Source organism: Ambystoma mexicanum, chromosome 8, assembly GCF_040938575.1.
Source record: "Ambystoma mexicanum isolate Mex_15411 chromosome 8, UKY_AmexF1_1, whole genome shotgun sequence".
Taxonomy (NCBI): Eukaryota; Metazoa; Chordata; class Amphibia; order Caudata; family Ambystomatidae; genus Ambystoma; species Ambystoma mexicanum.
In genome coordinates, this window is record NC_090929.1 from 74,768,397 (window position 1) to 75,921,829 (window position 1,153,433).

General features: G+C 47.2%; 3 protein-coding genes across 5 annotated transcripts; 2 read left to right on the plus strand and 1 right to left on the minus strand.

Moving 5' to 3' along the window:
- Positions 1–199,282: 199,282 nt before the first annotated feature.
- On the plus strand, positions 199,283–259,102 carry BARHL1 (BarH like homeobox 1). The gene is made up of 3 exons (XM_069612139.1): positions 199,283–200,087; positions 232,222–232,444; positions 258,073–259,102. The coding sequence occupies exons 1-3, from the start codon at positions 199,622–199,624 to the stop codon at positions 258,365–258,367; spliced, it is 984 nt and encodes a 327-aa protein (XP_069468240.1). The 5' UTR covers positions 199,283–199,621; the 3' UTR covers positions 258,368–259,102.
- Positions 259,103–433,172: 174,070 nt separating this feature from the next.
- DDX31 (DEAD-box helicase 31) lies at positions 433,173–901,474 on the minus strand. Its single transcript, XM_069609310.1, has 21 exons — positions 901,342–901,474; positions 901,014–901,219; positions 837,668–837,909; positions 802,681–802,756; positions 787,716–787,759; positions 765,693–765,763; positions 765,502–765,566; positions 739,770–739,814; positions 739,243–739,284; positions 738,474–738,538; positions 735,626–735,745; positions 719,149–719,255; positions 717,601–717,824; positions 716,700–716,876; positions 692,142–692,201; positions 596,551–596,601; positions 572,014–572,153; positions 529,167–529,248; positions 470,794–470,905; positions 463,694–463,874; positions 433,173–433,786 (listed from the first exon to the last, which is right to left on the minus strand). Exons 1-21 carry the CDS (start codon positions 901,457–901,459, stop codon positions 433,675–433,677), a joined length of 2,340 nt encoding a protein of 779 aa, XP_069465411.1. The 5' UTR covers positions 901,460–901,474; the 3' UTR covers positions 433,173–433,674.
- Positions 901,475–1,031,184: 129,710 nt separating this feature from the next.
- On the plus strand, positions 1,031,185–1,080,323 carry GTF3C4 (general transcription factor IIIC subunit 4). 3 transcript variants are annotated; one of them, XM_069609311.1, is made up of 5 exons: positions 1,031,185–1,031,521; positions 1,037,913–1,039,718; positions 1,072,443–1,072,573; positions 1,072,867–1,072,955; positions 1,077,437–1,080,323. In XM_069609311.1, the coding sequence occupies exons 1-5, from the start codon at positions 1,031,234–1,031,236 to the stop codon at positions 1,077,499–1,077,501; spliced, it is 2,379 nt and encodes a 792-aa protein (XP_069465412.1). In that variant the 5' UTR covers positions 1,031,185–1,031,233; the 3' UTR covers positions 1,077,502–1,080,323. The 3 variants fall into 3 exon arrangements, with proteins under 3 accessions (XP_069465412.1, XP_069465413.1, XP_069465414.1); XM_069609312.1 differs by lacking the exon at positions 1,031,185–1,031,521 and adding an exon at positions 1,031,910–1,032,420; XM_069609313.1 differs by lacking the exon at positions 1,031,185–1,031,521 and adding an exon at positions 1,036,121–1,036,258.
- Positions 1,080,324–1,153,433: the final 73,110 nt, after the last annotated feature.

The following is a 1,153,433-nucleotide window of genomic DNA, read 5'->3' on the forward strand; positions in this document are numbered from 1 at the left end:
CTCAAGAGCAGTCCTTTCGTTTACTAGTTTGAAACCCATGGAGCATTCGTTCTGCTGTTTTGTTTTAAGTTGACGTCCTTAACTTGTGTTGCTCAAAAGGAAATCCTGTTCAACTTCATGTTCTGGAGTATATGTTGCTTATCTCCCCATTTTGCTTCATAACAATTGGTGTCAGAAGTTGAATCAATGGGAAATAACCTAGAAGGTCCACTATGTCCCATGTTAAAGATCATGAGGGTCACCAAGTAGGCCAGGTTTGTCATGTTTCATTGTCTTCGCCCCTTTTGCACTGCCTGGAAAGCCCAGCGTCGCTTTGCGGCATCCATCTTTACTCACAACATGTCCACCACTATTTCGAGGCTTGGTGGTAGCGGTCTAGGCTTCTGGGATATTTGCAAGGCATCATCATATAAGCGCCGATCAACCATGTGTCGGCAAGTCTCAATGCTCGGTTGCTAGCCTTCAGCCATGCTGAGCGCTTCCTGTTCTCTCCATTCCCCTCTCCGTTCCATCCTGGCTGCACTGCTTCCTTGTGATGCCGCCTTCCTTCCCTTCGCTTCCTGGCTCCGGTGCTCTCCTGGCTGCGTTGCCGCTTGCCTTCCTGTGCTTCCTTGCTCCGCCGCCCTCCTTGCCGTGTTGCTATTACTTTCTTTGTTTCCTGTTACCGCGGATTGCTTCAGTCTGCATATTCCGTTCTGCTCCTTCCTGGCCATCATCGGACGAATTCATTCCTGGACTTCTTCCTCCCTGGACTGGACCGCAACAAGAAAGAACATTAAAGAATACCTCAGGTTTTTCCCTTGCAGGTTTTTCCCTGACTCTGGGCGGTGTCCCCTGGTGCTAGCCTGTCTGGCCTTCTGATCCAGCAGGGTGGCGTCAGGGGAGACTCGTCCCTTTGTACATGAAACCCGGACTTCAAAGAAAAAGGAGAAACCATCCATCAAGAAGAAAACTGCAAAGACAAAACAGGTAAGCCAAGACTTACAACCCTCTTAACCTGTCAAAGTTCCCCTCCAAGTCTTCCCCAAGTCAGCTGGCTTTGACCTTTATGGTGTAGACCGAGGAGAGATCCCGCGGGTTTGTGGAGCTCTCATTTCTTGCGGGGTAGGGTCTAGCTACCCAGCGGGACTCATCTGAGACTAGTGGCTAAGTCAGGCGTAGCCGCTAAGTATGGCCTAGATGTAGAGGCTGGCGTAATCGATGAAGATTTTGGGGCGTTGTCAAGGCTCTACTCTGTAAACATGGCAAAGAAGTATGTGCTGTCAAGGAGGGAGAACCCGTAATCCAGATGCTCTGTGAAATCTATTTCCATCCAGCGCTGTAGGATATAAGAGGTGTCAGGACTAGATGAGAGTGAAAGGGAAAGAAGGGGATCAGATGATCTCTCCAGAGGACAGGAATTAGAGCGAGAGTAAAGTCTTCAGATCCTCTTCCCCAGGAGTTCTAACCCCTCCCCTTCATTCTGCCTTTCATCAGACAATCTCAGCGGAGGGGGGCAGGGGTTGCGCATGCCCACAGAGCGTGGAATAGAAGGGCCTCCTATATACAGTGGGAAACCCTATGAAGGTAGTGGGGCAGACCCCTCAGCAACTCCTGGCCCCTCTCTTTTTATGGAAGTGGCATAACAGCTGCTACTCTCTCCTTTTGAGACTCCTGGTGTGACCAAAACTCGGGATGATATGCTGTGTCAATTCTTTTAGGGTGGCCCCTGCCTATCATAGATTTCCTGCACCCCGAAAGACATGAAGGGGGCCATTCAGTCCTTCTAAAACCGGACACCGCGACATCCTTGTGATGGTCAACCATGCCACGCACTACCCCGGAGCCTTTCCATTATGTAACAATACTACACAATAGATCATGAAACGTTGTGTGCCCTATTTCTCCTGAGAGACCTTTCCTCGGGAGACCTTTACTTTGGGGTTTCTTGAAGGGGGCTGGGCTGCTGAGACTTGTGAACCCCAGGAACTGTCTTTTGGTTTACTCGTTTGACACCCAAGCGGAAGCCATGCTGCTTTTTACTTCAAAGTTGACTCCCTTAATTTGTGCTACTCGAAATTAAACCCAGTTCGCACGTATGCACTGAGTGGCACAGGGCGCTAAGCGAGCTCTGAAACAGCGCAGCGCTGTGCAATAGGTCACAACAGTAAAGTTGCACTGGGAAAGACACACTCTTAAGGGAACACTTTGAAGGGCAGGGAGAGGGGGCCGCACGGGGTCACGGGCGGGCAGGTGGTACAGGTTAGGAAGGGAAAGACGGAGCTGTTCTTGATTAATTTGTTGGAGCAGCCGCAGCTGTGCAGCTGTTGGAGCTGCGTTCCTGCGAGTTGCAGACACTCTGACCCTCCTAACGCTCTCTTAAGTCCCTGGGTCTGCATCAGCGATTTCTTCCCTTGCTTTCTTCTGCTGTGAGAGAGGAAGAAAAGTGCGGTGCCCTTTAACCGCTTCTCCCCAGTGGACCCCAAAGACAGGAGGCCATTAACAAACTCCTCCCACAGCTCCTCCACCTTTTCCCAGGCCAATGTTTACCGGCTCCAGGAAGCTACTTGGAATCTGTTTTTCCTTTCTCTTTCTCTCCAGGATTACACACTTCTGACCATGGTCGTTTATTTCGGGGTTCAGTACATTTCAGGATATAATCAGGAGAAAATATCCACCAAGCAAATCCAGACTTAAGAAGTCTTGGGGTGTCCAGTGCATATATAAATAGCTGGTCAGTTGTTATGTTGAAATGATAACAGCATGGCTTGGAGTGTGGGCTTCAAACCAATGCAAGAAGAAAGGAACAGGTGTGAGAAAGGGGAGCAGCATCGGTATGAAGATTTCAGGGGGGCCATGGAGTAGGGCCGCTAGAGTTCCCCACTGGTACAGGAACAGGGACAGGCCCCGAAAACATCAGAACAGGCTTCAAAGTGGTGTTCCTGTGCACCAAATACAGCTGAAAACTGAGAAGAGAGGGGTGGGTTCAACACTCCACCCAGGCTACGACAGGAAAACAGACCCCCCACCAGAGCAGGACAGGCCGTACACCAGGTGAACGGAGCCCCCACCCCAGATCAGGACAGGCTACAACAGGAGAACAGAACCCCCACCCCAAATCAGGACAGGCCTCACAACAGGAGAACAGACCCCCACCAGAGAAAAGCCCTCCACCCCAGATCAGTGCAGACCTCACAGCAGGAGAACAGACTCCCACCCCAGAACAGCCCCCCATCCCAGATCAGGACAAGTCTCACAACAAGAGAACAGACCTCCCACCCCAGATCAGGAGAGGCCACAATAGGAGAACAGACCTCCACCCCAGATCAGGACAGGCCTCAAAACAGGTGAACAGACCCCTCACCCCAGAACAGGACAGGCCTCAAAACAGGTGACCAGACCCCCACCCCGTATCAGGACAGGCCTCACAACAGGAGAAAAGACTCCCCACCACAGAACACACTCCAACCCCATATTAGGATAGGCCTCACAACAGGAGAACAGACTTCCACCCCAGAACAGCCCCCCCCCCACCCCAGATCAGGACAAGTCTCACAACAGGAGAACAGACCTCCCACCCCAGATCAGGACAGGCCACAATAGGAGAACAGACCCCCACCCCAGATCAGGACAGGCCTCAAAACAGGTGAACAGACCCCCCACCCCAGAACAGGACAGGCCTCAAAACAGGTGAACAGACCCCCACCCCAGATCAGGACAGGCCTCATAACAGGAGAATAGACCCCCACCCCAGATCAGGTCTCACAACAGGAGAATAAACTCCAACCCGAGATCAGGACAGGCCACAACAGGAGAACAGAACCCCCACCCCGTATCAGGACAGGCCTCACAACAGGAGAAAAGACTCCCCACCACAGAACAGACTCCAGCCCCATATTAGGATAGGCCTCACAACAGGAGAACAGACTTCCACCCCAGATCAGGACAGGCCACAACAGGAGAATAGAACCCCACCTCAACTTGGCTCAGGCCTCACAACAGGAAACAGACCCCCACCCCAGACCAGGACAGGCCTCAAAACAGGTGAACAGAGCCCCATACAAGATCAGGACGGGCCACAACTGGAGAACTGCCCCCATCCCCAGAACAGACACCCACTACAGATCAGAACAGGCCATGACCGAAGAACAGACCCAACCCCAGAGCAGGACAGGCCTCACAACAGGAGAATTGAGCCCCTACCCCAGAACAGATCCGCACCGCAGATCAGGACAAGCATCACAACAGAAGAACAGACCCCCACCCCAGAGCAGGACAGGACTCACAAAAGTATAACAGCCCCCCAACCCAGAACAGACCCCCAGCCCAGATCAGGACAGGCCACAACAGAAGAACAGACCCCCAACCCAGATCCGGACAGGCCTCACAACAGGAGAACAGACCCCACCCCAGAGCAAGAAAGACCTCACAAAAGGAAACAGACCCGCACCCCAGACCAGGACAGGTCTCACAACAGGACACCAGACCCCCGCTCAAGATCAGAACAAGCCACAACAGGAGAACAGACCCCCACCCAAGAGCAGGACGGGCGTCACAACAGGAGAACAGACCCCCCACCCCGGAGCAGGACAGGACTCACAAAAGGAGAACAGAGGCCCTACACCAGAACGGACACCCACCCCAGATCAGGACAGGATTCACAACAGGAGAAAAGACCCCCACCCCATATCAGGACAGACCACAACAGGAGAACAAACCCCCACCCCAGAAAAGACTGCCACCACAGATCAGGACATGCCACAACAGAAGAACAGATCCACACCCCAGAGCAGGACAGGACTCACAAAAGGAGAACCAAGCCCCCACCCCAGAACAGACCCCAACCCCAGATCAGGACAGGATTCACAACAGGAGAAAAGACCCCCACCCCAGATCAGGACAGGCCACAACAGGGGAACATAACCCTCACCCCAAATTCGGACAGGGCTCATAACAGGAAACTGACCACACCCCAGAGCAGGACAGGCCTCAAAACAGGATAACATACTCCACCCCAGATCAGGACAGGCCTCACAACAGGAGAACATACTCCCACCCCAGATCAGGACAGGCCACAACAGGAGAACATAACCCTCATCCCAAATTCGGGCACGGCTTATAACAGGAAACAGAGCCCACCCAAGAGCAGGACAGGCCTCACAACAGGAAACAGAACTCCGCCCCAGATCAGGACAGGCCTCAAAACAGGAGAAAAGACCCCCACCCCAGATCTGGACAGACCACAACAGGAGAACAAACCCCACCCCAGAAAAGGCCCCCACCACAGATCAGGACATGCCACAAAAGAAGAACAGACCCCCACCCCAGAGCAGGTCAGGCGACACAACAGGAGAACAGACCCCCACCCCAGAGCAGGACAGGACTCACAAAAGGAGAACCAAGCCCCCACCCAAGAACAGACCCCAACCCCAGACCAGGACAGGCTTCACAACAGGAGAAAAGACCCCTACCCCAGATAAGGACAGGCCCCAACAGAAGAACAGACCCCCACCCCATACCAGGACAGGCCTCACAACAGGAGAACAGACTCCCAGCCCAGATCAGGGCAGGCCACAACAGGAGAACACCACCCCCACCCCAAATTCGGACAGGGCTCATAACAGGAAACAGACCCCACCCCAGAGCAGGACAGGTCTCACAATAGGAAACAGACCCCCCAACCCAGATCAGGACAGGCCTCACAACAGGAGAACAGACCCGCACCCCAGAACAGACTCCACTACAGATCAGGACAGGCCATGACAGGAGAACAGACCCTGATTTGGGTGGGGGTTCTGTTCAACAGGAAACAAACCCCACCCCAGAGCAGGACAGGCCTCACAACAGGAGAAAAGACCCCCACCCCAGATCAGGACAGGCCACAACAAGAGATCAGAGCCGACCCCAGATCAGGACAGGCATCACAACAGGAGAATAGCCCCACACCCCAGATCAGGACAGACCACAACAGAAGAACAAACCCCCACCCCAGAACAGGCTCCCACCCCAGATCAGGATAGGCCACAACAGGAGAACAGACCATGCACCCCAGACCAGGACAGGACTCAAAAGAACCAAGCCCATACCCCAGAACAGACCCCCACCCCAGATCAGGATAGGCTTCACAATTGCAGAAAGGACCCCCACCCCGGATCAGGACAGGCCACAACAGGAGAACAGACCCCTACCGCAGAACAGATTCCCACCACAGATCAGGACATGCCACAACAGGAGAACAGACCATGCACCCCAGACCAGGACAGGACTCACAAAAGGAGAACCAAGCTCCCACCCCAGAACAGACCCCTACCCCAGATCAGGACAGGCTTCACAACAGGAGAAAAGACCCCCACCCCAGATCAGGACAGGCCAAAACAGAATAACAGAACCCCCCCCCCCCCAAATCAGGTCAGGCCACATAACAGGAAACAGACCCGAGACCAGGACAGGCCTCAAAACAGGAGAACATACTCCCTCCCTAGATCAGGACAGGCCTCACAACAGGAGAATAGCCCCCACCCCAGAACAGGTCTCACAACAGGAGAAAAGACCCCCACCCCAGATCAGGACAGACCACAACAGGAGGACAAATTCCCACCCCAGAAAAGACCCCCACCACAGATCAGGACATACCACAACAGAAGAACAGACCCCCATCCCAGAGCAGGACAGGCGACACAACAGGAGAACAGACACCCACCCCAGAGCAGGACAGGACTCACAAACGGGGAACCAAGCCCCCACCCCAGAACAGACCCCCACCCCAGATCAGGACAGACCACAACAGGAGAACAAACCCCCACCCCAGAAAAGACCCTCACCACAGATTAGGACAGGCCTCACAACAGGAGAACAGACTCCCACCTCAGATCAGGGCAGGCCACAACAGGAGAACATAACCCCCGCCCCAAATTCGAACAGGCATCACAACAGGAAACATACCCCACCCCAGAGCAGGACAGGCCTCACAACAGGAAACAGACCCCAAACCAAGATCAGCAGAGGCCTCACAACAGGAGAACAGACCCCGCAACCCAGAACAGACTTCCACTACAGATCTGGACAGGCCACGACAGGAGAACAGACCCTGATTTGGGTGGGGGTTCTGTTCAACAGGAAACAGACCCTACCCCAGAGCAGGACAGGCCTCACAACAGGAAACAGACCCCCAACCCAGAACAGACTCCCACTACAGATCAGGCCACGACAGGAGAACAGACCCAACCCAGAGCAGGACAGGACACACAAAAGGAGAACCAAGCCCCCACTGCAGAACGGACCCCCACCCCAGATCAGGACAGGCTTCACAACAGGAGAAAATACCCTCACCCCAGATCAGCACAGGCCACAACAGGAGGACAGAACACCCACCCAAATCAGGTCAGGCCTCATAACAGGAAACAGACCCCGAACCCAGATCAGGACAGGCCTCACAACAGGAGAACAGACCCCCCCAACCCAGAACCGACTCCCACTACAGATCAGAACAGGTCACGACAGGAGAACAGACCCAACCCCAGAGCAGGACAGGACTCACAAAAGGAGAACAGAGCCCCTACCCCAGAACAGATCCCCATCCCAGATCAGGACAAGCCTCACAACAGGAGAAAAGACCCCCACCCCAATCAGGACAGGGCACAACAGGAGAGCAGACCCCCACCCCAGAACACACCCCACCACAGATCAGGACATGCCACAAAAGGAGAACAGACCCCCACCCCAGAACAGACTCTCATCACAGCTCAGGACAGGCCACAACAGGAGAATAGACCCACTCCCCAGATCAGGGCAGGCTACAACAGGAGAATAGACCCCCACCCCAGAGCAGGACAGGCCTCACAACAGGAGAAAAGACCCCCACCCCAGATTAGGACATGCCAGAACAGGAGAACAGACCCCCACCCCAGATCAAGAGATGCCACAACACGAGAACAGACCCCTCCACTCGCTATCAGGGCAGGCCTCACAACAAGAGAACAGACTGCCACCCCAGATTAGGACAGGCCACAACAGGAGAACAGAACCCCCCACCCCAAATCAGGTCATGGCTCATAATGGGAAACAGACCCCCCCACCCCAGAGCAGGACAGGTCTCACAACAGGAAACAGACCCCCACCCCAGACCAGGACAGGCCAGGCCTAAAAACAGGAGAACAGACCCCCTACCCCAGATCAGGACGAACTCACAACAGGGGAATAGACCCCCACCACAGCTCAGGTATCACAACAGGAGAACAGACCCCCACCCCAGATCAGGACATGCCACAACAGGAGAACAGCCCCCCGCACCCTCGAAAAGACTCCCAGCCCAGCTCAGACAGGCCACAAAAGGAGAACAGACCCCCAACCCCAGAGCAGAACAGGTGTCACAACAGGAGAACAGACTCCCACCCCAGATCAGGACAGGCCTCACAACAGGAGAAAAGACCCCCACCCCAGAACAGGACAGGCCTCACAACAGGAGAACAGACCCCCATCCCAGATCAGGACAGGCCTCACAACAGGAGAAAAGACCCCCACCCCAGAACAGGACAGGCCTCACAACAGGAGAACAGACCCCCACTGTCACGACCCTCAGCCCTGATCCCCACTGGCAAGCCCATTGGCCAGGTGGAATCAGGGCTCGGATCACTAATAAGGCCTGGCATCCACTTCTCAGACCCTCTTGGGGGTCATCAGTATGGAAAGACATCTGCTTGAGGAACTACTTTATTTAGGCTTTCAGCCAACATGGAGGCATCCACATAGCTTGATTCCTAGAACCAAGCTATGCGTTCTAGTGTTTTGGGTGTGGTGGCCTAGGAACTACTTTACCTGGACTGCTTTACAGTGGCTATTTAAACCACACCCGAACAAGACAACACGCTTCGCGTTACTTTGCTTCTAGCAACGTGACACTCACCGTGTCCAGCTTTCTCACGAGCCTGGTGAATTCCGGACCTGCGGAAAAACCAAGAACATCGTTAGCAGCAAATCTTATCAGCATTCATCATCCTTCACTGCTCGGAGCTCCTTAGCAGCTCTGTTGGTGGAGTTTCCGCCCGGATTGAAGGACCTGAGAAAAGGAGGAAGACATCATTAAAGGAGGTAGTGGAGACATTACAACCACAAAGCGCTTAAAGACTTACCTGGTTGGTTGCTTTTAGGCCGGCATAGCTCCGGAACTCCATCTGCGCTGGGAACTCACCGTGACCTTCGAAAGGAGAAAAGCACAGGTCAGTGAGGACAAGACATCGCTGCGCTACGCAAATCGCCTCCTTACCGCATCATAGCGCTATAGCGCGCCATCATCTCCCGGTGAGAACCAGCATATGCAGTTCTCGAAGCGGACACTCCGTGCTCCTAGGGAGATAAAAAAAGAGACATTTAGAACATAGAAAAGGCATGCAAGAATTACGACGCCATCAATCGCAATAAGACCTACCTGAAAGACACTAACAGTGGAGCAGTCAGTGAAGTAACTGGACCGCCCGCTCCCACAAAAGACAACGCGCCCCTGCCCAGAGAGCAGGACGGAGAGCTCACCGATTCCGACAACCAGATGAGAAGAGAACCTGGAGGGGCTGGAAACACAAGGGAGGTGGGGGAAAACTTACCTTGGTCGCCAAGTCCTAATATAATCTTCGTTTCCAGGCGGAATCCCATTGACACCGAAACCACACCAGGGAATCATTGGGAAGGGCACCAACGACCAACTGGCTGGGTGGCGTCCCGTGGATACCAGGTGAGCGTAACACCCACCCCAGAGCAGGACAGCACTCACAAAAGGAGAACAGAGCCCCCACCCCAGAACAGACCCCCACCCCAGATCAGGACGGGCCTAACAACAGAAAAGACCCCCACCCCAGATCAGGACAGGCCACAACAGGAGAACAGACCTCAACCCCAGATCAGGACAGGCCACAACAGGAGAACAGACCCTCGACCCCAGATCAGGACAGGCCACAACAGGAGAACAGACACCCCATACCAGATAAGGCCAGTCCACAACAGGATAACAGACCCCACCCCAGATCAGGACAGGCCTCACAACAGGAGAACAGACCCGCACCCCAGAACAGGACAGGCCTCACAACAGGAGAACAGACCCTTACCCCAGATCAGGACAGGGCACAACAGGAGAATAGACCGCCCCCACCCCAGATCAGGACAGGCCACAACAGGAGAACATACTCCCACCCCAGAGCAGGACAGGACTCACAAAAGTAGACGCCACCCTCCCACCTCCCAACCCCACAACAGGCCCCCACCCCAGATCAGGACATGCCTCTCAACAGGAGAAAAGACCCCCATCCCAGATCAGGACGGGTGACAACAGGAGAACAAACCCCCCAACCCAGATCAGGACAGGCCACAACAGGTGTACAGCAGCCTCACCCCAAATCAGGACAGGCCTGTCCTGATCAGGACAGGCCATGACAGGAGAACAGACCCTGATTTGGGTGGGGGTTCTGTTCAACAGGAAACAAACCCCACCCCAGAGCAGGACAGGCCTCACAACAGGAGAAAAGACCCCCACCCCAGATCAGGACAGGCCACAACAAGAGATCAGAGCCGACCCCAGATCAGGACAGGCATCACAACAGGAGAATAGCCCCACACCCCAGATCAGGACAGACCACAACAGAAGAACAAACCCCCACCCCAGAACAGGCTCCCACCCCAGATCAGGATAGGCCACAACAGGAGAACAGACCATGCACCCCAGACCAGGACAGGACTCACAAAAGGAGAACCAAGCACCTACCCCAGAACAGACCCCCACCCCACATCAGGATAGGCTTCACAACTGCAGAAAGGACCCCCACCCCGGATCAGGACAGGCCACAACAAGAGAACAGACCCCTACCACAGAACAGATTCCCACCACAGATCAGGACATGCCACAACAGGAGAACAGACCATGCACCCCAGACCAGGACAGGACTCACAAAAGGAGAACCAAGCTCCCACCCCAGAACAGACCCCCTACCCCAGATCAGGACAGGCTTCACAACAGGAGAAAAGACCCCCACCCCAGATCAGGACAGGCTAAAACAGAAGAACAGAACCCCCCCCTAATCAGGTCAGGCCGCATAACAGGAAACAGACCCGAGACCAGGACAGGCCTCAAAACAGGAGAACATACTCCCTCCCTAGATCAGGACAGGCCTCACAACAGGAGAATAGCCTCCACCCCAGAACAGGTCTCACAACAGGAGAAAAGACCCCCACCCCAGATCAGGACAGACCACAACAGGAGGACAAAATCCCACCCCAGAAAAGACCCCCACCACAGATCAGGACATACCACAACAGAAGAACAGACCCCCATCCCAGAGCAGGACAGGCGACACAACAGGAGAACAGACCCCCACCCCAGAGCAGGACAGGACTCACAAACAGGGAACCAAGCCCCCACCCCAGAACAGACCCCCACCCCAGATCAGGACAGACCACAACAGGAGAATAAACCCCCACCCCAGAAAAGACCCTCACCACAGATTAGGACAGGCCTCACAACAGGAGAACAGACTCCCACCCCAGATCAGGGCAGGCCACAACAGGAGAACATAACCCCCACCCCAAATTCGAACAGGCATCACAACAGGAAACATACCCCACCCCAGAGCAGGACAGGCCTCACAACAGGAAACAGACCCCAAACCCAGATCAGCAGAGGCCTCACAACAGGAGAACAGACCCCACAACCCAGAACAGACTCCCACTACAGATCTGGACAGGCCACGACAGGAGAACAGACCCTGATTTGGGTGGGGGTTCTGTTCAACAGGAAACAGACCCTACCCCAGAGCAGGACAGGCCTCACAACAGGAAACAGACCCCCAACCCAGAACAGACTCCCACTACAGATCAGGCCACGTCAGGAGAACAGACCCAACCCAGAGCAGGACAGGACACACAAAAGGAGAACCAAGCTCCCACTGCAGAACGGACCCCCACCCCATATCAGGACAGGCTTCACAACAGGAGAAAATGCCCTCACCCCAGATCAGCACAGGCCACAACAGGAGGACAGAACACCCACCCAAATCAGGTCAGGCCTCATAACAGGAAACAGACCCCGAACCCAGATCAGGACAGGCCTCACAACAGGAGAACAGACCCCCCCAACCCAGAACCGACTCCCACTACAGATCAGAACAGGTCACGACAGGAGAACAGACCCAACCCCAGAGCAGGACAGGACTCACAAAAGGAGAACAGAGCCCCTACCCCAGAACAGATCCCCATCCCAGATCAGGACAAGCCTCACAACAGGAGAAAAGACCCCCACCCCAGATCAGGACAGGGCACAACAGGAGAGCAGACCCCCACCCCAGAACACACCCCACCACAGACCAGGACATGCCACAACAGGAGAACAGACCCCCACCCGAGAACAGACTCTCATCACAGATCAGGACAGGCCACAACAGGAGAATAGACCCACTCCCCAGATCAGGACAGACTACAACAGGAGAATAGACCCCCACCCCAGAGCAGGACAGGCCTCATAACAGGAGAAAAGACCCCCACCCCAGATTAGGTCATGCCAGAACAGGAGAACAGACCCCCACCCCAGATCAAGAGATGCCACAACACGAGAACAGACCACTCCACTCGCTATCAGGGCAGGCCTCACAACAAGAGAACAGACTGCCACCCCAGATTAGGACAGGCCACAACAGGAGAACAGAACCCCCCACCCCAAATCAGGTCATGCCTCATAATGGGAAACAGACTCCCCCCACCCCAGAGCAGGACAGGTCTCACAACAGGAAACAGACCCCCACCCCAGACCAGGACAGGCCAGGCCTAAAAACAGGAGAACAGACCCCCCACCCCAGATCAGGACGAACTCACAACAGGGGAATAGACCCCCACCACAGCTCAGGTATCACAACAGGAGAACAGACCCCCACCCCAGATCAGGACATGCCACAACAGGAGAACAGCCCCCCGCACCCTCGAAAAGACTCCCAGCCCAGCTCAGACAGGCCACAACAGGAGAACAGACCCCCATCCCAGATCAGGACAGGCCTCACAACAGGAGAAAAGACCCCCACCCCAGAGCAGGACAGGCCTCACAACAGGAGAACAGACCCCCACTGTCACGACCCTCAGCCCTGATCCCCACTGGCAAGCCCATTGGCCAGGTGGAATCAGGGCTCGGATCACTAATAAGGCCTGGCATCCACTTCTCAGACCCTCTTGGGGGTCATCAGTATGGAAAGACATCTGCTTGAGGAACTACTTTATTTAGGCTTTCAGCCAACATGGAGGCATCCACATAGCTTGATTCCTAGAACCAAGCTATGCGTTCTAGTGTTTTGGGTGTGGTGGCCTAGGGACTACTTTACCTGGACTGCTTTACAGTGGCTATTTAAACCACACCCGAACAACACAACACGCTTCGCGTTACTTTGCTTCTAGCAACGTGACACTTACCGTGTCCAGCTTTCTCACGAGCCTGGTGAATTCCGGACCTGCGGAAAAACCAAGAACATCGTTAGCAGCAAATCTTATCAGCATTCATCATCCTTCACTGCTCGGAGCTCCTTAGCAGCTCTGTTGGTGGAGTTTCCGCCCGGATTGAAGGACCTGAGAAAAGGAGGAAGACATCATTAAAGGAGGTAGTGGAGACATTACAACCACAAAGCGCTTAAAGACTTACCTGGTTGGTTGCTTTTAGGCCGGCATAGCTCCGGAACTCCATCTGCGCTGGGAACTCACCGTGACCTTCGAAAGGAGAAAAGCACAGGTCAGTGAGGACAAGACATCGCTGCGCGACGCAAATCGCCTCCTTACCGCATCATAGCGCTATAGCGCGCCATCATCTCCCGGTGAGAACCAGCATATGCAGTTCTCGAAGCGGACACTCCGTGCTCCTAGGGAGATAAAAAAAGAGACATTTAGAACATAGAAAAGGCATGCAAGAATTACAACGCCATCAATCGCAATAAGACCTACCTGAAAGACACTAACAGTGGAGTAGTCAGTGAAGTAACTGGACCGCCCGCTCCCACAAAAGACAACGCGCCCCTGCCCAGAGAGCAGGACGGAGAGCCCACCGATTCCGACAACCAGATGAGAAGAGAACCTGGAGGGGCTGGAAACACAAGGGAGGTGGGGGAAAACTTACCTTGGTCGCCAAGTCCTAATATAATCTTCGTTTCCAGGCGGAATCCCATTGACACCGAAACCACACCAGGGAATCATTGGGAAGGGCACCAACGACCAACTGGCTGGGTGGCGTCCCGTGGATACCAGGTGAGCGTAACACCCACCCCAGAGCAGGACAGCACTCACAAAAGGAGAACAGAGCCCCCACCCCAGAACAGACCCCCACCCCAGATCAGGACGGGCCTAACAACAGGAGAAAAGACCCCCACCCCAGATCAGGACAGGCCACAACAGGAGAACAGACCTCAACCCCAGATCAGGACAGGCCACAACAGGAGAACAGACCCTCGACCCCAGATCAGGACAGGCCACAACAGGAGAACAGACACCCCATACCAGATAAGGCCAGTCCACAACAGGATAACAGACCCCACCCCAGATCAGGACAGGCCTCACAACAGGAGAACAGACTCCCACCCCAGATCAGGACAGGCCACAACAGGAGGACAGAACCCCCACCCCAGAACATGCTCCGACCCCAGATCAGGACAGGCCACAACAGGAGAACAGATCCCCCACCCCAGAACAGGCTCCGACCCCAGATCAGGACAGGCCTCACAACAGGAGAAAAGACCCCCACCCCAGATCAGGACAGGCCACAACAGGAGAACAGACCTCAACCCCAGATCAGGACAGGCCACAACAGGAGAACAGACCCCCGACCCCAGATCAGGACAGGCCACAACAGGAGAACAGACACCCCATACCAGATAAGGCCAGTCCACAACAGGATAACAGACCCCACCCCAGATCAGGACAGGCCTCACAACAGGAGAACAGACTCCCACCCCAGATCAGGACAGGCCACAACAGGAGGACAGAACCCCCACCCCAGAACAGGCTCCGACCCCAGATCAGGACAGGCCACAACAGGAGAACAGATTCCCCACCCCAGAACAGGCTCCGACCCCAGATCAGGACAGGCCTCACAACAGGAAAACAGACCCCCACCCCAGATCAGGACAGGCCACAGAAGGAGAACAGACCCCCACCCAGATCAGGACAGACCACAACAGGAGATCAGACACCCCATCCCAGAACAGACCACTGCCCCAGATCAGGACAGTCCTCACAACTGGAGAACAGACCCTCACCCCAGATCAGGACAGGCCTCACAAGAGGAGAACAGACCCTTACCCCAGATCAGGACAGGGCACAACAGGAGAATAGACCGCCCCCACCCCAGATCAGGACAGGCCACAACAGGAGAACATACTCCCACCCCAGAGCAGGACAGGACTCACAAAAGTAGACGCCACCCTCCCACCTCCCAACCCCACAACAGGCCCCCACCCCAGATCAGGACATGCCTCTCAACAGGAGAAAAGACCCCCATCCCAGATCAGGACGGGTGACAACAGGAGAACAAACCCCCCAACCCAGATCAGGACAGGCCACAACAGGTGTACAGCAGCCTCACCCCAAATCAGGACAGGCCTAATAAAAGGAAACAGACCCCACCCCAGAGCAGGACAGGGCACAGCAGGAGAACAAACCCCCACCCCAGAAAAGACCCACGCCCCAGATCAGGACAGGCTTCACAACAGGAGAAAAGACCCCCACCCCGGATCAGGACAGGCCACAACAGGAGAACAGAACCCCCACCCAAATCAGGTTAGGCCTCAAAACAGGAACCAGTCCCCACCCCAGAGCAGGACAGGCCTCACAACGGGAAAAAGACCCCCACCCCAGATCAGGACAGGACTCACAAAAGGAGAACGGAGCTCCGACCCCAGAACAGACCCCCACCCCAGATCAGGACAGGCCACTACAGGCGAACAGACCTCATCCCCAGATCAGGGCAGGCCACAACAGGAGAACAGACCCCCTGCCCCAGATCAGGAGAGGCCAAAACAGGAGAACAGAACCCCTACTCCAGATCAGGAGAGTCCAAAACAGGCGAACAGACCCCCAACCCCAGATCAGGAGAAGCCAAAACAGGAGAACAGTCCCCCCGACACCAGATCAGGACAGGCCACAACAGGATACAGACACCCCACCCCAGATCAGGCAGGCCACAACAGGAGAACAGACCCCCACCCCAGATCAGGACAGGCCACAACAGGAGAATAGACCCCCACCCCAGATCAAGAGATGCCACAACACGAGAACAGACCCCTCCACCCGATATCAGGGCAGGCCTCACAGCAAGAGAACACACTGCCACCCCAGATTAGGACATGCCACAACAGGAGAACAGACTCCCACCACAGATCAGGACAGGCCACAACAGAAGGACAGAACCCCCACCCCAGACAAGGACAGGCCTCATAACAGGAGAAGAGACCCCCACCCCAGAGCAGGGCAGGCCTCACAACAGGAGAACAGACCCCCACCCCAGTTCAGGACAGGCCACAACAGGAGAATAGACCCCCACCCAAGAGCTGGACAGGCCTCACAACAGGAGAAAAGACCCCCACCCCAGATCAGGACAGGCCACAACAGGAGAACAGGCCCCCACCCCAGATCAGGACAGGCCAGAACAGGAGAACAGACCCCCACCCCAGATCAAGAGATGCCACAACACGAGAACAGACCCCTCCACGAGATATCAGGGCAGGCCTCACAGCAAGAGAACAGACTGCCACCCCAGATTAGGACAGGCCACAACAGGAGAACAGAACCCCCCACCCCAAATCAGGTCAGGCCTCATAACGGGAAACAGATCCCCCCCACCCTCAGAGCAGGACAGGTCTCACAACAGGAAACAGACCCCCAGACCAGGACAGACCTCAAAACAGGAGAACAGACCCTCCCACCCCAGATCAGGACAGACCTCACAACAGGGGAATAGACCCCCCACCTCAGCTCAGGTATCACAACAGGAGAACAGACCCCAACCCATGTCAGGACATGCCACAACAGGAGAACAGCCCCCCGCACTCTAGAACAGATTCCCAGCCCAGATCAGGACAGGCCAAAACAGGAGAACAGACCCCCACCCCAGAGCAGGACAGGACTCACAAGATTAGAACAGATCCCCACCCCAGATCAGGACAGACCTCACAACAGGAGAAAAGACCCCCATCCCAGAACAGGACAGGCCACAACAGGAGAACAGACCCCCCCACCCCAGAGCAGGACAGGGCTCACAAGACTAGAACAGATCCCCACCCCAGATCAGGACATGCGTCACAACAGGAGAACAGACCCCCACCCCAGAGCAGGATAGGACTCACAAAAGGAGAACGGAGCCCCCACCCCAGAACAGACCCCAACCCCAGATCAGGACAGGCCTCACAATAGGAGAAAGGACCCCCACCCCAGATCAAGACAGACCTCACAAGAGGAGAAAAGACTTCCACCCCAGAACAGGACAGGCCACAACAGGAGAACAGACCTCAACGGCAGAGCAGGACAGGACTCACAAAAGGAGAACAGAGCCCCCACCCCAGAACAGACCCCCAACCCAGATCAGGACAGAACTCACAACAGGAGAAAAGACCCCCACCCCAGATCAGGACAGGCCACAAAAGGAGAACAGACCTCAACCCAGATCAGGACAGGCCACAACAGGAGAACAGACCCTGTACCCCAGATCAGGAGAGGCCAAAACAGGAGAACAGACCCCCCGACCCCAGATCAGGACAGGCCACAACAGGACAACAGACACCCCACCCCAGATAAGGACAGTCCACAACAGGATAACAGACCCCACCCCAGATCAGGACAGGCCTCACAACAGGAGAACAGGCTCCCACCCCAGATCAGGACAGGCCACAACAGGAGAACAGAACCCCCACCCCAGACAAGGACAGGCCTCATAACAGGAGAACAGACCCCCACCCCAGAGCAGGGCAGGCCTCACAACAGGAGAACAGACCCCCACCCCAGATCACGACAGGCCTCACAACAGGAGAACAGACCTCCACCCCAGAACAGGAGAGGCCACAACAGTAGAAAGACCTCCCTGACCCCAGATCAGGACATGCCCCAACAGGAGAACATCCCCCCAACCCAATATCAGCACAGGCCACATCACGAGAATGAACTCCCCACCCCAGATAAGGACAGTCCACAAAAGGATAACAGACCACCACCCAAGATCAGGACATGCGACAGAACCCCGAACCCAGATCAGGACAGGCCTCACAATAGGAGACAAGACCACAACCCAGAGCAGGACCGGTGTCACAACAGGAGAACACAACCGCACCAGAAAAACAATAAAATACATTCCGACAGACCAAACAAGGGGAAAGCTAGAATAGTAACACAAAAGGATTTACAATGTCCACGGACAGAACAGAGGGAGATAGGAGGCATGCCAGGATGCTGGGAGAGATCTCAGCTGTAAGTGTATCGACAGATAGTCACAGGATAAGGATGGAAAGCGAGAATGGTAGGGAGTAAAGCACATGCACTCCTGACTTTTCCAGTTGAAGTGGTACAGAAGGAAAATGATGACTGTCTCAAGGAATGGGCAGCAAGCGCAAAACTGCTCACCTGGGTCGAGAATGAAGCAGGCCCTACGCCAATCATCCCACTCAAGAATGCTTCCTTATGCTTCCAGAATGATAGTCCAGTGAAGGTTGGAGAAAACAAAGCATGCAAGCGCATAACAAAGATACCAGGCATGAAGGTTCGAACTGCAGTACCGATAGAGCACTATTGGGCCTGTGGATCTAAAGCATACATGAAATTAACACCCAACTGGGGAGGGATACGCTCTTTAGTACAATTGAATACACCAACATTGGTAGGTACTCAGAAAGACATACACAATAGATGGATTCCCCGAAATGAATCCACATCAGAGAAAGAAGAGGTCTGCAGTGGAAACAAAAACAGGGAACTACATATCATCAAAAATGAAAGACGCACTGGACACGATACCACAGGAGCAGAGACTGTTCAGCAGAACCAAAATGTTCTTTGCGTCAGTAGTTCCAGGAGCCTAGGCCAATGTCAGTGCCAAATGGCTCCAAATAAACGGGTGGGAAATGTTGCAGACCATAAACTCAACCGTCAAGGGGTTTAACGCCATCAAAGAAGAACTGAGCGCTGTCAGATTGATGACCTTACAGAACAGATATGTTCTGGATCTACTCACAGTTATGTAATGTCGGGCCTTCCTGTTGCATGTACATGCCTTCTCCCGATGGAGAGAAGGGTACACTTACCGAGGGGATCACGCAATTGTTAGACCTACACGTGAAGATGGAAGCAGTGACAAACCCAATAGAAGAAGATGAAGACTGGCTATCATACATCTTTTCCCAGATACCATCTTTGATGGACAGTGGACTGATAGCAACTTTAGTACTAGTTTTATTCATCAGTAGCAAAATCACAATGCAAAATGACCACTAAAGAGACAATATGGATGAAAATCTTATTGACGTAGAGACAAAGACGGACGGAGAAACACAGACTCTTGGCAGATTGCAATCACACTTGAAGCAGTGTCCTCTGTTCCCGTCAGGTACAAGGTTCTCCTTTTCCCCAATTCATGCAACTATTGGGGAAAGTGGGTGTGGTGTAAACCCAATGGAGATTGCAGTTAAATGACCTGGAGCATAGACGAACAAGTAAGGCGTGCTCAACTCTTCAGAGGAGTAGTGAAGGTATGGATTCCAAAGCCATACATTATCAGCGGGCACAATGTGGGGAGTGTGGTCCACCAGACACCAAAGGGGAGATTGAAGAGAAGAACCTAAACATAGCATCTTGTTACACCCATCCCTCTCTCAGCCGGTCGACAGAGAAACGAGAGATGTACTTTGATTTTAGCCCCGTCCTCTCCTTCATCGTTGATGTGTCGTAGGTGTGAGAGACATTATTTACGCAGACAGCCATTCAGACGATACCCAGATGATGTTACTGATGAGGCTAGCCTGCAATCAATAGAGCATGTCAACTGACCGCCACTACAAGCAGCAGATGATGTCACGACTGTAAATACTGGAGGGGGGTGTCGGTACTTCTGCTCTCTATATGGTAGAGGAGAGGCACAGAGGACCCCAGCCAAGATTCTCTATTATTGGTATTGTGGTTGAGCAATCAAGACCTAGCTTCTCAGGAGGTGATGCAGGCTGGTTCTTAAGTACAGTGTAGTCCCCAAGCACCCACAAAGGAATGTCCACACACTGTATTGGTTAAAACACAGTCTTTATATAATTAATATTCAAGGTTATGTACACTATCGCAATAACTCACTTTGCGCTCAGAAAATCAACAATGGTTAAATATATACAGTTCTACAGTGGAACCACAAATATTGTCAGATCTCATTAAAGTGCATCAACTATACTGTCAAAATGTCACACAGATCAACAAAGAGGAAACCAGCAGTAGAGAGAGGAAGGAAAGCAAGATGGTTGAACAATTGGCAGAATACTGGCCCCTACCAACTAGGCACAGTTCTGTGTGGAGATGCTCCCACCTGGGCAACCTGTAAAGCAAAGATGTATCACAAGCCCAGTCCATATATTGTTCTATGAGTCTTATTTCCCTCTACAATAGTTCTACAGCCCCAATGTACCTGGAATTGTAGCGTTCGTTGATGGTAAATTGACGGCCCTTCTTCAGTGCCCTCCCTTTAAGGCAGGAGTCACGGGTCATCGAACGTCCAACGGAGAACAGGGTGAACTATGGCGGTGAAGTGGCAGCTTCTTTCCTAGCGGTGCTCATCGACGACAGAGCGTTGGTGTCCTGCAAGGAAGAGGCGTGCAGGCACCTCGGTGATGATAGTTCTGGACCACAAAGAGATGATGAAGAACTGTGGCCCAGCAAGGGTGTCGAGTCTTAGGCGTCTCTGTGGTCTTTAGGTGGCAGGAAACCCACCGGTGGATGCTCCTCAGAGCATTGACGGTCAGGCCTTCTCCAGTGGGATAAAGCGCGCGGCGATGCAGGCAAGAGCATCCTTGGATCAAATGAAGTTCTTAGGCAAACAGGAACATGGCGGCTCCAGTCGGCGGCGGCAGCCGTCGACAGTGGCGGACAACAGTCCGGGCGCTTCTCTTTGGGATTCCGCGGCAGTCCCCGTCTCCGGTCGGCAGCCTGTCGTAGGTCTGTCTACCAGGGAGCTTTGGCAAAGATCAGGTGGTGCACAATGCTCCCTCATAGCTCGGGAAGAGGGCGCCTTACCAGGTCCTCTCTGGGTCAGTCCTTGGAGGCACAGCCTCTTTCAGATCAACGAAATAGAGCAGCAGCAAGACTTCTCTTCCAGCAGGGCTTCAAGGTTAAGCTTCAGTTTCAACTCCAGTTTGTCTTCAGCTTCTGAACACGAATTCTAGCAGTGAGAGGCCCCCAGATATACTAGTTGATCTCCCATTCATTCTGCTGGGTCAACCTCAGGCAACCAATCGGTCAGAAGGGCATTCATGCAGGCAGGCAGCCAATCAGGCACACAGTGCATTCAGGCCATTCACTTCTCTCCAGACACTCACAACAAGTTATGTGTATTGGGACAAGTACCCAGCCATTCAACACTCCACACTGCATTCATACCGGTTTCAGGCAGGGCTGTCTCAGTCATTGTGTCAAACACCAGATACTAGACACCCACAACACAGAATGCGTATTCATCACACACTCCATTCACCCAGGTCCCACCCACAGGCGTACCCACAACATACGGTCGTTGGGAAGGCTCCAGCCAGTCTGGCCAGCACTTCCCCACACTACCATATATGGAACTTCCACCCAACAGCCAGTCAGGGGGAAGGGACAGAGTCATTGCTTCCCAGGACTTCGGGAAGATCAAGGTAACAGGCGATGGAAGGCAAGAGGCCACGGGGGCCATCTTGTCTCCATCAGGAATCTACTGATTCCAATGACAGGGCCTGGGCATCCCAAAATGGAGGACGCCCAGGGTACCAGTCAATTCAGCACAGAGCTGCCACCAGCCGGTACCCTGCTCTGTGGGTCATACACAGGTGCCCAAAATCAAACACTAGGGGCACAGGGTTGTACCCCTGTCCATGGGTGCCTAAGGGTATCCCATGGGTCCGTTCACCAAAACCAAAGGAGAGAGCTGCACCGCCAGGAGTCCCACATGAACGCCTGCGTGGAAAACACAACAGACCACACAATAAAAAGCAGTGAAGGACAAGGATACGGAGGCCCTGTCCCGCCAATGCATTTCCAGCATCACAATGACTGACCTCATGACATAGATACATTAGACATAATACATTTGACATGAAGTACATATGCATCCATGCACCAAGTTAAGCAGACATTTTAGTTCATTGCAGATAGACCTGAAAGACATGCTTATGACTCACATGGGTAGAGGACTGACACACACATATACTCTTTTGCTGAGCATGAAACTGCAAGAATACATATGAACAGCTTGATGACGCTTAACACAGTTAACATGGACAGCCATGCAAATTACGATGAAAGCCACAGGTGCATTTGAATGAATGGGAGAAGTTTGTGAGTTTGAGATGCAGAGAAAGCCGACAGGCTGATCCATTTGAGGCTGGCAGGACAGGCTTTTAGTGCAATCACTGTGCACGGATAGCCAAGGACACAGAGGAGAGGAACATTTCCAGATACGCAGAGGGACAGATCACCTGCAAGAAACCCAAGCTAAAACCCTCATAATTACAGGCAGCGAGGCTCCATTTTTTGGTGGTCCCAGCACACGGAACATGCACCTGCCAGACAGTGCCTATTCATTTGGGTTAGATAGGGATGTCTATTCCCAGATAGGTGAAAGGCAGTGGGATACAAATGTAGCACAGGTTCAAAAGCAAACATTCTGTCTCCCGGCCTAGGAGATCACAGAAGGTAATTTATTGGGAACACGCAGCACTTTCTGAGTGATTCCCACTACCAAGAGTTGTTGCACTCGACCTGGTGTCTGTCCAAGGCTGAGAAGACCCTTTTTTCCAATCCCTGTTCACCATTCATGCTAGGCCTGCACTATGCTGCATTGGCCAACCACATTCCACTAACCTGTAACTCTACTTTTGATACTTTCAGAGGTGTTCTCCGGAGTTGCCACCAGATATGGTTTATCCAATAAATATACAAATCCATTATAGAACCTATATATATTTCACCTCATTAAACAACCGCTTCCCCTGTTAGGTTTTTAGGATAGTGAACTGGATTTCCTAGCCCTTTAAGATGAGTAGCAATACCCTGGAGATGGGTGGGGATGCAGATTTTATGCATACATCAAAATCAAGACAACTCAAGTAGTTTGGCAAAAGGGAAGTCCAATTTATTAACAAGTATATAAAACAGGGAGTACAACGAACATCAGCATTCGTTTGATCCTCTTACTCAACTCATTTTAGTAGGAACAGAGGTTATATTGCATAAAATCGTCATCAGTGACGTATTGACCTGCGTCACTACCTACGTGGCAAACTACAAAACCTATTGGAGGGAGTGATTGGCTCTGCCTGCCCTTGTGCGTAGGTGTGACCACCTTGATCATCCAATTTCTTCCTTCCACGTGACAGGACACCATAAAATCGAGCCTTTTTGTGTATTTAATATTATTTTTTAATAGTCCTCTGACGTCTTTTGTTTTGCTCAAACCTTCTGAACAGGAGCCTCTCGTTCCTTCACATAATTTGTATCCAATGTCAGCCAATTGCTGTTTGATAAAACTTGGGCTTCTTGGCTCATTCAGCACTACTTTATAATGTGTAGTGGAAATGTCCATCTTTTATTTGTCCATATGCATCTATATATATATTGGCGCTTGCCGTGATCTATTTACTATAAAGCTTGAAGCTAGCTTTCAAGATTACTTTGCTGCTTGAGTTTCTGTGCCATCTGTACATGTATAAACTAGCTTAATGTCTTCATCTGTGTCTGTGGCATACGTTTCTTCACCTTGATCCCAAAATGTCACTTATCCTTGTTACTTTCTTGATGCCTTATAGAATATCTGCATTCTCTGATCTCTGCATCTATTCTGTGTGCGTCATCTCTTTCTGTGTGACGTCACCATTCATCTTTACCTTTTATCTGCTCTGCTTCTTCAGAATCTCATTCAAATGGCTATCATATTGTCTTGCATGTAGGTACGGTTTTGTCAATGGGTACCTTGCCTCCCAGAATCTCTTAGGTACTGGTACTCTTATGGGTACTGTACAGAGTCCACGCTCTGCTCTTTGCTTTTACAACTGTTCTGCATACGTCACATACTTTGGTTCCCACTCTATAGGTAGTAAGGGCAGGGCAGTTGGAGGGGGGCACTTAGCTCCTCCTCTACACTTCCCCTCTGGGCGATTCATCAACCACTTTCTCACCCTCCTTCACCCCTAGGCATCCTGGTCTGAAGAAATGTTTCTTGGGGATCCATATCTTTATGACTCCTTTCCAACAACCTGCTGATTTCACGTGCTCATCCTTGTCCCATGTCATGAGCATGCACTGTCCACTCGGAATGCAATAGATCCATCTTCCCACATATTTCTTATGGTTCTTCGGCTACAGGAACGTTGTTCCCTCAGGTGCATAGATACTGGCCTTCACAAAGTCTCTGATCTCTTCATCTGTCAGGTCTTTGGGCTTCCATCCTGGTTGAACATCAATCATAATCTTCATCCCTGTGGCTTTCTTTGCTGTCTTCTTGCACTGCGAGATTATTATATTGATCACACAAAATCCAAGCAATATCAACACAATCAAGACTCCAAGAAACTTGAACATATCTGCCATCCATTGTGGAACCCAAGAGAAGAGCGATCCAAACCAGCTGTCATCAGCAATGTCTTCTACTTTGTCTATCATCTGGCCATGGAGTTTCGTCAGCATGTCTATGTCCTCTGTCAAAGGTCCATTCTCATCATCATGAGAAGGTATAAATGTGCAACATGATTCTCCAATTTTTGCACAAACACCTCCATCCAGAGCTGTGATCATGTCCAAAGCGTATCTATTCGGGAGAGTCATCAGTCTTATGACTCCCACCTCCTCTCTGAGTGCATTGAATCATTTTATTGTAGTGTTAATTGTTTGCAGCAGTTCCCATCTGGTTATCTGAAGCCACTTGGTATTTGCTCCAACTTGGATTCTTGGCATAAATATCAAAGTGAACACTGAAGAAGTCTGGCTGAACAGTATGTGTTCATGTGGGATGGAGCCAAAGGCTTCTATTGATTTGGCTGAAAAGTAGTTCTCTCTCTTCATCCTCTTTAACAGCTCCACAGATCTCTTATTACTCAGGTGAGCATCGGCTTTTGGAAAACTGTCAAGATTCAGATCACTCTTTGGAATCACTTATGCTGGAACATGGACATTCACCAATGTGCATATTCCTCCCCAGTCTTAGGTAGCCTTCTGTATGCTTTAGATCCACAGCCCAATAATGATCCATGGTTACTGCTGTTCCATGCACCATCCCTGATGTAACAAAGATCGTTCACACTTCAGATTTTATCCAACTTCTCTTGTACCATTCCCTCTGAAGCACAGCTTTGAGCTCTCCAATGGCTCTAGTTGCAGGGGTCCTCCTCTGTCTTCAACCCATGTCAGTAGTTTAGAAAGTCTTGGCCACAATGGTTTGCGCACTTCTTGTACATTCAAAATAGTGGATTCAGGATGATTAGTTACCATCCAGGCTATTCAGATCACCACTCCTTTTTCCCATCCATCTGGTAATAACACCGATCCCCAGATCTTCATCTGACCTCTGTTCTTCCAAATTCGAATATCGCCTGCAGATTTTCTGCGGTCTACAGTTTTAGTCACTTTCCTTCTGATTTCAGCTCCTTTTACTCCAGGCTTTTCATATGTGATCACAATACTCATTTTATTTGCATTGTTTCTTGTCTTTATATCTTGAATATCATCGTCTTCATCTGGATCTGTCCCTTCAGTTGCACACTTGAGAGAAGCACCACTTCCCATGAACTGGCCTCTGGTCTTGCAAAATACTATGTATGAAAGACAATGTGCTGTTTGAAGGTCTATTTCAACAGCTATGAAGATCTTCGACTTCCCCATGCTGTATGGCAGGAGTGCACATACAAAGCATTCCTCCTTTGAAGTTCTTCTCCCAACTTCCTTTATGTGTTGGTACCATATGTTATTTCCCAAGTGTGCCGTGCTGTCCAGATAATCATTTAATTCATAATTATCTTCCTGTGTGCTTCTTTTAGGTCTCATTCTTTTCATATGAGCTTCCATAATCATATCATGAAGTGTACCAACATAGCTTCTTCTGACTGAATTAATCACAGGAACATCCGTCCGGGTTCCCTGTGTAGGAGAAAGTTCAGCAAGCCGTATTCTCTCAACAAGTTCTTTAGGAATGACAATGTCTCGCATAATCTCCATTTGGGATCTTCTTTTCGAAACTGTTTTTCGGTCTTTTGTCACTGGACGAAGTGTATTTGCATGTATTACTTGTGTAAGATCACCTTTTATCAACCCTTTACCTTGCCTGTTTGGCCAAGCCTGTCTCTGGCGTCCAGAAACAGTCTCTAAGACACGTTTTACATGTGTATTATTTCTAATAACACCCATCTTAAGCTCCAGCAATTTGCCATCCTTTTTTGGAACAGGAATGACTACATAGGGTCTAGGCTGCCTAGTAGTTGCCACGCATACATTTTGCCCCTGCTCAGAAACATGCACAGAAGTGTTAGCTCCATTTGCACCAATATAGAATGCCGTTCTCACAGTCAAGGAATGCAGTGCGATTATGAAAACAATGCAAGTGCAGATAACACAGTGATATGTTAGCCTACAACATTTACATCTTGGACAACGTGGCCGTCGGTCTTCATGCAGTAGTATAATATTACTGCTTAAATTTCCCATCTTGACTACCTAAGGAAGGAAAATCTTAAAACTTGAATACATCAGCATTGTGAACTTCTTCTTGAAGCTGCTATCTTGACTCAGCAACTCATCCTTGATCAGTTGTCTGCTTGTTGGACGACAGAAACAACGTTCTATGTGTTTCTGGATTCAGTCTTTCATCAGTCAAACTGTAGACGCCTCTGTAGTATGAAGAAAAACGACCTCAGTAAGTCTAAACAAGCTGAATGACATAGATTATCTCCCAATCTATGCCTCGAATCTGCCTCAGCCCAGACGACACGTCGAATTACTTTCAGCAGGAAACAAAAAGTATTTCTTTATCAGCAACCTTTCGATCTGTCCTCCGAATGAAAGTTTCTACACCGACCTGCGATTTCGCTCAGAATAGATCATCTCTTGGATGGTAATACCTTCCAGGATCACATTCAGATTTGCAGTGTTTCTTGGATCCCTTAGAAAGGTGTGCACATCTGTGTGCCTCCCAACCAGGTGCAGATACTCTTCAATCAGACGAATGAACACCACACTGACTAGTCTATGAGCTGCTTCATTTGATGGAGGCATTTCTACTCTTCTCACTGTACTCAGGTAGCTGCAAGAATTGTTCAGTGATGACTATGGGCCTCATCATGAGTTGGGCTGTATTTCTGGCTGTAATACCGCCAACTGTAATAGCCCTAGCACCGACCGGCCCAGTGGTATTACCACCGGATCACGGGTTGGACCTTAATGGTAAATCCCCATTCCTGATTGGGTCCATTGGATCCAATGGGGAATTTTCGGTGCTAATACTGCGGGCTAATACTGCCGGCTGTAATACTGCTGAAAACAGGGATTTTCACCTCCAGAAAAAAGCTGGAGGTAAAACAGCCGATTTAATGCCCAACTCGTGATAGGGCCAGCCCTTAAATGCGGCGGTAATACCGTTACCACCGCATTTAAGGGCTACAGCCCAACTGGTGATGAGGCCCAATGAGTAATATTCTTATAACTTCTCCATTCTTAAGATTTTGTAAAAAAAGCTGGAACGCTAGTGGTCCACCAGCGAAGGGTAAGTGCGCAGCACCAACTCAAAATAAGTAAGAATGTGCCTGGAAAGCTCATTACTGGGTGACACCATGGGTAAATCCAAACAGGAACTCAGTGTTGAACAAATCTTGGCATTGCACCCTTTTCCAATTGCTGTGTCCATGATCAAAATCTGGCATAACCCACTTCTTATCAAGGCTTAAGCATGCCTCAGTCCAAAGTCAATAAGCTACTGTGGCTTTAAGAACAAAAAGATCTTCTTTCACTCTGAAATGGCAGCACAGAGTGTTCGAATTAGTTTTCCTTGACCCTTTTATAAATGACTTAAAATGAATGTCCCGAATCAAGCCACAGTCCAATGAATTATTTGTCTTTATATTTGTCAGCTTCTGCATCCTTCTTCCTCGTCATAGATCTCATCTGCACGTGCTGTGGTTCTTCTCGATGCTTGTGCTTGCCTCGTCGTGTAGGGGTGCAGGCAGAGGAGTGTCTCCAGCAAAGATTTGAACGCCCCCAAAAAGATCTAAGTACGCCTGCCCTGCACTTTGACAGCAGATGGCGTGATGTCTTCCACAATGAACGAACCACAGAAACGGGGTTTGTCCCACTTTTTCCTTACGTGGTTGCGGATTAGAACCGCATCTCATGGGAATAGTTGGGGAAAACAAAGTCTCTGAGATTGGTCTGTCGAAGCATCTCCTTCTGTGTTCTGTAGTGCTCTACACCCTCGTCTCTGCAGCTGTCCTGAAATGACAGAAATACTGGAAGTCATACAGTTCAAATAATCACGTAATTCCAATTCTAACAGTTCTGCTGTTGGCTGAGCATCATTTCTAACTCTGGATGGAGGCATTAGGGAGGTTCTCATTCATCTCCCTGTCCCTATTTCGTGGGGTGTGAGATGGCGGTCAGAAACTGGTTGTTTCCTTAAAGCATATAATGTCAGTGGTAGGCAATGCAACCACCCTTTCTTCAAGGTAACCTTCAACTTGGCTATTCTTTCTTTAAGCAAGCTATTGAGCCTCTCACAGATCCCATTTCCTTGTGGATGATAAGCCGAAGAAAACATGTCCTTTATACCAACCAGCAAGCTGATCTGTTCAAATATCTGGTCCACAAAGAGAGGACCATTATCTGACCTCATAACTTCGCATACTCCCCATCTAGGAAATACTTCATGCACTAAAAATGTTGCTGCACAGGTAGAGTCTGGATGTGTACATGGACCTGCTTCTATCCATCTTGAGAAAGGACACACCACAATTAGATATCTATATCCATTACATACTTGTATCATGTCAACATAGTCGATATGCAAGTGCTGAAATGGGCCATTAGGTCTCGGAATGACTCCCCTAACCAGCCGTGAATTGTTGACACACAATACAGTTCACTATAAAAAATGCAACATGCTCCATTAAATTTGGCACAAACCATTCCTCAGCAATAGTTACAACGAGATTCTCCATAGTTGTATGCGCGGGGAAGTGTAGCTGTTCCAGCGCCATCCTTAATAAGGCTACAGGCATCACCGGTTTACCAGTGCTGTCCTGTCACCATAATGCTTCTGAGGGGTTTAAAAAACACCCTCTTTGCGTCCACAAATTCTTTTCCTCTTGAGGTGCTTCCCGCTGGACCTCCACTAACTTGCGTTTTTGACAAGTGGTTGTACCCTTCAAATATAGTCATCATAATAATCGTTTTTTCATTCACATTAAAATTCTCAACATTCATCATCTCTTTATCTGTAATCGCTATGCACTTGACCTCAGCATCTGCTGCTTGATTTCCACGTGAGATAAAATCTGCCCCTTTAGTATGGGCTGCCCATTTAACGAGGCAGCGTGTTGCATTGGTGTTCCGTCCGTTAGGAGTTAGCCCCTCCTTTTCCAACGTGCTAGCCCTGCGTGCACCGTGGACATGACATAGGCTGAGACACTGTACAGTTACTTCTTGGTCTGCGTGACTCTCGATCGCGAGTATCAACGCCAATAATTCCGAAGCTTGTGCTGACTAATGAGACGGCAATCGAGTACTAATAAGCACCCAAAATTCCCCATTAGCTGTGTGCTTTACCACCGCGGCACATGTATATCTCTGTCCATCATTTTGATCGATTCTTGAGGAACCGTCAATAAAAAAAATCTCTCCTCCTAATGCATTCTCTTTTATTCAGGGGAGCTCATCATAGAACTCTTCATAGTTCGCACAATCGTGTACAGGCTCTCCCTCTGTCATTGGCTCAGCTATAAACATGGTAGGATTCACTATTTTACATCAAACTATTTCAATCCCTGGATTTAATGTGACTACCTCATAGGCAAAAGCCCTTTGAGAAGTCAATGTGCGTTTTTGGTTTCTCTAAAATGGCACATAGTACGTGTTCAACAAATAACGTCATGGAACATCCCATTACTATGCTTGCAGCCTTCTCTATGGCGAACGCAGCAGCTGCTAAACTTTGTTCGCACAGATGAAGGACCTCTCATCACTGGGTCTAAGATTCCACTGTAATATACAAGGGGCGTGTACCCCAACATAGTTCTCTGCATAAGGAATGCTGTCATAACAGTACCATCTGTATGTAAAAACAAGATTAATTCCTTAGCATAATTGGGAATCCCTAAAACTGGAGCTGTGCAATAGCTTTTTTCAATTCGTCAAACCTTTCTTCCATCTCCTCAGTCCATACGATTTTATCTTGCATTACCTGTGCTTTCTTTAGGGCCTGTAATAGGGGCCTTATATATGAACTGTAGTCAAAGACCCATGCTCTAACGTAGTTACATAATCCCAAAAACTCTGCATGTGTTTTATCGTGTGTGGCTTGGCTATTTTTAAAATAGCCTCAGCTCTTTCAGGAGTAACCTTTTTCCTTCATGCGAAATCAATTGGCCTATCTACAACACTTCTTGTTGACAATATTGTAACTTTTCCTTGTCAACCTTATATGCTTTGTCAGCGCGTATAATCATCAGCTGGACAGAATCATGTCTGCACTCTTCTTCTGAGGTGCTGCAATCTAAAATGTTGTCTAGGTATTGCAGCACAACACTTTCCAAAGCAATATTGCTTAAGTCCATTTTAGGGACTCTATTGAAAATTGATGGGGACTCACAGTACCCCTGGGGAAAGCGAGTGCTTTTCAAGCGAGTTTGTCTGAATGTAAATGACGTCTGATCCTGCGAGTCTTTATGCAATGGGGTTGAGAAAAATGCATTTTTTAAATCAATCTCGTGAAATATTGTCCGTCAACAGGTAAATTACATAGAATTGTAGACGGGTTAGGAACTAGAGGGAACTCGGCTTCTACAATTTGGTTTATCTGCCTTAATTCTTGAATTAGTCTCCAAGACCCCCCCCTTAGATTTTTTGATAGGATACATAGCAGTATTACACAGTGACTCTTAGGTAACTAGGATACCCTGATCCATCATGGTGGAAATCGTTTTAAAACTTCCTTCATCTGCCTCTCGAGACATGGGATATTGTCGAGCTCTTGGTAAAATTGCTCCTGGTTTCAATTTAATCTTCACTTCTCCAACCTCCTTTAGTAAGCCTATGTCATAGGGACCAGTGGTCCATAATAAAACTGGCACTTTTGCCATATCTTCATCAAAAAACCCACGACGTGTTTGTGCTATCATTTTCTGAGGAACTTCTCTTTTAATTACTCTTACCCAAAACATAATGCACATTTCTAATGTTACTTCATCATCAGATCGATGATCTTCAAACAGCTCTTTATCAGTGATGTCAGTCAATCTGTAACCCTCCCCGATGGCGATTACTATGCGCCATTGTTTTCCTTCATCATCATGTCCATCAAGCAAAGCCATTTCCCCTCGTACTATGGCTGCTTGTATCTCTAAGGGAAAAACCCGTCCCTTTTCTTCAAGCATAGGTATTCTTGGTCTAAACAAAAATTCATCTGGAGTTCTCATTGGTCTACCTGCTAGGCCTGGTAACAATGACAACAGAATGCGTACTCCATACTGAAAAACCTCTGGTTCTAATGGAATTGCTTTCATAGCTAGTTGCCCTGCGTATGCCATAATAATTTCGCACACGTTTACATAATGCATTCCTGGTGTTGAAAACACTATACCTTCATCAGTAAAACGAACTCTGCTTGTAGCTCCTGTGAACACCTGAGTATTCACTGAGTATTTATTACATTGCCAGACATTGAAAGTTTCCCTCTCGTATACATGAGCGTGTTGCACCCATGTCTATTAAAAACGAAAAACCTTTGCCTCCTATTCTGGCGCCCACCCCTGGTTCCTCATGAGGGTTCGGCGTCATGGATAGTATTGAACACATCAGGTCTTCCAGTGAGCTGTCCTATTGCGGGTTCAGCCTCATCCCATTACTTCATTACTTGTAAAAGGATTCCTTCCATTGGCAGTGACATCCCCCATTCAAGGAGTCACTAACTGACCTGTGTTCGCGGTTTGCTGAAGCATAGGCGATTGCTGTGACTGTCCTTGTGGCAGACTAACTTCTACCTGCTGTGGTTGCAAGCCTTGCTGTACTCTCGGCACTTGCATCTGCACTGTTTGATTCTGCGCAAATCCATCTCCATTCTGCTGCGAATATGAAGGGGGATTTGACATCCCATTCTTAAAAACTGGCCATTTTGCACCATTCCTTGACTTCTACATGTGCAAAAAAAGGTGCACTGTCATTCCACACATCCAACATACAGGCGGTGGTCTCCCAACCTGCCCATTTGGCATACTCTGATTACCATTCTGCATATTTTGAAACACACCTTGGTTATTCTGAAAGCTTCCCTGATTATTCTGCCAATTCCCTTGATAACCTTGCCAACCTTGTCCTCGAAATCCCCTTCCTCGTGGAGTATATCCACTATTGTTTTGATCGAACTGCCTTTGATTATTCACTTGCGGCATGTTCATTGTCTGCTGTGAGTTTGATCCGTCTACTCTGGTCAACATTGCCCCTTCAATGGCATATTTGGATAGTTTATTCTGCACTAACTTTGCCTCCTAGCCTTTGCGAGCATCGTCTTTTTTGCGATTCTTTTCCTGCAAGAGTATGAAGTAATGTGCAATAGTCAGCTGAATTTCGGACCATGGTTTAGCCTCTATCCCCACTAACTTCTTGAGCTGCTTCTGTACTGGCTATGGCAGCCCTTGTCATAATATATGATAGAACACTGGTATAGAATTTCCCCAAGCTTCGCGTGTGTCCACACGTCATTAGCTCTCTCACCAAGTATGGTGATTAAAAGACCTTTAATGTCCCCTATGGCCAACGTATTTCCCCGACATTTTCTCTAATTCACATATCCATTTCCCAGCGCCAGAAGTCAAAATTGGGAGTTTACACCTTAAATTATCTTTGTCCAACTGGGGCAACAGTACACACTGTGGTCTGGCCCCTCCTTTTTCTAACAAGGGAAACTGAGATGCCCCAAACTCATTCTCATCTCTCATCATTTGTCTGTCCACTGCAGGGACAATATTGCCACATCGCCGTCTACCTGGCAATGATCTTAACCTACTTACATAAGACAGCGACTCCCCCCTCTGACCGTGGAGTTGCCCCTAGGTCGGTCTGACTGTGTCAATGGCTCTGACGCCGTAGATACAGGCATGTTTAAATCCGACCATCTTATTTCCTTCTCTCTAGAAAGACATCCCTCAGAACCACATGCGTTATCTCTCTCTTCCCCATGGAAGGCTTCCCTTTCTTCGTCTGACATTTCTTGTGCCAACTTGTGCAACTTCTCTCCTCCTCACCTCTATTCATAGTCAAACTGTCTAAAGTCATACAACTGAGTGCTCTCGAGACAGTCATTTTTCCCCTTCTCCCTTGGCTCTTTCTGAGCTCTCATTTCATGGTATACTTTATCAATCGCTTACCCAATGCTCCTCGAGTCAAACTCGTCCTCTAGATTTGCTCTGGACGGGCCTGGTAATGACTCGTATTCTGGGAAGAATTCCTCCATATCTTCCCATGCTACTTTTGGATCAGGATTTCTTACTTCCTTTTCTATGTAATCGAGATCGCGTGCTCTCTGTCTTATTTTACGTTCCATATCATCGTCAAATTCTCTTCGCTTTCTAGCGTCCTCTCTCACTCTGTCTTCCTCTTTCTTTTTAACATCCCTTCTTTCATTTGCCCTTCGTATCTCCTCATCCCTTTGTCTTTTCATTCTTTTTTCCCTTTTCTTCTGCTCTTCCTCTTCCATTCTTTTTCTTTCTAGCCCCTCTTGCTCATCAGCTGTTCTTTGTCTATTGTCGCGTTATCTTTGCTCTTCTGCTCTCTCTTGTGTTTTAGCCTGCTCGTCATGATAGAACTGCTCTCGTCTCTGTCTATCTTTTCTTTTTGCTCCTTCGTCTTTCAATCGTTCTTCCCTTTCTTTGTCTTTTTATCTTGCTCATCTTGATCTCCCCTTTGTCTTACGTCCTCAATGCCTTTACCATTGAGTTTATGCAAAATCTGACCTCTGTCCATTTATTCTGTAAGAGTGCTATCTCATCAGTTTGATCTCTTTCTCCCTTCATAGGGCCTCATTACACGGTAGGCGGAGAACCATGGCGCTATTAGCGCTATGGTTCATGCCGATAAAATACCGGCACCGCCTTGGTGGAAAGGGGAATTACCGCCCCATTCCGATTTATGGTCATAAGACCGAAAAAAAAATCTTGGAAAAAGAAATCTCGAAAAAAAAGGCCGAAAAAAAAGTCACATTTTTTTTAATGACGTTTTTTATTCGAAATGGGGGGGTTCCCCTCCAACCCCCCTTTTTTTAAATGTGTTTTTATTTTTTTTTTTACCTTTTTTTTTTTAATCCCGGACCCCAAAATAAATATATAATTAAAAAAAGAGAAATTCGACTTTTTTTTCGGTCTTTTTTTTTCGACCTTATTGTTAGTCGAGATTTTTTTTTCGAGATTTTGACCGACCACCCCCCATTCCAAGGTTGGCGGGGCGGTAATTCCCCCTTCCACCATTGCCCTTCTCCATTCCCATTTTTGCCCCATAGGGCATAATGGGAATGGGGAAGGCGCTAATTACGGTACTGCAAATTGCAGTACCGTAATTAGCTCCCTGGGTCCCTTTGCGGGTTGGTTTTTAACGCCTGCAAAAAGCAAAGGGACCCCGTAGTAAGGCGGTAAGGATTTACCGGTACCGGTAAAATACTGGTACCGGTAAACCCTTACCGCCTACCGTGTAATGAGGCCCATACTCTTTATCTCTCTTCCTATATCTAGAGATGTACTTGGTCGATCACTTCTTTCCTCATCGCGTCTCTCCTTGTCTCTCGGGACTGTAGAGATAACATCTTTTTCGATATTCTTCTCTGGGCCTTCGTCACTACTTTGCGTAGGTGACTCATAAACCAGGTTGCTATACCCTGCTGCTGCTTTAAGTTCCCTTAATGGGTATAACCCATCCTCTTTCTTACTCTCGTCTTCTATTTCAGACAGGGCGGGTGAAGCAGAGGGCTCTTCACCCCCCCTCCTTGCATACAATAAGTATCCAATTTAAAGGAGACTCCTCATCTTTCTCTTGTTCATACATTTTCCAAAGCTCTAAGCTCACTAGGCACTTGTCTAGATTCTCCCCAGTATATGCTGCATGCAAATATGTCATCATATGCTGCAAGACTGCCTTGTGATCGATAGTGATACGCCTTGTGGCCACGGCATAAACATTTTGTCTGCGGTTCCTTTAACCCATTCTGCACTGTACTGACTAAGTTTAGGTGCATGTTTTGCCAATTGCTTGCAGAGATGCACTAATGGAGTAACATCCTCCATTCTCAATTTGTCTATTCTTAACTTATTTAACGCTCGTTTGCTTTTGATCACAGGTTTAATCATGTTTCAAGAGAACAATACCATATGAGCGAGCACCAATCGTCACAAGCTCCAATCCCATTTAATCACAGTTTTACTTTAATCTTGCTAAAAAACAACCATCAAATACAATGAAAACAATCACTTTCTTTTACTCACCTTCACACTTCTCTTATTTATCATACATTTTTTCTTTAGCTATGACGTCGTCATACTTTCAAAACCACATAAAAGAAACAGACAAACTTGACTGGTCACATGAAATTTCCTACGATCTTTTTCTCTAAGACTCGTCTTAGCCTCTAAAAATGCTCCTCATGGAACTTAAATCTATCTCTTTAGGTCCGTCTTAAATCGGACCTGTTTTCTACGTCATCAACAAATGGGATTTTAGATTAAGATTTCTTCTAACGTTCTTTAAAACGTAGGTATACGGCGTATCCTCGTCATCGTGGCTTCTAACACGATATTACTTATTATATTGCTCAGCCACACTGAAGTCAATATCACATTCCTCATGTAAATATATATTTTTACACTCTTACTCTTACATTATGTTTATCCCGCCTCCCTCCGTTACTCTCCTTTATTTTACTACGCATGCAACAATTTGCCATACTCCTCAGTTTCTACTCACTATTCGCATATTTTCTTCTTCGGACCCTCAGGATTGCTGCCTCCGTTACCGCCTCTTCAAACTGTTTTCCGTTCCGCTCTTTGTAGAAGTGGGAGGGGATTTTAATCCAAACTAAGGGGACCCGTCACACCTTCCTTGCAAGGAATTTTTTGTCATTTATGCTAACCACTATCTGCAGGGAGCTTCACGTCCCGTCAGCCGAATGGCAAAGTTTGTGCGATATTACCAAGACTCTATAGTTTACTTATGTCGACTGTCGATGGACTTTTTAAAGAACCATTCTCTCTCTGCTACCAAGTGAACTGGGTTTGCCAGCCCTTTAAGATGAGTAGCAATACCCTGGAGATGGATGGGCATGCAGATTGTATTCATACAATCAATAATCAAAATGACTCGGGTAGTGGAGTCCGTTTTATTACAAGTATATAAAACACGGAGTACAACGAACATCAGCATTAGTTAGATCCTCTTACTCGACTCATTTTAGTAGAAAATGAGTTTATATTGCATAAAATCGTCATCAGTGACTTAATGACCTGTGTCACTACCTACCTGGCAAACTACAAAACCTATTGGAGGGAGTGATTGGCTCTAAGTGAATATCTAGTATAAGTTCCATATCAGTATAGAACCGTGAAGGAGAGTGATAGAGTACTTAACATCAGGTGGGGCAACTAAGCCCTCCCCTCAAAATGGCCACTATGATCGTCACTAAATACAGGACGTTCCATTGCCTACACAAACTATAGGATCCTAGATTACATGGTCCTCTACAATTGGTCGGCTTCTAACCCCACATCAGTACTTTTCCACCTACATCTAGCAGCATGCAGACTGAACGTCCAGGTGCTGGTGGGCTCGTTATAACACTAGCTTCCAACCAATTAATGTATCAATCCATCATCACCTAAATGGTCCAGTGTTAATTAGTGCTTTGAAGGTTGGCCTTGAGTTTGTACTGTGCTCTGAGAATTTTTAAGGAGTGAAGCCACAGCCTGCCCTCGTGCGTAGGTGTGAGCACATCGATCGTCCAATTTCTTCCTTCCACGTAACTGGACACCATAAAATCGAGCCTTTTCGTGCATTTAATATTATTTTTTAATATTCCTCTGATGTCTTTTGTTTTGCTCAAGCTTTCTGAACAGGAGCCTCTTGTTCCTTCACATAATTTGTATCCAATGTCAGCCAATTCCTGTTTGATAAGACTTTGGCTTCTTGGCTCATCCAACTCCTTCTGCTGAGATTTATTTGTAATTAAATTTGCTTTTAACTGCAACACGCTGAAGTGAGGCCTTCTTGTTCATGTTCAGCACTGCTTTATAATGCGTAGTGAAAACGTCCATCTTTTATTTGTCCATATGCATCTATATATATATTGGTGCTTGCCACGATCTGTTTACTATAAAGCTTGAAGCTAGCTTTCAAGATTACTTTGCTGCTTGAGTTTCTGTGGCATCTGTACATGTATAAACGAGCTTAATGTCTTCATCTGTGTCTGTGGCATACGTTTCTTCACCTTGATCCCAAGATGTGACTTATCCTCAGTACTTTCTTGTGTGCGTCATCTCTTTCTGTGTGACATCACCATTCATCCTTGCCTTTCATCTGCTCTGCTTCTTCAGGAACCTCATTGAAATGGCCATCATATTGGGGGTCATTACGATGCCGGCGTTAAGGGGTTAACGGCGCCGTAAAAGGCTGCGGCGCCGTTAACCCCTTAACGCCTTACCAGCCGTTAAAGTAGGGACCCGCAAAGGGACCTTAATGGCAATTACGGTACCGCAATTTGCGGTACCGTAATTGCCGCCTTCCCCATTCCCATTGAGCCCTATGGAGCAAAAATGGGAATGGGGAAGGGCCATGGAGAAAGGGGGAATTACCGCCCTGCCAACCTTGGAATGGGGTGGTAATTCCCCCTTTCTTCATGGCGGACTCCGGCATGAACAATGGTGCTAATAGCACCATGGTTTAGCGCCAGAGTCCTAATGAGGGCCTTTGTCTTGCATGTAGGTACAGTTTTCTCAATGGGTACCTTGCCTCCCAGATTCTCTTAGGTACTGGTACTTTTATATGGGCAGGGTCGGACTGGGACAAGAAATAGGCCCGGACACCCAAAAAAAGTGGCCCACCCCTTGTCTCAAAAAAGTGGCCCACCCCTCGCCTCACGACCCTTAACCTCTGATGACATAAACGGAAGTGATGTCATTTGACCCCACCCCAAAGTGACATCCCAGGAAGCAATGAAACATGACCTTTGACCCCTTGACAAAACAGGAAGTGGTGTCAAATGGCATTGTTCCTAAGTACACTACGAAAGATATGGTTATGATTTCACTAATGTGATATACATTTCATACAAGAATGGATCACCATATGTATCATTAATATCTGTGTGTATAGATCCATATTGTCAAATTACTGTGAATGCAAGCAGACGTCCAAGGCCAAATATTATTATTATTGTATAGCACTTACACCTACGCTGTTTTTTATAGAACAAATTTGCATACAATATCACCCAGCCTGTGTTGGTACTCATTTATCGAGCTAAGAAGGATGAAAGGCTGAGATGGCCTTGCCGGGATTCGAACCTGCAGATCACACACAAATCGCAGCAGTGAGTGCTCAACCCACTGAGCTATCATATATGCCATGGGTGCACAACATACGGCCCGCGGGCCAGTTGCGGCCCGCCATGCCGTCTTGTCCGGTCCGCGAGGCACAAAGCCTTTCCTAATGGAGGGCGGCCCGCAAGCAGCATCGGCCGCCCTCCATTAGGAAAGTCTTTGTTGTCTTACGGGCCGGACAAAACACTGGCCCTCATTGGTTCAGTGCACACGAACCACGCCGCTCATATGAGCCACGTAGTGCGTGTGTGCTGCACCAATGGAGTGCCAGCACTACGGCTGGCGTGGCCAGTAAGGCTTGATGCCGGAAGGCATTTCAGCCTTGCTTGCCACACCAGCCGTAGTAACAGAGACCTCGCCAGCGTTCCAGCACGTCTGGGTAAGTACATGGTGGGGGGGGGCTGTATGTTTGTGTGTGTGTGTCTCGGGTCCGTCCTGACTGTGTTTTTTGTTTTTGTATGTATGTTGAGATGCGGAGGTGGGGGGGTGTCGGGTGTGTATAGGTGTGTTTGTATTTGTATGTCTGCAGTGTATGTTGAGATGCAGGCGTGGGGGGTGTGTCGGGTCTGCTTGAATGTGTTTGTGTGCAAGTGCAGTGTGTGTTGAGATGCGGAGGGGGTGTGTGTGTCGGGTCTGCCTGAATGTGTTTGTGTGCAAGTTCAGTGTATGTTGAGATGCGGGGGTGGGGTGTGTGTCGGGTCTGCTTGAATGTGTTTGTGTGCAAGTGCAGTGTGTGTTGAGATGCGGAGTGGGTGTGTGTGTGGGGTCTGCCTGAATGTGTTTGTGTGCAAGTTCAGTGTATGTTGAGATGCGGGGGTGGGGTGTGTGTCAGGTCTGCTTGAATGTGTTTGTGTGCAAGTTCAGTGTATGTTGAGATGCGGGGGTGGGGTGTGTGTCGGGTCTGCTTGAATGTGTTTGTGTGCAAGTGCAGTGTATGTTGAGATGCGGAGGGGGTGTGTGTGTCGGGTCTGCTTGAATGTGTTTGTGTGCAAGTTCAGTGTATGTTGAGATGTGGGGGTGGGGTGTGTGTCGGGTCTGCTTGAATGTGTTTGTGTGCAAGTGCAGTGTATGTTGAGATGCGGAGGGGTGTGGGGGTCGGGTCTGCCTGAATGTGTTTGTGTGCAAGTTCAGTGTATGTTGAGATTCGGGGGTGGGGTGTGTGTCGGGTCTGCTTGAATGTGTTTGTGTGCAAGTGCAGTGTGTGTTGAGATGCGGAGGGGGTGTGTGTGTCGGGTCTGCCTGAATGTGTTTGTGTGCAAGTTCAGTGTATGTTGAGATGCGGGGGTGGGGTGTGTGTCGGGTCGCTTGAATGTGTTTGTGTGCAAGTGCAGTGTGTGTTGAGATGCGGGGGTGGGGTGTGTGTCGGGTCTGCTTGAATGTGTTGGTGTGCAAGTGCAGTGTGTGTTGAGATGCGGGGGTGGGGTGTGTCGGGTCTGCCTGAATGTGTTTGTGTGCAAGTGAAGTGTATGTTGAGATGCTGGGGGGGGGGAGGAGTTTGGAGGGGTCGGTCTGCCTGAATGTTTGTTGTTGTTGTGTGCACGTTCAGTGTATGTTGAGATGTGGGGGTGGAGGGTCCGGGTCTGTATCCGTGCATGCTTGTGAGTTTGTTTGGTGAGTTGGGGGTGGGGGGGTTCGAGTCTGTATGGGTGCATGGTGTATGCTTGTGGGTTTGTGTGCTGAGTTGGGGGTGGGGGGTTCGGGTCTGTATGGGTGCATGGTGTATGCTTGTGGGTTTGTGTACTGAGTTGGGGGTGGGGGGTTCGGGTCTGTATGGGTGCATGGTGTATGCTTGTTAGTTTGTATGCAGGGGGGGTTGGGGTCTGTATGAGTATGTATGCATGGTGCATTCTTGGTGGCATGGGGCATAGTGTTTGCTTGAGGGGTGGGTGTCTTGGGGCATAGTGTTTGCATGAGGGGAGGGTGTCTTCGGGCATAGTGTTTGCATGAGGGGTGGGTGTCATGGGGCATAGTGTTTGCATGAGGTGTGGGTGTCTTGGGGCATAGTGTTTGCATGAGGGGTGGGTGTCATGGGGCATAGTGTTTGCATGAGGGGTGGGTGTCATGGGGCATAGTGTTTGCATGAGGGGTGGGTGTCATGGGGCATAGTGTTTGGTCGGGGAGTGGGTGTCATGGGGCATAGTGTTTGCATGAGGGGTGGGTGTCTTGGGGCATAGTGTTTGCATGAGGGGTTGGTGTCATGGGGCATAGTATTTGGTCGGGGAGTGGGTGTCTTGGGGCATAGTGTTTGCATGAGGGGTGGGTGTCTTGGGGCATAGTGTTTGCATGAGGGGTGGGTGTCTTTGGGCATAGTGTTTGCATGAGGGGTGGGTGTCTTGGGGCATAGTGTTTGCATGAGGGGTGGGTGTCATGGGGCACAGTGTTTGGTCGGGGAGTGGGGGCTGTGGGGCATAGTGTTTGCATGAGGGGTGGGTGTCATGGGGCATAGTGTTTGGTCGGGGAGTGGGGTCTATGGGGCATAGTGTTTGCTTGAGGGGTGGGTGTCTTGGGGCATAGTGTTTGCATGAGGGGTGGGTGTCTTGGGGCATAGTGTTTGCATGAGGGGTGGGTGCCTTGGGGCATAGTGTTTGCATTAGGGGTGGGTGTCATGGGGCATAGTGTTTGGTCGGGGAGTGGGAGCTATGGGGCATAGTGTTTGCATGAGGGGTGGGTGTCATGGGGCATAGTGTTTGGTCGGGGAGTGGAGGCTATGGGGCATAGTGTTTGCTTGAGGGGTGGGTGTCTTGGGGCATAGTGTTTGCATGAGGGGTGGGGGCCATGGGGCATAGTGTTTAATAAAAATTAGGGGTTGAAAAATTCTGCCGCCACGCCACGCCTACCGCCCCACCCACATTTACTTTTCGGCCCACTATAGCCATCATGTAGGGTACTTTCGGCCCTCTGTCAAAATCAGTTGTGCACCCCTGATATAGGCTATAGTAAAATTAGCAATTATTCTGTAATGGATACCATTAAACTGGTAACTGAGATTTAACAGCAGACCAGTTAAATTAATCTGCAGGTTTGGTGCAAAGTTGGCCGCATGTCAAACCTGCATGCATCTACTTTCAGGCATCAGAGGTTGGCAAAATAGGGAAAGCAGCACACTCAGAGGACATCCCATTCTCTAAGAACTCGTTACCTCATACATGCAAACAAACACCCTGAACAGCATGCCTGGGAGATGGGAAAGATAGACACATTACAACAAAGCATTCATTGTGGCACAATGAAGTCAATGGCCATTTTATGTGCTACGGTCAAATATTTGTACACTGTACAGATGCCTTTAGGCACAAGGATTTTGTCAAGTGACCAAGGACACAGAGATGGAATGACTTGCGATGATCGTAACAGAAACAACTGTAGAAACAAACCCATGCTATTACTGCAACTTGCGAAAGGCAAAATACATAGTCCGAAATTGATGCTTATTGTACTCTAAAATTGGTAGTTTATCACTAATATCACTAATACATATTTATCAGTAATACAACAGCAGAGCAACTCCAGGGGGCACATTGCCCGCTGGAGTGGCAGTGCAGTGACAGCAGCCAGCCCGGCGGGGCCCTGGCGCCTCAACTTTGCATGCTGCAGCAGCATGTGAATGATGCATGCTGCAGCAGCATGTGAATGATGCATGCATCATAATTTATGATGCACACATCATGCATGCAAATAAATCATCAAAGCAAGGTAACACATGTGTCACGACCCTCAGCCCTGATCCCCACTGGCAAGCTCATTGGCCAGGTGAAATCAGGACTCAGATCTCAAATAAGGCCTGGCATCCACGCCTCAGGCCCTCTTGGGGCCAGTCCTGGCGCCTTTGGCACCAGGCTCATGCACAGTGAAAGACGTCTGCTCAGGGAACTACTTTATTTAGGCTTTTATCCAACATGGAGGCATCCACATAGCTTGATTCATGAGAACCAAGCTATGCGGTCTAGTGTTTTGGGTGTGGTGGCCTAGGGACTACTTTACCTGGACTACTTTGCAGAGGCTATTTAAACCACACCTGAACAAGACAACACGCTTCATGTTACTTTGTAGCTAGCAACGTGACGCTCACTGTGTCCAGCTTACTCACGAGCCTGGGAAATCAGAACCTGCAGAAAGACAAAAGAACATTGTTAGCAGCAGCATATTACCTGCGATCACCATCCTTCTCTGCTCGCAGCTCCTGGGTAGCTCTGTTGGATCTGCGCTTCGCCCGGACTAAAGGACCTGAAAAAGGAAGAAAAGACATCATTAGAGGAGGTATCAGAGACATTTCAACCAAAAATTGCTTAAAAGACTTACCTGGCTGATCGCCTTTCGGCCGGCATCGCTCTGGAAACCCACACGCACTGGGAGCACACCGCAACCTATGAAAAAAGGAGAAACACAGGTCAGCGAAGACAAGACATTGCTGCACTGCGCAAAGCGCTTCCTTACCGCATCATAGCGCTTTTGTGCACCATCATTGGCCGGCGAGGCCCAGCTAGCCAGTTCGCCACGCGAACGCCCCGCACACCTAAAGGAGATAAAAGAGACATTATCAAACAGAGAAAGGCATGCAAGAATAACAACTCATAAACAGCAATAAGACCTACCTGAAAGACATTACTTGGTCCGTTGTCAGTGAAGTAACTGGACCGCACACGCCCACGAAAGTCAATGCGCCCCTGCCCAGAATGCAGGACGGAGAGCACGCCAACTTCTACAACAAGGTGAGAAGAGACCCCATAGGTGCTGAAGTCACACGGGAAGTGGGGGAAAACTTACCTTGGTCGCCCAGCCCTAAACACAGTCCTCCTGTATTTCCAGGCAGAACTTCCACGAGAATCATCCCAGGGAATCATTGAGAGGATACCAGAGACCAACTAGCAGGGTGGTGTCCCCGTGGATACCAGGTGAGCGTAACAGAACGCGAAGCCTACCATAACTAATCCACCTGGGCGCCATGGAGAGATCGGAAATTGACCAATTGGCCCAATTGTTGGGGGTCCTTCGTGCCGAGGTTCATTATGCCCGACAAGAGACTAATGCACTCTGAAGAGACCTAATAGTAACCAAAGATTGCACCGTTGCACCGAGGAGATCGGTAGACAGTTCTTGCAATCACAGGAAGGACAGACTCCTCTGCCTGGGGGAAATCCATCGATGCAAAATCCCACCTCCTCATCTTTTACCCTGACTCCAGTACAGATCACGTTACCTGGAACAGTTCCCCTGGCACCACCAGAAACGTTTTCAGGCAACCCACGGAAGTGTGCGGCGTTCATAAATCAGTGTCGCCTTAATTTCCTTTGTCGCCCTGGAGCATTTCCAAACGACCAAGCTCGGGTAGCTTTTGTCTTATCGTACTTGAGTGGAAGCGCATCGGATTGGTTGGTGCCGTTGGTAACCCATGACGATCCACTGTTACAGGACTATGAGGGGTTCCAGAGAGAAATGGAAAAACATTTTGCTCGCCATACCCAGGAACAAGCAGTTGACAACAAACTCTTATCTCTCCGGCAGGGGAATCAGGACTTGTTGACGTACATTGCTACTTTTAATAGACTGGTTGCCGAAGCCAGGTGGCCAGAAAACAAAAGAACCACGTTATTCCATCGAGGCTTGCGAGGCGAATTTAAGGACGTCTTAGCTCAGGTAGTTCACCCCCCCCCCCCCCGAGACTGCACAGAATTCATAAATCTGGTAGTGCAGCTAGACAACCGGTTGCAGGACCGAAAAGCAGAGCGGTCCAAAACAGACTCTCCTGTGGTTTATGTTCGATCAAGGGACAACGCACCACGGGTGCCAGAAAATGCTGTAGAACCCATGCAGATCGGAGGGATACGACCTCCATTAACGAAACAAGAGCGGGATAAAAGAAGACAGCAACAACTTTGTTTGTATTGTGGAAAACCAGGACATTTCCTGAAGGACTGCCCAGTAAAACCCCCAAGGAGGACAGTCGGGCCACAGAAAAGGAGGCAGTTAAGGAATCGGAAAACTACCAAGCTCGGCAACCGTAGAGGTCAGTTTGTCGAGTGAGGAGAAAGAGCCACCGACCTCGCACTTTGCAACACCAGTGATCTTAATAAACCACCAACAGTCGTCAAAGATGCATGCCATAGAAGCGTACATCGATAGCGGAGCAGTTGGCAATTATATTGATCAAGAGTTGGCAGCAGAGATGAGACTTCCTTTATGTTCCAAGTCAACCAGGGACAAGGTAACTACCGTGGGTGTGACAGAAATCGCCTCCGGACCAGTTACCCAGTGCACAGCTGGAGTAACCCTGCTGTGCCAGGATGGACATCGGGAGTGTATTTCGTTCGATCTCATTAAGGCACCTCAGTTCCGGTTAATACTAGGGATGCCATGGTTAGTTGCTCATAACCCTTTGATAGACTGGCAGGCATGAAAATTAACCTTCCCCGGCGATTGCTCTCCGGCATGCTATTATCCAAACCCGGAACCCGATTTCTGTATCTCCAAGACTTCCAAAACAGCAGTATCTGCCCTAGGAGTAACTAATACCTTGCCATATGAATACCACGATTTTCAGGACATATTCCAAAAGGACCAGGCTAACACATTGCTGCCGCACAGGCCATATGACTGTCAGATTGACTTTGTTCCTGGTGCACAAATCCCTTGCGGCAGGATCTACGCTCTCACTGAATCAGAAAACCTTCATTTAAAATCCTATTTAGACCAGTACCTTGCAAACGGATTTATCCGCCCATCAAAATCCCCGGCAGCCAGTCCTTTGTTCTTCGTACCGACAAAAGAAGGGGACTTGAGAACCTGTATTGATTACCGCGCAATAAACTAGATCACAGTGAAGAACCGCTACCCTTTGCCACTTATCCCTGAAATGCTGGACCAAGTCAAAGATGCCCAGATTTATACCAAATTCGATCTTTGAGGTGCGTACCACTTGGTCCGAGTCAGAAGCGGAGATGAGTGGAAAACCTCTTTCCGTACCAAATATGGCTTGTACGAATATCAAGTCATGCCTTTCGGGTTGTGCAACGCTCCTGCAGCGTTTCAATATTTCATGAATGACGTCTTGAGAGAATTGATTGATGTTTGCGCCTTAGTGTACATAGATGACATCTTAGTGTACTCAGTCTCGAAATGCTTTTTTCACGTCACCGAAGTAGAGTTTCTTGGTTTCATCCTTACGCCAGGAGGCATCAGAATGGACGTAGACAAAGTAGACGCCATTCTAAAATGGCCATCACCAACGTCTCTGAAAGGGATACAGAACATGCTGGGCTTTGCAAACTTCTACCGCCGGTTTATCCCAGACTTCTCTCAGGTTGTGCACCCGATCACTGTACTGCTACGAAAAAACAATAAAATGTTTGCTTGGACCGAAGAAGCGGAAAAAGCCTTCCAGGAACTGAAACGAAGATTTACCTCTGCCCCGATCCTGCAACAGCCTCGTCCAGACCTCCCTTATGTCGTGGAAACTGATGCTTCCAGCAGTGGGAGCTGTCCTCTCACAGAGGGACCCAAAAACTGGCCAACTGCATCATGTGGCCTTTTGGTCAAAAAAGTTCTCACCTACGGAGATGAATTACACCATCACGGACAAAGAACTCCTGGCCATCAAATCTGCTTTCAAAGCATGGTGACACTATCTTCTGGGGGCTAGACACACCATTACAGTCATCACAGACCACCGAAACCTGCAATATCTCAAAACAGCTAAGGCCCAGTCCTCGCGCCAATTGCGGTGGGCCCTTTTCTTCGACAAATATGACTATGTAATCACGTTTCGACCAGGGGTCAAGAATGGAAAGGCTGATGCCTTATCTCGTATGGGCATCAATGAAATGGTATATACAACCCCAGACCCGGTACCCATCATACCTGAAGACAAACTCTTGGGTATCACGATAGCCCTAACACAAGCAGAATTACGAAATTAAATTCGACAAGCGATGGATTCTGATGCCTTCCTCGCATGGCAAACTCAAGGAGAACAATATTGCATCAAGGATCAATTGCCCTTCTTTAGAGACCGGCTATATGTACCCAAGAAGGAATTACAACAGCATATTTTTTCAAATTACCATGAATCTCTGATCGAAGGACACCCTGGGATTGCCAAAACCTTAGCTAAAGTCAAACAGAACTTTTGGTGGCCTACCTGGCAAAAGGACATCGTCCAGTACATTCAGTCTTGCGGTGTCTGCACACAAAATAAATCACAAAAACAAAAACCACTGGGTCTCCTACAACGATTGGACATTCCTCCCGCTCCATGGCACACTCTTTCCCTTGACTTCATCACTGATCTGCCTCCCAGTCAAGGGTTTAACACCATTCTTGTAGTCGTGGACTTATTTTCTAAGATGGCACACTTTATTCCTCTCAAAGGCCTCCCAGACGCATCCACCTTAGCAAAAGTGTTTCTGGAGGACATTGTTAAGCTACATGGCTTCCCATCCGTTCTGGTCTCTGATCGAGGCAGCCAGTTTGTATCTAACTTTTGGAGAAAATGTTGTGCAATGGCGCAGATTGATGTCCGGTTATCTACCAGTCACCATCCCCAAACAGACGGCCAAACCGAGAGGACCAATCAGACCCTCGACAGTATTTACGGCGCATGCTGCACCATGAATTAAGAGATTGGAAAGACCTACTTTGGATAGCCGAGTATATGTACAACAATTCCGTGCATTCTAGCACAGGACAAACACCTTTTTACACCCTGTATGGCAGGCATCCACGTACCTCGAACTCGACCTTCCAGCCAGCTTGGAAATGCCTGCAGTAATGACTCTCCACACAACCATCACTCAGGCTTTTAGAAAGGCGAAGGAACATCTCATTCATGCTAAGGAAAAGCAAAAGCATTTTGCCGACCAAAATCGGAAAAAGGCCCCAGACTATCAAGTGGGAGACAAGGTTTGGTTAGCCACCAAATTTGTACCCATCAAAGGGACCCGGACCTTCCATCCACGATACTTAGGACCCTATAAAATCAAGGCAATTATAAACCTGGCAGCCGTCAAATTGGATTTACCACCTAATCTACAAATCCATCTGGTATTTCATGTAAAACCAATGCAACCTGGTACACAAATTGAGACACCACCAAAACCGATACTTATCGATGGAGAACCTGAATTTGAAGTCAAAGGCATCCTGGACTCTAAATACTCTAGAGCCAAGTTATATTATCTCATCGACTGGAAGGGATTTGGACCCCATTGGCCAGGTGAAATCAGGACTCGGATCTCAAATAAGGCCTGGCATCCACGCCTCAGGCTCTCTTGGGGCCAGGCTCATGCACAGTGAAAGAGGTCTGCTCAGGGAACTACTTTATTTAGGCATTTATCCAACATGGAGGCATCTACATAGCTTGATTCCTGAGAACCAAGCTATGCGGTATAGTGTTTTGGGTGTGGTGGCCTAGGGACTACTTTACCTGGACTACTTTGCAGAGGCTATTTAAACCACACCTGAACAAGACAACACGCTTCGTGTTACTTTGCAGCTAGCAACGTGACGCTCACTGTGTCCAGCTTACTCACGAGCCTGGAAAATCAGAACCTGCAGAAAGACAAAAGAACATTGTTAGCAGCAGCATATTACCTGCGATCACCATCCTTCACTGCTCGCAGCTCCTGGGTAGCTCCGTTGGATCTGCGCTTCGCCCGGACCAAAGGACCTGAAAAAGGAAGAAAAGACATCATTAGAGGAGGTATCAGAGACATTTCAACCACAAATTGCTTAAAAGACTTACCTGGCTGATCGCCTTTCGGCCGGCATCGCTCTGGAAACCCACACGCACTGGGAGTCACCGCAACCTATGAAAAAAGGAGAAACACAGGTCAGCGAAGACAAGACATTGCTGCACTGCGCAAAGCGCTTCCTTACCGCATCATAGCGCTTTTGTGCGCTATCGTTGGCGGCGAGGCCCAGCTAGCCTGTTCACCACGTGGATGCTCTGCACACCTAAAGGAGATAAAAGAGACATTATCAAACAGAGAAAGGCATGCAAGAATAACAACTCATAAACAGCAATAAGACCTACCTGAAAGACATTACTTGGGCCGCTGTCAGTGAAGTAACTGGACCACACACGCCCACGAAAGTCAACGCGCCCCTGCCCAGAAAGCAGTACGGAGAGCACGCCAACTTCTACAACAAGGTGAGAAGAGGGCCCGGAGGGGCTGAAGTCACACGGGAAGTGGGGGGAAAACTTACCTTGGTCGGCCAGTCCTAACCACAGTCCTCCTGTATTTCCAGGCAGAACTTCCACGAGAATCATCCCAGGGAATCATTGAGAGGATACCAGTGACCAACTGGCAAGGTGGCATCCCCGTGGATACCAGGTGAGCGTAACAATGTGTTAACTTGCTTTGATGAATTATGCCGTTGCAGGTGTTTTTTCTTCAAAAAGACATTTATTTTTTAAAATATTATTTTTTTCACATTTTTTTCTTCAAAACTGGCCCAGGTGTGGGCTGAAACCGGCCCCCACTCTCCGGGGACGATCCAACCCTGCTTATGGGTACTTCACAGAGTCCACGCTCTGCTCTTTGCTGGTTCAACTGTTCTGCATCGGTCACATACTTTGGTTTCCACTCTATAGGTAATAAGGGCGGGGCAGTTCGAGGGGGGTACTTAGCTCCTCCTCTACAATGTGACTGCATTATGTGACATAATTTGTGAACAAAATCAGCTGACAACTGCATAGGCACTTAGAGCCTGTGGATAATGTTACGTTGTTCATGCTGCAATTGAATACACAATAAAGACAATTGAACTTGATCTTATATCTGAGTCTTCCGTTCTTGGCGCAGGGGATTTCCAGGGCCCCGTTCCTCTTGCATGTAAATTGGAAGGCTGTTAATAGTCCCCTGACTGCCATTATACTGTCATTCCTCCAAGATGATTTAAAACAGGTACCGAGTGCACCGTTAAAAAACTCCAGACCCTGGAACAGGAGATGATGGCGCGGGTCCCTCGTTATCAGCCCTTGCTTCACTCGGGCCGTTAATTTGGGCTGCCCGGCTGTTATCCCCCATTCAAGCCCCTGGGACAGGGATGAGTGCCACTTTATGTTTTGGTACAATAAGTGCAAGATGGAGCCAAAGTGGCGGGTCGATCATCATTATATCACTCATCCCGTTTGGGCCCCATGTACTTGAATTAGAGGCTGCCCTATGACGAGATTTGATGTCCTCAACAGGAAAAGAAAGAGACCCTATAGAATTTGAAGTAGATATAGAAATGCGAGCGTCAGGGGGCCTATACAAGTGAGCAACATGAATTGCCCAGTCTCTTTCACTCACTGCATTACTTTCTAGATCCTCCTGGGGATTCCCATTTTAATTCACTATTGGTCAAACATTTCTTACATTTTTTGACACTACAGCCTGCAACATTTTTTCGCCCTCTTTTCCTTCCTATCAAATTCTGGGAATGAAGCTACTGGCAATGTATGAGGATGCTGGCAAGGTATGAGGGCGCAGACAATTTACGAGGATGTAGGCAATGTATGTGGATGCTGGCAAGATATTAGGATGCAGGCAATGTACGAGGATGCTGGCAATGAATGTGGATGCTGGCAGGGTATGAGGGTACAGGCAATGTATGAGGATGCTGGCAATGTATTTGGATACTGGCAATGTATGAGGATGCTGGCAATGTATGTGGATGCTGGCAGGGTATGAGGGTACAGGCAATGTATGAGGATGCTGGCAATGTATGTGGATGCTGGCGATGTATATGGACGCTGACAATGTATGAGGATGCTGGCAATGTATGTGGATGCTGGCAATTTATGAAGATGCAGGCAACGTACATTTAATCTAAAACACCAGAATTATTCTTATTACTATATCTGTGTCTGTATAGGGACGAGAGTCAATGTACAGGCTTGGGGGTGTTGCTAGGTCTGGAAAAGATCCAGGGCTACACTAATGTCGGGACTGTCTGAACGCAGGGCTAGCTAGCCTTTTGGCTGAGCTTCGATTTGGGGTTACAACCAAAAGACGCAGGGTTATAGCTCCCTCACCCCCCCCTTTGGCATCTCCTGTGTATGTATAACCTGGCATGTATGTATAAAATGCAACCTGGCAGAATAGGATATTCGTGCTCTAGTCATGGTGAGAGCTCTCGGCTTATGCATCACCTGCCACATAGTTCTATTGATACATTGGACGGGCCGCAGCTGACCCATAAATAAACATTCTTGTGTCAACTGGATCAGTAAAGTTATTAACCAATGTGGGATGATGTCATCAAGGAAGATATACCAGGTGACATCTGGTGTACAATGGGAGAAATGACCAAATTCACTGCTGTCTCTATTGGTGCATAAAGGATGTAATCAGTGATGTAGCGCCCAGAAGCCATGTAACTTGCAAACACTGAGCTTTGCAAATATTGCTTAAATGACTAATTCAATCAGAAAAGTTACTGTCCCAATCGACCGGGCATGTATTTTAGAGCATACATCGATCGTTGTTAAAAAAAAATCCAATCAATGCAACTTACCTGAGTTTTTCTCACTTTAACACATGCGAAAATGGGTCGGGTACTGCCACCTTGTGCTAATTTTATCCTTTGATCCATCGTCCGAAATTCAAATTCCCTCATGTCACTAATTCAGATCACCCGCCCCTAACGCTGATATCACTAGACGCTCATGGCCCATTTCACAACCCCAATGCACGTCTCATGTCAACGTCCTCCGAGCGCAATCTATTGACGTGTCTCCATGGAAATGCCAAGCTGCCTCGCTCCTTGACAAGTGTAAACAAACCCTTTCTGATCACACAACTCTGGAATTTCTTTTTCCTGCGTGTCAGTGTATTTCATTTCGAGCTTCCCTGATTTGTTTCTGCTCTGTTCAGCTCTCTGCCAAGTATGACACACTGAGACCCGGTACTTACACTGACTTAAATGCATTAAATCAGTAGTTGTCTTTACCAAACCATATTTAAACATATGTCCTTGCAAAGTTTTAAAGTTTGAGCCTATAAATCTTGCTTTTCATGATGTGTTTTTGTAACATGGCTGTTTCTTCGCTTGTCTTTCTTTAATATTCTCTGTTAATTGTAAACCTCTTTTCTTTACTGTATACGAACAAAAACGTTTTTATTTACCTCACTGTTGATTCTGTGCTTCTTCACTATTCACAAACAATGGCACGAATTCAGCCCCACCTGTACGAGCCCAAATATTCAGAGGAAATCCTTGAAAGAGAAAAAAGTGGATACGATGTGGAATCGGATGAAAGTCATGAGGATCAATCGCCGGAGTCTGAGCCTGAACCCAGTCGCATGGAACACGCTTCCACCTGGTGTACCTGCCATCATTGTGAGTTTATGCCTACTCTGGTGGAGAACTGCTGCTGCAGAGAAAACTCTGGCTGCTTAGCCTACATTGCCGAAGAAGACACACCACCGCTATACATTACCGAGCTGCATGACTTCAGGGACGCCTGCCTTACAAGAACCGTGCTGCGAATGATGATGGTCCTTATGCACGAACTTTGAGCTACAGTTTGCCCTCGTAATCCAAGTAACGAGTAAGTTCACTCTATATATGGTGTCTGTTTGACCACCGAGACGGCTAACATAACATGTTGTTCCCCTACATCAATATAACTTTGATGGATCGCTGACAAAATAATTTGTCTGTAAATTTAATTAATTACTCATTCTGATCTGAAACCAAAGTGTTCATCTTTAGATTCATTTTCCGAACAATTACTTTTCTTTCTCTTGGAAGTATCTCCTAAACTGTTTTTGCTGAAATGTGTGTTCACATTTCAAATCGATCCCTACTTGAAATTACAAGTACTGTCTGTACTTCGCATGGAAAGGTACTTTTTAAAGCATTACATTTTACAAGGTAGTGCAAACAAACAAAACATTCAATTATTGGGTTCATTCAAGCAAACTATTTCTGTATCTCATGTAAAGGTGGTACAGACTTGTGGCATATCGTGCCTTTACATGGTGGATTCATCGAAGACTGGGTTTTCGCGTTCGACGAGTAATACCTGCTTTTGTGATTCGAGCCATTCGTGATGAATTCCTCAGTGACCATGGACAATACTGTGGATTTATTCAGACATTACCTCAACCGCAGCAGCATAATTTGTAGTGGCATTTCCATCCACTTTACCAAACTTTGGTGTGCTTTAACAAGTTTGCTTGCCTATCACACTCCCCTCATCCACATCCATCCCCCATCCGCTGTCAATGGCTGTTCGCACTTGTGGGCTGCGCTCGCAAGGGGCTGGGAGGATTGGAACACTCAAGGTGCTGAATACCATGTACACCACAAAGGGTTATTTCACATGGGGACCCTTATCCACATGTCAGCCAATACCGCAACCCCCCTCCCCACCTGTTTTAACCCCTTACCCCACCCCATATATATTTTGTAAATCAATGTTTTTCAAATGTATTGTTTCGGTAAAAAATAATTCTCTTTAAAGATGGGAACGCTCAAGGTTCAGAATACCATGTACAACACAAAGGGTTCTTTCGCATGGGGACCCTTATCCACATGGCCACCCCAGACCCGACGTCTCCAGACTCCCCTTTGAAGACCCTGTCACTACACTCAACATATGTCTGTGTTCTATGACTGTGCTTCAGGCCTATAGCGCTCGCCTCATCCACATCCATCCCCCTCCGCTATCAATGACATTTCGTACCTGTGGGCCTGCACTCGCAAGGGGGATGCACAGGCAGGATTGAGGAGGCCAAACATTGTCGTAGTGGCCTGGCGGGTGTGAGCGAACATGTACCAAAAGAAAGTTCCCAACATATAGCTGCAACTTGCAGCAAAAATGTTTCAAAATCAAGCCAAAAAATAGAAAAAGTTGAGGTGGACAATTTTACCCATCCGCAACCTTCAAAAAAGAACAGGACAGACTATGGACCAGTGTTTAAATTGGGTCACATAACAAAATTTTCATAGACATATCAATTGTCTGGACCATTAAGTGGCTGTTACGAAATAATAGTGAGTAAATAATCAGTCCTTACTATTGCAATTTTTTCAAAAACAACAATATTCGTATTTAATCCAAATACATTTTGCATACATGCAACTGTTATCAGTAGTAAATCATTATACATACATTAATACATGGAATCAGTTTTGAATACTGAGAACCAGAATGTACAGAAAAAAGGGAAAAAGAAAAGTTAAAATAAACTTAACATGCGTGTTCAAAAGATAAATCAAACAAACAGAGAAACACAGTCATGTGGACACATAAGCATTAAATGGTTGTGAAATATCATAAGGTCATCATATAAAATGCATGATTGAAGAACCCTATGTATAAAAAGTTGAAGCTGTGCCAAAGCGTGGGACAAAGGACCACTATTTGTCAGCCCAACGTACATGTAAATCTAACTGCCGGTCTTTTTGTATCTTCTGACCTATACGGAGTGCTGTAGTAATGTTATGTACCATCAAATCTCTACTACACTTGGTGGCTATCTGACTAAATCCCTTGCGATATTCCATATCGTCTAAGAAAAGGGCTGGTTCATTTTTAACTAATAGACCTGTTGGTATAATGTTTGCTTTCAAATATTTTCGCCACAAATGTGCATGGACCTCAGTGCGGAGACTTTTTTTTTCCTCATTTTAAGTAATTCCTCCCCACTAGACTTAAAAGTAAGTGGTTCATCTGTCCCTATAGGATTGAATAGGGACGGGCCCTGCATAATTTCAGAATTTTGAGCTTCAGTAAAGCTCAATGTATTAGCTTCTGCCATATTATTTCCGTGGTGTATATGATCAAACTTTTAGCTTAAAAAAACCTATGGTTCTAAAGAAATAAATGGAAATAAGAAACAAAAAAATGGGAAATAAAAAATTAGAAAGAAAATAAAAAAAGAATATGTGTTTATTCAATGAGTAAATGTGTTCCAAACCTCCGTACACTTTGTCCAAAAACTGAACAAGGGTACCCGGTTGCCCTTATTTTCACAGGTTCATGCCTCTCCTGTAATGAATAGGCTGAATCAATGTCAAAAAAATGATTACATCGCACACTTGTATACAAATCTTCTGTGTGTGTTATTTCAGTGTATACCTCCCTAACGTAGCAAAAACTACTATTTCAGACACACTAAGTACGGAAGGGATGCTCCTAATGTTGGGAACGAGGGAGCCAAAATCAAACATGTACCAAAAGAAAGTTCCCAACATATAGCTGCAACTTGCAGCAAAAATGTTTCAAAATCAAGCCAAAAAATAGTAGAAGTTGAGGTGGACAATTTTACCTATCTGCCACCTTCAAAAAAGAACAGGACAGACTATGGACCAGTGTTTAAATTGGGTCACATACCAAAAATGTTCATAGACATATCAATTGTCTGGACCATTAAGTGGCTGACACGAAATAATAGTGAGTAAATAATCAGTCCTTACTATTGCAAATTTTTCAAAAACAACAATATTCGTATTTAATCCGAATATGTTTTGCATACATGCAACTGTTATCAGTAGTAAATCATTATATATACATGAATACATGGAATCAGTTTTGAATACTGAGAACCAGAATCTACACAAAAAAGGGAAAAAGAAAAGTTAAAATAAACTTAACATGCGTGTTCAAACGATAAATCAAACAAACAGAGAAACACAGTCATGTGGACACATAAGCATTAAATGGTTTTGAAATATCATAATTTCATCATATAAAATGCATGATTGAAGAACCCTATGTATAAAAAGTTGAAGCTGTGCCAAAGAGTGGGACAAAGGACCACTATTTGTCAGCCCAACGTACATGTAAATCTAACTGCAGGTCTTTTTGTATCTTCTGACCTATACAGAGTGCTGTAGTAATGGTATGTACCATCAAATCTCTACTACACTTGGTGGCTATCTGACTAAATCCCTTGCGATATTCCATATTGTCTAAGAAAAGGGCCGGTTCATTTTTAACTAATAGACCTGTTAGTATAATGTTTGCTTTCAAATATTTTTGCAAAAAATGTGCATGGACCTCAGTACAGAGACTTTTTTCTTCATTTTAAGTAATTCCTCCCCAGTAGACTGAAAAGTAAGTGGTTGATCTGTCCCTGTAGGATTGAATAGGGACGGGCCCTGCATAATTTCAGAAATTTGAGCTTCAGTGAAGCTCAATGCATTAGCTTCTGCCATATTATTTCCGTGGTGTATATGATCAAACGTTTAGCTCAAAAAAACCTATGGTTCTAAAGAAATAAATGGAAATAAGAAACAAAAAAATGGGAAATAAAAAATTTGAACAAAGATTAAAAAAGAATATGTGTTTATTGAACGAATAAATGTGTTACAAACCTCTGTACACTTTGTCCAAAAACTGAACAAGGGTACCCGGTTGCCCTTATTTTCACAGGTTCCACGCCTCTCCTGTAATGAATAGGCTGAATCAATGTAAAAAAATTATTACATCGCACACTTGTGTACAAATCTGGTGTGAGCGAACACGGCAGACATTCACATACACACCCACTTCTGTAATCCTTTATAAACACTGTGGGAGTTAATAAGAAAACATCTGTGAGATCGACAACAGATTTAGCCAACTCTCCACTTTTTACCTTGCTCGCTGAGCCGGCTCATCTGTTCCTCTAAGTAACGGTTAGTCAACTTTTACTATTGTTTTCTGTAGTGTCAACGTTCTCTGCTAGGCCACTTTCTATTGCTTTCTACTCAATGTACACCCTATTCTCATTTTATTTTATTCAAAAAGTCTACACCATTATCAAGCGTTCTATGCTTTTTTAACTCTGTAATTAGCACATAACATTACAGGGTATTGTTTCCAGATGTAATCTTTCGTAGTGGCTTTTTTCACTGCATGTTTGCTTTAGGTACCATTATTTATAAAGTCCAATTTTTTTTTTATTATCAAAGGAATATGATGTTTGATGTACTCACTGTGATACTTTTTTAATAGTAATATTTATTTATATTTCTTCAACGGATCATAGAGACAATCCAACAATGCCTTCTTGTATTGTTTTAGGTTGCACTAATAACAGTCATTCCAAAAGTCAGAGTATAGTCCTGCATGTATTTACAAATGGATTCAAACTTAATAAGAAAATGGCTCTTAAACTGTGGTTTTCCAGTGTCCGAAATTGAAAGCAGAGCCAAGGATGTCTTGGATGACGTAAGGCGCAATCGATTCCACGTCTGCAGCATTCTCAGAAGATATGTACAAACAATCGCAGTACACTCAAAGCGTCGCCCCAGACTCCTTCGCAAATTACTTTCCAGTGCGGTTTCAACTGAATTTCAGTACACGCTGACCCAGGTGGGTAGTGGACACTGAATTTCTAAATGCATTTTACCATTTTCTAAATGTGCCTATATAATATGTATTACAAATGACAACTCAATATATTGAAATAGTCTGTGAACAGGTAACATAATGAACAGTTTTCGGTTTTTGGGGAATATTTCCATTGATATTGTATTACACAAGTTTCCTTCATGACACGATGTACTGTGGTTTGAACATTTTGAGCTTTAGATTACTTTGTGTAACCCTAATTTAGAGATACTCGAATAGTTCAGTGCACTGAAAGCCTTTCCAAACATACACTCGCATCATGTCTTTTAAAAATAGGTTACTTTTTTAAAATGACCATGTCTGTCTTTACGTAGACCGCATTGATTGAATTACAGACTGTTATCATAGAGGAAACCACAGACACGTCCATCATCCTAATAGTGAGGCCAAGCAACTTGCACACACACTTTTTTAAATAGTTTTTGATGTAGTCTAAATTATGACACTAATGTTCATTTTCTATTGAACAATGGTATGAATATATACATCGATTAAAGGACTGTGATGGTACGTTGACCACTATTCCAAAGTCAACTTGCAACCTCACCCACTTTCCAAGCAACTTTTTAGAATATTCCTCCAGATGCGACTATATAAAATATGTATTTGTTCATGTTCAAATTATTGATTATTGTTATGTATAATATTAGCTTTTGATACAAATTGACTTGTAGGCTTCTTTGTCAACATCGACCATCTTGTACATGTAATTGTTTTTAATGTTACATCCTTATTATTATAATTACTGTTATATAAGCAGAGCCTGAAACCTCACCAACGTACTATTCTTCTACTGCAACCGGTCTCGAGGATGAGGTATGGGAAGTGATCATTTATTGATTTATACTAATAGTATTGATTAAAAATATCTTTTTTTAAATTTAAGAAATCCTATTTTTTTGATAATTGTCAGCAAATTGCAAAGCATTCTATCAGCAACCTTGATGTGTTTATCGCAAAAACAAATTGGAAAAATTGTACTTTGTCACTGAATAACATAGACCCTTTCACTATACGAATGGTGTTTGTTTTTGTTTCTAAACATTACTGGTTAGAGAAAAATTGAATCAACGAAACAAAATAACATTAAAACACATTAAAAGGGCCACCATTTAATCAATATGTTTTACAGGATGAACTCACACCAACTCCCTCTGACATCTCTGAAGGTTATCAGGTACAGTTTTCAAATATGTCATTTTAAAAGGTTACATGTACACAGCGTTCGACTTTATGCCAATACTTATTTAGAAATGTTAATCAGATGATTAACCATTTCTTTTTACATAGTTTACCTTATATCGTAAGGTCGACAATGATTAAATCAGCTTTCTCAAGGTGTACTTTGTGAGATCAAAAATGTTAATATTAAATTGTTTAACAATGTAATCAATGTTCTTCAAATTTGTTTTGTACAAGGAATGTACTACTCAAGCGGTCGAAATTGAAGAGACAGATGGACAAGAGGTATACATACGATATGGGAAAATATCAGTTATCATCCATTTTAACTGTGATGTAATGTTTAATATGTTGTAAAGGTTTCTACAGTGACTTTTGGTTATATATGTATACATGTATGTATGATTCTTTAAGTGGAAGAGCACATTTCAAGGTGTATACAATTTCAAAATGCTGTTTTTCAGCTTGGTCTGGTGGTCGGCAAATCCAATTTGACTGTTTCAGGAAAAATTCAGAAAAAAGGGTCCATGGCAGAATGTTTTTTTTTTAAATAAGTTGTTTATCAGTTATTTCATTGATGTTACATTTTCATGTTGAAATTCACGTGTTCTGTATGTGTGGTATACATTAACATTTTCTTTTCTCTTTGATTAGAGGCCTAGGAAGAAGAGGAGCATAAAGACTCAGACAACTACACAACCTAATGATATCGCTTGCCAAACCGTTGTCACTTAGGAGCAGCTAGATTTTGAGGCTCAGCCTGGTCCTCGCAAGGTTCAGTGTCGTGATGCAGATGTCCAGTGGTAAGAATTTGAATTGAATGTCAGCAGTGACCCATGGAAAGTAACCCTGGATAATCGTTACAGCACACAACATCACCCAGAAGAAACAGACAATACAGAAGATGTTTCAGAATTGCTTGCAGAAACGCTCACACAATGCACACACTCTAAAACAATGCTATCTAAGAAACAGACAATGTTCCCTGTTTTCCCAATACATGTGGACAAATCAGAAATATCACACACAGAAATAACGTAAGCATCTTCACTACTGATTGACGATTGTGCTGGTGATGTGGACTTCACTCTTCCTAGTGTTAAGGACTTATCCACCACCATAGAATCACAAACCAGTATACTTCAGGATGATTGCCTATTAAATGAACCAAAATAAATTGTATTAGACTGCTGCCTGATTGAGATTATGAAAACGATTTTTGCTTAGGAGGATTTGTGGGAAGCCATTGGGGAAGTTTACTTTTGTAGTGAAAGGCACCAACATGAAGACCAAGGGCAGCTGTGCACACCACCATAACTCATTTTCATGGTCTGCTCAACCTATACTTGGAAAGTGCCTGCTGGAAATGTACTTTGTTCATCTGCTTTGTTGTTTAGCGGATCAATGTACAGTACAATTGCAGGTTTTTCTAACGTTGTGTGCCTCCAGTTCCTTTCAAAAACCCAGTACTACAAATATCAGAAGGAGTTCTTGTTCCCCGATATTAGCCAGGCATGGACACTCAAACAGATGTCAATGGACAATGCTCTCGCTGGCAAAAGGCTCTGGCTTGCTGGTGATAGACAGTGTGACAGTCCAGGTGTTTATGCTAAATGCTGAACTTACCACTTCCAAGACATGGAAACCAAAGAAATAGTGAGTTCAGTCATTGTGCAAGTATCTGAATGGACATCTTCAGTTGCCACGGAAAAATATGGTTTCATTAAATCCATTCAACTTCTGAAATCCAGACAAATACAAATAGGCCTGATATGCACTGACATGCACGTTTCGATAGCCAAGGCCATGTGAGAGCAGCTCCCAGGCATAAAGCCTCATTATGATGTATGGCACGTTGCTAAATCAATTTTGAAAATGATTATAGCTGCTGGAAAAAAGGCTACAGAAAAAACATTTTAAATTGGTCCCAGTCTATTAGCAGCCATCTTTGGTGGAGCTCAAAAACTTGTGATGGGTATGTAGATATTCTGCTTGAGAAATGGCATTCATTGATGCACCATTGCTCCAACATACACTGTTGGGGAAAAAAATAATTTCCACGAATGTGCACATGGACCATTGAGCAAGCAGCAGAAGCATACGAAAAGGTGGTTGGTTCCAGGCTCCCCTCCTCACAAAGCACTGGAGAAGTTTGTGTAAGACAAAACACTTTCAAGAGACATAAGGGGACCCTCCGAGTTCTGCAACACTAGAGATTTTGAGGTGTTCCATAACATGTGTCAAGTACAGGCCTAAAAGGTTGCATTTTAGCATAGACGATATGGAGTCCAGAACAAGACTGTCTGTACTTGCATATGAGAACGTTGGAAGGGAACAAGCAAAAACTGCAAGAATTTTCAGGATGCCTTGTTACAACAAGTAGTTTACCAAAAGGAGCAAACGGTGGGTGGCAAAGCCAACCTTTCAGATGGATTGTGAATTTGTGAATGAAATTACATTGAATGTGCTGGTCATGCAAACGCATGGAATTGATACAGATTTTGTTTTCAGGGCCCAGTCTATGCAGTGGTCGAAGTGTACGAAAAGAAGTAGTGGAACTATGTTCCCTACTGGCGTGCATCGCTCCCTACAAACCCCATTGCCACACACTCTCCCACGCACAATACAAACCCTAAAACACATGCTCCTGCTGTTTAGGGGAACAAACCCATTCCGGAATGGTTTCTTTTTAAAATAAAAGTATAGGAACTATAACACTTCATTAAAAGAAGTAGAGGAGCACCGCTCCGGCCTGCTTCGACCACTGAGTCCATGCCACTGAACATTGCAAAAGAGGCTTGCCCTCCCAAACTTGAACTTGTTGAAAGGTTGACTTAAAGATTCAAATGATGTGTGGCTCTCTTCACAATGTTTAACAAAGCCAGTTTCAAGGTTCTGCGCAGTGTTTGGAAACGGTTTTCATTGTACAATAAATGGAATAGTATGTCACTGGAGATGTAAATGTTAAATAATGTATTTTTTATTAATTACTGTTTGTGAAGTAATGCCACGAGATAGGCCTTAGAATATTTATTTTTCTTTGACTTGTTTTTTTAATTACCATCAATATAATTGATATATATTAGAACAATAAATGTCAGTCTGATTATTTCAAGTATGTGACTCAAATCAAATCAAATGTAGAAGAGAATGGTGAGCTTAAAACAAACACTTACCAGGAGCTACTTTTGGCTTCCCCTGGCCAACTAATATATCGCTACAAGCGAGCTCCTTGTCTCACCGTGGTAGCTCCTGGTGACCGGTTACTGCTGGGTACCCAGGCACTGCTTGTAATTCCTGCTTATCCAATCATAATTTCGAACCCTATTTGTAATGAACTCACAATAGTTGAAGAATCTAAGCAGAAAATTGGGGCAGCAGACATAGAGAAACTCAATATCTCCAGAGGTCTGGTCCTCTCCAGGCTGAACTACTGCAACAGCTTCTTCCTCAGTCTGCCTAAATTCTCCCTTCGCCCCCCTTCAACTAATCTGGAATAGGACTGCAAGACTTTTCCTTGGCTTCGCGCCCAGGGACTGCATCTCCCAAGCCCAAACATATCTCCACTGGCTCCCGGTGGCTGCGAGGATCAAGTTCAAGACCCTCTGCATCATCCACAAGGCTTTCTGGGGCCATGGCCCTCACTACATCTGACTCTTTCCCTAAAAACCTCCCTCTTAGAGACCTTCAGTCATCTAGCTGCAATTCTCTGCAGATCAAACACTATTCCAAGCAGAGTTTGTGGGGTAGATCTCTTTCCTCGACAGGAGAATCTCTCTGTAATGGTCTTCTTGCCCCTGTCAGGCTTCTGTCTGATCTCCTTAAGTTTTGGAAGATTCTCAAGACCCAACTTTTCTCTTCTTCATCCCCCCTCACTGTTAATGCCCTTCTCTGTGGCATTGACTGGCTGCCTGGTCCATTCTGAGCTCCACAGAGCACCAGACCCTCCTTGCCCGGTATACCCCAGCACCCTGTCTTCCTGTCTCCCCCAAAACCTGCACTTGCCCTTCTGGACATCTTTACCCTGACAAGCCTGGAGGAGTGTGTATCCCTACCAAGCCTGGTTCAGCTCCATCCCCGCGCTTCACATGTGGTCCTCACTCCCTGCTTCCCCTAGCACTTGCCCACTTGACCTCCCCTTATCACTGCCTAGCCCCATTGGCCCTCTTCTTCCCCTCCTCTTCCTCTCCCCCCCTAGCACTTGCATACCTCCTCTTGCCCTGCATCTTGCTCCCACCCTAACATTTTCCCTTATAGGCCGACCTACACCTTCCCCTCTCCCCACTCCTTCCCCCTGGCACTTCTTGTTACTGCTCTTGAATGATATGAATTGCACAAGGTATAGTACGACCGTTATTGTTTTTTTCTTGCCTGGACCCCCCCCTTTTTTTGTCTTGTGGCACTTTGAAACACCATTTTTTATATAGGTGCTTTATAAATAACCAATAAATAAATAAAATAACTGAAGTCTAACCTTGCTGGAAAGTAGGAATCATGTTAAGTGGCTGCAGGTAGTAATAGACCAAAGGTTTATGTGCCACAGTTTTAGACAACATTGATAGAAGGACTATGTCTTGCCAATGTGCACTTTGAACATGCGTCTTCCTGTGGAGGCCCACATGTGGAGGACAACCAGGCGCGCATGCCTCAATGTAGAAATCAATACGATTGCTGGAATAGATATACACAGAAGCCATTAAGCCTTTAAAAACTGCACTCATTCAAGGCATGCTGGAACTGTAGTGATGTAAACTTGTTTTTCTTTTTTATTGTTGCTCATTCAACGTATTGCCCTGGCTGCAACAGTCCACACAGCCCTCCCCCCTCCCTTCCCGGTCAGTGTGTGTTGTCTCTGTATATTAACCCACTGCTTTTGTATTCAAATTCTGTTTATTTCAGAAAAGAATTGGCCCACTTTGGCCTAAAACATGCCCCACACTATTATTTTTTTCGGGCATTGCCCTAATGAAGTATAGGGATATCCGAGCCTGTCTGAACCTTGCCTCGGGTCATCTTTGAAAGAATACGCACATGTTGTGGGACCAGGCGCAGTGCTACAGTTGTATTGGAAGTAAATATTTTCATATGTGGGATGCTTGAAATATTTGGTTGTTTTTCACTGCACAGCGTGCCATTAATATTGTTTAATTTTTTGGCATGTGTTCCCAAAACAAAACTCCCTCTGACATGCTGTGAACAATGGATGAAAGGTTCATTGTCATGTGTCCTTGAATCCACTGCACTACCAACGCTGAAGGCCAAAATATGTCCAATATCCACAAAGAAGTGATAAGATCATATCGGGGTTTAAAGACTGAAGATTATTTCTCTGAAATAATCTTCGGTCTTTTCTCCCATAACATTTCCGACTTGGCCTTCTCCCCCACTCCCACCGCCCCCTACTTACCTTGCAGCGGCCGCTGACTCGCTGTGTCCCTGCGACGCCTGTTCCCTTTCACTTCCGTGATCAGGAACAGGCACTGCAGGGTCCTTTCCTTATTTTTGGTGGCTTTTTGGAATTGGCTGCGGGGGAGACCTCCACAACCTCTGCTCCCAATATAGTGAGCAAGAGTGCAGGGGACACCCCTGCAGCCACCAAAACTAAATCTGTGATTTGGTCAAACTTTTAGGCCGTTCGGAATGTTCAAACTGTCAAAATTCAGCCAAATCACTCATTCAGGCTTTTATTCTCGGTCATTTTGGACGTTTCCATAAGATTCACTATATTTAAAGCTGATGTAGGAATGTTAAGTTTCTATTACTGAGATGTGTCTTTTTAAGCAGTTGGTCATCACTTAGGGAGAATGGAAACACAAGACACAATGTAAGCAAATTTTAAAATAATATTTATGCAAGTGAGGGTGGCAAGTGTGCTGTGTGCTACATGATTTTCGTTGTAACGCATGAATTTTCAATTTGACACAAATAATAGACATTATACATGTTAATTGTAACTTAAATTGATAGCTAACAAAAATATGTACTGTGTATATACAATTATAAATTGGGTACTGAAATATATTTTTGCATTCTCAATTTTCCATAGTTATATTTTACCGATGTGTGCCTCTCATGGGTACAGTTTACTGGTCAATGGTTTCTTTAACCGCACTTGGACAATAATCATCAACAACGCATCTGTGATAACCATTATCTGGAACGATCGCCCGACACCAATCTGTCCTTTTGCAGTTGCAGTAATAAGGAGCAACACGGTAGCCTATAAGTCCTGAAAACATGCAGATTTGAAAGTGTTGCATTTGAAATTTAAACTACTCATTTCTTCTCTGTAATGGAACGCCATGTTCCTCAATCAGAATTTGGTGATGGAAGATAATAACTTTCTGTGAAGAATGCAAAGACTGGGATGAATCAATCGATGAACGCAATCAGCATTATAAGATCACCGTTCACAGTTAAACATAAAATGAGAACCATGCAATGTTCGCTAGATATAACCTCTATTAGAAAACGTTACCCATATGTTTCTGGACTTAATTATCTCTTTACAGCGTTACGTCAAAATTAAAAGTACTTGGCACGCTCCAGACTTTAGCTGTTTTCTTGAAAATAAACTATTTTTTATCGTTTTGCATCTGTTGTGGATGTGTGTTGTAGAGGAGCAGTTGGATACATTTCCCCTAACTTCTGCCCCCTCACCGCCGTCATACTGCAACAGCAGGAGAGGGGCCCAATGTGAGACTCCATGTGTTGTTCCTATACCGCATTGAGTGTACGAGAGACAATATGCACACAGAAAACCGTATCAAATGTACCCCTGCACTGAAAGTGTGGAAGGATGCCATATGGAAGGATGTCAGCATGCACCATTGGACATCATGGAGCGCTGAGTGAAATCTGGCGTGGACAGAGTGATGTCATAAAGAAGCTATACAAGGACATACTGAAATTATATGAAAGTACTGAAAACTGACGATGTGACTGAAGCGATAAGAGAAACATGTACAAAATGATAAAGTAATCATGAATGCAAAAGAAGACAAAGTAACTTGCTGACCAATAAGTGTAAATATGCAGTAACGCAAGGTAGAAAAGATACATAGAAGCTTGCTATAAAGGAATATATAACATAGCAAGGACGGCCATAGTTGGAAAATGTACTCTGGCTCGTCTAAATATTCAATTCAACTACCTCAGAAACAGATCAGGGTTGCAGAGTCAGAAGACGCTGGAAGAATAGCTTTGTGTACAAAACAAAGAGGAGTCCATGTTGGCTTGCGATCAAGGGTGCTATTTTAAGGAATAGCTGCAAAGCACGAAGGGATGCAGATGGATAAGACTTGGATGAGACATATTTCTCTTAGATTAAAGAAGAATGAAACATCTGGAAGAGACAACTATTGGACAATTAAAAGTGTATAAGGTCCATACAAGGTAGAGTAGGCAAGTCTCCAGAGGCTACGAGGAGCAATGACACCCAGTATAATTAAATCAAATGGCAGTAAATAGGAGGCTGAAATCGACAAATTTGTGGTCTCTTCACATGTTACTCAGAAGTCAAAAATAAGGGCTATTCATTAAGCCTCAGATGAAGATAGTGATGTGCTTACACTCCCTTGAATGTCCTAAAACAGCAGGCTACAAGGTTAACTATGGACGGGAAACTTTGGCTCATGGCCGGACTGATGAGAGATGATGGGCTAATTGGGAAAGTAGGGAGTAATCTGATGTGATTCAAGCACCTGGGTTTTGGTTTCCTTACTTGCTGCTAGCAGAGCCGAAAGTCCAAGGTTGAGTGAGAATGCCAACCAATCAGTGGGTCTATGGGCCAACCTGCTATACAATGTTGCATAGAGCAATCCACTGCCATTTTGTTTGCTATAATCAGTATTATACGTATTTAGAGGTAGTTTGAGGTTTCTCTTACAGATAAGTGATAGCCAATGATGTACTAGCCCATATACATTATATAAGTAGACATGTTTCCCTAACCAACCCCTCCCACTAATACGTTTTATGGTTTTCCACATAGGATGAAGTCATAGATGACACATATTGAGGTTTAAGACCTCTGTGTAATCAAGTGTGTTAGTGAGTGTGTAAGCATCCATCTAATATTTGCCAGTTGACCCTGTTTTATTAAACTGAGAATGTCCGGTTATTTGGTCTGAGATCTTTATTGGTAATCACATCTAGCACAAGAGACGCTTCAAGATGCTAGAGCACATGTTGGTAGCGGTGCAGATGGTTCCGGTCTAGTCGACCTAGGCCCAGATTCAGATCTTCGGACTTCTGGCTGCACCCGCCATTACCCAGAGGACCGCAGAGCTTCCTGTGGAGAACGGCGCACAACAATACACATGTAAATGATATGGTTGGCAGGTCCACCTTTGGCGAAATTCCTGTCCGTCCCCATAGTTGCCCTGTGGATGGAAAGTGAACTGGTTGGTTGAGGGATTGTCGATGCCGAGGGACTTGAGCTGAGCCACGGATGTAAGTAGAACATTGAAAGTGGCAAAAATAGGGTGACGGACTGTGTTTCAAATAATATATATATATGTATAAAAATAACTGGATTTTGGGGGGGCTTAGAAAGAAGAGAAGTAGATACCTCGAGTCCCGGTTCCAAGGAAGGGTAAGCACTAAGAAGACTCCAAATAGAGGTGTTAAGGATTTCTAAGGCAAGCCAACAAGAAGAGTGTGTCTCAAGCTCCAAAATGGTGCAAGAATTAGATGAGATACATTTACTAAAGATAGTAAAGGAAAGCGTACGCATGTGTGGACTTATGCATATGTCAGGGTAAAGCTTTTGCTGTGTTTAAACTAATAGATATAAAATTATAGTAAAAAATTAAGGTGATTTTGGAATTTGACGTCAATCAGAAAGATAAAAATCCGACGAAACTAATAAATAAATAAAGAAGAGACTTTAAAAACATCACTGATAGAACAACGAGATATTAAAAATTGATATAAAGTGTAAACGAAGGAAAAAAAAGAACATTGTGGTGTAGAGTTTTAAAACGCGGATAAAATATTTAGATTTTCAGATAATTAAGCTGCAATTGAAGGTCCCTGCTCAAATTGATCCGTGTGGTATATTTGATAACATAAAGAGAAGAATAACAAATCAAATTGTCCTCTTGGGAAACACTCATCTTATGGACTTATGCAGAACATTGCCAAGATACACAGCTAAAATGAGGAAATATCATTTGCAGTTGGTCTGAGGCATGACTAATAAGACACTCATGCAATCGCCTCGGGAGGGTTTGTTGTCAAAAACAGTAGTGTGACATATCACAACATATTTGCATGCTATATACAAGGGAAAGAAGTTACAGAAAAGGTTGGCTGTTTTAGAGCTATGGAAGATGTACCAGAGTGAGAAAAAAGATCCATCGGAGAAGGAAACGAAGAAGAGAGGGCATATAAAGAAGAGAAAGAGAATGCAAGCGAAGGGAAAAACAAAGAAGGATTTATGGAAAGGAAAGAAATGAGAGATTAGAAGAGAAGAGACGAGAGGCGGAAAGAAGCATAGTGCTGATTGAAGCACAAGAACAATCTGAGGAAGAAAGAGGGTCACAACAGCTCCGCAGGGAGCTGCAAGGGGAACCAGGAATAGCGTCATGGACTGATCTGCAAAATACAGAAGGCATAGAGAAATAACTTGGGGATTTATATAGGCAAATGAGGAATAAAGAAGGGTGTAAAACCCAAGAGAACGCAGAAGGATCTCTTTCTAGAGAAACAGGTGGTAGGTCAGAGGATGTCATAACAGACGAGCACAGAGCACTGACTTTAAGTAGACTAGATCTTGATGATGCTGAAAAGGATAATAGCCATACATGCTGGGACATAAAAATGTCAGATGAAGAAAGGGAAGAAAACGAGAGCACGCGAAGGGAGAGCGCATGCCGATTTGCTAAAGAATTGAGTGTAGAAAAAAGGGTCAAATGGACAGATTTAGAGGACCCCAAAGAAAGAACACCAGAATCAACACCACATACTGAGCAACCACAAGCATAATCGCAAAGAGGCAAACGGGTGAGACTAGCCCCGACTGGAAGTTGAGGAGTGTAGGCAGGTATGATTATGGACCAAGATTTTCACGATTCCCATTATTAGAGAAAGGGGGAGGACAACCACAATGCATACTTTGGCCTCAAATGGATAAAGACAATTTAAGATGCAAATTACTGAGTTTAACGTCCGGTGCGGGAGAATGGATTTATGAGTTCGAGAGAATGACATCAGGAATGAGGCTAGCTATAGGTGACACAAAAGGCTTGCTAACAGCTATTATAGGGGAGAGAGCTGATGACATTTGGAAACTAGCAGGACATGCAGGTGTGACTGCACAAAATAGGACACATGATGGAGCGCCATTTAATAATTGCAGAGCAAATATATGACAAGCTCTCAGAGTACAATACCCTGATACATCAGATATAGGTGCAATTATGAGTAGGAAAACGGGGGAGGATGAAAAACCTGTTTTTTTATATTCAAGATATTCAAGAATGCTGGCGCCTTGAGATGCGTGAACCATGCGATAAAACAGTAGCAACATTTTACCACATTCAGTGTCAGGAACTGCCTGAGCTAGTGCAATGGCAACTGAAGAAATGGGTGGGAATGGGTGCGAGGCCATGGCTAGACATATAATTGATGATCGTGCATCACTGCCAATTAATGTAGGAGAAGAATAAGAAGAAAGCCGAGAGTAGAAAACATGAGGAAACGAAGTTAGACCAGAAGAGGTTGCCAAAAATAACCATAGAGGAAGCGGTATTGACCAAAAATGAAGGTGGGTGACACAGGCGATGCAATCAATACAGCAAAATAATGTAGTGTATCCCACAGACCACAGCGGGTATCATGTTTGGCCAAGAGAAAGAGGAAATGGGCCTAGAGGAGGACAAGGTAGATTTAAACCCCTCGGGGAAGAGGAGGAGTTGATTATGGACAGCATCACCAATGCTGGAATTACGGAAGAATAGGACACATAGCTAGAATATGTAGAAGCAGAGGAGACATGCAGCAAAATTGGCAAGCTCCAAGAGTGGGGATGGGCTATGCTCCACAATATAATACAGAACAACAGGAAAATGATGCCCAAGATCAAACGCAGGTTCAGGCATATGCGCTGCAACCACACAAATGCAGCAAGCGCCATTACAAATGCAGTTGCCACAAGGGCAATCACAGCAAGTACCCATGAAAGCACAAAAGGTACAACCCCATCAAGCACAGACACAGCAGGCCATGGTACCACAATGGAATATGACTACAGGAGTCCAGCAAGCACCTGCAGCCAAATTAGGGAGTGTGACTGTGGTAGGAGGAAATCCATTCACAGGTACAGGGATGAATTTATATCCACAATAGGTCAGCCCACAGAGGGACCTCATGTGTTCACTACTGTCAGTGACACCAGACCCCCAGAATGAACCACCGGTCAAGGTGATGAAAGGAGACAAGACATTTTAATTTTTTGTGGACACTGGAGAAACTCGTTCCTGTGTCCGTGACGGAAAATACCCAATGTCGGGTATTGTAATGAATGCGCAGGGATTCTCTGGGGTGATGAGTTTAGTTCCTTTTACAGACAAATGACCAATCTCTATGGGAGAACACGACATGTCTATGCCATTATTTTATTCTAGGCAAACGCCAGTTAACCTATTAGGGCAGGACTTAATGCTGAAACTTAACATGACGATATATTTTACTGATGAAGGAATAGTGTGTTCCACTCCAGAAATACATTATATAAATGTAAGGTTACCCACCTAAACTGACAGCAAAAGCTATGAAAAGAGCGAATAACAACAATCGGGAAGCCCTATTAGAGCATAAAAACAAAGAAAAAGATGGCAATGAAGATTATATAGTATTTGGAAATACATGTAGTAATTTGTCAAACCAAATCAAAAAGTTCATCAACAAAAATAGGAAAATAATGGAGAAAGGGAAACATCCCCTGAAGAGACCATTAATTGCTTATAAAAGAAGTAAAAACATTAAAGACCGAGTTATGCGTAATGACATCAAAGCACAACCAACAGCAAAACAACAAACTCTTACAGAAAGCTGGGGATTAGAACGCTCGAAAAGACATTACCCTTGTGGAAACTGTGCATGCTGTAATCAGACAAACAAAAGTAAGGAAGTAGACCTGGGTCTGAAAAACCCGTGGACACAAGAAGTATTGACAAACTGTAATTCAAAAATGGTCATTTATGCGATATGGTGTCCGTGCAACAAACAAAAAAAAGAAATAGGGAAAATGGAAAGAAAAATTAAAACACAAATTACTGAACACAAAAGCTGTATAAAAATCAGAATTCATACAGCCCTGTTGGTAAGCCACTACGTGAAATTTATACATAGAGTGGAAGAACTTAAATGGACAGTGATTTATCAAATTAAACAAAGTAATGACATCAATACAGACAGAAGAAGACTAACACAGAAAGAAAAATAATTGATCTTCATCACCAAAAGTTTGGAAATTGGATTAAACGAGTGGGCGGACTAAAAAGATCAGATAACACAAGCAAATGAGATGTGTTTTAGTAAGGGTAGATGAATGTAACAACAAGGATAGTTATCAGTACTCGAAAGATAACAGCAAGAACGGACTGTATGTATAGAATACAAAGAACACCTTTATAATACCCACATATATATGGGGTATTATCATCAAAGCACAAATAAAAGAAAGAGGTAATCTAGATATTTCCAAAATTAGGCTCATATTTGGAAACATCTATAAGTGGCAAAAGGTGAGAAGAAGATCTCTAGATGGATCGATAATAGCTATACTTTAAATACTTCAAGATTGATGGTCAATCGAGATCGTTAGAGCAAAGAGCCAATAGAATGACCACCACGTATAGGCAGGTGGGAGTCGATCATTATTAAGATCATCATAGTGATGTATAGATACAAATTGCAGAGAAGAGGACCTCAAATAATGACGCATATTAAACGTGCTAATCAGAATGAGGACTCATACGTAACGTCATCACAAGCTCCAAGTGTGTCACTGTAGTCGTGTGCCCACGGGAAAAGTAGAGGAAAGTACCTAAAAAATGTACTATAGATGTGGTCACCATGGATACGTTCACGGGAAGAGAGATAGTTCACAACATGCTGCTAAACGCTAGAGCGGATGAACGCTGGGCTATTTTGGGCAAAGTATCATGAGAGCTGTACAGAACGGGATTCATAGAGATATAGCAACACCCGTAAAGGAACCCGAGAAGAACGAAAACGCATACGGACGAGGAGCATGTGTTTCAACAGATGGGTAAGTGAATGGCCACATGTAGTCAATAGCATGATAAAAGCGGACAGGATTTAATGATTTATTATCCCTTCCTGAATGAAAAAACGAGAGTCAACAACAGGGACGTTCTGCCTTTTGTCTTTATCTTAGTTGACAACCACGGAATGAATGCCAGGGAAAGTAGATAAAGAATTGTCTTTAATTAAAAACCAGGAAAGTACATAACCTAGAAATGTTGACTCCCGGGCGCATTTAAAAGACGGTGAGCAACTGTATTAACTAACGAAGTATGTGGATATAACATATGAAATCTACTGAAAGTACAAATGCAGTGATGGAGGCACTTCGTTTTTCTATCTGTCTCTGTACCCCTACTAACAGAAACAGCTAAGTCTAGAGCAGCAACTGAAAATCTCATTGCTGAGAAACTAACAAAGAAAATGTCATGAAAACTTAGAATGAAAAACAAAAAAAAAAACTATAGGTCAACAGTGACCAGAAGGGTTGTAATGTTACAATATGACATTCATGAGATGAAAATATCATAAATTTCTGTTAGAAACCATTATTTTTCCAGGAAGATTTAGAGAAAGTTCCAAAGCTTTTATGGACCACAAGTCCATATGATGTGGGTCTATTAAAAGGAGTAGGAGCAGTTAAAATCAAGTTTAAACCAGAAGCACTTTTGCTGTGTGCAAAGCAATACCCCATGTCTAGAGAGGTGGATGAAGGTATATTCGAGACCATTTCCACTTTGATGACACAAGGAATATTGGTACCTTCTGATTCTCCATATAACACGGCTGTGTACCCAGTGGGAAATCGACGGGGGTTGTGGAGATTTTTTCTGGACCTTTGCCCTCTAAACAATATTGTTGATGCTGAGTTTCCTTTCATTCCAAATCCCACAACAATATTGTGCATGCTCCCATCAAATATTGTACAGTCATAGATTTAAAGAATGCATTCTTTTCAATTCCCCTCCATGAACACTCACAGGATTTGACTTCCTTTTCATATAGAATGATCCACCTGAAACATACTCGATTACCCCAGTGGTACTGTGAGTCCCCTTTAATCTTTAATAGAGTACTCCAGGTGGACTTAGGCAATGTTCAGCTCGAAAGTGCAATAGTTCAATATGTGGATGACATTTTGGTGTGCAGTGAGACATAGGCAAGATGTAGAGAACATTCAATTAGGCTCATGGCTATCCTCTTAGAGAAAGTATACACATTGGACAAAGAGAAGTTACAATATTGTCAAGAAGAGGTCTTGTATATACGACAGTTGATTTCTCATGAGAGGAGAAAAGTGACACCTGAAAAAAGCAGAAGTAATTATGAAGACCGCAAAACCTGAAACAGTGAGGGAAATGCAACAATTTTTAGGCCTATGTAATTATTGCAGGGCCTGAATTGTTACAGTACCTATATTTGACCACTTTTAAAAGGGCTTAAAGAAGCACAGTTGGGCAAGAGTAAAATCATATGGACAGATGCAGCGACTGAAGGATTTGAAGAATTAAAAAAAGTGATCAGTACAGCCCCTGTGTAGGGAATTCCAGATTATCATGAAGAATGTTATTTATTTTTCCATTTGAATAGGGAAGTCATGACAGCAGTCCTTACACAAAAAACGACATAAGGAGATGGACACAAACCATTAGCCTATTATAGTGGGATTTTAGATCCAGTTATGAAAAGGCATTACCCGTGTGAGCAATCTTTAGCTTCTGCTGCATTTGCAATTGAAATAGCTTCAAGTGTAACAATGGGGTGTTCAGTAACATTATTTATTGAGCATGCATTATTTGCAATTTAGGATACAAGGTAAGTATATCAAATCCGGCGATTAAAATTGTCAGATGTAAGACAGTGAACCCAGCAACATTCATAGCTGAACCAGGAGAAGAGGATAATTATGTACATGATTGCACAGCGTATACTGAGAACTATAATGAAATTCCCCAAGCTAGAGAAAATGCCCTTGGGAAGGGGGCTGTTATTTTTATTGGTGGTCCTTCAAAAATGTATCAAATGACTGGCGAAAGGCATGCTGATTCAGCGGTAGTAAAGCTTAACCGAGAGGGTGAATTTGTAGTAGTGACAAATTTGAGATTGCCTTCACATTGTTCAGCACAGGCTGCAGAATTAGTGGTGGATATCGTTGTGCTTCAGAAATTCAAAGATGAAGAAGTGACATGTACTCTGACTTCATCTATATGACGTCAACCGTACCTGCAGGTCTGTCACACTGGAAAAGGAGTGGCATCCTCCATGCAGACGGCACTCCAGTGCAACATGCTGTCCTATTGGATAAACATATTGAAGTACTGGCACTCCCATTGATTCTACCAATCGTAAAATGCGCAGCGCATTCTAAAAGGACAGATTTAATTTCTCACGGAAAAGAAGCTGCAGATTTAGAAGCCAAATTTCTTAACCATTTCTAATTTTGAAATAGAAAGTGTTAAACAAATGACAGGACGATGCATGTTGGTAAAGGAGGGCTTTAACATGCTCTCTATTGTCCTTTTAATTGGGATAGAAGGATGAGCACCACAAGAAGAGAAGGATTTATGGAAGAAGCGGGGGGGTTCTTTATCCCCCAGTGAGGCAATTTGGAGACAGGATAGCACTGGAAAGCCAATTATGCCTCTAGCATTATTAAGAGTAGTGCTGGAGCAGCTCCACTACCCCGTACATGTGACTCGAGAGAGTCTAGCTGCAACAATAGCATAAGAGTGGTTTTCACCAAATCTGTTAGAGCATGTGGCACAGTTTATTGTAAATTGCATTGCGTGCCAGAAATGTACTGCAGGGCACACTTTGCGAACAGTGGGAGGAGCAATTCCTAGACTCAATGGCCCATTTCGGCACCTACTTACAGACTAAGTAGATATGCTGCAGACATGCAATGGTTACAGATATATGCTGTTCTTGGAATGTCCTTTTTCTAGATGGATCAAGGCAGGTCCATTCACACATCCTGATGCCACATGTGCTGCCAAGTTCCTTGTGCGTGAAGTGTTCCCAATATGGGGTGTGTGTGTGTGAGGTTGTGAGGTTGTGCGGTCTGAGAAAGGACTGAATTTTGTAAATGAATTGTTCGAACATATAGTTCTTCTATTAGGCATTAAGAAGAGGCTTTCCTCTGCTTAACACCCACAGGCTAATGGCATCTGTGAGAGATTGCATGAATTATAGAAGGAAAGGATTGCAAAGATCAAGATGACCCTAATGAAGGGATAGCTACATCGCCTACCCCTTGCCTTATATGCCCTAAGAAACCAGTCTGGCTCGGATTACCATCTAACTCTTCATGAGTTGGTGACTGATGGCCATAGTGCAGCGAAGACACTAGGTGATGCGATGCATGATTACCGAACAACAATGACTACACGTGTTTCATTCATGTCTCAACAGATCAAGAATCGATGGGAGGGGTCAAAGACAATCAATCCACTGAAGCAGAGGATTTGTTAAATCAACCAATTTTATACCCAGGATGCCATGTGCTGGAACAAAGGTTTGTACACACTTGGAATACTCCCTGCTTTGAAGGTCCATATGAGGTGGAAGAAGTCATACCCATAGCAGCCAAGTTAAAACGACAAAGAGCTTGGCTTCATTTCCATGAGATGAAACCATATAAAGTAGAAACCATGAACCCTCCTGTAACTACCTACAGTGAAACATTAGAAGAAGTTCTGCGTATGCCAACTCTTCCGATGGTCAAGAGTAAAGACAAAGAAAAGTGAAGAACACAGCAGCACCTTAGACTAAAGGCCGATATCTTTTAACATTTGACAAGGGGTAAACAGAATTGCAGTTATCCTGGAACTTTTTTTAGATAGGCTCAAGAGACAATGCATTCATGTACCGGAGCTGAAAGAAGAAAAGCACACTTCATCTTTATGTTACCTATTGCAGTAACATTACACACACTCTTATATACTGTTTTTACCTAAATATTCCAGTCTTATCCAGCTCTAATAAGAAGATATGTCAAAGTCATAGGGCCTCATTACGAACCAGGCGGTAAGGGGTTTACGGCAGCGTTAACAGCGCCGACCCTTACCGCCTGAGTACGAGGTCCCTTAGCGCCATGGCGCTTTTAACACCTGCTTTTAGCAGGTGTTAAAATCCATGGCGCTAAGGGACCATGGAGTTAATTACGCCACCGTAATTTACGGTGGCGTAATTAACGCCTTCCCCACTCCCATTATGCCCTATGGGGCAAAAATGGGAATGGGGAAGGGTAAATGGGGATTGGGGACTTACCGCCCCGCCAAGGTCGGAATGGGGCGGTAAGTCCGCCAACCACCATGGCGTAAATGTAGTTTACGCCATGGTGGTAAAGTCACGGCCCAGGCGGTAACTTACCGCCTGGGTCGTAATGAGGCCCATAATGTTTCTTGGAAATCCTAAAAACAGTCATATTATTTTTAGGATAAATATTGCAATCATTTTACAGTTTTTTACATAAAAATGTGATTCATAAAGATTTACAGAGTTACATATTAAAGGTCTGAGCAAAAATTAGGTGGTTTCAGAATATAAGAGGCTCATTGCCATCAAGGAAATTGATGAGTTTCCATGGAATAATAATGGTTTTATCATTTTGAATTATGTTCTGTGTTTTCATCCTAATTATTATGACATTTAGACAAGTTATAAGAAACAATACAGATATGGTGGGTGACAATGAAACATTTATTATTGCTCCTGATGAAATCACAATCTTACTAGGCATTTATTTTGATTTAAAAGGGATGCTAGGGAAGATCATGAAGATATAAATACTTAACTTGATAATTCGACTCATTTAAAGAATAACCTATATTATCAGCACATAAAAAGGGTGGGAAGGAGAACGTCAGATGAAAGCTGCTATGTGTGTTCCCTTATATGTTATTCTTTGGGGACATCTAAAATATTCATAGCAACAGAACTATTAGTGAAAAAAGCATGTTGCCTGACAACCCTTGCATGTTGCCTGACAAGAGGACAGTTCCAAGGCAGAACATGATCCATAGTGTGGATGAATAAAGCGGCATCTCAAAGAGAAGACACTTATGTACAAAACATAAAGTCAATAGAAAAACCAAAAACAATGCATCAAATAATAAAATACAAACAGCCTGGAATAAATGCAGCAGGAATCAAGATTGAAGAAAACAAGATGATACAATGCAAGGATAAGAATGGGAAAGAAATACAAGAATACTGGGAAAGAGGTAAACTACAAATTAAGGGAACAGTGCGTACTCCTGAAGGATGGGCTGAAGAATTGGTTGTGTGCAAAGCAACAGCATTAACCGGACAATGGGAAGTAGTTGTGGCAAATGCAGAAAAGGAATGCAAAAACCAATGGCCTAAGATTGCAAGATTGTTGAAATGGATCGATGATGAGGGGGGGCATTGCAGATAATACCCCTGAAGAAAGCATCTTTATGCTTCAGAAATAGCACAAGTGAATGGCACAGTGAAAGTTGGAGAGAACCACAATTGTGGCCGAGTTTTTGATGTGCCCGGCATGAAGGAAAGAACAGCAGTCCTGATGGACCATTACTGGGCCTGTAGATCAAGAGCATATATAGAGTTGCCACCAAAATGGGGAGGAGTTTGTTCATTGGTGTTAGGACACTCACCCGGGAACAGGAACGTCCGTATCCTCGTGGGCGGGGAGATGCCTGGCGGCTGTACCCGCGGTATCGTCTTGGCCGAAGGTGTATTCTCCGAGGTCATCGCTCATTTGGGGTGCGTGCCCGCTCCGGGCGAGTCGGGGTGCATGCGTTCATACGCGGAAGCGGCAGGGAACGGGCTTGTGGTTCAAGCCTCGTTTCCATGAATACCTTGATTCCGCGCATGCGCCGACTCGGATTGCGGGTCAAGCCTCGCTTCCATGCCGAGTCTCTATAAAAGAGCTTCCTGGTCTTGTACTCGCCGCGTCTCAACGCGGTTTGGTCCTGACCTCCCGCTCGCTACTGGATTACCTTGTCCATACTCGGTTATTCCGCTTGCCTTCCTTGTTCCCTTCCTGTTTGCCCTGCCTTCCCCTGTCCTGTTGGTCTGGTTCCTTGGTTGGGGGTCTGGCCTCCCTGGGTTGGGCTTAGTCTGGTCCTGGTCTGGAGCCTCTTGTCCCTTCCTTTTCCCTTCTTGCCGCCTTTCCCCTCTCCTGCCTGCCCACCTTCCCTTGCCTGAATACTCCTCCGCTTTGTGCTTGGGTACCAGTGCCTCTATGGTGCCTTTACTCTGCCTTTTCTGCTGCCTGCAGTTGCTGCCATACTACAGTCTCGGCTGCCTTATTCCACCATCTTCGAGAGGGTCTCCGCAGAATCACAAGCAACGCACTCAAGCTTGCTGTTAACATCTACCGACCTTCCATGTTCAGTGCTCGCACTGTTCTGACGCCACGTAAATCCAGGGAAGTGTCCATCCGTGGCGTCAGGAATCGTACCCATTTTCAATCCTGCAAATCAGGACGGGACCTGGGCCGGTTCTTGGCGTTACCCTGTCGTCTTTCATTCTACAATCAACGTCCTGGCGACCCCGGCACGCAAGCCTTCAGGAAACACAGGTACACAGCGTCCTCGGGACGCACATCTTGACAGATTGAGACACCTAACCTCCGATTCGGACCCAGAGATGGAGGAATCCTCTGATCTTAGAGACGAAATCAGATCTTTAAGGGCTGAAATGACAGCGCTTCGTCTAGAAAATGAGACACTACGTCAGATGGTGGTGCATAGGACTAGCACCACAGCTCAGGTTGATTCTGCCATGGCACAGACGGCACCCATGAAGTTTGATTTGGATTCTAGAAGAGTGGCCGAATTTTGTAATCATTGCAGGATTCATTTTTTGTTCCGGGCTTCCAGTTTCACCGACGAGAAGGCGAAGATTGGGTATATTCTAGGGAATCTAACCGGAAATGCGCTTGCATGGGCAGCTCCTTTGGTGTCCTCAAACAGTCTAATTCTGAGTGATTTCGCCGCCTTTGAGAAAGCGTTCCTGGAAGTGTTCCAGTCACCTAACTTGGCCACCACTGCACAAAATCAATTGATGGATTTAAAGCAGGGTTCAAGTGATCTGATCACATACATCGGTCGGTTCCGTCAATTGGCGGCGGATTCTCAATGGCCAGAAGTTACACAAAAGACGCTTTTTCGGCGAGGCCTGAGAGAGGAGTACAGGGATGAACTTCTTCATATACCAGAACCGGATACTTTACAGGTACTTCAGGAACAGATTCTTCGAATCAATCACCGTTTGGCTGAACGAAAGGGAGAAAGACGTCGGTTGGAGAGGACGTACTCCAGGTCTTTTCCATTACCTGCTGGTGCTTCAAGTACATCAGAAACGGGTCCGGAACCCATGCAATTGGGGGCACTTAGAGGACCTTTGTCCGCGATGGAGAGGAAACGAAGAAGGGACTTGAACTTATGCCTGTATTGTGGTGCAGCCGGGCACTATTTGGGTACTTGTCAGTTACGACCACTCAGGAAGTCGGAAAACTAATAGGCCTGTCATGTATAAGGAAGGCAATGACAGGCCCACCGTTTAAACCAGTCCTTCCGGATACCGATGGTTTCTTACGGCCCATGTCACCCGCTGCCCTTTTGGTACTCCGAATTAAAGTACTCTGGCAGGACAAGTCAACTGTAATCATGGGTCTTCTAGATTGTGGAGCATCTGGCAATTATATCGATGTTGAGTTCGTCAAGAAGAACCAGATACCTCTACTTAAGAAGAATCAAGCTACACCGATTGAGGTCATTGATGGTACACCTTTGTCTTTTGGTCCCATTGAACATCACACCGGAGTTCTGCAGTTGTGGATCAATGAACATCAGGAAAAGATATCTTTGGATGTGATTAAGTCACCATCTTATCCGATCGTGTTGGGTTTACCCTGGTTGTTGTATCACAACCCTAAAATTAATTGGGTAACCCGTACATTGACATTTAATTCAGATCGTTGTTTACTGGATTGTTCCTCCTCAGGGTTATCTGTTGGGATATCCACAACTGCCACACAGACAGAGGTGAATGGAATATCTTATGTATGCCAGATATATACCGTACCATCTGAATATGCAGACTACTCTTCTGTGTTTTCGGACCCAGGGCACATTCCTCTGCCTCCTCATAGAAGTTTTGATTGTGCCATAGATCTATTGCCAGATTCTGTGATTCCACATGGACGAGTGTACTCCTTATCCCCACAAGAAAGACCAGCCTTACAAGAATATCTAAACGACTGTCTTCAGAAAGAGTATATCACCCCTTCCAAGTCTCCTGCAGGATTTCCGCTGTTTTTCGTCAAGAAAAAGGAGGGCACTTTACGTCCCTGTGTGGATTATCGGCAGTTAAATGATCTTACTCGGAAGGACAGATATCCGTTGCCTCTAATACGTGATATCCTGGAATCCTTGCACTCTGCCTGTATATTTTCTAAGTTGGATTTAAGAGGGGCATATCATGTGGTACGAATTAAGTCTGGTGATGAGTGGAAAACTGCTTTTAAGACACCCTTGGGGCATTACGAATATCGTGTAATGCCTTTCGGACTATGCAATGCCCCAGCCGTTTTCCAGCGTTTGATGGATGACGTATTTTCGGATTTATTCGGAATATCTGTGTGGGTATATCTAGATGATATACTGATTTTTTCAAGAGATAAGAAGGAACACATTTTACATGTCAAAGAAGTTCTCAGCCGTTTACGTCAGAACCATTTATACGCCAAGGCTGAGAAATGTCTCTTCAATCAAGACAAGATTGAGTTTCTTTGGTACGTGATTTGCCGTTCTGGCATACAGATGGACCCAACTAAGTTACGGGCAATTCAAGAATGGCAACAACCTAATGATGTGAAGGCCCTTCAGCGATTCCTTGGATTCGCCAATTTCTATAGGCGCTTTATACCAGGTTTCTCGAATCTCACAGCACCTTTAACCAGTTTAACCAGCAGTAAGACGTCGTTTGTGTGGAATGAGGAAGCTACTAATGCGTTTGAACGTCTCAAGGAAGCCTTCAGCACCTCTCCCATCCTACATCATCCCGACGAGAGTAGACCATTCATTGTGGAAGCAGATGCGTCGAATTTCGCCGTTGGATCTGTTCTGCTAGAGAAGGACCCGCAGTCAGATGTTGAATTCCCAGTGGCTTATTTTTCCCGAAAATTAACGTCAAGCGAACGGAATTATGCCGTGATCGAGAAAGAACTTTTAGCTATCAAATTAGCTTTTGAAGAATGGCACCATCGCCTTTTGGGAGGTCAGTTTCCTGTTGAGGTCCGTACCGACCATAGAAATTTACAGTACCTACGATCTCTTCAATGTCGCACTTCCCACCAGGCCCGTTGGGCGTTTTTCTTTTCACATTACGATTTCACAATCACTTACATACCCAATGCTCGGAATCTGAAAGCAGACGCATTGTCTCGCTCCTTGGAAGACATCAAGCAAGACAGCCAGAATCAGCTATTGCTAGCCCCAGAACATTTTTTGTTTTCCGTGTCTCATTGTCTGGATACGTTCTTACAAGAAACGTTGGCAGATCCCTACAGAAGGGAACTATTGAAATTACCCCAAGTTAGTGAGAACGAGGGGTTGCTCTTCTTCAGTGGGAGATTATATGCACCTACCGACTCTCTTCGAATGGCCATTTTGCAAGCATTTCACGATTCTAAGATTGGGGGCCATCGGGGCATACGTGCAATACAAGAACTTGTCGCCAGACAGTTTTGGTGGCCAGGATTGGCTAAACAGATTAAACAATACGTGGAATGTTGTCCAGTATGTGCCCAAGTAAAGATACCCAGAAGGAAGCCACTCGGTCTACTCCAACCAATCGAGACACCGCCATATCCATGGCATACTATAGCTACTGATTTCATAGTGGAACTACCACCTTCCGAGGGCTTCACATGCATAATCGTAGTAGTGGACTGTTTTTCCAAGATGGCTCATTTTATCCCCTTGGTTAAAGTTCCCTCTGCTAGTTCCATGGCCCGAGCATTTCTGCACAACATTTACCGGTTACATGGACTACCCGATAATATCATCTCGGACCGTGGTTCCCAGTTCATATCATCTTTTTGGAAACAGCTGTGTCGTCACCTGGGCATACATCGGGCGCTTAGTTCCGGCTATCATCCACAATCCAACGGACAGACTGAGAGGACCAATCAGACGTTGGAACAGTATCTGCGCTGTTTTTCCAACGCCTCTCAGACCAACTGGGCATTGCATTTGGACTTAGCTGAGGTCGCTTATAATAACTCGATCCATTCTGCTACAGGATTAAGCCCCTTTCTTTGTTCCTATGGACTCAATCCTAGACTTTTTCCGTTTGCTCCTGTACGACCAAGCACGGTTCCCTCTGCTGATCAGCTGATCAGCTGATTCAAGAGATACGAAGACTGCATGCTCAGGCGACTGGTACCCTGGTTAAGGCACGTGAGGACATGAAGGCCCAGGCAGATAGGAGGCGTACCCCTGAACCCACATTTAGGGTTGGAGGGAGGGTGTGGCTTTCTTCCAAGAACTTACCTGTTCGCAACTTGCCTACGAAACTTGCTCCCCGTTTCCTAGGGCCCTTTCGAATTACTAGACGGATTTCCCCAGTGGCATTCAAACTAGATTTGCCCCCATCCTGGCGGGTGCATCCCGTTTTTCATGTCTCCCTTTTAAGCCTTACCTGGATGACCCCTATGGGCGCTCGGGCTCCCATCCTGCGGCCATTGAGGTACAGGGTGTTCCTGAATATGAGGTCCGGGAAATCTGTGATTCTCGTTTCCATCGGGGTCAATTGCAGTTTTTGGTGGACTGGGAGGGGTATTCAGCTTGTGACCGCACTTGGGAACCTATTGGGAATGTCCATGCTCCTCGTTTGGTGCGTGAGTTCTATTTACGCCATCCTTGTAAACCGGGGGCCCCGGGTCTTTCTGGGAGGGGGCATGGTGTTAGGACACTCACCCGGGAACAGGAACGTCCGTATCCTCGTGGGCGGGGAGATGCCTGGCGGCTGTACCCGCGGTATCGTCTTGGCCGAAGGTGTATTCTCCGAGGTCATCGCTCATTTGGGGTGCGTGCCCGCTCCGGGCGAGTCGGGGTGCATGCGTTCATACGCGGAAGCGGCAGGGAACGGGCTTGTGGTTCAAGCCTCGTTTCCATGAATACCTTGATTCCGCACATGCGCCGACTCGGATTGTGGGTCAAGCCTCGCTTCCATGCCGAGTCTCTATAAAAGAGCTTCCTGGTCTTGTACTCGCCGCGTCTCAACGCGGTTTGGTCCTGACCTCCTGCTCGCTACTGGATTACCTTGTCCATACTTGGTTACTCCGCTTGCCTTCCTTGTTCCCTTCCTGTTTGCCCTGCCTTCCCCTGTCCTGTTGGTCTGGTTCCTTGGTTGGGGGTCTGGCCTCCCTGGGTTGGGCTTAGTCTGGTCCTGGTCTGGAGCCTCTTGTCCCTTCCTTTTCCCTTCTTGCCGCCTTTCCCCTCTCCTGCCTGCCCACCTTCCCTTGCCTGAATACTCCTCCGCTTTGTGCTTGGGTACCAGTGCCTCTACGGTGCCTTTACTCTGCCTTTTCTGCTGCCTGCAGTTGCTGCCATACTACAGTCTCGGCTGCCTTATTCCACCATCTTCGAGAGGGTCTCCGCAGAATCACAAGCAACGCACTCAAGCTTGCTGTTAACATCTACCGACCTTCCCTGTTCAGTGCTCGCACTGTTCTGGCGCCACGTAAATCCAGGGAAGTGTCCATCCGTGGCGTCAGGAATCAGACCCATTTTCAATCCTGCAAATCAGGACGGGACCTGGGCCGGTTCTTGGCGTTACCCTGTCGTCTTTCGTTCTACAATCAACGTCCTGGCGACTCCGGGACGCAAGCCTTCAGGAAACACAGGTACACAGCGTCCTCGGGACGCACATCTTGACAATTGGTGCTGATAAGGATACCAGTTTTAGTAGTGCCACAAAGTGACCTGCAGATTACAGATTTCCCAAAATGGACACACACCTAAGGAAGAAAAGATAGTTTCATCAGAGTAGACAGAGGAGAGATAATTACTTCTCAGCAAAATCAATAGAAGCCTACTATGACATGCTAGGTGAGCATAAGTTGTTCAGCAGAACAGCAGTGATATTTACATCTATATTCCTGACAGGAATTCAGACTGCAGTGAACGCCAAGTGGCTGCAAATCACCAGATGGGAGCTTCTGCAAATGATCAATACAACAATAAAAGGATTTAATGTTAACAGAGAAGAGTTGAGATCAATCAGGTTTATGGCCTTCCAGAACAGGTATGTCCTGGACTTAATTACAGCAATGGAAGGGGGTGTGCACCAAGATTGGGCCTTCTTGCTGTACATTTACAACTGCCCATAATAAAGACATTGGGACTTTGACAGAAGCAATAATGATGTTGTCAACCTTGCACACAAAAATAGTGGAAGAAGTAGCCAAAACCGAGGAGGATGGCTGGTTTTCCTTTCTAGTTTCATGGATTCCAACTTGGTTGGCAAATGCCTTCAAATTACTTGGAACCGTACTAGTGTTCGAATTGCTGGTATTTTGTCTCATAAGGATCATCTTGGGACATTGTCAGAAGACAGCCAAGAAAGCTATTGTGATGAAGATCATGATTGATATAGATGCTGGAACCGGAGAGCAGATGCAAAAAGAGGAAAGTACCCAGGAGAATATAAAGAAAAGTACCCTTGAACCTCCAGGAATGAAGTTCTACAATAAGGAGAATAAAAAATATGTAGTATGATGGAAATTCTGACAACTATCAGGTGATTGCTGCCACATGACCTGGAGTGTGGACGAACATATAAAGAATGCAGGTCACCTGAGAGGCGTGGCAAAGATATGAGTTCCAAAGAAACAACAGTATGAAGAGATGATAAAGGATAATGAAGAGAGGAATGTAGTTGAGGACTCAACCAGAGGGGGAAATGTAGAGGAGCAGCTGGATGCATTTTCCCTAACTCTGCCCCCTCACCGTAGTTATCCTGGAACAGCAGGAGAAGTGTTGTATATGAGACTCCATGTGTTTTTCTTATACCGCATTGAGTGTATGAGAGACGATATGCACTCAGACAACCTTATCAAATGTACCCCTGCACTGAAGCTGTGGAAAGGTGCTGTATGGAAGGATGTCAGCATGTACCTTTGGACATCATGGAACGTTGAGCGAAATCTGACATAGATAGAGTGATGTCAAAAAGAAGCTATACGAGGACATACTGAAATGATATAAAAATACTGAAGATTTGACGATGTGACTGAAGCGATAAGAGAAACATGTACGAAACGATAAAGTAATCATGAATGTAAAAGAAAACAAAGTAACTTGCTGACCAATAAGTGTAAATATGCAGTAACGCAAGGTAGAAAAGATACATAGAAGCTTGCTATAGAGGAATATATAACGTGGCAAGAGCGGCCATAGTTGGAAAATGGGCACGGCTCATGTAAATATTCAATTCTACTACCTCAGAAACAGATCAGGGGTGCATAGTCAGGAGATGCTGGAAGAATAGCTTCATGTATGAAATAAAGAGGAGTCTATGTTGGCTTGGGATCAAAGATGCTATTTTTAAGAAATAGCTGCAAAGCACGTATGGAGGCAGACGGATAAGACGTGGATGAGACATATTTCTCTTAGATTAAAGAAGAAGAAAACATCTGCAAGAGCCAAGTATTGGACAATTAAAAGTGTATAAAGTCTATACAAGGTACAGTGAGCAATTCTCTAGAGGCCAAGAGGAGCAATTACACCTAGTATAATTAAATCAAATAGCAACAAATAAGAGCCTAAAATTGACAAATTCGTGGTCTCTTCCCATGTGACTCAGAAGTTGAAAACAAGGGCTATTCATTAAGCCTCGGATGAAGATCGTGATGTGCTTTCACTCCCTTGAATGTCCTAGAAAAGAGAGCAGGGTACAAGGTCAACTACAGACAGGAAACTTTGGCTCATGGCCGGACTGATGAGAGGTGATGGACTAATTGGTCGAAAGTACATGGTTGCGTGACAATGCCAACCAATCAGTGGGTCTATGGGGCAACCTGCTATACAATGTTGCATAGAGCAATCCACTGCCATTTTGCTTGCTATAATCACTATTATACATATTTAGAGGTGGTTCGAGGTTTGTCTTACAGATAAGAGACAGCCAATGAAGTACTAACCCATATGTATTCTATAAGTAGACATGTTCCCCTAGCCAATCCCCCAGCTAATACGTTTTACAGTTTGCCACGTGGGATGATGTCATAGACGACTCATGTTGGGGTATAAGACCCCTGTGTAATCACGTTTGTGAGTGTGCAAGCATCCATCTAACGCTGCCCACTAACATCATTAAAATGGGTGGAGCTCATTGTGAGTGTCTAGTGATGTCAGCGTTAGAGCGGATGACCTGAATTAGTGCAGCGAGGGCAGTGGAACTTAGGGTGATGGATCAACGGATAAGATGAGCACAAGATGGCCACGCCCGACTCCTTGTTTTCGCATGTGTTAAAGTGAGAAATACACAGGTATATTGCATTGGAATTTTTTTAAGCGAGATCGATGTATGCTTTCAAATACCGATTGATTGGGACAATAACATTTCTTACCGAACTACCCCTTTAACAAATCAGAGCTAACACATGACAGGTCTGATTTGGGATTTGCTGTCATTATGCATGTTACGCAGGATATCACTCTAGCTAGAGATATCACACTCCTGAGTTGCAACACATTACTCGGGGAGTGAGTGGTAAGGTTCCATTGGCACCCAAACATCCACGTTTCATGTACCTTGTGTTTTTATGTGTGTGATAATCAAGGTCTTCCTATTGACACAAATACTATTGACAATAATAGTGATCGTAACCTAACTCTCATGAAGAGAGGGGTGCGAGGGGAGAGGAGTCCATTGTGAGAGAGATGGGGGGAGAGAGAGAGAGAGCGAAAGAGATAGAACGAGAGAGAAAGAGAGCGGGACAGAGAGAGAGAGAGAAAAAAAAGAGAACGAATGGGGGCGAAAGAGACAGAGAGCCACAGCGACACAGAGAGAGACAGAGAAAGAGAAAGAAAGAGCGAGAGGGGGAGAGACAGAGACAGAGAGAGAGACAGACACAGCAACAGAGAGAGAGAGAGAGAGAAAGAAAGAGCGAGAAGGGCGAGAAAGACAGAGAGAGAGACACACACACAGCAACACAGAGACAGAGAGAGAGAAAGAAAGAGCGAGAAGGGGTGAGAAAGAGACAGAGGGAGAGACACGCACAGGGACGTAGAGAGGCAGAGAGAGAGGGAGAGAAAGAAAGAGAGCGAGAGGCGGAGAGAAAGAGACAGAGAGAGAGAGAGAGGGGGGTAAAGAAAGGGAGAGAGATAGAGAGAGAGAGAGAAAGAGAGTACGCTCTCTTTTTGATTTGAGAGTTAATCGACACCAGTAGCCAAATCATTGATTTCTTGGTTCAGATGTGAGGGCACGCCACCTCTCTACTTTAATTGCCTTTTCTAGGAAGCAAAACGTTCGCGCCGTAAATATCCCATTAAAGAGAGATGACAGCAGACGTTGCCTGTGAGCCCTAGGCTGCAGTGTTCTAGCTCCTCCACAGGTAGTCCGGATACAAAGGGGTTAAATGATGTCCACTTTAGAAGTTGCGTGTCAGCCCAGCCCAATTGAGGTCTCTATTATTGTAGGGAGCATCCCCAAGAGGCACTTTAACCCATTAGGCCGAGCAGCACAAAGGTAGCGGCGCGGTTGCCTGTGTTTAGGCGCTAATTGTGATGTAAATGAGCTCCATTGTGTGACACAGGATACTGGGAGCGCTCAATGCTTCTGCACGCTGTGAAGAATGGGGAGCGGCGGGGAGGTGACCCCACCAGTGATGGAGCGCCTGGGACTCTGGCAGCCCCCACCCACCCCTGCCTGCAACTCTTAGAGGTGCTGCCTGGGACCCCGCCCTGGGTGACAGCTTGCATCCGGACCAGGTCCCTCTGGGGTCGGCTTAAGGGCTCAGGCAACGGCCGCTGGCCGCTTCCAATCTGCTGGAGGACAGCAGCAGCGTGGCAGGAGGCTGGAGGGCGACGAGGAAGTGCGACGGGGGGGGGGGGGTGAGGTGCAGGGGGGGTAGATACACGATGGGGAGGAAGAGAGGGGCGAGGCAGAGTGAACGGGGGGGAGAGAGAAATACGCAAAGATGAGCACAGCGAGCGATTGCAGGGAGAGGATGAGAGAGTGACAGAGAGAGTGTGGGGGAGAGGATGAGAGAGTGACAGAGAGAGTGTGGGGGAGAGGATGAGAGAGTGACAGGGAGAGTGTGGGGGAGAGAGAAATAAAGGGCGAGAGTGGGAAGAAGGAAAGTCAGGTTTGGAGGATTGAGGGCAGCAACCTCTGTTGAAATGATCAAAGCAAGTCAGAGTGGACAGTGGGAATATGAGGGATAATAATATTCTATGATGTGACATTTATAGCGCGCCTGTACGCAAGTGTTTCTAGGCGCAAAAATGGTCTTGTGTCATAAGTGGGGGAGCACCATGGGATGATAGTGTGTAAGGCGATAATGCTGTGAGATATTGTTATTAGGTTATCGAAAAATCAATAAAGAAGTTTAAAACAAACCCCCTGCTCCCCCTGAAATGCTTCTGTTTGCTGCCTCTGACTACCCTGGCCTGCATTTCTCGGGCCCTTCCTCTCTGCAGCCCGAAGGCAAGGCACCCCACCCTATCATGCGACGGCCTGGCAATTGCCGCTGCCAACTTCATCGCAGACTCGATTACTGTAACAGTGTGCACTCGGCCCCCGAGCCCCTCCCCCACCTCCCCGCCATCATCTGCGGAAGTGCTCAAACTGGAAGTGACTCGAGCAGCCCACATGAAGCTCGACAGAAAGGCACAGGGCCACACGATGTTCCACTGGCCCCTTATCTGGTAAAAAACCGGACAGGGCAACTAACATAAAAGTAGGACTAACTCTTGAACAAGTGGCTTTCACTTCAGTAGCGTTTGGAGGAGAAGGGAATTTAAGTGTTACTGTTCAAATAAACACATATTATAATTAATTTATCTCCACATATCTTAAATTGTAAAATGCAGCATTTCTTCTGTGTGAGATTGTGCATTCCTGCTGCCAGCCATGAAGAGCTACTACCAAAAACTGTCTGGGACCACTGCAGTTTCCAATTGGAACATAATCTTGAGAAAGGGGTACAGAGCACCAAATACCAGCACAGTCCCGGAAAAACCGGGACGTCTGGTCACCCTACCCTTATCGAACCAAGAGACCATTACTTCTAAACCCTCTGTGCCACCCACAGAGCCTTCTGGGGTGCTGGGCATGAATACTTTGCGTGCCATTCTGCGCACATAACCCTGTTTGTCGATTGCGCTGGACTTTTCTGTGTCTTGCGTGGTTTTTGTGCAGATCTGGCACGACACTGCGAGCAGTTGAGCGCTTTATGCGAGACTCCTCGCAGAGTATGGGTTGGGCCTGCGCAGAGTCCAGAATAGGAGGCGGAACATGCAAAATGTGGTCCTGCCAAGGAATGACCTGCCACGAGGAGATCGTACGCCACATCTGAACAGAACAAATCACATTCACGGACCTGACCGCGCAACCGGTCGGGGAAATGACCATGCAAAGCTCCCGATGTAACTGCCACCCAAAGGAAGGGGTACAGACACCTGCGCATAAGAATCACAGCGCAGAGGTAAGATTGCATATTGGATTTAGGGATGCGTGCAGGCAGTCGGTGGTTCCGATAGAACTTAGAGGTACACGTAAGCAGTGTTGCGGGGTGCAGGCACGGTTTAGAGGGGTTCGCAAGCAGATGACCATGAAATTACTTGAGTTACGCAACATGGTGCACATGTTGTCGAGGTGTTGTTAACAGTTACAGGGGACAGTTACAGGGGCCCTACGTAGTGTTGCCGGGGTGCTGGCTTTGTTGTGGGGGACGAAAGGCAGTGTTACCAGGGTGCATTAGTTTGCGCCTGGGGAGCATGCAAAGGTAGTAGTAGGCTGGATTTGTTTTGCATGGGGGCATGTCGGGGGCTTTCCTGGCCGTTACTTGAGTACAGGCTTACTTTGTGGGAACAATTCCATGAATACGCAGAGCATGCAGACAAACATATGCACACAGGCTCGCGCAGAGTCGTTCTCGGGGCGCAGGCTTTGCGGGATCTATGCACACTTTTCCATGAATCGGGCCAACAGAGGATGGGGAAATACATGGTTAATAAGAGTGTCTGACAGAGGGTTAGAATGCGAGGCAGGAGAGTCCACCTGCACTCTACTCATGGCTTTGATTGCACCATTGTCGGCCTCCGTGGAGGATGTAGCCCTTTGGTGCTGCGTGGCATGACACGGCTCTATTCAGAAACAGCTTTCTGTGGGGTAAAAAGACCCCTGGGGTCACCATGGCTGACATGTAGAGGGCGCAGAATGATTAGGCTGTACTGTGAAATGTGCCTATAGATATTATTTCAAATTGTCAGCCCAACTCAGGCCTATTGGTGCTGGTGCGTTGTTTCAGAGGTTCTTCAGAGAGTGACTTATTCGAGCACGGTAACCAGTACTGCAGGACTGCTTCATAACGCTTAGGGCAGGGTAGGAGTTTACAGAAATTAGGTGTACCCAGCATGTCTTATGCAATGTGCCCACAGGGACATCTGAGGGAGCCTACAGGCAGTGCCTCCCACACTTCACTCACTAAAGTGTCAGCAGCACTACAGACACGATGCACACAAGCCATGATTACTCCCTAACAACAGCCAAATACACCAACAACAACAAGAATTGGCGAGTGAAAATACTCCCAAGAAAAAAATAGGGTACACTGGCCATAAAGGGGCCTGCCCCGCAATTTCCACCCACACAGATTCACAGAAACAAATAAAGGTGAGTGGTTCCAGCAGACCAGTGCTGCCGAAAGGTCCGCCAATAGCAGAACTTTAAGGGAAACATGCGCTTTTTAAAGTGCAGGAGTGACTGGGAGCAGAGCATGTATTATAAATTGATATCTGTTTTAGACTTTAGAAAATATACTTTTAGGAGCCTAGAAACCCTCGAGTTTGTGCGCTTTATAAATGTCAAATAAATAAATAAACAATACTTACACTCGGAATGGTGTTTTTACCCAACTTCGAAATATTGGAAGTAAATAACTCCCACTCCCACTTCAAACACGCGTTCGGCAGCCCAACACCGTGAACAAACATGATTCAACTACCCTGTTCTACGGAATTTCTTCAACTCAGGAGGGCCTACACCCCCCTTTTAGCTCACTGCACCCTTCACAGAGGAGAAATAGCAATTTACAGTTCAATCTGGTCCCACCCACTTGGCCAGTTCAGCACCAAAATGCTAGGCAATTCTCCTCTGAACTAAAGTACCAACAGGAACCCCAGACACATGTTTCAGTCTGGTTGGACCTCATCAGTGGGGTGGAGCTGTGCCTCTCTAAAAATAGTGAGCAAGGTGTCCACGTCTGGATTCCCCTAGTGACTTAGGGTGAGACCCAAAGTTACTGAAATTATGCAAATTTACAAGGGGGTTCCTGGGAGTCCCTCTGCCAGGCATTAGTTCTGGTTACAAAAGTCTTACCCAGAGTCTTTAGCTCACTATCTTTCACAGAGGAGAAATATCCCAAACATATCAGTCTTTGTCCTGCCCTGGGGCTGTCCAGAATTCTCCTCTGAACTAGAGTATCAACAGGAACCCCAGACACATGTTTCGGCCTAGTAGGGCCTCATCAGTTAAACGTCACGGGACCACATTATCTTGAGAGCTCCAACTCCCCAATCCCGTTCCATTGCTCGATCTGATTCTTGACGTTGACCAACGACTAGGTCCCTGTCTCTTCAAGAGCCAATAGAAACTAATTTAGTTACAGAAAGAATGCCCTTTCCCATTCTTTCTTTCTCATTAACACATGGTTCTTGACTTCAGCCACCTCATGTAATTGTTTGCCTTGTGACAAAAGAATACACCATATGTGGTGATCTTTTCATTTATTGCGCATTCAGAGAAAACATTAATGATGGTGTTTCTGCTTATTTTATTTGTCAAACCTCTGTTTAAACAATGATTGTCACCTTTTCTCCAATGTATTTGTGGGATAAGATGAATGTTTTGACCTAAATGCACATTATGAAACGTTATAGTTTCTTGTTAAACTTAAATGCATAAAATGCGATGTGCACCTATTAACATGAGCAAAATAAAAAAAGCTACAATGTGCTCTTGAAGGGCTCTAGTGCTCATCTTTTTAAAACATATATGACAGTTAGCTCAACGAAATAGCTATTGCCATATTTAGCATGCGAAATAATTTAGCCTTTACCAAAACACATAGGTGAAGAGCCTTAAAGGAAGTGGCAGGACGCCTTCCCCCTTGTTCCAATCATCAGCGAGGTGGAGCTGAGCCTCTCTAAGGCACAGTGAACAAATGCTTGTTAATTGTGATTGCACTGAGGGAACTTTTGCGCTCAAGTGCATACATAAGTGGTAACCCCTGTGCAATTTACTCTTGATTTCAGCACAGCCCCTCCTACCTCACCCAGCATGCAATTCTGGCTGTCCGCAAAAACATCTGCCAATAGTTGTTTGATTTGGGAGTTACAATGCAGGTGACCCCTCCAGTTATCATCAGAAGATGATAATGATTGTAATTATAACTTGACCTTCATATAGAGCTTTCATGTAGCAGTGCACACAACAGTTGCTACTATTGCCCAGTTTAATGGTGCCCAATGTTTCGACCTCTGAAGAATAAAGGGTTAGGGCGGCCCTCCTGGGATCTGATACTGTGACGGCAGGTGGAGTGCAGGCCACAGTGGATTCGAACCTGTGGCGGCAGGTGCAACGCAGGCCACAGTGGATTCGAACTTGTGACGGCAGGTGGAACACAGGCCACAGTGGATTCGAACCTGTGATGGCAGGTGGAGCGCAGGCCACAGCAGCGGATTCAAACCTGTGATGGCACGTGGAACGCAGGCCACAGTGGATTCGAACCTGTGATGGCAGGCGGAACGCAGGCCACAGTGGATTCGAACCTGTGACGGCAGGTGGAACGCAGGCCACAGTGGATTCGAACCTGTGACAGCAGGTGGAACGCAGGCCACAGTGGATTGGAACCTGTGACGGCAGGTGGAACGCAGGCCACAGCGGATTCGAACCTGTGATGGCAGGTGGAATGCAGGCCACAGTGGATTGGAACCTGTGACGGCAGGTGGAACGCAGGCCACAGCGGATTCGAACCTGTGATGGCAGGTGGAACGCAGGCCACAGTGGATTCGAACCTGTGACGGCAGGTTGAACGCAGGCCACAGCGGATTCGAACCTGTGACGGCAGGTGGAGCGCAGGCCACAGTGGATTCGAACCTGTGGTGGCAGGTGGAACGCAGGCCACAGTCGATTCGAACCTGTGATGGCAGGTGGAATGCAGGCCACAGTGGATTCGAACCTGTGACGGCAGGTGGAACGCAGGCCACAGCGGCGGATTCGAACCTGTGATGGCAGGTGGAACGCAGGCCACAGCAGCGGATTCGAAACTGTGATGGCAGGTGGAATGCAGGCCACAGTGGATTCGAACCTGTGACGGCAGGTGGAACGCAGGCCACAGTGGATTGGAACCTGTGACGGCAGTTGGAACGCAGGCCACAGTGGATTCGAACCTGTGACAGCAGGTGGAACGCAGGCCACAGCAGCGTACTCGAACCTGTGATGGCAGGTGGAATGCAGGCCACAGCAGCGTATTCGAACCTGCGACGGCAGGTGGAATGCAGGCCACAGCAGCGTACTCGAACCTGTGATGGCAGGTGGGACGCAGGCCACAGCAGCGGATTCGAACCTGTGATGGCAGGTGGGACGCAGGCCACAGCAGCGGATTCGAACCTGTGATGGCAGGTGGAACGCAGGCCACAGTGGATTCGAACCTGTGAAGGCAAGTAGGACGCAGGCCACAGTGGATTCGAACCTGTGATGGCAGGTGGAACGCAGGCCACAGTGGATTCGAACCTGTGATGGCAGGTGGAACGCAGGCCACAGTGGATTCGAACCTGTGACGGCAGGTGGAACGCAGGCCACAGTGGATTCGAACCTGTGACGGCAGGTGGAACGCAGGCCACAGCGGCGGATTCGAACCTGTGATGGCAGGTGGAACGCAGGCCACAGCAGCGGATTCGAACCTGTGATGGCAGGTGGAATGCAGGCCACAGTGGATTCGAACCTGTGACGGCAGGTGGAACGCAGGCCACAGTGGATTGGAACCTGTGACGGCAGTTGGAACGCAGGCCACAGTGGATTCGAACCTGTGACAGCAGGTGGAACGCAGGCCACAGCAGCGTACTCGAACCTGTGATGGCAGGTGGAATGCAGGCCACAGCAGCGTATTCGAACCTGCGACGGCAGGTGGAATGCAGGCCACAGCAGCGTACTCGAACCTGTGATGGCAGGTGGGACGCAGGCCACAGCAGCGGATTCGAACCTGTGATGGCAGGTGGGACGCAGGCCACAGCAGCGGATTCGAACCTGTGATGGCAGGTGGAACGCAGGCCACAGTGGATTCGAACCTGTGAAGGCAAGTAGGACGCAGGCCACAGTGGATTCGAACCTGTGATGGCAGGTGGAACGCAGGCCACAGTGGATTCGAACCTGTGATGGCAGGTGGAACGCAGGCCACAGTGGATTCGAACCTGTGACGGCAGGTGGAACGCAGGCCACAGCAGCGTATTCGAACCTGTGACGGCAGGTGGGACGCAGGCCACAGCAGCGGATTCGAACCTGTGACGGCAGGTGGGACGCAGGCCACAGCAGCGTATTCGAACCTGTGACGGCAGGTGGGACGCAGGCCACAGCAGCGTATTCAAACCTGTGACGGCAGGTGGGACGCAGGCCACAGCAGCGGATTCGAACCTGTGACGGCAGGTGGGACGCAGACCACAGCAGCGGATTCGAACCTGCGACGGCAGGTGGAACATGTCACAACAGTGAACAGTCAACTCAAGGAACTACCTGAGTAGACAATATGGCCCTCTGAAACACGTGTATGAGCGTAATACAAATACAATACGATATCCTATAACTTAATGATGGGGTAAGGGAGCCTGCTGTTTTGGGGGGGGGGGGCGAGGAGGATGGTTGCCTAGAGCGGAGATCTGTGGCCTCCCTGCCCCCACCTCAACAGGAAGTACTTCCGGGTTCTTCTCCAAAACCTCCAAGCTGCCATGCTGATAAGACTGGAACTGATGCATGGAATATTGTACATTGCCAGGCGGCAGCCCGCAGGCATCCAGGTGCCCACTCTAGTAGTGAAGCCTGGGTGGGCACTAGGTTCCTGTCACTCACTACTGCATCTGGAGTTTCCCTGATACTGCTCTATCACCAAACTGAAATACCCACCTGTGTGCCACCCCTTTGAAGCATGTTTGGAGAACATCTGGTACCTACGTTGGCAGAGACGCTGCCTCATAGCCTCAAAGGCGTAACTAGCAGCTGCGAGTTGAGGTGGTACCTTTGAGGCACTACGCTGGGGGCAACGTAGCTTGGAGGACCACCAGTCCCTGGTATCTGGGGTAAGGCGGAAGCAGACAGAGCGAAGATAACTGGGAAAGAGTGCCGTGTGCATTCGGCATGCAGGCAGGGGCGTGCATCGCAATGAGGCATGAGGTGCCTGCAGAATGATGTTGACAGGGCTCCTTTGTTGATGTAAATCATTCTCAGAAAACCCCAGGAAATTCCCTGCACTCAGGCAGTGAAACTGAGGAAGGGCTTTCACAATCTAATACAGCCTTCAGGCAGCCTTTGGTTTCCTATCTTAGCCCAGTGGCGCCCTCTAGCGCCTTGTTCTTCAGCCTTTAAGCGTTCCTTTGGGAAACTTACACAAGCCAGGTTTAGAAGGTGGCAGATGCGAAGAAGGTCACGGACACTCTGAGCTCATGTCCAACTTGTGTTTCTTAAAGGATAAGGCCTATCTTTCCCTATGACTATGCAGTATTGTCTAACTGTTTTACTAAGGTGCTCGTCAGTCATCAGTGAAAGCCCAAAAGGAGTAAGTCGGCTGTCCAAAACTAGCCCGGACTGACCCTGTCACTATTCTAAGCCAACTAAAGTCAGGAGAATGACTCCCATCTCCAAATGATTGATTCTTGCACTTGTCCTCTTTCTTTCTCTTGATAAGATGCCTTTTTTAATTAGTCTCTTGTTACGTTCTTTATCAATTCACGTACTGCTCTTAAGATATTGATGGCTTTTCTCTCTTATCTTTAGAGATATCCTTCTTTAACCTTTGTTGAACCTTTGGATCCGGGTTAATAGACCTTGAGTAGACTTGGAAAGCATATTTCCCTGTGTGGGTCCTGCTCTCTGGACAATTATAGTTCAGCTCTTTTCATCCTGGATTCTTTTGTACATTATTTATCTTTGACCTTTCTCTGCCGCTCAGTTCACAATGTTTTCGCTCTGGTGTACTCCACTCTTTCCTTGTTGAGTAATTGGTCAGTTTCCCGATTGAACTCCCTCTCAGGGTCTTCTATGATTCGGTTTCTCACATTAATCAAGTTCATTAGCTTTTGTTTCAAGTGTTCACCACTTATACTGGGACGAGTATCTCTGATTACATATCGAGTCACTTTTGGCATCCCAGTCTTGCGGTTCTCCCCATTGCCTTCACTGCTCCAGGGGAACATCCCCGGACCTGTATTGGCTTGGGACCTTCTTGTTTGTTTTTCTGTACGGTCGGTTTGGTTTCGCCACTGTACTCCTCTTCTTGTGGTTCTATTTCTCCTTCATCAGGTCTCGGCCCTTCATGGGTAACCGGACCGTTTGCTGTGGTTTGTGCTTGATGATGTCGGTGTAGTTGCATGGGTAGTCTACCCACCACAGACTCCTCATAGTCACGCCACCACAGAGGTTTGGGCTCCTGTTGCTTCTGTTTCTCCCTCTCGCACACGCTGGGCTTCCAGCTTCTGCAATTCACAGCCAGCTCTGTGTCTCTCTTTCGCTCCGCCTCCGTCAGGTGTTACGCACCCAGGGGGCCTCGCCTGCCTGTTATGCATTCCTCTCTCGCTTTCCTTGGGTATGCTCTCCTTCTCCAATGTTCTCATCCGTTATTTGGAGTTCCTCATTTAAAGGGACAATTTACTTTTCTACCTTATAATGGTGTAAGTTAGTTTTCTCTTTAGTCAAGTCTCGGGACTTGAAACCATTTGGCATATTAGAAATTCCCAAGTATTCCACCATGGTGAATGGCTGAGAGAGTTCCTCACAGAAACAGGAGTCCTTGTGAGGAATTCGACCATCCACACGGTGGGTGTGTGCTCACCAGGGCTTTTTGGAAATTTTATATCAAATTGGAGATTTTAATCTGCCAATTAATTCCGTCACTGCAAAATTGGTTGCCAATTTTACTGTATCAATTGCTGAATTAGACCTTGGTCAAGGGGTTCTCGCTCCTACTCATAGAGGTGGCGGTATTTTAGATCTTATCTTTACCCCCCTTTCCTATGCGGATATTGATATACAGATCCCTCTTCTATGGACAGATCACCTTCTGGTTCCCTTTTCTATCCCTTTGGAAGCCCCTCTCCCTGCTACACTGAAACTTCCAGTTCATAGACGTAGTTGGAAGGGTGTCCCTAAACCTCAACTGATTGATCTACTACAATCTTATTGCAATTCTGTGGAAAGTTTTTCTCTTACCCCACTACAAGATGCCTTTATTATGATGGCTGATGCATTGGCACCTTATACATTGTGTAAACAACACAGTCAACCTCCGGAACCCTGGTTTTCCCAAAAACTCAGGGACAGTAAACTCTGTTGTAGGCAGACTGAGAGAAAATGGAGTCTTAGTTACTCCTCCAACTCTAAAACTCTTTATCAGAGCACTCTTGCTGCCTACCATACAGAAGTGATGAATGCAAAAAAAGCCTATTTCGCTCAGACGGTGGAAGGGGCTATTAATAAACCAAAGGCTTTTTTCAACCTAGTCCAATCCCTCTCCATGCCTAAAATAGGACAAGATGCAGTTCCGCCCCCTCTCAAGAGCTTTGTGACTCCATCTCTACCTTCTTTCTCTCCAAAATCACCATCATTCGGGACAACATTGCTACTGAAGCCGCAGCAATTAAGGGCATCCCGGTGCCAGTGATCCCCCCCCTATTGGAGGGTCATGGTCTTCCTTTCCCCTTTTTTCCAACACAGAAGTTCTATCTACTATAAAAAAAACTTACATCTACGTCACCTATAGATGCCATACCCCTTGGCATACCCCTTGCTCTTTTGCAGGAGACATCTGTCGATCTGATTAATCACATAACCTCGGCAGTTAACATCTCCTTCTCGACTGGAACCATTCCGGGCTCGCTCAAGCATGCGTTAGTGATCCCCTTTCTTAAAAAGCCTTCTTTGGACCCTGAAGTGATGGCCAACTACTGCCCTATTTCACTTCTTCCCTTCCTAATGCAGGTTCTGGAAGCTCAGGTATCTCCTCTGCTGTCTACGTTCCTGGAATCTTCCCGGTTTCTTGACTCATTTCAATCTGGTTTTCAGCCTGGCAGAGGCACTGAATCCGTTCTTAACTCAGTGATGGATGACCTTCTACGCTTGGTTGATCAGGGCGGTGTCGGAGCAATCCTGCTATTAGATCTGTCGGCTGCTTTCGACACCGTCAATCACTCACTCCTTATTTCCCAGTATTTCTGGCAAAGTCCTTGAATGGTTTAGAGCTTTTCTTACCGATCGTTCACAGTCAGTCTCTCTTCCCCCTTTTTGCTCAGCACCTGCCCCCCTCTGCTGTGGAGTCCCTCAGGGCTCAGCATTGTCACCTATCTTATTCAATATCTACATAAGATATCTCCTGCTCCTTATCCAATCGCATGGGTTTTGTTTTTATTCATACGCCGATGATACCCAGATTCTGGTCCGTCTGGACCTGACAAAATCTGATACAGCCAGTAGGCTAAAAAAATGCTTAGAGGAACTTGAAACATGGATGACACTGAACTGGCTCAAGCTGAATGGTAGTAAAACTGAGGTCCTGGTTGTAGGGACCTATACTCCTCAGCTGTACTGGACACCTGACTTTTGGCCCTCATCACTGGGTCCTCTCCCCATACCTGTTCTATCAGTCAGAAACCTGGCAGTGCGATTGTCTACTACTATGACTGCGGATGGTTAGCCCGGTTTGTAAATCTGGCCACTTTAAACTTCGGGTTCTTCTGAAGGTTCTTCCATTTATTCCTGTAGCCTGCCAGGCTCTGGTGGCGGGAGCCTTAGTTATCAGTGTATTGGAGTATTGTAATTCACAAAATCTGGTGCAACCCGGCTACCTCACTAGACATCTGCAGCTGCTTCAGAATGCCGCTGCGAGATCCATCATTCGTCCGCCTTTTGGAGCCCATATGACTCCCCTGTTGAGACAACTACACAGGCTCCCTGTCGCCCAGCGGATTTTGTTCAAATACATGTGCATTGTCCACCGGGCTTTTCATGCTGTGGGAGCGGAATATCTGCAAGCTAAGTTTATCCCCTATCAACCTGCTCGCCCGCTTTGCTCCCAAACTACCCGGCGGGTGGCTGTACCTCGCAACAAGCTTGCTCGCAAGGGAGGGCACGCCTTCTCGGTGGCCGCCACTCAAGCTTGGAATATTCTGCCCTTCTCCTTGCGTGATACTAGCGACGACCTTGCTTTCCGCCATAAACTAAAAACTCAGCTTTTTTAACTACTTCATGGTAGCATGTCTTGCCTCCTCAGTGCCAAGATGCCTGTGGGCGAACGTGCGCTTACACAAATACCTGTAACATAACATAACATTACATAACATAACAAATTGAATGATGGTAGCTCAACCTCTGGAAATGTGTGGGGCTAATCTGTAATCTTCACACATTTTCCTATGCTCACTGCATGACATAGACATAGACCTGTGTACTCTGGGTGGACATCCAACATTTAGTTGGAATGTGACACCCAGGAGTACATCAAGGCATCTCATACTGATGAGTGTTAATTTAAGCAGGCCCACAAGAGGCCTGGTCGCAGGGCTAACAAAATACAGGAAAACCCCAACACCTTTGATATGCACCTGTATCAACCTGAAGCCAGCTACTGCCTCTTACTCTCAATGACAGTGACCTGTCATGTCTGGTACATGGGTTTACAGTAGGCAACCCCCGCAGAGGGACCCCAGTCAGAGGGTAGGAGTATGTGATTTGATCGAGACAGAAAGTCTGTTCTCACTACAACTTCAAGGGGAACCTGCCTTTAATCAGGAACCACAGAGAGCTGAATTAACCAGAGAGACCCTTTGATCCACAACAGACAGGAAGATGGGTGGGACTTAGTAGTACATTTGTTCACCCAATTACCTTTCCTGTTGCAAAGCACTCTGGTTATGACCTAACGCATAACAGAGGATTGTTGGTGGGGATCCAGGATTGGTTCATTAAGGTAGGCTTAGCCTACACAAATCACTGGGGCCAATTTGGCTTTCAAAGAAGGCTGAGCCTCTCTTAAGGCAGATCATCTGACGATTTCAAAAGGAGTAAGAAGTACTCATTTGGACCCTGGCTAAAGGTACAGTCTGCCTTGCAGCTTCCGCCAGTGAAAGAAGGCCAGGATTTCCAAGAGGGAAGCAAGATCCCTCCCTTAAACATCTCCCAGCGTACAGAAGGAGATACTGAATCCAGAGGACCCTCCAAGCAGCTCCAGAACTGGTTCCCAGCCAGCACACAGCGTACCCTGCTTTGCTTTGCAAGCAAGCTTCCTAGGTGGCAAGTGCCAAAGAGTCAAGCCCAGTGTAGAAGCTAGGAGGAGTACATCAACAAGCATCAACCAGTGTCTGCATTAAGGACATTTTTCGAGGCAGCCAAGCCCCTCGAGCTGCAACTGACTGCACTGCTGACTGTTGTCATGCCGCAGTCACTCACACCATCCGAGACGCCTCGACCAGTGCTTCACCCCTGCCAACTAGCACTGCGACAATGATTCCTGACCCTGAGCCGCCGCGTAGGCCAGAGTGCAGCCTTCCATCCATCCTTGCTCACCGAACTGCATGCTGCCTGATACCCGCAGCTGTACCCATCTTGAACTCTGTTGCAGAAGCTACAAAGTGCACTGAAACTGACTCAACCCTCTCGAGCACCAAGAACGTCTACAAGCACAAGGTACATTGTGGTTCTGCCCCCCCCCTGGTCCTTCTCGAAAGGGCTGTAGTGAAATTCTATGACCCATTGCTCCCCTTGTGTTGAAACCAAGTATCCTTGAGAAATTGAGATTAATTACTTTACCGACTACCCTCCTGTTGGTATCCAGAGTTCATCCCCTTTCCTTCTTGAAACTGTCTGTCCTCTGAATTCCTTCACATGGTGGGTTGTATTTTGTAGTGTGCTAGAACTGTCTGTTGTGATAATGATAAAGAAGATATTTGTATACAACCTTGACTGGACAGTCCCTTTTATCACTGGGTAATAATAGTATTTTTGCTGTGTTGCAACTAATCACGATTCAATACCTTGCAGAGATAAGCCTGCCGTTCAATCCACGTTACCAAAATTTGGCAAGGAGGTTTATAATTTGCTTTTGTTTCCAATCTGTTCGGATCCCATCTGGTGTACTAGAGCTGTGGGGCCGATTGATGGTTTAGAAACCGATATTCATCCCTGTACCACTGCTGCCCGGAAGTTGATTCGTCACATTGGTAGCAAGTGGTCGGAACAGTTGGAGCCTTGCGTATAGCTTAATCACCCAGTGATAAAAGTACTGTTGCAGGCAAAATTTGGACACTGCTAGGTATTTGTAATAATCATGGATCTTGACATGGAGACTCAAAAAAGGCATGACCAACGATGTCCTGCGCATCCTATGTCAAGAGAGGGGACTTCCCCACAGCACTAAAGTTAACAAACCTGAGTTGCTGACCGGCCTCCAAGCTTGGGTAGAAGCAAGGGCGGCTGGGGAGAAGAGCCCAGGGAGCGGGTTTTGAAGTGGAAGATGACAAGGAAGACAGCATGAGCAGTGTTTCTCGCCAACCATCCCACTGTGGGGCAATCATGGTTTCTCAACACTCTCAAGTGTCAGTGAGGTCAGGGGCTGGTGCAGCATCCTGTAGGTCCAATGCCTAAGCACAGTGTCCAAGTGGCTCAGTAATTGTTCTGGCTGTTAATGAGGCAGCAGCTAGAAAGCTCCTGCTGGAGGAGAGTAGACTAGCGCTAGAGGAACAGAAACAGCAGGACATGGTCACCATACAGCCGGACAGGACCACCCTAGAGCTGTGCAAGCTGGCGCTTGAAGACAAGAAGTAGGCCAACAGATCCACCTCTAGTGAAAGCAGCAGTAGTGGCTCAAACTCAAACGGGATAAGCCCCGACGGCACATCTACAATGACTTAGTGTAGGCTTATGAAGTGGGGAAGGATATTTTTCACTGGTTTGAAGCACTCAAACTTGCCTTTCTGCTACAGGAGGTGGATAAGTTACTGTGGGTGAAGCTCTGAGGAGTCGCTTACCGACACCAGGAACTGATGGAATTCTTCAGTTAACTCCTGAGGAAAGGCCCATTTATGAGAGCATGACGGTGGCCTGCCTAAGAAAGTTCTGTAAAACCCCAGAACAGTATCTCAAGAGCTTCAGAGAGCTCGGAAAGAGAAGTGGGCAGACATTTGAAGCATTCACACACTTGTCATTGAAATATCGGAGGGGGTGGGTGGCTGGTAAAAAAGTTGACACATTTAAAGGGATGTACAATTTGATTGCCTGTGAGCATGTATTGTGAGGATGACCTACACCAGCATCTTGTGGACAAGACTATCACAGACCCTAGGGAGCTTGCAAAGGCTGCTGATAGGTTTGTGAGTACTTGAGTCCAGTAAAAGGATCAGGCGATCACACACAAACCAGAAGAGAAATCTTCAGAAAAAAGGAAACAAGGATGGGAAGGACAAAGGTCCAACCCACTCCTCTTCAAAATCAACACCCCAAAAGTATGAAGGGAAATCTCAAAACATTAGTTCAGCTGTACACACTGAAAGGAGGAGCGCAGGCACCCCTAACATTGGGACACCTGCGTTCTCATCACCCAAATGTTTCGTGTGTAAGGAGCTGGGCCATTGGGAAGGCAATCCTGCTTGCAAGGACTTACCCAAGCAAGCCATAGTGAATGTTGAACTCGTGGAAGAGTCCATCATTAGTGTGGGCCTCTTGGAGGAGGACTTCCCACTAGGCCAAGGAGTGGCCGAATGTGGATTGGTTACACTGAGTGTAAACGGTACCGGATCGCTAGATGAGACCCCAGTTTCCAATAATACCAAACTCTATTTAGAACATGCGTATATCAATGGACACAAAACTCCTGTGGCCTGAGACACTGCAGCTAGCATCACTGCTGTCACCCAGCAATGGGTACAGCCAGGCTAATATATCGAAGGGCCTGATTGTAGCGTCAGTCAGTTTGACGGAAAGAGTATGTTGCACTTGGCGATAGTAGAGTTCAGCTGGCGAGGTGAAATGACCCAGCGCTGTGTAGCAGTGAAAGACTCCATCCCTGTCCCATGTCTGTTGGGTAATGATCTTCCTGATCCCGAGATAGTCACAATGGCTACCCGATCGAGGGCCAAAGAGATAGACAGATTGAACACTCTCTGAGCCTTACGGCCTGGAGTGCTTCCAGAGGGCTTGTTGGAATGACCGGTGTGGCCAGTAGCCCCTAGTCCAGCTCCACAGAATACTGAGTCGCCTACTCCTGCGGGAGACGGGCTAGTAGCCACTGAGGACCCTAATTTGGTAGCAGGGGACTCCGTGATTTCAGAGTTGCCTGGCGCAGTGTAGGAAGCTGAGGTGGAGGACCAGCTGAGCGCAGATCTAAAGGACCTGCCCAAGCTGGATGAGTTTTCATCAGCTGGGGGACCAGATCAGACTGACTTATTCACAGCCCAGAAAGAGTGTCCCACTCTGCTGGGTCTACGGAAGCAGGCAGAGGAGCAGGCCATGGGCGAGGCCCCTGGTTTGTTCAAAGTGTACTTGGAGGATGGACTCCTTTTTTGGTGGGTCACTTGGGAGTGACTAAAACATTGGATCGGTTGTCTGTGCACTTTTACTGCCCGCAGTTTGACATAAAGGTTAAGGAATTTGTCTGGTCCTGCCTGACTTGTCACGCTTCAGGTAAGTCAGGTTGTGCCACAAAAGCCCCCTTATTTTCCCTACCTGTGGTTGGGTAGCCTTTCGAGAGAATAGGCATGGATATTGTGGGTCCTTTGGATCCTCACACCAGCTCAGGGAACAAACACATCTTGATGGTGGTGGACCACGCTACAAGGTACCTTGAGGCTGTCCCTCTGATGAGCATGAGAGCGCCTGTGGTTGCAAAGGCTCTGATTGGGATATTCTCCCTCGTTGGATTCCCCAAAGAAGTCGTTTCTGGCAGTGGAGCAAACTTCATATCAACGTAAATGAAGACCATGTGGGAAGAGTGTGGAGTCACCTATCGGTTCTCTACATCCTACCATCCACAAACAAATGAGCTTGTTGAGCGGTTCACCAAGACCCTGAAAGGCATGATAGGTGGCTTGGAAGAGCACCTGAGGATAAAATGGGATATTCTCCTACCATGCCTTCTGTTCGCCTACAGGGAGGTGCCACAGAACAGAGTAGGGTTTTGCCCCATTGAGCTCGTGTTTGGACACCCTGTAGGAGCTCCCCTCAGCCGAGTCAAAGAGGGGTGGGAGGAAAACCCCTCACCCCCTACACGAGATGTGGTGAACTATGTATTTGGCCTTTGGTCTAGAATGATAAAATACATAGAACAGTGAACAAGAAACCTAAAGGCCAGTCAGGAGCTGATGAAGCTCTGGCACGACCAGAAGGTCACAGTGACAGTCTATTCTCCAGGCCAGTGGGTGTGGATTATGGAGCCTGTCACACCCACTACTCTTCAGGACAAGTGGACTGGGCCTTACTATGTACTGGAAAAAGTCAGTGAAGTACATTACTTCATTGGCCTGAAAGGACCTAAACAGATGTACAGGGTCTTTCACGTCAACCAGCTAAAACCCCATTATAGCCGGGATGACTTGGTCATGGCATTAGTGACTGACGGAGAGACTCAGGAGAGACCAGTCCCCTCCCAGACCTCATGCACACTGACGCCACAGATGGGTCGGCTGAAGGTGTCAACCTTGCAACACACCTGTGAGAACAGCAACTGACAGTTGCCATTTACTGGAACAGTTTCTGGTCTGTTTTCTCTGACTCCAGGTTGCACAGATTGGTGCACCCATGATGTGCACACTGGAGATAGCACGCCGGTGAAGAGTAGGATTTACCGGATGTCCGATAAGGTCAGTGACACCTTCAAGGAGGAAGTTCCCATGATGCTGTCCCTTGGAGCGATAGAGCCCTCCCACAGTCCCAGGGCTAGCCCAGAGGTACTGGTCCCTAAAAAGACCAGTGGTGGGAAGACTGAAGTTTGCTTTTGTGTGGACTGCCGGGTGCTCAATACTGTCACAAATACAGATGCCCCCCCCCCATTACTCGAACAGATGGGCTCATTGACAAGCTTGGCGCTGCCAAGTACATAAGTACCTTCAACCTCAAAGCGGGTTATTGGCAGGTCGGCTTGGCAGATGGAACGAGAGAGAGGTCAGCATTCTCAACCCCAGGAGGACATTAGCAGTTCACTGTGATGCCCTTTGGATTAAAGAATGACCCTGCCACTTTTCAGCAGATGGTTAACCAGGTCTTGTCTGGTCTGGAAAATATTAGTGTTGCCTATTTAGATGGCATTGCTGTGTTCAGCCACACCTTGGCAGATCACTTATCCCACCTGAAACAAGTGCTCCAGATGGTGCAGAATGCAGGTCTGACTATCAAGGCCACAAAGTGCCAGATAGCGCAGGGTACCGTGACTTACCTAGGCCACCTGGTCGGTGGAGGTAAGAAACAACCCCTCAAACCGAAGGTACAGGCTGTGAAGGTTTGGGACATCCCCACCACACAGGCACAGGTGAGATCCTTTTTAGGTCTCACCGGGTATTTCAAAGCTTTCATCAATGGGTATGGGAGCATTGCCATGCCCCTGAATGATGTAACGTCCAAGAAGATGGCGAAGAAGGTAACTTGGACACCGGCCTTTCAAACATCCTTTCAAGATTCAAAGGATGGATTGTGCAGGGCCCATGTTCTGAAAGTGCCAGACTATGATCAGGAGTTCATTATGCAGACAGACGCCTGTGATTTTGGGATTGGAGCATTGTTAGCACAGCTGACCTCTCTAGGGGTAGAGCAACTTGCCACCTCATTAGCAGGTGATTGACAAAAAGGGCAAGGAACTGGGCTGTACTTGAAAAAGAGGCTTTTGCGGTCCTGTGGGCTGTAAAGAAGATGAAATCCTACACCACAATTCACGATCCAGACAGACCACCGGCCTCTTCAATGGTTAATGGCCATACAAGGGGAGAACCCTAAGCATCTGCGTTGGGCCATACCCCTACATGGTTTAGATATGGACATCCAGCACAAGCCAGTCTCTCAGCATGGAAATGCAATGGCCTCAGCTGGTACTTTCTCCTTGATGACAAACCAGACCCTCAGTAGGGTGGTGGTTCACATGGTGAGGCTGGGGGGCATGTGAGGAATTTGACCATCCACACGCTGGGTGTGCTCTCACCTTGGCTTTTAGAAATTTTATATGAAATTTAATGATGCTAGATCAACCCCTGGAAAATGTATCGGGCTAATCTGCACATATTTTCCTATGCTCACCCCACAACATACACATAGACCTGTGTACTCTGGGTGGACACAGCCTACAGGCCCAGTCCTCCCTGTCACATTTAGTTGGAATGTTACATCAAGGCATCTCAAAAGGGGGAGGGTAAAACCTTCCTCGTGCCAGGCCCAACCTAATTAAATAACAAAGGATCCATGGATACATCCTACACTTTGTTGGCCCTGCTGGTGGCAGTGATGCATACTGATGAGAGTTAATTGAAGCCGGCCCATGAGAGGCCTGGTCGCATGACTAACAAATGGCCAGAAACCCTGACACCTTTGATATTCATCTGTGACAAGCTGAAGCCATCTCCCACCTCTTAGTATCAATGACAGTGAGCTGTCATGGCTGGTGATTACAGTAAGTAACTCCAGCAGGGGAACCCATTCAGAGGGTAGGTGTATGTGATTTGATGGAGACAGAAAGTCTGTTTTCGCCACAACTTCAAGGGAGACCTGCCTTTAATCAGGAACCACAGAGTGTACAATTAAAGATAGAGACCCTTTGATCCATGACAGACAGGAAGATGGGTGGGACTTAGTAGTACATGAAGCACTCTGGTTATGGCCTCATGCATAACAGAAGATTGTTGGTGGGGACCCAAGATTGGTTCATTAATGTAGGCTTATCCTACACCAATCACTGGGGCCCATTTGTCTTTAAAAGAGGGTTGAGCCCCTCCTTTTGGCAGATCATCTGAAGACCTTGCAAGGAGTAACAAGGAGAACTAATTTGGACCCTGGCTGAAGGTCCTGTCTGCCTTACAGCTTCCGCCAGTGAAGGAAAGCAAGGAATCCCATGAGGAAGCAAGATACCTCCCCTACAAATCTCCCAGCGAACAGAGGGAGATACTGAATCCAGAGGACCCTCTCAGCAGCTCCAGAAGCAGTACCCAGCTAGCATACAGCATGCCCTGCTAGGATCTGCAGCAAGCATCCTAGGTGGAACGTGCCGGAGAGTCTCTGAACCAACCCACGGACAAGGCCATTGCCTGCAACACTCTCCTCAGCTTTGGGCTGTCCGCCTTAAAGGATAGTGAAGCCTAGTGAAGAGGCTAGGAGGAGTGCATCAACAAGCATCAAGCAGAGTCCTCTTTAAGGACATTTTTGAGGCAGTCGAGCCCCTCGACCAGCAACCGACTGCTCTGCTGACTTTTGTCACACTGCAGTCGCTCACGCCGTCCGAGACGCCTCGACCAGTGCTTCAGACCCACAAACCAGCAACGAGACAACGATTCCTGACCCTGAGCCACCATGTAGGGCAGCCTGCAGCCGTCCGTCCAGCTGCGCTCACTGAACTGCCTGCTGCCTGATACCCGCATCTGTCTCCCATCTTGAATTTTGTTGCAGAAGTTGCAAAACACCCTGAAACCGACTCGACCCTGTTGAGTACCAAGAACCTCTACAAGCACAAGGTACATTGTGGTTCTGTCCCCCTTCGTCCTTCTCCGAAGGCCCCTAGTGACATTCTATGACCCATTGCTCCCTTTGTGTTGAAACCAAGTATCCTTGAACTATTGGGATTAATTACTCACCTCCTGTCAGTATCCAGAGTGAATCCCCTTTCCTTCTTGAAACTGTCTGTCCTCTGCATTCCTTTACAGTGTGGGTTGTATTTTGTAGTGTGCTAGAACTGTCTGTTGATGACTGGACAGTCCCTTTTATCATTGGGTAATAATTATACTTTCACTGTGTTGCAAGTAACCAACGATCCACGACCTTGCAGAGATAATCCTGACGTTCCGTCCATGTTAGCAAAATCGGACAAGGAGGTTTATCATTTGCTTGTGTTTCGAATCTGTTCAGATACCTTTGTGTGTACTAGAGGTGTGGGGCTGATTGATGGTTTGGAAACCGATATTCATCCATGGACCACTGGTGCCCCGGAAGTTGATTCATCCCACTCTCGTAAGGGGGAGTCTCTCCCGGTGAGGTTCCACTTGTCGCTACCCCTATGGAGGGTGTTGCACAGCGGGCTCACCTCCCTAGCCTCACAGGGGTGAGTTCCTCTTTGGGTAGAAGGGACACATTCCCTCGATTTGTCACATAGGGTACACCTCTGCCTTTCTGTCCTGTGGTTTTTAGGTGCCGTCAAATCGCTGTGCACTTACCCTAAGGCTAAATGTCCCTTGTGACAGCTGGCATCTACAATCTCTCAGGGTTGTCCATTGTCCCCAAGAGCCGATATTTGGAAACAAAATGAAACAATGGATAAAAGAACCAAGGCAAGGGATGGCAGATGAAGCCCAGTGAGGGCTACAAAGTCTGTGCAAAGGCCTTCCTCTACCCGACTCCTTATATCCATCACCTGTGTAGCCCTAATGCCTGTGCACTAACAGATACACCCCACTTCTTCCATAGGGGAGTTCTGCTTTAGAAACTACTGGTGTAACAAGGGAAGGCTCTGAGAAGGCCTTGCTGATGAGCTTGAGCTTAAAAAGAAACACGGAAGACAAGCAAGCTCCAAACACATAAAACGGTCCAGGTCCCAACACCCTAAATCTGTGAGCCCAAGTGATGGATCTACAGAGGCAGAAGTCAAAGTATTCCCCACAACCAGTTGCTTTCTGGATAGAGAGAGAAGATTGAGGCATGGGTTTGAGGAGAGACCAGTGGTGTGCACCCAAACAATAGCCCAACCGCACAGACTAACTGCTAAAGAAGAAATGAAGTCAAAGGATTTAGGAAAAAACAAGTGGTCTTTAATGCAGTGGAGGGAAAAGCTTCATCACTGTGTGCAGTGCCCAGACATAATGCACTGATTAAACCCCACCAACCATTTCCCCGTCATCTCCTTGAGACAGAACACAGGGAGTGCACCTAAGGAGGTCCAACCAGACAGAGGGCCTCATTAGGAGTTTGCCGGTCTGGAAACAAGGGTGCTGGTAAGCTCACCGGCATCCTTGTTTCCGGATCAGCAAACTCTGAGTCGGCCTGCTGTGGCCGCTGCGCCCGACAGGTCTGGCCCTGCTGGGTGCAGTGGCCACGGTAGGCAGACCCGTCATGGAAGCACCAGCACTCTCCTCTCCTTTCCGCTATCTTTCTCTTCACTCCTGATCCTTTTTCTCTTCTTCTTTCTCCTGTCTTTCTCTAACTTCCCTTTCCCTTTCTTTAAAGTCATCCATATCCTTTCTATCTAATTTGAGCATTATTTGTCCTCCTACCCATGCATTCGGCACAATGGCTGTCTCATCCTTATTGCCCTGCATTCCTCTTTCTCTCTGAAGCTCCTCCTCTGTTTCTGTCACTCTTGCCTATACCTCGCAGCACTTGTCATTTTCCACGTGTGTGGACGCTGACCTTTGATTATTAATTTCTCCTCCACTTATAATGTTTTCACTGCTGCACGCAGAGACGCATATGTGGGATTAGTATACCCCACTGCTGCTGTAAACGCCCGTAATGGATAAAATCCCTGTGCTTCCGAAGGTGGATCATTGCTCTGGGGAAGAGGAGGAGGAGCCATGGGTGTTATGCTCCCTTCGTCATGCTGATTAAGCATCCATTATTCTGTCTCCTCCCCATGCATTTTCCGCAGTTCCAGAAGAGCTAGTCGATTCTGCAACTGTTTCCCTTTATACGCGGCATGTAAATATGCACCCATCTGTTGCAGTACTGATTTTGAATGAGTGCCCTCCTGCGACCAAGGCATAAACATTTTGCCCGCATCCGAAGTGGGCTCTAAAGTGGCTGTTGGGTTGCAGAGGACTGTGGACTGCCTTGCTGTGAACCGCTGTGAACCACAATACTCGCCATCCGCGAGAGGAAGGACTCTTGCTGCCGTAACACAAACTTCATTGGACCTACAACCAAATCCTCCTGACTCCGCCTCCCGCCTGCCTCCCTGCCCGCGCTGCCCCCGCATCACTTCCTACTTCTACACTGGTACTCGCACATCGCGCGCGCGCATCCAAGGTGGGCTCTAAAGTGGCTGTTGGGCTGCAGAGGACTGTGGACTGCCTTGCTGTGAACCGCGTGGAACCGCAATACTAGCCATCCGCGAGAAGAAGGACCCTTGCTGCCGTAACACAAACTTCATTGGACCTACAACCAAGTAATTGGTTGCGAGACATTATCTTTGTTTCTGTCTTATCACAATCTTGTGAGCCGCGGCTCCACCGCAGCTCACGGTGCTGTCTAAACACGTCCCGCCCTTAGTTTACCAGAGTGTATCTTTTTTCTTTTCTCTGTAGATCCTCCTGACTCCACCTCCCACCCGCCTCCATGCCCGCCCTGCCCCCGCATCACTTCCTACTTCTACACTGGTGCTTGCGCATTGCGCGTGGGCATCCGAAGAGGGCTCTAAAGTGGCTGTTGGGCTGTTAGGGTGGGAGGGCGGGAGAGCGGTCGCAGTGGTATGACTATGCATTTAAATCCATATTGCAAGTAACCCTTTATAAAAAGACCTTATTGTTTAGTATCTTTTTTATTTATTTTTTTCTCTGCAGTGTGCTTAGCTTCAAATGGTCTCTAACCTGCGTAGTGGCCATGCGCTTTACACACCTGGGGTGAAAAGTATTCGTCCAAACAAATTGAACAAAGCTATAAGTGCCCCTCTGCATAGGATCATAGAAAGCTCTGCTATGGTATCTGCAGGCCGTGTGAGAAGCCTGCCGGCAAGGCCCAGTGAGGGGTCCTCCAATGATGTGATTTGCCACAGAGTGGCGTTCTCGCTTGCGCATGCCCAAAGCGAAGCAGCTTCAATAGCATCGACGGCTCCTGCTGTTCTTCTGCCCATTGCATCGAACGGTCATACGTCCTCTGCATGTAAAAGTTTTCTAAGCATGAGGATGGATGAACCATTCATTGTTGGGGATGGTAATAGTGACGGGCTTAGTTCCTCTCCATCTGATAATTCCATTCTTGCTCCCATTGTACTAGCAGCTTTGGGAAAAAAATGTCGTCTCTCTGTTGGCCCATCAACTCCGGTCACTATGCCTAGTGGCAGGAGGGCTGATGTACATATGCATTGCAAAGAGGATGTCATGTTAAACAATTCTAACATCTCACCTGTATTTGAGGCTTGTAAAAAACAGTTGCTAGCTTCTCCACCCTCCAATTCTTCCCCGCCCTTCCTCCCGATTATTGACAAAGCTCTTCCAGCTCAGGCGTTAGGTCCTCTCTCCTACTAAAAAGGCTCCCCTCCCCCCTTAGGATTTGACCTTCTTGATCCTGCCGAGGCTATGCACTCTCTGGAAGCCTCTTACCCTGTTTTATCAAGGATCCTCAATCTTTTAGATAGCGGTCATGATTGTACGCATTATGAAATAAGGGACTGCAAATCCTCACTTACCTAAATTCTGCTCAAAATGTTCAAGCTGGAAGGATACATTTTTGCGGATACCATCAGACGTGAGGGTGGCAGTCAATCCCCCTTGAAGGGGGCTCTCTCTGTTACTGTCTCTGCTGCCACTCAAACTGACTTAGTAGAAGTCATGGTGCAGCCACCCTCATGCCGAGAGGTTCCTCCATCATCTTACTCATTTGCACAATCTTTTGCCCAAACAGTAGCTGCTCCCCAGGATGTGACTTCGCAGCTAATTTTCACTCATGCCCAACTGTGTCAGAAGGTTACCCTCAACAATGAAAAAATAGAGCAATTGTTATTTTTTCTTCAGGCAAATCCTGGTGAGCAGGACGGGGAGCCTACTGCCCAGGTTGTGGACTTGGACGTGTGCGAAATATCCCACCCGGATAGTCCCTCTGCTCTCACAAAGCTATTTGACACAGTTGCACAAAGCGCCACGGCCTCCCCAGAGGGAATTGATGGCTCCAGTGAGGCCTACTCAGCTGGCGCAGGACAGTTTTTCGCTTCTCGGAAGGAGAAACAGCTTTTTTCCACGCTTTAAAAAGAAAATCTGACAGGCAAGCAGCGTCATTGGTTCCGCGCGAAGCTGTGTCAATTAACAAAAATGAAAAAATGAAAGAATCCCCAAAAATTGCCCAAGTCACCTCATAGGCAATATCGCTCCGACTGGGCTGGCTGGCTCTGATGGTGAATCGGGCATCAATCCAGAGGAAGTATCTGCAGAGAGCAAAAATGCTTTGCAACACCACAGCCATGTTGAGGGTATTGGTCTCCTTCCGCATGGTGATGAAGGACAAAACCACCTGCACGTTTGTGCACTCTTGTGGCAGACAAAAATCCTGTGGCATCTCCATTCCCTGCTCAACAGAATTTAGCTGCCAAAGTTCCAAGTACCTTGCAAACGCATCCATCAGCCTTTTATAAACCATTAGACAACAAAGTGGTTCAAGTAGGGAAGGGTACCAGTGAGGCACCCCAAGTAATAGGGGCAGGGCATGCTAATGCGCAAAATGTGGCTGCGCACTCTGAATCGCTCTCAAATCCAATCACAGAGGAAAGGTTGAAAACGCCCGGGTCCTTACAAAAGCCTGGACGATTTCCACTGCACCCGCCAAGCTCTTCGTCTGATGGCCTGGTAACAAGCGTTAACCCGTTAGGGAAATCCTCTACCATTATTGGATGGGAGACGGACCCCGATTTATATGAGGCTAAACGCCTTAATCGTTCTGCCCTCCTGCAAGCATTCAGTAAAATTCCTGCATTGCAAACTTTGAACTCCGCTGACATAGAATGGGTTACCCTTCCAGCAATTCATAACTATCCAATGGTGTCTTAAGTCCAATCACTTATTATTCCAATTTGGTGTGCCAGTATAAACGTGAACTACAACTGATTGGATTGTCTCCCCTACTCTTTGACTCTATTGATGATGCAATCTGTTTTAATGAAACTCCCTTACCAGCTACCAATCCGCCTTCACCAAAGAGGCCCGGCTCGGATGCTCAGGGAGAGATGAAAACTGCAGTAATTGCGCGGCTTGTTTCCATGTCAAATATTAGCATAGATTGGTCTTGGTTGTCATCACTGGCCATCACTCTAAATCCTGTCATGGACAATATACCCAAGCAGTAAAGCCTCTTCCTTGACGATTTTGTCTTGGAATTCATGTGGATTTACGAACTTACACACTGGTCAAAAAATGTTTCCTCTATAGAAAAATGTGACATACTATTATGTCAAGAAACCATGTGTGAACAAGAGCTTATGCTGCCGGATTTTATTGTGCATCAAGCAATGGACAAGCGTGCTTTGAGGGGGCGGCCGTATCGTGGACTGGCCATACGTGTGAATACCAATCTAAAAACTAGCACACAGGCCGTCTATAAATAGACGGCATTTTTAGCTTTGCTAGTCTTTACCAAGGCATTCCTCGATCCCTATCTTATCATCTCCCTGTATCATAACCCCACGCAACTGAAGATAGAAATTGCATTTAAGGAGCTGGATGAGCTGTTCGACAAAGTATTGTCCAAGCACCCGGCCTGTCGAATAGCGCTGGGTGGTGACTTCAATGCCCTGTGCTCTAAATCGAATGATCGCAGCTTAGTTGATGCGTCCTCCCCACCAGCATTACTCAGAGGCCAATTATGGCAAGAACATCTCGCGTCATGGGACATGTCATTTGTTTCTTTTGATTCTATGGGTTCTAGCTATACATGGAGGAGAGGTTCCAGTTCATTGTGCATCGATCATTATGCCATCTCAGCAAACTGACAGGATCAATGTAGTAAAATCTTGACCATTAAGCCCGGCCTTGGTGACCATCTAATAATCCAACTGTTTCTAGATGTCTCTGTTAGAAGATAAAAAAACGATCCCAACCAGTCATTTCTGGAAGGTGATCGCCCTGGTGTGTCCATCCGTTGGAGCAATAAGCTCTGTGATAAGATCAATGCCACAATTGATGTCCAGCTTGCATATTACGATGGCATTTCGAATCCTTGTTCATCTATTCAAATGGAAGCCAATTGGTACTCGAGTGTTATTGCAAGTGTGATGGCCAACCTGTGTAGTATGAACAATGATTCTATGAATTGCAATTATAACTCTGGTGGCAAGACAATTCAACTAGCTAAATGTCTCAAAAATGCTGCATTACACAAACTCAAAAGTGCTGGCCTCCCCATGGAGGAGTTTCTGAAGGGTAAAAAGGTTATTTGTAATGCTTATCGTAATAAGTGTACAAACATTAAACGATATTTACATAACTTGACCAATCAGCAGATGTTTGCAACTTTGTCACAATGATAGACGTTCAACATGGGCCTTGCTCAGGGCAGATTCCAATACTCTGAATACTGATCAGACCTCTATGATACCTTCTGATACCTGGCTGGAGTTCTTTAAGCTCAACTTTTCCTTGCCTCCAATGTTTGATAATGTCAATAATGAGAAATGGAACTTTCCTCATTTACCACTACCACAATGGTCCCTTCAGGACATAGAATCCGCTATTCACACCTGGAATTATTCAAAAACTGCTGGGCCGGATGGCATTCCCCCATGTGTACTCAAGCGAAATCCCTTACTTTGGGCCAGGATATTAAAGAGTCGATTTGATAACATCTTATTAACACTTATCCTTCCCCCCTCATGGTTATACTAAATAATTGTTCAATTGCATAAAAAGGTTCCAAGAACTGTACTATCTAACTTTCCGCCCATTGCCCTTATAGATGCAGCGGCCAAAGTATTTGCAATTTTACTTCTTTGGGACCTACAAGCCTTTTTGAAACAACATAACACTCTTTCACGTTTTCAAATCGGGTTTCGGGCACAGATGGGGACAGCATTAAATGCAACATTAATGGCTCATCTGCTTGCCAAAGCTAAGATCCCCGACTCTGGGCCTTTATATATGGCCTCCATTGACCTCACAGCTGCGTTTGACTGCGTGGTCCGGGGATGGCTTTGGAAAAAAATTACTCTAATGGGAATTCCTTCTCACATCATATTACCAATTGCAAAATTACATGAAAACACTGCATATTATGTTAGGGTCAACCAGACAGGGAGCAATAACCAATGCTATCCCTATTGGGGTTGGGGTCAAGCAGGGCTGTAATTTAGCGGCCACTTTATTTAATTTGTATCTATGTGGAATTAATGAAATCTGGGCAAAGCAGGTTAGTTATCCCGCAAGGCTAGCTCATTTGAAAATACATTGGCTCGCCTTTGCGGACGATATTGTGATCTTTGATCGTACCCCGTTCGGCTTGCACGCCAAACTGTCCCTGTTTTCCTCCTATTGCAGTGCGCATAACCTCCTTTTTAATGCAGAAAAATCCCATATTTTCATCTTCAAGAACCTAAAGAGTGTGAAAACAAGGAAATAATATGAGGCAGGGTAACCAAAAAGGAAACACACCAAACACAGGTTACAAAGGAACATACAAAGCACTTTATTTTATACTGAATCCAGTTACAAAAGAACAGAACAAAATTCAGATAGCTATCGACCCTCAGTACAACACAGCGAACTCCGGCGTGGTTCGGTGTGCTCAGTGAGTGCAAATATTCATTGAAACAGTCAGGCTTTTATACATTTCAAGCCTGCTGTTCAGCCCTCCTTTGGGTTAACCATTCCATAAATAAGTTACTGCTCTAGGGTCCCTTGCCAGGTCAAATCTAGTTCATCTTAGGTTTATAGATTAACAAGAAGAAATGGTAATAATGTATGCTCTAGGCCTAACATTACAATGCGGGACTTAATTTATACAATATAGTTAAGTAGGTGCTCTCATTCAATTATAGATCAGTTTCGGTGATACAGGTAATCCATTGCACACAGGTCAGCAGGAGGACAAGGTCTCAGCTCATGACCCTAACAAGTGGCCTGCAGGCAAGTTATACATTAGCTGTACAGAGGTCATGACAATCGAGTTCTGTTCTGAATAACATAGGCTACCATTTTAGCTCACATGGTGACTTTATAGAGCAAGAAAACCTAAAATGGCAGCTTGACCCAAAATGACAGTTTACATGGTTTCTAAGGTCAGGACCTTGCAATGCGAGTTTATTCACATGTAGTTTATAAGCAGCTTGTTAGCAGCTTGGCGTAGGCCAATATACATATATTCATAGCAATAGGAGGCACGATATAATTTCTAGTTTGACAAACCCTCCTTTTGGCCTATGCCAAGTGCTAAACTACTTCTGATCTCCCTGCAAATAACTCCATGTGTCATCGTCCATACACCCTGAATAGCTGTCAGAAATATCTATCGCCATTAGATCTTTTACTAAGAACTCTTTCAGTACATACTCCTTAGAGGTTTTATCCGGGGCATGCACTTTATGTCCTATTGTACCTATCGCCTGGATACAACAACAAAGAAATAGCAGGATTCCCAAAATAATCAGCAAGACTGAAAGCACTTTCCAACCCCAAGACCGCAAGAAGTCCCAGAACCAAGCGCTAAGATCCCAATTTCCCTCGGGAACATGCACTTCTGAACTAAGAATGTGCAGATTCTGTATTGCCTTAAAAATAGTTGGGTAGGAATCCGGTACGAAAACACAGCAAGCGGACCCCACTAGTTTACATACTCCACCACGTTCAGCCAGAATGACATCTAATGCCATCCGGTTCTGAAGCGCTACCAATCTGATCGCTTTCTGCTCTAAAGTCATATTATAGAGTATATCTGTGGTCCGGCTGATGGTTCTCTCCAGTACTCTCGCTAGTTTCCTGATATCCTCGGAATTCGCTATCTGCCCAAAGAATGGAAGGAATGATTTCGCTACATCTCCTAAAACCTGTGCTGGAGTGTCGCCATTCTCGTCCCGCCGTGGACGAGCCTTCGAAACCTCTACAGTACTTGCTATAAACACCCCAGGTAACAGGATTCCTAGATAACAAGTTCCCTGCCAATCCCTGGGCAACAATGGAAATGCTACATTACCGCAAACAAAATAGATAGGTTCGCCTACATACAAAGGTCTGTCTTCCCCAGTCAAATTTGCAACATTGGCACAACCTTTAAAATCTCCCATTGACCGGGTGCCATTCCTCTGTATGCAGAAAGAAACTGAATCGGGGCTATGTTTAACAGTATAAGAAGGAGGCACGGCATCCTTATTGCCTATCGGAGCCATTTTAAAGGAAATCAAAGATTGGAAAGGACGAGACAGTCTATCAGAAGGCCTAGTAGAAGCAATATTGAGCTTACTCCTATTTGCGAAAAGTGAGCATCCCAGGGGAGTCAGAACACGTTTCTCAAAACTATTCAAATTAGTGCCATCAAAGTTCCCCGAGATGCTATCGTTCCATCGGCCAAAGAACAGTGCTCTAAGTGAAGCATAACAAGCAGTTGTCAAAGGTAAAGGGTGAATATACCAACCTAGCCCCTTATCCCCATGTTGCGGTAAATGCGAGCAGATCCAACAATTGGTTCTGTTAAAGATTGCATGGGTAGCATTCATAATTAGAAGTAGAGTGTTATTTTGATAATTCCGTCTATGCAAAAGATCTCTAGGTGACAAGGTATGTAGTTGCACAGAAGGAGTGGGAACAACAGTTATATTTTCAACAGGTAGGAAATCATTCAAAGGGTACATTCTCTCCAAATACCAAAACCCACAACCAACAGTTACTAAAAGTCCCGTGATTATCACCAGTAGACACCAAAACGTTTTCGGGGCCCCTATACATATCTGCTCATTGTCTCTCCTAGTCACATTTTTGTCCAAAAGTTCAGTACGAACGGTAGCGGATGCGGGCATTGTCGTCTTCAATCGAGAAACACCAATTGTTCGTTTGCTGGCGACTCCGGTCGCGCGTCTTCTTAATGTCTTTTCCCACAATCTTTAGCCAGCAGAACCCTTTATGCAATTGGGCCAAAAAAAGGCAAGCCCTCAAATTCTTTCAATTGTACAGCAAGAGCCGTATTGCAAACCTATCTCCTTGGGCGGAGATTATACTTCACAGTTTCCGGTGCAAAAGAATCAGCAGACAGGATGTCGTCACTTCCCACAGGAGGTGGCGAGTGAACGGAAGTTGGATCAGAAGATGGATGATCCACAAACGATGCAGTGGGAGAGCAGGGGGGCAAGATGGCCGTTTTGTTGGGCCTTACAACTTCCGGAACGGCCTCCGATACTCTCTCTCCACCGTCTGCCGTTTCGGGTACGTTGGTTTCATTGTCGGAAAGGGGTTCTGCGTCTTCTGTATCGTATGGCACTGGGTGTGGGATCCGTTTGGTGTGGCTGCCGTGGATCCAGTGGTGACGTCCTCCTACCCGCACCGCAGTCTGAGTGACCAGGAGCACCTGGTAGGGGCCCCTCCAACGTGGTGCGAGGCAAGACGCTCTATCGAAGGATTTAAGGAGGATCCAATCCCCTGGTCGTAGACTGTGACCGGGGCCCTCGTACCTCACCGGCAATGCCTCTCGCACCTGGTGATAAATTGAAAACAGGTTTTTAGTCAATTGGTTACAATAGTCGGAGAGAAGTACATTTTCTACATCGCGCAATGCGCAGTTTTTAGGCAAACCCCAAATATTAGCAGGTCTCCCCATTACCACCTCAAAGGGAGAGAGCCCAGTCTTAGTTTGAGGGGTTGTCCGCATTGAAAGTAACATGATCGGTAAGGCGTCCGGCCATTTTAGTTTGGTGCCGGCACATGTCTTAGCGAGCTTGTTTTTTATGATACCATTGTGTCTTTCCACTAATCCGGCGCTCTGTGCATGTCTGGCCGAATGGAATCGTTTGTCAATTTGCAATGCCGTACATATCTGTAGAATTACAGCAGCGATAAAATGCGGACCATTATCCGACCAGATAACTCTCGGCAAACCGAACCGTGGGATGAATTCCTTTAACATGGTCTTTGCAGTGGTCATGGCTGTAGCGTCTTTAACAGGGAAAGCCTCGACACACTTACTAAAGGCGCAAATGACCACAAGGACATATTTTAGATTGTTACATCGCTCCATTTCAATAAAGTCAAAGTGAATCACTTCAAACGGGACAGAAGGAGGCCCAAAGCTACCTCTTGGAGTTGCTGTCCCCTTTCCCACATTGTGTTGTAGGCAAATCATGCAATTTTGGACATAATGCTGGGCAATTTTTGAAACCTTATCATTTACCCAGACTTTCTCTAACATTCTCGTGATCTGTTGAGCGCACACATGTGTGGGACCGTGTGCCATGGTAACCATCATTACTATATAGGCATTAGGAAGCAACCATTTCCCTTCAACCATGTCCACCCAACACCCATCATCATCGAGTTTCCCCAAGCCCTCAGCCCACCTCTTGGATTCTTCTAATGTGGCATCGGCTTGGATATCCCGTACAGACCCAACACCCTCATCCATTGCATAGGCATCTACAGTCTCCCTTGAAACATACATCTCCGTGAAGAGATTAGAGGCAGTTTGTCTAGCTATTTGATCAGTGAAAGCATTCCCTTTCCCTACATCATCTATAATCTTGCGATGTGCTGCGCACTTAATGATTGCTAACTGACTAGGGAGCGCAAGCGCTGAAAGCAATTGTACTATCAGGGAGCCATGTTGGATCTTGGTGCCATGCGAAGTTAAAAACCCTCTCTCTGACCAAAGTCTCCCAAAGTTGTGAGCCACCCCAAAGGCATACTGGCTATCAGTATATATGTTTACTGTTAGCCCTTCGGAAAGCTGACAAGCTAGAGTCAATGCTATAATCTCTGCGGCCTGCGCAGAGTTATGCGTAATTCTCTTGGTCTCCAAAACCGTACTCAATGTAGTGACTGTATAAGCAGCTGTGGATGTACCATCCGGTAGTTTGAAGCAGGAGCCATCACAAAACAGCTCCCCTTGTGGGTTATCCAAAGGAGTGTCCCTCAAATCAACTCTGCTTTTTGTATCTTGTTCAGTAGTATACAGGCAGTCATGTGACTCTTCGTCACCGCAAACAGTATTTTGTGGGAAAGGTAGGAGTTGAGCCGGATTAAGAACGCAGCACCTCCTAATTTGAATGTGGGGAGCAAACAAGATTAATTCATATCTTGTCAGTCGTGCGGAAGTGACGTGTTGCGTTTGGGTTTTGTTCAATAGAATATCTACAGAGTGAGGCACCATCAGGGTTAAATCATGGCCTAGGACCATTCCCTCACTCTGTTTTACAGACGCAGCAGCAGCAGCGACAGCGCGCAAACATCTTGGCAAAGCGCATGCAACAGGATCAAGGGCGGAAGAGTAATAACCGCATGGCCTATTCTTCCCTCCATGTTCCTGCGTTAATACAGCCAAAGCACATCCATCACATTCATGCACAAACAACACAAAGGCCTTCTCATAGTTCAGTGTGCCCAAAACTGGCGCCGAACATAATGCAGTCTTGAGCAACTCGAATAAATGTTGATGCTCCGTATTCCATGGCAATGGCGAAGAAATACCCTTCTTCGTCAAGGCCAACATCGGTTTTATCACTAGTGAGAAGTTTGGGATCCATAACCTACAGTAAGAAGCCATACCTATCAAGGCTCTAACTTCCTTTTGTGTATTTGGGACAGACATGCCAGAAATGTGTTTTATTCTTTCAGGTGTCAATCTTCTTCCCTCCTTTGACAGGAGATAGCCTAAATAGGCGACCTCCTGGCAACAATATTGAAACTTTTTAAGCGAAGCTTTGTGACCATGCTTAGCTAGATGGATGAGCAACAACACAGTGCCCTCTTTACAAGAGCTCTCAGAGTCAGCGGCTCAAAGCAAATCATCAACATATTGAAGCAACGTACAAGTAGGGGGCAATCCAAGGGTATCAAGCTGCTCTTTCAAAGCCCTACTATAAATACTAGGACTCTCAGTATAACCTTGAGGTGCACGAGTAAATGTGAATGAGCGTCCCCCTAAGGTGAACGCAAACAAGTATCTACTATCCTCATGTATAGGAATACTGAAGAAAGCATTCTTTAGGTTCACAACACTGAAGTGAGTAGCCGTAGCTGGAATCATGGTTAATATTGTCGTCACATCAGGCACAATTGGAAATTGCGGAGCGACGACTTTATTAATGGCACGTAAATCAATTATAAAACGAAATGGAATTGCATTATCACCTTTTTTGTACATGGGTAAAATCGGACTATTGCACAAACTTCCTGCAATCTCCTCAATCACCCCACGATGCACAAAATCGGAAACAATGCTCTTCAAAGCTCGCTCGCCTTCAACTGAGATCTTATACTGTGGAATACGGGGCAGCTTAATTCCATGTTTCAAAAATATTTTAACAGGCTCAATCTGCAAAACACCGACATCATTGTCATCAACTGCCCACAAACACTCTGATACATTACTGAATTCTGGCGGCAAAGGTCTAGTCAAGAATTGCAAAACAGAACATTGCTGTGGTGAAATCGTCAAACGCACTCCATCAGAAGAACAATGAATTACCGCATTTAATTCCTTCAACAGATTCAACCCCAGCAAATTCTCTCCACAATTCAAAGTCAAGAGAAATGGACAGTGGTCTGTAAAGGGACCCAAAGAAATAGGTACCGGTGAAGAAACCGGACAAACAACTGGTGTGCCAGAAAACCCTACAGAAACATTGGTTTGCCCTGACAGTGGAATGTTTGGAACCCGAGAATGATCAATGGAGCACTTCTGTGCTCCAGTGTCTATCAAAAATTGATGTTTCCTATTTCCGACTACCATTTCAATGTAGGGACCTTTCTGATTAACGGGAATAGGTGTAGGTCCCAAGCCCTGCTCCGGGCAATCCTAACGAAACAAAATATCATCAAAAGGAAGCTCTTCAGATAGATATGCAGCAGAAGGATGATCAAATATGTTTCTAGTATCCACACTCGAAGTCTGATTATCCTGTGAAAAAGGTTGTTGGGGATCCTGCGGAAACTGGCCTCTACCAGGGCCCCCTCCCTACACACGGGTGACCTCTGGATCGTCTACCCATATTTCCAAATGTGTTATTCGACCTCTGTCGAAGGACGGGGCATTGTGCACGCCAATGACCCTCCTGGCGACAATAGGCACACTGGTTAATATTCACAGGACCCAAGGGCACATTCCCTTGTGGAACATACTGACCTCTAATCTGTGAACTACCCCCTCTGGGGCCTCTAACAATTTGCTGCAACAATACTTTAGTCTTCAAATCACCTTTTCTCTTCTCTACTCTATCTTTTTCATTATTGACACGGTTCTCGTAGTACTGAGCCATGTGCAGTACTTCTGATTGGGATTTCGCCTGCCAAGCGCTCTCAGAAGACATAATTTGTGACTGGATGTCAGGCAGCAATCCACGTACAAATTTGTCCACAAATAATCTTTTCCCAGACTCTGTGCCTAAGTCTTGTCCACTGAAATCCGAGAATACCTGTTCGAACCGATTAAAGAACTCGGTAGCACCCTCAGATTTTCCTTGGACACAGGCCGTAAACTTGTCCCAAATAATTCTCTTTTCGGGGATTATAGTTTTCAGTTTTGCAATGATTCTGTCAGGCAAAGTTAGTATCACCTCAGGTGGTCTCTCACCAGCTGGCCTTTCCCCACCAAGCCTAACTATGTTAGCCCATGTATCTCCCAACCCTGGTACATCGTCTATAGTTCTAACTTGTTTCCACAAATCTACAGACAGGAGTACAGGGAATAGCAAATCAATGTTGCCTAGGGTAAACACTGAGGACTGCAAAACGGACTCTATCTCTTTATAGAACCCTTTCGGATTTTTCCTAATGTCAGGAATAGTTTGTCTAATAGTAAACACTTCCTGTCGTGAAAACGGGACATGAACAAACTGCGATACATAATGTGCAGGAATGTCCACAGCAGGTGTACCTGCTGCAGCATTAGCAGGAATCTCAACCTTTGGGACAAATGTCGGAGGAACCTCTCTCATAGGCAACTGAGATGTAGGCAACTCCGAACGCTTACTAAGCAACAGAGCTAAGTCGAGCGCTAAAGCAGTTGAAGAAGTGTCAAGTGAAAAAGCTCTCTTATAAATGCTCAATAACTCTGTGGGACAACTAATCTTTCTTTTTACACAATCATCCTGTAGGTACTCTATCATTACCTGTATCACTTTCCTCTGCATTTCTGGCGTATACTGACTTTATGTGTCATATACTTCAACTAGAGTTATCGACATATCCGAAATCCATCTAAGTGCGTCCTTCATACAAATTCGTGCTTCCTCAGATATCGATTTACGACAAGGAAGGAACCGTTTCTGTACATACATACTTTCCTCCTCGTCATCATCATTCTGCAACTTTTCTAACTCCTTTCTATATCCAGATAACCTCTCGACATGCTCATTTACTTTCTCTACAGTGTCTCTAGAAAACGCTAAAGTATTTAGATCCTTTAACCCTTGTGGGAGATCTGTATCATTTAATTTCCCCACATTACACATAAATGAATCCCTAAACCTTCAATGAAAACATTTTTCTCAGGGAAATTATCCATATTAGAAAGAGTGGCAAGAACATTAGCTCGATCATCTCTCTCCATACAATGCTTAGCCCATGCAAACAAATCCTGTTTCTTTTCTGTAGGAACAGTATTACGAGTAACAATCCTCGACCCCGCACCCTGAACAACTACAAGCGGTACAGAACTAGTTGGGAGTGAGGGTGCAGGCAAATTCAATGGAGGTACTATTACTGGTGCAAAGGGAAGAGGCAGAGGAGCAGGTGGAGGAACAACAACCGGAGGAATAGGAACAACAGGTTGAGCAGGAAGAGCAGGAATAACAGCAGGAAGAGGTACAGCAGGAGGAAGAGGAACATACGGAGGTGGTGCAGAGGCACCAGGCCTTCGTTCATTTAACAATTTGTCGATAAACTCATCAGAAACATGAAGATCTTTAGAAGGATAGATTTTCTGAATACCGAGTGAGAAAGCCCTGTCCATAATCCTAACCGACTCAGACTGTTTGTCCTGATCATATAAAAACGCCTTTTCAGCATTTGTTTTATGACTGCGCACATGTTTTTCCCTACTTTTAAGCTGCTGCAACGCTTCTCTTTTCCAATTTTGCAAAACATCAAATGCTGCAGGTCTGGCCTTCTTTTTTAACAAGACTGACTCTAAATATTCAATACGAGGGATCTCAAAACTACCATTGACTGGCCACTGAAGTTCGGAGGCATGTCTGGTTTGTCTGTGCCAAATTTTATTAAATACTACACTTCCAATGCCATGCTTACAGTACATAGTACATGCCGGTGACCCCTCCTGTGGTGCCGGACAGCTAAATTCCAAAGATTGTCTATCGCTGCGGAATAATGCCCTAAAGCAGCTAGACAATTTCCCAGGCATTTCTCAAATACTCGGTGTTACCTGGTCAATAATTGTGTCTGCAGATACAATGCGCCAAATTCAAATTGTCAGGGTTTAATTAAGAGTCGGGTAACGACTCACCTGACCAAACCTAAGGAGGACCGATCGGTTTACAAAGGACTTACCTAACGAATTTTACCTTGTGTATGGTGATTTCGGCAAATCTGCCCGCCTCAAAAAATGGACCCTCGTCAAGATGCTGTCTCAGACCACACGGCTATCGTCCAGGGAACGGATCGTGCAGCGCTGTTGAGGTGTCACGTCTCGTTCAGTCGGGCCTGTTATGTCACACCGTCCGATCCCGGTCCGATAGCGTGCGTCAACCTTCAATAATCCAGCATCAATCTTGAAGGTCCCTATTCCGGGCACCAACTGTGAAAACAAGGAAATATAATGAGGCAGGGTAACCAAAAAGGAAACACACCAAACACAGGTTACAAAGGAACATACAAAGCACTTTATTTTATACTGAATCCAGTTACAAAAGAACAGAACAAAATTCAGATAGCTATCGACCCTGAGTACAACACAGCGAACTCCGGCGTGGTTCGGTGTGCTCAGTGAGTGCAAATATTCATTGAAACAGTCAGGCTTTTATACATTTCAAGCCTGCTGTTCAGCCCTCCTTTGGGTTAACCATTCCATAAATAAGTTACTGCTCTAGGGTCCCTTGCCAGGTCAAATCTAGTTCATCTTAGGTTCATACATTAACAAGAAGAAATAGTAATAATGTATGCTCTAGGCCTAACATTACAATGCAGGACTTAATTTATACAATATAGTTAAGCAGGTGCTCTCATTCAATTATAGATCAGTTTCGGTGATACAGGTAATCCATTGCACACAGGTCAGCAGAAGGACAAGGGCCCTCATTAGGACCCTGGCGGTAAGGGGTTTGCGCCAGCGTTAGCTGCGCCGACCCCTTACTGCCAACTACGAGTTCCCATAGCGCCATGGTCATTTTTCCGCCCGCTTTTTGCGGGCGTAAAAATCCATGGCGCTATGGGACCTTGGTGTTAATTACGCCACCGTAATTTACGGTGGCGTAATTAACGCCTTCCCCACTCCCATTGAGCCCTATGGGGCCGAAATGGGAATGGGGAAGGGTAAATGGGTCAATGGGGACTTACCGCCCCGCCGACCTCGGAATGGGGCGGTAAGTCCGCCATCCGCCATGGCGTAAAGGGACTTTACGCCATGGCGGAAAAGTCCGCCGACGGCAGAAAAAATCCGCCAGGGTCCTAATGAGGGCCAAGGTCTCAGCTCATGACCCTAACAAGTGGCCTGCAGGCAAGTTATACATTAGCTGTACAGAGGTCATGACAATCGAGTTCTGTTCTGAATAACATAGGCTACCATTTTAGCTCACATGGTGACTTTATAGAGCAAGAAAACCTAAAGTGGCGGCTTGACCCAAAATGACAGTTTACATGGTTTCTAAGGTCAGGACCTTGCAATGCGAGTTTATTCACATGTAGTTTATAAGCAGCTTGTTAGCAGCTTGGCGTAGGCCAATATACATATATTCATAGCAATAGGAGGCACGATATAATTTCTAGTTTGACAAGAGGACTCCTTGCACGTGAAAATGGCCCATTGAAAACATTCCTATTACAAAAGCCTCCTCCATCAGGTATTTAGGGTACTCCATTTCTGACTCCATTTCAGTCACCTTGTGGAAGGAAGCACTAAATGCAAAGACAAAAGTTCTTGCTACACAAATGCGCATGGTTTACACCAAATATTGCAAATTCTCTTTACTTCCATTACTCGAATTCTATACCATCAAAGTTGAGTCAATCTCATTTTATGCCTTGGATATGTGCCTCGCAGATATCAATACATTTCTTGACCAGCTCCAAGGCGGTCTATGGAAGGGCGTTTTGTGCCTAGCTAAGTCCATTCCCAATGCTGTCTTGCGACAGGAGCTTGGTCTCACTTCACTGTCAGCACGCTATAATTAGCACCTATCGTCAAATCTTTTTTTTTTTTTATTGTAACGTTAGTTTTAATACAAAAAGAAAACCTTTAAGTTACAGTTCATCCAACCATAAAACAATATCTTCTGATTAGTTCTTTCAAGACTTTACATCTAATATGATTGTCCTTTTACTTCCCTAAAATTGAAACTTTACTGCTCCTTATTATTTAACATTAGGGCATCCAGAAAGTTTATTGTGGCACATATTAACTGAGTATTGCCTCCTCCAATCAAATAGCTCCACCATGCATCCATATTACCAGATAGAGGGGCAAATTGAGCTAAATGCAAGGAGCGCTGACTTGAGATCGTCACGCATTCGGTGATTAAATGTCTCACAGATTCTACTTCCTGTTTGCAAAACCGGCGCCATGAGTCATGTACACTCAGGTCTCGTTTCAACATTTGGATATCTTTGGTGTAATAGAGGTTAAGACGTAACCGAAGGAACATATCTCAATGATACCTAGATGGAAATTTCTTCAAATATTTCGGGAGCACATCAAGTTGGTTCAAGACACTACGCAAATCGAGCGATGTTGCGAGCTTCGTCCGCTTTTCTTCGTTTGCTATCCAGTTTCCCAACCGCAGTTTCCTTTTTGCATCTTGCGGTCTTAACAACACTGACTCTATGGCGACGTCCACTTTATCCAAAGCATACATCAGTCTTGCCTTCCACTCATTCAACAGACAAGCCGAGGGATGCGATGAAACAGTATGCAATATTTCATAAGGTTTAGCAACTGGATTCAACCGCATTTTTCTTAGGGTGGAAACAGATTTCCACTGAACAACCCTATAAAGTGATTCAATACACAGCTCATACCGTATTGCAGAAATTGACATGTTTTTTGGTAATCTTAAAACCTTGCGCCAGAATTTACCTTCTAACCTATCCCACAATTCATGGGAGATGTTCCAACATGATTCACTATCGAATGTTATTGCTGGCACCACTTTTTGAAGGTAAAATGATAACACTGGCCCAAGGGTGAATTTTCCAAACTCTATGTGCAATTTTACTCCCTGCAACGCAAACATCTGCATACGGGCCAACAGATCTTGGGTCCAATCCCATTCCCGTATCGAAGTATTGAACAGTACCCCTAGATACCGAATGTTATTTGACACCTCAAGAAGTTCCTCTGCTATTCTCCAAGAGAAATTATTAGATTTCTTTGAGCTACAATTACCCATCACAATGATCTTTGATTTTTTTGTGTTGATCTGTAAATCATTATGTATACAATATTCATGAAATGCATTAAGCAAACGCTGAAGTCCAATTGGGGTAGAGTCTATGAGCACAATGTCATCTGCGTAAATGGCCCAACTTAATTGATGCCCATTTACTAACGGTGGAAACACCCTTTGGCCATTTAAGGACAACGACAGGTCAGAGATGAATAACTTGAATAGTTGTGCCGCCAGAGGACAGCCTTGTTTCACTCCTCTTTTAGTAAAGATTTCATCAGATAAGTCACCTTGCTCATTTAGCCGTACTCTAATTGAAGTCTTTGTGTGGAGCGCAATCAGCGGAGACAACAACTCACTAGGGCATTTCCAGTCGTATAATTTCCTCCATAGTAGATTACGGTTTATGCTGTCAAACACCTGACTCAGATCTATGAAGGCGAAGAAAAAGCTTCTTTTTCGCATCAAGGAGTCAAGCTTCAGACTGTTCAAGAGGACCAAATTGAGCTCTACACCCACTCCTCTCGTGAATCCTGTTTGACGTACGTCAACCGCTCCCACATCATTGGCCCATGTCGCAAGCCGTTTCTGAAGGAAAGATGAAAATACTTTACCGATTGTGTCCAAAAGGGCAATCGGGCGATAGTTGTTAGGATCGTCCCGATTGCCCTTTTTAAAAATGGGCACCACAACCGCTTTCAGCCACGACTCAGGCAGCACTTTCTCACCGGCAATTCGTTCAAAGAGGATGGCCATGAAATTTGCCCACAAGGCACTGTGAGTTTTTAATATCAGATTAGAAACGCCATCAGGACCAACTGCTCGTGATGACTTTAGTCTTTGGTTTTCCCATTCAATATCCTCTTCAGAGTCGGCCACGTTCCACCTCGATGTATTCAAGATCAAATTTGGAACATCAATGCAATTGTGGTCGTCAAATACCCTAGAGAAGTGTTCCACCCATGTAGCTCCGTTCACACCATTTGACATTGCGTAGGAATGTTTTACGCCACCTGTATTGATAATCTCCCAGATGTGTCTACTATCTTTTTGTAAGATTAGCTTTAACATTTGTTCGGCCTGATCTTGAATTCAGATCGTTTTGAAGGATTTTAACCAATTACGGTATTGCTGACGCTGAGATTTAAGTAAGTCCAGGATGTTACTGGGGCGGGTTTGCTTCAGGTCACGTAGATCCTCTCGTAGTTCTTTCTTTGCTCTCCCTATTGATGCACTATAAGGGTGGTTCAATTTTGTCACATTACCATTGTGGATTTTAGTCATCACCTTATATTGATGCAGCAAAATGGGATAGTTTATCCTTGAGAGGGACGAATTTGACTGTAGAAAAGTCGATGTCATCTGGGCCAACTGAGGAGCATTCATCCGTAATCGATTAGTTTGATTATTTACTGTGATGTTGGCACTATACTTAATATTTTGATTTTTTGATTCCTTTGACCAAGACAACACCAGCGCATCATGATCACTATTGTCAGTTTCTAGTATTTTTAGACTTATGATCAGATCTAGAAAGTTTCTGGACGCCCAGATATAATCAAGTGTCTTCTTACTCATTCCCCGTTTCCAGGTAAACCCTGGGGGGATGTCGCCTCGTGTGCATCCATTCAACATTGAGCAACCTCTCCGGGAAATCTCGTTTATCCATCGGGTGCCTCGATCTCTTGATATAGTTCCTGATTTACAATCAGATGTTTTACTCTTTATCAATTGGTTGTTAAGCCAAGCATAATTGAAGTCTCCACATATCAAAATTGTCGGGTCACTAAAAGACAATAGACACTCGTCAACTGCGGCCATAACCGCCACAATGAAAGCAATTTGTGAAGTCATTGTCGGGTTCCAATACAAGTTAATTATCAATAGCACTTGATCATGTGTGCTTATGGACTGACTCTTTTGGATCGTTGTGACTTGTACAAACATATTCGTGTTTTTGGAGGAAAGAATCTTCCATTCCAGACTGTTTTTAACCAGTGTTATAAGACCTGAAAAAGGGCGCCCAAACAAGTTCTTGCCTGCAGGATTAAGCAAAACAGTATAGCAATCGCATGCTGGACATTCACGTAGCCAAGTGCACACTATGGAAGCGTGGTCCGGGAATTGCCATTGGTCTTGAAAAAGATGCACAAATCCGCGAGTGTTCCACGACAGTAGCTGGTGAAAGGCGTCAGTCTTATTTTCCTTTTGCTAGTTGCTGTTATAAGATGGGGCCTTCCTGCTCGGTGTACGCTTAAAGCTCATCTGGGCCCATAACTCTTTCCTTCTTGATTCATTCGCAGTTAGTTCCACTGGTGAACACTGCTCTCTTTCGTCATCTTGTTTGTCCTCACAGCAAACTTCAAAGCCAAAGAACAGAAGATCCTCGGCGGCTTCCTTTATAGCCGACAATAAGGACCGTGATTTGAGGTGAAGCCTCACCCAGTCCAGATGATCTTCGGACATGTATTCAACCACTACAATATCCTCAGATTTTGTCGCACGCAGAGTTGGAATACAATAAAGCAGATTTAAAATATTCCGCCGATTCAAATTCACGGCTTGAGAAACTAACTTTGGGTGAGGAGGAGTTGTGAGATTCCTTACAAATTTTTTAACACCACTTGTCCGTGCTCGTTTTGCCACCTGTTTCAGTATTGGGCGTCGTTGGTGGACGTTTGGACGGCCATTCTTGTGATGTAGTTGATGAGCATTCGCCTGCACCGGGGTGGTTGACTTATTAAAAATGCCAAACGATAGTTTCTTTGTTAAGGAATCTAGCTCCACAACAACCACCCTCTGCTCAGGCAGCTTATTGCTGCTTTCAATGCTCTGCGCGGATGAGGCAGGTAACGTTCCATCCTTTCTTGTTATGTCACTGTCAGGCTGCGTTGGCATATTATGAGTGGTGCCAGGAAGCTTATGCTTGAGTCCATTTTTTTTTCTCATTGAGCTGCCATCTTGCAGGCTAGAAGTTGCCTTTAAGGGAGCTGTTGATTTGCTCTTCGGGCTCACTGGACACACTCACCGATTGGTACACCATTAATCTGACAATCCATGTTAGTTGCCTTATGAGCCACTGCAGAAATCCTGTTTGAAGCATCTGTGGGTCTTACAAGAGCTTCATGAGTGTCATATTCAACTCGCTTTTTTGTAGTGGTGTTGAAACGCATCCATTTAGTGCATTCGATGACCGCTTCCATTAGGGCTGCTTGATCTCCATGCGACTGCCGAGCAAGATCACATAATCTATTTTGCCATTTTAGGGAAGTTTCAGCTTCATAATCCGGTCTTTGCGCATTTATTTCGGAAAAGGCTTCTAAGCTTGTGATCTTGTTATTGATAGAAACTAGCCTAGCAGTTTGATCGCGAACAGCATCATGTAAGGATTCATAAAGCTTCATGAAGGGCAATAAAGCAATTGAAGTTGCAGCAAGCACATTATTATGGATTTGAATGCCAGCAGCCGTAGATAAGGAGCTTTTAGAAAGTATGTCAGTTTTTGCATCCTCTGAGGACACTTTATCCTGTGTGCTGCTAGTAGAGTGCTCAGGCGTTAAGCCTGCCACGTTGTGGTCTTTCACCGTGGCTCGCTTCTCAACTTCCATGACAATTTTGGTCTCCCTATCTCCACATATTCTGGCGCGCGATGTCGTCATTGATGTATTCTGAGACAAGGGCACGAATGCCTTGTCACCTGGGGTCGCTGGAGAGCTACTCCTTCTGTGCGCCATTATTTTTGATGGTGGCTGATAGTTCTGCAAGAAACTGTCATTTAGACGTTCATACATAGCCAGAAAATCAGCTTTTAATCTGGCTGTTAGCCGTACTTCACGCGCTGACATTTCAGTAGTAACATCATCTGGCAGAGGCATTCCAGATGACATGTCCATGGGGGGAGTTTTTAAACTATGAGGCAGCGTCTGATTCAAGTCTGTCTATGGCACCACGATGATATTAGCCTTTTTGGGCACTACCATGTCGTGCACTGTGATTTTACCCAGTCCAGCGTTTTGGTGAACACTGTGTCTCCCCTCCCCATGTCTCTTTTCGGGTGATGGGACTGTATTATCTGCCATACTCGTCACATACAGCAATGGCGAACCCACCGCTGTCAACTTTCTTGGGGCAAAGGAAGGACATAATACATGAGGCTCAGACAGCACCTCCAAGCTATGTGAGTTACTCAACTTCGCAGGTAATGGCGACTGTACAAATACTTCCACCTGGCCCAAGACGCACGGGAGATTAATAGCAAGCAGATCAGAGTCCGTTAGCTCAAAAGGAGAAACCTGTGCCATATCACTAGCATCAACATACACAGATGGAGACGTCAGTACAGCCAACTCCTCCTCACTCCCAGCGCCTCTGCCGCCATGAAGGATCTTTGAGTCAAATGACGTTGAGGGTATGTGGGCATTGGCACCCAATGATGTTAAAGACAGTGAGGCTAAGGAAGGAACCACTCCCCCCACCGTCTCTGCGCCATCCTCAAGGTCAATCAAATCAGCTTGTCTTACCTCCTTTAAGGATTTCAACGGTTGCTTCCGACAGGAAAGGAGGGATTTAAATCGTGTCTGAGGACCGGTTTTTGAGCTGTCGGGCATCATGCCACCAAGTGCCAATCACTGTGAGCAGACTGTTTTTCCTCACACAAAACAAAAAAAAAGCAAAGAGTCCGTTGCTGCAGCTCCTTTCTTGATGTGCACCACCGAAGTTCCTCGGTAAGCTGAACTTGTCGCCGATCTTTCCTTGTCTCAATGCCGGGATCAAAGAGGGGATACCTCCGCAGTCTCCCGTTCACTGGTCACACCGTCAGCGCCCAACAGCCACCCAACAGCCGGCGCCCTTCACCCCAATGGGCTTAACGCTGCAAGGGTGACTCGAGCGCAATGATAAGGGCTTGTCTAGTCACGTGACCGCACACGTGAGGAGCACTAGCTCCACCTCCTCCAGGAAGCGGATCGCGGCAATACAGGAGGCGGCAAGAGCTTTATCCTTTCAATCGCAGTGCCGGGTACAGGAAGAAAGTTCATAAAAGTACTTGCCGCTTTTACTGCTGCTTAACACACCACACATTGTCAAATCTAGCAAAAATGCTATTCCCCCCAAAAACTCATTATATTAGGATTTGGGTCAAATGATAGCTGCTGCTAACCCGCCATCCATTGGAAAATATTATAACAAGGTGTTGTCATGATTAGCTGAAATTGCTCTCACTCCTTTGGACTTGGAATTTCGATTGGCACATGTAAAACACTGTCTTTTCACTCATGACTGGCGTAAAAATTTGAATAAGATTGAGGCATTGAATTCTTATAAAGAAGTTGCAAAGTTTTGCACTGGGCGATTACCGCCTAAATCTTATTTGGTGCAATTTCCATGTAATAAAGCAAGGGACACATACTTAAGGTTTAAACTAAACCAAATGTTAACATTGGAAAGAACCAAGAGCTGGTCGCTCCGCACATCGCCAAACATTGGCTATAGCTGTAGATTTTGCAATGATATTAGTCAGTGCGAATCCACAAAACATTTGGTTGTTTATTGTGTATACTTTGAAAAAGTTTGCCTTGCAGCAATTGGAATTGATAGAGCGGGCTGTACGGCATCTAAAAGGGAATGGTTTTGGCTATCATGTATGTGGGGGAATTGCACAAAAACCATATCATTACTCACCAGGCTTCTTTCGATCTTAAATCTGGAACTGGAAAATAAACTTCCAAATAGAGCTCGAAGTTGACTTGCCTCTGAGTGGCAACTCCAACACACCGACATGGTTATTCCACATTGGTCTTATTGTGCCTCACTTAGAATTAGTGTATTTTGTAGCAGGCGATCTTGCTAAGTAACACTGTGATAATGCTCCATGAATCATGTTTGAAATACATCGTAGTAGACTAGTGTGTCTTTTATTAAGCAAATTATGGCTTGGGTTTTTGTGTTATGATCCATGAAACGTGTTTGTAATAGATTGCTATAGAACAGTTTTGTCTAGGCAAAATTATGACTTTATTATGTGTAATAAACCATGACCAATGGTTTATATCAACGGAATGGTGAAAATATATGATGCTGCTCCTTTTAAGTAATTGTTAATTTCCTTTTAATCAGTGAATGATGATTGAAAATGAAATGTTGTAAAAGTTAGTTGATCAAACTAAAAACAACGGTTTGAAATAAAAACCAAATAATAAAAAGAAAAAAATGTTTTGCCTGAAATTGTCCCAAACTCACTGGGTGTGGTACTTAAGGATTGTGTCCTTGTACTGGGGTAATGATTTTCACAGGTGGATAATGGGAGTGTCTCCCATGATGATACTTCACAATTCTTCGTACCAATACTTACCAGATCAGTTATTTATTTATTTGTTTATTTTATTTTGAATGTTTTCATTTATAAAGCACGCTAAACCTGTGGGCATCAAGCCGCTGTTTATGCACATTACATCAGCATAAGAAGTCAGATAGGGAAGTCCATTAGAAAGTCTCAGTTTCATTGACATAAAAGTGCCGCAAGGGGCGAATCCTGTTCAAATAGAAGAGTATTGAGGTGCTTGCGGAAGGCCCAGTATGATTGTTCTGCTGTTAAAGCCGGCACTAAGGCATTCCAGTTTTTGGTGGCTATGACGGGGGAGCTCGGAGATAGTCTCTCATTTAGAGATGTTCAAGGTCGCCCTGAGTACATTGTTCTGTATCACCTGCAGCTTGCTGATGTCTGGAGAGGAAGTCCCTGCAAATCGGGTGTTACCCTAGTCCAGTCTAGATCCGTTTAGCGCTCAGGCAATGGTGAGATGACTGTGGAAAGAAAAGGTCTACAAGCATTGATTAGCCTGGTAGCGTACACCGTCCAAGATGCAATGGCATTAGTCTGTCTTGGTAGGGACAAGGTTGAGCCTAAGTAGACACCTAGGGTCTTAACCTCTCCTGAGACTGGGATGGTAAAGCCGTCGATGACAAAGGATTTATAAGGTTTGCGGGCCTACCGGAAGAATTTCTGTCTTATCATCATTGAGGCAAAGCATATGGGAGGCCATCCATGCCTGGATAGTTTGGTAGACTGAATTCTATTCTAACTTAATTCTAACTCACCCTCGTTTACCTCCCTTTCACACCCATCCCCAACAATATTCCTTTTGCACCTAATACTTCTGCGTCTCTTTCTGAGACCACGCCCCCTGTGTCACCCAATGTTTCAGAGCAGCACCACAAACACCTCCCACACCGAACAGCACCACCTCGCTGTTTACTCCAAATACGACCACCGCCACTCACACTGAGTAGCCCCACCTCGATGCCCCTAGACTGGGACACACTACTCGGTCCACACCACAAATTCCTGTCCTCTGCAGTATATACCAATATGCACGAAAAGTCCACTTTTCACAAACCTAAGCTCTCTTACACCATGAGGCTGGTACCAGCAACTATTACACAAATAAATACACTACGGCCGTCTTCCCAACTCCAGGTGAAGTTATCCTGTTGACAGGCAGATGAATATGTCATTCATAGCTACCGCCCCTCCTCTACCTCAATATCGCATAGATGAGAAACGCTACACACTAAAGCGACCATATGGCCTTATCCCAGACAGATACAGGAGGAAATGGACTGCCCTAACTAAAGATGGAGAGAATAAGTAAACTCACTGTTAACTGACGCACGCGCATGCAATAGACACAAAGCAAATATGCCCTTGCCGTGAAGAAACACAGACACTAGGTTAAACATGCATTTATACATGAAGAATGTTGCTTGCAGCCATACAGACATGAAGAAAATACCATAAGCAATGTAAAAGCTGAAATGCAACACAAACAATACACATATGTAACTCACTAACATAGAAACGTGACAGTAAAGGGTAGCCATCTTCTTCAAAATGGAAGCAGCAGCGCGCATTGAAATGAATGAAAGGCCTCGAGGCTTCATGGAAGCTTGAACTGCTGAATTACCTGAAAACAGATGCGTGCAGGGCACAGACAGTAGCAGCCAAGGTTACTCAGAAATTAGGGAGCGTTTGAATGGCTCTGAAGAGAACATGAGATAATAATTTCCATGGCACAAGGCATATTTCTTTAAGATTAATTAAAGAACAACCAGCCTTTCAAGGCCAGGTGCGGAATAGTTATAAGCCAAAACCCTCATAAGGAAAGGATTGACTAAGTCTCTAGTGGTCAGGAAGGTAATAACACTCGCCCTCATATTAGCTTAATTCTTAGTAAATTCGGAGTGTAATAATTCAAAACATGGTCCTCTCACATGTGAGCCATTATTCAAGAACACTTTCTATTAATTAACCCCAGACACAGATATATTGAATGTTTGTGCAAAGTCTGAATGAATTTTGTCAAGTGGGGGCTAAGTTATATGGCTATTTTATGTACGTACATTTTGACAAGGACCTGAAAGCATGGTTTTGCAAATGTGTCCGTGTTTTATTTTTTGAAAAGTGTCATAATGTAGGTATAGAAAATAGTGATATACCTTTGGTGACTGAGGTATAGCCTTTGGCCATGGGCAGTTGCCAGATTGTCTGGACCAAAGGCCGTGACCCGGACAATCTGACTACTGGCCAGGACGACATTTGGACCAGCAATAGGTTTAAAGTGGGCATGGCCACCAGGGACCGGCTATGTGCTAAAGTTTTTCAAAATTGGGATACATTTGAATAGGAATAAAAATCTGCTTATGGGTACAGGTTGAAGTTCTGGATTGGATTGCAGGAAATATGCACAAGGAGAGTCAGCAAGAACTTCAAAGCATGGTTTTGCAAACATGTCCTGTGGGTTTTTTTTCAAAGTGTAAAAATGTAAGTACACAACCCAGTGATATAACATTGGTGTCTGGGCAAAGGGCCTAGCTGTTGGCAAGGAGAAATGTGTACTGTAATTTGGTTATTGGGGTATGCGGCATGTCCGAAGTGGTAGGTTTGAATGGGAACAAATATTCTGCTTGCGGTTACAGCCTGAAGTGGTGGACTAAATTACAACAAACTTGCCCAGCGAGCATTAGCAAGGACCTGAAAGCATGTTCTTGGAAATATGTCTTGTGTTTTATTTTTGGAAAGTGTAAGAATGTAAGTAGAAAAAGTAGTGATATACCTTTGGTGCCTGGATAGTGGGCCTAGCCCTCGGCAAATGCAAATGTGGGCTCTGATTTGCTTATTGGGGAATGCAGCATGGCCGAAGCCCATGCCCCATGGATTTGGAGACGGGCCATGGCTGACAGCCATGAGCACTGGCCATTGGTTACAGGATTAGGGGATAGTGGAGACTGAACTAGGATGCAGGGGAGGTGCAGCGAATAATAGGGCTGGTTTGGTGGGGCTGGGGTCATGGTTGAGCCTTGTGCCGTAGACAATTGAACAATGATTTCCATCCCCAGCGTGCGCTGCTGATAACGACAGACATAAGTATGTGTTACAAAAAATATGTTTCTTAAAGGAGGTTTATAGTTCTTTCATATACATGAAAAGAGGAATTATTAACTTATATACAGTGATGTAACACCATGAAACATTTTCACTTATAAAAAACTATTACATTGACAGAAAAAACGTTGTTAAAGGGATGTTACTGTAAAGATGCATCCCACACTTGGGACTCCTCTGCTCCAGTAGTTACCCAGTGGCGTCCCACCTTGGCATTCCTTTGCATTTCCCTCCTGGGTTCTCATGAGAACTTGCCCATCCATACTGCACCTTCTGTTTATGCACTTCTCTCACTGCACAATGCATATGTGCATTTATAGGAGCACTGTGCACATGTTTTTTGTATAAGTAAGAGAAATGCAGATGCAAACGATTTGTAGAATATTGTTAAGTGGCAGTTGGTGTGTGGAAGCTTAATATGGTCATAGGGTTATGTGTACAGTTTTTCCAAGTGATTAGTGGATGGATGTGTGACTGAAAACAGGCATTGAGGGAGTGTTACAAATATAAAATTAAAAAGGGTAGAAGCGTGATGGTGTGCACGTGCCATCCGGGTCTTTTAATGATCCATGGCCTGGAAAGGGGACTGCAGAGACCGTGGATAGTTATAAAGGATCATCGAATATGGTCCTTATTGTATGCTAGAGAAAAGTATTTGGGACAGAAAATTGTTTCTGTCCTTTTATATTTTTCTGTACTATACAATTATACATTATTCTCATTAGCATAGCCCAAAATGCTAATGGAAATGCTGGAGAATCTTATTGAGTCTAACTACTTTACTGAGAAATGTAAAGTAGATGGAGTCTATAAGAATTTTTTTAGTTCTACTTTTTAACTGTGAAAGGTGGTTCCTAAAGGAACCTTTTTTGGGGGTGTTTTTTTATATTTTTCTTTTTTGTTTGCATGAGAGGTCAGAAGGTAAGGAGGGGAGGCACATGGGGGAAGAGGCACCAACCACAAATATGGAGGGGCAGGTGCACAGGGGAAGATTTTGCATGTGTGTTACATCTAAGGTAGGGGCAGTATTTCTCATGCTCCTTGATTACAGCTTCAAAAGCACTCCCGGTAGAGTAGTTAGTTTCAGTATATACAAAGTGCTGTTGTCTTTGAAGTCTCTTTTATCGCTTGCAATGTAGCTGGTGGGATGTTGTGTCCCACAGAAGTAGGCTGTGTGGTTACAGTATTCGTTGAGGAAGATGAGGTGGAGGAAGACAGCCTACTACTTGGTAAGAAAGGAATAACTTTCCTGAGAGCATTGCAGTGGTTGGAATTGGTGTGGTGGCGAATGGAGGTGGTCCCGTAGGAGTACTGTCCAGGTAGTCCGTGACTGAGTACACTCAGTGCATTTCACTTTGGTAGCTTTAGCCTTTGGTACATTGCCAACAGTGGTAAAGAACTGCCACACCCGTGATTTTATCTGGGTGCTAGAGGTAGGCACTTCCTCTACCTCTTCTTCGTGGCCCTCTTCATTGTCTTCTGATATACTGCGCTTTTTTTGTTGTGTGGGTCCTCCAGCTGGTGGTGGTGGCTCTTGGGGAGGAGGGATGGCAATAGCTGATGCCATTTTTAAGATAAATAGCAGTTTTGCTAATATTCTTCCAAGCATCTGCTGTGTGCTATATTGCTAATGGATAATGAGTAAGAATGGGTATAGGAGCTGTGCAAGGGTACATTTTGAGCTTCAAAGTTCCCAGATCAGCTGAAAATGCAGTTCCGAACTGTTCGCGAAGCACAGACTCGGTCACGAAGTGCGGACGCGTTCGCGGATACGTCATCATGCCGTGCGTGAGTGTGTGGTCACGTGACACTGTCCGAAAAGTCTTCGATGATGTCAGACATTCGCGAATGTCAACGAACACAAAAACAGTGGGGAAAGTTGCAAAAAGTATATAGAAGTGTTAAAAATGATGCTAGAAGGTCGGAAATGGCAGAGTTTTAAGGTGAAACTTTGCAAATTGGATTAAAATGGTGCTAAATTGAAAGTATGATATTAGTAAGTTGTAGGAAATTAACATGCACTAGTAAAAACCTATGAAATTCACTGAAAGAACGTTGTTAACGTGACATTATGGTTAACTTGCACTAATAAAAACCTATGAAATTCAATGAAAAACTTTGTTAAAGGGACATTATGGTTAGCAAAAACCTCAGAAATTCGCCAGGTATAGCAAGCTAAGCAACCATAACTCACGCCACCACCATGCACTGCTAATACTAACACCCAGGACATGAAAGATGACATGACAAATGTCATTGATGACATCACTGATGACATCACATATTAAATTAATTTTAATAAAAAGTCCCTACAAGGGGTTGAGTTTATAATGTTGGAAACAAGATGTTAGGGGTGAATGGGAGAACCATCATGAACTACTTAATGTGTTAAAGAATGTACTCATGTAAACAAATCATGATATTCTACTGTTCTCAGTAGAGGAAACTAATCATACATACATATAGGCAATGGTTGCAGCATGCACCATAGAATTACAATATTTTTAATCTGGTAATTTCGGATGGTAAAATAATAAATGCTACCTTATGAGAGTTTTGAGTAATGTTAAACATGGAATAAATAGGTAACAATTGAAAACTTACCACACACTTGAGCTAGTAATAAAATACATATAGAAAATGCACAATGCATACAATTTAGAGGCAAATACAGGGAAACTGAACTAAGGAAGAAAGAAACAACAGCACAAAAAACTGACAATAACATTAGAGTTAATCATCATGTACACAAATTAATTGTGCGTTTGAGGCATGCTTACTGCACCATGTACGTGCACTAAGAGCTCATATTAAACTTAAAGTACTTTAAGAACATATAAAAAGGTTAATGTGTAGATATGTAGCACCTTTTACATTTTGGAAATTCTCATTGTCAGTAAAATATAAAAAACGAGCCTAATTGTGTTAGTAAACAAAAACAAGTGTCCCAGATATGTGATGTCATCAGTGATGTCATCAATGACATTTGTGATGTCATCTTTCATGTCCTGGGTGTTAGTCTTAGCAGTGCACAGTAGTGGAGCGAGTTATGGTTGCTTAGCAAATTTCTGAGGTTTTTCGGTTTTATTTGTAACCGTAACGTCCCTTTAACTATGTTTTTTCAGTGAATATATATATATATATAAAACTAGTTCTGTGGTAGCGGCCGTGTAGTTATGGTTAAGTTGCATTTTGTAACTTTGGCACCGTCTGACAAATGTGTGTGCTGTAGCACCTTGAAGTGCCTCTTGTGCTAGATAGAATTACAAATGAAGATCTCAGACCAAATAACCGGGCAGACTCTGAAAATATGGCAAAATACAAATTTATTATCAGTTCAATAAAGGAGGGCGAACTGACGAACAACTGACTGATGCTCACACACTCACAAACAAACTTGATTATACAAAGGTTATATACCTCAATATGCGTAATCTATGATGGCATGCTACATGGCAAACTGTAAAACCTATTGACGGGAAGGATTGGCTAAGGGAACAAAGAGAACTGCACTAACATAGCCACAGCTATCACCGGCTCTAGGTTGGACTACTGTAACATACTCTTTCTAGGGACCTCTACCAAAAATCTAGAAAAACTGCAAGTAATCCAGAACAGTGCTCTGCGCGCAGCCCAAGGTATCTCTAAAAGGGAACACATCTCGGCCACTAGAAAATCAGCCCACTGGCTCCCAATAAAGGAGAGGGTTTTATTCCAAGCACTGACTCTTACACATAAATGCATCCACCTCTCTGCACCGGCTTACCTATCGCAAAGAATCCACCCACGCCACATCTGCAAGGCCGACCAGGACACCCTACGCAAACATTCTCACCGTGCCCAGGGTAAAAAGAGCTAGAGCAGGAGGCGCCAGCTTCCCCCACCTTGCCCCCCTATACTGGAGCGCCCTTCCTACAACTCTTCATGTCGAAGCTTCATTCAGTGCCTTCCGCAAAGCCATGAAAACCACTCTGTTCGCTTGATCAACACCACAGTGCCCATAGGACTACTCTCCTCATCTCCCGCTAACTTCCATATGTACTTGTAACCAGCCGACTGTATTGATGTGTTATCAATGTAAAATATGTAGAATGCACCTCCCTGTAACTAAGCTCCCTGCAAGTAACAGCACTACGATGCCCATGGGCTGTTGTGCGCTATACAAATGTAAACAATAAATAAATATGTACCTATGGCATTCATATGGATTAGTACTTCATTGGCTTCCACTTTTCTGTAAGAAATGCCTCGAACTACCTCTAAATACTCATAATACTGATTATAGCAGAGAAAATGGCAGCTGTTTGGTCTATGCAACATTGCCATAGCCTCCTCTTTATTTTGAACACAAAGCTGTTTCTCCAAAGGTTCCTGACTCTGCATCCCTGTTCTGTTTCCGTGGTAGCTGGATTGAATCTTGACATGGACCAACATCATTTTCCTATCATGGCTGTCCTTGCAACCTTATATTTTCCTCTATAGTAAGCTTCTATATCTCTCATCTACCTTGTTTTACTGCGTATTTACACTTATTGGTCAGCAAGTTACTTCATCTTCTTTGTATATGATTACTTTATCATTTCATACATGTTTCTCCTGTCACTTCAGTTACACCGTCACTCTTAAGTATTTTCATATTGTTTCTGCATGTCCTTGTATATCTTCTTCATGACATCACTCTGGCCTCATTAGATTTTACCCATTCGGTATGGTTGCCTAAGTGCATATTGTCTCTCATACACTCAATGCGGTATAAGAAAAAATACATGGGGTCCCACATATAGCCCTTCTACAGCTGTTCAAGTATGGTGGTGGTGAGGGGGCAGGAGCCAGGGAAAATGCATCCGCCTGCTCCTCTAAATTCCCCCCTCTGTTTGAGTCCTAGACCATATTCTCCTCTTCATTCTCCTTCATCTTCTCTTCATACTATAATTTCTTTGGTATCCATATCTTTGTCACCCCCATCAGGTGCCTGCATTCTTTATATGTTCATCCACACTCCAGATTATGTGACAGCATTCTCCTGATGGTGAACAGAATATCCAACGTCCTACATATTTTCTATGATCCATAGGATAGTAAAAGTTCATTTCTGGAGGTGTCAGGGTACTTTTCTTTATATTCTCATGGGTTCATTCCTCATTCTGCATTTGCTTGCCAGTTCCAGCATATATATCAATCGTTATCTTCATCCCAATAACTTTCTAAGCTATCTTCTGGCACTGTCCCAAGATGATACTTATAAGACAGAGTCCTGGCAATATCAACACGAGTATTGCTCCTGGTATTTTTAAAGCATTCACCAGCCAGGTTGGAATCCATGACAATAGGAATGAAAATCAGTCATCTCTTGCCATCTATTCAGCTTCATCTTTCATCTTTGTTTGCAGGGTTGTCAGCACAGTTATTGCTTCCATCAGGGTTCCATTTTTTCTATCATGAGACGGTATAAATGTACAACAAGAAGGCCTGACCTTGGTGCACAGGCCTCCTCCCATTGTTGTAATTAAGTCCATGACGTACCTATTCTGGTGAGTCATCAGCCTGATGGCTCTCAATTCTTCTCTGACTGTGTTAAATCCTTCTATTGTTGCACTGATCGCCTGCAGCAGCTCCTATCTTGTAATCTGCAGCCACTTGGCATTTACTGCAGTCTGGAGACCTGGCATGAATATAGAAGTCATTATCATTGCTGTCTTGCTGAACAGTTTATGCTCATCTGGAATATCTTCATAGGCCTTTATCGATTTTGATGACAAGTAGTTCTCTCTTTTCAGCCGGCAAAGAATAGGGCAACCTCTTCCTTCTCTGGTGTTCATTCATTTTTGGAAATCTATCAGTTTTGAGATTACTTTGAGGAATCACTAATGCTGGAACATGTATTAATACAATGGAGCGTACTCCTCCCCAATAAGGCAACTGCATGAAAGCTCTGGATCCACAGGCCCAATATCGGTCCATCATTACTGCCGTTCCTCCATTCATCCCTGGGACCTCGATTGTCTGTCCACATCCTTTCTTTTCTCCACCCAGAACTCAGCCTCCATTCTTGAAGCATGTTGTTGCATTCTTTAATGGTATTATAAATACTGGTCCTGCTTCATTGGTGACCCATGTTTGTAACTTGGCCCATGACTCTAGGCATCTGTCATTCCCTATTTGCACTCTGCTTACTGGTTCCTTCTTCAATAAGTGTGCAGGGAAAGATAATAGACTTCTTCCCATCCGGTACTGGTGGAAACACACCCATACACCAATAGATGAGGTCTCTATAAGGGAGGCATGGTATCACAAGTACGGCACTGACACAAAGGTTACAAGTTTCAAAATCTTTATTACATTCTTGGGGTTTGGAAAAACTCCTACTTTGCCCTATAGTTATGATGGGAGCAGTCTCTACCATGAAATGTTATGTTATGTTACTTGGCATTTATATAGCGCTTTATATATCATTGGTATGACCTCAAAGCGCTTGTAGGTTGAACTCCCTTGGGAACCGTAGTTCAGGTCTGTAGAGAGAGATGGTGACGTATGGTGCGTTGGTGCACCGGATATGTGTGAAGCTGGTGTAATTGTCGGATGGTAGCTGCTTCCTAGCGTTAGGTGTGGTGCAGAAGATATCAGTTGGATGTGTGTAGTCTGGTGGGTAGACACACAGACTGGGTTCTGGCTGCGTTAGGCCTGAGGAATGCCTGTGTGAGCAGCTAGGCCGGAATGTGCTCGGCTAGCTGCGTTTTATTAGGGCGATGGGTGTTCATGAGGTTGTATCCGTATGTGAACAGCTAGGCCGAATTATCAGGGGTATAGCTGTGTTCTAGTTGAATGATGGTGTATAGTATAGAGTAAGCGTAGTGGTGTGATATGGTAGTTATCAGCAAAGCGCCCGAGACCAGGCACGTGAACAGGATGGTGGGGAATAGCGACATAGAGAAATATGGGGAAACAGATGTATATGGGGATACGGAAATGTAGCATATATAGAGCGATACAGATATATAGCCACAACACGGGGAACAGGGTGCACAGCGATACAACATCAGGGGCGAATTCCAGCAGGTTCCACTCATTCCAATTGCCCCATTCATACACGTGTGAGGCAAATCCATCAAATTTTGTTCATTCCATCTGCCCCATTCGTTCCATCCACGCTGTTCATTCCTTCTACTTCATATACTCTATCTATTCTATCCATTATATCATACCATCTGTCTACCTATTCGATCCACAGTATCATTCCATCATGTATATCCATTCCATCCATTTTACCTAATCCATCCACTCTATCCATTCATCTATTCTACCTATTACGTCCACTCTATCCATTTCTCTATTTTGTCTACACTATCCAATTCATCTAATCCATCTACTCTATGCATTCCGTCCGTTCCATCTACTCTATCCATTCCGTCCATTCCATTCACTCTATCCATTCCATCCACCATATCTAATTCATCTACCCTATCTAGTTCATCTACCCTACCTAATTCATCCACCCTATCTAATTCATCCACCCTATCTAATTCATCAGCCCTATCTTATTCATCTACCCTATCTGCTTCATCCTCTCTATCCGCTTCATCGCCTCTATCCGCTTCATCCATTCTATCGGCTTCATCCATTCTATCTGCTTTATCCATTCTATCTGCTTAATCCATTCGATCCGCTTCATCCATTCTATCTGCTTCATCCGTTCTATCCGCTGCAACCATTCTATCAGCTGCAACCATTCTATCAGCTGCATCCATTCTATCCACTTCTTCCATTCTATCTGCTTCATCGATTTTATCCGCCTCATCCATTCTATCCGCTTCATCCATTCTATCTGCTGCAACCATTCTATCAGCTGCATCCATTCTATCCGTTTAATCCATTCTATCAGCTGCATCCATTCTATCCGTTTCATCCATTCTATCTGCTTCATCCATTCTAACAGCTTCATCCATTCGATCCGCTTTATCTATTCTATTCGCTTCATCCATTCTATCCGCTTCATCCATTCAATCTGCTTCATCCATTCTATCCGCTTCATCCATTCTATCCGCTTCATCCATTCTATCTATTCCACTCCATCCATACCGTCCACTCTAACCATAACATCCACTCTGTCCATTCCTATCCACTCTGTCCATTCCTATCCACTCTATCCATTCCTATCAAATCTACCCATTCATATATACTGTACCCATTCCATCCTCTCCATCCACTCCATCCAATCCATCCACTCCATCCACTCCATCCACTCCATCTACTCTATCCGAATTACATTAATTCCATGCAGATTCATTCATTCCATCTAGTTCCATCCAGGTTATCTGCCGCATCCGTTCGATCTGTCTCATTCGCTCTGACCGCTCGGTCCGCTGCAACTGATCGATCAGTTACATCCACTCCATCCTATCATGTGGGTAGGATTGGAGGTCTCTGAACACCAGGTAGATCGTCTCATTGTGTGTTTTGTCATTGGGTTGTTTGGGGATTCAGACTTATCATTGGTAGTAGTTCGTTTATGGGAGGAGCCATGTTTTTAGTAATTTGCGGAATGACAAATAGTCTTGGGTGTGTCGGATGTGAGCTGGAAGTGAGTTCCACAGGGTAGGGGCCAAGGCTGAGAAGGAGGATCCTCTGATCCTGACTGAGTTGGTGGTTGGAATCACTAAAGGGAGGGCAGAGCTTGACCTTAGGGGGTGGGAGGTAAGGTTTTAGCTTGTTTTGCAGGTATAGAGGGCCGGTCTTGTGCACTGCATGGTGAGTGATGCACAGGGTCTTGAAAGTGGCCCTTCGTCTAACCGGCAGCCAGTGGAGGGTTCTGAGAGCTGGAGATGTGTGGTCTCTTGGGTATAGTGCTAGTGGCATTTTGGTAGCACCGTTTTGCGCTCTTTGTAGTTTGGTAAGGTGGTATGTCGGGACTCCAAGGTAAAGGGAGTTAGCATAGTCCAGTCTTGACATTACAATAGACATAACAGCGGCTAGTCTGCTTGGGAAGGAGAGGTACGGAAAAATGCACCTAAGAATTTTGAAATGGTAATGACACAACTTAGGTACATTGTTGATTTGACATGAGAGGGTTAGGTCAGAGTCCATAGTGCATCCCAGGATTTTACTGTGGCGGAGAGGGTTGGCGGATGAGCCATGGATGGGGACCAAGGTAGTGGATGGGGGAGAAGCTCAGTGTTGCCGTACACCATGATTTCGGTTTTAGTGAGGTTTAGGAGAAGGTGATTTGTAGTCATCCAATGATCGATGTTAAGGAGGCAGGCTGCGAGGTCGGGCTGAGAGGTGGGGTCTGAGTTGAGGAGTTTCAGGATGATTTGTTTATCATCAGCGTAGTTATAGCACAGGATATTGTGCGGGCGGATGATTCCAGGGAGTGTGGACATGTAGAGGTTGAATAAGAGGGCTGGTAGACATGCGCCTTCTGGTACTCCAGTTTAACTAAGCGAGCGGCTGAGGCAAAGTGGAGAGGATGGTTATTTGTTTCCTGTTGTAATAACGAAAACACAGTCCTGGTTTTATTAGTATAGGCCATAATGGCCTATACTAATAAAACATAATGCCTGCCCTATCCCTTATACAATAAGTGTGTACAGCAAAATGTGTCAATGCAAAGGAAAGTCACTGTTATACATAAAGGATCAAGGTGGCTGAGTCAGCTCTCCTCCCCACGTTGGACAGCACAGAGTAAGATGGCCCCCGTAAACAGGATGACAAACTCTGGTTCAAGTTATCAAAAAAAGGCAGTTCAAAACGTGGGTCATGGCCCACTTGGCATTCCACGTTAAAGTCACTTATTTCAGCTTTCCAAAAGTTATTTCACAATTCAACAACATTTCTTTAGGTCTCCCTATGTCGGACTCAAACCTTTCAACCAAAAAGTATCCGATTCAACATAGATCTCCCTCAGCCGAGCCCAGACCTCGAAATCACAGTACTTGCAGGATTCCCTTTCCCAAGCTTTATTCACATTCTTTAGGGGTTCCCTTCCCCTAACTTATTTCATGTTTCCGGTCTCCCTCAGTAGGGCTAGGACTGTTCAATGACCATTGAACATTTCAAATGTTGATTACTTCACCGCTTTATAACAGGACATCAAACATTTTGTGGAGACTTTTGAGTGGGCTATGTCCTTTCACCGGACCACTCCACTACTCTGTATCACTAGCTTCACAGTTATCAGTAACTTAAAAGTTAATTACTGGTTTTCCTTCTTTCACGTCTCATCAGCATGCACGCAACCTTCAAATTGTGAGATACACTGTTGCGTCTTCAATCTTTCCTTGACACAAACCAGCCATTCATGTCTTTCGCTAACTCACTCACTGGTTGTGTGCATTCCTTTCTTGTCTTTGTGGTTTTCATTCACGAGTCAAGGTTGATACCACAGGCTTGGCCTCACCTCCCCAACTCTGTCGTTCACCCTGGAGGGTCACTGGAATCCTTGAAACAAAATGCAGGCTTCTTCTTGTCTGGTATTTGGCTTTCTCTGTGTCCCTGTCACGGTTTTCCAGAGGCAACAACCTCCTGCAGGGAACTTCAGGGTTTCCCTACCCTTCGCTCTGGTCCCTCCATCGGTTGTCTTGCTCCAGTGGGTTCACCTTCACCCGGAAGATCTGCTCCTTCTCATGCTTCACCTTGCTCAGAGTATGTCTCTATATAGCGCCTTTTTTCCATTTGGGGGGAACTAATGGGTATCAGATGTATGGGATTAAGGTCAAGTGCCTGACCTAATTAATGGGCCATGTCCAATGAGATATGTAGGTGTTAGCCTCTTTACTCTCAGTCACCCTCTCCCTCCGCCCAGTGTTTGTATAGAACGGGCGGGGGAGTTGGGACATTGGAGAATACTATAACATATGAGTGGGTATGGGCACTGGAAAGGGGGCTACCACATCTAACCATCCGTTAACTCACCCCCACTCCCCGAAGATCCCCCAACCAGGCCATCCTCCTGCACTGGTCCACCTCCAGGGTCTGGATCCAGAGGCGATGGCCATGCCCTGGCCATCTGAGAGAGAGATCCCCGGGGACTAGCAAGTAAGACACCCTTTGGTTTCTCACATCTCTCCCAGCATCCTGGTTCTCCTGATCTCTCAGTCATACCTGAGTAGTCCATTCTCTTCATCTAGATGATTTTTATTTGTTCTCTAATTTGGGATGGATACATACGTTTTTTGCTTGTCCACCTCATCCCACTTTCTATCCTTCACATAAGTATCTTCATATGAAAATGGTCCTCTTGATCGCCATTGTAAAGTTGCCCATTTTCCTTCAAATTGCTCTCCGGTTATACACGTTGCCAGATGACTGAGACATAATACATCATGTCCAGGCATTTCTTTGACAATAAATGTCCTTGCTGCATTCATGGCATATCGTATTAATAAATAGACATAGCAGCTTTCATCTGATGTTCTCTCTCCCACCTCCTTTATGTGCCGATACCATACATTATTTTTAAATGTGCCAAATTATCAAGAGATGTATTTATATCTTCATGATCTTCCCCAACATACCTTTTAAATTGAAATAGGTGCCTCGTAAGATTATAAAAAATTCTGTCTGTACTTTTATGCAGGACAATAGTAAATGTTTCATTGTTGCCCATCACGTCTGTATCATTTTTTGTAACATGTCGAAATGCCATAATAATCAGGAGACAAATACAAATCATAATACAGAATGATATCACAATTATTATTCAATGAAAGCTCATTGATTTTCTTGATGGCAATGAGCCTCTTATATTCTGAAACCTCTCATTCTTATTTTGACTCTGAATATATATATATATAACTTCTGTCATTCTTTAAAGGCCACGCCTTTAGATCAAGAATTGCAAGTTTATTGCTATAATTATATATTATTCTGAAAATGATGTGATTATTTTTAGGATTGCCAATAAACGTCACGATATTCATGTGTCTTCTTACTAAAGCTGGATAAGACTGTAATATATAGATATAAAAACAGCATACAAAATGTGTCTGTTGTTATTACAATGGGTAAAATAAGAGATGAAGTGTGCGTCTTTTCTTTCCACTCCGGTAGGTTAAAACATTGTCTCTTGGGCCTATCTAAAAAGTTCCAGGATAACTGTAAGTCTATGTATTCCTTATCAAATGTGGCAAGATATTGTTCTCTAAATCAAAGTGCTATTGTGCTCTTCATTCTCCTTTTATTTGCTTTTTGGCCATTGAACGAGTCTGCATCCACAGAACTTCTTCTCTTGCTTCACAGTAGGTAGTTGCAGGAGGGGTAGATGTTTCTTCTTTATATGGTGTGGTGTTGTGCAAATGCAGCCAAGCTCTTCTTCCTTTTAACTTGGCAGCTGTGTGGGAAGCTTCTTTCCATCTCATATGGTCCTTCAAAATGGGGCATTCTCCAAGTGCATACAACCCTTCGTACCAGCACCTGGTCCCCTGGATATGGACTGGGTTGCTTCATTAAATACTCTGAATCAATGGGTTGGCTGTCTTTGCCACTTCTCTTTGACCCCTCCCTTTGGTTCTTGGCCTGTTAAGACATGAAAGAAACAATTGCAGCCATTGCTGTAGGTAATCATGCATCCCATCACCTAATGTCTTCACTACACTATGGGCATCCATTTTTAACCTAGTTGGAGGAGCAAGGGGGGGGCTTCTTATGCGGCATCCAGTCACCAACTCATGAGGAGTTAAATGGTTATCTGAGCCAGGCCGATTTCTTAGAGCCTACAAGGCAAGGGGTAGGCAATGTAGCCATTCCTTCTTTAAAGTCATTTTTATTTTTGCAATTCTCTCTTTTAACTGTACATTCATTCTCTCAAATATTCCATTTGTCTGTGGATGGTAAGCCGAGGAAAATGGATGCTTAATGCCTAATAGAAGAACTATTTTCTCAAACAATTCCTTTACAAAATGCTGTCCATTATCAGACCACAAGACCTTGCACACACCTCATCTTGGGAACACCCCACAAACAAGGACCTTGCAGCACATGTGTCATCTGGGTGCATGCATGGACCTGTCTCGATCCATCTAGAAAAAGGACATAACAGGACCAGCATATATCTTTGCTTTGCTTTTCTCACGGTTTGAAAAGTGTTCCCTGCAGTACATTTCTAGCACACAATGCAGTTTACAATAAACTGTGCACATGCTCCAACATTTTCAGCAAAAAACTATCTTTTGCAATTGTAGCAGCAATACTTTCTCTAGTCACATGCTCAGGGTAATGAAGGTGCTGCAGTGCTACCCTCATTAATGCTAGAGGCATAACAGGCTTTTCAGTGCAAATTGCCTCCAAATTGCCTCTATGGGGGATAGAGAACACCTCTGTTTCTTCCATAAATCCTTCTCTTCTTGTGGAGCTCGGTCTTGTATCTCAATTAATAGCATGTTAAAGCCCTCCTTTATCAACATGCATTGTCCTGTCATCTGTTTAACACGCTCTATTTCAAAATTAGAAATGGTTGGGAAATAGGCTGCCTTTTTGGCTTCCAAATCTGCAGTTTCGTTTCCGTGGGAAATTTAGTCTGCCCTTGTAGAATGTGCTGCACATTTTATAACTCTGAGTGTCAATAGGAGTTCTAATGCTTCAATACTCTTATCCAATAGGGCCACATGCTGCACCAGAGTGCTGTCCACATGGAGTAAGCCCCTCCATTTCCAGCGTGAGAAACCTGCATGTACAGTTGATATCACATAGGCAGAGTCAGAGTACACTGTCACTTCCTCCTTTTCAAATCTCTGAAGTGCAGCAATAAGTGCCACTAATTCTGCAGCCTGTGCTGAGTAACGCAAAGGCAACCTTGAGCTTGTCACTACCGCAAATTCACCCTCTCGGTTCAGCTTTACTACCGCTGATCCAGTATGCCTTTTGTCAGTCATTTGGTCCATTTGTGCAGGACCATCAATAAGAACAATTTCCCCCTCCCAAGAGCATTCTTTCTAGTTTGGGGAATATCATCATAGTTCTCAGTATTCGTTGTGCAACCATGTACATAATCATCCTCCCCTACTGGTTCTTCGATGAACGTTGCTGGGTTCACTGTCTTGCATCTAACAATTTTGATTGCAGGATTCAAAATAATTGCCTTGTTTCCTGATGCTCTTTGTGTTGTTAATGTACTTTTGGGCTTCTCTAAAATTGCAAATAATGCATGCTCCATGAACAGTGTAACCAAACACCCCATTGTTGTACTTGAAGCCTTTTCAATCATGAATGCAGCAGCAGCTAAATATTCCTCACAGGGATAATGCTCTTTCATAACCGGATCTAAAATCCCACTATAGTAAGCCAATGGTTTATGTCTATGTCCTAATGTCATTTTCTTTGTGAGGACTGCTGTCATAACTTATCCATTTGAATGAGAAAATAAATACAATCCTTCATGATAAGCTGGAATTCCTAACACAGGGGCTGTACTGATTGCCTTTTTTGATTCTTGAAATCCTTCAGTCATCTCATCTGTCCAGGTTATTTTACTCTTGCTCACTCATGTTTTTTTAAGTCCTTTTAAAGGTGGTTGAATATATTTAGTCCAGAACAGGACTGCAAGACTTCTCCTTGGTCTCAAGCCCAGGGATCGTATCTCTCCTGACTTGAAATCTCCTCATTGGATCTCAGTGGCTGCAAGGATTAGGTTCATGCCCCTCTGCATTGTCCACAAGGCCTTCTGGGGTGTGAGGCCGCAATACCTTCAACTTTTCCTTCAGAAATACCTTCCTACTCAAGCTCTTTGCTCCTTCACCTCCAACTCCCTCAGGGTCAGTTGCTTCTCCAAGCAATGAGTTGGTGGTAGATCCCTTTCTTCGACTGGGGCCTCCCTCTGGAACAGCCCCTCTGCTTCCCTAAAATTTGAGGAGAACCATCTTTGGTTCCAGAAGCACCTCAAGGCCTTCCTCTTTGCTTCTGCCTTCTCTCGTCCTCTCCCCGCTGACCTCTGTCTGTTCTGCACTTGACACCCTCTGAATCTGGGCCCTGATCCCTGCCCACCCTGCTGCATACCTGCACTGCCTCCTGGCAACCCTTAAACTTTGGTCTGTATCTGCAACCCTACAGTCCCCTTACTTGCACTTATCAAACACCCTTTCCCTGTGCTTAATTTTTACACTTGCCACCTGCTGGCCACACTACCTGCTGTTGTTTTGATCACTTGTTCTGCACTCTCCACTCCTCCCTTGCCCCTTGCACTTTCCCCCTTCCCTCACTTTCTCAATGTCACTGGGCCTAGTAAGATCATTGTTCTTTCCTCCCTTGCCTCATCGCGCCTTGAAAGACTTGTGCATGGGCGCACTATAAATAAAATATCATATCATATGTACTATATTCACAAACCCCGGCCCTACATTTGTTACATGGGCTTAAAATTGGTTGCATTTCTCTCGTTGTTTTAGGTTCTGTGGTCTTCATAATTGCTTCTGCTCTCCCAGGTGTCACTTTCCTCCCTTCATGAGGAATCAACTGTCCTATATACAAGAACTCTTCCTGACAATATTGTAATTTTTCTTTGTGCACCTTATGCCCTTTCTCTGAGAGTATAGTCATACGCTTAACTGAATCTTCTCTCCATCTTTCTTCTGTCTCACTACGCACCAAAATGTCATCCACATATTGGATTATTGCTCTTTCGAGCTGAACATTACCCAGGTTCATCTGGAGGAGTCTGTTAAAGATTGAATGGGACTCACAGTACCCCTGGGGCAAACAAGCATGTTTCAGGAAAATATTTCTATATGAAAAGGAAGTCAAATCTAGTAAGTCTTCAAAGAGGGGAATTGAAAAGAATGCATTCTTTAAATCTATAACTGTGAAGTATTTGGCCTTAGATGGGATGTTGCACAATATTGTTGCAGGATTGGTAGCTAAAGAAAAGTCAGCTTCAACTATATTGTTTAGGGGGCGAAGGTCCTGTATGAATCTCCAAGACCCCCCTTTGATTTTTTTCACTGGGTACACAACTGTGTTACATGGAGAATCGGCAATATTCCTTGCTTCAGTAAAGTGGAAATAGTCTCAAATATACCTTCATCCTCTTCTTTAGACGCGGGATATTGCATTGCACATGGCAAAAGAGCTCCTGGTTTAAGTTTGATTTTAACTCCTCCTACTCCTTTTAATAGACTTACATCATATGGGCTTGTGGTTCATAAAATATTTGGCACTTTCTCTAAATCTTCCTGTAAAAATAACAGTTTCTTTTTTTACCAGAGACATTCTCTGCAGTATTTCTCTATTCTCTTCATTAATCCAATAAGGGAGAAATATGAAAAATACTAATTCATCATCTGAGTACTTATCCTTAAACAGCTCCTCATCTGTCAAATCTGTCAGCATGTATCCTTCACTGAGGGCTATCACTGCTCTCCATCCTCTTCCCTCTTCATCTGTCACATGACAAACCAGCCTTTCCTCTCTGACCGCTGCTGCTTCTAACTCCAAGGGGATGATCTGCCCTTAGTCATCATCCATAAGGATTTCTGGTCTGAACAAAAACTCATCAGGTATTCTTAATAGTTTACCTATCAATCTGGGCAACCACAATAATAACACAGTCACTGCACACAAAAATGCTTCTGCATCGAAAGGGACCCCTCGTAATGTCTCTGGCCTGTAAAGTCTAATATAAACTCTCTCACATTCATATAATGTATCCCTGGAGTAGAACACACCATTCCTTTATCAGTAAAAGATACTGGGCCTCATTACGACTGTTGCGCTAAGGCAACAACGGCACCGATAGTGCTACCTGCGCCGTTGTTACCACGCCACAACATTACGAGTTTGCTTGTGGGTGCCGCTCTGGACGTCTGGTCAGACCAGGCGTGCAGAGCGGCACCCGCGAGCAGTCCAGGATGGTAGCAACGGTACCGTTATGAACAGTACCGCTGCTACCATCCTCCCCATTCCCATTGAGCCCTATGGGGGCTCTAATGGGAATGGGGACATACCGGCTCCGGGTCCCGCGGAAGGTAAATTACCGGGCCCTCCAAGGTCAGAATGGCCCGGTAATTCCCCTTTCACGGAACCAAGAGCCGGACTCGAGTTTGGGGGTAGCCATGCCCTTATGAAGGGCATGGCTACCACCTCGTAATGAGGCCCACTGTCTTGTTAAGTTTCTTCATTAGGTCACACCCTAATATGTTAACTGGCGTCTGTCTAGAATAGAATAAACCATTGACATATCATGTTCTCCTATGGATATTGGCAATTTGTCTGTGAAAGGAACTACATTTATCGTCCCTTGAGAACCTCTGCGTATTCATGGCAATACCTGACATTGGGTATTTTCCCTCACAAACACAAGAACAAGTTGCTTTAGTGTCAACAAGAAATGAACATGTCTTCCCACCTATCGTCACATCTACCCTTGGTTCTTCGTGGGGGTCTGGTGTCACAGATAGCACTGAACACACCAGGTGGCTCTGTGGGCTGTCCTATTGTGGCTATACATTCATCCCTGTACTAGTGAAAGGATTTCTCCACCAAAGTCACACTCCCTAATTTGGGTGCAGGTGTTTGCTGGGCTCCTGCATTCATATTCCCTTGTGGTATCATGGCCTGCTGTGTCAGCACCTGCTGAGTTTGTACCTGTTGTGTTTGCATGGGTACTTGATGAAGTTGCCTTTGTGGTGATTGCATTTGCAATAGTGCTTGCTGTGTCTGCTGTGATGGCAGCGCACGTTCCTGAGTCTGCGTGTGGTCTAGGGCATAATACTCCTGTGGTTCTGTATTATATTCTGTATTATATTGTGGAACATAGCCTATTCCCTCTCTTGGAGCTTGCCAATTTTGCTGCATGCATGCCCCCTATACTTCTACATGTTCTGGCTATGTGTCCTATCCTTCCACAATTCCAACATTGTTGTGACTGTCCGCCATTAAATCCTCCTCCTCCCTGAGGGTTCTGAAATCCACCCCGTCCTCCTCCTCTCGACCCATTCCCTCTTCCTCTTGGCGAACAATTGTACCTACCCTGTTCCTGCATTATTTTGCTGCACTGGTCGCATATCCTGTGCCACCATACCCCCATTACTCATATATACTGCTCCCTCTATGGCCAACTGCGCCTCTTCCTTCCGCTTTCTGCTCTCGGCTTTCTTCTTACTCTTCTCCTGTGACAATCGGCACTGATGCACGACAGTCAACGGTAATTCTGGCCATGGTTTTGTATTTTGAAATAGATGGCATGTTGAATCTGCAAACTGGGCCCGTAGTCTGTGAACATCACAGTAAAAACAGATTAAAAAACACAGCATTACACTTGTAATTAAATGAGTGTGAAGCTTGCAGTCACCTTGGGAAATAAATGCAACTTTGGAAACTTAGGAAAAAACATTACATTTGTCAAAGAAATTAAACTATCTCTGGGGAGGTGTGGGGAGATGAAGATGGGATATGTCCAGAATAAGCCAAACATTGGGTGTTTGTTCTTCTCCGATGTCCATGAACATGGTTGATTTCTGGGGACATTGCTGTGGGGTTCACTGGCTTGGATACCAAGAAATTGAATATTCCTGTTATGCGCCCAGATACCTCCAGGTTTGGAACAAATAATATGGCAATAGGGCAATGCCCAAACCCAAAACACAAAATGCTGGTGTGGTCAAAGTGGGCCACTTTTTTGGCCAGTTTGATGAGTTACTTGACGATGCGGCTAGTAGTTTTCAACATTTTTTCTGAATAAATATTCTTTCAAATGCACAATTTGCATCACATTTCATCAAAAAACTCCTCCTTTGGTACCACTCAAACAGTCTGTCACAAAAGGAATGAATTGCCATTTGAAACTGTGGGCCACTTTTTAATTGGTGTACTAGACAATTGTTTGCCCCAGTCCGACCATGGATGTTCACAAATGTGAGAAATGTTTGATGACATCCATGCATTATGTGTGCATTACAGGGTCGGTGAAGAGCAGTTATTAGATGGCTTATAACTTTGGTGCTGTTCAACGAAACCGCACTAAATGCTACAATAAAAATATAGACCCAACTTTGAATGTTGTTGCAAGGTTTTGTGCCACTTTGTCCAGAGGGAACAGAATTAGACGGAGGTCGCAAACTTTTTGGACGACTTATAACTTTGGCGCTGCTTGAGGAATCCACATAAATGTTCGCAAAAAGATGATAGACGCACCATTGAATGTTTGTGCAATGTTTCAAGGGATTCTCTTAAGAGGGTGCAAAACTGTAGGAAGACTCCCAAAGTTTACAAAATCGGCATGGGCTTCAATGGGAAAAAATCTTTCTGCTTGTGGCTACAGCCGAAGTGCTGGACAGATTTGCAGCAAACTTGTGTGAGGAGCATTGGCAAGGACCCAAAAGCATGCTTTTGCAAATCTATCCTGTGTTTTATTTTTTGAAAAGTGTCAAAATGTAGGCACAAATAATCATGATATCATGTTGATGCCTGAGGCATATAGTGTGACCGAGGCCAGTAGTCAGATTTTCCAGGGCATGGCCACCAGGGACCGGCTATGTGATCAACTTTTCAAAATCATGCTAGGCTTAAATGGGAACAGAAATTCTGCCAGCGGCTACAGCCTGAAGTGCTGGACAGATTCCCAGCAACCTTGCATGAAGGACATCAGCAAGGACCTGAAAGCATGCTTTTGCATATCAGTCCTGTGTTTTAGTTTTTCCAAAGTGTCAAACTGTTGGTACAAAAATAGTGATATAACTTTGGTGCCTGGGCAGTGGGCCTAGCCCCCGGCAAGGACAAATATCTACTCCGATTTACTTATTGTGGACTGCAGATGGCTGAAGCCCATGCCCCGTGGATTGCAGACACTACCATGGCTTCAAGACATGAACACTGCACTTTCGGACACATTATGGGGGTATAGTGGACACTGGACCAGGGTGCAGGTTAGGTGCAGTGGTTAGTGACAGTGGTTTGGTTGGGATGGGGTCATGGTCTAGCCTCATGCCCTACAGCCCCAGCATGCACTGCTGAAAATGACACATGTCATGTATGTGCTGCGGAAATATGTTTGTTAAAGGAGATTTAAAGCCTTTCCATATGTGTTAAAAGAGGAATTATATATAACTTATATACAGTGCTGTAACATCATGAAACATTTTCACTTATAAAAACCATTGAAATTCAGTGAAGAAATGTTGTTAAAGGGACATTATCGTTAAGTTGACTACTACAAACCTATAAAATGTATTGAAAACATTTTGTTAAAGGGCTATCAAGGATGAAAGGTAAAATCAAATAACCAAAGAAATGTGCCAGCTATGGTAATCTCTGCAACCATAACTCGTGCTATCGCTATGCACTGCTAACACTAACTCCCAGGACATCAAAAATGGCATCACATGTAGGGTTTGTGGGAGGGTGAGCAGGCACAGGGGTCAACAAGGGAGGCGGCGGAATGTGGGATTTGTTTGGATGCCGCTGGCAAGGGTTCTGGGGAGGGGGCTAGGTTGATAGGTACTTTACAGGGGTTCAGGGTGCTATACCCACCGATGGATCATGTTGGGGGAGCGGGAGGAAGGTTTGGGGGTGGAACATCCCGATTTTTATCAAAACAAGCACCTATTTAGGCTGCAATGAATTGGGCAAAAATGCAATCTTTTTTAGGTGCGGCTTTCAGCAGACGGGTTTGTGACATAGAACTGGGATTTCTGCTTTCCCCAAAAACACTCATAGAGCAAATGCTAAGTCTCAATGCTTCTGAGTGCCCACTAGAGGGCCTCGTTTCTCCACACTGGCCGGATGGCCTGGGGGTGTAACCAGCGCCCAGAAACTTGCTTCCCAATTGGCATCTTGGTCTCAGTTCAGGCGTTGGACAAGGATATTTTAGCAACCTGCCAAGCCTGGGATCTGGTCCCCGTTGGAAATTGTGCAGGATCCATTCATAGTTTAGCTTATCTTCATCTACTATCTTTGTATGCATAAAGGTGGCAGGAAGTTGCTTTAATTGATCTCGGGTTATTTTCAACCTCGTGGTAACCATGTTTGTTTCTAGATCCAGTAGGTTAATCCGGATTGGATTCTGTCTCATAGTCAACCATGCTCAGATCAAGATGCAGTGATCACTATGCTCCATGTAAATGTTGTCGGCTCGTTGTATCAGTCTTTTTATGGACTCTGAGCAATATATGTAGTCAATTATCCACGTGCTCTGCCCGCGTGACCATGTCGACCTCGGGATCTTAGTTGTTTCATCAATGGCGTAGAGTCATGTCATGTTTCTGTAGCGCATCTCTTTAGACCATCTTTGGGCGCGCTGTTCTAGGCTGTGTTCATTGAGCTCATGACCATTTCTGGAGTAGAAATGAATGTTAAGGTCACCACATATAATGAAAGCAATATCTGGATAATTGGTTGTGGCTTCATCCATGCAGTTAAGAATGCATCGATGAAAGTATCTTCTCGGATTTTTTGAGGATTCCAGTACGTATTCAGGATTCCCAAATACTGTTTCTGGCAGCTTATTGAACGGTTGCAGTCGGCTCTACTGGGGATTGAATCTTGCAGTAATATTGCTGTTTGAATCCATGGATTGATATTCTGGCTGTCAATTACTTTTAGTTGTGCTCCCATCTTGATTAAGATAAGAGATCCTGCAGATGGCCGGGTTCATATATGTGGTGAATCCATCACACACCGGTTTTTGGTGCAGCCATGTCTCTTGTAGACATATGACATCAGCATTTGTTAGATCTGGTCTGCTAGTTTGATATAAATGTGCGTTGCTGCGGGTGTTCCATGAGCATACAGTCAAGGTACAAGTTGCTTGAGTGGTTTGCTGCTAATACTTTCCATGAAAGCTAGAATTTGATGTTGTTTGTGAGTTGCTCATCTCTCTCCAAAACGGTTGACAATCTTTCTGCAAATATGATTTGTCTTGTCGGTATTCTCGGATGGAGGAGCGCAATATATTTTTATTTAGATTGAGTGTCGTGCTTGCTGAATATGTGCTAGCAGATGTACTTATTGTTGAGTACAATGTTGTATTCCTCATGTCATCTGTATTGTTATTGGGTACTTCAGTTTCCGCATCAGTATTCAGTTCTATGACTTTGAGATTAAATCCCAGGCCGTGGAAGTCCTCTGTTTGGGCTATAATCCGATGTAATGTCTTACTTGTGCTACAGTCGATCCAAATACGATCTAGTCTGCTAGAGTCTATAAATTCAATCAATTGGATGTCTTTTGTTGTAACTGCGCTTAGCACGGGGATCGCATGTAACAGTCGTAGGGTATTTCTTCTGTTAAGGATCAAGATATCACTACATCCGCTCACTCGTTCCAGCTTTATCCTATTTTGTGCATGTGACTTTGTTGGGTCTATGAATTGTGGGAGCTTCAATGGCGCAGAAGCTGGTTGGTGGTCAATCGTGTTGTCTAAGGGCATCTCTGATATGGCAGTTCCATCCAAGTTCATTCCAATCGTAGAACTAATGCTGTCATGGTCAACTGAGTTATCGCCAGTAGGATGTATTGCAGAATGTTGCTCAGAGTAAGTTTGTTCATAGCAATCGATTGTTATTTGGGAGGACGCATTTAGCTGTGGATCCTCTTGTGCAAATGAACAGTCATTGATCTTCGAGTAGGTGGATAAGTTCATTAGCAGGTCTATTGTGGCCGCATCTATTTCGTCTAGTTGGTTCTCAGGAATGTTCTTCGTTTGTTGGCTTGTTTTAGTTTATTCTGTCCTTCTTTGAGTCTATCCATAGACTTGTTTTCCTGATTAAGTGGGGGGCGTACTAGTAGGTTTGGTCTGTTGAGCTGGCAGTATGGTTAGGTTCTAAAGGAAGGCTCTAGAGCCCTTTTATTGTATATTTATTTGCTTCTTTGTTTTCGGTGCTGCCGGCTTGAGTTGCTGATGCTGGCGGGTTCAATCGAAAATACTGCATGGGTCTTTAGTTTTGGGCACATTTTCCTGGTTGGGGGGACTTTGGGAGTTGGTGGAGACCTTTGGTCACACTCTGGTCAGAAGTTAAATCAATCAAAAAACCTTCCACAGTGTCTGGGGTCATCCTAGCTGTAGGGTTCACATTGTCGGTGTTAATCGGATGGGATTCCGGGTGGGCCGTTTGTGCTGCCATGTTGTTGGTGCGAGGTGGTAGGGTCAGCTGGTTGTATTGCTTACATTGAGGTCCTGTGGCATTAGTCATGTTTGCACGCATACGTTCAAGCAGTGCATCTGTGATATGTTCTTTTTCTGCCCTGTCCTTCCGTGCTATGCCAGCTAGTCGTTGTTGCCACACTGCACTGACTTCGGCTTCTGCTTGTATCCGGGCTTCTAGTTTGAGCATCAAGACTTCATGGATTTTCTGCTTGGAGTAGATTGAGGCCAAGATTGTTGCTTGGTCTCTGGCGGCTTCGACTTGCGCTTCTTGCAATTTCATGTAGGGTATTAGGGCTTGTGTGGAAACTGCAATTAACATGTTCTGAAGGTCCACCATTGTGGTGGCAATCGATTCCTGATGTGCAGGTCCTGAAGGTGGGCAAGGGGATTTTTGTGGTTGTCGGGGAATAGCCTTGTTCATGAGCTCAGAGGTTTGTGGGGATGAACAAGTGGGTGTTCCAGTTTGAAACGGCGTGCTTGTTGTAGGGTATACCTGTGGGATTGTTGAGTCATGAAAGGCTACTTCATGGGGCCTTTGTGGTTGGTCAAGGACATTTCTGGTTGCCCTCCTTTTGTTCTCTTGTAGCTCCATTAGCACTTCAATCTTGGTTAGATCAAGTGAGAGCCTTTAAAGGCGTTGCTTTGTGGCCAGCGGTGGCAGACCATCATGGAGTTCTGATTTGGTTCTTTGTTCATGGAGGGATTTCCATCTTAATTTGGTGAGCCTGGCTCAATCTTTTTGCGTAGCGCTTGAGTGTGGTCCATCTGTAAGTGATTGTGTATCAGATGGCCTGGGATGGATAAGTTCTGGGGTCGATTGAGAGGAGACATCTACCACTCCTTTATTCACGTAGGGGAGAGATTTTTTGATAGGGATAGTTTTCTCTTTTGTTGTTACGATTTGATCTGGAAGGAAGTCTATGTCTGGGTAAGGCACATTAGATTCCTTACTTAATGGTATCTTGCTATCTGTTTTGCATGCCTTTATATTGTGCGCCTGCTGATCAATTAGGTTGTGATTGCAATTAGCAGGTTGATCAGGGTTTGCATCAGGCCGGTTGTTGACCTTTGAAGGCTTGACTTTACTGGATGTGTGGGTTTTATCCTGGTCATCTAAGTCAGCATCCACCATTCCCTCCTGGGGCATGGTTATCGAGGTGTTCTTCGGAAGACCACCTTGCTTGTGATTGGTCTGTTGGAAGGGGAAGCTTGTTTTATGGTCGAATCGGGGTGGTCTGTTAAATTGGAGATATCAACGTTTCCTTGTGGATATGTTGAACCAGATTGAAGCCGGGCTTGGGTCCGATGTCTCATTTGTGGGCCGTTAGATATAACGTCTTGCAGGATTCCCTGCATATCAACCTCTTCGGTTCGCTCAGTCTCCTGAGGGGGGGTGGTTAAGTGGTGAGGAATTGGCCAGGCAGTGAGTGCTGTCATGCGATTTGCTGAGAGGAACAGATTTTGGAACTGATATTGGCTCTTGCCAAGAACCCACTGAAGGTTGTGCAATAGCAAGGCAACTCCACGGTGGGGGGTAGTTGTTGTTACCCAGTTGTTAGTCAATTCAAGTCAGGCAGACTTTACATTCCACAGGTTTCAAATGTAATATTTTTGAGACCGAGGAGATGACTCATATGATGTGCAACAACGGGACAGGCACGGTATGTTCCTTTCGTCCTATCATGCATTTTGAAGCCTTGATTCAGACCGACTGTGTGGGTCAAAGGAGGAGTTCCCGCAGTCCCCACATTGCCAATTTACCATGGTTGAGAGTATCAAGAGCAGGCGGGGGAGGCAGGTTTCAGACCGACCGTGCGGGTCAAAGGAAGAGTTCCTGCAGTCCCCGCACGGCCGTTCGTGTATCTTGGCAGCTCTGCAATACAGGTATGGCTCGGTGGCTGGAGGGTTTTATGTCACATGAAGAGTCTCCACACCACGTTGCAAAATGTAGCTATATAAGAGTTGGAACTTATTGAAAAGACTCAAAGCGTGTTGAGTTTTATGGTGGTGCTGCCATGTGGGTCAAAGGAGGATCCCGCAATCCCCACGCGGCGGTTTCACTTTAATGCGGTTGTGAAGTTGCATGGAGGGGGGATTTACCTGTGTGAGGCTGTGAGTGCTATGTACCCGTCTCTCCACCACTTATTGTTCGTAGGGGCTGCTTTCCGATGCTGCAGGTTCTCTCTCCCTTAAATTCCCGGGACTTCCAGGGACTTCAGAGACTCTGCAACGGCTCTGCTCCGCGGTCGAGGTGCTTAAGAGTCCTGGAACCGCCTTCCTGGCAAACTATTTATTTTTTAAATGGAAAGAAGACTTCACCAAATCCAAATCCAAGGAAAGGAGCAAACAGTGTCCGCAGACCACGCCACTCCAGAGACTCTGCACCGACTCTGCTCTGCGGGTCGAGGTGCTTAAGAGTCCTGGAACCTGGAACCGCCTTACTGGCAAAAAAAAAAGAAATGGAAAGAAGACTTCACCAAATCCAAATCCAAGGAAAGGAGCAAACACGCCACTCCAGAGACTCTGAACCGAATGTATATGTATAAGGGGAAGAAATAGTGACTCGAGGGTACTAGAGCAATAGACAAAGATACCAGGAGGTTACCTGAGAATAGAGGATACCGGGAGGGTAGCCGAGCAGAGAGAGGATACGCCCAAATACTTACACTTTAACATAGCGGTTAGAAGAAGCCTGCATTTAAAGTCCTGAACGACTTGGACGCAGTAAGAGACCAGAATCGATGAAAGAAGCGATTTGAAGGAAATGGGCTTACACTCCATGTCGGAGTAAATGATAGGGGCATGACATTTGTGTAAGCAGGCCAGAGTCTGTCTAGTCTTGTACGTCTGTCTTATGTTTTTTTCTCTTCTTTTCTTTTTTTTTCTCTCTCTGACGTCACGAGGTAAGAACGTTTTTGGGGGAAACAGCATAAAAATTGCGCGATTGTATAGCTAGGACGTTGTATGACATGGATTGATGGTTGTTGTTTGAAAAAGTAAAAAGACATTTTTGGGTGGAAAAAAAACTTGATTGGAGCTTGCAAAGATTGGTGCTCGCTCATATTATTGATTGACTAAGAAACGTAAAACGTAATAAAGTGTTGTGTAAGGAGAAGTTAGATCAATTTGAAGCATGAAGATATCACACCATTAGTATACTTGTGCAAACAGTTGCCAAAACATGCACCTAAGCTGAAGAAGTACAGTGCAGAATGGGTTAAAGGAACTGCCCACAAAATGTTTATGCCATGGCCCCAGGGTTGATCACTATCTAAAGCAGTCCTGCAACACATGACGACATATTTGCATGCCACGTACACTGGCATATAATTAGATAAACACCTAGCTAGTCTCGAGCTTGGAAGATGTGCCAAGAGGATAAGGAGGAGGAGCCGCCGTGAGATTGGGTACTTAACATATGCACAGAGGGGGGTGAAACACCCTCCATGCCACCCACCCCATCTGAAACACAGAGCGAAGCCAGTAAAGATGAGGGATTAAATCAGTTGAGGGAAATTAAAGCAGCCACGGGATATAGCATCCCGGCATATGAGTCACCTACGCAAAGTAGTGACGAAAACCCAGACAAAGACAGAGATAGAGATATCACCTCCAAAGTCCCGAGGGACAATGAGAGACGCGAGAAAGAAAAAAGGAGATCAAGCACAGGCAAGCACAACTCTAGATATGAGTAGAGAGGGAAAGAGATGGAAAGGAGATGAGGATAGAACTATGAGATGGCATTCACACAGAATGAATGGATGGGAGGTCAGATTCTATTGAAACTCGATAGTAAAGGCATTGAGGACGTGAGAGAAAAGGAAGAGGCAGACAATTCAAAAGGCAAGAAAAGGAAAAGAAACGAGGATTGAGAGACGAAAGAATTAGGAAAAAAGATAGACAGAGACAAGAGCAGTTGTATCACGAAGAGCAAGAAAGGAAAGGCGATCATAAGCCAAGAGAAGCTAATGATCAGGGCAGGCAAGAACAACAAACAATAGAGGAAGAAGAACAAAAGATATGGGAGAAGAGAATAAAGAGACGAAGGGATGAGGAAATACAAAGTGCAAATGAACGTAGAGATGCGAAGAAACAGGAAGAAGATAGGGTCAGGGAGGAAGCGCAGAGAGTTCGATGATAACATAGAACGTAAGCGAAAACAGCGAGCACAGGATCTTGAATATCTGGAAAGGGAGGTTAAGAAACCCGATCCAGTGGTAAGCTGGGAGGACATAGAAGAATTATTTCCTGAGTACGATTCAGTACCAGGCACTTCTAGGGCAAATATTGAAGATGACTTCGACACCAGAAGCATCGGGGAAACAATTGATAGAATATATGATGAAATGGGGCTAGAACAGGTACCCCAAGGGAGAGGACAGGACAAACATCTTGAGAGCAGTCAGTTGTATGACACTGAGGATGCCCCCAGAAGTGTCAGAAATAGAGAGTTGTCCCTAGACAGGTTGACACTAAATAGGAATGAGGAAGATGAGAGGAGTTACACGAGTTGGGCACAGACAATATCGGACTCAGAAAGAGAGGAGTATGAAGAAAAGGAAGACGAGAGAAGACACGAACACACGCTTCTCGAGGGAAAAGGGAATAAAATGGTCAGATTATAGCGAGCCTGTACCTAAGGCATCAGAGTCAGCCACACAATCAGACCGACATGAAGGAGTATCTTACGGTCAGAGGGGGTGTCTCCACCACCCTATGTGAGCAGACTAAGGACGTTACCAGGTAGATGACGTTGCGGGAATATTACCCCTGCAGTAGATAGAAAATTATGAGGGAAGAAAAGGAGTGCCATGTATTACAATTCCCGTGGCTCGAGAAAGGAGAACGAGGCCACAGTATATACCCTGGCCACACATGGCTCGAGAAAATCTGATCCAATGTTGACATCGGGAGCCGGAAAGTGGATACATGAGCTAGAAAAAATGACGGGAGGGAATACGTTAGCCATAGGGGATATCAAGGGTCTTTTTTTTTATCACTTTATTGAAAATTTTAACAACAAACAACAATACAGCAATCTCCAGTACACCGTATCGTGTTCAAATTGCAATGCCTATAAGAACCTTAGAATTAAACAAAATAATACAGAACACATGAACATCAATAATATTTGTAAATAACAATTACAATTTTATAAACGATCCCCGACACACAACCAATAAGACAAAACAACAAGAAACAAAAACCCACAACAAACAGTTCCCACCACTAGAAAGCATCCCCAACCCATGTAAGGGATTATCCACCAGGAGGATTGGAACCCAACCCTCAGCCATATAGGTCATTAAAAAGGTCCCCAAAGCCGGGAATAACGCCCTTCTCTACCTTGTCCAAATAGCATAATTTTATCAAAGTTCGACAAGACCTGCATATCCGATAACCACCCTTCCACACCTGGTTTCTTCCTTGACTTCCAGACCCGTAAGAGTTGTTTCATTGCCAAGACCAAACCTCTATTAATCCAGTCTGCACAGTCCCTAGCTCTGTCCCCTCTACCCCTGTTGGATAACAAAATGATTGATAGGAAAGAGCGAGGAGCTTTCTCCTCCAATGCAAGGTCTAGTCTATCCAATACCCCAGTCCAGAAATCAGAAACTCTTGAGCATGTCCATACCATATGTATCAAAGAACCCCCGCCACATCCACAACCCCAACATGAATCAGAGTCTGAAAGTACCAAACTAGCCATCTTGGACGGTGTCCAATATAGTCTAAAGAGGATCCTTTGTCTAATATATCGCAGCTGCAAATCCATCTTTGCCTGCACCCCTACATGAAGTAAATACGTCCATTCCCGAACCGAGATATCCGCACCAAGATCATCCACCTAGGTTTGACGAAGCTTGTCCCATGCCCTCACATCTACCTCTTCCGCCAGCATTAACTTCAGATAAGTGGAAACCCCATACGATGCAGAACGGAGAAGTTCACACAAAGCTGGCCTCTCATTCATGCCCCCATCTAACATCCCTGTCCTTTCGGTCAAGAGTACCTTTAAGGCCTCATAACGACTTCTTTCTCTAGCTCCAATCCCAAAGGATGTTCTCAGCTGTTCAAAGGAGATCATGTCACCATTATGCCACACATCACGGATCCTAAGTATGCCCCTACCTATCCAACTCTTCCAGCACAAGGGCCTATTCGCTAATTGCAAACATGCGTTTTACCTTAAAGATGCATCATAATGCATCCATATATTCCCACCCTCAATGTCCAGAAAGCGCAGCAACGCTTCCCTAGTCGCACCCATTGTAGGCAGCTTCTGTACTGAAGCTGGTAATTTAGACATTGAATAGAGGTCTCTCAGCGCATAAGGCGAAAACTGGTAACTCTCAATTATATGCCAAGTGGGAACATATTCATTAACATCAGAGAAATATGAGGTCGATTTCTTCAAGAGAAAACGCGTGCAATAATTCATCAATTTCGGGAATCCAACTCCTCCATCTTTCACCAGACTATTCAAAATAAATTTAGGAATTTTAGGCCGCTTACCTTCTCCCCAAAGAAAATCCCGGAAGACTTTGTCAACAGGAGCAACAACTTTTTTTGTGAACTTCAAGGGGATGAACTGTATGATGTGGAGAACCTTCGGTAAAAGTACCATTTTTATGGCATTAACCTTGGCCCAAATTCCCAACTGCAGTCGGCTCCATTTCAATATATTCCTTTTAATTACCTCCAATATCCTTGACACATTGAAAGTAGTCATCCTTTTTAAATCTCGGACCAAGTGTATACCCAGGTATTTCATTGCTCCCACCTCCCAGCGACAGTCCCAAGAGCCCAAAACATCACGCGGGATACTAACATCCAAAGGAAAGGCCACTGTCTTCCCCCAATTTATCCTATTGCCCGATAAACTTCCCACCTCATCAAACATCTGCTTAAGTAGTACACATCCCTCAGACGGGTTAGACAATATAATTGTCATGTCATCAGCGTAGCACAGAACTTTCATCTCATTATCTCCAAATCTAAGCCCCCGAAGACCCTGCTCTTGCTTTAAGTATACAATGAGAGGTTCCAAGGCCAGATTAAACAGATACGGAGACAATGGACATCCCTGTCTAGTCCCCCTAGATAACAAGAATGAGGAGGACATAACCCCATTGACCCACACCTTCGCACTAATATTGGAATTCAATGCCCTTATGGTCCTAATGAATGTGTCCCCAACCCCCACCCTCTTAAGGGTGTGATAAAGGAAAGACCAATTGACCCTGTCAAAAGCCTTTTCCGCATCCATAAATAGTAACAAGGTGTCCCGGGTCTTTGTCTTCGGTAGGCCCATCATGTCTATCAACATCCTAATATGATCATAACCGTATCGACCTCTCATGAATCCAACCTGTGATCCCCCAATCAGTTTACCTATGCATGCATTCAGTCTATTAGTCAAAATCCTACTAAAAATGTTTAGGTCCACATTCAGGAGTGAAATCGGCCTATAATTCTCACATTTCCTACCATCTTTTCCCGGCTTCGGGATAACGATGACACAAGCCTCTTTCATAGTGAGACAAAGCAAGCCATCCCGCATAAAACCATTGTATAGAGTGCACAAGAACGGTACAAGAACCCCACTCAGTGTCTGGTAATACTCTACTGGAAGACCGTCTATCCCCGGTGATTTACCCTTATTAAGCTGACCAATTGCCACTGACACTTCCTCTTCCTCAATAGGGCTATCCATCATCACAGCTTGGTCCGCACTCAAATTTGGCATGACAATCTTATCAAAAAAGGAGTCCATGTCCACCTGGCTCGGAAATTGATCCTCCCGATATAAAGCATCATAAAACATCCGAAAACCATTGCATATCTCATCCTTTTTACTAATATGAACACCATTGTCATCTACCAGTTTCTGGATAAAAGAGGCATCCGATAGACCCCGTAACCTATTCGCCAGCAGTTTCCCACTTTTGTCACCTTGCTCCCAGAACTTTTGCTTCATAAAGAACATGCCCTTTTCATATTGGGCATACATTGTTTGCTTAAGTAGATCCTTGAATCGCCCAACCAATAACTTATCCTCAACCCGCTTAGACACCGCAAAATTCTTCTGCGCTTTCTCCAGTTCCCTTTCCAATTTCTGAAGCTCCGCCAAGGTTTTTTTCCGAACCCGGGATGTAATATTCATCAGTTCCCCCCGCACAGTCGCCTTATAGCTTTCTCAGACCATGACATCAGATGCCGAACCAACATTAATATCAAAGTAATTCTTTGTGAAGCTGTCCAGAGAATCAGCAACCCGCTGCTCTTGTAAAATATAAGATTTAAGGTGCCACTTAGGAAACCCCGACCTCTCCTGCCCGATACTTAACTGCATCATGATCAGAGAGTGATCTGAAATATTCCTTTCTTTAATAGTTACCACTCGCAAATTCTCAGCCAACCGATCAGAAATAAGAAAATAACCAATCCTTGAATGAGAGTCATGTACCGGTGAGTAAAAGGAGAACTCTCTCACCTCTGGGTTAAAAAATCTCCATGCGTCAATCAAATCCTGATTATCCACAAATTCCTTGAAGGACCTACTAGCGTTCCCAGCAGTACATCTACATTGTGCCGAACGGTCCATTTTCCCGTCAATCAAACAATTGAAATCACCTCCTAAAATAACATATTCCCTGCTCATCTCTCTCAGAAGCGTAGGCAATTTCCTAAAAAAAGGACCACGACTACTACACGGACCATAGACAGAACCTATTGTGACCAGCCTATCTTGATATTTGACATCAATAAGTAGTATCCTCCCCTCATCATCCATCACAACTTTTTCTGGTGATAGAGCTGACGATGTGTGGGCACCAGCAGGCTATCCTGGCGTGACTACAGTTAATACTGCACACGATAGAGCTCCATTTAACAATTGCAGATCCGCGGTATGGAAATCATTACGATTGCTATACCCAGATACCTCTGACATGGGAGCTATAATGAGACGCAAAATGAAGCAATCAGAGGATCCTTTGCTTTACATTCAGAATTTCCAAGATGCGTGGGTACTTGAAACGCGGGAATCTTGGAGGAAATCTATACCCGTGTTTCACCAAATACTATGCCAAGGGCTGACGGATCAGGTACAGAAGCAGCTTAAGAAATTGGTAGGGGTTGAGGCCAAACCGTGGTCTGAAATACAGTTGACCGTAGCTCACTATTGCAGGCTGCAAGAAAAGGATTGCAAAAAAGAGGCTGCACGAAAAGCTGAAGAGGCAAAATTAGTGCAGAAAAAACTGTCAAAATATGCCATTCAAGGGGCAATGATAACTAGCACGGACGGATCGAACATACAGCAGGTCAATAATCAACAACAGGTTAATCAGGGCAGTAATGGGTTTTACCCCAGAGGCAGAGGCTTTCAAGGAAGAGGATGGCAGAGTAATCAGGGAGTTGTCCATGGTAATCAGGGAAGTTTTAAAAATATGCAAAATGGCAATCAGGATATGTCAAATGGGCAAATGATCAGACCATCGCCTATGTTGGATGTGTAGGATGACAGGGCATCTAGCACGTTCATGCAGAAGTCAAGGCATGGTGCAAACTGATCAAGGAACTAGAATAGGAACGGTAAACCCACCTGTATTTTTACAGCAGGGTGGAAATGGAGTTGCAAAAAATCGCACAGTGCAGCAGCAAGCGCCAGGAGTACAGCAAAGCTTGCAACCTCAGAATTTGATACATTTTCCACAAGGACAGTCTCAACAGTCACCAATGTAACTTTCACAGACAATAAGCGCAGGACATGCATTGAGTTCTGGAATAAGAGCCAACACTGGTGATGGAGGAAGTCCATTCACGCAGCATGGGACAAAGTTATATATGGATTAGGACAGCTCACTGGGAAACCTGATGTGTTCTATCCTATCAGTGAGACCAGACCCTCACGAGGAACCAAGGGGAGATGTCCTTATAAGGGATAAAGAATATTCCTTCTTAGTTGACACGGGTGCAACACGTTCGTGTATACGTGAAGGCAAGTTTTCCTTGTCTGGCAATGCCATAAATACTCAGGGCTTTACAGGAGCAACCAGTCGTGTTCATTTTACAAAAGAACTTCCAGTCTCCATAGTAGAATGTGACATGAATGTGCCACTGCTATATTCAAGGCAGACCCCAGTAAATATATTAGGACATGACCTTATGACGAAGTTAAACATGACAATCTCGTTCACAGAGAAGGGCATAGTATGTTTGACTCCAGGAATGCACTACTTGAACGTATGCAAAATGATTAGAGCATACGCAGGACAATCAGCTATGAGAGCTGTTCCATTGGAACCAGAAATATTTGCATATGGAATGTGCATACTAATGACAGGGCTACCAGGCCTTGTAGGCAAAACCATGAGAACCCCAGATGAGTTTTTGTTTAGGCCAAGAATAACTATGCATGAGGAAAAGGGACAAGTGTTTCCCAGGGCAATACATATAGCCATAGTGTGAGGAAACCTGGCTTTGGTTGATGGTTGTGATGACGAAGGCAGACAACGGTGCACAGTAATTGCCAGTAAGGAAGGGTACAGATTGACTGACGTCATTGATGCGATCTGTTTGACGAAAAACAGGTGTAGATGAAACAACAGATGAGGTCAATCTTATTTTCTGGGTGAGAATGATCACAAGAGAGGTGCCCAGAAAATGATGCTGGCACAAAAACGACCTGAATATTTTGATGACGACATGGCCCAGGTGCCTGTCTCAGTATGGACCATAGGCCCTTATGACGTAGACTTGTTGAAAGGAGTAGGAGAAGTAAGGATTAAGCTGAAACCAGGAGCAATTCTACCAAAAGCACGATAATATCCCATGTATAGGGAAGCAGATGAAGGGATTTTTAAGACAATTTCTGCTATGATGGAGCAGGGCATCTAAGTGATGTCAGAGTCGTCGTGCAACACCGCAGTTTATCCGATTAAAAAATCAAAGGGAGGGTCTTGGCGTTTAATCAAGGATTTAAGGCCAATAAACGATATTGTAGAGGCCGAGTTCCCTCTAGTCCCTAACCCTTCTACGATCCTATGTAATATACCCATTGAGGCAAAATATTTCACGGTGATTGATTTGAAAAATGTGTTTTTCTCAATCCCATTGCACAAAGATTCACATGATTTGACGTCATTCACAATCAGACAAATGCGTCTGAAAAGCACAAGGTTACCGCAAGGGTACTGTGAGTCCACTTCGATTTTCAACAGAGTCCTGCAGATGGACTTAATCAATATTGCACTAGAGAGAGTGCTGTCTTGCAATATGTAGACGACATCCTAATTTGGAGCACAACAGAACAAACGTGCAGACACGATTCTATTCAGCTATTGACTGCATTGGCTGAGAAAGGATATAAAGTTGACAAAGAGAAGTTACAATACTGTCAACGAGAAGTGCTGTAGATTGGCCAGCTGATATCACATGAGGGGAAAAGGGTTACCCCTGAAAGGGCTGAAGCCATGTTGAACACATCCAAGCCCCACAGGATAAAACAGATGCAGAGTTTTCCTAGATTATGCAATTATGTCAGGTCATGGGTCTTTGACTACAGCTCATATACCAAGCCCTTGTAACAAGCTCTAAAGAAGGCACAAGCAACGAAAGAGAAAATTGAATGGACTGACACCATGGAAGAAGGATTTATCAAACTAAAAAGGGCCATTTGAACAGCACCAGTTTTAGGAATTCCCAATTATACTGACAAATTCTACCTGTTTTCACACACGAATGGCAGTGTTATGACAGCAGTACTCACACAGAGAACCACGTTGGGGTACAAGCCCCTGGCATACCACAGTGGGAATTTGGACCCAGTGATGAGGGGTCACTTCCTGTGCAAACAAAGTTTAGTTGCTGCAGCGTTCGCCATAGAGAAAGCTACAACCATTGTGATGGGATGTTCAATGCCGTTGTTCGTCGAACACGCACTATTTGCCATTCTAGAGAAACCGAAAGGCACATTGACATTTCAGAGAGCTTCTGCATATGAAGTGATCATATCGAATCCATTGATTAAGATAATTTGATTCAAAATAATGAACCCAGCTATGTTTACAGAAGAACCAATCAGTGAAGTCGACCCAATCCATGACTGCGCAAATTATGAAGAGTTCTATGATGAGATTCCCAGAGTGAAAGAAAATGCATTGGCAGAAGGGGAAATTGTCTTTGTTGATGGTTTCTCGAGAATCGATCAAAATGATGGGCAAAGATACAAAGGCACCGCTGTGATGAACACACAGCAAATGGAGAGTTTCGAGTACTTATTAGTGCACAATTACCCTCGCATTACTCTGAAAAGGCTGAAGAATTATTGGCGTTGATACTCGTACTCGAGAATCATGCAGGCCAGGAAGTAACAGTTTACAGTGACTCCGCAAATGTGACATCAACAGTGTATGCAGGCTTAGCGCGCTGGAAAAGGAGGGCTACCTCCAAGCGGATGGCACGCCAGTGCAGCACGCAGCCCTATTGGACAGACTCATTAAGGAACTACAGCTCCCAGTGGGCATAGCGGTTGTGAAATGCGCCACCCACACCAAAGGGACAGACTTTATCTCAAGAGGGAATCAAGTAGCAGACACAGAAGCCAAGTGTGTGTCGACCAAAGATGAAACTATAATGGATGTGGAAATAACTGATGTGCATGAGAGAATAATTGTTGCACGAAGTGAACCTGACAGTTATAACAAGCTGGAGAAAACCCAACTAAAGAACTCCAAGGGAAGGCACCACAGGAGGAAAAGACTCTTTGGAAGTGGCAAGGGTGTTCTTTAAACCTCTCTGAGAGCTTGTGGCAACAAGACAGCACTGGTAAACCTGTGATGCCTATAGCCCTATTGAAGATTGCACTGGAACAATTGCATTATCCAGCACACATGACAAAAGAGAATCTAGCAGCAACGCTTGCTGGAGACTGGTTTATAACAAACTTAACAGAGTATGTTGCATTTTTGATGGTGAACTGTATAATCTGCCAACAGTTCATGGCTGGGCACACACTTTGAGTAATTAGAGGAGTCATACCAAGGCCCAATGGACCTTTTCAGCACTTGCATGTCAATTATGTCAATATGATTCAAGTATGTAATGGGTACAGGTACCTAATTGTTGTGGGGTGTCCATTCTCTAGATGGATAGAAGCAGGTCCATGTATACACCCAGACTCTACCTGTGTGGCCAGATTTTTGGTAAGAGAGGTTTTTCCCACATGGGGAGTGTGTGAGGTTCTAAGATCAGATAATGGGACTCACTTTGTTAACGCAGTCTTTGAACAGATTAGCTTGTTGCTTGGTATAAAGCACAAGTTCTCTTCAGCGTATCATCCTCAAGGGAACAGAATCTGTGAGAAGCTCAACGGCTTGTTAAAGGAAAGGATAGCCAAGTTGAAGCTTACTCTAAAGAAGGGATGGCTACACTGCCTTCCATTGGCTCTGTATGCACTCAGAAACCAGCCTGGTTCTGACCATCACCTTACGCCACACAAGATCATAACAGGCAGAAGGATGCACATGCCACTGACACCCCGAGATAGAGCTAGATGTGATGGAGAGGTTTTAGCATCTGAAATACAAAATTACTTGAATTGCATGACGTCCTGTCTTACTGTAATTTCCGGACAGCTGCAGCGACCACAAAAAGGGTGCAGGGCAGCACAGAACACAGAAGGAGATACTACGACAGACCAAGTTCAGGGTTTACGTGTTCCACCCATATTTCCTGGGGAGACGGTCCTGGTGTGAAACCACACGAGAAACAAGTGGGACGAACCAAGGTTCAACTGTCCCTTCAGAGTAGAGGACATCACTCCCTCTGCAGTCAAGTTACAAGGAAAAAGAGCTTGGATATTTCTGGGTGATATCAAGCCATACATCGGAGAAGGCCCCTTTCCCGCACCCCAACACGTAGAGACTACAGACAACAGGGAAGAACCACAGTACGTGCAAACGAGATCCATGACGAGGAAGAAGGACGCATGACCAGCAAGACAAAGACAAAGAACTTTTTGCAAATTATGGTTTAAATTGGATACATCCTCTGAGCAAAAAAGGGGATAAAGACATAAACGAAGGACACTCTGTGCATCCTAGTTGCAGGGTGAAGAAGAAAAATTGCACGTATAAGCCACAACATAGTCTGTTGACTTTGAACTTTGGACTGAGGCACACTGAAGCCTTGATAAGAAAGGAATATGCCAAATTTTGATTGAGGACCCACAAACTGGAAGCAAATACAATATCTTGATTCCTTCCACACAAGAATCTTTTTTGGACTCACTTATGGGCCCTCATTATGTGGGTGCGATTTCTCGCCATCACCATAAGCAGTACAATGAGGGACCCTGCAATAACTCAGACAGAAAAGAGCCAAGTAAACATTACTTTATTAATGCACAAGCATTCGCGAATGGGCTGCAAGTTCAAACGTCTCGCAAAGCAAGTCGTCGAAGTGCCGCCCTTTCCCCTGCACATCGTTTTACTCATCTGTTTTACATTGTCATACATTGCTGCACATAGATTATGTCCACCACAAGGCGGTTCCTCCCAGTCATGACTTTGCATCAACGGTCAACAGTTCAACATCTGCTATTGTGGTTTCCTGTTATCTGTTATTCGCTCTCTCTCGTGCCCCTCTGTGTCCTTATCTCTGTGCACGAGGCTGTGCTTACTCATTCCTTCCCCCACCCGTAATCTGCAGATAGTTTTAGCAGGCTCAGCAAGCTTCGACATACAGTGACCAAACACAATTCTTCTGTTAAAAACAAGTTCTTGCCAGGTCAGCAGGTCTTAAATGCCGCTGTATAAAGAGAAGGCCTCTTCTTTTAACAAAGGGTACATTCTTTTAACGCATATGGTGATTAGTACAAACTCCAAGTGTGAGCACAACATTACATATGCATGCGTACCTTCAATCCACCCTTTGCTCACACTTGAGCATCAATCTAAACAGTCCTAGCATAAGCAGATGGCAGGAAAGCAACATCATCACATACTGTATGTACCATAATCTTCTCCAGGCCTCCCATGTCAAAAAATTCCTGTTGTACATGGCTTTTATCCATTGGATTTAGGCACGTTATGCTGGAAGAACACATGGAAACACAGCACGACACACATACCGGGAAGCATTGGATGCAGAGACAAATTCCTACAACTATTGCCGCTAGAACCAGTATGGGCGTAAGGAGCTGCCTACTATCGAGCATACAAAAAATAAGATTTTGTTCCTTGTGGTGCAAAGTGGTGTTTTTCTCTTACCTTCTGTGTTTGGGGAGCATACATTTATCTGCTCAGGGATTAAACCAGCATATACGGGTGCAGACATAATTCAGTATGTGGCTCAATTATAGGTACGTATGCGTATCAGATGCAACCTAGCGATATAGCTGTATTCCCTTTTAAAGCACCAGTGTCCTTATTATCTAATAGTGGTAGGTCTCACTGAAAACCTTCATCCGATCTGTCCCACGTCTCGTAGTGCCTGTCCCATGAGGGGAACGCCGGAGGCCCTTCAGGCTACAAGCCCGTTGTCTTCAGTAAGGCACAATCCTGCTAAAACCAACAAGAGAGTCCAAATGTTCATCTCCCTAATGATCAAAGTTCAAAACAGTGTCCTTACACGTTGCTTGGCACATACACGTCACAGGATCGGAGACGATGGGCACACCTACTAATGGCGTCTGGCAGTACTGTTGCAACCTGGGGTTGGTTGGTTCCCTTTTCTGGAGGAATCAGTAATGGAAGCGTCTTCTTGACGTGATTCACGTGGTACCAGTGCGATTTGCCGTCAACTTTTACCGCAGTTTGTGTTGCGAGGAGCACCTGAAACGGGCCCCTCCATCTGGGTTGCAGTCCGCTGGTGCGATCGAAGGCTTTTATAACAACCCAGTCACCGGGCTGCACGTCGTGACCTTCTCCTATCAGAGGAGATGGAGCTACTGCGTTCACCTGTGCATTAATAGAAATCAGTCTATTAGTTAACCCAATACAATACTGTTGTAATGCAGGCCATGCTTGCTCAGACAATCTCTTAGGTGATATGGGGGTCCCAATACTTGGTGGACGCCCCATAACAATTTCGAAAGGAGATAAACCATGTGTACGCTTAGGCATAGTACGCATACTCAATAATGCAATAGGCAATGCATCCGGCCATTTCAGTCAAGGGCATCCAGTGTTTCAATATGCATTGTGCTGTGGAGGTGGCACTATTGTCCCGCAGGGGATATGCTTCCACCCATCCTGAGAACCCACATCTCATCACCAAACAGTAGGAATGTTTATTTACAGGCTCCAGCTGTATAAAGTCCATATACACCACCTCAAAAGGGCAGGTGGGTAACTTACTGTGGCCCGCCGGGGCTGGTAAACCTTTCCCCACATTGTATAGAACACATATTTCACATTGTTTTGCCCATTGACGACAATACATTCCCAATCTTTTGTTGTACTACACAGCACTAAAAAACTTCTTCCATAGTCCTTGCGTTAACGTGAGTTGGACCATGAGCCACACTCACTATCACAGGTAAGTATGCATCAGGTAGTACCCAAGTATTCGTATTGGTATGTGCCCATAGCCCATCTACCGTCTCCTCGTATTGATCATCCTTGTGCCAAGATAGTCTTTCTTCAATGGTTGCATCTGCTTGGATTTCCTTTACGCGCTCCTTCGTCCCTTCCATAGTCACATCCCTCCCCACTATGAGTTGCCGGGCCTCCCACCGTGTATCCCTTGTGGCAGCTAGTTTAGCCATCTGGTCGGCTAAGGAGTTTCCTTGCGTGACATAATCTAGAGTCCTTTTATGCGCTGGGCATTTCACTATGGCCACCATCTTGGGCAACGTAAGGGCTTGTAATAATTCAGCAATCAATTGGGCATGTTTAATAGTATCACCTTGGGAGGTTAAAAACCCACGCTCTCCCCAGAGTTTACCAAAACTGGAAACCACCCCATGAGCGTAGGCTGAATCAGTATAAATTGTCACTTTCATACCGCTGCTTAACACTAATGCTCTCGTTAGCGCAATCAATTCGGCTGCCTGGGCCGATTTTTCACACACTTTCCCACTCTCAATCAACCGCTCCCCTGTGGTTACAGCATACCCTGCTGTTGTCTCCCCATTTGGCAGTTTGAAACAGGAACCATCACAGAATAATATACCCTCATTATCAACCAGCGGGGTGTCTTGCAGGTCTGCTCTACCCTTAGTGTGTTCTTCCATTTGGATCACACAATCATGCCTAATGTCATCAGGTGAGGTGGGCAAAGGAAGCAGTGTCGCTGGATTCAAAGTGTTACACCGTTCAATTTTTACATTACTGGCAAACAGGATCATCTCATGCTGTGTGAGTCTAGCTGTAGTCAAATGCTGTGTATGCACTCTATTCAGAAGAACATCTACCGTATGTGGAACCTTTACTGTTACTTCACTCCCTAGGATGATACCTGCACTTTGTTTTAGGGCTGTCGCTGCTGCAGCTACTGCTCTCATGCATGGGGGTAGGCCTCGAGCTACTGAGTCCAGAGTGCTAGAAAAATATGCACATGGTCTCTGTTTACCCCCTTGTTCCTGTGTCAAGACTGACACAGCGCAACCTTCCTGTTCATCAACAAAAAGGCAAAATCTCTTGGTATAATCAGGTGTGCCTAAGGCCGGTGCGTGGCATAGAACATCTTTCATAGCTGTCAGAGCTTTTTCCATCTCAGGTGTCCATTCTAATGGTCCGTTTTCTTGTACTTCTTTTAAGGCTTTTAGCATGGGCTGGATCAATACAGAGAATTCAGGAATCCAGTGCCTACAATAGGATAAAACACCAATTATCCTTCGGAGACCTTTTGCCGTGTCGGGGCCTTTTATGGACTGTATCAAAGCAATGCGATCAGTAGACAGAGTTCGCCCCTCTTCGGACAACTCAAAGCCTAAATAATGGACCTTTTGTTTTACATACTGCATTTTGGCTAGGGCTACCGTGTGCTTATTCTCTGCTAAGTGCATTAGCACCAATCTGGTCACATAATGGCATTCCTCTTCGGTGGCTGCACATAATAGCAAATCATCAACATATTGTATCAGAGCAGTGTTAGCGGGTAGGGCTAGGTTATCCATCTGTGTTTTTAGTGCTTGGCTGAATATGGCGGGACTTTCTGTATATCCCTGCGGGGCTCTAGTAAATTGGTACTGTCTATCTCGAAGAGTGAAACTAAACAGGTACCTGCTTTCTTCGGCAATAGGAATGCTGAAGAAGGCATTTTTCAAATCAATTACCGTAAACCATTTCGCTGTTTTGGGAATTAAAGTGAGCACACTTGCAATATTAGGGACAACTGGATATCTGGGTTCTACTATTTTGTTTATCTCCCTCAAATCAATAATGAAACGATAGGGTACCGCTTCATCACCTTTCTTGTGTACTGGAAGGATCGGAGAGTTACAAGGGCTATCATTTGTTGGCTCTACCACCCCTAACCGTATCATATCCTGTACTATTTGATATAGTGCCTGCTCTCCCTCGTGTGATATGCGATATTGTTTTATCCTGGGCAACCTGGCACCGGGCTTTAGTTTGATTACTACTGGGGAAACATCCAACACTCCTACATCATTCCCATGAGTGGCCCATAGTTCATTCGGGATGTCTTGGAGTTCCGGGGGCAGGGTTTGCATTACTCCTATCATACTCATAGGTTTGCTTATGGTCATTCTCACTCCCTGGGGGGAGCAATATATTGTGGCCCCTAGCATTTTTAATGCATCAATACCTAACAAGTTTTCTGGGCAGTGATTGGTCAATAGCCACCCATTCTCCCATTTTACCCCATGAAGTTCCGCTTCTACTATTTCACTTACAGAAGTCTTTATTGGATTTCCCCCAAATCCAACTGATACCTTGCTTTTATCCGATAATGGGACAGCGGGGACGGCTCTGATATTCACAGAACTGTTTCCAGCTCCCGTGTCTACCAGACATCTCAAGTTTCGGTGGGGGCCGATCCTAATGGAGGCATAAGGCCCCCTTTGGTCTATAGGAACCTGCACCACTCCCGCTATCTCATTCCGGCATCCTCAGGACATATCGCTTGTGTTATCCTGAAAATCATCGTTATAGTATACCCCTTCTCCACATTCTTCACCCTGGCATACACCTTGTACTTGTGTCGTTTGTCGTGGCTGATACAGTAGATTGGGGGGAGGCGGGGCCGGCCAGGGAACATCCCCTCTTGCTTGTCCGTCAAAGGCATTGGGTTGAGGGGGTTTAAACATTCTATTGTCTTGATTGCCGTACCCACCAGTCCTATTTCCTGGGGCAAATGTTGTCTGTAAAGGGGGCTGTACGCCCCTTCCTCTCCCACCACTCTGGGGACACTGGGATTTCCAGTGTCCGGGTCTCTTGCAGAAGGCACATACATCTTGGGGTAGCCCATCCCTCCTCCCATATAGCGCACCTCCTTGCACTGTACCTCTACCTGTCCCTTGGCCCCCTATCATGTTGCTACTATAGCCCTGTGACGGGCCATTATTATTGTAGTTATACCTGCCTTGGGGCCCTTGATGCAACTGTTGCATCAACACTTTAGTTTTTAGATTCTTCTCTTGTCGTGCCTTTTGTTGTCCCTTTACTCTTTCTCCTCTTTCATAATACCTGGCCATTTCGAGGAGATCCCGGGGGTTTCTAGTCATCCACGTACTTTCTGCCTTCCTAATGTTCTCCTGGATTGGCCCGTGGAGCCCTTCTATAAAGTTTGTGGCAAAGTACCGTTGGCCCGTCTCAGACCCTATCTCTAGCCCACTGTGTGCTTTAAATGCTGCTTCGTAATGCAGGAAGTACTGTGCTACTTCCTCACTTGCGCCCTGTATCACAGCAGACAGTTTCTCCACATTCACATCAAATGGGGGTAATACCTTTTCTAGAGCCCTCAGGACTGCCATGCCCCCTTAGGGGTTCGGGATATTCCTCATGCAGTTTCCTATTTTTACTCGCCTCCATTACATCTTTCCATTTTATTGTATCATTGTCTTTGGCACGAAAGGGGGTCCATATCTCCTCTGGGACAATAGCTAACAATATGTTATCTACATCCTCTACAGTAAATAACCCGGGTCTAAATAGCTTTCCTACTTCTTTTTAGAATCCTGCCGGGTCTATACGGGGGTCGGGGATGGACTTGGTGATATGCATTAATTCTATTCGAGATAAGGGGACATACACATAGGTGCGCATCATGTTACCAGTAACTGCATCTATGGTGGGTTGACACTCTCTCATTGGCATTGATAGTAACTTTTCCATGTTTGTTTGTTCACTTACAAGGGCCTGCACTGGTGATGAAGCAGAGGACTGGTGACTAAGGGTTTTCTCTTTTATTTTTTTATAATCTTTTAACAGTTTCTCCACCTTAGCCATTCTCCATTCTTCCGCCCCAGAATCATCCACTCTTATATTAGATAGCAGTTTCTTATCCAATTCTGTCTTAATCCTATTCGACTGGGACACATATCTAGGCTCCTTTTCCTCTTCTATATCCTCCACCCTAATAAGAAGATATTTAATTACGTTTACTTGTATAGGCCAGCCAAGACCCTCCATCAGACTCACCAGGGTGGACATGGACTGCGAGTGTATGGATGCTATCATACGATTAGCTACGTTTTGGCCCGCCTGGTCTGCATCTTTGAGTTTAGCCTCTCTTTCCTTCACCTCTCTTTCCCATGCCCTCTTTTCCTTCTCCCATTCAACACCGCCCCTTATGACTTCCGCTATTATGTCGGACATACATCCCCATAACTGAACACTGGACGCAGTCACTGGTAGTAATGCGACAGCGTCCTGATATGCTGAGGGCAGATCCGCAGTACTCTGTCCTCTCAATTTACAGTTACCCTCATAAAAGGTATATAGTTTAGTGGCCACTGTCCTAAATTCCAAAGGTGTCAAACGCCCCAATTGGTCCCGTAGGCTGTCATTGAGGGGTGTGCCATACAGCCCGGTCATAAGGATTTGCAAGTCTCCATCTCTATCCTTTTCTACAGTAGTCGTTCTCCTATGGTCTATCAACCTATCTGGGTCTCCATACTTCATTGGGAATTCCGCCCTCTCACCCTCACCTTCTCTCGGAGGAGCCGTAACCCCTGGAAATAACAATTCAGTCGTTGTTTGTTCTGCTTCTAGTCCTATCACATCTTCATACCGAGGCGCCGGCAAGGCAGGATACATACCCCGCTATTCTTGATCATAATACGTCTATCCAACTGGTCTAGTTTCTCATCCTTCTCTTTTATCTCTAGGTCACGTAATTTTTGATTTACTGTTCTCTTCTGCCCCTTTGCCTTTTGTTTGTTCTGAGCATTGCGCCTGCGCATTGCTTCTACCCTCCATAGTCGTATAGCCTCAAACTGTGCTGGTCTGACCCGTCTTTTTACTAATTCTATTTCTACTTTGGATATGCGGTCCACATCAAAGGACCCGGTGTCTGGCCATTTATGCTCAGTCAAATCTTTTGTGTATTCGGACCATTCTTTTAAGAACAATGTTGAATTCAATCCATGTTTAATCAACATATCAAATGCAGGGGTTCCTTCAAGAGGGGCATAGTGTCTCTTGCCTATACCACTCTTGCTGGAAGCCGCTTGACCGATTTTCTTGGTATACCACAATTGCCTAAAAACACTCACCTTTCCCAAATGTGCATTAATAGGCTAACATTAACAGTACATCCTCCTGACATATATCGCCATACCAATATCAATACATCACCGTTTCATCATTATCATTCCATAGACGGACATACCACTGTCCTCTTCATAAACCCTAAATCGTTATTTCCTTATTCCATCATGCATCCATCCATACCACTTACCTTAAGGGTCCCGCCAGAGTGTTCCGGACCCGAAGGGCGACAGCCTGCTGTTCCACCGCCGACGGAGCCGGAAAAACAAGGATGACGCGTTGGTTGCAATCAAAGGTGCAGATTCAGTTGTTGGGGCCCCGTGATCAATTCCTTCTCCGGTTCCGCCGCGGCGTTCCTCACCCAGTGACGGACTGTCGCTCCTTCGCATCCCACTTCTGACACCAAAATTGTGGGTGCGATTTCTCGCCGTCACCATAACCAGTACAATGAGGGACCCTGCAATAACTCAGACAGAAAAGAGCCAAGTAAACATTACTTTATTAATGCACAAGCATTCGCGAATGGGCTGCAAGTTCAAACGTCTCGCAAAGCAAGTCGTCGAAGTGCCGCCCTTTCCCCTGCACATCGTGGTCCTTTTATACTCATCTGTTTTACATTGTCATACATTGCTGCACATAGATTATGTCCACCACAAGGCGGTTCCTCCCAGTCATGACTTTGCATCAACGGTCAACAGTTCAACATCTGCTATTGTGGTTTCCTGTTATCTGTTATTCGCTCTCTCTCGTGCCCCTCTGTGTCCTTATCTCTGTGCACGAGGCTGTGCTTACTCATTCCTTCCCCCACCCGTAATCTGCAGATAGTTTTAGCAGGATCAGCATGCTTCGACATACAGTGACCAAACACAATTCTTCTGTTAAAAACAAGTTCTTGCCAGGTCAGCAGGTCTTAAATGCCGCTGTATAATGAGAAGGCCTCTTCTTTTAACAAAGGGTACATTCTTTTAACACATATGGTGATTAGTACAAACTCCAAGTGTGAGCACAACATTACATATGCATGCGTACCTTCAATTACAACCCCGGCGCTAAACCATGGCTCTATTAGCACCATGGTTGGTGCCGATATTGTATCAAGTCCGCCATGGTGAAATGGGGAAATACCGCCTCATTCCAAGGTTGGCGGGGCGGTAATTCCCCATTTCACCATGGCCCTTCCCCATTCCCATTTTTGCCCCATAGGGCTCAATGGGACTGGGGAAGGCGCTAAGTACAGTACCGCAAATTGTGGTACCGTAATTAGCACCGAGGTCCCTTTGCGCCACCCTACTTTAACGGCTGGTAAATCCAGCCTTTAAGGTTGTGTCCCGCAAAGGGACCTCGTAATCAGGCGTTAAGGGTTTAACTGCGCCAACACCTTTTACGGTCCCGTTAAACCCTTAACGCCAGGGTCGTAATGACCCCCATGGTGTCCCACAGTAGTGACATCACTAAGGACATTTTAACATACTTCGAGTTAGTGCTGAGATCATACCCGTCATTAGTGGGAGGACTCACTAACATCACAGAATTTTTTCAAGACCCTGAAAATGAAAAGACAATAAGGAGGCTGCTCATTGTGATTACGAGCAATTCCTCCTGCTTCCGGAGTACAGTGAGGACAAACCAAATGTCCCAAGCAGAAGAAGCAGCGAATAGGCTTGTCAGTGTGTTATTCTTTTGCTTAATTGAAAACTATCAGATCTTGTTGGGAGATGCACTGACTTCTTGACATTTCTACGAGATCCTGCAAACACAGAACGTTTGAGCATAATCTTGAACGGAATCATAATTCAGGTCGTTCTTGAAGTTCATCAAAATCACAGAACCAGCCCACAGTGCAGCAACGAGAAGACCAATGTCCCTCCCACCAGAAGATAGCAGATTGGCAAGCAATGTCTTCTTTCACCTAATTGAGGACTTTCCACAACTTGTGAGAAGACCTGCCAGTGTTTACATCCTCACTTTCATCAGCGATCCAGCGAATTCTACACAGATGAGCATGCTCCTGCATGGTATTGTAATGCAAGTTGAACTTTCTAATCATCATCAGAATTTCCATAGAAGACGGTAAAACTTTTCCGCCGTGGGACAGATCAAGGAAGTGTTAACAGAGAATACACTTTTGCTGACAGAAAAGCAACATGTCTTCTGGAATGAAACATATAAGAGGCATTGATTGAGAGCTTGTTTATTTTTAACACGCACAATAAGAGACTTGCTGAACTTAGTATCTTATGTTGTTATTTTATATTTAGTAAAGAGAATTGTTTCCAGAAGCAAGAGACAATCTATTCATCAGGCACAGAAGGACACTCGTTCCAGTATCTGCAAACCTACGAGCAGAAACAGCAGAACCTAGAGATACCAATATTATCTACAATGTATTAAACTGTTAGTTTTCTTTCTTTAAAAGGATAGGGAAGGGCAACTGAAGAAGTAATGTTGTCAGCCCTCAAGAGGAGAGGCGCCCATACTGCTCCAGAACTAAATGATGTAGACTGACGTATCGAGGAGTAATGTACCTATGTATTATATTCATCATTGTTTTACTATCACTGACAATTTGAACTGCATTTTTTATTGGTGCACAAAGTGTTCTGATTCCAGTGCACCCACCTAATGATGTAAACATGAAACACACAAAAGCACCCGAACCTTACATAGTCATTCCAGTCAATAGAAAGTCTGAGAGCAGAACGAGTGAACTTGAAATGGATGTAATGAGAAATGACACACACTCACTTGTGGTAACAAACACATTGAAAAGCTGGAGACAGGGTAGGCAGAGCAAGCATGAGAAAAGAGTAATGAAAAACACATACAAACACTGACTGCACATACACCAGGTCTAGTGTCAATAACTGCAGAACCACAGGCCAAAAAGGGGGAGAAGCTTGGACTGCCTACTATGAGAAGTTCCACTATAAGTGAAGTAAAAAGACAGATAGAGAAAGCTGAACTTTTGAAGAAACAAAATGATTTGGAGAATAAACAAACAGAGACAGCATTGGCAAGCACACATGATCCAATAAAGGGGACAAGAATAAGTTCTACAATCCAGCCATATACTGGACGATGACAGAGTGGATATGGACATTTATAAACAAATGAAAAAAGATGCAAGTGGTCAAGGAAAGAATTTCCAGACTTCCCCAATCCATTGGTACAGATGAAGAGGCCTGAACCATGGATGGAAGTACCTGAGAATCCTCCTGTGAGAAGAAGTTACATGGATGCTATTAAAGATGTGATGATAGCAAACTACATGAAAACCTTGAGAATCAAGAGAAGCACACAAGAAGATGATAACAAACTAAACGACTACCTGGACAGCACAGCACACCTGAGGAATAACATCTGGTACCAACATATGAAAGAAGTTGGACAGTGAAATTCAGAGGAGGAATACTTTGTGCACTTCTAACCGTACAGCATGGGGAAGTCAAAGATCTTCGTAGCTGTGGAAATTGATGTCCAGACAGCACACTGTCTGTCACACGCCGCAATGTGCAAGACCAGAGGCTAGTTCATGGGAAGTGATGCTTCACTCAAATGGGCAACTGAAGCACAGATCCAAATGAAGATGATTATGTCCAGGACATAAAGACAAGAAACAATGGAAAAACAAAGCACATTGTGATCAGATATGAGAAGCCTGGAGTCAAAGGAGCAGAAATCAGAAGAGAAGCAAATCAGACGCTGAACGTTCAAGGAAAGACTCCAGAAGAAGCTCGAAAGTGGAGGAACAGAGGCCAAATGCAAATTTGGGGTCAGTGCTTTCACCATGCGAATGGGAGAAAGGAGTACCGATCTGCAGAGCATGGATGGTCTTTGGTCATTACGAGCCCACCATCAACATAGTGCGAAATGGATGCAAGCCATTATGGCCAAATCTTGCAAAACTATTGACAAGGGTCGAAGACAGAGGAGGACTTTTGCAGATTGTGCCATTGGAGAGCCCAAAATTCTGCTTCAGGAATGATGGCACAAGGAAAATGGGAGAAAATATGAATTGTGGCAGAGTATTTGATGCTCCAGGAATGATGCACAGTACTGCAGTGATCATGGATCATTATTGGGAATGTAGATCCAAAGCATATTTCAGGCAGATGAAGAATTGGGGAGGTAAATGCACCATACTGAATGTCCATGTTCCAGCATTGGTGATTCCAAAAAGTGATCTGAATCTTGACAGTTTCCCGAAAGCAGATGCTCACCTGATGAAGAAGAGATCTGTGGAACTGATGAGCAGAATGAAGAGAGAGAATTACTTTTCTGCCAAATCAGAAGAAGCATTTCATGCAATCTTGTATGAACACAGGATGTTCAGCCTCCCCTCATCCAGTATTCATGACAATTTGTATGCCAAAAGTTCAGGTTGGAGCAAATACTAAATGGTTGCAGATAACCAGATGGGAGTTACTGCAGACCATCAACACGACCATAAAAGGATTCAATGCAATCAGAGGGTAAATAAGGGCAATTCGACTAATGACTCTACAGAACAGATATGTCATTGACATGATCACAGCTATGGATGGAGGAGTTTGTGCAAAAATCGGAGAATCATGTTGCACATTTATACCATCTCACGACGAAGAAAATGGAACTTTAACAGAGGCCATAGGTATGCTGACGAAACTACAGAATCAGATGATCGACGAAACTGACGAAGTTGATGATGACAGCTAGTTTAGATCACTATTTTCATGGGTTCCACAATGACTGGCAGATGCATTCAAATTCCTAGGAGCCCTGCTGGTGATGATATTGCTCGGATTCTGTGTTATAAAGATATTAATTTCTCAGTGCCAGAAAACTGCAAAAAAGGCCATAGGGATGAAGATCATGATTGAAGTCGAACCAGGATGGAAGTCCAAGGACCTGGCTGATGAAGAAATAAGAGACTTTGTGAAAGCCAGCATGTATGCACCAGAAGGAACAAAGTTTTGATATCCAAGGAAACATAGAAATCATGTGGGAAAATGGATCTATTGTAGTCCAAGTGGACAATGTCAACTAATGACATGGAACAAAGATGAACACGTGAGAACAGCAGGAAGCTTGAAGGGAGTCATAAAAATATGGACCCCAATGAGACATTTCTTCAGACCTTCATGTGTGGACCCAAAGGACGAAATGAAAGTGGATCCAGAGGATGAAGAAAAAGTGGACACCAAAAAAAGAAGTGAATGTGGTTGATGAACCGCCAAGAGGGGGGGTGTAGAGGAGGTCCCAAGCACAATTCACACCCCTACCACCCACTTTGAAGTGCCAGGAATGTTCACGCCGAAATATTTGATGTATGATGAACAAATAAACCAGCAGAGAGTCACAGTGGGGCTCCGTCCAGTACCTTTTCGACTGCAGCACCTATTGAAGTACTGACACCTAAAGAAAGCTGGACAGTGAGGTACCCATTGAGAAAACCATACCGACAAATGAGACAGAATGACGATTGTCAAAATGCAATACCTGAAGAAGCAAAAAAGATACTAAAAGAAGACGAATGATGACGTCACAAGAATCCGGACTGACTCACATATATAGGATATGGCAACCTGTGAATGATGAAAAGAGACGAAACACCATGGATAAGTGACATCTCGAATTTAAAGTGAAATAAGTGATGTCAAATGTTATAAACTTATGCCATGAGCGTGATGAGGATATTCAACCAGTTTACATGTGTACATATGCACAGTAACCGCGAGAAGCTAAGAATATCCTGAGGCTTGCTTAAGCTTAGTAGTGAGATAGATTGCAGCAAGCGCCACCTACACATATCTACCTCAAAGGAGCACTTTTATATAAGTATAATTCCACTATCCATAAGAGCTGAATCAACCAAATTTTATTAAAGGTCTCAAGAGAAGAGCCTTGCAGCAAGCAAATCGAGAATTAAAGACAGAGAGAAAACTCAGACGAAGGCAAGTCATGCCAAGAAGCCACGGTCGTACCAGCTGAAATAGCCCAACAGTGGATACAATTAATGAAGAGAAGAACAGAGTATCCTATTCTGAAAGGTCAAGATAAGCCACAGAAGGCAGATGGCTGGCAAAATTAAATCAAATGCACAAATTACCTGGAGAATAAGACAGTTTGACGGTGTCGAAATCACGTGACCAAGCAAGCAGAAGGGATGAAACTTTCACACCTACGCATGAACTCGTGCCATGCCCAGACGCCTTAACTTTTCCAGATCAAGCAGCTGTCTCGAGGCCAAAATACAAAGAAATAATTGACACATGACCACTGAGGTAATGATTGATTGTAGCAATAATTGGAGGAAGGCCTGGGGTGCAGACAAGCTCCCTGCACCTGGCTGCCTATTCTGCACGCTGCAAAGCAAGTGGAAATGTATGAGTTTGGTCAATGCCGACCCATTCATAGTGGACCAAGTAATCTAGGGTCCTATAGTAGTAGAACAATTGAGACGTCATACTTTTAGTGACGTCTACAGTAGCCATGGCTTAGATGCCCCACCTGACACTGTTCATCCAATCCCCTCACTCCGTTACCAGATACAGATATAGCACCTATATTAAAGTTACCTTCCTAGACCCAATCAAGTTGCATGCTAAGTTTTGAGATATTACACATCAGTGATGATGAGTTTTTAGTATAAATGATGTGTTTTTTATGAAATTAAGTGGTGTTGAAGCGAGAAGGAAGATCGAGCGATTGCTGATGTTCATGAGCTCCTCTTTTTTCGACTTGTCATTAAACGGACTCCCTTTGCCAAACCATTGAGTTGTCATTATTGATTTGATGCTAGAGTATTAATCTGCACCCCCATCCATCTCGAAGGTGCTGCTGCTCATCTTAAAGTACTGTTGGGCAACCCCCAGCTCTATGGGCCAGCTGGGGTCCTGCTGTACACTTTCTACTGCTAAATGACTTTGCACAGTTCCCTGAATCAGGATGACCCCCTGCAAAGTCAGTGCAAGGTCATAATTGACTTTGCGCTGACTTGGCACTGCAAGAATACTCTTTTCACTGTTCCATGAATCACGGTGGGTGTTGGCAGTGCAAAGTGACTTTGCACTGTGCAAAGAGTTCCATAAACCTTGCCCATAATCAGTGCAGTGCTGATCATGGCGCAGACTCCCTCTTGCGCTGTCTCTTGGCACTGCCCACCACGCTAACTAGAGCACACTGGCTCCCAGAGCGCCAGCTTTTCACGCAGCCCTCCAGTGCCCAGTAAACCCTCTCTGGGCTGGAGAGTCACGGAGGGACTCTTGCGAAAATCACCAACGTCGGCCCCGTTCTCATTTTCCACAGGTCTATCTTCTATTGAAACTAAGCACGTGTAGTTGTTTCGTGCACGCCCGCCCCCACCTGCCCCTACAGACGCATCCTGTTGCCAACTCGCTCCGAAATCTGCAGCAGTCGGGTTTGCCGGGGGGCGGGGGGTGGCTAACCTGCCCCCAGGATCACGTTAGCCTTTCATTCCATCAGCGGTCTACTTGTATTGCAATGTTAAGCGTACCCCCTGCACCCGACTGGGGGCAAAGGGTGACAGGCACGGGCGCCCATTGATTGCAGGAGCAGTTAATGCCTGGCGATTACTGCGCATGCGGGTCTTTAAAGCGCGCGTTATTGTAGCTTTCGAGCCGTGCAAGAAACGGGACACGCGCGTTTAAATCCGGCGGCAGCAGGTGTGGCGAGTGATGATGGGGGGGGGGGGGGGGAGGGGCAAGCCCGATACCCTGGCACCTGTGCCCACGGTTACCAGCTATGAAGGTGGCATTCTGACCCCCGAAGGGCTCTGCTTACCCGCGCCCACCTTCTCGTTTCATATGAAATCGCTGTGATGTTGCAATGGAATTTAGCTCCAATTTCTCTAGCCCCCAAAACGCGTGTCACGTTAAGCAATAGAAATGCTTTAAAGTGCTGAGCGGGGGTGGGGGCGAGGGGGGCTGTCCTTGACACCCGTAGGTATCGCTGGAGCTGACACACCCGGGCCCACGTGTACCAGATAGACCGGCATGCGCAGGGTTAACTGGTGATCGCTGTCAAAGACATGTCCAGTATTTGACGGTGGGAGGCGGGGAGGAGTTGGGGGCAAGCGTCCTGAGCTCCTCGCCAGCTTTGAGCAGTGAATGGAACTTATGGAACAGGGAGTTGGAGCAATTTGCTGAGGATCACAGGGGTTATCCAAGTGGGGTTGCCGGGATTAGAACTCCTTGTTGTACAGATGGCAAAGTAACCAAGAGACTGCACGCCTTACGTAGCTACGCCAAGTGGCGGTATGTGCTGCAAAGTGTCATTGTGCAACCTATTATCAGACTTAGTGAGCAGTCTAACACCAGAGGCACTGGCAAGCCCCATGTCCAGCCCCCAACAACCTCACTCTGGATACACACAGTACACGGCCTCAATTAGATAAACTAAAAGGTGCTCTGTAAAACCGGAATATGAGCAAAATAAAAGGTGCTTAACTTTGATTCTACTAACAAACGTGTGTTCAAGAAAGAAAGCAGGCAAACGTTGGTCTATATTCCAATAAAAAGCTTCAAAAATCGAGACAATAATTAAAATAATATGTGTATTCATTTTGGTTATTAGGCAAGCGCTAGCTAAAAGTAACGGCACAGGAAGTGAAGATAAGGGGAAGACGGGATGCCAGCCTGTGGATGTTGTTTGGTTAAGTACCCACCTATTGAACACCCATGGCCAATCGTCATTCACACCCACGGACTGCTCGCACAAAATCTCTTGGGAGCTATTTGAACTAGGTCTCTGCTTTAAGGGGATGTCAGTGTTATTTCTAAGTGGTTGACTGAAAAATAATGGCTTAATTGCAGCTGTGAGCCAGCTCCCAATTAATACAAATGTCTTAACCAAGTGTGCTTCCATCCATTAATTCAATACATGCATATGACGCCATAAACTATGGGAGCATGCGCTACACAAACGCAAGAAAACATAGCATAACATTTATAAGCAATATGTGTGTCTTTGCACCTGCTCCTTACACTCAATTCCAGTTCAAAACAAGTACTGGCAAAGTCAACAAGCCTTGCTGTTGGAATATCTGGAGAGTTGGCAAAGCGGTCTGGGCAGGATCCAAAAGTGGCAGACCGGCTTTAGAACGTTCTTGGGAACTTCTCTCAATGGGTTTACATTCAAATCTATTCTAAGAATGGTATGGTCCGGCAAATAGGAGTCAGTGTTCGTGGCCACCATTGACATTTCTGCCCTGTTCGATGCTGTTCGAGGAGAAAATTGGGGAAATGGGGCATTCCCCTATGATTACTGTGTTTGCCAAGGGGATTGCATGAAGGGACGAATGCCCAGATGAGATTGAATCAGAGAGGGTCATAATGTGTCTACCTTTAGAGGCGTCAGGCAGGCATGTGTATTGGTGCCCCGCTTCTTCAACCCATACTTATTCCACATTGGAGATGCTTTAGAAGCTGCTGAATTTGCCACGCCTACAATTCATACGCTCAAACCCATATGGCTGCCATATTTTATTTTGCATTTTTAAAGCACTCACAAAGCCCGTGGGCATCGAGGCACAGTTACAGGAATTGTTTGTTTTTTAGTTGCGTTATTGTTTTTTTTCTTTTCTTAGTTGCGTATTGATAGCGCGCTTAAATACCCAGAGGTTTCTAAGCGCAGACCTGGGGATCGAACCCGGGTTGCTTTGTGTCGTCTTGCTTCCAAGGGAGCACGTTGCCCGCTGAGCTATCCTCCCGGGATATGCAGATGACTTGTCATTATGAGCATCTGGGGACCACTCCGGTGGTGACGGTGCGCGCTACAAATACCTTTAACATTAACATTAACATTTGACTGCACACAAATTGGCCTACGACACCTTTACTGATTATGGACGAGCTCACTCACTGAGCTCCCTCCCTGGTGGTGAACTCCAACAAGACTAAGGTCATGCGCTGTACCAAAAAGCAAAGATCTTCTGCCTTGAGCCGGCGAGTTGGTGTCAGCCGTCGCGAGAGAGTGGAGAGCGTTGTTGGCTTTGGCTTCCCGCTCACAGGCAGATCACGTGGGCCTCCAACAAAACAAGGGGTTCCAATGCGGCTGATCCCACTTTCTAATCCACGCTGCAGGGTGGAGTCTAGGTTTGGAAAGTTCTCCGTCATCCCCATTCTTACATTTTATGAGGGGGAAAAAAAGTTCATTTCATACTGCAAAAATGCCTGTGCACGCACTTTGCACAGACTTTTCACTGCAAAAATACACTTTGCACAGTTTCATGAATCAGGGCTTGTGTCGGCAGTGCAAAGTCACTTTGAACCGTGAAAAAAAATGCCATGAATCGGGCCCTAAGATTGGATACGGAATGGAGCCCCACGCGGCCTGGACTTTAGATGTGTTGCCTTACTTGGGGGGGAGCCTTGGGGATCCCCAGCTTGGTCCTTCAGCAGCAGCCAGGCACGAGCTTGGATTATACGCGCTAAAATGTAGGGCCCTGTGGACATTTTTATCTTTTTACCATAAACCGTTAATCCCAGTAAAGAATTCCCTTTTTAGTGTTTTTAAGGAAAAACTTGACTTGAATGGGGACACTTTTGTTTCTGAATTTTTCCGACCATTGCGCCGCCCCTGCTTGAGAAAGTGGGGGGGAGCCGGCGGTGACTTGGTAGAGAATCGCGGGCCAGTAAAACGGGGTCTCTGTGAAGTCGCCTGGACTACCACCATGGATGAAAGGCATTTTTAAAAGCTCACGTGCCGGGGTTCCTGGCGCCTTATCTGTTACGTTATCACCATACGGCGTAGCTTTTTAAGATTCAAGTGGAACCTGGTTCCTAACTAGGGAAGTGCTGGCCTTTTGTTATCTGAGCAGGCGGATTCTAGAGATAAGCGCCCTGAGGCCTACGGTTAGTGGCGCTATAGACATAACTCATGAAAGCTAGATAGATGGAGCCTGGCCATTGGCAGCCCTTGAGACACCCGTTTACCTCCTCATGCCCTGCAGATCAGGGGAAGAGAACGCTCTACCGGAAATAGAGGTGTAAACGGATGAAGTGCGGGCGAGGAAGACATGCTTTGGGGTCATTCTCTGGCAGGAAGGGCAACCTCCAGAGTAATGGCGGTAGCCAGGTTCCTGAGATCTCTCCAGGTAGATCACAGTGGCACTGGCCAAGTTGCGTGAGAGTGTCGGTGCTTGCCATGAGTCGCGTTTCTTTGACGGGGGACACGCTACGGGGGTTGTATCTATGTTATAGTTCATGAAATTATCATATGAAGGCTTTATAAGAATATTGAACTGTTATATGTGTGATGTTTTTATAGATGTGTATAGATGTTTTTTAATGGAGCACGCGCTCGATGGTGGATTTTAAGAAGGAAAGGGATGAAATGAACTGTAAGTTGGATTTCTTTTTTTCTCCTTTTTTGGGGGTTTCTTTATTCTTTCACTCACCTTTGTTAAACATTTGTATAGCTGTACAACAAGAAAGAACAAAAAGAAGTCAACAATTGCGTCTGGCAAATAGGCATTAGATAGACGTTTGTTATACACTGCCATGACATAACCATTTGCCAGCTACTAGCATCTCATGGCCAGGCAGCACCGTTATGATAGTGCCATAATATGCCACAGTATTATCGCCCTTTGCCAGCTGCAGCCATCTCATGGACAGGTATCACCATCATGCAGTGCCATAATATGCCACGGTATTATCGCCCTTTGCCAGCTGCAGCCATCTCATGGCCAGGTAGCTCCATTATGGCAGTGCCATAACATGCCACGGTATTATCACCCTTTGCCAGCTGCTACCATATCATGGCCAGGTAGCTCCATTATGGCAGTGCCATAACATGCCACGGTATTATCACCCTTTGCCAGCTGCTACCATAACATGCCACGGTATTATCACCCTTTACCAGCTGCTACCATATCATGCCACGGTATTATCACCCTTTGCCAGCTGCTACCATATCATGGCCAGGTAGCACCATTATGGAAGTGCCATAATATGCCACGGTATTATCGCCCTTTGCCAGCTGCTACCATCTCATAGCCAGGTAGCTCCATTATGGCAGTGCCATAACATGCCACGGTATTATCACCCTTTGCCAGCTGCTACCATATCATGCCACGGTATTATCACCCTTTGCCAGCAGCAACCATCTCATGGCCAGGAAGCCCCATTATGGCAGTGCCATAATATGCCACGGTATTATCACCCTTTGCCAGCTGCTACCATCTCATGGCCAGGTAGCACCATTATGGCAGTGCCATAATATGCCACGGTATTATCACCCTTTGCCAGCTGCTACCATCTCATGCCACGGTATTAGCACCCTTTGCCAGCTGCTACCATATCATGCCACGGTATTATCACCATTTGCCAGCTGCTACCATCTCATGCCACGGTATTATCACCCTTTGCTAGCTGCTACCATCTCATGCCACGGTATTATCACCCTTTGCCAGCTGCAACCGTCTCATGGCCAGGTAGCACCATTATGGTAGTGCCAACAAAATGATTGCACAAAAGCCCAAACTGTTGGCTTTGCCAATCTTTGCATCCATGCACACTGGTGGCAAGTGAGAAGGTCTAGACCCACCTGTCCTTTCCCCTTCCTGCTGCTTCCCTGGGCGCGCTGCTTAGTCTCCAGCCCCGTCTTTGCTCTCCCATTGCCCCCTGTGTCGGCCTGGGCTCGTTTGCACCGCGCCGTGTTATACAAGGGGTGCGGGCGGGTGGGCAGAGGAAATAGTAGAGCTTCCCCAGGAATGATCAGGGGTTGACGGGAAGGTGGGGGTACATGGAGGTGGGGCACGGGCGCTAGGGGGCACTAGAGCTGTGCCATGCCTGCTGAAGGGAAGTCCCGGGAAGCTCAGCGCACGCTGGAGCAGTTCTGGGGTACCGAGGGGAGTGGGCAATGCGCCTTTACTTGGGGCAGCAGTGCGGTGTTAATGCGGGTCTCCCCCACCCCACCATAATGCGCAACTGTTCTCCTTCCTCCCCTCCCTACCTGGCAGACCCCAGGCACCCCTCCTCCTCACTCCTGCCCCGTATACACACACACACACACACTCCCTCTCTCTTTACAGCCCGTTTTCTCTCTCTGCCTCCCTCCCTCTCTCCCCCTCTCTCTCTTATCTCTCTCTCTCCCTATACCTCTCTCTCTCTCCCTCCCTCTCTTTTCCTCTCTCTCTCTCCCTCTCTTTCTCTCTCGTTATCTCTCCCTCTCCATCGCTCTCTCCCCCTTTCTCACCTTCTCTCTCCCTCTCTCTCTCTCACATCCCTCTCTCTCTCCCTCCCTCCCTCTCTCCTTGCCTCTCTCTTTCTCCCTCTCTTTTTCCTCTTTTTCTCTCCCCCTCTCTCTTTCTCTCTCTCTCCCCCTCTCTCTCTACCACTCTCTCTCCCTCCCTCTCTCTTCCTCTCTCTCCCTCTCTCTCTACCTCTCTCTCTATCTCTTATCCTCCCGCACTCTCCCTCTCTCTCTCCCTCTCTCTCTCTCTCTATGTCTCTGCGCCCCCTTTTTCTCTCTCATATTTCCACGTTAATTTGATCTCTTTGTATCGTATCTATTTTCCCATCTCGCCTCCACTCCTTTCTCTTGTTGCATTCCTTCCACCACAACCTCTCCTTTCCCGCAGCCACTCCCTTTCCACTCTCCATAGTCCACTCCACTTTTCCATCTTTTCTCTCCCACTCGAGACCTCCCTTACTTGTCCCTCGCTCTCTCTTCTACTTTTCAGCCCTTCCCACTCAGCCTCTCCTCCCCTGCCTACCCTCGCCCTGTCTCTCTATCCCCCTCCTCTCCAGGTCCGCTCCCCATCCCCTGCTTTACTAATCACTGCGCTGGCTCTCCTCCTGCCCTTTGCTGCCTCCCGTGTCTACTCTCTTACCAGGTGCATTCGGTCCTCCCCCCTTAAATATATGCCCCCACACACCTGCTGCTCTTGTCTGCCTTCTCTAACCCAAAGTGTCGCTCGGTTTCTCTCTGCCCACCCCCTCTCTTTCTGAGTAACCCCCACAATGCTTCTGCTGCCCCCTCTTCCACTGTCTTCCTCTCCGATCTCTCCCCCATTTTCTCCGTTATCCCCCTCCCCCCTCACTGCTTCCTTCTGACGTGACTGGGGTTCACTACCCAGGTGTGTTAGAATAAACTATTGCACCCGAGGGAAGCGGCGAGTGCGCCTTGAAATACGGTTTCACGGCCCATTCATTTCTGGAGTCCCTTCAAATGGACCCCAAAACGCAACCCGGTGTGTCCAGAACCCCAGGAATGGCCCGACCCCCCCCCCCCCCACCGCGGGCAGTTCTTCCACATAATAGTTCACGTCCCGGAAGTCGCTTCGGGCTCTCCGCAACTTTGCGCATTTCACCGCAATCTCCCCGCCCCTGAGCCGCTTTTGCACCCTGGAACTCGGCGGATTATTCACAAAAAAAACCTCTGCGAAATCGGTTTCTTTCCTCCCAGAGTTAATCAAAAATGTCCCTGTATTTTTCTTGTATTTTTCGTGTATTTTTCTATTTTTGAAAACACTCTCCAGGCGACGTGCGCCATTGTCTGCGCGCGCCCGATTCCTCCCCAAAGCCGTGAAATGGAGCTACCGCCCAACACCGAACATGCAACTTCTCACAAGTCACGCTTTGGGTCATACATGATGGGACGCCGACATGGAAAAGGGACCACCATGAAATCCGAAAATCACAACGCAGAGGGGCCTGGTCTACAAACGCCTTTCACAGTGGCGCAGTCCCACCGGAAAACGCTGTGCGTCTCGGGTCCGCGGACTTCTCCAGCCTGAGCGCCTGGGCCTGCTGGGAAGTGCAGACCTCACCCCAAGGAGACACACGCGCCCTACCACGCTCTTCTCGGGTCTAGATGTGTTGCAGACGGCGTACGCGTGTGTGCGCACACATCCATACCCGTACACGACTATATGAAAGCGTGCATGTGTAGGAAACACGGAAGACATATATTGTGTGCGTCATTTAATACATGCGTGTATGCCTCTGGGTGAACACACAGGATCTACGCGCGCAACGCACAAATAACACACTTCGATAACGTCCAACAATTGTGCATGCGGTGTCAATCTGTGTGCGCGTGGCTTTATATACAATATATATAATCACAGTTTCCGGTGACTGTGCACCCAGTATGTACACACACACACACACATATATATATATATATATATATATAAAATAAAATATGTGCTGTCGCTGGGACCAAATGTGCCATGTCTCTTTGTTGCTGTAAGGACTTTTGATCCTCAGCTGCTCTGGGAGTGCAGCCCATCTCACGTACACAGCACGAGGAACTTTTGAAAAAAAAAAAAAAAAAAATATATATATATATATATATATATATATATATATATATATGCGTGTACACACACGACTACACGACTATATTACATATATACATATATATATATTGCGTGCACAATTACTGGAAGTGTATATGCGTTTCGTGCGGTATGCATAAGTGTGCCTAATTCAGGGAGTGTATAATGTGCTTTGTATATACTCCAGTGTAGGTCTACGAGTGTGTGCGCGCGTGTGTGTGGAGCTAGATGCACAGGCAGAGCGACGCCCCAGGGGTGTGCGTGTGTTTCGTTCCGGTGTGAACTCCGAATACAGAATATGTTCAATATGTGTCAATATTTGTACGCTACGAAGATCGTCAAATAATGCATAACAGTGGCAAATTTCACTGCCTTTTATTTTTTTTTTGTGTAAAAAAAATGCTTTTTAGTTGTGCAATGTGTGTGTACGGGCTCTGTTTTGCGCCCGGCAGAGGGAGGGGCTGGCGTGGCCCCCGCCGTGCAGAAATAGGATGAAAAGTTGCTAAAAGCAGCGCCGTACCCCCCCCCCTCCCCCTCCCCGCCGCTAATAACTCCATTAAAACTTCATGAGCGCTGTCATGAAAGCAGCGGCGGAAGGGGCCGTAAGCAGGGGGTGCGGCCCGCGCTAATGAAGTCAGTCTCTTTTAATCACTCTGAGAGGGGCTCGGCTGGCTGCCTCGCGAGTGTGACATCAGGAGAGAGGAGGGAGCCCGCAGCCAATCAGAGCGCCGCCTGGGCAGACACGTGCCAGGCACCTTAAAAAGCTAAGGGAAAAGTAGCACAAGTTCAGTGTGTATGAGAGAGGGGGCAGTGTCACTGGAAGGGGAGGGCAGCTGCAGCGCGGCAGAGAGGGGGTGGGGCACCCTGAAACTGCTGGACCAGGGGAAACGGGGTGCTGAGCGCCAGGAGGCTGCTTTCCAGGGTGCTGGAAAAGACACTGCTGTTCTAGACGGTGAGCGCCCAGGGTGCTGAAGTGGAGACTGCTGTCCAGGGTCCTGAACTACTCTGCGCTGTTCACGGTGCTCCGCTCCCCCTGGATGTTTAAGTGGGGGCCCCTGTCCAGGGAAGCTGAAGTGGGGACGGCTATCAAGGGTGCTGTTCTCTTCCTGGGTGCTCAATAGAAGGGCAAGGGTGCTGAAGTGGAGACCTCTGTCCAGGGTGCTGAAGTGGAGACCTCTGTCCAGGGTGAAGTGGTGACTGCTGTCCAGGGTGCTGAAGTGGAGACTGCTGTCCACGGTGCTGAAGTGGAGACTGCTGTCCACGGTGCTAAAGCGGAGACTGCCGTCCAGGGTGCTACGCGCTTCCTGGGTGCTAAAGTGGAGACTTCTGTCCTTCCTGGCTGCTGAAGAGGAGGCCAAAGTCGAGGGTACTTGGAGTGGCACCTGCTGCCCGGGGCCCCCTGCTCTCCCTGGGATGCGCAGCGCAGGAGGGCGCTGTTCCGGGTGCACACGTCTGCCAGCCCTTTGACCCCAGTCCTAGCTGGCTCTGATGTCGAAGTACCCCTCTGACCCCCCTGGACCCAAGTGTGACGTACCGGCAAGAGTTGCCCCGCAGCCTGGAGGCCTTCTCCTCATCCGACGCCTTGGTCGGCGCTGATACTCTGCTCTGGGACTGATCCTCTGGACCGATTCTGTTTAAGTTTGACCGTCGACTGAGAGCATTGCTCCGAAATCCAGATACTGACCCTGCAAGCAAGCTACTGACCCCTGGGCGCCGTTTCTGACCCGTTCGCCCTGGACCAGATCCTCTTGCCCGGCCCAATACTTGATGCCCCCGCCTCCTGCAAGGCCTCTCCCGCCTCTGGACCTCTTCCCCGTGAGACTTTTGGGGAAAACAGAGGTGGGGAGGGGGCAGTGGCCCTAGGCGTGTCCCTGGATTTCCTCTGGCTGTGAACACTTGGGGCCTAGTCCAGGGTGCCAGCTCCGCATCGCCCAGGTGGTTGCCACTAGCCCTCCTGTAGCCCTCTCTGGGGGGACACTTTCTCTTCCAACCCATTGCCAGCTCCTGTGACCCTGAACTATAGCGCCCAGCAGATTCCACTTGGACCTTTCGGAGTGTTGGAGGTCGGCCCACCACCCTCACTACACCCACCACCCCCTCCTCAAAACAATGACAAGACGCTCCCACTGGATTTAGGGTTCACGAGCGGGGCACATTGACGGATTTTTGAAACCCAGCAAGTCCCAAACACTGGCCCCAGGGACTCAATGACTGCCTGACAGCGCCTGCAGCCATGGAAGGGTCCAGCGCGTTCGGCATCGACTCTATCCTGTCCCACCGGGCCGTGAGCCCTGTGGGGGCCAAAGGGGACCCCCTGATGGGGGACTGCAGGACCCCGCTGGAGCTGAGCCCCTGCTCCGAGGGCAGCAGCGGCTGTTCGACCCCATCGTCCCCAGGCAGGGAGTGCCTGGAAGCGGGCGGCGCCAGGCACGGGCCCTCGCTAGGCATCGAGTGCCAGCTGCCACCGGGAGGGGGTCATATCTCGGCGCCCTCTCAGTCCAGGACAATCACGACCTCCTCCTTCCTCATCAGAGACATCCTGGCGGACTGCAAACCCCTGGCCGCCTGTGCCCCCTACTCCAGCAACGGGCAGCCCACCCAGGAGCCCGGCCGGTGCCTGGTGAGCAAAGTGGCAGAGGACTTCCGGGAAAAGATGGAGAGAGGGGGGAGCAACGCCTCGTCCGACTCCGAGTACAGAGGTAAGGGGTTGGGGGCCGTGGGACGCCCCCGGGGTCAGAGCAACACACACTGGTGCGATGGGGATATATTAAATTAATTAAAGTATGGATATAAATTATAATCGTTTAACAAAGCTATTTCTCTAGCGCCCACAACAGCGCGAATATCCTCTCGGAGCTTAAATAACAAGTTTACCTCGTAGTCAAAGGGCTTTCTAAGTGTTGTTGAGTTTTTAGAAATGAGGCGCGCACTTTAGTTTCTAAACTGCTCCCTACTCCACAACCCTGGGCCCATCCATGGGGCGATGACGCAGAGCGCCCCATAGTTCCCTAAACTGTGGATGGCGTTCCCAGGGAGCCACACCCACAAAGCGGCGAACCTTTGCAAAGGCCTCCCCAAGAAAATCAGTCATCTGCAGGGAAACTGCACCCGTCTCGAGCCAGGGGAGAAACCCCCAGATCGAACGGAAAATCCATCCATGTATTAGTCGTTTCCAATAATGATCTTAAACTCCGTCGAGTCGAGTGCCCGAAATCCAAGGCTGCCCAGGAGAGAGGGCACTCGGGGGCATGGACTCCCGAGGCCCCCGGGGGCAGGTCTATGTGCCGGTATGTCTCTGCTCATATAAAGGGATTACGGGGGGCTTCCCCGACTTTGATTAATCAATGTTCTCGCAGCAGGAGTGCGGGTGGGGGCTTGTAAACAAGCCGACTGCAGCCTCGGGGCACGAGGGCCTTTCGGATTATTACACCGGATTGTTCACCGTATTTTCCAAGCACACTTACATTTTTCCAAGGCAGCAAAAGCCCCCGGAATACGGGAGCACAGCGGGGCCTTCCGCCCCAGGTGAAATGCACCCATCTAATGCTCATTTATTTGGAAGCCCGGCTCGGTTGTTAATGCAGTCGAGTGATATATTGATGCTGAAATGCGGAGACCCCCATCCCCCATCGCCGAGCAGCGGCAGCAGGCAGCCGGCGCCGCTCGCTTATTCCCCGGGTGTGGGAAAGGTGAACTATTTATAAAAGTGAGTGAGGCGCCTCGGGACGGGTCCGTGGCGGGGGCCGGGAACGGCTATGTCTGCTCCTCTTGGGCTGCACAAGACTGCGAGCAATCGCATGTATACATGAAAAGAAACCGCGGATATTAACTCGCCCGCACACAGCTCTTCTGCGCCCAAACACCGATGACCGCATTTCATCGACGGTATTGAATTTCGAACACTTCGGTGTCGCTTCTGCGCCTTTGTGAGGGTGCAGTTTGTTCTCGCCCGCTGCGGAGCGTTCTGCCCCCACCGAACACCCCGGCTGAAAAGAAGTGGAGAAAAGAATAATTAAGGGGTCATAAATTAACCAGGCGCGGCTCTTTCCGACAAGGGCGGACAAAGTGCTGTCGAGCAAAGGGATCGCTTGCTACGGCAGAGTGCTGTCGAGCAAAGGGATCCACGTACGGCAAAGTGCTGTCGAGCAAATGGATGCTTGCTACGGCAAAGTGCTGTCCACTTGCTACGCAAAGTGCTGTCCAGCAAAGGGAGCGCTTGCTACGGCAAAGTGCTGTCCAGCAGAGCGATCGCTTGCTACGGCAAAGTGCTGTCCAGCAAAGGGATGCTTGCTACGGCAGAGTGCTGTCGAACAAAGGGATCCACGTACGGCAAAGTGCTGTCGAGCAAATGGATGCTTGCTACGGCAAAGTGCTGTCCACTTGCTACGCAAAGTGCTGTCCAGCAAAGGGAGCGCTTGCTACGGCAAAGTGCTGTCCAGCAGAGCGATCGCTTGCGACGGCAAAGTGCTGTCCAGCAAAGGGATGCTTGCTACGGCAAAGTGCTGTCGAGCAAAGGGATGCTTGCTACGGCAAAGTGCTGTCCAGCAAAGGGATCGCTTGCTATGGCAAAGTGCTGTCGAGCAAAGGGATCTCTTGCTCCAGAGGTGGTTCGGTTATTCTGGGGCGGGGGGGGGGGGGGGGCATTGCCTGCGCCATGTAATCTAGGCCCTTTCTTCGGGGGTCCGCCAGGTGGACGGGGACAGGGAAATCATGTTAGTGTCCGCGAATTGCATTTCAAAGGTGTCCCCCGAGTTCACAACTTCCCCCGCACAGCACTCTCACGTGCTGCCAAGCGTATATTAACGTCTAGAACGTGTTCATAAGAATCACTTTAAAAATAAAGAGTGTGACTGGGAAAAGCAGGCCTCCTTTTCGCATTCAGCTGTTTAAAAAGCCTTTCGTTGTGTAGTTTAGTTCCGGGGCTGACTCTTGTGCATTTTATGGGGAATTATGGCAGCTGCAATGCCAAAATAAACCCATGTACCACCCTACCCCGGGGATGAGTGGAGTAACTTTGCTGAAAATGTTGGGGGAGGGGGGAATGACATCTGAAGAAAAGGTGCCCCAGCCAAATGAATGGGGACAAAATGGTGTGCCATGAAAGTTGGGGGGACAAACACCCCTGTCCACCCCCCCCTAAAATTAGTACGCCCATGCCGGGAATTATTTATTTATTTATGAGCAAGCTGTCACCCCCATCCCCCCAAACACCCAAAATTGTGAACCTACCTAGAGGAGCGAGATGTGCCCCAAAATTGGGTCCCAGGTAACAAGAGGGTGAAGGGGCATCGTTCGTTTCGCCCACCGAAAAAAAAGTTACATGGGGAAATACATCGGCGGGTTTTTTTTCATTTTATTTAAAATAACGGCCTGATTTACAAAAATGTGTTTCAATGGGGAACGCCCATTGAAAACATTTTAGGGAATCAGACTTTGGATCCAAAAGCGACTTAAAGGGAGTGAATTCGTGTTTGAAGCGCTTTGTGCGTGCGCAGGCGGGTGGCGTGCATTAAAGTTCATTATTTGTGATGTGTGCTGTGCACCGCAAACATGCAAGGCTCTATTTTAAAGGCGTTTAACAATGGCGCGCTCGCATTGAAAAACGCTTTGTAAATCAGGCCCGAAGATTCTGCGACTTGTGCACCGCGCCTCACAGAGGCCTGCAATCCCAGGCTCGAATCCCGGCAGCGCCGACTCAGCCTTTCATATCGAACCACAATGATAACAATCGCAACCGCCCTCGTGCGCTACACACGGTGTAATACACACACACGTGAGAGTGCAAGTGAATTTCAAACAATACATCGCTCATTGCCGGGTTTTATCCTAATCCAAAACGCGACTCGTCTCATTTTCGTTGCCTTGAGTGCCACGAAGTGGTGTTTTTAGCAGGAGGCGCCAGGCCCTCGCTCCTTCACTACAATTCCCCCGAAAGGCTCGTGCCCCGTTGGCTGCTCTTGTCAATACATCTTAAAACTGCGCACAGAGTGAAATGCGCATTTCTGCGCTAAGCCTGATTTACAGAGCGTTTTTCAACGGAATTGCGCCATTGTGAATCGCCTAAGTAACCCGGTCCCTGGTGGCGTGTTTTTTTAAACGTTGCCCGCGCCTACTTCACCGACTTTCGTTTTTTTTCGGGGGGAAATTACATTTAACGCCCCACCCCATCAAACACACGGGGAACCACAAATTGCTCTTTTGTATCAGTCCCGCAGCAGAACTCCCAGCATTTTTGTCAGGCTCTAATTGCGGATAATTGCGCGTGCTGGTTACTTCCACTAAGCACCCTTCTTCTTCACTGCACACACATGACGAGGACTCGCAAATAAAGGCGCTCCAAGCGAACGCACCCAGGGCCGTGAAACACGCTCCCCGTAAGAGCAAAACCCGGGGCCCGATTCACACACATGTACTAACACTGCGAAGTCCCACTGAAAACATGTTAGTAAATGCGGCCCTTGGAAAATAAATCGCCATTTTTAAAAGCATTGTGAATAACTACTACAAAATGTAATTTGAAGTGGCTAATTTAGAAGTATTCCAAACAGTAATTTGAAAGGGGCACGGCGATGCTGTCTGGGGACAAAAGCCGCCTTGTATTTGGGGACCGTGTTATATACATGGCGTTAAAATAGTACACGAGCAAGTGGGCGCTAATTTATTACACCTTTAAAGCGCTTCAGACCGAGAAACGAATTATTTATAAAACAAGCTTTTTTTAGTAGGAAAAACGATGTCTAGGGCAATCTTTCATTTTTATAAGACCGGACAATTATATTGGAAGGAAAACAATCACGTTTAATTGTAAACATGCCCATATAAATTGCTTAACTAGAGCAGTAAACGGGGTTTATAAATAATACACTTGTCGAGGGCATGCATTAAAGGCCCCGATCTTTCAGCGAGGGGGTGCCCTGGGCAATCTGAGCGCAATCTGTTCCCACTACAGTGGGACCGTAGCCAAAAAAATGAGATTTATACGGGATAAACCGGGCCGCTGCTAAATCGAGGGCTTTGACTAGAAGAGCGCTTCGCGGCCGACCCAAGCGCTTCAAAGGAGCTTCAGCTAGGAGGTTTATTTTGGGAGGAGGGGAAGACATGGCAAGGCGGTGTTTTACAGCCTGATTTGTGTTATTATAAAGCTATCCGAACCCAATTGAAGCTTCCCCGATAAACCGCTTTAAAGCCCCGGATTTTCCACTCAGCGGGGCTCCAACTCTCTGCGATTCTCCCCGGTCTTTTAGCACCCATTGCAGCCCGTCCCTGACACGGGGATCAGGGCCATTATGAACTTTCAAACACTTTGCATAGGACCCAGCCAAGCGATTTTAAGGAGCTTGTTTTGGGGGAGAGGGGAGGGCGGGGTGCTGGTGCTCGGCTGTCCGTGAAATGCAAGCAGACGGGGGGCCGCTGGGAAGGCGCTTTTTCGGTCTCTATCTGCTCTGTTAGGTTTCGGGATTAGAGCGGTTGGGTTTGGTTCCCCTGTGACTCAATTAAACGGATTATCGGCCCCCACTGAGAAGAACCAGGCCGCATTCAGCGGCTGCCCCGCACCTCTGAGGGCTCCGCCATGCGAGCCGCCATAAACCGCTGTAAAGTCCTAACGCGGCCAATTTACATCACCTCGGCCTGTGTGTGACGGCCTCTCTTTAAAGAGGATGCGCAGCCTGGGGGCTACCCAGCCGTGGGGAGTCGATCCATCACCCACTGGTGTCCTGAGACGTGCAGGCTGTCTGTCTAGCTGGCCAGTCCATAATACAGATTAGGCGCCCCCACCGCTTGTGTTCTATACGGGGAAATATAGTCTGTGTATTAACATGAGGCAGATGGACAAGCCTATGTCTGTAAAGGCGTAAAGGCAGGCAGCGCGCTCTCTCTCTCTCTCTCTCTCTCTCTCTCTCTCTCTCTCTCTCTCTCTCTCTCTCTCTCTCTCTCTCTCTCTCTATATATATATATATGTAGCAAAGTCCATTTGAGCCAAGGCACACATTGCACAATGCAATCCACCATCCCTCTCTTGGTGTTGTATTGGAAATTGATCTTTGCATTGCCTTACTTCCTAAAGGATTTAAAAGATTTGCTGGCGGTGACCAGCCCTTGATGTCTTGACTCAAACAGAAGCAGTTAAACTAATTCCTAAAGGCTTTGGGATGTTGATTTGTTAAGTCCAGCGAATTTTGATACACCTTTTCTGCTTTCTTTCTTCTTTTTTATTTTGGGTTTTCAAAGGTTTTTTATAAACCAATACATACATATATAAAATAGACACCAAATAGACATATATAGACATATATATATATATATATATATATATAATAACTCTGTATACATAGTGGAATGAAGTGGATGGCAGTTAATAATTCCCTGTGGAACCCCAAGAAACGAAAGACTGTTGTGGGAGGACCTGAAGACGATCCGTGTGCTTTGGCCCTGAAGAAGGTGACATTAAATAGCCCGCTTGTTCACCGAAACCGGTCGACCAAGCGACCTGCTATTATCCTTTTTTAATAAGTCGCATACAGCGTTAGACCTGGTAAAGCCTCTAGGAACGCCGCGAGTGGGTGGCACTTTCCATTGGCACATTCGATTAACGAGCGTGGTACACACTCAGCAAAGGGGAGAATAAAGTGGAAGAAATATCCCAGCCTGAACACCCTTTGAGTATTTTTAGTGCTTTAAGTTTCATTCCGTTACTATTTCTCTTTTTTGTGCAGTTGAGTTTAGAGATAGGCACCCTCCCTACGGCTACCCCTATCAGACTGACAGCACATCAGCGTGACCTCGGGACAGCGGGGGGCACAAAGGGACGGGTACGCTCTTCTTGAGGGACTGATGGAGTTTAGGAATAGGAGTCTTTTTTATGTAAAGGACGCGTCCACCCGTCTTTTGTGATATTATGACTACCCTGAGGGTGGATTGTCCCCAATAACAGAGGGGGCTTGTTTTCACTTAGTGACCTGGTGTGTATTTTGGGGGGATGGAAGGGGGGTGGAGTGAGAGAGAGAGAGAGAGAGCAGAGATAGTACACAAGCAGGTTGTTTCATAAAGTAATCAATATATCGATAGATTGGGGTTAATTGATGGAGAGGCGTTCTTTAGTATTACATTATGGTGGGTTGACTTATACAGCACACCGTAACCATTGGCATGGTCTCCAGGCACTAATGGGGCTCTGCAAGAAGGTGGCTGGGGTAGGTTAGTGAGGGAAGAGGAATAGGATAGAGGTTGTGCTGTTCTGTTGGTGCTCGCAGAACCAAGAGCAACTGTCGCCTGTGTGTGTCGGCTTCTGAGTGTGTTTGGATTGTGCACACTGGGGGTTCTTGCGCTCAGAGAAGCAACGCTCAGTGTCTGGGTTGTTTGTGGCAGTTTGTTCTTTTGGCAGATGTTTGATTGTGCGTAGTAGGGCTGGCCCGTTAGGCCGTGTGGGGTGTGCTGGAGAGCGGCGAGGAGCTGGGCGGTTAGAGGTTAGTACTGTGCGGTTTGTCGGTTCCAGGATCAGTACTGTCCCTTGAGTGTCTTGGGTTTGCGGTGATAGTTGTTAGATGTGCCCATTTTTTATGCTAGTCCCGGTGAGTTGAATAGCCAGGTTTTCAGCAATTTTCTGAAGGTGAGGTGGTCTTCTGTCGTTCTTATTTCCTTCAGGAGTGAGTTCCATAGATTGGCAATTAGACGAGAGAATGTAGTACCGGCCAAATTCCTTTTTTCGTAGTGCTTCGTTTTGATTTGGAGGTCTTTGCTTGATCTTAGGTTTCTTCCTGGTTGGTAGCGGTTTGTATTGCACCTCCTGCAGTGGTTTCAAGCTCATAATTTACAGGGATGATGTAAAACCCATAATTTAAAGGCCTGACATGATTCCTGTGTTTTATGGATTTCCACCCATGTAATGCAGCGAGCATTAATGTTGACAGTTGGGCTCTTTTTCCAGAGACCCTGCGATGAGCGCTCCTTGCAAGCAGGCCCCCATGGTCTTAGCAGGTTACTGCAGAGAGAAGCCCGGGTTCCACCTAGTGCGCCCCACTTCCTGTATTCAGCACCCGGCCTTCACTTGAACTATCAACATCCTGTCATGTCCAGAGTGAGCAGAAACAGCCTGCACAGAACCACTGTGGAAAGAAGCCAGTGAACCGCCGGCAGCCGAAGCACTAAAAAGCCTTCACTCCAACCCTGCCATAAAGGCCCCCTCCCACCCCCGAGACAGGACCCAACAGCATTAAGGTACTGCCCGCACTGCCCGGCTATCCTCCTTCCACCCCAAACTAACCACGTGCTGTAAAGAGCTGAAATGTTTCTCAGCACTTGTTAGTTACAAGTGTCTCCTGATTACAAAGAAATCACACATATGTATGGGTTACGCTATAGTATTTGCAGGCATAGTTATCGTTTCAATTATAGATTAAAATCATGTAAATCCAAGAATTCTAACACGTTAAACAAACAACACATACATCGCAAGGGTCTAATGGTCGAATAAGGACAGCTCGGCCTCGAATTACAAAACCACCCTTTCACCCCGCCTTACCGAGCCCCCCCCCTCCCCCACCGAAGGCAGCAGCGCACCCCAGGCTCATGAGAACCAAAAGCACATTTTCAAATTGCACTCCTGTGAATGAGTGGCCTAGGTGTGCAGCTGGGTTAGGCCCCCATGATATGTACTATAGGATCAGCCGGCACTGCCCGGTACTGCCCGGTACTGCCCGGCGCGCCCGGGCCAGTACAGCCAGTGCAAGTATGGAAAGGGCACAGCCTTCTGGCAGCCCGGCCGGCCAGAGATGCAAATAGGTAGGCGTGTGAATAGATCATGTATGTCAAGTTCATATATACGTGTGCGTGTAGATATACACACGTGGATATATTATATCGCACACATCCCATGCGGTATGACACACGCATGGTATACACAGGTCTGCACATTTAGAAATACAAACCCAGCGCGTGCGCGCCTTTCTTGGAGTGAACCATATTCTCGCGCAGGAAAATATGCATCGGTATACGCCTTCCCATATACAAATATATCGACTCGTGCATACACCGCCAACATATCCTTCTGTGCATACGCCAGACAGCCACATACACAGGAATATACAAGTCAACGTGGGCGCGCACACTCGCACGTGTACACAAACCCTCGCGCGCTGAAAGGGCGATCGTTGCACGTGTTCAGTTAAAGCAAGTCAAGGTAGCCGATACGTATTAGTTCGAAATTAATAGACGCGGTATACAATAAAATACTCCCCCTGCAAGCAGATACAGCGCGCCGTTAATAGAGCCCACCCCTTCACCCCCCACCCGTGTCTGCCCGCATTGCCCTGCAGTGTGGCAGCCCCCGGGCCCTGCTCCAGTCGCCCTCTACGCCTCAGCATAGTGGGCAGGGTCTGTGTATAGCACACAGAAGCCCCTTGGCATTCTTACTCACCCCTTCCTGCCTCTATGGCCGCGTCCTACCCACCAGTGGGAGGGCTGTTCCCGGGGGTGTACTGGTCGGATACTTAAGCTATATCTTCTGCCCCCCACCCTCTCCAACCCCCTGGGAAGGTCTCCCCACTGGAGTCCAAGGGCCCAGGCGCCCCTCCTGTCACAACCCGAACACTCAATTTAATGACACCCCCTGCTGTGCTGTATTACGGTATCACTATAGCGCCTTTGCGCCCTTTAACGAAGGCTAAAAGGTACAGCGGGGCGCGTAGACAGGGCCCGCCGCTCTGCTGACTTCTGCCCGAGAACGTGCCAATAAAGAGGGTGGTGGCCGGGGTACAGTCCTAACGGCAAGCCCCCCCGCCCCCCCCCCCGCTCAGTACAACACGCTCCCACACGTACAGAGAAGGACCTGCGTACCGCTGAATGAGACACACATACGACCTGACGGGCGCGGCTTTAAACAAAAAAGTTGCCCCCTGTTTCTTAATGTGCGGTGCTCTACACCACACTACACCACACTACAGCAGGGTCCCTATGCGGAGGGAAAACAGCAATACTTTACAAAATGAAATACCCAGGTACCCGGGTATTGGGCACCCTACCGGCCACTGCCGAGCACTGCACCAAAAGAAGCACTCCGTACTATGCCGGGTACAGTACTGTGCAGAATGGTGCACTGAACAGTACCCTGTGCTGAGAGCAAGGCACAGTACTGTGCATAACGATGCAACGACAACAGGACCACGTGTGCACACAGAACTGCAACCTGCTCTCAGTACAGTGTACTGCGGTACACTGTACTGAGAGCAGGGTGCAACTCCCACCTGTACACTGTACTGAGAGCAGGGTGCAGTCCTGTGTGTGCATAATGACGCACCGACGTCTGTACACTGTACTGAGAGCAGGGTGCAGTCAGGTGTGTGCGTAATGACACACTGAGGTCTGTACACTGTACTGAGAGCAGGGCACAGTCCTGTGTGCGCATAATGACACACTGAGGTCTGTACACTGTACTGATAACAGGTTGCAGTCCTGTGCCTGTGAGAGCAGGGTGCAGTCCTGTGTGTGCATAATGACGCACCGACGTCTGGACACTGTACTGAGAGCAGGGTGCAGTACTGTGTGTGCATAATGACACACTGAGGTCTGTACACTGTACTGAGAGCAGGGCGCAGTCCTGAGTGTGCATAATGACACACTGGGGTCTGTACACTGTACTGAGAGCAGGGCACAATCCTGAGTATGCATAATGACGCACTGAGGGTTCGGTACACTGTACTGAGAGCAGGGCTCAGTCCTGTGTGTGCATAATGACACACTGAGGTCTGTACACTGTACTGATAACAGGTTGCAGTCCTGTGCCTGTGAGAGCAGGGTGCAGTCCTGTGTGTGCATAATGACGCACCAACGTCTGTAGACTGTACTGAGAGCAGGGTGCAGTCCTGTGTGTGCATAATGACACACTGAGGTCTGTACACTGCACTGAGAGCAGGGTGCAGTCCTGTGTGTGCATAATGACACACTGAGGTCTGTACACTGTACTGAGAGCAGGGCACAATCCTGAGTATGCATAATGATGCACTGAGGGTTCGGTACACTGTACTGAGAGCAGGGCGCAGTCCTGTGTGTGCATAATGACACACTGAGGTCTGTACACTGTACTGATAACAGGTTGCAGTCCTGTGCCTGTGAGAGCAGGGTGCAGTCCTGTGTGTGCATAATGACGCACCAACGTCTGTAGACTGTACTGAGAGCAGGGTGCAGTCCTGTGTGTGCATAATGACACACTGAGGTCTGTACACTGTACTGAGAGCAGGGCACAATCCTGAGTATGCATAATGACGCACTGAGGGTTCGGTACACTGTACTGAGAGCAGGGCGCAGTCCTGTGTGTGCATAATGACACACTGAGGTCTGTACATCGTACTGATAACAGGTTGCAGTCCTGTCCCTGTGAGAGCAGGGTGCAGTCCTGTGTGTGCATAATGACACACCAACGTCTGTAGACTGTACTGAGAGCAGGGTGCAGTCCTGTGTGTGCATAATGACACACTGAGGTCTGTACACTGTACTGAGAGCAGGGCACAATCCTGAGTATGCATAATGACGCATTGAGGGTTCGGTACACTGTACTGAGAGCAGGGCGCAGTCCTGTGTGTGCATAATGACACACTGAGGTCTGTACATTGTACTGATAACAGGTTGCAGTCCTGTTCCTGTGAGAGCAGGGTGAAGTCCTGTGTGTGCATAATGAGGCACCAACGTCTGTAGACTGTACTGAGAGCAGGGTGCAGTCCTGTGTGTGCATAATGACACACTGAGGTCTGTACACTGTACTGAGAGCAGGGCATAATCCTGAGTATGCATAATGACGCACTGAGGGTTCGGTACACTGTACTGAGAGCAGGGCGCAGTCCTGTGTGTGCATAAGGACACACTGAGGTCTGTACACTGTACTGATAACAGGTTGCAGTCCTGTGCCTGTGAGAGCAGGGTGCAGTCCTGTGTGTGCATAATGACGCACCAACGTCTGTAGACTGTACTGAGAGCAGGGCGAAGTCCTGTGTGTGCATAATGACACACTGAGGTCTGTACACTGTACTGATAACAGGCTGCAGTCCTGTGCCTGTGAGAGCAGGGTGCAGTCCTGTGTGTGCATAATGACGCACCAACGTCTGTAGACTGTACTGAGAGCAGGGTGCAGTCCTGTGTGAGCATAATGACACACTGAGGTCTGTACACTGTACTGAGAGCAGGGCACAATCCTGAGTATGCATAATGACGCACTGAGGGTTCGGTACACTGTACTGAGAGCAGGGCGCAGTCCTGTGTGTGCATAATGACACACTGAGGTCTGTACATCGTACTGATAACAGGTTGCAGTCCTGTCCCTGTGAGAGCAGGGTGCAGTCCTGTGTGTGCATAATGACACACCAACGTCTGTAGACTGTACTGAGAGCAGGGTGCAACTCCCACCTGTACACTGTACTGAGAGCAGGGTGCAGTCCTGTGTGTGCATAATGACGCACCGACGTCTGTACACTGTACTGAGAGCAGGGTGCAGTCAGGTGTGTGCGTAATGACACACTGAGGTCTGTACACTGTACTGAGAGCAGGGCACAGTCCTGTGTGCGCATAATGACACACTGAGGTCTGTACACTGTACTGATAACAGGTTGCAGTCCTGTGCCTGTGAGAGCAGGGTGCAGTCCTGTGTGTGCATAATGACGCACCGACGTCTGGACACTGTACTGAGAGCAGGGTGCAGTACTGTGTGTGCATAATGACACACTGAGGTCTGTACACTGTACTGAGAGCAGGGCGCAGTCCTGAGTGTGCATAATGACACACTGGGGTCTGTACACTGTACTGAGAGCAGGGCACAATCCTGAGTATGCATAATGACGCACTGAGGGTTCGGTACACTGTACTGAGAGCAGGGCTCAGTCCTGTGTGTGCATAATGACACACTGAGGTCTGTACACTGTACTGATAACAGGTTGCAGTCCTGTGCCTGTGAGAGCAGGGTGCAGTCCTGTGTGTGCATAATGACGCACCAACGTCTGTAGACTGTACTGAGAGCAGGGTGCAGTCCTGTGTGTGCATAATGACACACTGAGGTCTGTACACTGTACTGAGAGCAGGGTGCAGTCCTGTGTGTGCATAATGACACACTGAGGTCTGTACACTGTACTGAGAGCAGGGCACAATCCTGAGTATGCATAATGATGCACTGAGGGTTCGGTACACTGTACTGAGAGCAGGGCGCAGTCCTGTGTGTGCATAATGACACACTGAGGTCTGTACACTGTACTGATAACAGGTTGCAGTCCTGTGCCTGTGAGAGCAGGGTGCAGTCCTGTGTGTGCATAATGACGCACCAACTTCTGTAGACTGTACTGAGAGCAGGGTGCAGTCCTGTGTGTGCATAATGACACACTGAGGTCTGTACACTGTACTGAGAGCAGGGCACAATCCTGAGTATGCATAATGACGCACTGAGGGTTCGGTACACTGTACTGAGAGCAGGGCGCAGTCCTGTGTGTGCATAATGACACACTGAGGTCTGTACATCGTACTGATAACAGGTTGCAGTCCTGTCCCTGTGAGAGCAGGGTGCAGTCCTGTGTGTGCATAATGACACACCAACGTCTGTAGACTGTACTGAGAGCAGGGTGCAGTCCTGTGTGTGCATAATGACACACTGAGGTCTGTACACTGTACTGAGAGCAGGGCACAATCCTGAGTATGCATAATGACGCATTGAGGGTTCGGTACACTGTACTGAGAGCAGGGCGCAGTCCTGTGTGTGCATAATGACACACTGAGGTCTGTACATTGTACTGATAACAGGTTGCAGTCCTGTTCCTGTGAGAGCAGGGTGCAGTCCTGTGTGTGCATAATGAGGCACCAACGTCTGTAGACTGTACTGAGAGCAGGGTGCAGTCCTGTGTGTGCATAATGACACACTGAGGTCTGTACACTGTACTGAGAGCAGGGCATAATCCTGAGTATGCATAATGACGCACTGAGGGTTCGGTACACTGTACTGAGAGCAGGGCGCAGTCCTGTGTGTGCATAATGACACACTGAGGTCTGTACACTGTACTGATAACAGGTTGCAGTCCTGTGCCTGTGAGAGCAGGGTGCAGTCCTGTGTGTGCATAATGACGCACCAACGTCTGTAGACTGTACTGAGAGCAGGGCGAAGTCCTGTGTGTGCATAATGACACACTGAGGTCTGTACACTGTACTGATAACAGGCTGCAGTCCTGTGCCTGTGAGAGCAGGGTGCAGTCCTGTGTGTGCATAATGACGCACCAACGTCTGTAGACTGTACTGAGAGCAGGGTGCAGTCCTGTGTGAGCATAATGACACACTGAGGTCTGTACACTGTACTGAGAGCAGGGTGCAGTACTGAGTATGCATAATGACGCACTGAGGGGGCTGTACACTTTGCTGAGAGCAGGGTGCAGTCCTGTGTGTGCATAATAACACACTGAGGTCTGTACACTGTACTGAGAGCAGGGCACAATCCCGAGTATGCATAATGACGCACTGAGGGTTTGGTACACTGTACTGAGAGCAGGGCGAAGTCCTGTGTGTGCATAATGACACACTGAGGTCTGTACACTGTACTGATAACAGTCTGCAGTCCTGTGCCTGTGAGAGCAGGGTGCAGTCCTGTGTGTGCATAATGACGCACCAACGTCTGTAGACTGTACTGAGAGCAGGGTGCAGTCCTGCGTGAGCATAATGATGCAGTGAGGTCTGCACACTGTACTGAGAGCAGGGTGCAGTACTGTGTGAGCATAATGACACACTGAGGTCTGTACACGGTACTGAGAGCAGGGCACAGTACTGTGTGAGCATAATGATGCATTGAGGGGCCTGTACACTGTACTGAGAGCAGGGTGCGGTCCTGCGTGAGCATAATGACACACTGAGGTCTGTACACTGTACTGAGAGCAGGGTGCAGTACTGAGTGTGCATAATGACGCACCCAGGGGTCTGTACACTGTACTGAGAGCAGGGTGCGGTCCTGCGTGAGCATAATGACACACTGAGGTCTGTACACTGTACTGAGAGCAGGGTGCAGTACTGAGTGTGCATAATGACGCACCGAGGCGTCTGTACACTGTACTGAGAGCAGGTCCAGTCCTGCGTGAGCATAATGACGCACTGAGGGGTCTGTACACTGTACTGAGAGCAGGGTGCAGTACTGAGTGTGAATAATGACGCACTGAGGGGTCTGTACACTGTACTGAAAGCAGGGTGGGGTCCTGTGTGAGCACAATGACGCACCGAGGGGTCTGTACACTGTACTGAAAGCAGGGTGCGGTCCTGCTTGAGCATAATGACACACTGAGGTCTGTACACTGTACTGAGAGCAGGGTACGGTCCTACATGAGCATAATGACACACTGAGGTCTGTACACTGTACTGAGAGCAGGTGCAGTACTGAGTGTGCATAGTGACGCACTGAGGGGTCTGTACACTGTACTGAGAGCAGGTGCAGTACTGAGTGTTCATAATGACGCACGGAGGGGACTGTACACTGTACTGAGAGCAGGGTGTGGTCCTGCATGAGCATAATGACACACTGAGGTCTGTGCACTGTACTGAAAGCAGGGTGCAGTACTGGGTGTGCATAATGACGCACTGAGGGGTCTGTACACTCTACTGAGAGCAGGGTGCAGTACTGTGTGTGCCTAATGACGCAATGAGGGGTCTGTACACTGTACAGAGAGCAGGGTGCGGTCCTCCGTGAGCATAATGACACACTGAGGTCTGTACACTGTACTGAGAGCAGGGTGCAGTCCTGTGTGAGCATAATGTCGCACTGAGGGGTCTGTACACTCTACTGAGAGCAGGGTGCAGTACTGAGTGTGCCTAATGACGCACTGAGGGGTCTGTACACTGTACTGAGAGCAGGGTGCAGTCCTGTGTGAGCATAATGACGCACTGAGGGGTCTGTACACTCTACTGAGAGCAGGGTGCAGTACTGAGTGTGCCTAATGACGCACTGAGGGGTCTGTACACTGTACTGAGAGCAGGGTGCATTCCTGTTTGTGCATAATGACACACTGAGGTCTGTACACTGTACTGAGAGCAGGTGCAGTACTGAGTGTGCATAATGACACACTGAGGGGTCTGTACACTGTACTGAGAGCAGGTGCAGTACTGAGTGTTCATAATGATGCACGGAGGGGACTGTACACTGTACTGAGAGCAGGGTGTGGTCCTGCATGAGCATAATGACACACCGAGGTCTGTACACTGTACTGAAAGCAGGGTGCAGTACTGGGTGTGCATAATTACGCACAGAGGGGTCTGTACACTGTACTGAGAGCAGGGTGCAGTCCTGTGACTGTGAGAGCAGGGTGCAGTCCTGTGCCTGTGAGAGCAGGGTGCAGTCCTGTGTGCGCATAATGACACACTGAAGTCTGTACACTGTACTGAGAGCAGGGTGCAGTCCTCTGTGAGCATAAGGACACACTGAAGTCTGTACACTGTACTGAGAACAGGGTGCAGTCCTGTGCCTGTGAGAGCAGGGTGCAGTCCTGTGCCTGTGAGAGCAGGGTGCAGTCCTGTGTGCGCATAATGACACACTGAAGTCTGTACACTGTACTGAGAGCAGGGTGCAGCCCTGTGTGTGCATAATGACACACTGAGGGGTCTGTACACTGTACTGAGAGCAGGGTGTGGTCCTGCTTGAGCATAATGACACACTGAGGTCTGTACACTGTACTGAGAGCAGGGTGCAGTCCTGTGCATGTGAGAGCAGGGTGCAGTCCTGTGCCTGTGAGAGCAGGGTGCAGTCCTGTGTACGCATAATGACACACTGAAGTCTGTACACTGTACTGAGAGCAGGGTGCAGTCCTGTGTGAGCATAATGACACACTGAAGTCTGTACACTGTACTGAGAACAGGGTGCAGTCCTGTGCCGGTGAGAGCAGGGTGCAGTCCTGTGCCTGTGAGAGCAGGGTGCAGTCCTGTGTGCGCATAATGACACACTGAAGTCTGTACACTGTACTGAGAGCAGGGTGCAGTCCTGTGTGTGCATAATGACACACTGAGGGGTCTATACACTGTACTGAGAGCAGGGTGCGGTCCTGCTTGAGCATAATGACACACTGAGGTCTGTACACTGTACTGAGAGCAGGGTGCGGTCCTGCGTGAGCATAATGACACACTGAGGTCTGTACACTGTACTGAGAGCAGGGCACAGTACTGTGTGAGCATAATGACGCACTGAGGGGTCTGTACACTGTACTGAGAGCAGGGTGCATTCCTGTTTGTGCATAATGACACACTGAGGTCTGTACACTGTACTGAGAGCAGGTGCAGTACTGAGTGTTCATAATGACGCACGGAGGGGACTGTACACTGTACTGAGAGCAGGGTGTGGTCCTGCATGAGCATAATGACACACTGAGGTCTGTACACTGTACTGAAAGCAGGGTGCAGTACTGGGTGTGCATAATTACGCACTGAGGGGTCTGTACACTGTACTGAGAGCAGGGTGCAGTCCTATGTGTGCATAATGATACACTGAGGTCTGTACACTGTACTGAGAGCAGGGTGCAGTCATTTGTGTGCATAATGACGCACCGACGTCTGTACACTGTACTGAGCGCAGGGTGCACTCCTGTGTGTGCATAATGACACACTGAAGTCTGTACACTGTACTGAGCGCAGGGTGCAGGCCTGTGTGTGCATAATGACACAATGAAGTCTGTACACTGTACTGAGCGCAGGGTGAAGTCCTGTGTGAGCATAATGACACACTGAAGTCTGTACACTGTACTGAGAACAGGGTGCAGTCCTGTGCCTGTGAGAGCAGGGTGCAGTCCTGTGCCTGTGATAGCAGGGTGCAGTCCTGTGTGCGCATAATGACACACTGAAGTCTGTACACTGTACTGAGAGCAGGGTGCCGTCCTGTGTGCGCATAATGACACACTGAAGTCTGTACACTGTACTGAGAGCAGGGTGCAGTCCTGTGTGAGCATAATGACACACTGAAGTCTGTACACTGTACTGAGCGCAGGGTGAAGTCCTGTGTGAGCATAATGACGCACTGAGGGGTCTGTACACTGTACTGAGAGCAGGGTGCAGTCCTGTGTGAGCATAATGACGCACTGAGGGGTCTGTACACTCTACTGAGAGCAGGGTGCAGTACTGAGTGTGCCTAATGACGCACTGAGGGGTCTGTACACTGTACTGAGAGCAGGGTGCATTCCTGTTTGTGCATAATGACACACTGAGGTCTGTACACTGTACTGAGAGCAGGTGCAGTACTGAGTGTGCATAATGACACACTGAGGGGTCTGTACACTGTACTGAGAGCAGGTGCAGTACTGAGTGTTCATAATGATGCACGGAGGGGACTGTACACTGTACTGAGAGCAGGGTGTGGTCCTGCATGAGCATAATGACACACCGAGGTCTGTACACTGTACTGAAAGCAGGGTGCAGTACTGGGTGTGCATAATTACGCACAGAGGGGTCTGTACACTGTACTGAGAGCAGGGTGCAGTCCTGTGACTGTGAGAGCAGGGTGCAGTCCTGTGCCTGTGAGAGCAGGGTGCAGTCCTGTGTGCGCATAATGACACACTGAAGTCTGTACACTGTACTGAGAGCAGGGTGCAGTCCTCTGTGAGCATAAGGACACACTGAAGTCTGTACACTGTACTGAGAACAGGGTGCAGTCCTGTGCCTGTGAGAGCAGGGTGCAGTCCTGTGCCTGTGAGAGCAGGGTGCAGTCCTGTGTGCGCATAATGACACACTGAAGTCTGTACACTGTACTGAGAGCAGGGTGCAGCCCTGTGTGTGCATAATGACACACTGAGGGGTCTGTACACTGTACTGAGAGCAGGGTGTGGTCCTGCTTGAGCATAATGACACACTGAGGTCTGTACACTGTACTGAGAGCAGGGTGCAATCCTGTGCATGTGAGAGCAGGGTGCAGTCCTGTGCCTGTGAGAGCAGGGTGCAGTCCTGTGTACGCATAATGACACACTGAAGTCTGTACACTGTACTGAGAGCAGGGTGCAGTCCTGTGTGAGCATAATGACACACTGAAGTCTGTACACTGTACTGAGAACAGGGTGCAGTCCTGTGCCGGTGAGAGCAGGGTGCAGTCCTGTGCCTGTGAGAGCAGGGTGCAGTCCTGTGTGCGCATAATGACACACTGAAGTCTGTACACTGTACTGAGAGCAGGGTGCAGTCCTGTGTGTGCATAATGACACACTGAGGGGTCTATACACTGTACTGAGAGCAGGGTGCGGTCCTGCTTGAGCATAATGACACACTGAGGTCTGTACACTGTACTGAGAGCAGGGTGCGGTCCTGCGTGAGCATAATGACACACTGAGGTCTGTACACTGTACTGAGAGCAGGGCACAGTACTGTGTGAGCATAATGACGCACTGAGGGGTCTGTACACTGTACTGAGAGCAGGGTGCATTCCTGTTTGTGCATAATGACACACTGAGGTCTGTACACTGTACTGAGAGCAGGTGCAGTACTGAGTGTTCATAATGACGCACGGAGGGGACTGTACACTGTACTGAGAGCAGGGTGTGGTCCTGCATGAGCATAATGACACACTGAGGTCTGTACACTGTACTGAAAGCAGGGTGCAGTACTGGGTGTGCATAATTACGCACTGAGGGGTCTGTACACTGTACTGAGAGCAGGGTGCAGTCCTATGTGTGCATAATGATACACTGAGGTCTGTACACTGTACTGAGAGCAGGGTGCAGTCATTTGTGTGCATAATGACGCACCGACGTCTGTACACTGTACTGAGCGCAGGGTGCACTCCTGTGTGTGCATAATGACACACTGAAGTCTGTACACTGTACTGAGCGCAGGGTGCAGGCCTGTGTGTGCATAATGACACAATGAAGTCTGTACACTGTACTGAGCGCAGGGTGAAGTCCTGTGTGAGCATAATGACACACTGAAGTCTGTACACTGTACTGAGAACAGGGTGCAGTCCTGTGCCTGTGAGAGCAGGGTGCAGTCCTGTGCCTGTGATAGCAGGGTGCAGTCCTGTGTGCGCATAATGACACACTGAAGTCTGTACACTGTACTGAGAGCAGGGTGCCGTCCTGTGTGCGCATAATGACACACTGAAGTCTGTACACTGTACTGAGAGCAGGGTGCAGTCCTGTGTGAGCATAATGACACACTGAAGTCTGTACACTGTACTGAGCGCAGGGTGAAGTCCTGTGTGAGCATAATGACACACTGAAGTCTGTACACTGTACTGAGAACAGGGTGCAGTCCTGTGCCTGTGAGAGCAGGGTGCAGTCCTGTGCCTGTGAGAGCAGGGTGCAGTCCTGTGTGCGCATAATGACACACTGAAGTCTGTACACTGTACTGAGAGCAGGGTGCAGTCCTGTGTGCGCATAATGACGCACTGAAGTCTGTACACTGTACTCAGAGCAGGGTGCAGTCCTGTGTGTGCATAATGACACACTGTAGGGTCTGTACACTGTACTGAGAGCAGGGTGCAATCCTGTGCCTGTGAGAGCAGGGCGTAGTCCTGCGTGTGCATAATGATGCATTGAAGTCCGTACACTGTAGTGAGCGCAGGGTGCAGTCCTGTGTGAGCATAATGACACACTGAAGTCTGTACACTGTACTGAGAGCAGGGCACAGTACTGTGTGAGCATAATGACGCACTGAGGGGTCTGTACACTGTACTGAGAGCAGGGTGCATTCCTGTTTGTGCATAATGACACACTGAGGTCTGTACACTGTACTGAGAGCAGGTGCAGTACTGAGTGTTCATAATGACGCACGGAGGGGACTGTACACTGTACTGAGAGCAGGGTGTGGTCCTGCATGAGCATAATGACACACTGAGGTCTGTACACTGTACTGAAAGCAGGGTGCAGTACTGGGTGTGCATAATTACGCACTGAGGGGTCTGTACACTGTACTGAGAGCAGGGTGCAGTCCTATGTGTGCATAATGATACACTGAGGTCTGTACACTGTACTGAGAGCAGGGTGCAGTCATTTGTGTGCATAATGACACACTGAAGTCTGTACACTGTACTGAGAGCAGGGCACAGTACTGTGTGAGCATAATGACGCACTGAGGGGTCTGTACACTGTACTGAGAGCAGGGTGCATTCCTGTTTGTGCATAATGACACACTGAGGTCTGTACACTGTACTGAGAGCAGGTGCAGTACTGAGTGTTCATAATGACGCACGGAGGGGACTGTACACTGTACTGAGAGCAGGGTGTGGTCCTGCATGAGCATAATGACACACTGAGGTCTGTACACTGTACTGAGAGCAGGGCACAGTACTGTGTGAGCATAATGACGCACTGAGGGGTCTGTACACTGTACTGAGAGCAGGGTGCATTCCTGTTTGTGCATAATGACACACTGAGGTCTGTACACTGTACTGAGAGCAGGTGCAGTACTGAGTGTTCATAATGACGCACGGAGGGGACTGTACACTGTACTGAGAGCAGGGTGTGGTCCTGCATGAGCATAATGACACACTGAGGTCTGTACACTGTACTGAAAGCAGGGTGCAGTACTGGGTGTGCATAATTACGCACTGAGGGGTCTGTACACTGTACTGAGAGCAGGGTGCAGTCCTATGTGTGCATAATGATACACTGAGGTCTGTACACTGTACTGAGAGCAGGGTGCAGTCATTTGTGTGCATAATGACGCACCGACGTCTGTACACTGTACTGAGCGCAGGGTGCACTCCTGTGTGTGCATAATGACACACTGAAGTCTGTACACTGTACTGAGCGCAGGGTGCAGGCCTGTGTGTGCATAATGACACAATGAAGTCTGTACACTGTACTGAGCGCAGGGTGAAGTCCTGTGTGAGCATAATGACACACTGAAGTCTGTACACTGTACTGAGAACAGGGTGCAGTCCTGTGCCTGTGAGAGCAGGGTGCAGTCCTGTGCCTGTGATAGCAGGGTGCAGTCCTGTGTGCGCATAATGACACACTGAAGTCTGTACACTGTACTGAGAGCAGGGTGCCGTCCTGTGTGCGCATAATGACACACTGAAGTCTGTACACTGTACTGAGAGCAGGGTGCAGTCCTGTGTGAGCATAATGACACACTGAAGTCTGTACACTGTACTGAGCGCAGGGTGAAGTCCTGTGTGAGCATAATGACACACTGAAGTCTGTACACTGTACTGAGAACAGGGTGCAGTCCTGTGCCTGTGAGAGCAGGGTGCAGTCCTGTGCCTGTGAGAGCAGGGTGCAGTCCTGTGTGCGCATAATGACACACTGAAGTCTGTACACTGTACTGAGAGCAGGGTGCAGTCCTGTGTGCGCATAATGACGCACTGAAGTCTGTACACTGTACTCAGAGCAGGGTGCAGTCCTGTGTGTGCATAATGACACACTGTAGGGTCTGTACACTGTACTGAGAGCAGGGTGCAATCCTGTGCCTGTGAGAGCAGGGCGTAGTCCTGCGTGTGCATAATGATGCATTGAAGTCCGTACACTGTAGTGAGCGCAGGGTGCAGTCCTGTGTGAGCATAATGACACACTGAAGTCTGTACACTGTACTGAGAACAGGGTGCAGTCCTGTGCCTGTGAGAGCAGGGTGCAGTCCTGTGTGCGCATAATGACACACTGAAGTCTGCACACGGTACTGAGAGCAGGGCACAGTACTGTGTGAGCATAATGACGCACTGAGGGGCCTGTACACTGTACTGAGAGCAGGGTGCAGTCCTGCATGAGCATAATGACACACCGAGGTCTGTACACTGTACTGAGAGCAGGGTGCAGTCCTGCGTGAGCATAATGACACACTGAGGTCTGTACACTGTACTGAGAGCAGGGTGTGGTCCTGCGTGAGCATAATGACGCACTGAGGGGTCTGTACACTGTACTGAGAGCAGGGTGCAGTCCTGTGTGAGCATAATGACGCACTGAGGGGTCTGTACACTCTACTGAGAGCAGGGTGCAGTACTGAGTGAGCATAATGACACTCTGAAATCCTGTTTTGGCATAATGACGCACTGAGGGGTCTGTACACCGTACAGAGAGCAGGGTGCAGTACTGAGTGAGCATAATGACACTCTGAAAGCCTGTTTTGGCATAATGACACACTGAGGGGTCTGTACACTGTACTGAGAGCAGGGTGCAGTCCTGCGTGAGCATAATGACACACTGAGGTCTGTACACTGTACTGAGACCAGGATGCAGTACTGAGTGTGCCTAATGATGCACTGAGGGGTCTGTACACTGTACTGAGAGCAGGTGCAGTCCTGCGTGAGCATAATGACACACTGAGGTCTGTACACTGTACTGAGAGCAGGGTGCAGTCCTGCGTGAGCATAATGACGCACTGAGGGGTCTGTACACTGTACTGAGAGCAGGTGCAGTCCTGTATGTGCATAATGACACACTGAGGGGTCTGTACACTGTACTGAGAGCAGGGTGGTCCTTTGTGAGCATAATGACACACTGAGGTCTGTACACTGTACTGAGAGCAGGGTGCAGTACTGAGTGTGCATAATGATGCACTTAGGGGTCTGCACACTGTACTGAGAGCAGGGTGCACTCATGTGTGTGTATAATGACACATTGAAGTCCGTACACTGTAATGAGCGCAGGGTGCAGTCCTGCGTGAGCATAATGACACACTGAGGTCTGTACACTGTACTGAGAGCAGGGTGCAATCCTGTGTGTGCATAATGACGCACTGAGGTCTGTACACTGTACTGAGAGCAGGGTGCAGTCCTGTGTGTGCATAATGACACACTGAGGTCTGTACACTGTACTGAGAGCAGGTGCAGTCCTGTGTGTGCATAATGACACACTGAGGTCTGTACACTGTACTGAGAGCAGGGTGCAGTCCTGTGTGAGCATAATGATACACTGAGGGGTCTGTACACTGTCCTGAGAGCAAGGTGCGGTCCTATGTGAGCATAATGATGAGTTTTTTCTGCTTTGTTTATTTGTCTATTTCTTTCTGTTTTCCTACATTTTTTCAAAAAGACGATTTTTTCTAGATTTTCTATGATTGACAGCCTTTGTGTATTCTGATTACCTTTCAGACTACCTTTTCTTTGCTTTCTACACTCATTGTTGGTTTACTGTGTTCATGTCGGCCAGTCTTTTGTATCTTTGCTTTCTGCACTCTTTGCTGTTTTTCTGTGTTAATGTCGGCCAGTCTTTTGTATCTTTGCTTTCTGCACTGCTTGTTGTTGTTCTGTGTTACTATCAGTCAATCTGCTGTTTCTTTGCTTTCTGCACTCATTGCTGTTTTCTGAGTTAATGTCCACCAGTCTTCTGTTTCTTTGCTTTCCGCACTCATTGCTGTTTTCCTGTGTTGATGTCGGTAATATTTTTGTTTGTTTGCTTCCCACACTCATTGCAGTTTTTCTGTTTTAATGTCAGTCTGCTGTTTTTTTTTGCTTTTCACACTCATTTCTGTTTTCTGTGTTAATGTCAGTCAGTCTGCTGTTACTTTGCTTCCTGCACTCATTGCTGTTTTCTGTGTTAATGTCGGTCCGTCTGCTGTTTCTTTGCTTTCCGCACTCATTGCTGTTTTTCTGTGTTAATGTCAGTGTGTCTGCTGTTTCTTTGCTTTCCGCACTCATTGCTGTTTTTCTGTGTTAATGTCAGTCCGTCTGCTGTTTCTTTGCTTTCCGCACTCATTGCAGTTTTTCTGTGTGAAAGTCGGTCAGTCATTTGTTTCTTAGCTTTCTGCACTCATTGCTGTTTTCTGTGTTAATGTCAGTCAGTCTGCTGTTACTTTGCTTCCTGCACTCATTGCTGTTTTCTGTGTTAATGTCGGTCCGTCTGCTGTTCCTTTGCTTTCCGCACTCATTGCTGTTTTTCTGTGTTAATGTCAGTCCGTCTGCTGTTTCTTTGCTTTCCGCACTCATTGCTGTTTTTCTGTGTTAATGTCAGTCCGTCTGCTGTTTCTTTGCTTTCCGCACTCATTGCAGTTTTTCTGTGTGAAAGTCGGTCAGTTATTTGTTTCTTAGCTTTCTGCACTCGTTGTTTTTCTGTTTTAATATCGGTCAGTCTGTTGTATCTTATATTTCCACAGTCATTGCTGTTTTTCTATTTCAATCTCGGTCAGTCTGATGTTTTTTTGCTTTCCTCACTCATTGCTGTTTGTCTGCGTTAATGTCGGTCAGTCTCCTGTTTCTTTGCTTTCCGCACTCATTGCCATTTCTCTGTCTTAATGTCAGTCAGTCTTCTGTTTCTTTGCTTTCCACACTCATTGCTGTTTTTCTCTTTTAATGTCGGTCAGTCTGCTGTTTCTTTGCTTTCCGCAGTCATTGCTGTTTTTCTGTATTAATGTCGGTAAGTCTTTCGTTTCTTTGCTTTCTGCACTCATTGCTGTTTTCTGTGTTAATGTCAGTCCGTCTGCTGTTTCTTTGCTTTCCTCACTCATTGCTATTTTTCTGTTTTAATGTCAGTCAGGCTTTCCGCACTCATTACTGCTTTTCTGTGTTAATGTCAGTCCATCTGCTATTTCTTTGCTTTCCGCACTCATTGCTGTTTTCTGTGTTAATGTCAGTCAGTCTGCTGTTACTTTTCTTTCCGCACTTATTGCTATTTTCTGTGTTAATGCCAGTCCGTCTGCTGTTTCTTTGCTTTCTGCACTCATTGCTGGTTTCTGTGTTAATGTCAATCAGTCTGCTGTTACTTTTCTTTCCACACTCATTGCTGTTTTCTGTGTTAATATCAGTCCGTCTCCTGTTTCTTTGTTTTCCGCACTCACTGCTGTTTTTCTGTGTTAATGTCGGTCAGTCTGCTGTTTCTTTGCTTTCCGCACTCATTGCTGTTTTCTGTGTTCATGTCAGTCCCTCTGCTGTGTCTTTGCTTTCCACAATCATTGCTGTGTTTCTGTGTTCAAGTCGGTCAGTCTTTAGTTTCTTTGCTTTCCGCGCTCATTCTTGTTTATCTGTGTCAATGTCGGTCCATCTGATGTGTCTTTGCTTTTTGCACTCATTGTTGTTTTTCCGTGTTAATCTCGGTCAGTCTGCTGTATCTTAACTTTGCACACTCATTGCTGTTTTTCTGTTTTAATCTTGGTCAGTATGCTGTTTTTTTCTTTACACATTCATTGCTGTTTTTCAGTTCTAATGTCAGTGAGCCTTCTGTTTCTTTGCTTTCCGCAGTCATTGCTGTTTTTCTGTCTTAATGTCGGTCAGTCTGCTGTTTCTTTGCTTTCCGCACTCATTGCTGGTGTTCTGTGTTAATGTCGGTCAGTCTGCTGTTTCTTTGCTTTCCACACTAATTGCTGTCTTTCTCTGTTAATGTTGGTCAGTTTGCTGTTTCTTTTCTTTCTGCACTCATTGCTGGATTTCTGTGTCAATGTTGGTAAAGTTCCTGTTTCTTTACTTTCTGCACTCATTGCTGTTTTTCTGTCTTAATGTCGGTCAATCTCCTGTTTCTTTGCTTGCCACACTCATTGCTTTTTCTCTGTGTTAATGTCGGTCGGTCTGCTCTTTCTTTGCTTCCCACACTCATTGCTGGTTTTCTGTGTTAATGTTGGTCAATCTGCTGTTTCTCTGCTTTCAGCACTCATTGGTTTTTTCTGTGTTAATGTCAGTCGATCTCCTGTTTCTTTGCTTCCCACACTCATTGCTGGTTTTCTGTGTTAATGTTGGTCATTCTGCTCTTTCTTTGCTTTCCACACTCATTGCTTTTTCTCTGTGTTAATGTTGGTCAATCTGCTGTTTCTCTGCTTTCCGCACTCATTGCTGGTGTTCTGTGTTAATGTCGGTCAGTCTACTGTTTCTTTGCTTGCCACACTCATTGCTTTTTCTCTGTGTTAATGTCGGTCGGTCTGCTCTTTCTTTGCTTCCCACACTCATTGCTGGTTTTCTGTGTTAATGTTGGTCAATCTGCTGTTTCTCTGCTTTCAGCACTCATTGGTTTTTTCTGTGTTAATGTCAGTCGATCTCCTGTTTCTTTGCTTCCCACACTCATTGCTGGTTTTCTGTGTTAATGTTGGTCATTCTGCTCTTTCTTTGCTTTCCACACTCATTGCTTTTTCTCTGTGTTAATGTTGGTCAATCTGCTGTTTCTCTGCTTTCCGCACTCATTGCTGGTGTTCTGTGTTAATGTCGGTCAGTCTACTGTTTCTTTGCTTTCCACACTCATTGCTGTATTTCTGTGTCAATGTTGGTAAATCTCCTGTTTCTTTACTTTCCACACTCATTGCTGTTTTTCTGTGTTAATGTTGGTCAGTTTGCTGTTTCTTTTCTTTCTGCACTCATTGCTGGTTTTCTGTGTTGATGTCGGTCAGTCTACTGTTTCTTTGCTTTCCACATTCATTGCTGGATTTCTGTGTCAATGTTGGTAAAGTTCCTGTTTCTTTACTTTCTGCACTCATTGCTGTTTTTCTGTCTTAATGTCGGTCAATCTCCTGTTTCTTTGCTTGCCACACTCATTGCTTTTTCTCTGTGTTAATGTCGGTCGGTCTGCTCTTTCTTTGCTTCCCACACTCATTGCTGGTTTTCCGTGTTAATGTTGGTCAGTCTGCTATTTTTCTGCTTTCCACACTCATTGCTGTTTCACTGTGTTAATGTTGGTCAATCTGCTGTTTCTCTGCTTTCCGCACTCATTGTTTTTTTTCTGTGTTAATGTCAGTTGATCTCCTGTTTCTTTGCTTTGCACACACATTTCTGGATTTCTGTGTCAATGTTGGTAAATCTCCTGTTTCTTTACTTTCCGCACTCATTGCTGTTTTTCTGTGTTAATGTTGGTCAATCTCCTGTTTCTTTGCTTGCCACACTCATTGCTTTTTCTCAGTGTTAATGTCGGTCGGTCTGCTCTTTCTTTGCTTTCCACACTCATTGCTTTTTCTCTGTGTTAATGTTGGTCAATCTGCTGTTTCTTGCTTTCAGCACTCATTGGTTTTTTTCTGTGTTAATGTCAGTAAATCTCCTGTTTATTTGCTTCCCACACTCATTATTGGTTTTCTGTGTTAAAGTTGGTCAGTCTGCTTTTTTTTTGCCTTCCGCACTCATTGCTGTTTCACTCTGTTAATGTTCATCATTCTGCTCTTTCTTTGCTTTCCACACTCATTGCTTTTTCTCTGTGTTAATGTTGGTCAATCTGCTGTTTCTCTGCTTTCCGCACTCATTGGTTTGTTTCTGTGTTAATGTCAGTCAATCTCCTGTTTCTTTGCTTTCGACTTTCATTGCTGGATTTCTGTGTCAATGTTGGTAAATCTCCTGTTTCTTTATTTTCCACACTCATTGCGGTTTTCCTGTGTTAATGTCGGTCAATATCCTGTTTCTATGCTTGCCACACTCATGGCTGGTTTTCTGTGTTAATGTTGGTCAGTCTGCTGTTTCTTTGCTTTCTGCACTCATTGCTGTTTCTCTCTGTTAATGTTGGTCATTCTTTGCTTTCCACGCTCATTGCTTTTTTTCTGTGTTAATGTCGGTCATTCTGCTGTTTCTTTGCTTTCTGCACTCATTGCTTTTTCTCTGTGTTAATGTCGGTCGGTCTGCTCTTTCTTTGCTTTCCACACTGATTGCTTTTTTCTCTGTGTTAATGTTGGTCAATCTGCTGTTTCTCTGCTTTCAGCACTCATTGGTTTTTTCTGTGTTAATGTCAGTCGATCTCCTGTTTCTTTGCTTCCCACACTCATTGCTGGTTTTCTGTGTTAATGTTGGTCAGTCTGCTGTTTTTTTGCTTTCCGCACTCATTGCTGTTTCACTATGTTAATGTTGGTCAATCTGCTGTTTCTCTGCTTTCCGCACTCATTGTTTTTTTTTCTGTGTTAAATGTCAGTCGATCTCCTGTTTCTTTGCTTTCCACATTCATTGCTGGATTTCTGTATCAATGTTGGTAAATCTCCTGTTTCTTTGCTTTCCGCACTCATTGCTGTTTTTCTGTGTTAATGTCGGTCAATCTCCTGTTTCTTTGCTTGCCACACTCATTGCTTTTTCTCTGTGTTAATGTCGGTCGGTCTGCTCTTTCTTTGCTTTCCGCACTCATTGCTGTTTTTCTGTGTTAATGTCGGTCAATCTCCTGTTTCTTTGCTTGCCACACTCATTGCTTTTTATCTATGTTAATGTCGGCCTTTCTGCTCTTTCTTTGCTTTCCACACTCATTGCTTTTTCTCTGTGCTACTTTTGGTCAATCTGCTGTTTCTCTGTTTTCCTTGCTTCCCACACTCATTGCTGGTTTTCTGTGTTAATGTTGGCCAGTCTGCTGTTTCTTTGCTTTCTGCACTCATTGCTGGTTCTCTCTGTTAATGTTGGTCATTCTTTGCTTTCCGCGCTCATTGCTTTTTCTCTGTGTTAATGTCGGTCATCCTGCTGTTTCTTTGCTTTCTGCAATCATTGCTCTTTCTATGTTTTAATCTCAGTCAGTTTGCTGTTTCTTTGCTTTCCACACCCATTGCTGGATTTTGGTGTTAATGTTGGTCAATCTGCTGTTTCTTTGCTTTCCACACTCATTGCTGTTTTTCTGTGTTCATGTCGGTCAGTCTGCTGTTTCTTTGCTTTCCGCACTAATTGCTGTTTTTTGTGTTAATGTTGGTCATTCTGCTGTTTTGTTGCTTTCCGCACTCATTGCTGTTTTTCTGTACTAATGTCGGTCATTCTGCTGTTTCTTTGCTTGCCACACTCATTGCTGTTTCTCTGTGTTAATGTCGGCCATTCTGCTGTTTCTTTGCCTTCCACCCTCACTGCTGTTTTTCTTTGTTAATGTTGGTCAATCTCCTGTTTCCTTGCTTGCCACACTCATTTCTTTTTCTCTGTGTTGATGTTGGCCAGTCTGCTGTTTCTTTGCTTTAAACACTCATTGCTTTTTCTCTGTGTTAATGTTGGTCATTCTGCTGTTTCTTTGCTTTAAACACTCATTGCTTTTTCTCTGTGTTAATGTTGGCCATTCTGCTGTTTCTCTGCTTTCCGCACTCATTGCTGTTTTTCTGTGTTATTGTTGGTCAGTCTGCTGTTCCTTTGCTTTCCGCTCCCATTGCTGTTTCTCTGTGTTAATGTTGGTCATTCTGGTCCTTCTTTGATTTTCTTCGGTCATTGCTTTGTTTTTTGTGTTTATTTCGGTCATTCTGCCCTTTCTTTGTTTTTCTGCACCTATCGCTGTTTCTCTCTGTTAATGTTGGTAATTCTTCGCTTTCCGCGCTCATTGCTTTTTCTCTGTATTAATGTTGGTCAGTCTGTTATTTTCTTTTGCTCCTATTTCTTACCCCACTTTCTAAGCAGGCCCTATTCTTTGCTTCCTACCTGATTCTCAGTTTATGTTTCCTGGATTGATTTTTATTTGAACACGTTTCTGTATATTTTAAAAACCAGGAACTCCGTAGTTTATTCTGCACAGGCCATAAAATAGCTCAGCAAGTTAAGCGCTAGCCTCTGGCATATGTGTGCAAACTGCTAACACGGGTCTAAACGCCACCACTGGTAACTGAGCCTTTCATCTTCCAGAGGTAAAAAAATGAAATCCGTTTTTGTTGGTTAATGATAACGCTTGTCATCAGCGCCGAGAGACAATTCAGTTTGTGGTGTACGCTATATACATAAGTGGTAAATAGCAGTTTATTCGATGTACATTACCGGCATGACATGACCCTAAGAACTCAGTCGGCCAAGGCCAGGGTGCATTTCATGAGGAGGCATCCAGTGAGCCCTTGTTTCCTAGTTGATCCCCAGGAATGTATTTGGGCCTGATTGAGAGAGTGTTTTTCAATCGGATTGAAGCATTACAAAATGCTTCTGTGAAATCAGGCCCAACGTGGGATTACCTGGAGGAGTGGGGGGCAGCCCCCTGAAGACTGCAAGGCCTGGGGGACGTGCACGGGGCCAGCCTGAAATAGATCACCATAGCTCCCCAGCTCAGCGGCGGCTCCCATCCTACTGTGGCTGGTCTCCATTGTGCACTGGACACACACCTGTTCACCAAGTGTGCACATAGCCACACGCCATCTCGATTTGGCTTTCACCAAGCGCCCAGAAAACTGGCACTATGCAAAACCCACCATGAAGTACTTCTATAGCCTTTACCCCTTTGCCCGTCTTCCTCCGTGCGCTACAGCCGGGTGATCTCTCTCAGGGACACAATACGCCAATGTCTCGGACAAGGCACCAGCGCCATAAGACCTCTACGGTGGCGATTGGCACAGTATAAAAGATTTGCAAAATAACATAACATAGAGGTCAGGGAGGGGAAGTGACCTCTACTGACTATGAAGAGAGTGGCCATGTCTGGGAAAGCGCACGAGTAGGCTCTGCGGGTCTTCTGCACATGTAACAATACTGTTAGAGCAGGGGAGTCCTCTTTTTTGTTAATGGGAGGCTTGTGGATGAGGTCAGAGATTTAAGAAGAAAAACAAATTCCATGGAATTAGTTTTTGTTCCCAGGTCTTCCGCACATTACAGGGAGCAGGCAGGAGTTTCTTGTAGAAAGTGTCTGCTTTGATCAGACCCCGCCTCCAAACCTAGGATTATTTTCAAATTACTCATCCCCTGTGGTTATGGGTTGGTGTGGGGTGAGGGGTCTGTGTTGAGGGGGAATTCTCGCAAGCTTTCATAAATGACCATCCCTCCATCCATACATCACATTACATCCATCCACCCATCCTTTCACCCGTGCATGCCAGCCTCTCCCTTTCTCCTATTTTCTTCCTTCTCTTTCCTTCGTCCACATTCCACGCCCCCTCTCCTCTCACTGCTCACTCCTCCAACCCCCATCGGCATCCGTGCATTTTCATGTTTCTACTTCCCAAGTACTTTGCTGCCCTTTCAGGCTCTATTGCACTTTTCGTCTGCTTCTTTATATATGTTTCAATCTCTTTCCTTCGCTTCTTCCATTCCCCTCCCCCCTGCCGTTTTACTTTTCTTTTTCTGCACGGATTGTTTCTTCCTCATTTAACTGCATAGTATTTCTTCCTACTCTTTTTTCTTTCTCGTTCCTGTACTCTACTTTCCTTTTCTTTCTCGCTTTCTGGTCTGCTTTTTTCTTCCCTCTTTCTTTTGTTTCTTCTTGATATGTCTTTTCTATTCCTTTTCTTGCTCGTCCCGCCCTTCTTTCCTCTTTTTCTTTGTTCTTGTCTTATTACTGTTCTATTGATTTCTTTCTTTCGTTAAAGGTTTGTTCCATTGTTAGATACTGCTCTTCCCTCTTTCTCCCTCTTTCTCTGTCTTGCTTTCTCGTTTTTTTATCGCTTATCTACTTTTTCTTTCGATTGTCTTATATTCTTTCTTTTGCCACCTTCCCGTTATTTCTCTCTCCATTTCTTAGATTTTCATTTTCTCTCTTTTGTTTGTTTTCTAGAGTGATTTGATTTGAATTATTTGTATAGTGCAAACCCCACGTAGGGCACCAAGCACAATAAGTCGCGTTTGGGCGCAGATGATATTGGCAGAGAAATTGCAGAGGGGTGGATAGACATGAAGTTACATAGTTGAAATTTGCAGAAAACGTATGTTTCAAGGTTTCTCCTAAAGTAAAGGAGGATATAGATCAAAGCCGAAGTGGGAGATTGTTCCAAAGTTCAGGTTCAGCAACGCAAAAGCATCGATTCCCCCTAGTGGCGCAACGAGAGGGGGGAATAGTTGGGTTGAGCGAAGAGGGCAGGATAGTTGATATAAGTGAATTTGGTCTTTTAAATACTTTGGTGCTGAACCATGGATGCACTTATGAATGAAAAAAAGTATCTTAAAATTGATTGGATGACAGACCGGAGCCAATGCAAAGATCGACTGAGAGTAGAAGATCTTTGGATCCTTCCTCTTTGGTTTTTTGGGATGAATTTAATTACAGTGCCAATCTCCCAACTGCATTCATGCACACTGTCGCACCCTCTATCTCTGTCTGTCTGTCTCACCCTCTCACCCTCTATACAATGCCCGTGCCCCACCCCATACACATTCTGACCCGGTTCTCTTCTCTTTGGGAATGGCAGTGAAGGAGGAGGGGGACCGTGAGATCTCCAGCTCCAGGGACAGCCCACCAGTCCGGCTGAAGAAGCCCCGCAAGGCTCGCACCGCCTTCACCGACCACCAGCTCGCCCAGCTGGAGAGGAGCTTTGAGCGGCAGAAGTACCTGAGCGTGCAGGACCGCATGGAGCTGGCAGCCTCCCTGAACCTGACCGACACTCAAGTGAAGACCTGGTACCAGAACCGGAGGTGAGACCTAGAACCACAGCCTAGAACCAATGGCTGAGGGGGGTGGGGAACAATGGAGGGAACAGGGCCGCCTAGAGGTGGTGGCCAACCTGACCGACACCCAAGATGAGATGGGGTATCAACCCATTACTGTGCATTCAAAAAAAAAGAAATCCGAAAAGGCTGAAGCTTTTACTGCAAATTGTTCTGCTATTATATGTGTGGGGTTGGTTAGGGTAATAAATTATGCAAGGGGAGTGTGGGTGGGGGGTGTGGATGGGTTTACCCCTGCATATAAATGTGCAAAAAGAAATAATGATGTCAACAATTTCGGATTCGCTATTTCCGATGTGCAGTAATCGCATAGATCCAGACATGGTACCAGAACTGCAGGGGGCATAGAACCACAGTCTGGAACCGGGCGGGGGGGAGATGATGGAGGGACAATGGGGGATGGGGGTAATGGTGGGAACATGGCTGGCTAGAGCTGGTGGCCAACCTGGCGACACCCAAGATGAGACATTGTACTAGAACCGAAGGTGAGGCCTGGAGCCACAGTCTGGAACTAAGGGTGCTTGGGGACAGGGCAGCCTTCCGGAATCTGAGCTGGAACCTGAACCAAAGGACAGATTTAGAACCAGAGTCTGGAAATAAGACGGAGAAGGGAGGCAAAAGGTCTGGATAGAGGTGGCGGAATCTCAGAAGCCCAGGCCAGGACCAGCTCCGGAGCCCAAGGTGACATTCTGAGACTTGGGAGGACAGCTCTAGAGCCATGAATTAGCCTTTGCAACAGGATGCTGCTGTGCGGCAATACCACTCTGGGTAATATTGGTGACATTGATAATTATAGCGCATAGAAGCTACAGGAATCTGGCCTATAACGTTATATAAATAACCACATTATTAATACATAGAAGCAGAGTCCAAAAACAGAATGTAAAGCCCATAACTAGATAGACAACCTCTAATAACAGCCCAGAAAACGGATCTATGTTATCACTGCAACCACACATAATTGCGACGGCCGAAAATGCCAATTTTTTTCATTTCTTTTTTATTAAACCCCCTTTTACGCCACATAGATATACATTTTTTTCAAGTCAAGCATTTCGGCGGTCACAATTGTGAGGGCGACATTTTGGGCAATTTCCTGGAAAACACAACTATATTTATGACACCAGAGTGCAGACTCCGGAACCATAGCCCAGAATTTAACCACAGAATCAGAGGGGAATGGGAGAACCTCGGGGAAAAACCACAGGATGAGGTTGACAGTAGCCCTAATAAACACTCACGTGACACCCTTGAATCAGAACCATAGGTGAGTTCTAGATCCTCAAACCAGTGCCTTGGGCAGAGAAGCCAAGGGGGAGGAACAGAAATGGGAAGAAAACAGAGGGAGTTGGGGACTCTCACAACATTTTGGCCACACAGGTTAAGATCTGGCATCAGAGATGAAAGTGAGATCTAGAACCAGAGGTCAGGACAAGGGCGTAGACGCCAGAAGAGGAAGAGGGCTGCTAAGTACCAGGCAGAGAGCAGGACTAGATAGTTGTGGCAGCATCACTGACCCGGACCAACACCAAGATCAATGCCTGGTACAGAGGTCAGACGTAGAGCCAGAGCTTAGAACCAGGGCCTAGCACCAGGGGCAGAGGAAGAGAACCATGGCAGGTAGCGTTGGTTGGATTCCTGAACATAAATGGCCTAGTCGCTAAAACAAAGGTGAGCGCTAGAACCAAAATTTGGAAACAGAGGGAAGAACCACAGTTCAGGACCAGAGACAGAATCAAGGTTCAGAATCAGGAGAAAGGGTCCATAAGTAGACACTGAGAATAGAAGCATTGTCCAGAGCTAAGAACCGGAGCTCGGAAACAAATCTCAGAACCAAACCTCAGAAACAGAGGCAGAATCAAGAGCAAGAACAAAGAGAAATGGTCCAAAATCATACACAGAGCACCGGAGCATATGCTAGAGACAAGAACCAGAGCTAGTAACCGAAGCTACGAACCAGAGCTAGGAACCGAATCTAAGAACTGGAGGTAAGAAGCAGAGATCAGAACCAGACCTCAGTGTCAGAGCCAGAGAATAGAGCACGACCACAGATCCAGACCTCAGAGCCAGAAATGCGAAAGAGCTCAGAGACAGAACCAAAGACCACAATCAAGAAAAATGGCTCTGAACCAGACATAGAATACAGAAACATAGTAAAGTGCTAAGGTTTAAAGATAATGACTGAGCTAAGAACCAGAGCTCAGACCTAGGACTTAGAACCAGGGCCCAGAATCATAGCTCAGAATCATTGGTCACAACCAAGGCCCAGAATCAAAAGCCTGGATTGTGAGAAATGGCCCTGAACCCAACACAGAGCTAAGTGCCAGAGCTAAGAACTAGAGATTAGAATTGGAGCTAAGAACCACAGGTCGGACCCATATACAGAATCAAGGACTAGAATTAAGTGATGTTATCGAGAGAAGTGGCGCAGAACCAGACTCAGAGCTTAGAAGCACTGACCAGAGACAAGAACAAGAGCTAAAAACCAGAGCTCAAAGACTGAACTAAGGACCAGTATCGAGTGATATAATCAAGAGAAGGGGTTCAGAACCAGACACAGAAGCATACTCCTGGGACACGAATCAGAGCTAAAAACCAGAGCTCGGAGACAGAACTAAGGACCAGAATCAAGAGCTATAACCAAGAGAAGTGGTCATGAACCAGACACAAAGCATAGAAGCATAGTCCAGAGACAAGAACAAGAGCTAAAAATCAGAACTCAAAGACAGAACCAAGGACCAGAATCGAGTTAAGTAATCAAGAGGAGTGGTCCAGAACCAGACACAGACCATAGAAGCTTAGTCCAGAGACAAGAACAAGAACTAAAAACCAGAGCTTAAAGACAGAACCAAGGACCAGAATCAAGTGATATAATCAAGAGAAGTGGTCATAAACCAGACACAAAGCATAGAAGCATACTCCTGGGACCAGTACCAGACCTACAAACCGGAGCTCAAAGACAGAAACAAGGACCAGAATCAAGTGATATAATCAAGAAGTGGTCCAGAACCAGACACAGAGCATAGAAGCATAGTCCATAGACAAGAACAAGAGCTAAAAACCAGAACTCAAAGACAGAATCAAGGACCAGCATTAAGTAATATGATCCAGAGAAGTGGCCCAGAACCAGACACAGAGCACAGAAGCATACTCATGGGACATGAACCAGAGCTACAAGCCAGAGCTCAAAGATAGAATCAAGGACCAGAATCAAGTGATATGATCCAGAAAAGTGGTCCAGAACCAGACACAGACCATAGAAGCATAGTCCAAAGACAAGAACAGGAGCTAAAAACCAGAGTTCAAAGATAGAACCGAGGACCAGAACCAATAGATGTAATCAAGAGAAGTGGTCCAGAACCACCAAACACAGACCATAAAAGCATAGTCCAGAGACAAGAACAAGAGCTAAAAACCAGACCTCAAAGACAGAACCAAGGGCCAGAATCGAGTGTTATAACCAAGAGAAGTGGTCCAGAACCAGACTCAAAGCATAGAAGCATAGTCCAGAGACAAGAACAAGAGCTAAAAACCAGACCTCAAAGACAGAACCAAGGGCAAGAATCGAGTGATATAACCAAGAGAAGTGGTCATGAACCAGACACAAAGCATAGAAGCATAGTCCAGAGACAAGAACAAGAGCTAAAAACCAGACCTCAAAGACAGAACCAAGGGCCAGAATCGAGTGATATAACCAAGAGAAGTGGTCCAGAACCAGACACAAAGCATAGAAGCATACTCCTGGGACAAGAAACAGAGCTACAAACCAGTGCTCCAAGACAGAACCAAGGACCAGAATCAAGAGCTATAACCAAAAGAAACGGTCCAGACACAAAGCATAGAAGCATAGTACAAAGACTAGAACAAGAGCTAAACACTGGAGCTCAAAGACAGAACCAATGACCAAAATCGAGAGATATAATCAACAGATGTGGTCCAGAACCAGACACAGAGCATAGAAGCATTGTACAGAGACTAGAACAAGAGCTAAACACGGGAGCTCAAAGACAGAACCCAGGACCAGAATTAAGAGATATAACCAAGGGAAGTGGTCCAGAACCAGACACAGAGCATAGAAGCATAGTACAGAGACTAGAACAAGAGCTACAAAACAGAGGCCAATGACAGAACCAAGGACCAGAATCAAGTAATATAATCAAGAGAAGTGGTCCAGAACCAGACACACAGCATAGAAACATACTCCTGGGACAAGAATCTGAGCTAGGAACTTGATCTCAGAACCAGTCACATCCGATAATTAGGGAGGGAAAATACCAGCAGCCCTGAATGTCACTCATGCCAAGATTAACACGTGGTACCAGTACCAGAACACATGATAATGAGCCAGGGAATAAAACCAGATGAAGGGCATCGAATTAAAGATCAAAGACAAAGACTAGAGGTCAGAACCAGAAACATACAGTACCGGTAGAAGGTATCAGATTCTCTGAACCTGATTCTCACTAGAATCAAAAATGAGAGCGAAAGACGAATCCAGGACACCAGAACTATAGTCGAACCCTGGAGCCCAACCCCAGAAATGGCACAGATGGCTAGGGGAAGACCGGGGCTAGACTGAGCAGCTAGAAACCTTAAACCTGGTGGGCACTCAGGTCAGGTCCTGGTGCCATGGATGGACCACAGAACCAGAGCCCCAAGATAAAGCGAGAATGGGTGCCCAGGGGTGGATGAAGCTTCAGTGTCCCTTACCATTACAGGTAGGTCAAACCCTGGATCTAGAATGGCAAGTTGGACCTGGAACCTAGGACCAGAAACCCGAGCACGAGAGGCAAGAAAGAGAGGAGGACAGGATGGAGCTGGCAGCATTCTGGAAAATGATGGGCACTGACGGTTCAAGCTCCAGAGGTGCCAGTCCACAACCAGAAGTCAGAACCCGACTTGCGCCACAGAACTAGACACATAGTGCAGAAGAAGGGCTTGGAAATGGACACAGAGCGCAGGGCCAGATAAAGGACCCAGGAAAAGACAGAGGGTACAGAAACCATGCTCAGAGTCCAGAATACACATAAGGCTATGCATATAAAATAGAACCAGACATCAAAAACAGGATCTAAAAGTAGGGCTCGAAACCAGATACAAAGTCAAGAACCAGGACTTTAATCAAGATCTACACCACATCTCCAGACAGGGAGCCCAGAACCCTGGCTCAACGCCAGAGCTCAGAAATAGACATAGGACCCAATATACCAGACACTGAGCACAGAACCAAGGCTCAGGACCCAGGCACAGGGTTAGAAACTGGACATGGAGACCAGAACAACAGCCAGAATCTAGGTCCCAGAACCAGACACAAAGCACTGACACAGAGCTCAGACCGCGGCTCAGATTAGACACAGAGACCAGAACCAAGTCACGCAAATACAGCCCACAACCATACGTAGGACCTTCGGACAAGAAGCAAGGCTTGGAACCAGAAACTAAAAATAAACATGCCTTAAAACCTGACACAGAGTTCATAGTGAGGCTCTAACGCCAGAATCATGGCTGGGAAGTAGACACAGCGTCTAAAACCGGGCCCAGGACTCTCAACTGAGGACCAGACAGAGCCCAGGATGAATCACAGAGCCCAGAAGCAAGGTAGACAGATGCAAAGTCCACAATCAGGGCCTTAATGCAGATACAGACACCAGAAGCACAAGCAGAGGCCAGAACCAGAGCTGAAATCCAGACACTGAGCTCAGAACTAAACACTGAACATTTATAGGTCAACAGTCTAGGACCAGACAAGGCTCCCAAGCACCAGACATATAACAGGGACCGGACACAGGAAGCAGGCAGACAGCCGCGATACAGGGCTAATATGGTAACACAGCCCCCAACCAACACCCGATACAGAGCCTAAAACCAAACACAGGGCAAATCCTCAGGACCAGAACCAGACAAAGAGCTCAGAACCAGATGAAGAGCCAAGAACCAATGATCAGAAATTGAGTTTTGGCCGAATACGAGAAAAAGGGGCCAGAGCTAGGGTCTACAATCAGACACAGGCCACAAATGCACACACAAAGCCCAGGAGCAGCACTGGGAACCAGACTCCACAAATGATGGCCAGGTTCTGATGCAGAGCACAGAACCAAGACTGAAATCAGAGGAATATCCACGAACCAGACCTCGAGCCCAAGACCAGACTCAAACTACAGGACTAGTCTTGGGGAATACACACAGTGTCCAGTATCAGGCGATGAGCCCAGAAACAAGCTCCACTATCAGAAACAGAGCCAGAACCAAGCACAGAACCCCAGGTCCAGTAGCATGGCTCAAAACCAGACAGAGGACAACAACACACACACACACACACACATCCAAGAACCACAGACAGAATCAATGGCCCAGTGAAAGAGTGTAACACAGGAAACAATAAACAGTCAAAGAACCAAATATGGGGCTTGTTAACAGACACAGAGCTTAGAAGCAAGGCCAGGGACCAGACACGGAGCCACAACTCTATACAGAGCCAATCACAAAGCAGAGAAGCAGAGCCCAGCCCCAGATCGCAAACCCAGAAACAGGGCCTACAACAAGGCACATTCCACAGAAGAAGCCACAAAAGCAGACACATAGATCATCACTAGGCAGGACGCAAAATCAGGCAGAGCAAATAATAAAGGCTGCAACCACACAAAGGCCAAGAACCAGACAGAGTGTCCAAAACCAGGGGTCCAAATGGCCACATGGCCCAATACCAGGCACTGCATCACAAGGTCCAGGATCAGTCAAAAGCTTACACATAGACCGAGCACACACTGGTCGAAATACAGAACACATGGCTCAGAAGTGGAGCATGGAACCATTTGAAAGGTTCTGAACCAGGGGGCTAAAAACAGACACAAAACACAGAATCAGAGAGAGCTCCCAGAGCCAGGCCTTCAAAACAGGCACAGAGCCCAGATCCAGACAAAGAGCACACAAAGCAGGGCTCGAAATGGCACATGTCCCAACACCGGGTACTGTATCACAAGGCGTAGACCAGTCAAAAGCCTACACGTAGCAAAGGACTAGATACAGAACCTAAGACCCAAAAGCTGAGTTCCGAACTAGTTGAAAAGTTCTGAACCTAGTGGCTAAAACTAAACAGACCACACAAGCAGAGAGAGAACCCGGAACCAGGGCTTAAAACACACACCAAGTCTAGGACCAGACCAAGATCTGCAATCAGGGGGAAGAAAAAGACAAATAACCCAATAAATCAGAGTCCAGAACCAGACACAGAGCCCAGGGACCAGGCACATAACCAAGAACCAGACAAGGAATGCAGAACATGAGCCGAGAATCAGAAACATGAGACGGGGCCATAGCTTATAAATAGACCTGAGCTTAGTCCAAGAACCAGTCACAAACCTCAGCACCAGAGCTGGAGCCTAAGCCATACACAGAGCCCAGAAGCAGAGCTCAGAAACCGACCCAGAACCATGGCCTACCGCAAGAAACAGACCAAAGAAGCAGGCCCAGGTCTCTGAAGCAGATGCTGAGTCTAACACCTGATACAGAGCACAAAACCAGACACAGAGCCAATAACCAGGCCTATCACCACCCACTGTATGTTACTCTGTACCCATTGCACTCCAAATGTAATTACTGTACCTATTCACATGTTGTCACTAAGCTTTAAATATCCTTGTATCTGTTGCGCCCAGCTACCTAAGGGTTTGGTGTGCATTACCAAATAAACAACCAAAACAAACAAAGCAAAGAGCTGAAAACCAGACAAAGAACCCCACACCAGGGCTCCATAGCAGATAACGAGTTCAGAACCAAGGACCAGAACAGGTTACAAAGCCCAAGACTGGACATGTAGCCCACTGCCAGACATGAGGCCCCAAATCATACACAGAGTCCAACAGCTCACTCAGAGCCCAGAATAGGATACAGAATATATTGCCCAGAAGCAAAACCCAGAAACATGGGCCCCTGACGAGGAAAAGACCACAGAAGCAGAGAGAGAACACACAACCAGGGCTTCCAACTAGGAACTGAGCCCAGAAAAAGACACAGAGCGTAATACCAGGTACAGGGCCCAAAACCAGGCACAAAGCCCAGGACCAGACACAGAGCCCACGCCATACATGGATCCCAGAACCAAACAGTGAACCCAAAGCCGAGAAGCGGAGCTCTGAAAGACACCCAGAACCCCGGCCTATAACAAGACAAAGACCAAAGAAGCAGACCATGGGCTCTGAGGCAGATCGCAGGTACCGAGCACAAAAGCAGGCAGCAAATGAAAAGAGCCAGGACCCCAGCATAGAACCCTGCACCAGAGCTCGAAACGGCGCAGGTCTCAAGACACAGAACCAGACTTCACATATAGGCCAGTTCCCGACCAGATACCAAAACACCATACACAGAGTCCAAAAGCTTACTCGAAGTCCAGGACCAGAAACAGAGATGAGTGCAGATGGAAACTCTTGAACTCGGGCCTAAAACGAGACATAGACCAGAGAAGCAGTGAGAGAACCCAAAACCAGGGCGTACTACCAGACGCTGAGCGAAACGCCAGACTCTGGGCCAGGGGAAATACACAGAACAAAATAGCAGATACGGGGCTCAGAACCAGACACAGAGCCTAGAATCCATACATTGGGCCAAAAAAACATAGAAGGGGCCCAGAACCAGGCATGGAACCCAGGCACAGAAGCAGGGCTCAGAAACAGCTGCAACATCCCGGACCAGGACATGTAGCAAGACAGAGTACAGAAGCAGAAGGACGACCACCACAGCTGCTACAGAACGAGAGCTCAAAATCAAATACTAAGCCAAGAACCACACAGAGAGCTTCAACTGGTGCTATGAAATAGACTCAGAGCCCAACACCAGACACACACACTGCAGAACAAGACAAAGAGCCCGGAACCAGGTAGGCATCCCAGAGCCAGACAGAGAGACCAGGTCATTGAAGTACACCTTGCACCCAATACCATGCACAGAGTCCAGAACCAGACACAGATCGAAGGCACAGAATCAGAGCTCAGAAACAGATACCAAGTCCAGAACGATGGCTAGAGCAAAGACACGGGCCAAAGAAGCAGAAAGAGAACCCAGAACCAGCCCTCAAAACCAAATACAGAGCCCTGGAGCAGACAGAGAGATTCAACTGGTGCTCTGAAATAGACTCAAAGCCCAAGACTTGATACACACCACAGAACAAGATATAGAGCCCAGGTAGGCATCCCAGAACGCGACATAGAGGCTATGGCATGAAAATAGACTTTGCACCCAATACCATACACAGAGTCCAGAACTAGACACAGATCGAAGGCACAGAATCAGAGCTCAGAAACAGATACCACGGATCAAAGAAGCAGCAAGAGAACCAAGAACCAGCCCTCAAAACCAAATACTGATCCTGGACCAGACAGAGAGCTCCACCTGGTGCTCTGAAATAGACTCAGAGCCCTACACCAGACACACACGCCGCAGGACCAGACACAGAGCCCCTAACCAGGTAGGCATCCCAGAGCCAGACACAGAGACCAGGTCATTGAAGTACACCTTGCACCCAATACCATGCATAGAGTCCAGAACCAGACACAGATCGAAGGCACAGAATCAGAGCTCAGAAGCAGATACCACGGACCAAAGAAGCAGGAAAAGAACTCAGAACCAGGGCTCAAAACAAAATACTGAGCCCTGAGCCAGACAGAGAGCTTCATCTGGTGCTCTGAAATAGACTCAGAGCCCACCACCAGATACACACAGCTGAACAAGACATAGAGTACGGAACCAGGTAGGCATCCCGGAACCAGACCCAGAGGCCAGGGGATGGAAATAGTCCTAGCACCTATACCATACACAGAGCCCAGAACCAGACAGAGAATTGATGGCCCAGAATCAGAGCTCAGAAACAGATACCAAGTCCAGAACGAGGTCTAGACCAAAGACACAGACCAAAAAAGCAGCATGAAAACCCAGAACCAGACCTCAAAACCAAATACTGAGCCCTGGACCAGACAGAGAGCTTCATCTGGTGCTCTGAAATAGACTCAGAGCCCCCCACCAGATACACACAGCCAAACAAGACATAGAGTACGGAACCAGGTAGGCATCCCAGAACCAGACCCAGAGGCCAGGGCATGGAAATAGTCCTAGCGCCTGGTACCATACACAGAGCCCAGAACCAGACAGAGAATTGATGGCCCAGAATCAGAGCTCAGAAGCAGATACCAAGTCCAGAACGAGGTCTAGACCAAAGACACAGACCAAAAAAGCAGCATGAAAACCCAGAACCAGACCTCAAAACCAAATACTGAGCCCTGGACTAGACAGAGAGCTTAATCTGGTGCTCTGGAATAGACTCAGAGCCCAACACCAGACACACACACCGCAGGACCAGACACAGAGCCCTTAACCAGGTAAGCATCCCAGAACCAGACACAGAGACCATGGCATGGAAATTGACCTAGCGCCCAATACCATGCACAGAGTCCAGAACCAGACACAGATCGAAGGCACAGAATCAGAGCTCAGAAACAGATACCACGGACCAAAGAAGCAGGAAAAGAACTCAGAACTAGGGCTCAAAACCAAATACTGAGCCCTGAACCAGACAGAGAGCGTCATCTGGTGCTCTGAAATAGACTCAGCGCCCGACACCAGATACACACAGCAGAACAAGACATAGAGCCCGGAACCAGGTAGGCATCCCAGAACCAGACACAGAGGCCAGGGCATGGAAATAGACCTAGGTCCCAATACCATACACGGAGCCCAGAACCAGACACAGAATCGATGGCCCAGAATAAGAGCTCAGAAATAGATACCAAGTCCAGAACGAGAGTTAGACCAAACACGCGCGCCAAAAAAATCAGCAGGAGAACCCAGGACCAGGCCTCAAAACCATATACTAAGCAATTAACTAAACATAGAGCTCCTACAGGTGATCAGAAATAGACTCAAAGACCCACACCAGACACACAGGCCACAGAACCAGACATAGAGCCCGGAAACAGGCAGACATCCCAGAACCAGACACGGAGACCAGGGCATGGAAATAGATCTTGCACCCAACACCATGCACAGAGCCCAGAACCAGGCACAGATCAAAGGCGCAGAATCAGAGCTCAGAAACAGATACCACGGATCAAAGAAGCAGCAAAAGAACCCAGAACCAGGGCACAAATCCATATACTGAGCCATGAACCAGACAGAGAGCTTCAACGGGTGCTCAGAAATAGACTAGAGACGAATACCAGACACACACAGCAGAACAATACAGAGTACGGAACCAGGTAGGCATCCCGGAACCAGACACAGAGGCTAGGGCATGGAAATAGACCTAGTGACCAATACCATACACAGAGCCCAGAACCACACACAGAATCGAGGGCCCAGAATCAGGGTCCCTGAAACAGATACCAAGTCCATAACGACAGAACGAGGGCCTATAACAAGACACATACGCAGGATGCAGCGGAAGAACCCAGAGCCAGGGCTCAAAACCAAACACTGAGCCCTGAACCAGACAGAGAGCTCCACGAGGTGCTCTGAAATAGACTCAGAGCCCAAAACCAGACACACACAGCAGGACCAGACAGAGAGCTTCGATACTCGGAAATAAACACAGAGCCCGGTAACACATACCAACCATGGGACCAGACACAGAGCACAGAAGCAGACACGGGGCCCAGAACAAGGGGGCGGAAATCGAGCTACAGCCCAGTACGAGGTACAGTACCCAGAACCAGCCTCTACTGAACCAGGCACAGAGCCGACAACGGCACACGCAGTCCACAGCCCAACCTACAACTAGACGAAGTACATGGACAGAGCTCAGAACAGGCACTGACACCAGGGCAGGGAGGGGAGGGAGAAGGAGGGGAAGGAAGGAAGGAAGGAAGGAAGGAAGGAAGGAAGGAAGGAAGGAAGGAAGGAAGGAAGGAAGGAAGGAAGGAAGGAAGGAAGGAAGGAAGGAAGGAAGGAAGGAAGGAAGGAAGGAAGGAAGGAAGGAAGGAAGGAAGGAAGGAAGGAAGGAAGGAAGGAAGGAAGGAAGGAAGGAAGGAAGGAAGGAAGGAAGGAAGGAAGGAAGGAAGGAAGGAAGGAAGGAAGGAAGGAAGGAAGGAAGGAAGGAAGGAAGGAAGGAAGGAAGGAAGGAAGGAAGGAAGGAAGGAAGGAAGGAAGGAAGGAAGGAAGGTCGGTCGATCGGGGTACGGAAGGGGAGGTAAGGGGGGGGAGGAACGGAAGAGGGTGGCGTTTGCCAAGCTCCAGGGAAATGTTTGAGTGAGAAAGTGAGATCTGTATTGGGCTGTTATTAAATCATTCATCCAATAGGGAAACACGGAGGGCCTGATTGATATGAGATGGCATGGCATGTATAACGCGCCTATACACAAGTGTTTCAAGGCGCGAAGGTTCACAAAGCGTTTTCCAATGGGATTGCGCCCTTCAAAAACGCGTTTGTAAATCAGGCCCGTGTGGTGCGGGTCGGGAGCGGAATGCGGAGAGGCGCCCCTCGTGAACCCTCCCCTTCCTTCATGGATTAATTTTGGGACACCGTCCCCATAAACCCGTCTTTTCCCAGAAGTTGCGCCGGGAGCTCACAGCAGAGCACGGCTGTCCCAAGCGTGACCTCTGCCCCGGAGAAGGGGTGCTTTTGGATGGCGCCTCTTCTGCTGTTTTCTGCGCCCCGCTTTCTTCTGAAACACCCCCTCCCCACTCACCGCCATCCTTCCGCCGCTGCCCATCCTCGTCTTTCAGGCAGCAGACCCGAGGAAGTGCAGTCAAGGCCGAAACGCCCCTTTAAGTAAACACAGCGGCACAACACATTGACCCATTAATAAAACATGGCAATTACAGCGTCGGTATCAATAATTAACAGCAGTTACAGTAATTACACAATTATTATAATTCTGAATAATTTACAGCTGGAAGTGGGAAGTCGTGCGCGCGCGGGGCCTGGAAGCTGGGAGACGTCAGCCCGGCGCGCTAAACAGATTCATTGCAGAATCCATCGTGACATCTCCGGGGGGTGTCCTGGGGGCCTGCAAAGGACGCCATTCACGCAGCGCACCCTTCATTTCCACCTGCCGGCCTTACTTCTCAATTCCATGTGTAAGGTTTTGCATTCTCCGGTTTCTTCGTGACTTGCTCTGTGTGGGGTGAACATGATTGCTCTAGGTACACGTTTATTTATTTTACATGTGAAGGAGTGTGCTTAACCCTGGGGCGTCTAGGCGCTAGTTCCATGCGGGAGCTCGTTTTATTTTCTTTGCAATCGATATATCAATACTTTGGCATTTTCTTACAAACTTGACGTAAATATTACTCAGCTCTCAAGCGCACGGGGGTGCATTTTTCAGCAGACATGTGTCGGCCCCAAAGAAAGTGTCTGGGTGTCTCGGAGCCCCCGCACTGCATGACTTCATCAACCACACGTTTTTCATGTCTGTTGTGGTCCCCTGTTTTGGGGGCAAAACACGGGCAAGTGCACACAGGCCCCGGGTGAGAAGGCGAAGGGGCTCCTACACAACTACAGTGATGCGCTGAGCACAACAGTGGCCAGGCTGTATGAAGCACAGGAGTCTCTCCCTCTCCTTCTCCCTCTCCTTCTCTCTCTCTCCCTTTCTATCTCTTTCTTTATTTCTCTCTCTCTCTCTCCCTCTCTCCTCCTCTGTATCGCCCTCTCTCTCCCTCCCTTTATCTCTCACTTTGTCTCTCCCTTTCTCTCTCGCTCCCTTTCTCTCTCTCTCTCTTTCTCTTTCTCTTTCTCTCTTTCTTTCCCTCTCTCTTTCCCTCACTCTCTCTCCCTTTCTCCCTCGCCCTCTCTCTTTCCTTCTCTCTCTCCTTCTCTCTGTGTGTCCCTCTCTTTCTCCTCTCTATCTCTCTCTCCCCCTTTCTCTCTATCTCTCTCCTTCTCTGTATCGCCCTCTCTCTCCCTCCTTTTATTTCTCACTTTGTCTATCCCTTTCTCTCTCGCTCTTTCCCCCCCCCTCACTCCCTTTCTCTCTCCCTTTCTCTCTCTCTCTCCCCCTCTCTCCTTTCTCTCTCTCCCTCACTCCCTTTCTCTCTCTCCCTTTCTCCTTCTCTTTCCCCCTCTCTCTCCTCCCTCTCCTTCTATCTCTCCCTCTCCCATTCTCTCTCTCTCCCTTTCTATCTCTTTCTTTCTTTCTCTCTCTCCTCCTCTGTATCGCCCTCTCTCTCCTTCCCTTTATCTCTCACTTTGTCGCTCCCTTTCTCTCTCTCCCTTTCTCTCTCCCTTTCTCTCTCCCTTTCTCTATCTCCCTCTCTCTTGCCCTCTCTCTCTCCCTCTCTCTGTCTGGCCCTCTCTTTCTCCCCTCTATCTCTCTCTCCCCCTTTCTCTATGTCTATCCCTTCCTCCCTCTATCCCTCCCTTCCTCCCCCTCTCCCCCTCACTTTCTCTCCCTCTCCCTCCCTCTCTCCCCCCCCCCCCCTTTCTCTGGGGGGAGGAAAAGGCACACAGAAAAGCGGTGCACTGGTTAGTGCTGCACATAAAGCTCAGCATTTGCTACTCAATAATAACACTAGGTTATTGTATAGCGCTCCATTGTAGATTGCTCCTGCTTCAAAGCACTCCAGTGAACGCTGTCACTATTAGCCAATTTGCCAAGGTTGACAGGCGGAGTCGGTCCTGGCTGCCTGGCAGCAGGACACGGTCGTGGACTTGCAGGCTGGTCACCCTCGGGAAAGAGGATGGCGCCATTATGCCCTGCTGCCTGGGTAGATGGGCTGTTTCTGGCTGGGCATCGTATCCCACCCTGAGACCCAGCGCACTGAAGACGTGACTTCATGCCACGTCTGCGCTTAGGGTTCCCGCACCAGGTGCCACCGCAGCTGAGGACACGTCTCCGCAGCGAGGGGAGGTTGCGGGAGGGGGGGGGATCCCTCAAGTTATCTCCCTCGGAGATATGTGCAGGGCACGGCAATTAAACATGCAGAAGGAGCAGGTGTCTGCAGTCCGCCCAGGTCACAGCTGGGCTCCGGTTGGTCTAAAAACGGGCGAAATGCACGGGTCCGGGGCAGCCTCCGGACCACCGAGTGTCCTACGGGGAGGGGCTGCCCCCGAACCACTGAGTGTCCTACTGGGGGAGGGGGCTGCCCCCGAACCACTGAGTGTCCTAGGGGGGGGGGGGGGCTGCTCCGAACCACTTAGTGTCCTACGGGCGGGGAGGGGGCAGCCTCAGGACCACCGAGTGTCCTACAGGGGAGGGGGCAGCCTCCGGACCACCGAGTGTCCTACAGGGGAGGGGGCAGCTACAGTCACACGGTACTGCATATGCGCACAGAACAAAGTGCAGGACACATGAGCGTGCGCCGTGTACTTCCCACCCCGCACGTGCACCAGCAAGAACGTGCACCGTTTATTGCCGTTCATGCGTGTGCACGCAAACTGCTGAGTACCGCCAGAAGTATGCACCCGTCCTCCATGTGCACATCACCGCCAACATGCACCGTCTACTGCCCTTCCTGAACATGCAGACATTCTGCTGTGCTGCACCAGTAGCATGCGCCGTTTACTGCACATGCACGCAGACTGCTATGCTGCACCGTTTACTGCCCGTACTTCACATGTGGGCACCAGTATGAGGCATGCACCATTTGCCCTTCCTGCTGCTGCATACAGACCGCCAGGAGCATGCACCATTTACTGCTCTTCCTGCACGTGCAGCGCACAGGAGCTCGCACCAGCGCACAGGAGCATGCACCATTTGCTGCTCTTCCTGCACGTGCAGCGCACAGGAGCATGCACCATTTGCTGCTCTTCCTGCACGTGCAGCGCACAGGAGCATGCACCAGTTACTGCTCTTCCTGCAAGTGCAGCGCACAGGAGCATGCACCATTTGCTGCTCTTCCTGCACGTGCAGCGCACAGGAGCATGCACCAGTTACTGCTCTTCCTGCACGTGCAGCACACAGGAGCATGCACCATTTGCTGCTCTTCCTGCACGTGCAGCGCACAGGAGCATGCACCATTTACTGCTCTTCCTGCACGTGCAGCGCACAGGAGCATGCACCATTTGCTGCTCTTCCTGCACGTGCAGCGCACAGGAGCATGCACCATTTGCTGCTCTTCCTGCACGTGCAGGGCACAGGAGCACGCACCAGCGCACAGGAGCATGCACCATTTGCTGCTCTTCCTGCACGTGCATCGCACAGGAGAATGCACCATTTGCTGCTCTTCCTGCACGTGCAGCGCAGAGGAGAATGCACCATTTACTGCTCTTCCTGCACGTGCAGCGCACAGGAGCATGCACCATTTGCTGCTCTTCCTGCACGTGCAGTGCACAGGAGCATGCACCATTTGCTGCCCTTCCTGCACGTGCACCGCACCATTTACTGCTCACTTCCTGTGACCAGGGCCTTATTTATGAAAACGCAGTCATATATGATTTATTATTTTATTATGAATAACAAAAACATATGCTTTACAACATTATACAATTTACATTAAGGAGACATTCTTGGGGGAACTTCCCTGGATTGCGAGACGAGCAGATGTAGATTTGCGGATTGAAACGTATGTCCATATGCATAATTCCTACCAAGCATGCATGTCTCGCGCAGGGGCTCATCGTTTGCAACTGCAGTATTCCGATATTGCAAGAAAAAAACGATTTGTTTTTAGGTTTATGTTATTTTACAATAAAACACAGGTGTGGAAAAAATAGACAATTCACGCGAGACAAATATGTGTATGGAAGGCACCACTTCCGGTGATGTGTGATTTCACCCAGGGTGGGGCGGGTGATCCATGGGCCCGACAGACCCTGCCCTGTGGGCTGTTAATGCCCCACACGCCGTCGCCGTCACCGAGGGTAAAATCCGAGTGGTCAAAATACCCCCAAAAATACAGAATTGTTTTTTAAATGCCCCCTTTTTTCTAGCCTTTAAACCCCACCCCCTCCCATTTTAACCCCTTACCCCACTACCGCACATATATATATATTTAAATGTTTCGGAATATTTTGGCTATCGGTGAAACTTGCCATTCTGATTTATTTTATTTAAATCACTTGGAGGAGGCGGTGGGGGCGGGGGGGCAGGCACATTAACCTCAGAAGGAAAAGATCTGCAGAATAAAATGTCACTCAATTGACATCAGACGTGTTTGTGCCTGACAAGTGATTTAGAGGAAGTCTGACAAGTGACTTAGAGGGCGCTTGTCAAGTGATTTAGAGGAAGCCTGACAAGTGATTTAGAGGGCGCCTTTCAAGTGATTTAGAGGAAGTCTGACAAGTGATTTAGAGGGCGGGATCTTTTACGATAAATATATAATAACGTTAAGCGGCGTCTTCATTTCCAGCGGGCATGTCTGAATTCTGCAACATTCTCTGATTGAAAAGGGAAGGGGCAGCGACCACACTGTCAGATATGTTACAATTTATAAGGAACAGATTGGCCTTGCCGAAGATGGAATACTCACCAGAATATATATATATATATTTTACAATAACCCGTCATTTCCCAGAGAGCGATAACTACCCTACGCCTCCCGACTGCACCACGGGAACGTGGTTTTATTCCACAGGAGGGGGGGGGGGGTCGGCTCTAAACCGCTAGTCGGGCTTTTGGGAAGGGGCAGAAGGCATCGTCTGCGCGTGTTTGGGGAGTGTAAGAAGCATGGCGGTGCCAGGCAATGCAGCACAGGTGCGTGCTATAGGCCGCGGAGATGCTGCCTGCTGTGGGTGGGGGGGTCCGTAGGGGGAGGGTCTAGTGCCTAAACCCCACCACTCTCGGTTGCATTACTTCGCCAAAATAATCTGCACTGGACCCAGAAACCCAGGGCCCCTCGGCACATCGCTTCCTCCTTGTAAAAAAAAAAGTGCGCCCCAATAGCACATCCGGCCCCTCCCACTCAGCGCTTCGATGTAGGGTGCAGCTAACCCAGAGCTACAGTAATCGGAGTCGTGTCGTGTCTTGTCGCTTGAGCCAGCCTACCCACCGAAATGTTATAAAACGATTCAGAAATCAGTTGGGTCTGGGTTGAGCCATTGCTGTCCCAGAATACGCTGTGGACACGCGCAAATCGGAGTTTGGGGGCTTCGTGGCGCTATACATTACATGGGGCCTAATTCAGAGAAGCGTTTTGTAATGGAGCAATCCCATAGGAAACTGTTCTGTGAATCAGGCCCAGAGTGCTTCCATACTATCGCCCAACTCCATGACCCTTCTTCTTTATTTCCACGCCTTAACCCAATGAGCTACCTGTTAAGATTGAAATGTAGCCTGCACGTGAGAACAATATCTCGCCATCAGGCGCAGGAACCCGCTGAGCTGTCCTGAGAGGACTACAACTTGTGAGCTGTAGTTCACACGGAAGCATGTGAAGCTGGCGCCTGCGGGTTGCATGTTACAGGCGAGCTTCATGGGGTGTCCTATTGGGTTCGAACCCCGAGACGTACCGGCTGCACACCCCGTTCTGCAGGAGTGTGCAGAACGGCTGCCTTACCAGTTGCTGTCGGGGTTCCCGACCCCCTGGTTACACCGAAATTTATGCAGTGGGCACATGCGCCGATTGTGCCAATTAACCAGCTCAGGTAATGTTCTGTGAGAATGCCCACAAAGTGGCACGCGCCAAGCCACGCCTCCCATTTCACCCGGGCACTGTGTACATTGCTTGTATACAAAGCGCACGAAGACCGCCAGCGCATCTTCTTGGCGCTGGCCACATTCACCCGAGAGGCGGCAGGTCGTGAGCGATTGGAGTGGGTGGCAGAGATGCCCCAGCTGGCAGACCTCACCAGAACCTCGACGCTACAGAGCGCGTTTGCCATGAGGTCTCCGGCTTTACCTGTCCGTGCTCAGCGCAGGAGTCACACATGGCAGGCAGCCTGCATGTCTCCCTAAACCCAGAACCGCGGAAGCCCCTCGTCGCTTCTTCCCAGCGGAAGGGGGCTTTCTTTCCTCGGTTGGGTTTCCCATGATTTGGGGTCGTGCATTCTTTCTGCGACATGGCTCCTGTTTGTTTTGAGCTCAAGCGGTCTATAGGGGACTCAGGCACAGCCTCAATTCACCACGAGTCACTAAGATGCCAAAAGGTTTAAAGAAGTTGGGTGTGGGTTCTGTGGGAGCCAATAGGTGTTGGGGACCCAACCAAAATCTTGCGATTCTGGGGAAACGATTTTATATAATACGGGTACTTCTACAGGGCAATAACAGCCCGCGGGGCCGAGGCTGTAGGGCTCACGGGTCAGTGTGGGGGCAATAACAGCCCACAGGGCATGGCCTGTAGGGCTCATGGGTCAGTGTGGGGGCAATAACAGCCCTCAGGGCGGGGTCTGTAGGGCTCATGGGTCAGTGTGGGGGCAATAACAGCCTGCAGGGCATGGTCTGTAGGGCTCATGGGTCAGTGTCGGGGCAATAACAGCCCGCAGGATGGGGTCTGTAGGGCTCATGGGTCAGTGTGGGGGCAATAACACCCCACAGGGCATGGTCTGTAGCGCACATAGGTCCGTGTGGGGGCAATAACAGCCACAGGGTGGGGTCTGTAGGTCTCATGGGTCTGTGTGGGGACAATAACAGCCCTCAGGGCGTGGCCTGTAGGGCTCATAGCTCAGTGTGGGGTAGGATAGATGGGAAACTTACTGAATAGTGCTGCTGGCAGTCTGGACCAGCACTTTCAGCCCAATCTGCTCTCAAGCTCACTCTTTACAAAAAAATGAAATGTGAATTATAAGTGATTTTGGCTCAAAGTACAAAAGGGGAATTCTGGAAGCAGACTGTCAAACTCTAAAATGGAGTGAATTGCCAGAGACTTGGAACAGTTGGCCTCCAGCCACAATCCCAGCCGCTCACAGAAGCTGGACGCGCTTGGGTGCCCAGGGTGTGAGCGCTGCACAAACTGCAAAGTGCAAACAGAGAAATGACTGCGAACCGATTCCCAATAAGATGCGGTGGAGACTGGGACAGACTCCCGCAGTATTACGGACAGACTCCCACACTATTACGGACAGACCCCCACAGTACTACAGACAGACTCCCGCAGTATTATGGCTAGCACGCACGCAACCTATTCAGATATTCCAAACCCTACTAAATAGCTGTGGCTGCTTAAAACGTATATTTAATACTGTTCTCTTTGGGTAAAAGGGTCCTGATACCCTGCGCGCCTGTGACATATTGACACATTCCATTCAGCCTCTTAAGTTCTCGTAATGTAAGGAATTGATTCTTAGCCCACTGCACGTTAGTGGCATTCTCACTTTCTAGAACATAAATAGATCGTAGAGAAATACAGCAGCTGTCACCAATGTCCAGGAAAAAATTACAATGCCTCCCCCACTGGGTCCCCCAGTGCCAATTGCCATTTGTTTGGCTTTTTTCCAATTTATTTTTAAAGTGTGCTCTAAAATGCAGCATTTGAAACCATTATTTTAAAAAAGACAATCCTGAGCGGAGAACGCCATCCCCCCCCCACCCCTTCATTGGTTCGGGCTCCATTGCGACACTCGGTCGCTGCGGCATATCCGCCACTGGCCCTGGGACTGTGGTGGGAGCAGGATGCGGGGAGCCATAGGATAGTGGTGGGAGCAGGGTGGGGAAAGCCCATGGTCTTTGGCAGCTGGGGAGAGCCCAAGGACTATCCTGGGAGCAGGGCGCGACGACATCGCCTATTAGTTCATAGCCATTTGGACTTACTGTCCATTTGACATTTTTTGGGGGGCCCGACCTACCCACATTTTGCTCTGGGCGGAGGGAGCAGGCCAAAAAATGTTAAGACCACTGCTGTAGGGTGACTTTAAAAAACAAATGGGACCTATTCCCACCGTCCAGGAGCGGTTGCCCGGAATAAGAAAGTAAGGGAATGATAGGCGATTTACAGGAAATTGAAGGAACGTTGTACCCTTTATTTCCCACTCACTTCGAGCCCTGGGGGAGAGGCCACGAATCATGAGTTTTCCAATGCTATTTTTAGGTTAACTTGAGTTAGTTGAGTCTTTAACAATGTCTGCCATGAAAGCCGGCGCAGGACGCCCCAAGAACATTTACCCCGAAGAAAGGGTAAGCAGCCTGCAGCTCTCCAGGTGTTTTGGACTACAACTCCCATCAACCCTACCATCATAGTCAATGAAGAGGGATCATGGAAGTTGTTTGAAACATCTGGAGAACCACAGGTCCGCTCTCTCCAGAGGTTTCAACATCCTTGAAGCAAAGCAGGCAGTGGCCCGGTTTGCAGTTTTCGATATCTTGGTCCGGTAAGGACAGGGTTAAGTCTATCTTTGTTCCGGGTGCTGCAGGAACTTCCACTTCCGGTGCATCAAACTGTAAACATGTGTAGTGCAAAGAGCTCCAAACTGTTCAGGTCCCTGATGCTCCTCTTATCACACCTGGATTACCGTAATCTGGTCTTATGCGGTTCCCGCTAACGCGCCTCAGGTTCCAGAAGCTTCCACTAGAATACAATATTCTATATAAAGGCCCCCCTCCTGCTCCTTGAGGATAGGCACACGCTCTAGGACATACCCCAAAAAACAACCATGCTGCCTACCTCCCCGGAAAGAGGCAGGAGATCTTGGGTGCAAGGGGTGCTTGAATATAGTAATCTTTGGGGCTCATTCTGGGGCACATGATGCGACCCATCAGGAATACTGCAAGAGAAAATTACAGCTACCGTATGAGGTGACCCCAGGGGCCTGTTCACACACGTGCATGTGGTATTTCTAAATTGCCACATGCAAAATGTAACAGTGCATAAAATACTTTAAAACAGAAAGCTGATGGCTAGAAGGTTTTGAATGAACATAAGCTCTGGTGCTGCTCTGGGCAACCACCCAGAGCCTCGCTTTTCAGCCTGCAAAGCGGTTACAGAAACGGGAAATCACATACAAACCAGGCTTGGTCCCACCCTAAGAGGGGCATTCCAGCCCTAACTCCAAGGCCACATTCCTCTGCACGAGACCACAAGACCACAAGCAAGCCTCAACAGGTTTCTGCCTCTCTGGGCGTCAGCGATGAGATGGTGCTTGGGTCTCTAGGCAGCTCAAGCTTGGGACCCCATCTTTAGACAGACCCGTCCCACTCACGGTGGGACCAAACCAAATTTGCATATGGTCTTTCCCTTTCTGCAAACGCATGTCAGCCTGAAAAACGATGGACTGCAAGATTGCCCAGAGCAATGCCTGCGGTTATGACTAATTCAAAACCTTCCAGCCATCACCTTTAGTTTTACAAATATCACCCAGAGTGGGACTCAGATCTGAGTCCTGAGCCTCGTGGGCCTAGAGACTCAAGCTACACCTCACTGATGATGACCAATGAAGATGAAAGCTGTCTGGGGGTGCTTGTGGTCTCGTGCAGAGAGGATGTGATTTAGCAGTTCCGACTGGACTGCCCCTTTTGTGGGTGGGGCTCAGCCTGATTTGCATATGGTCTTTTCCTTTCTGTAATCCATGGCAGCCTGAAAAACGATGGTCTGGAGAATGAGGTTTTGTAAAATACTGTGAGGTATACCTATGGGATCACTGGAAATGAGGGGAGTACCCCCCAACCCCCACAATCAACAGCACCAGACAAAAAGATCTTGATATTCTAGCGAGCCTGGTCTGTGACCCATCTAGAACTAGTGAACCCCTCACCCTTTAGCAATCTTAAGCCAAGAACCAGCCTGGGGTACAGAAAGACTATGGGCCTCATTACACGTTAGGCGGTAAGGGTTTACTGGTACCGGTAAACCCTTACCGCCTTACTACGAGTTCCCGTTGCGGGACCCGACCTTAATGGCTGGTTTTACCAGCCGTTAAAGTAGGGTGCCGCAAAGGGACCTTGGAGCTAATTACGGTACCGCAATTTGCGGTACCGTAATAAGCACCTTCCCCATTCCCATTATGCCCTATGGGGGCAAAAATGAGAATGGGGAAGTGCCTTGGTGAATCGGGAATTACCGCCCCCGCTCACCTTGGAGTAGGGCGGTAATTCCGCCATCCACCAAGGCAGACACGGTAAAATACCGGCGGCAACCATGGCGCTAATAGCGCCATGGTTACCCCCTACCGTGTAATGAGGCACTATATATATATATATATATATATATATATATGTATACATATATATTTATTTATTAATGGTTGAATATTGTGGAGGGGGAATGTTGGGGGAAATTGCTGTCTTTGCCACCTTCAGTGCCAATCACAGTTATAAGGCTTGAAACAGGTCTGTTATCTCTTGAAGAGCAGGTCAATGAAAAGAGGTGCCTATTATACACTGAGCTCTTCGAAAAACCGAAAGCACAAGCCTGAGGGTGATGAGACCTCTAATTACCCACAGTGGAGCAACAAAGCAGACGAAATTCTGGCTAGAGGCCCTGTGTGTAAGAAACTACGAAATGCTTGGCTGGAGACCTGATCCAACTCTCCATTTACTGCCCTTAGTCAAAAGTGGAAAAGAAAACAGAACATGGGAATGGAACATGAACTATGAACGACTCCGAAAGTTAAAAACGTTTTCCAAAATAGTTGAGAGGATGCCTCTGTTTCCAGCACCGCCGAGACACCTGATTATTTTCCCGTCTATGAAATTGAGACGATTCATTTTGCTGCTTCGAATAAACCAATTGCCGATCCTAAGTGTGGTAGGACCAAGGGTGTGTCTAGAATCAAAAAATATAACATGTCATATATGCCAAGTTCCCAGTAAATTGGAAACTCCTAGACATGTGTTGACGCAATGTAAGAGCTCTGGTGAGTTACATGTGAGAGAGTTGAGCAAGTTTGTGTATAACTTGGAAACGATTAAGAGTGGTACTCTGTGGAAACATTCCTTGGTTACTAAAAATACCTCCATGCACCCTGCACTTTCTAGGCTATGGATTTTAGTTGCTTTATTGAAATGAAATTAATTTATTTTCTATTTTTATACGACTATTGTTGATTTTATAGAGTCTATATAATGTGTAAATGTATGTTTATTTTGGTATGTTGAATGTTTATATGGATGTATGTGAAAAGCTTCTTTGAAACTAAAAACATCAAATAAATTAAATATATTTATTACAGAATAAGAAAATTAATATTTGCACAACATCAGAAATCTCGCCACCTCTCTCCGTTGTCCAAAGGTTTTTCTTTCCTGACAATCACTTTTTGTACAAATGGAGAACACAATTTGGTTCAGAATAACTCAGATCACAAACTCTTTATCCTCACGACGTGCACAGTTAGAACACTTGCCTGAGGTTCACATGTAGCACCTTGAATCGTGACGCGATCCGAACTTGGCACTAATACTCCTCTTTATATAAAGTTTAATTTAAATAAATTGCTAAACTTTGCAAAAACAATTTCACACAGGCAGCGATCTATGTGGTTATCTCCATGCGTGCTTAGCAAGGCATTACAGGATTGTTTAACTGCATCACATGTAAAACACATTTTGACTGGCACAAAATCTCCCTTCTCTCAGGAACACTTTCCACTTTCTGCAGAAAGTGTGTTTTTCAAATCAGGGACTTTATTCTGATTACCTTTAGGAAGAGAATTGGTCTGTCGCAGCACAAAAACCCAGACATTCCGTTTTAATTCAGCGCCCCTCTGCCTAAAGACAAGTTCTGAAGAATGGTGAACTATTAGGAATTTCATTTTGGACAAGGACACCCCTTCCCTTGTGGGAGCTTTGGGGTTGGGAATTAAATTAGGAGCACCCACTCACTTTAAATGACTATTTCTTATTCACACTGGGAGTGGTTTAGTTGATTTTGAACTTTAACAAAATCACGCCGTTTTATTTAGCTATAGGGGAATTCATTTCATTATTATTTTGCAAAATGCTAAGGGTCTACTTCCATGCACCCACCCATTAATTAAGGGGGTGTTTGGTGCCCAGGAAAGATATCAGCATTTCAGGACCCTGTCCTGGGGAAACAGGGATCTGGTCAGGCACTTCAGTCATGGATAGCCACCAGCATTCATCCCTCTATTTGGCTCTCTTTACAAAAATCCCAACCTATTTAGCTTGTCCCACTTGCTGTCTACCAGGCAATGTTAAGTCTGAAGCATTTCTTCAATAGTGGCACCCAGGTGATTTTTAGGCAGCTCTCCCCTCTCTGGCTTGTGCATCCACTTTTGAACCTCAAAACCACACCTCTGAATAATTAAAATTAGTCAGTGCTAGCTTATTAGTAGCCCATTTTAATTGGACCTCTACCGTCCTCTCCACCCTAAGGCCCAGCCCTTCTCTGTGGGTAGGCTACTGGAGTTATGTGGTTGAAATGACTCGAGGGATGAGTCCACCCACTGGAGATTTTATTTTACACCTTTCAATGTTTCACCTAAAATGTCAGTACATTGTAAAAGTTAGTATGTTACAAATAACCCTAACAATATATTTATATATATATTTGAATTGTACTCATCCTGACAGTTCTTTTGAGACGTAGCCCATTTCGGCACAATGCTATGGGTTTGAATTTTTTGGGGGGGATTTATCCAAAAATGATAATACTTATGAACGTGACATTTTCTACCCAAATAACGAATTTATTAAGTTATCACACCCTCAAATCTCTGCTTTGCGACAATGGCATCTGATAATCGCACAGTCAAAGGACACCTGAATCACTTGATATTTGATTGCATTTGTTGAGCTTTGCATGGAGGTTTCACTTATTTTCTTTTTTGCTTTCTCCTAATGCAGAACAAAATGGAAAAGGCAAACGGCGGTGGGTCTGGAGCTGCTGGCCGAAGCGGGCAACTACTCTGCCCTGCAGAGAATGTTCCCGTCCCCGTACTTCTACCCGCAGAGCCTGGTGTCCAACCTCGATCCCGGAGCAGCCTTGTACCTCTACCGGGGCCCCAGCGCCCCCCCGCCCTCTCTGCAAAGACCCCTGGTTCCCAGAATCCTCATCCATGGACTGCAGGGCGGCAGCGAGCCCCCGCCAGGACTCCCCCAACTAGGAGGGGTCCTCCAAAGGGCAGCCCAGCCCCGGTGAGCCTGAGCCATGAGGACTTTCAGAAGCCAGGCTCAGCCCAAAACTGTCTTTCTGCCCTATGGGCCTACAGAGACGGGGACCATGGGGGGCCCCAATGGACGTCTGGATGGGTGGGGTGAAGGAATCTGAACTCTGCCTCTAAGCTTCCCCTAAGACCACAGAGAACACAGACACCATTTCAAAGAGGGGAAATGTGCAACTTTGCTGTAAAATGAACTTTGAGAAACTTTACAAAGATTTCAACAATGCCAAGAACACAAGCGACGTGGCGGGGTTTAATTCTAGAGCTCGCAGCCATGGGAGATCTAGAGCCAAGTACATTGCATCAACACAATAGTGCAAATCGAAATGCAAAAAAAACGTGTTTCTAGCAACTGGAAAATGAGGGGGGGGGGCACTGAGGGCACGTGAAGAGGACTTCCCGTTGACCTCACGACCAAAGAGCTCCGAATCCAAGAAACCCTCTAAAGTGGGCACTTTAGGGGCACACATCTGTTAAAGGCTCTGGTTTATGTGTGTATTTTTAGTGCAGGGGCTATTTTCAAATATCAGATTGGCTCCAAGTGATGTTATTGTCTGGTACTGTGAAGGGGCAACATGTGTATATATACAAGGTAGCGGCGCCACAAGACTCTTATGGTGGTGACTGGTGCAGTATAGATGCTTATGGGGCTTTTCATGCTTTGTTAAAACCACCACCATTGAAGGTGTATATTATACACACAAAACGCCAATAAAGTTATGGTGGGTTTTAAAAAGGTTTGGACAAAAACCTTTCACCTGAAATGTGAAAGTAGGACAGTCCATTTAAGTTACACATTCCACAACGCCACCTAGTAGCCATCGCTGGAAGTTCACCTCCAGTTCTGAGCCACAACAGCAAGGCATTGTGGGTATGCAAATTAGCTCAAATGTAAACCCTTTTCTCCAGGAAATTGTCTTTGTCTAAGAGGGCAGTGCTACTTTATACATAGCTTAATCAACCCAAGACAGACATTTGCAGGACTGCCAGGACAACCACATTTGAATTTGAGCTAATTTGCATACCCACAATGCCTTGCTGTTGTGGCTCAGAACTGGAGATGAACTTCCAGTGATGGCTGCTAGGTGGGGTTGTGGAATGTGGGAAACGGCTCAAATGGAATTTCCTACTTCCACATTTCAGATGAAAGGTTTTTTTTCAAACCTTTTTAAACCCAGCATAATTTTCTTGGTGTTGTGTATTTATATATGTATATAATATATATGTACATATTGACAAACATATATATTATACATAAGGTATTTGTGAGCCAGTGACAAGGACTCCCCAGTTTTAATTGCATAGCCAATGCCATCATAGCCAATCCCATCTTCAAAGCCATTTTTGGGAAGTTTTGAGAAAGCTTCTGAAAGAAAGTTTTATCTGCCTCTGAACTTTCTGCCAAGGGGTGGGAGAAGGAGCTTTAAGGTGGACCCTAAAATGCACCTTAATATTCAAATCCATCCGAAAGTGCCCCTGCAGAGAACATGTCATTCGGCAGAGCTTGGAGTCAATGTGGCCCGCATCCAGAACTGTCCGTGTTCAGCCTAGGGGCACCCACAGCTCCCAAGGGTAGACCCCAAAACAAGAGACCCATTTTACATTATTATATTACATACCACTTCTTTTTCACTACTTCCTACCTCTTGAAAAATCTGTAATTCATCAGACTGACAGAATTCCACTGAATTGGACATTCTCATCCCACTGCTGTGTGTGCAATAACAAGGAGAGAGACTGAGAGACAGAAAGAGCAAGAGAGACGGGGAGAGAGAGACAGGGAGAGAGAGGGAGCGAGAGAGAGAGAGAGACAGGGAGACAGAAAGAGCGAGGGAGACGGACAGAGAGAGAGAGCGAGAGAGATGGGGAGAGAGACAGGGAGACAGAGGGAGCAAGAGAGAGAGACAGGGAGACAGAAAGAGCGAGGGAGACGGACAGAGAGAGACAGGGAGACAGAAAGAGCAAGAGAGACGGGGAGAGAGAGACAGGGAGAGAGAGGGAGCGAGAGAGAGAGAGACAGGGAGACAGAAAGAGCGAGGGAGACGGGGAGAGAGAGAGAGAGAGAGAGAGAGAGAGAGAGAGACTGAGACAGAAAGAGCGAGAGAGATGGGGCGAGAGAGACAGGGAAACAGAGGGAGCGAGAGAGAGAGGGAGACAGGGAGACAGAAAGAGCGAGAGAGAGAGACAGGGAGAAAGAAAGAGCGAGGGAGACGGAGAGAGAGAGAGAGAGAGAGAGAGAGAGAAAGAGAGACAGAAAGAGCGAGGGAGACGGAGAGAGAGAGAGAGAGACAGGGAGACAGAAAGAGCGAGGGAGATGGAGAGAGAGAGAGAGAGAGAGAGACAGGGAGACAGAAAGAGCGAGAGAGACGGGGAGAGAGAGACAGGGAGACAGAGAGAGCGAGAGAGATGAGTAGAGAGAGAGACAGGGAGACAGAAAGAGCGAGGGAGACGGGGAGAGAGAGAGAGAGAGAGACAGGGACACAGAGGGAGCAAGAGAGAGAGAGACAGGGAGACAGAAAGAGCGAGGGAGACGGAGAGAGAGAGAGAGAGAGAGACTGAGAGACAGAAAGAGCGAAAGAGATGGGGAGAGAGAGACAGGGAAACAGAGGGAGCGAGAGAGAGAGGGAGACAGGGAGACAGAAAGAGCGAGGGAGATGGACAGAGAGAGAGAGAGAGAGACAGGGAGACAGAAAGAGCGAGAGAGATGGGGAGAGAGACAGGGAGACAGAGGGAGCAAGAGAGAGAGACAGGGAGACAGAAAGAGCGAGGGAGACGGACAGAGAGAGAGACAGGGAGACAGAAAGAGCGAGAGAGATGGGGAGAGAGACAGGGAAACAGAGGGAGTGAGAGAGAGAGAGACAGGGAGACAGAAAGAGCGAGGGAGACGGAGAGAGAGAGAGAGAGAGAGAGAGAGAGAGAGAGAGAGAGAGAGAGACAGGGAGACAGAAAGAGCGAGAGAGAGAGACAGGGAGACAGAAAGAGCGAGGGAGACGGACAGAGAGAGAGACAGGGAGACAGAAAGAGCGAGAGAGACGGGGAGAGAGAGACAGGGAGACAGAGGGAGCGAGAGAGAGAGAGAGACAGGGAGACAGAAAGAGCGAGGGAGACGGAGAGAGAGAGAGAGAGAGAGAGAGAGACAGGGAGACAGAAAGAGCGAGAGAGAGAGACAGGGAGACAGAAAGAGCAAGAAAGACGGGGAGAGAGAGACAGGGAGACAGAGGGAGCGAGAGAGAGAGAGAGACAGGGAGACAGAACGAGCGAGTGAGACGGAGAGAGAGAGAGAGAGACAGGGAGACAGAAAGAGCGAGAGAGATGGGGAGAGAGACAGGGAGACAGAGGGAGCAAGAGAGAGAGACAGGGAGACAGAAAGAGCGAGGGAGACAGACAGAGAGAGACAGGGAGACAGAAAGAGCGAGAGAGACGGGGAGAGTGAGAGAGGGAGACAGAAGGAGCGAGAGAGAGAGAGACAGGGAGACAGAAAGAGCGAAGGAGACGGAGAGAGAGAGAGAGAGACAGGGAGACAGAAAGAGCGAGAGAGAGAGACAGGGAGACAGAAAGAGCGAGGGAGACGGACAGAGAGAGAGACAGGGAGACAGAAAGAGCGAGAGAGACGGGGAGAGAGAGACAGGGAGACAGAGAGAGAGACTAGGAGAGAGGGAGACAGAGGGAGCGAGAGAGAGAGAGACAGGGAGACAGAAAGAGAGAGGGAGACGGAGAGAGAGAGAGAGACAGGGAGACAGAAAGAGCGAGAGAGACAGGGAGAGAGAGACAGGGAGAGAGAGACAGGGAGACAGAGAGAGCGAGAGAGATGAGGAGAGAGAGAGACAGAGAGAGTGAGAGAGATGGGTAGAGAGTGAGACAGGGAGACAGAAAGAGCGAGGGAGACGGACAGAGAGAAAGAGAGACAGGGAGACAGAAAGAGCAAGAGAGACAGGGAGAGAGAGACAGGGAGACAGAGAGAGCGAGGAAGACGGACAGAGAGAGAGAGACAGGGAGACAGAAAGAGCAAGAGAGACAGGGAGAGAGAGACAGGGAGACTTAGAGAGCGAGAGAGACGAGGAGAGAGAGAGAGAGAGACAGGGAGACAGAGAGAGCGAGAGAGATGGGTAGAGAGTGAGACAGGGAGACAGAAAGAGCGAGAGAGACGGACAGAGAGAGAGAGCGAGAGAGAGAGAGATAGGGAGAGAGAGAGACAGAGAGAGAGATAGGGAGAGAGAGAGAGTTGGAGAGAGAGACAGAAAGAGCGAGAGAGAGAGATAGGGAGAGAGAGAGAGAGACAGAGAGGGAGGGAGGGAGAAAGAGTGACAGAGATGGAGAGGGATAGAGAGGGAGATCTTTAGAGCTATGTAGGCCTGCGGCTCCCATGATCCCCCACTACAGACTATGCTACCTAGCGATTATGGAATTTGAAGTCCAAAACATCTAGAGAGCCAAAGGTTGTTGACCTCGATCACATTTCCTCTGTCACGTGTCCGCAGTCCAGGTATTCGCATGTGTTCACTCATGACATGCTAGAAACAGGGAGATTAGGGGGGGAGAGCTTGCAGAAAACGTTTTACCTGAGTGTGAGGCGGCGCCTGTCTCTTGCTGCAGGTGTGAGCATTAATATACATTTACATCCACACCTCCATGAATGTGTAGTCATGACTGGTACCTGGCACAGGTGTCATGCACTTGGCAGTAAAGCCACTTGAAGTGTAAGTAGTTCTAACAATGGTGCACAGTTCCTGTGCGACACCACAAGAGGTATTGAAGCCATGACAAAGAGCGCATGGCAACGACAAGCTTCTTTTCCTCCCACGTTGCTTATATCCAATGCTTATATTTAGAACGTAAGCATCTGTAGGGTGTGTAATAGTGCGGCATGAGACGTATACATGGATTTGATCGCGCAACGTCTTGGCTGGGTAATGGCCACTCAAGTCCTTCATACGATCCGCCACCCGAAGGCAGGCGTAAGTACATTTGCGCGTAGGATTTGCAGCACACAAGTGGGGTTGCATGTCGGATTTTGGGGTGTGGGTACTCAATCAGGGTTCTGATGTTACTTAGGGGTGTGCATAAGCAGTGTAGCAGGGTACAGGAATGTTTTTACAGGGGTTTGCACGCAGATTTCCCGAGTTATTGCCGAGTTACGATTTTGATATGCATGTTGTCAGGGTGCCGGATACGGTTACGGGGGACCAAGCGCAGGGTCACTGAGTTGCAGGCCTGCTTACACGGGACCCCACGCAAGGGTGAACGGTGAGTGTGTTTGCACCCAGAGGAGCTTGCAAAGGTACAGTTCTGGTTGTTTATGCTTTGCGTGTGGGCGTGTTGGGGGCGTTCTGGGCGCGACTTGGGATTATGGTTACTTTGCCCTGTAAATTCCATGAATACGCGGGCACGTATTTTCTTTCTGCGTGCAGGCTCGCACATTGTCCTTCTCAGCCCACGGCCCTTGCAGGGTTTCTGCGCAAATTACAATAGATAAGGCCCATGGAACTACATATGGGTTAATTCCCCAAACGGAGGTCGATATTGTCTGCCAGACCTAACACAGAGAAGGGCGATGCCATACCATCAGACCCTACAATACATGCTCCATTCACAATGCCCAGGCATTCTCTGTTGCAAAATGCACACAGAGAGTATAAGGCGCCTGCTGCAATGCCCAGGCCGCTTCCACTGAAAGGTTTTCTCAGTCTCTCATTGATCCATTCATGGTCCGACGACAGTCACATTCAGTGTGCCTCCGTCTCAAACACAGTCTCAGTCAGTGTGCCTCAGATACATTCACAGCGTGTCTCAGTCACAGTGTCTCAGTCACAGTCTCCGTCTAAATAAAAGTCTCGGTCAGTGTGCCTCAGACACAGTCACAGCATGTGTCAGTCACGGTGTGTCTCAGTCACAGTCTAAGTCTCTGTCTCAATCACAGTCTCGGTCAGTGTGCCTCAGACACAGTCACAGCATGTGTCAGTCACGGAGTGTCTCAGTCACAGTCTAAGTCTCTGTCTCAATCACAGTCTCGGTCAGTGTGCCTCAGACACAGTCACAGCATGTGTCAGTCACGGAGTGTCTCAGTCACAGTCTAAGTCTCTGTCTCAATCACAGTCTCAGTCAGTGTGCCTCAGCACAGTCACAGCATGTTTCAGTCACAGTGTGTCTCAGTCACAGTCTAAGTCTCTGTCTCAATCACAGTCTCGGTCAGTGTGCCTCAGACACAGTCACAGCATGTGTCAGTCACGGTGTGTCTCAGTCACAGTCTAAGTCTCTGTCTCAATCACAGTCTCGGTCAGTGTGCCTCAGACACAGTCACAGCATGTGTCAGTCACGGAGTGTCTCAGTCACAGTCTAAGTCTCTGTCTCAATCACAGTCTCAGTCAGTGTGCCTCAGCACAGTCACAGCATGTTTCAGTCACAGTGTGTCTCAGTCACAGTCTAAGTCTCTGTCTCAATCACAGTCTCAGTCAGTGTGCCTCAGCACAGTCACAGCGTGTCTCAGTCACAGTCTCAGTTTCCATCTCCGTCTCAATCACAGTCTCAGTCAGTGTCCCACAGACAGTCACGGCGTGTCTGAATTGCAGTTAAAGTCTCAGTCACAGCGCATCTCTGTCACAGTCAGTGTCCCAGTCTCTGTCTCAATCACAGTCTCAGTGTGCCCCAGACACAGTCACAGTGAAAGTCTCAGTCACAGTCCCTGTCACAGTCACAGCGAGTCACAGTCAGAGTGTGTCTTAGTCACAGTCTCAGTCACAATGTGCCTCAGTCCCAGTCCCAGTGTGTCAGACACAGGCTCAATCACAGTCTCAGTCTACGTGCGTCACATTCTCTCTCATGGTCACAGTCTCATGTGGTAATAAAAGAGATTAGCGCCCAAAAAGCTCCAACGCCGAGACTGTTTAAAAACACAATAATACAATAATTTCCCTCTTCAGGTGCAGAATTAAATTTCATAGCCGTATATTTCGCCCGACCCTGCCAATACTGAAATATCATTTGGTTTAGGTCAAATTATATGACAAACAACAGTCAGTGTGGACATCTTGACAAACAACACAATGTGGGGTTTCCTAAATAAAGGACGCATTGCACATTTTCCAGTGCCTCCTCACGTGTAAGGAGGCAAGAAGTCGCCTGTCGGTGTCCACGTGCAAAGATCACGTGACTTAGTGTGGCGATAGCAAGGTAGCTGAGCGAGTTAAGCACTGCAACTCCTGCTATCACAGCGCCTAGAAGCGGGAGAAATTAAGGAATGCAGGATATTACTATTTCGACTTACACAATCTACACAAGCTGTGAGCAGCGATGTACGCCCAAAATCCTCGGCGTGTAGAGGCAAAGTCACTGTACAAAACGTATTCTGCGGTGAAATTGGGTTTTACCCAATTGGAGAAGATATGCTTCGTGTGAAGGCGGCTAGTGGAAATTATGGTCCAATAATGCCCTCTCGCTGTTCTGGTGAAATGTTCAACCCTCCCATGCACCCCCCCACACACACACCCCACGAACACACACTCAATGCTTGTCGTTTAGCAATCCGTGACACCCCTGCCCCTTCGCCCAAAGCCCCCCATCCCAGAATATCAGTATCCCCTTTTTGATGACTACTACGGTAATGTCAGAACTCACGTGCGTCCGCCCCTGGGAGTCCATTCTTAGGACCTTGGACTTCTTACCATATTTCAATATTTGCCGCAGACAGGTTTTCGCCCCCTTGCCCCCTACATGAGGGGTCTTGCCCCCGCCCCCATCCCCCCACCGCCTGTAAGTAAAGCCATGTAAATAACATGTGTAAAGTGTACATACTCTGTATATGACGCTATTTATTGTGCAGCTTCGTGTCTTGTCGCCGTGATGGGCGCCCCGCCCCGTGCGGCCCTGCAGATCGCTCCCGCCTCTACGCGAGGGGGCGGGGTGCAAAGTTGTTTTTTATTTAAACAGATCAAAGGCAGCTCTATTCCTGTGTTCCTTTTTTAAATGTGAAAATAAATCTTCTTACATATGAGCGCCGGACTGAGTTCTCTTTACTTTCAGGTGTGTGGTATTTGACATGAGCGCAGGACTGAGTTCTCTTTACTTTCAGGTGTGTGGTATTTTACATGAGCGCAGGACTGAGTTCTCTTTACTTTCAGGTGTGTGGTATTTTACATGAGCGCCGGACTGAGTTCTCTTTACTTTCATGTGTGTGGTATTTCACGTGAGCGCCGGACTGAGCTCTCCTTACTTTCAGGTGTGTGGTATTTTCCATGAGCGCCGGACTGAGGGCTCTTTACTTTCAGGTGTGTGGTATTTCACATGAGCGCCGGACTGAGTTCTCTTTACTTTCAGGTGTGTGGTATTTCACATGAGCGCCGGACTGAGCTCTCTTTACTTTCAGGTGTGTGGTATTTCACATGAGCGCCGGACTGAGTTCTCCTTACTTTCAGGTGTGTGGTATTTTCCATGAGCGCCGGACTGAGTTCTCCTTACTTTCAGGTGTGTGGTATTTTCCATGAGCGCCGGACTGAGGGCTCTTTACTTTCAGGGGTGTGGTATTTCACATTTCCAGGGCCCCTGTTTTGCCGCATTTGGGAAGCTGAAGGTTTTGGGGAAGGGTCTGTGGGGTCCGGTTCAAACTTCGTCCGTTTCATATCCCGCACCCAGGTGCCTGGGAGTCAACATCCATCCTGCTCTGACGTCATGTGGGAAGGGGCAGACTAGCACCCCCCCCCCCCGCCGCCCCCTTCATCCAGCCCTTGCGGGGGGAAGCGGGGGGCTCACACCCTCATGGCAGAGAAAAGCGCCCCCTCTTGGAATGATAGCCGGTCCCAGGCTGCATTATTAATGCTGATTGTCGAGTTATAATTGCCTAAGTGCTCTAAATGCCCTCCTTAGGAAGGGGCGGGGGGGGCTCCTAGAACCCCCATGGCCCCCGCCCCGACTCGAAGGTGTCTCTGTCCTGGCTGGGGCCAGCAGCTGCTGCCTGGGAACAGCCGGGAAGCGGACCGCGAGCCAGGGAGGTGACAGATGGGGGGCGAAGAAAGCTCCCCACTCCCCCTGGGACAGCGCAAATGTACAGATCTCTATCCAAAAGAAGAAGCGCGAGGACTGCCCCCACCTCACTGCGAGAGACTATGCTAGGGGCGACCCCGTGCAGCAATGCATGTACCCCCCCCCCACTCCAGGTCCGCGGACATTGTGGTCATCGGCGGCCCGTGGTGACACGGACCTGTTATGAGCCAGTAGCTGGCCCCCCCGCCCCCGCTCCTAATATTTCTCACGTAATCACGTGGTCCTGTGAAACGACCGCCCCCGATTCTTCCGTTTTAAATGATCCCCACATGGTTCCCAGCGGCGGTAGAGCCCAGAGCAAAGTATTCACCCCAACATATCTCAAATCCACTTGAAGAGTATTTACCCCCCACCCCCTATATTTTCCTTCGTCCAGAATGCTAAAGAAAGTACACCCCAGCCCCCCCCCACACACAGACCCAGAAAACACAAATCCCACCCCAGAGCCCTGCACCCCACCGCAACGAAGGACCTTCTGCGAATCCTTCTCTTTCCAATATCCCCAATAACTCATATTGCGCCCCTAATCCCCAAATATCGGAGCTGTGGGTCCAGCATTCATTCTTTGTACCAGGGGCAGACTTGGAGGCAGGAGGGGGCGTCAGCCCCAGCTGGGGGGCAGGGGTGCAAGTGGGCGGGGCTTGAGAGAAGCAGGGTGGGACAGAGGTGCATTTCAAGGGTAAATGTTTCCGGCGGTGCGAGGAGCGCTCGGGTTCGAATCCCGGACGCGTGTCTAGAGACTGTTGGGTTTTTGCGTTGTCTTTTTTCTATTTCTTTCTCGTGTGGCTGTCTGATGCTTCGCCTTTCAATCACTCTGTTCTTCCTTACACATTTGGTGGTATTATCATCAGTGCTAGTACCGCAAAATAGAATGATTGTTACTGCCGTAGAAATCAGTGGTGCATATGACAGAGAAGCGGCTGTGCTTGCACCACTTTCCGAAGTCCATCAGGAGGTCTTTGAGGATTAGAGGAATTACCACAGCGGTAATTGCGCCGCTTTTTGTAGAGGAAATACCACCGTGCAAGTTCTGGCTGGAAACATAATTACTAATTTGGTGAATTGACAAAAAACGATGTAATTGCATAACCCCCAGTTTTTTTTCACATACCCCCGCGTTTATATTTGAGAACAAAACTCCAGCTAATAAACTTCATACGGCTTAGATTGGTGTTAAAAAACGGGGCTCAACGTGTTACTTTTCCCAGCATTTTGCAGAATTTAAATGTCAATTTTCAGCTCTAGGATTTCTACGCCCACATTTTCTGCTAAGGAGGGACAAGAAAAACAACGTATTTACTCTCTAAATGTGCGGCCTGCAATGGTGGCTTAACGTGTACGTGACAGTGAGGCGGTCACATGCACTTTATGCGTCACGCAAGTAGGTCACGTGTGAAAAGGACCAGCAGCGAAGTCGCCAACAAGGATTCATGAAAGTCACTTGCCCTGGTTTACAACTGGGGTAACTCTAGAAATTATCAAATACGGGTGCCAGTGGCACCTGTTGGGGGTCTCTCTGTGACCCAGGTTGAGATCCCCGTGAGCCCCCAGCCCCACAGACTGAGCCGCACACGTCTGTTCAGTTCAGGCTCCTGGTCGCACTATCGTGGCTGGGAATGCCCCCTTTATTTATAATGCACGCGGCGGCGTGCAAACGTCACGCCGCCACGTGCTCTTCCCTTAAGGGGGCAGCACCACACTCCTCCTTTTTCATGAGGACAAACAAATGTGCATCAACAGTTCCAAACAACAACAACAGATCAAACAGTACCCTGCATCGCAGTCTTCAGGATCTGAAAACACTCGTCCTGGGCTGCTGCCGCTTACAGGTCCTCGAGGGGCATGGCATTCGGGGTGGCCACTTCCACCACCATCCGTACGTGGTCATCCACCTCCTCAGCACAAGCGTTCGGTGCTTCATTGCTGCCATCACCGGGGTGATGGGACAGTTAGTCCGCCACATTGTTGGCGTCGGGTCTGTACACTAAGGAGACACCGTACTCCAGAAGTGCGAGCATCCACCGTTCAATTCTCACTGGTGGCTTGGACGAAGACTGCGCCAGGATGGGAAGCAGGGGCTTGTGGTCCGTCACGACCTTTACTGGCCAGCCCAGGACATACAGTCTGAAATGCCTGCACCCCCACAATACAGCGAGAGCCTCTTGCTCGATCTGGGAGTAGCGCTGCTCGGTGTCAGACAGCGCCTTGCTGGAATACGCTACTGGGCGAACGCTATCATCCAGGCCAATTTGCGTCAATATGGCCCCCAGTCCAAATGGGCTTGTGTCCACAATGATCTCCGACCGGAGTGTTGGGACGAAGAAGGCCATAGTGTCTTCGGCCGTGAGGGCGCTTTTGATATCCTCAAACGCCGCCTGCTCGAGAGGGCCCCAGTGCCATGCTGTTTCTCTTTTTTTGTGAGGGCCCTCAAGGGCTCTGACCTGGATGCTAAGTTCTGAATGAACCGACCACAGTACGTCACCATCCCAAGAAAACTTCTCACCTCTGATACATTCTCGGGTGGTCGGGCCTCTTTGATGTCTTCTACTTTTCTTGGATCTGGTGACACACCCCCTTCCTTGAACATGAATCCAAAGAATTTGATCGTCAGACGCAGAAACTTGCACTTTTCCCTGTGGAGCGTAAGTCCTAATGACTGCAGCCTCTCAAAAGTCCTGGCCAGCTTGTGTAAGTGGTTGACCTCAGTATTGGCGAACACCAGGATGTCGTCACTGATGTCTAGGACTCCATCCAGGTCAGCTAGGGCACCTCTGATGATATTTTGAAACACCTCAGCTGCAGATGACACGCTCAAACTGAGTCTCTTATACCTATACAGGCCTCTGTGTGTTGTGAAGGTCGTTATATACCTTGACTCCTGGATGCAGGATGACCTGGTGGTAACCGGCCCGGAGGTCTAGCTTTGAGAAGAAGCGAGCCCCCTGCAATTCCGCAATGATGTCGTTGATAGTTGGGTCAAATGTCTTTCTGTCTTGAATGCCTAGGCTCATGTCGACGCATATCCTTACTGAGTCAGGTTGTTTCGGTTTCCTCTCCACCACTATCGATGATACCCATGGTGTGGGACCCTCGACCTTCTCAATAATGTCTAAATTCACTAGATTGTCCAGCTCCTTGTCTACTTGTTCCCTGAGATGGAAGGGCACCCTCCGATGTTTCAAAGCTATGGGCTGCACATACTCATCTATGTTCAGCCTCACTGGATCACCGGCCATTTGACTGATTCCTGGGAACAAGGCAGAGTACTTGTCCAATAGGTCATGTATGTCCTCCAGATATACGGAGTAAGCGGCCTGCCGCAGCACAGCTCAGTAGTGTATTTGTGCTCACCGGTGTCACATAGAATCTTGCCGTGATCTTTTACCAGTCATGTTCCACCTTTGCCACGAATGCGTCATCTAATGGGATTGGTTCTGAACCTCCGAAGGAGAAGATGCAGGCTCTCAGGCTGACCATTTTCAGTGGTGTGTCCATCGCATCGTAGTGTCCACGGGCCATCACATTGACCGACGCCCCCGTGTCTACGAGCACCGGGACGGGCGACTTATTCACGGCCACCACGCACCTCGGGTGTCGTCTGTTTTTCGACTTTAGAGCCCCCACACTTGACATGAAGAAGATATTCTCCTCCTCTTCTTCTTCCTCTTCCTCCTCCGCTTGGGCACCTTCCTCTCCTTGGTTGACCTGTGCCACGTTAGTTGGGCGGGCTTGACGCAGGAACCCCGATCGAACTGGGCCCCTGGGCACCATTACAGGCAGGGACGCCTTGCACACACAAGCATAGTAGTCAGCAAGGCCACACCGCCCACAGGTTCTTCCAGCTGCTGGGCACTCGGCGGGGTGTGGCAGGTCATAGCCACACTTTTGGCAGGATTCACCAGCTCTCCCGCCCTGTCATGGATACTGGTACCTGGCCTCCTGGCACCTCTGCCAACATGCCCCACCGCACACACCTCTTCCGTCTTCACTGGGTGTGTTCCAGCCTCCATCTTGGACGCCCCCTAGCCTCTGAAACCTCATGGCAGCGTCCCAGTTCAAGGATGCGAGCAAGGGTGGTGCCCGGTTCCCTCAGTACCTGTCGCCTTAGTTTTCCCAATGAACATGCCTGTATCAGAAGTGTTCTAATCATGTCATCCGGGTCACCCCTCGCACACACCAGGGAGAGGCGTTTGAGACGACCATAAAAAGTGTCCAGCGTCTCGTCTTCCTTCTGTCGGGCCGATCTGCGTTGACGAGTGGTATGAAATGATGGCGGAGGGCCGTTATGGCGGCCCCATAAGAGGCATCAGTGGTCTGAAGTTACTCAATGATCTCCTGCACTGCAGGCCCAGCAGTGTCGTCAGCTTACTGTCATCATTCGTCTCTATGGTGGCCCTGAAATACATGTCCAAACGGTCCACCCACCGTTTCCACCTGGGCCCCATGCTGGATGAGGGGCCCGAGACATCAAATTCTGGGATTGGCTGGAGCACCGCAGGGGCCCGCACATGACTTGGGGCACTGGCTGAACAACAGGTTGAGCCTGAGGTTGGGGCAGGACTTGGGGTTGCTGTAGGTCTGCAGGCTGCCCACTGTCCTGGTCACTAGGCGCACTCATGGGTTAGAGCACACAGGCACCCCCAAAATGAACTGGGGGCCGCAACTCACCCAACCAGCACAGGCCCAAAGGGGGGGCCGTGGAGTGCACCAGTCCAGACACACAAAGAAAGTCAACTGTCCAGACCTGATGATGATGAGTAGCAGATGTTGCAGGCCACAGAAGTCGCCAGTCCAAAATGTGCCTTTACACACACCAGCTGGGCATGATGATGAAGGAGATAATGAAGATGAAGATCCTCAGCTGCAGGATGGCAAAAATTGAGCAAGGGAGGTGTAGCGATTAAGCAGGGCACAGCATCCTTCCCCCCAGCTCCTCGCCTTCACTGAACTTAGCTCGCCCAAAAATAAAAAATAAATAAAAATCTGGGCATGTGTGGGCAGATATAGCTGCCCGCTATCCTATTTTCCCAAAATTAGGCATGGATGCCCCACACGGGTCCTACCGGAGCACCGTGAGTATCACCTGCCAGGATTCCAAAATGGCCACCCGCCGCGTGGCGTCTACCCAGCATGGAACAATCACAATTATCCGCTCCACTTCAAAAATTGTATCATGCTTCACTGCCGGGCCCAGGCAACATACCGACCTCGTCGCCACTTTTGGGGGTCTCTCTGTCACCCAGGTAGCGATCCCCGTGAGCCCCCAAACCCACAGACTGAGCGCACACGTCTGTTCAGTTCGGGCTCCCCGGTCGCACTATCGCGGCTGGGAACGCCCCCTTTATTTATAAAGCATGCGGCGGCGTGCAACATCACGCCGCCACATGCGCTTCCCTTAAGGGGGCAGCACCACAGCACCAAGGGGCAGAGTGAGTAAGCATGCATGTACAATGCACGGGCTATTCAACGTAACATGTATGTTATGCCAGTTTACTGCTAGGAGAGAACCATCACCCATCCCCCCTTCCAGCCGCACCCCTCAGGATATTGTAAACAATGGGGCGCAGAGGGCATTAACCACTGTTACAAGACCTGCTGTTCCCTCCCAACATTCTGCAGCAACGCTCAGCGTCTTCCTTGGCAAACCTCGCACCCAGGTAAAGCTCACCCCAAGGTTCTGAGATTTCCCCCCAGCTGTTGTCTTTCGTTTTTAACCAGATCTCACAATGTTCCGCAAATTCTGCCCCGCAATACAACCAATACATTTTTGTAAAAAACCCAAAAACAAGTGGCATGTTGTAAAAGTGGAGCACTCTTTTTGTTTCTTTGCACCCATTGTTTGGCCCAACTCCTCCCTGGCACTGCCACTCGCCACTCGTTGTTTCCAGGAAAGGAACACGCAGAGCCATTCGCATGGGGGGCTCTTCTTAAAGGGGTGCCCTGGACCCACTCTTGGAAAGCATACGTGTGCCCTGTTTGGACAGCCGCCCAGGGCACAGACTGTGGGGGTGGCTCTGGCAGAGCCTCTGGGGGGCTTTTGCACCCAGCAGAGGGAGGTGGCAAACCATTGGCCATTAGAATAGAATAGACTGGCCTTGGTGGGGCCAAGCCTAGCAATTCAGGACCTCCTGCTGAGAGCAGAACATGAAACCCACAATGTGCAAAGCGCTGTGCAGACAGTTTCTCAAAGCGAGCCCGGTGGAAAACGCCCCCAGCTTCCATGTGCACACAGATTCTTCCTAGCGTTGCTCACCCCCGCCCACCTTTGCGAACCCCCCTTGGGAAAGACAGCAGACTGGAACCTGGACTTTCCCCTTTAAGTTGGATTCCCCCAGAGGTTCAGCCTAGAACACACTGTGTGCAAAGGGAGGAATGACAAAGTGCAAAAGAAAAGTGGCGTCAAATGAGAGCTGAGCAAACACCAGGTGGACACAGCAAAGCCTTCTAGTAACATGGCTCCAGAGAAGGTGTCTTTGGTTTGTAGTTGGGGCTCCAGAGAAGGTGTCTTTGGTTTGCAGTTGGGGCTCCAGAGAAGGTGTCTTTGGTTTGTAGTTGGGGCTCCAGAGAAGGTGTCTTTGGTTTGCAGTTCGGGCTCCAGAGAAGGTGTCTTTGGTTTGTAGTTGGGGCTCCAGAGAAGGTGTCTTTGGTTTGCAGTTGGGGCTCCAGAGAAGGTGTCTTTGGTTTGCAGTTGGGGCTCCAGAGAAGGTGTCTTTGGTTTGTAGTTGGGGCTCCAGAGAAGGTGTCTTTGGTTTGCAGTTCGGGCTCCAGAGAAGGTGTATTTGGTTTGTAGTTGGGGCTCCAGAGAAGGTGTCTTTGGTTTGCAGTTGGGGCTCCAGAGAAGGTGTCTTTGGTTTGTAGTTGGGGCTCCAGAGAAGGTGTCTTTGGTTTGCAGTTCGGGCTCCAGAGAAGGTGTCTTTGGTTTGTAGTTGGGGCTCCAGAGAAGGTGTCTTTGGTTTGCAGTTCGGGCTCCAGAGAAGGTGCATTTGGTTTGCAGTTCGGGCTCCAGAGAAGGTGTCTTTGGTTTGCAGTTCGGGCTCCAGAGAAGGTGTCTTTGGTTTGTAGTTGGGGCTCCAGAGAAGGTGTCTTTGGTTTGCAGTTGGGGCTCCAGAGAAGGTGTCTTTGGTTTGCAGTTGGGGCTCCAGAGAAGGTGTCTTTGGTTTGTAGTTGGGGCTCCAGAGAAGGTGTCTTTGGTTTGTAGTTGGGGCTCCAGAGAAGGTGTCTTTGGTTTGTAGTTGGGGCTCCAGAGAAGGTGTCTTTGTTTGTAGTTGGGATAGTGCACACATGTTGCCTTTATGCCGGGAAGAAGCAAGCACAGTTGGGCCTCCTTATGAGGGTCCCTTTCCACCCAACAGGACCTGTCTAAACACAACACCCCATAGAAGATTGAGCAAGCCGCAATAGATTGCATCCACGCTGGGCTGGTGAGGAGGGAGCCTGTCAGGTACACAGAGAATCTCAGGAGGGGCGTAAGCCTGCAAGATGGAACCAACCACGTACACGGAGAACCCTCAACAGGGGCGTAAGCCTGCAAGAAGGAACCAGTCAGGTACAGAGAATCTCAGGAGGGCCGTTAGCCCGCAAGAGGGAACCAGTCAGGTACACAGAAAATCTCGGGAGGGGCGTAAGCCCACAAGAGGCAACCAGTCAGGTGCACAGAGAATCTGAGGAGGGCCACAAGAGGCAACCAGTCAGGTGCACAGAGAATCTGAGGAGGGCCACAAGCCCACAAGAGGCAACCAGTCAGGTGCACAGAGAATCTGAGGAGGGCCACAAGAGGCAACCAGTCAGGTGCACAGAGAATCTGAGGAGGGCCACAAGCCCACAAGAGGCAACCAGTCAGGTGCAGAGAGAATCTGAGGAGGGCCACAAGAGGCAACCAGTCAGGTGCACAGAGAATCTGAGGAGGGCCACAAGCCCACAAGAGGCAACCAGTCAGGTGCACAGATAATCTGAGGAGGGCCACAAGCCCACAAGAGGCAATCAGTCAGGTGCACAGAGAATCTCAGGAAAGCTGTGAGACCACAGGAGGGAACCAGTCAGGTACACAGAGAATCTCAGGAGGGCCGTAAGCCCGCAAGAGGGAACCAGTCAGGTACACAGAGAATCTCAGGAGGGCCGTAAGCCTGCAAGATGGAACCAGCCACGTACAGAGAATCCCAGGAGGGGTATAAACACGCAAGAGGGAACCTGTCACATACACAGAGAATCTCAGGAGGGGTGTAAGCCCACAAGATGGAACCTGTCAGGTACACACAGAATCTTAGGAGGGCCGTAAGCCTGCAAGAGGGAATTAGTCACATGCACAGAGAATCTCAGGGGGCAGTAAGCCCACAAGAGGTAGCCAGTCAGGTCCCTTGAGAATCTCAGGGGGGGGGGGTGTAAGACTGCAACCAGTCTCCTGTTTAACCACACAGGTTTCCGTTAGATACATGGACGGCTCTAGAGAAACATGAACACAGGCAAAAGGACATGAATTCTTGCAACAGCCTCAGAATGGAATATTCCATATGCCGTATTCCAAGGCATCTCAAAGTATTAAAAAAGACATTGGATTTCCTGAAGGCGGATTCTCATTGGTCGAGCAGGACCACCTGCGCCATACCTGTTGCCAAGGACGAGACAGTAAGGGGTAGTCTCGTGTTCTTCGTCACAGTATAAAGTCATTGGGCTATGACTTCTGTCCCAGTGAAACCTCTACACTGAAGTCTATTTGAAAGGCCCTGAGGAATCCTCTCTAAAGAAGATATGGGGTGAAACATGACCATGTTCGGTTGTTAATCATACGCATCATTAAACGTTTCACATCCTTTAGATCGACTAAGTTCTCAGGGGCGATCGGCCCAAAGGGGCGTCTTTCTGTCTTCAAGTTAGAGCGAGTAGTTAATGACACCTCTGTCTCACTTTTGTATTTGATTTGGTGTTCGGGAGTTTTTAAACTTCAGTCTAGTTTAGAGGACCCTGCTCAAGGTGACACTTGGCCTTGTACTATATTGAATGTGCAGGATTTTAACAATTACATTATTGTGGTATGTGCAGGATTTTAATACTTACATTATTGTGGTATGTGCAGGATTTTAATACTTACATTATTGTGGTATGTGCAGGATTTTAACACTTACATTATTGTGGTATGTGCAGGATTTTAATACTTACATTATTGTGGTATGTGCAGGATTTTAATACTTACATTATTGTGGTATGTGCAGGATTTTAACACTTACATTATTGTGGTATGTGCAGGATTTTAATACTTACATTATTGTGGTATGTGCAGGAAAGTTGTATATTTGTTAGAGCCTCTGACTTTCGTATGATTCAACACACACTAATTCGCACAAATACCTTAAGTTGTTTTGTGCTGTGCACTTCGTACGTACCTTTGGTTTACTTACCCTCGGCGCACCCCTGAGGGTCCCTCCCTCAGGGGTGGACTGAGAACAAAAAGTGGACCCGGGAATCATTTTCGAAATGGCTCTATTTTAGGCATTTTCAGCCCAACCCTTTCCCTATGAGAACATTTGGAAATTAAAATAGCTCACCAAAGCACACAAAAGGGGCCCAGCGTGCTGAACTCTACCGGGAAATCTCAAAAGTTCCCTATAGGCCAGTTAAGGAGCTTTCCCTAAAGGCCAGTCCAACCCAGCCCAGCGTGCAGAGGTCTACCGAGAAATCTCCAGAGTTCCCTCTAGGCCAGTTCAGGAGATTTCTCTAAAGGCCAGTCCAGCACAGCCCAGCGCGAAGAGGCCTACTGAGAAATCTCCAAAGTTACCTATAGGCCAGTTCAGGAGATTTCCCTAAAGGCCAGTCCAGCCCAGTGTGAAGAGGCCTACCGAGAAATCTCCAAAGTTCCCTATAGGCCAGTTCAAGAGATTTCGCTAAAGGCCTGTCCAGCCCAGCCTGCAGAGGCCTACCGAGAAATCTCCAGAGTTCCCCATAGTCCAGTCCAGCCTTCAGGTTGGTAGTGAGCAATGTGTGTGGTTTTCACACATCACCTTCACGTCATGAAGTAGTAGCAACACAGGTTCGAATGCGGTCTGCACTTAGAAACCTCTTCGGTATTAAGCACGTTATAAAAAAAAACAATTATAAAGGGCTCACCCCTGCAACAGTCAATGAGGATCAGACCCCCACTCCGTGGAGGCCAGGGAAAAGACTGTTGAGATTAGACAGCTACTGTGATGAACCTACAGAAATGGCTGATAAACTGCTTCACGGCGGGCGGAGGTCTGCCTATCAACACAGTGAAGGGGCCGACAAAAGCAAACCTCTCTCGGCTCCCTTTACACCTTTGATGACCAGGTCAGGGGGCTGGAGACTGAGGCCAAACGTGGCCAGGGGGCACTAGCGGGATGTCACAGCAGGAGCCCCGCCCCTTTTTGGCCAACTTGGCCACCCCTTAAGTCTGTCACTGCTCGCCAGATGCTTATGCATATGTCCCAATCCCACATTCAGGTTCAGAAGAGGTGCTCATACCATGAGTACACACAACTGGACAAGGGGCTTGTCATGTGCACCCCTCCTCCTTTAAAGGAGGTCAGGCACGTTGCAGACAAATCTATTTTTGCTAGTCTTAAATACATATACGAGGGAGCTTTCGGCTCAGAGTCAGGGGACAGGATGGTCTAATAATAAATAATTATATTTACAGTAATTATAATTCATTGTATTTTTCCTAAAGTGCTGTCTGCGACAGAACTTCCCCTTCACAGCACTGTAAATAACAGGTGTTCCTTGTACTCAGTGGTATTCATTTTATTCCCCCCAGAAGGATGAAAAGGTGGATCAGGGGGGATGGGACTCAAACCTGTAACCCTCAGGTTGTGCAGCTCCCTCTGCAGTAGGTGCGGTGAGGAGCAAACTGGCGGGCATCCAGGAGTAAAGTGACCTGAGGCTTCAAACGCTCCAACTGAGGCGTCCAACAACCGATCCAGTCACTTGCACGCAGAGGCAGCGCACACGTGTCCTTGAAGTAACCTTAGCTCACATATTGGTAGTGCAGGCCGAGCTCAGGACTTAATCTGCCACAGAGGTACTAGGGCGAGCATCAGTCATCCAACAATTACAGTGTGACACAGTTGAGAGTTAAAACAAACGAAGTTCCAGACAAATGGATGTATAAAAATAACTGGAACGTATAAATAGTTTAGTCTATCCCAGGACACTGATAACAAAGCTAATGTTTGTGGGTGTACTGAGCTCCTGAGTAGCTAAATTCAGTCTTTCAGACCTTGCAAACAAAACTGTACTTTGGCGATAACACCGGAGGAGGGGGCCTGAGTGCATAGGTCAGAGAGAAGGGATGTTGTTTATCATGGATTGTGGCCTGTACAACCCATCACCAAAGCTGGTACGGCCATCTGGATCTCTGGCAAGCACTCCAACATATCTTGGAGAAAACTATTCTCCGCACCGTTGAATTCCTCTAAAATGAAGAAGCAAAGGAAGAGAATAAGCCCCCTTTCTTTATCCATGGAAGTAGAGGCGGGGCTCAGGAGTCATGGGGCAGCATAAAGGAAAAGGCTCCAGCAGTGCCTCCTTCTGAATCCAGAATCAGGGGCCCACACACAGAGGGGCCCGTACATGTACACTACGTAAATGCAGGGCGTGTGAAGAAACCCTGAAATAATTCATAACTGAGCGTTCTGTAATATAGTTATAAGGGAGCGTAAGGGTGCAGACGTATGAGTCGGACACAATGGTGGCATGGTGATTTGCAAAGACTTTTATGTGGTGAAAATAAAAGAGGAAAACCCGACTGTCCCTAACACTAAGAGGGGTTTCCCCTGCCTCAACTGAAAGCACTACGGAATCTGTCAGGATGTCCAAAGTAAAGAGTCCACAGTCCTCCCCTTACACAAAGGAAGCAACCCAATAACAGAGGGGGCCCCCCAGTTCCAAACTGAGACTATGTTCTGAGGGAATGCCCCCCTTCCTCAGGTTACAGTCTCGTTCTGAAGCGACACAAAGTTTCAAGTTTCTTAAAGTAGAGCTCACAAGAAAGGTCCCTTGATGGTCACAGTTGTTTTCACTATGTTATCCTTGTAATATAACTTGCTTCAGTTTTCTGGACCAAGGGGATGACTCCCTCCCCTCTGGCCCCGGTTCACAATGTTAGGGGGGTCTCCCACCCTAACCTTTCTCAGATTCTTGGTCGCTCACGTCTCTATAGGGGGAATGTCTCCCTTCCTCAGGCCTTCCTCAGTCTTCTTAAATAGCACAATGCTTGGCCTTTCTCAGTCTTCTCAAATAACACAATGCTTGGCCTTTCTCAGTTTTCTCAAATAACACAATTCTTGGCTTTTCTAAGTCTTCTCAATAACACAACACTTGGCCTTTCTCAGTCTTCTCAAATAACACAATGCTTGGCCTTTCTCAGTCTTCTCAAATAACACAATGCTTGGCCTTTCTCAGTCTTCTCAAATAGCACAACGCTTGGCCTTTCTCAGTCTTCTCAAATAACACAATGCTTGTCCTTTCAAATAACACAACGCTTGGCCTCACTCAGTCTTGTCAAATAACACAATGCTTGTCCTTTCAAATAACACACTGCTTGTCCTTTCTCAGTCTTCTCAAATAACACAATGCTTGTCCTTTCTCAGTCTTCTCAAATAACACAATGCTTGGCCTTTCTCAGTCTTCTCCAATAACACAAGTCTTCTCAAATAACACAATGCTTGTCCTTTCTCAGTCTTTTCCAATAACACAATACTTGTCCTTTCTCAGTCTTCTCAAATAACACAATGCTTGGCCTTTCTCAGTCTTCTCAAATAACACAACGCCTGGCCTTTCTCAGTCTTCTCAAATAACACAATGCTTGTCCTTTCTCAGTCTTCTCAAATAGCACGATGCTAGGCCTTTCCCAGTCTTCTCAAATAACACAATGCTTCGCCTTTCTCAGTCTTCTCAAATAACACAATGCTTGTCCTTGCTTAGGCTTCTTGGACAGTTAAAGATTGGCGGGGGAATGTCTCCCTTCCTGTGGGGCCTTTCTCAGGCATCTCAAATACCACAGTGATTGGTGGGGGAATGTCTCCCTTCCTGTGGCCTTTCTCAGGTGTCTCAAATACCACAGTGATTGGTGGGGGGGAACGTTTCCCTTCCCCTAGCTCTTCTCAGGCTTTTTGGCAGTTTGTGTTGTCGGGGGCATGGCCTCTTCCCCTGGTCTTTCTTAACTTTCGTTGGGCACAGTCAACCAGGTTCACTACCCTACCACGTTCTGTGACTGTGAAGAAGGATGCTGATCTTTCTTCTTTTTACCGGTGCTAGTCCCAGTCTCACCTTTCTTGCTTGATTTCACTTTGTGATAGACCTGGTTCACTCTCCTGCCAAGTGCTATTGTGCACCCAAAGGTATCTCAACGTCTCTTCCCCTCGGTCATGGTCCCAGTCCCAGTATTCTCGGCTTTCTCCTCTCCTTTGGGCTCTCCACCACCTTCTCGGGGCCTCAGAGCCTTCTCAGCAACCTGCGTACGTTTTCTCACGGTCCACAATCATCTTTGGTCTTCCTTGGCACCTGCAACCAGCCGTGGGGCTTCCTCGATTCTCGGGGTCTTCCTCCAGACTGCAGTGGCGGCTCCGCAGAAGCAAGCTCCCTTTGGGCAGTGCAGTTCTACCTTCTCGCGCCATCCCATGTTAAGGAATGCCTGGAGTTTCTCTCTCCAGGATTGCTGAGTGGTTCGGCCACTCTGGACCTGCCACAGACCTTCCTGCTCCCTTCTCGGTGTCCCCGTTTGCTTTCCCTGGACCGTGCTTGCTTTCGTGGCTCCTCCAGGCAGGATCGGACAGCATGCATAGTCCTTCTTCCCTTGTAATATCTTTAAAGTCTCTGCATTGAAAGAAACACGTACTTTGAATCAGCAGTGCATTTCTCATTCCTTCACAGATCTTCATTTGTCCCATTTGTGCGCCCTAAGACCTACGGGTGAGCGGCGCGTTATAAAAATTTAAATAAATAAAATATTATCTTGATTACTCTATACTGGGTTAGGTGGATTCTTCCTCGACTCAGTTTTCTCATGCACTCCATATTGCTAGGCCCTACTCTTCCTCGTCTCAGTATGTCGCTCAAGGATGGGGTCTTCTTCTCTACAAAAAAATATATAGAAGTGTTGGGGACTATAGAGTTATTATGTGATCATTTCGTTGGTACGCTGATAGATTGAGGTAAATATATTTACCATTTAGAAGATCCACGGATAATTTGAGTAGAGCTAACGATGGGATTCCCCTGGTATGGTCAATCGTCTGGCGATCTGCTTGGCTGGGATGCCTGTGGATCTTCTAAATGGTAAATATCTTGACCTCAATCTAATAGCGTACCAGCAAAACTATCACATAAAAACTACAATAGTCCCTCCTGGTGTGCCATTCAACCACATTGGTAAAACATGTGTAGCGGGAAAGTGATTACCACTTCAACAGAGGGCAAGAGATTACCACGTCAACAAAGACCCAAATGGGCACTAAATATTGATCTCACCAAGGAATTTACTTCAATAAAGACCTAATGGGACACTAACTTTCTATACATAAGGACAACTTTATCATCAAATAGAGGAAGACCAACCCTCAATTGGACACCCCCAAGCAATATCTTTGAACAATGCCAACTTAATTATGCATATGATTTACCTGATAAAACCACATTAAAGAATTATTCACAATCATTGTGAGTAGCAATTGTGTAAACAGTCACACAACCCACGTTAAGACTTATATGTGTTGGCGCAGGATTTGAGCCTCATGATCTTCAATTTCAATTATTAATAATTGGGCTGACACAATTTGAAGGCTACACCAGTGACAACAAAACCGACAATATTAACTCAATAATATCTGTAAGGTTCACCATAGACTTGTTCTATGTCTGCAAAATCAAGATAAGGACTATAGAGTTTTGACTATAGGGAGGAGGGAGGTAAGGGTGGAAGCTGAAAATACTGTGTTCTCCCATAATAGTCGTCACTGGCCCCCTAGGGGGTTTCCCTCCCCATGAGATCCTTCCACTGAGAATCACCCCCAGGGGAACTCTGGAGTAGCGGCCCCACCTCCCTGGCCTCATGTTATGTTATGTTATGTTACTTTGCATTTATATAGCGCCTTATGTATCATTGGTATGATCTCAAAGCGCTGGTAGGTTGAACGCCCTCGGGAACCGTAGTACAAGTCAGTTGAGAGAGAGAGAGTCATAAGGTGCGAGGGTGCACCGGATATGTGTGCAGCTGGTGTGGCACTGGCATGATAGCTGCTTCTTAGCGGTAGGTGTGTTGTTTGGGGGGTCAGGAATATGTGTCCATTCTGGAGGGTTGACACCCAGACTGATTGCTGGCTACGTTAGGCCTGAGGAGACACTTAGGCTCGCAGTGTGTGCTCAGCTGGCTGTGCATAATTAGCATGTTGTGTAGTAAGAGGCAGGTGTTAGTATGATAACAGCTATATCGAATGTGTCATAGTATCGCTGTGTTCTAGTTAAGTGGTGGTGTATAGGAGAGAGTAAGCGTGGTAGTGTGAATATGGTGGTTTCAGTTCCATTGACTCCGTCCGTTCCATCCGTTCCATCACGCCATCCAATCAATCCACTCCAACTGATCCATTCCATCAGATCCATCCACTCCATCCGATCCTTCATATCCATCCATTCCAACTACTCCACCCGTTCCATCCACCCCATCCGTCCAGTCCGCCCCATCTGTCCCATCCACTCCATCCGTCCTGTCCACTCCATCCGTCCCGTTCACTCCATCCGTTCCATTCATTCCATCCGTTCCATTAATTTCATCCGTTCCATCCACTCCATCCATTCCATCCACTCCATTCGTTCCATCCACTCCATTCGTTCCATCCACTTCATCCGATCCAACCACTTCGTCCGGTCCATCCAGTTCAACCATTCCATCCACTTCATCTGTTCCATTCACTTCAATCTGCTCCATTCATTCCATCTGCTCTATCCTTTCTATCCATTCCAACTTTTCGTTCGACTCTTTGGTTCCATCCACTCCTTCAGTTCCATCCACTCCTTCAGTTCCATCCACTCCATCAATTCTATCCATTCCCTCAGCTACATCCACTTAATCTGTTCCCTACACCCCATCTGTTCATCTATTCCATCAGTTCCATCCACTTCATCAGTTCTATCTATTCTACCTGTTCCATTCATTTCATCTGTTCATCTATTCACCTACTCCGCCAGAGCGATCCACGACAGCTGTTCCCTCAGCTCCATTTGTTTCATCCACTCTACCTGTACAGTCTACTGTATCAGTTTTATCCACTCCATCCGTTTAGTCTATTAGATCTGTTCCAATTGTTAAAAGCTACTCATTTTTCCATTCGTTCAATTTTCCCTGTTCCGTCCATTTGTCCTGTTCCCTCCACTTGTTCCGTTCCGTCCTGTCCACTTCATCCGATTCAGCAGTTTCATCAACTTCAACCATTCCATCCGCATCATCCGATCCATCAGCTTCATCCGTTCCATCTGCTTCATCGTTCCATCCACTTTATCAGTTCGAGCCACTTCATCGGTTCCATCCGTTCCACCCACTTAGTCTGCTCCATCCATTCCATCGACTTTATTTGTTCCATCCACTAAATGCGTTCCCTCCATTCCATGCGTTCCATCCATTCCATGCGTTCCATCCACTCCATGCGTTCCATCCGTTCCATCAATTCATCCCGTTCCATCCATTCCATCCGTTCCATCCACTTTATTTGTTACATCCACTCTATTTGTTCCGTCCATTCTATCTGTTTTGTCCACTCCATGTGTTCCGTTCATTCCCTCCGTTCCATCCACTCCCTCCGTTCTATCCACTCCGTCCATTCCAACTACTCCGTCCGTTCCATCTACTCCATCAGTTGCATCCACTCCATCTGTTCCATCCACTCCATCCGTTCCATCCACTCCATTCGTACTATCCACTCCATGCGTTCCATCCACTTCATGCGTTCCATCCACTTCATGCGTTCCATCCACTCGATGCATACCTTCCACTACATGCGTACCTTCCACTCCATTCGTTACATCTATCGACTCCATGGGTTCCATCAACTCTGTCCGTTCCATCCACTTCATGCATTCCAACCATTTCATGCGTTCCATTCAATCCATCCGTTCCATCAACTCCATCCGTTCCGTCAACTCCATCCGTTCGATCAATTCCATCCGTTCCATCCACTCCATCCGTTCCATCCACTCTTTCCGTTCCATCCACTCCTTCCATTCCATCCACTTCTTCCGTTCCATCCACTTCATCCGTTCCATCCATTCCATCCCCTCCATCCGTTCCATCCACTCGTTTTCAGTAATTTGCGGAAAGACATGAGGTCTTCGGTGAGTCGGATGTGGGGTGGCAGGGAGTTCCACAAAGTGGGGGACAGGTCTGAAAATGATGATCCACCTAACCTGACTGAGTTGGTTTTAGGTATTACTAGAAGGCACGTTGAGCTTGATCTTAGAGTGTGTGGTGGATGGTAGGGTATTAGCTTGTCCTGAAGATATTGAGGTCCGGTTTTATGCATTGCTCGCTGAGAGATGCATAAGGTTTTGAAGGTCACGCTTCGAGCAACCGGCAGCCAGTGCAGAGTTTTGAGAGCTGGGGAGGTGTGATCTATTGGGCCGAGTGCTAATAGCAGTTTGGCAGCGGCATTTTGTGCTCTTTCGAGTTTAGTCAGTTGGTACGCATGGACTCCGAGGTAGAGGGAGTTAGCATAGTCCAGCCTGGACATTACAATTGATTGGACTGCAGAGAGTCTGTTGGGAAAGGAGAGGTATGGAAAGATGTGCCTAAGAATTTTGAGGTGGTAGTGGCAGGATTTAGAGACGATTTTGACTTGGTGTGAGAGGGTTAGGTCAGAGTCGAGAGTGCATCCAAGGTATTTTTACCGTGGTTGAGGTTGACGGGGAATTGCCCATGGCAGATGGCCAGGGTAGGGGTTGCGGAAGAAGTTTTATGTTGCCACACACCATGATTTCAGTTTTGGAGGGGTTTAACAGGAGGTGGTTTGTGGTCATCCAGTGATCGATGTCAAGGAGGCAGGCAGCGAGGTTGGGTTGGCAGCTGGGTTTTGAATTAAGGAGTTTTAGGATAAGTAGGGTGTCGTCAGCGTAGTTGTAGCACAGGATATTGTGCGAGCGGATTATTCATGGGAGGGTGGACATATAGAGCTTGAACAGGAGGGCAGATAGGCACGCTCCTTGCGGAACTCTGGTATTGACTGGTCGTGCGGAGGAAGCATATGAGGAGAGTAGGGTTATTTGGTTCCTATTGTTGAGGAAGGATACTATCCATTTGAGAGCATTTCCACGGATTCCTAGGGAGTGGAGGCAGTCGAGGAGGATTGAGTGATTTTTCACTTTCCGGATTTCGGCTTTGTAGTGGCGGTGGCGTCGGCCCAAGGTTGATCTGCTCAGGGTGGTTTTGTCTTTCCGCCATTTGCGTTCGAGCGATTTATATAGTTGTTTAGCGGTCCTCAGTTCTGGTGTAAACCATGTAGGAAAGGAGCCATGGTGGGCTGATGGTTTGCAGGTGGGGGTGAGTGGGATTAATGAGGTATTGAGCCATGAGACAAAGGCGTCGAAGGTTATGTGTTCATTGGGTGGGCAGGTGGGTGGAGGAGATTGAAGGAGCGCGTCAGCTAGGTTGAGAATGATTTTTTGTTTCTTCCAGCATTTGCGTAGATATGGAGGTTCTGGTTTGGGTGCGGGGAGGGGGCTAGGTGAGTGAATGGTGAAAGAGACGATGAAGTGATCGGACCAGATGACAGAGGTGGGGGGGGGTTAGATGTATCAGGTCGTGGGAGCTGAAGATGGCATCAAGGGTGTGTCCTTTATAGTGAGTTGGCCCGTTTATGTGGGTATGGAGGTTAATAGGGTTGGTGGGGATGTCAAGCCAGATATTGAAATCTTCTAGGAGGGTGAGGGTGGGATGGTTTAATTGGAGGGTGGCTATCGAGTCGCAGAGGTTGTTTGAGAATTGTTGGTCATAGCCAGGAGGTCTGTAGATGATTAGGAAGCTGTGGGAGAACGAAGGGGGAAGGGATAGTTTTACAAAAAGCGATTTGCAGGAAGTGATGGATGGCTTGTTGTCGATGATTGAGGTGGAGAAGTGTGATTTGAAGGTGATTGCTAGTCCTCCTCCTCTAGAGGGTTGGTTTAGTGGAATGAGGGAGTAGCCTGGGGGGAAAGCTTCATTGGCGATTGGGGCAAAGCCGTCAGAGAACCAGGTTTCAGTGATGAAGACTAGGTCTGGTTTGACGGAGCCGAGGAGGTCAAAGATGCTGTGTCTGTTTGCTACAGATCGGGCATTAAAAAGGATGCATCTTACTTTGGTACAGGAAGATGTTGCGGGAGTTGCAGAGGTGGAGGGTGGGAGGCGAGGGGCAGTGAGTTGGAGGGGTGGCAGGGGTGGTGGGTGGAGGGGGGTGAGGGGAGAGAGTGGAAACTGGGGCAAGAGAGAGGGGGGTGGTCGTTGGTCAATGGGAAGAGTAGGCGGGCGGTTGAGGTGGTCGGTGTGGGGGGGAGAAGTTGGACGGGTGTGTGCGTTTGGGTGGATTTGGGTCGGGGGACTTGAAGGTGGGGTGTAGGGGGTTAGGAGTTTTAGATGTGGTTGGGGAAAATTCAAGGGAGAGGGGTTTCAGGCAGGGTGAGGCAGGGGGAGGGTGGAGATGATCATGGTTGGGAGATTGAGGTGGAGGGGTGAGACAGGAGTGGCGAGGAGTACTGAAAGATTGAGGGAGACCAGGTGGTACATTTTCTCTTCAGGGTTTTTGTCGTTGTTGGTGTGTGAGAGAGGGTAGGTGGGTCGGAGGGTGAAAGGGTTGCGGCTACTGTTCTTGCCAGGGCGAGACGTGTAATTTTTAGGGAGGGGAAAGAGGGGTCGGTGGGGGATATTGGTGGGAGTTGATGGGGGGAAGGGCTGGGGGAGGTTTCGAGGTGGGCTGTGCTTGGGAGGCACGGCGGGCCGTTATTTGGGGGGTGCGGGTATGATGATAGTGGGCAGGTGGGTGGAGGGGATGGGAGGAGCAGGGTTCTTACGGTGGTTGGCTCGCCATCGGGCTCCCCTTGCTTGGTGTTTGGATAGGGGATGGGGTGGGGGCGAGGTGGAGCGTGGGCTGGATTGGGATGTGAAAACAAAATCAAAATATCGAGGTTGAGTACCCCAAAAAGAAATACACTGAACACAGGTTACAAAGGAACATACAAAGTACTTTATTTTAGACTGAATCCAGTCACTAAGAACAGAGAAAAAATCAGATAGCTATCGGCCCTCAGTACAACATAACAAACTCCAGCGTGGTTGAATGTGTTCAGTGAGAGACGCTGTACATTAGAATGCATTGGCTTTTTATACTTTTTGTAATCACAATATCCAGCCCCACTTTGGGTTAATATTCCTCTAAAACCTCAATGATCTATGGTTCATGCCAAGTCTCGCACATCTGCATATAACTGGTTTGCTTTTAATACATATATCAACAAGCCTATAGGGCAACTGTGTATTCTGTGATTTTCCATGTAGGTCTTCTTAAACATTGATACAATGTAGTTAAACAAGTGTTCTACGTTCAGTATTTGAATACATTGTTTTAACGTATGCTTGTGGATTAGTTTCATTGCACGAGTAATCCTTAACACGCAGGTCAACGAAGGACAAGGTCTCAGTTCATGACCTCAACAAGTGGCCTGCAGGCAAGTTACATATTAGCTACGTACAGAGGTCAAGACGGCCATGTTGTATTTTTGGAATGACATCGTCCACCATTTTAACTCACAGGGTGACTTTTACAAAGCGAACCTAAAATGGCAGATTTACCTAAAATGGCGGTTTACATTGATTCTAAGGTCAGGACCTTGCAACACAGATTCCTTCGCAAGCGACTTGTGAGCAACTTGGCGTAGGCCAATATACATATATTTATTGCGATAGGAGGCACGATATAATTTCTCTTTTGAGAAACCGTCCTTTTGGCCTATGCCAAGTGCTAAAACTACTTTGGATCTCCTTGCAAATAACTCCATGCATCATTGTCCATGCACCCTGAATCGCTGTCGGAAATATCTATTGCCATTAGGTCATTAGCTAAAATTTCTTTCAACACGTATTCTTTGGAAGTTTTATCTGGGGCATACACTTTATGTCCAATCGAACAAATCGCTTGTGCACAATATCCGCCTAACATCGAACATATACCAGGTAGACACTGAATACAGCAACAAAGAAACAACAGGATTCCCAAAATAATCAGCAAGACCGAAAGGACCTTCCAACCCCAAGATCGCAAGAAGTCCCAAAACCAAGCGCTAAGATCCCAGTTTCCCTCGGGAACATGCACTTCTGAACTAAGGACGTGCAGATTCTGAATTGCCTTGAAGATGGTTGGGGAGGAATCTGGAACAAAAACACAGCAAGCGGACCCCACTAATTTACACACTCCATCACGTTCAGCCAGAATGACATCTAATGCCATCCAGTTTTGAAGTGCTACTAGTCTTATCACCTTCTGCTCTAACGTGATATTATAGAGTATGTCCGTGGTCCGGTTGATGGTTCTCTCCAGTACTCTCGCTAGTTTTCTGATATCTTCCGAATTCGCTATCCGCCCCCAAAATGGCACAACTGATTTTGCTATATCTCCCAGGATTTGTGCTGGGGTGTCACCATTCTCGTCCCGCCGAACCTTTGAAACTTCTTTTGTACTAGCTATAAACACCCCAGGTAACAGGATCCCAAAATAACAGGTTCCCTGCCAATCCCTGGGCAACCATGGGAATGCTACATTACCGCAGACAAAGTAGACAGGTTCGCCTACATACAAAGGTCTGTTTTCCCCAGTCAAATTTGCAACGTTGGCACAACCTAGAAAATCTCCCATTGACTGAGTTCCATTCCTCTGTATGCAAAAAGAAACTGAATCAGAGCTATGGTTAACAGTGTAAGAAGGAGGCATGGCATCCTTATTGCCTATCGGAGCCATTTCAAAGGAAATCAAAGATTGGAAAGGACGAGACAGTCTGTCAGAAGGCCTAATAGAAGCAACGTTAGGTTTACTCCTGTTTGCGAAAAGCAAGCATCCCAGGGGAGTCAAAACACGTTTCTCAAAACTATTTATATTGGTGCCATCAAAGTTCCCCGAGATGCTATCATTCCAACGGCCAAATAACAGTGCTCTAAGAGAAGCATAGCAAGCAGTTGTCAAAGGTAAAGGATGAATATACCAACCTAACCCCTTATCCCCGTGTTGCGGTAAATGTGAACAGACCCAACAGTTAGACTTTTTAAAAATGGCATGCGTAGCATTCATGATAAGTAGTAGAGTGTTATTGTGGTACCTTTGTCTATGCTGAGAGTCCCTAGGGGACAGAGTATGCAAATATACAAAGGGAGTAGGAACAGTAGGTATACTTTCAGTAGGTAACAAAAGTTCTAAAGAATGAGTTTCCTCAAGGTACCACAACCCTAAGGCAGCAACTATAAAAAACCCAAATATCATTATAAAAACACAGCAATACATTTTCGGGGCCCAGGCATCTTGTCCATTGTCCCGGTTGGTCACCCCCTCATTTACAAGTCCCATACAAGCCGTAGCGGTAGCAGGCATTGTAGTCTTCAGACGGATACCCCAATGTTCGTTGCTGGCGACCTCCCGGCCTCACGACTTCTTAGTCCTTCCACAACCCTAGCCAACAGAATCCCCTTTCTCAAATTTGGCAAAAACAAGCCCTCGATGATCCTTTTCTTCTTCGAATGCACAGCCGAACCGTACCGTAAGTCTATCAGATGCACAGCAAAACCGTGCCATAAGTCTATCAGATGCACAGCAAAACCATGCCGTAAGTCTAATTTCTTGGATGCAGATTGTACCTTGCTTTTCCCGGTACTAATTGATCCAGAAACAATATGTCGTCACTTCCTGCTGGAAGCAACGTGTCAGAGACAAGTGAAGATGTTGAATTTGAAACAGCAGTTTCCGGATGCAAAACCTTTGGAGAGTGTGGAGACAAAATGGCGGCTTCCCCAAGCTTCACAGGCTCAGAGAGATTCTCCGACACACTCTCGGCGCTACTTACTGCTTTGGGATCGTTGGTTGCATCACTAGCGAGGGGTTCTGTTTCTTCTGTAACGTGTGGCACTGGGGGAGGAAGTTTCTTGATGTGGGACGCGTTGATCCAGTTCTTTCTTCCAGAGACCCGCACCACTGTTTGGGTGACTAACGGGACTTGGAACGGCCCACGCCAGCGAGGCGCAAAGCAGGAAGAGCACTCGAATGCCTTGATGAGCACCCAGCTCCCAGGCCGTATATTGTGGCCCGGGCCCTCGTATCGCACAGGTAAAGCTTCTCATACCTGGTGATAAATCAAATACAGGTTTTTAGTCAACTGGCTGCAATAATCTGAAAGTAATACATTTTCAACATTTCTCAATTAATTGCATTTAGGAAGGTTCCAAATATTGGCAGGTCTCCCCATTACCACCACAAATGGAGAGAGCCCAGTCTTAGTTTGAGGGGTTGTACACATAGATAATAACACGATCGGTAAGGCGTCCGGCCATTTTAGTTTGGTGCTGGCACACGTCTTCGCGAGCTTGTTCTTGATGATACCGTTGTGTCTTTCTACTAGTCCGGCGCTCTGAGCATGTCTGCCCGAATGGAACCGTTTGTCAATTTGTAATGCCGCACATATATGCAGAATTACAGCAGCGACAAAATGTGGACCATTGTCCGACCAGATAACTCTTGGTAGCCCGATCCGCGGTAAGTATTCCCTCAACATGGTTTTTGCAGTAGTCATGGCTGTAGCATCCTTAACGGGGAAAGCCTCAACCCATTTACTAAAAGCACAGATGACCACCAGTACATATTTCTTATTATCACATCGTTCCATTTCAATAAAGTCAAAGTGGATAACTTCAAAGGAGACAGAGGGTGGCCCAAAACGTCCCCTTGGAGTTACTGTCCCCTTTCCCAAATTGTGTTGTAGGCAAATCATGCAATCCTGGGAGTAGCGCTGGGCAATTTTCGAAATTTTGTCATTTACCTAAACTTTCACTAACATTTTTGTCATCTTCTGGGCACATACATGCGTAGGACCATGGGCCATGATGACCATCATCATTATATTCACGTCAGGGAGTAGCCATTTCCCTTCCGCTATATCCACCCAACACCCATCATCATCAAGTTTCCCCAAGCCTTCAGCCCACCTCTTGGATTCTTCTAACGTGGCATCAGCTTGCCATGAGAATCAACCTCTATGTCAGAATCATTTGTTCCACTCTCTTCCTCACCTGAAGAAAGTGGAGCGGGGGTCTTCGTCTTCTTCTTATCTCTTTCTGTAGCTTTCTTTTTATACAGGTAAGGCCGAGCGTGGTACTAAGCCACGCTGGTTGCCGGAGAATATCTGTGAACCAGGGGCCCCGGATCCGCAGCCGCCAGAAGGGGAAAAAGCCATGAGGGCAAAAAACCCCAGAGAATACGGATCTGTTGGTGGAGATCTTCCAAACCCTCAGGTAAGTAATGAATCCAGGAATAGAACTGCTCCACACCGTTACGAGAGAAGGGAAAGAGAGCGAGGGGGGTAAGAAAGCCCCAGGAGAGTGGAGGGAACACGGGGAAGCCAGGAGACAGGAGCCAAAGCGGGACAGGCAGAACACCGATCCGAGGCAAGGCAGAGAGGCGCTGAGGACAAGAGAGCCCAGGGGAGACAGGGAGGAGAGAAGGAATAAAAAAGGACAAAGGCAGAGACGCCAAATAGGAGGGCGGTAAGCCAAGGAGAAAACACACGGAAGCGCTGGCAACGAAGGAGAAACAAACCAGTTGCAACGCAACCGCCGCCGGTCGGGAGTGAAGAAAAAGCCGGCGGCGGCGGCCATAACAGAAGGGAAAACTAGACCGCTGAAAGCACAGCGGCGTAACGTAGCGGAGCAATTCAATGGCGGCTGCGTCTCCATCGGTCCCATACCCTTACATAGAAGGGGAGCATGACAGTATGCCCCCCCCAGTGCGGGCGAAACCTGGTTTACCCGGATGGGCCCGGTAGAATCTCCTCACCAAAAGTGGGGCTTGGACATGAGAACTGGGTTCCCAGGAGTCTTCTGATGATGGATAACCTTTCCAGGAAATAAGGAATTCCAATCTCCCTCTGTGGTAACGTGAGTCTTTGATCCTTTCTACTTCATATTCTTCTTCAGTAGTGTCCTCCACTCCCCTGCGCCGAGGTACCGGGGTAGTGGGAATGTCTGCCGGGGCAGGACGCAACAAGGAGGAGTGAAAAACAGGATGTATTTTACTCATGTTCTTGGGTAGCCGGACGCGAAAAGCCACCGGATTGATGCGAGATACTACAGTAAAAGGACCTATGAACCGAGGAGATAACTTGGAAGGGCGTACCCATCGAGGTAGGTATTTGGTGGATAATCAAACTCTGGAGCCCGGTCCAAAAGGTGGGACCTCTGTTCTTTTTGGATCCGTCCATCTCTTGTAACTTGAGCGAGCCTCAACCAAAGCTTGTTCAGCCGTCTTGTGGGCTTCCTGGATCTGCAATAAACGAGCCTCAATGGAAGGGCACACAACTTCAGAGGATGATATTGGCAGAATGCCCTTGGGGTGTTGTCCATAGGTACAAAAGAACGGACTGAGACCAAGAGCGAAATGTGTGGAATTGTTATATGCATATTCTGCAAAGGGTAACACATCATACCAGTCATCTTGGGTCTTGTTGGCATAGCATTGAAGGTATTGTTCAAGAGTTCCATTAAGTCTTTCGGTTTGACCATTGGTCTGTGGGTGGAAGCCTGATGAGAGGGCCCGAGCGATTCCTAACCGATGAGATAAGGCTTTCCAGAATTTGGAGGTGAATTGACTACCCTTATCCGAAATTATCTTGTTGGGTAACCTGTGAAGGCGAAAAACATCTCGGATGAAAACGTCCGCCATTTCGGATTTGGAGGGTAGTCCCAGAAGTGGGGAGAAGTGGGCTAACTTAGTGAGGGAATCCACAGTAATCATTATGCAAGTGTGCTCCCGAGATGCTGGGAGATCAACGATGAAATCTGTGGAAATCTGTTCCCAGGGTCTTGAAGGTAGTGGGATTTGCTCAAGAAGACCAATGGGTTTCTGGTATCGATGCTTACCACGGGCACAAGGGAGACAGGATTGTATATGTCTTCTGACATCGGCAGAGATTTCGGGCCAAAAGAAAGATCTTTTGACTAGATCTTCTGTATTCTTTATGCCTCGATGCCCTGCTGTCTTATGGTCATGGCACCATGATAATATTTGATTGCGCAGATCCGGTAACGGAATGTACAACTTATTGTCAACGAATACCAAACCCTCCTTCTTTACAACTTTATACCTGGTGGGTACAGAGTCAGGAAGTGGTAACCCTTCATAGGCGGACCTAACTTGAGAGAGAAATGACACTGTGGTTCCAATGAATACTTGATCCGGGAAAACATTTTCTTTGATCGGAGTCGAGAGTTCTTTGGTATTCCATCGACGTGAAAGTGAGTCGGCAACCACATTCTGGGCTCCCGGAACATATGTAATCTGAAAATCATACTGAGCAAAGAAATGAGCCCAACGTACCTGTCTGGCCTTCGTGCATTCTAAGTTCCTTAAAGATTTCAGATTCTTATGGTCTGTCCTAATGGTGAATGGACCGACTCCCCCTTGAAGAAGATGCCTCCAATCCTCACACGCCAGTTTTATGGCCAGAAGCTCTCGCTCAATCACAGAGTAATTCTTCTGACTAGGGTTTAAGTCTTGGAGAGATAGGCCACCGGCTGCTCTGCTCCTTCATGCTCCTGCAAAAGGACTGCTCCCACCGCGTCCGCTGAAGCATCGGCTTCCACAATAAATCTTTTAGACTGGTCTGATTGTTTTAGAATGGGGGCTGAACAAAACTTTCCCTTTAAACTTCTGAAAGCCTCTTCCACTTCCGAAGACCATTTGAAAGGTAGTTGATCTTTCTTAAGAAGAGAAGTGATGGGAGCCATCGTAGAGGAAAAAGTTTTGATGAATTTGCGATAAAAGTTCAGGAAACCCAAGAATCTTTGAACGTCCTTTATGGAAGAAGGAGAGGGCCATTCAGTGATTGCAGACACCTTCTTGGGATCCATCTGAACTCCAGCCCCGGAAAGAATAAACCCCAAATAAGGAACTGAGGATACTTGAAAAAGGCATTTACTGTATTTGACTAATAGACGATTATCTTGAAGACGCCTGAATACTTCATGTAAGTGGTAAGTGTGTTCTTGGGCTGATTTGGAAAAGACTAGAATATTATCTAAATAGATGATAACCGAATGGAAAAGTAGGTCAGAAAAGGTTCGGTCCATAAACCGTTGAAAGACCGCAGGGGCATTGACTAAGCCAAAGGGCATAACCCTGTATTCGTAAAGCCCATACGTGGTTCTAAATGCCGTCTTCCATTCATCTCCAGCGCGGATGTGCAGGAGATGATAAGCATTTCTCAGATCCAGCTTAGTAAAAATTACTGCCCCTTTGACTGCCTCGAGTATGTCGGATATCAAGGGCATGGGATATCTGTCTCTGAAGGTGATCTTGTTGAGACCCCGATAATCAATGCAAGGCCGAAGCTCCTCAGAATCCTTCTTAGAGATAAAGAAAAGTGAGGCTCCAGCGGGCGATTTGGAGTGTTGGATTAAGCCATTTTTGAGGTTGGCATCGAGGTACTGTCGAAGAACCGATTTCTCCTTGAGGGATAAGGCAAACATCCTACTAAATGGAACCAATGCCTCAGGAATAAGCTCAATGGCACAGTCCTCCGGGCGATGTGGGGGAAGATCATGTTCCATCTTTTCAACAAACACTTGGGAATATTCAGAAAATTGCGGTGGAACTGAGTGAATGGTACGAATGGGAGACTCTGAAGTCCGTAATACCACTGTCTGATATCTTTGAGAACTCAAGCACGACTGGCTGCAGTAGGGAGAGAGAAATCTGAGGTTATTCGTGGCCCAGTCGATGGTCGAATTGTGACGGCGTAGCCAAGAAATGCCCAGAATTATGGGGAAGTCGGCAGCCCTAATGATATCAAATGACATCTCGTCCTTATGTTCCTGAATGGTCACTTGAATGGTTTCTGTGGAGTGGGTGATCGGCCCAGAACAGAGAGGAGTGCCATCCACACCTTCCACCTTGAGGTTCTCCTTATTCTGGATTAGTTGGATACCCATCTTGCTGGCCCATACCGTGTCCATAAAGCTTCCCGCGGCGCCACAGTCTATTAGAGCCAGTGTGTCCACAGACTTTTTCCCCCAGGACAAATGCAATGAAACCACCATAAGACGAGCGTCTTCGTTCAGGCGGGAAGGGGCGACTGACAAGGTTACATAGGGACCCTTGTTTATTCCTCGAACCGAGGTCCCATTTAGGTTCGAGGCACCACGTTTCCCGACCTCCTTGGAGGGACATCGGGACAATCCCTCAGCAGATTAGATGCAGAACCACAATACATGCAGCGACCCGCTTCACGGTGTCTTTTTCTTTCTTCTGGAGTGAGTGGTGCCCTCATTGAGCCAATCTGCATGGGTTCATCTTTAGAGAAATTCGGGGAAATCCTCGGAGTAACTGAGGAACTGGGAAGGCTGAAAGCCCCTCTGGCCTTCTTCTTCTCTTGCTTCCTTTCATTGATATGATGTTCAATCTGTAGAGCGACAGACAAAAGATCTGCAAACGAAGCCGGACGAGGAATCCTTGCAAGTTCGTCCTTCAATTCCTCCTTAAGAACCCTCTTGAAGATGGTGAATTGGACTTGCTCCTGCCAGTTAGCCTCTGTAGCAAGCGGTTTAAATTTAGTGATGTAGGATAGAAGATCCATTTGTCCTTGATGGACCTCCAGCAGTTCTTCACAAGCCATATATGTGACTTCTGGCCTTTCAAAGGTCTGTTTAAACCTTGCAAGGAAAGCGTCTCAATTCCTCAAAATTGGATCGTCTGCTGTGACCAAGGGACTGACCCAGGCCAAAGCGTTTCCTGATAAATTAGAAACCAAAAACCCGATCTTACTTAGATCGGTGGAAAATGTAGTAGGTCGAAAGGCAAATTGTATATTACAGGCCTCTATAAATTCCTTGAGTTTCTTAGAAGATCCGTTGAACTTTCCCGATGAAAGTGGCAACGGAGAAAGATCCGTATTGCGGGGCTCTCTAGTCACCACTAACTGTCGGAGTACAGTATTTTCGGGCTTAATATTTTGTAACTCCTGGTTTAAATTTCGCATTTTCATATTCAAGGACTGCACAGCCGTTATCAGCTCTTGGACCTGTTCAGCGGTTGCCATCACGGGATCCTTATGGCGTTGCAAGCTGTCATGAGAATCAACCTCTATGTCAGAATAGTTTGTTCCACTCTCTTCCTCACCTGAAGAAAGTGGAGGGGGGGTCTTCGTCTTCTTCTTATCTCTTTCTGTAGCTTTCTTTTTATGCAGGTAAGGCCGACCGCGGTACGAAGCCACGCTGGTTGCCGGAGAATATCTGGGAACCAGCAGCCCCGGATCCACAGCCGCCAGAAGGGGAAAAAGCCATGAGGGCAAAAAACCCCAGAGAATACGGATCTGTTGGTGGAGATCTTCCGAACCCTCAGGTAAGTAATGAATCCAGGAATAGAACTGCTCCACACCGTTACGAGGGAAGGGAAAGAGAGCGAGGGGGGTAAGAAAGCCCCAGGAGAGTGGCAGGAACACGGGGAAGCCAGGAGACAGGAGCCGAAGCGGGACAGGCAGAACGCCGATCCGAGGCAAGGCAGAGAGGCGCTGAGGACAAGAGAGCCAAGGGGAGACAGGGAGGAGAGAAGGAATAAAAAAGGAGAAAGGCAGAGACGCCAAATAGGAGGGCGGTAAGCCAAGGAGAAAACACACAGAAGCGCTGGCAACAAAGGAGAAACAAACCAGTTGCAACGCAACCACCGCAGGTCGGGAGTGAAGAAAAATCCGGCGGCGGCGGCCATGACAGAAGGAAAAACTAGACTGCTGAAAGCACAGCGGCGTAAGGAAGCTGAGCAATTCAATGGCGGCTGCGTCTCCATCGGTCCCATACCCTTACATAGAAGGGGCGCATGACACAGCTTGGATATCCCATACAGACCCAACACCCTCATCCATTGCATAAGTATTTACAGTCTCCCTTGAAACATACACCTCCGTAAAGGGGATCGGTAGCAGTTTGTCTAGCTATCTGAACAGCAAAAGCATTCCCTTTCCCTATGTCATCTGTAATCTTTCGATGTGCTGCACATTTCATAACTGCTAACTGAGTAGGGAGCGCAAGCGCTGAGAGTAGTTGTACTATTAGGGAACCGTGTTGGATTTTAGTGCCGTGTGAAGTTAAGAACCCTCTCTCTGACCAAAGTCTCCCAAAGTTGCGAACCACCCCAAAGGCATACTGACTATCAGTATATATATTTACTGCAAGCCCTTCAGAAAGTTCACAAGCTCGGGTCAATGCTATAATTTCTGCGGCCTGCACAGAATTATGCGTGATTCTCTTAGTTTCCACAACCCTGCTTAATGTAGTGATTGCATAAGCAGCTGTGGATGTACCATCTGGAAGTTTGAAGCAGGAACCATCACAGAACCGCTTTCCTTGCGGATTATCCAAAGGAGTGTCTTTCAAATCAATTCTACCCTTTGTTTCTTGTTCGGTAGTATACAGACAATCATGTGACTCTTCATCGCCGCAAGTAGTATCTTGCGGGAAAGGTAGGAGTTCAGCCGGATTAAGAACACAACACCTCTTAATTTGAATGTGAGGAGCAAACAAGATTAATTCATATCTTGTCAACCGTGCAGAAGCGAGGTGTTGCGTTTGGGTTCGGTTCAGTAGAACTACAGAGTGAGGCACCATCAGGGTTAGATCATGGCCTAGGACCATTCCCTCACTATGATTTACAGATGCAGCAGCAGCGACAGCTCGCAAACATCTTGGCAAAGCGCATGCTACAGGATCAAGGGCGGAAGAAAAGTAACCACACAGCCTATTCTTCCCTCCATGTTCCTGTGTTAATACAGCCAAAGCACATCCATCACATTCGTGCACAAATAACACAAAGGCCTTTTCATAGTTTGGTGTGCCCAAAACTGGTGCAGAGCATAATGCAGTCTTAAGCAAGTCAAACAATTGCTGGTGTTCTGCGTTCCATGGCAATGGCGAAGAAATGCCCTTCTTTGTCAAAGCCAACATTGGTTTGATCACTAGTGAAACATTTGGGATCCACAACCTACAGTAAGAAGCCATACCTATCAAGGCCCTAACTTCCTTCTGTGTATTTGGGACAGACATGCCAGAAATATGCTTTATTCTTTCAGGCATCAATCTTCTTCCCTCCTTTGACAGGAGATAGTCTAAATAGGCGACCTCCTGGCAACAATATTGACATTTTTTAAGCTTTGTGACCATGCTTAGCTAGATGGATAAGCAATAACACAGTGCCCTCCTTACAGGCGCTCTCAGAGTCAGCAGCTAAGAGCAAGTCATCAACATACTGAAGCAATGTACAAGTAGAGGGCAATTCAAGGGTATCAAGTTGTTCTTTCAAAGCCCTACTATAAATGCTAGGACTCTCTGTGTACCCTTGAGGTGCACGAGTAAATGTGAACAAGCGCCCCCCTAGGGTGAACGCGAACAAGTATCTACTATCCTTCTGTATAGGAATACTAAAGAAAGCATTCTTTAGATCCACCACACTAAAGTAAGTAGCTGTAGCTGGAATCATGGTTAGGATTGTCGTTACATCAGGCCCAATTGGAAATTGTGGAGCCACCACTTTATTAATGGCACGTAAATCAATTATGAAACAGAATGGTATTGCATTATCGCCTTTTTTGTACATGGGTAAAATCGGACTATTACACAAACTTCCTGAAATTTCTTCAATCACCCCGCCATGCACACAATCGGAAACAATGCATTTCAAAACTCGCTCGCCCTCAACTGAAATCTTATGCTGGGGAATGCGTGGCAGCTCAATTCCATGTTTCAAAACTATTTTAACAGGTTCAATCTGTAAAACACCAACATCATTGTTGTCAACAGCCCATAAGCTCTCCGGTACATTAATGAATTCTGGCGGCAAAGGTCTAGTCAAGAATTGTGAGACAGAAAATTGCTGTGGTGAAATCGTCAAGTGCACTCCATCAGAAGAACAATAAATCACTGCATTTAATTTTTTTAACAGATTCAACCCCAGCAAGTTCTCTCCACAATTCGAAGTTAACAGAAATGGACAGTGATCCGTAAAGGGACCCAAAGAAATAGGTACCGGCGAAGAAACCGGACAAACAACTGGTACGCCAGAAAACCCTACAGAAACATTGGTTTGCCCTGACAGTGGAATTTTTGGAACCCGTGAATGATCAATGGAACACTTATGTGCTCCAGTGTCTATCAACAACTGATGTTTCCTATTTCCCACCATCATTTCAACGTAGGGACCTTTCTGATTGACGGGAATAGGTGTAGGTTCCAAACCCTGCTTCGGGCAATCCTAACAAAACAAAATGTCATCAAAAGGAAACTATTCAGATAAATATGCAGCGGAAGGATGATCAAATATGTTTCTGATGTCCAGACTCGAAATCTGATTGTCCTGTGAGAAAGGTTGCTGAGGATCCTGTGTAAACTGACCTCTACCAGGGCCCCCTACACCCAGGTGACTTCTGAATCGTCTACCCATATTCCCAACTGTGTTATTTGACCTTTGTTGAAGGACGGGGCATTGTGCACGCCAATGACCCTCTTGGGGACAATAGGCGCACTGGTTAATGTTCACAGGACCCAAGGGCACATTCCCTTGCGGGACATACTGACGTCTAATCTGAGAACTACCCCCTCTGGGGCCTCTAACAATTTGCTGCAATAGCACTTTAGTTTTCAAATCACCTTTTTGTTTTTCAACTCTATCTTTTTCATTATTGATACGGTTCTCATAGTACTGAGCCATGTGCAGTACTTCTGATTGCGATTTCACCTACCAAGGGCTCTCAGAAGACTTAATTTGTGACTGGATGTCAGGCAGCAATCCATGCACACATTTGTCCACAAATAATCTTTTCCCAGACCCTGTGCCTAGGTCTTGTCCACTGAAATCCGAGAATACCTGTTTGAACCGATTAAAGAACTCGGTAGCACCCTCAGACTTTCCTTGGACACAGGCCGTAAGTTTGTCCCAAATAATTCTTTTCTCTAGAATTATGGTTTTTAATTTTACAATAATTCTATCAGGCAAAGTCAATATCACCTGAGGCGGTCTTTCACCAGCTGGCCTTTCTCCATCGAGTCTAGTTATATTCACCCATGTATCTCCCAACCCTGGCACGTCGTCTATAGTTCTAACTTGTTTCCACAAATCTTCGGGCAGGAGTACAGGGAATAACAAATCGATATTGCCTAAGGTGAACACTGAGGACTGCAAGACGGACTCTATTTCTTTATAGAATCCTGTCGGATTTTTCCTGATATCAGGAATAGATTGCCTAATAGTATTCACTTCCTGTCTTGAGAACGGGACGTGAACGAACTGCGATACATAATGTGCAGGAATGTCCATAGCGACTATATTTCGTGCAACATCGGCCGCAATCTCAACCTTCGGGACAAATGTCGGAGGAACCTCTCTCATAGGCAACTGAGAAGTAGGTGACTCCGAACGCTTACTAAGCAACAGAGCTAAATCAAGGGCTAAAGCAGTCGAAGAAGTGTCAAGTGAAAAAGCTCTCTTGTAAATACTCAATAACTCTGTGGGACAACTAATCTTTCTTTTTACACAATCATCCTGTAGGTACTCTATCATTACCTGTATCACTTTCCTCTGCATTTATGGCGTATACTGACTTTATGTGTCATATACTTCAACTAGAGTTATCGACATATCCGAAATCCTTCTAAGTGCGTCCTTCATACAAATTCGTGCTTCCTCAGATATCGATTTACGACAAGGAAGGAACCGTTTCTGTACATACATACTTTCCTCCTCGTCATCCTCATTCTGCAACTTTTCTAACTCCTTTCTATATCCAAATAACCTCTCGACATGCTCATTTACTTTCTCCACAGTGTCTCTAGAAAAAGCTAAAGTATTTAGATCCTTTAACCCTTGTGGGAGATCTGTATTATTTCATTTCCCCACATTACACATAAATTAATCCCTAAACCGTCAATAAAAACATTTTTCTCAGGAAAATTATTCATATTACAAAGTGTGGCAAAAACATTAGCTTGATCATCCTTCTCCATACAATACTTAGCCCATGCAATCAAATCACGTTTCTTCTCTGGTGGTACAGTATTGCGAGTGACAACTTTTGACCCTGCACCTCGATCGACTACAAGCGGCTCAGGACCACTTGAACGAGAGGGAGCAGGCAAGTTCAATGGAGGTGATGTTACAGGTGCAATAAGTAGAGGTAGAGGGGCCGGAGGAAGGGGAACATTAGGAGGAGTAGGAGCAACGGGAACAACAGCAGGTAGAGCAGGAATAACAGGAGGAAGAAGCAAAGCATCAGGAAGAGGAACTACAGAGGTGGCGCAGAGGCACCAGGCCTTTGTTCATTTAACAATTTGTCTATAAATTCATCAGAAGCATGGAGGTCTTTGGAAGGATAGATTTTTTGAATTCCAAGTGAGAAAGCCCTATCCATATTCCTAGTCGATTCAGAATGTTTATCTTGGTCATACAATAATGCTTTTCCGGCGTTCGTCTTATGACAGCGCGCATGTTTTTCTCTGCTTTTAAGTTGCTGCAACGCTTCTTTTTTCCAATTCTGCAAAACATCAAATGCTGCAGGTCTAGCCTTTTTCTTTAATAGAATTGACTCTAAATACTCAATACGAGGGATTTCAAAACTACCATTGATTGGCCACTGAAGTTCGGAGGCATGTCTGGTTTGTCTGTGCCAAATGTCATTAAATACTATACTTCCAATGCCATGCTTACAGTACATAGTACATGCCGGCGACCCCTCCTGTGGTGCGGGACGGCTAAATGCCAAAGATTGTCTTTCGCTGCGGAACAACACCCTGAAGCAGGTAGACAATTTCCCAGGCATATCAAATTATTGGTGTTACCTGGTCAATAATTGTTTCTGCAGATACAATGCGGCAAATTCAAATTATCAGGGTTAAATTAAGAATCGGGTCACGACTCACCTGAACAAACCTAAGGAGGTCCGATCGGATTTCAAAGAATCTTAACTAACTAATCTTACCTCGAGTATGGTGATTTCGGCAAATCTGCTCGCCTCGATAAGTGGACCCTCGTCAAGCTGCCGTCTCGGACCACAAGCTAATCGTCCAGGGATCGGGTCGTGCAGCGCTGCTGAGGTGTCGCGTCTCGTTCAGTGGGGCCCCTTTTTGTCACACCGTCCGATCCCGGTCCGATAGCCTGAGTCAACCTTCAACAATCCGGCATCAATCTTGAGGGTCCCTATTCAGGCGCCAACTGTGAAAACAAAATCAAAATATCGAGGCTGAGTACCCCCAAAAAGAAATACACCGAACACGGGTTACAAAGGAACATACAAAGTGCTTTATTTTATACTGAATCCAGTCACTAAGAACAGAGCAAAAATTAGATAGCTGTCGGCCCTCAGCACAACACAACGAACTCCAGCGTGGTTCATTGTGTTCAGTGAGAGACGCTGTACATTAGAATGCATTGGCTTTTTATACTTTTTGTAAGTACGATGTCCAGCCCCACTTTGGGTTAATATTCCATGAATACATCACCGATCTAGGGTTCATGCCAACTCTCGCACATCCGCATTTAACTAGTTTGCTTTTAATACATATATCAACAAGCCTATACGGCAACTGTGTATTCTGGGATTTTCCATGTAGGTCTTCTTAAACATTGATACAATGTAGTTAAACAAGTGTTCTACGTTCAGTATTTGAATACATTGTTTTAACGTATGCTTGTGGATTAGTTTCATTGCACGAGTAATCCTTTACACACAGGTGAACGAAGGACAAGGTCTCAGTTCACGACCTCAACAAGTGGCCTGCAGGAAAGTTACATATTAGCTACGTACAGAGGTCAAGACGGCCATGTTGTATTTTAGGAATGATATCGTCCACCATTTTAACTCACAGGGTGACTTTTACAAAGCAAACCTAAAATGGCGGATTGACCTAAAATGGCAGCTTACATTGATTCTAAGGTCAGGACCTTGCAACACAGATTCCTTCGCAAGCGACTTGTGAGCAGCTTGCCGTAGGCCAATATACATATATTTATTGCGATAAGGGGCACGATATAATTTCTCTTTTGACAGGGAGGGGATGGTTCTTCTGGCATGGGAGTTGGATATGGAGTGGGCTGAGGATGTGGTGGAAAACGGGATGGTTTGTGGAGGGGGTAGGAGGTAGGGCAAGAGGGAAGGGACACGGGTGCGAGCAGGTCTCTTTCAGCGGACCTTGGTGGGTTGAGCGGACTCATGGCATGGTTAAGTTTGAACTGTGTTGCAGTTGGCAAAGGATGATTTTGTCCACACATTGAAGTTCAACTAAACCACAGGATCTTAATTGTTCACACTTTCTACGTTTACCTGTACTAGAGATAGGGATTGTTTCTAGGTTCAACATAAACCACAGTACGATATTATTCGCTCTTTCTAGGGACAATTCAAAATTCAACATGGCACAAAGTGGTTATTAGACACACTTTCTAAATTGAACTAATCCCCAATCGGGCTGATTGGTACACTCTGTTAATTGAACTAGATCAAAGTTACGTTATTGGGGCCAATTCCAAGTTCAACTTTGGAACAATGAGGTTATTAGGCACACTTTCTAAATTGAACTAAGCTATAGTCACGCTATTATGTACACTATCTTGATTGAACTAGGTCACAGTTTGGCTAATAGGCATACTTCTAAATTCAACTTTGGCACAATGTGGTTATTAGGCACACTTTCTCAATTGAACTAGATCACCGTTATGCTATTAGGTGCACTCTTTGTATTGAACTAGACCATAGATGCGCTATTAGGTGCACTCTTTAAATTGAACTAGACCACAGTTAGGCTATTGGGCAATACTTCAAAATTCAACTTTGGCACAATGTGGTTATTAGGCACACTGTCTGAGTTGAATTAGACCATGGCTATGCACACTTTCTAAATTCAATCTTTGGTACGGTGCGGTTATTAGACATACTCTCTAAATTGAACTAGGCCACGGTTACGCTATTAGGTACTATTCTAAAATCAACTTTGGCACAGTGTGGTTGTTAGGCACATTGTCTAAATTGAACTAATCCACAGTTGTGCTATTAGACACACTCTCTGAATTGAACTAGACCACAGTTATGCTATTAGACATGCTTTCTAGATTGAACTAATCCACAGTTATGCTATTAGACACGCTCTCTAAATTGAACTAGACCACAATTATGCTATTAGGCACACTTTCTGAGTTCGTGAGGATTGTGGAGACAGTCTAGATGCAATATTCAGCTTACTTAAACATGTCAGGCGTGCTTAGTGCTATTGGAGGTACAGTCTTGGTGGAAGAAATTAAGGAATTACAACAGTAGGGCTTGTAGGTTTGAGTGAGAGGGTGGTCTGGAATGGAGTAGTTGTTTCACTCCCCTACCCATGCCACACTTACTTTTGGTGGGTGTTGGCTTCCTGCTTCTCCTGCGGATACCTGCAGATACGACCTGGAGCTGTCTCTGTAGGAGCCGTCCTTTGCCTCAGTTCCTTACCTGATGGGCTGCCGGGTAGAGGGCTGCCCTGGGAGGACCAGCAATGAATGGGAGACACTCTCATCTGGACCAATCAGAGCGGGTGTGGGCGGGATGGGAAGCGGGAGAGAGGGAGTGAAAGCCCGGTGCTAGTCAGGAAGTGGAGCTGCAACGTGGAACGCGGGGCACAGAATTCACAGGGGCACGGCGGCTCCCTACAGTAAAACCAAATCAAACTAAAAAAAAAAAACACACTAGCACAGCTGCGCCACTCACCTCACTCGGGTTGTGTGAAGGGGATCCCCCCATGGGAGTAGTGACAATACCCTGAGATTCGTCACAGGATTAAAATAATTAGGCCTATTTGTAGCACGATTATATTTTTTACCAACTAATGACTGTTGATGCAGGTTTTTAAATAGTGAACACATTTAGCTTATTTTAGCAGTGTTAGATTTATGGAAATGTATGGCGAATCTGCTTGAAAATAAGGTGACATGGCATATACAATGATCAGGATTTCGTTAGTCTATGAATTAAACACATTAATTAAGAATGTAAATGATTTGCCTACTTCTTTTTTTACACACAGTTCTGCATTAGGGTGGTATTAATTGTGTACTCAAGCAGATACACTAATAATTATAAGTATGTATTATTGTAATATGTGCAAGGATTGTTTTAAACCAGGCCACATGTACTGGTCCCCGGTAGGCTGTTATTAAATGTCTGAGTCAGTATCAGGGGCCCCTCCTGCGTTACACGGGTTCCAGTAGCAACTATGGCACCTGTGTCCAAAACTCACAGGCAAGCAAAGGGAACTGGGGAGAACCTCATTTGAGGAAAAAGGAGGAGGCAGAAAAATACTCCAGAATGCAGCAGTCCTTTGGAGCACCACTGCAGGACCACCCCAACAGCTTGCCAGCAAAACGCCACCATAGCAGCAAAATGGGGGAATCCAGTTTCCTTTAATACCTCCTGGCATCCATCGGAAAGGAAGAAAGTCAGCCACAGCCATGATAGCTTGGGAAACCTCCTAGCTACCGCAATGCAGGAAATCGATCAGTACTAACAACAGCAGCCATCTTGGAATGTTCAAATAGCTGCAGTGTCTGGGTGCACGTTCAAGAGACCATCTCAAGTGTCATTCCAGGGGGACCCCAGGTCCAAGAACCGACACACTGCAATAAGCAAATTCATGGAACCAAGAAGTCCACACATAAGTGATGCCGGCAGAGCCACTGAAAACTGTTGCCAGACCGTCCCTGCTGCTAACAACTTCCTTGCTGACCCCAGCACATTAGTAGTATGATTACACAGTATCACCCATGCTTTCACTTGTACACAGTTTCTGGGGGTCCTCGTTAATCTCATTACGCAGAAATTACTGAAGAGGCATTTTAAGACCCCACTTTTGTTGCATACATGCTTTAAAAGAAAATCTTCCATGTGCTGCAAAGGGCTCCTAAATATCAGATACCCAGTGGGTGTGCTGCAGCAAGAGATAAATCATGCAAATGAAAATATGAGGGGTTGGCAACAAACATATAACCAAAGCCACGCGCCAACGACAAATTGGGGTGCTGTCAAACGCAGAAATCAGGGGATGAGCAGCATGGAGATGAACTTTCTACAGGTCCATTAACCTACTGAACAGGTCACTTGTCATATTTGTCAGCTTGTATGTACATTCACCACTGCGAACATCTGGGGGCAGGCCACACCTGGTATTGATTTTTTCTGCATCATGACCCAGCCCTCTCCGGTCAATTTGTTGAACTCATACCCTTGAGATGTCCTCTTCTCAGCTCTATTTATTGGGATCCAGACCCTACAGACTGCCCTCAGGCTGCCTCTCTTTTCCACATATTCCTCTTGGCCATACGGCAAGAAACAGCATTCTCCATCTCCTTCACAATCCCCCAATGCTCTGTATAATTTTGAGGATCTAGTGAGGGTTCAAATCTTGTACCAGGGGCCCAAATGGCCTTTATATGACATGCAGACAGGGTTGTTCATCTGTCTGGGTATGAACATGTGTTGCATTATGGTCACCCAGCATTATTGTCAACATGTGCTTCTCCACTATTTTCTTCTCTGCTATTCTGCATTGTTTCACTGTTATTTGCAGGACACAGAGGCCAGTCAGTACAACCACTAATACTCCTATTAGTATTTTAAACACATTACCCAAAAAGGTAGGTACCCATGGGAACAAGTAAACAAACAACTCCTCATCTTCTGTTGAATCAGTCGCCTGCACCATTTGTTCATGCAGGTCTTGCAGGGACGTTATTGCTTCTGTCAAGGTTCCATTCTGCTCATTGTGTGCTAGTGTGAATGTGCAGAAACTTGAGCCGATCTTTGCATACACTCCCAACTTCATGGCACTGAGGTGGTCAAACACATACCTTTTCTGGAGAGTCATCAATCTGATAGATCTCAATTGCTTCCATTATTATGGGCAATTGTGGTCTATTCCAACAAAAGGGTATTTCTTTCCCTTTTGAATCTATACACTTTAACAATGGATGTTTAATCATTGCTACCTCACCTCTGCGTGTCCCTGATAGCATGTATTTCATGATCATTTCTTTCATTCCTCTCACTCTCGTTCGTTGAATTTAATTGTCTTCAAAAGGCGAGCCTGCTTTTGTAACCCATTTCATATAAGCTTGTTTATCCTAAAATTGTCCTCTGGTTTTGCACATGGATAGATGCATTAGGCAGTGTGCTCTTTTTTCTGGTATCTATTTGTCCATGAACACTTTGGAAGTGCTCAAAGCATGTGGAATGAGGGAGCATACAAAACAGTTCTCATCTGATTTCTCTCTCCCCACCTTGGTCATGTGGTGGTACCACAAGTTATTTAGTCTTCCACTATAGCTTTCAAAGTGGTGTTTTAAAAAGTTTTCTTCACTGTACACACCTCTCCTAACTCTCTTCGCCTCTCCACTTATGTTAGCAGTTTTGTAAATGCTGTCATTGCTAAAAAAATAAAATAACCTAATTGCCATTGTATAAATGAACCAGAGGCAACAAAGGGAAAAGAAAGAAGCAACAATCATAATACTGATTGTGTCCATCTTCTCCAAAAGTCTCTTTCTGGACACACACTGGGGCACTAGGGGATCAATGTATGTTTTCTTGGAAAGTTCCATTGTTCAGGTATGTAACATCACAGGCCGCGTTGCTGGTCAACTCTCAATCTCGTACTCGCCTGTAGTCTAGTCACCTCGTCGTCTTCTTTCGGTCTCTCTTCGTCCAACAGAGGGGTGTTCTTTTACAAATCTTTGCATCACTTATATGCAACCAAGCCTTTTTCCATTGCAAGTTTGCTGAGGAGGGGCTTGTATACTGGACAGAATATGGGCCATCAAATCATTGTGTATGCCACTTGCAAATAAAATTCCCTATGTATACAAGGTCTCCAGAAAACAGCTGGGGAGGTGGGATCACAGCATTTATATCTAAACTCTCTTCTTTGTTGTCATTGCTTGTTTCTTGGCCCCCTCCACACCTTGATCTGTCAAGAAACACATTTCAGAAGCAGTTCAAAAATACATTTAATTTCCTAGAACAGTTGCCAAGCTTTCTGCATCCAATCAAGCCTGAGTGGAAGGAGAAATGGGGAAGTGCATTCTTCTGTCTATCATGATCGCATGGGGTGTGAGGTGGTGATCTGAGCCTGGCTGATTGAGTAAGGCAAAGAGAGCCAGGGGAAGGCAGTGCAGCAAACATTTATTAAAAGTGTCTCATAATTTTACAATGTGTTCCTTCAAAAGGCCTTTGAGATGTTCTACAACAATGTTGGCCTGGAGGCGATAAGCAGAACAATGCTTGTGCTTAATGCAAGCAGGGATGTTATTTCAGAAAATAGTTCATTTGCGAATTGTGGTCCGCCATCTGATCTTAGCACTTCACACACTCCCCACCGGGGGAAACAGCTCATGCACAAAGAACTTAGCAGCTAACTTTGCATTTGCATGAGTACATGATACCGCTTCTATCCAGTGTGAAAAAGGGTATGCGACCACGATCATATACCAACACACATGACAACTTTGGAGCATATCGACTTTGTCTATATGCAAATCCCAAAATCGGCCTTTAGCGTGGGGTATTGTACCTCTCACCGTTCTCAAGGTATGTCCAGCTGTACATTTGTTACATGCTGAGCAATTGATAATAAAATTGACAACATTTTCATGCAGGTTAGGAATGAGCCATTCTTCAGAAATGGTTGCACAAGACATTCCCTTGTGGTGTGTGCTGGCTGGTGTAACTGATCTAATGCTACTGCAAGTAATTCGAGAGGCATCACAGGTTTTCCTGTACTGTCTTGCCGCCACATCAGAAAATTGGTAAACAACAAACACCCTCTCTTTAGCAACACATTTTGCCCATGTGGTGGGGCATGCCACCTGTAGCTCAATCAGCTGGCTCAATGATAATGCGTTATAGCTCTCTTTCACCATCCTGTTACGTTTCTTTGTATGTGTTGTGTATGTTATTTCTTGAATTTGTGCAAAATATGCTGCCCTTTTTGCTTCTGCATCTGCTGCTTCATTGCCATAAGAAACTAAATCTATACCATTAATCTGTGCTGCATATTTCACCACTGCAGCCGCTGTTGGGTATGGCAGCACTTCAATCAATCTTTCTAATAATGTGGCATGTTGTACTTGTCTGCCACCTGCGTGCTGAAAACCCCTTCTTTTCCAACGTGGGAGTCCTGAATGTACTGTGGATGTCACATAAGCTGAATCCGAATATATATTGCTACTGCTTGGTCCACATGTTTTTCAAATGCAATTGCCATTGCCACTAATTCTGCTGCCTGTGCTGAAAATATTCCTGGTAGCATCACACTTTGAACTACCTAGAAATTTTCACATTTCTTACTTACCACTGATGTGCCTGAATGCCTCTGTCCTGTGTTCTGATCCATCATCAATGACCATCAGCAAAGATCACCTCTCCCCCTCTAATGCAATCTCTTTAGCCTGGGGATGTCATCATATAGGTCAACATATATGGTACAATCATGGACCCAATCTCCCGCCTCCACTGGATCAGCTAAAAATGTTTCAGGGTTCACTGTGCGGCACCTAACAATTTTAATCGATAGGTTGGATGATATCACATTTATATACAAAGGCTCGCTGTGTGGTGAGTGTGGATTTTGGTTTCTCAATTATGGTGAAAAGGGCATGTTCCACATACAATGTGACGGGACAACCCATTGTTATTATGGATTTCTTTTCTATTGCAAACGCTGCTGCTGCTAACGCTTGCTCACATGGATAGTGTCCCTTCATCACTGGATCTAAAATCCCACTATAATAGGCTAATGGTTTGTGTCCAGTTGAAGCCTTTTACATGAGGACAGCCGTCATCATGTACCCATTTGAATGGGAAAACAGATGCAATTATTCTTTATAATCTGGTATCCCCTAAAACCAGAGCTCTACATATAGCTTTTTTTAGTCCCAAATGAATCTGTCCTCTCCTCTGTCCACACTAGTGTACTGTTTTCATTCTGCTCTTCCTTGAGTCCTTTTACCAGGAGTCGAACAAACATGCTTTAGTCAAAAACCCGAACGCGACAGTAATTACATAGCCCCATAAACTGCTGCAATCGTATTGCGTCTGCTCTTTCGGGTATCACCTTTCTCCCTTCTTTTGATATTAGCTGGCCCAAATAAACTATTTCTTCCTGACAATACTGCAATTTCTGCTTGTCCACTTTGTATCCTTTCTCAACCAACAAGGTCAACAATGCCACTGAGTCTTTCCCATACTCTTCTTTTGTGGAGCTACAGTCTAACAAGTCATCTACATATTGGATAATGGTATGGAAGTCTAGTCTGTAAGTTGACCAAGTCCATTTTCAGCACCCTGTTGGACACACTAGGGGATTCACAGTACACCTGTGGCAGTCTAGTGTGTTGTAGTCTGGTCTATCTATAGGTGAACGCTGTGAAATACTGTGATTCTTCATGCAAGGAGATGGAAAAGAAAGCATTTTTCAAATTAATCACTGTAAAATGTGTGGCTGTAGGTGTATGTCTGATATACCACCTACTAGAGGGTAAATCCCCTCTTTTTTGTTGCCAGGGGTGGGGGCCTTGCTCTTGAGGGGGCAAAGTAACACAAAAAAGAAACAGAAGCCCAGGCAGCCCCACCATTACATGCGTAGGTAGGTGAAATAAAAACTTTGGTCAAACACTGAAGGACATTACTCAACAGTAAAAGTTGTCAAAACATCTTAAAACATTTTATTCAAAACTCAGATACATCATTGCAGCGTCACAAAAAAACCACACATAACCTTCATAGGCTAGAAGGACTGTCGTACACAAAAAGCTGCCATAGCAAATGGCAAAATTAAGATGCTTACACAGTAACAAATAGGGCATAATACATACATGAATCTGATGTTAGCAGTGAATGGCGATTCACTGTAAGTGTCAACACAAACACTTTTGGTGTTTCTGGCTAGGCAGGGGGACCTGTATCTTGCATCAGTTCATTAGGTAGTATGACCCTCCAAGACATTATCAGGACACACTAGCTCAAGGTGGTATGTTGGAATATATGGTTTGCCCATTGTGGAGATCATCTCCGGACAAGTGCTACAAACAGACATAAATAATGATGGTTAAAAAACTGACCACAGACAGGTCGTGTATACATTGACTTAATATTCCATAGCTATTCACCCACCTATCCTCTCTTCTGCATGTATTGGGCTAGCCGTCGATCAACACATAGGGGAACCTCTGTGTGTTGTATGGATAATTGCTGGAAAACATAAAAAGGGCAACAATTTGTCCTCATTTTACGTTCCCACATGGCTCAATCTGTACACCATATCTGCTTATTGGTAATTACCTTTTTAGTGGGGGATCTCTCTTTCAGTTTTCGATTTTTATTGGTTTTAGTGTTTTTTTGGTTCCTAGTGATTTCACCGACAGTCAAAGCATTGACAAACCATACCATTGACACCAAAGCATCTAAAAAAATAACACTGAATGCATTTTTTTTATGGGGGGTCCCCTACCCCCAGCCTTCTTTTTAATGGTTTAAAACACATTTTTACTAAACTAAACCCTTTACCATTGAAAAAAATGCATTCAATGTTTTTTTCCGATGCTTTTTATTCAATGGTATGGTTTGTCGATGCTTTGTTGTAGATGCAATGACCGGAGACCGTTTTTTTCGTAAACCATCTTCAAACAAAAAGGAACCTTATTCTAATGGTGTAGCTTGTGAGCAACCTGTTAAGAGATGCACAGAGAGTTTTTACCACAGTGTTGTTTGTTTATGCAAAACATGTACACTTGGTCCTGAAAATGTCTGGAATGAAAACTGCGGCATTTATGTGCTACTAGTCTGTTGTTATACAGTAACCCCACTGCAACTCGTGCGAGTACAGACACAGCATGGCTCATCGCCCGTATCAGTTAACCCGAGCTACAATTCACGTAGGCTATACAAACTTGCCAGATCTCAAAACACCCATAATAGGTGTATTGCTTCCGAGATGTTGCATCTGCTTGCATATTATCAGCAGGGTCTATGTGACTGTAAACCTACCTGCTTGGGCATCGTCCGGACTCCTTAGTATTCTGTAGGACCGCAAATGAACACAGAACAACCCAGCAGCCCAGTGTAAATTTCTACGTGTGCGTCAATAGTGCCCCAGCGCCATCCTGGATCAGGATTTGTGTTGAAAGCACCACTATCCCCAAACGTTGACCTTAATATTATACAGCCCAGAACATCGGCTCAGTTGTGAAGATGGGTGAAGAAAATCCCGACATAAACCTGTCGCTCAACCGTGTGAACAATAAACATGGTGCACAAGATACTAGTCTAATAATTGTCAGTAATGCCCCTGTAATTTGTACATTGTACTGGGTACACACAAGGATATTTGACTAAAAGAACTTAGGAAGTACATATTTACAAGCAATTTTTGGAAGAAATGTATCAGAAAAATTTTTTGGGAATAAATCCTTTTGGAAAAATCCTCTCTTGCTGAAACAACAGTGCAGGTCGGTTATGCCTTAGCTCATAAAATGAAGTATATCAAGAGACTACACATGGCCACTCCTTAATGTAGGAACAAATTCCATTCAATGAAAGTATTGAGGCCCTTATTAACTGAATCTAATCTAAAGATCAATTTCTGCTCCATTTGCCTGAACAACAAGTCCCTGTCGCCACCGTGTGTCGGGACTGTCTGGATAATAAACCACACAATGTCAGTATGTTTATGTAATTTTGACTGAAAATGGGCCACCATTGGTTGGTCGGCTACCTGTTTTTTTTTTATACAGGAGTGATGTTCACAGATCCATTGTCAGATCTCTCTTTTTGTCTTGCCAATATAGATCAAGGGACATTTGATGCCATAAATAGCTCATTTGGTAAGGCAGTTGGTGAAGCAACTTAATTTCCACGTTAGGCCGTATGGTTTACTTCCTTCATGTCTTTGGTAAGTTGGCAAACTGAGCATTTGCCACACTTAAAGTGGCCAATTACTGGGGTTAATGACTACAAGGCCGATTGGGGCGAGAGTTTAGTCCAAGGTTCCACGTAGGTATGAACGACAAGAGAAACAAAAGGTGGACAACATCACATGTGTGATGTCTTTTCCTCCTATTAGTCATTACCTAAAAAGGACCATTCTCCAAAACTGGAACACCCTAGGCACTGAAGATTTCAATCTTGAAAAACCCCAGTTTTCTTTTAAACTGACCAAAAACTTGAAAGATAGACTTGTTCATACCTACGAGGAACCTCAGACAACATGCTCAGCCCAATCTACCTTGTGGTCATTACCCCCAGTAATTCACCACCTTAGGTGTGGCAAATGCTCAGTTTGCCAACTTACCAAAGACATGAAGGAAGTAAACCATATGGCCTAACATGGAAATTAAGTTCCTTCACCAACTGCCTTACTAAACGGGCTAATGATTTATGTATTTGTTCATTTGTAAAGCTCACCTAACCCTAGGTTACCTGGGAGCGCACCTAACCCTAGAGTATCTTTATGGCATCAAACGCCCCTGTGGCTTGATCGATATCAGCAACACAAAAAGAGAGATCTGACAACGGGTCTGTGAACATCGCTCCTGTATAAAAAAACAAAAAACCTTCCCTTACAATCTCCCATATTATGTCTCTGATAATGCCAATGCTCCCTCAAATGTTCTTTTTCCCTTTCCTCGGTCACTCTCCAGCTAATACTAGCATTACCCTCCCTCCTGCATTCGTCGCTTCTTTTCTCCTGCCCGTCCATTCTTTCTAAAACCGTCACATTGTCATTCTCTGTCTTAGCCCCAGCCATTTTAAATACTATTTGGCCTCCCGTCCCTTTGTCTGGGGTAATTGCTTGTTCTTTTCCCTTTTCTCATGCCTTGCACTCTTTTTTAATTCTTCTTTTTCTTCTGCCAATTGCGCTTCTACACTGCACAGTGCATCACTTCTGATTGCTATGCTAACACGCTTCTTGTGTCGCCCTTCGTTCCTTGCACACTAATATCACCTTGATCCTCTGGGGGTTAACATTTAGCATTTGAATAGCCTAGTGCTCCTTGCAATGGGAATCACCCTGGAACAGTCAAAAACAAAACTCTTTGTGGATTAAAGGGAGGTGCTGTTGGTTGTAAATGCCCTTCTTCGTGTGCATTATCAATATTCTCTTTTTTAACCTGCTCCTCAAACATTTTCCATAGCTCAAGTATGTTTAATCTGTTTTGCAATTTCTTCCATTTCCATGTGACATGTATGTATGTATGTATGTATGCATGATGCATGTGTTGCAGCATCGAATGTGTCCCTTCTTGAGGCCACTGCTGAAACATTTTGCAGGCCGTTTCTTTGCCCCATTGCACGTGGTACTTAACAATGTTCTCCTTATATGGGGGAGCGATTTACAAAAATGAGCAATGGATGTGTCTGGCATTATGACAGTTCAAACAATTCAGCTTACCATAAAAATCAGCAATTGCCACTCCAATGCACTCTCGCCCCCTTCCCTTGTTCTCACCCCTCCCCTTTTAGTTCATTACATTGTTAACACAGCAACGTGTCCCTTCTGAACCACATCACAACACAATAAAATCCTCACGCACCACGCCAACAATACACACTCTCAATCTACACCATAATTACTGTCAAACAAAACTAACTGCTAAGCTATCATCACTCAAAAAACACCTATACTGCCCTATTCATATACAACAACAAGGCCGGCATAAAACAAAATGTCTATTAACAGAGCTGTCTTCCCTTTATATGGGGTAACTTTTCTTTACCTCTTTTTCACTGCCCCCAAAGGAGGCTGGGCTTTACACCCTACTGTGTGATCTTCCCCAACTACTGTCAGGAGTATTGTTTCCCCCTTTATCTCCAATACTCTTTATTCAATTTAAAACAACACGAACCCTCCCCTTCCCACAGGTATCTTTGTGAACAAGTATACTCACAATCTCAGGATACCTGAAGTCTGCCAGTGTGGAATTCCCTCTATCCGCCTGCTGTGCCCAGCGTGCCCCCTGAGAGACCGGGCAGGACTTTGACAGGAAAACAGGCTTCTGTCAACCTCCTAAGTGCGCACGCGAACCGCTCCCCACAGGTGGACTCTGCTGTGCAGGGGAGGCGCCGCGAGTAGACCTCGACCCTCCAACAGACACTGCGTCTCTCAGCAGTGCCTCCAAGTGTTAAGGTGGTCCCAACCAATAATCAATAATCAAATAAAGAAACAAACTCAAGAAAATTGAGAAAATACAAGTGCACCAGAACACCAAGCTTTATTCAAACATGAATAGGCCAGGAAAAAACAAAAAAGCATTCTCAAAGTTGCAAAGTAAAACACAAGCTTTTAAGCCCCAAATATGTCACACTTGACTTCATAGTTATTGTTAAGACAACATCTTTTATCATTGGTTAAGGGAATATAGTACCTGTGCGTCCTATACATGACGACTGCTACTATTGGATATTCTTTAACTGATGGCTCCTCCTAAGGTCATCCTACTAAAAGTGTTTACGCTATTTTCTGCTACCTTATTGGTTGGCACCGTGCTCCGGCGGCCAACCTGACAGACAGACACAATCCTAATTGGCCAGCGGCTTGCTCATCTGGCCCTGGGCACTTTAATGCGTTGCCAGGATGCGTGGTGGGGAAGGAGAGATGGGCGGAATGCTGTGATTCGGTTTGAATAAGTCAACTCCCTTCCAATTCTCAGGCCTGAGACCTTCCTCTGGCAATTTGCTCGTGGTCTTGACTGTGTCTGGCTGCACCACGGAAACAACAGATACACTGTCTAGTCAAGCCAGGAATAAATGGTAATTGTTCTGATCATATGGTAGGGGACCACTACTTCGGACCCTATTTTCTACTATTTATTGAGTTTTTTACTATTCTAACCTGTATTTTATTCTCTGTGTGTTTATTTATCAGGAGGCTCTTTAGCACAGTATCCTCTTGCACCTGGATATCAAAAGCTATCTGTATGTTCTCACTGCTACCAATAAAAACAAATTCACTTTTAGAGTTGCATGCTGTGCACTTCTGGGAAAACTTACCTAGTGGTTTTGATTCCCTGTTGCCCCCCATCTCATAGCCTTGATGCTCGAGCGTTTGCCTGGATATTGCGTGGCTTAGGACTGTGACTGTATAGAGCAGTTTCGATGTCCGATTCAGTATTTCAGAATGAAGGCCTTTCACAGTTCTGTCTGAAATGGTGGTACATTGGTTCACTCTCCACCATATTAATGTTCTTCGTGTCTCATGCATTGCATGCTGCGATACGTTTAGTCCCTGCCCATGTAGTCTTCTATCTAGTTCTACCTATGTCCGTGCCTATGCTGCTTTGTGTAAACCGATCTGACTCTGCTCCAAACATCTGAAGCTTGTATGTGCTCTCTACTTTCAGGCCCTACACTGTGTGGCGCAGCCTATTTCTACTATTTATGGCGGCTGTAATGTACTGAATGTTTAAACTACCGGTTTACAGGCCACTTGCCATATTTGTCAGCTTATACATACGTTCATCTCGGGGAACATCTGGGGGCGGGGACACACCTGGTGTGGATTTTGTCTGCATCATGACACCAGAGTCAAGTCAGGAAGCAGCGTCAAACAGGATCCAACAATATGGTGATGTTCGGCTTTGCCAACAGTTTGCAGGTCAAAGACACTGGGAAATGGCAGGTGAAGCTGTCTTGATGGTGCTGGAAGAGTACGCAGCGCAAGCTGCAGAGAAGCAAAGACTTGGTTCTATGTATTTTTATCACACAATTCTCCACAGCAGAATGTACAGCGGATTTCTTTATTGCTGCAAAGGGCGGGTTTGCATGCTCCGTACACCACTTTTCTCACCGTATCCCTTACCCAATTTACCACCCCATATTACCTCACCCAAACAACCCCCGTGCATTGTGTGGCAAAACAATGCAGTGAAAGAATTGTGGCAAACAAATAATTGTGGTGAAAAATATGTAGTAAAAAGAGTGGGTGGTGAAGACTGGTCTTCGACGTCGAGTGGGTTCTGCTAGCTCATCAAGAAGTTGTGGTACTGCAGCAGTCACAGCCTGGGACCTGAATAAGGTGGTAACAAGGGAGGATGTGTCAAGTCAAAGACACTGGAAGACTTGGCGGGTCGCAGGCGCAAAGACAGCAGATCTTTGAAGTTGGCGTTGCGCAAAACTCAGAGATCCGGAGGCGCTCAATGTCGAAGAGGACTTCAAAGGTACTCCGGCAGCAGCTTGCATGATGTCAAAGATGTCCAAAGTGGTGTCCGAGCAGTTTGGAGATACAGGAGAGCCAGGTGTCAGTTCCATAGTTCGTGGTTGCCGGGGACCCGGTACAGGATCTCCAAGGTTAAGGGCATGCCTCGTGCTGCCCTTCTCATCCAAGAAGGTTCCAGGGAGCACATGCTGTGGCTGCTTCCACCAGTGAGCAGTACCATGAGTGCCAATATTTTTCTTGGAAGCAGGCCTTGGCCAACAGCTTGTCACCCCAAAGAGTCCGATGGGAAGGTTGAGGGGAGGTTTGCCTCTCCCTCAGAGCTCTCTGTCTTCACTGACTCTCCCTCAGAGCTCTCTGTCTTCACTGCCTCTCCCTCAGAGCTCTCTGTCTTCACTGCCTCTCCCTCAGAGCTCTCCGTCTTCACTGCCTCTCCCTCAGAGCTCTCAGGGTGCTGAAAATGGACTTGGTCAATTTACAGACCAGACTTCCATACCATTATCCAATATGTAGATGACTTGTTAGAGTGTAGCTCCACAAAAGAAGAGTGGAAAAGCACTTGGGTGCAGACTGTACTCCCAACAGAATTCCAGGTGAATCCATATTCTTTTGAAGTCCACAAATGAATCAACTAATGGAAGCCCCATATCCAGGCAAAAGACCACTGCCGATTGGTTGGCTTATAGCTTCTTTTAAACACAATGTCAAGTTCAAGTTTATTGAAGTAGATCTACATATAGCCACAAAAGGCTTTGTATAACACATTACACACATCATAAAAGCATCTGTGGAAATAGCAAGATTACAAATCCTTTCAAAAGCAACGTTGCTTATTCCAAACATTTTCAAATATCGACGATATGGAAATAAAACTGAACAATAAAATACATTAAATTCATGTTATTTCCCTTCATAAAAAGCATCCATAACTCTGAGCTTTCATTCATTTTAACAGCCTTATTATAAGATTTAAAATATTTTGGACGTAGGTCGATTAGACTTTTGCATTCCATAATCACATGTTGAGCAGTTTCAGTAACCAAATTGCCACATAAGCGACAAAGACTGTATTGGTACAATATAGGAGACTTTCTTGCTTTCGATGACAGTACTTCAGAAGCATTCAACCTGATTAGGAGATATGTACGAGGACTGGGATAGGCAGTAGTGTAGACAGGAGGAGAGGTTCTGGACATGATTTCATGGCAATAACTGCTTCTGGTGGATTTAGCGCCTGTGTGTGCCAAGCTTTTCTCATATTCAACAATTCTCAGATGTTTCTTTAACCACTGTTTCATTGCATTAAACGAATAGGTCTTATTACAGTCCTGTGTCCATTTTTTATAGTTGCATAATAGAATGGCAAATATATTATCAGATATGTTGTCGATAATAGACAACAGGGTTTGCATGTAGGGGACGATAATAGTATCCGTTTCTAATTTTAACAATTTCTCTACTAACAATACACACTGAGTTGTGTATTTGCTCACAATGCTTTTGATGTTGAACTCTAAGTAAATATATTCAATACTTACGCATTGTCGGAGACGCAACAATCTCCTCAACACTTTTGCTTCAAATACAGTGAGGCGCTTAGCATATTACGAGCCCCATATAGCAACCGGATATGAAAGCATGGCCTTGATCTTAGCATTATAAACCCTTATGACACAAGAGGCCGAGCAGCCATTGTTTCTGCCTGTGAATATACTCAATGCGTTCACGGCTCTGGTACATCTATCTTTCAAGTCGGACCAATGTAATTCCCACTTCAATTTCTCATCTACAATGAGGCCCAAGTACTTATAAGAAATTACCTACTCTAAGTTTTCATCTACTAAAGTCCATCTGTATTTATTTGGGCGATATTTACTTGTGAATACCATGATTTTGCTCTTAGAAGAGTTAATCGTCAACCCGTTGGCCTTTGCATATGTGACTAAGGAGTTCAACATTAATTAGAGGCCCGTAGGTGTATAGTCACAAGTAAGAGATCATCGGCGTAAGCAAGCCATGCCAAAGTGAAATTATTTATTTTTATTGGGTTTGCTAATGGAATATTAAATGCAGCTTGCATGTCCGCCAGATATAAATTAAATAATATAGCAGCGATTATGCATCCCTGTTTTACACCACGGTGGGTGGCCATGGGTTTGGAGAGTTTACCCTTGGCATTTAATCTTACACGAACTGTGGTGTCGGAATGGAGGATCATCAACATTCTTAAAAGACCCTGTGGGATGCCCCATGCATCTAATTTCCGCCACAATCGATTTCTCAATACAGTGTCAAACGCGGCCAAAACAATCGATGAATGCACCATAAACATCACGTTTTCCGCCGCTTCCACGAGTGCTCCACTGCAGAATTAAGCATAAGCAGATTGTGGGATGTGCTTGATTTTTCTCTAAACCCAAAATCCAAGCTACTGTTTCGGAATCTTCTTGTCTGGTGACATCGGACCCAAAGTGGTTTGTATTCAGGCAATGGGAGGGGGTTACAGGAAGTCTTAAAGCCCTAGGAATGTCCAACATGGTGTCCCCTTTCTGGACTGTAGCTCTCACATGGGATACTCTGACTCTGCCTCCTTCATTTCTCTGCCTACATGAAAAGGTCTCTGTTAATTACCTCACTGGTTTGACTTCCCTTGGCTTGGAGAACCAGCCCTTTGGAACACTGGATCTCTCCTCGCTGCCTGGGTAAGTTCATGCCTTCTTAGGCAGTGACAAGCCTTTCCCACAGAAGACAAAGTAATTTACTTGGACCAAGTTCAATGGTTTGTAATGAGTGAAATGCAGTCCCGGCAGTGAACAAACAGGAGCCCTTGACCAGGAAGGTCATGAGTGATCCAAGCCAATAATACAATTACACCAATAGGCTTTGATCCATGTGCTCGTAGAGTCCAACACATCACCATGTCATGATCAGACATGGCTTATATTCTTAGAGAGGCACAGCTCCACCCTACTGATGAGGTCTAACCAGACCCAAAAACATGTCTGGGGTTGCTGTTGGTACTCTTGTTCAGAGGAGAATTGCCTAGCATTTCGGTGCTGGACTGCCCCAGGGCAGGACAAAGACTGATATGTTTGGGATATTTCTCCTCTGTGAAAGATAGTGAGCTAAAGAATCTGGGTAAGTCTCTTGTAACCAGGACTAATGTCTGGCAGAGGGACTTCCCATGATCCCCCTTGTTCTTTGAATAATTTAAGTAGCTTTGGGTCTCACTCTAAGTTACTAGGGCAATCCAGACGTGGCCCCTTGCTCACTATTCTTAGAGAGGCACAGCTCCACCCTACTGATGAGGTCCAACCAGCCCGAAACACATGCCTGGGGATGCTGTTGGTACTCTTGTTTAGAGGAGAATTGCCTAGCATTTCGGTGCTGGACTGCCCCTTGGCAGGACAAAGACTGATATGTTTTGGATATTTCTCCTCTGTGAAAGATAGTGAGCTAAAGAATCTGGGTAAGGCTCTCGTAACCGGGACTATGTCTGGCAGAGGGACTCCCAGGCCCCACCCTTGTTTTTTATATTTAGATGTGTCATCTTTCATAATCCTGGAGACCGCAATTAGATACTTTAAATTAGCCTCAGGGTTCCCCACAGTCAATACGTGTTAAGTATACAAGCTCATAAAAGTCACAGGTGTTCACTAGGCTTTTCTAGCATGGAGCATTACCAGAGGAGGGTCCGGTTATCAGACCTCACTTTCAGAGACAGAGCTACCCACATCATGTTATGAATACAAAATAAATCAAATCTCAGGCTATTCCGCCCTCGCAGATGACCTTCTGTCTCAGTAAGGACAAGGACTTCAAGAAACGGGCAAGCTGTTCCCTCAACCACCCCTAGAGGAAGACTTTGGCTGGTCTGCTACCTGGATCAGGCCTATTGCAAGTAGCAACCACTGGTCCCCAGGAGCCTGCTCACTGGAGGTGATAGAGCCTAGAAGTACTCCCCAAAAACATTGCTGGATGGGAAGTGCAATTCAAGGACTTACTGGGCCCCTGTAGGCCCTGGACAGCCCCCCCCCCAAAAACCAGAATTCAAGATACAGCTCTGGACCATGCTTTCAAGCTTCAATCCATTTTCAAGCTGTCTCAAGACTCTTTTCATGCCACTGCAAGCACTCAGAGCTGCTCTGACACTTGCCACTTCCGATCACCTGACAAACTGATGATTCTACCCGATATCTGCCCGAACTTCAGCCGTTTGAGCTGATCACCACCGAAGAACTGCATCACATCATAACAAACTGATGATTCTACCCGATATCTGCCCAAACTTCAGCCATTTGAGCTGATCACCACCGAAGAACTGCATCACATCATAACAAACTGATGATTCTACCCGATATCTGCCCGAACTTCAGCCGTTTGAGCTGATCACCACCGAAGAACTGCATCACATCATAACAAACTGATGATTCTACCCGATATCTGCCCGAACGTCAACCGTTTGAGCTGATCACCACCAAAGAACTGCATCACATCATAACAAACTGATGATTCTACCCGATATCTGCCCGAACGTCAGCCGTTTGAGCTGATCACCACCGAAGAACTGCATCACATCATAACAAACTGATGATTCTACTCGATATCTGCCCGAACGTCAGCTGTTTGAGCTGATCACCACCGAAGAACTGCATCACATCATAACAAACTGATGATTCTACCCGATATCTGCCTGAACATCAGCCGTTTGAGCTGATCACCACCGAAGAACTGCATCACATCATTGAACCTCTTTTAGCAGAATCGACCGATGCATGATACTGACTCGACTAATGAGCTGCCTATTCTTCACCCGAATCGAGCCGATCACCACTACAGGAGCACGCCACAGTCCTGGACCATCCGGAGGGGACTCAGCTGTCTTAAAGTCTGCAATGTACTCAAAACGACTCAACTCCGGCTCAATCCGTTGATAAGTGCCAGGAAGTCTGGTTGATCACTGCTGAGCCCCAAGAGCAAGAATGAAAAGTATTTGAAGTGGTTCTGTCCCGTGGCCTGCCTTAAAGGACACTCGTAACTGCAAGACCGCACTCTCTACCTCTTTAAAAGACTCTTTGCCGGAACATTGACATTACGGCTGAAATGACTGCCTGTGTACAACTGTCTTCAGACCCAGAGTGCCCCATTTCTTTACAAATTCTGCAATTTCTGTTTCTTCTCTCACAGTGGTGCATAATAGAGTTTCTGATTAGTGTGTTTGTATTTTGAATTTACTTAAAGTGCCTATTTTTTTAATAGAATCTTGGTTGGACATTTATATTTTGGAAACAAAGTACTGTCGTGGTCTGCTTCTGTGCTAGTTCACATCCCTCCTGAAGAGTATAGCCATGCCTTCGGACCATGCTACCTTAAAGAGGGGAAGTTGGGCAGTGTCTGTTTCACTTTTATGATTGGGATCACTGCTGGTGTGGGGCAGCGTAGGTGGTTTAGCTATTACACTTGCCTGTAGTCCTGCAGAGCAGTAGTCATTTCGTCACAGTGGGAGACCTGCGACCCACCATCGCTAGCCCTTGAGTTGAACTGCTTATTGAAACCTAACTAATCATGCACGAAGAACAAAAATCACATGCATGCTGACCCTTATGGGGAGCCCCACCCATCGGGAAGGGAAAAGGCCTGAAATAAGAAAGCAGAGGGAGTGCATTGGTGTGGTGGTATCGAAAAGGAAACAATGGGCCTCATTACGAGTTTGGAGGCAGCCATGGTGCTATTAGCACCATGGCTGCCTCCAAACCGGTCTCCATTACCGGGTTCCTGCAATGAGGACTTACCGGGTCATTCCGACATAGGAGGACCCGGTAATTCCTCCTTGCAGGAACCACTCCCCATTCCCATTTGAGCCCCCATAGGCCTCAATGGGAATGGGGAGGGAGGTAAGAACGGGCACATAACAACTGGCCCGTTATTACCTCGCTCTTCTCCTAGCGGGACCCGGAAAGGACGCCTGGTTTTACCAGGCGTCCTTACAGGGTACCGACATAGGAGGACCCGGTAATTCCTCCTTGCAGGAACCATTCCCCATTCCCATTTGAGCCCCCATAGGGCTCAATGGGAATGGGGAGGGAGGTAAGAACGGGCACATAACAACTGGCCCGTTATTACCTCGCTCTTCCCCTCGCGGGAACTGGAAAGGACGCCTGGTTTTAACAGGCATCCTTACAGGGTCCCGCAAAGGGAACCTCGTAATCGGCGCTCCTGTAATGAAGGGGGCCGGTCCGGTACCGGCCCCCTTCATTACGGGAGTGCCAGGATTATAATGAGGACCAATGTCTGTTTGGAGAAGACTGGGGAGGAGAGGAGGTGTGTGAAAGGAGGAGCAGTGGAGAGAAAAAACACTAATGAGAAAATGAGCAGTACAGGGGAGAGAAGGGACTTTGGTGAAAGGAGGAGCAGAGGAAGTATAAGAGAGAGAGTAAAGAGCAGATGAGTGTTATGCAAAGGAAGGAGCACAGAAAGGAAGAGTGGGAGACAGTATGGAGAAATGGACACATGCCCTCCACTCTAAAGGAGTGTGAAAGAGTGGTGGGATGAGGTATGATCATGTGGAAAGGCATCAAGGTCTGTGAGGAGCCAGTGGGAGGACAGTTTCCCAAAATTGTAGCAAGAGGTCCCTAGGCATGAGGCTCCATCGGGTCAAAAAAGAGGACATTGACAATCGTCCTGGGGCAGGTGGCACCAGGATCCTGGATCAGGAAGTCGGACTCACGCACGTAAGCTCTTTGAGCCGGCTTTGCCCCTGAAGCTTTCTGCACTACTTGGAACCTGCTGGCTCACAGTGGAATGCTAACTGGGTTGGAGACCAAGAACACCTCACACCAGGACTAGTGAAAGGGCAAGAGCAGTATGAAAGATCAAACCAGGACGCCATGTGACGCAAGGGGTGGGAGTTGAGGAACGCCGGAGGAGACTTTGTTTTGAGAAACCTTTTTGAGATGCACAAACGTTGGCAATACCCTTGGAAGAACGTGCCTTTCTGACCCAGAGTACTGTTTGGCTTGATCTTGTTCTGGCCATTTTATGTTCTTTGGCAAAATTTGTTTGGAAAACTTAAACACTTTTTTTTTTTACCAAGTTAAGAGAAGAAGTGCTCCATTTCACCCATAAGAGATTTCAGAGTTTGCATAAATGCACTGCCCGTTTGAGGGAATCACTCTTTGCAAGCAAGAGATTAGTCAAAGACTATTTGCTTGCCACCAATCGGGAGAAAGACGGCACTGACCATCTTGAGAGGCACTTTAAAAACTCTTAAGATTGATCAGAAGTGGGAGAAACTCTAAACCAGGCCAGAAGGGTCCAGGACAGTGACGCCATTATATGTATTACCCAGATTGACCTTTTACAATTGACCTTTTGTCCTAATTGACCTAATAATAGTGGTCCTAATCCCCTTCTGCACTATTGACCTTCACCTAGAGAGAGAGAGAGAGAGAGAGAGAGAGAGAGAGAGAGAAAGCGAGAGAGAGAGAAAGAGAGAGAAAGAGAGAGAAAGAGAGAGAAAGAGAGAGAAAGAGAGAGAAAGAGAGAGAGAGAGAGAAAGAGAGAAAGAGAGAGAGAAAGAGAAAGAAAGAGAGAGAGAGAGAGAGAGAGAGAGAGAGAGAAAGAGAGAAAGAGAAAGAGAGTTTTAATAACTAATATAATGGGATTGGGTGGGGGGCTGTGGGGGTTTAGGATTGAGCAGCTGCGGGGGTTTAGGATTGAGTAGGGTGTTGTGGGGGGGTTTCCCCCACATATATGACCTAATTGACCTTCATTTTACGATCAATAGTGAAAAGATTAATTCTCCTGTGATCATTATAGTGCCCCGGGTGTGTTTGCTCCCTTGGTTTTCCTTCTTCTGCACATGCCATCACCACTGAAGAAATACCATGAATAGAAGCTGACCTGTAGAACATAGCGCCTTGTGTCACATCATGCTCATCCGTGAGCGCTTCCGGGCAGGGTGCATGTGGATGTGTCCACAGACAGCAGAAGACGGCACTGGTGGTCCGTAGCAGAGACCTAAAAGGGTCTCTGGGTCTATCCTCGTCACTCATTCTCTCAACCTGGCTTGACCAAAGCCATTCCCAGGATCTTGATCGGTACCCCGAGAGATAGCCTTTCCAACTTTGATGTTCTCAAGGGATCGGAAGGTGAAGTAAAGTGGAAAGAACAAAGGTATAGATTAGGAAGTGGGCGTGAAGATGGAGGTCATGGTAAAAGATAAAGTCCTGTAGCGTCTTAGTACAGACTATCAGATGAACCATCCACCTGCGTCATGAGAAATTCAGGCTGTCAGAATCACTCCTTAGTGGAGTGTTGGAGGGGGCCAAGGAGTAGGCGTGAATGGCATCCCTCCGCCTGGCTAGCCACCACAGCCTGAAGGTGGATACAAGACCTTGGCACTACCCAGGGGTTGTGGACCCACATTTCAGGGGCAAACCCCTTCCGAGGGGGAAAAAACCTGCCTGCAGCATAGCGAGAAGAGATGTCTGTGGAGAGGCAGCAAGTATGACGAATAACCAAGGAGACGACACAGACCAGCATCAGGAAGCCAAGAGGAGGTTTGGGGGAGAGCGAGGGAGGAGGGCGAGCAGCGAGAAGGGCACTCGAGAAGAATGAAGGGTCAAGGAGAGGAGGGCAAGGACACAGAAGGTTTGGGCAGCGTCATGGGTACCGAATTGTTGAGTGTGTGGCGTTGGAGACACAAACATCACCATAGCAACCAACTCATCAGGCCACAGTGTTGAGTCCTGACACAAGCTGTGTGTGAAACAAATGTCTTGACATCCCCCAATGGACAAAACAAGGACACCAACAGGGTCCATACTTTGTCTCCGCACTGACTGAAGAACAACTCAAGCGGCAAAAGCAGGCTAGGTGGTCTGAAAGCAGCCTCCTACTGTTGAAGTCAGAGACCAGCAGCAGCATCCATAATATCCGAGGTTCAGGCGGCCTTCCCAACGGTGGTGGCCCCTACCCTGTCCCCCATCCCGCTAAACCAAGCAAGCAATCTAGGACTTCTAAGGTGATCCAATGAAGGTGTTCACAGCTGATGCCTTGTGAACACTGTCGTTGTCCCCCCACCCGCTGTCCATGAGGACTACTGGCGGGAAGCGCAGACACTGTGAAATAACGAAGGTAAAGGTTTTACTCATATAACTTTTATTTATAAGTCTTTGATAAGAAAGACCCTCTTCTCAGCAAAGGGCCAACTAGATTGTGACAGTTCAACTGTCATTTGGTCCACACGTCACAACTTCGGTGCGCAGGGATGACTCGCGTGAGGAAGCTCAGCGCGAGTCATCTCGCACACCAAAGCATACAACATACAATCCCCCTTATAGATAGCATACCTTAGAATGAAGTCTGTACATATACCGTTTTGTGTTAAGTAATCATATGTCCAAATTAATCTTAGCTGCATCTAGCACTTGAAACGGTATGATATGATATGATATGATATGGCATTTGTAACGCGCCTACACAAGTGTTTCAAGGTGCGGTAACATGAAACATTATGGACTGAACACATATCTTTGAGATTAGAGGGAAATACACTGCACAGGTCTTACTTATGGTGCCTGGATAAAAACAATATCATTGATAGCTTTCGTAATCATGAAACTCCACTGGTCTTTTCCTCATGCGGCATGTGGTGTCATTTCCGCTATCCTGACCTTCCCCACTGTTGTCACAACTTTCACTACATGTGGGTTGCGACCTGTTGGCGATCATATCACTGGTTATCTTCTCTAATCACTAGAGATGACCACATCCTCAAATCCACCTCCACTCTCATTTTCCAGTTGTGGTGTTACCCGTTACCGTCCCATGCTTCGGGGGATTTCATGACCGCCATGCGGCTCACGATTCAGCATTTACCATCACTGGTCACCACGTGTTTCTGACTTACTTTAGTAATTACAATTTGGTCAAAATATTGAGAACATCCTTTGGGTACTCTAAACAGCTTTTCTATATGTACTGTATCACCCACTTTTAATCCTTGCTTCCCTACTCACATCCCTTTTCCTGACACACTTTTGCTGATTCATGAATCAATCCGAAAAAATATCAGAACCCTATCGCTACCTCTCATCATACAAAATGGAGATATGCCCCTTAGTACGTGTGGTGGGTCACAATGTTCCATCAACATGTCGTGTGTACCTTTTTTCCACTCCAGCCCACTGGCCAAAGACAATTATAAAGATTCTTTGATTATGCGATTTGTGCGTTCCACTAAGCAATTTGCTCTTGGATTGTACAAAGCTGTACAATGTTTTAAATTACACAGAGTTCTAAGTATTGCCTCATTTCATTCAATATCAATTGAACACCATTGTTAGATACTATCACTTTGGGGTAAACTCCCTTGGCAAACAACTTTTCCAAAAAGTCAATTACAGCTCCTGTTCATATGTTATCTACAAACTCGACTTCAAACCACCTGGAAGTGTAGTGAATAACACTATCGAAAACCTATTCTCTTGGCCAAGTCTGCACATGGGACCCATAAAGTCTATTGCAATCTTCTCCCAAGGACTCTCCGGAATGTTCACACTGCCAGTCTCCACTTTATGCGGATTTGTCACTTACAGAACATGGAATACAATGTCCAACATCAGCTTCTACCATAGCATTCATTCCCGGGCCACCAAAACCTTGACCTCAATCTTCTTTTAGTAAGACTTATTCCTAAATTACCATTGTGGGCTCTTCTAGCAAGTTCACCCCATAAGGATAAAGGGGGAATCAGCGTCCCTGCTGAGATAGACCCCACTCCGAGCTGCTCAATTCATCTCTGAATTTGTAATAGGGACTACTTTTAACTTCACTTGTGCGCCAACCTTGCTCCATGCCTATTACAGCCTCTCTCATCTCTTGATCTTCTTTCACACCCTCCAGCCACACCTTTTTTGAAAAGATGTCACAAACCAAACTCTTAATTTGTGCAATACACTCATCCCCTACTTCGTCCTGTGGTTCCACCCCCTCCATAGATTCTCTAGATAAACAATTTGCCACCAGATTGCATTTGCCGGAAATATACCCTACAGTGAAATTGTAACTCTGTAATGCTGCTAACCACCTACCTATTCTGGCGGTCGCTTCACCTGATCCTTTTGTGGCGAATATATGTGCCAAAGGCTTGTGGTCACTCCTGATTTTGTAAGTTATGCCCCATATGTAAGTCTTAAAATATACAGAAGCCCAATAGCATGCCAAGCTTTCTCGTTCAATGGTCGAGTATCTCGATTCTGTATCAGATAGAGTTCTAGATGCAAAAGCCACCAGCACTTCTCTGCCTTTCCTGATCTGGCTCAAGAACACCTCCAACACTGATGCACACGCATCCACTAACACAAAGGGTCAAATCTATACAAAGTGGGTGCATTTGCAATTCCTTCCTTAAGACCCCTGAAAGCAGTTTCTTCCTCCTTACCCCAACAGAACTCTTTCCTCTCCTTAGGAAAGACTCTAAGTGCTTTCGCTTTTTGCCGCCAGATTCCCCACAGATTTGGAACACAACTCTATTAACCCCAAAAAGGATTTAAGCTCATCTTTATTGGTAGGCGATTTCACGCCACAATAGAATCCACCATTTCCAGACGTGGAATCATGCACTCTTTGGTCAGCCAATGCCCCAAATATGATACTTGATTTACTTTAAATTGGCACTTGCTTAACTTGACCTTCAAACAAGCCTTTTCCAATCTCTTTAATACTTCATACACTCTGGCATGGATATGGATCTAATAATTAATAATGATTTAATATTTACATAGCAACTTCGCAAAAATGCGCTATACAGATTTATTTATTTTTTATAAACAATCATATAATTCTTTGCCAACGAAAGCTGGCATTCATTAATGACCTCAGAAGGATGTAAGGCTGAGTTGGCTTTACAAGGACTGAAACATGTGTTCTATCTCAGCAGCAAGGGCGTAGCCCACTGAACTATCTTACTGGCTAATAAAACACAGCCGTCTACTAAACCTTCAACGCCACGTCTATTAAATTAAACAGTTGGAGAAAATATGATTTTGATTAATAAGACTACTAAGGAATGAATTAGCCTGACAGCAAAGGGGATTTAAAATTAATTTCTAAAGTCCCATGCACACTTCCCTTGAAATTTCAAATACCCTTTAACACCTGGTGGCGATGCGCCGGCCTCCTGCACTCTGGATGCTATGCAGAAATCATAAAGCGACATTCTGCAAAGTATATTGCGGCATGCAGAGGAAGGAAGCGGTTACTCATTCTGGTGTGTGTGTATCAATCCTTCTCTTGCCTCATTGCCTGGTCCGAGGACAGAGGCATCTGCTTACATGCAGTTCTCACTCCCCAGGCAGACCATCTATGGACCGGTCTTGCCCAGGAAACTCTCGCCAGCCTGCACTGGGAATGCCAGACATCGCGTAAGATTTCCAAGGCTGATCTGAGTCATGACCATTTCAATGGCGTCTGCTAGCCGTGGGAGGGGGTGTGGGGGGGGGTGCTAGCAAGGTAATAACAACAGACCGGTTGAGCCTGATCTCCAGGGAGATTGTCTGTAATCACCTTTACTTCAAAGGCCTAGGAGGTAGGAAATGGACGGAGCTCAGGCAGCAATGGGCGGGGTTTAGGAAGCTGGGGAAAGATTACCAAGGAAAGCATGGATCCTGCATGTTACACTTTCTGATTGGCTTCCTGTGGGACTGAGGCCTCTGGGTCTTAGAATAGAAGAGGGTGGAAACTTCAACCAGTACCTTCGCCTACTGCATTATGACAGTGCCCTTAAAAATGCAACAATCTCCTGGTAGGAGTTTTCTATAAATGGAGTGGGAGTCAACTACTTCATTGGGTACTACTGGAGCTGTTGACAGCTCAAATACCCCTTCCGCGGGGGTGATGCTATTTACCAGAGTACCACAGTAGAGAAAGACCCTTTCTTCAGCATTCTCGGAGGAACAGGGGGGGCACCAACTAGAAGGAATGGCAACCTTTCGATTAGAGCGACCAGCTACCCTGAGGGGAAAGTGCTTCTTCTGGTAATAATTTAATATGCTTACCTGGCTGCAGAGGTGGAGAGGAGAGCCCAGCTCTTGTGGGGTCACAGAACTGGACCCACAGTGCCCTTTACATTGCAAGGGATTTTTCCCCTGGCATTGCTGGTACTCAGCATTTCATCAGCTGCTTTCGAGACATCATCTATCTATGAGTCGACCAGTTTCTGCATGCAATGTTTCACAGCATTCTTCAGGCCTTTAGGTCTGTCAATGGACCCACCTAATGGTTTTCACAGGTTTTCTAGGATTCACTGGTGTCTCTCTCTTCTGGGGACGGCGCCTCAATGTTCTTGTCATTCTTCGTTGTTATGACGATAGTCCTCACAATATCTACTGCAATTAAGTTTTCCACTCTCTGCGATCAATCATTGCCTTAGTTAAGTCACACCTCCTAGTCATCTGGCAACTAGCATTGGGAGCTTCACGAGTGCCGGATATGTGGATCAACACCGCACTTACTGACATTACCTTAATATAGGTTTTTAATCTTCCGCGTGACCCCCTCTTTAGTTGAATAAAGTGAAAGCTTTGAGCCCGATTCATGGAATTCTTTGCAAAGTGACTTTTGACTTGTGCAAAGTGACTTTGCACTGCCAACAAACCCCCTAATCATGGAACAGTGCAAAGTGTATTTTTGCAGTACAAAATGAACGTTTCACTGACTTTGCACGGCAAAAATACACCGCACAGTTCCATGAATCAGTGTAGAATCACTTTTCAGCAGTGAAAACTCACGTTGAATCGTGCAAAAAAAAAATCCATCAATCGGGCTCTAAGGGCCTAGAGAACGCATAATGGGAATATCCCATTATAACGCTTTAATGATTGAAACACAGGAGTTCACAAACCCTCTGGGGGTTTTGGCATTGCATTCGAACTTTCTAGGGCAAGGCATCCTCTAGTTGTGTTTAATGGAGGAATGGCGCTACGACCAGACAGTTTCAAAGCGCTCTATCATCCCCCACCCAGGACAGAGAGCGAAGCAAGGGATACGAGGCACCGCCGATCCTGTAGCGAATAGCCGGCAGAGACAGAGAGCAGCACTAACTGCAACGGGTCAGGTGTTCCCTGATGTGTCTGGGGGGGTGTAGGAGGGGGGCAGGCTGCTCACAGTGATAGAAAGCACGGCTCTTCTGCCTTCTTCTTAGCTATAACTTGATCGAGGCCTTTGTTAATTTTCATTAAGACAAAAGGGACATTTAACTTGACAGCCCCCCCGCCCCCCGTGGGTATTTAGCGGCCCATGGGGGTGTCTAATTGAATGCTCCTCTGATGTCTTCCTGTGAGGCGGGACTTAGGGAGGGAAGTGTCAATCAATTGTCCTCCTGGGTTACTGCTTCATGTTTTCTGTTTGCTGAGCCCAAGAAAAGCAGATGAGCTGAGGGACCAGGAACAGTATTTCTGAGCACGGGTATGGGTGAGTGTTCTTCGGTGGATAGACTGGCCTATACTGGCACAACCAGCATGGGTATGTTATTTACAGCAGCATTATGGGCAAAACCAACATTACTATCCTTGCGTGGGCATTCTGGCTAAGCTATCTTGGACATGTCTTTTTTTCCCAAGGGCATTATGGGGGAAGCCAACGTGAGTGTTTTTACATGCAGATACTGGCATATACTGGCACAACCAGCTTGGGCATGTTGGCTTACAGTGGCATTATGGGGAAAGCCAACGTGAGTGTTCTTACATGCAGATACTGGCATATACTGGCACAGCCAGCTTGGACATGTTGGCTTACAGTGGCATTATGGGGAAAGCCAACGTGAGTGTTTTTACATGCAGATACTGGCATATACTGGCACAGCCAGCTTGGACATGTTGGCTTACAGTGGCATTATGGGGAAAGCCAACGTGAGTGTTCTTACATGCAGATACTAGCATATACTGGCACAGCCAGCTTGGACATGTTGGCTTATAGTGGCCTTATGGGAAAGCCAACGTGAGTGTTCGTACATGCAAATACTGGCATATACTGGCACAGCCAGCTTGGACATGTTGGCTTACAGTGGCATTATGGGGAAAGCCAACGTGAGTATTCTAACATGTAGATACTGGCATATACTGGCACAGCCAGCTTGGACATGTTCGCTTATAGTGGCATTATGGGCAAAGCAACATGAGTGTTATTTTGTGAGACTACTGGCATATAGGTAAATACTGGCCTATATCACACAGTTTACCTGGAAATGTTTTCCCCCAGTGGCATAACTGGCAAAAGCCAACCTCGGTGTGCTCATGTGTGGTATCCTGGCATATAATGAAACGAGTCAAGATGGACTAAAGTGAACAGGAGGGTGTTATATTGGTACATTCAACCTGAAGTTGTCTTCTCACAGTGGCAATACTGGCTTGATTGGGCATTGCCAGCATGGAAATAAGTTGCTATACCCGCATCATTGAAGCGCTCCCGTCTACTGTTCTTTACCTGCAATCTTTGGGATCATGCAATGACATGCATTACCTTACAAAACCAATTGAAAGCTATATAGCTTTTTACCCACATTTTCGCAAAAAGCATGCTATGCAATGCGCCACTTTGGCCCATTATAGGAAAACGACTGTCGTGGGAGAAGAACCCTGAACCCTCTTTTCTTGGGGGTCGGGGGGGGGGGGGGCTCCCTTGCTTCGCTCAGCCACTCACCTAAATTCCTGTGAACTATGCATGCGCCCAACGTGGAATAAATCACCAGCCACCACTGAAGATGAGAGTGGGGACGGAGACCCCTCACCCCCCAATGCCCATCATGTGCCCACTGCCATTTGCCACCACTGGGCACAGCCACATGGGGGAAGGAAGGTGAAGGCAACAGCGGAGGTGGAGCTGTGAAATTCAGGGGCGCTGTGCCTTGAGGGTTAGGGGGGCTGGTCCTGGGAAAGAGAGAAGTGTTGGCACTGAGACTCGTGTTCGCTGGACATGGGGCTGGTGGGGGCGCGGGGGGAGGGGGCATCAGGCAGCAGGGCAGGAAAGAAGGGCCATACATTGCCATGATCCCTGATCTTCTTTTGGGTATTTTGGCAAAAATAAAGAAGATATAGGGGCTTGCCGAGGTCTTGGGTGGGCATGAAAGTGGACGTGACGGAATCGGGTGCATCAGAGGTTTTACGTGAGCAATTATGCGATATTCTGGATGCATAAATGCGAAACAGGTGTGCCGCAGGGCAACACAGTTGTGTCTGTTCCACCCTTTGCTTTCGGCCTGGGCATAACAATGCTGTAGTGTTCGTCAGGCCCGGCCTTTGGGGGGCTGGAGGGCAGGGACCAGCCGGGCGACCGCCAGGAGCGCCACGCCTTCCAGGGCACCATTAGCCCCCACCAGGCCAGCTCGGGGGGAGTCTTTCAAGGGCTCCCCCGAGCTGGCGTAGCGGGAGAAGGCGCAGCAGGCAGGCTTTTGCTATTAAATGCACCACCCCATTGTCACAAACTGCACCCCTCCGCTGCGGGTGCCTTCAACAACAAAAGGCACCATTAGCCCCCCACCACGCCAGCTCGGGGGAGTCTTTCAAGGGCTCCCCCGAGCTGGCGTAGCGGGAGAAGGTGTGGCAGGCGCCTCACTGTTACCAAATGCACCCGCGGGCGTGCAGGGGAAGGGGGGTGCCAATTCGCCCAGGGCGCTGCTGCCCCTAAGGCTGGCCCTGGTGTTCATCTCCGGGGCCAGTTTACCTGAAGGGCCACAGTACCCAAGGAACTCTTCATATCATTGTGAAATTAGTGAAAAGCCACAGTGATGGGACGAAACGAGTCAATGCTAGGGAGACGAGACTTAAAAAGTAAAAAAGCGGGACAGGGCCACTAACATAAAAGTAGGACGAACCGTCAAGGCACTGCACTGCACTTCAGTAGGGGTTGGAGGAGGAGGAGGTTTGTGAAGTTCTACGATGTTGCCTCTCATGGGGCACCCACACGGACAAGAGAGGATCAGACTAACTCGTCTTTATTCTTCCAACTCTCTTCTAGAACTGCCTACATCCTCCCTCCCCTTCCCGCAACTCCCTGTCCCCAGACACGTGACAAGGGAGTCTTGCAGTATGTGAACGTCACACCCCCCCGTACTAAACACAATGATGTCTCTAGTTCATCACTTCAATCAATCGTTGAGGCCGATTGCGAGCTTGCTGAGGTCTGTTCATAAGTCTTACAGGTTCAGGATAATTCTTGGCTTCGGACCCTGACGAGGATCTCTCATCACAAGAGTCCTGCCCCATCCCCTTCATAGGATGATTCCCACCCTGCAGTGGCGTCGTCTGCCTCAAGGGCAATGTCCAGGACGATGTCTGGTATGCGTCTAAAATGGGATGAATTCCGAGTGATGCTTTTCCTCACACCCTCTACTGTGATGCGGAAGCCCTTTACTTGCATCACCGTCAAGGGCTCTTTGTCAAATGCAGCCATCGCTTCCTTCCTTGTGGTTGACGCACTATGACGGCGTCTCCTGGTTCCAGCGTACTTGGTCGAGCTCTCCTGTCTCCATCTGCTTGTTTCTTCATTTGCTCCTTGCGTCTGGAGTCTTACTCTCGCATTTCTGCATCTCCTTTGTAATGTTCCTCAGGGCTGGGCATGTGGGGCAACCGGGTCCTTGTGTTATGGCTAAACATCACTTCAGACGAAGTCTTCCTCGTGGTGCTGTGTGGGGTATTTTGATAGTTTCGTAGTAATTGGTACAGCAGTTTCTTTACCGGTTCTCCTGTCAGTCTGGCAATCTTTACGCTTCTCTTCACATTGCTCATGAAACACTCCACTGTGCCGTTTGCTTGCGGCCACAGTGGTGTGATGCAGCGATGAGCGAAGCCCATATATTCAGAAAACGCTTTGAAGTCCTGTCCAGTGAAGGGGGGACCATTGTCTGACTTTAGGATACGTGGTATTTTGTATGCGGTGAACATTTTGTCAAGGACGGGGATGTGTGATAGGCAGAGGTCTAGGGCACTATTTGTAGATCAGGGAAGCAAGAGTATTCATCTACGGCAACGAGAATGTGCTCACCTCCTTCCAGCGGTCCGAAGAAGTCGAATGCGATTGCGTCCCATGCTTTTTCCGGTAGGTCTGTGGTGGACAAAGGTTCTGGGTGTGTGTGCAGGTTGAGGAACCCCGCATGTGGGGCAGGTCTGAAGGAGTTCTTCCACCTGGGCATCCATATGGGGAAACCATACCTTTTGTCTGAGCATCCGTTTTGTTGATACTATGCCTCGGTGGCCTTCATGCACTAAATCTAACACTGTCTGGTGTAGTACACAGGGAATTACTATTTTGGTTCCTTTTAGTAGTAGTCCTTCGGTTGTCTTGCTTAGCTCGTCCGTGACAGCCATCAGGCACGTAATGTCTTGTTTCGTTTCTGAGCTGGTGTTCTTCTCCGTCTGTTTAGTCTGTTTCCAGTGTCCGGTTTCGATGCCTCGAAGAATTATCTGCAGACCCTGATCGTTCTCTGTTTCTTGTGCAATTTGGTTAGGGTCCAACCCTTTCTGCGTGGTGCCTTGCACTATGTAGTGGATGTATTGATCTGCTACGGAGCGAGAGCTTTGAGGTTCTTTGAATGGATGCCGCAACAGGAAGTCCGCTGGGTTGTGTTCCTTTCCTGGTCAGTGTACAATTTTGAAACTGTAGTCCTGCAGTCGTAGCGCCCATCTGGCTATTCTTGGTGGCATCTTGGCCTGTGGATTTCCATAAAGGAATAGCAGTGCCTGGTGTTCTGTTACCACCGTAAATGGTTTGCCATACAAGAAAGCCTGTTCCGTCTCTCAGTGGCTACTGCTGGCATAGGACACTATGTGCCTGGCGGCGCTGTTCTTGGTGACCATCTGTGTTAGGATGGAGCCCAGCTGGGCTGGCACCTACGACTAGCCCTGTGTCCCGTTTTGAATTGAAGTAGCCCATGTTCTTGGTGTCTTCTGATATGCATTGCTTGATCGCTTGAAAAGCTCGTTGGCACTCCTCTGTCCACATGAAGTCTGTGTTCGGTTTTGTGAGAACTCAGAGTGACTCGCTGACAGAGGCAAAATCTTGTATGCAGCGTGTGCGATAGCTGGCAAGCCCGAGGAATGACCGGAAGTCTGACATGTTTTTCGGCCGGTCAGCCTCTTTCAGCGCTGACACTTTTTCAGGGCCCGTGACATGCCCTCTGACGAGAATACGTGTCAAAAAAATTGGAGTGTTTGTTTCCTGAGCTCACATTTGTCCTTGTTTAACATGAGATGGGCATCCTCTAGGGCCATGCAGACCCTCGCGAGTGTGTTATCGTGCTGTTCCTGGTCTTGCCCAAACAGCAGTATGTCGTCGGAGTAATTCAGGCAATTAGGTATATGCTTTAATACATTGTGAATTTCTGATTGGAAAATCTGCTTCCGATGAGACTCCAAAGCTGAGCCTCATATATATCTATATAGTCCCAAATGAGTGGCGAATGTGGTGATGTATCTTGAGGTTTTACTGAGTTCCAGTTAATGATATCCCTTATTAAGATCTAGTTTGCAGAACGTAGTGGCACCATTTAACAAGTGCACCATGCCTGTGATGCGTGGTGCTTGGTGAAATTCCCAGAGAATGGCTTCATTGGGCTTGCGCATGTCCACGCATATGCGTATGTTTGTTGAATCCCTCTTTGGCACAGGGACTATGGGGGATACCTACGGGGTGGGTCCCTCCGCTGATTCGATTATGTCTGTTTCGAGGAGTTTTAGGAGTTCTTCAACTTGTCTGTGTATGTTGATCGGGATCCCCCGATAGTGCGTAGCCACTTGGGGAACTTTTGGGTTTATGTGCAGGTCTATTTGGCATCCTTTTAGTTACCCCAGTCCCTCGAATAGAGCTGGAAAGAGCTGCTCAATTTTCACTGTTGGGTCCAGATATGTGTGGACCATCAGTCTGTATAGTACATGGATCAGGCCAATGTCAATTGCTGCTTTATAGCTTAAGATGCACCCGCTCTCTGCGTCGGCCTCGAGTACATGCATGGGGATTTCTTTTGACTGTCCCTTGTAGGAGTATGACGCTGTAAAGTACCCTTTGCACGGCAGCAGTGTCTTTGATCAGTAAGGGTAGATGTGAAATTCTGGCGGGTTTGAGCCGCAGGGCTTGTGGTAGGCTGTCGTACACTTCTTAGCTGATAACGTTGACGGTTGCACCCGTGCCAATTAGGAAATCAGCAGGTGTCTGGTTTACTTGAAGGATGAGGGTTGGGCTGGGTTCCTTTGCTGTTGGGTTGCCTAGCGCGTACAAGTATCCCTTTTTCCTTGGTTCCTCTCGATGTTCATCTCTCCTCCATGTTTCCTCTCCAGAGGATGCACTTGACTTGCTGTCTGAATGAGACTGCTCAACTAGGTAGAGTACATAATGTCTAGGTCATCTTGTAGGTCTTGTCGGTGTTGGTTTGCTATCTCTTCAATCACTTGGCGCTCTGTCATGTGATCTTCTCTCAGATTACTCCTCTTTGGGTCGACGTGGGGCAGGCTCGAAAGTTTGGCTGGATGATCTAGGAGGGCTTTGCGCTTGTCGGTCCCTTCCAATGGATTGTTTCCCTTCTCCTCGCATCTGACTTCGGTACATGCAGCATACTGCTTTGAAGTGATTATCTCCCCACAGGCTGAACACTGTTGGCCGATGGCAGGACCCTCATGCGGGAACTAGTAGCCGCATCTGTAACAGAACGGTTTGCTGTTGCCCCTGGGTGCTGTGTCTAGTTTATTGATGCTTTCGCTCTTGCCATGGGTTATCTTGATTTCACCTAGGCCCTCTACTTGGGAGGCCGGAGCTGTGTCCAAGCGGGCTAGGCATAGTATTTCTTCCACGGTGCGTTGTTACTGTAATAGTCTTTTCCTGAAATCCACACTCTCACACCTACAATGACTTGTGACCTCGATGCTTCGCTGTTTAAGTAGTTATTGAAATCGCAATGTTACATTTTCACCCTTAGCCTCATGGTGAAGGCGTCCATGGACTCTCCCTTCACTTGTTTGGTCATGTGCAACACGTGCCTCTCGCAGTCCACGGTCATGTGTGGAGTAAAATAGTCTGTTAGAGTCCCTTTCAGGTTTGTGTATGTGTCCTTTGTGGCATCTGGGAGTTCATCAACGATATCCCTGACATTGGGCCCGATGGACAGTGTGAGGAGGCTGTGCTTCTTATCCTCATCAACAAGTCTGATCGCCTTGATGCATACCGCGAAGTCTGTGATCCACCTCTTCCAGCATGGCCCTAGGCTGCTGGATTCGGTCAGGACGAAGTGTGTGGGTAGCTGCCCAATGAGGCTGTCTTGCATTCTTGTGGGGGAGGAGGGTCGCCGCAGGCGTGAGGGGTACTGGGAGGTCATCGTCCCCGACATCTCTCGTCTTGGCTGCACTCGCCCTTCCCTCCTGTGTATGCTCAGTGTGGTTGGGTGGGTCGCCACTCCCTGTGGTTGTGAGGACAGTGCCCCCCTCCAGCGCTGTAATCACTGACCTTGGTGATATTTGCTGTTGGCTGGCTGATTCAGGGTCAGATGAGACTGTGGGCGGGAATAATTTGTAACGGTTGATGGTGGAGCAGCGTGTTTTATGAAGCATGCTCTTTTCCTCCAGCCCTCCACGTGCACTGTTCGCAGCTGCGCATTTGTTGCCGGACTGGTCTTGTCTTTCCCGCTTATCCGCTGCAGGAAATGCATTGTGCTTCATGCGGCGTGCCGCAGTGCGGGCTGTTTCAGCTTCCTTCACTTTGGTGCCAGAACGGCGTGTGTTTCACATGGGCAGTGTTGAACCTGCTGCGCGCTGCTGCTTTTCTTGCCTCAGCAGGTTGCAGCGACATGATGCATGGGCGGAGCTGTGCTCCACTCCCTGGAATTGTGATGAGGGACCAGGCCTCGCTGCTTGCGGGCTCCTCGCTCACCTTTAAGGAGACGGGCCGATGTTCCCGCCCTCCCGCAGGCTATGCAGTCTTTCTCTCCACTCGCGCCACTGAGAGGAGTGACCGTCAAGGTTGAGGGTTATGAACCCCTTCATCGCCAATGTGAAGTCCTACGATGTTGCCTCTCATGGGGCACCCACACGGTCTCTCTCACTCTGCCACACGAGAAAGGAGACGGACAAGAGAGGATCAGACTAACACGACTTTATTCTTCCAACTCTCTTCTAGAACTGCCTACATCCTCCCACCCCTCCCCTTCCCGCAACTCCCTGTCCCCTGACACATGACAAGGGAGTTTTGCAGTGTGTAAACGTCACAAGGTTTACGTGCTACCGGCGGAATATACACCTTATAATTAATTTATCACAAATTACCATCTTAATTCCTAAAACGCAGCATTTCTTCTGTGTGAGATTCCTGCCTGCCAGCTACAAAGACCTACTACCAAAAACCCGGACCTGCCTTTTCCAATGGAGAAATAGTTCTGAGAAAGGGGGGGACAGAGCATCCAATGCCACGACAGTCCCAGCAAAACCGGGACATCTGGTCACCCTAGTCCATGCTGCATCACCTACCAGCTTCCCGGATCATATGTAAGTAAATCTTCAGCTTGAATGGAGGGCAGTGACTTGGCCGGGAAGGAACAAAGCATGGCACCAACCATGACGCAACCAAGTCACTTGTGCAAATTTGGGGTTCAATGTAAGCACCCTACCAATGGTGTTTGTGTCTGCATTCTGAGGTGTTTAAGAACAGACTAAGTCAGTGACTCCCCCCCAAAGTGAGCCTAAAATAAACCTTTAATGAGTATAGCAATTATTCTATAGAATTTCAGAAAGATTGTTTGTTATTCCTATTGTTTCTTATTTAGGGTCACTGCTCAAAGTTACACTTGTGGAACCGCCTGTATTATTTTTTTTAAGAGGCCTGAAGAAGAAAGTCAGTCTGTCAGTCTCTCAGTCTCTCTCTCTCTCTCCTGCCCTCTGGCCCGACACACTCTGCTGGACATACTTTGGATGTTCTCATCACCTCAGACGCCCCCCTCTCTAACCCTATCACCACTCGTCTCTCTTGGACTGACCACGTTCTACTCTCCTCTCATCTGAAACTCTCTATCCCTCAGGCAACGCCCTCCACCCCCTGCATTGCCACCTACCTTCTCGGTCATTCGGCCCATGAGGTGTGTCTCAGAAGATACCGTCACCTCTACTTTCTCTGCTCCTCCCACTCCTGTGGGTGACTCACACCATGACACAGCCTTTTCTAATCAGAAAATTGGATGCAGAATTGAACCGCTGGGTAAAAAGGCTGTCACCCTGCACCACCAAAAAGACATGCGAGGAAGGCCTCACTGCTTTCCTAAAAGTTTGACTAGTCACAACTAATTCGAGTACCTAGGGTATACTCACACCTTAGTAAAGTTAGTGGCAAAAGACAAAAAAGTACTCAAAGAGTGCCCCAAACCTTGAATTGGTTACATTTGGGATTTAACTTTTATTGTCAAATAGTGTGCCCGTCTTGTTTGACACGTGTTTCGGCCCACTGAGGCCTTTTTTCCGAAAACCAGTATATTCCGAAATAAAACACTGTTCTAATCTTCCAATTGAATTACATTACAATTAGATCACAAAAACATTGTTATGAAGAAGTAACAGCGAAAACATATCAATTTTTTTAAAAATAGACAGAAAATTACTGAGTGATATTGGGTCGGGTAGGTTAAGGATGGAGAGAAGTAGCGTCAACAGATTATTAGTTGCAATGCCAGAAACAAATGCACACTGCTTTTAAATGAACAGATCCCTAATATATGAAATCATGGTTTGCATTATGTAACTGATACCAAAAGACATAGTTAATCGTCTAACACTTGCTAGGCAGACTATGTGGTGTGATATCCCTAACATTCCCTGGTTGTTAGGCAGAAATTCACCGGTATACACTGGATTTAGTTCCAGACCTGAACATATTGTGTTCTTACTAATTGCTTTCCGGTGCCTACTGCGTGCTTCCATGCACATCACGCTTAGTGCAAAACATCCGATGCATCTCCTACGATCACCTTTCCAAATTGATACAAATGACGGTGCTTTGCCTTTCACTCTAAGTGATTTCACGAACACCCTGCTCAGTGCTCACATTACATCTACTTGCTTGTTAGTCCTCGTCCACACCTAGAAAGGTCACCCTTCACTACTGTGATAGTTAATGTGCTATTAAATGTGGTGCACACCCAGAAAGGTCACCCTTTACTACTGTGATAGTTAATGTGCCATTAAATGTGGTGCACACCCAGAAAGGTCACCCTTTACTACTTTCATAGTTAATGTGCTATTAAATGTGGTGCACACCCAGAAAGGTCACCCTTTACTACTTTGATAGTTAATGTCCTATTAAATGTGGTGCACACCCAGAAAGGTCACCCTTTAATACTGTGATAGTTCATGTTCCATTAAATGTGGTGCAAACCCAGAAAGGTCACCCTTTACTTCTATGATAGTTAATGTGCTATTAAATGTGGTGCACACCTAGAAAGGTCACCCTTTACTACTGTGATAGTTCATGTTCTATTAAATGTGGTGCACTCCCAGAAAGGTCACCCTTTACTAGTGTGATAGTTAATGTGCCATTAAATGTGGTGCACACCCAGAAAGGTCACCCTTTACTACTGTGATAGTTCATGTTCTATTTAATGTGGTGCACACCCAGAAAGGTCACCCTTTACTACTGTGATAGTTCATGTTCTATTAAATGTGGTGCACACCCAGAAAGGTCACCCTTTACTACTGTGATAGTTCATGTTCTATTAAATGTGGTGCACACCCAGAAAGGTCACCCTTTACTACTGTGATAGTTCATGTTCTATTAAATGTGGTGCACACACAGAAAGGTCACCCTTTACTACTGTGATAGTTCATGTTCTATTAAATGTGGTGCACACCCGGAAAGGTCACCCTTTACTAGTGTGATAGTTCATGTGGTCAGACATTAATTAGTGGTCTACAGTTATTCACCACTGAGTTGAAAATGACAGCATATATATATATATAAGGGCTACATCCCAGGGACCTAGAGAAAACATCAAAACAAAGAAGGCAAATATTGCTTTCCCCTTGTTTTGCATATACCTAATTCTTTCTGAAAAACCCATATGTTATACATAAACCAGTCATTCAAACAATGAAATTCTTAATCACCTTGGTGGTTTCCCAGCTTCGGAAACGCTGTTCTTTCGCTGCTCGTGGCCACGGAAAACGCTAGCTTGTTTACATAATCTAGTTGGGATAGGTGTAACGTCATCACGCTTCTGCACAATGACGTTTCACATACTTCACGTTATTCATGTCGAGTGTGGCGGACAGTTTCGGGGCACACTACTGTCATGTTACTGATATCGAGTGTTGGGGCCATATTTTGGGCAAACCACGATTGAGCGTCCCATATTGGAGAACATTATACTTTATAAGAGATTGCGGCCATCTTTCAGACCAAATCTTACAGACTCTTAAACAGCCTTAGTCAAATTGCATTGTTCTAGGGGTGAAGGCAAATGATCATACTAAAAAATGGAAGCGCTTGTTTGGCTTCCACCCACATTTTGTTAATATACCTCCAACACGTTTTATAATTACTGGGTCTGTTTAAATGGCATGCAATATTTTCAATTGCAAGATTAGAACAGTGTTTCATTCATGATTAGCCCGGTTTTTGAGAAAGGCCTCAGTGGGCCGAAACACGTGTCAAACAAGACAGTCACACTATTTGACAATACAAGTTGAATCAAAAACGTAACCAATACAAGCTTTGGCGCACGCTTACTTTTTTTGTCTTTTGCCACTAAATTTACTAGGGTGTGGGTATACCCTAGGTACTCGAATGAGTTGCGACTAGTCAAATTTTGCGGAAGTGGTGAGGTCTTCCTCACATATCTTTTTGGTGGCGCAGAGCGACAGCCTTTTTACTCAGCGGTTCAATCCTGCATCCAATTGCATACTTTTAGGACCGTCACCTGCTGACACCAGTGTGTCTAAAACCATGATTGAATACTTACTCAGCAGGGAAGAGGATACTACGAACCTCTTTGCACCGAGAAGTAGCACATCACATGCTTTCCAACCAGCAAAAATGAACCGTGAAGATTTGAGATCAAAATTAATCAAGTTAGAAAGCATCTCCAAGAAGGAGATTAACAAATATTGGGAGATGGTAATACTTAAAGGATAGTTCCGGGACTTTTTTTTTATTGTCCCTACGGTTCGGCCATGTGTTTTTAAGCATAAATCGGTAGATCGTAGAAAACTTTCCTATGGACCTTACCCGACTTTTCGTCCATTAAAGCACTCGAAATCAGCCGCCATTTTGTGATAACCCTATCATTTCCCCCCATCGACCTGGCTCACCTGCGTTTGCGGCACTAAATCAAATCCCCCGCCCCTGAAACAGACTTTATCAAAACATTCATATTCCCCGCCTCTATCCGTGACGTGACTGTGCTGCGTAGGCAAACGCACCCAGGCGTCTTCTACGCGACTCCACACAGAACCCAGAAACCAACACAGATCAGCTCACAACACAGCGCGCCACAATTCGGAATATGAAACTGTACTTTAAAATCAAACAGCAACACGGTACATTTGGTAAAGTACATTTATTGGACATCAAATGTTTAGAGAATATTCAGCGATTTTCATTTTTCTTTGCTCTCGATCCAAAATAGTTCGTCTTGAGGCAAGCGATGTTCGTGTGCAGTACACAGGGTGTTGGTTTACGATAAAATAAGCTCTTCGGTCGCACTGATAATCGCATGGCTGTTCCAACAACGAGGCACTAGGCCACCACAACGGTATGTATGTTGCATCTAGCCATTAGTACCGCTTAAGGGCATACTTGTACTTGGCGATCGTCCCATAAAATGGTCAGGGTGGTAACGTTGTTCACGCGGAGAAGCAACTGGCGGCTGTAAAATACATCCGCCGGTGTCTGGTACTCGTGACACAGACAATAATGAAGGATGTACCTGTTTTAAAAACATAAAAAATGAATCACCATCAGATCTTTATTAAAATTATTCATTTTATATATTAGGTCGGGAAATTATTTCATAGATAGGACAGTGCAACTGGGTATTATACGTCATTTCCAGTAACCCACCCCCTCTCCTCCGCCTTTTTCAGAGCCGCCTGAGCGCCAGGGGACCACTTCGTCACTGATATGATATAATATGGCATTTGCAACGCGCCTATACACAAGTGTTTCAAGGCGTGGCGAGGCAAGGTAAGTGCAGAACAAGTGCTGGGAAGGGGGGGCTGTAGGATACTGAGACAGTCGCCCAGTGCAGGGGTTGACAGGGAGGCAGTGCAGGTGGAGAGTGGAAGGGCCCAGGACCGAGGTCGCAGACAGTGGACCAGTTGTAGCAGGGGAGAGGGTTAGAGAAAGCAGAAGCAAAGAGGAAGGTTTTGAGGTGCTTCCGTAAAAGGAGATGGTTCTCCTCAAGATAGTGCGCGGTACAAAACAATATGCCACATAGAACGAACAAGTACAACTTAACCCGTCTTTAAAGCTACTGTATAGTAATTAAATTGCGGTATAAACTCATCTAAAGAGTTACTTACATTATATTTGCATTTTCCATTGTGTCTGTGCGTAGGGCAGCCCCGAAATACCACTCCTTCTATGCCGACGTTATTTCTTCTAATGAACGAACATTAAATGGCTTTCGTTTCTGACATTTTATTCATTATCGTTTCTTACGTTATTGCACCACACCCCCAAAAAGGTCAAATAACAATAGAACCTTATACTGAGTCGTGGGCCATTCCGGCACCCGAGCAAAAAATCAAAGCAGCTGACCTTCACTTTGAACGAGCACACATTCCTAGTTAGCTACATTCAGTGTAAGGCCATCTCACAGGACTTGAAATTTACACTCCATCTTTGCATTTTGTCTGCGTGCTTTGCAGCCCCAGAAAACCATAAATACGGAGACATTCTATATTTTTTGAAAAATGATTTATATTACTGTTTGGTTTAATTTAATGCGCAAATGAACAAGGTGGAATAGACACATTGCATGTACACTGAGCAATCACTTTTATTTACACAATACATAGCTACACATATTCAATGGGCCTGCAACATGAGGAGACTCGAGAGCAAAGTCACAGGTGACACCCGGGTGGTTCGCACTACTGCACGGTGAAGGGAGGGGCAAGGGTGGAGAGACACATTGCATGTACACTGAGCAATCACTTTTATTTACACAATACATAGCTACACATATTCAATGGGCCTGCAACATGAGGAGACTCGAGAGAACAGACAATCAAATTACAATCATTTAAACCGTGATGTGTATTTCTCAATGAGCTCTGCTTTAGGTGGACATGGAACAGAGGCAATGTTGGGTGGCAATGCAGTTGTCCCCTGCACAGGTTCGTTCACAACTCCATGTATGTGCCCATCTAGGACATCAACAATAAGTCTCTCAATAAACTCATATTGCATATCCTCAAACACTGGTTTGATCACCCATTGTTTACTTCTTTTAGTGAAGGCCTTATTGTAGCGAAGCGTCCCTAAAGTTCCGGTCGTCCTACTTTGTTGACGGCCAACATTATGGTTATGTGCCAAGACCGCTAGAAGAGTCCGATTTATCATGCCCTCCATGCCAAAATGCAATCGTTTTGGCCTGTACTTTAGGCACATATTGTGGCACACCTCCAAATCTCCTGTGTGGCAGAATTCCGTGAGTCCCCTCAAATCTCTTGTTATAGTTTTATCAAATACAATCTTTTCAATGGCTTTGTGAGTGGGTGATGAAGGAATCAACCACTTCTTCTTCCGTGCCTCCTCTGTGGACAAATGGCCATGTTCACAATTGTGGAAATGTTGGTTCGTGTTCCAGCGGTGAACGTTGCTACAGTGTAGCATTACTGACCGCCATTTTTCCAGTAGAATTTCCAACGACCCTTCACATGTTTTTGAGCTCCACCAAAGATGGTTGCTGATTGACTTGGACCACTGTGAAATACCTTGCATATCTTTTTTTTTACCTGCAGCCGACATTTTTTTATTGATTGTTTTTGCAAGATGCCATACGTCAAATTGGTGATTTATATTTTTGTACTCTTCTCTCGTTGTCTTGGCAATTGAAACGTGTCTGTCCGTGGCTATCAGGTCGATCACCATTCCCCGCGATTGTAGTTCTTGCAATGATGCTACAAAGCCAACTTTCTCCATGGCCACTGAGGATGTACTTTGTGACACCTGCACGACCACCGAACTCACAATTTTCTTACTTTCCATGTCCTGAAAGTGGTAGGTGCAGTACTTGGCTGAAAATCCTGGGCTGTCGCACTGTCCATCACCGGCTAGCCTGAACCGTTTGCCCGCGAATGTACTTTCAATAGACATTTTTTCAATTCTCCAAGCTGCGCTAATGGCTGGAAATAGATAATCGGTTTGGTATTTGTAGAACTTTTCGCAATGAAATGGATTCCCACAAACTGAAAGAAATACTCTAACTTTTTAAAACTTGAACCACTAAAAAGTGCAGCCGCTGCACAAAGTAGATTGCCTGCTGGCAGTTGCCCCAGCATGGGTTGTGCAGACCATGAGAACGGATGATATTGTGTACAGGTGGCATGTATTTTAAGGTTAGTGCCTCGAATTGCACGAGTCACATTAATCAATGGCTCCCCACATACTTCCCCACCAACCGAATGCCCACATTTCAGCATAATAATATCAATCAAACAACTATCGAATACAATGAATTTGGCCTCTTTCCTTATACTGTCACTCTGCATCCCAGCTGGTTCGGCCTGTAACGTTGAGGACATGTCACTCACAGTAAAGGTACAATCTCTGATATCGTCTTCCGCTATGTTCAGTGATATTGATGGTGTTTCATTGTTGTCCATTACATTCTCTTCCATTGCAACATCTGTTCCTTCTCCGGCGTTGGGAGAATAAAACAATTTCTTCAACTTTCTCGCGGTCTTAGTTTTTGCGGGTGTGGATTCTGTGAATTGATCTCCGACTGCATCCGAACTACCAGGAGGACATTCACTATCAATGGCTGGTGGTGGTATAGCTCCGTTGTCAATCACTTCATATTCTTCCCATTGGCACGATGCATCTCCAGTCTCAAGTCCCTGCCAAAAGGTTTGACAAGCAACATCTCTCGTTCGCTTCACTGTCTGTGTAGATCTAGTTCGTACACCCACTCGCAACTAGAGGACAGATTGGAAAAGGGATGTTCAGTTTAAACACAACTTACAGTATTGAACTATTAACAGTGAAAAACAACATAATATAGTGACCAGGACACTAACCTTTTGCTTTCTTTTCTTTGAAACTTTCTTGCCTCGAACTTCAACATCTGGACGCTGTTGCTCCGACTCGTGTGTGCATGTCTCCACTTCCTCTTGCGATGCAACGACTATATTTTCACGATAAGCACATCCATCACTCACTGACGCTCCATCGACTCCCTGAAACATAGAACTTTCATTAGTATGTATAATAATATTGAAAACACAAAATGTACTTGGGGACCAATACCCACGTACATCTCAATAGCAAAACACGAATGAACGCATTGTGTAGAACATTCAAAAGACAATTATTCACGCATTGTTGATCTAGTTAGATGGAACTGTCAAGATCCATACCTCGGGCTCCGCATAGACTTTCATTGATGATATTATTGAAGATGACGCTTCAGCAACTCCCTGAAACACAGTAATTGCATTAGTATGGTTTTCTATTTGTTAAAAAGAACATAAACTTTGTGCAGGCGTCAACGGCTCATCTAAATAGACCTGCACAAATGATCAGTTGTCAAAAATAAATAATGGATATCTAAATATGATTCAATTTGCTCGATCGTTGGAAGTGTCACCACCCAGAGATCTGGATCAACTACTAGGGGTGATGTTCTTGTAGAAGAAGCTCCGTCATCTCCCTGAAACATAGTACTTGCGTTAATAAAGAAGGAAGTATAGCGGATGTAATCACGTCATATGATCTCGCTTGATCGAACTGTCAGTATCCATACCTCGAAATGCATAAGAACATCAAGGGACGCTGTAACTGCGGTGCACACTTCTGCAAGCTGTTGCGCCGACCCGTAACTGCATGCTCCCCCTTCTTCTTGGACTAATGCTCCATCGACTCCCTGAAACATAGGACTTTCATTAGTAATGAACACAATATTGAAAAAAGAAGACACATAGGAGGGCAACGACAGAAGGACATATCAATGGCTAAAAACAAAAGAAACATTGTGTGTAACAATCACGCTACAAGAATGCAAGATCTGATGATCTCCATCGATGGAACTGTCCGGAAACGTACCTCGAGCATCTGAGTGACATCAACGGTTGTCGTCAATGCGTTGGACTCCTCAGCATCTCCCTGAAAGACAGTACTTGCATTATTTTGGATAACAATAATTATAAATGAAAACAAAGACTAGAGGACGAGTACTAGGGTGTACCATTAGGTAAAATAATTACACGATAAATTAAAAGTATTGATTTACATGCCTAAAACAAGTCAGTGGCAGAATAGCTAAGTAAGATTACCCGATAGGCGCTTGAAGTGGCTGATGACTGCAATAACGACACGGATGGAGAATCTTCCGCCTTCATATTGAGTGGATACATAAATGGGGAAATTATTGTTAGCTAATGCTACACACTACCGCAAGGCCGAGAGCTAGATCCGTAAACTTGACTCACCAGTGGAGGGATGTGGACGAATAGAGTGGGAATAGCGGTTGAGAGCAATTTTCGCCTCGCTCGCGGTGTTTTCTTCTTTATTGGCAATGATGTGGAGTACATGTCTGAGCTAAAGTGCCTGCTGCAGATGCGCTATCGATCACCCCTCTTGTCCGCAAAGACTTCTAGGACTCTACTTTCAAGCTCAGACAGTGGATATCCGCAATATCGGACCCATTCTCTTATCGGATCTATTGTCTTAGGGAAAACATGCATTATAGTACCTTCAGATTTATTATGGGTCTTCGAAGGGCAACCGCCAATGGAACAGGCAGGCATTGTGGAAAGTTCTGAAAAGTAAAGATCAACAATTCTCAATGAATACCAATGTGTTAAAAAATTAAATGACACATAAAAGGTCCAAAGCAAGGTTCTTTTTGGTTCTTGGAACTATACACGTTATTCACATGCGGATAAGTATTTGAATAACTTTAAAAAAATAGAAAAATAATTTGACTAAACTCAGAACATGTGACTAGTTCCTTGCATGTACTGTCTTGAACGAAAAGAAAACATGGATGCAATTTGATGACTACTAGCAAATAGATATAAATTAAAAAATTGGACGCAAAATGATTATGGTACATGGCCTTACCTTGACGAACAAACAGTTAGATGCAGGGATCAGAGTAGTTTCTTGTCGTAGAACAGGGAGCAGTTCACAGGTTGCAAACTGACGAGTTTGCTCGAAGTGGTCACGGAAGTTCACAGAGACGAAGAGCAGATAACCAGCACTTTCACGGGTTGACTAGCAAAGCGCAAAGAAGTTCTCATTCGAAATATGAAGTGGGTTATAAAGAATTCGAAACAGGGGTGTGTTTGTGAATGAATGACGTGTATATGTCGTGGCATTATGCGGTTTGCAGGGGGGCGTCCAGCGTGAGGGGGGATGCTTGGCAGGAGACACGGGGTCTGGAGGTAGACATGGGAACAACAACCCATGCTCTATAGACCACTTTGAAGTGTACATGGTCTTTGGCACCTCTTGGCCTTTATCGCTCCCTGACAGCTCCACTTGCCAGCGCAAGTACCCCGGTGCCAACTGCCTTTGATAGGGCGGGGGGTGGATTGGGGCGGTGGTCGTGCAGACAAGACACAGGAAGACTCGTGAATGGAGACACACTTATGTGGATTGCAGGGGGGCGTCCAGCGTGAGGGGGGATGCTTGGCAGGAGACACGGGGTCTGGAGGTAGACATGGGAACACCAACCCATGCTCTATAGACCACTTTGAAGTGTACATGGTCTTTGGCACCTCTTGGCCTTTATCGCTCCCTGACAGCTCCACTTGCGAGCGCAAGTACCCCGGTGCGAACTGCCTTTGATAGGGCGGGGGTGGATTGGGCGGTGGTCGTGCAGACAAGACACAGGAAGACTCGTGAATGGAGACACACTTATGTGGATTGCAGGGGGGCGTCCAGCGTGAGGGGGGATGCTTGGCAGGAGACACGGGGTCTGGAGGTAGACATGGGAACAACAACCCATGCTCTATAGACCACTTTGAAGTGTACATGGTCTTTGGCACCTCTTGGCCTTTATCACTCCCTGACAGCTCCACTTGCGAGCGCAAGTACCCCGGTGTGAACTGCCTTTGATAGGGCGGGGGTGGATTGGGCGGTGGTCGTGCAGACAAGACACAGGAAGACTCGTGAATGGAGACACACTTATGTGGATTGCAGGGGGGCGTCCAGCGTGAGGGGGGATGCTTGGCAGGAGACACGGGGTCTGGAGGTAGACATGGGAACAACAACCCATGCTCTATAGACCACTTTGAAGTGTACATGGTCTTTGGCACCTCTTGGCCTTTATCACTCCCTGACAGCTCCACTTGCCAGCGCAAGTACCCCGGTGCGAACTGCCTTTGATAGGGCGGGGGGGGTGGATTGGGGCGGTGGTCGTGCAGACAAGACACAGGAAGACTCGTGAATGGAGACACACTTATGTGGATTGAAGGTGGGCGGCCAGCGTGAGGGAGGATGCTGGCCAGAGACATGTGGTCTGACAAGACAAGGCACAGGAAGACTATTCAATGGAGACACACTAGATTCATTTAAAAAATCAAAACAACCATTGTTAAAATATATGTTGGGTTTTATTTTAGATCTTAATTTCAATTGAACATAAATAATAAACATTACACATTGTAAAGTTCCGGTTGCAGCACATCCAGGGAAAATCCGCGGTATTGTCCACTGTCGCTGGGGAAATGTTGTCTAATGGCAAGTACCGCACAGGCAGGTATTACTCTCCGAACGCGGTGTCCGAGCCTCCCGTGAAGCCACCAAGTGAAGCAACGATAGGCCACCAGCCTGTACCACCTGTGAAAAAGAAAGATGCAATGGAACCAATTTACATGCGTTCGAATGATATGTAGATGTAATTTTATATGTGGGAGACGACCATGAAATAGTAGTGGCATCACTGACATCACAACCAGAGTATACTTACTCGTTACTCGGATTACGCGGACGAACAGTGCCGCGAAGTTCGTGCATAAGCACCATCATCATCCTCAACACGGTCCGTGAGAGGCAGGCTTCCCCGAACTCTGGCAGCTCGGTGATGCATTGCGGACTTGGCTCGCCTTCCGAAATGTAGGCCAAGCACCCGGAATTTTCACGGCAGCAGCAGTTCTCCTCCTCAGTTGGCATTAGCTCGCACCGATTGCACGTGCACCAGGTGGAGACGCCGTCCATGCGACATGGTCCAGGCTCTTCATCCGTTGACTGGTCCTCCCAACTGCCGTCCGAATCCCCATCGATTTCGCGTGCTTGCCTTTCCAGTAGTTCCTCCTCGGTGTACTCGGGCTCGTACATATACGGCATTATTGTAGCCATTGTGTGGTAAAGAAAGTAAAATAATTTACAGAGATGGTACAGGTGTTCACAAGGCCTAGAAGTGGCGAAGGTAGCTGACCAGAGCACAGAAACGAGTCACAGAATACTCAAAGTAACACAGAGAGAGGAATGGAATCGAAAATCTGCTGCTGTGTGTTGTGAAACGGTGTGTTTATACTTATTGAGGAAAGAGGCGTCCTGCCATTTCCATGGCGACACTCCATTAGCTGAGGCGCAGCGATTGTTGACATGAAACGTGCTTTGGCGTTGGGAAATGGGCGGTACGCGTCTGCTGATGTCAGGCTCAGGGGCGGGGGGTTTGATTTAGTGCCGCAAAAGCAGGTCAGCCAGGGCGATGCGGAAAGTGATAGGATTATCACAAAATGGCAGCTGATTTCGAGTGCGTTAATGGACGAAAAGTCGGGTAAGGTCCATAGGAAAGTTTTCTACGATCTACCGATTTATGCTTAAAAACACATGGCCGAACCGTAGGGACAATAAAAAAAAAGTCCCAGAACTATCCTTTAAAAATTACACGGAGAATAACAAAATTCCTAGGGGACTCAGAATTCTGATATTCCCAGATTTCTCCAATGAATTGGACACTGATCTTGCTGACAAATGGAAGGATCATTTGAATACGAGCTCTGATGATGCTGGAGCTTTTATTGGAGGCTGCAACTAGGGAACACATGAGCAAATAGATTGGTTAAACAAGAAATCACAGAAATGAAGGCATTAGAAGCCACCAAAGAAAGGAACTAACAGAAATTGGACGATTTACTTAAGGAATATCAAGATGAAGTGAAACTTAGAAAGATGAGGAAAACCTTTTGAGATGACAGACTACAGGGAAGACTGCGTCTATACTTTTCAGGATACATTTTACCGTTTGCTGAGGTCACTATTAAGATCAAGCACCCCTACTTCATCTCCAGCTGGTTCAGATATTGAATCAGATCCAGATGCAGCATGCAATAGTAAATTCGATGACTTAACCTCCGATCGCTTATCAAGAAAGGTTATTATGAACCAGATTAAACATATTAAAAAGCTAGCAGGAATAGTGTTACCAAACAGGTCAGTTTTCAGTTGCCAACAACTACAAGTCCTTCAACTTAAGTATCAGGAGGAGGGGGGGAGCGCAGCAGACCCAGACGCCCTAAATGACCCCAATAGGCGGATCACATGAGCCAGTTTGAAGACCTCCAACATCAGGAACAGGTGAATAATTTGGTGATAAACTGACCATCAAAAGAAATGACAATGGATGAAATATCGCTATTGAATAAAGCTCTGTTTTGCACCTTCCGCATATTATGATCCAACTGACCTTCAGATAGATCTCTTCAAATTGACTAGAAAATTAAAGTAAAACATATTTTGGAGCCCAAGATGTCAGAACCCGCCAAACTGTGGACATTGCACCACCAAGTCAACTCAAAATCTGTGACATTAAGAATATGTTTATTCTAAGATCATTAGCGGAAAATGAGGAATTTGATATAAGGAACATTTTAAAGCACTTTATATCACACCGTGCAATCTTGACACAGAAGAACTCGGACCAAAGTCTAGGTTCATTCCCCTAATCCCTACAGAAAATGTGATAGACACTTTTCAAAGAGCAGTAGCACATGATATCAATAGAATCAATGTCAAGCGCAAATAAAGGAAGTTCAAATGGAAAAATAATCTCTCTAATAAGGAATTGGAAGTGCTTGAAACACTAATACAAGACAAATCGATAGTAATCAAAGAGGCCGATAAGGGGGAAACATTGGTATGAATCGATCTGACTATATGGCAATGGCACTATCACACCTCAACACGCCAGGGTGTTATAAGATTCTATTATCAGATCCCAGGAAGGAAGTAATTGAGTGTCTACATTAACTAATTCTCAAATGGTACAGGCAAGGCTTGATAACGGATCAGGAGAGAGTATTTTTGTCCATCAAAGAACCCACTTTGCCTACCATGTATTTTTTGCCTAAAATACACAAATATCCCAGATGCTCGACCAATTTTAAGTGGAATTGGATGGGCAATCGAGCCAATTTCACAGTATTTGGACAATATCTTACGTCCTCTGGAATCCAACCTGACTTTTCACCTCAAAGACACTACAAGTGTCCTGAACAAGATAAAATGTATAAAATGGGAACCTTATTTTCTTTTGGCCACTTTAGATGTCTGTGCATTATATACCTCTATTAAACACTCTTTAGCATTCAAGACACTAGAATATACTTTCAGAAAATGTTCAGCATCTTATAACGCCAGGTGGAAATGCTCAAAGAAATGTTACAAATGACACTTGATCACAACAAGTTTATCTTCAACAATACTTATTACCAACAAACTCAAGAGGTGGCTATGGGCAATAAATATGCACCAGCACTTGCAAACCTGTTCACGGGTCTTTTTGAGTACATCATCGTATACACCGATTTAACCTATATGGAGAAAGCTGTTTCATGGTCAAGATATATAGATGACATCTTAATTATCTGAATTGGAACATCGGATGAATTGGCAGCATTTATCCAAAGACTGAATCATAACGATTTTGGTATTCAGTTCACTGGCAATTGGAGTAGCCAAGAAATAGATTTTCTTGATTTAAAGATTTATGCATCTGGCAATGTATTATCTACGAGAACATATCGTAAACCCACAGAATTTAACTCCACTCTTTTAGATACTAGCTGTCATCGACAATCAGTGATACCAAATATACCATCAGGAGAGTTCATTAGAGCAAGACGGAACTGTTCCGAATCGGAAGGTTTTAAAGAGGAGTGTAACCTACTGGTGGATCAATTTCGATCAAGGGGGTTCCAACCAATGACTATTTAGAAAGCAACTAATCAGGCAAGACATGCGCCTAGAAATATGACTTTGGAGCAGAGTTCAAAGCGAAAGAATATGGACACACAAAGTGTTAGATTCATTACAAAATTTTGTGAGAACCACAACCAAATTAAGAGGATACTTAATAAGAATTGGTACTTATTTCAATTGGATAAGGATCTTCAAAGACATATTGAGGACAACCCTAGAGTGATCTTCACTAAAGCTGTGACATTGAAGAATAGAGTCCATCATACTTACCTAGTATAAACATGCAACTGTCATGGCTACAGACATCAAGGAAAGGGTTCCACAAATGTGGTACATGTACCATGTGCTAATATGCCTATACTAACACTGTTTTATTCAAAACCTCAAGAGGGAACAAAGTTTGAATTCATGAATTCATTAACTGCACATCAAAATTTGTAGTATACGCAATAATTTCAGTCTGCAATAAATACTATTCGGGAGCTTAGGGTAAGAATTTGAGAACACTTCCCTACTATTGGTAGTCAGCATCCGAAACTACCATTGGTCTGTAGGATATTTTGTGTTGATTTGGGGCCTGGTAGTATTTTCTTACTGCCAAAAATAATGGTAATTTGGCGATGGCTACTCCTTGCATTTAGATTGGGTTTGGCCTTATTTCCTCTCAGGGACCATTCTTTATTACATTATATAGGATCAGTTATTGGTATACATTATTGTTGGTGGTATTTTGGTGAGCATCATTTTTCTATTTTATTTGTGGCCCCAATATGCAAAATCCTTCTTTTTCTTAGGTTGTTCATGTGATCTATAGAGGCCTCGACATACATTCAGAAATACCACAATTTCACATATAGCATTCTCAATAACCTGTGGTACTATCACTACTTTATATACATTAGTGATCTATGTTCCGTAGGCCTCTTTGCTGATTCATGTACAGCCAGCAAAATCTATTGTATTATATTCCACTCAGAAAACACACACCAAGTGGAAACACGCACACAGCTATTTTTCATTGCTAGTGATATTATTCCACCTGTATGGGAAACATGACACATGTATTACCTAAAAATCTTCCCCTTCCCCTGGAATATTATTCTAGATGCACCAAATAAAAAGACAAAAGCAAAAACACTCTACACGGTTTGTGTATATTATACTTGCATTATAAACAGTTGCATCTCCAAACAACATCTTACCCTTTCTTTTTTACAGTATTCTCTGAAATAAACAGAAGAAAAATATACGGCAACAGAAGGAAATTCACTTTGCATCATCTGTAACAAGAAGAAGAAAAAAAAAATACAGCGACAGCATGGCATTTACTTTGCAACATTATAACGTGCCAATTAAACACAGGGATTCCCTATTGCTATTCTCCCTGCCTGGTATTTATAGAAGGGCATCCACACCACACAACCTCAATTCACTTGGATAATTACCAGCTATATGTAGCTCTCCCACACGAGACCTCCCTGCACTCGCCTCATCCGAGGAATGGGCCCAGGGTCGTCCTTGTAATCTTGAGGTTTGAAGCGCACAGCGAGAACATACAGTAATCTGTAGTTCTCAAGCAAGTGCCAAGTGAGACAGCAGCTCAGCCAAAGCGATCTGAATTTAGTTCTGTCAGAGCTTGTCCAGCAGAACTCTGTTGCATCCCCCTATGCTTACGTGTAATCACTTCAGACACTCTGCACCAATCAAATTCAAAAGACTGTATCCTCCTTCCTTCTAGAATAGCTCAACTTTCACAGTAAGAAATTGTATCTGAACTAATTTCCTGGCATGCAGATTTTGCTTCCTGCAAACACAGTGAACAGAGAGAGCAAGAAAAAAAATCTAAATGCACGTTTAAAATGACTCTCAGAGCATGTCTTTTCTGCCTCTTTTTCCACATGGAGAGCACATTATAATGTAATTGAGTTAGTACTAGTGTTAGTATTTGTTAATTAAGTCAGTCAATTAGACAGCTAATGTAGTCTCCTGTAAATGAGGCATTTCAAATCAGAGAAAAAAGAAAAGAAATATATGTATTTATTCTGGTGCTTTTAAATCTGCAGCCTGTCTCCATTTGCATACCCATATGTTACACTAGCGACATAGGGCTGGCTATGTGTGCCACATTATTGCTGGCAATAATGTTATCATATTCAGTGGCGCTGTACTCCAAAACACAATAAATTATACTACATTCCCTCCTTTTTCTGAGAATTTGGCAGTGGTCCAAGCCACAATTGGAAGAAACCCAACTTGTTCTCCTTTTCTTCTTTTAAATCATAGCAATTCAACAAAATGAATATTCACACATTTCACAATAAATCACTGTTCAACCACCGTAATATCAAAATTCATCTCTGAGTCCATCAGACTACATAAAATATTTTACATATATCTTCCCAATTGGGGTGTTTATAGTCCAGTGTCTTGTTCTTATACTTGAAGTCAATCATAAAACAATAAAATAAAATAAATAATTAAAACAAAGAATTAACATAACACATTTAAATAATTAATTAAAACAATAAAAATGTGGAACTCCATAATCCAGGACACATCGGAATTCATGCACCAACAATGCTGCAAGTTCATTTTTCTTCTACTGTTGTCTGCCTCTGAGACGTCCCGATCAGCAACATCCCATCATCTGGTTCATTTGGGGCACTCTTTCATCCTGGCACTCTTGGATGCTTTTTTCAATGGGGTCACCTCTTTTGGCTTCCCGGTTACTTTGTCTTCACCTCCATCCGGAGGTAGGCACCACTTGATCTTCATCCAGGGGACTCCAGGACTCCATCGTCTCACCTGGTCTCTGGTCCGTGACCTCCGACCAAATATTTGTTAGTATTCTAAATCAAATAGAAAAGAAACAAATTAAGTATATAGCACAATACTAATTTCACCCTTTTACCAAAAAAAAAGAAAATATCATGTACTTTGTAAATCACTTCGCCCTTTTCCTCTCGCCTTCTGAAATTAAGCACATGTTAGAGAGAAAACAAACATACATAAAGCATCATTTAACATTTAACACATTTCAATTTTGTTCACATCTATTCTATTGCAACAATCACTTCCATTTTGATTTCTCTGTCACTGCCCTATGAATAGACTCATGTATCTTCTCTCATGTATTTAAGGGGCTTCACCTGTTTCTACACGCTCAAGCCTCTTTACCTCATGTTTGGGGTGCCAGGGTTTAATTTGATTTACGTGAACAAACTGTTCTGTTACTGTTTCACCTTCAGTTTTCAAAATTTTGTACACCACGGGAGAAATCTTATCTATAATTCAAAATGGCCCCTGCCAGGCTGCCAAAAATTTAGAATGTTTCTGTTTACTTTTTCCAAAATGAAATTTGTATACCTGATCCCCTACACAATACTCTTTCACTGATGTCTTTTTATCATAATATGACTTTGCACTGACAGCAGCCCTTTCTAGATTTCGCTGCACAAAAGCAAATGCATGTTGTAAATGCTTCCTCAGCTCATCCATGTATTCATGAAGTGTAGATGCGCTTACAAGTGTCTGCTCATGTGTTCTGTATAATAGGTGTTGCAGCAATACCATTTTCCTACCTGTCAATACTTCATGGGGGCTAATACCTGTTGCTTTGGCAGGAGTTGATCTGATTGCCATCAAAACCAAAGGTAAACGTAAATCGCAGTTGGAACCTGCTTCTGCTACAAACTTCTTTAATATGTCCACAAAGGACCTATTACAGCGTTCAACTTCCCCAGAAGAAGCAGCTCTATATGCAATGTGTAATTTTCTTTTCACTCCCAGTATTTGCCATACCTTACTCATTAGAGCGCTTGTGAAATGACTTCCTCTGCCTGATTCTATTCTTTGTGGTAACCCAAAACTTGAAAATATATGATTCACCAGTAATGTAGCTGCTGTTTGCGCACTACAATCTGGTGCAGGAATACACTATCCATTTTGACATCAAACACACCACACTCAAAATATACCGGTTACCCCTGCTCGACCTCTTTACAGGCTCTACATAGTCTATTTGCAAATCTGACCATGGAAGAGTTAAGCCTCTTTTCATTAATGGGGCTCTATGCATTGGTGAAGCAGGTTTAAATTGGGCACATACTAGACATCCTCTAGTATATAATTCTAGTATATAATTCCACATCCTGGGACATATGTGGCCAGTAAGCATAATCTTTCAGTATTTCCAATGTTTTTTGTGAACCTCTGTGTCCTGCAGTTATTGCATCATGCGCATGGTGTAGCATTAACCCTCTGAATGAAAGGGGTACCACCCAATGTATTTGTCCTGTTATGGATTCCCTAATCATGAGCCCATCCTGTAGTCTAATTTGTTTCTTATTCTTTAATAACACCCTCAACTCTTCTTTTCCCATACAATCATTTTCTGTTAAAGGGTCTTGTTCAGGGTCTATCAAATGATTATAATATATTTCCAAAATTGGATCATCCTTTTGTGCCTTAATCAGATCTTGATCTGGTGTATCGTAACTTCATTGTACTACTGGTTGATCCACCTCTTTTGGCGCTTTAGAGTGTGTAACTGCATCAATTTGTATTTCACCAAGTAAATGTTCAATAGGTAGCAACTCTCCCATCACAGTCCCAACTTTAGCCAGGTGATCTGCCTTATCATTCCCCTCCTTATCCTTTCCTGGAGTTTTTAAATGTCCACGAATTTTTCTCCAGTGTATTGTCAAATCATTCTCTGACACCAATTTGTCTATGGCTTGTATCATTTTTCCATGTTTAAGTGGCTTTTTATTGTATGTAACCATGCCTCTTGCTTTCCAGCCAGGCAAATATTCCACAAAACTATTTTGTGCATAATCAGAATCAGTCACCAGGACAATTTTACTAAATTTATTATCAACTGCAGTAGTAATTGCTTTATAAATGGCTGCCAATTCCGCTACTTGACTGCTCCTAGCTCCAATTCTCATCCCTATACTGGGGATGCCTTCACATTTCGACCAAACCAGACATTTCCTATTCCTGACACTAATTGTTTATTACTGTCATTTTCAATGTGAAAAGCACAACCGTCAACATATACAGTCGGCAAATCCTTGCCTGTCTTTTCATCAAAAGCTTTGTGTGGTGATTGCCCAAATTCCTGTAAACTAGATTCCATTTCTACTTCGTTTGATACATGTTCAGCTGCACAGTCATGTAGATCTGCCAAACCTTGAGCAACTGGGCTCTTTTTATTCTGGCCATATCTCACTTGTACAGGAAAACCCTGTAACGCCAGCGTCTATGAAGTGATTCTGGACTGTGCTAGGTTACCTGACCTAATTCTTTTACTCTCTAAAAACTGCAAAGGTTGATGATTTGTCTTAATAATCACCTTTTCTCCCTGAACAATAGGGCGGAAATGTTGTAGCGCCCACACACTGGGCATAAGGGCCTTTTCACATTCATTGAATTTAACTTCAACTTGGGAAAACACCTTACTTGCATAGGCAATGGTTTTGTGATTCAAATCATGTTTTGTGTGATAACACTGCTGACATGCAATGTTCAGAGAAACCTATTTCTATAAAGAAATCCCTATCCATTATGGGGTATGCTAAACATGGTGCCTTTACAAGACATTCCTTTAATTTAGCCACTGCCTCAGACTGCTCTTTTTCCCATTTCCAGGGTGTATTCAGCTTTAACAGTTTAGTCAATGCTTGAGTAATTTCAGCATAATTTTCAATGAACTTCCTGTTATAGCCTGTCATTCCTAATAAACTTTTTACCCCTTTCACACTTTTAGGGTCTTTTAGTTTTTGTATGGCCTCCACTTTCTTCTTTTGTGGGTTTAATCCATGTTCAGTCACTTCATGGCCTAATAGGCTGTTTGTTAGGAGTCTTTAAGATTTGGTCCGAAAGATGGCCGCAATCTCTTGTAAAGTATAATGTTCTCCCATATGGGACGCTCAATCATCGTTTGCCCAAAATATGGCCGCCACACTTGACATGAGTAACGTGAAGTATGTGAAACATCACAGCGCAGAAGCGTTACGACTATCCGAACTGGATTATGTAAACAAGCTAGTGTTTCCGTGACCGCGAGCAGTGAAGGAACTGTGTTTCTGTGCACCACAAAGCTGGGAAACCACAAAGGTGATTAAGAATTTCATTTTTTGAATGACTGGTTTATGTATAACATTTGGGCTTTTCAGCAAGAATTAGGTATATACAAAAACGAGGGGAAAGCAACATTTGCCTTCTTCGTTTTGATGCTTTCTCTAGCTGCCTGGGATTTAGCCCTTATATACAAGCTGTCCTATTTTCAACTGAGTGGTGAGTAACTGCAGACCACTAATTAATGGCGGACCACATTTAATATCACATTAACTATCACAGTAGTGAAGGGTGACCTTTCTAGGTGTGGACGATGACTAACAAGCAAGTAGATGTAATGTGAGCACTGAGCAGGGTGTTTGTGAAATCACTTAAAGTGAAAGGCAAAGCACCGTCATTTGTATCAATTTGGAAAGGTGATCGTAGGAGATGCATCGGATGTTTTGCACTAAGCGTGATGTGCATGGAAGCACGCAGTAGGCACCGGAAAGCAATTGGTAAGAACACAATATGTTCAGGTCTGGAACTAAATCCAGTGTATACGGGTGAATTACTGCCTAACAACCAGGGAATGTTAGGGATATCACACCACATAGTCTGCCTAGCAAGAGTGAGACGATTAACTATGTCTTTTGGTATCAGTTACATAATGCAAACCATGATTTAATATATTAGGGATCTGTTCATTTAAAAGCAGTGTGCATATGTTTCTGGCATTGCAACTAATAATCTGTTGACGATATTTCTCTCCCTCCTTAACCAACCCGACCCAATATCACTCCGTAATTTTCGGTATATTTTTGCAATTGATTTATTTTCGCTGTAACTGCTTCATAACAGCAATGTTTTTGTGATCTAATTGTCATGTAATTCAATTGGAAGATTAAAACAGTGCTTCATTTATGATTAGCTCAGTTTTTGAAAAAGGCCTCAGTGGGCCGAAACATGTGTCAAACAAGACAACACACTATTTGACAATAAAGGTTCAATCAAAAACGTAACCAATACAAGCTCTGGCGCACTCTGAGTACTTTTTTCTCTTTCTAATCAGCATCTTTCTATTTCCAACACCCTGGATATCCTTGCCGCTGTCATGAGATCCAGCTGGAGCCTACCTCCAAGTGCAACTCTTGGTATGATTCCGACCTTGCCGCCCTGAAACGCAAGTGCAGGTTGGCTGAGATGAAGTGGAGGGCTTCCGGTGTATCCTATAACAAACTGTCCTGCTGCCTGCTCCAAAGGCAATACAGACTCTCTGTCCTGTCCAAGAAGAGGGCACACATTCAGGCATGCATCTCTGTGGCCTCTAACAACATGGCTAAACTCATATCTGCAAGGAACTGGCCAATCCTGTTGCACTCTCTACCTCTCCTGTTCCCTCCCAGTCTCTCTGTACGGCTTTGGCCTCTCAATTCTCTGCTAAAACTCATGACATCCTGTCCTCAATCTCCTCTTCCTCTTCCTCTCCCTCTTTCTCTCTCGGCCCCCCTTTAGCCATCTCTCTCCCTCCACCTTTCTCCTCTTTCTCTCTGATAACACCTGACAATGTTTCTAGAAAAGTCAGATCTGTGAAAAGTGTCATCCAAACAGGTGCTCCCTTGCTCCTCCAGAACTATCAAGGGCCCTTTTGACACCCTTGGACAAATTCGGTAATCACTCTTTCGCCGCTGGAACATTCCCCTCTCCCCTTAAGCACTCCCTTAGGCACCCCCCTCCTCAAGAAGCCATTTGCCGATCCTACCTGTCCGGAAAACTATCACCTAATCTCTATCACACCTTTCCTGGGCAATTTCTTGGAAAAGCTGGCCATCTCCCAGCTTACATTCCACACTGAATCCGTTGGTTGTCTCCATGACCATCAGTCTGGCTTCAGAAGTGCCAGAGGCATAGAAACTGCTCTGCTGAACACCCGTGAAGATCTGCTCTCTAATCTTGATTCCAGCATTCCTTTAGTCCTCTTTCTCCTTGACCTTTCTGCTGTTTTCGACACGGTCAACCACACCATCCTTATCAATCGACTCCGTGAGAACCTGGGCATCACGGATCAGGCCCTGGAGTGGCTCACTTCCTACTCTTGGACCGCCCCTCCCAGGTCCAACTTGGTCCCTTTCTCTCTGCCACCTCTCTCTCTACCTGTGGAGTCCCTCAGCTCTCTATCCTCCCACCCTGGCTTTTCAACCTTTAATTGGCCCCTTTGGACCACCTGATCTCTACCTTCTCCTCTAACTTTGTGTTATGCGGATTACACTCAGCTTTCCTTCAGGCTCCCCTCAGCATCCTCTCCTCTCTCGCTCATTCCTGTCTATCCACGATTCAGGATTGGTGCGCTTCCAATGATCTCTGCCTTAATGCCAGTAAGACAGAGATCCTTCTCATTGGGACCCCTGTCCCTGCATTCCCTCTCTCCCTCTGGCCGCCTGCCCTGGGCCCTCTTCCTACACCTTCCTGCGAGGCAAAAAACCTTGGTGTCATCTTCGACTCCACTCTCTTTCTCTCCTCACATCTCGGACGTCGCCAAGAAGTCCCACTACCAGCTGCACCTCCTCAAAAGGGACTCCTCTTTCTTCTTTTTCCCAGAAGCTTGCGGTCTCCAGAGCCCTGGTTCTCTCTAGGCTGGACTACTGCAACAGCCTCCTTCTCAATCTACCTTCCTCTACTCTCTGCCCTCTGCAAGTAATCCAAAATAGGACTGCAAGACTTATCCTTAGCCGCAAGCTCAGGGACCGTACCTCCCCCCAACCTAAAATCTCTCTAGGGGCTCCAAGAATCAAGTTCAAGACCCTTTGCATTGTCCACAAGGATTCCTATGGCTGGGACCCGCACTACATCAAACACTCTTCCAAAATAGCATCTTTCTTGAGCCCCTCGCTCAGCTACCTCCAACTGTATGCGTTAGCCGCTTCTCCAGGGACAGAGTGGGGGGGTAGATGTCTCTCCTCTGCAGGTGCCTACTTCTGGAATGGCCTCCACGCCCCTCTTAAACTTGAGCCGGACCACCTGAAGTTCCAGAAGCAGCTCAAAACGTTCCTATTCTCTGCTTTCTCTCTTTCCATCCTCGGCTGACTTAGCTGACCTACCGGTCTGCTGTACCGACTGGTTGCTTGGCTACCGTCAGAGTCTCACTGGGTGCCAGGCTCTTTCTTGATCAGTCACCCTTGCACTGCCTCCGGGACTACCACGCACTTGGGGGCTGTAACCCTACAGTCCCTTGTTCTCCTTGCACTACCCAGAGCCACACCTCCCTGGCTGCACTTAGAGCATTGCTGCCCTGTGTTCCCCTCCTCTCTCCCTTTTGGAATTCTCATTCTCGCATTTGCACGATTTGCACGATCTGAATGACAAGACCTAGGAAGATTGTTTGTCTTGTCCTCCCTCTGTCTGCTCTCCCTTATCTTGTCACACCTAGAAACAGCTGTGTACAGGTGCGTTATAAATTTGTTATCATATCACATTTTTGTTGACTTGCTAGCTGGTGTTTTTATTCGTATTTATGTAAAGGTCGAATCACATCAAACTTGAAAGCATTGTAGGACGGGGTGCATCAACTGTATCTTTAGCTGGAGACGGTCAGAAGAAGTTTGGTTCTCTCCTTGTAGAGCCGGAGGTCAGCAACTTTTGACTCTCCAGATGTTTAGAACTACAATTATCAGCCCTATCCAGCAGAGTCAATGGTGAGAGATCATGGGAGTCGTAGTCCGGAAACATCTGGAGCACTGCACGTTGCCAACCACCAGTGGAGTAACTTTGCTGAAAATGTTGGGCGGGGGGGGGGACATGACATCTGAAGAAAAGGTGCCCCAGCCAAATGAATGGGGACAAAATGGTGTGCCATGAAAGTTTGGGGGGGGGGACAAACAACCCCTACACCCCCTTAAAATTACACCCATGCTGACCACTTCTGTACCATATTTTTAATTTGTGTGAGTTGGCAGTTTTTGATGAAGGAGTCTGCCGTCGGTTTCCTTGATGTTACCCAGAGTTTGGTTGCATCAGGGATAGGCGTGCATGGTCAGGGTAATCTTTGGACGGCTCGCATATCTACACCGGTGGCACACAAGCTTTGCAGCTTTAGGATGTTGGCGACAGAGCTTGATTTATGCATGTGCCGTGCGCAGCAGATATGCCAACTATTGTAAAACCACACCAGGGGCAGGCGATGAACTCAACATTCAAATACCCCAAGTGCCAGGTATGGTGCCTGGTCTGCCACAGTACATAGGCGTTTCTGCCACAAAACACGTATGTACCCATCATGCGCCCTATAGCAACAACATTGGGCAAAAGTGCGTGCCACATCACAGAAGCTGCGCCCGTTACAGTGCGCCACTGGGAGCACATGGACATCACATGCCAAACCGAACCTCATGTGCTTTCAATACGGTGCGGAGAAATAGAAGGCACAGCGTTGTTAATCTTCCAGCCAATCAAATGCAAATCAGGATAGCCAGAAGATAAGACACAAAGATGCCGGTACATGCCGCGGTGCACCCACCCCACGCCTGGTCACTGCCCAAGTAAATCTAAGGCTTGCTCAAATAATGCAGCCTGTCCAATGACATCAGGGCATTGTTTCCATATCCCGGGTGTGGATAATAATGTGATGCTCAACATGGCCTCTGCGCTTCTCAAGTGCCCCTGGGGTGGTCGTTGTGTAGGTGATCTTCTGGAGAGAAAGGCGGGGGCACCCCTGTTGTTGCCCCCCACCCCCGCTCTCCTTGACTCTCTGCTTCCCTCGCCATGTTCTTCACCCTGTGATTGTAAAGCGCTCTGTTGCTTCTCGAAGCTAGGCCCACGCTCAATAAATACCCAAATAATATATTATGAAAACCGGTTTTCACCTGAGCCAGTTCGTGCAATTACTCCATCTCTTGGGGATATTCACCCAATATTTGGTCCATGGCATTACCGGCTTACACATATAAGGAGGTGGCCGGGATGGCCAAGTTTCCGTCTCCGGTAATGGGGAGTTCCTCGCCTTTGGCAGCGGAGCGCGGATTACAGTTCTGACTCTGGATCATCATTTCAGAGCCCATTCTTAGATTCCAGGTTGGAGGTTGGCCTTTTTTTTCTAAAATTCCATCAAAGAAAACTATATGGAAATTTGCAGTCCATATTTTGGTGTGTTTTTTTGACAGTAAGCGGTCTTTTTTTTTATGCGGTCTTTTTGTCGTTGGGTTTGGGTGGAGGGGGGGGGGTGCAGCACTGCCATAATTCTGCAAAGTGCACAAGCAGCTAATTAAGTCAAGCAGGCCTGCGCCATTGTGGAGGGGGCCTGGGTGTTTGCATGTGAAAGGGAACTGTGCAAAGCCCCAGCTTTTCAAGGCGATTGTCCCCAGCTCAGGGTTAATGAAGTGAGAAAAGACTCCCTCAGAACAGTCTGCAAACAACACACAAAAAAGCCCCACGCAACAAACCCCAGCAAAATCCGACGAGGATTGACTTAAACCCAGGGGATGAGTGCTTAAATTAATCCCATCCAGCAAGAAAGAGACCAAACAAAGCCCTTTAAAATCATATTAAAAAAGCATGAAAGGACAAGTTGCAGCAAATGCGAGAGGCGGCTGGGAGGCAGCAAACTTTGCTCACATTTGCAGAGCCGCAAATTTAAATGAAAGACATTCTCCAATATTTAACTTGCCTTGTTCCTCCAGACAGATGTTAGACATGACATTCAGGGAACAGAGACCCCCTGAGCAGGCGCATCGTTGCCTCTCAGAGCTCACTCCTCGGGCCCCCTCTCTGAAGGCGAGCGGGGCAGAACTCACGGCCTTTTCGGTGCAACGTCTAAGGCATAATGTGGCAGCGTTGGAAGAGATTGTCTGTCTGTCTGTCTAGCAACACACACCCACAAGAGCATCACGTGCGACATGCCTGGGGAACAGCTGTGTTGCTTAGTCCTACATTTCCTGATTCTGGTCACCAGAAAAAAAAGACCACAGTCTAAATCTCAACAAAGCCCCCCAGACAGCAATACAGGACCCCAACTCGTGTTCAGGTGCCCTTAGCATTGTGCCCATAAATTGCAGAAAGACGGATCATATATATGCTTAACCCATAAGAAGCCCCTTGCCTGCAGTTTTGAGTCATGCTCCGAATGGATGGTAATTTTGCTCGGTAGAGCGGGTGGAACTGAGTTTGTGTGGTTTTAAGCCCATTCTTAAAGGCTGCCTCCCAGTAACATGGACCCCAATGGATTCCAGCCCCTCTGCCCACAGGGGAGCATGGGCAGGGATACAAGCATGTTGTGGGGAGGCGGACGTGGACATTTTTATACCACCCACCAGTTCCGTGGCCAAAAAGGCGCGGACAGCACGCGGATCATAGATAACAGTACTACCCACGTGCCATCAAGTAAGTATTTTATCGCATGTGAAAAGAAGTTTTGCATTTTTAAATGAAATCTTTCTTTAAGGCCATAATTCACGGGTGTGACGCCATAGCTGTGAATTACAGGCTTTCAAAGCACTGCTGTATGTTCAATACTGTTCGGGGAGTGCTTTATGAGAAACTGACGCCTAGAGTGTGTGAAAGATACAGTGCACAGCGGGTCACTCTGCCCGGGGCACCTTCCACACCAGTATTCGGGGGTTCCTAGGAAAAAGAAGCCTATTTAGCTCCGTTTACCCAACCTTGCCCCATAAGCAATCAGGATCCCAGAATGCCCCTCCCTTCATGCTGTCTCATTGGGCGTGACCACACTGTTCGCTGAGTCACACCATTTTCAGGGCTCCGCGTGACCAAGTGATGCACGAGACCCAACATCAAGCGGTTTCTAAATGTGATCAGAATTTCAACGCAACCTTATAGCAACATAGCAAAGTCCTCCTGATTCATAATACATGGGGGGGGGGGGGGGGGGTTCCTGGCCAGCTCACGAGATATGGATGGAACTCACAGTCAATAAGGATTTAAAACGCTTTGGAAGCATGAAAGGAAACCTTCAACTTCCATGCAGCTATTGTAGAGTAGGCGATAGTTGTCCTGCTGTTATGATTAAAATGAACCGCCCAAAGGGAGAACATTTTTAATATGCTAAAACAACACAAGGGGTCATCTCAGAAAACTGTATGAAACTTTCCAACAAAAAAAAAAAAAAGGAACATCCAACTCTGACTTTCTGGGAAAAGGTTTGTATGTTTACGTCCAGCAGCAGTTATCGTAGGAGGCATCCTAAAAGTTGCAGATCAAATTCCTGTATAGGAGCAGGTGGATACGTCATCCCTAGCCCCGCCCCCTCACCTCCATCATACTGGAACAGCAGGAGAAGAGCCCAGTCTGGGACACCAGGTATCATTCCAATACCACATTGAGTGTATGAGAGACGATATGTACGCAGACAGCCGTATCGCATGTACCCACACACTGAGAGGGTAGAGGGATGTTAGAAGACACCATTAAACATCATAGAGCTTTAAGTGAAATCTGACGCAGGCAGAGTGACGTCATGAAGGGCAGACATGAAGACGCACTGAAACGACATAAAAATACCTGAGAACAAAGATGTAACTGAATTAACAAGAGAAACGTGTAATCAAATACGAAGAAATCATATTTGCAAAGAAGATAAAGTAACCTGCTGGCCAATAAGTGTATATACACAGATACGCATGGTAGACGAGGCATATAGAGGCTTGCTGCAGAGGAAAGCAAAATGTGGCTAGGGCGGCCATGATGGAAAGATGGACGCCAGGCTCGTATTAAAACCAATCAAGCTACCTCAGGAGACAAACCAGGTCTCCAGAGTCAGGAGATGCTGGAAAAACAACTTTGTACAAGGAACCAAGCGGAGTCCATTGGCCTGGGATCAAGGGTGCTACTTCAAGGAATAATTGCAAGGCACAAGGGAAGTCAAAAGGATAAGCCATGTACGGAAGACCTATTTCTCTCAGATTAAGCAAAGAGGAAAACATCTGCAAGGCCCAAGCATTAGACAATTAAAAGTGCGGAAAGCATATGCAACGTGGAGTGAGCAAGTCTCTAAAGGCCGAGAGGGGTAATGACACTCAAAACAATTGAATCAAATAGCAGTAAAAAGAAGGTCGAGATGGACAAATTCGTGGTCTCCTCACACGTGACTGTGAAGTTGAAAACAAGGGCTATTCATTAAGCTTCAGACGAAGATAATGGTGTGCCTGCACTCCCTTAAAAGTCCCAGAATAAAGAACGGGCTGCAGGGTCAGCTATAAGGGACCTATACAACTATAAAAGAGGGCCAAAACAATGAGAGATGATGGACAAATTGGTAAAGTGGGGATTAGTCTGATGTTACTTTGAGCACCTGGGTTCCATTTTGTTTACCTGCTGCTAACGAGCCAAAAGTCCAAGGTTGGGAAAGCATGCCAACCAATCAGGGTCTATGTAGAAACATGCTATACAATGTTGCAAAGACTAACCGGCTGCCATTATTCCGCTATAATCAGTAGTATACTTATTAAGAGGTGGTTCTAGGCGTGCCTAGCAGATAAGAGGCAACCAATGGTGTCACTAACACTTATAAATACTATAGGTATATATGGTCCCTTAACCAATCACTCCCTTCTATAGGTTTTACAGTTTGCCACATAGGATATCATAGTTGAGGTACATTGAGGTTTAAAACCTGTGTATAACCAAATTTGGGTGCGCGTGTGCGGACTACAGCCCGCTGTTTGCCGGATTACCCTAATTTATTTTATATTAATAATAAAGTAGTACTTTGCCATATTCTTTGAGTCTGTCCAGTTATTTGGGTCAGAGATCTTTATTGGTAATTCCATCTAGCACATGATATCCTTCAAGGTGCTAGTGCACATTTTGGTAGCAGTGTGGATGGTTTTGGTCTAATCGACCTAGGCCCAGATCTAGACTCTGACTCTTGATTGCTTCCACCATTAGCCAGAAGACTGTGGAGCTTCCCGTGGAGATCAGCGTGTAAAAATACACGTGTGAGAAGAATCGGTTGGCAGGTGCCTCTTTGATGAAATTTGTTTCCGTTCCCCGCAGGTGCCCTGAAGACAAACTGGTTGATCGGGGAATAGTCAATGCCGAGGGACTTTAGCTGAGCCACGGCTGTAAGTAGAACATAGACGGTAGCAAAAAATAGGGGTAGGGGCTGTATTGTAAATATGTGTTTAGAAATAACAGGATTTTGGGGGATTAGAAAGAAGATAGATACCTTGTTTTCCTGGTTCCAAGAGGGGAGGAATGGTACGCACTAAAAAACTCCAACTGGGAGTATTAAGGATTCCTGAGGCAAGGCCAAAAAAGAAGTGTGTGTATCAAACTCCAAAATGGGGTAAAAAGTGAGATGCGATACATTTACTAAGGGATAGTAGAGAAAGGTATATGCAGAAAATTCAAAAGTACACGTGTGTATGGGGTCATAAATGTGTCAGTATAACACTGTTATTGTGTCTAGACTGGGAGATATAAAACAATGGTAACAGGTGATTATCAGATTTTTTGAATCAAGAGGTTGACATCAATCAGTAGGGTAAAAAAATCAAAGGAGAAGAATAAATGAAGAGACTCATAAAATTTCAATAATAAAATGATACAGCTAAAATTGATAGAAGGTGTAAATGAAGGAACAAAAACAATAGCACTTCATAGATTTTTAAGGTGGTTAAAACATTGTTTGTTGGTAATAAGCAGGGATTGATGGTGCCTGTTCAAATTAATCCGTGCGTTATACTTAAAAAAAAAATATTTACATTTTTATTAGATTTACAATCATAACAGATAATACAAAACATATAAAATAGCAGTTTAACAAAACAAACAATATAAACAAATCATAAGAATCATCACATTGAGACGAGAAATGGAGGATATAAAGACATTCTTACGTTATCAGTTCTAGGAATCTTCCCCAAATCTGGTCAAATGAGTACATTTTTTAAAAAATCTCTGTAAAGGATAATTCTCTTCATTCTGGCCACCTGTCTTAGGTCAGAAATCCATTCTGCGAACTTAGGTCTATCGACATCCTTCCACTTCCTTAGAATAACTTCTTTTGCAGAGTTGGATGCCCTGAAGAACCAACATCTTTGAGGGTATGAGAGATCCACCAATAATTAATCTTTGCCCAGAATCACATTTACATAGTCATATTCCATATCCAGTATGAGACCTTTATTCATTTTCAGTGAAACCTTCCTCCAAAAGTGCCTCAGCTCATAACATTCCCAGATCATATGCTCAAACGTTCCTCTAGCATGTCTGCATCTCCAGCACGCCTCCGAGTCATAAAGGCCCCTAGCATGTAGTCTTTCAGGTGTCCAAAAAACCCTGTTTAGAATCTTGATCTGACGACTTCTCTCACTCAGATTTAAGGACGTTAAGGCCACATCTTTGCAAATGTTCGACCACCTATTCTCACACATCTCTGTGTCTAGTGTATCTGACAATCTGACCAATAATTCTGAAGTTGGCTCCATGTATTGATTCAGCTTCTTGTATATTTTAGAAGCCATATGGCCTTCTGATTTATATTCTTTCATCCAGGTATGCCACCCTTTGTCTGCTTCTGGAATTTTGTTCATCAAAGTCTTCTTTACCTTTCTATATTCCCCAGAGTACAATCCAGGAGACCTTTACTTGTAAACAGTTGTTTAAAGTTGAGACATCTTTGCCCATCCACTAGATTTGCTAGACACTGGATGCCCCCTAGTAGCCAGTTCGGCCAGAGAAGGGATTTCCCGTCCAACTTTATGTCAAGATTCAGCCAGATTAAAGTGATGGAGTTACCTACCACATCCTGTTTGCTTTTCTTCAGAAGAGCTTTCCAGCAGGCTGTAATACATTTTTCATTCCATAATTTGGAATCAGACCTGAAAAGGTAGAATGAACTGAAATTGAGCCTTTGAGGCAGGGTACATGCTATCAAAATGACGTTGACTCCAAGAATCATTTATGTGCTGAATATGATTCCATTGCAGATCAAAAAAGGTTTTGCGAAGAAAATTGAGAGCTTGATTCAAGCCTTCCTATGGGAAGGTAAGCAGCCTCATCTGAAATTGTGGAAACTGCAACTGTCTCAGGGAAGTGGCAGTCTGGGTGTTCCGGACTTTGACAACTACCATTTGGCGTTTGGTGCAAGGTACTTAGTCCCATTGATTGAAAACTTGAAAGATGATTGGACGCAGGTGGAGACCAGTAGATCTTCCCCTCTCTCCCGTAGAGCTATTCTTACATCTGTGGATGGGGCTGGCTGCAAATCCTTTCCCCAACAACTTTTATCAGTGCGTTACACTTGATAAAATAAATAAAAGAATAAAAGGTCTGGTGAGTATTGACAGTCAAGATCGACTTGTTATCATGGGGGACACTCCTCTTTTACACCAATGATTGACACTGTCGAGATATACACCCAAGATAAGGCAGTATCATGCAGAATGGGTGAGGGGCACGACTAATAAAACACTCATGCCGTGGCCTCAAGAGGGTTCGTTGTCAAAAACAGTATTGTGACACATGACAATATACTTGCATGCTACATATAAGGGGAAAAAGTTACAGAAAATATTGGCCGTTTTAAAGTTGTGGAAGATGTATCAGAGCGAGAAAGAAGACCCGCCTCAGAAGGAGTGGATGCTTAATCAGCATAAAGGGGAGAGGATGTAACACCTTCGGCTCCTCTTTCCCTTTCTAAAAACAAGATCGCAGATACTGAGGAGCAGGGATTTTATCCTTTAAAGGAATTGAAAGCAGCGGCGGATTATGTTAATCCGACATATGAGCCCCCCACTTATAACAGAGAATAGTGCAGAAGAGAGCAAAAGAAGAGAACACAAATATGTATCGACACGCAATGAAAGTAAACCGCGTGATGGACAGGACAAACAGATGAGAGGAAGAAGCAAGGAGACAAAGGGAAGTGAAAGACAAGGCTAAGGGAGTAAAGATAGTACAGAATTAATGGATGGATGGGAGGACATATATTACTTAAGATGGATGATAAGGGCCTTGATGGGTTTCAAGAAAGAAGAAAGACAAGCGGGAAACGCACAAGAGAGCATACAAAGAAGAGAAGGAAAAAGAGGTAGCAAAAGGAAGAACAAGGTATGAGGCAAGAAAAGAGAAGGAGAGACTAGAAGAGAAGAAGCCAGAGGAGATAGAAATACAAAGATTGAAAGTATGTAGGTGGCAAAGAAGGCAAGAGGAAGAACAGTTGAGAGAGATGAGTCGAAGGGAAGAAGAGATGAACAGAAGTAGGGGACTAAAGGATGATGAGATAGATGATCTATTTAATAGAAGCATAGTGATGATTGAAGCAGGGGAATGATCTGGGAAAGAGAGAGGGTCATGACAGCCCCGCAGGGAGCTGCAAGGGATTCAGAGAATACAAACATGGGCTGACGAGGATGAAGCAGAAGACAAAGGGAAGAGGATTGGGGATTTATATAGGCAAATGAGGGATAAAGATGGGTGTAAGACCAAAGAGAATGCCGAAGCATCTTTATCGAGGGAAGCAGGAGGAAGGTCGGATGACTGCATAACAGACAATCATAGAACACTGTCTTTAAGTAGACTACAACTTGATGATGGGGAAAGGGGAGCGAAAGTCATACAGGCTGGGGCATAATGATGTCAGATGAAGAAAGGGAGGCGAAAGGTGAAAGCGCAAAGAGAAGGCACAAGTGGCTTTTCAAAATATTCAAGTGTAGAAAAAGGGGTAAAATGGTCACACCTAGAGGACCCTAAAGAAAAGACAGCAGTACTGACACCATACACTGAGCAACCACAAGCCCTGTCGCACAGTGCAGGGGATGTATCCCCACCTTATGTAAGCAGATTAAGGTCGCTACCAGGACTAAGACAAATTGGCGAGACCAGCCCCACCTGGAAAACATGAAGCATAGGTGGTTATGATTATGAATCAGGGATTTCACAACTCCCATTATTAGAGAAAGGAGGAAGACAACCACAATATATTCTGTTGCCACAAAAGGACAAGGATAATTTGATATGTAAATGACCTATTTTTACTTCGGGTGTGAGCAAATGAATTTATGAGTTAGAGAGAATGACATCAGGAATGACCTTGGCAATAGGTGACAAAAAAGGCTTGCTAGCAGCCATTCTGGGGGAGAGGGTTGATATTTGGAAGTGAGCAGGGTATGCCGGCATGACTGCACAAAACAAGACACACAATGGAGCACCATGTAATAATTACAGAGCAGATGTATGGCAGGTGCTCAGACTACAATATCCCGATACATCAGATATGGATGAGATTATGACTAGGAAAATGGGCGAGGATGAAGATTCGGTTGCCTTTATTCAATATATTCAAGAGAGATGGAGTCTTGCGGCAATAGAACAGAGAGACAAAACAGTGGCATTCATTTACCACATTTTATGCCACGGACTGCCCGAGCCAGTGCAAAGGCAGATGAATAAATGGGTAGAGATGGAAGCAAAGCCATGGCCAGAAAAACAATTAACTATCGTGCACCATTGCTGATTGTTACAGGAGAAGGACAAGAAGAAAGCGGAGAGTAGAAAGCAGGTGGAAACAATGTTAGTTCCGAAGAATTGTCAAAGCTAGCCATAGAGGGAGTGGTATTGACGAGTACTAAAGGTGTGGCGACACAAGAGACATGCACAGCGCAGCAAAGTAATCTATTAGATCCTATGGATCAGAGTCGGTACAATTCTTGGCAAAGGGGGAGAGGGAATGGACCTAGATGAGGAGGAGGAGGTGGATTTCAGAACCCTCAAGGAGGAGGATTTAATGGCAGAGACAAACACAACGATATTGGAATTGTGGAAGTATAGGACACATAGCCAGAACACGTAGAAGCAGAGGAGGTATGCAGCAAAATTGGCAAGCTCTGAGAGGGGGTGGGCTATGTTCTGCAATATAAAAAAGAATCACAGTATTATACCCAAGATAGCACGCAGAATCAGGCATGTGCACCGCAACCACAGCAAACTCAATTTCAAATGCAATCACCACAAGGGCAACCACAGCAAGTGCCTACGCAAACAAAACAGATAAAAAACCCAGCAAGCACAGACACAACAGGCCATGGTACCACAATGGAACAATAGTGCGCAAGTTCGCAAATACCCACACCTAAATTAGGGAGTGTGACCATGGTAGAAGGAAATTGTTTTACAGCTACAAGGATGAATTTATATCCACAATAGGACAGCCCACCGAGCAACCTGGTGTGTTCTGTACTATCAGGGACACCGGACCCCCAAGAGGAACCAAGATTCAAGGTATCAATATGAGGCAAGACATTTTTCTTCCTTGTAGACACTGGAGCAACTCGTTCCTCTGTCTGTGAGGGACAATATCCAATGTCAGGCATTGCCATGAATAGGCATGGGATTGTCTGGGGCAATGAATTTAGTAATTTTTACAGACAAATCACCAATTGCTATCGGAGAACACGGCATGTCGGTGGCATTATTATATTCTCGGCAGACACCAGGTACCATATTAGGATGTGACTTAATGACAAAACTTAACATGATATATTTTACTGATGAAGGAATAGTGTGCTCTACTCTGGGGATACATTATATGAATGTGAAAGAGTTTATATTAGTCTTTAAATGCCAGAAGGCATTGCAAGGAGTCCCTTTAGATCCAGAAGTATTTTTGTATGGCATGACGGTTTTATTATCTTGGTTACCCAAGTTGGTAGACAAGATATTAAGAATATCTGAAAAGCTTTTGATTAGACCAGAGATACCGAAGGATGATGGAGGATGGAATATCCATTTAGAGCTAGAAGCAGCAGTGGTTAGAGGGGAAAAGATGATTGTCCATGGAACAGATGACAAGGGGAGAGTATGAGAGCAGTGATAGTCCACAGTGAAGGATACAGTTTGACAGACTTGGCAGACAAGCTTTTTAGGGATGATTATTAAGATGATGAATTAGTATTTTTCATAAGTCTCACTTATTGGATTAAAGTGAAGAATAGGGAAATACCGCAGAGACTGGTGATGGTAAAAAAGATACCATCATTTTTTCAGGAAGACTTAGAGAAAGTGCCAAATATTTTATCTACCAGTCCATAATGACGTGGGCCTATTGAAAGGAGCAGTTAAAATCAAGTTTAAACCAGGAGAAATTTTGCCACGAGCAAAACAAAATCCCATGTCCTGAGAAGTGGATGAAAGTATATTCAAGACCATTTCCACTTTAATTAAAGAAGGAATATTGGTGCCATCTGAGTCCCCATGTAACACAGCTTTGTACCGAGTGAAGAAATCAACTGGGGAGTTGTGGAGATTTATTCAGGACCTATGCCCTCTAATCAATACTATTGAAGCAGTGTTTCCTTTAGTTCCAAATCCTGCTACAATATTATGTAACATCCCATCAAAGGCCAAATATTTTACAGTTATGTATTTGAAAAACACATTCTTCTCAATTCCCCTGCATGAAGATTCACAAGATTTTACTTCATTTGCATATAGAAATATCCACCTGAAAACTACTTGTCCCAAGGGTACTGTGAGTCCCCCTCCATCTTGAACAGGGTTCTTCAGATGGATTTGGGTAATCATTCAGTATGTGTATGAGATTTTAGTGCATATTGAGACAGAAGTAAGATGCAGAGAAGACTCTGTTCAACCTATGATGATACTAACAGATGAAGGATACAAGGTAGACAAGGAAAAGCTACAATATTGTCAGGAAGAGGTCCTGTGTATAGGACAGTTGATTTCTCAAGGAGACCAAAAAGTGACACCTGAAAGAGCAGAAGCAATTATGAAGATTTCAGAAACTAAAACAGTGAGGGAAATGCAACAGTATTTAGGCGTATGTAACTATTGCAGGGCCTTGGCCTTTGATTACAACACATATATTCAACCACTTTTAATAGATCTTAAATAGGCATAGGTAGACAAAAGTAAGATAACATGGATAGATGAAATTACTGAAGGATTTGAAGAAATAAAAAGGCGACCAGTAAAGGCCCTGCATTAGGCATTCCAGATTATTGTGAATATTTTTATTTAGTTTCCCATTGAAATGGAGAAGTCAAGACAGCAGTCCTACCCAGAAAATTACATTAGGACATGGGCATAAATCATTGGCTTACTACAGTGGCACTTAAGATTCAGTTATGAAAGGGCACTACCCTTGCGAACACACTCTAGCTGCTGCTGCATTTGTGATTGAAAAGGCTTCAAGTATTACAGAGGGGTGTTCAGTAACAATATTTGCTATTTTAGAAAAATCTAAACGTACATTGATTACACAAAGAGCATCAGGTAATTATCTCAAACTCTGCAATTAAAATGGTTAGATGCAGAACAGTGAACCCAGCAACATTCATAGCAGAACCAGTAGGGGAGGATGATTATGTACATGTCATGATGCCTACCCCCGGGGACCCAGACCAAGTCCAGCAACCCCGAAAGCAGGCATCAAGTTACCCCAAGCAAGCCCAACAACCCCCGCTAGGGGCTATGTGGGTGCAGTCCTGGCGCCTATGGCGCCAGGCTGATATGGAGAGTCAGTCCTGGCGCCTATGGCGCCAGGCTCATAGATTAAACTCACCTGATGCAGACCATGCTGCAAACTTACCTGATGCAGACCATGCTGCAAGAGCTCCAAGCCAAATGAGGCTTGGAAGGGACTATTTTACCTAGGGACTATTTTTTTACTCGGGTGGGGCTGGGGAGGAATACTTACCTGGGACTACTTTGGAGGCCATTTAAACCACGCCCGAAGAGCAGCACACACTTCGCGTTATTCTGCATCCAGCAGCGTAACGCTCACCGTGCCTGCAAGTCTGCATCCAGTCTTCTGCCACGCCCGCCTCGAGTTTGGAGCTCCTGAAAGAAGGAGAAAAGGTTAGAACAAGAACAATACCCTTGATCCTTACCTGAATTCCCGATCCATCGCGCCTTCGAGCTGGAAGAAAGAAGTTATTTTATGCACGTCGCCTCGCCTGCTGCAGCGCTGCGCTAAACTCACCGGCCTTCGCAGCATCTTCACATTTCACCGCATCCTCCTGCATGTTCCCGCCGCACTCCGGCACCTAAGGAGAAGACAAGAACAGCAAGGTGAGCCAAGGGAATACACAGAGGAATACCCCCCCATAGACTTACCTGATTTTACCGCCGGAGGCATTATTCCCCGAGACTTCATACTTTCTCTCAGCGCCTGAATAAGGGAGAAAGCAACAGGTTACATATGGACATTATTTTATCGAACTGTGTTGGATAATACAAATCCTTACCAGAACATTACCGGTTGCCACGAGGAACTCTTCAGTAGGGTTAAGCTGCAACCTGCAACCTGCAAGGAATCGGACAAGAGTGAAAGTCAGGCATTTGAACTCTTACGAACTACATACTTACGGCGTCTTGCCAAGGATATCAGAGTCAATATTGTCCTGGAACTCACCAATTCCTTCGAGCCAGTGAAACAACTGGTTATCTACGCGCCCCTGCGCTCAATGCAGGATGGAGAGCTCATCTTTTCAAATCATCAGGTGAGACTATAAGAGGGGACATCCAAGGTGATCAGTGGGGAGAACAGCGGGGTGGGGGGATTTACGCTCAACTCCACGGGTGGTTAATTCCCTTTCTCCATTTGCAGAAGAATATTACTACGGGCCAAGCAAACGAAGCTAGGTGGGCCAGTCCAGTCCGTCATCTCGGACCTACGCGTCACATTGGTGGAGACCGCAGCAGTTCAGTCCAGATCGACGCCTCTGTGGGAGCCAGGTGAGCGTAACAGTACATGACTGCACAACATATACTGAATTTGATGACCTTCCCTGTGTTAGAGAAAATGCTCTTAGAGCGTGGAAATGATTGATGGTTCTTGAAAAACTGTTCAAACAACTTGCGAAAGGCATACTGGATCAGCGGTAGTAAAGTTGAACTGAGAGGGTGAATTTCAAGTAGTCACAAGTGCGAGATTGCCTTTGCATAACTCAGCACAGTCAGCAGAATTAGTGGTGCCTATCGCCGCACTTCAAAGATACGAGGATGAGGAACGGACAGTGTACTCTGACTCTGCTTATGTGACGTCAACTGTACATGCAGGCTTGTCACACTGGCAAAGGAGGGGCTTCCTCCGTGCAGACAGCACTCGAGAGCAACATGCAGCTCTATTGGATAAACTCATTGAGGCATTAAGACTCCCATTGACTATGGCAGTCATAAAATGCAAAGCGGATAGTAAAAAAAACAGACATGATTTCTTGCAGAAACGAAGCTGCAGAATTAGAATGCAAAAAGGCAGCATACTTCCTAATATTTCTGAATTCGAACTAAAACGGGTTAAACAAATGGCAGGACAATGCATGTTGGTAAAGGAGGGCTTTAACATGCTGTACATTGTTCAGTTAATTGGAATACAAGACTGAGCCTCACAGGACGAGCAAGATTTATGGACAAAAAGGGGTGTTCTTTATTCCTCACTGAGGCAATCTGGAGGCAGGATAACACTAGAAAGCCAGTTATGCCTCTAGCATTATTGAGGGTAGCGCTGGAGCAGCTTCACAACCCCACGCATATGACTAAAGAAAGTCTTGCTGCTAAAATTGCAGAAGATTGGTTTTCACCAAATTGGCTGGAACATGTGGCACAGTTTATTGTGAATTGCATCGTGTGCCAGAAATTTACTGCAGGGCAACCTTTGCGAACAATGAGAGGAGCAATCCCTAGACCCAAAGGCCCATTTCAGCATCTACATATAGATTATGTAGATATGTTGAAGCCATGCACTGACTATAGGTATATGCTGGTTGTGATATGTCCCTTTTTACAGATGGATCAAGGAAGGTCCATGTACGCACCCCGATGCCACACACACTGCCAAGTTCCTTGTGCATGATGTGTTTCCAAGATGGGGTGTGTACGAGGTCTTGCAATCTGACAATGGAACACATTTTGTAAATTAACTATTTGAACAGGTCACGCTCTTATTAGGGATAAAACACAAGTTCTCGTCTGCCTATCACCCACAGGCGAATGGAATTTGTGAATGTGTAAGTAGACTACTCAATGAGAGTATAGCTAATATTAAAATCCCTTTAAATAAGGGGTGGTTATACTGCATACCCCTTGCGCTACATGCGCTGTGATATCAGCCTGGCTCAGATCACCATTTAACTCCTCATGAGTAGGTGACTGGACGTCGAATGAGAACACCTCCTGCTCCTCCAACTAGGTTAGAAACTGATGCCCACAGTGTAGCAAAGACATTAGTTGATGAGATGCATGATTATTTGGCGTCTATGAGTGCTAGTGTCTCTTATTTCTCAACAGACCAAGAACCAGAGGGAGGGGTCAAAGAGGATTGAAGAAGAAAGCCAGCTAACTGATCCAGACTGTGTATTAAAACAACCCAGCTTATATCAAGGGGACCACGTGCTGGTGCACAAATGTGTACGTACCGGGACTAAACCCCATTTTGAGGGACCCTAAGAGGTAGAAGTTGTCACCCCCATAGCTGTTAAGCTACAAGGAAGGCGAGCCTGGCTGTATCTGCATGACATCAAACCATACAAGGGAGAAACTTGGACTCCTCCTGCATCTACTGACAGCAACGAAAGAGAAGAAGATCCGCACATGCAGAAAAGATCGGCAACTAAGAGCAAAGAAAAAAAGAGTCTATGGAATAACAAAACCCTTTTGAAATTAAAGATCAACATTTCTTAAGTCTAATAAGGAATGAATAGACTTGCAGCTTTCCTGCAACTTTTTTTTCAGATAGGTACAAGGAACACCGTGTTTAAGTATCAAAGTTGAAAGGAGCACCCTGCATCTCCTATGTTACCCATCATCATAACATTGCACACATTCTTGTATGATTATTTTACTTGCATATTACAGTCTTGACCAGCTCCAATAAGACATTGTAACATTTCACACCAATCCCCAAAACAATAAATATTTTCATAAACATAGTGGACATTATTTTACAGTTTTTTATATAAAGCGTGATTTATAAAAAAGAACAAAATTACATAATAAATCAAAACCAAGATGGGATGGTTCCATAATATAAGAAATACATTGCCATCAAGAAAATCGAGTTTTTCTGGACTAGTAATTGTAATGACATTCTGCATTATGATCTGTTCGTTCCTTTTTTATTACGGCATTTAGACACAATGATTAATATGCAGATAAATAGAGGGACAATTGAACATTTTTTATGATCCTAATAAAAGCACAAGCAGCATCTCAGGATTTTACTTAACAAATTGTTTGACTTAAAAGCGATGCTAGGGAGGATCATGAAGATTTAAATACATATCTTGATAATTCACCTCGTTTAAAGAATAACTTGTGGTACGAGCGCATGAAGGAGGTGTGAGAATATGTCTGATGAAAGCTGCTACGTATAGTCTCTCATCCCCTATGCCATGAATGCAGCCCGAACATTTATTGTAAAATAGATGCCTGTACATGATGTGAAGGGCCTCAGTCATCAGGCAGCATGCACAACCAGAGGACAATTTGAAGGAAAATGGGCAACGCTACGATGACAATCAAGGAGAACATTTCTATATGAAGATACTAATGTCAAAACACAAAGGATGGAAAAAGGGATGGGATGGACAAGCAAAAAACATATGCAGCCTTCTAATGTTGAAGAATGAATAAAGGTCGTCAAAATGAGAAAGATGGAATGATCAGACATCGCGGAAAGCTCAGTCGTCACAGGATGCTGGCAGAGACCTCAGCTATTGGTATATGCACAAATTGCCACCAGTAGAGGATGGAAAGAAGAAATGTTATCTTGCACTGCACACTTATTGAAGAAGGAACAAGTAAACTTAGTGCAAATAGTAAATGACATGTGTTTAGAGTCATGGGCCAAGTACTCTAAGCTACTAAAATGGGTTGATAATGAAGCAGGACCAGTCTCTACCATACCACTAATAAATGTGACACTATGCTTCAGGAATTAAGGTACGGTCTAGTTGGAGAAAATAAAGGATGTAAGCAGGTGCTCGGAGTACCAGGAATGAATGAAGGAACTGCTATGCTGATTGATTGATTTTGGGCCTGTGGAACCAGAGCTTACATGCAGTTGCCTAAAAATTGGGGAGGAGTATGCTCCATCGTAGTCATACACGTAACGCATTAGTGACTCCCCAAAGTGACCGCCATACTGATGAATTTTCAAAGATGAATAAACACCATAGGAAGAAGAAGAAGTTGCTCGACCTCCACCGGATGAAGAGGGAGAACTATTTCTCATTAAAGTCAAAAGAAGCCTATAACGACATGCCGGATTGAGTGTACATTATTCGGTAAGACCGCAATGATAATGACATCTATATTCCTGCCAGGACTCCAGACTGCAGTGAATGCCAAGTGGCTTCAGATTATCAGCTGCTGCAAACAATCAATGCAACTATAAAACTATTTGATGCAATCAGAAAAGATCTGAGGTCTATTAGGCTTATGACCCTCCAGAACAGGTATGTCCTGGACTTAATTACAGCAATTGAAGGAGGCGTGTGTACCAAGGTCAGGTGTTCTTGCTGCACCTGTCATACCTTTCCATGAACGAGAAAATGGAACCCTGATGGAAGCAATAACTAACGGTAAAGCCCGAGCGTGTTAAGGGCGAGCGTTCTTCTGGCTGTTTGGCTGTGTGTCTGTACCTGCTGGACGAGGTACGAGCAACAAAGCGGTTTCCAAGCCCCGTCCCCATCAGGAAGTGCGGGTGAAAAGGAGCCCCCAGCCGCCCACGCGGCGTAAAGCCCGAACGTGTTAAGGGCGAGCGTGTTAAGGGCGAGCGTGTTAAGGGCGAGCGTGTTAAGGGCGAGCGTGTTAAGGGCGAGCGTGTTAAGGGCGAGCGTGTTAAGGGCGAGCGTGTTAAGGGCGAGCGTGTTAAGGGCGAGCGTGTTAAGGGCGAGCGTGTTAAGGGCGAGCGTGTTAAGGGCGAGCGTGTTAAGGGCGAGCGTGTTAAGGGCGAGCGTGTTAAGGGCGAGCGTGTTAAGGGCGAGCGTGTTAAGGGCGAGCGTGTTAAGGGCGAGCGTGTTAAGGGCGAGCGTGTTAAGGGCGAGCGTGTTAAGGGCGAGCGTGTTAAGGGCGAGCGTGTTAAGGGCGAGCGTGTTAAGGGCGAGCGTGTTAAGGGCGAGCGTGTTAAGGGCGAGCGTGTTAAGGGCGAGCGTGTTAAGGGCGAGCGTGTTAAGGGCGAGCGTGTTAAGGGCGAGCGTGTTAAGGGCGAGCGTGTTAAGGGCGAGCGTGTTAAGGGCGAGCGTGTTAAGGGCGAGCGTGTTAAGGGCGAGCGTGTTAAGGGCGAGCGTGTTAAGGGCGAGCGTGTTAAGGGCGAGCGTGTTAAGGGCGAGCGTGTTAAGGGCGAGCGTGTTAAGGGCGAGCGTGTTAAGGGCGAGCGTGTTAAGGGCGAGCGTGTTAAGGGCGAGCGTGTTAAGGGCGAGCGTGTTAAGGGCGAGCGTGTTAAGGGCGAGCGTGTTAAGGGCGAGCGTGTTAAGGGCGAGCGTGTTAAGGGCGAGCGTGTTAAGGGCGAGCGTTCTTCTGGCTGTTTGGCTGTTTGCTGCTTTGTGGATTTGGGTCCCGCAGCCTAAAAGTAGAAATATTCAACGTGGAGGAACTTTCCTGTTGTGGTATCCAACTACACTTACAAACAGAGGAGCTGCACGACACGACCAAAATGGGATGTTTGAACAGTGAACCCACGGAATTGAGGGTGGAGCCGGCAGTGAAAACACGACTACAGGTAAGACGAGATTAGCCTCCCACCCTGTTCTCCAAATGTCGGACTCACCCCCCCGATCCATGAAAAACAAACATCTGCCCATTCTTAAGCAGCTGATACTCTCCTTTTTGAAAGAGTGCCCCCTTGTGGAGTTAGAGTCAGAGCCGCTCACTCTCACCCCCCAGGATAATTTGAACTCATTGACGCCATCTTGTCCATTAGGGGGGGAAACGATCACAAAAGAGGCTCTTGTGTTGGGAAACCCGGTGAGACAAACAGAATCTGGGAGTGGCACCCCGGGGGGAGGGGTTGAGGCCGTGGAAGTTCCTCCCTTTCTGGCACCGTTTTTGGGGGGGTCCGCAGGGGTCACTTGATAAAAGCGTGGTAGCTATAATACCAGGAGGTGATCCCGCTTATTCAACAGGGCACCTAAGTGATAAAGGGAGGAAACGTTCTCGAAGCGAGGAAAATAAAGAAAAATCCAGACACTCAACACCGGACTTCTGGAAAAGATTAGAAGACCGCAGAGCCTCACGGCGGTACCAATCAAGATCAACCAGAGGCAGTGAACCTAGAGAAAAACTGAAGCGACAAATAAATACAAAAAAATATGATCGGAGTGAAGAACGAAAACCCGAACTTGACTGGAGAAAAAAGGTTACTCAACAAATGTGTAAATAGAAACTGGAAAGGAATTCCAAAAAAATCATTCTTAACAGAAAAAATGTGATGACCATCTTCAGCCAACTGACAATACTTAGAAAAATCTCTTCAGATGACATCCTGATAGTCGAATTCCCGGAGGAAAAAAGGCCAGATGTGATTATACTCCATTTAAGATCTCAAAGGATAAAAGAAATAATGTTGAAAGCTAAAGAAAGGCTATCTGATGCTGGCTTCAGATTATCGGAAATCGAACAAGTGGAAAGACGGACAAGCAAGGCGCTTATTGATCAATCGACATCCAGGCTGAGAGAATATGAAGAAGATTTTAAGAGATACCATTACAAAATCTCAGACAGAGAACACCTGGAAAGCAGGCCTGGAGAAAGGAATAGAGAAAAAGATTCTGCCCATGGAACAACTGAAAAAAGGGCAGTACCGCCTGGATCGGCCATGAAAACTAAACAAATAAAATATCCTGCCCAAAGTGATCGAAAATACCTTGAGCGAAGTCAGAAGGATGTTCAGTGTGAGGGTAAAAAAACTAGAGACGAGTTCAGACCACGGGCTAGTAGTCCGATGGCAACTCTGAGATTTAGGGTGGATAACTCCTATTCAAAAGAAATAACACAAAGAAGCAACAACTTATGGCAAAAAAAGGAGGAGCCTGTGATCTAAAATCAGAGAAAAAGAAACAATAGGTAATACATGAGGCAGAAAGGGGAAATTCCCTACTGGCCTCTTGGAATACTAGGGGCTTCAGCCACCTTTTCTCAGGGGAAAGTGCTTTCTTAGGAAAATATGAAATATGTCTGCAGGAATCTTGGATACGAAAGCTTCCAATATGCGAAGGATATAAGGCTTTCATGAACCCAGCGAAGAAAGGTCCACTGGGTAGACCACGTGCTGGTCTCTTGACACTAATAAAAGACGAGAGTGAATTTCATGTCCTGAGCCATTATACCCCTAATCCTTATGTCCAGATCCTAAAGATTCAGAAAAAGACAAAACCTCAGGAAATTGGTATCCTAATAATAAATACCTATTGGAGCCAAACAGACTGATTCGGAAACATACTTGTCCGACATTATGGATGAAATAGACGAATCGATGATAAAAGATAAAAATCAACTAATTCTTCTCTGTGGAGATCTGAACATAAAGCTACTGGACCAGGAGGGGAAACCAATACTTGACTTTCATTTAGAGGGAAACGCCAAACGATGGATGAAAGAGATGGATATAAGGGAAATGAAAATCTTAAATGGCCAGACAAAAGGAGATATTGAAGGAACCTCTACCTGGTCTAATAATACTAGTAGAGCGGTGCTAGCTACTGTTTTATAGCTGGGAACACCCACCGATGGATTAACTACTTGAGAGTCAAGAAGCAAACAGCTAGTGACCACGCACTCCTAGAGATCGAATTCAACTGGGTGTCTGGGGGTAAAACAAGCTCTACTGCACCCCCGCTAGAAGTGACATGGGGCAGAAACCGCCTCAGAATAAAGCCGCTGGCCATTGCTAAAATAGCGAAATGCTACGACACCCACGTCAAAAAAAATCTGGACGAGGTAGAGTACAAATGGCTCTTAAAACAATATGAACTCCATGATAACGGAACAAAAAACCCTACAATATCAAGGAAGCACGCATATAATGCGGAAGTGGTGGCAAAGAGAAGGAAATATCGTACCACATTAAGAGGCTTAAAACAAAGCTTGCTACCGAACAAAGAGGAACTAATACAGAAATGTAAGCAATCCTATAAAAACTGGCTGATTGCATCGAAGGCCTGGCAAGCACAATGTGATGTGGAAAAGATGCTGGCAGCAATTCAAACAGCTAATGCACGCAGTTTATGGGAAATCATCAACAAAGGCGACGACTTTCAACCAGCCTTAACCACTTCACGGCTTTCCAAAGAATTGTGGGTGAAGCACTACTCTAGCCTCTTTAAGCAGAGTCCAGTACCAGAAACAAACTCAGCTCCAAGGAAAAAAAAAACTGAGAATAACCTGCCCTGGAAAATTGACTGGGAACTCGACGACATCGTAGGAATCATCAAAAAACTCAGCTCCTCGAGGGCTGCCGGGCCAGATGGGATATCAAACTTCATGCTCAAAGAAAGCGGGGATGCCTGGGCGAGCTTCATTCTGCACCTCTTTAATCAAATAAAGAAAACCCAAACTATCCCATCATCATGGAAGGAGGCGCTAGTAGTTCCAATTTTCAAAAAAGGTGACCGACAAGACCCAAAGAATTATAGGCCTATTGCCCTTTTGGATTCAATAGGGAAAATCTTTGCCTCAATTCTCCTAAGGGATCTCAAGACATGGGCACAAATGGAAGGTCTTTTGGACAAACGCCAAACAGCCTTTGTAAGCAGTGTTGGCACCACCCTGAATTTATTCATCCTGAACATACTAAAGCTCCGGGCCCTTGAAACAAAAACAAATGTATACTTGGGCTTTATAGATCTGGAACAGGCTTTCGACGTAGTCAGCAGAGATCTTCTCTGGGCAAAATTGAAAAACTGGAATTGCCCGCAAGATCTTTTGGAAGCAATTCAGGAACTGTATGTAGGAACATCAATTCAAATTATAACGACAAAGGGTGGTAACACTATGGAAAATATCCCGACATACAAAGGAATTAAGCAAGGTTGTACCTTGGCACCCTTTCTATTCACCTTGTACGTGGCAGACATGGCTGAGTTTTAGAAGATGATCAGAGCTTTCCCACCAAAAATCAATGACGAGGAGCTGTCTTGGATACTATATGCAGATGACGTGGTCTTCATAGGTCAAACCGCTATAGGTCTCCAGCGATGTATAACAGAATTTAAACACTACCTGGATAGAAATCAAATGAAGGTAAACAAAGAAATCTGTGATCCTAATAATGAAATCAGTTAGGGGATCAAAATTGAAAAAAAAGAACTTCATATGGTTACTTGACAATCAAAAACTGGAAACGGTTGACACCATTATCTACCTGGGACTAAGAATAAATAAAAATGTGAATGAGCTTGGTCACTACAGCTTAATTAGAGAAAAGCTGATAAAGTTGACAAATCAAGGCAGAGCACTCCATAAAAGGTACGGAAAATACTCAATGATGCCAATACTGGCTTTCTATAAACAAAAAGTCGTGGCGGTTGTGACCTATGGGGCGGAATCCCTGCTTAATCTTAAGTGGGAAATCAGGGATGTAGTTGAAGCTTTCTTCTGGCGGAAGATACTAAGACTTCCCAACTGTTTGGGTATATCAACCATAAGGCAGGAACTAAGACTGCAATCCCTAAGATCAACGGTGCTGTGGAAAACTCTTTCTACAGGAAATGTATCCTGGAATCACCACCACCACCTTTTGAAATCCTGGTAAAAAAAGCGGCAAACAAAAAGGACAAAATTCTTCTATTGTGGAAAGAGAATTGCCAGTCGATCTTAAAACACTACAACATAAAAGAGGAAAAGAGGAGATTTTGAGATCAAACCCCAATAAAGCAAAGAAAATCTTGCAGGAAAACGACTTGGAAGAAACAAGCACCCTAAACCAAACCAACAAACTGTGCCACAATATCATTTGGGAACGTAAAGCACTAAATGATCCACCGCCCTATTTGAGGAAGTTACCATCATCCTACTATAGGGATATGCTGATGCGTTCTAGATTAAACATCTTACAGACCAAAGAGGTTCAACTCCAAAGAAAACAGATCCCACTCACAGAGGCAAGATGTCGTTATTGTGGTGAAACAAACACTATTGAAACAACTAGGCACCTTGCACTATCTTGCCCGAAATTAGCGGTTCTAAGAAAACAGCGCTTGGGCGAATACACCTTATTAATGAACCCAAGCACTGAAGAGGAATATTGGGAAAGGCTGATAACAGTGGAGAAGCTCGGTAAAACTCTTGACCTACTCAAGTTCCTAGAACAAATTCTGGTAATAAAGACGGCAGATCCAGACCTAAGAACAACTTTGGGCAAAGAGGATCAAATTGAAAGAAAGGATCAATCAGGACTACCCTGTAGAGCCTGAGCCCTAGGTTCCCTTGATCCAAAGAAACAAATTGATGAACTGACTGAACTTGGACTGATTGAAATTGGAACTATGTCTGGGGTCATGTCTAAGAAGACCTATATCATGCTTAAGAGGAACCATATCATTTGTTAAAGAGGTTTTACATCATGTTACGTTATGTTAAAGGTTAAATATTTTAACCAATAAAACATTATAGAAAAAAAAAAATAACTGCTAACAACCCTGCATACGAAGATGAAGAATGAAGTTGATGAGACAGCTTCATTTCTGTTTTGGTGGATACCAACTTGCCTGGCAAATGCCTTCAAACTACATGGAGCAATACTAGTGTTGGTATTACTAGGATTCTGTCTGATAAGGATAATTTTGGGACAGTGCCATAAGACAGCCAAGAAAGCTATTGGAATGAAGAGAATGATTGATATGCTACAGATGCTGAAACTGGTGAACAAAGGCAAAATTAGGACAGCCCAGTGAGAATATAAAGAAAAGCCCCCTGGCAGCACCAGGAACAAAGTTAGACTACCCTAACGATCACAAGAAATATGTAGGACGTTGGATATTCTGTCAACCATCTGGGGAATGCTGCCATATGACCTGGAGTGTGGATGAACATATAAAGAATGCAGGTCACCTGAAGGGGGTGTCATATATCGCCCATGGAAAGTATGGAGCAGATGGGCGATATGGAAGAAGGACTAGACTCCGAGTCACTGCAAGGTGCGGTCTAGTCTTTCTTTTGTACTACCTACAAGTACCTGAGAATGGAGAACACCTGTGCGTTGCAACTTTCTTGCTGCCTACGTGAGTTCACTACGCTTGCGCTCTGCCTCAAGTTGTTTCTCTGTGTTTCCCTTGCCTTCCTTCCCTGTTTGTCTGCCCATGTCTTTCCGTTACCGCTGTTCGCGGTTTCCCCCTCCCGTTTATTCCGCTTACCTGTTTGTTTCTGCTTCCGCTGTTGTGCCGCGCTCCGCGCTGCCTTCTAGTACTCATTCCTGCTTCAGCGTCTCACCTGCCATCAGACGCTCTTTGCTGGGAACACTTCTTTGTCCAAATTCTTTGGAGTACTGAACTGTTTGTGCTGTTCCGCACTGGATCGTTATTTCCTTATCTACTACAAACACTTACCAGTACATGCTGGTTATTGTGGTCCAGTACTCTATCAAATCGAGTACGCTGGAATTAGACATTGTTGTTCTTCCTTTCGGTGCATGCTGGGTATTGAAGTACGGATACCAATGCACACCGACAACTTCCTCTCTGGATGACTACAACTTACCCCTGCCAACTACAGCTACACAATCTTCCAGGGTTTTTCGGCAAGGCTTTTCCCTGGTTTGGGGTGGGCTCCCCGGAGTCCCCGCTGCCGGGCTAATTGCTTATAGGCAAAGTGGCCTCCGGGGGAGCTTGCTCCTATCTCGTCAAACAGAAGAATAAGACCGTCAGGACAAAGACAAAGACAGCCTGGAGGGAAAAGCTGGAAAGCTCATCCGACGAATCCGTAAAGAGACACACAGAATCATCAGGTGAGGAGTGGGCTAGTGGTAAGGAAAGTGTGAGTGATAAACCTACAGAATCCGAGAGATTGCAACGCCTAGAGAAGATGGCTAGTCTTGAACAATACCAGGAGATGGTTAACGCCATACAAGCTCTGAGGGTTGAAGTACAAACCCTAAAAACTGACAATACCGCATTGAGGCAACAAGTCCAATAGAGAGAAGATTCCAGAGGAGAACTACCTCCTTTATCCCTACCTTGCGGTAAATTTGAGGGAAACCCCAGGAAATTAAAGGAGTTTCTGGATGCCTGCACAATACACTATACTTTTCGGCCCAAGACTTACGAGTTGGACCGAACAAAAGTGGGTTTTCTAATTTCGAATTTAGCTGGTAATGCCCTAGCCTGGGCCACCCCACTGGTGACAATCTCAGACCCGACTTTAAATAACTATGGTGCCTTTGTAACACGTTTCAAAGAAAGATTCGAGAGACCTGAAGTCTTATACTCCACCTTTGAAAACCTGTTCGACATACGCCAAGGAAACTCCGACATACAGACATAGGTTACCTGTTTTCAGAAGGTGGCAAATGAAGCAGGTTGGCCGGAAACAGCGCAGCAGGCTATTTTCCGTCGGGGTCTGCATGAAGACATAAAAGATGAACTGGCCAGAATAGCCAGACCTGCTTCATTTCAGGAACTCGTGTCATTGGTATTACAGATAGAATTCCGCATGTCGGAGAGGAAAGCTGAGAATAAGAAGCCCCGGTCTTTCGTACCTTTCACTAGCCTACCCTCAGTCCCTGAAAGGGTTCAACACGAAGAACCAATGCAGATAGGAACTGCTAGAGGACCACTTACAGCCAACGAACGGAAGAGACGCAAGGATCTTGGACTTTGCATGTATTGTGGGTCCAACACACATTTGCTGCGAGATTGCCCAGAAGTCCCTCCCAGAAAGCAGGGAAACGAAAGACCCCAACCTTGAACAGGGATAAGGAAGGGGAGACATCTATGCATCCCTGTGCTAATGCTCAACCAGCTTTGATCAGCAATAACACACTGATGGTGGTTAAGATTACGTTAGACTGGCACTCTACCAAACCCATTGAATGTTTGGCTATGCTGGACTGTGGAGCTGCTGGCAACTTTGTAGATGATAAATGGGCTAATGAACACCACCTACCTCGACGCTCTAAGATCAGACCGATTCCAGTAGAAGGCGTCGACGGCACACCTTTGACATCCGGACCCATTTGTCAGGAAACACAGGAACTACGGGTCAGAGTGTCAAATCATTCTGAGTACCTATCTTTCGATCTCATTCAAGCGACTCATTTTCCAGTCATATTAGGCATACCGTGGCTCAGAAAACACAACCCAGCAATTGACTGGCAACTTAACACAGTAGAGTTCAGATCCACGTATTGCTCTCAACAGTGTCTGACTAATGAACCCGCCTTGTCCTGTGTGCTTCCAACAATACAAAATACCGTCCTCAGTGTTAATACAATTCCCATCCAGTACCAGGAATATGAGGACGTGTTCTTAGACACCCAACCGAGGAATCTTCCTCCTCATCGGAAAGAAGACTGCAGAATCGAACTAATTCCGGATGCTGAAGTACCCTTTGGAAGGATGTTCCCTTTATCCCTACCTGAAAAGGAGGCATTGAGGGAATACTTGTCAACCAACCTTCAAAATGGCCTCATACGGGAATCCACATCGTCAGCAGGGGCATCTCCTTTCTTTATCTCGAAAAAAGGAACCACGGAACTAAGGCCCTGCATAGATTACCGGGGTCTGAACAGTCTGACTATACGAGACAGGTATCCTATGCCCTTAATGAAAGACGTTATTGAGGCAGTCCAAGGAGCACATCTCTTTACCAAATTAGATCTTCGAGGGGCCTATCACCTACTTCGTATTCGTGAAGGGGACGAATGGAAGACAGCTTTCAGGACTCCCCTGGGACACGAGTACAGGGTTATGCCCTTTGGTTTGGTAAATGCACCGTCCCAGTTTCAACGCTTCATGGAAAAGATATTCGCAGATATGTTGTATTCCTCTGTTGTGGTTTATTTGGACGACATTCTCATATTCTCAAACACTCTGGCTGAACATCGTCAACACGTCAAAGAAGTTCTCCACAGGTTAAGACACAATAGTCTATTGGCCAAACCTGAAAAATGTGTTTTTGAAGTTACTACGGTACCCTTAGGATTCATCCTCTCCGAAGATCGGGTACAAATGGATCCAGCCAAAACTCAGGCTATAACACAGTGATCCATACCCAATTCAGTAAAGGATATACAAAGGTTTTTGGGACTCGCAAACTTTTACCGTAAGTTTATACCAAACTTTTCGGACATCATCCTTCCCATTACAAACCTCCTTAAAAAAGGAGTCAAGTTTCTCTGGGACCAGAAGACGGATCAGGCATTCCAAAGGCTTAAGGAAGTATTTGTGACAGCTCCTATCCTGAGACAACCGGATCAATCCTTACCATTTATTGTGGAGACCGATGCTTCAGGAGGAGCGATTGGAGCTGCTTTGTTACAAAAGAAAGAGGATGGGTTGGAACACCCTATAGTTTATTATTCCAGAACCCTTAGTCCCAGTGAACGAAATTACTCCGTACTGGAAAGAGAACTCCTGGCCATAAGACAGGCCTGTGAGGAGTGGAGGCATTGATTACAAGGAGCCGTTTGTCCTTTCCAAGTTCGTACAGATCACCAGAATTTAAAGGTGTTACAGAAAATGGAATGCCGAAATTCCAGACATGCCAGATGGGCTTATTTTTTTTCTCAATTTGATTTCGTAATCACCTATTTACCAGGAAAGGATAACCCATTAGCAGATGCCCTTTCCCGCAGTCAAGGGAATGACTGTGGAGGATATCAAGGTCCAGAAATTCTTCTAGCAGGGAAGAGGTTCATCAATATGGTTAATACATTTCTTCAACAAGTACAGAAAGCCCAAAAGAATAACAGGAAGATAGACGACTATGGAATGACCCAAAGAGGAGATCTGAGGTTTATGAAAGAGGCTTTATTCTTACCCACTCAGGATCTACAAGAACAGGCCACGGCTTGGTGCCACGATATCCCATCAGCTGGACACAAAGGTCAACTTGCCACTATGGAACTGGTGTCTAGACAGTTTTGGTGGCCTATTATGAAAAAAGACATCAAAGAATATGTGGCTACGTGTCCCATATGTGCTCAGAATAAATATGCTTACTGTAAGCCATTAGGCTTACTTCAACAGGACGTTCTACCAGATGGGCCATGGCAACACATTTCCACAGACTTTATTGTAGACCTACCAGTTTCCAATGGACATACGGCCATAATGGTCACTGCGGATTCCTTCAGTAAACTAGCGCATTTTTCACCATTGAAAGGTCTACCGACAGCAAGTATCACTGCGGAGGTGTTTCTGAAAGACGTGGTTAGGTTACATGGTCTTCCGCAATCCATACTCTCGGATAGAGGCTCACAGTTCACCTCAAAGTTTTGGACTGCCTTGTGCAAGGCCTTGGGTATAAAAAGATCTCAGTCATCAGGATTCCACCCTGAGAGCAATGGGCAAACTGAACGTCTTAATGCAACATTGGAACAATACATTAGGTGCTTCTGTAATCAGGAGCAAAACGATTGGTTTCACCTACTTCCCATGGCAGAATTCTCTTATAATAATACAAGACATTCCTCGACAGGCATGAGTCCCTTTTTCTGTACCTACGGTTTTCATCCTAGACACATTCCTCTGTTTGGTCCGGTGTCTACTAACATTCCCTCCGTGGACCATCTTTTGGACACCCTTCAGACCCTTCACAAAAGAACCAGGTCTAATCTTGAAACCTCCCGTCTAGAGAACAAGAAGTGGGCTGATCTCAAGCGAAGACCCAAACCGCAATGGGACATTGGTACCAAGATATGGTTATCCACCAAATTCTTGCCCAGATGGGTACATCAAGGAAAGTTTTCTCCCCGTTTTATCGGACCTTTCAAGATTACTGCCAAAATCAATCCGGTTGCCTTTCGCTTGGCTCTTCCTGCAAAGCTCCATAGGATACATCCGGTGTTTCACACCTCTTTACTAAAGGAATATGTGGAAGATCCACGTAACAGAAGGAAGAGAGGAACCAGTAACCTACCCATTGAAACATCGAAGGAGTATAAATTATCCAGATTATTGGATTCAAGGTACAAGAAAGGCACCTTACAGTATCTGGTGCTATGGAAAGGATACCCAAGGTCAGAGAGTTCATGGGAACCGGTCAGTCACATCTCTGCAGCCCAACTTATCCGAAGGTTTCATCGGCTACACCCGGGTAAACCGGGAGGAGGACCGCTGAGAAGGGGTCATATTGTCATATGTCGCCCATGGAAAGTATGGAGCAGCTGGGCGATATGGAAGAAGGACTAGACTCCGAGTCACTGCAAGGTGCGGTCTAGTCTTTCTGTTGTACTACCTACAAGTACCTGAGAATGGAGAACACCTGTGCGTTGCAACTTTCTTGCTGCCTACGTGAGTTCACTACGCTTGCGCTCTGCCTCCAGTTGTTTCTCTGTGTTTCCCTTGCCTTCCTTCCCCGTTCGTCTGCCCGTGTCTTTCCGTTACCGCTGTTCGCGGTTTCCCCCTCCCGTTTATTCCGCTTACCTGTTTGTTTCTGCTTCCGCTGTTGTGCCGCGCTCCGCGCTTCCTTCTAGTACTCATTCCTGCTTCAGCGTCTCACCTGCCATCAGACGCTCTTTGCTGGGAACACTTCTTTGTCCAAGTTCTTTGGAGTACTGAACTGTTTGTGCTGTTCCACACTGGATCGTTATTTCCTTATCTACTACGAACACTTACCAGTGCATGCTGGTTATTGTGGTCCAGTACTCTATCAAATCGAGTACGCTGGAATTAGACATTGTTGTTCTGCCTTTCGGTGCATGCTGGGTATTGAAGTACGGATACCAATGCACGCCGACAACTTCCTCTCTGGATGACTACAACTTACCCCTGCCAACTACAGCTACACAATCTTCCAGGGTTTTTCGGCAAGGCTTTTCCCTGGTTTGGGGTGGGCTCCCCGGAGTCCCCGCTGCCGGGCTAATTGTTTATAGGCAAAGTGGCCTCCGGGGGAGCTCGCTCCTATCTCGTCAAACAGAAGAATAAGACCGTCAGGACAAAGACAGCCTGGAGGGAAAAGCTGGAAATCTCATCCGACGAATCCGTAAAGACACACACAGAATCGTCAGGTGAGGAGTGGGCTAGTGGTAAGGAAAGTGTGAGTGATAAACCTACAGAATCCGAGAGGGGGTGACAGATATGGATCCCTAAGAAACCGCAGTATGAAGAGAAAATGAAGAAAATTGAAGAGGAGAAGGTGGTTGAGGACTCGACAAGAGGGGGGAATGTAGAGAAGCAGGTGAATGCATCATGCATTGCTCCCACTCACTCACCTCCATCATACTAGAACAGCAGGAGAAGAGCCCTATGTGGAACACCATGTATCATCCCAATACCACATTGAGTGTATGAGAGACGATATGTAGTCAGAAAACCATACAGATGTGTGCGTACACCATTGGATATCACAGAACTATACCTGAAATCTGACAAGGGCAAAGTGAAGTCATGAAGGGCAAGCATGAAGACACACTGAAACTATATAAAAAATACCTAAGAACAAATATGTACCTGAATTAATAAAATAAATATTCAATCAAATACAAAGAAACCATATATGAAAAGAAGATAAAGAAACCTGCTGATTAATAAGTGTATATACGCAGAAGCACAAGGTAGATGAGGCATATAGAAGATTGGTGAAGAGGAAAAAAGAACGTGGCTAAGGCAGCCATGATGGAGAGATGGACGTCAGACTTGTATTAAAACTAAATCAAGCTACCCCAGAGACAGACCAGGACTGCAAAGTCAGGCGACGATGGAGAAACAGCTTTGTGTGAGGAATAGAGATTAGTCCATTGGCCTGGGATCAAGGATGCTACTTCAAGGAATAAATGCAAGGCACAAGGGGAGTGAAAAGGATAAACTATGTATGTAAGACACATTTCTCGTAGATTAAGCAAAGAGAAAAACATCTGCAAGAACCAAGTATTGCCTATGCAAGGTCGGCTGAGCAAGTCTCTAGATGCCATAAGGAGTCACGACACTCAGTCAAATTCAATCAAATAGCAGTAAATAGAGGGTCGTGATGGACAAATATATGTCTCCTCACATCATTCTGACGTCGAAAACAAGGGCTATTCATTAAGCTTCATACAAAGAGAATGGTGTGCCTACACCCCCTTACAAGTCCCAGAATAAAGAATAGGCTGCAAGGTCAGCTATAAAGGAGAAGCCTGGGTTTAGGGCTGGGCTGATGAGAGATGGACTAAGTGGGAAAGTGTTGAGTAGTCCGATGTTACTCTTGGCACCTGGATTTCGTTTTGCTTACGTGCTGCTAACGAGCCAAAAGTCCAAGCTTGGGAAAGCATGCCAACCAATTAAAGGGTCTATGTAGCAACATGCTATACAATGATGCAAAGACCAACCTGCCACAAAATGTCTTCTATAATCAGTATTATACATATTTAGAGGTGGATCTAGGCGTGCCTAACAGATAATAGGCAGCCAATGGTGTCACTAACACTTATATCTGTCCTTCTATCCACTCTTTTGTGGCTACGCTCCCAAGCCCCTTCCTCGCACCCCTCTGCGCTTCGCTGCTTGTCTCGCTTTCAATAGCTGGCTGCCTGCATCTACTCAAACATGACATATAAGCCACCACCACATACAAAGGAGGAGAGCCTCCACTGTATTTGGTGGTGTCTTATATGACATGTTTGAGTACACTTCTGCTGCCCTTATTTCTCGTATTGGGTACATGCCATTCTCATTGTCTGTCATCAGATACCACACTCGTAGGTACATGGGGAAGAGCCCTTGGCTCCTTCACCTCCTGCTGGCTCAGCGTCCACCGACGCCTCGCTGCATCCTCCTCGCCTTCCTGGAACATGCACCAAAACTCTAATATGGCCATGCTTTTAGTTAACTTCTTCCCCTTCTAAGTACCCTATATGTGTGTGAGTAGTGATCGCTGCATGTCCTTGGAGAAACTTCTGCAAGGTGGCCATGGTTTAGTTAACTTTCCCTCTGTACATTTGTACCATTCTATGCTATACTTGCAAATCTTTTCTCTGTAAGGCGGGAGTGTCTTACACAAGTGCTGAAGAGGTGTGTCCCCCCGCATTTCCTTTGGTACATATTTTTGTGCCTTTACCTGACCTCAAGTCGAGGGTTTCGACAATCTGCTGTTTAGGGAGAAAGGTACAATATAATGGAAATACTTTTTAGTTTCTATGAGCCTCTCTGGCTCCACAATTTACCAGGCGTGCTCCGCCTCACCCCTCCTTCACAATCACTGCCTCCTCAGACACACCCACAATCTTGCACATGCGCTTTCCACGCACCCCCTATTGTTCACCTCGTCCTTCAATTCCAAGTTTCCAATACTAGCTCCTCACCATCTCGTGATCTCCATAGCCTATGTGCAAACCTATGGGTGATGTCACCAATCTATTGACCAAAGTAGTGCCAAAAAATCAAATACCGCGTGCACACTGTAATAGTTCATTAATCCCAAACCACACAGATACCACACAGCTGTCTTCCTGCCTCCAGGCAGAGTATATCAATATTCTCTTGTGATTGAGCTGCACGCGGTTTCTCAAAATGTGCGAGGATCCTGCAGCCTCTCAGGTTCGGCGGCGGCGGAGGAGGAGACGACCTGGTGCCAGCTGGCACAGCCACCAATCCTTTCTGGTATCAGCTTGTTGGGGAGAACTCCCAGGTATGCCAGAGGGACACTGGAAGTTTGCAGACTGGAGGGCCCAACAACCTCCCCCAGGATACAGGGAGGACTCAATGGCAAGTTCAAACTGCGGTTTTTTACAACAAAACCAACAGGGATCAGCACAAGAACAGAGAATATTGTTTGTTTGTTTATATATTTATTTGCTATAGCGCAAGCCAAAACCCTTGGGTAGCTGGACGCAAGCATTACAAGGAAACTTAAGAAGCTTAGTTACAGAGGTAAGTGGTACATACATGTACATAAATGAATGCAGGCAGGTTATAGGCAATGATAACATTGATACTAGCATAAATTTGCAGTAATCAATAGTCCCATTGGATATACCCAGGACACAGACAAATGCTGACAGAACAAATACAGTTGATATAGTCAGGCAAGGAAAACCTTAAGGAGAACAGTCATAGGTGTAGCTCAGGGATCAGTTAGGTAGTAAGGAGGTCAGGTTAGGTATCATTAGTCCGTAATTCATGCACATCTCACTCTTACTCGGCTCACAGGCCGGTTTTACCCTCAAATGGCGTCAACACTTTGTGACACCCTGGGCCCTTCTCCAGAAACCCTATCGGCCCAAGTGATTGGGAACTGAGCATTCTATCACCTATACAGGACACTATAGATGTTATTATTCTGGCCCTCGCATGTCAGGTGGCTGGCCTGTTCCATCCCCAATTCACTAGCCATAACATTGTTGCAGTGTTGTGGACTTACCATTAGTTAGTGCCCGTTGCTACTCACCACTACGGTACTAAACTGTGATTGGCTAGAGCTGATACCCCCAGGCCTGGGACCCAACATGGTTCTCAGCTCACTGTGTACCTTTCGAAGGTGATGAGAACGATTATGTGTCTGTATTGGAACTTGTGTGCACCACGTTTGCTGTATAAGAATGCTCTCCTGTCTGGCGAAACACTTGTTGCATACGTGTTGCAGTCTGCGTCTGGCTGCCTGGGACCGGCTCTATTTTCCCAGCACTGATTACTGTCCATTATCTGCTTCGGCCACGTCAGGTGTTCAGAGACAACGAACTTGAGCTATGCAGCTCTTATTTAAGAGAATGTATTTGTATTTTCTGCAGCTGGTCCCTTTGTCGTCTGGGGCTTGGAATGTCATCCGTGTCTCTTGGCCTTGGCTGCGGGTCCTGTCTCACACGTCTTGCTCTCTGTCCAGCCTGAATCAGCTCAGCTCGTCTCTTGCTCAGAGGCCTGAGGCCTGATGTAATTTTCCTAAGCCTTATAATGCAGTTCTGCAGTGTCCACGCTATACTACATTTCCATATGTTAGTCACACTTGGCTCTGTCAGGTCGCATGGGTGCTCTTGCAGTTCCATAGGGTTATTCGTGTTCAAGCATCTGCAAGCTTTCATCAGGATCTCTTGTGCCTTGCGTTTCTGCATTGCTGCACTTGGCGAATTACAAAAATAATAAAAAATGACAGTATGTAAATGCATCTGTCCTCCAACTACAGAACTACATGCTCATGTTCTTCATCCATTAGAGTGTGTGTTTGTATCCGGAAGTGCGGATGGCACGAGTGCTTCATGTCCAACGCTGATATGGCGTGGTGTCTCCAACCACGTCACCAACGTGACTTCTTGGTGCTCTAGTCCAGGCTGTCCATATAGGTCCTTCTGACCGTGGCCTGCGGCTCTTCATCCACACATGTATAGATCTGTACCGCTTCTGGTTGGTATGGCTGGCTGACGGGATACCTCTCAACGTACTTATCAATCATTGGACTGTTAGGAATCCATCTGAAATAGAATGGATGACTGCAGTGTTTCCTGGCCTTTCGTCTTGTCATGAATTTAGTGGGGAACGGGGCAAGGGGGTGGCAGAATCCTGACCCCCTCTTAGTAACATTTTTCATATAATTATACAAAACAACAAATATATAGTTGGCTTTTTGCCCTGTACCATGTAGCACTATGATGTATGACTAGTTAATTAAAAATGCTACACAAACTCTATAGTACTTACAACGGTGTAGGCTGGGTGCAGTCACACCTAAGAGCAAATATACTCATACCCAACTGGTGAGGCCCTTGTAACCTACCAGCTTGAAAGGGTTAAATACCTCATTGTAAAGAAAAGCATAGTACGCACAGGACAAGATTCAACTAGTGGGAAGAGGACTGATATTCCTTTCACATTTTATATTAATAAACAACAGTCTCATACAAAACTAAAAAATCATCAAATCACAAACTCTCAATAGAAAAACTAAATGCAGCAGCACAGTGTTAGGATTATTAGGAGAAAGAAGACACTTCTCTCAAACTATTCATATTTCAATGTCTTGATTCAAGTAAATAATTAAAATGTCCAAATATCCCCAACTCTCTTAATGCATATCCGCAGGATTGATGATTCCGACGAGAAGCAACCTTGCATTTCCCACATCCAGCGCTCCACCGCGGGTGGACTGGGGTCCAACCATGTCCAAGCTGGGGACAACCTTGCTTTACTCTTAGCGGTAAACGAGAACATGTTTTATCTATATTCTCATTTGGGTACACGCCAGAAAGAATTTACTGGTTTGCAGTGTTAATATATGATACTGCACACAGCAAAATTCTCTGCTAATTGGACAGAGAGGCAACATGTGTGATAAACTTGTCTCAGTTTGCCATATTTCGAATGTAGAGATGTCTTTTTTAATTTTCATGTGCATATCCTCAAACAGGAAAAATATTTACAAAATATCATGTAATACTACTGCATTGTTTGATAAGCTAGAAAATCTTGATACCAGTCAAATATAAAAAATACGCAACATTACATATCTGTGGTCCACATCCGTACCCAAATCATCTACGCCTATGCTCGCTAGATAATTTAAAGAAAATATAATTATTGTGCCTAATGGTTGGTTTAACACTTTCAATTGAACAGACGCTCATGCAGGGACATTTAACAAGCCACCCCCAAACAAGACCTGAAAATAATGAATTTTAATTCAGTAACCTGAGTCTGGTGGTCTTGCACACTAGTATCAGACTCCCACTAAGTGGGACAAGAAAAAAATCTATGCTATAACAATAATTACTTTTCTTTGAAATAGATCACAAGATATTGAAATAGTACATGGGAAACACTCCTGAAACACTGTTGCAATAGACAGGCAGACTAAATGACAATCCTACCGGTACAGGGGAAACACTCCTGAAACTCTGTTGCAAAGGAAAGGCAGACTCAATGACAATCATCCCGGTGGTACAGGAGAAACACTTCTGAAACACACTTTTAAAAGACAGGCAGAATAAATGACAATCACACCGGTAATACAGGGGAAACACTCCTGAAACACTGTTGCATTAGACAGGCAGACTAAATGACAATCCTACCGCTAGTACAGGGGAAACACTCCTGAAACACTGTTGCAAAAGACAGGCGGACTAAATGACAATCCTACAAAAATGCAGTCTGCCTGGTTCCATCTTTCTATGTGTAATTAACAATGTCGTTTCATTAGCAATACTTATTTTAAAAAAAACGCACCCTTCTATGAATAGGTGGACGTGTATTCCAAATAAAACCAATTAGCATCATATCACTCGTTGCATTTTTTCCATCAGTTTGCATTCATGATGTTTAGAAAATCAAACACAAATGGCTTCTTAACTGTTGCACCATCACAAGATTAGGAATTCACACATAGTAAAGGAATCAACAAGTCACTCACATATTGGCTCTGGGAATTGACTAATGGCAAACACCTTCATTTATGTGATACCTGAAATCGAAATGCAATTAAAGTAAGTTAGTCATTTTAAAATTATTCACCATTTTGTAGGGAACGATTAAGGGGAGAAACCAATCCACCGACGGGTGTCTATTGGAATTCTAGTCCCTTTAAAGACCAGCGTACATGTATTAAGGACTAGACTATGGTCATCCTATGGCAAAAGGTCTTTTAAATCACGGTTAATCTGTAGGATGTGCTGGCCATTGCAGCTCACAGGCCCAGATATAATGTTGCTTCTGTGAAAACTCAAGGCACCAATTAAGTCCTATTTAGCAGAGGTCAATACTCGATTCTATGGAGATGCAACTTAAACATTCTTTCAGGGTACCCATTCACTAACTTTTAGAGTTTTCTTAGTGTACACAACTCAGCAGACTCTGCCCAGGCTGCCTTTTGTCTAATGGCTCCTTGTGGCAGATCTCCCCTCACTGCTTGATCATCAGCAGGGCCTTCAACTATCCCCAGGAACCAACTCCAGGCGTATGCAATCTAGCTCTGTTCCTAAGCACTGGCGTCTCGTCTGCGTCAGTTTCAGCCTGGAATGGGCCTGCTTGCTGGATGGTTTCTTCTTCTGCACTGGTGGAATCTGTCTGTCGCTGGCATTCTTCCAGGACCATCAGTCTTTCCCAAATCGGCCGCTTCTCTTTCATCTGTATATGGTTGGGCCTTATACCACTCACCTCATGAGACATTTGTGATAACATGACTTTGTTTGTTCACCATTTCTATTGTATGCTCAGATTGTAGAACACTTGAACAAACCATACTCCTAGCCTCTGATTTGGCAAGGGCGTGAGAATCTTTTAGAATGGGAAGGTTCTTCTCGCCTTGCTACCGCCCCTTTACTGGACAAGAGATCACATGTTCCAGTGTGTCCCTCTTCTTAGTAAAATTACATCACTAAGAGTAAGTATCGGATTATTACAATATTTTTAATAACTTCACCTTCTACAAAATAACAGCCTTAGGGCCTGATCACGACTTTAGCGGTAACGCCGGTGGTATTACCGCCGGCGGTATTAGCCCTACCGCCAATCTCCCCGGCACTAATAGCGCCGGATCACGAGTTTGGCGGTAATGTAATTCCTCATTCCCCATTGAGCCAATTCGGGAAAGCCCCATTCTCCATTGGGCTCAATGGGGAAAATTTGCGCTATTACCGCTGGCGGTATATCCGCCGGTGGTAATAGCGCACATTTTCGGTGGATTTCCCTCCAGCCAAGAGCTGGGACGAAATCCGCCAAAGTCCTGATTTGGCCGACCCTTAAATCCGGCAGTAATAGCGCAACCACCGGATTTAAGGGTTACTGCCAAAATCGTGATGAGGCCCATAGACTTATCTTTTCAAAGTGAAATCTAACTGGGATAACAAGAAATGGAGTGATCAAATCAATTTTTACATGTTAAAATATGGATGAATGGATATTACACTGACATGTTTTGAAAATCAACCTCTTGTAGATTTATTTATTTACTTCATTTATTTCAGCGCACAAAGCCGTGACTAGGCACTAGTTACAGATAGTTCATAATACAATAGTGAAGTGCAGGAATATGCATATGGTTACAGAGTTGGGGTGTGTTTAGAACCTGGCAAAGCCACACTTCCTGTTATGAGGGGGGGTGGGGGGTACATAAAGTAAGTAGCACAGGTAGGCATAGCAGCAATAGATGTAGAAGTACAGCTAGATTCGATTTGTTGTGCGAGAGTAGTCATATGATTACCATGCGGTTGGTAGAAGCCTCACCTCAGGGTATGGGAGCTACATCAGGCATGGGACAGCATAAGAGACACGGTAGATACGTGTTCATGGACTGTGCAAAGTTGGTAAACGGACAGAGAACAATATCACTGTTGCAATAGCATCGTTGGCTTTACTCCAACTGTTGTGGTTGAGAAGTTGTACATCCTTTCAAGGGAGAATGGATTTGAGATGTTTCCGTTTCAAATGCCTTTTGCGTTTACATGCACATGGCAAGGGGCTGAGATGCAGAGTAAATAGACACAAACCAAATGTTTTCCTCAAGATAAGCATGTCCAGGTATTTCTGGTAATGAAGAACTCCTCCACCTCCCAATATTGAGATATGTTGAGGGGCAGATGCTCAAAACGCCTTCAACTTCAAAGTTGTAATAAAATCCATTTTGAACTTGCATATTATCATAGTTACCTCAGCCTGGCAGGACGGAATATGCACTCAGCATATGACCTTCTGTAATCCTATGGGAGGAAATGCAGCATTCTCATCTCCCCCTGTCCCCCGCCCCGCCCCCCCAGAGTCCGGCAGGATTTAGAATAATTACCCACTGCGGGAAAGCAGACTCAGATCACTGACAATTATGGTAACACCTTTGTAAAAAAAAATTCTCTTTAGTTAAGAACTGATTTCCACTGTATGCACACAAAATAGCTACTTCCAATGCACAGACAATGTTTCAGGCCTCCCACGCCGATTTCTAGGTACCATGATTGTCTTTGAGTTTTTGACAACATAGATGCGTGTCTGGCTGAATCACATTTGCATTGTTCAACGGAAAGGCATGTTTTTAGTTTGAAGACTTGTTCAATTGGTTGCAGAGGACACATGCCAACATTTAAAAATATGCTTTTCAACCCAACGTTCCCACTTTAGCAAAAGGGTGTTTTCACTTGCAAGTAAAATCATGTAAATCTGGTTCAGACGTTAGCTAAAACTTGCACACGCAAAGGCAATGTTTAAATGAATTGGTTCTCTAGAAAACCAAACATTGCAATAATTGATGTAACAGGCCGCCTTTGGCATCAGCTGTGGCCACCTTACATAGCAGATTTCCTTTGAGACAAGTGACTGTTGAATTGCATTTTAGTTTTGTCTGAGAATAAGGTTTAAGTTACTTACCTGTAGCTGTTGTTCTCCAGCATGAGTCTGGCATGGATTCACATGCTTGTGAATATTCCCCGTCGTCAGGTTGGGAATCCTCGGTGAAAAAAAACATTTTCAATTTAAAACTGTATTTCTCCTCTAAACCAACCACTGTCCTCTGGGTCACACTGCACCCATCCAATGACAGTCCTCTCCCTAAGCTCGACCCCTGGGGGCCATCGTCAGATTTGCTAGCACACGTACGGTGGCAGTATGAACCAAGAGAAGAGCCACAGAGGGGTAGGCGGGAGGGTTTGCATGCATGTGAATCCATGCCAGAGCCATGCTGGAGAACAATAGTTACAGGTAAGTAACTTGTTCCTTCTCCAGCATGGGGTCTGGCATGGATTCACATGCTCATGAATAAAGAATACATAGCAGTACAACATTACACAAACACGGGAGGTGGCAAGGCTCAACAGAAGCAATAAACACACCTCTGGAACAGACTTACCTAAAAAAAAAAAAAACAGGTTGTGTAGCACCGCTTGGCCGACTCGGGACTCCTCCCTAAAATCCCCATCGACCCAGTAGAACCATCTGAAGGTGTGCGTGGACCTCCACGTAGCATCCCTGCAGATGTTGAGCAGGGACAAGCCAGAGAAACGCCATTGTGCTGCAATGGCTATGGTTGAAGTGGACTCTCAGCCGGCCTGGCAGCAGCCTGCTAGCCAGCCGATGACAGTGCATGATGCAGCTGGAGAGCCACCTGGAGATGGAAGCATTCAACAAGGCTTTTCCTTGATTTACAGGTCCAAAGTTGATGACAACTGAGGAGTCTTCCGAAAATATTTTGCACGTGCCGCGTAGAGCTTAAAGCAACATCCATCGAATGCAAGTCCCTTTTCCGCTGGCGACGACGGATTTGGAAAGACAGGTAACAACAAAGGTTCATTGAGGTGGAATTCTGATGGTACCTTTGACACAAAGGTGGGGTGTGTACACAGTACCACCCTTGAAGGGCGGAAAGACAAGTAAGGCTGCTTGCAAGACAGGGCCTAAATCTCCCCGACCCACCTGGCTGAGGTGATAGCCAGGAGGAGAGCCGTCTTCCACTAGAGAAACTTGATCGAGGCCTGATGCATAGGTTCAAAGGGCACTCCCATGAGCTTACTTAGTACAACGTTGAGCTCCCGAACCGGGGCAGGAGCCTTCATAGGCAGGAAAGTCCTGAAGAGCCCCTTGAGGAACTCCTTGATGAGCCTGTGAGACCACATTGAAGGTCTGCCCGGAGACCTGGTGTACCTGGATATGGCGGCCAGATGCACCTTGATAGAAGCGTGAGCCAGTCCCACTTTTTGGTAGAAGTTGCAGGGCCGTGACACGCAGAGGGGTCATCTTCTGAGTCTGGCACAACACACAGAAGCATTTACATTTATGTCCGTAGCACTTTAAAGTTGAGGCTCTGGCCAGGATGTCCTTACATGCTGTGGGTAAAACATACCCTCCAAACTTTAGGGCTGCACGAGTCATGCCCTCAGGTTCAAAGACTCTGGGTCGTGATGCAGAATCACCCTCCCCCCCTTCTCTGGCGAGAAAGTCCAGGGACAGTAGCAGCTTGATGGACGGGGCCACTGATAGACGTAGTAAGTCCGTATACAAGATTTTCCATGGCCACGCTGTCACGACCCACTTCCTGAAACCCCCCGGGCAGGCCCATGGGCCAGGAGGGGTCTCAGCTCTGGCCCCCAACAAGCTTAGGCATCCTTTACCTAGGCCCTCTTGGGGCCGTCTTGGTGCCTTTGGCGCCAGGCTCATACTTGATGAAGACTTGTGCTTGGGAACTACTTTATTTCAACGCCAGTCAACATGGAGGCATCCACATAGCTTGGCTCCTTGGAACCAAGCTATGCGGTAGTGTTTTGGGTGTGGTAGCCTAGGGACTATTTTACCTGGACTACTTTCTTGATGCTATTTAAACCGCACCTGACTTGGAGAACACGCTTTGCGTTACTTTGCAATCCTGCAACGTGACGCTCATAGTGTTCAGCAGCATCTGCGATCCTCGGAAGAACTGCACCTGAAAAACAAAAAAGGGAAATCGTTATTAACAGCAGCTTACCTGTGATTCCACCGCTAGCTGCCCTCTGCTCCTGCAAACAGCTTCCAAGGAACAGCGAGCCTCCCGGACCATCGGATCTGCAAAAGGAGAGAAACAAGACATTAGACATTTACAATTGTACCGGCAGCTTACCTCTCAAGTCGCCCATCGACCAGCACCGCCTTGGGACTTCTTGCTCCGGGTGAGCACCGCAACCTACGGGAACAAAAGACAACAGGTTAGCAAAGGCAAGGCATCATAGCGCTGCGCATAGTGCCTACTTACCGCATCAAGGTGCTCTCGAAACACCATCACCTGCCGGTGAGTCCAAATACAGCCAACGTTCCACAGCGAACTTCCGCGCACCTAAGGAGAGAGAAAAGACATTCTTGAATCCAAGAAAGGCTTACAGTATAACAGTAATAAGACCTACCTGAAAGACTCTAAAGGGCAGCATCAGTGAAGTAACTAGATCACACTCGCCCACAAAGGACAACGCACCCCTGCCAAGAAGGCAGGACGTAGAGCACGCCAAAACCCATAACAAGGTGAGGAAAGGTCCGGGGAGGGGCTGCGAGCATACGGGGTGTTGGGAAGCTCTTACCCCAGTTGCCCAGTCTTGACCATTGCCCACCTGTTTTCCAGGCAGAACTTCCCCGCTGATTATACCAGGGAGCGGCTGAGGAGGGCACCAGAGGCCCCGCAGGTGGGTGGCGTCCCCGTGGCTACCAGGTGAGCGTAACACACACCCAGGTCGACAAGTATTATTCTGCAATGGCACTGTCTGAGTGTGTTAATCACACGTAAGAGGCGCGGAAACTGAGGGGCAGCGTACTGGAACCGTCCCTCCCGCAGGAACGAGAACATGTCGCCCATGCTCCTCGGTTGAGGGAACCTGCTAGCAAACAGGTACTCGGTGTTTGCCGCCCTCGCAAAGAGATCTATCTGGGGCTGGCCCTATTTGCCAAATAGAATATCTACCAGGTTCTGGTGAAGTTCCCACTCGTAGCAACAATGCAATTGCCTGCTGAGCAGATCCGCAATGGTGTGTTTGACTCCTGCTAGGTGAAACGTGACTAGGAACATGCCTTGACGAATGGTCCAGCACCACAGGTCCTGGGCTTCGTTGGAAAGTGCCAGTGAGTGGGTCCCCCCTGGTTTTCGGATGTCGAACATGGTGGTGGTCTTGTCTGAAGATCCTCATCACCTTCCCTTCAACGACGGGAGAAAAGGCCCAGAATACGGCCCAAAGTTCCAGGGCGTTGATGTGGAGGTCCTTCTCCTCCAGCTGCCAGAGGCCTCTGGTGTGCAACTGTCCGGTGTGGGTTCCCAATCCCTCTAGAGAAGTGTCCGTGGTGACCTTCACCTGGTAAGGGGGAACTGAAACAAAGCTCCCTGGATGAGATGTGGCCGTACACCCCATCACTGAATCGCTCGACGGAACACATCGTTGAGCGAGATCTTGTCCGCAAAGTTACCAGACACCTGCATCCAGGAACTCCTGGAGAGGTCTCATGTGAAGTCTGCACAGGCGAACAAGGCTGATGCAGGAGGACATCATGGCCAGCAGCGACTTGATGGACCGAAACTTTGCCGTCTGAACCGACAAGCGCTGTACTTTGCCTACTATGGCTCTCTCACGCCCCACCCTGATGCCAAACACGTCATCGGGGTGGGGCGTGAGTCAGGCACCTAGAAACAGTGCGTCCTGAGATGGCATCAAGCAAGACTTTGTATAGTTTATGGAGAACCCCAACTCCATCAGCAGACAAAGTCTTTGATGGGTGTTCACCTGCCAGAGCATGTGAGCGCAGAACGCACAAGCCAGTCATCCAGCAAGGGGTATACATGGATGCCTTGTAGATGAAGATGTGCCTCCACCGGGGCCAGGCACTTCATAAAAAACCTTTGTGCCTGATTTCAGGCCGAAAGGCAGAGCCTTAAACTGGTAATGCTGACCTTGAACTACGAACCATAGGAACTTGCAGTGCTTCTTGTGAATGGGGATGTAGAAGTAGGCATCAACCAGAACAACGTCAGAAAATCTCCTTGCTCCAGCTGGCCGAGCAGGTTTTGAAACGTGGCCATCCAGAACGTTTGGGTATTCAAGTACTTGTTGAGATGACAAAGATCCAGGATTGGCCTCCACCACCCTATTTTCTTTCGAATGTATCTGGAGTGTACTCCGGAGCTTCGCAGCCTCTGGGGGACGGGTTATATTGCCCCCTTCTGTAACATGGCCTGCACCTCTTGCAGAAGCTGAGGTCTGTGTTCTGGTCGCTGAATCAGCAGAGTACGAGGACAACTGGGTTGGAACTCCAAGGTGTGCCCCTGTCTGAGATCGTCCAGCACCCATCTGTGGTAATCGTTTCCCACGTGGTGACGAACTTCACCAGTCGGCCTCCTGCTGGGGTACATAAGTGGGGGCACAAGGCCACTGCCAATTCAGGCCTGCTTGGGGGGGGTCGGGCACCGCTGCTGTTCTCCGCTGCCTTGAGAGCAACCCCTGTACGCTTCCTGAGAGGAGGAGCATGGAGGCTGCTAGTACAGGGTATTTGGACGAGTTAAAGGACGACTGCCGTCGCTGCTGCAATGCTTCCAAGGAGAGTGCCGTCTGTGTCTGTCTTTATCGCCTGCAAATACTCGACGCTTGCCTTTCCGAAGAGGTTCTCCTTGTCGAATGGCATATCTAGTACCAGCACCTTAGTCTTGACGTCCTGGCGGAAGTTTGTTGCCTGCAACCAACATTGACACCCCTTCTCCACCTGGCAGAAACCTGTGTCCGTGATGTCCACTGCCACCATGATGCCGTGATCTGAGGCCACCCCCCCCTTCTTGAAAGAGCTCTAGTGCCTCAACCTTCTTGTCTTCAGGCAGGAAGACCAGAATAGAACCCAACTTGACCCATAGATCCCGGTCATATCGGCACAAAAAACGTTCTGGGCGTTAGCTGCCTTAATAGCAGAGGCTGCTGTATACATTATCCTCTTGCCCATTGCATCCAGTTTCTTCCCCTCCTGGTACGGAGGTACCATGGCTACCGATAACTGGTTCGCAGAGTGCTTCCTAGCTGCGGCCTAGACCACTGAATCAGGCAAGGGCTGAGACCCTAAGGACCAGCGGGCTGAATCAGGAACCCTGTACTTTTTTTCCAACCTGTCTCGCTTGGTCAGGCCGTACTCTTTTTTCTCATTAAAGTTATGCCTTCCTCCCAGATGTCATCCAGGAAGGGAACAGACATGATGGTGTTTCATCTTGACTTGCGCCATTCGTATAGGAAGCCTTATTCCTTGGTCTCCTCAGGAACTACCTGAAACAGTTCAGAGGCCCTTGACATGATGGAATGAAAGGATACAACTTTGTCGGGTGGGTAGGCCCTATAGGGCTCGCCCGTGTGCAGTTCTCCATCAGCCACGATTAAGTCGTCCTCGTCGGTGCCCGTAACGGTGTTAGCTGTGTCCGTGACCGGGGCTCCGAGTGAGGTCTTTATGCGACGAGGTGGTGGTGGAGTCTCGGATGATGCAGAGGACCAGTGCCCCTTTGGCCTTTCTCTTCCACTAGGGCGAGTTTAGCCTCGGAGGCTCCTGTGCGTCCTGTGAAGGCGTAGGTCCCGGGGGCGGCATCCTCTGCTAGATTTCAGTGACCAGTGTGTGCAGGGTCGTTTGAATGTCCAGAGACAAGTCCTTAGGTCTAGGGGTGAAAGGAGCCAGCAGCGTTGGGTTTGGGCTGACGCGCCTCCTCTTGCAAGCAGGGGACCCTTCGTGATACGTGTAGCAATCATCCTGCACATCATTGTCCTCATCGGTACTTGAATAGATCTGCCTATTTGGAGCAGCCCGCTGGTCCACGTACCAGGGAAGGCCCACCGTGGGGACCGCCTCTTCTTCTCAGGAGGTTGCTGGTCTGTGCAGTCGCCGGGCCTTTCCCTGACCCCGCAGTGGCCGTTGCCTTCATTGCTGCCTCCACAGTCATATCTCGCCTCATGGGTAAGGACACCCGTGGAGTGGTCGTCACTTCCTTTGCGGACCTACTCTCAATCAACGCTATCGCAGTGGATGTCGTTGACTTAGTCAATGATGTGCTCGTTGCTGCTTTCCTCAACGGTGCCGTCGTTGACTCAGTTGACCTGGCATGCTGCAAGGTGTTAGTCAGCTGTGAAAAGCCCTCTCTGGACTTGTCCCTCGTTGGTTTATCCGCAGAAACACAGAGTTTGGATGCGGTTAGGGTCTTTTTCTCCTTGAAGAGGGCCCTTTCATTAGTAGGTTCACTGTGGAGGCCGACGGTGATGGCGATCACCTCCTGTCCGACTCAGGACCTGCATCAGCGGCGAACCCAGTGGCACTAGCAGCGCTGAGCTTGGCCTTCTGTTGGACCCCCGCAAGCGGCGTGTCCTCAAAGGATCTTGACCTCCCTATGGAGGGAGTTCGCTCCTCAGACCGGCCGATCCTAGATGAGGCTTGGCCCTGACCCGCGGCAGAGTCAGTGGCCTTGCTCGACTTGAGCCTCGCTGATCGTCTGCTGTAGTGGTCTTTTTTGGTTTTCTTCAAAAAAACCACGGCACACCTCAAATCCCTCATCATGGTCCGGATGCGGGCAATATAAGCATTTATGATGCCGATCTTCCACAAAAACGTTTCTTAATCCACCCTTCACACAGTAGAGGCTTCGACTTTCTTTCTTCTCTTCAGTCATGGCTGAAAGGCGCGAAGTAGGCCCAAGGCCAGGCCTTCTCGAAACTTTGATGACGATCCGGAGGGGGACGAAGATCTTCGCTGATAGCGGATCCCCACTGCCGGTCTCTGTCCTGCGTCGATGATCACAAAATGATTCTGCGTTGATGATCCTGCGTTGATGATCAAGCAAAAATCAGTCAAAATTCGAACTATTTTGGACAAAAATTCAAAAGTACACTAAATTAGCTCAGAGAGCAAGTCGAGGACTCCCAACACTGAAGCGTGCAGTAAAAATCTGCAGATGGCCACCAGGGGTGGAGCTTAGTAAGAGGACTGTCATTGGATGGGGGCAGTGTGACCCAGAGGACAGTGATTGGTTTAAAGGAGAAATACAGTTTTAAAGTGAAAGTGAAACTGTTTTTTTTCCTTTTACAGAGGATTGGGAATATTCACGAGCATGTGAATCCATGCCAGACCCCATGCTGGAGAACTGGTCGATATTTCATTACGGAAGAGCATCCCGACTTCCTATCATTACTAAAGGCCATTGCATCCAACGGGATAGTACATTACTTTGGTGATAGATTGTCGTTTGTTTATGCTTTTGAGGTTTAATATAGAAACCCCTTTTGAACCAACTCTTATTTTATGGGAGACGTTCCCACACTACAAGGAAGGAGGGAGAGAATATTTTAGGCTTTGCTATTAAAATGACAATGTTGGCCTCCAATAAATCCCAGAACACATTAATATACATTTCATCCTCTGACTCTCACATGAGAGATGGTCTACAAATGTCTAGGATAGTTGCAAATGGCAGAGTATGCTGACAGTTCTAGAAGTCATACCAAGAGTTAGACATGGCTCCCTGATGCTTTAGTTTGTTTGAAAAAGCTGCCATGGTTAAGCTTCAGAAGGTGGCAATGGGGCGTTTGCCCAGAAACGGGTATAACTTCCATGAACGGTGGCTTAGCCAAAGTCGAGTTCAAAGGTGTGTGGAATAGTTTCTTCACCATTTCTCAGAAATCTTATTTGAAATTCATTCCACCCAAAAACACTGAAGCAGAGCTATTGGGGTAGGGATTTCATCTAGGGGCCCTGTTGCACTTCATAGGACTCGCAATCCTGTTAATGACGCAAATAACAGATTGGTAGATGGTCATTTTCATTAGCTTAATTCTACCAATTACTCTAAGGGGTAAATTGTTCTTTTTTTAAATGATCAACTCCCTTTTTTTTTTTTAAAGGTTTCCTAAATGATTTGGACATGGCGATCTGGATTTGGCTGTAAACGTAATTTCTATATATTCTACTGAAACCGGGAAGGAGGACTTGTTTGGGGGGGGTTTCCCTACTTTTAGTTCATAGCCAGATTCACTTCCAAAACCCAAGCAAATTGTTTGGTAGTGTCCCCCCTGGCTCCGCGTCCAGGGGGAAATAATGCAATGCCATCCGCAAACACTGCAATTTTATATTAAATTGTTGGAGTCAAATTTTTGATTTAATTAAAAAAAGGCTCCAAGTACAGAGGAAAGCGAGCTAGCGGGGGCCCCACATTGGTGCGTGCCTCTCTCAAATGAAAGGGGCTTCGATAGGTTCCAGTTGACGCATGCTACAGCAATTTGCACAAAAGACTTAACGAATATCGAACAGTTCGGTGCATGCATGACTTCTCGCCAGAATAACCACCGGACAAGCGCGAAATCCTTTGCTGCATCGAAGCAAGAAATGACTTCCGGTACCTAAAAGCCCAGACCTATCTAACAAGATCCCGGCTACGTGGACGCCCTGACGCTCTAGGGCTACTTGAGATGACCATGATGGCACTAGTCCATTAGCCAAAAGTCTCGCATCTCCTTGAGCTTCCTATGGACAGGATATGATGCACACCCCTGCGAGACTTTCCCTTCTTATGAAAAACTGAAAAATGTACATGTTCTTAGATATGTATATAGTTAATTATAGGTCTATGCACAGCCTGACGACATGTTGAAAAAGGTTATGAAATGGAGATGAAAAAACGCCCACTTTCATGTGGGTGTGGATGCAGCTTTCAATAATAGCAACATCACCAATTGTTGGGTAAAAGAGCCTCAAAGCACAGAAGGTGGCCGTCTGTTGCCAGTAGTCCCGCTATTTTGCAGTTTGTAGAGGGAAGTAGCAACCTCTTGAATAATCATAGGTTTGATAAGGATTTTATGCTGTTACTTGAGACCGTTTCCACATCCCCCTTCCCCGTAACCAGCTTAAAAAACATTTCCACAAATTCTTGCATAAATGCCTCATCCAGGGTGTTCCAAGGCTTCTTACTGCACTCTGAGCGCTCTTAATCTGCGCTGTGATGTGGGCATGATCCGTAATCAAGGAAGGGTGCATTTCAGTGTGAGCTGCTTTGTTGATATCAGATGGAAACCACCAACATGATGATCCCCCCGGCGTGCATCGGAGAAGGCCACCTCTGGTGTGGCTGTTGAGTTGGGCACACTTCGCCACGCACAAGTCTGGCTTCTGTCCCTCCAATTCCACAGAATCTTCTCTTCACGTCTCAAACTCACTCCTCGCTGCTCGCCATGCCACACTTTCTTCAATTCTCACTTTCTTCAATCTGTCCCCTGCGTTTGATCCGGGTGACCACCCTCCTCTTCGCTCTACACTTGCTTCTCTTTGTCTTTCGGGTCCTGTTCTCCAGTGGTTTTGTTATCTCTCAGAGGTTCCATGTGTTAATATCCCCGCAAAAATATCGCCATATTTATGTGGTGATATTGAGCCATGGAACCTGCGGGGAACACCCCTGCAACCCCCAGTCCCAATAACCCCTTACCCAATGACCATATATATGCCGATATTATTGGTGGGAATAATATTGCCGGATACCCACTCAGAGAGAAACCATTCTGTTTCTTGGACACATCTCTTCACAATCTTTCCAACTCAAGATCCCCGTGGTCCTTTGCTAGGCCCTCTTCTCTTTCCTCTCTGCATCATCCTCCTGTCAGCTATAAGAACTTCTTTTAATCTCTGCTGCCATTTCAACAGGAATGACTCCGAGACCGGATTCTCCTTCCCTTCGGTCACTGATGCTCTTCACACTCTACCGTCTCCGTCTTTCTAAAAACCAAAGCTGGATTATTTATTCTTGCCACCCCAATCCAACTAAAGCCAAGTGCTCTTTTTTGCTGCCACTTCTATTGCCCCTCCCATATCTGCACCTACTCTTGCTGTGCCCCGTCTTCTCTTTCTCTCGCTGTGCTCGGAATGTTAGGGTCACATTTGACTCCTTTTTCTTCTTATATTTCCCACACTGCCTGAATCCCCATTAAATGTATTTGTTATGCTCCCCCTCATCTTTCGCTTCATGCCCTTAAACTTATATTTTCTCTTTTACGTTCTCCCCTTTGACTATTGCTCTGCTCTTCTGGTCATTCTCCCCCTTCTCACCTGACCATCTCCACTCACTTTTTAATCCTGCCGTCTGTGTTTTCTCTCTCTGCTCTTCTCTTATATTGGTCCTCCATACTATTCCCCCTTCTTCCTTTTGACGCTCAGTCACTATTTGACTTCCAGTCTATTGTCTACACATGTACCCCTGGTCATACCAGCACTTGACACCTGATGTCTGCACGTACCCTTGCACTTGCCTCCAGCTGGCCATACTTTTTACTTACTGCTTTATTCTATTATCGCATGTATTGCACAGCCCCTCCCTCCCTTTCCCCCGCACTTCCCCACTATCCCCCTCCCCTGCACTTGCGCGATCTCAATGTCACATGGCCTAGTAAGATCGTTGTCTCCGTCTTCCCTGTTCCCCCCCCTCCCTTGCCTCGTCGTGCCTTGAAGCACTTGTGTATTGGCGCGTTATAAATGCCATATCATATCACCAGTTTACCTATCTTCTCTGATCTCTACCCATCTCCCTTCTTGCCAGGATTGCTCCCATACCCTCATCTTCATTCTGTACCAAAACCTCCTTGTGCACCATGCCGCTTCCAGCCCTCCCCTCTTCTTGCCCCTAAACACTGGAACTCTTCCCAATATTTATTCAATCCTCACCGTCTTTGTCCATTTTCTGCTCCTGTCCCAAGCCTCATCTTCTTTCGGCTCTTTCCGATCATTCGATTCTCCTGTACGCCTGGATTGCCACTCACCACTTGCATTTGTTTACTCTAGCGCCTACTTATACATTGTACAGAGGAAGCTGCTATATACATTCCAAAAAAGTACAAAATAATACAAAATACACAAACCTCTTCTTAGTCAGGGCATGTTGGTATTCAGTAGAGCTTGCTTCTCATATTAAACTCTACATTATAATCCATGGTTGGAAACTGTTAGAACATATGCAACCAGTCAACCTGTCTTGATCTTCCACCAGGAAGACACACACTTGGCTTCATAGCGACTGCAGAAAGGCCATGTTGGACTTCCTAAATGCGATCAAAAGTCTGACACTAGGGACGCAGTCTTTATTAGGCGGCCGGAACAATTTATCAAACCTTGATGGCGAAAAAGACCATGGGCCTTTTGGCACAATGGGCCTCTACTCTGGCCTCTGGGGGGGTTAGGGGGGGTGAGGGGCAGGCATAGCCCGGCACGGGTTTGCTTATCCATTGATTTGTGTAAAATCAAACCATTGATCTTGCATTTCTTCAATGCAACTAAGAGTTACCTGAGCTCTTGGAGAGCAGCGTAAAACGTGTCTGGGCCTAAAAAAGGGGAACGTGACGCCCAGCCAACTATGGACCAGTTTCTCCGATCAGTTTCCCAGCTAGAGTGTACCCCCAAAATATTCCTCGATAGAAGGAATGCTTGGTGCTGCGAGAATGAGGCTCTCGCTCACCTTGCAAGTGAGGATCTGGAAAAGGTGGAGACACTGGACCAAGCCCTCCATCAAACTTCTAATAAGCAAATTCGCTTTTTTTGGGAGAAATAAACATGATACATCGAACATCAGTTGACTTTAAGGCAGCGTTCAACGGGGTACCTAAAGAATGGCTGTGGGATGCTGTGACAAAACATGGTTGTGTTGCTACTAAACACATAACTTTGCAGTGACACTGCCCTTCTGAGATGGGGAATAGGCGGTCATCCAGAAGGCCCTTTCAAGCGGAGAAAGGCCCTGCAGTTATTCTCACTGTTTACTAATATTGTAGAAGCAGTCGCAGGGCTGAACAGGCCCCCATCCCCACCCCGCATCACCACTTAAATGGGGTGAAGTTCAGCACCCTCCTTTTCGTGCCACTTTGAATCATCCTGTGGGACTACAGCTGGTGTTAAATCCATTTGAAGATCTCTGCTCAGCAAAGGGTTATACATGGCAACAGAAATAAGTAGGTCTTTCTATACAAGACCACATGCCCAGGCTTGACAGATCCCTACAAGACCACATGCCCAGGCCTGACAGATCCCTACAAGATCATGCACCCAGACTTGACAGATCCCTTCAAGACCACATGCCAGGCTTGACAGATCCCTACAAGACCACACGCCCAGACCTGGCAGATCCCTACAAGACCACGTGCCCAGGCCTGACAGATCCCTACAAGACCACATGCCCAGGTCTGACAGATCCCTACAAGATCATGCACCCAGACTTGACAGATCCCTTCAAGACCACATGCCAGGCTTGACAGATCCCTACAAGACCACACGCCCAGACCTAGCAGATCCCTACAAGACCGCATGCCCAGGCCTGACAAATCCCTACAAGATCATGCACCCAGACTTGACAGATCCCTTCAAGACCACATGCCTAGGCTTGACAGATCCCTACAAGATCATGCGCCCAGACTTGACAGATCCCAACAAGACCCCGCGCCCAGGCTTGACAGATCCATACAAGACCACATGCCCAGGCATGACAGATCCCAACAAGACCACGCACCCAGACCTGGCAGATCCCTACAAGACCACATGCCCAGGCTTGACAGATCCCTACACCACCATGCGCCCAGGCTTGACAGATCCCTACAACACCATGCACCCAGGCTTGACAGATCCCTACAAAACCACACCCCCAGGCTTGCAGATCCCTAAAAGACCACGCGCCCAGGCCTGACAGATCCCTACAGCACCACGCGCCCATGCTTCACAGATCCCAAAAGAGCACTCGCCCAGGCCTGACAGATCCCTGCAAGACCATGCACCCAGGCTTGACAGATCCCTACAGCACCATGCACCCAGGCTTGACAGATCCCTACAAGACCGTGCGCCTAGGCTTCACAGATCCCTGCAAGACCATGCACCCAGGCTTGGCAGATCCCTACAGCACCATGCACCCAGGCTTGACAGATCCCTACAAGACCGTGCGCCTAGGCTTCACAGAGCCCTACAAAAAAAACACTCCCAGGCCTGGCAGATGCCTACAAAATCACACCCCCAGGCTTGACAGATCCCTACAAGACCACACCTTAGGCCTGGCAGATCCCTACAAGACCACATGCCCAGGCTTAACAGATCCCCACAATACCACACCCCAGGCTTGACAGATCCCTACAAGACGACACCCCCAGGCTTGACAGATCCCTACAAGACCACGCACCCAGGCTTGACAGATCCCTACAAGAACACGCACCCAGGCTTAACAGATCCCCACAATACCAAATCCCAGGATTGACAGATCCCTACAAGACTACGCACCCAGGCCTGACAGATCCCTACAAGACCATGCCCCCAAGCTTGACAGATCCCCACAATACCAAATCGCAGGATTGACAGATCCCTACAAGAACACGAGTCCAGGCTTGACAGATCCCTACCAGACCACACACCCAGGCTTGACAGATCCCTACAAGGCCACACGCCCAGGCTTGGCATATCCCTACCAGACCACGCGCCAAGGCCTGACAGATGCCTACACGACCACGTGCCCAGGCCTGGCAGATCCCTACAAGGCCACACACCCAGGCTTGGCAGATCCTACATGGCACAAGGATTGAGAAAGGCCATGTTGCAGGCATGAGATTTAGCGAGGTTGATTCTTGGCATCAGCAGATCGGTCCAGGTAACTTGGCGTTCAGCTGGAATGATGGGGGTCATTGTGAAATTCTCCAAGCTGTTTGGTGCTAGGGCCATTCCTGCAGCGTTGGAGCTGTATAGGGCAGTGTGGTGCAGAGTTGTGGGTAGAGGCGGTTGCCAGTAGTTTGGGCCTACTACACAAAACTCCTCGGGTTCAGGGAAATCTGGCAAAGTCGGACCTGGATGTGGCATTGAGTTTGGCAGGAGGAGAGGACCACCTAGAGGGAACTCAGCATCCTTTGTACGACTGCTCAACCAAAGAAAGAAGTGTAGCTAACACCCAAAGGCTCAAAACCCCATTGGTGGACTCATTTCATAACCAGCAGGTGGAGCCCCAGGGGGAAGGAGGGGGCCCCAGGGGGCAGGGGGGAGGGCCCAGGGGGCAGGAGGGCCAGACTGATGGACTACAGTCCTTAAAAGGCTGAAATTGCTCCCTTTGATTTCTTCGAAGACGCTACATTCATTTCCTCAGATCTTCCCATGCCACGTCGACTCCCCCGGCCGTCACATAGAACCTAGCAAAACCTCAAACAGCAAAGAGGAGGCTGGGCCTAGAAAAGGCTGGAGGCGGGCCTGGAGGTACTTCATGGTGCCTTGGAAACGTGCCTCAAAGAGACTAGAGGTGGGGCGGGGAAGTCCATTATGTTTACCATCCCTCCACACTGAAGAAACGAATGACCAACCAAGTTCCAGTCTGGCCTTCACATAGAAGACACAGGGAAAGTACATCACTTATAGGTGCTTTACAATTCAAAGACAATGCTCAGTGTTAGGTTCACAAAGGACTGAGGAAAGAAAATGGCAATGAATATTGCAAGACATATGGGGTGGGGGATTCCTGATCCAGCTTAGGGGGAGGCAGGAGGGCAGGGTTGAGAATCATACCAAGGTTGGTGTGAGGGGTTTGGGGGACGGGGGGGGGGAAATCGAGAGAAAGCGCAGAAGACAATTAACAGGAAATGCCATTCAAACTTGTGATGTCATACCAGAGTCCACAAGAAGGTCACTGCTGAGTGCCATTTGGAAGAGGTTGTTGGTGAGGGCGAGGAGTGTGAGTCTAAGCGTTTTATCCCTTTTCGATGTCCCATCAGCAGGCTTACTCAGGGGAGCTGCCCTAGTCTATAGTCAGTTATAATGAATGCCCGGTCTGGCCACATAGGGAAGCAAGCAGCCAACCCAAGCACCCTTTGTTTGTGTCTCACCGGTGGCGCTTAGTCAGCGTTGAGGTCTGGGTCAAGGGTAGATAGCCATCATGCTCGAGAGGTGGCACGCTGGGCTCAGAAGGGCACTGTCTGAATCATAACCATACAGCTGCTGGAGGGCACAGTCCAACAGATGTTGAAGGCAAGGCAGGGTCCTGGAGGGAGCAGATGGGCAACAAAGAGAGGGCAACACTTTCTGGAAGGATGGCAGTATTCGTCACAATCGCGTAGGGTGGGGAGTAGCCAATCCAAAGTTCTTTGCTTGTGTCTCACCGTGGGTGCTACAAGGGTGTTGGAGGAGTCTTCTAGGTTAACAATGGGTTATGATAGGATATGGCATTTATAACGTGCCTATACACAGGTGTTTCAAGGTGCGACGAGGCAAGGGAGGGGGAACAGAGGGAGGCCAGACAACGAGCCTGGTAGGCCAGGTGTCATTCAGATCGTGCAAGTGCATGCAATGGGGGAAGGGACAGTGCAGTGCAAGGGAATGGATAATAATACTAAGTAAGAGTAACGGCCAGCAAGTGCAAGGGTAAGTGCAGACATCAGGTGTCATGTGCTGGTAAGGGGACTGTAGGGATACAGAAACAGTCCCCAAGTGCGTGGGTTGCCAGGCAGGCAGTGCAGGTGTGTGAGACTGGCTGGGGAGGGCCCTGGGCCTGAGATCAGAGGGTGTCCAGGCAACCAGTGCAGTTCCGGTTACAGCCAGGAGGTCAGCGGGGGAGAGGAGGAGAAAAAGCAGAAGCAAAGAGAAAGGTTTTGCGATGCTTCCAGAACCAGAGATGGTTCTCCTCAAGTTTAAGGGAGGCAGGGAGGCTGTTCCAGGGTGAGGCCCCAGCTGAAGAAAGAGCTACCACCAACTCGTTGCTTGGAGAAGCGACTAACCCTGTGAGAATTGGAGGAGGTGGATGAGCGAAGAGCTTGAGAAGGAAGATATTTAGGAAGAGACAGTTGAAGGTATTGAGGCCCCGTGCTCCAGAAGGCATTGTGGACAATGCACAGGGTTTTGAACTTAATCCTCGCTGACACTCGGAGCCAGTGAAGAGATTTCAGTCCTGGAGAGATTCGATCCCTGGGCTTGAGGCTAAGGATAAGTCTTGCAGTCCAGTTTTGGATGAGTTACAGAGGGTGAATGGTAGAGGCAGGCAGATTTAGAAAGAGGTTGTTGCAGTAATCCAGCCTAGAGCGAACCAGAGCTCTGGAGACAGTGAGCTTCTGGGGGAAGGAGAGAAAAGGAAGAATACCTTTGAGGAGGTGCAGCTGGTAGTGTGACTTCATAGAGACGTCAGAGATGTGAGGAGAGAAGGAGAGTGTGGAGTCGAAGATGACCCCGATGTTTTTAGCCTTGCAGGTGGGAGCAGGATGAGGGCCAAAAGAGGCCGACCAGTGAGCTACAGGAAAGGAGGGAGCAGGTGTGCAGATGAGGAGAATCTCAGTCTTACTAGCATTAAGGCAGAGGTAATTGGCGGCACACCACTCCTGGAAGGTGGACAAACAGTCAGAGATGAGAGAGGGAGAAGAGGTGGTTGAGGGTAGCCTGAAAATGAGCTGAGTGGTGTCCGCATAGCACTGGAAGTTGGGGCAGAGCGCGGCAATGCAGTGGATGGCCACCATGATAGAGGAATGGACTGGCCAGATCCAGAAGGGCCCCATCAGCACTTGGACGCACAGGCCAGTAGATTGAAAAGCGAGGTGACCCTACAAGGAAAAGGTGGCAACCAAGGAAGCACCTTAAAAACATGATGGCACTTCAAAGAGGCTATGGGGGGGCGTTAATGATATGGGGAAGGCTTCAAAGGAGATTGACTTCAGAGCATGAAGGTGGGGTCAGAAAGCTTGGTGGCCACAGAAGAGAAGGTGGCAGCTCATAGCTGCATGGAAGAGCCTTGGGACAGTCTGTGTGTCTAAAGGTGACCTCAGAGGTCCAGAACTGTGGACGCGTAGAGACAAATATGAAGACTCTAGGGTGGGCTGAAAGACCCTAGTTACAGTCCCAAAGAGCTACAAGCTGGCTATAAAGATTCTAGATTGACCTTCAAAAGCCAGGAGGCTGCACTTGGAAACATTACTGCAAGCTTCAGAGACACTGTGGGCAGGCGCTTGGAAACATTACTGCAAGCTTCAGAGACACTGTGGGAAGGTGCTTGGAAACAGTAAAGCCGGCTTCAGAGACACTGTGGGAAGGCGCTTGAAAACAGTAAAGCCGGCTTCAGAGACACGCTGGGCAAGTGCTTGGAAACATTACTGCAAGTTTCAGAGACATTGTGGGCAGGTGCTTGGAAACATTACTGCACGTTTCAGAGACACTGTCTGTAGGCACTTGGAAACGTTAAGGCCAGCTACAGAGACACTATGGGCAGACGCTTGGAAACATTACTGCAAGCTTCAGAGACACTGTGGGAAGGTGCTTGGAAACAGTAAAGCCGGCTTCAGAGACAATGTGGGAAGGCGCTTGGAAACAGTAAAGCTGGCTTGAGAGACACTGTGGGAAGGTGCTTGGAAACATTACTGAAAATTTCAGAGACACTGTGATTAGGTGCTTATTAAGGCCAGCTACAGAAAATCTGCAGGTAGGCGCTTGGAAACAGTAAAGCTGGCTTCACAGACACTGTAGGAAGGTGCCTGGAAACATTACTGCAAGCTTCAGAGACACTGTAGGTAGGGGCTTCGAAACAGCAAAGTCGGCTTCAGAGACAGAGTCTCTCTGGGAAGGAGACTGGAAACAGCAGAGCCGGCTTCAGATAGTCAATGGGCAGGGATTTCGGAACAGTAGAGCGGGCTTCAGAGACACTATGGACAGGCGCTTGGAAACAGCAAAGCTGGCTTCAGAGAAACTGTGAGAGCCTCTGGGAAGGAGACTGGAATCAGCAAAGCTGGTTTCAGAGACACAGGGAGTCTCTGGGCAGGAGACTGGAATCAGCAGAGCAGGCTTCTGAGAACCTATGGGCAAGGACTTTGGAACAGTAGAGCGAGCATCAGAGATACTGTGGGCGGGTGCTTGGAATCAGTAGAGCAAGCTTCAGAGATACTGTGGGCAGGTGCTTGGAATCAGTAGAGCAAGCTTCAGAGATACTGTGGGCAGGTGCTTGGAAAGAGTAGAGCAAGCTTCAGAGATAGTTTGGGCAGGTGCTTGGAAAGAGTAGAACAAGCTTCAGAGATACTGTGGGCAGGTGCCTGGAAACAGTAAAGCAACCTTCAGATATACTGTGGGCAGGTGCTTGGAAACAGTAAAGCAAGCTTCAGATATACTGTGGGCAGGTGCTTGGAAAGAGTGGAGCAAGCTTCAGAGATACTGTGGGCAGGTGCTTGGAAACAGTAAAGCAAGCTTCAGATATACTGTGGGCAGGTGCTTGGAAAGAGTAGAGAAAGCTTCAGAGATTTGTGGGCAGGTGCTTGGAAAGAGTAGAGCAAGCTTCAGGGATACTGTGGGCCGGTGCTTGGAATCAGTAGAGCAAGCTTCAGAGATACTGTGGGCAGGTGCTTGGAATCAGTAGAGCAAGCTTCAGAGATACTGTGGGCATGTGCTTGGAAACCGAGCAAGCTTCAGAGATATTGTGGGCAGGTGTTTGGAATCAGTAGAGCAAGCTTCAGAGATACTGTCAGCAAGTGCTTGGAATCAGTAGAGCAAGCTTCAGAGATACTGTGGGCAGGTGCTTGGAATGAGTAGAGCAAGCATCGGAGATACTGTCGGCAAGTGCTTGGAATCAGTAGAGCAAGCTTCAGAGATACTGTGCAGGTGCTTGGAATCAGAGAAAGCTTCAGAGGTACTGTCAGAAAGTGCTTGGAATCAGTAGAGCAAGCTTCAGAGATACTGTGGGCAGGTGCTTGGAATGAGTAGAGCAAGCATCAGAGATACTGTCGGCAAGTGCTTGGAATCAGTAGAGCAAGCATCAGAGATACTGTGGGCAAGTGCTTGGAATCAGTAGGGTATGCTTCAGAGATACTGTGGACAGGTGCTTGGAATCAGTAGAGCAAGCTTCCGAAATACTGTGGGCAAGTGCTTGGAAACAGTAGAGCAAGCTTCAGAGATACTGTCGGCAAGTGCATGGAATCAGTAGAGCAAGCTTCCGAAATACTGTGGGCAGGTACTTGGAATCAGTAGAGCAACCTTCAGAGATACTGTGGGCAGGTGCTTGGAATAAGTAGAGCAAGCTTCAGAGATACTGTGGGCAGGTGCTTGGAATCAGTAGAGCAAGCTTCAGAGATACTGTGGGCAGGTGCTTGGAATCAGTAGAGCAAGCTTCAGAGATACTGTGGGCAGGTGTTTGGAATCAGTAGAGCAAGCTTCAGAGATATTGTGGGCAGGTGTTTGGAATCAGTAGAGCAAGCTTCAGAGATACTGTCAGCAAGTGCTTGGAATCAGTAGAGCAAGCTTCAGAGATACTGTGGGCAGGTGCTTGGAATGAGTAGAGCAAGCATCGGAGATACTGTCGGCAAGTGCTTGGAATCAGTAGAGCAAGCTTCAGAGATACTGTGCAGGTGCTTGGAATCAGAGAAAGCTTCAGAGGTACTGTCAGAAAGTGCTTGGAATCAGTAGAGCAAGCTTCAGAGATACTGTGGGCAGGTGCTTGGAATCAGTAGAGCAAGCTTCAGAGATACTGTCGGCAAGTGCTTGGAATCAGTAGAGCAAGCTTCAGATATACTGTGGGCAGGTGCTTGGAATCAGTAGAGCAAGCTTCAGAGATACTGCCGGCAAGTGCTTGGAAACAGAACAAGCTTCAAAGATACTGTGGGCAGGTGCTTGGAATAAGTAGCGCAAGCTTCAGAGATACTGTGGGCAAGTGCTTGGAAACAGAGCAAGCTTTAGAGATACTGTCAGCAAGTGCATGGAATCAGTAGAGCAAGCTTCAGAGATACTGTCGGCAAGTGCTTGGAATCAGTAGAGCAAGCTTCCGAGTCTATCGGACAGATTTGAATCAGTAGAGCGAGCTTCAGAGACATTGAAGACAAGCGCTTTGAAACAGCAGACAGAGCCGGCTTCAGTCTGTGGGACGGAGATTGGACACATAATAGCTTGCTCCACAGTCTCTGTGGGCAGGCACTGTGAAACAACACAGCTGGTTTCCGAGACACAGTGGAAAGGAGATTGAAAACAGTAGAGCATGCTTCAGAGAGTTTGTGGGCAGGGGCACTTCACTCGGAACAGGAGAGCGAGCTTATGAGACACTGAGCAGGTGCTTGAAAGCTCTGAGAATCAAAACAATGAGATATCCTTGCTACGTTGGACAACCTGTGTGGCCGAGGAGTGGTTAGCAGGAGTTGGGTGGCAAAGTGCAGGTTCCATGTAGAATGGAAGACACAAACTGGGGAATGACAGGCTCGGATGCGCTAGTCTTCTAGAAAAATTCAAACAGTCTGGTGCAACAGCAGCAGATTACGGGGCCCCCCTGAGCTCCCCAAAGTGTACAGAAAGAGAATATGTGTATTCTGCCAGACTGCATAATGACCCTAAATTAGTCCATCAGTATCATGATAATTGTTGTATAAATGTCCATTTACCAGGCTTGTTAGAATTGCTGTGTTCATAGGTTCATTCTTAGAAGGAACCTATGAGGTATCTATTCTGGAATGTGGAGTTTATGATGTTGTTATTTCTTAAAGAGGGTCAGTTGAGCCTTGGTTGTGGGAGGGGCTGGGGGTCTTTAGCATATGTGCTCAAGACACTTTTGTTACAATAAAGATTGTTGTAACCTACCTGGTGCGGCTCCCTCACTTAACATTGGCGACGAGGATGGGATCGGGGAAAATTGTGCCTCAATCTAAAGACCCCCAATGAAGGAAGTTGCTGCCAATCCCTCTCATTCTCCGCCAGCTGACCGTAGAGCCGATTGGGAGAAGTTATCCAGCCTCCGGTTCCGTGTGAAGCAACTGGGGAGAGCCATCTCCATGCTGCCAGCTGATCGTGTAGCTGCCGATCATGGACCGGATTGGGAGCGGCAGTGGAGCCGTCAGCTCTGCGCGAGGCAATTGGGGAAAGCTTTACCTGTGCAGCCAGCTGGGTGTAGAGCTGATCGAGAGGAGCGGTTTGGTTTTTGGTCCCGTGAGGAGTGGCGGGCCTCGAGGAAACCTTCCCGTGCACGCTCCGGACCAGCTGCAGTTTCCCCGCAACGAGCGGGTCCCCAGAGAGAGCTTTCTTGCCCACTCCCTTGAAGAGGAGGAGCTCGGTCCGGAACCTCCGCGCCTCCGTGTAAGGTGCTGGGAGTGAGCTGGGAGTGAGCCCTCCTGGTTCCGCTGTGTTTCTCCGGCCAATCAGAGTACACGTCGGAGCGCACAGGGGAAACTCTGCCCCACATGTCCTGATCAGGTGATGCGACCAGGAAGTACTGTGTGTCTCTCCGGAGACACGAATCGGGAGGCATTGCCGACACGCCCATGGCCCATTTGGGAAGGCGGTGTTGGCGCAAGTGGTGTGGTATACAAGGAGCACATTTTGACAGCGCCACCAGTCCAGGAATGATGGTATGTTCTAAATGGCACAGGTGAGCGTGCATGACGAAAGAAAAAGGAATCTGGTGAAGCGTATCAGAGGAGCATAGTGGATGCACTGCTACGGGCAATTGAACTGTCTGACATATTGACTAATTTTTACTGTGTTCTGGGAATTGAAGGAAGCGGAAATTGTTTATCTGTAACTGTGATGGCATCTTGTGCTTCGCACTTACGTACTTCATCCAGTTTTCGCTTTTGGAATTGTTATATTGCACTTTCTGGGGTTCCTGGTCCACAGGTGTTTATGCCCTCCCCGGGTCCGCCCAGGATCAAGTGGACTCCCTGGAAAAAGGGTTTCCTACACCATGTCAAGGCCACATGTAGCAATGGTATGTCAGTGGAACGCAAGGTGGCAATGCTAATGCATTTTCTGGGATCTGAAGGTCAGAGGATGTATGACACTCTCCCAGAAATATCTGAATTGGATGTAGAAGGGGATTCTAATGACTTTGATGAAGCATTGGCTAAGTTGGACAAGCACTTTGAATCCAAAACAAGCACGCTGCTGGAACGGTATCATTTTGGCATGAGGTTCCAGCATGAAGGAGAATCTGTTGAAGATTACATTACTGCTTTAAGGCATTTGTCACTAAATTACAAGTTTGGTGGAGGTCTAGATGAACATATTAGGGATCAGTTTATGCTCCACTGTTCAAATGACAAAATTCGTGAAGACATTTGGTTAAAAGATGATCCAAATTTGGAAGAGGTTATAAGCATTGCAAAAAGGATCAAGCATACATTGCAGTGTGTGGCAAAATTGTCTGGTAAAGAGAGTAAACTTGCTCAAATTACTGAGGTATTAAAAGTGGGAGATAAGAGAAATATTGTGCCAAAAGAGAAAAAAATACAAAGCTAGAGCGAGCAGACGGTATGAGAGTATTCAAAACAAGGGTGGAGGTGGTGATCAAGGCAGTAGGCGTATTCAGAAAGACGCCACGCAAGTAAATGTAAAAAGGGAAGATAGGTTGTGCTTTCATAGTGGGAGTGCACGCCACTTATCTGCATCTCCCATATGTCCTGGGAGGCGCGCAAATTGTAGCATTTGTAAGAAATGGGGCCATTTCGAAAACTGTTGTAAAAATTATAGGATTGGTGGTGGGAAAGGAACTCTTCTTCTTGAAGAATATGATGGTGCATCGTCTGAAGAAGGCGATGTGTCGGAGAATGAAATTGTTACCGTGCACATGGTACGGTGCACGGGGTCGGATGAGAGCGAACATCCCTCGGCATGGATAAAAGTGAATGGTCATCAAGTGAAAATGCTGGCAGACTCCTGCTCGAAGATTACTTTGATGTCCAGGGTGGTATTTGAGAATGTGATAGGAGGTTCGATGAAATGCCTGTTTCCCTCTGACAAGATTCCTGGTGGATACAATGGTGACAAAATTGATATTTTAGGATGTTGCAATGCTGACTTTAAGTTTAAAGGAAGAGTAACTTATGGAAAAATATATGTCACCAAAAGAGGGGAAACTTTGCTGGGATGGAGGGAGCAGAGGGGATTGTGCATCAAGTTAGATCCTAATAGTCAGGAACAAGTTCTCAATGTGAGCAATGTACCGGGGTCGGATAGAAACAACAAAGGTCATGAGGTGATTTTGAAATATCCAGAGGTCTTCAGCAAAGGTGTAGGATGTCATAAAGGGATGGTGCATAACATTGTTGTAAAAGAGGGAAGTAGACCAGTTGCGGCCAAACTCAGACCTTTACCACTGTCTATGCGAAAAGCTTTGCGGGAGGAGTTAGTGAAGCTAGAAAGAGAAGGCATCATTGAACCTGCCAAGGCAGTAGAATGGATTTCTCCATTGGTTGTTGTAAAGAAAGGCAATGGTGATTTAAGAGTGTGCATTGATTTGAGGGAGCTTAATCGGTGTGTTGTGGCTGATCGCCATCCACTCCCGAACATGGGAGAACTACTGAGTAGGATCGGGGATGCAAAGTTCTTTGCAAAACTGGATATGGCTAGTGCGTATCATCAGATCAATTTAGACATTGAATCTCGCAAATTAACTGCATTTATTACATACGAAGGGATTTATCAATTTCGGCGGATGCCTTTTGGAATATCAGCATCCTCCGTATTTCAGAAGGTTATGGACAAGTTGTTGAGGGATGTCAGTGGAGTGTGGTGTTTCCAAGACGATGTTCTCATATGTGGAAAGGATGAGGAAGAGGTGAGGAAGAGACTTGAGGTGGGAGTATTCAAAAGGAGAGGTATAACGTTGCGTGGAGAAAAGTGTGTTTTTTATGACCCGAGTTGTTGAGTATCTGGGTCATGAAATATCAGAACAGCGTCTAAAACCAAAAAGAAATTTAGTAAATTCCATTTTGAAAACTCAACCGCCTAAGAATAAGGCTGAATTGAGGACATTCCTGGGTACCATTGAATTTTACCATCGGTTTGTTGAGAACTATGCTGACTGTGTAATGAATTTGAGAGTGTTGTTGAAGAAGAGTGTTGATTTTGAATGGAACAGGGATTGTGAAAGTGAATTTGAGGAAATAAAAAGAAAAATGGATATGGCCAAACCCTTAGCAATGTTTGATACGAGAAAGAAAACCATTCTTTCCGTTGATGCCAGCGACACAGGTGTAGGGATTGTGCTGTTGCAACCGGATATAGATGGTTCAGAGCAGGTCGTGATGCACGTTTCTCGCATGTTGAAGGGGGTGGAACTCAATTATTCTGTGTTGGAAAAAGAAGCGTTGGCGTGCCATTGGGGCATAGAGAAGTTAAAGAATTTCGTGTGGGGTCAGGATTTTACATTAAGAACTGATCATAAGCCACTCAAGTCAATTTTTTAGAGTAAAACGTAGTATCAAGGAGAGTAGCGTGTTGGGTGACAAGATTGCAGTGCCACAAATTTAATATAGAGGTTGTTGCTGGAAAGGAGAATGTACAAGCTGATCATGCTTCTAGGGTAAAATTGGAAGACTGCGTAAGTGAGGGATGTGTCAAAACGTGTAGTGAAAATGATATGGTCTTTGTCACAGTGGAAGGTATTCTACAAAAGCAAGAATGAATGTGTGTCTTGGAATCCGATGAAATGTGGAAACGCATTATACATTTTGTAAAAGGAGAATGGCCTGAGAAGAGATTGTTGTGCAATGAGGAAAGGTCATTATGGGAGGTGAGGATGGAACCATCAGTGAGGAATGGATTGTTGTATCGGTGGGACAAATTGGTCGTTCCTGGATGTTTGAGGGAAAGGTTAATAAGATCTGCTCATCAAGGACATATAGGTGTGTATAGGACCAAAGAGGTGATAAAGGCGGATTACTGGTGGCCAGGGATCGATCGTGAAATTGAAAAAGTAGTTGGTGCATGTACAGATTGTGTTAAATCAGGAAAGAATTTAGTGGCGGTTTCTCAGCCGATGGGTAAGACCAAAGCACCCGATAGAGTGTGGCAGGATCTGGCAATGGACGTTTGGGTCCGGTTGACATGGGTACGGGTCGAGGTAGATTTATCTTGGTCTTAGTTGACACTTTTTGAAGGTGGACTGAATTTAAGATTTTGAGAGAAGTGACATGTCAGCGGATCATAGAATTCTTGGAGGGTGTGTTTGAGAGAGAAGTCTTCCCAGGAGCATTCTCACTGATAATGGTCCACAGTTTTTAGGGAAGTTGTTCTTGGAATATCTTGAGAAATGTGGGATTACACACAAAAGAACTCCCCTATAGTATCCCCAAGGTAATGGTATGGTGGAAAGGGCCAATCGATGCATCATGGAAGCTATCAGAGGAGCGAATGCTTGTGGTCTAGACAGGAGAGTGGCTGTGAGAGAAAGACTATGTGCGTTGCGAATGGCCCCAGGTCTGGAGACAGGTGTGAGTTCGTTTGAACTTATGAGAGGTCGAAGGGCGAACACGGTGGTGTCTCCAGCCTGGTTAGGTAGGGCAAAGGAGACTGATGATGTTGTAGATGCAGTGAGAAAGAGGATGGATGCGTGTAAGGACAAATGGGTGGAAAAGGTCAATGAAAAGCATCCAAGAAGAAGAAGAACGGAGGTTGAGATTGGAGAATGTGTTCGGATAAGGAAGGCTGTGGTTTCTAAGAAAGGAGAACCTCTTTATCCAGACCCAGTTAAGGTTGTGAGAGTTTTCCGAAATGCTGTGGGTTTGGAGAGCGGGCAAATTTGGAATATGTCTAGAGTTGCAAAGATAAAGAGGAGTTACATGATGTTTCGGTATTATTTTCATCATCATTCTGTATATATTTTGTTTTTCTATATGTGTATTTCTTCAAATAAATATTTTTTTTTTTGTTGAAGGGAGGGGGGTGTGTTGTATAAATGTCCATTTACCAGGCTTGTTAGAATTGCTGTGTTCATAGGTTCATTCATAGAATGAACCTATGAGGTATCTATTCTGGAATGTGGAGTTTATGTTGTTGTTGAGCCTTGGTTGTGGGAGAGGCGGGGGGTCTTTAGTATATGTGCTCAAGACACTTTTGTTACAATAAAGATTGTTGTAACCTACCTGGTGCGGCTCCCTCACTTAACAATAATGTCATTAATCCTTATTACAGATCAAGTCCCAACATTGTCTGATGTACAGAATGTGATTAAATGGTTTTGGTCCAACAAATCTACAGCCAACACGTGTTTCGATTGATGGGTCGTCTTCAAAGCTTGCTTGTAAATTGGCTGTGTTCCTTAATGTGGTAGGCGAATCCCTTTGTAATCAATGATGCCAACCGATGTAGTGCGTAAACGCATTCAATATATATGCTGTGTAGCCAATTGCAAAGCCATCAATAATGCTTCAGATGATGCAACACTCTGATTATAGAATGTACAAATCCATAGGCCCATTGGCCACTCTTGCTTCAGTAATCAAATGGTAATGAAATGCAGATTTCCTATCGGATACTATTCTAATACTCGTATTTGCCGCTGTGTTCCACCCTCATCCCTTCACTTGTCCGGACCGAAGGACAAGGGAGACACAATCCTAAGGCCCAGAAGAAGGCACCATATCTGGAAGCCGAAACGTCCGAGGACCAGGCACTTCACCAGCCAATCCTACCTCAAACCTGGGAAGCATCTTCCCGACGTAGACCAAGGATTGGTCAACAACCAGCCATAAAGAAATTCACCCCAGGCGGGGTTAACTCTTCCATAGAAATGAGGACAGTTACCCCCAGACACACTGCCAAGTTATTATTTTCTTGTTTCATTTTACTGCACCAACTTTGTGTAATATAGATATATTTGTACCACCATGTGGTTTGATTGTTTATGTCCACTGGGATTAACTTTCAACATTACAATGCAGTTGTTGTGGGTTCCCTCTACACACACTGCATTGGTCACTAAGTGTTCAGTAATGTCATGTATGTTTTCCTGAAAATGTTGGATTCAATACTAATTAGAGACTCCTGCTCGAACTATGTCACTGTTTTAAACGAATTGGTTTATATTGCCTTGATTCTTTTACAACCAATATGTTTAAAAACATGAAATAACACTCATTTAATTACGAACTAAGATACTATTGAATTATAAATAGTGTTGACAATTAATGTTTTTCAATACTCAATGAAATATGTGGGTAACCGGTGATTTATGCTAACACTTAGTTCAGTCCATCGGAATAGTACAGTGTACACAAATAGTAGTATGCTTTAACACTAATCGGCGGTCACCCCTCCATGGTGTGCAGAATTAATAATGAGGGCCTACAACATGGGGCCGCTTAAGAGAAAGGGTGATAAACCGATCAAAATGTGGGCAGCAGATCGGAGTATCGGGGGTGGAGGGTGGGGATCACTCATTCTACTCAAGAGTTACTCCAAACACTAATGTGGGCCCTTACTGGCCCATGATTGTGGTGAAATCCTGAACGGGCAAGTCTGGTTGGCTCCATTGTCCAAGATGGCCCTTAAACCATGAAAAGCTTTTTTCCAGGGCTTCTGCAATTTTTTAGTACACTTAACAAATGTTTGGCACCCGACTGCCAGAACAGAGTCCAGACTGTGGGCATTATCACAAGTTGGCCGGAGCAGTGAAATGTGACAGTAATGCTATCACTGCCACTTTACCGCTCCACCCAATCATGAGTTGGGCAGTAAATGGGAGTTTTGCCTCCAGCTTTTTGCTGGAAGTAAAAATCACCATTTTCCACCCGTTTTCAGCGCAACGCAGAGAAACCCCCATTGGGTCCAACGGGAATGGGGATTTACCCCACCCCCCCTTTGCAACTCGGGATCCGGCGCAAAGTGCACCGGACCGAGTTGCGATAACGCCAATTGCGTTGGGCGGCATCCCAGCACAATTAGCGCTGAGATACCGCCCAACTCATGATGAGGCCCCGTCTCTTTAAAAAGGCTGATGGTGCCACATTTTGGTGTGCTCCACCACATCCTGGGAGAGGGCGGCATTCATAATTTCTGGTCAAAGTGGGTATGATGCGGCGTGCACATCAAGAAACTCTTGGGGAAGTTGATTGCTGATATGTCAGCAGTTTAGGTTTTGGGGGAGGTGCTGGCGGTGCTTTAAGCTCTCAACAGCACAAAGTGTTTTCCTTTCATAGGGAATCACTTTGAATTTCTTCAGGATAGTCAAAATATGGCTCTTCTGCCAGCAATGCACTAGTTCGACTCTTAGGATCAGGATACCCTGTGGACAAGCCGGTTTCATCTGCTCACCTTCAGGACAGGCGTCTTGTCCCTAATATTCTAAAATGGGTCACAAAAGGGGTACCTTTACTACCTTAAGCTGAAACATATGGAATCTGGAGCTCAAGGCTCGAACTGCGCAACCTGAGAGACAGTTGCAGCGGGTCTGCAAGCGCGCATCTTAGTAGAGTAACCCTCATCTTTCCAAAACCGATCAAAAGAAAATTAGGTCTCCAAATGGCCAATAATATAAATTGAACAATTTACAATAGTTGGCATAGAAACGATATTAGTTCGATGTTAACAACAAAAGACAATCTGTCCACAATTTTAACAAAACCATCAATTCTTGACCGGAATGAGATCAAATTCAAGAGTCCAAATGTGTATTTTAATTAAACATTTACTGCTATACATCAACATGTACACAGAGGCGCTTCCTGAGCTACTGGGGCAATCTCCGCCACCCTGGTCTATCGGAGATGACTTTATACTAAGGCACAAGTGTTGCTGCTGGATCCACAGAGGGATTCTGGACTCCACATCAGGAAGCCCCGTAGACCCAAAAGCGCTCCTCTTCTTGCTCCGGATAGAAATGGATCTTGCTCCCAGTGAACCAGAGACTGATCAAGAAGTCTGGATTTTAAAAACGAAGTCTGTGCACGCTTTCCTATCAAACCCTCCATAGGTCGAGAACCTGAAAGTAAAGGAACCCGAAAGCACGGCGAGGAGGCGGCGGACGGAACAGTGTAAATTTTTGCTTGGCTGAAGTGCGTCGTTCCGTGGTTCCGCGGTACCGCCACATTGCGCTTCACTTTGGGTTGTCCATTGTACGTACCCAATTGAAGTCATGTTTTGATTTTGCAATTTCTTAGACCCCCTTCGCCTTCTTGGGAACCTCTGGTACAATACCACTCGAAAACTCGGAGAGCATGAGGTCGGCCAGGCGCTGCTTGTTGGTCTGCTTCTTGGGGAGGTCTGGCCTGCGAAGAGAAGGAAAGAAAGAACTTTCAGAGTCTTCAACTTAGAAACATAATGAGTTTTCTGGATCCTCCGCAAGCCATAAATACGACAAATCCTATTAGAGGCGGCATCACTCCCGTCGACGGATACAGAGCCGGGCGCGACATTAGACATCCCTCTGACAGCTGTTGGGAAGGGTGGCAGCATATCAAAGGGACGCTTTGTTCTGTACAGGCGCTCTCTGTCTGCAAGATGCACCCATGATGCACAGAAGCAAATGACAGTGAGGCTTGTTTATAGGCAGAGGAAAAAACAGCACAAACAATTATGAAAAGATTTCGAGGCACAAGGAAAACTGCTTTATAGACAGCGAAAGGGTGGGGAGAAACATGTCCTACTCCATAACCTGTCTGGCATAAGACGAACCAACAGCAAGCAACTCATAAATGTATGTTTTTGTATAGCGCTTAATATTGCTGCGAGGTCTTCATTTGATTTATTTACGTATTGGGTATTTATAATACGCCGATGCAGCAAATGGTGTTTCAAGCTGCAATAAGACAAAAGAGAGGGGGGGGGTGCTGCAGGGATGAAGACCAACAGAAAACGGGCCTACTCGGCCTTGTGTCATTCGGTTCGTGCAAGTGCAGTAACAAGAAGTGCAGGGGAGTGGGGAGGAGGTGGCGTGCCGGTCAGAGCGCAAGTGCTGGTGGGGAGGAGGAAGAAGAAGACGGCCCCTGGGCGAGTGCTAAGGGGAGGCCAGGTGGATTAGTGCCAGGGGAATGCAGAGAGGGCAGGGGAAGGAAGGGCAACGTGCTAAGTGCGAGGACGGGGCTGGATGGGCTCAATAGGGGTGCAGGCCCAGCCAGGCTAGTGCAGGGGGAGCGAGCCAGAGAGGGCAAGTGCAGGTTAGACAAAAGAGGGGAGACAATTCAGAGCACTGAAACCTGTGTTTCGGGTTTCATGTGTAGAACATCCCGTCGCTTGAAAACATTGGGCGTGTAGGTGGGCATGAGGCTGGGCAATACAAGAGGCACCAAAACACTCCAGCAAGCGGCAATATCATTCCCCCATTGTTAAAATGACCTTCCCACTGGTATTTTAAGTATAGTGCAAATGACATGCAATCAAAGATGGTGTCAGCCAACAACAAACATGTTTAATATGGTACAGTGAAAACCATGCAAAATAAACCCGATGACTGTCGATTTAAGGGTTCAATATAAGGCGAAACACGTCTACCATTGTTGAACATGCACGGGGGATTTTCTTTTAGCTGGGGCAAATCATTTGTTGTCTGGAACAAGTACCCCTGGACAAATAGCTGCATAAGACTGAAATGAAGGTTTCGAAATTGACGCCTGTCTGGGGGCGGGGCTAATTAGCTCCTGCTTGCAGATGGAAGTGCCTGGATAGCTTTAACCCCCAACCACTCCTCCACTAGGAGCTACTTTTGACTTCCCAGGCAACTTCCTTTGGTGGCATTGGCCCTGCGTGTTTGTGAACGTGTGTGAATGAACACTAGGACACAACGAGGAGACATTGCAACCATAATGGACACAAGGTTGGCGTTTGCCTCATGCAGAAGCAAGACTTGCAACTTGCTAGGTACCAGCTCCTAGTTTCCAGGCGGTAGCACCTGCTTAGTGAAGCTAGAAGCTTATAGTTCCTGCTCATCAAATCCTTAGGTCCATCCCTGGAATTGTCTGATTTTATTTTTAATTTTCCAACTTGGAGCTATTGTGTGACTGGAGATCGGTGACTGCAGGTCAAAGCTCCGGAAGCTGGCTATGCACTGCATCTATAGCCAGGCTGCGTGAACAGTGTGAGGAGGCGGGCAGATCACCTCCGCCGTGCGCCACAGGGTGAGGACAAACTAGTGCACCCCTAGTCACTGCTGCCCATAGGACATACGAGCCTGAATGTGTGTTCACCTCATCTGTGTGGGAATAGCTACACAGATTTCAGTATTGACCCCTCCGTCACCCAGGCTAGACGGTGCCATGCAGTCTCCCAGCCTGTAACCCCAAGTCAGAACTCAGCCGGCCGCCCTGACTGGCTGGGTGAGGAGGATGGGGCTTGCTGGAGAGCTAGAGGGTGACACCCACCACAGAGACGCATGCGGTCGGCCACCATTGAAAGGCCTCCGACACAAATGCTGACTCAACTCAAACAGCCCCTTAAAGTGGCTTCCACCGATGCTCTGCCTGTTTTGAAATCCAAGAATGAGTGCATGCTTACCAGTGCCAAGGATTGACCGGGGGCATTCTCACACTAGGTTAACTGGCTTTAGCTCAGAAGACCAAGGATCACAGTGTTGGAAGGCTTTGTTGCCGGAGCCAAGACCCAGAGAAGGATGTCTGGACTTGCAATGATATATATTTTATTTATATCGCGCTCGTACACCGGTGTTTCAGAGCGCAACCAGGCACAGGGAGGGGAACAGGGGAGAAAACAAAAACAGCGATCTTACTAGGCTCAGTGACTTTGAGAACGCGCAAGTGCATGGGAGAGGGAAGGGGGAAAGTACAGGGGGGGTGGGAAGAAATTGAAAAGGGCAGAGCATAGAAGAGAACAAGATAAATAATAGGTAAATAAATCAATAAGGTGATCAAAACAGTGGTAGTGCAGCTTGTGAGTGGCAAAGTGCAAGGTTAGTCAGACAGGGTGCATCTGATCAATGCAGAAGAATGGGGGGGGCTGTTTGGGTACAGATACAGACCCCAGTGCAAGGGGTGGCCAGGAAGCAGTGCAGGAGGGTGGCAGGGTGAGCAGGTACCTGGGCCCAGAGGACAGAGGGTGGCCAGGTGCGGCATTGCTGAGAGAGAAAGCAGATCAGCAGGGGGGAAGAGGGGCAAAGGAGAAGAGGAAAGACGGGCACCTGCCCCAGGACCTGCCCCCGGGATCTGAAAGGACATTTGCATTCTGCAGTAATTTGCCAGATCCTGGCGTAGGGGGCACGATTGGTTCATGTAGCGATGGCTGTGCCGTTCTGTGTTTGCAGGGAGAAGCGTTTCCCCTTTGGGTGGGGACGGCCTGCGCTCCAACAGGTGCTTATCAAGCCAACGCGAGTCATGGCTCATCCAACCTGTCCTTGTGAAAATATATATTCCAATTCAGAGAACCCAATCCGTCACCTGCACAAGTCGCTGCCGATACTCCTGTAGCCCCAGGAAGAAGGCCTCATCCAGGAGCTGCAAACCCAGAGTGCCCATCTTCCAATTTAGAGCCTAATCCTAAAGCTCACTGTCCCTTTATCACTGAAGTCAAAGGGGAATCCCAGAAGATTCGCATGCTATCCTGGCTGTGCTGGGCGGTATGACCTTCATCCTAAACCCTTCCCATCGGCCAGAAAGTGGAAGCATCTGTCTCATTTTATTCTGTGGGCCTGGATTAGCTTTCACCTTGATGCGCAATGCTCCTCTGCAGAGTATGTAACAATGGGGGCTCACTTCACCCCCTGCGTTGCTTAGAGCGGGCCCCGCCTTTCTGGGGAATAAAGGCTAAAGCCGCACACCACAGAAAGAAGAGAACAGGCTTCAATGACATCTGAAGATAAAACGCTAGGTGGTGTTCAGATTGCAAGGTGGGACCCGTAGATGGTGTACAGGAGAAACAGTTTCCCTGCAGCGTCTACGAAATCTAGAAAACCGTCTTGCGTTTCGCCTTGAAAATCTGACTTTTCACCTCCTTCAGGACTCTTTAAAAACATGGCTCATCCTACCCAAGCGCTTCTGACAATGCAGGCAGCAAACGGCACAATGAGGCCACAAAGCTGGCAAGACAGTGATCACTAAACACCCATGGAATCCTAAAAACACCCTAGACTCCTGAATCTTCACCAAGACAGTGATCACTAAACACCCATGGAATCCTAAAAACACCCTAGACTCCCGAATCTTCACCAAGACAGTGATCACTAAACACCTATGGAATCCTAAAAACACCCTAGACTTCCGAATCTTCACCAAGAACAGTGATCACTAAACACCCATGGAATCCTAAAAACACCCTAGACTCCCGAATCTTCACCAAGACAGTGATCACTAAACACCCATGGAATCCTAAAAACACCCTAGACTTCCGAATCTTCACCAAGAACAGTGATCACTAAACACCCATAGCATCCTAAAAACACCCTAGACTCCTGAATCTTCACCAAGACAGTGATCACTTAACACCCATGGAATCCTAAAAACACCCTAGACTCCCGAATCTTCACCAAGACAGTGATCACTAAACACCTATGGAATCCTAAAAACACCCTAGACTCCCGAATCTTCACCAAGAAAAGTGAGCACTAAACACCCATGGAATCCTAAAAACACCCTAGACTCCCGAATCTTCACCATTACCCAATCATTTCCTTCCATCTTCCACCCTTGCATCGGATGATACCACCTATGGACAATAGCAGTAGGAACCCCAACACTCACTCTTAAAGGACAAGGATATCCCAGTTGGAACAGTTGACACGAACTCTCTATTGTGGTTGATGACAACACACTTTAATCAGAGTAATCATTATTTGAAGCCTTGCCTAAATCAATAAAAAAGGCAAATAACCAGCTAATGACTGTAGCCACTGGCTAGCCTCAAGGGCCGCCTCAAGCCAAAGGTTCAGGATGGCCACAGTATGCTTTCAGGAAATGTTAGTGCCAGAAATGTACATAAAATGGGTGTTCGTGTATTAACTGGGCACGGTTAACCCTCCTTGATGTCCCCCCGAGATGAACCTATGGTGAAGACAGCTGCTGGTGCTACAGAGTGCACGTTTCCTCCCACACACACATGCTTTGAATGGGTTGTAGGAGAAGCAGCATCACACCCGGCTAAGAGGAGACCTTCGACTGTAAGAGGCCATACCTTCTTGCCTTTATGGAGGTTCAAGATGGGACAAGACATCTGGAAACCTTTATGTCCAAGCCACTATTGGTAATTCAGCTATCAGTGTTGCATTCCCGATTGTAGTCACACGGAAAGGTTTAAGTTATGTGTCATGGATTCACATGCGCATGAATATTCCTATGTGTCAGGCTGGGAATCCTTCGCAAAAGAAAAATCACTCACTTTAAAACTGTATTTCTCCTCTAAGCCAATCACTGTACTCTGGCTCATACTGTCCACATCCAGCGACAGCCCTCTCCCTAAGCTCCACCCCTGGAGGCCATCTCAGATTTGGTAAGCACATAAAAGTGGCTGTATGACCAAGAATAACCGCAGAGGGACCGGAGGGAGGGTTCGCATGTGAATCCATGCCAGACCCATGCTGGAGAACAATAGTTACAGGTAGGTAACTTAATCCTTCTCCAGCATGGGGTCTGGCATGGATTCACATGCTCATGAATTATGAATACACAGCAGTGCACATTAAACAACCACGGGAGGCTGCAAGGCTCAACAGAAGCAATTAACACTTAACCCTGGAACAGACTCGCCTCAAGCCAACATGTTGCGTAGCACTGCCTGACCAAATCTGGATTCCTCCCTGGAATCCCTGTTGACGCAGTAGAACCCCGTGAAGGTATGTGTGGACCTCCACGTCGCAGCCCTGCAGATGTCAAGCGGGGGGCACACCAGAAAGGAACACCGTTGTAGCATTGATCGCTCTGGTGGAATGGGCTCTCAGAGGGCCCAGCAGAGGCCGGTTAGCCAGCCAATGACAGTGCATGATGCAGCCGGAGAGCCATCTTGAGATGGAAGCCTTGGACAAGGCCTTCCCATGATTCACAGGTTCAAAGTTCACAAACAATTGAGAAGTCTTCCAAAAAATCTAAGTGTGTGGCACGCAGAATTTCAAGGCACAAGCAACGTCCAGCGAATGCAAGGTCCTCTCCGCAGGCGACAAAGGGTTCAGGAAGAAAACAGGCAATACCAAAGACTCATTGAGGTGGAATTCCCAGGGGACCTTCGGCATGAATGTGGGGTACGTAGACAGCACCACCCTAAATTGGTGGAGTCAGATACGGCTGCTTGCAGGACAAGGCCTGGGTCTCACCCATTTATCTGGCTGAGGTGATGGCCACAAGGAACGTCATCTTCTATGAGAGAAACTTGAGTGGGGCTTGATGCATAGGCTCAAAGGGGGCCCCGCCCAATGGGTCTCCTCAGGACTATGTTGAGTTCCCATGCCCGAGCAGGCGCCTTCACCAGCGGAAAAGATCCAAAAAGCTACTTGAGAAACTCTTTGACGAGTCTGTGGTACCACAACGAGGATCTTCCCAGGGATCTGGTGTAGCGTGAAATGGCCGCCAGGTGTACCTTGATGGATGCATGAGCCAGACCAGCTTTTGCCAAGGAAAGCAAGTATGGAAGAAGCTGTGGGGTCGTGATCCTCAGAGGGGTAATCTTAAGCGATTGGCACCACGTAGATAAACACTTCCACTTATGGCTGTAGCACTTTAGTGTCGATGATGCCCTGGCTTTGGGGAGGACTACCTGCAGTCTGCTGGCAGCGCATAACCTCCAAACTCTAAGGATGCAGGAGCCATGCCTTCAGGTTCAGAGATCCTGGGTCGTGAAGGATTGTGCCCTTCTCCCTGGTGAGCAGATTCAGAAGTACTGGCATCTTGACTGGAGGAGTCACTGACAGGCTGAGTAGGTCTGGATACCAAATCTGCCTCGGTCACACTGGGGCGATGAGTACCAACTTACAGTGACACAGAGTGTGTTGATCACACGTAGCAGGAGAGGAAACAGGAAAAGCATACAGAAACAGACCTTCCCATGGGAAGGAGAATGCATCCCCCCATGCTTCTCGGTTGGGGGAATCTGCTGGCAAACTTTGGCCATTTGGAGTTCGCTGCCGTGGCAAAAGGTCGATCAGAGGTTTGCCCCATTTGACAAACAGGCAGTCCACCTGAACTTGACGAAGTTCCCACTCGTGGCAGGAGTGCAGTTCCCTGCTGAGGGATTCAGCGATTGTGTTCTTGGCGCCTGCCAGGTGGAGAGGGACAAGGCACATCCACTGTCCGATGGCCCAATGCCACAAGCCCTGAGCTTCCTTAGAGAGCGCTGGGGATCGAGTGCCCCCTTGCTTCGTGATGTAGAACATGGTGGTGGTGTTGTCCGTGAAGATCCTCACCACCTTGCCACTCAGATGGTAGGAAAGACTTGTAGCTCCAGGATGTTGTTGTGCAAACCCTTCTCCAGAAGCCACAGACCTCTGGTGTGAAGTCGTCCAGTGTGAGCTTCCCAACCTTCCAGATCGGCGTCGGTGGTGACCATTCCTTGGTATAGTGGGGCTTGAAATCCCATCCCCTGGGCGATGTGGGCACATACGCCACTCCACTATCGCCCGCCGGGACACCTCGTTGAAGGGCATCTTGTCTGCAAAACTCCCGGACACTTGTATGCAACGTGCATCTAAGAATTCCCGTAGGGGTCGCATTTGCAACCTTCAGAGACGGACGAGGTTGATGCAGGACAACATCATGCCCAGCAATTACTTGATGGCCCAAACCATGACTGTCTTCGCTGACGACGGTCACTGCACCTTCCTTTGAATGGCCGCTAGCCTCTCCTCCGAGGGGGATGCCAGGCAAGCCACTTTTTGAGTCTGGCACAGAGGAATAGCATGTTCTGGGATGGCGTTAAACAGGACTTCGGATAGTTTATGGAGAACCCCAGCTCCGTCAGTAGCCGGACGGTCTCCTTCGTGTGCTCATCGGCCAGTGCCCGGGAGCGAGAGTGTATTAGCCAATCATCCAGGTACGGGTATACGTGTATGCCCTGCAGACGCAGGTGGGCCACATCGGGCCAGGCTTTTTATGAACACCCTTGGAGCCGACTAAGCCAAACTGTAGGGCCTTGAACTGGTAGTGTGGCCTTGCACCACGAACCATAGGAACTTCTGATGTTTCCTGTGGATGGGGACATGGAAGGATGCATCCTCTAGGTCCAACATCATCAAGAAATCCCCTTCCTCCAGTTGGTCGAGCACATGTTGCAACATCACCATCCAGAATTTTTGGGACTTCAGGTACTTGTTCAGATGGCGTAGGTCTAGGATGGGTCTCCAACCACCTGTCTTCTTACTGACCTGAAAGTATCCAGACTAGAACGGAGCCCCTGAGCCGTTGGGGAATGAGCTCTATCGCCCCTTTCAGTAACATGGCTCGCACTTCTAGGAGCTGAGGGATGTGCCGATCCTGACAGGGAACCGGTGGAATGCAAGAGCACCTGCATTGGAACTCCAAGGTGGGGCCCTGAGTGAGAGCATCCAGCACCCATCTGTCTGTGGTGATCTTCCATAGGCTGATGAACTGTGTCAGCAGGCCTCCCACTGGAGTGCACGAGTAGGGGGCCCAACGTCTTGGCCAGTTCAGTTTTGCTTGGGCGCCAACGCCCTGCCCTTTTGACGATGGCAACGCTGACCTCTGCTATCATTGGCCCGGGAGCGACCCCTGAAGGATTCCTGCATGGAGGATCGGGGAGGTTGCCTGTACGATGAGGAGTATCCGTTGGATGATCTGCTCAACTTACCCCCGGAAGAGCAAAACGACGAGCAATGCTGTTGAAGAGTGCCAAAAGGAAAGCGCTGTCTCCGTCTTTGTGGCTTGAAGGGATTCATTGACCGCCTCCCCAAACAGGTTTTTGCCGTCGAAACGCATGTCCAGCAGTTTTGCATGAATGTCCTGGCGAAGGTTAGTGGCCTTCAACCATGCCTGCTGACAAAGGCAAACATTGTTTCTCATCTGTGGGAAGCCTGTATCAGCGATTTCCACTGCCACCATAATGGCATGGCCCGACGCCACCTCCCCTTCGTGGCAGAGTGCAGGAGCCTCAGTTTTCTTTTCGTCAGGAAGGAATTCCAGGACCGGTCGAAGCTTGTACCAGAGCTCCCGGTCATTTCGGGACAAGATAGCCAGAGCATTAGCCACTTTGATTGTGGATGCTGCCGTGTAGATGACACTCTTCCCCATGGCATCTATCTTCTTCCCCTCAATGTCTGAGGGGGGCCGATGAGGCGGAGGACGGGTTGGCCAAATGTTTTCTTGCGGCGGCCGGCACTACTGTGACCTCAAGCAGCTGGGTTGCGCAGTCTGGCACCCTGTATTTATTCTCCAACCTTTCTTGTTTGGGCAGAGCGTGCATGGATTTTTCATGAGGGCCAGGCCTTGCTCCCAAAGGTCATCCTAAAAGGGTACATACAGGATGCCGTCTTCTTGGACTCTTGCCGTTGGTATAGGAAGCACTCCTTTTTGGTTTCCTCAGGCACCAGTTGGAACAGCTTGCAGTTCCTGGAGATCATTGAGTGGAATGATCCTACCTCATCTGGTGGAAGCCTTTATGATGAGCGTCCAGGTGCAGTGATTCGCTGTCTGCCGCGATAAAGTCCTCATCTTCGTCGGTTCCAGTGGCTGTTGAGGCCATATCCATACCAGTGTCCGTGTGTGTATACGGGTCCACTGGTGGAGTTGCGGCTCAATGTGGTGGAGGAGGCTGATGCTTCCTCTTCTTACGTGGAGGCTGGTCAGGGGCCTGCGGTACAACAGGTGCCGTGTTGGAGGCAACCTTTGCTGGATCTCCTGTCACTAGGGATTGACGAGTTGACAGGATGCCGATGGATATGCCCCTTGACTGGGGAGTGAATGATGTGTGCTAGACCCTGCGCTGCTTTCTTCCTTGTGGACTGTATGGATGGACGCTTGGTAGTCCTCGTCCGTGGAGTAGATGTTCATTGGCTGATCGTATGGGGCCTCCTCACCCCCCCTTTCCCTCCTGAGGGCTGTGTACTGGGATATTAACTAGTGCCCCCCCACCCCTAGGGGTGCCCGCAGTCTTTGCTGCTGCCTCGGCGGCCATGCCGCGCCTGAGAGGCAGAGATAGTCTCTGCGCTGTAGGGACCACCTACACCTCGCCAGGTCGGTACCTCCCATTGTAGCGGTCGCAACAGAGGATGTCAACGAAGCAGTCGACTGGGTCTTTGGCTGCGCCGGGGGAGCCTGCTGTGAGGCCTTCTCTTCCTCCGGCCTTCGTTTCTCTGATTTGTCCAGTAACTTGGCCGGGGTGGAGGACTTCCTATTTGGGGAGGAACCCGCTGGCAGGCTGGCTGAGGTTGTGGGCGGCGATGGCGATCACAGTATATCCGACCTAGGACCCGCATCAGTGGTGAACCCAGCGGAATCGGCCTTCCGGTTCTTGGCCTTGTGTTGGAGTCCCATGGATGGGGCGTCCTCAAAGGACTTCGACCTCCTCTTGGAGGGAGACCTTTCCTCGGACCGACCGGTCCAGGGTGAGGCATGACCCTGTTTGGAGGAGGGGTCAGGGGCCTTGCTCGATTTGAGCAATGCTGCCAGCCTGCTATACTGGTCTTTCTACATTTACTTTGAGAAACACATGCATATCTCGCACCCACCCTTGTTGTGGTCCCCATCCCTGCAAGAACCAGAGCAGTGCCTGAGACTGTGTGAATTTATTAAAGGGGGCATGGGAGGCTCAGTGGGGACATGAAGGGAACCACAGATGAAGGAAGCATCCACGGAATGCTTACTCATCCCAGTGGCGTGCATTACACGACTGGACACAAAAGTCTGGGACCCAAAATTAGAGATGGAAAGCATCAGAGGAAATCTTCCTCGTTACAGTGGAAAAAGGAAAACCACTAGCCACCAGGATGTATATGATTTGGCCATGGCACAATTGTTTGTGCCCGAATTGACCATGATCAATTCAGCAACGAAGAAGATTTTGCTGCAGCCAAATTGGGCCACATTTAAACCGCCCACTGCCCTTAAACACTCCCCCCCCCCCCCCCACACCCTGCTTACCTTTTTCACTTCCGCTTTGTTTCTGACCCTGCATCGTCAGATCCGTCCCTGCTATGTGGGTCGGATCCGACGCCACAGGGTCCGCTTTTCTTATTTATTTTTTCCTGTCCCCCGCCTCCGAAACTCCAGAAGTGGGGGACACCCCCGCTACGCTCAAAGGCCATCACTACCAAATTTGGGGAGCAGGGGACACCCCTTCAACCCCCGCTATTCGGTCCTCTAATTTTGTGTCTAGGGGGGGGGCCGCAGATTTGGAATAGATGGATCAAAACTGTGAAACAGTCTCCCATTGAAGATTTGTGCCCTCCAATCTCTTCTTCAATTTCCTAAGGCCCTAAAAACCCACTTGTTTAAATAATTCAGGAGTGGGAATTTAGGATTGAGACTGGTTTTGCGATTTGATTTCCTCCTTGCAGGTTCTGTTTTATCCGCTGTGCGGAATGTTTCCATTCTGCACTTAGATATGATTCAGTTCATCAAACGCGCTATACAAATGTATCAACTTAAAGCAAAATAAATCCTTACCATGCAAAAGCTGAAGAAACATTTCCCTGGGATTCTTAGAAACAGCCCTCTCTCAAACTCGTAGTGGTTCAGGAACAAGAACTCACAGAGAGGGCGCCATGGGTTTTGGAGAGGCCGATTAAGAAGCCCTTTCTACTGTAAACTCAATTACTACTGGGGAAGAGACCGAAATAATTCTTGACCTAGCTTTCTCTCAGCAAAATGATCCTATTCTGTCATAAGCTTTCTCCAAAGTAATATCTAAAGAGGAAGTGTCTATAGACGGGCCTTAAAAAGAATATATTAAAAAAATATATATAACACGCCCCTTTGTATAGGGCAGACCTTACGGCAAAAGCGTTAACCAGAAACCAGATTGTTGTACCTAGAAGTCATAGGAGGGTTGTTCTCGAGTTAGCTCATGCCCATTTGACTTTGGGGGACTTGGGAACGGCCAAAACACAGGGGCAGATTATAAACAAGTTTCAATGGCCCGGGGTCTATGCGGATATTAAGAACTTCATAGATAACTGTCCCCTATGCCAGAAAACAGCTCCACACTACCTTCCACCCGCACCACCGTACCCCTCCTGATAATGGCATTACCATTCCCTAGAATTGGTATGGATATCATGAGCCCATTGGAGCTGTCCAAACTAGGGAAGAAGTATATTCTAGTAATTCTAGCTTATGCAACCCGGTGTCCGGAAGCCTTACAGTTGAAAAATAATACATCACAGCAGATTCTTAAAACACCTTATTCCTTTTCTGTCACGGGTCGGTTTCCCAAAAGAAATATTGACCCACCAAGGGAGTAACCTTTGTGTCCAAGTTGCTAGCGGAGGTAAAGAAGATCCTTCAGATAAAAATCCTACGCACCTTTGTGTTCCATCCTCAGACAGACTGCTTAGTGGAACGTTTTAATAAAACCTTGAAAAACGTGTTGAACAAGCTAGTGGAAGCCGATGGACGCAACTGGGACACAATGCTCCCTTGGGCCCTTTTTGCCACCAGAAAAGCGCCCCAGGCCTCTTTAGGGTTTTCTACCTTTGAGCTCCTTTACGAACCCAATAGATGTTATGGACATGCTCCGGGAGACCTGAGAAGAAAGGGAAGAGGCAGGCTTACCCATGTCCCAAATGGTCCAGAGGCTTAAAGAGCATAGGACTATCATGCAGGACCTAGTCCAAAAACATCTAGGACACGCCCAAGAAAGCCAATCATTAGCATATGAAGGCGGCATCGCAATCCTTTTCTTTTGGGCAGAAAGTCGCAGTTCTCTTACCCACCTCACAGCATAAAATGCTGTCGCAATGGTATGGACCGTATGAATTCTTAGAAAAAACAGGTCCTTATAATGATGAGGCCACTCAACTAGACAGAATATTTAAAACTTACATCTATCACATCAACCTCCAAAAGGAGTGGAAGGAGAACCCGGTAGAATCTTCCTCTGTTCTAATTGCCACCTTATTAACGAATGAAAAGGCAGAGTAGAGTCTGGATCCCTCTGATCTCCTGGGGACAACAAGACATCCAGGACTTGCTAGATGAGTTCCCTGATGTATTCAGCAGTGAATCCGGGTGAGTGAAAGATGTGAAACACTACATTCGCACACCCCCAGGAAAATAATTAATCTGAGTCCTCTTTGTGTTCAAGAGGCGAGAAAGGAAATAGTTATCCAGGAGGAGGATAAAATGCTAGGAACTGACATAATTGAACCGTCACAGAGTCCGTGGTGATCTCCAGTAGTCCTTGAGGCCAAACCGATCAGTTGTGCAGGTTTTGTATAGACTTCTGCAAGTTGAATGCCATTCCCCAGTTCCACAATTATCCGATGCCTAGGATTGACAACCTCATCTATTGACTGCAAGGTTCAAAATTGAGGTTCATTGAGTAGGAGCTAAAACCAGCTTCTGGGTGTCGGGCATCAGCCTGCATGCAGGAGCTACTGCATGGGAACCAGGAGCTAATAGAAGTGTTCCTTTAACTTTCTGTCCATTTGGTATGAACCATTGTGCTTAAACGTATATAAGATGTGTTCTAATTCTTCTTTATTAACATTCTTGAAGTTAATGCTACACTTACATGTTTGGAAGGCACCAGTTGACCCTAGGATCCTGGTAGCTGTTGGTTCCAAGCTAACCAGGATCTCTATGCTAGAAGCAGGAACTAAATGGCTCCCAGCTCACCTAAATATCTAACCCTGGACTGGGATCGGCTTTCTACATCTCTACGAATGATCTAACCAAGGGCTATTGGCAGGTGCCAATGAACCCCTCGGATAATGAAAAGCCGGCCTTCTCCAACCCCAGAAGATAATTTCATTTCAAAGTCCTTCCTTACAGATTTCATGGGGCCCAAACAACCTTTCAGAGGCTGATGGATCAGATACTGCAACCCTTTTCCCACATCTGCAGTGTGTATCTGGACAGAATCGTAATCCACAGCAAGACCTGGGAGGAGCACATATTTTACTTGAAGGAGATCACCCGTGCTTTGAGGCAAGCCGGTGTTACCGCCAATACCACAAAAGTGCCATTTAGCCCAGTAAGCAGTAAAGTATTTTGGCTTTCTCGTAGGTGATGAGCTAGTCCAACCACAACTGGAAAAAGTCAGGGCTGTACAGGAATCACCGCTCTCGAAGACCAAAAGAGACCTAAGGGCCTTTTTGGGGCTTACCAGGTATTACCATAAGTTTATTACCAACTACACAGCCATAGCATCTTGCCTCACTGATAAAATGAAAAATGCGGAGACACAAAAACTCTGAAGGCAGAAAGAAGATCAGGCACGCTTTAATACATTGAAACACATCTGGTGCAGTGATCCTGTCCTGAGGGATGCTTCCTAGGTAGGGAAAGGGGCGATTTTATCCCAAGAATAAGATGGGATAGGGCATAAAGTTTTGTACATCGATAAGAAGCTCTTCCCAAGGGAAAGACATGATGCCACCATTGAATTAGAGGCCCTAGCAATCAAATGGGTGGTGGGTTATTTAATATATTATCTGACAGGGAGGAACTTCACACTAATAACCAACCACTCGCCACTTACCTGGCTGAGCCTGTGGAAACCAACACACCCTAGGATTATGCGCTGGTTCTTGATGTCCAGCCTTTCTGTTTTCACATCGATCACAAGCCAGAGGAAGGGAGTCCTTCCCCCGGGTACGTTTGGTTTATGGGAACACTCTTTTGAACATTACACCCAAGAAGAAGAAGGGAGACGTTCTCCTTAAAGAAGGAACTTTTTGTTAGTTTACCTTTTAGTTATATGGTGTGAGGTATAGAAGGAGGTTTTGAGACAGGACATTAGAATTTACATTGGGGGACATTCTGACAGACACTGTTAGTATTAGTTTTAAGGTAGGGGAACCTCTCTTAGACGTTAGGGATAGTAAGGACCTTTTTCACAAAGAAATAAAGTCCATAACCAAAACCATGCCACCTTTGTGTCAGCTTCCTTCTTCGACGCCCTCACAGCAGCTGCTGGAGACTGTTGCATTATGCTTTCGGTCACAGCTTTTCGACCACAAGCTCACTAACCTGATCACTTTTACACACAAAACAGAAAAAGAAACTAAGACAAGGAGAACAAAAATACAAAATAACATGAAAAATAGAATGAGAGAGGAAAAGAGAAAGGCAAGGAAAGAGGGAGAGTGTGTGGGAGAAGTCGAGGAAGAGAGGGGGAGGGAAAGCAGAGGGGGACACATGAAGGATGTAGGGAACTACAAACACACAAAACAAGCAAGTAGGAATAGCTCAGGATATTCAAGGTCAGCCTAGCGCCAGCCATCACGTAGACCCCTGTGTGCCCTCACCGATCTGGGTACGGCCCACAGTACAGTTACACTTGACCTTTACCGGGCAGGCCAAAATGTTACCCGGAGGAAAAAGGGACTCAGGAGAAGCAGAGCAGAAGATGACATTCGGCTTACCCGAGTCACCCCCAAGTGCAACATTATCTCCCAGAGGGAGCTGTGGACACGGTATGAAACCCCAGGCCTGGCCAGAAGCTTGATCTGCTCTGCACGCAAAAGGCTTTGTGTGTCCAGGCAGAACAAGTCCCCTGTGGGTGGCTGGCATTAATTAAAAGAAAATTGTCTCGTGTGGGAAATGTTTTGGCGTGGGAGCAGGTGCACAAGGACTTGCATTTTGTCAGCGGCATCAGAGGGCCTTCACTTGAACTTCACAGGTGCTCCCAGAGGTGCAGCAGGAGATTGGCGTTAGCGAATGCCTGCCTGCCCCAGCCCTGTGGCTACTCCAGAGGGGTAGATGGCCATGGGAGACACTGGCAAACCTTGGCCCCTAATTAATATATACACTTACTGGTGTGGCTAAGAGGTAGCCTCATGAGAGACCCGACCAAAGGCCACTAGTCACCGAGAAAGGAAATAGTGTGGCCTAGTCAACCAGAGAGTGATGTGAATGTGCACGTGTGCACACTGCATGGGCGAATACTATGTGTGTACAGTATGCGTTTATATGTGTGTGGGGATGAATGTGGGTGTGTGTGTGTGCAGGCATATGCAGGTTCTGTATGCATGCTGTGTGAGCTCTAATTTAAGCCGCGGTTGTGTCTGTGGGTAGAATTTGTAAGTTCTGTGTGTCTGTGTGATCACCTTTGCATAGATGTGGAAGAAGCAGATGGGCCCACGCGCATCAGTGCAAGTTATTGTGTGACCGGTGTGAATATGGGATACAGAAAATATGATTTTACGAGGGAGACACACACACACACACAGGTGTTTGCTAGTACGTATACATTTGTTGTGAGGTCTACTCATTTATGAATCTATATGGGTCTTCAAATAAGAGTGCCTGTGGAGGGCGTTTCTTTAGTTGAGTGTCCCTCAAAGCAAGTAAGCAATAAGGTTATTTGTAGGTCAGTTGCATATTTGGACAGAGTATCATATAACTCTATACCCATAATTTAAGAAGGGAGTGTGCGTTTGTGCGTACAATTTTTCTGTATGCTTTGCTTCACGACAAGCTCACAATGGTAGTGCCTCTGTGCATACAATCTCTGCTGGCTCTGATTTGTATTTTTTATATTTGTAACACGCCCAACCATCTAGGGGCACAGTTGGAATTATCAGCGTTAGAGTAGAGATATATGTTAGGGAGAATTCTCTCTTTAGGCTGAATTTCCTAACCTAGTGAGTGCCCCAGCAGCTTTGCTGGATTTCTGGAGTTTGTTTTTTTCTCCTGCCAAGAGCGAGACTCTTTTTCTCCCACTCTTGGACATGATTTATGGTGTTCCTTTGACTGTTAATGTGTTTTATGGGCTATGGGGTCCTTTACTCCATAGGGTCTCATGTGTTTTTACTATGTGTGTTACACAGCACCCTCCGTGCAGGGACACAGGGGTGCCATAGTGACACCCCACCATAGACTCCATACCCTGGGACTGACTACTGTCTCCCAGGGCATGTAAAGTCACCATTGGCTCTACTAGTCCCAAATTATTAACAGAAACCAGTACAAACCATCATATTGTGGACCTACTGGTCGGGGCAATTCGATTGCCCTGGGGTCTGTTAGTCGAGGGGGCACGTCTCCGTCCCCCCTGATCGAGTTTTGGCTGGTGGCAGTGGATACTACTTTTTATATTCCACCGCGAATATATTCCTATGGGATTTTCCCATTGTTCGAGGCTACCAACTTTAGTTATTTAATTCTCATAGCCTCGAACATACCGCCGGTTTATTTATTTAATATTAATTCGCTGGTTGGTATTTTTTGCCAGGACTGGATTCTAAAATGGCGTTTGTGTTCTCTTCTGTGACTCCAACCCAAGTCGAGCCCTTTGTTCCACTTTTTGGCGGGCTTCTCCACAGAAGCCTCCAAAAGTGGTGCCACTCTGTCTGGGTACCACAGGGGGTGTGGGAGGGGCTTTAGGCACCCTGGACTGAGTTACCTTGGTAACTCAAGTCGCACTCTTGTGTGATTGGCCCAAGTGGTGAGCCGGCCAGCTCACCACTTAGCATGTTTGATTGACAGATAGGCTGAGTGAATGGGAGTGTGCTGCATAAAAGCAGGGCTTTGGGGACTGAAACTTCAGAAGTCGCCACAGGACCTGAGAATCCGACGAGGGAAAAGCTGAGCCGACCTACCACGACGACACCACCGGTGGAGCCCTGCGGAACCGACTCACCACTTCCCGACAACAGAGAAGATCTCCCGGCTGGAGAGGCTTCTTCCTCCGACTGGTGGGCACAACCAGTTTACCTTCTTTTCGCACCCCAGACCGGCTTGTGGTCGAATTGCCCGTGCCAAGCACCCCGGCAACCGGATAGCCACTTACCACTGGACCGCGAATAAAAGGACCACTCCTTTTACCTGAGAAGCTCTGCGGCTGGTTTCTTCCCTGGCAATGCAACGGACTCCTGTCTTCCTCCCCGACGAGATCCTCTCTTTCCCCGGACGAAGCACTGACTTGCATCCGCTGCCAGGAAGAACTGCCCCCGCTGGAGGATTCTCACCACTTTAAGGTACCGTGTCCGCCAGGCCTCCCTTTCTAAAGATTGCTACAAGGTAATAATAACGCCTTAACCTTCTGGACTGGGCTGGCCGCCTTGACCTTCTAACTGGTCCCTTTCTTTAGTCCAACTCTTTTTTAACCTTTTCAAGACTTTTGTGCACTGCAACTGTGTGACCTTAGACACATTTTGTTTGATCCCCTTAAAGTGGATCCAGCCTACTGAACTCTAACTTCACGGTTTTACTTTGCCTTCCTCTCTTGTTGTGTTCTTGTAAAAGTGTTGGGACCGGTTTCAATTTGTTCTCTGCTTTTCTCTCCCTTTTAAAACGAATTATTAGAGTGCCATCTGCGTTAAGCGCTCACCGCTGTCTGAAAATAAGTAAATAAGTGGGGCTTTATTTAAGACTTGTCCAATATTCTTCTAAGGGAGGGTATATCTTTTAGTGACTGTGTTTTTGAATTGCTTACTATTAGTGCCTGTGTGTTTTTCTAGATGTGGTTTTAAATAAATAATGATATCTCTTTTACACCAAGCCATGGTCAGTGTTTACTTGTTCTACTGTGTTCTTTTGACCTATTGTGAATACTATGTATACTGCCTAACTCTTCTTGATGGAAGTCTGACTGCTCAGCCACAGCTACCAAGTGAATCTGTGTGGTACAGACTGCTTCCAAGTGGGTTTACTGCCAAACACCTGTAGTCTTAAATCTTTTGCAGTGGTCCCAGAGGGAACTGCACAGGTTTCTGCCTAACAATATAAAAAGTCACTCGATAGTTGCTTTGTTACTGTGTCCCTTAGGGTTGTCGGACAACTGGATGATTACTTAAACAGAAAGGTTTTCAAAGCCGTCCTGAACTGACCAAGTGTCTGACATTCCCTGATCTTTTGTGGTATGCTATTCCATAGTTTAGGTCCAAAGACTGCCAATCTCCTGTCACCTCTAGTAACAACTGCTGACCGGAGGTTGCGTAGCAGTAGTTGATCGCTTGATCTGAGGGTCCCCACTGGGCTATAGGGTAAGATTTTGTTGCTTAGATAGTATGGGGCCAATCCTTTCAAGCACTTAAAAATCATACAAGCGACCTTAAATTTAATACGGTCCTCGACCATTAACCAGTGACGTGACCTCTGCAAGAGAAACATGATCCACTTTCCTCAGACTGACAATCTAACTGTTGCATTTTGGGCTTTCTGGAGCCTATGCGGTTGTTTGGCTGAAGCGCCCATCAAGAGACTATTACAGTAGTCTAGATGGGCGTTTGTCATAGCTCGAACCACTACTGCGTGTTCTCCTTTGGGAATGTATGGTATAACTCGTAACATCCGTAACAAATGGTAAACAGATTGAACCTTTGCCCTCACCTGTGCCTCACTACCCAGGTTCTCCTGCCACATGCATCCTAAGGTCTTAATCTTGGTAGAGAATTGACGTTTCTTCCCAAGAACACACGGGGCAAAGGATTTGCTTGCCGCTACTAGCTGCTGCTCTGGTCCAACCAGAATCAACTCTGGCCATCATCCATGTATATACTCCAGACACCGATTCACTTTTACAAAAGCCTCCTCAATGTTACCAATCTTGATGTATAGCCGAGTATCTTCTGCGTAAGAAAGGTAACTTAAGCCATAACTTTTCAAGATAGTCAATACAGCCTGCATATATAGATTAAACAGCAAAGGGGAGAGTGATGACCCCTGTGGCACTCCACAACTCATCGCAATAGGGTCCGATATATAACCCCCAGATTTCACCAGTTGGTATCTGTCATCAAGAAAGGATGCAAACCATTTCCAGGCCTGGATGGAAACATTACCAGGGAATGGTAAGCGCTCAAGTATAATGCTATGCTCGACTGTGTCAAAGGCTGCGGACAAATCCGGCATTACAAAAAGAGTACGTCCTCCTTTGTCCGCAACCTCTAACAAATCATACACGGTTAACAGGGCTGTCTCTGTCCCATGCTTGGGCCGAAACCCCGACTGTAGCCCGTCATGCAGTGCCTCCTTTTCAACAAATGTTTGCAATTGTGAGGTAACCACGTTCTCTAAGATTTTACCTGGCCATGATAGGCCTGCAACCGGTCGATAATTCTTTAGACCAGCTGGGTCCAGATTTGGTTTTTTGAACAAGGGGGTGATAGACTTTTTAATTCCCTGGGTACCATAGCCTGGGCCAATGATTTAACAAATGAAGTAACAAAGGGAGCAATGTTTTTCACCATATTTCTAGCCGAGCATGCAGGCAGCGTGAACAGAGAATCAGTGGAAGGTTTAAGTTTTCATATCAAAGATTGAACATACTCCTCTGTCACTGGTTGAAACTCAACCCTCAAACATTCTGTATTACTTCCAACTGCAGCTGCATCTAATTGAGACTTCAAACTTAACTCACGTGTCTGACACTGGTGTATCTGGACCTCCTCGGTCTTTGCCCTGATACTTTTTTTATAAGGTTTAGATGTTTTCTTTAAAAAATACATTAAACACATTTGCCTGTGCTAGCGAAGGCTCAGCTGATGATGTAATACAACCTGGTTTACAAAATGATTGCCAGCTTTGCTAATTTCTGTATGGAAAAGTCCCTTTTAGACCTGAAGATAGCTTGTTTGTCATTTTTCAGTGTAGATTTGGCATTCTCAGTATTATCCTGCGGTTTAGTTTTTCTCCACTTTTTATCTGTTTGGCGAGCCTTCTTCGTAAGGGGGATAAGTTTAGGCGTAAACCAAGATTTAGAACTTCTATTAATTACTTCTGGGTTTTAATTGCCATATTTGGAACAAATAGTATCCAAAATTAAAGTGGCCTGGGTGAAAAATTCCTCATGCGATAAGGCACAGTTAATATTAGCACATTTTTGGCGTACCTCATCTCCTGGGATATTAGCCAGATGATTCATTTTTGGCGTACCTCATCTCTTGGGATATTAGCCAGATGCTTCATTTTTGGCGTACCTCAGCTTCTGGGATATTAGCCAGATGCTTCATTTTTGGCATACCTCATCTCTTGGGATATTAGCCAGATGCTTCATTTTTAGCGTATCTCATCTCCTGGAATATTAGCCAGATTCTTCATTTTTGGCATACCTCATCTCTCGGGATATTAGCCAGATGCTTCATTTTTGGCGTACCTCAGCTTCTGGGATATTAGCCAGATGCTTCATTTTTGGCATACCTCATCTCTTGGGATATTAGCCAGATGCTTCATTTTTAGCGTATCTCATCTCCTGGAATATTAGCCAGATTCTTCATTTTTGGCGTACCTCATCTCTTGGGATATTAGCCAGATGCTTCATTTTTGGCGTACCTCAGCTTCTGGGATATTAGCCAGATGCTTCATTTTTGGCATACCTCATCTCTTGGGATAGCCAGATGCTTCATTTTTAGCGTATCTCATCTCCTGGAATATTAGCCAGATTCTTCATTTTTGGCATACCTCATCTCTTGGGATATTAGCCAGATGCTTCATTTTTGGTGTACCTCGTCTCCTGGGATATTAGCCAGATGCTTCATTTTTGGCATACCTCTCCTGGGATATTAGCCAGATGCTTCATTTTTGGCGTATCTCATCTCCTGGGATATTAGCCAGATGCTTCATTTTTGGCGTACCTCATCTCCTGGGATATTGGCCAGATGCTTCATTTTTGGCGTACCTCATCTCCTGGGATATTAGCCAGATGCTTCATTTTTTGCGTTAGCACCAATGATCCGCCCTTCCCCTTCTCTTTTCTTATTACAAAGTGATTGGACCAGAGAATGGCGACTGTTCCCCCTCACTACTCTGCAAATAGCCCTGGCTGGCAATATTCCAAACAATGGTCTTTGACATGTGAGGGATCCATAGTCAAAGACATTAACCCATGGTTGCCAATTATTTCACTCCACTCCCTCGAATCTGCGTGTTTGGTATTATCCATGCAAATATTCTGCTTTCCTCTCTGCATCTTGTGTGTTCTAGGTGCTTGAGTGCTGGTGTATGCTCTTGGTTCCACCTTCTATTCTTTCAGGGACATACACAGTCCAGTAGTCGCCCATGGCGACCACCCTTCCCAGTCTGGCTGCATGATATGATATTTATAATTATACACAAGTGTTTCAAGGCGCGACGAGGCAAGGGAGGGGGAACATAGGGCAGACAAAGACAGCGATCCTACTAGTCCAGGTGACATTGAGATCGTGCAAGTGCAGGGGGTGGGGGAGAGGGTAAGTGCAGAGGGAGGGGGCCGTGCTATACATAGGATACAGTAAGAATAAATAAAATAAAACAATAGGTAAAAGTACGGCCTGCTGGAGGCAAGTGCAAGGGTAAGTGCAGACAAGTGTAGAGAGCTGGTGGGGGCTGTAGGGGTACAGAAACAGCCCACAAGTGCAGGGGTTGCCCGGGAGGCAGTGCAGGTGTGCAGCTGGAGGGGGAGGGGACCTGGGCCGAAGATCAGAGGGTAGCCAGGAGACCAGTGCAGATTCAGTCAGGAGTTCAGCAGAGGAGAGCAGGAGAGAAAGCAGAAGCGATAGCTTACAGGAACCACCATACACAGGCCAGTGGTGGCCCACGGAGACCACCCTACACATTCTAGCAGTAGTCTACAGGGACAAACCTATGCAGTCTGGGGGGTGCCCGCCACAACCTCCCTCCACCTCCCCGGTAGTACCCAGTAGCCCCACGACTTCTACAGAATTACCACGTGTGACACAGAGCAGTCAAGCGCTACACAATGCCCTTCAGCACACAGGGCGATTTCCGCAAAGTTCAAATGCTTCTAATACTGCCCAGCGTCCGCAAAGCCCCAGGACACAGACACTGGCAGCTGGCTGCGGTGGGGCCTTGTCTCACCCGCTCGCATAGCGCCTACTGCCGGCAGGTAGCACCGTCAGACCCAGACCCAGTTTATGTCTTCAAACCCATCCAGCTCCTAAAAGGCGGCTCTCCCCTGCCTCTAGTAACGCTAACATCCGTCTTCTGCCTCCCGGGTGGGGGGGGCCTAATGAGGACAGGGCTGCACCGCATCCACCCCTTGCAAGGGGCGGGGACACTCATTATCCAGCAATTTAAATCCCATCATTTGATGGAAAGTTCACGCCCTTTGCTTTACAGCTCGGATGGAGGTAGGGGCGGGGGGCAAAATCGTGTTACTGGGACGCCGTGACGAGACGTCAGAGATCTCCACGAGGCCTCTTAATTGTCATAATAACGACACGGCCGCGTGCAGATTAAGGGAATCGCCACTGTGGTTGCGGGTGCGCAAAGTGCGTCCCCAGCTAGGGGCAAGAGGCGGCAGGTGAACGTGCCGAGCGGAAGGCCCTTCTGGAGCTCATGCCAACCAGACCCCATGTTGCAACCCATAGAAGGGTTGGTACCAGTGCCGTCCGCGAGCCGAGTGATGGGCAAGGTAGCATCCCAGTCCCTCGAGGGGCGAGTAATCGCGTGACACGCCGGTGCCCAGCTCCATGCCTGGCCCCGAGCACCGGCGCCCTAAGCCGCCCCATCCCGGGGAACACGCTTTTTATCGGCTAATCGCCCCATTCTTCTGTGAAGAAAGCCCGGCTAAAGCCCTCTGCACGTCCTGTCCCCCATCTGTCCCTGGAAGGAGGAAGGGCGCGACCGCTCAGGCTCCTGGACTCCCCCGGGACTGTACGTGCTTCCCAAGTCAACACAACGCCCTTCGACTCAATCGCGTAAAATTTCCTGGCCACTTTTCTTTCGTTTTCCATTTTATGCTCCATTTCCTTCTCCCATTTTCACTTTCACTTTATTTCTGTTTTGCTGTTGAGTAATTGACATCATTTTCACTCGTCTCCCGCCTTCAATGTTTGCTTTTTTCAGCTGTTGCCCCCTCCCTACCTTTGTGTCACTTTCTTCTTTTCCAGCTGTGGCGCCCTTCCTACCTTTGTGTCACTTTCTTCTTTTCCAGCTGTGGCGCCCTTCCTACCTTTGTGTCACTTTCTTCTATTCCAGCTGTGGCGCCCTTCCTACCTTTGTGTCACTTTCTTCTTTTCCAGCTGTGGCGCCCTTCCTACCTTTGTGTCACTTTCTTCTTTTCCAGCTGTGGCGCCCTCCCTACCTTTGTGTCACTTTCTTCTTTTCCAGCTGTGGCACCCTCCCTACCTTTGTGTCACTTTCTTCTTTTCCAGCTGTGGCGCCCTCCCTACCATTGAGTCTCGCTTTTATTGTGCACCTGTTCGTGCTCTTTCTTTATTCTAAATTGGCTTTCCATCTGGCTCTTTCTCGCCTGGTGTACTCGTTGCTACTTCTCCATTGTGTGTGCTTTCTCTTGCTCATTTTTCTTGTGGTTTCCCCTTCCTATATTTTTCCTTTCGTTCTCATTCCACTTTTTTCCTATTCCCCTCTCCCTCCATTTTCAGCGTATTCAACCGCCACACTCATTCCTCCTCTCCTCTTCCTGGTTTGTTTCTACTTGCATCTTTTTCTCATCCCGCACGCACACTCTTCTTTCAGTCCTGGTTTCTGGTTTTCTTTTTCCTCCACGCGTGTTGACTCTTGTCCTTTGATGTCATTTCCCTCTTCACTCGCTTTCTCCTCACCTCTCACTGTCAATGTATTCATTTCTGGTTTACAGTCATTTTAATGCCCTCTTTTCCTACATTACTTTATCCACATGTTGCGTCTTTCCTTTCTTCGCCTTCTCCATCGCCTTCTTTCCTTTTTTGTATGGACTTTCCTTTTCCTCAATTCAGCTTCATTTTCTTTCCCATTCGTTTCAGTCTTTACTTGCCTTTTATATTTACGGTCACTTCTCATTAACACCCAGCCCTCTGTTATTCTCTTTCATTTTCTTCCTACGGTTCTTTATTCTCTAGCCCTCCATCTTTAATTCTCTGCATATGTCCCAGTATGGCTCTTTAGCCCTTCCTTCTCGGGTCTCCTTATATTTTTCCAGAGCGCGGCCCACATTCGGGCATCCCGAGGCCCCAGGGGTGGTGCTGCAGTCTTGGCTCCAAGAGAGGAGTTGCATCCTGACGACGGGCCTACAACGATTCCTGCAGGCCTTTTTCAGAGTCTCGAAGCCCGGTCCGATTTCAGCGCTGCAGGGAATCGTCTTTCCCTTTCTGCGACCCCTTCGCTCTCCATTCCAAATGTGGGGGACACTCCCAAAATCTCTATTCCCTTGAAGAGGGCTCTGCTTTCATTGTTGTCATTGGCTATGGTGTTTTTGTAGTAGTATGTTATTTGACTCCCCTCCGGTCAATGTAAAGCCGTATCTTTTCTTTTTTGAAACAATGTTTGAACCCTAGACCGTGGCTTCGAGTTGATACCTCGGCCAATCGCCTCTCTTTTGCACCTTCTTTCTATTGGCTAGTCTTCCTCTCATATCTTCATCCCACTACCAGATTCTGGACTGTTAATGCCCACCCTACTTGGGAACACATCTTGAGAGAGAACAGAGGGGGAACGAAAGAACATGTGGGGAGGGTGAGAGGACATAGAAAGGGGGGCCATGGCGGGTCGAAAACGATGGAGAGAGAAAGAGGGAAAGTCAGAATGAGAAAACCTACAAAAAAGGAGAAAGTGACAAAGCACAGAAAGGGAGAAAGAATAGAGTGAAGAAAACAGAAGGGGGACAAGAAAGTAAGAGCGGGTGAGGATTAGTTAAAAGTAAGGAGGGCCCAAGGTGAGAAAAAAATTACAGAAAACAAATAACTCAACACTGAGGTAGTAAGCTAAACGAGGACAGTAAAAGGATAGAAAAAGCGAGGAAACACAACAGTGTAAAAATTACAAGGTGGGAAACGATTGCGACGAAAACACAAAGGCCCTGATTCACAGCACGTTTTTCAATGGGGTTTCGCCATTATAAAACACTTCTGTGAATTAGGCCCAAAGTATGTGCGACAGAAAATACAAAAAGAGTATTGCCAAACACAGGTGAGAGAGGGCGAGGGGCAGCATGGGAAGAGAGACCAAGATGAAAGGAGGAAATGAGGTGAAAGAATGAGACAACATGGAGGAGGTCGATAGAGAGAGGAGACAGTGAGGAGAGAAAACACAGTGAATGTGCCAGCCTGGCCGAAAAAGGAGAGTACAAGAAATGGCAGAAGAAAAGAAAGCAGGGTGAGAAAAAACACGGGGGCAGGGTGAGAATGAGAAAAGAAGGAGTTTATCATATAAAACAAGTAGAAAAAGCGGGAAAAACATGCAAGAAATAATCACAAATGATTGAGGAAGAACAAAGAAAAAAACAGACAAAATAAGAGGTGAGAGCAGAGTAAACATTACATTATTGGAGAGAAGAGGGAGGGCGAACAGAAAAAATAAGCGAGCAAAGTACTGAAGGGAAACGCAAGGATGGTGATGAAGACAAAAAAAGAGAGAAGGAGAACCAAGAAGCGAGAAAGAGTGAGGAAGAGCAGGACCACTCATGGGAGCAACATGGAGACCGAAAACAGGAGGAGAGCGGCCAATAAATGACAAAAAACCCAGGCAACAGAAAGGAGGACCAGAAAAAACCAGAATGGAGAGAAGAAGTGAAATGAGAAACACAAGAAGACTGAGAATAAAAAGAGAAAGAGAGGGAAACACAAGAGAACAGAAAGATAGAAGGAAAAGAGGGAACTTATGACAGAAAACAGCGCAAAAGAGTGATGGGCAGGACATATGGAGAGAGAGAATGCCATGCCAGGGGAGAGAAGGCCAGACCAGGGGGGAGAGGGGGGAGAAGGCCAGACCAGGGGGGAGAGGGGGGAGAAGGCCAGACCAGGGGGGAGAGGGGGGAGAAGGCCAGACCAGGGGGGAGAGGGGGGAGAAGGCCAGACCAGGGGGGAGGGGGGGGAGAAGGCCAGACCAGGGGGGAGGGGGGGGGGGGAAGGCCACGCCAGAGGGGGGGGGGGAGAAGGCCACGCCAGAGGGGGGGGGGAGAAGGCCACGCCAGAGGGGGGGGGAGAAGGCCACGCCAGAGGGGGGGGGGGAGAAGGCCACGCCAGAGGGGGGGGGGGAGAAGGCCACGCCAGAGGGGGGGGGGGAGAAGGCCACGCCAGAGGGGGGGGGGGAGAAGGCCACGCCAGAGGGGGGGGGGGGAGAAGGCCACGCCAGAGGGGGGGGGGGGAGAAGGCCACGCCAGAGGGGGGGGGAGAAGGCCACGCCAGAGGGGGGGGGGAGAAGGCCACGCCAGAGGGGGGGGGGAGAAGGCCACGCCAGAGGGGGGGGGGGGAGAAGGCCACGCCAGAGGGGGGGGGGGAGAAGGCCACGCCAGAGGGGGGGGGGGGGAGAAGGCCACGCCAGAGGGGGGGGGAGAGAAGGCCACGCCAGAGCGGGGCGGGGGGAGAAGGCCACGCCAGAGGGGGGGGGGGGGGGAGAGAAGGCCACGCCAGAGGGGGGGGGGGAGAGAAGGCCACGCCAGAGGGGGGGGGGGGGGAGAGAAGGCCACGCCAGAGGGGGGGGGGGAGAGAAGGCCACGCCAGAGGGGGGGGGGGGGAGAGAAGGCCACGCCAGAGGGGGGGGGGGGAGAGAAGGCCACGCCAGAGGGGGGGGGGGGGGGGGAGAAGGCCACGCCAGAGGGGGGGGGGGAGAAGGCCACGCCAGAGGGGGGGGGGGGGAGAAGGCCACGCCAGAGAGGGGGGGGGGGAGAAGGCCACGCCAGAGAGGGGGGGGGAGAAGGCCACGCCAGAGGAGGGGGGGGGGGGAGAAGGCCACGCCAGAGGGGGGGGGGAGAAGGCCACGCCAGAGGGGGGGGGGAGAAGGCCACGCCAGAGGGGGGGGGGAGAAGGCCACGCCAGAGGGGGGGGGGAGAAGGCCACGCCAGAGGGGGGGGGGAGAAGGCCACGCCAGAGGGGGGGGGAGAAGGCCACGCCAGAGGGGGGGGGGGAGAAGGCCACGCCAGAGGGGGGGGGGGAGAAGGCCACGCCAGAGGGGGGGGGGGAGAAGGCCACGCCAGAGGGGGGGAGGGGAGAAGGCCACGCCAGAGGGGGGGAGGGGAGAAGGCCACGCCAGAGGGGGGGAGGGGAGAAGGCCACGCCAGAGGGGGGGAGGGGAGAAGGCCACGCCAGAGGGGGGGAGGGGAGAAGGCCACGCCAGAGGGGGGGAGGGGAGAAGGCCACGCCAGAGGGGGGGAGGGGAGAAGGCCACGCCAGAGGGGGGGAGGGGAGAAGGCCACGCCAGAGGGGGGGAGGGGAGAAGGCCACGCCAGAGGGGGGGGAGGGGAGAAGGCCACGCCAGAGGGGGGGGAGGGGAGAAGGCCACGCCAGAGAGGGGGGGGAGGGGAGAAGGCCACGCCAGAGAGGGGGGGGAGGGGAGAAGGCCACGCCAGAGAGGGGGGGGAGGGGAGAAGGCCACGCCAGAGAGGGGGGGGGTGAGAAGGCCACGCCAGAGAGGGGGAGGGGGGAGAAGGCCACGCCAGGAGGTTAACAAGAGAGCGGAAATATATGAATGGAGGGAAAGAGTGAAGATGAGGAGAAAGTGATAAAAACACCAGAATTGAAAAAGTGGATCAAATAATGAGAAAGAAGATGCACATCATTGTCAAAGAAAGAGAAAAAACAAGACAAGAGCGCGGGAGCGGAGGAAGCACAATGAGAAACATGGCAGAAAAGTGAGAGAAACAAGAGAGAATGAGGCAAAGTATAAGAGGAGTGAGAGGCGGCGGTGAAGCAGAACACAGCGAGGGCGCAAGACTGGGGCAAAGGCTGGGGGGGGGCAAGCGACAGTCAAGAGCCCAGGTGCCATCATCCACCATCTCCAGGTACTGGGATCAGTGCCACTTAGCAGGGAGGGTCATAATGCGGCTGTTCAGGCACTTCATCCAACTTATCCCTTTCAAGAACGCAAGCTCATGCCGGCAAAGATTTCACCCATTTTATACCTTTCCAGTCTCCAGGTACTTCTCCCATCTTAGGCTTGCCAGAGACAAAGCTCACTTCTTCCAGGTACATCTCCCTTTAAAGCCATCCTGGAACAACGCTCATGTCTTCCCATATTTCACCCATCTTATCCCGGCCTGGGACAAGCATCATTACCTCCAGGTACTTCACCCATCTTATCCCGGCCTGGGACAAGCATCATTACCTCCAGGTACTTCACCCATCTTATCCCGGCCTGGGACAAGCATCATAACCTCCAGGTACTTCACCCATCTCATCCCAGCCTGGGACAAGAATCATGCCTCCAGGTACTTCACCCATCTTATCCCGGCCTGGGACAAGCATCATTACCTCCAGGTACTTCACCCATCTTATCCCGGCCTGGGACAAGCATCATTACCTCCAGGTACTTCAGCCATCTCATCCCTGCCTGAGACCAGCATCATGCCGCCAGGTACATCACCCATCTCATCCCTGACTGTAACAAGCATCATGCCGCCAGATATTTGCCTCTCGGTTCCACTCTTTCTCTCTTCTTGCTCCATTTGCATGGAATTCTCTTCCCCCGGACAGCCAAGAAACAGTCCACAGAGATTTGGTCAAAACCAGCTAAAAGCCTACCTCCTCGCCTCCGAGTTACACTTGCAACCAACCTCTCATCTGCCTGCTAGCTAACCTCTTTCCCTCGCCTCTAACGTGCCTCTGCCTCCACTCTAGCACTTCACCCATCGTCACATCTCGAGCAGAGCTGGTCGTACCCGCCTACCCGCACTTAAAAATGTCCAATGTTCATTGTCCTTTATGACTGTCTACTTATGTATAGTCCCTGGTGACTGTTCCATTTACTCGCCTCCACAACCTGGTCAGAATGTCCCGCAAAGTCACCCCATTGTAAGAAGCTCACTGCTTCCCGTAAAATCTGATTTCTTATCTATTGTAGGTTCTTTTGTGAGCAAAAGAGCATTGTTCCTCCTGTATATAAATAAATACTTCATCCAGCTCATCCCTTCCTAGGACAAACATGCCTGCAGATACGTCGCCCATGCCATGCCTGCTTGGGAGAACGTTCAAGTCTTCCGGTAATTCACCCATCTTATCCCTGCCTGGGATAAAACTCATGCCTACCCTAGTTCACCCCTATTTGGGACAACGTTTATTTCTGCCAGGTAATGCCCAGCTGGGGCAAAGCTCACCTCTCTAGCCACTGTGGCCATCTTACCTCTGCCAGGATCAAAGATTACATAGGCAAGAATATTAGCCACGATTGGGATGAAGCCCACGCCTTCCATGCTGGTCACCATTTCTGTCTAGGCGGGAGAAGGGGCCCGCCTCCATGCACCAGACCCATGTTTACCTTCCGTGTCCGGGTCTCCGTTTCTTCTCCTGACCGCGGGCGGGAGGCCGTATAAGGTTCTGCGGGGCATCTCTCAGTCCAAAGCTCTTGGCCACGTGGCCCAGGTGCAGCGTCCGCACGTGGAAGATGTGCTTCAGGCTCTTGTGGTACGTGGCATATGACCTGATGAAGGACTGCAGGGCTGAAACACATCAACACACTGTCAGCAGCTTATCAAGTCATTATCAATACAGATAGCGATTGTTAACTTTATGAAGGCACTGAAATTGGATAGTAATTGAGTCATACGTGTCAAGATATAAACTATGGAATTGCTTTTAGTTTTGTAATTTGTTCATTTAAGTAGAGAAAATCTTTTTATATATATTTTGTGAAAAAATAAATTGTTTTCTGTTTCATACTGATGTGTTTTATGCATATGGTTCGTGAATCTTGTCGCTTATTTTATGATTCTGTTTCAATTTTGTAAAATGTATATTGAAAAGTTGATTCATTTCAGCTAAGACAATAAAAAATAAAAAAATTAAGTCACTATTCACAGCATTCCAAACGTTTCCTTGTGATACACTACACACACTACAGTGACTGTGCAGCCCTTCTATGCAGAGACCAAGGAGAGGCCTACCGCAAGCCAATAGCAGCTCTAAGGAGGTATGGAGACCACAAAAAACCTTCGCCTTCTGGGTTCACATTTGGAATTCAGCCACCACGTTTTTATCTCTTTAGTATTTTAATACGTAGTTAAGCTATGGGCAAGGTTGTAGGGTCAGAGCCAGTGGAAAGCGTGCGCAAGGTCTGTATTTGAACACCCCAAGAATGATTCTCCTTCCACCCTAAAGTGTCAATGCTCTCAGAAACCCATGTCCTGGGGGAAGTAAGGGGTGTGTGCACAGCCACCCATCCCCCCTGCTCTCCCAGGCGACTGCCCTGCATATTCCCCACGGAAGCAGAGGCACCGCTCTCAGTTCCCCCCAGTACCTTAGCAGCTCACCCTGAGGAAGAGTAAGACGTTGCCACAATTTCTCCCATAGGAAGCAAGGGGGAAATCCCACAGGTTACCGGGGATTTAGGGAAAGTAAGGCAAGTCGCCATCTTACCACCGGCCAGAAGGGGCAACAGAGGCGACTGCCCCAAGAAGAGTTCCAGCCCAGCACCCGGGAACTAGCAGGCCAGGGAGAGCTGCTGGCAAAGAAAGCAATAGTGGGGGGCCCCACACAGCCCCACTACTCCCAGAGTCGAAGGACTCCGGCACTCGGAACCAACTACAGGAGCAGGACTCCGGGGGGGGGGGGCGCTCACAGTGCTGCTTGCAGAGATTGTAGCTCAGGAAAGAAGAGTGCCCAGCTGCGTCTGGGTGCCTGGTTTAGGTCTGCTCAGTCGCTGTGGGGGGTCACATGGTAGGGGGACTCGAATCCACGACCCAGCGAGGACCCAGACAAACAGAATGAGCATCAATAAGGACCACTGGGGGGAGGGGGCAACCCACGAGGTAGAAGACTGCGGCTAGGAAAGGGGCCGCAGGAGCACAGAAGAACAGGACCAGGTTTCCAGGTCAGGGGAGCAGGAAGGGGCAGCCAGCTGGCAAGGAACAGCCTCGCAACGGGGGGCAACCCAGGGTGCCCCAACAACAGCGGGAAGGCAGAGCAGCAGAAACCCACTCTGCTTCTAGCCCAGGAGCACGCCCCACCTTGAGCTACTTGAGCGAGAAGGACTGGCCAGGCAGGCAGCTCCCCACCAGGGGGGTGGCCCGTGAAGCAACAGCCGGTGCAAGGAGCCTTGGATGGGATCCCACAGGCCCGGGAGCAGCAAGATGCAAGGACAAATGCGGGGGGGGGGGGGGGCACGTCTGGGCCCTTAGCAGAAGCCCACCTGCAGTAGCAGTCTTCCAGGTGCTCAGGGGCGCATCCCACGGATGATACGGGGGCTGCCCAAGTCAGACCACCAATCACACCCCAGACAAGCAGGCAGAGGAATTGGTGGCCATTCAAATGGCTGGGTCCAAGAAGCACCACATGCCCAAACCCCCCCTCCCCCCCTCCCCACGCGTGATCTAGAGGACTGTAAACCAGTTAAAACGACCCTTGCGGGCTCAGGACGAGTCCACCATGTCAGCAAAAAGGGATGGCTCAAAACAAAAGGGCCGGCACCAGTGCTTAATAAATGGCTACCATCTATGTGCCCTGGGCTACTAGTAATCCAGTAAAAGGGGCTAGACGTCACAGGTACCAACAGACGACTGCACAGTCCCCGGCTACCACAAGGGGATGTGTAAAGCTCCCCATGCCTTAGTAGCCACATGGGCTACTGTGGGCAGCACACTGAAAAGGCCCCTAGGGGGCTTCAGCAGCAAGCCCTCTACCCACAGAAGAGAACATCAGAAAACGATGGCAGACAGCCTGTCACTCGCCCACGATGGCAGCCAGCAGACCGCCAGTCACTCGCCCACGATGGCAGCCAGCAGACCGCTAGTCACTCGCCCACGATGGCAGCCAGCAGACCGCTAGTCACTCGCCCACGATGGCAGCCAGCAAACAGCCAGTCACTCGCCCACGATGGCAGCCAGCAAACCGCCAGTCACTCGCCCACGATGGCAGCCAGCAAACAGCCAGTCACTCGCCCACGATGGCACCCAGCAAACAGCCAATCACTCGCCCGATGGCACCCAGCAAACAGCCAATCACTCGCCCACGATGGCAGCCAGCAAACAGCCAATCACTCGCCCACGATGGCAGCCAGCAAACAGCCAGTCACTCGCCCACGATGGCAGCCAGCAGACCGCCAGTCACTCGCCCACGATGGCAGCCAGCAGACCGCCAGTCACTCGCCCACGATGGCAGCCAGCAGACCGCCAGTCACTCGCCCACGATGGCAGCCAGCAGACCACTAGTCACTCGCCCACGATGGCAGCCAGCAGACAGCCAATCACTCACCCTTTCGGGATCAAATGATTTCATCGCTGGAAATAAACATTGAGGGGGAAACAATCTTTTTTTAAGCCACTATCCAACACTTGCCCCACATAGTCAAAGACTGGAGTTTGTTTACATATTTGCACCAGTCCTAAAGTATGTTGGGAAGGCCACGCCGTTTCTTACTCGCTAAGAGTCCCTTTCACTCACCAATGGCTCGCGGCGGGGCACATATTCAGGCTTTTTGGAACCTCAATGAACTTGAAACATCATCCAAGTTTGGTTGGATTTTAGAAGTTGGGAATTAGACACTGAAAGAGCAAAGCGTTGATTTTGAATCTGAAAGATGGTTCGCGAATCGTGGGTTTCCAGAATTGAACCCCACCTCTTTTTGTACAAGCTTTACCCATCACGCAAAGGTATGAACGTGGGGGTTTCGTCGTTTCCCAATGGGTCCCAGTGACTCCGGCCTACTTGGCGGTAAGGAGTTATTTTTTCTCCATTTTTAGAAGTAGGACAGGCAGCTATCTCACCCTTCGCCAATCGCGCTGCTAAGGTGAGCACCGCCACTGCATCATTCTAACGCCCTGTGTGCAGGCCCTCAAGGCAAGGTCTTCCCCCAGAGGAGGTCCTCCAGAAGGCAGCGCTACCATTGGAGGCTGATATTTAGGGTGGGGCCGCAACGTTTGGTTCATAAGGCACACGAGATCTAGCACACCCGTCTGGCAGGGCATTCAAACACCTTAGCATTCACCTCCAGGCACAAGCTGAATACACTTTTTTTTGCATTTTTAAAGCGCTCACACATCCTGGGGGCATCGAGGCGCTGTTACAGGAATATGCCTTAGTTGCATATTTATAACGCGCTTAATAGCCAGAGGTTTCTAAGCGCTGACCCGGGATCGAACCTGTGTTGATTTGTGTCCTCTTGTTTCCAAGGTGAGCACTTTGCCGCTGAGCTATCCTCCCAGAACATTGGTGTCCGATAGCTGGTCTTTCATGCCGCTCCACTCTGCCAACACCTAGAACCCTCTTCAGAGGTACAGAGTTCTTAGCCTGTCTAGTCACCCTCTTACTCATCGTCTAAACTGTGGCCTGCACTGGCCATGTATGTACGTATGTATCCATGTCCAGAAACACTTCTGTATAGGAGCAGTATAAATGACATATCAGCTCAGGGTCAAGCTAGGGCATAAAATTGGCTTGGAACCAATGAAAAAGCGGCCCACAGTTCCAAATGGCAAGTTGTTATTTTTGTGACACACTGTTTGAGTGGCACCCAAGAGGTAATTTTGTTATTGTCCAAATTGCGCATTTTAAAGAATAATTGTTCAGTAACAGTAATCAAATCTAACAGTAATGGAGTGGCATCTCGCGCCCACCGCATTGCTGCTCTCTGCGCCAACCTCCAGTGCTATGCGGATGACACCCAGCTCGCTTTCAGGCTCCCCACTGCCACCTCTTCTCCTTCCCTCATCCCGGATTGTCCATCTGCAATCCAGGAGTGGTGTGCCGCCAAAGATCTCTGCCTGAATGCCAGCAAGACGGAGATCCTCCTCATTGGCACATCTGCACCCCTCTTTCCCACCACTCTCTGCCTGGCCTCCCTTGGCCCTCCTCCTGCTCCCACCTGCAATGCTAAGAACCTCTGGGTTATCTTCGACTCCACACTCTCCTTCTGTCCTCACATCTCTGACGTCGAAGTCAAATTACCAACTGCACCTTCTCAGAGGTATTCTTCCCTTCCTCTCCTTCCCCCAGAAGCTCATTTTCTCCAGAGCCCTGGTTCTCTCTAGGCTGGACTACTCTAACAGCCTCTTTTTAAATCTGCCAGCCTCTACTCTCCGTCCTCTGCAACTTATCCAGAACAAGACTGCGAGACTTGTCCTGGGCCTCAAGCCCAGGGATCGCATCTCTCCAGGACTGAAATCTCTGCACTGGCTCCCAGTGGCTGCAAGGATCAAATTCAAGGCCCTTTGCATTGTCCACAAGGCTTTCTGGGGCCTGGGATCAAAATACTTCCAGCTTTCTATTCTGAAATATCTGCCTACTCGAGCCCTTCGCTCCTCCACCTCTTCGCTCCTCCACCTCCAACTTCTTGAGGGTCAGGCGTTTTTCCAAGCAACATGCTGGGGGCAGATCTCTCTCCTTGGCGGGCACCTACCTGCCTCTCTGAAACTTGAGCAGAACCATCTCCGGTTCCGGAAGCTGCTCAAGACTTTCCTCTTTGCTTCCACTTACCTGCTCTTCTCCTGTCTGATACGGCACTGGTTACCTGGCTACCCTCTGAACCACGCGCCCTTCTGGCAACCCTGCACTTGGGGGCTGCATCTGTAACCCCACAGCACAGCCCCCTTACCTGCACTATCTATCACTTGCTGTTCTGCACTTAACCTTGCACTGCCAACTGCTGGCCGCACTTTTTGTTTCTTGATGTTTAGATCCTGTCCTGCACTTGCTCCCCCCTCCCCTCTCCCCTGCACTTGCGCGATCGCAATGTCACTGGGCCTAGTAAAATCGTTGTCTTGCCCCCCCCCCCCTCTTGTTCCTCTCCACTGCCTCGTTGCGCTTTAAAACACTTGTGTATGGGTGCGCTAGAAATGAAATATATCATAAGGAACTCAAACGGGCCCACTTAAGCCAAAAACGGGCCAGGTTGACCAAAAAAAACGGCCTCCATTATCATGTCAGGGCTGCACATCAGGCATTGTCCTGTAGGCCAGTCCTTGCCTGTGTATGCCTGCCTCGATTATCATGTCAGGGCTGCACTTCAGGAATGGCCATCTAGGCCAGTCCATTCCCGTGTATGCCCACATCCATTGTCAGGGCTGCACTTCAGGCATTGCCCTGTAGCCCAGTCCGTCCCTGTGTTCGGGCTGCACCTCAGGCATTGCCATATAGGCCAATCCGTGCCTGTGTATGCCCGTCTCCATTATCATGCCAGGGCTGCACTTCAGGAATGGCCCTGTAGGCCAGTCCGTGCCCGTGTATCCCCGCCTCCATTATCATGTCAGGGCTGCACTTCAGGAATGGCCCTGTAGGCCAGTCCTTGCCTGTGTATGCCCTCCTCCATTATATCAGGGCTGCACTTCAGGCATTGCCCTGTAGGCCAGTCCGTCCCTGTGTATGCCCTCCTCCATTATCATGTCAGGGCTGCACTTCAGGAATGGCCCTGTAGGTCAGTCCGTGCCTGTGTATGCCCGTCTCCATTATCATGCCAGGGCTGCACTTCAGGAATGGCCCTGTAGGTCAGTCCGTGCCTGTGTATGCCCGTCTCCATTATCATGCCAGGGCTGCACTGCAGGAATGGCCTTGTAGGTCAGTCCGTGCCTGTGTATGCCCGTCTCCATTATCATGCCAGGGCTGCACTGCAGGAATGGCCCTGTAGGCCAGTCCGTGCCTGTGTATGCCCGTCTCCATTATCATGCCAGGGCTGCACTGCAGGAATGGCCCTGTAGGCCAGTCTGTCCCTGTGTATGCCCTCCTCCATTATCATGTCAGGGCTGCACTTCAGGCATTGCCCTATAGGCCAGTCCGTTCCTGTGTATGCCCGTCACGCCTTTAGGTGCCCTACTGGCGCATGTAAAGGACGCCTCCATGCGCCGCTTCTCGGGGTACTGTTCCCCCATCCCTACAGGGGACTCTCAGGGAAACATAAGCTATTTGTACATGGTTTGCATGCATCTTCCTGTTGGAAATGCACCATTGTCTAGGTGCAGGGTTGGACTGTGGCACAACACTGTCTCAGGGACCAATGAAAAAGTTGGCCGACAGTTGCAAATGTGACAATGTTTGAGTAGTACCCAAAGGGGAGGTCTGGATCAAATGTGATGCAAGTTGCGCATTTTAAATACTATTTGTTCAGTAACACTGGTCAAAACTAGTAGCCGCACAGACAGTTAAGTAACTTATCAAACTGGCCCACTCAGACCCAAAAACTGGCCCACATGAGCATTTCGTGTTATAGGCCAGTTCGGCCGGTCTAGCCGTGAATATATCGCCATATATTCTCGCTTCACACTCGCCCTCGCAAGCCCTTGCAGGACCCATCTCGCATCTCCCTGGCTCCTTGGCTCTGGGGGTCAGGCCTGCGGGTACTCCTCTGTGCAAGCTCGCCTCACCCGCGAGCACACCCGCTGCTCGCGGACCCGGACCCAAGCACACCCGTGCCAGAGTGGCACACATGCTCACCTGCTTTCGCCTGCTGCAGTCTCTCCTCGCTTGAATGGACGTAATTCTCAAACTTGGTCTGCAAGACGGTGGCCCTCTCCCGCACCTCCTGCTCTGCGGATCCGGAGGACTTCTTGGCGGGCGGGGGATGGGGGGATTAAAGAAAAAGGAAGGATTTGAGGGGGGAATAATAAAGCAGTTTAGAATAGATTTAATAACAGTAAAATGACACAGTAACCACCAAGGGCCAGCGAGGGTAATCCTCGCAATATTACTAGTGAACAGAAGCCTCATATTAATATTAAGATGCCGAAGCCAAGCGGAGAGGGAGGGGCGGGGAGCAAGCGAGTCAAGGGGAGCAAAAAGGGAGAGAAAGAGGACGACGGAGAGAGGAGGCGGAGAGGGCAAAGGAAGGGAAGGAGACCTGCAGACGGAGGCAGAGGGTAGGCGCTGGGGCAGATAGACAGGAAGAAAGAGGGAGGAGTGGAGGGCAAAGAAAGAAATACAAGAGATGGGGGCCTGCAGACGGAGGCAGAGAGGGTAGGAGCTGGGGCAGATAGGAAGAAATAGGGAGGGGTGGAGGGCAAAGAAAGAAATACAAGGGATGGGGGCCTGCAGACGGAGGCAGAGAGGGTAGGAGCTGGGGCAGATAGGAAGAAATAGGGAGGGGTGGAGGGCAAAGAAAGAAATACAAGGGATGGGGGCCTGCAGACGGAGGCAGAGAGGGTAGGAGCTGGGGCAGACAGGAAGAAGGGGGGGACAAAGAAAGATAAATACAAGGGAAGGGGGCCTGCAGACGGAGGCAGAGAGGGTAGGAGCTGGGGCAGATAGGAAGAAATAGGGAGGGGTGGAGGGCAAAGAAAGAAATACAAGGGATCGGGGCCTGCAGACGGAGGCAGAGAGGGTAGGAGCTGGGGCAGATAGACCGGAAGAAAGGGGGGGGGGCAAAGAAAGAGATACAAGGGAAGGGGGCCTGCAGGCAGAGAGGGTAGGAGCTGGGGGCGCGAAGACAGGAAGAGGGAGGGGTGGAGGGCAAAGAAATAAATACAAGGGAAGGAGGCTGCAGGGAGAGGCAGAGGGGCAAGGGGCTGGGGGCAGATATGAAGAAAGAGGGGGGCAGGGAGCAAACGAGTCAAGGGGAGCAAAAGAGAAGGAAAGAGGAAAATGGAGAGAGGAGGCGATACGGGGACAAAGAAAGGGAAGGAGGCCTGCAGACGGAGGCAGAGAGGGTAGGAGCTGGGGCAGAGACAGGAAGAAATAGGGGGGTGGAGGGCAAAGAAAGAGAAATACAAGGGAATGAGGCCTGCAGAGAGGGTAGGAGCTGGGGGCACTAAGACAGGAAGAAAGAGGTAGGGGTGGAGGGCAAAAAAATGAATACAATGGAAGGAGGCCTGTGGAGAGAGGCAGAGGGGCAAGGAGCTGCTGGGGGCAGAGACAGGAAAAAATAGGGAGGGTGGAGGGCAAAGAAAGAGAAATACAAGGGAAGGAGGCCTGCAGAGAGGATAGGAGCTGGGGGCACGAAGACAGGAAGAAAGAGGGAGGGGCAGAGGGCAAAAAAAAAATACAATGGAAGGAGGCCTGCGGAGAGAGGCAGAGGGGCAAGGAGCTGCTGGGGGCAGAGACAGGAAGAAATGGGGAGGGTGGAGGGCAAAGAAAGAAATACAAGGGAAGGAGGCCTGCAGAGGGGGTACGAGCTGGGGGCACTAAGACAGGAAGAAAGAGGGAGGGGGTGGAGGGCAAAGAAAGAAATACAAGGGAAGGAGGCCTGCAGAGGGGGTACGAGCTGGGGCACGAAGACAGGAAGAAAGAGGGAGGGGGTGGAGGGCAAAGAAAGAAATACAAGGGAAGGAGGCCTGCAGAGAGAGGCAGAGGGGCTAGGAGCTGAGGGCAAACAGGAAGAAAGATGCAGGGCACCGAGGGGCAAGCAGCAGCAGAGTCAAGGGGAGCAAAAGAGATTGAAAGAGGACGATGGAGAGAGGAGGCGATATGAGGGCCAAAAAGGGGAAATATACGGGAAGCAGGCCTGCGGGCAGAGAGGCAAGGAGCTGAGGGCAGGAAGAAAGAGGAAGGGGCAGGTAGAGGGGGGAGGGGGTTGTAGGAAGGCAGAGGTCGAGACACCTACACAGAGAGGGGCAGGCAGAGGATGGATAGGAGGGTTAAGAAAGCAAGAGATGGAGAGGCGCGCAGAGAGGGGGCAATAAGGCATGAAGGGAAAGGAACAAAAAGAGGGAAAGTAAGCAAGCAGAGAGGGGGAGAGAAACGAGAGGGAGGAAGAGGGTGAGCGAGGAGAGGAAGAGGGTAAGCGAGAGAGAGAGAAAGGAGAGGGGGAGAGCGAGGGAGAGAAAGGGAAGGGAGAGGGAGAGAAGGAGATGGTGAGTGAAGAGGAGAGGCTGGGCAAGGGGGAGGGAACGAGGGAAGGGAGAGGGGCATAGAGGGAGGGAGAGCAAGGGAGGGAAGGGGCGGGAGAGGAAGAGCGAGAGGTGAGAGAGGGGGAGTGAGAAAGAGAAAGTGAGGAGGGGGAGAGAAAGATGAAAGAGAGGTAGAGAGATTGCCATCTAAAAAATAACTTGGTTAAACGTGAATGAAGGCTATTGTTGCATGGGATGCACTAAAGCTATATAGTCAATGTTTAACAAGAGACCTCTACAGATCTTGGATAATTCCAGCACTAGATGGTAGCATGAAGGGTAATGACCCGCCGAAGGCTTGGGAACAAGCAAGCAAGCAAGCAAGCAAGCATGGATACAATGAAGAGAGCAGATACAGAAGGAGACCTTTCCATTACAAATCCGCCGAGAGCCAAACACACGCTCTGGATGGACACAGGACAAGAATGCACACAATACAAAGCATTTACCAAGGGGGTGTCCACCGAAAAAAAGACAGTTCCGACTTATCTGGAGAGAGGTCCTGAGCAGCAGCATAGCAAGAAAGTGTATGTCCCGCCGGATGTATCCAGAGTCCTTAAAACACCCGTTAATCGAATGTGGCCTTCTAAAAGCACTAAAGCCAGAGTCTTTTTTTAAAACATGTTTTGCAGATTATCGAAAATGTACCCCACAAGTAATGTGGCCAATATATGGAATGCGCAGCAGATGTCTTCACAGTTGGCAACGATGAGATACTTCGGGAAACTAAATAGCTAGACCCATCATTTTACAAAGCCCACTTCACACAACAGGAGCATAGACCAGACTGAATTCGACATTTAAAATCTATAATCAAATTAGTTCTTCCCCCGTTTGTCTGTTTTAAACTTTGATATTTTACTTTTCGAACTATTATTTGAATTGTGAGAGATCTTAAACGTGGCATAACAACCTATTTTAAATGTAAAAGAAATGTTAACATGTGAATGACTTGTTTTACAGCTAGTGTTCTATTTTTGTATTATATTGCTATAATGTACAGTGTGCACGAGGCTGTCATCTGTTTGCAAAAGGTTACCTGTTAACCATAACGCAAATAAATAAATAAAATATTAAAATCAGTGAAAGACAGGCAAGAAACACAGAGGAAAGAAAGATGGAGAGATATGGGGGGGGGCAGGGAAAGGGAGGGGTAGAAAAGCAGCGAGGGGACTTGAAAGGCAGGCAGAAACAGGCAGGGGTTTAAGACATGAAATAAGCCAGAGTGGGTGAGAGGGGCCGGGGGGGTGCAAAACAGAACTGCGGTGGAGAGGGAGAGAGGTGGAGGGAGGGCAGGGAGCAAAAGGAAACAGAAATGAGCATAGTGAAGTGATTCGCAGGTGCTGGGAAAAGGGGAGAATGCGGCAGAACATGGGGAATGGTAAGCCTGGCAATGCGCGAGCAAAGGGATAGTGGCAGAAAAAGCAAAGGGTATAGGGAATCCAAGTAAAAGCGCCAACTACCTAGGCGGGGCTATAGACATATGCCCACGTACAGCCATCACATTACTAGGTGCAACCACTGCATGTCGACATATTTTCTCATTGACAGTCTGGTATTGATTTTCAACTGACCTGCCAATCGACTGAGTTTGGTGATCCTGTCAAGGGATGGCCTCACTAACCCTGACTGGGTCTCGAACTGTGCGCCCAGGAACACCAAGCTTCTTGACGGTGTTAACGAGGATTTCTCGAAATTTATCGCAAACCCCAGCCGTTGTAAGAGGTTCATGGTGGCCTGCAGACTCCTGTGCGTCGACACCAGGGAGGATCCCCTCACCAACCAGTCGTCGAGATACGGGTATACATGATGGCCTTGCCTTCTCAGCCAGGCTGCCACCGGGGCCAAACATTTCGTGAACGTTCTGGGAGAAGATTTCAGTCCAAAGGGAAGTACTGTGAACTGGTAGTGAGTCCGCCCTACCACAAACCTTAGGAACTTCTTGTGTCGCCGACACATCGGTATGTGGAAGTACGCATCCTGCAGGTCCAGAGACGCCAGAAAATCTATTGCTTGAACTGCCCGGATCACTTCTTGGAGCGTGAGCATCTTGAACTTTATGCTTTTCAACGATTTGTTTAGCTCGCGCAGGTCTAGGCTGGGACGCCACTTTCCGTTTGGCTTTTTCACCACAATGTATCGGGAATAAACCCCTTGACCCCTTTGTGACAACGGAACCAATTCTATAGCACCTTTTTGTAGCATAAGTGCTACTTCCTGCTGCAACACGCTCAGATGGGATTGAGCTACAAACGCCGGTGGAATGGAATGTGCGGAGGGTTGCTTTTGAATTGCAGGGAATGTCCGTATCTTACAGTGTCCAACACCCATTGATCCGTTGTTATTTGCTCCCATTCGTTGATGTAACATGATACTCTGCCCCCCAGAACGTTCCGATGCCTGTAATTGCTGGTCCTTGGTCTGCTTATCCCTCGTCGACGAGTAACCTGCTCTCTTCTTGGGGGCCTGGAAGTCCCGGCAAAGTTTAGCCGCTTGCAAAGCTCGTCTGTATCCCTGGGAGGGGTATGCTGGCCTACTGAAGGATCTGTCCCTCGATGCCGAGAATCTGGAATTTCCCGATGCTCCCCTGAAGGGACGAAAAGACCGGAAACTCCGACCACTCTGGAGGGCACCCAAGGAACGTGCCGTGTCCGAGTGCTTCGTCCACCTTCTCGCCGAAGAGGAGGTCTCCTTCAAAAGGCATATCCAGTACCTTGTACTGCACCTCCGGTCGGAAGTTGGTGCATTTTAGCCATGCCTGCCGTCGGAGAACCACACCGTTATTCACCTGCTGAAACCCCGACTCCGCGAGGTCCACTGCGATGTTTATGGCATGATTGGGAGCCTCTTCACCTTCCATGACCAGCAACATAGCCGCTTTACGATGTTCATCCAGAAGGTGTTCCAGTATAGGAGCCAGCCGGTGCCACATCTCCCCGTCGTATCTGGCAACTATGGCTAGAGAATTGGCCGCTTTCACTGTGGTAGCACCTACCGACAGCACTTTTTTGCCAAAAGCATCCTGTCTGGCATCACTTTCCGGGGGGGTTGTGCACTTGTGCTGGGCCCTCGCCTTCCTCGCCGCCGCCGATACCACTGAGTCAGGAGTTGGTTGGGAGGAAAGGCACTTGGGAGTAGAGTCCGGGGCCTTAAATTTCTTCTCTAGACTACCCTTTATCGCTGGTTCCGAGAAAGGGTGGCGCATGGTCTGCAATCCTTCCTTATAGGTATTTACACATGATCCAGGATGGGTACTGAAAATACCGACCTTCTCCTTTTCCCCATGTGGTCGGAAAGAAAACAAACAGTCCTTTTTCTCTTCTTCCTGGGCCAGCCCGAATTATGTACAAGCCCTGGCCATCATGGTGTGAAATGACCCAATATCGTCTGGGGGAGACGGCTGAGCCGGGCATCTCGGGGTTTCCAATTCTGCTTCGGACTCCCAGGTTGGATCCCTGGAGGGGGGAAAGGGAGACAACTGACGAGGCTCTGCTGTCCGAGTCCGAATCCATCAGCTCCCCTTCCTCGCGGCTTGGGGCCGAGAGGTTTGCGTCCGGCAGCACTGCCGATGGGTTGAAGGCGGTGGTCGACGAGACGGGCCCGGGTCGTCGATGACCGACCTAGCCGAGTTGTTCGAGGTAGTCTGTCATCCAGTGTTTTCACCAACGTTTGCAACGTGGATAAGACTTCCAATGACAAAAGTGACTGTGGATTGAGCAGAGAGGTAGAACTCGGAATGCTCCCGGAGAGAGGCCTGGTAACTTGTAACCCTAGGTCTGCAGGGCCAGCTATCCTCACATCCTCGTCTCCCGAGGACACCGACAAGGCCTCTTGCTGCAGAAGTGTCTCCGGCAAAATTGGGTAGTATACCTCTAGACGGCAGGCCTCTTGCGGGATCTCCGTCGACGAAGCGATAGTCGGCTCCGTCATCGACGTCGTCGTCGTCTGCGGTCCAGGAACGGTTGAGGCCAACTGCGTCAACGGCAGAGAAGTAGTCGACGACTGCCCTACCGTCGACAACGGTGGTGGTCGTACAGGCCTATGAGGCGTTCCTGCCTTTTCCAAACTCGACCTGCGTTTCTCTACATCTCGACTCGAGGCCGATCTATGACGATCGCCCGAGGAGGATTTAGATTTTTCTTTTCTGTCTTTCCTCGTTGAAGATGAGGATGACGAGGCCTTCTTCGACGAAGCGTCCTTGGAATGGCCTTCCGATGATTCTCTCTCTGCCGGTCGCGATTTCTTCACCGGGGGTTCCGACGACGTTGAGCGGCGCGGGGCCCCTGAAGATTTTGACACTGAGGCCGCGCTGCGCATGGAGCCCACCTCCGAAGGCGGGTATGCCCCCGCTCCGTCGTTCAACCATGCCACAAGTCTTCGACTCCGATCTTTAAGAGTCTTCTGGGAGAAGTCCTTAGATATGTTGCACTTGTTTGCCGAATGATGAGGGTGTAGACAGTATATGCAATCCATATGTCCGTCCCCCTCGTACACTTTCAACCCGCACGTAGCGCACGGGCGGAACAATGCTTTTCCCCCGACATCAGGTGAAAAACTGCAACAGCACAACCTAACAAAATAGTAGATTACACGAGGTGCTCCCACTACTTTGGAGACGGTTGAAATCTGAAGGGAGCCGCGGGGGCGGGGCATTTATACCGCTTCGTCCTAGTGGGGCGTGCGTGCGCGGCCCAAAACGACATAGATAGGACACGAAAGTGTCAAACGTTTTCCTATGGGAAACGGCTTTATAAGCTTACCGAGGGTTCCCAGTCTGGTAACGGGGAATATTCTAAGCATGTGAATCCATGAAAGATCCAATACTGGAGAATGGTGAAGTCTCATGGGAGTCGTAGTCCAACACATCTGGAGAGCCACAGGTTTGAACTCACTGCAGGTCAAACTCCAGAATATACATTCTGGGACTGCTGAGCTTGATGGTAGCACTCAGGCTACTCAAGACTAGACCAACAGACTGTGCCAGGAGTAGGGTGAGGCGATCACGGTCCCCGCGGCTATTGCAAGACTAGACTAACAGACTGTGCCAGGAGTAGGGAGGGGCTATCACGGTCCCTGCGGCTATTGTCAGGTACTTGCTCCGTGTTCAGGTCTTGCTAGAACTTGGTTTTAATTCCCAGTAATACAAAGAAGGCCCAAAGCGCAGAAGAGGTTGTTGGATTGCGCAGCTTCTCATTGGCCTGCAAGCGCAATGTGGGTGAATAGAATGTGGCTTTGAGCGCAGGACCACAGAAGATACCTTACCAATCAATGCACGCGTATGTGATGGCTTGAGCTGGGGAGTGGGTGCGAGAACCGGGGAGAGGGTGCGAGAGCCGGAGGGAGAGGGCGCACCAGGCCACGCCAGGACGAGGACACAACAAGGGACGGGGAGAGGGGAGGGAGAGGGCGCACCAGGACGAGGGCACACCAAGGGACGGGGAGAGGGCACACCAAGGGACGGGGAGAGGGCACACCAAGGGACGGGGAGAGGGCACACCAAGGGACGGGGAGAGGGCACACCAAGGGACAGGGCACACGAAGGGACAGGGAGAGGGCACACGAAGGGACAGGGAGAGGGCACACGAAGGGACAGGGAGAGGGCACACGAAGGGACAGGGAGAGGGCACACGAAGGGACAGGGAGTGCCAGGGACGGGTGGAGGGTGCACCAGGGCCAGGGACGTGGAGAGGGTGGGCCAGGGAGAGGGCGGGCCAGGGCCAGGGAGAGGGAGAGGGCACGCCAGGGCCAGTGTGACAGGGAGAGGGCACGAGAGCAGGGGAGAGGGCGTGAGGTGTGGGGAGAGGGTATGTGGGACGGGGAGAGGGCATGTGGGACAGGGAGAATGGCAAGTGGGACAGGGAATGAGCAAGAGTTGGAGAAAGCAAGAGAGCAAGCTTGGGAGCACGTGTGAAAGCTAGAGAGCATGAGAGCCGAGGAGAGCCTGCAAGAGCCCAATAGATCTATGTAGAGGGCGCGAGAGCCGGGGAGAAGGAGGGCGCAAGAGCCGGGCTGAGGGAGGGTGCCGAGGGACGGGAGAGGGCACACCGAGGGACAGGGAGAGGGCACACGAAGGGACAGGGAGAGGGCACACGAAGGGACAGGGAGAGGGCACACGAAGGGACAGGGAGAGGGCACACGAAGGGACAGGGAGAGGGCACACGAAGGGACAGGGAGTGCCAGGGACGGGTGGAGGGTGCACCAGGGCCAGGGACGTGGAGAGGGCGTGCCAGGGAGAGGGTGGGCCAGGGAGAGGGCGGGCCAGGGAGAGGGCCAGGGAGAGGGCACGCCAGGGCCAGTGTGACAGGGAGAGGGCACGAGAGCAGGGGAGAGGGCGTGAGGTGTGGGGAGAGGGTATGTGGGACGGGGAGAGGGCATGTGGGACAGGGAGAATGGCAAGTGGGACAGGGAATGAGCAAGAGTTGGAGAAAGCAAGAGAGCAAGCTTGGGAGCACGTGTGAAAGCTAGAGAGCATGAGAGCCGAGGAGAGCCTGCAAGAGCCCAATAGATCTATGTAGAGGGCGCGAGAGCCGGGGAGAAGGAGGGCGCAAGAGCCGGGCTGAGGGAGGGTGCTGAGGGACGGGAGAGGGCACACCGAGGGACGGGGAGAGGGCACGCCGAGGGACGGGGAGAGGGCACGCTGAGGGACGGGGAGAGGGCACGCCAGGGCCAGGCCCAGGGAGAGGGCGCGAAGGGGACCGGGAGAGTGTACGCCAGGGATGGGGAGAGGGCAATGCAGGGATAGGGAGAGGGCACGCCAGGGAGAGGGCACCCAATAGCTCCATGTATAGGGCACGGGAGCCAGGGAGAGGGCACGTGGGACGGGGAGAGAGCACGTGGGACAGCGGATGAGCAAGAGTTGGAGAAAGCAAGCTTGGGAGCAAGTGTGAAAGCTAGAGAGCGTGAGAGGCGGGGAGAGCCTGCAAGAGCCCAATAGATCCATGTAGTGGGCGTGAGAGGCGGGCGCGAGAGCCGCGAGCCCCACCATGGCTGCCCAGTACTATCCAGTCCACAAATGCATAGAGGGTAAGAGAAGAAAAAAAGAAAAGCAGCATATTGTACGCTGCGTTGTAGGCCTGCCCACACACCACCCTCCGAGCCACGACTTCCTGTCCCACCCCCAGACAACAGAATGGGCGGGTGCAATTACAGTGAGTCACCGGAGCAGCCTTTAAGAGATGACTCATCAGCTACTGAGAGTGGTGGACACCATCAGCCTCGGATTCAACATCAAGACGTCCACAGGAATCGTCTTCCTGGATGTCGCCAAAGCATTCGACCGAGTCTGGCACAAGGGACTGCTGCACAAGATGATTGGCCTGGGATTTCCGAACTACCTGGTGAAGACGATTGCAAGCTACCTGGGAGGCCGCACCTTCCATGTCGCCATGCGGTCTGCGATGTCCTCATCACATCCCATCCGAGCAGGCGTGCCACAGGGATTGAACCTCTGACCCTTCCTGTTCAACCTCTTTACCAACAACATCTCGACAGATCTCCACAAGACCGACCTGGCGCTGTATGCAGACGATGTTGCAGTCATCTCCCAGTCATTCAGCGTAAAGGAAGTGGCGAAGAACCTGCAAGCTTCATTGGATACCATTGCGAAGTGGTACAGCGACTGGAGGATAGAACTCAACACCAGCAAGACAACCGCAACGCTGTTCACCAGAAAGAAGATCAAGGAACACCCACACATCAGCCTCAACGGGGAGACCATCAAATGGGAGAGCAGCAGCCGCTACCTCGGTGTGACCCTGGACAGCAAACTCAACTGGGGAAGCCACATCGAGAATACTCAGCAGAAGGCAACAGGAAAGATGGCAGCGCTGTACCCACTCCTGAAGAGCAAGTCCATGCCCCTCCGGTCAAAGATCAACGTCTACAAGGCGATCATCAGACCAACCCTGACGTATGCCTCCCCAGCATGGATGACCTGCCAGGAGCGACACCGGAAGAGTCTTCAGATAGTCCAGAACAAGGCCCTGTGGATATCCTCTGAAGCTCCAATCTTCACAAGGATAGCAGACCTTCACAGAGACCTGGACATCGAGATGTTGGACGAACATCTAGCAAAGCGGAGTAAGAACTTCTGCCAAGGACTGGATCAGAACCCAAACCCTCTGATCAGAAGACTCACTGCCACCACTGCAAACCCCTTCGACCGCTACCCGCGGCCCATCACTGCGAAGACCCTGTGAAACCAGCCCTACTGTGACAAGACCACACAGAGCAAGAAGAATGCAAACCCACAACTACACACTCAACCCGAGAAGATGGAGTAATGAGGCTCAAGCCTCTGTATCTAAAAAATCACCGCCGATGGATAAAAATCTATCAGTAAGAAGAAGAACAAGCGCCTTTGCCCTATCGGCTCCCTTTAAGGCTGCTTCCGGGGTGACGAGGGGCAGAAGACTGGCGTGCAGCAGCTACGACTGACCAAGCGAGGCCGCTGCCCCACTCCCCGCCCTAGCCTTTTTTTCTGGTATGCGGCCCTGATGGCTGCTCGTGGGTTGACAGAGCCCCAGGGTCGCGTTTATTTTTTTCTTTTTTGTGCATTTCTTTCCATTTTGCCCATGGAGCACGGGCAAAATGAAAAGAAATGCCCAAATATGAAAAACAATGCAGCCCTGATGCCCATTATAAAACTGTATGCAGTGCAACCAGGCAGCAGCTCCCATAAACTGCAATCCACTAATGTGTTGCAATTACAGAGTTCCCCCCACTGTCATTTACGTTGCTCTCAGTCGGATGTGCTTGCGCGCACTTGCGCGTGGCGACAGTGCAGTATTGGGTTTAGCACAGCTCAGAATGCAGTGGCTTCCTGTTTTTATTTTTTGTTTTTATTGTGCATTTGCTACTCTGTGCGGGTGTACTCCTGGCTTTAGTCCATCCAGATAGGCACCACCCCTGACTGCACTCAAAAGCTTAGTAGGCGGGGCCTTAAGGGCAGGGCAGATGTGCCCAACAAATAATAGCAGCAACCACCCAAAACCAGGTTTGAGCACTGGGATGGCAAGGAGACCCGGCAATCTTTTTTTTGTAAACTTTATTAGTTTTGACAGATATTCAACAAAATTCATTAATAGGTAAAATTGTATCCAATAACCTAACATTGATATTAACGCATAGAGTAAGCTAATCATGTAAATGGCTTAGCAATCTTAACAGGGGCTGCACAAGACTGGTAGACTTTGGAGTAAGAGGACCCTTGAAGCCGCAGGGTGAAGGGGCAGCTTTCAGCAAATCTAGAATAGGGAAGGGCTGCTCAAGCAGGAAACCCTGAGGAAAGTAACAAGGGGCAGAACACAGGCAAGGCAGAACGGGGAAGGAGGTCCCGGAAACGCTGCGAGCCAGAGACTAGCATGTCAGTTGCAGCGGGCTTAACGCGGAACCGGATGTCAGCCAACAGGGGTGTGGCGGACCTGGCGTCGCACAGCCTGGCCGCCATCTCTGAAGGGGACAAGTCAGAAGAGCGTGGCTGGCCGTGTACCCGGACACCGCCGCACCCGAGAGGAGCGCGTGTCCATAGTGACAGCGAAGGCTGCAAGGCCTCTCTGGCCTTCTCCGGGCTTAGCTAGGGCGCCACCTCTTCCATAGTGAGGCTTGGTAAGCCGTAACACAGCTCTCGGGTGGTATAGTCCAGCAGGTCATGCTCTACCTCCCCAGACTCGTGTACGGTAATATGGGCGGGACCTTTCCAGATTGGCTTCCAGCCCATAGACCTTTTGTGCCGATTTTATGAAATGACTAAGAATGAAGGGGCTTGGTTAATATCATACAATTAAAAACGAGTGGTAGTATTTCGAAGTTGAAGGTCTAAATTCTGCACCTCCTCCCTAAAAGCGACCAACTTTAACATATGAGCAGATCTGAATGAACCTAAAGCGGTTACTAGGAAGCAGCATAAGGCTTTGTGAAAAGGTGTTTGTGCACACCGGGCCACTCTGTTAGCAGGCGCATTGCACTTTCTAGCAATCTCGCTCAGCAACACAATACTGCTGTATTTTGTCCACCGGATTGGACTGGGTTACATGTTAAGCATTGGGTCTTCATGTGCAAGGTTTGGGTCCTCTTCCTGTCCAGCCCTGATGGCAGTTCGAGGGCACCAGGGCCGCGTTTAATTTTTTTCCTTTTTCTGGGCACGGCCCGTGGTGGGCTCCTAGAGCCAGGCCTAGGCCTCAGGCTCGGCCCTACCCATGCATTCCCTGATCCACACCCCCCCCTACTACAAAAACTCAGTGGCCCAGTTACAAAACTTTTGGGGGGCACAAGTGAAGCGACGTACAACTGCATCCCCTACATTTGCTCCAACAAGTGCTGCCAATTTCACAAAGGGGTCCACATGTGCACAGCACAAGGGTGGCCGTGCTCTTTCCACCGTGCACAATGGCACCGAAGCAGGGAGGACGGGGCGCTTCAACGCAATTGAAAGCACAGCTCGAATTCACAGAAGGGGTGCGTGTGCGGGTGGCTGGCGGGAAGGGCCTGAACATGTTCCTGTGCCCGTTTGGATCAGGTGTCGTGGGGGGGCGGGGTTGGGGCCTCATCAGCGGAGGTACATTTCTGACCTAGTCATGAGTTTCTATTGAAGTGTGACGTCAGCAGCGTGACCGCTGCCTTCATATTTGCTTTTCTGTCCCTCAAAAGGGACTAGAACCGCTTCCCTTACATTTCACAATGACTGCCCTTTAAGGTCCAGCTCTGGGAGGAGCGCTCCCAAGCCGATGGATGACCAGTGCACTCTACGCGCCGGCACAAGCCCACCACAAATGCACAGGTCACCCGTGTAAATCCGGTGGGTTACCTGCATGCATTTGGAGTATGTTCCTGCGTGCATTTAGAGTATGTTCCTGCGTGCATTTAGAGTATGTTGCCGCGTGCATTTGGAGTATGTTGCCGCGTGCATTTGGAGTATGTTGCCGCGTGCATTTGGAGTATGTTCCTGCGTGCATTTGGAGTATGTTCTGTGCTATTTGTAGGTGCCTTTTATTCAGTTATGTTGACTCAGCCACCCTTCACCCCTTTTGTAAACCTATCTTGCTTTCTATTGGTTGCAAAGTAATCTAAATAAAACTCCAGATGTAAGCAGCTCTTTTACTTTCTCCAAAGCTTCCCGTCCTGTGTCCTCCGTAGTGTTTACCAGTTCCCCTAATACGGTCATCAGCAAACTTTAATACAGCTGATGGATTCCCTCCCTGATATATTAAATACTTCTGATTCAAGGAAAAAGCTTTCGTTGCAGGGACGTGAAGGTTAAAATTTAACACAACAAAACCCCTGAAATTCAGCTGAAGCCTCCTTAACTTTAAGCCCCTGTTGCACAGCCTGTGACCACATTGATGACATCTATGACATACACAAAAGTCAATGTATTAAACAATTGGATACTATTGAAAGATTACTTTGCACAGTATGCGTTTTTATTACAATTTTAACATGTTAATCACTTACAAAAAACATACAAAATGGAATATACATATATGTACGTTTTTAAGCAAATATTGAATTTTTATTTTTTTTAAATTTGCTTTTATTGGTTTTTATCATATACAACAATAATTACAAAAAAAAAATAAAAATAAACAAAAAGGAACAATGAAGGAACATCAAGATACATACGAAATAATGCACCGGTTGACACAGTTGGGTAAAAGAAAAACAAAAAGGCTTGGTGTCAGCTCACAGTGTCATACAATTATCTCAGTTCTCAATGGAGGTGCATTTCCTAATACTCAGAAAGAAAAAACAACTCCCCTTTCCCCCGTCCCCCTCACTTAACTTGGCACCAGTTCGTTTATCACAATTAGAGCGTCGAGACGTTGATAGGGCAATGTTTCCGACTCCAGTGTCTGACCACACAGTCTTCGCTCGTCAAGAGATTTTCCCCTTTTTCTTTTTTTTTCTTTTTTCAGTCACTACTACCTGGGCATTGGATTTCCATTAGGTCTCCTCAGGTTCATCTGATAGGGACTCCTTATCTGTCGTTAGGTGTCGACTTCTAAAGTCCATCCATAGGGTTTCGCATTGGGTTGCCCTTCCATGCAGAGCGACCGCTATGGTTTCCATCAGGTAGATGTTGGTGGCTAGGGCAATCCATTCACTCTTCCTAGGGACTGTACCGCATTTCCATTTGATCGCCAGGAGGGCCCTGGCGGCCAGGAGTAGGTAGGGGGTTAGGCCTGTCACTCTGTTCCACTCGTCCACATCTCGTTCCAGGGCAAAAAACACCAGGTAGGGGTCAGCATCTCTCTGAATACCATCAATTTCCTTGATCCACCCCAGTACTTCGTTCCAGGACACTTTGATACGCGGACAACCCCACCACATATGCCAATAATTAGCCGTTTGCCCACATTTCCTCCAGCATGTCGGACTCATTGTCTGAGACATTTTGGATAGCCTGAGTGGGTCGTATTGCCACCTATGCAGAAGTTTGATGGCGTGCGATTTGTACTGACACGATAGCGATGTTCTACAGGCAGCCCTACACATTAGGTTCCATTGCTCGCGGTCTAATTCTTCCCCAAAGTCCATTTCCCACCTAGCTTTCAGAGGATTCGTGGAGCCGTCTCCCGCTGCTATTAGTTCCTGGTACATTATTGATATGAGACCTTACCTCTCCACTCTAGAGTCCAATATTTTCTCGAATGGGGTCAATTCTCTGTTCAGCTTGTCCTTCCATTCAGCCTTCGTCAGGACCCCTTTCAGTTGGATGTATTGGAACGTGGATAGTGTACCTATGCCCAATGCTTCTGTCAGTTCCGGGAGGGAGATATAGGAGTCCTTCCTCTGGAGCTGGCCCACTCTCTCTAAGCCAGCTTCATACCAGGATTGGTATCTGCCAACCTCTGGTATGCGATCGTTCATGCCAGGAGACCATAGATGGCTGAGAGGGGATGGCCAGGTGGTGATCCTGCGCATCTCCCGATTCGCACACCATACACTCCAGATCGTGCTCAGTATCAGATGGCCCTTGATTTTCCGTAGTATCCTTTTGTACGGGGCCCATAGCCATTCTGATACTGTGGCCGGTGCAAAGTAATGATTGTCCATTTGGACCCATTGGAGGTCATTGTGTTCTCTGAGGTGGGGAATCATGACTCGTAATTGGGAGGCGATGTAGTATGCTCTCAAGTCCGGGAGCCCAACCCCTCCTCTGTCTTTGGGAAGTATCAATGTGGTGTATGCAATTATCGGTTTCTTACCCTGCCATATAAATCTCATCAAGATCTTCTTAGCTTCCCTGAAAAACGATTTGGGTATTTCGATTGGTAGCATTTGGAATGGGTACAGGAAGCGTGGGAGGCATGTCATCTTAATCGCGTTGATGCGGCCCAGCCAGGAGATCGTAAGTTTTCCCCATTTCATAAGGTCTGCAGTGAACCGCTGGAGGAGTGGAGGGAAGTTAGCTTCAAATAAGTCATTCAGGTTCCTAGTGATCTGTATACCCAAGTATTGTAGAGTGAGGTGTTCTAGCTTGAGACCTAGCGGGCGAAACTTTGAGTCATTTTCTGTCCTAGTTCCCTGCAGGGGGAATAGAATGGATTTTGCCTTGTTCACTCAGAAGCCGGAGAATTGGCCATACTCGTCCATTAGTCTAAGGACTTGGGCAATTGACTCTGTGGGATTGGTCATGTGTAAGAGAATGTCGTCTGCATATAGCGGTATTTTATATTCCACCGGGCCTAGTCGGATCCCTTCTATCGCAGGGTCGGATCTTATCCTTTGTGCTAGGGGTTCTAATGAGAGGGCGAAGAGGATCGCGGAGAGGGGGCACCCCTGTCTAGTCTCTTGTTGTAATTCAAACCAACATGAGTATTCCCCATTTACGGCTATCGATGCTGTAGGAGCTGTATATATCGCCCGTATGCCCCTCCTAGTTTTGGGGCCTATTCCAACCTTCTGCAAAACGGCTCCCAGGAAATCCCACTCGACTCTGTCAAAGGCCTTTTCGGCATCAATTGATAACAGGACGGGGTCCCCAGGGAGGTCGCGGGCCACATGAATGAGGTGCAATGTTTTGCGCATGGAGTCGGCTCCCTGTCTCCCGAGTATGAACCCCACTTGATCTGAATGGACAAGGCGGGGCACTAGCGTTTCTAATCTAGCCGCCAATACCCTGGAGTAAATTTTGGCGTCAAAGTTGAGAAGGGAAACAAGGCGATAAGATCCGCAGCTTTTGGGGTCCCTACCCTCCCTGGGAATCACCGTTATCAAGGCTTTTTTAAAGGAGTCCGGGGCCTGTCCTGTCTCTAATATTACATTAAATAGAACTGCGAGGAAGGGGGCTAGTTGTTTGGCAAAGGTCTTATAGAAACCGGCGGTATAGCCATCTTCACCCGGAGATTTGCCTAGTGTTAGCCTTTTGATCGCTTCGTGCACTTCCTGTTCATTAATCGGGGAATCCAGAAACTCAGTTTCCCACTACTAACTCGGATCCTCACCCTGTAGCCTGATGTCAGGGTTGAGCCACAGTCTATGACCGGCTAGAATGCGGATTTCTGCTCGGGATTCTAACGGAACGGTATTCGCGGGGAACGGGCGCGCTAAAGTGGCTGGGCCCTCCTTAATTACTGCGTTCCGTACCCAAGGGGCACATCCATCCACCTTCAGCGGGGGCTGGACAATTCGCCTTCCAAGCACCGCCCTCACGATCAGTGGGTGCAGGAAGTCTTCCGCCGGATTGCCGTGACGTGAGGGCGCGGTCTCACTGTCATTGCTGGGCCACCTTCGGGCCTAGATATTCACACGGTGATATCTCCACTTCTACCGGTCCGATTTTGATCGCGTTTGCTCCCAGGTGGGGGTCCTCATACAGTTCCTCAGCACTTCTCAAACGGTGGGGGGGTTGTGAGACGGGGGCTCAGGTCGCCTCAGGGACCATGGGTGCCGGAGCTCACGCGGAGGTGGTGTTCATCCGCGCGCCCCCTGGTGGCCAGTCCAAATATTGAATTTTAAAACTGCATTCCATATATATATATATGGGATACATTACTCACCGTAATCGTATTTCTGATGCTTGTATCTGCTTAGATTCACATGCTGTGCATAGGCCGACATCTAGTGGAAGCTGCGGAGTATTACAGTTTGTTTTTCGAAAGTCGAAAATGGGCGTCGACACAGGCGTGCCAGTAATACTATCCCTAGTGTGACGTCCACTGTACCCAAGATCCCTCACGCGTCTAGGATCCTCAGATTGTATTTTTTCTGACATGAGGAAGCATGAGGAGTAGCGGGAGTACAGATAATCCAAGCAGATAGACAGAAAGGTAAGACTACAAGTAATCATGCGCCTTCTCTCGGAGGGGAGGAAGGGTGGGTCGCATGTGAATCTAAGCAGATACAAGCATCAGAAATACGATTACGGTGAGTAATGTATCCCTTCTGAGGCTTGTGGAATCTGCTTAGATCACATGCTGTGCATAGATTAGCGAGCAGTACCAGAAGAAGGAGGTGGGATGTGAGAAGGGTCATGAGCAAACAGGTGTCTTAGAACCGCTTGTCCCACTTGTGTATCTGTCTTGGAATGAGTGTCAATGCAGTAATGCTGAGTAAAAGTGTGAATAGAGCTCCAAGTAGCTGCTTTGCAAATGGTGTCGAGGGGAACATTTGCAATGAAAGCCAGAGTGGCACCAATGCCTCTAGTAGAGTGGGCCCTTGGCGTAAAAGGCAGAGTCTTTTCAGAAAGAGAGTAACACAGCTGTATACAGTTGATAATCCACTTCGAGATAGCGCGCTTAGAGACGCGATCCCCCTCTCTGCCTGTAGCTACGGAGACAAACAGTTGATCTGTTTTCCTTAGCGGTCTGGTTTTATTTACATAGTATAGGACCGCCCTACGCACATCTAGGGTGTGTAGTTTCACCTCAGCCGAGCTTTGCGGGTTTTGGAAGAAAGCCGGAAGCTCGATGGACTGGTTTACATGGAACTTGGATATGAATTTAGGTGAGAACCTAGGGTGTGTGCGTAAAACCAGCTTGTCCTTGTGGATAGTAAAGAAAGGATCCTGCACTGACAGCCTGAATTTCACTGACCCTTCTTATGGAGGTAATGGCTACTAAGAAGGCCGTTTTATAAGTCAGGTGTTTGAGACTACTTTTATGCATGGGTTCGAATGGGGGTCCCATGAGCTTAGCTAGCACCACGTTGAGGTCCCATCCTGGCGGTGGGTTCGAAATAGGAGGGTGAAGTCTCTTTACTCCTTCCATGAAGGCTTTAACCACTGGTACTTTCCACCACGAGACCTTGTTATGGGATGTGGTGTAAGCCGAGAGGGCTGCCAGGTGTACTTTCAGTGAGTTAAAAACCAACCCTGCATCCAGCAGGTGGAGCATGTATGTCACAACGTTGGAAGGAGTGCAATCAACCGGGTTGATTTGTTTATTCTGGCACCAGATAACGAATCTTTTCCACTTATCAAAGTAACAGTGCCTTGTATTTGGTTTCCTGGACTCCTTTAGAATGTCCATACACCTCTGTGGTAATTTGAGATGTCCAAACTCTATGACTTCAGGAGCCATGCTGCTAGGTTCATAGAGTTGGGTTCCTGATGCACTGTTTGACCCTGTTGCTGGGACAGTAGGTTGTACCAGGCTGGGAGTCTGATGGGCTCGCACACCGCCATCCTGCGTAGGTGTGGAAACCATGGTTGTCTCGCCCACATGGGAGCAACTAGGATGAGCGTCATCGATTCCTTGTTCATCTTGTACACCACCTTCCTGATGAGAGGAGTTGGTGGAAAAGCGTACGCAAACATCCCTGACCAGTTCATCCACAGGGCATTCCCTTGGGAGTCCGGCTGGGGGAACCTGGATGCAAATCCTGGGCATTGTTTGTTTTCGCTTGTGGCGAATAGGTCTATAGTGGGGAAACCCCACTGAGAGAAGAGATCTTCTACTACGTCTCTGTGAAGGACCCATTCGTGTTCTTCTGGGAGGGAGTCTCTGCTTAGAGCATCCGCTAGGGAATTGAGCTCCCCTGGAACATGTTGCGATGACAGGAAGATGTTCCGTCTGAGTGCCCATATCCATATTTTCTGGGCAAGCTTGGACAGATTTGGCGAACGAGTCCCCCCTTGCTTGTTCAGATAGAACATGGCTGTCGTGCTGTCCGTCCTGATCTGCACCGACAAGTTCAGTAGATGGGGCTCGAACGCCTTTAGCGCTCGGAATACTGCCAGAAGCTCTAGCAGATTGATGTGGTTCTTGGCTACTGAGTGAGACCAGAGACCCTGAGCTGTGTGGTGGAGATGGTGAGCTCCCCACCCAGTCAGGCATGCATCTGTAGTCACCACGGCTTGTACTTCGGGATCGTAAAAGGGTTTCCCCTTTGCGAGATTCTCTCTTGTCCACCAGAGTAGGCTCTGTACGAGTGTTGGCGAAACGACCACTAGATCGTCCCACTGACCACTTGCCTGAGACCACTGTTTCGCCAACCATTCCTGCATGGGACGCATGCGCAGACGCGCGTGGGGGACCAGGTAAATGCATGACGCCATCATGCCCAGTAACCGCATAGCTTTGCGTACTGTTATCTGTTGACCTGACTGATAATGCGGAATTTGCAGAAGTATATTCCGAATTCTCTCTTCCGAAGGGAAGGTCAATCCTTTCTGAGTATCTAGGATAGCTCCTAGAAACTGTTTTGAGGTGCTTGGCACCAGACTTGACTTTTTCTCGTTGATAGAGAAGCCTAATTCGTGGAGGAGGTCGATAGTCCTCTGAATGTTTGACCTGCAAATTCCTGGGGTTTCCCCCGTTATGAGCCAGTCGTCCAGATAAGGGTACACCGGGATTGTCTCCCTGCGTAGGTGTGCAGCTGCCACCGCCAGTACCTTGGTGAATACCCTTGGTGCTGAAGCTATCCCGAAGGGCAGTACCTTGAATTGGTAGTGGCGACTGTCCACCTTGAAGCGCAAGTACTTTCTGTGCGCTGGGAGCATGGAAATATGAAAATAAGCATCTTTCATATCCAAGGTTGCCATGTAATCCCCCTTTTTTAGGAGGGGGATTACCTCTTGTAGCGTGGTCATACGGAATTTTTGGGGCTTGACATACTTGTTGGCAGGCCGTAGGTCCAATACTGGGCGCATTGTCAAATCTTTCTTTGGCACAAGGAAGTAAGTTGAATCGATACCCTTGTTTACCTGGTGTCCTGGGACGAGTTCTATCGCGTCCTTTTCTAGCAGAATGCCGATCTCCTCGAGAAGGATCCTTTGATGCTCTAGGGAGTGCACTCTTTGTCGTGGAGGATGGTTCTGGGGACGCTGCAGTAGTTCTATACAATATCCTGCGGATACTGTTGACAGCACCCATCTGTCTGAGGTGATCCCTTCCCAAGCCTGGGTGAAGGTGGAAATGCGTCCCCCTACTGGGGTTGCGTGACAAGGGACCCTGAACTGAGCGTCACTGTTTTGGTGGAGGCGTGCCACCTCCCTTGTTGGGGCTGCCTCTGCCTCTTCCACGACCTCTCTTGTTACCCCTGCTGTAACTCTGGGTAGACTGCTGGTTGTTATTCCATTGTGTACCCTGTCCCTGGGCATAGTTGCCTCTTTGTGAATTTTGGCCGCGTGGGCGACGAAAATTACTGTTCCCCCTCTGGTTAGGGGGTTTGTTGGTAAGCTGGCCAAGGGATTTGAGAGTCTCATATTCATCTTTGGCATTTTTAAGTGCGTCTTCGACCGCTTTCCCAAACAATAGGTCGGGTTCCACTGGCTTGTCTATTAAAGAAGCCTGGGTTTCTGTCTTGAATCCCGACTGCCGTAACCACGCATGTCTCTTGATAACAGTACCTTCTGCTATCAATCTCCCTGCGTTGTCAGCGGCGTCGAAAGTTGCTTTTAAAATGCAACCAGACACGGCTCTCCCCTCTGCCGAGATCCGAGCCAGCTGGCCCTTTAACGGTTCTGGAGCAGAGGCAATGAGCGCCGCGACTTCTTCCCATTGATGGCAGTTGTAACTAGCCAACAGGGTGGTGGAATTCGCAATCCTTGCTTGGTAGGTGGACGTTGAGGCTACCTTCCTGCCAAACCCGTAAAGTCTTTTGCTCTCCTTGTCGGGAGGAGCTTCTGATGAAGATAAGCCCTTTTTCTAGTGTTGGTAACCACTAGGGAATCTGGTTTAAGATGTCCCCTTATATACAGAGGGTCAGACTGGGCTGCCCGGAAAATCTTTTCAATTCTGGGGTTGACAGCTCTGGTGAGGTTAGGATTCACCAGGGAAGGATCTATTCTTCGTTGGATGGATTTGAGGATAGGGATGGTCTGAGCGACCGGTCTCCTCTCTCCTACAAACTCCTCCGCGAAGTCCCTTTCCTCCTGTACACCGTGGGTGTCGATGTGGAAATGTTCCGCTGCTCGAGCGAGAACCTCGTTAAGGAGGGGCTGGTTATCAACTGGAGAGTCGGTAACTGGGGCTTCGCTTTGTACTGGGGAATCTATTCTGTAAATTTCCTGCTCATCTTCTCCCTCCTCCAGGTCCTCATCATTTGCATAGTAATCTGTCCCGGTTTGTTGAATATGGAGTGGAGTAAGGCTGAACCTCGAAGGGTTCAGGTCTTTCTAACCGGGGCTTTTTACTTAGCGGGATAGGATCGGAGGAGCCTGAGGGTGTGGCCCCTTGAGGGTTATATGAAAGAAAATGTTCTGGGTTCTTATCATAAAAATCAGCCAAGGAAGACATCCTAGACATAACCCTGTCTATGTCTTCACTGGACCATTCCCTGGAACAGGGTATTACTTTAGTAGGTGATTTATGGGACTTTTCAAGGGTAGACTTGTGTTTGCTTGTCTGCCTAGGGTGAGAGGATGGCTTTACAGGAGTGGAAGGCTGTGCTTTCCGCTGTTTCCCCCCCCTCCCCGTGCGTGGAAAAATGTTTTCCCTGTCCCTTGGAGGCCCCAGAGACTTTCGACGCCTGGCGCCGAGGGTCTGGAGAGGTATCTGTGTGCTTCGGGCGTGGGGCCTCACTGGTCTCGGTATCTTGGAGCGCGGCCTGGGGGTGGAAGTCGTCTTCGTCTCCCGACGATCGAACTTCCGTTAATGTGTGTAGCGAGGCACTCTTGGCAAGAGTGGATGATTGCCTTGCGTCGTGAGGTGATCTCGATCGAGAGCGCCCAGAGGACACCGATTCGGACCGTTCTTTTTGTGCCTCTTTGCGGGAAGTCGACGTCGTCGAGGTCCGGTTGGTCTTAGTGTGTTTAGTGTGTGTTAGGTGTGTAGCGCTTGCGTCGCCGGGGGTCTTCCCCATAGCCGCCCTGCCGGACGACCTTCCGAGGTCGGGGACCTGCGCTCGCCGGCTGTCTTTCGACGCCATAATGCCCTCGCCGTCCGAAAGTACGGCGTCGCTGCCATCGCTGAAGGCGCCCTCCGCTGCCATGGCCTCCTGCCTGGCGTGGTGGGCCCAACGCTTTGTCGAACGGTCCTTAAGTGTCTTAGGTTTAAACCTACTACACGCTCTGCAGTTCGCTTCGGGGTGATCCCTCGGCAAGCAGAGATTGCACGTGGCGTGCCTGTCGACCCAAGGGTATTTGCGATTGCACTTGGGGCAGAATTGAAAAGGGGTACCCTCCATACGCACCTTAAGGCAGCGGGCTGCTAAGTGTAGGAATATATAATGTAACTATATATCAAGAGTGAAGAGTATGTACCACCCCCCACTCTCCCTACTTGTAAGGGCCGAGGCCAGCGGCCTACTAGGCCCGGGCCGAGGCCAGCGGCCTTCCGAGGCCCAGATCCGTCGTGCAGCAGTCGACGGTCGATGACTTCTCCAGCCGTCGTCGAGGTGGAGGGTCGACGTTGGGGTGGGGAAGGGAATGAATAAGAATTATAATTATAATAACAGCAAAAGTATGGCTAAGGCCAGGGAACTCCGCAAGATGCTTCCGACCAGTATGGCGGAAAAAAACAATCTGAGGATCCTAGACGCGTGAGGGATCTTGGGTACAGTGGACGTCACACTAGGGATAGTATTACTGGCACGCCTGTGTCGACGCCCATTTTCGACTTTCGAAAAACAAACTAATACTCCGCAGCTTCCACTAGATGTCGGCCTATGCACAGCATGTGATCTAAGCAGATTCCACAAGCCTCAGAAATATATATATATATATATATGATACATTATTCACCGTAATTATATTTCTGATGCTTGTATCTGCTTAGATTCACATGCTGTGCATAGGCGAACATCTAGTGGAAGCTGCAGAGTATTACAGTTTGTTTTTCGAAACTCAAAAATGGGCGCCAGTAATACTATCCCTAGTGTGACGTCCACTGTACCCATGATCCCTCACGTGTGTAGGACCCACAGATGGAACAAGTTACTTACCTGTAACTGTTGTTCTCCAGCATGGGTCTGGCATGGATTCACATGCTCATGAATATTCCCCGTCGTCAGGCTGGGAATCCTCGGTAAAGTAAAAACCAGTATCAGTTTCGTTTCTGATCTGTCTTTCGTAGTAATAACCAATCACTGGTCTCTGCGTCATACTGACCACAGCCAATGACTGCCCTCTACCTAAGCACCGCCTCTGGCAGCCATCTTCAGATTTGGAAGCACGTAAAGTGGCAGTATGACCAAGTGAAGAGCCGCAGAGGGGTAGGCGGGAGGGTTCGCATGTGAATCCATGCCAGACCCATGCTGGAGAACAACAGTTACAGGTAAGTAACTTGTTCCTTCTCCAGCATGGGGTCTGGCATGGATTCACATGCTCATGAATAAAGAATACATAGCAGTACACACATGCACAACCACGGGAGGTGGCAAAGGCTCAACATTAAGCATTACATCAAACTCAACATTAAGCATCTTACCTCCTCACCAGGCTCACCTCAGGCGAACAGGTTGCGCAGCACTGCTTGGCCGACCCTGGACTCCTCCCTGGAATCCCGGTCGACGCAGTAGAATTTCGTGAAGGTGTGCGTCGACCTCCACGTAGCAGCCCTGCATATGTCCAGCAGGGGCACACCAGAAAGAAACGCCGTGGTAGCTGCGATCGCTCTGGTGGAATGGGCTCTCGGACGGCCAGGCAGCGGTCGGTTTGCCAACCGATGACAGTACATGATACAGCCGGAGAGCCATCTGGAAATGGAAGCCTTCGAGAGAGCCTTCCCCTGATTGACAGGTCCAAAGTTCACAAAGAGTTGTGACGTCTTCCGAAAACACTTCGTGCGGTCCACGTAGAACTTCAGCGCTCTAGCCACATCCAGCGAGTGCAAAGTCCTCTCAGCCGGCGACGAAGGCGACGGGAAGAACACAGGCAACACCAAGGGTTCGTTGAGATGGAAGTCCGACGGTACCTTGGGCATGAAGGAGGGGTGCGTCCTGAGCACTACCCTCGTGTCGTGGAAAGTCAAGTACGGGGCCTTGCAGGAAAGGGCCTGGATCTCTCCCACTCGTCGTGCGGAGGTGATGGCCACAAGAAAAGCTGTTTTCCACGATAGAAACTTAAACGGGGCCGAGTGCAGAGGCTCGAACGGAGGTCCCATGAGCTTGGTCAGCACCACGTTGAGCTCCCACGCCGGGGCCGGAGCCTTCACCGGCGGGAACGATCTGAACAGTCCCTTCATGAACTCTTTCACCAGACGATGAGACCACAAGGACGTCCGCCCCGTGGTTCTGGTGTATCGGGAGATCGCAGCAAGATGAATCTTGATGGACGCGTGTGCCAGACCAGCTTTGGCCAGCGTCAGCAGGTACGGCAGTACTTGGGGAGCCGTAATCCGTAGAGGGTTAATCTTCTGTGCGTGGCACCAGACAGAGAACCTCTTCCATTTGTGTCCGTAGCATTTAAGAGTCGAGGACGCCCTGGCCTTTGCAAGAACCTCTCTGCAATCGGCCGGTATGTCGTATCCTCCAAACTCTAGCGCTGCAGGAGCCAGGCCTGCAAGTTCAGCGACTTCGGGTCGTGGTGGAGGATGGCGCCTCCTTCCCTGGAGAGTAGATCGGCGTCCCCCGGCAGCTTGATCGGCGGGGACGCTGACAAGTCCAGCAAGTCCGGGAACCATATCTGCCTCGGCCACGCAGGTGCGACGAGGATCATCCTGCACCGTGACCTCTTGAGCTGGTTGACGAGCCGGATTAGCAGAGGCAAGGGAGGGAACGCGTAGAGGAACAGGCCCTCCCAGGGGAACGAGAAAGCATCGCCCATGCTCCTCGTCTGGGGAAACCTGCTGGCGAACCTCCGGCACTTGGTGTTCGTCGCCGTCGCAAACAGGTCGATCTGGGGTGTGCCCCACCGTCGGAAGAGGCGATCCACCAGATCCTGCCGTAGTTCCCACTCGTGGCACGAGCGCAGCTCCCTGCTGAGTGAGTCGGCGATGGTGTTTTTTATCCCTGCCAGATGAAACGGCACCAGAAAAATCCCTTGGGCGACGGCCCAATGCCACAGGTCCTGCGCCTCCTTGGACAGCGCTGGGGACCTGGTTCCGCCCTGTTTCCTGATGTAAAACATGGTGGTGGTGTTGTCGGTGAAGATCCTCACCACCTTGCCCTTGAGGGACGGAAGGAAGGACCTGAGGGCCCAAAACACTGCACGGAGCTCCAGGACGTTGATATGCAGGGACTTCTCCGTCGGGAGCCAGAGTCCCCTTGCGTGCAGATTTTCGGTGTGCGCTCCCCACCCTTCCAGGGAGGCATCCGTGGTCACAGTCTCCTGGTGGGCTGGGGTCTGGAAGTCCATGCCCGCCGTCAGATGCGCGCGGGTGCCCCACCACCGTATCGCTCGTCGGAAACTCTCGTCGAGCTTGATCCTTTCCTCGAAGCTGCCCGTCGTCTGGATCCAGCGCGCATCCAGGAATTCTTGCAACGGGCGCATCCGGAGCCTGCACATGGGAATGAGGTAGATGCAGGAAGACATCATCCCGAGGAGGGACTTGATGGACCTCACTTTGGCCGCGTCGGCCACCAACATCCGTTGCACCTTGCCCAAGATGGTCCTGGTCCTCTCCTCCGACGGGGAGGCCAGAAGGGACACTGTGTCGAGCCTCGCTCCCAGAAACAGTGCGACTTGCGCGGGCACCAGGTGGGATTTGGCGTAATTCACGGAGAATCCCAGGTCCGTGAGGAGTTGGACGGTCCTTGCCGTGTGGACCACGGCGAGCTCCCTCGTCTTGGCGCGGATGAGCCAGTCGTCCAGGTAGGGGAAGACGTGAATCCCCTCGCGGCGCAGCTGCGCCGCCACCGGTGCGAGGCACTTGGTGAATACCCTGGGTGCCGACCGTAGTCCGAAGGGAAGGGCTTTGAACTGGTAATGACGCCCCTGGACCACGAACCTGAGGAATTTTCGGTGCCCCTTTAGGATGGGAATGTGGAAGTAGGCATCCTCCAAATCCAACGACGATAGGAAGTCTCCTTCCTCCAGCTGCCCCAGGACGTGCTGGAGGGTGACCATCCGGAACTTCTGCGCCTTGATGAACTTGTTCAGACGTCGCAGGTCTAGGATGGGGCGCCATCCTCCCGTCTTCTTCTTCACGAGGAAGTATCTCGAGTAGACTCCGGAGCCCCGAAGCCTCTTTGGGACGAGTTCGATGGCGCCCTTTCTGAGCATCGCCTTTACCTCCAGGAGAAGTTGAGGGACGTGAAGTTCTTTCCTGGCCACGGGGGGGACGCGCGGGCACCTTCTTTGAAACTCGAGCGCGTGGCCCCGGGCCAGGGCGTCCAGCACCCAACGGTCGGTGGAGATGGACTCCCACACGCTGACGAAGCCCGCCAGCCGGCCTCCCACCGGAGTGCTTTGGTGGGGGCCCGACCCCACGGCCGGTTCAATCCTGCTTGGACGCGGCCTTGCCGCCTTGACCTCCTTGGCGACGACGGCGGGGTCCGCTAGACTTGCCTCGTCCTCTGTAGGCCTCTTGCGACGACGAGCGGGCCGCTTGACGGTAGGAAGCGAAACCGCCGCCGGAACCTTTGGAGGCGCCCTTGCCTCCGCCGCTCCGAAAGGGCGTCCGTCGTTGCTGCAGAACTCCAAGGGCCCGGGCCATCTCAGTATCCGCCTTGATGGCCTGAAGGGAATCGTCCACTGTCTTCCCAAACAGGTTGTTCCCGTCGAAGGGCATGTCCAGGACTCTGGTCTGGACGTCCTGCCGGAAGTCCGTAGCTTTGAGCCATCCACGACGTCGAAGGCAAACGCCGTTGCCCAGCTGGCGGAACCCAGTGTCGGCGATGTCCGTCGCCACGGTGATGGCGTGGTCCGAGGCCACCTCACCTTCCTGCAGGATCTCCAGGGCCTCCGCCCTCTTGTCGTCCGGCAGAAAATCCAGCAGGGGAGCTATCTTGTACCACAGCTCCCTGTCGTAGCGAGCCACGATAGCCAAGGCGTTGGCCGCTTTAATCGTCGTCGCTGCCGACGAGATGACTCTACGTCCCATAGCATCCAATTTCTTTCCCTCGCCGTCCGGCGGGGAAGTCGATGTGGAGGCCGCACCCCCCCCCGCTTTCTTCCTGGCTGCCGCGGAGACGACGGAATCCGGGGTAGGCTGCGCCCGGAGGCATAGGGGGGCCGTGTCCGGGACCCGGTACTTTTTCTCGTACCGGTCTCTTCTAGCTGGCGTCGTGGAAGGGTTCTTGAGGAGGGAAAGGCCCTCATCCCAAATGTCGTCCAACAGAGGCACTGCGAGGACCTTCTTCCTCTTGGCCTCGCGCCGCTGATAAAGGAAGCCTTCCTTTTTCTTCTCCTCAGGGCAGAGTTGGAAAAGCTCGGAAGCCCTGGAGATCATGGAGTGGAAAGATCCGATCTCGTCGGGCGGAGAAGCCCTGGTGGGAGGCGACGACGGAATATCCTCGTCGTATGCCTCGTCGTCCGTACCCGTCGCTGCCGTGTCAGTCCCCGTATCATCCCCTCGGGTGGACGGGGAGGAGGGCTGGACGGGGCGCGACGGTTGAAAAGGAGGTGGTGGATGGATCCTTCTTTTCTTGGTAGGGGGAACACCAGAAGGTCCCGGTTCTGGATCCCCTGACGGGAGAGGTTCCTCCGTCGGTAACGGTAGCCTCGTCCTTATCTCGGAGCATAAGGACTGTATGGCCAACAAAATGGCCGCCGAGTTGTCTTGCGGCGCTGGCAGAGGGGAATCCGACGGGCGAGCAGGGGCCCCGTCAGTATCCTCGACGATGTCGTCGTCACCTGCGTCGGGGTCCATTCCGACGGGCTGGCCTTCTTCCACGCCTAGGCCGTGGCTTAAGACCTCGATCAGCTCCTCTTCTGAGGTTGAGGCCGAATCTACGACGACGCCCTGCCCCCCGTTCTTCCCCACGGAGGGTTTCACGGGGGTCCTATCGATGGGCACAAAAGAAGACTCCCTCCGAGGAGGCAGGGAGATTCTGGGCCCTGAGGTCGCCACCACTGGTGCAGCCTGCACAGGCTGAGCCAGGGCCGCCGTGACCGTTTCGATAGAGGGCTTGGTCGGATGGATCAAGGCCTTCACCACCTTAGGTGCGCTCACCGCCTTATCCTTGAGGGAGGGGGCACTGCCACGCTCCTCCTCTGCCTTAGAGCTCGACCGGGGCCTCTCCAGGAGCTTCGCCGGGTGCTCGGCCTTCCTCTTACCCGACCCAGAGCGTTGGCTCGTGGTTGATGGTGCCGGGGAGGGTGCGCCCTGCCTGGCGCCCGTAGAGCCCGACCGTTCGGCGCTCCCGGTGCCAGCGGACTCGCGGTGCTTGGCCTTATGTTGGGCCCCCGTCGCCGGGGCGCCCTCAAAGGTCTTAGAAGACCGCTCGGATTTCTTCTTCTCGCCAGACGGGCTCTTACCCTCCAGCCAGTTGGCGAGACGTTGATGGCGGTCCTTCATGGTCCGTTCCGACATGTTGCCGCAAAACGCACAGTCCTTCTCCACGTGCGTCTTGTCCTCATGAAGGCAGTAAAGGCAGAAAGAGTGTTCGTCCTCCTTAAAGACGTTCTGCAGCTGGCATCCAGGGCAGACCCTGAACAGCTTTCCGGGCGTCGAGCTTCCCTTCTCCTGGGCCATCTCCGAGACCGGGCCTGAGAAGCTTCTGGAGTCCTCCGAAGTGTAGCTCGACGAAATCTTCACCCTTGAGGGGCGCAGACGAATCCGACACGGGTCCCCGTTGATCGGATGTAGGATCGGTGGAGCTTGAGGCTCTTTTGACCGAAAGAATCGAAGTTTTTGTGAAAAAAGCGCGAAAAATAGCACTAACGCTCGAGAGCAATAGCACGAGGATCCCAACACATGAACGTGCGGTAAAAATCTGAAGATGGCTGCCAGAGGCGGTGCTTAGGTAGAGGGCAGTCATTGGCTGTGGTCAGTATGACGCAGAGACCAGTGATTGGTTATTACTACGAAAGACAGATCAGAAACGAAACTGATACTGGTTTTTTCTTTACCGAGGATTCCCAGCCTGACGACGGGGAATATTCATGAGCATGTGAATCCATGCCAGACCCCATGCTGGAGAATGTATTTTTTCTGACATGAGGTAGCATGAGCAGTAGCGCGAGTACAGATTATCCAAGCAGATAGACTACTACAAGCATACATGCGCCTTCTTTCAGAGGGGAGGAAGGGCAGGCGCATGTGAATCTAAGAAGAGGCAAGTATCAGAAATACTATTACGGTGAGCAATGTATCCCTTCTGAGGCTTGTGGAATCTGCTTAGATCACATGCTGTGCATAGATTAGCGAGCAGTGTTAGAAGAAGGAGGTGGAATGTGAGAAGGGTCATGAGCGAACAGATGCCTTAGAACCGCTTGTACCACTTGAGTATCTGTCTTGGAATGAGTGTCAATGCAGTAGTGCTGAGTAAAAGTGTGAATAGAGCTCCATGTAGCTGCTTTGCAAACGGTGTCAAGAGGTACTTTTGCAATAAAAGCCAGAGTGGCCCCAGTGCCTCTAGTAGAGTGGGTTCTTGGCGTAAAAAGGCAGAGTTTTCTCAGAAATGGAGTAGCACAGCTGGGTACAGTTTACTATCCATTTTGAGATGGCACCTTTAGAGACGCGATCTCCCTCTCTGCCTGTAGCTACGGAGATGAACAGTTGGTCTGTTTTTCTCAGCGGTCTGGTCTTGTCTACATAGTAGAGGACGGCTCTTCGCACACCTAGCGTGTGTAGTTTCACCTCAGCAGAGCTTTTGGGTTCTTGGAAGAAGGCCGGTAGCTCAATGGACTGGTTAACGTGGAATTTTGAATTAAATTTAGGTGAGAACCTAGGGTGTGTTCGTAGAACCAGTTTATCCTTATGAACAGTAAAGAAAGGATCCTGCACTGAGAGCCTGAATTTCACGGACCCTTCTTTTGGATGTAATGGCTACTAAGAAGGCAGTTTTAAAGGTCAGGTGTTTGAGACTAGCCTTATGGATGGGTTCAAAGGGTGGCCCCATGAGTTTAGCAAGCACCACACTAAGGTCCCATCCTGGTGGTGGGTTTGAAATTGGAGGGTGGAGTCTCTTTACCCCTTCCATGAAGGCTTTAACCACTGGTACTTTCCACCACGACACCTTGTTATGGGAGGTGGTGTAGGCCGACAGCGCCGCCAGGTGTACCTTGAGTGAATTAAATACCAAACCTGCGTCCAGCAGGTGGAGCATGTAGGTGACAATATTGGAAGGAGTACAATCAACCGGGTTGATTTGTTTATTCTGGCACCAGATAACAAATCTTTTCCATTTATCAAAGTAACAGTGTCTTGTGTTTGGTTTCCTGGATTCCTTTAGGATATATTGAGATGACCAAACTCTATGACTTCAGGAGCCATGCAGCCAAGTTCATTGAGGGTGCACCGTTTGTCCTTGGTGCTGGGATAGTAGGTTGTGCCAGCACGGGAGCTGGATTGGTTCGCACACTGCCAGTCTGCGCAAGTGCCGGAACCATGGTTGTCTGGAACACATGGGAGCAACTAGGATGAACGTTGTCGATTCCCTGTGCATCTAGTTGACCAACTTCCTCATCAGAGGAGTGGGTGGAAAAGCGTAGGCAAACATCCCTGACCAGTTCGTCCACAGGGCATTCCCTTTGGAGCCTGGCTGGGGGAACCTGGATGCGAAGTCTGGGCATTGTCTGTTTTCACTTGTGGTGAATAGGTCTATAGTGGGGAAACCCCACTGTGAGAAGAGGTCTTCTACGACTTTTCTGTGCAGACACCATTCGTGTTCTTCTGGAAGGGGATCCCTGCTCAAAGCGTCCGCCAGTGAATTAAGATCCCCTGGAACATGTTGAGATGACAGGTAAATGTTCCCTCTGAGTGCCCATATCCAAATTTTCTGGGCAAGTCTGGACAGATTTGGCGAACTAATCCCTCCCCGTTTGTTTATGTAAAACATTGCTGTTGTGCTGTCTGTTAAGATCTGCACTGACAGGTTTATCAGGTGGGGTTCGAACGCTTGAAGCGCTCTGAAGACTGCCAGAAGCTCTAGCAGATTGATGTGATTCTTGGCCACTGTGTGAGACCAGAGACCCTGAGCTGTGTGGTGAAGGAGGTGTGCTCCCCACCCCGAAAGGGATGCGTCTGTAGTGGCTACAGATTGTATCTCTGGATCGAAAAAGGGTTTCCCCTTTGACAGGTTCTCTCTCGTCCACCAATGAAGACTTTGTACAAGCGTTGGCGAAACGACCACTAGATCGTCCACTGACCACTTGCCTGAGACCATTGTTTCGCCAAACATTCCTGCATGGGTTGCCAGGTAAATACATGACGCCATCATGCCTAGCAAACGCATTGCTTTGCGCACCCTTATCTGACGACCAGGTTGATATTGAGGAATTTGCAGCAGTATATTCCGAATTCTTTCCTCTGATGGAAAGGCCAGCCCCTCTTGAGTGTTTAGGACAGCTCCTAGGAACTGTTTGGAGGTGCTTGGCACCAGGCTTGATTTTTTCTCGTTGATCGAGAAACCCAATTCGAAGAGGAGTTCGATAGTTCTTTGGATGTTGGATCTGCAAATTACTGGGGTTTCTCCCGTGATGAGCCAGTCGTTCAGGTAAGGGTACACTGGGATTGCCTCCTTGCATAGGTGTGCTGCCGCCACCGCCAGTACCTTGGTGAATACCCTTGAAGCCGAGGCTATACCAAAGGGCAGCACCTTGAACTGGTAGTGCTGACTGTCCACCTTGAAGCACAAGAATCTTCTGTGCGCTGGGAACATGGAAATATGAAAATAGGCATCCTTCATGTCCATTGTTACCAGGTAATCCCCTCTTTTAGGAGGGGGATTACCTCTTGGAGAGTAGTCATGCAAAATCTTTGGGGCTTGACATACTTGTTTGCAGGGTGTAAATCTAATACTGGGCGCATTGTCAAATCTTTTTTGGCACAAGGAAGTAAGTTGAATAAATACCCTTGTTTACCTGGTTGGCTGGGATGAGTTCTATCGCGTCCTTTGCGAGAAGATTGACGATTTCCTCGAGGAGGATCTTCTGATGGTCCAGGGAGTGAATCTTTTGACGTGGAGGGTGGTTGCGGGGGTGCTCCAGAAGTTCAATGCAGTATCCTGCAGACACTGTGGACAGCACCCATCTGTCCGATGTGATCCCCTCCCCATGCTTGGGTGAAGATGGAAATGCGCCCCCCTACTGGGGATGCGTGGGAAGGGACCCTGAGCGGAGCGTCACTGTTTTCCGGCAGGCGTCCCACCTCTGGCTAGGCTGCCTCTAGCTCTACCACGGGCCCTTTTATTACCTCTGCCGTAACTCTGGGTAGTCTGTTGGTTGCCACCCCATGATGTACCCTGCCCCTGTGCGTAATTGGAGCCCCTCTGGGAATTCTGGCCATGTGAGCGACGAAAATTACTATTCCCTCTTTGGTTCGTGGGCTTGTTAGTCAATTGTCCCAGGGATTTAAGGGTATTGTACTCGTCTTTGGCAGTTTTGAGTGCCTCCTCAACTGCTTTGCCAAATAAGACATTCGGTTCCACCGGCATGTCGATAAGGGTAGCTTGGGTCTCGGGCTTGAACCCAGATTGTCTAAGCCAAGCATGCCTCTTAATGACGGTGCTCTCTGCTATGAGCCGGTCTGCATTATCTGCGGCGTCAAAGGTAGTCTTTAGAATGCATCCGGACAGGGATCTACCCTCCGATGCGACCTGGGCCAACTGGCCCTTTAGTGGTTCCGGTGCGGAGTCAATGAGAGCAGCTACCTGCTCCTACTGGTGGCAATTATAACTTGCCAGCAGAGTGGTGGTGTTGGCGATTCTTGCTTGGAAAGCAGAAGTTGAGGCCACCTTCCTTCCTAACCCATAAATTATTTTGCTCTCCTTGTCTGGTTGAGCTTCAGATGCCGATAGAGGTGTCCCCGCCCTTTTCCTGGTGTTAGTGACTACTAGCGAGTCAGGCTTGACCCCTTATGTAAAGTGGGTCTGATTGGGAAGCTCTGAACATTTTCTCAATTCTGGGGTTAACAGCCCTGGTGAGATTAGTGGTGAGGAGTGAAGGGTCAATTCTGCGTTGTATGGACTTCAGAATTGGAATTGCTTGGGCAAAGGGGTTCTTGTCCCCCATGATCTCCTCTGCAAAGTCCCTCTCTTCTTGTGCCCCTTGAGTGTCTATGTGGAAGTGCTCTGCAGCTCTAGCCAAGACCTCATTTAGAAGGGGCTGGTTATCTACTGGGGAGTCAGTAACCTGTGGTTCTTTGCGAACAGGAGAGTCTATATTGTAGACTTCTGCCTCGTCTTCCTCCTCCTCACCTTGACCCTCGTCATCTCCATAATAATCGACTCCTGTTTGGTCGTCCAACGTTTCCATGTCTGGATCCTCATCATACTGTTGGTAAAGTTGGATGTAGTAAGGGTCTGAAATCAGGCCCCGAGTTGGAGTCTGAAACAGAGGTCTCTTATTAGGAGTCTGAGGGTCCTTGGAGCCTGAAGGAGTAGCGCTGTCAGGGGTACTCTGATAACTGAGAAAATGTTCTGTGTTTTTCTCATAGAAATCAGCAAAGGAAGACATTCTCCTCATGACCCTGTCTATGTCCTGAGAGCTCCATTCCCTGGAGCTGTGGATGACAACCTCCTGCTGAGGCTCCTCTCCTATTCCCATAACCTCTAGAGGAGTGGGAGGGACAACTTTAAGTTTAGTGACAGGGGTCTTGGATGTATCTTTATTTGAAGGACTGTGAATGTCCTTGTGTGTCTGGGGTGCAGAAGTAGAGTGTGATGACCTTTTCTGCTGTTTGTCCCCTTCCCTTTGAGTAGAAGAGTGTTTTCCTGATGTTTTCACCTTCTCTGCACTTTGACGCCTGGGCTGAACGGGCTGCCGGGGCCGATTCTAAGCGTGCAGCTTGGGGGTGGAGGTCGGACTCGTCATCTGACGATCGTACCTCTGACTTTGGGGAGCGAGGCACTTTTTGCAACTGTGGACGGTTGCTTTGTGTCGTGAGGCGATCTCGACCTGGAACGCCCAGAGGAAATCGATTCCGTGGACTGCTCTCTACATGCCTCCTTTTTCCGAGAACTCGACACGCGTGTCGAGTCCCGGTTGGGATTAGTGTGTTTATGTGTAGTAGTAGTGGTAGCGCTCGTGTCGCAGGGATTGGTCCCCATAACTGCCCTGCCGGACAATCTTCCGGGGTCGGGGACTAGCGCTTGGGTGTCTTTCGACACCCCTGTGCCCTCGCCGTCCGAAAGGACGGCGTCGCTGCCGTCACTGAAGGCACCCACCGCTTCCATAGTCTCAAGCTGCCTGGCGTGGTGGGCCCAACGTTTAGTGGAGCGGTCCTTTAGTGTCTTAGCCTTAAAAAGGCTACACGCTCTGCAGTTAGCCTCGGGGTGGTCCCTAGGCAAACAGAGATTACAGGTGGCATGTTTGTCAACCCAGGGGTACTTGCGGTTGCACTTGGGGCAAAATTTAAATGGAGTACTCGCCATATGTCACCTAAAGGCAGTGGGCTAATGTATGTAAGAAATAACGAGTGTGAGTATGTTTCCAACACCCACTCTCCCTACTTGCGGGGCCGAGGCCAGAGGCCTTCCGAGGCCTGGGCCGAGGCCCAAAGTCCGTCATGCAGCCCTCGACGGTTTGTTCGTTCTTCGGACCGGCGTCGATATTCGGATCTCGACGTGGAGGTGAAAGAACGGGGAAATATATATAATTTTTAGCAAAATGGCTGAAAGCCAGGGAGCTCCGTGCAATGCTTCCGACAAGTATGGCGGAAAAAAACAATCTGAGGGTCCTACACGCGTGAGGGATAATGGGTACAGTGGACGTCACACTAGGGATAGTATTACTGGCACGCCCTATGTCGACGCCCATTTTTGAGTTTCGAAAAACAAACTAATACTCCGCAGCTTCCACTAGATGTCGGCCTATGCACAGCATGTGATCTAAGCAGATTCCACAAGCCTCAGAAATATATATATTATATATACACACACACACACACATTTAGAGTAACCCCTTTTTTTCAATATCCATGTATGGAAACCTTAAAATATATCCCAATACATAGTTGCTCCTCGTTTTAAAGCACTTCTCATGTCATTTAGAAAAGGATACGTGTACACATTTTTCTTACAATAAAATGTACATATGTTTATTTTAAAATGTAGTAAATAATTAGGGTTCAACATGTGTCATTGTACATGCATACATTATAGGGAACATGTCATATATATTTGGCACATTCTAAGCAGTGCACTATTTATAGTTCAGATATCATCTTTTACCAAAGTACTACGAAGGGAAGCTTCAGAATATGATGCATGTGTAGCCGTTTACTGTTTTAAACAATTTACTCTTATTAACTATTCTAAAATGCTAATATCATGTAAGGAGAAACGTAAGGGTGGTTTAAATATCGGCGAATGCCTAGAGTGATCTTATGTCTGATGCCATTAGTTAAATAATCAATCAAATAACAATTAAAATCAAAATAAAATTAGTTAATCATTGATGTCACATATATTAGCAATGTCACCAGTGATGTCATAGGATGCGCAACATGGGGCGTGTAGTTAAGGTGGCTTTAGCTGAATTTCAGGGGTTGTGTTGCATTAAGTTCTCACCTTAACGTCCGTGCAACTAAAGTTTATTCCTTGATTTTCAAGGGTTTTATTACTCCATAGATATTTCCTACACACGGCCAGTAGCCATGGCCTATAGCCGTGCCCGCTGTACGCGTAGAGACGTTCATCAATCACAAACTGATGTGACCCGTTTTAACATTGGTATTCTGTATAAAAGATTGCAGGCTTTGAGAAATCGCAGTGTTTTTAGGCAATGCGCAGTGAGATTACATTATTTGCCAAGACCCTTGTTTTATGGCCGGTCTCTTGGTGACTTTTGTGATACATCACACGACCCCAGCTAACTGCATTTAAGCAGCACGGAAAAGGGGGGGAAAAAAAACACTGCAAGAATAACTTATGCGCATGTACTTTTGCCCTATAGCGAAAATTAAAATCTGGCACCCATGAATATACGCACAGCAAGTGAACACATATCTTAAAGTGAAATATACAAATGCAGTTCAATTGACCGTCCACTTAGAAGAAAGTGTGCACGACAAAATAGCTTTGTACTTTTAGAAAAAGTAATGAACACCAGAAAAATGACCTGAGAGGAAATGTCGTGGAATAGTCCCTGGAAAACAAAATTCCAAAACAAAACAAGTGCTTGTGGTCCTGTGGGTTGGCATCTGCACTGGGAACTGGAGTAAAATCCTGATGGCCAAATTCTTAGGCCAGCGTGCCAACCTAAAAAAAAAAACCAAGGTGTTGCGTCTGCCCTCTAAAAAAACACTGTCCACCCACATGTGTCCTTTACTTCTGCCTGAAAAGCAGCTGCAATCAGGGGCAAATAACTGCCCCAGTGCCCAGGATGGCAAACTCTCTAGCCAAAGTGTGGGCAAATACTAATGACTTACTTGCCTTCTCATCATTTCCCCTCCTCACCCCCATGGCCGACTTTCAACATTACTCTAATAAAGAGAACCTGAAAAGTACACATACTACAGTGTCACTCAAATATATAAATCCCTATAGAAGCATGTTAGGCAAACGGTGTACAATTGTGGCATTATTCCACCCATCCTGACTGCAAGACTACAAATACCAGAATGCAATTCAGCAAAAGGCACACAAATGGTCTCTGAGTGAAATACTTTCAAGGAGTGACAGTAGAACGTTTTTAAACAAAAATAATGTGGATGCTTTGTGTTTTCCTAGTGTGTTATGAGATGTTTAAAACTAAAAAGACACACGGCCTCTAGGACTGTGGACTGTCTCCCATCCATGCAGTAACCAGAACAGACCCTGCTTAGCTTCACAGCGAGGACATGGCCGGCCCTCAGGCCATGTTACTCCAAGTGGTCTTGTAACTTGGGCACATTTATTAGGCAACATGGCCTTGAACCCAAGCAGGGTCAGTCCTGGTTAGTGCATGAATGGGAGACCTGGATGCCTATCGGTTCACTGGTCATGGGCAGTGATTATTCACCCCAACGTTGCTGTAAAAATATCAATTTGGTAAACTTTTTTTCTAAAGCTGCGGGTACAGACCTACAGATACCCTCAGCTATCTGTAGTCATAGTGTGCAGGAGGGACCCCAGCCGGCCCATAGGACTGGGGTTTTCCCAAACAGCACTTTAAAATGGAATAGCAGCACCCGTGAGATGGATGGGGATGCAGATTCATACTCAAGCATCAAATCAATGACGACAACTCAATGGTTTGATAAAAAGGGAGTCCGTTTAATAACAAGTACAAAAATACGGGGAGTTATATCAGCAGTGGCACAATCTTCCTTTTCGCTTCAACTCCAACAAACTTCACAAAAATGGCATCCTTTATACTAAAAACTCATCATCACTGACGTGAAACGCTAAAAATGTTGCATGCAATTCTATTGGTTATAGGAAGGTAACTTTACTATAGGTACTATATCTGTATATGGTAACGAGGAAAGGGGATTGAGTAACTAGCGTTGTTGGGCATCTAAGCCCTTCCTTCAGAATGACTACTGTGAACGTCACAGAGTACGTCGTCTCATTGGTTCTACAGGCTATAGGATCATAGATTACTTGGTGCATTATGATTGGGTTGATACCACGTCACCCTGTACTTTTCCACTTTGCCTAGCAGCATGCAGAATGGTCGGTCAGGTGCAGGGTGCCCGTCAGTTCCCGTAGCCTCCCACCAACCATTACCACCATCCATCACTGACCCATTGGCCATGTGTCAATTAGTTTCTAATTTTAAGTCTCGGATATCTGTGCAAGGCTCAAGGCTGCGCATAGGTGTGATGGCCCCAACTCTTCTTGCTTGGCAGGTCACGTGTCTTCGGCACCGTGACACCGTCTCCGTCTCCATGTAATTGGTGTAGTTTTTAGCTTTCTGTTCAACAAATTCCTTCTGCTGCTAATCTCGACTCCTTTGAACAGGATACTCCGCTCTTGGTGTCATAAATTGTATTAGGCTGTGTCAGTTTAAGATGACCTTGGTTTCTTTGCACGCATGTCATGCCTCAGAGTTTCGTTTCTGTGCTTGGCTTTAGATTCCCGTGTTTGAGGGCCTTCGCTCCTGGGGCCTCTGGTAACTTGCAGTTGATTCTGCCTTTTTTCAAAGTGGACATGTATGTTATATAAAGTGCTCCTTTTGAGGTAGGTCTGTATATGTGGCGCTTGCCGCATCGAATTTCCTAAGCATAGCAAGCTGCACGATTTCCTCAGCTTTCTTGCGTTTCCAAGCTGCATATTTTCATCGCTCTTATGGCATAAGCTTCGTATACTGGACATCGTCCTTTTAACTTCAACTCAGGATGTCACTTATCCATGGTATTTCGTCTTTTTTTATTATTCACAGGTCGTCGTTTTCTTTATCTGTGAATCAGTCAGAGTTCTTGCGACATCACCATTCATCCTCTTTTAGGACTTTCGTGGCTTCTTCAGGCATTACGTTTTGACAATCGTCATTCTGTCTCACTTATCAATACGGTTTTCTCAATGGGTACCTTACTGTCCAAGGTTTCTTTGGTGTTGGTAATTCAATGGGTGCTCTTTGTCTGATCGGTACCTGACTGAGCCCTACTGCGGCTGGTTTATTTGCTCACTGTCACGTATCTCGGCGTGAGCGTTCCTGGTACTTCAAAATGCCCACTTTGAGTGCGGGTCTTGCTTGGGACCTCCTCTACAATATTATAGAAGCGAATATCAGAAAAAATGTCTGGAAAACAGAAATACTTACCTGCCCTCACCAAGTGTACCCCTCTTCTGTGCTTGCTCCCCCCCCGCCACCCCCCCCCCCCCCCCAACTCCTCTGGTGGCCTCATCTCCCAACAAAAACACTGTTTCCGTGATGCAGTTTGTTTTCAAATGTCCGCTATTTGCGGCTATTCTGTCCATAGCTGAGGCTACAGAAAAGTTGTAACCTCAGTCCCTACACCCCCTCCAACTCCCAAATTTCAGTTGGTGTCCTCTTACCTCCTTCCCCACCTCTAGACTAATGGCATTTGCTTGTTTGTTGACCTGCAAATTCCAATACCCTCATCTATTGCCATGGCTACCTCTTGCATCGAACAAAAACAAAGATGGCAGCCGTTTCATTTCTAAATATATCCCTTTGGGCATTTACCGGAGATCTAACTATTTAGGAGAAAGGCACATCGTTCTCCATCAAATATTTAAAAACACTACAGAACGGAATAAGTCCAGACCATAAAAAGGCCTCCAGTCAATGCTTCATGCCAACTTGTTTTGCACCTGGTACTGTGGGATGTATTGACCCACTAGGCTCTGCCCTGCGACATCACTGTGTGCTGGTGACACCAGAACCAGCAAAATGGCCGCAAAAAGCCCTATGCGCGCTAAACCTCTGAAAATTGTGCAGTGAAACCGGAAAAGTTGACTGCCAATATACTTTGCCTGTGCAAGTGGTGGAACAGGAGACCACACTGTTGAAACCGGTCATTGGGCTGCCCACAGAGGGAAAATGGAAACTACATGAAAGGCAGTGCTTTACTGCAAGGAAACCCAGAAGTGCTCTGAAATCCGTTTTTCCTTGGTTGCTGAAATTACAAAATAATGATTCCAAGCATCAGAAAATATCCAACATCCTTGCTGGGTGTTACCCGTCACCTTATTTAAAGAATCCACATAAGCACTCAATGTCAGAAAAAGCAGATTCCATCACAAGAATATCCACATTAAAAAGTGTGCTAGTCTGTAAAAATCTGTCAGAATATGGGCGCAGTACCGCCGGCCGCCTGCATGACAGCTGTCAGTAAAGTGCATTGGAAGCTTAAACTTGTGCAGAAAATCAAATGGTTGGAATTAAGGGACTTGGTATCAAAAGCAATATAGGTTGCAAGTATTTAATCTCTATGTTTAAAAAGACTGGAATTAGATATCTGTTTGCCCGTTTTGAAAATGTAAGTTTATTTTATCGAAGACAAATTTAAACAAATTGAGTTTTAAAGTAAACTGATACAAGCCAAAGAACTTCAAAGCAAATTCCACAGTGTGCCCCAAACAAAATGCACTTTCCTTCTGCTCTCTGCCCCAGGAACTCCCATTCAGGTGTTAATGGAGAGGGGAGGAGATTTTGGCCTGTTTCACCTGCGAGAGACAAAGGGTTTCCTGATTGAAAAAGATATGCAGATGCATGTGTCAACAGAAGCCCCTGCTAAAGGAAAGAGGCGGGGATTGCTCTGACCCACCAGAACATTTGGAGGTGGGAATAGACAGTTATATTCTTAAAGCACAAGAACAAGTTACTTTCTTACCTGGTAACCTTCTTTCGATGGGATGGTCCGACGACGTATTCCATATCTATGATAGGTAATGTCGGCAGCACAGCTGTGGACATTACCTGTCAGTTATGGAATACGTCAGAGGACCCAATCCCCTCGAAAGTATATTTTTGAAAAGGACTGACGGAGAACTGTGCAAAATTGTAAAATGACAGTATTGTTAATATAAAAATGGTCATGTTTTAAAACTACTCAGAATTCTGTGCTATGTTCAGGGACAGGACTACAGAATTTGTGTTTTTGTAGCAATTGTGGTGATGCCAGAAACATGAAACTTCATATGATTATGCCCAGATATCATGCGCACAAATGTGTGAAAATGTGGACAAATCTGACATTGGGTACCAGACCAAAAGTGCAAATAATTACCAAATCTAGACCCAAGCTCTCACCGAGACGGGGCTCGGATGAATACTTGCTCCACCAAATATGGGATATAAATATGCTATTGCTAGCAAGTTTGTAAAATTGTGAATATGTCTTGTATGAAAAATAGATTTTCTGTGCAGAAACCAGGGGGAGGTTCTCCCTGGATCATAAAATACAGCGTCATCATGACACACTGTTTCCTTCTCAAATTAGGGGAAAGGAAATACCCTAACCAATAGAATACCTAGGGTGTGCCTAGTAGAATTCAGCATACCCACCCCTCTAGGAAATACATAAATAAAGAGTTTAGGACCTAGGAGGACACACACACATTCACCACCATCCGATTGCTGGCGAAGCACTTTGCAAGAGAAATCCATATTCCAGACTCCAGAACTTTGAAAGCAGAACGGCCCACTTCCAAAGCGGAACCATTCTCCGCTTGGGCTTTAAAAATCCTGAAACCAAATTTGAACCCAGATCTCAGGGGAACCAAAATAACAGTCTGGCTGTGCTGTTGCTGCTTTCTTGCTAAGAATTCTTGCCAGAATCTAGAGATCCAACCCAGTAGAGCAGAGCTGTGACCAGATAGCTGCGAACCAGAACCAACCCGTCAGATGCAGTCCAATTCCGCCATGCAGTGTCCAGAGTGCCATGCTCAGTGCACAACCAGAGCGCCTAGAGTCCAGTCTGGTGTGCTAGCTGAATTCCTGTCCAGAAAGTCTCCTTGACCAGATCCCTGACGGGTCCATTCCAAACAGTGGTAGTGAGAATCCATAGCATAGGATTGTCGCCAGCAAATATATTATCCATAAGTATTTTGTATTTGTTTATTACTTATATTGCGCGCCGAACCCTGGGGCAAAAGGGCACTTGAGAATATAGATTACAGATTTACAGCAAGTATACAGGTTATACAGATAAATAACAGAGAAAGTGACCCTGGTTACAGCTGGGTCGGAATACGAAAATACACGGGAGATTATACAATGGTGGACGCTGGTTACAGTGGGATCTGTCAAGGGAGGCGGCTAGTCTCTTACTGAGAGGGGTTGTTGCTTAGCCATGTTTTTATGCCAGCTTTGAAGGTAAGAAAGAGGGTTCCTGTTTGAGGGTGGTCGGGATGGCGTTCCAGCGTTTGGCTGCTTCAACTGGGAAGCTGGTGCCGCCTGCTGATTTTAGGTTGTATCTTGGGACCACTAGGTTTGAGGAGTTCGAAGATCAGGTGATACGGGTGGGTTGCTGGAGGCAGAGTTTATCTGCCAGGTATTTCGGGGCAGAATTGGTGAGGCATTTGTGCGTGATGGCTAGAGTACGAAGGGTAATTCTGTCACGGATGGGCAGCCAGTTGGCATTTTGTCTGTGTGTGGAGATGTGGCAGGATCTCGGGAGGCTGAGTGCTGCTCTTAGGGAGTTATTCTGAAGCACCTGGAGTTTGTTGAGGTTGTGTTCCGAGGTGCCGAGGAATAGTGTGTTACAATAATCAATTTTGGAGAGAGCGTGTGCTCTAGCTAGCGATAAGCAACTACTTGTGGATAGGAAAGATTTACAACTATAGATTAGTTTGTTTGTGTAGGTTGTATAGGATGCAACGCTGTTGACCTGTTTTCTGAGGGAGAGGGTTGAATCAAGATAAACCCCCAGGGTTTTTATCTCTTTGGAGACGCTGATTGTGTTGCCATCAATGACGAAAGAGGAGTATCTGCAATAGAGTTTGCTCAGGCGTGCCTAAGAGCCTACGATCATCAACTCTGTCTTGTCGTCATTTAGACAAAGGCTGTTGTCGGCCATCCATGCTTGAATTTCAAGATAGATATTGAGTAGTTTGGAGTCATAGTCATAGCAGCCAGTAAGGTGGATGAGGACTTGGGTGTCGTCGGCATAATTAGTGTAGACGACACCGAAGTTGTCTAGGCAGTCGAAGAGGAGCTTTGTAAAGATTGTATAAAGTGGGTGACAGGCAAGAACCTTGCGGGATGCCGCGCAGTAATGGAGTTGGGTCTGCGGAGGCTGAGGGTGAAAAGACTCTGGTAGTGCTGTCTGCTAGGAAGGATTTGATCCAATCAGAAGCATTAGAGGAGAATGCTGCTGCTGTGGATAGGTGTTTGGCAAGGATTTGGTGGTCAACGAGGTCGAAGGCTGCAGATAGGTCTAGTAATAGAAGGACTGCTAGTTTACCTTTATCCTTTGCCTCGTCCATTTGAATCTTTAGGTCTAGGAGGGCTGTCACGGTTCCATGTCTAGGTCTAAATCCGGATTGTCTAAGACTGAGGCGGTTGTTCTCGTCTAAATGTTTCTGAATTTGCAGAAATACCACCCGGTCCAGGATTTTTAGGAGGATGGGGACAGTGGTGATAGGCCTATGGTTGGTGGGGATGTTCGGGTCCAGGTTGGTAATCCTATCCAAACCCATTCTCTTATATCCAGAACTGCATTGTTAGAATCTTTTTGTCTTGCCTGAACTCTTTCTCTTACCCTATAGTCCTTTGGTAATAGTAATGTTAAAATCATCTTTGCGCTAATATATTTCTGAAGAAAGGCGAGCGTCTCGGCAGGCCAAATCAACCAGTAATATTCTGGGCTGGTGGCTGCACTGTCGTGTAGTATGTGGCTTCATAGTTTACCCCTAGTGTCCGGAAATCTTGTTTGTCATTTTAAAAAGCGCATCTTTCTTTTGAAAAATTTGAACTCTTTCTGGAAAAAAACCACCTCCACAAAAACCTTCATAACTTCATCACCTTAAACAAGATGTAAGCGTCAAATTGAAGCTAACATCCTCAGCTTTCCAGCGAACCCAGAACCGCATCCCAACGCCTTATATTTATTCCGTGATCGCGCGCTGAAAAGTTTGCTGCAAATTGCCGCAAATTTTTCGTTTGGCTCAATTCTATCACGTGTGAAATAGCGGTTCATTGCATCCGACTTCGGAATTAACTGTTCAACCTGCTAGTTACTCAATAATCATTGCTAGTGCAGTTGAACTGACCCCTGGGGTATTAAGGGGCCCGTGCCTTGAACTGACCCCTGGGGTATGATGTACAACCTCCTTGCAGCATGAAGGGGCCCATGCCTTGAACTGACCCCGGGGTATGACATGTGCAACCTCCTTGCAGCATGAAGGGGCCCATGCCTTTTACTGGCCCCTGGGTCCACCACTTGTAACCTCCTTGCAGCATGAAGGGGCCCGTGCCTTATGACATGTGCAACCTCCTTGCAGCATGAAGGGGCCCATGCCGTGACCTGACCCCTGGGGGCCCCCCACGTGTAACCTTCTTCCAGGATGAAGCTGTCCATGCCTTGACCAGACCCCTGGGGGCTCCCACGCGTAGCCCTCTTCCAGCATGGAATGGCTCTATTCTTCCCTGCTCTCTGCCTTCTCTTTTATCCAGCTGCATAGTCCTACCCAGCCCCCATGTGAGGCCCACATCTCCAGCCAGGCCAGAATCCCACGTCCACCTTTCCGAACCCCAAACTCCCCATCTCTCACACACTCACGGCTGCTGGAAACGCATCAAACCTACCTTTCGGCGCAGCATCAGCGGGCAACACAACCCTCAAACCCCCAAACCACCACCCCCTCCCCCCGTCTCTATCCTTTCGCTTCAATATATTAATGTTTAAAAAAGTCTCCATCTCACCTTTAGCCCCGGCGGGGGAAGCATTGCTTATTAAAAACCTGAGACCCTCCATACTGAAAGTTTCTCATATTTTGCATCATTTTCGAGTTCTTTTCTCGCTTGCCTTTACAAATCCCCGCGCATCCCAAATCCTTACTTGCATTTTAACTATTTAAAGTGAATGAGAAGGCGGGCGGCGATATTGCAAGGCGGCCGGCAGGACCATCTAAGCGCGTAAATCCCCCGGGAGCGGCGAGTAAAGAGAGCCTCGGCCCCACTGGTTATTGTATACATTCGGTAACTGTGTGCTCAGAATAGACGCGCGCGCGCGCGCGGCAGCCACTGCGGGCCGACGCCGCCAATAAAGCCCTCAAATTAAAGGCAGCCGGCTGCCAGCTCCAGGAGAAAATTAAAGAGTTCCCCAGCTTAAGTGACAGACGACGGGCTGCGGTGTCACGACTGTCAGGAGATTTAGTGATAATATGGCAATATATTGCAAGGGGAGGGCTGGCGCTCGCCCCCCCTCCCCCTTAAACACACACACCTCACGATGCAGCTCTCTGCATCCACACTCGCCTGCCTCACTGATGCTCTTACACACTCTGCCCTGCCCCTCACCCCCTCCCATGCACACCACCGCAGCCACACAACCTTCCTGCACATGCACTAACGCAAAAACCCTGCCGCGGGCGTGTGTGCGTCACTGCAGGTCTACGTCGCTGTCTTTGTGCCTTTTTTTCCTCTCCGAGCCTGCCTCGTCACACCAATACGCTTGTTTTCAATGGCCCGAGCTTTTGGGAGTGCGTGCGTGCGTGCGGTGAAGAGTGAGTGAGTCAGACAGACAGAGACACACACACATCCCAGTAAAACACGCTCCCCACGGTCTCCACAGGCGGCTGCATTCGGGTCTCCGCCACGCGGGTAGAGTTTATAGCTGCGTGGAAGGGCCCAGACCCACCTTCATTTGAAGGCACCCCGCTTTGTATCCCCCTGACCGAGCTCCCACTGTTCCTTGGTGGATTGTAACGTTCGGGGAGACGCAGGCCCGGCACACACATGCATGCACGCACGCTAGTCAAAGGCACGAGTAATTTGGCTGGAGCGACCTTTTACACAAGAGCTAAAGCTGTTAAGACACGTCATTGTTGCACTGCCGTGTAATCATATGCCTTTGGATATATATAGACTTCTTGAAATAATTCAGCCTAAAAATATTCTTTGCGGTTTTTGAAGGAATAGGTTTGCAAAAACCTGACTATCAATTAGTGGAGTGTTTGGTGGTTTTAAGTTCCCTTTACTAAAGCGTTAGGGCTAATGCGGGGTATACGAGCTTAGGGAAGCATCCAGGCCCTCCAATACAGCAGCGACACCGTGTGGGCAGCGGGGGTCCTGCACACGCCGATTGGGGAGGGAGCCTGCAGTTCGTGTCGTCTTGACCCGCAGAGGTCGCTGAGGTTTTCGATTCAGGGGCATTGGCTGCGCATTTTCAAGTTGGAATTCCAAGAACTGCTCATTGGAACGCCTTGTGCGCTAAATATATCACTGTGCGTGCTGTTGCGCAAGCAGCGTGTGCGGAACTGCACGGGCGTGAGGCTCGTGCGCAAGCAGCGTGTGCGGAACTGCACGGGCGTGAGGCTCGTGCGCAAGCAGCGTGTGCGGAACTACACGGACGTGAGGCTGGTGCGGAACTGCACCGGCGTGAGGCTGGTGCGGAACTGCACGGGCGTGAGGCTGGTGCGGAACTGCACGGGCGTGAGGCTCGTGCGCAAGCAGTGTGTGTGGAAAAGCACGGACTTGAAGCTCGTGCGCAAGCAGCGGGTGCGGAACTGCACGGGCGTGAGGCTCGTGCGGAACTGCACGGGCGTGAGGCTCGTGCGGAACTGCACGGGCGTGAGGCTCGTGCGCAAGCAGCGTGTGCGGAACTGCACGGGCGTGAGGCAAGGCGCGCACTCTCCGCAGCTTTCGTTGCGGATCAGCAATAGCACGGATGCCGCTGCGCCTGCGCCTGCGTGGCACACGTGAACAATCCCTCCAAGAAAAGGGGCAGGCAGAGAGTCCAGTGCTCGGAGCCTCGGGCTCTGGCCTACCCACCCACCCTTGTGACTCCCACTCTGGGGCCCAAGAAAGCCTACATTTCGAGGCCTTGGGGGGGGGGGAGGCTATCTGGCCAGGTTAGCAAATGGGCGGGGCAAACGTTTTCCACCGCTAAGGGCTGTCTGCGTGGGGACCTAATGGTACCACATGCCAGTGATTGGCTTTAAAGGCAACCTACAGGTCTAGTTAGTTACTTTGTTCATTTTAACATCTAAAGCTCCGGGATCCAATCAAGCATCACCCTTGAATCACCCTTGAAGCAAAAGCGACACTTATCCAACTTCCACATGAGATATAAACCACACATGTCTCTTCATAATGCCATTATATGCCCGTGTAAACACATTTTCATGCAGGCTGTGCCCGTTCTGGCAGCACCAAAATATGCCAATATTCCCACATATGAACACACGCATGTTTGCTTTGCACATAATGCCAGCAAGGATACTATAAGAAAACATGTCCACGCGGGCTCTGCCTATACATGGCGGTGTCCCCACTCAAGGACATACGTCTGGTGGCTGTGTCATTAAAAATGCCATGCCACAATAACGTAGCAACTGTGGTCACTTAAAAAGCTTTTACGGTTGATTAAAAGTATAGAAAAGGCACTGACGTTTCGCGGTAGGCCACAGCATAATCACAATAAGTTAGAAAACAGCAAAACAGGACTGGCTATTCAATCCCATTAAAATACATTACCCGGAATATATTGTGCAAATATGTAGTTTCAACAACAACAAAAAACAGAAGTTAGTGACAAAAGTACAACGCGTGAAAATGAAGCACTTAGGTGACAAGTGAAATTAAAGTGCAATACACAATCGGCAGCAGCACACCTAAGAGCATGTTTGCATCAAAAAACTGCCTTCATAATTGCAAACACTATAGTGACAAGTGCAGTTAAAGTGCAATGGGCAATTTACAGCAGCACAATTTCGAGACTATCTACATCAGAAAGGAGCCTTCATGACTGATTTTAAAAATGTAAAAATCCAACTATAACGGTCAAACTACTACAAAATATTTCAATACGAAAGTGAATTTTCATAAGTCGATTAGCTAAAAAGCTGTCCAATTCACCCGCTGACATCTAGTATTTCACAAAATAACAATGCAAACCAAGTTAACTATATAGCATATGTTTTGTTTTGATATACCAAATATTGCACAAAACATGAACTGTCAGAATAACTGATACACGTCCCTACAAAATACATAAAGATACAGCTAACAGACAAGAATAATGACAAAACAACAGAAGGAACTGGTGTCTACACTGAAAGATAAGAAAAGAGGAGAGAGTTACAGAAAAACACAACAGCCTTCACTGGCATTCAAACCATTTGGAATGTTGCTGTTAAATCCGAGAATCAATGTTGTTTCTGTTCTGCACAGTGAGATTCGATTGATGCCAACACAATCCGTTTAAGGAGGGATTTGTCATGGTTATAGAATTCGTCAAAATGGAGGCAATAGGGTAATTCTCATCAACACAATGTATAGCTCTCAAATGTTGCATAACTCACAATTTAAGCTTTCTTTTTGTAAACCTTTTCGCAGGGACAAACTAAACCGTAAACATATTCATAGTTGCAATCAATGCGGTGGGTAATGTGGTGCACCCAACTGTTCCCCGTGACTTTGAAACCACTGTCCTTAGTGACAGATTTACATACACTGCAGGAGCCACAGGGGAAGCCGCCCACTTGAGTAGCCAATCAGGATGCTTGACATCAAGATGACTAATGGGTACTAAATCGCCAATTTTTCCTTGCATGTGTGTATGTGATCTGAAATGTTGTTCAGCTGATAAAGCACAGATCTACATCTTTTAATAATACATGCCAGTGTTTTTTAACTTTGTTCTACATTTGTTTGTCCAGAATGCCATATGCAGCAACAACACTGACAATTTGAGCATCAGTAGAAGGCTTCTTCTTTTGCTTCAAGAGATCTTGTCGGGTGCGGGCGTGAGGTTTAAGTTTACCTTCCTTGACAGTATCTTTGGTTTAACTTCCTTGATAATTTCCTCAATAGCCTCTTTGAGAAAATCTGAGGCTCATATCTGCACAAGTTGCTTCAAGGACAATGGCACGTGCACAATTTCCTCTTGCCCTGGGAAATTCTGCATAAGGGGTGTTGGTGATGTTACTATTGGGAGACAAGAGTTTGATTGCAAAATGGAATTGCCAACCATTGGCTTCCAATACATTTAAGTATGAATCAATACATTGATAACCAAAATCTTCAGATGCAAGAAATCCATGCTGAAATTCATAGTAAATTTAGGATTTAAATCATTCATTTTGAAAAATTCACAAAATGAGTGTAGATCCTCGAAGCTACTCTGCCAAATGAAAAGAAAGGTAATCAATGTACCACCATTGTTGTCAATCCATTTATTTAAAGAGGTTATTGAGGACATATACTTCCTCCCAATAGCCCATTAGAAAGTATGCATAAGGGGAGCAAACATAGTGCCCATAGACGTTCCAGTTAATTGCAAACAGATGTCCCCAGTGAAAAGAAAGTAATGTTCTAGTAGAAATGAGACCATATCCAGAAGCATCACACTATGCCTGGTGTAGGTTGCAGATCTACTGCACACATAGAATTGTGCTGCTTTGATGCCATCAACATGTTTGATAACCGTAGACAAAGAGGTGACATGTAAAGTGGCTAGAATACATTGATCCTCCCAAGGGATATCTTGTAACCGGTTGAGAACATCACCTGTTTCCCCGACATAAGAAGGTAAACTGGTCACCAAAGGAATCGGGAAAGAATCTACAAAACTAGTCTGTATTTTTAGATAGGACTCTGCCTATTCTCTATATGCCCTACATGCGCACATTTCTGTCTGATTTGCACATTTAAAGCACAGACATTCTGCAAGGTCCTTTTTTCTCTTCTTGTCTTTTATTTCAGGGTGGATTTTCCGAGTTATTTGTACATGTTTTCTCCTCTACTTTGATCGTTATTTATAATAACTCCATGTCAAGCTCTCAGTGCAGTACTTTGGGCCTTATTTCTGCTATTCTCTCTGCAGCAATGTTTACTTATTTGACTGTATCCTGTCTTTTTTTTGTTTTGTTCTACATCGCTCTCCCTTTTAAAAAGAGGCTTATCTAGCCCCTGTTTTCGGTCCTGGTCCAAGCAAGGGTGTCCACCTCCCTCACCCTGTACCATGGACTGTCCCCATGGAAACCACCACCCCCAACCCTTGTACGGAGGGGGCACTGCACCTCAAAATAAGATTGCTGATAAATAGAAGACGGGCCACACCCCGAGTTCTTAGATCACTAAGGGATCCAGACACCACAGTGAATTTTCCTCCACACTGCACGGGCGGTTACAACTGAATGTAGCCGCAGGGTGCAGACGAGACCCTCCTTAAGCAAATAAGGAGCTTAGAACCGCCTGGCCAAAGGCTGCGTCCGACTTGGAGCCTGCGCCCAAACAGTAATGTTTACAGAAAGCCAAAGGGGTGTCCGCCCTTCTTACGACTTGCCACGGAACCTGCCGCTGGAATGCGATGGCTGTGGCTCTGACAGAGTGAGCTTGCATGTTAGCTAGCAGCGGCTTGTGCTGCCACTCATAGGCCTCTTTGATGGCCGCAACCATCCACTGTGCAATAGAAGCCTTGGATGCTTGATAGCGGGGTCTGGAGCCCCCAAATGTGACCAAAAAAAGTGTGTCCGACTTGTGTAAGCTCTTGGTCCTGTCCAGATAGAATTTGAGCGCGCCTGACATCCAGACAGTGCAAGACTCTGAGCCTTGTCCTCGGGGTCAGAGAAGAATGTAGGTAATACTATTTCCTCGTTTAGATGGAAAGCTGAAGGTACCTTAGGTAGGAACGCAGGGCGAGTCTGCATCCCTTATCCCTGTGCAAAGTGGTATAGGGTTCTGAGTCCACCAGACTTCAGGACCTTGTGCAGCACCCTTAGTCTCGTCGTTGTGCTGCCTGGGAGATCGTTTACATTTTTTTGGCTTTGTGTCCCGTGCTACTGTGTCGGTTTTTCCTGGTCCTTTTCTGTGTTACCTTGTTGGATCATCAAAGACTCTCGTCAGGTAATTGCTTCTCCCTGTATAATCTGGTTGAAAGAGAGAGGGGCTGCAGTTCACTTTGTAAATTTGTGCTTGTCCCTTCCCGATTAGATCCTTCGATGCAGTTTACCCGCCGGATGGGTGTCCCTTCTGCCTACTTGGAGATCAGTTGGGTTCTGACTTGCGGAGATTGCTGGGATTGCCCCGATGGGGCACACAGCAGGACCGGTTTTCTGCAACAATGGACCCCCTATTCCCAGGCAGTTTGTACTTACTGTCGGTATTTAGGGCCCTGAGCCCAGTATTCTCGGACGGTGTAAAGCCCTAAGTTTAAACACTGACCTTTCATCTATCAGGAGCCAGTTTAACTATTGCTGAGGAGGAGTAGAGTGGGTGGATTATATCAGATTTAGGATGACTGGCCGCATGATTACTAACCAAGCGCTTGCCTCCGACATCTGTGTGCACCCTGCAGTCACACGTTTGAATTCTGGCAGGGTCGACTTGGCCATATAACCTTCATTACTTAAAGATCCTTCTCCTCTTTCCCATTAACTAAACTATGGCACCCAATGATCAGGTCAAACAGAGGACTATCAACTAGGCTTTGGAAACATCTCTCAAAACCTGGCTGCGCACTACACCACAAAAGACAAACTAGCATGCCATCCCCCAAAGACTGCATCCATTGGAACATTCAACCTCCAGCCACCCCAGGCTGGGACTGTAAGACGCACCAGAACCACTCAAATATAGTCCTGCTACAAACACAGGATGGGTCACTCGGATTTTAACAACAGTCATCACAAAACTAGACACAAAGATCAATCAGAACACTAAGCTTGCAAACCAGGCCAAAATAGAGATTGACCCATACGTGTCGGTCTCACTGACATGTGCAAACTGTCTGTGTACAAGACCACCACCTGGGGAGGAACCTAGTAGAGTGTCTCCACAATGTGTTCCCCCCATCAGAGATGCACCACTGACCATTCCACGATCACCAGAAAAATGGACCCAGAACAGTAACACCACCTCATTGCGATGGATCACAGCATTACCAACTCTACCGCTTAAGTCTAGCCTGAACATTCAAATAAGACTCTGCTGTGCCCCAAACCACCACCACCTTTCCCAACTGACTCAACCTTTCACTCTACTAGCATCCTTCAATAAGAAAAGTCGCATATATGGCAACCTTTTCCCGGCAACATCACATGGATACGCTCAGAACACACTGCAAAGCATGTCACATCTTTGGCTTCATCACATACTGTGCCCTGCCAGAACCAGAGCCATCAGTTTCACTCTTCATTATTAAAAAATAAATACAGTAAAACCTTAATACAACCCACACAATGTGAACCAACTTCTCGAAGTCTGCCAGCGCTGTCATCTAGCAGATCTCGAGTTTTTCCCGTGGATAGAACATATACCCAAGTCTCCCAGCGCTGTCATCTAGCAGATCTCGAGTTTTTCCCGTGGATAGAACATATACCCAAGTCTCCCAGCGCTGTCATCTAGCAGATCTCGAGTTTTTACAGTGGATAGAACATATACCCAAGTCTCCCAGCACTGCTAGCATATCTCGAGTTTTTCCTGTGGATAGAACATATACCCAAGTCTGCCAGCGCTGTCATCTAGCAGATCTCGAGTTTTTCCCGTGGATAGAACATATACCCAAGTCTCCCAGCGCTGTCACCTAGCAGATCTCGAGTTTTTCCTGTGGATAGAACATATACCCAAGTCTCCCAGCGCTGTCACCTAGCAGATCTCGAGTTTTTCCTGTGGATAGAACATATACCCAAGTCTGCCAGCGCTGTCATCTAGCAGATCTCGAGTTTTTCCCGTGGATAGAACATATACCCAAGTCTGCCAGCGCTGTCATCTAGCAGATCTCGAGTTTTTCCCGTGGATAGAACATATACCCAAGTCTCCCAGCGCTGTCATCTAGCAGATCTCGAGTTTTTCCCGTGGATAGAACATATACCCAAGTCTCCCAGCGCTGTCATCTAGCAGATCTCGAGTTTTTCCCGTGGATAGAACATATACCAAAGTGTGTAAGCGTGGCTGAGGTGCTATTCAGGGTGCTGTGGGTAGGACCTTGAGGGGGCAGGGGTGCGGGTCGGCGGTTTGAAGGGTGATCACAGTTTCATTTCTTTTGTTATGCATTGGCTTCATTTATTGATTTAAAGCTACAGATGATAACACGTGTTCAAACAAAATAAAAAACAAAGTAGAACCCTTGTAAGACCAAATGCCTGGAAGGTTTCTTTGCAACCTTTAAATGTAAGCTGCCCTTTCAGGTTGTTCATTGACTTGATGCAAACCTTTCATTGTCTTAAACCCATTCTGAACAATACCACCTTTCCAACAAACAGCTTGGTAAGATATGTTTAATAGTTTAGCTTATTTGTGTGTGTGCACCCACCCCCCCTATTTGTGCCCCCCTAATAATGATCTCTAGAGACGCCACAGCATGCCGCATGGAGTGGGCCATGTTGAATATATGCCATTATCCAGGGAGAAGACGACTGTACACCCTGCAGCAAGGAGAACATGGCAAGGAACAGAGCGACCACAAGGTGTGCGTTTGTGATCTGTAACACGCTGCACACCCTTTGGTGCACAGATGTTCTGTAATCTTCAGCTCTACAGATAAGGGGAGTATCGGCCACTTTTACTCCTTAAAAATGGGTAAATACCCCCAAATAATTTAAATAGGGAGTAAAAATACTCCCAACAAAAAAATAGGAAAAAGACATGTAGAATGTTGCACCCCTGCGTTCACCCTCACGGCTCCATGGATATGTATGGACCAGTAGTGCCACAGGAAGAAACCGTTATAGCCGCCTGGAAGAAGTAAACATGTATCTTTTAATGTGCAAAGAAATAAATATTACAAAAACATTTGTTTTTCAATTAAATCATATTTCTAGTCACTTATAAAATATTCTCATTGGGAATTGGACTTACATTTTTACTCCCGAAAAAACCATTTTACACCCAACTTTAAAAAATAGGGAATAAAATACTCCACTTCCAAATCTTATTTGGAGCACTGGCAATCTGTAACTACTTCTTTCTCCTTTCTTGTAACAAAACTAAACGCAAGGTCCTACCTTCAAGAATGTTGAGGTTCTCAAGTGTGCAGTGTCTGAACCCTGTATTCGTTAAAATGCTCAAGTCCTAAAGGGTTGCTTGTGATTTCATCGAATCCAAAATAACTAATACAATTACAACTAATACCAAAATAACGAATTCCTTTTTTGCACTTTTAAGGGGGTCCCACCTCCCGCAAATGTCCCCCTTTTTTGGTTCCTAATACTTTTCCCCCACCCCCAAAACCACCATTCCCATTACCAACCCCTTTTTTAGTTGTTTTCCAAATTCGTTACTTTGGAATTCGTTATTTTTGATTCATGATAACTGGATTAGTTATTGTGTGACTGGATTAGTTATTTTGTGATTCGATATAATCACTGCATACCATCCTAAAGCAGGATCATCATATCACTAAAATCACAGGGATGGCGAGGTATCATCAGCACCCGGGGCGGGGGGCGCAGCCAATCAGGTTCCATGAGGCCTATAACTCAAGCCTATAACTTGGGCTGCCGGGCCGGTACCCCCAATTCCAGCCCTTGGCACGGGGAGCTAACCCCATTTTACACACCAGCCCTTTGACACGCTCCTATGACATCACATGAAATGACATCACAAAATGCGAGATGCCGCTGAACGGAGGGAAACCAGCAATATATACAACTGGGTGTTGCTACGAAACTTTCCCCAGGTGCACACTTCAACCCAGTCTTAGGCAGGGTTCCCTGTTAGTTATTCCTGACTTGCACAAAGGTAGCTGCGGGGGAGCCGTCAAGCTTCACTCTTAGGATGGGTGTACAATGGGAGTAAAGTATAGCTTAAGTATATACACACACACGAAGTTATATAAAGTTGTGCATGAATTATTAACTACAATTCGGGTAATTACTTTATTAGAAAGGTGGTTTATATAAATATAGTGAAACATTAATAAAACACAATCTAAAGCAACATTCAATACAATTTTAAAGGTATTCTGAAAAAGTTTATAGTTATTTGATAAGTTTGTCAAGAGACTTTAATGGATCAAGATCAAATCGGCAGCATCCGATTAAAGTAAAAAGCAAATTCTCAGGGCCCCAGGGGATGTGCCGAGAGCCCCCGCCGAGCTGGGATCGAGGAACCCCACCATAGCAGATCCAGACCCAGGTCCCATAAGCACAGGCCCTTGGGTGGAGATTGCCCTCGTGACCCACAAGCTGGGGCGCAGGCAGAGCTGCAGCTCTAGTGCCTGCGGAGCAAGCAAAGCCCCCAGACACTGAAGATGGGAGCCAGCAAGGAAGACAGTCTACAAAAACCAAAGGTGTGGACTAGGCTGCTGAAAATGGAAGGAAACGTCCAGGGGACGAGGATGCTTAGGAGAACTAGGATGTCTGCTTTGCTACAAGTTGCGGTTCAGGTGCCAGCAGCAGGTCTGCAAAAAGTCCACGCGAGAGAAGGATGCAAACAATGATGCAGACTGGGTCAGTAGACACACAGGAGGGGACCCTCACCACCTTGGTGGACTGAAGAACACCGCCACCGTGGTAGGCCAATACCAACCCAGCAGCTCAGGTCAATGGATGGTCTGGTCAAGACTCAGCACTTCTGGGCAGGGTAAAGGAGGAAGTATAGCTCAGCAGTCTTGCCTGGACAGTCTTGGGCTAGAGCATCAACAAAGCTGTACATTTCCAGCAGGGGCTTTCACGGTGCTGCACACTGTGCAGGAGCTTCTGGCAGAGCACACAAAGGCTGCTGAGCAGGAGGATCCAACTTCCCCATCAGACCAAAGGAATGGGGGGCTTTAAGTAGGTGCCATGGGGTCTGGAAGAAACTCAGCACACCTTCAGGGAGCTCGGTAGTCCAAGAGAGCTCACTGCAGGGTGATCAGAACCACCAGCTTCTTATGCCTAGAGCAGGACATAGTTACAGGCAATAGTCCAATGACAAGCTCTGGTTCACCACAGATTCTCATAATACCCAGCCCTCCAATCACATCCCATGAATCATTCAAACACCTGGCAGCCAGTTAATAGCCCTGAAGGCTAGGTTAATTCCTGTTTCAAAGGGACGTGGAGGGAGGTGTCCGTCAGACTCAAACTGCTTTCCATTTGAACAAAGTGGCATTTCACAATTCTGAGGCCTCAGAGAGACAAAATGGCTGCTTACACAGTGACACACAAACCAGAAGGACTACAAAGAAAAGAACATAGATGAAAGGGTTGAGAACGAAATTGAGGGACCTCCTCCCTTCTAGTTCATTCAAGGTTTCAGCACAGTGAGGTGCAATGAATCACACCGGTGGTTTCCAAAGGTTTTATGTTTATATAGAATTTAAGTTTCTACTTTTTACATTCTGATCATCATATAAAAGACAACAATCACAAGCAATCGTAATTTGCACAATCAGAACAAAACAGAGGCAAGATTTTGTTCTTGCATAGTGGTATTGATAACAAACGTAATACAATCACTACTGTCGCTACTGGAGGTAGACGACAGGCTCAACAAATAGTGAACAAATGAACAGCAGGTCAATAGTGCATATCTTGGAGAAAACAAACAGTTAACAGTGGTGATACTGTGTGTTGGTGGAAAATGCGTCTACACCAGGTGTTTCAGCCCTATAAATGGGCTAGGTGAGCCATTTCTTCCTAGGGCCTTCGTCAGGACAAGAGGAGAACTGTGTGGTGAAGATGTTCAGGAAGCGCTGTGGGGACGAGTCAAGCCACAGGTGAAGGTAACAGAGGTAACCTAATCAATGGTACCCGTGAATCCGAAAAAAATCGAAAAGGGTTGCTTTGTCTTCACAGTATTACCCAAGCAGGAATAGATGTTTCGCTGTGGCATCAGATCGGGCACGATATGCATGCGTCTTCATGTAAACCCAGCAATAGACCCGAGTCTGCTGGAATGAAACCAAGCTGTTGTGGCGTGAAACTGCAATCGCAGCGCGAGAAGGGCTTTCGTGATACTGCCGATGGAATAGATCTCAGGGGAGCAGCCTCTGCAGTGTCCGTCCGCGGTTGGCGTTCGCAAGAGTAGTTCTGATGTAAAAACTGCAAGTGAAATGCAGAGAGTTTGGGAGGGCGGCCTGTGCTCACTAGTCATCCAACTAGTAGCTGGAAGTCCAGAGCAGCCTCTTCTGAAAGGTTCCTGAACATTTCTGCCTGTGTACTACTTCACCAACCTTTTGCCCCTGGTGAATGGTATGCCACTCTGCATGGTCTGTTGTGCCCCCTGAGAGACGTGAAGTCTTTCGGAGTGGGGCGTCAAAAAAGCAACCCAACCTTATCCTGGTCAAGTAATCATGTCAATATAGCTGGGCGGGAAACAGAAGATGGTGGCAGCAATGCTACACTGCAAGATGTCCAGGCTCCTGCAAGTGAATATTAATTAGGAAAGAGGATGTTCCCTGGCAATTTGGCTACTCTGCAGCCTGGGCTACGGGCAGCCAGGAGCAAAGCCGACATATGTAAGTGGGATGCATGTGTAGACCAGGAAGAAGAGCGCCAGGCACCGTCCTCTTGGCAGGATTAGCAATAGCGAGCTGGGCACTATATACCTGTGAAGACGTGTGGCAAAGAGGCGTCCCAGCTCAGGGACTACAACCAAAAGGCTAGCTAGCCCCGAGTCCTGACATTAGCGTAGCCCCGGATCTTTTCCAGACCTAGCGACACACTGAGGGCAGGATGCAGCGCTGGCCTGACCGTCTCACATCTTCATACGCCGCGCAGGAAAACACGCGGTCTTTCAACTCTTTGTGCCATTCCTCTGTGCCCCAGACCCACGTCAGCCTTTATCATAATTCATTTATAATAACCTGAAAGTAGACCCTAACCCCAAAAGGTTGGTGGGAGCTTTAACAAACGCAAAACACCAAGAAATATTTAACATTAAAAATATTTAATATTTAGCAATCAAGCCGGTGCCTGGGCACTGATCTGTTGAGTTAGGGGCCTGCGGGAGGTGGGAGAGAGATGAGGGGAGAAGAAAGAAAGGGAGAGAAACCAAAAGGTGAGAAGTATGGGTTTCTATACAGCACTGAAACCTTGGACCCAATCATCTGGTGCGCGCAGACATATGCCCCTCACCTTGCCGACGCTTCGCTTGACCTTGAACCGATCTTCATTCATCAGGCTCCCCAAAATGTCCTCCATCTTGAGTTCCGAGACGCTGCAGCAGGGGAGAGAAGGAGGCAATCAGACTGAGGAAACCTCTGGGGCTGGAGTGAAACACAGATAAAGGGGAAAGCAGCTGGGCACACTGAGTGGGCAGATCACACTGGGTATTACATCACAGAAATCCAGGGCACGGATCATGAAATAAATGCCTTACTAAACAGGGACATATATCACACTTTTTTTTAAACATATGTTTATTTTAAAGCAAAGCCGGGTGGTTACATTACAACTTACATATCAATGCATTGTCCAACATGTCATATACCCAATCTTCCAACTCCCACCCTCAACTGCCGGACTGGGCCAATGTTTTCAGCTGTTTGTGTCCTCTGTTCCATTTACAGTCTCCCTTTCATCGCAGAGGGTTGCCCCGTCGCCCAGAGCTTTCCCGACCACCTGTGGCATGTAGGTCAAGGCTGGGAATCTCTGGTCATAGTTTAATATTGGGGCCCATATGTTCTGAAAGTGGTGCAGGTGCCCCGCTCTGACCGCTGTTATTTTCTCTGCGATCAATATGTCCCATACCTTCCCCCACCAGAGGTGCATGAGGGGGGCCTTCTGTGGATCTCCAAGAGCGGGTGATCACTATTCTCCCTGCTAGGAGGCACCGAGTCCACAGTTTGGCTCTTCTTCCCGATCTCGAATAGATCCATGGGACTGGGGTCCCCAACAAAATGGGCTCAGGCTCCAGAGGGAGAGCTACCTGGGTGATCTCTTCAACGGAAGCCAGGCACTGTTTTCAATACTGTTGTGCCTTTGGGAAAGCCCACCACATGTGGAAGAAGGAGCCTGGTTGGCCACACAGTCTCCAGCAAGCAGGGTCAAGGGCCCGATTCATATGATGAAGTCTGAGTGGGCGGGGGTTGTAGTACCAACGCAGCAGAATTTTGTCGGCACATTCTCTGTTGGTGATGCAAGAGGAAGATGAATACGTTCGGGCCCAGATATCCACCCAGGATTGGTCTTCTACCGGGTGCCCCAGGTCTGCCTCCCATTGTACCATGCATCGGGTGTTTGGGGCGAGGAAGTCTCCCAAAAAGCGTTTGTATAGGGCGGAGATCTTTCACCGGGTCGAGTGGGAGGTTAGAGTGCATGTCGCCGCCTGGAGAGTTTGGGGGTGAGAGCACCAGTGGCGAAGTTGAATGTAGGAGAATTTGTCCCTTTTCTGAAGCTGCAAGGACTCCTTACGTTGTTCGAACGTGAGGGGCAGGCCTCCCTCGAAAAGCTGCTCTAGTGTTTCCAGGCCCCCTGCGATCCAGTTTTTAAAATTCTGGGGATTTATCCTGGGTGAGAACGCCGGGTTGTGAAACACCAGGGAGGAGGGGCCCAGACCTCTCGGGATCCCTTTACGTCTCAGGGCCCAGTCCCACACGCCTACGGTGTGTTTGGTAGCTGATAACAAGTAGTCCCATCGGCGCTGCAGCAGGGGTGGGACGTGTGGAAGAAAGCGCAGGGGGGGGGCAAGCGGGACTGTTCCATCGCCACCCATCTAGGGCAATTAGTAGTTATGTGCCACGCTTGGGTGTGCGCTAGCTGTGCTGCCGCTTGAAATGGCCTGCAAGTTCGGGACTCCCAGTCCACCCAGCTTTGGGTTACCCAGTATCGTATTTTGAGGAATCCTGGCCCTTTTTCCCTTCCAGATAAACCAGAGCATCTTCCTCTGAAGACTGCGGAGGGCAGGCAATGGGATTGCAACCGGTAGGGACGAACAGGCATACAAAAATCTGGGAAGGAGGTTCATTTTACAGGCCGTAATAGCCCCATCAGTGAGATTTCCTGAGACGCCCAACGCTTCAGGTCATCCTCTAGCTCTTTAGAGGGTGGGGAAATTTGCGCGATAGGTTTCCTTTGGATTCACGGGAACCTGTACCCCCAGAAAGGGGATTGCCTTACCTTTCCATTGAATGGGGCATAACCGGCCCAGGGAGTCCCATTCGTCCAGGTATAGTCCAATCCAGAGCTACAGATTTACCAAAGTTGATGGAGAAGCCTGTGACCCTCCCGTAGTTACCTATTTCGGAGAGAGCATGCCCCAACGAGGAACGAGGTTCTGCGATGGTCAGCAAGACACTATCCGCGTATAGGGCGATTTTATGTTGGGAGGGGCCAACATGGAGGCCCTTATTATTCTTCAATCCGATTCTCTGGGAAAAAAGTTCCATGATTAATGCAAATAGAAGCAGGGACAGTGGGCATCCCTGCCTGGTCCCTCAGGTCAGGGGAATTGGGTCAGAGAGGGAGCCATTAATTCTAAGGCGGGTTTTCAGGGATTTATAATTGGCTAGGACCATAGCCTGAAACGCCGGGCCAAACCTAGAGGCCTCCAGGATGTGGCGCATGAAGGCCCAATCAACTCTGTCGAACGCTTTGGTAGCGTTGAGGGCCATCAACACCAATTTCTGGGAGTCCCGGGAGGTAAGGTCTACCAGGTCCAGGGCTCTTCGGATATTGTCCCCTGCAGATCTATTTTTAATAAAGCCTGTCTGATCGGCGTGAGTAATCTCTGGAAAAGCCTGCACACTCTTGTAGCCATTGGAACAGAGTCGGAGCGATACACAGCCTACAAATTTTGAGGGAAGTGTGCAGGTGAGGTGTATCCTCTGCGATTTCAAATAAACACGAGCCATCGGGGTGCAGGCATTTCATCCTCAACCAAATGCTGAAGCTGTCCCAAAGAGTGCATATGGGTCAAGGTTGCATACGATCTACAAGGTTAGGGCTAGAGTTCTCACATATTAAATGAGCACTAAGCCCAGTGTGCATTTTGCATGAAGTGAGACAAGAATGGAAAACCTTTATCATAGTCATGTATCAAATATGAAGAACTTGGGTTGTTTATATGTTCTCAACAATTTTACGCAAAGCAGCCACAAACCCTCATTGGTGTAATTTGCCCCTTCATATAGGAGTATTTGAAAGAGTACAACAGAAATGTGCCAGGGAGTCAGTCCTGGAATGATAACCTACCTGAATATTATTTATATGGTTATTCTACATTTTGATGTTGTGCTATGCCCAGTTACAGGTGAAATGCTCTTATGACTACAGCACACACTGGAAGACATCATTAGAAGAACAAGTTACTCTCTTACCTGGTAACATTCTTTCGATGGGATGGTCCGACGACGTATTCCATATCTATGACAGTAATCACCACAGCTGTGCTGCTTCGGAAAATCTTTCGGCGTCTGCGTCGATGACGTCGATACGCCGCGGACGGCCGACGTCACTGGATGTGATAAGTAGGACGCATGACACCCGTAGCCTCAGTTGTAGTTTTTTCCCCAGAACGTGTGGCACCAGTCTTCTGCCAGTCTGACCACACAAAGCCTTGCGGAAACGTAAGCTGCAATCGCATAAGAAATTCTGTAGCGGGGAAGGCAGGGAGGGAGCGATATGGAATATGTTGTCGGACCATCCCATCAAAAGAACGTTAAAAGGTAAGAGAGTAACTTGTTCTTCGAGGGGATTGGGTCCTCCGACGTATTCCATATCTATGACAGACCCCCAAAGCAGTACCAATGCAAGGAGGTGGGAAAAGAATTTAGAATAAAGAAATTTAGAATGCCCAATCAAATTGCTGAATACAGGACTGCCTTACCAAAGGCCAAATCCTGCCCATGGATGCAATCGAGGGAGTAGTGACGTACAAAAGTATGGACCGAAGCCCAGGTGGCTGCATCACAGATGTTACGAATAGGAATACCCCTCTGTATGGCAGTAGAGGCAGCTATACCCCTGGTAGAATGGGCCCGCAAGCCGACTGGAGGGTCCTTACCCGCCAAGCGGTAACATTCAGAAATTGCCAGAATAATCCAGCGAGACAAAGTCTGCTTAGTCACAGCTTGTCCCAAACGCTTTCCAGTGTAACCAATGAAGAGTTGATCATCCACTCTGACCCGGGACATGCGTGAAATATAAAAGCTTAAAGCTCTCCTAGGATCGAGCCTATGGAGCCTCTCCTCTTCCTTACCAGGATGCAGAGGAGTATAAAATGCCGGAAGAATAACCTTCTGGCCTAAATGAAATTCCGACACCACCTTCGGAAGAAAGGAAGGACGAACTCTAAGGACAACCCTCTCCTTATGAAATACAGTGAAGGGTGGCTTAAATGAAAGTGCCTGTAACTCACTCTGCGAGCGGAAGGGACCGTAACCAAAAATACAGTTTTATGAGTTAACAATCTCAAAGGGCACGAATGCAAAGGCTCAAACTGAGCACCCATCAGAAACTTTAGCACAAGGTTCAAATCCCAACCAGGCACCTGGAAAGGTGACGGAGGGAACGCATTAGTGAGCCCTTTTAGAAACTGAGAAATTAAAGGGATTTTAAAATAAGAACACTTTTCAGACGAGCGCTTAAATATGGACAGCGCCGCCAGGTAACCTTTAACGGTACCCACTTGCAAGCCCCTGTGGGCCAAAGAAAGCCAAAAAGAGAACCATGGGAATGTCACATGCAAAAGGATCCACATTCTTAACCCTGCACCAGTCGCAGAACTTTCTCCAACGGCAACGGTACAGGGACTTTGTTGCGGGCCTTCTGGCCGAAAGCAACACCTCCATCATGTCTTCAGGGAGGTCCCAATCCTTATACCTCAACCTTTCAGAAACCAAGCGTGAAGGTTGAGGGATCTGACCTCTGGATGGAGAATCTGACCCCCCTCCCGTGAGAGCAGATCGTCTCGGTAGCGAAGACGACGTGGAGGGCAGATGGACAAGTCGAGAAGGTCCGGGTACCACGTTCTCCGGGCCCATGCCGGAGCAATGAGGATCATCCGGGAACTGAACCTCTGTAACCTCCACAGCACTTCCGGGATGACAGGGACTGGAGGAAACGCGTACAGCAGTGGGAATGACCACTCCACCACGAACGCGTCTCCTAAGGCTCCTCTTGGAGGAAATTCCCACGAGCAGAACCTTTCGCACTTCCGGTTGACACTGGAGGCGAAGAGATCCACTTGAGGGGTCCCCCAAAGGGCAAAGATCTCCAGGAGAATCTCCTGAGCCAACTCCCACACGTGAGGGATCACGCTCTGCCTGCTCAGAGAGTCCGCCATCTCGTTTTAGTCTCCGGCCAGATAAACTGCCGAGATCGAAACTTCCTGCTGGATTGCCCAGAACCAGAGCTGCATTGCCTCCCTGCACAGAGAAAGTGACCCTGCCCCCCCTTTTTTGTTGAGGTAGTGCATGGCCACTGTGTTGTCCGTCAGGATCAGGACATTCTTTCCTCGCACAGTCGGCAGAAAAGCCTTCAGGGCATGGCTGACGGCCCTCAGCTCCAAGAGATTGATATGGAGTCTGGACTCCGACGGAGACCAGCGACCACTGACTGTCAACTCGTTGGCATGAGCTCCCCATCCCGTGAGGGATGCGTCCGTCACAATCGTCCCCTCCGGCCAGGGGAGCCAAAATGGAGCCCCCTTCATCAGATTGCCTTCGACGGCCCACCACAGAAGGTCCTGGGCGACCGAGGACGGCACCTGAACAGGGTCCGACATCCTGCCGGAGGACTGAGACCACTGGAGCTTGAGTGCCCATTGCAAAGATCTCATCCGCAACCTGGCCTTTGGCACCAGAAGAATGCAGGATGCCATGAAGCCGAGCAATCTCAAGAACTCGAACGCTGGGGGACTCTGGGCATGCTGAAACTTGTGCACCATCTGCTGAATGTGACGAGCCCTCACCTGGGGAGGAAAACACTACCCCAGGGACGTGTCGAGCACTGCTCCGATGTACTGGAGCCTTTGAGTTGGCGTCAAGTGGGACTTCTTTAAGTTGAGGGAGAAGCCCAGCTTGTGGAGGGAGTGGCAAGTGACGGACAGATGATCCAGGACTTGCTCGGGAGAGCGTGCCCTGATCAACCAATCATCCAGGTAGGGGTAGACATGAATCTCCCCTTTCCTGAGATGCGCTGCCACCACCACCATGAGCTTGGTGAAGACCCTCGGGCGGAGGTCAATCCGAACAGCAGGACCCGAAAACTGAAAGTGCGAGTCGCCAACCGCGAACCTCAGGTACTTCTTGTGCTTTGGTAGGATCGTCACATGAAAATAAGCATCCTTGAGGTCGAGAGACACCAACCAGTCCTAAAGTTGAAGGGCCTGGAGGACTTAAGAGTAACCATCTTGAACTTGTCCTTCCTGAGGAGTTTGTTCAAACCGCGCAAGTCCATGATGGGTCTCAATCCCCCGTCTTTCTTGGAAATCAAAAAATAAGGGGAATACCATCCCTTGTTCCTCTCCACTACAGGCACCAGTTCTATGGCGCCTTTCTCCAGCAGGGCTTGAACCTCCTGCACAAGGAGCGGATCCGGACTCTGCAACGAGAGATTCCCCGGTGGATTGTCGTGAGGCCTCTGCTGAAAGGGAAGACAATAGCCGTGGGCTATGATCTCCAGAACCCACACATCTGAAGTAATGGCACGCCATTCGACAAGATGCTGCGCCAGCCTTCCCCCAACCGGCGCACCATGGGACATGGCCTCATGACGGAGCTGAAGCGGCTGCAGCGTTGCCTGAGGGCAAAGAGGCAACTGCCCAAGCGGCCTTGGCACCTCGACTACCCTGCTTTCCACCTCTGGCACTCCTACGGTGGCCCCTTTGACTGGCAGCTCCTCTCGCTTTACCAAAGGATGAGTAATAACGAAAGGAACCTCCCCTCCATTGTTGTCCCCTAAGACAAAAAGGCAGAGGTTGGCGAACTGCAGCGCCCAACGACTTCGCTGCAGCTTTGGAGGTCTGCAACCTCTCAAAGCTCACTGCCAAAAAGATGTTCACCGTCAAAGGGCATGTTGAGGAGCCGGGCCTGCACATCAGGAGCAAACCCCGACTTCAGCAACCACGCAAACCTGCGTATTATGGTGCTCACCGCCATGGACCGGCTGACACAATCTGCCATGTCCAAACCCGACTGAACGCCCTCACACATGGCATCCTTGCCATCCTGGACCATAGCAAGAAAACCATCTCGTTCGTCCCCTTCGAGAACATGTTCAGCCGCTAAGGAAACAGTTCCAAAGAGTGTGCGTGAAACGTGACAAGGCACATACAGAGTTGGCTGTCTGAACAGCCATAACCCCTGAAGAAAACACTTTCTTCGCCCAACCATCAAAACGCTTGTCGTCCCTATCAGGAGGGATGGTAGGATACGACGTCTGCTTTGCTGGGGCCGTAGCCGCCTGCACCACCAAACTCTCCGGAGTGGGGTGCTTGGTCAAGTAGCAGGAGTTGCTACTGGCTGGGTGGTATTTTCGCAGCAAAGACTTGCCCACTGCCGGGAGACTCTCCGGAGCAGTCCAAGCCGCCACCACCCTCCTCTGTAGAGCCATATGGAACAGCAGTACCGGGTCAGTTGGTGGACCTTGGTCGAGGATATCCATGAGGTCATCCTGAAGAAAATCCCCTAGGGGAGCAGACCACGCCAAGTACTCGGTGACTATAGACATAAGGCGCCGGTACGGGGAGTCTGCATGGGTGCCAGGCTCAGGCCTACAAAACTCCACCTCCGGAGAGGTGTCCAGACCACTGGCGTTGTGCAGGGACTGACGCAGGTTCTCAATCTGGCTATGGCCCGAGAGAATCTCATCTGGCACCGTATCAGGAACCATACCATCATCAGAGCCCTCATCCATCTCCGAAATGTACTCAAGATGGCGGAAAGAGGGCACACAATGGGGAACAAAGCCATGCTTGACCTTGCCCAAAGCCTTTCTAGGGGGTTCCACCGTGCCCCGGGGTACCCACGTCGAAACAGCCTCGAAAGGTGTCAAGTGAATCGGCGTTGACGCCGAACGCGGCCGCAACAGCGTCGACACAGGCCTCGAGGGCGGAGCCCCGAGCGTGTCCCTCGACATCCTGGGCGCCGATGGCGTCGACAACTTCCTCGGAGGCGGAGCCTTGAGAGCGTCCCTCGACGACCTCGGCGCCACAGGCGTCGACGTCTTCCTCGAAGACATCACAGACTCACACGGTCTCGAGCGTGTCGAGGACCGGGAACGGGCGTGACTAGAATGATTTCCCCTTGTCTGAGCAGGGCCGCTCCCGCGAATCGTGCTGACCACCCGAGCCCGAAGGCGTACGAGCGGTGTCTCTAGTCCGACCACGACCGACCCCACTCGGAGGCGCGGGCGGACCAGTGCCCTGCGATTCAAGAATCGCTAGCATTTTCTTACCGAAGGAAGCCCATTCTTCCGGCGTTGCATGCTTGGTGGGATAAGCGACCCGCCGACGGGTGGAGTCCTCGGATGAGGATGGGGATGGGGAAGGCGACCGATGATGGCGCTTCCGTGAGTGCCTCGAAGAGGCAGAGGAGTGGCAGGACCCACTCCTGGACTGAGACCCACTGGACTTCTGACGACGATGCGGAGAGTCGCCCCTCGAATCGTCCGTCGAAAGCCCCGCAGACCTTGACTTCCGGGGCTTGGACACCTTACTGACCGACAGTTTCTTCTTGCGCTCCCGCAAGGCTTTGGACGTAAGCGACTGGCAGTCGACACAATCATCCGTGTCATGGGCCTCCCCGAGGCACCAGAGGCAGGTGTCGTGCGAGTCAGTCTCCGACATCTTGGACCCCCAGTCCCCGCACTTCTTGAAGCCCGGACGCGGGGTGGAAGAAGAGGTAGACATCACGAAGGACTTTAACTTCACAAACGAACAGGTTCAAAGAATCGAAAGAACAGAAACTCCAAAGAGTCGAGGCGCGCCGAGATCTCTGAAGCGAACACGTTCGCGGAAAAAACGGAACGGAGGCTACGGGCGTCATGAGTCCTACTTTTAACATCCAGTGACGTCAGCGGAGGTCCTCGAGGGCGGCGTATCGACGCAGAAAGATTTTCCAAAGCAGCACAGCTGTGGTGATTACTGTCATAGATATGGAATACGTCGGAGGACCCAATCCCCTCGAAATTAACATTGTACACTTGTAGAAAAAGCCAGCCTGCCATATTGCAATTAATGTCCTGCTTTTAAATAGTTTGTTTGGGAGAGAACACAATGTCGTCTCATGTCCTTCCTTCTTGGAAAGGGCCACGGAAGTAGTCCGATTCTTCGGTGAACACTAAAGAATGTTGCATTGTGGTTCCTGGCGACGGGTTGGTGCTGCTGATCCTGTGCATGCTCAAACAATAATTAACAGAAAAAAGTAAGAAATGCAGTTGCGGACGCTTCAGTTTGCTGCTCAGGCCCCTACTGAGACCTGTTAGCACATAATGCAATACCAGGCCGCTCCACACCTCTGGGGAGGCCTCTGACACTACTGCCCTCATTCTGCTTTCAAAGCAAAGAAATACAGCACCCCCTTTCAAGATTTGTTTTTTTTTCTGGGGAGGCTCTACCAAACAGCCATCTGACAATGCAACTCTCACCCAGAGACAGCGAGAGAGAGTGAGCGAGAGAGTGAGCGCGAGAGACAGCGAGAGAGAGCGAGCGAGCGAAAGACACCAAGAGAGAGCCAGAGAGCGCAAGAGCGCATTGGCACATGCTATACTGTCATATGACACGCATGTAACATGTATATCAGTATCAGAGCAGCAGCGAACTAGGGGGCTACCGTGAGGTCAGCATGTCATCATCCGTCCTCTTACAGGGGAAAAAAAACAAAACCTTTTTTAATAATGCCCTTTGGAAACTGTGCTTGAAAAGTCTGTCTTGAAAATGTTTTCCCCATCACTAAAGAAAAGTACATATTGAAACCCTAGAGGTATTCGAACATGCTCAGGTGAGTGTTTGTGGGGTCAATACAATACAATACCGGCAATATAGGCACAAAACCCCAAAACAAATACTGTACCTCAAAAAGGGGACAATTTCAAATGAATGAAAATGTGAGAATTAATAATTTTCTAAGTAAATAGTTGCTAAAGCAACATCTAAAAAAAAAAATCAAAGGAAATTTGAGAGGTAATAATTGAGCGAGATCTTTTTTTAAATAAATTACCACATTGAACAGCAGTTCTAAAAACTGCCCGATTATAGAAAACTGTGTGCAGTGCGGGAGGGGGGGGGGGGGGGGGGGGGGGCAAGGTCCTAGTTAGCATAGCCGGAGAGGGCGTAATGGAGGACCCACCTGACCTCCCCGATCAATTTTCATTAAATACCGACCTGCGCTCCAACGGTTACAACAGTCTCAGATCTGCACCGTGAGGGCACTCACCGAACCCAAAGGCACTCGCCGAACCTGAAAGCACTCGCCGAACCTGAAAGCACTCGCCGAACCTGAAAGCACTCGCCGCACCAGAGACCACTCGCCGAACCTTAGGGCACTCGCCAATCCTGCAAGCACTCAGCGAACCCCAGGGCACTCACCGAACCCGAGGGCACTCACCGAACCTGAAAGCACCAGCCGCACCAGAGGCCACTCACCGAACCTGAAGGCACTCGCCGATCCTGAAAGCACTCAGCTAACCCCAGGGCACTCGCCACACCCGAGGGCAGTCGGCGAACCTGAAGGCACTCGGCGAACCTGAAGGCACTCGGCGAACCCGAGGGCACCCGCCGCACCAGAGGCCACTCGCCGAACCTGAGGGCACTCGCCAATCCTGAAAGCACTCAGCGAACCCCAGGGCACTCGCCACACCCGAGGGCAGTCGGCGAACCTGAAAGCACCCGCCGCACCTGAGGCCACTTGCCGAACCCGAGGGCACTCCCCGGACCTGAAAGCACTCAGCGAACCCCAGGGCACTCGCCACACCCGAGGGCAGTCGGCGAACCTGAAGGCACTCGGCGAACCTGAAGGCACTCGGCGAACCCGAGGGCACCCGCCGCACCAGAGGCCACTCGCCGAACCTGAGGGCACTCGCCAATCCTGAAAGCACTCAGCGAACCCCAGGGCACTCGCCACACCCGAGGGCACTTGGCGAACCTGAAAGCACCCGCCGCACCTGAGGCCACTCGCCGGACCTGAAAGCACCCGCCGCACCCGAGGCCACTTGCCGAACCCGAGGGCACTCGCCAAACCTGAAAGCACCCGCCGCACCAGAGGCCACTCGCCGAACCTGAAAGCACTCAGCGAACCCCAGGGCACTCGCCACACCCGAGGGCACTTGGCGAACCTGAAAGCACCCGCCGCACCCGAGGCCACTTGTCGAACCCGAGGGCACTCGCCGGACCTGAAAGCACCCGCCGCACCCGAGACCACTCGCCGAACCTGAAAGCACTCAGCGAACCCGAGGGCACTCGCCGATCCTGAAAGCACTCAGCGAACCCCAGGGCACTCGCCACACCCGAGGGCAGTCGGCGAACCTGAAGGCACTCGGCGAACCCGAGGGCACTCGCCAAACCTGAAAGCACCCGCCGCACCCGAGACCACTCGCCGAACCTGAAAGCACTCAGCGAACCCTAGGGCACTCGCCACACCCGAGGGCCCTCGCCAAACCTGAAAGCACCCGCCGCACCCGAGGCCCCTCGCCGAACCGTCGTGTGGACCCTCAACGCGTAGCAGACTGAAGGGCAATAAAGCTCTGATGCAATTTACCTGCAGGAAGCGCTCACAAGCCATTATTGGAATAGGCAGCACATGGAGGCAGACATATCACAAGTGCACATGGAGTGAAAATGATTAATCAGGGAAAAGTAGAAAGCAAATATTGAGCAGAGTCCCAAGGAAAAGCCGGGCTGCGCCTTGGAGCTAGTGACTGTGACTATGGAACAGGGATCTGCAAACCTTTGGCTCTCCTGAGGTTTTGGACTACAAATCCCACCAGTCTAAGCCAGCATAGTCAATGGTGATGGATCATGGGAGTCGCAGTCCCAAACGCCTGGAGAGCCCAGGTTACAGATCCCTGCTATAGAACCTCATTCAGGGGCTGAAAAATACAAGACAAATGAAGGCACAGGTAGAGCAGGAAAGAAGGGAACACGCAGGAAACTACTTTGGAGAGCAGAGCGCTCCCTCACTCCGGAACAAACGCCAACTAAAGAGGAACCTTAAAAACAGACACATGAAATGACACTAGAAACTGACGGTAATCTTTCACGGAGCGGGGGTACTCTTACAGCTGAGGGACAAGAGAATGCTGGAGGGTGGGCATCAGGAATGGCAACAAGGAACCAAACTCGGTTACAAAACATGCACACTGGAAACGTGAAAGTGGTGCTACAAGTGAGACCGGGGGACACAGGGATCAGCACCACACAAGAAGTCTGCAAGCAAACACTTCAAGCTTGCACCAGGAGCTGGCAAACCAATGTTCCAAGCCGGGGAAAGGAGTTTACAGACCAGGCCTCGGGCTGGCACGGAGTGCAGCTGGCTCGCCATAACTAGAGCAGGGAAACCAAAAGGTTCAAGATATGGTTACGAGAGAACGTTCCAGAGGAACAGCAGTCGCTGCAACAATGGACTAAAAACACCCAGGCCGCTTTTAAGGGCCTGTGGTTCACAGGTGAGAGCAACTGGGAGATGGGCCAGCTTTTAGAATTCAGGGCTCCGCCTCCTGACCATGGTCGTCTCCCGACCCTGGCCGTTGCTTTGAGAATTCAAGGCTCTGCCTCCTGACCCTGATCATTGCTTTGAGAATTCAGGGCTCCGCCTCCTGACCCTGGTCGCCTCCTGACCCTGGTCGTTGCTTTGAGAATTCAGGGCTCTGCCTCCTGACCCTGGTAGTTGCTTTGAAAATTCAGGGCTCCGCCTCCTGGTCACCTCCTGACCCTGGTCGTTGCTTTGAGAATACAGGGCTCCGCCTCCTGAACCTGGTCTATGCTTTGAGAATTCAGGGCTCTGCCTCCTGACCCTGGTCGCCTCCTGACCCCGGTTGTTGCTTAGTTTGAGGGAAGGCAAGGCTGCAAAGAGTGAAATGGATCATCCTCTCTGGTTTGGTTTTATAAAGCAAGCATGGCGAGAAGTACCAAGAGTCCTGCGCAGTAGGGGAGCATGGAAGACCGCACAGCCTTGCACGTGTACCAAGATTTCTCAAAGCGGAGGACCACAATGCACCATTCTGACTCTGCAAGAACAGGAAATGGATCCTGGAAGGAGTCCATGTCAGGATGTATGCAGGGGTTCTGTGGATTGGTGTCAGGGGCAGAACCAGCTGATATCTTCAGGGCGCCGCCGGCGGGCAAAATAAAAGTGCCTGCCAGGAACTGTCAATCAGATCTGAGGGCACACAAGTGCTCAATTCAACCATTTCGTCCTCCAGCCCCTAAACCAGCCCCAGATCCCTGAACTCACCACCTCCCCGGGGGCATGTGTCCCCCATAAAGTATAAACACTTGGTACTTAATGCCAATTTTCTCAGTACAATACTGAACCCCTCAAGTGTAAAGTTTGCAGTGCTGGCTCCCCTCATTAATAAAAACATTGCCCCAGCCCTCCGCGCTTCCCAACGTACGCCGGATGTCTAACCTGCCGTGAGTGGTACTGTTAAGTGAGATGGCGGCATTTCACCAGCTGCCGACCTCTGTAGACAGTCACATGTTGGACACTGCACTGGCCAGCTCAGGCAGGACTGCCCCCTTCAGGGTGGGACCAACCCGGATTTGCACATGCTTTTTCCCCCCTTTGTTTAATGTCTTGGCAGGTGAAGAACGACGGTCTGGAGGGTGGCCCAGAGCAATGGCAGAGGTTCGTATTGACGCAAAACCTTCCAGCCATCACCTCTTGTTTTGGTGTAGTCGCCCTGAGAGGGAAGGGTATGAGCAGCCGTGGGACCCGTGCCTGCTGGGCCTAGAGACCCAAGCTACTCCTCACTGATGAGGCCCAACAAGGCCCAAACATGTCTGGGGATGCTCGTGGTCTCCCGCAGAAGGGATGTGACCTAGCAGTTCGGGCTGGACTGCCCCTTTGGGGTGGGACCAAGCCTGGATTGCATATAGTTTTTCCCCTTTTGTAATGGCTTGGCAGGTGAAGAACGATGGTCTGGAGGGGTGCCCAGAGCAGTGCCAGAGGTTAGGATTCATTCCAGACCTTCCAGCCATCGCCTCTGTTGGAGTTTCAGACCCCTTCCTGGGACACAGTCGGTGGTCACTGGCTTCCCAGAAGACCTGCCGTTTAGAACATTCCTGGAGTAGTCACAGTTTCTTTAGGGAAGTTGAACACATTCAGAGTAGTCCAAGCACAGGAGGGGATTGTTCACGTGGATTTTACATTTTAAACTGCCTTATAACAAATAAAAGTTATCGCTTGATTTTTTAAGAGAAAAAAATAGTGTCAAAAATAAACATGGAAAAACATGGACGGAAATGTTTAGAAAATAAATACAATAAAGCCTCGAGCCTTATGTATAAATGTGTGATATATGCACAGAAAAGTAGCTGTCACTTTTATAACAAACTGTAAAAACACTTATTTATTGCGATTGTATCTATTCCCTTGTTTAAGGAGCACACCCAATGGTCTGCCATAGCGTGCAGCCTGAGCCTTCAGCCTCGCTACCATATGGTGAGCCTGATCTTCTCAATCCTGGTTTGACTTTAGGGTTTATGTACACTGGGCCTTTGGGCAGAAGAGGGACCACCATTAGACCACCTGAGCTCTCCCTCGGGATATGCAAAACGAACTCCCAGTCGCAGCTTCAATTCTTTGGTTGTTTAAGTCTTCAGATGTGCATGTATATTTTGAGCACTCTTCTGTAGCTGGCCGTCTGTACGCCCCTCACAGTTAAGTGTATACATGCCTGCCACGGAGGGAGTTGCGCCCACATGTGCAGAGATGTGTGACACACACTGCAAGGCTGCTGGCTCTCCGAAGGACCATACAACATGTATTTGGCTTGAGCAGGTGGGCCCCCGCGGATCATGTGTGTATATAGGAGAGAATGAGTCGGGGGATATATGGTGACATCTACTCTAGGCCAAGAGGGCACTGTTGTCTGGTCCAGGTGTAGTTGCAAGGAGCGGAGGCAGCAATCCCGAAGGAGAGAACGCTGCTGCGATGGGGGTTGTGGTGCCCGAACTGGGAGCGCGCGAGCACGCGCCTAAGCGCACTGCGCGCTATGACATTGGCCCACACGCACCCTTCTACGCGCAGGCTCTGCGGGAGGTCCCCGCCACCCGCATCGGCATCATGGGAAGTAGTGATGGGAAGGACCTTTCCATCGGGCCTCGTGACCGCGCGCGCGTGCAGCCGCTGCGCGCCCTCCGCTGCCTGCGCGCTCCGTCACGATGCATTGGCGCCTCTCTTCATAATGGAGAGACCCATTCATCTAGCAGACGCCGCGCGCCAAGCTGCCACCGCCCCCCCCCCCCCAGACCCACCACCCCCCGCGGCCCGCATTTTACTATTAGGTTTTAGCTTATGGCTACATTATTTTGCAGTTTCTGAGCTCTTTTGTTATTTATGAATTCGGGGAACGGCGCTTTTTCTAAAACATTCTTTAGGAAAAAAGCATGTAACGTGTTTCATAATGAAAAACCATTTCAGCTTTTGGGGAAAATTTAAAATCTCTTTCGCCAGCAAAATAAAAAGTTATCTCCAAACATGCGGCTTTTTGGCGTCTCCCATAGTCACCTAGTGACAAAAGGGGTGGCCTTGCCCGATTTTGTTTTAATTTTTGTTTTAATTCAAAAATCATATTTGACATGTGTGCAGGTATATAGCAAACATGCGGGGAGGACATGCACGAATGCATTCACTCATCAAAATAAGTGATGGCACAAAACGGCAAGAAAGCCGAGATTTCAAACCACGCAAAATATTAAACAAGGTTTTTTTTTAAAAATCGTGAATTGGTTTATAAAATAAAACTATAGAAATGTCATTTTTTTCACACAACAATTAAAAACACATAAATGCCCATACAAATGCTAAGAAAAAAGAATACTAATGTAGAAAGAGAAATGAAATTCATCGGCAGAGCTCACGTCGAGAATAACATGAAAGCGAGCGAGGGCACTGCCCAGGGCAAGACAGGGTGCAGTGCCCGACTGATGGGTGGATAAAAGCCAGTGGGACTGGCTCGCTTTCTGGGCTTCCAGTGATGGTGTGGAGACACTGGGCGATGGAGAGGAGTGGGCATCGGTCTTAGCAAGCAGGGCAACCCCGAAGGGTACCCACACGATGCCCAGCTGGGGCCTGACACGCCCTTAATGGCAATTTCTTGCAAAAAGGGCCTTGAAAACATTGAATTAGAATTGTAATAATACAACTCCGCTACATATACACGAACGGATAGATTGAAGCACCATTAAGCGTCGGAATAAGCACTTGGAGATTCACCTCTCTGGAAATCGTCAGTAATCTTAAATATCGTCCAAGGTACGTGGGTTCGATTTGAAAAAACGGTTGGATCGGAGGAGTTAGTGGGGTAATATTATCCGGTTTTATATAGTGTTTCCTGCCGGTTCACTGATTTTATTGCAGAAATAACAGTGACGAACAATTATAGTGTAATAAATATTGCATGAAAAAATATTGAAATACCTTTCACAATGCACATTGTAAAAAGACCTATTTTCGGGGGCTGGGGGGAGACCCCTGAACCTCTCTCCTACTCCTAAACTTTCCTCGTCTCCCTCCACTTCATCCCAATTTGAACCAAAATCTGTTTTTTTACACCTAAAACCCACCCCTATCATTACATTTTCTTTTTTTTATTTCGATATTTTTTTCAGCTATTAGGTATTTTTTACTCACTCTGTTATTTCTTGCAATATTTTTTCATCTTTGTAAATTAATTCTTTATTATTTCCTGCCCCATCGTCACTCGATACCTTTCCTGCCAGCTTCATACCCAAGTTGAAGCGTTGACTAAGCTAACAAGCCATTCATTTGCCCTTTGCAAAAGCCCTTGTCATGTGCCCACTTTTATATTCCCTGCACTACTTCTGAGACATCAAAAAATGGTGCATTTCATATTTAATATTACCCCAACCCCAAACAGAAAAGGGCCACAGTCCACCCACCAAGACCCTACTTTTGTAAGCTACCGGTCACATCTGTGCGACGGGAGGCACGACTATGTAGAGGTTGGCTTATGTGACGTGTTGAGGACAGTCGCCACTGCCTTAGGCCGCCCACCCCATCCCTGAGGTGCTGTGGGATCTGCATATAATGGGTGTCTTCCCCAACAACACTGTATTGTGCTCATTGATGTCCTATTGCCCCCCACCTCCCCATTCAGAATACATTCAAAGGCATAATGGGGTTAGACAAGTTGTGACCTAGCCGGCAGGGACACCTTTATGAAATGCCTTCCAGCCTGTGTTTTCATCATGGTAGCCTGCTTGGCTACCTTGAAGTCACAGGCCAGCCGTGCCACATTGACTCCAGACATCGGTGCTATAAAAAAATATACAAGAAATAAACCAGGGGTGCCAGGATTGTGTGCATTCCAACCTGATGAGGAGGGAGGGCCCCAAGGATACACTCCTCATATGACTCGCCCTCAAGCGAAGTGCACTTGCCAGTTTTTTTTTTTTTTTTAAAAAGGTCACGGACCGCGTAACCAACGGTTCACTGGGCTACTGCGGAGCCTGTTTTTGATGTTCTTTTTTTTAATTCTATATTGTTGACGTTGGTTAAGCCAAACAGTAATTACATTGCTTAAAATGAATCAGACTTGAGACAGGGGAGCAATGGACCTGAGGAACAAGGGTAAAGCGCTGCCCCACATAGTCACTGTAAGGCGCAAGACATACAGGTAACGCGCGCGAGTGGAGCCTCTGCAGAGTTTAAGACCAACGTGTTAGCATCGGTCATCTCGAAAAGGACTTCAGCAGGAGAAGTGCAACCCTCAGCTTGGCGCCTATGTGAAGTGTTTTGACAATGTCTGGGGTATATTGTGCTGTCCAGAAAATACAAATAAATGGTGTAAAGAGAGCAGACTGGGTGTTCTCGGTTGGTGGTGTTGGTTTAGGGTCTGCTCTGTCGCTCTTTTCTTGTGTCCATTTCATAATAGTGAATGGCATACTGTGGTAATGGCCGATGCACGTATATTTGTGCAAGTAGATACATGGGAACGCAGAAGGATCCAGTGACGGGGCTTTATTTGTTGCACACCATGGCACCGTTATTCAGTCCTGTTCCAGAGAGGCTCAGCGCCTCAGCTTGCCACCTGCCATTACCTGCACACTTCTTCACCTTCGATGTCTCATGCTTGGCTGGTCATATAAAGCAAGTGCCGTCAGAGACAGGGGCGGCGCATCAGACGATTTCCCCCTGCAATGACGAAGCTCCCGCTGCCTCAGGTATGCCTGGGATTTATAAAGCGCAAGCCGAGCTGGGAAGCTACGGAGAGCTGTGCAAAGGGGCGACACCCAGTGGATTAAAGCGGGCTACACGTAGTGATCTGAGGTGGCAGAAGAGCAGGGTGTACTCTAGAGGGGGAGCAATAGGGTTGAGTGATCAGTGGCATGTACTTTGAAGAGCAGGGTCTTCGTGTCCTTCCTGAAGTGTAGGATGGAGGGGGCGGTCTGATCTTTCGTTGGCCGCTTGCTCCAGAGATGGGCTCCATAGCAGGACAATGCTTGTTTCTGGTTTTTCTTCCTTCTTGCAGTTGTCTGTTTCCAGACTGATGGTGATGTGGCTTTTGGTGGTGCCTTCACCTATGGAGATTGCGCGTGGTGTTTTGGTATTGTGAGGTTGGCATCGTGGAAGGAGACAGACATCAGATTCAAAGTTGAGCAACGTTTTATTAAATAAAAGTCAGGATGGATTAAGGCCCAACTTGCTCTTTGCTAAGGTAGGAGCTCCCTACCTGAAGAAACTAAGGAATGTCAATGTCAGTAAGTTCAATGCAAAAATCTGTCAGCACATAAATCCTATGCTTGCCCTCACAAATGATAGAAAACCATGTGCAGGGACATCAACCTTAAAATCAAAGAGTGTTCCAAACAAGGTTCTGAGCTACTTCCAGTTCTGGCTTACTCATTAGCCTTCTCTCACAAATGTCTAAGTTCACTAGAAAGTTCAATTTCTCCTCCTTTGAACATTAGAGGAAATACAGTTCTATAATAGTTAGTGTGCCCTTCCCCAAGTTCAACACAGTTTCAGGACACAAAAGAAATCAGTGTTCCCTTCCCCAAGCTTAATGTCAATATCAATAAGGAAATATATTCCATCTTTTAGTCGTTCAACTGGACTTTGCAACTCAGGGTTCCCTTACCCAAGTCCGATGGCTACCAAGAGTTGTTTTCACCACAGCAAGCTTCCTTGTTTACAGGTGCAGTTTCAGACCACACAGTCCACCAATTACAGGTCACGCAACCGGGAAGATTCAGGTTTCCTTCACAGTTCAATATTGGATTTAATGGCTAGTTTCTTAAAGTGCAGCTTCACAATTTTAACACATTTGTATCTTTACTTCAGTTTAGCTTCCTTTTGAGTTTTGCTTAAATGTTCATCAAGGCTGGTTCATCTTAAAACATTGCATTCATATCATTAGTTCAGTTTATCTGTGTTGCTTTCAATGAAATATGACTTGGCTTCTGTCTTTCAGTTCTGTGTTCAAAGTTAAAGGTCAGCTTATTTGCTGCATTGCAAACGTTGCTCAATGAATGTGAGTCTTGTTCAGTTCAATCAATCAGTTATTCCTAATCAGTTATTCCTAATCAGTTATTTTCACTTGCTTCATTCAATTCAATCTTCAATTTGAGCAATGTGGTCCTTTTTCGTTCATTGCGATATGTTGCTTTTTTTTTTAAACTTATTTTGTTTAATTCAGTATATTTATTACAGTTCAGTATTCAATAGTAGTAACAGTGAACCCGGCGGTCCTTTAAGACGAGGTAACAGTATCTGAGATGGATGGGGGTGCAGATCTTACTCATACATCAACAATCAGACCCACTCGGGAAGTTTGGCAAAAATGCGACTTTAAATTACACTTGTTAAAGCAAGGAGTACAACGGGCATCAACGGACGTCGCACAGCATTCGCTCTCAAGAGTCTCTCTCGAAGCATTACATTAAAAAACACAACTTCACACTAAAAATTCATCATAAGTGACATACTAATAAGAAAACCTACCAGGGGATGAGATAGGCTTAAAGGGAACATCCAAGTATACTTTCTATAAGGGCGGCGATCGCGATTGGGTCTCTAAGGTCAGGTGGTCAACTAAGCCCAGCCCAAGAGCAAGTCATCTTCCGTGTCAGACGAATACACAATGTTCTATTGGCTTCTCAAACTGTAGGGCTCCTTGCTATGTGGCCTTCTACAATTGGTTGGCACACTCATACCCTTCTGGAATATTCCACTTGCTAGCAGCACGCAAGCTGGTACACCAGGTGCTAGGGGGTTGGCCTAGTCCTACCTTCCCACTCAATTAGCCCAACATCCCTCATCACTCCTGCTGTCTGCCAGTCAATTAGTCTTTGAACTCGGCCTTGCAAAGGCTCACTGTACCTAAGAATAAAAGGGAGTGAAGGCAGGGCTTTATCTTCTGGTCTCGGTGTAGCTTGCCCCAAAGTTTATTTTCATCTGCCCATGTGAAGAGACCATGTTTTGAGCTCCTTCGTTGTATTTAATACTATTCAATGAAGAAAACCTGGCACTTCTAGTGTTTTTCCATTACACCTCAAACAAGAGTTCAGCTCGCGTCTCACGTTCATTGTATCTTCAAGTAGATAACCAGGCTCTTGGCTGCCCAGACACTTGACACTGGGTCAGGCAAGCCTTCTCGAATCTTCCATTGCCAACTGTTTTATTCTGCTGCGTTACACTTCCAGCCCTTTCATTCACAGGGTCCAAGTTTGCTAAAAATGCGTCATGGAACATTCAGATTTTATACACCAATATATACATATATATATATATATATATGCGGCACTGCCTGCAGTCTATTCACTACGTATAGCCAGCCTTAGGATTACTTTGTCTACTTGGCGCTCCAGTCCCCTTCCTCCTTCCCCAGCCCAATCCCGCCTACCAACCCTCCCCCAGCCCCCTGATTGGTCTCCTAACCCAGGAAAATAGGAGAAATGGAAACAAAACTAGCGTGGCGTCCTCGCCACCACCATCACACTCGAAGATGCTGCCCACGGTGAGTTTTGCCCCCAGATGGCCACACAACCATTTAAAACACTTTAAAAGTGTTTGAAAATGGCTTTTAGCGCGCTCGGCGCTCCAGTCCCCTTCCTCCTGCCCACCCTCCTTCCCCAGCCCAATCTCACCTCCCAACCCTCCCCGAGCACCCCGATTGGTCTCTTGGCCAAATATCATAAACCCTCCCAGGGCAGCCCTCTGCCCGGCAGCCCCTGCGGCTAAGGACCCCAAGGCCAAGGGCGGCTCCTACATTGGCGGCTCCAAGATGTGTCTGCAGGTGAAGCCAGTGAAGTCAGCAGTCAACAGACACCAACAAAAACTGAGTGTGGCATGGGTGGGGAGTGGAGCAATTACTCTACTCCAGAAAACCACTGCCACTCTATCTTACCTCCCAATGACAGAGTGCCATAATATTAGCATGTCCACACTTAGATAGAACTGTGAACATTAGCACGTCCACACTTACATGGAATTGTAAATACTAGCATGTCCACACTTAGATAGAATTGTGAACATTAGCCTGTGTCGCATCTAGATAGGTTTTGTTTGAAGGATAGCATGCCCGCGCCCAGATGAAACTTGAAGGTTAGCATGTGCCACACTTAGAACTCTGAACACCAGCCTGCGCCGCTCCTAGATAAGATTGTGAATGTTAGCATGCCCACACCTAGTTAGAACTCTGAACATTGGCCTGCACCGCTTCTACATAAGACTGAGAAGGCCAACAAGTGCCACACTCAGAGAAAACTGTGAATGTTAGCATGCTAAAGGTCAGGTAACTCACTAACCAATATAACTTCAAACTCTGCATACTTCTCTCACACAACCATCTCTCGCACCACATGCCGCACGCACTTCACAACACTGCAACACCACATAAGCCAGAACAACAGCACACGCAGACTGACACCGATCCAATACCTGCACCAAAGCTCAGTATCTGGTGTATATCGAGCTGAAGCTGCCAACAGAACACCACTCCTCTCACTATCCTACTCTCTTCTTCACCTTACTAACCCATCCCACCTTATTGTTTACACATCCGCCAGAGTGCCTGGGGACCAATTCCGTTGGTGACGGTGTGCGGTACAAATACCTTTAACATTTAACTTGCGTTACTGCATCTGTACATTTGTGAAATGGCTTTGCATTTTCTACAGTGCTCCTCCACACGTGCAATCTTCATTTTGCTCCCAAAATGTTGCTTGATTTGCTATTTCGCCATCAGATTCTATAAAGTCTATATACTTTCTTCATTGGCATCTCTTCTGGGGGCGTCATTTCTGCTTCATGTGATGTCACCAGTCTTCTCTTTCATTCATCTTCACACATCTTCCGGAACTTCCTTCAGAAGACTCATTTCTTTGCAGATACATATAGGGTTTTCTCAATGGATACCTTGTTTCAGGGACTCTTCGTGGTATAGGTACCATTATTGGCTTTGCGCATGTCGCAATTTCCGGATGCCAACATATAGGCAGAAGGGGGGGGGGGGGGCAGGACTTCCAGTAGAGGTACTTGGCTCCTCCTCTAAAACTTGCTCAGTTTCATGCCATGCGGGCCGTTACTTTCACTCAGTTCAGTCATATTGCATTGACCGCTATCACCTGTACTGCCTCCTTTGAGCGCCACAGGTATAAGTGTCCACGACGTTTACCCAGTCTTAGCAGCTCCTCTGGCCGATCCTTTGCTTTTCTTCTTCCTCTATAGGGATCGTCAAATATCTGGGTGCTTCTCTTCGCATTCACTGGCTAATATATGAAGCTTCGCCTCCGCCTCGATGCAGTGCCTGTTTGCCGCCTCCCATGGGTGGGACCTCTGACCCACATTTTCTGTTCAGCAGGATCCCAAGGGTTTCCTCTGGCATCCTGGCATCTCGGCTTCTCCTCTCCTTCGGCTGGTTCTACCGATGTGAATCCGACCCATACTCTGGTCCCTGCTCTGACATGCGCTCTCTGTTCTGTATGTAGCCACAGCTTTCACCTGTGCTGGACTAAACAGATACAGGTGGTTAAGGGTTGGCCTTGCCTAGCCATAATTCAGTGAATTGGTGGAACATGCCTGACCTACAGGCCTCTTCTTCGTCCCAGTACTTGAATGGGTAATACAGGTAATCTTCATTGCTCCTAGTTTCTTCTTCATCTCAATATTGTCATGCATGTTAAAGGGAGGAGAGAAGTGGAATGCATTTACAGTGAACCATAAATGACGGGGGAAGATCAGCTTGACTATCCTGAGGAAAAGGGGATACCATGTCTCACTCAAAGGAACCTCACTTTCAATCCTCAAGGGTCCTCCACCCAGGTGATCCTGCCTCACTTGTCCACCCTGGGGGTCAGGATCCAATAGTGATGGCCTTTCCCTGGCCACCTGCATAGAGGGTCCAAGCTGAGTAGGAGTGAGAATATCCTCAGGTTTTTCACAGTATGCAGACATGCAGTGTGGAAATGCTCAAGCCAAATGAATGGTGTTTCATGGACACCATCAGTGCAGTACATGCAGCTAGGCTGGAAAGAAAGGCTGTGGGCCTTTTCAAATAATTCCATCCTCCCCCTCTCCTTTGGTGGTTACCTGCATTGTAAAAAGTTCTCATTGTATTCTTTCTATGCAATCTCGTAACTTGTCATTTCGCCCATGCGCTCTTCTCTTATACTTTGCTTTGTATGGTGCTAATGGTCAGTGACAGGTTACGATCTGTTAGCGCCGTTGACCAGGTACGATGGAGCGTTTTCAGGAGCACATCTTGATGGATAAAGATCATCACACTTCCAGTTGCGTGGGTTATAGAATGGTTTTGGGAGCTCTTCTGAAATGAAAAGGGGTTATGCCTCTCAGGAAAAGGAGTCCCAGAATGTGGAGGCACACACTGAAAAACCGAATACAGTTCACCTACGAGCCTTAATCTTGTCACAGAGACAGAGAAAAGAGCGGTTGCTGCTCTTAAGGAGCAGCAAGGATACGACTCATCATTGAAATTTCCTCTGCGTGACTATAGGTCCAGAAAAGTACAAGGCATTTTCAGCAGCATAGAGGGACTTGAACTGTACTCTCAACACGCAGTCGGTAGAGATACCAGCCAGCTGGTATATCATCATAAAAACGCCAAAGACCTCACAATAGCCATGTTACAGAATTTGCAGCCGATTCAAGTTTAAGTGGACCGAAGCGAATGCTGTAGGAGTAGCCCATAATGGGATGGACTAAAGATATGATTGCCTGGACTTTACTTGAGAAATTGGGTTAAGGGATGACTTCTTTCAGAACTCCTAAAGTGAAAAACACCTTCTTAATGACTGCAGCGACCTTGGGTCCCCATCGGTAAATCAGCATCCACAAGATCGCTCAGGTTCCTGACAGAGGTCGTCGAGGTCATGCTCCCAGCTGAAGACCAGATATTAAATGGCAAAATGCTGCCTGGTTTACTTGCACCCCCTAATCTCAGCCTAGATAGGGGGCCGTTTTTAGGCTTCTGCCTTGCATCCAGCTGTATGCAAAAGTATCGTTGGGTAGCAAGCATACGCTCATAGCCCTTTCAGTGAGGAAAAGGTGGGGCTGGGTGTGTCATCAGAACGTACCCATAGATTAATAATTTCCATGGTGTCACTCAATGGTGCGTGGCGTGAAGGATTGAGGAAGCCACCAAGATGGGTGCCAACGAAGTACACAAAGAATTCAATATCTATTTGTGGACACAGTTGAATTTCTAAGGTCTCATTTGAAAGATTTTCAGGCCTAAAACAGTGTTTCTAATCTTTACTCTGAAGTCAATGGTGTCTCAGAAATGCCCCTATTTATAGAGATCTATTATTAAAGCACCAGCATTGTTTGTTCAGGTCTTCATTTTTCTCAGAAGTCCTCTCAGATAAAGGTCTTTTTTTATTGGCATCATTTGATTTTTACATTCAAAATCTTTTAGCCATTTTATCACATTCATAATTCAAGATTTGTGGCTAAAAAATGCACAATATCTATAAAAGTCTTCATATTACCCTTTTTCTTCGCTACTTCTGGTTTCTCTATTGTTGTCAAATACGTCCCTTAGCAATTTCACCAGCGCCAGGACGAGTGTGATCCGCTGGCCTCCCAGAAGCTCCAACCACCAGTCTTCATCTGTTTATTCCACACACTTTTTAATAGTGTCTGCCATGTACATTTTTCGTTTATGTTCTAAACCTGGCCAATACATAATTAAATGTTTTAGTGTTTCCACTATATCCGTGTTCTTGCTCCATCTACATGTAAAGTTTGTCTTTTGACCTCACATTCAAGATTTCTCCCGCGGGAAAGAGGTTTAGCCTGAATCGTGGATATGGTTCTCGAAAAGCCCAGTTTGGTAATTGCTCCAAATAGTGTGGTAGTCTCTTTAATTTTTGACTTTCCACAAATGATTTGCCATAATATTTGAGACGTTGACGCTCGTCTTGTGCCCTTATCCAGTCCACTCTATATAATTTCATCTTTGTTTCTGGATTTTCAATTAGCCCTACCTTTGTTTCGCCCAGATCGCTAATTATGGATTGGCATATCTTCCATTCTGTTAACGTAACGTCAGCTTCTTTCGTCATTGCTTCGTTAAGAACTGTGAAGCCTCCTATACCAGGAACCTCCAAACATTTACGATACAGTGCTATCGTTTTCAATGTGACTATCGTCTCTAGTGCTGTCAGTCAAGTTCCATTCGTAATGCTTGCATTGGCATGCTAATTGGGACTCTCATTACTCTTCCAAAACATACCTGTCCAATTTTCCTGTTTGAATTCTAATACAGTTTCTGCTCCGTATGTTAATATGGGTGCGACTTTTAGTCTGTAAAACTCGATCAGCGGTTTGATTGTAAATTTACACTATTTCTTCATCAGGATTTTCCCCTGGCTTGCCAGGCTCTTCACTTTGCTTTCAGCATCAGTAGCCTTTGTTCGCCCGTATTCGAGGTGTTTAATAATACTCCCAAATATGTAAATGCTGAAGGAATCTTTTTCCCCCATCTAGCTGCCAGGTACAGATCTTTTTTTTGGCGTTTGCTTTTTCTTTCTCTAAACACCATTATCCTGGATTTCTGTGGACTCCTCTTTAACCCATTGGATTGCGTGTATTTTTCCAAGGCTTCAAGTTGTCGTTGCAGTCCCACTTGCGTTTGGTCCAGCAGGACCGTGTCATCGGCGCATAGCAATCGTTCTATTTTCATTCCTCCAATATTCAGAGGAAAGCATCCAATCTTATTGAATGCATATTGTATGTCCGAAATGAAGTTGTTAAATAGGCCTGCTGCTAGGGGACAGCCTTGTTTTAATCCTTTGTTTGTGTTGATGCTTTCTGTTAATGTCCCAGCTCGATCCAATCTTATGTGTACTGAAGTTTTGGAATATAACTCTTGGATCACCTCTAGTATTAGTAATCGGCAACTCCATTTCATTAGTTTGTTCCATAGTTTAGGACGGTCAATTCTATCAAATGCTTCAGTGAGATCAATAAACGCCATGCAAATTGTTTTCTCTTTTTCTCTTTGTGCTTGTGCCTTTAGTATGTTAATTACAAATATGTTTAATGATGCACCAATTCCTTTGGTGAAACCACTTTGCCACCTATCCTGCTGATTCACCTCTTTGCTACAGTCATTCAGTTTTTTTACACTATTCAGTTTTTTGACACTAATGCTGCAAATATCTTACCCACCACATCTAATACTGCGACGGGTCGCTAGTTGTGTGGATCAGATCTTATTCCTTTTTTGAAAATGGGCATGATGATTGCAAGATTCCAGCTTCTCTGCACCTTGCTTGTTGATGATATGTGAGAATAGAGGAGATAATATCCTGGCCCATTCTGATGGATTTTCTTTCAGTTGGGAGTTTGTCAGGCCATCTGGGCCTGGTGCTCTGGACTTAGTTTTGTTATTACTTCGAATATAGTCTGTTGATCCACTCGTAAAAAATTCCAATTTCTGGTTTTAGTCACCCATTGTTTCGATTCTTCTACGTTTAGATCATAACATTTTGAGAAGTGACCAATCCATTCCTTAGCAGAAATTGGATTAGTTAAGATTGCCTCTTCCGTGGTGTCCTTGTTGTTAATTTGCGACCATATTTCAGCAGTATTCTTTTTCCTGATGTTATATAATATTTTTTCAGCACCAATTTGTTGCATCCTATTTTTGTAATTTTTTTGCCAATTTTTGTGTTTGTTGCATCTTTTTGGCTGTGCTTTTTCTTAGGTGCTCACCTATCTATATTTGAGTTCACTTAATTCTTTCCTTTTTTTTTCTTTTGTTCACATACAGTCTGGTCAAAGCTGTGTTTATGTCTAAAGTGCATTTTATTCATTATTGGTCTCCTGGTAATCGGATATTTCAGGCAGATCGTCCGGCCCCTTCACATTCAGTGTAGCGGGACCCCCTGGTGCCTGTGCAGTAGTTCTTTCATCAAGCAATGGATGACTTTTGTCCTAACATGTCTGGGTTTCTTCATGTGCCGCTCGTTTTAGTTTTAAACCGAATGGTTTCCAGATATTGGTTCTCTTGGAGGATATCATTGCTGGCGGCTGCTCACCCTGCAACCATTCATGCTTTCTTTTTTTGGTATGTCAGCGTCTGTTGTTTCTCCCCATTTATTCTGGTGGTGCTTACTTTCTCAACCGTCATCTGCGTTTCCCATTCTTTGGTGATTAATTTATCCAAACGCTGTATTGCCACATCCAATTGGCCCACGTTTGTGTTAACTTGCCCTTTTTCTGTATTTCTTTCGGCTGCTTTTTCCATGTGTGGCATTTGCGTTCCTAATTCATACATATCACTTTTGGTGTTCAAACTTTTGGTATTTTGGTTGCCTTTCTCGGGTGATCTACTCATTTTTCTCGGACTGTCGGGTACTTTTTTTCCAAGTGTAGCTGACAGTCCGTTTTGCATAATGTTAATGTGAGTTCCAGTACACGCCGCAATCTCGACCGCCACAGTGAATGGCATTGGCGATCGAAACCTACCAGTCTAAATGGCTAGGTATTGGTAGTTCCTTACGAGACCTCACACGGAGCAGCACTATTGTTATTTGTGTTAGGCCCCCCCCTTTGTCAGTACTTCTAGTGCTTTCTGTCTTTTGAACATAATCTGCGTTAGTGCGCTGCAGTGCAAACTATTTGCGCCCTTTGAGGTGGGATCCTGTTGCTCCATACTCCGCCTACGACATTCTTCTCTGACATTCTTCAGAATCACCATCCTCCATTCCGTTGTTCCAGTCGTTACTCTCCGTCTGTTGATATTCTGGAGCTACGTTGTTCACAGAGTCCACCGAATCAGCTGGATTGAGGCTCGCTCAGCCCCTGGCGTTCACACGGCACAGAAAGCGCAGTAACGGTGGAGGCTTGCAGGGCAGGGTTTGTCAATGCTGCTCAAAGGAAATACTTCCTGCAGTCACCACACATACAGACCTCCCACAGCCCGACAGCCTTGACACCCAAGATCACCTGCAGATCACTTTCGCTTCGCTTCTGCTCTGCGGCGGAATGAGGTATACAAGTCCTTGCAACACTGTCTCACTGGCATAGCCACTCCTCAGTGGAATTAGCAATCAGACTGCATCCCTAGAAAAGATAGTAAATTATTCCAGCCACCTGCAGATCATATTCGCTTCACTTCCGGTCTTTCGGTTTCAGGATCCTCAGAGTCTTCCAGAGTTTCCCTTTTAGTCTGTTCCTTTCTCTTCTTTTCCTTAGGGCGGGGAGCAGTCGGATTCTTGGTGAAGTGTTAAGGACGGTCTATGCCGGAGGCCACCGTGCTTGGTTGTGCAACAAGCTAAGCAGGAGGGACTCCCTGAAAACTGCCCCACACAGGGAAAAAGTGCACAAAAAACTATGGGAGGGACTGATGGTTCCTTCTGATGAAAGGCAGTGGTCTTACAGGAATACACTTCAAAGAATCCATGAACTGGGATCCAAAATAACAAAGGATAGACTGTCCGACTCGAAGATGGTGTAGAGCGGGTGGGAGCAAGGCGATGGGGAACCCAGAGCAGCAGCAAGTGGAGAAGTGCAGGGATGCAAGAGCAAGGGAGCCACGGCAAGGAAAACAAGAGTGGGAGAATTACGAACAGCGTCTGACCCAAACTAGCAGCAAAGGTTGCATCGAGAGAAAGATCTCTGGCAGCTTAGATAAAAGCGGCGGCGGGCATCTTGGAAAGATGCTACTAGACCGATCTACGTGCAGAACATCATGATGGAACGGTGTCAGAACTGAAGCCAGCATCTCTAGTCGCTCCAACGTTTAGACATGACCATTTTTTCCATGATTAATTTCTATTATCTGTTTCAGGTACAGTCGTTTGACTCCAGTTATGGAAGTAGCTCAACCAGTGTCTAAATGCAAATGGTGTAGACTTACAATTGTGGTCATTGTGTCAACACAGGAGGCTTTAGTTCAAAACTGAAAATCGACTGAAAAATGAGCTGATGGGACAATAATGCAAAATGAGTGTGACGACAAATTATAAACACCTTGAAAACACAACTGTAGTAGAAATACACCAACACAACACAATGAGGCATCCGCCATGTTACAAGAAGTGCACACACAAATGATAGAGTACAGGCCAGTTACAAAACACAACTGGCAGAACATGAAGCTGTTGGTGAGAGCTCAGTGAGCAGCAAGGGGCTTCCCTGCACAAGATCCCAAACAAATGGTTTGTGCTTTAAAAAATGCCTACTTCTTTCATGCTGGACCTGAAGCTGTCCTCACTATTAACACTCACAGAGCATGTTTTTTCTTTATCTACTACTGCACTAACAGTAGCGTCTTTGGGATTGTCCATTGTCGGTGCTTCATATAAGAATTGTGTGTCGTTGACGTAATGTTAAGCCGCGACACCAAAGGTCTTTCAACTGATGGAGGGGAATGATTGTAAATATTAAATAATGGGGCGATACAGACAATCCCTTTACTCCGTACTCAAGCGGCCATACTCTGGAGGTAAAAGGGGGCAGTGAGACCATTCCTTGCAGACCAGATAAGGAGGAGTGAATATATATTCCAAGCCTCTGCCTCCACATCCTAGTTTTGTTAGTCTGGACAGTAGGAGCTCATGTGGAACCATGAATGCAAGAGCATCAGCCAACACTAGGTCCACGTAGCAAGGTAGTTATCGAGGAACGACAGTAAAAGTGTAGCGTACCCGACTGAGGCGGTCCTTCACGGTTTCTACTTCTATACATGGAAGACATCGGTTGAGGCACATTCTTGCAGATTTGGGAACAACTTAACACGAAACATTAATGGGCAAGTGTGTATTCAAAAATATGTATGTGTCCCATTTTAGGAGTACGTTGGTGTGGAGCTACGTTATATCCCACGTAGCATGCATAGGCTGTATTCGGCTTTCTGTGCCATAGGTGCTGAAGAATGGGGAGAATTCCAACACTGGCACACACTTACACACATAGGGGCAGGGGAGAGAGGAAAAGAACCCCAAATGCTGTGGAGAGGGGGAAGAAACCCAGATTGTGGGGAAGCGGTGCCTAAACCCACGATAATTATCCACCCAACCTGGTTACATCCCACAAGCCCGAGTGGGGAAACACGTGCCACACAGCAGCATTCTATGGTCTTAATGTTCTTAAAATATGCCCTTCTGAGCCTCCAAGTAACTATACTGATGTGGGTGGTGACAGTGTGGGCGCCCATTACTTTTTTGTAAGTAATGTAAAATGAAACAACCGCCAATAAATCGAATACCCAGGACTCTTTCCTCTGATCATAGCAGGACAGCCACACTGTTGCTGCTGTTAAATGGCTATTTTGTTCTATATTCTATACTGTATTAAGCAGTAAAAATGGATTTCAATTCAACAAATCTATGGATAATAAAAACACACTGGAAGTATTTAAGTTGGCTTGGATGGGCCACACTAGAAATCCTTGAGCAGTCTAGGTGCAGCCAGGGGTAGGTACTCAAGTGTGGGCTGCCCGAGTACAGTGCTAAAAAGCGTGCTCACTGTCATGTGCAGAGATCCAGCGACTGCAGTCAATGGGGGTCTGCGCAGAGATCCAGCGACTGCAGTGAATATAGGTCTGCGCAGAGATCCAGCGACTGCAGTCAATATAGGTCTGCGCAGAGATCCAGCGACTGCAGTCAATATAGGTCTGCGCAGAGATCCAGCGACTGCAGTCAATATAGGTCTGCGCAGAGATCCAGCGATGCAGTCAATATAGGTCTGCGCAGAGATCCAGCGACTGCAGTCAATATAGGTCTGCGCAGAGATCCAGCGACTGCAGTCAATATAGGTCTGCGCAGAGATCCAGCGACTGCAGTCAATATAGGTCTGCGCAGAGATCCAGCGACTGCAGTCAATGAGGGTCTGCGCAGAGATCCAGCGACTGCAGTCAATGAGGGTCTGCGCAGAGATCCAGCGACTGCAGTCAATGAGGGTCTGCATTGACTGCATTCGCTGGGTCTCTGCGCAGTGATCCAGCAACTGCAGTCAATGCGGTTCTGTGCAGTGATCCAGCGACTGCAGTCAATGAGGGTCTGCGCAGAGATCCAGCGACTGCAGTAAATGAGGGTCTGCGCAGAGATCCAGCGGCTGCAGTCAATACGGATCTCCGCAATGAGCCAGCGGCTGCAGTCTATACGGATCTGCGCAGAGACCCAGCAAATGCAGTCTATACGGGTCTGCGCAGTGATCCAGCGACTGCAGTCTATACGGGTTTGCGCAGAGACCCAGCGAATGCAGTCTATACGGGTCTGCGCAGAGACCCAGCGAATGCAGTCTATACGGGTCTGCGCAGAGACCCAGCGAATGCATTCTATACAGGTCTGCGCAGAGACCCAGCAAATGCAGTCTATACGGGTCTGCGCAGTGATCCCGCGACTGCAGTCAATGCGGGTCTGCGCAGAGAGCGACAGTCTGCCTGGAACATTCATTGCTGCACTCTGCTGTTGCGTTATAGTTTTTTTTTTATAGCTTTATTAATGAATTGAGAGCCTGGTACCCATTACACGTATACAAGCACACATGAAATTATGCTGTTTCTGGTGCTGTTTTATTTATTTTTTAATTTGTAGAGCACACTAGCAGCCCAAGGGCATCGAGGCGCTGTTGCAAGAAAATGTCTACGTTACAGGAAGGTACTTTACTCTTGGTTACAGTAAGTGTGTAGCCTTACAATGCGAACTCAGTAGAATACATTGGTGGTTACAGGTTTGGATTATCATACATTCACAATGGAGGTTACATCAAATGGCTAGTAGTAATAGGCAGCCTAGGCAATAGAGCGGGGCCAGTGTGGACTAGTTTATATGAACAACATCTTTTTTATGGCTTTTCGCAAGGCTAAATGCGAATCAATACTTCTGATGTGGGGTGGTAGAGCGTTCCCGTGGGACGCGGCCACGACAGGGAAGCTAGAACCTCCTGCACGAATCCTCCGGGTCAAGGTAGAGGGGGTTCTCTGTGCAAGGTAGAAGGGGCCGTGTTGTGGAAACATTTATGTGTAAGGGCGAGCGTTTTAAAGACGATCCGCTCTTTAATGTGGAGTGGATGGACTTGCCTGTGCGTTGGTAAACTCTTCTCTCAACCCACCCCGTTCCTATTGTGGCAAATATTGTGGTCCCTAGACAAGCCCGGTCCATGAAAGCCTCCAAACAGATTGACCCATGCCCTCATAAAACCATAAAGGACATTGATTATCTTGCTCCAGCCGTGGCCGACCTCTGCAAACTTTTTCGCCACAGGAGGTTTCCCCACTTCTCTCAAGCACTCTCTTGTGCACCCTCTGCTCAAAAAATCCTCTTCTGACCTTTCTATCCTGTCTATCGCACGATCTCCATCACTCCTTTCCTGGGCAAACTCCTGGTGTAATTAGCTATCTCTCAGCACACCCGCCACACTTAATCAGTTGGTTGTCTCCATGACCATCAGTCTGGCTTTGGAGCATCCAGAGGCGCGGAAACTGCTCTTCTGAACACCTGTGAAGACCTGCTCTCAAATCTTGACTAACTCTCCTCCTGTCCTCATTCTTCTCGATCTCTCTTCTGCCTTTGTGTCCTTCGTACCCCTGCCTGGGTATCACAGATCGGGCCCTGGCATTGCTCGTTTCCTTTCTCTCGGACCGTCCATCCCACGTGGACCATGGGACCTTTCTCTCTATCACTCTCTACTTGTGGTGTCCCCTAGGGATCTAACCTATCCCCATGGTTCTTCAATATCTACATGGCCCCTCTGGCCCACAGGATCTCTGCCTTTACCTGTAACTTTCAGTGTTATGCAGATGACACGCAGCTCTCCTTCAGGCTACCCTCGGCCTCTTCCTCCTCCTCGCTCATTCACAACTGTTTGTTCACAATTCAGTATTGGTGTGCTGCTAACGATCTCTGCCTCAATGCCAGTAAGACAGATCGTCGTCATTGGGACCCCTGCCCCTGCTTTCCCAATTTCCCAGTGGCTGGCCTCCCTTGGCCCTGCGCCCTCACCTGCTAGTGAGGCAAAAAACCTGGGAGTCTTTTTTGACTCCACACTCTCCTTATCTTCTCACATCTCTAAAAAGTCACACTACCAGCTGCACCTCCTCAGAGGTACTCCATCTTTTCTCACCTTCCCCTAAAGACTCACCGTCTCCAGAGCCCTAGTTCTTTCTAGGCTGGACTACTGCAACAGCCTCTTTCTCAATCTGCCTACTTTTACCCTTGGCCCGCTACAACTCATCCAGAACAGAACCGCAAGACATCCTTGGCCTCAAGCACAGGGACCGCATCTCTCTGGCGCCGAAATCCCTCCACTGGCTCCCCGTGGCTGCTAGAATCAAGTTCAAGGCCCTCTGCATAGTCCACAAGGCTTTCTGGGGCCAGGGCCCGCACTATCTACAATGCTCTCTTCCTAAATACTTTCCTACTACAGCTCCTCCTCCAACTCTCTGCGTGTAAGCTATTTTTCCAAGCAGAGACTTGGGGGATGGGGGGCGGATAGGTATCCTCTGCAGGTGCCTTCCTCTGGAACAGCCTCCCTGCCTTGAGCCAGAGCTCTTTAAGTTCCAGAAACTCCTCAAGACCTTCCTCTTCGCTTTATCCTTCTCTCTCCCTCTCCCCTGCTAAGCTGCTCTCTTTCTCTCCTGCCTTACTCCTCCTTCCCTTCCTAACTCGGTTCAGTTTTTACTGACTGGTCGCATGGTGCACCTCCAGAGTCTCACAGGTCCCAGGCTACCTCGCCAGTCCTTGCACTTGCCTCCGGGCCGCTGCACTATGCGCAGCACTACCACACTTTCAGCTTTCGTTCCAAGAGAGCGGCAACCCGTACTGCACTTCATCTATGTTCCATGAGAGAGCTAACATCTCTGCACTGAACCCAGGGCTCTGCTAGACTGGGCACACTTGTTTCCCTCTCCCCCCTCCCCTCCATTGCACCTCCGTCTGTACACTTGCATGGCCTGAATTTACCTAGTAAGGTCGGTCTTGTCCCCCCTTTGCCTCCCCTCCCTAACCTGGCTGCGTCTGTTACACTTCATGCACTTGCACTAGGAGGTGAAATGCGGTCAGGCCTAGTACGTTAGTTAATTTTCTGTTTAGATCATTCTGAAGCCCTTTTTAAGCACTGTACAAATGAACAATTACAAAAAGTCACACACCATGCCACATGCGGAGAGGCAGGGGATGGGCCCATGGAGCTGGTAGGAGCCGCACGCTCAGCTCCCCTCGTATGGGTCCAGAAATCAAATAAAAATACCAGGGGGGCACTGGGGGGGGCAGGGGAAGAGCAAGGCCAGAAAAGACGAGCAGAGAACTAGTCTCCTCACAAGGTCTCCACACACACATACGCAGAAGACCGGCTAGGCCACGGAAGTCCTACTGATGGGTCACGCCAGGGTGTGGTAAGCAGAGAGACGAGCGTCCACATGAAGGAACCCCCAGTCGCACATTAAAACTGCAAGACCTCTCCAGGAGCATGACCCATCAGTGGGGGGAGAGGTACCAGGAGGCTAGAGAGAAGAGAAGAACTAACCCAGGAGGCTAGGGGAGGGGGGAGAGGAACCAACCCAGGAGGCTAGGGGCAGGGGGGAAGAGGAACCAACCCAGGAGGCTAGGGGGAGGGGGAAGAGGAACCAACCCAGGAGGCTAGGGGGAGGGGGAAGAGGAACCAACCCAGGAGGCTAGGGGGGTGGGAGGGGAAGAGGAACCAACCCAGGAGGCTAGGGGGGTGGGAGGGGGAGAGGAACCAACCCAGGAGGCTAGGGGGGTGGGAGGGGGAGAGGAACCAACCTAGGAGGCTAGGGGGGTGGGAGGGGGAGAGGAACCAACCCAGGAGGCTAGGGGGGTGGGAGGGAGAGGAACCAACCCAGGGGGCTAGGGGGAGAGGAACCAACCCAGGAGGCTAGGGGGAGAGGAACCAACCCAGGAGGCTAGGGGGAGAGGAACCAACCCAGGAGGCTAGGGGGAGGGGGAGAGGAACCAACCCAGGAGGCTAGGGGGAGGGGGAAGAGGAACCAACCCAGGAGGCTAGGGGGAGGGGGGAGAGGAACCAACCCAGGAGGCTAGGGGGAGGGGGGAGAGGAACAAACCCAGGAGGCTAGGGGGAGGGGGGAGAGGAACCAACCCAGGAGGCTAGGGGGAGGGGGGAGAGGAACCAACCCAGGAGGCTAGGGGGAGGAGGGAGAGGAACCAACCCAGGAGGCTAGGGAGTGGGAGGGAGAGGAACCAACCCAGGAGGCTAGGGGGTGGGAGGGAGAGGAACCAACCCAGGAGGCTAGGGGGAGGGGGAAGAGGAACCAACCCAGGGGGCTAGGGGGAGGGGGGAGAGGAACCAACCCAGGAGGCTAGGGGGAGGGGGGAGAGGAACCAACCCAGGAGGCTAGGGGGAGGGGGGAGAGGAACCAACCCAGGAGGCTAGGGGGGTGGGAGGGGGAGAGGACCCAACCCAGGAGGCTAGGGGGGTGGGAGGGGGAGAGGAACCAACCCAGGAGGCTAGGGGGGTGGGAGGGGGAGAGGAACCAACCCAGGAGGCTAGGGGGGTGGGAGGGGGAGAGGAACCAACCCAGGAGGCTAGGGGGGTGGGAGGGGGAGAGGAACCAACCCAGGAGGCTAGGGGGGTGGGAGGGGGAGAGGAACCAACCCAGGAGGCTAGGGGGGTGGGAGGGGGAGAGGAACCAACCCAGGAGGCTAGGGGGGTGGGAGGGGGAGAGGAACCAACCCAGGAGGCTAGGGGGGTGGGAGGGGGAGAGGAACCAACCCAGGAGGCTAGGGGGGTGGGAGGGAGAGGAACCAACCCAGGAGGCTAGGGGGGTGGGAGGGAGAGGAACCAACCCAGGAGGCTAGGGGGTGGGGGGGAGAGGAACCAACCCAGGAGGCTAGGGGGAGAGGAACCAACCCAGGAGGCTAGGGGGAGAGGAACCAACCCAGGAGGCTAGGGGGAGAGGAACCAACCCAGGAGGCTAGGGGGAGAGGAACCAACCCAGGAGGCTAGGGGGAGGGGGAGAGGAACCAACCCAGGAGGCTAGAGGGAGGGGGAGAGGAACCAACCCAGGAGGCTAGGGGGAGGGGGAGAGGAACCAACCCAGGAGGCTAGGGGGAGGGGGAGAGGAACCAACCCAGGAGGCTAGGGGGAGGGGGAGAAGAACCAACCCAGGAGGCTAGGGGGAGGGGGAGAAGAACCAACCCAGGAGGCTAGGGGGAGGGGGAGAGGAACCAACCCAGGAGGCTAGGGGAAGGGGGGAGAGGAACCAACCCAGGAGGCTAGGGGGAGGGGGGAGAGGAACCAACCCAGGATGCTAGGGGGAGGGGGGAGAGGAACCAACCCAGGATGCTAGGGGGTGGCAGGGAGAGGAACCAACCCAGGAGGCTAGGGGGTGGGAGGGAGAGGAACCAACCCAGGAGGCTAGTGGGGAGGGGCCCAGGAGGCTAGTGGGGGGGAGAAACAAACCCATGAGGCTAAGGGACCCAGGGGGGGGGACAGAGGGACCCAGGGGGGGGACAGAGGGACCCAGGGGTTAGAGGGAAGAGAGGAGCCCAGGAGGCTGGGGGGGTGAGCCTACGAGGCTAGGGGTAAGAGATGGACCAACCCAGGAGGCTAGGTGGGTGAGGAACCAACCCAGGAGGCTAGGAGGAGGGAGGAGAGAAACCAACCCAGGAGGCTAGGGGAGGGGGGAGATGAACCAACCCAGGAGGCTAGGGGGTGGGGGGGAGGAACCAACCCAGGAGGCTAGGGGGTGGAGGGGGGGTTGGAACCAACCCAGGAGGCTAGGGGGTGGGGGGAGAGGAACCAACCCAGGAGGCTAGGGGGCAGGGGGTGAGAGGAACCAACCCAGGAGGCTAGGGGGGTGGTGAGGGAGAGGAACCAACCCAGGATTCTAGTGGGGGGGGCAACCCAGGAGGCTGGCGGGGAGAAACAAACCCATGAGGTTAGGGGGGCCAGGGGGAAGAGAGGGACTGGGGGGGGGGAAACAGAGGGAGGGACCCAGGGGGGGGGACAGAGGGACCCAGGGGGGGAAACAGAGGGACCCAGGGGGGGAAACAGAGGGACCCAGGGGGGGGGGAACAGAGGGACCCAGGGGGGGGGGAACAGAGGGACCCAGGGGGGGGAAACAGAGGGACCCAGGGGGGGAGGGGGGAACAGAGGGACCCGGGGGGGAGGGGGGAACAGAGGGACCCGGGGGGGGAGGGGGGAACAGAGGGACCCGGGGGGGGAGGGGGGAACAGAGGGACCCGGGGGGGAGGGGGGAACAGAGGGACCCGGGGGGGGAGGGGGGAACAGAGGGACCCGGGGGGGGAGGGGGGAACAGAGGGACCCGGGGGGGAGGGGGGAACAGAGGGACCCGGGGGGGGGGGGGGGGGGAACAGAGGGACCAGGGGGGCGGGGGGAACAGAGGGACCCAGGGGGGCGGGGGGAACAGAGGGACCCAGGGGGCGGGGGAACAGAGGGACCCGGGGGGGGGGGGAGAACCAGAGGGACCCGGGGGGGGGGGAGAACCAGAGGGACCCGGGGGGGGGGGGAACCAGAGGGACCCGGGGGGGGGGGAACCAGAGGGACCCGGGGGGGGGGAACCAGAGGGACCCGGGGGGGGGAACCAGAGGGACCCAGGGGGGGGGGAACAGAGGGACCCGGGGGGGGGGAACAGAGGGACCCAGGGGGGGGGAACAGAGGGACCCAGGGGGGGGGGGAACAGAGGGACCCAGGGGGGGGGGGGAAACAGAGGGACCCAGGGGGGGGGGGGGAAACAGAGGGACCCAGGGGGGGGGGGGAAACAGAGGGACCCAGGGGGGGGGGAAACAGAGGGACCCAGGGGGGGGGGAAACAGAGGGACCCAGGGGGGGGGGAAACAGAGGGACCCAGGAGGGGGGGAAACAGAGGGACCCGGGGGGGGGAACCAGAGGGACCCAGGGGGGGGGGAACAGAGGGACCCGGGGGGGGGGGAACAGAGGGACCCAGGGGGGGGGGAACAGAGGGACCCAGGGGGGGGGGAACAGAGGGACCCAGGGGGGGGGAACAGAGGGACCCAGGGGGGGGGGGGAAACAGAGGGACCCAGGGGGGGGGGGAAACAGAGGGACCCAGGGGGGGGGGAAACAGAGGGACCCAGGGGGGGGGGGGGAAACAGAGGGACCCGGGGGGAGGGGGGAAACAGAGGGACCCGGGGGGAGGGGGGAAACAGAGGGACCCGGGGGGAGGGGGGGAAACAGAGGGACCCGGGGGGAGGGGGGGAAACAGAGGGACCCGGGGGGAGGGGGGAAACAGAGGGACCCGGGGGGAGGGGGGGAAACAGAGGGACCCGGGGGAGGGGGGGGGAAACAGAGGGACCCGGGGGGAGGGGGGGAAACAGAGGGACCCGGGGAGGGGGGGAAACAGAGGGACCCGGGGGGGGGGGGGAACAGAGGGACCCGGGGGGGGGGGAAACAGAAGGACCCGGGGGGGGGGGAAACAGAAGGACCCGGGGGGGAAACAGAAGGACCCGGGGGGGGGAAACAGAAGGACCCGGGGGGGGGGGAAACAGAAGGACCCGGGGGGGGGGGAAACAGAAGGACCCGGGGGGGGGGGGAAACAGAAGGACCCGGGGGGAAACAGAAGGACCCGGGGGGGGAAACAGAAGGACCCGGGGGGGGAAACAGAAGGACCCGGGGGGGGAAACAGAAGGACCCGGGGGGGGAAACAGAAGGACCCGGGGGGGGAAACAGAAGGACCCGGGGGGGGAAACAGAAGGACCCGGGGGGGGAAACAGAGGGACCCAGGGGGGGGGGGGGGAACAGAGGGACCCAGGGGGGGGGGGGACAGAGGGACCCAGGGGGGGGGACAGAGGGACCCAGGGGGGGGGACAGAGGGACCCAGGGGGGGGGGACAGAGGGACCCAGGGGGGGGGACAGAGGGACCCAGGGGGGGGGGCAGAGGGACCCAGGGGGGGGGAACAGAGGGACCCAGGGGGGGGGAACAGAGGGACCCAGGGGGGGGGAACAGAGGGACCCAGGGGGGGGGAACAGAGGGACCCAGGGGGGGGGGACAGAGGGACCCAGGGGGGGGGGACAGAGGGACCCAGGGGGGGGGGACAGAGGGACCCAGGGGGGGGGGAAACAGAGGGACCCAGGGGGGGGAAACAGAGGGACCCAGGGGTTAGAGGGAAGAGAGGACCGCAGGAGGCTAGGAGGTAGAGAGGAGCCTGGGAGGCTGGGGGGGAGAGGAGCATGCAAGGCTAGGGGTAAGTGATGGACTAACCCAGGAGGCTAGTGGGGGGCAAGGAACCAGCCCAGGAGGCTAGTGGGGGGGCAAGGAACCAGCCCAGGAGGCTAGTGGGGGGGCAAGGAACCAGCCCAGGAGGCTAGTGGGGGGGCAAGGAACCAGCCCAGGAGGCTAGTGGGGGGGCAAGGAACCAGCCCAGGAGGCTAGTGGGGGGGCAAGGAACCAGCCCAGGAGGCTAGTGGGGAGCAAGGAACCAACCCAGTAGGCTAGGGGGGCGAGGAACCAACCCAGGAGGCTAGGGGGGGTGAGGAACCAACCCAGGAGGCTAGGGGGGGGTGAGGAACCAACCCAGGCGGCTAGGGGGGGTGAGGAACCAACCCAGGAGGCTAGGGGGGGTGAGGAACCAACCCAGGAGGCTAGGGGGGGTGAGGAACCAACCCAGGAGGCAGGGGGGTGAGAAACCAACCCAGGAGGCTAAATGAGGAGAGGGACACCCCCGGGGGTTAGGGGGAGAGAAGAACCCAGGAGGCAGAAAGGAAAGATATACCTATTTATCTCTCCCCCAGCTTAACCCAGGAAGCTTGGAGGGGGAGAGAAACCTAGGAGGCTGGGAAGACTCATTGGGATGGGGAGAGTGACAACCAGGCGGCTGGGAGAGATGGACCCAGAAGGTTGTAAGAGAAAGATTTCGAAGTTAGCTCTGGTTACAGAGATGTTGCCAGAAGGTGGGGAGAGAAACCACGGGAGAAGGGGTGAACAGAGAACCTTTGATGTCGACTTTCCTAAGGAGGTGAATAGTGAGGAGAAAATTCAAGTGAAGGGTCACCAGCGTGGAGAAGTGAAACAAAGAATCATCTGGAATACGAGGGGGGGGGGCGAAAGGAAGATCAGGGGAGTTAACAGCAGTGGGAGGCGGAGAGAAGACACAATGGAAAGCCTGGGAGGGCCAAGGTGGGGGGCGAGTGCAGGGAGAGAGAAGGACAAAACTAGAGAGGGTCGCCCAGGCATGAGGGGCAGCTCGGAGAGGGAGAGAATGGATTGAAAAGCTGGAGAACCAGGACACTGGTGGAGGGAGGTGGTTGGAGGCCTAGAGAGGACCCTGTAAATACCTTAGCCTGGTCTCCTGTCTTTCTGTTTCTACAGCCTTAGTTTTAAGGCATGCTACAGAAGGACATCCACTACAAAGCAGTCCTCGCCATGCGCCAGTGGCACAAGCACATCGCCAAGGAGACGACAGCAGCACAAGCACGTATCCAAGGAGACGCCAGCAGCACAAGCACGCATCCAAGGAGATGGCAGCGCACACAAGCACACCTCCAAGGAGACGACAGCGGCACAAGCACATCGCCAAGGAGACTAGAGGCTTCGCTACACGCTGAAACAAGATCGTGGGAGCCAATTTTCTTTATTATTTTTTTTGCGCAGGCCCCCCCCCCCCCCTAGCACCTATCTCCCCATTTGGTGTTATGTTCATTTGCCAGAAAGGCCCATGATCCGCCCTTACTAAGAATGGTAAAAAAGTTTGCTTTGAGCCTTACCGGGTGGCCCTTACTTTGACATACGATCTTGAGCCTAAAAGGATTGCTTTAGTTTGTCCTTACATAATGCTACTACAAAAGAACATTCCCATCTGGCTCATGTCGGATCCTAGGATGTTTCATGAGACTACATGGCTGAATGCATGTAGTAATGTGACCGCCTTCCAAGTCACACCCTCCTGCCTGACATGTTAATGAATATTTGTACCAAGCACTATCACCACCGGAGTGGTCCTCTGGCGCTCCGCTGGCTCCGAAAAGGGGAGATGGGGAGAGGCGGGGGGGGGGGGATTAGTGGGAATAACTTGGAAAAGTGCAAAAGAGCAGTGATGCTCAACCCGGTTAACAACGTTAACTGGGCTTGGGGTGTTTTCCGGTCGGTAGCCGCCATGTGCTGTTGTGCGAGTCTATGTGTGGTTTGTTGTTGCAGTGTGGTGAAATTTGTTGTGTTTGGTTAGAGTTTGAGAGGTGTATGCAGAGGGTGAAATTGTTAGTGGATTGGTTAATTGGCATTGCTGTCTGGAAGCGAAGCGCTAAACTTCCATATTCTCTCCAGGTGGGCGCGTGAGCATCGCCGCACCTCCATCCAGATCTGGGACCGGCCGACACCCACAGCCCCTCCCACACATGGCGCCCACCCACATTCATAACCGTGTCCAAGTTTCGGCCCCGGCCACCTCTGTAGGAGGGGCAAGCAGGTGTTTGTGAATCCAGTCAATACACGACATCGGTTAACCAACACTACTCCATCCGGATGTGGCAGTGGTTGGCATTCCCAGTCTTATCCAACTGCACACACAGGTTACCGCTCGCAGCCCCTTCCAGCCATGGCACGTGCCAATGCTCGCAACTATGTGCAGGTGCGGCACCTGCCATCATTCACAACTCCATCCGGGCCCGGACCATGCCAATGTCCACAACTTACTTCAAGTGTGGCAACTGCTAATGTTCACACAACTCTTATTCAAATATGGTACCAGGTAGAGTTTATGGAATGGGTGAGGTTGTTGGATGGAGTTGGCCTGGCATGCTAATTTCTGTCCTCATAAGGTGTTGCTTGTGCCCTATTCGACCTAGTGTGGTCTCTCTTGATATTGTAGGAGTCTCCCTTAGTCAGTTCCGGGTGTTGTCAGTGTCATCCTAAATTCTGTCATTCTGTTCTTCGCGTTTCCTGTTTGATTGTTTAGTTTTTTCAATTTGAATCTGTGGTTTTGAAGAGCCAGGTTTTGAATAGTTTTATGAATTTTAGGTGGTCTTTGGTGTTTGTCATTTATTTCGGGATGCTGTTCCAGGTTTTTGTGGCTAGGTGGGAGAAGGGGGAGCCCCCTAGTTTTTTTTTTGAGGTATGGTTTTTGTTTCAGGCGGATTTTGCAGTGGGGGCGAAGGTGAAGGTAGGACTTTAGAAAGTTGGGGTAACAGAAATGTGTTGGGCCCGATAAAAAAAAAACATGTTATCTGCCAATAAGTGAAGAGACATTTTGGGGAGTGGCATACACGCATAGGAAACTGCAGAGACAACAAAAATTGGTGCCACTTTAGGGGAAAGTGAGAACTGTGGGACAGGAAATAAAGGCAAAGGAGTACAGGGCAACAACATGAGAGCAGCAGGAGAGGACCTAAGGTACAGAAGAGTGGGTCAGAGGGATGGAGCCATTCCGGGCACTCACCTGATCTTATGAGCAGCCAGCGAGTGCACGTACCCCGCCTCGGAGGGGGTCAACAGCAGCAGACTGCTACCACGGAGGCCGATCCGCGCAGTCCGGCCAATGCGGTGGATGTACTCCGCTGGGGAGCTGGGGGCACTGTACTGAAAAGAGGACAGGTAAAGGGCAGTTAGAGACCACGAGAGTAAATAACCAGCGCTGCAGGTTTCAGTGGACAATGACCCCTTCCCCCCCCTGCCCGATGAAAACACATTTTCCCCCCATCTTAAAACACAGGCTGCCAATGGGATTCAGAACACACCCTAGATAAGCAAGATTGGGCTAAACCAGGTTACGCCGCGCTAGGATGTCAAGTAAATATGAGTCGTGGATCATTTGAAGCTTGAATCTATGTTATTATGGTCATTAGAGTGCTACTCGCACCTGGGTTCGGGCGAGACCTGTGCTGTCTTCGGATTACTTTTAGACTTGTACAATGAAAACATGTTCACACTGGTTAATCCTTGGCTTTTATGTGTTGCTCCTACTGATCGTCCCGGGTGGGTGTTACTGAGCTTCCAGGTTTAGAAGGGCCTCTGCTGAGCAGGTGGTCGGTCCCCTGGTCTGCTGCAAGTGGCCACCCTGCGAATTGGTGATAGCGCTAAAAAGAGGGGAATTCATTCATACATAAAATCAGCCACTGAGTCTCAGTGGTGCAACTACTTCTATTACAAGGAGGTCAAATGTGCTTAATGTCTCGCCTTTTTAACAAGCAAAACATTACAGTTTTCTTTTTTGTAGTTTTGTGTAGCAGAACCCAGGAAACAGGCTTATGCCAACTTTTACAAAAACTATAAAGCCATGAAGGAGTTCGAGCTCATGCAAGAGGCTGGTGTGTTTCAAAGCGCGCAACCAAAGGGAACATAGGTTATCGGGTTGATGATCGGTCTGAAGATGATTGAAAACCAACACTCTTAATTGTAAATTTCAGTGCTGGATATATTGTAACTTGATTAAATGACATGCTTGTTTAAGAAATATATATGGGATACATTACTCACCGTAATCGTATTTCTGATGCTTGTATCTGCTTAGATTCACATGCTGTGCATAGGCCGACATCTAGTGGAAGCTGCGGAGTATTACAGTTTGTTTTTCGAAAGTCGAAAATGGGCGTCGACACAGGCGTGCCAGTAATACTATCCCTAGTGTGACGTCCACTGTACCCAAGATCCCTCACGCGTGTAGGATCCTCAGATTGTATTTTTTCTGACATGAGGAAGCATGAGGAGTAGCGTGAGTACAGATAATCCAAGCAGATAGACAGAAAAGGTAAGACTACAAGCAATCATGCGCCTTCTCTCGGAGGGGAGGAAGGGTGGGTCGCATGTGAATCTAAGCAGATACAAGCATCAGAAATACGATTACGGTGAGTAATGTATCCCTTCTGAGGCTTGTGGAATCTGCTTAGATCACATGCTGTGCATAGATTAGCGAGCAGTACCAGAAGAAGGAGGTGGGATGTGAGAAGGGTCATGAGCAAACAGGTGTCTTAGAACCGCTTGTCCCACTTGTGTATCTGTCTTGGAATGAGTGTCAATGCAGTAATGCTGAGTAAAAGTGTGAATAGAGCTCCAAGTAGCCGCTTTGCAAATGGTGTCGAGGGGAACATTTGCAATGAAAGCCAGAGTGGCACCAATGCCTCTAGTAGAGTGGGCCCTTGGCGTAAAAGGCAGAGTCTTGTCAGAAAGAGAGTAACACAGCTGTATACAGTTGATAATCCACTTCGAGATAGCGCCCTTAGAGACGCGATCCCCCTCTCTGCCTGTAGCTACGGAGACAAACAGTTGATCTGTTTTCCTTAGCGGTCTGGTTTTATTTACATAGTATAGGACCGCCCTACGCACATCTAGGGTGTGTAGTTTCACCTCAGCCGAGCTTTGCGGGTTCTGGAAGAAAGCCGGAAGCTCGATGGACTGGTTTACATGGAACTTGGATATGAATTTAGGTGAGAACCTAGGGTGTGTGCGTAAAACCAGTTTGTCCTTGTGGATAGTAAAGAAAGGATCCTGCACTGACAGAGCCTGAATTTCACTGACCCTTCTTATGGAGGTAATGGCTACTAAGAAGGCCGTTTTATAAGTCAGGTGTTTGAGACTACTTTTATGCATGGGTTCGAATGGGGGTCCCATGAGCTTAGCTAGCACCACGTTGAGGTCCCATCCTGGCGGTGGGTTCGAAATAGGAGGGTGAAGTCTCTTTACTCCTTCCATGAAGGCTTTAACCACTGGTACTTTCCACCACGAGACCTTGTTATGGGATGTGGTGTAAGCCGAGAGGGCTGCCAGGTGTACTTTCAGCGAGTTAAAAACCAACCCTGCATCCAGCAGGTGGAGCATGTATGTCACAACGTTGGAAGGAGTGCAATCAACCGGGTTGATTTGTTTATTCTGGCACCAGATAACGAATCTTTTCCACTTATCAAAGTAACAGTGCCTTGTATTTGGTTTCCTGGACTCCTTTAGAATGTCCATACACCTCTGTGGTAATTTGAGATGTCCAAACTCTATGACTTCAGGAGCCATGCTGCTAGGTTCATAGAGTTGGGTTCCTGATGCACTGTTTGACCCTGTTGCTGGGACAGTAGGTTGTACCAGGCTGGGAGTCTGATGGGTTCGCACACCGCCATCCTGCGTATGTGTGGAAACCATGGTTGTCTCGCCCACATGGGAGCAACTAGGATGAGCGTCATAGATTCCTTGTTCATCTTGTACACCACCTTCCTGATGAGAGGAGTTGGTGGAAAAGCGTACGCAAACATCCCTGACCAGTTCATCCACAGGGCATTCCCTTGGGAGTCCGGCTGGGGGAACCTGGATGCAAATCCTGGGCATTGTTTGTTTTCGCTTGTGGCGAATAGGTCTATAGTGGGGAAACCCCACTGAGAGAAGAGATCTTCTACTACGTCTCTGTGAAGGACCCATTCGTGTTCTTCTGGGAGGGAGTTTCTGCTTAGAGCATCCGCTAGGGAATTGAGCTCCCCTGGAACATGTTGCGATGACAGGAAGATGTTCCGTCTGAGTGCCCATATCCATATTTTCTGGGCAAGCTTGGACAGATTTGGCGAACGAGTCCCCCCTTGCTTGTTCAGATAGAACATGGCTGTCGTGCTGTCCGTCCTGATCTGCACCGACAAGTTCAGTAGATGGGGCTCGAACGCCCTTAGCGCTCGGAATACTGCCAGAAGCTCTAGCAGATTGATGTGGTTCTTGGCTACTGAGTGAGACCAGAGACCCTGAGCTGTGTGGTGGAGATGGTGAGCTCCCCACCCAGTCAGGCATGCATCTGTAGTCACCACGGCTTGTACTTCGGGATCGTAAAAGGGTTTCCCCTTTGCGAGATTCTCTCTTGTCCACCAGTGTAGGCTCTGTACGAGTGTTGGCGAAACGACCACTAGATCGTCCCAATGACCACTTGCCTGAGACCACTGTTTCGCCAACCATTCCTGCATGGGACGCATGCGCAGACGCGCGTGGGGGACCAGGTAAATGCATGACGCCATCATGCCCAGTAACCGCATAGCTTTGCGTACTGTTATCTGTTGACCTGACTGATAATGCGGAATTTGCAGAAGTATATTCCGAATTCTCTCTTCCGAAGGGAAGGTCAATCCTTTCTGAGTATCTAGGATAGCTCCTAGAAACTGTTTTGAGGTGCCTGGCACCAGACTTGACTTTTTCTCGTTGATGGAGAAGCCTAATTCGTGGAGGAGGTCGATAGTCCTCTGAATGTTTGACCTGCAAATTCCTGGGGTTTCCCCCGTTATGAGCCAGTCGTCCAGATAAGGGTACACCGGGATTGCTTCCCTGCGTAGGTGTGCAGCCGCCACCGCCAGTACCTTGGTGAATACCCTTGGTGCTGAAGCTATCCCGAAGGGCAGTACCTTGAATTGGTAGTGGCGACTGTCCACCTTGAAGCGCAAGTACTTTTTGTGCGCTGGGAGCATGGAAATATGAAAATAAGCATCTTTCATATCCAAGGTTGCCATGTAATCCCCCTTTTTAGGAGGGGGATTACCTCTTGTAGCGTGGTCATACGGAATTTTTGGGGCTTGACATATTTGTTGGCAGGCCGTAAGTCCAATACTGGGCGCATTGTCAAATCTTTCTTTGGCACAAGGAAGTAAGTTGAATAGATACCCTTGTTTACCTGGTGTCCTGGGACGAGTTCTATCGCGTCCTTTTCTAGCAGAATGGCGATCTCCTCGAGAAGGATCCTTTGATGCTCTAGGGAGTGCACTCTTTGTCGTGGAGGATGATTCCGGGGACGCTGCAGTAGTTCTATACAATATCCTGCGGATACTGTTGACAGCACCCATCTGTCTGAGGTGATCCCTTCCCAAGCCTGGGTGAAGGTGGAAATGCGTCCCCCTACTGGGGTTGCGTGGCAAGGGACCCTGAACTGAGCGTCACTGTTTTGGTGGAGGCGTGCCACCGCCCTTGTTGGGGCTGCCTCTGCCTCTTCCACGACCTCTCTTGTTACCCCTGCCGTAACTCTGGGTAGACTGCTGGTTGTTATTCCATTGTGTACCTTGTCCCTGGGCATAGTTGCCTCTTTGTGAATTTTGGCCGCGTGGGCGACGAAAATTATTGTTCCCCCTCTGGTTAGGGGGTTTGTTGGTAAGCTGGCCAAGGGATTTGAGAGTCTCATATTCATCTTTGGCATTTTTAAGTGCGTCTTCGACCGCTTTCCCAAACAATAGGTCGGGTTCCACTGGCTTGTCTATTAAAGAAGCCTGGGTTTCTGTCTTGAATCCCGACTGCCGTAACCACGCATGTCTCTTGATAACAGTACCTTCTGCTATCAATCTCCCTGCGTTGTCAGCGGCGTCGAAAGTTGCTTTTAAAATGCAACCAGACACGGCTCTCCCCTCTGCCGAGATCCGAGCCAGCTGGCCCTTTAACGGTTCTGGAGCAGAGGCAATGAGCGCCGCGACTTCTTCCCATTGATGGCAATTGTAACTAGCCAACAGGGTGGTGGAATTCGCAATCCTTGCTTGGTAGGCGGACGTTGAGGCTACCTTTCTGCCAAACCCGTAAAGTTTTTTGCTCTCCTTGTCGGGAGGAGCTTCTGATGAAGATAAGGGCGTGCCAGCCCTCTTTCTAGTGTTGGTCACCACTAGGGAATCTGGTTTAAGATGTCCCTTTATATACAGAGGGTCAGACTGGGCTGCCCGGAAAATCTTTTCAATTCTGGGGTTGACAGCTCTGGTGAGGTTAGGATTCACCAGGGAAGGATCTATTCTTCGTTGGATGGATTTGAGGATAGGGATGGTCTGAGCGACCGGTCTTCTCTCTCCTACAAACTCCTCCGCGAAGTCCCTTTCCTCCTGTACACCGTGGGTGTCGATGTGGAAGTGTTCCGCTGCTCGAGCGAGAACCTCGTTAAGGAGGGGCTGGTTATCAACTGGAGAGTCAGTAACTGGGGCTTCGCTTTGTACTGGGGAATCTACTCTGTAAATTTCCTGCTCATCTTCTCCCTCCTCCAGGTCCTCATCTGTGCTTTCCGCTGTTTCCCCCCTTCTCCGTGCGTGGAAAAATGTTTTCCCTGTCCCTTGGGGGCCCCAGAGACTTTCGACGCCTGGCGTCGAGGGTCTGGAAAGGTATCTGTGTGCTTCGGGCGTGGGGCCTCACTGGTGTTAACCGCGGTTTCGGTATCTTGGAGCGCGGCCTGGGGGTGGAAGTCGTCTTCGTCTCCCGACGATCGAACTTCCGTTAGTGTGTGTAGCGAGGCACTCTTGGCAAGAGTGGATGATTGCCTTGCGTCGTGAGGCGATCTCGATCGAGAGCGCCCAGAGGACACCGAGTCGGACCGTTCTTTTTGTGCCTCTTTCCGGGAAGTCGACGTCGTCGAGGTCCGGTTGGTCTTAGTGTGTTTAGTGTGTGTTAGGTGTGTAGCGCTTGCGTCGCCGGGGGTCTTCCCCATAGCCGCCTTGCCGGACGACCTTCCGAGGTCGGGGACCTGCGCTCGTCGGCTGTCTTTCGACGCCGTAATGCCCTCGCCGTCCGAAAGTACGGCGTCGCTGCCATCGCTGAAGGCGCCCTCCGCTGCCATGGCCTCCTGCCTGGCGTGGTGGGCCCAACGCTTTGTCGAACGGTCCTTAAGTGTCTTAGGTTTAAACCTACTACACGCTCTGCAGTTCGCTTCGGGGTGATCCCTCGGCAAGCAGAGATTGCACGTGGCGTGCCTGTCGACCCAAGGGTATTTGCGATTGCACTTGGGGCAGAATTGAAAAGGGGTACCCTCCATACGCACCTTAAGGCAGCGGGCTGCTAAGTGTAGGAATATATATAAATGTAACTATATATCAAGAGTGAAGAGTATGTACCACCCCCCACTCTCCCTACTTGTAAGGGCCGAGGCCAGCGGCCTACTAGGCCCGGGCCGAGGCCAGCGGCCTACCGAGGCCCAGATCCGTCGTGCAGCAGTCGACGGTCGATGACTTCTCCAGCCGTCGTATATAACAGCGAGTGGTTTCTTAGCGCGGGACCGGGATTCGAACCCGTGCTGCGCCGCATTCTATTGCTTCCGCGACAAGCACGTTGCGCCCCCCCATATTGGGAGCGGTGTGTGTGGGGGGGGGCGGGGACCCTAATACGAAGTCCACAACGTTACAAACGAAACCTCAACTTGCTTGCACCGCTACACAGCTTGACAAAAACATGCAACTAAAACCAGGGCATTGATGCAAGAGATCACATTTGAAATGTGTTGTGACTGCGTGTTCTGGTAGTGTGAGGTAAGCTAAAGTGTGCATAAAGGATATACTCCATTGGGGGAAAGGTGAGGGACAATGATTGACACAAAGCTAAGCATCGAGTGAGTCAGGGTCACAGTATAGAGCCCCTAGAAACGAGATTGATATATAATATGATAGGTTATTTATAACGCGCTTAATACCCAGAGGTTTCTAAGCGCGGACCCGGGGATCGAACCTGTGCTGCCCTGCGTCGTCTTGCTTCCAGGGCGAGCGCGTTGCCCCCGAGCTATCTTCTCTGTACAACTTGACATAGCACATTACACTGCGTATCTGCGTGCAATGTTTTCGCCGAGGCTTCATTTTCATGTGCAGGCGGAACTAGGCAGTGAGCCCACAAAGGAGCTTTGCACGGTGGTGAGGAGGGAACGTGTGCGTGCTGGCCCTTTGGCTTCCAACCACAAACGACGTTATTGTGATGTATACGTTTTATATAGGAAAACAAAAAAGAAAAACAAACTCCAGTGTGTGTGTGTACACACACAGGGACGCACGTGAAAAAAGAAATGGCGGCGCCAGCACGGCCCCTCCAGAAGTCGAAGGCTGGTGACATGTGGCGGAGCGGGAGATGGGCCAAGGATGGAGTAATGGGCCTTCTGCAGGCGGCAAGCTGCCCGCCACCCAATCCATCTCTCTCTGGGTCCCCTCATTAACCTGCGTGCATCTATTTCCAGGGCGCCCGCCTGTATGTCAGCCCGCGCCCCGGCACCCCCGCAGCCAGGCGCACCTGTGCGCCAGGAGCCGGTGCAGGTAATGAGGCCTAATGAGGGGGATGAAGGCAAGCCTGGCGAGCAGGCAGAGCGCCTGTGATGGAGGCCGCAGACAGGCAGGTTCGGGGCTTCTTCGTGTACCTGTCTGACATCTAACGCGGCCTTCAGGAAATACCGATTGGCTGTCAGCAGCTTACAGACAGAATCTTAAATGACATGTTCCCTGTGTGTACGCAGACACCCAGCAACACTTAGACTCACTGACACAGAGGCACACAGGGACAGTGCCACTCGCAGGGATGGGGAGACGCTGCCGGAGAAACCGGTGCGCAACACCCAGGCCCACTGCACACAGCCACAGGGACAGTGCCACTCACAGAGATGGGGAGACGCTGCAGGAGAAACCGGGGCGCAACAACCAAGCCCACTGCACACAGCCACAGGGACAGTGCAACTCACAGGGATGGGGAGACGCTGCCGGAGAAACCTGTGCGCAACACCCAGGCCCACGGCACACTGCCACAGGCACAGTGCAACTCACAGGGATGGGGGAGACGCTGCCGGAGAAACCGGTGCACAACACCCAGGCCCACTGCACACAGCCACAGGGACAGTGCCACTCGCATGGATAGGGAGACGCTGGCGGAGAAACCTGTGCACAACACCCAGGCCCACTGCACACTGCCACAGGGACAGTGTCACTCACAGGGATGGGGAGACGCTGCCGGAGAAACCTGTGCGCAACACCCAGGCCCACGGCACACTGCCACAGGCACAGTGCCACTCGCAGGGATGGGGAGACGCTGCCGGAGAAACCGGTGCGCAACACCCAGGCCCACGGCACACAGCCACAGGGACAGTGCCACTCGCAGGGATGGGAGACACTGCCGGAGAAACCGGTGCACAACACCCAGGTCCACTGCACACAGCCACAGGGACGGGGAGACGCTGCCGGAGAAACCGGTGCACAACGCCCAGGCCCACGGCACACAGCCACAGGGACAGTGCCACTCGCAGGGATGGGAGACACTGCCGGAGAAACCGGTGCACAACACCCAGGTCCACTGCACACAGCCACAGGGACGGGGAGACGCTGCCGGAGAAACCGGTGCGCAACGCCCAGGCCCACTGCACACAGCCACAGGGACAGTGCCACTCGCAGGGATGGGGAGACCCTGCCGGAGAAACGGTGCACAACACCCAGGCCCACTGCACACAGCCACTAGGACCGTGCCACTCGCAGGGATGGGGAGACGCTGCCGGAGAAATCGGTGCGCAACGCCCAGGCCCACTGCACACAGCCACAGGGACAGTGCAACTCGCAGGGATGGGGAGACGCTGCCGGAGAAACCGGTGCGCAACGCCCAGGCCCACTGCACACAGCCACAGGGACAGTGCCACTCGCAGGGATGGGGAGACACTGCCGGAGAAACCGGTGCGCAACACCCAGGCCCACTGCACACAGGGACAGTGCCACTCGCAGGGATGGGGAGACACTGCCGGAGAAACCGGTGCGCAACACCCAGGCCCACTGCACACAGGGACAGTGCCACTCGCAGGGATGGGGGAGACGCTGCCGGAGAAACCGGTGCGCAACACCCAGGCCCACGGCACACTGCCACAGGGACAGTGCCACTCACAGGGATGGGGAGACGCTGCCGGAGAAACCTGTGCGCAACACCCAGGCCCACGGCACACTGCCACAGGCACAGTGCCACTCGCAGGGATGGGGAGACGCTGCCGGAGAAACCGGTGCGCAACACCCAGGCCCACTGCACACAGCCACAGGGACAGTGCCACTCGCAGGGATGGGAGACACTGCCGGAGAAACCTGTGCACAACACCCAGGCCCACTGCACACAGTCACAGGGATGGGGAGACACTGCCGGAGAAACCGGTGCACAACACCCAGGCCCACTGCACACAGCCACAGGGCCAGTGCCACTGACAGGGATGGGGAGACGCTGCCGGAGAAACCGGTGCACAACGCCCATGCCCACTGCACAAAAGCCACAGGGCCACTCACAGATGGGGAGACACTGCCGGAGAAAGAGGTGCACAACACCCAGGGCCACTGCACACAGCCACAGGGCCACTCATCAGGGACTGCAACACGGAGACAATACCACAGGGATGTTGACACACAGATCGGGACACACAATCTTCAGACTTGCAGGTAGACTCTCCAAGCGACTCGCAGAGACAGGAGCACACTGACAAAAGCTACGGGCACACAACAATGCCTTGTCTTATCACACCTACATGCAAGGGTGATGGGAGCACCGCCAACCAGAGAAAGGCAAGGACACACTAACAGACATGGCCTATTCAAGCTCACGAGGCGCAGCACCATTACAAGGGCACAGGAGCAGGGGCCCCAAGAACGATGGAAACACAACAAGCAGTACAATAACAACACTGATGCCCCCACATCAGTACCCACAATACTGAAGACACAATCCCAGGGCTAGACAACATCCTACAGCCATCGAGGCACCGCCACTCGCAAACACTCACTCACATAATGCAACACTAACATGGCTTCAGACAAAAACTACAAATGCAAAAAACACACACATGCTGAAACGCAAGTAAACATTGAACTAAAGCCTCAAAAGCAGTTAAGCAATCGCACACAAAGACCATCAAACTGGCAGCGATGCACGGTATAAATCAACACAACATCCCAACCCAACACAAACGGGTTGTACACAACAACATATGTACAAGGGAAAGTGCAGAAACAATGACACATTGACGTAAAGACGTTTTGAAGTATTCCACAAACATGGGGCTCAGGCAAGCATAGAAAGACACCCGGACAATGCCACCTAGAGAGGGAGGCACAGACACAAACTCATTTTTTATTTGCATTTTAATCTTACACACGGCCACTAATCTTGATTCCAGCTTTCCTTCTGTCCTCATCCTCCTTGACCTTTCCTCTGCTTTTGACACAGTCAATCACGCCACCCAGATCAATCGACTCCATGAGACCCTGGAGTGGCCTCGCTCTCCCTCTCCCTCCCTCTTCCCTCCTTCCCTCCCCCTCTACCCCCAGGGGCTCTATCCTCACACCCTGGCTCTTCAATGTCTACTTGGCCCCTTTGGCCCACCTACCTTCTCCAACTTTCAGTGTTATGCGGATACCCAGCTCTCTTTCAGACTCTCCTCTCCTTCCTCGTTCATTCCCGACTGTCCATCCTCGATTCAGGATTGGTGCGCCTCCAACGATCTCTGCCTTAATGCCAGTAAGATGGAGATCCTTGTCATTGGACCCCTGCTCCCACTTTCCCTCTCTCACTCTGGCCACCCTCCCTTGGCACTCTTCCTTCACCTTCCTTTGAGGCAAAAAACATTTGGTGTCATCTTCGACTCCACTCTCTCATTTTCGCCTCACATCACAAACCTTGCCAAGAAGGCCCACTGCCAGCTGCATCTCCTCAGAGGTATTCTACCCTTTCGCTCTTTCCCCCAGAAGCTCACTGTCTCCAGAGCCCAGGATCTCTCTCTCTAGGCTGGACTACTGCAACATCCTCCTTCTCAATCAGCCTTCCTCTACTCTCTGCCCTCTGCAACTAATCCAGAGACTTGTCCTTGGCCTCAAGCCCAGGGACTATCTCTCCAGCCCTGAAATATCTCCACTGGCTCCTGGTGGCTGCAAGGATCAAGTTCAAGACCCTCTGCATCGTCTACAGGCTTTCTGGGCCAGGGTCCGCAACTCTCTTGCAAAAAACCTTCTTTCTCGAGCCCTTCGCTGAGCCACCTCCAACTCCAACTCTCTGAGGGTCACATGCTTCTCCAGGCAGAGAGTGGGAGGGTAGATCTCTCCTCTGCAGGTGCCACCCTCTGGAATTGCCTCCCTGCCCCTCCCAAACTTGAGCCGGACCACCTGAAGTTCCGTAAACAGCTTAAGACCTTCCTTTTCTCCTCTGCTTTCTCTCCCTCTCCCCTACTGATCTGTCTGCTGTGCTGACTGGTTGCTTGCCACTCTCAGAGTCTAACTCGGTAAAAGGCTCCTCCATGATCTGTCTCATTTGCACTGCCTGCGGGCCTACTGCGCACTTAGGGTGTATAACTGTAACCCTACAGTCCCCTGCCTCCTTGCACTAACCCAGAGCCATGCTGCCCGGATTGCACCCCCCCCTTCCCCTCTCCCTGGCACTTCCCCACTCTCTGTTTCCCCTGTAATTTGCGTTCGTACATGCACATGACACAAGGACTAGTAAGATTGTCTTGTCCACCCTCGGTCTTCCCTACCTTGTCTTGTCACGCCTAGAAACACTTGTATACAGGTGCGTTATAAATAACATCATGTGAATGAGATACAGCTCTCCTTGAAGCTTCCTTCCTCTACCACCTCCTCTTCCTCTCTCATTCCCGACTGTCTGCCTGCTATTCAGGCATGATGTGCTGCTAATGATCTCTGCTTTAATGATCCTACTCATTGGGACCCCAGCTCCCTCCTTCCCTCCTTCACTCTGGCCGCCCTCCATGTGTCCCCTCCCCTCACCCTCACGTGAGGCAAAAAACCTTGGCGTTATATTTCACTCCTCTCTCTCCTTCTCTCTTCACATCATGGACCTTGCTAAGAAAGCCCACTTCAAGCTGAACCGCCTCAGAGGCATTCTCCCTTTCCTCACCTTCCCCCAGAAACTAATGTCTCCAGGGGTCTGGTCCTCTCCAGGCTAAACTACTGCAACAGCCTCTTCCTCAACCTGTCTTATTCCTCCCTTCGCCCCCTTCAACTAATCCAGAACAGGACTTGGCCCAAGCCCAGGGACTGCATCTCTCCAGTCCTACAATCACTCCACTGGCTCCCGGTTGCTGCAAGGATCAAATTCAAGACCCTCTGCATCGTCCTCAAGGCTTTCTGGGGCTTGGGACCCCTGCTACATCCAACTCTCTCTCCCTAAATGCCTCCCTGCTAGAGACCTTCGGTCTTCTAGCACCAACTCGCTGCATATCAGACGCTTTTCCAAGCAGAGAGTGGGGGTAGATCGCTCTCCTCCGCAGATGACTCCCTCTGGATCTCCTTAAGTTCCAGAAGCTTCTCAAGACCTTCCTTTTCTCATCCTTCCTTCTCTCCCTTCCCTGCTAATGTCCCCCTCTGCCTCTTGAAAGGCCACCTGGTTCCGTCAGATTCTTCCAGGTTGCCAGGCCCTCCTTGACTAACCTACCCCTGCACCTGGCCCCCTCTTCCTGTACTTGCCCTTCCGTAGTCCCTCCCCCTGCACTAGCCTGGCCGGGTCTGCACCATTAAGCCCTCCAAGCCCGGTTCCTCACATTTAGCACGTGGACCTTCTTCCCTTGCACGCTCTGCTTTCCCTTGGCTCGGTCTGTCTTGCTTCCCCTGGCACTTGCTTAACCCAGGGGCCCTTCCACTCTGACCGGCACTCCCCTCTACCCCCTGCACTTCTGGTTACTGCACTAGCACAATCCGAATGACAAGGCCTAGTAGGACTGTTTTTGCCACCCCTGTGCCCACCCCTTTTTTTGTCTTGTTGCGCCTTGAAACCCATTTTGTATAGGTGCATTTTAAATTTAAGAGCTCCAACCAGAAGCTGGGTACAGGATTGGCATCAAGTGTGGGGGCCGTACATAAGTAAATGAGATGCAAGAACACACACTTTAACCTGGAGTAGTAGGGAGACATGGGGACAGCAAAAGGAGGGTGACATGGACCTTACAATGATTACAGGCTAATAACGACCAGTTCCATGGGCTGCACTGTGTAGTAACCGCCCAGGGCCACAGAGTGCAGCAAGGGCATTTAATGAGGGTCTCTGGGCCGTTATTACTCGGCACAGCCTGTGAAATGGCTAATTATTACTACCAGAACACCACATTTGTTTACTGGGGGGTACTCGGAGCAATAATTCATCTAAAAACAAGTCTTTGTAAGCGTGCGACCCGTGGTAAGGGCAATGAAAAAATAAAGCTCCAATAATGGCCGACATTGAAACTAAAGCAGGGGCTCTCTCAAAGCCTCGGTACTGAACAAGCAGCGCACTGTTCGCACATGCCTTGTGCCTCCCGCAGCACTACTGCTTGCCACAATGCCAGAACTCCCACCCCTGCCAGTCCCCTGCCACACTTCCCTCACCTCCAGACACCACCCTCTTCTCTGCCACAGAGCTGCTCCTGCATGCTGAGGCGCCAGCGAGGCAGTGCAGAGGCGGCCTCTGGAGTGAGGCCAGAAGGTTTCTGGGGGGTGTTTGGCAGTGCGGGGGCACAGTACTGAAGGGTGGGGTGGGAGGATGATGCAGGGCATGTGCAAGCAGTGAGCAGCTTGCTTAGAACCCAGGCTTGGTTCGGTAGATTCGCCCGGGTTCTGAGCAACCCCAATTGGCTGCCACACTCACAGAGGGAGCTAATAGACAACATTTGGAGTATTTACATATGCCAACATGGTTCCCCATCCTACCACAGAGGATAATCAGAGACTCTACCCCCCCACCCCTCTTTTACAACACAAACACTTGCACACCACAAAAGACAACGGACTAACACCAGAGCCGTTTTCTTGACATGTCCCAATACAAGGGCCAGGCAATTGACCAAAATCACACACCCGACGGCCCTTTCCCTTCCCCACAGGGATAAAAGGTGAAACACGAGAGCACACTACGAGCAAGGCAAACAGCACAATGAGACAGCTATCCCAGGGTGGCAGTTCAAGAGGAGAAGAAAAGCAGAGAGAACTGAAGGGCGACAAGGAGAGAAGCAACCTTGCCCTTTCCGACCCAGACCCGAAAAGGCTCCCAGAAAGGAATCGGACCATAAACAATAGCCAGCATGTGTTGCAGCAGATACCAAAGGTACACTGAGCCCTCCTTATCTGATAATCAGGACAGGGAGACACTTGCTACCGTGGTACCGTCCTTGACACCAGACCAAAGAAAAGACAAGCGGTTCATCACAGACAGTGAGTCAAAGGGAGGACCGATAAGAAACCGAGCTGTGTTGAATGAAGCTTGCAAATGGCAAATTAAGGTCGAAATCCAGCTGCAGAGGGGTAGTGCACCAGGTGGGTACTCAATTGATAGACTGGTTGATTCCCCTACTGTTGAAACTACCAATACTTGAAGGCCCTAGGAGAGCCGCGCGGAAAAGGTCAAAGTGGTCATACAGGGGTCTAACAAAACCTCCTGTACAGTCCAAAGTATTTGACCGGCACGTTATTGGAAAGCTAAGAGAGATGAATTACGCATAGTAAGAAAAGAAAAGGAACTGTGTGGTTGGCTAGAGTGAACCCAGCGGAGGGATGTCCACAGTGGATTGTCTAAAAGGACATTAAGACTTGTGAATGCCACAGGTGAAATTGTTTTGGGAAAAGCTGCAGTGAAACCGACTGAGGGAGGCTAACAGCTTCCAGGTCAAAGCGGCCCAACTTTGGAACTCCCTACCACACCATCTCAGGACGGATCAATCCTACCCAAGGTTTAGACTTAGTTATATCAACTGGCTCAAGGCAAATGATCACTAAACAAGTATGTACCTGTGTATATTTTTCTTTATATATTTGCCATGTCCACCTACTTTTGTAGTGCATACCTATGTATTAGTTATGCCTTTTCTATGTACTACCTTGTAATTATATGTCCTGTTTAGAACTATCTATGTAACTTGTAAATTAAGCATTGCATTGTCTGTACTGCTTGCGCCCCGATACTCCTGGGTCCGGTGCGCATCATATAAATGAATAAATTAAACATTTGAGAAGGGTCGGAGCCTGGAAGTGGGGGGTCAAGGGGTGAAAAGTCATCACCCAACCTACATACAGAAAGGAACATTTTGTTTGTTATGCTGAACAGTTCAGGTCCTCAGAGGCAAGACCTTTTGTAGAAATGAGACTTAACCAGTGGAGGTCCCGATACCGGAGAATGGAAAGCTGGGAAAGCTCGAGCATGTGCTGTAATCCGGAGTCCCGCCTTGTCCAGTGCTCAAAACGTAGGGACGGGAGACCCCCCCCACACCCCCACTGACTACCACATCCTGACTTAACATTTGTGAACACTTCTTTCTTGTGAACCCTATCCCACACTCTTCTTGTATTTAGTTGTAAGGATTGACAATATATATATTTGTTTTTAGTATAGGCCCTTTTTATTTGACAAGACGCCACTAGGACTGCCTTATTTTTTATTTGATGGTCGTGGCTTACTCCCACCTTAGATTTAGGTTTAGATTAGGCGTTTTTCCAACCTGCCTATACAGTTCAATAAACACTGTTTAACTATGATCACTTGTGTCTGTCTTACTGTTGCCACCATCAGTTCCTAACAAGAGTGGGCGACTGCTCCTGAGACAGTCACCCCAGATGGAGGTGGTATGTAGAGGTGAGTGAGGATCGAGGGAGGTTGATCGAGGTTGCAGGTAAAGTGGAGTAAAGGAGTCCCATGATGAGGCCTAAGCAGTAGTCCCGCCTACTGAGGATGAGGGCGGAGAAGACATTCCTGATGGTGTAAAAGGGGCGATGGGTGTGGAGGGGTCGGGGGGTACAGATATTCAGACGTGCACAAGGATCTGGGCAGAAAGAAGAAACCGAGAACACACAACTAGCCAACTGGCGATTGCCAGTGACAAAGATGCCAGCTGGTCGGAACTATTGCAGAATCAGGCAAAGCCCATATTACCTCAATTCCCCACATGGCACCAGAATAGAAGAGGCAAGGAGCACCCCAAATTGTGCGAGTACAGGTGATGAGTGAGTGGAAGGGATCAGAGACAGAGAGCCGAAGAGTGGATGAAGAAGGCAAGGTAAAGGAGGAGGAAGGAAGACTTCTCAGGAAGATGCTGGTGGTTTCAAATGGAGGGAGGAGGAAGGAGGGAAAGAAAAGGGGAGGCATCCCAGGAGAGGGGGTGAGTAGTGGAGAGAACATCAGAGGCAAAGAAAGTTTGGCATTGAGGATGAGGCAGGAGAAGGAAAGGGGTGGGAGCATCCCAGGAGAGGGGATGAGAGGTGGCGAGAAGATCAGAGCAAAGAAAGTTTGCCATTGAGGAGGAGGAAGGACAAGTCAAGAGGGTGGCCCAGGAGAGGGGATGAGATGAAACGCCCCCCACTACCTCAGGTTGCAAGGCAGGGTCTGTTTTGGGCACCAATTGTCCTGGAGCCAAAGGTCCCAAAGCCCTATAGTTGCTCTCTTTTCTATGCTCTCTTTCTGGCCCCTTCAAGTAATCTCAGGTTCATTCTTAATAATGTCCGTTTATGATCCTTGTCCATTCCTGGCTAGGATTCTGGATGAGCCCTCCTGGGTCGGAATGGTGGGCCAGTGTTATTTTTCCATTGCCACACTGGAATCCGGACTATGGCTTCATCTACCCTCGATCTGGTTTCTCTCTCTCCCCCTTTCTCTTTCCCTCATTGCTACTTATTCCTTCTCTCTCGGTCTCCATTTCCCTCTCTTCTTGCCTTTCCATTCTTCCTTTCTTTCTGAGCCTTCACGCTCAGGGCCCAGGTCAATGGAGCTCTAGCCTTTGCACCTTGTACACACCTCAGCTCAGGCCTCACGGTTTCACCACCTGCCACCCTGCACCCTCTCTGGCTTTGGACAGTCCTTATTCTCTGTATCACGTCATTTACTTACCTACGAACTGTGTTCCACTATTCTAGAAAGTAATGTTAGTGTAACTGCTTTTTCCTGAAACAGAATAAGTAACATAGGTCACTACCAATAGGGTCTGCTCACCTTGAATGACACACTGTCATTCTAAACGTCAAATAATGTGGTTTTACTGCCACTGAAAAGCATGCTGCCGTTCTAAATGTGTAACACTGGGTTTCACTCACCTTGAACTGCATATTGCTATTCCAAATGTGCAACACTGGGTTTAACTCACCTTGAACTGCATACTGCTATTCCAAATGTGCAACACTGGGTTTAACTCACCTTGAACTGCATACTGCTATTCCAAATGTGCAACACTGGGTTTAACTCACCTTGAACTGCATACTGCTATTCCAAATGTGCAACACTGGGTTTAACTCACCTTGAACTGCATACTGCTATTCTAAATGTGTAACACTGGGTTTTACTGACCTTGAGCTGCATGCTGCTATTCTAAATATGGTTATACACTCTGGTTTTCTTACCATACGTATTGTGTTGTTTTTGTATTGTGTTTATGACTTATAATAGTACTTACCTTTCTAAAGAATTCTCTTTGCCTGTGTATACATAAAACAAACAATTCTTACAATATATCAGTGTATATATTGTATGGAGTATTATATTGTATTATGTTGGTGGAGTTCTGCTCAGATCTGTGGATAGTTTATTTGGACTATATGTATGCTACAGATTCTTTGTACCAAGCTACAGCCCTCTCTCCCTCCTAAAATGCGGCTGGCTGCTCTGCCATTGCTACTTTGAGTTTTACAGTCTTATACTAAGAGTTGGAATTTCTGTATTGCCAAGGGATAGTCTTATAAAGTCTCACTTAGGTGGATTTTAGAAAAATACTGTCCGAACACTATGACAATGAGACAAGAGAATTCACGTTTTCAGTGTAGTTACAAAAATTATGTTACAAAACAGACAATAGGGGCCTGCAGTGTAAGTGGGGGTGCCTGCACACCTATCCCTCAGCCTTTCAAGGGGCTCCCACCTCTCAAGCCCAGTCTCCCTACTCCAACAGGCCGATTCACTAGAGCGAGGGTACTCCCACTGTTGGCTCTCTCCCTGCCCTGGTGAGGGCAGGCCAGCGCTCCATCTCTCCGACGCCCTCAGGGACTTCCTAGATCGTCCAGTTAGCTGTGGGTGCACTAGGGAAATCCCATAGGAATTTCACAACTAAATATGCCAAGTATGGGCATGACCTCTGCCTGCTCAGGAATCCTGGGACAGGGGCAGCCAGGAGCAGATGTGGCCGGGACTGAATAAGACACCTGGGTCCAAGGATGAGCCACTTCATGTGTGTTTCACTGGGAACATTTGAATGCGCAGGCCTCGTGTGTAGCAGGTACTGCCAAATATTTGAAGGGATGCACGATTGAGACCGAAAGCAGCGTTTGCACCCAGCTCTCAATAGTCCTAAAAGAAAGAGGAGTATGCACCTCAGTTTGGTCAATCGCTGTGGCGATGTTTCGAAGCACCCAAGAAGATGGCCTGAAACCAGAGAGGAACCGGAGGAAGAACTGCTGATGCATCTGTCCAAGATCACACATTGAAGGTGGAGTTCTGCTCAGATCTGTGGATAATGGACTTCAAGAATAAACCATGAAAGCAGCATTTCCTCCCCTCAACCCAACAGGTGCAGGCCTCCAGGACACGCTGCTCCCAGAAGACACCCTACTGCGCGACCAGAGGGGGGAGCACCCGGAGACCAGTGTTTGGTAACAGATAGAGGTCCACCATGGCAAACGAGACCAAAACATTACACCAAGACCCCTGGGACTCCATGGAACCTCAGGCTAGCCTGAGCTGTGGGGGCCCCACCTACATCTCCCAGTGACCAGAACTGTGACTGTCAGTGACAGCTTGAGGACAGCTGCAATGTAGTACCTCACTGGCAGGTCACCTCGCTCCAGTGGGTACAAAGTCTCCCTCCACACCGGGACCTTGAGCACCAAACCTGAGACCGTCTCTGCCTCTGGTGAACTGACTCTACAAACTATTCCAAGGCTTTGATGTCTTGTCACAGCGTAGGCAGGCCTATAGTTGCCGTATAGTTACCATTGATTGTATTGACCTGCCCTGCCGGTAGGGGCTCTGAACTACCAGCAGGCCTGACCGGACGTTAGTTCTGGTCCCTACTGGCAGACTTTTCTTCACTGGGTTCCCAATTCCCATGGGACTCCACGGGAATGGGAACTTACTGTTTCTCCGTGCAATCGGGCAGCGAAAACGGTAAGGCGAGGCTGCCGGTAACTCAGGTTACCAGCAGTCTCGTAATGAGGGCAATATCTGCTCATCAGTCTAACGTGACAACGTCACAAGCGACAGGCTATGAGGTCAGAGTGAGGTGACCTTTGGGGTGCTGGGCAGCTCTGATGTGGTCCCCAGTGGTGGTAGCTGGGGTTTCCCAAGCCCTCACTAGCCTTGCTTGATTGTTTATTTGTATAGAGCCTATACACACATGTTTCAAAGCACTTCAAGGCAAGGAAGGGCGCAAGGGACAATACAATGACATTCTTACAAGGCCTTGAGACATTAAGAATGTGAAATTAACTATCGTACTAGGCCTGACATTTCAGATAGTGCAAGAGCTTTGACAATGAGAAGGAGGGGAGGGAGGGAAGGAGGGGGAGGTAGGAGATGAGACAGACAAGCGACTATCATACTAGGCCCGACGACATTTCTGGTAGTGCTGGAGATTGACAAAAGATGGGACGGGGGACAAACAAGATAGTATCATACTAGGTCTGATGACATTTCTGATAGAGTAAGTGCATAGAATATAGTGGGGGGGGGAGAGGGAAAAGACAGGGAGAGGAAGAGAAGGCTGAGAAGCGGCAAGTGTGGCGAAAGAGAAGAAGCAAAGCTGGCAAAATGCAGAGTTATAGAGCACATAAGCAAGTGGAAAGAGCAAATCAAGTTGCAGAGGTCAGTACTGAACACAACGTTGCAAGAGATCAGCAAGTGCAAGCCAGGTTTCAATTCGTAGATGGGCACAGCATGGTTCAAGGCCATCATGATTAAGTGATTCTTAAGGAAGTCCAGCATGAGAACGACGAGATTCGAGATGGGTGAACCAACATGAGTCACATGAGTCCAAAAGTCAAATCGAAGCATCAGCAACAAGGCGTTGATGGCAGGAGAAGGTTTCTTTCAGGGGGGGGGGGGCACCACGATGAAGGATTCAAGCATACAGGCATCACATGCATACAACAGGGAGGAGAAATACAAGAGGCAAGCATGCAGGCATCACATGCATACAACAGGGGACAGCAAAATACAAAAGGCAGGCATGCAGGCATCACATGCATACAACAGGAGGCAGCGAAATACAAGACAGGCATACAGGCAGCAGATGCATACAACAGGGGGCAGCGAAATACAAGAGGCAAGCATACAGGCACCACATGCATACAACAGGGGGGGGCAGTGAAATACAAGCCAGGCATACAGGCAGCAGATGCATACAACAGGGGGGCAGCGAAATACAAGAGGCAGGCTTACAAGCATCACATGCATACAACAGGGGTGGGGTCCTTGCTTGTAGGAAATCCTCTGACCGAGAACCCCAAATTCCCCCCAAAAAGCACGTAAGATGCGGCTCTGGAACCTGCACTGAGCCTGCCCCACCCCTGCAAGTTCACAAGCCCTGTAATGATGGGCGGCAGTGCTTTTATAGGCATCAGACTGTGCGCGGCATGCACAGGTATAGACCCCAGGGCCCAGGCCCCGCTCGCTTCCAACCGTGGGGGCCGAGGGTGTGGGGAAGAAGTTATCACAACAGGCCAACTGGAAATAAAATGGCAGACTTCAGCTATATTACTTCAGCAAGCGGAGTCGCAGTGTAGTCCAGCAGGAAATGCTCATCAGCTGGGGAAATTGCAGATCATGTTATGTTAAAGGTTCTCAAACCGCGCACTGTCACCACCTGTGTGGTCCCTTGGTGCTCTACAATGTATTAATACTTACCCAATGGCCAAGCCCAAGCACACCATGCAGAGCACTCCCAAGCCCCAGCCTGTTACCACGCAAATATAAATGTGCACTGCCACAAGAGGCAAGAGTTCGGGCGGGGGGGCGGGGGGAGTTAGTAGTCTGAGGGAGGGTGCAGCAAAGGAGTAGGTGCAGGGAGGACTGGCTGAGAAGGGGAAGAGAAAAAAAAATATGCCAGCTTGGCGAGGAGGTGAAAGAAAAAAAGGAGGAGGAAAAGGCAGGAGAAGAAGGAAAAAGGGAGAGATCTCAGCCGTGCATGAAGAAAAGAGGAGAGCGTAAACTGAAGCGTTGAGGAGGTGTAAAGGGAGAGAATGGCAGATCAGTGGTGGAAAAGAGGAAGGCAGCAGAGGAGAGATTAAGGGGTGAGAACCAATGGACGACAGGAGGAGCAGAGAAAGAAGGAAGTGTGGAGGGCCAGGAGAAAGGGAGAGGATACAAAGAAAGGAGAGGAGAGGAGCAAGGGAGCAGAGAGGAGGAAAGTAGCACGAGAGAAACAAGGGAGGCAGAAGGAAAAAAGGAAGGGCAGCCAGTTACTAGAACCTAGAGCCTTGATCCTTAGAAAGATCCTAAAGTGATGGAGAGACCCAAGATTATACAAAGATCTTGGAAGCCTAAAAGATGAGGTTACGGAAGTCAGAGGAGGGGTGTTAATCTTGTGGGGTCTAGCCATCGGTCCCAAAGACCTCAAGGGACTAGGCGTATTCCTGTAGTACAGTTCTGTTGGGCCTAGCAGAAAACGTTGTTAGAGTAGATTTTCCTTTTTAAATAAAGTCCTCCCCACCAGTGAGTCCCCAGCACATTTGGCTGGACTCCTGGAATTTTGACCAGTTCTCCTGAGTGAGTGGGAACCTATTTCCACACACATTCTTTTACTCTGCTTTTGGGAACCCTTTTTAACTCGGTTACTTCTTGTTGGAGTTTCTATTGCAGCACACAGCACCTTCTGTGCAGTGTTGCTGGAGCTCCTTGAGCTTCCACCTTTCATTTTCCTTGTGATAACACAGTTATCCAAGGCAGGGGATACTTTCTATACTCCCTGGGTTTTATTTTACGAGAGCCTTACGTGGAGTGTTCAGGGGAAACTGTGTAACCCTTTCCTCGCCTCTCCAATAACTTTAAAGTTAAGGTGACAAAATGATCGGACAGGCTGGTGGCAGTAACGTTTTTGCACAACTTTTTGTCACTGCTGCGGTAAGCAACACAGAGTTCACCATTAACCAAATATGGTGGCTGTACTTTTCTAAGTCCTGTTCACGATGACTTGTCCTTTCTTGGCCATTCTTCTAACTTGCCGGGTGGGGGAGGGTCTGCTAGGTCTTTTGCGGGCTTCCTTGGGAAAACCTGCCATAGCTCTGCGAGTGCCTGAAAGGCCAGGAAGCGAGGGAGGTGACCTGCCTAGAACCAGTTTGTGCTGGGAGGCTGGCAGTCCCCATTGGATAGCCACTGCCGAAGCTTAAATGGTGGACTCGGCCAGTGTTCCTGGATACATTTGAGGGTCCTGGAGCTGAAAATCAGAGCCGGCCACTGTAACTGAAGATCCATAGAAGAAAAGGAAGGATGTCCGGCAGCCACTTCCAGCAACCGCCAGAGCCCACTGAGTAACCGTTGTTGTCCCGACATCAATTTCTGAGAAAAAGGGAAGCTCCAATCGAGACTACTTCCTCCCTTGGACTGGTGGGCCCAAACAGTCCTTCAATGAACTGTATTTTACGCCATCCCTGGAAGAGCTCGGACCTCCACAGCCTGCAAATCATCGATACAGGAGTCCTATGCCTTTTTGCAGTGCAACATTTCCTGAAGCGTGGTTTCGCCTGGAACTTGTCGGCATCTCCCCAAGCCTGCAGTGACTGGAGCCAGCTTCTCAATGTCCCTTTAGCCAAGACGAGGACCAAAAAAAGGAGAAAAGTCTACCACACGACAACTGTCCTTCAATCAAGCCTAGAAAAGGAGTCAACAAGCCAGAACAGCAAAGATCCTTTGCTGGGTGTCCGTCTGCATGACGGCAGATCCAGCCAAGTCCCTTTCTTTTGTCACCAAGACAGAGAAACCTGCAACAGCGTCTACTGTCGCCTCACCGCTCGAACCATCCTGCAGCAATCGCTTCTTCACCTGAAGGTACTGTCCTGTTTGCTTGCTGATCCTGTGATTCATGAGGCTGCCAATCCATCCCATCTCGCACCTGCCCATGGTCTCCCCATAGATATACATTGGGGCAGACAACCCATTGTATTCTCGCCTGCCTTACAGGGCCATCCTCTGGGGAATCGCCCAAATTCCCTTGAATTGCAAAACCAACTTGTACTTGCCTGCAATACTTGAAGCGATCCGGTTGGACTGTGCGCTTCTGAACATTGCAACCCTGTTTCCCCCCCCCCCCTGTCTACCTGCTCAACCCCCTTGGTCACGGGTGCCCCAGTGGCACTCTGAACCACGTGAAACTCTCATAAGCTAGGGTTGGACTTAGGCTGAAGCCAAGTTACTAAATGTTACATAAGTTTACAAAAGTTCTCATTTTTCAGCTGATTCTATTAAGTGATTTATTCTTGAAAACGCTATCCAAAGGCTACTACATCTGTGACTTTCTATCTGAAGGATATCACACTTGTTACTCGATGTGTTCTACTGCTTTACAGTACTTACTTGGCTTTTAATCTTTTGCCTTAGTGTATATAGATTAAAAACATCTTTGTAAGTCTGTAAGCGTTTCCTTGAACCTTGTGTATGGTCCAAGTGCTTTGTACCTCACTACACCCCTCCTCCCTCCTAGACTAAGCCTGGCTGCTCGCCGTTCTATCATAGCCTTGTGTGGTTGCGGCCAAACCCAAGAGTTGGAACCATGTACATCAAAGGGGTGAGACTCCTAAAGGCCTCTCAGAGATAGGACTTTTGTAAAGCTCCCTAACAATTGTGAATGAGCTCATGTTAGCTACATTTTGGGCTTAGTTTGGGGGGGGTTTCTCCACCATCATTTTAACAGGGCCACATAAATACCCCTTGAAATGAGTGGCTGATGACGTATGAGCCCAAGGCAGCATTATTTATTTAGCACATCATGTAAGCCCAGAGGCCAGCAAAGGGGCGACTTGGCTTTGCGTCAGTTTCAGGTTTTAGAAGAGCAGAAGAGTGCTGGTGATCGCAGCCAAGACAAATGGCTCTGGTTGGGGACATAGAAGGGTTCCCGGGGTGGATCATTTGGAGGCAGTGCAGTTTGGGGGTCACTCTGATCCCCCAACATTTAATTGGGGAGTTTTTGGCTCAACATGTGGTCAGATCTTTGAATGGATTAAAAAACAAACAAAAAACACATTCCTATGTCCACTTACTAAAAAGAAAACATTTCGAAACGTCTTTGCTCTACTCTGTAAGGCCTACACAATCGATGTCTGGATATTCAAAGAAAACCCAGAAGGAAGCAACACACCTGCACAATCCAGGTCACCTGAGGCAGGTCCAGACCACGCGCAGCCACGTCCTGCAAGAGAAACAAGAAGCAGTGTTAGCATGGAGCTCAGTGGACAGGCTGAAGCCTGGAGAAAGCAGAGGCCCTTATGGGGACAGTACATAGAGGTGCATAGGAGGACAGGAGCTGCGATGGGTGTCACGAGTCACTGAAGAGCGAGCACGCCGGACAGCGAAGACTTGCATTAAAAGAGACTGAGGGCAACAAACCTGAACAGGGAACAAGTAACTGGCCTCCCCCTCAGTTGGGTAGGTCCCACGTCCTGGGCGCTGCAGGCCAGGAACGATGTACATTGGAAGAGCCCATGGAGAGCGCCTCCTATGGGAATGGAGGGGGGCTGCAGGGGCATCACCAAGCATGGCTTTGGCACCAGTAATGGAATAAAAGGGGTGCAGAGAGAAAGGGCTATATATGTCAACAGCACCCTGTGCAGAGTTCAATCCACAAAGCGGTCTCTAGGATTTAGGGGCATTTTGCTGCACACGGCGGCGAACCTACAAGAATACCAAGGGAGTGCCATTTTCAAAGTTTATTATCGCAATCAGATAAAGTATTGTCTGGATGTGTTTTCTTCACAAGTCTCCAGAGTAGTTTTTATAGTGACAAACATGTAACATTTACAGTAGGACTAATGTCTCTTCCACCACTTCTATCTCAACAATCAAGGGTGCACTCACCAAGGCTCGATCCATAGTGGCTCATGCCCCCGATATTGCTGACCTGATCACGTCCAATCATTTGGACTTCCTCACAGTTACTGAAAATGGTTACATCCCGCTGCAGGACCCGCATTTTCAATCGCTATCCCAGAGAACTACACCATCATCCGGGCAGATAGAAAGTCTGGGACTGGGGGAGGTGTGGCCCTCATCACGAAATCCAACTTGAACATCAGAGAAGTCTCCAATCCAGGTCTACCCTCTGCTGAATTTCTGTCCAAACTCCCATTATCGAACACCCAGACTATATTACTTCACATTATTTACAGACCCCAGGTGCCATTACCTCATTCGAGGAGGACATTTCCCATCTACTGACACCCAACACCAAACCAGGTGCACAAATGATTCTAATGGGGGACTTCAACCTAGGCCTCGATGACCCTAACGATGCAAACGCCTCCCTGCTTAATGACACCATCACTCAACTAGGTCTCACACAACGCATCAATAAGCCCACACATTCCAAAGGTAGAACTTTGGACTGGCTAGCCGATACCAACTGTGACTTCTCTGATAGACATTACACCATGCGCTTGGACAGATCACCACCTCATCACCTTCTCCATTACACCATGCGCCTGGACAGACCACCACCTCATCACCTTCTCCATACACAAAGACACTCTTAAAAACACACCTACTACCATTGCACCACAAATTATGCCTAGAAACAAAAGCAATATCACCATAGAGAATTTAAGACCACTATAACTTCCCATCACCAACACTCACTCCATTACTAACACAAACCCAACTTCCCTAGTTGAACTCTATAATGACACACTGGAACAAGCTCTAAACCAAATGGCACCACTTAAACTAAGAAAGGCCAAACCAACTGCTCATCTGAACAAATGGTTCTCAGCAGAACTAAAAGCACTTTGAAATATTAAAAGAACTTCTGAAGCCAGCTGGAGAAAAGCCCCCTCGCTTTCTACTAAAGAAAGTTTCTCCACTGCAACAGCCACCTATAAAATTGCCATTACGAATGCTAAAAAAGGAGGTATTCAACACAAGAATTTACATTGCTAAATCTGGCACAAAAGAGCTATTCTCTATCCTAAGAGAATTGGAATCGCCAGTGCCCCCCCCACTGACTATTGCATCAAGGACAAAGCCTGGTGCGACAATATCGAACAAGCTCTATCAAATAAAATCGCTCCCCTACACGGCAAGATAGAGTCTAAAAAAAGCTAACCTCGCCCCAATGACCAATCTCGAATTGAATCTAGCTGTACACAACCTGACTGCCCCCCATTCCACTTCTCCCCAGTCACTGAGGACGAAGTAATCAACATAATTGCTAGTCTCAAACCTTCTAATTGTCAAGGTGACTTGTGCCCCGCCCCAGTTATCAAGGATGGGGCTAAAGATCTAGCGCCATTCATTACCTCCCTGATCAATTCATCTTTTAAGAACTCGACTGTCCCCAACAACCTCAAAGAGGCGTGGGTCCTACTGCTACTCGAAAAACCCAACCTAGACCCCAATATACCAACCAACTACAGACCCATCACGTCTGTCCCTTTTCTCCTGAAAATACTAGACAGAGTGGCATACCTCCAAATATAACATTTGGAAGATAACAACCTCCTAGGTCTGCGACAATCTGGCTTTAGACCTAGGCACGGGACCGAAACAGCCCCCCTGGACCTAAAAATCCAAATGGATGAAGCAAACTGGCCATCCTGCTCTTATTGGATCTGGCCACAGCCTTCGACTTGGTCGACCATCAAATTCTGACCAAACACCTCTCCTCGGCTGCCACATTCTCCCAGAATGCCACTAATTGAATTCGATCCTTCTTGTCCGACAGAACAACTAGGGTCTTTGCCCCCTCGGCTGCGGCTGACCCTGTCCCAATCCAACGTGGAGTCTCCCAGGGGTCTTGTATTTCCCCCACGCTTTACATCTTTACCAAGCTCCTCTTGGACCGGCTTGACAACCTGGGTGTCACATATACGAACTATGCCGAGGACACTCTGGTCCTTATCACACTCACCGGTTGTTATGAGAAAGATGTTGCAAAACTAAATGAAATCTACCTCGAAATCCAAGTATGGATGGCTACCCATAGCCTCTGCTTAAATGATGACAAGACGAAACAGCTGATCATGGGATCCCAGGCCCGTCTCAACAAACTCGGCCCCCGGTACCAGTCTTTAACTATCAATGGAAATATCATAAAAGTCTCAAAAGAAGGCAAAACGCTAGGTGTGTATCTCGACTCCACACCTTTGCTCAAAAAATAAATAAAACGCCACTATCTCATCCCCTGCCTACACTAATAAACTTATCAAGCCTGCAAACCATTTTTATCCACCAACAGTTGCCTTACTCTGGCTAGAGCTCCGATTCTGTCTAGATTGGATTATTGTAACACACTCTTTCTTGGTTCCACTAATCACAATCTGAATAGATTACAGGTTCTCCAGATTAACACCCTCAGTTGTGCCCTCAATCTTCCTCGCAAGGCCCTCCACCTTCAGAAAGGAAGCTCACTGGCTCCCTATCCGTGACAGGATCAAATTACGCTCTCTCGTTAATGCACATAAAGGCCTATCCCCAACAGCCCCACGTTACTTATCAGACACATTCACCAGACAAAAAACATCCAGACCAACCATATCCCCATACCTGCACCAGCTAACATCCCTAAATTCAACCTAAAAACAGCAGGGGGAGCAAGCTTCCCTGTGTTAGCAGCAAAACGCTGGAACGCACTTCCCACGGAAATAAGAGCAGACTCCTCGTTTTGGTCATTCAGAGCCAAGGTGAAGGCTCTGCTCACAACTCAGCAATAATCTGTTAACTGCTGCCAGGAAGTTCCATCATACTGTAATTCATGCGCTTTTCATAGATTCTGACCATGGTGTAACCCGGTCCCTCATGTCACTTATTTTCTGTATTTATTACTGTTATCTGCTCTTTATGACATGTGCAACCTTCTGTAGCTGATGTTGTTCTACAAGTCTAATGTGGCCAGTTACCTTAGGGTTAGACTGCGCTATACCAAAACTAACTAAACTAATGTTGTACTTTCAAGCACTAATATCACAGACAACAATCCTTTCAAGTTCTCATCACTGAAGGATTTATTTTTTATATTCCTAGATTTCACAACTCCAGCAACTCTTAAATAGGACACTTTGATACTTTCCCCAAGTTTCCTAGACGCGGCCGTTTTCAGACTTTGCTCGGTCCAAGCCTAGCAGCATCACTCCAGACACGAGATTTGGAATTTGTATGCAGAATATTAAATCAACACGACAGTTGATTATTTGCATACCTACTGCCCGAACACAAACCCCAGAGGTCTACTCTGCTGCTTCTAATAACCAAAAGGAACCGTCTCCAGACTCCTTATAATAACACATCTGGGCTCCACTACATGCATGTCTTTCTACAATATAAAGTTCTCTAGTCTTTAACTGCGAGTTTCCTATTGGAGATAATTCAGTCTCACGCCGTCTTGGGGTGTTTAAGGGGTCCTGCACTGCTTTCTTGGCTCTTGGAGTTTTCTGCTAGCTGCCAGCTTCTTCTCATCTTGGGAACTGTGTTCTCCAGAGACTTTTCACCAGGGGGTCACTGGACTGTCACTGGGTCGAGGCAGTGTGCCCATGCAGAAGCAAGAGGGATGGCAGAGGTCTCTCCAAGCCAGCCCCTAGAGTTACCATGAGCTGTAGGCCACTAAAGGAGGCCAGGGGGCTGGGTGTAGTATCTTCCTCCCTCGCCATCTTTAGGGGACCTGCTTTCTCTCCCCAAATGCCAGCTTTCAGCTACCTCCTCAATGAGTTAAATCAATCCTGCTCCTGGGAGGCTTAATGACTCCTTGCTTTCTGCTTTAGTCTCTTCTACACCCCCCTGCCCCCGATGCTTTACCACATGGTCGTTCCTCCACCCCTGATCCTTTCACACCTCTCAAAATGAATGGAGGCGTGGATGTCTGCTCCTCCTCTAATACCTTATGGTTTTAGAGGACCCCGTATTTACTCCTCCTCTACTCTGTGTGAGCCTGCGTTTCCACTCCCTAGCTCATCTCCTTCCCCAGCCCCTAGCTCATCTTCTCCTAGCCTCCGTTTCCACTCCCTAGCTCATCTCCTTCCCCAGCCCCTAGCTTTTCTCCTTCCTCCAGCACCAGCTCCAATCCCTAGCCCATCTTCTCCTAGCCTCCTGCTCCACTCCCTAGCTCACCTCCTTCCTCCAACACCAGCTCCCTTCCTTAGCCCCTCATTTCCTGCTCCTAGCCTCCTGCTCCACTCCCTAGCTCATCTCCTTCCCCAGCCCCTAGGTCATCTTCTCCTAGCCTCCTGCTCCACTCCCTAGCTCATCTCCTTTCCCAGCCCCTAGCTCCTCATCTCCTTCCTCCAGCACCAGCTCCAATCCCCAGCCCAACTTCTCCTAGCCTCCTGCTCCACTCCATAGCTCATCTCCTTCCTCCAGCACCAGCTCCCTTCCCTAGCTCATCATCTTCTCCTAGCCTCCTGCTCCACTCCATAGCCCCTCATCTCTTTCTCCTAGCCCTCAGCTCCACTGCCTAGCCCCTCATCTCCTTCTCCTAGCCCCCGGCTCCACTGCCTAGCCCCTCATCTCCTTCTCCTAGCCCCAAGCTCCACTCCCTAGCACCTCATCTCCTGCTCCTAGCCTCCTGCTCCGTCCCTAGCTCATCTCCTTCCCCAGCTACTAGCTCATCTCCTTCCTCCAGCACCAGCTCTACTCCCTAGCCCAACTTCTCCTACCTCCTGCTCCACTCCATAGCTCATCTCCTTCCTCCAGCACCAGCTCCCTTCCCTAGCCCCTCATCTTCTCCTAGCCCCCAGCTCCCTTCCCTAGCCCCTCATCTCCTCCTCCTAGCCCCCAGCTCCACTGCCTAGCCCATCTCCTTCTCCTAGCCGCCAGCTCCACTGCCTAGCCGCTCATCTCCTTCTCCTAGCCGCTCATCTCCTTCTCCTAGCCCCTCATCTTCTCCTAGCCCCCAGCTCCACTCCCTAGCTCATGTTCTCCTTCCTCCACCCTACCCTTTGTGTTTCTATTCTTTACAACCACCCACACTTTTCTGCCAGATCCTCTTCCTTAAATAGGAGTCTCTAATCCCTGTCTCCAAGGAGTCCACTTGCTGACGGGTCTAGGGCATGCCTCCTTTTCCCTTCTGAAGCACGACTGGTTCACTCTTCCTGTTCTGCAGTCTTCCAGTTCCTCAGCGGCCCAAGCTGAGAACGAGGCTTGCTGCCATCTTAGATTGGTCTCATGCACTGAAGGAGCTGAGCACGCTGCACTTCGGCGGCCCTACCGTTTGAGGATCCGAGTCCGACAGGGGGTTGTTTTACATGTAATCATGTATGGACTGGGTTTTAGTTCACATGGGACAATGACAGTATGCACCAGGGATTCCACAGCAAGAAGGTCCTGTAAAGGGGCAGAGTCCCTACTATGCACCAAGTGACAAGCCACTGCCACATGGGTGAGGTGGGGTGAGCCAGAGGATCCTCCCTGCACCCCCTCCCCAAGCCCAGCATTGCTTAGCAGGTGGCAGCACCCAGGCACCTAAAGCCAAGCAGGGACTTTGCAGCAGAACTCCCAGAATACAGCCATTCTTTCAGTTACAATGTCACTTGGACACTTTGGTACTTTGACTGCGTTTCCCAGAATGCAGCACCAGGTCTCTCGCTCTCAGCACGTGTTTTGGATGCTTTGGTCTTACACAGTCTTTTGGCTTCTCTCTGCATACTCGGTTAGGGCGTATAGTTTCTAGCTCAGGCCCAGACAACACTTAGAGGGAGCCTAAGTTTTCTTTCAATTAACTATTTTACAAACGTCAGTCCTGAAGACACTGTAGCAGACACTACTGAGCTCCAAGAAGAGGGGTTTAATTTAAGGTTGCCTGGGTCCAAGTAACCAAAAATAAATCAGAGGGTAACAAATGTGCAATACCTCGGAATTCTTGTATAATAAATCAGTCCTCCCTTCAGCACTCTCCAAACCCAGTAAGTCCTTCCCATTGTACTTCCCGCGGTCTTCCTCTTGCTCCCTCAGTTTCCTCTCCTTCCTTACTTCCAACGTCCCATATTGTGGCCAAGTTCCACAGTCCTGCAGTAACTGCTCCTTCCCTGCCCTAATCACTCCCACCCCTGCACATCCAAACTCTTTACACACCTCCAACTCTTCGGTTCCACCTCTTACGCCTCTGCTAGTCCAAATTCCCACACCCAACTGTTGGCTGTGCGGGCTTAATAGGGGATCCATCTCTCCACCCGAGAAGGGTTCCAGGAAAGAACCCGCCGCTCAGTGTGGTAACCTTTCTGGTTTGAGGATTGGTTGCTGTGTTTCAGCGGGAAGCATTGCCCCACGTTTCAAAGGACTGCCCGCATTCTTTGATTTCCCTCAATCATGCTGAAGGCAGGCATCGAGCTGATGGGAACCCTACCTGTCCAGTGACCGGAGGCTCATGCTGGTGTGGGGTGGTTTACCGGTTCTGAGGGCGGTTATAAGGTTCCTGAGAGCCACTACTAGTGCAGGGTTCTGGGAAGCCAGTCTTAGCGGACAGAAAAGTCAGAACATAACTCTTGGTAACGCAAACAAGCAGCGATACTGAGACTCAGAACAAGGGTTTAGTGCAAAGTACAATTAAATTCACAAGCTTGCAAGCAATAAATTGCCCACAAAGTACAAACACGCCAATACTTCTTTATCAATTGCAAAAATGTGGGAGCCCCTCTACTGAGAATGAACACAGCCAAATAACCCGTTCTATGGTAAGGTTTTCACTCAGGAGGGTCAACAACCACGTTTTAGCCCACTTTGCTTTTCACAGGGAAGAAATCATTTGCATATCAGTCTTGCCCCACCTACAAGGACCGGCCAGCACTGAAACACTGGGAAAATCTCCTCTGAACAAATGAGTACCAACAGCAGCCCCAGACATGTCTTTCAGCCTAGTCAGGCATCATTAGGGAGGTGAAATGTGTTTTAGGGGTGTTTGATCGTCTGAGAATTGATGGCCGTAAACTGTTCGAAAAAGAAAAAAAAAAGCCTGCATGCAATAATGTTCAGATGATCAAACAAGCTCATACCAAACCACCCCCCACCCCTTTATTCTGCTGTTTCCCTACAGAGCCCCTTCTCTCTGCCCTCAGCTCCCTCCATCGACGCCAGACTTCTCTGATGCTGCGCATTGCTGTGGGGTAAGGCAGCAGACATTGTGGGATTTTCACGCCTGATGCGGCGAGCGCTTTCTTAATTTGACTAAATTTGCACATTGTAACCATGCGTGCATACTTGGTCTAATTTGGTTTTTCATGTTGTTCATGTGCACTCTGCGCACTTCCCACTGGGGAATTCATGTAATTTGCCATATTCAGGCCTGATGTCTTGGCCTTCTCAGATGGCCATGTGCTGGTTATATTAAGAATTTGTTTTTGCTGCTTCTTCCTGGGCCAGCTCCCGCCTCCCTCTCCCATTGGTTGCCATTAGCCCCTCTAGCCAATGGCTGCCCCCAGGAGGCAGGAGGCGCCACACCATCGAAGGGCCACTACAAAGGCCCCATCTACTCCGGTACGCTGCGTGCCCCCTGGGAGTGTGTATGTGCCCCCCACCCACCCACATGCCCCCTGTGAGTGTACATGCCCCCCCCACCCACATGCCCCCCTTTGATTGTCTTGGCTGCCCCTTAGTTCCACTGACTGACCCTCCCTCCCTCCCTCCTGTTCATTTCAGGCACTACCTCAATTGCCGTCAGGCATAGTAATCGTAACCGCCTGTCTTCTACAGCCACCCTTCCCCTCTCCCCCTCCTCCTGTCTTTTCAGCCACCCCCTCCTGCCCTCCCCCCTTTTCTACATTCATTTAGCACTTACTCTTGTCATGTGTCCCATGACCTCCGATAGCTTCTCGGTCCCCCTCTTCCCCCATTGTCTTCTCCTCCCACTCCCCCCAGCACTATTCTGAATTCGTCTTCTGAACTATCATGATAGTCACCTGTTTGATCCTCTCCTTCTTCTCTCCACACCCCCCTCTCCTCCCCTGCCCCCGCCCCCTCCTCTTGTTATTGATGCACAACAATTGTTGTCAGGCATAGTAATGTTACTGCTGGTTTGTATCTTTTTCCCTCCCCTTCTTCGCCTTAACTGTTCCTTGCACTATCTGAAATGTCGCCAGGCTTATTATGATAGTTTTCACATTCTAATTGTATCAAGGACTTGTAAGAATGTAATTGTATTCTCCCATATACCCTCCCTCCTTGAAGCGCTTTGAAACACATACTTCTATGCTCGCCGCCTGGTCCACTTCAGCCCTGCAGCGTCAGATCCCTCCCTCCAACGAGGGTCGGCTCCGACGCCGCAGGGTCCCTTTTTCATGTTTATTTTTTCAGTCCTCCGCCTCCCAAATTGAGGAAGCAGGGGACACTGCTGCAACCCTCCCCAAGGCTAATACATACTGTCCATAGGGAGCTGGGGACACCCCTGCAACCCTCCCCAAAGCTAATACATACTGACCATAGGGAGTGGGGGACAGCCCCTGCAACCCTCCCCAAAGCTAATACATACTGACCATAGGGAGTGGGGGACACCCCTGCAACCTTCCCCAAAGCTAATACATACTGACCATAGGGAGCGGGGTCACCCCTGCAACCCTCCCCAAAGCTAATACATACTGACCATAGGGAGCGGGGGACACCCCTGCAACCCTCCCCAAAGCTAATACATACTGACCATAGGGAGCGGGGGACACCCCCGCTCGACATGTTCGGTATGTATTAGCCTAATTGTTTGCTTTTATTCGATAGAATGTTACTGGCCAAATTCGATAAAATGTTACATTCGGTCAAATAAAAACAAACACATGCTAATACTGGAGAAATGTGCCTCTCTAAGCACAGTGAGCAAGCAGTCCACATCTGGATTACCCTGAGTAATTTAGGGTGAAACCCCAAGTCCTTACGTATTTGCAAAACTGCAGAAGCCCATCTACGGAGTAAGAACTCCACTCCCGATCCACGATTTACAGTTTGGTGTCCATATTGGAACATATACCAGATTATAGAATTCACACAGTTCAAACAATATACTGTAACAATAAAGGTAGTTGTTCAAGTCCTACATACGACGTATAGTTATAAGGCACACCAGTACTTGATACAAAGCTTTGTCAGGCCAATCCTTATCCTAAGAACAAATGTTACCCAATGTCCAAGTTATTAAGGGAGACCTCAAACAGGATACACGAACTTGGATTCCACCATTAAACGTCAGGCTCGGATAGATGCAGGAGTGGACATTAGGACACTAAAGAGGCTTAAAAATCTGTATGTACACTAGCACCTCAAACTCCGATTCAAGAAAGCAGCACCCCTAGGATCTCGATGTTGGTCGCTGCGGTTCAGGCCCCAGGGTCACTGGAGCAGGGTTCACTTTCATTGATGGGTTTGGTCGTGGCTATTGTGGTTCAAATATCTAGTTCACGGTTCATTAAGGATATCCCTATGATGGACTTCGTGATTGCAATGATGAAGGGTCTCTGCTTCAGCACCTACAATGAGACAGGACCCAGAAGATACAGCAGACTGGAGATCCCCCAGCACAAGGCAGCAGGACAGATGGACTCAGGCACGCCCCTCTCCTCCGCCAAGAGCAGCCTGTGCTTCAGCACCTACGACGAGACAGGACCCATAAGATGCAGCAGACTGGTGTATGGGAGGATTGGTCCAAGAGACCCCCCTCCCCTGCAACCTCTCCCCTTTGTGAAGTCCATGGCTCGTCGGGGGTTCCCCTTGCCACCAGGGCCCAGGTGGCGGGTGGACCACTGGCTGAAGACATTGACCAAACATGCTGTATTAAGTTAGGCCCTGGAAACCATTTTGTGAAATCAAAATGGCATGAGCCCTGTGCACCGCAGCACGGCCCCCACCCTTGGAGAGCCTCACTTGTCCCCGCGGCCGCAGCTCCCTGGCAGATCCGCTGAGAGCCCGTTCCTACGAACGGGCGGACATGAGCTAGTGCTAGATGCAAAACTAACATTCACCTTCTGCAGTGTATCACTGCCCTCAGCATGACCCGGCCAGCAGGGCCAGGGTGGAAAAGAACTGTAAAATGGTCCCCCGACAAAAGTAGAGACCCCAAATACTAATATCTGCCTGTGATGAAACTCGTGTGTTTATATGGCATTCTGGTTGAAGTACCCACATCCCCGTAGCTATGCGCAAATGGTAAAAGTGTCCCGGGGTTTTCATGTTATATGTTTCACCGAGAAGAATGCACTCCAAGGTCCTATGCCATAACTGAACTAATGCTGCTAGAGTACATAGGAAGACAAGTGCAACCACATCGGGAGCTCATGTAAAGTGTGCACGAAAATGCACAAAATGTATTTGAATGTCCAAGCTCACCGTGTGTCACTGCCATCAGTCTCATTGGCCAGTTATTCCTGCGTGCTCCACCAACCTTACTACTACCTCGCTTACCGTGCATGTATAGAAATGTAACAAAATGTTGTGGTTGTTAAATACTTAACATATCGATATCAATTCCAAAATGGATATAGGTAACATTTGAAATGGCCATGTTAAGGCACTAACAATATAGAAAACATAAGCTTTGAAAAGAATCAATGAGTATTGTACATTATATGAATGTTTTTGCCTTTTTCACATAATCTGCAAAACACAAGGAAAATACCATTGTGGGCATATCCAAGGCCATTCCTCCTTCCTCCCCATTGAAGCCTGCCAGACGGAAAGCAGAGGTCTGTGCTGCTCTGCCTCACCTCCCCCAATTCGGCTGGAGCCGCTTCAAGCATTCACGTTCCCCCGCAGCTCCCAGGGGCGCGGGGGAACGTGAATGCTTGAAGCGAATTATTTACAACCCAGCAGTAAACCCCGGCCATAAACGCAGGCCCGAAGGTGCCCTTTCTTAGGCTTCACGACCCACCAGCTCACCCCATGTTAATGGCCCGTGTAAAATTAGGACACCCAATATTATAGCAACACTGTAGGAACACATTCATGACGACTTCTAACGAGACATGATAGCTTGGACAGCTCGCCCCTTGCCCTGAGACCCAACCTCGCGACCTATGATACCCGGTCAACAGGACGATGGTAACCATGTATTGATGTATCACCAAAAGACCCCACTCTAGGTGCATTCCTCCTGTGTTGCATTAACCTGTAGAATAACCTATTGGAAGATTTACCGGGGGAAGATGATATTTCAATATTGAATGAATGCGGTGTGCGTGGCCTTAGGGCAGAAAGCCAAGAAAGACGTTCATCACTGACACTGGTCACGGCTGGCACAACAACACCGCCCGGATGAGCCCAGCTGACCTGCCCGGCCCACGTGGGTAACCAGTGACGTCCACCAACCACGGCAAACCACATCACAGCTGCACCTATAGTTAGTCGTCGCCACCCAATCCCCACGAACTTGTGCCCCCTATAGTGTGTAGGTTCTTATGACGCATTTTGTAAATATATACGCCTGTCTTTGCTATTGTCAGACAGAGCGCTCTCGGAGTTTGCAGAGTCCTTTGCATGCCCTATTCTGACTTATATAAACTCCCATTAAGCTCACCCGCACTTTGTCTTAGCCTTATTCCCATCCTGGGAGAGTCCATTATTGTCTCTCATTGTGGGGGAGGATCGTGCTATCTGGGGACGCTCGCCTTCAGTGGTGACCCGGAAAGCGTGATTATTTTTCCTTAATATATATATCCCTACTGTCCCCTTTGGCACGAAAATCTCTGGTCGAAAAGGGATACGCATGGTGCGCCGGCTCCGGGAGGCTGCCCGCCAACGGCGACCGGTACGCTCAGAAGTGCGCACTCAACAGAGAGAGGGTACGGGATCCCGGTTGAAAAATCCCCTTTGAGTACCGCTCGCCGGAGCCGGGGCTGACCGTTGAGCGTACGGCAACACTGCCTGGACGGACCCAGTTCGGAGACTCTCAGTTCAAGACGGGCACGTGAGTATTAAGTGCGAGCGACCATAAAGGGAGTGGGGGAGGAAAACAGGACAGGGAACGAGGTTGTTTGAAAGGGGACACTTTGGGATTACTAAGAACCACTCTAGGCTTTCTTTACTTTTTCGTTGCATATGGCCATTAGGATCAAGAGGTGAAAAGAGATAAAGAGACGGGAACTTAGCTCCGCGAGGGGGTAGAAGGCGGCGCCGCATAGTGCTATCTTGACTAGTACTGGGAATATATGAAGAAGTGGAAAATGAGTTTAAGGTGTCTGGTAAGGGAAGACACAGTGAATACATTAGTGACAGCTATTCTTTCTATTCTTCTCTGTGGGTTAATGGGGGGAAAAAAAAGGTTAGGACCAAAAAAAAAAAAAAAAAAAAAAGAAGGAAAATAACCTAAGTAAAGAGATGACTTTATATCAAAACTACAAGACGAATTCATATCAGATTAAGAAAGAAAGGGACAGCTAGCAAGGGAGGAAAGGGATTAAAAATTGAGCTGTGAATAGAGTGTTACCTATTGGTGTGTACGCATCACATGTGTCAGAACATATTTGTCAAGATGAATGTGTAAAAGTGGTCATAAGTGCATAATTATGGTGTGGTCATGGTAAGTGTGACCAGAAGAAATTTTACGAGGAAGAGCGCAATGCAGTAAAGAGACTGGTTTTTTTTTTGGATAAATGTGCTGAAAATATTGGTGGTGTACGAAGGGTGGTTTGCTTTTGTATGTGCCCCGTAAATTATACGGACTAGAGGCTGTGCGCGGCCATTCTTATATTGCTCAGGTGGCGGAAACACACACAGGTCGGCACACGCAGTGATACACAAATACTTAGATATATCTGCTGATACATCTATATACAGATATATATATCGATATACATCTGTATCGAGCAACCACAAATGATGGGGGCAAAGACACCATTAGCCCATATTTGTAAGAATTTGCCTGGGTATGCTGAACGTATCAAGAAATATCACGATCAGTGGATTACAGAGCTAAAGGGGGAAGAGTTACCCCAAATATGGCCAGAAGGGGGATCGTTTGACAAGTGTCCTAGATATGGTAGCTACATGCATTTGTTTAAAATACAAGGGGAAGCAGTTACATAATAGGAGAGAAATATTAGATCTATGGAGATTGTTTGAAGAAGTACCCCGGCCCAAGAAAAGGGAGTCAAGTACTGATCTGCCATCTACCTCTGACAATCCATCTCGGATACCAAAAGACAACAAGGTGTTGCCAGAAGGGGAGTCACCAGTAGAGGTAAGTAGGTTGTACCCAATACTAAATAAGCCAGTGCCCGCAGAAGGATACAGTGACCCAACATATGTACCCCCGACAACAGTCACTACGGCTCGAGGGCCAACAGCACCCCCAACGTATGAGAGTCAGAGAGCGAGACCAGGTAAGTACACCAATAGTGAACATAGAGAAACTAACAGAAGACCTAGAGTCTAGGCTCTCTGTAGCAAAAGACGAGCTCTCGAGGATAAAAAGCATATGTGAACAGACTGCGACTAATGCTGCTAGGTCAGAGCTGACATCAAGAGCACAGAATCATGATAAAACGATTGAGGAAGGGTGGAAGAAAGGGGAGATATTGTTCAGGATACAAGAAGAACCAGCCCGAATAATTGAACTGGAGGAGAGGGAGGAGCGTACTGACGATGAGATAAGGACCACAGGAGGTAGCGAGGAGCTATTGTGTGATATAGAAGAGGACTTAGAGGAAAGTGAAAGATTAAGCATTGCAATGGGAGGAGGAAGTGAGGGGGTGGATGGCGCATGCTCAGGGAGAACCATGGAAGAAGAGTGGACAGGACGACTAAGGAATAGGTTGGGGAAAATGGCGCCACTAGGAAAGAACGGAATGAAGGTGAGTACAGATAAGACAACAAAGGGGAAGTTACAACTCCCACTAATACACAGGGGAGGAGGGAGGCCGAATTACATACCCTGGGCTCAGATGGATAAGGCCAATCTGTTAAAGCTATTACCACCGCTATCAGGAGGGGCAAGTAAGTGGATATATGCATTTGAGAAACACACAGCCGAGGTACCTCTAGCAATAGGTGATGTGAAAAGTCTGCTAGTATCAGCAGTAGGGGATCAAGCTGACAGAGTATGGGTAAAGGCTGGCTTCCCGGGGGTAACGTTAGACTGCGATCGCCATGATGGGGCCTCTTTTAACACAGTACGTGCGAGGGTGTGGGACGCATTAAGAGAGACATTCCCAGACACCCCAGATTTGCAGTCAGTCATGCATAGGGATGTAACGGTATACCGTAAAGATACCGTGAACCACTTAATTGAACAATAATAACCGTCACATTGTTTATACCGTTTATACCATTAAGTGTGCTTTTCAATCTGATTTGGAAAGGCTGCAGTAAGCAAGTGCTGCGCAGTCTTGCACTGTTGGATGTGCCGTCTGCCAAGTAGTTTCAGTTGGAGCAGTTTTTAATGCCATTCCATAAACCACACGTGCCCGACACAAAATCAATATGTTAGCAATAGGAAGAATAGATACAGTGCCAAGAAGGAAAAGGGTTTACTTTGAGTTGGCGGCTTTGGGGTTTATATATTTATAATGGATAATGTTCTGTGAACATATGACAATGGGGGATTTCCCTGGTTCTATCATTGAAATTACATATAATAAGTCACACTGAGAAATTCACTCATCTCTGTGGGTATTCCCTGCTGCCATACCAAAGGGTAATTACTGCAAACCTTTTGGCCCGAAAGTAAAGTAAAGAGTGAGTGTGTGTGAGAGTGTGTGTGTGCGCGTGTGAGTGTGAGTGTGTGTCCCCCCCCCCTCCATTGATCTGTGGCATGCAGGTTATCAAGATGGCAACACGTTCATCTTCACCAGTAGCCCGTGGGGGAGCTAAAAGCCTAAATGACCTCTTAAGAAAAGCTATTCAGTTTGCTTTGCCAGTTGCAGCAGGGCTCCCCCGTCCTCCACTCCACACGTGTGTTTGGTGGCATTTCAGTGGAAAGTATGTCGAAACGCCCAATTCTGGCCCTGTGTGCCTGGTTTTGTTTGTGATGTTTAGAAAATATTTGTTTAAGATTAGTTAACTCCACCCGCTATACCGCGATAACCATGATATACCGTCATTTGGCAAGAAGGTTATCATACCGTCATAAAACTAATACCATGACACCCCTAGTCATGCAATGTATGATGAATGATGGGGAAGATGCTATGGATTACATTTTTCGGGTCCAGGAGATGTGGAGAGCGGAAACGGGCACGCCCTGGTATCAGTCAACCTCATTATTTTACTTTATAATAAAGAGAGGGCTCCCTAAAGAGGTACAAAAGGCACTTGACAAAATTGCAGGTATTGAAGCAAAAGGGTGGCCCGAAATACAGAGCATAATAGTTCACCACTGTAAACGAATAAAGGAGAGGGAAAAGGAGATAGCGCAAAAAGATTGGCAGACGAGGCAAAGATAGTACAAACAAAACTGGTGAAGGTCGCTGCAGCAGTAGCCGCGCTCCCCCACAGCAGGGAGGGGGAAGAGGAGGAGGAGGGGCTGGTAGCAATACAGGGGAGGATGGCAACCAATTGGGCAGGAGCAGGGCAACTAGAGTGGAACGAGCAGGAGCAGAGCGGAGGTCCGCAGTGGCAAGACTGGGCCCCCCGAGGGTGACGAGGTGGGTACAGGGGTCGCAGAGGGGGTGGACAAGGGTACGGAGGAAATGGATGGCAAGGTCCCAGAGGTGCGCAGGGAAGCTGTTGGAACTGCGGGAGGTGGGGCCACTTTTCCAGAGAGTGCAGGAATAGATCGAACAAGGGGTTTCAAGAGATGGAACACTATGGTAACCCTCACCCGGGAAGCCCATACGGTCTTCCAATGGGACAACAGAGGGAACGGGAACAGGGCTACCCAGAGAAAAGGCAAGCGCATCACTACAGAGCACAGAATCACCAACAAAACAACGACAATATGCACTACACCCCAGGCAACCCTTTCGCAACAAATGCCAATGGAGCACCAGCCCCGGCCCCCTATAGTGGTGTGTCAGTAGTTTCTGGAAGCGTCTTCAACCAGGGGGGGGCACAATGAGACAACCAGCATAGGACAGCCCACAGAGAACACTTGCGTGTCCTGTCCCATTTATCACCTACGATGCAGCGGAGGAACCATTGGTAGGGGCGCAGATAGGAGACAAGCAGTTCATATTTATGGTAGATTCGGGAGCCGAGAAATCATGTATCCGTGAGGGCCGGTGTCCGTTATCTAACCGGAAGTTAGAGACGCAGGTGTTCTCTGGGGCTGTAGTTGAAGTTCCTTACACAGAAGATTTGGATGTGACAGTGGGGGGTAAAACGGTAGAGACACCCTTACTGTATTATGAACAATCGCCAATAAATTTGCTCGGAAGGGACCTTCTTAGCAAGCTTAATATGACAATATCATTTACAGAAAGAGGGATAGTGTGCTCAACACCAGGAATATGCCCATTACGCGTAATGCTGGTGGTACATGCTCGGGCAACAGCATCAGAAATACGCGGCATGCCAGTGGATGAAAGAATGTTCATCGAAGGTTTGAAAACACTGGCCCAAGTAGTTCCCGAGCTAAAAAAGTTAGAGTGGAGGATACCCGCGGAATTTATCTTCCGCCCAATAGTACGCCCAGACATAGCACCGGGGTCAGTGGTATCCTTAGACCTGCATGCTGTACAGGTATCAGCGAAAAGGATTGCAGTAATTGGGATGGACATAGACGGGTGTGAATGGCGCACTGTATTGTGCATCAATGCTGATATTGCCCTACGAGACATATCTGACGAGGATCTCTTTTGTGATGCGGAGAGTGATGGTGAGATAATAATGGAAATAGCAATGCCCTGTGACATTTTGACTCAAACAAGACAAGTGCCCGTCCAGCTGATGGCTGTGGTGGGAACACCACCGTCCTTTTTCGATGATGACATGCAACTGGTGCCCAACAATTTGTGGACAACAGGCCCCCATGATGTAGGCTTGTTGCATGGAGTGACACAAGTGGTAATAAAACTCAAACCAGGGGCAATTGTGCCCCGAGTTAAACAATACCCATTGTCCCGCGAAGCTGAGGTTGTATACGAATTGTTTGAATGTCAATTGTTCGAATAACAATTGACCTTCTGCACAAATGACCGAATTTAAACGGTCAATTAGGATATATATGCGGGGGGAAACCCCCCGCAGCCCCCCACCCAATCCAACCTCCACCCCAACCCCCCACCCAATCCCCTTATATTATTATTACACCAACCCAACCCATAATATATATTAAAATGACCATACGGTCAATTGTGCAGAAGGTCAATTAGGACCCCTATTATTCGAACAATTGTGTCATTCGAACAATTGTAAACGAACAATTCGGGTAATACCGAAGCTGAGGAAGGGATAAAAGAGACAATAGCATTGCTAGCACAGGGGATAATAGTGCCCTCAAACTCCCCATGTAACACATGTATTTATCCGATCAAAAAAGCAAAGTGAGGGGCTTGGAGGATGATCCAAGATTTACGCCCGATAAATGACGTCATACAAAAAGAATTTCCTTTGGTCCCAAACCCTGCATCTATACTGTGCAGCATCCCAAAAACGGCATCACATTTCACAGTGGTTGATTTGAAAAATGCATTTTTCTCCATCCCCTTGGCAGAAGAAAGCAGATACTTGACAGCATTCACATTAGGGGGGAAGAGATACGAGCATTGCAGGCTACCTCAGGGGTACTGTGAAAGTCCAAGCATATTCAACCACATACTACACGAAGACCTGGGTAATTTATCAGTTGAAAGCACGATCATTCAGTACGTAGACGATTTGCTCGTCTGCGCACAGAGTGAAGAGACGTGCAGAAGAGACTCAGTCACCCTCTTGACACTGCTAGCGAATAAAGGATACAAGGTGGACAAGGGGAAGCTACAATACTGTCAGTCAAAAGTGCTGTACCTAGGACAGCTGATATCAAAAGACGGGAAGAGAATAATACCTGACAGAGTAGAAGCAATAAGGTCAGTGAGAGAACCAACCACAGTGAAGGAGATGCAGAAATTCTTGGGAATGTGTAACTATTGTAGAGCATGGATACTAGATTATGCAGCCTACACCAGACCATTACTGCAAGCACTCAAAGAGGCCCAGCAAGAGAACAGGAAACTAGAGTGGTCAAAAGAAATGAGTGACTCGTTTGGGTCGCTAAAAGAGCTGATCTCGAGTGCTCCAGTACTCGCCAATCCTGATTATGAGCGTGAATTTTACCTGTTCTCACATTGCAAGGGAACTCTTATGACAGCTGTACTGACACAAAAGACTTCCCTAGGACACAAACCATTGGCTTACTATAGTGGCACATTAGATGCAGTGATGCAAGGCCACTTCGCGTGCGAGCAGTCTCTCGCCGCCCCCGCGTTCGCCATTGAGAAAAGTGCCACAATAGTAATCGGGTGCCCTGTCACGTTGTTTGTGGAACACTCATTATTTGCAATACTTGAAAGATCAAAAAGCACACTGACCACACAGCGAGCAACTGCCTATGAGATAATATTGTCTAGCGCCAACATTCACGTGGTAAGGTGCAGGACAGTAAACCCAGCAACATTAATTACAGAACCATGCACACTAGAGGACATGCAAGAACACAATTGTGCAACATACACAGGGGAAATGGGGGAGGGCATGGTGGTGTGTGAAAATGCCCTGAGCGAGGGAGAGGTGTACTTTGTGGATGGGTCAGCGTCAATTGAAATGGACACAGGAGAGAAACATGTGGGACTAGCAGTAGTGAGGCTAGAAGGCGAGTATGAAGTACTAGTACAATATCGCCTTCCGTCCCATTTCTCAGCCCAAGCAGCAGAACTCATCGCCCTAATAGAAGCATTACATGCAGCTAAAGGATGTGCAGTAACGATATACACAGATTCAGCCTACATGACGACAACCGTACACGGAGGTCTAGCCCGGTGGGGACGGAGAGGGTTTCGAAGGGCAGATGGGACCCCAGTGCAACACGCTGAACTGTTGAAGGAATTGATTGAGGCCCTAAAAGATCCAACAGTGGTAGCAATAGTGAAGTGCCAAGCACATACGTCCAACACGGACGTTGTGTCTTTGGGGAACGCGGCAGCAGACGCTGCTGCCAAGGAGGCTTTGTATTTTGAAAGACATGGAACAGGCGAGAACCTATTGCAGCGCCAAACGAACAAAGAGCTCCCAGAAGGATACAATTCCATGCGCATATCACAAATACTAGAGCTACAGGAGAGTGCCGGTTGTGATGAAAAAATGGTGTGGGAAAAAAGGGGGTGCAGCCAATCGGCAACAGACTTATTGTGGCGCCAAAATAACTCAGGAAAAGTAGTAATGCCCATCAAACTAGTAGAGATAGCATTCCAGCAATTACACTTTCCAGTGCATAATACTAAACAGCACATTGCAGCAGAGATACAGGAAGATTGGTTTGTGCCATGTCTCCAGGAACACATATCTAGATTGACAATGTAACGTGCCAAATATATAACTCTGGGATGACACTACGGACACTCAGGGGGACAATTCCAAAACCAACAGGGCCCTTCAGAGAACTGCACATTGAAAATGCAGACATGGGGGAGAGGTGTAATGGGGCACGCTACATGATAGTGGTTGTATGTCCATTTTCCAGGTGGGTGGAAGCGGGTCCATGTGCGCGACCTGATGCTAAGAGAGCTGCAAAGTTCCTAGTAAGGGAAGTGTTCCCGCGCTGGGGAATTTGCGACGTAATTCGCTCAGACAACGGCACTCATTTTGTGAACGAGCTCTTCAAAGAAGTGACTGCGTTATTGGGAATAAAGCATAAACTGTGCTCGATTTATCATCCTCAAAGTAACGGCGTTGTCGAAAAGATGAACGGCCTGTTAAAAGGGAGATTGTCTAAATTGTGTTTTTCGTTGAAGAAAAACTGGATCTACTGCTTACCCCTTGCACTGTTTGAGCTGAGGAATCAGCCGAGCAAGGACCACCATCTGTCCCCGCACAAAATCGTGACAGGGAGACGGATGCACACAGCACATTCCCCACTGTGCCAACACTCAGATGCACACAGAAGCGCCACAATATTAGGAGATAAATTTACAGAGTACCTGAAGAAGCTAACTAGGGCGGCGCGTGCAATATCAAGGCAGCTCTCACCAGCATTCACAAGGGAAGAAGGGAACACAACGGTGTTGTTTGTGGAACCTGAAACCCAAGTACAATTAATGCCAGGAGAGTTCATTTATGTCTGGAGCTTTGTGCGCCGGTGGAATGCCCCAAGGTTCCATGGGCCGTACGAAGTAGTATTTTGCACACCCACAGCTGTAAAGGTAAAAGGGCTCAAATATTGGATACATTTCACAGATGTGCGAAAGGCATATAATAGTGTACAGGAAGAGGTGGACGGGGAGGCACAGACAACAGCAAACAAAAGTAATGAAAATGATGAGTGAACGTGAAGAAATGAATGGAGGAGTGTAACTGATAGATAAAACGTAACGAAATAATTCTATTACAGGTTATTGATCGAGATAAATAAAAAAAAAATGTGTTTAAGTGAAAAATATGTATTGTCTGTTCCCTTCTCTGTGCATCCCCCCCCATCCCACCCTTCTCCCTTTTATGACCTCCTGGTACATACAGTGCCAACAAAAATGTTTACATGCACGCACTTAATGCACTTTTATATCTCAAACAGGAACTACCATGGCAACAAACGGGCAGTCTGCAACGAATAGATTGATTAGATATAGAGAAGTTTTAGCTGAAAGATGTAGATATTCGTTGTGTGGGTTGTCTGTATGCATTACATTATTTTTTGCAATACTGTTTGGCTTGGTTACTTATTGGTTTATCGAGATGAACGAGGGGGGAGGGAATAACGAGATTAATGTAACAAATCAAACTACAGCTGCGGATACTAAAGGTGATTTTCTGAGATGGGAAGGATCTAAACTTGAATGGGGATATCACACAAAACCGTCCAATGTTGTTACCCCGCCAAATGAAAGAATGCAGGATAAAATCCACATAGCACAACTTCCCCACCAAATGCCTCAGAGTACAATGCCCGCAGTTTAAATGATCGCAACCCCTCTGTAATATCATGGATGTACAACACCCCCACGAGCGTGCCCACACATGTAACCACCCCCACAATAAAGAACACACTACCTGATAGAATAAAGAAAGAGAATGAAGAGATGGCAGTGAGATACACAGCATTATATGATGAATGGGAAAAGGGGGGTGGAGAGGAGAAAAGGGGGCCTACACTGTTCCTCGCCCATGGAGCTGGGAGACATCTTAGAAATAGTAGAAGGAAAAGGGAGGAGGGAAGTAGAAAATACGACGAGTATTACGGGTTGGGACTCGACAAAATGGAAGACCCACGACACCCCCACCAGACAAATAAATGGTATGCAGACATGAGTGCAACTGCTAAGCAAACAACAAATGAGAGTTGTTATGTCTGCTCCCTCATTCCCCATGCTTCAGGTACACCCAAAGTACTGCTACCAAAAGAGTTGCCTATTGTGGATGCCCAATGTCTCCTTCATCTCACGTTGTGCAGAATTAAGAACACCTTCCAGGCACACGAGGTAACTTTTAAAATGCTGCAGAATGAGAAGATCTGCTACCCGAAAGCGGAAGGAGTGATATGTTTGGAAGAGCCATTTTTTATAATACAAGGGACATTATTTTCAGAAAGTAAGTGGAAAGATGAAGAAATAATGTGCAAAGCTGAAGCGCTCGAGGTGTGGCACCAGAAAAACTGCAGTGGATAGAGAAAACATGCACACCAGTATGGAAGGAGCACATCTCAAAATTGACCTGGGTGACTGCCATTGAAAAGCCCTTCAAGTTACAGAAAGAAATAATCTATTAACTGTGTTTCAAGGGAGAGGGCAAAAATATCATGGGGGTAAACAAAAATTGCAACAAGACCCCCACCATCCCGGATATGAGAAGAGGAACAGCAGCCCTCATGGACACTTATTGGGTATGTGGCAACCAGGCATACCTGCACCTCCCACAATCCTGGAGTGGCAGCTGATCATTGGCCACCCTACACTCTGCACTAATGGTGATACCGGAAAGCCACATTGATGGGAGCAGGAAAATGCGAGAGACCCCTCAGCAGAATGAGGCCCAACCAACTACAGAATTACAAGTATATGTCCTGTCTTCCGGTAATAAGGGAGAGATGCTGTCACGAAACAGACGATCGTCGAACTACATATCAAAAGCATCTTCAGAGCTACTGGCGCAGATCCCGGACAGATACCGATTATTCAGCTCTGCAGAGACTTTTTTCGCCTCACTCATCCCCAGCATCCAGGCACGGGCAAATGCAAAATGGCTTCAAATTACACGATGGTAGCTGATCCAGCTGGCAAATGACACTGAAGAAGGATTTAACGTAATAAAAGTGGAACTGCGAGCACTGCGGCTAATAACCATGCAAAATAGGTATGTCTTGGACCTGTTAACAGCGATGGACGGAGGTGTTTGCCGAAAAATTGGAAGTGCCTGCTGCACTTTCGTACCTTCCAAAGATGCAGATAATGGTTCCTTATCCCACGTGATCGAAGCCGTACATAACCTAGGAGAAAGAATGAAAATGGAAGGTGGAGCAGAAGCAAGCACGTGGTTCGACAACATCTTCTCCTGGGTCCCATCATGGCTGGGAATTACTTAAATATTTGATGCCGGCAGTAGTGTTCCTCCTTTTTATTTCTTGTATGTGCCAGGCAGGACTTCGATGTGTGCAAACGCAGTACCAAACGGTGCAAAGAAAACGCACCAAGATTCCAGATGGTGCCCATGTACCACAGCAGGGATGTAGTAGATAGGTTGTGGCACACTACAATTAAAGAGCCCCGTGTACTTGAATGGTATGAGGTGGTGTGGGTGGATTTGGAAGAGGATGAAGGTTGTATATATCAGACCTGCACCCCGGACGAGTATGCTAGAAGGGGAGAAAGCCTGCGAGGAGTGTGTAGGGCATGGATGCCCATAAAAGGCACCCCTGCATGGGATGAGGCTGTAGCTGAAGAAGAAGAACGCAAGAGGTTGAGGGAGCTACAGTATTCGTTACTTAAGTAACGAAAGGGGGGAAATGTATGGGAGGATTGGTCCAAGAGACCCCCCTCCCCTGCAGCCTCTCCCCCTTGTGAAGTCCATGGCTCGTCGGGAGTTCCCCCTGCCACCAGGGCCCAGGTGGCGGGTGGACCACTGGCTGAAGACATTGACCAAATATGCTGTATTAAGTTAGGCCCTGGAAACCATTTTGTGAAATCAAAATGGCATGAGCCCTGTGCACCGCAGCACGGCCCCCACCCTTGGAGAGTCTCACTTGTCCACGCGGCCGCAGCTCCCTGGCAGATCCGCTGAGAGCCCGTTCCCACGAACAGACGGACATGAGCTAGTGCTAGATGCAAACACTGTAACATTCACCTTCCGCAGTGTATCACTGCCCTCAGCATGACCCGGCCAGCAGGGCCAGGGTGGAAAAGAACTGTAAAATGGTCCCCCGACAAAAGTAGAGACCCCAAATACTAATATGCAAACTGCCTGTGATGAAACTCTTCTCTTTAGGACCTTTTTGATTAAAACATGTAACCTCCAGGAAGATGGCAGAATGTGTGTTTATATGGCATTCTGGTTGAAGTACCCACATCCCCGTAGCTATGCGCAAATGGTAAAAGTGTCCCGGGGTTTTCATGTTATATGTTTCACCGAGAAGAATGCACTCCAAGGTCCTATGCCATAACTGAACTAATGCTGCTAGAGTACATAGGAAGACAAGTGCAACCACATCGGGAGCTCATGTAAAGTGTGCACGAAAATGCACAAAATGTATTTGAATGCCCAAGCTCACCGTGTGTCACTGCCATCAGTCTCATTGGCCAGTTATTCCTGCGTGCTCCACCAACCTTACTACTACCTCGCTTACCGTGCATGTATAGAAATGTAACAAAATGTTGTGGTTGTTAAATACTTAACATATAGATATCAATTGCAAAATGGGTATAGGTAACACATTTGAAATGGCCATGTAAAGGCACTAACAATATAGAAAACATAAGCTTTGAAAAGAATCAATGAGTATTGTACATTATATGAATGTTTTTGCCTTTTTCACATAATCTGCAACACACGAGGAAAATACCATTGTGGGGAAATCCAAGGCTATTCCCCCTTGTTCCCCATTGAAGCCTGCCAGACGGAAAGCAGAGGTCTGTGCTGCTCTGCCTCACCTCCCCCAATTCGGCTGGAGCCGCTTCAAGCATTCACGTTCCCCCGCAGCTCCAAGGGCCGCGGCCAGCCACCTGAATTATTTACAACCCAGCAGTAAACCCCGGCCATAAACGCAGGCCCGAAGGTGCCCTTTCTTAGGCTCCACGACCCACTAGCTCGCCCCAGGTTAATGGCCGGTGTAAAATTAGGACACCCAATATTATAACACTGTAGGAACACATTCATAATGACTTCTAACGAGACATGATAGCTTGGACAGCTCGCCCCTTGCCCTGAGACCCAACCTTGCGACCTATGATACCCGGTCAACAGGACGATGGTAACCATGTATTGATGTATCACCAAAAGACCCCACTCTAGGTGCATTCCTCCTGTGTTGCATTAACCTGTAGAATAACCTATTGGAAGATTTACCGGGGAAGATGATATTGCAATATTGAATGAATGCGGTGTGCGTGGCCTTAGGGTAGAAAGCCAAGAAAGACGTTCATCACTGACACTGGTCACGGCTGGCACAACACCACCGCCCGGATGAGCCCAGCCGACCGGCCCGGCCCACGTGGGAAACCAGTGACGTCCACCAACCACGGCAAACCACATCACAGCTTCACCTATAGTTAGTCGTCGCCACCCAATCCCCACGAACTTGTGCCCCCTATAGTGTGTAGGTTCTTATGACGCATTTTGTAAATATATACGCCTGTCTTTGCTATTGTCAGACAGAGCGCTCTCGGAGTTTGCAGAGTCCTTTGCATGCCCTATTCTGATTTATATAAACACCCATTAAGCTCACCCGCACTTTGTCTTAGCCTTATTCCCATCCTGGGAGAGTCCATTATTGTCTCTCATTGTGGGGAGGATCGTGCTATCTGGGAACACTCGCCTTCACTGGAGATCCCCCAGCACGGGCCAGCAGGCAGGTGCAGCAGGACAGATGGACTCGGGCACGCCCCTCTCCCCCGTCAAGAGCAGTAGAAACAATGGCATTAGGCCCCAGCTCCTAGGCGAGGGTTTTGGCCAGATTTCCAGATCCAAGGAGGGGTGTTAAGTAGGGGATCAATGTCTAGAACATGTAAGCACTCAGGTTCGTGATTCATTTATTGCTGACGAAGATGGTCTTCAAAACTTTATTATAAAAAGCTTCCTAGTTTTGAAGCTTTATGACTTGTTGGCGATGTTCATAATGCACAGATCCTTTGCTTCCATATTATATTTTTGTACAGGTATCTTGATTTTTCTAAATTATACTGCTGACACAAATAATTTAATATATTTAGTGATCCTAAAGTTATAAAAAGTAGTCTTATGTTAATGCTTGCCGGTTGTGTCTTTGCATCCGAATGAGCCCTCAAGGCTAGGCAACCTCGCTGTAATGCAGGAGTCCCCACTCCAGCTGATGCGAGAGAGATCCGGGACCAGTGATTCTTCAGAGCTCCAGAAACTGGACAGACAAGTAGGACTCGAGACTAGCTAGGAAGTTCAGACCCCCTCGCCCCCTTTCACCTTAGTAGGTTCTAGAAGCAGTGTTCCTGCAACGGGGCTCCCAGGCGATCCTCTTCAAACTCTTGGCTCCAGTGGACGACTGTTGATTGGCTACAGATCCCCTCTGAATATGTACAATCTTTGTGCTGGCAGTGAGCCCAGCCCACACAAATGGAAGGACCTGAAACGTGGGGTGGCTGCCTACTCCTGGACAGCCAGCTCCCCCTGGAAAGTGCATTGGGCCGAGACAGCCCCTCTATCTAAACCCAGCCTGTTTACTCTTACTGGGCATTTCTCATGCTTCTCCGAATAAGCCCATGAGAATACAGGACCATACAAGGCCCTTTCCGACCCTAAACAGGAGGAAGGCGTCCAACAAGAACAGAACAATGCAGGGCTTCATACACAAGGGTTGGCCGCTTTGGGCCACTATATTGTTGCATTTATTTCTTGCAGTAAAAATATATGTGGCCCAGCACTGCACCCAACAATGGTTACAAGGGGTATCACTGGCACTGAAAGTGTAACAAATCCTCTTGAAAGAAAAAAAGGGGAAACGTTTCTCTGCAGTACTCCCCATAAGGACTGTAGCATAGCTACTCAAAAAGGATGTAGACTTTAGTGGAGCGCCCGTCACCGTGCACTGGTAGCCATGAGGACAGGCCATCGCCCCCAAAAACAAGCGAGTCAATCATGGGAGTGAGGTTTCAAAATAACCACACTCCCAAAAATCAGTTCAGGGCCACAAACAATCGGTAGATATGCTGGGAGTACCACCGAAGTTGAAAGGAAAGATGAAAAAAATAAGTTTTTTTCTTACAAGCAGATTGCATCTGATTAAGCTGTAGCTGGGTCTTAACACATCTCAAATGCCCCAGCTCCCACTTCATCAGGCCCCCAAATGTCGTTATCCAATCCTGAGGCTGACTCCATAAAAGGACAGTAGTGACAGTGGGTGCTATTTGGTGGTCCCCTGCTTCTGGCCACAAGTTGTGGGGGAGACCAGGTGGATCTTTCACATACTGCCTCTGGCCCCAGATCACGTAGTCAATGGAGCTGTGCAGGCACCCGAGGACTCCCTAATTAGTGAAAACAGTATGCGACACAGCCTAGTGTGACGAATCCTAGTAAGTCGTCCCTTCTCCTGTGGCCGGGGCGGTGTGGCCAGAGTCCAATAATCCACCTGGGGTGGGGCACTGCAGGAGGATCACAGGGGAGGGAGAATCCTCACGGGAGGAGGGATGACACCTTAGGGAGGACACAGAATATTCCTACCACTGTCCCAGCTCCCTCAAGCTCTTACCCACACCAGAATCCTGGAATCACTCATACTTCCATGTATGTGAGCAAAGTAGAAATGTGTCCTCCCCTAAATAGTTCGGAGATGAAAAAGAACAGTTATGTTATCATTAACAATTTATTTGTATTTATTATTATCTGTTCTCCTCTGCTTCGCACTTTCCACTTCTCCCCCCTTCCATGCACTTTTCCCCTTTCCCATGCACTTGCACGTTCTCAATGTCACTGGGCCATGTAAGATCGTTGTTTTGTTCTCCCCCGTTTCCCCTCCCTTGCCTTGTCGCGCTCTGAAACACTTGTGTATGAGCGCGATACAAATAAAATATCATATCATAATTACTTAGAGCGCACGTTCGCCAGAGGCATCTTGGTGCTAGTGATCTAACCAGAGCAGGCAATGCCAACAGACAGCTAAAACAAAAGATGATTTTCTGTGACTAACCTCTCGTGGCAGTGCATACCACAGCTTGATGGCCACCACTGAAAAAGCACGGCCGCCTGTTCTGATCAGTTAATAGTGTGGAATCACAAGTTATAACACCATAGAGCAATGTACTGTGACAAAGAAGAGGCCCAGAGTGTGGAAGAACACCCTGCGGAACCACAGTGAGCAGACCAGCCTATTAAATCTATCCAAACACAGCTAATAAAAAGGAAAGCAGGACCTCAGACTGAAAGGGTATCCCTAAAAAATATCCCCACCAAAAATATCACCGTACATATGGCTGTTTGTCTCGCCATAGGCAATATTTTTGGGGAGGATATTTTGTGGGAGCAGGGGATGCGGGGGTGTACCCCACACATTTTAAAATAATGCAGGGGTTGCAAGGATGTCCCCCGTAAGGTCCATGGGTCAATGTCGCCACAAAAATATGGCGATATTTTTGTATTGCAATATTTTTGCAGGGATATTAACACATGGAACCACTGAAAGCAGTCCTCCCTGGAGAAGCCGTAAGGAAAGGGACTGTGTCTGTGGGAGACTGGGGAAAAAGCCAGGATACTCGGGAAGAAGCAGAGAGCTCTGGAGCCGGTCCAAAGACAGATTAAGGGATGGTCAGGGCTGCTGCAAACACAGCCATTTAGTGAAATCTTGAAGAGCACAGTTTATCCTGCCTCCTGGAAGACGCCGATAATTATCCCCATTATAAGAGGGAGGATCGAATGGTTCCAACAAACTACCGACCGATCACCCTCTTGGATGTTGAAAGTAACATTTTTGCAAGCCTTCTGTTAAAAGAGCCAGAAAATTGGGCTAAACGAAGTATCATCCTACCAAAACAACAAAGAGGCTTTCGTAAAGGCATCTCTACATCGCTAAATGACTTAATCTTAGCTACACTAAGTGATACATCTGGAGTGAAGGGGAGACCGGTGCTCTATGGTGCATGGATCGACTAACCCAGCGCTTTCAATCTGGTTAATAGGGACCGGTTGTGGCATAAATTAGAAAGCTGGGCAGTATCTAAACCACTTCTGTCAATGTTAGCCACATTGCATGAGAACAACACAGTAAGAATAAACTAGATGCTGAAGGATCACTCTCAGACTACATCAAAGCGGAGAGGGGAGTCAGGCAGGGATGCATGGTAGCGCCCTTCCTATTTAACCTTTATGTGGCGGGCATGGGGAGGGAGATTGAAACGGCAGCTTTGGCTAGCCCAAAAATGGCTGGCACATGCGGACAATATTGTCGTTTTAGATAATAAAGAAGTGGGCTTGCAGCGTTTATTAAATTCTTTAGAAAGCTACATAAAAGTGAATGATCTATTAACCCATCAAAGTCTAAAATAGTAGCCTTTAAAAGATGTGGCATGAAAGGCCGTACATTTGTCTGGACACAGGGAAATCAAACCATTACGGTGGCAGAGGAAGTGGTTTATTTAGGCTTCACACTCTACGCTGCCCCTGAGGTAGGACAAAACAATCAAGACTTCACAGAAAAAGTCTCCTAATTAACATCACAAAGGGAGTAAATATTGGGGAAATATTGCACATTTTCCATCTTGCTTCTGATAAAGTTTTATACAGCTAAAGTGATCCCGAAAATCATTTACCGCATAGAAGCCATGCCCATGGCTTGGAATTCGGATTGGCAGAGATTGGAGGGAGGAATCTGGAAGAAGGTTCTTGGTCTCCCCCAGATCCTCCCCATGGCTAGTCTCAGATATGAGCTGGGTCTCAGGTCACTCAAAGTACAGGTGGAATGGAAGCTTATGTCGTTATATCGTAACATCATGATCCCGCAGCCTAACTCTCTTTATGAGGACCTATGGGATCATTTGGGAAGATCCTGTTCTGTAGTATTGACTAATCTGCAGTCCAGTATTTGGAGTACTAGAAGACTGTGAAAGTGATGCAGATACACTTATACTCAATCCTGTGAAGGTTAAGCAAGCATCAATGCGTATGGACCGAGTCCGTCACAGCTTCTCTTTTCCCATATGAGAAAAAAATGGTCTTTCTCCCGAATTACCTGCAAAAGCTTCCAGATTGGAGAATAAGACAACATTTCTTAAGATTTTGGTTGGATCTGGTGCATACTGGGAAGGTGTTGTCAAAGTGGGGGGCGAGCAAAAGAGGCAGAAATCTTGTGCCCTGGCTGTGAAGATTTGAGCAGGCAATCTATAAAACATACTTTTGGAATGTGGTGGGACTCTGGATGTACGATTGAGGTACTTTTGGCAGTCTATAGTGTCGTAGGGGCGATTGACCTCAACTACGCTTTGGGACAGGCTAATAGTAGGCCATGAAACATCTTTGACTCTAAATGTAATAAGGGTTTTGAAGCTAACCGGGTTAATTGAAAATGCCTACTGAGAACATGGAATAATCACGTTTCTTTTCCCTTCTGTTTCTTCTTTTTTTAATCTAAGTACAGTTTGTTTTGTTAGATAATTATGGCAAAGTTATTTGTAACACAAAAAAGGGATGGCAGGCTGCCGGACGCATGGGACAGGCCGGTCCTGAAGCTTGGGAAGCGTGACAGCTTCCAGAAGGACGATTTGCTGCAGACCAAACAAAGCCTCCCCAAGCACCACAAGGCCCGCGGCTAACGTAGGAAGCTGGGAGAAGGCAGACACCGTTGCGAAACAAGAAAATAGGTACACAGAGGGGCAGAGAGATGCTGGGAACCACAGATGGTGGTAGCAAGCAGTGAAGGGGGAGAAATACCCAGAACCTAGGATCTGAGACCCTGAAAGTAACATTGAAGAAACATTCACACCTATGATAATATATGGTAGTGCTTGGTAGGAGAGTATACCATGCCTACATAGAAGGAATAGTATCAAAGACAGGCGAGTCTGGAACTTGCATCCATAAACATTAAATACTTCAGTTGCTCATCCTCATAGTCCCAGTACCTGGAGAGTGGTGAACCTGGACTGCTGTGTAATAAGTAGTACTTGGCAGGAGAGTACACCAAGTCTACCTAGAAAGAGAACTGTTGAAACCAGGCGAGTCTGGGACTCCCACCCATTTAAGGAGGACAGCCATTACTCCTCTTTATAGTCACAGTACCGGGGAAAAGAGTGAGCCCGGCTGGGTGGGCAAAGGAAGAGAAACCTGGGTAAGGGAGAGAATCCCTGGGAAGTGTCAACATTGTGGCAAAGCTAAGAGAAAAAAGGCATTCTCCTGGCTCTTCAGGAAAGTGGAAATGAAACCTGACGAGGGGAGACATTCCTCCTGGGACTTGTGAACACTGTGAGAAGTCAAGAGAAGGGAGGCATTCTCTTGGCTCTTTCGGGAAAGTGGAAAAGAAACCTGGGGAAGGGAGCCATTCCCCTGGGAGTTGTGAACACTTTGAGAAGTGAAGCGAAGGGAGGCATTCTCTTGGCTCTTCAGGAAAGTGGGGAAAAACACCTGGAGTAGGAAGTAATTCGCCTGGGACCTGGGAACATTGTGAGAAGTCAAGAGAAGGGAGGCATTCTCTTGGCGCCTGTGGAACTTCGTTTCTGCATCTTTTGGAACTTGTGCTATGAACTTGGAAAAGAACTATGAATGACCCACTGAGCAGACAACCCCATTGCACTTTATATCGAGGTGCTACTGCGACGGCTAGGGTTAGTGACAACAGTGGACTTACCTTTATTTTGACATCCTGAGGGGCCCATTTGAGATTTGTTTTGAAGCAGGGACCCCATCCACACCCCACCTTAGCATTCAGGCTAACAAGGCCTTTACTGAACCCTACTTTCATTTAAATAAAAGTCTGTAGCAACAACAATGGCATCCATGTGTTGATCTCTCACTATTACACCCTCACACGAGCCAAACACTCAAGATAAGGTAGACTGACCAATAAGGCAGACGTCAGGAGATATGGACGGGGTGTAGGAGGACAGTTAACCACACACAAAGCATTCAAATATTACAGTCATCACAGAAGTATAAAAATGCACTAATTTGTTAGGCCTTTAAAACTTTGGGCAGATAAAAACACAGCAAAACAATTCAAATCAATGAAACAGAAGAAACGGTAGAGTTAACACTAGAGGGAATGAGGACTGGGGTCAGGACAGAGCCCACATATGTAAACACTGGAGGAAAGGACGAGCAGAGGTCAGAATCCAAGCATGTAAATACTGGAGGGAAGGAGGGCCGAGGACAGGACAGAACCCACATATGTAAATACTGACGGGAAGGAGGGCTGAGGAGAGGTCAGAATCCAAGCATGCAAATTCTGGAGGGAAGGAGGGCTCAGGAGAGGTCAGAATCCAAGCATGCAAGCACCGGCAGGAAGGAGGGCTGAGGAGAGGGCAGAATCCAGGCATGTAGACACTGGAGAAAAGGAGGGCTGAGGATAGGACAGAACCTACATATGTAACCAGTGGAGGGAAGGAGTGCTGAGGACAGGGTCCAAGTATGTAAATACTGGAGGTAAGGAGGGCTGAGGATAGGTCAGAATCCAAATATGTAAATACTGGAGGGAAGGAGGGCTGAGGAAAGGATAGAATCCAAGCATGTCAACAGTGGAGGGAAAGAGGGCTGAGGACAGGACAGAATACAAGCATGCAAACACTGGAGGGAAGGAGGGCCGAGAACAGGGTCCAAGTATGTAAATACTGGAGGGAAGGAGGGCCGAGAACAGGGTCCAAGTAAGTAAATACTGGAGGGAAGGAGGGCTCAGGGCAGAATCAATGTGTGTAAACACTGCAGGGAAGGAGGGTTGAGGAGAGGGCAGAATCCAAGCATGTAGACACTCTAGGGAAAGGAGGCAAACTATTGCATGTAAACACTGGAGGCAAGGAGGGTGGAGGACAGAACAGAAGCCAAGCATGTAAACAAGGATGTAAACACTGGAGGGAAGGAGGGTCGAGGAGAGGGCAGCATGCAAGCACAGAAGTGAGGCGGGCTGAGAAGGGCTGAGGACAGGATCCAAGCACGTAAACGCTGTAGTCAGGACTCAAGACACTGAAGTCCCAAAGGGAACACAAGAGGTCATCAATGGTCAGCCAAACTGTCCTCTCACAACCTGAAATTAGTCTTGTCAGGAGGCTGGAGAAGGTGAAGGCTCATCAGCAAGAGACATACTTTTTGTAAAGGGGGAATGGCGTGCATTGCATTGGCAGGCCACCGAATGAGACTGCAGGGATACGGCAGAATTGTACATAAGAGCTGGTTTAGACACAATGGAGAACAGCGTTTGGCAAGTCAGGATGAAGCAGTAGCCCCTTTGGGCTAAGTAAGCAGTGGAAACGGTAGGCTAGATGGGCCTGCCCGGCCATTCCAGATCTGCCATCAACGTCTGCCTCTCTAACCACAGTTTATCCACGAGATGTTTCTGCGTGTGCAGATTTTCTAGGTATGCATGTTGAGTTTGCGTGCAGGATTTTTGCATGTACAGGTCTAGTTTGTGAGCTGCGAGTCTTCCTGTGCATGTCTGATTGTGTTTAGTTTGTGTGCAGGAATATGTCTTGAATAGGTCTGGTTTGTTCAATAAATGTTTCAAAGTGGTGTGTGCACTCTTTGCAAAGTACGAGTCACGTGCAGTATCTGATTGTGTACTTTTGGCACAGAGTGCTCACATGCAGTGTCACATTTGGATGCAGTGTAATCAGGAATGCGCGTATATTTAAAAGCCTGTAGGGCTGAGGGTGTGGTAATACCACCACTCTGTGGTCTTTTCAGAATGGTAAGGGTAAAAAAAAAGAAGCGTGGAAGGAAAATAGTGTATAGAACACCTTCTACCATCCTTTGGTAGCGTCATAACATTGAAATTAAGAAACAATACTGCCCAACTGAATGATACCCCTTTTATCGACCTGTGAAAAAAAGGCTGAACAGGTCTTCCCGGAAAACTCTTTATGACGTCTATAGTATTGTGGTTCAACACAAGACAAGAAGGAAAGTAATTGGGTTGTTTTGTTATTAAATTTTTCTAAAGATAAACTGCTAAAGTATCGGAGGATAAAAGATGTTCTTTAGCATTTGAGTGAAATACACACCAAGATGGCAGCTCAGCAGCTTTTTTCTCCATTTTCTTCTATTTCGACTTTATCTTCGGAAGGAGATTTGAATCTATGGAGAAGTGTGGAGAAACTGGAAAAGACTGATGTGGGATAATAATTAGTGACTGCCTGAAGGTGTGCGTGTGTACTTTCCCTGTCATCTGGGAATACGTGCTGTAAAAGAAATGTAAAACACAGGAACCATTGGTATATATGGGTAACACTCACATGGGCTTCCCAGAGAAAGATGGACGTAATAAAATGGGCCAGTATGACTATTACAAAAAAGTTACGGGGAAGATCTAATGAAGCTTTCTTCGAGGTCTGTTAAATACCCCACAATAACATGAGGTGAGGTTACATCATTGGTTTCTGTACCTGCCATTGGAAACTGGGGTAAGAACGTGTTGTTATGGAATTATTAAAATATGTAAACCTAATGGAACTCATTTAAAATACAATTCTTTTTCAATTGTTTGTTGAATTCTGGCAGTAGCAAAATGTGTACATGAAACATTTCTTTATTCTTTAATATTTCAGCCTTGATAATGCACAGAAAAGCTTGAGACATTGGTTGCAGGCTACGGAATGGATACATTTGGTCATAGGGTGAAGAATAAAATTGGAAAAGATACATTTGAGACTATTGTATTGATGTAGTTTACAGTAAACCTTTCACACGTAAAAAATGGATTGAGTTTATAAATCATAGTACATGGTATCCAAGCACGTCTCCAAAGATTTTGTTTTTGAGGCTGCAGGAAAACAAACCTCTAACCGGCAGGATACACAAAGAATCATCAACACGAGAAGGCAGACGACCCCGAAGAAAGCAACCCAAAACGCAACCGTCTAGATCTACTCAACGAAGAAAAAGCAGCAACAAAACAAAGCAGAATCTGAAGGACAAACAAATCAATACCAACTCAAATGACCAGTATCGCCTTCAAATGATAAACAAAAGGATACACTGCAACCTAGTCAATGCTAGGTCAATGTCAAAGCACACCACAGAGATATACGAACTGCTAAGTGAGGCAGAAACAGACATTCTATTCCTCACTGAAACCTGGCTAGCGCAAAACTTCTAGGAAGTCGCACGAGGATCCCTACCCAACAACTTCAAATTAAAACCAGCTAACAGAGACGGAAAAAGAGGTGGTGTCTCGCCATTGCACACAAAAATCACCTAAAAATGACAACAGCACCACCACTAACCATCCCAAACTGTGAATCGATCCTCCTCCCCCAGCCTTAGATCACCAAACCAACCTGTCATTCCTACTCCTCTACTGACCGCCGACACAAAACCCTACTTAGACAGACTTGTGGATGCATCACCATAAAATATGACCACCTGATCATACAAGGAGATTTCAACATCTGGTTTGAAGGAAACACCACCTCAACTAAAACACTAACAAATCAACCAGCAACACACATAGCAGGGCACACCCTAGAGTAAAACCTTTGCAAAATAAACCTGGTCTCAATTCCCCACACCTCCCACAATGCAGATCCTCTGGAGCGACCACCTCATAATACGCTTCATGATTTCACACCCCGCCACCCTGCCAATGCATATATTAACTAAACTCCCAAAAACTCCCCCAATGCAGAAAAGAAACTGGAAATCCATTAACAATCACAGAACTCACCAGACTGGAATCCACAAAACCATCAGTGTATTGGACTCATTCACCCACCTCACTAAAGAAAACAATGAAACATGGCACAATGGTTCACACCCAACCTCAGAGCACAAAAAAAAAGAAAAAAAACACTGGAGCAAGAATGGAAGTAAAACTACAACCACTGGAAAATAAATCACATACCAAATACAGACTATACAAAGCTGAAAAACTCACAGCAAAAAAATATATATTACAACGAACAGACACAAACTTAAGCAACACCTAGAAAAGATGTTCATCATCATCATCATCAACGGGCTAGGAAACTTAACGGCCTGCAACAACACACCCTCACAAAAACTTTGCAATGACTGGCAGACCAGTTCAAAATCACAAACATTCAGCAAGTCACCAAGAGCATGCCCAAAAACACCAACAACTCCCCTAACTAGCCAATGCCAGAACCATCTACAAAACTAAACTACTCGCCAATTTCGACAGAAAAAGCAATATAGCCGGCTCGTCAGCAGATCCTTGCCCACTAGACAAGCACAAGACCATATTTGTTTTGATCGTTTTTCTGAAGTCCACATGGGAGCTTTATAAAACTATACCTTTAGGCAATACAGTAAACTCCAACTCTTAGTATAGACCTGTACTACATAATTTGGTAGCGTGGACAGAGCAGCCAGGCTTATCTTAGATGGGGAAGAGAGGGCTGTAGGAAGGTACAAAGAACTTGTAGCACACATATGGTCCAAAGAAACACTTATACGCTGATGTAGTGTAAACGTAGATGTTCATTTGAGATACGCAGGCAAAGAGAATTCTTCAGAAAGGGAAGTACTATTAGTAGCCATAAACGCATTATAAAAAACAACACAATGCTTATGGTAAGTAAACCAAATTTAGAACAGCAGTATGCAGTTCAAAGCAAGTAAAACAGTGATACACATTTAGAATGGCAGCAAGCTATTCATGGGGAGCAAAACCACATTAGTAGACTTTTAGACAGACTGAAGGCAATTCAAGATACACAGACCCCTATTGGTAGCACACTATGCAACTTATTCAGTTTCTAGAATACTATAGTTACATCAACATTACTTTCCAGACTAGTGGAACACAATTCTAAGATAAGCAAGAACTTATGAATTACTTTTCAGATGGGGAAGAATGCACTTCTAGGATAAGTAAGAACTCAGGATACACATTAAGAATGGCAATAAGCTATTCAAGGTGAGTAAAGCCCTATTGGTAATACACTCACTATTTCAATTACAGGAGTATGTAGTTGTACCAATGTTACTTTTCAGAATAGTGAAACAATTCTAAAGTAAGGAAGAACTCTAAGATGTTTCAGGAAGATAGTAAGCAGTTCAAGGTAGGCAAAACCTAATGTTAGACATTTAGAATGGCAGTATGCTATGCACTGTTACACTCGTCTTATTCAGTTTCAGGAATAATATAGTAATACCAACTATGTTACGTTCTAGAACAGTGGAACACAATTCAAAGGTAAGTAAATAACTTTATATACTTTTCAGAATGGCAGTAAGCAAATCACAAGTAAAAACTGTAAAACGTTGTAACTTATTCTATTTCAGAGATAACAGTTACATCACTAACATTAGCAAGTAAGTAGTACTTGCTCTATTTTCTAAACAGAGGACTTATGCTTTGGAGGTCCTTCCCTATTCTAAGGCATGAACGATCTCCGAGGCAGAAGGGGGACATTGGTGGTCCAGTGGCCAACAGTAGGCAGGTGAGGATAAGCACAGATGCACGGAAGTCAGAGTTCCAGAGGATTTCTTGTCCAACAAGTAAGTACATACTTCACAGTTCTTAGAAAGTGTTCAGTGACTGAGAACGGTATGGGCGAACTCCCAACTACACGAATCACCACCTTAGCCACACAAGACTTTAAGTATTACCCTTAGCCACACAGTACCTCAGCGGTGAAGAAGTGCTCGAGAAAGATGCCTTCACGATACAGCAGCACAGGACCCGGTCTCTGGATTCTTGGTCATGGTGATGTAAGAAGGGACACTGGATGGGCACTTGCAGCAACAGTCGACAGAAAAGGCTCCCAACAAAGGATTCTTCAGTGCTTCTCATGGCTCTGTGGATTTGTCACACTTTTCAAGGTCTCAGATGAAGGACGGTCATCGCCGATTGGTTTCGCCTAGCTATCTCGGTCCGGCACTCTGGTGAGGGAACTTCAAGGAGTGGAATCGTGTGTCTGGATGTCCAGCAAGAGTCCACCAAAGTTTCAGCGGGATTCATTCTTCGGATGACGTTGCACAGCACTCAGGCTCGAAGTCCCAAGGTATTGGCGGTTTGCAGCCCAGGAAGGTCCCAGCTCGTCGTGGGATGGCTCAAAATGCAGGTCTTAAGGCCGATTGGTCCCATCAGTCTATGGTTCAGAGTCGTCATCTTCAGGATTCCTCTGTTGCATCAAACAAGGAGTCAGCACAGGCAGCGGTTACACAGCAGGCATCTCGGTCCCTGGAAGTAGCTACATCAGTCTTCTCTTCTTCTTCATTGGATTCACCTCCAGTAGTCTACTTGTCTTCAGCTTCCAGGTCCATGCCAGACATACAGAAACCCACACACATCCTCTGCAAACTCTCCCTTCAGTTTACAGAAAGGGGCAGGTGGTGCACACCAGAAGACGAAGGTAAGCAGAGTTTCAGATGCTCCCTCACTTCTTGCAATCACAGACACTCTGGAGCCTCCGGGGGGCTACACAAAGGGTTCCCGCCGAAGACAAAAATACAACCAGGACCTCCCCCACCGGACAGCAGAAGAGCCAAGAAAAGACAAGCGCACTAAAAATAGCAAAAAGCGAAATAAGCCACTATTCTAGCAGAGCGGTGACCCTTCTGTGCATTACCGCGGCTGGTTTGACAGCCTGCGAGTAAACTTTATACAAAGGTCAGTAAAGTATATGCCACTGCCACCAGCCAGAATAGTAAGCTTGTCACTAACAGAATTGTTACAGGAGCAGTGAGAAAGAGGATACCATGTACCTCGCCGGCACTTCACACAAGGTGGGTGGTTGCTGGTCTCACAATATAAAATGTAAAGGGGGTGAAAAAACCTCTCTAGCCTTGAGAACATGTGTTCTGCAAGGTAATTCAAGAGAAAATAAAAACGGAAGCACAAAGGGCAACCCAGCAACACTGCACAGAAAATGCTGCGGGCTGCAATAATAAAATGTAGATGCTCACAAAGTTATAGGAAAGTATAGATTCAAAAATAAACTATAGAGGGTCAGAAAAATGACAGCCATAAAAAGAGTTTAAGAAAGGTTGAGTGGGGAAAAAGGTTCCCGCTCACTCAGGAACCTAGAAAAAGAAGAATCCACAAGTCCAGCAGCAAAAAGTGCTGGGGGTCTCAAGTGTGAAAGTGATTTGGCATAGAACTGAAAATCTAACCTAACAATCCTGACACAAAGAAACGCTTGCCGAATACTTCTGCAACCTCTTCGACCATTCAATGGCAACAGGAAACGTGCAAGAAGCCTTCAAATCAGCATAATTAAGCCACTCCGTCAAGACCCATCAAGAAACACAGAAGACCTAACCAACTACCGACCAACTCCCCTCCAAACATCCCGTACACTACGCTCAAATCAAATCCTGGAACATGTAGAAAACAATTGGATACTAGACCAAGCACAAGTTGACCTCAGACGCAAGAGGGCAATGAAAACCGCATTACTATCTATGTGGGATGAGATAAAAACAATGCAGACCCCAACATCACGTCAGCACTAATACTACTCTATCCACAGCCTTCGACCCAGTCCACCACAAACACTCATCAAAAGACTCGAAGAAATAGGCATCGGCAACACAGTATTACTATGGTTCAAATCCTTCCTAGCAGAAAGAACGGAAACAACGTGGCTAAGCCACTTCAACTCAGCACGCCGCAGAACAACCTGCCGAGTTCCACAAGGTTCATCACTCTCCACTGCTCGTCAACATCTACATGACCCCTCATCAAAAGATATGGTCTCACTTGCTTCAACTACGCAGAAGACACACAAAAACCTTCAAATATAAAAATGGACAATGACTGAACACTTCGGACCGCAAGTAAACGCAATAGTAAAGAAGTGTTTCTTCCACCTACACAGAAACAAGCGGATACCACTGTTCGTCACCGTCCCACATTTAACACTCCCTGTCATTGCTCTCGTCACATCAAGAATAGACTACGCCAACAGCATCTATGTCAGAATGCCAGACTACCTCACCAAAAAACTATAGTGAACACAGAACGAAGCAGCAAGAATTCGCCTCAGACTCATTAAACGACAACACGTCACACCGGCAATGAGAACCCAACATTGGCTACTAGTCAAAAAAGAATCCTCTTCAAAACACTCTACATAACCCACAGAGCAATCCACAGCCAAGGAGCGGAAACCATACAGGGAAAAATCGCCATCTGCAAACCGTACCGATAACTAAGGCCCAGCAACAACATTCACCTCGAACCAAAAGAATATTCATAGCAGAAACTGGACGAATACACATTCAGAAAAACTTAGGAATTGACTCCCAAAGGAAATACAAACAGAAGACCACCTAAAATTCAGAAAATTGCTACAACATAGCTCTTGAACTCACCATGCTAAACAGGAAACAATGTGGAAGGGAAACAGCCAACACAAGAGAAAGCTAATGTACCGAAACCTGGAGATCCCAATGAAATAAAGCATTTTAACACAAACCGCCATAGAAGGATATTTTAACCAGGCCAGACCAACATACCCACGGCACAGAAGGACACAGATTAACACTAACTCTACTAAAAACGCTCCAATATCCAGCACACTCACCCTCAAAATATCGCAATAACCAAACAAAACATACACCTCTCCACCCCAGCAGAAACCCCAAACCACCACAAAATGCACACACTCGGAAACACCCCAACTAAACACAAAACTACAGAAAACTAAACCAATTGCACACAAATCAGCCCACACACATGCATACAACAAACACCACATACCCCTTACCAACTAAAAACAAACCCAGAACACAGGGACTGTTTTCTGAACTGCAGCTACCAACAGCACATCAAAGCTCTCTAGCGCTGTCCCTCTCAATCCCACTACTTAACCCCTCCCAGTCCTCAGTCCTTTTCAGATCCACCAGAGCGCCTGGAGAGGATGAAAATGGCAGCAGTGCGTGGTATAAATAACCATAACAGATATTGCTGCACCAGGTGCAGCAACCCACTGAGCGTTCCTACCATTCACTCCTGGTTTGCTTTCTGCTCGATGCCCACAGCCCTCGTCTCTCGCACGCCTCGCTGACTTAACGAGCCACAGTCGCTTGGCGCTGTGCCTCTCAGAAGCTGAGCTTTTTTTGGGCAAGGAAAGGCAAGTGTAGGAGGGGCGATGGGCAGGGGGCAGAACGCAAAAAGGTCATTTAGAGAATGTGTTGCTGCTTATTCAGCCACAATAACTCGTGTTGCCAGTTTCTGGTGGCACAGGCCAAGAGCTGTCGCGTCTGACAGTGTGCACCCGTGCTCTCCTGATTGCCTGGTACAATCTGTCAGCCCAAAGATGGCACTGCCACCCTGCTGCCGGCTTCCCGCGCTCAGCGGTAATGGCTCTTGGCAGCGGCAGGGCGGCTCCCTCCCCCTGTTTCGGAGAGCCGTTAAGGACCCCCACTTACCACCGTTCCAGGCACTTTGAGGGCTGCTCGGGCAAATAAATGAGTCATTCAATCCGACGGACAAGCTGGCACCTGAGCACACCACCTTCCATCTGCACTGCTTGGGCATCATGTGGGCAGCCTGCGTGGCAACCTCTGCCACCATTCTCTTCTCAGGCAGGCTCTGCAAACCCTGTGCGCCCCGGGCAAGGAAAAACTCTCCGATTTACAAAGCAGCCAATGCCCACCCAAAGACACCAGGCTCTAGAGCAGCAGGTCAATGCCCACCCGGGGGCAAAGCTCTAAAGACACACACGGAGGCGCTGACTGGCCCATGATAGGGCAGCAGGTCAATGCTAACCCAAAGACACCAGGCTCTAGAGCAGCAGGTCAGTTCCCACCCAAAGACACCAGGCTCTAGAGCAGCAGGTCAATGCCCACCCGGGGGCAAAGCTCTAAAGACACCCACACGGAGGCACAGACTGGCCCATTATAGGGCAGCAGGTCAATGCCAACCCAAAGTGACCAGGCTCTAGAGCAGCAGGTCAGTTCCCACCCAAAGACACCAGGCTCTAGAGCAGCAGGTCAATGCCCACCCGGGGGCAAAGCTCTAAAGACACCCACACGGAGGCGCAGACTGGCCCATGATAGGGCAGCAGGTCAATGCCAACCCAGAGATCTCAGACTGGCACCATGACAGAGCAGCAGGTCAATGCCAACCCAAAGACACTAGGTTCTAGAGCAGCAGGTCAATGCCCACCCGGGGGCAAAGCTCTAAAGACACCCACATGGAGGCTCAGACTGATCCATGATAGGGCAGCAGGTCATTGCCCACCCAAAGACACAAGGCTCGGACTGGACCATGACAACGCAGCAGTCCAATAGCCACCCAAAGACACAGCTCTAGAGCAGCAGGCCAATGCCCACCCGGGGGCAAAAATCTAAAGACACCCACATGGAGGCTCAGACTGGCCAATGATAGGGCAACAGGTCAGTGCCCACCCGGGGGCAAAGCTCTAAAGACACCCACACACAGGCGCGAACTGGCCCGTTTTCACAGAAAAACTAAAATTAAAGTAGCCTGGGAGTGCCAGATTAAAACACGCGCACAGCACATGCCTCTCGCAGCACGGCAACCCTTGCTGTGATGTTATGGCAACACCACATTAACGCAGCAAAGACTGTCTTGAAGCAAGGTTATCGTCTTGTGTGTGTGTTTGCATGTTTGCACCTCGCTAGCACATCGCCATGCCCGCTATTGGCTTGCAGGATGGTTGGGCTGGGGTGACTGCCAGGCCCAGCTTTCCCAGCCAGCACACAGACTGGCCTGGGCGTGGCCCCCGTCACCCCCTTCCTCTGGGAGATATTGACATGCATGCTTGCAACGGCCCACTTGGTGCAGAAGGTGTGACCGGATGTGTACCGGTTCAAGCACCTGCACAATCGGGCCGGCCACCACTCGGGCAGCCCACATTGGCTCCCTGCGCACGATTAGCTAGCTTTAGCCGCAGCGCAACGACCAGATATGGTTGCACTGCAGCACTGGTACCGTTTGCGCGGACCTTAGTACTGGGACGGACATCCGTGCAAATGTAGCCACGCGCCTGGCCATTGCCAGCACCTGTGCAAATCCTTCCATTGCGCCAGTGCTAAAACAGGACCATATCTGTCTGCGGTGCCGCCTGCGGCCGATATTAACGTGAAGGGAGGATAGCTTGCACTTGGGAAGCTTACACGCACGCATGCAGAGTGCAGGGCACTCTCACACCTGGGAAGCTTACACACACGCAGAGCGCAAGGCACTCCCACACTTGGGAAGCTTACACGCACGCAGACGCAGGGCACTCCCACACTTGAGAATCTTACACGCACGCAGAGCGCAGGGCACTCACACTTGGGAAGCTTACACGCACGCAGAGCGCAGGGCACTCTCACACTTGGGAAGCTAACAGGCATGCAGAGCGCAGGGCACTCACACTTGGGAAGCTAACAGGCATGCAGAGCGCAGGGCACTCACACTTGGGAAGCTTACACGCACGCAGAGCGCAGGGCACTCTCACACCTGGGAAGCTTACACGCACGCAGAGCATGTAAGCTTCCCAGGGCACTCTCACACTTGGCAAGTTTACACGGTCTCAGTGGAGCGACTTGCACACTTATGGAAAAACCCCCCACTGCTTCTAAAACGCGGGGTCATCATTGTGATGCTTAACAGAGGGCAGTGAGAGAGCGACCCAGCACGGTCCTCAAGGGTTCTGATGCCACCACAGCGGGCACTAAGACTTTTTCCAGAGACTGCAAACATGATCACGTGATAAAGCAGGTCAAAAGTGATAGAGAGGGGGGGCGAGAGTGGTACACCGGCTGCAGAGATCATGTGCCAAAAGCATCAGGCCAAATCTACCTCCTAGACCCAAGCTATGCCACCCAAACCCACGGCTTTGTGTAAAAACAAATCTTTTTTTAAAAACGCATTTCAAACAATACCCGCAACAGCCTCATTTAAGGACGCAGTTCCTAGCCAGGAGGAAGCAAATGTTGTGCTGTTCCGCCCCCTGTCCCCTGCTCTTCCCAGGCAGGCAGTTTGCGGCCAACCGGCTGCCGCCATTGCAGAGAAGTTGGAGCATGTCTGGGGCACCCTGGGAGCTGTGACACGTGCCAAGGGGACGGCGGGGACAGGAAACATCCCCAAGTGGGACGGATTGGAAGGACACGCAGAGGGCACCCGGGAGGATGGCACGCTGGCTGGCCCTTGTGAAACACCCCATTCACGTATAACCAGAAAGCGCTCTTCACACACCTTATGAAAACGTAACACATTCTGGGAGGAAAAGGGGCTCCATAGAAAGGACATTTTAGCTCTAATGCTACTAATAATAATGGCGATGATGCAGGTATTGGTATCTTTGAACACTTGGACCGTAAGCCCGCCTTACTCCCTACGTGCACGGACATCCCACCCTCGTGAAATGAAGATGGGAAATCGCTCACTGGAAACAGGCATTCTTTTAAATATTATTCTTACCGAATATCAAACTCCAGCCGAAGGCCACAAGGGACGACTCCTGAAACACCAATCATGACGAAATCGCCTCATCCCAACACCACCAGAGACAAAATCAGAGAGACCAACCGCTGATGGAGTAGGCGATCAGGTGATGAGGGCGTGGAGACCAGCCATGGGCAAGCCAGCCTCTCTGCCTCCTAGCCTTTGCTTTGCTGTACTCTGCTACTTGTCTGTAAGCAACCATTAGAACTTCCTCTCAGCTGGACCCTCTGCATGGACTCATGCTATCTCTTCCTTTCACTTCTACTTCTCTGCTCCACTCAGAACCATCTCATCTCTCTTCTCATTCGCATCATCTCTTCTCGCTCCACCACTCTCGATTCACAAAACCTAGTCCAACCCTAACCTTCCATCAAGGTTCCCCTTCTCGCATCTACCCCTAGCGCCTCTATTTATCTCGCTATGCTTGTACAGCTCTTAGTCCTTCATTAAAACCTCTGTTAGCGCCAACTTCTTCCTTTCTCGTCCTTCTCTTGACCTCATAACCCTTACTGAAACCTGCATTGCTCCCTCTGACTTTGCAACCCTGACTGCCCTTCATGACCCTGCCTACACCTTCACTCACTCTCCCCGCTGGCATTATTAACATATGCCTTAATGATCTTTTCAAACTAAAAATATCTCGTGAATATCTTTTTATGCAGGATTCAACACGTTATCTCAATATCTTTAGTCCTCGCTTACCGCCAACAACCACCCCTTATTGTCTAGTTAGGTAGTTGACTGTATGCGCTCTCTTTGCCAATCTTTGTATTTTATCTGCACTGCATGTATTGTAGTATTCAAACAATATTTCTAAAGCGCTACAAGGGCTGAGTGGCAATTAGGCACTGGAGGGAGCAGAGAGGAAGAGGGAGAGGGAGACAGTCCACTCTAAAACAACAGTGTTTTGATTTGTTTGCGGAAGCTGGATAGGACATGGTTGCTCCTAATATGCAGGGGGAGAGCATTCCACAACGACGGACCCAGCACAGAAAAAGATCTGCCGCCACCTCGGGAGCATCTAAACCAGGGTACACACAACAGAAGTTGATTGGCGGAGCGGAGTGTTATTGTGGGTTGGTAGATGGAAACCTTAGATTGAAGGAATTGGGCTCCCACAGTGTGAATGGCCCGGTGAACCGTACATAGAATCTTGAAATTAATCCTAGCCTTGACTGGCAACCAGTCAAGGCGCTAGAGAAGATCTTGTGAGTGAGAAAGCCTAAGGGCATTAAGCGCCAGCCTGGCGGCAGCATTTCAAAGCCTTTGGAGCATCTGGATCAGCATCTCTGGTTGACCGAGATAGATGCCGTTACAATAGTCTAAAGCCCCCATAATGGAGGCAGTAACGATCTTAGCCCAAGACTCATCAGGGAGAAAGGGGAGAACCTTCTTTAAAGGTTTTCAGTTTAGCGAACCGTGCATGGCAGACTGCAGAGATATGAGATTCTCTGGAGCCAGAAGCCATAACCTTGATGCCTAGGCTTTTGACAACCGCTGATGGAGTTGGACATGGTCCCAGACAGGCAAGCCAGTAGTCAGATGTCCAACAAGAATTGTCTGACTCCTTGCCAATCACCAGTACATCCGTCTTCTCTCCGTTCAGTTTTAAACAATTTTCTGACATCCACTTCCCTACCGCTGTGAGGCAGTCTCTCAGACGCGGAGGGGGACTATCTTGGGAGGCATTGATGCGAAAAAGAATCTGGGTGTCATATGCATATATAAAAAAATGTACTCCAACTAAAAATAAGCCTAGCCAGGGGTACCATATACAAATTAAACAGCAATGGTGAGAGCGCCGACCCCTGAGGGACTCCACAGCTAAACCCCAAGTGGGGGGACAAGAAAGGGGGGGGGGGGGAAGAGACACCACCTGAGTGCGATCCAACAGAAAAGATGAAAACCATTTCAGGGGAACCCTCGAAACTCCTGCATCAGATAAACAATGTAGTAGTCTTTCATGATCAATAGTGTCAAAGGCCGCGGAGAGATCGAGCAAAATAAGAGCACTTGTCTCCCTGCGGTCTTGTATCCCTACTACATCAAAGAGAGCAATCATTATAGACTATGTACCCATCCCTGGGCGAAAACCTGCCTGAAGTTGATGAAGAATCGTATTTACCTCAAAATAGTCAGAAAGCTGGGGGGTAATGATGGATTCCAGCCCTTTTGCCATTGCAGGGAGTAAAGAGATGGGCTGGTAGTTTTCCGCTGCCGTTGGATCAAGCTAAGGTTTTTTTCAACAACAGCGACACTACAGCATGCTTAAGTGCATTGGGGATAAATCCCATTGTGCATGAGAAATCGAGTGACACTGTACGAAGAGGGACAAAGTCCCCTGAGAGGCACTGTAGAAGATGAAGGGAATAGGGTCAATGGGGGAGGCAGATTACAATTTCGAGAGGGCCTTCACAACGCTGGTTTCCGTGATTGTGGCAAAACTAAAAACACTGGGGGGTTGCCTGGTTGAACAGTTAAGAATTAAAAGTAAATACAAGAAAACCAAGATTAACTGTATATAATGTTGAATTACAGATACATTGCACCTGACGAACGGGACTACTTATCCCGAAACGCGTTGTGCCTTTCATTTGCATGAAATCCATGAACAATTTGCAGCCCATGTAACATTTACATCCTAGATCCGCCCGTTTCCACGGGAGTGACTGCATTATATACAGTTTTACCTTTCCTACATTCTCATTATTCACCATGGGTGAATATCTTTTACATTACACCTTTATTCTCTGAACTATTCTAGTTTATTTAGTTCGACTACCCAGTCCTCTTTCTATATCTTTTCCCTAAGAATGTCCTCCTTCCATTACTGCGCACGGTTGCCATAGTTTCACTGACAACTTGGACTGCGGTCACAAGTCGGCTGCTTGGCTTGCGCTGCTCTAAACCAGTCAGCACCTACATTTTAGTTCCACGACTTGAAACAGTACATTTAGGTTTTAGATTTATGCGCATTGATCCATAGATCTCGCGCTTATACTCATGCCAGCGTTCTATCGCCCCGAGACCGACTTGATTCATTCACGATAGTTATATCTGTTGCAGCATGTACACCGCCGACACTGCCATTGACAGATTTATCCATCGAGCGGCAAACTAATGTCATCGCTGATGACATTAATAATCTTGACCTAACTCGTGTGTATGATCATCATCAAACACTGGGACATCAGGAGCTTTGTCCCCCTGAGATCCACCTACAGGCGGCAGGCAACAGAACAAGGAAGCAACACATACAATAGCGCAGGATCCACAGTGCCAATAAGCTCTAACATCACTAACAACTCACGTGTAGTTTTACTACTGGGTAAATGCCACTCCTCCTTTGTACATTGTAGCTGGTACACGTCTCTTGCTCGATGATCTCAGGCATACAGGTTTCTTTACCTTTTATTATCTCTGTACACAGGTCTTCCTAGGACCAGTCTCCTCCTTTTATCCCATGCGACCTACTGTAAGATTGAACCTTCTCAGATATTACCTCAGGTGATTGCTTGCACATTTAGGCCGGAGTATGCTCCACTCTCAAAAAGTGGATCTGGGTTTTTCACTACTCCTTTTTAATCACCCTGGTATTTCATTGACTACTCTATTTCTATATCAAACATTGCAGTTAGCACGACTATGACCATCCGTGGATTTCCCACATGCATGAACTGGTGAGTTGGCATAGAGTTAGAGTGAAAGTGTTCTTCTGATTTACTAGCCTGCACGACTAATATTTGTTCAACATGATGTTCATTATGATGTGAAATATGAAAAACTATTCTTACTGTGAAAACCAAGATTCATTGTATATAATGTTGTATTCTAGGTCCATTGCACCTGACTAAGGGAACTGCTTATCCCGAAACGCGTAGTGCCTTTCATTTGAAAATAAAAAGAAGAATTACACACAGAATTGGCTCTATTGAATTATTCTTTCATGTACTTATTTGTCTTATGAATTGTTACCAATTGCTTTACTACTCATTGGCCTATTTTCAGCACATAGATGTGCAGGGGACGGAGTGCCCAAGTCTTTTTCGGACACCATCCTGTATTCCTCTAAACCTTACTGGTACGGATAGCATCTTTGGGGCTGGTCTCATCACCTTGAATTGTTGCTCATGAGCTGGTAACCTTCCAAGGAACCAAGGCTAAGAAGACCCTCACTGACCAATCCCAACTCGCCTTACGTGGCACTTCACACTTTGTTGCATCAACCAGTTATTATGCACTAACCTAACTATATGCAACAGATAGAAAGTGGTCGCAGGTAGAGCTACCAGATAATGTGTAACAAATTAGAACACTAACCCTATATGGCTGCTATATGTAGTTTCCCCTGCTAACCAACACCAGTCTAGCCTAGGTTTTGTGGAACAACTTGTAATTTCATCACCCTTTATAAACCGTTGATAAGCCTGTAACCAGTCAAGAGCACTGGAAATCTTGAGATGTCCATTACTGGCCCTGTCTGACGAGATCTTGTTAATAAAGCAGTGGTTTTGTCACATTTCTGGACTATTCAGTTTCTTTGGCATGGGGATTTTCCCTGAAGCAGACCTCTTGCTTTTGCATTGGGGCTTTCCTACCCCTCCACTACAAATGGTAGAGGAGGGTTTGCCAATACCCCTGGTGACATACCGTTTTTTTCCTGCCGCGCACATGAAGGGGTGCGTTGTAACCCACAAGGACCAGATTTGTTAAGCATGAATTAACGGAGACAGTCATCAGGAGCCCCCTTGGTAAAATTCCTGCCCACTCCCCGTGGAACACCCAGCCAACCAGAACACAGAGAGGCAGATTGTGGGAGTGATGATGTCCGAGAGCTTCGGCTGACCCACAGAGTGCAAGTATGAGACCAGCAATCTGACAAATACAGGCGGGAGGGAAATGGTGTACCTAAGTGTGGGAGAAGAGTTGTGATTTCTTATTTATGAGATGATCCCCGTTGTCAGGCGTTAGCTGAGATTACGGAAGGTGGTGCCTTGTTGAATAGAAAAAATAAAAAGGCATAAAAAAACTAGGAAGAAAAAAAGAAAGATTATCAAATGATACTACGTCAGAAGGGCCACGCCCCTGAGTGGGCACTTTAAGAGATGATCTCCTGAGAATGTAAATAAAGCAGAAAGATGGCTGTAGGGCATTTAAAGCAGGGTACTGAAGTGGGATGTTGGGCTATTTTGATTATTGTGGTGGTCTAAGAGTGCACTCATATGTTTTGCATGCATAATAGTAGTTGGCATTGGCAGGAGATTGTTGGGCAATAGTGGGGGCATGGAGACGTTGGTGGAGAAAAGGGGGGAAAAGGCTTTGTTTTGTGGCAGTGTAAGGTGACGATTGAATTTCTAAGAGCCGGCTAGCTCAAGGGTTTGAGATTTTGAAAACTAAACGATTGTAGTACCATTGGGTTGGGCACTCTGAGCATTTGGAGGTTTGGATTGGTCTTTAAGGGCGAAGGTTAGAGTGTGGGCGGCTTTGTGGTATGTGCCCCAATTGATGTTGGGGAAGCCAGAGAGGCTTGTGGAACAGATCGGAGATTGTTGCATTTTTGTAGAGCTGATGTATTGTTGACAATAATTGCAAAAATAAGATTGCCAATATTTGAAGTACACAAAAACAAGAAGAAACAAGAAGCAGCAAAGTTGGTTCAGAAAACAATCTGGAGTATTCAATGGAAGGGGCGATGTTGACAAGTGGAGAGGGAGTGGTCACCTAAAATACACATCACCAGTAGCAAAAGGCAAGGGGACGTTTTGCAGGAGGAGGGACGTTTTGCAGGAGGAGGGGAAGAGGCGGTGTGGATACCACACACAGCATGGAGGGGAAATATTCAATGGGGGACAGCCCAAGCCCCCAGGGCACCCGTTGCAATGTTGGGCATGTGGGAAAATGGGACACATAGCCCAAGTATGTAGGGGAAGGAGAGGGATGTAACAGAATGGTCAGGACCAAAGAGGGGGATGGCATTTCCACCCACATACAGCACAGAGCCACCTGACTATTATGTCCAAGATCACACACATCCACTGGCCTATGCGCCATAAACGACACCAGCACAACACACATCAGCGCATTTGCAACAATCCATGACGAAGACAACACAAGCATCCATATCGACACAGCAAACCAGAGGCAGCACTACAAGCACTGGCACAGCAGAACACTGTAGCCGTGAGAAATTAGAATACTGCAGTACGGACTACCATACAAAGGCTAGGGAATGTGGCCATAGTGGGGTGGCATGGAATCATTTCACAGGAACAGGGATGAGCCTATACCCACATTAGGACAGCTCACAGACTGACTTGGTGTTCAATCCTATTCGTTACACCCGACTCGGATGATGAACCACGAGTGGGCGTAACCATAGGTGATGAGATGTTTTTCTCATAGATACAGGATCCACCAGGTCCTGGGTTAGGGAGGGGAGGTACCCCATGCCAGGCATTGTCATGAAGGCACAAGGCTTTTCTGGGGCCACAGACCTGGATCCATTAACTGACAAATTGCCAATCACTGTTGGAGAGCACAACCTTACCATGCCACTGTTATATTCCCGCCAGGCACCAGTTAACATAATGGGAAGGGACATGATGAGCAGGCTCAACATGGCCATCTCGTTCACAGCTCAGGTGATAGTGTGTTCTACCCCAGGGATTCACTATATGAATGCACGAGAATGTATCCAAGCATTCTGCCGCCAAACTCTACAGAGGGGGATGCATCTAGATCCCAAGGTATTCCAGTATAGGGTGAATGTATTACTAGCATGGCTCCCAGGGATAAAGGGTAAACTACTCCGCTTACCAAACAAGATTTTGTTCAGACCAGAAATTCCCATTGACAAGGAGGTAGGGCACGTGTTCCCATTACACATGGAAACAGTTATAGTAAGGGGAGAATAGTCATCCATGGGACTGATGATAAAGGGAGAGCCTGGAGAGCAGTAATCGCATTAGGCGAAGGACACAGGCTGACTGACTTGACGGACTGAGAACTGTTTTGGGACTATTCAGATATTGAGACAATGTTTTTCATTACTTACTGGATGAGAATTAAGTACAGGGAGGTCCCAAAGAGGCTGGCTTTGAAAACAAAAAAAAGAGACCACCATTTCTTGACGACAATTTAGCACAGGTGCCAAGTATATTATGGACCAACAGCCCGTATGAGATTGGCTTGTTGAAAGGGGAAGGAGCAGTCAAAATAAAACTAAAGCGAGGGGCAATCCTACTGAGGGTGAAGCAATATCCCTTGTCTAACGAAGCAGACATGGGCATTTTTTAAACAATTTCAGCGTTGGTACAACAGGGAATCCTAGTGCCATCAGAGTCCCAATGCAACACGGCTGTGTACCCAGTGAAAAAGGTGACCGGGGCTGGGGGGTGAGGGGGACGCTCCCTAAATAATATTGCTGAAGCAGAGTTTCCCTTAGTTCCTAATCCACAGACAATATTATGTAACATCCCACCAGAAGCCACACATTTCACAGTGACTGATTTGAAGAATGCGTTCTTCTCAATCCCCCTTCCTAAGGAATCACAAGACAACCTAATTTCTGTATAGAAATAAAAAGTGGAAACAAGGGTATTGTGAATCTCCTTCCATATTCAATAGAGTCCTTCAGATGGACCGGGGGGAATGTACATTTATACAGCACATTGGTTCAATACGTGGATGATATTCTACGATGCAGCAGGACAGAAGAGCAGTGTCGAAAGGACTCAATACAGTTGACGACAGTCTCGGCAGAGAAGGGATACAAGGTGGACAGGGCAAAATTACAATACTGCCAGTAAGAGGTTCTATGCATTGGACAGTTGATATCGCTAGAAGGTAACCCCTGAAAGGGCAGAGGCGATTATGTAAACACTGCAGCCACAGACTAATGTAAATGCAGCAATTTTTGGGTCTTTGCAATTGTTGTAGGGCCTGGGTGTTTGACTACAGCACATACACTGGACCTCTTTTAAACGGACTCAAGGAAGCTCAAAGGGATGACAGCAAACTAACCTGGACAGGTGAAATGACAGACGCATTTGATGAATCAGAAAGAGCAATATGCACGGCCCCAGTTTTGGGAATCCCAGATTACAGGGCAGAATTAAATTTATTACGCACTCAAATGGACTAGTGAGGACAGCAGTACTCAGACAGAAAACTACTTTGGGGCACACACCGGTAGCCTATTAGAGTGGGATTCTGGACAGTGATGAGAGGCCATTATCCTTGTCAACAAGCATTGGCTTCAGCTACCTTTGCAGTTGAGCAATGAGCAAGTATCAGAATGGACTGCAGTACAACACTACGCGGAGCAAGCCCTCTTCGCCATTCTTGAGAAACCCAAAAGAACACTGAACACAAAGAGCATCTGGATATGAGGTGATAATCTCAAACCAAGAAATAAAGGTAGTGAGATGCAGAGTTGTAAATCCAGCCACACTGAAAGCAGAGCCAGTGGGGGAGGGAGACTACGCACATGACTGCACCAAATACACAAAACACTATGATGGTATCCTAGGGTCAGAGAACATGACCTCGGGGGAGGGGGAAAAGAACTCTTTATTGACGGGTCCTCAACGATTGAGCAGACCTCAGGGGAACAGCACACTGGGACAGCAGTGGTGAAATTGAGACAGAACATTTGAAGCAATGGCAAGCGCTAGGCTGCCCTCCCATATCTCAACACAAGCAGCAGAATTGGTAGCACTCATCATAGCACTGGAAACACATGCGGACGTGGAGATCACAGTGTACTCTGACTCTGCATACGTGACAAACAGTACATGCAGGACTGTCACAATGGAAAAGGCAGGGTTTTGAACGTGCTGATGGCATGCCAGAACAGCACGTGCCCCTATTGGACAGAGTCATACATGCACTACAACTCCCATCGACCATAGCGGTGGAAGTGCCAAGCCCACATGAGAGGGGGTGGGGAGCATGGTTTCCTGTGGCAATGAAGCCACAGATGCAGAAGCAAAAAAAGCAGCATACTTTTCAGAGAAACAAATTTGACGCTCCTCCCAATAGACACACACGAGTGAGTAACATGGTAATGAAGGAAGGGTTTAATTAATTGTCCATTACCCAGTTGGTGGAGTTGCAGGGACGAGCACCATTAGAAGAAAAGGAGGTGTTCAGTATCCCCCACTGATGTGATGTGGAGGCAGGAAAGCACCAGAAGGCTGGTCATGCCCCTCACACTACTCTAGGCAGCTTAAGAGCAGCTCCACCATCCGACCCATACAAGCAAAGAGTCTTGCAGTGCAGATAATGGAAGACTGGTTCAATCCCAACTTAGCAGAGCATGTTGCTGTATAACTATTGTGTGCCAACGATTCAAAACAGGACACACATTGCGAGATTGCGAGTAGTGAGAGGAGCGATACCCCGCCCTACGGCGCCCTTCCAACATTTACACATAGATTACCTGGATATGATCCAGATTTGCTACAGGTACATGCTGGTGGTCATAAGCCCATTTCCTTGATGGATTGAAGCTGGCCCATGCACCCATCCCGATGCCACCTACGCAGCAAAATTCCTTGTTAGAGAGGTATTCCCACAATGGGGTGATCGCGGGGTCCTCTGGTCTGATAACCGTCCACACTTCGTAAATGAAGTGTTTGAGCATATCATGATCCTACAGGGGATTAAGCATAAATTACCCTACGCTTACCACCCACAAGAAACGTCCTACTCAAAGAAAATATAGCAAAAGTGAAAATGACTCAGAAAAAGGGATGGCTTCATTGGCTACCCTTAGCATTGTTCATATTGTACAATCAGCCTGGCTCCGACAACCATTTAACTCCCCATGAGGTGGTAACAGGACGACGCATGAGTTTCCCACTAACTCCTCCTACTAGAGCACTGACTGATGCTCAGAATGCTGCTGTTGCTTTGGGAAATGAAATGCAGGAATATCTTGCTTCGATGATGGCTAGCGCTTCTTTATTCTCTCAACAGCTAAAGGCTCAGCAGGGCAGGACAAAGAAGAATGAAGACAATGCATTAGTAGAACCACAAGAACTGATCAAAGCCCTTCCCCTCTACCCGGGAGATCTAGTCCTATTATGAAACTTTACCAGAGGCTGGCACAAGCCTCGCTTCAACGGTCCATTCATTGTAGAGTAAGCCAAAGAGAGCTGTGAAATTGGTAGGGAAGGAGGTTTGGCTTAACTTGGGAGACGTAAACCTCTGCAGAGTCCAGAGCCACCTTGCCCAAGATGCAGACGGTTCAGCGCAAAGAGAAGAGGAAGAAGAGCGACAGATCCAGACACGTTCCAGTACCAGGACTAGACAGGAGCATACAGAAAACTAGTTCAGCCACACTGTCCTTTTTTACATTTAGCCACCAACATACCTGCATGAACTGAGTTCCTACAAGCATTTTGTACTTGCATACTAAGCACTTTCGAATATACAGTGACAAGAATCAAATATTACCCGTAAAACTGCTTGTTTATGCTTTCCTTATCTATGTTGGAAACAGCTATTTAATACTTAAAAGGAGTGGAGTGCCCATCTTTGCCTTGCTTAGTAACCCTAAAGTTCATTTAATTTTTGAGAGACTCTCTGTTGTCATATCAGTACAATTCTTTTACTAGAACAGCTGGTCACTTATGATGACGACGGTACCTAGGGTTTGTGAATTTGGCTAAGCACCAATTCTGAGCTGATGGATAACACCAAGGACGTACATACATGCAACAGATGGACACCACTGTGAGAGCTATTGTATTGATATTATTGGCAATTCTGTTGTCTCTGCTTGTTTAACCTCTTAGCACTACAGAGCTGCATTATATTACACGCAAGCATGTGGTAACATAACACCCGTTCCATCAGTGATCAAAGCTATGACTGAATCGGTCACCAGCGCTGCCCAAGAAATAGAGGCTCAAATGAAGCGCCAACACCAATTTCGAACATGTAAATGCTTATATGACTAATTTGGCCAATGTCACCAATAACATGTGGCACCAGCACAAGACCAAGAGAGAGTATTTAAAGGAGAGCTGTTATGTGTGCTCTCATCCCCTACGCCATGAGTGCCTCCAGGCATTTATAGCAATAGAAATTCCAAAAGCCAGAGCACAATGACTTATGCACTTAGCACTCTGCACCACAAGGGGCCAGTTTCAAGGGAAATTGGCCACATTGCGATGGATGTCACAAAAGACGTTCCCCTAGGCGGGTAGCTATATAAAGACTCAAACAATGATATAAGACTATTGGAGCTCAGACAAAATGATACAATATATACTGGATGGCTCAAACCGAGGGGAAGCTAGAATAGTAACACAAACATAGCTGCAGTGCCCGACAACAGGGGAGTAGGGGGAATGGTGGGGTGCTGGGAGAGACCTCAACTGTTGGTGTAAGGATAAATATTCAAGGGAGAAGAATGGGTAGAAGGACTGATGGGATGTAAAGCACAAGCGCTGTGGATGGTTCCAGTTGAAGTGGTACAGAAAGAGAATGACAAATGCCTTAAGGAATGGGTGGCGAGTGCTAGACTGCTCTCGTGGGTCGAAAACAAAGCTGGCTGTCTGCCAATAATACTACTCAAATGGCTCACTGTTTGCAGAATGATGGTTCAGTAAAGGTTTGGACGAACAGAGGATGCAAGCACACATCAAAAATACCTGGCACGAAGGTCGGTACGGAAGTACTAATGGATCACTATTGGGGCTGTGGTTCAAAGGCATCCAAGCAACTGCAACCAAACTGGGGAGGGATATGTTCTCTGGTACTGCTGTATACAATAGCCTTGGCAGTGCCCCAGAAAGACATGCTAAATAGATGGATTCCCCACGATGGATACACACCAGAGGAAGGGAATATCAGTGGGACTGACCAGAGTGAAGAGAGGAAATTATATTTTTCGAGCAAGATGAAAGAAGCCCTTGATGCAATACCACAGGGGCACAGACTGTTTAGCAGGACAAGATGTTCTTTGCTTCGGTTGTTCCTGGGATCCAAGCCAATGTGAAAGCCTAGTGGCTCCAGATAACTAGAGAGGAGCTGTTACAGACTATCAATTCAACAGTTAAAGGGTTCAACGCTATAAAGGAAGAACTCAGCTGTGAGACTCATGACCCTTCAAAATAGATATGTCTTAGACCTCCTCATAGCTATGGAGGGCAGTGTTTGCAAATAAATCATGCCGTCCTGTTGCACATACATATCTGTCCATGATGAAGATATGGGACCCTTGTAGAAGCTATAATTCAGCTGTCAAATCTGCATGCCAAAATGGAACAAAAACTAATTGGGGGAAAATGGCTGGCGTATACCTTTTCCTAGATCCCGTCAACAGCTGGCCAATGTACGGAAAAATCTCATAACTGCCCTAGTAATAGTGCTATTCAGTTTCTGTGTTATTAGAATAGCTATAGCACAGTGCAAGCAAGCACTACGAAGATGATGATGATGATAGGGATGAAAATATTACTAGACATGGAAACAAAAGCAGACGAGCAAAGACAAACTCTTGAAGTGCTGCAGTCGCACTTGAAGCAGAGTTCCCCACTTCCTCCAGGCACAAAATTCTTTTATCCCTCAGATTCTCTGCAACTACGTGGGATGTTGGTTGTGGTACAAGCCCGGCGGAGAATGCGGATATATGACCTGGAGTGTGGACGAACATGTGACGTACTATAGCAACCGGAGTGGGGGTGGCGAAAGTATGGACCCCAAAACAATAAGTCAGTAGGGAGGACCTAAACAGAGGTGTTGTCAATATCTCAACCAGAAAGGTTGGGCGGGGGGGGTCGGAGGCATATGAATGTGCCCCCCATTGCACCGGTCCCTCCCTCATCTCGATGTTACAGAAACTAAAGGTGCCCTTCTCCCCATCATCACTGTACCACAGATGCAAGAAACGGTATTCACTCAAGCAACCATAGAGGCCCTACGCTGATGATGTCACAGAGTAGATAAGCTTGCAGACAATGGAGCAATTGGACTGACTAACAGTGCGGAGAGCCAGTGATGTTGCGGCTAGGACCAAGACAGATTCGTTAGACACAAAGCATATACTCATCCATCACAAAGGTACACAGACAATTAGACCACATTGCTCTTAGACACAAAGAACATGCTTTGACTAAGATAGAGGACATATACCCTTTTGCTATGCTGAAACGCAAGACGCTCAAGTATAAGCATGAGGCTTGCAATGCAGAATGCTGTTAACATAAGTAGACATGAAAATCAAGATGGAAGATGCAGCCACATTGAAGTGAATGGAAAGCACTGGGAAAGTATGAGGATGCAGGGAGAGGCCCGACTCTCTTATTTAGAAGAGAAACAGACTAGAAGGACAGACACCAAACCAGACTGAACGTGGCCGTAAGGTAGCGCGAACAAGTTTTCAGAGGACACGGAGGGTATGGCACCTGTACGTATAAAGGCTAAAAATCCTCCTAAATATTGAGCAGGAAAATCAAGCATGTGGTCACTACACACGTGACTCGAGATGGAGGGACAAAGCCTATTAATTCGAGCCAGAAACAGACCGTCGTTCCCATCAATCTTAGGACAGACAATACAAAGTAATACGGAGTTGAAAGCTAAATGTACTGACTCTAGGCCTATGGGGCTGTTCTCATCACCTTGAATTTTTGCTCAGGGGCAGGTAACCTTCCAAGGCTGAGGAGACCTCACTGGCCAATCCCTACTCACCTTCAGCATCAATTCAAACTTTGTTGCATCAAACAGGTCTAATGCACCAACATGATATGCTTCTATTTGCAACATTTATGAGGTGGTCACAGGTGGAGCCACCTGATAATGTGTAACCAAGTGGAAGACTAACTCTATATGGATTCTATATGTAGTTTCCCCCATAAGCAATCCCAGTCTACTCTAGGTTTTGTGGAACAACTTGCTATTTCTGATGTCATCACCCTTTATAAACTGTTGACAAGCCTGTAACCAGTTGAGAGCATTGGACATCTTGAGATGTCCATTACTGTCCCTGTTCAACAAGATCTTGTTAATAAAGCAGCGGTTTTGTCCCATTTCTGGACTATTCCGTTTCTTGGCCGTGGGGTTTTCCCCTGAACCAGACCTCTTGCTTTTACTTTGGGGGCTTTTCCACCCCTCCACTACACGTCCTGATCACCACCTCATTTGTGACTTCAACCCCCCCCGTGCTGCTCCAACCACTGACTAAGTCTCTTCCACTTAACCACTCGCTCTCTTCTGTCCACTCTCTTCCCAACCATTTAAAAGTAAACTCCCTTGACCTTATTCTCATCTCCTCTCAACTCTTGCCTCCAATATCTCCAATGCACCTTTTGCCTCCAATCACTATTGTCTTTGCCTCAAACTCCAGTCCTGCTTCTTCCTCACTCTCTCCATCTACTATAACTATTACTACCTCTCTGACCAACACCACCCTCTTTCTTCCTACGGTGAAAACCTTACAATCCACTGAAGAAGCCTTCACTAACTAATACTGTGGTTTACGCTCCCTTCTCCTGTCACTACTCTTTTACTACACTCACTTCTAAATCCTCCCCTTCACGGCCATGGATTATACCTCTCATCCGCTCCATGAAAACAATGCGGAAAAATAATTCACGCTTGGCAAAAGACAAGACAGTCCTCCGATCTCCAACTATCTCACTGCTCTTCAAAACTACTCTCCTACTCTTGACTCTGCCAAATGTGACGTCAATCGCTCTCTAATTTTATCTCAATCTTCCCAACCTAGGTGCTTCCAACAACCTCTCAACTCAATTCTCTCACCTCTTAAACACACCTCCATCTCCTCTACACTTTCTGCAAATGATCTTACGCTCTACTTTTCTTCCAAAATTACTACCATTGACAATACCCTTGCTACTTAACACCTATCCCCTCCTCCTGCTCACTTTTCAGAGCCACTCCTACCCTCCTCTCCCACTCTAGGTCTTCCTTTGCCCCCAACCAACCCGGATGAGATTCTTGCCCTACTACTCAAGACCAGCCCCTTCTGTGGCCCCTACTGACCCAATGCCTCGACACATTGTGAAGCACATAGCTCCCAGTGTTGCTCCACATCTTGCTTCCCTCCAACTCCTTTTGGACAGTGTCACTTTCCCCTCATCCTATAAGGCAGCTACTTTCATCCCTCGCCTTAAGAAACCTGGTCTAGATCCTAACGGTCACGCCACCGTTCTTCCTGTCTCTCTTCTACCACACTATTCTAAAATCCTAAAGCGAGAAGTATTCAATCGACTCACTGTGTTCCTTGATAAGCCCAACCTATGGGACCCTCTTCAGTCTGGCTTCCGACCTCTGCATTCTAACGAGACAGCTCTTCTCAATGTCAGCAACTTCATCTCTTCTGCTCTCCATGCAAACATTTCTTCGATTCTACTCCTCAACCTCTCTATTGCCTTTGATACAGTCGACCATTCTAACTTACTATCTACATTATCTCTCCTTGACATCAGAGAAGGTTCTCGCTTGGTTTGCTTGATACCTTGCCCCCGGACACTTTCGGGCATTCTGGAACAGCCTTACCTCCCCACTCACCCCCATCACTGTTGGAGTTCCCCAAGGGTTTGTCCTTGGTCCACTTCTCTTCACTCTATATACTTCAGCTTTTGGCTCCCTAATCTCCTCTTAGGGCTTCTCCTATCAACTCTTCGCTGACAACACTCAGATCTTCTCCTTTCACTCCTAACCCAACGAGTTTGTGTAAAAAATGTCAAACTCTCTCTCTGCCATCAAATATTGGATGGCATCGCACTCGCTTATTCTCAACTCCATAAAGTCTGAAGTTCTCTACTTTCCAGCCAAACAGGCTAGCCTTTCCTCGCCCCCTCTATTCTTCTCTCATGACGACCTTCCTTACTCTGCTTTCACTCACAACCTTGGTGTAATCTTTAACCGATCACACAACTTCTCTCTCTTCCTCTCCAAATCTACCGCTGCAACCATGCTCAATCTCTTCAATATTAGAAAGATCCATCATCATCATCATCTCCTCCTTACTCCTTTCTAGATTTGACTACTATGCCAGTCTCCTCTACTACCTTCCCAACTATGCTCTGGACAAAGTCCTCAACTTCTCGATCTGCACACTCCTCAACCTTTCTCGCTTTACCTCTACCTCCTCTGCTTGCCGCCAGATTGGCTGGCTGTTTTTGAAACAAAGGGATATGTCATCTTCAAAACTATCCATGGACTTTCCCCACCCTACCCATTTGCTCATCTCACTCCCCCTAGGCGCTCTCTCATTTCCACTCTCTCCCTCTCCTGACTCCCCAACTCTGGAATGCTCTTCCTCTCCCACTTCATACTACCCCAATTCTACAACAGTTTAAATCCAACCTCAAAGCGCTCCTTTCAGAAGAACCGGTTTCCTAGCACTCTGCTACTGTATCAGCCTGTTTTCCTCTCTCCCTAACCTTCACAGACAACCATACAGCATTTTTACATCATTGCTCCATAATTTAGCACTTCCTCCGCCACCCAGTTCCTATGTTATTGTGTCCTGTCCTCGTCCCTGGTTCATTTCTCCACCTTTCCCTGCAACATCTGGTCTTTAAGTCACATTCTCTCACCCCATTTTAAAAGGTCCCATGTCCCCTCTGCTCAGTTACCAATGGTACATTTTGTAAGCATTATGAAGTAACTAAGGTGAGGTCCTTCCACCACGTAACAAGGGGGTCATCAGCTAAGTTGTAAGTAAGGTTTATTGTGCCCAGATGTACATATACAGCCTTAAGTGCACAGGGAAGAAACACTGGCGCATCCACATACCAGCTCAGGTCACTAACTGTCCCCTCAGAAGATCATTCTTCAAACACCCACATTCCAATGACACCATCACAATCCACTGACAGCCAGCCTACTGCCAGCTAAGCATGACGTAATGTACAGCCGACACATTACTACATGTTTCCCCCGTTCATTCATCAAACACTCCATCATAATAATGAAACTGTAAGTATAATGTAACAGTAGGTACATTACTACACCTCACCCCCTGTTCGTTCACCACAACACGCGCAAAACTGGAACACTAAACGTGGCATAATGAACGCACCACAGCACAATGTGGAGACGGGGCCCACTGCCCAAATGCGCAACTGCAATGAACTGCCGCATTACCAGCAAACCAAACTTACCTGCCAGCAAAACCACAACAAGGTGAGAAAAAAAATGGAACATCCTCTCACGACAACCAGAATCTTTCTGGCACAAAACAACACTGTAAGCAGTACAACTACCACGGGTCAAATCAAGATGTTGAAATACAACAAATTGGAAAGCTGAGCAGCCTGCACAGCACACAACAGCTAACCAACCACTGCAAAACAGACAAGACATGCCGGTCACTGGGCACGGGAAATGGCAGATGCTTAACAGTGAAAAACTCCTTGACCCGCCGTTCAATGGCACTGGACAAAACCGACCAGAACCAAACAGTTGGACCACAGCCATATGGTTGATGCAATTGATCACGCCATACTGCAAACCTAACAGAACGTCAACCCCCAACCCCAAACATATGGCAACCAAAACTCCAATACACAACCTCCCCAACTGCCACCAACAGTCAAAACACCCGACTGTAACCAACAGTCTATATCCACCACACCCTACACACCACGACTGTAACAAACAGTCTAAACTCATCACACCACGACTGTAAAAGTCAACCTCCCAACCGTAATCCACAGTCTATACTCCACCACGCACCACACGACTATAACCAACGCCAACCCCAACACCACAATGAATACCACTGCCAACACGAACAAATAGAGACCATACGAACACAACAGACGGGCTGAACACTAAACAGCATAGGCGCGAAGAGCATTTTAAATGCACATCCTGAAAAGATCCCTTTAAATGTGCATCCAGCAAGGAAATGTCCTTAATACCAGAATGAGAACACACCTGCACCAACATGTCCAATGTTTGCCCCCCTTAAAGGAAGACAAAGGTTACTGTCATACAGACCGGAAGATTACACGCACCCACATGTCCCAAGTGAACATCCTGTAAAGGAAATCAACTGTTAATACATATGGCAAATCTTGACCACACCTACCCCGGATCCCAGGCACCACAAAATAAACATCCACAACTTAAGCACACCGCAGGCCCCAGACATACATCAACCCATGACAGACCCCACTAAGGAAAAACGAACCCAGAGGCCACAACACACAAATTACTGGCGTCCCCCAGACACGTAACTCCATCAGTCCTCTGATAGGGCAAGAGCTTTTAACTGAACAAAAAGCCACATAAGTCTGGTTCCAGTTCCCTTAAGTTGTTCACAAGACCGCTGCACCCTCCACAAAATGCTTCAGAGGAAGACTTGCTCACTGTACAGATGGGACGGCTCACAATCCCCAAATACACTCCGGAAACAAAGTGCCTCTCTTTTGTTCTTGGTCCGGGAGGTCCCATTTCACCAACGGATCCTCTTTGCCCACCGGCTGCTGCCTCTTACTATTCTCCAAGACAGTGGGCTGCTACCTCTTGCATTTGTCCATGACAACAGGCTGCTGCCACTTCACGCCCCTTCTACACTCGCCATCCTCCACTGCGTCAACAGGCCCTACAGCAACTGGCCTTGCCGACTGCTGCCTCCCCAGAAGATTGCCTGCAACAGGAACTGAAACAAACGTGGAACACAAGCTGCATTTCACAGTTCTTACGCTGCGTTGCAGCCTACACAGCTGGGACGCTCCTACCAGTGCTGGTGATGTCACAATTTCTCCTGCCAGCTCGGACAGGGGAACATCTCTACCCCTCATGTGTTAGCCGCTCACCGACATTCCCCTTCGCCCCACAACACCACTCTGGGGCTCAGTCGCTGCGCCACCGGCCCACAGCTTGCCTGACACCACCTATTGTGCAGCCCCTTCTTCAGCGGCACCAAACCAGGCAAATGCCATTTCTGCAAGGGACACACTCTTCCTGCTCCACCCAACACCAGGACTCACCCATGCCTCCTTGACTTGCTTGCTCTAAGGGCTCCAAAACAAAGCACCTTCGACAGCAGAGGTGCTGCTTGCTACTCAGGCTCGCATACACCTTGCCACTCAATCGGTCTGTTCCGTTACGGACACACTGTCAGGCCAGGATGCCTTACAGCACCTCCTTCAGCCTCCAGGCCTGCAAGGTACTCAAGCCTGAATGCTGATGACCAGGTGGGTAACCTTACAGGGGCAGCATCTGTGCGCTTCTGCTGCTCCCCTGCAGCAGCTCCTGGTCCTCACAAGAAATCTTCATTGCCAGTGAATCAAACAGAACACCAGGTAAGTTTCAAGTAAGGTTTATTGTGCCCAAATGTACATACAAGTCCTTAAGTGCACAGAAAAGAAACACTGGCCCAGCCACACACCAGCTCAAGTCACTATCCTTCAAACAACGCCCACATTCCACTGACAGCCATCCCACAGCTAGCGAAGCATGACGTAATGTACAGCAGGCACATTACTGTGTCAAAAATGTATTGCTTTTCCTGTGATTTTTATAATGAAATAAATAAAAAGGTATAGGGGAAAACATGAATATGGTGAATCGGGGGGGGGGGGGGGTGGGCGCTGTACCAGCCGGTACCAGCCTGCCAGCACGAGGTAACGAGCCTAGCGAACGGAGGGCCATATCCGTGGATGCGAATATGGCTGCCTCTGAGGTGTCCGTGTTATTCGGCATTTGATAAACCTCAAGAAACCTCTAGGTGCTGCGGCCTCACCAAAAGGCGGCGAGACAATAGAGATTCCTTAATCTTTTTAACTCATGTAAAACCAAAACATTAGTCTATACCATCTGGTAATTCCATTTTTATTTACAACAAAATTATACAGATAAACCAGGAAAATAGATCCATATGTTAATATAAGAGGGCCAATGAATGTCCAACACACTCCGTCGTCAGGGTCAAATCTGTCTCCATTTGCACATGGACTAAAATCACCATAACAAAAATGAGGGCACAAAAAAGAAACCCAATGGCTAGTTAAAACTAGCATGGTCCCCCAAGTACAAACAGGCCATTAGCAATGGCCATGCGTGGACAGAGGCCAGGAGTGTGATGCTGGAAATGCATTCGAGGGACAGGGTCTCCATGTCCTTGTCCTGTAGTCCCTTATGTGTGGTCTGTATTAGTTTCTGCACAGGAGTCTAGTTGGGACCCCTGGCAGTGCAGTTCTTCCTCTTTTTGGTTGTGGTGAACAGAGACCCTTGGCACCCATGGGTGGGGGTACAATCCTGTGCCCCTAGTGTACGTTTTTGGGCACTTGTGTGTTGCCCACAGAGCATGGTATGGGCTGGTGGCAGCTTCATGCTGATGTGACAGGAGAGCCTCCATTTTGGGATACCCAGTCCCTGGAATAGGGGATTCCTGATAGAAGGTAAAATGGCCCCTGGGGCATCTTGGTTTCTATTGTCTGTTACCTTGTTTTCCCAAAGTCCCGGGAAGCCCAGACTCTGTCCCTTCCCCTGTCTGGCTGTTGGGTGGAAGGACCCTACATGGTATTGTGGGGAAGTCCAAGTCAGACTGGCAGGAGCATTCCCAGTGACTGTATATTGTGGATACACCCTTGGGGTGGGACTTGTGCGAATGGACTGTGTGACCAATATGCATTCTATGTTCCGAGGGTCTGATTTCTGTACGTGTGACAAAAATTAAATATAAAAGAGAAACCAGAAGCACTGATCAAGCAGTTGGAGTGGAAGATACGGAGAGAAATCAATCTCAAACTACATGCGACAACACTGGCACACTATTATCAGGCACAAAGGATTCCTCTGGGTCTGAGAGTGAATCTAGAACCTACCCTCTGTAAAGAGAACACAAACTTTGTGACGAGATGGAGACAGATGCTAAATAAGTGTTCCCTCGACCTCATCCTCCTGACGATCGAAGAACTGGCACAAAACCTAACAGCACTATGAGGAAATCAACACCATTAAAAGGCACTTTGGATAAAAGCTTTACTGCAGACCAGCTGAAACAAATTTTGGATGAAACAAATGAGAATTGGAAACTAAGTAGGTTAGAAAATTCAGACGAGACACCCAGGATTACAAACTGGATATTGTTTATAGTTGGCAAGAATATTACAGCCAACGAGTGGCAAGATGTAGAGAATGGCATGGCTGGGTTGCACGCGTCGTCACGCGAACCTCTGCTGATTGTGATTGTTAAGAGCGAGGGGCTCGCGTGACGGTGGGTACGCGGTGACGGTTGGAAAGACGGAGCAGGAGGAGTTGGGTTGTTCCGGCAGGCTCATATAAATGAACTTAAAAAGTTATCAAATTTACCGTCCCAGCACATCTTTACCATTGGCGACGAGGATGCAGTGATGATTGCGAGCCCGTGGCGGAGGACAACCTGCAGCAGCATACACGCGAGCCGATTCGGGCCACAAGAGTCACTGCAGTGTATCAGCGTTTCCTGCCCTTCCCTAGCCCCGGGAGCGAGAGCAGTGGGAGGCGTTTCCTGCCCCTCCTGGACCCGGGGAGCGAGTGCAGTGGAGGCGCTACCGAAGCCTCTGACCGTCCCCCTTTTTTGGCGGAAGCCCGTAAGCTTCAGAGCGGCCGAGAGCTCCGTCCCCGCTTCCCGTCCTTCAGTCTCAGGTGAGGAGGAACTTTGGGTGAGCTGGGAGGAGTTGAGGCCAAACGGGAAGATGACTTTGTGAAGTTTAAAACAGCATTGAATATTGAAGCATCAACGCAAGCCACGCCCTCCTTTACACGCCCACTACTCTCACAAAAGCTGAAAAACAAGCCCCACAGCCTCGCAGATTTAAAGATAAACAAACAATTCTCTTATCCACAAAAGTACTGCTGAAACACAGTATTCGAGGTCCCGGGGAGCATACAAGGGATTTGAAACGTAATATGCACATATATATGCATATACAGTGACTGGACTTAAAGTACATATATCCTTGTGTTCAAAATTTTAGAAAAGTGGGGGCAGGAGTATTTTAAACACTGCAAAATTATTCCAAATCACCTCAAGCCTCAAATCCATTAGATATGGCTGCAGCTAGTATGGCCCCGCCTCCTCCTTTCTTAATGGAACCAGGCGTCCCGCCAATAAGGTGGGACAGATGGAAGAAACTCTTTGACACGTATTTGGTAGCAATTGGAGGTGACAAATTTGCTGCTGCAAGAAAAGAAGCTATTCTTTTACACAATTTAGGAGTAGCCAAGTTGGTTCATGTGGATAGAGCACAAATAATGAAACTTATCAAAGTCGGACAAGAACAAAAATATAGCCAATTTCAATGCTCGTGAAAATGTGAAAGAACGTGAATGGAAGGTGGGGGAGAGAGAGTGTATGTGAAAAATCCCAGATTTGTGAATAAATGTATAGAAAGTAAATACTTGGGGCCAAAGAGGATAACTGAGGTCAAGAAGTCTGTGGTAATCTTAGATGGTGGTGAAGTGTGGTAAAAAGGAAGGATAGCGAAGATGTATGGAATGGATGAGAGAAACAGAAGTGCAGAGAAGCAGGAAAGGGAAAAAAAGGCAGTGTGAACAAAGATGTGGGTGGTGAATACAGACTCAGTATTCCTGGCAAGATAAGATCTAAACCCGTTTGGATGAAAGACTATATGGCGTGAGTGTCTAATGAGCGTGTTATTATCTGAAAACCAAATTTGTTATATAGGAATCAATTTATGTTGTTCAAGTTTATTTATACTAACTGTTGTCAAGATATTGAGTATGTTTTACATTTCTTAGCAAAGTTAAATACTTTAAGTCTAGTGTGTTTTTTATTTTTTTTCTAAGGGGGAAGATATGTAGAGAATGGCATGGCTGGGTTGCACGCGCCGTCACGCGAACCTCTGCTGATTGTGATTGTTCAGAGGGAGGGGCTCACGTGACGGTGGGTGCGCGGTGATGGTTGGAAAGACAGAGCAGGAGGAGTTGTTGCGGTGGGCTAGTATAAATAAACTTTAAAAGTTATCAAATTTACCATCTAAGCACATCTTTACACAAGACCATTCCAGCCTCGTACTCCAAAAACAGGACCTCTGAATACAGATACTACCTCCTCAGAAGCATCTAGTACGGAACTTGAAGTGGCCCCAGAAACGGCAACAGCCACACCCTCTACCGCAACGGCGGTTAAGATCGCACTAGGAACAGCTGATTTGTTAGAAAAAGACCCACCAGACGGGGACAAAAGAAGAAAAAAATCAGAGAGGAAGAAACTAACGGGGAGAAAGACAGTCGTGAATATCACATCCTATGAATTGTCTCAAATGGAACTACAAGTCCTGCGTAAGGGCCTTTCGTTTGTACCCCAGTACAAAACTAGCTTATTGAGAGATTTTTCAAGCTAAAGAGGAAACTCAAACTTACATTTTTTTCAACACCCGTGATGAAGATGAATACATAAAGGAACCTTCAGAGTTCTTAAAGCGTGCACCAAAGAGTGTATTCAATCCTCCAATCAACAACCACGTATCAGCACTCTTCGAGAAAACGGGTTTTGGATAAATTCAAGAAAATTCCCTTTAAATCTAAGGGACGGGGGAACTTCACGACGAGTGAACGACAAACCCTCAAAAGATTGCTGGACAACAGTGAGACACAAGAAACTGCTACAGAGGGAGATTGTCTGGATTGATCTGTTGGACTGTCTTAGCCCAAGAGGCATGAACTGTGAATTTAACCGTATGTGCTTTGTGTAATAGTAGATGCCTTTGCTTGATTGAACTTGAATATGTATATGCTGTACCCTGAGCTAAGCTATTTGCTTTGCAATGGAAATATGTACATGACTGGAGTAAGTCACAACAATGAGCATTGGCACACAGGAATGTGACCGGTCCAGGCACCGAGAGACTGGCATACCTTGGATGAACATGCTTTCTCTGTATGTACTGTTTATTGGACTGATTAGAGAGACTGAGATTGAATACTGATTAAGCTAGTTGAAACACAGGTGTGATGAAATAACTGTCGAGGATTACAACCAACAGTGCCATACTATGGCTGGTGGGGACGGGGGAAATTCCTTCTCAATTTGCCCTTGTCCAGCCTCAGTGGGCCTTTTACTGTTTGCGAGAGGTGGGGCACCACACAGTCTTGTGCTGTGGTGGTGCCCCGCCTCCCGCAATTACATCCCATACTCCAGCCCCCATAATCCTCGAGTCACCAATTGTGGGCTTTGGATTGTGCATACATCCCTTGTCACTATGGAGATTTATTCTTTGGAACCCGTGGTATCAGTTTTTTAGCTGGTTCCCCTCACCGGCATATACTTTTCTGTACATACTTTTTTGTACATTCTGGCCGGCCGGCTGAGCAGACTTCCCATCATGTTGGCAATAGCCGCATACATAAGATGGATGCTGTGGGCGCGACGCGCATGTGCGTCGCACCCATGGCAACCGTATACACAACAGATGCAGTAACACGTATTATTCAGGCAGCGATTACATTTCGGTGTCTTGAGGTAAGCCAATTACATGGGACTAGACGATAATGTGGCTTTCACATCAACCAAATTGAACAGATGAATATACGAGCGTGTTACATTTAGCCTAGTCCCACACCAAGATGGCGAACATGGAAACCAATAACATAGAGCTGAGTCCAGCAGCGCGTCTAGCTGATGGGCGGTTCAACTCCTGTGATAAGTAAGAACTGTAAGTTATGTGTTTCTGAGGGGACACGATGGATGTGCCTGCAGATCCCTATGCATGTTGTGCACCCCGTGAGTGGGTTCTGTTTTTCTTTTTGTTATTCTGTTTGTAAAGCCCTAGATTTATGTTGAACGCACGTAATATGTGCGCTTTGACATCTCCTCAGACTAATTTTGATGATCGTATGATGCTATGGATTAGGAACAGCCTAAACACCTTATTCTAGCTATATACAGATATTGCGGGTGATTTCCAAGGTTTACTTTAGTCCCCATGATTTCTTTTATCTCCAGTTCCTAACTTCGGGAGCAATCGCCCTGCACCACACCATTACCCCGGGGTAGGAGTTTGTCTTCTGACCGGGTGAGTAGGGATACTAGTATATCCAATATTCGATTGCCATGTACTATTGAAAGGCATGTTTGTGTGGATGGATTTGTAGTAATGTGAATTTTGTGTTTACAATGCAGGTAGAAGCCAGTGTCTATTGCTCCAAATATAAGGTTAGTGTACACTCACAGGAAGCTAAGTTTTTACTTCATTAGTGAACCACGCAGACCTAATTAGCTTATTTTCATCTTTTTAGGAGACACATTAAGGAATTGTCCAGAACATATTCTGAAACTTAACCCGTCCTGCCCTGAAGATGGACTCATTGAAATCTGAAACGCGTTGGCACTCATGGTCTTATAGGAGTGTTTAGAATGACTGATTGAGCAGAAGGAATTTTATTGCTCATAACTTTAATGCACACATGTTTCTATTTGGTTATATACTTTTCTGTTGATACCTTGTATGAAGAAACTCAATTCTTTTGTTTATTTGAGCACTTTATCAGCTCGGATACGACACTGTTTTCAAATGGATTGATGTATGCTTATTTTTAATTATTTGCTCTCCACACTGTGGTTAAACAGTGTGTTGAATAATCCTTACCTGTTCGACCTGTTTTTTCAGTCTTGTGGTTCTCGACTGTGCTAAATCAGGAGGACAGGATCTCCTATGCATGGATGTGCACTATCAGATTAATACGAGGGAAGTTACGATTGAAATTCACTGAATTGAAAATATTTGTTGCATTGATCAATTGGGATAGCCGTCTCTTTTCAGGAGGCCTCTGATCTCACCAGGTCACAAATTATTTTGGGATTATACCCCTTTTAGAGTGCAGTACAGGGTTACCGGCTGGCAACATCCGGTGTTTGTTCTTTGTACTATGTGTTTGGATCTCGAGTGGCCTCAAGATTTGCCCAGCTGCGCTAGAAGCTAAACTAACTAATCAAAATACATAATAAAGGAGCCCGCTACTCCTCATTTACTCTATTAAAATCTGACTTTTTTTGTTGCGCCTCCCACCCCACAATTTGTAGTGACTAACGTACTCTTAGTCCTTCGTTAGTCCCCAAGGGATGGGAGACAGAACCTTTTTCACCAGATAAAACCTTCTTCCCCTTTAAATTTAGAGGCACGCGGGGGTGAGGCCCAGGGAGCCTGCGTTGCCCTGACTCCGCCCCCATACCTCAGTCCCCATTGACGCATCGACAATAGATTTAACATTGCCTAATGACACAAGTATAATTAGGGGGGATGGTGGGACGTACGGAGGAAAGGCGACTAAGGACGTTAGTCACTACGGTGAGTAACTTATAATTACTATTACGTCCCGTCCCCTTTCCTCCATAGTGCATGGGCGATTACAACTGAATGTAGCCCCAGGGAGGAGAGGAGAGACTGCTTAAGCAAATAGGTTCCTGAGAACCGCCTGTCCGAAAGCCGCATTAGATCTAGAGCCGGCATCCAAACAGTAATGCTTGCAGAAAGCTGAGGGAGTGGCCCAAGCGGTCGTCCTGCTTATGACTTGCCCAGGGACATGGCGCTGGAATGCAATGGCCGTTGCCTTGGCCCTGACTGTGTGGGCGTGCATGTTGGCCGGAAGCGGCTTGTGCTGGTCCTCGTACGCTTCCTGGATGGCTGAGACCATCCAGCGGGATATGGAGGCCTGATAGTCTGGTCTTGCGCCTCCGAAAGTGACAAACAGGGCGTCCGATTTGCGGAAGCCCATGGTCCTATACAAGTAGAATTTCAGGGCACGCCTGACATCCAGGCAGTGCAGCACTCTCTGTGCTTCATCCTTCGGATCAACAAAGAACATAAGGAGGACTATTTCCTCGTTCAAGTGGAAAGCAGACGGCACCTTGGGCAGAAATGCTGGACTAGCAAGGCCGTCGTGATGGTGACCAGTCTGATGTCTGTGGACACCATTGCCTCGAACGGTTTGTGGGCCAGGGCGCCCAAGACAATGTTGAGGTCCTACACGGGGTGCAGTCTCTTGTGGGGCGGGTAGAGCCTTGCGAGCCCCGTCAAATGCATCTTGACGATAGGATTGAGGAGGAGAAGGCCCCCTCCTCCGAATTCCTGTAGGCCCCAAAGGCTGTGAGGTATGTACGGCAGGTGTCAACCTGCACACCGGAGTGGGCTTATACTGGGCCATGGTAGCCTTGCTCCTTGCGCCCTGTACGATTTCCAGATTAGCCTGGGAGAGGCTGAGGTGGCGCACGCTGTGAGGGCTAGTTTCTGTGGTGCGGGGTGGCACCTTGCTGTGCCAGAAGATGTGCTGGGCCCGTTGGGTGGTGAATCAGAGGCCTCCCAGAGAGGCTGAGCAGCTCTGAAAACAACGGCCTGGCCGGCCACCCTGGAGTTATTAGAATGATGTTGAGTTGGCGATACTCCTTGATCTTGCAGATCACTGTGAATCAGTGGCATGGGCGGAAAGGCGTACGCCCAAATGCCCTTCCACTGAAGCAGGCACTGCTTGTTGTGCCAAGTGGTAAAGAGATCCACCTGGGGATGACCCCACCTGTTGAAGATAACGAGGTCATTTAGCTGCCACTCAGTTGTCCGCTCCCAACATGCTGAGCCTGTGAGCTTCCAGGTTGGATTCCCGTGGGAGGTGGACTGCCGTGAGGTAGATGTCGTTTTCAAGGGGCCCGCTCCCACATGCTGATTGCCAGTCTGCACAGAGGAGGAGGATCTGGTGCCTCCCTGCTTGTTGAGGTAGTACATGCTGGTCGAGTTGTCTGTCTGGATGAGGACAACCCTGCCCTTGTGAAGTGGTAGGAATGCTCCGAGTGCTAGCCAGATGGCGTTCAACTCTAACCAATTGATGTGGTATTCCTGCTCCTGTCGGGTCCAGGTGCCGCGGACCGAGAGATCGTCCAGAGTGGCTCCCCAGCCCTCGAGCAAGGAGTCTGTGGTGATAGTGGCCTGCAGGGTGAGCGGCCGAAAGGACTTGCCCGTCCATAGGTTGCAGTCCCAGGACCACCATGTTAGGTCAGGGTGGAGAAATGGAGGAACGTTGATCATCTCGGATTGGGAGCCCCGCTCCTGGTTGCATGAGGCCACGAAGCGCAGCGGAATCCTCATCCTCAATCTCGTGTGTAGGACGCCGAATAGGACCGCCGCCAAGAGACCCGGGAGATGCTGGTACCCTCTTGCCGAGGTCAGCTCTCCGCTGAGGAAGTGGGTGGTGGCCCTCTTGATGGCCGAGATCTTGTCCTCCGACGGGAATACCTTCTCGATGCACGTGTCCCAGATGAGGCCCAAGAAGGTCAGTAGCGTGGGCTGCAGCTGCGACTTCTTGAGATTGAGTGAGAAACCCAGATCGTGCAGTGTGTTCATAAGGGCACGGGAAGAGTGGTGAACCGCTTACGGAAATGTAGCCCTGACGAGCCAGCAGTCATGATATGGGAAGATGTGGAGGCCCTGCGCTCTGAGGAGGGCAGCAACAGTATTCATGAGCCTGGTACAGACCCTGGGGGCTGAATTGAGGCCAAAAGGAAGGACTTTGTATTGAAAATGGTAGCCCATGATCCTGAACTGTAGGAAAGAACAATGGGGCTGCCAAAACGGGACGTGTAGGTACGCGTCCTTCAGATCCAGGGAGCACATCCAGTCTCCCTTGCACATCGTCTCCGCTATAAAAGCTGGCGTAACCTTGAGTTTCTGAAGGGGTAAGGAGAGGTTGAAAAGGTCCAGCACAACTCAGGCCGCCTGGTTCTTCTTCTGAATGGCAAAAATCCTGGAGTAAAAGCTCAAGCCTCGCTGAGAGGCTGGAACTTCCTCCACTGCCTGGCTCTCTACGAGCGACCGGATCTCCGCCAGAAGAATTGCTGTCCCAACCTGAGGTAGTGGAGGGGAGAAGGGAGGAGAGGATGGGATAGGTAAGCAGTACCCCATGGATACTACGAAGAGGATCCAGGGATGCGTGAAAATCTGGTGCCAGAAATGTGCATGGAGAGCAAGCCTGCCCTCCACTGGAGACACGTAGACCCGAAGGGGCGCGTCATGCCTCCTTTCGCTCTGAGGCTGTCGCAGAGGAGGGGGACTGGAAAAAGCCCTTACTCTCCCCCACATCCCTCCATTTTGTTGCCGGCACTGGTTCCGAGATGGCAAGCTGTCCGGCTGCCTGGATATCCGTTCCTGGAAGACACAGAAACCTCCATACGTAGGCCCCCTGTCAGAGTGCTGCTGTGACTGGGTGTATGACTTGGGCGTGGTCTTTGTCAAGATGGATAAAGACTTGGCCGTTTCTGAGCTGTTGTTCTTCTTGTCCAGCTCTTTGTCTGTGGTGGAGTGGCAGAGCCCTCCCCCTCACCCCCAACCCTCGAACGGTAGATCTAATATGCGTTCCTGGATATCCGGGTTGAATTTTGTGGCCTGGATCCCGGCGGTCCTTCTCTTGTCCGTGGCGATACTGATGGCACGGCCAGAGGAGTCGATATGGGCCACAGTGAATTCCATGTGGTCATGCACCACCAGCTTGGCCTCTGCCAGCCCCGCCTTAAAATGTGATTGGCTCTGCGTAGGGAGTTCCAGGAGGAAGTCCGCAATTTCCCACCATAAACTCTGGTTAGCGGCAGCCAGCATGACATCGGCATTGGCTTGACGAAGGTGCAGGGACGTGTTGGAATAGTGTTTCTTTCCGTATGCCTCCAAGATCTTCTCCTTGCCTAATAGAGCCGCAGAGGAGGAGGCTGAGAACGACTGAGGCTTGGAGTATAGTGATGCTGCAGCGATCACCGAGGAGGGGCCGAGAGCAAGAGTGTATCCCCCCCTCCATCTGCCTGTACTTGGCATCCAGGCGTCGATTGACCGACTGGACCGAGTGGGGCTTAAGCCAAACCTTCTTGGCCAGGGAGACTACATCAGTCTGCAGAGGAATCCCTGTTTTGGCAGAGGGGTGTCGCGTGAGGACTTCAGCCAGAACCCCCTCTGCCGGCTGCTGGACCTATGGCTGGGGTAGTCCCAGGTATACCGCCAGCCCAGAAAGACGTTCGTGGAAGGCCCTGGCTGAGGATGGCGTGTCCGGATCCCCCTCATCATCCGTGTCCAGCGGATCAGGAGACTCCTGCAGAGGTGGAGGAGTAGTTGGAGCCGGAGGCAGGGCCACAGGGACTGCAGCCGGGGGCTGAGGAGGTGGCGGAGGATGGTACGGAACCGCCTGAGGAGTCGGCTGGGGAGCCGGGACCAGCGGCTGGGCCGGGGGTGCCGGCGGAGGAGCTTGTGGTGCCGCTAGCATAGTCGGGAGGACTTCCCTGATGGCATCCTTGAGTATAACCCCCCCATCGAGGTGACTTCATGAGCCCGAGGAACCTCTCGAAGAATCCCTTTTCACTGGTCTGAGGAGGTCTAGGGGGTACGGACGGGGTAGCCGGGGGCTGCTGGAGCCGCTGCAAACCCTGCCCATTTGGATGCAGTGGGAAGCTGCCCTGCACATAAGGATAGGCTGTAGGCCACGTGCCTGGTTGAGGCCAGTCCCACCTCGACCCTCGTTCTTCGCCAAACTCCTGGAATGGCATTGGACATGTGCCTTTGTCTGGTGCGACGGCCATCTTGTGGAGCTGCCTGCCACATGCCTGCAATGTGTTGCTCAGCTCGCTGGGCCCAGCCTCCTCCAGGACTCTTATATGTGGATCACAAGGCCTACCCTGCTCGTCGGGCGTAGGCCCGGTAGGTGTAACACCCTAGACACAGGGGTCGGTAGAGCTGCATTTAGGGGCTCGCTCGGACGTATTGCTGGTACTAGGGTGTAGCCCCTCGGCCATATTGCAGGTGCAAGGGAGGAGCCCCTCGGATGACGATCCGGTACAAGAATCTTCCAGCCCCTCAACACTGCCACCGGGAGGATCCTTCGGCCCGTGGGCCTGTAGCTGAAGCAGCCTCGGTGGACAAGCTGGTACAAGGACCTGAATGGTCCCTCCCACGGGGGAGAGTACTTGGGAAGGAGTCTCCTTTGTGGGGTGCGATGGAAAATAGCAGCCCTTCTTGGGCCTGGCTCGGTGTTTCATGAAGTTCTTGAGGTCCTCTGGAGGCAACTTCTGGAAGAGCTCCCTCCACCTCGCTAGTCTGTTCTTCAGCGCTTTCGATGACAGCGAGCCACACGCTGAACAAGCTTGCCGATCGTGGTCTGGGCCAAGGCAACGTAGGCAGAGGGCGTGGGGGTCTTAAATTGGGAAGAGCCCATTGCAGGATGGACACCTGTTGAACCCTGTGGAAGTCGACATGCGCCGGGGAGGAGCGTGGCGCCTGAGGACCGAGTACATAATGAAAAAAAAAAAAGACCAAGAGGAAGTATCCGCACGGGGAATTACAAGGCCGAAGGCAAACCCAGGAGCGCTGGTGAATTCGCCCTGTTCCCGTCGGCGCGGATAAGGGGACTGAGGCGTGGCGCCGCAGGGCGGAGTCAGGGCAGTGCATGCTCCCTAGGTCGCACCCCCGCGCGCCTCTAAATTTAAAGAGGAAGAAGGTTTTTTTTCTGGTGAAAAAGATTCTGTCTCCCGTCCCTTGGAAGGGGCTCCCATGCAGTATGGAGGAAAGGGGATGGGACGTAAGAGTATGAATGAGACAGTCCTGCCTGAAACTGACATGAATGCAGTGTGGTGTGCTGAAAGGCTGGGTGCTTGCCCCAACCCACATTCCTTGTTATGGGTGTCTGGGTGGAAGTGAATGGCCTGAATGCATTGTGACTAATTTTATAAGAAAGGGCACCTGGTTAAGTCCCTGCTCTACCCAGGTGGGTGAACATTTAAATAATACAGTTGAGCAAGGTCAAAAAAGGAACCCACAGAAAGGGACACTACACCCGACAGTCATGCAACAAACAAATGGTGGCAATGACTACTGGATACAATTCAATTTGAATGCATCAGAGCATGTGTCATATATACATAATGGAACATAAGACATACAATCTTTTGACTTGTATTTTATGTTTGGTTATTGCACTGACCTCATGCCACCCCTCACAAGGGACCATAGAGATCGCAATTGTTGTTAAAATTTGCCCAAAAGAATTCATCTTGGTGCATGCATTTGTACACTGTATTATATACGTTGTATGTATTTTATTGAATGTCCCATGTTCCTCCATTATGTATATATGACACATGCTCTGATGCATTAAAATTGAATTGCAAGCAGTAGTCATTGCCATCATGTGTTGGTTGCATGACTGTCAGGGGTAGCGTTTGTCCCTTTCTGGGGGTTCCGTTGACCTTGCTCAACTGTATTATTTAACTGAATGCACTGTGAGCCTAAAAGGCTGCCTGCCTACATGAATGCCTTCTGTGTGATTGGCTGACTGAGCCTGGCTCAGCCAGAGTGAATGAGTGACAGATGTGTATATCTGTGGACCTCTCACTTACCAATTTGTTCAGAAGCTGAAGTCGAAACATAAAGCTCATCCTTGAAGCCCAGCTGGAAGAAGACTGCTGCTGCATTCCTTTGAAGTAATCTAAAAGATATTGAGTCCGTCAAGGAATGATCCAAGAGAGGACCTGGCTAGGAGACCCCTCCTCAAGCTACGAGGGACCATCATGCAAAAACTGCTGTTCTTCATCGAGGCACCCTGGAAGCCAGTTCTGTGAGTCTGATGTCCAGAGAAGGGGTCCTCCGAGAATCCTGAAGAGAGCGCCTGCACATCGGGGCCATCAAAGTGCATTGACGTTGACCAGGGTTCAGAAGATTTCTGTGACCGCTGGAAGCCAGTCGAATCGTGTCACTCAGAAGCAGGAACGCCTTAATGCCGTGCTGCTAGACACCCAGAGCCGAAAAAGCTCCACCCTTGCCTAAGAACATTTGACAGAGGGCTCCCTTGTCACCACAGTTGACCACTTTGTCATGACGGACAAGTCTAGGTCCCCGGCTACCGAGGAAAATCCGCCGGTGGGTTTCCTGCCACCAGAAGCTGACAAAGACGTCCAGAGGACACCGACGGACTGAAGATTCGAGAACCAGCCCGTGGTAGATTCCCAATCGCCGTAGCTATCCCAAGGTACATGCGGTGGCTGCAGCACCTACAGGCCAGAGGACAGCGGAAGCAAATCCCGACACCCGCTGACGGGCCTGCATCCATCGGGGAGTCTTATTTGCGGTACCAAACACTTTGCATCGAGGTGCACCGCATGCCTCATCTTCCCAGGAATTCCACGATCGATCGAAGAGCACCGCGAAGGTCGAAGCTGAAGCACCACCGCAAGTGTTCCACTTTTCTTCCAGAATCTCGACACCCAGCAGCTCGTTCTTCAAAGGGGTCCGTCCTCGAAGGATATCGACGAACATCAAAAAACTCTTCCATTTCAGGTACATTGGAGGGTTTGAAGTTTTTAACCAAGAAGCAAGGGTTATTAAGGATGTATGGACTGGGCTTGTTAATTCTCTCATTTAGAATTGTGTATCTACATCCAAAGAAAGCATTCTGCCATCGTTTAACTTTAACCTGCCTTCCTTCCTTATTGTCCATGTTGATACACCGTACTGAAAGGTTTGTATGCTACCTTATAACTGTCAGCAATTGATGCATTTTAAAGGAATCTAAAGTCTAAGTGTGGTATCATATAGCATTGTACAGATTTGCCATTAAAGAATTACCAGACCGCAAAATGTGTTATTAATTTATGTTTACATCTTAAACCTTATTTTTATATAAAGAATATAAAAGGGCTGGATGGCAGTTTTGAAAGCTGGTAGCGAGTGGGGCCATCAAACCCATTGCACGGTTGACCTACCCACCGCTTCCTCTGAGCCCAGGAGCCTGAATAGCAATTTCAACTTCCATTAGCCCAGTAGATGCACCTTTTACCACAAATTCAGAGGCTATTTAGTTTCACAAAGATCCTAATCATTGGTGTTGCGGGTCGTCTAAAAGCCGAGACCAGCAGTTAAGCCTGTGGCTTCAATGTAGAGGGCATACTGATATGGCACAGGCAGGCTTTGGTCCTCTGCCTTCGAAAGTTTGCTGCTGCCCTGCAGCACGTTAATGATTGCTACGGAGCCACGGGCTGGGCGCCACAGCAGAGTGATGTCTTTCGCCTCAAAGTGGGAGGGAGGCCTAGGCTAGCACCGGCCATGAGTTGAACCAAAGATGGCGGCCATGAGAACAGGGTGCTAGAAATTAGATATTTTCTATGGCAAAGCTGAAGGCGATGGAAGAGGAGTAGCGCCAAAAGGGGCAGGAAAAACAAAGTGACCTTATTTTTAAAATGGAGTAGGGGTGAGGGTGGGTGGCGAGGAGAGAAAGGAAAGAGCAGTTGCAGATAGCCAAACACAGGCTCCCACAGCAGCTACAGCCAGTGATCCAAACCTTCCCATGGACAGCTGCGCCATCCCTGGGTGCTTAAAACACAAGCTTGCAACATTCAGAACTTTGTGCAGCACCCTACGATTTCCTTTTCTTTGCAGTATCAAGCATGTTTCCCATCTCAGCCTGCTTTGCAGTGATCCATGCAATTTCAGTACTAGGACTCACAGGCAGCTCTGCAAATGACCTTAATGCTGAGCTACAGCAAGCCACACAAAGACACGCACACACTCGTTATGATAGATTATAAGTCATTTATAACGTGCCTGTACGCAAGTTTTTCTAGGCACAACAAGACAAGGAAGGGGAACAAAACCAACTGTCTTACTAGGCCTTGTGTCAATCAGATCGTGCAAGGGGAAGGGAGAGGAGAAGTGCCAGGGGGGTGGAGGGTGAAGAGTGCAATAGAAAAGCTCAAGTAAGTGCTGCCGGGGTGGCCTGTTCTAAGTAAGTGCAAGGAAGCAGGGGACTGTAGGGTTGCAGGTACAGTCCCTAGAGCGCAGTAGGGCCGGAGGCAGTGCAAGGGGCTACTAGTTGTGAAGAAGCCTGGTCCCTAGAGCGCAGTAGGGCCGGAGGCAGTGCAAGGGGCTACTAGTTGTGAAGAAGCCTGGTCCCCGTAAGTTTCAGAGAGGGGGGTCAGGTAACCAATTTGTGCAGCAGACAAGACCACCAGCAGGGGAGAGAGAGAGAAAGCAGAGGCGAAAAGGAAGGTCTTTAGTTGCTTCCAGACCCTGAGGTGGTCCTGCTCAAGTTTGAGAGAGGCAGGGAGGCTGTTCCAGAGGGAGGCGCCAGCCGAGAAGAGAGATCTACCCCCACTCTCAGCATGGAGAAGCATCTGACCCTCAGAGTTTCAGGTGGATGAGCAGGGGGCTCGAGAAGGAAAGTGCTTAAGAAGAGAGTTGGATGTAGTGTGGTCCCCGGCTTCAGAAATCTTTGTGGAGAATGCAGAGGGTCTTGAACTTGATCCTTGCAGCCACTTGGAGCCAGTGGAGTTTGTTATAGCAAAGGAACCCATACACTGCTCTGCCAGTGCTGGGATGCAGTGCTCCCTGCTGTTCCAGTACAAGAACACACACAAAGCTCTGCCAGTGCCCCTCAGGCATGGGCTGTAATGCGCTCTGCTATTCCAGTACTGGGACCCACACAGAGCTCTACACTAATTCATCTCTTCTCCCTTGCAGTGATCCCTGTTATTTCAGTACACTCCCACAGATCTACAAATGCACCTCTTCCTCCCTTTCAGGGATCCCTGTTATTTCAGTACACTCCCACAGATCTACAAATGCACCTCTTCCTCCCTTGCATTGATCCTGTTATTTCAGTACACTCCCACAGATCTACAAATGCACCTCTTCCTCCCTTGCAGTGAACCTGTTATTTCAGTACACTCCCACAGATCTACAAATGCACCTCTTCCTCCCTTGCAGTGAACCTGTTATTTCAGTACACTGCCACAGACCTACTAATGCACCTCTTCCTCCCTTGCAGGGATCCTGTTATTTCAGTGCACTCCCAGACCTACAAATGCACCTCTTCCTCTCTTGCAGTAGCCCCCTATTATTTCAGTACTGGGACCCATAAACAACTCTACTAATGCACCTCCACCCTGCAATAATCCCTGTTATTTCAGTACTTGGACCCCCACAGAGCTCTACTAATTTATTTATGTATTGTTTGCTTGTTAGGCGCTTACACAGAAGTAAATTCTGTTTCAAAGCACCCACAGAGCAACAGGGAGGGGACAAGGGGATGTGAAACAATAAGAATACCTTAAAAAATATATTAAATACATACAGTGGGGGGTGAGGGGTGAACCTACTTTGCCTTCCGAGTGTTGAGAACGTGCAAGTACAGAAGGGAGGGGAAATGGAATAGGTGCTGGGGTGCTCATGTGTGAGCAACAGGTGAAGTGCTATGTAAGGTAAATGCCAGCCTCCAGGTGGAGGGTGAGCTGAGGATAGACCAAAGCTGGGGGCGATTGGGTGTGGGAGGTCAGGCCCTGAGGATGCGTAAGAGCCCTGTGAGATTAGTAGAGGAGACGGGGGGGGGTGGAGGAGGTAAAGAGGAAAGTCTTGAGGAGCTTTCGGAATTTAAAAAAAGTCCTGCTTTCGAATTTAAGAAAGTCCTGCTCAAGACGAAGAGGGAGGGGGAGGCTGTTCCAGAGAAGGGAGGAAAACAATCACCCTCCTGCTCTCTGTTTGGCAAAACGCTTTACACACAAAGAGTTGGTGCCAAAACTTGTGCCCCGAGGCACCTAGCGGGCAGGGGGAGAGACGGGCCCCGGCCCCGAGTGAACAGCTGTGGGCCGGGACGGCGGATCAGGGACAGACGCCAGCCCGCAGGCTCTCTCCAACCTGCATGCAGCGGTCCGAACTGGACAGGGGACCGTGACGGGCATCGGCCCGTCCGAATGGTGCGGGGCCTGCGGGCTGGGTACAAGACGGAACGTCAGCGTGCTGAAAACACCGGAGCGGTCACAGCGCTCCATAGAGTGAGTGACAAGGTGTAGAGATCCAGCTGGAGAGAGCTGCGGAGGCGAATGGGAGCACAATATCTCATATGCACCGCATGGAGTGGACGCATACGTGATCATTAAAAACGAAAGTAGCAACACTCAGGAAGCCTATATTGAGCCCGTGAACTGGCTATAACAACCTGCACCGCAGGACACCCACTGGCACAGCCACTACACACTGGATGGTGCAAATCATAAGGACGGTTACCTGACCATTGCCACCATCCTGACACCGGCCCAACAGCACAGAAGAAGAGAGTGCACATGCTGGCCATCAGGGACACAATGTTTCCGAATGGCGCGTGGCCCTAGGAAATGACAAAAGACAAAAGGGCCAAGAAAGAGGACACGCGCTAGCCGGCCAGCAAGCCCGGTGAAGGGTTTACACATGACGTGAATGGTGGCTTTGAGGCCCATGTGTGTGGCTTGATAACTGACACTGGGGCTGCCGCTTGTAGCAGTTACCTCCGGGTGACCCGGACACGAATCATAGGGTGTCCCTGCGGACACAGAGGTATTGGAGGAAAGACTCATACAATTACGTGAAAGAACACAACCCATTGAGGCACATAAAAGCCGGGCATGGCACACTCCTGAGGTGGCCTCCCTGAATGCAATAGACTGTAGTGAGTTGCCCCCGCTGGAAGTGCAGACCACAAGTGGTGTGAAATACCCACTACCCATAACAACAGCTCTCTGTCCAACAAGCCACCTAGACTTAAGGGGAAGCAGCCCACGTTGGACGAATACGCAAAGACACCGCCCGGCCCAGAAGGTGCCAGGAGTAAGGACAGGCCTCCTGGGGGTGGCATGGCCATCACGGGCACGAACCAAGAGGTCCTAGCCGCAATTGCAGACCTGAAGGCAGCATGGGAAACCAAGCTTGAATTGGCGGTAACCGAACTGAAAACAGCACTGGACCGCAAGGTAGGAGAGGTGCAGGAAGAGGTGAATCTCCTCCAGCAGAATGTCAGGTCATTGGCAGAGCGCACTGAGAACCTCGAGAAAGAGGTGGGCCCGAACACAGCGGACTGTGCCTCACACAAGTCAGAACTACACGCCCTGGTGCTGCGGGTGGGTAATCTGGAGAACAGGGCAGAGGAGGCGGAAGGACGCGCCAGGAGAAATAACATCCGCATAGTGGGCTTGCCGGAGGAAGAAGAGGGCCACAACCCCACAGAATTTATTGAATCCATGTTGCTGCAAGAGATACCAGGAGGGGTCCTGTGTCAGGGGTTCGCGGTGGAAAGGGCGCATAGGGCTCTGACGAGAAAGCCGCCGCCGGGTAACCCGCCCAGGCCAGTGATTGCCAAGATCCTTAATTACCGGGATCTAGAAAGGATACTGAAGCACTTCCGCAAAGGGGGAACAATTCAAAGAGGGGCGGCAAACATAACGGCCTACCGAGACTATACCCTGATGGTGCAGCGGAGCCGAATGAACTTGGGACGGTCAAGAGGAGATTGAGAGAATCGGGCCATAAGTACATGTTGCTTTAACCGGCGAAATTGAAAGTCTTTCACAAGAATAGAACCTTATTCTTTGAAACTGCGGAGGAGGCCATGGGATGGCTCGATACGCAAGGTTGCCCACAGGAGCCGGACATTCAGACGAATGGAAGAGGTGGAGGAGATAAGTAATGCGCAGGGGGAGCACCTTGAGGGGGTGCGGTTTGAGACTATGGGACTTGACAATAGTCAGTAATTTGGCCCGCTGGCTGGTAAAACTAGCTTGAAACAGAAAATGACACTGTAACTGATGCTTTATTAAGGAGCCTTGCAGAGCCAGTCTGCATACCCCCAATTAGGTATATTTAGTTAGGTCACTGTTAGATTGGTGACGCTCCGCGGGGTCCTAGTCCTCGGATACGAGACAGGACCAGACGCGGGTGAGCCGGAGATCCAGGGATGGAGCTGGGCATTTGTTGGGGCAGGGTAAGGTGCGGTGGGGGGAGGGGTTGGGTTGTGTGCTGTGGAGTGGAGTTGGGGGACAGGAGGGGAATTGTTGAATGAGGGAAGGGGGAGAGTCGGAAAATGAACCATTAAAGGGAGGGGTGGGTTGGGAACAGACCGAGTAGATGGCATCGGGTAATCTCCGAATTGTGACCTGGAACGTACGAGGCCTCAATAGCTATCTGAAACGAAATAAAGTGATGCTGTACTTAAAGAGGATGCGCATTGACATAGCCCTGCTGCAGGAGACTCATCTCACTAGGGAGAAGCTGGAGGTGGTCAGGAGAAAATGGAGGGGTAATGTTGTGGGGGCTACGTACTCAGCGTACGCTAAAGGGGTTATCACTTGGGTGGTGCCACATGTGCCGTTACAGGTGCTTAGCTCAATGGTAGACCCGGAGGGCAAAATGGTGGCGTTAACAGGGCTCCTGGAAAACAGGGAAATGCGTATCATAAATTGTACACCACCAACCACGACACAGCGGCTTATTTTAGGTCCTTTTACGGCAAACTTGGCCCCCTGGCTGGGGGCGCGGTGGTGTGGGGAGGGGACTTAAATTGCACCCTGAATCCCAAAATGGACAGGTCAGTCGACAAGGCGGGGAAAATGGCGCCGGCGGCCAGAGCGCTGGGGACATTGTTGGAAGACCTAGGCCTAGTGGACGTGTGGAGAAGGCTGCATCCTATGGATAGGCAGTGCCACATGACTTGTACACGAGGCTAGATTATGTGTTTGTAGCGGCTGAGATAGCGGGAGTAAGGGTAGGAGCGGAATACAAGGCCCGGGTATTATCTGATCACTCGCCTTTGGTGGTAGAGTGGCGACACCAACCCCCCAGATCGCGGATCCCAACATGGAGACTTAGGACAGAGGCACTGCAAGATGAGGGGTTCCAGGAGGAACTGAGGGATGCCATCGAGGAATATTTCGATACAAACACGGGCAGCGTACGCTCTGTGGGAACATTGTGGGAAGCGTTTAAGGTGGTGGTGCGTGGAGTGGTCATTTCCAAATCTAAAGGGCTCCAGGGGGGTATCGAAAAGGACCTTCAGGAAACGGAAAGGGAGCTGGAGGGCCTCACACGACATGAGGATACCGCTCGTGATAATAGAACCAAGATAAAGGATCTACAGTTAACTTGCAGTGCACTCTGGGATAGGCTGTGTAGACTAAATTACAAGAAGTACACGGCGAGGTAACCGCCGCCGGCTAACCCTCATAAGGATGATGTTTCAGAGGGTGGGCACGAAATATCGAGGATATATGAACTCCTGAGAGCAAAGGCAGGGAAGGAGCCGCTCCAATTGAGACAGGATTGGGAAGAAGAGGTAGGAGGACCCATGACAGACGGGCAATGGGAGAGAGCCCAGAGGTACCATAAAAAGGTGTCCCGGAACGCGAGACTCCAACAACTCCAACTGTATGTTACCTATAAGGCTTATTTGACTCCCGAGAAAATTGCAAGGTTTGGCGGCTCGGTTACGCAGGAATGCCCCAGGTATGAGGAGGTGGAAGCGGGGCTGCTACACATGTTCTGGGCTTGCCCGGAGGTGCACAGATTTTGGGATGAGGTTAAAACGAAACTGGCCGGCGGGGGAGTGGTGTTGGACGTGGGATTAGCTTGGTCATGCATGCTCAGGATTTTTCCCAGACCCCCAGGACTTAAAGCACATAAGCAAAATGAAGGATTTAGCTTATGTCCTGGCCAAGCGCAGGATTGCTATGGACTGGAAGGCAGCCCACAGACCCAGGGTGGAACTATGGTGGGCGGACCTCCTAAAATGGGCAGAAGCGGAATCCATAGTTTGGTTTGAAGAGGTCACTAAGGGGGGTGTGGAGGAAGTAGGGCCCCTGCTGGCCTGGCGGCAATTGGTGACCTCCATGGCAAACCCTCACCAGGGTAATAACGAATCAGAGGATTCGGATGATGAGCGCATGGGTACTGCTCTACCCGATAATGCTCCTGTAGATGACACTAGTGAGCCGGCTCTAGTTTGAGGGGCGGAGGGGGGGGGGGGGGGAGTCGGGGAATTACACCGCAAAATGTGATGGTTTAATGATGCTTTTTATGTACTGAAACAGTTGTATTGTGTGGTGTTTTGTTTGGTTTTCAAAATAAAATATATATTGTTTTTTTTAAATAAATAAAAAAACAAGAGTTGGTGCCAGAGGAGCGCAGAGGCCTAGAGGGGGAATATTTAGTAAGAGTTGCATATAGTGTGGTCCCCGGCCCCAAACAACCTTATGGATGATGCAGAGGGATTTGAAAGTTATCTGCGACGCAACAGGGAGCCATTGAAGACTTTTTAGGGCAGGAGAGTTGCAGTCCCTGGGCTTGAGGCATAGGATAAATCTTGCTACCCTAGTCTGGATTAGCTGGAGGGGGGTGTGGGGGACGAGGGGGGTTGCAGAGTAGAAGAAGGTAGATTCAGGAAGAGGCTATTGCATTAGTCAAGCGTAGAGAGAACCAGGGCCCAGGTAACATTGAGATTCTGGGGGAAGGTGAGAAAAGGTTGAATTCCTTTGAGAAGGAAGAGCTTAAAGTGGGACTTCTTGGCAATGTCCCGAGTGTGAGGAAGGAGTGAGAGGACTCCAAGGACTCCAAGGTTTCTGGCTTCAGAAGAGGGAGCAGTGAGAGAGCCCAAGGTGGGAGGCCAGAGAGAAGGGAAGAGGTCTGGAGCAGGGGTCGCAATGGGCAGGATCTCCGTTTTGCTGGCATTGAGGCAGAGATCATCGGAGGTGCACCAGGCCTGGATGACAGAAAGGCAGTCAGGGATGATGAAAGGTGCAAGAGGATCAGCAGGAAGTTTGAACAAGAGTTGTGTTTCGTCAACATACCACTGGAAGTTGGGGGAGAAGAAGGAGATTAGGAGCAGCAGCCGACTAAGGCAGATGTTGAAGGACTTCAAGATGGCTGCCGTGGAGAGAGGACGTACGTGAGCTGAGCTCCGTCTCCCCTCCCCTCCCGGGCAGCAGCAGAAGCTTGCCAAAAAAGCGGACCTCTCGCTGCAAATTCGGCAAGGAAATATCCCCAGGACCTGCAGGCGGAGTCGACTGAGCACCCATCGCAGTCCGGTGCGGCTCAGCTGCACCTTCGAGCCGAGGCGCTGTCCGACAGAGGGAGGAAGAGCAGCACGAAATGGCGGAGGTTCCCGCGTAGGGTACCCTAGACGTTGGAGGATCGCAGAAAGTGACCCGGTGAGGATATCGCCCACCCACAGAGCGAGACACCAGTGCCAGGGGCCCCCACGTCTCCAGAACAGCAGAGAAGGCTGGCCACCAGGAGACACGCGGAGAGGACCGCTGCATGGACCTGGCGAGGGGAGGCAGCTGTGAAGGACGCCCCCCAGCAGGAGACCGGCCGGAGGCGCTCTGAGCGGTTCCCGCTCGGAAACGAAGGAACACGCTGCCAGAGAGCAGCGGCTACGGGCAGCCAGCGCAGCGGGGGCTGCAGACAAGGTGAGCCCTGTTTGGATTTGCCTGGGGACAGCGGGGAAGGAAAGGATACACCTCCCCCGGACCGCGGAAGCCGAGACCCGTATCCGGGAGGCGGGGAAACCCACGGGCAGCATCAGCAGCTCTGAAGCCGCGGCTCTGAGGAGCCTATTCGCGGCAGCACTTTGAAATATTTTGAACCAGGTGCCATATGAACACAGCAAGAGGGTGAGGTGGAGACGAAGCACGGCAAGGAATACGGGCACCTCAGGCCCTCATCTAAGCAGCCGGACCTGCCCCCCCCCTGATTCTATTGACATTTTATTGGGAGTCTGGCCATAAAGTAACACACGAAGCGGGGGACACGGACGGCCCTCTGAGGTGGTGGAGTGATCCCCCCCTAGGAGCCAAGGGCCAGAAGCGCACAGTTGGGTGGCCCCCCTCCCTTCAAAAGGTGAAAATATTACTAAAGTGAGAACCCGCACAGCAGAGGGGGCCACGAACGACTCACTCCTCCCTCGGAGATCAGCAGGGGAACCACTGGGCAGAAACGAAAAACGGGGCTCCTACAGACCTCCTGCTGCCATTCCCCCGGTATACAGAAAACGGGGAGGTGTCGGTAGGGCCCGATACGGGATACCACACGGCTAACCACACAGGCCCACCAGTAAGCAACCAAAGCATTGGCCCAAATGTCAAAATCCAGAGGGAAGCAAGGTCAAAGAAATCCTCTGACCCAACAAATGAAACAAGATCGGAACCTGGTCCACCACTGGGGAGGAGACAAAAGGTATCCCAGAGAAGGCTAAAACGCACACAGGATCAAAAAGTGGTCCGGATACGGATCCCCCCCCCCCGAAGAGATTGCCACGAAAGAAGATTTGCAGTCATGGTTTGGGGAATTCCAGGCACAATTTATGGACTCAATGAACACGCACCAGGATTCCATGAAAACTGAATTCAAATGAGCGCTGCAGGAACTGAAGACGGAGGTGGCAGGGCTAGGAGAAAGAACAGACACCCTTGAGAAGGTAGTGCAAAATATGGAAGAAGAGACGCAACAAGTGGCAGAAACTAAGGAACATCTGGTCCGCCTAACGCATAACTTGGAACTCCAGTGCGAAGATTTAGAAAACAGATCATGAAGATCAAATATAAGAATCAAAAACATGTTAGAGAGAGTGGAGGACAAAGATCTTAAAACAGCGGTGCAGCAGGTATTCAAGAACATCCTAGACCTGGCAGAGGAGGAAGAAGTCCCGATTGACCGAATCCACAGGGTGGGGCCAAAGAGATCAGCAGCCCAAAGCACCTGCCCGAGAGACGTGCTCGTGGCCCTTACCAGGTATACAACAAAAGGATAAGATCCTCAGAAAGGCAAGGTCGCTGGACCACAAACTAATGAATGGGGAAGACATTCATTTGTTTCAGGATCTTGCACAGTCAATGTTCCAAAAAAGAAGAGACATGGCCCAGGTAACGAGGGAGCTGGCCTCACGTCAAATCAGATATAAGTGGACATTCCCCTTCGGACTGCTGTTCACATGGGAGGGGACACAAAAAAGAATAACATCAAGGGAAGAGGGTCTGAGACTGCTGAACATTCAGGATCAGAAATATCTCCCCCAGGCTAGCGGCACGGATCCCACTGGCAGAAGGAATCAGTGGGAATGGAAAACGACTAATAGTAGGGTGAGACGCCTTAGCAGAAAGAAATAATCAGGGATACGCCCCGAAAGTAGGAGCAGATAGACGCCATTGCAGCAAAACTAATTGGTCTCAACCGCTGCAGAAGGAGATCCAAGAGTCCAACCAACAGGTGCCGGGAGGGGAAAGGGGTGATGGCCCAGCTGCCATTGAAGTCATGGCGAAGGGTTCAGGATTCCCTCCAAAGTTATCCCTGAGAGTATTTGAGGGTGTGAAGCACAAGACGATACGCCAGAGCGACCATAGAGAATCATGCCATCCTCAGGGCAGTTGTGGGGGATGGGGGGTAAGGGGAACTAGCCAGTTGGGGGTTGCAGGACAAAAGGTTGGGGGAGAGAGAGGTGGGGACAGGGGAAGACCGGGAAGAACTCAATCTACAAAAGGGGGGAAAGAATCTAGTGAAAGAAGACTCCTACAGAAGAAGGGATGGGGATAAAAAATCCTGTCATACAATGTTAGGGGCCTAAACTACCCAGTCAAACGAAAAAAAAGTGGAGCAATTCCACAGGCAGGGCGCCTACGATATCATAATGCTCCAGGAAACACACAAGAGCCCAAGAAAAACATAGAATTCACTTCAAAGGGTTCAATCAAATTCAACAGGCGAACGCACAAGAGAAAATGGCTGGGGTGCTTATAGCGATTCGGGATTCCCTGCATGCGCAAGTAAAGTCCACATGGGGAGACAAACAGGCGAGATTCCTGATAGTGACAACAACAATCGAAGGTAGGCCCCTGACATTAGCCACTGTATATGCCCCTAACATGGGCCAGGACGGCTTCTTAAGGGATATGCTTGACAAATTAGAACACCAAGCCACAGGGGATATTGTGCTGGGGAGGGATTTCAACATGGCATGGGACCCTTCCTTAGACAGATCTGATACTAAGCAACAGGATCAGGGCGTCCAGTCAAAAAACAAAGCAGAAAATGACATACCTCGGATTGGCAGACGCATGGCGTAGCATGAACGGTAAACAGAAAAGCTATACATACTTCTCGCATGTACACAATTCGTCCTCAAGAGTAGATTACCCATGGGTCTCGGTGGGACTCCTAGGGAAAATAAAACAGGCAGAGATCGACCGCATTACACTCTCGATCACGCCCCCTTGTGGGCATCCATTAACTGGTCTAAAAATTATCCCCGGCTATGGGCCTGGAGCCTCCCAGAGGACATTATTAGAGACCAGGTATCGGGACAGACTCTCAGAGAGCACATCATAGACTATCTGGCTAGTAACAACCTCCCAGATACTAATAAGGGAACACTGTGGGATGCCTTAAAGGCGGTAACAAGGGGACACCTAATAGCACTCAAATCTCAGAGAGAGAAAATGAATCGCCAATGGGAAAAGGAACTAGAGGCAAAAATAGGTGCGATTCAAGCCGAATTGGTTCAGACCCCAACCAGAAAACTCACGCGAACATTAAGACACGTCCAAGGGCAACTGGAAGCAGTTCGCACTAAAAAGGCGGAGAGGGCTCTCCTCCACACAAAACACTGGTACTATATAAAGGCAAATAAAGCCAACAAACCTTTAGCGAGACAGTTGAAAGGTAAGTAGCAGGCACAGACAATAAGGGCTTTAAAAGACGAGTCAGGCCAGCTCAAGACCCCAACCTCTGATATAGGAGATATATTCCAAAGATTCTATCAGAAACTGTACTGCACAGATCTCACGAGAGAGGAACAGCAAGAAGCCTTTCTAGCGGGGGTACAGCTCCCTTTTTTTAGCAGAGGAAGACAAACAAACTCTAGACAGGGAAATCACAATAGAAGAGGTCTATGCCTCAATTCAGTCCATCCCGAAAAATAAAGCCCCAGGCCTGGACGGATATACCGCACTCAGGACCTATAAAAATATTCTTGCCCCGCCACTCACAGCCATGTTCAACACGTTTAAGGGAAAGGGAAACATGGCCCAAACCATGAATGAGGCAAAAGTTTTGGTGTTTCATAAAAAGGGGAAGGAGGAACAACTCCCTAGCGCATACCGCCTGATAGGTCTAATCAACTTAGATGCGAAGCTGTACACTAAGATCTTAGCAGCAAGACTGGCACCACTCCTCCCTAAATTGATCCACCAAGACCAATCTGGGTTCGTCCCAAATAGGCAAACTCACGGTAAAATACATAGAGTATTGCACCTGGTTGAAAAAATTGGAATCAAACAGTCTCTAGCAGCCCTGGTAGCCCTGGATGCGGAGAAAGCGTTTGATCGAGTAGAATGGTCATTCCTATTTCGGGTACTGGGGAAAATGGGAATGGGTAAGGGATATAAAGAAATAATCCGCGCCAATTATAACTCCCCATCCATAAGGATAGTGGTAAACGGAGGTCTATCGGAAACAGTGCAATTAGAGAGAGGGACGAAACAAGGGTGTCCGCTTCTCCCCCCCCCCCTCCTATATGCCATTTACCTAGAACCCCTATTGGCAAAAATTAGAGAACTCCCGGATATAAAGTGTATAGAGATGGTGGGACAGGCGCACAAAGCGGTTGTGTATGCCAATGACATGCTAGTGGCAGTAGGGGACCCTGGGAAATCGCTCCCGCATTTAATGGACATCATAGAAACATTTGGAGAGATCTCTGGGCTAAAAATAAACAGGCAGAAGTTTGAAATACTGATCATGGCAGGGAATAGAGAAGAGATCCGAGCAATTGCAACAGAACTCCAACTGAAAATAGCGACCACGGGAATCAAGTATCTGGGAATCATGCTCACAGGGAGATTGGACAAACTGTATGCCCATAATTATCCACAACTTCTAGCTAATATTAAAAAAGACCTATTAAATTGGAACCCATTAACAACCTCCTGGTGGGGCAGAATTACAGCGGTGAAAATGACGATACTCCCAAAACGAATGCACCTATTCCAAGCCCTCCCAATAAGACTCCCCCCAGAGTTCTTTAGGTCACTCAGGAAGATGGTCTCAAATTATGTATGGCAGAATAAAACCCCTAGAGTTTTGAATGCGGTCCTGACGGCACACAGAAGGGAGGGTGGGGGTGCGCCCTACCACATTAAGAAATACTACTATGAAGCCGCTCAGCTCTGGGTGCTGAAGGAGTGGATTCTGGAAAATGGGGAAAAAATCTGGGAGAAGCAGGATAGGGCAGTAGCAACAACCTCCACCAGACTTTTGTTATGGATCAACAAACGATTCAGACACGTCAATACGCACATTAGTGAGATAATGAAGGCCGCACTGGGAGTGTGGGATGACGCTATAAAAAAAAGAAACTCTAACTAAAGACCCTGCCCCGTTTATGCCATTGTTTGGAAACCCAGAATTCCCACCAGGAATGGAAAGGGGAGCCTTCCGAAAATGGGAGGAGGCTGGGTGCAAGATGGTCGGTGATATGCATCAAGACTAGCAGATAAGGTAATTTGCAGACTGCACAACACTACTGAACTTAACTCCTGAAGACCGTTATAAATATGAACTTCATCATCACTGGCTGAGTAAACCCCCGCATAAAAGATGCGGCGTCCAGGGATTTGACTCCCTTCGAAACCTACATCATGACGCACACAGGTACGCACAAGTTGGTCTCCAACACATACAAATATGTAAATGCACAAGCTGAAGCAGCCACATGGCAATACATGAAAAGGTGTGACAAAACCCTGGGATACACTCTACCCAGGGAACGATGGGACTACATATGGTGCACGATACCAAAACTGACTAGAGCCATCCAAACTAGAGAAGTGTGGTTTAAAGTAATGTTGCAATGGCACTATACCCCAGAGAGACTGCACACAATGTACGCTAACTCCCCAGATAGATGCTGGAGGGAATGTGGCGGGAAGGGAGATTGGCGACATTTATGGTGGGAATGCCTGAGGCGAAGTTCATTTTGGGAGGAGATTAAAGCCCAAATGAAAAATGTTTTCTCGGGGACAGAACACATAGGAGATGAAGTATGGCTAGGGGGGTCTATGGGATGCCAGGGATAAGCAACTGAACGTCACGCAGAAAAGGAACTTTATGGGCCTATTGATAGGGGCATGGCTGGAAATAGCATATAACTTGAAACATAAATCCCCACCACTCGCAGTGGACTGGACGAGAAGGGTGTGGTCACATCTGCTCATGGAACTACTAACATACAACATACAAGGAGAACACGAAAAGTTCAGAAACGATTGGGGTCGAAGTTCTGGAGTACCTCCAATCAGACTATAAAGAATAATGGTGCCCACACAAAATAAGGATATTGGACATATTCCTGTGAAGGGCGTAAGACTTCCCAGAGAAGATGTGCAGAAACGGAAATTACCTGGTCGAGGTGGAGGGGGGCAGTAATTCTTGGTTGGTTGTTAATCATGTCATGTTGTTTAGTAACAATAAATTTGAAAAATAATAAAAATACATTAAAAAAAGGCAGATGTTGAAGGGCCAAGGTGAGAGGATGGAGCTCTGGGGGACACCACAGGTGGAGGAGGAAGTAGGAGAGGAGAAGGTGCCCAGGATGACTTGAAAGGAGCTGTCAGTTAGGAAAGAGGTCAGACAGCCCAGTGCACGCGCCGAGATACCAAGAGCGTTGTGGAGCCTTTGTATGAGGATGGAGTGGTTTACTGTAATACAGAGGAGAGATCAAGAAGGAGGAGAACACCTGGGGAGTTGGAATAGAGGAATGCAAGCAGTTCTTCACGGGTGTTTCGAAGAGCAGTTTTCGTGCCTCTGGATACTCGGAATTCAGATTGATGGTTGTGGAGACCACCAACAATTTCAGTGAGAGTTGAGTTGGAACAGGGCCAACTTCTCTAGCAGTTTCCCCATGAAGGGAGTGATGGAGATAGGGTGGTAGTTGGCTGGACAGTTGGGGTCTGCTGACAGTTTAAGATGGGGCACATAAGGGAGTGCTTGAGGGAGGAGGGTAAAGAACCAGTAGCAAAGTAGTGGTTACAAAATCGCGAGTGCAGGGGCAAGGGAGCGAATGTTGTCCTTGATCGTTCTGAATGAGCAAGGGGAAGCCTGTTTGGAAGAGACCTTCATGGAGCGGACAACTCTGGTGACTTCTTCAGGTGAGAGAGACCAAGGCAAAGGAGGAGGAAGCAGGAGGGCGAGTGGCCAAGGGAGCAAGGGGGTGAGGGATGGATTGGGAGAGTAACAAGGCTGTTCAGGATGTCCCGTGTTTTGGTGGTGAAGTGAGTGGCAAGTGCGTTGCAGAGGGCCTGAGAAGGAATAGAGGGGAGGAGGAGACTGCAGAAAGGTTGGCTAGTTCCCTGCAGATTTTGAAAAGTTCAGCCGTGCCTGAATGTGGGCTCTTTTCTTGGCATGGATGAAGAGTCTGTATTGCCTTTGGAGCAGGCGGCAGGCCAGTTTAATCAGAGGGTGAGCCTCAGGTTTGCCCCTTCCGTTCCGCAGCTCTGTACTTTCGTTGCAAGGTGTTGTGCTTAGAGGTGGGTTTGGGTTTCAAGCGGATCCTCATGACTGGGGGCGGAATGTCAAGGGTGTTGGTGATGGACAGGTGGAAGTTGCTGAGAGCAGCGTCAGTGGTAGAGTCTGAGTTGGGGAGGCAAGGGGAGATTAAGGTGGCAGTGAAGGCAGCAGATGACACTTATTTCCTCTGGCAGATGTTTGTGAACGAGGTTGCAGGGCTTTTGGAGGTGAGGTCAGAGGGCAATAGGGACCCAGGTTGGAGGAGAGAAGAGAGTGGTCAGACCAAGAGAAAGGGGTGACCAGAGGAGATGATAGAGGGTGGTTGGAGTGGATGTGGGAGTCCAGAGTGTCCAGCAGAGTGGGTTGGATCAGAAGGGAGAACGGAGAGGGATAGAGAGGTGCAGAGGTCAATGGAAAGAGTGGATGCTCCCAAGAGGAGCAGGTTGGAGGAGGTTAAAAGTAAGGAGGAAAAGAAATCAGCCCAGTTAGAGAGGAACAGAGAGGTAGCGACTGGAGGCCGGTAAATTCTAGTAATGGTCAGGGTAGAGGAGGGAGTGATTAACAACTTGCATAACAGGCTCTCAAATGAAGAGTAGAGCTTGGTGGATAAGATGGAAGGAACCCACTCAGGGAAGATTTAGGCAACCCAACCGCCAGCACAGTGGGTTCGTGGCTTGGAAATGATCTTAAAGCCGCCAGGTAAGAGGGAGTTGACTGAGCTGGCATTGAACCATGTCTCAGTAAGAGCGAGAATGTCAAGAGATGTCAGCAGAGTGTTTGTTGGCTGAGCCGGCGTTAAGAGTCACAGGTGGAGGCGGTCCCCGCCTTTGGAGGTTTTCCGAGTTGGGGTTCAGGGGCGCGGTATGTCAGTCAGAGGGGGGGTAGATGGGGAAACCGGTGGAAGAAGCAGGAGAAGGAAGAAAGTTAATGAGGGATGGCAGGATCCGGTCAGAGTAGGAGGTTGGCCTGAGGACCTTGAACCAGGATAGTGAGTGCGTGTTAGACATTAATGATGCAGCATGATGAGAAGAAGCCCACCAAGAGGACTTCCCACTTGGTGCCACCATTAATTGGAGAGGATGTGAAAAGGGAGAACGTAGAAGTCCATAGGTCTGGAGAGGGGACAGAGACCATCATTGAAGAACTCCTGACATAGGTGTCTTCGATGGGAGCGTCTTCAAGAAGGATGCACCTCTTCCTCCCTTGCAGTGATCACTGTTATTTCAGTAATGGGACCCATAAAGAGCTCTAATAATGCACCTCCCCACCCCCGCAATGAACCCCGTCATTTCAGTACTGGCACCCCCACACAGCTCTACTAATACACCAGAATCCTGAGCTGCAGCATGACCCAGACAGACAAAGGCACAGAAGCCTACACACCTACACTGCTCTGTCAGAGAACCTCAGAGCTGAGCTGCAATGTTCCCTGCGATTCCAGTTTAGGGCCCACACAGAGCTCTGCTAAGCAGCACATCGTGCTATTCCAGTACTGATGCCCCATGCGGCTGTGACAGTGCACCCACATCCTGATGAAAAGCAGACTACCTTTGAAAGGTGCATGGTCGCTTGGTGGTTTCTATGGCTCCTATTGGGTACCTACACGTTTCTGAGCGCTATATGAAAGCGGAGAGGAGGCGGCAGTTAGACTTTTTTTTTTTTTTTACTTACAGTACAAAGCAAGATGCCGTCCCTGCACTGGGAAAACTCCAGAAAAACCTCTGTCCGTTCCTAAAAAAACAAACAAAAAAAATCAGAAAAGAAAAGAACGTAAATGCATGTTTTTAACTGACCAGCAATTGAGGAACAATCTCAGATCAGGTGTCTTTACCCCAGCCCCCGCCTCCTCTAGACACCTACCACAAAGAATTCAGGCACAAAAGGGCACAGTGGCCAGGCCCGCAAATGGACCATTACCAACTGGGGAACCACAATGCACAGTTAAGCGACGGAAAGGGGAGCGCATAAATTCGGGTTCCAAACCAACGGGACCCACTCTTGACCCCAGCACCTGCGCCCCTGGAGACTGGTGGAGAATCACAAAGACCTGACATAACATTGAAAGTTTAGAATTTGAGGGAAAATGGAAGCCGAGCCTTCCTACTATGGAATGAGTGGCAAAATAAACAAGTAACACATCCACACTGCTTTCAATTACTTTGGACGCATACAAATAGGTCTTTATAAGTCTGGCTAAAGACAGGTTCAGCTCTCTGGCCCTACTGATCCATTGTTAATGAAGGAACAAGTATTTAAGAACAGGGTGCCATTTCACAGAAAATGAGTTGCAAAGTATGCAGTAACAGAGCGGGGGCATTCCAGGGAGCACGTACATTCACATAAGAGCATTGTCGGATTGAACGATAAATACCAGTTGATGAAGGGGTAAGAATAGGGACATAAAACCGGGAAGAACATTACAACATTTAGAACACTGAGAGCCTAGTAGAGGGCAGTATTTACATATTGACATACAGTAGCCCTGAGGGGAAGAATGGAGGGGAGGGGAGATGAGTGGTTCGTTTAGATAGAAGGCTATAAGGTTTTTGGGGGGCACATTTGATGGCTTGCAGGGGGAGTTTCAGCTTCATTTAAAAGGATTCAACAGACGAGATGGCTCTGATGGTCTTGGGGAGATCATTCCAGAGAAGTGAGTTAACTAGGGAAAAGTAGTTCAAGTGGGATCAGGTACAGAGGCGGCGGGGGTAGGGAGGGGACACTGGTAGGCTGGAAAAAGACGAGGAGCAGAGAGTCGGCAAAGGAAAGTACAGTGGTAGGGATGGACAGACAGACTGACCATGGGTGAGAGGCCGAAGAGGTCAGCCGGAAAGAGATCTAGGAAAGGAAGTGGGGTTGGCATTGAAAGCAGGGAGAAGGAGGACTTCTGTCTTAGGGAGGTTAGCATGAGGCAACGCAGAGCCATCCAGTGCTAGATGGCAGATAGGCAGCTGGTCATGGATTCAGAGGTACAAAGGTGAAGGAGGGGAAGGCGAGGAATATTTGAGCATCGTCAGCAAAGAGGGGATAGTTAAATCCAAAGGGGGAAATGAGTACACCGACGGAAGAGGTACATAGGGTCAAGAGAAAAGGGCCTAGGACTGATCCTTGAGGAACACTCATGAGAAAGGAGTGTCTTTCTAATGAAAAAGGAACTCTTTCTCAATACATGTTGTGCATGTGGATCCTTAGTATGTGGTGTGCAGTCTAGCAAGGAAGCTTGAAAGAACGCAATAAGCAAAAAGCGCAGGCAGCAGCGGGCATGGTTAGGCTACTGGGATTGATACCATGCACCACTGCCACTTGTAAGGTTTCCAAGCCCTCTGGCACATCTGAAAGGGGGTGGAGTGAGAGGGAAAATGCGAGATAATTACGCTGTTGTACTGATGCACATAGGCTGGAAGTACGCTGAGCATGCAGGGTACTTCCAAGGTGTGCTGTGTGAAGAGCACAGACGCATTTTTGTCCAGAGGGGAGCCTTGTGTGCCCGTGGTGCTAGAATCCTACTCCTGGGATTATGTTATGCAAATTGATTTTAGTGATGTAGTGTTCTGTTCATTGAGGTCTCGTGGGAGGTTATTTGACTGCTGTGCACAAGTGGGTTAGTTGGTACACGTTTTGTGTGTTACAGCGTGCCCATTGGGGAGGTTAGTGGAGAACGTTAAGATCGATTAAAAAAGAAATCCTGGGGATGATTTTGAGAGACCACCCTATTATGGTTAACAGGGAAGACAGAGTTTAGCCAAATCCAATCAAGGTACGTTAGCAGAGTGACAAGGGTTAGTCTCCTGAAGGGTGTGGAAGGGGTCTAGGGTTACATTGAGTCCATACAACACAACCAATAATTCCAGTTAGACAGTTAAGTACAAAGATACAATTTTCAGGACTTTAAAAAAACACACTAAGCACATAAAAATATCTAGTTATTGTCACAACAGTCCTTATGAAAGATATATACATTCACCCTTCGGAGATATAAGAAAGCATTTGATTCAATAACCAGTGAAACGCAGTTAGGTTTCAGATGCATTAGAATGAGAAAAGTCACTTCAGGATATCCATACAGCAGCTTCCCAAACTCTTACAAAGTCCAACACTAAGATGGTTTGGGACCTTGAGCCCAAATGTCATCGGTTCCACAGCATATACTTCACGGTTAAGTCCATGAAGAGATTGGCAATGCCAGTGGTTATGATCGAAAGAATCAAAAAAATTGATAAAGTTCAGGTAAAAAAATGCACTCAATCCCATACACTTGAAAAGATCCAACTAGGAATCTTTGACCGGGCCTCCACTGACAAGCGTCAGGAAAGAGTGCATTTAGGAACAGGTCTTTTCACCCCTGTAGCCATAGGGAGGATGGGGGGAGACAGACAGGTATGGTAACTTACCTCCCTGACGCTCATTTCTCCAGAGGCCCCCGCTGGTGTACCGGTTTCTGTGGAGGACAATCTTCTGAGCTTGGTCCAGTCGAGGAAGGCGCAGGGGTCGTGAGCACAGAGGTCTCTTTCGGATGCAGGATTTAGTTTTGGTCAGTCGCCGTACTTAGCAATTGGTTCCAGACAGCATCCAGTAGAACGCTCAAACAAAGAAAAGATGAAGATTTCTGCTAGGCAGATCACCTCAGGATAACTTCAGAAGTGAGGAATACGAGTTGCAATGTGAGTCGCCAGGGTCAGGCAGCAACATGTGACCCTTAATGGACGAACAAAGGAGCAGGCCATGCACGGCTTCTGTTGAGGCAGGAAATCTGAAAATGCAGGAGCAGGCATCTTGTTACACAAGTTGAATATCATCCAATTTCCAAGAATGCATTCGGAATGGCGACTGCTGCAGTGAGGAAGCCCAAGAGGAGGCCGTTTAGCCCACTGGTTGATCCAGGGACACCTACATATGAGCAGAAGGCGCGGATCCTCAAGCAGGGGTCAAGACTGGTGAATCGCACTGGTCCAGGGGTCAAAGCACAGACATGGGTCTTCTTGAGATCAGGCAGAGGAGCAGGGCTTCACCAGGACTTCCCCGAGTTGTTGCCGTTAGCTAATGGGGTCATCATTGGGTTGTCAACTGGCTGCTCTTCTTCTTAGAGGAATAGGCTCCAATGATGATCTGTTGAATGGATGCAGGAGCCCTCCTTTTTTCCAATATTTGAGCTGGGAACTTGCGGGAGCCCATCAATGGTAACGGCCTGCACCATTCAAATAGGCAGTGGCTATCCAACCATGGATAGCCACTGGCCCAACTATCTGCCCAGCAACAGACATTATGGTCCCAGTGCACATGCTAGTGACTGAAATTTCCAGCCTACACAACCGGGCTTACACACAAACCGCCCCTTTTTGCACTAAAGCAGTAGCGTTCCCTGAGAAAGGGCATTCCATATATGGCCTTTTCTGGTCTGAAAGGGCAAGAAGAGGGCCCAAGAACAATATGCCCAAGGACGTGTAAACATCATGGTACAGCCATTGTAGGGTGATAATGTCCCGGGAGGATAACTTAAACGGCAACGTGCGCGCCTTGGAAGCAAGACGACACAAAGCAACACAGATCCGATCCCCGGGTCCGCGCTTAGAAACCTCTAGGTGTTTAAGCGCGTTATAAATACGCAACTAAGACAAAAAAATAACAATTACGCAACTGCAAAAAACGAACAATTCCTGTAACAGCGCCTCGATGCCCGTGGGCTGTGTGAGCGCTTTAAAAAAATGCAAAAATAAATCAATAAAATAATCACCCATAACAGCCATATGTTGTAAATGCAAAAGTACACAAGCAAACCTCCCAAAACAGTAGAAAAAATAACAGCTGCCACCAGCTTGTCCTAGGCACATTGTAAAAGCAACCAAAAAGCCATTACAGAAAAAGTTCAGGATACAAAGTATCCAACAGCACTTCACTGTAAGGTGATGTGTGCAGTTATAACAATACAAGACATTCACAAACAGAGACTTAGGGCCTCATTACACGGATGGCGGAGAACCATGGCGCTATTAGCGCCATGGTTCATGCCGGTAAAATACCGGCACCGCCTTGGCGGAAAGGGGAATTACCGCCCCATTCCAAGGTTAGCGGGGCGGTAATTCCCCCCTTCCACCATTGCCCTTCCCCATTCCCATTTTTGCCCCATAGGGCATAATGGGAATGGGGAAGGCGCTAATTACGGTACCGCAAATTGCGGTACCGTAATTAGCTCCCCGGGTCCCTTTGCGGGTTGGTTTTTAACGCCTGCAAAAAGCAGGCGTTAAATTCCCCAACCCACAAAGGGACCTCGTAGTAAGGCGGTAAGGATTTACCGGTACCGGTAAAATGCCGGTACCGGTAAATCCTTACCGCCATCCGTGTAATGAGGCTGTTCGTGTCTCTTTCCTGATGGTCTTGGGGACTGATCAGTTTCCCCATAAGAATGAGCAAAAGGGCAAGGGAAGTAAAGTAGAATGCTCTATTTACCCCAAAAAGTCAGGGCAGGAGTCCAAACAAAGCAAAATGAAAGGGTATCGCATAGACGTAGAAGTCTGATAGCAGCAAAAAGAAAATCTTTCCTAACAGATGGCTAGTGGGAAACTTAAAAGCGTCCAAAGGCGCCATCGAAAAAAACGAAATTAAAAACACTTCTAAATGTGTAGGCAGAAGCCAAGTAAAATTATGAACTGTTGAAATTGGCCGATTAAGCATGGACATTGAGTGTTTAGCGGTAGTGGGAAAGTGGTTCGCCTAGAAGAGGAAGAGGTTGAAGAATTGTGGAAGAAGTCCTGTTCAATCTAATGACGGTTGCCTGTAAAGCTATTGGAAGAAACGTGTAGATTTGATGACTCAAACGTGTCTCCTTGAACACAAGGATGCCTATGAAGGAATGCCACTGGTTATGAATTATAAAAGTCAACACATCCTGGACCAGGCCTCCAACGACCAAAGTCAGGAAAGAGTGATCTAGGGACAGGACTTTATGGCAATGTAACCCTATTGAGAACGGGGAAGGGAGTTTGGGGAGGACAGAAACTGGTAGATTAATTTACCTCCCGACTCAGATTTCTCCAGTCAACACTTCTGTTGTTTCAGAATCCGGTGGCGATACACTTCTGTGCTTGGTGCCTTCGAGGAAGGCCCAGGGGTCACAGGTGCAGAGGTCACTTTCAGGCGCATGATTGATCGGTTGGTCGTGGTGCTTAGTAATCTGTTACAGACCGCTTCCAGTAGAACATCCAAATGAAGAAAGATGAAGGCTTTCTCTCGGGGCAGACTACATCAGGCCACCTCCAGGAATCGAAGAACGTCTTCTAAATCCGAGTCACCACAGTGAGGCAGCGGCAGGCAATCTTCAATGAACACACAAAGGTGCAGGCCCAGAATAGCCTCCATTCATGCAAGAAGGCTGTAAATGCAGAAGCAGGGGTCTTGTTACACAATGTGAAGATCATTAAGTTCAGAAGATGAAATCGGAAGGCTGGCGGCTGCAGCGACGAAGTTCAGGAGAGTGCTCGTCAGTTCATTGGTTGGTCCAGGGGCACTTCCAAAGGCTCACAAGACATCAGTCATGGAGCAGGGGTCAAGACTGGTTTTTGCTGACTGGTCCAAGAGTCAAACCATCGGCAAGGTTCTTCTTGAGATCAGAACCTATGAGCAGGGCTTCACCGGGACAGCATTGAGTCGATGCTTGTCAGCTTCATTGGTCATCCTCAGGTCGGCAGTGGGCTGTACGTCTTTATAGAGGTCTTGGCTCAAACAATGATCTGTCAAATAGCTGAAAGATCCCTCCTTGTATCCAAGATTTGGGCTGGGAGCATGCTCATCAATGGTACGGATCTGTACCAGTCAAGCAGGTAGTGGTTGGACAATCGTAGGGAGCCACTGGCCAAAACACCTGCCCAGAAAGAGATTTAGGCACCAGGTATGTGAATTGGGAATAGACACTCCCAGCACACTGGCGCCACACGGACACACACCCTTAGCATGCGAAAGCCACAGCTTTCTCCGGGAAAGGGCATTCCATACAAGGAATTTCACAACCCGAGAATGCAGGAAGAAGGCCAAATAACAATACGGCCAAAGAACAAGCGAAAAAAGCTGATGGCACGGCTATTTTAGGGTGCTGGCCACCTTTAGTAACCATTTGAAGTAAATGCAAAAGTGCACAAGTAAAATGTCCAAAAACTTTAAAATATAATTGCTGCCACCAGCTTGTCGTAGGCACATTGTAAAATTAACCAAAAAGCCATTATAAAAAAGTTACTTTTTATCCTAACTGCACTTCACTGTAAGGCAAGGTGTGCAACTGTAAAGCTACACAGAATTCACAAAGAGACATAGGGCCTCATAAGTATGGCGGTCCGGAAATAAGGATGCCGGTAGCAACGTACTGGCACCATGTCTGGACCGCCATAATGCAACAATACCGGTAGGGGCCACGGATAGCTCCTCCCCCCCCCACCCCGACAGGCCTGATCTGCCGGGTTTTCAGGCACCTACGGGCATGGTTGTCACTAAAGCACTGGCACAATTAGCAACAGTGCCGTTGCTTCAGTTACCCCAATTCTATGGCGTCCTACAGGACGCCATGGAAATGGGGATTTACCATTACCGCTGCTGCTTGCGATATCCTGGTGGCACAAGGATATCAGGTGGCAGTAAGGGTATTACGGAGTTGCTGGAAACCCGCCGCCTACATGCAGGTTTTACTGGCAACCCCGTAATGAGCCCATAGTCTCTCAGTACTGACAGTTTTAGGCACTAGTCAGTTTCCTCTTAAGAATGAGCAAAGCAGGAAAGGGAATTGAAGCAGAGGGCTTTACTGACCTAAAACTTCAGGAGAGGGTCCAGAACAAGAAAACAGAAAGGGTGTCCCATATAATTCTATGGGAGGAAAGCAGCAAAAAAAATCTTACCTAACAAAAGACGTATGCCAACCACCCCTTATTTAAAGTGCTGTTAAATATAGGCATTTTATTAGCAATGTACAAATTGAAGCGTGTCCACACTGCAGACATCTGGATGTGATCCGCTGGACAAAACCTTGAACCCTGTCACAGCAGATTTAGCACCATTAGTATCCAACTCAAGTGCACTTGTATCCTCAGAACTGTAGGACTAGTTACTTAAACAAACTGCTTGGTTGGCTTGTTTTTAAACATGGACTGTTTAGCAGGATATGGGGCACTAAATATACTTTTTTAAATTGCTTTAATTGATTACAATTTTTAGCAAAGAGTATAAAATTCCATCCAATTTCGAAATAAAATACAATGAGGTCAATCGTCCAGTCTCCCTATTTTTGTTTGATTCTTTTGTCCGTAAACGAGACAACTGCTATCACGAGTGAAGTTTTTCCTCCACTCATCAGGATGGCCCAGCAGTCCTCTGTGTCAAGTGAGGGGAACTTTGATATCAGCTGACCGAGTAGTTTCGTTCTGTCACCAGTTAAACCTGGGCAGTGTAGCAAAAGATGTTTCAATGTTTCTACACGGTCTTCTCTGCAAAATCAGCAAAGGTGCTGGTTGGATTTAGCTCGAATTGCAAGGACTTCGTTTGTTGGTAAGAGTTTCAGACATGTTCTAAGAAATTGGTCATGATAGAATCTATTCGGAAACTTTTCTAGGTAGCCTGGAAGTGGTTTTGTTTTCGTGTCTCCGCCGTCAGGTGTGCAATTGATGGGTAGCAAGCGGAGTTTGCAAAAGTAGTTATCCAATCGTTCTCGCCTACCTTTAAATATACTTTTGCAATGAAGCCAGAAAACTATTCTAAAACTGTTAAGCACAGTGTTCCCTTTAGGAGGGCCAGGTGCTTCACCCCACATAAGAGTTTGCAGCAGTTATACAATTCAGTTTATGGGGAGCAAAACAGCTGATGTTGTCAACATGACACTGAAAGTATTTTTTTGGTCAAGACAAAACATTTTGGTGTACCGCATCCCTTTGATACAGTACAGGCAGCCAAGGGGTGCTTGTCTGATAAAAATGGTCTGCATACTGTGACTATTCACTACATGCCGTCACTTCTCCCCGAGAAGGAGCCCTTTCCCATGAGGCCAGGAAGGTGAGGCTGCAGCTCGATAGTCTCCCTGGGGGTTGTATAATGCGGGAGGAACTCATGAGGACGGACTCACTCCCTATCCCCCAGAGAGAAGGATGACCATCTAGGGTATAGCCCTTATGAGACATCACACCCCCACACACTCTAGCCTCTCCTTCTGCTAACCTCTCTGTAGAAGGAAGACCTATGTACTTTTGTAAAGTAGATTGACCATCTGCGAACCACCGCACCATAATTTATTGAAAAGCATCGCAGAGTATTGCATCTTTTTTAAAAAGGAACATCGACATGGGCATGAGGTCCCACCTGTTTTTGGTCTGCCGTGAGGGAGCCTTACAAAGGCGTGAACACAGAACAAAGAAGGTGTAAGATGTTTATGTTACTTCTACTCCAAGAGGGGAGGAAGGGTGGGCGCATGTGAATCTAAGCAGATACAACGGTGAGTAATGCATGTCTTCTGACATTTGGCAATCTGCATAGATCATATGCTGTGCATAGACTAGCAAGCAGTACCCGAAGATGGTGGTGGGATGTGTGAAGGAACAGTGGCAAAGAGATGTCTTAGCACCACTTGTCCCACCTGAGACTCAGACCTAGAGTGTGTATCTAGGCAGTATTGCTGTGTAAAGGTGTGTACAGAACTCCAGGTTGCTGCTTTACAAATGGATTCAAGAGGAACATTTGCAATTAATGCTATGGAAGCCCCAGTGCCCCGAGTAGAGAGTGCTCTAGGTGTGAAGGGCAGATCTCTCCTGGCAAGAGAGTAACAGTGTGATGCAATTTACAAATGATTTGGAAATTAGCTGATTTAGAGACAGGGTCCTCTTCTCTACCAGCTGCCACAGAGACAAAGAATTGGTTTGTCTTTGCAAGTGGCTTAGTCTTTTTAAGGTAGCATATTACTGCCCTCCTCACATCTAGTGTATGGAGGCTTCTTTCTGCCAAGTTAGTGAGATTTTGAAAGGAAGTGGGAAGTTCGATAGATTGGTTCACATGTAACTTCTAGATGAATTTAGACACCAAACATTGGTGTGTGCGCAAAACCACCTTGTCTTTGTGAATAGTCACAAATGGTTCCTGAACTGAAAGGGCCTGCAGTTCACTAACTCTCCTTATCAAGGTGATGGCCACTAAGAAGGCAGTCTTATAGTAGAGGGGTTCGAAAGGAGGCCGCCTTAATCTTGTGAGGACAACATTCAAGACCCATCCGGGAGTTCGGTTGGAAATAGGGAGATGCAGTCTTTTAACCCCTTCCATAAAGGCCTTAATGACAGAAATCATCCACCAGGAAACATTAAGCTGGGACGTGGTATACACACAGAGCAGCCAAGTGGACCTCTAGGGAACTGAAAAAAAGTTCAGAGTCTATTAGGTGTGTTAGGTACAGGACAATATCTTTGGGGGAGCAGTCACTGGGATTGACGTTCTTACCATTGCACCAGATAAAGTGTTTCCACTTATTGGAATAGCAGTACCCGGTGTTGGGTTTTTGTGCTTTCCCGAGTATGTCCATACATCTCTGAGGGAGTTGGAGGTGACCAAACTGTATGATTTCAGGCACCAAACTGCTAAATTCAGTGTCTGGGGACACAGGTGCAGCGTTTCACCTTGGTCTTGCGATAGCATGTTGTACGGGCATGACAGTTTCCTGGGGGGTAGGGGAGGGACGGACATCCTCATGAGGTGGGTGAACCACCGTTGCAAGGCCCACAAGGGCGCCACAAGGATCTTTGTGACTGGTTCATGGTGCATCTTGTACACTATCTTGTTGAGAAGGGGAGTCAGGGGTTGGAGGGGACGTAGGCTAATCTCCCAGACCATGTTATCCAGAGACTGCTCTCTTTGGAGCGTTTGAGGGTACCTGGAGGCCTAATCTGTGCATTGAGCATTCGCCAGAGTTGCAAACAAGTCAATCTCTGGGAAACCCCATTCTGTAAAGACATGGAGTACAATGTGCTCTTGCAAGCCAAACACGTGCAATACGGGTAAGTCAAGATCTCGGATGAGCACGTCTGCCAGAAGATTGTGCTCCCCTGGAACATGTTCTGATAGAAGGAACGTGTCGTGTTTGAGCAACCATTTGCAGATGTTCTTGGATATCCTGGACAGCCCTAAAGAATGAGTGTCCCGTGTTTGTTCAGGTCGTACATGGCCGTGGTGCGGTCTGTAAAGACGAGAACTGTTTTCCCCTGAAGGTGAGCCTGGAAGGCTTTCGGTGCTTTGAACAGATTGATGGAATTGGATGCTACGCTGTGCGCTCCCCAAACCAATAGAGATGAGTCTGTGGTGAGAGTGGCCAGAGTGGCCTCAACTGCGGGGGTGGTGAAGGCTTTCCTTTGACCACTACTGCAGAGACTGAATGAGGGCTGCTGAGGTAACCACTAGATCATCCCACTGGCCTGACACTATTGGTTCGAGTGCCACTCCTGCATGGGGCGCATGCGTAAACGAGCGTGAAGAACTGGGAAGATGCAGGAAGCCATCATCCCCAGCAGCCACATGGCCTTGCGAATGGTTACCAGGGTACATAATGGGGGATCTGGAACAGCATGTTTTGAACCCTCTTGTTGCAGGGGAAGATGAGCCAGTCTCCTGTCTGAAACAGGGCCCCCAGAAACTGTTTGACTTGGCTGGGGACCAGATTGCACTTCGTCTCGTTTATAGATAATCCTAGATTGAATAGGAGATCTGTCTTCTGGGTATTTCCCAGGCATGTTCCGTACAAGTCTCTGGTTATGAGCCAGTCGTCGAGGTGAGGGTGCACATGGCTGGACTGCCTGCCCAGGTGAGACGCCGCTAACGCTAGTACCTTTGTAAACACCCTTGGGGCTGAGGCAATGCCAAAGGGGAGAACCTTGGACTGATAGTGCTTGTCCTCTATCTTGAACCAGATGTACTTTCTGTGTGCTCGCAACATTGAAATATGAAAGTATGCATCTTTCATGTCCAATGTGGCCATGTAATCCCCCTGCCGGAGCAACACGATTACTTCCTGAACAGTTGTCATCCTGAATTTCGGAGGTTTGACATACCCATTTGCAGGACATAGCTCTAAAACAGGGTGCATGGTTGGATCCTTTTTGGGTACAAGGAAGTATATTGAATAATTACCCTTGTTTACCTGGAAATGAGGGACGACTTTGATGGTGCCCTTTTCTAGCAGGACCTGGACCTCATCCAACAGGATGCACAGATGGTCTGATGAGTCGTCTGCTCACGGGTGGATGGCAGCAGGGTCGATGGAGGAATTTGATGCAGTGCCCATGGGCGACGGTCTTGAGTACCCACTGACCTGATGTGATCCACCTGTACTGCCCAGTCACTTGGCGATGGAGGTCTGGGAGCCTATGGAAGCAGAGTTTCTGCCTCTGCCTTTCCCCACCGACAAAATACTCTTTGTTGAGGGGAATGGAATCCACTGGGAGCTCTGTCCAGAGGTCCAGTTGGAGCACGCTGAACCATATTGTCCCTGGGAAGAGTGGGAGAAGGACTGCCTGCGAAAAGGCCCAGCAGGTGTTGAAATTGGCCCGGTGGACGAAGGGCTTGGTCGAGATTTTATTAAGTATTGTGCTCTTTTTTGGAGGTCTCCAGAGACTCATCAACCGCTTTCCCGAAAAGGTTGACTTCCTCCACGGGCTTGCTGATCAAGGATACTTGGGTCTCTGGTTTAAAGCCTGAATTTCTTTAGCCGGGCGTGGCTTTTGAGAAGGGTCCCCTGGACAAGGACACGCCCTGCAGTTTCAGCAGAGTCCAAGGTATTTTTAAGAATATTCGTGGCGACTTGCCGTCCTTCCGTAGCCACGGCCAAAAGGCGGGTGCGAACGGTTCTGGGACTTCTTGGAGGCCCTCTTGGATGTGACCCCACTGAGCGTCACTATAGCTCGATAGGAGGGTGGTATTATTGGCTATTCTGGAGGAGAAGGCAGCAAAGTAGGTTACACACTTGCCAAGGGTGCACAGTTACTTGCTGTACTTGTCAGGAGGGTATTCCGACAAGGACAGTGGTACCCCATCCCTCTTCCGTGTAGTAGTGACGACTAGGTATTCTGGGTTGGCATGGCCCCGGATGTACAGCAGTTTCGAAGGAACCGGGCGGAAAACTTTCTCCACATGTGGATTAACCGCACGTGTGAAGGATGGTGCGAGTAATGAAGGGGCCAGACGCTTTTTGATTGAGTTCAACAAAGTGATTGGCTTAGCTGATCAGGAGTCTTTTCCTTAAGGATATTTTCCATGAAGTCCGAATCTGGGACGGCTTGTTGTGTGGTAATTTGAAAATGGTCAGCAGCCCTCTTTAGAAGGTTATTCAACTTCATCGTGTCATCAATAGGCAAGTCTCTGGTCTGAGGAGGAGGAGAGTCCAGACAAATGTTTACTGGGTCAGTCATGAGGGGGAGTAGTAGGCCACATGCCCTGGTCATCTACAGGGTTCCAATCGGGGGCCTGATCAGTAGGATTTTGCTGGTCTTGGCCAGTGTCTTGGGCATAATAAATGTCTTGACTAGGGTCACCTGGGTCATCTAGTAACAAATCCACTTGGGATTCAACCAGGGATGAGAATTGAGCACCTGGGGAGTGGAGCCTCCGATTTAGGAGGGACAGGACAGGGGGTCAACATCCCTATGTCTTTTCAAAACTTCATCTAAGTGGCACCAGAAATTAATTAATTAACCATTTCATTAATACAAACCTGTCCCTGGTCCATTCAGAGGAGTCTAAATGTTCAGGAGGGGGGGTGGGGAGGGACGGCCGTGCAGGAGGGACTGGGTCCTGGTGCAGGGCTTCAGAAAGAGGAGTAGATGCAGAAGAATAGTCCTCATCGGAAAGAAAGGCTTTCTTGGGGTCCAAAATGTGTGAAACCGCTTTGGAAAACTTTTCCCGAAGAGTGGACCTGTCTGGGTGCACCACGAACGCGTCCTCCGACGACACTGTGGCTTTCGATGCTACTGCGTCGGAGCCCATAGATTTAGTGGGCGTGCCCGATACAGAAGCAGGTTTACCGCCATGTGAAGGCTGCAAGGGCATGTGCGCAGAGGGCGTCCAAACGTGTGGTTTGGAATGCCCCGCCGAGGACTTTCACAGGCCTGCGGTCATAGAAGCGTTCAACGGCTCAGCAGAGGGAAGGCTAGGGGTTGTGTGTGCTAGAGCAGGTGGTGCGTGTGTGTCTTTGTCTCCAGGATGTGTCTTCCCCCATGGCACCGCCGGTGGCATGCTTATCAAGCCCTCAAGCTCCCCCGTAGGTCGGAGCCTCGGCTGCTGACCGACCCATCTGAGGCAACAGCGGGAGAGTGACTCGCAGCCTGCACAGCATAGGCCACCCATCATTTCATACGCCCGTCTTTCTGGGTATTGGGCTAAAGAGCTTACAGGCTTTACAGTTATGCTCGTCGTGATTAGGAGGGAGACACCGATTACATCGATGATGGGTATCTTACCAGGGGACTTTGCCGTTGCAAGACAGGCAGAATTTAAATGGCGTCTTCTCCATAGCAGAGGGAAACGGTAGCCAGACCAAAGGAAAGGAGAAAGAAGGGGTGAGGAAAAGGCATTCTCAAAAGAAGACAGTACGAACAGGTCCCCATTCTCCCTACTGTAAAGGCCGAGCGGCCAATAATGCGTGGAAAAGTCGCAGAGCAGTCACTGGATGGATCGTCAACAGACAAAATCAGGTGTCGAACAGCCATTGAGGAGTCGCCGAAGGTAAGCGAACTGCTGAAGAAATAGGAAACAGCAATAGAAAACTTACGAGCGCCGCATTATGTGCGACCGACTAGATAGGTGGAAAAAAACAATCTGTGGGACCTCGATGCGTGAAGGATTTTGGGTACACTACACGTTAGGGATAGTGTTACAGTCACGCCAATGTCGACGTCCCTTTTCGATCTTTGAAAAAAAGATGCAATACTGCGCGATTTCCACTAGATGTCACACTATATGCAAAGCATGTGATCTAAGCAGATTCACAAACAGACTTATTTATATATATTTTTATACTGGGTTGCCAATATGTGTTTCGGCCGCTATTAAATGCCCTGAAGACGACCTAAAGAATATAGTTGGTTAGTCAGGTTTCAGTGTCAACCCGACGAATACATGATTTCTTGTGTTTCATCAGATGCTTGTATGGGTAGTCAATATTCTTTATCGACTTGAACCCCCTTAGAATTCTATTCCCTTCGAGATGTGCGATTCGCAAAACTATCAAATCTATTGCTTGTATAATCATTCAGGATTCGATCACAACTCATATTTCCTTCTACTTGAAAACACAAACATATTAAATTGTGGTCTCATCAAATCTTGTACTATATTATCAACTCCTCCATATGCTGGGTCATAAGTCCATTTCAGTGAGCTTTTGATGCCCAACTACCATTTTAGGTTCAAAAGGAGCCCCGCTTTTTTCAATAAATTAGGGGGAATTGTCGCAGATGGTCATTAATGCGATTGTTTTGTCTAATTTGGTGACCTTCAACTAGTGTCACAGTTTATGGCCAATGCGGACTAAACCCATGACCAGACACACCCTTACATTACACAGCTCAAAGGTGTCAAGGCAGGTTTGCCTTTCCATATGGAGTTATTGGGAAATCTTTGCCTTTTCGCGTCAGTTATGTGAATGATTGGTGCTTTCTGCATTCGTGTTACACAAAAGGCTTTATACCATAATGTACATCAGCTATGACGTCATCCTATGTGGCAAACAGTGAAAACCTATCGGGCGGAGGGATTGATTATAGTCTATTTAGGTGTTAGTATCATCATTGGATATTTTTAAACAATTATAATTGGATGCCCCTTAACTGGTAGGCACACCTTGTACTACATCAAACTACGTAAAATACTGATAATAGCATAACAGCAGGGGATAGGCTTCTGCAACAATGTATGGTTCACCATCACATAGGCCCTCATGACTGGTTGGCACTCTTTCAAACCTTGGAAATTCAGCTCGTTTCCAGCAAGTAAACGAAACCAAGGTGCAAGGGAACAATGTCAGACAACTGCTTTTCTTAGCTAATTAGCCTACTATCTCATCGGTTGGGCCCTAAATCAAGCTTCTTCTCTGTAGGTGACCTTGCTACCTTCGTCTGGAGCTTCATGAATAGGCCTTGTCTTCTGTTCCTGCACCACGTGTGAGGAGACCATGATTGTGTCCATTCTGTCCTTTTATTTAGTGCCAAATGATTTCATTAGATTGGGTGCCATTACTCTTCTTGGCCCCTGGAGACTTGGATGCTCCATCCTGCATCTTTGATTGTAAAATACTTGGCACTCGCAAATGTTCACTCCTTTGCTTAATCTAAGAGAAATAGGTCTTACGTACATGGCTTAGCCTCTTCGAATCTGTGCGTTGCAGTTGCTTCTTGCTGCAACATCCTTGATTCTGAGCCAAGCAAATATCCTTTGTTCTTGCACAGATCTGTATTCCTGCACTTATCAGCTCTGCAGCCTTGGTCTCTATCCTCAAGGCTTCTGGTTTACTATTATACAATGCCAAAGTCCATTTTATCAACATGGCTGCTTTACCAGCATTATATTTCTTACTTCAGCAAGCTTCTACATCGTCTTATCCACCTTGTGTTTCTGCATATATACATCTACTACATTTCTTGTTACTCATCTTCTATGTGTATATGGTTTGTTTCATATTTGCATATGTGTTTACTTTGCTACTTCAGTCACATCTTCATTCTTTAAAACGTATAAAACGTTCATACACCGGTTTTAGTGAGCCTGCATATCTTCTCTTCTACATGACGTCACTTCACATTGTCAGACTTAACTTCTAGATCTTCTATGTTCAGTGGTGTCTGGAGGCATCCGTCTACTGCCTCAGTTCGAGGCTACATTCGATACTGTTGTCCGAGCGCATGACGCCTCTCATACCTTCGATGTGGTACTGGGATTAACCAGTTGTCAAGCAGTGCTTGCTTGCTGGTCTTCCAGTATGACGCAGGTGAGGGAGGTGGGCTCTATAAATGACATGTGCATCTGCTCCTCTACATCCTCCCAAAAGAAGAATTTAGAAAGCTTCTATTCCCTCCTCCCAACTCCCACAGGGGATAAAACCAGCACCCCACCCCACACGAGTACCTGAGACAAAATCCTGTTCAGCCTTAGCAATGTTCTTAATTTAAAAAAAATAAAATAAAATAAAAAAAGGAAGAGGCCGTCAGTCAGCCAGGCTGTTGGACTGCACCTCCACAGCTTCGCCTCCTGTCCCAACACCAAGCTCTTAAACAGCTCTGTTTTGAGCCTAAGAACGCTAGTTTGCCTAACGTCCCGTCAACCATTCAAAGCACCAGCACCTTAAGGACCTCTTAAGAGCCCCAGAAGCAAAACGCTACACAGTGACTGACCCCTCTGTGCAGAAAATGGCGTTCCTAGCTTTGTTAGGGTTATCAGTCTACACCCGATATTGAATTTCAGCAGAGAGGTTCATAAACCCATGGGTCACACTCGCCAGTGGGCTCAGATGAATTCTGCAAGAGGGTTGCTTGGCAACACCAGATAAATTGCAAATCATAACTATTTTATTAAGAGTGGAAAACGAGCTGAAACGTTCCCAACATTGTCCTGCCTGGGTTACTAGTGGAAAAATTGGGGGCACATTCTAGGATAGTGTGATCATAATCCTGGAACATGGAGTTTTTCGTGGACCAATTGAGGAGGGCAAAACCAGAACTGCGTATACTAAGCAGTAAGCCCAGATGCACTCTTGGAGAACCTAAGTTCAATAATTCATTTAACACCACAATAGTAATAATACTAATAATGATGATAATAATTTGGATTCACTGTGTAACATCAGGCTTATATTGATGTGTTTGGCTTCATAAAAACCATTCAACTCAAAGGTACTTCTTCAGTCAATGTAATAGCAATTATTTCAAATGAAATTTTAGATACAATAGACCAGAAATGTCAAAGAAAAACGTTTATCGCACTCATCAGTGATAAGGTTCGTTTTAATTCACCCATCATCCTTTTTTTTTTTTAAATTGCAATTTCCCAAAAAGGATATTGACAAACAATGTTATATACATTTGTTCCGCATGACATGAACCAACATCAAGTCATGCCATCATTACTGTATGTCGTAACAACGACCAATACAAGCAAAATCAAGTGTATAAGTTAGAAACAACTTTTCATGTGTGCATCGGTTCTCGCCTGGGAAAGTTTGTGGGAGTTCTTATAGGCACTTTTTAGTATCTCTAACAGCTCCCTCCAGGGAAGCCCTTTTTGTAGATATTGCTAAAATAACCAACGTGTTTCGGATCCTATAGATCCATCTTCAGGGTGGGACTTCACTGTTCTTGTGTTCATAAAGGCAAATAGTGGTTTGTATTTTCTTTAAATCTTCCTCTGTGGGGAATTTAGAAAATAACAAGTATTTTGATCTATTTATACATGAAGGTTAACTTCCAAAGCTAAACTATCAAAATAAGGGTTAAAATATCACTGACCTCTCCGAGGAAGTTGCTGTGGTCCGGGATCAAGACCTATTCAAAGGAAAGTAAAACAGTAACTAAAGGCAAAAATCTTGTTTCTAACATGCTAGTCTCACAGGGTTGAAGGGTACATAGTTAACTAAATTAAATCACTCACCCAGTCTTCAGAATGAAACTCTCAGGAGACTGGGAAGCGGCAGGTAGCGGCACGAGAAACCCTAAAAACAGATTTGGTGTTGATTATTCATGGGCTTATATGCGTCCTAGTAATACAGTGTGTTTAATAGAAGCCGCTCCAGGGAAGGTGTAATGGCCCTCTGTGGCCGGATTCAATGTTAAAACTAAAAGGCGTGCATAGTGCACTCCGATGTTTCATGGCTCCCAGGGCGACTTCAGGGGGAAGACCGCTCTCGAAAGCTGTACGGAAATTTACTGAGGCTCACGTGTTTACAGAGGCTCTTCGCTCTGTGCCGGTTGCTGCAGTGTCCGCTGACCGAATGCTGGTAGCGTTCACTGTAGTCACGGCAACCCCGCGCATGCACGTGAGGCTCATTCGGAGTCGGCCATGTTGGTATGGACGCAGGTTCGCCATTGAGTAATCATGGCGACGCACCACGCCATTTTTCCAGCAAAGTTGGTTTTTGTGTATGTAGACATACTCACTATGGAAGATTCAATGGTCCTAAAGACCCAGGTATATTCCAAAGAATTGGAAAACAAAGATGTACGTAATTAAAAATACTAGAGAGTGTCTATATATGAAGGGAACACATGATTCCCATATACACGGCCATTGTAAATGTTTACATAGGGCGTAATGGATGAGAGTGGGGGCACTACCACGGTACAAGCTGTAACCGCGGGGTGACCCCATCTCTCATCTGTGTGTAGGTCGTTCACTGAGGGCTTCTAAGTGACCTTAGTCTGTTGCAATGGATGTAGGAAATTAGAGATACTAAAAAGTGCCTATATATGGAGGGAACACACGATTCCCATGATTCTCGGGCATTTTCATCGTTTACATAAGACGTAATGGATGTGAGTGGGGGCACGACCGCGGCACAAAACTGTAACCGTGGGGTGCCCCCATCTCACATCTGTGTATAAGTCGTTAACTGGTGGTTTCAAAGTAACCTTAGTCTGACGCTCTTCAGAGTGATAATGGACCTGTTATTTGGGTGTAGATTAGTCAACAACAACAGTTACATCTCGTGATCTACAAGAATGATACCTCACAACAACATTCTAGCAACTGTTCATCATTACAAGGTACAGAAGGACTTATAAATTGATAACATACACCTTCAGACAGAGAACATCCTATTTGTAATATGACCATTTGTCACCCGCTAGGGTGGGCGGGATTCACAAGAAACACATAAGTCAAACTCTGAATTCATGCCTCGAGGGTTTAGAGAGTCCAGAAGTTCAATCCACAGTATCTCACGTTGTGCTAATTTTCTTTGCACATCGCCCCCTCTCCTGCCAGCTGTTACTTGTTCAAGGATGACACATTGTACTTGTGCCACTGTATGTCGTGCCTCTAAAAAATGGACTGCCACAGGGGATTTTAAGCTTTTTGTACGAATGTTGGACTTGTGCTCAGTCCATCTAGTTTTGGCTTTTCTGGTAGTCCTACCTACATAGTAGAGGCCGCATGGGCATTTCAATGCGTATACTACGTTTTGAGCATCACAGGTGCATGAATGACGTAGCTGTATATGCTTGCCTGAATGGGGATGTGTGATGTAGCTGCCCTTTATGATATTGCCACAGTGCTGGCAATTGTAGCACGGAATTGTTCCTTTGTATTGATTTGGGGTACTGGAGGAGGAAATCTCTGCTTTCACCAGACTCTTACGTAGAGACTTGCTATTTCTATATGCGAATGTTGGTAGGTCTGGAAAAAGATGTTGCAAATGTGGATCCAGTTGTAGCACTGGCCAATTCTTCTTGATCGCCCTCTTTATTCTCATGCTCTGAACCTAATAGGTGGTGACATATACCAGTGGTTCTCCAGGTTTTGTAGGTTTGGGTACCAGTAATGTTTCTCGGTCGATGTTTCTAACTTTTTCTGCCACTCCGGCTATCAAAGTGGAGTTGTAACCTCTTGCTGTAAATTTAGTTTCCAATGTAGTTGCCTGACGGACATATTCTGTATTTTCAGAGATGTTCCTCCTGTACCGCAAAAACTGGCTGAAGGGTACGCTGTCAATCGTCCGTTTCGGGTGAAAACTTGTAGCGAGTAATAAACTGTTCCTATCAGTTTGGTTGTTGTAGACCTAGTCTCCAATTTCGCTTCCGACACACATACCTCTACATCAAGGAAATGGATGGTTGTCGTGCTTGTTTCCGTTGTAAACCTGATATGTGGATTCATATGCAAATGCTTTTATGTACTATTTAGAAAATGAACACGTCCTCACATCACCAAAGTGGATGAGGCACCTTTCAATATATCGGAGGTACATAGATGATATCTTCGGTATCTGGACAGGCCCCCCAAGAGGAGTTAGAAGAATTCTTTACAATGATGAACGGGATGAATCCACGTATCAGGTTTACAATGGAAACAAGCACGACAACCATCCCTTTCCTTGATGTAGAGGTATATGTGTCGGAAGCGAAATTGAAGACTAGGATCTACACCAAACAAACCGATAGGAACAGTTTATTACTCGCTACAAGTTTTCACCCGAAACGGACGATTGACAGCGTACCCTTCAGCCAGTTTTTGCACTACAGGAGGAACATCTCTGAAAATACAGAATATGTCCATCAGGCAACTACATTGGAAACTAATTACAGCAAGGTTACAACCCCACTTCCGGAGTGGCAGAAAAAGTTATAAACATCAACCGAGAAACATTACTGGTACCCAAACCTACAAAACCTGGAGAACCACTGGTATATGTCACCACCTATTCGGTTCAGAGCACGAGAATAAAGAGGGCGATCAAGAAGAATTGGCCTATGCTACAACTGGATCCACAATTGCAACATCTTTTTCCAGACCTACCAACATTCACATATAGAAATAGCAAGTCTCTACGTAAGAGTCTGGTGAAAGCAGAGATTTCCTCCTCCAGTACCCCAACTCAACACAAAGGAACAATTCTGTGCTACAATTGCCAGCACTGTGGCAATATCGTAAAGGGCAGCTACATCACACATCCCCATTCAGGCAAGCATATACAGCTACGTCATTCATGCACCTGCGATGCTCAAAACGTAGCATACGCATTGAAATGCCCATGCGGCCTCTACTATGTAGGTATGACTACCAGAAAAGCCAAAACTAGATGGACTGAGCACAAGTCCAACATTCGTACAACAAGCTTAAAATCCCCTGTGGCGGTCCATTTTTTAGAGGCACGACATAAAGTGGCACAACTACAATGTGTCATCCTTGAACAAGTAACAACTGGCAGGAGAGGGGGCGATGTGCAAAGAAAATTAGCACAACTTGAGATACTGTGGATTGAACCTCTGGACTTTCTAAACCCTCGAGGCATGAATTCAGAGTTTGACCTTATGTGTTTCTTGTCAATCCCGCCCACCCTAGCGGGTGACAAATGGTCATATTACATATATGATGTTCTCTGTCTGAAGGTGTATGTTATCAACTTGTAAGTCCTTCTGTACCTTGTAATGATGAACAATTCCTAGAATGTTGTTGTGATGTATCATTCTTGTAGATCACTAGATGTAACTGTTGGTGTTGACTAATCTACACCCAAATAACGTGTCCATTTTGACTCTGAAGAGCGTCAGACTAAGGTTACTTTGAAACCACCAGTTAACGACTTATACACAGATGTGAGATGGGAGCACCACGCGGTTACAGTTTTGTGCCGCGGTGGTGCCCCCACTCACATCCATTACGTCTTATGTAAACAATCAGAATGCCCGAGAATCATGGGAATCGTGTGTTCCCTCCATATATAGGCACTTGCTAGTATCTTTAATTACGTACATCTTTGTTTTCCGATCCTTTGGAATATACCTGGGTCCTTAGGACCATTGAATCTTCCATTAAGTATAAGCCTACATACACAAAAACCAACTTTGCTGGAAAAATGGCGTGGTGCGTCGCCATGATTACTCAATGGCGAACCTGCGCCCATACCAACATGACCGACTCAGAATGAGCCTCACGCGCATGCGCGGGGTTGCCGTGACTACAGTGAACGCTACCGGCATTCGGTCAGCGGACACTACAGCAACCGGCACGGAGTGAAGAACCTCTACAGGTGAGCCTCAGTAAATTTCCGTACAGCTTACGAGAGCGGTCTTCCCCCTGAAGTCGCCCTGGGAGCCATGAAACATCGGAGTGCACTATGCATGCCTTTCGTTTTAACATTGAATCTGGCCACAGAAGGCCATTACACCTTCCCTGGAGCGGCTTTTATTAAACACACTGAATTAATAGGACGCATATAAACCCATGAATAATCGACACCAACTCTGTTTTTAGGGTTTCTCGTGCCGCTACCTGCCACTTCCCAGTCTCCTGAGAGTTTCATTCTGAAGACTGGGTGAGTGATTTAATTTAGTTAACTATGTACCCTCCAACTCTGTGAGACTAGCATGTTAGAAACGAGATTTTTGCCTTTAGTTACCGTTGCACTTTCCTTTGAATAGGTCTTGATCCCGGACCACAGCAAATTCCCGGGAGAGGTCAGTGATATTTTAACCCCCTATTTTGATAGTTTAGCTTTGGAAGTTAAACTTCATGTATAAATAGATTAAAATACTTGTTATTTTCGAAATGCCTCACAGAGGAAGATTTAAAGAAAATACAAACCACTATTTGCCTTTATGAACACAAGAACAGTGAAGTCCCACCCTGAAGATGGATCTATAGGATCCGAAACACGTTGGTTATTTTAGCAATATCTACAAAAAGGGCTTCCCTGGAGGGAGCTGTTATCCTATAAGAACTCCCACAAACTTTCCCAGACGAGAACCGATGCACATATGAAAGGTTGTTTCTAACTAATACACTTGATTTTGCTTGTATTGGTCGTTTGTTACGACATACAGTAATGATGGCATGACTTGATGTTGGTTCATGTCATGCGGAACAAATGTATATAACACATTGTTTGTCAATATCCTTGTTGGGAAATTTCAATTTAAAAAAAAAAAAAGGATGATGGGTGAATTAAAACGTCCTTTCTTTGACATTTCTGGTCTATTGTATCTAAAATTTCATTTGAAATAATTGCTATTACGTTGACTGAAGAAGTACCATTGAATTGAATGGTTTTTATGAAGCCAAACACATCAATATAAGCCTGATGTTACACAGTGAATCCAAATTATTATCATCATTATTAGTATTATTACTATTGTGGTGTTAAATGAATTATTGAACTTAGGTTCTCCAAGAGTGCATCTGGGCTTACTGCTTAGTAATACGCAGTTCTGGTTTTGGTCTTAATTTGTGTCCCAAGTGGTCGTGTGACAATAGCCCGCCTGCACCTGAAACAAAACTAAAACACCCCCACTAAATCCAAATCTGGATTTCTAAAAATGTATCTCTCTCCGAACTTCAAACCACACAGCAGTGCACTCCCGCTCCCATATTTTGCTTTTGCCAACTGAGGAGGGCACCAGTCCTAGTCACCGAATACAGGGGTCTAGAATCTGCGCTTAAGCGCACATCAGTAAGCCCTGCATTGGGTGAACATCACTGGACGACTCCATATCTCGCAACTAAATAAAACCCTGAATATGGCTGTAAGAAGCAATATTGTGCTTGGGCTCGTAGCTCTGTAAATACCACATATTATTGTTACATCAGAGTATTGCTCATTCTATGAACTGCCTTAGAAAGATACAATTCTCCCTGGACCCATGAGGATTCAAACCCTCGAAAAATGTGCAACATAGATAACCAACACCAGGGATTAACCCACTGAGCTATTTTATGTGGTACGGGAGGTAGGTGGGGTGCCTGTAAAGTCAGGCATGACCAAGTATCCCAGTTTTCAACTTCAGGAACGGACACTGCAGCCCGTGGTCAAACCTTCCTACACTTAAATCATCTGCTGTTTTTGTAGCAAGCAGTACAAGTAGCAGAACATAGAACGGTTATATGTCATTTCATCGACGGGTGTTAATTCAATGTTTTTTTTTTTTTAAAGAGTATTTTTTTAACCGAAAAAACAGTCAAAATAGATTTTTCTTTTTGGGGGATTTCACCCCAAATCCCCCACCTCCTAGTGATTATTTTTTTTATTTTTTTATTTTTTTTTTTTAACTATCCCCCACCCCTTATATATTTCGATGAGTTTTTTGGTAACATATACTTGTAAAAAAACCATAGAAATTACACCTGTTTATGAAAGAATACTATACCGAGAGAACACACCCACACAGACAAGCAGGCCTGTTTGCCGCTTACCTAGAGCAGTGAACGTCAAGTCGCGGAGTCCACTCTAGGTAACAATCTAGGACAGTTCTCATACCCCAGAGAAATCTTTCCCAGTAAGCAAAGTGTTTTTTTACAGTTTCAACTCTGTCAAGGGTTTTCAAGAGCGAGGACCTGCAGTTTGTCCACTGGTCACTAGTCTACCTCTACCCTGGGTGGGAACTGGGCGTGGTGGCCCATAACTTGCCTCTAAAGATTTGGCCCATAACTTGCCTCTAAAGATTAGCTGCTTGTCCTGCAACACTCCATTGTTCCCTCAGCCAGAGCACTGCACTGTCCGCCCTCTTTTTGCTCAGTTCCACAAAGTCTGCTTACCTTCTGCTCCATGTTGCCGTGCAGCCGCAGGAACTTCAGCTGTGGAGGTGTCTCGTCGGATGGCTTGGGCCCCTCTAGCTGGGGGCCAGTGTTCAGGACTTTGGTGAAGAGCGTGTGGTGGAACTCCACCATCTCGCAGCTCGGGAAGAACACAATCAGCTTCTGCTTCTTCTCGAACTGCCACAAAGGGAGTTCAACAAAAAAGTGGAAAACAGAAAAAGAAAAGAAGTTCACATTTCCAGCCTACAAGTATTTTACAAAAGCACAACAAACAAGCAGTGCAACAATCTCTAACCAGAGCACAACACACTTCACAACTACAAAATGAGAAAAGCTGCCGCCTCCATGGTGGAGGCCAGTGTTTCTGAACTTTTATACCACTTCTAAAAGCAGACCTCAAACGTTTGATACAGATGAAGCAGTAACACTAAAGCAAGCAATGCTCAACTTCCTACCGTGAGGAGCCGATCGTGCCCACTGGGTGGACAATTCCATCTTTCAGCTGTAGAACTGGTCATCCTGGCAGCTGAAGGATTTCACATTTTGAGGGTGGTGGGGGGGAGGGTCAGGTTTACCACTACAGTGCCGACGTTCAGCCGCTAAAGAGCTGGTGCGGTGGTGCGGTCTGACCCACCACAGCTGGGTCCGTGCTACAGGGACACACATCTGCAGTCTCCGAGTTCTCTGCCCAATCAATAATTATACAAAATACTGGCTGCTTCCTTACAGATTTGTTGTGTGTAGAATTCTACATTTATTTCCTAACATAATTAAGCAATGATGCTCACGCTAGCCATCTCCAGTCTGCTTAAATAAACTGTGCACCTCACATCTAACATTTCAGAGTGATGCTTGCATGCGAAACATATTAAGTCAAAGGACCAGAGCTCAAGGTTCTTACCATGCACTTGCCCAGCACAAAGGCAGCCAGCAGGACGAGTCTCAGTTTGCTGGGCACCACCGCAACATGTTGCTGTAGGTTCTCCGGGATGGCGTAGCTGTCGGGTCCAGACACTGCACCGGGCACTCCGTCTCTTGTCTCCAGGGGCGGTGCCCCCTGTGCTTCCTCTGTGACGGACACGCTAACTGGGTTCTGCAAACTAATGTCTGCTAACCGGACAACACCTGGGCAGAGGAAACAGAAAAGGCGGGACATTAGGCGAGTGCAGGTGTGGCGCTCCTGGACTGATAGGGTGCATGGACGGCTGCTGTACGGCTGCAGTTTCTGCCTAAGGGCATGCAAAGTGCTTGCTCAATACACCCATCTTGAGAGAAGTGGCACCTGCGTGATGGGAAGCATCCTTGAAAATTCTCAGATTTCATTTCCATTTAACTAAAAACCTTCTGCCCTCCTGCAATACCAATTCCTTTCACATGACTCTCCTGGATAACCGCAGCACTCCGTTAGTCTGTAAATGAGACTGATGAAGCAGGAGAGGGAGCCAGAAAAAAGCAAAACCAATGCTGCCCAATTCCTAGAAAAGGACCATATAAGCAGGGGATATGCAGGATTTAGCTGGCCGTGTCACCGCGGGACTGGCCTGCTGCACAGGACTGAGACTTGCACCCCCAGCCACTGCCGCCCACCTTCTGTCATCTCCCTGGTGAGGTTCCCGAGACCCGGTTTCCATCTGGTGGCAAGTCTGTGCACTTTAGGGTGCAGGACTCCCAGGGCCGCTCTGGTGGCATGCCTAGGGGACACAGGCTGCTTGAGCACAGGCTCCCTGTACCAGTATTTTAGCAGGCGCTAGAGACAGGCAGTGAGGCAGGCCCATAATCGCATACCTAGACGGAAAAGGACAGGCCGCTTTACTGGTGGTCATTGCATGGACAACCAAAACATCCAACACCAAACCATCACATTTTTTTCCATCGAAATGCCATTCCATAGAATGGCCATTTTGTTGAATAAAATTCGATGGATCCATCAAAATGTAATGTTAAGATTAGGGGTTAGATTAGGGTTAGGGTTGGGGCTACGGTTATTTTAAGGGTTACATTAGGGTTAGGGTTGGGTGGGTGGGTAAGGGGGCTGAGGGGTTTGGGGGGAACCCACCCCCCCCCCCCAATATACAAAAAAATGTAAACGTTAGAAGGAGCTGGCCAGTGCCGGAATTTCAGCAATGGACAGCTCCATGTAACATTTTAACATTGAAATGCTATCTTTTACATGTAAAAGTGCATTTCCATTGAAACCAGTCCATTTATATTTTCGATTGACTGGTTTAGATGGAAAGGCACTTTTCCATATTAAAGATAAACTGTCAATGCTTTGTTTTCAATGCTTTGGTAGGTTGACCCTTTTTTTCGATGCAATCACTATAAACCGCTTTATTAAGTGCAAAAGAGCTACATCTATAACACAGCCTTCAGCAGAAACTGCAATCCAGAGGCCATTGGGTGGGCTAAACAGATCCAGGGAAGCACCGCTGCCAGCAGGCCCACTCACCTTCAGAGAGGGTGGCTGAGAGTAGCACGTTCTGCCGGACGTCACACTCTGCGTTCAGTGCGTTCAGGATGGCGGTGATGTCCTTTTCAAACCCCAAGTCTAGGATTCTGCAAATAATATGAAATAACGTTAGAGGTGGAGATTGTGAGCAGGTGTGTGTATGAAATAATCACAGAGCATAGAATACACTTCGTAAAAGCGAGCAATAAAAAGGGAGCAGTTACCAATCCCAGGACTGCACTTCTGGGCGGGATCAAACCGATCTGCAAATGGGATATTGTCCTCTGGTATGGGACGGAGAGCTCAAATGTGACAGCATCTCCCAGGGAGGCCACAGAACAAACCATTCTCGCTTTTTGCTCATTGTCAAATTGCAAGCCTAATAATGCCGATTCCAAATACAGTTGCAACTATTTAAAACTACTGCAAGGTCATATGGTCAGCCTGCCAAGTTTGGGAAATGGGGCAGAAAGGAAAAACAGACAATTGGAAGTAAGGATGTGAACGTTGGTATAGTCCAAGTCCTGGTTCACTGTCCCTGTATTATATACATTTGGGCTAAACCCATTGGCAGCATTCGCAGGTTCACTTGAGGGTCGCCCTTCTGCAAGCCAGCTCTGCAGCTCAGGTTGCACGACCCTGGGGAGCCCCTCCTCGTCAGGTATTTGGCCGGGTACCTAAACAGTAGTTGTAGGCACTAGTGAGGGTGAAGACTTGTTCCCCTTCTTTGAAACCTTGGACTCTTTTTTTAGTCTTGGGTTTCCCCATTGGCTCGGGCTGTGCCTTCGGCTTGGCTAAGGCAGCCTTCTTGGTTTGAGACCTAGCGACTGGTCTTTCTGCTGCGTTCCCAAGCTCTGGCAAGCTCTTCTGGGTTTACCAATGTGGAATCCACCACGGTTCGGCTGGCCTGAGAGTCCCCGCTAACAGTGGACCCATTGCCCTCTACCAGAGCACGATCCTTAAATTAACACCTGGTTATTCTGCAGCAACCGTCTGCTCCCATGCTGCGGTGCTTCAGGCCAGAAGAGAAGGCAACCCCTGTAAGTATATTGCCCTCATAAGGAGAGCAAAACAGACTCACAGAGGGAACCCTTAAAGGTCTTACCGTTGCATCTGGGATTCCCCTTCACATGGTCACTTGGCTCCACAGGTAACACAAGACCCAAAGGCCTTGTGAATGTAGGGAGGCTTATGGTGGCTTGACTCTTGTTTGGGTAGGGGTCCCCCTGCTCTTTCCAAGATTACAACCTTTATTCTTGTTTGGGACATCTGGAATTCAGTTGTATCAGACCGAATAATGCTCTCTTGTTTTGCTTCTTCCCCTCCTCAGGCTTGTGAGACACCCCTTGGGCTTACTGTTCACCCGCAGGGAAACCAATAGGCCAGCAGCTATGGCCAACATCTTAGGATCCAGCCTTTTAGAATAGTCTACATGCTGCTTAAGCTCAGGTGGCGAGAGGCAAAAATAAGTTCAAACAGGACTAAATGCATCATGTCCACCAAAGTGGTCACCTTATGGCTTCAACCCAGCCACTCATTCACAGAAGCAACCAGAGTGACAGACATCTGAATCTCCTAGGCGGGGGCCTACCCAAACTTTAGGGGTACAGCCTGTTTCAGCCTGTTTCAGCCTGTCAGACTTCACTCAATGCCTGGCACCCAAGCAACTTTATCAGACTCATCAACTTCTAGCACCTCACATGCAAACTCAGATGCAATCATACATTTAATAATGCCATTCCTTTCGTCATAGACAGTACGAAGATGCAAAGGGAACCTGGGATGAAGACGTCTGCACAATTCCCAGAGCCCCTATTGGAACCCCGACCTCCGCACACACAGGGAGAGTATCCGTCCATAAATTCAATTGTTTTACTTGCAGTTTACAGTTTTTGTATAAACACTATTCTATCCCTCCAACCAGTGCTACCTGGCCCTGGGCGTGTCTTTTGTCCTAGGGTGCGCCGGTGCGCCGCCTATCTAGGGTGAAGGAAAGGGAAGAGAAAACTGGCCCCGTCTCACAATAGGCACGTTTTTTTCATCATGAATTAAACATTTTGGTGCATAGAGGCGGAATAAGTTAATGCGGAGGGGAGTCATTAACCAATTTTTAATGCTCACTTCTCATCTGCTCAATGCATTAAAAACAAATCAATTAGAAAAGGTACTGAATTAGTACACGAGCATCCCATATAAGAGGGCGACTGGTTTCATTGGTCTGATCTCTTCTACCACCTTCTTCAGGACCAAAAGTCACTTATCTGTTATCCCAAAATGCCAGTAGTCAATGGTTTCAGGCCTCAAGTCTTGTGAACAAATTCTTTTGCTTCCCCTTATTTCATATTTTGTCACCTTGATTTAGTAATAGGTGACTTGTCGGTAGATCAACAAGCTAAGTTGTCACTACTTCTCTATTTCCGCATGTTGTAAATTCATCAGGTGCTGTGGGGATAATTATTACTAGGACATGCGGCAGACCCGCATTTAAATTGATGTCAAAGCGGTCTCAATGCGCGCTGCTGCGTGCATCAATCACATGACTCTCCTAAAAAAAAAAATGAAGAATACAAGACAGTGTGTGTGAGGTTCAGGGCAATGTGGGCACTCCAGGTCCTCTAGTGTGTAGTGTGTTGAAAGTCCACCAATTCTAGCCAGATCAGTCTCCATTCTGATTCTTTCTGGCTGGAAGGCCCTGCCGGTTTGTTCTGCTTCACTCCATCAGCATCCAAATGGACACACCTGAACTTGGGTACTAAGACCTTGAGCCTTAAACCTTTCTTTCTCAAGTTCATAGAAGGCCCCTGCCTCAGTGGTAGTGAAAGATGGAGGACCAGAGACGACCTCGAATGGAGAAATATTTGCAGGAGCACTAGTGCTAGGGTCTGCACCAGGATCATTTCCCCCCTATCAGCAGGAGGGCAACACTCATAGATCTCTAATGAGCCATAACTTTCTGTACAAGATCAGATTTGGTGCCAGAAGTAGCCAGGCCCTCCTCATAGCACAACCTTCTAAGGTAATCTACCTTGTGCTGAGAGGGGCACTCAATGTATGTTCCATGCTTGCAGTTACTTTAGTAACTCACTGCGGCTAGAACCTTAGTGCCCTGTGCAATCAAACCCCCCTTCCCCCATTGAGCCTCCACCGAGTCTGAAACTCCTTATCCCACCGCTGAGCACCAACCACTAAGATACATTTTCAGAACAAGCGCTGTGGGAGGGTTCCGAGAGGCCACCCTAGTTAGTAACCAGGGTTAACAAAATTTCGGTCTAGACAAAGTAGCAGAGCAGTAAGGTCTGGCCTTCAGGAGATATGGAGGTGGTGTAGTGGTGCATTGAGACACACACATGCACACGCACTACTCAAACATATCAAAACAGACAGAACGTGCACAAATGCTATTTTTTTATTGGGCATAAACACTCTAGACCTACAATTACAGCTAAGTAACCATTACTAAAAGTTAAGAAATATATTTCTTTTTGTTGCTTTCCACTCATGGACATCAATGGTACAAGCTGCATTTCGCTATTGTGTTGAATCATTCCTCACTTTTGGAGTAAGTGAAGCCTTTTTGCTCCACTTACCTTGCATAGCTCATCTGTTTTGGGGACACTGATCAGTCCCTATGGCTATCAGTGCAGGAGAATGCAGTTCTCCATAGTCAAGTTCTCCATCTACTTTTCCTGCACATATCACCTTAAGTGGAGTGCAGTAGGGACTGTAACAAATCGGTGGATCTCGTCCCTTCTCCCCTAGGGGGGGGGACCTTTCCCATGTGGCCAGGGCGGAGCAGACAGTCCAACAGTCCCCCTGGGGGTGGTCCACAGGGGGAGGATCACATGGGAGAGAAACCTCCTATACGGGATAAGCACACAGTATCCCCACCCATCACCTGACACTAAACCGCCTCCCGACAAAGGGACTGAGGGAAGCTGGAGACTCCCTCAATGGGGGAACCAAGCAGAGAGCTGTCCTACAAGGAGGAATCTGGTGAACCGTGCATTGGTGGAGCCGATGAGTCAGCAGGTGGGAAGCCACGAATGGAGGAGGAGAACTGAGAAAAACCTCCAGGAATCCAGAGCACCAGCGAAGCATCCATGAGAGAGGACGCACTTCCGGGAAGAAGACTATGTCCCCAGAGCCGCTGCAGACCACAACAGATCCCCGACCGGTACCGGAGTCTCAAGAGACGCAGCAGCTGCGTTCCTGCCAGGAAAAAGCAAACAAGTACGCGGGTTACCTGAGAGATGCTGAAGGTCCGGAGGTGCAGAAGCTGGAACAAGAGGGTTTGGGGCCCTGGGAGTGAAGTGAGAGTCTGGGACCCACACCTATATGATAAATAAAACAAATAGTTCAGAATATTGCAAGTCTGGGACTCGCACCCAAAGAGAGACAGTCTATGAGAGAACAAAGGCTTGGCAGGAGAGTACACCAAGCCATTGTGAATACTGCGAGTATGGAACCCGCACCCAAAATAAGTGAAGAAAACCTAATGAAGACTAATCCCACGCTTTGAGAAGGGAGTGTGCCAAGTTGGTGGGATAAACAGGAGAAACATAAGGAGCATATTCTTGTGAACTGCCTATTGAAATTAGTATATGGAAATATAGGCCGAAACACTACAAGAAGGAATCTAGGGGAAAGGATTATGACCCTAACCTTGGAGTCCTACAGTTTAACATTTCTTTATTTTTACTACTTCTGATTTCCCGAGAGAATGGGAACTTTTCGGTTAGTTGGAGCCACAACACTTTACTTTGGGGAGAGATCATCCTTGCACAGTTATTAGTGTTAGGGACAGAGGTCGGGTTTTTGAGACACGGCTGCAACAGACTTTATAGTTTTGGACATTCTGACATTTTCCTTAGTTTTCTTTGAGGCAAGGAAACCCTTCTTAGTTCTGGGGATAGAGAGGCATGTTTCCAACCCTTTCTCATATAATAAAGGCTTCTGCCCAAAAAACATGCCGCCATTGTGTCTGAACCTTACTTCTGCACCGTCGCAGAACAGTTTGACACTGTTTGACCCTGTAGCTTAGCAACCTTTTGGTTACTTGTATGATGTGTGCTGGATGGGTTGGTGGCAGCGTGTACTTTTGTAGTGGTTATAGTCTTGTGCACTTATGCATTTTATCGCTTAATGCCAATTAAGAGTACTGTATACTCTAAAATGGCTGTGCCACGAAAGGTGCACCAGTCCTTTGGTCATCTTGTAGTTTGACCTTCCTACTGTCCTGCAGTAGCTGGATATCCAATATATGGTAATCCCTTTCTCGGGGCAGAGCTCCATCTTTCACTGGCAAAGTGGCGGTCTGTGTGTGTGTAGCCCGATGTGTGGCCTGCATCTCCTTGAACCCAGTCCGCATTTGGTCCACAGTGCATCTGTTGGTTGGCAGATGCAGTGGCAACAGGCTGTCCAGGTTTGGACTCGCCCAGCCAGATTGAATGGTGCAGATTCTTGCCGTTGATGGGCTGGGGGCGATTCCAGCCCGGATTTTGGAAAAGAGGAGGACACCTGCAGCTTTTCATCAGATCATTGTTGGAGCAAAGAGCCCTATGAAGGAGAGCAGCCTGATGAAGACGCAGAACTCGTCATTGCAAGATTGCCAGGAGCCCTTTCTTCACATGCCCGGCAAAGCACCATCTTGCTGCAGATCGCCTGAACACCTTCATTGGTACGACCAGTGGGAACAACCAGAACCGATCTATGTTTGAAGATTCAGCTGCTGGAGCGACACAACAGTCCTGCAACCCTCCTATGGGCTAGCCTGATGTGCGCTACTTCACCATCACGCGATCATCCTTGGAACTCAGCAGATCCTCAGCTTAAGGAACAAGAAGTATTTCCATGAAGTTGCAGCTCTCCACCACAAAGAGGGGCCTTGCAGAGCGGTTTTGTTGTTTCCACCGCAAGGTTCGCCTTCTGTCATTTTCTTCAAGTGGCTATCACTGCCTGAATTGCATACGGGGAGCCCTCGGAAGTCTTCGCTAGAATGGTGGTCCTGAAGTCATGTGTCTCTTGGGTGTCCAGAATCCAGATCAGTTCCATCGGAGCACAGAATCACAAACTATCCAGACCTAAGAACTTGCACCTGAAGTGACCGTTGCACCTGCAACTCCTGGGATTCCTCCAATGGAACCCAGGAACGAATCCAGAAGGTCCAGCAAATCAGGAACTCCTACGGTGGTCACTGTGTGAATCGTAGCAGAGGGTGTGAATAGACAAACCTGTTTTGGCCCCACGTCTCCATAGGGCTGTATGGGCGTAGAGTCCTAGCCCTATCTTTCCATTGCCTACCCCTGGACTGATGTTCTGGCCTGGTATCCTCCCCTGGGTCTCCCCTAAGGTGGTTGTATTGGGAGAGGGCCTGCAAATAACTACTTTTATTGAACTTTGGAACACTTACAAATTACCTGTTGGTTCAAGCATACACTTGTTCAATCTCGCTAAAGAGACTCCTAGACTCGTGAAAATACTGTGATGCTAAGGGCATCAAGCCCCTTCTTTTCTAGTTAGGAAAGGGTGTTTTAAGGTTAGTACGCAATGTATTTAGATGTTCTAGAGAGCATAAACACTGACACAAACTCCAATACTGAATCCGGAACTGGTCAAAAAGAAGCTTTGGCTACAAGACTGGATTGTGACCATAGAGCAGAGACAAAACACAGAATAATGAAAGATGTTGTCAGCGAGGTCAAAGCTTTGCACAAGCTACCGAGCTACCTGGAGAGATCTCCAAGCAAACATCACAGAAATCTGTATATGAAATTCCGATTAAACTATTGCAACTAAAGAGATAAAAAATAAATGGAAAAACAACCAGGAAGAAATCTCTAAATGCAGATTCTGCATCTGTCCAGAGGAAACATTGAAACACTTAATTTTGTCCGGTCATGGATTAAGGCCACTAAGAACTGAACTTTTTTGACCACTTGTAGAAGAAGGAACTCGCAGAGGGGGGGAGAAGTTTGGTGGACACTGCTATAGCGGAATAAACAAAAATGTACGTTTGCACTGACCTCTTTCCTACACCGACTCACGAATCTTCTGAAAACAGACAATAAAAACAGAAGACTTGAACCTTCAATAGGATAAAACCACTTGAACAAAGTTGAGCGTGAAAATCATAATGGATGAAATGAGGATTGTGATATTCAAAAGACGAACTGAATTGTTCATTAACGATGAATGACTGATGATGTTCTTTTAAAGGTTTGTTATAAACTAATAAAAGTTGTCACACATCGGGGTCTGAATGCCAGGTGAAACAGACCACTTTCAAGGTACCTACCAAAGCCGTGACACTTCGCCACAGTATCCGACGTTTCTCAGCCCCTTATTTCTCTCGGTGGCGGTTACCCTGGAGATTGGGCTCAACAACATCAAAGATATCTACAACCCAGCCTTTGCCTACAATTCCCAGGAAACCTACTTTTTGCATGTAGTTCCGACTATTCGGAACGTGAGCTTTGACAGACTTACGGCGCTCCGCCTCCCGGGTATATTAGGCACTGCAGCGGTAAGGACGCTGCTTCGGATTAAAGTTGCAACCGGCACCCGAAGTTTCGTCTTCTGTGCATTTCCAATCATTGCCTTCCCGTGTACCAATTCCTGTTTACGGACTGCCTTGAGACTTCTCAAGTCTTCTGCCTACCTGTGTACCGGACCTTTGCCTGCTCTACGGTTTGCTTGCTTACTGATTCTATACTGTCTTCTACCTACCTGTGTACCGGACTTTTGCCTGTCCTACGGATTGCTTACTTCCTGGTTCTGTACTGTCCTTAGCCCGCCTGTGTATCAGATCTCACTGCCTGTTTACTGGATTGCCTTCCTTTTGTCCTGATTTAACTACCACCGCCTTCAACTGGTTTTCCTCACCTTCCCAGCTGACTCCAAGTACTGGGTACTGTTTCCTTCTTCAATTCCAGTGTTCTTTTGTGGATTCCGACTCCATCCTGTTGTTTTGGATTTGCTCCCTCGAATGTATGCAAGGACGCTTTGCTGATTATGCACAAAGACTCATTTCAGAAAGTGCACACAGGGCCGCCTTGCTGAGAAGTGTGCACCTACCCCTATCTAGTGCGACCCTCGTGCCGCCCGGGTATAGCATCCCTACTAACCTTCCTGTTGATTATTTTGTACCTCTGTTGTTCTAACCTGGATTGTTTAGGTTATTTCAATTCCTGTTCTGGTAAGACTTCCTTAACTTTCTTTATTATTTCCTATCTGAATCATCAAAATCGAGGTTAATCTCTTTTTCTGTACTTACAGGGGGAATTCCATTTTGTTCCTTTTCAATTACATGGGGAGTGGGTGACCCAGGTACTTTCTGCTTTTGAGAGGCTTTTTTCTTGTAGTGAACTTCACTCTTCCCAAAGAATTTACCAATTGTCTTTCTTTTAGCTGGGTCCGTGGTGGTGTGTTCTCCCCGCTATTTTGGGTGATCGGTCTCTCAGTCTGTAGTTTAGTGCAGATGAGTCATATCATCAAAAAGAGTTTATTCCCTCAACAGAGAGGAGGCTCAGTTGGAGGCACCATCTCGAGCTCTTCAAGCAACATCCAGTACAACCTTCCTGGTCGCTTGCCCGAACCACTCGCCGGCCGGTGAGTAACAAAAGTATTTTTTTTAAAGAAAAAATATAATGTTTTATATGGTGTTTGATAACTCCTTTACTCTCAACCTATTAGTTCTCACTTACCTGGTTCTATTTCTTTATTAACTTCCTTTCCTACACTTACAGTTAGAATCAAACAGTGAAGTATTCACACTCTCAGCAGAGCACGCCAAGGTGAATATGTATATAATAGTAGTGGACTTAACTCCCTAAAAAATCATTTTACTCCCAACTTAAAAAAAATAGGGAGTAAAATATTCTCACTTCCAAATCTTATCTGGAGTACTAAATGTATGTGCCAAATTAGAATGATACACAGATTTTTATGAATTAAGAAATTGTATATGCAGGGATATTAAATTGGAGATACACACACTGGTGATTTTTAACTAAGAAATACATAGAAATATAAAATAAATACATGGGTATTTGTTCACAAACCTGTTGAAGTGATGTGTTGACATATTTACACTGTACACACACGCTAGCTCAATCCATTAGGCTTGCAGGATCACACCCTAAATTGTACTATGTCTGTAACTGAATCCTTCACCATCCTCACAGACTTAGGAGGATCAATAAATTACAAAGACTGCAGTTTAATGTGCTCCAATTGATTTTTATTCTTGAAGATAATATTTACTATTTTTTTTTTATTCTTGAAGATATTTACTATTTTTTTTAACCATTTTAGTTTTCGTTGTAAACATTGATGGTATGCCCCGATACGTGTTTCCCCATTTGTGTCAATGGTTCCTCAGGAGGGTAAGCAAATAAACGTATAATTTGAAATAATTGTTTTTGTTTTGTTAGCATAGTTTTAATGATCCAATTTCAAAAGTTTTCTCAAAAGATTTTAGATTCTTTCATTCTTAATGAGGATTTTCCATTAGCATCATTGAACTCCCTTTGAACCCCAGTTCCTGGATTTCTCCTATTTCGATTTGAATTTGTTGCAAGTTCGCGCCTGTATCCCGATCAAGGAACTGGCCAGTTCCATGATCATCATTAAGAATTAAAGAATCTAAAATCTTTTGAAATTGGATCATTTAAAACTACGCTAACAAAACAAAACATTTTATTTGCTTACCCTACTGAGGAACCATTGACATAAATGGGGAAAAACGTGTCGGGGGTTACCATCAATGTTTACAACAAAAACTAAAATGGTTTAAAAAAAATAGTAAATATCTTCAAGAATAAGAATAAAAATCAATTGTAGCGCATTAAACTACAGTGTTTGCAATTCATAGATTTTTCAAATTCAGCTCTGTGCAGCTTAGAGAGCACAAGCACAACTGAATGCAGCACCAAAATATTATGTCTTTTCTTTGGATTTCAAACCAATGATCTACAAAGATTCACCAGAGGTTGTCACTTTAGGCTGCAAAATTGTTTTGAATTTAGGAGTTTGGAGGGTAAGCTTTGTCTGCAAAACCCTCCCCAGGGATCAGGGCATTATGTTTGGCTGAAGACAATGCAACAAGAAATCCAACTGTGAAAGAAAATGGAGATGTCTCTTTAACAAGAGATGCATATTTAACTGATGAGTAGGAGAGGAAGAGGAGAACCTGATGCACAGGGGAAGCCCCCTGACATTTCGCATGCTGGAGGTGAAGCAAAAGCAAGCAGTGGAACCCTTTGTGTTTCAGAGAGGCCGAGAACGACAGTACGAGACGCCGGAGGGCCGGCCTATGCCAATGACAGTAGAGCATTGGGTGGAACAAGGAGGTGACTAATTACCCAGTGCAGTGGTGGTGTGACCATAAGTTTGACATGGTGGGCAGGAGGCCCTAGAAACGACAGAGCGCAGCGATGGGAAGCGAGTATGCCTTCCGATCGCCAGCACCAGTTCAGAGCAGGAGTCCGACGAGGACTCGAGAATGGGAACCCTAGAAGCGAGGAGAGAGAGAAAGCAACCGCGAGTGAGAGTCAAGCCCAGCTGCTGTCCCCTGCAGAAAGAGGTACCGGGAGAAGCGGGAGGCCGCTGGGACATCGCTATAAATCAGAAGAAACTTGTCCCAGTCTGAAAGGACGAAAAGGTTGAACTAAGATTGTGTAATTAGAGTTGGAAACAAATTACGAATAGCACCGAGAGGGAAGCGGGTTATTGTATGAGGAGAGAATCTCATCCCAGTTCAAAGGGTGAGAACTTGGAGCCAAGACTACATGAGTGGAGTTGTGAGCAAGTAACAAGCCGGAGAAGGAACAGGGTTATTATATGAAAGATACAACCCATCCCAGCCCACAGGAGGAGATATAAAGCAGGAAGCCAATTCAGACAAGAAGTGAAACGCCTAGGAAAGAGGCGCTTTAGCAGCGCAGGTGGGGAACAAACAGATTGGAAAGAAGTTCCCTGGGAGGAAGGGAAGAAACCACTTTCCTTTCACGTACAAGACTGGAGGAAGTATAATTCACATGTATATCATGAGACACAGGACATACAACTGAATGAAGACGTTAACAGAAGAGACGCTGTAAGATCAAGAACCTATGAAAATGGAAAGTTAGAAGGGGGTTAAAAAAAACCCAGCTCAGGTATTCCTGGGAAGAAAGATGGGAAGAAAGTACATGTCATAATCAGAGTGTAAAGAAATGGCTGAGAGGATGTTAGGTAATATTTTCATATTAATTATAAATCTTCCGGACCTGCGTCAACCCCAGAACTTTTTGCTGGACTGGTAGATTATTTTTCCTTTTACCTCTGTGAATGGGAACCTTTTGACACACTCACAGAATCTTTGCATCTTTTTATGAGTGTCATTATTAAGACTCTCCATTGTGTCTTTCAAAGGTTATCCTCTTTGACAACGTTTTGGCAATAAGTGCCTATTGTTGTTGGGTTGCCCCAGGGGCTCACCTTTTACCTTTTTCTGGCTAACCTTGTGAGAACTACAGTTTCCAAGAGTAGAAAGGATCTTTGGACCCCCTTTTTCATTTTATTAGACTAGACCAGCACCCCGATCCCCCCCACCTTATATGGAGTGCTTGGGAGATACATAGTATCCCCCTTTCTCATTTTAAATTTAACATTTATGTTACAAGAACAAACTTAACTTTAATGGCTGGTGGCAATGAACCTTTTTATTCATTCGATACACCTTTACTGCGGGCTATTTGCACCCATGGGTGCTCATTTTACCAAAATGGCCCCCCGTCTTGTTTGTTCGCCATTTTTGTGTTCTTTGTCCTTTCTTGTTCCTTCCCATGACATTCCTTTGTGTGATTTTGTATTTTAGGGGGGAGTCCTGTGGACTCCGCACCCAGGCTCCAGTGTGTCTGTGAAGGCAGGAAGCGAGGGAGGAGTCCAAAGCCCTGCACCCCTTTGTCTTCCAGCCTCGTCTGCGAGATTCCAGTTCAAACTGGGGGACTGGCTGTTCTGACCAGACTGCCAAACCCCCAAGTTTGAATGTTGCAAGGCTGTTTGATTGGCTGGGTTCCTGCATAAAAGTCTGATTCTGGAAGCTGAAGAAGTAGTCAACCACTGGAACCTAAACCGAACAGGAAGATGAAGAATTTGCGGCTGAAACCATTTCCAGCGGCCGGAAAGTATGCTGTGTAACCGGAGCCTGCTGTAATGGGGACTACAAAAAGGACATCCCCAACCCAGAGCCTAGCGAGACCCACTAGACTCGAGAAGACCTGCATTTCGAGCCTTCCCATGCCATGCTGCGACCTTGTGGGGCTGCAATAGCCCAAAACCCTGAGACCTCAAGCCATTGTGCAGTGCATGGTCATCTGAATTCTGAATCTCGCTGAAACTTCGTGGGCATCCTGCTGGTTCTCCAGTGGCACAAATCCAGTCTGAAAAGGCCCCTCACCAAAGTGCTGGACCTGGCAAACAACGAGAATCTGACCAGCAATATTCTGTTTTCTTCTGTGCTCCTGAAAAAGGCACCAAATCGACAGACCCGCATCCAGCCGCAAGAAAACCCTTGCATAGAGCCTTCCCAGTGATGCGTGCTGCAAAAGGGCTTCCAGTGTCCCGTCTTCTGGATGAAGGAATTCAAGTACCAGGTTTTTGGTTGCAGATCCTGAAGTCCTCCTGCTGAAAAATCTTCTGTGCTGAGGTACTGTGCTGGCCTGGGTATTTTGCCTAGCTTAAGTCTCTTGTGATTCCGGTGTAGTTTTGGGGTGTTTTGTGCGATTGGGAGTCCTCTCGTCCAGTGCACCCAGGCCCCTGCTGGAAGCATCCTAGGGTGTCTTCTGTGAAGTACCTGTACCATCAACTAACTCTAAAGTAAAGTACTCAACTGTTTGAACAGTCTTCCTTAGGAACTCTGCCTTTTGCTACTTAAGAACCTATCCTGACACTGCCTGTTGGACACTAGACCCTAGTGACCCCCCTCCTGCCACTGAGAACACTCATGCTCCAGGAATAAGAGAAAGACTTCTATGGATTGGGCCTTTTGCCTAGAAAAGAGCATATGTGTTTAAAACGTACTTACTTGCAAAAGAAGTTGGTTGGTAACTAACTCTGAGAGTGAACAGTTACACAAGTTATTACTTACTTTAAAAATATTCTGTCATTCTGAAAAGTATATGCAACATCTTTCTTTCCTTAGAAACCGTTTCGCCATTTTAACAAAGTAGATGTAAGGTTATATTACTCACCTGTGAATTGGTTGGGCCTCTTTCCAAAAGTAATGCTGTTGGTTTCACTTCACTATTCGTGTTATGATAAATGTATGAGTGACCCCAACTGGGTCTTGCTTCCCCTAACTTGATGTTAGCCTGTCCAGAATAAGTCTGCATTAGATTTTATCTACCTAGAATAACTCTGAGTCATTCATAAAGTGTAACACTGGGTTTTGCTTTCCCTGGTCTGTTGTAGACAGACACAAAAACAGTCGTAGGTGTATACCTGCCTTTACGTTGCTTATAGCTCCTGTAAACAGTGTGCAATCCTAAAATACATTCGAGTTATTGCTTCCCTTAGCATGTGAACTGAAAAGCAACTGTAATTGAATATTACACCCCAAGGTCCAACTCCCCTAGAATAACTGTGCTATCCTGAATCAGAGTTATAGGTTTATACAGTTCCTAGAATCTGTTTTGCACTAGATCAGAAAAGTATATTGTCCAGTTGATATTACCATGCGATTTCTTGCCGAGCATCACGGTACAACCGATAGGGTCTACTAGCCTGGTATTACTGCAAGTAATCTAAAAGAAACTATTGGTTTTGACTTCCCTAGAACTCCGGTTAGGTGTTCCAAATTAGGTTATATGCTTTGGTCTTATGTACCTTCAAGCATAGTGTTGTGTTTTTCCATAATGTGTTTATATGATCTGTGATAGTACTTACTTTCCCCCAAGATTTATCTGGGCCTACTTGTATTTAAATAAACCATTTATTTTTTACAATACATAGTGTTTGAGTGTTTCTTTGGACCATTTGTATTACAATTTCTTTGTACTGATTCTACAGCCCTCTCTCCCTCCTAAGAGAAGCCTGGCTGCCCTGTCTACGCTAACCAACAGACCCAGGTGGTAGAGCCTTATAGTAAGAGTGGAGTCTTGTACTGCTTCAGTTGAATGGTTTTACTAAGCCCTTAGTTGCACTTCAGAAAATCTGTCCTAACCGAGGACAATATTCTAAACACATGACCACAGAAAGTACAAAAGATAAAGAGTGTTCTGGAAGAACTGCAAGAATTGTTCTCAGAGACCATCTGTACCACAGAGAAAATATATAAATAAAGAGACTATTGAAGGAACTGAAGAGGTTGAGGCATCCCCTTGGTATATTTAAGTTTGTTCAGTTTAGTAGTAGGGTCAGATAGAGTTAGTTTGGACAGAGGACATTTTAACTTTGAACGTCCCGACAACTGACTAGCACCTTTAATTTCTCTAGCTAGGTGAGGCCTTCTACTGATACGTTTCATTACATTTCCTGAACTATGTCTTCCGGGTGTCCATCTCCTTCTTCCGACCCGCCACATTGGCCACACTACCTTGATAGAGTCTGGCTAGACATTGTGCCTTTCCCTGTTCATCAGCACAGGATGTCCTCTCAGAATCTGTTCTAAGGGCGGAATCTGAAAATCCATTTGAACAGTAAAGCACAAACTATATACACATATACATAAACAGTTGGTGATCGCACTAGAGATCGGCTACACGTTACCCTGGAAACAGTACAAATAGTTTAGCAATAAAACAAAAGACTGTAGGTAATAAAGTGAAAAGAAACCATGGAAAAGCAATATCAACACAATACACTGCCTTATAAAATACGGCTAAAGTGCCTTAACACTTTGAAGTCCTTCCCTGTTAAGGTAAGTAGGCCCAGTGCCTTAAAGTGTCAGAGGTCCCAGGTAGGTACCTGTTGCAGGGTGCTGCAAGTCTGTACATGAAGACAAGTATCGGCAAAGTCAACAAGTAAATAACTGTTCCAGTGAAGAAGAATATGAAGATATGTTCAAAGGATTAGGGGGTACTCTCCCAATGCCACCAATCTAGGGGAAGCCAAGGAGTATCCTTGGCCAAGAACGCCCCCACCGATCACGACCAGGTGAGGGAGAGGTAGGTTGAGGCCCATACAATTCTCCCCTTGCTCTGATTAACCTAGAACATAAACTTGCTTGGCACATTTACTTCGGTCAATGGCCCGGTTTCAGGGAATCCAGGGGTCGTGGTTGCAGTGGTAGTTTTCGGGTTCGGGATTGGGTCTGGCTAGGCAGCAGTTCCATGCTAAAATGAGGTGGTTCCTGATATCTTGAAGATGGATGACCCAGGCACCTCGGGATGACCACCGCAGGTCCCATCATAACAGAAGACCACAACCCCAGGGCTCGACAGACGGGCATCAGCCAAGAACGCTCTGATAACCAATGGCAAGCAACTCTCGCAGCAACGACAAATGCTATGCTTCAGAAAGGCCTCTCTTCTTATTGGAGAGCTGCAGATGGATGGTCTTGGGCAACAAGAGGATGACCTGCAAAGTTCCAGGCCAAAACTCACAAAGGGGACTGATACACCAGATGCCTTGGATGAAGCTGGTAAACCCACAGAATGGTTCTGGGACACTACCAAAGGTGACTGAACTGATTTGTGTGACTAGCCCAAGAGTAGAAGCTGAGCAGAGGGTCTTCTTGAGAATGATACAGAGGACAGAGCTTTGCCGGGATTTGACTGGAGTCAATGCTAGAAGGCTTCAGGCTTCTCGTTTTATCCCAAATTCGAGCTGGGGTCACACCCAACATAGCCATGGACAAGGACATGCTCTATTCAAACTGGCAAGAGCTGCCCAATGAGGATCATGGACAACCTCTTGCCCCATATCTGCCCAGCAACAGACATGCCCTTTGGCTGTAGTGTGAATTAGAACTAAACATTCCCAGCCGACACATCCGGCCATATACTCACACTGCGGCTTTGCCTGGCCCGAGAAAGGGCTTAAATTATACGGCATTTCCTGGCCTTAGTGGACAGAAAGAAGGCCAAAGGACGATGAAAAACACACAACAGTGCTATTTTGGGTACATGGTACTCAAAATGATATTAGGTGGTAAAAAGCAAAAGTGTATGCTGGAAAAACAAAAAAAGTTTCCCAATAATATTTGCTGCCAACAATTCCTCTTGGATGTATCACAAAAGTAACTAACGTGGTGTGTGCTGCATAAAAAAAAAAAGGAATCTCGCAAAGGGAGACAGAGTCCCCAATCACCAGTAGTCATGGCGTGACCAGTACCCCCAAAAAAGATGAGGTGTACAGGAAGTAAAGCAAAAAGGATTTACATGCCTCCAAATGTCAGGAGAGGGGTCAAACCATAACACATTGCAGGGAAAGTGGTGCTCGAGACTTCCAAAAAGCCTAGCATTTATCCTAGTGGTTTCACTGCTTAATAGCTCACCTGTCCGCTTCATCCAGGATCAGCCACTGCACTCTACCAAAGTGAATATTCTTTGTAGTCTTAATATGATCCACCAGGCGGCCCGGAGTGGAAATCAGGATGTTTATCCCTTTACGGATTCTGCAAAGAAGAAAATACACCCACCATGACCTGGTGATTAGCAGTCAGGGCTTATCAGAGAAAAACAATAACCGATATTTCTTAAGAAAAGAAAGTTACTGGGCATTTGGAATCTGGGAGACGAGCAAAGGAGGATGGAGGAGCAATTAAGGAATAACTGGAGAGATGGTGGAACAGAAGAAGACAGAACGAACTGGAGTGGATAAAGTGCGAGAGATGAAGATGAGAGAGCGAAGATAAGGGTGGAAATGCAGGGCAAGAAGGTTACAACAAGGGGATGAAGCAAAAAAGATGAAGATCAGGGAGAAAAAAACAAGGAAGGAAAAAGGGTGAGTAAGAAGTTAAGAGATAGAAGGGCAGGATGAGGAGCAGAGATCGAATCAAAGCGAGTGGAGGAAGAACAAGGCAATTAAAGATGAAGATGTAAGAGGGGTAAGAGTAGAGAGACTGAGAGAAAGTACAGAAATGGCTGACATGGGGCATGAAGAAGAGTATTGAAATGCCGGAGCAATGAGTGAAGGGCAAAAGGAAATAGAAGGGGAAAGAAAAACGCATGACAATCGGAGGTGGTGAGAAGACAAAGAGGAAAGGAACGCAGGGTTGGGAGGGATCAAACAGTGTGAATAGCAGAGAGAGCACAAGGAGGGTAATGGAAAGCATTAAGGCAAGAAAGAGCCAAGGGAGTGGGGGAAGAGCGGAAGAGCTGAGAAAGGATAGAAACAACGAGGAGAGAAAACGGTGTAAAGGGTGCATGGGGGAAAGGAGGAGGGTAATGTTGTGAAAAGGAATGAAAAGACTGGCCAGATGGTGCAATAGTGGTAGCTATAGACCTTTTATTAAATGAAAACCAAACATATCTATCCCAAACTCTAAGGGGGTTTCCCTACTTAAATTAAAGAAACTTGTTGCTCTTCAGGAAATCTGTGCAAGTAAAAACAAAAATACACCATCCCGATTACAAACCCAGGAGAATGTCTCCTTTCTCCTGGAAGTGAAGCATCCAAACGCCTCTTAGGTTGTTCAAAACAAAAAGTTCCACAAATGTTCTGGGTTTTTTGTAACCCAACAGAAAATAAGCAATTGTAGAAGGTTTTCGTGGAGCTAGGAGAATGGCTCCCTTCTCCTAGCCGGTTTCCCCCCAATGACTCTCAATCCTCAATGAGCTTTGGATCTCCCTTAGGGAGGCGTTTACAATCTCTTGGTTTTGTACAATTCTCGATCCACCCCACTGGGAAGATGAAGCTGTTCCCGGAGTCCCTTCAGACTCTACAGCACCACACTCCTGTGGAACTACACTGGGAACTGTATCACAAATTGGTTCACTGTTTGCTCCGTTTCTCTATAATTATTTTCCTGGCTTTTTAAGCTAGAAGAAAATTACAAGGTTAACGGTTTTCTTCTCATCTTTGAGGAAGGCAAGGTTAAGATCATGAGCTGAAGAAGACGGGGCCCTTGGTAGGATCTGGTGTTGACCAATCAGCAGTGGGTAACAGTGGGGTAGACAAAAGATTATTGGTGTTTGGCTTGATGGACCAGCCCTAGATGATTCTGGGGTGTGTACTGTGATTCTCTCCTTTGGGCAGGTGTTTCCACAGCTATTCAATGTTTAGATAGAGAAGGAGAGCATGAACTATCCAGGGTCCTCCAACCCCTTTATGCCCCTCTGTTGTAGTTTGCAGGGTCTATAAAATAATCACCCTTCTATGGCATTTCAGGAAGGTAGGGTCTTGGACTTACAGACAACGTATCTTCTCAGTTGCTGAGGAAGGTGTTCTGAGTTCATACCATTCACTGTTCTCCCTTGTTGCCTTAAATTTCATGGAATGTCTAAAGAGTTTCTTAAACAGCTTGTCCGCACCATACCAGACTTTCGTTAACTCCCATTACCTGCATTGGGGTCAGGATGCTTGGACAATGGTCAATCACCTTTTCCCACTCTTGTCGGGGTTCGCTTCTTGGGCGTTTTTCACGCTCACTTGTAGCGTTCTCGGGAGCTTCTTCATCTCAGAACCTAAGCCATCAAGGTAGTTCCATGTTTTACAGTAACATGTTTTATAGACGGGAGTTTAGACCCATAAGGTTCAGGTTCCACCGTCAGCCTACCGGGCTGGGGCTTAAAAGGGGCTGTGCCCCCAATCGCATCCTTATACCCAGGAGAGAATTCCCCTCTCCATGGGATCCTCCCACATATTACACCCCCACCCCCAGGGGAATTACTGGTTAGCAGCCTCACCTCCGTAGCCTCGTGGATAGGGGTTCTCCCCTGGGGAGAAGAGGTACGCCATCTGAAGGATCATCACAGTAAGTATGGGAGGAAGAGCAGAAAAAGAAAAGAAAGGAGAAAAACGACAGGAGGAGGATGTGACGAATAAAGAACAGATAGGGGGCAAGCGAGAGGGAGGGCAGCAGTTATGAAGGCAAACAAAGAGCACAAACAATGGGAGCTGGTGGTGGCAGCAGCTGGGGAGTGCACAGCGAAGTTGAGGAAATGGAATTTGAAAATGTGCAGTTTTGGAAGTGCACAGCGAGAGGAAGGAGACTGGCAAGAAGAAATAAATGAGCGATAAAGTGCAGATAGTATGTACACAAGGAGATGGGGGAGCAGAAGGAGAGAATGGGGGAGACTACGTATCTGCACTTCATTGCAGTCAGTGGAAGGGGATTGATTCACATTTAAACCTCCTGCCATCATTGCATCCATGAGGAGGTTAAGTAATAGTCTTGGTACCTGGCTTTCTCCGATTTCTTCTTCTCGCCCCCCATCAGCACCCCAGGAACAATCCACATAAAAGGCTGAAAAGAGAGAAAGACAAATCTGTTCGGAATATCCTGGCATTTGACCACAAAAAGGGTCTTGGGGTTCTTCATTGTGTTGCCCAAGTATACGCTCGCAATAGCCCAACATAATCCTACTAAACAGAAGGCGTACAGGACAGAGTATGTTACACTACCTGCTAGTACGAGGTCCTCAGTGTGCCCAAAAGTGCAAGCTACTCCACTGCCCACCAATGCAAGCACCTTACGTTGCCCACAGAGTGCCAGCTACTCTATAGCAGTCAACTGGTCCCATGTAGTATTGGCTGTCCAGGCTAGAGCACTATGGAGGCTGGAATCTCTCATTCTCCATTTTACCTTTTATGTATCAGCCTAAAATGTGTAAAACTAACAGATATGTTGGCTAAAAAGCATGGTGTCGGTGAAGGCGTCCCTTGTGAAGAGGGGTTTGATGACAGTGATGCTCAGTGCATCCCCCACCTGACTACAGCTCCTAACCGTGGTGGACTGTGCACACTGCTGACCACCTGCTGGCCCCTTAAACTGCTCACCATTGCCAGCTCATCACACTGTTCACACGCACCAGCTTCTCATAATGGCCACTGGTGCCAGCTACTCAAGGCTTCTTGCCAGTGCCAGTTCATTGCATTGCAAAGCAGCCTAGCGCAGCCCTGCTCAAGAGAGCAGCAGGGATGGAGTGGAAGAATACAGCCCGCTCTTACCTTCAGCAACTTCTGTATGGTATCAAAGCTCTGTAGGGCCAGCTGGGAACAAAAAAAGTAATAGGACAATTAGGAGGCCAAAACCAACATATTCCACAAGCTTGATCATCTGCTACTGCTTAAATTAAATGTGCCGTTAGCATGTGACTGGCTCTTATGATTTAAAACTGACCAGCAGGTTAGACACAGATCACTGCGGCTGGCTGCAACCCACTGAGCCACCTTATCAAGAGGGGTGAGCTAAAATGAGGCCACTTACAAACACTATAGAAACAGGGATCTAACAAGAAAAATGCAGAATGTTGCTGGAACATGAAGCCATCCGTTGCTCACCACAGTTTAAGGAAATACTGCTCAACACAGTGAAAGGAGCGTGTTCCTACGGTGCAAGTCAATATTCAGAGAAGTGAGTCCGGTCTTCCCGCTGAAAGACTCGAGGCAAAGCTTGCTCACGCATCAACTCCAAGATGCATGCATGCATGGACACTTGCACCCGTTTCTCCTGCATAATGTTCAGGAACACTTACCTCTCTGGTGGGGACAAGTATGAGGGCGAAAGGGCCATCGCTGCGCTGTGAAAAAAGAAAGAAAAAGGACAATTAAATGGGCCCATCTAAGATTTCAGCAAAAACATGATCCTTCCAACCAGGCCACCCCACCCACCACCATGGCATGAGGCTGCAGTAGCATATTATAAAATGAAATGTCTTATGCCATAAAAGATGCTAGGATCTTTTATGGCATAGATGCTAGGAACTAGGGAAAACTGAACTGGGAAAAAACAAAATGTTTTTGACAAGGGCATCACCCCATAATTTTGCGGCAAGAAATGAAGAGGCCGAAAATGCTGAATGTTTAACTGCGATGGGTTAGAGAAATAAGTAATTTATGAGGAGTAAGAAGTGGGCTGTGGGTCTCCCCAACATAATTGTGTGGAAATGTGCAAAAAAAATAAAGAAAGTAGTTTTGGCTTCAGTGTTTATTTTCTTAGAGCTAATCGCATAGATCCTTTGGCACGGAAAGACCAAGCAAGCAAACAAGTGTAGGGGTGCTCCCATTGTAAGGACAAGAAGATGGACAGTCCAAACATTGTGACAGGTGTGCCTTCTAGATAGTGGGAATAGAGAGGTGGCCAATGTAGAGACAGGAACGCATTTCAGATGCCAGACTGGCTGAGGAGCGTAAAAAGAGACAGACAGGTGCAGAATCAGGAATGTCCATGCAGAACCAGGGCAGCCCAAGAGGTGAGGAGAGATCTTCACTGTTGGGGCAGATCAATCATGATCTCTCGTGGGTGGTAACAAAAAGGGCCATGTATTGTCAGACTACGCTTTACAATTCACAGTCAGCCATGACATTTGGTTAAGGACCTCCTTACTCGTAAGAGACCCTACTTCAAAGTTATTATTATAAGGGTATTTATTGAGAGCGGACCTATTGTAAGGAAGCGATGAAGAGCTTTACAATTATAGGGGGGAAGAACAAGGATAGGGAACAGAGAAACAAGGGAGTGGGGATCTAACAACAGGGGAGGGAGGGCAGTTGTCAGCAAGTGATCTACAAGCACCCAGGGGAGAAAACAGTGGGGAGCAGATCACTCAGCATCAGGTGTGGTGGGGAGCACGGGGTGCGTGGACTTAGGTGTTAGGGAGGAGCCATACCTTCAAGAGGAGGCAATTGCCCCAGTAGTACACATGCCTACTTATCCCAGATCAATTTTAACCATGGCCAGAGTTCAGCAAGTGCTTATAAAAAGGTCCAACTAGGCACTAAATACTCTGAATATAAAACAGCATTCCTTGTCAATAAATCTCAAATATATGGGCGGGGGGGTCTGTGTCTCTGTGTCTGTCTCTGTGTCTGTCCCTGTGTCTGTCTCTGTGTCTGTCTGTCTCTGTGTCTGTCTGTCTCTGTGTCTGTCTGTCTCTGTGTCTGTGTCTGTCTCTGTGTCTGTGTGTGTGTCTGTGTGTGTGTCTGTGTGTGTGTCTGTGTGTGTGTCTGTGTGTGTGTCTGTGTGTGTGTCTGTGTGTGTGTCTGTGTGTGTGTGTGTCTGTGTGTGTGTGTGTCTGTGTGTGTGTGTGTCTGTGTGTGTGTGTGTGTGTGTGTGTCTGTGTGTGTGTCTGTGTGTGTGTCTGTGTGTGTGTCTGTGTGTGTGTCTGTGTGTGTGTCTGTGTGTGTGTCTGTGTGTGTGTCTGTGTGTGTGCGTCTGTGTGTGTGTGCGTCTGTGTGTGTGTGCGTCTGTGTGTGTGTGCGTCTGTGTGTGTGCGTCTGTGTGTGTGCGTCTGTGTGTGTGCGTCTGTGTGTGTGCGTCTGTGTGTGTGCGTCTGTGTGTGTGCGTCTGTGTGTGTGCGTCTGTGTGTGTGCGTCTGTGTGTGTGCGTCTGTGTGTGTGCGTCTGTGTGTGTGCGTCTGTGTGTGTGCGTCTGTGTGTGTGCGTCTGTGTGTGTGCGTCTGTGTGTGTGCGTCTGTGTGTGTGCGTCTGTGTGTGTGCGTCTGTGCGTGCGTCTGTGCGTGCGTCTGTGCGTGCGTCTGTGCGTGCGTCTGTGCGTGCGTCTGTGCGTGCGTCTGTGCGTGCGTCTGTGTGTGCGTCTGTGTGTGCGTCTGTGTGTGCGTCTGTGTGTGCGTCTGTGTGTGTGTCTTGTAATTGGAGGGTATCACAAACATTACAAGCCACAAACTTACATTCTCTAAAAGTACTTAAACCAATACAAGATGTATTGTAATCTTATACCAATCACATATCGAGCTGCCTTTGGTTCTTGGAGGATGGGGGTCCTCGCGGTTGCAATTCCTAGCCCCTTTTTGCTTCCTTGAGTCGAGTGCCTTGTGGTTGCAATTTCCAAAGTCCTGTTGTCAGTGTTGGATTGCACTGCAGTGAGAAGGGAAGAGCAGTGAAGAACATTGCACAGATGGACCACTGCTTCTTCAGTGTTACCGGATCTCCCACACCTGGGGTGATAATTATAATTGTTCTTTCATAATGCGCTTAATACCAGAGACCAGTTTCTAGGCAAGCGACTAGGATTCGAACATGTGTTGCTATGCGTTGTCATGCTTTCAAGACCAATGCGTTGCTCCTGAGCTATCCTCCCGGCCTGTGGTTCCCATATTGCAGGGCTGCAGCGCCTTCTGTGAATGGCAATCCTGCAAAGATGGCATCGTAAATACTGCAGGACAGTAGTGCGTGACCTCTGCAATGGCACTCCAATCTGTCCGGTTAGAGGGTTAAACACTGGGGTGTGCAGGCAGAGAAACAGGGTTGGGAAAGTGCTGCACTTGGCAACACGCAGCTTGGGGGCCTGTGGGTAGTAGTGGCCTTTTGTGTATTCTACGCCTACTTCTACTAGTGATCAAGGGCCAGTCTGAGTTCCGACCACTTTTGCTCTCTCCAGGTAAAGTCGACACCCGAGATACTAAAGGTAGCTTGGGCATGGTGGGTGAGCGGGTAGATGGATCCAACAAACTGATCCCTCAATCCTTAGCATGAGCCTTGGGCATTCACTGCAGTCCTCTCAGCAAGGGGTCATCTCTCAATCCTTGGCATGAGCCTTGGATATTCACTGCAGTCTTTTCAGCAAGGGGTGATCTCTCAATCCTTAGCATGAGCCTTGGACATTCACTGCCATCTTCTCAGCAAGGGGTGATCTCTCAATCCTTGGCATGAGACTTGGACATTCACTGCCATCTTCTCAGCAAGGGATGATCTCTCAATCCTTGGCATGAGACTTGGACATTCACTGCCGTTTTTTCAGCAAAGGGTCCCAACATGGGTCTGCTGGGTCCTCCGGTGAGGTTCCAGCTTCACTGGGCTGGGGGCGAGTTGGCAAATGTGGTCAGTGACCAGATGGTACTCTTGGAAAGCTTCTCCTTTCAGTGCACTGTCATTTCTTTGGTTGGCACACGGACAGAAGCAGACTCTTAGAATCTGGGACCTCCTCACAGGCAATGCCCTCTGGCAAGGATGAGGGCAACGCAGGAAAAGTTCCACTCTGGAAACTGATGGTTGGTGCCATTTCTGATATTATATGTGACGCAGTGAGGGCAGAATTCCATGGGGGGGGGGGGAGGTGTCCTCTTGACCCACTTGGTGGGTCCCTTAAACGTTTCACTGGATTTTTTGAATTTTGATTTTTGACTTAGTGTCCAGAGGGACTTCTACTGAATTCCCACCGACACTTCAACCCTTTTTCCCAATGTGCTGCCCTAATAGCACATATGGCTTCCTGGGCATTTTGGGACGCAATACCCCTGTATGGTGCCCATTCTGTGCCGGTGCATGTTTCTAAGTCCTGCTCCCAGCCATTTTCTTTTAGCCATTCCCTTGTCTCTGGGCATCCGAGGTAGGCCAAAATGACAAATGTACTGCGGTGGGCTCGTCCTCAGCTCACCCCTGAACCCTTGGTTGGAGATATAGGTGGGATTAGACTGGTTTACATCCTCAGACATCCATAATCTACATCCATTTGTGGGGTGGGGGGCAGTTTGTTTAGTGGTTTCTGGGGCCAGCCCGATTGACTGGCTGCCAAAACGTGTGTGCTGCCCTTGGCTGCGATTGGTGGGATGGCTTTGCCAGCCCCTGCCTGGAAGAGGATATCAGCAGGAGACCCTGCCTCTGTCACTCTCTTACCTGAATTCCTGAAGACTGCTGGTGCAGATACCCTGCTCGTTAAGGTCCCTGCCCGGCCACACTGGCTGGGACTTGGGTCCTTTTGACCCTCCCACATCTTGCACCTTCCTGCTGGTGGAAACCTAGCACTGGTCGATACCTTTGCTTCACCCCAGGCGCCAGCTCCCTGGATTGGCTACACACACACACACGACATTTCACTAGCCTTTGCAGTGCTGCCTCCCTATAAAATCATCCTGGTGAAAACACCCGGAGGAGAGAGTCTTCCTGATCTAGATGAATGGTGGTTTGCTGCTACTCCACCTTGGCTCCGCTTTGGATTGTCCTGGGTCGTCCGCTATTGTGGGACCATTCTCTTGCTGGCTCCCACCTCGTTCCCCTTGAGATGACCTGGACGCTCAGGCTGTTTTCGCTCTCCTCCTGGTGCTGCAGATGTGCCTAAACACTTGTGCACAGGCACTTATAAATGCCATATCATATATAAACACGATCCCTTGATACAAGTGGGGTTTCCTTTACAGAGAAAGGACTGCAACCTGGAGGAAGGCACGGGTGTTCTTAAGGAAGATTGGAAACAAACAGGCTGGAGAAAGAACAGGCTGGTGGAACCAGACAGCTAAAGATAGCTACAGCAGGTACGGATATGCTTGCTACCTTGAAGGAAAATGGACAGCCAAAGCCGGAGGCCATCCATCAGCGACCCTGAGGTAGAGGGAGAACCGGACACTGTGGCAGAAGGGCAAAGCAAGATCGACCGCCTGACGAGGCCTCTAACAAAGAGGGCAGAGGAGGGAGAAACATACATTGCTGTTTGAATCCTGACAGAAGGTCACAGTCTAAGAGGTACCGGTTGAAATCTTGAGAGTGTGTGCAGGTCCAGGAGAGGTCTGTGCTGTGAGAAAAGTTAATTGAGGTCAAGGAAAGACTGGCCAATAGCCTTTGAGAAGACATGGGGTTGGAAGAAGACCGGGAGTTGTGATGAAGCAGACTAAAGCCTCACCAAAAAATCAAATGGGAAAGCTGAAACGATGGGGAAGGCTTGGAGAAGTATGTGAAAGTAAAGAGGCCTTAAAGGATAGTTCCGGGACTTTTTTTTTATTGTTCCTATGGTTCGGCCATGTGTTTTTAAGCATAAATCGGTAGATCGTAGAAAACTTTCCTATGGACCTTACCCGGCTTTTCGTCCATTAACGCACTCGAAAACATCCGCCATTTTATGATAATCCTATCATTTCCCCCCATCGCCCTGGCTCACCTGCTTTTGCGGCACTAAATCAAATCCCCCGCCCCTGAGCCTGACATCAGCAGACGCGTACCGCCCATTTCCCGTTTCGTGTCAACAATCGCTGCGCCTCAGCTAATGAAGTATCGCCATGGAAATGGCAGGACGCCTCTTTCCTCAATAAGTATAAACAGACCGTTTCACAACACACAGCAGCAGATTTTCGAATCCATTCCTCTCTCTGTGTTACTTTGAGTATTCTGTGACTCGTTTCTGTGCTCTGGTCAGCTACCTTCGTTGATTGTAGCCCGTGTGAACAGATACCAGTACCACCGCTATAAATTATTTTACTTTCTTTACCACATAATGGCTACAATAATGCCGTATATGTACGAGCCCGAGTACACCGAGGAAGAACTACTGGAAAGGCAAGCACGCGAAAACGATGGGGATTCGGACGGCAGTTGGGAGGACCAGTCAACGGATGAAGAGCCTGGACCATGTCGCATGGACGGCGTCTCCACCTGGTGCACGTGCAATCGGTGCGAGCTAATGCCAACTGAGGAGGAGAACTGCTGCTGCCGAGAAAACTCGGGATGCCTGGCCTACATTTCGGAAGGCGAGCCAAGTCCGCAATGCATCACTGAGCTGCCAGAGTTCAGGGAAGCCTGCCTCTCACGGACAGTGTTGAGGATGATGATGGTGCTTATGCACGAACTTCGCGGCACTGTTCGTCCGCGTAATCCGAGTAACGAGTAAGTATACTCTGGTTGTGATGTCAGTGATGCCACTACTATGTCATGGTCGTCTCCCACATATAAAATTACATCTACATATCATTCGAATGCATGTAAATTGGTTCCATATTGTGCATTTTCTAGATAGAATTTTTTTCAAAGCAGAATGACATTTTTTACCTGAATCGACAGTGATAAGAAAGTTTTGTCATTTTAATACAGTTTGCATCTTTCATTTTCACAGGTGGTACAGGCTGGTGGCCTATCGTTGCTTCACTTGGTGGCTTCACGGGAGGCTCGGACACCGCGTTCGGAGAGTAATACCTGCCTGTGCGGTACTTGCCATTAGACAACATTTCGCCAGCGACAGTGGACAATACCGCGGATTTTCCCTGGATGTGCTGCAACCGCAAATTTATAATGTGTAATGTTTATTATTTATGTTCAATTGAAATTAAGATCCAAAATAAAACCCAATATATATTTTAACAATGGTTGTTTTGATTTGTTCAAGCGTTGGCAATAAAAGGAAGGCCGTTGTATTTTATTGATACAAAACATGGTTATAGGTAAATATGGTTGATCATAATAAATCATCCTTTTGGTCACCGGGTACAGAGATGACCACCTCTGGCCCGTGCCGCCTTGCCACCACAGGCCAGCCTGCTGCTGACTAACTGCCTAGGCATCCAGGGTCTCCAGGGTGAACTGCACCCATATATTCTCCTGGGAGGGTGAGGTATTTATAAACTCACCCCCCTGCCTTCCATGTACTAGATCCTGCAGCCAGCCTCTTACATGCAGTTAGATGGCCTCTCCTTGGTGAGGCCCTGCGGCAAACGAGTCTTGTCTGCACGACCACCGCCCCAATCCACCCCCCCGCCCTATCAAAGGCAGTTCGCACCGGGGTACTTGTGCTGGCAACTGGAGCAGTCAGGGAGCGATAAAGGCCAAGAGGTGCCAAAGACCATGTACACTTCAAAGCGGTCTACAGAGCATGGGTTGTTGTTCCCATGTTGTACCTCCAGACCCCGTGTCTCCTGCCAAGCATCCCCCCTCACGCTGGACGGCCCCCTGCAATCCACATAATGCCACGACATATACACGTCATTCATTCACAAACACACCCCTGTTTCGAATTCTTTATAACCCACTTCATATTTCTAATGAGCACTTCTTTGCGCTTTGCTAGTCAACCCGTGAAGGTGCTGGTTATCTGCTCTTCGTCTCTGTGAACTTCCGTGACCACTTCGAGGAAACTCGTCAGTTTGCAACCTGTGAACTGCTCCCTGTTCTACGACAAGAAACTTCTCTGATCCCTGCATCTAACTGTTTGTTCGTCAAGGTAAGGCCATGTACCATAATCATTTTGCGTCCAATTTCTTTTCGTTCAAGACAGTACATGCAAGGAACTAGTCACATGTTCTGAGTTTACATTGGTATTCATAGAGAATTGTTGATCTTTACTTTTCAGAACTTTCCACAATGCCTGCCTGTTCCATTGGCGGTTGCCCTTCGAAGACCCATAATAAATCTGATGGTACTATAATGCATGTTTTCCCTAAGACAATAGATCAGATGAACAAGTTACTTTCTTATCTGGTAACGTTCTTTCGATGGGATGGTCCGACGACGTATTCCATATCTATGACATGTAATCACCACAGCTGTGCTGCTTCGGAAACTTTTTCGGCGTCTGCGTCCTGCGTCGATGACGTCGATGCGCCGCCGTCGAGGACCTCCTCCGACGTCCGACGTCATCCGATGTGATAAGTAGGACGCACGACGCCAGTAGCCTCAGTTGTAGTTTTTTCCCCCAGAACGTGTGACATTAGTCAACTGCCAGTCCGACACAAAGCCTTGCGGAACGTAAGCTGCAATCGCAACAGAAATTCTGCAGCGGGGAAGGCAGGGTGGGAGCGATATGGAATACGTCGTCGGACCATCCCATCGAAAGAACGTTACCAGGTAAGAAAGTAACTTGTTCTTCGAGGGGATTGGGTCCTCCGACGTATTCCATATCTATGACAGACTCCCAAAGCAGTACCAAATCAAGGAGGAGGGAAAGAATTTAGAAACAAAATTTAGAATAGCCAATCAAATAGCAGAGCAAAGGACCGCCTTGCCAAAGGCCAGATCCTGCCCTCTGATGGAATCGAGGGAATAATGCCGTACAAATGTATGTACTGAAGCCCAGGTGGCAGCATCACAGATGTTGCGAATAGGAACACCCCTCTGCAGGGCAGTAGATGCAGCCACGCCCCTGGTAGAATGGGCCCGCAAGCCAGCCGGTGGGTCCTTACCCGCCAAGCGGTAACACTCCGAGATGGCCAAAATAATCCAGCGTGACAAAGTCTGTTTCGTCACAGCTTGCCCCAAGCGCTTACCAGCGTAACCAATAAAGAGTTGATCGTCCACTCTGACCCGGGACATGCGAGAAACATAAAAGCTCAAAGCTCTCCTAGGATCAAGCCTATGGAGCCTCTCCTCTTCCTTACCAGGATGCGGAGGAGGATAGAAAGCCGGAAGAACAATCTTCTGGGCCAAATGAAATTCCGTCACTACCTTTGGAAGAAAAGAAGGACGAACTCGAAGGACAACCCTGTCCTTGTGAAATACAGTGAAGGGTGGCTTAACAGAAAGTGCCTGTAACTCACTCACTCTGCGAGCGGAAGTAACCGCAACTAGAAACGCAGTTTTCAAAGTCAACAGTCTCAAAGGGCAAGAATGTAAAGGCTCAAACGGAGCACCCATAAGAAACCTAAGAACAAGGTTTAAATCCCAACCGGGCACCAGGAAAGGCGACGGAGGGAACACATTAGTGAGCCCTTTCAGAAACTGTGAAATTAAAGGGATTTTAAAGTAAGAACATTCTTCAGATGAGCGCTTAAAGATGGACAGCGCCGCCAGGTAACCTTTAATGGTACCCACTTGCAAGCCCCTGTGGGCCAAAGAAAGCAAAAAGGACAGAACCATGGGGATGTCACATGCAAAAGGATCCACATTCTGAACTCTGCACCAGTCGCAGAACTTACGCCAACGGCAACGGTACAGAGACTTAGTTGCGGGCCTTCGGGCCGAAAGCAACACCTCCATCACGTCTTCAGGGAGGTCCCAATCCTTATACCTCAACCTTTCAGAAGCCAAGAGTGAAGGTTGAGGGATCCGACCCCTGGATGGAGAACCTGACCCCCCTCCCGTGAGAGCAGATCGTCTCGGTAGGGAAGACGACGTGGAGGGCAGATGGACAAGTCGAGAAGGTCCGGGTACCACGTCCTCCGAGCCCACGCCGGAGCAATGAGGATCATCCGGGAACCGAACTTCCGCAACCTCCGCAGCACTTGCGGGATGACGGGGACTGGAGGAAACGCGTACAGCAGCGGGAATGACCACTCCACCACAAACGCGTCGCCTAAGGCTCCTTTCGGAGGAAATTCCCGCGAGCAAAACCTCTCGCACTTCCGGTTGACACTGGAGGCGAAGAGATCCACTCGAGGGGTCCCCCAAAGGGCGAAGATCTCCAGGAGAATCTCCTGAGCCAACTCCCACTCGTGAGAGATCGCGCTCTGCCTGCTCAGAGCGTCCGCCGTCACGTTTTCGTCTCCGGCCAGATGAACTGCCGAGATCGAAACTTCCTGCCGGATGGCCCAGAACTCGAGCTGCATCGCCTCCCTGCACAGAGGAAGTGACCCTGCCCCCCCCTTTTTGTTGAGGTAGTGCATGGCCACAGTGTTGTCCGTCATGATCAGGACAGCCTTTCCTCGCACAGTCGGCAGAAAAGCCTTCAGGGCTAGCCTGACGGCCCTCAGCTCCAACAGATTGATATGGAGTCTGGACTCCGACGGAGACCAACGACCGCTGACTGTCAGCCCGTTGGCATGAGCTCCCCATCCCGTGAGGGATGCATCCGTCACGATCGTCACCTCCGGCCAGGGTAGCCAAAACGGAGCCCCCTTCATCAAGTTGCCTTCGACAGCCCACCACAGAAGGTCCCGGGCGACCGAGGGCGGCACCTGAACCGGGTCCGACATCCAGCCGGAGGACTGCGACCATTGCGTCTTGAGTGCCCACTGCAAAGATCACATCCGCAGGCGAGCCTCTGGCACCAGAAGAATGCAGGATGCCATGAGGCCGAGCAACCTCAAGAACTCGAACGCCGGGAGCGTCTGGGCATGCTGAAACTTGTGCACCATCTGCTGAATGTGAAGAGCCCTCACCTGGGGAGGAAAACACTGCCCCAGGGAAGTGTCGAGCACTGCACCGATGTACTGGAGCCTCTGTGTTGGCGTCAAATGGGACTTCTTTAAATTGAGAGAGAAGCCCAGCCTGTGAAGGGAGTGGCAGGCGACGGACAGATGATCCAGGACTTGCTCGGGAGAGCTCCCCCTGATCAACCAATCGTCCAGGTAGGGGTAGACGTGAATCCCCCCTTGCCTGAGATGCGCTGCCACCACCACCATGAGCTTGGTGAAAACCCTCGGGGCGGAGGTCAAACCGAACGGCAGGACCCGAAACTGAAAGTGCGAGTCGCCAACCGCGAACCTCAGGTACTTCTTGTGCTTGGGATGGATCGGCACATGGAAGTAAGCATCCTTGAGGTCGAGTGACACCAACCAGTCCTGAAGCTGAAGGGCCTGGAGGACTTGAGAGAGAGTAACCATCTTGAACTTGTCCTTCCTGAGGAGTTTGTTCAAACCGCGCAAGTCCATGATGGGTCTCAAACCCCCGTCTTTCTTCGAAATCAAAAAATAAGGGGAATACCATCCCTTGTTCCTCTCCGCTACAGGCACCAGTTCTATGGCGCCTTTCTCCAGCAGGGCTTGAATTTCCTGCGCAAGGAGCGGATCCGGACTCTTCAAAGAGAGGTTCCCCGGTGGATTGTCGCGAGGCCTGTGCCGAAAGGGAAGACAGTAGCCGTGGGAAATGATCTCCAGAACCCACACATCTGAAGTAATGGCACGCCACTCTACAAGATGCTGCGCCAGCCTTCCCCCAACCGGCGAACCATGGTACATGGCCTCATGACTGAGTAGGAGCGGCTGCGGCGTTACCTGAGGGCAAAGAGGCAACTGCCCGAGCGGCCTTGGCACCACGGGTACCTTGTCGTCCACCTCTGGTACCCCTGCGTTGGCCCCTTTGACTGCCAGCTCCTCTCGCTCTACCAAAGGACGAGTAATAGCGAAAGGAGCCACCCCTCCACTGCTGTCCCCTAGGACGAAAAAGCGGAGGTTGGCGAACTGCAGCGCCCAACGACTTCGCTGCAGCTTTTGAGGTCTGCAACCTCTCAAGGCTCTCGTCAGCCTTGCTGCCAAAAAGATGTTCACCATCAAAGGGCATGTTGAGGAGCCGGGACTGCACATCAGGAGCAAACCCCGACTTCCGCAACCACGCAAACCTGCGTATCACGGTGCTCGCCGCCATGGACCTACTGACGCATTCAGCCAAGTCCAAACCCGACTGAACGGACTCACACATGGCATCCTTACCATCCTGGACCATAGCAAGGAAACCATCCCGTTCGACCCCTTCGGGAATATGTTCAGCCGCTAACGCAACACAGTTCCACAGAGTGTGCGTGAAACGCGACAAGGCACAAACGGAGTTGGCCGCCTGAAGCGCCATACCACCAGAAGAAAACACCTTCTTCGCCCAGCCATCAAAACGTTTGTCGTCCCTATCAGGAGGGATGGTAGGGTACGACGCCTGCTTTGCCGGGGCCGTGGCCGCCTGCACCACCAAACTTTCCGGAGTGGGGTGCCTGGTCAAGTAGCAGGGGTCGCCACTGGCTGGACGGTATTTTCGCGACAAGGATCTGCCCACTGCCGGGAGACTCTCCGGAGCAGTCCAAGCCGCCGCCACCCTACGCTGTAAAGCCATATGGAACGGCAGTACCGGGTCAGTTGGGGGACCAACATCAAGGATGTCCGTCAGATCATCCTGCACAAACTCACCTGGGGGAGCAGACCATCCCAGATACTCAGACACCCTAGCCATAAGGCGCCGGTATGAGGAATCGGCATGGGAGCCAGGCTCAGGCCGACCAAATTCCACCTCCGGAGAGGTGTCCAGTCCACTGGCATCATGCAGCGACTGCCTCAAATCGTCAAATTGACTATGGCCCGAGACAATGTCATCCGGCACCTGACTAGGAACCAGGCCATCCGAATCCTCATCCGCCTCCGAAATATAATCCAAGTGGTGGAAAGGCACCCGAGAGTGCCTGCTCTTAACCAGAGCCTTCCTAGGGGGAACACCCGAGACACGGGGCACCTCCGACCCGAAAGGCGTCGATGGCGTCGAGCGAATCGGCGCCGACGTCGAGAAAACCGGCAACGGCGCCGAGAGGATCGACGTCGAGGAAATCGACGTCAGATGCAGCGCCTCCAGTATCGGCGGCGTCGACACAGCCCTCGAAGCCGGAGCTCCGAGCGTGTCCCTCGACGACCTGACCGTCGACGGCTTCGACGACTTCCTCGGAGCCGGAGCCTCGAGAAAGCCTGTCGACGCCCTCGACGCCACAGACGTCGATGTCTTCCTCGAAGACATCACAGGTGCACACGGTCTCGATCGCGTCGAGGACCGGGACCTGGAACGGGTACGGCGAGAACGAGCTCCCTTGTCCGAACGGGACCTCTCCCGTGACTCGCGCCGACCACTCTTGCGAGCGGTGGCTCTCGACCTCTCACGGCCGACCCCACTCGGGGGCGCGGACGGTTGAGTACCCTGCGACTCAAGAATCGCCAACATCTTCTTCCCGAAGGAAGCCCATTCCTCCGGCGTCGCACGGCTGGTGGGGTAACCGACGTGCCGGGCAGAGTCCTCTGAAGAGGACCTGGAAGGCGACCGGTGTCGGCGCTTCCGAGAATGCCTCGAAGAGGCCGAGGAGTGGCGAGACCGACTCCTAGAAGAAGACCGACGAGACTTCCGACGATGACGCGGAGAGTCACCCCTCGAATCATCCGTCGAAAGCCCCGCCGACTTCGACTTCCGAGGCTTGGACACCCGACCTACCGACAATTTCTTCTTACGTTCGCGTAAGGCCTTGGACGTGAGCGACAGGCAGTCGACACAGTCATCCGTGTCGTGGGCCTCCCCGAGGCACCAGAGGCAGGCATCGTGCGAGTCAGTCACCGACATCTTGGACCCACACTCCCCGCACTTCTTGAAGCCCGGACGCGGGGTTGAAGACATCGTCGAAGGAACAATTCACAAACGAACAGGTTCGAAGAACCGGAAAGAACAGAACTCTAATGAGTCGAGGCTAGAACCGAGAAACACGAAGCAACACGTTCGCGGAAAAAACGGAACTGAGGCTACTGGCGTCGTGCGTCCTACTTATCACATCGGATGACGTCGGACGTCGGAGGAGGTCCTCGACGGCGGCGCATCGACGTCATCGACGCAGGACGCAGACGCCGAAAAAGTTTCCGAAGCAGCACAGCTGTGGTGATTACATGTCATAGATATGGAATACGTCGGAGGACCCAATCCCCTCGAAAAGAGAATGGGTCCGATATTGCGGATATCCACCGTCTGAGCTTGAAAGTAGAGTCCTAGAGGTCTTTGCGGACAAGAGGGGTGATCGATACCGCATCTGCAGCAGGCACTTTACCTCTGACATGTACTCCACATCATTGCTAATAAAGAAGAACACACCGCGAGCGAGGCGAAAATTGCTCTCAACCGCTATTCCCACTCTATTCGTCCACATCCCTCCACTGGTGAGTCAAGTTTACGTATTTATCTCTCGGCCTTGCGGTAGTGTGTAGCATTAGCTAACAATAATTTCCCATTTATGTATCCACTCAATATGAAGGCGGAAGATTCTCCATCCGTGTCGTTATTGCAGTCATCAGCCACTTCAAGCGCCTATCGGGTAATCTTACTTGGCTATTCTGCCACTGACTTGTTTTAGGCATGTAAATCAATAGTTTTAATTTATCGTGTAATTATGTTACCTAATGGTACACCCTTGTACTCGTCCTCTAGTCTTTGTTTTCAGTTATAATTATTGTTATCCAAAATAATGCAAGTACTGTCTTTCAGGGAGATGCTGAGGAGTCCAACGTATTGACGACTACCGTTGATGTCACTCAGATGCTCGAGGTACGTTTCAGGACAGTTCCGTCGCCCACCTATGTGTCTTCTTTTTTCAATTTTGTGTTCATTACTAATGAAAGTCCTATGTTTCAGGGAGTCGATGGAGCATTAGTCCAAGAAGAAGGGGGAGCATGCAGTTACGGGTCGGCGCAACAGCTTGCAGAAGTGTGCACCGCAGTTACATCGTCCCTTGATGTTCTTATGCATTTCGAGGTATGGATACTGACAGTTCGATCAAGCGAAATCATATGACGTGATTACATCCGCTATACTTCCTTCTTTATTAACGCAAGTACTATGTTTCAGGGAGATGACGGAGCTTCTTCTACAAGAACATCACCCCTAAGTGTTGATGCAGATCTCTGGGTGGTGACACTTCCAACGATCAAGCAAATCGAATCATATTTACATATCCATTATTTATTTTAGACAACTGATCATTTGTGCAGGTCTATTTAGATGAGCCGTTCACGCCTGCACAAAGTTTCTGTTCTTTTTATCAAAATAGAAAACCATACTAATGCAATTACTGTGTTTCAGGGAGTCACTGAAGCATCATCTTCAATAATATCATCAATGGAAGTCTATGAGGAGCCCGGGGTATGGATCTTGACAGTTCCATCTAACTAGATCAACTATGCGTGAATAATTGTCGTTTGAATGTTCTACAGAAAGCGTTCATTCGTGTTTTGCTCTTGAGATGTACGTGGGTATTGGTCCCCAAGTACATTTTGTGTTTTCGATATTATTATACATACTAATGAAAGTTCTATGTTTCAGGGAGTCGATGGAGCGTCAGTGCGTGATGGATGTGCTTATCATGAAAATATAGTCGTTGCAGCGCAAGAGGAAGTGGAGACATGCACACACGAGTCGGAGCAACAGCGTCCTGATGTTGAAGTTCGAGGCAAGAAAGTTTCAAAGAAAAGAAAGCAAAAGAAGGTTAGTGTCCTGGTCACTATATTATGTTGTTTTTCACTGTTAATAGTTCAATACTGTAAGTTGTGTTTAAACTGAACATCCCTTTTCCAATCTGTCCTCTAGTTGCGAGTGGGTGTACGAACTAGATCTACACAGACAGTGAAGCGAACGAGAGATGTTGCTTGTCAAACCTTTTGGCAGGGACGAGACGCATCGTGCCAATGGGAAGAATATGAAGTGATTGACAACGGAGCTATACCACCACCAGCCATTGATAGTGAATGTCCTCCTGGTAGTTCGGATGCAGTTGGAGATAAATTCACAGAATCCACACCCGCAAAAACTAAGACCGCGAGAAAGTTGAAGAAATTGTCCTATTCACCCATTGCCGGAGAAGGAACAGATGTTGCAATGGAAGAGAATGAAGTGGACTACAATGAAACACCTTCAATATCACTGAACATAGCGGAAGACGATATCAGAGATTCTACCTTTCATGTGAGTGACATGTCCTCAACGTTACAGGCCGAACCAGCTGGGATGCAGAGTGACAGTATAAGGAAAGAGGCCAAATTCATTGTATTCGATAGTTGTTTGATTGATATTATTATTCGGTTGAAATGTGGGCATTCGGTAGGTGGGGAAGTATGTGGGGAGCCATTGATTAATGTGACTCGTGCAATTCGAGGCACTAACCTTAAAATACATGCCACCTGTACAAAATATCATCCTTTCTCATGGTCTGCACAACCCACGCTGGGACAACTGCCAGCAGGCAATCTACTTTGTGCAGCGGCTGCACTTTTTAGTGGTTCAAGTTTTAAAAAATTAGAGTTTCTTTCAGTTTGTGGGAATCCGTTTCATTGCGAAAACTCAGTTCTACAAATACCAAACCGATTATCTATTTCCAGCCATTAGCGAAGCTTGGAGAATGGAAAAAATGTCTATTGATAGTACATTCGCGGGCAAACGGTTCAGGCTAGCCGGTGATGGACAGTGCGACAGCCCAGGATTTTCAGCCAAGTACTGCACCTACCACTTTCAGGACATGGAAAGTAAGAAAATTGTGAGTTCGGTGGTTGTGCAGGTGTCACAAAGAACATCCTCAGTGGCCATGGAGAAAGTTGGCTTTGTAGCATCATTGCAAGAACTACAATCGCAGGGAATGGTGATCGACCTGATAGCCACGGACAGACACGTTTCAATTGCCAAGACAATGAGAGAAGAGTACAAAAATATAAATCACCAATTTGACGTTTGGCATCTTGCAAAAACAATCAATAAAAAATTGTCGGCTGCAGGTAAAAAAAGATATGCAAGGTATTTCACAGTGGTCCAAGTCAATCAGCAACCATCTTTGGTGGAGCTCAAAAACATGTGGAGGGTCGTTGGAAATTCTACTGGAAAAATGGCGGTCAGTAATGCTACACTGTACAAACGTGCACAGCTGGAACACGAACCAACATTTCCACAATTGTGAACATGGCCATTTGTCCACAGAGGAGGCACGGAAGAAGAAGTGGTTGATTCCTTCATCACCCACTCACAAAGCCATTGAAAAGATTGTATTTGATAAAACTATAACAAAAGCTTTGAGGGGACTCACGGAATTCTGCCACACAGGAGATTTGGAGGTGTTCCACAATATGTGCCTAAAGTACAGGCCAAAACGATTGCATTTTGGCATGGAGGGCATGAAAAATCGGACTCTTTTAGCGGTCTTGGCACATAACCATAATGTCGGCCGTCAACAAAGTAGGACGACCGGAACTTTAGGGACGCTTCGCTACAATAAGGCCTTCACTAAAAGAAGTAAACAATGGGTGATCAAACCAGTGTTTGAGGATATGCAATATGAGTTTATTGAGAGACTTATTGTTGACGTCCTAGATAGGCACATAAATGGAGTTGTGAACGAACCTGTGCAGGTGACAACTGCATTGCCACCCAACATTGCCTCTGTTCCATGTCCACCTAAAGAAGAGCTCATTGAGAAATACACATCACGGTTTAAATGATTGTAATTTGATTGTCTGTTCTCTCGAGTCTCTTCATGTCGCAGGCCCATTGAATATGTTTATATATCCAACCTTGTTCATTTGCGCATTAAATTAAACCAAACAGTAATATAAATTATTTTTCCAAAAATATAGAATGTCTCCGTATTTATGGTTCTGTGGGGCAGCAAAGCAAGCAGACAAAATGCAAAGATGGAGTGTAAATTTCAAGTCCTGTAAGACGGCCTTACACTGAATGTAGCTAACTAGGAATGTGTGTTCGTTCAAAGTGAAGGTCAGCTGCTTTGATTTTTTCTCGGGTGCCAGAATGGCCCACGACTCAGTATAAGGTTCTATTGTTATTTGACCTTGACAGGCCGGGACCACGTAAGAAACGATAATGAATATAATTTCAGAAACGAAAGCCATTTCATGTTCGTTCATTAGAAGAAATAAAACGTCGGCATAGAAGGAGTGGTATTTCGGGGCTGCCCTACGCACAGACACAATGGAAAATGCAAATATAATGTAAGTAACTCTTTAGATGAGTTTATACCGCAATTTAATTACTATACAGTACCTTTAAAGACGGGTTAAGTTGTACTTGTTCATTCTATGTGGCATATTGTTTTGTACCGCGCACTATCTTGGGGAGAACCGTCTCCTTTTACGGAAGCACCTCCAAACCTTCCTCTTTGCTTCTGCTTTCTCTCTCCCTCTCCCCTGCTACAACTTGTCCACTGTCTGCGACCTCGGTCCTGGGCCCTTCCACTCTCCACCTGCACTCCCTGTCAACCCCTGCACTGGGGGACTGTCTCAGTATCCTACAGCCCCCCTTGACGTATTAAACCCAGTTGCACTGTCCTAGCTATGAAATAATTTCCAGACCTAATATATAAAATGAATAATTTTAATAAAGATCTGATGGTGAGACTAATTTCCTTTTTTTATGTTTTTCAAATAGATACATCGTCCATTATTGTCTGTGTCACGAGTACCAGACACCGGCGGATGGCTTTTTTTAACCGCCAGCTGCTTCTCCGCGTGAACAACGTTAGCACCCTGACCATTTTGTGGGACGATCGCCAAGTACAAGTATGCCCTTACGCTGTACTAACGGCTAGATGCAACATACAGACCGTTGTGGTGCCCTAGTGCCTCGTTGTTGGAATAGCCATGCGATTATCAGTGCGACCGAAGAGCTTATTTTATCGTAAACCAACACCCTGTCTACTGCACACGAACATCGCTTGCCTCAAGACGAAATATTTTGGATCGAGAGAAAATAAAAATGCAAATCGCTGAATATCCTCAAAACATTTGATGTCAAATAAATGTACTTTGCCAAATGTACAATCTTGCCGTTTGCTTTTAAACCACTGTTTCATATTCCGAATTGTGGCGCTGTATTGTGAGATGATCTAAGACCCTGTGTACAGCAAAGGAACATCGTGTGCCTCGAAACGAACTTTTTGGAACGTGAGCAAATAAAAATGCTAATCGCTGAATATTCTCAAAACATTTGATGTCAAATAAATGTACTTTACCAAATTTACAATCTTGCGGTTTAATTTAAAAGTACAGTTTCATATTCCCAATTGTGGCGCGCTGTGTTGTTTGAGCTCATCTGTGTTGATTTCCTGGTTCTGTGTGGAGTCGCGTAGAAGACGCCTGGGCGCGTTTGCCTACGCAGCTCAGTCACGTCACGGATAGAGGCGGGGAATATGAATGTTTTGATCAAGTCTGTTTCAGGGGCGGGGGATTTGATTTAGTGCCGCAAAAGCAGGTGAGCCAGGGCGATGCGGCAAGTGAGAGGATTATCATAAAATGGCGGATGTTTTCGAGTCCGTTAATGGACGAAAAGTCGGGTAAGGTCCATAGGAAAGTTTTCTACGATCTACCGATTTATGCTTAAAAACACATGGCCGAACCATAGGAACAATAAAAAAAAAGTACCGGAACTATCCTTTAAGATCAGACAAGACAGAGTAAATTCTACGAGAAATGAGCCCAAATGGTATTCCTTTTTGTTTTTTCGTGAAGCAATGGGCATTTAAGGGTAGGTTTTGAACAATTACTTTGGCAAATCCTTGGAACACGTATGTATGTATGCCTACAGTCATGCATTGCCCGAGACATGTCCTCCCCCACCTAGCCACCCCTTGTGTGCTCTGGCCATGACTGCAGCCATAGCCTCTAGTCGATTTACTTGGGTACATGCAACCCTCTCCTCACAAGCCATCCATAGTGGGCATGTACTATGCCCCAGGGCTACCCATCTGAATTGGGCAATGATCATGGCCCCAGTGGTGACTTTGCCTAGAAAGGACCAACTGGCCCTCTTGCACCATACAAAGGCCATTAACATTGCCCTTCGGCCATGGCATCTTGTCCCCGTGCTCGCACCAACGTCCTTCGACCTGAGCACAACAATGGCAAGCATTTGAAAAACATTCAAAGCAACAAACAAATTGGTTTTAGCAAAAAAATATGACTCACTTTTTGTGTGTCTTTAAACCCTAATAACCAATCAGGTCCCTGAAAACGACCCTGTGGAACATTGGGCAGTCTGGGGAAACCCAGATAGCACTGGCAGGATTTTTGTCACTTTTGATCAAATTTAAAACAAAACAGCTAGACTAATTTTCCATGTCACATAGGCCATTTAAATACCTGGCTGGCAGACATTCGGTCCTGAATGCGAAATCAACAGTCTACAGTCAAGTTAGTCCAAAACTGAGAGTCTTGTTCTTGGCCGGCCAATGATCATGAAGCAGATCTCCTATTCAGTTACTGACTACCTTGGATCGTGTTGCCCTCTCCTCCAGGCCAGCTAGTAATCCATGATCTCTTTGATTCGATTCACCTGTTGCTGTCCTCGTTTATATTCAGCAGTTGAAAAAACAGGCATTCTGCACCCCCCCTGCCCCCAACCTCACCCCCCCCTTAGAGGAAAACAAGGGGACGCATTTTTCCCCTTACTCCTAAAGATGAGTGTGCAATAGTCTTAGGAGCTTTAATTATATCTCCCTCCTCTGGACTACAGCAATTTGATTTTTGGCATGTCTCCCTTATAGTTCGATTATGAATTATACGTTCTACAGAATCTGAAGAAATGAAGCCCTTTATCGGAGGGTCAAAGGCTGCATGCTTGGCTTTGTGTGAAGGAATGAATCCTGTTTGCAACGTTATGCTTCATGCACAAATGCCTTCATGGCGAAGCGCCGCCATAGCTACAAACCCTCAACAGAGGTTATATATTAAACCTTCCACCTGTCCCTAAATTGCCTCCCAGCAAGACCGCCACTTCTCCGCCTGAGGCACCAGATTGCGGAACAGCCTCCGTGAGCTACTAGACGAGAAGCTCATCTTCACTTTAGGCAGCTCGAGACTTCTTATTTCATAGTAACAGGACTTTTTGAATGAAGGCTGAAATTCCCCCTCTGTAGTGATCAGCGACAAGAAGCCATTACGACGTTATGCCCCAGGCACTTTATAAACATCCCCACTCACTCAAGGACAAATCAAGGATGCAACCAGTCCTGGGCTTATCTTTAGCTCTCCAGAACTCATCATATTCCATTTGACCACTATCAGAGCCTGGGATGCTGCGATCGTGGAAGATGAAGTGAGTCGCTGTCACTGAAGCATCTCTTCTACTGTTAGGGAGGTTTTTCAACAGCCTTCTAACCAAGTTACACCACAACTGATGGATGGATACCGCAGAGAAGCCATGCTTCACTCATAGGAGGTGAATGTCTGGCAGCTAGGTACAGTCACGCCCAATAGACTACACGAGAGAAGACACTCCACAGATCTACTGAACAACATACACACTCTTAATTATCAACATGGTGTTTGATTAAGTGGTAGACAGTATATTAAAAAAGCAGTAAATGGCCTTAATCAAGTACCTTCCCACCCCTACAGCCAGTATCCGGATAATGAACCCAGTGGTAAAATACCCAACACCTTGTTATGCTAAAGTAGGGGGAGTAGAGAAAAGGAATTCCTGGATAAAGCTAAAATACATACACACATTCGTGAAATCATAGCCACAAGATGGGAGGATAAGTTGTTTTACTACTCGCACCCCACACCCATCAGAATAATGCCAACAAGGAATAACCATTATGCAGAACTGGTAGTTAAGAGGCGAAAGATTTGAAGCTCATGTGCAGACCAGAAGAGTAAGTAAGTGGATTACAAATAAGCCAACAGCACTGGGCCAAATCAGGGTCTAGTGTACTCAGAAATCCATACAAGAAACTAATGCTACTTACATGTTACTCAGTGGCAAAGAGTGAGGTCCACTGATTTACTATTCAGAAATGAATATAAAATCATTAGTACGTTCGAACAGCTGTGCTGGAAATTCAAGGACTCCCAGGTAAGTACCTGCTAAAGTCACTGTCGGGGAGTTCCCAATGGCTTTCCGATAGAGAATGGGACAAATCCAATAAGCTTGTTCCGGCAAAGGGGGGTTAGGGGAAGGGGAGCACAGTAAGGCCTGTTTCCCCTTTTACCCCACAGGTGCAGCAGAAGGGGAAATCAGACCGAGGGAACGCGTCGAGAGAGCTCCAGTCCAGGGTGTGAGAATCAACATGCTAGGAATCGCTGGTTACAGGGGGAGCAATAGGTCAACTCCAGCTAATGGAAAATGCGTTAGAGAGTGGAAGGGCCTGATCAAAACTTCACTGCTCCCGGACCCAGAGGAACCCTGATGAGGAATCCACAGTATAGGGAATCCCCGCAGGACCCAGGCGAAAAACACTTGGACCACATGATTGGCCGATTTGGGTCAGGAACGTTAAGAGGGGGGGGGGGGTTTGAGCGCCGAATCTAGGTTAAAGCTTGTCATGATTGTGAACTCCGGCTTGAAGGAACCCGAGCCCATGAGCGAGCCAGGATCCAGACAACCCAAAAGAGCAAGAAACAGAACCCATGATCGGCACCAGAGAGTAAGAGGAAAGGCAGACTGGAAACCAAAATGGCAGACATGCCAGATTAAGACTTGGTCCTTGCTCCCCAAGCCCCTTGAAAGGCTGGTTGCACCCTGAAAGCAACAGCCAATCCCCAAACTACTCCAATTACAGGACAGAGGCGCAGACACCTCACCCAAAGTCTGATCCCGAGGGAGGAGGGAGAGCACCATGAAACCCAGAGATACCAGGCAGTCAGAGTGGGTGGATGGCCCATGGGAGGAGGACATGTAAAGCAGAAGCACCAGCATCCACAAAGAAAGCAACAGGAGCAGAGATGAACTGAACCAAGTTCCAGGGGAACACAAAGAGGGATGACAGCCAGTAGGCAAAGTCCAACAAAGGGGGCAATGGAACGAGGACCCAAACAGCCATCCCAACCATCCAGGAGGGCAGCAGGAAGCTAAGGAAGAGCCTGCAGACCCAGCAGGCGGAGCAGCAGGGTGCAAAGACGGGAACCAGAGTCCCCCTAAGACAGCCAGGCGAGGGTCCTCAGCAGCAGCCAATCCTCAGCAGCAATCTTCCAGGAGCACAGGTACAGACGCTGGGGAATGCATATAGTCTCCCGTGGATAATACATTCACCCATAGGCTGACCTAAGCCACTCTTAACATCACTTTATCGACAAGCACAGAAAGGTTTTGGCCAATAGGGTTGGCCCTAAAATCTGTCAATCACAATGGGCCAACTACACTATGTAGATTAGTCTATAGGACTTTAAACCAGTATTAACTGGCTTAAACTCAATTCGAGGTTGACTGTGAGCTCAGTGTAAGCCTACGTCATTTTGGCTGTACCACATTGTCCACAAAAACAAAAGGTATGGCACAAAATAATGTCCATGAGCAGAATGTACAAATATGCATTAGTGCCCCAATCACTACTAATGTAGTAAAGGTGGCTAGAGTCCTGGTGTAGCCAAAGCGAAATCACAGCTGTCACCAGCCTACTCTTCGGCACACTTTCAGGGGACAGAACCGCCCTAGGAACAGGGCACTTAAGATGCATACCTGCTGTAATAGCCATATGGACTACAAGGAGGGCACACCAGACGAGGCTTCAGTGGCATCGGGGGACGTCAGAAAAAATGCTGTCCGAAAAAGTCTCTGACCACAACAGGAAATAAAAAATAAAATTAACAAGAAAATAAATTTTAAAATGTAGGGAGCGCAGAAAGTTTGGGAGCCAGAACCTGTGAGGAGTCAGACATGGGAGAGAGAGCGAGACATAGGTGGAGTTTTTTCAAAAGTTGCCATTTATTAAATAAAGGATGAGATGAACGCCTAATTTTCCCTAACCAACCAAAACAAAAACAAAGGAAAATTACCTAGTGTCCAAAAATGTGTGTCCCTCACACTGATACACAGAACAGAACTCATGCAGGAACTATATGGTGATTTCAACTTCATAAGAATTACCTGGAAATTCAAACATAAAGAACAGGAATCCTTGTGACCAGGGTTGGAGCCCCTTCCCCTGGATCAATTCAGGAATATTCAGAACAAAAGTTCAATTGTAGGAAAGTTCTTTTCACAAATCCAGTTCCACTCCAAGTAGAATACACAATTCTTTTCATCCAGTATATCCTTCACTTGGCAACATGACTACCATGGTTTCTTACTCTTAAAACAATTGTTAAAGATTTCACAATCTTCTGCTTGGTGAATCACAAAAGTCTCCCTCTCCATACATCAAGTTGAAAAGTCAATGTAAAGAGTTCCATTCTCAATGACCAACCACTTTCTATCACATTGTCTTTCTTCTTCATAAGCAACACTGCAATCAAGATGGTTCATTCAGAAACTTTAGTAAGGATGGTTATACAACAGTTTATCAAAACACAGTAGTGGAGTTGCCACTTCTTTTCCACCACAGTTTAACCTTGTACCACAGTCACAGTACTTCAAATCATCTTAGCCTAAAATGGTGGCTGTACTTTTCTAAGCCCTGTTCGTGATGACTTGGTCTTTCTTGAACCATCTTCTTCCTGCCTGGGTGGGGGAGGTCTTGATGGGTCTTTTGTCTTTGACGGGCTTCCCTTGGAAAGCCCGCCAAAGCTCTCAGAGTGCCTGAAAGTTCACGAAGAGGGGGTGGTGACCAAAACTCCTCTGGTCTTTGTCCTGCAGTGTGCCTGCCTGGAACCAGTTGGTGCTGGGAGGCTGGCTGTCCCCATTGCTCAGCCATCCCCCAAGTTTGAATGGATGCATACCTGGTAACTGGTTGTCTCAGCTAGTTTTCCTGCATAAAAGACAAGGGTCCTGGAGCAGAAACAGAGAGTCGACCACTGGAACTGAAGATCCGAAGGAGGACGTCCACAGCCACTTCCAGCGACCGCCAGAGCTGTCTGAGTAACCGCTGCAGTCCAGACCTCAAGCGCTGAAGTGGGCTTTCTCCCTTGAACTGATGGGCCTAACCAGTCCTAAAACGAACAGCGTTTTGTACCCTCCCTAGAAGAGCTGCGACCTCCACAGCCCGCAATTCACTGGGTCCTGTGCCATTTTTAGGTGCAACATTTTACAAGGCACAGTTTTGTCTGAAACTTTGCAGGCATCCTCGAACTCCAGTGGCTAGATGGCACTCCTGAAAGACCCTTAAATCGAGACGAGGACAGAGAACCGGAGCAAAGTCTACCGCACGACAACCGTCCCTCAACAGAGCCTTGAAAATGGCGCCAGCAAGCCAGTGCTGAGAAGATCTTCTACTGGGTGTCCAACTACTCGAGAGCAAACCACCAGATCCAGTGAAAGTTCGTTTCTTCAGTCGCCAGGGCCAAGAATCCTGAACCGGGTCCTCGGATCGCCACTCCTTGGGGCCCGTCCTGCTGCACAATCTTCTGCACTCAAAAGGTACTGTTCAGCCCCTAACACTTACCTGGGACTCTTCATAGACTCTGCCTTGTTTGCCGCTTACCTGCTTTCCTTTCCTCGGTCCTTGGTCACCGGACCTCAGTGCCCCCCTTGCCTCTGAGACTCGCCTAGAAAAGAGTTGGACCTCTTAAGATTGCTTAAGCAGGGGTTAACTAAATGTATAAAGGTAGTCTGAAGTTTACATACTTATTTCAGATGTTTCTTCTACTTTGTGTTACACTTTATAACTGTTCTAAAGTATATACTTTGGATATTGCAACTATTCAGTGTTTAATGCTACTGTGTGATGGAGCTTACCTTGCTTAAATATAGGAGCTTTAGTGTATATGAAATAAATGCTTATTTGTATATAAGATCTAGTGTGTACGTGTTTCTTTTAATAAATTGTATGCTCAGAGTACCGTGTGCCTCACTGCAGCCCTCCTCCCCCCTAGACTAAGCCTGGCTGCTCAGCCATTGCTATCAAACCCGTTAGGTAGTTCAGGCTAAACCTAAGGGTGTGCCCCTGTTCATCCTAGGTAAAATTTCTAAAGTTTGTTCTCAGACAGGACTTTACCAAATCGCCTTTCACAGTTAAATACCAGTTCTATAAGCTGTGATCTTACCCGAGCAGGCAGATTCTGCCAAGCCCCATTCTATTTTGCACCACACAGGGCATGAATCGCAGCACTCTTGCAACCCATTACAATAAAGACATTTGTGTAAATGGATCACACAACCTTTTCAAATGAGTCAGGTGTAATACACCTGCCACACCACTTCACTTTTTGCATCCCCCAATAGGGACGTGTCGTCCCGGCTGCATACCTGGATTTTGGGGGACAGGCCCTGGAGGGACTGGACCAGTGGAACGCCGTAGGACAGGGTTTTACCTGAAAGATAAACAGATATAATTGTTTACTGGATGAGGCCGGCTGCCCTGCCCCGCCCCACCCCTACAAAAAATGCTGAATATTTCAGACCACATCATTTATATAACAGATCAAATGAACGCTCACCAGAGCCGGTCTGTGATCGGACCATCGCGTCTCTGCCTGCTAGAAGCGCTGGGATAGTCACTTTCTGGACCCTGCAAATAGATGGAACATACTTAGAGCTCACCATTATTCCTGCAAACTAAGGATTCACAGAACTAACTGAGCATACTCTACCTGTAGCCAGTGCAACCTCTGAAGTAAACATTCACACTTCAAATCAGTGCAGAATGTATTTAACTTTCTGGATCCTACTTGAGGGTTAAATACGTTCCCACTGGTGGATATTCCTGAATTAAGGAATGCAATTTGGAAGGGACACTTATTTCAATAAGCAGAGTGATTCATCTCTGATTGTATTCCTGAATCCAGGAACTTGCCATCTCAGAAGGCATTGGCACTCCTCAATACAGGAGTCCACAATGTCAGAAAGCACTACTCAACCCATTTAAATGTCCAGGTCTCTGCAGTGGCTCAGTATATTGTTTGCCATTTACAGAATGTGAAGGGTTCATACTTTCCTGCTGAAATCTCTCTGGCTGCAACAGGGGTACAGTGTCCCAGGCAGTAGCAGGCAAAGTGGGATACAGAGTCCCAGGCTGCAGTGGAGTCGGGAAGAGCGCGAGGTTGTGGTGTGGAGGGTGCAGAGTCTCAGGCTTTGTATATATATATAAATAACAATGCATTACTTACCGTAAAAGCATTTCTGATGGTTGTATCTACTTAGATTCACATGCTGTGCATAGGTCCGACATCCAGTGGTCACTGCGGAGTATTGCATTTTGTTTTTCGTAGTCGAAAAGGGGAAGTCGACAAGGCGTGTCTGTAACACTATCCCTATAGTGACGTGCGGTGTACCCACAATCCCTCACGCGTCGAGGTCCCTCTGTTTGTATTTTTTCTGCCCTGAGGGAGCCTTCTAGACGTGAGTGAGTACAGAAAAGAGAGATATAAAAGGATGTCTATGTTCCTTCCATCCGAGCGGGGAGGAAGGGTGGGGCGCATGTGAATCTAAGCAGATACAACCATCAGAAATGCTTTTACGGTAAGTAATGATGTTTGTTAATCTGCTTAGAATCACATGCTGTGCATAGACTAGCGAGCAGTACCCGGAGTTGGAGGTGGGTTGTGAGAAGGAACAGTAGAGAAAAGGTGTCTTAATACTGCTTCTACCACCTGGGAATCAGCTCTAGAGTGGGCATGTAGACAGTAATGTTTTGTAAAGGTGTGTACAGAACTCCAGGTTGCCGCTTTGCAGATGGACTCAAGGGGAACATTTGCAAAGAAAGCTATGGATGCCCCAGTGTCACGAGTAGTGTGTGCTCTTGGCTTGAAGGGTCGTTCTCTCTTAGCAAGAGTATAACAGAGAGTGATGCATTGAACAATCCATCTGGATATAGTGGACTTTGATACTGCATCTCCTTCTCTTCCTGCTGCCACCGAGACAAAAAACTGATTAGTCTTTCTCAGTGGTCTAGTTCTTTCCATATAAAACATGACAGCTCTGCGCACATCAAGTGTATGCAGGCTCTTTTCTCCTAGATTTGAGGGATTTTGAAAGAACGTTGGTAGTTCTATTGACTGGTTGACATGGAATTTCGAGATGAATTTCGGTGCAAACCTTGGGTGTGTGCGTAGAACCACCTTATCTCTGTGAACCGTTACAAAGGGGTCTAGAACAGAAAGAGCCTGTAGTTCACTTACTCTCCTAATGGAGGTGATAGCCATTAGAAAACCAGTCTTAAGAGTGAGGTCTTTAAGAGTTGCCTTGTGCATGGGTTCAAAGGGTGAGCCCATGAGCCTGGTGAGTACCACATTTAGGTCGCAGCCGGGAGTTGGGTTTGCTATTGGAGGGTGTATCCTTTTTACCCCTTCCATGACGGCCTTGATCACTGGGACTTTCCACCATGACACTAAGTTGGGAAGTGGTGTATGCAGAAAGTGCCGCTAGGTGGACTTTAATAGAATTGAATACTAGACCTGAGTCCAGCAAATGGGTCAGGTACAGAACAATTTGTGTGGGAGAGCAGTCAACGGGGTTGATGCGTCTTCCTCTACACCAGATGACAAATCTCTTCCATTTGCTAGAATAACAGTGACGAGTGTTAGGTTTTCTAGCTTCCCTGAGGATGTCCATGCACCTTTGTGGAAGTTGTAAATGTCCAAATTCTATGATCTCAGGAGCCAGGCTGCTAAGTTCAAGGTTTGAGGGCATGGATGCAGTGTCCTGCCCTTGTCCTGTGACAGCATGTTGTACGGGCATGGTAGTTTGACTGGTGGAGACAGACATCTCCATCAGATGAGCGAACCATGGTTGCCGGGCCCACATAGGGGCCACTAGTATCATGGTGGCTTGTTCCCGGTGCATCTTGTGCACAATCTTGTTGAGAAGGGGAGTCTGGGGGGGGGGGGTTGGGGGGGGAGAAGCGTACACAAATTTCCCTGACCATGGAATCGATAGACCGTTCCCCTTGGACTGGTTTGAGGGTACCTGGAGGCGTAATTTTGGCATTGTGAGTTCTCCAGAGTTGCGAACAGGTCTATTTCTGGGAAACCCCACTGTGTGAAGACGTCGAAGACGATGTCTTCGTGTAACCGCCATTCGTACTCTTCGGGCAGGGGGAAATCTCTGCTGAGTTCGTCTGCTAGCAGATTGAGTTCCGCTGGTACATGTTGTGATAGTAGGAACATGAGTCTCAGAGCCCACTTCCAGATGTTCTGGGACAGCTTGGACAGTCCTGGAGAGTGGGTTCCCCCTTGCTTGTTGAGGTAGTACATGGCTGTGGTGCTGTCCGTGAAGACCATCACCGTCTTTCCTTGTAGGTGTTCCTGGAAGGCTTTCAGTGCCTTGAACACCGCCAGTAGATTTATGTGCTTGGATGCTACACTCGGAGTCCACACTCCGTGAGCAGACTGATGGGATAGGTGAGCCCCCCATCCTGTGAGGGATGCGTCTGTGGTTAGAGTGGCTTCCACTGCGGCAAAAGGTTTCCCTATTAGCAGGTTTTCCTTTGTCCACCACCGTAGCGAGAGAACCGAGGCCTGCGAGACCACCACTAGATCGTCCCATTGTCCGCTGGCCTGACAACACTGGTTGTTGAGCCACTCTTGTATTGGGCGCATGCGCGCGTGAGGTACCAAATAAATACATGACGCCATCATTCCTAGCAATCGCATTGCTTTGGGTACCGTCACCTCTCGACCTGCCACATATTGGGCGATCTGAAACAGCACGTTTTGGACCCTCTCGTCAGAGGGGAAGACGAGGCCGTCCTTTGCTCGAATTAGAGCCGCTAGGAATTGTTTGATCTGGATGGGGTCTAAGCTGGACTTCTTCTCGTTGATGGAGAAGCCCAGTTGGAACAAAAGGTCTACAGTCATTTGGGTATTGGAGAAGCATGTTTCGTAAGAGTCCCCTGTTATGAGCCAATCGTCGAGGTAAGGGTATACTGGGATGGACAACCTGCACAGATGGGCCGCTGCCACTGCCAGTACTTTCGTGAATACCCTTGGTGCTGATGCTATCTCGAAGGGTAGCACTCTGAACTGGTAGTGTTTGTCCTCTATCATGAACCTGAGGTATTTTCTGTGTGCCGGCAACATTAAAATATGAAAGTATGCATCTTTCATGTCTAGTGTTGTCATGTAATCCCCTTGTGATAGCAAGGGGATTACTTCCTGTAAGGTTACCATGCGAAACTTTTGGGGCTTGACAAATTTGTTCGCTGGGCGCAGATCTAATACAGGGTGCATGGTTAGGTCCTTTTTGGGTACAAGGAAGTACACTGAAGTACCTTCCGTTACCTGAGATAGAGGCACGACCTCTATAGCTCCTTTTTCCAGTAGCTGTTCCACTTCCTGTAGAAGGATGGCGAGGTGTTCTGGTGTCATGCGTCGTCCCCGTGGGGGTCTGTACGTTGGGGAACTGTTGAATTCTATACAGTAGCCACGGGCTATGGTTGATAGTACCCAAGGGTCTGATGTTATTCCCTCCCATGCTGGAAGAAACGATGTTAACCGGCCCCCGACCGGCGATGCATGGGAGGGGACCCGAATCTTCGGGTCATTTGCTGTTATTGGCCTGGGAGCCTCTACGGGTAGAGGCCCGACCTCTCCCCTTGCCACAGCGTTGGCCTCTCTGATTGTACTGGCCACTATTACCCTGGTTAGAGGACCAGTTGTTGGCAGATTATTGTTGTTGTTGATTCTGCTGCTGGCGTTGGCCACGAAAAAGGCGCTTATTGCCATAGCCGCGTCTGTTAGGTGGCCTAGAAATCTGGTCAAGGGTCTTGATTGTGTCAAACTCCTTTTTAGCATTTTCTAGAGCCTCATCAACTGCCTTACCAAAGAGATTGGTATCCTCATAGGTTTGTTGATCAGGGAAGCCCGAGTTTCAGGTTTAAACCCCGAATTGCGCAGCCAGACATGGCGTTTGAGGAGAATCCCTTGGACTAGGGAACGGCCAGCAGTCTCTGCAGCATCTAAAGTGTTTTTAACGATGCTTTGGTTCACTAGTGTCCCTTCCGTGATTGTGGACAGAAGGCGTGTACGCAGGGGTTCTGGTGCCTCTTCAGCGTCGCTACGTAGCTTGCTCCACTGTGCATCTGCCTAGCTTGCTAGTAAAGAGTTATTAGCGATCCTTGCTGAGAAAGCGCCGGAAGCTGCGATTCTTTTCCCCAGGGCATACAGCTTTTTCCCCTCCTTGTCTGGAGGTGCCTCACTGGTGGACAGTGGCACCACTGCCCTATTCCTTGTATTTGTTACTACAAGGGAATCTGGTACTGAGTGGCCCCTGACGTATAAAGGGTCAGAAGGAGATGGGCTGAAGAGTTTTTCTATTCGAGGGTTGACCCCTCTGACCAACGCAGGAGTGGATAGAGAAGGGGCGATTCTTCTTTTCACTGAGGCAAGGAGTGGAATGGTTTGACTGACAGGGGGCTTCTCCTTAATTACTTTTTCCACAAAGTCAATGTGCCGGAGAGGTCTCCCCTGTGTCTAATTCGAAATGCGCTGCTGCTTTGCGCAACAGTGCATTAAACGTAGGCTGGTCATCTATAGGAGATGTGGTTCTAATAGGCGAGTCTTTGGGAGGAGATAGGGTTATAGCATCAGGGTCAGAGTACGCTGTTGGGGACTGCCAGGGGTGTGAGGTAACTACCTCTAGTTCTTCACCGAAGCCCCCTGCACCTGTATCTGGATCTGGATCTTCTTGAAACCCCTCCTCCTCTAGGTTTCGTTTTTCCTCTACACCCAAAAACTCATCCTCTTCCTGAAAATGTTGTTCCTCTTCAGTGAGGTCATACACATTTAATTCGTCATGCGAAGGATTAAACAACCTAGGAAATTTGACCCTGGGGTCCTTCTCTTGGTCTTTTGGGTGTTGGTGGGTTTTGGGTTTCCATAAACCTTTCAATCTTCTCCATGCAGAAATGGAGTCTCTCCAGAGTTTCATGGGGTACCCTTGAGTAGTCTAGGGGGGGAAATTAGTGTTTTCTGCCTGGAAACGCTTTGACCTCTCCCTCAACGTCGAAGAAAGGTTTCCATCGCCTTCTGAAAAGCCTTCCGGTAGGCCAGGAGTCCCTCTAGATGAAGGGGGCAATTCCTGGCTCCCCTTTGACTTTTTTTTCGGCATGTCTTTAGCCCTTTGCGCGGTATTCGACGTGTCTTTCTTCGTCCGCTTATGGGTATCGGCGGAAACAATCCTCGCTAGGCTCTCGACAAGTAAATTGTCTGTGGAGGTTTCTGGTCTCGACGTTACGGGCGTTGCGTGTTGTACTGCGACGGGCGCTCTTACATGGAGCATTACGTCGGATGGTTTTGGGGTAGCGCCTTTATTTGTGGAAAGCCCAGTCGCTGGGCGCGGCTGCGTTTGCGAGTGGGGCTTTAGACTCTTACGGTCTGAGGTAGATGCCGGGGTGCCCTGCGTCTCCTTCGGCACTGATGGATTTTTTGTCTTCGACGAAGAAGAGCTGTGGGTTGTGTGCTTCTGGGAGTGAGTCTTTTGTGCGTCCTTGTCGCCGGGGTGTTCATCCCCATAAGCAGGGCGTGAGCCGATCCCGTTGGGGCTGGGGACGGACGTCGAGGAGCGGGAGCGCTCCCTCGAGAGGTTTAAGACTTCCTCAACGGAGTTCGTGTTATCACCTTCCTCGTCACTTTCGGCGACGCGGCGGCGGGTGAGGAATCGGACTTCGACATGGCGTAGGCCGCCCACCTCTTGACTCTACGTTCTTTTAGAGTTTTGGGTTTTAAAATCTGACAAGCCGCGCAGCTGTCTTCTTTATGATCGAGGGTCAAGCAACGAATACAGCGTTTATGCTTGTCCTTCCAGGTGTACTTGCCCTTGCAGCGCGGGCAAAACCTAAAGGGTGTGCTCTCCATAGCTGAGGCAATAATTAGTGGTGATAACAACCCCAAGGGAAAGGGAAGGGAAAAGGAAAGGCATTCTCGAAGAGAAACAAGATAGTTCCACCCCCACTCTCCCTACTGTATGTTGGCCGGCGAGGCCAGGCCACGTGTTCGGCAGCGCCGACGGATCTCCTCCGTCTCGTCTCCTTGTTTGGCGGAGAAACAGCTTCGCAGCTACGTCGAGGGGAGGGATCTATGTGTTAATGTAATACGTCAGGACCAAGGTCCAGGAAATATGTTTTGCAATGTCTCTCGAGGAGCTCTGCGTAAAGGCGACCAAAAGCTGGGCGGAAAAAAACAATCTGAGGGACCTCGACGCGTGAGGGATTGTGGGTACAACGCACGTCACTATAGGGATAGTGTTACAGACATGCCTGGTCGACGTCCCCTTTTCGACTACAAAAAACAAAATGCAATACTCTGCAGTGACCACTGGATGTCGGACCTATGCACAGCATGTGATTCTAAGCAGATTAACAAACATCAGAAATATATATATATATATATATATATATATATATATATATATATATATCAAAAACCGGCTGCATCAGGGGGCTGTAACCAGGAACAGAACTAGCAGGTTTCAATACCCTGATGCAATAAAGTAAATAAGGTTTACTTGAAGTGCGATAAACGTGAAAAAAAGAGTTAAGACTCTGGCAAGGTGACAAGGGCAGAAGAATTAACTATGCAAGGAATATTCACAAGGTTTCTGGTCAGGCTCTGGTAGGTTCCACCTCTTAAGCAAAGTTTGACAGGAGTTCATCAAAGTTCAACGAGAGTGCGCAGCCAAAGTTAGTCTATAACACAAATAGGTCGTCAGTTCCTGGGGTGGCCCTTGTGATCTTTATCCTGAAGCATGTCACAGCTGTGTGCCATATGACTGCCAATTCCCTCCTCATCTGTCATGGGTGTATTTTCTGGCCGTCATAGGTTTTACCTGGGTGCAAAAGGTCAAAGACGCCGAGGTAAAACCTCACGGACATGTTCTGCATGGCATAGCATGCCTCCTGGTCAGCACTTGCAGGTCCAGACTGCTGAGCAAATGGGTTTAGTGTCATACGGACTTGCCAATCCAACCAGATCCGGTTTGCGGTCAAGCTGTACTATGTGCAGTGGTTCAAGGATGAAGGGGCTTGAGCTTTCAAAACCAGGTCAACTAAGTCTTTCACAGCCTCTGCCCAGCTCACTGTTTTCTCCACTGCAACCCCAGTCGACTCCACCCATCAAGTTGTGTCTCACATTCTCCAATGGTCTCCTCCTCTGCTCTTTCCCTGCTCCCCAAACTGCCCCCAAACCTTGCCCCCTCTATCCATCAATCCACTCCTTACTGCATACTTGTTCTTTGCTCCTCTCCTGCTTTCATCTCATGCTTGCCATTTGCCTCCAACTTCCCCCATTTCATTTCACACCCCGGTTGGCAATTGTGGTCTTCACTTGGAAAGAGGGAGGAACTGTGCAGGGAAATGGATCGGCCCTTCCAATTGGCTGGGGCCAAATCGCATTACAATTCTTCCAATACCAGTGTAAGTAAGTAGTTTGTCTTTCGTCTAGCGTCTTTATTCCATTGGAATGTTGTCAAAACCTTGATGTACGTCCCGCTCCCAAAAAAAAACAAAATTATCCCTCCGCAAAAATATCGCCTATGGCCGTTCCTGACGACCATATATATGGCAATATTTTTGGTGGGGATAATATGTAGTGATACCACTCCCTTCTCCCTCAAACAACGGGTCAGGGGGCGACACAGTCTCCGTTTAGCCAGAGTGTATGCACAGAGGTACTGGAAGATTGATATCTTTGCGTTGTTGTATGTAATGTCTCAGACTTTTCTGGCCTTCTCTAGCACCTTTGTTTTTTCCGTATAACAGTGGAAGCAGACCAAGATGGACCGGGAGCCTCCTGCCATGCCCTCCGCTCTGTGCCCTATTGTGGGTTCTGTAGTTGCTTCATTCCAAAAAAGGAGGCAGTCACTTCTCTCACCACTTAGCATATGCCTCTTTCCGTCTCCGGGACCCCAAACAAATCGGGCGGTTGTTCCTCCTCTCCCAGTTTTTAAAATCGTCCATTTGTCTGGCTCTCTCCTCATCTCTTTTCTCCAATGCTGCCAATCTCATGTCAGTTTGTGCTTCCTGGGCCGTGGACGACGATTGATTTGTCTCTAGCTGTAGCAACCTGTCCTCGACTTGGTCCACCCTTTGGTCCCTTTTCTCCAGCTTTTGGGCTATGTCGGACCTCATTTCTCTGATTTCCTGCAGCACAGAGGCAAAGCCCCTTTCCATCGCTGAGGCATCTTTTGATGTGACGTCAGGCCGGTTCATCCCTCCTTCCTGGTCCAGGATACGTTGGCTGCTTTTTACTTTGTGGAAGCGATACACCTGAAGGGCTTCCTTGCAGCTCATAGGGCCAACCCGGGTTCCTTGTAAGTGCGATGCCCTCAGTCCAGGTGGATCTGATGTGACCGCCTGGTCCAAGTGCTTGAGCCTGTAGACTGCTTCTGCTGAGTGAGCGCAAAAGGGATAGGGCTGGGCTAACGCCCCTCTGTTACTGTCCGGTATAGGTGGAACCCATTGGAGGCTCCTTCAGAGCGGGTACACGCCCCATGGGCAGTCCATGGGGGCCCTCCCCCTGTATTCTGTCTGGCCTTGCTGGTGTTCCTGATGAGGTCTCCCCAGGCGGGCACACACCCCGGACGTCGTCTCAGGGGCTACCAGTGGTTCGGGGTTCAGCTTTGTCTCATCCATCCTGGCCTGGGTTTACAGGGTGATCAGGTCCAACCTCCCCCTCCGAGCAAGGGGGGGGGGGGCGCCAGCGCTCCACAGCCCTCGCGTATGGTCTTTTGGCTCTAGGTAATCCTATTGAAGGGGCTAGTCCCTTCCCTCCTTGCCTCCACTACGGCCTCTGGGTTGCAGTCTATGGGCCGGGAGCCCCTTCCGGTTCTTTAGGTTGGGGAGCATTGCCTCCTCAGGTGACTCCAGTGCCCGTTACGCTAGTGCGCTATTTTGTCCCCCAGGGCACCGATCCAACGTCTTTATTTAGGAGGGGGGGCACGCGGGTGGCCTCGGGCGGGCGCCGGGCCCGTGGTCTCCAGTGCCCGGTTGTGTTTGTGGTGGTTCGGCTCCTTGGATTCACTGAGCCCACTCTCCTAGGGTGGGGCCTTTTAGCTGCTGCGCTTTCTCTGCGCCTGCCTTCTGAACGTGCAGCCCCTCCATGGGGCCGTTAGGGTCCTGTTCCTGGGCGCCTCCGGACCTCTTCTGCGCAGCTACAGCTGCTCCGGGAACACTTCGCCGGCTCCTGCTCACCGAGACGCGGGGCCTGCAGAGTCCCGTTCTCGGGCTTGCAGAGGTCCTTGGACGTCGGGTTTTTGCTGGAACGTCTGAGGGGGTGGGGGGGTCATCTGAGGGAGGAGTGGGGGGCTCAAGTCCCTGTACGGCCCAACCTGGCGAGAGCACTGCGATCAGGCTGCCATAGCATGTGCGCCCCCTGGTGACCTCCACCAGCAGAATCTTTTAAATTTATTTTTATGAACTTTTACCGAGCCATACTGCACTTACCGTATTTGGCTCAGGACTGCGGTTAGTGTCTGCCTGGTAACTTTTATGCATTCTGGAAACTACTTAACATAATATTTCTCATATAGCATGTGCCACACTTAGATGGGCTTTGAAGGACTTAGACAGAACCGTGAACTTCAGGCTGCGTCGCACCTAGACAGGATTGTGAATGTTACCATGTGCAACACATGGATGGAATTGCAAAGGCTAGCAAATGGCACACTTGGATGTAATTGTGAATGTTAGCATGTGCCACACTTATATGGAATCATGAAGATGACCAAGTGCAACACTTCAATGCAATTGGGAATGTTAGCATATCCCACACTTGGATGGAATTGTGAACGTTGGCCCGAGTAGCATCTAGATGGGATTGTGAAGGCTAGCAGGTGCCACACGTAGACAGAATTCTGAATGGTAGCATGTTAAATGTCCAAAAGTCCCACTAACCAAAAAGCTCAAACCTTCTGCATACCTCTGATTCAAAAACGTACACATCCATCTCTCGCACAACAAGCCACTTGCACGTCACCACACTGCAACAACACATGAGCCGGACCAACAGCACACGAGGACTGACATCGATCAGATACTCGCACCAAAGCTCAGCAGCCGGTGTATACCGAGTTGAAGCTGCCAACAGAACACCACTCCTCTCGCTATCACACTCACCCCTCACCTTACTAACCCACCCCGCCTTCTCGTTTACAGATTCACCAGAGCGCCTGGGGACCAACTCTGTTGGTGACGGTGCGCGGTACAAATACCTTTAACATATACTTGGCTTTGCCCGGTATACTCTCCTGCCAAGACTTTTACGCACTCTTGAAAAGGCTTGGCTTGCAATCTTTCTCCTACACTTGGCTTTGCCCGGTATACTCTCCTGCCAGGACTTATATGTGATTTTCCCTTTTGTCCAGAATTCTCTTGAATATTCACTGCTGCCTTCACTTTGCTCTCCTGCTGTAAACATGGGTTCAGAAACCAGTTTGTGGTACAATTCACAAGTACTTCAGGTTCTTCATACACTTCATTCTGAGACTCGTGTCCCTTGCTCAATGCGGCATACACCCTGGTAACCCGTTCAACTTCCTTGGATTTACCGGATGTTGGAAATGGTCTCCGTTCGGGTTTCCTTCACGCTGCTGGCTTGCATGTGTCCTTTTAGCCGCTGTGATTTCTCTGTGCCTCTTCCACCTTTTTGCAGGCTAGTGATGCCCGTGTGTGTGCTTAGCCCAGGAAGGAGTGGGATTGTCTGGACCCAGTCCACATCATTGGTACCTAAAAGTCTAGGTTTGTGGCATGAGTGAAACCCACAGTGGTCCCCGATTAGACCACTGCTGGCAAATTGAATGGTGCTGATCCTGATCATTGGTGGGCTTGGACTTGCTTCCAGCAAGGATATAGTATAAGAGGACTCGTTCAGCTATTTCTTGAGCTCAGCGTTGGAGCCAAGTATCCTGTGTAGATGAGCAGCTGACTTCAGAGCCGTGGACGACTCCTGAAGAGGCCCAGCATCCCTTCCTGCTTTTTATCTGGTGAATCCCTGCTGGACTACCTGATCTGCGAAGGCCCTGTGCAGTGCTTCTTGGACTGGTGGGACCAACCAGCCGGCGCATTTTCAAAGATCCAGCTTCCTGAGCCTTAGAAAGATTCCCTGGACCACCCAGTGGTCTGACCAGCTCTCCAGTGGGCTTCCTCAGTAGAATTGTTGCCATTTAGAGTTAGTCATCGGAACTTTGGTAGTCACCAGCTCGTGGTATAAATCACCTTGTTGCCACATTTCAGCCTCCCAGCTTCAAGGGATCCTGCTCTGAAAGGTCTTCTTCAACCACGACTGGAAGGATGCCTGTGGTTGCCTATGTGCAGTTGTCGTCGCTGGAACTCGCCTTCTCCAGTCTCGTGAAGTGTCCTTAACAGGTCTGCATCGGTGCCTTCTGCATTTCTTGTTCCCAAAAGGGTTGCACTCCGCTCTTGGAGCCGACTGGAAGAACCTTGCACCTGCAGCTCCTGGGCATCTTTCACGGGAACCAACGGTGGGAAAACATACCTCCAATGACCCCCAGTCGACCCACCTAGCCATCTAGGAAAATCAGAGTGGGGGGGGGGCGAGAAGGGGTTAGTAATTGCAACGCATTCACCTCACCCTGTTCTCCTTAGAATAAACCCCTGGTGTCTAAAATCAGTCTCTCTTTGTTGAGGTGGCCTAAAGGCAAATATCTTAATCTAATCTCCCGCTGGAAACAATCTAGGTCATCCATGCACCAGGTTTACCAATGAGATGTAATGAAAAGTATTGTGCCTTCTGGACACTCGGGCCCCAATGGGTCTTAGCTTTCAGTTCTCTGATGTCCTTTGCCTATGTATGTCACTTTCTCATATAGCCAGCTACTCTACTCCCTTTTAAAACCACCCAACATCTGTCCTCACAGTCCCAACACTTTCTTTTCCATCCCCCTGATGTTCCTCTCTTTCCCCTTCTACTGCTTACCTCCACCTTCTGATCATATGCACCCCTACTACACTCCACACCACAACTAGTCTCTCAGTACCAAAAACAGGACCCAAATAGCTGCCAGCAATTTCAAGCCCTTAAGTATCACTGTGGTGCCTTATCCCGTTGTTTGTCACTATATTCCTAACAGGGGCTTCGCTTTTCTGCCACCTCTCAATCATTAGCCAAACTCTCAATGACATACGCGGGTGTAAACAAAAGTCAAGTTGCAAGCTACTAGCCATCCATAAAAAGTCACTCGCCACTTCAATTCTATACATACAGACAGTACACCTTGTGTTACTCGCCAAGAGTCAATATGACTAGCCAATGACTAGTGGTGAGTGGAAATTTGGCATTCTAACGTATTGGCAATCCTGAAGAATTTTAAACCTGCCTCTTGGAGAAGGAAGCCTTTTTAAAAGGATGGGTTTACTGCAGGACTTCCTCATCCCCAGAGCAAAAGTCCAAAAGGTTGGTTAGCAGGGTGGATTAAAAAATAAACACAGCATAGTTCTGACTATCACAAAGAAAGGGTGATTCAGTAGCTTGAGCCGTGTTGCCATTAGTTTAGCCCCACATCAGGTCACATCTAGAGCTAGTCAAATGTTTTCAATAGAGGAGGATTCACGAAGACCCAGCAACCTCTTCCAGGCTGTTCCAAAAATGATCTTTCTCTGCACTACAGACTTAGCACCATGGAGAATCGAAAGCACTGCTTTAGGTTCATCAGCAGCAAAGCAGAGCATCTGAACTGCCCAGAAACTGGGCAATGACACTGATCAAAGAACCTATTTTAAGTGCCAACTTGTGGAATTGCACAGTACAACAAGACTCCTCAAGACATAATTCCAAGTCAGAATTATGCCAACCATAGCTGTTCCACCCCTCAATAAAACCAACAGAATCAGGGACTGATCCTAGTCTACATTTTCAATTAAAACCTTAACAAGAATGATTTTGAAGAGGACATAGAAATCCCAGTAGATTCCACTGAGAAGCCATGCTGATGCAAGATTTAATTAGGCGAATTGCATTAAGCAATTGTTCAGTACAAATGTTGACTCCACAAGGTCAGCTTCTGCGTCAGAAAGGTTAGGAAGTTCAATGCAGCTAAGGAAAGCATGCAAGTCCGCTTGGAACTGCTCCTTCTCACAGCATCATTTTTTTACAGAATTTGCCAAAAAAGCAAATTAACTTTCCTGCTTTTGATTAGCATTTCAACTTCATCATTTGTAAGTAGGAAGAGACGTCTCCTTCCTCAAATCGACCCGCTAATACATTTCCTGCCTTCTCACCGCACTCCCAACATGCTTGCCTAGTGTAGGAAACCTTGTTACGCTGGCTGTCAGTAGAGAAAGGCTTGTTAATGTCCAACTCTTAAACCCTGTAGCATTCTCTTCTTAGAGAACATGGACATACAGACATTTGGCATTTTTTAAGGCTGGGTTCTGAACCCTCAAGCTCAGCCTTCCATTCCACGTTTATGTGCTGAACAGCTCCTTATTTTGCCCATGCAACATGCAATGAATCCCGCTGAATCATCACTAAACCGCAGCCGAACGTCTCCTCACATGTGGCCTGGGGAAGGCAACCGCTGTCTGATCATAACCCTGGGGGTGTTATCATACGGGAGGATCACTTGGGAGGAGACGGCCGTCAATGGGAAGTGGTGACTCCTCTGGGACAGACGCAGTGTTCATCTTCCCTTAAAAATGAGATTCTCATGATCCCCAAACACCGAATGGCACTTTGTCAGTGTACAAGTCCCTCCTATAAAACTACCCAAAGGACATGATATGAAAAGTCAGCTAACCAAAGGTGCAGGAATTCAATAGAACATCCTATAATTAATTGTCATGATCACGTCTTAAATACAGATCCTAACCCAAATGTTAAAACACAAACCTTTTACACAACACCTCCTAGCTCGAACAACTCCCATACAAAATAATTCAAACTACTTAAATATCAAAACCCCCAAACCACTATGGACTTGAGGATCAATAATGCTCTTGGTACTGGGACGAGGAAGAGGGGCTTACAGTTGGTAAGGATCAAGAATGCCATTGAGCAGAATGAACAGTCTAGTTGTTAGGCCTAAACCCCTGAGCTAGACATTTAAATTCAGGAATGAGTTGCAGCTGAGGGAGGATGCTGAAGGAGTAGCTGAGGCAGAGGCAGGCCAGAGGGCTGGGTCACTGCAGAAGCAGAAAGGAGAACGCCAGCTAATGCGAGTCGTGGAGGCCTGCGACTTTGCAGAGTAAGCACAGTGGGAAGCGGTGTCGGGACGAGAAGCCCAGCCAAGAGAGACGTGCTCCCAACCTGACGTGAGGTGTTGGGGTGTCCAGGCGAGTGCAGTGCAGAGGATCCACAGAGCTGTCTGAACTCCGGGAAGCCGCTCGGCAGACCGCTGAAGATACGTGGTAGCTAGCAGCGGAACAAACAGAAGACGGAAGTTCTACCGGAGCATCAGCAAAGGGGAACGGAGACACCAAGTAAAACCGGTTAGTGTCTGACACTAAAGGTGACCGGGTGCGCTCCGGAAAGGAATTTAAACTAATTTTAATAACATATTACAAAGGCGGCAAGGGCGCAATTCCCCTTACACAGGAAACCAATTGGGGGGAGGCGGAATCCTGTAATCCGCATTGCCAACAGCCAAGAGGCCATAAGTGAGTAATACAGAGGTGGCAGCAACTCCCCTTATATGGGTCACCAACAGGGGGAGACCTGTAACCTTGCCAGCAGACTTTGAAAAGAGACCGCCGTTATTTAACTCTCCTCACATAGGATACTGGTGTGGAGAATTTTGCAACAACTGTTGCCACCAAGCATAATTATAGTCTTAGATGTTTTTACACCCTGGCAGGGGAGTAAACCAGGAGAGGGACCAAATGGTAGTTAGTCCTGGCAGGTGAGTGGACCAGGAAAGATGATGTTTTGAAGCAGTATGATTTTGGCAAGAAGTGTGGCATTATCAGAAGTAGTTGCAGTGTTATTCTGACAAAAATATTCCATTTGAAGAAGTGTAATATGCCGATATTTGCTTTACAGCCTATGAAAAACAATTGCTTTGATTTATGAACTTGTGTTTTGAGTGACACACATTTGCCTCTTCAAGAAGGATATTGGGAAATACACCAATTGCTCTAATTTCTGAACTTGTGTTTTGTAAGAGACACATTTGTTTTACCAAGAAGAATATTGAGAAAGACGTCAATTGCTTTAATTTGTGGAACAAGTGTTTATGAAGGACATTTGTTTTGACATGCAGAGGATCGCATTTGAATCTTTTGTGTTTAACTGAACAGAACACCTTCAAGGGTATTTCTGCATTGATCCAGGGCAAGAGAATCCAACCCCAGTTCCAAGGAGTCATTTCAAAACCTTATAACGTTGAACGTTTACACTACTGTGTTGAACTGAAGACAGTCAAATATTTCTTGTGTTAGTTTGTTGTATGTATTAATGTGAGTGTCCGAGACCTTTGGACACTAGGTCATCTTTCTTTAGTTTAATTTGCTAGGTACGGAAATCCTCGTTAGGATAGAGAAAGATAGGAGTTTATCTCACCCTTTTTCATTTAATAAATGCCAAACATTGAGAAACCGTTATTTGTGTCCGTCTCACATTTCTGACCCCTCACAATCACAACAGACTAAGCTACCATCTGCATGTGCTTTCATTGTTCTCTCTGATGAGCCTCTTCATTTAAATAGTTCACAAAATCTGTATATGAAAGACAAGTGAATCCACACCCACAATCTCGCTCCTTACCAGCCCAAGAAATTCCACACCAACGGATGTGTCTGCGTGGTCAGATACTACAATTGCATATTTTTTATAAGACAACACTGCATTAGCCCCTTGAAGATTAGAAAGTTAATGCAAGAATATGTTCCAAGGGGTGAAGTAGAAACTTTACGATATCTCAGAAGGATTGAAACAGCACTGGGTCCATTGGGCACCAGGTATGCTTTAGGAAGGCTTATAGGTAAAACGGGTATTTAAGGGGGAGAATGATCACTATCTCAGTGCTTATTAAGGTATACTCCTAACCAAAGCCACACCTCCAAGAGAACTGAATGCCAAGCACGTCAGGGGGCACCAACTCTCCAATAGCAAAAACCATACCATCAGTGCAATGAAATACAATGTAAAAGCAAATATATACTTAAAAACAAAATGCATCATGGACACGAAGGTCCGTGCTATTATATCTGCATGTATTTAATTGATAGCACACTGGGCAAAATAAATGTAATGGTCACCAAGGTCAAATGACTATGGATTACTTTATATTCCGGTTGTGTATTGGTAATAGATTCTGTATCTTGCAAAACTCCTGAGAACAGATAGCGATTACTTTGACCTCTTGCTGATGACTGATCTTTCCTTTACATTGTCTTCAGGCTGTATAAGCACATAAGTATTAAGAGGACCCGTGGCAGGAACAGACTAGAGTAGTAGGTGGGGGGGGGGGGCGGACAATGGAACATGAGCTTCCAGTTCTTAAAGTGTTGTCCACACATCAGGCTCTCATTTATTCTTGGATTTCTTAATCGTAAGGTCCAAGGAAGATGCAGAGTCACCGGAGTTACTAAGCCAACCCATCGGAAGGCGGTGCTAGGATTGTTTGAACTGTATCTAAAGGGAGAAAAAAGGAACATTTATATATTCTCAGATTGGAGGGGCTAAAGGGGATGTTTCAGGTCAGAAAAAGAAACATTATAAAGAAAGCGAATACGACGCAAGCAGGAATGGCTGATGCAGCATGGAGATAAACTTGCTGTGGCAGTGGATTCCCACAACTCGAGCAGATTTTGTAACAAGTCAACCATGGGCTCAGGACTGGGGTTTACAACAATACAATAATATTGAAACAAGTTCCCATTGCTAGCTCAGTTAAGCATTTCTCAGGCTTCAACAGTAAAAAGTCATCCTCTCCGCTAGCCGGTAGTTCTGGCACTCCACATGGCATCTAGGAGTAAGCACTCCTAAACTTCAGACCTCTCCCAGGTCCCCCTGCTTCTCAGGCCCTGCCCTCACCTTGGAGTTCCAGCTTGGACTCTTAGCCTCGGCTACCGAGTCATTGGAATTACTGCAACCTCTGGTATTGCACCAAACAGGCCCCTTACAGACCATTGCAACCAAACTAAGTCTTCCTCTGGGAACCCAGGGTTTTCTGATACAGGTCTTTCTGTAACCCTGCTTCCAGTATTCAATTTATGAAGCCTCACTAGGACCTGGGGGTCATCAGTTCATTGATAATGTCCAATTGCGTCAGGGGCGGTGGGTGACAGCAGTCCATTGATCAGGTCTCATTGTGACCTGGAGTTCAGCATTCACTTGATCAGATCCAACCAGGACCCAGGGTTCAGCAGTCCACTGACCAGGTCTCATCACAACACAGGGTTCAGCTTTACACTTTCTTCAGAAAAGCCACCAAATCTTTCCAAGCAGCGCTCGCCATGCTCCTACAAAAAGCAAGGAGGAACAGGTCACCCTGTCTCCCGTTTACTGTGGACTCTACTCTGGATGCCGCTGTCACACTGAGTGTGCTTTCCAGCTCCTTTTATAATAATGATTAGTCTGCCTCCTTTGAATCTACTCTGCTGATCGGTAGGGCTTATTAAATGTTTGATTCCTGCTTTGGGATTAGGTTTTTACTAGTGGAGTTTTAAATATACTTAATCGAGTCTCTCCATGGTAGTTAATGGTTCAATTGTTTTCATCTGCCTGATCTGTAGCTTTATGTGCAAAAAACGTGACCACCACCATATTGGAAACCCTTTCCGGAATGTTCGCCGGGTCGCAGCATTATGTGGTTGTGAGAGAATGATCCGCTGCCTTCTGTGGTGCTTGCTTCTGACCGCCTTTGTGTAGATTGGTCAATTCTCCTGCCAAAAACACAAACTAAGTGTGGGAACTTTTACTGGTTCAGTCCACAAACACCACATTTGGCTTGCTGAATATGGGGCGTTAATGCACGCTATCTCGAAGCAACGAGCACCTAATTTCAGATGTTTAATGTTAGATGTGTCAAATTGCCCAGAGTGTAGGGTTCCCAATGTCTCGTTAAGGATTCTCTCCAACACATTTGATGGAGGTGTACCACACCCTGGTGGGGATAATAGGCCTAAAGGATCTTAGTCCTTCCACCGAATGGGAGCAACACTTGAAATGGCTGGATCAACCCAAACCCTAGTGACTTACCCGACTTGCATGAAAAAATAGGGAGTTCATCCAACTCATCACACTGGTTAGGACAGTCTTTCTGCATGGAGGAGAGTGCAATGTGTTTAGGTATCAAGGGGTAGCAATTGTGTGCAATTTCTAAAGATGGTCTGTGCTGCTGCAAGGCTTCCTAACGGCATAGTGCTTCAGGGACATTGCACAGCAATGTAACCCTATAGGAAGGCTGACGTCACAGCATGGTGTGTGGCCATGAAGAGTAGTGTAGCTGCGGCAAAGCAATAGAGGAGAGGAAAGCAGGACAGTAGAGCACTAGCCACATGGATATGGTCCAATAGGAAGCTGTTGAGGAATGCCTGGTCTTGGTACCAAAGCAGGGCACTGTAACCGGGCACTGTAACCAAGCATTGCAAGCAGGGGAGGGCACTGGCACAATGGTTCTCCCGGAACGGGCACAAGCATGGAGTTGCAGAGGTCACTTGCATGCCTAAGACTAAAGGAAGGGCACTGAGTGAAACTACAGCTACAGCATACTTAAGGTAGCACACTTATCTTCCTTCCCAGAGGGATTGCAGACCCAGGTGTGTTAGCGGCTCCCAGGCAGGCCAGTCCTGAGCTTGCCGAGTAGGCCCTCAAGATGCAGCCATTTTTACTGTGGTGCAGTCAAACAGAGCTACACACACAGGTTCTCAGAAGAAAGTGCTGTGGCACTTTACAGGATAGCGGCTGAATCTCGTTGACGCCAAATTACAGTAATCGTGCTGGAAACTGGTGGAAGTGTGATCCGCTTTTTTGGAACAGTGCCAGCATTCATCTTCTCCAGCAGCTGAAACCATTGCAACATTCTTCTCATGCAGGTCATGATGTTCTCGGGAACATTCCAGGAGGTGTGATACAGATCACTCGCGACTCATGGCTCAACAAACCTGTATTTTGACCAACAGGGTTAGTGTGGGATGTGCGCCCAACATTCAAAGAGGGACTACTAAATAAAACTGTCAGGATGGGTTTGGTAATGGTCCAAAACGTCACCCTGAGAATTCCGACGCCTGAAATCCAGACTCTTTTTTTGGACCCCCTTACACCACATATATATGTGGGGCGTATGCGATATAATAGTAGTATGGGGAAGTTGCAGGGGGTCTCCCGCTGCATTGGTATGTGATGTAAACTGGGTTTAATTTTTTTTTTTTTTTTAAATGTCAGCATTTTCGCCCGTCGGAATTCTGGGGGTCGCAGTCAACACATAGATCCAACGGGTTCCACCGAATAGTGATTCCATGGAGCTTTCAGTGTTCTCTTAATGATCAAAGAAAATATCCAAAATGTATTCCAAGATGTCCACCCCCACCCCATAAGAACACTGTGATCTACAAAGAAACATCCAAATGATGAGGCCAACAGAAAAGTCTTAATCCTAAATTCGAGCCTTTAGCCTCCTCGCTATCCTGTGCTAATAACACAAAAGTTCCAAGGAGTTGCCCAACGTAAAAAGTTAATCAACCCAACCTTCCAAGTCCATCCCTATTCTAATGCAACACAAAAACCTCGTTCTTTAGGTCTTTCAAAATATGTCACATGCCCTTCCAGGACCTTGAATTCCAGAATTCACAGCATGTCCCTCCTGCACCTCAGTCCTAAGATCAACTACGGGTCGTTTCCGGAGTTTCCATCCTGTATCCCCTTGCATCTCAGTTTTTGCTTCCTCGTCACCTTTGTACCAAGGGCACAGGATTCCCAGTAGGCCCCTTTCAGGGGCCCTTGGGTTCAGCATTCACAGCAGGCCATCATAGGCCGTGGCACCTGCCGCCAGGGCCTGAAACCTCATCTTTTCCCAGTGGTTGTAGGTGGAAAGCCCCAAGCTTTGGCTTTCCATTTGCCATGAAGAGTGGAGAGGGCCAGGAACACCCTTCCGGTCAGTCTTCCTCTTCCAGGGTTTCCATATTTCAGCCCTTGGGCTGGTCTCCTTCATGGCATATTCTTGAGAATGGAGTATCCAGACGCAAGACTGTCCAGGGCGGTTCTTGAAGTCCAGTTATTACGACTCAGCAAGAATAGAGCTCCCTCCTCATACATTCTCCGTTTGACATAAAGGGCAGCGGCAGAGCCGACACGGTTCGTTTTGGCTCGCTCCCCTCATACCAGAGTGCAGGGAGTTCGTCCAGCTCATCACACAGGGCGACAGCATCCAAGGAAAGATTACAACACAGGTTCTGCCATAGTTCATATTCTCAAGGATCTTGAAGGGTGCCCACAGAAACTCTGCAACGAAGCAGCTGCTACTTCCACTATTAGTGCTAGGATTGGGGGGAAAACTGAAATGGACAGTCCAGCAGTCTAGCTGGAAAGGGTCTTTAACATTCCTGTGCAAAGCTAGGCACACATATTTGAACATACCTACCATAATCTTTGCTAAATTAATTCTTTCGAGCAAAAAAAGAGACTGCATTTGCATTTCCAAGAATGTCAAGTTGACTACAACGAAGGAAGGCCACCAACGATGCCTTTGCCATTTAATGTCAGTGCATTAATGTCTTTGGAAAATCATTCTAAAATATAAAATAGTAAATAGTAAAAAAAAAAACAAGGTTTTATTGTGAGCAGATTTGCAAACGTATGCGCACTTCTCAGCTGTTCTGGAATCAGACAAGGTTCCTGAAAATCGTTGCAGACCAGGTCTCCTTGTTAGGATGTTATCCATCGGCTGCTTGGCAGCCTCTTCTCTTGGTGCTTAGCAGGATGGAAAGCCCCTGGAGATTGGGCACGCTTCATCCGGACGTCTCAGACAGCTACATGTACAGCGCTCTACTTCACATCATCACTCTCCGGCAACCTCTAGTCAACTACTTGCGTCTTCCAGGCAGTCCTCCATTCCTTAGACAATCATCTATGCTAGTGTGGTCAGGGGCACATGAAAATAGAAAACAGACTTCTTCTGTCTCAGTGTGGCAAATGTTGCAGGGTAGTGGTATGTTCAGACAAGCCCTGGTTCATTGATAGAAGGGATGGGACAGACATGCAAGCCTACCACCCCCCCCCCCAAACCTCTTCCCGCAGAGACACCCATGGACAGTAAGAGGAAGACGATAGGACCTTGCCAAGCCCAGAGTGTCACAAGAACTAGAACCAGCTTGACCAAAAAAGTCAACAAAATACATTCAGTATCCAAAGAACATTGAAGTATTCAGATTTATCTTGGAAACATGGGGGAGTAGGGGGAGTCGGCAAACAAACAAGAGAAGGTGGCAATGTTGTCCAACTCAACTGTGTTGATTCCATCAACCATAGAAGAATGGAAGGTGACAGAAATTGCCTATAGTTCTTGCAGCTAGCAATGTACCCACTGAGCCATCACATCATATCTGAAATCACTTCAATCTCTTCCTTCCTTACCTAGTCATGCTGTTAATTTTCAGTACACTGCTGAGTGTAGCAACCTGCACAAATCAGAAAAAAATGACAATAAGGATTTTCTGACAACATTGTGTGAATGCTTGTTTTTCACCAGAGCCGGCATTTCACTTCTTGGATTGCATAATAAGTAGATACCAAGTTCAGTTATTCATTTTGTTTACTGGTCAACAGAATGATAAATACAAAAAAACACAACGTGTTCATTAAACGAAAATCTTTATTTCCATGGGCAGAATGTAATCGACGCATAATCCATAATTTGGCATGGCAACTGCTGGTTAACACAGTAAAAAACATAAGAACAAAAAGTTATTTAAGCTGATCCTAAAAAACAGAAAGCTTGGCTTGGTTTTTGAATTTCTACTTTTGCAGCTCAGCGCCATCATTTAGCGTTGGCTGGCATGGAAGCAATCCTTGTGTGAACAGCCAAGTTTCTTGTTTGCTGATCACACAAAAATAGGTCCAAATTCCCATAACGGAAGCATTTTTGCAATTAGCAGCCATATCTGTGTGAAAGGCACATAAGCAGTGACTTTGGAGTTATTAAAGGTTCACAGAGTGATCTGTCCTCATTTTACCTTTAATTTGTCGTCTTCAGACTGGGAAAGGCGAGAATCCCCTCTCCGGTCAACCCATGGTGGTCGTTTTCTGCATGACTGCTAATGTTAATACCCTAACTGTGACTGGGACTCCATGGAATGGGGATTTACCACACTTTCCACCACCTGCAACATCCCAGAAATTCCGAGATAGCAGGTGGTGGAACCGGTAGGTCAGTTTGCTGGTAACCCGCCGGAATAACCAGCAAACTTATAATGGGGCCCACTGTCTCCTCTACCTCTGGGTGCCTATGAAAACACAGATTCTTCCCACAGGACATGCTTTTAGTTGGGTCTGTGTTGATTGATAAATTCTTGATTTTACAACCCTTCAGAAGCTTGGCACAAACAGCTTTAGGGTTCGAATTGAGGATTCAATGAGCAGAAGCTAAAACCAGCTCCTGGGGGTCAGGAATCTCACGGTGGGCAGGAGCTACTGCCGGGAAACCTTGAACAAGAACACAGCGCATCACGAATCGAACTTCCACATGAGATGTACACGTTAACATTTTGCTCTGTATGTTTTTTAAAATGTATTTATATACAGGAGGAACTTGCTCTTTTGGTCACAAAATAATGTACAATAGATAAGAAATCAGATATGATGGGAAGTAGTGAGTGTTTTACAATGGGGAGTGTTTGAGGGACATTCAGACTAGGTTGTGGAGGGGAGTAAATGGAAGAGTCACCGGGGAGAATACATAAGTGGACATATGTGTGTGTATGATCTATTATATCTCAATGTGCACTAGAAGTCTCCTAATTTTTCTTTATTCGCATTCTCAAATAGCCAAAGTTAATGTCCCTCATGGGTGTTTGTAAGGCACCAGTTGAGTTGACCTAGGAGCCAAAAGGAGCTCCGGGTAGCTCTTTGTTTCAAGATAACCAGGCTCTTCTAGGCTAGAAGCAGGAACTCAGCAATTTCAAACCCTGATCTTCCTTTTAGGACAAGCACACATTGTTTAGAGGCCCTTTAAATTGGAGCACACACTGGTAAAGCATCCCTCTATTCATGTTAACACAGCCCACTACCTCATGCACAATGATAGAGGGAGGGCAGGGGTAGACAAGGAACCAAAGGTGCCCGGACATTTGATTTCAAACTGACCCCATATTACACCATGTAAGCAGCTGAACCATTCTAAGGAGGGTTTGAGGTGGGTTCTCCCTACAAGAAAGACACCACTGGAAACGTTCTAACAAATTAATGAATCCAAATGACCGAGGACAATAAGGAAAGAGGGAAGGGAGGGCAAGGGCGACTGGGAGAGAGGGTAAGAGGAGCATAAAAGCAGGCACCATAAATCTTAGTTTGCTGATGTTGCGCCTAAGAATGCTCAGAGGTGCTTCAAATTGCTGAATGGGAAGGGCGCACACAGAGGAGTTGGAGTGGGCGCCCAAGTGCAGGTTTAATTATTGGGATATGCAGTAAGGCCTTTCACAGGCATTGGATTCAAAGGGTCCGCTAGTCTTGGTCTTAACCTTCAAAGTGACCGCAGACGGAGCCAGTGGTAATCTCGAACAAAGTTCCAATGGCTGAGCACAGAGAAGGACGAGGATGGCTTGAGTAACCATGGCATAATTGTGCACTCGTCAATCCCAGTCAGAAAGTGAACCATGGCCGACGGTAAGTAGTGTGTGTTCCGGAAAAGCAGCGCCTGTCTGACCTGCTGGACTTAGGAAGGTGAAGTAGCAGAAGGCCAGCAAAGAGACACTACTCCTGAGGGTGGAGAGGGGGTGGAGCCAGCAAAAAGTCTCCCAGCTGCTAACTTGAGCCACTCGAGAACAAAGTCTTACATCAAAGAGAAGAGAATGCAAAGCAGGAACCCTACTTTGGTCTGGGCACATTAGGAGCTCTTAGCTCAAAACCCAGGCTGCTACTGACTCCATGCTTGGGGATGCTTGTGGTTTCGTGCAGAAGACATGTGACCTAGCAGTTCGGGCTGGACAGCCCCTTTGGGGGTGGGACCAAGCCTGATTTGCATATGGTGTTTCCCCTTTTGTAATGGCTTGGCAAGCGAAGAAAGATGGTCTGGAGCGTTGCCCAGTGCAGTTTTTGAAAAGTCTGAACCGGCACATCGGCCCCACCTAAATTCTAATCCCATTAGTGAAGATTTAAAGATTCCACGTGAATCCAGAGGGTTGTCAAATAGGTATTCCAAGTAGGAGTAGAGGGATGAACCAGTTTAGGGTAAGCCTTAATTTTCATCCAGTCAAACACGGACATAAGTACCCTTTTGGCCATACATCCCATGCCTACAAATAATCAATTTTTCATCAGGGAGTACTACAGCACCATGCAGTATCATAAGTTCACGTTTCTGCAAGTGTACACTCATATGTGTAGTGCTTGTTCAATAGTGAAAGGAATAACCCAGAGAGATTTCATTGGTTTTTCATTGGATGCATATCTGCATTTCACTACTACCCCACAGAGCCGCTCTACACTACAGAATGGTCCGATCGGGTAGGCCGCCACAAAGCACCACGCTGACTCTTGAATAAAAGTTCAAGGGTGTTCATTTAAAATCTCAATTGTCAGAAGAACAAGTTACTTTCTTACCTGGTAACGTTCTTTCGATGGGATGGTCCGACGACGTATTCCATATCTATGACAGGTAATCACCACAGCTGTGCTGCTTCGGAAACTTTTCCGGCGTCTGCGTCCTGCGTCGATGATGTCGATGCGCCGACGTCGAGGACCTCCTCCGACGTCCGACGTCATCCGATGTGATAAGTAGGACGCACGACGCCTGTAGCCTCAGTTGTAGTTTTTTCCCCCAGAACGTGTGACATAAGTCAACTGCCAGTCAGACACAAAGCCTTGCGGAACGTAAGCTGCAATCGCAAAAGAAATTCTGCAGCGGGGAAGGCAGGGCGGGAGCGATATGGAATACGTCGTCGGACCATCCCATCGAAAGAACGTTACCAGGTAAGAAAGTAACTTGTTCTTCGAGGGGATTGGGTCCTCCGACGTATTCCATATCTATGACAGACTCCCAAAGCAGTACCAGAGCAAGGAGGAGGGAAAGAATTTATAAACAAAATTTAGAATAGCCAATCAAATAGCAGAGCAAAGGACCACCTTGCCAAAGGCCAGATCCTGCCCTCTGATGGAATCGAGGGAATACTGCCGTACAAATGTATGTACTGAAGCCCAGGTGGCTGCATCACAGATGTTGCGAATAGGAACACCCCTCTGCAGGGCAGTAGACGCAGCCATACCCCTGGTAGAATGGGCACGCAAGCCAGCCGGTGGGTCATTACCCGCCAAGCGGTAACACTCCGAGATGGCCAAAATAATCCAGCGGGACAAAGTCTGTTTCGTCACAGCTTGCCCCAAACGCTTACCAGCGTAACCAATAAAGAGTTGATCGTCCACTCTGACCCGGGACATGCGTGAAACATAAAAGCTTAAAGCTCTCCTAGGATCAAGCCTATGGAGCCTCTCCTCTTCCTTACCAGGATGCGGAGGAGGATAGAATGCCGGAAGAACAACCTTCTGGGCCAAATGAAATTCCGTCACTACCTTCGGAAGAAAAGAAGGACGAACACGAAGGACAACCCTGTCCTTGTGGAAAACAGTGAAGGGTGGCTTAACTGAAAGTGCCTGTAACTCACTCACTCTGCGAGCGGAAGTAACCGCAACTAAAAACACAGTTTTCAGAGTTAACAGCCACAAAGGGCAAGAATGTAAAGGCTCAAACGGAGCACCCATAAGAAACCTAAGAACAAGGTTTAAATCCCAACCAGGCACCAGGAAAGGTGACGGAGGGAACACATTAGTGAGCCCTTTCAGAAACTGTGAAATTAAAGGGATCTTAAAGTAAGAACACTCATCAGACGAGCGCTTAAAGATGGACAGCGCCGCCAGGTAACCTTTAATGGTACCCACTTGCAAGCCCCTGTGGGCCAAAGAAAGCAAAAAGGACAGAACCATGGGGATGTCACATGCAAAAGGATCCACATTCCGAACTCTGCACCAGTCGCAGAACTTACGCCAACGGCAACGGTACAGAGACTTAGTTGCTGGCCTTCGGGCCGAAAGCAACACCTCCATCACGTCTTCAGGGAGGTCCCAATCCCTATACCTCAACCTTTCAGAAGCCAAGCGTGAAGGTTGAGGGATCTGACCTCTGGATGGAGAACCAGACCCCCCTCCCGTGAGAGCCGATCGTCTCGGTAGGGAAGACGATGTGGAGGGCAGATGGACAAGTCGAGAAGGTCCGGGTACCACGTCCTCCGAGCCCACGCCGGAGCAATGAGGATCATCCGGGAACCGAACTTCCGTAACCTCCGCAGCACTTGCGGGATGACGGGGACTGGAGGAAACGCGTACAGCAGCGGGAACGACCAATCCACCACAAACGCGTCTCCTAAGGCTCCTATTGGAGGAAATTCCCGCGAGCAGAACCTCTCGCACCTCCGGTTGACACTGGAGGCGAAGAGATCCACTTGAGGGGTCCCCCAAAGGGCGAAGATCTCCAGGAGAATCTCCTGAGCCAACTCCCACTCGTGAGAGATCGCGCTCTGCCTGCTCAGAGCGTCCGCCGTCACGTTCTCGACTCCGGCCAGATGAACTGCCGAGACCGAAACTTCCTGCTGGATGGCCCAGAACTCGAGCTGCATCGCCTCCCTGCACAGAGGAAGTGACCCTGCCCCCCCCCCTTTTTGTTGAGGTAGTGCATGGCCACCGTGTTGTCCGTCAGGATCAGGACATTCCTTCCTCGCACAGTCGGCAGAAAAGCCTTCAGGGCTAGCCTGACGGCCCTCAGCTCCAACAGATTGATATGGAGTCTGGACTCCGACGGAGACCAACGACCGCTGACTGTCAGCCCGTTGGCATGAGCTCCCCATCCCGTGAGGAATGCATCCGTCACGATCGTCACCTCCGGCCAGGGAAGCCAAAACGGAGCCCCCTTCATCAAGTTGCCTTCGACGGCCCACCACAGAAGGTCCTGGGCGACCGAGGGCGGCACCTGAATCGGGTCCGACATCCTGCCGGAGGACTGCGACCATTGCATCTTGAGTGCCCACTGCAAAGATCTCATGCGCAGGCGAGCCTCTGGCACCAGAAGAATGCAGGATGCCATGAGGCCGAGCAACCTCAAGAACTCGAACGCTGGGAGCGTCTGGGCATGCTGAAACCTGTGCACCATCTGCTGAATGTGAAGAGCCCTCACCTGGGGAGGAAAACACTGCCCAGGGAAGTGTCGAGCACTGCTCCGATGTACTGGAGCCTCTGCGTTGGCGTCAAATGGGACTTCTTTAAATTGAGGGAGAAGCCCAGCCTGTGGAGGGAGTGGCAGGTGACGGACAGATGATCCAGGACTTGCTCGGGAGAGCTCCCCCTGATCAACCAATCGTCAAGGTAGGGGTAGACGTGAATCCCCCCTTGCCTGAGATGCGCTGCCACCACCACCATGAGCTTGGTGAAAACCCTCGGGGCGGAGGTCAATCCGAACGGCAGGACCCGAAACTGAAAGTGCGAGTCGCCAACCGCGAACCTCAGGTACTTCTTGTGCTTGGGATGGATCGGCACATGGAAGTAAGCATCCTTGAGGTCGAGTGACACCAACCAGTCCTGAAGCTGAAGGGCCTGGAGGACTTGAGAGAGAGTAACCATCTTGAACTTGTCCTTCCTGAGGAGTTTGTTCAAACCGCGCAAGTCCATGATGGGTCTCAATCCCCCGTCTTTCTTGGAAATCAAAAAATAAGGGGAATACCATCCCTTGTTCTTCTCCGCTACAGGCACCAGTTCTATAGCGCCTTTCTCCAGCAGGGCTTGAATTTCCTGCGCAAGGAGCGGATCCGGACACTTCAAAGAGAGGTTCCCCGGTGGATTGTCGCGAGGCCTGTGCCGAAAGGGAAGACAGTAGCCGTGGGCTATGATCTCCAGAACCCACACATCTGAAGTAATGGCTTGCCACTCTACAAGATGCTGCGCCAGCCTTCCCCCAACCGGCGAACCATGGGACATGGCCTCATGACTGAGTAGGAGCGGCTGCGGCGTTACCCGAGGGCAAAGAGGCAACTGCCCGAGCGGCCTTGGCACCACGGGTACCCTGTCGTCCACCTCTGGTACCACTGCGCTGGCCTCTTTGACTGCCAGCCCCTCTCGCTTCACTGAAGGACGAGTAATAGCGAAAGGAACCACCCCCCACTGCTGTCCCCTAGGACGAAAAGGCGGAGGTTGGCGAACTGCAGCGCCCAACGACTTTGCTGCAGCTTTTGAGGTCTGCAACCTCTCAAGGCTCTCGTCAGCCTTGCTGCCAAAAAGGTGTTCACCGTCAAAGGGCATGTTGAGGAGCCGGGATTGCACATCAGGAGCAAACCCCGACTTCCGCAACCACGCAAACCTGCGTATCACGGTGCTCGCCGCCATGGACCTACTGACGCATTCAGCAAAGTCCAGACCCGACTGAACGGACTCACACATGGCATCCTTACCGTCCTGGACCATAGCAAGGAAACCATCCCGTTCATCCCCTTCGGGAATATGTTCAGCCGCCAACGCAACACAGTTCCACAGAGTGTGCGTGAAACGTGACAAGGCACAAATGGAGTTGGCCGCCTGAAGCGCCATATCACCAGAAGAAAACACTTTCTTCGCCCAGCCATCAAAACGCTTGTCGTCCCTATCAGGAGGGATGGTAGGGTACGACGCCTGCTTTGCCGGGGCCGTGGCCGCCTGCACCACCAAACTTTCCGGAGTGGGGTGCCTGGTCAAGTAGCAGGGGTCGCTACTGGCTGGACGGTATTTATGCGACAAGGACTTGCCCACCGCCGGGAGACTCTCCGGAGCAGTCCAAGCCGCCGCCACCCTTCTCTGTAAAGCCATATGGAACGGCAGTACCGGGCCAGTTGGGGGGATGTCCGTCAGGTCATCCTGCACAAACTCCCCTGGGGGAGCAGACCATCCCAGATACTCAGAAACCCTAGCCATAAGGCGCCGGTAAGAGGAATCGGCATGGGAGCCAGGCTCAGGCCGACAAAATTCCACCTCCGGAGAGGTGTCCAGTCCACTGGCATCATGCAGAGACTGCCTCAAATCGTCAAACTGACTATGGCCCGAGACAATGTCATCTGGCACCTGACGAGGAACCAGGCCATCAGAATCCTCATCCGCCTGTGAAATATATTCCAGGTGGCGAAAAGAAGGCACCCGAGAGTGCCTGCTCTTAGCCAGAGCCTTCCTAGGGGGTACACCCGAGACCCGGGGCACCTCCGACACAAAAGGCGTCGATGGCGTCGAGCGAATCGGCGCCGCCGTCGAGAAAACCGGCAACGGCGCCGAGAGGATCGGCGTCGACGTCGAGGAAATCGGCGTCGACGTCGAGGAAATCGGCGTCGAGGAAATCGGCGCCGACGTCGACGAAATCGGCGCCGACGTCGACGAAATCGGCGCCGACGTCGACGAAATCGGCGCCGACGTCGAGGAAATCGGCGCCGACGTCGAGGAAATCGGCGCCGACGTCGAGGAAATCGGCGCCGGAGCCCCGAGCGTGTCCCTCGACGACCTGATCGTCGACGGCCTCGACGACTTCCTCGGAGCCTCGAGAAAGCCTGTCGACGCCCTTGACGCCTCAGACGTCGACGTCTTCCTCGAAGACAACACAGGTGCACACGGTCTCGATCGCGTCGAGGACCGGGACCTGGAACGGGTACGGCGAGAACGAGCCTCCTTGTCCGAACGGGACCTCTCCCGTGACTCGTGCCGACCACCCTTGCGAGCGGTGGCTCTCGACCCCTCACGGCCGACCCCACTCGGGGGCGCGGACGGTTGAGTACCCTGCGACTCAAGAATCGCCAACATCTTCTTCCCGAAGGAAGCCCATTCCTCCGGCGTCGCACGGCTAGAGGGGTAACCGACGGGCCGGGCAGAGTCCTCCGAAGAGGACCTGGAAGGCGACCGGTATCGGCGCTTCCGAGAATGCCTCGAAGAGGCGGAGGAGTGGAGAGACCGACTCCTAGAAGAAGACCGACGAGACTTCCGACGATGACGCGGAGAGTCACCCCTCGAATCATCCGTCGAAAGCCCCGCCGACTTCGACTTCCGGGGCTTGGACACCCGACCTACCGACAATTTCTTCTTACGCTCGCGTAAGGCCTTGGACGTGAGCGACTGGCAGTCGATACAGTCATCCGTGTCGTGGGCCTCCCCGAGGCACCAGAGGCAGGCGTCATGCGAGTCAGTCACCGACATCTTGGACCCGCACTCCCCGCACTTCTTAAAGCCCGGACGCGGGGTTGAAGACGAAGTGGAAGACATCGTCGAAGAAATACACAAACGAACAGGTTCGAAGAACCAGAAAGAACAGAACTCCAAAGAGTCGAGGCTTCGAACCGAGAAACACGAAGCAACACGTTCGCGGAAAAAACGGAACTGAGGCTACAGGCGTCGTGCGTCCTACTTATCACATCGGATGACGTCGGAGGAGGTCCTCGACGTCGGCGCATCGACGCAGGACGCAGACGCCGGAAAAGTTTCCGAAGCAGCACAGCTGTGGTGATTACCTGTCATAGATATGGAATACGTCGGAGGACCCAATCCCCTCGAATGGCTAATTCTTCTCTTCAATCTCTTGGGGTTTGAAGGGACTGGGGAATATTGGTGCTAGGCCCGTCCCTTTCCTCCCTCAACTTGCCCAGGCTTGGGACCCCACCTCAGACGTCCCTACTGGGTTGTTAGTAGTCTACTGATCGGTAACCCCCCAACTGTCTCTTCTCACGACTAAAGGTGTTTTCCCAAAGTCGCTGGCTATCTGACTCCCTAGGGAACTTCTAACTCTCCCTCTCCCATCATTGGTTAGTTGCTGGGCAATAGGGAATGGTGCCTTCTTTCACCCAGCGTCGCGTACAAGCCTTCCACAACCTCTCACTCCTCACCCTTCGCTGTACAAATCCCTTCTAACTGTTCTACCAACACGTCACTGTCCCTTCCAATCGCTCATTCTGCCTTTACACCTCGACCTTTCGATCTTACGTCCTTTCTCACTCTTGTTCTTATTAACAACTGATATCTCCCACTACTACCCTACTTCAGTTTCCTCTTCTCCCTCATTCCTCTCACTCTACTTCTTTGCCCCTACTTTTGTTCTAATTGACATTGATATTTTATTTCTATCGCGCTCATACACAAGTGTTTCAGAGTGCGACAACGCAAGGGAGGAGAGGGGAATAGGGGAGAACAAAACAGCAATCTTACTAGGCCCTGCAACATTGAGAACGCACAAGTGCATGGGAGAGGGGGAGGGGAAAAGTGCATGGAAGGAGTGAGAAGTGGAAAGTGCAAAGCAGAGGAGAAACAGATAAACAACAATAAATAAATAATAAAGGCAACAAACAGTGGTAGTGCAGCCAGCAATTTGCAAGTGTTAGGTTTAAGGCAGCAGACAGGGTAGGTCTGATAAGTGCAGGAAGAAAAGGGGGGGCTGTATGGGTACAGATACAGACCCCAGTGCAAGGGGTGGCCCGGAGGCAGTGCGGGAGGGTGGCAGGGTGAGCAGGTACCTGGGCCCAGAGGGCAGAGGGTGGCCAGGTGCACAGTGCCAAGAGAGAACAGATCAGTAGGGGAGACGGGGAGCGAAGGCAGAAGAAAAGAGGAAGGTCTTGAGGTGCTTCCGGAACCAGCGATGGTTCTCCTCAAGTTTTAGAGTGGCAGGGAGGCTGTTCCAGAGGAAGGCCCCAGCCGAAGACAGATCTACCCCCTGCTCGTTTCTTTGAAAAACGACTGACCCTGAGGGAGTTGGAGGTAGAGGAGCGAAGAGCTCGAGAGGGGAGGTATTTGCAGAGGGATAGCTGAAGGTATTTTGGACCCAGGCCCCAGAAAGCCTTGGACAATGCAGAGTGTTTTGAATTTAATCATTGCATCTACTGGGAGCCAATGGAGAGATTTCAGAGCTGGAGAGATACAATCCCAGGTCTTGAGGCCAAGGACAAGTCTTGCAGTCCTGTTCTGGATTAGTTGCAGAGGGTGGAGAGTAGAGGCAGGTAGATTTAGAAAGAGGCTGTTACAATAGTCCAGGCTAGAGAGAGCCAGAGCTTGGGATACCATGAGCTTCTGGGGGAAGGAGAGGAAAGGCAGAGTACCTCTGAGGAGGTGCAGTAGGAAATGTGACTTTTTAGAGACCTCAAAGATGCGGGCAGAGAAGGAAAGGGTGGAGTCAAAGATGACCCAGAGGTTCTTAGCCTCGCAGGTGGGGGTAGGAGGAGGGCCAAGGGAGGCTGGCCAGAGAGTGAGGGGAAAGGATGGTCAAGGTGTGCCGATGAGGAGGATCACAATCTTGCTGGCATTCAGACAAAGATCATTGGCGGCACACCATCTTGAATGGCAGTTAGGCAATCAGAGATGAGAGAATGAGAGGAGGTGGCAGAGGGCAGCCTGAAAATGAGTCGAGTGTCATCAGCGTAGCACTGGAAATATGAGCAGAAAGCGGCAATACAGTGGGCGAGAGTTGCCAGGTATTGGTTGAAAAGCCAGGGCGAGAGGTTAGACCGCTTGGGAACACCACAGGTAGAGAGGAAGATAGATGAAAGGAAGGACCCAAGTTGGACCTGGGAGGGTCGATCTGAGATGAAAGAGGTCAGCCAGGCCAGAGCCTGATCAGTGAAACCCAGGTTTTCACAGAGATGGTTGAGCAGGATGGTATGGTTGACCGTGTCGAAGGCAGAAGAGAGATTGAGGAGGAGGAGGACAGAGGGAATGTTGGAGTCGAGGTTGGAGAGCAGATCTTCACGGATGTTCTGGAGAGCAATTTTCGTGCTTCTGGCAACTCTGAAGCCAGACTGGTGGTCATGGAGACAGCCAACAGAACTGGAATGAAGGTTAAGCTGAGAGATGGCCAACCTTTCCAGGAGTTTGCGCAGAAAGGGAGTAATGGAAACTGGGCGATAGTTAGCTGGACAAGAAGGATCAGCTGTGCGTTTCTTGAGAAGAGGATGCACAAAGGAGTGCTTCAGAGGGGAGGGGAACAATCACATGGCAAAGGAGTGGTTGCAAAAATCAGCAAGGGCCGGAGCGAGGGTGTCAATGTGGTCCTTGTTGGTTTTAGAAGAACAGGGATGAACCTGTTTTGATGAGGCCTTCATAGATCCGACTTGTCTAGCGACCTTGTCAGGGAAGAAAAGAGGAAAGGGCGAGAAGGATGGTGGGAGGGTGTCTAAAGGAGGGTCAGCAAGCACAGATGGAGAAGGGAGAGGAGGGGTGTGGGTGGAGAGGGTGGACAGGATGTCCTGGGTTTTTTAAATGAAGTGAGAGGCAAGGGCATTGCAAAGAGCCTGGGAGGCAACAGGAGGGGTAGAGAATGCAGCAGGGTTGGCCAGCTCCTTGCAGATTTTAAAGAGTTCGGCCGAGTTGTTAGATGCCACAGAGACACAAGCTTGAATGTGGACTCTCTTCTTGGTGAGGACAGAGAGTCAGTATTGCCTTTGTAGCAGGCGACAGGCCAGTTTGTCAGAGGATGAACGGGAAGTCCTCCATTTCCTCTCAGCCGCCCTACACTTGCGTTTAAGTGTAGCTAGGTCAGAGTCATACCAGGAATTGCACTTGGCTTTGGACTTCAAACGGATCCTCATGACAGGGGCAAGAGCATCAAGCATATCAGAAATTGAAGAGTAGAGCAGAGACAGGGCTGTGTCAGGTTATGAGACAGCCAAAGGTGGGGGGGATGGCTGGTGGGGGGGGGGTAGAAAGTGGCGGCAAAAGCCTTAACTGACACACGCTTCATGGGCTGGATGTCCGAGAAGGTAGGTGGCAGTGTTGGGGTAGGCTTGGCTTGGGGGGGGCGAGAGGGAGAGATGAGAGGGGAGGAGGGAGTGATCACTCCAGGAGAGAGGAGTGGTCAGAGGGATGGAGAGGGGGAGGTCAGAGGAGATCGAGACATCGAGTGTGTGCCCTGCAGAGCGAGTCGGGCCAGAGGGGAGGATGGACAGGGAGAGGGAGTCACAGAGGTCACGGAAGAGTACAGAGGAGGAGCAAGGAGAGTCCAAATGTATATTGTAAATGTAAATCTTTACTCTTCTTCAATCCTGTACCAATAGCTAGTCCTATTCTCCCCTTCATTGTCACTTTTCCTGCTACTACCTCGAATACTGTTCCCACTCTGTTACTACCACTATCTCGATCTACTACCTTCCAGACCACTCAGGGATATGATACTCTGCATACCCATCTCACTATTACAAACCACTCGGGGAGATTGTGCCCTGTTCACCTTCTATACTAGCCCCCGTTTACCCCTCTGGGACTCAGAGATACGGTACCCAGCTCACCCAGGAATATAGTGCCCTACTCACCCTTCTCCTACCAACTCCCACTCTACCACTAATAGCCTGTACTCGCTACTCCCAACACCTACTACCTCAACTCTCAACCACTACGATCTCTGCTACTACTACAAACCCACTCTTCTACTCCTACTCTACCTCTACTGCTCACACTCCTCTCTCACACAAATACTCTACAGACCCCCCCCCGGTTAACAATATCCTCTGCACTCGAAAATTCTGTTGCCTTCACTCGTCTCTCGGACGTCCTCCACCTCCCCCTGTCCTCACCCAACTAACCCACACTAGCACATTCACACAGGCTTACTTAAATACCCCACCCCTGCCGCTGCAGTGTTCTTCGCTGCAGCCCGGAGGCCGCGAGCACTGCAGGTAAGGAGGGGAGCCTGCCCACACACAGACTGAGCTGGCCCTGTCGCAATGGTCACGGCACTGTGTGAAGCTACCTGCAAGTCCTCCAATACTGGGTTTCACGACAGTGAAGCAAACGCAATTAATTCCCAGAAGCAGATCGAACACTAAGGAATACCACCCCCTCTCCCCTCCCTCCTCCCCCACCTCCGCCATTTCATTGCAGGCCTATCTGCTCAAGGCCCACTTGTTCGCACATTTTTTCACACATTTCCTTGCAAATATATTGGGGGGGGGGGACATGGAGGTTTAGCTATTAAATTATAGTGAGGGATGGGAGTGGGTTGCAGGGGCTCTCCCTCAACATTATATGGTTAAGGAAATACATTTAAAATAAAACAAATTGCGAACAGAATCGGCCTCGAGCAATTTTACCTAACAACATGCAAGCTGAGCTAATGCTACACTGCACCGTTACTGCCAACAGGAACCAACAGCCCCGTCACCCAAGTAATCAACTGTCCTCACGTCACACATTAGCGTGAAATGTCCTTGCTCTGTAGCGTATCCAAACTTCAATAGAGGGATGGAGGCGGGGAACCAGGGTTCGAATGACCATATAAGGGGTGACTTAATACACAAGTTAGGTCCATGTATCCTTTCTTGTATCTAGATATTGCCTTGTTCATATGCTAAATAGCATCAAACGAGCGACCTAAGCAAGGATTCCATGTATTGGTTCGGGGATGGGTCAATCTCCATTTATGTTAGCTAGTAGAGTACAAATAAATTGCCCAATACTAGTAGCTGAAATAGGCCTTTTGGTTTATGACCCATGCTAGAACTGCAATTCCCATGCCTTCTATTAAAAAAAAAATACAAAAACAAAAATCTACATAAATCATTGTACTCTTCATCCATGCACTTCACGCTTGCTTGGCTCTTAAGCATCCTTCTCTCACGAGGCACCTCACACAGAGATTGCCTACCTTGGCAAATCAGGACCAGTCGCAGGATAACTCCCTCCCTTGCAGCACATTGAGTGCCAAATAATTGCCTGCTCACTTTGGCCGGCCATCGCATGGGATCTGCCCTCGCAGGAAGCACAAATCGAGCTACAGCTGACGCTTAAACATAGGGAGGGAGTGTCAGCTCCACCCATCCCTCTTATTTGGGAAACAAACAGAACTCCCAGACGCTGTAGGGTAGGCAGAGCTCTGTAGTGCATGCAGCAATGTAAAAAATGTAGAGTGCCAACGAAAAACGGGCCCCTTCTAGAGAGGCCAACTAGCGAATGTCCAGAGTGCCCTGTAGGCCAGCCATTAGCAAGGAGAAGCCAATTGAATGTGCTTTTTCTGCAGCTGATCACTGCGTCTGTATTTACCAAGTTAGCACACAGGGTATCAGGTAATAATGTCTCCATAATGTCGCAGCAAAAAAGAAATTGGCGACATTGTATATGGTGACTGGTTGCGGGGATGTCCCCTGCTCCCCTTGTAAAAAGAAAACAAATGTTAAACAAAAAAAACATGGGGGTTGTGGGGTGTCCCACGCATGGTCAATGTAATAATGTCTCAGCAAAAAACGGCAACTTTTTTGTCAGGAGACATTTTTGCGGGCATATTAATACATGGAACCGGCACAGAGTCGACTGGTGGGGAGAAAGTGATGGCGGGAAGTAGCAGAAGGGCAAAGGGTCCACTGACCAGATGAGGGTGAAGATCCAGTGCCTGGAAGGAATCAGAAGTGAAGACCTTCTCTTCCAGCTGCTTCACAGTGGATCTGCAAAAACACAAAACATTTAGGAAAAGTGTGTGAATATATCCCACGGACAAGGACTGGAGGACATATGTTTAACATTGACAGTCTGAGGCCAGTATTTACAAATTGACATGTTATAAAGAGAGGGTTTCTGATGGCAAAATTCTGGAGAGGCGGGACAGGTGGTTAGTTTCGATTGAATGGTGGATGGGATTGGGAGAATCCCTCCATCGCTAGTGAGTGAGATGCAGTCAGTGAGGGAGTGGGGAGGAGTGGGGAGAGGGTTGGGTAAGACTATGGATGGATTTATAAACCAGCAGCAAGAACCTAAAGCATTTTAATTGGAGAGTAATCTAGCAGGGTGATAATAGGTGAAGGTGGGACAAACCGGGTACATTGATAAGGACGGATGTCACAAATTTAAGAACTGTGATGAAGGGAGCCAAAGGGAGAGGGGTATACCAATGAGGAGATGGCCTACAGCAGACCTGTCTGTTGAGCAGAGGTGAGGGTTTTAGTTGAGCAGTGTGGATGGATTTTTTTGAATAATTTAAGTCGCTGTCAAAGGGAACCCCAAGGGTATAAGCCATGGGAAAAGAGATGGGAGAGGGAGAAGTTGGGTTGGCATTGGAAGCGAGGAGAAAGAGGATTTCTTTTTTTGTAAATTTCAAGGAGAAACAAACAAAATCACTGAAAGTCCAGATAAAGACGACAATAATAACAATAAAACAATATCATTAAATACATATATTGACATTTCTTCTTTTTGTTCCTCCTCCCCATCTCATTTCTTTGTAACTTTTTTTTGCGGAAAATGAAGAGGGGAAATCAAAATCAACAGTGGGAAAAGAGAGGGAGAAGGAGGAAGAGAGCAAAAGAAATTAAAAAACAAAATCACGAATATAGATCGTTGAAAACATCACATATGGCAACATATTTATCCATTTATCTCAACCTCCGATACGTTCCCTTCTCCCTACTTGAAAGAATAGAAGGGTCATTTAACCAGTCATCAATGGAAGGTCTAGCATCACTCCTCCAACATTTTAAAATGTGTTTCTTTGCAACCATCAATGCTCGATATGCCCAAAAGAGTAAACCAGCAGACACCCGAAGACCCATAGGAAACAACCCCAGCACACATTGATGAGAGTACGAGGGAGCGAAAAATCCAGCACAAGGTCTATGCGCTGAATGACGGCCTCGTCAGTTTCAGTCTACTCCATTTCAAACAATCTAGATATTTCTGCAAGTTTAGTTCGGATATTATAAGCCAACAGAGTACTTATTGCCTGGAGATATGTATACCCAGATATTTAAGTCAATTTTCCACCCATAGATCCCGTTCAACACCAAGGAGACCTCTAGGACACGCAGATGATAGGGAAAATCATTGTGTGTTTGTTTGTATAGCGCTCCAAACCCAGGGGTAGAAGGGCGCTTAAGAATGCGGTTACAGCGTTGAGAAGTATCTTTGTGTTGCATACTTCGTACATACTTATAATGCATACATATATATACAGTTATCAGTAAACAATACACATACAATACCCACAATGTACACTTTACAATATAAATACAGTACATAAACCAGTTGCCGCACAGGGGTGTGGGGACTGGTGTTAGTGGGGCTACTCTTTGTTTAGGAGCCAGCTGATGACCTGCTTCCTGAAGATCTGGAAGGACTCGATAGTTTTGATGTTGAGAGGTAGGGTGTTCCAGAGATAGGGGGCAAGTACTGTGAAGCTTGCCCCACCAGCTCTTATTAGGTGGAATCTGGGCACTGTCAAGCATATGTATTGGAGGATCTTGTGGATCTGGTAGCAGGTTTCATGATGAATTTGTTAGCTAGGTATGGTGGTGCTAGATGATTGAGGGACTTGCACGTGAGGCAGATGGTTTTTAAATATATTTTTTGGCGTATGGATAGCCATTTGCAGGCTTTCCTAGTGGTGGAGATATGATCTCGTCTGGGAATGTTGAGGGCTGCGCGCAGAGCGTTATTTTGTATTACCTGCAGCTTGTTAAAGATGGATTGGTTGGCACCTAGGTACAGGCTGTTGCAGTAGTCCAGTTTGGATTGTATGAGGGCTCTGGCGAGGCAGCTGTTGGGTGATAGGAATGGTTTGCTGGCCCTGATGAGCTTGCTGGTGTAAGCAGCGGCTGAGGCGATCATATCGGTGTGTTTAGAGAGGTTGGTGTTGGCGTCTAGATAGAAGCCAAGGGTTTTCACGCTTTTGGCAATAGGGATGGTGTGACCATCAATGGTGATGTTATTGTAGCTAGGATTGAGTTTAGTTAGGGTGTTGGGGGAGCCGATGAGGAGCTCTGTCTTCTCATCATTCAGGCAGAGGCCATGCAAGGCCATCCATGCCTGAATGATGGAGAATATTTTGTTGATCCGGGCGACATCTGCTTGGTAATTGCCTGTGATGGTGTGGAGTATCTGGGTGTCATCTGCGTAATTTGTCTAGGTGACAACCAGACGGTCCAGTTGATCAAATCGAGGCTTTGTAAATATATTGTACAAAGTGGGGGATACACAGGATCCTTGTGGGACCCCGCATGTGATGGGGATGGGGTCTGCTGCAGCTGTTGTTGAGAAAACCCGCATAGTTCTGTTTGCCAGGAAGGATTGTATCCATGTGATGGCAGAGGAGGAGAAGTGGGCTGCGGTGGCTAGGTGACTACAAAGGATTTCATGGCTGACCAGGTCAAAGGCCGCTGAGAGGTCTAGGATTGCGGCATTGCCTTTGCCTTTGATTTCATCAATCTGGCTTTTGAGATCAACAAGAGCGGTTTCTGTTCCGTGTTGAGGTCTGAAGCCAGATTGACGTATTCCTAGCAGTTGGTTGGATTCCAAGTATTCCTGAATTTGGATGTAGGCAACTTTGTCCAGGATTTTTAGTAGGAAGGGGACTGTGGTGATGGGCCTGTAGTTGGTGGGTATGGCTGGGTCGAGGGATTGTTTTTTCAGGAGTGGGAGAGCCCATTATTGTTTTAGGTTGCTAGGGATCGAGTTATTGGTGAAGGATAGGTTGATAAGTTTGGTGATGAAGGGGGAGAGCTCTCTAGCTGCATCTTTTATGATCTGTGCCGGGCAGCTGTCTCCTTTGCAGTTTGATGGTTTCAAGGAGGTGATGATTTTTTGAACTTCAGCGATGATGACTTTCTTAAACGAGAAGCCAGAGCTAGTATTGTTGGGCGTGGGTAGACTAGGGTTGGTGACCCTGCTATTGGAGAGTTGTTGGCGTTTGTCCTCTATTTTGGTTTGGAGTCCTGAGATTTTATTGTTGAGGGCGTTTTGGATGCTGGTGCACCAGGATTTGTCTTTCAGGCAGGTATCTGGAGGTGAAACAGGGTTTTCTAGTTCCTTCAGAATTTTAAATAATTCTTTGGTGGAGGATCCTGCCTGAACAATCCTGGTGTTGTATACATCTGTTTTGGTGCGGATTATCTCGCTTTTGTAAATTGAGGATAAGTTTGTGAGGTTGGATTTGTTTTCCGCGGTGGGGTTAGTCTTCCAAGTGTGTTGTGCCTTGGCTTTCTCTTTTCTGAGTAATTTGAGCTCAGGGCTGTACCACGAGTTCAGATGAGCTTTAGGTTTGTCCTTGCGTATTTTCAGGGGGGCAACGATATCCATTGCCCTGGCCATGGAATCATTGAAAGTGTCGATCAGCAGGTTTAAGTTAGCGTTGGCTGCTAGAGCGATGAGGGTGGTAGGACCAGAGGTAATAAGGCTTCGGCATTGATGTTGCGTTTGTTCCTGGTGGGACAGGCTGGTGCCAGGGGGTATTTATTGGGTAGTACATTATTGGTGTTGACCTCAAGAGGGATCATGTGATGATCGGTCCATGCCAGAGGTTGGGGGTCTTTGCAGATTGTATTGCAGTTGTAGGTTGTTACCCAATCAAGGGTTCTGCCTTTTTGGTGGGTGGGGAGTACAATGAGTTGAGTGAAATCATGTTCAGTTATGACATTGGCTAGGGATACAGCTTGTGCATCGTTCGGGTCTCGGCAACCGAGGTTGAAGTCCCCAAGAATCATGATTTGTGCTGAGGGTTTGGAATTTTCGGTGATGAGGGATGTGATGTCTTCTTCAAAGGCCCCAGGGGGGCATGGGGTTCTATATATGAGGTGGAGGGTGATAGTGGTTGTGGGGGAGGTTTGCAGTTTGGCTGTTAGTAACTCGCAGGATGTGACCGACATTGTGGAGGTTGATCTGAGGTCTAGGGAGGATTTGGAGATGATCGCAAACCTCCACCTCTAGCGTTAGGTCTATCAGCTCTGAGGATAGAGTATTTGTTTGGGATGGCTAGCGATAGATGTGGTCCAGACGCCTCATGAAGCCAGGTTTCTGTTAGGGCTAGGAAGTCGAGGTCGTTGGTAAGGATGATGTCTGCAATTTCTGTGGGCAGCCAGGGATCCGACATTGAGTAGGGCACCTTTTAGAGGGGAGGTGTGGGCTTGTTTGACGCATTGTGCTTTGTATTGGTTTTGGTGCTAGGTTTGGAATTGGGCCTAGTGGTGTGGTGGGGAACATGGAGCCTAATCTGTCATTGCGGGCTGTGAGGTTGGGAGTAATGGAGGGGGGCGGGTTAGGCCGGGAGGCTTGGGGCGGGTGGGAGGTTTGGTATTCAGTTTAGTTTGGTTGGACTTGGCGATAGGACTGGGGTGGCTGTGTGGAGTGTTGGTAGGGGACACAGCCAAATGCCCGCAGAGTTGATACTAACTCCTTAAACGATGGTTCGGGATCGGAAGTGAAACTGAAAAAAAATTTGCATACAGTAGGACCTTGGAGACGTAGTCACCCAATGAGACACCTTTAATACCATCATTTCCTCCAATAATGATAGCCAGGGGCTCAATATATAGATTAAAAAAAAAAAGAAGGGGATAAAGGACAACCCTGCCGAGTTCCACGATAAATAGAAACACACTCAGATAAGCACCCATTCACCAAAACCCTTGCATCAGCATCTTTATATAATGCATTTAAACATTTTAATATACAAGGTTCACAATGTACTCTTGACAATACCTGTCAAAGGAAAGTCCAACTCACCCCATCAAATGCCTTTTCTGCATCAATACTAACTGCACCATAGGGTCCGGTGAATTACCCCTTAAACGCGCTACATCAAATAGCTCTCTTAAATTATTAAACCTATTTCTGGCAAAGATAAATCCCGCCTGGTTTTGGTGAATTAACTTCGGCAACAGTGGGTTAATTTGTGCTGCATAAATCTTTGCCAGGAGTTTTACATCCGCATTCAACAGCGATATTGTTCTAGAATTGCCACAGATTGAATGATCTTTCCCAGGCTTGGGGACCACAGAGATCACAGCCGTTTTCATGAAATTAGCCAGAATGAATAATCTCTGTAAAAAGATGAACCATAAAGGGCACAAGGGAGGTACTAAATGCAGCATAGAATTCAATCAGGAATCCATCCGGCCCTGGGAATATACCTGGTGACATCAACCCCACAGAATCGATAATTCACTACACTGAAACTTCTCCATCCAAACAAAGTCCATCACCATCATTCAACTCTGGGATACAAATGAGATTGAGAAAATCAGCCATTTCCACTTCGACAAATCCATCTTCACAATACAATGACGCATAAAACTTTCTAAATGCACCACAAATGTCATAATCTTTCCTCAAAATAGTGCCATTATCTTCAGAAATGAAAAGCACTCGTTTCCCCCTCTCTCCTCCCAGCAATTTGTCAGCCAATAATGTCCCAGATCTTTCCCCACGTTCCCAATATGCTTCCTTTATATAAAACAAATGTCTCTCAGCTTTACAGTGTATCATATCTAATGAACATTTTGCATTCATCATAGCCGATAAGGAAATAACCGAAGGATTGGCTGCAAGTTCAGCTATACGTTGTTTATTAACAGATTCCAAGTATTTATAATCCGCTTCAGTCACTTTCTTTTGGTATGAGGCATAGCTGATTATCTTACCGCGCAAGAAGACTTTCAACGCATCCCAAACAATAGTCAATCTGTCAACCGATTCAGCATTTTCATCAAGGAAAATCGAGATCTCTGTTCCAATTTATTTAATGAAATCCTGATCCAACAGTAAGCGAGTACTAAATCCCCATTGTCTCTCAGTTTTTCCACCTCCGAGCGAGCGGTCTAACTTGTTCACACATGCAGGATCAGAAATCACAATGTCTCCCATATTTGACACATTCACAAATCAATTTGATACTGGAGTATTCTTTCACATATAAATTATTTAAAATATAATCTATTTGTTCACGTTGCAAATGGGTTTCTTGGAGTAGAATAATGTCGGGTTTCTTTTTGTTTAGAGAAGCACTTTTTTTCTCTTAATCGGGTTGTTCACGGCATTTACATTCCAGCTTAATACGTGTATCGAGTCAGCCATTAGGGCATAAATAACCTACGCCTTGCAATTATTCTATTAAAAGAATTAATGGTCACATCCTCAATGGGATTCATACCGCCTAACGCAAACCTACACCTTTCAGGATTCATAATTTGGACACATGGGATGTTGACACAAGAGAGTAAACCTCATGTAAAACAGAGAACATATATTATAAAATCCAAATGATAAACTAAACAGTAAAGAGGAAAAAACAAAATGACAGGCCAGAACACGATGAAAGAATAGCTAATAGAGAAGCAACAGCTGCCCAATACTATATTACCAGACATTCAAAAGAAGATGAAGGAAGTTCAAACCGAACAGAAGATCTGAAAGATGATTTCTATCTCACAGAAGTTGAGCAAGAGGCAGCGTAGAACCATCCAGAGGCAAATGGCTGGTAGGCAGTTGGTTTTGCGTTCAAAGATTGCAGGGGTGAAGAAGGAGAGGATTCGAGTATCGTCAGCAAAGCAGGGAGAATTTGAACCAAAGGAGAAAGGAGTTTACAGAGGCAGGAGTTATATAGGGTGAGACGAAAGGACCTAGGATAGGCTCGTGAAATGCCCAACGGGAGAGGCATGGGGAGGAATAACTGGAATTTCAAGAGAAGGAAAAGGAGAAACCAAGAGATTAGACTGTCTACAATCAAGCGTAATGTCCTTCAAAACCAAGGAGGTAAAGAGTTTGAAGCAGGGAGAGATCCTTCACACAAATGCTGCTAAAAAGGTCTAGATGGATGAGAATGGTGGAGAGGTGAGAGTGGTGAAAAAATGTGTGATGTGGGGGAGCCAAGTCTGGTGGAGTTTTTGGACCCGGTCGGTACAATGCGTGGTTGTTGGGGGTCGGCACTGGGTTTCTTTAGAAGAGGTTTGACTGTAGCTGCTTTCAAGCAGGCCTTGGGGCAGGGCGGGATGGACATTCAATAGGGCAGCAAGTTGAGCATAGGTTATAGGAGCAAGCTCCTAAATAGTGTGTGGTGCAAAGAGGTCATTTGGACACAGGATGGGCTGGCAATGAGAAGGATGGATAGAAGTTTGGTGTGGAAGGAATGGGATAGAGGAGTGTGAGGGGATGGGAGAATGGGACGAGGAGCAGGAGACAAGGGAATTAAGGTGGGTAGTGAGAAAGGATGTTTTGAGGATAGGGATTGGGAATTTCAGAGACCATGGGAGAGTTTGGTGTGGAAAGAGGGTGGGAAGGTAGTTTCAGGAGAAGATTAATGGAGACGGGTAGGGTGCATTAGATTTGAACATGTAGCATGAAAGATAGGAGCAGTCCGGGTGGCGTTTGGTAGGGGAGGCAGGCCAAAGAGAGGGAGGGGGGTCAAAGAGGGGAGGGCAAGAGGCGGAGGGGCAAGGGGAAATGGGGGGAAAAGGGGAAAGGAGGGGAAGAAGGAGGAAGGGGGAATGGAGAAAGGGAGGGAAGACGGGCAAGGGGGGAAAGGGGCAGTAAAGTAGAGGTTAAGAAGAGGATTTGTAGGAGCATGTAGGCACCGAGAGCAATGGGAGGAAGGGTGTAATGAGTCTGGGATGCAGAGATACAGTATAAGGAGTTATGCAATGCAGTACAGGTCCACGTGTAGGCAATACATGCAATTTACAAGCACAGGGCCACCAACAGAAAATACACAAAAATCAACAAGTCATAGTAAACCAAAACAATGCAGTTTAGAAGTACAATGCCTAATTCCATCAAAGAGAAAGTCATATTCACCACAGGGCCATGGGCAACCAAAATGTCACTTTATGAATGGATTGCACTATGGGTCCCCGGGTAATCAATCTGCAACGTGAGAGCAGCGTATAAATGCTGCCAGTGCAGTTGGTGGCAGCAACTGTTCAGGGGCTGAAAGTGAGACTCGCATGACATTTCAGCTCAGATGGTATGGGAGATTAGGGCAGTAGCGCTGGCTATAGGACCTACCAGGCCACAACAGGGCTTTTAATGACGGCAGGCAATGGGACACCTGGGTGTTTGGTTAAAGACCTTGCCACATGGGTTTTAGCAGCCAATGAGGCTAAGCTAAGCAGGGGTATGGTGATAACTTTAAAAATAAATTTAAAAAATAATACCTTAAAACAAAATGTAGAAAATAATTGTTATTCTGTACGTCAAGATTGTGTACATTGATGTATGGACACAGACTCAATATCTCAGTCATAAATTGTGCTCAAGAAATAGTGGTTGTGAATTTCTTTTGCTGGTCACTCTTGGCAACGAGAAGTCGCTAATTAGTCTAAAGCCGAGCTGGAGACCCAACATCTTTTTGCAACTCCAGGTTCCCTTTGTGTATACTTGCATGGCACTCCGCTTGGCGTTCTAGCATAGCGAGCTTGCAGTCCAGATGCTAAGTGTCTCTTACAAGCATCAATGAGAAACCCACAACATAGTGCACACGTCTAAAGCGATGTAGACGAAAAAAGCGGGAATGCGCGTGAACTGTCCCTGTGGATGCAAGGACAGAAACAGTTCAAGCTATAAAGAATCAAACAAGGTCAGGTGCAGCTCTTCAGTCGCAGGAAGATCTAGGATAAGCCAGTGAGCCTTCTAAACGCACATGCATCGCACCAGGAACCAAGTAGCCCTAAATCATTACCTAGCAGAGAGCATCCAAAATGTAGGGCTTTATTAACAAGAACAAAATCCATTGTCACTGGATCTCAACACACTTCAAGTAACAGCCAGGGAGAGAGAGAGAGAGAGATTAGACCCTCAAGATGCATGAACGACATTAAGTCCCCCCCAAAAATCCAAAACGCTACAGCATAGGTCTATTAACAGATGAGGAAATGCGACACTTCAAAATCTTAGCGGGGACCATCGGAGAAGACACTGTTCCAAACATTTAGAGAAGTAGCTGTGTGAAGGGTATTCATCCCTTGTGTTCTTTGGTTGACAGAACAAACAGAATCACATAACATGAAATCCCTTGCAGCCTAAGCTAGTTAGTATAATCCAACTTCTCAAGGCAGGAGAAGTAGGATGTTTTTGCCAACAGGCACTTGTGATACCAAGGAGCCTCAGAAGGAGACTCGAGGATTATCTTTTCTGGACCACGCAGGATCTACAGAGAACAAAAAGGGCAGGGCTGGGTGCTATTACCCAGAGATTGAGAATGCACTAATAAAGCGAGCTTGGGGCTTTATTGCTGGGACACTGTAGGCTAGGTTAGGGAACTCAAACAAGGACTGGAGGTCCTTCAGAATAGGCCCGTGCACCTTATTGTTTGCATGCCATCCTGAAACACTGAGCCCAGTTAGTCACTCAAATGACAAAGCTATTATGGATGGGCTAGAACATGATGGGTTCTTGGAACACTGTGCACCCCACAATGTAGGCCCATAGATGGTATATGAGTGATCCCACAGGGTCAGCATTCTATCCCTAGCCTAGAGACCTGTCTCCCACACAGAGCCAGACTCTGTCCGGTGGTTCACATCTATGAACTCTAATATGCAATGCAGTGGCAGTGAAATACAGGACAGATGGATTGTGGCTCCATGCACCTTATACCTTGCAAACTAACCCATAAAACAGAACTGTGAAGCTGGCTTCAAAAAGTACCAGTGAAGCTTCTCCATTTGTTGACTCTTTGGCTATAGATGGGTATAAGGTTCTGCTTTCTCCCAATTTAGAGGGCAGATAAGGGGCGTTCGGCATTGCGGTCGCTGTTTGGTGTGAGGGATGATATTGGTATATCTACAACGGCTCTGGCTCCGTATAATCCCTTTATGCAAGAGGTAGAACTGGAGTGGGACAGAGGTAAGTATCCAGAAATAAGTTTTCACTTTAATATTAAATCTTGACAAACCCTGAGGCTACGATGCAATCTAGGTTTTTCGAGTCTGACGAAGAGATGATCGTCTCGTGGCAAATTAAGAGGAATTGTAACTCTGTTCTAATCTGCGGGGATATTAATGGGTATCAGGTAATATTATCCCCACCAAAAATATCGCTGTATATATGGTCGTCGGGAACGGCCATACGCGATATTTTTAGTGGGGATAATATTAGGGTTTTTTGGGAGCTGGGGTTGTGGGGGTGTCCCCCGCTCTTTTTAAAATAGGGGGTTTGCGGGGGTGTCCACCGCAGGTTCCATGCCTTATTATCGCCACATAAATATGGTGATGTTTTGGCGGGGAAATTAACACATGGAACCCATTAATGCAACCTGCCTCCATTTAGTGGTACAACGTGCAAATCCCAAACATAACCTGGAGCTTATTACACGAGGGAAAGCTTGGTTAGCGCTAATGGATGCATGGGGGCTTAGCATTGTGAATGGAATAGTGCCTGGGGACTGTCCACCAAAGCATACATGGCAGAGAGGCGATTCAAATATCCTGGATTATGTCTTCATCTCAGGGGAAATCGGTCAGGAGATTATCAATCTATCAGTCTTACCCTTGAACACAAGTGATCACTTTCGTCTCCTACTGAACTGGCGATTAGTCAGTACAGGACTTTCCCACCTCTGTTAACCAATTAAATTGGAGGTTAAGACGGGTACAAATCGGGTGGCTTGAACAGAGCCAGCATGCAATTACTCCATCGCATTTTAGGCAACCAAGAAATTGAGGCAGTATTGCTGCGGGTTCCTTTCCACACAGTTTAGGGTCAGAACTATGCATTAATGCCACGGCAACAGTCAAAAGGCTGTGTGGTGCAGAACCACGAGTATCATCACGAGTTGCAATTGAAGAAGAGGGAGTTGAGGCAACGACTTCATAAGAATAAGGGTTAAATGAAGGGAGGACACTTAAAATTGCATATATAGAGTGATTGAGGTTTCATCACTATGCAATGGTGTTGAGAGATTCTCAAAAGATGCTGCAGCAGATAGTGAACCGGGAGGCTCGGCTGTTCTGGAGATTGATTAACCAAGCAACATCGCCATCATAAACTCAGGTTAACCAGATATCTGAAGCAGCATGAATTGAGCACTTTGGGTCAGTGTATTCGGGGAGGGACTGTGATGGGCAGATTACAACCGAGTTCATCACTGAACCCTGGAAGCTAGACTTTAATTAACCGTAGTAAGAACTCACGAGCTTCAGGTGCAGACGGACCATCTAACGTGGTCCTGAAGGAAGATGCCAATCTCTGGGCCTGTTTATTGGGTAGTATATTTGATGTGATTTTATCAACCCAGTGCATCCCTAAATCTTGAAATGAACCAATTATAGTGCCCGTACATAAGAAGGGTTTAAGCACCGTACAAGGATCGCCCAATGGCTTTGCTGGATATTCCAGCGAAAATCTTTGACTCTATCCTTTTAAAAGACCTATCTCAGTGGTCTAAGAGAGCGGGCAGATGGGATTTGTTCCAGACAGGGCTTTGGAAGGCGACTAGTACTCCCGCAAATGCCTTTCCTTTGGGTTTGTTAAAACAAGAGGCCATGGTGAAGTCTAAGCCTGTTTATATAGCGTTTATTGACTTCACCATGGCCTTTCGACAGTGGGAACAGGAACCTTCTATGGAGAAAACTACAATTTTGGGGTTGTCCAGCTAGCCTAATGCAGATGATCGTGGCATTGCATTTGAATACCTCTGTGCACGTTAGGTTGAACAACCGGGGAAAGTTACAAGTTGTGGCCTTAAGCAAGACTGCGTTTTGGCTCTGCTTCTTTTCAGTTTGTTAAGTTCAGATGTTAATGAAGTGTTTGAAAATGTGTGCTGATTTCCTCTGCGTTTTGCAAATTCGAGCTTCCATTACCTATTACACGCAGATGATTTAGCAATTTTCGACTACACCCAGATTGGTCAGCAACACTAACTGGAGGCACTGGACTCCTACACTAGGGCCAACAGCCTGTTCATAAATGGCACTAAATCAAAGGTATTCCATTTTAGACCTGGAATGGAGAAGAAATTTAGAGAATTTCAGGGGTTTCTGGGTACGGTAAAACTGGAATGTGTCCCAATTCCTTTGTATTCGGGGATATGACCTCCTTAGCTGCACAATCAATTGCAGGTAGGGTCCATTTTCACTCATGCCTACTCTGGAATTTTATGAAATAAAGGTCCTACCCACAATAACATATGGGGCGGAAAATCGTTGCCGACCAGTTCTGTTGGATTGAGAGGGACAGGAAGGCTATGTTTGGCGTAAGGTTTTGAAACCTTTGAATGGGGTTCCATCAGCCGTAATCCGATAAGAGCTAGTTTTACCCTCAATTAGATCTGTAATTCTATAGAAGAACCTCTCTTTATTAAATAAGAATGTACGTGGAGGAGGGTTCAATTTGGTCAGAATTGAAAGTGTTACTGGAGAAGGGTTACTGGCCTTCATTATCTAAGTGGGTCAAACAGAGTGAGAAAATTAGCCCCGAGTACAGCATTTAATGCGATAGGTTATACTGAATCCCACTGAAATGCAAAAACAAAGCTCTGTGAAACCGATTCGATTTACACAATCGAGAAGTTCAGAACATATTGTTCATATGTTGACTTATTCCTTGATAGGAGACCTATTGTAGTATGTCCGGCCTACTTGATCATGTCCCTAAGCACATTCTGGCACGCTCAGACAATGAAATTAAGATTAAATCTGCCATTGACACATAAAATCATCGGAATTAGAGATAAAACACAGAGATCAAAGGACTTGCAGGTTTTGTAGTAGTATTGATCAATTGGAAACTTTGAAAACACATTATACTGTCAAGCATTGAAAGATTGTAGAGACTTATTTTGGACAACTGCAGAAATATGAATTGTTGTCAGCACAGGTGGTGTGGCAGTTTATGTTCTCTTACAGACAAGATCAATGCATTGTGGCAGCTGTGCACTTCTTAAAGGACATTTTTTCTTTGACTTTTAAATTTTAACTTGAATATGAAATGTACTAAGCTGATGTGTGATTTTGTATTAAATGGATGTATTTCTTAAAGGTTAAGTATAACCATGTAACAAATAATTTAAAAAAAACATTGCGCATATTACAGGTCGGGAGGGTGCACACATGGAGTGGAACCATGGCAAGTCCGACCGGTGCTGCCATTATGGGTTACAGCAGGCATAGGGACCGAGACATTAGACTGACGGCAGATCAGCCTTCTGTACCCTCCACCGACAGAGCCGTAGCCCTACAGTGAAACTGGTACTTCGTTAGGAACATGGTGGAAAGAGGCGGGATATAGTACCCGAAAACCAATCACATGCGCCAAGCAATGAAAAGACCCAGATGCAACCACTCAACGCTAAAGCCTCACAAAGGAGAGAGGAAGGGTATAGAAGTGTCTGGTCAGACTAGGGGCAAGGAATGCAGGAGTCGAATGACGTATAATGAGAGAGGTGAGGGGAGAAAGAGAAACAGACCTAAAACAGAGATGAGAGAAGAACAAACACTAGGAGAGAGAAGAATAAAGGAGAGGCTGGATCGCTGAGAGGGGAAGAGAGAAAGTGGACTATCACGTAGGGAGAGAGGGAGAGAGAAACATCTAGGAGATTGGAAAAAAAATTAGTGGTAGTAAAGAGTGGAGACATCGAAAGAAAGGAGAGGAGGCAAGAAGACAAAGATAGGAAGACGAGTAAAAGGGAGGAGAGGAGGAACATGACCACTAGAAGAACAGAAGGTGACGAGTGTTAAAGCGGGAAGGAGGTTGCTCCAGGGCTGGCGGTACAGGCTAAAGACCAAGCGGCCAGGGGGGATAATGAAAATAGCAGCAGCAAAGCACAGCAAAGCCCTGGGAGAAGAGTGGTTGCTTAAACCCTTAACTAGAGGGAAACGGACTAGTACCCTTGGGTCCGACGCCTGTGATATCCGTCATATGTCCAAAGGTGCAGGTCTATTGGCAGCTGATAGCTGAACCCCAATCGCGAAAGACCTGGATCAAGAAAGAAGTGTTTGCGAGACTACAAAATCTCAGAGGCTTCGAGTGGCTCATTTGCGCAGGATAAGAACACTGAAGCCAGGAAGATAGGAGAGGACCAAGAACTACAGCCCTAGAAAAAGCTAGACCGCAGAAGAGATATCCCATCAATTGTTATTTTGGCCTCAGCGTAAATCACTGTGTGAGTTAGCAACCCGTCACTTACTTCCCGACAACCTGTAAATCTTAACCCTTCCCCTTAACCACTGTGACAAAAAGAATGAAGGTGCCGGGAGAAGTGATATATTGACCCCTCGGCCATCACCTTTCCTGCAGATGAAGACTCAAGCCAGCAGGTGTTCCTCCCAAACAATGATCTTTAGTTTACAATAAAGAAGTGGAACTACACTTTACAGGTCTCTTTGTCACGAGGTTCTGCCACAAGTCTTTTCGTCTTCGAGAGAGCACTACAATTTCTGCTTTCATTTGTTTCAACCCAGTTACCTGCCAACTGCATTGGTGGCTCTTTGTATGGGTTTAGCACCAGGCAATCGCCATACGTTGCTGACCTGAGGTGTGCTTAGGAGCTTGCAAAGGGGTTTTGGGGGGGTGTCTGGAAGTTTCTCAGGAATTAACATCCCAAAGATTACCTGCGTAAAAGCCCACAAACGTTTGAATGTTGCTACCTGAACTGGCTGGCTTCCAAACGTTTGAATGGTGCGAGTGCGTCTCAGATTGGAGGTATCAGCCCAAAGCCTATGGTTTAGTGGTAAAATCAGAGAGACAGCACCAGTATTTTGTTGGGATGTAATCCCAAAGCCCCCAGTAAAGAGGGCAATAGAATGTGATAGAAGCTCTGCCCAGGAACGTCCTGACCCCTTAAAAACCTGGCCCAGCATTTCACGTGATCATGTAGCTCCTTGGTAGATTTGGGTCCTCAAACTCATAAACTGGAGCAAACATGTACCCAAGAAGCACGGCACAACAACTGCTGCTGAACACTTAGGTCATCACCTAGACCATCCAGCAGGGTCTGGGTACCCCTCCTTCATGGCAGTGACCACCAGTGGGCTTGCCCTGAAGCTTTTGGCCAGATCTGCAACCTCCAACTCTAGGTGCCTAGTTATGGTCACCATTGTGCCAACGTCTTCACTTTGCTGCTGCAATGAGATTGGCCGCTGGAAAGGCCCTCGGACTTCAACTTGGACCCGGTTCCATCCATTTGGCTATGGGGGTCTGGAGCGCCAGACTCTGACCAACTGGCACTGAGCAGCAACAACTCTTTCTTGAGATCCATGAGCTCACCTCTGCAATCTTAGTCGCGACACAGCTGGAACATACATTCTATCAATCTTTGGAGTCCCTACACTCCATCTGTGGTCTTGGCTACATTACTCTCCAGCAGGGGTCTTCAGAGGCATGCCCTCGCCCATACAGCTTTAAACTGCAACAACTGTGGCTGCTTCTCCAGGAACTCCACACTGCAGTCTCAGTGTCTGAGCAGCTTTGAAGCTTCTTGGCTCGGTCTTCTGACTCACACGAGGGTCTGGGTTACAGTTGTACAATGTTGCAGGCCCCCACCAACCCTGCATTGAACTGCGACTCCTGTGGCTGCTGATGTCAGAACTCTGCTCTTCAATTCTCAAATTGGGGCAGAGGTGACTTCTGCTGGGAGTGGAACACTTGATTGGGGCCCCATCGAACTGCTTCAAGCCCTTCTTTCAGCGCCACAGGCATGAGGGCTCCGATTGCAGACCCTGTACCTTCACCTACAGACTAACATTGGGCCACTTCAATGCACTAAGGACACAGCCAATCACAGTTTAGCTTTATTATGAAGGGAAACATTGCTGCATGGGGCTGTAGGGATTTGGTTCTAAAAGAGGCCTGCAAGTCTCTCCAAAGGTCCAGTTGGACTGTAACTGTAGGCCCTGAAGCCTACGGGAGTGTGGCACGATGATATAAGAACTTTTAGTTAATAAATAAAAACTTTGCAACCCTGTTGGGTAACCCTTTATGAAAGACTATCAAAAAGGTATTTACTTAACTGTAAAATTGTAGTAATCTTTTTATATAAAGAATACATTCTGCTCTTATGTGGATCTGCTCTTTTTTATTGGATGTCCACTGAAAGTATTTAATGTACCTTTCATCTCTACTACTTCCAAAGTAGCCATCGATTGCTCAGCCACAATACCACATGGTGTGTCAGGATAACTCCTGAAACACCCTGTAAGCCAAATAGGTAGATAAATCTGGATTCCCAAATATTCAACTTCACAACACTTGCTCCAAATATTACGTTGTTCACATTTATGCTATAGTGTGACTTTGTGTTATAGTGCAATTTAAGGATTCATTTGTAGTGCAAGGGACTTTGAATTGGAGAAATAATTAATACTGACCGAGTGTGTGAACCTGAATGTAGGCTTTCTCAGCGTTTATAGACATTACCAGAAGTGGAGAAGGATAGAATGCAAGCCAGGAGCAAATACCATGGGGGGGACAAGAGAGGCAAGAGGAGAAGATTGGGGAAAAAGGGGTCTTGTGTTATATCTTGATTGTCGGGAAGATTATGAAAACCTCTGTCCCCAAGTACCACACAGGGAGATACTAAACAACTCCCTGTGTGATCCTCGAGACCACAGGTGTTGAGTGCTGAAGTATCAGGAACGGCGGAAACCCCCCTGACTGCTGTAAGGCAAGCAAGGGTTTAGTACAGGAAAATGGCAAGAACAGAGAGCACAGAATGTATGCTGGGAAACACTAGTGGGCTTACCTAGGTGGAAGGAGGGAGGGCGTCAACCATATCCTGTGTTGGGACAGACAGAGCAGGAGGCGTTCCAGGCACCAGCAGTGTGTGAATGGGAGCAGCAAGCGGTGGAAAACACTGATCAGCACTCTGGATGAACACACGCTGTAACACCTGTGTGAGCCACGGTTGCGGGCTCAAGCTTAACAATGGAGCATGGCAGACCAAAAGCAATCCAAGAGCTCCGACGTCAGAAGTCAAAGAGCACAACAAAGTCCGAGGGATAATCCGAAGGAAAACCAGTTAGCAGTCCAGGAGTCAGGAGACCAGAAGCAACAAGAAGCAGACCGTAATCCAAGGGAGAGGCAAGAGGAATCCGATTAAACTCTCCGTAGTCCGATACCGTGATCAAGAAAGTACGATGACGCCAAACATTGCCGAAATGAACAGCTGTGAAGCACTGTGCAAGCATGTCATCGCCGTTTTTAACTGCGCTGAGTAGTCAGGTGATCTGTGATGCACGGCTCCCCAAGCGCTTCCGCATCACATGCGTCCTGATAACCACCGGCTGGTCCCTCTTGGTCACGTGATGCAGATGCGGAACTGAGCTGGGTCGGAGGCTATGCCGAATTGTTGCAAAACGCCAAGGCAGCTGCCAATGGAGGAACAGACGCATGGACCTTGGCCAACCATCCATGCCCGTCTGCCTCCATGTGCGTTGCCAATTAACACCATGCTGCTGCCGCCCCGATTGGGTAAGGGATGGTAAACGGGCTGAAGGGGGACTGGAATGACGGAACCTGGAGGGGCATTGGTACCGGAGTGATGGGAACTCGCAGACTGCATGACATCTTGGCGGACATTAACAGAAAATAGTACAGTAGTTTATTTAGAGGGAGGCGAGAGAAAGTTAAATAAAGCAAGACTTGGGGAAGACAGATTGTACTATGAAATGTGAACCAGCAGAATAGCAACGCTAACAGAGTGAGGCTACTTTAAATAGAGGACAGAATAAACATGATATTGCTACAGGAGACCAAGGGAATCCCAGATGGCGAGAGAGCTTAGGTTTCCAAACTGGTGGGCAGGCTTAGTGGAGCTCAGACGAAGGAGGTTGGCAATTTTGACATAAGATTTCACTCATTTCAAAAAACGAAGTACAGGACAGAGATTGGCAATTACCAGGGTAGAACCAGCAGGACGGGTGATAAGAGGTTAACAATCACACACGTTCGTATCCCTAAATCCGATGATTCAGTTAACATCTAGCAGCTTCTCCTGAATAAGTCCGATCTCTTGGGCGCCTCCTGCATTGGGGGCATTTAAATGTGGTTTTAGATTTCGACTCAAAATAAAGCGTACAGGTCAAGAAAAGCCATGCAATCGTCGCTCCTCAGCCCCCCTGTTGGAAACCGTATGGAAGAATAGAATGTACGATTTGTTTGACTGTGTAGCTCTTGTCCACACATCACCTGGGCAGCAGAGCATACACCTTTTGCTTGGGCATGCACCAATCATACTTTAGGATTGACTTTGTTTCTGGCATCTCGCATTTTGTTAATATATAAGCCTATGGTATGGAGCTTCTTTGGATATCAGTTTGCGCGGTGCCGATGTGGGAAGAGGCAGACATTTGATACAGAGTTAATTTCAAACACGGAATTGAAATCATAGATCGAGTGACATATTAAGTATTTTTAAATTGCAATGGTGGGGGCAAGACTCCACCATACTGTGGGGGACACTTTAGACTTTTACGAGAGGTGGAAGTGTGGCTGATTTATTTAACAGAATAACATGGCAAGTAGAAGAGATGCAGAGAACGAATTACCGCGCTCAGAATGAATGGAGAAAGCAGGGGTTGGACGCATCTTATAGAGAAAGCGCATGGAGTAAGACTGGAATGGAGATGGTCCCAACTGCATTACTGCAAGGAAACCAACAAGGGATACATGGGATTCTACAAATTAAAAATACATCAGAAGGGAAGATGATGATCAGGGAAGTTAGGAAAAGTGGATGCATGCTCTGATCAAAAGGCCATTAAGACTGAATTCACAGATTAATATAAACATCTGTACGAGGAGGGGTTAGCCCAAATTGGAAAAATGTGATTCAGCTGGAAATTTTTGTAGTTAGTTCTGATGCAATCCAACAACCTATTAGAAGCAGAAACTAACCAAGAGAAGACTGAAGGGGTTCATTCAGGGGTCGCAGAACAAGAAGGTGACAGGATCAGTCTGGCCCCTAGATGACTTCTATAAGAGATGTTATGAAAGTAGTGATAAAGTAAAGCTTAAAACAATGTTCATTAGTAAATGGTATACTTGCTACAATCCTGAACAATAGCCATGACCCACCAACATGTGACTTTTATAGAGCAATACATGTATTCAATACAGATTGTTACTTAGTCCTCCCCCCTCATCCCTCCTCCTGCCCTGTGAGCTGCCCTTACCCAGTGTTCGAATTTCTCAGTCTTCCTGGTATCTTCTCCATCACTGCTTCTAGATGGGGAGTTCTGAATATATAGTGTTTTTTTTCTCCATCTGTCTGATTTGTGGATGGTTGAGGGTTCAAGTCCCTGTGTCTCAGATCCCTTCCCCAGATCTCTAAATGAATCCAAGCACTTACTGAGGATTGGGCTCAGGAACGGTGGGAGAACCCAATAATTGGCACTGCAAGTGCTTTTTCGGTCCATCCAGTTATATTCCTTGGAATCATCATCAGAGGTCCCCCGAGTCGGAGTGCAGTGGGGTGTTACAATCCCTTTCACTGCATATCACCATTGGCTTGCATCAGTGTAGTTCCTGCTCTGCTTCCATCCCTCTCCAATGGCTGTGATCACAAACCTGCAGCTGGAGCACTTCTAGGAGGGTCAACCTGAACCTGGAGATTTTTCATGGGCTCCCTGGAGCTTTACACCAAAGACTTGATTTTTAAGTGGTAACAGATTTATGAGGGACTTTTAAAGCAATATATCACTTTACTGCACTCATCTCCATAGAAATGCACTGGTGTTATGGTATCTGACAGATTTTATTGTGTACAGATGTAGAGTAGTTTCTTGGGGTGTCTATAGGAACTAAATGTACCCATCAGTCAGCCTTCTGCCTTCCCCCAAGTGAAGTGTAGACTGCTCTCTCATCACTACCAACTAGTGTGATGTTGGCCTATCTTGTGGTTGAAACCTTTTGTATCCTTACCAGAGGTAAGCTGCTGCAAGATACAAGCCAGGAACAAAACGTTGCTCGCCCACTCAGTTGAGCACATGCACATAGCACACCACAGATTTCCAAGTGACATTTTACAAATCTGCAGGGAACTAGCCAACCCTTCCACAGTCTGTGTCCTCCTCTCCTTCTCAGGCTCTCTGCAATGCACTGGCCACTCACTTCTCCACAAAAACTCAGGACATCCTGAACACCCTTGCTACTCTCACCCACTCAACCCTTTCCTTACTAGGCACCGCACCCTTCTCCTTCCCCTACTGTACTCCTTATCCCCTGTCACACCTGAAGAAGTTACCAGAGATGTCTGCTCCATGAAGGTGTCTTTTAAACAGGTTTGCCCTAGCTCAACCAGAAACGTCAAGGACAACATTGGCTCTGCCCCCATACTCGCCGATTTCTGCAATCATTCTTTTGCCACTGGATCTTTCCCCTCAAACACTCCCTTGTGCGCCCCCTCCTGAAAAAACATTCAGCAGACCCTCCCTGCCAAATACTGCCCTATTTCCATCACTCCCTTCCTGTGGAAACTGCTGGAGAAGTTGGCCTTGCCCCAACTCAACTTGCACACTGAACTTGTTGGAGGTCTCCACTGCCATCAATCTGGATTCTGAGCATTGAGAGGCACAAACTGCTCTTCTGAACACCTGTACTCACATCCCTTGACGCCAACTCCCCTGCTGTACTCATCCTACTCAATCTCTCCTCTGCCTTTGACACAGTCAACCCCTTCCATCCTCATACAAAGGCTCCATGATACCCTGGGTATCTCAGATCGGGCACTGGAATGGTAGCCATCCTTCCTAAATGACTGCTCGTTCCAAGTCATCCTGGGCTCCTTCTCTTCTACTTCCTTTTCCAACTTTGGTGTCCGCCTAGCTCTATCCTCTCCCCTTGGCTCTTTAACATTCACCTTGCTTGGTTCATAGACATAATTTCGAATACAAAATATTCTTTTTTTAATGACTTTTTTTTTTCGAAATGGGGGGGTTCCCCCCCAACCCCCCTTTTTTTTATTTTTACCTATTTTTTTCACAGAAACTAGAGCCAAAAAAAAATATCGAAAAAAAAAACAATTCGACATTTTTTTTTTCGACATTTTTGATTCGACTTTTTTTACTTTCGAAATTATGTTTTCGAAATTATGACTGGACACCACCTTGCTTTGCTTGCACGCTTCATCTCCTCATCCCCCCCCAACTTCGTGCTATGCTGACAATTATTTTTCACACTGATCCTCTTGCACCTTTAATGACTGCCTATCTGCCATCCAGTCCTGGTGCACCGCCACTGCTCTCTGCTTCAACGCCTGTAAAACTGACATTCCCATTGGGACACCAGTTACCTCCCCCCCTCACTCTGCCCTTCCTCCACGGGCTCTCCCTCTGAAGCCAGAAACCCGAGTCATTTTTGACTCCTCTCTCTCCTTCCTCCCTCACACTCAGGACATTGCCAAGAAGTCCCACTTTCAGCTCTTCCTTCTCAATGGAATTCTCCCTTTTCTCACTTTCCCCCCAGAAGCTCAATGTTACCCGAGCCCTGGTGCTCTCTAGTCTTGACTATTGCAACAGCCTCCTACCTTCTCCCACTCTGCGACCCCACTCCAGCTAATACAGAATAGGGCAGCAAGACTGATCAATGGCCTTAAGCCTAGGGACTGCATCTATCCTGCCCTAAAACGTATTCACTGGCTCCCAGTTGCTGCACAGATTAAATTCAAATCCCTCTGCATCATCCACAAGGCTGTCTGGGCCCGGGGACCACACCATCTTCAACTTTATCTCACTAAATACTCTCCCTCTAGACCTCTTTGTTCCTCTGGCACCAACTCTGTAGTGTGTAAAGCATTTCACTAAACAGAGGACAGGTGGTCGATCGCTCTCCTCTGCTGGCTCCCTCCTACAGAACAGCTCCCCCTCCCTCTGTGCCTTGAGCAGGACTTTCTTAAATTCCGGAACCTCCTCAAGGCTTTCCTCTTTTCCTCCTTCCTTTCTTCTTTCCTCTGCTAATTTGCACAGTTTCTGCGATTGGTGTCCTGGGCCCTCATGCACCCTCGGGGGACCCTGACCTCCCACACCGAATCTTCCCAGCTCCTGTCTACCCGCAGCACTTGCCCTGCCTCCTCTTGGAGGCTTGCACTTCTACCCTTCGCAGGCCCTAGGCTGTGTTTCATTCTCCTCACCATGCACTTATCTGTGGCTCACCCATCAGCACGAAGACTCCAGCACTTCCCCCCCCTGCCCCCCTTCCCGCTTCCTTGCTGCACTTGCACGTTCCGAATACTCACAAGGCATAGCCGGTTCCTTCTTTTTCCCTCACTGTTTTAATATTTTGTGGTTTTATTTTTTGTTAATGTGCTTCACTCCCTTGTTCCCCTCCCTTTGCCCTGTGGGCTCTTTGAAACAGCATTTACTTGCTGTATAGGCACCTAACAAGTGCCAATAAATAAATAATGATGAGTGAACGTTTTGAGACCTGCCCTTACGTTAGATGTTCCCACACCCCTTTCCAGGGTGCTGTGAAAAAGAAAGCATGACACACAGTTGGGTGGGCATCAATGGCGAAGATTAACTTTTGCTACGATTTCTTTAAATCCCTGAAAGCGGTCTACCGGACTCCGTCAGCTAGGGTGGAGACGAAGAAGGAATATGAGAAGCATTCCAAGCACCAAAATGGACACATCACGGGTGCCTGCGACCACCACTTGTGTTTCCAAGTGATAGATACCCACTGGCTGAAAATGTAAACAAGGGGAGAACCTCTGTGTTTTCAGTGTAAACGTTTTGATCTTATGCAGGTAACCTGCTGTCATTTCCACCTAGATTGTGGAAAGGACGAGCGAGTGATTAAAGACATTTTCAGGGCATTCTCAGGGTTCTGACTGAATTGTGACAAGACTATGTCTGGCCTCATAATCTACACTCGCCACTTGTCATTGGCGAGTAGGAAGTGATCTTGGCAAGTAACAAACCTTGTGCTATAAGCATATGGGGAATTGAGGGGCGAGTAACTTTTTAAGACTAGAAGCTTGCAACTCCCTGCTACGTGTATGCATTGAAAAGGGGAACAAAACATAGGAGCAGCAGCACCAAGCATGGCAGTACCTTGGGGGTCAAATAGTCCATCAGTGTGAATAAACATTTTTTAAAAGTAAGATTGGAAACCGAGCAAGGCCACAAGGGAATACCAAAGATGGTTAAGATGGTGCCTCTCGGTATTAGAGAGAATAAAATTGGTTTTGGTGGAGGCGCTAACCAGGTTTTTGACACTCATTATACATTGCATGCACTAAAGTGAATTTGATAAACATGTTGAAACATGGTTTCAACTGGAGCAATAAGACTCCTAGAGGGGTTTGGGAGTACTTGGCGACATATTGGAGGATTACATCTCCCCAGTTTCAAACATTACAACAAAGTGATTATGAAGAATTTGGTTGCCTTTTTTTTATTTTTAAATACACTATTTTTCATTTTCTTAAACACTTGTCGTACAATCAACATCTGGGTATAAACACTAGAATGTGATATCACTTTGTCCATTTACATCTTTTCCGGGTACAGCACAAATGGCAAATAACAGTCCCCACCCAAAAGGTGGACACCGGCATCACCCTCGCTCTCTTTCCCCCACCTCCCCTTGTTTGATCAATAATATTCTGTCCCACTTGCCACCCTATTAGTGGTCATAAATCCGAGCTTAACTCTGTTCCTCCCGCTGGAAACAACCGGTCCATCAAATCCATTTTAGCCCTCACCCATTTGCGCATTGCCCGGCGCCAATCCCCTATCCTCGGTCCACCCGGCGTCTTCCACACCATAGCAATCGCCGTCTTAGATGGCAATAGCCCAAATGCCAGGATTCGACTGCCCTTCCCTCGAGGCAGTAGCCCTAACAAGCAATGATTAACCGTTAGTTGAACTCTCAACGCTAGAAATCTAAGCAATCCTGAACAGACACTGTCCCGAAAGCCTACCACCCGGTGACATCCCCACCACTTGTGTAAAAGTCCCAATCTCTCCCCTACATCTCCAACAATTCATGTGTGCTCAAACAGCCATTTTAGCCATTCTGACTCGGGTAATGTATGCTTGCAGCACTATTTTTATTGTATCCATTGAAATGTAACATTTCAGGAGACCTGCTTGCCTGTTCAAGTACCTCATTCCACTGGCTGAGAGCTGCTCCCCCACATCCATTTCCCATTTAGGTTTCAACTCTTCTGCCTTAGTGTCACATTCATCCCTATTCGGTGCATACAGGTCCGAGACCCACACCCCCACCCCCTTCAGCTAGTTGCAGAAGGGTTCCGTTCATCCCATGCTAGGCAATTCTCCAAACATTTCAGTGCTGGGCTGCCCTTGTGGGTGGGACCAGACGGATGTGCAAATGGGTATCTTTCCGCTGTGAATGGTGCAGTGAACTAAAACGTGGGTGTAGACCCTCCCGAGTGGAAGAAATTCCATAGAACAGGGTAGTTGGCCAATGTTCGTCCTCAGCAGAGGAACTCCCACATCCTCACTTAATTTGCAAAGCTTGGGGGTTCCCTAAGCCACCCAGGGTAATCCAGACGTGGACCCCTTGCTCACTGCACCTTAGAGAGGTTCAGCTTCACCTCACTGAGGAGGCCCAACAAGGCCAAAACACGTGTCTGGGGTTGTTCAGAGGAGAATTGCGTAGCATTTCGGGGTGGCTGCCCTTGTGGGTGGGAGCAGACCGATATGCAAATGAATATTTCTTCTCTGTGAAGGGTGCAGTGAGCTAGAAGGTGGCTGTAGACCCTCCAGAGTCGAAGAAATTTCATAGAACAGTATTTGACCAAGTTCGTCCTCAGCAGAGTGGCTCCCACATCCTTACTTTCTATGTAGATAGTTTCTTCCACCCTACAAAAATACATGTTAAAAAGGTATTTGTACTGCGCACCGTCACCAACGGTGTTGGTCACCAGGCGCTCTGGCGGATCTGCAAACGAGAAGGCGGGATGGATTAGTAGGGTGAAGAGGGATTAGGATAGTGAGAGGAGTGGTGTTCTGTTGGCAGCTTCATCTCGGTATACACTGTGCTCTGAGCTTTGGTGCGAGTATAGGAGCAGTGTCAGAACTCGTGTGCTGTTGGTGCGGCTTATGTGTTGTTGCAGTGTGGTGAAGTGCATGCGGCTTGCGGTGCAAGAGGTGGTTGTGTGAGTTTGAGTGATTTAAGTATGCAGAGAATTTCAGCTTTTTGTTAGTGGGTTATAGTTTTTGCAGCTAATCTTCACAGAGTGGCTGAATGCCTAGATTTCTGGAGTCCTGCATGGTGTGTCAACAGCTAGATTTGAGAGTCCTGCATAATGGAGCAAGAGGCCCACGCCTAGAATAATTGAGTGAAGTACCATACACATCTGGATTTGAGAAACCATTAATAATTCAGTACAATCCTAAAACACAGCTAGGTTTGAGAGTCCTGCATAGTGGGAGAGAGGCCTACGCCTAACAGAGCAAATGAGGTTCTAGCACGGCGCACTCCCTGTTGTGTTCTAATTAACCATGTATAGTGAGGTTGGAGTGTCTATTCTCCTCCTTGGGTGTCGGAGCAGGAGTTGTGGTGTCCTCTTTCCCTACTATCTATGAGAATTGGACTGCTGGAACTTCGGGTGTGGTAGCAGGCCGGGATGCTATGAGTGAGTCATCTAAGTGCTTCCGGCTTGGTCTGTCTATGTGTTCAGTCTTAAGTATCCTCCTCTTGTGGCTATCGCTCAATATGACTTATTTATGTTGTAGAGTGCGTTCCTTGGATTCTGTTCGTGTTCGGTTGTCGTTGTTTTAGCGGTATGGGCGTTCTTGTTGGTGGTCTTCTAGTTACACAGTGAAGAGCCAGGATTTGAGCAGTTTCCTGAATACTAGGTCGTTTCTTGTGTTCCGCATATTCTTTGGTAGGTCATGCCAAGTTTTCGGTCCCTGGTGAGAGAAGGAGGATCCTCCAAGCTTTCTTCTGTTGTAGGGTTTCAGTTCCAGGCGGATATTGTTGCTGGATCTGAGCGTTCTTGTCGGCTGGTGTAGGCATAATTTATCTCTCAGGAATTCTGCGCCTTGGTTGTGTATTGCTCTGTGCGTGATGCACATTGATTTTAATTTTATTAGTTGCTTTATTGGTAGCCAATGTAGTATTTTTAGCGCTGGTGTGATGTGTTCTCTTCGGGGTAGTTTGAGAAGGAGTCTGGCTGCTGCATTTTGTATGCATTGTAGTTTTGTTTAGGAGTCGTTCAGGCATACCCAAGTATAGGCTATTGGCATAATCTACTCTGGACATGACCAGAGCGATAATGTTAAGTGTTTTGTTGGCGAACGGTAGGATTCCTTTTGCCGCTCGCAGGAGAAAGAAGCATTTCTTTAGTAGAGCGTTTACTTGTGGCTCTAGAGTAAGATTGTTGTCCATCAGGACCCCCAGTTTTGTTTTTGGCATACATGGGATTCAGAAAGCAGTGGAACACGAGGAGAGGGCAGCGAGTGAGTGTCTGGTAAGGTATACCAATATTGCATTCTCTCCAGGTCATCGCTAGTCCCATAAGGGGGGGGTCCCTCCCCTCCCCATGAGATCCTCCCACTGAATACCACCTCCAATGGGACTATCGGGTAGCAGCCGGATCTCCCTGGACTCATGAGAAGGGGCTACCCCTAGGGGAGAAGGGACGACGTCCGAAGATTCGTCACACTAGCCATATGGCACTTGTCTTTGCTACTTAAGCTTTGAATTAAACTCCCTGGTGTTGTTCTTAATAAGAGGAAACAGCATAAACTCTGGATTAGCACGTTATATCCCAAAAAAGTGCAATACAATAGAACATACTAAAGAATGTCTCACAAACACATGGTACAAAACATGTAGATGGGGGCAGATGAATAACAAAAGCAGTGTATATGAACTGTAAGGGTGCAGAAGTAAGAGTGACACAGAGGTGGCATGTTGGCAAAGACTTTAATTAAAGATAAATAAAAGGAAAACCCTATCTGGCCCTAGTTCTAAGAGGGATTTTCCTAACTCAACAAAAAGACCAAGTACTCCGTCAGGATGTCCAAAAACATAAAATATCCATGGTCTTGTGTGCAAACCCCTTCCCGTCCCTTACATGCTGTGATGGATCCTGCAGAGCCCTCACAAAGACCCGTGCCTAAAATCTCCTCCCAGGTGGCCACGCTTCCTGGTCCTGGCACTGGGGGTTGTATTAGCTGGGAGGAGAAGGGCCCCAGGGGAGCAGGAGGACTCAGTTGGGTGAGACGCAGTATTGGTCTTCCTCTAGGGAAGAAATATCAGCGATGCCAAAATATGTAATGGTTTGCTGTTATAAAGAACTTTTAACTTCCCAAGATGAATATCTTAATGTGGGTGAGAACATTCATAACCAATTAGGTCTTGGAAGAAATGACACCCCTTTTAAAACCATGGAGATTCATAGAGCTGGAAGCTCCCCTGACTCCTAAAGGAATAGTTAGATAAATCTGTAAACAATACCAATTTAAACCCTGAAGATCTTTACTTCTCTGTAAAGCCAAAACTCATTTGATCTTTATGATATTCCTTTAGGAAATATAATTAAGGAAAGAACTGAGCATGAGATTAAAATTCCCATGAGAAAAGCCGATTCTTACATTATGGACTCCAGTCCCATAATCCCCAAAGTACTGGGACGGGAACAAAACTGCACAGAGCAGCTTGTTAATGGAAATGACCCACACCTGACGGGGGTTGAGAGGCTTAAAAGGCCCCCTCAGGTGCAGGCCAAGAGAAAAGAAGGAGCAGAGCAGTAGTCATAGATGGAGGAGTTGTCAACGCTCCATGTTGCAGCAGAAGCAGAATCGGGAGGAGTAAGACGACACAGGTCCATTGTCATTTAGTTGCTGGTCCCAAGAGGGTATTTGCCTCCAGAAGCCTTAATAGCAGAGGCTGCGCCGCTGGAAGCGAAAGTTTGAAAAGCTTTCCCTACAGTAAGGCTGTCTCCGATGGCAGGCAAGCACTGGAGAGCCCTTGGAGCAGAGAAAGCTCCATGTGCGAGTGGCTCATGCCGCAGAAGATCGCAAGAAGCAGCTGAGGCAGAGGACCTGGAAGCAGCAAAGCGAACAGACGTACAGGCCAGATCTGGTGAGTTCACTAAGATATTGTGACCCTGGTGCACTCTGGCCTTGCAGGAGAGTACACCAGGTCAGAGGTTGTTGTGACACTTTATTCTGTTCTGGCAGGAGAGTCCATCAGAACAGAAAACCTTGAAGTAGTAGGCCTGGCATGGAAGTAAACCAGAGGAAAGTTGATGAAGTACTGTGAAGTGGTATTGACACGTCGTAAAGAAAAAGTGGTAGAACCACTGATATCTTTTGGTTAAATATTAGAGAATCATCCTTACAAACTATCATTGCTGAAGCAAGTGTTGTATAAACTGATGCAGAAGTGTTCAACATTTTCAAAACAAATATGTTGCTGCAGAAGTTTCCTAACAAAGCCAATTTATGTTAATGCTGATGAACTAAGGAAAGGTTCTTGGATTATGCAAAGAAGGTTGTTTGAGTTCTTAATATCCCAAGTGGAAGACAAAAATCCTTGTTAAACAAGTCGGAAGTGGTGGAACTTTTGTTGCCAAGTTAGAATCAAAAGAACTGCATTGGAGTGTAGTTACAAGACAGGATTTCCTTATTCTTTTGGAACTGTTAAACAGAATTCTGCTTGAATCTGTGAAGGGGAATTCACCCACATTATAACGAGACATTTATCATACCCTCAACTTAACTGTTATATTTGTTGCTTTTGAACTTCCATATATTACCTTGTTGAGTTGTTGTATGTACAAGTGTGAGGGACAGCAAACTTTGTTAAGAGTCTATTTTAGGCAGGTAAATCCTCGTCAACGTAGGGATAGTTAGGCGTTTATGCAACGTTTTGAGTTAATAAAATGGCATCTTTTCAAAAACCTTTACAAAGTTGTCCGCCTCACAATTCTGACCCCTCAACGATAAATTAGCTAAGGAACACGGTGGCCTTTTGGATCTCAGCACCTTTTTCATGTGCTTGCATAAACTGCAATGGGTCATTGAACCTTCTGTACTGTTCTCATGGGGCTTCCCCAGTTTCGTATGAGACCCAGACCGCTCTCTCAGGTTTGCTGCAACTCTTAGCCAGGCCTGGTTCACTAACTTGCCAGGCACTGTCTCATATGTCTGCTCTGTGTTTCACCCCAAGGACTGGGACAAGGGAGAAGGGGTTCCTCAGCGCCCCCAACTTCCTCCTTGGCTCTCCATGATCCCCGCCACCCGGTACGGTAACGCAGGTACCTTTTGTGTCGTTACCGTCTGGCTTGGGTGACTTTGTGGGACCGCCTCTGCTTGCTCTGGGCTTCTGTGCAGCTTCCTGCTCTCTCTGCATCTCCTTGTCGTATTTCAAGGTCTGGTCCCTCTTGGCTAGAGTCTCTTGCTCCGGTCCCATGGACGGCTCCCGGTTGCTCTCGAACCTCCAATTTTCCAAGCAGGACAGGTCTTAACACTGCATGTGTTCATCAGGGCTCCGCCAGGGTCCCCCGTTCTCTGCGGCAAGCTGCCACGCCACTCTCGGTTCCTCTAGAGAGGATCTGCCTCAGCGTGGTCTTTCTTCCCTTTTTATGACTGAGTTTGTCGGATTGACTATACTGCATATGTTGGGTTCGCAGTGGGCTTTTTCCTCCTTGCCCAATCTTCTTGTCCGTTGTAAAAATGACTCCACCTGGGTAGTTCGTACTCTTCTCGTCGCAGTGTGGTTTAAGTAGATAGAGTCTCCTACTCTACAGCAATATACGTACTTGTGGGGAATTATAGAAGGTGGAGTGAGAGGAGTGAAGGGACAAATAAGGAGGGAGTGCATACCATGTTCTCCCAGGATAGTCGTCACTGGTCCCATGGAGGGTTTCCCTCCTGGCGAAAAAATCCACCCGCCAAGTACCACCCCCAGGGGGACTATCAGGTAGCGGTCTCTTGTCCCCGTCTTCATGGGAGGGGTCATTTCCCCCGCCAGCCCCCCATGGGAGCAGAAACAATATCCTGGGGATTCGTCACAGAACATAGTCAGTATGTAATGACTGCTTTATAGATAAAAGCTTAAAAGTTGTGCCATTACAGAAAGATTGAATTACCTAGTCAAACATTTTAAGGTGGCTGGAAAGATTAACCAGTGGGGGGTGCACATGGCCACAGAACACTGCTACACTTGGCATGTTTTATTTGAAAATGAGCAAAGTAAAATTCTACATGGTTGCGCTCAGGGCCATATGCCTGCATAAAAGGAGTGCACAGGTCATGTCATAGTCTGACACCGAGGCATTTATGAAAAGGGTTACACAGGTTTGCAGCAAGCATGGGCACACTGGTGAAAGGTGCCCACATGGATGTTGCAGCCGTGAAAATGGTAAGAGGTGGGTCAGTGGATCCAAAATCTTACATCTCTGAAGGAATGCAACAATAGCTGAAACCAGCCATGAAGGACAGAGACGTGTGTATCCACTGTGTAAACACCCACCATTCTTCACATCAGGTTCGTAAAAACATCCACGTCCAAATCGAAACAGCTAGTCAAAAAGGAGTTCTAACAAGGATCAATGGCATAGTTAAACAAACATGTTTGTTGTAAGGTTTGCAAGACCATACAATCCAGCAAAAGAGCATGCAAATGATGCAAATGACAGTGTAAGGCGATTACAAAATATTCCTTCATCAAAACCTCACAGCCAAGTCTCTGAACTGGTCTTCTGTAACCTACTGTGCTACTCTCACTAACACAAGCAGGCTCTTCTAGGCCATATGCAAAAGCCAAGTAACTCCCCTCCAACTCACAGTATTTCACTCTCTGTATAAACACGGCTCTGTAGCATTCTTGAGATGATTATTGAAGATGTGTCATATGGGCATAGATCAACCTATGGCCACATGGCATACCTTTGATTCAGAACACACTCTACTGGCGTCTATGGGTGGGACTACAGTAGGTTTATGGTTTCTGCATTGCAATGCACCAGCCACAAATGTGCCTTTAGCAAACGTAACTCAATACAGCCTGTGATTGAGTGACTTTGTGGGTTGCAGCACACGGGCAAAGCCAATAAAGTACCCTCGAGTTTCATCTTCACACTCTTACATCAAACTTGGTACATCCCAGAACACTCATGAATCAGATACAGAGAACACAAATGAATCTCCTCCTCCTTGTGACAACTTGTAGGCCCTTAGGTTTTAAGAATGACAGTTGAAAAGGAGCAGCTTTTCTCTGTAAATAAATTGCGCGCCGTCCTAGAGCTGATGGGAAAGGGTTCATTAGAAAGCCACCTTCCAGCTTACTTGTTTCTTAGAGAGCAAAAGAAAGCAGAACCCATCGAGAGGGATTTTACAGTCTGGATTAGATAATTTACATTTAGAACCGAGAGCTGGTGGAGTCATTCGGCACTCCATTATTGGTGACCAAAAACGCTTTTGGTACCTGTGATGCTGGAAATGTATTGGAGGGACAGGGCCTCCTTGTCCTGTAGCCCTTTTTCATATTGTGTTCTGTGTTGTTTTCTGCCCAGGAGTCCATGGGGGACTCCTGGCAGTGCAACTCCTCCTTTTTTGGTTTGGTGTACAGACCCATGGGATACCCTTATGGCACCCATGGGTGGGAGTGCCACCTTGTGCCCCTAGTGTATGTTTTTGGGCACCTGTGTGTGGCCCACAGAGCAGGATATGGGCTCCATGCTGAATTTGACAGGTGCTCCGAGTATCCTCCTTTTTGGGATACCCAGGCCCTGCCATTGGAATCAGTTGATTCCTGATAGGAAACAGGATGGCCCCTGTGGCCTCTTGCTTTCTATTGCCTGTTACCTTGTTTTCCCAAAGTCCTGGGAAGCCCCGACTCTGTCCCTTCCCCCTGACTGGCTGTTGGGTGGAAGTTCCATATATGGTGTGGTTGTGAAGTCCAGGCCAGACTGGCTGGAGCCTTCCCAGCGACTATGTTGTGGGAACACCCTGTGGGTGGGACTGGGACCAATATGCACTTCTTGTTGTGGATGTCTGGTTTCTGGTATGAGAGATAAAGACTGAGACAGCCCTGCCCAAAACTGGCATGAATGCAGTGTGTAGTGTTGAATGGCTGGGTACTTGTCCCAATCCACATTCCTTGTTGTAAGTGTCCGAGAGGGAGGAGTATGGCCTGAATGCACTGTATGCTTGATTGGCTGACTGCATGAATGCCCTTCTGTATGATTGGCTGCTGAGTGTGACCCTGCAGTGTAGATCAGCGACAGAATAGTATATCTGGGGACCTCTCACCACTTCGAAATTGTTCAGAAGCTGAGTTGACACTTGAAGAGTAACTGGAACTCCTTATCTTCGACGCCCAGCCGGATGAAGAACTGCTGCTGCCGCATTTGCTTCGACCCGATCCGAAAGCTGTCGAGTTCGTCGAGGACTGATCCGAGAGAGGACCTGGTTAGGTGCCCTCTTCCCGTGCTCCGAGGGACCATTGAGCACTGCTAACCTTCGCCAAAGCTCCCTGGAAGTCAGACCCTCGATAGACTGCCGACCGGAGACGGGGACCGCCGAGGAGAACGAAGTGAAGCACCCGGACATCTACGCCATCGAAGTCCACTGCCGTCGACAAGGGTTCGTAGTATTTCCGTAACTGCTGGAGGCCCGTCGAAGCCGTGTTGCCCAGAAGAAGGGACCGCTTGACGCTGACGACTGGAGCAACCCGCTGCTTTGCCTAAGTCTGTTCAATCGAAGGACTCCCTCTTCCGCTCCGTCGACCGCTTTATCCCGCCAGAGAAAGTCGAGGACGCTGACGCGCCAAGGCGAATCCGCCGGTGGGTTTCCCACCACCCAAAGACCACAAAGACCACAAAGACTTCGACCACTTGACGCCCTTGTTGGGCCACAGTTCTTCAGAAACTCTTTGCGGTCCTGAACTATCAATCGCCGAGGTGCCCCGCACACCTCATCCACGCAGGACGTCGCCGACGAGCACCGCCTAAATCGACGCTGTGGTCTCGGCACCCTCTAACTTTTCATTGATGCCGCTGACGCCAAGTTCACCTTCTTCAACGCCTCTCGACGATCCGTGGCTCCTGCTTTAAAGGGAGTCACTCAAGAAGATCCATCGACGCCTCTTCGAAGAACTCTGCTCTACCAGGTACATTGGGGGGGGGGGGGGGGGGGAGTAGAAATATTATAGAAGGAAAGAAGACTTTTAGAACAATATATGGACTGGGCTTGCGTTATATCTTTTATTTTACAGGTTGCCCAGGTTGGGGGGGGGGTGGTTTCTCCACACAGAACTGTGTCTAGTGGTAGGGGCCAGTATTCTGCCAGTTGTTCTAACCAACTGTTTCCTCCTATGTCTATTGTTGGCTGCCTTTATTAAGTGATGTGTGACATTGGACCAGAGTATAGTTGATGCACTTTAATGAGATCTGATAATAATTGTGGTACCACTGTAGAAATGTATATATTTACCATTGTTGATTTTCTGAGCACAAAGCGAGTTATTGTGATAGTGTACATAACCTTGAATATTAATTATATAAAGACTGTGTTTTAACTAATGCAGTGGGTGGACTTCCTTCGTGGGGGCTTGGGGACTACACTGCACTTAAGAACCAGCCTGCATCACCTCCTGAGAAGCTAGGCCTTGATTGTTCGACTACGTTACCAATAATAGCGAATCTTGGCTGGGGTCCTCTGTGCCGCTCCTCTACCAAATAGATATATGATATGATATGGCATTTGTAACGTGCCTATACACAAGTGTTTCAAGGCGCGACGAGGCAGGGGGGGGGGGAACAAGGGGAAGACAGACAACGATCCTACTAGGCCAGGTTTCATTTAGATCGCGCAAGTGCAGGGGTAGGCGGAGGGAAAAGTGCAAGGGGAAGGTGGGGAGGGAAGTGCAGTACAGGGTAAGTAGAATAAAAAATGAATAATAGGGCCAGCTGGTGGCAAGTGCAAGGTAAGTGCAGACAAGTGCTGAGGGGGGGGGGGGGCTGTAGGGATACAGAGACAGTCCTGCAGTGCAGGGGTTGCCAAGGAGGCAGTGCAAGTGAAGAGTGGCTGGGACAAGGACCGAGGTCGGAGAGAGTGGCCCAGTTGCAGATTCAGTGCAGTTCAGTGAAGAATTTAGCAAGGGAGAGAGAAAGCAGAAGCAAAGAGGAAGGTTTTGAGGTCCTTCCGGAACCGGAGATGGTTCTCTTCAAGTGAGAGAGCAGTCTTTACAGTACCATCCCCACTGCCAAGGTTGTTGTGCCCAAGCTGAAGCTATACAAATAAGAGAATAGTGCAGACTGGCAGTGAACTTCAGGATCATAGGATTTGGGGGAAAGGGAAGACTAAAAAACAAAAAAAACAGTCATGCAATATTCGTCTGCGTTACTTATCACATGTAGGCAGCACTGGGTGACAACTCCCCTGGATATGTCAGTGCACTGCAGTAAGCAGGGAAAGGAAGCACAATCCATGGAAAAAGGGAGGGGAAAAAAACAGATTAGTAAGGACGCCAGGAATGTTTGGTCAATCAGTTGAAATGGATATCAACGCCAAATATCCTAGACACAAATTAATCAGATCAAATTACATTTTGCAGTTACTTCAAGTCTCCTACATGTGGATGAAATCAACCCAAAACATCTTTACTAATATATTAAAAGAAGAAGACAGAGACAGAAATCCGTTTCACTTTCCAGCAAATCTGCAGTAGAGACTTACTTGTGTATTTCAGGGATCTCTGGGTTGTTCTTAAACAGTGAGGACGTCTTGATGAGGGATCTGCCCTCGTGGCTGGATTCAGGGGTCTTCTTGGCAGATGCATCTGTAGCCCCTTCCCCCTTTGGAGGGCTGTTGGTCTCATTTGAGGTTCTCTTCCCATGAGAGGGGAGCGGTTTACGTTGACGCTTTGTCTGGGGACCTGCCTCAGACTCATGGAGCTTCCTCTTCGCCAGCTTGTGCCTCTGATGTATCAAGAAAAAGAAGAAAAGGAGGGTTAAAAAGGGAATGCATTAGAGGAGTAGCACATTCAAGTAAAGGTGCAATGGTTTGAGCAGCGTCGCTCCACAGTATCTCTCACATGACGGAGGTCTAAAATGCAAAAGGGACAAAGCCGTCCCACTGCAAAATCCAGCCAGGTGGGGATCATCCCCATTTAGTGAGTAGGGGTGTTGGCTGTGGTCTACACGCAGTGGTGGCTCGGTTTTCTTTTTCTTTCCAATTGGAGGGAGTCAGCTTTTCCAATTAATATGCAGGTGTGGCCAAACATAACGAGAAAGAACAAATCAACCAAGGAGGGTTCAAAGTGGAGCATGGAGTTTCTTCCACGAATAGTTTTTTTAATGTTAGCCTAAAAAGGTGCATTTTACAGCACACTGCAAACTATGACTTTTTACCCAATTTTTCACAATCTGCTTTATAGGGTAAAAAACACATGAACAAATCCATTTGATGCAAGTCACCAACATTACACAGGAGTATTTTCCAAAGCATTTGTCCACAATATATACCAGTATAAAAACATTTTCACGCTGGCTGTGTCCATACATTTCCATGCTGGCTGCACCAGTAGATGTCACTATTCCGGTATAAAAACAAAGTCATGTTTGCTTTGCTCATGTTGCCACCCGACAACACCCATCCGATCCCCCACAGCCACTTTAATCAGCCCGTTTAGTTTCTCGGACTAGAAATGTCCAATCAAGGAAGAAGCAGTGCATTTTGAAGAGCACCCAGCTCTTTCCAACTCAGTATTAATCATTTGATGTGTCTGCCTCCATAAAGTAGCAACTAACCTTTCAGTGCAGGTTTCATGCTCAAAAAGAAAATATAGTGCCCACCTCAAAGCTCAGCACATTATCGGCAGCTTTCAATACCTTCAGTGTAGAAGAAGGTACACAGAGAAGGCCGGCCCTACAGCTCAATGGCCATGCTCCGTGCTGTGCACAGTTCCCCTGGATCTGGCGGTGCTCAGTGCTGTGCATAGTTCCCCTGGATCTAAACTCTTGAGAAGGCCAGCCCCACAGTTCAATGGCCCTGCTCAGCACAGTGCACAGTTCCCCTGGATCTGAGCTCTTGAGAAGGCCAGCCCCACAGTTCAATGGTCCTGCTCAGTGCTGTGCACAGTTCCCCTGGATCTGGCCCTGCTCAGTGCTGTGCACAGTTCCCCTGGACATGGCCCTGCTCAGTGCTGTGCACAGTTCCCCTGGATCTGAACTATTGAGAAGGCCTGCCACACAGCTCAATGGCCGTGCTCAGTGCTGTGCATAGTTCCCCTGGATCTGGCCCTGCTCAGCGCTGTGCACAGTTCCCGTGGGATCTGAACTCTTGAGAAGGCCGGCCCCACAGCTCAATGGCCCTGCTCAGTCCCACAGCTCAATGGCCCTGCTCAGTGCTGTGCACAGTTCTCCTGATCTGACCTCTTGAGAAGGCCATCCCCACAGCTCAATGGCCCTGCTTAGCGCTGTGCAGTTCCCCCTGGATATAGATGGCCACTGAGGCATTAAGCAGAATGGCTGCTCTACCACTCGCAGTACAGAAGAATATGCCACCATTCCCTGATCCTAGGTCACGATTATTCCAATCACATCTGTGGTGGAGAAACCATGTAGCTCGACTCTGGGAAAAGGACTTTTGGATTTAAAGCAGATACCTGTAGTGAATATGGGCAGAGTTTCAGGATTGATCGACATGAACCTGGCTGGGGCGAACTGGCACAGCTTGGTTTGCAGTGCTATGATCAGCAAGACAGCCCAGAATGAGCACGACTCTAGCATGAGGCACCCACTAAAACAACCCAGAATGAGCACGACTAGCTTGAGACACCCACTAAGACAGCCCAGAATGAGCACGACTCTAGCATGCGGCACCCACCAAGAATGCCCAGAATGAGTGCGACTCTAGCATGAGATACCCTCGAGGACAGCCCAGAATGAGCGCAACTCTAGCATGAGACACCCACTAAGACAGCCCAGAATGAACGCGACTCTAGCATGAGGCACCCGCTAAGAAGCCCAGAATGATCACGACTCTAGCATGAGACACCCACTAAGACAGCCCAGAATGAGCGTGACTCTAGCGTGAGACACCCACTAAGGCAGCCCAGAATGAGCGCAACTCTAGCATGAAGCACCCACTAAGAATGCCCAGAATGAGTGCGACTCTAGCATGAGATACCCTCGAGGACAGCCCAGAATGATCACGACTCTAGCATGAGGCACCCACTAAGGAGATCCAGTCAGTACCAAGAGACTGAGAACCATAAAGCCCTTCTGGACAGGGAAATGACAGGATTTACCTGCTAGACTTCCTGGCATTAAGAATGCTGGTGGAGTACCCAACGGTGCAGCGGAGTCTGCCAGAAAAAACTAGATCGCTGAACCGCAGGGAGATTGTGTCATTGCATCCTTGACGGTTACACAAATGGCCTCGACCACGAAGTGGGTCTGCAGTGGGAGCCTGTGTAGGGCAAGCCACTATGTTCCCTTGGATCCTTCCAAGCTTGGATGCAGCGCAACTGTCTACAACTCACAACAGCAAACCCAACATTCTTTCATTCTGAATTAAATACATTTCCTTGCTTTAAAAAAATAAAAAAATAAAATAAAAAATAAAATCACCCTCCACAAAACAATGTTTCTTTTAACCACGGTCATCGCTCCCACCCATTAAATTGGAGCTGTGGTCAGTAGTTCAATTTTTCACTGAGAAAACTCAAACTTCAGAACTCTCCTTACACCCCCGAATACAGAGCCTTCATGGTCAGTGCAGTGGTCAACTCCATCTGCCATGGGAAGTCTCTTTGATCAGGTCCCTATTTCTAAAACAAAGAGTGTGACTGAAGCGAAAAACAGCACTCTGGATAACTTTGGTTTGCAAAAAAGGGATTTTATGCCGACGGCTACAAGATCACTATGTTGGATGCCCATATCTGAGGGTTGTTTTGCTTTTGAAATCAAATGACTGCTAAAATTACAAATGTCAATATTCCCTGCCCTCACCCGTAACTTTTCATCAATGCTCTTCCTTGGAGGTCAAGCCGCACAACAGTACATGTTCCCAGAGGAGCTCTTATCCCGTCCTGGCAGCTGCTCTTCGTGAACTCTTCAAAACCTGGAATCTGCTACCCAATTATTTATGGAAACCACATTCTTCCCTACATTAGGATTCACACGTCTTTCTTCTGCTCTAGAAACTACTAGACAGCGTGAGAGAGCATTAAGCCAGTCATGTGGCACTGGATCAGAATGGACGCACCACACACTAACATCCCTCTCTGGTACAAGCACAAGTCCATCAGAGAGGACCACACCTGCCCTCAATGGTATAACCTTGCCATAACCTTCAGAGTCATGCCTTTCCTGATTTAAGTACGCTTGCACAACTAAAGTGAATGCATGGCACCAACACAAAAAAGAGAAGGGGAGACAGCATAGAGGCCGTAAAACTGGCAGAAAAAGGCAGGTTAAGGGGTGCTCTGAAGAACAAAAACACCAAAAGCAGTCGTGCCAACTCCTCAGGGCAATCACTGACCGCACATCCACAAGGACAGAGATATTAGGAGTGGCAGAGGCTTGTTATCTTGTAGGGATATCACAGCTGCTACACAAGAGAATGGGAGAACTTAGCGCCAACAAATGGAACAAAGCCCCCGCACCCTCCACCCTTCTCCGGATACAGAAGACATTCAATATCATGGAGTGGTCTGAACAGAGATCACAAGGTCTGTCGGCCATCAGGACAATAGGAGCGGGACGGGCAAAACAAAAAGGTAGACCCCCCCCCCTTTTGCTACTGGCAGAGGAGGAGCAGTCTTTTCAATAGTGAAAATGCAAAAGTGGATGGGCATACATTTTGAAAAATACTCAAATGCTAGTCGGGGCGAGAGAATAATGAGAGAAGCCAGACTCACACCTCTCAGGTGGAGGACGCAAGTTCAAGAGGCTGCCACTGGGTTAGAGTTCGGCATAATCGACTGTCGATAACAAAAAAACAAACCATAGATCTTCTATAACACCAACCATAAAAGCACAGGATCCCACAGACCCAGGCCTGCTCCTGGCTGGCCAATGACTGTTCTTGGTTGCAAATCTATCTTCACTGGGTCAGTGATTAAGATTAAGAACATTCCTTGACATTAATCTGTGGACTTCGATGAGAACGTTTTGGTTTGAAAGTACTTCCCGTCATTGTTCTTCCTCTATCCTTTCGGATCAGGGCTGTATTATCCTCAGCATTGATCCGATACTGGAAGCCACTGGATTCAATCAGGGCCGCCCGCGGTTGGAGACATATCAATGGACGTTACTCAGAGGCCTCCACATTTGGAGGAGTAGAGTGGTATGATATGATATGATATGGCATTTGTAACGCGCCTATACACAGGTGTTTCAAGGCGCGACGAGGCAGGGAGGGGAGGAACAAGGGGAGACAGACAACGATCCTACTGGGCCAGGTGACATTCAGATCGCGCAAGTGCAGGGGTGGGGGAGGGGGAAAAGGGGAAGGGGAGGGGGGGAAGTGCAGAACAAGGTAAGTGGCGTAAAGTAATAAATAAATAGGGCCAGCTGGTGGCAAGTGCAAGGTAAGTGCAGAACAAGTGCTGGAAAAAGGGGGGGGGCTGTAGGGATACAGAGACAGTCCCGCAGGGCAGAGGGGTTCCAGGGCATCAGTGCAAGTGGAGAGTGGCTGGGCCCAGGACCGAGGCCGTTAAGAGTGGTCCAGTTGCAGAATCAGTGCAGTTTCAGTGAAGAATATTAGCTGTTCAGCAGGGGAGAGGGAGAGAGAAAGCAGAAGCAAAGAGGAAGGTTTTGAGGTAGCCCTAAGGACTGATGGTTGCACATTTATAAGAAGGGAAACAAAGTGGTGTGCCTGGCTCTAGGAACAAAACCCTGCTCCAAGTAGTCAAGCAGAACGACAATGTGCCCAAAGGGGTCCAAAGGGAAAACAATATGAGAGCACTAATAGGTGGCACCAGACCCCTAGTGCATGTCACCCTCGAGAGACAGTGGCACCAACTCTGAACTAGGCCCCAAACAAAGTCTACTCTAAAATAATTCAAACGCCTGCCTTGCCGCTGCCCACTTGAAGATGTTGGCAGCTTAGAGCAAAGGGGAAATTACCTGGAAGTTTGCCATGTGCGTAATAAAGGGCCGGTTTCCGACCTAGTGGCATGACTACCACACGGCATGACATTGCCCCCAAGCACCAAATCTTCATTGGTCCCTCAACACAACTACAGTCCCAAATAACAGCCAAGTAGTGCTCAATTTCTCCTTGGCCACATTCAGCACTCAACAGTCTTTCATATAGTCCGGACACCAGATTCCAAGCCTAGAAGCACACTACCTCCTCCTGAACTCTCCCATCACACAGTGACTGGCTGCTTGCAATGACAACCCACTGCAATCTTTGCAGTGGAACCACCAGGCTACTACAACATTCTGTCAGAACCCCCGTCCGTTCACACCCGCCATCTCCCAGCCTCTTCGTCAGTCTATGCCAATGGTGTTGCAACCATCCCCAGCCACTGAAAGTCCATGATGTTGCTCCAAATCACATCCTCTCTGTCACTATGCCCATGGTGTTGCTCCCATCTGCAAACAAATGAATGGCAAGTCCTGGGGTCTGAAGGCCAAAGGCGGCCCTCCATCCCTAGCTGAATGGGCCCTATGAAAAGTGCAGTGTCTTTGGACATGCATTAGTTAGGAAGCAAAGTATTTGTATTTATTGTTTTATACAGCACCTTAATCCAAGGCGATTTACAGTTAACAACAAGAATACATTCACATGGAACAGTACAAGCAATAACAGTAAAAATGAATCAAACCAGAAAATTGGCATGTAGAACAATTTGCATGAGAAAAGGGGAAAGGAGAGTGTGTGCGAAAGGAGGGAAGAGGGAGAGAAAGTAGCGAGTAGAGTAGTAGGAGGAAGGAGAATTTAGACAAGAAGGGGAAAGAAAGAGAACAAAGGTAAGGGTACTAGAGGGAGGGAGAAAAGGGTGAGGGGTAAGGAAGTCAGGGAGGGGATTGAAGGAGTCATTTCAAAGAGGAGCGGAAGGAGGAATAGGTGAGGGAGGAGCGGATAGTAAAAGGTAAGGAGTTCCAGTGTAAGGGGGCAAGGAGCTGAAAAGAGCGGAAACGAGAGGAGGCACATGGGTGTGGGGAGACCGAGAGTAAGAAAAGATCAGCAGAACGAAGAGAGCGAGAGTGGGTGTAGAATGAGATCAGAGAGGAGAGGTAAGGAGGAGCAAGGTCATGATGAAGAGATTTAAAGACAAGACAAAAGAAAGTGAAATTTAAGATGGGAGTGGAAAGGAAGCCAACCTAAGTAAGAAAGGGAATTGGAAATAGAGTCGTGAGGGGAGAGAAGACAGAGGGTACGGATGGCGGAGTGGTAGAGGGATTTGAGGGGGGCAAGATGGGAGGCGGGGAGACCTAAGAAGAGAGAAGAACAATAGAACAGGTGAGAAAAAATGAGGGAGGATATTAAGAGTTTAGTGGCATGAAAGGTGAGAGAGGAACGGATTTTACGGATGTTAAAAAGATGGTAGCGACATGCGCGAGAGGTGAGGGAGATATGAGTATAGGAGAGGGAAGAGTCAAAGTGAATGCCAAGATTACGAGCATGGTTGGAAATAGGAAGACTAGAAGGGGGAAATAGAATAGAAGGAGGTGGAGAGGGAGGAGGAAGTGTGTTAGAAGGAAAGAATAAGACTTCAGTCTTGTCAGTGTTAAGAGAGATAGTGAGATGACATCCAGCTGTTAATGGCAGTAAGACAGGAAGAGAGATTGAGGTGTAGATCAGAGGTGAAGGAAGAGAAGGAGAGGAACAGTTGGGTGTCATCAGCGTTGAAATGGTGAGAAATTCCGAAGGAGGAGATGATAGGAGAAAGGACTGAGGTGTAAAGAGAGAATAAGAAGGGTCCAAGAACAGAGCCTTGGGTAACGTCGTGCTCAAGAGGGAAGGTAGTAGAGGTTCGTCCGCCCCAAGAAACAGCGAAAGAACTGTGGGAGAGGCAAGAGGAGAACCGGGTAAGGACAGAGCCTTTGACTCCAAGGGAGCAAAGAGTGTTGAGAAATAAGGGGTGATCGCAGTGTCGAATGCAGCAGAGAGGTCAAGGAGGATGAGGATAGAGGATTGCTTAGAGTAGCGAGCAGTAAGGAGAGAGTTAAGGACACAGGTAAGAGCACACTCAGTGGAGTGTTTGGGGCGGAAGCCAGATTGAGAAGGAGGAAGGAGAGAGTGGGTAGGGACAAAGGTTGAGAGCTGGGAGTATACTAAGCGTTCAAGCATTTTAGAGAGAAAAGTTAAAAGTGAGATTGGGCGAAAGTTACAAGCGAGAAGAGGATTAGCAGAAGGCTTCTTCAAAATAGGGATGATAGTGGCATGCTTGAAGGCAGAAGGGAAGGTGGCCGTAGAGAGACAAGCATTGAAGAAGGAGGTTAGATAGGGTATGAGAGAGGGGTAGATCTTAGGAATAAGAAGGGTTGGGACAAGATCGGAAGGAGCGGCGGTGGGGTGAGATTTAGTTAAGAGGAGAGACATCGGAAGGGGTGATAGGAGAGAATTTGGACATGCTAGCCGAGGGGTGCTGTATGGAGGGGAGAGGAGAGGAGTAAGGAGGAGAACAGACAATTTTTTGGTGAAGAGCAATAGTTTTTTCAGGAGAAGAATTTAGCAAAGTCAGAAGGAGAAAGAAGAGAAGTGGAAGAGATGTCAGGAGAGGGAGGGGAGAAGAGACGAGAGAGGGTTTGAAAGATACGAGGATGAGAGGCTTGGGAGTGAAGGAGGTTAGAAAAGTATGCGCGTTTGGCAGAGTTAAGGCATGAATCATATAGGGAGTGATCGGAGAAGGAGGAGGTTTGGTTAGTAAAAGTAGGGGATTTGATCCAGCAACGGAGGAGACGACGCATGGATAGGAGGTGGGGAGAGAGCCAAAGTTGGGAAGGCTTACGAGTAGGGCGGAAAGAAGAGAGGGGGTAGAGTTAATCAAGAATAGTGGAGATAAAGGAGGAAAGGGAGGATAAGGCAAGATCAGCTGGGAGAGAAGAGAAATCAGAAAGGGGAGGAAGAGAAGAAGAGCAGGTATCAAGGAAGAGTGAAGGGCTAAAGTTCCGGAGGTCACGTCGGGTAAAAGATATGGAGGAGGGTAGAGTAGAGGAAGGAGTAATGCTGGGAGTAAGGGAGAAAGAGACCAGAGCATGAGAGGAGACAGGAGAGGAGGAGGAGTAAGAGGAACTAAAGATGATGTCAATAGTGGAACCAGAAGAGTGAGTTGGAGAAGAGGGGAGAGGAGAGAGAAGGTAGGAGTCTAGGATAGAGAGAAGAGGTGAAGGTTATGGGGAGGAGAAGAAGTGAAGGTTGAAATCGCCAAGTACGGTGAGGGGAGAAGGGGAGAGGGGGAAGGGGAGATGAGAGAGGAGGTGGTCAAGGTCGTCATAAAAGGAGGAGAGGGGACCAGGAGCTCTATAGATAATTAGAAAGGAGATAGGGTGAGGGTGTAAAGGATTTATACATGTATTCAAAGGAAGGGAAGGTAGGAAGGGATAGTGTAGAAGTAGATGACTGGTATTTTGGATGGAAGAGGATACGAACACCTCCACCATGACAAGTGGGGCGCGAGACATGAGAAAAAGAAGAGGAAGGCGTAGTAAGAGAGGCAGGGACGGTAGAGTTGTGAGGTGGGATCCAGGTTTCAGTTAGGCAGAGGAAATGAAGGTTGAGACGAAGGAACATGTCTAAAACAGCAGCAGTCTTGTTGCAAAGGGATCTGGCATTCCAAAGAGCGATATTGATTAGACTGGAAGATTGGATTGGAGGGTAGACACGGTTAAGACGATAAGGGAAGAAGTGGAAGGAGGTGTACGGGGGAGGGAGTTGAGCAAGGGAATGGACATGAGGAAAAGGGAAAGGATGAGTAGGAGAGGAAAGGGGGAGGAGAGTGAACGGGACAGAGAAGATGAGGAGAGGAGGAGGAAAAGAAAGTAGAAATCGGGCGATGCGCATGTCGAGGAGGGGGAGAGATAGCAGAAGGTAAGACAGTGGAGAAGGAAGAAGAAAGTATAGCAATGGAAGTTCAACTGGGTAAGCTTGTGACAGATGAGGGAGAGTGAATGAGCTGAAAAGGAGGCAGGTGAAGAGGGGTTCAGGAGGAGTAGGTGGTCGTAAGATTAGGAGGGCTTGGGAAGGGAACAGTAGAAAGTTCGAGGAGGAGATCAGCAGACTATAACAGGAAGAGATCTGGTGGTGGCAGGTAATCAGTAGGAGTGACGAGAAGGGATGGAAGGAGATGAGCAGACAGGGGGAAGGGAGGTAGTTATGAGTCTACTGTGGTAATGAGACTAAGTGAGTCTAAGGTGGTAATGAATAACTACGAAATACTGTTAGTAAGGGGGTGGAGGGCGAATCACTGTTAAACCATGGACTTCTATTACCTTTACAATGCATAGAGAGGGCCATTGGCACTATTCAAGCAACTACCTTTAAAATACAATCGTGGAGATGGGTAGGTGGAATTGTAGATTCAGTTGCTGGCTAGATTTGTTACTGAAGCCCCCCAAAAAAATGACACATCCCGTGTGAAAAACACAAAATATTTACCATTTATTCTTTCAGTGTCATTTTGTTTTCACTTAAATAATTGACAAATAAATTAATAATCAACTTCAAATCACATTCAAGAAAGCAAAAGGTCTCTAGGTGCTGTTAATAGGAGTTTGTGCCCATCTCAATGATAGTACTAGGCAAACGAGGACAGACACACAAAACAATTCTCCCACTATGTTCTACTAACCTTAATTGCACAGCACTCTGTTGCTTTCTAGCTAGCTTTGCACTATTCAAGTCACTACCTGGCCCATGCCTCCATCTTTGTCTAGAGAAGCAGGATCTAATAGCTCCCAGCAATTTCAACTCTATGTGTTACTTCAAAATTTTATTTGGCATTTATATAGCACTCTATATATCATTGGTATGACCTCAAAGCGCTGGTATGTTGAACGCTCTCGGGGACCGTAGTTCAGGTCAGTTGAGAGGGTAGGGCATTGAAAGGTGCTTAGGTGCACCAGTTAAGTGTGCAGCTGATATAATTGCCTGATGGTAGCTGCATCCTACCATTAGGTGTGGTAGTATTGATATCGGTTCACTGGGTGCAGTCTGGCAGGTGGACACCAAGACTGGGTTCTGGCTGCGGTAGGCCTGTGGAATGCTTATGTGTGCAGCTAGGCTGGTTTGTCGTGGGATATAGCTGCGTTTTATATTGTTTGTCGGGTAGTCCGAATTGATCGAGGGGTGTAGCTGCACTCTTAATTGTGTGATGGCGTAAAGAGTAAGCATAGTGAAATGATATATTTATGCAGCGCCCACACACAATGAGCTCCACGACAAGGGAAGGAACAAAGGAAAAACACTCCTACAGGCCATGAGCAGCAAGAATGCGAAGATTATCCATTGCACTCAGCCTAGCGACGCCCCAGACAGAACAAGTGCCAAGACACAGACAGGAGGGGAACGGGAATGGCGATTACCACACTAGGCCTGGCGACATCTCTGGGGAATCACACGACGTGCGGGAGAGGGGGGAGAAAGGAGGGAGAGGAACAAAACAAGTGACCATCGTACTAGGCCGACTACAGTTGCAGAGGTCAGGAAAACAGTGTTGTAAGGGAACAGAGGATGTAGGCAAGGTTTCAAGGTGACTATGGGTACAGTATGATTCGGAGCCAACCTGAGTGCGAGATCCAGGTGGGGGGAAGGGGTTCAGCATGAGAGTAGAGGGGTGAATCACCACAAGTCATTGCGTCCAAAGTCAAATCCAAGCGTTGGCAAAAGGTTATTGATGGTGGACCCTTCGTGACTCAAGACAACTCCTGCAATGAATGGGCCAGGGTGAATGGAAGGAGGGAGAAGAGATCGGGGAAAGCAGGGGAAGGGAACATAAGGGGGCCAGAAGGGGGGGGGACACAGCAACATTACAGGGGATCAGAGGGGCACACAGCGACATCACAGGGGACTAGAGGGGCTGGGGTCACACAGTAACATCACAGGGCCAGAGGGTGCTGGGAGGCACACAGCAGCATCACAGGGACCAGAGGTGGCTGGGTGCACACAGCGACAACACAGGGGGGGTCCACAGCGATAACACAGGGGGCCTGAGGGGGCTGTAGTACAAGCGACAGCACGGGGGACGAGAGTGGGCTGCGGTGGCACAAAGCGACACCCCAGGAAACCAGAGGAGGCCAAGAGGGGCTGGGTTGGCACAGAGCGATATCGCAAGGTACCAGAGGGTGTGGGGGCACACAGCGACATCATGGGGGACCAGAGGGGTGGGGGGCACACAGTGACATAATGGGGGACCAGAGGGGTGGGGGGCACACATACGTGGCACAGGAGGGGCTGTGGGGCATATAGTGACATCACAGGGTTCGAGCGGGTGTTTGGTCCACAAGATCACGGAGGGGCAGGAAGTGGACATGGAGCAGACAGAGGCCTTTGTTGTGGGCCTTGTTTGGTGAAAGGCAGCCAGGATACTGGCAAGGATATGTGAAGACTAGTAAGGAGAGAGTTTGCGTTTAGTTATGATCCAAGGAGATCAATATCCTTCATTTCAGGCATGCAGTTGCATAATAGCGAATTAGCCTATTCAGTGATGAGATTGTTGGGTATCTCCTTGAGCATTAGTCATCGGGTTTCTAGGGTTCAATCGCTTCAGGAGGTCGTGGCAGAAAGAGCCACGTTTTAGAGTTTTGCGGAATGTCAGTCTTGGGTGTGTCGAATATGAGGGCAAGAGAGTTCCAGAGAGTCGGGGCCAAGGTTAAGAAGGTGGATCCTCTGATCCTGACAGTTTGGGGTTGGAATCACAAGAAGGGCAACAGTCTTGATCTTAGGGTGCAGGTTGGAAGCATTGTTTTATCTTTTCTTGCAGGTATAATGCACATGGTCTTGAAAGTGGCCCTTCGACCGACTGGGAGCCAGTGGAGGGTTCAGTTTTGCAGCAGTGTTTTGGGCTCTTTGGAGTTTAAGATAGTATGCTGGGGCTCCTAGATAGGAGTTGGCATAGTACAGTCCCGACATCACAACAGACATAACTGCGGCAAGTCTGCTCGGGAAGGAGAGGTAGGGAAAGATGCGTCTGAGAAGTTTGAGATAGTAGTGGCAACATTTTGACATGTTGATCTGACAGGAGAGGGTCAGAATAAATGTGGGTTCAAAAGTTAGTAAGGCCTTGCCCATGTTGTAGCAAGATAAATCCTGTAGAGCCTCAGAGTAGAAAAGGGTGATTGCCTGCGACTAACCAGTGTTGCAAAGTTCGTTTTCTTGTTAATCAGATGTCAAATTCCAAGAAGAAGGCAAGGGCAGAGGGTGGTAAAGGCCTGGCACGACAGATACACGATAGTCATGAACAGCACAAGTGAATACCCGAAGAGTGCCCCTGAGATGCAGAGAAGGGCGTAATGACTGTGCAGTTGTAGGCTTATCTGCTCACCCCAGGAACGTGTTTACGAGGAACTCTTCTGCAGGAAGGAGGGATGGAGGGAGGAAGATTACGTGACTAACTGCTAATGCTTATGTAAACTCCTTTTCTGTGCACATGCTAGAGATTGGAACCAATGATATTTGAAAATGTATATAAACCATGCAGACCTAATGCTTATCAGTTGACTCCTGCGCAGTCTTTTGAATGTGCAGGAAGTCATGCCCATTCGCAAATGCTGAAATTGAATAAATGGATGACTTTACCAACCGTCGGAGTCTTTTTTTGGAGTGGGGTCCCCTTGGACAGAGGTGGGGTGAGCAAAAATGTATCCCCAGTCAGCCCAGAATCCATAGTGCAGCCCAGGTTTTTTACTGTGTCAGAGGGGCGGGGGTAGCCCCAGGGTCAGGGGCCATGGGAGCAGATGAGGTAGAAGGGCAGTGTTGCCACATACCATGATTTCGGTTTTATTGGGGTTCAAGAGGACGTGGTTTATTGTCATCCATTGATCTATATCGCAAAGATAGGTGTCAAGATCAGGGTGGGGGTTGGTGCCAGATTTGGGGATTCTTAGGATGATTTGGGTGTGTAGTTGTAGCATGAGATGTTATGCATGCCGATGATTCCAGGAAGGGTGGTCATAGAGAGGTTTAACAGGAGACCAGCTAGGCATGCTCCCTGCAGTATAGTGTTCACCAAGAGATTGAGGTCAGAGTGGTTTCAGTTCCATGTCACGGTCTGAAGCCCGATTGTGTGGGGTCGAGGAGACCGGTGGATTCTACAAATACGTTGTGCTGGGAGTATGCTGTTCGGTCGATGAGTTTTGTAAAATATCTGGTGTTCAAGATGGGTCTGTAGTTTTTGGGGTCAAGGGATGCCTTTTTAAGAAGAGACTTGACATGGGCAATTTTGAAGGCATCGGGGAAGATGCCAGAGGAGAGGGAGTCCTTTAGTATGGCTCTTGCATGTTCTCCAGGACAGAAGCGGGGCCGGGGTCGAGGGGGGACCCAGACGGTTTTCTGGCAGACAGTAGGTCAAGAAACTCGTGTCTGGAGCTGGGTTTGAAGGAGTCGAAGGTAGGAGGATTGGGTGTCGGGACAATGGGGTCAGGAGGGGTGGGGAAGAGGAGTGACAGTTTGTTTTTTAGGGAGGTTGTCCTGTCAAAAGCGGTGGTGTAGAAGTGTAGGGAGAGGGAATCGCAGAGGGATTGAGAAGGGGTGGTTTGGGTAGAGGTGCAAGTGGGTTTGACTAATTCTGATAAAATCATGTGGAGTTCTTTTCTGCGGTTGCCACAGTTGAGAATTTGGTTATTGTAATAGGCTTTTTTGGCCTTTCGGATGTCAGCTTTGTTGTTATGGTGGTGCAGAGGGAACATGGATCTGCTGAGATCGGATTTAGATGCTCTCCATTTGCGTTCAAGAGTATGTTTTTTGGCGTTCATCAGGTGGCGCGTGAACCATTGGGGGGATGGTCCGTTGCATGAGGAAGCTGGGCACAAGGGGGTGAGCGGGACTAGTGAGTCATTGAGCCAAGAGTCAAATAAGTTGATGGTTAAGGTTCTATCGGGGGTGGGGGGCGTTTCAGGAGGATGTAGAAGTAGGGCTTTCGCTAGGTCAAAGTAGCTTGACTTTGTTCCAGCATTTGAGATCCGGGGAGGTGGGGGAGCTGTAGGAGGGGTGGAGGGGGGGCATAGTGGTCAGTCCAGATGAGTGGTTTGGCGCGATATATAAACCAGGTCATGGGAGCTGAAGATTGCATCAAGAGTGTGTCCTCCTGAGTGGGTTGGGCGAGTTGTATTATGGGATAGGACGAGTGCGTCAAGACTGTCAACCAGCCCATGAGTCTTGGGGTTGTTGGGAATATCGGACCCGATATTGAAGTCTCCAAGAAGTGTGAGAGATGGGAGATTTACTTGAATGTAGCTATAGTATCACAGAGGTTGTTGGTGAAATGTCTGTTGTAACCAGGGGGTCTGTAGATGAGTAGGAAGCTGTGGGAGAATTTCGGTGTTCGCAAGAGTTTAACTAGAAGAGATTCACCAGAGGGAATTCATGTCTGGGATTCGACGAGTGAGACAGAGAAATTAGAGTTGAAGAGGACTGCCACGCCGCCTCCCCTGGAGGCTCGATTGTGGGTGATGAGCGAGTAGCCGGGGGAAGGCTTTGTGTGCAACAGATTTAAAATCTTCGGAGAACCAGGTTTCGGTGATAGACTAGGTCGGTGGGTCAGAGGATAGGAGGTCATAGATGCTGTGTCAGTTACTTGCTACAGAGCGGGTATTAAAAAGGATGTTTACTTCGTGAGGGTATGTAGTCTTCGTAGAGGTCATTGGAGTGTTAGCATGACGAGCGTGGGTGGTTGGTCGTGTGGTGGTAGAGGATGGGTGAGACTTGTTAAAGAGGGGTACGGGAGGGTCAGGGCACAACATCGATGAGGTGGGCAGAGGTGGATATGTGAGAGGCGGGGGAGGGTTGAGGTGGGGGTGAGTGGATCAGTTGGTGTGTGGGGGTTTAGAAGGCTGGGTTTTGGGTTGAGTTTGGAGGGCGCTAAGGGTTCTGGAGTACAGGGCGAGGAGTCGAGAGAGGGGGTGGGAACTGGGCGAGGGGAGTGTGAGGTGGGGGGGGGAGACTGGGATTTAGGGTTGAGGCAGAAGCAGTGCGGAGTAGAGGGTCGGGGAGAGGACCAGTCATTTCGTGGGTTTTTATGCTATAGGGGTGTGAGAGGGTGGGGGGGTGAAGCTACCATTCTAGCCAGGGTGAGACGTGCTGTGTTCAGAGAGGGGAAGGGATATGAAGGGGGAGGGAAGGGTGGCAAGGGAGGGTGGGCGAGAGGGTGGTGTGTTCCTGGGTTGGCTAAGGGGGATAGACTGGGGGGTAAGGGAGGGGTGTTCCTTGAAGGGCACAAGGATGGAGTGGAAGAAGAGGTGGATTTGCGCTGTTTGGAGTGCCAGAGGGCTCATCTGGCTTGGGAGTTCGATATGGGTTGCGGTGTATGGGAAGGGGGGTACCTGGGTGTTCTCAATAGAAGGGGAGGGTGGAAGTCGATGTGTTAGCGTGGGAAGGGGGATGGGGAATTAGCGCTTGAGGAGGCCAGTGTTTGGAGTGCCAGAGTGCACCTCTGATTTTGGAGTTGGATGCAGGGTGATGGTAGGAGAGTGGGCGGGCGTCGTCGGGGTGTATTGATGTACGAGGGGAGGGGAGGGGGATTGTGATCAGGAGGGGAAATAAAGGGTGAGGTCATGAAAGTGGGTAATAGAGCGCGTGCTATGCACCGCAAGAGGTGAGCGGTGTTGGGAGGGGTGGCTGGGCATCGGGACGGGTTGGAGGGGGGGTTTTCTTGTGAGCTGGGGTCTCCATCCCGAGGGTCAGGGCACTACTTGGAGATTGAAGAATTAGTGATAGATGTGGAGGCTCTGGATGTGAACCTGTGCCTAGATTCAGGACACCAGGGCAGTGGGAGAGGGAGAGGGTCAAAGAGGGTAGCGGTAGGGTGGAGGTCTAAATGAAGTAGCAGCACCTAAAACGTTGGCAAGTAAATTACGGTACTCTCTCTCATGCGCTTTCCAGTTGTAAGGAAAACAGGTGAGAGCAATTAATACTGTAGCGTATGCAAGTTAATCACAGTGCCATCTCAGGGGTATTTTCAAATGAGAATCAGTAGTTTTCTATTGGCTTTCTGGGTGTGATTCAATCTAACAAGAGCAGGAACAAAACCAAGGAGTGTGGGACAGGCAAATAAATTGCAGTATCAGAGTGAGCGGGAGCAGCAATCACATTGCTATCTCATGGGCACTCGAGATGAGAAACGAAGCAGCTTACTACAAATTTTCTAGATGTGATACGATCGAACGGGAACAATTTCTAGGAGAGCGGCACAGGTAGCTGATCACAGTAGTATCATGGTGGGTACCATCGACAAGTGAGTTGGAATTTTGAAGAGCAGGGACGATTCTAGGTAAGCAGAGCAGGCTTTGTATGTCTGTGGGACAGACAAAATAAGTTCACAGAACAATTACAGAGGGCACCCTCTAGATGCGCAACAAGAACAGTTTTCTAAGTGTGTGAGACAGGCAAAGTAGAGTTCACAGTACAAAACTCAGTGGGCAACCTTCAACATGCATAATTTAACAATGTCATCAGTTTTAGGCAAGTTTGTCTTGGTAAAATCTAGTTCATAAACAATCGGACACAGCATCGAGCTCCGGACCTCCATTCTTGACCATTCCACCTGATTAGAGGTCCCCCCAGGCCCGTGTGCGCCCCCTCTCCAGCCCGCTTCCATTTCCTCATCCATGCGCCACCCGCCCCCAGGCCCGCCCTCTGTTCCCATCTTACTTCCTCTTGTGCTCCACCCCCTCCCGCCTCCCATTCTTTCCTCCGCTTCCCGGCCCGCCCACGTCTGTGATTTGCTGCCCACAAAAGCCATAAGGAACTTCTCCAGGGCAGCCCTCTGCCCGGGCAGCCCCTGCGGCTAAGGGCCCCTAGACAAATGGCAGCTCCTACAGAGGCAACTCTAGAAAGTGTCTGCAGGTGTCCGCAGGGGATGCCAGTGAAATCAGCAGCGAACAGACACCAACAAAACTAAGTGTGGCGTGGGTGGGGTGTAGAGCAATTACTCTACTCCAGAAAGCCCCTGCCACTCTACCTTACCTTCCCATAACGTAAATCGCCAAAGACCTACACAGATTGTTAGCATGTGCCATACTTAAACAGATTTCTCATTGGTAGCATATACCACACTTCGATGGTACAATGTTATGGATGGTGCAGATTTCACGGATGGTGCGCATGTCGCGGAAGGTACGGATGGTGCGGAAGGTACTTAAGTTCCCAACATCATTGAGTGTGCCTAATAGCCTCACTGTGTTAAAGTTGAATTTAGATGGTATTCCCAACATCATTGAGTGTGCCTAATAGCGTCACTGTGTTAAAGTTGAATTTAGAAGGTATTCCCAACATTATTGAGTGTTAGGTTTGAACTTCAAAAGTGTGCCCAATAGCATCACTAAATTATAGTTGAATCTAGAAAGTGTGACTAATCCTAATCCACTGTTTCAACTGACCCTCAAATCTAACTGTGTTTAGTTCAGTACTCTATTGCACTGTTAGGCATAGGCCTCTCCCCCACTGTGCAGGACTTGCGGTTCTAGCTGTGTTTGGGACTGTAATACACCAGTTGTTTCTCAAATAGAGCTGTCTGGATCCCAGACTCAATAATACAATTGTCTCTCAAACCTAGCTGTGCTCCGTGTCTTATCCTAATGCTTTAATTGACCCCAATCTAGCTGCGTTCCAGTAGCGCCCGGGCTCGAAACGAAGCATTAAGCACAGCCTGCCACTACTGTTCACCCTCACCAGCGGAACCAAGCCCACACCCCGCCAGCACCTGAAACCCATCATTACCTACCTTAATTGAGTCCTATACCACCTGACCACTGAACACCCACAACCAACCCCGACAGTACACTCTTAGAAAACACACCATACCCATCGACAGAAATGACAGATTGAGCTGGAGAGCATCCAAGCGTATCTAGAGAATAAACTATAAATAAACAAATAAAAACAAACCAACAATACTGTGCCTACACAACAGCACAGAGGACCAACTACCCTACTACGTCTACACCTTGAACCAAAAAATGGCCCGACCCAGAAAGGGACACTGAGAAAGAGAGCAGGATTGTGCAACAAGTGATACAAACACACAACACCAACAGAACCCAGAACAAGCAGCCTCATATGCAAGAAACACCAAGCCTAACACGGTCATCAACAGAACAAACTATGTAAGAGAAAAAGCCTTATATCTCACACCCTACCTCGCGACAACCACGGAACATCGATACCTCAACACGGAAACCTCGAGACATGCAAAGAATCCCCCAAAACACCCGGAGAAAAGACGGGAGCACTCAACAAGAGAGTGGGATGACTCCAACCCTAATACTCCATACATCACAAGAACAGAGGGGCACCATCAATTTTCACAACACTCCACACAATACGATGAAGCCCCGACAACCAACAATCCTACCTTTAACCTAACAATCCGACTCAATGAAGAAGAAGCCATTGCTGAACCTCAACCAATCATCACAGCAGAAGCACCACAATTGAATAGCCCTGCTGTCAACCTATTGGACCGCTTCAATGAAAAAGCAGCTGTCGCCGTTCTTCATCCATCCAACCAACATCAATATGGAAACACCATGACGGGACAACTACAAACCTGAACAATGAATAACCACTAAACAAACACACCTGGAGAACGAACTGTAACTTAATAAACGCAAGGTCAATGTCCAAACATTCCACCAAAATATACAACCTCCTATCAGACGGAGGCATCGGCATCCTATTTGTAACCGAAACGTGGCTAGACGACAATTACAAGATCACCCTCAACAACTGCCTGCCTGAAAACTTCAAATGCATCCAAGCAAACAGGAAATCCAAAAGAGGGGGCGTGGGGGGGTGGGGGGGGGGGGAGACTAGCGACCATCCACAGGGAGCAACTGGCTATCAAAATGGAAGATTCACTAAATATCAATAAATGCGTATCCTTAATACTACGGGCCAAAACAAACCTGAAATTCATACTGATATACAGACTACCAACCTACGATGCAACCTTCATAGACGCCTTCACGCAAGCAATCACCATCCTAGCCATCAAGCACAATCATCGGATCATCCTCAGAGATTTCAACATCTGGTTCGATGAAGAAACCACAACCACACAAAAATCTTTAACCACCAACTGGCTGCTATGAATCTACAACAACTGGTCAAAGGAGCAACACACTTGGCTGGGCAAACACTTGATGCAATCCTCACCAACAAGGATCTCATCACCGCAGCACTGCCAATTCAAATACTCTGGAGCGACGACCTCATCATTCCGTTCATAATCACAATGGCCGTTCCACCTAACCGAGCTCCTGGAACTCAGCAAACCACAAGCAACAACTATGGAAGAAGCGTACCTAGACAAAAAAGTTGCCCTGCTCCATACCTGGATCGTAACAACCGTAGACAGCATCGCCAAAGAAAAACCTTTCACCCCTTCACGTAAGAAAACAACGGCAAAATGGTTCACCCCACTACTCAGCGCCATGAAAAGAAAAAACGAAAACTAGAATCTGAATGAAGGACCAACAACTACACTGCAAACAAATTGAAATTCCTGGAACAGAGCCGCTCATACAAAAGAAAATACAAAAAGCGAAGAGGAAACACTACAACAACCGAATCTTCAAAGCACCAAATACCCAAAAAGAGCTCTTCAAAATCCTAAACTAAATAAAAAACCCACCGGGTTGCAACAACACGCCACTTCCATCAATGAAACTATGCGATGACCTGGAAGACCACTTCAAAAATAAAAAGAACTTCCATCCAACACACCATATAAAGCAGGCCACGCAAGCACACTTCAAACCCCACTGACACCCACGAGGAACATCTGAACAAACTACGAAGCTTCCCCGAAATATCAGTGAAGACTTTCGTCAAACTGGTAAATCAAAGCAACAAATCAGGCTCTCCAGAAGACCCCTGCCCTCCGGACATCTACAAATCAATTCTCAAACAAGGAACCCCCCGTGAAATACCACCGGAATCTCCTCAACCTCTCAATCTCAACAGGTAAAGTACCACAGGCCTTCAAATCGGCATACATCAGGCTGCCACTCAAAGACTCAACAGGAAACGTAGAGGATTTATCCAACTACATACCCATTTCCAACATTCCTTACATAGCAACGTACATTTACAAAATAACCCAAGAATTCGTAGAAGAGCACTGCCTACTAGACCAGGCACAAGTTGGATTCAGACCAATGAGAGGAACGGAATCAGCTCTCCTCTCAATATGGGACGACCTAAAAACAAACGCAGACTCTGACAACAGTGCTACCCTTATTCTCCTTGACCTATACGCAGCATTCAACACCGTCAACCACGACATCCTCATAAAGAGATTAGAAGGACTAGGAATAACAGATACCACCGTACTATGGATCAAATCCTTCCTAACAAACAGAACCGACACCGTATAGATGAAACCTTTTAAGTGCAAACCAAGAAGCTCCACATGGGAGTACCACAAGGATCATCTTTCTCCCCGCTTCTATTCAACATCTATGTGCACCTATTAATAAAAATAATCAAAAGACACGGCCTCACATGCTACAACTACACCGACGATACTCCAATATTCTTCAACATACAAGACACCCGAGAAGAAAACACCACACTAGAGAATTGCCTTTGTGATATATTCAACTGGATGAACCTAAACCACCTCAAAATCAACCCAGGCAAAACAGAGACAATGATTGTTACAAAAAAGGGAGGAGACATCAACTACATCCCCTGGCCAAGAGAGCTCGGCACCATGCCAGCGCCATCATCAATTGTAAAAAACCTAGGGGTCCTGATGGACAACAACCTCACTCTACAGTCACAAGTAAATGCTCTACTCAAGAAATGTTTCTTTCTCCTGCGAGCGGCAAAAAGGATCCTACCGCTCCTGTCATTCGCCAACAAAACACTTACCATCATCACTCTGATCATGAGCAGAGTAGATTACGCCAATAGCCTATACCTTGTGTATAGGCGCGTTATAAATGCCATATCATATCATACCTGGGCATGCCTGGACTTCTTCTAAAAAAACTACAACCCATACAAAACGCGGCAGCCAGACTCCTCCTCAAGCTACCCAGAAGAGAACACATCCCACCCGCACTAACAAAATACTGCATTGGCTACCATTAAAACAACAAATAAAGTTCAAATCAATGTGCATCACGCACAGATCAATTCACAAACAATGCGCAGAATTCCTGAGTGATAAACTACGCCTAAACCAGCCGACAAGAACACTGAGATCAAGCACAGACATCCGCCTGGAACCAAAACCCTAAAACAGAAGAAAGCTCAGAGGATCCTCTTTTTCTCACCAGGCACCGAAAACCTGTAATGACCTACCAAAGAATATACAGAACACAACAAACCACCTAGTATTCAGGAAACTCCTCAAATCCTGGCTCTTCACAGCATAATTACAACAACAGCGCACAAGAATGCCCACTCCGCTAAACAACGATGAATAAATATACCGACCTTGGTCGCCCCCAAAAAATGCACATGCACAGAACCCAAAGAACAGACCCCACGACAAACCATAAGACATTATGAGAAATAGCCACAAACACTAAACACTGATCATATACTCAGACCGAGACGAACTACTCATCCTCAGCCTCCCGGCCTGTATCATACCCAAACTCCCAGCAGACACATTCAGATAGAAAATATTTTAAGAGGATACCACAACACCTGCTCCAACACCCAAGGAGGAGAATAGACATCCAACCCCACATTAATTACTCCATCAGAATTAGAACACCCACAGAGCACGTTCGAATAGAACATCGAGCTCGTCGCACCATCCTAAACCCCAACTGCACAATGCTTACTCCATCGGAATCAGAACACTTACGTTAGAATAGAACAGCGAGCGTGTCTCACCAAAACCTAAACCATATAACCCACTAACCAAAGAAAAAGCTCAACATTTCTGCAGACTTCTCACTGAAAAGTCTCATACAACCATCTCTTGCACAACAACCCGCACGCACTTCACAACACTGCAACAACACATAAGCCGCACCAACAGCACTCGAGGACTGATATCGATCCGATAACGGCACCAAAGCTCAGCACCCGGTGTATACAGAGTTGAAGCTGCCAACAGAACACCACTCCTCTCACTATCCTACTCCCTCTTCACCTTACTAACCCATCCCACCTTCTCGTTTGCAGATCCGCCAGAGCACCTGGGGACCAACTCCGTTGGTGATGGTGCGCGGTACAAATACCTTTAACATTTAACAATAGCATCTCTGTGGTATGGTTGAATTTAGAAAATGTGCCTAATAGCGCCACTGTGGTATAGTTGAATCTAGAAAGTGTGCCTAATAGCGTCACTGTGCCAAAGTTTGAACTTAGAAAATGTGCCTAATAGCGTAATGGTGGTATAGTTGAATTTAGAAAGTGTGCCTAATTAGCGCCACTGTGCTTAAGTTCAGTGGATGGAGTGGATATATCTCTGTATATTTCTGTAACTCCTATTTATGCTATGTATATGCTATGTACCTGTATCCCATGTTATCTGCATCACATGTTTACCCTATCCATCCTGTCGCGTTATATACGTATGCCGCTATGTACGCCCCCTGTCCTGCTCTCATGCTTGGTCGCAGGCGCTTTACTGATAACCACCATATCACACTACTACGCTTACGCTCTCCTATACACCATCATTCAACCAGAACACAGCTATGCTATGAAACATTCGGCCTAGCTTCTCACACTAACATGACCCCACGAACATCTCATCACCCTAATAAAACACAGCTAGCTGAGCACATACCAGCTAGTTTAGGCGTCTTTTCAGGCCTAACGCAGGCAGAACTCAGTCTGGGTGACCACCCTCTAGACTGAACACATCCAACTGATCTCCTCCATACCACACCTACTGCTAAGAAGCGGCTATCATGCAACAACCACACCAGCTGCACACATATCCGGTGCGCCCACGCACCATATGACACTCTCTCTCTACTGACGAACTGCTGTTCCCGAGGGCGTTCAACCTACCAGCGCTTTGAGGTCATACCAATGATGCATAAGGCGCTATATAAATGCCAAGTAACATAACATACACACACAGTGTGGTGAATCCATCTATCAAATCAGGATTTAGTACCTTTCTGATGGCAATCACCACTCTAGCAGCAGTGATAGAAAACCCAATAGCCTCTGCTCTCGAAAAACGTGACGCTGGTCACAGACTTTCTCGCTCGGCCTGTCTTGGCAACATTGCGTGGGGCAGAGAGTTTCCCCAAAAACAATAAATTCTTCGACTACTTGACCTCAGTCAGAGGACATCTGCATCTGCCCTCCACATCTCTAAGAGGCTAGAATAAAGCTAATGACATCCCCTGCCGGAACCTCTGGATTCTCTTGACGGACCTCGTTCTACATGGGCTCTTCTAGCCTCTTTTAGTACTTCAAGGTTTACAGCATTTCCAGGGTTCACAACAAGCTACATCCATTAACATCTCATGTTGGCAGCCAGGTGCAAAGAGCCAGATGTTAACCAGATCAACCCCTCAGCAGATCCCTCAGTTCAGGTGACTCACCAATGACCACCCATTTCCAGGCAGTAAACGGCCTCTCAGCCCAAATTCTCCCTTTTATGTGGGTCTTCGAACAGAACTCTTTGTTCTAGGTCTTGATTAGTCAGAGGACCTTCAGTTCGGCCTTCCTTCCCACCACGCTCTGTGTTTTGGCCCCTGTCACTTGGAAGGGAAATCCCATGCAATATAAACCCGGGCGCATGTTATTTTAATTTCCAAGTACTTGTAGGTAGTGTGTCTGCCTTCCGTGTCTCCTCCACTCAGGTCTCCCCCTTTTCACTGTGAGTTGGTTCACATCGTGCAGACCTTTAACATCTGATCTGTAATGCCACCATGTCGGATCATCGGCTCCACCATGCAGTCCTAGACCCAAAACACTGGGACTATGGCTTTGTGTCACCTGCTCAGTGTTTTTATTTTTAACACATGTATGGAATGTTTTCCACAGTAGTCATTTTATTAATCTCCAATATATACTGTGAGGAACCTGAGGGCATCCTCCCATCTACTCTCAGGTTGCCAGGGAAAGGCCATTGCTTTTGGATCCTGACCCTTGGGGTGGATTTGTGAGGGAGGAGCCCTTGCCCGTGTTAGTGTTCGGAGCTGGACATATAAAATAAGTACTTTTTGTTAAGAAGTGCTTCATGATGCCTTCACAAACGGTGTCAGGGTGGGATGTGGATCAACAGATACAAGTTGGGGAACCCTCAGGTTTGAAAAGTTAGACCCTTCAGTAGCCACAAACGCCTCTATTGGGTTTAATACTTGTAGTAGTAGAGATGAGATTATTCCCCCAGGAGAAAGAAGACAGATACCCACCGATTTGATCCTAATTCCACCCCTGATACCTATATTCGGTTGGCTCCCAAGTCAGGACTAGCCTGGAGGTTTGGAATTGATGTGCTAGCTGGAGTTATAGACCCAGACTTTAGAGGTGATGTTAAGGTACTATTGCAGATTCACAGAAAAGATCCCCTTCATCCCCATCAAGGAGATAAGATTGTTCAAGGGGTGCTCCATCAGATTAAGGAGTAAGCAGGGAAGGAGAAAACCCAACACAGGTACTCAAAGTTTTGGGGAGGCGGATGAAACACCCGATGCCCTTCCTGACTTAGCCTTTGCGAAAAGTAATGACCCCTTGTTGACAGAAACCTTTACACAGGTTACATCTGAACAAGAGGGCCAGGAGAAAGGGGGTCGTTTTTTCTTTTTGAAACATCGGGGAGATACTACACCAGAGGGGGTAACAAGAACCCAATTGGTTGTCCCTAAACATCATAAACAAGTGGTATTAGAAATGGCTCATCCTCATCTAACGGAGTGTGGTTACATACATTAAATGAACACCAGTTCTCGTTCTCTGTTAAAATGTCAGACAAGGGTTTTGCCGTGGTCCACAAACAGCTACTGAAATGACCTCTGTGTGTGTTAAGTTGCAGTCACTGCTCAAGCTAGGAAAAGGCTCACGGTCAAAATAGCATGCACACATAGCAGATGGTGGTGACCTTTCCCTGACCTCAGGCTAAAGATAAAGGAACTCATGTTGAGCCTCCCCCTGCATGTCTATTTGTTCTTCACTATAATTACTCAACGTTTCTGTTCACCTTGCCATTGATTTATCTTCAAAAGGACCCCATATTATTTACTGGTCATGCTAACAAAGCTAAAAAAACATTATTTAAAGAGCAAATGATTGCGTCTCAGAGAGTACTAGCAAAACATATGTTGTCGCCTCTCTGCTCGAGTGATTTGATGCAAATACATGTATCTATGTGGGAAAGCGGTTGGAGGAATCGGAGACGGCTTAGTTCAGTGTGAGCAAGCTTCAGTGCGGCTTGATTCTTCACCGTTTACTGTTCGTGTATCACGTGGGGCGGTGTGAGGCGAGGTCGCCTTCTCTAGCCTGACAAGGAACTCTGAGGTTTCGGAGGTCGCACGGGGAGGCTTCTCCAGCTTTCAGTTTACTGCAGCAACCAGCAATCCGCGCCCGGCACCTAGAGGAGAGAGCGGAAAGCCGAGAGGAAGCGGGACTGGTGGAACTGCTCCGCTGGTGAAACATTCGGGAAATTCAGCGGCATCACGGCTCCGTAACTCGGTGCACACTCTGCTTTGGTGGAGCACACAGAGTTCGGAGGGCCGTTAACAGTGTGAAGGGAAACACTGTTGTCCTGATGGTTTTGATGCTCGATGTTTCGCGCCAGCGGGGAACGTTGATAACACTTCTAAACGCTGCTACGAAGCCTATAACCTACAGCCACTTTTGCAGAGTGTGGGTGGGTGGGACTTGCACATCTATTTCAATAGAAACCGGTCAGAAACTGTTTTTAGAAACAGTTTTTAGAAACTTTATTGGCTTAATATACAACATTTTGCAATTTGGTGTACTGAGTAGCTGGCTGTCAAGCCCTGCCAAAGCCCTGTAAGCTCTTATTGGCCTCCTAGAGCTTTTTCAGAGCCACTACTTGGAGCTGGGTGGGATTGACAAAAGACTGATTGAGGCCTAGTTGTTCAAAGTGTGAAATCTCTGCTCATTGCTGCTTTTTTGTTTGGTTACGCAGCTAATTACAACCGGCCACTGGCCGTTGGTAATAGTAGTCCGGAGTGGCACATCCTCTGCACGGACGATCTGGCCAAGCAAATAAGCCAATAACCATTTCCTCAACAATACATTTTAAGCAGACGAAATACTTTAAATATAATCCGCTTTCTGTATTGTCTACATCATCAACAACACCCTATCCAATACTGATTCTGAGGCCAGCTACTGCGGGTCGCAATTTTATTTTGCGTCCTTTGACCAGAGGATCCTATTCCTGAAAAATACGCCCCAAAAAATAAACTAGAACTAGCCAGAGAATACAGCAAATAACATACAAGACTGGGAGAGTAATACTTTAACTGTTACTACAGAAAACCAAGCAACAGGAGAATATTCTGCAACTCACCTGGTTTTGGGGGATAAAGACTGCTGCAGTTGAAGCGTGGTACTGTTATCATTTGGGAAGAACTAAACCTGAAACTGCGCAGTAAATGGATGCCCTGAATGGGACGGCTCCTACACAGAGGAATTAGGAATCCAAGAAACAGATCCAATACCACATAGCGCTCCCATTCCAAGTTTGACAACAGCCAACACAATTACAGTGCTGGTGCATGCGGGATATACAGGATGCTTGGCAACTACAAGCACCCCATCTGATATTGTACACTTATGGAAGCGTGGGTTGGAATATACTACTACGACTAACGAAATCCAAAGGAAAATTGAGGAACACTTCGGGGGAAAAAAAAAAAAAGCGAGAATGATACACACTCCAGGAAATTGCCACGGATAATGAAGATATGGAGTCTTCCCGAGCTTCCCCTTCGGTCATTGCACAAGAAATGAACTCAAATGGAAATGAGGAAACAAATGACACATTGAGGGAAGGAGATGAAGAGAGGATATTCTCTCGGGAAGAAAACACTGGCCAAGAAGCAATTGATTCACCTATGGTACTAGAGCAAGATCGCAGGAAATCAGTAGAAGAGGCTTTGAAGCAAACAAGTACTGCTACATTAACAACTTTGAACTTTGTACTAAACTCTTTGGTAACGGTCTTTGACCAACTGAAATCTGAAGTACCATTACAAGCTGGAACTCTTTTGGAGGTGACCAGAGAAACAGCCTGTATAGAACCAGCTATAGTGGGGCTGACCTCAACAATCAATACAATAATCATACCCTCATTGAAAGAGCAGAGGGTGGAGCTTGCAAAACAAGGCCTAGACTTATCAGCCATTGAAAGAACTCTGGCAAAAAACAGAGGATGAAGATAAGAAAATTGCCTATTGTTAGAAATATTATCATTACTGAAGTATGAGAAAATAACGAAGAACAGGGACATAGCAGGTGCAAAAAATATAGATCAAGGAACCAACTGCTTTGAGGATACCCCACTTTTCGGAATCCGTTTTGGAAGAATTTAGAAGACTCACGCAAATTATAGGAGAAGAAGAGGATGGAGCAATTGAGCCCCCCACAATAAAACAAGGAGATTCATTAGAAAATAATAATAAAAAATCTCCTGACTGGGTAGAAGCTGTTAAACAAAGATCTGAGGGAAGAAGGAAAGCAAAGAAAAGAGGCAAAGAGAATAAGCACAACAGTGTTTCCAGTTACACTTCGAAGACATAAAAAAAAGGTTCATTGGGAAAAATAAAGGGGCCAAATCTGACGTGTGATGAGCACATAAAAAGTAGGGAGAAGGCAAATACAATTCAGGAAGAAACAGAGGACGAGAATGGTGACAAATCTCCAGGTACAGGGAACGTAAGAAGGAAAAAAAAATCTATGGGAAAATGTGGTAAGACCTGGAAAGATGCAAAGGAAAAAAAAACAAAGAAGGAGAAGAGGTCTCAGATGTAAGAAAGAAAAAAAAAGAATCCGAGTTACACAAATAAAAAGAAAACTAGCGTGGGCCTGCAGACAGATCCCACAGAAATCCCACAGGGCACAGATATGGGTGCCCAGAGTCCCACAAAACTCAGAGAGAAAAAAGAAGGAAAGAGGGAGAGCCATGGCATTAAATGTTGCCCTTCAATAAAGGGTCCTCCATGGGCTCCAATATTTTTGCAGAAAGGAAATACAAACTTATTGAAAAAAATACTCTTGTTACAACAGAATCACTTGTAAAAATAGCACCGATCTTCCTAAAAAGAGCCACTCATGGAAATATAGCTCCCACCATGGTTCATGAAGTAAAAAATGGTCAAGGGAAGACGAAGGAAATAGAAGATAACCAAAAGGGAAAAGGAATAGATTGTTCAAACCTGGGCTCTTTGGAGGAGAACCCTCAGACCCAGCCGTTGGTGGACAAATTGGAAGAGCAAGAACACGCCGTACCGAAACTGTGGCTTATAGCGTTAAACAAAATTCCACAGCATACTTCACTTTGTAGAGGGGCCATTTTGGGCTCCATCAATAAAGTTCAGAATCGCTTTCTATTTGGATCAGGAGACATGGAATATGTAAAATTCCCAAGCAGAAGCAATATGAAATTGGTAGAGGTGGGGTTTGCTTAATTAAAAGCGTGGAAAGCGATAAGAAGTAATAAAAAAGAACTAGAAAAAGTTAATCTGCAAATTCTGGAAACACCTCCGATGGAAACATTGCGAGAAAAAGAAAGAGGGAGTTCTGCTTCTGAAGAGCAAAATCTAAGAGCAACGGAACTTCCAAACCAGAAGATATGTGCGAGTACTCTGGAGAAAAATGAAGATTCAAAAGCCAATACGCTAGCGGCACTTCCAGAGATTCTTACGCAGGTACTTCAAAGACTGGGACCGGGACACCAGAACCTTTAGGCAAGGTGCATTAACATCACGAGCTGGAACACCCGTGGACCAAATTCCTTTACAGCAAGTAGCAGAAAGAAAGCTCTCTTTTCCAACTCTGATGTCATTTTACTTCAAAAGACCTGGCACACGCATCCAATAGAAATTGAGGGCTTCACTATATTTACTGTGCCAGCAACTCAAAAACTAAAAGGCCGACAATCTGCTTGGTGTTAATAACTCCCCGAGTAAAGAGGTTACGCTCATACATAGAGAAAGGGATAGTATTCTGGCACGCAAAACAAGGGTGCAAACAACAGAGGGATATGTATACCTCATAATAATAAACGTGTACTGGAACCAAGCGCGCATTAGCCTACAAAAGGGTCATATACTGCTAACCTCGGCACTGGTAAAGATCACATTCTATCATGGAGAGGCCAGTGTGATCCTTGGAGGTGACCTGAATGCGCAATGCCTTGCAACTCAGGACCCTAAGAATAACTTAAAATGGGCCAAAAGATCAAAGGCAGGAAAGCAATGGGTAAATTACTTAAACTCCTGGGGACTTTATATGCTAAATGTCTCGGTTCAGGGAGATAATCCATCAAGACCAACATGGCAGCAAGGCAATTCCTTCTCCACGTTGGACTACTTTTTTGTTTCAGAAGAGCTACAAGCAAAGGCAATAGCACTGGAAATCATATGGGGAGAAGGGAGTGATCATGCTCGCATGAAAGCCAGTCTCCAAAACATCAACAAAAAAAACGACGAGAAGAAGTATGCCCACGACCTATATGTGAATAAAGGCAAAGTAACACTGGTTAAGTACAAGATAGAGGGGGGAAAAAGCTAAATGACAAACTGAACCATATCTCCCTTAAAGACGAAAAGGAAAATTGCAGGCCTGAAAGCTTCAAGTCTTTTATTTGGTCTGTCCATCCACCAAATGCAGGAGCACCGAAGAATAAAACCCACCATCAACACTCATTTGACAAAGAAAAATGGGAACGGAAAAAGATCCTAAGGAGAGAATGCAGGCAAGAAAAACACCATAAAGCAAATAGAACAACAAAGAGAACTGCAAAAACGAAAAAAAAACATTGGTCAAGAGCAAGAAAAGCACTGAGAATCCAACAAGATAATGAACAGATGCTTTCAGCCCTTTGTGAAAATAACACACAGAACTTCTGGTCAATAATAAGCAAAGTAGGGAAGAAAACAGGCGCAAATAATATCCAATGTAATTTGGTAAACGAATAGAGCTGGATGGAATATCTAACAAAGAACTTTAAAAACACATCAGACTTTAAAGGCGGGGAGCAGGAAACCACACAATGGGAACTCAAATATGAGACAAATTTAATAGAGGAATTCGTAATGAGTGCCTCATCCTCGAAGGCAGCGGGTCCAAACAGACTCGCCTATTAGGTCCTAAAAAACAATGCAAAAACATGGGCAAACCTCCTCTACAACCTTTTTAATGAGATAATAGCGTCAAAGATTTCCTGCGTCTTAGAAACAAGCAGTTTTTATACCATTTTTCAAGGGGGGGGCGATAGATCTCAACCAGAGAATTATAGACCAATCGCCCTACTTGACATTGAAAGCAAAATATTCATGCAAATCCTTTTGCTAGAGTTAGAGGACTGGGCTAAAACATCTAATGGCCTATCCAAATGCCAAACAGGGTTCAGACGCGGCATGTCTACAACACTAAATGGTTTAACGTTGAACCTGCTAGCAGAATACTCCAAACAACATGGGGAGGGTCCCGATTTATGGAGCCTGGACTGACTTTTCAAAGGCCTCCGATCCCTTAATAAGAGAAACTTTGGGCCAAACTGAGGGAGTGGGGAATACCAATAAACCTGTTGTCAATACTGATTGAGCTACATAAGGACACTTCATTGATGGTAAGATTGGATGAAGCTGATCATTTTACCGACTCAATTAGTGTTGAACAAGGTGTGAGACAAGGATGTCTGGGAGTGCCATTCTTCTTTAATTTGTATCTCTCTGACCTGGGGGCCTTCCTGCAATCATGGACAATGGCGAGCCCAAAATTAAACTCCACCAAAACTTTTTGGCTCGCCTATGCAGACGACATAGTTCTAATTGATAGGACAGCAATAGAACTACAACATCTACTGAATGGCCCAAGTGCATATACCAAAATGAATGGACTCCAAATAAATCCCAAGAAATCCAAAATCTTAGTGATTAAACATCCAGCAAAATACATCACCTATGGAAAATGGTTCTTCGAAGGAGAACCAATTGAGAGAACAGAAGAGTTGGTTTATTTGGGTTACACAGTATTCTCATCACCCTCTGTTACAAAAGTGGAATTAGAAACGAGGCAGAAGGTTGAGAAAGCGGTGTGACAAATGAAAAAAAATCTCCCATGACCTCTGTACATTTTCAATTCTTCCGCTAGTAAAGTTCTATGCTGCAAAAATAATACTGGTGCTTCTTTATGGGTTGGAGGCACAACCGACATTGTGGGGCATTAATTGGCAATAAATGGAAGGCCAGCTCTGGAAAAGAAGAAAAGAAAAAAAAATGAAAAAAAAATCATATCACTGGGACTGCCAAACTGTCTCCCTATGTCGGTTTTAAGGTTTGAACTCGGCCTAAAATCATTAAAGCAACAAGTGGGATGGAGATTTCTCTCACTATACAGGCTGATAACAATCCTAAAAAAACTCACTATGAGGACATAAAAATGCAGCTCCAATTGGATAAATCTAAGACCAACAGCTGGAAAAATAGTCATGGACATCTTGGCTGAAGCCGATTCAATGCTGGAAACTTTGAAATAAAATCCTCTGAAGGCAAAGAAAGAAAAACAATGGACTGGATCAAAACAGGGATAGAAATGTGACTTGTAAAACCAAAGAATGGTTTCTTGACTGTAGAAAAAAAGCTGGGAGAACTGCCAAAGTACTTATGAAAACATCCTGATCGAGATTCCAGAAACATATTCCTTAGAACACGATTAAACCTAATTCATACAGGCGAAATCCGAAACATCAGCGACCAAAAACACAAAGCTATTACTCTCTGTAATACATGCGCAGATACAAGAAGACAAAATCTGCAACAGCTGCTTCGAGACTGCGCAGGAACGTGGGAAATCAGAATCTCTTATTTCTCAAGATTTGTAAACAGAATTGAATGTTTGTGTTCAGAAAACCTTTGGAATCTCCTAATTTCAGGGTATAACACTGCTTTAACAATTGCAGTAGGACAAGTCCTAACCAAGATTGGTCTGCTTTCCATGGAGATTAATGGAAATGAGGACAACAATCGAAAAGAGATGCAGTAGAAAGTGGGGCAGGGGGTGAGGGAAGAAATATCTGGTTGGCATTCTTTTCTTCCCTTCTTTTGATTTAGAAATTTGGATCTCGGAAAAAACAAGAAATTTTGATTAGGACGTGATGGACAAAAAAAAAAACAAAAACATGACTTGGAGGACAACTCACAATTTAAGCTCTGAAGCTAAATACTTGTCTTTCTTTGTTTCTAGAGGGCTTGAAATATGATATGCTATATATTTTTATTGTAAGATGAAAAAAAAATGTAGATGTGTTTTTTTTGTAAAGGTCAAATGTGATCAAAACAAATAAAAAAAACATGCATCTATGTGACCATCTTATTCTGTGAGGGTGTCCCATTCTTGGTTTTATATTCCAGGCGGGAGAACCTTTAGGAGGGGCTCACAGCCTTACTCCAATTTGCAGACTTTAGCAAATGGCAACCCAGAGGGGACCTCATCAGCAGTAAACCCAGACAGACTGTGTACTGCAGGTGAGAAAAGGCAACAGATGACGAACGACCATGGAGCACACTGCATGATTTGGACTGTTTTCGTGCAGCCATGGTCTAAGTCTGTCTTTGCCAGATTTCCCGACACATCAATATGCCCCGACCAAGCTCCTCGCCTGCAACAGCATTTTGCTTTAGAGACAGCGGCACAGAATGGAAGGGAGAAATTACAGAATAACCAGCAGGATTGGTGCTGATTGAAAGAAATGGTATGAATACATGCTATATTTTTCCTAGTATTACAATATTTGGGGGACAACTGTTTTAAGTGAACCTTGACATATTGCAACCTTGTGATCACAAGCTCTTGAAACATGGGGAATGCAAACACCAAATAAAGTTGAACAGCATGTTCCGACTACCCCAGAAGGTCCCCTGGTAAAAAAAAAAAAAAAAAAAAAAGAAGAGGACTTGGGGTGGTATTATTTTTGAAGGAATGGCACTGTAACGATTTCATAACACGGCACACTCCAGCCAGGGACTTCTTCCACTGACACTGAATGCGGCGCACAATAAAAACACTTTCTATCTTTAACTAACCCTGGGTTCTTTATTAGGCCCCCAACCCGTCTCACAACCTCCTTAACAAACACCCTGTGTTGCAATGGACTAGGAACCAGGCCAGTGTGTAACAATATATTTATTAATTTTATGGTTCAATGAAAAATCGGAGCAAAATCAAATAATTGGGCAGCAACCACCAGTGTTGCGGCAATACAAATGCAAAGATTACCACAATTCAGTTAATTCAAACTCTAAACTAATGTACAGAAACCTTTAATAGCAAACATAAGCAAAATCATTTTTTAAAATAAAAGATGGCACTCAAGTTATGCACTCCCCCTGCAACACTCACCCGCAAATTTCAGCTACTAAATTCTTTGTGGATGGAAGGCAGTGGCAAGGAGTCAGAATGAAGAGGGAAAAATCGGATTTAGAATTCAGCCTACCATCCCAAGATGGGAGACCAGAAAAGAAATTGAAAACCTTAATTATGAGCAAAATAGCATAATTGGATTACACTTATTTGCACAGCAGTTTACAACTGCAATGGGATAGCTAGGACAGAGATTTGTGTTGCTGCACTCGAGTGATAAGGAAGCTTATAGATTACAAAGCAGGGCACCAAAGCAACGTGAACACAGGTAAGAAAATCGATTTTGGGAAAAAGAGAATGCAAACACACACGGCAGAATGCCAATTAGTTTCTACACAGGGCTTTTGATGACAGGCAGCCACGGAAAGGGCTTGGCTGTCAAAAATCGGTTTTCAAGTCAAGGAACAGATACACATAACAGATAGGAATTTGACAGAAAGGGATCGGAATTGGTAGGAAGGCACAATACAGAGGCAAATTTGTTTTTTGTTAAACAAAGACTAGTTCTGTTGAGAATATATTTTAATGGCTGTAATTATTAAAGAAAGGCACTTGACATGAGGTGGTTAATTTCGTATGGCAACCAGCTCACCATGAATCTCTTTATAGGGGAATGAATTGATTTAATTGCAAATAATACTAAGGACTTATACAGACTATGGAAGGACTTATCAAAGAAATGCACTAACATACACAGGCCAATACAGATTTGTCTATGGAAAGGTGAACAGACTATACAGGATTTTGAATGGGATTTCAATAGGGTACAAGGGTCAAAAGAGCGGGATATGCAATTTAGGGATTGGGTGATGTGATACTTACAATGTAAGCTTGAGTTTGGAGTTCTGGAAAGCCAGCAAGGTCTCTGAACAGCTAGGCCAAGGGATGGGGTCGCTCTGGACGTCTGGGCCAAGGGATCTGGTCACTGTGGACAGTTGGATGGGATGCTGGTCAGATGGATGGGATGCTGGACAGCTAGGCAAGGGATCTGGTCAGTGGGCTCTCTTGAATGGGATCAGCTGCCTCCCCTCCTTTCTCCCTAGATTCTTGTGTATGTCTGGATCTGGATGGATGGCGATATCTCTGCTTTCCAGGATCTTGAATGGATTTTTATTCCAGAGTCCCTTGTGTTTTTCTGTCTCCCCCTTATATAGCCAAAATGACATCTTTGGATTTACAACCTGGGGGCAGTGCCCTGAAATTACCATAACCCAAGGATTGGACAGTCTCTCGTCCCTCTCTCCTCCCCCCCGGGCCTGATTGGTTCAGGGGAAATGACATCATTTATGTGTTTGCTTTTATGACCTTTCTTTGTCTCAGAAAGCTACTTTTTACCAAAAATAAGTTATTCTTAGCGCGTTAGGCGCAGTAACCATTCAAAGCGAATGTAGGTTTTATTATTCTTTATATTTAAATACCTGCATTTGCTGTACACAATATCTGCTGCAAAGTTGTGGCTGTCCCTCTGACAGTAACACAACCTTACGTGCGCCATTAAGGGACACGAGGCTGAAGCCATTTCAAGATGGCCGCCCGTGCCTTGTGAAGCCTCCCCTCACCCTGCACTTCCTCACCCGACCAGAGGTGCCGTATGATTGGCTGGACCACCCTACTTCTCCACCTATCAGGCACCGGGAGGCAAGAGCCTGCCCTTCCTGGAAAGGCCCAGAGGGTAAGGCCAGCAGCTGTCCTGTGACTGTCCAGTGCTGACAGTGCCAAGGGCCTGAACCCCTGCTCGCTTACATACAACTACTCTGATCTCTCCTGCTACCTACCAATCAAGCGTAAAAGGAGCTCAGACCTACTCCATGCCACTGGAAACTACCCTACACCCTAACGCTCTCTGACCGCTTTCAGTGCTTGTCCTATATCACGGCATTCCTGCGCCATTCCCGACCCCCATCATTACCTTACTTGTATACCCACCACCCTGCTGGGGTTGCCCTTCATCTCCTGGGGGGTGGGGGGAGTCACTCTACATATTCACCTACTACGTACTCGCTGCCACCGAACCGCTAAACGGCATGGTTTACCTACTTAGAATCAGCTCTGAACTAACATACTTGCTAAGTATACCCCCATGCTGCTCAACACCTCTGTCTGCATGCTGCATCTAATCTCTGTGCGACGCACATATATAGACGAACAAGGTGGCCTAGTGTTTTCATGCATCGGTTTGAAAAATGACAATTAAGCCCTCATTGTGAATATTCGAATCTAGGTGACCAACCTACTGCAATTGCAACGGCAAGTGCCTCATGTTCGCTCATTGACCACCCTGCAATCTAGTTGTGCCTTATGGTCACTTATTGACCACCCTTCATTTTTGTTGTGCCTTATGGTTGCTTATTGACCACCCTGCATTTTTGTTGTGCCTTATCGTCGCTTATTGACCACCCTGCAATCTAGTTGTGCCTTATGGTCGCTTATTGACCACCCTTCATTTTTGTTGTGCCTTATGGTCGCTTATTGACCACCCTGCAATCTAGTTGTGCCTTATGGTCGCTTATTGACCACCCTGCAATATAGTTGTGCCTTATGGTTGCTTATTGACCACCCTGCATTTTTGTTGTGCCTTATCGTCGCTTATTGACCACCCTGCAATCTAGTTGTGCCTTATGGTCGCTTATTGACCACCTGCTATCTTCCTGCGCCCCACCTAACACACAGTCATGCCCATAGCCATCTGCCAGCTCGCCGCCACCACCACCACCACCACACTGCTCACTCTCCTTGCTACACTCACTGCTCAACAACCGTACACATCAATCCGCCCTCAATTCGCACTCATGCCACACAGCCCACCCCCCAATCCAATACAACCCGCTGCCCCGGATACCTCACAAACTCATTCACATCGCACTAACACACCCCCTGCACCGCTAGAATGTACAGACTGGATAGACTCAGAGCTCGCACACAAACCACAATATTCAGCACACAACCCCCACCCATTGAACTCAGAAACTACAGACTGAGCTCCTGTATCCTCTCCAAACACATCCCTCACATTGAACACCCTCTCGCCCCCAAAAACAACCACTAACAAACCTAACCACACCCCACATTAAAACCACACATAACACATCAGTCACATCTACCACCCTCCCCTCCACAATCATAACTCACATCAAATGTGCCCTCCCAATGTTCGATCCCTCCCAGCTCACGCATTTGATATTCATGACCTCATAACTAATAACATTGACCTACTAGCCATCACAGAAACATGGTTACATGAAGCATCAGGCCAAGCCGTCACTCTTGCACTACCACCTGGCTTCACCATTCTCCGACAAGACAGACCTGAACGAATAGGAGGCGGAGTAGCCTTCATCTACAAGGAGAATCTTGAGCTCCGACTTGTTAGCCACTCATCGACCAACAACTCTGACCTCTTATCGACCAAACTCACACTGTCACCCAACAGCACCATCACCATTCACCTACTATATCGCCCCCCAGGCACCACCCCTGACTCTCAGGAAAGCATCATCCACATCCTCAGCAATAATATCAAAATCTCCACCAAAATCCTTCTCCTAGGAGACCTCAACCTGGGATTTAATGATGCTAAAGACAAATCTGCAGTCGCCCTCTCCAAAGAACAAACAACCTAGGCTTCACCCAAAAAGTAGAAACTCCCACTCACGCCAAAGGCCGTATTCTAGACTGGGTCTCAGACCATAATTGTCTCTCCACTATCACCTCAATCTCATCATTGCCATGGACCGACCACAACTGCATCGAATTCTCGATCCCTATCACCAAAAATCACAAAGCTCTGACCCCTGCTATCGCTGCACAAGTCAGAAGCTCTAAACAACTCAAAGAGGACAACCTGCGCCCATACCTCAACACCCCCAAACTTGCACCCCCCTTTACAACTGACCCCAATATTCTGGCAGACATCTACAAAGATATAGTCACTAAAGCATCAATGAAATAGCACCACTCGAATGGAAAAAAGAAAAGAAATCACTACACACCAACTCCTGGTTCACTGAAGAACTGCACTCAATGCGATCCCACAAAAGAGCAGCTCTAAAAAGCTGGCAAACCAACCCTTGCAGCAGCACCAAAAATGAGTTCAACTTAATCTCCAAGCAATACAAAACAGCCATCACTGCTGCTAAAGCCAACGTATTCAATGCACAAATCTCTAATGCCAAATCGCACACTAAAGAGATCTTCGCCATCTTCAACGAGCTCATCTCCCCCCTCTCCCCAATACCCCAGATGAAATAATCAAAGATGAAGCGTGGTGTGCCAGCATTCAAACAGCCATGCTACACAAAATTGACCTTCTCCAAAAGAAAATCAAAAACCATTGCAAAGCACTACCTAAACAGACAAGTACCAAGCCTTCTAACGCCTCACAATCCCAGTCTAAGCCCACCATACCCGACTTCTCTTTCAGGGACGTCACTGAAACAGAGGTTATCAATCTACTAAAAAAACTGAAACCCTCCCCCTGCAAAGGCGATATCTGCCCACCAAAACTCGTCAAAGACTGCGCAGATTGCTTTGCACTGCTCTTTACGGCTTTTATCAATGCGTCTTTTAAAACAGGCATTATCCCTGCCAGCCTCAAAGAGGCTTGGCGTCCGGCCCCTCCTAAAAAAACCTACCCTCGACCCCCTACAACCCAACAACTACAGACCAATAACCACAGTGCCATTCCTCCTGAAATTACTGGACAAAGCCGCATATTGCCAAATCCAGCACTTGCGGGAAACCCACTCCATCCTTGGAGCTAGGCAATCGGGCTTCCAGGAAAGGACATGGCACAGAAACAGCCCTGATGGACCTAAAAAATCAGATCACCCAAATCATGGACAAGGGCAAGCCAGCTCTCTTGCTCCTCCTAGACCCCTCGGCTGCTTTTGATCTAGTCGATCACAAGACCCTCACCTCACACCTCACACACTCTTCTAAAGAATCAGCTCTATGGGTCACCTCCTTCGTAGAGGGTAGAGCCATGAAAGTCTTCTCAGACATCGCCAACGCCACGCCCACGACAATCCACTGCAGAGTCCCTCAAGGGTCCTGCACGGCTCCCACACTCTACAACCTGTTCACTAAACCACTTTTTGACAAACTCGACTCCTACGGCATCACATACACGAACTACGCGGACGACACACAAGTACTTCTACCCCTCTCAGGTTCATACCACGACGACGCAAAGGCACTCCACTAGATCTACGCCATCATCCAGGCATGGATGGCAGTAAACAGCCTCTGCCTAAATGGAGACAAGACGGAAATCATGATATTGGGTCAACAGAGCACCCTAGACAAACTGGATATACTGTACGCTAACTTCTCCATTGACAACTCCATCATCCCCATCTCCACAGCGGTAAAGACTCTGGGAATATACATAGACTCCTCTCTATCTATGAACAGACAAGTCAGCGCTGTCACCTCCTCATCTGCCCATACCACTAAACTCATAAATGCCATCAAGCCTTACCTATCCAAACCCAACTGCCTCTCCATAGCCAGAGCAACCATTGTAGCCAAACTTGACTATTGCAATGCCCTCCTAGCGGGCACATCAGCAAAATACCAAAACAGACTCCAAGTCACACAGAATAATGCGCTCCGGGCCGCTCTCAGCATCCCAAGAAGAGAGCATATCTCCCATGCTAGACATTCAGCCCAATGGCTCCCGGTTAAAGAACAGATCACACTCAAAATCCTCACCCTCACCCACAAATGCTTCTCTCGCTCCACCCCGTCCTATCTATCAGAGACCATCTCCAAACCCTCCTCCACCCGTCCGACCAGGACGCAATACACCAACCTACTTGCATCCCACGCATCAAAAAAGCCAAAGCTGGTGGCCTAAGCTTCCCCTACATTGCCGCCAAGACCTGGAACGCTCTCCCTGCAGACATTAGAGCAGAAAACTCCCTCCCGATCTTTCGTAGGAAACTGAAGACCTCTTTCCTTTTACAATAATGTGACCCTTGCGAATCCATGTAAATATAATGATTTGCTACTGTACAAATAGCACTTCCCACTGTAAATAATGTACTGCTTGTTAATATTGCTTTATTTGTATTGTATTTTTTGTAACCAAGATATGTCTAACAAGCGCCACGATGCACCCGGGCTGACGTGCGCTCTACAAATCTGAATAAATAAATGGAGCAAACCTTGATACTAGCCACCGCCACAAGAATCAGATAGGCGGATTCCATAGCTTCCAGGGAATTGGACAGTCCGATCGCCGACTCTGTGCAATGTTGCATCGCCCTTTGGCACAATTTCGCCCTTTTTATGAACAGCACAATATTTAAAATTCTGACAACAACTACTCATATTCCTAATAACATTTTGCATCTTTTCACCCAATTTAATATATGTTCCATTTATAATTCAGCCTGAAAAGTGTCTATCATGGCCATTTCAGTTCACCAAGTGCTAGAAACATGTACTTTGTCTCTTTTCCGTCTCCTAAAAATCACATGGCGATCTGGCATAATACAAATTTACTACATATTCATGGTGCTAGGAAAAATGTCTTGAAATATAGCAGTCTTTTAATGTCAATGTAGAGGATTGGTCACATGGGAGGGCGGTGCTGCAAACCCCCACAGCCAAATTGTCCCCTCCTGGCTCAGCTTGCAACAAAAGGACATCCTGGGAACGGGTGCTGGAGGAAATCGCACCTCTCAGTCAAACACAGGCCACACTTGCATCCTTTGTCTTCTCTTCCAGAAATGCCCGCTGGTCTGGTAGAACTGGCAATGATCACGCCCTCAGCCCCTCATATGTCCTTGCAGAATCAGTTTTCTTCTAGATGCGAAAGTGGGAGGCAAGACTTCCAGCCAAACCGGTTTGACCAGTAGTCCCAGACCTCTGCCGAGTTGATTGAAGTCTTGTGGGGGGAAAAGCATAATAATACATGGCTTTGCCAGCACAACATATTCACTAACAATCTGATGCAAGCAAAAGCGGTCATTTGACGTTGGGTTTTAAACGTCATTTTAAAAAGAACAAATTCACATGTGTGCAAGCTTTTCATTTACGGGTTCCATTGCGGTTTTGTAAATGATATTCTCTTTCAATTGATCCTTTTCCTGGGTTTGCATATAATGTTGATTCACATCAAAGGAAAACCAAGCCGTTTCAGTTGCAATGTGCGATCCCTGGCCCTCATGTGAAGGGACAGTCAGACAAGGCTATTTTTGAGATATATTACCTACTTTTTGTCAATTCAGATGGAACGAAGTAAATGCAGGGCCGTCTTGACTTGCAGCACGTATTTTGTGGTATTTCAGATGAAAAAAAATAAATGCAGTGTGTAACTTTGGTTTTTAGAGGACAGAACAGCAAATGTAGAGCTGTTCTGACTGCAGGTCATTTTCACATGATTCAAATGACAGGCAAGCAATTTCAGAGCTATTCTTTGGGTGGCAGTGTTCAATGCTTGCCACACATGTGCCAGGGAGAACACAAAACAGTTTCTGATGAAATGTTGAAATGCGTGCCACATGTGCCAGGGAAGCAGAGCACAGGCGTTTTCCGTGGCAATCTCGAAATGAGATTTTTGGTTTGAAGAGGATTTCCGTTGGTGCCTTAAATGCACCCCCCACAGCACCGATATACTGATGACAATCCCAATTTACAAATTCAGAGCATGTGACTGGACTTATTTATTTTCACATTTACATAGAGCGCTTAACCCAGGGGCATCAAGGTGCTGTTACAAAACCTGCAGAGACAAGGGCGCAGAATGTTGGCGTCCCGCTCCCCCGCTCCATACCTGTGTTGGCCCAGGAGGGCCTTCATCTGTTGTGTTGCTGTTGGCCACGCCCCCCTCGACATCAAGTATCCAGACTCTGCCCCTCCCCAGGGTGAAGCCCGCGGTGACAGGGGTGCGGGGTGTTGGCGTCCCACTGGGGTGTTAGCGGCCTGCTGGGCTCTACACACTGGATTGGAAAGGTGCGTTCATTCAGGTTGACCTGAGGTGAGAGCAAGCCAGAACTGGGTGCTGGTTAGGGTGGGGAGCTTGCATGCCCTGAAGAGATTTGCTGGAAGATTAACAATGGAGACAGCAGAGCATTCACCCGCCACACCCTCCCTCCCTCCCTGCAATTCTGCTCTTCTTTCTAATCTGCAAACCCATTAGAAGCACAAAATGAAACGCATGATTAAAGTGGCACGAAGAAAAAGGGGGGTGAGGGGTCATTGAGTGACCAAGGGCAATGACCACACTACTGAAAGACATTGAACCTGGCAGGACCCCCGTTCCAACAGCGTTGCGGTTATTATCTCAGCTCTGAGGAGAGAATTAAGGGAGTTGATTAGCGAGAAATTGAACAGCTCTCCCAAATCTATGGTGGAGGCTCACCCCCGAACAAATGAGACTACTCAATGCTCCAATCTCACTGCTTTGTGAGGGGAACCAATAGCCTCAGCTGATCACTGTGGGCTCCCACCTAACACCATGGCAAATTCCCCTGCCGCAAACCCTGGGGAAGGCTCCTCCAGCACGAACCAATATAACACTACGCACAACATAAGCTTGCTTTCAAACCCATGGAGAGAAATTGTATGGCTGCTGTTGAGATTTCCGACTTATTGGACAACGGAAAAGAGAAGGTGTTCACAGGTATATCACAAACCATCAAGGATTCTGTTTTACTGGTTCTCTCTCCGGTTCCCATCGGTTTTAGGTTTGCCACCCAGGCCCTTTTCTGGTATTGCCCATCTGGCTCCCGATTTACTGGGCCTCATTGCAGCTCATCTCCCATTTACCTTTGTACCCCCTGCCTCGGACCCCATGGACTTGGATATGGTCACTGAAGGAAACTTCAAAGAAAAGCCCTTCCCAGTTCCATCTGCAACTCTTGTAGTGAGACCATGTTAGCTCCACAATTGTGGGCTACCTCTTTCCTCCGACTGACCACACTTTGGGCATCCAAGCCTTCTAACCAAGGAATCTTGCTTCCCACAGATCCACTGCACACAGTGGTGTAAACTGCCTGGGGTTGTTACTATGATCGGGTGCTGTCCGAACTGGCAGTCATTACTGTTTTAGACCTAATTGAGTTCCAGGGAAGGGAAGGGCGTGGGAGGAGAGGAGGAGAGGGCCCACTGGGAGAGGGTCCACTGGGGGAGCCCCCCCACCCCCAAGTACTGCCATTGCTGTTGTGGGGCTACATCCCTCACCACCCCCATCCGGACATTGTCCCTGATGTCTACAACGCTTCTACTTCGATGAGACAGCCCCAGGTTGATCAGCTACCAAAATGTAATGTACCTGGAGAGCCCCCTGGGCCCCTTACTCCGTGCAGTAACCTCCTTAACCTTGGTGGACCGTGCCCCTAGTATCCCAAGTATTAAGTACCCCGTGGAGAGGGCAACTGGTGCTTGTAACCATTGCTCTGGCGGGTGTCTACCCAAGCGCCAAGTCCAGGGGGGGGTCAAGTGGGCCCACTGTATATGTTCACGGGCTACCTAAACTGCCCCCGATAGGCGAGGACCAAGGGATGCCCTCTTGAATAAATGCCTTCATTCTGTTGGGGATTGTGCCTTTGTGACATGGGAAGCCATGGTGTGGTGCCATAGATTGACCAGTGATAATCCCGAGGATTCAGTTAAATTAGTTTTCACGGATGGATGAATGGCCGGGGATGTTCTGGGAAGACTCGAGTGTTATGGCTCGACTATTAACAGTGGGATTGTTGGCAGTCTGTCCCCTGATCCTAGTACTGCAGGCCCCCTCAAAAAATGCTTTACCAACAAAGTTTTATCTGGTGCGAATCTTATTCCTTTGGGCACCTGGTGGTCTGGTAATTAATCTGTAACTGGGACACTGGGATCGAGAACAGAGAATTGTCCATGCCATCTAACAGGGGTCATGTTTTGCTCTTTTGTATTATTGCCACCAGAGGGTCATTAGCCCCCTGGAACTTTTCCATCCTTTTCTCACTTTTAAAGATGGAATGGTAATGTTAGAACATTTTTTGCTAGGATGTGCTTTGATGGTCTAACGGGTGAATAAAGTTATCTGACAGACAAAACCTGTCACACGATTTAAAAGAGTCAAATGTGGCTAGACATTAGGGTATTCTTTCAAGTTTGTATTATGCAAAGAGCCACGTTTTTAATGCAAAGAGCCACGTTTTTAATATTTTTCTAAATCCCCAGTAGGATTGTCTAGCTTGCAGAGCTGGTGTCAGAGCATTCCAATGTTTATCTGAAATCGCTGGGAAGCTTGAGCCTCCAGCTGTAGCTTTTTTGAAGTTCGGCTGGATAATTCTGCGTGCATAGGCCGAACTGTTTGGTCTGGAAGAGTGAACTCTGGATTTTATCTGAAAGGTATGGAGGTGCTGTTTTGGTGAGGCATCTGTGGGAGATTGATAACGTTTTGAAGAGAATGCGTTAGCGGACTGGGAGCCAGTGAGCCTTTTTTTCCTTGCCGCTGAAATGTGGTCCCTTTTTGGTATGTTGAGGGCAGCACGAAGCGCATTGTTTTGGATCACCTGCATTTTTTTCAATTATTTGCGGTTGATGTGCCTGCAAAGAGTGCATTACAATCATCCAGTATGGCACCTATAATCGCTTAGACGATTATCAGGCAACTGTCCCATGATAGGAAGGGTCTAGAGGTATTGATCAATTTGGCCGTGTAGGCGGCAAAGGAGGCAATGGCATTCACTTCCCGGGACAGTGAGAGAGTGGTGTCCAGATAAACTCCCAGAGTCTTCACTGCCGGTGAGACTGGAATTGTGTTGCCATCGATGTCGAACGCAGAGTATTGAGCATTGCATTTATTGATCACTGTTGATGTGCCTATGAGGAGAATCTGGTTTCTTTCATCGTTCAGTCAGAGACGATGAGTGGCCATCCATGCCTGGATGGTCAGCTAGACAGAGTTCAGCAAGGTAGTTGCCAGAGAGTAGTATGAGGATTTGCATATCATCAGCATAGTTTGTGTAAGATATGCTGATAGAGTCAAGAAGTCAAACAGGGGTTTAGTGAAAATATTGTATAATGTGGGGGTTACACGTGGTCCTTGGGGTACTCCGCAGGCGATTGAGGCTAGGGTAGTGTTTGCATTTTCTCTGATAGTTCTAGTTCTTTCTTTTAGGAAGGAGGCAAGCCACTCTGTAGCTTCTGTGGAAAAACGGGCTGCCGTGATGAGGTGGTGACAAAGGAGACACCGAGACAGACACACACTGTCAGTAACCTGACAGACACTCACCTGACAGCCCCTGCACACACTTGTGTGCAGCAGGGGCTGACTGATAGATTTAGAATGACCAGTCTGTGCGGTCATTCTAAATCAATCTTTTTCTTTTTCAGTCCAGTTAGGACTAAAATTGTAGCACAAGTAGAACACTAATATATGCTCTGGTGAAAGGAATGAAATTGGTTACAAGCACCAAGAAATAAAGTGAAAGATATTTATGACCTGAACGAAAGGCAAATGGAAAAGACAAGTTGTTGAACTAAGATGGGCATGTTGAATGCAAGTTATGGCAAAGCCAAAAGACTGCCAATATACAAATGTCGATTAAGCCCTAAGCTGCCAGAGAGAAAGAAACTGCAGCATATGTTGAATGCCAGCAGTGGTGCTAGGTGGAAAACCAGTGTTAATCAAGAAGGCCTAAAGAGCATCACAAAGTGCCATGGGTTATCGTTTGCGTGACCTGTAGTGGGTAGACCGTGTAGTCGGACAACTGCACCTAGACTGAGTAGCCCAACCTGGGAAAGAGCCAAATGAAGACAAAGGCTGTGTAATGTGAATGGTGAAGTGAAAGAGGGCATTTGTGTTGGTACGCGTCAAAAGAACTACCAGTTGGAACTGTGCAATATTGGTGAAAACCAAGAGACTTAAACCATTTGGAACTGTGTTAATCTTGGGGAAGGGAATCCCCGAGATATCCTGGAGCTGTGGTGAACTTGGGAAAGGGACCCCTGTGATATCTTGGAATTGTGTTACACTTGGGGAAGGGAACCCAGAGTCCCGTTTCTTTGTGGAACTATTTGAACTTGTGGGGGTAAGGGGAAGCTGTGCCATGCTAGAAGAAGCTCAAAAATTTATTTTGAACACTTTCTTTTGGTGCTGCCATCCCTACACATTGTATGTCTTTAGCTGTGAGGGCAAGCATAGGTTTTGGACACAGACAGACTTAAGTTGAACTTACTGACCCAGACAATTCTAAGTTTCTTTAGGTAGGGAAATCAGACCTTAGCATAGGGCAAGTTAGGCCTTAATCCATCCGGACATATACAATAAAGTCCTTTTTATTAAGAAGGTGAATCTGTCTGTCTTGCTTCATGATGCCTTCACAATACATTATCTGATGATTCATGGGATCTCGTCACTTCTCCCCAGGGGGGAACCCTTCTCTGTGAGGCAAGGGAAGTTAGCTCAATACGCAACATTACCCCAAGGGGTGGCGGTAAGCGGGATCTCACGGGGAGAGATTCACCTCTTGGGGACAAGGACTCATGTTCCGTCAAGGGACTCCTCAAGCCCCTCTTTCAGGGGCCACTAATACCATCAGTTTTTCATAAGAACCGTCCCAAACAAGTCACGGTTTGTTATAGTTTTGATACAATTCATAAAATGAACTTTTCGCAAAAAGATACAAAAATACAACATTAACTTCCTCAAAGCATGCATCATAAAATAAAAACATTACATAAAATAGCAACAAAGAATAGCAGACATAACGGTAAAACCTTGATTGAAAATTATTCTAACCCACTGTAATAAAGTGTTTCAAAACTCTTAATAAATGAATTTTACAAGAAATGTGTGGGCCCTCAAGGATAAAGTTCTATAACATTTTAGGTGGAATAGTAAGAAACGGAGTAAAAAAATCTGCCAAAATATTTCATTCTAAGATCAGACAGAGCCTCACATCCTGCATCTTTATGAAGAAGGGATTCCAACTCTTGAGATTTACAAAAACGACATCCTCTCCCCCCTCTTGACATTTCATTTCTGCACCCAAGATTTCAATACAATACATTGAGCCCAATTTTTAAGAAACATGACCTCCATCGAGAATCAGGAAACTTTATAATATAATATGGTATTCGGTTTAGAGGTTTACCATCTAAGACTATATAAGGACGATGGGACAACAATTTACATACACTATGGTGCTAATCCAGTCGGCTTCCCAGGTTTTCATTTTTACTTTAAGAGGATTCTCTATTAACATCCTGGAGCTGTTAACAGATCCAAAGAAGCATCCATCTCCGTTTGTAACTTCACAGTTATCTGCCCAACCAGTTAGAGCAGCAGCTCTTCTGTTCTTAATTAACATCTTTAAAGAATATAGTTGCGAGGGGCTAGGAGATGTCAACATTTTTCGCAGCAATGAGACACCACAGCCTGAATAAAAATAATAAAAACGCAACAGGGCAATAGGAGCCTAATGGTAAGACTAAACATTGCTTCCAGAACGTGCCCTTGAAAGTATTCCAGGGCAGCTCCTGCCATCTCAACATAATCTCTGCCCAATATGTGAGCACCGGGACAGCTTGGGAGTTCTTTAAACCTTTGAGTAGAAGGTCCACCTAATCAGCCTCCGCTACGGGATAATTTGAAAATAAACTTGGTTGTTAAATAAAGAATGAATCATACGCCAACATGCACAGGCATTTGAAGTTTTCAAACAAGCTGGCATTTTTTCTGCATCTTGCTGAACCAGGATGAATCTATGGTGGGGTATTCAATTCTTATACCGATTTTTAATTATTCTACTTGCATTAGCCCGTAGCTCTGGGTGCATTAAATGAAGGGTTCGAAGAGCGCTTTTTCCTTTTCTGTGCCCGAACCTCCTTATTAAAAGGCATGCACACAACAAGTCAAAGTAGGGTGTGGCTTGTAGAATATTTTATACAGACCTTACACAATGCTAACATAAGAACAGTTAGTAAGAAGCAAATGTGTGCCTGTTATTTCTACTGTGTTCGCTAAAAGCAAGTTGGACGATGGATTCCAATAAAGCCTGTTTAATGCGCTGTTGGTAGAAACCCGACAGCTGGTAACAAACACCCACACTCCCCTTACTTTTGATCTCCCAAGCAAACCATAAAAAGGAATGATCACTAAGGGAAGTCTCCACTACCTCAAATGATCTGCAATCGAAAAATAAGCTTTCGACAAAAAGACAAAAATCAATGGTGGCAGAAGAACCTCCTCCTTTCCAGGTCATTTGTGGGATATACCCCTGTGTGGGTTTCCATTGGCTCTTACCAAGTTCCTGGAATAAAGCCTATTCAACCATACTTTACCTTGTTGGGGTGAGGCTTTGGCATACGTAGAATGTGTAAAATGGGGTCCAGGGTCGTACAGGCAACAGCTATTTAAGTCTCCACCCAACAGTACCTCCATATTAACTGAGGAGGCATCGATTGAATCAGCAATCTTATCTAGCCAGTACATCACAGTTGGCAAAGAAGAAGCCCCAAATTACAATTCAGTTTCAAGAGAAGATTAGAAGGCTTTCCAGGATACCCAAGTTCATCCCAGACTAATTGGACAATTTGGATGCTTGAGTCCAGAGACTTCAATTTAGTTCCCTGTATTGCATCCCCAACAGTAACCCTCCTGATGGATGACCCAGTTTCTTCTCATACGCTTTTTCTTAACCCTGCGTCACTCCATCTAGAACTGATGTGGAGCGCAGTCATGTCTCATGCAAAAAAAAGAAAATTCCAGCTTCCGTTAGATCTACAGTTCCACTTTGGAAGAGATGGGAATGGCCCATTGTGTTCCATACCAAGAACTTACAAAAAAGGTTGAGGAAGCCTCGTTCTTTTCCTACTTCCTGGAGGAGGCATGGTTATGCAAGGCTTTGGCTAACCACAACCAGTTCTTTTGACGGTTGACAGGTCGAGGATTGGCAGTAGCCAAGGAAACGCATCTTTCAGCATGGTTTGTTGCAGGACAGGTAATTCTTAGATACTGTGCCGAGCACATGAGTTTATAAATGGAGCGTCTTTCTTGTCAGTAGGAACTTTGGCTGCATCCTTAGACATGCATCAAATTCCGATAAATCGTAGCCCCACGGGAGGAGCTTCTGCGCTATCTTCAGGAGTCTGGCTGCCACCAGTTTTGATTTTACATGCAGGATTACTCTTTCAACATCTAAGTCATCCCAGAACTCTACCCAGTCCATGTCACTCTAGTTATTATTTGAAGGCTGGGCACCGAACGAAAAAGTGCAAGAACATTTTGTCATGCGCCCCTCCTCCTGGCGCATCTGGGATCGTTGGCGGGTCATCCGCCATTGAATTGCCCACCATGTACTGCTAAATGCTGCTTGTGCGGTCTTTTGCAATATGGCAGCCGGCGGGAGGTACTTCATTCTCGTCCTCCCTGCAGCCAGCACGTTTCAATCCAGTGAGTTCTTCTCTTTGGGTCAGACTCTAGCGTTTCTCTTGGCTCTGCAGAGTCCTGCCTTTGCTTGTTTTTCGCTGCTCCTCCGCGGCCCTCCCACCCTCCCCCTCTGTACTGCGCTCTCTCACCCCACGGCTGCTTTCTCCCTCTAGGCGGTGCCGATCTCTCTCGCGCACCGCTGCAGCTTTCTCTCGCCTTTCCGGCACTGCCCGATGGTCTGCACTTCATGCGCTCTTCCTGCTTTCCCCTCATTTTCCCCCTTCTTCGTCTCCTTTGATGGCTGCGCTCATCTCACTCCTCCCTCCTGTGTTTCGCTAGCATTTCTGCTGGATTCCCAGACTGTTGTACTCACCTGGTCCGATCACAATGTCCATTCTCCTGCTTTGGAAGACACACCATAGAATCTCCAGACCACCCTCTTTGGAAACAACTAAGAGTAATTCCCTCGGATCACTCATGGTGGCTTGCGGCCTGGACCTAGTCTACTCCGAAGGAATACACACATCAGTCTCCAGGTTTTTTTTGTGCCTTAATAGGCTTTTTCTCCTTTCCTGGTGATCTCGTGAGCGGGGTCACTGGCCAGCTTGTCTTTCAAGTGGCCATTGTGGCGTCTTCCTGAGGCAGTTTCTACCTCCATTAAAAAAAAAATAATAATAAATAAATAAAATAAAAAAAGACTACAGAAGAAAGACGACCCCGGCAACCAGATCCTGCAGCTCAGGTGAGGAGCTTGGGGAGTGTTCCCATTCCAACAGTGAAATTGACACATTTGCTCTATTTAAAATTATTTTCTCATTTACTATTGGAAGTGCTTGCAACAATAAAGGATTAATTTGATTCGAGATGGCCAACTCTTCCCTCAAGTTTTATGGGAGATTTATACACTTTCAACTCTTGATTTGATGCTGAAGTCGTCGGTTTAAAATGAAGCGAGTACCTGCAGCAAGTCCTCAAACGCAACCATCATCTGCCTTTTCATCTTGAGATATAAATCTAACCAATGGATTGACTCCTTTCATACGGCTGGATATATTAGAACTCAACTTGTCTACAAAGGCTGAACAGCGTTGCTTCATAGTACAAAAAGGGCTCTCAGCCCCCTTGGATTGCCTGACTGGGGAGCCCTTGTTGTTTTGAGAAAGCCTCTTCTTACGAGACATGTTGTTAGGTACCAAGCCAGGAGCCAAACATGAAGGTAAATGTGCATCAACAGGCTCGAGATCAACCACCACATCTTCGTCATCTTCATACACGGAGGCATTTAAGAGTGAAGAATTGGGGATTGTGGACATATATCACATAGCTCCTTAGCACTCATCATTGAGAGGTGCCTGCGTTTTAGCTGGTGCCGCATTTTGCGATTTTTGCCTCCAGCATCGTTTACCTTTCAAATTTGCGGGAGGGACAGAAGATCCATCTGCTTCAGGTCACCTAGAAATATCCAAGATCCTTTGTTCGAGTTTGGATCAACTCTTTAGATTTTTTGGTTTTGTCTGCAGAGATTCCCTCCCCAAGCAAGTCCCATGCCTATTCTTCCTTTGGTGGAATATAGAATAGTTTTCCTGTGATTCTTGTGTGACCGGAGGAATGGCAATCTGTGTTATAGATAAAGGGGAGGATATTAGCAGAGATGTAGGTGCAGGTCATCTGCTTCGAGCTCGATTAGATCGTTCTAGGACTGACATTTCAACAGAGAAAGCGGTACCTTCTGCTGGAACTTTCATGTACTTTTCCCTCTCTGGGGTTCCCCCAAGAACTCTAAAAAGACGGTCACAAAACTTAAATGATCCCCTCCAGAAAAGCCATTCTTGAGTGCAACCGAGTTAAAAGGTTTCTCTGTTCTGAAATGTTACTTTTAATCCCCTCATCTAGGCGGCCCAGCGATCCTAATACGAAGTCCAGCGCCAAAAGAGTTGTTGCTCCAATCGGAGGGGTGAACACATTTACTGGCCCCTGAGGAGAGAATAACAGTATTATCAATTCCGCTGGATTAGAAACTACTGTCATCAGCCATGTTCAGCCGCAAGTGGCAGGCTATTTGCGTAGCCGGCAGGTAAACTAACAAGTGCGTTGAGTCACGAGGAATAAGTGCTACCAAGCTTTCGGACCCATGAGGTAGCTTGAAGATTGATCCATAACTTGGGCAGAGGAGTCTGGAAGTATAGAGGGGGCACCTGGAGTTATAATTTGCACCTCACAGGCCAGGCACAAATTCTGCTCAGATATCTAGGAGCGCCGCATCCGACACTTCACCCGCTGCGAGCTCGGAGAGAACTTGTAAGGAAGCAGTAATATGAGGAGGTAAACGCCCAACCAATAGTGAACTGTATGGGCGACTTCATGATTTATTCGGGAGGAAATTATGTTATTTCTGAGTTATAGGTGCCTCCACTTGCCCCAGGTAGTATCAGTTTACCTTCCTTGTTTGTTTTAGTAAGGACTGATCCCCCAACTGCTTTCGAGGTGGAGGCGATAGACACAATGGCATTAGAGGTAGATGGGGCAGATGGTGTACATGGCGAGAGGGAGAAAAGCCAACTGGACAAGATTCCGCCTCATTGTGTATCATGACACCCGCTGGAGCATACATTGGAACTGGAAAGATGGGTGACACTTACCAGAAAAATGATAAAGGTGTAAACACCCCACTCAGTTCCAGACTGCACAGTCCTTCTTCGCACTCCGCTCAAGCGCTCCGAGCTGGCGGATGCCTGTTAAGGATGCAATACTGCGCGGTACAACTAGCATTTCAGGTATTCCACTCACTGCTTGTTATTGTAACAGCATACAAAATAAGCAACAGAAAGAAACATACTGAGAAGAGTGTTCAGGAAATTAAGATTACTCAGTGGTTGGAAGCCAACCATACTAGGACAAAGAAGATCGAGCTAGTAACCTGGAAGGCTCAGGGAAGAGAGACAAAGGACACATCTACGCTGGGGAGGAAGCCCATGCACTTCCCAATAAAAAGGAAATAAGGACCAACATACAATGTTGGTGAAGCCCAAGAGTTTCAAACCTGGAGGGAGAGAGAGGGAGAGAGAGGACCAGGAGTGAATGGGAGGTCCTCGGTCAAGGGGACACTGCCAACCGAGAAGGGAAGGAGACACGGAGAGGGCAGCGAGCCAATGTGTGCATGCTCAAGGAAAGTCAAGGTGGTTGCGTGACCCAGAGGAGGTGAACCGTCTGGTCCTCTAACGACACAGAGGCCCCAGTAGAACTGGCTCTGCAGAGCCGCACATAGAAACGTGCTGGATGCGTTCGAGCTACAAGAGGGAGTCCGACCCCACAGAACAAAGGCAACAGGAGCGGCAGGAGACCCGGGAGGGGAACAAAGCAGGAAGAGTATAACGGGACTCATCATACTCACCCCATTGGTTGTGAATACTTTAAAGAAAGGTACGCAGTATACCCATTCCACTGACTGTGAATATCAAAGATAGTTCAGAAGCCTTTGAAATGCATGCAATTCATTCAGTCCAGGAAAACCAAACCAATGATAGAAAGTAAGAAGGAGACACTGCAAGATTCCCAAAAGAATAAGGGTCAAGACCCTACCTTAATAAACCAAGGAACTGTGTTTAAAGAATGACTGGGGAGAACCAGGAACTGGAAGAGCCCCCTAGACGAACTAAAGGAACTGGTTCATGTAACCACAAAGAACTAGTTGAAGGTGGATTATTGAGGCTAGAGAACCCTGTCCAGGAGAAGGGAGTCATTCTCCTGAACCTCCTTTCTTGTTTTTATTAGTGGTAGGGTCAACATAGGAGTGTTCTTTGGTTGGATGACGACTGTTGATTTGGACTACTCTACTGATGACAAGCACCCTAGTTAGTTTTGTGTTAGGTAGGGCAACCCCTTTTTGTAGGGAATAGATATGCCTTCTTCCTTTTAGTTAAATTAAAAGTGAAAATGCCACCATTTGGTCCGTCACCTCCTTCTGACCTGCCACAATTATTTCAGTTACTAACTCCAGAGGCAGAGTGCAATGAAAGCATCTGCAGCCTTCCTGGAATTCCAGACACTTGCCTACTGGTCTTCAGAAGCAATAAATTGGATGGACTCAATCTGAGACAGAGCATCACATCTAGACACTTTTCAGACTAGCAACCACCGGGCCAGAGCCAATCTCTTTTAGTTCACTACCAGCCTTTGGGGGAATTTTAAGGGTGGTGGGATGCCACGGGCTCAGTAACAACAGCAGGTGGGTAAGGGGAAGAGAGAGATGGAGACCTAGCGAGCGGCAGTGCACTATTTCAAAGGACAGCAAGGCATGATCCTGGAAGACCCGAATCCTGTAAGCTCACACACCTGGCCAATCTCAGAGATTAAACTAATTTCTTGCTTTGAAGTAAAAAGGTAAAAATCCTATAGGAAGTATGAAGGCCCAATAGCATGGGGTTGCAACCTTCAGCTCCCTGAATGTTTCAGACTTCATTTCCGGTCAGACGTAGCCAGCATAGTAAATGGTGCAGGATCATGGGAGTCCTGGTCCAAAACACCTGGAGAGCCAAACTTTGCAGACCCCGGCCGTATAGGACGTCTCTGCCAAATGCACTTCCTGGCAAATCTAAGCCTGAAAGCCTAAAAGTCTCTAAACCAAGATAAAACAAATAATGAACTGTTTAGACCTACCTGGAATATCACTAAGAGCCAGAAGCACTCATTTCAATGAACAGAGTTACTGCAGACGTAAATTGGGAGACCTTTCGTTTTCATGAGAACAAGTAATGAATAAATGTTTCCTATACACAACACAAGACATTTGTGTATGGGAAACACATGTTTTAAGATCACATTGACATCAGTTAAAAATGCAAAAATTATCAATTTCAACATTGAGTTGTGCTGACAAAATATGTGTAGCCCTGGTTTACGAGTGCTGTAGTTTTCTGCTTAAGGAAAAGTGCCAACTAATACTAATTGTGAGAAGTTATAAAAAACGTTGATTCAACAACATGGTTGTGGTACAAAAATCAGTTTACTTTACTGCCTATTTGAAAAGTGTGTTCTGGTAAAGTGTACTTAACAATGGTAACGCATATGTAATCTTTCAATAAAAAATAGTTATTAAAACTGTTGTTGTACCATCAAATGTTGAAGCATTTGAAAAAAGTGTAATACAAATTGGAAACTGCTACATGATTGTGGAATTTGAGAACTGCAATGTCATTGCTGGCCTAGAACAAATATGAACAAGAAAATTTTTTTTATTCCTATTATGAAATTGGGGCACTTCGGGATTGAGAAAGCTGAACAAGGAAGCATTATTCCCTAGAAGAGAAATAATCAAATGAGGCTAGAGAAAGGTTCAGAGAACGTTAGAGAAGTGAATTCTTATATTAGTCAATGCTTAAATTAGGGTACAGTGCCTTGTTTGAAGAAAAGAAAATGAACAACCTCCATGCACTCTTTTGCCCCATTGCGACAAGAGCTATATTAACACAAAGAAACTGGAGTGATAGATTTACAAAAACAATGAATGTTCAAAACTAGGTTAGTATCATCAGATTTTGACCACCATCCCTCACACGGTACACAGGTACTGGGGGTAAGGGTGAAAGGAGAGAGTAGGCGAAGGCAAAGGAGGGGATACCCACATGAAAGATAAGGGCGGGAGGACAAGCTCACTAAAAATAGGCTTAAAGGAAAAATGATAATGGTTCACCACAGGTGTAGGCTCTTGCGTTCATCGTGTTCAGGTATCGCGGGACGTTTGTTTTGTACGTATATATCAACACCAGATGTGACTGACTTGACTAAGTTGTATGGTAAGGAGAAAAAGAGAAAAGGGGAGGAAAGTGCCATTTGAGATTTTTGTTTAGCTTAAAAGGGATACCAAATGAGAAATAAGGTCTAAACAATTTTCAAAAAAGGGTGACCATTACAAAAATGGCAAATGAGCGACAAATAAAAATCTTTCGAAATCCATAAAGTATCAAATAAAAAACACACTATTTAAGAAAATGCTTTGCCAACATTAAACAGGTTTTCTGAGCCACTTGCGCGGAAAGCGAAGCGACTACAGATCTGTACACTTAAAAGAAAGACTCTAGGAAATTAAAACTCTCCTCCAATAATGCACAAGACCCTAGCCGGTGTCCATGACCCATAATGTGCCACGATATACCCCCAATTTGAAATAGCCATTGAAAAGGGGTCACCAAACTATGGTGCAGAACTAAATTTCATCACAATTGTTTCAGTGTAATTGAGAAGCCCATTTTTATAAAAACAATCTGTACAGCCTATCTCTGTAATACAATCACTGCATACAAATTCCAGTTGAAAAACATGCCTTAATTGAGATTGGCCCCGGTTAGGTCTTCTTTAATTGGGCTACTCTAGGAACATTGCTTATATGCCTACGCAGTTATAGCACGTCTCAAACTAAACCGAAATAGCTCCCAGAAATAAGCCACTGAAAAGGAAACCAATTAGTATTACCAACTGGAACAGCTGTCAAGAGTGTTGAAATGCTGATAAGAGGGTTTATGCCATAGCTAAAAACAAGTATTCAAGCAGTGCCATTACATTGTAGGCGATGTTACTGTTCGGAAGAAGTTCATTTATATGCAATTTTCCCTCCATTTATGGACCCCCCCAAACTGTTAGCCACACAAAAGCAATCATAACCTGACCTTTTCCAGTGGAGCCCAGCCTTCAACTGAACTCCCCTGGCCTTTTGCTCACTGGTTATGGGGAAACTGACACGTCCTTCAGACTGTCAGTACTGGGAAACATGGTTTCCCTTAGTCTCTATGTTGCCGTTTTTTGGTAACTTTTTAACAGTGCACAATGTACCTTCCAGTACCATGCGCTGGCGTCCCTTTTGTTTTATGGCCCTAGACACCCTCAAAGGAATTGTTGGCGATTGTACCTGGGAAGAGCTAGTGGAAGCAAGTTACTTTTCATAGAGTTTATTTCTTTTTACTGAGTTAAACTGTGTTTGGCTCAAGACGGCTTTAGGCCGGGTCGGGGCACGGAAAGCGTTTTGGTATCTGTTCAGGATGATATGGCCAGGATAGTTGATGCTGGTGGGGTGGGGGCACCCATTCTGTTAGATCTTTCTGCTGCCTTCGACACTGTCGACCACCCCACCTTGCTGACCCGCCTGTCCCAGATTGGGGTTGCGGGTCAGGTCCTAGCATGGTTATCATTCCTGGCTGACTGAGCTCAAGTGCTCTCTCTTCCTCCCTATCTATCCCGTGCCTTCCTTCTTACTTGTGGTGTCCCGCAGGGCTCTGCCTTGTCGCCCATTCTCTTCAACATATAAATCTGGCCTCTTATTTGTCTCATCCGCTCCCTCAGCGTCAGGTGCTATGCATACGCTGACGACACCCAGTTTTTGATTCATCTCGATCTTGATCCTACTGAGGTGTCGTCGCGCCTCCATCAGTGCCTGTCTGCTGTAGGTGAGTGGATGGGCCAAAATTGGCTGAAACTGAATGGGGACAACACAGAGGTGTTGGTGGTGGGTGCTCCCCCTGACCCTTCACTCTGTGTGTCTTCTTTCTGGCCATCTTTTCTGGGCTCTTTACCCGTTCCAGTGACAAAGGTTAAGAATCTTGGTATCACCCTCTCTGAGACATTATCTACGAATGACCAAGTCTCAGCTGTATGCAAAGTTGGTCATTTCCATCTTAAGATACTGAAGAAGGTTCTCCCACTCTTGCCTGTTTCTTTCCATCCTCCAGTTGTTGCTGCCATGGTACTCAATCGACTGGATTACTGTAATTCATTATATCTTGCGCAGCCTAAAGGCTTAATCCAGCGCCTTCAAAATCTGGCTGCTCACACTGCGACCGGTTCCCTTTATGGTGCACATATCACACCGGTCCTACGTGCTCTACACTGGCTCCCAGTTGGTCGGAGAGTCGGGTTTAAGTCTCTCTGCATTGTGCACCGAGCTCTGCATGGACTGGGGGCAGAATATCTCCAGTCCAAGTTCGTACGCTACTTTCCCTGCCATTTATTACGCTCCTCGTCGGCCGATCTACTGGTGGTTCCCCCATACCATTGTGAACGGATTGGTGGTCATGCTTTCTCTGCGGCCGCGGCTCAATTGTGGAATAATCTGCCACCCAAGATTAGGGCTATATCAAACCACTTAGCCTTCAGAAAATCTGTTAAGACTCTGCTCTTCTAAATCTCGATTCTGGCTTCACTGGTTTCCTCCCTCTCTCTGCTTTAGCGCCAAGATACCTCTGGTGACAGCGCGCTTTATAAGTTTACTTAACATAACTGTGGCCAGGTCCGAAAATGGCCGAACCACAAAGTCTTTTGTTCTGTCCCATGTCCATTTTGTCCCTTGCCTTCACCCAGGTTTTCCTTATTTGGGCATGCAGCCTCCCGCAAAAAACAATCTCTTTCACAGGTTTCTGCCTGTCACGTATGTTTGCCCAGGAAGAGAGAGGGCTGGAACTGTCTCGTCCCAATCCACACTGCTGGTGCCAGGATGTCTGGAGTGCCTGAATGATCGACACCACTGTGGCCGTGATTGGTTCACATCTGGGAGACCTGTAAGAGATCAGATCTTCTATTGGACGTCCTCTATTTTGGCGCAAAGCTAATATTGGATATAAGAAGGGGCTATGTAGCCATTCCAGGTTGATCACCTGTGTTCTCACCAAACTACAGAAGGAGCCAAGTCTCCTACACGATGAAACAGACTCATAATACCGCCGTAGACGCGTTGGAAAGTGTTGGCACCCTTTGCCCTCTGCTGTCCCGTCGGACCCCTGCTTTCTTCTTCGATCGAGAAGGCCTGCCAAGAAGCTTTCCCCCTTTGGAGTAGTGGGAACAACTATGCTCGGCGCCCCTTCTTACCCACCGAACAAGCCCCTTCGGAAGTGTACCTGGGCCAGCCAGTCAACTGTCCAACTGTACCTCAGGGTAATCCGCAGCTCTGTCACCGTCTCGAGTGCAGTCCCGAGACATGGCTTGCTTGTGGTCCTGTGCATTCTCCCGCCAAATTCCACAGGCCTAGCTCATCTAGGTCCCGAATTAGGAGAGTGCGTAACACTCCCCACATCCCCGAATCCTGAGTCACTACATGGTGGTGACGGTAGCTACAGATCCCCTGTTGTTCTGCTCTCCTGTGCCCTGAAGTCATCTGCACCAGAATTTTCTTCATACCTCCTGAAAAAAGGCAACCTCAACTAAACTGACGGTTTGGTCCGGACTGTGCCGAGGGTGGGTGAGTATTTGCATAACTTACCAGTGGCCCCCTGGCACAGCCGAGTGTTATCACTCACGAGTATCCCTTAAAAGCACTGAAACTTGGCTGGGTTAGCCTGCGCTCCCTAGCTATTCTCACCACTTGAATACTGCTTTGCCGCCAAGGGCAGGGCCTACTCGAATAGTGGGAACATATTCTTCGTTGCCTCAAGCCCCTACCTAGTGGGAACTTATTCTCAAGCCCCTTCCTGACTTTCTACAGTCCTGCAAAGAAGACCCGCTTTTTGTTTCATTTGCGCAATCGTACTGTTGAGCACAAGGCTCCCCTCTTCTTAGGCTTGGACTTGAAGGATTACCCATTGCCATTTGTATATTAAACTTAACCCTTTCTTTGCAGGTCGTGGTTGTCTCTTATACTTAAAATCGCACTAGGGAAAAGTAATGTAAATATACTGTATAGTTTAAGGATGTGTGCGATATCTGTTTTTCCCATTGCTAAAGTTACTCGTGCCTATTTGGACAAGCCATCAAAAAAAATGGATAGATATTTTTCATATGCACTTGTCTAACAGTAATTTGTGGTTTTGTTACTGTTTGTGCTCATTGTGGGCTTCTGATCACTCTCACCCTTCATGAGACTTAGTCTTGACCGCCTGCCAAGCTACCTAGACTGGTCTGGCTTGTCCAGAAGGTTCCCTTGTTTCACTAAAACGAGGGTGGCCTCCTAAACTTCTGCCCACCAGGTCAGAGTTTAGAAATCCATCTTAACAATTACTTTTTATGTTGAGGCAAGGGGGGGGGAGAATCTCTGTATTCCATTGTACTATGGTTTATAGAGCAAACTAGAGCATATGCAAGAGGGGAGGAGAAAGATGAGGGAGAGGAGAGAGAAGGAGGAACAATTTAGCATATGCGAGAGGAGAGAGAACACTGCCCCTCTGAAACCAACCCTCTTCTCCCTCTCCCCCAGACCTCCTAAAAACACTTAGCTCTCTCAAACCTACCTCCTACTCTGATGATGTCATCCAGGCCTCTCTGACTAAAGGGTTATTCCCAGACACCCTCCAGATGGGTCTCATACAACCACGTTTGAAAAAACCCAAACCTAGACCCAGATGACCTGGACAACTACAGGCCCATTACGAATCTCGCTTTTATTGGAAAAATCTGGAAAAGGGTAGTGGCTGCACAATTACTCATCAGAATTGAACTACGCCTCCAAAACAACTTTCAGACTGTATCCTACCCAAGTAGCACCAAGACAGACACCAGTTAGCTGGTGGATGATACCCTCCAAAACATGGGTAAGGGAGACTCGTGCCTCTTCGTCCTCCTTCACCTCACAGCTGCATACAACACTGTCGACCACTGCATCCTCCTCACCAACAGGATGGGGTACTCCGGCACAGTCCTTAATTGGTTTACCTCCTACCTCTCAGGCAGACACCAGGACATTCAGATGAACATGTTGCGTTCTAAATGACAACCAGTCTCCTTTCTCCTATGGAGTCCCAAAAGATTGATCCACTCACTGATCCTTTTTAATCTTTACATGGAGCCTCTGGGCAGACTTCAAAGATCTTGAAATAGCCATCCGCCAATTTGTGGCCGATACTCAGTTGTACATACGAGTAAAAGGCCCATAGGACATCATTTGTCTCTGCAATTACCAAACCATCTTCCAGTCATAGATGCTGACTCCCTACCTTAACTCCTCCTCATCTGCCCCCCACTAAACAACAATTTGTCCAACAAAGACTCAATGATGTGCACCTAGGAGGATTCGATCCACATTTCTCGAATTCAGCAAAATCCTTAGGCTTTACTATTGACAGCAGCCTGCCATTCCAGAAACATATAGCCAATAAGGCCTAAATGGCATAGCTCCAAATATCGTTGCCAAACACCATAGCCATCAGCCCATTAGTATTCACACCCCCTTTACTACTGTAACATTCATCATTAAAAATTGCATGACCGCTACCAGAGACCTAATCCACCCTGACTTCCTCAATCCTATCAGCACGGCCCCATCCCATCATGGGACCCTGCATGACTGTTGTGGTGTTTTAGAGCTGCTTCCAAGCTCTTTGAGACACTGGAGTAGGGACAGAAACTGTTGGCAGCTGTTTAGTTCTTAGGGTTAACCTAGAAAGGCCTAACAAGTTTCACAAAACTTGTACCCGGCAAATCAGTGCCGTGCAAATTATGGTTTGTGAGATACGATTAACCCTTTGTGTTTGGGAATTTGTGTAAATCATTAGGAAACTTCCAGAAGACACACAAAAGTTATGGTTTGCATCTCATGTAGAATTTACATTTGAGACACACCATGCAAGGATCGAACATGCCTGGGGATATTTAGTTTATGTTTGTAACTCAGAAAAGTGGGAGGGGTATGACTAGACGTGGGTCCTGAGTTTGCTGTGCCTGGAGACCCAAGCTACACCTCACGGATACTGAAAAACATATGGGTTTGTAGCGTTTATCGGAAGGGATGTGCCCAAACAGTTTGCACTGAACAGCCCTTTTTGGGGTGGGGGCAGGCAGTCTTTATCCATCTGCAATGTCTGAAACTGATGCTTTGTGGAGGGCTGGACAGGAGTTCTACAGCTTTGTCAGTATTGTTTTACTTAACCCAAAAACGACCATCATTCCAATCACCAGGCCTCACCTAGGTACTGCCATTCCAATCACCAGGCTTCACCTAGGTACTGCTGTTACAATCACCACATATCACCTGTGCACCTCATTCCAATCACCATGCCTCACCTAGCTACTGCTATTCCAAACACCATGCCTCACCTAGCTACTGCCACTACAATCACCAAATATCACCTGTGCACCATCATTCCAACCACCACACCTCTCCTAGGTACTGTGGTTTCAACCACCCATACACTATTATTCCAATCACCTCGCCTCACCTAGGTGCTGTCATTCCAATCACTACACCTAACCTAGGTACTGCCTTGCAATCACCTGTGCACCATCATTCCAATCACCATGCCTCACCGGTTCCATGTAATAATGTCGCCACAAAAATCTCGCCGAAAAATGGTAGTTTTCTGTGGCAACATTATTTAATGGAACATGCGGGGGAAACCCTCCCCCCCCTCCCCCCCGCAACCCACAAACCTTTTTTTTTCCCCCTGTCCCCATATATATGGTCACCCAAATAATATTGCCACAACATTTTCCCGGCGATATTATTTACAGCGACCATATATATGGGGATATTATTACCTGATACCGCCTCATCTAGGTACTGCTGTTCCAACCATTACGCCTCACCTAGGTACTGCCTTTCCAATTACCGGTGCACCATCAGTCCAATGACCACAACACACCTAGGTACAGTTATTCCAATCACCAAACCTCACATACATACTTACATTCTTATCATCACGTCTCCCTTCCATCACCTTGCAGGGAGGACCTCCCCTACCGCCTATTCAGAACTAAGACCATCCATTGGCTCAAGACTCACGACACATAACGACCTCTTTCTCTCTTGCTACCCTAATGCTCCACCACTGTGATTGTAAATATATACATTTAGGTCGTCAACTGCTCAGTGTAGATACCTTTTCATGAGACAACCGATTTATTGTATATAGTATTACTTATATTGTAGATTTCTGTAACCCATGCCTCATCGGCGTGCATTGCTTCTTTTTACGCGTCCAGCACTGTAACCACGGCTGGACTTCATTCCTTGTATGTAACCAAGCTTTGCAATCCTCTTGTTGCCTCTGCGCCTTGCTACCCCTCTAGGGGTTAGGTGCGCAATATAAATAAATAAAAATACAAATATCATCTTTCCAATCACCATACTCTCCTGGGGGTTTGCCATTCGTTATGCCTCGCCAAGGTAATGTCATTCCAATCACCACACCTCACCTAGATTCTAGCATGTCAATCACCACACCCCACGTATGTACTTACATGCCTATCACCACGCCTCACTCTGGGACCATCTTTCCAATCATCATACCCTACACGGAAACCATCATACCAATCACCACACCTCACCATCATTCCAAACACCAAACTTAACCTGGGTACTATTATTCCAATCACCACATCTCACCAGGGTATAATCATTCCACTCAACAAGCCTCACTTGGGTACTAACATTCGAATCTTTATGCCTCTCCTGGGTACTGTTATTCCTATCACCACACCTCACCTATGTAATGCCATTCAAATCACCACAATTGGGTATCATCCTTCCAATCACCACACCTCACCATCATTCCAATCACTAAACTTCACCTAGGTACTGTTAATCCAATCACCACATCTCACCAGGGTATAATCATCCCAATCAACAAGCCTCACTTGTTGTACTGACATTCTAATCATAATGCCTCTTATAGGTACTGTTTTCCTATCACCACACCTAAGTAATGCCATTCCAATCACCACAATCGGGTACCATCATTCTAATCACCACACCTCACCTAGGCACTGTTATTCCAATCACCACACCTCACTTGGGTACTGACATTCCTATTACAAAAGCAGCATAAGTCCAATCAGAGCAGTCATTCCAAATGCACATGTGCTATAATACCCCCCTCCCCCCACATTACTAGCCCTACACCAACCTGCATCACCACCATGGCACACCCCTATTCGTCACCCCAGTGCACAATACTTCCTATGGTGGTGGTGCATGCTATAAAATATCCCTATAAAAACCCCTCTCTCCCTCCAACAATACTGCTACTGTATAAAATTCCACGACCCGTTCTGGCAGCCCCTGTTTTAAAGTGCTGAACTCACCCAGTTGTCCTTGGGCTTGGGGGGCTTCTGGAACTTTCTTTGGCCGGAGCCATTGGTGCCAGTGATGTTCAGCATCAGACCCCCGTCCTCTGCCATGATCCCTGGGAAGCAGCCGGCGGAGATGAAGGGATGGAGCAGCAGCGTGGGCAGCCTGATCTGGAAGTAAACAGGAGAAGCCAGCGGGGTTCTGCAGAGCTCAGCTTTCCCTGCAGAGAACGCAAGGGGCGAAGCAGGGAGAGCAAGTGGGGTCAGAACGTTAAAAAAGAAAGCAACAAGCAGACGGGAGACTACAGGGAGAGAGGGGAGACTTCTAAAAGCAGCCACTTGCCTAAAGCATGACAGACTCCCCAAGCAGCTGAACTCAGGACTCCAAACACATGTGAGCGTTGGCATAGAAGACGGACTAGTTCCAAGATAAGGCGGCGGCCATCTTTGAACGGTAACATTGCCCTCGCACCATACCACGCACCTCAATAGAAAAGAAATAACCGAACCGTACGGAAGAATTCTTTTCTTTAAACTAATAACTGCTCTGGTGTCACTTTGTTCTGTAAAATATTATAAAACGTGGTACTTATAGAAAATACAAAAAATTTCTAAATGAAATATTTTGTAGCTAGGAAAGAAATGTCTGGTTTTCAATTTGTTCTCGCTTCTAATCAAACATAACTTGCCCGCTTCCATCTTCACAGTAGACGCTTCATGGTTAAATGGAAGCTCACGATTCGTTGCTCCGTCTTCCATGTCAATACACATCAAATGGTGTCCATCTTGAAATGGGCAGATTTGTCTTGGGTTTGGCAGGAGAGCTTTCAATAAAGTCTATATACACAGGAAAAAACAAAGTCGCTTTTCACCTAATAAGTATATTTGTTACACATGCAAAAACAGTTCAGATGCTATACTTTTTTTATTGTTTGCTTTCTGAGTATTCTAATTAGGTAACAAAGGTATGAGCCATTCTCTACCTAACTTTCTACCTATCTCATACCTGTCAACTTACATGTTAAATGTTAAATGTTAAAGGTATTTGTACCACGCACCATCACCAACGGAATTGGTCCCCAGGCGCTCTGGCGGATCTGTAAACGATAAGGTGGGATGGGTTAGTAAGGTGAAGAGGGAGTAGGAATGTGAGAGGAGTGGTGTCATAGCTCTCAACTCACACGCTTTTGGCGGGTGTCACCCGCCTTGTAAACAGCTGACTCACCCGCCAAGCCTCCAGCACGCCCATTCGTTTCAATGGGCCTCTCACCCGCCAAAACTAAAATCGGGTGTTTTCACCCGCCTTTGCAACACAAATGGTTGAGAGCTATGGTGGTGTTCTGTTAGCAGCTTCAACTCGGTATACACCGGGTGCTGAGCTTTGGTGCAGGTATTGGATCGGTGTCAGGCCGCGTGTGCTGTTGCTCCGGCTTATGTGTTGTTGCAGTGTTGTGAAGTGCGTGCGGCTCGTGGTGCGAGAGATGGTTGTGTGAGTTTTTGAGTGAGATAAGTATGCAGAGTTTGAGGTTATATTGGTTAGTGGGTTACCTGACCTTTAGCATGCAAACATTCCCAATTTTCTCTAAGTGTGGCACTTGTTGGTCTTCACAGTCCTATCTAGAAGCGGCGCAGGCCAATGTTCAGAATTCCATCTAGGTGTGGGCATGCTTAACATTCACAATCTTATCTAGGAGCGGTGCAGGCTGGTGTTCACAGTTCATACATGCCAACCCTCCCGATTTAGGCGGGAGACTCCCAATTTTCTAGTGAAAAATACTGCTATTTTTCACATTCTCCCGCCTAAAATTATTATTTCCCCAATGCATTTCTATGGCGAAATTGTTGTCTCCCGATTTCGCTGTAGAAATCTCCCTCTCAGCTGCTTCAGAATGTTGGCATGTATGGGCACATGCTAACATTCAAGCTTCATCTAGGCGCGGGCATGCTATCCTTCAATCAGAAACCTATCTAGATGCGTCGCAGGCTAATGTTTCCATTGTATCCAAGCGTGGACATGCCAACATTTACAATTCTATCCAAGTGTGGACATGCTAGCATTCACAGTTCTATCCAGACGCGACGCAGGCTAATGTTCACAATTCTATCTAAGTGTGGACATGCTAATATTTATTTACAATTCTATCTAAGTGTGGACATGCCAACATTCACAATTCCATCTAGATGCGACGCAGGCTAATGTTCACAATTCTATCTAAGTGTGGACATGCTAACATTTACAATTCTAAGTGTGGACATGCTAGTATTTACAATTCTATTTAAGTGTGGACATGCTAATATTTACCATTCTGTCTAAGTGTGGAAATGCTAATATTTACAATTCTATCTAAGTGTGGACATGCCAATATTCATAATTCCACCTAGATGCGACTCAGGCTAATGTTCACAATTATATCTAAGTGTGGACATGCTATTATTTACAATTCTATCTAAGTGTGGACGTGCCAACATTCACAATTCTATCTAAGTGTGGACATTCCAACATTTACAATTCTATCCATGTGTGGACATGCTAGCATTCACAATTCTATCCAGATGCGACGCAGGCTAATGTTCACAATTCCATCTAAGTGTGGACATGCTAATATTTATTTACAATTCTATCTAAGTGTGGACATGCCAACATTCACAATTCCATCTAGATGCGACGCAGGCTAATGTTCACAATTCTATCTAAGTGTGGACATGCCAATATTCACAATTCCATCTAGATGCGACGCAGGCTAATGTTCACAATTCTATCTAAGTGTGGACATGCTAGAATTTATGTACAATTCTATTTAAGTGTGGACATGCTAATATTTACCATTCTGTCTAAGTGGGACATGCCAATATTCATAATTCCATCTAGATGCGACTCGGGTTAACGTTCACAATTCCATCCAAGTGTGGACATGCCAACATTCACAATTCCATCTATGTGCGACACAGGCTAATGTTCACAATTCTCTCTAAGTGTGGACATGCTAGTATTTATTTACAATTCTATCTAAGTGTGGACATGCTAGTATTTATTCACCATTCTGTCTAAGTGTGGACATGCTAATATTATGGCTATTATGGCACTCTATGTTATTGGGAGGTAAGATAGAGTGGCAGTGGTTTTCTGGAGTAGAGTAATTGCTCTACTCCTCACCCATGCCACACTCAGAGTTTTTGTTGGTGTCTGTTAGCTGCTGGCTTCCTTGGCGTCCCCTGCGGACACCTGCAGACACATCTTGGAGCCGCCAATGTAGGAGCCGCCCTTTGCCTCGGGGTCCTTCGCCGCAGGGGCTGCCCTGGGATGTCCTTGATATGTGATATGTGGACCAATCCAGATGCAGTGGGCGGGTTGGGTGGTGGGCAGAAGGGGAACCAGGAAGCGGGCGGGCACAGGGGGACAAAACACGCACCGAGTGCGCAATGGTGCTTGTAAGCACCATATTTTTAATCAAGTTGGGCATTTTGGAGGTGAGGGTCAGGAGACTCCTTACCTTGGTCAGGGGGGCGCTGGTAATGGCGGAGAGCAGCTAGTGCCGAGCCTCGCTGCGGCACCTGTTTTGCTTTTCTTTTTTTTTTCTCACAAAATGGGCCAATCGGGACTGGGGAGGCGGGCAGAAGGGGAACCAGGAGGCGGGCGGGCACGGGGGACAAAACACGCGCCGAGTGCGCAATGGTGCTTGTGAGCACCATATTTTTAATCAAGTTGGGCATTTTGGAGGTGAGGGTCAGGAGACTTCTTACCTTGGTCAGGGGAGTGCTGAGTGCTGGTAATGGCGGAGAGCAGCTAGTGCCGAGCCTCGCTGCGGTCTCTGTTTTGCTTTTTTTTTTTCAAAATGGGCCAATCGGGACTGGGGAGGCAGGCAGAAGGGGAACCAGGAACCAGGAAGCGGGCGGGCACAGGGGAACAAAACAAGCGCTGAGTGCGCAATGGTGCTTGTAAGCACCATATTTTTAATCAAGTTGGGCATTTTGGAGGCGAGGGTCAGGAGACTCCTTACCTTGGCTCTCAACCTTTTTGGTAGTAAATGTGGGTGAAAACAGGGTGACGTGAATGTGCGTATAGGAGGCTTAAAGGGTGAGTCTGCTGATTGTAAAGCGGGTGACACCTGCCAAAAGCACGTGCCCTCATCTTTTATTTGATTTATTTTATTGGATATTTGGATGGCGCCTATACACAAGTGTTTTCAGGTACCACCAGACAAGATGGGGGGATGAGTGATGGACACTGGAATAACAACCAAAAACGGTTATATTGGCCATGTGACAATCCCACTGTGCAAGTGCTTGAGAAGGTGGTAAATCATAGCTCTCAACTCACCCGCTTTTGGCGGGTGTCACCCGCCTTGCAAAAGGCTGACTCACCCGCCAAGCCTCCTGCACGCCCATTCATTCCAATGGGCGTCTCACCCGCCAAAAACAAAATCGGGTGATTTCACCCGCCTTTGCGAGACAAATGGTTGAGAGTTATGGGTAAGTGCAGGGGGCAGAGAGAGAAGTGCAGGAGTGGGGCGCACCCAGGGAAAAGGGCAGGGAAGTTCTGGGGGGCCAAGAAGGCAAGTGAAAAAGGGGGACAGGGAAGAAGAGTGCAGTGGGCAGGGTGGACCACGTTGAGCTAGTCCGGGAAAAGGAGCCTGAGGGCAACTGCTTGCAAAGGATGCAGAGGGTGAGGGTGGGGTGGGTCTGGCCGATGTATGACTCTGAAGCGACAGTCCTCAGTCATAGCAGTAGAGGGAGAATTAGCACGGGAGTGGGGGAGGGAAGGAAGAGGAGAAAAGGAAAGTCTTGAGAAGTTTCCAGAACTTTAGCAGATCCGGCTCAAGTCGGAGGGGGAAGGAAGGCCATTCCAGAGAGAGGAGCCAGCCGCAGAAATTGATCTACCTCCCACTGTCTGCTTGGAGAAATGCTTGACTTGCAAAGAGTTGGAGCCAGAGGACCAAAGAACTCTGGTCGGGAGGTATTTAGGTAAGGAGAGCTGGCGGTAAAGCGGTCCCATGCCCCAGACGGCCTCGTGGATGATGCAGAGGATCTTGAATTTGATCCTTGCGGTCACCCGGAGCCAGTTGAGAGGCCAAGGATAAGGCTTGCAGTCCTACTCTGTATTAGTTGGAGGGGGCGAAGGGAGGAAAGAGGCAGATTGAGGAAGAGGCTGTTGCATTAGTAAAGCCTAGAGAGAACCAGGGCTCTGGAGACATAGAGCTTCTGAGGGAAGGCGAGGAAGGGTAGAATGCCCCTGATAAGGTAGAGCTGAAAGCTGGACTTCTTGGCAAGGTCTGTGATGTGTGGATGTGTGGAGAGAAAGAGAGAGATGAGTCAAAGATATAATCGCAAGGTTTTGTGCCTCACAGCTGGGTGAGGGGATGGGACCCAAGGAGTCGGACCAGAGAGAAGAGGGTAGGGACAAGGAGCAGGTGTCCCAATGAGTAGGATCTCTACTGGCATTAAGGCAGAGATCATTGGCAGAGCACCATGCCTGAATAGCAGTCAGGCAGTCAAGTATGAGGGAGGAGGAGGAGGTAGAGGATGGCAGCCTGATGGTGTCATCCCTTTGGCACTAATTATATCCTCCTAACAAGCTCCATGCCCTCAATAAATTTCAACTGGGTCTATCAGCAAACCTTTAGCACCCCCCAAAAGACTGGTCACACAGTGGACTTCAGTGGGATCCCCTTCCAAAACATGCTTGCAGTTACATACATACTTGCATACCTAAAATGGGGGAAAAAACGACAAGTCCATACCTATCAACTCAAATGCTTTTGGTGGGTGTCACCTGCACTGTAAGCAGCTCTCTCACCCGCCAAGCTCCCCACCCGCCCATATGAGTCAATGAGCTTTCACCCGCCAAAAGCAAAACCAGTGTTTTCCCCAACCCTGCAGCCACAAAACATTGAGAGCTATGCATGTTGTAAACAGGACTGGCTGAAGATGTCACGCATGACACAGGGCAGCTTGGCAGATTTGCTGGCTTCCTCTTCCATAGAGAATCAACAGGTTGAAATGTATGCTATCTCTCAAGTGTACAAGTGTGGTTATTGTTCAATGGCAGTCTCGGTTTCCTGGTTTCTATACCCAGCATAAGGAATCTTTACTGCCCTTCCCCAACGAATGATAAACACCAGTGATAGAGATAACCACTTCTTTGGGGTTCACTCTCCCAAGGGGCAGGACTCAGCAATTAACCATTGTTCAACCATTCGTACCACACGAATAATATACGCCCCTGATTAGGTCAGTTTTTGGGGCGTTGTGTCCATCTGATGAACAACAGGCAATGTTTGTCTGCAGCCTTGGCTTAGACTGGTTCTATGTGATTTGATCAATGTTTTTTTGCCGAATTCGATTTCGTCAACTTTCTTTTCTTTTTTTTACATTTGGCTGCAAATATATGCAGGGGGAGACCGCCCTCACAGCCTCTGACCTCCCCTTTCTTAATTATCACCATTACCCACCGCCCACATATATTCATCTAAACAAATTAAACTAATTTGAATACAGTTTATCTCCCTATACCTACTCCCCTTGGATCCTCTTCTCAGGGTATCTCTACAAAATAACCCCACCAAAAATATTGCCGTACATATGGCTGTTTGTCTCGCCATAGGCAATATTTTGGGGGGATATTTTGTGGGAGTTGCAGGGGTGTCCCCCGCACATTTTAAAATAATGCAGGAGTGGCAGGGGGATCAATATTGCTGCAAAAATATGGCAATATTTTTGTATCGCAATATTTTTGTGGGGATATTAACACATGGAACCCTTCTCAGGTGGCCAGGGAAAGGCCATCGTTCTTGGATCCTGACACTGGGGGTAGAGATGCGAGGGAGGATCACCTTGGTGAAGGGAGCTTTGGGGAGCGGGGGGAGGATGTCTGCAGGTGAGACATGGTATCCCCCTTTCCCTGTTGAGGAGTCCTACCATCCCCTGACCTTCATAGGGTATTGTAAGTCCTTTTCCTTTCTCTACACACCTACTGTTCCACATTCACATACCTTTGCAACTGGGACGGGGAAGAGCCAACTAGAAGTGATGCACACTTCTACCACCACTATGGTACTGAGACGAGGAAGAGGACTATGGATGGTCAGGCATGTCTTGTTAATGACTATAATTGTGGTCAGGCAAAGGATGTGCACCTGTGACCAATTGAAAGGTCACAGGTGTATAAAATGGTAGATAGAGAAAGGCACAGGGGGAACCTGCAGGGTGAGAGGGTGGCAGCTGCGGGGCGAGGAGCAGGCTGGAACAGTGCCGGCGGAGAGGATGCAGTGTGTTGCTAGGGGGAGAGAGAGGCGCTGCGACCTGAACAGACCGTGAGAGGGCCAAAGCCCCTGCTTGAGCCGCGTGTTCCCAGCTGGAGCTGGGGAACACGGAAGACTCCTAATTGCTGCGGACCGCTGTAGCAAGGTTTCCCGGTAGCGATCAATGCCCGCTGGAGCTCCCGACGCTTACCTGGGAAGAAAGTGGAAGTCGAAAAAGACTGCTTAGATGCCCCCGGAGGAGCAGCCGAGTGCCATTGAGTGTGAGAGAGGGAACACTCGTACCAGGACGCTCCATGGGTGGGAACTGGACATTTGCAAGTAGCGATTGAGCCAAAACACCAAAAAGTGGGGTTTGGCACCCTAAGAGAAGAATATAAAATACCGAATTGAAGAGAAAGATAAGGAAATCAGGTGAATATAAGGCACGAGTGAAAAGCAAATGATGTACAATTGTGAACACAGTGAAAACCTGTTCAGAAGCATTTAATGAACAAAGCGAAAGCTCATAATAAACCCAATTGAAAAGCAAAAAGCCAGTGTGGAGTGAACATTCATACAAATCACTATTGAATTCCGCAGAGAGCAAACGTGAAAGACAAGTTGACGAACTTGAATGAACATTGGGAAAGGCAAAGTGTAAAAAGGATTTACACCACAGAGTGTTATAGTGACTTCAATCCAGGTTGTGGCCAAACCAAGAGACTGCCATTGTGAAAGCTATAATGAATGTAAATTACTGACACCGGTCCAGTGAGAACACCTGCATTGGCCAAAGGAAACCAAGACCATCACAAAGTGGCAAGGGTTATCGGTTGCATGACATCTAATGGGTGGACCGAGTGGTCCGACAACTGCACCTAGACCGAGTAGGCCTATTGGAGGAAGAACCAAAGAGAGCCACAATACAAAAACTATGCTACCTGACAATTGCTGAAGTGAAAGAAAGCATTTGCTTGAGCCATTTATAAGCCAAGAGGATTACAAAGTTTAACTGACAGCATTCGTACAAGTCAAGAGGCTCACAACAATTCTAGTGCAAAAGAGCTTCCTGATTGGGGAAGTGGAACCCGGAGACTTTGTGGGCTATGTTGTGAGGGACGGGTTCTATGAACTGTGTTGTACTTGGGGAAGGGAACAATTAGACATTTTGGTATTGTGTTGAACTTGGGGAAGGGATCTCCAAGACTTTGTGAAACTAACTTTGAACTTTGAAAAGGTGAAGCTGAACAAGACAGAGCTGGAAGAAGCTCAGAAAATGTATTTTAAACACTGTTTCTTCTGGTGCTGACATCCCTGCACATTGTATAGCTGTGGCTGTGAGGACAAGTATAGGTTTTGGACACAGACCGGTTTTTGAGTTAAACTTGAGGACACAGACTGGCCTTAGTTTCTTTAGGTAGGGAGAGCCCACCTTAGCTTGGGGCAAGTTAGGCATTACTCCATCCTGACAAATGAAGACCAATAAAGTCTTTTTTTAAGAAAAGTGTTGTCTGTGTCTTGCTTCCCGATGCCCTCACAGCATTGCCATACATTAATGATAATTTCAGGTTGGTGACTTGCTAGACATTAAACTCAAACATGAGTAAACAAAGTCTAGTTCCTAAGTCATCAAGCCACTATGCATTCAGCAGCAGCAAACCCATTTTGTAATAATGGAAGAAGGCAAGGTGTGGATCCTACCCTGAATCACACTGTATCAATCTGCTCAAAATGGATACCCACAAAACACAACAGACCAAATAAATAACAAAATAAATCATTGCACAAACCCAGGCAAGAATTACAGACACTTTAATAATGTACAGTGTTGCATATTTTATGTAAGCAGCTTTGAACGCCTTTACAAACTAATGCAAGTTATTATTCATAACGTGTGTAATGAACTATAGATCTAACACACAGACGTTATGATGAAAAGCATGACAATACTGTCCACAAGCCTAAAGTAGACATGGAACAAAGAAAATGTAACAGAACCTACATGTTGAGCAAGATAAAGAAACCCATGGAACAAAGTGACAGGCAGATCATGGGGTCCGACTGAATCAAGGCTAAAAGAAGACTATAACAAGAGAAGCAAGAATGAAGATAACACTGGGTATACACATATACAGATTTGAACTTTCTTAATGCCAGATACCCAAATAGCAGAGATGATGCACCCTGTGCTGCCCTTCCCCCTGCCACATAAGCCTGACCAGACCAATGCTCCCCACAATATAGCATGACGTTACTGCACAAGCATAATACTGATTTTCCATACTAACGTTATAGAAAGTAAAGATTCGATTAAAGACACAGAGGCGAAGGATTATGTTATCTACTTCCTTTACTTTACTCGAGCAGGATTAAAATCAAACAGCAACAATAACCATAAACCATTACAAAAACGACATTTCTCTTTGTACAGTTTATTTTGTAGTTCGTCTATGATAGGTTTTGATTACATGGAATTACTTCATCCAATCACCATTCCTCGAGTCCATAGCCTTGCCATCCTTTCCCTGTCCTTCCTCTTTCTTTGTCTGCCTCGAACTTTAACTCGTGCGCCCCAACCGGTAAATGCTGAAACTTAACCAACACTTCTTCCTGCCTTCATCAGGATCCCACTGCCTTCGCTTCGGTTCTGATCAAGAAATAAAAACAAAGCTGAGGCTAGCCATGATAGGGGGGGCAATCGCATGCACAAATTCCTTACATTAAACATTACTCCATGTAACATTACATCATCATATCTATCACATCTCATGCAGCGATTGACACGGTCGGAGAAACTTTTGCCTCCATGTCTTTAATAGAATCTTAACTGTTCAAAGCTTACTCACCACCAACGCAGACAATTGCTCTATTGGTCGAAAGCAGAAGTCTTTAAAAGTTGACTCCTTTGACCAGTCAGCTGCTTCTAAAATGTCCTCCAACCGTGCTCCTACTTTATATGCCTTTAAGGCCATTACTCCTCTTACTGAATGAGCCCCGTAGACTCCGATGTCGGTGCCTGCCTGTACCATGCTCCATTTTACCCACCTAGCTAGGGTAGCTGCAGATACTGCTGCAAATGGCCTCTCCAATGCGATCAACCGCCGTGTCAACCCTGGTGGTCTAACACTAGCTGTTATTGATTCATACGCTCTCAGACAATGCACTGGGCATAACTTTGGTTGATTTGGGAATGCTGAATATGCGACCGATTTAGTTCTTTTATGAACATAAAACGTGAACCCCGTGGGAGTAAAAGATCTCCAGTCCAATTCTAGTGGTCTAACATCCGAAACCCTTTTACAGGATATAAGTCAGGGCAGTGTAGTGAGCTTTGCCGATAACGTCTTCCTCGAAAGCTGTTAATTGTCTGGCCAATTACTAAATAAATTCAACACAACATTTACGTCTCATGTCTAAGAATACTTGGGCCTTGGAGGCTGCATAAGCCTTACTCATCTAAGGAGTCTGCACACCAATGGCTGTTCCCCTACTGACATGCCTTCTATCTTAGGGTGTCCCGCTGAAATAGCTGATCTACAGGCATTCACTGTCCTGTACGCTTTACACTGGGCCGCCAAACCTGGCAGGAAATTCACTACTTGAAATATATTTGCTCTAGAGGGATGAATGTCCTGCGCCACACACCAGCTACTCCATCTTGACCCCGCTGATCTGTAGGCCTTCCTGGTGCCTGGTGCCCATGCCTCTTTGATGTACTCTTCAGCATCTCTCAGAATTCCTAGCCTTTGCCAGGAAATCACCCATGCTATCAGTCTCGGGCTGCCCTCCTCTATGAGAGGATGAATCTGGCTAGCTGGACCCTGAATTATCATTCTGAACCGTGGAAGTATCAGCGGTATGTCGAACGACATCTCTAGAAGGTTCGGAAACCATACCTGACTCCTCCAGTCTGGTGTCCTCAGCAGTACTGTTGCCTGTTGCCACCTCACTCGAGCTACTGTTCTCGGAATCATAGCAAATGGCAGAAAGGTGAATTCCCTCTCCAGACCCCATTTCTGGAGAAAAGCTTCTGTTGCTTCTGCTGCTTGATCTGGCCTCCAGCTAAAAAAATGAGAAAGATGACTGATTAGCCTAGATGCAAACAAGTCTCATTAGTGCCCGACATACAGTTCTGTACAGCTGCCAATTGCTGGCGTCTCTGAAATATCTCAAATTCCAGTCTGCCACCTCATTCTGCAGACATGGGAGATACTCCGCCATAACGCTGACACTGATCTGTAGGCACATGTGCCAGAAATATTTTGCTGGCTCTGCTAGCATCCTGGAATTCGTCCCACCCAATCTGTTTATGTATCGTACCACAGAGATGTTGTTCATCTTCAGTAATATGCAACAATTCTCTCTGTCTTGGGTCCACCATCTTACAGCGAAGGACCCTGCCATTAGCTCTAGGCAGTTGATGTGGAGCTCTAGCTCCTTCTCTGACCATCTGCCTCCCGTTGTCATGTCCCTGCAACGGGCTCCCCAGCCCCATCAGCTGGCATCCGACTCTATTATGAGCTCTGGGGATGAGCCAAATATCGCTCTCCCATTCCAGCCCTCAGTGTGCCTTAACCGCCACAGTTCTGTCCTCGCCTCCGAGGAGATCGGGACTCTCTGTTAGTAAAATAAGCCTCTCCGAAGGTTTTTAATTTTCAGGCGTCCCTACCAACCTGGCTAATTCCCTCAATGAGATAAGTTCCCTTGTTAGTATTGTGCTGATCCCTTTCTTGATCATATTGACCTTTGCTATGGGCAAGCTAAGAGTAGCTGCCCTCGTGTCTATCACGAAGCCTAGGAACTCTAGCGACTGAGCAGGCGTCAACTCGTACTTCTCCCAGTTTATTCAAAATCCTAATCTGTGAAGCAGATCGGTTGTTGTCCTCACCTGTTGTTCTAAAATTGGTTTATCCTGTCACATCAGACAGAAGTCGTCTAAGTATACTATCATCCTGATGCCCTGCTTTCTCAGGTGACTAACCACTGCTCTCATTAGTTTCGAAAAGCACAAAGGTGCTGTAGCCAGTCCGAACGGGAGACAAGTGAACTCCCACTTTTGACCTCTCCAAAAGAACTGCAGGAACTGTTGATGCTCTCTTGCGACTGGGATTGTCAAATAAGCATCTTTGAGAACTATCCTCACCAGCCAATCTCCTGATTGTAACATGTCTCTTAAACGATGGATGCCTTCCATCTTGAAATGTCTGTAAATAATGAATGTGTTTAGACTTCTTAAATCTATCACTGGCATGGTTTTCAGTATGCCCTTTACCAAGAACATGTTGCTTATAAAACCTCCCGAGGAGCTTGTTGCTTATTTAATGGCCTTTTTCCACTCTAAATCTAAGATCTCTTTGTCTAACGGTTCTTTGTCCTCTTTGCTGAACACTATAGGTCTTGGCCAGTCAGTTTGTACCGGGTCTTGACAAAACTCTAGCTGAAAACCTTGTACAGTCTGTTCAACCCAAGTATCTCCTGATAACTCTCTCTACTTCTCTAAGAATAGTGCCATCCTCCCCTATCTCTGGGGTCCCTGGCCCCTTCCACTGTATTGGCGCACTCAGGCTCCGTCTCACCTGTATTTGATTACTGGCCTCTGTTTCTGGCTTTCCAACCTTTTCCTTTACCCCTTCTTCTCGATTGAAAGAAGGGGTTCGGTATGCGCTCCTCCTGCTCTCTCCAGCTGTTTCTGTTATTATAGCTAGGTCTGTAGGATGAATAGCAGCCAGCCGAGTGGCCCCGTCCTCTGCCAGCCTTCCCGAAAACCTTCTGTCCAAAGACACTTTTCAATGAGGACTGAGCCTTGTCTATTGCCGCGTAGGTATTGGCAAGTTTTGCCATCTCTTAGATAAAAGCATCTCAGAAGAGCTTGTCTTTCGTGTTCAACGCTCACTCAGAGGTAGCCAGCGCCCCCATCTTTGGGTCTATCTTAACCAAGATCAGCCTCCTCCTCTGAATTGTCAATGCGCTTTTGGCATTGCCAAGTAGGCATATTGCCATCTGCGCTGAGCCAGCCAAAGTTTCAGGGTCTACTTTCTGATCTGGCTGTTTTGCCTCTTCAGCCATCTGCCAGATGTTTGTTAAATGTCCTAGAATATCAAGGACTTTATCCGGGCACGACCGGCAGGACCTATCTATGCCCTCCTTCATATCTCTGCCATACCTTCCCATGAAGGATAGCATCTTCTCATCAATATTGATAGGAGATTCCGAATCCTCTTCTTGATATAGTTGACAATCTTAGCGGGGGGCTCCCACTCTACTGACCTGGTATGGTTGTGAGAGTCCGCGTTGAACACCTCGCCCAGCTCTTCTTCCTCCCTTTGCCTTTGCCTTTTCTTGGCAGACTTGTGTTTTGTTGAAGGGCTTGGGGAAAAAAGCTTGCTCTCGACTGCGCTTTCCTCAGACATTTCGTCCCACTCGCCGTCATCGTGTTCTTCTGTACTGGACTCTTCATCAGGTTAATACCTGCCCTTCTTCTCCCAAGACCTCACTCTTTTATAGCCACTTCTCTTTCTATGTAGCATGCCCGGGGAGGTCTGGCTGCTGCGGGACTTACTGGCTTTCTTTCTTCCCCCTTGCTCCACATGACTCCTGTCTGGGGCTTCTCCTATCAGGCTTGCATCCCTTGGGAAAAAGTAATCAGGTCCTCCACCAAGCTCCTGCCTTGTGTTAAAGGCCCCAGGCCTGCGCTCCGTACCCTCTGCACTGCTTGTCCCCTGTTGGGCTCTGCCCACCTTCTGCTGGTGTGGGGCTCATTATGTTAGTCGCTGGAGCTATTGTAAGGAAGGCATGGTATCAACAGTAAGACAGACACAAGTGGCCATAGTTCAGGGGTGTTTATTGAACTTCAAAAAGGGTGTGAAAAACACCTATCTAATCCTAAATCTAGAGATGGAAGCAAGCTACAACCATCAAATAATAATAATGCAGTCCTAGTAGTGTCTTGTCAAAATAAAAGGGCCTATACTAATAAACCTATTGCCAATCCTTACCTCTAAATACAAATTGTGTGGGGAACAGTGTTACAAAAAAGAAAGAAATGTTCACAAAATGATATGTCAGGATGTTCAGGCCATTGGCCTCCCTTCCCCACGTTTTCAGCATGGGACATGGAGGTTCATTCGAGCTTAGCACAGTCTCACAAGGATACAGTTCAATCATTAGGATCAGGGCCTTCTGTGCCCAAGTCTCTTTGCCTATGAAAGTCTCTTCATTCAGAGGGCCTGATGGATGCGACAAATAAACGATAAGTTCTTTTCCTCTTTCAGATTTTCACAAGTACTCAGTTTCTTAGGTGATTCCCTCTTCACCCCGGATCCCCCCTGAGCCGGGCTCAGAACCCTCTAACACAATGTTTGTTAACTGCTGGAACTCGAGTAAACCCACCATGTGACTTGGGAATATTGTTATGTAAGGTGAACGACACACTATTCCAAGTTATTAATGTTCCTTTGACTAAAGACCTGGATGTGCATTTTGTGCAGTAGTCCACATCCCTTGCCAATATGTGATAGGTGGTAGAGCGCTGAAACTGGGAGTATTGAAGTGTTTATATGTAAGATGATGTTACTATTGTTTTCTTAAGAAATATTAGTTTTATGAGAGATATTGAAATGTATATGTATGATATGTTTTTCTATATGATAATAATTTTCCTTTTTAAAAATGTATGTGTAAAGTTTCAATATAAACTAAATCACAATAAATATTATTATTATTACAATGTGTGTTACTTTGGAAACCCCTCATCCGGACTCAGATCCTTTTAACACAATGTTCGTAGGATATTCTTTCTCAAGTGACTCACGGTTCACCCCGGATCCCCCCCAGCCGGGCCCAGATTCCTTTCAACACAATTAGTCTCCCTCAGCCAGGCTCGGACGAATTTCAATTTCAAAGGTACCTCTTGACACAAACTTGCTTTAACTAAAGCTTTTAGCTGATCTCCCTCTGCCGGGTTTGGACCAACTTCATCTAGCATCAACTATCGAAGACTTTCCAATGTGCACAGGGTTTGGCTTGACCCATTGCAGGACCACTTCGATTTCACAATTCCTTTCCTTTTAACATTTGCCACCTTTCAGTTGGATACCTAACAGAGACTTTTGAAAGAGCACCCATTCGGTGCTGGACCACGCTGTCTACGGTATCAGATCTTGGCTTCAAAGTTCAGTCATTCATCTGCTGTTTAATTATGTTCGCATTGCTTCCCACATATGCTTCATACACTGTTCTCTTTAGTTTTCTCTATACAATGTTGCCTCTTGCAAACTTGGCTTCAACACAGACCGGTCTGGTATCGGTCTCCCCAACTAACCGGCTGTGCTGACTTCACTGGCGCTGCTTTGTTGTAGGAGGCAAGGACGCGGGAGAGCCCTGGGTACCTCCGACACACAATGCAGGATTCTTCAGCCTTGATTCCTGGTCTTACGTTACCTATTCTCGAAGGTTCATGAAAGTAACAGTCTTTCGTTGAAAAGGTCAAGGGCACTTCCCTCAATGCAATCCTCTTCGGTCTTGCCGTCTTTTCGCTTTGTATTAAACGGATATCTTGGAACTGCTGCTTCCTCGTGTGCTTTTCCTTGCTCAGAGTGTGCTTTTGTGCTCTGCCTTTTATCGATGTGGGGAAGTGTGATGGAAGTCAGGTGTGTGTTAATTGTATTGTATTAATGATCAGTAATTACCTGACCCTGCCTGATGTATTTATGTATATCATCTTATATAGCGCCAGCAGCCCGCAGGCATCAGGGCACTTAGACAAGACAAACACAAAATTATCAAACAGACCACCTGTGTCTAAATAAGTAAGCTAAAAGTAGCTAGGATTTTGGAATTACTTGAAGAGGTAAGTCTTCAGGAGTTTTCGGAATTGAAGGTGATTATCTTCCATTCTCATAGTCATAGGAATGGTATTCCACAGCTGAGCTGCCAGCACTACAAAAGATCTGCCCATGCCTGACTTAAGTTTGTAGTTGGGCACTATCAGCAGATTCTTGCCTTCCGAGCGTAACTGTCTCTGCGGGGTGTAAAGTACAAGGCTCTTAAGGTAGCTGGGGGCTTTTCCAAAGAGGCATTTGTGCACGGGAGTCAAGGATTTAAACTTTATCCTCTCCTCCACCCTGTGCCAGTGAAGTGATCTTCTGGCCATGGTGGTATGGTCCCTTCTCCTGAGATGCTTTACAAGCCTCACGGCATCAATCTGTATGACTTGGCATCTGATCAAGTCTTTAGCAGAAGCCCCTATAAGAAGAGCATTGCCGTAGTCAAGACTGGATAACACAATGGCCCTGGCCTTAGTGGACATATTGTTTTCATTTAGGAAGGGGCTGATGGCCTTCATAAGCCACAGGTAATAATCTGTGTTTTTTCACAGATAATTGGCCTGTGCTTCCCTATTGACAGAAGAATTCACCATCATGCCTAGGGTTTTGACCTGGTTGGATACTTGGATTATTCTGGAATTACTCATACTCCACACCCAGTTTAGCTAACAGACGACTGGACCCAAACAGCATGAGTTCCGTTTTGGTGTCGTTGAGGCACATCCAGTTTAACTGCATCCAGTCATTGATTTTGCTGTATACTTTCCCGATCTTTTCGCTATCTGTACTATGGGAGCCCTCTAGGTCTAATATGAGCTGCGTATCATCCACATGGTTAGTAAAGAAAACCCCTGTTTCCACCAGGATGTTACACAGATTACGCATATAGATATTAAAAAGCATGGGCGAGAGACTAGCTCCCTGGGGAACTCTAAATAAGATTGTGATGGGGTCCGAGAAGTTATTTCCCCAATGTACTCTGGCGAGGCGATCTGGAAGAAAAGAGACCAGCCACTTCAAAGCCATTTCAGAGCATCCTACATTATCTCTCAGTACTTTGGCCAAAAGTTCATGATCAACCAGGTCAAATGCCGCACTGAGATCCAGCAACATCAATAACCCAATTTTACCCTCATCCATCAGACCCAACATGTAGTTATGAAGGTCCAACATAGCCGTCTCCGTGCTATGTGAAGCTCTGAATCCAGACTGTTGATGATGTAGGGATGCATGTTTCTCCACATGATTCTGCAGCTGCTGGGTAGCTATTCTATACAAGATTTTAAGTATGAAGTTGGAGTTAGTAATTGGCCGAAGGTTCCCTGGGTCCTTGGGATCTAATCCAACTTTCTTAACCAGTGTGTGATGGTGACCTTCTTTATCTCTTTGGGAACTATTCCCTCCTTGAAGGAGGCGTTGACCATTGTATTGGGACATGTCAGGTATACGGCTCAGGTGTCATTCTGTTGTAGAGGAGCAGTAACATGCCTCTGCAGGAAATCCCACCTCCCTACCTCCTGTATGTTGGAAGCCTGAGATTGTGCCATGCTTAACACCAGCAGTTGTGACCATACCACAGCGAGTATTCGAAAAAAGGTACCCATTGAGACAGCCCTATTGAATGTATCCCTGAAGAGACGATAATCTGAGGGAGGAAGTCCCTGAAGGAATATGAAAAGGAGCAAAAAGAGGAGCTGGTGATGTCACGAAAGACGAGTTTGACGCCCTTTGAATACTGGCTGAAGAGAATGCATGGATCTTACAGAAACTGATGACGAAGTTAAGAATCAAGTAAACGTTCATATGCGAAAAGATTGCATGTGTGCGAAGCACTGCAGAAAATGCAAGCCATTCAATAACTGTACAGATGCTGTGACGCAAGTAGATTAAGTCATCTTAGAAGCTGGCTATATGTAGTGAATAGACTGCAGGCGAAGCCCCCATTGTATAGAAGCTGGACATCAGTGTCATGAATTTAGTAAACCCAGACCCAAGGAGAGGAAAGGCTGAGAGCTGTGTCGCAGCAAGAATAAGCTGTGATCGTAGAAACGAATGGTGAGGCTGTCTGGCCTGATATCAAAGCTGAAGCAGTCAAGGTCAGTTATCTATTCTTGAAGGCTGTGAATGTGCACAGCTGAATCATCCCTTGTTAAGGTGCAAAGAAAGAACACCAAGCGTGGCAAGTTTTATTCATTTAAGACATTTAAATGCTGTAAAATGGACCAAATCGTGGTCTCCTGTCACGTGAGCCAAGGATGGAAATATAGTTGAGCGTGGAGTCCTAGAAGAGCGATAGTGAGTGCTTGCACTCCCATATATTCCCAGAGACAAAAATACTTTGCAAGGCCAAGTTCAAAGCCAATCTTCATGGCAGAAGGCATGGCTGATGAGAGATGTTGGGCTAATTGGGTGAGGTGGTAAAGTCAATTCTACCTCCTGGCACCTGGGTCTGAGCTTACCTGCTGCTAAGTGAAATGAATGTTCTAGGCATGTTCCAGGCATGGCACGAGTGTGCCAACCAATTATAGAGGGCTGTATAACGAAGGGCCTTATAGTTTGAAGACCAATGATAAATGGTGTACTTAATAGTGCTGAAGATGACATGTTTTTAGAGGTAGGCATATGTTGTTCACCTGATAGTGGGCAGCCAATCACAATCCTAGTTCCTATGCAATGTATACTTAGATGTTCCCGCTTAAGCCTATCAAAGCCTTTGATAGGTTTTCTACTATTTGCCACATAGTATGAGGTCATGTCTGACACATCTTTTGCATATTAAGATGTTGCTATGAGAAATGCACTGAGAACTCGAGGGAACTTCCGTTGATGTCCGTTGTAACTCCCTGTTTTAGATCATTATTAATAAAACAGCACCTTTGCCATCTTCCTGAGTTGGTTCAATTATTTTGTGTCAGAGTTATTCTGCATCCCCATCCATTGCATGCATGTTACTAAAAGGGCCATATGCTCATGTGGTAGCGGTGCAGATGGTTGGAAAAGATCAAAACTAGTTTGTCTCCAGATTTTCGAACGAGCTGGAATCCTCTGCCATTAGCCGGAAGATTGCAGAGTTTCCTGTGGAGAGCGGGCAATAGAAATAAACTTGAAAGAAAAACCGAGATGGTGGGCCGGTGCCCCTTTGACGAAATCCCTGCCCGGTTTCCACGGGCGCTCTGCGGACAAAAGGCGAAGTGGTCGGATTGGAGGAGTAGTCGACAATGAATGCTTCGAGTCCATTAACGGATGGTGAGTAGACTAAGGGGAATGGCAAATGAAGGGGATGGGATTCTGATACGTTTTGAGTAACAGGAAATATTGAGAGAAGAAAAGGTAGCACCTAAGAGTCCTGACTCAAGAGAATTTCAGAAGGAGATGTTTCAAATCCCAATGGGGTAGAGCAGAAACATATAACGCGTAACAGGTTTACGTAAGGTGACGTCTCAAACCCTGTATAGGGTATAAAGTAAAGGCAAGAGAGAAAAAGGTGATCACTGTGTTTATTAATGTGTAATATCGACTAGTCTGTATCTTGTTTGTTGAGTAACAATATCGAAGAGCTATAGAAGTTGTGAAGTAATTGAAAAAGTTGAGGAGCAATAGTGATTGAGCACAGCAAAGTGATTGGTACCAATCAAAAAGGTAGAGCTAGCTAATTAAGAAATTAGAGGCTTAAGCAGCGATTGATGCTGCATGCTCATATTTGTTGTTTTTAAACATTGAAAAGTGGTGATTTAAGCAAAAGTATAACGTTTATTTAATAGTCTGGTAAGTATTGACAGTCAATTGAGCCTTGTCATCATGGGAGACACTCCTCCTTATGCACCTATGCAAAACATTACCAAAGCACATGCGCAAGCTTAAACAGTATAGTGCAGAATGGGTGAGAGGCACAGCAGATAAAATGTTTATGCGGTGGCCAAAAGGGGGATCATTATCAAAAGAGGTATTGCAACACAGCACTAAATATTTGCACGCTGTGTACACGGGGAAGAAATTAGACAAAAGATTAGCGATTCTAGAGCTCTGGAAAATGTACCAAGACGAAAGGGAAGATCCGCCACCTGAGGAGTGGATGCTTAGTAAGCGTAAGGAGGAAGGTATTGAGCCCTCAAATCCCCTTACCTCACCCGAAGTAAAAGATGCTAGTATGGACGAAATAGGGTTATATCCTTTAAAGGAGTTGAAAGTGGCGACAGGGTATAGTAATCCAATAAACAACGCCCCCTCTTGTAGTAGCGATGATAGTCCAGAGGAGAATAAGAGAGAATAAGATATCTATAAGATCATACAAGACAAAGAAGAAAGGAGTCAGTGGTCGAATCTGGCAACAGAAATAGACAGGGAGATTAAGAGATGGAAAGGAGAGAAGGATAAAGCTGACGAGATAGCGCTCATGCAGAACGAATGGATGGAGGATAGATATTACTTAAAATAGATGGAAAAAGCATTGAGGAAGTAAGGAAAAGAGAAGATAAGGAGGGACAAGAAAGAAAAGACAAGGAAAAAGAGAAGAGATTGAAAGAAGACGAGCAGAAAAGGAAGAGCATGGAGTGACGAGAACAGATATATCAGGAGGAGCAAGATAGAAAAGAAGAACAGGCAGAAGAACAAAGAAAGTATGACAATAGACAGAGAGTGATAGAAGATAGGGATAGAAGAGAAAGGGAGAGAGAAGTGGAAGAAGCAAAAAGACTAAGGGACAAAATATTACAGAGATGAAGGGAAGAAGAGGAAACAAGGGAAGGAGTAAGGAGAGAAGAAGGAAGGCAAGAGAAAGAATAAATCTGAAGGGATGCAAGACAGCAAAGAGAACTAGATGAAGAAATACAATGAAAAAGAAGACAGCTGGATCTCAATACCAGTCTCATTAGTAAGGAATCTGTAGGGCCAAACCCAGAAATACGATGGGACAAAATAGAAGAGATTCCTCTGATGAAGGAAGCAATGCCAACGGCATCTAGCCTAGGATTGGAAGAAGAAAGCTTTGATGCGGTGAGCATCAGAGAAAAGATCGATAAGGCCTATCAAGAATTAAAGGAAGGTAGTAAATATGGATTTCAAGGGAAGAAGGAACAATGCCTAGCATTTCAATCATGAAGCGAAGAAGAAATTCCGTTCAGTCACAGAAGTAGATCATTGTCCTTAAGCAGACTGAACCTAGACAAATGGTGAGGAAAATAATAGTCACACTAGTTGGGGACAAGACGTGTCAGACGAGAACAGAGAATCCAATCTTAGGGTAGAAGGAGGGAGTGCATGCGCCCCTGAAGGAACCCTGTAAATAGATAAAGAAGTAAGATGGTCAGATCTGGAACAACCTGAGGATAGGACACCAGATTCCATAGCATATCCAGAGTGTGCCCGAGGATGATCATATAGTGAGAAGGGAGAATTGCAGCCATATGTGACCAGGTTAAGGTTGTTACTGACAATCGTCCCTGCCCTGGATAGACTAATGATTGGAGCCGACTCTGGTTTGGGGTTCACACAGTTTCCCTTAGTGGGAAAAGGGGGAGCAAGACCACAGTATATTCCATGGCCGCAGATGGACAAGGATAATTTAAGGTGTAAGCTCCCGAGTTTGACTTCGGATGCTGGGAAATGGATATATGAATTAGGAAAAATTACACGAGGAAACATGTTGGCCATAGGGGAAATACAATGTCTCCTGTAGCTATTCTTGGGGAGAGAGCTGATGACATATGGAGGAGACCAGGATATTCAAGTGTGACAGCACAAAATACAGCGCATGATGGTGCGCTGTTTAATAATTGTGGTGCATCAGATATGGGTGCAATTATGACACGTAAAATGAAGGAAGATGAAGACCCTATTGCTTACATTCAAGATATTCAGGAGAAATGACAGCTTGAAACTCGTGACCCGTGGGAGAAGACACTGGCATTATTTTACCACATTTTAAGGCAAGGCTTGCCTGTGCCAGTACAGAGGTAGATGAAAAAACAAGTAGGGATGGAAGCAAAACCATGGGCTGAGATACAGCTGAGGACAGTACACCATTGTTGGTTATTACAAGAGAATAATAGGAAGAAAGATGAGACTAGGAAAATCGAGGAAGCCAAGTTAGTTCAGAAAGAAATGTCTAAATTTGCCATAGAAGGGGTGGTATTGACAAGTGGAGAAGGATTGGGAATGCAGCAAGCAATGGGTGCATTGCAGTCGAGTAATCAGCGCCCGATGGATCAAGGTGGATATGGGTTTGTGCCATGAGGCAGAGGTATGGGCTATAGAGGAAAAGGAGTGGATTACAAATGAATTAAGGTGGATGTCAGAATACACAGAATGAGAATCAGAGTACCCATGGAGGATATAACCAAGCAGGACTTGTCAGATGGGCACCCCCAGTATGTTGGACTTGTGGGATGACAAGGCATATTGCAAGTGTATGTGGAAGCCAAGGGAATGTACAAAATGGCCAATTTTCAAAAGGGGGGACAGCTTATCCACCACCATATAGCACACAAACTAGGGAAGGGTTTGCCCAAGATCACACATTTTATCAGACACAAGCACAGCGAGTAGAGCAGGTACAGCAACAAGAGCGAGTGCAAATGAATCCACCACAAGGGCAGATGCAACAAACCACTATGCAGACACAGCAGTATACAAACACAGGACAAGTGCTGACAGCCAGAATAGGAGGAGTCACTGTGGTAGGAGGAAATCCTTTCACAGGGATGAGGATGAGCCTCTACCCACGGAAGAACAGGTCACAGGGTGACTTTATGTGTTCAGTACTATCTGTGACACCAGACCCCCAGGAGGAACAAAGGGTCAATGTGATGGTACAACGTCCTTTCATCGCAGGATGTTTTTTCACAGTGTTTTTTACCGCAAATTTTTGTGCCGAAATAAACTCATTGCATTTTTCGCAGGGGGGGGTTAGAAAAATATATAAATTGGGTGTGGGTGTTTGGGAATATATACAAAATTAAAAGGGATAGGGGGTTTAGGGAAGAACCTCCCAAAAAAAAATTTGATGAGTCTTTTCATTAAAAAAAAATTGCAGTAAAAAACCCAGTGAATAAACATCCTGTGATGAAATGACATGGAACCAATGTGACGATAGGAGGCAAATTCTTTCTTTTCTTGTTGACACAGGAGCTACTTGTTTGTGTATATGAGAAGGAAAATATCCAATGTCAGAAATTGCCATGATTGCTCAAGGGTTCTGTGGAGCCACGAGTCGAGTCCCTTTTACTAATGAATTACCAATCTCTATAGGAGAATGTGACATGTCTGTTCCTTTGTTATATTCACGACAGACACCGGTTAACATTTTGGGAAGAGATTTGATGACAAAACGAAACATGACAATTTCATTCACTGATCACGGAATAGTGTGCTCCACTCCATTAATACAATATTGAAACGTGGGAGAATTTATACTGGCATTCACAGGGCAAGTGGCTCTGCGAGGCATTCCAGTAGATCCAGAGATTTGTCTATGTGGAGTGAGCATTTTACTGACATGGCTACCTGGCTTGAAGGGAAAATTTGTGAGGATATCTGATGAGTTTTTGTTAAGACCACGAAAACCTATGGATGGGGTTACAGACTATCCCTATAGAATTAGAAGCAGCCATAGTACGAAGGGAAATGGCAATGCTCAAAGGAGTAGAATATGTGGGTAGACCATGGAGGACAGTAATAGCTCTCAAGGAAGGGTACAGATTGACTGAAATAACTGATGATGACATGTTCAGGGAAGACCAAACAGATGATGAAGTGGTGTTCTTTATGAGCATCACATACTGGATAAGGATAGAAAAGAGGGAAGTCCCACAGCGAATGGCGATAATGCAGCAGCGTCCAGCCTTTTCTTCAGGAAGACTTGGAGAAGGTGCCACGCGTCCTTTGGACCACGGATCCTTATGACGTAGGTTTATTAAAGAGAAAAGGGGAAGTTAAAATAAAGCTAAAGCCAGGAATGATTTTACCTCGAAGTACCCCATGTCTCGAGAGGCTGATGAAGGTCTATTTCAGACCATTTCAGCATTGAAGAAACAAGGGATTCTGGTGCCATCGGAATCATTGTGTAATACCGCGATGTATCCTATCAAAAAATATGAACTAGGGTTGTAGAGATTTATACAAGATATGAAACCGATTAACCAGATTGTAGATGAGGAGTTTCCTCTAGTTTCTAATCTGGTGACGATACTATGCAGTATGCCAGTGGAAGCTCGATATTTCACAGTGATCAATTTAAAAAATGTGTTTTTCTCAATCCCATTGCACAAAGGCTCACAAGACTTGACTTCCTTTATGTTCCGCCAAACATGACTGAAACATTGTAGGCTGCCCCAGGGGTACTGTGAGTGCCCATCAATCTTTAACAGAGTCCTACAGATAGATTTAGGCACTATTGATCTTAAGAGTGCAGTGATACAATATGTCAATGACATTTTAATTTGCAGCATCACAGAAGATGAGTGCAGATATGATTATATTAAGTTGATGACTATTCTAGCAGACAAGGGATTTAAGGTAGACAAGGAGAAGTTACAATACTGCCATGAAGAGATGTTATACATAGGGCAGCTGATTTCACATGAAGGAGAGAAGGTATCACCTGAAAGAGCTGGACAATTATGAAAACCTCCATGCCAAATACAGTGAAACAGATGTAACAGTTTTGGGGTTATGCAATTATGTTAGAGCCTGGATGGTTGATTACAGTACATACACAAGATCCCCTTTTCAAGCTTTAAGGAAAGAACAAGTGGATAAAGTAAAAATAGAATGGACTAAAGAAATGGACGAAGGGTTTGAGGATCTGAAAAAAGCAATGTGTACAGCCTCTATTTTAGGAATTCCCAATTATGCTGAGGAATTTGACTTGTTTTTCGCACACACATGTGACAGTCATGACAGTAGTGCTTGCACAGAGAACTACTTTGGGGTATTAGCCTTTAGCCTATTACAGTGGGATTTTAGACCCAGTTATGAGAGGACACTTTCCTTGCGAACAATATTTGGCTGGTGCCGTGTTCGCAATTGGCAAGTCTACAAGACTCTCTTCGTGGAGCATGCACTATTTACCATTTTTGAGAAACACAAAGGCACATTGACATGCCAAAAAGCTTCAGTTTATGAGGTAATGATTTCTAATCCAACGATTAAGATTGTAAAATGTAAAATAGTGAATCCTGTCATGTTTATAGCTGAGCCAATAGAAGAAGGCGATCATGTGCATGATTGTGCTAATTATGTAGAATTTTATGATGATATACCTTGAGCGAAGGAGAATGCTTTGGCGGAAGGAGAAATTCTCTTTATTGATGGTTCTTCGAAAATTGGTCAGACTAGTGGGCTAAGGCATTCAGGCGCTGCAGTGATAAAACACAGATGAAATGGAGAATTTAAAGTTGCAGCAAGTGCAAGGCTACTGTCTCACTTTTCAGTGCAAGCAGCAGAATGAGTACTACTTATTGTCACATTCAGGAAATACGAAGGGAAAGAAGTGAAGGTGTACACTCACTCCGCCTATGTGACATCAACCGTACACACAGCATTAGCACGTTGGAAAAGGAGGGTCTACCTCCATGCGGACGGCACTCCAGTGCAGCACATATTCTTATTTCCTTATTGGAAAGGCTTATTAAGGCACTACAACTCCCAGTGGCTATAACGCTTGTTAAATACACAGCGTATACTAAGCAAATAGATTTGATTCCTTGCAGAAATGAAGCCACAGATGAGGAAGCTAAAAGTGTTGCATATTCCCCAGATATTTCGAGTTTTTATACTGAGAGTATTAAAAAAAGGTATTTACATGTTAGTGCAAGAATGGTTTAATAAACTGTCGATAACCCAACTAATGGAGATTCAAGGGAGTGCACCACAGGAAGAGCAGGAATTGTGGAAACGAAGGGTGTGTTCTTTATCCCCCACAGAAGCATTATGGCAGCAAGACAGCACTGGAAAGCTGGTGATGCCATTAGCATCATTAAAGGTCACACTTGAACAGCTGCATTACCCTGTGCATGCAACTAGGGAGAGTCTAGCTGCTACAATTGTGGAAGACTGGTCCAGATTTGTTGGAGCATGTTGCACTATTTATGGTAAACTGCATTGTGTGTCAAAGGTTTACTGCTGGGCATACACTGAGAACAATTAGAGGGGGAATATCTCGACCGAATGGTCTGTTTCAGCATTTACATATCGACTATGTCAATATGCTGCAAGTATGTAATGGATATAGGTATCTTTTAGTGGTGGTGTGTCCCTTCTCTAGCTGGATCTAGGCAGGTCTAGGTACACACCCTTATGCCACTTGCGCAGTGAAGTTTTTAGTGCATGAAGTCTTCCCGAGATGGGGTGTGTGTGAAGTGCTGAGATCCGACAATGGGCCACATTTTGTTAATGAGCTATTTGAACACATAGGGCTTCTATTGAATATAAGGCACAGGTTTTCTTCTGCTTATCACCCGCAAGTGAACTGAATATGTGAGAGACTCAATAGCCCCCTTAAAGAAAGGATTGCCAAGATTAAATTTACTTTGAAGAAGGGATGGCTATATTGCTTACCCCTAGCTTTACATACCCCTCATAATCACCCAGGATCCTACATCACCTCACCCCCATGAACTAGTGACAGGGTGGCAAATGAGAACACCCCTTAAACATCCAACTAGGAGTAGAAGTGATGCCCAGAGTGCAGCTAAAAGTTTAGGTGATGAATTGCACAACTAATTGACATGTAGGACCTCTAGCATCTCTCTCATTTCAGATCAAGTCAAGCGGAAGGGGGATTGGTCTCAGAACACAGAAGACAATTCAACAACCAACCCAATTCAACTACTATCAACACCTAAGTTATATGTTGGAGACCTGGTTCTCATTAAAAACTTTACTAGAAAATGGCATGAGCCACGATGCAATGGTCCCTTTTGCGTTGAGAATATAACCCTTTCAGCTGTAAAGGTCCAAGGAAGACGAGGTTGGCTTCACCTGGGTGACATAAAAGACTATAAAGGTGAGACCAACCCTCCCACTGTTGTTGATACAGAAGCAAGGCAAGAAGAAGAATTTCAGCGTGTGCAGACTCAATTGATGACGAAGAAGAAGGACAATGAAGCACCCAGCTGAGAATACAGATTTTGTATTGAACTAAGATTCAGTGGACACTCCTTATAGATATTTTAGCAGGAGTGAAAAGACTTGCAGGAATTTCAGGAATTTTGAAAATGTACTTTTAGAAATACATTGAAGCATCAAAGTTATGTCTACATGTCAGTTCTTGATTAGAAATTGGAAACAAGATCAGTATCCAGATTAATTTTGTGGTGAATACCTGTTCTAAGCAGTTAAACATATGGTACTTACCGACAGTGATGTTCATTGGCTTGGGCTTGCTGTCTTTGTGTTTATACTGCAAACTTATTGTGCTCTTGTCAGAAGAGACGTTGATATTCACATTTTTTTACAGGATCCTAAAAATGGCCCAGTGATAAGAAGGCTTCTCATCGCAATTTGAACAGATTTTACAGTATAAAGTATAAAGTATAAAGATGAGAAATGTAGAAGCGGGGACGGTTTTAGAGAATGAACAAGTGCAACAGGTACCAGGATGGCGCGAGAAATTGATGTGTATGTTTTTGTGAATAATATATGCCTGTACGATTAATCTCTTTGTCTTTCTGTTCCTCATTTTTCACAGTCTCTGTCATGTTAGTACTTCCACTGAGGTGGAGGTCCCTATGGTTCTTCCTACTATGGGAATTTCTTTTGATATACTTCATGAATGGTACAAGGCTTCTAAAAGACATAGGAGAGATGCAGAGGAAGGTAATGAGGAGATAAATACCTATCTAGATAATGCAGCACACTTGGGTAATAACATGTGGTACCGGCACATGCAGGAAGTAGGGGAAAAACATCCAAGGAGAGTTGCTACGTCTGCGCTCTAATCCCCAATGCCATGAATACAGTGCAACCTTTCATCCACATAGATGTCCCAGAACACAATGCCATGTGCCTCATTCATCTTGCAGCATATATGACCTGAGAACAATTTCAGGGAAGTTGGGCCACTTTACGATTCCAGGAAGATTATATCAGTACTACACAGATGTAAAGGGAACCTAGATGGGAGAGCAAAATGCTTGTGTATCCTGCAGCAGGACAGGAAGAGGTAGTCATTGGAGACATGAAGAGAATGTATTGTCCTGATGTAAAAGAAATAGCTGGATTGCCTGGATGTTGGGAACCAACTCAAGTCTTAGTCTATGGATGAGTGAATTCCAAGAATGGATGGGAAGGAGGACTGATGTCCTGTGCAGCTCACCTACTGAAGTCAGAATATGTGCAAGAGGTGCAGAGAGTGAACAATGGATGTTTAAAGTCATGGGCCAAGCATGCCAAACTACTGACATGGGTAGAAGATTAATCAGGTCCAATGGTTGTGATCCCATTGGCGAATGCAACATTGTGCTTCCGAAGACATGGAAAGAATTGTGTGGGAGATAACAAAGATTGCAAAACTACAGTTGACGTTTCCAGGATGGGAGAAGGGACAGCTGTCCTCATGGCTCGATGTTGGTCTTGTGGGCCTAGCGCCTACATGAAGTTGCCCAAGGATTTGGGTGGCGTATGCTCCTTGGTGCTGATTCATGTTCCGGCATTAGTGATTCCTCAGAGTGTCCTGAACATTTGAGAATTTCCAAAAGTAGATGCCCATTTGAGAAAAAGAAGATCGCTTGAATTTCTCAATCGAACCAGAAGAGAAAATTACTTCTCTGCCAAGTCAATAGAAGCATATGACTCCTTTCCTTATGAGCACAGATTGTTAAGCAAGACTGCTTCAATATTTACGACTATATTCATATCTGGGATCCAGACGATGGCCAATGCCAAGTGGTTGCAGATTGTGGGATGGGAGCTTCTGCATACAATCAACAACACCATAAAGGGATTCAATGCTATCAAGGAAAAGCTGAGGGCCATACGACTAATGACCCTGCAGAACAGATATGTCCTTGATATGATCACAGCGATGGAAGGAGAAATTTGTGCCAAAATCGGGCCAGCATGTTGCACATTCATACCTTCTCACGATGACGAGAATGGGACCTTGACAGAGGCCATAACCTTGCTAACGAACCTGCATAACAAGATGGAAGATGAGACAAAGGACATTACGGATAACAATTGGTTTGCTTCCATATTCTCATGGATTCCGCAGCGGATGGCAAATATCTTCAAGTTTCTTGGAGTAATATTGGTGATGGTGATGTTTGGATTCTGTGTAATCAGGATAGTGATCGCCCAATGCAAGAAGATGGAAAAGAAAGCAGTAGGAATGAAGATCATGATCAATGTCGAATCTGGGTTTGGACCCAAGGAATTGACTGATGAAGATGTCACAAAATACATAGAGGCCAGCATTGTAGCACCTGAAGCAACACATTTCCTTTATCCAAAGAATCATAAGCAGTATGTGGGATGATGGGTCTATTGTAATTTGAATGGACAGTGCAACTACATGACCTGGAGTGTAGATGAGAATGTCAAATCAGCCGGTACCCTGAGAGGGGTCATGATGATCTGGACTCCAAAGAATCATTTTTTCAAGAATAAATATCAAGATGTGGAGACAATTGAGGAGGTGGTATTGGGACATGTCAGGTATACGGCTCCGGTGTCATTCTGTTGTAGAGGAGCAGTAACATGCCTCTGCAGGAAATCCCACCTCCCTACCTCCTGTATGTTGGAAGCCTGAGAGTGTGCCATGCTTAACACCAGCAGTTGTGACCATACCACAGCGAGTATTCGAAAAAAGGTACCCATTGAGACAGCCCTATTGAATGTATCCCTGAAGAGACGATCATCTGAGGGAGGAACTCCCTGAAGGAATATGAAAAGGAGCAAAAAGAGGAGCTGGTGATGTCACGAAAGACGAGTTTGACGCACTGAGAATACTGGCTGAAGAGAATGCATGGATCTTACAGAAACTGATGACGAAGTTACGAATCAAGTAAACTTTCATATTCGAAAAGAAGATTGCACGTGTGCGAAGCACTGCAGAAAATGCAAACCATTCAATAATTGTACAGATGCTGTAACTCAAGTAGATTACGTAATCTTAGAAGCTGGCTATATGTAGTGAGTAGACTGCAAGGGAAGGCGCCATTGTATAGAAGCTGGGCATCAGTGTCATGAATTTAGTAAGTCAGGACCCATGGACAGAAAAGGCGAGAACTGTTTTGCAGCAAGAATAAACTGGGATTGTGGAAACGAATGGCCAGGCTGCTGGCCTAGTATCATAGCTCAAGCAGCCAAGGTCGGTTATCTATGTTTGAAGGCAGTGAATGTGCAAAGCTGAATCATCCCTTGTTAAGTTGCAAAGAAAGAGCACCATGCATGCCAGGTTTAGTTAATTTAGGACATTTAAATGCTGCAAAATGGACCAAATCATGGTCTCCTGTCACGTGAGCCAAGGATGGACAGAGACAAGAATACTTTGCAAGGCCAAGTATCAAAGACAGAAGGCATGGGTGATGAGAAATGTTGGGCTAATTGGGTGGGGAGGTAAAGTCAAGTCCCCCTTCTGGCACCTGGGTCTGAGTTTATGTGCTGCTAAGTGAACCGAATGTTCCAGGCATGTCACGAGCATGCCAACCAATTATAGAGGCCTGTATAACCAAGGGCCTTATAGTTTGAAGACCAATGATAAACTGTGTACTTAATAGTGTTGATGATTACATGTTTTTAGAGGTAGGCATAAGTTGTCCACCTGATAGTGGGCAGTCAATCACAATCCTAGTTCCTATGCAATGTATACATGGATGATCCCCTTAAGCCTATGACAGCCTTTGAGAGGTTTTCTATTATTTGCCATGTAGTATGACATCACGTCTGACATATATTTTTGCATATAAGGATGTATTCATGAGAAATACACTGAGAGCTCGAGCGAACTTCCATTTATGTCCTTTGTAGCTCCCTGATTTAGATAATTGTTAATAAAACAGCACCTTTGCCATCTTCCTGAGTTGGTTCGATTATTTGGTGTCAGAGTTATTCTGCATCCCCATCCATTGAATGCACGTTACTAAAAGGGCCAAATGCTCACATTTTCTCTCACTGTGAGAAAGTGTTTGTGTTGGAAAAGGGGGTGAGGAGTTCCTAAGTATCCTACCTGGTAGGATGGGGTAAAGGTGTTACAGGGAAGGGGAAACTGCACTTCGCCGTCTGGTGTTCCACTTCCACTCCCCGAAAACCCCTCACCCAGGTGATCTTCCCACACTAGTCCACCCTGTGAGAAACCTGAAGGTGTCTCCCTAGCTAGTACCCAGGGATCTGTCGTCCAGGTGGCCAGGAGACGGCCATCGCTATTGGATCCAGTACCTGGGGGTGGACCAGTGAGGGTGCATCTCCTGGATGGGGGTCCTCGGGGAGTGGGAGTGGGACACTGATGGGTGGGGCGTGGTATCCCCTCCTTTAAACACCTTTTCACCATCCTACCTCATAGGACATTCAAAACCACTGCCACCCCTTTTCCAACAGAAACACTTTTGCACGACACAGCAGACAATGGACTAACACCAGAGCCATTTACCTGACATGTCCCAATACAAGGGCCAGGCAAAGTCAGGTAATTGATCAGAATCACACACACCTGATGGCCCTTTCCCTTCCCCACAGGGATAAAAGTTGGAGCAGGAGAGCACAGTACGAGCAGGGCAAACCGCACAATGAAAAGAGCTATCCCGACCCGGCAGTTCAAGAGGAGGAGAAAGGCGGCAAACATCGAGGGGCTGACGAGGAGAGGCACAACTTTGCCCTTTTCGACAAAACCCAGTGAAACCTCTGCAGAAGGAATCACAAGACCGAGAACAATAGCCCAAGTGTGTTGCAGCAGATGTCAATGGTACACGCAGCGTATCGACGCTGATATGCTGGAGAGAGGGAGACTCCTGCTACTGTGGTACTAGCCTTGACTCCAGCTACAAGGAAAGCCAAGCAGTTTATCACAGTCGGTGAATCGAAGGGAGAACCGATAAGAACCGGGCTGTGGTGAATGAAAGTCGCAAAGTGGCAAAGTGAGAGAAGTTCAAAGAACTGTAAAATTGTAAAAAGGAGACCATCTGCAGAAGGGGACCAGCACTATGTGGGTGCTGCTCCGAGAAACTCTGGTCGATCCCGATCTCAGGAAAACTACAGATACCAGAAGGCGATAGGAAAGCAGCCAAGATGGGTCAAAGTGGTCATACAGAAGGTCAAGCAAAATCCCTGTACAGTCGTAAGCCTTTGACCTAAGAACAGTAAAGAAAGCAAGGGAAGTGAATCCCCTAAACATTGAAAGTAAATATGAATGTGAAGTTGGGAAGAGTGAATCCAGAAGAGAGATGCCGATGAGAAGGGGGCAAAGTCTAAAGTCCCAAGAAACAGTGTGTTGACAAAGGTGAACCTGGCAGAGGGATGTCCACTGGAACTGTTTAGAAAAGACATTAAGGTGTTTGAGTGAAGGAAAAGCCATAGTGAACCCGGAGGAGGGAGGCTGAAAGTAAAGAGGGGTCAACGCCCGGAAGAGGGAGACCCAGGGGTGAAGCATCCTCACCCAAAATAAAACCAGGAAATTAACTTTCAGTTTGTTGAAGGAACTTTCCTTTTGTTATTGAATACGTCAGGCCCTCGAAGGGAAGAGACTTTCAAGAGAAAAGAGAGTCGGCCATTGAAGGTCCTGATAGCTGCAAGTGGTACTGTCGACTTGTGCTGGGAAAGCTTGAGTGTGTGCTGTGCTCCAAGAAACCATTTTACACCGTGCTCAAAACGTGGGGAAGGGAGATCCAAGCTACCACATCCTGGCATATTATTTGTGAATACTTATTTTTTTTCTTGAAAACCCTCCCACAACCTTTTTGTATTAGTTGTAAGGTTTGGCAATAGGTTTCTTAGTATAGGCCCTTTTTATTTGACACAACGCCACTAGGACTACCTTGTTTTATTTGATGGTTGACGCTTGCTCCCATCTTAGATTTAGGTTTATACTAGGCGTTTTTCCAACCTGCATACAGTTTAATAATGTGGGATATATTGACCCACTCAACAGTATTTCACCACATCACCAAGCTGCATTTGCCCAAGAAAAAGCAATATGGCTGTGCTGGCTCCAGTGCGCGCCAGGACCTCCAAACTGCGTTTTTGCAACAAACAAAACGATGGCTGCACCGTCCTGCCAAGCACACTTCAGGCAGGATGGAACAAGGGGACACACTGAAGGAGCTTGCCAATGTCTTCTGAAATAAAAATGGAATGAAGTGAAAAGGCAGCACTGCTTGAAAACCCAAAATTCCCCTTCAGAATGAAACTTCTCACCCTTAAAAAATGCTGCTTTGATGCTAATTCCATCTCTTCATTCTGAAACCACTGTGATTAAAAATGCCCAGGATATTTCACTGTGCTTCACCAAAACATGGAATGATTCCTGAATGATAGGCCCTGTCAAGCCAACTCTGAGAGAGATCAACAAGGAACTCCACTTTCACTCGCACTGGAACACGCGTTTATTTCTTTCCAAAAGTATCCAGGCTCAGCAGTTCAAAGAGACTCTAACTCTCTGAGCCAGGTCAGTTTCAATGTATCTATGCTGGAGATAAAACTCCTGCATTCAAGAAAATGGCTATAGCTGCAAAGACAGTGGGGGAATCTGATCGAGCTGCCAAACCAAATTTAAAGAAACAAATGCTAACACATGATCTGAATTTGCAAGCTCCCAAAAACCAGTTATTCCAGTTGGTAGCCCTGAAACCTCCCCCTAGGAGGGGAATCACACCATAAACTCTCAGCAGAGACTAACACCCCACTGATAATTACAGGGTGGGAAATAATCTTGGCTGGGCTGAACTCACTGACAATGGAGCTCCCAGGGCCAGGAAGTTTGAAGTGTGAAGGGGCAATAAAACCTTCAATCAAGCTGAGAAACCCCCACCTTGCTTTGAAGGAAATGACAGTTGGCAGCAATTGAAGGAGGAAAAACAAATGATGACATGACAAGGACTGCCATTTGTTTCAAAAGACTGTTTCATAAATAAACGTTAAAGACTTTTATCTCTGCAGCAAGACTTTGTAAAAATGTAGAATGTTCGCAGTGTAAAAGTGATTGTTTGGACTTGCTTTTAAGACTTGGTAGAATTCATTGACACCTCAGTGACAGAAATGGCAAAATATGACAGATTACAAGAAAAGCATCTATATTGCAAATGTGTATTTCTGTACATACATCCCTTATGATAATCCACACCCATGGATAAAGTTCTAGAATTTTGAGCAATATAAATCCCATTGAAAAGCGCAAAAAACTGATAGAAGGGCGAAACAAGGTCTCACAGACTGGAGGATTGGACTGCAATGTGCTGCACACAATATGTAACCTGTGTATATAATTTGCTAAGAGATTGCAATTGTATAAATGTATGTTTGTGGCAAAATCGGATTTTAGTTAAAGTAACTGTGCGAGGTTTTTGGACATTGTAAAACTCACTCCATCAATCTGACATCATTTTCCTGAAATCCAACCAGCTAAGAGCGAGGCAGAGACTAACACCCTTGTCCAATCCCTTTGTTAGAGCCTGCCCCAGTCATATACTTTGGTGATGTCACTATGTATGATAAATAAGAGTCCCTGACAAGACTCTAGATACAAACTCTTCCTGATTTTCCTGCGCTGGCGTCCTGTTCCTGTTCCATCCATCCAGGCTCCAGATCATATCCCAACTACAAGGCCAAAGCATTGCTGACCCTACTCCAGGGCCCACTGCAAAGCCCAAGTAGTGCTCATCCTATTCCCAGCAAGGCCTCAATTCTGAAAACCTGCTAATCTCCCATTGAAAGGGGAAAGCTGTGGTGTTTTTGGGAAGCATCCTGATACCACTAACTGCATGCACCCTGCCACCCTGCCATCCAGCTGATCCTTATTATCCAGTTGCCCTTCCAGTCCAGTGCCTTCTGGTGATCAGAACTGCCCAGCTGTTTGCCAGGCGCCCTGCCGTGTAGTGACCAGAACGGGTGACTGTCCAAAATCCAAAAAGTGGACTGTGAGTATCAATTGCCACCCCATCTAAACCCATAGCCTATCTTGTCCTAGTCGTTATCCCACTCTCTAAATCACCCTATCCTTAGCCTGATACCTTGTTCAAACTGGCACAATTATTCTTGCAACTCTTCCCTTGATTCCTAGTGTTAGCGCCACGTTTCTCCTGTCCTGCATAGATCCTAAATCATTAGCAATATGGTGTTTAAATAAATACATGTTCCCTTAAGAAAAGGGGTACACTGTGTGAAGGGTTACAACTGCAGTGTAACGTTTATATTCACAGGTGGCGTTCCTCTTTTCTTAGCCATTAAATCTAGTTTCAGTAAGATTTGCCTTTCAATTTTAAAACCGATTCCTCTTTTCACTGCTCTATTTTCTTAAAAACAAACTTCAAACTACCTTCCATATCGCTCTCAATTTACCAGCTAGAGACTTACTTTCACTTCCATATTGTACCTGTGATCTATAGCTATCCCCCAACTCCAAATCAGTGTATTTCACCTGTTTTTCTTAAAAACCGTTTGGTTAATTTTAGGCGGGAATGAAAGAAAATGCAACTTTCACACATGTAATTTTGCTGTGATCTGTGTTAAACTTTCCACTCATTTTCAATCTGCATGCTTTTGGTAATCCATTCTTTGTGATTGTTAGTGTATTTGCATTGTAGCTGTAGTGAGGAATAATATTTGCTTCAAGGTTTTTCACACACATTCATTATTTATTTGTCAATTTCCGAGTGTCATTTTATAACATTGCAAGGGGTTTAAAATCCGATTTTCTCTCTTACATGGGGAGGGAAGGTCAGATTTGTGTTTCGATTCTTGCCTAATATTCCTGATTACCTGCTGCTTCTGTTTGTCCACTCAGATTATTTGTGGGTTGAGGGAACATTGCAGGGGGAAATACTAACTTGGGTGCTATCTTTCCCAAACCAAAAGTGCTCCTATTCCGCTGTGCTGTGTATCTGTTCTGCTAGAAGGTTAAACCCTGTGCATTTCTCACATTCTCATTGTAATCATCACCCCATTGGTGATTGCTGCTCCATAGTAAAAAGTGCATGATTTCTTTTGAATTTTAAAATAAATAAATGAATATTGTATTTTACCAACCAGCCTGGTTCATGGTCCATTGTGACCTGGGGTATTTGAAAAGGGGGTGTGATATGAATGGTGTACCATCTCAATATTGAATCAATATAAAATGATAAGCATTTTGGTTGTGCGCTGCATACTAGGCCTGAGTCCAAGGTGTGTGTGTCGCCTGATTGAAATCCTTAACAATAAACACCCTTCAACTGTGATCACTTGTGTCTGTCTTTACTGTTGCCACCATGAGTTCCTTACAACCCCCAGGAACTGGATCTAAAAGTGATGGCTGTGTCCTGGCTACCTGGATGGCAGATCCCCGGCGACTAGTGGGTGAGACACCTTCAGGTTTCTCATAAACCCTTACCCTATGTAGCTGCATCTGTTTCACAAGGGAACCGAGAAAGGAAATCCATGTTCCCTTGGTGTTTGCCTTTTTGGTGCTCCACAGTAGGTTGCAGGTTTAAGAACCAATGCATGACTTGAGGGTTAGAAGCTTTCCATTGGATAATCCAAACTAGTGGAGAATGATCCATAATAAGTGTGAACTTTCTTCCGAGGAGGTAATATCTAAGGTGGGTAATGGCCCACTTGAGGGCAAGCGCCTCTAATTCCAGCACAGAGTAATTTTTTTTAAATGGGAAGAGCTTGCGACTAGTAAATAAGATAGGATGTTCCAATCCATCGCACATTTGTGACAAGACTGCTCCTAGCCCTGTAAGGGAGGCGTCTGTCTGTAATACAAACTCTTTCGCAAAATCTACTACCTTTAGGATCGGGTTCTGGCACAAGGTTTGTTTTAGGTTGTTGTAACATACATCGTCCTCATCAGTCCATTGAATTTTCAGGGGTTCAGCGTTATTTAATTTGTCTGTCTGTTTAGCTGTCCTATCTGAGAAGTTAGGGATAAACCTACGGTTATAACCAATTAACCCTAAGAATGCTGAGGTCCCTCTTAGTTTTAGGCATGGGGGTATCGAGGAGGGCCTTCACTTTCTTGTGTTGTGGTTGCACACTACCATTCCCTACAAAGAACTCAAGGTATTTCACGGCTGATTAGGCCAGCCTGCATTTGGATGGATTGCCAGTTAGGCCAGCTTCTCTGAGGGCTCTCATAATAGTAAGAGATGGAATAGATGGTCTTCTCAGGTTTTACTATAAATGACTAAATCATCAATATAAGCTCCACAGAAATTAAATTAGGGCTGCAATATTCTGTCCATAATTCGTTGGAAAGTGGTGGGAGCCCTGTGTAAGCCAAAAGGTAGGACTTTGAACTTGAACTGTCCCAGGGGCCTTGAGAAGCTGTCTATTTTCTTTTCCTTATCAGGTCCATGCACTGGGACCTGGCAGTATCCCTTGGTTAAGTCTAGGGTCGATAGAAAGGTGGCGTTTCCGAGTTTATCAAGTCGTCGATGCTTGGCATGGGATAGGCATCGAAATCAGAGATGGCATTAACATGGCAGAGGTCTATGCAAAACCTCCAAGAATTGTCTTGTTTTGTGCCCAATACTATCGGGGAGGACAAAGAGGGTTCCAAAATATTCGCTCTTAACATTTTATTTACTTCCTCAACCACAACCTGTTTACGGGCTTCCAGGAGTCTATATGGTTTCAGGTGAACCACTTTCCCTTTGGGTGTTCTAATATAGTGATAAGTGCCTTTCACTCTTCCTGGTTGCTCAGAGAATACATCTGTAAATGCTATAACTAAATCCTTTAAATCTTCTCCTTGTTGATTAGATAGCTCTTGGGGAATTAATTCAAAGTTATCAATTCTTCTGGTACCAAATAGGATAGTATTGTGGCATTGTTGGCAGAAGGATTTTCCTTCCACTCTTTTAAGAGATTTACATGGTATAGATGGGTCTTTTGTTTCCTGTGAGGTTGGGTTACCTTAAAGGTACAGGTTCCTGTTCATTCCAATATTTCATATGGACCATGCCACTTAGAGACAAGTTTGTTTTCCGGAGTAGGCAAGAGGACCAATAATTTTAGTCTTACGGAAACGATCTTTGTCATAAGTGGACTTTTGTTGTGCGTGGGCTTTTTCCATATGAGTATCGAATTTCGCACAAGTTTCATATGCTCTCACAATCTGGTAGCGGTTTGCGAAAGGGGAATGGGTACTTCTTCTCTTTCTTCCCAGGACTCCTGGAGCATGTCCAGGACATCTATAGGTTCTCTACTACAGAGTAGTTGAGAAAGGAGAGAATCAAGTGGATGCCTGGGGGGTTTTTCTTCCTGCAAGTAGTGCCCAGGGGATCATACGGTCCCAGTCCTTCCCGTCCTTATTTACCAACTTCCTCAGGATCATTTTGAGTATTTTGTTGAATCTTTCTACCTTTCCATCTGTTGGGATGCTAAACTGACGTTCTTTATTTTTAAATGTTTTTATTGCCATTTGTCTTAAACATTACAGCAAATGGCATGATTCACCAATAGCATTTTTTGTATAAAGTTTAACTTATAAACATAAACAAACAACATTTAACCAGCAAGTCTTGATACATCATTCTGTAAATCAGTATTTCTTGCGGGTGCATTAGTAGGGTGGCGCCAGCTCGTCAGTACTTTCCGTACTGGGGGGCAGATTGGGCTACCTGATCAACAGCCGGGTGGCAAAGTCTGAGGGGGGTTTGTCATCAGGTGTGTGGAACATGTCCCAAATCAGTGATTTCCAGGCTTCATATGCTGGGCCTGCTTCTCCCCCCGCTTTGGAGACTTCTTCGACCCACACTCTGGTCTCAGCACTAGTGCAGTGCCCCAACTCCCTGTACCCATTCTCATATTGAGGCCCTCCTGACGAATTCCACGCCATTGCGATGGACCTCTTTGCCAATATGCATGCCATGTCCATGAGCTTAATTATGTGTCTATATTTACCAATCATCGGGTAGGACCACAAGAGGCATTCCTTCGATGTCCACTCGTATCTCACCACCCCGGCCTTCATGCAGGCCAGTCTATCTTATTCCAAAAGCATTGTGACTTTGAGCACTCCCAAAACATATGGATCAGCTCTGCTCCCTCCGAACTGCACCAAGGGCACTGTGAAGAAATCTTATCATTAAACCTAGCAATTCTGCCCAGGGTCATATACGTCCTATATAGGACATTTAGTTGAATCAACCTGAATCTGGCATTTCTAGAAGCTTCCCGCGGGTATGCCAGGGCCCTTGCCCATTCACTGTCCGTTATATCGGTTCCCATATCTCCCATTTTTGTTTTAGTGCCATGCTCTTGGGGTTAGGTCTATCCATCAGTTGATTATATATCCTGGACGCTGGGTTTAACCCATCCCTAAGGTTGTGTAACACTGCCAGTATTGGGTCTATTTCTGGTTCTATTGGCCATTCCTTCCAAGCTTCCTTTGCAACTTTCTTAATCTTGTGGTACCATAGAAATTGGCCACTGGACAGCCCTTCTTTCTCTATCATGGATTCAAATTCCCTGAAGACCCCTTCTTCATAGACATCACCCCATGTATAGACACCAAACCCCCCCTCCCCCATAGTCTCATATTTATTAGGTCTTCTTTAACTGCACAGACCTCGGCTGCCATTGAGGTTTCAGGGGAATATGGGTGGTTGGTTTGTGACAGTTTTAGGGCCCTATTCCATATTTTTCTGCCCAGCGTTACAATCATTGGGGTTGTATTCAAACACTTTAGTGAGATCCCGAGTATTTCCTTCAGGTGCGCACGGGCCAAAAGCCATTTTATCAGTCGGGTTTCTGAGGTAGCCTCATCAGCAAGCCATTTGGCCACGTGACTGAGTTGCGCTGCTAGGTAATACCTCTCTAGATCCGGTAGTTGGACCCCACCTTCCTTGTATGGTAGCGACAAAGTGGATAAAGAAAATCTGTGCCTGGCAGTGCCCCACAGCAGTTCCCTCAACAGTTTCTCGATCGTGCAGAAGAAAGAGGCTGGGATGTAGTGGTGCACGTTGTGGAAGAAGTACAAAAGCCTTGACAAGACTATCATTTTAGTTATAGCAACCCTACCCATTACCGACAATGGGAGCCTGGACCAGAACCCCATAGACTTTCTGAGCCCCCTCAACGCCAGCTTAGTGTTATCCTCATGTATCTGGTCCGGGGTGTGCCAGATGTTCACTCCCAGATATCTGAATGATTTCGGCTGCCAGTTAAGCCCAACCACCGGAAGTTCATCCATTGGTTTTCCGGCCAGTACAGCTAATGGAAATATGCAGGATTTCTTCCTGCTGAAAGATATCCCTGAATATCCTGCAAATCTCTCCAGCACTTCCAATACCCCTGGAGCATTCAGGTGTCGGTCCCGTAGGTATAAGAGCACATCGTCCGGATATAGGGACACTACATGGTGTACACCTCCAACTGTGATTCCAGAGTCAAAAAACTGTTTTCTGATGTATATGGCTATCGGCTCCAGGCCCAATATACAGAGCATGGGTGACAGCGGAGAGCCCTGTCTGGTCCCTCTCTGTATGTCCCAGAGGGCCGAAACTATTCTTCCCTTCTTCACCAATGCCACTGGCGCTGCATAGAGTAGCTCAACCTATCTGATGCTAAACTGAAGTTCTTATGGTGGTGATATGGAGCAGCTCCTTGACTTCACCCATGAAATTGGATCCTTGAACTGTCAGGATTTCCTTAGGAAAACCAACTCTGGAGAAATGCGGTAATAGGTGTTTTAAAATCTGCTCGGTGGTGTTGTTCTGCATAGGGAATGCCTCAGGGTATCTGGTTGCATAATAAACAATCACAAGGACATATTTGTTACCCAGTCTAGAGGTTTCCAAATGTCCAATGATATCTATCCCAGTCCTTGAGAAAGGGATTTCTATTATTGGTGAAGGGTTCAGAGGGGCAGGCAAGGGAATGTAAATACTGGTTTTCTGACATATTTCACATGTCTGAATAAAGTTTTTTATATCAAAATGGATACCTGTCCAGTAGAACTTCCCACTGATATGTTCCTGGGTCTTAGATTGTCCTAAGTGGCCCCTTGTCAGATGAGAATGTGCAATCTCTAGTACAATCTTCCGGCGGGTTTTGATGATTACTAACTTAGTTTTACTTAGGCCTCTGAGGGTGTTTCCTTTCTACACAGTAATCCTTGCTTTAGGGGAAAAAAAGGACTTCCCTTTTCTACTTCCTTGCCTTCAGGAATTTCTTGTAAGAAAGCCTCGGCGAGGGCTGGATCATTTTGGTGGGTGAGGCTAGGTCGGGAAAGATGGTAAATTCTTCTTCCCTTTTCTCTTCAGTCATAGAAGGTGCATCAGCTTCCCCAAAGCCTAGACCGAACTTCCAGGCAGGCCAGATATTGGGGCTAATCTTATATAACACTCAGGAGGGGGTTTCACAAATAAATCATTCCTCTTTTCCCTGGAGGGATAGTAGCGTCTCTGCTGCTTCAGATATGCAAGCCTATTGATTCTTTCATGGCAACAAAGGTGCCTGAGGCTCTATAACTAAGCTTCTGGAATTTTAGGGATCCCCAATTAGTTTCAATTTATTCACATCCCACTCCTGACATCACATGTAAGGAAGGCATAAGGAAGACATGGTATCTGTTACACCTTTGCACCGATGGTCACTCTGGCGACAGCATCGTGTGTACAACACAATGCATTCTTACTCACCCAAGATGGCGGACGCCTCTGAATCTGTTTGTGAAGCTCACGCTGCAGAGGTTGCACGTTGTTTACCTTCACGCCGCGACGATCATGTGACTCCATATAATCCGACCAGGAAGTTCAGCAAATGCGTCGCTACTCTCCAGATCGGCGCTTCGTAAGTTCGTTCCTAGGGAATCTGTTTCATGTCCCGTCCTCCTATCTTTAGTCTTCTGAATCTAACTTCCTGTTCTCTCTGCCCCTTCCTCCATTAGGCCATTTTCCGTCATCCGTCCGCTCACCACCTCTCCTATAAGGTCCGATTCCAGCCTAAAGAGTGAGTTCTTGAGGGTTTATAGTTCCCTTCAATCCTCTTCCCCAATCTTAGCTCAAATACTAACATCCGCTTCTGGTTTCCGGAAACTCTCTCTCTTTCCTCATAGGACTCACCCCCTTCTCGAAGACTTTACACAGACTTCTCAAATCTCTCAACTCCATACCCGGAGTAAGTTAATCATAGCTTTTCGAATCAACAGCAGACTATCGAAAGTGGAGAAAACTCACCTCTCCTTTCTTTCGTCCAGGACCAGCTTCGTCCGCACCGGATCCTTTGAAGGAAAGCTGGCTGATTCATCCCGAAGGTCTACAGTATCCCGTCACAACAACACAGGGTTTTTCTTCCCCGGAGGGTTTTCCCTGGGGACTGTGGTTCCTCCGCAGCTGAAACTAACGGCTGGGAGGGAGCAGGGTTTCCCGGGAAGCCTTCACTATCTGCCTTGTTGCTGATACGGAGTCCGCCCGCTGCCCAGGTTAGTGAACTGCATAATTGTTCTGTCTCATATTGGACGCATTGTAATAGTTAGCGACGCCCACAAAAAGAAAATATTCTATTATAGGCTCTTGTGCAGACGGTGGACTCCGATGGAGCAACAAATGCAACAATTAATGGCTGCCATGCAGTCTATGTCTCTGGAGATGCAATCTCTGAAACAAGACAATGCTCAGTTAAGACAACAGGTCGCTCGAGCGTTTTCAGAAACTCCTCCTTATGCCTTACATACCGATAAGTATGACGGAGACCCGCACAAACTCAAGGAGTTCCTGGACAGTTGCCTGGTTCAGTTTACCTTTAAAGCACGTTTTTTCCCATCTGATAAGGACAAAGTAGGTTATCTGATATCCCATTTGACAGGCCCTGCATTGGCCTGGGCGACTCCCCTAGTCACCTCAGGAAATGCCATTCTAGACTCATACACAGCCTTTACTAACAGTTTGCGGTCTATGTTTAGTAGGCAGGAAATTTCAGTCTCTACTCAGGAGAAACTACTAGATTTAAAGCAGGGAAATAAGGATCTTATGAGTTACGTGACTCAATTTAAACAGCTATCAGCTGAAACAGGGTGGCCGGATGACGGTCTCCTCACGCTATTTCGCAGAGGTCTTTCCGAGGAACTGAAAGATGAGGTCTCAAAGGTTCCTCGACCCGCCAATTTAGCCGAGATGATTGCGCTCACGATGCAGATTGATTACCGTCTCCATGAACGCTTCCATGAGAAGAAAAGAGGGAAACCCACTAAACTCTTCTCCAGTTCTCCTTCCCCGGTTTCTCGATCTCAGAATCCCGACGAACCCATGCAAATAGGAGTGGCCAGAGGCCCTTTGTCAGAGGGCGAAAGAGAAAGACGGATGAGTCAGGGCCTATGTATGTACTGTGGGGCTTCATCTCACATGCTGAGGGATTGTCCCGTCGTTCCTCCTCGTCGGATAAGGAATCCGATGCGGGGAAACGCCAAGACCCTGTCGTAAGGGGAACCACGGCAGGAGGTCCTGAAAGGAGTTCCCCAAAGAGACTTGGTACTTCTCTTAAAGAGGAGATTACGGAACACACTATGTTAGTACTTCCCCTGATCTTGAAATTACCAGACTTAGAGCTACGTGGGGTTCCGGCATTGATCGATTGTGGAGCAGCTGGCAACTTTATAGATGACCAATGGGCTGCGAAGCATGGAATCATTAGATCCGCCAAGACGTGTATAACTCCCATTCAGGGGGTGGATGGTTGTCCCCTTAGTTCTGGACCTATTCGAGAACAGACTACTCCTCTTACATGCCTGATTTCAGCCCACAAGGAGACGTTAGTTTTTGACCTGATAAAAACTGCTCATTTTCCCATTATTTTGGGCTTACCGTGGCTGCGAACCCATAATCCTTTTATAAACTGGAAGGCAGGAACTTTGTTCTTAGGTTCCGAATATTGTGTTTCCCATTGTCTTGCTCAATCATCTGTTGGCATTCAAGCACCTTCCATGATGGTAGTACCAACCGAAGGCTCCTCGATTGGGATGGTCAGTCAGATCCCGAGGTGTCATCAACAATTCCAGTCCATATTTTCTCAGCCAGAATTCCCTACATTACCTCCTCACCGTCGGGATGACTGTCATTTAGATTTGTTCCCTGATCGACCGATACCTTTCGGCCGAATGTACATCTTATCCCAGCCGGAAAAAAAGGCTCTCAAAGACTACCTTCAGACTAATCTTCAAAATGGTCTTATAACTGAGTCCAAATCGCCAGCCGGTGCTTCTTTATTCTTTATTCCCAAGAGAGATACAGAGGAACTACGGCCATGCATAGACTATCGAGGGCTCAATAAGGTTACCATCCCGGATAAGTATCCAATGTCGCTTATCCCAGACATTCTGGAAGCCGTTCAAGGGGCTTCTCTCTATACCAAGTTGGATTTACGAGGGGCATATCACTTGATTCGCATCGCCCCTGGCGACGAGTGGAAGACTGCCTTTCGGACCCCATTCGGTCACTACGAATATAGGGTGATGCCGTTTGGGTTGGCTAATGCTCCCGCTGTTTTTCAGCGCTTTATGGACCATCTATTCGCCGATGTACTCCTTCACTATGTAATCGTCTATTTGGATGATATTCTAGTCTTTTCACAGAATATAGAGGAACACATCGGACATGTCAATTTGGTATTAGACCGACTTAAGGCCAACCAGCTGTATTGCAAACTGGCAAAATGTGAGTTCCACAGGAACCAGGTGACGTATCTTGGGTTCGTGCTGTCTGCCCAGGGGATTTCGATGGACCCTCGGAAGATCTCGGCTATTTTAGATTGGCCTTCCCCTTCAAACGTCAAAGAGATCCAACGATTTTTGGGATTCGCTAATTTTTATAGAAAATTCATCCCAGGATTCTCCAAGACCGTGCTTCCCATTACCAGTCTTCTGAAGAAGGGGAAGACTTTCGTTTGGGATGACCCTGCGCAGAAAGCTTTTTCTGAACTGAAGAATCTTTTCACGTCTGCTTCCATTTTGCTCACCCCAGACCAGTCTCGACCATTCATTGTCGAGACTGATGCGTCTCACCATGCTCTAGGGGCAATTCTTTTGCAAAAGGACGAGTCAGGAGAAGAAGGACCAGTTGCTTATCTCTCCAAAACCTTCTCCTCCTCGGAAATAAATTATTCAGTCCTCGAGAAAGAATTGCTGGCAATCAAGCGAGCATTTGAGGAGTGGAGACATCTGTTGCTGGGCTCGGCCTACCCGGTCGAGGTTCGAACCGACCATCACAACCTCAAAGTATTACAACAAGCCCATACCACAAACAGTCGACAAGCTCGCTGGGCTCATTTTTTTCTACCGTTTCGGATAGAATTTACTTTCCTTTCAGGAGATCAAAATCTCCGAGCAGATGCACTTTCAAGAAAGGATCCTCCAATCAAAAAGTTCCATTCAGAGCCTTTCTTTCCTAAGGCTAAATTTCTGGCAACAGTGACTGATTTTCTACATATTGTCAGACAGGAAACGGCACGTCTAGATCCGATCTGCAGGAACTTACAAGAGACTCATTCGCTGACTCAGGAGAAAGGATACTACTTTTTTAATGATCAAGTATTCATTCCGACCCCAACACTTCAGAAAGAAGTCCTGTTCATGTGTCATGACTCCAAGGCAGCCGGGCATCGAGGATATCAAAACACCCTTGAGCTGATTACTCGTCATTTCTGGTGGCCAGGGATAACCAAGGATATCCAAGATTATGTATCAGCATGCACGGTTTGTCTACAGTCTAAGACTCCCAGGTATCCACCTTTTGGTTTACTCACCTGTATGCCGATTCCGGACAAGCCCTGGCAAGTCATTTCCACTGACTTTATTGTCGATCTTCCGTTGTCCTCTGGTTACACCACCATTATGGTGACTATTGACTATTTCACGAAGATGGCCCATTTCATTCCTCTGCAAAAACTCCCCGGGGCTGCTCTGATGTCAAAGATCTTTATATCAGAAATTTTCTCTAGACACGGTCTTCCTAACACTATTGTGTCTGATCGGGGTCCCCAATATATCTCGCAATTTTGGAAGGGTATCTGTCAAACATTGGGAATCAATAGAGCCCTTAGCTCAGGATATCATCCACAAACAAACGGGCAGACTGAGCGCCTAAATCAAACATTAGAAACATATTTGCGTTGTTTTGTTTCTGCGGCACAAGATGATTGGGGAGATCTCCTACCCTTGGCTGAATATGCTTACAATAATGCCAGTCATTCGGCACTAAAGACCAGTCCTTTTTACTGTTCTTATGGTTATCATCCATCCTTTGAACCGTCCATCTCAAAGTCCTCCTCCAGATGTCCTGGAATAGACAGTCTAGTCGATGGTATTCAGAAGGGTCAACAGCTCGCTCGAATAGCTCTGCTAGCTGCCCAAGATCGAGCCAAGAGGGCAGCTAATCGCCGTCGACAAGATCTGCCATCCCTTCGAGTCGGGGATGCGGTCTGGTTATCAGCCCGGTTCCTCCCGAGACATTTGGTGCCGTCCAAGCTGTCGCCCAAATATTTTGGACCATTTAAAATAAAAGCATTTGTCGGTCCGGTGGCAGTCCGACTGGCGTTGCCTCCTTCTTGGGCCCGTCTTCATCCGGTCTTTCACGTCTCCCAGATTAAATTATCCGTGAAGGATAGATTTCAACGCACCCCTGCAGTTCGTCCTCCTCCGATAATGACAGATACGGGACCGGAGTATGAAGTGGCAGAGATTTGCGATTCCAGATATCACAGAGGCCGGTTGCAATTTCTCGTGGACTGGAAGGGCTATTCTCCTGCCGAACGGACTTGGGAATTGGCATCGGGGGTACATGCTCCCTCGTTGGTTCGACGGTTTTTCAGGCGGCACCCTGGGAAGCCGGGTTATGCGCCTCGTAGGAGGGGGCATACTGTTACACCTTTGCACCGATGGTCACTCTGGCGACAGCATCGTGTGTACAACACAATGCATTCTTACTCACCCAAGATGGCGGACGCCTCTGAATCTGTTTGTGAAGCTCACGCTGCAGAGGTTGCACGTTGTTTACCTTCACGCCGCGACGATCATGTGACTCCATATAATCCGACCAGGAAGTTCAGCAAATGCGTCGCTACTCTCCAGATCGGCGCTTCGTAAGTTCGTTCCTAGGGAATCTGTTTCATGTCCCGTCCTCCTATCTTTAGTCTTCTGAATCTAACTTCCTGTTCTCTCTGCCCCTTCCTCCATTAGGCCATTTTCCGTCATCCGTCCGCTCACCACCTCTCCTATAAGGTCCGATTCCAGCCTAAAGAGTGAGTTCTTGAGGGTTTATAGTTCCCTTCAATCCTCTTCCCCAATCTTAGCTCAAATACTAACATCCGCTTCTGGTTTCCGGAAACTCTCTCTCTTTCCTCATAGGACTCACCCCCTTCTCGAAGACTTTACACAGACTTCTCAAATCTCTCAACTCCATACCCGGAGTAAGTTAATCATAGCTTTTCGAATCAACAGCAGACTATCGAAAGTGGAGAAAACTCACCTCTCCTTTCTTTCGTCCAGGACCAGCTTCGTCCGCACCGGATCCTTTGAAGGAAAGCTGGCTGATTCATCCCGAAGGTCTACAGTATCCCGTCACAACAACACAGGGTTTTTCTTCCCCGGAGGGTTTTCCCTGGGGACTGTGGTTCCTCCGCAGCTGAAACTAACGGCTGGGAGGGAGCAGGGTTTCCCGGGAAGCCTTCACTATCTGCCTTGTTGCTGATACGGAGTCCGCCCGCTGCCCAGGTTAGTGAACTGCATAATTGTTCTGTCTCATATTGGACGCATTGTAATAGTATCAAAGTAAGACAGACACAAGTGACCACAGTTCAGGGGTGTTTATTGAACTTTATCAAGGGTGTGATAAATGCCTATCTACACCGAAATCTAAAAATGGGAGCAAGCTAAGACCGTCAAATAATAATTACGCAGTCCTAGTAGTGTCATGTCAAAATAAAAGGACCTATACTAATAAGCCTATTGCCAATCCTTACCTCTAAATAGAAAATAGTGCTGGAAACAGTGTTACGAAAAAGAAAGAAGTGTTCACAAAATGATATGTCAGGATGTTCAGGCCGTTGGCCTACCTTCCTCACATTTTCAGCACGGAACAAGACGGTTCACTCGAGCGTAGCACAGTCTCTGGCTTCTCTAGCACGAGGATACAGTTGAATCATTAGCATCAGGGCCTTCTGTGACCAAGTCTCTTTAGCTATCAAAGTCTCTTCATTCAGAGGGCCTAATGCAACAAATAAACAATATGTTCTTTTGCTCTTTCAGTTTCTTAGATGATTCACCCTTCACCCCGGAGCCCCATCAGCTGGGCTCAGATCCCTTTAACACAATGTTCGTCACTTTGGATCCCCCTCACCCGGGCTCAGATCCTCTTAACACAATATTCATAAGATATTCTTTCTCGGGTGACTCACGGTTCACCCCGGATCCCCCTCAGCCAGGCTCAGATCCCTATAAACACAATTAGCCTCCCTCGGCCGGGCTCGGACCAATTTCAATTTCAAATGTACCTCTTGACACAAACTTGCTTCAACTAAAGCTTTTAGCTGATCTCCCGTTCGCCGGGCACGGACCAACTTCATCTAGCATCAACTATTGAACACTTTTGAATGTGCACAGGGTTTGGCTTGACCTGTTGTAGGGTCACTCCGATTTCACAATTCCTTTCCTTTTAACATTGGCCACCTTTCAGTTGGATACCTAACAGAGACTTTCGAATGAGCACCCACGTGGTGCCGGACTCCTCTCTCTACGGTTCGAATCTTGGCTTCAAAGTTCAGTCATTTGTCTGCTGTTTAATTATGTTTGCGTCACATGCCACATATGCTTCATACACTGTTCTCTTTAGTTTTCTCTATACGATGTTGCTGCGCTTGCAACCTTGGCTTCAACACAGACTGGTCTGGTACCAGTCTCCCCAACTCACCGGCTGTGCTGACTTCACTGGTGCTGCTTTGTTGTAGGAGCCAAGGACAGTACGACAGCGGCAAACGATTCTCCCCACCTTGACTATCAACGTGGGAGAGCCCTGGGTACCTCCGACACACAATGCAGGATTCTTCAGCCTTTATTCCTGATCTTACGTTGCCTATTCTGGAAGGTTCATGAAAGTAACAGTCTTTCGTTGAAAAGGTCAAAGGCACTACCCTCCTTGCAATCCTCTTCAGTCTTGCCGTCTTTCGCCTTGTATTAAACTGCCATCTTGGACCTGCTGCTTCCTTGTGTGCTTTGCCTTTCTCAGAGTGTGCTTTCGTGCTCTGCCTTTTATCCATGTGGGGAAGTGTGATGGAAGACAGGTGTGTGCAATGATCAGAAATGGCCTGACCCTGCCTGACCATTGTATTGGGACATGTCAGGTATATGGCTAGGGTGTTAGTCCGTTTTCTCTTGCAGTGAGCTGTCCGTGAGAAAGTGTTTGTGTTGCAAAAGGGGGCAGGGGGAGGTGAGTTCCTAAGTATCCTATCTGGTAGGATGGGGTAAAGGTGTTACAGGGAAGGGGATACCGTGTCTCGCCATTCGCTGTCCCACTTCCGCTCCCCAAAGACCACTCACCCAGGTGATCCTCCTGCACTGGTCCGCCCACAGGAACTGGATTCAAAAGCGATGGCCTTGTCCTGGCCACCTGGATGACAGATCCCTGGGGACTAGCGGGTGAGACACCTTCAGGTTTCTCCCACTATGCATTATTACAATCTGGTGGGTCTCTGCAGGATTCCTGGGCCTGCCCCTGTCAATACGCAGCTTTAAAGTGGGTCTGGCCTCTTACTCTATATTGCAGGTTAACTTGGGTCTGCGAAAAAGGAAAAAGAACCGGACGTTGGGGTCCTCCCGTCCCTTGCACACTTTTAGAGTCTGCCAAGAAGGCGGTTTGTGAATTTCGAATAAACATTGATAATTTAACTTAAATTCAGGAATTCAAGGCTGAATCAATTATTACGCATCAACACGTGATGTAAAAGAAAACATAAGTGATTTAATCTAAAACATTTGAAGAAGCAGAAAGCAAAAAATCACATCAAGATGTCCAATGTTCTAGGCTGATGTGTTTCGAGGTGGGCCCTCTTCTACTAGGACCTAACGGGACTGTTGTTGGATCACATACATGCAAAAAGAAACAAATCAAATAGATACTGTTATATGCCCAAACACAGGAGCTAATCATTGAGTAAATTGTCTGAAAACAGACCTCCACATAACAGACCATGCTCTCCTGTAAATCATCACGATTAATTGATGTTGATGACTTGTTCTCTTTGGTAAAGGTTCTCAATACATATAGACAATATGATATCCTGTGTACATAACTCTTTCATTACATCTTTGCCACTGGTTCAGCCATTGATGTTTTATGCAATATACAGACGATGATAAAATAAGGACATTTGTCCATGACTATTCAGTTTGCAACTTCTAAGCACACACTAATGTGAATAGAATTAGACCTAGACATATGTTACACCTTGAGATGCCTAATTCACAGTTAAGATGAACAGACATCACCTTTATCTGCTGTTTGTACATCATAATATCTCCATATTGAGTGGATGAGTAATTAAGTCACATGTGCAGCTATCCATAATATATGATGTGTTCATGGATAGGGGACTTTGTAGTCTTGCAAGTTATTGTCAACATTATGCAGAATATATATTTTTTTTATATAAAAATGTTTTGGATTCAAGTATTACTTTACTGCATTACATGTCACTCTTGTAACTATACAACCATTGTATCACAACTGACAGACCTGTATGTATTTGCAACATATGCCATTTCAATTACTCTCTCACAGTTGATTACATTTGGTTGTACTTACACTCTATGTAACACTAACATGAACACCCATTAGTTCTTTTTGGCAGGCACTACTATGTCATTGGCTGAACATATTGTACACTTCTAGGTCATCACACCACAGTCATGACGATCTTGGACTTAGACTACTATGCTTTTTGACAGAAGGTGTCATTTAATTTTCTGACTCCGTTTTCAGTTCATGTAACCCAATGCCTAATTCCAGCACAGGTATACTTAGGCTCCGTGCTCGTAAGTACATTTTTTCCTTCCACACACACTCTTGCCGTTTGACATCCGTTGCCATACTCTACTTATGTTGACCTCTTTTCTTACAGTCTTACATCTATTTAGATCATTAACAACCGTACACAATCCCTGCGTAGCTGCTAAAAGCCTTGAAGATCATTACCTACATACAGAATATTCCATTCCAGTATGGCCGCCATATTATTGATTACACTGTATCCAGTGCCCTTTCTATGTTTATACATGCCTTCCATGTATATGGCAGACTCAAGAGGATGCCGGCACTGCTAGCAGCTCCCGGTCTCCTAGGAAACAGACGCTTTCTGTTCCTGCACCTGATCGCACAGTGAGCCCTGCAGATTACACTCCCTAGAGGTACGCTACATTTTGTGACCCGCATTTGTTCACCCTTTGGATGCAATTTTTCCACATCCATCTCTGATATCTTGCCCTGCATTTATGCAATTGCAGATCTATCGACTCAGGCTTCAAAGTAGCGGTTTCCCATTGACATAGCTCTCAACCTTTTTTGGCGCCAAGGCGGGTGAAAACTAGAGTGACCAGATTTTAAAAAAAGAAAACCCAGATGGGCCATAAACATAAAAGTAGGACTGCCGTAAAAACAAATAAAACGGTAGTCCTACTTCTATGTCGCTGACCTTTTGCAGGGGGGTGAGGGGGGTTGCTCCCAGGCACAATCCTCTCATTGGAGGAGAGCCCCGGGGAGTGGAAGGGGGAGGAAATGGGGGCATGAAAAGCATTTCACTTGTTTTTCACGCCCCCATTCGCGCTGGAAAGGTCGCGCCGGGAAGCGATTTCAGGATTTCGAAATCGGGTCCTGGCAAAAATTAGTATATGGCTCCAAGGCGGGTGAAACAGATGAGCATGTCTGGATGCTTTTGGCGGGTAACACCCGCCAAAAGCAGATGAGTTGAGAGCTATGCCCAATGAGCACCACGCGGACTACCATCCCCATATATCTTTTCGTCGCACCCTCTTGACAGAGCATTCCTGCCGCCTGAGGTACTGTCAGGTCCCTGTGTACCCTCCCAATCCTCCTCACCTGATTCCACTGAAGTAAGGTCCTCGGCTAGAGTACCAGATGGTTTGCTCTTCTTTTTCTTGTCGAAATATGGCTTTTCTTTAGGCTTGTGGTCCTTCCGTTCGTGTAAATAGGGTCTGGCTCCCCCGGAGGCCACCTTCCTTGGCAGAGCTAGAACCTGTCCTTGGGGTACCCCGGGGAGCCAGCCCCAAAGCAGGGAAAAAGCCAAGTGGCGGAAAAAACCCTGATGTCCAAGAGTCTTGATTGGAGTTAAACGTTCCGGAGTGCAGAGTAGAAACAAATGGGATCTTAGAACTGAAACGTGGCAGAAGGAAGTTTAAGCAGCTATTCCCTGGGATAGGAAGCAATCGCCTCAAAAATAGAAACAGGAAAAAACAAGAGTGCTCCAGGCAAAGAGAGCGGAGACCGCTGAAAGAAGGAGGCGAACAGCCGGAAACGAAGGTAAGAAATGAGCGGCGATAGATGCCGGAATAGTACTAGAAGTGAACCGCAAGACAGCGGAAGAAACCCGGGTTCGAACAGAACGCGGAAAGTAGGAATGCCGGCAAGACGCCGAAAGAGAAAAAGGTACGGAAAAACAGAAAGAAACAAACCTTAGTAGGGAGGCAGGAATAAGAGATACACACAGAAAAAACAAGGAAGAACGTCAGGGCGAAACTGACAGGTAAGAGGACTAAAGTTTAAGTCGCACAGAGCGTTGTGCCAAGAACAACAGATACAACGCAATGAGCGCGGGGGCGGGGTCTGGTAATATACTAGACGCCGCCATATTGGATGAGGACTAGAGCGGTAGGAGAGCTAAAATTAATGCCTCCAGCGCTCCCACAGCTTCCACCCGCAGTTCCTGACAGTATACCCCCGTCTCCTCGGAACCCCCCCTGGCTTCCCGGGATGACGTTGATGGAACCTCCTTAGCAATCGGGGGGCATGAATATGGGAGCTTGGTTCCCAGGACCTCTCTTCTACAGGGTAGCCCTTCCAATGCACCAGGTATTGTACCCTGCCCTTACGATATCGTGAATCAACCAGGTAGGAAACTTCATACTCATCAGGAACTGGAGCTACAGGAGTTTGCACTCTAAGAAACCGTCTCTGGAAAGGGTCTTCCTTGTGCAGTTTCAGAAGGGAGGTGTGGAAAACTGGATGAACCCTCTGGAGACATTTGGGTAACTTAGGTTTATAGGCCACCGGATTAATTCTGGAAAGGACGGGAAAGGGACCCAAATATCTTGAAGAGAATTTACCAATGTGAACCCATTTTGGCAGGAACTTGGTAGACAACCAGACTAACTGACCTGCCTTCCAGTCTGGGTTGTTACGTCGGCCCTTGTCGGCCCACCTCTTTTGTGATTGTTGACTGGTTTCGTGTGCCTTCTTGGCTAAGGTATGTACTTCATGTAGGTCCTTTAGAATACTGTCTAGGGCAGGTACATCGGTTGAAGGTCTATTATTCCAAGGTAAGTGTTGAGGATGATAGCCATAGGTACAGTAGAAAGGGCTCATCTGGATGGTTGTATGGAAGGAATTGTTATAGGCGAATTCTGCCTGTGGAAGGAATCGAAACCATTGGTCCTGCTGGGGTCTACAAAAGCATCTTAGGTACTGTTCGAGGCTTGCATTAAGCCTCTCTGTCTGCCCGTTACTCTGGGGATGGTATCCTGAAGAAAGAGCCCTGTGAATACCCATTGATTGACAGAGCGCTGACCAGAACCTGGAGGTGAACTGCGAACCTCGATCCGATACAATGGTCCTGGGTAAACCATGAAGACGAACCACGTCACAGAGGAAAGTGGCTGCGGTTTCTGGTGCTGTCGGAATATGGGAGAAGGCGGAGAAATGAGCTAGTTTACTGTAGGAATCTACCGCAACCATGATTACGGTCTTACCATATGATCTGGGGAGGTCAACAATGAAGTCTGTGGAAACGTGCTCCCACAGAGGTTCTGGCAACTGTGGCTGTTGCAATAATCCAACCGGTTTCCCCGTTTAGTACTTGCTAGATGCGCAAACAGGGCAAGAGGATACGTATTCCTGTACGTCCTTCCTAAGGGTGGGCCACCAGAAACCCCTGTGAAGTAGCTCGTATGTCTTCCTGATTCCAGGGTGGCCTACCAGGGGGGCATCGTGACACCAGGAAAGCACCTGTCTCTGTAACGGCTTAGTGGGAATAAAGAGAGCAGAACAATGGTAAAAGAGACCATCACTAGCCTGAGTAACCGTAGAGGGTAATCCGCCTTGCACATTATAACCTGGGATCAGATCTTGAAGGAAAAGGGAGGCTGCTGCAACTATCTTAAGGTCCGGAAACACCAGTTCGTGATTCTTATCATCCCCTGAGTTGTCCCCGTATCTGCGGGACAAAGCATCAGCCTTATGGTTCTCCGAACCTGGAATGTGAGTAATTATAAAGTCAAATTGTAAGAAGAAGTAGGCCCACCTGGCATGACGGGCATTTGTGCATTCCATCTGTTGAAGGACTTGTAGGTTGTGGTGGTCGGTGCGGATTAGGAAGCTATGGGCCCCACCTTGCAGGAGATGGCGCCATTCTTGACAAGCTAACTTGATAGCCAACAGTTCTCTCTCAAGGACAGAATAGTTTCGTTCACTGCTGGTCAACGTTTTAGAGTAGTAGGCAACCGGGTGTTCTTCCCCATCATCTGCCTTCTGGAGTAGAATGGCCCCTACTGCCCCAATGGAAGCGTCTGTTTCCAAGATGAACTGTTTAGCCTGATCTGGTTGGACGAGAATAGGAGCTGAAATAAACAAATCCTTTAGTCGTTGAAAGGCTTCTCTGGGTCTTATGTCAAAGATGAATTTGACTCCCTTTTTTAGAAGAGATGTGATGGGTAACACTATGTTGGAAAAATTGGGTATAAAACGTCTGTAAAAATTTGCCAACCCAAGAAACCTTTGTACTTCTTTGACGTTCGAGGGTTCCTTCCATTCCACTATGGCCTTTATCTTCCTTGGGTCCATCTCGATGCCGTCCTTAGATAGGATGAAACCTAAGTAGGATATAGTGGTCACCTCGAACTCACACTTCTCTGGTTTGACCAGCAGTTGATGTATTTGTAGACGATGTAGTACCTCCTTGACAAGTCGACGATGGTCTTGTAAAGTGCGAGAAAATACCAATATATCGTCTAGGTAGACGACCACAGACAGAAACAGCATGTCCGAAAATATCTTATCCATGAACCGTTGGAATTTAGCTGGTGCATTTACCAGCCCAAAGGGCATCACCCTATATTCAAAGAGCCCCAAAGGGGTACGAAAGGCAGTCTTCCATTCGTCACCCTTTTGTATCCTCAAAAGATGGTATGCACCTCTTAAATCAAGCTTGGTAAAATAGACAGCCCCCTGGACTTCCTCCAGGACTTCTCGTATCAATGGCATAGGGTATCTGTCGCGAATGGTGACTTGATTTAGGCCCCTGTAGTCTATGCATGGTCGTAGTTCAGAGGTGTCTTTCTTTGGGATAAAGAACAAGGAAGCCCCATAAGAAGAATTGGATTCTTGGATAAGTACGTTTTGTAAATTAGCGTCCAGGTAGTCTTTGAGAGCACGTTTTTCTGGCATGGATAATGGATACATGCGACCAAAAGGCACCACTGCTTCCGGCGTAAGGTCTATGGAACAATCTTCATTCCTATGAGGGGGTAAGATTCTTGGCAGTGTATCTAGGAACACCTCAGCATATTCCCGGTATTGGAGCGGAACAGAAGACACGGTCACTGTTCAGATGGTGTTGGTCTCTTCTTCATAGGATCTTTTGACAGGAAGTTTCATGCAGTTATATTCGCAGTATGATGAGTTAAAACTCACTCTGTTGGACGTCCAGTCGATGGTGGGGTTATGCCGTCTCAACCAAGGTATCCCGATAACCAGGGAAGTGAGCTGCCCTGATAAGATCGAAAACCATATACTCTTGATGATCTCCCAGTTTCATCCTCAATGGAATAGTCTTGTTGATTATGGGACCTGAAGACAAAGGTGTACCGTCCACTCCTTCGACTGGTATGGGTCTTGGCTTAGGTCTTGAAGGTACCATCTTCTTCTTGGCCCAATTTAAGTCGATAAAGTTACCCGCTGCACCGCAGTCCAGCATAGCCAAAGCTTCTATGGGTCCTGAATCAGATAGCCAAAGGTGTACTCTGAATACCATGAGTTGATTGTCGTCTGAATCCTCTATTGGTTTGGAAGAGTTGCAAGGGTGGCAGGTGGCTCCCCCGATACTTCCCTTGCGTAAGAACGGGGGCTGGAGTTTTCCTTCCTCCTGGGTGGTACTTCTGGACAGTTCCTTAAGAGATGTTTGGACGAACCACAATACATACATAACCCAGCTTCACGACGTAGTCTTCTCTCTTCCTGGGTTAACGGTCCTCGCATGGATCCAATCTGCATTGGCTCTTCCGTAAAATACGTGTTCCTAGGTGATGGTGATTGGGAAGGCCGTGTGGATGTCTGAGGAACGCTGCGACCTCTTCTTCTTTCCTGACGACGTTCTAGTATCCGATACTCAATCTGTAAAGACAATGTTACCAAATCCTGAAAGGAGGCCGGCCTGGCCACTCTGGCTAGTTCATCCTTAATCTCGTCTTGGAGGCCCCGGCGGAAAATGGTCTGTTTAGCTGAGTCCGGCCAGTCGGATTTAGCGGCCAGCCTCGTAAAAAGGGATATGTACGTCTGTAGGTCTGTGGTTCCCTGCCGTACATCGAGTATCGCTTCCAGAGAGGTGTACAGCACTTCTGGTTGGTCGAATCGCGCTTTAAGCGATTCCACAAAGTGGTCAAAGTTGTTTAAGGAGGGATCATTCCCGGTGACCAAGGGAGTGGCCCAGGATAGAGCATTTCCCATAAGATTGGCGATGATGAATCCAACTCTGGATCGAGCGGTGTCATAGGCATAAGGTCTGAAAGTGAAATGGACCTGGCAGGTGTCAAGGAAGTCCTTCAGACCCCCAGGATGTCCGTCGTATTTACCGAAGGACAAAGCCATGGGTGGTAAGTCCCCCTGGTCCTCGCGGCGTAGCACCACCTGCTGTCTCAAGCCGATATTCTCATTACGTAAAGCCTGTACTTCAACAGTAAGGTTCTGCATGGCAGCCACCAGTTCTTGATACTGTTCCAGGGACGCCATGGGTATCTTTGGCCGTTGTATGCTGTCAGGTCCCTGTGTACCCTCCCAATCCTCCTCACCTGATTCCACTGAAGTAAGGTCCTCGGATACAGTACCAGATGGTTTGCTCTTCTTTTTCTTGTCGGAATATGGCTTTTCTTTAGGCTTGTGGTCCTTCCGTTCGTGTAAATAGGGTCTGGCTCCCCCGGAGGCCACCTTGGCAGAGCTAGAACCTGTCCTTGGGGCACCCCGGGGAGCCAGCCCCAAAGCAGGGAAAAAGCCAAGTGGCAGAAAAAACCCTGATGTCCAAGAGTCTTGATTGGAGTTAAATGTTCCGAGTGCAGAGTAGAAACAAATGGGATCTTAGAACTGAAACGTGGCAGCAGGAAGTTTAAGCAGCTATTCCCTGGGATAGGAAGCAATCGCCTCAAAAATAGAAACAGGAAAAAACAAGAGTGCTCCAGGCAAAGAGAGCGGAGACCACTGAAAGAAGGAGGCGAACAGCCGGAAACGAAGGTAAGAAATGAGCGGCGATAGATGCCGGAATAGTACTAGAAGTGAACCGCAAGACAGCGGAAGAAACCCGGGTTCGAACAGAACGCGGAAAGTAGGAATGCCGGCAAGACGCCGAAAGAGAAAAAGGTACGGAAAAACAGAAAGAAACAAACCTTAGTAGGGAGGCAGGAATAAGAGATACACACAGAAAAAACAAGGAAGAACGTCAGGGCGAAACTGACAGGTAAGAGGACAAACGTTTAAGTCGCACAGAGCGTTGTGCCAAGAACAACAGATACAACGCAATGAGCGCAGGAGCGGGGTCTGGTAATATACTAGACGCCGCCATATTGGATGAGGACTAGAGCGGTAGGAGAGCAAAATTAATGCCTCCAGCGCTCCCACAGCTTCCACCCGCAGTTCCTGACAGGTACAATCTTTAAACCTTCACAAAGCAAATCACATGGCTTCTCTTTGCTGTGGTTTTTCTTGTGTACTCATGGACCATCTATTGGTTCACTCATAATTCATTTCATTATTTTCCATTTTCTATTTTCTCTCCTTTTAATACACAAGCAGTCCAAGAAAATCCTTTTTAACATGCCGCTGCCAGGGATACAGTCGCTCCACAATTACACCGGCCTCCCAGGGGCCTTGACACTTCTATAACCTCTCTCCATATTTATTGATTATCACAGTGATACCTAGACATTTTCTCTCCACCGGATTAGTCACATTTGGGGTAAGTCTAGTGTATAAACATCCTTTCGGTTATTTAGATATCATACGACATAAAGCTCTAGACGCATGCGTAGTCTTATCCCATATGTGATTGAAGTACTGATACACTCTCCCTTCTTCTAGACAGCGCATGCTAGTACTTGAATATTACATCCTTTTGCTGCTTGTCCACCACGTCTCAACTGAGTACATCTGTCCCATTTGCCCTTGGGATCTTGAATGCCGCCTTCTTTGGAGAGTGGGTTCCCTTGTCACTTAGACAGTAGAGCGCTTTTTGATCTATACCCATGTTTCTTTCAGTAGACTGTGGTTCACATTGTTTCATATTTTCAACATATTTTACACTGTCGTGATTTAAGTGACATCTTCGCTTGACTATTATTTTTTCTGTGTAACCACGATATATTGCAATTCAAGCACAATTTTCAGCATGGAAGTGCCTCATGAAGCACCTTGGCCCTCATTACAAGTCAGGCGGTGGACCATGGTGCTACTCGCACCATGGTCCATGCCGGATTCCGCGATGGTGGATGGTGGAATTACCGTCCCATTCCAAGGTGAGTGGGGTGGTAATTCCCCATTCACCATTTGCCCTTCCACATTCCCATTTTTGCCCCATAGGGCATAATGGGGATGGGGAAGGCGCTAATTACGGCACCGTAAATTACGGTGCCGTAATTAGCACCAAGGTCGCTTAGCGCCTTGGACTTTAACGCCTGCAAAAAGCAGGCATTAAAGTGTGAATCAGGCGTTAAGGGTTTAACGCCGCCGACGCTCTTTACGGCGCTGTTAACCCCTTAACGCCTGACTTGTAATGAGGGCCCTTGTGTCTAAACTCGTTTGCCTCGATTGGTTTAGCCAGAATGTCATTATCTAAGTATCATGAGCAATATTGAATTGATTCCAATAGGCACCTGTGTTTGTCTATTCCATTTGCCTAGCTATTATTCTGTTGGTTCTCGATCTGTCCTTTTGAACATTTATCTAATGATCAGCTAGTTGTGCACCTTTGTTTGCCTGTATCATTTGTTTTTCAATGCCTTTATCGATTTCTGGACTGTTTTCAGACAATTTACTCAATGATTAGCTCCTGTGTTTGGGCTTATAACAGTATCTATTTGATTTCTTTCTTTTTGAATGTATGTGATCTAATATCAGTCCCATTAGGCTCTAGAAGAAGAGGGACCACCTGGAAACGCGTCAGCCTAGAACATTGGACATCTTGATGTGATTTTTTGCTTTCTGCTTCTTCAAATGTTTGTGATTAAATCATGGATGTTTTCTTTTACATCACTTGTTGATGCGTAATAATTGATTCCGCCTTGAATTCCTAAATTTAAGTTAAATTATTAGTGTTGAGTCTAAATTCACAAACCACCTCCTTGGTGGACTCTAAAAGTGTGCAAGGGACGGGAGGACCCCAACTTCGGGTTCTTTTTCCTTTTTCGTATAAACAATAGGGTTTTGTGCCAAGACCCTAGTTCCTCCCCTGTACCTTAAATTATTGAACATCTGCTCTCTGGATTTTGTAAGTTTATTCTTAACATATTGACTTATAGTGTTGTGCATCCATCTAGACTCTTTTCTAACTTGGGTCTGCGCCCGTCAGATGTGATATGCACAATCACTGCAAGTATGTCAAACTGCTTCTGATCCCGGTATACCAGCAGGTGAATTGTTTCCTGACAGATGTATAATTATTATCTGTCACTAGGTGGCATAAGCTGGTGTTTCCTGGCTGAGCTCGCTTCACCACATGGGCTCTTGGTCACCGCACCGTGACTTGACCGTGATGCGTTAGCACTCCGGTCTGGAATCCTTGAAGATAATTTCCTGATTAATTAGCCTAACTCGACTTTTTTTTTCTCTCTGACCTCTCCTGCTGTGTCCTCCTGACAGAAAGCGCATCTCCCAAGGAAATGACACTGTTTCGGTGCCAGAATTGTGATCCCGCCATGCTGTTCTGTCTTCCATGTTAGAGCATCCTCTAAACCCCCTTAACTCTGGGTTTACTCTCTGATTACTGCAGAAATATTCCACCTCCTGCCCTGCGCTCCCTCGCCTGCTTAAGCTCACATGCACACAGGAAAGTCAAATTCAGTTATTAAACACACAATTCATACACACACACCGTACTTGAAGTAAGATAAATTAGTACTTAACTGCTGCCGTAGCAGCAAAGAAAGAGGAAGGACAGGGAAAGGAAGGCAAGGTAATGGACTTGAGGAATAGTGATTGCATGAAGTAATCACATGTTTAAAATTACAACCTATCATAAAGGAAATGTAGTTTTTGTACTGGTTTATGTTTATTGTTGTTGTTTGATTTTAATGCTGTCGAGTAAAGTAAAGGAATTAGAGAGCACAATCCAAGCCTACGTTCTTGATAGAGAATAGAGAATGGGGCGAGAGGATCTTAAAGGAACCTAGGGGTGCTGCTTGTACTTTAGTTCAAAAGCCTATGGTTCAATACAAAAGGTTATATGTTAAAATATTTGATGAAAATATCCCCATATATTAAACAAAGAGGGATAAATGAAGAGGATACATAAATTACATGAAGTTATGTAATCATTAATGAAGGTGAAAATTGTGCCAGCACAAATATCAGAATTAGCCCTAAATCTACATTTTAAAAATGAATTTCTGCAGGGAAAATATCCATTGTAAATGCACTTGTTAAAATTGAGAGATTCTGTACTCCAAACAGTCTAAAACTGTGCATTAACACATTTCCAACCACTATAGCACAAATATGGAAATGTGAGGGAGCCCCTCTTAACACTGAATATTCTATCATCATGCCCACATTAACAACTGGATATTTTGACTGGTGGCAGGGGAGCTTAAGGGCAACGCAGTGGTTTTGGAAACCAGACTATACTATGCAGCACCTGGGCACCCCACTTCTAAACTGTTCCCTTTCTATTGCCTCAGGTTCAGTAAACAAATGTGTTTACAACACTGACTGCAACTCACATTATTTGTATTTTTACAAATGCCAGATCTTAAAGGCTCATATTCATGACCTTTCAAAATGGCATTTGCTTCAGCAAGGGGGATGAACAGCCTAGCACGGTCGTTGGGCTAGGGGTGGGGACACGTTTGGGTCAGGAAGAGGGAAGTGACTATTGGGCCAGGGAGGGGTCTGGGGCATGGGCAGTTATGTTAAAGGGGACAATAAAGTATGGCGTATGTGGATTAGCTGTGTCTGAGTCTTTTATTTTCCTACATTTGGAGTGACTCTCCGTTGTTGTAACAAGCAGGGCCCATGACATTGGCGATGATTTGATGGAGCCCATCCAGCGGTTCTAAGCCTGCGTGACCTGTGAGAGTCCTACTCCCACTTCACCCTACTAACCCCCCACCCTGTCACACTCACCTGTGTCTCTGCAGGAGCGATGGACGAGCCTCCCTTGACCCTGAGTCTCCACTTCCCCTGTTTCACCCGGAGGACTACCTGTCAAATACTAGGTGTACACTCAGACCTGAATTCATCTGATTCCCCTGGGCCCTTCCCTTCTCTTAACTGTGTGCTGTGATGTCCCCCTTTGGGCTTACCTTGATCTTTAGTAGGGTGTGCACTCCATCCTGCATTCGCAGGGGCGCAATTCACTCATGTGATTGGTGCCAATGTCTGTAGGGTGAGTTCAGATGCCAAACGCTGTTTTATGCCTTCACAGTGAGGCCTAGTGTTCAAGGCGCCAGTTTCTTCACTGGCTAGAAAGTCTTTTCCACAAGTGAACGTTGCGCGGAGAATGTGGAGTGTCCAAAATTGTCCGTATTGTCTTTGTTTGCCGGTATTTTTGTGGGTGAGTAGCACTGCGTGTAGAAGCTAGCTGCTGGTAGGTTTGCGCAGCGCCTTCAATTCAAGCGCGCCTGGTAATGTCTCTCCCTTTCCCTTGCAGGAGAAATTATGTGGTATTAGCGCCTCGAGTCCGGGTTTAGTGCTATGGGAGGCTTGGTGGTTGGGTAAGTATACACAGAGGCTTTTGGTAAGTATGCACCGCGAGCGCAGTGAAATAAGTGTCCGCGTTGTTGGGACGAGCGCAATGAATAATGCCTCTTCTTCCTTTTCAGGGGTTTGTGTGCTCGTACAACTGACCTGGATTGCAGCGTTGCGGGAAGATTCAATGAGTATGCGCAGTGTTACTGATGTACGCATGTTAATGCAGTTCTTCTTTGTTCTTACAGGTGCCGGTGTAGAAGTCCCCTCTTGATTGGAGATAGCTGCGGCGTGGAGTAAGAATGGAGGTTCTTCCGGAGCAGGTAAGCTGAAGCAGAATGATCCGGAGCGGGTAAGCAGAAGTAGGATGATCCGGAGAAGGTAAGCAGAAGCTGGCTGATCTGGAGCAGGTAAGCAGAAGCTGGCTGATCCAGAGCACGGCAAGTGTGTTGCTGATAGCTCACAGTAAGCAACACGAAGCACTGGAAGAATCTTGGGTGTGGCTTATATAGCCAGCCACACCCAAACGCTAGAGAGCTCATGAAGCATCATGCACTTCCTGTTTGGTAACAGGAAGTGGTAACCAGGAAGTTACTACAAACACTAGGAAGGAATTAAAGGAGGGATTTGCTATGGGTTCTTTGTGTGCCTATGCCAGGCCTGCCAAGCCTCCACCCAGCTTGCCCCAACTACCTGCCTGATACCCATGACAGTCTTCCCCCTCAAGACCCCTCCCAATGGTGTGTATGAGGGCTTTGGTTTCTCAGGATGGTCCCGATGGAATTTCCGCACCAATCGGGGGGCATGCACGTGTGTGCTGGGTTCCCTTGATCTTTCCTGGGGTCCGTACCCCTTCCAGTCAATCAAATAATACAGGGTCTTTCGTACCTGTTTGCAATCTAATATGTTCTTGACCTCATATTCTGGTGCTTCTTCACCCACTTGTATGGGTGCGGGAGATGTGGAAGTTCGGGTTCCTTGGTGTGCTGGTTTTAATAGTGACATGTGAAATACGGGATGTATATGCATATGTTGAGGTAACGCCAGTCTGTTACACTTCAGGCTTCCCCATGGGCTCCTTGCAGAGTACGACTTCTTTACAAGCTCCTCTATGGACCAGATACAGGCTACCATGGCGTCTGTACAAACTTCAACGGACTCCGGGTCAGCTGACACGTCTTGTACGTGGAAGACGTATGGCAAGACACACCCCTCTTACGACTATAAAACCACCGTCTTCCAAGGGGCTCGTTGCTGCTAATTAGAGTTATAAGCTACACAAGGTTTCGTCCGTTACTTCTTCGTGTCTTCCTACACGATTCCTCATCTGAACTCCTGGTTTTGACCTTTGCCTGACTACTGGATTGACTCGTCTCCTCCTTTATTCCTGGCGTGCTCATCTGGTTGTTTGACTCGGAACGTTACTGGATCCGGCTCCCTTCTGTCTCTTGCGGTACTTCATTCCAGGTTGCCGCTTCTGCACTCGGAACCAAATTGCTGTCGACTATCTGGAACTTTTCTACAGCTACTCGGAATACATGTGTGGTCAGGTACATACTTAATTGGCTATCCCCATCTCTGCTACTATTTATCTCCACGACTTGTTTGGATATTTGTCTTCTGTTGGATTCAGGGACATTGAGTGACTTTCCTCTGAGATTGTCCTTAAGTGCATATAAACGCTTTCCTGAAACTGCACCAACCCGGCACTAGTGCGACCCTCGTGCCGTCCGGGGCTACTTCCCTATACTAACATCCCTGTTTGTTATTTTCTCCTGTCGTTGTCTTCTGTTTCCTGGATTCCTTTCCTCAATATATCCTTATTCTGGTTAGTTGTTATCAATTCTATATATAGTTGGGTCCGATAATGAATTAGACCATTTCCCCTCATTTTGTGTTATTCCTTGTAGATCCACCCCGGGGAAGCTCCACTCCAATACCTATCTAGGTAGTTGCCCATTTAATTCAACTGTTCTAATCACTTGCATTAACCTCAACACTGTCTTATATCTTTGTATTCCTTTGCAGCATTGGTATTGGCGGTGTGTGTTCTCCCCGCTCTTTTATTCAATTGACACCTCTGTCTGTCCCAACTGAAACAGCAAAGAGGTACATTGTGGAAAAGAGCCCCTCTTTGAGGAAGCCTGAGTCTTGTACTCAGGGGAGCTGGGATGGAAGGCTGAATATCGATTCTTGTACCACCATCATCTCCAAGGTCACTTCCCTGCATCTTCGGCCTATTTTGGAGTGGTGAGTAACAGAATTAGCAGCCAACGAAAATGTCCACGGAGGCCAGTGATGCTTTTAATCAAATCGTGCAAATGGTCACAGATCTATGTACTGACTTGACCAATGCACAAGAGGCACTGCGCCAATGTATGGACGCCATTCAGGCTTTGGTTACCACACCAGCGCCACAGATGGCCGGTGCTGGTGCTACAGCATCAGGTTCAGGGTTTCCACCTCCACAGCAGGAATCAAGCCCGATCATGCTTACAACCCAGTTCCCTCTAGTTTCTCCTGAACGATTCTTAGGCGACCCTAAACAATACCGAACATTCATTAACCAATGCAAACTGCATTTTTTGTGTCGCCCTGCTTCATTTCCAACCTCTACAACTAAAGCGGCTTTTGTCTTGTCTCATTTAGGAGGCGCTGCAGCCGCATGGGCTAATCCATTGTTGGAATCCAATAGTCATGTTCTCTACAATTGTGATGCCCTTCTTGCTATGATGAGTAAAGTATTTGATACTTGTTATACTACTCAAGCTACAGACCGGGAACTCTTAAAGCATCGACAAGGGAACAATTCTTTATTGGCCTATTTGGCCTGGTTCAATCAGTTGGCAGCAGAAACTGACTGGCCTGAGAAAAAGAAGACAGCCGTCTTCTATCAAGGTCTCTCAGATGAATTAAAGGACATCCTCTCCACTGTTCCTGTAGTCCCACGGCATTCGGGGAACTGCTAGATTTAGTCCTTCAGATTGATGCCCGTAAATCTGAAAGACGTGCTGAAAAGAAACCAGCATTGTTCAGCACGGTTTCAGCAGAAGCCTCGTCTTCCTCACTTCCTGCTCCAGAGCCTATGCAGATTGGTGTGGTTAGGGGACCACTTACCTCTGCTCAACGAGAATATCATAGATCACACAGTCTCTGCATGTACTGTGGGGCCTCTGATCACTTATTGCCTGAATGTCCCAAAAAGCCCAAAAGAAAGACGGGAAACGCCAGATCCCGACAGTAGACAGAGTCACTATGTCGGGAAACTCACCTTTGGACTCTACATTACAGAATCCGAGTCATTTAGTCCGCCTACCTGTTACATTTTCTTTAGATCACGGTGTTTCATTCCAGACAACAGCCGTGATTGATTCAGGTGCAACAGGTAATTATGTTGATCAATGCTTTGCCTCTATGTCAAGAATACCACTGGTTCGCAAAACTATACCTGAAACAGTGAATGCAGTGCATGGTTCAATTCTTGTCTCAGGAATGGTAACTCACCAAATGGTTCCTCTACATATGAGTACCGATGAAGGCCATACTGAAGATATATCATTCGATATCATCAAAGCACCAGCCTACAAAGTCCTTCTGGGCATTCCATGGTTGAAGCTTCATAATCCTGCCATCGACTGGTCGACATCTCAGATTCAGTTCCCTTCCAATATATGCAATACTCGATGTACTACATTACTTGGTATTACCCAGGATAGTCCGGTCAGGGCGCTGGTTTCTCCTACTATGCATATTGGAGCTGTCTCTAAAAATGTTGTCTCTGTGATACCTTCTCAATATGCAGATTACACAGATGTTTTTGACAAAGGGATGGCGGAGACTCTACCCCCACATAGAGCCTATGATTGCCCAATAGACCTAATACCGGGAGTAAAGATACCATCCGGCAGAGTGTACTCCCTCACTCTCAAAGAAAATGAAGTTCCTAAAGATTACATAGACAAGGCCTTGGCCATGGGATTCATTCGTCCTTCCAAATCACGAATTTCATCACCACTTTTCTTTGTTCCTAAGAAGGAAGGGGATTTACGTCCCTGTATTGATTATCATGCTTTGAATGCAGCAACCATAAAAAAACAGTACCCTCTTCCTCTGATTTCTGTCCTCCTTGATCAATTGGAATCTTCCAAAATATTTACTAAGCTTGATCTCAGAGGAGCTTACAATCTCGTCCATATGTGTCAATATGGGCTGGCGGACTAACCGATTTATCAGATTGTTCAATAAAGTCTTCCTCATCAGTAGGACACCGGTCGTACTCCCGTTCCCTTTCCTCCTCACCTGAGCTTGAATTATACTTCTTTCTTCTGGCGTGGAGAGTGGGAAGACTCTTCTTCTGTAGAAGGTAAGGTCGGCTTTGAAAGGAAGCCACCGCGGCTCCGATAACAGGAGGCACGGTGACCCCCCTCCGCGACGGACTAACAACGGAGTGAGGGGAAAAGCCCGAATGGCATAAAAACCCCTCTGGAGTACTTGAGCAGGCAGGAACCAGATAACAGGGAAACTCGAGGAGCACAATCCGAAATATATCCAAGGTAGAGTGAGGGTACATGAGGGACCAGCTGAATAAGAGAAAGGAGCCGAGAAAGAGACAGCCAGGAAAAGGAGAGAAATCGGATACCAACTGGGAAGAGAAACACTGGGAAGGCTGGAATAGAAAGAGCACAAGGGAAAGAGCAAACTAGGGCCAGGGAGCCCCAACACAGCAAGGGCGGAGCACCGCCAAGGAGAAAACAATAAGGGAGCGAGAGCAACAGAGGGAAATCCGAAGTTGCAACGCGCCGAACTGCCTAGCGTGTGGAAGTAAATACGCATAGGCAGCGGCCATGTTGAAAAAGACTAGACCGATAATACTGTCAAGGAGAAAACGTGGCGGCACAAATCAATGGCGGCCTCACTTCCACCTCTCCCACAGCCGCCAGTGCCCAGCGGTCGTGACAGTATGCCCCCCTCTAGGGCGATACCCCCCGGGTTTGCCGGGATGTAGGTTGTGGAACCGGTGTAGCAAACGGGGTGCGTTAACATAAGATCGGGGTTCCCAGGAATCCTCGGACGAAGGGAAGCCCTTCCAGTGTATAAGATATTCCAGGCGTCCCTTATGGTAACGGGAATCCCTGATGTGGGAGACTTCGTATACTTCAGAGTTAGGGTCGGGCGGAATGTGAAGTCTGGGAACTCTCTGCCTTCTCTCATCAGCCACATAAGAGCAGAGCTGTGAAGAATGAAAAGTCGGATGAACACGGCTGAGTGACTTAGGTAACTTGAGGCGGTAAGCCACTGGGTTGATCTTGGTCAGGATGGTAAAAGGTCCAATATACCGGGGGGACAACTTGGAAGGTCTGACCCATCGGGGTAGAAACTTAGTAGACAGCATAACCTTTGTACCTTTCTCCCACATCGGTACCTGTCTCCGGTGGCGATCTGCTTGGTCTTTGTATTGAATGCTTGCCTCTTTAAGACTCTGTTTGGCAGATAAGTGAGCTTCTCTCAGCTGTGCCAAACTCGACTCAATCGACGGGATAGGAGTTTCCTTCCAGAAAGTGGGTATAATAGATCTGGGGTTATATCCATAAGTACAATAAAAAGGGCTCATACCTAAAGAAGCATGCATAGCATTGTTGTACGAGAACTCGGCAGTAGGGAGAAGAGAAACCCAATTGTCTTGAGACTGGTTTACGAAACATCTCAGATATTGTTCAAGGGTTCCGTTTAACCTCTCAGTTTGGCCATTAGTCTGAGGATGGAATCCAGAAGAAAGAGCCCTCTCAATACCCAACAGTTTGCATAAAGCTGACCAAAACTTAGAGGTGTACTGGCTGCCACGATCGGATACAATCTTTTGCGGGAGTCCATGCAATCTGAATATGTCTTTAAGAAAGACTTCAGCAGTGAGTGAAGCAGAAGGTATGCCAAACAGTGGGGAGAAATGCGCCAGTTTGGAATAGGTATCGACTGTTACCATAATGCATGTACACCCTTGGGATTTAGGTAAGTCGACGATGAAGTCCGTAGAAATGTTAATCCAAGGACCTGGAGGGATCGGGCTGGATTGAAGTAACCCCAACGATTTCTGGGTGGAATACTTGTTACGTAAACAAGTCAAACATTTTTGAATATAAGCCTGAGTGTCTGCTCGCATCTTGGGCCAAAAGAAGGTTCTTTGGAGCAGTTCAAGAGTACCGCGTAGGCCGCGATGACCCGCAACCTTTGAGTCGTGACACCACTTAAGAGCTCGTACTTGAAGGTCATGTGTGGGTAGGATTAGTCTTTACCTTTTCAAACATAGGTTCCGGCAGACACCTTTCTTTACAAAAAGAAGAGTGAAAGCTCAGCAGATTGTCTGTCCAATTTATTGTTGGGTTGTGTCTGCAGAGCCAACCGATTCCCAATATCACAGGAAAATGTGCGGCCCTAATGATATCGAACTTAAGGAACTCGGAATGTAGTTGAATAGATACCTGGACTTCCTCAGTGGTGTGGGTTATGGGCCCGGAGCATAAAGGAGTACCATCCACCCCTTCTACCTTCTGGTCTTTCTTCTTTGGTAATCGGAGAAGGCCCACCTTGTCAGCCCACACAGTGTCTAGAAAATTACTGGCAGCTCCACAGTCAAGCAGGGCTTGTGACTCTATCTGTTGTCCTCTGAACTGGAGCTGAACGGCAACTACCATCAATCGATGGTCTTCGGAGGTGTTGGCAGAGGTCACAGAAAGTGCAGCATAGGAACCAGCTGACGCCCCTCGATAATCTGTTCCACCGACTACCGAGGGCGTTCGTTTCCCGGCCTCCTCGGGGGTACGTCAGGACAGTCCCTCAAAAGGTGTCTTGTCGAACCACAATAAAGACACAGATTGCCTTCTCGCCTTCTCTTCTTTTCTTCCGCTGTCAAAGGGGCTCGGGTGGTACCAATCTGCATTGGTTCGTTGCTGGAGGGTGGACGAGTAACAGGTGAGGAGGTCGACGTGTGGGCTTCAAGGGAAAATCCGGGAGGACGAGTCTTCTTCTTCTCGTTCTTTCTTTCGGTCATGCGATAATCGATCCTAATTATCGCCTTGATGAGATCGGAGAAAGAGTCTGGGCGGGGAATTCTGGCTAGTTCGTCCTTTAAGTCCTCCCGCAAACCCCTCCGGAATATGGTATACTGTGCTTCTTCTTGCCAACCAGCCTCCGCTGCTATTCGTTTGAAAGCGGACAGATAAGAAAGCAAGTCTGAATTTCCTTGACGCACGTCAAGGAGGTCTTCACTGGCTAAAAAGGCTGTTTCCGTATGAAGGAAAGTCTGTTTGAGAAGGTCTTTGAAAGCCGAATAATCTTGTAGCACTGGGTCAGATCGAGATACCAACCGAGTGGCCCGTGCTAAGGCATTACCCGTTATATGGGTTATCATGAACCCTACCTTGGTATGGTCTGTGGAAAAGGTGCCTCTTCGGAAAGCAAAGTGAATATCACAAGCATCAAGGAATTCCTTTACTTTCCTCTCGGTGCCATCAAATTTGCCTGATACCAAGGGTAGGGGTGGAAGATCAGCAGTAAGCTGTTCTCGAGCAGCAACCCTTAGTTGAAGGGCGGCATTGTCTGCCTTTAAAGTCTGAACCTCCTGACTCAAACCTTGTACGGCAGCGACGAGTTCCTGGAGCTGTTGTGGGGTTGCCATCTCAATAATTTGGCGTTGCAATCTGTCAATATGGGCTGGCGGACTAACCGATTTATCAGATTGTTCAATAAAGTCTTCCTCATCAGTAGAACACCGGTCGTACTCCCGTTCCCTTTCCTCCTCACCTGAGCTTGAATTAAACTTCTTTCTTCTGGCGTGGAGAGTGGGAAGACTCTTCTTCTGTAGAAGGTAAGGTCGGCCTCGAAAGGAAGCCACCGCGGCTCCGATAACAGGAGGCACGGTGACCCCCCTCCGCGACGGACTAACAACGGAGTGAGGGGAAAAGCCCGAATGGCATAAAAACCCCTCTGGAGTACTTGAGCAGGCAGGAACTAGATAAGAGGGAAACTCGAGGAGCACAATCCGAAATATATTCAAGGTAGAGAGAGGGTACACGAGAGACCAGCTGAATAAGAGAAAGGAGCCGAGAAAGAGACAGCCAGGAAAAGGAGAGAAATCGGATACCAACTGGGAAGAGAAACACTGGGAAGGCTGGAAGAGAAAGAGCACAAGGGAAAGAGCAAACTAGGGCCAGGGAGCCCCAACACAGCAAGGGCGGAACACCGCCAAGGAGAAAACAATAAGGGAGCGAGAGCAACAGAGGGAAATCCGAAGTTGCAACGCGCCGAACTGCCTAGCGTGTGGAAGTAAATACGCATAGGCAGCGGCCATGTTGAAAAAGACTAGACCGATAATACTGTCAAGGAGAAAACGTGGTGGCACAAATCAATGGCGGCCTCGCTTCCACCTCTCCCACAGCCGCCAGTGCCCAGCGGTCGTGACAATATGAGACAGGGGGACGAATGGAAGATTGCATTCAAAACACGTTACGGTCTATTTGAATATCTCGTCATGCGCTTTGGGTTATGTAATGCCCCGGCCACCTTTCAGGCATTCATGAACGATTTGTTTTATGACATTCTTGATCAATTTGTTGTTGTCTACCTGGATGACATTTTGATTTATTCACAAAACCAGGAAGACCACGAAAAACATGTCAAAACAGTACTCCAACGCCTGAGAGAACATAGATTGTTTGTAAAAGCTGAAAAGTGCATATTTCATGCCTCAGAGGCGCAATTTTTGGGATATGATCTTACTAACAATGGAGTGCGCATGAGTCAGTCCACAATTAGTGCAATCCTGGAATGGCCTGTGCCCAATTCAGTCAAATCTTTACAATCATTCCTGGGATTTGCAAACTTTTATAGACGCTTCATCAATGGATTTTCTGAAATCTCTGCACCTCTTACCTCTCTGACAAGTGCCAAGGTGCCATTTGTATGGTCTTCAGAAGCTCAGAAAGCTTTTGATCAATTAAAATCAGCCTTCACTTCCGCCCCTGTCCTCAAACATCATGATCCCGAGCTTCCTTTTTTTGTTGAAGCTGACGCTTCAGGTTATGTTCTTGGGGCGGTGTTGTCTCAAACCTGTCCTCATTCGGGAGAGATTCATCCTGTTGCCTACTTCTCTCGTAAATTGACAGCTTACGAAAGAAATTATTCCATCACAGAACGCAAACTTTTAGCCATCAGAGACGCATTCTTGGAATGCAGACATCACCTTCTGGGGGCCGAACACCTTCTAACAGTATACTCGGATCACTGCAGTCTGTTAGCCTTCAAATCCATGAAATGTCTTACAGCTAGACAGGCGCGGTGGCATTTATTCTTTTCACAATATCAATTTGTTATCACTTACCGTCCTGCTAAAGCTCAAGTTTCGGCTGATACTCTCTCTCGCTTACATGCCGATGGCCAGTCTCAACAGATCGAAGCACTTCCTCTTCTACCAAACAAAGTTGTTTGTGGTTGTTCGATTCAGCCCTCTTTGCGTTCAATCATCCTTGATTGGGTCTCAACCCATCCAAAAGAGATCACTGACTTCAACCTGGAAATAATTCAAGGTATGCCATTCATTCAAGGGCGCGTCTATATACCCTCAGGTCAAGCTAGAGATTTAGCGCTTCAGTGGTCTCACGATTCTTTGATTGCCACACATCCAGGAAGTCAAAAAACTCTTGAAGCCTTACGGCGTTGGGCTTGGTGGCCTTCCATGGTTCGTGATGTAAAGGACTACATTTTGACCTGTTCCATATGCACTCAGGGTAAAACTTCTACAGCCAAACCAGTCGGTTTGTTACAACCTCTTCCTGTTCCGTACAAACCTTGGCAGATGCTGTCAATGCATTTCACTGTGGAACTTCCTGACATTCAAGGCCATGGCACTATTTGGGTAATCGTTGATTATTTCACAAAATATGCATTGTTCATACCTTGCTCTGGTTTGCCTGCGGCTCCAGAATTGGCGAGACTGTTCTTGACGAATGTGTTTCGTTTCTTTGGATTACCCTCGGTTATTGTTTCCGATCGTGGCACACAATTTACGTCACGATTCTGGAAGGCTCTTACAGCTTCTCTGGGTATTGAGGACAGGTACTCCTCGGCTTACCATCCTCAAACGGATGGGCAGACTGAGAGAACTAACGCTACTATCAAACAGTACCTACGCTGTTTATGCCTTCAGTTCCAACAGTCTTGGTTTACTTCTCTGCCTTATGCAGAATTTTCATATAACAACTCTATGCATACATCAACTGGAGTTTCTCCCTTTTTTGCCCTGTATGGTGGTCATCCTAGGGCACTCCCACTTGATCCGGTATTACCGGCCATTAATCCTGCAGCAAGAGATTGTATGAGAGATCTCAATAAGATTCATCGGGATGTACGCTGTCATTTACTCCTAGCTCAAGATCGTGCCAAGAAGTATGCTGATGTGCATCGATCACCTGCTCCAGTCTATCGCAGTGGCATGAAGGTGTGGTTGTCGTCCCGTAATTTGAGAATTGCGGGCAAACGCTCGCTTCTGCCCAAATATGTGGGACCCTATGTCATTACTGATGTTATCAATCCTGTGGCGGTTAAGCTTTCTCTGCCGCGATCATGGCGCATACATCCAGTCTTTCACGTCTCCCTGATCAAGCCTTTCATCCAGGGGACCCGTCTGCCTACTCGTCCTTCGCCGATCTTGGTGGATGGTGAGGAGGAATATGAGGTCTCGCGTATCCTGGACTGCAGGGTGTCTAGGGGTACGTTGTTCTACCTCATGGATTGGAAGGGGTATGGGACTGAAGACCGTACTTGGGAGCCTCTCTCCAATTTGCATTGTCCGGATCTTCTGAGGAGTTTCCATTCCGCCAAGTTGGTTGCCGGAGTCTTTGGGGGAGGATGCTGTTACACTTCAGGCTTCCCCGTGGGCCTCCTTGCAGAGTACGACTTCTTTACAAGCTCCTCTATGGACCAGATACAGGCTACCATGGCGTCTGTACAAACTTCGATGGACTCCGGTTCAGCTGACACGTCTTGTATGTGGAAGACGTACGGCAAGACACGCCCCTCTTACGACTACAAAACCACCGTCTTCCAAGGGGCTTGTTGCTGCTAATTAGCGTTAAAAGCTACACGTGGTTTCGTCCGTTACTTCTTCGTGTCTTCCTACACGATTCCTCATCTGAACTCCTGGTTTTGACCTTTGCATGACTACTGGATTGCCTCGTCTCCTCCTTTATTCCTGGCGTGCTCATCTGGTTGTTTGACTCGGAACGTTACTGGATCCGGCTCCCTTCTGTCTCTTGCAGTACTCCATTCCAGGTTGCCGCTTCTGCACTCGGAATCGGAACCAAATTGCTGTCGACTATCTGGAACTTTTCTACAGCTACTCGGAATACATGTGTGCTCAGGTAAATACTTAATTGGCTATCCCCATCTCTGCTACTATTTATCTCCACGACTTGTTTGGATATTTGTCTTCTGTTGGATTCTGGGACATTGAGTGACTTTCCTGTGAGATTGTCCTTAAGTGCATATAAACGCTTTCCTGAAACTGCACCAACCCGGCACTAGTGCGACCCTCGTGCTGTCCGGGGCTACTTCCCTATACTAACATCCCTGTTTGTTATTTTCTCCTGTCGTTGTCTTCTGTTTCCTGGATTCCTTTCCTCAATATATCCTTATTCAGGTTAGTTGTTATCAATTCTATATATAGTTGGGACCGATAATGAATTAGACCATTTCCCCTCATTTTGTGTTATTCCTTGTAGATCCACCCCGGGGAAGCTCCACTCAATACCTATCTAGGTAGTTGCCCATTTAATTCAACTGTTCTAATCACTTGCATTAACCTCAACACTGTCAAATATCTTTGTATTCCTTTGCAGCATTGGTATTGGCGGTGTGTGTTCTCCCCGCTCTTTTATTCAATTGACACCTCTGTCTGTCCCAACTGAAACAGCAGAGAGGTACATTGTGGAAAAGAGCCCCTCTTTGAGGAAGCCTGAGTCTTGTACTCAGGGGAGCTGGGATGGGAAGCTGAATATCGATTATTGTACCACCATCATCTCCAAGGTCACTTCTCTGCATCTTCGGCCTATTTCGGAGTGGTGAGTAACACAGTCTTATGGCTGCTGAATTAATTACTTTTTCAATTGTATACAGGCCGATGTATCTAGGCTGACATTTTTAGGGACCATTTAAAGCAATGTGTCTAGTTGCCAGCCAGACCAAGTCTCCCACTTGATAATCTGAGACTTTTCGTTGATGGTGATCAGCGTTTCTTTTCTGTGTTTCTTTGGCTTGCTGTAGGTTCCTACTGGCTTCTCTGGCTACTTTAATGATGCTGGCATGTAGATGCTTTACTTCGGGCATTTCAATGTTTTCTGGCGGATCGTAGACCGACGTTCTGGGGTTTCGACCATATATAGTAAAGAAGGGTGTTGCTTGGGTTGATGAATGTGTTGAGTTGTTGTAGGCATACTCCGCCATCCATAGAATTTCTGTCCAGCTTTGGCTTATTTGGTAGACGGACTTCTACTCTTGCCAGGACACAACATTTTTTCCAAAAACGAGATACAAATTGGCTGCCTCGGTCAGAAAAGATTACGGTAGGGAATCCATGTAACTTGAGGATTCGGTCTATGTGGAGAAAAACCTGCGCCAGGGTCTGAGCTGAGGGAATACCTTTTAGAGCTATGAAATGGGCCATTTTGGAGAAGAGGTCCACTACTACGAGGATGGTATTATAACCTGAGTTAGAAGGTAGGTCAGTGACGAAGTCCACTGATACTGTGTGGCAGGGCGCTGGCGGAACGGTGATTGGCTGAAGGAGGCCAGCTGACTTTTGCCTGGATGTTTTGTATTGTACACACACCTCACAGGTGCCTATGTAGGTGGCAATATCCTCTCGCCAAGTTGGCCACCAATAAGATTTGCTTACTTTCTTCATGGTTTTGGCTATACCCGGATGGGCTTCTAACAGCGAGTCGTGGTAGTCTGATATGATTGCTTGTTGCAGATCCCTAGTTGGAACATAGAGACGTTTTTGGTAGTATGTGTCACGACCACAGGTAGTTGGCGGATAGGGAAAAGGTGGAAACTTGGCCGCCATTGAGCTGCGCCGTCACGTTTCTTTCGTGTGCGACGTTTACGGTCTGGTCTTCCTAAACATGGCCGCTGCCTAGTTCCTTTCCCTTCGGCTTGTCTCAGTACACTCACCATCCTCACTTACCTCAAGTGGATCTGCAGTGTTACATCGTTTCTTGGTTCCGGATCAGTGTGCTTCTGTCCTGCGGAGGGGTTTTTCTGCACTGGCTTTTCCCCTCACTCCGTTTAGTCCGTCACGAAGGGGGGTCACCGTGACTCCAGTTTAGGAGCCGTGGTGGCTTCCTTTCGAGGCCGACCTTACCTTCTTAAGAAGAAGAGATCACCTGCTCTGCACACCAGGAGAAAGAAACTGAACTACTCTTCAACGTCATGTGAGGAGGAAAGGGTATCGGGAGACGATCTGTGTTCCACCGAAGAGGAGGACATTACCGACCAGCCTGATAAGGTAGTGGGTCAGCCTGTTAACGTTGATAGCTTGCAACGCCAAAGTACTGATATGGCAACCCCACAACAGCTCCAGGAGCTTGTCGCTGCGGTACAGAATCTGAGTCTGGAAGTACAGACTTTAAAGACAGATAATGCCGCCCTCAAACAGAGGGTTGCCGCCCGAGAACAGCTTACGACTGATCTTCCCCCCCCTACCTTTAGTATCAGGCAAATTTGATGGTACCGAAAGAAAAGTAAAGGAATTCTTGGATGCATGCAACATTCACTTTGCTTTAAGGAAAGGCACCTTCTCGACTGATCATGCCAAGGTAGGGTTTATGATTACCCACATGACGGGTAACGCCCTGGCATGGGCAAATCCCTTGGTATCTCAGTCTGATCCGGTATTACAAGACTTTGCTGCATTCAAGGATCTCCTCAAACAGACATTCCTTCATACCGAAACTGCTTACATCGCAAGTGAAGACTTGCTTGATGTGCGTCAAGGCAATTCAGAACTACTTTCTTACCTGTCATCTTTCAAAAGAATAGCGGCAGAGGCCGGTTGGCAGGAAGAAGCCCAATATACCATTTTTCAAAGAGGCTTGCGGGAGGACTTAAAGGACGAACTTGCCAGGATTCCCCGCCCTGATACCTTCTCCGATCTCATAAAGGCCGTCATCAGGATCGATTTCCGCATAACCGAAAGGAAGAATGAGAAGAAGAAGGCTCGCTCTTCCGGTCCCTTCCCTGATCCTCACCCCTCGGCCTCCTCACCTACTACTCGTCCACTGCTGAAGGAAGAACCAATGCAGATTGGAACCACCCGAGCTCCCTTGACAGCAGAAGAGAAGAAGAGGAGACGAGAGAGTAGTCTTTGCCTGTATTGTGGCTCTGCCACTCACCTCTTGCGAGACTGTCCAACGTACCCCCAAGGAGGTCAAGAAAAGAACTCCCTCGGTAGTCGGTAGGACAGACAATCAAGGGGCGTCCTTCTGTTCCTACACTATTCTTTCTGTGACCTCGGCTAAATCCTCCGAAGACCATCGTTTAATGGTTATCACCGTCCTACTCCGAGACCCAAGCCTTACTCGACTGCAGAGCTGCAGGGAACTTTCTTGACACCTTATGGGCTGATAAGGTGGGCATGATCCGTGTTCCCAAAAAGGAAGATCAGAAGGTAGAAGGAGTGGATGGCACTCCTCTATGTTCCGGACTTATCACCCACACTACGGAAGAAGTGCGTCTTTCCATCCAATAACACTCAGAGATGATAAAGTTTGATATCATCAGAGCAGCTCATTTTCCTGTTATTTTGGGAATTGGATGGCTCTGTAAGCATAATCCGACTATAAACTGGACAGACAACCTACTGAGTTTTTGCTCAACTTATTGCCAAGAGAAGTGTCTGCCGGGACCAGTGTTTGAAAGGGTCAAGATGGTATGCGCTGCCGAGAAGAGCTCTGTCCATTGCATTCCCAGGCACTTCGAGAAATTCACAGCTATCTTCCAGGAACAACAACCCATAGTGATTCCTCCTCATCGGCCGGAGGACTGCAGCATAGACCTAATGCCTCAGGCCTTGGTTCCCTTTGGGAGAATGTACCCCCTTTCAATGTCCGAAAAGGAGGTGCTCAGGCGGTACTTGGATGACAATCTTGCCAACTGACTTATTCGACCATTAAGATCCCCGGCAGGCGCCTCTTTGTTTTTTATACCAAAGAGAGACTCTAAGGAGTTAAGGCCTTGCATCTACTACAGAGGTCTAAATCAGGTGACCATTAAGGATTGATAGCCCATGCCCATCATCTCGGAGATTGTAGAAGCCATCCAGGGATCAGTGATTTTTACAAAATTGGATTTGCGGAACGCATATCATCTACTTCGTGTTAGGGCCGGCGATAAATGGAAGACGGCTTTCCGCACTCCCTATGGGATTTATGAATATCGAGTGATGCCTTTCGGACTGGTAACTGCCCCCTCAATTTTTCAGAGGTTCATGGATCGTATCTTCTCTGATCTGTTGGGCCTCAACACAGTGGTATACCTTGATGACATATTGATTTACTCCCGCAAGAAGGAAGAGCATACTTCCCAAGTATCTGAAGTTTTACACAGGCTCCAGTCACATCACCTATTGGTTAAACCAGAGAAATGTGCTTTCGCCCAGTCATCCATATCCTATCTAGGATTTATTCTCTCTGAAAAGGGAGTTACCATGGATCCAAAGAAAGTAGAAGCCATACTCGTATGGCCATCTCCCTCATCGGTGAAGGAGATCCAAAGGTTTCTAGTGCTAGCAAATTTTTATCGAAAATTCATCCCAGAGTTCTCAAGACTTACGCTTCCCATCACTTCCCTTCTGAGGAAGTCCTCTACGCCCTTTTTCTGGACCAAAGATGCTGAAGACAGCTTTGTCAGTCTTAAGGACCGATTTTGCACGGCTCCCATTCTCAGACAGCCGGACCAACAGAAGCCCTTTATATTGGAGACCCACGCCTCTGCTGCAGCCGTAGGTGCTGTTCTCCTGCAAACCAATCACGGTATGGAACATCCAGTAGCTTATTTCTCAAAGACCTTGACTGCCAGTCAACTTAACTACTCCGTCATTGAGAAAGAACTCTTGGCCATGAAATTGGCTTGTTTGGAATGGAGACACCTGCTCCAAGGGACTTTGCATCCCTTTCTGATCCGCACCGATCACAAAAACCTACAGATTTTGAGACAACAGGAGTGCTACAACACTCGACAGGCTAGATGGGCACATTTCTTTGCTCAATTCCATTTCTCTATCACGTACATTCCAGGCTCTCAAAACCAAGTCGCTGACGCTCTATCCCTTAGAGAAGAAGTCAGTCCTACATATCAGAAAGAACTGATGTTTCCCCACACTAGGATAATCCTGGCGGTGTCATCGTTTCTGGAGGAGGTTAGGGGAGCTTCATCTTCTTTGGAAAGGCCCACTTCAAGCCTAGGGAGATCACCTGTTGAGATAAAGGACGGACTATACTTCACTCGAGGGAGGTTGATTCTTCCAACACACAATCTCCAGATGCAAGCCCTTCTGTGGTGTCATGACTCGAAGGTTGCGGGTCACCAGGGTTTACGCGGTACCCTTGAGTTGCTCCAAAGATCCTTCTATTGGCCTAAGATGAAGGCGGACACTCAGACATACATCCGGACATGTTTGACCTGTCTACAAAACAAACATTCCACCCAGAAGCCTTTGGGGTTGCTACAACCAAACCCGATCCCTCCAGGTCCTTGGGTAAACATTTCTACGGATTTCATCGTAGACCTACCGGCATCCCAAGGTTGTACGTGTATCATGGTAACTGTCGATGCCTATTCTAAATTGGCGCATTTTTCTCCTTTGTCCAGCGTACCCTCGGCCTCGGTTATGGCCGAAGTCTTCCTAAAGGAAATATTCAGACTACACGGCCTTCCTCAAAAGATCGTATCCGATCGTGGCAGTCAATTCACCTCTAAGTTTTGGTCGGCGTTGTGCAAGTTATTGGGGATTGAAAGAGCTCTCTCTTCAGGATTTCATCCTCAAACCAATGGCCAAACTGAGCGGTTAAATGGAACCCTTGAGCAGTACTTGAGGTGTTTTGTAAATCGGTCAGAAGACAATTGGGTATCTCTTCTCTCTACTGCTGAATTCACTTACAACAACTCGGTTCATGCTTCTCTAGGTATGAGCCCTTTCTATTGTACTTAGGGGTACCACCCCCAATCTATTATACCTACTTTCTGGAAGGACACCTCCATTCCATTGATAGACTCTAATCTGGCTCGACTAAGAAAAGCTCATGTAACAGCCAGACAGAGTCTTCAAAGGGCTAGCAGGCAGTACAAAGTACAAGCAGATCAACATCGAAGACATGTACCTGCTTGAGAAGAGGGTACCAAGGTCATGTTATCTACAAAGTTTTTACCTCGCTGGGTCCGACCATCCATGCTGTCTCCCCGGTACATCGGCCCCTTTCAGATACTGTCTAAGATCAACCCAGTTGCTTATCGCCTCAAGTTACCTAAGCTGCTCAGTCGGATTCATCCGACATTTCATAACTCCCAGCTATGGTCCTATGTGTCTGACGATAGGAAACAGGACGCTCCTAGACTTCGCCTAATGCCCAACCCAAACACCGATGAATACGAAGTCTCCCGTATCCTGGATTCCCGTTATCACCGGGGACGTCTAGAATATCTCATACATTGGAAAGGCTTTCCTTCGTCTGAAGATTCATGGGAACCACGGTCCTACGTTCATGCCCCCCGTTTGTTACGCCAGTTCCACAATCTACATCCTGGTAAGCCGGGGGGATGTCACCTTAGAGGGGGGCATACTGTCACGACCACAGGTAGTTGGCGGATATGGAAAAGGTGGAAACTTGGCCGCCATTGATCTGCGCCGCCACGTTTCTTTCGTGTACGACGTTTATGGTCTAGTCTTCCTAAACATGGCCGCTGCCTAGTATATCACCACTCTGTACTAGGCAGCTCGCTGCGTTGCAACTTCGGATTTCCCTCTGTTGCTCTCGCTCCGTTCACGTTTTCCTCTTGGCGGTGTTCCGCCCGCTATCCTCCTTTTCTCCTATTCTGTTTCGTTCCCTCTTTCCCTGGCATTTCTGTTATCCCTTCTCTGTCTCTCCCCGCGCTCAGTGCGCTCCCTGGCTCTCTCTCTCTCGTTCTTGCTGATTCTTCCATTGCTACCTGTGCGGCGGCCGTTCCTTTCCCTTCGGCTTGTCTCACTACGATCACCATCCTCACTTACCTCAAGTGGATCTGCAGTATTACTTCATCGTTTCTTGGTTCCGGATCAGTGTGCTTCTGTGCTCCGGAGGGGTTTTTCTGCCGCTGGCTTTTCCCCTCACTCCGTTTAGTCCATCGCAGAGGGGGGTCACCGTGACTCCAGTTTAGGAGCCGTGGTGGCTTCCTTTCGAAGCCGACCTTACCTTCTTAAGCAGAAGAGATCACCTGCACTGCACACCAGGAGAAAGAACCTGAACTACTCTTCAACGTCAGGTGAGGAGGAAAGGGTATCGGGAGATGATCTGTGTTCCACCGAAGAGGAGGACATTACCGACCAGCCTGATAAGGTAGTGGGTCAGCCTGTTAACGTTGATAGTATGGTACTTTGTCTTGAATGGTGAACTGATCTCCCTTCGTGTCCCAAGCCAGTAGGTCTTCTTCAGACATATTTTCTTTTATTGTTTCCTGCAGAGTATTTAACAGCGATGGGCTGATGCAGAGGCTGAGAATTTTATGACTGGGTATGATCTCCACCGGGTTAGGGGCATTGTAGACTTCCTCTCCTGTGCCAATGCGGGATAACGCATCCACTTTCTCGTTCCGGGGCGGGTGGTGATTACAAAGTCGTATTGTGGGATGTATTTACCCATGCATCCGAGCCCTACCTCAAAACTGTGCAGTACTGACATGGAAAACCTCATGATGGCCAGAGCTTCCCAGAAAATGCACAGGGAAATGCATGAAGAATAGGCTGCCACTCATTTTTGCCGATGTTATGGGCACAGAAGGACACTGCCTAAAACCACCATTGGACTACCCACACAGTAGTCTGAAACCATTGGGAATGGCAATGCTGATTGCCAAATGCAACCTAGAATTGTGGGGAATTCATTCTTCAATCCCAAAAATGGGTGCAGTACCAGTACTCACCACTATCCAAAAGCCGGCAATTTAAAACAACACCAGATTTTACTTTTTTTGTAGAAAACTGAATAAATGAACCCAAAACATGCCAAAGAAAGACTTACTGAGAGGTGGATACAATGTAAAGTGATATTCTGAAGTGACTTGAAGGTTTATAACAAGACTGGCTGAGCTGTGGATTGCAGCAGTTTAAGTTGCACTGGATTAAAGACACTAAAATCGAAAATGTTTAGATTAAATGAGTGACCTATGTTGGTGTCACATACCTTTGTAACTGTTGAAATGCCATAGTTTTGCACTTAGAATCAGCATTCTAGCTGCATATGTAAAAATGTTTAGTTTTATTTGAATGCAGGAACTGGGGAACAAAAAGTGACATTTTATCTGAAACCTGGCTTAAGGAACTGAATTCTGCCTGGCAACTACCCCCATCAGGAGTGAAACTTGAGTCACAGCTGTGTTCCCAGGCCTAGCTGCCCTTTTGCTGCTCACACTAAGGATATGCCATCTATCTGATAATTGAATTACCTGTGCTCTGCAGGAAAGTGAACAAAGCCCTGTCCTGGCTCAGGCAAAGGTTTTATTGGCAGGAGTCGTAAATGGTCGTAAAAAGTGGCTTCCTCCTGAGGAAAGGGGAGGAGCACTGCCTGTGAGAGCAAGCTGGCTTGGCAGAACTGGAAAAACCAGAAATTCAACCTTGTGCTGAGGGTAAACCACACCCCTTTGGAGCCAGAACATAACTCTAAAAAGATGAATAACTCATAGAGCGGACATGTGAAAATTTTATAAATGATACCATAATTCGTGTGATTTTTCTGCCCACAGTTTAAGAGGTTTTTAGAACCGGTGGTATGTTCAGGGGGGTGTTAGCGGAAAAGTGGATATTACTCTAAATGTGTGCATGTTAAAAGTCTGAAACTTCATCAGTTAATGTCCTTACTCCCTGCGCACATGTATGTAAAGTTGGGTCAATGTCAGAAATTGAAAAATCAGTTAAAAAGTCAATTATGTGCCATTTCTGAATGCAAGCTCTTAGAAACAGCAGATTTGGACAGAGACATGGCTAAATTCAGCCACACCATGTATATGTAATTTCAAGCAACTGCGTAACTGTGAAATATGTCTTTTATTATCAAATATAGAATGTGTGCAATCTGACAGAGGAGTGTCCTATCTGCAAGCCATAAAATGACATCCCTCTGACTCACAGTTCATTCCCCAATCAAATGATAAATGGAAGTTTGACCAATTAGAAGCTGAGAGAGAGGTAGGGTCAGTGATGCTAGAACACACCCACATTCTAAACACATAAAAGCAGACAGACAGGACAGATAGGGACCTTCAAAATCCATCTGCCGCTGGAAGCTCTGCCGGAAAAATCCATACTTTACCTCCATCAAACCTCCAGAGAGCCAAACTAGAGACTTCAATCTATCCAGAACTAAGAGACCAGACCAGAGAGAAAGCAGTGCTGTACCCAGAGAGACCCAGACCAGCAGAGAGAGCTGACCCAGATCACTGTGAAGTGCAGAGACCAGAGGCGAGTTTAAAACCTGACCAGATCCATGGCGAGGCCCATTTAATTCAAGAATATAGTGTGAGTACATAGTAAAACTGTGTAGAACCCATCTCTTAGTTAAAATAATATAATTCAATCCATTTTTAACCTAAGTAGAACTGCAGCTTAGCAATTGTGTGATCCTGCCATCATTTTTAAAGCTGAAAAAGTGTGCGTTTAAAATTTCAAATCTGAAAAACGACCTTTATTCAATCGTTCATATCTCCGCAACCGTTTGTGCTAGAGATGTGCAGTAACTTTCATTTTGAAGCTGAGATCCTAGGCTTTCCTAGGACCCCAAAACGATAGAGATAGTCCTTGTGGTTCCTCTGTAATAGCGCTCAACGCATTCGCGAATTTCACCGCGATTTGCAAATTTCTTCACATGTAAAACTGCTGCTGCTTGCCTTCCATTTGCCAGAAATTCGTTTAACCTGCTAACTATCCCTGCCTCATTGCTAGTGTGAGCCTGGACTAATATTAACTAGATACCACTCACCCTGAACCTCTGAAAGGGCATTAAAAAGCATTTCCAGCATATTTCTCATCCATTGCTAGCACATATCAAAGCATTTGGGCCTGTGTTTTCAAAACTCCTATCTGTTTTCTTTAAGCTTGCTGGGGTGAACTGAATCACATTTGATCGCATTTCTGAGAACTGTGTGCTTCCTTCCATTTCCTTGCATTGTATCAAGGGGGGGAGGGGATTGCCAGAGAAAAGTGATTACATTGTTTGGTTGAAATCATATTGAGTATTTTCTGTACTGCATTCATTGAATATTGCATCCACCTGAGCTTACATAAAGCATCCTCTACCACATTATACTTTTGTTCCTATTTACCAGTGTGCTACCTTATCCATTTCATGTCAACTCATTAGTGATTATAAGAAGTGTGCTAGTGCCAGATTCTCCGTTGTTGATCTTTATCATATCAGATTAAGTGTGCTATTCAATTATTAATTTATTATAAAGTGTGATATATATATATTTTAAATTATCAAATAAACCTTTTAAACTTGCAAAACAGAACTACTTCTTGGCTCAGTGGGGTCAGGGGGATTCCAAGAGAGGGGTGTTATACAGGGGTAGTCATCCAGAACGCATGAACTGGACCTAAAGATATATCAATAAGGGTTTTCATTCAGTATTCTATACTAGGCGTTAACTTAGCTGTAGTGCTGAATTGAATCCTCTTACAAATTGGGGGCTCGTCCGGGATGTTGGGTTAGAATACCACTTGTGCAGCTTAATACAGTGTGCTAACTGACGGGATACATACATCCGGTCGGATCACCACGCTGCATTACGCTGTGAAGCATTCCTCAAAAGGGACACTCCAATAAAAGTTCTGTTCTGCAAAAATAAAATACTAACTTCTGTAAGTCAGGACAGAGATCAATCTCTAGAATGACGACCTTAGTAGACATGAAAATAGCCAGAGAGCACCTCTTGCATAAGCTATTTGTGAGAGGTGAATGGACTGAACAGGGCCAGGATGCGTGGTTGCAGGCCATCACACAACAGGTCACTGAAACAGGGTCAGATATATATAGAGATCAGGGTCCCTTACATGTGGCCCTGAGTGAACTATATATGGCTCCTAAAGCCAAAGAGGAACACAATAAGATTGCCAGGATAGCAGCATACCTGTACCTATATATGGGAGACATGCAGGATAGATGTGCTGAAAGCCAAAATCTGGCAAATAGGCAACAGATGGTGTTAGAGAAGGCCCAATCTGACCTGGTCTCTTCTGAGCAGAGGCTGCAGAGGAGCCAGGAGTCAGAAGATGATAGTAGGCAGCACATCATTAAAATAAAGAAGGATTTGGATGTGCTGCAACAGGAAAAGGTAGAACAGGATACTAGATTTCTGGCCCTGCAGAAGGAGCACCAAGACAGTTTGGACTCCTTACTGCAGAGCCAGAAAAAGCTGGAGCAACAATTAGACTTTAACAGGGCATGCACGGAGCAGGTAGCCACCCTGCAAAGTCATCTAGATAGAGTGAAGGTAGAGAGCAACAAGCTGATCTTGAAAGACCTGGATACCCAGGCAGAGTTTGATGAAGAACGCCAGAAAGCTGGTGCCTTTCAAAGGCAAAGGGACGACCTGGCGGCACAAATGCAGGCTCTTAGTCAGGAAAGAGACGCCTTAGGCCAGGAAGTCTGCCATTTAAAAAGGAAAACGGAAGAAAATCACCTGGCCCACCAGGGACTGGGTGACCTCCAAAAAGAACACCAGAACTTGTTAGAGCACACCAGGAGGGTGGAGGATGCTCTAGCAAGAAAGGAGCAGGCCAATAGGGACACAGCTCAGGAGGTAACCCTCCTGCAGCAAAGACTGGCCCAGTTCTCCAGGACCAACCAGGAAGCACAGAGGGAAAATGAGGCTCTCTGCCAGCACAATGAGAGGCTCCAGCAACAGGTAGCGATGCAGGAGAAACTGATAGAGTCGAGTAAGGCCTTAACAGAGGAACTGAAGGCACAAATGCAGGCTCTTGCATTGCAACAGGGAGCAGGGGCGGATAGAGATGAGGTTCGCTGGGAAATGGAAACTCCGGAGCATAACCTCAGGAGCCCTAGTACCAGAGGCCCTCATACCTCTCAGTCCCTGGACTCTGCCACCCCCATGTCCCCTGGTGCACATGAGCACAGGGCCACAGGGATGGCAGATTACTATCGAGCTAAAAGTATGGGGCTCATAGGCCAGTACCACTCAGGAATGGAGGGGTGGGCATCCGGGTATGGGCACCCAAGTACAGTACAGTTCAGTGGGGAACCCCAGGAGAGTAGGCCCATTAAGGGCATCCTGAAAACCTCTGCCCAGTTAGGTCAGTGGAGGGGGTACCCATCAAATCCTGGCAGCAAGGAGGAATCTGAAGACTCCTCTGAACTGCGCAGGACACAGGAGACCAGGTCCCCACATTCTGCCAGCCATTCCCAGGCTCGCAGAATCCGGGAAAACCTGGAAGAACAGACGGGAACCTCTGGGAGCAGTGCCTCTGAGTCCGAGGAAGAATGGACAAGGGTTACCCGAACCAAAAAGGCCAATAAGGCAAAAAAGGGCCTTGCTTAAGGACCCCTTAAAGCAGATTAAGGCGATCAGGAGCGTCATCACGCCTTACCATAAGAACGCTAAGTATTCTGTTTGGGAGCACTTAGAGTTGTTTGAACAAATGATGGAGACTTTCCATTTGAAGGACAGCCAAAGCTGTATTCAATATGTAAAGTGGACATTCTCCCCGGAATACTCCAGTTTCTTTGCGGGGCTGGAGGACCAAAATCATTTAAGATGGTCCACATATAAGGCGGCCATCCTGAAACATTTTTCTGTTCACAGAAATCCTCAAGAGGCTCGCAAGGCAGCCTACAATTTGCAATGTGGGGAGGATCAGGCCCCACAAGAATTTGTGCAGGAGTTAAAGCGTGCTTTTGCACAGACCACAAGAAGGGTGCGCACGGATAGCAGGGAATTTATAAATACGTTTTTCCATGCCTTGCCCAAATATATCATGACCCAGCTCGTGAGGGATTTTCACGAGAAAAGATCTTTAGACTGGGTCATTGAACAGGCTACCCGGATCTATGAGGTGCAGAAACCGGTAGATAGCAAAAGTAATGCCCAGAAAAACCCCAAAGCCAACAGCACCCCTGCTGCTGCCAAGGTGGCAGAGGTAAAGGTCACCCCCGTTTTGGATTTGGAGATGGGGGGGCCTACAAACCTACCTGCACCTAATAATGCTAGGCCCAGGAGGTCCTCGGGTCAGTCACAGACAGGGAGCCAAGGAGGCAGCCCCACAAATGGGGTCCCTCGCTCTCCTGATTATGTAAGTCCCCGTTACAAGGGAAATCGACCCATCCTGGGTTATGTGTGGACTCCTCCAGCCCAAGGGGGGGGATCCAGCCAAGCACCTAACCCAGGGAACTTCCCTCCAAACTTCCCACAGGAGGGCACAAATTTACCAAACCCTGGGCAGAACTTTTTCCCCAGATATCCACCCGACTTTCAGCCCCAAAACCATCCATCCTTCTTTCCCCAATTCCCTGAGCCCAGACCACTGAATCCGGGAGAGGGGAGGCCAAGGGTGGAGGGGTACCCAAATCTTCCCAACCCGGGGTATTACCAGAGGAGGGACAGCTACCCTTCCCGGGATCAGCCCAGGGGAGAAAACAGGGCCCCGTATCAGCCTGAGCGGGTTTCCCAGTTAGAGCGCCAGGTTCAAAACATGGCGCGGGATCTGGGTCACATACTGAGGGCTCAGCAGAACCCTCAGATGGGCGTGCCGGCGCAGAACGCACCCAACTCTGGACCTGGTGCTCCAGAACAATGACGGGGGCAGCACCCCGATAACTCACCGGTTCCCAGGGAGGAGGCACAAAGGGAAGGGGGGTGTAAAGCCTTGGAGGAAGCTTCCTTCCTCACTTGTAAACAGCCCCTGGAAACCCAGGAACCGGAAACGAAATCTCTTGCCCCTGAAAGTCTGCCTCCTAAGGAGCAGAGGGGGGGTAGGAGAAACAAAAGACCCAAACAGACTCAGTTTGAGGAGGAGGTACAGATCTTCCAATTTGAGGGAGAGGGATCCTCAGAGGATCCTGGGAAAAGGATCTTCTCCTTCAGAGAGGGGGGAACTCCCCCCAAAGAAAAATGGGTCCCTAGGGATGCAAATCCAGACTGGGGAGATGTGGAGACTGAGCTACCGCCGCCCACCATCTCATCCCAGAACCAACAGCAAGAAAATCCCCTGGTTCAAACCCATCCTGGTGACTGCCTCCAAAAAGGGGGGGGCGGCCCAGAACCGGAACCAGGGGAACCCACAATGGCTCTGATCTCCAGTTGCCAACTTTTTCTTTCAGATTCCCAAGACTCTCCACAGAATTCTGCCCAAATCTCTTCGCTAGCGATGTCCAAAACCAGAAAGTTAGCCCACCAGTTGTCCAAAAATGTGCATTATCTGTGCCCCCTTGAGGAGAAGGAGAGAAGATATTATGCCCCGGTACAAGTACAGGGGCAGGGTACAATCTCGGCACTGGTGGACACTGGATCTCAAGCTACCCTTCTGTCCAGAAGGGCCTTTGATGAACTGAATGCAGGAAGGGGAGAGAATTACCAAATTCCTCTCACCTCTCTTCCTGGACAACTGCAGAACTTTGACGGGAAGGAAATTCCCGTTGAGGGGACTGCAGACTTGGACATTAAGATCGGGCGACACAAGTTGAAACACCCGGTCATAGTTGTGACCCCAGAGGGCACCCCTTGTTTACTAGGGAATGACCTCCTGAGAAGGTTGTCACCCCTAATAGATTGCGTAAACAAGGTCCTCTGGACCCAGACTAGCCGACCAATAAAATTAAAACAGAGTGTCAACCATGTTAGTTTAAACGGCACCTGCCACATGGTTGAACAAAAATCTGACCAAGTAGAATTCCACTTCCAGAACAACCAAATTCCAGACGTGACAGTAATAGCAGTAGGACAACAGACTGGTGATGGGGGGTCCTATCTATTTCTGAAAATCAACCTTCCTTCCAGTTTAAGGTGGTATTCCACGCTGGAAGGAAACACTCTGAAATTCTATACCAATCCACAATCTGAAACTCCCACTCCTATAGTCCAGAAAGATGTGAAATCAGCTCAGAGCCTGGCTGATATTCAGCAAATTGGAGAGCAGTTGTTCATCCCTGTTAAGTTAAATGATGGGAAGGACTCTGTTCTCGCTCGAGTGTGTGTGAACAACGGTAAGAGCTTCATCAGCGAAGCCATGTTCCGCCAACTCCCAAAAGATCCAGCCATTCCCACCTTCAAACTGATAGACAAATGGGAAATGGACCTGGAAGCACCTAATTCCAAACATCTCCTGCCAAGCAGGTGTATGCTCAAAATCTCCATTGGCAACAAGAGCATTGTCCATAATTGTTGGGTCGTGCGAGACGTCCCTGCCGCCTTTTACTTAGGCAGTGACATTCTCAATCGCTTTGCCATTAGTTTGGACCTAATAAACTTCAAAGCTTGGTCCCGATTAGCGGATAATCCCATGGGCTTTGATGATCCAGAAAAAGCATTTAGGTCAGCTCAATTGCTACCTTATGCAGTTGAAATTCAGATTAAAGAGGAAGTCACCATCCCAGAAAGGACCCGACAATTCTCCCTGGAAGTGAAAGTTAAAAGAGGACAAGAGTTGAAAAACCCTGATGCTTACATACATCTAAATGCTTCTCTCCAACAGCAAGGGTTGGGGGTAAACCAAACTCCATTAGTCAACATAGAACATGACACCATTCTAATAGAGGTGGATAACAGCGACTTAAAGAGTATTACTCTAGCCGCAGGCACCATTATTGGAATGGCGGTTGATGACCGACATTTCTCCATTGATCTTGTAAATGAACTGTTAGGACCAATCCCCAAGGACTGTGTTGACAGTGACAGTGAGGACAATACAACACCAGACAGGATTTTCACCCGGCATGGGGGGAACTTCCTGGTGTACACTTCCTGCCCCTATGGTAAGGAAGATGTGACGTGTGACTTCAGGAGGGATGAGGTGATTTTCCAGGTACATGAGGGCTGCCTTTCCCACCTGAAGCCTCCGGTCCAAATCAGCACTCTGACCAGGGACTTCTCCACCCAGCTGGAGGAGGCCGCGGAAATAGCCAAACCAGAAGTCTTTCCAGGCTTCAGGCAGATGGTGGAAGAGAGAGTCAACCTAGCTGATGCCTGTGTGACTCTGGAACAAAAGCAAAAGTTGAAACAAGTTTTCTTGGATTTCCAAGATCTCTTTAAGGTAGACTCATATGACTGTGGTCGCACTGACATCCACACAACAACAATCCCCACGGACCCTGGCATGACTCCTGTGTTTGTGAAGCAATATCGCTTGCCTCTCGCATCAATGGAGTCCCTTACTGAAATAATTAAGAACCTTGAGTCCCGGGGAATAATCCGTCCAGTCCACAGCACCTTCAATAATCCGGTGCTGGGAATATTGAAGCCAAACGGCCAGTGGAGACTCTGCGCCGACCTTAGGGAGCTCAACAAACGGGTCCATACTTCCCGATGGCCTCTGCCCTACATTGACCAAGGGCTGGCCCAGATCCAGGGGTCACAGGTATTCACTGCAATAGACCTGACCAATGGATACTGGACCGTGCCTGTCAGCAGGGAGGACCAATACAAACTGGCTTTTACCTTTGGGGGCCAGCAGTACACATGGACCCGGACTCCCTTCGGATACCTCAACTCCGGCAATGAATTCAACATTTTCCTACATAAGGCCATGCCCGACCTGGGTGCGAGGGGTAACCTGGCTTATGTAGATGATGTCCTCATCAAAAGTTCATCTGTGGAGGAACACATAGCGGAGATCCGTTATGTTCTGACACAGTTGAGGGCTGCCGGAGCAAAACTTTCCTTTCAGAAAGCACAGTGGTGTAGAACCCGTGTTAATTTCTTGGGGCATGAGATTACTCCTCAGGGCCTCTGTCCCCAGGAAAAGAAAGTGGAAGCACTTCAGAAACTGAAAGACCCCACAACTCTGCGGGAACTAAGGAGCCTCCTTGGACTGACTAATTACAGCAGAAAGTTCATTGAGGGCTACGCAGAGATCACCAGACCCCTGATTCATCTCCTGAAGGGGGGGGTCAAGTGGGAATGGGGTCCAGAACAATCCGAGGCAGTAAGACAACTCAAGAGAAGCCTCTCACAAGCTCCTTGCCTAGCTTACCCTGTCAGAAACAAGGAGTTCTTCCTGGAGACAGGGTTCTCTAATACGTGCTTGACGGCCGTATTATACCAAAAGCATGACAAGGTCAATAAAGTAATCTCCTATGCGAGCAAAACTTTATCCTCTGTGGAGGAAAAATTCAACGATTGTGAGAAGGCACTCCTGGCAACGGTGTGGGCATTGAAGAATTACCGCCCGTTTATCCAGGGGGAACACATCATAGTGGAGACTCCACACCAGCCTCTGCAATATCTCCAAAGTGACAGAATCCGGGCCGGAAATGTGAGTAATTCCCGAATTACTTCCTGGATTCTGTCAATGCAAGGCTTTCCTGTGGAGGTCAGATATGGCCAAAACAAGAAGAGTCCCCTCGCGCAAGGTCTGGCTGACTTGCATGATTGTGCCAGAGAAAACTGTCTCGAGGACGAAAGTCTAAAAATAAAGGACAACATGGAGGCATACCTTAATTCCCCCCACAAAGTCTTTGAAGAGGACAAGTGTGAGGGAATGCCCACTGTCTATGTGGATGGATGCTCTTACCATGTTGACAACAACGGGGAGAAAGAACTGGTGGCCGGCGTAGGGAATGCATGGGTGAATGAGTCCCCAGAACCCTCCGCTGGATACAAAATTGGTCCCCGAAGTAGTCAGGTGGCAGAATTGATGGCTGTGCATCAGGCCATCCTCACTGCTGTCCAGCATCAACTCCACGAACTGGTCATAATCACAGATTCGGATTATGTACGGAACGGGTTCGTGGAGCACCTGGTTAATTGGAAAACCAGAGGCATGTTATGTGCTAACAACAAACCCTTGAAACATGGGAAGTTGATCCAAAACATTGATGATCTGGTCACATCGAATGAGATGACCATCTACTGGAAAAAGATCAAGGGTCATTCCAAAGTAGAGGGACCAGACAAAACTGGAAATGACTTAGCTGATCAGCTGGCCAAAACCGGGGCCATCCAAGGGGATCTAATTGAGATTGAGTCCCTATTGGGGGAAATCCAGGTCACTGCTATCACTAGGTCCCAGACAAATGCTCACAACGACCTTTCAATTGCACAATGGAGCAAGGAGACCCCTGATGCTAATTTGATTACCGCTCAGAAGGGGGATCCAATAATTGGTAAATTTTACCAGCACCTTGAGGACCCCGAGAACTTTCCCCTGACGGATACCGATTACATTGGGAAAGAGGACCTAAGAGTGTTGATGAAATGTCCAAAAATGTTCCGGATCCAAGACGGTTTGTTGGTAAGGAAATCCAAAGCTGGCCAAGATCAGTGGGTGGTTCCTACCTCATTCCGAAGCCTGATGTTAAGTCACGCCCATGATGCGGCCACTGCCGGTCACAGGGGGTTTCACACAACATTGGAAATCTTAAGAGAGGTTGCATACTGGCCACACATGGGGCAGGACCTCGACCAATACTTGAAGGGGTGTCTTGTGTGTGCACAATTTCAGCCATCATCCCTCACGCACCGTGCGCCTCTCCAAAAGAGGGGGATGACACTGCCATGGTCAGATTTACAAATCGACTTTGTCGGCCCTGTGATTCGCTCGGCTAGGGGGAATAAGTACATGTTGACTGTGACATGCTTGTTTACCAAGTGGGTGGAATGTCTCCCAGCCCCAAATTGCAAGGCAGAAACTGCAGCTGCCTTGATGATTAACCACATCTTTTCCCGTTTTGGTCTACCTCAAAGGATTGAGTCAGACAGAGGTAGCCACTTCACCAGTGAAGTAATGACAAAGATGTGGGAGATACTGGGGGTCAAGAGAAAGCTGCATATTGCTTATAGACCAGCTTCTTCTGGGGCAGTAGAGAGATATAACCGGACAATTGTGAGCATATTAAAGAAGTTTGTGGCAGATTCTGGGCCAAGTTGGGATATCCGATTACCTCTGGTCCTAATGGCTATCAGATCTACCCCTTCATCTGCAACCAAAATGTCACCATTTGAGTTGATGACTGGGCGCAAGATGGTGCTTCCTCAGCATTTGCTCTACAGGACCCAAGAGCAGACACTGATAAATGCCTCCACTACTCATGAGTATGTAGAGAATTTAAGGAAACACCTCCAACATGCTTTTGCTTATGCTCAGCGGAATCTAGAAAGATCAGCTGATAGCATGAAGACCCACTATGACCTGAAAACTTCCAGGAAGGAATATCAGGTGGGGGACCGGGTCTATCTATACAACTTCCAAAGGAACCAGGCCAAGCAGCGCAAATTTTTGCCTACATGGAAAGGACCCTTTGAGATCATCGACAAGATCTCACCTGTGGCCTACAAAATCCACATCCCCAAAGGTCCTTTGGCAGCGGGGGAAGACAAGTGGGTCCACATAAACCAGTTGAAATGTTGCCATCCCAGGCACGCTCTGCAACAACTGGAGGAATCCTCTGGAATCCTAGCGGGTACTGTCTCAGACTAATTCTGTTCCAATCATAAAACATACCACATCTAGTCTCTAAAATATTGTGATTTGCATGAAACTGTCTCTTAGTTATACTGTTTTTTTTTTCAAAATAAGAATGTAATGTTTCGTTATGATGAAATGCATATGCTGCCCCACTATCTCAACAGTGGCGGAAAAACGTCTATGAGTAGGTATTGCCGCTCTTCCTTTGTCGTCCTAGGAGAAAGAAAACCTGGAGACGGGCCAAGGAGGGCGATCTGGAGACCAGGAACGAAGATCCAATGGGCCCAGTGGACCGCCCAATATTCCCATCAGGACCGGCGAGGAGAACCGATCGATCAGTACCGGATGGAGAAGAAGATGCTGAACTGTGCCATCTATTGGAAGAAGATGAGGAAACATCCCAGGTCTTGCGAGTCCCATTCGTGAAATAGAATGGCCATCGCAAGAGGGGGGCTTGTGGGATGTATTTACCCATGCATCCGAGCCCTACCTCAAAACTGTGCAGTACTGACATGGAAAACCTCATGATGGCCAGAGCTTCCCAGAAAATGCACAGGGAAATGCATGAAGAATAGGCTGCCACTCATTTTTGCCGATGTTATGGGCACAGAAGGACACTGCCTAAAACCACCATTGGACTACCCACACAGTAGTCTGAAACCATTGGGCATGGCAATGCTGATTGCCAAATGCAACCTAGAATTGTGGGGAATTCATTCTTCAATCCCAAAAATGGGTGCAGTACCAGTACTCACCACTATCCAAAAGCCGGCAATTTAAAACAACACCAGATTTTACTTTTTTTGTAGAAAACTGAATAAATGAACCCAAAACATGCCAAAGAAAGACTTACTGAGAGGTGGATACAATGTAAAGTGATATTCTGAAGTGACTTGAAGGTTTATAACAAGACTGGCTGAGCTGTGGATTGCAGCAGTTTAAGTTGCACTGGATTAAAGACACTAAAATCGAAAATGTTTAGATTAAATGAGTGACCTATGTTGGTGTCACATACCTTTGTAACTGTTGAAATGCCATAGTTTTGCACTTAGAATCAGCATTCTAGCTGCATATGTAAAAATGTTTAGTTTTATTTGAATGCAGGAACTGGGGAACAAAAAGTGACATTTTATCTGAAACCTGGCTTAAGGAACTGAATTCTGCCTGGCAACTACCCCCATCAGGAGTGAAACTTGAGTCACAGCTGTGTTCCCAGGCCTAGCTGCCCTTTTGCTGCTCACACTAAGGATATGCCATCTATCTGATAATTGAATTACCTGTGCTCTGCAGGAAAGTGAACAAAGCCCTGTCCTGGCTCAGGCAAAGGTTTTATTGGCAGGAGTCGTAAATGGTCGTAAAAAGTGGCTTCCTCCTGAGGAAAGGGGAGGAGCACTGCCTGTGAGAGCAAGCTGGCTTGGCAGAACTGGAAAAACCAGAAATTCAACCTTGTGCTGAGGGTAAACCACACCCCTTTGGAGCCAGAACATAACTCTAAAAAGATGAATAACTCATAGAGCGGACATGTGAAAATTTTATAAATGATACCATAATTCTTGTGATTTTTCTGCCCACAGTTTAAGAGGTTTTTAGAACCGGTGGTATGTTCAGGGGGGTGTTAGCGGAAAAGTGGATATTACTCTAAATGTGTGCATGTTAAAAGTCTGAAACTTCATCAGTTAATGTCCTTACTCCCTGCGCACATGTATGTAAAGTTGGGTCAATGTCAGAAATTGAAAAATCAGTTAAAAAGTCAATTATGTGCCATTTCTGAATGCAAGCTCTTAGAAACAGCAGATTTGGACAGAGACATGGCTAAATTCAGCCACAACATGTATATGTAATTTCAAGCAACTGCGTAACTGTGAAATATGTCTTTTATTATCAAATATAGAATGTGTGCAATCTGACAGAGGAGTGTCCTATCTGCAAGCCATAAAATGACATCCCTCTGACTCACAGTTCATTCCCCAATCAAATGATAAATGGAAGTTTGACCAATTAGAAGCTGAGAGAGAGGTAGGGTCAGTGATGCTAGAACACACCCACATTCTAAACACATAAAAGCAGACAGACAGGACAGATAGGGACCTTCAAAATCCATCTGCCGCTGGAAGCTCTGCCGGAAAAATCCATACTTTACCTCCATCAAACCTCCAGAGAGCCAAACTAGAGACTTCAATCTATCCAGAACTAAGAGACCAGACCAGAGAGAAAGCAGTGCTGTACCCAGAGAGACCCAGACCAGCAGAGAGAGCTGACCCAGATCACTGTGAAGTGCAGAGACCAGAGGCGAGTTTAAAACCTGACCAGATCCATGGCGAGGCCCATTTAATTCAAGAATATAGTGTGAGTACATAGTAAAACTGTGTAGAACCCATCTCTTAGTTAAAATAATATAATTCAATCCATTTTTAACCTAAGTAGAACTGCAGCTTAGCAATTGTGTGATCCTGCCATCATTTTTAAAGCTGAAAAAGTGTGCGTTTAAAATTTCAAATCTGAAAAACGACCTTTATTCAATCGTTCATATCTCCGCAACCGTTTGTGCTAGAGACGTGCAGTAACTTTCATTTTGAAGCTGAGATCCTAGGCTTTCCTAGGACCCCAAAACGATAGAGATAGTCCTTGTGGTTCCTCTGTAATAGCGCTCGACGCATTCGCGAATTTTACCGCGATTTGCAAATTTCTTCACATGTAAAACTGCTGCTGCTTGCCTTCCATTTGCCAGAAATTCGTTTAACCTGCTAACTATCCCTGCCTCATTGCTAGTGTGAGCCTGGACTAATATTAACTAGATACCACTCACCCTGAACCTCTGAAAGGGAATTAAAAAGCATTTCCAGCATATTTCTCATCCATTGCTAGCACATATCAAAGCATTTGGGCCTGTGTTTTCAAAACTCCTATCTGTTTTCTTTAAGCTTGCTGGGGTGAACTGAATCACATTTGATCGCATTTCTGAGAACTGTGTGCTTCCTTCCATTTCCTTGCATTGTATCAAGGGGGGGAGGGGATTGCCAGAGAAAAGTGATTACATTGTTTGGTTGAAATCATATTGAGTATTTTCTGTACTGCATTCATTGAATATTGCATCCACCTGAGCTTACATAAAGCATCCTCTACCACATTATACTTTTGTTCCTATTTACCAGTGTGCTACCTTATCCATTTCATGTCAACTCATTAGTGATTATAAGAAGTGTGCTAGTGCCAGATTCTCCGTTGTTGATCTTTATCATATCAGATTAAGTGTGCTATTCAATTATTAATTTATTATAAAGTGTGATATATATATATTTTAAATTATCAAATAAACCTTTTAAACTTGCAAAACAGAACTACTTCTTGGCTCAGTGGGGTCAGGGGGATTCCAAGAGAGGGGTGTTATACAGGGGTAGTCATCCAGAACGCATGAACTGGACCTAAAGATATATCAATAAGGGTTTTCATTCAGTATTCTATACTAGGCGTTAACTTAGCTGTAGTGCTGAATTGAATCCTCTTACAAATTGGGGGCTCGTCCGGGATGTTGGGTTAGAATACCACTTGTGCAGCTTAATACAGTGTGCTAACTGACGGGATACATACATCCGGTCGGATCACCACGCTGCATTACGCTGTGAAGCATTCCTCAAAAGGGACACTCCAATAAAAGTTCTGTTCTGCAAAAATAAAATACTAACTTCTGTAAGTCAGGACAGAGATCAATCTCTAGAATGACGACCTTAGTAGACATGAAAATAGCCAGAGAGCACCTCTTGCATAAGCTATTTGTGAGAGGTGAATGGACTGAACAGGGCCAGGATGCGTGGTTGCAGGCCATCACACAACAGGTCACTGAAACAGGGTCAGATATATATAGAGATCAGGGTCCCTTACATGTGGCCCTGAGTGAACTATATATGGCTCCTTAAGCCAAAGAGGAACACAATAAGATTGCCAGGATAGCAGCATACCTGTACCTATATATGGGAGACATGCAGGATAGATGTGCTGAAAGCCAAAATCTGGCAAATAGGCAACAGATGGTGTTAGAGAAGGCCCAATCTGACCTGGTCTCTTCTGAGCAGAGGCTGCAGAGGAGCCAGGAGTCAGAAGATGATAGTAGGCAGCACATCATTAAAATAAAGAAGGATTTGGATGTGCTGCAACAGGAAAAGGTAGAACAGGATACTAGATTTCTGGCCCTGCAGAAGGAGCACCAAGACAGTTTGGACTCCTTACTGCAGAGCCAGAAAAAGCTGGAGCAACAATTAGACTTTAACAGGGCATGCACGGAGCAGGTAGCCACCCTGCAAAGTCATCTAGATAGAGTGAAGGTAGAGAGCAACAAGCTGATCTTGAAAGACCTGGATACCCAGGCAGAGTTTGATGAAGAACGCCAGAAAGCTGGTGCCTTTCAAAGGCAAAGGGACGACCTGGCGGCACAAATGCAGGCTCTTAGTCAGGAAAGAGACGCCTTAGGCCAGGAAGTCTGCCATTTAAAAAGGAAAACGGAAGAAAATCACCTGGCCCACCAGGGACTGGGTGACCTCCAAAAAGAACACCAGAACTTGTTAGAGCACACCAGGAGGGTGGAGGATGCTCTAGCAAGAAAGGAGCAGGCCAATAGGGACACAGCTCAGGAGGTAACCCTCCTGCAGCAAAGACTGGCCCAGTTCTCCAGGACCAACCAGGAAGCACAGAGGGAAAATGAGGCTCTCTGCCAGCACAATGAGAGGCTCCAGCAACAGGTAGCGATGCAGGAGAAACTGATAGAGTCGAGTAAGGCCTTAACAGAGGAACTGAAGGCACAAATGCAGGCTCTTGCATTGCAACAGGGAGCAGGGGCGGATAGAGATGAGGTTCGCTGGGAAATGGAAACTCCGGAGCATAACCTCAGGAGCCCTAGTACCAGAGGCCCTCATACCTCTCAGTCCCTGGACTCTGCCACCCCCATGTCCCCTGGTGCACATGAGCACAGGGCCACAGGGATGGCAGATTACTATCGAGCTAAAAGTATGGGGCTCATAGGCCAGTACCACTCAGGAATGGAGGGGTGGGCATCCGGGTATGGGCACCCAAGTACAGTACAGTTCAGTGGGGAACCCCAGGAGAGTAGGCCCATTAAGGGCATCCTGAAAACCTCTGCCCAGTTAGGTCAGTGGAGGGGGTACCCATCAAATCCTGGCAGCAAGGAGGAATCTGAAGACTCCTCTGAACTGCGCAGGACACAGGAGACCAGGTCCCCACATTCTGCCAGCCATTCCCAGGCTCGCAGAATCCGGGAAAACCTGGAAGAACAGACGGGAACCTCTGGGAGCAGTGCCTCTGAGTCCGAGGAAGAATGGACAAGGGTTACCCGAACCAAAAAGGCCAATAAGGCAAAAAAGGGCCTTGCTTAAGGACCCCTTAAAGCAGATTAAGGCGATCAGGAGCGTCATCACGCTTTACCATAAGAACGCTAAGTATTCTGTTTGGGAGCACTTAGAGTTGTTTGAACAAATGATGGAGACTTTCCATTTGAAGGACAGCCAAAGCTGTATTCAATATGTAAAGTGGACATTCTCCCCGGAATACTCCAGTTTCTTTGCGGGGCTGGAGGACCAAAATCATTTAAGATGGTCCACATATAAGGCGGCCATCCTGAAACATTTTTCTGTTCACAGAAATCCTCAAGAGGCTCGCAAGGCAGCCTACAATTTGCAATGTGGGGAGGATCAGGCCCCACAAGAATTTGTGCAGGAGTTAAAGCGTGCTTTTGCACAGACCACAAGAAGGGTGCGCACGGATAGCAGGGAATTTATAAATACGTTTTTCCATGCCTTGCCCAAATATATCATGACCCAGCTCGTGAGGGATTTTCACGAGAAAAGATCTTTAGACTGGGTCATTGAACAGGCTACCCGGATCTATGAGGTGCAGAAACCGGTAGATAGCAAAAGTAATGCCCAGAAAAACCCCAAAGCCAACAGCACCCCTGCTGCTGCCAAGGTGGCAGAGGTAAAGGTCACCCCCGTTTTGGATTTGGAGATGGGGGGGCCTACAAACCTACCTGCACCTAATAATGCTAGGCCCAGGAGGTCCTCTGGTCAGTCACAGACAGGGAGCCAAGGAGGCAGCCCCACAAATGGGGTCCCTCGCTCTCCTGATTATGTAAGTCCCCGTTACAAGGGAAATCGACCCATCCTGGGTTATGTGTGGACTCCTCCAGCCCAAGGGGGGGGATCCAGCCAAGCACCTAACCCAGGGAACTTCCCTCCAAACTTCCCACAGGAGGGCACAAATTTACCAAACCCTGGGCAGAACTTTTTCCCCAGATATCCACCCGACTTTCAGCCCCAAAACCATCCATCCTTCTTTCCCCAATTCCCTGAGCCCAGACCACTGAATCCGGGAGAGGGGAGGCCAAGGGTGGAGGGGTACCCAAATCTTCCCAACCCGGGGTATTACCAGAGGAGGGACAGCTACCCTTCCCGGGATCAGCCCAGGGGAGAAAACAGGGCCCCGTATCAGCCTGAGCGGGTTTCCCAGTTAGAGCGCCAGGTTCAAAACATGGCGCGGGATCTGGGTCACATACTGAGGGCTCAGCAGAACCCTCAGATGGGCGTGCCGGCGCAGAACGCACCCAACTCTGGACCTGGTGCTCCAGAACAATGACGGGGGCAGCACCCCGATAACTCACCGGTTCCCAGGGAGGAGGCACAAAGGGAAGGGGGGTGTAAAGCCTTGGAGGAAGCTTCCTTCCTCACTTGTAAACAGCCCCTGGAAACCCAGGAACCGGAAACGAAATCTCTTGCCCCTGAAAGTCTGCCTCCTAAGGAGCAGAGGGGGGGTAGGAGAAACAAAAGACCCAAACAGACTCAGTTTGAGGAGGAGGTACAGATCTTCCAATTTGAGGGAGAGGGATCCTCAGAGGATCCTGGGAAAAGGATCTTCTCCTTCAGAGAGGGGGGAACTCCCCCCAAAGGAAAATGGGTCCCTAGGGATGCAAATCCAGACTGGGGAGATGTGGAGACTGAGCTACCGCCGCCCACCATCTCATCCCAGAACCAACAGCAAGAAAATCCCCTGGTTCAAACCCATCCTGGTGACTGCCTCCAAAAAGGGGGGGTGTAGTGATACACGAAATTGCAACCTTGCCAATCAGGGCTTTAGATGACAGCATTAGCCGCTGAAAGCCAATAGTGTATTCAAAGTATGTGCTAAAAATGCTGACAGTAGTCTGTTGTAGCACTTCCATTATGCAGTAGTGAGCTACAAGGAATATGCAGGCCTAGTATGAAATAGGTCAAATTAAGCATTGTTGATAGACAGGCAGGGAGGGCCCCCAGCTATGTAGCTAATAGGTTTTTGGAGTGTTTGGAACATCATGGCACCTATATAGCGCTTAGATAGCCAGTCTTAAGCGCTATAAACACTAAGCTATGAGTGCATGCCTTTTAGAGCTTGCAGATGGGGTTAATACATCCCTGCTTCCCTTAGAATATTCAGCCTCACTAACGGTAGGCCTGGCTCCAAGCTAATCTTCCTTTTCTCTGGGAAGGTACTGATAAGACATTCCTCAGCCAGCGCAGATGGGAACCAAGGGAGGGGGTAGGAGCGAGCAGGGAGCATCTCAGAGAGAGCTGGGTTTTTTCCATGAACCAGACTCACAGAGAAAGTTCTGGAACTATGCGTCATGGTGACTGACAGCAAGAGATTATAAAACATCCATGCACACATGGGATCAGGGGGAGATCGCCTGTGGACTTGATTCGTGTACAGTCAGGTGCCCGGAATTGGCTCTCACGGTGTCCTCCAGCCTTGTTTTTCTATGAGAAACCCAGGTCTCCCAGGGCTGAGATTAAGGGACGTAAGACTGTGTTTCTCTATGTTTCTCTATATTTCTCTATGTTTCTCTATGTTTATCTAAGTTCCATGTTTCACTATATTTTGCATTGCTCTTTGTTTTATGCTTTGTAATATTCTCTAACTTGAATCCCAAATGTATATGAAATTCACTGCTTAGAATAAATATGCTAACACTTTGAGGGTGTCATTTGTCACTAGCATGAGATCACTGCTCAGCACAATAGAACCTGTATTTTGGGCTGAATTGGGTATTTTTGCTCTCAAAGGGCTGGCCCCGAGGAAGATTTTGCCCAATATCAAGACATTTGGTGGCAGCTTTGTGGGATTTGTGAAGAGCAGTGCCATGCTGACATGACAAATGGTGTGAGAGAACACAGTGTAGAGTGGGGAGCAGGCTGTCGCATTTCCTTGATGGTCTCACTGCAGCTCTGAGACTTCAAAAGGCAGCAATGTTGTGTCGGTTTGCCGTGGCCGATAGCTTGTGTGGTTAAGACTCCCTTCAGTAAATCAGTCGTGACTGACTTATTGCATGGGATTGGTGCCAGGGAGTACAAGGCAATAAACGAGCGGGAAATGGCTTTGTTTAAAGCACTCCGATGAATGGTTAAGAAAGATGTATGCTCAATTAGAAAAAGAATTTTATCATGTGGTTTCCCAAGTTTAAAGTTGTCATTTGGAATGCATAATGAGACGGAGTTCTCATCTCTATTCTGTCATGAGGGCAGGAAAAAAAAATAATTGCAGGGATTTGACATGCAAATTGTGAATAGTGATTTAACCATTGACTCAGCCCCAGTGTGCTAGCGAGTGGGGGCTGTAATGTTCGGAGGCGAAGGTTCGTCTTTTTTGATATATGCTTTTGAAGGGTTGGCATTCCTGAATAATGAGGAAGGGGAATGAGCCATGCTTAGGAGAATGAGTAACATCTGTGCTGAGAGCCTAAAGAGTTTTTTCTTTCTTTTGGCAACTGTAAAATTCCATGTGCTAATGGTGGCAAATTCTGTTTAAAGGAAACACACTAAAATGGTTATATTGCATTTTAGGCTGTGCCATGCTTATATTGGGTGAGAGACTCACTTAAAAGGAAAGTGAGTGAATGTTATTTGGATTTTCGATTTTTGTGTACTGATTTGAAATTGCAGAACCAGTTTGCAATGGTTGGGGGGAAAAACAATTTATATTTTTCTAAATTGCCCCTGGAGTATTTTTGACTGTCCCCATGCTATGCCATGGATTTGTGCTGTTGCCTTATAAGTGATGTATGCTTTGGAAATAGTGACCTGTTGACTGTGATACATGGGGAAAAATGTTGTTGACACATTAAACAGCCCACAAGCAATAGAGTGTGGGTTGTTCTTGCAGAAAAAAAAACGTGCAGGGAGCTGCACTAAATATGGCATTTTTATTTTTTAAATGCACTGAACTGAGTGGTTATAGTTTGGCAATGGTACAACAGAATGAAACATCTGTGTGTGATAAGATAGCACAAAGATTTAATGGGTTGTGAGTTCTCTTGAAAGATCGCACATTACAAGAAAAAAAAGACGCTTTGACATTTTGCAAAATTACATGGAGTAGAAAAATGACAAGAAAAGTGCCGCTTTTGAAAAACAAGAGTCTTGCTGTGTGTGCAGAGCTTGTGCCTTGAAGCTGTCTTGGGCGAGGTGCGTGAAGGCAAACAAAAGCAGAAACAGTACAAGAAAGAGTTAATCTGGATGAATTGTCTGAAACGAGTGAAGCCGCCACAGTATAAGAGTTATAGGCAAAAGAGATAAGCTGCGTGCTAATGGCGCTGCCAGGTGCACACGAAAGATAAACATGCCTGCATTCCTGAGGAAGGGGGAGCAAAAACAGAGAGCTGTTCAAAAAGTAAAGAATTTGCCCAGTAAACTGTGGTACGGAGCAAAGGCTTCATGCAGGATGGCAGACGGGCACATCACATCTGAACATTTACCTATGCATCTGTGAATGGGCCAAGAAAAGACAGCTGCCCATTCCAACAGACATTACTGTGCAAACCGCATTCCCATGTGATGTGATGTGAAGTGAAGTAAAGCGCTATTGCTGTGCAAGCTGCATTCCAATGCTCCATGTGATGTGAACTGAAGTAAAGCGCTGTGCACTGGAGAAGAAACCTCTAGGCGCTTTGAGAAGAGAAAATACACATCTGGCAAACTGCAAGCTACATTGCCAGGGGATGGAGTAACTGACAAAGACATTATGGCATTCCAGATGGAAGCAAAACTGACAAAAGTGCTTAGCCGTTTTGCAAGAGACAACATGCAGAGCGGGGCTTTGAAGTACAACATGAACACTGCACATTAGCCATGATCCAGAAGCCACACGGCTTAGTGCAAGAATGAATGATTTGTTGAAGCAACAAAAGAAACTGGCTTAGACTATCGCACTCAAAGGGGTGGTTCAAAAACAGCAAACGCCCTTTGAAAAAATGACAAGTGAAAAAACCAGAGGCTTGAAAAGACACTGCTAAGAAAAGAAAGATAAATAAACAAAGCTGCTCGTACAACTGCAAGCGGTATTGGACTGAAAGACTTTACCTTTGAAAAATGGAGTGATGCCAGCAGGGCAACCTAAACCAAGATCATGGGACACTGGAAGCAAGTTGGCGCCTGGCATTTGTGATCGCTTTGGTGAAAAAGAAAAGCATTGTGCGACCTGGGTACTTACTATATGGCTTTGTAAAAGCACAGATCAGTCTGAGGTACCATTGACCAGCTATGATTGCATTGCACAAATGAGTTTGTGATTAGGCAGTTACACCCCGTATGGTTGAGTGTAAATAAGCCCCCAGAAACATGCAGAAAGGTGATAAATAATTGCAGTAGCAATGACAAAGTGTGTAGTTACCTGATGAGACTTTTTGAAGATGGGGGTGGTATTATGGGAAGGGGTGGATAACGCTGATATTGAAGTTTTGATGACATCCTAACATTTCTGTTTGTATTTTGCCTAGGCAAAGCACGACAAGACATTTCATAATATCAGAAATTAATATGCAGTTTGTGGGTGACACTGATCAAAGAAGGGTCAGACGCATTCTCAGAGAAAGCGAGCCACTGCGACATGCTATTTCAACTTTAACGTGCCCTGCACCGCACTCAATGCTGTAACCTGCGAATAGTGTCCAACAGAGTAATAACTTTTGCTGAACTGGCACGGTGCAGACTTGGCTAATTATCAAGTATTTGATGCTACACATTTAAATGACATGTTTTGCCCTTTCTTGTTTAAAGGACTATGGACAATGAATTGTGGACTGTAACATCAGGCACCACATACAGCTGTGTGACACAGCAATTGAATGCTAACACATTGAAAAATGGTTTTTAAATGCACTGTTGAGATGAATCTGAAAAAAAAACCAAATGGTTTTACTCTTCCAACTGAATGGCTTTAACCAGAGATGTTTTGTTTTTTGAAAAAAAAAATATTCTACATTGCACGTAGGCAGGAGAATGATTTATGAACTGTTGGGGCAGCAGAATTATGCAAGCAGGAGTGTAATTTATTTTGAGATAAGATGAGTGCGCACATCAAAGTCACCTGTGCGTAGGTTAAGATTCTTAATTGAAGTAATGCTGCCAAGTGTATGAGCTATAATTTGAAATGGTAATCTTTGAAACACTGGATACTTTTACAGCCAGCTTAAGGCAGGTAAATGAAACCATGACTGACTTGATGTTTGATTTTATGACACAGAGTGTGACACGGTTTTTTGTTAAACCAACCAGTTTCATGTTTTTGTGGGGACAGCTGTCTCCAGCACACTAATGCAAAGAGTCACCTTTTGATTGTAAACATTTGGAATAATTATTTGGAAAAGCGCTACAAATGAGTATCCACATGGAATTGCTAGTGTACTGGCCTGGCACATTGTCAGGCATCTTTTGTCACTGAATGGATACCATTTGTTTAATTTGTCTAATGTGATGTTTTTCTGACCAAGAACTGCAGCGAGTGTTCTCGCCAAGATCTTATGAACTATAACTTGACTAAATGAATTTTTTCCATGGTGTGATGAAACAGCCACTGCCGGATAGTAGTATGGTGTTTGTGGCTAAAGTTATTATTGTATATGGTAGATATCCCACTTGAAGAAGGGTATTCTCCAAGTCACAGAAGGTAGACACTGTGAACCTGTTAGATTTTCCAGTGGTAAGACAACATGTAAATTGTAGACTGGTAATGCACACCTTCATTATTACAGTGCTACACTTAGACATAGATTTATCATGAGGTAATGTTTCCTTAGTACTACCAAGCTGCTACAAATGGAGTCCATTTCTATGGCCCATCACTAGAGTGCGCGTAGCTAGGGAGCTAGATTCATTAATTGCAGGAGCTTTATATGCTTGTGACATAGAAACTGTGCACAATAAGCTAGCCACTATGGGTTCTGATGCCAGCTCTGCTATAGAACTTCTGGCCTAGTGGGGCCCATTGATATGCCCAGCACTGCTACAAGTATTGACAGCCAATTGAAGATGACAGAATTTTAGACATGAAGACATTTTTGTCTGCCATAGGGCAGGTCAACAAGACTGCTAAATACACACGATGCATTGTATGGCAAACATTGTTAAATCAGCAGGTGTTGGCTTTTTACTGGGTGGGGGCAACCATCCTCCACACACTGGCACGCAGAGCTACAGTTACCAGCATACATATGGATTGAATTGCTTGCTTTTTGATTGCATGAATAACACATGCCATGCTTTGATGTAAATTAGTAGAATTGTTTTTATTTAGACAACCTGGTGCCCATGGGTTCACCTTGTTCACGAAATTAGATGGTCTCTGGTTGGGTTCCACCTACCTGGGGGAAGTGTCTAGTCACACAGCCCATAGTCACGCTTGAATGCCCTGGGATCAGGGGGAGGGTAGGCCCTTAGGGTGAAAGGCTGCCAGGTTTTAGAATTGGTAACCATACATAAATGCAATAGTGCATTGTAGATTAGACTACACTGGATTGCCTTGACATTTTAACTGCATGCTGCTTTTTAACTGACAATCAGTTATACAATATTGATTTAGGTATTTTTGTGTAGGCCAGGTTTTGGCTAGAGTAAATGTCCATGTTCACTTGGCGTAGGTATTTTTGTGTAGGCCAGGTTTTGGCTAGAGTAAATGTCCATGTTCACTTGGCGTAGGTATTTTTGTGTAGGCCAGGTTTTGGCAAGGGTATATGTCACTGTTCACTTTGTGTACATTTTTGTTTAGGTAGTGTTTTACCTTGCATGCCACGCTAACTAACCGCTATAAGATAGTTTGCTTAAACCTCTTGCAAAGCCCCAAGGTCTTTATCACTGCACTAAATACTATATTGATAGGTATTAGTCAGCATTTGTCGCACAAACGTTGAATAGGGGTGGAATGTAGTGATACACGAAATTGCAACCTTGCCAATCAGGGCTTTAGATGACAGCATTAGCCGCTGAAAGCCAATAGTGTATTCAAAGTATGTGCTAAAAATGCTGACAGTAGTCTGTTGTAGCACTTCCATTATGCAGTAGTGAGCTACAAGGAATATGCAGGCCTAGTATGAAATAGGTCAAATTAAGCATTGTTGATAGACAGGCAGGGAGGGCCCCCAGCTATGTAGCTAATAGGTTTTTGGAGTGTTTGGAACATCATGGCACCTATATAGCGCTTAGATAGCCAGTCTTAAGCGCTATAAACACTAAGCTATGAGTGCATGCCTTTTAGAGCTTGCAGATGGGGTTAATACATCCCTGCTTCCCTTAGAATATTCAGCCTCACTAACGGTAGGCCTGGCTCCAAGCTAATCTTCCTTTTCTCTGGGAAGGTACTGATAAGACATTCCTCAGCCAGCGCAGATGGGAACCAAGGGAGGGGGTAGGAGCGAGCAGGGAGCATCTCAGAGAGAGCTGGGTTTTTTCCATGAACCAGCCTCACAGAGAAAGTTCTGGAACTATGCGTCATGGTGACTGACAGCAAGAGATTATAAAACATCCATGCACACATGGGATCAGGGGGAGATCGCCTGTGGACTTGATTCGTGTACAGTCAGGTGCCCGGAATTGGCTCTCACGGTGTCCTCCAGCCTTGTTTTTCTATGAGAAACCCAGGTCTCCCAGGGCTGAGATTAAGGGACGTAAGACTGTGTTTCTCTATGTTTCTCTATATTTCTCTATGTTTCTCTATGTTTATCTAAGTTCCATGTTTCACTATATTTTGCATTGCTCTTTGTTTTATGCTTTGTAATATTCTCTAACTTGAATCCCAAATGTATATGAAATTCACTGCTTAGAATAAATATGCTAACACTTTGAGGGTGTCATTTGTCACTAGCATGAGATCACTGCTCAGCACAATAGAACCTGTATTTTGGGCTGAATTGGGTATTTTTGCTCTCAAAGGGCTGGCCCCGAGGAAGATTTTGCCCAATATCAAGACAGGGGGGCGGCCCAGAACCGGAACCAGGGGAACCCACAATGGCTCTGATCTCCAGTTGCCAACTTTTTCTTTCAGATTCCCAAGACTCTCCACAGAATTCTGCCCAAATCTCTTCGCTAGCGATGTCCAAAACCAGAAAGTTAGCCCACCAGTTGTCCAAAAATGTGCATTATCTGTGCCCCCTTGAGGAGAAGGAGGGAAGATATTATGCCCCGGTACAAGTACAGGGGCAGGGTACAATCTCGGCACTGGTGGACACTGGATCTCAAGCTACCCTTCTGTCCAGAAGGGCCTTTGATGAACTGAATGCAGGAAGGGGAGAGAATTACCAAATTCCTCTCACCTCTCTTCCTGGACAACTGCAGAACTTTGACGGGAAGGAAATTCCCGTTGAGGGGACTGCAGACTTGGACATTAAGATCGGGCGACACAAGTTGAAACACCCGGTCATAGTTGTGACCCCAGAGGGCACCCCTTGTTTACTAGGGAATGACCTCCTGAGAAGGTTGTCACCCCTAATAGATTGCGTAAACAAGGTCCTCTGGACCCAGACTAGCCGACCAATAAAATTAAAACAGAGTGTCAACCATGTTAGTTTAAACGGCACCTGCCACATGGTTGAACAAAAATCTGACCAAGTAGAATTCCACTTCCAGAACAACCAAATTCCAGACGTGACAGTAATAGCAGTAGGACAACAGACTGGTGATGGGGGGTCCTATCTATTTCTGAAAATCAACCTTCCTTCCAGTTTAAGGTGGTATTCCACGCTGGAAGGAAACACTCTGAAATTCTATACCAATCCACAATCTGAAACTCCCACTCCTATAGTCCAGAAAGATGTGAAATCAGCTCAGAGCCTGGCTGATATTCAGCAAATTGGAGAGCAGTTGTTCATCCCTGTTCAGTTAAATGATGGGAAGGACTCTGTTCTCGCTCGAGTGTGTGTGAACAACGGTAAGAGCTTCATCAGCGAAGCCATGTTCCGCCAACTCCCAAAAGATCCAGCCATTCCCACCTTCAAACTGATAGACAAATGGGAAATGGACCTGGAAGCACCTAATTCCAAACATCTCCTGCCAAGCAGGTGTATGCTCAAAATCTCCATTGGCAACAAGAGCATTGTCCATAATTGTTGGGTCGTGCGAGACGTCCCTGCCGCCTTTTACTTAGGCAGTGACATTCTCAATCGCTTTGCCATTAGTTTGGACCTAATAAACTTCAAAGCTTGGTCCCGATTAGCGGATAATCCCATGGGCTTTGATGATCCAGAAAAAGCATTTAGGTCAGCTCAATTGCTACCTTATGCAGTTGAAATTCAGATTAAAGAGGAAGTCACCATCCCAGAAAGGACCCGACAATTCTCCCTGGAAGTGAAAGTTAAAAGAGGACAAGAGTTGAAAAACCCTGATGCTTACATACATCTAAATGCTTCTCTCCAACAGCAAGGGTTGGGGGTAAACCAAACTCCATTAGTCAACATAGAACATGACACCATTCTAATAGAGGTGGATAACAGCGACTTAAAGAGTATTACTCTAGCCGCAGGCACCATTATTGGAATGGCGGTTGATGACCGACATTTCTCCATTGATCTTGTAAATGAACTGTTAGGACCAATCCCCAAGGACTGTGTTGACAGTGACAGTGAGGACAATACAACACCAGACAGGATTTTCACCCGGCATGGGGGGAACTTCCTGGTGTACACTTCCTGCCCCTATGGTAAGGAAGATGTGACGTGTGACTTCAGGAGGGATGAGGTGATTTTCCAGGTACATGAGGGCTGCCTTTCCCACCTGAAGCCTCCGGTCCAAATCAGCACTCTGACCAGGGACTTCTCCACCCAGCTGGAGGAGGCCGCGGAAATAGCCAAACCAGAAGTCTTTCCAGGCTTCAGGCAGATGGTGGAAGAGAGAGTCAACCTAGCTGATGCCTGTGTGACTCTGGAACAAAAGCAAAAGTTGAAACAAGTTTTCTTGGATTTCCAAGATCTCTTTAAGGTAGACTCATATGACTGTGGTCGCACTGACATCCACACAACAACAATCCCCACGGACCCTGGCATGACTCCTGTGTTTGTGAAGCAATATCGCTTGCCTCTCGCATCAATGGAGTCCCTTACTGAAATAATTAAGAACCTTGAGTCCCGGGGAATAATCCGTCCAGTCCACAGCACCTTCAATAATCCGGTGCTGGGAATATTGAAGCCAAACGGCCAGTGGAGACTCTGCGCCGACCTTAGGGAGCTCAACAAACGGGTCCATACTTCCCGATGGCCTCTGCCCTACATTGACCAAGGGCTGGCCCAGATCCAGGGGTCACAGGTATTCACTGCAATAGACCTGACCAATGGATACTGGACCGTGCCTGTCAGCAGGGAGGACCAATACAAACTGGCTTTTACCTTTGGGGGCCAGCAGTACACATGGACCCGGACTCCCTTCGGATACCTCAACTCCGGCAATGAATTCAACATTTTCCTACATAAGGCCATGCCCGACCTGGGTGCGAGGGGTAACCTGGCTTATGTAGATGATGTCCTCATCAAAAGTTCATCTGTGGAGGAACACATAGCGGAGATCCGTTATGTTCTGACACAGTTGAGGGCCGCCGGAGCAAAACTTTCCTTTCAGAAAGCACAGTGGTGTAGAACCCGTGTTAATTTCTTGGGGCATGAGATTACTCCTCAGGGCCTCTGTCCCCAGGAAAAGAAAGTGGAAGCACTTCAGAAACTGAAAGACCCCACAACTCTGCGGGAACTAAGGAGCCTCCTTGGACTGACTAATTACAGCAGAAAGTTCATTGAGGGCTACGCAGAGATCACCAGACCCCTGATTCATCTCCTGAAGGGGGGGGTCAAGTGGGAATAGGGTCCAGAACAATCCGAGGCAGTAAGACAACTCAAGAGAAGCCTCTCACAAGCTCCTTGCCTAGCTTACCCTGTCAGAAACAAGGAGTTCTTCCTGGAGACAGGGTTCTCTAATACGTGCTTGACGGCCGTATTATACCAAAAGCATGACAAGGTCAATAAAGTAATCTCCTATGCAAGCAAAACTTTATCCTCTGTGGAGGAAAAATTCAACGATTGTGAGAAGGCACTCCTGGCAACGGTGTGGGCATTGAAGAATTACCGCCCGTTTATCCAGGGGGAACACATCATAGTGGAGACTCCACACCAGCCTCTGCAATATCTCCAAAGTGACAGAATCCGGGCCGGAAATGTGAGTAATTCCCGAATTACTTCCTGGATTCTGTCAATGCAAGGCTTTCCTGTGGAGGTCAGATATGGCCAAAACAAGAAGAGTCCCCTCGCGCAAGGTCTGGCTGACTTGCATGATTGTGCCAGAGAAAACTGTCTCGAGGACGAAAGTCTAAAAATAAAGGACAACATGGAGGCATACCTTAATTCCCCCCACAAAGTCTTTGAAGAGGACAAGTGTGAGGGAATGCCCACTGTCTATGTGGATGGATGCTCTTACCATGTTGACAACAACGGGGAGAAAGAACTGGTGGCCGGCGTAGGGAATGCATGGGTGAATGAGTCCCCAGAATCCTCCGCTGGATACAAAATTGGTCCCCGAAGTAGTCAGGTGGCAGAATTGATGGCTGTGCATCAGGCCATCCTCACTGCTGTCCAGCATCAACTCCACGAACTGGTCATAATCACAGATTCGGATTATGTACGGAACGGGTTCGTGGAGCACCTGGTTAATTGGAAAACCAGAGGCATGTTATGTGCTAACAACAAACCCTTGAAACATGGGAAGTTGATCCAAAACATTGATGATCTGGTCACATCGAATGAGATGACCATCTACTGGAAAAAGATCAAGGGTCATTCCAAAGTAGAGGGACCAGACAAAACTGGAAATGACTTAGCTGATCAGCTGGCCAAAACCGGGGCCATCCAAGGGGATCTAATTGAGATTGAGTCCCTATTGGGGGAAATCCAGGTCACTGCTATCACTAGGTCCCAGACAAATGCTCACAACGACCTTTCAATTGCACAATGGAGCAAGGAGACCCCTGATGCTAATTTGATTACCGCTCAGAAGGGGGATCCAATAATTGGTAAATTTTACCAGCACCTTGAGGACCCCGAGAACTTTCCCCTGACGGATACCGATTACATTGGGAAAGAGGACCTAAGAGTGTTGATGAAATGTCCAAAAATGTTCCGGATCCAAGACGGTTTGTTGGTAAGGAAATCCAAAGCTGGCCAAGATCAGTGGGTGGTTCCTACCTCATTCCGAAGCCTGATGTTAAGTCACGCCCATGATGCGGCCACTGCCGGTCACAGGGGGTTTCACACAACATTGGAAATCTTAAGAGAGGTTGCATACTGGCCACACATGGGGCAGGACCTCGACCAATACTTGAAGGGGTGTCTTGTGTGTGCACAATTTCAGCCATCATCCCTCACGCACCGTGCGCCTCTCCAAAAGAGGGGGATGACACTGCCATGGTCAGATTTACAAATCGACTTTGTCGGCCCTGTGATTCGCTCGGCTAGGGGGAATAAGTACATGTTGACTGTGACATGCTTGTTTACCAAGTGGGTGGAATGTCTCCCAGCCCCAAATTGCAAGGCAGAAACTGCAGCTGCCTTGATGATTAACCACATCTTTTCCCGTTTTGGTCTACCTCAAAGGATTGAGTCAGACAGAGGTAGCCACTTCACCAGTGAAGTAATGACAAAGATGTGGGAGATACTGGGGGTCAAGAGAAAGCTGCATATTGCTTATAGACCAGCTTCTTCTGGGGCAGTAGAGAGATATAACCGGACAATTGTGAGCATATTAAAGAAGTTTGTGGCAGATTCTGGGCCAAGTTGGGATATCCGATTACCTCTGGTCCTAATGGCTATCAGATCTACCCCTTCATCTGCAACCAAAATGTCACCATTTGAGTTGATGACTGGGCGCAAGATGGTGCTTCCTCAGCATTTGCTCTACAGGACCCAAGAGCAGACACTGATAAATGCCTCCACTACTCATGAGTATGTAGAGAATTTAAGGAAACACCTCCAACATGCTTTTGCTTATGCTCAGCGGAATCTAGAAAGATCAGCTGATAGCATGAAGACCCACTATGACCTGAAAACTTCCAGGAAGGAATATCAGGTGGGGGACCGGGTCTATCTATACAACTTCCAAAGGAACCAGGCCAAGCAGCGCAAATTTTTGCCTACATGGAAAGGACCCTTTGAGATCATCGACAAGATCTCACCTGTGGCCTACAAAATCCACATCCCCAAAGGTCCTTTGGCAGCGGGGGAAGACAAGTGGGTCCACATAAACCAGTTGAAATGTTGCCATCCCAGGCACGCTCTGCAACAACTGGAGGAATCCTCTGGAATCCTAGCGGGTACTGTCTCAGACTAATTCTGTTCCAATCATAAAACATACCACATCTAGTCTCTAAAATATTGTGATTTGCATGAAACTGTCTCTTAGTTATACTGTTTTTTTTTTCAAAATAAGAATGTAATGTTTCGTTATGATGAAATGCATATGCTGCCCCACTATCTCAACAGTGGCGGAAAAACGTCTATGAGTAGGTATTGCCGCTCTTCCTTTGTCGTCCTAGGAGAAAGAAAACCTGGAGACGGGCCAAGGAGGGCGATCTGGAGACCAGGAACGAAGATCCAATGGGCCCAGTGGACCGCCCAATATTCCCATCAGGACCGGCGAGGAGAACCGATCGATCAGTACCGGATGGAGAAGAAGATGCTGAACTGTGCCATCTATTGGAAGAAGATGAGGAAACATCCCAGGTCTTGCGAGTCCCATTCGTGAAATAGAATGGCCATCGCAAGAGGGGGGCTTGTGGGATGTATTTACCCATGCATCCGAGCCCTACCTCAAAACTGTGCAGTACTGACATGGAAAACCTCATGATGGCCAGAGCTTCCCAGAAAATGCACAGGGAAATGCATGAAGAATAGGCTGCCACTCATTTTTGCCGATGTTATGGGCACAGAAGGACACTGCCTAAAACCACCATTGGACTACCCACACAGTAGTCTGAAACCATTGGGAATGGCAATGCTGATTGCCAAATGCAACCTAGAATTGTGGGGAATTCATTCTTCAATCCCAAAAATGGGTGCAGTACCAGTACTCACCACTATCCAAAAGCCGGCAATTTAAAACAACACCAGATTTTACTTTTTTTGTAGAAAACTGAATAAATGAACCCAAAACATGCCAAAGAAAGACTTACTGAGAGGTGGATACAATGTAAAGTGATATTCTGAAGTGACTTGAAGGTTTATAACAAGACTGGCTGAGCTGTGGATTGCAGCAGTTTAAGTTGCACTGGATTAAAGACACTAAAATCGAAAATGTTTAGATTAAATGAGTGACCTATGTTGGTGTCACATACCTTTGTAACTGTTGAAATGCCATAGTTTTGCACTTAGAATCAGCATTCTAGCTGCATATGTAAAAATGTTTAGTTTTATTTGAATGCAGGAACTGGGGAACAAAAAGTGACATTTTATCTGAAACCTGGCTTAAGGAACTGAATTCTGCCTGGCAACTACCCCCATCAGGAGTGAAACTTGAGTCACAGCTGTGTTCCCAGGCCTAGCTGCCCTTTTGCTGCTCACACTAAGGATATGCCATCTATCTGATAATTGAATTACCTGTGCTCTGCAGGAAAGTGAACAAAGCCCTGTCCTGGCTCAGGCAAAGGTTTTATTGGCAGGAGTCGTAAATGGTCGTAAAAAGTGGCTTCCTCCTGAGGAAAGGGGAGGAGCACTGCCTGTGAGAGCAAGCTGGCTTGGCAGAACTGGAAAAAACAGAAATTCAACCTTGTGCTGAGGGTAAACCACACCCCTTTGGAGCCAGAACATAACTCTAAAAAGATGAATAACTCATAGAGCGGACATGTGAAAATTTTATAAATGATACCATAATTCTTGTGATTTTTCTGCCCACAGTTTAAGAGGTTTTTAGAACCGGTGGTATGTTCAGGGGGGTGTTAGCGGAAAAGTGGATATTACTCTAAATGTGTGCATGTTAAAAGTCTGAAACTTCATCAGTTAATGTCCTTACTCCCTGCGCACATGTATGTAAAGTTGGGTCAATGTCAGAAATTGAAAAATCAGTTAAAAAGTCAATTATGTGCCATTTCTGAATGCAAGCTCTTAGAAACAGCAGATTTGGACAGAGACATGGCTAAATTCAGCCACACCATGTATATGTAATTTCAAGCAACTGCGTAACTGTGAAATATGTCTTTTATTATCAAATATAGAATGTGTGCAATCTGACAGAGGAGTGTCCTATCTGCAAGCCATAAAATGACATCCCTCTGACTCACAGTTCATTCCCCAATCAAATGATAAATGGAAGTTTGACCAATTAGAAGCTGAGAGAGAGGTAGGGTCAGTGATGCTAGAACACACCCACATTCTAAACACATAAAAGCAGACAGACAGGACAGATAGGGACCTTCAAAATCCATCTGCCGCTGGAAGCTCTGCCGGAAAAATCCATACTTTACCTCCATCAAACCTCCAGAGAGCCAAACTAGAGACTTCAATCTATCCAGAACTAAGAGACCAGACCAGAGAGAAAGCAGTGCTGTACCCAGAGAGACCCAGACCAGCAGAGAGAGCTGACCCAGATCACTGTGAAGTGCAGAGACCAGAGGCGAGTTTAAAACCTGACCAGATCCATGGCGAGGCCCATTTAATTCAAGAATATAGTGTGAGTACATAGTAAAACTGTGTAGAACCCATCTCTTAGTTAAAATAATATAATTCAATCCATTTTTAACCTAAGTAGAACTGCAGCTTAGCAATTGTGTGATCCTGCCATCATTTTTAAAGCTGAAAAAGTGTGCGTTTAAAATTTCAAATCTGAAAAACGACCTTTATTCAATCGTTCATATCTCCGCAACCGTTTGTGCTAGAGACTTGCAGTAACTTTCATTTTGAAGCTGAGATCCTAGGCTTTCCTAGGACCCCAAAACGATAGAGATAGTCCTTGTGGTTCCTCTGTAATAGCGCTCGACGCATTCGCGAATTTTACCGCGATTTGCAAATTTCTTCACATGTAAAACTGCTGCTGCTTGCCTTCCATTTGCCAGAAATTCGTTTAACCTGCTAACTATCCCTGCCTCATTGCTAGTGTGAGCCTGGACTAATATTAACTAGATACCACTCACCCTGAACCTCTGAAAGGGAATTAAAAAGCATTTCCAGCATATTTCTCATCCATTGCTAGCACATATCAAAGCATTTGGGCCCGTGTTTTCAAAACTCCTATCTGTTTTCTTTAAGCTTGCTGGGGTGAACTGAATCACATTTGATCGCATTTCTGAGAACTGTGTGCTTCCTTCCATTTCCTTGCATTGTATCAAGGGGGGGAGGGGATTGCCAGAGAAAAGTGATTACATTGTTTGGTTGAAATCATATTGAGTATTTTCTGTACTGCATTCATTGAATATTGCATCCACCTGAGCTTACATAAAGCATCCTCTACCACATTATACTTTTGTTCCTATTTACCAGTGTGCTACCTTATCCATTTCATGTCAACTCATTAGTGATTATAAGAAGTGTGCTAGTGCCAGATTCTCCGTTGTTGATCTTTATCATATCAGATTAAGTGTGCTATTCAATTATTAATTTATTATAAAGTGTGATATATATATATTTTAAATTATCAAATAAACCTTTTAAACTTGCAAAACAGAACTACTTCTTGGCTCAGTGGGGTCAGGGGGATTCCAAGAGAGGGGTGTTATACAGGGGTAGTCATCCAGAACGCATGAACTGGACCTAAAGATATATCAATAAGGGTTTTCATTCAGTATTCTAGACTAGGCGTTAACTTAGCTGTAGTGCTGAATTGAATCCTCTTACAGTATTCCATCAAGGATAGGGCCCAATGGAGCTGCCTAGAAGACTGAGCTTTTGCTGAGCGAAAGTATTGCAAGTTCCGATGATCTGTTATTATTGTGATGGTGTGTTTTGCTCCTAGTAAGTAATGCCGCCCTTTACACAGTGCGCCTTTGATTGCTAGGAGTTCTTTCTCAGAAATTGCACAGTTTAATTCTGCTGGGGAAAATTTCCTTGACCAAAAGGCAATGGGATGAAGGCATCCAGTTTCAGGATTTTGTTGAGACAATACGGCCCCCATGGCAATGCTTGAAGCGTCCGTCTCCGCGATGTACGGTAAATCGGGCTGTGGGTGTTGCAGTATTGGGGCTGAGGTGAATTTTTCCTTGAGAGCTTGGAAAGCTTCTTCCGCCGCTGGTGTCCATTCAAACATTCAGTGTCAGTACATATCCCAGAAACTCCACCTCGGTGACGTGGAAGGAGCATTTTTCTAGCTTTGCATACAGTTGGTTTTCACGCAGTTTGCGGAGTACAGCTCGCACGTGGGTTACGTGTTCTTGGAGAGTGGTGGAGAAGATCAGAATGTCATTGATGTAGACTGTGCAGACATCGAGGAGTTCCCATAACACATCATTCATAAAATGCTGGAACGCAGCCGGGGCATTGCAAAGCCCAAAGGGCATGACCTGGTATTCATACAAGCCATAGCGGGTACGGAACGCAGTCTTCCACTCGTCCCCTTTCTTCATGCGTACCAGGTGATATGCGTCACGTATGTTTCCTCTGGTAAAGTGCCCACCAAGCCTAAACCTGCTATATTTTCCTGTGAAGCTAACAATGGGCATCCTTGGATCCCTTTGTTGTCGTAACAAGAGTGCTTTCCGTGGAACAAGAGTAAGGTTCGAGGTCGCCAATCGATCTTTGGGTTGTGCGTCTCTAGCCACGGTATCCCAAGAATCAGCTGGAATTGGGGTGCAGTGATAAGGTTGAATCTAATACTTTCCCTGTGGCCATCTTGGCAGATTAAGGTGATGGTGGAAGCACACTGTGTTACTGGTCCCGAAAGGAGTTCAGTGCCATCCACAGCTGTCACGCTTTCTAGGGTGCCCTTACGGTGGAATGCCAATCCCAAGGTCTTTGCAGTTTTTATGTCCAGGTAGTTCCCAATAGCCCCACTGTTTATGAAAGCCTTGAGGGTATACATTCGGGTGGGCTGTGAAGGGTCTACCAAAACCACAGGAGTACTGAAATGTGATATCTGAGTGCTCCGTTCCTGGCTCGACAAACCGACCTCTACATCTGCCGGGCGTTGGAGTTTTCCACTACCGCACCTGTGTCTTCCACTGTGTTATCTAGTACCCCCATTGTCTTCCGTGGAGGTTTAACCATGCAGTTCCAGAGGAAGTGACTAGATTGGCCGCAATATAAGTAAAGTTTTTCCTGACACCTCCGTTCTCTCTCTGCCTTGGTGAGTGGTCGCCTGAGAACACCCAATTGCATGGGCTCTTAGTGTGTTTCTGAAGCCTGTTGATGGGACTTTTCCTTTGGTTGGACATACACTGGTCTATGATCTGATCTGGTTCGGTTGGCCTTGCGATCCTGGCACCGGTGGTCTAGTTGCATAGTTAGGTCGATGTATTCACTGCAATCTTCGGGAGGATTAACTACTTGCGCCAAGACATCTTTTAATTCTCCTCTCAGTCCTCGATAAAATAACGTTATTCGTTTCTCCTCTGGCCAACTTGATTCGGCTATTAAGCGATTGAATGTGGCGACATATAAGATAAGATCCTGACCACCCCGTTGCAGAGAGAGTAGCTCATCATCCAGGGCCTGACCTCGAGTCCGATGGCAAATAGTTTTTCCAGTTTAAGCTGAAAACCTGGGTAAATTCTCAGTAGAGGGTCGTCCCTAAGCACTAACGGGACAGACCAGTCCTCCGCCTGCCCTCCTAAATAGGAGAGGACGAAAGCTACTTTAGCTTGGTCGTTCAGAAAAGTGTCTGGTTTGCATATGAAGTGTAGTCGGCATTGATTCATGAACGCTCCAAATTTCTTGGGGTCCCCAGAGAAGCGTTCCGGGGGTGCTAAAGGGGATGTTGCCTGGAAGCAATACCTGAATAGGTGTGGCTACAGGTGCCACGGTAGGCTGCCCCTGAGGAACCCCACCTGGTAGGGGTGCTAGACCAGCTTGGGTATGTAAGAGCTGTCTTGCCAAATCATCTGTTTTGTCCATGTTGACTACCAGTTCGCGCCTTAAGGCATTTGACTCAGAGCGGGCTGCATACACCTCGGCCCATAGTTCACCTAACGATAGGGAAAGCTGGTCTACCTCAGAGGTTTCCATCGCTCGGGCAGAGGTATTGAGGATGGCTTCATGTTCTGTCACACTCACCTGTGTCTCTGCAGGAGCTATGGATGAGCCTCCCTTGACCCCGTGTCTTCACTTCCCCTGTTTCACCCAGAGGAATACCTGTCAAATACAAGGTGTACACACAGACCTGAATTCACCTGATTCCCCTGGGCCCTTCCCCTCTCTTTACTGTGTGCTGTGATGTCCCCCTATGGGCTTACCTTCATCTTTAGTAGGGTGTGCACTCCATCCTGCATTCGCAGGGGCGCAATTCACTCATGTGATTGGTGCCAATGTCTGTAGGGTGAGTTCAGATGCCAAACGCTGTTTTATGCCTTCACAGCGAGGCCAAGTGTTCAAGGGGCCAGTTTCTTCACTGGCTAGAAAGTCCTTCCCACAACTGAACGTTGCGCGGAGAATGTGGAGTGTCCAAAGTTGTCCGTATTGTCTTTGTTTGCCGGTATTTTTGTGGGTGAGTAGCGCTGCGTGTAGAAGCTAGCTGCTGGTAGGTTTGCGCTGCGTCTTCAATTTGAGCGTGCCTGGTATTGTCTCTCCCTTTCCCTTGCAGGAGAAATTATGTGGTATTAGCGCCTCGAGTCTGGGTTTAGCGCTACGGGAGACTTGGTGGTTAGGTAAGTATACACGGAGGCTTTTGGTAAGTATGCACCGCGAGCGCAGTGAAATAAGTGTCTGCGTTGTTGGGGCGAGCGCAATGTATAATGTCTCTTCTTCCTTTTGTAGGGGTTTGTGCGATCATACAACTGACCTGGATTGCAGCGTCGCGGGAAGATTCGGTGAGTATGCGCAGCATTACTGATGTGCGCGTGTTAACACAGTTCTTCTTTGTTCTTACAGGTGCCGGTGTAGAAGTCTCCTCTTGACTGGAGATAGCTGCGGCGTGGAGTAAGAACTGAGGTTCTTCCAGAGCAGATAAGATGAAGCAGAAGGATCCGGAGCAGGTAAGCAGAAGCTGGCTGATCCGGAGCAGGTAAGCAGAAGCTGGCTGATCCAGAGCACGGCAAGTGTGTTGCTGATTCAGCTCACAGTAAGCAACACGAAGCACTGGAAGTATCTTGGGTGTGGCTTATATAGCCAGCCACACCCAAACACAAGAGAGCCCATGAAGCATCATGCACTTCCTGTTTGGCAACAGGAAGTGGTAACCAGGAATTTACTACAAACACTAGGAAGGAATTAAAGGAGGGATTTGCTATGGGTTCTTTGTGGGCCTATGCAGGCCTGCCAAGCCTCCACCCAGCTTGCCCCATCTACCTGCCTGATACCCATGACTCACCCCTCCCGATTTGTTTGCAGATCCGCCAGATCGTCTGGGGAACAATTCCGTTGGTGACAGTGCGCGGTACAAATACCTTTAACATTAACATTAACAAAGAAAAAAGGGCTACGCATGGACGCTAAATAATGACGTGGCCAAGGAGCACAGCCCAATGCTGATCATGCACGTCATTGACACCCCTGCTGAGTTCCTCATCGACATGGGGGCAACGGTTACATCCTGAGTAAAAAGGCGTATAACAGCCTCCCGCAACCCCCAAAGCTGAGACCGTCAACCATAGATATTTACCTGTATGGGTTCACCACACCCTTGCCATGTAGAGGAATCATTTCTGCAGCATGCGTGCACAAGTCACATGCTAACCTACCCTTACTCTGGACTGTCCACCACGCTGTCCTCTTTCAGATCACTACCACTAAGACAGCACACCAACCGTCCACACCGATCCCACCAGCTTTTACAAGGAGCGCCTGGCAACTGACCAAAGAGAGACTCCTACCCTACCTCGCAGTCCCTGCCCTAGGACCACCCTTCTCTAAAGACCCCAAAGCATTAATGCAAACATTCAACACTATCACCAGCTAGAAATTGCCCTGGAATCAAGATACATCAACACATTTCTGTCACAAATGGGCCTATTCCGTTACAAACGCCTCAATCTCGGAATAATGTCTGCAGCTGCAATTTTTCAGGACGAAATGCACATGCTCATTCGGCATATACCAAAGTGCCTAAACTACTCGGACGACGTCCTGGTGTTCAGAAGATCCACCGAGGAGCATGATGCCGCACTCCACCGTGTATGGTCCACATTCAAGGCAGTGGGCCTGACACTAAATAAAAGCAAGTGCGAGTTTAGCAAGGTGTCACTGAGATTGTTCTGACATATTTTCTCAGAAAGAGGAATGCGCCCTGACCCAGACAAGGTGGCAGTGGTCAACAGCGCCACCAGACCGCAGAAAGTGGCCGAATTACAGTCTTTTCTCAGACCTGCCAGTTATTGCACCAGATACCTGCAAGACTACGCCACCATCAGCGCACCCCTCCAGCAACTCACTAAATGCGACCAGGCATTTCAATGCACATTGGAGTGCCAGGAAGTTTTTGAAAACATCTGAAATTCCATCTCCAATGCGGAAGACATGGCGTATTTTCACACTGACAGAACCACAGAAGTAGTCATGGACGCAAGCCCAGTCGGCCTGGGTGCCATGTTGACTCAACAGGGCCAAGACAATCCACATCACTTCATAGTGGCATACGGCAGTCAGAGCCTCACGCACGCTGAGCAAGAGTACTCACAGGCCGAGAAAGAGAGCTTGGCTGTTCTGTGGGCCTATGGGTATTGTCATCTGTTTCTGTACGGCAAAGCTTTCACGGTCGTTATGGACCGCCAGGCCTCCTGGCTATTTTTGGCAATCCAAAGGCCATATTGCCCCTGAGAATTGCAAGGCGGGGCCTGCAACTGCAGGACTACTAATTCACCATTGTTTATCAACCAGGGAAAGAAGCAAACACAGCTGACTACCGGTCTAGGCACTCGACGAGACCGCGAGGGGCCGGCCCGTCCATCCCAGATGCATACCTTAACTACGTGGTCCACCACATGCAACCCTTCCCTGTGAACTGGGCCACCCTCAGGAGGGAGTCAGAACATGATGCAGCCGCACACATCATTGCAGGATATTTATCCAAGGGAAAGATTAAACATGCCAGGGCACAGGCGAAAAGTCAGCCCGTGGCCATACAAAACGACGTACGTAGCATGGAGCTGGTGCAGGATGAACTTACGGTGATAGAGGACCACATCATCATGAAAGGATGTAGAGTCATGCTGCCCAGCATGCTCCGACAGCGAGCCGTCCATCTCGCTCATGAGGGGCACCGTGGGGGGGGGGTGTGGTGTCCACAAAAACGGCTGCTAAGGCAGAAGGTCTGGTTTCCCAAGCTGGATGCCACGGTGGAGGACATGATGCAGAACTGCGCCACATGCCAGTTCGTAGCACCAACGCCCCACCCCAGTCCTCTACACATGTCACGGCTCCCTGAGGAAGTGTGGGAGGAACTAGTCATGGACTTCAAGGTACATGGGCTTTCAACACAGGAGGATCACACTATTATGGCCCCAGGCCAACGGAATTGCAGACTGCTTCATGCCAAACGTCAAACGGTCTCTGCAGGTGGCCAACATCACCAACAGCCAGTTCGAACAAACTCTATAACAACTACTCCGGGAGTACCGGCATGCCCTACATAACACCACTGGAGTGTGTCCTGCGGACCTCATGTTTGGGAGAACCGTTCGCACCGCATACTAGAGCGTCCGAGTACTCATCCCACAAGCCTGCTAGAACAATAAGCCAGGGCTTGTGACCAGGAGGAAAAGGAGAAAATGAAGGACAGGGTGGACATCAGGCGAGGAGCCAAGGAAAGCAACATAGAGGTGGGAGACCAGGTGGTAGTTCAACACCCTACGGCTCGCAAGAAGGATCCCATTTTTTCACTGGAGCGACTGGTAATAACCGACGAAAGAGGAACAGTGCTGACAGCTCAAGGGGTGGTTTCGCAAGACAATCGCCTGAAACATCTTGCACTCCAGCAGATGCGCCGACGAGGACATGTGCCGTGGTACCTTACCCAGGCTGACTGGCAGGACTCTGACTCAGATGATTCGTATCTAGGGGATGGAGAGATGTCCGAGAATTAAGAGGATCCAGTCAGAGGCTGTGTCCGTGTCTTTTATTTTGCTGGTGTAACAAGAAAGGCCTATCACACCAGAGTGGGTTAAAAAAAATGTTTTGGTTGCAGTATATGAATGGTTAAAGAGCTTGTGTGTGAGGACTCCACAGCCGGTGACACCAGCCTAAAGTGGGTGATTTGGGAGGTAGGAGTTGTTTTTGAGATACATGTCAACCATACTGTTTTAGGCGGGAGTGTTACTGTTAGTGTTATTTACCTGCTGTCTTTTTCTTTTAACAATGGCAATCCCAGTATACATCAGTCAAGTAACTAATAAACACCAACCTGTACTTCGGAAAATGGCTTGCAGTTATGAGAAATTCACCTGGCGCCCCTCTCAGTACCTGAAAAATACAGGGGCCGATGGGAGTCGTAAGGGAAATCCTTGTTGGGAAAAAACACTTTGATGCTCGGGAGCGCTGGGTGATGACGTCGAAAATGTTGTCAGCTGCAGGCTTCCCGAATGTATCTTGCGCAGTGTACTGCTGTAACAAGAGATGGGCATCAGTAATATTCCCAGGCTAAGTCTTCTGGTGAAACAATGGAGTGAGGGATAAAATACCATTTAAGAGGAGTCCATTGCTGACCAGTACTGAGGGAATTGAGAGGAGACCAATGGCTTCCATAATGTATGTTGACCTGGAAAGACTGATAGAAGAGATGTACAGTGAAAGAATGAAAAACAAGGAGGAGATAAGAGTAAGTAAATAGATTGCTAGTATTCCTACCGAGGGTTGAGAATTCCGATGCTGTGTGCGAAGGGGTGGTTATTGACAAGGCTGTGTTTCCGTGATGAATGCTGGGAAATGTAGTTCGGGGAATTGAGCAGACTAGTGTTATCTGAATTGTAATAAATAAGTTATAGGGAAAGTACGAAGGCTAAAGAATTATGCAATCTAATTAAGGATACATACTCTCTTGTGTCTGCCTTCTATCTTTGGAGACGTCTGTACTAACTCCTGAAACCCTCGCACAGTGTTCTGCATAGCGGAAGTACGAAGGCTCTGTGGAAGGGAGAAATGGAGTTAGAAGACAGATAGATAGCAAACAGATCTCGTCAGGTATAGTTAGTAAGGAAGAACGAACTCACGGAACGTAGCTGCTGAAACAGTAGCAACGTACTGTTGCTTAGAATGCCGTGGGCCTCATTACGACCCTTGCGCTAAGTACCGAACATTACCGCCATGGCGTAATTAACGTTTACGCCATGGCCGGATGCCGTAAAGTGCGGCACATTCCGACCCATCGCGCACGAGCATTACGCCATGGCGGTAATGCAAAGAACGCGGTGGGCCTCATTACGACCCTTGCGCTAAGTACCGAACATTACCGCCATGGCGTAATTAACATTTACGCCATGGCCGGATGCCGTAAAGTGCGGCACATTCCGACCCATCGCGCACAAGCATTACGCCATGGCGGTAATGCAAAGAACGCGATGCCGTAAAAGACCCCAAAATGGCCCCTACCGGCATCGTACGCTGCGCATGGTGCACTACCGCCACCCATCATAGCGGTGACCGCAATTAGCGGTGACCGTAATTAGCGGTGACCGCAATTAAGCGGAAGCGGAAGTAACGTCATCGCGGCGGAACGGGAAGGAGCACGGCGGCCATCTTTAAAAACACAATCCATTGCCATCCTCCCCAACCATACCAGATCCGACCCTGAAACCTTTCCAAACCCATCACCCACCCTATTACCCACCCAAAAATGCCGAAAGTTGTGAAGAAGGCATGCGACCAGCAGCGCCAGGACCGCTTTACACGTGAGAAGCTCACCATGCTTGCCGAGACACTGCAGGACAATGCTGCAGTAGTATTTTCCACGCAGATGACCAGGCCGGCAATAGTCCAAAAGAAGGCCATATGGGCCTTGGTGACACAGCGTGTCAGTGCGGTGGGGGCCGTACCCCGCAGTGCACAGCAGTGCAGGAAGCGCTGGGACGATCTGAGGCTACGGGTCCGGAGCATACTCTCAGCAAACCGGAACCTGGGGACAGCAACCGGGGGTGGATCAGAATCCCCCATCAAGCTTCAGGCATGGGAAGAAATATGTGCCTCCACCATTGGGATGGAGAGCATCGAAGGAGTCGGAGGGATGGAGAGAGGAGTCCCGACATCTGGAGATGCAGGTAGGTGGCCAAATCAAGCCATGCTAAAAGCAACAAAGTTCAATCATGTGAAGTACCATGTTGACCCATAGTGCATATGCAACACATCGGCAGGAGAATGCCCACAGACACATCCGGAATACACCCTGCACACATGCAGCATGCACACCCTAACTGCTGGCACCCACATACCACCATGCAACTTCCACACAAAAGGCACAAAACCTGTATGCCCCTGCCGGAAATGTTCTGCATGCACCTACTGTTAAGATGTCACTCGTCACAATGCACGGCCAATGTCCGCAGACCCATCAATAACAGTATCCCACCTTTGCTCCACCACAGGCTCTGATTCAGACCTCCAAGATGAGGACACCACTGCCTCCAGAGCCACCAAGAGGGCCAGGACAACAGTGGCAAGGCCGCAAGCCTCCACCTCAGCCATCCCTGGAAAAACACACCAGCAGCCACAAACCCTGCCAGGGGAAGAGGCCAGGCCAGTGACAGCCACCACAACAGTCATCGGAGACGCAGCAGCAGCACCGCACACGTCAACAATTGTGCCCACCGAAGGGACAGACTCCGCTGCGAGCAGCACCCTGGGGGAAATTGCTGCCATAGCAGCATCCTCAGACAGTGAGGCAGGGAGCATCGAGGACATCGATGATGGAAGCCCCACTGCCCACCCACATTCCCCCCACACATCCCTAAGCCCCGTGCAGGCGGATGCCACACAGGGGCATTCAGAGGCCGAGGATTGGCCAGCCACCCCATCCCCGCAGCCTGAGGCGAGCAGCCCAATGGACATGGCAATGCCACTGGGCATGAGCCAGCGCAACCAGCAGACCCTGCAAGAGATAGTCGCCCGCCAGCAGCAGCTATCCACCCTCCTTAATGAACACGTAGCAGAGTGTGGGGGTGCAAGTGTTGCCATGGAGAGAAGTGCGGACCGAGTCACGGATGCCATTGAGACCTCCACAACGGACATCTGTACAGAGCTCGCTGCTGTGCGGCACGTCCTCACAGAACTAGTACAGGCCATTAGGGACACGCGTCCAATCGTGCAGCCAGGACCCTCCTCATCAACCAGCTCGGCACAGAGCAGCCCCATCCGCAGATCTGGGAGGAATCTGCGCAGCACGGGCAGGGGTGCCCCGGGGGTCAGGGGAGGGGACTGTCAGTAGTGGCTGGACAGTTGAGCAGGACTCCTTCACACACTGCTGCACAGACAGTACCACACCTTCATAGGGATTCCAGGGGGGTGGTGGGAGGGTGGAAGGGGGTGTGTTGGGGTGTTCAGGGGGGAGGTAGGAGGGTGGAGGGGGTGTGTTGGGGTGTTCAGGGGGGAAGGTGGGAGGGTGGAGGAGGTGTGTTGGGGTGTTCAGGGGGGAGGTGGGAGGGTGGAGGGGGTGTGTTGGGGTGTTCAGGGGGGAGGTGGGAGGGTGGAGGGGGTGTGTCATTCCTTTTTAAAATCACAATACACTTTTTCGTTTTGCACAAATCATATGTGTGGACATTGCTCATTGCGTATGTGTGCTTTATTGTTGAATAGTCCGCAGTGTGCATTTTCAAGACACACACATTGGCCCGAGTGCCCTCTCCATGTCACACGCACACGACGTGTGTGCTAGAAGCATTGGTCAATGAGATTCTGACGCATTTCACGCCCCTCCTGTGCATCGCTGCCTCCTTGAGGTGCTGCACCATCCCCACCCTCATCATCCTCATCGCCAGGTGGTTGCAGATCTGCGTCGGGGGGCAGGGGCACATTTCGTCTGACGCACATATTGTGTAGCATGACACATGCCATCACAATCTTCGCAACCTTCTCATGGCGGTACAGGAGTGCCCCGCCAGACCTGCAGAGGCAGCGGAAACGTGCCTTCAGTAGGCCGAATGCCTGCTCAATCACCACACGGGTACGTGCATGGGCACGGTTGAAGTCCTCCTCATGCTGGTTCTGTGGGTTCCGGACTGGTGTAAGGAGCCACCTCTTCAGGGGATAGCCTGCATCACCTGTAAGTGGACAACAATGTATGTGTCAGGGATGAGAATGATTACTGAACATGACGTGACGCCATGCCTTGCATTAGACTGTTACTTTGCACCACTTTTAGTCGCACTAATGGATTCACACTATGCAACCGTTATATGTTCATGGCTCTCATGTACTGTTTTGCATGCCAAGTCACAATGAAGGGGTGACAAGTGCCTTGTGAGTGCACATCCACTGTGTCCGTTCAGGCCGTATTTCAGGTGACCTGGCACGTGTCCTGTGAGGTCAACGCTCACATGATTGCAACATTGATGTCTGGCACATTATGACCCCAGTGAACAATACTGATCTCAATGTGGACAGTTTGTGGGCCTTGCTGTCTGAGTTGTGGTGTATTGATGTTCCTGTCCGTCATGTGTTTCCTTTGTGCGCAGTTATGGGGGACAGGCCTATCAGTAGATGGTGTTTGGTGACGTGCATGTAGCTGCTATTCGTTGGAGTCAATGTTGTCACATTTTGTACAATACACTTGCAGATGGTTGTGTCATGGTTGGGACACACCTTCATTCCCATGTTAGGGCTGCTTAGGTCAGGCATCATGTATACAGTTGTCAGATGACGTAAGTGCTGCCTCAGGGTATGGTCTGGCTACTGCTAGCCGCAGCCAGGTGAAATATGCATCATCCCCCCCCCCTTTCTGCCAGGTGAAGTATGCATTGGTACGTCGATCACCTACCCACTTCGCATTTCCATGGCCATGACATTAGACTCACCGAGTAGCCAGGATCTTGGGCCTGCATGTCGCTCCATGTAGCGTGATATTGTGGAGTTCCTCAGGACCATTGAATCATGGGTTGATCCGGGGAATCGGGCACAACAATGTGTGAAGATCCTGTTGGAGTCACAGAGCATTTGCACGTTGATTGGTTAAATAGTTTACGGTTGCGGTACGGTACCTCCATGGCATGTGGGACCACCAATTCCACATGGGTGCAGTCGATGGCACCAATGCAACCAGGTATGCCAGCTAGTGCATGGAAACCCACTTTGGTGTTAGCAATCTCCTGGGCAGACCGTGGCAATGAGATGTGGTCGTCTGTGTGCTTGTGGAGGGCATCGAGCACTTGGATCAGTGCACGTGAGAATAATGGTTGTGATATGCCATGCAAGTGCCCCACTGTGTGCTGGTAGGTGCCTGTGGCCAGGAAGTGGAGCACAGACACTACCTTCAGTAAGGGGGGATGGCGGTGGGTGTTTCAATCATGCTGACAATGTTGTTGTGTATCATGTCCACAATGGTGGTGATGGTGTTCCGGTCCAGTCGGTACAGGGTGTGGATCTGCTCAGCGGTGAGGTTGAATGGACTGGCTCTGATGCGTGGGATTGGGGGCTGCCTCTGTGGTGGCACTGGCTGTGCTGGTGGGGCTTGCTGGCCCTGCCTTGCCCTCCTTCTCCTCCTGCATCTCCTCTGTGCAGCCTGTTGTTGTTGTTGTAGTTGAAGTTGTGGCACTTGCATTGCTATCAGGTCCTCCTGCCCCAACATTGCTAGTCCTATTGGTATCATTGTGGAGTGTGACTGGGTCTGGGAAGGGGTTGGGTGTGCTCTTTTTCTACTTCCTGAGTCTGTATTGCCTCCACCTGTGCTGATTCTGTGCACCTGTGGCAGCTGGATTCACTGCACAAGGCCCTTTACGGTTGGTTCGCGATGGCGTTACTAGCGCCATGGCGGTAAGGTACTTTACGGGCTGGGTGATGGCGTTAGGTGCATGTCCGCTTGGGTCGGCATTCGCGTACCTTTCCGCCATGGCGGTGATTACGGTGTGGGATGCCGCGTGCGCGCGTCCTTGGTGCAGTTAGCGGCAGCGTTAACTACGATGCCGCTAATGGCATCGTAGTTAACGGTCAGGGGTCATAATCGGACCTAGCGGAAAACGATGGCGGTAATCTTTTACCGCCATCGTTTTTCACTTAGCGCCAGGGTCGTAATGAGGCCCCGTGTCTGAAGTATCGGCTCCAGGTAAAGGGGAGGAGTTACCTCAGAGACTTCCTCTGTGAATGCTGCACCGCTGAATGGCAGACTGGGCGCCATGATTAGAGAATGTATAAACAACCTCTTCCCACAGCGCCAGCGATGCCAAATGGACCATGTACGCCAACTGGACATAACAGGGAGACTCCCAAATTTTCGATCAAAAATGTTACAATGTTTTACTTTCTCATGTTTTATCCTATCTCCTATGCAGTTCAATGGGAAAATTGAATTCTCCCTCTTTCTGAGACAAAATCTCTATACCAGGTGATGCAAAATGTTGCCACCTATGAAATGATGCCTGTCAAAGGTGCATTTTTTCATTTTCATGGTCCTCGGTTTAAGAGAACATTATTTTCAGTTTGTTATTATTTTAACTGTGGGTATTATTTTCAGTTTTTATATTATCATAGCTCTCAACTCGCCTTGTAAAGGGCTGACTCACCCACCAAGCCTCCTGCACACCCATTCATTCCAATGGGCGTCTCACCCGCCAAAAACAAAATCGGCTGATTTCACCCGCCCTTGCAACACAAATGGTCGAGAGCTATGTATTATTTTAACTGTGGGTATTTTTGTTGTGTATCAATACAAATGTTAAAAATAATACAACAATGGTAAGGACTGATGTGTTATAAATTAATTTAAAAATACAACAATGATGAGGACTGATGTTTTATAAATTAATTTAAAAAATACTAAGTACTGCAGTGAAATGTGAGTAGATCAAAATACATAAGATGGAAAACGTGATGCTGAAGGGAAACATAAGCACGGTCTTTGTTTTGGGGTGAGTTTCGTTCATACCAAGGTGAAAATAGCCCAACAAGTCGGCCACGTTGGATGAGGAGAATTAAAGTGCGCGGTGAACGGGGAAACATTGGTTATCTTACAAGAAGACTGCCATGTTGGGTGAGGATAACCGCGCACCCAGCCAACGGACGGCCCCGTCAGGAAGCCGCGGAAAGGTCGGCACTCCACGAACATGGCCGCCTGACGCAGATCGCGCGCTCTAGTTCTTTGGCGCATCTTGTTTATTGGGACGTCATGACGCTGCGGGCAAAGGTGGCGGAGGGAAGATGTCGGAGTCGGAGAAAGCCAGCCCCGAGCCGGTGCTACCGGAGGAGGAGGCGGCCCCGAGCGCCGGCTTCCGTCTGAACCCGGTGCGCCGAGAGCCGCCCATACGCCTGCAGCACCCGTCCTGCGGGCCCCAGCCCCTGCGCTGGTCGGAGGACCACCGGGTGTCGGTGTGCACGAGCCGCGGCGTGTCCGTCCTGGAGCAGCTCTGCGACATCCACAGCTCCTCCCCCGACCTGGTGCTGCACCGCACCAGCGTGCCTGCGCCCGAGCAGGCCTGCGCGCTCAAGGTGGGCTGGCGCCGCCCTCTGCGCTGGCGCCGCGCCTGCACTGCCGATGACGTCAGGCGTTGCTCTGATGGTTGTGATAGTGATGTGTTATTTACAGAGCACATATTTACATACAATATCTCCCAATCGACCTCGGAAGGATGAAAGGCTGAGTTGGTCTGGCCGGGATTTGAAGCAGCGACCTGCAGATCACGCTCAGATCGCAGCAGTGAGCCCTCAACCTGTTGAGCTATTTTACCGGCTCAGGCTCCCATGTTCACACTCCCATGGCCTGCCCTCCAAAAAACGTGCATAGCTTTGCCCCCCATACCGCCCCCCCCTCATAAGGGGACATCATGCCCTGCGAGCCTACCACATTGAAGAAGTTTCCGTTAGAATTGGAAACAAGCATAGTTCTTGACAATCCCTAATGCAGGCAATACTTCGTCCTCCTGATGAGTTTGCAACACAAGCACTACATCTTATTTGCATTGCTCGGCTAAAGTGTGCAGTGCATTGCGATTTACCCTAATAGGTGTTCTAGGATTTGAAATTCTGATTTCGATAAGCAGGAGAGGTAAAGGCAGCTCTTTGGTATCCATCAGGACCCCAGGCATCAAAACAAAAATGTGGGTGCCCTGGTCAAATTTTTCAATAGGTACCAATGCGAAAGCATCAGCGCCCTATTGTTATTAAATGTGCCCTGCTCCCGAGAGCGCACTTAATTTCAATAAGGTGCCTTCTCCCACCATGCCATAACTCCTTGAAAGACTTCCTGCGCCCTCCCCACCCCCGAGCTGGCGTGGCAGGGCACTAAGGCTGGGTTGTGGTAGCGATCATTTGTCAGTGACCAGGAGCTACCACTGAGGAACAAAGAAATGGTGCATAGCGTTCTGCAAACCTAATTTCCACATAAAATGGTATATCCTTTTATACATTATTTGTTACCTCTTCGGCTTGCAACGTCATATAGATGTGTGCACAAGTTTATAGTGTGTCCCAAATGCACCGAGTTAGCCACATAGTTGTGTGCATGTTTGGTATCGGTTGATCTTGGGAGGCAAAAGTAGCTTCTGGTACCTGTTGGTGTCAAGTTAACCAGGCTCTTCTAGGTTGCAAGCAGGAGCTGGATAAAGGCGCTATATAAATAACACAACATTATCATTAAATAGCTCCCAGCTCCCGTCAATTACTAACTTCGTATTCAATAGTGATGGGATGCACTGGAGAGCTTTTTGATCTTGGTCAAAACTGTTCTGAGAACTTGTGTTCACTAGCAGTGGCTTTCTTGACAAATACATTTGACTGGTATCTAGACTTTCCATCAAAATGAGTCATTTTCATTGAATTTTATTCATTGAAAATACTTTCCATCGAAATGCATTTTCATTGAATAAAATTAGATGGATATTCAATGGATTTTTTTAAACTTAAGAATTCGGGTTAGTGTAAGGGATAGGGGAGGGGTTAGAATTAGGGTTAGAGTTGGGGTGGGTGATGCCTTGGGTGTTGGGAGGGGAACCCCCCCCCCCCAATTAAAAAAAAAAATAATAAATACATTAAAAGAAAAGAATGAAATGTTACATGAAGCTGGGCAGTGCCGAAATACTTTGAAGATTTCAGCACTGGACAGCTCCATGTAACGTTTTAATCTGAAACATAAACTCATCGGAATGCTATCTTTTACATTAAAACATACATATCCATTGAAACTTGTCCATTCCTATATTCGATGGACAAGTTTCGATGGATATGTACCTTAACATGTTAAAGATAGCTTTTTGATAGATTTACATTCGATACATTTCCATTGATGCATCGACAAGCAAATCCATTCTTGGACCATAAACCCAAATGAATAAATGTAGTGATGGCACAATGTATCTGAAGTTACATTTAACCCAATTGTAAACACGTGTATAACAGTGTGTGACTTTATTTTCAGAAATTAGCATTTGTTTGCAACTCAGCCCCACCAATAGTTTGGGGGCCTGACTCCAAAGCACTTAAATCATGTTTTTTGGAGATGTGGAAGCAAGGGTCTACACTAAACTGTGAAATTAGGAGGTTACGGTTATGTCACTGACAGAAGCAGGTCTCGGTAAAGCCATTGTACACAGATGAAAGAACTGTAGTGTTTTTTTTTATTTTAAACATTTTTTCCCATCCTGCCCTGCTTGTGGGTTTCCTGACACGTTTGCAGCCTCGGTGTGCTTTTGGGGATGGGCCAAACCTGCGAGCCGCTGGTTAGTTGACTGCTCTGCAATTGGCCTTGGGAGCCCAAAGTAACTCTTGGTAGCTGTTGTTGTCAAGCTAACTAGGCTCTTGAGGCTACAAGCAGAAGCTGAACAGCTCCAAGCTCCCCTCAATTTCGAACCCAGGGAGGGTCATGCCAAAAGTCAAAGCAGGCACTTTTGTTTGCCTACAAGGGTGACTTTTTTGAGGGTCTGGAAAAAACTGCAAAAAAAAATACATTTAAACGTCTTTCAAAGTGAACCAACTTTTGACATTTGTGTGTGAATGTAGCAAACCTATTTTGTGCCAGGTTTGGAGCACTTTTATGTTGAGGTAAAATGTTACAGCAGAAAGTTTCTTGCCCCCCCCCCCATGTGTACTTAGTCTGACTTTCTAACATACCATTTCTGTTGGTGGCGGTGGAGAGGGATTTTCATTTTGGACTGTTTGAAAAGAGTTGGAGGCTTCGGGGAGACGGCAGGGTAGAGCTCTGGGCAAAATGAACAGATTCTAGCCCCTGCCCAGACCAATAACTGAAATACCAAAATTCACAACAGGCCACTGAGCACAGCTTCACAGCAGGCCACTGAGCACAGTACCTGAGCCTGTAGAGCGAGCTTTCGGGCTGCTCTCTGCCTGACAACTAGTATGCTACGGAAGACAAAGGTTCTTGCCTCCCATAACCTTCAGCTGTAGTTTATAATTGACTGGTCGTTTAAGCTGCTCATCTGCCAAATTGCAGATGCTTGTTTTGTTGCACATGGGATACAATGTATCAGAGGGGAGGCAGAGAGGGAGTGTAAACTAGTGAAATGGGAGCTGTATGCAAGAGGCTAGTGATAGTGCACATTGGCAGGTTGTTTTGCCTTTTTAGGCCTCTTTCCGCCGTTTCCCGGACAAACCGGTTCCCCTCTAATATCTCATTACAACTTGGACGGCAGACTCAAACCCCAACACGTGCTGTGAGCTTATCAACCCTTAACGGTGCCACAACTACGCTCTCCTCTTTAGCCCTGTTGTGCACACTCCCATCAGCAGCTATCCGTACCCACAGCTCTCTAGACTTATCAGATCTTGAGCTCTTTCCTATGATCACATGCTCCCAAGTATCGCCACCAAACCCATAGAAAGCAGATTGGCACTCGTGAACCGGGTACTCCCGACCTGCACCCATCTTCACCACAGGGTATGCATCTCCCTTTTCCACCTTTTTCTTCTTACAGTGCCAAGAGCAGCGAGGCCACTAATAGTGGCAGACGGGCACTATGAAAGACTACTTGCATTGCATAATATCTATACCTTTGCCTCTTGTTTCTAACAGGACTCGGTGCAAGGGCACATATGTGACTTTTAATCATAACAGGCATGCACATTTATGGCATTAAACTTTCAGAAGACTGCTTAAAAACAACACTCGCAAGCCCTGTACAACACAATCTTTTTTCCTAAATGATATGCTGTACACTGTTGAGCTCTTCACCCATATATCTTCATTTTATATGTTGGCATTTGATTTGTAACAGCTGGTTTTCATATGTTTCAGAATATTTCAGGATAATGTTAGCTTGTCATTGCTGCTGATATATTGCCATTTATACTTATCGTCATATGATATTTCTGTCTACTCCGTAAACCTGGGGGGGGGGGCACGTGATCGGTGGACGTGCGTCGTGGATGTGAAGTGTGCATGTTGATTTTGTGTTGTCATTGTACAGCATTAGGCTTGTGGTGGTGCATTGGGATTGCAGGCCACAACAGGAGCATAATGCTTCTCTAGAATTCCCACTAGCCAAAGGTCAGGAGCACAGGACCCCTGTGGGCAGGGAAATGGCTATTTAGGGACTTGTGTGGAGGGGGTGGAAGTGGTTATTCTCTAGAGCACCAGGATTCTTAGAGTGTTGATGTTGTGGAGGACAAGGCAGTATTTTTCTCTATAGATAGCCCTCAAGGCCGTTTTATTGTTTCCAATATAAACCTTTGTACTGCAATAACCCAATGGTATAGTCCAAAGGACATGCATTGAATGTATCTTTAACATATCGGTCATTTCGCATGCAACTGCATGTTATCAGTGTGCATGTGTTCTGCAAGTAAGGTGTAGACAGTTGCCCTAGGGGTTGATAGACCATTTATAATGTCCATTCCCCCTTTTGCGCTGCAACCCATAGAACACAGTCCCATGAAGAATCTGTGAGCTGTCACATAGTCACCGCCATAGCGGCCATCTCTGCACCTGAACACAATGTGCTGGATGATGTATATATTTTTTTTTAAATGTATTTTATTTTTTAAACTAATCTCTGCTAGAAATTGAATAGTCACCACATTCTAATTCCAATTTGCATGCAATGTAATGTCTTTATTTTCATGTTTGCACAGACTATGGTCTTCCAACGGGCCTTCTTCCACCACATTGCTTTAAAGCTATAACAATGGACGTGGGCGCCATACAAACATAAAATAAGTGTGGGGTCACACAATTTGTGCTTGCTACAAGGAATAGGCGATTAATCGTTTTTGCAGGTACTATTAAAACAAACAAGTACTATTGGTTGTATTTTGAAAATCTTTATCTTCATTGTCTTATTTTTCTATGTTGCACTGTGATATGGAAAAACAGCAAGCTGATCATTTACACATGGGGTACAGCGTACCAGGTTGGTGAACCGTAATCAATAGAAAAAACAGTCGACGCGCGTTTCAACCGAAGTCTTTCTCAAGGCATTGAAGTTGGGGTGGGGGCTCCCTTCGGAATATATGTAGAATAACCCTGAAAACACTCGGACGCTGACAGACCACCAGCCCAGAAATCTGCTATCCAGCATCTAATCAATGCCCTACTCAGGGTTATTCCACATATATTCCGAAGGGAGCCCCCACACCAACTTCAATGCCTTGAGAAAGACTTCGGTTGAAACGCGCGTCGGCTGTTTTTTCTATTGATTACGGTTCACCAACCTGGTACACTGTACCCCAGGTGTTATGCTGCACTTGAAACAATAAATATGCCTGCACACACAAACCTCTTCAAAGTGATTGTGTAATAACCAAGGGGCACCAACCCCCTTGCCAGCGCCAGCAACAAACTAGGTTTTGTCAACCCACCCTCTCTCTTCAAACTTCTTGGGAACCATGGAGCCTGGTTCCCTGACAAAACCATGTACCGGGCTGCAGGCCTAACCTTGAATAAAGACGACAAGTTGCGCAGGGGACCTGGCTGTCCGAAACCAAGCTCCTCACCCCTTGCAAACTGATCATTTACACATCTTGGGGAATTCTGATCCGTATAAGAACTGAAAGGGGCAGGTGCAACTTAAGTAGCAAGATACTCATTGCTGGGGTGGGGGTGTAAGCTCATTCAGGAGAGTACTGGGGAGCCGAAGAAGTTGCACTGCGAATCCTGAGTTCATTGCAAATTCAGTGAATTGCAATTCATTGGGTTCCTGGCAACAGAGCGAGTCTTCACGTGAGGTTCGTTGAATTAAAAAAAATTGTTTTGAAAATGTGGGGTTTGAGCTTTTTTTCCTTCAGGACTAAACAGTTTTCCATGTCAGATGATGAAAAAACACTTGACAGGCAGGATACATTTCAGTAAAGTTAATAGGCTTCACAGGAGTGGAAATGTTCTCTAGCAGGATACGTTACAGTAAGGTTAATGGCCTTCACAGGAGTGGAAATGTTCTCTAGCAGGATACGTTACAGTAAGGTTAATGGCCTTCACAGGAGTGGAAATGTTCTCTAGCAGGATTCGTTTCAGTAAAGTTAATGGCCTTCACAGGAGTGGAAATGTTCTCTAGCAATCTGAATGTTTGACTGTTGCCCAGTGAGAGATTGCTGCGTGTTCCACATGTACCTACCCTGAGACTGTCCACGGAGTAAGGTCAAAACAAATACTGCTTTGTTGTGTGAATGAGGTCAGTTGTATAACAAGTGGCAAGGCACCCGATAATTTAGAAAGGCAGGCCTGAATTTGACGGTGAATTACAAGTGTTCCTAAAAACCATAATGAGCTGCAGCCTGCAGAAGTCTTCGACGTAAATTACTTAACAAGGAAGTCTTATATTTGCTGCAAGGTATAGCTTGCCTGCAATGGCTATATGAAAAATGTAGTGTTTACAAACTGTAATGCGGTTTGTTTTGTGGGACTTGAAGAGATTTTTTTTTTCTTTTCCTTCAGGTTGGCATAAAAGAGGAAGTGGCGGAATGTAAACAGAAGTTTGTCAACTCCAGCGATCCATCGGTCAGCCAGACGTTTATGCTGGACAGAGTTTTTAACCCCGAAGGGAAATCCTTACCGTCCATGCGAGGATTTAAGTACATCAGCTGGTCTCCAATGGGCTCCGATGCAAATGGGCGTTGCCTGCTGGCTGCTTTGACACTGGACAATAGGCTTACTGTTCATGCCAACCTGAACAGGCTTCAGTGGGTGCAACTGGTGGATCTTACAGAACTCTACGGGGAACGCCTATATGAAGCCAACTTCAAGCTGTGCAAAGGTGATATCCCAAAAGGAGAGCTGGGGGACTTTGCAGAGTTTCAGCGAAGGCACAGCATGCAGACACCAGTAAGGATGGAGTGGTCTGGTATCTGTACGACTCAGCAGGTGAGCCACAACAACCAGTGTCGTGATGTTGGTTCGGTTCTTTTAGCCGTACTCTTTGAAAATGGAAACATTGCTGTCTGGCAGTTTCAACTCCCCTTTTTGGGGAAAGAATCCATCACTTCCTGTAACACCATTGAGTCTGGAATTAGTTCTCCAAGTGTGCTGTCCTGGTGGGAATATGAGCATTGCAACCGTAAAATGAGTGGTCTCATAGTGGGAAGCAACCACGGACCAGTTAAAATTCTTCCTGTCAACCTGAAGGCAGTCAAAGGTTACTTCACATTGAGGCAACCCGTGGTCCTGTGGCAGGATGCTGACCAGATGCCTGTGCACAGTATTCAGTGCCTGCCTTTGTACCACCCATACCAAAAATGCAACTGTAGCCTTGTGGTTGCTGCTCGAGGGCCCTACGTCTTCTGGTGCCTTCTTCTCATCACCAAGGTTGGTCTAAATGTTCATAACTCTCATGTAACTGGACTTCACTCGTTACCCATAGTTTCTATGACGGCCGACAAGCAAAATGGGACTGTTTACACCTGCTCGGGTGATGCAAAGGTGCGGCAGCTAATCCCCATCTTCACTGATGTGGCACTCAAGTTCGAACACCAGTTGATCAAGTTGAATGAAATCTTCGGCTCTGTGAAGACCCATGGTATTGCTGTGAGTCCATGTGGTGCCTACCTTGCTTGCATCACCACTGAAGGGATGAACAATGGCCTTCACCCAGTGACCAAGACATACCAAGTTCAGTTTGTTATGCTAAAAACATTTGAGGAAGCGGCTGCTCAGCTTTTAGAGTCTCCTGTGCAAAACCTGTTTAAACAAGTGGATTTGACTGACATAGTCCGCTGGAAAATTTTGAAAGATAAACAAATCCCCCAATTTTTACAGGAAGCTTTAGACAAAAAGATTGAGGATGGGGCCACGTACTTTTGGCGTTTGCGGTTGTTCTTGTTGCGAATATATTGCCAATCTTTGAAGAAGTCTCCCTCTGAGGTTCTTTGGAGGCCTTCTCACGATGAAAGCAAAGTCCTGATCACTGATGCTAGTGCGCTAGAGGCCACTGAGACCGCAGAACAAGACGCCAAAGAGGGGCCAGTGGAAGAAACGGCTTTAGATACAACCGATGCAGCTGATGCAGCCCCCTCTGTAGCCCCCCCCTCTGGCGAGTCAGAAGGACAAGAGTTGATGGAAGAGAAGCTTCTGGAGACTCAAGGGAAGATCGAAGCAGCGGAAATGCATTTAACACGAGAACACATGAAGCGTGTCCTTGGAGAGGTGTACTTGCACACTCTTATCGCTGAGAACACAACCATCCCCACGAGAGGGGTGTGTGATTTCTTAACTTCTGACGAGGAGTATGAAGATCGCACTGCTCGGGTAAGTATAATGACTACCGAAATACCAATGCTTGTTCAGGTTGTATTTGGCAGTCTGGCTTTGTAAACTGGCATCTTTTGCATTTATTAAAAAGGGAACACGTCTTGTGATATAACATTTTGAATGGTCTTCAGTACTCGCTTTGATTTTGTATCGGATCATGAAATGGCGGCCATGATTCCGAGATTCCCTTCCTTACTAGAGGAAGCATTTCCTCCACACGCAGACCCCCGGGACACACCAAATAATTCTTCAATTATTCAAAATCCTTGACCCCCGAAGGTAAGAGGTGATGACATGACATAGTGTTAGGGTACACTTCTCCGATTTTCTGTTTTACTCCATGTTCGGATGGAGACAGTAAGTGCATCGTCTGAAGGAGAAGGCTGATCTCTGCTGGGATGGTGGGCGGGTCTGTGAGGTGGGGAAACTTGCAACATCCAGCTAAAGCTTGACTTCTAAAACCTGGCATAATGGCAGTGCCTACACAGTACAGGGCCTACAGGATTTGGAAGAGAATGCAATGCCTTAGGCTCCCTGACAATTCCCGGAACGCTGCCCAACGAGGTTTTTTTTATGGCTTCTAGATGGGTTGCTTGTGGTAAGTTGGTGTTTTTACAGATGTTCAGTGCTGAGCTTAAGACATTTGGGGATCTACTTCACAGTGCATTATGCACCCAGTCTCCCTTTATATTTACCCTCTTGCTTCCTGGAAGCACCCACTGTGAAAAGACTGCCGTCGGAGAGCGCATAAGCCAGAAAGAACAGTTAGTGGAAAGCGGGTTCGAGGTGAAGAAGGTAGGGGCGAGAAAAGGAGAATGAGGGGGTATGAGATGATGAACAGAGGAAGGGCTTAATGGGAGGATGGAGGGGGGGGAACCTGAGCCAGTAAATTGAGTGGGAGCTGTAGGGAGCAAAAGAGGAGAGCATAGAATAGAACGTGAAATTAAGAGGGCTAATCCTGAGTGGGGCAGATGAGTGTGCACGCAGTGATCCAGGTATGTCCCATTCCAAATGGGGGGTGTTTCATAATCAAAAAATGTTTCGAACTATAAAACAAATATTTCTTTACAGGTATTCGTGCACATTAAACCACTTCAGATCAGCCACTATTAATAGTTTCTTCCTGTGGCACTACGTGCGCTACTGGTCCAAACATACCCACAGAGCTGCACGGGTGCAAGCAGGGGGATAGACCCCTCATGTGTATGTTTCCTTTTTTTTGTTAGGAATATTTGTACTCCCTATTTTTAGGGTGTATTGGCCTATTTTTTTTTTTTTTTGGGGGAGTAAAGTGAGCTGATGCACCCCTTTTATATGCGGTTTAGGTCTGTTAGACTTTTCTTTTTCTCGAACATGCGGGGGGAGACCCCTGCTTCCTCTGTTCCCACCCCCCAAGCTATTCACTTACCCCACATCTCAATTTAATTAAAATTGACTCTAATTCCCAAAGAATTCGAACAAAAAACTGTGTTCAATTCGGAAAAGATCAAGTATGCTAATACCTTTTTTATATGCATGTGTGTACACGCTCTACCAACTGGCTCTCTGGTGTGAACGAGGCAACACCACTACAGAAATGGCACCACCAGTGGACCGGTTCTGCACCAGCACGTTTAAGTGCAGGCATTTCTGCAACTGACTAGCCTGAGCTCGTGGGGGCACTTCAGCAGCAGGTATTGCTTGCAGTGGGATATGTGGCACAATTGTAGACCGGATAAAGCATGTTCTTCATGCAGCAGAATCTGTGCCAAGTGCAGAAAAATCCTGGTGAGAGTAATGGGGCGGAGCTATCGGCAGCCTGAGATTCTGGTATCGCAGGGTGCCGAAATCCTGGGAGCTATTTAGTTTGTGGGTAGGGCATAGAAGGTGCTGGTTAATTTAGCAGCAGCGACAGGGAGCTACTTGTCGCTCTCCAAGCCCAATGGTGCAGCATAAATATACCTATCTATGTATCTGGTAATTTGCATAAAGAGGTACTTTGGCGAACTTCTAGGGGACATGTAAAGAATGGAAGGTCGTATGCATTGGCCACAAAGGTTTATAGTTTCTTCTCATTTCAAAGTAAACTTGTTGCTTGCTATGTATTGGTTGTTGAATGTATTCAGCCTTAACCAGCTGTTGGTGAGTCCCCGTCACAATTCGATCTTGCATTTCTGAGAATTCTATTTTATTTCAACGTCTTATTCGGCAGCAATGTCCGATCCTGAAGGTGCTGAGGGTGACCATTGCTTGTATATTATTCGAATACAAGGGATGAGGATCCGGTTTTGTTGCACCAAATCTATGGGTTTATTGGTAAATTATGATTGCTTTTTCATCAATATTTCAATACTTGTTCAATCCCTTCTCATTTATGCACAATATTTTAATAGTGCTCAGTTGGTCCGCTCTTAATAGTTCAATAGTGCTCAGTTGGTCCCCTCAACACGTGTTTCCATCTTTCATGCAGATGGTTTATCCGGAGGGTTAAAAATTGAATCGTAGTGTTAGTGACCTTGAACAAAACAAATGTAATCCGCCTTATGTAAGTATTTAATCTGAGTTAACTTGAATTTAATATTGTGTGTAAGTTTAGTTTTACTCACTATTGGTGAGTCCTTACACTTTTACAGCGATTTGTCTAATTTGTTCCCTCTCCTAGTCTGTTTAATTGAGTTGAATATATGAAAAAAATTGTGTTTGTTAATGAAAGATTCTCACTTATAAAGAGCGAATTACTTTTGAAAACTAAAATGATTTAGAACCTACAATTGTTGAAAACTGTCATGATTTCTGAAATAATATTTACCTGTCATTCAAAAAAAGTTTCCCCCAAGAACGCTGGTTTCCTGCGGGTACGATTGCCATGGGAAATCTAAGATGTCCATGGTTAATAATAACATGACGCCATCACGCAATCTCCATCTTGCCTTGGGGTTCATGTGTGTATTGCAGACGCAGTTTCCCATATATTCTTAATTACAGTTGCTGTCCAATTCTATTACCACATCTGAATTGGCATGTTTTTTCTTTTGATTTAGACGCAGTTACGCTGTTCATATATCTGCCACTTTAAAAATAAAAGCATTATCGACCAGTAATGATACTGCGAATTTGAGATTATATTTTATACACAATGCTCCAGATAGGATTTTGGAGAGGGCGTATTTTACTCCCAATTATTAGAACTGGAGAGTAAATCCAATTTTAAGAGTAAAATTAGTTTCCTCCTTTGCAAGTGAGTAAAACTGCCTAACAACTATCCAATATATCCGTAAAATTAAAACTTTGTTCAAAAACATTAGTGATAAAACAGTTGTATTTCAAAGTGGTTCTAAATTTATTGCACAAGAACCTTGTAGATGCAGACTGCCCAACTTCATCTCCATGATACTTGGCCATAAACTGGCCAGCTGGTAGCATCGGGTCATTCATAAATGAAGTCCCTCGCTCTACCAGCATCACTTCTCTGCCTCTCTGGCCTACCGGCACTACCTGCTTGACAGCCACTCCATGTTTTTGCTACCGGTTTCCCTGTCTCTCACTTTCTGCCACTATGCCCCTCACCTTAAGTGTTGCGATGCCATGTTTTGCTGCCTCTCTCATGTCATTACTGTGGCTATATCGGTTTGTTCATGTTGTGGTTGCTACTCCTTTTCATATCTTTCTTGCACTGTCTTTTATGCTGCCCTTCTCGTCTTGCTTTTCTATTTCCATCTCTCCCCACCTGCTGTTGGTGTTTTTATTTTACTGTCTCTAAATGTCTCTTTTGCTCGGCTTCTATCCCTCACTCGTATTGTGTGTTTTGTCTGATTTATTTCCCTTCTCGTTTTTTTTTTTTTTTTGCTCCATCATGTAGCTCATTGCTCTCGCTTCCTTTTGCTCGAATGCCTGTTTTGTATTGTCTAGTATGTTCTCTGTCCCTTCGTCCAAACCCCTCCCTCCCCCACCTTTTATTCTCCTATATTGCTTAGATTCAGAGTTGCTCTTCCTCTCCTGGTTTTCTGTTTTGTCTTTTAACATAGCACCAATCCATATCCTAAAAGCTGAATGTGCCTTTTCTAGTGGAAAATCTAGTGCAGCGTTACCATTTGGGTGTTCCTTTGTAGGTGTATGCAACCCTTCTTTTGCCCATTATGCTGGGAATTCGAGGTGTCTGACCCGATGCAGCACTTGCTTGAATGCAGATGCTTTACCAACACTGTATGCCATCACAAGTATAAGTGCCCATATGAACTGTGTGCTTAGCCAAAACAAGTATAGTAGTCCAACTGAGATGTCTGTTCTGATCTATTACAAGCATAGCAGCCCTGGAGAGTTGTGTTGTGAGCAATCACATGTATAGGAGTCATGATGATTTGTTTGCTCTGAACCATTACACGTAGAGCATCCCCAATGACATTTGTGTCATCTGAATAACTGAACATTTAGTAGTCCTTTTGATGAGTTAAAAAAGTCAACTCTGTTACAATTGAATGTTACCTGCATCTTAAACGCCCACCTCTGATCCAGACTCCTTAACTCGCCTAACAGGAATTGAACCAACAGGTTCTATAATAATCTCTGCAGCAGGGTTATTTGCCAACTGAGCTGTCTTTCCCAACAGGCTGTTGACACTGAAAGGCACATAGGGTTAGGGCACTGGCAGTTCCATGTGAGGCTTGCCTGACCTAAATGGCTTGTCAAAAGCTTTAAGCCCGTCTGAACTATCCTACATGAGTCAGGAGATTCATAATGATGCTTTGCAATGTGCTCGATTTTTGGCAGTGGGACTCAGTAATCATACATGGGAGAAGCACATGTTTTGAAAGTGCCAGACCGAGTAGAGGGGATTGAGCAATGCCATCTTCTCAGTGTCTGCCAGTGTGCATCACCAGCTCAGGAGGTTGGTGGAAAAAGCTCAGACACTGGTCTTGCTCAGTACTTTAGCTTGCTGCAGAAAATGCCAACACATGTTCGTGCTTTGTCATTAAAGCAGCTCTGTTAAGAAATTTGGGTAATGTCCCAAAACATGGCAGTCCTGCTAAGAAATGTGAGCATGATGCAGTCAGCCCTGCTGTGAATATTTGGCATTCTGCCTTGACATGCATGTAGCCTCAATATGTATCAGTCTTGTTGAGGTACCGGTACAATCTGTGCCGCTGAAAATATATGCAGCACTGCTTCCATTTGTATCCATTATACCTGCTTGCGGGGGGTGGAAGTTCAGACCACATGCCTAGCTATTTGTTGCTCTCTAAGAAAACAAACTGTCACGCAAACATATACAAAATGACCACATCTTCAGATAGAACACCCAAAGGAATTTCCTTCTCACAAAAGTCAAACGACTGCTTGCTGGAAGGCTCTTTTTAAAACTTCCCAAGCCATAAATCCAATTGATGTGCTTCTTTGGTAAACAAATGCACTGTCAATCAGTGATGATGCTACACATTTTCAGTTGGATCGTTTGAGTATGATTTGCATGAGATTAGGTAGTTCTAAAGTAAATTCAGTACGAATACCATTAGCTTCCTAAAGTAGACTAAATCTCGTTGGTTTGTCTTGGTATACTTCAACTTATTTTGCACTTAATTCATTCACTGTCCCTAAGGCAGTATCATCAGAACTAAAGTAAAATGCAGTGGAATAAAATGAAAGGCTGAACATACAATCTTCCACAAAAATCAAATTTCCAGTTGCATGGATTTGATGGAGTGAGAGTTCATTTTTCAAACATGTGGGGGTGCATCAAAGAAAAGGGTGCATCTCTGTATTGAGACCTGAATGACAGTTGTCCAATATGCAAATTCAGGATGCTTCTCTGCATCTTAATATTTTTTCTTGGTTGCCTCCTCTGGGGGGCAATTGAATTTTTTTCCAATCCAAAAAATCGTATGTTCTATAGTGATTCTGTTTGGTTTTCTTGAAAATGAAAGTCCAAAGGAGAAAGAAGATCCTTGTATTTGATTGCTCTTAGATGCTCACCAATTCTGAACTTTAATGACCTGATTGTGCTTCCGATGAATTTATCCTGTATTGCAATTAAGTTCTTTATGTGTCTGGTCCATTTGGCAGGTTGATATTTGTCTTGCTATTATCCGTTGTAGTTTCCTTGTGTTGGTGGATGTAACCACGTTTTTTGAAGGGCCCATGACTGGATTGTTTTGCTGAGAAGTGCGACGGACTCAGGATGGCCTCTGCATTTTTGGATTTGTGAAGGGTATCCTATCCAGATTGGGGAATAAGATCTGTATACAATTGTAAAATGTTACAATTTTTTTGTTAGAACTTTTCTAATTGTTTGGCTGTTGGTGCTAGAAGTGGTTATAAATCACACTGTGTTCAGTACTGCTGATTTGTCAGATTTTGGTTTATTGGTTAAAAGATCTTCTCTTGTACGGTTTTTAGTTTTATGATAGATATTGGTAAGATTCTTCTGTTGATATCCTCTTTGTTTGAATTCGTGAATAAAGTTTTTTGCATGTTTTTCAAATTCTTGAGTTCTTAATACAATTTCTCTTACATTCTCCATATGGAATGTTGGAAACTACGTCATTTGGATGGTTACTTGAGGCATGGAGAATGCTATTCACCGCTGTTGGTTTTATAAATAGTAAAAAATCACCACATTCGCACCTTGATATGCAAAATTTGTACATGGGGACACTAAGAGATTGAACATACCTAGCAACACTCAGCATTCACATCAGACAACAACATAATATATTGGAGAAGGCATATCGATGATATCTTCAACAACACCTTACTGATTATCATAAGTATTTCAATGAGAATGAATATAATCTAAAACTCTCTACAGGAAAGTACCACAGCAATTGATTTTTTTTTTTTGGGATCTTCATCTGTACATTGAAAACAACACAAATTGACAAGGGTGGGGGGCTCCTGGGAGTCCCTCTGCCAGACATTAGTCTGGGTTACGAGGGACTTACCCAGAGTCTTTAGCTCACTATCTTTCACAGAGAAGAAATATCCCAAACATATCAGTCTTTGTCCTGCCCAGGGGCAGTCCAGCACCGAAATGCTAGGCAATTCTCCTCTGAACAAGAGTACCAACAGCATCCCCAGACACGTGTTTTGGTCTGGTTGGACCTCCGTAGGGAGGAGCTGTGCCTCTCTAAGAATAGTGAGCAAGGGGTCCACGCCTGGATTCCCCTAGTAACTTAGGAAAACAACACAATGCATTGCCCAATCCACACAACGCTGTGGGGCTGGGAGCTGATTCTGGTATGGTTTCTTGGATCAAGAATGTGCCCAGGACAGGCCTAGCCACTGCAGCGTGGTATTTAGCAAGGAGAGTCTTCTGAATAGAAACTCTGATGGAATCCAGAGCAAGAACAAAAGTATAGCTCTCAACTGACATTACTACTCTGGCGGGGAGAGCCAGCCAATTGGGTGGCTAAGTATGCAGCCTTGAACTACTGGTGAAGGCCTGTGTTCCAACCCACGACAGCTGGCTCCCGCCCCCTCCCTCACCGCCCCCTGTCGCCTTATTTATTTTAATAAAAATTCTGCTCGCTCCCCTATTTCCCCCCCCCCCCTACTTACCTTATTTTGGCTGCAACAGCACTCTTAGCTGCACCTTCCCCTCTGCTCCTGATGGCCACCATGGAAAAGGGAGAGGGGCTTTGTACGCATACCCGCCTGCTCATGGTGGCCATTTTAAGACAGTATTTTCAGTCATTGAACGGGGCGGCTTTGGTAACCTGGGGTGCTAATACCACATGATCCGGCATGCCCGACGGCCTCCATGGAAAAGGGAGAGGGGCTTTGTACGTAGACCCGCCTGCTCTTGGTGGCCATCTTAAGACAGTATTTTCAGTCATTGAACGGGGTGGCTTTGGTAACCCAGGGTGCTAATACCACATGATCCGGCATGCCGGATAGGGTGTTAATGCCACATTGCAGACTTTAGAATTGTGCCGATAGCAAGAAACTACTGCTAGGTGCAACAAGATTAGTGGTAACCTGGAACCTTTTGTGCGTTTGTAGGGCATGCATCTGGATACAATAGTCCATCTGTGCCTCGTTTTTTTTGTTTTTTTTTGTTTGTGTTTTGTTTTTGTTTTGCGCTCTGATTGCTTGAGTAATCTAAGTCACCAATAGGATGGCTGTTGCAGGCTAACATCATCAGACACACACTTGGGGTGGGGGGGAGTTGTATATGAACCACAATGCATTGGGTGTGCATGACATCCTGCAACTGATCGAGCGCATACTAAACACAGCGACGTGTTTACTAACCAACACCTTGGTTCTATCAGAGTTTAAGGGGGCGTGGGCGCTGAATTTAAAACTCACAGGGCACTTGGGCGTCCCACCTGGTTGCGCAACCGCAGGCTAATGAAATTGACTAATTTTAGACCTTAAACTGTTTTGGTGCCTGGTGGAGTGGTAGCTTGTCTTGCTTTTACATAATTGCCTTTTCCCTTCTGGGGCGCTAGTGTGCTGTTTAAATGGACCCCAGTTTCACTATCTATACCTACCACTTCCAACCCCGGTCACACTTAAGCCTCAATCTAATATAGCATTGAACATACATAAGCTTCCCTGTTTAGAGCTGTTGTTAATTTCTGGTAATCCTCCAGCTAGTGAGAGATCTGCAGTATTTCAGATGTCCACATTCACCTGGCCACAAGGTGCCCTGAAATGTTCTCTCTTATGCCATGAAGCCCAAAAGGTTGTCCTCTGGGTTGGCACAGTATTTTTTGATTTGGGTTTATATAGCAATGTACAGAATTTAATAAATCCCATATTGTACAGGCAAACTTGATGACTACTATACATGGGACCTGAGCAGGGCACACAAATTCAAGTTGCATGCTACTAGCCAGCCATAAGTCACTCGCCACCTGAATTCTATACATACACCCAGCATGCAATTTCTTACTTGCCAAGAGTCACATATCCCTAGCAAGTGCAAATTCTGAACCCTGATAAGGGGGTTGGAAAGGTAAAATGGATGCAGCTAATCCAGAAATGAATGAACTGACCACTGGAATTCAGGAACCTAATCGATTGTGCATATTAGGGATGCCATTAGCGATGCAGGACTACCTTTTGGTGCAACAAGTCTTCATCAGACTGAAGCCAAGAGGTGTTCTAGGGCACTGTCTTTCCCAGTTTATTCTTGAAAAATAGCCATTGTTCTGCATTGTTTAACAAATATTCTCTATTTAGATGGGATCTTTGCTCCATCATCTCACTAGAAATCTATACAGAAAAGAGAATGTCTTTCAGAATGATTTGAGTAAAAAGTGAAAATAGTGTGAAAGTGCTAATCCCTGGGTGCAGCCCTACAGATAAGGGATGTATCGGACACTTTTACTCCCTAAAAATGGGCAAATACTCCCAAAAAATTAAAATGGGGAGTGAAAATACTCCCAACAAAAAAACGGCCGTGTAGAACATTGTCCCCCTGCTTTCACCCACGCAGCTCCATGGATATGTGTGGACTAGTAGTGCACACAGTACCATGGGAAGAAACTATTATTGCCTGATCGGAAGAAGTAAATGTGCATCTTTAAATGTGCATGAATAACTAGGTGCAAAGAAATAATTTTACAAAAACCTAGTTTTTACTTGCTTATAAAATACTCACATTGTAAATTGACTTACATTTTTACTCAAAAGATTATTTTACTCCCAACTTTAAATCTTATCTGAAGCACTGCTGGACAATTCAAAATCTAAAAAGTTTGGATTTAAAAGCTACAAAAAGTAGCAAGAGTAAAAGCTGAAAACAGAGTTGACAAAAAGATTGGCATAGCAATGCTACTAAAGTAAAGAAGATGAGTACCAAGAAAATGGAGGAGCATATACAGAAATTGATGACAAAAGATTGGAAGAAGCAAGACCTTTTTAAAGAAGTGAAACTGAAGAGCCAGCCTGGAGAGGGGGCAGAAACGTTGAGGAATAAGGTGGAAGCTGGAATATCAAACACATGGTGGAATGAAATTCAATTTCAGGGGAGTAAGCACATGGGGTAGGGAAAACCAAAAGAGGAGCAAATGGTCAAGAGAAAAGTAGGAATCTTACCGTAAAAGTGACAACATTCGCGCACATGAGGTAACCTGCTACAACTGCGCAGACGACGCCCAGATCATCTTCACAATCCCAAAAACAACCTCCTTCCCCCATCTCGACCTCGCATCATGTCTCGCAGAAATCGACCACTGGATGATGGCGAACCACCTCCTCCTCAACCCCAGAAAAACTAAAATCATGATCTGCAGGGAGACGGCACTTTTTCCCACCTCACCTCCCCCAAATCCTGGCTGTCCTTCCGACGCACTGCATCCAACTCTGTAAAGAACCTGGTATTTACCATGTGCACAGATCTTTGCCATGGACACGGATCTGCTATATGCACCTACACATTCTTGGACACTTCTTCCCTTACCTCTACTTGCTGCACAGTCACAGCAATCATGACGGTTGTCCTCTCCTGCTGTGAGGAGGCCAACTCCCTGTACCTTGGTGCCCCAGCATGCCAACTCTGAAAGCTCCAACGGGTTCAAAACTCTGCAGCTAAGGCTCCTCCTAGCGCTTGGCCCCAGAGAGCTCATCATACCCGCCCTCTTTGTCCTCCACTAGCTCCCTGTTGGGGGAAACTATTTGTTTTCAAAGCCATGAGTGTCACCCACCGACCGTACCATGCACAAGATGGGCCCAGAATACCTTTCAACACAAGCTCGATCCTTACGAACCTGCCAGACACTGCTCTTCTCCTTGTCACCTCCCCTACCAGCCTCCCCCTTTCGAATAAACAAGAATCGGGGGTGAGGGTCCTCTTTCTCCATCAAAGCTCCTACAATCTAGAACGGGAATCCCATCTGCATCTGATTTTCAGGATCACTTTGCCTTTCAGAAGGCCCCCAAGACCTGGATTGGAAAGAGTGAGCATAAATGGAGGTAAAGAACAGAACGGCCGTAACTAAAAGATTAAAGGCAGCAGGGTTAGACATTTCAAGTTTCATGCCACTAGCCAGGCGTCAATCACTCTCCATTGCAATTCTCCACATGCACACAGCAAACCTTTTTAAAAATAAAAATTCTCGGCCAGCAATTGCATGCTAGCGGCAAGTGCACATTTTGAGGCCTGAATACTGGCCCTAACCAGCACTGAGCTACTCTTGGATGGCAAGAAAAATACATCTTTGTCGTGACTGTGCATTGAACATGCCATGCACAAAGTCTGGAAGCAAAACAGATTGACTGGAAGGTTTTAAATTGATCATAAGCAATAATGTGATTTAGCAGTTCAGGCTGGAATGTCCATTTTTGGTGTGGCGCCAAGCCTGATTTGCATATGGTCTTTCTCCTTGCACATGGGCTTGCAGGCTCAAAAACAATGTTCTGGAGGGGATTCCAAGACCAATGCTAGTAGTTTGATTGCTTTGAACCTTTTTCAGCCATTGTGCCTCCGTGTTAATGACGTCTGAAAGGGCAAGAGTACAGGAAGCCCAGGAAATCCTAGCAGGAAACGGTGAGTGTAGTAGCATCTGGAACAAGCTGCCGATAGCATTACGGTTAGAAGCAAACTATCAGAGTTTCAGGAAACAGCTTAAAACCTCGTTGTTTCAATGAGTAATAGAGTCCCTCTCTGGAGGAGCTTAATCTAATTTAATGAGGAGAATGACGTGTTTTTGACTTCCTTGGTTCCCGTGCCCTGATGCCTGCGGGCTACCGGCGCGTAATAAGCAAGCACATAACATAACATCGGGAGGTAGAGGACTAGTTCAAAGCACAGTGGGGTTGCTGACCAGGCGGCAAATACATGGAAGCTGGAGGCCAGCAAGAATTGAGGAGATTGGTTGTATGCTGTCTGTTTGCCGACAGGGATTCTTTCGAAGCACTGAAAGCCAGCAACCGGGCTGCAGGGACAGTGTAGAAAATATGCTAGCTGCAAGATCCGCACAGTAAACTAGCCTTCAGGGTTCAGAAAGCGCTGGATCTCTCATGAACACTAGGGGTCACCAACCTTTACGTTAGCAAGAGCTATTTGTAGTGAATTGCCAATAGGCAGGAGCTACTGTTGAGAGCTACTTGGGTGGTGATGTGCATGAGTATCTCAATTTGTACCAAGATATTAACTTCGAAAACCTCTATTTGATTTTTTACTTTTTATTACAGACTAGACTGTCTCCTAAAAAAAATTGTCACGCATATTGGAATGTAGGAAACCAATCTTCATGCTATGCACCAGTGCTCCGTAATCTAATGTACAGCTGTTGGATTTCTAAACTCTGGCCTGGTGGACAGAGGTTTAGGAGGCCACTGTTATTGTGAAGAGAGCAACTTCCTGGAGTTTAGCGAATCCAATCAAGGTAGCATGGAGAGGCCAAGGCTAAATCTCACGATAGGCGAGTGGAGTCAGGGGTCCACAGTGAGTGCACACAGTGAAAAGTCAAGACCGGTAACTGTCCACAGGATTTGCAATCCTAAATTAAGAATTCAAAGTTATATTGGGCCTTGTGAATTAACACACCGTTTTGTAAGTGGTGGGGGGAGTTGGAAGGTCCCGGGTACGTGGAAACGGGTCCAAATGTTAAGTAGTGTTCTAGTGAATAAAACTGTTTCCAACTAATGTAAAAGTTTTAAAAGGGGAGATGGGGCTTCAGGTAAGTACAATTGTAACTCGCCCCCCGTACTCCGGTATCTCTTGGGACTTGGCAGGTCTTCAGGGGGTAATCAGAGGTTGTGTCCCGCAGTTTCTTCCGGACCTCAGTGCTCAGGAGTTGCAGGTTGAAGTGGATCCCCCCCGGTCTGCTACAGATGCTCGTGCAACATTCTACAGTTGAAGAAGGTAGCTCACTCTGGTGCAGGCCTGCTGTCTGCACACAACTGGATCCGGGAAAGCAAATTCTGGTGACGGTCAACGTTGCAGAGGGCACAGTTGTCGCTGTCATAGTCGGCCTTGTATGTTGGAACACTGAAATTTGGCAGAGACTACCTCTGTAGGACATGCTGGCAGTCCCCAAGTTCTGAGCCAAAGTTTGTAACCGCAACACTCCTATCTCAGTAGCCCGATTTGTAGTTGGCCAGCCCACTAGATGGGCCAGGGACTCTTTCGAAGACTTCAATTGGCTTGGGCACCAGGAGATATCAAGACCAGTTGTTCCCACTGGTCCAGAAGGTCGAAGCACCAACAGGGGTCTTTTGGGAATCGGCAGCTCGATTGGGCTCACCAGGACTTGAGCAAGAGTTGTTCGCCAGTCTCGTCCGGCATTGTCCACTGATCTTCCTTCTGTCTCCACAGCTGCACAGGATACTTGGTGCTTCTGATTTGCTGGAATGGCTGCAGGACAACTTCTTAACCCAAAGCCAGGTGAGTGATCCGCCTCAGCCCTCCGATGCCAAGGTCTGCCCCACATTTGCACACCAGCAGTGGTCAAGTCGGGGGAACACTGTGGGTCTCATGCAAGCATGCACACCAGACGTTCAGGCACCAGTATGTGGTTTGGGACTAGACCGTCCCCACCCATTTCCTGGGACTCCCTATGCAACCCCTGCACTAGCCTGCGAAAAGAAATGCTTTTCCCAGGCAGTTTTTGACCATGGAAGGATTTTCATGACCTTGTAGGTCAGAAAGAAGGCTGAATGGCAAGATGGCCAAGGAACGAACGAACGAAAACCTTGTGGCACAGCCATGCTTGGACACTAGCCGTTGTTAGCCTTACCGCGTTCAGCTACTAACAAAAAGTGCAGTCAAAAGTAACTGCTGCTACCGGTTTAGGCACACCTTGGGTAACCAAAAAAATTCATTGTGTAGTGTAGGGTCATACAAAAAGAAACCTTATTGCACTGATGCGTTGTGCAATGATACAAAGTTATCAAAAAAGGCAACAGTCAATACTAAGGAAACCATGGTTTCCCAGTACTGACAGCCTGAAGTACTGTCGGTTTCCCATAACATGTGAGAAAAATCCCAGTGGCAGGATGAAAAACAAAACGTTTGGGAGTCTATAGAATATGGAGGGAAAGTTGCTAAACAGAGAACTTTCCTATCAATAGCTTGAAACAGTAACATACTCTGCTGTCGGTCGGGATTAAAGTGTGATTTCAGGAAGTTCATGTCTGAAAGTCAGATTTGCGGAGATTGTCAATAACTGTGGCTGATGGTGCAGAGATCCTCCTTGCCATAGTGTTTGCACCTACTGCGCACCTGGCAGGGCAGCCATTAATTCTGGACGGTTTTTAAAATCTCTTACAACAGACCCAACCACAGGATGCACTGTGCCCTTCACATCACAAACGCACCATCTGTAAAAGTAAATTTGTTTCATCAAATATTTAGAAACTTTTGGATGCATTGCACCATTTAGTTTACCTACTTGTTAGGACCGCAGAGTGCTTTGGAAACATTATTTTCATAATTTGTGTTCTTGCAAAATGCCACATCATTGCACTTTTTTTTTTTTTTCTTCCCTCACTAACTTGGGCACTGTAGATTAAAGATCCACATTTTCCTTTTTACGCCGGAAGAAATAAAATCTGTTCCCGCTCTGTCTGGCAATGGTACATCTTTTGTTGGATGGTGCGTCTCTATCTGCATCCAGGATTTCACCAATGGTAGTTTGTGTTTCCTGTGGGGGCTACATGTCCAAAACAATCCGAGGAGTATAATCTGTGATACAGTATTAAAAACATTCAGTATATACCACCTTCTGCTCTGTCAAAAGAAAAGTCCACTGCCTGTTTTGTATGTCCCCCAGCTCATGCAAATTGCTCACATGCCAGGTCACAGAATTCAGCCAAGGAAAAGTAAGCCATAGTCTAATTTGTGGACTGCCCTTACTTTATGTTCCATGGCAAGATTGTATAAAATGAACATTCGTAAATCGTAGGGCAAAAATTACATTTAGCTTTATAGCGAGGACTTGAAACGTGAATTCTGTGATCTGGCAACCCAACCAGATTATAGGAACCAGTTTTAACATTTTGAGCAAATGGTTAATGTAGTGAATGATTCTTAAGGGTGGCAACTTGCCACCTTCTGCCCTTAATGAAGGCGGCAGTATCACGGGGAACGGCTCCCAGCATCACTGCCTCTCCCTGCAGGAATCCTGCCGCTCATTCTGGTGCGTCAATAGTGAGCAGTGCCTGGCTTGCACATACAGCTCTTTTGGACATATTGAGGGCTCCAGCATCACAAAATTGTTTAATAACAGTTATGACCAGCCCTACAGATGAGGGATGTGTCCGCCACTTACTCCCTAAAAATAGGCAAATGCACCCAAAAATTCAAAATAGTAAAAACACTCCTAACAAAAAATAGGAAACCCATATGACCTTGTGCTCCTGCTTTCACCACTTCATGGATGTGTTTTGGCTAGTAGCGCACGTAGTACCAGAGGTAGAAACGATGATTATCACTGCCTGATCTATCTTTTAATGTGCATGAATAACTAGGTGCAAAGAAATAATTATCACAAACATGTCAGTTTTTCGATTAAACATATTTTTTTACTCGCTTATAAAATACTCGCATTGCTTGCGTTGTTACTCCTCTAAAAAGAAAAAAATGGTACTCAACTTGGCGTAAAATAATCCCACTTCAAAATCGTATCTTGAGGTTTGATTACGACATTGTTTGCAATGGCATCAGCATGTGTCTCGCTGTGGCAGTGCCAGCACATCCCATGTGTACTGTTGGTGACAAGGCATCAATTGGAATTTTCATGTGTTAGAGAATTACCTGTAAATTGTATGTTTTGCCAAATTTGTATATGAATGAGTGTTTATAAAGTGCACCATTTAAATCCGGTATTAAAAGGCTGAAAATCCCCAGCCAGAATGTGCGCAGAGGCTCCCTATAGGGCTCCGTACATATGTTTCTTTAACATAGCCAAGGGCGAGCAACCCTATTGGTGGTTCTGCCATCCCATGGCTCTCTTCAATGTTCTCATTTTGTATACCACCCTTTTTAGTGCTCTGTTATGTAGTGACTAGGTTTAAACTACATTAATCCTTTACAGGGCTCGGAATTAAAGTTAGATGATCGGGAGCTAAAAACCAACTCCTTGGTACCAAGCATCACCCAGTAAGAGGGAGCTACCACTGGGTAACCAGGAGCATGTACACAGTACACTACAACTCAACTTTTTGGATATTATGTATGATTTATTTTTTATTTTTATGTTTAAAATGTGTCCTGTAAATGTCCTCTAATTCTTTGGAGCTAATCTAGCTCCTGGTAGCTGTTGGTTTCACGTTAACCAATAGCTCTCGGCTCCCAGCAGTTTCGAAACCTGCAGACTCTGTTCTGGCTGTCTGGCAGACCCTCTGACAAACTGGCCTGCCGCCTCCTTCAAAGGCAATATTGACTCTGCATCCACACCACGAAATGAGTCTTTATTCAAGCCTGCGTTTCCGCGGCATCAAACGTGGCTAAACCTTTCTAAGTCTGTAAGGATCTGGCCAATCCTGCAGCAGCTTCCTCTTCTGCTACACCCACCCAGGACCTTTGCTTGGCCCTGGCTTTACACTTCACTGCAAAAACCCATGACATCCTTTCCTCTCTCACTTCCAAACCACATCATACACCAACACCTCTGGAGCCTCCCTTGGAACCCTCCACCACTTCTCCTCTCTCACTCCAGTCACACCTGATGCGTCACCAGACAATCTGGTCTATGAAGGCTTCATCCAATGGGTGGACCCCTTCCCCTCCAAAACCATTAAAGACAACAATGACTCTCTCGCTCCAAGCTTGGCTGATCTCTGCAATATCTCTTGCCATTGAAGTTTTCCCAACTTCTCTTAAGCACTACCTTGTGCACCCTCTGCGTAAGAAACCCTCTGCTGACCCCTCCATTCCGGCAAATTACCCCCTCATCGCTATCACCCCCTTTCCTGGACAAACTCCTGGAGAAGTGGCTCTCTCTCAGCTCACCCTCCACACTGAATCTGTTGGTTGTCACCACAACCATCAGTCTGGCTTTAGAGCATCCAGAGCCACGGAAACTGCTCTTCTGAACACCCGTAAAGACCTGCTCTTGTATCTTGCCACTAACGCACTCTCTGTCCTTATTCTTCTTGACTTCTCCTCTGCCTTTGACATGGTAAACCACAACATCCGGATTGCACATCTCCGTGACACACTGGCGTGGTTAACCTCCATCGTTTCTGACTGCCCATCCCAGGTGGAACTTGAGCCCTTTCCCTCGACTACCACTCTTTCAACCAGTGGCATCCCCCAGGGCTCTAACCTTTTCCCCCCTCGTTCTTCAATGTCTACATGGCTGCCCTGGCACGTGTGATCTTTGACTCCACTCTCTCCTTTCTCTCCTTCTCCACTCACATTTTGGACATCTCTAAAAAATAAAAAAATAAATAAAAAAAGTCCAACTACCAGCTGCACCTCCGCAGAGGTACTCTTCTTTTTCTCACCTTCCCGCAGAGGCTCACTGTCCCCAGACCCTTGGTTCTCTCAAGGCTGGACTACTGCAACAGCCTCTTTTTCAACCTCCCTGCCTCTGCTTTTATGCCCTCTGCAACTCCACCAGAACTGAACCACAATACTTATCCTTCTTCTTGGCCTCAGGCCCAGGGACTGCATCTCTCTTGCGCTTAAATCCCTCCACTGGCTCCAAGGATCAAGTTCAAAACCCTTTGCATAGACCACAAGGCTTTCTGGGGCCTGGGACCTACCTATCTGCAACAATGCCTTCCTAAATACTGTCCCTCCCGAGCCCTCCACTTGTCTACCTCCAACCTTCTGCGAGTGAGCCGGTTCTTTAAGCAGAGATTTGGAGGGAGATCTTCATCCTCAGCAGGTGCCTCCCTCTGGAATGGCCTCCCTGCCGCTCTCCGTCCTGAGCCTGATCTCATTAAGTTCTGGAAACTCCTTAAGACATTCCTCCCTCTTCTCTCTCCGCTCTATCCCTCTCTCCCTTTTCCACACAGCATGCCGACTGACTGCCGGGGGTACCCCAGTCTCACAGGTCCCTGGCACCCTCGCCAGTCCTCTCACACTTGCCTCGGGGCCTGCACTTGCCTCATTGCTACTGCACTTGGTCAAGGACCCATGATAAAGGCATCTCTCAGCACTTATCCAGTTTCTGACTGAGGCACTTTACAAGTAAACCTTACCATACATATCAAAATATATACATACAAACCACTGCTCACTTTTCTCACCTAATTACTTCATTCATGATCTTGATTCGTAAAACATAGGCTGAAACCTCAAGCCCTGGCATTGATGGCACATGTCATTTTACATTCCTGCTTATAAATGTAAGTGGACAGAATGCAGTGCAGCAAGTCGTTTGCCACATTTACTTAAATGTAAAATTGCTGTTGGTCCTTTTTTATTCCTGTATTGTTTTGGCAGTGGGAGCATTTTACTCCTTATTTTGTTGGGAGTAAACAGATTTTTTGTGTGAGTAAAAATATAAGTCAATTCCCTATGAGTTTTTGGAATATTTATTTCTTTGCACATTAAAAAATACATGTTTACTTCTTCCAATCAGGCAGTTAAAATAATAGTTTCTTCCTGTGGTACTACGTGCACTACTGGTGCAAACATAGCCATGGAGCCGTGAGGGTGAACGCAGGGGCGCAAGATTCTACATGTCTTTTTTCCTATTTTTTGGTGTGAGTGTATTTACTCCCAATTTGTATTTTTTTTTTTTTTTTTTTTTTTTTTTGGGCGTGGCTGTTACACCCCTTATCTGTAGGGCTGCGGACACGCATAGAGGTGGGCTCCTCCACATCACGGTAAATTCCATCTTAACCGTATATTCAATTGGGGTTACTACTCTGCATCTTCAAATAAAAATAGAAAAATCGTGACTATAAACAGCAACACGTACCTCCTAGATGCATCTTTATTCTTGCAAGCTGGGGCTCGTACCGATTTTTCCTTTTTCTATGCACACGTGCATGTGTTGATCAAAGGGCGATTACGGCTGTAGCTTTATATTCCCCATTCTAAACAAGTCTACAATTGCCAGCATGCAACGTAACGCTAACCGAAATAATAAAGGAGTGAGACTGAAACAATCCCAGCCCCAGCTTTGTTTCACATGGCACGCAGATACATGCACCAATTCCTTTTCTAATCGTCCATCACGTGCCCCTCTTGGGTACAATGGCTCCGAAATACCCATTCACATTTATTATTGATATTTAATGACTTGTTGGGACATTGCCCCGAGCCCAGATCCAGTTCTTCCTCTCACCGTTTACACGTATTTGACTGTTTTGCTTTGCAGGGAGAGGTGATTGAGGTGCATGAGAAGAGGCCCAGTGACTTCGGACACCAAACGGTGCTCATTTTGGTGTCCTATTCAAGGAGCTACTGCTGGTATCTCCGCTTAGGCATGCATGCACTTATGCTATTAAATGAAGGATGTGTCTAGGTAAATCTTAATAGGGCTTGTGTTGTGCCGAGAATAAAAAGAACATTGCTCTTGGAACGATCTATTTGCAATGGAAGAAGAGTCATGAAAAATAAAAAAAACTTGTGCTCTGAAGCGACAAATGGGTGCAAAATCTAGGTACGTTTTGTTTGCTTATTTCGTCACGTCTTTCCACATATAAACTGAAAAATGATTTTCAAGTGAACAGTGTTGGTCCTGCAAGTATTGATTGAACTAAAAATAGATTAGTGCATGTGCTTCATAGACGAGGGACTCGTACTTTTTCTCTGGGGACAAACATTCTGGATTAGTGTTGGCATGATGGGCACTTTGACAGCTAACCATTGCCCAACCCCCTCACTAGTCTCCCCATCTCCCATTGTCTCCAATGTCTGCTTTCTCCTTGTAGTAATGAAGCTTCACTAAAATGTATGTTGGTTTTCTAGTGGTTCACCACCCACTATGTACTCTAATCAGTGCTCACATCTTTGCCTCCATCTTCCTTAAATGGGGCTCTCTGACCTGTATCTGCACTTCCCGAGGTCCCTCTCCCTTGAACACTTTTTATACGTAGGTTACGTCTTTCCGACTACACCATATAATCTGCTTTTGAGGTCCATTTCTCTTACCTCTTGTTACTCATCCTCGCTTAATATTTAATCGCCAGAAGATCAGCTGAGATTGATTGTTTTCCATCGCCTCTATTTTCTCTTCCATTCTTGTCTTCTAGCCCTTTCAATTCTCTGAGGGAGGCCTAGATGTCCCTCCGGAATGACTTCACCTCAGTTATCCTTTCTAAAATGTGTTTCTTTGAAACCTTATTATCCATTCCAGGAGTTGCCCTTCTGTCTGCCATTTATTTTATCTGTAACCCTCTTCTAAATCGTTGCAGTTAGAATATCTGCTATTTTTTTAAAATCCTGTAGCCGGTTGCCCTCCTATATGGACAACTTGTCATTCATTGGCCTTGTCCTCATTCTTTACTACAGTGTCCTTTGCTGGTCCAGTGGTATTGCTTCTTACCTTCTTGGTCAGGTGCTCCACTTTAACCAAACTCTGAACAGGCCTTTCCAAGGACAACTGCTTCTTCCATTTCCCCATTCATGCTCCTTCAATGGGGCCTACCTCCTTCAATGGCGCCTTCAAACGCCCACAGACTCACAGTGACATCTCCACTTACTGATTCTGCCACCAAGCAATATCAGTAGCCACTGGTGCCTCCTCTTCAGTTCTTGCCTCTAAGTGGGTGCAGGCTGTGCTCCATTCCCCATTGTTCTCCTGCACCTGCCCTCTGTGACACTTCTCCAGGCCGCACTGCTCTTATACAGCGTGCCTGCCACTCTAGCTTTCTGTTGCCATCTTTGCCGCACCAACGCTCTGCCACCCTAATTCCGATATTCTGGGGCTGATGTCCTCAACTACTGATTTTTATTTTTCGTTTTTTTTTTTTTTTTTTGCACTTTCCTCAGTTTTTCGGGTGCTCCCATTTCTGCCAGTAATTGCGGGGTTCTGCAGGCTACTTTTCTCTCTCTTGGCCCGGTAACACTGTAGTCTTTGATGTTCCTGGGGATCATCTACCTACTTCCTCCATTAAGATTGGATGAGTTAGAGACCCATTGGTCCCAGTGTGGGGAATTCAGTGAGCTCAGAGGAGCAAGGTATTCAGACTGGCATCTTCTCCCTGTACACGTGGGATATATATATATATATATATATATATATAATATATATATATTTTTTTTTCTTGTATAGAAATGATATTGAAGTGAGGGCAGCTGATCAAATCCCACTCCCATTATGCTCAGTGCTGAAAAGTATAGTGCTACTTTGACTCTGCTGAGCCTGTCTACTGACAACCATTTGCAGTTAAAGCCAGGGTCTGCCATAACTGTGGGCAGCCCCTACCCAAAATGATATAATTGTGTGCAACCAGAGCCTGGTGGCAGATTAAAATCTAGATATAATTTATGTCTAGGTTTAATATGTAATTATTCCGGCCAAAACCTATTTGACCACAAAGTGATGGGTGGAAGGTTTCAAATGAATCTAAACCACTGGCAATTGCTCTGGGCAACCTTCCACACCACTGTTTTTTAGCCCGTCTGCACCATTGCAAAAGGGGACCAGCCATCTGCAAATCAGTCAGCAGCTGCTGCCACCGAAGGTAGCAGCCCGAACTGCTAGGCCAGGTCCCCTCTGCACAGAAAACCAAGCAACTCCAGACATGTTTCGGCCTTGTTGGACCTCCTCAGTGAGCTGCAGCCTGGTTCCCTATGGCGCAGCGAGCAAGGGACTCACGTCTGGGCATACCCTCTCTCACAAGGAGAAACAAACTGACCACAAAAGTGATGGGTGGAAGATGTCTGGGGATGCTGTTGGTACTCTTGTTCAGAGGAGAATTGCCTAGCATTTCGGTGCTGGACTGCCCCAGGGCAGGACAAAGACTGATATGTTTGGGATATTTCTTCTTTGTGAAAGTTAGTGAGCTAAAGACTCTGGGTAAGTTTCTCGTAACCAGGACTAATGTCTGGCAGAGAGACTCCCAGGACCCCCCTTGTTAATTAACCTATGTGTGTCTGTCATCAGATTGCTAATGATTCAGCCCACATGTCTTGTGGGTGTTGTCTAGGGCGTGGCTTCACCCAAAACCATCATTTGGGCAAAGCCCAGCAACAATCCCTTGTCACCTTTTGTTAAAGGGCCACGTATCTCCCCGGAGGGGGGAGGGAGGGAGGGAGGGAGGGAGAGAGGGAGAGAGGGAGAGAGGGAGAGAGATATCAATCATGCTTTTGTGCAGCCTGCAAATCACTCTGGGATTGACTGCCTCCAGTTGTGGATTTACAGGAGGCTACAATGCGACTAATCTGTTGAGGATTTTCTTTTTTTTATGGGGTTGAAAACGCCTTTGGATTACACTAGATATTCTGCATCAAAGTCCACTTCCAAGAAAGGGGCTAGCCCTTTTCCTTCGGGGGATTGTTTGCAGTGATCTGCTGCGTGGACAATGCTTGCTGCCATTGGAGACCACTGTTTTTGCAGGAACCTGCTCATTGTAGGTGATCACCCCTGAAGATGTTCTCTGACCACTATCTTGGCTGGGCAGGACAAGGATGCGCCTTGCCGCTGAAGACCCTGTCTGGGTTCCCCTGCAGCCAGAAGTCCAGAACCAGCTTTGGGGTCTTTGCCCGCTTTAAAGCAATCTCGGCTTCTTTTTGATCTTGCCTGATGCTAACTTGACTTGCTGGAAGCTATAGTCTTGCCAGTTTCGAAAGTTGACTTGACCTAGTTGAAGCAATTGTCTCAAACGTCGACCTGGCCTGCTGGAAGCAGTGGTCTTGACCAGTCTTGATGTCAACTATCTGCTAGAAGCATTTGTCTTGAACTGCAGGAAAGTTCCTGGAAGCCTGTATTGTCTGGGTTAAGACCCCAAAAACAGCCTATAAGGTATTTGCTGTAGTCATGTCCCCCAGCCTGTCATAAAAGGGTCTCATGACATTTAAGACCCCCGCTGCTTACTTTATTAAAGCTGTTCATGTTTGTACTTAGTTTGCTGCTGAAATTATTTCTGTGCACCCCAGTCTTCAGACCCAGTACCCCGTTTCACTACAAAGCCTGCATATTCTGTGTCTTATGCATGTGTGGGTTATTGGTTTTCTGGTTGGCGTTTTTTTTTTTTTTTTTTTTTTAATAAGCTTGGTTGTTCATTCCTTTATTTTGGCACTATTGCTTCTTACTGCTGCACTAGCTCACATCCACCCAGGAGTGTAGCCTTCCCCTGCCCACCTTAGCACAAGGAGTGACGGTGGGAAACCTGTCTTGCTGAATTGGGATTCCTGCATGGGGATTCCTGCATGGTTTATTAGGAGGTGTGTGTGCTGGATAGGCGTTATATTCACTACTCATCTTTGTACTCCTGCAGATAAGAAGTCTTTTTGTCACAACCACCTGCCGCTGAAAGACCTCTCTGGGGGCCTCCCCGCAGCAGAGTTACTCTGCAATATGTGCAGAAATGTTTATGCAGAAAGGCACCTTCCCATCGGTAAACGGTTTACTCTCTGGATCCCCTTGCCACATCGTGAATGGCGATTGCTAGTACAAACAGCATATCACTGGTGCTTTACCCGCCTTTATAGCTGAGTAGTTAAAATACTAAGGCACTATAGTAAACCATAGAGCCCAAGGAGAGCCCATGCTTGAACTAAGCACGAATTAAAGCCAATCTTACAATGCAGTGTAATGCGCTTGTCACGCTGTCTCCCGCCAAAGCAATCAATGATCTATGAGGAGCCTTTTCGGTGTAAAGCCCATTGCTTTATTATTCAAGCTAAATCATGTACACTCTTGTTGGGAGGGTGGGGAATACGGGTCCCGCACTACAGTGTAAACCAGAATAACATGGGTAGGCAGACAAACCACACAGCAAATAAAGTGTACCACCTGGTTAATTCCTATACAGAGTATTCACAAGTCCGTTCTGCTGGTTATGTGAGGGGAGGGGGGAAAGTTTTTTACGTGTGTGTTTACATTTTTTTTGCCCCCATTTTTCACTTTGAGAGAAAGAATCAATTTCCTTCTCATGCGCCCTACTTCTTCTTTCAATGTTTGTTTATAAAGACTGCATCTGGCACCCCACAGTGAGCAGGAGATGCCAATGGGGAACGAAGCGCTTGTACATAGCATGACACAAATCTCACTTCCACGTACGATGCGTTTGTCCGTATCCTAGGACCCCTTATGCTTAGAATGTTTTCTAATGGGCCTTTATATCAATTCCCAAACGCACAGTTAATGTCTTATGGGTATGTGGCACCAGTTGGCCCATGCAGTCAAACCTAGCTGTTGGTATCAAGCTAAGGAGACACTTCTAGATCGGAAGCGGGAGTTCAGTAGCTCTTAGCAATTTCAATTCCTGTGTCTTTCCTTTGCATCTTGCCTTTCTGGGAGTACACAGTGCTATCATGCTGTTGCACGTATTCATTGATTGGAGGCTGGAATTCTGTAAATGGAGTGTAGAGTTTAAAGGTAACTTTTTGTAGATCAGCGACTGCCTGTCAACTGGGTCTGAATTCACAGATGTACTACTAACTAGTTTCAGGGTTTAATTAGAAAATAGACAAAGTTAGTAATTGTGCACCTTTTATAGAATGCATCCATTAAGAGGGATCAGGGCTCTGAACCCCTATACAATGCTCCCCGCCAGGCTTTTTGAGAGTTGGGAGATTGGGCTCCTAGCGATTTGTTTTTCTGTAGCGAGACCACATGATAAAAGGGTAAGGCTACGTACTATTCTGACCTCGTTTAATTAAATTATAAATGGTTTATCCACTACCCATTTTTTTCGAGTGTGATCTGCCGACACTATTCCTGCACAATTTGGTAATCATTTAACTTAACTAACGAGACTTCTTTTGATAGCTCTTCCATTACATTTCGATGTCTGTGTACATGTTTTGTGACTTTAGCATCTTTTTGTCAAGTGGCGGAAAAACCATATGAAAACACTTATTTAGAACATTCAAAATGGCTTCTTAGCTGAACTCCAATTTAGTAAGGTGCAGATGAACAAATGAGGAAAAGGCCCCCTTTTATATTGAGTATCAAGCATTGATTTTATTTCCCCTGAATGCTGGGGTGTGACCAGCAGTTGGTAAACTCTGGTATTTTAGTCTGAAAGAGACCCAGACAAAATACCAGTTTGTCACATTGATGTGCCTGACTTGACATACATATCAAGTATGATCAAAATGATACGTTACATATTGGATAATTCAGTTACTTCTCTGCCATTTTATGTCTTCCCCATTGATCTAAGTTGCTTCCTTGAATGGCTTGTCAAGCGGACCTCCTTGCTGGCTACCCCTTCTGCCTCATCGACTGCATAAAGAAAAACTGCCTCATTGTCAATAAATATTGCCCACGTTGGCAGCTCAGGAAGTCTTCATTCTATTAAAGACAAGCATGATGCTCTACTTGCTTTAATACTGCTATAGCAGCACTTCATTACATCAACTTTTAACTTTGTTAAATTTGTTCTTGCATGTCTTTGGAAAAAATGAAATCAGTTAAGTTCAAAGTTCTACAATGCAAACAAACTTCAAACAAGAGTCCAAGGGACTACGACACCCATGATCCTTAGGTCCCCAGTAGTCCTGACCTCCATGTCTCCACCTATCAGAGCCCTGTCTGGGGTATAACCACTCTGAACCCTAGGTCCTTTCCTCTTTCTTTGCCATCCACTCTCCTGTTCCGTAACGTGAACAGTTTATGTCCACCAAAAAACTCAATAAAGAATCTAAGAACTGCTACGCAGCTGCAATAACTCCTTGGTCCAACGGGGACAAATTGTGATTTAAACCTTCTCTCTCTCGATTTAAACTCTCAAGGTGCTTTCTGGTCATCTCCTGCGAGAACAGAAAAGTACAAATGAGGGTGGGAATGAACAAAAGCTTGCACATAATACATCACAAGATTGATCAACTTTTGCCATTCTGGGCGGGATATGATGCTCGCCTCCTTGTCTTTAATAGAATGAAGACTTCCTGAGCTGTCAGCGTGGGCAATCTTTATTCTATGACAAGACAGGAGGCTCGCATTATGCTTGGTCAAAGCTTGCTACCACCCTATTGGCTATATCTGACACTGGCTTAAAATAAAATGTCTTTAAGGTGGACTCAGGACCAATCTGCTGACTTCCTAATGTTTTGGAGAGGAACACCTGCTGCAAAAGCTCTAGAAGCCAGTGCTCCCCTAGCGGAATGTGCGCCAAATAAGGATAAGTCTATCTCTGCCCATTTCATCACCTCCCTCACTCATTTAGCAATAGTCACTGTTGCTACCGCATGGTGAGGCCTCCTGTGTGCTATAAGCAAATGGGTCACTCCGTGAGGTCTAAGCTGGGCAGTCGCTTCTTTGTAATCTTTAATACATTGTGCTACACATAATTTCTTCTCTGTAAAATAAGGTTAAGAAATTACTCTGGAGTCAGTCTTCCTTCTTTTAGTGATGGTAAACGCTACTCCTTCTGGATAGAAAATATTTCTATCTATCTCCAGGGCTTTAATGTCTGACACCCTTCGACATGCTACTAGACATAGAAGCATTGCTAACTTCCCTGACAGCTGTGATCGAGATAAGGTCTCATTCTCCGGCCATCTCAGAAATAAATGAAAAACCTCTCTGACATCCCACAAAACCGCATACTTAGGTTCCGACGGTCTTTTCAATTTGATCCCCTTGAGGAGCTGCAGAACTACTGGATGCGCTCCAATGGCACTACCTTCCACTTTGTCGTGACCTGCTGAGATCGCTGATCTGTAAACCCCTATCGTTCTGTAAGCACAGCCTTCCTGAAATCTCGAAGCTAGGAAATTGAGAACTAGAGGAGCTGAAATGGGATCCAAACCGTGCTCTGTACACCACAGCGTCCAAGCGGTGCTATAGCTCCTAATGGTGGAAGGCGCCCAGGAGTCTTGGATACAATCTGCAGCGAGCTCCAAAATTCCTGGCAACTGCCAACTCCTCCTGAAACCCTGCAGGCGATCAGCTGCAATGGGCCCACTTCCACCAGCGGGTGAACTTGCCCGGTTGGGTCGATCATGGGTCGAGCAGAAGATCCGGCCGATTCGGAACTATTCTCAGAAAATCTGAAGCAGTTCCATCGCTACTGGAAACTGCAGCGGTGATTTCAGAATATTGATGTCCCCTCTCCAGGGCTGTATGCCCGCCTTTTTCTGGCTGCTAGCTGTTCCTGTTGCTCAGCCATGAATGCCTCCAGCATATCCAACCTTTGTGTCAAAGGTTGCACCCCTTGATAAACCTTGCGTCAGCGAGTCCCCTGCACCTTCTTGAAGCTGAGGGATAGATCAGTGTCCCTCACTCCACTCTGGGGTGGTGGACTGTGATTCTGGGGCGTGAAGATTGAGCCATTATCCTCTGTTAGCAAAGCTAACTTCTGGGGAGTCTGCAATGAAATGAGGCTCTGAAGCAAAGTCAATGCAATCAAAGATTATGCACTTTCCCAGTTGCTCACTGTGACATAGCGTAAAAGAAATGATTTGCTTTTTTTTTCTTTCTTTTTTTCAAATACTATCAAATCTCCTGCTAATGTACGTTGATCCGCTTCATTTAGCAATATTTTCATAGTGAAATGAGCGCTAGTGCGACCCGGAGGATGCCAGGAAGTCTTGTCAGGCTTCGGCACCTGCGGATCCTAAAGGCTGCTGTTTTCGCCGGCGCGAGCTGGCGGACAATGTGTACTCCGAGCGGATTGGCTGCCTAGTGCAAGCGGCTTTGCTCGCGGCTCTGCACCGCCTCTCCACCACTTCATAAGTAAACCAATCCGGACAACTCGAATTTGAGTCGCGCGCGCCCTGAGAGAAAATCGCCTCAGCGCTGCATGAGACGACAAAACTTATGCGCACATAAGCGCTCCCCACAAGGTAAACGTAGTAGTACAACTGTCATAAGTTGTATATTAATAAAATAATATATTAATAAAAATGTTTCCTACACTAACGTATTTAGGACAATCTAGAAAATAGTACTTAATGGCAGCAAAAAGAAAGGGCAAAGGACCTAGGGTTGAGTGGTTATACCACAGACAGGGCTCTGATAGGTGGAGAGACGGTGGTCAGGACTACTGGGGACCTGGATCATGGGGGGGGGAGAGGGGTCGTAGTCCCTTGGACTCTTGTTTGAAGTTTGTTTGGATTCTAGAACTTTGAACTTACTGATTTCATTTTTTCCAAAGACATGCAAGAAAAAATGGAATGTAAAGTTAAAAGTTGATGTTTTGAAGTGCTGATATGGCAGTATTAAAGAAAGTAAAGCATAATGCGAGCCTCCTGTCATAATTAAGCTTATGCTGTCCAGTACCTTGTTTGGGAGCGAAAACTGGCAAGGATTCACTTTTTTTCTTTTTTTTTTCTCTGTGTTGCAAAGTGCTTACTGTCTTCCTGCGGAAAAAGAAGTCCGCTGTTAGCTCCACTTATAGTGAGTGGCATCTGGGCCCACATCCCCACCTGTACTGTTGTAGCAGATGAAAGATGGCCTGTGTTCTCTAGAGCTGCTGGACTTTAGAAATGATTGCAGAATTCCATAAGCGATTTCCTTTGGAACCTGTCTCCCCTCCCCCTTCAAACACTAGCTCCTGCAATGTCTGCTTTTACTGGTACTGGTGGGTTTCCCTGGGACATATCCTGCAGCACTGCAGAGACCTCTTGAGAATCCTCTATTCCTTCCTGGGCAATGCTATACAGAAGAGCTTGGGATCGTCTGTGCTTCGTGCTTGTTGGAGATGGGAGGGCTGGGAACTTGGTTGGGCAAATAAAGAACCAGGGATTCTGGACAGAGCCTGATGGTATGCTAAATACGTTTCTTTGCCCCATGGGATTGGCCCAGACCAATGGAAAAAAGCACTTGTGCAAACCGTGAGCCTTTCAACAACTGAGCTTTCCAACCAATAACTTACAGAAACTCAGCCCTGACTACACCAACCTCACCATTGATGGTAACACCATCCCCGTCGCTAAATATGTGAAAACCCTAGGCTTCTATCTTGATGCCAATACTAACCTCTCAAAATTAGTCAACATGACTGCCTCTACTACTGCCTACACTGGGAAACTAATCAGAGCTTGCTGCAGACCTTTTTTATCTACAAATAGTTGCCTCACATTGGCTAGGGCGCTCATACAATCTAAGCTTGACTACTGTAACAGCCTTTACCTAGGGGCGAACAAAGCCATAATTAATAAACTCCAAGTTCTCCAGAACAACGCGCTGTGTGCAGCACTAAACATCCCTAAGAGAGAGCACATCACCCCTATCAGAATTTCTTGCAAATGTCTCTCCATTCAACAAAGAATTGACCTAAAAACTCTTTGCCCTCAACCACTTACCCTTCCCCCCTTATATCACCAACAAACACTCCTTGAAACCTAACACCAGAATCACCAGATCCGCTAACACTCTGCCTCATGGTGCCCAGATTTACTTCCAAAAGAGCTGGTGGCTCAAGCTTCGTGGTCCTCGCCCCTCAACTCTGGAATTCCCTGCCGCTGAATATCAAATCGGCCACCTCTTGCCATCTGTTCAGGAAACTAGTCATTAGTTGGCTATTGGACAAACAAAAAACGAATCCATAGTCCTACTAAGACTATGATTACTGTACATACTATTCAAATGTTTCAATTGTTTACCCTAATCACCGTTGATTGTATATATTGTATATCACCTCCACATAACGTATAACTGTAAATTCTACATATATTGTACCTTCTGTAACTTGTCTTTAAGAGCCCTTTTACTCCAGGGTCTGGTGTGCTATATAAATAAAATAAACAAACAAAAATATTGAGAAAGAAGAAATGAGCACTGATTTAAATATCCCAGCAGATTCAAAACTCCCACGCTGCCCTTAATGGAGTGGTATTGCTAATCAACCCCTCCCATAATCTTTCACTTCCCTGATGGTGTACAATGTATCTAGAGTGGGTAACCGTGGACATGCAAGCTGTCTGCAGAGGCCAGTGGTTGGTGTGTGAGCTGGAGACCGTGTTACCTCTATGCCAATGCATGGCTTGCTATGCCAATGCATGCCTTGCTACACATTGTTGTGCCTTATTGGGCTATGATGTGCAGTGTTGGCCTCTGTAAAGCTATGTCCGGTCCTTGATTGCTGCCTTGTGGACATTACCCATTTTTGGCTGCTGCACATGGATTGCTGCCTCATCTGATTGCTCCTGGATTGAGGTGCAAATACTTATCCCCTAAACAGAGGGAGGGTTCTTGTGCTGTTTCAAGTCTGTCCTCCTTTTGAAGGTGTTATCAGAATAAAAAGCGTGGCAGGAATTCGCTTCTACCCATCTGCCTCTATAGTCATCTTGCATCTTAACTCACAGAATAGAAGTAAAGTCGTTTTAGAGGCCCAGAGCAAACATTGGGTTATTTTTGGCCACTATCAGTATAGAATAATTTCAAGAACCCCAAGTAAAGGCTACAAAACAAAAAGCGGTCTGGTGTGGAACCTGTTCATCACACAGTTGGAAGGACAAAAGTCACATTTAAAGAGGATCTAACAATCGGTTGTGTACAGGGTGTTGGAGTGGTTATGATAGTGGGACGAAAGTGGTATGTCGAAGGCGAAATCTGTGCTAATGCCAAGGAGAAATCTATTTTAGTGAGACGAAAGGGAGCCAGTGCTTATGCGAAATCCGTGCTAGGGGGAGTAAAGGGAGCAGTTCTTACCAAGGTGAAATCCGTGGGAGTAAAGGGAGCAGTTCTTCCATGCTAGTGGGACGAAAGGGAGCAGTTCTTACCAAGGTGAAATCCATGCTAATGGGAGCAGTTCTTACAAGACGAAATCCGTGCTAGTGGGAGTAAAGGGAGCAGGTCTTACCAAGGCGAAATCCGTGCGAGCAGTTCTTGCCAAGGCGAAATCCGTGCTAGGGAGTAAAGGGAGCAGTTCTTACCAAGGTGAAATCCGTGCTAGTGGGAGTAAAGGGAGCAGTTCTTACCAAGGCGAAATCCGTGCTAGTGGGAGTAAAGGGAGCAGTTCTTACCAAGGTGAAATCCGTGGGAGTAAAGGGAGCAGTTCTTCCATGCTAGTGGGACAAAAGGGAGCAGTTCTTACCAAGGTGAAATCCATGCTAATGGGAGCAATTCTTACAAGACGAAATCCGTGCTAGGGGGAGTAAAGGGAGCAGGCCTTCCCAAGGCGAAATCCGTGCTAGTGGGAGTAAAGGGAGCAGTTCTTACCAAGGTGAAATCTGTGCTAGTGGGAGCAGTTCTTACCAAGGTGAAATCCGTGCTAGTGGGAGTAAAGGGAGCAGTTCTTACCAAGGTGAAATCTGTGCTAGTGGGAGTAAAGGGAAGAAAGGTGGGCATGGCTCTCTGTATTACATCCAGAGCAGATAAATGTCCCAGACTCCCCCAGCAAGGTCTCAGTTTGATATTATGGACTAGTCTGGTAAAATTGGACTGGATGAACTTTTATTTGATGCTGACATTTTATTTCGAGAAGTTTGGCTGCGAGTTCCTGAACCCACCCCTGATATTTTTCTGTCATTTATGCCCAGACAAAAAGGGGCTTGGCTTGTGAGGGTCCCAAAGGAGGGTTACGTGTGGAATCCAGAAATACTTCTTACATGTCCTGGGTTGTTTAGCCATTCGTGAGAGAATTGGCACAGTTAGTACTAGCCCTGGGCTGGTGAGTTATTCTTTACCCTCAGGGGTCTGGTTTCTATGGCGAGGGGTGGGAGGGGGTTATGGATGTTCCCCTCTACTGCCGTTCACTTTTGACTTTCGTTTGCCCAAATCTTACTTGGCTTCCTTTCTTCCTGTGTCTTCTAGACCTCGAGCCTGAAACTCTTGGTGGGGGTCGGTGTACCTTGGGGTTGTTGCCGTTTCATATTTGCATTTATTTGAAGTGCCTCAATTTCGATCAGAAATGGAGTGAAAGAACACATTTACAGATGATGGAGGCATTCCCAGGAATGGTGCCTGTACAATAGCACAAAGATGAGAACAAGTGGTCAGACGTTACCTGCGGGGGTTGAACCGAGACATGCCTGCCTTTCCTATATGTCCGTGGCTGTGCCTATTGGATTCAGTTTATTTCATAGTAAGTGACTTTGGATTGTTCACTGGCACGTTTCCAGAGTTCCTCCTTGGGTCCCTGGAGTCTTTTTTTTTTTTTATATCAAGAGACTGGCATTTTAGACTATACCACTGGTTTGTTGTACACTTTGAAGTCTCCGCATTACACTCGTCTGTTTATTGTAATGAGAGATTATGGATCTAGTATTGTAAAACCAATTAAATCTTAACTTTTTGTATTTTTATTTCTGCAATGTGCTCGAGGAGAGGGGAGTTGCTGTGACTGTTAACGTGTGCGGTTTTGGGTCATGGACATAACTGTGTGTGTTCGTCTAGGGCCGTCTTTCCCTCCCCGCAGGCAGCCTTGTCTACTGCCTATACAAGGTAGTCTGCATACGTTTGGCTTAGGAGCGGGTAGGGTCTGTCTATTGTCCTTTACTCTTCTAATGCATGCACTGCGTCTTACTTATTTCCTACTCTCTAGGGAGGCTCTACTGGTCTAATAAAGGACTATTCACGCCACAGTGCTTTGAAGCCATAACAGTGAAGGCGCTGTACAAATATCAAGTAATCTAACATAGAGAAGGTGGCAGAGAATGGTGTTCGTGATAAGGGATACTTGCTATGGAAGGATGGGGATGGTGTGCCCCTCCCCCCCCTTCTCCTTTGGGGGCTACGTCACATGCTTGTGGAGGGAACTGTTTTGGCATGTTGGTTTTGTTCATCGCAAGTGTTTACTCCAAAGGTTTTGACCTTCTACCGTCTCTTGTAGGTGCTGATCGGGCATGTTCTAAAGAAGATGAACAAACAGACGTTCCCGGAGCACTGCAGCCTGTGCAAAGAGGTCCTGCCGTTCACGGATCGCAAGCAGGCCGTCTGCTCCAAAGGACACATCTGGCGCAGGTAGTGTCTCCCCAGCGCTCCCAAGTGTTGGGTTAAAGGTTTGTTATTGAGAGGGGAGATTGGTTATGCTGCTGGAAAGGTGTTTGCTTTGGAAGGGTTTGCAGCAGCTCGGCCTGCGGGAGATTGCTGCTGCTAGAAGCACGTTGCTCTCATGCTCGCTGCAGATCCCGCGAGTGCATGGCCCGCTTGGGGCTGGGTCCCAGTTTGTGATGTGGCTGCATGAGACACTGAGGCCTTACTCTCTTTTGCTAGGACGCTGTTGGGCCCTGATTTGACCATTGTCCCTATTGCAGGTGCTTCTTAACCTACCAGGCGTGCCAGAGTATGATCTACAGAAGGTGTCTGCTGCAGGACAGCATCGCAAGGCATTCCGTCGCCGAAGGTAAGCCGGGCATTAGCAGTTGCTGCAGCCGTCCATGGCCCCTTTCCTTGCCTGTGCTGTCCTAGCGTGTTGCAGCAGCTCTGTCTGAGCAGCCGCCGCCGCTCCTGGCCCCTTTCCTTGCCTGTGCTGTCCTAGCGTGATGCAGCAGCTCTGTCTGAGCAGCCGCCGCCCCTGGCCCCTTTCCTTGACTGTGCTGTCCTAGCGTGCTGCAGCAGCTCTGTCTGAGCAGCCGCCGTCCCTGGCCCCTTTCCTTGCCTGTGCTGTCCTAGCGTGCTGCAGCAGCTCTGTCTGAGCAGCCGCCGCCCCTGGCCCCTTTCCTTGCCTGTGCTGTCCTAGCGTGCTGCAGCAGCTCTGTCTGAGCAGCCGCCGCCTCTGGGCCCTTTCCTTGCCTGTGCTGTCCTAGCGTGCTGCAGCAGCTCTGTCTGAGCAGCCGCCGCCCCTGGCCCCTTTCCTTGCCTGTGCTGTCCTAGCGTGCGGCAGCATCTCTGTCTGAGCAACCGTCGCCCCTGGCCCCTTTCCTTGCCTGTGCTGTCCTAGCGTGCTGCATCAGCTCTGTCTGAGCAGCTGCCGCCCCTGGCCCCTTTCCTTGCCTGTGCTGTCCTAGCGTGCTGCAGCAGCTCTGTCTGAGCAGCCGCCGCCCCTCGCCCCTTTCCTTGCCTGTGCTGTCCTAGCGTGCTGCAGCAGCTCTGTCTGAGCAGCCGCCGCCCCTGGCCCCTTTCCTTGCCTGTGCTGTCCTAGCGTGCTGCAGCAGCTCTGTCTGAGCAGCCGCCGCCCCTGGCCCCTTTCCTTGCCTGTGCTGTCCTAGCGTGCTGCAGCAGCTCGGTCTGAGCAGCCGCCGCCCCTGGCCCCTTTCCTTGCCTGTGCTGTCCTAGCGTGCTGCAGCAGCTCTGTCTAAGCAGCCGCCGCCCCTGGCGTGCTGCAGCAGCTCTGTCTGAGCAGCCGCCGCCCCTGGCCCCTTTCCTTGCCTGTGCTGTCCTAGCGTGCTGCAGCAGCTCTGTCTGAGCAGCCGCCGCCCCTGGCCCCTTTCCTTGCCTGTGTTGTCCTAGCGTGCTGCTGCAGCTCTGTCTGAGCAGCCGTCGCCCCTGGCCCCTTTCCTTGCCTGTGCTGTCCTAGCGTGCTGCAGCAGCTCTGTCTGAGCAGCCGCCGCCCCTGGCCCCTTTCCTTGCCTGTGCTGTCCTAGCGTGCTACAGTAGCTCTGTCTGAGCAGCCGCCGCCCCTCGCCCCTTTCCTTGCCTGTGCTGTCCTAGCGTGCTACTGCTGTCCTAGCGTGCTACAGTAGCTCTGTCTGAGCAGCCGCCGCCCCTGGCCCCTTTCCTTTCCTTGCCTGTGCTGTCCTAGCGTGCTGCAGCAGCTCTGTCTGAGCAGCCGCCGCCTCTGGGCCCTTTCCTTGCCTGTGCTGTCCTAGCGTGCGGCAGCATCTCTGTCTGAGCAGCCGCCGCCCCTGGCCCCTTTCCTTGCCTGTGCTGTCCTAGCATGCTACAGTAGCTCTGTCTGAGCAGCCACCGCCCCTGGCCCCTTTCCTTGCCTGTGCTGTCCTAGCGTGCTGTAGCAGCTCTGTCTGAGCAGCCGCCGCCCCCGGCCCCTTTCCTTGCCTGTGCTGTCCTAGCGTGCTGCAGTAGCTCTGTCTGAGCAGCCGCCGCCCCTGGCCCCTTTCCTTGCCTGTGCTGTCCTAGCGTGCTGCAGCAGCTCTGTCTGAGCAGCCGCCGCCCCTGGCCCCTTTCCTTGCCTGTGCTGTCCTAGCGTGCTGCAGCAGCTCTGTCTGAGCAGCCGCCGCCCCTGGCCCCTTTCCTTGCCTGTGCTGTCCTAGCGTGCTACAGCAGCTCTGTCTGAGCAGCCGCCGCCCCTGGCCCCTTTCCTTGCCTGTGCTGTCCTAGCGTGCTACAGCAGCTCGGTCTGAGCAGCCGCCACCCCTGGTCCCTTTCCTTGCCTGTGCTGTCCTAGCGTGCTACAGTAGCTCGGTCTGAGCAGCCGCCGCCCCTGGCCCCTTTCCTTGCCTGTGCTGTCCTAGCGTGCTACAGCAGCTCGGTCTGAGCAGCCGCCGCCCCTGGTCCCTTTCCTTGCCTGTGCTGTCCTAGCGTGCTACAGTAGCTCTGTCTGAGCAGCTGCCGCCCCTGGCCCCTTTCCTTGCCTGTGCTGTCCTAGCGTGCTACAGCAGCTCGGTCTGAGCAGCCGCCGCCCCTGGCCCCTTTCCTTGCCTGTGCTGTCCTAGCGTGCTGCAGCAGCTCTGTCTGAGCAGCCGCCGCCCCTGGCCCCTTTCCTTGCCTGTGCTGTCCTAGCGTGCTGCAGCAGCTCTGTCTGAGCAGCCGCCGCCCCTGGCCCCTTTCCTTGCCTGTGCTGTCCTAGCGTGCTGCAGCAGCTCTGTCTGAGCAGCCGCCGCCCCTGGCCCCTTTCCTTGCCTGTGCTGTCCTAGCGTGCTGCAGCAGCTCTGTCTGAGCAGCCGCCGCCCCTGGCCCCTTTCCTTGCCTGTGCTGTCCTAGCGTGCTGCAGCAGCTCTGTCTGAGCAGCCGTCGCCCCTGGCCCCTTTCCTTGCCTGTGCTGTCCTAGCGTGCTGCAGCAGCTCTGTCTGAGCAGCCGCCGCCCCTGGCCCCTTTCCTTGCCTGTGCTGTCCTAGCGTGCTGCAGCAGCTCTGTCTGAGCAGGCGCCGCCCCTGGCCCCTTTCCTTGCCTGTGCTGTCCTAGCGTGCTGCAGTAGCTCTGTCTGAGCAGCCGCCGCCCCTGGCCCCTTTCCTTGCCTGTGCTGTCCTAGCGTGCTGCAGCAGCTCTGTCTGAGCAGCCGCCGCCCCTGGCCCCTTTCCTTGCCTGTGCTGTCCTAGCGTGCTGCAGCAGCAGCTCTGTCTGAGCAGCCGCCGCCCCTGGCCCCTTTCCTTGCCTGTGCTGTCCTAGCGTGCTGCAGTAGCTCTGTCTGAGCAGCCGCCGCCCCTGGCCCCTTTCCTTGCCTGTGCTGTCCTAGCGTGCTGCAGTAGCTCTGTCTGAGCAGCCGCCGCCCCTGGCCCCTTTCCTTGCCTGTGCTGTCCTAGCGTGCTGCAGCAGCTCTGTCTGAGCAGGCGCCGCCCCTGGCCCCTTTCCTTGCCTGTGCTGTCCTAGCGTGCTGCAGTAGCTCTGTCTGAGCAGCCGCCGCCCCTGGCCCCTTTCCTTGCCTGTGCTGTCCTAGCGTGCTGCAGCAGCTCTGTCTGAGCAGCCGCCGCCCCTGGCCCCTTTCCTTGCCTGTGCTGTCCTAGCGTGCTGCAGCAGCAGCTCTGTCTGAGCAGCCGCCGCCCCTGGCCCCTTTCCTTGCCTGTGCTGTCCTAGCGTGCTGCAGCAGCAGCTCTGTCTGAGCAGCCGCCGCCCCTGGCCCCTTTCCTTGCCTGTGCTGTCCTAGCGTGCTGCAGTAGCTCTGTCTGAGCAGCCGCCGCCCCTGGCCCCTTTCCTTGCCTGTGCTGTCCTAGCGTGCTGCAGCAGCTCTGTCTGAGCAGCCGCCGCCCCTGGCCCCTTTCCTTGCCTGTGCTGTCCTAGCGTGCTGCAGCAGCTCTGTCTGAGCAGCCGCCGCCCCTGGCCCCTTTCCTTGCCTGTGCTGTCCTAGCGTGCTACAGTAGCTCTGTCTGAATGGAGGCCAGACAGATAAATCAACCAACCATTGACCTTTGTGCACTGGGCTGAAACATGGTCTGTAGCCTTGCTTTGCCCAGATGAACGTGCAAGCTCAGAGTCCCACCGCGCAGCTAGCTCCCACAGAAGCCATTGTATAGCAGCCGTGGCATCAAAGGTTGTTTGTGGTGAGTTCTCACGTATAATGCATGCTAAAATGAAACCACCACGCATAGTCCTTTAGGAGTGTGAATGTGGTAGGGGGAAAGGTGACTACTCTGGAGTACTGGAGCTACGGTTCTCCACAGTGCAGGCACCTCATTGCTAATTCTTGCCAGTATGTGGCTTTACCCAAGCCTTTGCCTGCCAGTGCAAGCTTCTCATTATGCCAGCCAGCGCTGCCATGTTGGACTGACCTTTTCCTATAGTTCCTCGTTCTGGTCACCTGCTCAAGCTTCTCGCACTCCGTATCCATCTTGCCTGCTTTGGGGGAGTTTGGACTCTACAGCCACTGTAGCCACATGGGTGTGGCGGCTGTTGATATGGTTCTAATCATTCATGTCTACAAAAAAATATTCCTGTGAGAGGTTCGTAATCCAAACTCTGTAGATAAAACGTACATATCTGCATATTGTCATGGAGTACAAGTTCGTACGCTTAACAAATAGTCTTGCTTGGTCTACACTAAAGACCTTCAAGCTGGAAATCCGGTGTCCCTGCTCAAATACCACTACAAGGAAGCGTCCATCTGTCCCACCTGGCCCCCTCGAACTGTTGCCAGCTGGGCAAAGTTTGCACTCTTAGCACCACGACAAGAACTCCTGTGGAAGCAGTTTTCTAGAAATGTCCTTTTTATTTTTGTAGACGTTCTGTTTTAAGCGTTTCATGTCCTGATCTGTGTCTTGTTGTTCTATCTAGATCCCGAGTGGCTACAGAGGCTTCTGCAGGATCCCTGCACCTTCTGTGATTCCCCGGTCTTCTGAAGACGCCCCAAGAGCTCTTGAATTGGAGGTGTGGTTGGGGACCTTTTCTGGAGGGACGGCAGAGGAAGTGTCCCTACCAAACTAGCTCCCTGAACTTCTTGATCTCCTTCCTTGGGAAATGCATTCCTCTCACGCGCCCTACAACCTGGAGAAGTGTGTACATAACTTCTTTCTGTGTGCTGATGCCGCCATTGGAACAAGGATGTAAAACAGTCTGGTTAACATTAAGCCTTTCCTGCAGCAGGAGTGAGTTTACAAACGTTGGTTCTTCAGAGGTTTTGGATTACAACTCCCATGAGCCCGGCCCATTATAGTCGAGGGGGATCATGGGAGACGTGGCCCAAAACATCTGGAGAACCACGGGTTGCGCATCCCTGTCTTATTGAGCAGGCATTTAAGACATATATTTGGTATGAAGTTCGCACGGATCTTCACACTGACTAGTTAAACCTTTTACGCAGTGCTGTATGTGAGCTCTGTTTTAGTGACCAGCTGATCTTCAAGGATATATGTTTTACACAGTGAACACATACATGGTTTACAGTTTTTCATTTTTACTCCTGGTGCATGTTTATTAGTTGAACTTCCGTCGAATGAAGTTTAAGTTCCTACGTGTCTCTCTGCCCTGGATCCAGGAGGGGTGTTTTCTTCTTCTCGTCCCGCGCTTCAGAACTGCAAGAAGGGTGCTCTACTTCAATAGCTCTTCCTTGGGTGGATTTCCGCGAGTTCTAGCACCTGAACGCCAATTCTTGATGGCATATTTATTTAGTACCAGTTTGGTTGGCTTGTTCGTAAACTGCAACAGTTTTGTCTTCGATGTGAACTTGACCCTCGCATTTCAAACGTGTTAATGGGCCCAGGCTACGTCATTCCACTAGGGCTGGAGGTCCAGCCCCCCCTCCCACCCAATAAGCACGATGCCTGTGCACATTTCTCCTACCCCATGCTTGTAAAGAAACCGCAGCAATGTCTTTTTTTTAATCCCCAATCCCTTCCTTTGCTGTAAGATTGTCCTTTGAGCATTCTGGGTTTTTATTGTAAAAAGTTTAGATTGTTGTGAATGATGATTCTGGGGCATCCAGCTGCTGCTCTGCACTGCAGGGGGACAAAACGCCGCCTCCGCCGCTGCCACCACCTAAAAGCAAGTGGGAGAAGGATTACACGGCAGCCTGGCTGGGGCCCTGAAGCCTGGCTGGGGGCCCTGAAGCTGCTCGCAGGGCACGCGTGTGTGTCAGGCTGCCTGGACATTTGATTCCTTTTCAGCAACATACATGTTTTTGGAAGGAAGGGGGGGGAAGGAAGGGGGGGGGGGAAGAAAGTGTAGACCTCTTTTGCGTTGTTAAAATGAGTTTTGTTACAAACCATTTAAATGCTTTGATCAGTAATGATGAAATAGTGATTTGCAATGTGGTGTTTCTCTCCTTGATAAATACAGATTGTGCAACACCTTTTAGTTACAACTCCATACAACTTCTTGAAATGGATGTCAAAACTGATAGTTGGTACTGCTAGAAACGTGTGCACAACATACTTTCACGTGTTCAGGTATGCCACGTTTTTTAATTAGTGTGTTTTCAGTTTTAGAATTTCATCATAGATGTTTTTTATTTTCTCCTTTCCCCCCACGCCGACAATGCACTCTTATAATTGCGTAGTGGTGGCCAACATCCAGCTACCAATGGGGGCTTGGGGGGTGGGTGTTTGCTGACATTGGTCTTTTATTTTGGTGGTTTAGAAAGTTCTTGGACAGTTTTTTTTTTTTGCATAACTTTTTTCATTGAGTCAGCCATAGCATATAGTGAGCGAGCATATTTTAGTTGTAGTCAACTCATCAAAACTAGATTGAACCTGTCCTGACAGACCTGGGTAGTACTATCCCGTACTTCTGGGTGCATAGCTGTGGTAGCAAACACTTGCTTCTGAGGAAATCGGTCCTTGAAGGTGCGACTTCCAGTCTTGAACCTGGCTTCCATTTTTATTTCAAGCATTCTCTACCCTCCTCTCACACCTCCTATTTTGGGTATATACAACAGATGCCAATCAGGAAAAAGCTTGAGCCAAGATATATTGTCTTGTTCTAGAACTGTTCTATGAATGCAAATGCTGAGTGAGCAGCTGGAGGAGACTTGGAATACATGGAGGTCCTGCTTTGAGGGTGATGGGAGGGCCTGCTGCACGGATGGTTAGGGGGGGGCGGAGACACCTTGTTCTTTTGTCCTTCAGCTATGCCAGTGAAAAGACTGGTTTGGTCTATCCTGATGTTGGAGGGTGTAACTGTAGTGTTTGCCGTTTTGCTCCTAGCCTGATCGCCCAGTAACTCGACTTCACACGGAATCCATTTTGCTGTCATTTCCGTGGAATTTGTTCATTATTATGTTATTTTAAATAGAACTATATTTTTGTATGAACAATGTCTCCGTTTTCTTTAATGTTTTCTATTCTTTAAACACCTGTTATTAGGAAACCCCCTTGCAGGTTGTTCTTCTAGAGGCCCGAGGCCGAATCTACATTTGATTCACCTATGATCGGTTAACCCACTCCTCCCTTAAAGATTGTTAAACATCGAATTTCTGATGGACTGGTCACCTGTTACCACCGTGGACATGATTTTCATCATACCCCACTTGCCAGTCCCCAACCCAGAGGCAGTCGGAATACCCACCTTGGAGCTGTGGCGTGGGACTTCGGAAGGAGTCGAATCTCTGCGCTGTATGGCAAGTGAACAGTCTACGCTTGAGCACCTGCTATCGGCACCAGAGCTCCTAGGAAGCATATCTTATACACATGTGTGAACAAGCAACATTAAATGTTTTCCAATATTGCTACAGTTTCTCACTAAACCAACCAGGAATTAACACTTGAATGCGCACTATTCCTTCTGTTGCACGGAGCAGAGCACCTAGTGCGGTTGAACAATAAGCAATCGCCAATAATCGAAAGTATGATTCAATACCATCAACATTCTGGTCGCTTATGGGCATCTAGAGCCACTCTTAAAATGGGTAGCCATCTAAAATATGACTTATGTACTGAAATTGTTACCTAAAAGCATACATAGTCTGACCTCAAAATGTACATAGCCATTGACAAGTGGTTGACACTTGTGAGTAAGAAATGGTTTTGTTTGTGCATATGGAAAATTGAGGGGACGAGTAGCTTTTCTTTTGGCCTGGTTTATAGTGCAACTTCAAATGTTTAAACCCCCATCCCCTCCACCTCCGCAATAGTCATGTGATGCCACTCCAACCAGTGCAAACCTGATCAAAAGGAACACATTCTTGAACCCTACCCATCAGCCTATGGCTACAATAAAAGCTAAAACTTAATCGATAGCCTTGCTTTAAATGGCGGTAAATCAATAGCAAGTAACCAGCTGGAAACCTCTCTCCCATCCACAGATGAATGAGCTATTGTAAGGATAGCCTAACTTACAGGAGTTACCCCTTAATTATATGGGTACCCATAATCATGCTCACCAGAGTAAAGTACAGCCCTCTAGGGAAGTAAGGCCAAGAGTCTAACTTGCAGGGATAACACATTTAATCATTACAGAAGTGAGGATGGGGCAAATGACTCTTCTCCCTGAATGACCTTCTGCCCCTGCTTCAGTTCCTTGCTCCTCCAGACTGGTGCCAGGCAGGAGCTTATATACTCTTAGCTTAGTCACTGGATATGGGCATGGCTCCATCCAAAACTGTCCTCCTTCTCTGCAGGAGGTGCTGCAAAGTCTTCCTTTCTTCATCAGCGATTTCTGTCAGCCATGCTACTTAACATATTGTCACCTTACATAGATGCACACTGCAGCCCTGCAGACCTTTACAAACCTTGAGGCCTAGCCCCAGGAAAGACTAAACATTTCTATAACTAATTTTTCATACTCCACTCAATGTACTCATTTTTGTGTCGTCCTGCAATTTCTTTTAAGCCTTGTTTTCCATAATTCTGCATTGAGCATGTTAAAGTCCCCATTTAGCATGAATTGGTTTTTGACGGACAGCAGACAACTGGTCAGCCACTTTTTGTGCTCTGCCAGATATTAGCCTCAGTGAGGCAACACTGCATGAGCTCTACAATCCATTTTTAGAGCAGGCCACATTCCTTTTGGCAGAGAGCCTGCTTCTGTCGTGCGTTGACAAAAACTAAATTGGATTTAACATTATTCAGCTAATGGTTATTTGAACCTTATATTTAAATAACTGACTTCTTTTAGTGCCCGCCCGTGTCTGTGTGCGATTATATTTGCATGAAAAAACTTTTTCAGTGAACCCAATTTCTGCTCAGCGCACAGCAAAAACTTCTGGACAGAGTTGGACCTGAAACAAAATAACTTGGGCATGAAGCGTTGACTCTATTTCCGGGAGGGGTCTGGGGTTATTCCGCCCACTCGTTATTACAGTATTCAACAGTTAAGTGGTTGCCTCCCTTCTCTCAAAATTATAGGTGTATCTCCATTGATGCCTTGCAGCAGAGTGGCTTTTCAGAAATGAGCAGACTGCAGGCTGTTATTTTCTTTTTTCTTTTTGGTGTGTTCGATGCGAGAGATAACCAGGGTTATAACTGGAATAAACGATAAGTGGGAAAAATGCCATTTTGTGGAGGAAAAAGGATAAAATTACATTAGGCTTGAGGTGGGGAGGGGGAGGACAGTATGTGGGGGGCCGGGGTTGGGGACCAATTTCAGAGCGCAAGTGTTTTTGCATAACCAGGGTTCTAGTAGAAAACTGGTTCAAGAAGTGCATCACACTAAAAGAACTGGTTATTTGCAGGCGTTTATAGATGACAGGGTTATTTGTAGTCCATTGCAAATATAACTACAGTTATGGGAAACATTTATTTTAAAAAAAAAGTTGTTTACCAAAAGGAGTAATTTCACAGCTACAGTGGAGGGTTGGTGTTTGAGTGTGGCCGAAGGCAATGGCTAGCGGACCACAATGAAACCTGTTGTGGGCAGCTTTTCAAGGGGTGCTATATGGAAAGTGGACATGCCGAGTTAAGCTGGTCATGATGTCCCAACTCTGCTGAATTTGTAGGGTTTTGTTGCATGAAATCTGCACAACTTAACTACATTTTTTTCTGTGAATATATGTATACATTTCTGCAGCTTGTGGATCTGCTTAGATCACATGCTCTGCATAGTCTGATATCTAGTGGTAGTTGCAGAGTATTTTCAAGATTTGTTTTCGAAACTCAAACAGATGTCAACAGGGTGTGTTAGTAATACTATCCCTAGGGATCACACCGAAAAAGTTTGCAAATCTTGCAAACGTTTTCGACCAAAAACTCTAAAAGATTGGTACATCAAACCCTGGGCCGCTCACGCTATGCAGGCAGAGGCCTCCATCGACATGATGAAGACTCCAGCGAGGGCAGTATCGGGGTCCTTAGTGACACCAGAGGCGAGCAGGGTTTGTTGGAACCCCATGTGCGGGCTCCTGACTCAATAAGCAGGCCGGCGGCCCTGTGATGGAGACCCCCCTGCGGCCAGAGCACACATAGGCCCCAGAACACTAAACACATACCCCACGGCTGACTTTCGACAATACAGTTGAGCGTCAAAGCCCATGTAGTGTCCATGGAGAAAGCCTCTGGTTCTTCCCTGTCCTCTGGACCATCGCGTAAGCTTTCGTCTCATGGCAGGTCTCCGAAACATGGCCCCAAGGTCGGCTCAGACACTGCACACAAAAAGGCCCTCCTTTCGCATGCCGAAAAACAGGTGGTGAAAGGCGCATCAGTGTCCCCCAAGCAAACGGCGAAGATGCAAGAGCTCATCAATAAACATTTCAGCACTACCCTACTTAAGGCTAGGTCTCTGATTAAAAAAAAATAAAAAAAAAAAGCAAAACTTTCACGCCTTTGGCCTCCAAGAGCACACAGGCTGCAGATCTACCTCCCTGTAGACCCTCTCAGGGGCTATGCACCACAAAAACCAAACTCACGCCCATGCCACCCCTATCATCAGGCTTACCACCTTCATGTGATTATACTCCTGAGCAGTTTAATACAATTTTAAGGAGGATGTCCAGTTTTGTGGGTTTTGTGGACAGGCACCCAGATCAACTATCATCCCTTAGAGAGGCCTCACAGCCAGGAGCTTCAGCACACCAGCCACCTGACAAAAAGCCTTGACTTGGACCACAGTCTAGCACCCCTGCTCTAGGCACCCCGGTCTTGATCTACCAAGACCCTTCTCAGGATATATACCATGATGATCCCTCATGGTCACAAGACCTGGGGTCTCAAGGTGACCTTGGTAGTCGGGACCAATTCTATGATAGTGATATCTACGTAATCCAGTCGCCAGACCACCAGGACCAGCCGGTAGCAGATTCTCCCTTGATAACCGGCTACAATACAATGAACTGCACTACACTTTGAACATCGACACAAGACTTAGTGGAAGACATTTTGGGAGACAAGAGGTCTGCAACCCAGTTTATTCCGCTTCTTCAGTCTGTACGAAGAGGCATCCAGCCCTCTCTCCTTGCACCTAGCCTCACAAGAGCAGTCAACCCCAGAATAGGAAAAACTACTCTGGCTGGTGCACACTGACCCCCTGAATATTGGGAGTCAGCTTAAACCTGATTCATTAGTGGTCACCACCAGCAGAAAGAGGGAAGGCACTCCGTTGGCGTCGGCCGAGGCCCCGTCAGACAAAGCGAGAAAATCTATACTTTTGAGAGAAAATGTACCTCTTCAGCAGCATACCCAACCAGAATCACCAACAACACTACACTTCTAGCTAGTTACGGCTGCCACAAATGGGATGACCTGGAATGCCAGGTTGATGCTGTTCTGGAACCCCTGAAGTCTCAATTGTTAAATACTATTGCAGAGGGCAAGCAGATATCATACTGCATCCTGAAAAATAACCTCGATGCATCAGGTAATGCAGGATGCATCATAGCAGAGGGCACGCTAATCAAGCACCATGCCTGGCTCAGCCAATCTGGGTTTAAGTTAGAAACTCAGGCCACTCTCCTAAACATGCCGGTGGAGGCTAATGTACTGTTCGGGAAAGCTGTCGAAGACGCCCTGAAGAGTGCTAAGGGGGAAATGCAACACTCTCAAATCCCTTGGCCAGAACAGACATGCCCTCTGTTATGTTACTTGGCATTTGTATAGCCCTCTATATATCATTGGTATGATCTCAAAGCGCTGGTAGGTTGAACGCCCTTGGGAACTGCAGTTCTGGTCGGTAGAGAGAGATAGTGTTGTAGGGTGCGTGGGTGCACCAGATATATGTGCAGCTGATGTAACTGCCGGATAGTAGCTGCATCCTAGCGTTGGGTGTGGTGATGAAATCAGTTGGATGTGTGCAGTCTGGTGGGTGGACACCCAGACTGGGTTCTAGCTGCGTTAGGCCTGATGAATGCTTATGTGAGCAACTGGGCTGGAGTGTCATCGGCTAGCGGCGTTTTATTAGGGTGATGAGGTGATCATGGGGGTAGTCTTCATATGTGAACAGCTAGGCGAATTTGTCAGAGGTATAGCTGTGTTCTAGATGTGTGATGGTGTATAGTAGAGAGTAAGCAAAGTGATGTGATATGATGGTTATCTTTAAAGCGCCTAAGACCAGGCACATGAACAGGATGGCAGGGAACAGGGCGACACACTGACACATGAAGACATGGGGCTAGGCTTACAGTGACAGGAGGGGGGGCATATGGATATATAGCAACAGCATGGTAACGGGAAAGCAGGGTACACAGTGACACGTGTGGGGCATGCTAATATTTACATTCACATTTATATCCAGATGTGATTCAGGCCAACGTTCACAACTCCACCCAAGTGTGGGACATGCCAACATTCGCACCTCTATCCAGCTGCGGCTCAGGCCGATGTTCGCGACTTCATCCAAGTGAGGCACATGCTTCCATCCAATGGTCCACCCAAGTGTGGGACATGCCAACATTCGCACCTCTATCCAGCTGCGGCTCAGGCCGATGTTCGCGACTTCATCCAAGTGAGGCACATGCTTCCATCCAATGGTCCACCCAAGTGTGGGACATGCCAACATTCGCACCTCTATCCAGCTGCGGCTCATGCCGATGTTCGCGACTTCATCCAAGTGTGGGACATGCTTCCATCCACAGGTCCATCCAAGTGAGGCACATGCTTCCATCCAATGGTCCATCCAAGTGTGGGACATGCTTCCATCCAATGGTCCATCCAAGTGTGGGACATACTGCCATTTGCCTTTCTATCTAGATGTAACCCAGGCCAACATTCACGACTCAATCACGATGCGGCACTAGATGCTGCCATTTACAACTCCATCCAGGTGTGGGACATGCTAACATTCACACTTCCACCCAGATGTGACTCGGGCTAATGCTCATGATTTCATCTAAGTGTGGCACATGCTAACATTCACAATTCCATCCAAGTGCGGGACATGCCAGCACTTGTATTTGTATTTATTTGTATTTGTATTTATTTGGTTTATATAGCACTTTACACCAAAGCGCTGCACGTGAACAACAACATGATACATTAACATATTAAATAACAGTAACTAAAGAAGCATAAATTACTATTTTGAATCAGCCAACAAAACAGTATTTAGAGCAATTAGACAGAGGGAAGGGGAGAGAAGTGGAGTACTTACAACTCCATCCAGATGCGTGACCCGCCAAAAATCACATTACTATCTAGCTGCGACTCAAGGCAATGTTCACAAATTCATCCAAGTGTGGCACATGCTTCCATCCAGGTCTGGGACATGCCAACATGCACAACTCCATCTAGATGCGACGCAGGCCAATGGTCACGATTCCATCCAAGTGTGGCACACGCTACCATTCACAATTCTATCCAAGTGTGGGACACGCCAACATGCACAATTCCATCTAGATGCGATGCAGGCTAATGTTCATGATTTCATCTAAGTGAGGCACATGCCACCATTCACAATTCCATCCAAGTGTGGGACATGCTAACATGCGCAATTCTATCTAGATGCGATGCAGGCCAATGGTCACGACTCCATCCAAGTGTGGTACATGCTAACCATTCACAATTCCATCTAAGTGTGGGACATGCTAACATGCGCAATTCTATCTAGATGCGATGCAGGCAATTGGTCACGACTCCATCCAAGTGTGGCACATGCTACCATTCACAGTTCCATCCAAGTGTAGGACATGCTAACATGCACAATTCTATGTAGATTCGACGCAGGCTAATGGTCACGATTTCATCTCTAAGTGTGGCACATACTAACATTCACAATTCCAGCTAAGTGTGGCACATGCTACCATTCACAATTCCAAGTGAAGGCCCGCAGCGAAAAGGCCCTGTTCTGTGCCTGTTTGCGCACTGGTTGCGCTCTTGCTTCACCCACTCTAGCTCCCCACATGGAGGTAGGACATCCTGCCTTCCACGGCCAACCAACCGTACCCACACGCTCATGACTATTGACACTTTCAGATTCGTATTTTACTCACTTGCTGAACCAGCGAGCCTGCCTGCAGTTTACTGTGTCTCTTTTCTCTGCACTTGCCATGATCACATGAGGTGCATTCCATTGAGTACCTGTGTTTCTGCCACCTGAAACTTTCGTAATACAACCCGTGTATATTACATATGTACATGCTGTATGCTGCCCGAATATGGGCTCGTAGTCTATGTACCCTCTGATTACGCTTTTGTATAACCCAGTAGCTGAATCTAGATTCAGCACGACATTCCTCTGCCTTTACCTCTTTGCAAATTACCATACATGGTATCTGTAATGATCTTGTTATGCATAAAACTGTGATGAAATGCTTGCATAACTTGTGCTTGTATTGCCAGACCAATTGAAATTGCATATGCATAGCTATTTTCTAGATCAATAAGCATACCCATATTAGAGCATGTATCCGCCCATTTTCAAGGTTAACTATGCCATGTACCACACAACTGAATTGGCCCACTCTGCTGCTATAACCAGCCTAAATCTAAATCATAAATAGTGTATCCCTCTGTTACAAACTCTGTACATTGTCTGCTTAGCCATGTTGTGACTTAATCATACAAAGTTATGACCAAGTGAACTAGCCTACTCTGGTGCCGGTTAAATTAAACTAGCCTATTTTTACCTTTACAACTAGCCTTTCGGCAAACTGTATTAGTGGTTCCTGTGACATCTAGTGACTTTATAACCTGAATTAACCTACTTTTGCTGCTATAACCTAGCCCCCTGACAAATTGTATTGCTGATACATCTTGCTACTGGAATTGAATTGAACTAGCCTATCTTGTTGTTACTTCCAGCCTTCTAACAAACTGTATCAGCTGACCCCGCTTTTTCTAGCCACCGACAAATTGTACCATCCTATTTTTGTTTAGCCAACAGACTGTATTAGCATACTGAGTTTTTATATCTAGCCCTGCTGATAAATTGCAACAGACTATTCTGTTGCTGCATTTAGGCCTCAAAACGCCCTCAGCGGGTTTCCACCTCTGCTAACGCTTACAAGATAGACCTGAGGCCTGATGATCGCTATCATTGCCAAATTTATTTGTATTTTATTTTTTACATTTATATAGCGCACAGACAGCCCAAGGGCATTGTGGCGCTGTTACTTGCAGTAGACTTAGTAACATTGAGCATATGTTAGTGCATTTGAGAGCAGAGATGTTATGCATAAAAACTTACACAGTTCGTAGTATCCTGGGGAGGGGATGGACGTCATGTCAAGGGGTGGGGTGGTTCGGCAAGTAGCGTGGTTTTCATGGTTTTACCGAAGGCAGTGAGTGATGGTTCAGCTCGCAGGGCAGTGGGGAGGGCATTCCAGTGCAATGAGGTTAGGTAGGGGAAGCTGGCGCTACCTGCGCTTGCTCTTTTTACCATGGGTACAGTGAGCAGGTTTGCATAGGGGGTCCTGGTTGGTCTTGAGGAAGAGGCAGGGTGGATGCTTTGCGATAGGTCTGCTGGTGCGGCGAGGTGGATGCATTTGTGGGTGAGGGTCAGGGCTTTGAAGAGGATCCTCTCCTTTATGGGGAGCCAGTGGATGCTCTTCTGGCAGCAGTGATGTGTTCTCTTTTGGAAATGCCTTGTGCTGCGCGTAAGGCGTTGTTTTGAATTACTTGTAGTTTCTCCAGGTTTATTGTGGAGGGCCCTAGGAAGAGAACTTTACAGTAATCCAACCTGGATCCAGTGATGACTCTCGCTATGTTTGTGCGGGTGTCATTGGAGAGGAAGGGCCTGACTGAATTGAGGAGTTTAGCATGGTAGCCAGCCGAGGAGGCAATGGCATTTACTTGCCTAGTCATGGATAGATTTGAGTCCAGGTAAACACCTATGGTTTTTACTGACTCGGATACTGGAATTTTGATGGACTCGATGGTGAAGTGGCTGAACTGGTTGTCAAGTTTTTTGAGAGTGTCGGGGAACCTACAAGTAGGAGTTTGGTTTTGTTTGAGGCAGAGGCTGTTGGCAGCCATCCATGTTTGGATGGTGTTGTAGATGATGTTGAGGGTCTTGGAGTCAGTGTCATAGTCCCCTGTCAGGGTGAGGAGGATCTGCGTGTCGTCTGTGTAGTTGGTGTAGGATATCCCCATGGCGTCAAGGATGAGGAAGAGGGGGCAAGTGAAGATGTTGTAGAGGGTGGGAGAGAGGTATGAGCCTTGCGGTACACCACATAGCATGATGGTAGGCGAGGCAGTAGCTAGATCAGAGAAAACATGCATGCTTCTGCCTTGTAGGAAGGAGGTAATCCAGGTACTGGCTTCGGCAGAGAAGTTAGCTGTGGATGTCCGGTGGTGGCATAGGACGTCATGATCAACAAGGTCAAAAGCGGCGGAGAGATCGAGGAGAAGGAGCATGACAGGTTTGCCTAGGTCTGTTGCGTCATCCGTCTGGTTTTTAAGGTCGAGTAGGGCGGTCTCAAATCTAGCCTCTCCATGAGACTTACCCCTTCCCAAAACTTCCAATCTTGTGAAACATTCACAGTCAAATTACCATTGGTCAACTCCCAAACACTAACCATACATCTGATATATAGACCACCAGCTTCCACTGGAACATTTGAGGAGGATATCTCTACCATTCTCTCCAACATCTCAAAAACACATTGCAAGTCTTACTCCTTGCCGACTTCAATCTGGAATTTAATGATCCTCTTGATAAACTTGCAACAAATACTGCTACTATCCTGATTGAACTTGGCCTACTCCAGAAAGTCTCCACACCTACTCATAATAAAGGAAGAATATTATACTGGGTGCTGTTCACAACTGCCAGGCTAACATTACGTCAATTTCCCCACAACCCTGAACTAATCATTCCCTCATGTCCTTCGCACTCACTACCACTCGACCTCTCCCCATCACGATCCCCATCGCCCCTCCCACCTTAACAAGAAACAAAAAGAACATTACTGCTGAAAGACTTATCCCAGCTATCCTCCCCACTCTTAACTCCCTTCCAGATAATACTGATCCACAAACACTAGTTGAAGAGTATAACAAAATGATGGCAACATCACTAGACTCAATTGCCCTGCTTAAACTGAGACCTAGTAAGCCCAAATCCCACCTGAACAAATGGTTCACCCCATACCGAAAAGACTTACGGCAAACAAAACCAATCTCGTCAAAAGAAATATGCCTGGCCAAAAAAGAATCCTATAACAACCGCATCACTCAAGCTAACTCTAGTATGAAAGAGTTATTTACGATCCTTAAAGAGCTAGAAACCCCCATCTCCACGCCAGACATGTGCACTAAAGACAAAAGCTGGTGCTCTGGCATCCAGCATGCGCTCTCTAACCAAGTAGCTATCCTCCAAAATAAAATGGCCCAAAAAGAAAGCATCCTTGAATTCACCTCTGAACTCACCAAATCCCAACACTCCCACCACCAACATCCCACCTTCTCACCCCATAACTCCTACTACACCTAACACTTCACTCCCTTCAACTTGTCCAAAACATCTATACTAGAGGTTGAAAAAGTAATACTTTCACTCAAACCCTCCAACTGCCAGAGCGACCTCTTCCCAGCCCAACTTATCAAAGATGCAGCAAGGGATCTAGCTCCCTTCATCTCTAAGCTTATTAATGCCTCCTTTGCAACCGGCACCATTCCCTCTAACCTGAAAACAATCATGGGTGCTGCCTCTACTAAAAAAAAAAAAATCCTTTACCCCTCGTTCCCTACCAACTACCGGCATATCACGACTGTGCCCTTTCTCTTAAAAATTCTAGATAAGGTCGCCTACATACAAATCCAGAAGTACCTGGAATGCCACCACCTGCTGGAGCACGCCAATCTGGCTTCCGCCCACAACATGGAACAGAGACTGCTCTCATCGACTTGAAGACCCAAGTCGATGAACTAAGGGACAAAGGAAAATCAGCCTTCCTCCTCCTCGACCTTTCGGCTGTATTCGACCTTGTGGACCATAAGGTTTTATGCCGTCATCTAGACTCAGCTGCCCACTTTTCCAGGGAGGCCATAGTCTGGATTGAGTCATTTCTAAGCGAGCGGACTATGCACATATTTTCTCCCTCAGCTGCTGCCCTATCCCCATCACTTGCGGGGTACCCCAAGGATCCTGCGTCTTGCCAACGCTTTATAACCTATTCGCCAAGCCCATTTTCAACGATCTAGACAATCTTGGTATCATCTACACAAACTATGTGGATGATACACAGATTCTCCTCCCACTTTCAGTGGATTATGTTAAGGATTTGGCCTTGGTGAATAGAGTTTATCTCATCATCCATGCATGGATGGCTACTCAAGGTCTATGCCTGAATGATGATAAAACAGATCATCCTGGGTACTCCTTCCCACCTCAACAAACTAAGCGCCAAGTACACCTCTTTCATAATCGATGGAAACCTCATTAAAGTGGCCAACGAGGTGAAAACCTTGGGATTCCACCTCGACTCAACCCTTTCATTCACAAAGAAAGTATATTCCCTAGCCTCTACAATGGTGTACACTTGTAAACATTTTAGAACAGGCAACCCCTTCCTATCCAACAACAGCTGTATCATCCTGGCCAGAGCCCTTATTCTGTCCCGGCTTTACTACTACTGCAACGCCCTCTACATTGGATCTAACAAAGCAATCATCCAGAAAATCCAAACACTCCAAAACAACACCCTTAGAGCGGCCCTTGGAGTGGCTAGGAGAGACCACATTTCTGAGATCAGGAGACTAAACAACTGGCTCTCCACTTACAACATTAAACTAAAAACTGCATCGCTTACTCACAAATCTCTGAATAGCGCTTCCCCTAGCTATCTATCAGAGAGATTCCGTAGAAGAACCTCCACTAGACCTAGACTAGCCTACACTAACTGCCTCCATGTCCCCAGGTTCAAACTTTCTTCTAAGGTGGGAGGCAGCAGCTTTCCTATCAAAGCAGCCCAGCTCTGGAACTCTCTGCCACCCTCTATCCGAGAAGATCAATCATACCAGAACTTCAGAAATAACTATATCAACTGGCTGAAATCCACCAATCTCTAACTAACCTCTGGCACTTGCTCGCTGTCACCTATAATTGTGACACCTGTCCTAACGTGGCACGCCCCACGGAGGCCCAATACCGTCATTTGCATCTCCAACTTAGAACCACTCCTCTTGAGCGGCTACCATATGTATATATCTGTAATTTATATAATCTTTCATGTTATGTTTACTTTGTCTTCCTAATATACATGTATCCGAAATGTATAACTCTATTGTGTAACTAAGCTGAGAATCTCCTTGTAACCTGTGCGCCCTGATACCTTTGGGGTCTGGTGTGCTATACAAATGAATAAACAAACAATTCTATCTATTCCATCTAACATTCACAATTCCGTCTAAGTGTGGGATATGCTACAGTTCGCAATTCCATATAAGTGCGGGACATGCTAACATGCACAATTCTATCTAAGTGTTGGACATGCAGGCTGGGACAAGGGCCTAAAAAAAGGGCCAACCAAACCCTGCAGGGCCTCGGGATGCATTTCTCACACATCTGGTGCTCAATGGTAAAAGACTTTGTGGTGCAGGCCAAAGTTCACACATCTAATTAAGTGTGGCATTGCTAACAATCATAATCCTTCTGGGTCTGGTGAAGGCTAAGGTTCATGACGCTCTCTAAATGTTTGACTACTTAATGATCACAATCTTTAGTTGTAACATCGCATTTCAATCTAGATCTGATGCAGGCTATTGTTCACAATTATAAATTGGTGTGGCATTGCTTACATTCACAGTTCTGAGGTAAGGTAATGTTGAGTGGCAGGGCTTTCCAGCGTAGAGTAATTGCTCTACTCCCCACCCATGCCACACTTACTATTGTGGTTGCTGCTGGTTGACGGCTGGTCGTTGGCTTCACTGGCTTCCCCTGTGGACACGTGCTGAGACTTTATGTTCAATGGGGCTCCTCTAGAAGGTTTCGTGGTCAGTGCGCTTAATGTTCCTTGGGCTATACTCTGGGCGGAAAATCCTCATTGTGGGGCCGATCCCAAGGACAAACGTCCTCTTCCAGTTTTCAAAGAGGAAATAAAAAGTCCAGGGAATGAAGCAGATCCTAGCCTGAGAGAGGCTCCACCCCTCCCAAACATTGATGCACTGCTTCAGGTCCTCTCCCATGCCACTCCAGTAGGAGGCCGAAATTTCACACTTCACCCACGCATGGGAGGGGATAACATCTGACAAGTGGGTGTTGTGCACCATGGCAAGTAGGTATTGTATCGAGCTGTTACCGAAACCACCCTACCGGCCACCAAGACAGGACAATGTCAACAGAAGAAAAATGCATATTGTTGGAAGAAGTAAAGGCACTGCTGGAAAAGGACACCATAGAGATCGTCCCAGCAAATCCGGTAAACCAGGGTATGTATTCAATCTACTTCCTTGTGACAAAGAAAGACCTTTCCATGCCCCCAGTACTAGATCTGTGCCCTGCAAACAAATATGTCAAACCCCAAAGGTTTTACATGACCACTCTCAAAGAAGTAATCCCACTCCTAAAACTAGGGGGCTTACATGGCAACATTGCAATATGCATCTTTCATAGCCAATACTCCCTGCACACAGAAAATATCTGCGTTTCAAGGTAGCTGGAGTTCACTACCAGTTCAAGGTACTCCCCTTCGGCATCGCCTCAGCACCAAGAGTATTCACAAATGTATTTGCAGTAGTGGCAGCATACCTGTGCAGAAAGTCCATCCCAGTATACCCTTATCTGGACCCAGTGCTGATTACTGGGGAATCGCCTCAAATTTGCAAACCAAATACTCAAAAGATGATAGAACTTCCTTTCAATCTGTGCTTCTCCATCAATGAAAAGAAATCCAGCCTGGTCCCTATCCAAATAAAACAATTTCTAGGGGCTATTCTAAAAACAAAGGAGGAGCTGGCTTTCCCCTCAAAAGAGAGAATACAAAACATGCTGTTGCAAGTACCTCACTTCAAGGTCGGTCGCCAAATAACTGTACACAAAGCAATGCGCTTGCTCATCAGGATGGCCTCATGCATTCACTTGGTTCCACATGCGTGCCTGCCCCTAATGTAGGAATGATTAGTAAAATAATGGTCTCGGGCAAGTGGTCAGTGGGACATTCTAGTGGTTGTTTTGCTAACCCTGGTACAGTCTCTTTGCTGGTGGCCCAGGGACAAATTGCTAAGAGGAAAACCCTTCTGTGTTCCATCAGCACAGGCGATCCGAACTACAGATGCCTCACTCGCCGGATGGAGGGAGGGGGCTCACTTCCTTCACCACACAGCCCACGGCCAGTGGACACATGCTACTGCTCAAAAACATATCAACTTCCTAGAACTCTTGGTAGTCCTCAAGGCTTTTCAGGCCTTTCAGCAACATCTTTCAGGTTAAACAGTGCAGGTCCTCACAGCACCACTGCCATGTTCTACCCGAAGAAGCAAGGAGGCACACACACACTCAGTCTGTCCAAGCTATCCCAAAAAATATAGAAGTGGGCACGCAAGCGTAACATGTTCCTAACTTCTCAACATGTTCGAGTTGAACTCATTTCTCTGGCAGACACTCTTAAGTAGATATCGTCTACCAGAAGAACACAAGTGGCAACTTGACTGAGATATCCTAGACAGAATATTCTCACAATGGGCTCGGCCCCCCCCCCCCAAATTAGACTTGTTTGCCAAAAGCCTAACTGCAGAATGCCCAGACTTCGCATCCAGTTTTCCCCAACCAGGGTTCAAGAGCAACGCCCTGTGGATGAGCTGGTCAGGGAAATTTGCTTACGCTCCCCCGGCTACCCGACGGTACAACGTCCTTTCATCGCAGGACGTTTTTTCGTGGGGTTTTATTTTTTAAAGAAAAACCCTTCGAATTATTTTGGGGGGTTAGAAAATTATATATATGGTGTGTGGGTGTTTGGGAATAGATGAAACATTTAAGGGAATGGGATGAGTGGGGGGATACCCCTCAAAAAGAATTAAAAAAAAATTCAATGGGTTTTTCTGGTAAAATATTCACGGTAAAAAAACCCTGTGAAAAAACATCCCGCGATGAAATGACATGGAACCCTCCCCGGCACCACCGCTGAGCAAAATAGTGCACAAGATGCACCAGGAACAAGTAACTCTAACCCTGGTTGCTCCTATGTGGGTGAGACAACCTTGGTTTTCACATCTGCTCAAACTGGCGATGTGTGACCCAATCAAGCTCACGTGCCCGTAAAACATGCTAACACTACACAAGGGCGCATCCCTCCACCCGTGCCCTCAATCTATTAACTTGGCAGCCTGGCTCCTGAAGTCATGGAATTTGGCCACTTGAATCTCACACAAAGGTGTAGGGATAGCCTAAAGGAGGCACGTAAACCTAACACCAGACACTGCTATTTCAATAGGAGGAAGCACGTCACAAACACTAAACCTAACAGAATGTTCCCCAGCTAACATTGTACACTAAATGCTTTACCTACTAGACTCCGGCCTAGCATCCAACTCCATTAAAGTACATCTGGCGGCTCTGCTGGCTTACAGCACTTCACAAAACAAGGTGTCCTGGTGGAAAGTTCCTGTCATTAAAGTATTTATGTTAGGGGTAAAGAGGCTGTACCCTCTGATTTCCAACCCTCTTCTGGGTTCGGATCTTAATGTGCTCTCCAAGCTCATGGGTCAGCCCTTTGAGCCTATGCACAAGGCCAGCCTAAAACATCTGACTTACAAAACTGCATTCCTAGTAGCTATCCCCTCTATAAAACGAGTCTGTGAGCTGCAGGCGTTGTCCGTACAAGACTCTTTCTTCATAATACACAATGACAAGGTTGTCCTCAGAATGCAGCCTAGGTTCACCCAAATTCATTTCAAAGTTCCATGTTAATCAATCCATAGAACTTCCTACCTTCTTGCAAAATCCATCGAACTGAGCATAAAGAAGCCTCCAAACACTTGATGTACGGAGGGCGGTCATGTACTATGTGAACAAAACTAAACCTCTAAGGAAAACAGACCAACTCTTTATTTCCATTCCACCTGCAAGGGAAGGCGATCACGTATCAATGAACGCCATCTCCAGATGGATAGTCAAATGCATACAGCTCTGCTATTCCCAATTCAAGAAAGTCTTACCTTTCACCCCCAGGGCTCACTCTACCAGGGGTACAGGAGCTGCCTTAGCTTTCATTGCAAACGTCCCTCTAGACGCCATTTGCAAAGCTGCTACATGGAGTTCCATCCATACGATAAAACAGCATTATTGCATTGACACACACTCTCAAGCAGATTCACAAGTGGAACAAGTGTTCCTAAAACATCTCTTTGCCGCTATACCATCTCACTTCCTGCTGCCTTCTCCAGATACTACTTGCTAATCTATGCAGAGCATGTGATCTAAGCAGATCCACAAGCATCAGAAGGGATACATCACTCACCATAATTGTATTTCTGGTGCTTGTTTCTGCTTAGATTCATATGCGCCCACCCTTCCTCCCCTTCTGGAGCAGAAGGCACATAGATGTTTTCTGTGTTATTACTGTTTCTGCTTTATCACATCTGTACTTGCGCTATACTTCATGCAACCTCATGTCAGAAACAATCTGAGGGACTTCGACATGTGAAGGACCATGAGTACAGTACATGCCACACTAGGGGTAGTATTACTAACACGCCCTGTCGATGGCTGTTTTCGAGTTTCGAAAACAAATCTTGTAATACTCTGCACCTACCGCTAGATGTTGGATTATGCAGAGCTGTGAATCTAAGCAGATGCAAGCACCAGAATTATGATTATGGTGAGTAATAATATTTCTGAGGCTTATGGAATCTGCTTAGATCACATGCTGTGCATAGGCCGACATCTAGTGGAAGCTGCGGAGTATTACAGTTTGTTTTTCAAAACTCAAAAATGGGCGTCGACCTAAGGCATGCCAGTAACACTATCCCTATTGTGACGTCCACTGGTGTACCCATGATCCCTCACGCGTGTAGGACCCTCAGATGGTTTTATTCCGCCATACTTGTCAGAAGCATAGTTGCGGAGTTCCCTGGCTTTCAGCCATTTTGTCATAATTCATCTAAAATTCCCCGTTCTTTAAATCCCACGTCGAGATTCCGAAGATCGACGCCGGTCTGAAGAACGAACAGCAGTCGAGACTGCACGACGGACTTTGGGCCTCGGAAGGCCTCTGACCTCGGCCCTGCAAGTAGGGAGAGTGGGGAGTGGACATACTCACACTCGTTTATTTCCTACATATACTCGCCCGCTGCCATAAAGTAACATATGGAGAGTATTCCATTTAAATTCTGCCCCAAGTGCAACTGTAAGTTTCCTTGGGTAGATAAGCATAACACCTGTAATCTCTGTCTGCCTAGTGATCACCCCGAAGCTAATTGCAGAGCGTGTAAGCTCTTTAAAGCTAAAACACTAAAGGACCGCTCCACTAAACATTGGGCCCATTATGCCAGGCAGCTCGAGGCCATGGAGGCGGTGGGTTCCTTCAGTGATGGCAGCAACGCTGCCATTTCGGATGGTGAGGGCACAGGGGCGTTGATAGACACCCAAGCGCGAGCCCCCGGCCTCAGAGGATTGTCTGGTGGGGCAGTTATGGGGACTACACCTGGCGACATGAGTGCTACCCACACTACTGCACCTAAACACACTAACCCCAGCCGAGACTCGACATGCGGGTCGAGTGATCGGAAGAAAGAGGCACAAAGAGAGCGGTCCACAGAATCTGTTTCCTCTGGGCGTCCCAGGTCGAGATCGCCTCACGAAACACGGCAACCGTCCACGATTGCCAAAGGTGCCTTGCTCCCCAAGGTTACGGAGGTATGGTCGTCAGAAGACGAATCCGACGTCTACCCCCCAAGCAGCACGCTTAAAGTCGGCTCCGGCAGTCCTTTCCACGTCTGCCTCCGAGTCTCGACCACACCCTCTAAAGCTACAGAACCTAGCCAAACCACCCCTGAATCTCAGCGCCAGGCGTCGAAAGATTCAGAGAAGGCCAAAAACTCAGGGAAACATGCCTCTACTCATGGTAAAGGGGAGAAACAGCAGAAGAAGTAATCAGAGAAAACATCTGTACCCCTGGTCCAGAAGGACAAACATACATCTTCGGATAAAGATACATCTAAGACCCCTGACCCAATCACTAGGCCCAAAGTTGTCCTTCCCACTCCACAGGATATGGGAATAGAAGAGGAACCTCAGCAAGAGGTATTCTTTCCCAGTTCCAGCGAATGGAGCTCTGATTACATCGACAGCGTGATGAGAAGAATGTCTTTTATGGCTAATTTCTATGAGAAAAACCCTGACTATTTTCTGAGCTATCAGAATACCCTTGACACTTCTACTCCTTCAGGATCCAAAGACCCACAGCCTCCTAGCAAGAGACCTCGGAATGAGACTCCAGCTGAGGGTCAGATTTCAGACCCACGCTCTATTCAACCTTACCAGCACTATGCTGAAGACCCAAACATACAAATACTGGACGACCAAGCAGGGGTCGATTATTATGGAGACGACGAGGACCAGGATGAGCAGGAGGGAGATGAGGCAGAGGCCTATCGTCTAGACTCACCTATCCCCAAAGATCCACCGGGCAATGACTCACCTGTGGATAATCAGCCACTAATAAATGAGGTCTTCGCTAAAGCTGCAGAGCACTTTCAGATGGACACACAAGGGGCTCAAGAAGAGAGGGACTTTGCAGAGGAAATCATGGGGGACAAGAAGTCCTTTGCCCAAGCCATACCAATTCTGAAGTCTATCCAACTCAGAATTGACCCCTCCCTCCTCACCCCTAATCTCACCCGGGCAGTCAACCCCAGAATTGAAATATTATTCAGGGCCGCCCCTTCTGACCCACTTTACATAAGGGGTCAGCTTAAGCCTGACTCATTGGTAGTTACTACCATCAGGAAAAGAGCGGGACACCTCTAGCATCATCTGAAGTTCCCCCCAGACAAGGAGAGCAAGAGGATATATGGTCTAGGAAGGAAAGTGGCTTCCACTTCCGCTTACCTGGCAAGAATCGTGAATACCACCGCTCTGCTGGCAAGTTATAATTGTCACCAATGGGAGCAAGTAGCTGCCCTCATTGCCTCCGCACCAGAACCACTAAAGGGCCAATTAGCCCAGATTGCGTTGGAGGGTAGATCGGTGTCCGGGTGCATTCTGAAAGCGACTTTTGACGCAGCAGACAATGCAGGCCTGCTCATTGCAGAGGGCAATGTCATCAAGAGACACGCTTGGCTGAGACAGTCAGGGTTCAAACTCGAGACCCAGGCTACTCTTATCGACATGCCGGTGGAACTGAATGTCTTGTTTGGGAAGGCGGTAGAGGAGGCACTGAAAACTGCCAAAGATTACGATACCCTAAGGTCCCTGGTTCAATTAACTAACAAACCCACGAACCAAAGAGGGAATAATAATTTTCGTCGCTCACGTGGCAAAAATTCCCAGAGGGGTTCTAATTACTCACAGGGGCAGGGTACATTGTGGGGTGGCAACCAACAGACTACCCAAAGTTACGCCAGAGGTAACAAGTGGGACCGTGGTAGAGGGAGAGGCAGCCCAGGGAGAGGTGGTACGCCTCCCAGCAAACAGTGACGCTCCGCTCAGGGTCCCTTCCCATGCATCCCCAGTAGGGGCGTGCATTTCCACCTTCACCCAGGCATGGGAAGGGATCACCTCGGACAGATGGGTGCTGTCCACAGTGTCCGCGGGATACTGCATCGAACTGTTGGAGCGTCCCCGCAACCACCCTCCAAGACAAAAAATACACTCCCTGGACCACCAAAAGATCCACCTCAAGGAAATTGTCAATCTTCTCTCAAAGGATGCGATAGAACTCGTCCCGGGCAAACAGGTAAACAAGGGTATTTATTCAATTTACTTCCTTGTGCCAAAAAAAGATCTGAAAATGCGCCCAGTATTAGACTTACGCCCTGCAAACAAATATGTCAAGCCCCAAAAATGTCGCATTACTACACTCTAAGAGGTAATCCCCCCCCCTAAAAAGAGGAGATTACATGGCAACATTGGACATGAAAGATTCTTATTTTCATATTTACATGTTCCCAGCGCACAGAAGATTCTTGCGCTTCAAGGTGGACAGTCAGCACTACCAGTTCAAGGTGCTGCCCGTCGGTATAGCCTCGGCTCCAAGAGTATTCACCAAGGTACTGGCGGTGGTGGCGGTGGTGGCGGCACACCTACGCAGCGAGGCAATCCCAGTGTACCCTTACCTGGACGACTGGCTCATCACGGGGGAGACTCCAGTAATTTGCAGATCCAACATCCAAAGAACGATCGACAACCTCTTCGAATTGGGTTTCTCAATCAACGAGAAAAAATGAAGCCTGGTGCCAAGCACCTCCAAGCAGTTCCTAGGAGCTGTCCTAAACACTCAAGAGGGGTTGGCCTTTCCATCAGAGGAAAGAATTCGGAATCTACTACTGCAAATTCCTTAATATCAGTCCGGTCGCCAGATAAGGGTGCGCAAAGCGATGTGTTTGCTAGGCATGATGGCGTCATGTATTTACCTGGTTCCCCAGGCGCACCTGCACATGCGACCCATGCAGGAATGGTTGGCGAAACAGTGGTCTCAGGCAAGTGGTCAGATCTAGTGGTCTTTTCGCCAACACTGTCTTCGCTGGTGGACAAGAGAGAGCCTGTCAAAGGGGAAACCCTTTTACAATCCAAAGATACAGGCGGTAGTCACTACGGACGCGTCCCTGTTGGGGTGGGGAGCACACCTCCTTCACCACACAGCTCAGGGTCTCTGGTCTCACACAGTGGCCAAGAATCACATCAATCTGCTAGAACTTCTGGCGGTCTTCAGAGCGCTTCGAGCATTCGAACCCCACCTGTTGAACCTGTCAGTGCAGGGGGCACTCGTTCGCCAAATCTGTCCAGGCTTGCTCAGAGAATTTGGACATGGGCACTCAGACGGAACATTTACCTGTCATCTCAACATGTTCCAGGGGATCTCAATTCACTAGTGGACGCTTTGAGCAGAGATCCCCTCCCGGAAGAACACAAATGGTGTCTACACGAAGAAGTCGTGGGAGACCTCTTCTCACAGTGGGGTTCTCCCACTATAGACCTATTCGCCACAAGCGAAAACAGACAATGCCCAGGATTCGCATCCAGGTTCCCCCAGCCAGGCTCCATGGGGAACACTCTATGGATGAACTGGTCGGGGATGTTTGCCTACGCTTTTCCACCAACCCCTCTGTTGAGGAAGGTGGTCAACAAGATGCACAGGGAATCGATGACGCTCATTCTAGTTGCTCCCATGAGGGCGAGACAACCGTGGTTCCCGCACCTGCGCAAACTGGCAGTGTGCAAACCCATCAGACTCCTGTTCTGGCACAACCTACTATCCCAGCACGAAGGACAAACTGTGCATCCTCAACCCAGCTCGATTAACTTGTCCAAACTCTATGACTTCAGGAGCCATGCTGCCTTCTCAATCTACCACAGAGATGCATGGATATCCTAAAAGAATCAAGGAAACCAAACGCAAGACATTGTTACTTTGATAAATGGAAGAGATTCGTTATTTGGTGCCAGAATAAACAAATCAACCCGGTTGATTGCCCTCCTTCCAATATTGTTACCTACATGCTCCACCTGCTGGACGCAGGGTTGGTATTTAATTCACTCAAGGTACGCCTGGCGGCGTTGTCAGCCCATAGCACCTCCCATAACAAAGTGTCGTGGTGGAAAGTACCAGTGGTTAAAGCCTTTATGGAAGGGGTAAAGAGACTCCACCCTCCAATTTCGAACCCACCACCAGGATGGGACCTTAATGTGGTGCTTGCTAAACTCATGGGCCCCCCCTTTGAACCCATGCATAAAGCTAGTCTCAAACACCTGACCTATAAAACTGCCTTCTTAGTAGCCATTACATCCATAAGAAGGATCAGCGAGATTCAGGCTTTGTCAGTGCAGGATCCTTTCTTTACTGTTCATAAGGATAAACTGGTTCTACGAACTCACCCTAGGTTCTCACCTAAGTTCATTTCAAAATTCCATGTTAACCAGTCCATTGAGCTACCGGCCTTCTTCCAAGAACCCAAAAGCTCTGCTGAGGTGAAACTACACACACTAGATGTGCGAAGAGCGGTCCTCTACTATGTAGACAAGACCAGACCGCTAAGAAAGACAGATCAACTGTTCGTCTCCGTAGCTACAGGCAGAGAAGGAGATTGCGTCTCTAAAGGTGCCATCTCGAAATGGATAGTCAAATGTATCCAGCTGTGTCACTCCCTTTCAGATAAAACTCTGCCTTTTACGCCAAGGGCCCACTCTACAAGAGGCACTGGGACCACTTTGGCTTTCATTGCAAATGTACCCCTTGACATCATTTGCAAAGCAGCTACATGGAGCTCTATTCACACCTTTACTCGGCACTACTGCATTGACAATCATTCCAAGACAGATACTCAAGTGGGACAAGCGGTTCTAAGACATTTATTTGCTCATGACCCTTCTCACATCCCACCTCCTTCTTCTAACACTGCTTGCTAATCTATGCACAGCATGTGATCTAAGCAGATTCCACAAGCCTCAGAAGGGATAGATTACTCACCGTAATAGTATTTCTGATGCTTGTCTCTGCTTAGATTCACTTGCGCCCGCCCTTCCTCCCATCTGAGAGAAGCCGCATGGATGCTTGTAGTCTTATCTATCTGCATGGATAATCTGTACTCATGCTACTCCTCATGCTACCTCATGTCAGAAAAAATACAATCTGAGGGTCCTACACGTGTGAGGGATCATGGGTACAGTGGATGTCACACTAGGGATAGTATTACTGGCACGCCCTAGGTCGACGCCCATTTTCAAGTTTCTAAAAACAAACTGTAATACTCCGCAGCTTCCACTAGATGTCGGCCTATGCACAGCATGTGAATATAAGCAGATACAAGCATCAGAAATACGATTACGGTGAGTAATGTATCCCATATATGGCCAAAACTGCCTAGGCCAAATAAGGCACTGCCTCGTTTAGTAGCTGGTGGTCTAGGGCTTGAGTAGGCTAGACTCTCAATGTATGCAGAAATAATCTCCCACAACCGTCTAGGTAATGACCTTACCGGCAACAAAGGGAAACAAGAATAGCCTGAGCACTTGGAGACTGTGCTTAGTTCGCAAAAATAACTTTATTGATAAAATGCATCACAACAATTGCAGTAGACAATTAGCTTACTGCCAATGTGGGCGGACCAGCAAAGAAGCACACTCAAGCTTGCGAGTAGAAAAACGCCATTTTTTCGCCCGCAGCTTAAGCTTCCTCAGGCAGGGATTAGATTGGGCTACACTTGTTTCCCTTTTCTGCCTGTAAGGTCATTACCTAGCCAGTTGTAGGAGAATATTTTTGCATAAAGGCGAAAGGTTCAGTTGAAACTTGACTTTGTCCGACGGCGTTGTCTTGTCTTTACCACTGCATCAATGAATATGTCGATGTTGGAAGGAAAAGGACAGAAAGAGTAACTATATTTAAACGTATCATCATAATAGACGTGTATGGCAGGTTTGTGTTGGTGTGGGGGGAGGTGGCTGGCCGAAATATAGTAATTGTAAATACATATGGGCCAAACATAGATGATCCAGAATTCTACCATGCCATACTAGGCAAACTTGACATAGAGGATGATGTACTGATATTATGGGGGGGGTCGATACACAATAACCCCCCATGGGCCCACAAAAGCTGCTTCCACCCTGAGGCAAATTATGGCACAATTATTCCTTATGGACCCTTGGCGCGCCCTCCACCCGCTAGAGAAACGGTATACATACTATTCATCTGTCCACGACTCGGAATCCCGAATAGACTATTGGCTTGTCAGTTCCTCCTTGTCAGGATCTGTGATGGATTGTAATATCTACCCCCGGACCCCCTCAGATCACTCCCCAATATCCCTCACCCTGGGCGACGACGCTCCACAGGTTAGGTGCTGGAGAATACCTCCTGCCATGCTTCAAGACCCCCAGGTGTGCGAAACACTCCACACAGAAATAGAGGAGTTTTTTTTACATTAAATGAGGGCTCAACGGGCACCCAGGCTACCCTTTGGGAGACATTCAAGGAGTGGATACGAGGTTTCATCATGGGCAAAACCACCAGACTGCTGGCGGCGGTCAGGAAGGAATTTGGTACAATGGAAACCAAACTGGTGGGGCTTGAAACGGAGTACAGTTCTACTCATAATAAGGAAACCCTTCTTAAAATACATGATGCAATGGGTGAATTCAATAAACTGGCCGATAGAGAAATCCTTTACATGGCTAAACCAGCCAGAGCCCGAAGGTATGGTGTAAGCAACAAAGCAGGGAAATATCTAGATAACATGATTAAGGCCGAGGGATATCGAAGCCCAATTGCTAGTATTCAAACTCCAAGTGGGGAGGTGGTAAACCGAGAGGGGGACATACATGTTGCATTTGCAGACTTCTATAAGACTCAATACTCCAACTGTGATCCCAAGTCCTCAGATGAAATAACTAATTATTTGCAGGACATAAAGCTTCCTACCGTTACCCCAGAGACCCGAGCCGCATTAAATATTCCAATAACATTAGATGAAATTACAGATGCTATAAAAACATTAACATCAGGTAAAGCTCCCGGATCAGACGGCCTGGGTATAGAACTATATAAAGAATTTCCTGACAAGTTAGCCCCTATTCTATTAAAAGTGTGGGAAGAGGCAATCGAATGAGGCACACTCCCTCTGTCTATGCAGGAGGTGGTGATCACAGTGCTCCTTAAACTCTGTCGTCCAGCACACAACCTGTCCTTATACAGACCCCTCTCATTGATCAACACCGATGCCAAGATTTTTGCTAAGATACTGGCAAATAGACCCCTACCACATATGTCTTCCCTGGTCCACCCAGAGCAGGCGGGCTTCATTCCCACCCGATCCATGGCCCTAAACCTACGACGGCTTTTTGGAGTGATGGCCCAGATTAATCCTAAAGCGGATGCAGCAGTTGTAGCCATGGACGCTGAGAAGGCTTTTGACTCAGTCTCATGGGCCTACTTATTTATGGTACTTAAGCGGTTTGGCCTGGGCGCGTACTTCCTGCGAAGCGTCCAGCTGCTATATACCAACCTGGGAGCTCGGATCCTCACTAATCGCACAGTCTCTTCACTCTTTACCCTGAGTAGGGGAACCAGGCAGGGATGTCCCTTCTCCCCTATAGTGTTTGCCCTCACGATTGAGTCCATGGCAGAGTACATTCGGCAACATCACACACACAGGGGTATTAGAATGACAAGTCCCCCGCAACTAATATCCCTCTATGCAGACGATACTTTACTGTATGTCCGCGATCCTAGAGTTAACCTAGAACCGATTATGACAGATATCCACAAATTTGCAGAATACTCCGGTTACAAAATGAATGTCTCTAAGTCTGAGCAGTTCCCTCTAATTCTAGCTACACAAGACTTATCAGATATAGGCGAGTTCAAGTGGGCTCCTGTCTGGGTTCACTATCTGGGGGTTGTGGTATCCAAAGAAAAAAGTACACCATACATGAACAATCATGATGAACTCTTACAAACACTAACCACCATGCTGCAGCTATGGACCATACTCCCCATCTCTCTGTATGGCCGTGTAGCCCTTCTAAAGATGATAGTCCTTCCCAAATTACTTTATTATTTTTGCCAATATACCAATCTGGCCCGGCAAAACTTTTTTTTTGAAAACTGCAATCAGCAGTCACCACGTTTGTATGGGGTGGGAAGACTGCCAGGATGGCATGGGTAAAACTAGCAGAACCCTTTGCGAGTGGTGGCATCTCAGCCCCAGACTTTGAGTTATATTATTTAGCGTCCCAGGCACAATTTGCCAAGTATTGGTTTGATCGAGACGAAATGGCTCCACATGTACCTATAAAGAAATATGTGGCCTCCCCCTCTGATGTACGATCGATCATGTTCAGTACCAGCCATAAAGACACATGTGAATTTGATCCGGTGAGTACCACAGTACATGCATTGGCCAAGATATACAAAAGAATTGGTCTGGAGAACCCATATGACCCAGAAATCCCACTGTGGAACTTCCCCAGTATCGCTCCCACATTTGATAAAGCCCTACAAAAGATATGGGACCCGACCAAGCAATTTAAAATGCAAGATATGTTCCCAGAAGGGGTATATGTCGACCTGAAAGAGTGTATTGACGCAATGAGAGGCGGACAACTTAAACAATTTCATTTTCACTGTATGAAAGCAGCATTTGCAGCTAAATGGCCAACATTCCCGGCAGAACCCCCTTCGCATGAATGTACGATAGCTATAACAGCGACAGATCGGCAAAGGAAAGGGGTTTCAGTCTTGTATAACCTGGCCCAGTCCCACTCTCTGTCACACAATACTATAAAAGAGAAATGGGAACGCGACCTTGATATCACACTGAGTGAAGAAAAATGGATCAGATGCTGCCAGCTCACTAGAACAGTATCCTTGAACTCAGGATTACGATTAATTCAATTCAAAGTGTTAAATCAGCTACATTACACCCCTGCTAAACTGTCTAAATTTATGGAGGGTTGCATGGGTATATGTCTGAAATGTAACCCAGCAGATGTAGATGCGTACCATATGTATTGGTCCTGCCCTAAGGTGGCGTTGTTTTGGGGCGAGGTTGCTGAGATCCTGGAGGAAATAACAACGGTCCCTGCAAACCCCTCCCCATTGAAATACCTATTTGCTGATATTGGCAAGGTGGCAGAGACCACAAGACGATTTTTTAATTTAGCATGTGTGATTGCAAAACGATGTATATTGAAGTGTTCGAAATCTGTCAATGCACCTGGTAAGAATTACTTCCTTAGAGACTTGTCAATGGTAAATGAATGTGAGGAACAATATGTATTAACTGTGTCGTCGACATGTCGCCCCAAGGATATCTGGGCCCCGCTCCGAAGTTACCTTTGCAATATGATATCAGACAATGATTCTACACCACCGATAACACCCTGAGTGATAGGACTATATTTGATATGTTCTCAATTCTAATACGATGTATCACTGCAAAAGCTGATGCCCTGTGATGCTATGTACTGTTGTTACTCTCTGTTAAAATAAATCTTAAAAAAAAAAAGTCTCATAAGCAAATGGCATCAGCCGAAATTGAACTCCGCGAGAAGCGCCCGCTCACGATGGCGGAAAGTAACAATCTGAAGGACCATGGGTACAGTGGACGTCACACTAGGGATAGTATTATTGGCACGCCCTGTCGACATCCCATTTGAGTTTTGAAAACAACTGTAATGCTCCATAGCTTCCACTAGATATTGGCCTATGCATAGCATGTGAATCTAAGCAGATACAAGCATCAGAAATACGATTACGATGAGTAATGTATCATATAAAATATTCGCATTCACAGAAAAAACTTTGTTAAAGGGGTGCTCTGGTTAAGTTACACTAATAAAAAGCTATGGAATTCAGTGAAAAAAACTTTGTTAAAGGGACGTTGTGGTTGCAAGTAAAACCAAAACCCCCCAGAATTTCGCCAGCTATGCTAAGTGAAGAAACCATAACTCGTGCCACCACCGTGCACTGCTAAGACTAACACCCAGGAAATGAAAGATGACTATTAGTCATGGAGACAACCAACAGATTCGGTGTGAAGATTAAGCTACCAAATGGCCAGTTTTTCCAGGAGTGTGCCCAGGAAGGAGTGATGGAGATCGGGCAATAGTTAGCTGGGCAGGAGGGGTCGGCTGAGGGTTTCTTAAGAAGAGGGTGCACAAGAGAGCTCCAGGCATAGGAGTGCTGGCAGAAGTCAGCCAGGGTTGGCGCAAGGATGTCAATTTGGTCTTGATGGTTTTGCAAGAACAGGGAGGAACCTCTGGAACGGTTGGATCTGGGTGCGGAGAGGATCTATTGGTTTATCCATCATGTTGCAAGTTAGTGTGCTTGTGCATCAACATTCTACTCCTAATGAGTGGGGTCTGTAAATATCACACCAAAGTGTAAAGCAGTATCATTGATCATTTAATATAATCTTCTCCAGCATGGGGTCTGGCATGGATTCACATGCTCATGAATATTCCCCGTCGTCAGGCCGGGAATCCTCGGTAAAGAAAAAATCAGTATCAGTTTAGTTTCTGATCTGTCTTTCTCAGTAGTAACCAATCACTGGTCTCTGGGTCATACTGCCCCCAGCCAATGACTGCCGTCTCCCTAAGCCCTGTCTCTGGCAGCCATCCTCATATTTTTACAGCACGCTCAAGTGTTGGGAGTCCTCGTGTTTAGCGCTTGAGCTTTTGCTGCGTTTTCGTGCTTTTTCAAAGAGAATTTCTCATTTTTCGGTCAAATAGAGTCTCAAGCTCCACCGTCTCTAGATCCGATTAACGGGGATCTGTGTCAGATTTTTCTACGCCCTTCAAGGGTGAAGATTCCGTCAAGTTACGCTTCTTGGAGGATTCCAGAAGTTTCTGCGGCCTACCCGAACATGGCCCAGGAGAAAGGAAGCTCGACGCCCGTAAAGCTGTTCAGGGTTTGCCCTGGATGCCAGCTGCAGAATGTGTTCAAGGCAGCGAAGACCGTCCAGCTGCTCACAGACCTGGGATTCTCCATCAACGTTCCCAAATCCCACCTGTTCCCGTCGCAAGTCGCACTGTTTCTGGGAGCCAAGCTCGACACAGTGGCGCGTCTGGCCTTGCCGTCGGAGGAAAGGACGAAGGCCATCCTGGGCACGGTGCAGCGTCTGGATGATGTCCTCCTGCATATATCTTGCGCGCCTGTGCAGGCTTCGGATGCGCCCTCTGCAAGTGTTCCTCGACGCTAGCTGGATCCAAGCGACGGGCAGCTTCGAGGACAGGATCCCGCTCAACGAGACCTTCCGACGAGCGATCCGGTGGTGGGGCACCCGCGCTCATCTGACGGCGGGCACAGACTTTCAGACAGCGGTGTCGGGCCCCCACCGAAGCACCCCGGTGAGAGGCCGGCTGGCGAAGTTCGTCAGCGTGTGGGAGTCCATCTCCACCGACCATTGGGTGCTGGATGCCTTGGCCAAGGGGCACGCTCTCGAATTTCTAAAAAAGTGCCCCTGCATTCCACCCGTGTCCAGGAAGGAAAATCATGCCCCTCAACTGCTATTGGAGGTAAGGGCGATCCTCAAAAAAGGTGCCATCAGGCTCGACCCAAAGAGGCTCCGGAGTATACTCAAGGTGCTTCCTTGTGAAAAAGAAGACAGGAGGATGGCGCCCCATCCTGGACCTGCCACGATTGAACAAGGACATCAAGACACAGAAGTTCCGGATGGTCACCCTCCAGCACGTGCTGGGTCCTGGAGCTCTGTGCTGTGTTCTGGGCCCTCAGGTCCTTTCTCTCGTCCCTCAAGGGCAAGGTGGTGAGAATCTTCACCGACGACACCACCACGATGTTCTACATCCGGAAGCAGGGAGGAACCAGATCCCCAGCCCTCTCCAAGGAAGCTCAGGATCTGTGGCATTGGGCCGTCGCCCAAGGGATGTTTCTGGTGCCCTTTCATCTGGCAGGGATAAAGAAAACCATCGCCAACTCACTCAGCGAGGAGCTGCGCTCGTGCCACGAGTGGGAACTACGTCAGGATCAAGTGGATCAACTCTTCCGAAGATGGGGAAAACCACAGATCGACCTGTTCGCGATGGCAACGAACTCCAAGTGCCAGAGGTTTGCCAGCAGGTTTCCCCAGCCGAGGAGCATGTGCGATGCTTTCTCGTTTCCCTGGGACGGCCTGTTCCTATATGCGTTCCCTCCGTTGCCGTTGCTGCTCCGACTCGTCAACCAGCTCAAGAGGTTCCGGTGCAGGATGATCCTCGTCGCACCGGCGTGGCCGAGGCTGATCTGGTTCCCGGACCTTCTGGACTTGTCAGCGTCCCCACCAGTCAAGCTGCCGACGGATGCGGATCTTCTCTCCAGAGAAGGAGGCGCCATACTTCATCACGACCCGAAGTCGCTGAACTTGCAGGCCTGGCTCCTGCAGCACTAGAGTTTGGATCCCGGCTGACTGCAGAGAGGTCCTTGCAAAAGCCAGGGCGTCCTCAACTCTCAAGTGCTACGGACATAAGTGGAAGAGGTTCTCTGTCTGGTTCCGTGCACAGAAGATTAACCCTCTACGGATTACGCCCCCTCAAGTGCTGCCTTACCTACTGTCGCTGGCCAAGGCTGGACTGGCTCACGCCTCCATCAAGATACATCTGGCTGCGATCTCCCGATACACCAGAACCACAGGACGGGCGTCCTTGTGGTCCCATCGCCTGGTGAAGGAATTTATGAAGGGACTGTTCCGATCATTCCCGCCGGTGAAGGCCCCTGCCCTGGCATGGGAGCTCAATGTGGTGCTGACCAGGCTCATGGGGGCGCCATTCGAGCCCCTTCATTCAGCAACGTTGAAGTTCCTGTCATGGAAGACTGCGTTTCTTGTGGCAATCACCTCCGCACGACGAGTGGGAGAGATCCAGGCCCTATCCTGCAAGCCTCCATACTTGACTTTTCACGACACGAGGGTGGTGCTGAGGACGCACCCCTCCTTTATGCCCAAGGTGCTGTCGGACTTCCACCTCAACAAGCCCTTGGTGTTACCTGTTTTCTTCCCGTCGCCTTCGTCACCGGCCGAGAGGACTTTGCACTCGCTGGATGTGGCTAGAGCGCTGAAGTTCTACGTGGACCACACAAAGAGTTTTCGGAAGACATCACAGCTATTTGTGAACTTTGGACCTGTGAACCAAGGGAAGGCTCTCTCGAAGGCTTCCATTTCCAGATGGCTCTCCGGCTGCATCATGCACTGTCATTGGTTGGCAAACCGGCCGTTGCCTGGCCGTCCGAGAGCCCATTCGACCAGAGCTGTCGCTGCTACCACGGCGTTCTTGTTTGGTGTGCCTCTGCTGGACATCTGCAGGGCTGCTACGTGGAGGTCGATGCACACCTTCACGGGATTCTACTGCATCGACCGGGATTCCAGGGAGGAGTCCAGGGTCGGCCAAGCAGTGCTGTGCAACCTGTTCGCCTAAGGTGAGACTGGTGAGGAGGTAAGAATTGCTTAATGTTCAGTTTTTGATGTAATGCTTAATGTTGAGCCTTTGCCACCTCCCGTTGGTTGTGCATGTGTGTACTGCTATGTATTCTTATATTCATGAGCATGTGAATCCATGCCAGACCCCATGCTGGAGAAGGAACAAGTTACTTACCTGTAACTGTTGTTCTCCAGCATGGGTCTGTTATGGATTCACATGCGAACCCTCCCTCCTACCCCTCTGCGGCTCTTCACTTGGTTATAGTGCCACTTTGCGTGCTACCAAATCTGAGGATGGCTGCCAGAGGCGGGGCTTAGGGAGAGGGCAGTCATTGGCTGGGGGCAGTATGACCCAGAGACCAGTGATTGGTTACTACTGAGAAAGACAGATCAGAAACGAAACTGATACTGATTTTTACTTTACCGAGGATTCCCGGCCTGACCACGGGGAATATTCATGAGCATGTGAATCCATGCCAGACTGATGCTGGAGAACAACAGTTATAGGTAAGTAACTTGTTCCATTCACAGGCTGAATAACATTGTTTTCTAGCATTGATCTCATGTCTGGTTTCTACACTTACTTAATAAAGTGCATGTGTGCATTAGTGCATTAGCAGCATTTGTGCAGTCAATTGTATTGTGCTTATGTCCCTTGCTTAATAAGGTGCCTCTGTGCATTAGCAGCATGATTGCTGGGCCAAGTCGATCCATTTGATCGGCTGTCTTGTCATTCATGGATTTTATATCCACCTAGACTGCTCTTTTGTTTGTTAGTTTTTTTGTTCATAGATTTGTGTCCAGCATTCAGTTAAAGTGCATTCATAGTTCGTAAGGTGTCTAGTGCCCTGATAGTTAACCATCTGGTGTACTCCATCTATTTGTAAAGTGCACTTGTGCCTAATAAAATCAAAATGGGGATAAGCGATTCTTAGTGTCACACCTTCTAAGATTCATTAAATGAACATATGTAATAGATATTCATTTATCCAAAGTGTGCATCTATTCATTTGACAGCTGATAAATTACATAGTGCAACGAATAGGCTTTCTATAACAATGATATATCTCATCACTTATCGCCTGTCGACCTTTGGTCACTATTTTTCTCAATTTCTTAAGGTGCGATTGGATCATGCATTGAGCCACCATATAATCCCCTGTTTTGCCCAATGTTACACTTTTGTCATCGGCAAAAGGTCTTAAAGGTGCATGGTACAATCCATCAGTTATCTGGCATCCTCGCTGCTGATCCTCTCATAGTACCCACTTTCATTGATCAGTCCATCACCTTTAAATTCTGCTATGTGTTGGAGGTAGTCCACCCAAATGGTAGTTCTCCATAGTCCTGTGTCGGTTCTCATTTAGCTTCCTCATTCATTAAGCATTTCAAAACTTTGCAGCACTGAGTGTGCCATAGCCACGTGGTTACAAAACATGTTATTATATTGACACAAACCTACATCCAAACAATGCAATCCAATTACCCTTAATTCAAGTATTAAACACGAGATTAATGCATGTTGCTCTGTCACCTCTTAATTTGGTATTGTGTATAGTACGCCTATTTTATACTTTGCGTCATTTTGGGTGATCTAATGGAGACAACATTTCGTTTTGCATTAATTGAGGGTATATTGCTGGTGTTCATTTGTGATCTATTTATCCTTTGGACCATCCCACGGATGGTGGATACAGTGAATCTATGATGATCGGACATTTTCATTCTCCCAGAAAAATGTGCATTTCCTTGTCCATATTATGTCCATTTGGGACTTGTGTATCTAAAACCATAAGGAAGAAGGCTTCTCGCCGGGCGAGCCTTTTCCATCTGTCTCCTACTCGATGGTGTTCTTCCGTGTTACTGATTTACAAAAGTCTCCTTTCTTGGAAATATATATGAATATAATACCTGTTGTTAATTGCCTGGATGCGCTGCAAAATGTGGATTTCCACCATGTGCTTGGTGCTTCCCTATAGTTTGTTACATCCACATTGCATAACATACATGCCAAATGGGCTATCTCATGACGGATGTTTTTTTAAAAACCAATATTGTCTCTTTTGTTTGCTGATTTTCATATTGTTTGACATTGAGGCAATGCCAGCAAGGTTTGCACCTGCTGCATTTAAAGAAATGCCTGCAATGAGGCCCAGCGTCCATTTCCTAGCAGTCTTGGTGGCATCTATATGGTAGAAGGAAGGTAGTATTCTGGATTTAATGGATGAGGCTTCCAAAATGTTATTTGAACCCGTTCCTCTAGATGGGATGCAATGTCCGGATCAGTTTTCAGAATCTTCCAATGCGTGGCTGATATTTCCTCACTCCTGAAGCCTGTACATTTTGCATAGTGATAAATCTCAATATATTTATTTTCCCATCTAGAGCTTCTTTCAGGCGCAGGAGATCTTCCCGGTTTTGAGCTTTTGTCCCCTCCAAGGCATGCTATGGCATTTTATTAGGATAACACGGCACCTCTATGCTGTTGATTTGGCATGCTTGTGAACAATTTCTGCAGGTCCTGACCTTTTCACTATATGCTATACTGCTTATTACATTCTTATTATTATTATTTTTTTAGATTGGAGCCACTTGCATGTACCACTGAACTCGAGTTGGTCTGCTTCCTAGGTATGATGCTCTGTAGTTGGCCATTTTATGCATAGAACTCCACATCTAAATATTCTGTCTCTTATCATGGTGTTCTGTGAATTTGATCTTATGTTTATTCCGACGGATTGTCTGAGAAAAGCGGCGCCATTGTTGGGTTGTTCCATATAATGAAAAAATTGTCTATATAGCAATTTCACAAGATGATCTTCTGTGTATGTTCTTCAAGTTCTTCACAATGTAGCATCTCTTCCTGCCACATCCTCATTGTCAAGTTGGCATATGACAGCAAAGGTGGTGCCCGTATGCTGTTCCACAGGTTTGTAGGAAAAAATTGCCATTGAAGAGGAAGACGTCCTGTCAAAGATCTCAATGAGCATTCTAGAGTGATCTGAATAATTCGCTGATTTAGTGTCTAGGAATGATTAGTTAGTCTACCTTCCTACTCTGTGCTCTATACTGGTGTATCTGGAGGCTACGTCCAATGTGGTTAGTAGATATGACTCCTCACATGGACTATGGGTTATTTTGCATAGACGATCTGTGGTATCTTGGACATATGATGGACGTGCTTGTACAAAGGGAAACAAAAATGTATTGATGAAACACACTGTCTTTTCCAAGAGACACTATTGGATTGGTCTGTAGGGTGTTTAGACCAGTCTTTTGTGCACAAAGTATATTGTGGGAGTCACAGGGTATTTTACTGTTAAATATTCTCTGTCCTCCAATTCTAAATGTCCTGTTTCTTGCCATCCTTTTAATGTCTGATAGATAATGTGTAGGATTATCTGCCAGTTTGGTGTAGTGTGTGATGTTATTTAGTTGGTTCTTGGCTTCCTGTATGTAATTTTCTGAGTTCATGACTACAATATTTCAACCTTTATCCAAAGGTTTCCTTATTATCGTTCAGTCATTCCTTAGATCTTGTAAAATGAAGTTTTTTGCAATTTGTCTTGTCCTTACTTTTCGGTTGGTCCCGTTTGGCTAGTCGTTTTAGATCACCCATGACTAGATCATTGAAGATTTCTCTACTGGCACCCTACCATTGGTTCCAACGGGATTGGCGTTTCAACCCACTTTCCTTTGCTAATAGAGTATTAATACCACGCTGGGCAAGAGCTGATTTCATCCAACATGTCTTCTATATCATGTTGGGTTAGCTCTGCTTCTTCCAGTGTTGCCAAGTTATGCAATGCTTTCAGAGCTGGAATATCCTAAATGGCAGGTTTGCATGGATTTGCAGTTCTTTTCTCCACTTCATGGCTTTCTTTGTTGGTAGCATGATATTTAATCAGTCTCCGTTTGTGGATTTATATTGATCTATGCAAATGTGTGCATATAACAATACAAGCTAGCCAGCTACGGACCACAGTATATTGCAAGCCAACTGACCGTGCCAGCTACTTGGAGAGTGACAGCTTGCAACCAGTGCACATACAGAATGCTACAATATTCATTCAAGCATTAAGCTACAATCCATTATGCTCACACAAAAGGGACCAGGATATAAACATACTAACTTTGAGATCAGACTTCATAAACCGTGGATACAACCACAGAATTGTGGACAGCCAGATTCACAGGGGAACCTGGATCCCTCAGAGCAACATCTTGCAAAAGTGACACAAGCCTGGTTGCCACTGGTAGTCACATACAAGCCAGAGCTGGAAGCCCTGCGCAAGGTTGCTAAGGAACTCAAACACATCCTGCAACAAGATGAACGTCTGAGAGAAGTTTTTCCGGAGATGCCCCTCCTCGCTTTCAGACAACCAACCAATCTGAAGGGAATGATGGTCTGAAGCAAACTATACTCAAATAGCACAGATCAAGGAACTGTGCCTTGCAGAAATATAAGATGCCTAACCTGCCCACATATCAACAATGTGGGAACAATCAAGATACCCCACGTGGGGCAGGACTACGGTACGGTTTATATGTGCATCCAGCAATATATCAAGATACCCCAAACGGGGCAGGACTACGGTACGGTTTATATGTGCATCCAGCAATATATCAAGATACCCCACGCGGGGCAGGACTACGGTACGGTTTATATAAGCATCCAGCAATATATCAAGATACCCCACGCGGGGCAGGACTACGGTACGGTTTACATGTACATCCAGCAATATATCAAGATACACCACGCGGGGCAGGACTACGGTACGGTTTATATGTGCATCCAGCAATATATCAAGACACACCACGCGGGGCAGGACTACGGTACGGTTTATATGTGCATCCAGCAATATATCAAGATAACCCACGCGGGCAGGACTACGGTACGGTTTATATGTGCATCCAGCAATATATCAAGATACCCCACGCGAGGCAGGACTACGGTACGGTTTATATGTGCATCCAGCAATATATCAAGATACACCACGCGGGGCAGGACTACGGTGCGGTTTATTTGTGCATCCAGCAATATATCAAGATACCCCACGCGAGGCAGGACTACGGTACGGTTTATATGTGCATCCAGCAATATATCAAGATACCCCACGCGGGGCAGGACTACGGTACGGTTTATATGTGCATCCAGCAATATATCAAGATACCCCACGCGAGGCAGGACTACGGTACGGTTTATATGTGCATCCAGCAATATATCAAGATACCCCAAACGGGGCAGGACTACGGTACGGTTTATATGTGCATCCAGCAATATATCAAGATACACCACGCGGGGCAGGACTACGGTACGGTTTATATGTGCATCCAGCAATATATCAAGATACCCCACGCGAGGCAGGACTACGGTACGGTTTATATGTGCATCCAGCAATATATCAAGATACCCCACGCGAGGCAGGACTACGGTACGGTTTATATGTGCATCCAGCAATATATCAAGATACACCACGCGGGGCAGGACTACGGTGCGGTTTATACGTGCATCCAGCAATACTGGTTTCTTGATTATGTGCATGAAATGTGGACGTGGCTATTATGTTGGGGAAACTAGTCAACCTTTGCTCTGTGTTTACATCAGTCAGGATGGTCATGTTCTGTGTTTACATCAGTCAGGATGGTCATGCTCGTGTTTACATCAGTCAGGATGGTCATGCTCTGTGTTTACATCAGTTGGGATGGTCATGCTCTGTGTTTACATCAGTCAGGATGGTCATGCTCTGTGTTTACATCAGTTGGGATGGTCATGCTCTGTGTTTACATCAGTCAGGATGGTCATGTTCTGTGTTTACATCAGTCAGGATGGTCATGCTCTGTGTTTACATCAGTTGGGATGGTCATGCTCTGTGTCTACATCAGTCAGGATGGTCATGCTCTGTGTTTACATCAGTCAGGATGGTCATGCTCTGTGTTTACATCAGTCAGGATGGTCATGTTCCATTACAAGGATACATACTGATCAGACTCCGCTACTCGTGGTGTAGCTGCATTGTTGTCACGGACAGGCCTAGTCTGGTGGCTTTTCACCAGTCACATTTACTGATGTTAAGAAGACACTTTTAAAAATGAATATGTAACATGTAATGTTAATACTGAATGTTTGATCAAAAACAAGGCCACACGAGCACAGACCCACGCTAGCAGAGGCCACAGCTTTTGATTGTTACACGTGTACTTTCACATTTACTTGCTGTGCAGACCACATATGTAAAATTAACTGCACTTTGCAAAATGAGTAGCAGTGTGTTTGGAAACCACCCCCCTCGTCCCCGCACCCGGTTTAGTAAACGTCACATCTGGTCAAATCGGTAATGCGAGAAAAGGCATCTAGTGCAGTGTAGTAAAGTGAATTCTGCATCCGCTACACAGGAAACGATGAAGGAGCGTTTATTCATAGTGGGTGGTGAGTAAATCCCACTCTGAGGTCAGTGTGCACGTCTCCTCCAGATGATTGAAAGGAATGTCCACTTTATCACTTCTGGGACAAAGCAGTCCAGGACATTGTTCCCTGTGGTAGAGTATTTCCAGGCAAATTGCAAACCAAATCTTTTTGTGATGAAAGGTGTCTGTCTGTAGAATCCCATCTGGGAGGAACCAGCTGATCAGGCCAACTGATGGTGAATCAACAAGAATTCCCTTTTGCTGACTGGTTACATGTCATATACATATAGCAATATATATATATATAGATATATCTGGCTTGGTGAAGTGTTCCTTATAGAATTCCACAGCGTTTCAACAATCAGCACCCCATTGTGCATAGTTACCTGTTAGGACCCTCCTAACATTACTGTCTACAAACACTGCCTGTGTATAGGCGCTTTATAAATAAACATTACCATTTGGACACCCCACCCCTTTCCCCGGATTTCAGCAAAAGTCAAATTTGTTTTGACGGTTTGTGACTTGGCGAAGCGTTGTTCCATCTACAATTCCACACTGTTCCACCAATCTGCACCAAAGTTTGCATAATTACCTGTAAGGACCCCCTCCCCCCCAAGACATTACTGACTACATGACTTTTGGACACCCCACCCCTTTCCCTGGATTTCAGCACCTTCACACATTGCGTGGAGTGGATAAAATATAAATGTTGTCATAGAAGGACTGGTCTCGACACAAGGAACAAGACTGGATGTCCCATAAATTTCAAGTCCCTAGGATGCACGGTTTCCGAGATATTTGCACCACAACGAACTGCACCACGCCAGGGTGAGGCGAGAGCACAGAAGATCCCGGTATGCAGCACACCAACTCTCGCTTCCCTCCCAACGTCTGCTCCGGGGTATGTCAGCCAGCCACACACAACTATTCTCAGTGCAGTTTATTGCAGAGTACCAAGCACATCAAGTGATAAGCAAATCAGAACAGTGACCTACAGCATCATTGATTTCCAACAGTTGATGAGTGTAGTCATGTGCGTTTAGTTAAAAAACGTTGTTAAAAGGACGTTATGGTTACAAGTAAAATCGAAAAACCCCTGAAATTCACCAGTTATGGTAAGCTAAGCAACCATAACTCGCGCCACCACCGTTCAATGCTAAGACTAACACCCAGGACATCAAAGATGACATCACAAATGTCATTGATGCCATTCAGTCTATGGGAATTAAAGAAATTTTGGGACCCCGCCCCCCTATAACTTTGCCCCCCCCTTGACCAAACCTCACCAAACTTTGCAATTCAGAGTGGGCCACATACTGTTTTTGCAAAGTTTGGTGAGGATTCGTCCAGGGGGAGCGAAGTTATAAGCCGCCCAGAAAAGTGCTCTTCCTTTGGGTTTAGCAACTTAACCATAACTACATGGCTGCTACCGCAGTAACATTGCAGAAACATGATCAGTGGAAGCCAACTCTGGTGGGGTGATTTTCAGGAGGTATGCACTGAAACTGTTGAAGATCCGATGATGGGTAGCTCTTGTGCTACTGGAAACTCTTTCCGGATTCAACACAACTCTTCTTGGTTTGGCCAACATGAGTTTAGGTGGCCAATGGGCAGTATTCTAGTACTGTGCCCTGCTCTTGTGCGTAGGGATCAGTAAGGAATGATTAAAAGTCTTTTGAAGATCTGGTAGCCCACTTGTTAGCAGACTAGTCTCTTTGCGTTCAATTGGAAGTCTTTTCACCAATGACGAGTGTAGTGACAGAAGGGGAAGCTAATGAAAGTGAGGATTAGTCCAGCTTCAATGATGTAAAACAAAGAAGAGGTTGCAATGCTTAGAGTTGAAAGAAGTACTAGTATGCCAAAGCCAGAGATGAAGAAAGCATTGTGTCATCCATCTTGCAGTTTCCACCAGAAGTGACGTGATTCCTGATGAGGTTAAGCTTATAAGAAGTGTCCTCGCCCCATCTGACAAAATGTGTGCTTTCGAGTACTGATTTGGCTAGGTATCGTGCCTTCTCTGGTGCTTCTTGGACTGTCTCGCTTATGTCTCGCTTATGCAGGCATTCACAGTTCTGTAGTTCTTGAACTATGTCAACCTCTGACCATCGGAACTGAAGATGCCCGATGTTGACTTCAGGACATTGTGCTTGAACTCGTTCAGCACATTTTGGCTGTTAGGGAATGATACCACAACTAGACTCCAAATGTGTGACCGTGATCAGGCTGTCGCTAATTTCCACAGGCACTCCAGAGCAGGCTGCATTAAACCTAATTCATGTAGGAACCAATAGGTACTTAGTAGAATCTGCTTCCTAAGATGTAAATGTGCAGAGCAATCATGGTGCAGACTAGCGTGTTCTTTTTACACGTGGATGCCAACACAAGGGCATATGGGCGAATAGTTGAAACCCCATGGGCCACGCAGTAATGTGTGCAAAGAACCTCATAGAAAGTCTGTACCTTGGTCTGTTCTACCTGGTCTATGGTACCCTAGGATTGGTTTTCATTTTGTAGAGGAGCAGCCAAATGCCTCTACCGGAAATCCCGGCCCTATTTTGCCCATAGGTTGGAAGCTGGAAATTGCGATATGCACAAACCCCAGTAATGGTACCTCATCCCATGAAGAATCCTAGAAACAAGGTATCCATTGAGAAAGCCCTACATGATGTACCCGCGGAGAGATGCCAGTCCCCTAAAGGAGGTCCCTGAAGAAGTGTGAAGCGATGAATGCAAGAGACTGGTGAAGTCACATGAAGCAGAGGTGACGCACCAAGAAGAAATGCCAAGGAATAAAGTATATAGACCATATAGAAACTGATGACGAAGTAAAGAATCGAGTTACGAAGATGGCACGTTCGAAGAACACTGAGGAAAATGAAAATAGCTTTATAATTGTACAGATGCCGCAACGCAAGTAGACTAACCATGAAGGCTGGCTATACATACTGAATAGACTGCAGGCGGGGCTGCCAATATATATATATATATATATATATATATATATATATATATATATATATATATATATATATATATATTTCTGAGGCTTGTGGAATCTGCTTAGATCACATGCTGTGCATAGGCCGACATCTAGTGGAAGCTGCAGAGCATAACAGTTGTTGTTTTCGAAACTCGAAAAGGGACCTCGACAGGGCGTGCCAGTAATACTATCCCTAGTGTGACGTCCACTGTACCCATGATCCCTCACACATCTAGGTCCCTCAGATTGTTTTTTTCTGCCATTCTAGACAGACATGTATACTAGAGTTCCTTTCGGCGTAAAGCCATTCACTATTTAAAATTAGCGAAAGTATTTCTTTCTATCCTTTCACCGACCTCCGAACCACCATGCTGGTGAAGACAAAGAAACTGCCCGTCAAAGACTACCACGATGGACTGTTCGGCCTTCGAAGGCCGCCCCGGGCCTCTGCCCAGATAGTAGGCAGAGAGGGGGGAGGCCATTTTAGGATGTATATACTCTCCTCCCTACACTTTGTTCGCCAAGCTGCCATAACCTGTAATTATGGAAAATACACCTTTTAAATTCTGCCCCAAGTGCAATCGCAAATTCCAGTGGGTAGACAAACACTTGTTTGTAACGTGTGTCTCCCAAGAGACCACGTTGAAACGTCTTGTCGAACATGCAGGCTCATCAAGCCAAAGATGTTAAAGGACCGCTCTACGAAACGGGCCATGGAGGTAGAAGGTGCCTTTAGCGATGGCAGCGATGCCGTCCTTTCGGATGGCAAGGGCGACGGGGTAGCTCCAGCTACTGAAGTGCAGGCCCCCGACCCCATAGGACAGGCTGGCGGCCATGTTGTGGGGACTACACCCGGCGGCGGAAGCGTTACAAAGACACCCACCACTAAGCCCATAAGCCCAGGTCGAGACTCGACACATGGGTCGAGCTAAAACACGATCTCCTGTCACATGGGGTAGATGGAAATAGACGTAGGGCAAGCTACATTGAGACTGAAGATAGGAACGTGCTCACACTCCCTTCTATTCTCAGGCACAGTGATACTTTGCAAGGCCGAGTTCAAAGACAATTCGAATGGAAGACAGCAGGAGTGATGATGGATGATGGGCTAATTGGGTGGGGAGGCATGCTCAAGTCCACCCACTAGCACCTGGGGTACCAGCTTGCATGCTGCTAGCGAGTGGAATATTCCAGAAGGGTACAAGCGTGCCAATCAATTATAGAGCGCCACGTAGCAAAGACCCCTATAGCTTGAGAGCCAATGAAACGTTGTGTATTTGATGATAATGAAGATGACTTGCACTAGGGGTGGGCATAGTTGTCCACCAGACTATATAGACCCAATCATAATCCTATCCCCCATAGGAAGTATACCTAGATGTTTCCCGTAGACCAACCACAACCCCAGATACGATGTCTCAGTTTGCCACGTAGTATGACGTCAATGATGACGAGTTATTGCTATAAAAGTGTATTTCTTCCTGTAAAACGTTGAGAGATATGCTGTGAGACATCCATTGATGTCCATTGTACTCCCCGTTTTAGACAATTGCTAACAAAACAGCTATGTTTTGCCAACTTCCTGAGTCGGTCTTATTATTCGTGTAAGAGTAAATCCTGCATCTCCATCCATCCAATAAAGTGTTACCTCGCTTAAAGGGCATATGGGTTCACGTGGTAGCAGAGATAGGATGGTTTAAAAGAACCATCGCCTAGTACGTTTCCAGTATTTCGGACGATGAGACACCCTCCGCCATCTACCCGGAAGACTGCAAGGTTTCCTGTGGAGGGCAGCTGATATAGAATACTTGCAGGAAAATCGATATAGGTGGGACGAGTACCTCTTTGACTAAATCCCTCATGGTTTCCACAGGCGCTGAGGGGAAGGAAGGAGACAGTGGCCGATTGGAGGAGGGGAGACGATCCCAAAGGCCTTGAGCTGAAGAGTGAATGGTGAGTAGACTAAGGGGACTGGCAAAGTAAGGGGATGGGATTGTGGTAATGAAGAAAAGTAACAGGGGGTTGTTTAAAGTATAACGAGGAGCATTTATAATATAACGAAGAGTGTTTAGTTTCCTACCTCAAGGCAGATCTAGAAGGAGTCATTTCAAACCCCAATCAGCGTATACATAGGCGGCACATGAACAGATTTATGATAGGCAATGACTCAAACTCCGATCAGAGTATTTTAGGGGCTAGGTGAAAAGGAGTACCATGGTATATATGTGAAAAGTCGACTAGTCTGTCTGTAGTGTATTTTGTAAATGAGAAAAGGCGTTGAAGAGCGACAAGAATAAGCTGTGTAAAGTTAGTTATTGCCTATTTTAGGTCTTTGTCAGCGCCGACCAAAAAGTAGGTTGAGATAATTGAGAAATAGATGCTTTGAGTGGCGAGTGTTGGAGCACGCTCATATTTGTGTTTTTCTGAAGCGTATCTGTGATGCACATGTGCAAAACACTGCCAAAACACATGCCTAAACTCAAACAGTATAGTGCGGAATGGGTAAAGGGCACAGTAGATAAAATGTTCATGCCATGGCAACAAGGGGGGTTGCTGTTGAAGGCAGTATTGCAACGCATGACCACATACTTGCATGCTGCGTACACTGGGACAAAATTGGAAAATAGGTTAGCTATTTTAGAGCTCTGGAAAAAGTACCAGAAGGAGCGGGAGGACCCGCCGCCTGAAGAGTGGATGCTTACTCAGTGTAGGGAGGAAGGTGTAGACCCTTCTGCTCCCCTTACCTCATCTGAAGTAAACAGCGATTGTACAGAAGACGTAGGATTGTATCCGTTAAAGGATCTAAAAGCGGCAATAGGGTATAGTAATCTGATATATGACCCTCCAGCTTATACCAGTGATGATAGTCCAGAAGAAACTAGAACAAAGGAGGAGGAGAAAAGCGAACGATCGAATATAACCACAGACATAGAACGAGAGATTAAGAGATGGAAAGGAGAAAAGGATAAAGCTGACGAGGTAACACTCATACAGAACTAATGGATGGGTGGACAAATATTGCTCAAACTTGATGGGGAAAGTATTGAGGAAGTCAGGCAAAGGGAAGATCAAGCCAAACAGGATGAAAAAGACAGGGAACGAGAAAAGAGACTGAGAGGACAGCTCTCTGATCTCCACACCTGTGCCCTGAACATGCATCAGTCCATGCCCTGGGCATTCACAAGCCCGTAGGCCTCACAGATGTCCTTGCAGCCGCTAGAGTCTTGGTGTCCTTGGAGCGTGCAGATGTCACGTCTTCATGGCTCCCCACTCCCCCCATTGTCTTGCCATCTCTTTTGCAGAGTTCTTCTCTGCTCGCTATTTAGTTTTTTGTTATTTAATGTTAATTAAGTACTTTCCTTTCTTTGGCGTAGTGCTTAGGATTTTTTCTTCACACTGCCAATGATACTCAACCTCGAATACTCTTCATGCAGTCAGAATGTTTAACAAAGATGCAGGGTTGAGCAGCAACATGTTAAAATATAACCAGGGGTGTTGCTAGGTCTGGAAACAATCTGTGCTATGCTAATGTCTGGACTGTCTGCACTGGGGGCTCGCTTTTGGTTGTATCCCCTGAGCTTCTATCCAAGGCTAAAACCAAATGATCCGGGGCTATAGTTCCCCCTCAACTCCACTAGCAACGCCTCTGAACATAACCGTTCCAAGATGGATGCCCTCATCCTGGGCCTGAAAACACATTTTTGACGTGCTTCCCATGGTCCACGGGAATTGTAAAAATCCTGATTCATAATCATATTTACCTACACTCCTTGTCTTCAAGGCAGAGCTAGCCCTGCCCATTTGTTTGCCTCAGTCCCAAACCTAGAGATTCTAATTGGTCATAGAAGCCAGAATTTCCTCGGCTGGACTTCGAGAAACTATTTCCTTGTGTTATATGCAAAGGGACCGTGCCATGGTGGTCGGTTGTACTCTTCAGACTGGGTTATGCCAAGGCAGCCAACCTCAGACCCTCAGAATATCGGCTGGACGCCTGAGATTTCTGGAGTGCTGCTGCCAGGGTACACTCTGATCGAGCCATAGGGGCATCTTGCCGCCGTCCTTCTGGGCCTAAAATGGCATCTTGGTAAAAGGTGCACAGATTTCAAGCTAATATGCACCACATTTCCGGCCTTTTGTAGAATGGCCTCTCCTTTCTGCAGCAAAAAAATATATAAATATTTCCTGACTCACTCTTTCATCTGCTTAGCTCTTCTAATGCACTGCCGCTTTGGACTACTAAGCACGGCTGGGCTTGCACTTAATGTAACTTAATGTGGAAACAGGTCCCCTGCGTGCAATTTTTGTCAATTGCACTAAGAAAGTGAACAAAGGAGCAAAGAGCAGGTGGAATTGCCTTTTGCAGTTTGTAGTGCAAGTTGTGTAAATACCGCCTGCCATTTACTCGTGCCAAGGACCATTTGCACTGGATTCCTATGGAATCTGCCGGATTTTCATAGCGGATTCCACAAGAATCCATTGCATTACAGCGGATGGGGTGGCAGAACCAGTACTTATGCTCTGCCATCCAAAGCAACACAAATATGGAGGAGAGTAAAAAGCATGCATAAACATTTACGCATGCCTTTTACTCTACTCCATAACGAAAATGACCCCCGATTTTATCCAAAATAAGCATGCTTGCCATTTCTGTCATTGGTATTAGTTGGCACCACGGTCCATCACTGGGTCGTGCTCTAGCTCGGGCACCCAGGCTGCAGGAGCTAGTGCTGGGGAACCAGGAGCGAGTACACCGTGCACCGCTAATCTAACTTCCACATGAGATGCCCACTTCAACTCTTTGCCTATTATGTATGATCCATTATGCTTAAACGTGTACTAGGTGTGCCCTAATTTGTCTTTTTTCACATTCTCAAACACTCGAAGTTAAGGTCACATATTAATGTTGCTAAGGCACCAGTTAGCCTGGGGAGCCAAAAGTAGCTCCTGGTGGCTAGTGGTTTCAAGCGACCCAGGCTCTCCTACGGTTGAAGCAAGAGCTAAATAGCCCCCAGCAATCTTGAACCCGGCATAGCCCTATACATGGTGGGTGCCAGAGTCCTGTGACTGAGTTGGCACTTGAATCGGCCTATGGGTGAATGTTGTGCGAGGTATGACACAGGGACCTCTGCTGATCTTCACCACCCTGCCAAACAGAAAAGGAAGAAGTGGAGGACAGCAGGCCTAGACCCAAACATCCTACATTCTTTGGAATTGTATTGGAGGATTCACCTTTAGTTTATTGCGATGACAGCGGTATTTGTGGGGTCATGCCGCATAGGACACAACGATGTTGCCTTACAGTCGGTGAGTGCAGTAGCAGAGGCAGATTTTGGTGCCAGGGTGGGCAGATGATAGGGCACCAGCGTGAGGCTGGGGGGTGCGCAGTGGGTGTGCACTGGGCCCCAGAGGTGAGCGGGTGGGGAGGTGCGACCCTTCTCCTGCCCCGACCCTGGCTCTGCCACTGGGTGAGTGTGGGTGAGCGGGTTTGGTGGTTGAGTGGTTGATTAGTGTAGTGCTTTCAGCCATAAAAGGAAGGGTCTTTATCTTTGGTAGTGTGTTTGCTGGCATAGCCCTCTGAGCCCTCTCAGAGTGCTGCGGTGAGGTCTCTTGGTTGGTTTGCTGAGGTTTCTAGTCTTTGGCTGGGGGGTTTTGAGTGCTTTTGCAGGTGTCTGTTTGGTTGCTATGTCTTGGTATTGTACTTTCAGAGTGCTGATGTCAGGTCTCTTGGTTGGTTTGCTGCTGAGGCTTCTAGTCTTTGGCTGGGGTGTTTTGAGCGCTTTCACAGGAGTCTGTTGGGTTGTTATGTTTGGTATTGCCCATTCAGAGTGCTGGGGTGAGGTATCTCGGTTGGTTTGCTGAGGCTTCTAGTCTTTTGCTGGGGGGTTTTGAGTGCTTTTGCAGGTGTCTGTTTGGTTGCTATGTCTTGGTATTGTACTTTCAGAGTGCTGATGTCAGGTCTCTTGGTTGGTTTGATGCTGAGGCTTCTAGTCTTTGGCTGGGGTGTTTTGAGCGCTTTCACAGGAGTCTGTTGGGTTGTTATGTTTGGTATTGCCCATTCAGAGTGCTGGGGTGAGGTATCTCGGTTGGTTTGCTGAGGCTTCTAGTCTTTGGCTGGGGGGTTTTGAGCGCTTTCGCAGGTGTCTGGTGGGTTGATATGTCTTGGTATTGCCCTTTCAGAGTGCTGGGGTCAGGTCTCATGGTTGGTTTGCAGAGGCTTCTACTCTTTGGCGGAGGGGTGTTGAGCGCTTTCTCAGGTGTCTGTTGGGTTGTTATGTCTTGGTATTGCCCTTTCAGAGTGCTGGGGTGAGGTCTCTTGGTTGGTTTGCTGAGGCTTCTAGTCTTTGGCTGGGGGGTGTTGAGTGCTTTTGCAGGTGTCTGTTTGGTTGCTATGTCTTGGTATTTTACTTTCAGAGTGCTGGGGTGAGGTCTCTTGATTGGTTTGCTGCTGAGGCTTCTAGTCTTTGGCTGTGGGGTTTTGAGTGCTTTCGCAGGTGTCTGTTGGGTTGTTATGTTTGGTATTGCCCTTTCAGAGTGCTGGGGTGAGGTCTCCTGGTTGGTTTGCTGAGGCTTCTAGTCCTTTGCTGGGGGGTTTTGAGTGCTTTTGCAGGTGTCTGTTTGGTTGCTATGTCTTGGTATTGTACTTTCAGAGTGCTGATGTCAGGTCTCTTGGTTGGTTTGCTGCTGAGGCTTCTAGTCTTTGGCTGGGGTGTTTTGAGTGCTTTCACAGGTGTCTGTTGGGTTGTTATGTTTGGTATTGCCCATTCAGAGTGCTGGGGTGAGGTCTCTCGGTTGGTTTGCTGAGGCTTCTAGTCTTTGGCTGGGGTGTTTTGAGCGCTTTCACAGGTGTCTGTTGGGTTGTTATGTTTGGTATTGCCCATTCAGAGTGCTGGGGTGAGGTCTCTCGGTTGGTTTGCTGAGGCTTCTAGTCTTTGGCTGGGGGGTTTTGAGCGCTTTCGCAGGTGTCTGGTGGGTTGATATGTCTTGGTATTGCCCTTTCAGACTGCTGGGGTCAGGTCTCATGGTTGGTTTGCAGAGGCTTCTACTCTTTGGCTGGGGGGTGTTGAGCGCTTTCTCAGGTGTCTGTTGGGTTGTTATGTCTTGGTATTGCCCATTCAGAGTGCTGGGGTGAGGTCTCTCGGTTGGTTTGCTGAGGCTTCTAGTCTTTGGCTGGGGGGTTTTGAGCGCTTTCGCAGGTGTCTGGTGGGTTGATATGTCTTGGTATTGCCCTTTCAGACTGCTGGGGTCAGGTCTCATGGTTGGTTTGCAGAGGCTTCTACTCTTTGGCTGGGGGGTGTTGAGTGCTTTTGCAGGTGTCTGGTGGGTTGATATGTCTTGGTATTGCCCTTTCAGAGTGCTGGGGTGAGGTCTCTTGGTTGGTTTGCTGACTCTTCTAGTCTTTGGCTGGGGGGGGTTTGAGTGCTTTCGCAGGTGTCTCTTTGATTGTTATGTCTTGGTATTGCCCTTTCAGAGTGCTGGGGTGAGGTCTCTTGGTTGGTTTACCGAGGCTTGTTGTCTTTGGCTGGGGGGTTTTGAGCGCTTTCACAGGTGTCTGTTTGGTTGTTATGTCTTGGTATTGCCTTTTCAGAGTGCTGATGTCAGGTCTCTTGGTTGGTTTGCAGAGGCTTCTAGTCTTTGGCTGGGGGGTTTTGAGCGCTTTCACGGGTGTCTGTTTGGTTGTTAAGTCTTGTTATTCCCCTTTCAGAGTGCTGGGGTGAGGTCTCTTGGTTGGTTTACTCAGGCTTCTAGTCTTTGGCTGGGGGGTTTTGAGCGCTTACGCAGGTGTCTGTTTGGTTGTTATGTCTTGGTATTGCCCTTTCAGAGTGCTGTGGTGAGGTGTCTTGGTTAGTTTACTGAGGCTTCTAGTCTTTGGCTGGGGGGTTTTGAGTGCTTTCGCAGGTGTCTGTTTGGTTGCTATGTCTTGGTATTGCCCTTTCAGAGTGCTGGGATGAGGTCTCTTGGTTGGTTTGCTGAGGCTTCTAGTCTTTGGCTGGGGGGTTTTGAGTGCTTTTCTGAAGGCGAGGTGTTCTTGCAGGGATCGGATTCCAATGGATTGACGGTTCCAGAACCGAGCACGAGGCACCTCCTACACATTCACTGTATTTATTACAGCATGTCAAGTGTAAACACACTTGCTAAAAAGAATACAAGAGGACGCGTTCGTAAGATAGGAGCCGGCAGCATCAGTGCCTGGAAGACACACGTAGGCGTGGTAAACACGGGCGCCATTACTGTGTGTCTTGTCTAGCGCTCCTTTAGCGCAGTTACCTGCAAAGGGGGCAGCTTCTTTAATTCTGCCATTTTAAAAACGCCTTCCGAAGTTCTATTGATAAAGACTTCATAGTTGATTTGATTTTATCTATCGGAACCTGCTTCTTCTTGACAGCTCTTTCTCAAACGAGCTCTTTCTGCGTCCTGTAAAGACCAAACACCACATTCCGCACCCCTCCCGCCCCCATCTTGCCTCTGCTGCCCCCACCCTCCCTCTTCCACTTCTTCCCAGGGTCTCAGTGGACTCAGGAGTGGCTGGAAGGTGGCAGACCTTCCAAAGGGAATATATATTTCAGGACAGTAGCAGCAGAAGACTACCTTATGCCTGTACTCAGCGAGGTTGTTTTGAGGAGATCTGCAGGACGGAGGGGTGACTTTGTACTTCACAGCGGGGAACCTGGCCAGCAATATCCCTGAACACCTTGAACACGTCTCTCAAAGACGTGGCCATGCTTGAGTGTTAAGTGAGAGTAAGTGAAGGTAACGCTATGTGACAATGGTGTTGATTGCCTCTTGCGCACCGCTGTGTCCCTGCCACATTGGGCACGCCGTAATGATAATGTAACCTGTGCTTAGACATTCGCAGTGCCTGGGCACGCCTGGATCTGCATAGCCCCAGACCCCGGAGGTCCACGGATACCCCCATACCTGCACTCTGGACGACCCGTGCTCTCAAGCGGCAGCCACCCCGAAGACATAGGCTACCTAAACATCCACTGGCCAAGTCTTCCTCTGCCAAAAGCTGCCCACCCTGGTCCTCCAATGCTTGTGGAAGCGGCTGTGTGTAGACAATGCAGTGCGTGCCACCTTCATGGCCAAGCTGCTCGGAGCGAGCCGTCGATTGGGTAAAATGTGGTGAGCTGCCACTGATTAGGTAAAAAATGGTGAGCTGCCACTGATTGGGTAAAATGTGGTGAGCTGCCACTGATTAGGTAAAAAGTGGTGAGCTGCCACTGATTGGGTAAAATGTGGTCAGCTGCCACTGATTGGGTAAAATGTGGTCAGCTGCCACTGGGAAGACAGAGAAGGCAGCTGACATGTCTTCACCTCATTGCTATAAAATGAAAATAGCTGTTTCTTGCTTTTGGACAAAATTAGCTGGCAAATGCTACAGACGCTGGCTTGCATTGGAGGATGTGAGTAGCTGAGAGGTTGAGGGCGAAAGGAAAGGGTTGGGTTCCAGGGAACAATTAGTTTCAGGGTAGTTGGTCCAGTGTTGTTTGAATATTTGTTTGAGGACTCTGTTATCGTCAGTTCTTGATGTTTGGGTTTAGATATAAGGTCACAGGGAATTGACCTGAATGAGTCCAGTCCTGCATAATCCTTTGCAGACGCGATATGTACCGGCCCATTCCATGTTCATGACGGTTTTGGTGCCATTACATTGCAAAGGACGCCGGGAGACTGTCCTGAATGAGGCCCACCTCCCATAATCCTTTGCTGGCGAGTTGTGTGCAGGTTTGTGTAACTAGGCAGATGAAGTTCTGTTTGGTTACTGCAAGTGTCATCTTTTGGTTGTGATTTTTTCACTAGTGCCAGGCCAATAGCCAGTCCAGTGTTCTTTCAGTATTTGGTTGTAGATTCCGTTGGCCGAGAATTCTTGCTGTTCTAGTTGAGACAAAAATGGCCCGTGGAGATCGACCAGGATCAGTCTAAGGTTCCGTAAACCTTGGCTGATGCCTTGCGCTAGCCTGTTACATGTTTGTGACTGTATTGGTCAGATTCCATTTAAAAGGACACAGAGAGACACACCTGAATGGGTTTGATGTTCCATAGGTCTTTTGCTGACAAGTTGTGAGTAGGTGGGTGGGGGGTGTGGTCATAAAACGATGTGGAGAGGTTCTGTCTTGTCGATGGTAATCCAAGCGGGGGTCTGTTGGTTAAGGTTGTTGTGCTTGTATCATGTAGAGCTGAGAGAGCCTGGGGGTATGGCCTGGCTCTTGGGGCCCAACACCTGCCGAACCAAGTGAACGGAGGATAGCACAGGGGCAACACGCTGGTCTTGGAAGCAAGACCACGCAGAGCAACAGAGGATCTGCGCTTAGAAATCCAACTCAGGTACAGTATAATGCACATTATAAAAAACAAATTCTTTTTAAAAAGCCTTGCAATGACTGGACACAAGGCTGGTGGGAGTGCGCGAGGATGGTGGTATGAGGGGGATAGCGCCAGTCCAGGGGAAGGGGATTGTGGCACCAGAGGAGGGGATGGGGACAGCTCCAGCTGTTTTTTTGATGGGGAGAGGGGCTGGGTCAGAGAACAAGCTGATGGTGGTGCTTATGGGGGAGGGTAGGCGCTGCTGTTTTGGGGATCAGGAACGAAAAAGGTAGCACTTTGGGGGGTCAAGGACAGTGTGGGTAATTTTTAGGATGGTGAGGGGGAGAAAGGGGAGTATGGGAGACTTACCTTTAAAGTCGCAGCCAGCATCTACACCATCCTGCCAGGATGGTGGTCCTGCCCATTCCAGACAATCAAGTGGCTGCGACGGGACAGGAATTCACGAGGCCTAGACAGGAAGTCAGATGCTGTTGACAGGAGCAATTTTCTCATGGTTACAGGGCAGCTGGTGGGGCTTGTGGTCGGGTGCTGCTTTGGGCAGGCACTTGCCCGAGAGGAGGTTCAGGCCAGAGCCCCAGTTTAGGCCCATGCTGGCTCAAGCCGCACTGGGCTCGCCCAGCTCTAGTATCGTTCTGATGTCAGTTGAATAGGCACGTTTACAGGGACTTTATGAAGGTTTGATGGTCTTCCTCTGTGCACATGCGTAGGTAGAAGGAGTATTAAAATCCCCTGTGCCGTTTGGGGTTCACGTCAGGCAGCACTGCAGGATCGATGCTGTCTCGATGGGTTTGATGGTTTGTAGTCAATGGATTTCTTTGTGATGGATTCTGGGCCCGTGCCATGCAATCTCCCGTTTGATAAGCAGCCAGTGGGAGAGGTGTGAACACCTGCCCGTCGATGGGTGATGTTGGATCATAGCCTGCCAGTGGGTGCAGTTCCTCACCCGGGTAAAGGATGCCATGGCTTGACTGGGGACCATTGTGCAGTCCCTTGATGATTGGGAAGTGTTAATGTCCCTCTGCTGATCCTTCAGGGCTGGGAGCAATGCCAGAGGATCGATGACAAGTACACTTTGTTATGACTGCGTGTCCCGGATAACTGGGGGCAGTCGTGGGGTGCAGAATCAGGGTGAAAACGGTAACAAAATCTTGCATGAATTATGAAAGTGATTTTATGAGCATTTGTCTCTGTGGTTCCACGTTGTTAGATAATTTTTGTATTTTAATTCCAAATGCTTGCGCTGCTGCACATGAAGCGCAGGTAGATGGCACCCGCGTGAGCACTCGCCACGGTTAGTACTAGCTCAATTCGCTGACTGCCCCTCTTCGGCCATTGCTCGGGGAAAGGCCATATCAAATGAAAATTGCGTGGATCCGTGGCTGATTTCTTCTAAGTCTCCAGTCTGGTAGTAAGGGCGTAGATATTGGTTGTTTTAGCAGAGAGGTAAGTGCACTGCATGGCCTCAATCACGCATAGTGATGCGCGATATGTGTACTTGCCTTGAACATTCAGGCTCGACATGTTGCACCGTGTGCAGCTTCCTGCTCTGCACCTTCAGGCTGACTTGGTTTCCACTGCAGATCATCTTTGGAAATATCCCATCAATCAGGTGAGCACATTATTAAAAGGGTATTTATTGAGCGCGGACCTAGTTTCGGGAAGCAACGGAGCACTTTACAATCATAGGGAGAAGAACACAGTGAGGATAGCAGAGAAAGAAGGAGCAGGGAGCTCTAGCACGGGAGGGTGGGAAATTGGCAGCAAGGGGGAAGACAGTGGGGAGCAGATCTCTGAGTCTCAGGTAGGGTGGGGAGTGCAGGGTGCACGGACCTATGTGTTAAGGAGGAGCCATTCATTGAAGAGGAAGGTCTTGAGCTATTTACTGATCTGTAGAAGTGATGGGACAAGTCTGTTGTTGGCAGGATGCAGGCTCCAGAGTTTTGGAGCGTAGACAGAGAAGGCCTGTTTTATGGTTCTTTCTTTCCTTCCTGCAAAGCGAAGTTCAAGTCTGCAAATGTCCTTAGTTCTGGTGGATTGTAGACCTCCGGAGATGCTGAGTTTCTCAGAGAGGAAGCTTGGGGACTTCAGGGTGACAGCCTTGGAGATGATGCAGCAGGATTTGAAGGTCATATGGGCCTGCAGTGGGAGCAAGTGCAGTTCGATCGGGCTCAAAATTATGTGATCAAATTTGTGGAGTCCTTTAAGTTGTGCTGCAGCATGCAGTACACATCTTTGGGGAGCCTGGAGAGCCTTCCAAGAGTGCATTGCCACCATCCAGGTGGGATAGGACTAAAAGGAACATGTGTTCACTGTCTCGATGTGCTGGGGTTCTCAGTACAGGTGTTGAGTATGTCCTCTGTGAAGTGACAGCACGCTCCCTTCTGTATAAATGTTGCTACCTGCCCCGAGCCTGGAAGTGCAATAAATGTTTCCTTCCACAGGCGGAATGGGACCATTTTGAGATACCCAAGGAGCTGGGGTGCAGGCGGGGGGGTAGGGAGGGAATGCTGATAAAGTTTTATCAGAGGAAGAAAAGTATCCGTCACAGGTAACACTACCACCGAGGTAAGGTACAAGATATTTAATGGACACGATTCTTTGTCTTTTGGACCAAAAGCTTGGTTACGCATAACTGAAAAGATCCTGCAACCAATGTCGTGCTGAAACATATATTTCCCCCAAAAAAGGAGCCTCTGTTCTGTATCAGAGTCCATATAATAATGAAACACGTGTATAGGCGCGCTATAAATAAAATATCATATCATAATGCCACCCGAGTAGCTGTTCTCAAGATCGCCTGGCCAAATACAGATGTAGCAGCCTGACCCGCCATGGATTGGTCCACAATCCCTTCAGGCAAGCGGGGGAGACCACGTGTTCCAACTAAACACCAGGACTTGTGGCACAGAAAAGGGATTAAAATGGAGCAATTCTTACCGGCTCTCGTGTTGGGTCCTCGCTTGGCAGGACCCTCATCTCTTTTAACCTCCTACTGAATCAGATCTCGAGTTGTGACTGGTTATGGGTTAGTAGATCACCCAGGTCTGGTTTTAACATTGCATTCTGGGACTTGTAGGTGTGGTTTTATAATAGAAGAAGCAGAATTGCAAGAACCAGAATGCGTAGGATAATTCAGGACTGGCTGCATGACCCGGGACAACACCTGAGCTGCGCAACTAGCAGAGAAGCATGGCCAGCTCCCCCACCTGAGCACCTTTATTGACAGGGGGCCCCACTGCAGTAGTTCCCTCCCACTCCCACTCCCACACAGGAGGCATTATTCTTAGTCTAACTGATAGCTGTGATCCTACTCTCCCTCACTTCCCCCTCAATCCACCCCCGGGCTGTTAGCACACTCAAGCAAAGAGAGGCAGCCCAGTAGATGACAGAGCTCATGTCGGGCTCGGTGTAGCATAAAATGCATGCGTAAAAGTCTGACACATGCATATTTTCATTCATTTGAATGGGTGAAGCGAGAGGGGGCAAAGAACAGAATTTCATTCTGTGCCACCCTAATCCTCTCCGCCCTACAAATGCACCAGCATTTATTCCAGCATGAACCTTTCATATTGGTTTAAATCCAGCTGCTTTTTGCACCAGCAAAGTGCAGGGAGATTGCATACTAATCCATTGTTAAGTATTAGGATTGAAGGTGAATCAGATACGCTGATCCTGAGTAATCAGGTTTAACATAAATCAATGTTGCTGGTAACACGATAGAATGCTTATTGGACTTCAAATCTTGAAACAATGTACGTCTTATCATGAAATCCAATGAAAGAATCTGGAAAATTAGCCGACACGTGTTTCGACCCTCACGGTCGTTGTCAAGGCTGTATGATTAGCAATACATACGTTAAAAATAAAATGAATACATTGACATGGCAGATAGGACAAAATATTCGAAAATAGGAAAACAAAAGCGTTGCCACATAAAATCAAGGAAAATATTGTCGGAAACATTGTCATACCATGATTCAGTAGTGGAGATGAAACGAGCAGGTTCATGATGAAAGTAAACAACCAGTTGGCAACACAGAGAATAAAGTGAATATGTTGTTGCATTGACTTTATGGTCACAGAGATGTATAAAATTGACCAATATTAAGTAAATGATTGAAACCCCATATTCCCATACTGGTCAGAAAGAAAAGTAGTTGGGTCACCCGTGCTAGAAAGATACTTTCAGTGAAAGAATGAAGAACAAAACCGGGTAATTAAGAGGTGAGAAGGGCATGTATGGCATACCATGTAAGGTGATGCTCCTGATGCAGAGCTGGGAGAAGAATAGTTGACTGAAGAAATGACAGCGTCACCTGGAGAACTGAATAACATGGGATTTGAACTGCACAGAATTTGACGCTATATAGTAACTAAGGCACAGGAAATAGTCTATTTACCCTATGTGTTGAATCACAGAATCCTTAAAGTGTAGCATAAATGCTAGACAAGTTGTCAGTCCTTGTGCTAAAATAGCCAACAAAAAAGAGAAATAATGTATCTGCCTGAGTTAGGTCACTGTGCCCTTGGGCAAAATATGTTGTGAGTTTAATTTAAATGAAGTGCGGGCTCAGTTTGTAGTAAAACAATTGGGTAATTGGGAGCAAGGGTATGCACTCATAGAAAGAATAAGAAGTCTGAAATTACCTATAATGCCTGTATTAAAGGGGTCCAATCCCCATTTGTTGACGCGTGACAGGTGGGTCCGCCTCTGAGAACTGAATAAAATGAAGGTCTGGTTTGTTGTGACGTAACGTGGGCGCCACATTCGTGACATCATACGCACGACGCCGCGCGTTGAGAAAAGTAAACAAACGAGGCGAAATGCGTCATATTCACTTTGGTGAAACCCTGAAAACAGTAATGAGATTGAAATGTATGGGTACACTGCAGTGCCAGGAATATCTTGTTAAAAATGTTAGCATGTTGTGGATAAAGAATGCAAGGGAAATTATGGTAGACCCAGATATATGCACATGTGTATGCACATTGCAGTGCCCGGAAAATAATGTTAGTAGTAATAACGTGTTATGGATAGAGAATGCAAAGAAAAATAAAATAGCACCAGATAAGTACTTGTCTGTATGCATAATGCAATGCCAGGAAAAGCTTGTTAGTAATATTGGCATGTCATGCATAAAGAATGCAAGAAAACTGTATAATAGCACCGAATATGCAACTGAACAACTAAAATAAAAGAAGGTCAAAGGGAGTAGATTATTATCTTTTGCAAAACTCTGGGGGTGATTGAAACTGCTCGGCATCTCTTTTTAGATTGTACTGCTTTGACATCTTTAAGGGACAAATATTTAGGTCGTTTTAATGTAATGGGGCAAATGGGGGCGGATAATCTGATCTGGTCACAGTGACTCTCTATTTCAAATATTAAGGATGGACTTGCTGTGGCTGGTTTTATCAAAGCTTTAGATTTATACGCCCCGTTGTTATGATTATGCTTGTTATGACTATGCTTGTTTTTATTAATTTTCTTTTAGTTCCTGCAGGTTTATTTCTATTTTAGAATTTTGAAAATTTAAAATTTTAATGTCGATATATTCTTTAATGTTGCACTGCATTTCGCACTGAACCTTTCAAATCTATATTTAAATGTGTCCCTTATTCTCTGGAAATTTTAACAGGAAATTGGATCTATGTTTTAATGCTTGTTTGTATAATTGAAATTTAAATGTAATGAATGTCTTTTTATTTCTTAAAGTCTTTTTTTGTAAAGGTTTCTTGTAAACCATATACAATAAAATAAAAAAAAATTACAAAAAAATATCTTTGGTCACATTGAACATTGTGAGACCAACAGAGACTGGGTCCACATTTACAGAGATTCTGCCTGAATAGGAGTGAAGCTACATGGTAAACATATATGTTGAGAATGCCGATTGCGCACATTATTATAAATGAAGTTATGGGAAATAGCTGGCAGTGCCTGTAGGAGCAGTATGAACCGAATAGCAATTATTAGTAACTCGTATGCAATTAGCATCTATTGAGTAGGGTTGAAACGACGACTACAGAGTAGGGAATTATCCTATAAATCATACATATCATGTAAAGATATGGAACATTGTTAGCATGGACATATACTTCAAATAGTGAGACTCATTTACAAAACATACATGCATTTGGTGGTCTGAGTTGAGGCCAGACGTGTTACATTGAAATAGACAAATCAATGTGGATTCTCATTGTCTTCATTTCAGACATAGACTACCACCACCTTTCTCACTTCTGGCTTGTGCTAGACCTATGAAACGAATGTCCGCTTTTTTATCGAGTTGGTGTTGTGATTGCCAATGGAGTGCCAGTGGCAGATTGGTGTCAGTTTTACTAAGACTCGAGAGATGTTCTCTTATGAGGATTCTCAGCTGTCTAATAGTGCTGCCAATATAAAGCTTATTGCAAACACATATTATTGCATAGACCACAAACTTGGTTTTGCAATTGATGAAATCATTAATTGTAATCTTGATCCCAGGTGTATCCATTGTTAACGCTGCCTGCCCTGCTTAGATGGCAGGAAGAGTGCATAATAATCCATTGTTAACGCTGCCTGCCCTGCTTAGATGGCAGGAAGAGTGCATAATAATCCATTGTTAACGCTGTCTGCCCTGCTTAGATAGTAGGTAGATTGCACCCTAATCCATTGTTAACACTGCCTGCCCTGCTTAGATGGCAGGTAGATTGCACCCTAATCCATTGTTAACTCTGCCTGCCCTGCTTAGATGGCATGTAGATTGCATACTAATGCTGCCTGCCCTGCTTAGATGGCAGGAAGAGTGCACACTAATCCATTGTTAACACTGCCTGCCCTGCTTAGATGGCAGGTAGATTGCACACTAATCCATTTTTAACGCTGCCTGCCCTGCTTAGATGGCAGGTAGATTGCACCCTAATCCATTGTTAACGCTGCCTGCCCTGTTTAGATGGCAGGTAGATTGATTACTAATACTGCCTGCCCTGCTTAGATGGCAGGTAGATTGCATACTAATGCTGCCTGCCCTGCTTAGATGGCAGGAAGAGTGCACATTAATCCATTGTTAACGCTGCCTGCCCTGCTTAGATGGCAGGTAGATTGCACCCTAATCCATTGTTAACGCTGCCTGCCCTGTTTAGATGGCAGGTAGATTGCATACTAATACTGCCTGCCCTGCTTAGATAGAGGTAGATTGCATACTAATCCATTGTTAACGCTGCCTGCCCTGCTTAGATGGCAAGTAGATTGCATGCTAATCCATGGTTAACGCTGCTTGCCCTGTTTAGATGGCAGGAAGAGTGCATACTAATCCATTGTTAATGCTGCCTGCCCTGTTTAGATGGCAGGTAGATTGCACCCTAATCCATTGTTAACGCTGCCTGCCCTGCTTAGATGGCAGGTAGATTGTATACTAACGCTGCCTGCCCTGCTTAGATGGCAGGTGGTATTTACTCAATTTACACCAGGAAGTGCAAAATGGAGGCACAAAGGAGATTTCGCCAGCATGTCACAACTCACATTTGCACTTCACAGATGAGGACCACGTGCAAATGTAGCAGTTCCCCTTTTGGGCAATTTACGCGGACTTGGAGCTTGCCCTCCCAGGAGTGCAAGTAGGGTGCAGTGGAAGATTGAGCACGTGCACCAGTTTGACCCTCACTGTCTTTAACACGGGACATGTTTTTTTTATTTGAAGAGAAGTATCGGGGCACAGGACAGTCATCCTAAACCTGGGACAGTCCTGGCAAATCTGGGAAGTCCTGCCAGCCTCTGGCAGGCAGTGCCCCGCGTCTAGTACATGCCACTCTATACCTGGACATTGTAAGTTTAGACAGTCGTTCCCCTGAATTTATACGAAACAGGAAATTGCCTGTCCAGTCTGTTCTCATCAGACCCAGAAATGCAATGTTTCAAATCTATTTTTTCATCCAACCTATCAAATCTACCCTCCGCCTCGGATGGAGGCATCAGAGGGGAAAATGCTGGTAAACGAGTCTATTGATTCCCATTAAACAGTCAAAATGACCATCTCACCCAAAGTATGACCTTGTCTTTTGAAAGTACAGTGAAGGCCTGTCAGCCGGCGGAGCCCGCAGTGCACTGACTTCCGGTCAATATGATGACCGCTGCCATATTGCAGCCTTGGACAGTGACTCCTGTGAGCTCTGTTAAGCAGTGTGCTGAAAATGTTGGGTGGGGGGGACATGACATGTCCCGGGAGGATAGCTCAGCGGCAACGTGCTCACCTTTGAAACAAGAGGACATGAAGCAACACAGGTTCGATTCCCGGGTCCGCGCTTAGAAACCTCTGGGTATTAGGCGTGTTATAAATACGCAACTAAGAGACATATTCCTGTAACAGCACCTCGATGCCCACAGGCTGTGTGAGCGCTTTAGAAATGCAAAATAAATATATAAATAAATCTAAATGATGAGGGGGCCCTTGCCAAATGAGTTGGACAAAATGGTGTGGCAGAAAAGTTGCGGGGGGTGGAGGGGCAAACACCCTTGCCCAGGGGAGTTGCTAGGTCTGGAAAAGACCTGGGGCTAAGCTGATGTCGGAACTGTTGGGACTGGGGGCTAGCTAGTCTTTTGGCTGTAGCTCCTGAGATTCTATCCGGGGCTACAACCAAAAGATCAGGGGCTATAGCCCCCTTAGCCCCCCCCCTAGCAACGCCCCTGCCCTTGCCCCCACTAAAATTACGCCCATGCTGTTAAGATCACACTATAATATTGTTTTTCACCTCTGTCGAGCAGTGATAGCATCTGCATCGGGTATTGAACCTAAGGGACCATTCGAGAGTCACCCGCCTTCTTTGACCTTTGCCCTCCATCCAGAGAGGCTGGGAGGGTGGATCCTGCGGAGAGACCCACAGTGGCAAAGCAGCCTGATGCGCCCCCCAAAATACAACAGCGAGAATGAGGATCGATGAGGGAGCATTTGTGGGTAGTGTAGGGGTACCCAGGGCTGGATTTACCATGCAGCGTGATTCACTGGTCTACCGCTGCCTGGCTCCGCCTTGCCTGAATCTCAGTCTGCAGAGCCTTGATGTTTTCTTGCTGCCTGGCTCCGCATTCCCTGAATCTCAGTCTGCAGAGCCTTGATGTTTTCTTGCTGCCTAGGCTGGGGGCTCATTCCCTTCTCATCAATCTTTCTGAGGCGAGGTTCCTCCTCCAAGTCTTGACATCAAACAGTGTAAATTACAGAAATGCAGCAGGTGCTTCAAATACTGGACCAGATCAACAGTGACTCCCCTAGAGCGAAAGAACAGAAGGACAAGCAGGATCATCCGTGAGAGGATACCAAGACTCAGTCCTCCTTCATCCGTGATCTTGGGAAGAGTGTCTCAGACATCAAATGCCAGGTTGAGGAGATGGAGAATACCTTACGCATCCAGCCAATTGCTCAAGAGATTCTATCCCACCATGTCTTGCGGCTTGAGGAGACCATCTGAACCTCGGCTGAGAAAGTCAAAGATGCTGTCAACAGAGCTTGACGCATCCACGCCTGAATAAGAGGGATCCCATTGGAAGTGGCTCCAAAAGATCTGGAGGACCATGTGTGACAAATCAACTTCACCGGCACCCGTTGTCCAGGGATGAATATCGGTTTCTAAACCATCAATCAGCCCCACACCTCTAGTACACCAGAAGAGATCCGAACAGATTGGAATACAAGTGAATTATAAGACCTCCTTGTCCAATTTTTGGTAACGTGGATGGAACGGCAGGCTCATCTCCGCAAGGTCGTGGATCATTGGTTAGTTGCAACACAGCGAAAATACAATTATTCCCCAATCATAAAAGGGACTGTCCAGTCAAGGTTGTATGAAAATATCTGCTTTATTATTATTCAACAGATACAAAATAAAACCCAAAGCAAAAAGAGTTGTCTGGTGAAACATTCACCAGACATGTTGACGCCAGGGGGGGGTAGAAAATACTACTATTGGGGATTTATAACATTTCTTGTTTGTTACACTTGTGTCCGAGCGCGATAGAAATCAAATATCAATATATTAACAATGAAACAATAATCTACAAGAAAATAAATGTTTAAATGGAAATCTTCCTTTTAATCTTCTTTTGCATTAATTATAGTACAGAGGCTAACGTCGCCGATGCATTTCGGACCTCAGTCCTTCAACAGGGACATCACTACAAAATAAATACGATGCAGCTGTTTTAGCACGTGTGAGGCTGCTAACTCCACATTCTTGCACATAATGCTGACCTTAACTGAAAAGAGGCAAACATGGCGCCTTAGTACCTGAGGGCAGTTGGAAGATTCTAAAGAGCCTCTGATCCTAGGCGTGTTTATCTGAAGGCTTCGTGGTATGCAACCTACAAGGGAGAAGCATGTGTATGAGTTCAGTGCGCCATATGGTACAGTGCAAAGCAGATAATTTAAAATTAAGCAGCGGTAGACCAGAACAAGTGCAAAAGTGGTAAATTAGCAAACGTACATATTGAAAAAAGGATGGTGGAAAAAAGGAGGGTGAAACAGAGAGTAGCGAGAAGCTTACCACGATGTAACACCTTGTGGCAAGTAGCAAATGCGCGTTGGACCTTCTTCTCAAAATGTCTTATCTCACATGTTGGTCATCGATTCTGAAAGACATGTGGTTTTGAGTTGTCAGGGGGGTGCTGAATAGTGTTGGGACGTCCAATGTCACGTCCAATGTATAAGAGATCACGGCAGAGCCGTAGCGTTGGAATAAAAAGACCCACCCTGGAATAACATTCAACCCACCCTGGGATGCACTCTGGATACTGACAGGCGGGTAGTCCGTAAAGTAATTAATCACAATAGTTCAAGGATACTTGGTTTCAGCACAAAGGGAGCAATGAGTCATAAAATGTCACTATGGGCCTTCGGTGAAGGACCAGGTTGACAGAATCACAATGTACCTTGTGCTTTTAAAATTCTTGGTGCTAGACAATGTTGAGTCAATTTCAGGGTGCTTTTCAGCTTCTGTGACAGAGTTCAAGATGAAGACATCTGCGAGTGTCAGGCGGCAGGCAGTTCGACGAGCAAGGCTGGATGGATGGCTGCAGTCTGCCGTATACAGTGGCTCAGGGTCAGGAATCGTTGTCTCAGTGCTGGTTGGCGGGTCTGAAGCAACGGTCGAGGTGCCTCGGACGACGTTAGTGACTGCGGCATGATAATAGTCAGTGGTGAAGTCGGTTTCAGCTTCTGGGGCTCGACTGGCTCGAAAATTCCTTTAAGGCGGATGATGGTTGATTCTTGTGGATGCACTCCTCCTAGCTTCTTCACTGCGCTTGTAACGTCCTTTAAGGCAGACGGCACAAAGCCGAGGAGAGCGTTGCATGCACCGGCCTTGTCCTTGGTTTGGTTCAGAGACTCTCTGGCACTTCCCACCTAGGAAGCTTGCTTTCAGAGCCTAGCAGGGCACACTGTGTGCTGGATGGGTACCGGGTCTGGGGCTGCTGGAAGGGTCCTCTTGGTTCAGTATCTCCCTCTGTTCCCTGGGAGATGTTTAGGGAGGGATCTTGCTTCCCTCTGTGGAGATCCTGGCCTTCCTTCACTGGCGGAACCTGTAAGGCAGACTGTACCTTCAGCCAGGGTCCAAATGAGTTCTTCTTGTTACTCAAAAAACAAAAAAATACAAATACTCCTTGCAAAGGCTTCCGATTATCTGCCAAAAGCGGTGCTCAACCATCTTTTAAAGCCAAATGGGCCCCAGTGATTGGTGAATGCTAAGCCTACCTTAATTTACCAATCCTGTGTACCCAACAACAATCTTCTGTTATGCGTGAGGTCATAACCAGAATGCTTTACAACAGGAAAGGTGAAGGGGTGAAAACATGTACTACTAAGTCCCACACATCTTCCTGTCTGTTGTGGATCAAAGGGTCTCTCTGGTTAATTGAGCTCTCTGTGGTTCCTGATTAAAGGCAGGTTTTGCTTGAAGTTGTGATGAGAACAGACTTTCTATCTCCATCAAATCACATACTGCTACCCTCTGAATGGGGTCCCCCTGTGGTGGCTGCCTATGGTAAACACACATACCAGACATTACACTTTTACTGCCCTTGATACTGAGGGGTGGGAGCTGGCTTCAGGTTGACACATTGCATAACAAAGGTTGTTTGGGGGTTTTCCTGTTTTTTTATTAGCCTCTGCAGCTAGTCCCCATATGGGCCTGTTTGAAGTATTCTCTATTAGTATGCTAATCATGTTTAATTGCTGCCACCATTCTGCAGGGCCAACAAAGAATAGAGCGGATCCATGGAGCCTTTGTGATTTAATTGGGCTGGCCATAGCAGGGGGAAGGTTTTGCCCTACCCCTTTTGCGATGCCTTCATGTACTCTTGGGTGTCACATTCCAATTAAATGTGACAGGGAGGACTGCGCCTGTAGGCTGTGTCTAATCAGAGTACACAGGTCTACGTGTATGTCGTGCAGTGAGCATAGGAAAATGTATGCAGATTAGCCCCACACATTTTCAAGAGGTTGAAGTACCCACATTCAATTTCATATAAAACTGTTTAAAAAGCCCATGTGAGTGCACACCCACCGTGTGGATGGTCAAATTCGTCACACCATGTTTGTGCCGTCTTCTGTAAAGTGTGGCATAATGAGTCTGGGGTGGACCTGATTTTGGATTGAACACACAAAGGGGCCTATCTAGAGTTTGGTGGATGCTGAAATCCACCAGCGATATTTAAAGATAGCCCTCCATCAGCTTTCCACTGGGTTTCTGCCAGTGGAAAGCTGACGGAAAATCCGCCGATCTCCATGCATCGCAATGTGGGCTGGTGGATATTTCGCCAGCTTTGCGCTGCTGGCGGAACGGCAGTGTAAAGCTGGTGGAGTACTATCTTTAAATAGTCTTGCCGCCGGCGAATTTCAGCACCCGCCAGACTCTAAATAGCAAAGAAGCTTGCTGTGAGTTTAAATAGTTGGGATTATTTAGAGTCTGGTGGAATCCCAGGTGAGCTCACTCTAGTGCACTTCTTCGCCACCAAAGAACTTATTTTATCAATAATGAGAGGAAGAAAAGCACTACCTTCAGGCTCTCACGACTCCAACTATGCCAGAATATAGCCCCTCCCAGCATAATCAAGAGAAGCGAGATGCACGCTGCAACATCCTACCTGAAAGGCAACACAACCCCCTCCCAATAGGGAAACTAAGATTTAGAGCAGGCTTAAAGCAGAAGGGAGGATAGCTCAGGGGCAACGCACTGGCCTTGGAAGCAAGACGACACAGAGCACCACAGGTTCGATCCCCTGGTATCTGCTTAGCAACCTCTGGGTATTACGCGTGTTATAAATAACCTATCATATCAAGAAGAGGATTCTGAGGGCTCCTCCAGCCATAAAGAGTGGTCCTGTGGCCGGCTAGGTGATATCCAGAGGCTTCCCTGCTCTTCGGAGACAGCGGGAGCCACCGTTGACTGATAACGGTCATGTACATTCCCTGCTCTCTTGGCTTTCTTAGGGTATCGCTTCTTCTCAAGTTAGCTGTGATATATTTCAGGCAGGGTCCATTTGCTGGTGTGGTATCACTATCCATGAACTTACTTGGCTGGTTGTAACTAATAGCGAGCCTAGGCTGGGACGCAGGTGGATGGACTCGGCCACTCTGGAGCGAGACCTGCTCCTCATTATTCTAAGTGTCCCAGTGATCTTGTAGAATGTTCCTGTAAGCTCATGTTTATACTCTCACTCCTATGTTGGTGTATTCTACAGAGTGATGGGCTTCTAGATCGCCAACCTTTGTTTGAGTGTTTCTTTCTTTGGGGTGTAATGAGTGAGGAGGTTCTGGGGAGGATACCCCTTATTGGGGGGTTTGGACTTAGGGGCGGCTTCTCAGATTTAATTTTCGTTTCCTTTTGTTCGAGTAAATGGTTCAAACAGATTCACAGACCTGTTTTTTTCGTCTCTTCCTCGGGTATAAGGGCATCGTAGTTTTTAGACACGTGATGATGGCTTGTTGCACTCATCTGATTGGACTCTCACATAAGAATGGGGTCCATCCTGAAAACGATTTGCTTAGGGCCCAACCCCCCTCTTCAAGGGAGGGGCAGATCTTCAGCCTCTTTATAACCATGGGGCTGATATTACTCTGATGCAAGCGACCCACTCACTGCAACCAGATCCACGCAGATTCCAGTTCAAAACTTTTCCCAATGTGCCTTCGCTGGCGAGAAGAAGAGTGCAGCCACAATGTGGCTATGGAAACTCCTGATTGCTGAAGCCACACTCTTGCGAGAGAGCCACACTGTGGCAAGCTAGCACTTAAACTACAAATTGGTGATGAGCTTTACACCCAGCTGTCAATATTCGTCCCTAATGGCCACTGTAATGATATATACAGGGATTTATTTAATTGGGTGCCGTCATTTTAGGAGGGTGAGAATATATGGGGGAGATTTTAACCTTCTTCTCAAACAATTGCTGAGTTGGGTCTAGTGGGGCATGTGACGCCACATGCGTGTCTGAGACAGCCAGAATACACATTATTGGTTTGTACACAAATTCACATTTATAATAATGTTATGATTCTCAATTCCTTAAACAGGGATGTTCAACTCCAGGCCTCGAGGACCGGATACTTGAGACAGATTTTCAGGATATCCCTCATTAATATTCATGAGCCAATATTTGCATACATTTAGAATCATGGTATGCAAATTTATCTCATGAATATTGAGAGGTATCCTGAAAATCCAACATGGATCCGGCCCTCGAAGGCCTGGAGTTGGACAACCCAAGAACTCTGCAGATATTGCTGTTGGATCAGTGCTTGATCACCCCCTCAATCCAATTACTCTGTCATGTGATGCCGTGCAGTGTGGGAACGGCGGGCAGTGGCGACTGAAGGACGCATGAGTAAATGACCCTGTAATAACGCATACACTATCCGATCATCTCATCAATACCTTTTCCAAGACCAATAATGATCAGTTCTCAATTACTACTTTGTGGGAAGCTGTTAAACAGGGAAAGCATTTAATGTTGCTAAACTGCATGAGAAGAACTGGGAGGAAAAATAGTTGAGCTTGAAACTCAACATAGAAGGTGAATAGGGTACTCGTGTACAAACTAAAAACCTTCCGATCCGCACCATAGTCTCTGCTCAGGAGAGCATGAAAAAAACATTGCAACTCCATTCCTCCTTCTTTATTTCTTGCAAAAGTTACAGATGTTCTCAGGAAATAGCCAGAGTAACCTCATAACTCCAGTGCTGCAAGATTCCATACCCAGTTGGGCTTACTGCCTTGTTTTACAAGAAATGTCAGCTCACTCTAATTCTCCGAATGGTGCCCCTATTAACCGGTTTTCTGGGGGGAATGTTTTATTACCCCCACACTGGGTGATTCATCGATAGCTCTCATTCTTGTACCGAATAAAGAAATGAACCAACGCTTTTCATATCTCCCAATTGTGGTTTTGAAGTACGAAGATCAAATGTATTCTAAGATTCTCGCCAGCCGCCTGGCTCTCTTACTTCCTGGGCTGATTTTCCTAAGAGATGACGTTCATCCTTTACTGGGGAGACATTGGGGTTCCCAGCGCGAAGCAAAACCACAAGGCATTCGAGAGCTCACAGGGCTGGGGTGCTTGTTACACACAGGATCGAGCACCCACTGGGTTTCACAGTTATATAAAAGCATAGAAATGACATGTAAGCTTACCTACCAGAGCCCATGCGAAGCAGATTCCAGCAACAGTCCTGATATTAAATTTAGTCCAGGGCTGCTAAGCCCTCAATTTTCACCCCAAGAGAAGGGAGACACGCAGAGACTGATGATGAGGTGCTGTTTTACCTGGGTGCATTTAAGGTCTACGCAGCCTCGCTTCCTTTCTGCTGGAGGTGCCTTTGAGCTTAGGTGTAGTATCTTACACGGTGCTGGTCTTGCTCTATAGCGCAATCATTTTGGCCTGAGGTTGTTGCTCCCATTAAAGAAATCACCCGCTTTGAGCTACTCAGGGATCTTGAGCAAATTTTTCGAGGAGATGTTGACGGCTTCGAGACTGTCAGACAAATCTCACTAACGGCTTACTTAATGATCACTCAATATTGGACAGCTCCCAAAAACCCCACCTAGTCAAATATGGTGGACTGCATTGTTGCACACACTGACAATGGAGACACGTACCCCCACTTTAAAAGGGGAGCACCATAGGTGTTTTCCAACTCGTTTACCGTTTATCCAATTCATGCATGATTGCAATGATTTGGCGACTGACTCTGGGCCTAAGCAATTGTTGTCCTTGCCCCGGGGAGTCCCCTGCTGGAGGTTTTTTCAGAGGGAAAGGGAGTTTAGTTGCTGTCACTCTGGTTGGGATCTGGGCAGTTAAGTGATTACTGGGCGAGCCCATTATAGCTTTATCCCCTTTTATATTGTACCATTATTCTGACTGTTTTACTTTCTCTTGACGTGCACTTTTCAATGTTATTTACTCCAACCTCGGGTGAGTCTTCGCTAAAAATGTTCATTAGAAGAAGTTACAGCGACCGCTGACATACGTGGCTTTCCACTTCAGACATTTTAAAGTGCAGCTGTGCATTGGCTTCTAAAGAGGTGTCATTAACTGTGCCAACAGTACCATGCCAGTGAGCTGGCATATCATATGCTGGACACCCAGCAGCCAATCGGTTGCGCCGGGTCCCACGTCACGGTCAATGGGTTTGTGAAGGGATGTGTGTTGTCTTCTGCCTCTTGCTATGAAGATGATTTGCTGATAGAATGATTGCGTCATGGGGGCCTGGGGGTGCAGGTGACCGGACTGTTAGAGGCAGGTTATGGGTGAATGTTCTGGGGTCATCAGTTAGGAGCTTCTCGGCGCAAGAGTGGATGGCCCAATGGGTGTCAACAAGTTCCCGCGTATGTCAGGTACTCCAGGATTAGCTCACCTGTGATCCTGGACCCTGTAATGGAAGAATAAACAAGAAGCCTAATTTTTGTACTGCTGACTGATGCAAACTTTATTTGTAGCACCGTCTGTTACGAAACTGCATCTCATTTGATATTTCAGATAAATATTTTTTCTCTGGTTTTATTATAAAAATTGACTAAGTTCCCAAACAGGTTTTCACAGTTGCTAGTGTCAACCATACGCTACATCCAAGGTACGACGTCCTTTCATCGCCTGCCGTTGCAACGCCAGGCATTTCAAAGTGTATGTTATAACGAAAAGGTTCATCAAATTTTTTTAGGGGCAGGGGTAGGGAATAGGTAAAGGTGGGTGGGGGGGGGGGGGTAGGGGTGAGGGGTTTAATCAAAAAACATTTGATTAACGTTTTCATTAGAATGTACACGATCCAATGCCTGGCGATGAAAGAACATGGAACTGTCAGGAGCTTGAAATCCAAGTGCTTTGAAGCCAAACACAGACCTGTAAACTGTTCTGGTGACGAATCCTGCCCTTCTACTGGTTACGCTGCTCCGCCGCCATGTGAATCACCCTGATCGGCTCTTGACGCAGGTGGCCTCGAAGCTGCCGCGGACAGCTGCGTCTTCTCATAGGAGTGAATACGGAATCAGGGCAGATATCACCCAGCTGGCACCCCTGAGGCACTGTAACATCTCTGCAGGCCTCCTGGATGCTTTAGAATGATTCTCAGGGCCACAGCACTTCCACATCCATGGCGCCACCCGCCCCTTCTTTGGCACTAGTACAGGGTTCCCATTAGTGGCCTCTCCTCCACCTCCTTCGGCTCCGGGCTTGATACTGCAGCCGTAGAGGGATGATTCTCAGAAGATTCTAGCTGTGGGCTCCTCAATGGTTGTCACAAGGCGATCTGGGGCCAGGGACCACTCTATCTTCAATGCTTCCTGACCAAATACTCTCCTTCTAGGCTCCTTGGTTCCTCCGGCACCAACTCCCTGCGGGTTAAGCGCTTTGCCAAACAGAGAGCTGGTGGCCGATCACTCTCCTCGGCTGGCTCCCTCCTGTGGAACAGCCTCCCTCTCCCTCTGGAGCAAGACCACCTTAAGTTCAGTAAAATACTCAAGACCTTTCTCTTTATCTCCTCCTTCTCCTCCTCTCTAATCCCACAGCATCGTGACTGATGTGCAGGGCCCTTATGTGTCCTCGGGGCCTTGACCCCCTCACATCTTTCATCCCAGCTGCTGTCTTTCTACTGCACTTACTCGGCTCACCCTACCCTTGGGTGGTTGCACTTACGTTCTTCTCCTCTTAGCCCTTACCCCGAGCACTTCTCCATGAGCATCAAAGCACCTATCCGTCAACACTCCCGCCTCTGCACTTGCACGTTCGGAACTCTCGCAAGGCATAGTAGGTTCATCTGCCCTTCCCTTGTTTCTCAATATTTGTTTGTATTATTAACGCAATTATTTATCCTTGCTGGAATTCATGGCCTACCTCCCCTGCCCCCACCCTGTTTGCCCTGTGGGCGCTTTGAAACAGTTTTTGTAATTGTACAAGCGCCTAATAAGTGGCCTATCAATAAATGGGTCTGTCTGACACCTTTGTGGACTCCAACCCCGGGGTCCGTGCTGTAAAACCTGGCGCAGTGTAGGTAGGCACTGACTGCTGTATCAGTTCATGGAACTTAGAGAATTTACCCTTGGAAGGTCCCTATGGTGAAAGCGGGCATCAGTAGTACCGCCTCCTCTTCCGCAAAAACTCCCAACTGGTTTCGGTCTTGTGGCAGAGACTTTCACCCTGCGCCAGGACGACCTTCATTTACTCCTAGTGCGAGACCTTTTCTTTTCTACGCTTTTTCACTAGAGCTGGGGGACTCGTTGCCATGAGTTCTCCTCCTTGGGGGGCAAAGCAGTGGGAGTCTTCCTGCCCCTCTCCCTCCTCAATCTTCATCTTCACTCTTGAGCGGGCCTTTTACCTCTTCCATTGTCTTGAGGACCCGGAAAGCCTTCCGTGGGGAGGATGAGCCATGATAAGCCTCCCAATGTTAGCTGGCATGACAGATTCCTGGGCACTGCATGTGGTGGTCAGGGTTGTCAGGGGCACACATCATTCATGAGCTGCAGACATGGAGAGTGACACAATCCCGACAACACCGGTAAGTGGAATTAAGTATCTTTATTACGAGACCCCGCAGCCTGCTGCTACGGCTCCCTCAGCACAACGGCCACCGTGGAATGTTGACTGCTGAACACGCATCAACATTCCACCAGTGTGCCTATGCATGAGCCCGTGCATATTACAACATATCCTCTTCCCTTGGATAAAAATGTTAACACCAAATTGAACAATGGAAAATGAACAAAATATTACATGACATGTGATAAATGCAACATTCTCAGCTAGATAAAGACAAATAACATGGGAGCGATTAAATGTACTTTCACTCTTAACAAATGTAATCTCTAAATCTTATGGGAGGACCACAGCTCCTACCCGCACGACCCCTCTGTTGTCCTTCATCATGTTGCTGATCCATAGCATTTTGACATTCCACATTCACCTCTGGATCAACAGGACCTGGAATTGGGACAACATCTTCCTGTTCAAACCTGATGGCTTGTGAACCCACAGGATCATAATCCGGCACTGTTTCCTGTGATTCCAAATCAGATTCCACACCTGCCCTGTCCACCCGTTTGCAGCCATTCACCACCACCCTTCTCTTACTCCAGACAGAGCCATCCTCCAAGTGCACATGCCCTTTTCCGACTTTAACAACTCTCCTTGAGGGCATAAAAGTGCTGTATCCTTTATGAACTATCCTAGGATTCTTTATGTAGACTTCATCCCCAGCCTTATCATTCAACTCCTTCCTAGACTTTTGTGAGGACACCGTGGTCTGCTGGCGCTCCAAAATGCTGCGATGAATAGCTCGCAAATCCATATCACATGGCCCACCGCCCCCCATAGCCAGAGTTCCCAACATTGTACCTGCCTTCCTGCCCCTCATTAGCTCAAATGGAGATCTTCCCGTAAGCATGGCAGGGGTTCTCCGATATGCAGCCAGATATTGTGTCACGACTTCCTGCCAATCCAAACCATTGGCCAAAGCCAATTGTATGGCGGACTTAATCGTACCATTGGCCCTCTCAACTAATCCATTCGCAGAAGGATTATACAGAGCTGTCCTATAATGAGAAATGGCATGCTGCTCCAAAAATTCTCTCATGGCTCTAGGAGTGAACTGCACCCCATTATCAGTAACTAAACTTGCAGGTAATCCCTCACGATCAAATACTTTCCTCAAAAAATCAATAACGGAATTAGTTGTAACACAGGAACACGCCGCCACCTCAATCCACCTGGACGTATAGTCCACCAATACCAACATATATCTGGACTCAGGCTCTAAACAGTCAAACGGACCCATGATGTCCAAAGCCAATTACGACCATACCTGCTCTGGAACCTCTACAGGATGCACAGGTTGTGGATGCAGTACCTTGCTCTTATCGCTGACAGAACATGCCTGACAATCTTTCACCACCTGCTCCACATCCTTGTCCATTGACGGCCACCAGTACTCCTCTCTCAGTCTCCTTTTGGTCAAAGATCAGCCCAAATGACCAACATGTGCCAATTCCACCATTCTTCCCCTCAGACTTACAGGGGGTATCAACCTACTACCCCTAGACACACCCCAGGGACCCTCGGCTAATTCATGAAGAACCTGAACATAACCTTTCCCTTCTGGCCTGTCCTTCACAGTGTGCCACCCCTTCACCGGACCTTCCCTAATCCACTTTAACTCAAGATCAGCCTCAGACTCCCGATCCCACAATGACTTCTCCACAGCAGAAGTCACCAAAGCAACCTGACACTCCTGCAAATCATCCTCTTTCACTATTCCTGCCTCACTGTCCTCCTCTACAACTGGCAAATGGGAAAAACAGTCCGCAACAACATTAAACTTCCCCGGAAAATACTGCAAGGAAAAATTGTAATCCTGTAACTGTACTGACCACCTTGCAATCCTCGGGGATACTGCCATGACTCCCTTGGTAGAAAATACCCGCACCAACGGTTTATGGTCCGTTCTGACAACATAGGGTATGCCCCACAAAAATGTCCTGAAGTGTTTTGAAGCCCATAAGACTGTCAAAGTCTCTCTCTCAATTACAGAGTACCTGGTTTCCACATCTCTCAAAGTCCTCGAAGCAAAGGCCACTGGGACCCATTCACCATTTATCCATTGCTCTAGCACTGCCCCCAGACCCACCTCACTTGCATCCACAGTCAAAGCAGTTTTATTTTTCGGGTCAAATGACTTTAGGCATGGAGCATTCTCCACCTCCTTCTTGACCAACTCAAATTCTGCCGCACACTCCGCAGACCATGCAAATCTTACGCACTTCCTCATGAGAGCTCTTATAGCCACCGTTTTTCAGCATAATTTGAAACAAATTTAACATAGTACTCCGCAAGACCCAGAAAAGCCCTTAGCTGATCCTTATTGACCGGAGCTGGCGTATCCCTCAACACTTGTACCAACTCCCTTTTTGGGCTCACACCTCATGAACTCAAAGTGTGTCCCAAGTATGTGACTTCCTCCACACCCACCTGACACTTTGTTAATTTTACAGTCAGACCTCTCTCTTTAAGAATCTGCATGACATTCCTTACCCTTACATCATGTTGCTACTTACTGCTGCCCCAAACCAAAATGTCATCTTGAAAGTAGCTGACACCCAACACCCCTCCAAACAACTGCTGCATCAGCCTCTGGAACACAGCCGAAGCCGAAGCCAGGCCAAAAGGCATGCGACAAAATCTGTATGCCCCAAACAGAGTCACAAATGAAGTAAGGGGTCTAGATTCAACGTGCAGGTCAATTTGATGATAAGCCGTTGACAGATCAAAAGTTGAAAAGTGTTTAGCTTCTCCCAACGTCAACAACAACTTATTAATATTTGGCAAAGGATGCCGATCCACCCATATGCCGGAATTTGGTTCCCGGAGATGAACACACATTCTGATGCTGCCATCACTCTTTTTAACTAAAACCACAGGAAACAACCACTCGGAGGACTCAATAGGCTCAATTATTCCTGCTGACTGCAACTTAGTCAGTTCCGCTTTGAATGCCTCCCTTGCTGCAACTGGCACTCCCCTCACTTTATGAACTCTAGGAACTGCACCCTTCTTCAACACAATGTGATGTGTGAAACCCCTAAGCTTACCAAGAGTGTCTGAAAATACCTCAGGAAACTCACTCATGAGCACTGTGGGAGTAACCCTTATGTCATCCTCTTCCGCTCCCTCCATGACACTGAGAACCGGTTCCTTTTCACCTGGATGAATTTGTATTTTTAGTGCAGCCTACTCATCCCAACCCAACACACTTGTCCCCTTTGAAGCCACATACAATTTACCCAAATTTTGCCTCCCTTTGAAGGAGAAATTCGACCAATTATAACCCAGCAGCAGGTCGATGGAACTCTGCCCATAAGCATATGGTCTGATGTCCGGAGTCAACAAAGTAGAGATCTCTTTACCCAAAACCTCTTGATACACTTCCGGAGACACCAGAGTATAAGGTGACCCCGAACCAACAAGCATATCCACAGGGTGCTGGTCCCCCAATACCGACACCCATGGACCCTTCCGCCCACATCCCTCAACATGTAATATGACACTCTGATTAGAGCCACCACCTGATGCCCCTTCTAGCCCCATGGTAGAGTCCTCTGTAGCTACATTTGCGACCACCTGCCCCTTACACATGTGTGCAAAATGGCCCATACGTTTACATTTCCTGCATTCAACATTGCTAGCAGGACAGGATTTCGAATCCGCAGTGTGACTCGACCAACCACAATTTTTGCACACCTCCTT

Bases quoted from the DNA above. Each gene is read 5' to 3' on its own strand.
- BARHL1 (XM_069612139.1), top strand. From the start codon at position 199,622: ATGGAAGGGTCCAGCGCGTTCGGCATCGACTCTATCCTGTCCCACCGG. The intron at 200,088-232,221 runs GTAAGGGGTTGG...TGGGAATGGCAG, and splicing joins GTCCGACTCCGAGTACAGAG to TGAAGGAGGAGGGGGACCGT. The intron at 232,445-258,072 runs GTGAGACCTAGA...CTCCTAATGCAG, and splicing joins ACCTGGTACCAGAACCGGAG to AACAAAATGGAAAAGGCAAA.
- DDX31 (XM_069609310.1), bottom strand. From the start codon at position 901,459: ATGTTACCGTTCAAAGATGGCCGCCGCCTTATCTTGGAACTAGTCCGT. The intron at 739,815-765,501 runs GTATGCAGCCGG...CTTTTTTCACAG, and splicing joins GCCTGTCCCCCAAAATCCAG to CGCAGCGATGGCCCTTTCGC. The intron at 735,746-738,473 runs GTACCAAGACTA...TCTTCTTTGCAG, and splicing joins AAGAAATCGGAGAAAGCCAG to AATCCGTAAAGGGATAAACA.
- GTF3C4 (XM_069609311.1), top strand. From the start codon at position 1,031,234: ATGTCGGAGTCGGAGAAAGCCAGCCCCGAGCCGGTGCTACCGGAGGAG. The intron at 1,031,522-1,037,912 runs GTGGGCTGGCGC...CTTTTCCTTCAG, and splicing joins AGCAGGCCTGCGCGCTCAAG to GTTGGCATAAAAGAGGAAGT. The intron at 1,072,574-1,072,866 runs GTAGTGTCTCCC...TCCCTATTGCAG, and splicing joins AAAGGACACATCTGGCGCAG to GTGCTTCTTAACCTACCAGG.